Source organism: Diabrotica virgifera, chromosome 1, assembly GCF_917563875.1.
Source record: "Diabrotica virgifera virgifera chromosome 1, PGI_DIABVI_V3a".
Lineage (NCBI taxonomy): Eukaryota > Metazoa > Arthropoda > Insecta > Coleoptera > Chrysomelidae > Diabrotica > Diabrotica virgifera.
Genome location: NC_065443.1, coordinates 284,207,003 through 285,132,470, shown reverse-complemented (window position 1 = coordinate 285,132,470; position 925,468 = coordinate 284,207,003). Strand labels below are relative to the sequence as shown.

At 32.7% G+C, this 925,468-nt stretch overlaps 11 protein-coding genes and 1 long non-coding RNA gene across 17 annotated transcripts; 6 read left to right on the top strand and 6 right to left on the bottom strand.

The window, feature by feature from the left end:
- Nucleotides 1-27,692: 27,692 nt before the first annotated feature.
- On the bottom strand, nucleotides 27,693-35,777 carry LOC126893462 (protein draper-like). Its single transcript, XM_050663685.1, has 4 exons — nucleotides 35,714-35,777; nucleotides 29,386-29,483; nucleotides 28,442-28,568; nucleotides 27,693-27,707 (listed from the first exon to the last, which is right to left on the bottom strand). Exons 2-4 carry the CDS (start codon nucleotides 29,481-29,483, stop codon nucleotides 27,693-27,695), a joined length of 240 nt encoding a protein of 79 aa, XP_050519642.1. The 5' UTR covers nucleotides 35,714-35,777.
- Nucleotides 35,778-62,842: 27,065 nt separating this feature from the next.
- Nucleotides 62,843-600,255, bottom strand: LOC114330466 (angiotensin-converting enzyme-like). The gene is made up of 36 exons (XM_050663676.1): nucleotides 600,030-600,255; nucleotides 511,080-511,284; nucleotides 510,467-510,722; nucleotides 505,725-506,054; nucleotides 505,447-505,544; nucleotides 500,881-501,050; nucleotides 497,579-497,703; nucleotides 497,399-497,523; nucleotides 492,702-492,919; nucleotides 492,474-492,614; nucleotides 489,004-489,179; nucleotides 488,885-488,944; nucleotides 479,137-479,158; nucleotides 468,916-469,120; nucleotides 460,204-460,459; nucleotides 441,412-441,741; nucleotides 441,192-441,289; nucleotides 434,389-434,558; nucleotides 421,482-421,606; nucleotides 421,300-421,424; nucleotides 408,669-408,886; nucleotides 408,441-408,581; nucleotides 401,278-401,453; nucleotides 401,160-401,218; nucleotides 395,049-395,429; nucleotides 376,633-377,232; nucleotides 322,707-322,865; nucleotides 318,647-318,887; nucleotides 313,176-313,465; nucleotides 311,169-311,338; nucleotides 307,043-307,167; nucleotides 306,280-306,523; nucleotides 286,432-286,530; nucleotides 137,802-137,942; nucleotides 80,089-80,231; nucleotides 62,843-66,925 (listed from the first exon to the last, which is right to left on the bottom strand). The coding sequence occupies exons 1-36, from the start codon at nucleotides 600,074-600,076 to the stop codon at nucleotides 66,753-66,755; spliced, it is 6,642 nt and encodes a 2,213-aa protein (XP_050519633.1). The 5' UTR covers nucleotides 600,077-600,255; the 3' UTR covers nucleotides 62,843-66,752.
- Nucleotides 184,034-199,165, top strand: LOC114330454 (tetra-peptide repeat homeobox protein 1-like). Its single transcript, XM_028279797.2, has 2 exons — nucleotides 184,034-184,182; nucleotides 197,955-199,165. The coding sequence occupies exons 1-2, from the start codon at nucleotides 184,171-184,173 to the stop codon at nucleotides 199,035-199,037; spliced, it is 1,095 nt and encodes a 364-aa protein (XP_028135598.2). The 5' UTR covers nucleotides 184,034-184,170; the 3' UTR covers nucleotides 199,038-199,165.
- LOC114330456 (uncharacterized) lies at nucleotides 246,130-276,804 on the top strand. Of its 2 annotated transcripts, none has more exons than XM_028279801.2 (4): nucleotides 246,130-246,221; nucleotides 266,977-267,169; nucleotides 269,768-269,937; nucleotides 275,857-276,804. In XM_028279801.2, the coding sequence occupies exons 1-4, from the start codon at nucleotides 246,135-246,137 to the stop codon at nucleotides 276,688-276,690; spliced, it is 1,284 nt and encodes a 427-aa protein (XP_028135602.1). In that variant the 5' UTR covers nucleotides 246,130-246,134; the 3' UTR covers nucleotides 276,691-276,804. The 2 variants fall into 2 exon arrangements, with proteins under 2 accessions (XP_028135602.1, XP_028135601.1); XM_028279800.2 differs by having other exon boundaries at nucleotides 269,753-269,937.
- On the top strand, nucleotides 558,730-696,106 carry LOC126884886 (centaurin-gamma-1A). The gene is made up of 14 exons (XM_050651197.1): nucleotides 558,730-558,778; nucleotides 614,858-615,090; nucleotides 627,742-627,883; nucleotides 635,423-635,557; nucleotides 635,673-635,881; nucleotides 642,432-642,602; nucleotides 645,537-645,795; nucleotides 647,061-647,321; nucleotides 659,609-659,833; nucleotides 665,824-666,060; nucleotides 666,148-666,265; nucleotides 668,001-668,200; nucleotides 670,383-670,540; nucleotides 677,857-696,106. The coding sequence occupies exons 2-14, from the start codon at nucleotides 614,983-614,985 to the stop codon at nucleotides 678,142-678,144; spliced, it is 2,511 nt and encodes an 836-aa protein (XP_050507154.1). The 5' UTR covers nucleotides 558,730-558,778; nucleotides 614,858-614,982; the 3' UTR covers nucleotides 678,145-696,106.
- A 2,508-nt stretch (nucleotides 696,107-698,614) lies between these two features.
- LOC126884890 (cytochrome P450 9e2-like) lies at nucleotides 698,615-757,574 on the bottom strand. 3 transcript variants are annotated; one of them, XM_050651200.1, is made up of 7 exons: nucleotides 757,219-757,574; nucleotides 753,912-754,130; nucleotides 720,866-721,029; nucleotides 709,658-709,992; nucleotides 708,570-708,753; nucleotides 701,619-701,855; nucleotides 698,615-701,560 (listed from the first exon to the last, which is right to left on the bottom strand). In XM_050651200.1, exons 2-7 carry the CDS (start codon nucleotides 754,109-754,111, stop codon nucleotides 701,124-701,126), a joined length of 1,557 nt encoding a protein of 518 aa, XP_050507157.1. In that variant the 5' UTR covers nucleotides 754,112-754,130; nucleotides 757,219-757,574; the 3' UTR covers nucleotides 698,615-701,123. The 3 variants fall into 3 exon arrangements, with proteins under 3 accessions (XP_050507157.1, XP_050507160.1, XP_050507159.1); XM_050651203.1 differs by having other exon boundaries at nucleotides 753,912-754,115; XM_050651202.1 differs by lacking the exon at nucleotides 757,219-757,574 and adding an exon at nucleotides 756,815-756,961.
- A 13,456-nt stretch (nucleotides 757,575-771,030) lies between these two features.
- On the top strand, nucleotides 771,031-813,664 carry LOC126884908 (post-GPI attachment to proteins factor 2-like). Of its 2 annotated transcripts, none has more exons than XM_050651250.1 (5): nucleotides 771,031-771,407; nucleotides 784,695-784,856; nucleotides 784,914-785,019; nucleotides 794,965-795,189; nucleotides 813,508-813,664. In XM_050651250.1, exons 1-5 carry the CDS (start codon nucleotides 771,237-771,239, stop codon nucleotides 813,519-813,521), a joined length of 678 nt encoding a protein of 225 aa, XP_050507207.1. In that variant the 5' UTR covers nucleotides 771,031-771,236; the 3' UTR covers nucleotides 813,522-813,664. The 2 variants fall into 2 exon arrangements, with proteins under 2 accessions (XP_050507207.1, XP_050507200.1); XM_050651243.1 differs by lacking the exon at nucleotides 813,508-813,664 and adding an exon at nucleotides 802,492-802,959 and having other exon boundaries at nucleotides 771,032-771,407.
- On the top strand, nucleotides 776,855-778,425 carry LOC126884919 (uncharacterized). Its single transcript, XR_007698189.1, has 3 exons — nucleotides 776,855-777,072; nucleotides 777,266-777,570; nucleotides 777,980-778,425. It is a non-coding gene; the product is annotated as an uncharacterized LOC126884919 (long non-coding RNA).
- Nucleotides 813,665-817,528: 3,864 nt separating the features above from the next.
- Nucleotides 817,529-820,348, bottom strand: LOC126884902 (surfeit locus protein 6 homolog). The gene is made up of 2 exons (XM_050651233.1): nucleotides 820,142-820,348; nucleotides 817,529-818,412 (listed from the first exon to the last, which is right to left on the bottom strand). The coding sequence occupies exons 1-2, from the start codon at nucleotides 820,251-820,253 to the stop codon at nucleotides 817,640-817,642; spliced, it is 885 nt and encodes a 294-aa protein (XP_050507190.1). The 5' UTR covers nucleotides 820,254-820,348; the 3' UTR covers nucleotides 817,529-817,639.
- A 7,694-nt stretch (nucleotides 820,349-828,042) lies between these two features.
- LOC126884875 (uncharacterized) lies at nucleotides 828,043-836,512 on the bottom strand. Of its 2 annotated transcripts, none has more exons than XM_050651183.1 (2): nucleotides 836,343-836,512; nucleotides 828,043-832,202 (listed from the first exon to the last, which is right to left on the bottom strand). In XM_050651183.1, the coding sequence occupies exon 2, from the start codon at nucleotides 832,006-832,008 to the stop codon at nucleotides 829,591-829,593; it is 2,418 nt and encodes an 805-aa protein (XP_050507140.1). In that variant the 5' UTR covers nucleotides 832,009-832,202; nucleotides 836,343-836,512; the 3' UTR covers nucleotides 828,043-829,590. The 2 variants fall into 2 exon arrangements, with proteins under 2 accessions (XP_050507140.1, XP_050507146.1); XM_050651189.1 differs by lacking the exon at nucleotides 836,343-836,512 and adding an exon at nucleotides 835,829-835,963.
- On the bottom strand, nucleotides 832,098-840,017 carry LOC126884858 (uncharacterized). The gene is made up of 2 exons (XM_050651175.1): nucleotides 839,883-840,017; nucleotides 832,098-836,256 (listed from the first exon to the last, which is right to left on the bottom strand). The coding sequence occupies exon 2, from the start codon at nucleotides 836,060-836,062 to the stop codon at nucleotides 833,588-833,590; it is 2,475 nt and encodes an 824-aa protein (XP_050507132.1). The 5' UTR covers nucleotides 836,063-836,256; nucleotides 839,883-840,017; the 3' UTR covers nucleotides 832,098-833,587.
- A 3,235-nt stretch (nucleotides 840,018-843,252) lies between these two features.
- On the top strand, nucleotides 843,253-847,915 carry LOC126884870 (uncharacterized). Its single transcript, XM_050651180.1, has 2 exons — nucleotides 843,253-843,673; nucleotides 843,760-847,915. Exon 2 carries the CDS (start codon nucleotides 843,954-843,956, stop codon nucleotides 846,423-846,425), a length of 2,472 nt encoding a protein of 823 aa, XP_050507137.1. The 5' UTR covers nucleotides 843,253-843,673; nucleotides 843,760-843,953; the 3' UTR covers nucleotides 846,426-847,915.
- Nucleotides 847,916-925,468: the final 77,553 nt, after the last annotated feature.

Below are 925,468 nucleotides of genomic sequence, written 5' to 3'. Positions count from 1 at the left end.
TAGTAGAACCTAAAAGAAAACGTTTGAACACTGTGCCGTCACTTTTCAGTGGAACATGCGTCGACAGTGGCGCATCAAACTTTCCACTTATGGACGGGAACAATAAATTAAATGTTACCCTCCCTTACTAACAGAATTATTTTTTTTAATTTTTTTAAGTTCTATGTGATTAACACATAGGATTCAGCGTAATTTTAACCCACCGCCCCCTTCCCCCTGCCCCCACCATCAAAAACTTCATTTTTCGTTTTTATTTTTTTTTTGGTGGGATGCAATCAATTTTAAAATTTTAAAAAATTCACACATATAGGTAGTTGAGGCTTTTATAAAACATGCCTATTTTTTATAGACCCATAGGTAGAGTGTACATAACCTCAAAAAATTAAAAGAATTTTTTTTTTCAAAAAAGCGTATAACTTTTTTTGACGAATAGCTGCAGGTCTAATTTTTTCTTAGTCTTGTGTGCTTTATTAAACACTATATTTTTAATTTTTTTCAGATTTTTCCGTAAGGCTCCCTACCTTCAAAAGTCCGAAAAACTGTTTTTTGGGGGGCTTTGGGGGATTTTCCCTATTTTATAGACTTCAAAATATATCAAATCAATTTTGTTTTTATAGGTTATATGTAACTTGAAGTAACTGAGTCCTTTAGAATATTTAAAAACCAGAAAAACACGTTCAAACCCCCCAAAACCCCCTTAAAAAACAGTTTTTTGGACTTTTGAAGGTGATTAGCGTTACAGAAAAATCTGAAAAAAATTAGGAATATAGTGTTTGGTAAAATACACAAGACTAAGAAAAAATTAGATCTACAGCTATCCCCTAAAAAAAGTTATATACTTTTTTCAAAAAAAAAAGAGGTTATGTACACTCAACCTACAGATCTATAAAAAATAGATGTGTTTTATAAAAGCCTTAGCAATGTGTGTGAATTTTTTGAAATTTTTAAATTGACTGCATTCCACCAAAAAAAAAATAAAATCGAAAAATAAAGTTTTTGATGGTGGGGGTAGGGAGAAGGGGGTGGTGGGTTAAAATTACGATGAATCTTATGTCTTAACCACATAGAACTTAAAAAAATGAAAAAAATTAAATTCTGGTAATGAGGGAGGGTATTTTTTAATTTATGTATCCCGTCCATAAGTGAAAAGTTTGATGCGCCACTGTAGACGCATATGCCACTGAAAAGTGACGGCACAGTGCTCAAACGTTTTCTTTTAGGTTCTACTATTTAAGTTATAGGGTCCCGTCGTGCCTAAAATGATTAAGAAATTTCACCTATAGCGGCTCTTAGTCAATTAGTCGTGTAAGAAACCAACGTCGAATGTTCTGCACTCGCATCTTTGTAAAGTGAATTAAATATTCTTGGTTTTAGGCGTCCCAGTTTTACGTAATTTACTACAGTTTCAATAGTAATTAGCACAATTTTGAGACTAGTACTCATCTCTTTGGAAGATAGAGATAGGAAAAAAAAAGGGAAATAAGAAGTGAAACGGGGAAAACGCGTTATAAAATTATTTGTTGTAAATATAGATTCCTGTAAATTTTTTTCTTGGTAATAAGTAATTAATTTTTTTAACCTCCGATCGAAACACACTCTCTGTATCTGCTTTTTTTCAAATCATTTTTTATACCAACTACTGGCCTAGTTATCCTGATATGTACACTTACTAATTGTAAACATTTAATAACATTCCTAAATTACATAAAGCATCCTCGGGCGGTTTTTCGAATGATGAAAACATTTTTTGCTCTCATCATTTATTTGGGCTTAAAATTGCCCAACATAGAATTTGGGTCATTGGATTTGAATGTAAAATTTTACGATAGTCAATCCAATAATTTATTATGTACTCTGCGTTTAATTATTTTTGCATAAATTATGGCTTAATTTTAAGTGACTATGATCTGATCGTGATTTATTGGGCATTTTTACAGATATACGGCGACGTCTCGGTGTAACAGATTAGATTGTAAAGTAACAGATGAAGTACGGTATTCTCTTGTAGATATTCAGCCGTGTGATGGATGACCGAAGTTATCTTTAACGTAAAGTTATCCTGTAGTTAAGTTATAATCCTCGAATTGGTGTGATGTATCATATTTAACTTAACTACTTGCGTTATTTCTTGACAGTTCTTGAGTTATCTGATATATCAAGTATGATATATCAACAATCTCTCGCGCTCGCGAAAAAGTTTTTCTGTAGTTGGCTGTATACCATGCAATACAAAAACAGTAAATCCTTTATAAAGGTATATTTAAAATCCCTAAAAAGGGCTACATCACAATCACAGAACTATTTTCGACTGGTTTACCAGTCATCATCAGTGCTTACGTGAAGTTTACATGCTAACCACCAAAATATAATTTTACAAAAATATGTGGGTCAAAGCCCTATATACGTGGTCCGTTAAGGAAACATCGGTTAAAGATGCCAATTAAAACATGGATGTTAGAAATATTTTACCATTATGCCCTAGATAACATCTGAGCTGTAGTGTGACTTGATTACATGGTGGAAGTCAGGTAGCAAGTCTTCCTGATTTCTACCAAAATCTATAATACCACCATCAAATCGCATCGAGCTAAAAGTGCCCACGGGACCCCCTATGTTGCGACTAGACTATCTACAGAAAAGGTTTCCATTGTTTTCAATCTGATAGGATGTAAGATACTATTTTAAATATTGTTTTATGTGCTATTAGATTGAAAACTTAGTCTTTTTTCTAGCAGATGTCAGTCAGTCAGAGAGAAGAGCATATATATCTTCTGATGGACCCGAAACCGGTAGAGGTACTTGCTGTACTCTCTGATTGAACTATATTGTAATACTGTTGCAGTTTCGAGTTGAAACGAAATTGAAAATGTTTATTTATTTTTAATTTATACATTTACTCTATTTTGAGTACAAAGGTAACCATTCTCGCTGGAAATTTACCGCACTGAGCAGATTTGATGTGAATTGTAAAATTCCCTCATCTTCCTTTAGTCTCAGTATCCGTATGGCTTTCATTTTTAGAAGCCTTGAATGGTGTAACCATAGAAGGTTTCCATTTTTTTCAATCTGGTAAGATGTAAGATAATAGATTTGTTCTAGCAAGCAGTCAAACTAGTCAGAAACGGGTCTAGGACGTTTCATCGCCGCCGTTTCGATGCCGCCAGTTCGATGCCGATGCTGGCCGATTCATCGCCAGTCAATTAATCGCTGTCTGATATATTTCCGAATTTTCGACAGTTACAATTATTAGTTATTTTTAGTATTAATTAGGAATTCTAGGAAATGCGAGATATGACGGCGATGAAATGGACTGGCGATGAACCAGCGGCATCGAAACGGCCGGCGATGAACCGGCGGCATCGAAACGTCCCATTCCGTCAGAAACTGTCAGCAAACAGTTGGTCAGTGAGAGAACATAATACAGTTACCAGTGCTATCACCTCTACTCGCGCTGGTCCACTATTCGCTGATGGTTTCAAACCGTTTGAAACTGATGCTAGAACAGACCTAATATTTTAAATATTGTTTTATGTGCTATTAGATTAAAAACGTAGCCTTTTTATATCACTATTTTGTTTGTTTGTTTGTTGGGATGTATAAACTACGTCAAAAAGTCAAACTACGAAAACTCTTATAGAACATAAATATAAGGCAACATATTGGAGATAAAAGTATAAGAAAAGAGCGTTAAATTAATTAAATAAGATCACAAAGACAATTATTGGACTGGTAACTGCAAAAAGGGGACATCTGCATAAAAGTAAATTTTACAGAAGAAGGTAAAAACTAAATAATTATGTAACCAAATCTCTTAGAATCAGAAAACTGGGTATACATGTTCAATATAGCTTAATATATAATTCTGTAAATAAGTGGTAAATAATTTTAATTATAATTGCATAATGTTCACATTTTATTGTTATGTAGAAGTCCCCTTCTTGCAGTTAAATGTAATTCAAATAAAAATTAGCAGGAATAATTCAATTGATAAACACTACTTGTAGTCCACGTAATGAAGCTTAAAATAGGACAAATATAATAGATCGATTTGCTTGGAAAGACAATAAGTAGTTGATAGTCCAAGGATCAAAATCTATATCATGCCGAAAGGCGCTTTTACCATGGGAGTGGTTGCCACCCCATCTCGAGGGTGGAAATTTTTTATTATATTTTAATCACAAAAGTTGGTAAAAACGTTTATTCCAAGCAAAAAACGTTCTATACATTTTTTTGATAAAATTGATAGTTTTCGATTTATTCCCTATCGAAAGTGTGAATTTTATATCGAAAAAATCAATGTTTTTAATAAGTTTTCTGCTAATAACTCCAAAAGTTTTCGTTTTATCAGAACACGTTTACTTAACAAAAATGTATCATTTGAAAAAATAAACAAAAGCTTTTTTTTTTAATTTTATTTAAGACCAATGGTAATCGAGATATATTTTATTATATGTTGGCTCTTCTTCGTCAAATGCTAAATATTGTAGTTTCAAAGTCAAAAGACGGGAAAACTGTGCATTTTTCGAGGAAAACTTGTTCAAACTAATTTAAAGTAGGTACTTAAAAATACATATCTTCAGAAATAAAAAAAGGCTCTAGCTCAAAAATTAACTGACTTATGATGAAAATAATGTCAGTCCCTATTTTTTTCAGCGAAATAGTGATCGCAAGCAACCCCCTAATCACCACCCTAATTAAAATTAGTTATTGATCTTATTTGGTATTTTGTATTTATGTATTATTAATAGGTTCTAGAAGTTTGACCGGCATAGAATGATTCATTTAAAAAAATGGAGTTAAAAGCGAATAACGAATTTTTGTGGTTTGGAAAGAAATGGCTTTTTCTTCAGAATAGTAAGAATAAAATCAGAGATACGAAAAAATGTTTAAACATGAAATTGTAGCCTATTTAATTCTCAAGAATCTGGTTTGCAATAATTATTTCTATGTCAAAAATTGAGTGAGCTATTAACAATTAAAACTTGTAATAACATGCAAAAACCACCTTTACCAACCTTTTCAGGGTCACCTCTTTTTGTGACTGAGGATTTTAAAAAGATTAATAATATTAATAGGCTTATATATCTTGTAAAAACCTACAAAATGATTGCTTAACAAATTTTCTATGATAAGAATATTTGGTCTTTTTTATTTATGTATTATTAATAGATTCTAGAAGTTTGACAGGCTTAGAAGGATTAGTTTTTAAAAAACTGGAGTTAAAAGCGAATAATGGATTATTGTAGTTTGGTAAAAAATGCCATCTTCTTCAGAACAGAGAGATTAGCATCAGAGATACGAAAAAATTTTCAATATAGAATTGTAGGTTATCTATTTCTCTGTCACTTCTTCGGTTATTTTTCGTTATACTTGAAATTTTAGCCGCCATTTTTAATATATTTCGAATAGACGCAGAAGTCCCCTTTTTGTTAAAAACGATCTGTTTACGTGTAAAGAACGCAAAAATAACAAAAACTGAATTTATAAAAATTTGTTGGAAGTCCCCTTTTTGCAGTTAGTAGTTCAATTAGAAAAAACATAAGAAACTGCAAAGTGGAAAAAAAAAACTAAACAAGCAATAGATCAAAATAAGGACACGAATGTTTTGCGAAGGAGCGTGCAAAAGAGAAAATTAGAAATTAAAAAACTAAGAAATACAGCTGGATAATAAACTACCAACAAAGATGAAATATTAACAATAGTTGAAGAGTTGAAGAGTTCCACACAGAGCTATAATATAGATCAAGAGAAAAAGATAACGCAACCTCCAATTAATGGGGTAGGTATTAAACCAAGGATGAGATACAACAAAATCAGAAATCAAAGAGGCCCTGCAGAAAATGAAATGTAATCTAACCCCAGGGGAAGTGTTTATGCGAATAATACATAGTTAAACGAATGGAAAGAAAATGAGAGACCTATCAACCAACAGAAAAGTCAGGATTCAGTAAAGGTTACGGAGGGTGTTTATAAATAACTATGACAAACTTTAAGGAATAATTCTACATTAAAAAATTATGATAGTTTGTTGTATGAACATATTTCCGTAAATGCTTCATTTCCGATATACGGGGTGTAAAAATTTTTCTTACAAACTGACGATTTATTTATTTCTCTAAAACCGTTTGAGGCATGCATATGAAATTTGCTGGGTTTTAAGATGTAGTTAATGTGCATTTTTTGACATACAATTAAGAATTTTATATTCACCATTGGCGCGCGTACGCGTGATGGTCTGAAATTGTTTAAAGAAAAAAATAGTACGTCATAGATATTTCAAGTTAAAAATCATTTTTGAATTCCTCTGAATTCAACATCTTAACGCTTATAGTCGAGGAAATGAAACTGAAAAAATGACAAAACCTCGCAATTTTTTCGTCCAGTATCGATTTGTACAAAAATTTGGGATTAGGCTCATTTTACCCTCTACTTTATTTTTTATATTGATACGTTGTACGCTTTTGGTTTTTTAAGGGTGAACACTACCGCTAATTGTAAAAAATTATAAAATAGCATTTTAAAATTGAATATTGTCGGCATTTGGTTCTTATTAGTTACATAATGATTGTTTCATGCTTTAAGATATACTTCCATAATATTTCAACCCTTAAAACCACCCTTGTTGGAACGATATATAAAAAATTTACTTATCCTAAAAGAATAATTTCGGCTTGCATCGATTTACATAAAAATTTGGGATTAGGATCATCTCACCCTGTACTTCATATTCTATATCTTGCTTAAGAGGGTGGATTATTTTTAGAGGTGTAAACTACCCTTTATTTTCAAAAATTATATAAAAATATTGTAAACTTTAATATGGGTAAAATTTGGTTTTGATTGGTTAATTAATGATTGTTTTATGCTTTAGGATGTAATATCATAATATTTCAACCCTTAAAAACCACCCTTAATAACATTACAATTTTTATAAGTAGATAATTTAATTAATAGATCTATACAGAAAAAATAGTAGAATTAAATAATTACAAAAACATTTATTTAGACAAAAATACGAATTTACAAATATGTACAAATACAAATAGTTTTTAAGTCATCTTACAGTATGTATACGAACCGGTTCTGTGGTATTATACATACATTGAAAATGATCCATAAGCGGACTATTCGAATTTTTCGAAAAAAAAAAAAATTCGTTTTATTAACATGGCTCCTTCATTTTTGACGATAAAAAGTTTTTTCAAAAACGGTTTTGTAATATTTTTGAAGAGATATGACTGTGTAAACTAAATTCCGTAAGATTCCTTAGTTTTAATTAAGGGTGGGTTTAAAGGGCTCGAATAACAGTTATATCGCGCTAACTGTTCACTATAATGAAAATATATGCACAAGGCAATTTTATTTATTAAAAAAGCTATAATTTAGTAGTCCATCATTTTTTTCGTGTCTCCAGTATTTTCGGAGATATTTTGAAGTAAAAGGTGAAGCATAGGAAATTGCAAAAAATCAATTTTTCTTTAAATAGGTCAAAATTTTTGGGTGTATTGATAATACAAATATAAAAGGAGTTACAGAAAGGTGAAGACCAATTTTTAATTAGGAGGGTAGTTAGGGGGTTGTTTTCACTGATTTTTTCATAGAGAAAAGCAGGTAGGAGAGTGCAAACGCTCTTGACCATGGAGCTGCGCGAAGGTGGAGTCAAAATTCACGGAAAGGCAGAAATATTCTATTGTAGATACAGTGCGTTTCGCATGGAAGTGGGGACTAAACCAAATTTTACCGATCTTTTTTTGATCATTAGTGTAGAAAAGTTTCAAAAAAGTTTCATGCTAGAAACTTTTATTATTATTTTTTGAAAGGTCTAACTGTATACTTGAAAATGAAGTTTTCCTCGAAAAATGCAAAGTTTTTCCGTTATTTGGCTTTTAATATTTCAAAATATGCATTTGACGAAAAAAGCTAACTTTTAACATGCCGTATCTCGGTTTGTATTGGTCTTAAAAATATAACAGAAAAAAAAATTGGTTTGTGTTTCTAAAAGATACAATTTTGATATTTACAGTTTTTTTTTGATTAAATGCATATTTTTATTTACTCTCTCTTATTGAGGTATTCTCAAAACCCTCTAAAAAAGTCGATTTTTTCGTCGAAAAACTGTTACTTTCAAGCGGGAATAACTCGAAAAATATTAGTTTTACGAAGAAAATGTAAAAAACATTTTTTTCTTAGAATTACCTTTTACATTGATTTCCCTGGTTAAAATGTACCGAAAAATTCCCACCCCCAAGGTTTGAGAGTACAGCGGCGTTATACAGGGTGTCCCGAAAAGATTGGTCATAAATTATATCACAGATTCTGGGGTCAAAAATAGGTTGATTGAACCTCACTTACCTATATACAATAGTGCACACAAAAAAAGTTACAGCCCTTTGAAGTTACAAAATGAAAATAAATTTTTTTGCATATATCGAAAACTCTTAGAGATTTTTCATTGAAAATGGACATGTGGCATTCTTACGGCAGAAGCATCTTAAATAAAAATTAAAGTGAAATTTGTGTACCCCATAAAAATTTTATGCGGGTTTTGCTCCCTTAAACCCCCCTAAACTTTTGTGTACGTTCCAATTAAATTATTATTGTGATACCATTAGTTAAACAAAGTATTTTTAAAACTTTTTTGCCTCCTAGTACTTTTTCGATAAACCAGTGTTTATCGAGATATTTTGAATATTTGTCGAATCCACCACATATTTGTATATAGTTAAGTACCTAAGAGGCCACATCTCGATAAAAAGTGACTTATCAAAAAATGACTAAGAGGCAAAAAAGTTTTAAAAACACTGTGTTTACCTAATAGTACCACAATAATAGTTAAATTGGAACGTATACGAACATTTGGGGGGTTTAAAGGAACAAAACCCCCATAGAATTTTTATGTAAACATATTAAAAAAGAAGCCACATCTCGATAAAAATTGGCTTATCGAAAAAATACTAAGAGGCAAGAAAGTTTTAAAAACGTTGTGTTTAACTAATGGTACCACAATAATGAATTAATTGGAACGTACACAAAAGTTTGGGGGGGTTTAAGGGATCAAAACCCCCATAAAATTTTTATGGGGTGGACAAATTTTACTATAATTTTGTTTTAAGTTGATCCTGCCATAAGAATGATACATGTCCATTTTCAACAAAAAATCTTTAATAGTTTTCGATATATTGAAAAAAATATGTTTTCATTTTGTAACTTCAAAGGGCTATAACTTTTTTTATGGGCACATTTGTACTAAGGTAAGTTAGGTTCAGTCGAACTATTTTTGACTCCAGAATGTGTGGTATAATTTATGACCAATCTTTTCGGGACACCCTGTATAGAAAATGATCCTTGGACTCTTCCCTACCTTTTGTGAAAATTTCAAGTAAATCCATGCTGGACGAAAAAATTGGGAGCCAAAATGCTTAATTTCCTCGACTATTATAGAGTATTCGACGTATAGTATGAATGTGTAGACACTTGTTTCGAATATTATGTACTTTGTAAGGGTTAAAATATTTTATTTTTTGCATGAAAACGAAGCGTCGGCGTCGTATGAAAAAAGGGAAGATACATTTTTGTCACAAATTGAATGAGGAATTCAAAAATATTTTTTAATTTGAAATATCTCAGTGGCGAAATTTTCTTTAAATTTCAGACCATTACCCGTATGCGCGCCAATGGTGAATATAAATTAATTATACAGTATGGAGTATGGTGTATATGAAAGGAATAAATCCGATATTTCGTAATCTGGCGACTTTAAGGAAAAATACCGAAACAGGTCGATTTTTATTTTTAAATTCTGATTTTTTGGTATATTTATCATATTAGTGACGTCATCCGTCTGGAAGTGATGACGTAATCTATGATTTTTTTAAACGAGACTAGGGGTCGTGTGATAGCTCATTTAAAAGGGTATTCAGTTCTCTATTCAGCAATATAACCATTGACATAAGTATTTATACAGGGTGGCCAAAATTTTTTTTTGAATTAAATTAATTGATAAAAAAGAAGAATGTATGTACTCTATTTAATTCAAAATACATTTTACTGCTGTCAGAAATCAGACAAAAATGTTTATTTCACGAATAAATATTGATTTTCCCCTAAATTAAATGTTCAAACTTCCAAGAGGCAGGTGCCGCAGGTGGTTGGCTTGGACATTGAATTTAAGCGAAAACCAATGTTTATTGGTGAAATAAACATTTATTTCTATTTTTTGACAACAGTAAAATGTATTTTGTGTTAAATATATTACATACATTCTTCTTTTTTTGTCAATTAATTTAATAAAAACCATTTTTGGCCAACCTGTATAAATATTTATGTCAATGTTTATATTACTGACTAGAGAATTTAATAGCCTTTCAGATGAGCTAGCACACCACCCCTATTCTAATTAAAAAAATCATCGACGACGTCATCACGCTCAGATAGATGACGTCACTCATATGGTATATATGTCAAAATATCGTAATTTAAAAGTAAAAATCGACCTGTTTCGGGATTTTTCCTTAACATCGCCGGTTTACGGAATAACGAATTTATTCCTTTCATTTGCACCATACTCATAATGTCCTTTCTAGTTGAAAACAACATTTTATCACAAAATCAGTTCGGCTTTTTAAATAATAAATGCACCACCGATGCCTTGTTTTCTGTACTACATGAGGTTTATTAAGCACTGAACAATAATCTTCACACTGCAACCGTTTTTTGTGACTACGCCAAAGCTTTTGATTGTGTAAATAACAACATTTTGATAAAAAAACTAAATTTATACGGAATTCGAGGTATTTCTTTAGATTGGTTCCAATCTTACTTGGATGAGAGGAAACAACTTGTTAGAGCAAATGATACAGACTCTAGTCTCAAAAACATTGTATGTGGGGTACCTTAAGGTTCAGTATTGGGTCCTCTACTTTTCCTTATCTTTATTAATGACACCACTGGTTTAAAAATCGATGGAAAAATCTTTCTTTTTGCTGATGATACCAGTATCACTTGGAGCAACTCAAATATTGCAACTCTTCATGCTACTATAACTTCTGATCTACTTACAATAAAAACCTGGTCTGACTCTAATTTACTCTCGTTTAACGTAGATAAAACAGTAGCATTTTCTTATAAAGGAGCTCTTCAACCCTTACCTCTTAATAACAGCCAGATCAGTACCGTTGATTCTGTAAAATTTCTTGGTATTTTGTTAGATAGCAACCTTAAATAGTCCCACCATATCGATTTGTTAAGGAAGAAACTATCCTCAGCTTGCTATGCTATAAGATCTGTTTCGAATGGACTCAATTTAGCATCTTCCAAAATAACATATTTTTCTTTGTTCGAGTCACATCTTCGTTATGGTCTTCCTTTTTTGAGTTCTGGTACAGCTGCCCAATTCGATGTTATTTTCAAATTACAAAAAAGAGCAATAAGATATCTGTTTGGCATCAGAAGAACAACACATTGGAGAAGTTACTTCAAATATCACGGAATTTTAACCCTTCCATCTTTGTATATTTTAGAAACTGTTTGCTTAATTCCTAAACATCTTATGTCTTTCCATAAATACCTAATCATGACTACTTCACGAGCAATTCTACGTTTGACGTCTATTTACCGATCCAGTCCTCTGAGTTAGTAAAGAAATCTATATTATATTCCGCAAAAAAACTTTACAGCCATCTCCCTCTACAACTTAAATCTGCAGCATCTTTTCCCAAATTCCGTAAACTGACAAAAGCCTACCTATCTGAAAGACCATATTATTCAGTAGAAGATTTAACTAAGAAATTACAGTACCCTTTGCACAAGTAGTATTTTTATTATTATTTTTTGTCTATATTTGGGTGTCATATGCAGCAGCTTAACTTTTAAACTTATTAATTACTAGGTAGACTATGCATTTGCAATTTGTTTAAATTTTGCAATTGATTATTTCTGTTTAACTTCATTATTATTATTATTATGGTAAATATATTGACGATTTATGTAATTTTAGTAAATTGGATTTTTATTCGATAAAATTGTATAATTTTTCATGACAATAAAGCATATTTCTATTCTATTCTATTCTATACTGTAGGTATATAAAAAAATGCACGTTAACTACATGTTAGAAGCCAGCAAATTTCATGTGCATACCTCAACCGGTTTAGAACGATAAATAAATCGTTATGTTTGTAAGAAAAAATTTAAAACCCCGTATCTCGGAAACGAAGCAGTTGTGGACAGATGTTTATAGATCAAACTGGCATTATTTTTTCATGTAGAATTACCCTTTAAAGTTTGTCATGCTTATTCACTAACACCCTGTATATTAATATAAAAATTTCCATTATAAATTATTTTAATAAAATTTGGCATACAGGCAGAGAACAACGACCACAGGTCGTTGTTCTCTGATACAGACTTATCTTAGCAAAAATAAAAAATGATTAGAATTTCAATCATATCAGTTCAGGTTTCCGTTTTTTATAAATTTTTTAAATTTTATAACTAGCAAAAATTTTAATCGCCGTTTTTTGTCGAACAACACGTGCATCCCATTATTAAGGTCACCTCTAATTTTCGACTGATGGACCATGACAGCTAAGCAGTACGCAAAAGAAATAATTATTGTGGAACCTCATTTCATACCATACCTACCTTCAGACGCTTTATCATTCAATTTTTTAGCAAGATAACACAATACCATATTAGTATGTATTGCGAGAGACACCATCAACATCTTTGAATAGGCTGAATGTTTTGCCCTGGTTCCCGAGATTCCAGATTTATCTCCAATAGGGATGTTCACCTAATTTTTAAATATAGTTAAATTCAATAGATTACAAGGTATATAAAAACGTAACAATCATAAAACTGTTTAAAAATGTATATTTTTTAAGATAAATGAGTTCATAATGTTGATTTTCTTGGAGGCTAGAAAAACGGTACCCTGCAGCGAGGCTACGGTCTGTGACGTCAGCAGTCGTAACGTCTTTGATCGACGACTAGTTTTGTATACTTATTTACTCAGTGTATTTGAATGTGCGCAGTTTTTTACGTATTTAATTATTAAAAATAAAGCCAAGTAAGTGGTGTTTTGTTCCTGGGTGTGTAAATACATCAAAAAACAGTTCTGACAAGATTTTTATTACCGTTCCAGCCAATTTAAAACAGAAAGAGAAATGGTTTGTTGCAGCTAGAACTTAAAATAACTAACTTAAAGAACTAACTTAATAAAATAAACATTACAGAAGTTTTCCAGAGACTTTCGGCCCTTGGTAATAATGTAATAGTTCATTCTGCATTTACATTTTTCAAAAATACTTATTAGTTTTCTCAGGATTCGAAAAAAATGAATGAATTTAAATAGCATTGAACCAAGATTTTGCACCTACCCCCTTAAAATTCTAGTAACCCATACAGTAAAAGTAAACCTTGAAATACCTACATGTGGATGTAGTTATGACTTTATATTATATTAAAATCATTAATAATTTAGTGAAAAGATTGGTTGAAATGAAAATGTATAATACCCAAGTTTAAAAATATTTTTTACCTTGGAACAGTTGTCAACTCGAAATACGAAACAACCGAAATAAGATCTAGAGTTGAAAAGGACATAGCAACATTTAACAACATGCATGAGAAATATTTTCACCCATTGCGACATAATATCTCTCCCACTAAAATGCGGCTGCTAAAATGTTATTATTTCCGGTCTTGCTATATGGCGCAGAGGCCTGGACAATAATGGAAACATTAATGAAAAAGCTAGAGGCATTCGAGATGTGGGTGTACCCACGTATCCTCAAAATATCCTGGGCGACCCACACCAACGCACAGGTATTGCGTCGAATGGGAAAACAAAAAGAAATCTCTTTTACAATTAAGAAACGAAATCTTAAATATTTCGGTCATATCATGAGGCATGATAAATATCGTATACTCCAACTGATAACGCAAGGTAAAATAGAGAGCAAACGCGGACCCGGAAGAAAAGACACTCATGACTTAAAAAATTTACGCCAATGATTTGGACAAAAATCGATCGAGTTATTCAGAAACGCCTCAAATGAAATTAAAATTGCCATGATGATAGCCAACGTCCACAACTGACAAGGCACATGAAGAAGAATAAAAATAATTTTAATACGCCTAACCAAGGTAAAGTAATAACCAGCCAATGTATGTATACAATATGCATGCGTACAATGCATTCATACAACTTTCTCTATTTTTTTTTGTGGAGTATTAAGCATTTATTTTTTTAGCTTAAAGAAGACATGAAAAATTATATGGAATATACACTCAGTAAAGCTGTGGTAGATTTATTTTTTTACAAGATGCCAATAAATCATACACCATTGTTACATCTACACTACAGTCGGTAGTTTATACGAATCGGCTTTCTGAAAACCTTCTTCCATTTTATTTGTTTATTTTTGTAAAACCCAAAATATGTCCTTACAAACAGTCTATCTATCCACTTTAAACTAAACAAATTCACTATAAAACTCCACTTTAACCCTGATAAAACAAGAAGAGAACAAAATAAAATGACCTGAAACGTCAAACAGGTAAACAGTAAAGGTAGACTTCCGCACCAAGCGACCGAGACAGGAGACCGCGACAGGCGACAGATAGGCGAGGTCTCCCCACGACTGCTCTCAATGCAATTATATCAGGGCAGTTCTGCAGCCCGCGACCGAGACCAGCGACCAACTATCGTCTAATCGCGACCTATCTGTCGCCTGTCGCGGTCTCCTGTCTCGGTCGCTTGGTGCGGAAGTCTACCTTAACACTATGAGAATGGCGCGCGCTTGGGGTATGCAACTAGTGACGTCAGGCCAATAGAGAAGCGTTCTTGAAATTTAAAATAATGCTAGATTTCTAATAAAGATTTTTTATAGAAAGGCTTTTTCAATTTTGTTGAAATTTTGGACAATTATTCCTAGGGTGTTTCTTAATCGTTTTACATGTTTGAAATGACTTTTTAATTTTTTGTGAACATCCCTATTAAACACGAGTGGGACATGATCGATTGGATACTTCTTAATTTAGAGCTTGCTTCTAAAACTTCAGGAACACTTCGGGGGCAGTTAATTAGGGAACAGAACGAAATGATTCTTAATTTATTTATATACGACCCCCTCACCCAACCCCTGGGGGTGAGGATGAGGGCAACTTTAAAATCTTAAATAAGAACCACAATTTCTTATGGCAGATTTGCATTTCTTTGAAACTGTGAGTAACTTTTATTCGTAATAATTTTTCGACACAGTGATAGTAGCACCCTAGGAAAGTTATAGAAACGGACTAATGTCTCGAAAAATACACTACAAAATGAAAAATCAAAAAACACATGTTGAATATTTTTCAAAAATATATCGAATGATACCAAACACGACCCTATACCCCACCCCGAAGGGGCGGGGTGCAACTTTTAAAATGATAGGTAATTTACTGTTTTCTTTGAGAAATAAAGCCACAATTTTAGTTTGAAATGAATTTATTATGAATTATGAATTATATAAAATTAAATTATATAATACTACATATAATAATATTTAAAATTTCAAAGATGTCCCCAGCCCCATCCCCTGGGTAGAATATTTTTTGGCACATTCTTAAAATGATAATCTTTTGAAAGCGATTTCCGGAGTGGAAATCTAAACGTCAAGTATTATAAAATATAATTTTTATTATAATCCATTGTGCCTTAACCCCACGTATAATAATACAGTGCTCTTCATATAAAACTATCCACCTTAAATAACTTTTGAACCACTGATTTTTAGAAAAAACGCAGACACATCAAATAATAATTGAAGGGGGAGACATTATGCCATATTTAAGCTTACCTGGAAAGGCACGCTCTCACCCCCATATCATCCCTAATTTTTTTTAATTACTACCCCCTTTTTTTACATATGTATTCTCCTCTCTGTACTGATTTCAAAAATGTAAAACACTTGATGCTGAAAGTGATTAATTTATTAGTCCAAGTAATGAAGCTTAAAATAGGAGAAAACCTCGCAATTTTTACAGAATGGATCGATTTGCTTGAAAATTTGAGAATAAGTAGTGGATTGTCGAAGGATCAAAATCTATATGATGCCAAAAGGCGCTTTTACCATGGGGGTGGTTGCCACCCCATGTCGGGGGGAAAATTTTTAATATATTTTGACCGCAAAAGTTGGTAAAAACATTCATTCTAAGCAAAAAATGTTCTATACAGGTTTTTGATAAAATTAATAGTTTTCTATTTATTCGCTATCGAAAATGTTAGTTTTATATTAAAAAAATTAATGTTTTTAATCAGTTTTCTGCAACTTACTTAAAAAGTTTTTGTTTTATCAAAAAAACTTTGCTTAACAAAAATGTACCTTTTAAAAAAATCTACAAAACCGTTTTTTTTTATTTTCTTTAAGACCAATAGTAATCGAGCTATACTTTATTATATGTTAGGTCCTCTTCGGAAAATGCTAAATATTGTAGTTTCAAAGTCAAAAGACGGGAAAACTATGCATTTTTCGAGGATAACTTGTTTAAACTAATTTGAAGTATTTAAAAATATCTATCTTCAGAAATAAAAAAAAGTCTTTAGCTCAAAATTTAGGTGGCTTATAATGAAAAGGGTGTCAGACCCTATATTTTTCAGCGAAAAAGTGATCGAAAGCAAACCCCTAATCACCACCCTGATTAAAATTAGTTATTGACCTTATTTCGTCTTCTTTACTTATGTATTATTAATAGGTTCTAGAAGTGTTTAACTGGTTTAGAATGATTAGTTTTTAAAAAAATGGAGTCAAAAGCAAATATAGAATTTTTGAAGTTTGGTAAAAAATTCTTTTTCTTCAGAATAGAAAGATTATCATCAGAGATACAAAAAAATATTTAAATATAAAATTGTAGCGTATTTAATTCCCAAGAACATAGTTTGCAAAAAATTTCTCTACGGTAAAAATTGACTGAGCTATTGACAATTAAAACTTGTAATAAGATGCAAAAATCACCTTTACCAACCCATTCAAAGTCACCACTTTTTGCCACTGAGGATTTTAAAAGGATTTGGTATTAATAGTCTTATAGATCTTGTAAAAACCTACAAAATTATTTTTTAACAAACTTTCTAAGATAAAAATTAAAAAGGTTACGGTAAAAAATCAATATATTTTTTTCAAAAAAAAAAAAAGAAATCCAATTGGAAGCATAATAATGTAAGTGAGCTTTGCTTTTAGTCATTGGCCTTATTAAGTCTTCTTTATTTATCTATTATTAATAGCTTTTAAAAGATTGACTGGCTTAGAATGATTAGTTTTTAAAAAACTAGAGTTAAAAGCGAATAAAGACTTTTTGCAGTTTGGTAAAAAATGCCATTTTCTTCAAAATAGAAAGATTAGCATCAGATATACCAAAAAATGCTTTAATATGAAATTGTAGGTTACTTAATTCCCAAGAACTTGGTTTGAAAAAAATTTTTCTACGGCAAAAATTGAGTGAATGGTAAATGAGCATATATGTTAAGTAAAGGTATGAAAAGTATTAATTTTATCAAAAAAATGTATAGAACGTTTTTTGCTTAGAATGAATGTTTTTATCAACTTTTGCAGTCAAAATATAATAAAAAATTTCCACCCCTAAGATGGGGTGGCAACCGACCCCATGGTAAAAGCGCCTTTCGGCATCATATAGATTTTGATCCTTGAATTATCCACTACTTATTCTCAAATTTTCAAGCAAATCGATCCATTCTGTAAAAATTGCGAGGTGAAATGCTTCGGTTCCTGGACTATATCTGGATTTTTAAACATTTAACTGGATTAAAAAAAATTATTTTTTTAACAATTTTATTACATACAAACATTTAAAATGAACATTTCACTACCAAAAATTTTAACAATAATTATACAGAATGACTTTTGAAAGCTTGAATAATAATTATTGTTAAAATTTTTGGTAGTGAAATGTTCACTCTTCACTCTAAATGATATAAAATTGTTATAAAAGGTACCAAGGGTATTATAAGGATAATAACTCTTGAGGTCAATGGTGTATATACCGAGGGCCTAATGGCCCGAGGGATATACGTTGACCGAAAGCGTTATTATCTATAATACCCGTGGTGCCTTCAACGTTTAACGTCCGACTAAATAATTATTCTTTATATGCAAAATTTTGAATGCATTTTGAATTAATTAGTTTTCAAATAAGTACATTTACCAGCAATAATCGTAACGTAATTTTGGTAACCATAATTTTACTTAGGTTGTTATTTGTCAACAGTATTTAACTAGTTATTTAAATTTAATACCCTAGGCCCTAGGACGTTATTTGTCAAAATAACGCCCTAGAACGCCCTAGGGCATTATATCATACTTAACTGACTTCGAAATCATGTCATTATTTTTGTCAAATAATATACCAGTCGGACATTATATTTATTAAGGTACCAAGGGTATTATAAGGATAATAACGCTTGAGGTCAATGGTGTATATACCAAGGGCCTTTGGCCCGAGGGATATACGTTGACCGAAAGCGTTATTATCTGTAATACCCGTTGTGCCTTCAACGTTTAATGTCCGACTAAATTATTCTTTATATGCAAAAAAATTTGAATGAATTTTGAATTAATTAATTTTCAAATAAGTACATTTAGGAGCAATAATCGTAACGTAATTGTGGTAACCATAGTTTTACTTAGGTCGGTATTTGTCAACTTGACAATATTAAACTAGTTATTAAAATTTAATACCCTAGTGCGTTATTTGTCAAAATAACGCCCTAGGGCATTATATCATACTTAACTGCCTTCGAAATCATGTCATTACTTGTCAAATAATATACCAGTCGGAAATTATAGTTATTAAGGTACCAAGGTTATTATCTATAATACCGGTGGTCCTTCAACATTTAATGTCCGACTAAATTATTCTTTATATACAAAAAATTTGAATGAATTTTGAATTAATTAGTTTTTAAATAAGTACATTTACCAGCAATAGTCGTAACGTAATTGTGATAACCATAGTTTTGCTTAGGTTGTTATTTGTCAACTTCACAGTATTTAACTAGTTATTTAAATTTAATGCCATAGGGAGTTATTTTTCAAAATAACGCACTAGGGAATTATATCATACTAAACTGACTTCGAAATCATGTCATTATTTGTAATTTTTATTCAATCCAGTTTTCTTGCTTTTGTATTTATTTTTCTCATAGACTAATTACTTTAAATATCAAGTGTTATACATTTTTGAAATCAGTACATACAAAGAGTAGAATCGAAATATGAAATAAAAAGGGGGGTAGTAATTAAAAAAAATTAAGGGATGATACGGAGGATGAAAGGGTGCCTTTCCCGGCAAGCTTAAATATGGCGTAAGGTCTCCCCTTCAAGTATTATTTGACGCGTTTTTGCGTTTTTTCTTAAAATCAGTGGTTCAAAAGTTATTTAAGGTGGATAGTTTTATCTGAAGATCACTGTATTCATATTTTATTAGTGTCCAAAGCTATACCTTTTTTTCATTCAGTATATCAATTTCACATACAATACATAGTAGTACCTATTGTATTGTTGTACCACCTTTAATATAAGAATACTTACAAAATCATTTACATTTGTCACGTAGCTACGTTATATAAAGTGTACTAGGTCGTTACTTAATATTGGTACAACCTATTGTATAATTATCTGCTCATCCCACGAGGAAACAAAAGTAAAGGTTAATAGAAGAAACAATTTAATTCCGATGGCGTTTACAGATGTTACTTTCAATTAGTCCTTCCTTATTTGTTTACAAAATATCACGTTTTACGAGAAAGTCTTTGATCAAACCGGTCTCAAAACATTACTTGCTGGTAACGATTTTTATCGTTTCCAACTATCTATCTTTAGGGAGCCTTTAGACGCCGCGATAAATGCGAACAATTTATCGTAACGATCGAGTTGTTTCAATGTATCGTCGTGTATCGTAGAAATTTATCGTGACAATAAATTGCTCACATTAAACGCGGCGTCTAAACGCCACTTTATTATATTATATTATTTATATTATATTATATTAAAACCAATTATATTAAATTTGAAGAAGAATAGCAGTTTTGTAAGCTTCAGATAATATTTATAACCGACCCTAGCGATTTAAATTAAGGTCAAATCGGTTAATTGGAATCTAAAGGTAACTGGGCCCTATACTTATAATTTCATAATCCGACATTTTACAGTTCCCGCGCTATATAACATGGTAGCCGCCATCCCAAAATTTACGTTAGTAAGTAAATAAGTCTCTCGGTAGTCGCCGAAGAGACAAGACGTGCAGAGTGCGGACGAGCAGCAGTAGCAGCGCAACAAGTCGAGGAGAGGGAAGTGCTTTGGTGTAACGTACTTCTTAGTACGGCTGTGAATGTAAGCACAGCAACACTAGAGCGCTCGCTCTCGCTAGACGCGAAGACGTGGAAGCAGAGGCAAAAGCCAACCTCTTGGATGTGGTGAAACTCAGGAAGTTTGATTTCATTGAATTTTCTGAGACATTGCAAACAAGGGTTGGAAAGCAGAATAAGCAATAGCGGGCTCGACGTGAGCCCGCTACGGGATACTCTCTGTGCCTCCGTTAGGAATGGGTACAGTTTAAAACACTGTGCCTCGACACTGCAAGGTGTAGTTATTTAGAATACATCTTGCAGCCCCGGCCCCTAAGGTCAGAGAGTTGAGAAAATCAAGAGGATCCCGTACCTAGTTCTGTCTAGGTACGAGAACTACCGCGCTGTTGTGCAGGGAGCCAACCCTGAAGTCGATGTGGTGTCGGGCCAATCGGCTGAAAAAAAGGCTTCTTCTAAAAGTTAGGTTACCGCTCCCAACCAAAGATGACACGAGTCAGATCTCGGTCACCCCCCAGATCCAAGGCGCTTTCCCCGCCAAGATATGCAGACTCTAAAGAGTCCCTCCTGTTACAGCACCCTGAAGAGAGCAGCGATGACCACTCGAGCGACCAGGAAGATGGAAAAGACGGTTTTACGATCCAAAATCGTAGAACAAGAAAAAAGAAAAAGAAGTCAAAAGGCAAGGACTCCACGCAGAACGTCGAGACCACCGAGAACGTCACCGAAGCCACCCAGGAAGTCGAGGATTCCCAGAACATCGAGGCCACCCAGGAAGTCGAGGACATGGACGAAGACGTCCCAGGCGCCGAAGGCGGGGGCACTACCAAACGTCAGCGGGTTGAAGAGGATGCCGCCAGCGAAGACGAGCTGACAAGGGCCAACGAAGAAATCAACCGACTCAGAACCCTGATGAAAGAATTTGCAGCAAACGTTGATGCAAACAACAAAAAATACGAAGAGGTGATCGCGCAACAGAAGGCAGAGATCAAAGAGCTGAATACGGAGATTCGACGAATGAGCGAAAAGATGGATGCCAGATTCGACGAGTTGATAGCTCTCCAGAAACAACTCGCAAAGAAACCGGAGAAGAAAAACCCCGAAAAGACGGACAAAAAGCCACCAGTAGAGCAGCCTGCCACCAAAAAGATGACCACCGAGCAGACTCGACCACCCAGCCAGAAGGCTACCACCTCGACGAAGGAGGCGTCCACCCAACAGAGGAAAAAGAGAAAGGAAGAGTTTCCACCCCTGGTGACACACCTTCCACTAACCGACGAGGAAGACGCCACATGGACGTACAACCAAGAAAAAGCCATGAAACTAGCTCCCCAGGTACAGCTACCCCTCCCCGAGGAACCAGTGCCATCCACGAGCACAGATAGGGACGCGCTTGCCGCTTCCAGTCAAACTGATACAGTGTCAATGGAAACAAACCAAAACGAAGAAGACGCCGAAGAAGCCGTGTTACCTGAAAACCAGGTAACACCATACAGAAAACCGCCTGTAATTAAGTTACAGAGTGTCAGCGAGACAGGGGCTATTCTTACCATAGCCCAGGGCAAAGGCATCATCACCACAAACAAAATCTCCAGAAGTGGCAGAGAGACGCTCATCCAGGCTAAAAGCCCGGATGACTACAGAAAGATGACAAGGATAGTGGAGGAATATGCAGAAGCATACGCCGCCAAAGAGAAAAAGAGGCTACAATGGATAGCCTTTCCACTCGACGAAGACAGGAAACCAAAATTAGTGTTACGAGGATTGCCCACGAATACCACCGAGAAGGCAATCCAAGAAGACATGGCAAACCAATATGGAATAACCTGCCACACAGCACGTAACATGTCTACGAGAGTAGGGAAAAGGAGGCCACTACCCATGTTTGTCATGACACTGGATCAGGAAGACGTGGAAAAAGCAAAGCGGGTAACGAACCTGTGCCACATGAAAGTTGTGGTAGAGGACCTACACAAGGCAGCAGGACCGACGCAGTGCTTCAACTGCCAAGGGTACCATCACGCCCAGAACTCGTGTCACAAGGACCCGAGATGTGTGAAGTGCGGCGAAGAACACCACTCAAAGCAGTGCCAGAGAGCCAGAGAAGTCAAGGCAACGTGTGCCAACTGCAATGGGAGCCACCCTGCCAACTACAGAGGATGTCCTAGGTGCCCAACCTGGGGGAGGCCTCCACCACAGAGGTCACAACAGCGACCACCACCAAACCGAAGACAGCAGGCAACCGGGGTATCCTACGCGCAAGCCACGCAGGGAGACCAACCAGCGCAGAACAACACACCGTCCAACCGACCAACCCTCCCAGACGAAGAGTACCTAGTCAGGATGGTCACAAACATCGTGACTAAGGTAGTCCAAGAGGTGATACTCAGCACCAGGCAGGCACAGAACTAATGGCAGAGAGGGGATACTTGAGGATAGGCTCCTGGAACCCGGGCGGCATAACCACAAATCAGAACATACTAGATGAACTCGCCAACAGATACGAGATGGACATCGTAGCAATCCAGGAAACAAAACTGACCAACAACTTCAACCTAAAGTTTCCTGGATACGACGTATATAGGAACGACCTCACTAGAAGATCAGGAGGAACGGCCATCCTAGTAAAGAAGGGTATTAGACACACCAGTTACACTACTCCACCACTGGTCAACATGGAAGCCACAACAATAGAAGTTAACATGAGGCAAGGCGCAATAAGGATCACATCAGCCTACGTAAGACCACAAGACCCTTTAATGGACGATGACCTAGATGCGTTCCTAAACATCGCCGAACCATCCATCATAATAGGAGACCTGAATGCAAGATCCCCCAACTGGAACGACAGAGCTACGAACAGGAATGGACGACTACTAAACAGATACATAGAAAACAACGAAGACACAATGGCAATGGGCCCAGAAGAACCTACCCACTACCCAGGAAACGCACTTCCGACACACATCGACTTAGTTGTAGCGAAAAACCTAGGACTGCAATCAGAATTAATCACGCTGGACGAAGGATCAACTGACCACCACCCCATCCTATTAGAAATCGGAACATGGGAAGAGACAAACCCGCCAAAAAGAACAAAAAAGAAAATAAAGTGGACTAACTACAAAAGGTTAGTAAGTGAAGGAATAAACATAGTGCCAGTAATAAACAATCCAGAAGAAATAGAAGGAAAAGTCCTAGAGTTCGAAAATATCATCCAAGAGGCAATTAGAAACAGCACAACAGAGGAAGATGTCGAGATATTCATGGGAAGGTTCAAAGATATACCACAAGAAACACAAGAGTTGATAAGGGAAAAAAATAGAGCAAAGAAAACAGCAAAAAGAACAAGAAACAGAGTAGATAAATCCTGGGCAAATATTTTAAATAGGGAGGTCCAAACGGCCCTAAAACTCCACCGTAGCGAAAAATGGGACAACTTTGTACAAGAGATGGAAGAACAAGACTCAAACATGAGAAATGTCTGGAAGCTCCAGAAAATGCTGAGAAGCGACAGGAAACCCATCCCCCCACTACATGGAAGATACGGTATGGTATACACCATAGAAGACAAAGCAGAGGCAATGAGGACTACACTCGAAGATGAATGCAGACTGAACTTCCACCAAGATGAAGACGACGACTTCCTGGAAGAAGTCGAAGAACAAGAAGAAGGACCAGAAGACCCAGAGGACTTCATCCCCCCAACATCACCGGAAGAAATCAATGAACATATCAAAAATAGTTCACCGAGAAAAGCGCCTGGCCTCGACGAAATAACCAACAGAGCCCTAAAATATTTGCCCAGAAAAGCTATAGTGTATTTCACAAATATTATAAACGCAATATTAAGATTCAAGACATTCCCAAACAGATGGAAAGAGGCCCGTGTCATCATGATTCCAAAACCTGGCAAGAATCACACATTCCCACAGAACTACAGGCCAATCAGCTTACTTCCAGCGATCAGCAAGATAGTGGAAAGAGTCATCCTCAGCAGACTGCAAGCGGAAACAACCCGACTAAATATCATCCCAGAGGCTCAATTCGGATTTAGAGCAGAGCACTCCAGCGAACTACAAGTCCTCAGGCTAACCGAGTACATAGCAGCCGGTTTCAATGATAAGCAGTACACTGGAGCAGCGTTCCTGGATGTAAGCAAGGCATTCGACAGAGTCTGGCACAAGGGGCTCCTATTCAAAATGCGGGATTACGGGTACAGCGGAGCGATGACGAGGCTAATCTCGTCGTACTTGGGCGGCCGGAGGTTCAGGATTCGGATAGGACAAGTCCTGTCCGAACTCGGAATCCCGGAGGCTGGAGTACCACAGGGAGCGGTCTTGTCACCCCTGCTGTACACGATATACACCGCAGATGTACCTAGAACACCAGGTACCCTCATGAGCCTCTACGCCGACGATACAGCAATAGCGGCCAAGCATAGAAACGCAGATATAGCAGTGACCAACCTACAAACTGCACTAGAAGAAATTGAAGCATGGTGTATCAAATGGAAGATAGCCATAAATTCAGAGAAAACACAAGCGGTTCTATACAAGAAAGGGAGACAGCAGCCAGAGGAACAATTGAGGGTGCAGAACAGGCCCATCGAGTGGAAAAACGAAGCCAAATACCTAGGAGTCATTATGGATAAAGGATTAACCTTCCAAAAACACGTAGAAGCCACAGTCCAGAAGGCCAACATAGCAAGAGCGAATCTAAGAGGACTCACAGGCAGAAAAAGTAAACTAACACTCAAAACAAGGTTAAGATTGATAAATAGTATAATCCTACCGGTATTAACTTATGCGTCTCTCGCATGGGGACACGTATGTAATACACACAAGAAGAAGATCCAAGCAGTCCATAACAACAGCTTGAGGGAGGCCGTCAGAGTCCCAAGATACGTAGCTGAAAGATTCCTGTTCAGAGAACTCCAACAGGTGAGAGTCACAGAAACCATGACAGACAAGGCAAGGGTCAAATTCGCAGAATTAGAACATCACCCAAATTACATACTGCGAGAGACGCTAAGATACGACGAGTTCCACCGATGGAAGCACAGACGCCCGAAACAACAAATTATAGGATAAACTAAAAGTGATAAGTGATAGTAGTGTGTTCGTAGCTCGAAACAAGTGCCGAAGATAGCGTTACCCACGAAGTCCAAGTACCACGACCACCTCCAAGGTAAGCAAATATTAGAAAATTAGAAGGGCCTTAAGCCCCCAAAAAAATTCATATAAAATAAAAAAATGGCGAAAGCCCCCAAAAAAATTAAAAAAACCAAAAACACAAAAAAAAAAAAAAAAAAAAAAAAAAATTAGAGCATCGAGTCATCGGGCGGGGCCCAGCAGGGCCCAACAGGGCTCAGTGGGGCTCGGCACGATGACTCGGGGCCCAAGCAAGCAATTTTTAGTACCGCGGATAAGTTATTAAGAAGATAAAGGCATAGAGCGCATCACGCTGGGCCTAGTTTTTTGCATTCGATTAGGATACCACAGTGGAATCTTATTACCCAGGGTTCCATTGTGAAGAGCATTTGGCTACGATAGTTGTGCCCCCATCGCGCATCAGCGTGCTATGGGGGGGAAAGGGATGGCCTGGGGCATTGGAGCGAGGTGGGGTGATCCCTGTATAACTCGGGTCAAAACACCTCGCCCCAATGACTTGTTACACCCGAATGTACTCCTTCGAGAGGGTGAACAAATCCCACAGGTCGGGTTAAATCAAATTGCTTGCTTGCTTGCCAAAATTTACGTTGCATCTAGTTCTTTAATGAGTACCGTTAAAAGCTCTTGCATGAGTACCGTTAAAAAAATTTTTATGTAGAAATATTTTTTTTTGTAGAAGTTGATTTTTTTGTTGGGCACTGATAGTAAAACAATCATTGGATCAAGTAGGTAAGTATAATAACACATATTTGAAGATGGAAATCTGGCTGGTACAAGAAGAAGCATTTATAGTGTAACATTTTGAGATTATATAAACAAAAAAAGTTTGAATGGGCAGATTCCAAGTACGTTCGTTCTGAGGATCATCAGGGACATTTCGTCAAAAAAGGGGGAAGATATCACAAACTGGCGTAGATATTTAATTAAAATTAAAACAAAAGCACACAATGGACAAATGGACAAAGGACATACACATTAAAATATTTTAAAAGCAAAAGTACTTGGACAAGATTGGAACTAAATGGAAGCATTTGAGATGTGAACGTATCGAAGAATGCTGAGAATCTCCTGGACAGACAGAATAACCAATGAGGAAGTACTAAGGAGAATACAGAACAGCAGAGAGATACTGGATTCCATCAAAAGAAGAAAACTTCAATACTTGGGTCATATAACACGTGGTGACAGATATGAACTCCTAAAATTAATTATGATGGAAAAGATTCAAGGAAGGCGCAGCATAGGTAGGAGAAAAATTTCCTGGCTGAGAAATCTCAGAGAATGGTTTGGATGCAGCTCAACTAAACTCTTTCAGGCTGTAGTGTCAAAAGTGAGAGTAGCAATGATGATTGCCAACCTTCGTCGCGGAGATGGCACGTAAAGAAGAGGTGCTCGATATTTACCTTTTATTTCTAAAAAATTCATATATTTGAGCATTCAACTATCATCATCATCATCATTAACCCGTACGCGTCCACTGCTGGACATTGGTCTCCCTCAGCTCTTTCCATCTATCTCTGTTTTGTACGGCTTGCATCCAGTTACCGATAACATGCTTCAGATCGTCGGTCCATCTTGTTGGTGGGCGTCCTCTGCTCCGTAGTAATTCTTCTCGTGGCCTTCACTCGACAATACGTTTTGTCCATCGGTTGTCTGACAATCTGGCGATATGTCCTGCCCAATTCCACTTTATCCACGCAATTTTTCCGATGGTGGTAGCTGGTGGTAGCGGGTAGATACTTCTCTGCGATTTCGGCAAGGGATAGATCTACTTCAGGAATAGCACACCTGCCTACGGGAGCTCATGAATTTCCCCAGCATCCTTTCACTAGGAAAACCATGTCCAAACCCAAAGCATTCCCCTCTCCACCATGTCTTTCCTCCACATCCAAACCAACTCGCCAACACGCACTAGCCAAGCGTGGCGTTTTAATGGCTAAAACGCCAAACCTTATTTTAATATGTTAACGTTTATTTTTGGTGTTCTCTTACTACAGATGATACTCATACCTACACTTAAGAGCATGAAAATGACAAGGGATAAAAATGCATATGACAAAGACGCAACTCAAAAATAAAAATTCATAAAACTTAGTTTATACATTTTCTTAAGAAAGAATTTTTAAAAATAAATAGAACAATATAAATCGATTTTAAGCAACAGGTGTCTATAATAATTTAGAAACAGGTAAACCAGATCGAATAAAAGTGATCAAAGTATATATTCACACCAAGATCTTGTATAATATAACAATCATATCAGATGAGAAAAAAACGAGGTGGTCATTAAACTACAGAGCAAGACAGTAATAAAAAGAAGGAAATGGGACAATTCATTAAAACGAAAGATTTTCTGAGTATAGAACAGCACACAAATACAGTGGAAACAGCAGGCCGCATTGAGATAGTGCCTAAAGATAAATAGCTGCAGAATTCAATCACGTTTTATTGGTAAGGAGTAAACCTGGACCTTCAAACACTCACAGCAATATTTGTCTAAACCGATTTAAGAGTCTGGTGATTGTCTAACTAAAAAATAAGGAAAAAAACCCAAAAACTCAAATAAAGTATTTTTTATCTATCTGGAACCGTTTTTATTCTATTTACGACTTACGACTACATCTTTCGTTTCCCATTTCATTTTAAGATAATTTAATAAAATAATACAGTATTACTGTGGCTAGAGAACAGTGTAGTGTCTGAGTCTGGAGCCTCAGGAGACTGACACGCCGGGAGCCGTGAAGATGACGTCTGAGGGGACGTCGAAAGCTCGGCCCAGTGAATATCGACGCATTAAAAAACGCAAATATAAACGTACATCTCTTAACAAACCCGCTTAGTTGTAATGAAATACTTGGTAGTTTTATTGTATCAGTTAAATCTTAAGAATTAAAAAACTTACCACGACTCTGGTAGCAGAAATCTGCTTATTGGTGTAAAACGAACATCTTGGTGGAAAATTTAGACACCATTTGTAGTTTCTCAGAATTACATTTTTCAAATAAGTCTCTGTTACATTAGCTAAATACCTACAAGGTAAAATTACTAAATTATAAAAAATGGCAAATTACTAAATTATTTAATAAATTAATTTAGATAATTTAATATAACCTAAACAAATAAATCATTAATTATTACAGAATCCTAATAAAAGCCCTCTTTTCAAGAGATGGTATGTCTCTTTACTCATATTGTAATTTTTTGTAATTATCTGTTATTACCACTGTGTGTACACAATATTTACACATACATATAATATACATATAATAATATGTAACACTTTGTGTACACTTGCATACATAACTAGACAAAGGTAAAGTTGTAATGATTGAGAGGTCTATAGTCTGTTCGCTAAACTCAGACGCAACTGGCTACATATTTTAGTCGATATTTTTTTTGTTTTTTGCCAATTTTGCAAAAATTGGCGAAATTACTAACTATTTAGTGATTATTAACTATTTAGTAATTATCTTTTGCCAATTTTACTAAAATTGGCAAAATTACCGACTAAAATATCTAGAAAGTTGCGTCTGAGTTTAGCGAACAGACTATACCTTTATGTCTTAAAGTTTGTCCACGGCTTACGACTAGGTATATTAAAAGATCTAATATGGTGAGACAGTGCTGTAGTGTTTCCAGTATTTCTTTTAAACATAAAGGACATATGAATCATGCTTTTCAAACATCACAATTAACTAAACTTGCAAACGATAACTGAAAAAATAACACTAGAAAATATCGGAAAATCTCTGTAGGACGGTCTAGAAAAGGGGGAAAAGATGCAGTCAGAGTAGTGTACATATTTTTTAAGGTAATAACTAATAACTTTGGTGTAATCATACTTACAGCTTTTCTGTTAGGCATATATGATCTCCTGTTAACTTCCCATAGGCATTAAAGATGTTTATTAGCAATAAAATTGACAAGGCGTGCTGTAATCCCATCTAGAAAGGAAAAAGGTATGTCTTTAGTACGTTTAATGTTTTACAAATACTGGAAATCTATTAAATAGTGAAAAGCATTTCAATCTCGAGGTTTTTTATAATAAATGTTTGTTAACGCACCTAAGATAGATAAAAATAGTTCAAATACAGAACATACATACATACATACATGTCTTCACATAATATAGGTACATACATATACAGTATGATGCAAATAAATGGAATAAATTCAATATTTCAGAAACAGACGACTTAAAAAAAATTAAAAACTGTTAAAAAAGTCAATTTTAATTTTTTATTCGGCATCAGTTACTATAATATTATGTGTTGGACATTACGTCATCAGTGTTGCGTAAAGACCTAATCGACGATTTTTTGTAATATAAATCGAGCTCACGGGACATACCACTCCAAAGGTATCCTAATCGCTTTTGCAAGGATGTATCTCTTGAATATTTATTTCTACAGAGTTAACCAAATTATGTAAGTACTTTGTTAAGTAAAATGGAATTACAACATTCCTTCTGTGAACTAAAATACACTAAGGACTGCCACATTTTTGTTTTCACCCAATTTTGAAAAAATGTGAAATCTTTGAATTATCCACGTCCGTCCGTCTGTCCGTCTGTCTGTCTGTCTGTGACCACAACTCCTCCGTCATTATACTAGGTAGAATGACAAATTAGGTGTCAAATGAAAGCTTATAATCCAAGGATGGTACTAAAGGTGAGAAAGACTTAGGCTGTCTGTCCGTCCCACCGCGAATATAACTCCTCCGTCATTATACCAGATAGAATGACAAATGAGGTGTCAAATGAAAGCTTATAATCCAAGGATGGTACTAAAGGTGAGAAATTTGACTTAAGCTGTCTGTTCGTCGGTCCGTCCGACCACGAATATAACTCCTCCGTCATTATACCAGGTAGAATGACAAAAGAGGTGTCAAATGAAAGCTTATAATTCAAGGATGATATTAAAGGTGACAAATTTTACCTAGGCTGTCTATACGTCTGTCCGTCCGACCGCGAATTTAACTCCTTCGTCATTATACCAGGTATAATGACAAATGAGGTGTCAAATGAAAGCTTATAATCCAAGGATGGTACTAAAGTTGAGAAATTTGACCTAGGCTGTCTGTCCGTCTGTTCGTCTGTCCGTCTGACTACGAATATCACCCCTCCGTCACTATACCAGGTAGAGTGATAAATGACGCGTCGAATGAATGCTTATAATCCAAGGATGGAACTAAATGTGAAAAATTTGACCTAGGACTTCCGATTTTAGAAATACGACCAGTAGTTTTGTTTTAAAGACACCGGAATAGTACAAGTGATATATTATTCGACGCGTCTTCGCAAGACGAGAACAAATATATATTTCCGGTTTCATGACTGTCTGTCCGTCTGTCTGTCCGTCCGCGAATACAACTCCTCCGTTATTAATATAGATAGAATTGCGAAAATGAGGTGTCGAATGAAAGCTTATAAGCCAAGGATGGTATTAAAGATGAGAAATTTGACATCGGACTTCCGGTTTTAGAGTTGAAACCGTAAGTACTGTTTTAAAGTCACCGAAATAGTATAAGCGATATATCATTCGACGTGCCTTAGCAAGATGAAAACAAATGTAAAATTTTGGTTTTTATGTCATTTCCGGTTAAAAAGTTCTAACCAGAAGTGCCATTATAGTCTCAGAAATAGTACATGTAACACATCAATCGAAGCGTATTGAAAGTTTGAATTTTTAGTTCCGGTTGTGAAGTCATTTTTGTTTAAACAATGATCACCCAAAGTTTAGTAACAATGGGTGGGTTCGGACGACCATAGCGGCTGACTGTCAGCAGAAATCGGCTGAGTGGTTGTATCCAGCCGTGATAGGGAAAGCTTAGTAAATCTCTCAGCGGCTGGCTTCCAGCGGTGACGTCTGACAGCTACTGCTGGCTCAGCTGTCCAGCCGCTGTGGTCGTCCGAACGCACCCAATGACTCAAAATTAGTAAAATCGTATATAAATCGACGCAAAGTTACACAAACAGTTCAAATATCGACTTCCAGTTCTACTTTCCATTACTTTGGGTGAAAGCCTAGGACTTACGAAGTCCAATTACTTGTCTACAATGTTTTGTAAAAAAGGGTTATTCTTAGGGGTTAAAGCAATGAAATATTTGAGAAAGAATAATAACAATAACACCATAAATGAAAACCAATAAATCTGCTGGTCCAGATGAATTACCTAGCGAGCTGATAAAGTTGGTCAACGAGAAAAACCTGGACATAACAGTAGAACTGTTCAACGCTACCTATACTACGGGAATCATCCCTAGAGAAATGTTGACATCAGCATTTGTGTGTTTTCCAAAGAAAGTGAATGCCAAAAAATGCAGTGACTACCGAACCATAAGCTAAATGTCACATACCTTGAAAATTCTGTTGACAATTATTATCCACGCCAGAATACACTCTAAACTGGAGCTGGATATTAGTGACACTCAATATGGGTTCCGCAATGGTATGGGTACCAGAGAGGCATTATTCTTCTTTAACGTGCTCACACAGAGATGTTTGGATGTTAACCATCCTCCTTATGTCTCTTTTATGGACTACAATAAAGCGTTTGATAAAGTAAAACATGATAGACTCATGGAAATCCTAAAAAAATAAAAATCTAGATGAAAGAGATTTAAGACTAATTACACACCTATATTACAATCAGCGAGCAATAGTAAGAATTTAAAAGGAAACATCTGAAGAAATGGAAATAAAGAGAGGAGTCAGGCAAGGCTGCATACTATAACCTCTATTATTTAACGCTTATTCTGAAGAAGTAATGCGAGAAACTCTGGAAGATAAAACAGTCTTTCTAACAGAGTCTTAGTTAAGAACATCAGATATGCCGATTATACAGTAATAATAGCCGATAGTTTACAAGACCTGCAAAGACTCATGAGTAAAATAGTAAGGTGTAGTAGGGAGTACGGACTCTCTCTCAATATCAAAAAGACGAAGTTTATGAAAATTAGGAAAAACAACCATAATACTAACGAAATCTTAATAGTAGAGGGCCAGCAGATCGAAAGAGTAAAAAAGTACACTTACCTAGGAACACTTATAACAGAAAATAATGACTACACACTGAAATAAAAGTCAGAATCGAAAAAGCACGTTCTAATTTTATAAAAATGAAAAAGGTCATATGTAGCAAAGATTTAACATTAGCTCTTAAACTACGCCTAACAGAATGTTACGTCTACAGTGTACTATATTATGGAGTGGAATCATGGACGTTAAATGTAGAGATAATGAGACGCCTTTGAAATGTGGACCTATAGAAGAATTATGAGGATTTCCTGGGTAGATAGAGTTACGAACAATGAAATACTAAGAAGAATAGGTAAAGAGAAGGAAGTTGAACTTACAATTAAAGAAAGAAAGCTACAGTATCTCCGACATGTGATGCGGGGAGAGTAGTATGGCATCCTACGACTCATAATGCAAGGAAAGATAGATGGCAAAAGAAGCATCGAAAGAAGACGAATTTCATGGCTGAAGAACCTGAAAGATTGGTTTGGATGTAGCTCAAAACAACTTTTTAGAGCTACTGCCTCAAAAATTAAAATAGCTATGATGATTGCCAACCTCCGTAGCGGAGATGGCACCCGAAGAAGAATAACAATGATGAGGAGATTTTGAATGATTCCACTTACAACATTGTTCAATTTGAAATTAAAGGCAACAATTTTTATACATTATGCAGTAATTCCCCAAGTGGTACAGGTGGACCCCCAGGGGTCCACGAGGGACGCAACGGGGGTCTACGTTGACGTGAAATAAAAATATGGGGTCCACAAGTTGTAAGTGGGGGTCCACGAAAATTTTATATTGATTTGGTATTTATTTAAACAAATTTAAATTTTTGTATCGTAAAATATCAATGGAGATCAAAATTGTATAAAATTTAATTCTCTCCATTTTTGTGTAGGTACATGTTTGTTCTAAAACTAATAATAAACGAGAGAATTCAATAATTATGCTCTAACTGTCACTATTTCCCTCCATAACTCAGAAAATAACGACGGCACAAAAAAATTTATAATAAAAGTAATTATAGGAAATCCTATTTTCAACAATTTCAGTCCATACACTTTTTGTCGAAAAGTTAAAAATGGCGGAGATATTGAGCAAAAACCGCTCTCCATTAAAATCAAGATGGCGGCTAACGCAACGGCGGAATTCATTCGCGATTTTAAATTTACACTACTATTGACCCCCTAAAGATTAGAAAAATAGAATCTTGCTTGGGTAGCTCGGCATGCAAGATGCTATCTATAAATAATGCTAACCCGACTGGTCTATATAATTTTGACTCTGATATTAGAGAGATATCGAAACCCCATTTAACATCGTCCTTTAATAAAAGATCCTTTATTTTGACATAAATAACCATGCTTATATGTCAAAAGTGTCAAAATAAAGGATCTTTTATTACCAAACGACGGTTTCGATATCTCTCTATTATTGCATGTAACTTTTCTTGTGTTGAAAAACTATACAAATTCTTTTAGTCACTTACGAGTCCTGTGTTTTGGCTATCTGTGGGTAAATTTTAAGCCAAATAGAGAACATGTATTTTGGGAAAGGATCTTCACATTTGGGACGAGCTTTGGGAATATGGTAAAAATGTAGCAGCAGGGGTCCACCGAAACCAGTAAATATTTTGTGGTCTACTAGAAAAATTGTTTGGGTACCTCTTCTATAAAGGATAGTTTTTAAGGATCGAATAAATACAATATATCACAATATCAGTTTCTAAATAGCAAAGTAAGTTATATATAAGCATAAATGGACCATTTAAACGTTTGAAGTTTGTGTGGTTTAGTGGTAAGAGAACCTACCTTTGGATACACGAGTTGTGAGTTCGAATCTCACCTGGGTAGGAATAATTATTTATTAAAAATTAATAGATAACAATCATTTCCACCCTTGTAGGATCGGTATTCACTGGAGGGACTGCAGACATTCGGATATTATTAGCGTCTATTTGTCGACAGGCGTGTCGACAAAGACAATTAAGTGAACTTTACTAAATAGCAAGACATTTACTTACATTAACACATACACACACTAAACATTACACTATAATCTGATTGGGCAAATCCACTGTACCATGCCAACGGCCAAGGCATTGTTAACTAAAAAAAATTGAAGCATCGAACATTTTTCAACAAAAATTTTGTTTTCGTTTATAAATTCGCAAAGTTTGTTCGTTAGTTGCAATACTTGTAGCCGATCTACTGATGTAGTTTTGTCTCCTGAATCCAAATCTGACAACGGCATTTCGATATCTCAAAGCATCTTCGAAATAACCGACTTCAAAGTTAACTTGCATCTCGGGACAGAAATTTGGGGTCTTTTAGCAATTTTAGATATCGAGATAATTTTACAATGGAGTCACTGCTACAAACGCATTAAACCTAGTGTACGTAAAAATGCAAATGAAAATTCCATTTATATAATTTCACACTAGTGCGAAAGATTAGGTAAGTTAAGTGCATGCAGAACAGTGTATTTTTAAAAATTTGACCATTGGGCAAGGAAATGGGTGAGACACAAAATTTCACAAAAAAAAGTAAATATTTCGCGAAATGAACCTCAGATCGAAAAACAAAAAATATGTTTTCAATATTTTTCAAAATTTTTCGAATGATACCAAACACGACCCTCCACGGAGAAGGATGGGAGGTAAATTTAAAATTTTAAATAGCAACCCCGCGAAATATTGCGCAAAATGAACATCAGATCGAAAAACTGAAAAAAACACGTATTCAATATTTTTGAAAAAAAAATACTTAACCGTGGGGGTTTGCTTTAAATTCTTAAATAGGAAACCTCATTTTTTATTGCAGATTTGGATTATAAATAAGTAACTTTTATTCGTGATATTTTTTCGAATGGAAACCTAACTTAAGTTTTTTTGGATTTAAGGGCTAATCTTCGTAACTTAACAGGTCCCCATAATGCTTTAGTAATTGCAAATTTAGCATCCTTGTCTCATGTCTCCCCTACTATTAGTTTATTATTGTCTAACGGCAGCTTAAAGTGACATAAAAAGAAATAAAACATAAATGCACGTTCTATGGCCTAACTAACTTCTTTGTCATTGCGCACAGATCTCAACACAAACGAGCACACAGGTGAAAGGAAATACAATGGTACTTATAGGATAAGATACAAACCTCTAATAGTACAAAGATAAGTTCAAGTTTGATCACGACTGTGGCAAATAACGTTGCAACATGATAATCGTTGCTGTTAAAAAACTATTCAGTAACCTTGGCAACCTTGAAGAAGATTCTACCAAAATTGTGGTTATGACAGGTGAGGATATCAGGTTGTCAGAGGAGTAGACGGTTTATTCACTAATTATTAGTTAGGGTTTTGAAATGTCTATATTTACTATATATATTCTAGTAACTAGAAGGCTAGAAAAAATAATAAACAAAGACTTATAAATGACCGAAAACTAAATATATGATTCCGAGAAAAGAAGACACCGGAATAACCGATCAAGAAACAAAAAAAAAAACAGAAAATCGTGTAGATTCAAAAGAATAGAAAATCACCAAACATAAATTAGTATAATGATATAACGACAAAAACTTGATGTAGCTGACGCAGTGCCGGATTAACCATTAGGCAAAGTAGGCAGTTGCCTAGGGGCCTCGACTCCAAAGGGAACCTCGCAGGGCCCAAAGCGAAAAAATAATAATTAGAATTAAATAAAAACTATAAATCATACTTATGTATGTTGAAAAATTCAAATATCGCGCAAAACCATAAAAGTGATGGTGGACGTATAAAACTACATTACAATGCCTACTTTGATTCACATAGAAAGTCTATGCTGTGAGAATAAATCACTAATAAATGCCCTTTGGTTGAAGAAACAGTATTACAGATGGAAATAAGAAAAAAAATTCGAGAGTGGAGCAGAAAACGCAAGAAAAAGTAGGAGAAAGAAAAGATCTTTAAGCAAGATCTTAACAGAACCAAAACTTATTTACATAGGCGTAACCAGGGGGTGGTTTTGGGGGTTATAACCCCCCATTTGGATGTACTTTGAGCTCTATATGCTTAACACCATTACTTTTCCATACTAGTCCAGGGTAATAAGGATTTTCTCGGGACACTCAAAGATCCAGGTAGCTGACTGTTTTTTAGTTATTGTAGACCTATAGGAAGAAAACCTACCTGTTTCCTGCCTAGAGTTCGCGTCCGTTTTTAATTATTAACAATTTAGTGCAAAAATCGCGATTTTTTCGATTTTTTGCACTCCATTTGTGCTACGCAAACTGCAAAATAAGCTAAAATCGTTATTTGTTAATCACTTTTACTAAAACTACCTTAGAACTTTATTGTTTCACCCAAAGTTGGATATTGGGGTAGTTAACAAACCCTCGAAATTTGAGACTGATCTATTAATTAGTTTAAGAGTTATTCTATTTGTTTATCCCAGAGACCTTTATTTTGCAATAAGATAAGACAGAAAATGATGAAGATAGAGCAATTCTGAGAATTCCAAATAAAAGTAGAAGAGCGATAGTATCAAAATTTATTAAAAAAAGATAAAAAAATGATTAACATAGTCAAAAATCTTAATGCCAAATTTTTAAAATTTTGTAGTTTATAAACATTTAGAATAACTTTAAAAATGTTGTCCGTAAAAACAATCTTTTTATATATTCCAAAAGATAGTATCTTATCACGAATTCTCAATTAAAAAAATTTAGCCTGGGCTCATTTGGGACAAAGTTAGCCATATGTTTTTTTAATTCACAGCTAATTTGTTTATAATAATTAAGGAATCTCATTAATGCCATTCTAAGGAAGGGGATTTGTATTTTTTTTAATTTGCACAAACATTGTACCTTCACAGCATCCTCTACGAATTTTCAAAAATGTAGTGCAAACGATTACTAGGGGGAATCTACAAATCCGGCGAGTTAAAATACCGAAAAAGCAATTTCAAACGAATATAATTTGCTGTATCTCCGAATCAACTCAATGGATTTTGATCTTTCTTTTTTTAATTGGTATGTAATTTTTACGTACATTGCAAATATGCAATTTGTTTATAAATTTATTAATTAATAAACAGTCGAATTTGTTTAAACAATTCTTGAAAAAATATTTTTTTTACAAAAATCTATTTTTTAATCATAGTATCATTAATGATCACAGAAAAAGTTAAAGTACACTTTAATAAATAAATAATTTTTATTAGATAATTATTTATTGAAGATAATTTATGTATTAAAGTATACCTTAACTTTTTCTATGATTAATAGGGATAGTAAGATTAAAATTATGGATTTTTGAGAAAAAATTATTTTTTCAAAAATTGTTTAAACAAATTAGACTGTTTATTAATTAATAAATGTCTAGACAAATTACATATTTGTAATGTACAGAAAGATTACATACAAATTAAAAAAAGAACGATCAAAATATATTCAGTAGATCCCGAGATATAGAAAATGATAGTAGTTTTAAGTTGCTTTTTTTAGTTTTTAAACTCGTGCATTTGTCGGCTCCCAGCTCCCCCTTCACTTACCACGACTATTCACCAGTTAAACTACATTTTAAAAAAAAATCGTGTAAAATACCAGCTTTTGTAATATGTAAAATGACTTTTTTTACAGACAATATTATTAAAGTTATTCTAAAGGTTTTTAAACTACAAAATTTCACAAATTTGGCATTAGGATTTTGACTATATTAGTTAATAGTTTTATCGTTTTTAGTACATTTTGATAGTATCAGTTTTCTACTTTCATTTGGCATACTCAGAATTGCCCTATCTTTATTATTTTCTGTCTTATGTTATTGCAAAATAAAGGTCTCTGGGAGGAACAATTAGAATAACTCTTAAACTAATTAATAGATCGGTCTCAAATTTTGACGGTTTTTTAAGTACCCCAATACCCAACTTTGGGTGAAACACTAAAGTTCTAAGGTAGTTTTAGTAAAAGTTATTAACAAATAACGATTTTCATTTATTTTGCAGTTTGCGTAGCAACAAATTAACTTTTTAACTTTCAAAAATCGGCATTTTGAAGGTTTTTTAATGTTCTAAAAAATTTAATTTTGAAATTTTATGTCAACTATTTAGCTTTTGAAAGGGGTGCAAAAAATCGAAAAAATCGCGACTTTGCACTAAATTGTTAATAATTAAAAAACGGACGCGAACTCTAGGCAGGAAACAGGTAGGTTTTGATACTATAGGTATACAATAACTAAAAAAGTAGTCAGCTACCTGGATCTTTGAGTGTCCCGAACATGGTCTATTTCTAGCTTATTACCCTGGTCTATACCCCCCAGAGACCATCAAGTAGTTGTAACTCAGTTGTAACTTATTTAAACTCAGTTTCACACAGAAATCCATAGCTAGTGAAGCTGCAGCCAATGAAAATACACGTGATGAAATAGAAATTACTGAGGGAAGCCTAGCCTCCGTAACTAAAGAAGATGAAAAAACATGTAATGACAGTTCTATTCCAGTTCAAGAAGTTAAATAATCAGAAACCAAAACTAAGATAGAAATTGAAGTTAAAGGTAAATTGGGTCCTAAATTCGGAAAACGACATAGGATTACGAAATACAATAAATGAAGAAGTACGGAAATTTTGGATTGGGAAAGGTCCTTATAATGTAGAAACTTTGAAGGAAGTTTTTCATAATAAAAAAGAAATTTTAAAGGCATTACCATTTTTACACAATCTACGGTTTTTCGAAAACATATATCAGTGAAACAAAAATTAAAAGTGATTGGCTAACGTATTCTCCCTCAAGTGGAATATCATATTTTGGGTTTGTTCAGTCCGTGTATAACTTTTTGTCAGCCTCTGCCCACCATTGGGAAGTTACGATCAAACTAAGCGATCACATTCGCCACGATCTAGTCCTTAAAAGATCAAGCAGCACAGATGGACTGCAAGGACACATGCAACAAGACCTTTGTCTAAAGGTTATTACGCTTTGAAATCTGCTCTTCATACTCTTACTGAAGACACTAATCAGAAAGCTGAAACAGTTTATGAGGCTAAGTGTTTGTTGAAAGAAATGTCAAAAAAGAAACATTCATAATGAATTACTTTTGGTCAACAATTTTAGAACGCTGTCAGTAAATCATTACAAAGAGTGAAAGTCAAACTGCAGTTCAGCTTCTAAATTCACTTTTGGAGCTCTTAAAATACCAAAGAGTTAATTTTGCTTACTGCGAGCAGAATGACTGAATATTTGCTATGATATGATGCTAATTACAATAAAATGTATCTGCAGGATGGACAACAGTTAAAGGTTGAAACGTATCTACCAATGTTCGATAAGATAATAACTCAGCTGAGTCGTTTGACAGTGTACGGGTCAGTGAACTGAGTATTTGGTCTTTTGCGTCTTTCCAAAATTGAGTGAATAAAGAAGTGTGCTTCAAAACTACAGGAAAACTATCCTGATGATATTGAATCTGGACTTGAAGATGAACTAGAGCAGTTTAAATATTTTATAGCCCAGCTGCAAGACTTATAGGTAATAGTATATTATGCAACGAGCATTTAATGATGGTCATTATGAAGCGAGTATGAGGGATACGAAACGAGCCGTATGCGGCAATTTTCGTATAGAGTACGATCTTCATAATGATAATTAAATGCAAGTTGTATACACTATTTTTTCTATGATCATTCACAACAAAATAGTTATTTTCCTAACAAGTGCAGAAAGTCATTCTTTTCCGCACGCGACTGCAGTTTGCCGAACGACGCGAAGCGGGAGTTCGGCAAGCAGTCGAGTGCGGAAAACAGACTTTCTGCAAGCGTTAGGAACAATATTTTTTCTAAGAGTCTTTAAAAAATTATCAAATTTTAATCAATTAATTTAATTAATATGAAAATACATAAAACAAATTAATTCTTTGGCAAGGTTGTCAAAACCAAACTTTCAATATAATTAGTTAGCATGACGACGATCTTGGTTTCCATGACGATGATTCAAAACGACTGTTATTGTCTACCGATTTGACTTTCGAATATTATGTCAAAATAATTTTATTTCATCGAATTGTCGCGTTAATTTCATTAAAACAGAAACACAATAAGATATATTTGAAATAAATTAGTAAGTAATATCTAAATATTAGTTTATTGCATGTATTATAATTACTTTAAGGCCATATTAACATATCTAAATTAACACGCGTGCGGAAAAGTAAAAACCGCGTGCGGAAAAGTAACACGCGTGCGGAAAAGTAACACGCGTGCTGAAAAGTGAAACTTTCTAAACTAAAATGCGTGCGCGAAAGTAGACATTTTTGCACGCTCGCAGAAAAAATATATTCAAATTTATTAATTTTGTAACACAAACAAATTAAGTAGTTTGTCAGTTTGACAGTTTGTTTAGGTAAATATTTAGAACTGTCAAAGCGTATGTATTTTACTCGCCATTGGTCACTGCACGTGTATCATCTTTATAGCGATTCTATTGGTTAAAAATCTGTATCTTAATGAAAATCTGTAGTAGTGACAAAGTATCACATACTAAGATGTTAGATGTTCTAAGGTCAACTAATATTGACGATAAAGATCTAAAAATCATTGCCAACTTGTACTGGAATCAAAAAGCCACAGTTAGAGTAGACGGTGATCACACAGAAGAGATTCAAATTCAACGTGGAGTAAGACAGGGATGTATTCTTTCACCATTAATTTTTAACATTTATTCAGAAAAGATGTTTGAAGAGGCACTCAGTACTACATAAGGTGGAGTTGTGATAAACGGGAAACTGATAAATAATCTCCGATATGCAGACGACACTGTACTGATTGCCAGTAGTAATACCGAATTACAATATCTGTTGGATTCTGTGATAGCACAGTGCAGTAATTATGGTCTCCACCTTAACATCAAAAAAACAAAATATATGGTCGTCAGTAAGGATAATGTCATCGATGCTGGAATTCACGTTAGTCATGTACAACTTAAGAGAGTTGAAGCTATAACATACTTGGGAAGCAGAATCACTGATAATTGGGATCCATCCACCGAAATACGTTGCAGAATTGCTCAAGCCAAATCAGCATTTTTCCGTTACAAGAAAATTCTATGCGGTCATGACATAAATTTGAGTCTTAGGACAAGAATTTTTAAAGTGTTACGTGTTTTCCGTTCTTCTTTACGGAGTTGAGTCATGGACCTTAACAGGAAGAATGCTTAAGATGGTTGAATCCTTTGAATCATGGTGCTATCGAAGAATGCTGGGAGTAAGCTGGATGGACAGGGTGCGTATTGATATTATTCTGAGCAGGATGAAGAAAAGCAGAGAACTGGTAAAAATGATAAAGTCTAGAAAACTCGAGTATTTTGCGCATGTTTGTAGACATCCGGAAAAATATAGCATTCTACATCTAATTATGCAGGGTAAAATATTAGGCAGAAGAAGTCGAAAGAAGAAGAACATCTTGGTTAAGAAAGTTGAGGCAATGGTTTGGTCACACTTCGGAATCGCTCTTCAGATCTGCTGCGAATAAAGTTATGATAGCCAACATGATCGCTAACGTTCGATAAACGGACATAGCACCCGAAGAAGAAGTAGTGATATCATAATTGATATACATATTATAGTATGAGAATAGAAAAAGCAATTTATTCCTGCTTCACAGTAATTTTGGGTTATATCGCAACAGGCGAACAGACATTTTCAAAAATGAAAATTGTTAAAAATGGAGAACGCCTGGGGCCTCATAGCTTGGATTGCCTAGGGGCCTCAAGATTCTTAATCCGGGTCTGTGCTGATGCTGATGCCAACGTGCTAAACTGAATCAATACATGAATCGACAACTTTTCTCTAATACTCTTGAATATAAATGTTAAATTAAGTAGGGGATAGTCAACATCCCTGTTTTAGACCATTTGTTACTCGAAATGGTTTTGAAAAGAAAACTTTTGTTTTAACAACTTCTTCTTAAAGTGCCTATCCGTTCCAAATGTTGGCGATCCTCATGGCTATCTTGACTTTATTTACCGCAGCGCGGAACAGTTCAGTGGTAGTCGTGTTATACCACTTTAGTAAATCAGGAAATGCGTCTTCTTCCCTGTCCTCTTTTACCATTTACCTTCCCTTGGAGAATCAGTTGGAGAAGGCCGCAACGTTCTTGATTTCTCATTACTTGTCCTAGATATACTAATTTTTTAGTTTCGATCTTCGATCTCTCTCTCTCTCTCTCTCTCTCTTGTCGTTTCCCCATTACTGAGGATCGTGATTTCTTCCAATATTCCTAACAATGTTTCTCCATTGGTCTCTATCTTCAGCTGCTCTAAGAGCTTCGCAGAATGAGTTTCCAGCTGAATGCTTTATTTGGTCAGACCATCTAGTTGGTGATCGTCCTCTTGATCTTTTCCCCGGAACGTTTCCAGAAACAATTAATCTCTCCAATCTGTCGTCACCTCTGCGAACCACGTGACCAAAGAATTGCAGAATTCGTTGCAGATATATTGCGGACAGTCATTTTTTAATATTGAGTTGGTTTAGAATGGAAACGTTTGTTCTATGAGCTGTCCAAAGTATGCGCAGCATTCTTCTCCAGCACCACATCTCAAAGGCATCAATTTTTTGGCGCTCGCATGCGCGAAGAGTCCAAGTCTCTGTTCAGTAGATGTTTAGTTTTGATGGTCATGAGCATTTCACACTCTTTCTCCATTCTACGCAGGACTTCCACATTAGTAATTCGGTCAACACAGGATATACGTAACATGATCCTATAACACCACATATTTCGAAAGCTTCGAGCCCATTTATAGATGTAACAGTTAGTGTCCACGCTTCCATTCCGTAGAGCAGAATTTGAATATGTAGAATTTCAACGGACGGTATTTTCTTTTTAATGATCTGTCTCTAAAGGTCCAGGAAGAAAAATAACATCCTGGTGAAAGAATCACACAACCTGGTTTAACACAACATCTGTGCAGCTATTCCGTACTGCTGCAGACAAGATAAATATTGCCATGATGATCGCCAATATTCCTCACGGACACTCAGCTCAAGAAGATGAAGAAGAAGGTATCCTGCTACTCTATTTACTCTGCGCGTTTCATCTCTTACTTGTTCAACATCTCCATAATTGGAACAGTGTATTTCCTAGGTACTTGTTCTTTAATGATTATTATTGTTCTAGTTTTTTGAGCTGAAATCGTGGTGTTAAATTATTGTGCTCTTATATTAAACCTGTGAACTAGTCGTTGAAGACTATTTTCACTTTGGGCTATCAAAATTGCATCATATGCGTAACAGAGGATTTTAGTTCCATTGTTCCCCATTCTGTATCCATTCATGATTAGATTGAATAGCATATGGCTTAGTGAATCACTCTGTCTTATTACTCTGGGCTAATTAACAAAATACAAGGAAAAGTTATTTACCAGCAATTTTATTGCTGGAATCGAATCTTATTACTGTATGTATTAATAATATAGGTATGCAAAGTCCGCAGATGGTGTGCTACTTTTTTTATAAACAAAATGGCGCCCGAAAAGCGTGTTTTTTTTCAATTTTTGCTCTATAACTTTTTAACTTTACACCAAAAACACCCAAATAAAAATTCACCGCAATTAAATTCTGCATAGAGACGTGTTTTTCCTGATTCACTTCGACGAAAACTTTCCACGGAAAAAGCAAGTTTTCCAACAAAATCTTTAATTTTCAACTAAAATTTTAGATAAGTAATAATTGTTAATAAATAATTAAGTAACTTGGTAATGTAAAAGCCCTTTTCCTATAGATTATAATTCCAAGAGCCGATGGAAATTGAATGAATAGTTTAGCAACAATTGAATTGTTAATTAAAAATTTACGGTCGCTATAATAACGACAATAACTATGAAGCATAAAAATAACTATGATTTTCTCATAAAAAGACACTATACCTATATAACGTACTTTACAGAATTGAAATTGGACTATTTGAGCGGCCTCAGGAATATTTTAAAATTATAAACAATTTTTTGGCTTAAAAACAAATAGAATATCTCGGGAAATATTAAACTAAATTAAATTGTGAAAACGGTATTCAAAAATCAGCGGCAGGACTCTTCTTTTGAAAGAAAAACGTTTAATTATAACGAGTGGTTCCTGAGATACAACGGGTCAAAATTGACCGGAATTTACGGCAAAGATATAAACAATAAGATCATAATTTTCAAACAATCACCTTTTTATCTTTGTCCGCTTTCTCCACACCAATTTTCATATGTTTAAAATACTCATAACATATATTATTATAATAAAAACTATCGATAATACGTGTGAAAATTGACAAAAATAGCAAAATTCCAATCAAAAATTAGGTTGAAGAAAATGTAACCCTCAAAGTTCAAAATCGGTATACTATAAAGAAATGCATTTTCTCGGCTTCCCATGGAGCAATTTCCTTCATTCCTTTTTTGTTCTCTATTAACTCGAGTAGAGCCATCGAACTAACTCATTATTAAATGTCAGACTTGCTTTTGTTTTGTTATAATAGATTAATTTATTTATAAGAACAGAAAACTACATATTTTTTCCAGTTGTAGGCTTTTTTTTAGATAAACTTACTACAAGTGTACCTTTTAAAGTTAAAAACATAAATATTCTCATTTGAAAGCTGTATAATTATTTTAACAATTTTTATTTAAACAAATTAAAATTTTGTGTTATAATAAATAAATTAATTTATTATAACAAAACAAAAGCAAGTTTGACATTTAATAATGCGTTAGTTCGATGGTTCTACTCGAGTTATTAGGGAACAAAAAAAGAATGAAGGAAATTGCTCCATGGGAAGCCGAGAAAATGCATTTTTTTAACGTACACCGATTTTGAACTTTGAGGGTTACATTTTCTCCAACCTAATTTTTGATTGGAATTTTGCTATTTTTGGCAATTTTCACACGTATTATCGATAATTTTTATTATAATAATGTATGTTATGAGTATTTTAAAGATATGAAAATTGGTGTGGAGAAAGAGTACAAAAATAAAAAGGTGATTGTTTGAAAATTATGATCTTATTGTTTATATCTTTGCCGTAAATTCCGGTCAAATTTGACCCGTTGTATCTCAGGAACCACTCGTTATAATTAAACGTTTTTCTTTTAAAAGAAGAGTCCTGCCGCTGATTTTTGAATACCGTTTTCACAATTTAATTTAGTTTAATATTTCCCGAGATACTCTATTTGTTTATAAGCCAAAAAATTGTTTATAATTTTAAAATATTCCTGAGGCCGCTCAAATAGTCCAATTTCAATTCTGTAAAGTACGTTAGATAGGTATAGTGTCTTTTTATGAGAAAATCATAGTTATTTTTATGCTTCATAGTTATTGTCGTTATTATAGCGACCGTAAATTTTTAATTAACAATTCAATTGTTGCTAAACTGTTAATTCAATTTCCATCGGCTTCTGGAATTATAATCTATACGAGAAGGACTTTTACATTACCAAGTTACGTAATTATTGATTAACAATTACTTATCTAAAATTTTAGTTGAAAATTAAAGATTTTGTTGGAAAAACCCGCTTTTTCCGGGGAAAGTTTTCGTCGAAGTGAATCGGGAAAAACACGTCTCTATGCAGAATTTAATTGCGGTGAATTTTTATTTGGGTGTTATTGGTGTAAAGTTAAAAAGTTATAGAGCAAAAATTGAAAAAAACACGATTTTCGAGCGCCATTTTGTTTATAAAAAAAGTAGCACACTCTCTGCGGACTTTGCATATCTATATTATTAATATATACAATAATAGAATTCGATTCCAGCAATAAAATTGCTGGTAAATAACTTTTCCCAAAAATGGCCTATTCTCCGATAATCAGCCCAGACTATATTCTATTGCCTGTATCTATAGGTCCCGTAAGTTGTCCATCTATTTTTACTTCCATCCTATTGTTTTGATAGACGCGGATGTGTGATGTGGATTTATATCTTAAGTCTTTCTTTGTCAAATGCCTTCTTCAAGTTGATCGAACATAGGAATGCATGGTCCTATTGCATTTATTGTTCTCTCTTTAATCTGTATATGACTAATATTGGCTTTGTAGAAGACCTTCTCGTACGTAAACATTGTTGCCCATCTGCTAAGTATAATAGGTGATTTATTCCTTCTTGAAAAATTTTGAAGTAAGCAAAAAACTGTATTTAAAGTGGGTGCATGCCCCGTTTACTTACAATCGAACCAAAATACCAATATTCTGACGATTTAGGGCACTGTTTGCAACTGAATCAATAAATGGATCGGCAACAACTTTTCTGTAATGCCTCTTGAATACAAATTTTAAATTAAATAGGGGATAGTCAACATCCCTGTTTAAGACAATTTATTACTCTAACTAAATGTTCTAAAAAGGAATTTTTTATCTTAACAACACTCTGGATTCTTATAGATACTTTGTAGAGCTCTAATTTACGTGTTCTTTGTACAGCTCTAATGTACGTGCTCTCACGCACATTCTTTAAGATAGAGATTGTAAAGTAGATACTGTCACGTAGGCATTCTTGCCTTTAGAGATCTATAAAGATAAGATGGGTAATCAGCAGGACAATCCTACTGGACAGGAAGGTTTTTATACGAAGAAAAATGCCAGTAACAAAAAGGGAATGATCTAAAAGACAATAAGTACAGTCAATAACTTCTTAAAGTATCAAACACGCACTATTTAGGCTGTTAGGATAAGTACGAACGATATTAAGGCCATCGGTACATAATTCGCAAATATTTTACGGCTATTCCTATTTTTTCTGTCTTTACACGGCAAATTAGGTGTAGTAAAATTTACACTGGTATGGATATGCAAACATTACTAGAATGTCATTCTACTTGAAAATGTCTTCATTAACTTAAAAAGATGGCTTTTGAATGTTCTTGGATAACTCTTATTTGTATAATTGCAAATTATTAATTCAGTTAATAAATGTGATTATTTCATTCATAGGAGATTCTGACCAATAGAAAGCTACAGAAATCTAAATTAAACTGATAATTTTTGATAATTTCCCGTCGTCAAGTATATTACGTCAGATGCCCTTCGTTGCTATGAAAAAATACATTCAGTGACATTAATGACAATTAATGTTTTAAAAATTATAAAAGTGATGACTTTCCACCGTAAAATTTTTATAACAACTGTGTGTTTAATTGTACTAATTTGTACTTACATAAATAAATTACAATAAAATTTTAGTTTTGAACAGCTTTATTCATGAAATAATCGCAACAAATTGCACTCGATCTCTAAAATTAATATATAATTCTTGCCCTCGTGACACTTTGACATAATTTCACTCGCCTTCGCCTCGTGAAATTAAAACTGTCAAAGTGTCACTCGGGAAAAATTCAATAATTTTAGAGCTCTTGTGCAATTACTACTGATAATTTTTTCACTAACTATGTATTCAGTGATTGTAATAATTTATATGTACAACAAAAACTAATACTCAATTAAACGCAGAAAGTCCCTTAGAATAAATAAAAAGTTTATTCTGAATGAGATATTTGAAATTAAAAATCACACTAAATTTTCTCTTAGTTTTTCACCCCTGTAACTAATTAAAATAAACATTATAGAAGTTCTTAGGGACTTTCGGCCTTCGCTAATAACGTAATCTTTCATTCTGCGTTTAAATTTTTCAAAAATACGTATTCGTTTTCTCAGGATTCGAAAAAAATGAATCCCCATTTGAATAGCATCGCAGCCGAAAATACGTACCCATCCCCTTAAGGGATACAGCAATAGGGAACTTGCATATATTTTTAAATGTTAAAATAATATTAAAAAATATAAGGTAACGTGATCTTAAAACGCATGCATGCAAAAAAAAAACAAATATTTTTAACTCATACACTTATTAGGCGGCTTTGACAATGCTACAAAATTCAAATTTCTTCAGAGATGCTTAAACGGGTCTGACGTCACGACCCAGGCTCTACCTGACATCGACAACAAAACCGCTAGGATATTTCGAAAATATGATTTACAAATTCATTCACATTCACTTAAAACTCCTATGTAAAAGTCGATTATATAAAATAAAAGTTCAAAAGAGAAAAAAAGGTTGTTTTGGGGATTGTATTAATTCCATTTTCTTCGTATTTAATTAGAAATTCCAAGGTATTATTTGTGTTCTTGTATAGCTCATAATCAGTTTATTTAGTTTCAAACTGAAATTGATCACGTGTTAAGACAAATAAGTAAGTATTATTATTAGCAAATAAGTAAGTATTATTATGAAGCATGTTTAAATTGTTTATAAAAATAGGTTTTAGTTACTCTTACTTTTATTACTAAAAGTTTTGTTTATTTTTAAGTTTTCTTCTTTCTTCTTTGTTATGAATCTAAAATATTTAAAAATTATAGGTTTTAGTTTTGTTTGTTACAAAATATTACGACCAGAAATATATTCGGAATATTTAATTATTATAAGGGACGAACGTTTTGGATTTAAAAAAAAAAAGAATGTGTGTGTGTACTTTGTACGCACGTAAGAAGTTATACTTCTATTATATGATTTAAACGAAATTAATATACTTTTTATTTATATTTTATTTAAATATTAAACTAATTTATACTTACTACTTCTCAAACATTTTTATTAAAACAGTGCCAAAAATTAAAATAATAAAAGAATAAAACACACACAAACACATTAAAGATGCCACAAATGATTTCTGAACATTAATTGTCGGAAATTTTTTTTAACAAATACGTATTTTCTGAAAATAAAATTATATAATAAATATACTTATATATAAAAAAAATAAAAGTTTTTATTGGGATTCGAACCAGCTATCAGCGCGGTTGGTATATTGGGGTTCATTCGCCTTAAACGCTTCGTCATGGAGGCAATGTGTCATTACGTGTGAAGATCGACTAACTAAACGGATTAAGCTTTTGACATTTTTGAATTAAATTAAATTATTTTGATTTTGAATTGAAATGATTTAGAATTGAAAAAATACAACAAAACATAGAGTAAGAAAACAATATATTAGGTGAATATTGATAGAAATTTTGATGGTAATCAAATTAGTAAATAAAAGTATTACATACTATGCAGTGGCGGCTCGTACCACTTTAAGAAGGTAGTGCCACAACTCGGGCAGCCGCCAAAATTTTTAGTGACGGATTCACGATATTGTCAAAAAAAGGTATACTGACAACAAAAACTAAAAAAAAATATGCGCGGATACGTTAATCTTATGTACATATCTTAAGTTTATTGATCTGAGGTGCCAAGCAATTGTCCAATATTGATCAAAACAGTTCCGTAAATTAATTAATAATAAAAACCTCTTAACCTACCACCAGCATTTACTGCTGATAGTGCTTGAAAATTGTTATTACGATTTAGTCTCTATTTACCAATTTATAAAAATAATACTATTTCATTATTCACACACATGCACAAATTTTTGTAATGTCACTTTTAAAGTTTACGATATATGAAGCTCATTCTTCTATTTTTTGGTTGCAAAGTTTTCAATAACTTTATAATTAAAATTATCGATACAATTTACAAAATGCTTTTCTGCAGATAGTATACCTAAAGCACTAGGTTTCGATGTAAACATCGAAAAACAGCGTTCTGCTTTAGATGTTGATATAGGAATGGTAACTAAAATACTTAAAAGTTTAATAGTTTCTTCAAATGTGCTTTTTAAACCTTCCCTCTACAATAAAACCGATAGCGAAACAGCCCCAGAGGTAGTACTTAATTCGTCTCGCTAATACAGTACCTACTTCTAATTCAGTTTTAAACCGAGTTTTGTTTAAAAATTAAAATTGTTCATTAAGAAATGATTCGGAGAACTGATGCTTATAAGCAGAAAACTTCTCCGACATAAATAAATTAGAAGCAACTAAATGTCCGGAGAAGGTAGACCTTTGAAAGATCTGGTACTTTGAATAATATGAACCTTTAAGTCGTTGTCTAATTCGGCGCTAAAATTGACCAGCTCCTTAAATATACCTCTATTTTCTGAATTTTCTTTTTCGTCGTGACCTCTTAAAGCTAACTCGAAAGCTCCACAACACCTTATAACATTTGTAGTTTTTTTTTAGCGAAAAACCACCAAAAAAATTTTTAAAATACCAATATTTATTGTCAATTAATAAATTAAACTTAATAAATAATCAAAATATTATCAAAATACCCACGATCATGATGCACTAAAAGTTGAATTATAAATACAAAAACTTTTTAACAGAAAATATACATAATAAATGCGACAAACCAGCACGTAAAGAAACTCAAAGTAAATAGACCTGGCTTCATACTCTCGTGCCTGGCACAGAGATTCTAATGTTAAGGTATACTAATAGTCCAATATAGCTCTTTCTCTGTCGCTTACATATAATGCTCATAAAATCTTTCTCTCTTTACTCGTGCTCGGCGCGAAGGAGATTCTCCTGTCGAATACTCTCCGCTGTCGGCAGGGATTGTATTGCGCCCATAGTTGCCATATTTTATATAATTTATGAAGATCAAAAGAAATACACACAAAAAAATTAATAGGAATTAAAAAGTTTTGAAGATAAAAAATATGTTTATGGATAGTTAGCAAGGTAGTGCCATGGCTCTATGGCACTACCTCACGGGCCGCCACTGATACTATGTATTTTGGTAGGTTTAAATAGGTAGGTACCTATGATTAGAGACTGGAAAATATGCACTAAAAAATGTCTAAAATATGCATGCAATATGCATTTTAAAACAAGCTGAATATGCACAATTAACATGCAAATATGCATTTATATATGCACTTATTTTTATATGAATAATTTTATGGTTTACGTTAAATACATAAATAAATAAAAAATAATAAAAATAAATAAATAGGTTTGAATTTAAACCAAATTGTATTATTATTTCTTAATATATTTTTTTAACTTCAGGTTTTGTGACAAATAAAACGGCAAAATATTTTATTTTGACCACAAGATAAATAAGAGTACAATAAAATAAATGTACATATTTTTATTGTTACAATATTGATTCATATTTTCTAAACTAATATTATAAAAAGAGTACAATAAAACAAATTTACATATTTTTATTGTTACAATAAATAATCATATATTGATTCATATTTTCTAAACTAATATTATGTCTTCTATCTGTTAATATTTGTTTATAGGCAGAAAAAGATCTCTCAACGTCACAAGATGTAATTGGGGCATATTTAAACTTTGCTATTAGAGACGGATCCATATTAATATTTTCATCGAAGTTTCCAAAATTGATTATATTATTTATTGAACGCAATAAAGTGAAACCCTCATTTTTGTTTAAAACGTCATCAAGTTTATCTTTAATTTTTACTCCAATTTCCCCATTCAGATTTGTTATTTTCTGTTTAACCGAATCAACAATAGACATACTATTGTGAAGACATAAATTTTGAGCCTCTAATTTTGTAATTGAACTTTCAATGATATCGAAATTCGATTTTATATACAACAATTGATTTTTAATAGACTTTTCTTTAAAAATATTTTGACAGTTATCAATAGCGGTACAAGTCGGATCAAAACTTGAAATAACGCTTTTGATGTCGTCGTAGTGTTCAGATAAAAATATAGCACTTTTAAGCCAAGTTCCCCATCTGGTTAATACTGGTTCTGGTGGTAAAGGAATATCGGGAAGCATCTCCCTATATACCTGTACACGTAGTGGTGCTTTCAGAAATACTTTTTTTACATTATTTATTAAGGTGTTTACATTGGGAAATTCAATTCTAACTTTCTCTGCAACTCTGTTTAGGCCGTGCGCCAAACATGTACAGTGAATTAAATTAGGGAAAAAGATTTTAAGATTGGATGCAGCTTTCATCATATATGAGGCGGCATCACTAAGCATTAATAATATTTTTTCAAATGGTACTTGATCAGGTAAAAAAAAATTTGTTAGGGATTCGTTAACAAATCTAGCTATTGTAGCATAGTTTGTTTTTTCCAAACATTTTACACTAATTAAGTATGAGTTTTTAAAATCGCCAGAGTCGTTAAGAACTCCAACAATTAGATTCGCAATTTGTCGACCCTTTGTATCCGTTGTTTCGTCGACGGAAATCCAAAGATAATCGGCTTTTAACTGATTTTTAATACTCGTCATCACATCTTTGTAACATGCACTGACATATTTTTTCCGAAGAGTTGAAGAACTTGGTATTTGAGCTGGTTTATCTTTAATCTTGCAATAAGTTTTTAAAAAGTTTTGACACGATTTATGTTCTAACTTGTGCAGAGGGATATTGCAGTTCAAAAAAAAAATGGCATAAATCCTTTGCAAAGGTTTCTTGCCCAACTGACGTATTCTGAATCTGCAAACTGTTCTGTAGAATCTGCTGGCGAGGTTTATTATCATTTTTTGATAGCTTAGTTTGGTGAAGTGAAGTTTTTATGTGTTGAACTACTTGGAATTTCTTTTGACATGGAATCTGGAATATAATGATAATGATGTTTTAGATGTTTTCGTAAATAGATACCTACATTAAAATGATCAAACTTTTTAAACCTCCCCCAATTTTTTTTTATTTCTCAAAGTGAAATTGAAATCGTCAAACAATAAAGTACAGTCAGTGTACCGTAGTATACAGGGTGGGCCACTCTCAACACCTCGCTCTGTATAAGCCAAACCGTTGCGAACTTTAAAAAACAGTTTTTGAAGAAATGGGACGGTTTGTCATTTTAGAATAGACAGACACATAGATGTGCAAAGAAGTTTGATAAGTTTAAAAATCTATTGAAGTGGAGAACTTACCTTTTTATCACAAATGGTGCAAAACATACTTTCACTGTCGATAACTTTTAGATGATTGTTACTTCCAATCCAACTTCTGAGAAGACTTGATTTTTCCCTTGCTACTTTAGGCATTTTCACAATAATAATAAAATGATTTTTTTACACAGTATAGTCAATAACTTGCAATCACAAAAGTTGAATAATCGGCGATTGATTTAAGACTAACCATTCATAAAATAAAATAATCTATCCTACCCTTAAAACAGTGTTGCCAACTCGACCAATATAGTATTTGCCAAACCTCACAAGAATGATGGAATGATCAGTTCAACAGTAGGTATTCCATTATCAACTAATAAAAAATCCCTATAGCAAGCATAACCCAGTACAGATAAATTATTTGTTTTAAAAAATGCTGAAACATGATCCTGTAGTTAATAGTAATCTCATGGTCCACAGACATAAGTACTAATATAAACATTATTGAAGGCGAAGGGATTTGCTGATGTAGGTGTGTATGTGTGAATGGTTAAACATTTTTTGTTAGGAATCAGATTTGACTCACTGATATCAGTTTCAAGTTCCTGTGAGAGAGTTCCTAAGTTGTTTTAGTAATTGTAAGGCCAACATAAAAATTTGTTCTGAATTAGAAGATTTTCGATTTTTACTAAATAATTTTTATATTATTTAATATGCTAGAAAATATGCTATATGCTAAACAAGAAATAAATAAGCTAAACAACACAAAAATATGCCAAATCTAGCATAAAATAAGCTAAATTGGCAACGCTGCCTTAAAATTTCGTTTTGGTTGGTTTTCCCAGAATAATTCATAGTTGGCCGACACCAGCAGAAAGTACAGGTAATATTTGTAATGTTATTCAAAATATAATCGGTATTTACTTAGGTAATTTGTAAATTCTGAGAAGTCTATAAATCTTAAATATCCGGATAATGATACCTGCAGCTATAAATAACGCCCATTATGTTTATGGGTACAACAACAAAGGAGCTTAACAGCAAAATATTTACTTTCACATTTTATTTTAATGGATGTTGATGTTACTAATATATACCTTATTTTTAAATGGGGTAGAGTAAATTCCCATCAAAATATGCATTTATATGCTCTTAAATCTCCAAATATGCAAGGCATATGCATTTATGAAAAACATGAGAAATATGCAGCATATATATGCATATGCATTTTGCATATAATCCAGTCTTTACCTATGATACATTTACAATTATTACGTAACTGTTGCTTTTAAAAACTATTTAAATGTCACTACAATTATAAACTTTTTTGTTTCTGTCCTCACAACAATAGAACTAATATATTATACATTTGTTTACCTTCATATTAAACAATTATTTATTATTGACAGATCATTTCAACACCCAATCAGAGCCCGTATAACGACTAATACCATACTGTCGGTGTGCGCATGCGCGCAGATCAATATAAATTCACCCTCAATCTCAATCGCGCCTAAAGAAGTATAACTTCAAAAAGTTGTGTTGTTAGAAAACCGAGACCGAGAGGTAAAATCTAATCTATCAACCAAATAACCAATGTTACTATGTACAATGCACAAGTATACATAGTTGCAAATGTTTCTATTTAAAAACATTTGTTTTTTTGCGTAGCAGATACAGACTTTGAAAATTAAAAATTTACTTATATTTGGATAGAATATGACGCAGGTATTATTGACAGTTTGATTAGTATAGCACAAGACTTTTGGAATGTAAATATTTTCTCCCATGGATTTGGCTCTGCTAATTATTAAAAATTAATGGAATAAAACTTTAATAAAATTAAGTTTCATCCATAAAATATTTTTTATTTCTTTATGTGAGAATGAAATTAAAATTTTAAACTAAATATATATTTATATATTTAAATAAAACATCCTTTCTTTTTATAAGTAATTTTTTAGTAGTATCTATGTACATACTTCCATAACTTTGTAATATAATTTGGCATTTGAGGTAGGTTTTACAATAAAAATGTATTTCCGTAAACTAAACACAATATTATAAATGAAAGAAAATCTTTAAAATGTCAAAATATTGTCTTCACAGTGCACGTTTGCCAGTAGCCCAACGAGAACAGTGGTAAACATCATGGTTGGTGACGTCAGACCCAAGCGCACGCTTTTGAAGTTGTTTGAAACGGTTAATTTGGGCGCGCAACTATTATTAGTTATTGTACGTAAACTATTAATTATTAAGACGTAATATTTTCAATATAATATTTTTAAACATAAATTAACAATTTTATGCAAAAATATTTTTATGTGCAAGTTCCCTATTATAGGCCTGATGTCTATCTGAGGATAGTTTTGCCGCCACTGCTTTACTGACGACTGGTAGCAAAACGGTCACAGAAAAAAATAAAAACTGATTGCCTGAAAATGCCAGTAATGAAATAGTACAATAATATGTAATACAAAAACGTCGCATGCTGATGCTTTGTAGACTATACCAAAGCAATTGACTGTTAATTGGGGCATATTTTGCAAATTTATAAATTTTATTTTTAAAACTAATGAATTATTAATTATATGAAGACTTTACTGTACTAAATAAATATAAGCTTCTTCTGCATCTTAGTTTTTTATATTATAAATTTTATGAACGATTCATCTTGCCAGCTCTTACACTCTCTTTAGTTGATTATCATTTCCTTTAGACAATAAACAGCAATTGTTTAAAGACTCAATCAAGATCTTACCGCCTGGTTCCGTTGACACTGTCACTTTCCAATCGCTAAACTCATCAAAACCACCTACACAAACAATCTGAACAGACTCCAGCTAATCCAGCTTCCTAATCTCACTGTTTTATGTAAAAACCACACACTACATCCACACACCACAGTTAGTTAGTTGTGCTAACCCAATATCTAGCAAACAAATAATGCAGAGTTCAATTACTCGCCCGGTCTCATCCGACTGAGGGTCATATGTTTTTGTTATTAGTGGTCTATTATTTTGATTAAGTGCAGACATTATCTTACAGACTTATGTAGTACGCATACTATGATGATGATGGTGAATGATATCGGCCACAAGCGCGTGCGTTCTTTCGTGTGGGAATCCGCTATATGGGTTTGCATCTGCAGGATTTTATACGGGGTCATTTGTACAAGAACATGGCATGTTGTCTTCATAATAAGGGGGGTAATTTAAGAGATGCTCTTCAATTTTTAAATTAGCAACTAATTTATATTATACTTACAGATAAAATAAATATAATCGCCATTCAAGGTCAAGGTATATATCAAATGAAAACCCTCAATTAGTGGATTCTTTTAGGCGTATTCTTCAGTTTTGATAATTAAATATTCATTATCTAATATTATTAATCTAAGTTACGCGGAATTGGCTATTGAAACTTTTGAACCTTACAAAACTGCGGGACCGGATGGGATATTTCCTAAGCTACTCCAAGTGGGACTGGAAATAATTTATCATCATCAACAGCTATTCCCTCAATTGTCGGATGTAAGCCTCCCTAGGTGTGTCCATTAGGGTGCATCGAAAAAGGTGAAAAAAATTTTGCGACGGAAAAGTAATACCTACCTTACAAAAGTTGCCCAATCAACTGTTAAGTATTTTGGTAAAATTTTTTCGAAATTGGAAAATATCTCCTGCCCCCCCCCCAAGACATTTAAAAAATTTTGAAAAAATGTTAACAGACAAAAAAACTTTTTATTTCGAAGCGAGCGTTTCGAATTTACTAAAAAAATATTTTCTGCCCCCAACGGAAACTAAAAATTAGAAAAAATACATTAATATGCGAATTTCTTTTATAAGGGAAATGTAATACCGTAATGATTGAATAAATAAATTCGGTTTAAATTGGAAAATATTTTCTGGTTTCACAAGGCAACTAAAAATTGTACTTAAGAAAAGTATTCTAAAACATTCTCTTTATAACAAAATAGTCTAACTTATCCGTCTTCCTGACGTCACCCAAATTTTTTAATACTAAAATAAATATAAAGCAACGTACAAAATTAGGTATATAAATATTACAAAAAAAATATGGTAAAAGCATTCTATTCGAAGATGTCTTCCGATTTAGCACTAAAGTGAGGCATAGTTTTGCTGGAATCAATTCGAGTTTTTATAAGTCCATCCCTCGAATCGCTCCACAAACTGCTAGAGAAGCTTGTGTCACAAGCTTGACACATCGTTCTACACATTGTTTGTGGCGGTGATATTTCTCAATCTCAATGTTAAAAGGGTCTAAGTTAGGATTCTTAATAAAATCCCGCAGATTGTCACTCGAAAATCTAGAGAATGTAGGGGGTTCTGTAAGGTGATATTCTTGTTAGTTAATTAATTCAAAGTAGTCGTTTGAATCAAAATTTTTATAGGAGAAAGTTTGAAGACCCTCACGTTTTTTGATTTGGTCACTGGCAAACTTCTTTTGATGTCCAAGGGGTAGATCATTTGAATGTCGCAGACATACAAACCACTGAAGCGGTTTTTTAAAATGTTCTTCTAACAGCCGTATTACATCACCCTTAACGCCAGTATTTACGACTGTTTCGTCACATACAGGGCCGCCGAGAGGGACGAGTGGGCCCCGGTAAGACGTGAAGAGCGGGCCCCCGGCAAAAAGTGAAGAGCAAAAAAATTGTTTAATTTTTATAAAAATAAAATTATCAACAATAAATAATAAGAAACATTTTAAATATATCTTTTATTAAATTTTGATTATATTTTTATAACAATCAAAATATTTACATTACCGGTGCTTTTCGATTGGCAAAGATGTCTATAATTTTCGAAAAATCGTATGTTTTTACCAAATCATTCTCAATGCACAAAGTTGCTAGGCTAATTACCCGGTCCTGTTTCATTGTAGATCTCATAGCATTGTTTCTGCGAGAAAGAAAACTAAAGGTGGACATTCACGGTTATGCCATCTCGTCAAATGGCGTGATATGTTGAATCGTGATGCCAAAATCCGGATTTTCATTCGCTTCATCCATCGCGTCATGCCGTTGCTTGACGCCAAGCCATCATGCCGTCTTTTCGTGAGTGGCGATACACCACGTCATGCCATCGCGCCACCCTCCCGTTAATGTCCAAACCCACGTCCATTTTTCGTTCATTCTACGCGGAGTTCTTCTTCGGAATCTGACATTGTGCGTCTTCACCGAACCACGTCAAATACGAAATGATGACCAATTTGGAGTGGTCCTGAATGGGCTATGATTTTGGCGTCAATCCATTTGACTGAAGCCATTTGGCGTGGCTCCAAATGGATTGACTGTCAATGCCCAACTTAAAGAATCTTTTCCCTTTTGCGACTATAACGACGTTAGGAAGTAATGATACCAATTTGGGATGTCTAATTTTATTAAGTAAATCTATCGGAGAAAGTTAAGATTCACAAATATTCTCCTTGTCCATCGCTCTATCGTCTTCTTTATAAAAATCGCGCAATATGTATATCAATTTTTTTCTTAATATTGGCGTTATCTTCATCTTAGAATGTCCATAAAAGGATAAATAGCGAATGAATTTCAATTACCGCATTAAACTTAAATTCGCTTAAAAAAATAAAAATACTAATATGCTGGAAAATAACACTAGCAATTTTTGATAACATATTTCCCACATTTCCAACTTTTATTCCAACAGATATTACATTTCCAACTTTTATTTTTTCATTCTGTTTCGGTCTGTCCATTCATAACTATTTGCTGTTTTTTGCATTCATTCGTGGCCCGCCATTCGCTTGATGTCATCAGTCCATCTTGTTTGAGGTCTGCCTCTACTTCTTTTGCTTGCCCTTGATCGCCACTTAAGAATTCGCTTTGTCCAGCGGTTGTCTTCCATTCTTCCTATGTGTCCTGCTTAGTTTCATTTTAACATGGCAACCTTCTGGATCACATCTGTTACTTTTGGAAATAATTATGAGTCCCCTAATGGTAATATTTAGAGCTATCCATTATCTGGGATACATTCCCAAATCTTGGAGAGGGACGAGGGTAGGGTTTATTCCCAAACTAGAAAAACAAGATTACACCTTAACAAAATCATACAGGTCTATAAGTCTGACTTCATTAATATTAAAAACCATGCAAAAAATCTTGAATGAACAAATCAAGAAAAACAGTCTCAATGAAAACTCACTGCACTAACGGCAATGGGCATACCAAGTGGGAAATCAGGTGAAGCCGCTCTGCACAATCTAGTGTCGGAACTCGAAAAGGGTTTGCACCATAAAGAAGTCGCCCTTGTTGCATTTTTGGATATAGATGGTGCATTTGATGATACCTTCATCGAGACAGATACGTCTGAAGATGCCATAAACCAGTGGGCAACTAAAAGGTGCACTCAAGGAAGTGTATTGTCACGATCAGTATAGAATATAGATGTCGATGACCTGATTCATGGGTTAAGCGTCCAAGGAATGCGCCAATGGACGCACCAAGGACCAAGCGGGGACATCAGGTAAACCCGCCCTGCACAATCTAGTATCGGGACTTGAAAGGAGTTTACAGCATAAAGAAGTTGCCCTGTTTGCATTTTTAGATATGGAGGGTGTATTTGATAATACCTCCATGGAGTCAGATACGAGTGAAGGTGCCATAAATCTGTGGGCAAGTAAGAGATGCACTCAAGGGAGTGTATTGTCACCGTCAGTATAAAACATAGTTGTCGATGACCTGATTTATGGGATTCATGGGGTGAGCTGGAATCATTTGGAGAGAAACTGGAAAGAACCAATGAGGTCCAGGATCAACAATCAATTGAAGCACTCACGTTAAGAATATAACCAACAGGACTAAACGACTCTTCTGGAACTGCAGACAAGTTGTATGTAAAACGAGGGAGTTGAAACCAATGGTAATCTGTTTGTTATACACATCAATGATCAGTGATACGATCAAAAGTTACTTATGGTTCAGTACTTTGATGGAAAAAGACGGCTTTGAAATCTTGTGCGACCTCTCTCACCACCTCACAAACACAAAGACAAGCGCTTCTAAATATAACAATTGCCTTGGATAGTACGTACAGGAACGGTTTCGTTAGAGGCTGTGACAGATTTTCTTCTAAAGCTGATATTTATCTCTGTGCTCTCTACATGCCCTTTTTATTTCTCTGTTTCTATTCTTTACTGTCATTCTGATGTATAAGGGATTTGATTATTTTTTGCACTTAAATAAGTATCAGCGTTTTCCCTGTTATCCAGTGCTTTTTCTTGATGATCTTCTTTTCTATTCTGGTTCTTTCTGTAGAGGTTTTTTGTTTATTTTTGAATGCTTTTCACGTTTCTTCCGGACTGTCTTGTTTCTCTAAAATGCTAATTTTCTATTAGTCTTTTATCAGTCTGCTGCTGCTCGATTCTCTTTAGCGCCAGCTTAAATTAAGCACATAACTAGAGTGCGGAATATATGCAACACAACATTACCAAAATATGCGCTATAATATATGCATTACTTTTACTACAAATATGCAGGTATTTTTTCTAAATTTGTCTAAATATGCAAATGCATATTAAAAATACTCAAAAATAAAACAAAATAATAAAAATGTATACCATTTTTATTCGGCTGCAATACGAAGGAAAAACAATCTTACTTTTTAATTAGAATAAGGAGTGCAGCCAGTCCCTTTAACTGCAGTTTTCTGCTCTTATTGGAGCGTCATCAGAAGGAACGTAGGCACTGTTCTCCTTAATCCAATCAAATCGCATCGAAAAGGTTTTCCCAAATATTGCAGCCAAAGTGATGGTAATGGGTGGCTAGCGCCATCTGGCCGTAAAAATACGAAGCAAGTTTTCAATCCTAATAGCAAATAATTAATATTGAAAAATATCAAAAATCACTAAAAGATTTTTAAATTGAAAACTTACTTGCTTCGTAAAAATAAAACAATATATTAAATATAAACATTTATGTTTAATACATATTTATTTTTCACATAAAAACAAATGAAATGACACACAAAAACTGATATTATAATTAAATTAAGAATCTAAATTATAGTATGAAGTTATAATCAAATATTTTTCAAAATTTTCAACTAGCAACTTTTGCCTTCTATCACTAAAAACGTGTTTGGACACAGAAAAAGTTCGTTCTACATCTACTGATGTTATAGGACAATATTTGAATTTAGGCAGTAAACTAATTTACCAAGTCGTAAGATCTTCAGAAAAGTTGCCTTCAAAAATACGTACAACTTTCCTCAAACAATCGAAGCCCTCATTTTTTTCTAACACATTTTTTAATTTATTTCTAATTGTAATCCCTGTATTTTCGGGAATTTTTTGACAATGAGCAGAAAAAGTGTTAACAAGATTAACCGAATCACTTAATTGTAAATTCCTTTGTTCTAATGACTTTATTAGATCTGGTAAAAAACTAAAATTAACTTTTATGAACATAAGTTCTTTAGCAATTTGTACGTTACTTAAAAGTTTTTGACTTTTCTACAATTTGATGGATTTTTGTATTTTAATGCTTCTCTCTATGTCCGTCTTTATAGAAGTAAAAGCGAATTTGTCGAATAAAAACACTCTTTCCAGAAAAATTTCTTTTGTGGGACATGATGCTTTTGTTTGTCAGTTCCTCATTTAAAAAATGAAATGTGAAAATGAATGTAACTTACGATTTTAGAACAGGCCTTGCAAAATACTTTGTCTCCACTTAGCTTTAACTCGGGAAAACACTTTATCCAAGCACTTTTTTGAATGGTAGACATATTTAAATTTAATATATACCAATCACTTCAAAAACACTAAATACGATACAACGTTTACTTTAAACAAATGTTGGCCGGAAACTGACAAAATAAATATTAGACCCTTAAAAGCAGGTAGGTTCCTACGACTTGCTACGCTAATAAAATAATATTTTTCTGGGAACACCCATAATTGTTAAATTCAGGTAGTAATGGGAGAGTCCACATAGATAATAATGAGCGATAGATAGATAAATAACGAGCTCGTTCATATCGAAGTTATAAAATTCCAACTAAGAGAGGAAAATTTTAAACTTTTATATAATTTATTTTTAAAATATGCAAAATAAATCGTGTTTAGCTTAAATATGCAATGTTGTGTTTGTTGTCTGAAAATATGCAATATATGCACTTTGCATATATTCCGCTCTCTACACATAACAATTTACGATCGGATCCACATTATGATCTTGCTCTTGCTTTTACGTTTGTACCATGTCTTCTATCTGTTTCTAATCAATATGAAGTCGATTTAATTTTTATATTTTCCATCAGGACTTTTCCACGTCCATAAACGGAGGGAATGATGCTTGAACATGGTGTTGGTCATGATCAATGACCAAATTCTTTTTGGTAACAAAATTTATTAAACGTTTCTATCGAATATTTAAAATAGGTAAGATTTTTGATGTTATAGTTTCTTGTATCTCGTACTTTATAATTAAAATCACCCTTAATGGTTATGAGTGATTAATTAGAACCTCTGGAGAAAACCAATCATTGATGTTAAACAAAAACATCTATTTCTAGACAAAAACGGTTTATACAAAAATTGTTTATTAAAACACTTATTACAACTAAAATGTTAACTTATATTTACACTTTTGTACATATAATTTTAATCGAACGAGATACTGCTAGAAAAATTTATTCTATACAAAAGGTTGAACTGGCAGACAAAAATCTAACATGGCAGCTCCGCAATTGAAGAAATAAATTATAACTATAGCCCCTTGGGTACTAGTTTACTATTCAGAAAATAGAGTTGATATATTTATAGTACAATTTAAAATCGATTGTTCAAGACCACAATTTCGTTAATATAAAATCGGGGTGCCGTCAACAGAGTCAGCTTGGTCTACTAATTAGAGTCAAACAGGATAGTTCTTTATTAGTCTGACAACGCCCTACCTCATATAACTTTAATTTATAATTAACAGAAAGTTGAAAACTCCAAATCTAAATTTTAAATTTGTCATAAATTAAAAAGAAGTCCAACACTCATACTGAATAATTTCACTTTCAAAAATTCAAGTTTTGGTTAATTCTAAACACAGGTTTTAATTTACAGATATGCGACGGAGATGCAAGGTGAAGAACATTAATACCTGGGTAAGAAACAGAAGAGTAGAATGGAACGACCACATAAGCAGAATGAAAACAAATAGAGTAGTAAGGACGGCGAGAGCTGGTTACCAATAGGAAGAGGATCAGTGGGTAGATCACGATAACAATGGAACGACAACTTAATGGAGGCACATTGAAAAAACAGATCGAGTCATGTCTACACAAAAAGAAGAAGATAGAGGGGGAGGTTTTAACTAAGCGCCTAGAAAATCCAGTTAGTCCAAGAGATAAATTCTTACAAGAATCTACTAAAATTTTGAAACGAAATGATAAGGAGGTTTGATAATTTTGAAAACATTTTATTCAGGGAAGAATCCAATTCCAATTTGAACGCACATATCAACTCATAGAATTGTACCTATTAGGTATAAAAAATTCAAAACACATACTAGCCATCATTTTATAACCCTAAGAGGATCTGAAGTAGTTAAGAGAATAGTCGGCAAACTTTTTAGCCAAAGAGCCAAATACGAACAATCTCTCTCTCTCTCCTGTCGTTTCCCCATTACTGAGGATCGTGATTTCTTCCAATATTCCTAACAATGTTTCTCCATTGGTCTCTATCTTCAGCTGCTCTAAGAGCTTCGCAGAATGAGTTTCCAGCTGAATGCTTTATTTGGTCAGACCATCTAGTTGGTGATCGTCCTCTTGATCTTCTCCCCGGAACGTTTCCAGAAACAATTAATCTCTCCAAACTGTCGTCACCTCTGCGAACCACGTGACCAAATAATTGTAGAATTCGTTGCAGACATATTGTGGACAGCCTTTTTTTTAATATTGAGTTGGTTTAGAATGGAACAATACAACAATTTAAAAAAAATTGGCAGCCAAATCTGCTTGTTCAGCAAATAGGTCTGGATCCCGCGTATGAAAAAAAAGTTGATTAATAGCAAGCTGAAAATTTGGTAATAGCTTAAGGGTGTCTGGTCGAATAAACTTTGATATATGGGAACACTGGAACAGGGGCAGTTTAAATTGTGGAATAGGTTAAAAATTTGGAACGGTCAGACCACGAAAACGGCACATGTATTTTGTCCGACAGAACAGACTTAAACTCTCCGAGCAGAGATTAAACTCTCATGCAAAAATCAGACTGCTATTTATCACCTGTCATAATTCCTGTCATTTGACATATTCTACATGTTCCACTCATTAAAACGCCCATTTGGTAATAAATAGCAGTCTGATTTTTGCATGAGCGTTTAATCTCTGTTCGGAGAGTTTAAGTCTATTCTGTCGGACAAAATACATGTGCCGTTTTCGTGGTCTGACCGTTCCCAATTTTTAACCTGTTCCACAATTAAAACTTCCCCTGTTCCAGTGTTCCCATATATCAAAGTTTGTCCGACTAGACACCCTTAAGCTATTAACAAATTTTCAGCTTGCTATTAATCAACTTTTTTTTCATACGCGGGATCCAGACCTAAAACTTTTATTACACTAAATAAAACTAAAGGGCCTAGTCGGTTAAGATAGTGAAAAATGCTCCCAGCGATATTCCAAATAAACACACATGTTCTACATCAAGAAGTATTCGACCAAAAATTTTTAATCCTATAACCATAATCCATAACCTGGCAAAAAATTAAAACGTGTTTTTTCGTTTTTTGGCAATATATTCGTTTTTAATCATAGTAGAAACGTCTGTTTTTTTTTCGTTTTTTAAGCAACTATTCTAAATGGGAAATTAGCCACAATTTAACTAACAAAATAATTTTATTAACGTTTCGACGTCCACATCGGATGTCGTTGTCAAAATACAAAATATTAATAAATTAAACAAAAATGTTGTTGCTTAGTAAAAAATTTTTCTAATAATTTTATTTTATCTGACTCATTTATATTGTAAGGTTTTATATACTAAATACAAAACTGTATTTTTTACAAAATTTTTGGCGCAAAATCTATTTTTATATGTTAATATGTAGAACCGACAAGGGAAAGAACAGCAAACGTGATCTTTCTCAGCTCATAAGAATCAGGAATACCTACTCTTCCAAGCGTTGAAAATGATCATGTCTTCCTTCTCCAGGTGATTCAAAGCAGACCACTTGTGTTGTGAACATTTTTTTCATCTCCAATATTTCCAATTCAACACAAAGACGTTGTTCGAATTTAGAGCGCCATACCTCCTCGTTTTTAAATCCAGAAATTGTATTTCAAAGCTATTAAGGCCAATTTCAAAAGGAGAAAATTTCAACTCGGTTATTGTAGCATTAAGAGCAATAAGATGTAGGTAATGTTTTAATGTAGTTTTTTTCCAATGAAAATATTATTGCGCCTTCCGTGGATATTTGTGCCAGAGCCGCATCTAAGGAGCCAAAGAGACACATGTGGCTCCGGAGCCGCACTTTGCCGACCACTGGCTAAGAGTAAAGTTTTGATTTAGTAAGACCACTTGTCATACTACTGACTTATCAATTGCTGCGATAAACGTACTACATTCACACACATTGATTTCTAGTAGAGCCATCATTCATTTGGTTTTTTAAATACTTTCTGTAGATATGTATATCTAAAAGGTATATAAAAAATTATGAAACCTACACGAGAAAAAATCGTTGCCCTACTAATTTTACGCAGCTGAATCTCAGAAATGGAAACTGAAAAATGGTAAAAATACCGCGAGAAATATAATATATGTGTGTGTGAGAAAAAATGGCTTGGATGCGGGTCCGTTAGCCACAGATTTTTGTTTTATTTTTACCTCAATTTATTAGTTTTGTGATATTTATATCTCTTTCATTTAAATGACTATATTTGTTTCTTTCAAGTAGTTTATGAGTAATTTAAATATTTCCATTTCATGACAACTTATTAGATATTCTATACTAATTGGAAAATGAACTTGTGTTTGTCGTAAATTGTAATATAATTGATTTATATATCTCTCGTTAATTTTGCATTCAAAGAAAATATGGTTCAAATCTCTAATAGAATTAAATTAAAAAATAATTAAATTAAAAATCTAATATAATATAAATGTGTTGTTACTGCTCTTCCATCGATATTAGAGAAGGAACAGTAGCATAGTGGTTAAAATTTAGACAAAATTATTTTAAGAATGAATATTATAGTTCGGTTTTTATAAATAAAACGTACATAACCTATTTGATTAATTATGTTTTTTACTTATTTTTTAATTACTCAATAAACTCCCGACTCCATTTTTAGCATTTTCATTTATGAAACCAGACTTTTAAACTTAAACAATAATTTTTATATCGTACCATAAAAATCTTTATAATTCTTACATATTTGACAATACTATTCAGTTGGTTACCTACAAGAATACATGTTGATAAGTTCTAATAAATCAAATATCATCGTATAGTTTTACTAAACATGTAACAGAAAAATAATGATATAAGGAGCAAAAAGCTGGTAATCGTTGGTGTCTGAGAGTTGTTATAAAATCCTCCATAAACTTGTAGTCCAGCTGTTTCTATGCTTTGTTTACAATAGTCTCCATCGTATAGCCAACCAACAAATTCACCTGTAAATAAAATAAAAATATTGAAAATTTATATAGAATTACGTATAAGGGTTGCGGTGGTCTAAGAGTTCATAATTGCTCATCCCTTTATTTGAAAAAAAACTTGATTGTACAGTCGAATCCGTTTATTAGAATAGCCTTCCTGCCAAGCAAAAGTATTCTCATATCCGTTATATTCCAATAACCGATCATTAGTCGCTAGTAGAAACGTTTCGGAATCCCAAATTTTTATTCGTTAAACCGGGATATTCCTGTAACCGGTATTCTAATAAACAGGTTCGACTGTATTTGCAAAATAGTTATTTTTGGCCGTTATAGATTGAATGACCTGAGATTGGTAGGTACCAATATGATACCAAGGTAAGTAACTGTAGGGGAACCCAAGCGGGGATTTTTGCAGTTATTCGAGCCAGTCAGATTATCTGAGAAACGTTGTACCCTGTAAATATAACTATACAGGGTGATTGATTAGTGTGAGGAAGCTCAGTATATCTGTTACAGTAAAAATTACAAAAAAAAGTTATTGACAAAAATTGTAGGCAGATTTAAACTCCACATTTTAAAATTAGCTACAATCTTACAGAGTGTTCCATAAGATGGTGGCAGACCAAACTTATGTTTTTTTAAATGGAACACACTGTATTTTATTTTAAATTTGAAATCTGCTTCACTTCCACATCACAACAATGTAAAGTTTTATTATGTTATACCGGGTACTTAAAAGGTTATAGCCAATATTACCTAAAAATCGTATCAAGTTTAACTCCCTGTATAATTAAAAAGGAATGTAGGAACATTGATCTATTGCAACCATAGTTTTTTAATACTTGTTAAAAATTATAAAACATATTCGTTCTCATAATATTCGTTAAATCAAATACAGGGTAAGTCAAAATGCAAGTACATTATTTTCTTGGTAATTTTAAATAGAACACCCTGTATTTTATATCACTATCGAAAAGTACTAATATCGTACTTCAAAATTTTATAAAGTACTCCCTATACCTAAAGTTATCAGTTTTCTAGATATTTTTATTTTTCCATCAAAGTATTAATTTGGTAGATATTTTAACGTTTACCAATATTTATTGTTAGTTGGCCATGATTGATTTGTCAGAAACTGACAGTTTGACATTATTATTTATTAATTCAGCATGGGGTACACCGTAAATTAGCAACAATTATTATTTAGTAATTCAGTCATTAATTCAATTTAAATTAGCAATAATGAATTTTACTACTGATGAAATGGTAGATATGATCTGGATTTTGGGGGAATGCAATAAAAATTCATTACTATCAGCTAGAATTTATCAATAACGGTTTCCAGATAGGCGGCAACCGAGACAAGATACATTTGAAAAATTGAAAGATCGATTTAACCGCACTGGTTCAGTGAATTATGAAAAACATGAACGAACAAAAACTAGTGTGACATAGGAAAACGAAATTAGTGTGTTGATGGCAGTTACAGAAAACCCACACACAAGTATAAGGAGTATTTCCAATGAACAAGAACTTAGTTACTACTCCGTTCAAAACATTATATCTAAAAACAAGATGCACCCTGATCATATTCAAAAGCACCAAGAATTAAATAATGATGATTTTCAGAAACGAATAGTATTTTGTGAATGGGCCTTAGAAAAAATTAATGAGCAGAGATATTTTTTTGATTATGTCTTATTTGGTGATGGAGCTACATTCCATCGAAACGGTTCTGTTAATAGGCATAACTTTCACTACTATTCAACAAGTAATCCATACCACATAGTAACACATAGTCAAACAAGATGGTCTCTAAATGTGTGGGGAGGTATCGTCGGTAACCATGTAGTAGGACCATATTTTTTTGAAGATAATTTAAATGGTGAGATTTATTTAGATTTTATCGTAAATCAGTTACCGATATTATTAGAAGAGGTTCCACTTAATATACGTGAACAAATGTGGTTTCTACATGACGGTGCTCCTGCGCACCACAACGAATTAGTACGTGGTGAACTTAATGATCAGTTTGGTGAAAGATGGATCGGAAGGGATGGACCGGTAAGGTGGCCCCCGAGGTCACCAGAGTTCAATAAAATGGACTCATTTTTTTGAGGTTACGTTAAGAACGAAGTATATAAAATACCTCCAACAACAAGAGATGATATGAAAAATAGAATCCGAATTGTATTTCAAAATATTTCTTTACAAATGCTTAGTAATGTAAGCAACTCTTTCAATGACCGCTTTCAAGTATGCATAGATGTTTTGGGAGGTAATTTTGAACACCATACTTAAGTAAGATAAGTTAAAATTACTGTTGTTTTTTATTTTTTTGTGTTAGTTATTTTTTTTAATTTTCCGTCGGTTATTTGTTATAAATTTTATTTAAAATAAATTGTTTTCTTTTCTGTGTCGTTATTTCTTTACTAAATTAATAAACAATAATGTCAAACTGTCAGTTTCTGACAAATCAATCATGGCCAACTCACAATAATTATTGGTAAACGTTAAAATATCTACCAAATTAATACTTTGATGGAAAAATAAAAATATCTAGAAAACTGATAACTTTAGGTATAGGGAGTACTTTATAAAATTTGAAGTACGATATTAGTACTTTTCGATAGTGATATAAAATACAGGGTGTTCTATTTAAAATTACCAAGAAAATAATGTTTTTGCATTTTGACTTGCCCTGTATTTGATTTAACGAATATTATAAAAACGAATATGTTTTATAATTTTTAACAATTATTAAAAAACTGTGGTTGCAATAGATCAATGTTCCTATACTCCTTTTTAATTATACAGGGAGTTAAACTTGATACGATTTTCAGGTAATATTGGCTATAACTTTTTAAGTACCCAGTATAACATAATAAAACTTTACATTGTTGTGATGTGGAAGTGAAGCAGATTTCAAATTTAAAATAAAATATAGGGTGTTCCATTTAAAAAAACATAAGTTTGGTCTGCCACTATCTTATGGAACACCCTGTAAGATTGTAACTAATTTTAAAATGTGGAGTTTAAAGCTGCCTATAATTTTTGTCAATAACTTTTTTTTGTAATTTTTACTATAACAGATCTACTGAGCTTCCTCGCACTAATCAATCACCCTGTATATTGGCTTTTAATACAGGGACTTCGTTAAGGGGGGTCCGAAAAAAAAAATATCCTTAGAAAAACTCGAAATCGTTAGATTAAAATAAGGTAAGTCAAGTACATGCAAAAGAGCGTATATTTCAAAAATCTGACGATTTGAGGGGGACGTAAGGAAATGGGTGAATCACAAAGTTTCACAAAAAAAGCGAATATTTCGTGAAATGAACGTCAGATCGAAAAACTAAAAAATATGTGTTTAGTATTGTTTAAAAATGTACTGAATGATACCAAACACGACCCCCACGGAGAGTGGTGGGGATTAAATTTAAAATTTTAAATACGAACCCCGCGATATTTCGCGAAATGAACATCAGATCGAAAGACTGCAAAATACACTGATTTTTCAATATTTTTGAAAAATCTATCGAATGACATCAAACAACCCCCCACGGAGGCGGGGTGGGGGTGGCTGTAAAATCTTAAATAGGAGCCCCCAAATTTTTGTTGCAGATTTGGATTCTTTACGTAAAAACAAGCAAGTTATATTCGAGACATTTTTTCGAATTATGGATAGATGGCGCTATAATCGGAAAAAACCATTGTTGGAAATGGAAAACTAAATTAAAAAATGGAAAGTCCCCCACTTTATGGGAAACTTAACCTTACTTTTTTTGGTTTTAACTCTTCACAACCCAATAGGTCCCCATAACACTCGAGTAAATGCAAATTTAGCATACTTTCCTCCCCTACTATAAATAAATGTTTTGTCTAAATTTATTGTCCTGTATTTTGCAATAATTAGTTCATGCTTAAAGCATAAAGACACTATGTGTTTTTGCTGATGATAGTATAGATATGTCGTCTGCGTATATTACTATACCGGCATATGCTCCACTGTTCATTTTGTTAATAAATTAAAGATAATATATTAATTAAATAATTATAATTCAAAGATATTATACATATATTAGGTACCTACTATACAGGGTGTCCCGAAAAGATTGGTCATAAATTATACCACATATTCTGGGGTCAAGAATAGGTTGATTGAACCTCACTTACCTATATACAATAGTGCACACAAAAAAAGTTACAGCCCTTTGAAGTTACAAAATGAAAATAGAGTTTTTTCATATATCGAAAATTATTAGAGATTTTTTATTGAAAATGGACATGTGGCATTCTAATGGCAGCAACATCTTGAAATTTGTGCACCCCATAAAAATTTTATGGGGGTTTCGTTCCTTTAAACCCCCCAAACTTTTGTGTACGTTCCAATTAAATTATTATTGTGGCACCATTAGTTAAACACAATGTTTTTAAAACTTTTTTGCCTGTTAATAAGCTAGTGTTTATCGACATATTTTGAATATTTGTCGAATCCACCACATATTGTTAAGGCCATCGGTACATAATTCGCAAATATTTTACGGATATTCCTACTTTTTCTGTCTTTACACAGCAAATTAAGTCTAGTAAAATTCACACTGGTATGGATATATAAACATTACTAGAATGTCATTCTACTTGACAATATCATCATTAACTTTAAAAAGATGGCTTTTGAATATTCTTGGATAACTGTTATTTTTATAATTAAAAATTATTAATTCAGTTAATAAATGTGATAATTTTTTCACTAACTATGTATTCAGTGATTTTAATAATTTATATGTACATATTATATGTACACCGTTTTTAGGCGTCAAAGCCCTTCCGGTAGGGATCTATGGAGGAGTGTCACCGAGCCGCAAGCCCTTATCCATTGCCGTACCGCTCCTCCATAGGCCGATCAGACACCAGCTTATTCCAGACCAAGTCGTAGATTATTTTTAGAATTTTAGACTACGACCTCAGCCTTTTTATTTTTCTATTCACCGGGCTGGGGCTAGAACCTCGATCGCCTCGACCGCATATCCTCTAGAGTTGTCAATCGTGCGCCTCAGTCCGCTTGGCTGAGGCGCACGATTTATATGTACAACAAAAACTAATACTCAATCGAGAAAAGAGGAAAAGTGTTAAAGTGATTTTTTAATAATATATTGTTACTATGGAACGCTTACAATTTTGATCATCTTTAAGAATACTTGGATCACAGAATATATTATCCTGATGTATTCTCTGCTTGGATCTTCCACAAATAATACACAATAAATAACTTTTTATTAAGTTCACGTCTTAAATCAATTATTTATCAAATACATTATATATCAATAATATTTAATCAACAACTCAAAATATTCCCGATGTCATGTCAAATATTTAAAATATTTACTGATTGTCACTGTCTGACTGACAGTATGCTGACAATATTCTATTCGACTGAGTGCGTTGTATGACAAAGGTAGATTTGGAAATATTACCACGGACATTGTGTTCATTTTTTTCGAATCCTGAAAAAACCAATAAATATTTTTGAAAAATTTAAAGGCAGAATGAAAGACTATATTATTACCGAGGGCCGAAAGCCCCTTAGAATAAATAAAAAGTTTATTTTGAATGAGATATTTTAAATTAAATATCACACTAAATTTTCTCTTAGTTTTTCACCCCTGTAACTTATTAAAATAAACATTATAGAAGTTCTCAGGGACTTTCGGCCCTCGCCAATATCGTAATCTTTCATTCTGCGTTTAAATTTTTCAAAAATACTTATTAGTTTTCTCAGGATTCGAAAAAAATGAATCCCAATTTAAATAGCATTGCAGCCGAAAATACGTACCCATTCTCTTAAGTACGATTATATTTATAGAGACTATCTGAAAGTTTATTTATAATTTACATTTTTAGGTATATTTTGACAAAGAAGCCATATCTCGATAAAAGGTGACTTGTCAAAAAAAGACTAAGAGGCAAAAAAGTTTTAAAAACACTGTGTTCAACTAACGGTACCATAAAAATAGTTTAATTGGAACGTACACAAATATTTGGGGGGTTTCTCATTATATTATATTATATTTATAGAACAATTTATTAATTATTTCGTCACCGACAATTACTATCCCACCTTCAACCACGAAACATGTAATCAAATAAAGTAATTAACTTCCGCATTAACGCAAAAACCACCGTGTCACAGCGTTGGGAGCGACGAAAACCCTTCCATTCTACATAATACCATATGATCATATCCATACCTGTTTCGTCAATCAACTAGAGCGTAACCAATGTGTTTCACAGCTGCATGAGTTTCCAAAAGAGATTTGTTAAAACATAAGACTGTGATTTAAACGAGCATGTGTTAAACAATGATATCTCTCGTTTTTGCTTCACTGAGTACGGGAATTTTTCGAAAACGGGGACTGCAGACTGCAGTGTTATATTGACAGTATTATATAATAGAAATGTTTATGTTGGAAAACGGTGTCATTACATGACTACTATCTAAAGGTTTACAATTTCATCGTGATGATATTAATATCAGTGGGTACATATTAAATTTACTATCCAGATACAGGATGTACCAAAATGCATGTGCATGTTTTTGGGATTTGATTGAGGCACCTACTTCATCTGTAAGATTAGGAGTAGAAATATTCCGATTCTTTCAAGTTATTGAGTTAGTCTTCGGAAGTAAATAAATTATATTGTAGTAACGAAAAGTTAGTTTTATTACATTATGAAATGGAAAACTAACGCAGTTTATACCAGTACAAAGCGGAGTCAGACAAGGTGACTCATTAAGGCCACTGCTCTTTAATACAATAATGGACGAAATAATAGAAGCAGTACGTAAAGGTCATGGTTACAGAATGGGGAACAAAGAAATCCAAATATTATGTTATGCAGACGACGCCGCAATAATCGCCGAAACAGAAGACGATCTCCAAAGTTTAACACACATCTTCAATACAACAGCCAAGAAATACAATATGATAATATCAGCAGAAAAAACCAAATGTATGACAACATCTAAATACCCACTACGATGTAAAATCGAAATTTATGAGAAAATAATAAAGCAGGAAGCAAGGTTTAGATATCTGGGAATGGATATAACCAATTACGGAGATGTTGAAGAGCAAGTACGACAACAAAGCTTAAAAGCAAATAAAGCGGCGGGATCTCTTAATGACACAATCTGGAAGAAGAAACACTTAAGACAAGACACAAAAGCAAGAATCTATAAAGCAGCAATTAGACCTATATTGACATACATGGCGGAGAGAAGACCTGACACATCTAAAACGAGATGACTACTAGAAACAACAGAGATGAAAATACTCCGACGAATATCAGGGAAAAGTCTGTTGGATTGGAAGAGAAACGAAAACATAAGATCATGCAATGTAGAAGACATAAATGGATGGGTGACAAGACGGAAACATGAGTGGAACTAACACATTAGTAGAATGGCAGAGGATAGGATAGTACGAATAGCACGAGATAAGTCACCAAATGGACGAAGAGGTATTGGCAGACCAAGAAAAAGATGGTGCGATAACTTAAACAATTTAGGAGGTTAATATTGAAGAAAAAACAGGCTTTAAAGCCTACATACAAGAAGGAAGAAGAAGAAGAAGAAGAAGAAGAAGAAGAAGAAGAAGAATAACATTATGAACAAAATCACGTATTACAGCCAACAATATGGACTCAATATACACGTAAAGAAAACAAAGCTTATGATCATTCGCAAAAAAAAGATAACAGAAGGTCAACTTTAAGACAAGTAAACCCCTGTAAAAAGAGTCACGCACTACAAGTACCTCGGCGCCTCAAAGAGATAAGAGCGCCCATCGGAAAAGCTAGATCCACCTTCAACCGGATGGTTGAGACACAACCTCTCTATTTGTAAAAGGCAGCGTTTAGACACCGCGTTAAATCCGAGCAATTTATCGATTTCAATCGAGTTGCTTAAATTTATCGTTGTGTGCAAATGGTACATCGCAGCCATATATCGGAATTGGAGTTGGTATCGGATTGCATCAATTTATTGTAACGATCGAGTTGTTTCAGTTTATAATCAATCATCTTCTTCTACGGCACTACAGCCCAAATTGAGCCTTGGCCTACTTTATTTTTTGCCTCCACCCTTGATTGTCTGTGGCGGTTCTTCTCCATACACGGACTCCTAAAAGGGCTTGTGTGTCGCTGTTTACTGTGTCTTCCCAGCGCTTTCTTGGCTTTCCAACCGGTCTCTTTCCCTGCATTCTAGCATTCAGTGCTCTTTTTGGTGGCCTATCCCTTCCCATTCTTATCACATGTCCGGCCCATTGCAATCTTTGTATTCTAATGAAGTTTGACAGGGGTGCTTCCTTATAAAGTTGATAAAGTTCGTTATTGTATCGACTTCTAAAGATTCCGTTTTCCCTCACAGGTCCTATTATTCTCCTCAGTACTTTCTTTTCGAATGTGTTGAGTTTGTTTTTGGATGTTTCTTTCAGGACCCAGGCTTCACTGCTTCACATGTTATTGGTCGAATTAAAGTTTTATAGATTTTCATCTTTGTATTTTGGTGGACACTTTTAGACCGAAATATATGGGAGAGGGTAAAATAAGCTCTGTTTGCCTGAGTTATTCTCTTCCATATTTCTCCATCTTCTGATCCGTCGGCATATATTTCTACTCTCAGGTATGTAAACTTTCCAACCATTTCAATGTCATCTTCATGTATAATGTTTTGTGGGACTATATTTCTTCTCGTCTGAGTCTATATTTTTGTTCTTTCTTTGTTAATTTCCAGACCTAGCAATTTTGTTTGTGTTTTGAACTCTGCGTGTGTTTCCTGTGTCCCTGTTGATGTTCTACTCATAATATTAATATCATCGGCATAAGCGCCCAGTTGAACCGTTCGGTAGGTCAGTAGGTTTCCTCGTCCAGTTTGCATTTGCCTAACCGCATACTCCAGTGCCAGGTTAAAAAATGTTGGGGCCAGCCCATCTCCCTGCTTTAGTCCCTGCGAAATTTAGTTTATAATCAATCGAGAAAATATATCGCAGCACAGCTTAAAAAAAATCAATAAATCGTAGCAATTTATGGTCACAACATTTATCGCGGCGTCTAGACGCTACTTAAAAGTAAGAATTCTACGATGGTACGCCTCTGTCCTTTTTTATCGTGTTAAATCGTGGACCTTGAAAGAAGATATGTACCGAAAATTGGAAGCATTTGAGATGTAGCTATATCGGAGAATACTCAAAATTCCGTGGACTGACCAAGTCACAAATGAGGAAGTCCTCAGAAGAATAAATAAGAACTGAGAGATACTGACCATCAGCAAATCTCGAAAGTTGCAATACTTTGGACACATTATGCGAAGTGAGTCCAGATATGCCCTGATACAAGCTATCCTACAGGGAAAGTATTTGGATAACGAGGCACAGGAAGAAGAAAACCATCCTGGTTGAAGAACCTGGTTCAACACATCTGTGCAGCTTTTCCGCGCTGCTACAGATAAGATAACGATTGCCATGATGATTGCCAACATTTGTCAGGGATAGGTACACCGAGAAGAAGAATTACATTATAATCGGAATCAGGCGCGGATCTAGAAATTCTTAATAGGGGGGGGGGGGGCAGACTTACCACAAATATTTTATTGTCCAGATTTGGCCATATGGCTCACACTTACTCCAAACAGAGGCGGATTTGAAGATTTGCCGCCCCTGGGCTATCTAAAATTTACCGCCCTCCCTCTCGCCAATTTTTACTGTTTTACCAAAAATAGCACAATTCGACACCCCCATCGAGGTTGTAACTCAAGTTACATCTATTTTCAGATTTCGACATAGGCGAATTCAGCAAAAAATTGCGCACACGTCAATATAAACGACATAGTTTAATTCTCAATAGTTTCGATAACAAGAAGTTGTATTTTAAGTTACGTATGCCATTTTACTCCATTTTAGCGTGAAGAAGGCAATAAAACTGGATACTTCCTATGTTAAATATCTATTTTCTTTATACTTGACGATTAACAAGGTTTTTAGAGTTACAACTTTGTTGCACGTATGTTTAATTTATAAAGTAATCAAACATACATATGGTATATCTGATAAGTCAATTTATCGAAATATAAATAAAAAAGGATTTACGGACTTTTTTTCCTTTTTGATAATTGCGGTGGACGAAATAAATAATGTAGAATAGTTTTTACTACGTACCTGTACGTAGTAAATAAGTTTAAAATTAATATTACACATGTATTTTTTGGAATAGCACATTTCAAAACGAGGGTGATTCAATGCATGCCCTTATAGAAAAACGGAAAAAACAAGTCGTATATGCTCCAGACCAATGGATAACCATGATACGATGTGTCAAAGCATCAAGCAAGCCTTAATCCGTAACTGAAATAAATCAGAAGCAAATTCTAAATTTTAACCTATTTAAGGACACACATGCTAATTTTGAAGTAGATGTTAATAGTAAAAGAGTAAAATAATAAAACAAAATGGTCTAAAATTAAATATTTACAGATACGCAATAGAAATGCCAAAAATTTGAGATATTTTATAACATGTTTTTTTCATAATGATAGAATATTATTGTTATTGTAAAATTTATAATTTCCAATTAAAGTTGTGAAAACTATGAGTTGATATTTTGTTTTAATATACCATAAAACTAATTTTTTCCTATCTATATTGCCGAAGACTCAAAACATACAACCTTTTAGTAGTAAAACTGGAAAGATAATTAACACGGAGATTGTAGAATGGTTGTTAGGCAAGTTCCAACCTTTTTCTACGAATAATCATGTTTACTCTTAAGGTTGTATCTCAATCAAACTCAAAATTTTCAATAGTTAATAAAATTAGAAAACATACATCTCACAGTAATCCCTTATTATGTTACAAATATCATATCGCATTATTATAAAAGAATCGGACATCTTGGATTTTAAAGCACCCTATATGTCTGTGTAGATATTGGCATTGAATCCGACCCGGGCCGACCGTCACATGTAACACCGTTGCCGTATCCTCTATTTTTTCATACTATCACGTTACAATTTTTTGTGATATTATATTTGTGTGTGAAATGTATCATTTTTGTGTATTTTAGGTATGTTCTAATATGTTATGTATATATAGGTTTTTACTTGATTATTTTAAATCATTGTGACGTTTAACTTGCTAGAAACCTTGTAATATTGTGTACCTAATGTGTTAAAAGTAAGTAGTTTTGAAACACCAATTAAGTAAAGTTTATTATGTTGTTGTTTTCACCAATTTTGAAAAAATGTGAAAACATTGAATTGCCCACGTCCGTCTGTCCGTCCGTCTTGTCTGTCTGTTTGCAAACTCAACTCCTTCGTCATTATACCAGGTAGAATGACAAATGAGGTGTCAAATGAAAGCTTATCCAAGGATGGTACTAAAGGTGAGAAATTTAACCTAGGCTGTCTGTCCGTCTGTCTGTCCGACCGCGTATATGATTCCTTCGTCACTGTACCAGGTAGAATGACAAATGAGGTGTCAAATGAAAGCCTATAATCCAAGGATGGTACTAAAGATGAGAAGTTTGACATAGGCTGTCTATCCGCCTGTCCGTACGACCTGATATAGTGATGGAGGAGTTATATTCGCGGACAGACAGACAGACGGACAGACAACCTAGGTCTAATTTCTCACCTTTACTACTATCCTTGGATTATAAACTTTCAGTTGACTCCTCATTTGTCATTATACCTGGTATAGTGACGGATGAGTTATACTCGCGGTCGGACGGACAGACAGCCTATGTCAAACGTCTCATTTTTAGTACCATCCTTGTATTATAAGCTTTCATTTGACACCTCATTTGTCATTCTACCTGGTATAGTGACGAAGGAGTTATATTCGCGGTCGGACGGACAGACGGACAGACAGCCTATGTCAAATTTCTCACCTTTAGTACCATCCTTGTATTATAAGCTTTCATTTGACACCTCATTTGTCATTCTACCTGCTATAGTGACGGATGAGTTATATTTGTGGTTGGACGGACAGGCGGACAGACAGCCTATGTCAAATTTCTCACCTTTAGTACCATCCTTGTATTATAAGCTTTCATTTGACACCTCATTTGTCATTCTACCTGGTATAGTGATGAAGGATTTATATTCGCGGATGGACGGACAGACAGCCTATGTCAAATTTCTCACCTTTAGTACGATCCTTGTATTATAAGCTTTCATTTGACACCTCATTTGTCATTCTACCTGCTATAGTGACGAAGGAGTTATATTCGCGGTCGGACGGACAGACGGACAGACAGCCTATGTCAAATTTCTCACCTTTAGTACCATCCTTGTATTATAAGCTTTCATTTGACACCTCATTTGTCATTCTACCTGGTATAGTAATGGAGGAGTTATATTCGGGGTCAGACAGACAGACGGACAGACAACCTAGGTCTAATTTCTTACCTTTAGTACTATTCTTGGATTATAAGCTTTAATTTGACACCTCATTTATTTATAAATATAATTTATATTTACCTAGTATAATGACGGAGAAGTAAATGTTATTATTCTATTATTCTTGTAGGTATATTTAACATTGAAATTATGAAAGAAATATATAGAAAACAGCATGGCAACACTGTGATGCACAAACATAAAAATGCAGCCACATTCAGCTGTGCCAGCTGTGCGTTACATAGGGTGCTTTAAAATCCAAGATGTCCAAAGAATCTAACCATTTCGGTACAAATTTTTAAAAATTTAAGTTTTCGTTTTTTGCCTCTCCTGTAAAATCGCTAAAAATGAGCTAAAAACTTGTTCGATGGGGGTGTCGAATTTTCGTGGATTTTATGGCTTCTTTCAATTCTCTGGAAGTGGTTGTCGTGTATATTTAGTGTTCTACTGATCGCTTGAAGTTTAAAGTTGACAGAAAAAAAAATAATAAATAATAAAAAATATACTTATAGACTAAAGACAATATTAGGGGGTCCATGGCCGCGTTGACCCATCTCTGTATCCGCGCCTGATCGTAATTTTAGAAATGTAAGATTCACAAACTCATCCGGCATGTCCTACTCCTATCACTATTTTTGATGTTTAATCGATATTATGCGAAACCTTGTAGAATGGTACAATATCGTTCTTATGCCTTAAAACAAAATCTAAAAGAAGATCTTACCTGTTCTTAAGTTCTCATTTCTGAGCCAGTCTTCCAAAGGTCTGAAGTATTCCCTCAATGCCCTTCCATCCAGTCTGCTTTCTCCTGTAGCCTGAAACAAAACGTCTCTCCAGGATTGAGAAGAACCTTTTTCCATAATTTGCCTAGAAAAATATAAAAAAAGATACATTTAAAAATTTTGTGTACACATGGGATACTGTAACATGACGATAATATAGTTTTACAGACAAAGAAGAGATATGCAAATATCTCTTCTTATACTTATATCTATAAATACGTTAAGAACTTCAGACCAATAGGTTAAAACAATTTCAAAATATCGTTTTGAGTTTTCTAATCTTGAACGAAATCAATCGTTTCTTTTTTTAACCTTCCGATGACTAACCTTTTTTTGTTACACGGATGACCAAGGGGGGGGGGGGGGAAATGACCCCAGGTCAAAAATGTCAAAAATGACAATTAACAAAAAAATGAAGTTTTTTTTATGGCATGGACTTTATGTCATTCAGCCAGTCCCAACATGAGTATTAGTGTCATGTGTAGTGTGTATGTTGAGTAAGTGTCTTGTTTCTTTGCAAAGTCGACGTCATCACCGTAAAACTACTTGGAATTCCACATAATAGACGCTATTTTACTAGCCATCAACTTTAGAATATATTTTTTATTCGTAAAATATAGGGAATTTTTTTATTTCAAAATATGAGGATATCTTCTGAAGCTATTTTCTTGTGGCATTTTTACAATTTTAACTATTTATAATGGGAAATAAGCCACAATATTGTTAAAAAATGATTTTTTATTAACGTTTCGACGCCCAAATCGGGTGCCGTTGTCAAAATACAAAATACTATTAACATAAACAAAAATGTTGTTGCTTAGTAAAAATACAATATGAGGACAAAATTACAGATCTAATTACAAATGGACCTTATACCAAATTAACGAAGGATCCAACGAAAACACTGGAAAACAAAGTCTATAAAACTTTATTCAAATTTAAAAATGATCTAACATACTATCAAAGAAAATTAATGACACCTCATTACAGTAAGTCACCACATTTTTATGGACTGCCGAAAATTCATAAAGCGAACATACCACTTAGACCCATTTGTAGTACCATTAGTTCTCCTTGTAGTGAACTATCAAAATTTTTATTAAACATTATAAAAAAATGAACATCCCATTTGACCCTAGGTTGATGGAAGACCAAACAAATTGGAAGAAAGTTGTACAGTCAGCCAGGACCCACCCAGGGTTGTAGCGCTACGTGATGATGATGATGATTCATTTAGTAGTTCACGTTGTTTCCATATTTCTATTACTTATTAATTTGTATACAGGGTGTGGTATTAGTGCGAGAAAGTTCAATTATTCAGTTGTCCTAAGCGGTACGAAATAAATGATTTAGTTAAAAGTTGTAACATGGATAAGACTATACATTGAAAATATTTTCAAATATGCAAGGCCACTCATATTGACTGGGCGAAACAATTTTTTTTAATGGAACACCATATATATATTTTTCTATTTTTGAACTCCTCTCAATGTTCTCGTTTTCGCAAAGTAAGATTTTGTAATATTATATGGTGTAGATTAAAAGACTACCTACGTTTTTTTATTAATGTCGTAGCAATATCCACCATCTACACACGTGGCAATAACACCCTCTAGAATTGTAGATATTAGATATCAAAAAACTTTTAATATAGTTCATAAATATATTCCATAAATATATCCAAAATGATGAACATAGCGAATCCTTTAATTTTGGTATACCTATTATACAGGATTGGTCTTAACTTGGAATGGGTATTTTCTGAGTTTTCTTATAGTCCAGAGAAATAAGATTTTCTCGTGACACATCCCCCTCCAGGCCGAAACCAAATTTTTTGAGTAGTATGGGCATCTATATTAATAACCTATATGTTTCCTGCAGCCGATTTTGATGATATACATAGTTATCAACAAATGAAGAACAAAAAACATTAAATTTTGGCTTTTTGTCTATTATAAAAGAGTAAAGCATTCTAAACAAATTTGAGAATAAGAAACTCATAAATCATATAAAAAGCTTCAACTTGGCGTTCGCTGAATATGTCTATCCTTATTTGTTGCTTAGAAAATTGCAAAATAAATCATACATTTTGAGATTTTATAAATGTTCATAACTTATTTAAAAATTAAGTTAGAACCTTCTTATTACACGGAATGCTGAGACTTCTTGTGCTTAAATTATATTTTAAATTTCAAAGCAATTGGTCAAATAGTTTAAAAGTTTTTTAATTTGTTTTTCCCAAATTCATTTTTTTTGCAACACTATAAGTCAGAAAATTATCAGGTTACAGTAACACTTCGGACAGTTTATGAAAGAAGAATACTTACACTATTAAGCTAATTAAAAAAAATGACAAAAAGTAATTTTAAACAGTGTAAAAACATGTTGATTTGTGTTGTTTTTGTGTTGTTTTTTGCAAAAAAATGTCGATTTTTCGCGTACTTATAAACAATTAGAATAACTTTTTTACCGTTACCCATAGAATTATAGAATTTTTTTTCATATTTAGAAAGACTGAATTTTTTATACATATATATAATTTTGCAATATTTAGAATTACTTTTTGTCATTTTTTTTTAATTAAATTAATAGTGTAAATCTTCTTTCATAAACTATCCAAAGTATTACTGTAACTTCATCATTATAAAAAAAATTAACTTGGGATAAACCGATTTAAACTATTTGACCAGTTTTTTTTTTAAATTTAGGGTATGATGTAAGCACCAGAAGTCTCAGCATTCCGTGTAATAAGAAGGTTCTAAGTTAGTTTTTACATAAGTTATGAATATTTATAAAAACTCAAAATTTATGATTTATTTTGCAATTTTCTAAACAACCAATAAGGATAGACATATTCAGCGAACGCCATATTGAAGTTTTTTATACGAATTATAAGTTTCTTACTCTCAAATTTGTTTAAAATGCTTAACTTTTTGGTAATAGACGAAAAAGGCAAAAATTTAACGTTTTTGATATTCATTTGTTTATAACTATGTATATCATCAAAATCAGCTGCAGCAAACACATAGGTTATTATTATAAATATCCATACTACTCAAAAAATTTTGTTTCGGCCTGGAGGGGGTTGTGTCACCAACAGGATATTTTTTTCCTTATTTCTCTGAACTATTAAATGAAACACAATATAGTCTTGTTATTTTATGGTAATTTGTAAATTTGAGTAGAATGAGAAAATCATTGTCACCACGGAGGCCTACTTTGCAAACCTCGAGAAAATGTATTTTTTTGACGAGTTAACTCTTTCGTTCACGAATTAAATTTCTTTAAGCTAAATTTGCAACATAACGAGAATGATTATTTTGAGAATATTTGATATTAGTTTTAAATTTTCCAAATGCACAGTTAGGTCACTACAAGATGTCTTCATTTGAGGACATCGTGAGCCAATGGAGTGAATATATTAGATATATTTTTTAAAATACTACTGACAAAAATCTAAAGTATTTTATTCAATAAGTAATAGATGGTATCTTACAAAACAATTTTTTTCTGTACTTATACAGTGATGAACATTGCATTTGTCGCATGTTGTTCGTGATTTGCCATTACAACCAGGCAATTTATATCTGGATGCATTAGGTTTATCATCGTGTATAGGCCAACGATAAAATCAATCTAGTAATATACTTCTTGGACAGGTCGCGTTTTTATATTCACCTAAAAATTAATTTTTCCGTTGACTTACAATGTCCACAAACGAGTACACGCTTTTCAGAAAATCCGTGACAGCTAATTTTACGCAAAATCACTATTAACGATAATTTTTTAACAAAGTCCACTATTTATCAACACCATATTCAATACCAATTATCGTTCACATTTAAAACGAACGAAACTCAAATGAATTGGCGCTCTATAAACCAGTCATAAGTAATTATAGAAACCTATATTTCAACAAACTAAATATTTTGTTCTAAAGCTGTTAGATGGCATAACAAGTACTCATTGGACGAAATAGAATATCCATAATCGGGGACAATGTGTTGTAAGAACAAATGGAGCTACACACAAAAATTATAGAATAGGTTGTCCTCAATTGTGAACACAACTCAAAATAGATTAAATATATTTAATAATGCTTTAAAAAAACGTTAAAATTCTCCTACCATAAGCAAAAACTATATTTTAATTATACCCTCGTGTTGAATAATTTTGATGCCCTCGGTAGGTGTTACCATTTTTTTTTGAGACACGCGCCGATAATTCCACAGAAAATAGCGTGCGTTCTTCAGTTTAGTAGGATCTTATAGTCCGTTAGTTACGTAAACCCATACACTTGTCTTTGAAGAATTACGACAATATTTGTAATAGCTTTCTATGCGGACACACTGACTAGTATATCGTAGTAGGTGAGGCCATCTAGATCCATAACACTGTGTTTCGTAACGTGCTTCCTTTGTTACCGCAAGTCGTTTGATTTCCATAATATTATTAAAAAGCGGATATTTATTGTCATTTTCATAATTCTTCGTAAATCTAGATAAAAAAATGATTGAATATTTATTTATCGTTTTTTGCATTATTCTTGCATATCTATATACTTCTTATTATTCTTGGTATCTACGCATAAAAATGACCTGAATGGGCATTCAATGTGAATGTGATCCTATAGATTAAAAAAAAGATTTATTTTGCCATTCATCGTCATATTTATTATCTACACTCCTATCGGAGTGATTGCCGTCCTCTTCGGGCTCCACCGATTCATTTGTCGCGGAGAATCAGTCTTCATTATCATTTTGGTTTTACAACTGGTTGTGTAACTTGGCGTCCTCTAGAATATTTATCCGGTCGTTCCTGTTTTTTCTTATGGTTACCCATTCTCTAACTCATATCTTCTTGAAGTCCGCAATTATCTGGTTCTTCCATTACATTTTCGGTCTGTCTGATACTGGTCTCCATTTGGTCATTTTTTGATAACTACATATGGATTTCTTCTTTCTATGCGTCCTATCCATCTGAGTCTCTGTGTCGTAATAAATTTGATGATATTTTCTCCTTTCAAAAGTTCTCTTACTTTGTAGTTCAATAGTTCTCTAATTTCATGATTACCAAGTTTCATGGGCCTCCTATTCTTCGAATGATTTTTTCTCTCTAGGATCTTCAGTCTAATTTCTGCTATGTAAAGTTTCAGTTCTGACTAAGCTCTTAATCTTTGAGGAAGTTGTTGTGTTTCCAGTAGGTTCTGTTTCCTGTCAGGATTCTTCTATTGATTATTATGCGTCTATCATTAGTTCCATTAACTGACACCCAAAAATATTTAAACTTTTCAAAGTTATATTCGCCAATATTTAACCTTACCACATTAAGTTGCCTCATTATATTTATAGTGAGGCAAGTTTAAGAGAAATCGTTAGAATACAACAAACCGGCATATTTATGTTTCGACGACCTTAAGAAAGCATTTGATAAGGTCAAATTAAAGGACGTTGTCCATTTGTTATACTCAAGATACAGTTGAGTCCCTGAATTTTTGCCCGTGCGTCATCATTTAAAGCATACGAAATAAGTCGATGATAAGTCGGAAATTGACATTTACTAAACGCAACAGCAAGTGACAGTAAGTGACTTGCTGTTGCGTTTAGTAAATTTAAATTTCCGACTTATCATCGACTTATTTTGTATGCTTGAAATGATGACGCACGGGTAAAGATTCAGGGACTCAACTCTATGTACCTCTAGGAATAATTAAAACGATCGAAAACATCTACCAGAACAGCACAATAAAAGTAAAAGTAGAAGATGAACTAACTGACCCAATTGAAGCCACCAATAGGATAAGACAGGGGGATTCCTTGAGTCCTTTATTGTTCAACCTAATCATGGATTAAATGATAAAAAAAGTATGAACTAAAAAAGGATACCAAACGGGAGAAAAACAACTTAAAATATTCTGCTATGCAGAAAATGCAATACTAATCTCTCGAAGTGAAGAGGATTTACAACGTATGCTGCATCAATTTAACATTACCGCCAGAAAATTTAACATGTTAATTTCCCCAAAAAAGACAAAATGGTTATAACAGCAAATCCAATATTTAAGATATAAATTCTCTATGGGAGAGAGCTAGAAGTACATATATACGACGGAGATGCAAGGTGGACAACATTAATAATTTTGTAAGAAACAGCAGAATAGAATGGAATGACCACATAAGCCGAATGACAAGAAAGAGAGTAGTCAGGACAGCGAGAGAAGGTTCCCCAATAGGAAGACGATCAGTGGGACGACCATGAAAACAATGGAACGACAACTTACTAGAGAAACATTGAAAAAACAGAGTCATGTCTATACATATAGAAGAAGAAGAAGAAGAAGACATTAACTGTATTTTTCTTGAGTATATTAGGTATTTTGTTTTACTTTGATTTATTGCCAAACCTGTTGGATGTGTCCTTGCACAACTTCGCAAATTCATCATTTAGGTTTCTGCTAATCTATGCTATGTCAGCAGCGTATGCCACAAGTTGCGAAGTCGATGCTATAATTATTTTACCTTTTATTTCGGTAGATCTTATTGATCCTGATATAGCCACATTAAAAAATAGTGACGTTTAAGAGAGTCGCTCTGTTGAACTCCAGTGTTGCTATTTCTGTATTTTGGTATATACCGTCATGTGTTATAATTGCCGCCGTCGATCCTTCCATTGTCATTTTCGCAAGCTTTATGAGTCTTTTTGGGATATTTAGGTATTTCATGTCTTATTTTAGGTCGGGACTTATTACGCTGTCGTAGGTGATACTGTGGTAAGTGAGGCCATCTAAATCCATAACACTGTGTTTCGTAACGAGCTTCCTTTTTACTGCAAGTCGTTTGATTTCCATAATATTATTAAAAAGCGGATACTTATTCTCATTTTCATAATTCTTCGTAATTCTAGATAAAAAATTATTATTAATATTAATTTATCTTTTTTTGCATTATTCTTGGTATCTACGCATAAAAATCACTTGAATGGGTGTTGAATGTAATTGATCATGTAGATTATAAAAACAAGTTTTGTTGTGCTATTATTAATCAATTTTTAATACTTGTAGTTTAAATTAGCATAAAAGCATCCGTGTACAAAAACTATAAATAAAAACTCATTGAAAATCTATCCTTTTTCTTCTTAGGCTCCTATCGTCCATTTTTGTATATAGGCCTACATCGACTCCTTCCATCGATCTCTATCCTGAGCAACATACTTCCAATTTATTCCGGTTATTTTTTTAATGCCATCTACAAATCTCATGTGTGGTGTAGCTCTTGGTCGTCTGTCGTTTTACGGTCTTCAATGTTGTACTGCAGCGTTCCAACGTTGAATTTTTATCTAGCAGTGTGACCTGCGAAGCTCCATTTAAGTTTTGCAACGTTTGTTGTTATGTCCTGGACTTTTGTTTTTGATCTAACCCAGTCGTTCCTCTTTTTATCTGACAGTCGTATACCTAACATTGCTCTTTCCATTGCTCTTTCTGTTGTGGCTAGTTTATTCATATTTGCCTTGGTTAGGGTCCAGGTTTGACATCCATATGTCATGATAGGAAGGATGCACTGGTTTAACACTTTGCTCCTCAAGTATTGGAATATTTTGCGGTTCTTAAGTATCCAACTAAGTTTTCCAAATCCTGCCCATGCTAGTCTTGCTCTCCTGGTAATTTCCGCACTTTGGTTCTCTTTGTCAAGTTTCAGGATTTGGCCTAGGTAGATATATTCCTGGACTTTTTCTATCTCACTGCCATTTATAGTTATACGTCTGGGGTCATCCGTGTTTGTCACTATTTTTGTTTTTCTCAAGTTCATTTTCAGGCCGACGTATTGGGAGCTGCCTGCGAGTTCCTCCATCATAATTTGCATTTCCTCGAATGAGCTCGCTATAATCACAATGTCGTCAGCGAATGTGAGGTGGTTTAGCTTCTTGACATTAACTTTAATGCCATAGGTTGACCAATTTGTCGTTTTAAAGACGTCTTCTAGGGCTAGGTTGAAAAGCTTTGGCGATATTACGTCTCCTTGTCTCACGCCTCTCTTAATGGGGATGGAATTTGTATTTTCGTCTAGTTGTACTATCATAGTTGCATTTTCATACAGTAGGAAAAATGAAAGAATACCCATAAACGAACATATAAAACACGCTGTATTTTCCTGTAACCGTGTCACACAAAAAATTGGCCAGCGCAAGTACATGTAATAATTATTGTTACATGTACTTGCACTGGACAATTTTCTTTGTGACACGGTGACAGGAAAATACAGCGTGTTTTATATGTTCGTTCATGGGTATTCTTTCATTTTTCCGACTGTATATATTATGTATTAGCTGTCTATATCTCGAATCTATTCTACAATTATTATTAGCTTGTTCTATGGCCCACATCTCTATACTATCAAACGCCTTTTCATAGTCTACGAAAGCAAGAAATACGGGTAGTTGGTATTCATTTGCCTTCTCTATCAATGTTCTCATTATCAGCAGATGGTCTGATGTATCCTTTGCGGAAGACAGCCTGTTCCACTGGTTGGTAACTGTCCATTTTATAGGTTAATCGGTTGTTAATAATTCTCATAAATAGTTTGTATACTTGACTGAGCAACGATATAGGTCTATAATTCTGTAGGTCACATTTGTCCCCTTTTTTGTGTAAAAGTATTACTAGACTTTCGTTCCAGTCTTTAGGGATCTTGCTGTTATGGAGACATTTATTAAATAGCTCTGTTAATATGGGGATTGTTACTGTTTTGCTTGTTTTCAAGAGCTCGGCAATTATACCGTCATGTCCTGGAGCTTTATTATTTTTTAGATCTTTTAAAGCTCTTTCTATTTCGAATCCCTTTATATTTGGTAGTACTTCTGATCCCACGTTTTTTATTTTGTTTTTGACGTTCATTTTGATGATTTTTTGACGCCCAGTGCGGGTCTTAGACATTTTAAGCCTCTGTTGTTTTCAATGACTCGCTCTATTAAATTCTCGTTCCATTTTTGTATGTCGCGTTTTAGTTATTTTCTAATTGTTTTATTGTTATATGTACTCTTGAGTATGGCGTTTGTTTTGCGCTAGTAGTTGTCTTCTTTCCGTCATTAGTTATTTGGTTCCGTTGCTTATTTTGTCTTCTTTAGTCCTTGATTTTTGCGACCTGTAGTCCGGCTTCGAGAAGGTTCTTATTTATGTTTTTGTTAATTTCGTCGATTTGATCTTGATTATGTAAAGGATCATATTCGAACTTATCCGCTAAGATCTCTCGGAATTGCTCTTCATTTGTTTTTATTTTAAAGGCATCTATTGGCGTTGTTTTTTTAAATATTCTTTTTCTCTCTTCTTTCATGTTAATATTTATTTTTGCTCTAACTATACGATGGTCACTACCCGTTGTTACGTTGTTTATTGTTGTTACGTCTTCAAATATTCTTTTGTTGTTTGAGAGAAAATAGTCTATTTCATTTTTGGTGGTTCCGTTAGGTGCAACCCATGTCCACTTTATGTTAGGTTTCTTTTTGTAGAAGGTATTCATAACATACATGTTTTCTTGTTCCAGAAATTCCATACGTTTTTCTCCCCTTGTGTTTCTTGTGCCGAATCCAAAATTTCGAATCTTGCTTTCAGAGTCGTCAATCTTACTTCCAATTTTGGCGTTAAAATCTCCCATTATTATTATTTTGGATTCTCTGTTGGTGTCTATAGCTTTTTTAAGATCTTCGTAAAAAGTATTTATTTCTTCATCAGTTGCTTTTTCAGTTGGAGCATAAACTTGGACAATCTTTAATTTGGTTTTTCGATTTAGTTTTAAAATCATGTATGTAACTCTGTCTGAGATGCTGTCAATTATTTGAATTTGTGATTTTCTCTTCTTGTTGATTAAGAAACCCCTATGTTCTTGAACCCTATGTTCTTTAATTTAATCATTAATGAAATCATCAAAAGCTTAAAGTACAGAATTGACAATAAAGCCGTAAAAATATTCTTTTACGCAGACGACGCAATATTAATAGCACAAGGTAAAGATAGCCTGCAAAAATTAATCCACAGGTTTAACATATGACCAAAGAATTTAGTATGATTATTTCATCTCATAAAACTAAAACAATAGTAATCAGTAAAGAATCAATCTGATGTAAAATAGAAATTGATATCATCAGTATTGAACAAATAATGGAAATAAAATACCTTGGCACTGCATTGTCCAACTATAGACATCTGGACAAAAAAGTAAGAAATCAAGTACAAAAAGCAAATACATCGAAACCGACATATTAGCACTGAGGTGAAGTCAAGAACGTATAAAGCCAGTGTACGACCAATAATAACAAAACCCGATAAATCCACAACACAAAGACAACTGGAAACGGCAGAGATGAGAGTAGTAATGAGAAGAATTACAAAAAATACGCTGAGAGGTGGAAAGAGGGGTGAAGACATTAGCAGAAAATGTAACGTTCAGTGTATAAAGGAATGTACACTAAATAGAAAAAAGAATAGAATAACCATATAAGCTCAATGGGAGAGACACGTATGGTCAAAATAGACAGAAACAAATCAACAATCGGTAGTAGAATGATCGGCCGAAAAATCTGTAGAAGTATCGTACAAAAGATGCAATCTTCCATAGAGGTGTCAATCCTCCAATAAACAAACAGAACTGATTATAAAGAGGAAGACGAAGCAGAAAACGAAGCAGAAGACGAAGAAGAAGAAGAAGAAGAAGAAGAAGAAGAAGAAGAAGAAGAAGAAGAAGAAGAAGAAGAAGAAGAAGAAGAAGAAGAAATATATAAACTATTATTCTCTAAAATTTATAGACTAAGAGCCGCTATAGGTGAAATTTCTTAATAATTTTGAAAACGTTTGAACGCTGTGCCGTCACTATTCAATGGCGCATGCGTCGACACTGGCGCATCAAACTTTCCACTTATGGACGGGATAAATAAATTAAAAGTTACCCTTCCTCACTACCAGAATTAAATTTTTTTCATTTTTTAACTTTTATGTGCTTAACACATCAGATTCACCGTAATTCTGACCCACCACTCCCTTCCCCCTGCCCCCTCATCAAAAACTTCATTTTTCGTTTTTATTTTTTTTTAGTGGGATGCAATCATTTTTAAAATTTCAAAAAATTCACACGCATGGTTAAGGCTATTCATAAAACATGTTTTTATAGACCCGTAGGTTGAGAGTACATAGCCTCAAAAAATTAAAAAGAAATTTTTTGGAAAAAAGCGTATATTTTTTCTTTGGGGATAGCTGTATCTTGCCACTTTCAAAAGTCCGAAAAACTGTTTTTTAGAGGGTTTTTGGGGATTTTCCCTATTTTATAGATTTCATACTATTATATCATAATAGATCAAATCACTTTTGTTATAGGTTATATGTAAATTGAAGTAACTGGGTCCTTTAGAACATTTAAAAATGGGAGAAACACGTTCAACCCCCATTAAAAAACAGTTTTTTGAATATTTGAAGGTTGCCAGCGTTACGAAAAAATCTAAAAAAAATTCGAAAAATAGTGTTTGATAAAATACATAAGATTAAGAAAAAATTAGACCTGCAGCTACCTCCAAAATATAGTTTATATGCTTTTTCCATAAAATTTTTTGTTTAAATTTTTTGAGGTTATTTACACTTAACCTACGGGTCTATAAAAAATAGACATGTTTTATAAAAGCCTCAGCTATGCCTGTGAATTTTTTGAAATTTTAAAATTGATTGCATCCCACCAAAAAAAACGAAGAATAAAGTTTTTGATGACGGGGCAGGGGGAAGGGAATGGTGGCTTAAAATTACGTCGAATCTTTTGTGGTAATCACATATAACTTAAAAAATGAAAAAAATTTAATTCTGGTAGTGAGGGAAGATAACTTTTAATTTATTTATCCCGTTTAAAAGTGGAAAGTTTGATGCGCCACTGTCGACGCATGTGCCATTGAAAAGTGACGGCACAGTGTTTAAACGTTTCCTTTTAGGTTCTACTATTTAAGTTATAGAATCTTATCGTGCCTAAAATGATTAAGAAACTTCACCTATTATATAGCGGCTCTTAGTCTATTACTCATCCCTGTGTATATTAATCTCAGTCATTGTCCAGCTTAAACACCATTTGCAGATCGAAACCGCAAAACGGTCAAATTAGATTATAATAAAACAACTCGACCGCTTAATCGATCTCTACAATCAAGATCTTTATCGTTAGATTCAAATCACGTCCTCACGGATCTAACTAACGCTAGTACATGTGAAACACGCCGTACAATAATTCTTTTCCATACCGAATCGGTCGTACATTTGAAGCAAAAAGTGAAAGTGAATCTATTTCACCATATCTGGTTGATCTAGAATAATATATTGGCAGTAGTGAAGAACTGGAATGAAAAATTAGGGCATTTGTTTGCAAAAAACGTTTAAAGTAGAGTTCTCTTCCGCGCCGATTAGAATTAAGTGTAGGTTTTTTATGAAAAATGTAAAATTTGTATTTACAAGGAAACTTCCTGTAGAATGCGGTGAAATTTAGTAAAATCTGGTCTGAAAATTAATTTACATCATTCGAATAACGTTTTAGTAGGGGAGGAAAGTATGCTAAATTTGCAAATACTCGAGCGTTATGGAAACCTATTGGGTTGTGAAGAGTAGGTCCTAAAACCAAAAAAAGTTAAGTTAAGTTTTCCATAATGTGGGGGACTTTCCATTTTTTAATTTATTTTTCCATTTCCCACAATCGTTTTTTCCGATTATAGCGCCATCTATCCATAATTCGAAAAAAAAAGTCTCGAATAAAAGTTACTTATTTTTACGTAAGGAATCCAAATCTGCAATAAATAATGGGGGCTTCTATAACCCCCCCCCCCCACCTCCGTGGGTGGTCGTTTTTGGTGTCATTCTATAGATTTTTTAAAAATATTTAGTACGTGTATTTTTCAGTTTTTCGATCTGATGTTCATTTCTCGAAATATAGCGGGGTTCGTATTTAAAATTTTAAATTGACCCCCGCCCTTCTCCGTGGGGTGGGGGGGCACGAAAAAAGCGAATATTTCGCAAAACATTCGCTATTTTCGTGAAACTTTGTAACTCACCCATTTACTTACGCTTAATCGTCAGATTTTTTAAATATACATCTTTTGCATGTACTTAACTTACCTTATCTTAATCTGACGATTTTGAGTTTTCTAAGGATAGAGTTTTTTTCCGACCCCCTTAATGAACTCCCCTATCAAGAGCCAATATGTGGTATAGGTACATTTGCAGGGTAAAAGGTTTTTCCCTATGTGATAATCTGACGCGCTCGAGTAACTGCAAATATCCCGGCTTGAGCTCCCCTACCATTTTAATATATACTTGAATTATTTAAGTTCTAGAGCTTATTCCTTTCTTCTTCTTCTTCTTTTCCTTCTTCTTTTTGTATAGAAATGAGTGTCTATTTTTCATTGTGCCACCAATAAGTTGTCATTTCATCATTTTCGTGGTCTTCCCACTAATCGTCTTCCTATTGGGGAACCGTCTTTCGCTGTATTTACTACTTTATTTGGTGTCATTAGGCTTATAAAATAGTTCCCATTCTAATTTGTTTCATAAGGATTTTCATCTCTAGTGTTTCTAACATTATTTTTGTCCTCTCTGTGTCAGATCGTGTTTCTGCCGAGTATGTCATTATTGGTCTGATAACTATTATGCAGTTCATTTCTTTCTCCATAATTTTATTTCTGCATATTGTTTCATTCAGGCAACTTGCGGTTCTATTTGCTCTATTTTCTTGATCTTCTCCTTCCGTGTTGAGATTTCCGAAGCTAGATAGTGTGCTGCCTAGATATTTAAACTTGCATATTGCAACATTACTTTTTAAAGGATCATTATCGAAAGGATGCAGCAGAAAGTCGACAATATTTGAAACAAAAAGGAAAGGTTAAGGAGCAGCCAAATATTGACAATACCTCCTGATTTATAATGGATATACCAAAGCTGGACAGAAGAGATCACATAATTTTTCTACAAGATAGTGAGTGGTTTCCAGTCAGCCAACTATTTTTAGAAGAAATATAGTAAAACGAAACAGAAAGGTAAAAAGTAAACGAAATACAATGAAATTGGAAATGAAATAATAATTTAAAGATAAATAAAAATGTAACGTTATAAAGTTACATTACATTATATTATTGTTCATTGTTTTTAGGAGATTCAACACTGTGTTTTCAATAAAAAAATCAGTTTTGTACAGATATAACATATTTATTTATTAAACATTAAATATTTTCGAATGTATTTGTATCTAAAATAACTAGTGGAAGAAGGAATTCAAGAGATTGGCGTGTTGCATTCGATAATTCATTTTCTTTATACATTAGTAAAGATAAATCCAATTGTACCTGGCGAAGTCACCATTTGTAACGATCGCCTGATGTGAACTTGAGAATAATTATTAGAATATTAATTCTAAAAGATGTTAAACCTATCACCAACAGATCTAGAAATCCATACTACCAGAAACCAAATAGACTTTATTTTAATTAATAAAATATTATATATTCAATAAAATCAGTAAAAACGTTGACCAATGGCTGACTAAATTCAGACCATGTTTTCCCATTCTAAGGGTGTGCTCACTACGGAGACCAAAGGATTATATCTTCGCTCCGACCCTCGCTCCCTGGTATTTATATTCATGAATTCTCGCATATAAAATAATGTATTTATTTTACACAGCGATCGAAACTATATTATCGATCGCTATGTAAAATAAATACATTATTTTAAATGCAAGAATTCACAAATATAAATACTTAGTGAGCACACCGTAACAGTGATATTATACTTACACAAAATCAAAATGTTAAATAAAAATAATAAGCCCAAAAAAGAATTTTATGTGCTTAAAAGAAAAAGCAGATTTGAATAATTGATGAAATACTACACTTTATCAATGAAAGAAGAAGATATAAAAACAATAGTGGACAGTATAAGTTCTTAAGAAACTAGACAGGACTAGAAAACAAATAAAAGCAGCGAAAGAGAGTTGGCTAAATAAGCAGTGTCGGGAAATTGAGAAATAAAGAAAATAATAATGAGAAAAAAAATTGAAAACAAATGAAAAACCTTTGATTGATGAAATGTTAGAGTGGAACAGGACGATTTAAAAACAATAGTGGACTGTACAAGTTCTTTAATAGCAGGACTAGAAAACAAATAAAAGAAGAGAAGAGGAAGCTGAGGGAATTTTACAATTTATTATTCACGACCCATCTGCTCAGCGCGGTAAAGTTCCAACGAGAATGGTTTCCTTCGTACTCCAATCAGAGTAAACATGTAAATCAAAAATGAATAACCATTTGCAATTCCGTTGCAACACGAAACTACAGCTGCATTATATTCTAATTCAATCAGAAAGTGCAGCAAGCACCTCTATCGGTTTCGAAACTTATTATTCTCTCATCGTTGTTTTCAATCTGGTGGGATGTGGAGTAATATTTTATGTGCTATTAGATTGAAAACTTAGTCTTTTGCTAGCAGTTGCCGCTATGGCATCCCTGCCATTTCGTTCGTTGCAATCCGTAACTGCACACCGGGGTTTGTCCTGGTTGGGTAAGAGAGAGCAGCATATGTGCCTCCTGATCAGAGACTAATAAGTTTCGAAACCGGTAGAGGTACTTGCTGTACTCTCTGATTGAACTAGAATATAACGCGGCTGTAATTTCGTGTTGCCACGAAATTGAAATAGTTATTCATTTTTAATTTACATGTTTACTCTGATTGGAGTATTGGAGTCGTGAATTATAAATTGTAAAATTCCCTCATCTTCTTTAGTCTCAACATCTGTTATGGCTTGCAAATTTTAGAAGCCTCGGGGGTGTAACCAGAGAAGGTTTCCATTTTTTCAATCTGGTGGGATATGGAGTAATATTTTTAGTATTATTTTATGTGCTATTATAATAAAAAGTTAGTCTCTAAAAAAATAATGTTCATTGAAAAGTAAAAGAAGACTTGAATGGTAAAATTTTCACAGTTGATCGTATAAATTCCTCTGCTTAATTTTTGCTGTTTTATTTTTATTGGCCATATAGTTTTTTGAAATTCTGTGGTATCCGATTTATTTTTTTATTTTATTTTTCCTTGAATATCGTTTCATTATTCTCAGATGTCTTTATTCCCAATATCACTGAATTATCTCCAAAATAAGTACAATAAATCACATGAAAACAATTTCGGTCAGACGAATTTAAAAACAATCAAAAATATAAGCAATGTATTTTAAAAAGATTACAAGTAGAAACATATCAGAAAGAGGAATATTTAGATTAAAAATAAACAAGAAGGCTATAAACTATATGGTTATAGCAGATACACAAAAGGACTAGAAATATAAGACTTAGAAGTAAATCTACATGCAGGTACTGACTAAATTCCTATGGACCAAACTGAGAGCCGTTCTATTCAGAAACGAGAAAGTTTTCATCTAGATTTAGAGAGAGTTGTCAAAATTTATCAATATATTCTATGACTAAACCATAATTGAAAACAACAAAAGACCACAAAGAATCCAAAAATTCTCACAAAAAAGAAATTTGAAAAAAAAATTATACTATAAGTAAAGGGCTTATCAAAAAAATGATAAGATAAAAATAGTCCAGGAACCGAAGCTTTTCACCTCGCAATTTTTACAGAATGGATCGATTTGCTTGGAAATATTATAACAAGTAGTGGATAGTCCAAAGATTAAAATCTATATGATGGTGAAAGGCGCTTTTACCATGGAGGTGGTTGCCACCCCATCTCGGGGGTGGAAATTTTTTATTATATTTTGACCGCAAAAGTTGATAAAAACATTTATTCTAAGCAAAAAATGTTTTATACATTTTTTTGATAAAATTAAGAATTTTCGATTTATTCGCTATCGAAAGTGTTAGTTTTATGTCGAAAAAATCAATGTTTTTCGATATTACTAATTTACGATTCACTCAATTTTTGCGTAGAAATTTTTATTAAACCAAGTTCTTGCGAATTAAATAACCTACAATTTCATATTAAACATTTTTTCGTATCTCTAATGCTAATTTTTCTATTCTCAAGGAAATTGCATTTGTTACCAAACTACAAAAATTCGTTATTGGCTTTTAGCTCCAGTTTTTTTCAAAACTAATCATTCTAAGCCCGTCGAACTTCTAGAATCTATTAACAACACATAAATAAAGAAGAATGAATAAGGTCAATGACTAAAAACACCGTTTTTTCTTCTTTAAGTTCCATCTTCTATCGAAGGTTGGAAATCATCATGGCAATGCGGACCCTGTTGACTGCCGCTCTAAATAGCTCTGCACTACTGCATTCGAACCATTCCCGTAAGTTTTTAAGTCAGGATGTTCTTCGTCTTCCCACATTTCGCTTTCCTCGGATTTTGCCTTGCATAATAAGCTGTAATAATGAGTATTTTTGCCCTCTCATCACATGTCCCAAAAACACCGCTAACTTACATTATTACGCTTCCAATTGGATTTCTCCTTATTTAAAAAAAAAAGTATTGATTTTTTAACTTTTTTATTTTTTATTTTATAAAATTTCGTAAAAAATAATTTTGTAGGTTTTTACAAGGTTTATAAGCCTATTAATATTAAATCTTTTTAAAGTCCTCAGTCGCAAAAAGAGGTGACTTTAAAAGGGTTGGTGAAGGTGGTTTTTGCATGTTATTACAAGTTTTAATTGTCAATAGCTCACTCAATTTTTACCGTAGAAAAAATTTTTGCATACCATTTTCTTGCAGGGGCGGCCCGTCGGGGTAGGCAAGGTAGGCGCCGCCTACCCTCTTCAAATGTAGTACAATAAAATAAATTATTAATATAAATGACTTATTTCAAAATTGTAATTTATAAATTTTGACACAATATCTACAATAAAATAGCAAAAATTATCCAAATTATTTTTAAAAATATCCAAAAAATTTTCTCCGTAGTTATAATTATTGTACGCTCCTTGTAGTATCAGTAGTACTGTATATATTCTATATTCTCCTTGGTCAGGCACTTGGAAACGTAGCCTGAAATAGAACGACGCCAACACCGAATTGACGTGCGATCTCTCTCTGTTTACGCAAGCAGGCCTGCTGCAGGTCTGCTCGTAGCGACCGTATTCTACGATTTTGAACGGGCGGATAGGCACAGAGTCTTATAGCCGGACCTACAAAATTTTATCAGTTGCTTCTCTTGAGTCTTGTGAAACTGTTTTAAAATAATTGTTTTTTGATTTTGGCTGTTATTAGTAGGTTAAGTATTGAATAAAACTAGGTAGGACAATTTAAATTTGTTTATGAAAACTGAATAATGTGTTATTAGATTATATAGATAATTAAAAATTTAAAGCGAGGTTAATTGTTAACTTATCAATTTATTCGAATAGTAAATTATTATTTGATACATAAATAAAATAAGTAATATTTGACGTTGTTGAAACGTAGGTGTGTTAATTTTATTGGTGGAAAAACTTTAGTCATCGAATATGAATATTTTAAACGATGTAATATGCAGTTTGATCGAGACGCCTTTTTCAAGGCGCCAAAATCAAGAAAGATTAGTAATTATTTCAATGGGCCGGCCTTTACAAAATTTAACAATTTTATCCACAGAGAAGACAAAAGACAATCAACCATTTTCGAGATCGTTTAAAACAATATGGTATGAAAATCATAAATGGCTAAGCGGAAGTTATTTTAAAAATTCACTTTTCTGTTGGCCTTGTCTGTTGCTCTCAAATTTGAAGCAAAATGTTTGGGTGAGTCAGGGATATTCAGATTTGAAAAATTTATCAGCTAGTGTAAAAAAACATGAATCTTCGAAACAACATTTAAACAATTGCTTAGATTTAAAACGGTTATTAAATAAACAAACTACTGACAGTGCTTTCGCTGGACATATTTCTCTATCTAATAAGATATATAATGAAGAAGTTGAAAAAGATTGAAGAAGTTGAAGAAATTGATGTTACAATTCTTTTAGCAAAACAAGAACTTACATTTCGCGGTCGTGATGAGAGCCATAATTCTTCAAACATGGGTAATTTTAAAGAAATTTTTAATTTAGTAGTTAAACGCGATCAGGAAATCCAGGATCATGTTAAAAAATAGAAGGGGTGTTCACGGGTTTGTCAAAAACAATACAAAATGATTTAATAGATTGTCTTGCCGATTACGTAAAAAATGAAATTTCAACAGAAATTAATAAAAGTCAATTTTTTTCTATACTAGCTGACGATACTACTGATATAATCGAAAAATCACAGTGTACTTTAACAATCCGTTTTGTTAACAAAGTTGGTCAGGTAACAGAAAGATTTTTAGGGTTTTTTGATGTTAGCGATAATAGATCTGCAGACGCTCTATATAGTTTAATTTCAAACGTGCTTGAGCCATATGATTACAAAAATAAATTAATTGCTCAATTTTACAATGGTGCAAGTGTAATGGCTGGCTCTTTAAACGGATTACAATCAAAAATTAAAGTAGATGCTCCAAAAGCAATTTTTACACATTGTTGCGCTCATAGATTACATTTAGTATTGCAAGACGGCTCAAAATGTATTACAAACTGTAGGATATTTTTTGTCGCCTACCCGAAGTATATGTGTAGCCTACCCGCATACTGAGGTCACGAGCCGCCACTGTTTTCTTGGAAAATAAATAAGTCACAATTTTATATTTAAACATTTTTTTTGTATCTCCGATGCTAATCTTTCCATTCTGAAGAAAATGCCTTTTTTTTTTCAAATTACAAAAATTCGTAATTCGCTTTTGACTCCATTTTTTTTTAAACTAATCATTCTAAGCCGGTCAAACTTCTAGATCCTATTAATAATACAGAAATAAAGAAGACCAAATATGGTCAATGACTAATTTTAATTAGGATGGTGATTAGGAGGTTGCTTCCAATCATTTTTCGCTGAATAAATTTCGCTTTTCATCATAAGTTACTTAATTTTTGAGCTTAAGACTTTTTTTTCTATTTCTGAAGATAAATATTTTTCAATACTTTAAATTAGTTCAATTAAGTTATCCTCAAAAAATGCATAGTTTTCCCGTCTTTTGACTTTGAAACTACAATATTTAGCATTTGACGAAGAAGTACTAAACATTAATCTAGACTTAAGAGCTAAGCGCTAAGAGATAATCATTTAGAGGTCATAATTTCTTAATTTATAAAATATTCGATGTCGTTTAAAAGAAAAAATGACTAGATAAAATGCAATATACAATAGTGCTGTGAAAAAATGGCGCTCTGTCTATCTTTTGTACCTTCTATTTTGTTGAGGAGGTTAGTCTTCTTTGTAAATCGTTATCAAAAATATTTATCTTTTTCCGATTGCTGACTGTTTCCGTTTACGATCTAAGTGAATTTTTTATAATAGCTATTGTTATGCAGTTCCCGTATAAGGTCGTGTAAATCTAAACACAAAGTAATTTTCAATAAAAAATCGTGCTACAAAATCAATATCGATCTAAACCTTTGGCAATATCACACCTTTTCGTAATTAATTGAACAAAGCTCTTAATTTGGATTTCTTCGCTTTGCCTTATTAAAACTAATAATAATAAATAACCTTCACCGTATCTAGGATACTGAAATAGATAATATTGAAATTAATAGATATCAATTTGGTGATAAATTAATGAGCGAAGTCTTGCGTAATGTTTTGATTTGCAATGAAACAGTTTTTGGTTGTTATTCAAGGTAAGTATGCTATAATGTGTTCAAGAGGTTACCAAATAAGAAAAAAGTAGAGTAAGGGTAAAATTGGGTCGTTGAGGATACCACATGTAATTTCAATCTAAGCTCTTTGTATAAAAAGGTATTATACTAAGGTATTATACATACTAAAATGTTGTCTTGATTATACAGTGCACTGGAATAAGTGTTAAACCCCCTTATTAACTTATTTATTTTTAGGACATAAGCAAAATGGTCGGACAGGTCGATATTTAAAATAATCATAGTATATTATAGCATCAATGTTTCGAGCTTTACTCGATCCCTCTTCAAATGAGAGGCATAACTTTGATTTTTTTAAATGGGAAAGTATATCACGTGACACCCCACTTAAAAGATTTTGAAATACTGATTACAAAAATATATAGGAACACTTTAATCCTTTTTGCGAGCTTAGGTTCAAAATTTCGGTCAAACTCATTTTAAATGCATTCATTTTTTTCGAATCCTGAGAAAACTAGTAAGTATTTTTGAAAAATTTAAACGCAGAATGAAATATTAAAGTGTTATCGAGGGTCCAAAGGCCCTGATAACCTCTATAATGTTTATTTTAATGACTCACAGGGGTGAAAAAAAAAAGAGAGAAAATTTAGTCTCATTTTTAATTTCAAATATATCATTTAAAAGAAACGTTTCCTTTATTCTAAGAGACTTTAGGCACTCCGTCATATAGTCCAGAAAACCACTGAGCATTCGCTAGGAAAAATATTCTGATTCGAATTTTTTGCACAATCTTACACAAAAAGGACCCCTTTTAACAAATTTGCATGCTGCCAGGACCAAAAGTGGGTCAAAATTTTTTTAAATTTTTTAAATTTTTTAAATAAAATTATTTTTGTTTTTTCCCTAAAATTATTTTTTTTTGCATGGAACAAAAAATTTTTTAGGCTTTTTGAATCATTCCAAACAGAAAAGGTCTTTAGTGACATTTCTCTAAAGTTGATAGATTTTCACATTAAGCGATTAAAAATTGAAAAATTGCGAAATTAGCCATTTCAACCCTCAAAAACTATGTGAAAAACCGAAAATTTGAATGCTGCCAAGGTAGGTAGATATTCTTTAGACATCGATTGGTGCAATGCGAAAGAGTTTTTTGCAATACAATATTCAAAACTCCTTTGTTTTTTAATTGCTAATCAAGCGGGCGCGACACCATTTTCCACCGACAGTATGGTGCAAATGAAAGGAATAACTTTGTTTTTTCGTAAACCAGCGACTTTAAGGAAAATCCCGAAACAGGTCGATTTTTATTTTTAAGTTACGATATTGTGGCATATATGGTATACTAGTGACGTCATACATCTGGGCGTGATGACGTAATCGATGATTTTTAAATAAGAATAGGGGTCGTGTGCTAGCTCATTTAAAAGGTTCTTCAATTCTCTATTCAGTAATATAAACATTTATATAATTATTTATACAGGGTGTCCTTCTACATCTTTTTTTATCAAATAATTTAACTTAATAAAAATTTTTTGGACAACATGTATAAATAATTATGTAAATGTTTACATTATTAAATAGATAATTGAAGAACCTTTCAAATGAGTTACAACACGACCCCTATTCTCATTTAAAAAAATAATCGATTACGTCATCACGCCCAGACGGATGACGTCACTAGTATACCATATATGCCACAATATCACAACTTAAAAATAAAAATCAACCTGTTTGGGGTTTTTTGCTTAAAGTCGCCGGTTTATGAAATAACGAATTTATTCCTTTCATTTACATCAGACTGTGTGTACACATGCAACGGTGGAAAATAGTGTCGCGCACGCGTGATTAAAAATTAAAAGACAAAGGAGTTTTGAATGCTGTATTGCAAAAAACTCTTCGGGATTTCATCAATCGATGTTTAAAGAATATTTACCTACCTTGGCAATATTCAAATTTTAAGTTTTTCACATAGTTTTGAAGGTTAAAAATGGCCGATTTCGCAATTTTTCAATTTTTAATCGCTTATATGACAAAAACTATCAACTTTAGAGAAAAGTCACTAAAGACCTTTTCTGTTTGGAATGATCCTTTTTGAGTAAGATTGTGCAAAAAATCCGAATCGGAATATTTTTCCTGGTGGATCAGCAGTGGCTTTCTGGCTGGACTAATAATGTACTCCTTTATACTGCATTTAAATTTTTCAAAAATACTTATTAGTTTTCTCAGGATTCGAAAAGAATGAATGTTTTTAAAAATATTTCGACCGAAATTTTGCGTCTACGCAATTTAAGTATTATATATTTTTGGAATCAGAATTTCAAAAGCTTTTAAATGAGATGTCACATGACTTTTCCATTTAAAAAAATCAAAGTTATGTGTCACCTGAAGAGGGATCGCGTAAAGTTAGAAACATTGATGCTATAATATACTATGATTATTTTAAAAATCGACCTGTCCGAGAGTTTTGCTTACGTGCTAAAAATAAATAAGTTAATAAGGGACAGGGTAAAATACTTATTCCAACGCACTGTATATAAGTATATAAAAAAACTTTGAGTTGATCTATTTTGAAGTCTATAAAACGGGGAAAATCCTCAATAACCTCCTAAAAAACCAGTTTTTTAGCTTTTTAAAGGTGGCGCACCTTACTGAAAATTCTGAACAAAGTTAGAAATATAACTTACAATAAAATACACAAAATAAAAAACTAGATTTGCAGCCATTTCCAAAAAAAAAGTTATACTCTTTTTGCAAACAGCAAATGCATTTTGAGGTTATGTATATTCAATCTACGTGTCTATAAAAAATAGACGTGTTTTGCAAAAACCTCATCTATGCGAGTGGATTTTTTGAAATTTTTAAATTCATTGCATCCTACCTAAAAGAATAAAAACGAAAAAATAACGTTGTTGGTGGTAGTGATAGTGGGGAGGAGTATAGAAAAATTGATTTCTGGAAGTGAGGGCATTTGCCTATTTTAACGGGGGTAGGTACCTTTAGTTGGTCACTTTTGTGGTGTCCATTAAGTTTTTGTTGAATTAACTTTCAAAGTTAATTGATTAACTATTAACAAAGTTAATTGATTAAGTTAAAACTATTGCTTTCAAAAGTGTAATATTAAGGGCGTAGGCGTAAAATTTCGCTCCAATGTGTTTCAAATGCATTATTTTTTTCTAATACTGAAATAATGAAAGACTACATTGTTACCGATGGCCGAAAGTCCCTTAGAATAACCAAACTGTTTCTTTTGAATGAAATATTTGAAATTAAAAATCACACTAAATTTTCTCTTTTTTTCACCCCTGTAACTTATTAAAATTAACATTATAGAAGTTTTCAGGAACTTTCTGTCTTTGGTAATAATGTAATGTTTCATTCTGCATTTAAATTTTCAAAAATACTTATTAGTTTTCTCAGGATTCTAAAAACTGAATGCATTTAGAACACATTTGCGCGAAATTTTGCGGCTATGCCCTTAATAGATGAGCTTTCCAATACTTGAAATAGTTTGCATGTGGATATCTTGTAATGAGCTTTCGTTAAATCCACTAAATATCTCTAGCCATTATTTTTCCATTTGGTTGAATTAAGGATGAAAACCGTCTAACTCGAAACCCTGCTTACTGTTTCAGCTTCAGTGTTTCGTGTTATTTTTCCACTACGGCTTTCATAACTTTTAACATATACAGTGCCGGATTTAGGGTACTTGCGGCCCTAGGCCAAATTACCCAGAGCGGCCCCCGATAACTTCACGATTATTATAATATAATAATAATAATTAAAACGTTTATTTTAATTTTACGTTTTAAAATTCGTAATACAAAGTATAACATAAATGAATAGACATGCCTCTAATGTTCTATTTGAATACGGACATAGTTAGGTTGAAATGTATTCACTAATTAAATAATCTTGGTTTGCAAATTTGGCTAAAACCCCAAAACAGCTCTAACAACAATTTCTATATTTATAGAAATTTCGAAACAGAAAATTTATAGAAAGAATTCTATATTTATATAAGCCTTTGAGATGTTGGTTTTTCGAAGGATGCTGAAGATCTCTTGGACAGATCACGTGACCAACGAGGTACTGAGAAGAATGGAGACAGAGAGAACTCCTGAATATTGTAAAAAACAGAAAAACGAGTTATCTAGAACATAATTTACAGAGGAGAAAGATACAACTTTTTACGACTCATAATGGAAGGGAAAGTGGAAGGAAGAAGAGGTCCAGGAAGAAGAAAATGCTCCTGGCTGAAGAACGTCAGAGACTGGACAGGCATGGTCACACATTCGATACTAAGAACCGCTCAAGATAGAGCGCAATTTGCTGTAGCTATAGTCAACATTCAGTAATGGAGAAGGCACTTTAAGAAGAAGGTAGAATATATACCTATATTTCAAAATGTTAGCAAACAGCAGTTATTTATAAAATTATTAATATTGTTAAAATTATTATATTATAAATTAGTATTGTAGTTAATTGTTAAAATTAAATACCATTTTGTTTCATTCGGAGGGAAAAGTACAGATGACAATAAAAGACCAAAAAAGCCGAGTTGAAAAGACATAAGTTAAAGAACAAGCAAAATAATATGAACTGTACTAGTAACAGGCTACGGTACTCTAAAATCAAAATATTTAAGAATACAGCAAATAAACTTCTAGATCGTTCAATTCATTATTCTCTTATACTGAAAAACGTCAATGTCATGTTCTTAATTTGGATAAAGTTGGATTAGTGACACTCGTAATAAATATATTATCTAAACTCTAAACACTTACTTTTCTAGCTTTTTTGGCTGCAAAATCTTTAATCAAATTTTTAAAGTCTAAGGCTTGAAAAAGCTCAGCATTTGAGACAAAACTAGCCAAACTAGACAATCTAGAATCTTCGTCAGAAGTCGAGTTCCTCATGGTCATGTAGTTTTTGATTCTTTTCAACACGCTGAATGATTTTTCTCCAGATGCATTAGATGTCATCATACATAGTAGAATGAGCAAAGCCGTGTCCATATTCGGAAATAATATAACTGTTTTTCATGAATGATTTTCAGATACTCCAAAAGTGTATTTCTCGGAGGTTTGGTAGTCTTGTTGTCATGCGGTTCTCTTTCTTCATCAAATATACTCTTCTCATACTCTTCTCCAAGGTCACCATATATGTCGATTTGATACTTTTAGTAAAATTAGAAACTTTTACCCTGATTTCTTCATTGGAAATTGACGATAAGTTGTTTAAAAATCCAAATTCTTCAATAAGACTTAGGACCTTTCATTCATTTCTGAATAAAGCGTGTCAATTACAACATTGAATATGTATTAATTTTTAAGTCTTATTTGCCATTAAAGTGGGGTTCAGTGGATTCATCTTCTTTGTCTTAGCCTGGGAGAGCTTTTCTTTTCGGGTGTCTTTTTATTTCTAGGATATAGGTTTCATTTTTAGACAACCCTTTTTCTCTTTTTTCATAGGAATCAAAGTTGTCTCTCAGACGCAATGCGTACTCCTTTAGAAATTTGTATATTTCAAGTCACATTCAAGTCTATAGTAGGTTTTGGAATGTTTTGCTACTCTTGTCAAAACGTTGTAAAATGCTGTAGGTACCACGGATTTAGTAGAATAGCCGTTCTCTTATTTGAAAATTTTTTTACTGATTTCAATTCAATTAGTAAAAGTTTTTTTACCAAAAAAGTTTTTTTTTACAAAACGCTGCGGCCCCCTTTTGCTTGCGGCCCTAGGCCGCGGCCTAGTCGGCCTAATGGTAAATCCGGCACTGAACATATAATCTACTGAAAGTATTGGTAACTGAGATGCAGTAGTAATTCTTGCTGTGTGTCTTTTCCCCTTTTTTATGGTTCGGTGTAATTCATCATTCTTTCCAGCTTTCAGGTATATTATGTCTGTTTGAGTATCCATTAAAAAGTTCTGTCAGCATATTAACAAGCGTTGATGTTGCACTTTTCAGAAGTTCAGCAACGGATAGTCCAAATACTCTTTTAGTTTTCATGGTTTTTATAACTTTGGCGGTTAGGTTTTCGCTGTTAATTTTTAGTCCATCTGTTTGATATTTTCTGGATGTTTGTTGAAGATATTCAGGTCTGAACTATTGCAGTTTTTTGCGTAGTAACTTTTCAAAACATTGATGTTGATTGTAGGTTTGTGGTATTTAGATTTTAGCGAATGAAAATGAATTTTGAGTCATGGTATATACAGGGTGTCCAGAAACTCTACCGACAAACGAATACAGAAGATTTTTTAGATAATTTTAAGATAATTTAACCCATTTCACCTAGTCCGAAAATGCTTCCTAAGGGAGCTAAAGCTCTTTGAAGATGGCGTCATGTAATTAGTTTTTCTTAAATAACTCCAGAACGCTTCTATTTAGAAAAACGAAAATTGGTATGCTTATTTACTTTCCACAAGTGAATCCATTCCATCTATTGTGAATTTCTAGTACCGGTCATAGGCGTCCGTTTTGGGTAGGGCAACGGTTATTTTATCGCGTAACTTTTTTATCTTTAACTTTTAAGCATTTTTGATGCTGGGTTATTAAATTGTGAGGTATTCTAGTACTAAAAGGTACTGTTGCTTTAAGTCGGTAGGACACACCGTTTTCTAGAAAAATGGACTTGAATGTTTTTAGTTTTGGGAATTTGAAAAAAATGGAAAAAAATTAAAAAAAAAACGATGTATTTTCCTAACTTAAAGCAAGAGTAACTTTTAGTACTCGAATACCTCATAATTTAATAATCTAGTGTCAAAAATGCTTAAAAATTAAGGACAAAAAAGTTACGCTATAAAATAACTGTTGACTTACCCAAAACGGACGCCTATGACCGGTACTAGAAATTCGCAATTAATGAAATCGATTTATCTCCGGAATATAAATAAATGTACCAGTTTTCGTCTTTCTAAATAGGTTTTTTTGGAATTTTTTTTTTGAAATTTAAAGAACGAAAAATTTTCAAATCGATTTTTCTAGAAAACGGTGTGTCCTACCGGCTTAAAACAAGAGTACCTTTTAACACTAGAATACCTCACAATTTAATAATGCCGTGTCAAAAATGCTTAAAAAGTAAAGACAAAAAATTATGCGATAAAATAACCGTTGCCCTGTCCAAAACGGACGCCTATGATCGGTACTAAAAATTCGCAAAGGATGTAATAGATTTATCTCTGGAAGATAAATACGCGTACCAATTTTTGTTTTTCTAAATAGAAGCGTTCTGGAGGTATTTATGGAAAACTCATTACAAGACGCCATCTTCAAAGAGCTCTAGCTCCCTTAGGAAGCATTTTCGGACTAAGTGAATAGGGTTAAATTGTCTTAGAATTATTTGAAGAATCTTCTATCTTCGTTTGTCGGTAGAGTTTCTGGACACTCTGTATAATAGGGAATTAGTATGAATAGTATCATTATAGTCGAGGAAATGAAGCTGAAAAAATGGCAAAACCTCGCAATTTTTTCGTCCAGCATCGATTTGTACAAAAATTTGGAATTAGGCTTATTACACCCTCTAGTTCATTATCTATATTGAACCGTAGTACGCTTTTGGTTTTTTAAGGGTGAAAACTACCCCTAATTGTAAAAAATTATACAATAATATTTTAAACTTTAATATTGTCAAGATTTGGTTCGTATTAGTTACATAATGATTGTTTTATGCTTTAAGATATACTATCATAATATTCCAACCCTTAAAACCACCCTTGTTGGAGCTATAATATAAAAATTTACTTATCCTAAAAGAATAATTTCGGCTTGCATCGATTTACATAAAAAATTGGGATTAGGATCATCTCACTCTGTACTTCATATTCTATATCATGTTTAAGGGCGTTGATTATTTTTAGGGGTTTAAACTACCCCTTGTCAAAAATTAAATAAAAACATTGTAAACTTTAATATGGGTAAAATTTGGTTTTGATTGTTAAATAATGATTGTTTTATACTTTAGGATATAATATCATAACATTTCAACCCTTAAAAAGCACCCTTAATAACATTACAGTTTTTATAAGTAGATATTTTAATAGATATATACAGAAAAAAAAGTTGAATTAAAGAATTATAAAAACATTTATTTACACAAAAATACGAATTCACAAATATGTACAAATATAAATACAAATAGTTTTTTTAGTCATATTCCAGTATACGAACCGGTTCTGTGGTATCATACATACATTGAAAATTATCCATAAGGGGACTATCCGAATTTTTCGAAAAAAAAAATCCGTTTTATAAACATAGTTTCTTCATTTTTGGCGACAAAAAGTTTTTTTAAAAATGACTTTGTAGGATTTTTAAAGAGTTATAAGACTGTGTAAACCAAACTCCGTAAGATAATTTAGGTTTTAATTAGGGTGGGTTTAAAGGGCTCGAATAATTTGGTGTTTGCTCGTAAATAGGGGATTTAAACAGCTATATCTCGCTAACTATTCACTGTAATCAAAATCTATGTACAAGGACATTTTAGCTATTAAAAAATCTACAATTTGCTAGTCTATCATTTTTTTCGCATCTCCAGTATTTTCGGAGATATTTTGAAGTAAGGGGTGAAAAATGAGAAATTCCAAAAAATTAATTTTCCTTTAAACTCCAATTTTTCTAAAATTAGGCCTTTTAAATAGGTGAATCTTTTTGAGTGTATTGATAATACAAATATAAAAGGAACTACAGAAAGGTGAAGACCGATTTTTTACTTAGGAGGGTAGTTAGGGGGTTGTTTTTACTGATTTTTTCATAGAGAAAAGCAGGTACCGACATTTTTTTGATCATAAGTCGCTTAATTTTTAGGCTATAAACTTTTTATTTTATTTTTTGAAAGGCCTAACTGTATATTTGAAAAAATCTTATTTATGTTTTCCTCGAAAAATCCAAAGTTTTTCTGTTATTTTCCTTTGAATATTTCGAATTATGCATTTGACGAGAAAAACTAACTTTTAACATGCCGTATCTCGGTTTATATTGGTCTTAAAGATATTATAGAAAAAGAATTTGGTTTGGGTTACTAAAAGATACAATTTTGATATCTACAGTTTTTTTGATGAAATGCATATTGTTCGAGGTATTCTCAAAAAACCCTCCAGAAAAGGCGATTTTTTCATCGAAAAACTGTTAGTTTCAAGCGCGAATAACTCGAAAAATATTAGTTTTACGAAGAAAATGTAAAAAACATTTTTTTCTTAGAATTAGTTTTTACATCGATTTACATGGTTAAAATGTAATAAAAAATTCCCGCCCCCGAGATGGGGTGGCAACCACCCCCAAGGTTTTAGCGTAATCCTTGGACTATTCCCTACCTTCTGTGAAAATTTCAAGTAAATCCATGCTGGACGAAAAAATTGCGAGCCAAAATGCTTCATTTCCTCGACTATTAGCATCGTGCAATAAATGTTAGGCGTGTGCTAAATAATAATTACAGCTGCACTTGGATTGGTTAGAGTGGTACTGTGGAATGGCCCCCAAGATATCTAGGACTAACTCCACTGGACAATTTTTTTGCGGGTACATCAAGAATATAGTACATATACAAAAACAAACAACACAGAATAATATAAAAATTCGTATAAAAATGCCTTCGTCATCGTTGAACATGATTTGTATACGACTGTGTTTTGAACATTTTGAGCAACATTTTGAACATTTATTAACATTGTAATGTGTTTATGATTGTAGGTTATCGGTTAGGTAAATATTATTTCGTAACATGAGTTATTAAATTCAACTAATTTTTACTAGCGTACGTTTTATTTAATCCTTGGTATTTTGATTTATGTTTATAAAATAACAATATAATTTTTATCACTTTTATTCGTTGTATATTAGTAGATACATAAAATTTATTAATAAAATTCTGCAAAAACATAAAATTATCAAAATATCTACAAAACGAAATATGCTATAAGTACTCTGTTTTTAAACCAGGAGGAGTAATTCAAATTTACTGCACCGCAATGCTTGTTTGTCATTGGTCCAACTTCAGTCAAGTTTGCTCCACTGTTACGAAATTTTGACACTATTGACATTTATGAAATTTTGACACTATTGGCATTTCATAGGTTAATTAAGTTATATCGGCGATTTTTTGTGTTTTCTCCGTTATTCTTTTAATTTTAAGTTTATAGTCGACTTTTATATAAAAAAACTGTTTTTAGAAATCTTTAGCGACGTATTAGTATAATATAAGTAATATTTAGAGGCGCTCAGAGCAACAGTGGCCTAACCCACATCCTACAATTTTACTAAAACGCTTTAATTACATTAAAGTTATCCCTTATTTAAATTTTTTCAGATGCAGAGTAGCTCAACCAATGATTGCTTAAGCCACTCTGCATCTGAAAATACTTAAGTAATGCATAACTTTAATGTAATAAAAGCGTTTTGGTAAAATTGTGTGATGTGGGTTAGGCCACTGTTGCTCTGAGCGCCTCATTATGGATTACCATTACATCGAAGGTCGACATGATCATCCAAAAAAGAAGATGTATTTGGTGATCTTTCTAGTGACTTTATTGGGTGTGAATCTGTCTTTTCAGTTTACTCCTCCTGGTTTATAAACAAAGCATAGGTATGTATGTATAACCTATATCAAAAGAAATGTAATATTTTCTGCAAAATACAATACTAATATACACGGTGATCCACTTTAGAAAAATGAAAAAATTTTGTATTTTCAAATATTGATCACAATGTATATTGTATATGCTATATGTCAAATATATTCAATTATTTAAAAATTACACTTCTTCTTCTTCTTCTTCTTCTTCTTCTTCATGTGCCTTGTCCGTTGCGGACATTGGCTATCATCATAGCAATTTTAATTATGTTTGCGGCTTTTCTGAATAACTCGATCGATGTTATTCTAAACCATTGACGTAACTTTTGAAGCCATGAGTGTCTTCTTCATACGGGTCCGCGTTTGCTTTCTTTTTTCCCTGTTTTATCAGTTGGAGTATATGATATTTATCATGTCTCATAATATTACCGAAATATTCAAATTTCCGTTTTTTAATTGTGAAAGAGATTTCTTTTTGTTTTCCCATTCGGCGCAATACCTCTACGTTGGTGGTGTAAGTCGTCCAGGATATTTTGAGGATATGTCGATACACCCACATTTCGACTGCTTCCAGCTTCCTCATTAATGTTTCCGTTAGTGTCCATGCCTCTGCGCCATACAGCAAGACTGAAAAATACATAGCATTTTGGCAGCCGTATTTTTAGTGGGAGAGATATGTCGGAATGGGTGAATATATTTCTCTTGTTGTTAAATGTTGCTCTGGCCTTTTCAATTCTAGATCGTATTTCGGTTGTTTGATCTCATTTCGGGTTGACGACTGTTCCAAGATATATACGAGTTAACGTGTTCAATTAGTTGGTTGTTTATTTTCAATTGTCTGGCAGGTTTTTCAGTTTTGCTGACCAGCATCCATTTTGTCCCAGATAACACAAAGACATCTTAAAGAAATCTAAAAGATAACTTACTACAGATGTTTTAGACATCTTAAAGATGTCTGGTATTTCCGGAAAGATATCTTTACGACGTCTTAAAGATGTACGGATGTTACAAATCCTTACATCTTAAAAATGTCTTTTTTTGTCTATTATTAAGGTGTTTAGGATAGCTTTCTTTCTTTTTAATTTTTTATGAAATATTTTAAATGAACTTTAAATAAAAATAATTAAGTTCTAAAAATACGTTTATTGCTATTCAAATTTTACATTTAGGACTTTTGTTTGCCTTTTTGTCCTAGCCAACTGTACCTACTTTAAAGCTTGCTCATTGCTATTATAATAATTAATTTTCCAACTCTTGATACCAAATCATAGGCTTTTGATCTTCCTACTTTAACAAGCTTTTATACCTAAAAAAATATATTTTTAAGAGCATATTGTTAAGGTAAGTTGTTGAATTGGAGACATGCATTTACTCTTGATAACAAAGGTAATTTTTTACTTTAATAATATAACAATCTAAATCTAAGCCTACTGAATTATTAAAATCTATAGAGTCTTCTAAATATCCCTCAAATCAAACCATATCTTCATCACAAGTTATGGGAAATAGTACTGAAGTCATTGATGTGAAAAAGCTTTTGTTTGGAGTTTGTCATTTAGCTACTAGCTCTTGTGTTGTTCTACTAAACTAACCTAACTTTTAAATTCGTAATTATAACCTATTTTTAAGAAAAAATTAAAGATGATGTTTAAAAGATATCTTAAATTTGGCGTTATAGTGATATCTTAAATGTGGCGTTTTAAAGATATCTTTTAAAAGTCTCAAGAGATTAAGACCATATTTGGTTATAAATAAGATATTTTAAAGATGACCTGTGCTATATGGGGTTTTATTTATGTTGAGGTTAAGTCCTCTTTATTCACTCGCTCTTTGTACCCTATCCATAAGATACTAAAGTTCATCGATACTACTGACAAGTACGACTGTATCGTCCGCATATCGGATGTTATTTGTCAATTCTCCATTGATTTTTATGCCTTCTTTTGCTTCATTCAGTGCTTTTTTGACAAAAATGACACTACACTAGAAAAATTTTGACATGCCATTTACATTTTTTTTACCTGGAAAATCTAATCCACACATTTAAATATTACCATTTAAATGAATTTAAAAATGATTTAATATATGGGGTGTTCTATTAAAAAAAAAAACAAAACTTTGATTCCGTTGTTCCGTCTAACCTTATACAACCGAATATAATTTTAAATTATAGACGTCTTCGAAACACATTTTTTGTTTTTATATATTAAACATATTTTTTCGTTAAAAATGGAAATATGTTACGAAAACTAAACCAAACCCATAAATTTAATCTTTAATCACCTTCACAATTAATTTGTTAATTATCTGAACATAATGAATCAATTAAAAGGCTTTAATTAAAATTTAAGGTGCTTGGAACACCTTTAACTGCTTTACATTTGCAACTAACGGTAATAATGATAAAATCTCGTTCTTAGGTAATTTACCATACATATGGCGTAACAACTGACCAGTTTCTACTTCTTTTAAATTAAAGACAATGCCTTGTTCAAACTTTTTTTTAGTTCTATGTTCACTCTTTGATATGCAGAATATGTGGCACTTGCACCGTAATATGTCGTATGTAATAGAGACAATATGTAATAACACATGTTCGAATTTCATTCTCAAGAATATTTCCCTTTGACGATGTCTTTTACTTGGTGGAGAAAGAGTAGAACAAAGACAAATAATAATAAAAAGCAATTAATTTAAAACTGGCCAAAACAAAAATATTACGATGGAGAGACAATATGTACATTATGGTAAGATTTAAGCGTAATGTAAGACAGTTGACAGTAAGAGGCGAGTTGTGCAGTCAGCAAAGACCCACCCCGGGTTGTAGTGCTACCAGAAGAAAAAGAGAAAGAAGAAAAGAAAAATACGCATATTCCTCCCCCTTCCCTTAAACCCCCTCCCCACAAGGCAGGCAAATGTGTAGATCCGGAAATTCCAAATATAGTATAGTATAGTTGATCCAAAAGATGGCATAACCCAGACATCCAAAGTGAAAGTTATCCTTTAACACCAAATTGTTCTGTATGGTCCACACAATGTCCAGAAAAAAGTTACACCATTTTGAGCGTCGGGTTTGGGGGGGAGAGGGGGAAGAAATCGGTAAATTCGTAGTTTTTTAAGTTTTTCGCCAATATTTCTAAAACTAAGCGGTTTAGCATGAACAACCTTCTATACAAAATTGTTATACATTAAATTTGAAATAAAAAAGGTCCTATGCATAATCTTTCTAAAATGAATGGTTCCAAAGTTACGGAGGTGGTATAGTATAATTGGTCCAAAAAAAGGCCTAACCCAAACATCCAAAGTAAAAGTTTTCCTCCAACACCAAAATGTTTTATATGGTCCACATATTGTTCAGTAGAAAGTTACACTTTTGAGCGTCCGGTTTGTGAGGGAGACGGGAGAGAAGCCGGTAAATTAGTAGTTTTTTTACGTTTTTCGTCAATATTTCTAAAACTATGCTTTAGCGTAAACAATGTTATATACAAAAATGTTCTACATGAAATTTAAAACAAAAAATGTTCTATACATAATTGCTATAAAATCAATCAACCAGATCAATTGGACTGAATCAATTGTTATAAAATCAACAAGAGTTACGGAGGGTTAAAAGTCAAGGTTTTCGATATTTTTTATATTTTTTGGGCAATATTTATGATATAACTATACCAAAAACCCAGACATCCAAAGTGACAGTTATCCTCCAACACCAAATTGTTCTATATGGTCCACATAATGTTCAGAAAAAAGTCACACCATTTTGAGCGTCGGGTTTGGGGGGAGAGAGGGGGAGGAATCGGTAAATATAAAAAGTATCGAAAACCTCCACTTTTCACCCTCCGTAACTCTGGTACCGTTGATTTTATAGCAATTATGTATAGAACCTTTTTTGTTTTAAATTTCATGTAAAACATTTTTCTATAGAACATTCCTTACGCTAAAGCATAGTTTTAGAAATATTGACGAAAAACTTAAAAAAAACTAAAAATTTACCGACTTTTTCCCCATCTCCCCCCCAAACCGGACGCTCAAAATGGTGTAACTTTTTACTGAACAATATGTGGACCATATAGAACAATTTGGTGTTGAAGGAAAACTTTTACTTTGGATGTCTGGGTTAGGCCTTTTTTTAGACCAGACCAATTATTATAATATACTACCTCCGTAACTTTGGAATCGTTCATTTTAGAAGGGTTATGCATAGGGCCTTTTTTATTGCAAATTTAATGTAGAACAATTTTGTGTAGATGGTTGTTCATGCTAAATCGCTTAGTTTTAGAAATATTGACGAAAAACGTAAAAAACTACGAATTTGCAGATTTCTCCCCTCTATCCCCCCTAAACCCGACGCTCAAAATGGTGTGACTTTTTTCTGAACATTATGTGGACCATATAGAACAATTTGGTGTTGGAGGATAACTTTCACTTTGGATGTCTGGGTTTGGGTCTAACTATACCATACTAATAGAATAAATATGCATAATTGTTTAAATAATAGATTTTCAATATACACGAACACATAAAATAAGTAACCAATTAAAAAATAGTAGGTATAGAAGTTAAGGAAAAATGTGAATTACAAGTAGAACATATAAGGGACTAAATAAACACCTGCGATCGGACCACTTTTCAGGAAAAAAATGTTAAATGTACAGATATCTTAAAAGGATAGACTTAACATGCGGATCGGGGACATGAACTTAAACATTGTCCAAAAACGAAGAAAATGTCTTACCCAGTTTTGGACGCATACAAAATTCTCAAAAGTAGTGTCTCCATAAAAGACAGAAAAATTCTAGGCAAGAACACATACAAGGCAAACAAATGATAATTAATAACCGAAAAACAGATGCTAATAATATAGCTGAAATATGAAGACGATACTGTGAAAAGCTAACATGATGTTTATGAAACCATGAATCGCAATCCAGGTTATAGTCAGATAAAGCTGTGAGGTAACTAAAAAACAAATCAGTGAAGACAACAAAATTACAGAAATAGTAACTATTCAACTACAGGACAATAACTCTTACATCTCAAGTAAGTATATAATATTCTGCTACATGTTATATATATATGCGACCGCTTAAAATCTTTCTTGAACACACAAATATCTGATAAACGTAGAGTTCATGCCTGAAAAAAGAACGAGAGAGCAGATTTTCAATGAACGACAATAGAAAAAGCATATGAATTCAATGTTATAACCTATTTATGCTTCGTTGATCGCAGTAAGGCGTTACATTGCGTGAAATGGAGAAGAAAACAGTTTCGGAAAAGTAAAGGTTAAAAACAGGTCGTTTTTAAATCAACTGGACTAAAAGCTAATTATTGGATCTTGTAAAGAGACAAGATTATTATGAGCAAAACCTTGCAAGGATGGAGAGGTCGGATAACGATAGTTAACATTTATCAATATTTTTTTGTTTTAAATGCTGCAAACATGTTAATCGTTTAATGTAAATACATTATTTTAGATAACTCCAAAGAAATCTAACGGATTAAGGTCTGGAAAATAAGTAGGCCACTCTTTAAATCCTCTACATCCAATCCGTTGATTTGGAAAATTTATTGTAATAGAAGCGCTACATCTGTAATAGAAGCGCTACATCTTGTTGAAACCAAAAATTTTGTGATAACTGGCCATTATGTTAAAGTGCGGGAATAATTTGGATACTTAGTAAATCTAAATACTTGTCACCAGTCAAGTTTCCGTCTATGAAACTTGGGTCTATAAGCATATTCTGGACAATTTTCATCCAAACATCCAACAAATTTTATTAAAATAGAATGTTTTATTTATAATGGGTGTTCGAATTTCTACGTCACTTTTGGCGTCAGGCACAATCTTAAAATTTAGATCGGCAGTCAACCTGTTAAACACTTCCACCCTCTATTCAGGAGCGAAGTACACATTTTTCGTGTATTAGCAATACGGATTTTCAGGTAAAAATGATCGCGCTGAAATAAAGGAGTGTGTCAAGGATAGCTATGAACGAATCATAAGGTAACAATAGTCACTTGTGAATGGATTTAATATCAAGGTTTCCCTGATTTAGGTGTAAAGATCTGCAATGGTCGATAACGAGTCACTTTTACTTGTCTTAACAGGATGTGTTCGTACAACTTGCTCAACATCGGTCGTCTTGCATCTGTTTCCTTAAGAAACGAACGGTGATTTTCTCAAGGGTACATAATATCTTAATTAGAGTGACTTTAATATACCTGTTTTTGTAATACATGCGTAATGTGGTAGTACTTCACGCGCCGGAGATTACTTGGTACTTTCATATTCTAGCATAACATTAAACAAGACGTCGCCGATGATACTTGTTTCAAATAAAAAGAATTGTAAAAATACGATTTTCTAAAAATATTTTATTCCCGAATTTCTTGAAAAATAAACAAAGAATAAGGCAATTGTATTTTTCTCTATTTCTTTTTTCTTTTCAAGTGATCACCGCGACGGATGTTGGCAATCATCATAGCTATTCGGAATTCTTTTTCCTTGAATATCTCACTGCATAATCAGTTTGAGCACCTCTCTTGTTGTATCTCTCTCTATGCGTAATAATTCTGAGTTGTTCCAATTTTCTTATTTTGAATGTATTTGAGATTTTCATTTTTTATTCATCTCTCTCAGAACCTCTTTTTTTTGTGACGTGTTCTATCCACGATATTTCTTATATTTTTTCTATACACGTATACCTCGAATGATTCCCGTTGTTTTATTAGTGCAGCATTCAAGGTCCAAGCTTCCATTCCTTAAAACAATGTCGAGAAAAGGTAGCACCCCACCAAACTATGCTTAGCTCCAACTTCAAATATTTCGTGAAGAGCACTTTTCTCGTTTTGTTAAAATTTGCGCTAGTCTTTTCTGTTCTGATTTTGATTTCCTGAAAGTAATCATTTGTTAAGTTGACCGTTTTTACAAGGTATGCATATTGGTCTACTACTTCGACAGTGGTTCCGATTACGAGAAGATTCTAGTAATTTCTTTGAGTTTTCGATATTCTCATAAATGTTGCCTTCCTGACATTCATTGCTAGACCGTATTATTTTTCATATTCCACTATTCTGGTTACGAGTCGCTGAAGATGTTCAATATTTTCGGCTAAGAGAAGAGTGCTATTCGCATCTAACGTTGTTAGGAACTCCAGTTACGTTACTTTTGCTCGCTATTTATGGTATAAATTTGAGATGATCCTGAGATCATTGTAGTTTAATAGTTTCTCTATTTACTCCTTTTCTCTTCCCATCTTCGACCTTTATCATATACCACTTATTTACGTTCTTAATTGATGATCGACAGGAATTTTACACATACTATCTAGTAACAAGAAATCTCATATAAAATGTAGATCAAATATGGGTCAATGATGGATCAAAAGCAGTACATGGAACAGAATACTTCACATATATCATATTATTATCAACCTAAATAGATATATGTCTCCCTCAGTTTTTACCATATAGCTTTGTCTTATGCTAGTGCAGCCGATATGTGAAACAATTGTGCATTTAATGATAGAAGTATACAGGGTGTTTCATTAATACAGTCGAACCCGCTTATTGGAATAGCCTTCGTGCCAAGCGAAAGTATTCCTATAACCGAGATATTCTAATAACCGATCATTGGTGGCCAGTAAACACGTTCCGGGACCTCATGTTTCTATTCCTTAAAGCGGGATATTCTTTAAACAGGTATTCTAATTTGTCCATATAGTAACTGGAGAATCCTTAGCACAAAATACGAAGATTGAACCTAAAACACTTAAATAAAATGTGGTTCCTTACTGAGTTACAGGGTGTATAGATACTGGAAGTATAGGTACTGTACAAACTACTAAATTATGTTAAACAAACGTTTCTGTCTATTACCAGAGGCGTACGACGGGGGAAAGTGAATGGTTGACCCTTTCCAAATTCTACGCCACTGGCGCAATTGCTATTTTAGTTCAATTTTTGGATTCTCCAATACTTTCCATGAAAATAATATACTCTTCATTCGTAACGATAAAGTCATTAGTTTTCGAGATCTTTGAAGTTAAAAATGAAAAGACACGGTTATTTTGATTAATGTATTGTGTCCCTTCATTTCTAATTTCAAATATCTCGAAAACTAATCATTTTATCGTTACGAATGAGAAGTACATTATTTACATAAAAAGTATTGAAAAATCCAAAAATAACACTAAAATAGCAATTTCGTCAGTGGCGTAGAATTTAGGAAGGGTCAACCAGCCACTATCCCCTGTCGTTGTCGTACGCCTCTGGTAGTAGCTAGATACGTATATTTATCTTAATTTAGTAGGGTGTACAGTACCTACACTTTCTGGAAAGTATTATAAGGATACGCCAAAGAGTTTTAGAGTACTGGGTACAAATAATTTTTAAATTTTAATCATATCAATCATAACATAAAATTAATCAAAATAACTGTGCCGTTTCATATTTAACTTCAAATATCTAGAAAACTAATGACTTTATCGTTACCAATGTGGAGTATATTATTTACGTAGAAAGTATTGGAGAATCTAAAAATGGCACTAAAATAGTAATTCCACCAGTGGCGTAGAATTTGAGAAGGGTCAACCAATTACTATCCCCTGTCGTACGCCTCTGGTAGTAGTTAGAAACGTTTGTTTATCATAATTTAGTAGGGTGTATAGTAGTCACACTTTCTGCCAAGTATGAAAAGGATAAGTCGAATAGTTTTAAAATGCTGAGCAAAAATAGTTTTTAAATTTTTAGATAAAACACCCTGTAACTTAGTAAGGAACCACATTTTATTTAAGTGTTTTGGGTTAAATCTTCGTATTTTGTGCTAAGGTTTCTCCAATTACTATATGGATAATTATTAATGAAACACCCTGTATAATTTTGATAAAATATACTGCACATATAAAGGTACTAATTTAGATATGAAGCCATCTCAGATTTTGCCTTTTACAAAAATGACGGAGATTCAAAATGGCGACTATACATATGTCACTAATAGCACGATAACTTTTGAACGATACTTTAGATTTCAACCAATTTTGGTAGATAGGTTCTTTTTTGATGTATAAGATCGAGGTCTTAAACCAGGAGAATCGGCTTACCAGAAGTTGTGTTTTTCCTGGTTTCTATGTAAAAATATGCCGTTTTTTTTTCAATTCTTTCACCCTGTATGTATTAATTTTTCAAAAAGTTAATACAGCAATTGAAAAGAGCGTAAAAATATTTTTTAGGAAATATTTTTAACTTTTTAGTTATTTTAATTACCATTTAATAAATGCAAAACGTATCTTCACATGTACCTATATGCGGCAGATTCATGCAAATATTATAATAATTATTGTGAATTTAATGGTAGAAGCCTATAATTTGGGCCACATATACTATACATATAAAGATTCAAATTTAGATACGAGGCCATCTCAGTTTTTGTTCCTTTTACAAAAATGGTGGGCATTCAAAATGGCGACTATACATATTTCACTAATAGCACGATAACTTTTGAACTGGACGTCAGATTTTAACCAAATTTGGTATATAGGTTCTTTTTGTGATGAATAATGTCGAGTCCTTGAACCGGAAGAATCGGTTTACCAGAGTTTGCGTTTTTACGGTTTTTTTATGTAAAAATATGTATTTTCTTTTTCAATTCTTTCACCCTGTATATATAAATTTTTATAGTCAATAAAAGTCAATACCGCCATTGAAAAGAGTGTAAATATATTTTTTAGCAAATATTTTGAACTTTTCAGTTGTGTTAATTACCATTTAATAAATGCATAACGTATGTTCACATGTACCCATGGGCGGCAGATTCATTTTGAATGCCCGCCATGTGTGGTCCAAATTATATGCTTCTACCATTAAATGTACAATAATTCTTATATTATTATTTGAACGAATCTGCCGCACATAGGTGCCTACATGTGAAAATACGTTATGCATTTATTAAATAATAATTAATATAACTAAAGAGTTCAAAATATTACCTTTTTGAAAAATTAATATATACAGGGTGAAAGAATTGAAAAGAAACAGAAAAAACACAAATTCTGGTAAACCGATTCTTACGGTTCAAGACCTCGATATTTTTCATCAAAAAAGGAACATATATACCAAATTTGGTTGAAATCTGACATCTCGTTCAAAAGTTATTGTGCTATTAGTCACATATGTATAGCCGCCATTTTGAATGCCCGCCATTTTTGTTAGGTACATCAAAAAAGAACCTATATACCAAATTTGGTTTAAATATGAAGTCTCGTTCAAAAGTTATTGTGCTATTAGTCACATATGTATAGTCGCCATTTTAAAACCCCGCCATTTTTGTAAAAAGCAAAATCTGAGATGGCCTCCTGTCCAAATTTTAACCTTTATATGTGTAGTATATGTGGTCCAAATTATATGCTTCTATCATTAAATGCACAATTCTTATAATATTTGCACGAATCTGCCGCACTATGCGGCTTGCATCCAGTTACTGCTTCAGGTCGTCAACCATTTGGTTGGTGGACGTCATCTGCTTCGTAATGCTTCTTGTCTTGGTCTCCACTCGACAATACTGTTTGTTCAACGGTTGTCTGATAATCTGGCGACGTGTTCTGTTCAATTTCACTTTAGCGACGTGATTTTTTCGATAGCATCTGCTCTTTTTTGGTCTAAAACGTATTTCTCCATTTGGTATTCAGTCTCTTAATAATACATTTGGTATTCAGTCTCTGTCACGCGAGTCTTGTTACCTACCTTTTTGTGAATAATGATGTTCCCGCTTCTTCAGTGAATACAGGAAACATATATTACTTGTCAAACATTTTCTTGGCATATGAGTAGATCAAATTTTAATACCCAATTTAGTATACCAAACGCTGCCCAGGCAAATCCTATGCGACGTGGGAGCTCACATGTCTGGTTTCTGGTCAATATTACGATCTAACACCAGACTAGTCATTAGTCGTCTTGCCTATCTTAATCTTTAGTCCGACCTCCAAAGAAACGTGATATAATTTTTTCTACATAATTGTTTCATCATCCGTACGTTCGACTCTATTACTATGTTTGTCCTAACTTTCGTTTTCCTAGAATTCATTTTCAGTATTATCTTTTCTACTTAGATGTTTCATTCTGTACATATCATTTTAGATACCTATCTGCTATCATCAACATATCTCAGGTGACTTAGATATTGTGAATACATTGTCACACTCCTATTTTCATAGAAAGACCAAACTAAGACCTTCTAAAGAAATCTGCTTGAAACATTCTTCCTTATATATAAAAAAATAAATCATGAGAATTTTCTTTCTGGGGCGCTTTTCTGATTCCAAACCGGTAAGCCATTGTTATCAAACAATTTTGTTTTTTACTTATAATGTATCAACTGATGTAAACCACAACATCGAGAAGCCAATCGATAACAAATTCCCATTTAAATTCATCAATGACACAATTTACCAGCCACTGTAACTTTCCACACGGTTTTCTCACCATTCTAATTCCGAGGCCAGAGGACATATTAAAGAGAGGCAAAGCAAATGATATATCAAATAGTTTTGCATGAAGAAATCAACGGTGGAATAATTAACGTTTCTGTTAGAATTCAGAAAAAATTGACCACGACCGGTTTCTTCAAATTGTTGGCCAATCGGTAGCTGTAATGATCGACTTAGTTCTCTTCAGGGTCTCTAGTACAGGGAACCATGTACCGAATGTCTTCTATTAGAGTAAGAAGATAACATAACAGCTATAAAGATTTTATAATGTGTGTAAAAATCAGTGAAAGTTAGGGACTCAGAAAAAACTTTTATACTAATCACAACTCGACATGAATTAGAACTACCCAAGTAGCACCGAACGGATTTATTAAGTCTTCTAAGGATGCTTTAAAACTGTAGAATAAAACTAAAATTAAAACCATTTGGTTTTTAAGTAAACCTTAAGGTTGTAATAAAACCGCTTTCAGCATAAAATGGCCCACTCTGAAAGAGGTCAATAAAACCAAAAATAAAAACCTTCTTAAAACTTTGTTTCCTTAAGCAACTGGTTTTAAAGCTGCTGTGAAGGTGCTTTTAAAACCATGTTAAAAGACACTTTAAGTGCAGACAGTTTTATAGCAAACTTAAAAAGGTTTCGTAAATGGAGACTTTTAACGACGATTTACTATATTAAATGATTCTTTAAACCCATATAGGTACTCCATATAGGCCAACAAATTTTTACATGTGTTATGATAGGTACATACGCATTTGTAATCATAAAATAATAAAAAGTACTTGGTTATTTCGGACTGTCAAGGTAGAAAAATACTTGCGCGCCCAACTTTATTGATAATGTTAACAAAAAGAGGTCTAAATAACTCACGCACCCTAAAATTTCTGACTTTTGGCGATTAAAGAATAAAAATAATAAAAAAATTTAAATCCGAAAAATATTAATTTGAAAGAAAATTAATTTTATCTTCAATTTTAATGTTTAAATGTTAAAATAAATCGAATTTATGTCTCTAAGTCGCTTATTTATAATTTTTATATAAGCCTTATATTGTAATCTGTCATGGCCTTCAGCATCTCCAGAAAGCAATATGGCCGAAATCCAAATAAAGCTATTTGGTCTATCGACAGAGAATTGATAAGATCAAATGGTTTTATTTTATACCTTTCCAAGAGCATATATCCTACATAAAAGCAAGGTTGCCTTGGAATTAAAACCGTTTAGTTTTAATGCTGCTGTCAATAATTCCATTCGGTTTTAATGTGAATCTAACCTAAAATCGAGGCGTCGCGCGTCGTAGTGCTGTGTGTGTTGCATTTTTCTTTTAAAATGACCAGTTCGTTTATATTTTAAGTACTTGCGACATATTTCTTCCACACTAACTGTAATTCCACTTTTTACAACATACTACACCACTGTTTCGCTCTAAAACAAATGGCCGACCATTTTGGACATGAAAGAAGAGGGGATTAGTTTAGTTTTAGTTTCTAATAAGAAGCATAGTTTAGTCTATACGATAACCAAATTGATTCAGTTAAGAGCGTTTGGTTTTAATATAGCCTACTAATTGCTTTTAAGAAAGCAACTTTAAAGACAACTACAAAAATAGTTTTAAGGCATATGTTTTACTGACATAATAGTCTTGAGATCAAGTAGTTTTAATAATGGGTTTTATTAGTCATATTAGGAGAATCTTTAAAACTGCTTTAAAACTAAAAGGTAACAAACAAGAATCTAATAAAACCAAATAGTCCGGAAGTTCTTTATAAAACTGATTAGTTTTAAAGTGAACTGATAAATTTTAAAACTACAATAAAACAAATTATCTATTAAGATTAATTAGTCTTATTTGATAATGTTATTAGATACTTTAAAACTAGTGACACATGCTTAACAGTTTTAAAGTTCTGGCAGTATATCTACAAGGTAACTTTAAAACCATTATCTTCTTATTTACCACAATAAAACCGTTATAAACCTAAAATAAAAATTAAATGTTTTTATTGTGCTGCTTGGGTAATATTAAAATAAATAATTCTATTGTTTATTTATTGTTTTGTGGTAAATCTAATTAATGCCAAAATTGTAGAGCAGAATAATTAAGGTGGTCTCTAAATTAGAGAGCATAAATTACGATGGAGAGACATTCGAGAGAAAGATACTGAGAAAAGGATACGACCGGGTGCAAGAAGAAGACAGTACATAAGGAGAAACGACGAGATTAATGAATTAAATGAAGGGCGCGATATTGCAAGATTAGTTAAAAGTCAGAGACTGTCATGGGTGGGTCATAGATAGGAAGAGCGACATGGTTGGATGACGTGGAATACGACCTGGATAAATCTGAGACAATGGAGGAGAAGGGCACAAGAGTATGATACCAACAGAAGAAGAAGAAATTAAGATGGAGACATGTAATTAGGGACGCTGTACCAGCACAGAATTTTATGGCAAAGAGAATGGTGATGATACATCACTACTAATGATGTTGTGTGTTTTGGTCAGCGTTCGTTTTTTTTTTTTTAATAAAAATGAGCATAATTTTTGAAGTTATTCTTCTTTAGCCGCGATGCAATTAAGAGAAAAATTTCATAAATCTGCGCGCATGCGCACACAGACAGTAATAGTTCGTTGCTAATCTTTCAAGATAGGTATGTATGTATATTATGTATCAGCGCAAATAAGTCATTAAAGAATATATTAGTGTTTTTATTAAATGTATTATTTACTATAATTTTTGGATTTGTCTTTCTCTGTAGTAAGATAATAAAATATTATATAGGTATAACATTTTTATATGTCTATTTGTCACCGTGTTGTGTAATTATATCCGAAACTTATGTGTCATTTAAAGAAGCTCGGTGGCGTAGTTGATAGAGCGTTGGGTCAGTGTTTGGAAGGTCGCACCGGTCGCGGGTTCCAAACCTGGACGATTCATATTTTTTTTTTAATTTTTGGTTGTTTTAATAAAATTTTTTTGAAAGTGGTAGATAAGAAAGTTAGATTAAATATTTAAATAAAATACAAATAACCTGTTAAGTATATTTACTTAGTTGAAATTATATATTAGAAGAATAACTTCTTACGTGCGTACAAAGTAGGTACACACACATTCTTTTTTTAAAATAAAAGGTATAGATTCGTGAATTGCAAAGTTAAATCGCAAAAGTTTAGTGGCAAAATTTCAAATGTTGCTTTTTAATCGCATTTTCGTTAAAATATTGAGTACAAAGAAGTTCTATGGGGAAGTTTCAGATCAAATTGGCTTATATAAAAAAAATGGTGCAACTTTTAATGCCGATACTGACCACAGTTGGTGAATAGCTAATTTTGTTTTTACTTTATGTTTTTGATTGTGATGAAAACGAAAAGGAGTTTATTTTGAATTTTAGTGGGGGAACATTATCAAAAACGCAATTTTACCCTAAAAATAAAATAAATTAAATAATCACGTTTTTCTTAAAATTAGAAGGTGCCATTTTCTTTTTCTATAAAACATTTTGATTTAGAATTCCCCACTCTATATTTTAGCATAAACGTGATTAAAAAACTTAATTTTAAATTATGCGACTCAAAACTTTTGCGATTTAATTTTGCAATTCACAAATCTGCACTTTTACTTTAAAAAATTTATAACTTTTTTCAGAATAAGACTGAAGGTTTGCAATATGTTCCATAGCCTTCATAGAGGTGAACAGTGAACAATATATGTTGTAAAAACTTCAGAAAAAAATATTAAAACCGAACAGACTTGTAGTGAGTTGAACGCAGAAAAAAAACGCCATTTCTTTTTTTTTACTTTTAGGGTAAAATTGCGTTTTTGACAGTGTTCCTAAACTTAAAATTTAAAATATGCCTCATTTTCGTTTTCAGTGCCATCAAATACATAAAGTATGACCAATAATAGCCATTTATGGCCCGTGGTCAGTATCTCGAGAAATAAGCGTTTTTTTGGGGTGTGCCGCTTGTCTGTCAGAAGACATTGTGACGGAAGAACAGTAAAGGCTGGTTGGGAAGAAAACTTCCCAACCAGCTGAAAGAAAACCACGTGGACCTCGACTCTGGTGGCGAGATAATAGTATGGCAGGATACCTGAAAGCTATGAGCATGGAGAAGTAGAAGGGGATTGTTCAAGACAGAGAAGAATGTTGTCGGGTCGGAGTTGTAACCCTAAAAACCACGAAGGGTTGTAACGCCACGGAGTAAGTAAGTAAGTATTAAACCAGGATAACTAATATCTGACAATGTGGCCGTTGAATATGAAATGCATCATTTCGAAAAATAGTCTACCTTCATTACCATAACAACAAAAATATTATATGGTCCTACAACGGTATTTCCATCTATCGTAATTTTCTGTTTCTCAATAACAAATTTTTGCTTATTCATGGTACCATTTATGACATATTGTTGCCAGAAAAAATTTTAATTGAACAATGGCAATTTTCTTTCACATCACGTACGTAATACACTTTTAATTAAATGCTATCGGCAACAGTAGGTCTACCAGTCATAGGCTTGCCTAAAATTGTAAATCTCATTAATTTCATATAATATTTTGCTAAGTATAAGCCATACTTTTTACGATCTTCATAAACTAAAATCATCAAAATTAATATTAGCCGTTTTTCTGACAGCACCATTTTAATTTCGGACAATATTCGTTAGGATAGTTCTTTTCAAAGATATTATTTGAAACTTAAAGCAAGATAGGTACTACCAAATAAATCAATTTAATAATGTCATATATGCAGTGTTAACTAATAGTTGCTAAGGACTTTCAACTGTTTCATAGCCTACTTGAGGTTTGGCAATATATTCGTACTAAATAATTAGTACTTCTTATGTTTTTATTGCCAAATAAATAATAAAATACCTGTTAAGGAGAAAGAGGACTTGTTTTTTATACTCGTATACTGTACAATCAGGAGTTACAAAATAACATACAGTGGCACAGTTGAAACCAGAATAAATGAGGTTTTAATGTTTGCTATATTACGAAGAAAGAGGTCAACATAAAAGAAGTAGGAGGACTTAAAAATAAAAGTTGACTAGTAAAAACAATTGAAGATTGCCGAAGATATACGAATCTGACTGGAGTGCAACAGGGTTGAGTCTTATCACCGCTATTATTTAATATGTAGTCAAAATCTATATTCAGAGAGGCATTAGACGAGGTCCAAAGTGGAATCAAGATTAACGGAACCAGCATAGGCAGCATAAGGTAAGCTGATGGTGCCATCCTAATAGCAAGCAACGCAAAAAACTACAAGACATAATAAATTCGATATTTCGTCATGGTCAAATATCCAGTTTACTCGTACATCTAGACGTTAAAGAAATCCTAGTATTTTCAAAGATACCAATAAACGTACATTTGTATCCCAATGGACAAATAATAGAATAGGGGGACATGAAAGGAGCCTCCACGTAGATTGTGATCACTTGTGAATACAATCGGGCGTCCCCTGGAAACGAGTAATGTCGGCTAATCCTTTCAACACCGGTGCACCAACAACACAGATGCAATCAAAATCAAAACGGTCTTTATCAAGGCCATTTTTGATGACGACCTCAATTAATATTGAAGGACTATCAGCAGATAAAGAAGACCTATTGTCTAATATGTGCAGAGAACATGGTGTCGATGTTCTACTGGTTCAAGAAACCCATAGAGGTATTGCAAGCCGTAGACCAAGGATTCGGGGTATGAAGCTCATACTGGAGAGACCACACGACCAATATGGTAGCGCAGTCTTCGTCAGACCAGATATCGACGTAGCATCCACATCTCTAACAGATCAAAATGACATCGAGATCCTCACAGTGGAGATAAACTCCTGTACAGTAACGTCAATCTACAAACCACCAAACGCTGACTTTGCTTTTGAGGAACCGAATAACTTTCAATCACAGCAAATCAAATTCGTACTGGGTGACTTCAACTGTCACAGTGTCGCGTGGGGTTACAACGAAACAGATTTCAATGGCGAAGAACTAGAAAAATGGGCTGAAAGCATGAACCTAAAACTTATTCACGATCCAAAGCAGCCTGCGTCGTTCAACAGCGGAAGATGGCGCAGAGGTTACAACTCAGACAATATATTTGTCAGCGACAGAATTGGAGACCAGGTGACAAATATCGTTAGAAGCGCCCTCCCAAAGACACAGCACAGACCAATAATTTGTCTTTCCAACGCGGCAATCAGATACGAAATTGTTCCTTTCAAGAGAAGGTTCAACTTTACTAAAGCAAAATGGGAAAAATTCTCTGAAACATTGGATCAAGAAGTTTCCCAGCTAGAACCTTGCCCTGATTTATACGATAAATTTGTAGAAATCGTAAAGCAAGTATCACGGAAATTTATCCCTAGAGGTTGTCGAACTGAGTATATAGCGGGGCTCAATGAAGAATCTAAACCCCTACTTAAAAGATACGAACAGCTATATGAAGAAGACACCTTCTCGGAAGCGACAATACAGGCTGGGGAGGAAATGTTACATGCGATATCCGCCAACAGAACGGAAAGGTGGTGCAAGCTGGTCACGAGTCTGGACATGAAACAAAACAGCAGACGTGCCTGGAAGCTGATTCGGAATCGTGGCAACGATCCCGCTGCTCCGGCAGTCAACATGACAGAAGTCACACCCGATCAGATAGCCCATCATCTTCTAATGAACGGTAAGATGACATCAAGAAAGAACAAGGTGAGAGCTCAACGAAATATCGACGAAGAAAGAGATGTTCTAGATACCTCTTTTTGTCTAGAGGAGATGAGAGTCGCGATCCATCAAATGAAAGATAATAAAGCGGCTGGCCTGGACGACATACGAACAGAGCAAATAAAGAACTTTGGACTAAAAACCGTAGAGTGGCTCGTAAAAATGATGAATTGCTGCATCCGTACATTACAAATCCCCAAAATCTAGAGAAAAGCTAGAGTGGTAGCCCTCTTAAAACCAGGGAAGGATCCGGCGGATACAAAGAGTTTTAGACCTGTATCTCTCTTGTGCCACCTTTTCAAGGCCTTTGAAAGAATGATACTGAACCGGATCGCAGAATATGGAGAGACTAAAATTATTCCAGAACAAGCAGGATTCAGGCCCGGAAAGTGCTGCTGCAGTCAAATTCTTAATTTCACCCAACATATTGAAGATGGTTTTGAACGGAAGGAAATAACAGGACTAGCGTTCATAGACCTAACTGCCGCCTATGATACAGTTAACCATCAACGGCTACTCGCAAAACTCTACGAAACTACAAAGGATTTCCGACTAACAAGGTTAATGAAATGTCTCCTCCAGAATAGACGCTTCTACGTAAAGCTCCAGTCCAAGAACAGTCGGTGGATGGACCAAAAAAATGGGCTACCACAGGGAAGTGTCCTCGCGCCGATTCTATACAACATATACACCATCGACCAACCCATACACCAACAAACAAGGCAATTTATTTACGCTGATGATACAGCGGTGGCAGCTCAGGGAAGAACCTTCAATGAAGTCGAAGTGAAACTGACAGATGCCCTGGGAGACTTAGCTCTATACTATGATAAAAACCATCTGAAACCCAATCCCACAAAAACCCAGGCATGTGCTTTCCACCTGAGAAACAAGCATGCCCGAAGGTCGCTGGAGGTGGAATGGCGTGGTCAGATGCTGGAACACAACAAGACGCCAAAATACCTTGGCGTCCGTCTGGATAGAACTCTGTCTTACCGATACCACTGTCAAGATGTCAAGAAGAAAGTAAGTGCCAGAAATAATATCATCCGCAAGCTAACTAATACAAAATGGGGAGCACAACCACACACTCTCCGCACTTCTGCCTTGGCATTATGTTTTTCGGCCGCGGAGTTTGGAGCACCAGTATGGGCAAACTCTGCTCACGCAAAGAACGTCGACGTGGCTCTAAATGAAACGGTCCGTATAATATCGGGTTGCCTGAAACCGACACCTATCGAAGAGGTATACCCCATTGCTGGAATTGCTCCACCACCTATCAGGAGGAAGGTCACGTCAGAGGTAGAACGGAAAAAGCAGGAGACGGACCGAAGACACCCCTTATATGACCACCAAACTCAGCCAAGCAGACTAAGATCTCGGAAAAGCTTCCTGAAAACATCAAGATCCATCCCCGAAGCGCCAGAGACGCGCCGAATACACCTATGGCAAGCGTCAGCTACCGCGACACATTTTCCTCCCTCGGAGGAAATGGCTGCTGGACACAATTTACCGTATCCGACTTGGAAAGCGCTAAACAGACTAAGAACCGGCGTTTCACGTTGTGCTAGTAACCTGAAAAAATGGGGATACCAGGAAGACGATACCTGCGACTGTGGCGCGGTTCAGACCAGCCGGCATCTACTATCATGCACAGAGATGAGAGAGACCTGCACAGAACAAGACTTAATTATAGCAAATAACAGGGCCATCTATGTGGCCAACCATTGGAAATACAGAATTTAAACTTGTTGGTGTTCCGGACACGGAAAGTAAGTAAGTAATAATAGAATAGATAACTTCCATAAAAGTATGGCTCTGTCTTGCTGTATGGCTGATTAAGTTAAAGCGATGGACAAAGTTAAGAGGTAGAGGTAAATTGAAAGATATGAATTACTCCAAATCATATTGGAAGGTAAAGTACAGAGCAAAAGCTACAATTACCATTTGGATAATCAACCTTCGAGATTAGACGGCGCAATAAGAAGAAGAAGCGAAAATAGACAGTTGAAGGTAACGTAACTCAGCAAGAAATGAAAATGAAGATGAAATTAGGAAAAGAGCCAAGAAAAAAAGAAAGGCTCAGCAAAATAGACTATAACAAAAGGTAAATAATTATACACGAAAAACTATGGAAGGTAGTGATAAAAATAGATTGGACGAAGCAAAACTAACCCCTTCAAAAACCTGAATACAAAACAGACAATACTAACAAATTAAAAACATGTTGACCGGGAAATGAAAATAAACAATTCGAGGCTAAAAGGAATAGGGCTTCACGCGAAGAAGAAGAATTTTTAAACATTATTTCTATGTTAGTATAGGTAGTATTGCAGTATAGGCAATAGTGGTAAAAGTTAATTAGTTGTTAGAAAGGAAAAAAATAAATATAAAATCGAACTTTTTCAGCGTTACCTCCGAAAATAATCAACTTATAATATTGTGGAGTGTTTCCATACATTATGCACTCACTGTATAAGAAATGTACCATTACCGTATTACCCTATACCTTTTATTTCACAGCAATTAAAATTGTCGTTATCTAAGTGCCTGGCGAAAGATTTCAAAATGTTTACTTCTAAACACTGTTTACAAAGCACTGCGTTGTTTTTTTAATAAGGAACATTTTTTAAAGAAATTGTTTGTTAATAATGAGAAAAAAAATTAAGACTTAAGTAAGGATCCTTCCTGCTTCTTTGCCCCTATAAATGTCGCACTTGTGGAGAGGTCCAGCAAGATCATTGGGCGAGTACTGTCCTGATTTGAAACTGAAGAATCTTATCAAGAATCTAACAAGCGAGAAAAACACTCATGCTCATGAATACATTTTTTACAAATCAGACTAGGGATAGAAAAACCTACCGGTTATAACCTAAAACCGGTTTTTTCTTTTGCAATAATCGGTTTTCCAGTTATTTTTTTTTGTCCCGGTTATAACCAGTTTTTTTATTTTTAAAGTAATAACCGGTAAAAAACCGGATAAGTGGAAAAAATACTGAATTTAGAGAAAAAATAGGAAAATTTTTCGCCGCCGTGCATAAATGAGAAACTTTAAGCTGACTGAAACCTATTTTACAACACTGATGACTGATTTCTATACTGATATTATGGACTGATATCGATTCGAATGTAGTACCACAAACTAAAGCGCAATGTAAATGTAACTTATTTGGTATTGGCTATGACTAAAAAAACCTAACACCGGTTTTTGGAATAACCGTTTTTTTTTACCGGTTATAACCGCCAGGTTAAACTGACCTTAGTCTAGAGCTCAGAATCCGAATGATTAGATGTTACATTTACCCTGTCTTGCATATTCAAATGGGAAATAAGCCACAATTTTACCTAAAAACCATTTTTAGGTAAAATTGTGGCTTATTTCCCATTTGAATATACTTGATTATAAAAATGCCACAAGAAAATAGCTTCAGAACAACCCTGTCTTGCCGCATGGATGTAAAACTTGGACAATGGACAAAATTGAGAGGTAAAAGATATGAATGACTTTACATCATATTGTAAGGTAAAGTACAGGGCAAAAGATTAGTCGGAAGGTACCAGAACTTGTAGCTGAAAGACCTCAGGAAATGGTTTGACCATTAACTTGCAGAAACCTTTCGTGTAGTAGTTTTCAAAGCTCTAACTGCTATTTAGATCGCCAACCTCGTAAAGGAGACGACGCAGTAAGAAGCAGAAAAAGTAAAAACAAACAAAAATCAATGGGAAAAACTCAATAGTTGGCTGTATACCATAGTTTAAAAAACTCATACAGAAGTAAAAACTTTAAGTTGTATTCTGGTATAAAATCGTTTATTAAAAAACTATCTAAAAAGTCATCCAAATGGATTGCAAAACGTTTTCGTTCTACTTCAGAACATCTTCAGTGCCTAAAATTAAGTATTTCCACGTTAGACTAAAGCAAAGACGTTAAAATTGTAACTTAGAAAGAAAAAGCGTGTGGGAATACTTACATTCTGCTGAGTAGTTTGAAACTAACACACTATTCAAAGTGGTAACCCCATATATGGTTTAAATATGTTATTTTAACAAAACATGGTGACTACAAGTCGATGTTATTAGATATAATAGAACACATGCTCAAAGGACCTAGCATTCTCGAGCAGGGAACCATGTTGCCCTTTGAGCATGGGTTCTATTATATCTAATAACATCGACTTGTAGTCACCATGTTTTGTTAAAATAACATATTTAAACCATATATTATGGGGTTACCACTTTGAATAGTGTGCTAGTTTCAAACTACTCAGCAGAATCTAAGTATTCCCAGAGGTTTTTTCTTTCTAACAGTCACAATTTTAACCTCTTTGCTTTAGTCTAACGTGGAAATACTTCATTCTAGGCACTAAAGATGTTCTGAATTAGAACGAAAACGTTTTGCAATCCATTTGGATGACCTTTTAGATAGTCTTTTAATAAACGATTTTATACCAGAATACAAGTTGAAGTTTTTACTTCTATATGATTTTTTAAAAACAAACAATTGAAGGTGACCTAACTCAGTAAAAGATAAAAATCAAGAAAAAATTTAGAAAAAAAAATTCTAAAATAGGGATAAAAATATATTGGACGAGGTAACGCCAATAGCTTCAAAAACCTCAATACAAAACAGACAATGATCAAAACCAGACTGACATGAAACTGAAAATGGTCACGAAAATACATAAAAGCGTTAAATAAGGAGTTTTTAACGCGATAGAATAAAGGAAACTAAACAAAAAAATGAGGATATCCGAAATTAGACAAAACAAGCTGAAAATGCGAGCATTATCATAACGAAAACTTTGTTTATATGTATACGTATTTAAATTCATAATATAGAAAATTGCTATTACGAAAAGCTGTTTAGAATTAAAAATTATGTTTTAATGTGCAAGTATATCATTCTAATAGGGATTTTCATTCACAGTCATTTGTTTCGAGCTTCTGTCATGTGCCACATAATATTAATATATCTACGTCATACGTTATTGGTATAACCAATGATACAAACCAAAGACGTATGTCGTAGATATATTAATATTATGTGACACATGACAGAAGCTCGAAACAAATGACAATCGATGCAAAGCCTTATTTGAATGTTGTGAACTATAAAGATACGTTACTCGAAATTCATATTTTTTTACATACCTCGTATAAAATTAATAAAATTTGATTCATGATGGTTGCACCATAAATCTTAGACCAAGAAGAGATTTTTATGAAGAATAACTTTTCTTCGTCAAATTAAAAATACAAGAGTTATAAATGAAAATGATGTTGGTATCCATAATTTGAGAAAATTCGTCAAATATTTTTTTCCATTAGAAGGATGTAATTTCATATATCAGAACATACTTTTTTATTCCAAACCACATTTTAAATAACAATTTTCCAATATTGTAAAATAAATAATACATACATGATAAAGATACTTTTTACTGATGAACTTACTTGGATCTACAGACCGAGCGAGTCTCGTAAATTCCACGGCTTTGCGCCACGCTGCACGCAACCGTATTTGCGTACTTGTGTTTTGAGTTGTGTGGTCGTGCGCTGGTCGAGTGGAGTTTTTACCAAATTTAAATATACAGTGAGCACGTAAAGGTTGAAATAAATTCATTTTCTTGAGAATGGACGATTTTGGAAAAAAATCCCAAAACAGGTCAATTTTTATTTTTAAATTGCGACTTTTTTGCATATATCGCACCTTGAAAACCATTGGGCAGTAACTGCAAAAATCATAATATTGAGTTATGAGCATGTTAAGTTTTTGTAAAGTTAATTTTATTTACTGTAATTCCAAAAATTAAGCTGCAAACCTGGTATTTGGCATAATTGTCTTTAATTTTACATATTTTTATATGAATTTAAAAGTACGTAAAATTTCCCCCAGGAAATAGGTATTTTAGCACATACGGCCATATGGTTTTAAAAAATATATCAATTTTCGCACATGATACAGTAAAAATTCATATAAAATAATAGTTTTTTTATTGATTGTACTTATTTATTACAAATTTTTAGTGTTAACACTTAATCAAAGTCTTGCATATTATAATCTGTCGCTTATATATTGTCTGTCGGTTATAATTCGCTTTTATTTTGGGATAAACCCATCTGCAGTACGACGTTGTATATCAATTTGTTATAGTCTTGTCGCTTATTTCCAGTGTTGCAATCAAATCTCTATGCAGCACTCTATGTTTTGTTGCATTCAAAGGATGTTTCCTTAGTAGATCTTGCTTTCATTTTACGAGCGTGGGTCACATTTTGCACATATTGCCATATAGATCTGGGGTTTTGTTCCAATTTTAGGACCGTAGAGCATCAACTACTGCAGATAATGCCTGATGGTATAAAAAGAAGAATCGATTTTTGACAAAAACCATAGAGATGTATCTTTCTGGTGCCGAACTTAAATTTTTTTGCAAACGCTGCTATATAGCATTAAAAAATAGATTTTTTTTCCTATTAGACTGCATTCAAAGGTCATTTCATTAAAAAATTGCAGATATTGCCATATGGTTTTCAAGGTGCGATATGTCATACTAGTGACGTCACCCATCTGGGCGTGATGACGTCATCGATGATTTTTTTAAATAGGAATAGGGGTCGTGTGATAGCTCACTTAAAAGGTAATTCAATTCTCTATTCAGTAATTTAACTATTAATCTAATTATTTATACAGGGTGTCCAAAAAAATTTTTTTTAGATTAAATTTACTGACATAAAAAGAAGAATACAAGTAATAATTTGTTTAATTCAAATACATTTTACTGCTCTCAGAAAACAGAAAAAAATGTTTATTTGAAAAATAATCATTGCTTTTCGCTTAAAAATTAAATGTTCAAACTGTCAAGAGGAAGGTGGGTGGCTGCTTTAATACTGAATTTAAGCAAAAGACAATATTTATTTGTCAAATAAACATTATTTCCTGTTTTCTGATAGGAGTAAAATGTATTTTGAATTAAATAAATTACACACATTCTTCTTTTTATGTCAATAAATTTAATTCAAAAAAATTTTTTTGTGCACCCTGTATAAACAATTATGTTAATGTTTACATTACTGAATAGAGAATTGAATTACCTTTCAAATGAGCTATCACAAGACCCCTATTCTCATTTAAAAAAAATCGTAGATGAGGCCATCACGCCCAGATGGGTGACGTCACTAGTATGATATATATGTCAAAAAGTCGCAATTTAAAAATAAAAATTGACCTGTTTCGGGATTTTTTTCCAAAATCGTCCACTCTCGAGAAAATGAATTTATTCCAACCTTTACGTGCTCACTGTATAATCGTTTCTACTGATTCATTATTAATATAGTATAATATATATTATTGCTTTCAAAATATACTCAAATTGTATTTTAATACATTTATTACACATATTATTTTATATAATAATTAAATTCACTATAAAATGTCATTTATATTTTATTAATAGCTAAATAAATTAAAATTTAATTTGACATTCACGAAGTGTCAAACTCAAATGTAAATAATAACATTTGCTTTGCTTAACAAATTCAGATTAAAAAAGTAGCCTTGTGACGTCACATTTTAGATTTTGAGGTCGATTATCTCGAAGACGGTTAGAGATATCGAAATGCCGTTTTCAGATTTGGATTCAGAAGAAAAAACTACATAAGAATCCATCGATACATCTGCTCTAAGTAATGCAGGAGCGGCAACGCAATAACACACAGACTTTTGCAAATTTATAAACGAAAAGTTTTCGTTGAAAATGGATAAGCGACAAACTTAAATAAACAATCCGAATCTAAAACGCATAAGGATACACGCAAAGAAGAAGAATATTGCTATAACATTATCTCTATAACATAACTTCTCTATGATATAACCACTATGTCATACCTATAATGTAATGTATTTTTAGTTAGTTGTAGAAAAAAGTATATATAAAATCGATATTCATCAGCTTTACTTCCGAAAATAACCAACTTATAATATTATGGACTGTTTCCATAAATTATGAACTACATAACTGTATAATTAAATGTACCATAATAGTATTACATTGTATTTCACATCAATTAAAATCGTCGTTATCTAAGTGCCTGGTGAAAGATTTCAAAATGTTTACTTCTGCAATACGCACCACGTTGTTTTTTCCTAATAAGGAACATTTTTTAAAGAAATATATCTTACAGTTTGTTAATAACGAGAAAAACCCAAGACTTACGTAAGGATCCTTCCTGCTTCTTTGCTCCTATAAATGTCGCATTCGTGGAGAGGTCTAGCAGGATCATTGGGCGAGTACTGTCCTGCGGCGATGCACAGGGAACGGTAGATTTGAAACTGGAGAATCGTGCTAACGAAATACCTGAAACAAAGAGAATGGTATATAATTATCACTGATTTTAATAAATTAAAAGTCTGTTATTGATTGTTTTAATATTTTTATACCAAATTATAGCGTCAGGAATTATCTGAACAGTTCCTGTAAATTTTTTTATACATAATAATTTAGGTATTCTAAAGTTATTTCGCCATATAAAATGTACTATATCTTTGTTTGTATCTATTACCCTTCCTCTAAAGTCTAAAGCAGTGATACTCAACCTGCGGCCCACGGGCCGCATGTGGCCCTCTAGAGTCTTTTATGCGGCCCGAAGGCTAACTAAAGGGCCCTGTGACCAAATTATTTGTCAAATTTCACGTGTTTTCTCTAATTATTTGATAGTGTGCCGATGTGTTTGAGGCGTGTTTGGGAGCGAGGCAGACAATTTAATGACTTTAATTTTAAATTATATTGAAATTTTTAAGAACTCTGATTAAAAAGCAAGGTATTATTAACTTTTAATAATAAATTATTAAAGTTAATGTACAAATACTCATTTTAAAATTAATCAATACTTATTTACTACATTGCAACGACCCACTTAGTAATCACAAGAAAAATGCATGTCCGAATTAACAAAATTGTTTTTTAAATAATTGTGACCTTGAAACAACGCCCTATATATTAAAATTTTCAGAATTCGTCTGCACATTTAAAAAAAGCATAAAAACTAAATTGAATTGCTCTCTTCAATTTTTTGCGCAGACAATTTAATGACATTCATTTTGAAATAATTATATCGAAATTTTTGTTTCGAAAGTGCGAGTTCTTAAAAATTTCGACATAATTTCAAAATTAAAGTCATTGAATTGTCTGCGCAAAAAATGGAAGCTCCATTAAAGCTCTTTTCAAATGTGCAAACGGGTTTTGAAATTTTCAATATACAGGATGTTGTTTCAATGTCACAATGGATTTATTGTTTAATTCAGACCTGGATTTTTCTTGTGATTAGTAGTTGGGTGGTTTGGGTTCTAAATGTAACATATGTGTACCAAATATAAAAAAAAAATACAAAAGGTGATTCTATAGTTATGGGTCCAGAAAGAAATGTGCAAAATCGATAAAACACCCTGTAACTCGGTTATAAAGTCGATGGAGCAATAAATTTAGTATGTCTAGAACCGCCTCATTTACCTCTATTCACCATTCAAGTATTTCCGTTTTCCAATGAAACACCCTGTATACTAATTCATCTTGATTGCGGCCCGCAAGCTGTGGCAATAGCTACTACGTGGCCCAGAAAAGAAAACGGTTGAGTATCGCTGGTCTAAAGGGATGCATGCGGAACGCGATTCCGCACTTTGTCCCGCATTTCGTCTTACTTTCTTGCATGGGGGAAAGCGCCAGTCCCGTCCCGCGTCCCGTCGCCCATGTTCCGCAAAATCTGTATTATTACGAGTATCGGAATGATTTGGTAATTAAAGCTATAGGCCTGGATACCGTGTACCAAAAAAAAGTTGATTAATAGCAAGCTGACAATTTGTTAATAGCTTAACGGTGTCTAGTCGGACAAACTTTGATATACGGGAACACTGGAACAGGGGAAGTTTTATTTGTGGATCAGTTTAAAAATTTGGAACGTCAGATTACGAAAACGTCCCATTTATTTTGTCGGACAGAATCGGAGAAGTCGGATCTCTAGGCGTAAGAAACTTTTCAAATTAATAATCCCAGCCATGCATCCGATTGCGATTGTGTGAAGTCTTTTTTATAAGATCTGCTTCGACAGGGACGGCAAGGCGTCCATAGATTTACGATTTACTTGTAAGAAGCGCTGTGGAATATTAGCCGATAGGAAACTAATTATACATTTCACCACAATTTCAGCCGTATTTGAATGACAGAGTCCGGCAGATACCAATCTGCCGATTGGTGATGGACAGACACCAGCAAGGCAAGTACCAAGCCACGTACCCTGCTAATACTGCGCTCGGGATGAAATTATTTATGAAATAAAGTAGCTTTTGGAATTTTAAGTCTCGGTTAGTTTTCACTGTAGCAGATTTTCGTAAACAGTTTTTGGAATTTTTTTTAAATTTTATTAATAAAGGCGACAATTTTGCAAGTGGTGATATCTCGATCCGTGAAGCAATCGGTTTGAAAACTTTACTAAATGATTATTCTTTTAATATTTTTTACATATTTTTAAAAAAGTGTTTACCCAAACTGATGTGTTATTCAATGTTGTTCAAAATCAGTCAACTGACATTATTTATTCCAAAAATAGAATAACAAAGCTGGTAAAAAACCTCTGGAGATAGTAATTTTCAATATATACGCAGTGACGTTTTGGATTCGCTTGATATTTCCGAACACCCCCACGAAAGACAAAAGTATGACACAGATCTCGAAAAACAAGTATATTTTGAAATTTTCTATTTCTAAGCGCAGCTCTAGGTACAGTGCTGATTTAAATTTGAAGATTTACAAAAAGTTACGACAAAGAATTTTCAAAATATCTATTAGACAAGTTTATTAAAACTATCCATCATTCTTTAATCAAATAAACTAATCCATCCATCCAATGGCACTACAGCCCAAATCGAGCCTTGGCCTCCTTCAACAAGCTTCTCCAATCATTTCGATTTACCGCTGTTCTTTTCCATGAACGCGTTCCCAGGAAGTTCCTGGCATCCTCATCGACTTCGTCTTCCCATCTCTTTTTAGGTCTTCCAACAGGTCTTCTTCCCTGCATTCTTGCATTCAGCAATTTTCTGGGGATTCTATTCTCATGCATGCGGACCACGTGCCCTGCCCACCGTAATCTCTGCAGTTTAGTGTATTGTGCTAGAGTTGGTTCGCTATATTGCTCGTATATTTCTCTATTATACCTAATTCGCCAGTTGTTATTTTCACTTATTGGGCCCAGTATCCTACGTAACACTTTTCTTTCAAAGACATCTAATGCATTGGCAGATTTCTGTGTCACCACCCATGTTTCGCAGCCATAACTTACTATGGGCCTGATTATTGTTTTATATACCCGGAGTTTTGTTTTCCGGTGTACGTCTCGCGATTTGAATATGTGGCCCATCGCGAAATAGGCTTTATTTGCCAGCATAAGCCTTCTATTTATTTCCGGTTCTTCTTCATTGCTTGCAACCAGATCCATTCCTAGGTACGTGAATCTATTCACATGTTCTATATCGTCAATAAAGTGTTGTTGCGCCGGTGTATTTGATCTGGTTTGTATGAGTAGTTTTGTTTTATTTGTATTTATTGCTAGCCCTACTGCTTCTGCACTCTGTTTCAACTCAACGTAGGTTTCTTCCGCTGCATTCATTGTTCTGCTCATTAGGTTTATATCATCTGCGTATGCTGCTAATTGGGTAGATTTTTTTGTAAGCATGTTATTTCCGCTCACCGTCAACCGTCTAATTACATATTCAAGAACAAGATTAAAAAGCGTTGTAGCCAGTCCGTCGCCTTGTTTCAGTCCTTGCGTTATCGTAAACGCATCAGTGATCTGTCCTTGATTACATACCTGTGCTTCTGTTTCTGTCATTGTCATTTGCACTAGTCGTATTAATTTCGATGGTATCCCAAATTCTTCCAATATATTAAGTAGAATTGTTCTATCTATTGAATCATAGGCTTGTTTAAAATCTACAAAGAGATTGTAAACGTCCATGTCATATTCCCATGCTTTGGCTAGTATTTGTTTAACTGTAAATAGTTGGTCAATGGTAGATCTATTTTGCCTAAACCCTGCTTGATATTCCCCGATAATTTTTTCCGTGAGAGGTTGAAGTCTTCGATTAAGGATGTTTGTGAATATTTTGTATCCCGAACAAAGTAAAGAGATGCCTCTATAATTCTGACACAACAGTTTGTCTCATTTTTTATGAATAGGGCAGATTATACTTTTCTTCCATTGTTGGGGGATTTCTTCTTCTATCCATATCTCTCGTATTAGCTGGTACATCTGTTGTGTCAAATTCCTTCCTCCTTGCTTGAGTAGTTCTGCCGGTATTTTATCTATTCCCGGTGCTTTATGGCTTTTTTGTAGGTGGATTGCCGTTTGGACCTCCTCTAGCGTTGGGGGTCTAGTTAATTCATTTTCTTCTCCATCTTCCCCCAGCTCTTGTTGTACCTCCTGCCGTGCCTGCTGCTGCCTCTGCTGTTGTAGTGGTGGTTGTGCCCCTTTGTTTAATACTTTCTTAAAATATGTCATTCAGGTTATCTTAATTTCGTCCATATCGCTAATGATTTCACCCTTCTTATTTTTGCAGAGGCTAGTCTTCGGTTTGTATCCCTGTCTTAAATGTTTAATAAGTTGGTATGCACTACGTGTTTCGTTTTCCTTAAACTCCCTCTCTATGTTTAGTATCCGTTGGTTTTCGTACTTTCTCTTTTTCTGCCTGCACAGTTTATCTGCTCTTCGTCTTTTGTTCTCAAATTCTGTTTTTCTCTCTCTAGTACGTCTGAGTATGTAATTCTTATGTGCTTCATTTCTTTCCTGTATAGCTTGTTTGCATTCTTCATCGAACCATGTTTCTTCTCTCCGTTGTGTCTTTGTTCCTAGGACTTCTTTCGCTGTGTTTAGTATGATACTGCTTATGGTGTTCCATTGATTTTCTATTGTGGAGTCTGCTCTGTTTTCTTCTACTAATTTTTCATCCACTGTTCTCTCAAATCTTTCTTGTAACTCAGGGACTTTTAGATTATCTAAGTTTAGTTTTTCTTGTTTTGGATATTTTTCCTTTACCTGTCGACAGATTTTACATCTAAACCGTGTCTGCACTAGTAGATGGTCTGAGTCACAGCTTGCGCCACGTCTGCTTTTTACATCTAATATACTCGTCGCCATTCTTTTTTCAGTCAGTATATGGTCTATTTGATTTATTGTGTTTCCATCAGGTGATATACAAGTGCCCTTATATATGTCCCGATGTGGGAAGCATGTCGAACTGATAATCATATTCTTTCCAGCTGCGAAATCTATTAGAAACTGACCATTCTCATTTGTGTCTCTATGCAAACTATGTTTCCCTATTACGCCTATGTACTCTTCTTCTTTTCCGATCTTGGCGTTTGTGTCGCCTATCACCATTTTAATGTCGTTTCTTGGTATTGAGTCATAGATTCGTTCTAGATCTTGATAAAAGGCTACCTTAGTGTCTTCTTCCTGTTCATTTGTGGGACAGTGTACATTTATAAGGGTTGTGTTAAAGAAATGCGTTTTTATCCTAAGCTTGCAGATTCTTTCATTGATGGCTTGAAAATCTGTTATCAGGTGCTTCATTTTATTATCTACGATAAAGGCTACTCCAAATTCTTTATTTCCTGCATCTTTACCGCTATACAGTATAGGTGTGTGTTAATCAAATAAACTAAGAAAATTAATTAGAAGTTTTATATGCTGATCCAAATATTTTCGGAAGATGGAATAAGTTACAAAATATGTATAATTTTATATACTGCAATTCATTGCAATAAACTGTTCCCGAAATTAATAAATTATTATCATGAATTCTCGCATTGCTACCAACTTTTGCCTTAAATGAACGGGATTTCTCTTGTCTCAAAAGTGTCAAAACGTATTGTCGAAACATCATGAAACAAAAGAGAATGTCAAGTTTTTCTCAAATGTCAATAGAAAAAAACTATTAAAATCTCTCCAACACATTAATAAATTTTACGATGATGTTATAACCCATTTTGCTACGTGCAAACACCATAGACTAAAGTTAATTTATAAACATGTTTAGGTTCTAAATCTATGTGAAAAAACAAAAAAAAATAATAAAAAAAAATAAAAAAAAACAAAAACCAAAAATCTTCTACGATGATTGAAGCCTTTTAATGAGATGGTATACCTATCTGAGGAGACAAAATCCTTGCCGACCCTGTCCCTAAAGCCACGAGCCGCCACTGTTGTTACCCTTTCATTAAACTCTCATGCAAAAATCAGACTGCTATTACTAACCAACATGATTCCTGTCATTTGATATGTAGTTCGTGTTCTACTCATTAAAATACCCAGTTGGTGATAAACACCAATCTGATTTTTGCATGAGAGTTTAATGAAATTTTTAACCTGTTCCACGACTAAAACTTTCCCTGTTCCAGTGTTCCCATACATCAAAATTTGTCCGACTAGACACCGTTAAGCTATTAACAAATTTTCAGCTTGCTATTAATCAACTTTTTTTGGTACGAGGGATCCAGGTCTACTATACAAGTATCTGCATTTTGTTTGCATCGTAAAAATATTTATAGAAATTAACACGTTGGCTACCAATGATACTGTGATGATCCTGCGTTGTGGTACCATATGTATCACCGGTGATCAACCGTCTTAGTTTATTTCTGGACCATGTGTATCACCGGTGATACCATGCAGAGTATAGTTTAAATGACCATATATATATCGTTGGTATATAAAATCGGGCAAACAGAGTATGCCGATGGGATGTAAGTGAACCTAATAACATGTCGGACAAGTGGACATCAGGGGTGATTCATTTTAGTCAAGTTGCAAAAGTAATAAGGAAATAGCAAGATTCGACGACTATTATTCAAACAACCAACGGATTATTTGCTGAATATTTTAATATAAAAAGTTACAGAAAAAAATATATATTTTAACAGATAAAAATTTATTATCTTAGTGTATTTTTTGAACACATTCTAAACAGCGCCGGAGCATTTGGGCAACTATTTAATCCATTCTAAGAGGCCGGTACGGTATAAAAAATTTTCTGAAATTGTTTTGCGGATTCTTGTTCAAAAGTGTCCTCTTTAAACAAATCAGAAAGGTACCAGGCGAAAAACGAAACTATACTCTTCTGATTCATTCAGATAACATGTGAATTACCGGTGATCACAAGCAAATCCCGCCTAAAATTTATTTCAGTATGACATTTAAGTTGTCCAGAGTGACACCTATGAATCGGGGAATAAAGTTATAACCGCAGTGCGCTTGGTACCAGACAGAAATCTATACAAATTTATACCGGTATAACAGCGACTGAAGCTGATGTATGGTCATTGATTAATAAAATGGAATATTTATAATCAATGGTATGGTTCATTCCACCAACATACGCCTGTTTTGGATTATCGCGACAACGAATATTTCAGTGTGCAACACATACATACATATAGTGGCTAAACACCCCTTTAGGGGTTACGCCGCTTACGCTCTCTAGATCTATGGTTTGAGGTAGATCAGTCCTTATGTTCGTTATTTAATTTTCTCGGTTATTTTTCTCCACTCTTTCCTGTCTCTGGTTTTTTCTTTCCAATGTCGTATGCCCGCCTTGTTGAGATCACTTACTACTTCTTGTAACCATGTAGATCTTGGTCTTCCACGTCTTCTCTTGCCAGCTGGTGTCCATTCCAATATTGAGAATATCGTCGTAGTTGATCCGGATCTCCATATGTGTCCTAGCCATTTTGCTCTTTGCTGTTTTATTTTACACACTATATCTTCCTTAATTTCATCCAGTAGCTCAAGGTTCGTTCTTTGTCTAAATTCATTGTCACTTATTTTTATTGGTCCTAGTATTGCTCTTAGTATTTTTCTTTCTTGTATTCTAAGCTTTTCCTCTTGTTTTTTTGTCATGCTAAGAGTTTCTGCTGCATACATCATCGTCGTTAGAATTATTGTTTTGCATACTTTTATTTTTGATTTCTTACTCAATAACTTATTTTTAAGTAATTTTTTATTTGCATGGAAGCTCTTATTTGCTGTAATAATCCTTTCTTTGATTTCGGTTTCTCTTTCTCCATTGTTTGTTATTAATATTCCTAAGTATTTAAATTTTTCGACTTCTTCAAAAGTGTATTCTCCTACTCTAACCTTTCTTTTTTCAAAGTTTTTGTCAAATCTCATTATTTTGGTTTTTTCTTGGTTTATTTTTAATCCCATTACTTTTCCTTCTGTTACCAATTCGTTTAACATTCGTTCCATTGTTTTTCTATTTTTTGTTATTAGAACAATATCATCAGCGTATGCTATTATTTGTCCTTCTCTCGTTCGGAGGGTGCCTTTGTTGTTCTTCCTGACGATGTATTCTAGGGCAAGATTAAACAGAGTTGCTGATAATGAATCTCCTTGTCTCACGCCTTTATTGATGACAAATTCTTCTGTGTCGCCTACTTGAGTTTTTATGCTAACTACAGTTCTACTCATTGTCATTTGTATTAATCTTCTTAATTTATTTTGTATTCCCATTTCTTTCAGAGCTACCATTAATTTTGATCTTTTTATTGTATCAAATGCTTGTTGAAAATCTATAAAAAGCAGTTCAATTTCTATTTTATATCTATGTGCTTTTTCCATAATTTGTTTAACCGTATGTATGGCATCTGTTGTAGACTTTCCCTTAACAAATCCGCATTGATAGTGTCCTATGATATTCGTGGTAGCTTCGGTCAGTCTTCGTTGTATTAAGGCGGACATGATTTTATATGCTGTGTTTAATAGCGTCAGTCCTCTGTAGTTATTGCACATCTGTTGATCTCCTTTTTTATGAATCGTGATAATTTGTCCTTTGTACCATTCTTCCGGCATTTTTTCTTCGTTCCATATGTCTTTTATTAAATTCTATAATTTATCTTTTATTTCTTCACCACCATATTTTATAAGCTCCATATTGATACAGTCCGATCCTGAGGCTTTACCATTAAGGCTGCTATTAATAAATTCCTCAACTTCCTCTTTTGTTGGTATTTCTAACTGGTTTCCTAACATCATTGTCTCTTCTTCTATGTTTTCATTTAGGTCTTGATCTTCTTGTTCTGTTAATAATTCTTTAAAATATTTAGTCCAAATTTCTTTATACTCTTCATCGTTTTCTGATACTTTTCCATTTTTATCTTTTATGCCTTTTATCTTTCCTTTAAGGTGGAAGGTGGAAAAAACTATAATGGACGATATTGAAAAGAGACAGCTGACATGGTTCGGGCACGTTAAAAGAATGAATGAGACTCGCTGGCCTAGAAAAATATTAGAGTGGGTCCCACCGGAGAGAAGAAGAAGGGGACGACCACGGAGAAGCTGGAGGGACAATATTCAGGACGCAATGGATTCGAGGCAATTAGATGAAGATACGTGTTACGATAGAAAAAATTGGAAGCTGGGTATGGAGAGGCGGCGACAGCCGTAGAAATCCATTATATATATCTTTCCTTTAAAAGTTTTGTTCTGCTCACTAATTTTCTTATAGAATTCTTTTGTGTTTCTGTTCTTACTTTTGTTTTCTATTTCTTTTATCTTATCATCCAACCAGTCACGTCTAATTTTCCTTATTTTTTTCTTGCATTCATGTCTTATTCTATTGTATTCTTCCCTATAATCCTGTATATTTGTTCTTATCCACATTTGTCTCATTTCTACCTTCTTTTTTAGCATGTTATGGTATTCTTCGTTATACCATTCTTGTCTTTTTTTGTTTCTTTTTATCCCGATGTGTACATCCGCTGTTTCATTTATACATTTTTTTATATTTCTCCAATCTGTTTCTATATCCTTTGTAGGTTTAGATTGTTCCTTCAGTTTTTTGTTCATGTCGTCAGCATACTTAATTCTTATGTCTGGAGCATTCAGTTTTTCTACGTGCCATTTATTTTTTGTTGTCGTGTTTTTTAGAGTTCTTTTGACTTTTTGTCTTACTTTTGCAGTTACCATAAAATGGTCTGTGTCTGCATGTGCACCTCTGTAGGTTCTCACGTCTGTTACCGATGTTTGCTTCCTTCTTGTAATCAGTATATGGTCTATTTGTGACAATGTTTTTTGGTCTGGGGAAATCCACGTTATTTTATGATATTTAGGATGTTCGAATTTTGTACTAACGATAATCATATTGGTACTAGCTGCTAGGTTACATAATCGTTGACCATTGTCATTAGTTTTTTCGTGTATTGTGTGCTTACCTGCTACTTGGTTAATGTAGTCTTCCTTACCTATTTGGGCATTAAAATCTCCCATTACCAGTATTGTGTCTTCTCTAGGTAAATTCTCTATTTCTCGTTCGAGTTCCTCATACAATTTGTCTTTTTCCTCCGCAGCAGTACTTTCAGTTGGGGCATATACGTTTATGATTGATATATTAAATGGTTTGGTGTTAATTCTCAGGTAAGCCATGCGTTCATTTATTGGTTTAAATTGCATAATGTTATTTTTTATTTTTCCCATAATTATGAAAGCAACTCCATATTGACCTTGTTTTTCATGTCCCGAGTACTGTAGTGTGTAGTTTTTTTTATTTATTTCTCCTTGACCTGCCCATCTAATTTCTTGAATCACTGCAATATCAATTTGGTATCTTTCTAGTCCTGAGACGATCTCCTGCATTTTTCCTGGTTCAAGCATTGTTCTGATGTTCCACGTACTTATTTTTATTTGATCACATTTTTTCGTTTTTTTATTATATTTTTTTCTGTTCGTGTGTTTTATTTTATCTAATCTGTTCAGATCCTTTTCCTTTGCCATTTTCGTGTCCGTTTTTTGTGTTGTATCCGATATTTGTTGTTTTATCAGTTTTTTGGCGTGTCTTGGTTTGCCCTTTCCAGTTCATTTTTCTCTTTGTTCCATTTCCATATAGTCCCGTCAATACTTAGTTTTTGATAACCTACTCTAGTGTTCTTACCGTTTTCTTTTTGAAATTTTGCAATTTTCCGTATTTCTTGTTGTATTTTCATCTCTTCTTGCGTTAGATCGTTATTGATGTATATTTCCGGCTTTGATTTCCTTAGTTTGTTTTTATTCTGCATAATTTTTATTTTTTCATTTTTGTTTTTTAGTTTTACAAGACATGTTTTGTCCCCTATTTTATAAGCTTCTTCTATTTCTACTTTAATACCTAATTCTCTTTCCACGAAATTTGCCATAACCTCGTTGACTACATTTGGGTTATTTGTATCCATCGGTAGACCCTGGACAATAACATTGTTAGCTTTTCTCTCCTTCTCGAACTGTTCTACCTTCATTTTCACTATCTTTAGTTCCTGTTTCATTTCATCATTTTCTTTTTTTAGTTGTTGGTTACTTTGTTTGAATTCATTTATTTCTTTTTTTAATTCTCTTAGGTCATTTATATATTCTCGTTGTTCTTCTTTTATTCCTTTTACCTCCATTGTTAGTTGTTGTGTTTCATCTGTTAAATATTGCATCATTTTTAAAAGCTGATCTATTTTGTTTTCATCCCTGTTCACCATTTTTATTTCGTTTTATGTATTTTTACTCTATATTATAGCAAGCGGTAAGCTCTAGTTCCCCAGTCGACCCGGCGGAGGCTCTAGAACTTCTCAAGCAATAATTGAGTATGATTTTAAATATATTAAAATTCTTTTTTCTTCGAAATTTTGTTTATTTGGTTTATTATTAATTGATTGATTTCCTTTCTTTGATTTTTAAAACTTTTTGGAAAACCGGCAACGTCGCTTTTAATTTGATCAAGACTTGTTCTCTTATCTGTTGTTAAAAGAACTGGAATTTATAAAATGTTGTTTGTTTTGATTAAAGTAAAATGTTCTATTACTTACTTATAGGACGATTTTTGCCACTATTTTTTGCACTGTAGATAGTTTATGTCCTTATACAATTTTTCACATATAGTTTAGTATTTATTTCGCACTATTACCTCAAGAATCGGGATAAACTCTGGTGAAAATGTTTAACACTTTTATTTCGCACAATGCGTTGTTGCCACCCTCTGGTAGTGTGCAACACAAGAAGTACGAAAGTAAATGGCTCTAATAATTATTCCATTAAACAGCAATCTAATTTGCAAATTTATTTTCGTTCTTCATATTTTGCACAATAAAATATTCGTTGTCGAAATAATCCAACACAGGCGTATATTCGTGGAATAGGGTATATCACCGGTGATTCATATGGGAGCCAACGTCTTAAGAGGTTTTATATTCTACTAATTCATATTGATGAAACCTAAATAATAGATTAACAGAAAATTTTAAAATTACTTGAATGACAATCACTTTGAGAACTAGAAATAAGCACAAAATTTTTTAGAATGATACAACTAACAAAAAATTAACTAAAAATAAATCATGAAATATCACACAGTTTCCTAGTAAATGAAGGGGTTAGGCAAGGTGAACTACTTTCATATTTTCTCTTAATGTCATATCCTGGAAAACGTGCTGCAGGAAGCCAATATAAATAAAAAAGGATTTTGTATCATAAAAAGCAACAATCCCTCCCGTTCGCTGATGATATAGTAGTACATAGTAGCAAGAAGTAAACACGAAGTTATACGGTTATCTAAAGCATTAGAAGAAAGAGTCATAAAAAAGAACTATAAACAGAACATAAAAAGAACATAAACAAAATATGTACATGGAATGCACAGACCAAGAGAAAGAGTAGGAGGAAAGTACATATTTAACAGTACAAATAAATAAAAATACATACTGATTCTAGAAAGTTGGGAGTTTAACGTATCTAGGAACAATTATTATAACACGAAAACCAAAAATATATACAAGAAAAAATCCACAATAAACTGATGAAAGGGAGCAAGTGTATTTATGGATTAAATAAATTATTAAGAAATAACTGCATATCAAGAGGTGTCAATTATTTACGAAAATATAAAAAGATTATTAGTTCTATAGTACAAAGATTTATTTGAAATGTCACTTATTATAAGTTTTTAAATTTTGAAAATTATTGTAAAAATGGATAAAACACATTCAAGAAATTATGATAATTCTCATAAAAAACGAAGTCCTACCAGAAGAGTCTCATAGGAAATGTTTCGCAATCCTTTCTTGAATTTAAAGCCGGCCACTCACGATACTGCGGTGTCATTCGACAAAATCGTCGATGATATCAATTCTGCCGTACTGCAGTACAGAAACCAGTTTCTATGTGGTAAAATTGTAACGACGCAGCTGTATCGTCAGTGGCCGGCTTTATAAGAGATTTTCGTAGGTCCGATAAACAACATTTAACAGTAACTGAATTAGTTAGAAGAGGAGACCAAATTTAGAGACAGATGAGCGAAAAAGACTATATTATTTGATTCCTTTTTCTAAATTTTAAAATCAATTATTAGTGTTGTTTAGTATAATCAAAATCTACCCTTCACTTACAAGTTGTACGTACAACTTCTGTGAGAAACTGAGTTTATATTATGTACCTAAAATTATTTGCTACAAATAAACTCCATCCAGATTTAGCCACGCGGCTCACACTCCCTCTAAGGAGAAAATTGACTCATCCCAGATACCTAGGGTATCAAAAGGATTGAGCTCTGGTGGGACTCTTTCCATGTTATCGAGCCCTAGTTGACTTGGAATGCAGGTGTGTCTCCCAAAAATTTTCGTACACTTCTGGCCGTCGCGAGTAGTACAGCCTTCTGCATGGTCTTGTAAAGATGTTCATTTAGACCCAGTTTTTGATGTTTTCTATGAGGTTCTTGGGAATGACTCCAGTAGAAGAAAGAACAATAGGTATTCTCTGGGTACTTTCCATTCTCCATTGTCCTCCTTATTTGTATTTCGAGATCTCTATACTGGGCGATTTTTTCGTTGTGCTTACCAAGCAGATTATTGTTGTTAGGTATCGCCACATCTATTAATGTTGTTTGCCTAGTAAGTTTATTAACAAGTACGGCATCCGGTCTCTTATGTGCCACTCGGTGGTCTGTGAATATCAATAATAACTCCATTATTATTATATTATATTATTATTATGCATCAGAGGTATGGATATTAAATAAAAAGAAACAGGAAATGGTGCAGACATGGGAACGAAAAAACTAAGGAAATATTTGAAGGAAAAATGGAGAACAGCGTTTGAATCAAAAGGACAACTGAAGATCTGTGAACGTTATATGGAAAGCTCAGCATACTAGTATTCTGATTGGTAGGTTACGGAATTAATTAAAACTAAGTGTAACAACGAACAGTAATATATTTATTTATTTTGGGCAAACAAGCGGTGTGTTTGCTTATATCTCGAAAGAGGGTTGTTTGTTAGCGAGAGCGAGGGTGTGTCTGCATCGTTCGCATGCTGTGTAGAGACTGACTTGCCGGACCACCAACTATTATGTCAATTGGTTGGCGGTTTTGCGATAATCGCCAGAAGGGCCATAAATTACTGCATCTGCCTTTTAAAAGATGAGAGCCTTTTTGTATTTTAAGTAGTTGACATAAGGTCTGATAAGGTAATTAATTTATGGGGAATACAGTTTGTTAAACTGAACACACCAAAAACATATTATCGTTAAGGATACATTTGGTTTCGTAAAACTTCTTAGCATCTGCTAAGATGTTAAATTAGCAAAAATAGTAATTAAAGCGTATCGCTATACTAGGATTAATAAAAACCCAACGACTAAGATAGTTCGGACACATACAGAGGATGTCAGAGGGTAGACTACTGAATATACTACTGTCAATTACAATTGAAGGACGTCAGAGACGAGGTCGACACAGAACAAGGTGGAAAATGGATGTAGAAGATGATCTAAAGATACTCAATGTCACAAATTATAAGGAGAAAGCAATGGAGGAGAGTAATTTTATTGTCAATTGACATAGGCCTACTAAGCTTGACGCACTAATTATTATTATGCAATATTAGGTCATTACAGTGATCAGCTAGTACGTCTTTGTTTTCTAAAGACTTCAATTTTTGGAAGAAGGAATTATTACAATAAAACATACGCTATTACTCTGCTCCATGGGAGTTGTAGTTTATCCATTACTTGACAAAAATGTTTACATAAACTATTATAAAATAAACCAAAACAATTCTTGTACTACTTTTTTCTCTTCACGTTTACCGTAATAAAAAAATGTCCTAATATGAACACATTATTATTACTATTTACGAAACCAACATAATTCATTGCCAGGAAAAAGATAATGCGTGCATGTAAACCCCATGATGAAATTTAACGCCATAACAAGAAACAAGTTGAAGGACTGTATACTTTCTTCCCAAGAATTCGTTTCGGCAGGTATTTTTATTGCAAGAAGTGTCTTATCAAATGTGTTGCGCGGGATCTAGCAGTCGTATATGCCATCTGACACCGGTAACGGATTATTATGTAACCGGCAGTTTGCGGTTCGCTGCTTCACTTACTGGAAAAATACTTTCCATTTATGAACTGTGCTTCGAGAATGATCGCGACAGTTGAAAGGGAAAGCCGGTCGATATTTTTAAGGGAAGTTATTGGCGAATGCTAATAATGAGTGGTTTATTGTTTGAGAAATTGCCGTAGGTCTGGATAATTTGTAGTTTAATCTTTAAATGGTCTACTATATAGGATGGATCCGCTCATAAATATTCCATCGTTTTTATTCTCTTTCGATATTAAAGCTTTGAGTTGGCAATTTTCATCTAATTAGACAAAATTTGTGACTTGGTTGAGTGTAGGTAGGTATATTTTTCTCGTGGTTGTTTTCAAATATTTCAAATTTTCAATTTTCAAATATTTCGTTTGTCGTTCGTTGACTACTCGTAACTTTGTAACTTTGCCCTTACTCATTCTTTTTGGTCCGTATAATACCTATATCATGTACGAAGCCTAGAAGTTGATGCAGCTATGTACATAAAGGCACGAACCCACCATGGTCGCGCTCCGCGCTCCTGCAACTGCTCCACATGGTCGATACGTTGGCGCTCCTGGACTGTGGTGTTTTATATGTAGAGGAGCGCATGCCGTATCGATTGGAGTAGAGGAAAGTAAGCAAATATGGAATATTGTCCTAATATGGAATTCCTTGATTTCTCCGAAAATATAAGTTGGAAGCACACTACAAGAATATCTTCTATTTCAGTCGCTCTCTTTATTATTGTATTCACACCTCTGTGTCAGATGCGAGAACGATACGTGTCTGGCAGGCGCGTTTTGTTTTATCGTCTCGCAGAAAATTTCAAAGGTAAATATATTCAACGAGTATTATAGGCTATTGATTATGTATTTTAGATAGGAACTACAATGTTAACGGGGTTTTATTGTTTCATATAGTCAATGGACCTATAAATATGAAAAAACCGCGGAGTGCTACCATTTAAAGGGGTGCGTTTTTGAGAAAGGGTTGAATTAGTCCATAGGCACAGGGCGAATTAGGGTGAGTTCTATGCACGTTTGGTACAAACACGTCTACATGAAAAATTTGTTCTGTAACTTTTTTTTACGTAGCTTTAGGTATATGCAATGTTACATTTAGTAGGAAGAAAAGTCAATTGCCTTTAAAATGGTCTATCGTAGAAGGCTGTATGACTATTTTTAAGTAAGGTATGGTTTTTCAAAATTTTATACTTTTAAAGATTTTTAATATATTTTACGATTATGTTTAAATTTCTCATTATAACTTTTTTATTGTATATTTAGGTATATACATTGTGTAATAAAAAGGAAAGCTTATTTTCTTGAATTTAAAATGGGGTACTGTAAAAAATTCTAGGTCTATTTTTAAACAAGATATGCTTTTTCAAAATTTGACATATACACATGCAATAGGTCCCACTAAGTTCGAACCATATGGAAAACTTTTTATTATTAACTTTATGAAAAAAGTTATTCTTAATAAAATGCTCTGCATTTGCAATGTTGAAAAATATGAATTTCGCTCAAGAGTAAAGTACCTTTATATTCCACAATATCGAAATGTGTTATTAAGAGAAGTTATTTGGAATTAAAAATTATGTTACAATATGCAATTATATTCTTCTAATTAAAAAAAAAATTAAAATTTTCAAAATTTTTCTCAAATTACGGATACCCTTGGATATCGTACGGATATCTTGTTTAAAAATAGTCCTAGAGTTGATTGCAATACACCGTTTTAAAGTAAAGAAAATAAGCTTTTTATTATTCCAGAATGTATGTACCTTAATGTACAAGAAAAAAAGTCATAATGAGAAATTTAAAAAATAATCATAAAAAATATCAAAACTCATTAAAAGTATAAAATTTTAAAAAAACATAACTTGTTTAAAAATAGTCGTACGACCTTATACAGTAGACCATTTTAAAGGTAATTGACTTCTCTTTCTACTAAATGTACCATTACATACACCTAGAAATGCGTAGAAAAAAGTTACAGAACAATGTTAGCGAAATAATGGGGAAAATGGCTCAAAAATTCTGTGAGCGGCAAACTTTGAAAAATCCTATTTCGGAAACTATAAATACCAGGGACTTCTACTAAACGTCATCTTAAAGAGAAAGGATGGAAATTATTTTTAGCTGAAGCAGTCCCCATACCTATATCCCTGTGGAAAAAAATTATGGGGCAAAAAACAAAATTGCTTTCTCTCGTGTTTTTTTCTTGCTTTTCTTTTAAATGTATTTTTGTAAAAAAAATACATTTGACTTTAAAATATGATATTTTGATAGTAAATTTATTCTGGAACAATTTTCCTGTAGAAGTGTTTGTACCAAAAGTTAATGGAGCTCACCCTAATTCACTCTGTGTCTAGGGACTAATTCACCCCTTTCTCAAAAACGCACCCATTTAAATGGTAGCCCGCCGCGGTTCTTTCAAACTTAGAGATCCATTGACCATATGAGACAATAAAATCCCGTTAACGTTGTAGTTCCTTTTAGCTCTCTTATTTTGAACATAATCAATAGCCTATTATTGGTTATTATGCTTGAATACAGACTTGTTGCTATTTGGTATATCGATAGTACCTTTATTTTATTATTTTATGATCTTCTGTAATTAAAATCCAAAAATTTCTGTAATACAAATCCAAATATGGTCAGTCGTTGGTACTTAATTATGGAATACTGGATTAAGTGCATAATGTGTGGGCTCATTATTTGTGCTGGTCCAGAGTTTGATACGTGTATCTGTGATGTCGGCAAGTGAAATTAGCTACTTCTTTCATTTTGCACAATTTTCTTATTTACATTTATTTGATCTCAGATGTTTATGTCTATTTTTGTTATTGATATGTTGGTTTATGCCTATATTCCATATAATAATATGGGTACCTATTCCTTATTTGGTTACTCATTTGGGATTTTGTTTTTTTGTTCGATTTGTTTTTGTTAATTGGGATATTTTATAGAAGGCTTTTAATTACTACATAAAAATGTATAACTGATTTATCATAGCATTAAACTGTTTTCATTTCTATAAAGGTATTTTTTATATCCCCAAAACAAAATTGTATTCCATAATTGGCGACTTTCCTCTAGTTGCAGGGAGCGCGGAGCGCAACCTTAGTGGATACGTGCGTTGAGAATACAACTAGTCGTGGAAAAATCTGATTTAAGCACAATTGATCTAAGGATACTGACTAACCCAGAAACCAAACTAAAAGTAAGAGGATAACTAAAAAAGGAAAAAGTACATTAAAGGGAACACGACAGAAATAATACAGGGAAGGGACCAATAGAGGGAAGAAACCAATCTATAGAAGCAATAGGTACAACTAGCATGCGCGACTCTATTAAAACGTCACAGACAGGAGAAGAAAGAATGGATGTTTGATAAGATAATTGATATGAGGAAGAGAAATTTAAATTAAAGAATAAAATTGCAGATACTGACCAACAAATCCCAAAATCATAATATCAAAAATTCGAGAAACCAAAGAAAAAGAGTTTTTCAACGAATACAGAGAAATCTTATCCTGGAGCATCTAGGATCTTAGAAACATGAACACCCCACATAGAAAAATTATTTGCATTGGACAGGACTGATACTCAGCTATATGAAGAAGCAGAAACAGAACCCTTTATCCTTAAATCAGAGATAGAAGATGCCATTGCAGCACTAAGGAACAACAACGAAGGATGTTCGGATAATGTACATTGCTAAATATTAAAGTTCCTACGTAAATCAGACAAATAATATGAGGACTGGTTGCAGTCGACATTGATTACAATTCCGAAGGAACCAAATGTCCAGATCTGCTTGATCAATGACATCACTAAAGCGTTCACCACGATCATTTTTTACCAAGCAGTGTAGATACGTTAATAAGGATGCGTATTTGTGCTATGTGAATTTTAGAAAAGCATTTGACAATGTCAATCATGAACAACTGACAGACATTTTACGAAAGACAGAAATTGGCGACAGGGATATCGTGATTAACGAAAGACAGCAAGAGCAAAAATATCTATGTGAACACTTCTGTCGGGGTGTACGTTATTTCACTCCTTTCTAATTTTTACGTGCACGAAATATTTAAAAAATATACGGAAATTATAACAGGGGGCATGATAATAACCGTTGAGTTACTGAAGAATATAAAGGTATGTATAGATATGCGCGCCGTGTGTACGCCGTGCGATCTTGGCGCCGACAGAAGTTGGATCGTGTGCGTACCGTTTGTGTGCCACTTGAAGACACGTACTAACGCATACTAATCTAACGAACCCGTCATGAACGCGTACCACACACACGGCGCGAAGTGTTTGGCGCGCATATCTATACGTACCTTAAGAGTACTGGTTGCAGACGTAGCCGTTCCCTGGGAAGGCTCAGATCCGTTAAGTTTTGCCGCCGCTAATAAGACGGCAAAATACACGGAGCCCCTATTCCTTCAGACCGTGCAATCCCTATATCCAGGGAAAATTATCTGCATGGCACCTCTAATAGTAGGGGCTAGAGGTACTTGGTGTCAAGCGAATTCGAAGATCCAGCGAATTCTTAGCCTATCACGGCAAGACATAAGGAATCTCATTCTTAAGACCATTCAAGGCAGCCTGTTCATTCATAGTCACTTCATGAAATCCTAATGAGTGAACTTATGAAACTAATCTCGAGTAATCCTCCCGGCTTTTCCTAAGAGGGGATATACGTTCGTCAGGGTAACGCATAAGTTCTTTTTAATCTTAGACTAATCTAAATGTTTTTGTGAATGTCTTAAGTGTTGTGAATGTCGGCGCTTCACGCCATTTTTTTGACTATTTTTACTATTACAGATTTACTATTATTATTACCTCGTAATTTTTTTCAGAGTTCTCTTGGGAATGGCGTTCGCTATGCGGTAGGTGCATACGCGCATCTTAGCACGCCGATTAATCTGCTGAAAGACCACAGCAAAAAGAGCCAAACGTCACTGGTTGATCGGGTTCGCGTGTCGGAGTGCGGGTGCGACCAACCAGTGAGAGTGCGCTAGATCGATGACGAGGGGGGCTTATGATGAATTTGCCCCTCGACCGGCATGCGTAGGCACTCCAACTGAGGTTTTGGCTCCACTCTGAATATACTAATAATAATATTATGGTGATGCATCAGATCTTTAAGGTTCAGATAAGATACATTCTGTCTGAAGTCTCGCCTTTTCTGTACATGATCCTCACTACGAACACTACTACACCGCAAATCTATCAAGAAAATATCTACAAAATGAGCTAAATCATCTAAAAGATTGGCGGATACAATAGAAAATTGCCGTAAACTCTGATAAATTTTAGGCTATCCATGCTCCAAAAAAGATCTGGTAGATCAGATCACCAAGCAACAATGTTCGCTACAGAAATAGACTCATCCAAGCCAAGCACAGGAGAGGTAATTCACAAAAGATTAATATACATCTCGTACAAATCGCCCGAATGTAAAATTAGGGGCATACAACGACAACATACCGGCAAGACACATACGGCCCAAACATCAACTAACTAATAGGACTAGTGATATGAAGCTCGGACAAATAAACCCCGGACAAAAAATCCCACAAATTATCCCTGGACAAAAAATCCCCGGACAGAAAATCCCCGGACAAATAATCTCCGGAAAAAAAATCCCCACAAAAAATCCCGGACAAGTAATCCCCACAAATTTTTTTTGACAAAATATCCCCACAAAAAAACCCGGACAAAATATCCCCAAGAAATATTTGCTGCCGAATACTTTTCTAAAAGTTTTTCCGTGAATGCAATCGACGCAAATGTCTTTCAGCCTCAGTGCATGTGAGTAGAGCAATCGCCATGAAACCTCTTTTCGGCACGAAAATATTAAAGAGCAATTAAGATTAAGCATGAATTGGTATTTCGATTACCAAATTTCGAATTCCAATTCCATCTCGAAAATTTCAAATTTTACATGACAAAAAGTGAGGTTTCAAAAATCGTAGAAGATATGGGGAATGAGCTAAGGCTGTGGAAATCATGTTGAAAATTTGTCAAACATTACGTATTCGTGATAATAACGGCTGGTCTTAAAAACGATAATCTTAATTGTATTGCAGAAGAACCTGTTGTAAATTTAACCTCAAAAATATTTAGTCATCATCATCATCAATGTCGTTATAACTCCTCGAGTGGTATTCCATATAGTTTTGGACGATTAATTTAATCATAAGCCTGTTTGGAATCTATAAAGATATGTGTATGTGTTTGTGTTTTATTGGCACTGGTTTTAGCAACCAACTGGCCAATATAAAGATCTGATGCACGTCTTGATTATACTTTCAAGCATTTGTCTAATAGTAAATATATTTGATCAACAATTGATCTTGCAGGTCTGAAATCACACTGGTAGTCACCAACTATTTGTTCGGCGTATGGTAGTAATATTTTTAGTAACACTGAAAAATATTTAGTCATGAGTTTCAATTAATGCAAACAACATTTCAAAAACCTGCTTCAAAATTTTTCAAAAGCTATGTCAAAAACCTGTGTTCTGCGTTTTCATAGCAAAGCTAAACATTCAGGGCAAAAGCTTTGAATTTTGAATGGATGCATACAAATAATAAATCATGTTTTGAACAATTTATTCATAGCAAAATGAGCAAAACATTTAAACAAATAATTACAACATAATTCCTACAGCCTTAGCTGAGTCCCCATATTTTCCACGATTTTTGAAATAACTCACATTTTTTTGTCATGTAAAATTTGAAATTTTCGGCATGGAATTGGAATTCGAAATTCAGTAAAATTTCGGGAAAACTTTTAGAGAACTATTCGGCAGCAAATATTTCCTGGGGATTTTTTGTGGGGATATTTTGTCCAAAAAAATTTGTAGGGATTATTTGTCCGGGGATTATTTGTCCGGGGATTTTTTGTCCGGGGATTTTTGTCCGGGGATTTTTTGTCCGGGGATTTTTTGTTCAGTGAGAATTTGTGGGGATTTTTTGTCCGAGATTATTTGTCCGGAAATTATTTGTCCGAACCTCCTAGGGAAGGCACTAGACTAGACTGTGAGTGTTACCCGAAATACCTTGGGGTTACTCAAGACAGAACGCTCACATTCAAAGAACACCTGACGAGAACAGCAGCAAAATTGAAAACACGCAACAATATAATACAGAAACTCTGCGGCACTACATGGGGCCACAGCATCAACATTAAGATCCTCTGTTCTTTGCCTGATATATCCGGTGGCAGAATGCTGTGCTCCAGTGTGGCTAAATAGCAGGCATACCCACCTGGTCGACACCCAACTAAACCGTGCTATGCGTATGATAACAGGCACAATTAATCCCACCCCTACAATGTGGCTACCTACCCTTAGTAATATAGCACCACCCAACCTACGCCGCGAACATGCATTGGTTAAAGAATATAACAAAATAATGGACAGTCGCCAGCTTCTAGTCCACAACGACATCTCCGATATTCTTGGAAACCGTCTCCTATCCAGGTTACCCCCTCGACAATCTGCTCAAGCGCTGCAGCAATCCAACTTTGACTTAAATACCCGATGGAGAGAAGATTGGGAAAGTAGATCCGCATTACCATAGTCTAACGGACATCATAGGCCTGGCGAACTGGCGAATAGAACCTGGCGAATTTGAACGTCCCCGTAAGATTTGTTCAGCCCTTAATCGAATTCGAACAAACTGTGGAAGATGCGCCGCGGCGCACCGACTCCCTCTACAGATGGGGTAAACTACCCTCGCCTTCTTGTGACTGAGGCGCTACAAGACAGACGATCAGTCACATTGTTTAGGACTGCCCGCGCAGATCATACACAGGCGACCCTACATACTTTGTAATGGAAACCGAAGGGTCAAACGGATATATAAAAAAATTGGACATCTGTTTGTGATGCATTGTATAATGCATAAATCTAAATGTATTCTGTGAGGTACTTAAGCCATACGCTAAATAAATGTGATTGTGCCGCATAACTCCAAAAACTTATCCAAACCGATATAATGGATGTATTGAGTATTTTTTTATGGTAGGTTTCGGTTATTCTCTATCCATTCATTATTTGATTCATTAGAAAGTAGGTAAATAGTTTGCGAACTGTTGATCTAACACTAAGAATAAGTGCTTTTATGATACTCCTATGGCTTTTAACACATCATACGTTCTTGTCATTTCAATCCAGTCAAAAGCTTTCGAATAATCGACAAATCGAAAAAAATTTAACATAAAATGTATACACTTTGTATAAAATTTATATTATTAGAAATCGAGTGCAATCGCGAAGATAATCAAGATAGTTACGTGGCCAAGTGCATGTTAATTCGTTTAAAGAAGCCAAAGGTCATTGGTAATCGTTCTGTTGAAAGTTTTGTTTTCGTTCGGGTAATTTGCGTTATTATTTAAATGTTGACATTAGTGCAATTGAAAATTATTACTATATTGAGGACAGATGGTTGAAGAGTAGCACGGTGTGGAAATCATTTTACTTGTATACCGGGCGCAAAAGGTGGCAAAAAATAAATAAAATAAGTATATAAGAAAATTAATATTAAAAATATATACATACTTATAAAAATAATGTTTATAAATAATAGAAATGATAGTACCGTTTTTAAATGGTCACAAAATTTACTAAAAGATTAACTACAGATTTTTTGCGTAAAGGAGACAGCACACATCTTATGCAAAATATAATGTCACTCAAATGAAATAAAATTTACGTGAATAGATGCGTCCTGAAATTTCAATAATTTGATACCATTGCTTTAAGTCTGTATTTTGATTAACAAGAGCGTAAATTGATAAAAATAAATCTAAAATCAAATAGGAATGTACGTGTGTAAAAGAGAGAAAAAAGATCTTGTGATTCGCTTACTCTATAAATCTTTCTCGAGGGATTAAGGCAGAGGCTTACTCTTATCTTTTTCTATTATTATTGATAATAAAGTAGGTATAATTTGGTTAGTTGTACCGCCTCCAACCTCCAATCGGCTTAAGCAAGTAGTGTATAGACTGATTTCAATAGCCTCTAGACTAATATTATTTATGAATGCCAGTTTTATGGATTTCAAAATGCGATTTTGATAAACTTTAATTACAATTAACGCCCTAATTAAGCAAAATTCAGAGTTGGCGCAATGGTATCAAATTATTGAAATTTCAGGACGCATCTATTCATGTAAATTTTATTTCATTTGAGTGACATTATATTTTCCATAAGATGTGTGCGGTGTCGTTTTTGTCAAATAAAATATTTTATGACAAATTAGAGTTCAGTGGTACTTTTTATAGGTTTTTAACTAAAAATTTTAACCATGGAACAGTTAGACTGTTAACCAAACAAAATAAGTTTTTGCTAAAATAAATATTTTGTTTATATTTGTTTTTTTTTAATATTTTATTTTAAATTAGTTTAAATTCATAAACTATTCTAGCGCTCAAAGCGAAGAGTTTATTATTATCCTTTATACTCCATTATACTCTTTTGTACTATCTGAACTTTCCAAAAAATTTTTAAAAAGTGTGAGTAATTCTCCAACCGCTTTTACAGAAGAATTTACTTGCTCAAAAAATTTGAGAAAAAATATGTTGATTTGTGGTCAATATAATTCCCTTTCTGATTTTTTTAAGGAGCTCCCAGGCTTCAGAAAAATTACTTTAGAAAATGGGAGTATTATATGGTTCTAAATAAATATTAATTACTTCTTTTAAAAAAATCTTAAAAAGATCATGTTGATAGGTAGTCAGTAGAAATTCCTTTTTGAATTTTTAAGGGCGCTCGAATGTTCGAGAAAAAATACTTTTAAAAATGGGAGAATTATTGAATTTACTCTTTTAAAAAATTCGAAAAAAATCATGTTGATAGGTGTTCAGTAGAACTTCCTTTTTGAATTTTTAAGAGCGCTCCAATGTTCGAGAAAAAATACTTTCAAAAATGGGAGAATTATTGAATCTACTCTTTTAAAAAATTCGAAAAAAATCATGTTGATCAAGTCAGTAGAACTACTTTTCTCATTTTGTTCAGATTTTTAGTGCGCTCGAAGATTCAAATACATCCGAACCCGCCTATTGGAATAGCCTTCGTGCCAGGCAAAAATATTCCTATAAGCGGGATATTCTACTAACCGAGCATTAGTACTCGGTAGAAAGGTTTGAGATCACCAAATTTCTATCCTTTAAACCGGGATATTTCTATACCCGGTATTCTAATAATCGGGTTCCACTGTATAGTCTTCTTCTTAAAGTTACCTCTCCTATCGGAGGTTGGATATCATAATAGCTATGGTCACTTTGTTGACTGCTGCTCTGAACAGTTGTAATGAACTACAGTTAAACCATTCTCTAAGGTTCTTCAGCCAGGAGATGCGTCTTCTTCCTATGCTTCTTCTTCCTTGAATCCTTCCTTGCATAATAATTCTCAGCAACTCATATTTTTCTCCTCTGGTGTGACCCAAATATTCCAGTTTTCTAGTTTTTATACTTTTCATAATTTCTAACTCCTTATTTAAACGTGCGACGTAGCACTTCAACATTGGGAATCCTTTGAACCCAGTGAATTTTCAATATTCTTCTGTAACACCACATTTCGAACGCTTCTATTTTTCTTATGCGTTGTCTCTTCAATGTCTAAGCTTCCATTCCGTATAGTAATATAGAAAATATGTGGTATCTTATAGCCCTCAATCTGAGAGACAACTGAAGGTCTTTGTTTGTAAGCAGTGTCTTCATTTTTATAAATGCTTGCCTTGCAGTTTCAATTGGGACTTTGCTTTGGTCATTTTTGTCATCAACCCAGGTTCCCAGATATTTATATGTCTTTACTTTTTCTATTTGGGTTTGCTCTATCATTAACCTTTTATTTCCATATTGTGTTATTGAGATTGTTTATTTTTAGTCCATATCGAATGCAATAGGCGTTAATTCTATTTAGCAATTTTTGTAGCGATTTCAGGGTGTCTGCCATTATAACGGTGTCATAGGCGAATCTTATGTTATTTACTATCCTTCGGTTTATAGCATCACTTAGCTCCGCTATCGCTTCCTGAAATATGGCTTCACTGTACACGAGTAGCGGCGACAGAACACAACCCTGTGTTACTCCTCTCTTTATATCAATATTCTCGGATTCTTGTTCTTCTATCTTTATATTGGCCTTTTGATTCCAATACAGATTGATAATAATTCGTAAATCTCGTCTGTCTACATCTCTGTTTTTCAATAATTCTATTAGTTTTTTATGTCGGACCCTGTCGAAAGATTTTTCGAAGTCGATGAGACAGGGATAAATATCCAGTTTCACATATAAGCATCTTTGAGAGAGTACATTAAACGCAAACAATGCCTCTCTTGTTCCTAGTCCTTTGCGGAACCCAAATTGGGTATCATCCATCCACTGTATAGTGAATGATCTCAAATACTGGAACTTAAAATAGACCACTCAAATCAAACAAATTTAAGAGCAAATTGAAAGGATTTAAATTTTAAAGGCAAGAAATTATAAATGAAATTCCATTGTGATCCATGGGACTAAAAAACGAAGATATTTAAAATTATATACAATAATTATTGTTGTATCAGCTAAGATAATGGAATATATCCTGAAGAAGTCTTTACGGGAATTTATCTAATTTAACCAAATAACTCTGAGCAGCATTAACCTTAGGTTATTTCATTTCTATAGAGATTAGTCTCAGGTTCTCAGTCCTCAGGTTCTATAAAGATTAGTCAACAATATCGTAGGTAGTGATGGTTGAATTGCAAATTTAAAAATTATAAATATTATTGCATTTACATGTGTGTGGAATGAAACACTGTGACATTGTTTTAAAAATTTAAAGTCATAATAAAAAATAATTATTCTCGCCATATTTATGGCGAAATCTATAAGTCAAATACTAAAAAACAATGCACCATATGATGGTGCATTGTTTGGTAATGGTGCAACATTTAATTTAAAATGTTTTAATTCTATGAAAATAAAAAAGTATTGTTATATCTGCATACAATACATGCTAAATGATTAAATTTGACGGTGTACATTTTATAACTTAATAACTGACTGATTTCAGTACATATAGTCTAGTAAAATAAAATTACACTACATGTAAATCAAAATGTAAATTCGTACAGGTTGAAACAAATTTTATATCAAAGTTTAGGTGGGTACAAAAGATATTTTCAAAAAAGTATCCAAATCATACAAGGAGATCATTGTTTAAATAATTAAAAAGGGGTCATTTTTGCAAAAAAATTACTTTTTTAACTGCTGAGGTCATTCAATTACCAATAAAGGTCTATAGTAATATTCCCTGCAAAGTTAAAGGGTAAATCTTTCACATAAGGCTTACTAAATTAAATTTGACCCCCCTATTTATTTAAATAATTATACATAAAACTTTAAAACAAATTTGCAAAAAAATATTTTTAGCGTTTTAAATAAGCACTACAAAATATCTTATTTTACAGGAGAAGTTGCGCTATATTATCAGTATTAATCAAAAAAAATTGGTCCAAAAATATTTAATATTTTTTAAGATATGGAATTTGTTTATTAAATGTTACTCTATTTTCAATCGCAAAAACGCGGTTGTTGCCAAAGAAATATTCACCTGTATTAAATCTTATTATTTTTATTCTTATGTATCTTTTCGATAAATGTATTGATAAATTCAAATTTCAATTAAACTTCCCCCTAAAATGGCATTTGAGAATTATTAAAATTTGTTTATAATTTGTTTTTTTTAATAATGTCACGGGTATTAAATATTTTGAAATGCCGTTTCGATAATTGGGTGCCTGGGAATTTTTTACTAATTAACAAATTTTTTTGTCTTTTTTTCCTCTTCTTTTTTTTCTTGGAGTTATATTAATATGGGCCCTTTTAGGGTTAAGTTTCATTAAAAATGTCGAATCTCTAAGTTATAGATTCTAGACCTAAAAATATTAAGATTGGTCTAAAATCACTTAAATAAAATGTGAGTACTTACTGAGAGACAGGGTGTTTTATTTAAAAATTTAAAAATTATTTTTACCAAGTATGTACTTTCAAATTATTTGACGTATCCTTATCATACTTGGCAGAAAGTGTGGGTACTATACAGTCTACTAAATAGTGATAAATAAAAGTTTCTAGCTACTACCAGAGGCGCACGACATGGGATAGTTAATGGTTGACCCTTCCCAAATTCTACGCCACTGAGGTAATTGCTATTTTAGTGAAATTTTTCCATTCTCCAATACTTTCTAAGTAAATAATATACTCTTTACTGGTAACGCTTAAGTCATTAGTTTTCGAGATATTGGACGTTAAAAATGAAACGGCATAGTTATTTTGATTAATTCATTCATTCATTTTAAACTTCCAATATCTCTCAAACTGATGACTTTATCGATACCAATAAAGCTATTTACATACAAAGTATTGGAGAATCGAAAAATTTCGCTAAAATAGTAATTCAATCAGTGGCGTAGAATTTGGGAAGGGTCAATCATTCACTATCCCTTGTCGTACGCCTCTGGAGCTAGCTAGAAACGTTTATTAATCACAATTTAGTAGGGTGTATAATAGCCACACTTTCTGCCAAGTATGATAAGGATACGTCAAATAGTTTTAAAGTACTTGGTAACTTAAGTTTTTAAATAAAACACCCTGTAACTCAGTAAGTAGCCACATTTTATTTAAGAGATTTTAGTTAAATCTTAATATTTTTAGGTCTAGAATCTACAACTTAGAGATTCGATATTCTTAATTAAATTTAGCCCTAAAAGGGCCCGTAGTAATATAACTACAAGAAAAGAAAAATAAGAAGAAAAAACGACAAAAAAATTTTGTTAATTAGTAAAAAATTCCCAGGAACCCAATTATCGAAACGGAATTTCAAAATACTTAATCCCCGCGACGTTATTAAGAGAAAAAGTTATAAACAAATTTGAATAATTTTCAAATGCCATTTTAGGGGGAAGTTTAATTGAAATTCAAATTTATCAATACATTTATCGAAAACATACATAAAAATAAAAATAATGAGATCTTAAGCAGGTGAATATTTCTTTGGCAACAACCGCGTTTTTGCAATTGAAAATATAGTAACATTTAATAAACAAATTCAATATCTCAAAAAATATTGAATATTTTCCGACCAATTTTTTTTTTGCTTAATACCGGTAACATAGCGCAACTTAATCTGTAAAACAAGATATTTTATAGTGCTTATTTAAAACGCTAAAAATAGTTTTTTGCAAATTTGTTTTTAAAGTTTTATATACAATTATTTAAATAAATAGGGGGTCAAATTTAATACAGTGGTCTTATGTGAAAGATTTACCCTTCAACTTTGCAGACAAAATCCCATAGACCTTCATTAATAAGTGAATTACCTCAGCAGTTAAAAAAGTATTTTTTTTTTGCAAAAATGACACCTTTTTAATTATTTAAACAATGATCCCCTTGTATGATTTGGATACTTTCTTGAAAATATCTTTTGTACCCACCTAAAATTTGATTTAAAATTTGTTTTAACCTGTACGAATTTACATTTTGACTTTTTTTTATTTTATTAGGCTAATAGTTCAATTAAAAAGTTCATTATCAATTCTTGCAACATTTTTCTTTCTGATTTCATCATAAACACACTCTTTAAATTTTAATTTGTCATTGATTTAATAATTTTAATTTCGAAAAGCATCGTTCACCACTTACTTGGACTAAAGGAATTTGTTCAAACATTTTCAGTGTAACTCAGTGCCGGTTTATCCACTGGGCGCTTGGGGCCGGCGCCCAGGGGCCCGGAGCCCGAAGGGACCGGTTCCTTTTAATTATAAAAAAAATAAAGACGCTAAATAATCTACATATTCTCCGAAAAAAATCTCATACGCAGATACGCCAATACACTGCAAAAGCCTATGTTCTATTGTTACATCTATTCACGCCTATACACAGTGGCGTAGCCTAACCCACACAGAGGCCACGTGTCAGTGGCGAGGCCATTTTCCAAAAACTATAGAAAGTTGTCAGATTTAGCTATGTCTCGAATTGTATCCAAAAAAATCGCATAAACGGAGTTTTTTTAGTTTCTAATAATTTCATTTTGAATTGTGGGGCTTAAATAATAATAGGTATATCTTACTTTTCGGCTTTAAAATAAGTTCTTTTAAAACAGGAACAAAATAAGTTCTTATAAAATAGTTAAACGAAAGACAAAACTAGATATACATACATCTAATTTATAGATAAAGAATAGATTATTCTCGAAAATGCCAATACGTAAAGCGATTACAAAAATTGCAATTTGGCATTATACAGTGGCCTCTAAGGCTAGCACTCCACTTGCGATTTGTAGTCATACAAAAAAATCGCTGTCGCAGAAAATTTAGAGTCTAGAAAATTAGTCGCTGTTTTCAGAATCGCGAATAGAATGCTACAAGGGTGTGACATCAGCTTTTAGATGTTTTTTTTATTATAGATAAAGAAGAAGTCAAGACGTCATACTTTATGCGAGAAATATAAAAACGATGTTGATGAAACCAAAGAGAACTTGCATAATGAAATTACCCATGCTGTAACGTTATGCCAAAATTTGAATAAACATATAATTTATGAAAAATTAGATGTCATCTAGGATGTTAAGTCAACTTTTCCCAATATCTTAACTTTACTGCAAATTTATTTGACGCGTCAGCTGAGCGGTCTTTTTCGGCTTTAAAAAGAATAAAAACATATTTAAGGTCAAATTTGGGTCAAAATAGAGAATGGGTATATAGAGAATGAAGAACTGGAGAAACTGAATTGTGATATTATAAGACATTTTGCGAATGCCAAGTCAAGAAAAAAAGTGATCTAATTTTTGTTTTTATGTATTTTTTAGAATATGTTTTTTTGCTTGTCATGTCTTGTTTTGTGGAACTTTCTGGTTTTTATTTATGTTTTCAAAGGTAATTTTTTGGATTATTTTTTGTATGCTATTTTTCTTGCTTGTTTAAAAAAAATTACTTTATGGATGTGACGATAAACCTTTATAGTTAATGCGTGTGTTCTTTTGTTAAAAAACTTACAACGAATAGCAATGAAGGGGGCCCCTAAACCTCCAGCGCCCAGGGCTCGAAGTTAGGTTAAACCGGCACTGGCGTAACTTATTTATATGGATAGATATTCTTCTTCTTTGCATATTTGCATCCAACCCTAGACAAAGGCCTCCAATGAGTTCCTCACTCTTCTCTGTGTTGTGCTATTTGGAGCCAGTTTCCCCCCACTTTAGTTTTGATGTCGGGATTAGATAAGTATTTCGTGGTGGTATCTAGCAATCGTTTTTGTGGTCTTCCTCTACTAAAACTGTGCTCGCGTGGTCCTCAATGTAGGTACACTGCTTTTCGCCCACCTTTCGTTGTTTTTCCGTGCCACTTGTCCTACTCAGCTCCATTTTATTTTAGCAATTCTTCCAATTAGGTACATCTTCCACATTCGTCCTGCTTCGCACGCTTTATTTCGTATAATATGTTCTTTCAGAGATACTCTTATCTAATGGATAGATATTTTTCTTCTTAAGGTGCTGTGCCTTTTTGAGTAGGCGTCCACCGTACATTTGTCTTGTCAGGTGAGATGTTAGATAGTCAAGATTAAATAATTCTGTTTTAGCAGCATTGCGAACCATTTCATAGCTGTGCATTCCTGTCCATTGGAGAATATTGCACAGCCTTATTATTAGCATTATCTTTGATGTCATGGCTGCGTTGATAGATGTTAACAAATACTCTGGGCTAATTAGCAAAATTCATGGAAAAGTTATTTACCAGCAATTTTATTGCTGGAATCGAATTATAAGATCCTATATATTAATAATATAGGTATGCAAAGTCCGCAGATAGTGTGCTACTTTTTTAATAAACAAAATGACGCCGAAAAATCGTATTTTTTTCAATTTTTGCTCTATAACTCCGAAGATTTTAACTTTACAACTAAAACACCTTAATAAAAATTTTCCTCGGAAAATGCGGGTTTTCCTAACGAAAACTGTAATTTTGAAATAAAGTTTTAGGTAAGTAATTATTAATCAATAATTAAATAACTTAGTGACATTAAAGCTTTCTTGGTATAGATTGTAATTCCAGAAGCCAGTGAAAATTAAACGAATATTTTAGCAACAGTTCAATTGTTAATTAACAAATTACGATCGCAATAATAACCAAAATAATCATGATACATTGATCAAACTTAAAAAGATTATAAAGATGAGATGCTTATTTAATATTTTATCGACAAAATATAAATTTTTCTTTTTTTTTTGCATAATCTTTAAATTTTGAAAAAAAAATAGTTATAATACGCTGGTCTAATTAGTAAAGTACAAAGAAAGGTTATTTACCAGCAATTTTATTGCTGAAATCGAATTATAAGGTCCTATATATTATTAATATAGGTATGCAAAGTCCGCATATAGTGTGCTACTTTTTTTATAAACAAAATGGCGCCGACAAATCGTATTTTTTTCAATTATTGCTCTATAACTCCGAAGATTTTAACTTTACACCTAAACACTCAAATAAAAATTCACCCCAATTTAATTCTGCATAGAGGCATGTTTTTCCTGATTTGCTCCGACGAAAATTTTCCTCTGAAAATGTGGGTTTTCCCAACAAAATCTCGAATTTTTAAATAAATTTTTTGGACCAGTAATTATTTATCAATAATTATATAGCTTGGTGAAATAAAAGCTTTCTTGTTATAGATTATAAATTCAGAAGCCGGTAAAAATGAAACGAATATTTTAGCAACAACTCAATTGTTAATTAACAATTTACAGTCGCAATAACAACCAAAATAATCATGAGACATTGATCAAACTTAGAAAGAATTTAAAGGTGTGATGCCTATTTAATATTTTGTCGACAAAATATAAATTTTTCATTTTTTTGCATAATCTTTAAATGTTTCAAAGAAATTGTTATAAACAAATTAACATTTCTCAGAAATTGTTTATTATATTCTAATTTAAAATAATACTTAAAATGCGTATTTCATAGGTCTTGAAAATGAATGCTTTAAAAAATTTTCCAACCATTTGCAAAAAAGTTATGAAGCAGCAAAGTAAATATACGAAATCTCCGTTGTTTATAATTTGTTTTAATTGTTTCAAAGCTTAAAAGTGAGTCTATGGTACAACCTAATTACTCACAAAGAATGTCAAAAATTAGTGCAGTGGTTATATTTTAATCAAAGATTAAAAATACTTTTTTTTGTAATTTTTACCGCAAACGTAGGCCTGATACAGAGTCGGAGCTAAAATGTTCACTCGAAGCGACTGACACGCAGCATGCATTATTTATTAACGCCCAGTTCCACCAACGTGACTTAAGTGAAAATTTGATCTTAAGAAACAATTTTTACTTAAGTCCCGTTGAATTTCGTTCCACCAACGAAAAATATTTACTTAAGAACAAATATTTTTGCTTAAGCTTAAGTCACCTATTATGACGACTTAAGTAAAAATTTTAACTTGACGCATGCATTGAAATTCATCTTCTGTCATATATTGACAAATAAGTGAGGTTAAATTTCTTCTGTTGATATTACGTTAGGATAATTCGCATTTTTGCGATCTATTTTGATTTATAAATTCCTGTTTTTTGTAAATTCTACCATAATATATAGTATAAAGTAGTATATCATAGTTTAGAGTATATAATATAGTGCAGTCTCTTTATCTTTGGTATACACACCATTGGTTTTTTTGATTTTCAATGATGTCCTTGTATTTGGACGCCAAGGAAACCAATTCCCCGTCTTTTGATCAGAAAAGTTTACTCTTTTTTTAATTTTTTCATATTCTTATAAACTATTTCCATATTCTGACAAATGAAAACTATTACATACCTCAATTTTTAAAACTCTCTCTAAATTTTTAAACCGTTATATTTTAAAACTAGCAACTAAATTAATGCTAAACTAATTAGTAATTCTCAACTAGATTAATTTTAAATGGGCAAATAATTTCGCAAAATACACAAGAACATGACAAGAATCATATACCTAATAACAATTTACAATAAAAATTGAAATGACATTTTCTAATGTCTAATGACATTAATGTCAAAAATGGCACAAATTTTCTTCTTTTTTGGTGTTTTTTCATTAAAAACGAGTCAAAAGGTTAAGAATTTTTGATAATTTTGCAAAGTTGGTATCTCTGATAATTTAAGTTTTTTCTTGGCTAAGTTAAGTAAAAACTTGTATGGTGGAACGCAAATTTTTACTAAGAAATTTTTTTGACTAAGCAAAACTTACCTAAGATTTTACTTAGATCACGTTGGTGGAACCGGGCGTAAAAGTGTACATCACGCGGCTGGTCGTCGCTCAGAGTGAAAATTTTAGCTACAGTACTGTGTTACTCTACTTTCGCGCGTGTAAATTACACAAAAATATATTTATAATCTTTAATTAATATATAACCATTAAACTGAGAATCGATATTTTTTTGTAAATAATTAGCTTGTACTTTAAACTCACTTCTACGCTTGAAAGAATTAAAAAATATATAAACACAGCAGTAATCGTGTGTTAATTTTTCTGTTTCATAACTTTTTTACAAATGGTTGCAAAAAAGTTTTAAAGCATTCATTGTAAAGATATTTAAAATGCGCATTTTAGCTATTTTTTAATATTATAATATAATAAAAACTTTCTGTGAAACGTTAATTTGTTTATAACTATTTTTTTAAAACATTTAAAGATTATGCAAAAAAATAAAAAAATCATATTTTGTCGACAAAATATTAAATAGACATCTCATCTTTATAATATTTCAAAGCTTGATCAGTGTATCATAATTATTTTGGTTATTATGGCGACCGTAAATTATTAATTAACAATTGAATTGTTGCTAAAATATTCTTTTAATTTTCATCAGCTTCTGGAACTATAATCTAAACCAAAAAGGCTTTAAAGTCACCAAATTATTTAATTATTGGTAGATAATTACTTATCTAAAACTTTATTTGAAAATTAAAGATTTTGTTGGGAAAACCCGCATTTTCCGAGGAAAATTTTCATCGGAGCAGATCGGGAAAAACGCGTCTCTATGCAGAATTTAATCATGGTGAATTTTTATTTGGTTATTTTTTTTGTAAAGTTAAAATCTTCGGAGTTATAGAGCAATAATTGAAAAAAACACGATTTTCGTGCGCCATTTTGTTTATAAAAAAAGTAGCACACTATCTGAGGACTTTGCATACCTATATTATTAATATATAGGATCTTATAATTCGATTCCAGCAATAAAATTTCTGGTAAATAACTTTTCCCAAAAATGGCCTATTCTCCGATAATCAGCCCAGACTAAAAGGCAAATCGGCCCGCAAGCTCGTAGGCCAGGGGGGCAGTCCGGTCCTGGTATCTGCCATTAATGTTTGTATACAAAATAATTAGTAAATATTTTACATATTGGTTTGATATGTATGTTTTCTTTGTTTATTTATTAGTTGTTTTATTCGTATCCTGGAAACCCTTGTACGTAATCACAAATCTATGAATAATAAAATCAGGGCGTTGTCTAATAGTTATAACGGTAAATTATCTACAAATTAAAAAAACTCTTGGTATGTTCGCAAGTAAGAAACACCTTCTATAATTATCAATTAAAAAATACTTCAAGGTAGTCGACAATTTTTAATTTGTGACACTTTTTATCAGTAACGAGAAATGATTTTGTAACCAGACACCCCTAAGCCCATGCTGGACAAGTAAAGTTGAATTATAAATTCTGTATTCTTGGTAAATACAGGTATCTACCGGATGAATATGAAATACGGGGGATATGTAATAGTAGGTGACTTAAAATTGATCTATGATATAAAATTATCAATAACCTTTAATCAATAACATTTCTACCGTATAATGGTGTAAGGTCTTAGGTTTAATTTACTTCTTAACAAACTTTTTCCATTCTTTGAGTGTTCGTATCAAGATTCTTGCTTCTTTCCATGTAACTACTCTTCTCTTTAATATATTTCCGATTACTTCATCTTATGTTTTTCCTGGTCTTCCTCTTTTTTTGTTTTCCAATATGTTTACTCCTAGACTCTTCTCAATGGTATGGTATCTTTCATCTGGTGTTAATGACCCCACCAACTCAGCTGTATCTGTTCTATAAACTCCGATGTGGATTAAATTTTCAGTTCGTTCCTTATATCCGTGTTTCTTATTATATCCCTTTTGGTAACACCTTTTTTAAAACTCAACTCTTCTTAAAAACTCCATCTCTATAGCCTGGTATCTTGCTCGTTTGCCGTTCCGTTAGTACTTATAATTCGCTGCCAAAAGTTAGAACAGGTCTATAAACTGTTTTGAAAACTTAAAAAAAGAAATGGAGTGATAAAAGTGAGACACAATATAGAGGAATTAGAGATAATATGATTTCACATAATGGAATAAAAATAAAATAATTGGCGACCACAGAAATCCAAGACAGGAAGGAAAGGATTTCAGATGAGATAGAGTGAGGATCTTAGGAAACATTCTGCAATAAAATAGATGCAATAAGGATTGCACCGAAAACAGGGGCGGTATCTGTCCAATTAGAAAGAATAAAACCCAAGGATAGATCCCTTTCTCATTTCAAGAACTTCCCGTGTCATTTTATTACCAATATTCTCATTCACATTTTCTCAATGAACTTTATTCAATAAAATGCAGCACTATGTGCATATTAAAAACTCAATAATAAACTGGTAATTATAGTTCTCAGTTGAACGTATTAAAATATGTGTGTAATTATCAGAATATATGTTATATAAAATATAATAGGCCTGTAAGGACCAAATGAGGCTTTAAAAAAGCTTTAAAATCGTTAATTAAAAAGCTAATTATAGGAAGTTGTTAAGTTAATTTTATACTTGTTAAATTTATTTTAAGAGAGCAAATGAACGCCCAATATAGCATGCTCCATGATGTCATCAGTCTTATACAACACAGAAGCTTAACTGATTTTTTTCTGTGCGAATCTCTTTACCTAGTTATTTACATGCGAATATCTGGTCTATGGATCCTGTTTCTACTCCTATGGATCTTCTTATATAAACTCTCTACATATATTCATAATTTGATCTCGATTTTCAATGATTTGTCCTTCTTCATTAATTAGTTTGTGGATGTGTTTTCTTCCAATGGATATGTTCTGTCTGAGTAGGTACTTTCAAACGTTTTTTCTTTTACTCTAGATATTTTCATCATATTGTCTTGCCTCAGATTTTTTCTAACCTCATTTTATTATTTAAAAAAATTATAAGTAATAATAAAGAATAATTATTAAGAATCTTTGATCGCAAAATATTAAAACGAAAACTAAAAACCATCGTATTTTTAGAATTCCTTCAGTGAAGTGATGTTTGTATCGGTAATTTGAGAAAAAATTGCAAATTTTTTTTAACTATAGTTTATTTTTTAACCAGGAGGAGTAAACTAAAAAGACAGATTCACACCCAAGAAAGTCACTAGAATAATAACCAAATACATCTTCTTTTTTGGTTGATCTAGTCGGCCCTCAACGGTAATCCATAAATATTATATTAAATCAATACGTCGCTAAAGAGTTCCAAAAACAAATGCTTTTTATATAAAAGTAGACTAACAATCTAAAAATTAAAGGAATAACACAGAAAACACAAAAATCGCCGATATAACTTAACTAACCTATGAAATGTCACTAGTGTCAAAATTTGATAAATGTCATTAGTGTCAAAATTTTATAACAGTGGATAAACTTGCCTGCGGTTGGACCAATTACAAATAAGCAATACAGCGCGGTAAATTTGTATCACTCCTCTTGGTTAAAAAACAAGCCATAGTAGGATAATTGCATTAAAATTATCGATAATTTTTCTTGAAAGCATATTTCCTAAAAACTACTAGAGTTCATTTTCATATTTTGAAATCCCTCCTCCTTTGGAGTCGGGTCCTTTCGCCAAAATGTTAAAATGAACGAGAGTAGTTTTTAAAAGAGTTTTTAAAAAATTGAAAACTAAATTATCTGAATATTTGATGCACAGTGTAATTTAGGGAGAAAATTACTCGAAGAAAGAGAAACTATCAAATGAAGTAATAATAATTTTCTAAACAATTTATTTAACAATAAAACAAAACCCAATCTTAAAAAATCTAATAATTGTTAAAGACACAATTATAATAATTGTTTACATTATTCCCGATTCCTTTGGATGAGCTTATACAGTGCTAGTCAAAAGTGCGTACCCCCCTCGTATTTTTTGAACGGTTATACCTATGATAGTGAAATTTGGAGGGAGGAAATAAACGGACGTAAGCTTCGTAACTAGTCATGACAGGTGACCTAATTATAACAGATGACGTTACAGAGCCACTGTGACCGATAATTTTAAATGGGACCTTATGGCAAGTGATACCTCGTTTGAAAGGTATTCAAAATACCTATTCAGCCATACTAATTTTTTGGGTTTTATTTGATTTTGATTTTGGTGTATAAATTAAATAAATATAATATTGTCATTTCGCATTTAATTAATAAAAATTCAAATGTCCGCCTATGGCACGGTTATTAGACTTTATTACGGTTGTCTTGTCCGACGGTGGTGGGGAGACTTATATTTTTGACTTTACGTCACAAGAGTATACATTCCCATATTTTTAAATTATTTTCGATCATTGAATGTGTGTTATTGTGTATATATGTATATTATTTGTGTTATTATGAAATAATAAGACAAATAGTACACATTTTATCTTATACCGGGTGGTGAATCGTAAAAAGGGCCATAGGAAACAATGTAAAATTCTGAATTGTTGAATTCCTGCTTCCCTAATTATTCTACATCAAAAGTCATGAGAGAATACTTGTAGAGAATTAAAATCTGTATTAAAATCAAAAGTTAAAATTGTTCTACGATTTAAATGCATTCCAAAATTTTGAAAAATATGATACATTTGCCACAATAGGTATGCGTGTAAAAGTAAGGCCACACGTTACTATTTAACTGACAGTGTAGTGATGTAACGAATGTCATTTTTTTAACATTCGCGAATACGAATGCGAATGCGAATATCTGCTACTGACATTTGCGAATGCGGATGCGAATGTCGTTTTTTTTAATTTGTTTCTATTTTTGTAATGTTTTCTAAATTTTCAATGAAAAGTTAATTGATATTTAGTGTAAATCAATCTGAATCTTAAGCTTTATTACATAATACCAAATAATAAAAAAAAGTGAAGGCTGATAATGTGATTATACAAGGTTAAGTTCTATCTATCTATTGCCCTTCATTTGTCCAAAGTTGAACGTACGCCTCCCCCTTACTTTTCCACTGTTCTCGGTTCAGTACTAATGCTGTCGATCTGGTCGCTGCGTATCCCTTTAGGTCATTCGACCATCTCGTCTGTGGTCTGCCCCTTTCTCTTTTGTAGTCCCAAGGTCTCCAGTGAGTTATCGCTTCATTCCATCTTCCGTCTCTTTGCTGTTGTGTCCTGCATATTTCCATTTGAGAGTAGTTGCATGTTTGAGGTTAAGTTACCTTTTCTTAATAAAAAAAGATGAGAAGTGAATAGATTTTGATTTTATTAACCTAATATCATCTTAAAATTATTTTTTTTCTGGTTTTCATATTCGCAAAACATTCGCACAAATTTCGCGAATGCGGATGCGAATGCGAATATGCAAAAACATGCGAATATTCGCGAATGCGAATACGAATATTCGTTACATCATTATGACAGTGCTCACACCAATGACTGAATAAAAAAATCTTTATTATTAATCCTTTCTCCGCAACTGAGGGTATCTTATCAACTGTATTGTTTTTAAACAATAGATGATAAAATAAAAATATTGACAGTTCAAAAATGTGAACATTATTGCATTGTGTGTGGCCTAAGTTTGGGCTGAAAACTAAAATGTATTACATTTTTACAAAATTTTGGAATAGGTTTAATTCGTAGAACAATTTTAACAGTTGTGTTCAATGCAGATTTCAATCCTCTTCAAATAGTTTCTAATGCCTTTTCATGTAAAATAATTATTAGGGAAGCTGGAATTCAACAGTTCAGAATTTTACATTGAGTTAATGCAAAACTTTGACGCATGTCAAAATTCTCAATGTGTTTTAATTGTAAACATTTTTTTCGAATCCTGAGAAAACTAATAAATATTTTTGAAAAATTTAAACTCAGAATGAAAGACTACATTATTACCGAGGGCTGAAAGTCCCTGAAAACTTCTATAATGTTTATTTTAATAAGTTACAGGGCCGAAAATAAAAGAGAAGTGTGATATTTAGTTTCAAATAATTCATTCAATAGAATCTGCTTGTTTATTCTAAGGGGCTTTCCGCCCTCGGTAATAATGTAATCTTGCATCCTGCGTTTAAAATTTTCTAAAATACTTGGTTTTCTCAGGATTTGAAAAAAATCATATTACGATTCAAATGACAGTAAACTCTCGTGACGTAATCTCACCCTTAATGTTCATTAGTTAGTCGATTTAGGCAACCGTAGTAATGTCTAAGAACCGTGCGCCTATGGTTTGTTTTTTGTCAAAAAGTTGACGTTTTTCAATTATCTAGTAGTTTTTACGTCAACGTCAATCTTTTTGACAAGTAATCATATGCGGAATTTTGAATTTTTATTAATTAAATGCGAAACTACAATTTTATATTTAATTCATTTATTTATCAAAATTAGCTTAAACTCAAACAAAATTAGTAAAACTGAATAGGTATTTTCGATACCTTTGAAACGAGGTATCACTTGCCATAAGGTCCTATTTAAAATTATCTGTCACAGTGGCGCTGTAAAATCATCTGTCATAATTACGTCATCTGTCATGACTAGTTGAGAAGCTTACGTCCGTTTATTTCCTTCCTCGAAATTTCACTATTATAGGTGTAACCGTTCAAAAGATACGAAGGGGGTACGGACTTTTGACTAGCACTGTATAAATAACTTAAATAACTTCTTTAATGGACTCTACTGATTCACTGCCAAAACGAGACATTTTTATAGAAAAATGTTTGCAAATATATGAAATGTCAAACTGACATATTAAATAAAGAAAGCTGTTGTTAGTATGTGGTTGCCAAATTCAACAATTAACAACATAACACTGCAAATTTCGATTTCTACTATGCAATTATCAGAAGTAATTGCACAAGAGCTCTAAAATTCTATATTAATTTTAGAGGTCGAGTGCAATTTGTTGCGATTATTTCATGAATAAAACTGTTCAAAACCAAAATTTTATTGTAATTTATTTATGTAAGTACAAATTAGTACAATTAAACACACAGTTGTTATAAATATGTATTTGACGGTTGAAAGTCATCACTTTTACAATTTTTGAAACATTTGTCATTAATGTCACTGATTGTATTTTTTCGTAGCAACGAAGGGCATCTGACGTAATATGCTTGACGACGGGCAATTATCAAAAAAGTTTTTTATCAGTTTATTTTAGATTTCTGTAGCTTTCTATTGATCAGAATCTCCTATGGATGAAATAATCGCTGTAATCAATCGCTTAGACAAATGGATGAGTGTAATTTTTATAATAATAATTTTTGATATTCTGAAATTTAAAAGTACTTTACTCTTGAGCGAAATTGATTTTTTTTTGGCATACCTCTTATAAGATTGATAAAATTTGATATCTGCTGGTTTCATCTGAGCTTTTAGACCTTTGCAGAAATTTTTATGAGCAATATTTTTGTAGAAAATTAATAATATAAAAGTTTATCTTATTGTTCCAAGTTATGTACGTAGACACACTGTATATAGAATGCGCAGCGTTGCACTATGCAACAGAAATGTCATAAATGCATACATTGCATACATTGTCGTTTCACAACCCCACATATTATGCAATAGCGAACAAATTAAAAAATATTAAGCTAAGAATTCTCATAACAACAAACCAATCCACAACACAAAATGATAATAATAATATTGTATATGAGCATTTTTGAGGGATATCTGGCGTACCAGGTCACCTAGGACTAGATAACAAGGAAAGTGTCCCACCAGATCTTAAACCTTTTGACACCGTCGATATCTGGGAAGAGTGAATTTTCCCCTTAGAGGGAGCAAGAGTATTTTTAAGAAACGTCAGGGTCAGTAGGAAAGATACTCAACCAGGATCAAGAGCTAATCAACCAGGTAGGACTTATCTAAACCGATCATCTGCCGTATTATAAATAGATACTTAACGATACTTAAAACATTTGAAAATGGCAACAACAAAAAATTTGGTACCGTACTGTCAAAGCCAATCAATGGCACAGATAGTAGACCAGACTTTACATTATCTAATAAACTAACTAAACCAACTACGCTTCTTGATGTGAAGACATTTAATAAAACTAATCTGCACAAAAGGAGACAATGGAGAATATAAAGTTTGCAGACGATAACTCTCAAGTACTGGTCTCATTCAAAAGATCGCCCTAGCCCTAGGGAATATCAAAAGTCTAGGCCTACAGACAACTTGTAGGTGAATATCTTTAAGATCATGCAAAAGTGGTACCTACTGCTTGACGTCCAGACACATCAGAACATTTTGTTGAACATATTTCAGCATATTAGGTCAGCTAGTGCTTGATAACATGGAAAGGGTGTTTTCGGAGTACAATCCGTTTTATTTTAGGTATCTGGGAAATGTGAATCTGAGATGGAGTGACAGTGGCTTATGATCTGTACAATCATATAATATTTAAAACCTCAATAAAAATGATAAATAATCTAAAAAAATACTACAAGGGTGAGTTGTAGGGCACAAGAACATTTAGAAATCTAGAAGACGATAAGGCTATAAAAAGTAATAAGATCCATAATCTTAAATGTATTAAATCTCTTAAAAAATATCAAAATCGACAATAAACAAAATTATGTAAAAGTATTAAATAGTTAATAAATGACAAAATAGCATCAAAATTGTCTTGCATCAAATTATTTTGTTGGATCATTAAAGTATAATATTTTATTAACAAACCATCACTAAACGCCATGATTATTCATGCACAAACACAATCACAATTAACGAACCGTATAGTACCACTTACATACTGCCATTACCATATTTAACATACATCCTCTGTATCAGAACCTTCTGTTACAGTACGAAAAAAACTCCGTACGAAAAACGCGCAGCCAAAAAAAATCCGTACCTACAAAGCTTACTGTAAGTGCCTATTACAAATGGTACCAGTGACAGTGCGAAGTGGGAGCAACCTCTTCAACAAGTGAAAGGGCTCCTCCAGATCTCAATTTTTGCAACTATATGTTCTGGGATTAGTGAATTTTCTCCTCACAGGAAGCCATAGCCGTTTGGTTTAAACCTGAATAATAATAACCTGGTTTCTGGCTTTTGTCCTAAGTAATTTTAAAGAACTTTATGCTCAATAGGAAAGATACTCAATCAAAATCTAATCATCTTCTCTAAACCTACCATCTTCCTTTATGATAAAGAGGGCCATGATACACCTTGAAAATGACAATTAGAAAAAATATTGATACTGTACTGTGTACATAACCAACCAGTGGCCCATAGTAGACCAGACCTTACACTACCTGATAAACTAACTAGACCGACGAATGGATATCTTAAAATACAAATAATGAGACAATGGAAGATAAAATGTTTCCGGGCTATACATCTAATGATCTCAATTACTGGTCTGGCTCGAAAGATTCCCATAGAGATTATCAAACAGATATACCTAGGTGACCATATTTATAAAACCACGGTAAAGTGTAAAGCAGTACTGTTCACTATTTCCAGATGTATCAGAACATTTGTTGCAGATATGCTAACATACCAGGTCTCTGGTGCTCGATAACATGGAAAGGGTCGTCATCGAGTTCAATTATTTTGAGTCTACGTATATAAGATTAGTGAATTTTCTCCTTAGAAGGAGTGAGATTAACGAGAGTAATATGATTTAAACCTGTACAACCACATAATATTTAACACCGCAATAAAAATGATAAACAATCACAAAAAAACACAAGCAAGTTGCAGGATAGAAGAAAATTTAAAACTCTCAAACGAATGTGATTCAAAACATAATAAGAACGACAATCTTAAATGTGTTAAATGTCTTGAGAAATGTGTACAAAATGGCAATAAGTAAGTAAATAAAGATAATAGACAGTTAATAAATGACAAAATAACCATAAAAAATTGTCTAATTATTCATAAAACCATTATTTTAATGGATTATTAGGCTATAATAAATAATCTACATTTTTATTAACAAACCATTACTAAACGCCATGTTTATTCATGCACAAACACAATCGCAATTAAGGGCATAGGCACAAAATGTCGTTTGTCAAAATGTTCAATGTGTTTTAAATCCATTCATTTTTTTTCGAATTCTGAAAAAACTAATACATATTTTTGAAAAATTAAAAGGCAGAATGAAATACTGCATTATTACCGAGAGCGGAAAGTCCCTTAGAATAACCAAAAAGATTCTTTTGAATGAAATATTTGAAATTAAAAGACTGTAACTTATTAAAATAAATACTATAGAAGTTTTCAGGGACTTTCGGCCCTCGGTAATAACGTAATCTTTCATTACGCGTTTGAATTTTTAAAAAATACTTATTAGTTTTCTCAGGATTCGAAAAAAATGAATTTATTTAAAACACATTGACAATTTTGACAGGCGACATTTTGCGCCTATACCCTTAACAAACCGCATAGTACCACTTACATGTAACCTTCTGTTACAGTTAATTCACGCAACCGAAAAAAATCCGTACCTACAAAGCTTACTGTAAGTACCTATTACAAGTACTACTGACAGTGCGAAGGGGAGCAACCTCTTTAAGAAATTATAGGGCCCCACCAGAGCTCAATCCTTTGCCACTGTAGGTTCTGGGATGAATGAATTTTCCCCTCAGGGGAAGCGAAAACCGTGTGGTTTATATCTGAATAACATTGACCTGGTATCAGGCTTTTGTCCTATAACATGACCAATAACAAAAATAGTCAATCAAATGCTAATCAACCATGTAGGATTTCTCTAAACAGATCATCTCCCTTATTAAAAAGAGGGCCATGATACATCTTGAAAATGAGAACTACAAAACATATTGATAGGTGCTGTGTACATAATTAACCAGTGGAACCTCACACTACCTAATAAACTAACTAGACCAACGTATGGCTATTTTAAAATACAAATAATGAGACAATGGAAGATAGAAAGTTTCTTGGAATTATCTCAAGTACTGGTCTAGCTCGAAAGTTCTCCCTAGCGATTATCAAACAGATAGACCTAGGTGACTACCTTTATAAAACCACGATAAAGCGGTAATATTTACGACTTCCAGATGTATCAGAACGTTTTTTGCAGCGATGCTAGCATACCAGGTCATCTGGTACTCGAAAACATGGAAAGGGTCCACCTAGAGTGCAATCCTTTTACTTTTACGTATATAGGATGGGTGATTTTTCTCTGTAGAGGGAGTGAGAGCAAAATTTTTTAAATCTGTACAATCACATAATATTTAAAACTACAATTAACATGGTTAAGGATCACAAAAAAATAAGAGGAAGTTGTAGGACTAAAGAACATTTCGAAATCTATTAGAAGACAATCTAGAAGAAAAAATAATCAGGACTATAATCTTAAATCTGTTGTATCTTGAAAAATGTCAAAATGGGCAATAAATAAATATATAAAGATAATAAACAATAAATAAATGACAAAATAACCGTCAAAAGATATTGTCTATCGATTCATGAAAACATTATTTTGATAGATCATTAGACTATAACACAATTATTATCTACATTTTGATTAACTAACCATTACTAAACGCCATGATTATTCATGCACAAACACAATCGCAATTAACGAACCGCGTGGTACCACTTACATACTGCCATTACCATCTTTAACATCCATCCTCCGCATCAGAACCTTCTGTTACAGTTAATTCACGCAGCCGAAAAAAATCCGTACCTACAAAGCTTACTGTAAGTACCTATTACAAGTGGTACCAGTGACAGTGCGAAGGGGGAGCGACCTCTTCAAGAAGTGGAGTCAGGTACGTTGGTATAAATAACATAGGACGAATGCGAATGTGATCCAGTGCTTTGCTTTTTGCACGAAAATCACTTCCGGAAAATTAAGAATGAAACCTTTGGTGAGTCAGTGAAGATTTTGGTGATTTTGTGGTGGTACTAGTGACGTTTTGAGGATTGTTTCTGTGATAGTTTGTGAATTGGGAATAGGGGTCGGATATAGCGGTGTTCTAATTTGTTTAATATAAAAATAAATAAAAAGTTTTATCTAAATTAAAAAGGGGCAAATACATTAATTAATTAATAAAAAACATTTTTAAAATAGTTTTGCAGTTTTGTCAATAAGTTTAGATCACATTTAATTTTTAACAATTGTTTGTTTTTTATAACCTAATAATTCAATTAAAAATAAACTAAATTTAAATTTAAAAATTATTTGAAAAATATTGAATAATTAATAATTGTGGGTTCATTTCTAAAAAATATAATTTTTTATGATAACATGATTATAATAAAAATGATAAAATTATCATTTTTATTATTATTTTTTTAAATTTCTGTTTTTAATATTTATAAAAAATAATTTCTTAATATTTGCAAAAATTCGTAAATGTCTGTTTAGATAATTCTAGTATATGGATAATAGGTCTGGATCCCGCATGTGAAAAATAGTTGATTAATAGCAAGCTGAAAATTTGTTAATAGCTTAAGGGTGTCTAGTCGGACAAAGTTTAATGTATGGGAACACTGGAACAGGAGAAGTTTTAATTGTGGAACAGGTTAAAAATTTGGAACGTCAGACCACGAAAATGTCCCATGTATTTTGTCGGACAGAACTTCCAATTGATTTTTTACCCTTTCATTACACTCTCATGCAAAAATAAGACTTATTTGTCACCTGTCATAATTCCTGTCATTTGACATGTTCTATGTGTTCCACTCATTAAAATGCCCAGTTTTTGATAAATAGCAGTCTGATTTTTGCAGGACAGTTTAATGAAAGGGTAACAAATTAATTGGAAGTTCTGTCCGACAAAATACATGGGACGTCTTCGTAGTCTGACGTTCCAAATTTTTGACCTGTTCCACAATTAAAACTTCCCATGTTCCAGTGTTCGCAGGATCCAGACCTATAATTTCTTATTCCCATCAAAAATTTTATTTAAACCAATATAGGATTTTTTTTTAAATATATTGGTGTCAACAATATTGTAATAGTTCTCATTTTGGTGTGTCAAATTGCTTCACAGATCCAACGAGTCCTTCATTATATAATTTTTTGTCTACTGCTTAAATAAATAATTTTCCCATGGCATTAAATCTGGTAAACTTGAAGGCTACATAACATCTTATGCTGAAATTCTACGGGAGTAGAATTCTCTTATTTATTATCCGATTTTAAAGTTTTCTTAAACTGCTCCTATATTACTCTAAACACGTGAACTGCTTCATGTAAATATTGCTTTTATTTCTTATTAATATCTTCGTTTTAAATGTTCTTGGCACTAACAGTTATGTAATATTTAATCGGAAGATATTACTCATTAAATATTCTTCATCCTCTTTTATTTAAAATGGCGAAAAATCTGAAGGAACTAAATCGCGTAAATTAGTAGGCTGAATATATAATATTTTGTAAAACCTATGGGAAATTTTTCATTCGTTTTTGTTTTAGGTTTCAGAAGAAACATTTAAAAAAATGTGTGAATGTGTGTTTGCGTTTATAATTTCTGGACAATTAATAATATTATTTTGATCGCATAAAAGTTTTTTAATGTTTTTTTTTAATATATTATAGCACTATCATACAGCATTATCACTAAACCTTTTTTATCATTTGTATGAATGTTTAATGATTGTAAAAAATCAGTAAAATCTGAAAAAAAGAAATAGCTTAAACCTCTCAACTTAGACTCTCACTTAAACATTCTATAGAATATTCTGTATGACGATTTCATGAGTTTGTATCATAAACAAATAAATGTATATCAGAAACATGTATATCTGCCAGTGATATTTGTGCAGACTTTTTTCATTGCATAATTTAAGTCATAATTCTCTTCTAATTATCCTCCAATTAAAATTTTCATTCCTTTTTTCTGTCTAACTCAATTTCATGGAATTCTCTTAACTTCTTCCAGTATGTAGTTTAGCAGATTTAGATTTTTTCTACGATGGATGAAATAAAAGCACCGGATGATGTGTTGGATAAAAGAGAAATAGTGAAACTAATGTATATAAATTCCAATCGCTAATATGGTATTTAGACCAGGGCGCATCTGTAAAAATATTAGTACATTTGGACGTTGAGGGGTGACTCAAACTGTTTTGCAGAAATTGCTTGAAAATAACTCAAATAATAATATTTGAGTTATCCTCCTTCTCAAAAAGGTCCGAAACATTGTTTAAATAATCAAAATGTCAAAAAATGAAGGAAAAATTCGATTTTTTTCTTCGTTTTTTGATTATAACTTTAAAAGTATTCATTTCCTAGAAAAGTTGTACTGGCATAAAAGTTGCATAATTAAATTTCCTACAATCTAGAATTGGTTTAAAAAATAGTCACCCTTGTTGCAAAATAGCAATAATTGCGAAAAACCCATATAAAAAGTATTCGCATTTTACGGTTTCCAACCATCTATGCTACACTTAGGACCTTCATATTGCACCCAGAAAAAGTTTATGATACACTAAAACAATACTGAATATTTCTTTAAGATCGATTCAATAAATTTTGCAAAATAAATTTTGCAATCCAGCTTTCGCAAAAAAAATTCATTTTTTCAAAATGTTACAGGACTAAAAATAAAGCAGATAGCAAGTTTAAATTTTTTTTGCATATAAATGTGTACTGTACCTTTCATTTGTAATTTACAAAACTAAAATCGATTAAGTACCACGGCGTCAGGAATTTATTTAAATAAACAATTATTATTGGTGCTACGCGCAGGACAGCGGATAGTTTGCTCTGATTGGGCATTCCAATGACCCTTGATAAGGATTGATACATTTTAATTTTTATTACATTTCGATATAAATAAATAAATTTGTTTATTGCAAAATAAAAACAAATACTCTATTCTTTGAAATAACACTTTTTTTAGCAAAAACTTTCTTTGTTCATATATTTTAACTTAGAGAATAAAAGTTTATTATTTTTAAACATATGCAATTGTTTAAACAATGTTTCACAAACAATAATAAAATTAGTTTGATTTTTGTGGAATTAAAATATTAAAATACAACAACATACAGAGTAAGAAAATAATATATTAGATAAAGATTGGAAGAAATTTTGGTGGAAATCAACTTATGTGAATCGAACACCGCTGTCCTGCGTGTAGCACCAAAAATTATTGTTTACTTAAAAAATTTCCTGACGCCGTGGTAATTAACCGATTTTAAATTTGCAAATTGCAAGTGAAAGGTACAGTAAACTTCTATAAGGAAAAACAATTCAACTTGCTATCTGCTTGATTTTCAGTCCTGTAACATTTAAAAAAAATGAATTTTATTTGCGAAAGTTGGATTGCAAAATTTATTTTGCAAAATCGATTAAACCGATCTTAATGAAATTTACAGTGTTTTACTATGTCATAAAGTTTTTTTGGGTAGAATATGAAGGTCCTAAGTGTAGCATAAATGGTTGAAAGACGTAAAATGCGAATACTTGTTTTTGTATGGTTTTTTTTCGAAATTATTGCTATTTTGCAACAAGGGTGACTATTTTTTAAACTTTTAATCAATTATATATTGTAGGAAATTTAATTACGCAACTTCTTTTATGCTAGTACAACTTTTCTCAAAAATGAACAGTTTTAAAGTTATAATCAAAAAACCAATAAAAAAAATCGAATTTTTCCTTCATATTTTGACATTTTGATTATTTAAACAATGTTTCGGACCATTTTGAGTGGGAGGATAACTCAAATATTATTATTTGAGTTATTTTCAAGCAATTTCTGCAAAAAAATTTGAGTCACCTCTCAACGCCCATCTCAAAACAGATGCGCCCTGGACTAACTAGACATTGTACAGATCAATATACAAAATGTTGTTCCTCTTCTGTATGTGTTGTCTCCAAATCGGAGGTTGGATATTATCATCCCTATCTGTAGTCTATCTACCGCTGCTTTAAACAGTTCTATTCCTCCATTCCTTCATGACAAATTCCTTCTTTCCATTATCTTTCCTTCTTTTATCTTTCCCTGTATTATCAATCTTAGGATTTTACATCGCTGTCCTCTCATTACATGTCCCAAATATATATTGTAACTTTCTTATTACTGTTATAAAACATAAAGAACGTTATATTGGAAAAATTGAATTGTTTTGATGAATGAGTGGAATGAAAAGTATAAATAACTGTGCCGATGTTCCGAAACATTTTCCGTAAAACGACTTGACTTTTGTATCAATTTCTGTACTTGTATCTCCAAATTTCTTTCCAAAACTTTATCCATAATAATAAACCCTATAGACTTTACCTAAGTCATTATTTTTGTATTTTAGTTTCCACCATTATTTTCCTTTAATTTGATGGTTAGTACGAAAATATTTTGACATAAATGTACCTTGGGTATTTTATATTTTTTTGGAATAAACCCAGAAATTGTTTTCAAAGACGTTTTGAAGTTTGAAGCCTGACAAATATTAGGTTTAATTACAATCATTATGGTTTATTACCAAAATGTAAAATATTCAGTGCAACACAGTTCTTCTTCTTCTTCTTTTGGCATCATAACTCTGGATGGGTCTTTGCCTGTCTCGCTATGTCCTTCCATTCAAAACTCTCTTGTGTCATTCTCCTGCATTGTCTAACATTCATAGTTTTCATGTCGTCTTTAACATCATACAACTATCTCGTTTTGGGCCTTACTTTTTTCGTCTTCTCATCGGCGTCGATTGTAATATTTTCTTTGGTCTTTTTGGATCTTTTTGTCTCTGAACAATGTCTTGAGTTGAGCTTCATCTTTTTTTGTCATTACCCAGGTTTCACCACCATAAGTTTAATTAATGATATGCAGATAGCCATGCCATTAACCTTTTATTAGCATATTATGCACGATTCCCATTGGAAATACGTGCACTAATTTAGCTGTGCCCAGATATGTGAAGACATTCAAACGCTCGATGGTATAGTTGTCTAAAGTGTAACACACGCTACAGGAAAATAGTTTCAGAACCATATAAATATCATCATCATCATCAGTGTCGTCACAGCTTTTTATGAGCCAAGGCCTTCTTCAGAACAATCCTCCATCCGCCCCTGTCTCTGAAAACTCTTCTCCATGCTCTAATTCCAATAGATTTTAATAAATCATTCTCTAAGTTATCTAAGTCTCAGTCTTCCTCTTGCTCGTTGTCCTTTCGGTCCTCTTCGGTCAAAAACTTTTCTGACTACCATATAAATATATATGTTAACTATTTCTCTCTAACCTTTAGTACAAACTTCAATTTTCTTCTTCCTCTCATATCCTTTTGCTCTCCCAGGGGTCGCATTGGGATTCCGGTTCTTCCTTTACCTTTTTGTCGAGGAATTTCTATTTTTCGATACTTTTCCTTCATTCCTACCTATTTCTTCGATCTAATCTATCCATTTGCTTCCGGGTCTTCCGTTCTCCTTTTTCTCATACTTTTCAATTATTCTAATATTTGCTTCTTCTTCTTCTTATTATAATAGGCCTCTTGGCCTGTTCTTTACCGGTTTGAGCTTGTATTCGTAGCTGTGATGTTGACTGCCAGCTATCTCGCCACCTTTTAAAGGGCCTTCTTATTGGTCTCTTGCCTGTTGGCTTCGAATCCCTAGCAATACGGGCTATTCTCTCGCTATCCATTCTCGTCACATGCTGATTCCACTCTCGTCGTCTCTGTCTTCCCCACCATACTATATCTTGTATGTTACAGAGATCTCTTATTCTGTCGTTCGGTATTCTGTCTCTCAGTGTTTTCCCAGTTATTGACCTCAACGTTCTCATTTCTGATGTTCTCAGTATCCTCTTGGTTTCTGCAGTGTCACATCTTGTTTCTATCGCGTACGTCATGATCGGTCTTACACATGATTTGTATATGCGTACTTTCCCTTCCAGCCTCATATCTTTGTTTCTCCATATGACATCCCTCAGACGTCCTGACACGTAATTGGCTTTATTTGCTTGCTTTCGGACGCTCTCCTTAACATCTCCATAACTACATATTTCGATTCCCAGATATTGGAATCTCGAGACTTGTTCAATTAGTTTGTTGTTAATTACTAATTTGCATCTTATGGGTTCCCTTGACACTACCAGGGATTTTGTCTTGACTGTTGATATTTTCATGTTGTAGTTCTTCGCCACTGTATTGAAAGTTTGTGCCATTCGCTGTAGGTTATCCTCGTTATCATAGATTAAGATTGCGTCGTCAGCATAACAGAGGATTTTTATTTGTTTTTCCGCCATCTTATATCCTTTTCCAGTACCTTTAATGTTTTCTGTGATTTTGTCCATGACTAAATTAAAAAGCAATGGGCTCAAGCTATCCCCTTGTCTGATTCCCGAGTTGATTTCTACTTCCGATGTTAGTTCATTCTCGACTTTTATTCTGGTTTTGTTCTTCGTATTAATGTCTTTAATTATCCTTATCATCTTGTTGGGCTGATTTTTCTCCTTTAGAAATCTTAGCACATCTTCCAATCTTAGACAATCAAAGGCCTTAGTCAGATCTATAAAACACATAAATGCAGGTGTATTATATTCTAGTACTTTCTCAGCAATTTGTCTGGCTATGAATATGGCGTCTATTGTGGACCTATTTTTCCGAAAACCTTGTTGTTCCTCTCTAATTGTGTATTCTTCATTTATTTTATTGGCAAGTATTTTTGTTAAGATTTTAAGGGTTGTCCTCAGCAAGGTGATGGTACGGTAGTTGCTAGGGTCTTTGCTGTATTATTTGCTGAGTATTTCTTATATTTGCATTGTACTTATTTCTGGTTTCAATCTATTAATATGTCCGAACCAGACCATTTTCTTCTATTTAATGTACTCAGTAATATGTCTCTGCTTTGTTATTGGTCCGATAAATTCTTTTATTGTCCTCCCTATTTTGTTTTCCCGTACATTTTTCTCAAATGTTTCATTTCGATTTATAATCATCGTATTTCATGCATTGTCCAATTTTCGTTTGAATTTCAATTTCTTCAATCTAATTTGCACACAAAGTACCATTCACGATGAACACCATCATTAGCCATCAAATTCTTCATTCCAAACTTCAATTGACCATAAAAATACTACCATATTAACCGCTTTCCATTTCTAATTGCATTGAAAGCCATCACTCGACCTTGTACTACAAAATTTGAAGAAAAAATGTAACAAATGACACACTCACACATACCTTATGTAAGTTTATGCAAGCTCTCACAAGTAATGATTTAATTATTAGTTATTATTATAGAATCTGACCCATTTGCCGCGTGTGAGTACTAATAAGGTGTTATGAAAGCGGTTTTTGTGCGTATCGTAGCAAAAAATGCAATCAAAAGGATATTAGTAAATACATTAGATGGATGACTAGTAATTTTTATGCGACACTTATTATCGCTGTGTTTATTATTGGCCAAAATTTTACTTTCTTCAATATACAATGAAATTAGGCTTAGAATAAACAGCGATATGCCACAATTTATTCTCTTGAATCGATTCTCTTGAATTGAATTAAATTGAATTGAATTGAATTGAATTGAATTGAATTGAATTGAATTGAATTGAATTGAATTAAAATAATCAGTCAAACAGTCATCATTCTGTCTACATCCTTATTGTCATCTTCTTCACGTTTCTGTCACGGTTACCTGGCAATGACCTTTTTTCTGTTTCTTCACGTGCCATATCAGAATTATCCGACATATCCGACATACGGTGATCAACATTGCTAAGGTTTCTTTTTCTTCTGCAATATGAAATAATTCTCCTGTATTTGATATCTGAGTCCATTCACGAATCTTTTTTAACCAAGAAACTTGTTTTCTTCCTACATTTTTACGGCTCTATAATTTGCCCTTAACAATAAGTTGTAGTATTCTATGTGACCCAGACCATACATTTTCCGGTGTTTAACAGTCCTTAGCAGTACTCTGTTCATTGTTGACCCTTGGTCGTACTTCCTCATTAGTTTTTCTTGATACCCAAGGTATCTTCAACATCCCTCTATGAATCCACATTTCCAATGCTTCTATTGGGGGAAAGGGCTCATATGGTGATCAACATTGCGAAGCTTTCTCGGTCTTCTGCGACATGAAATAATTGTTCTGTATTTGATATCTGAGTCCATTCACGAATGTTTTTTAAGCAAGAAACTTGTTTTCTTCCTACACTTTTACAGCCCTCTATTTTGCCCTTCACGGTAAGTTGTAGTATTCCATATGTTCCAGACCATACATTTTCCGACGTTTAACAGTCCTTAGCAGTTCTCTATCTTTCTTGACCCTTGGTCGTACTTCTTCATTAGTTTGTTTTATGCCCAAGGTATCTTCAACATCCCTCTATGAATCCACATTTCCAATTCTTCTATTGGGGGAAAGGGCTCATATGGTGATCAACATTGCGAAGCTTTCTCGGTCTTCTGCGACATGAAATAATTGTTCTGCATTTGATATCTGAGTCCATTCACGAATGTTTTTTTAAGCAAGAAACTTGTTTTCTTCCTACACTTTTACAGCCCTCTATTTTGCCCTTCACGGTAAGTTGTAGTATTCCATATGTTCCAGACCATACATTTTCCGACGTTTAACAGTCCTTAACAGTTCTCTATCTTTGATGACCCTTCTTAGTACCTACTTTCTCATTAGTTTTTCTTGGTGCCCAAGGTATCTTCAACATCCGTCTATGATCCACGTCTCCAATGCTTCAATTCTGTTCATGATTTATACTTTTATTGTACATTTTTTTGGCACCATGCAAGATTACAGATCAAAGAGAGCACTTAACCATTCTTTGTCTTAGTTTTAAATTGAGATGATTATTGCAAAGAAATGTCTTCATTTTCATAAAAGTAGATTTAGTCATTGTTATTATCCATTTTATTTTTGTCTCTCGATTTATTTGGTCCGTTATGACAGCTCCCAGGTATTTAATTTTGTGAATTTTTTTAACTATGACTATATATGAATATTCCTATTGTCGTATAAATAATAATTTCCTTCAGACATAAATTTTGAGTACATATCTCTAAGTCTTGTAGTTATTGCTGTTACTGTATCCGTTAATTACATTGGTTTTTTGACATCCTTTTAGTAGTACAATAGGTAGATTCAATGAGGTAGCTTTTGGCATATTCCATTGCGACATTTTCACATCCATTGTGGTCTTCTAGCATGACCCTTTTTTAATGGTCTAATAACTTCGAGGCTGAACCTACGTAACTCCTTGTTGGTGGCTTTTCTTTGTCCAATGCAAAGTACCGCAGATTTGACAGTTTGTCAGACTTACATAAATTTGCTCTGCTGTTTCTTCTTCTAGGTGACAGAACCTACGGTCATCATTTGTCAAGCCCATCAGCTTACAGTGTCCTTTTAGCAGACCTACTATGGCTTTGACTGTTTTCCCTCGTTGTCTATTAGCTCCGCCTTAAATTATGGCGATTGTTCTGCAATGAACTGTTTCACCTGTTTTTCTCCTGATGAATACGCCTACATTATTCCAGAGATTTGTTAGCTACCCACTTTCTTCTTTCTTATAGCTGTTCTTGTTACTGTCATTGCAACAACGCTGAAGGGTTCCGATCCACCCAATGGCATTGATGAGCATTGTTTGGCCATTTCATATACCTATTTCTTCATTGCTCTTATGACCAGTCTCATGCGTCAGCAGGTACTCAGGCCACTGTAAACTTGCTACGTTCTCCTAGTTAATTTAGGATACCCACAAAATCCTATACTAGCTTAGAATTGACCTCTACAGAATTGGGTGCCTTAGGCGCTGCCTGACTATCCCTGAAGATAGCAATTTAAGCATATGTTCTTTTCTGCCTTTCTATTTCTTCCACACAGTAATGGATTGCCGTTAATTCCGCACGGGTAATTATCACATCCTTAGACAGACTTACCGGGAAATGTATACCTTGCTTTGTCCTTTCTGTACTGGCTCCTACACCCTACAATGTTTAAGCCATCACTGTAAACCAGAGCCTTGTATGGGTACATCTTCTTTCAAGTATTCTTTCTTTTTTTTTAGGTTAGCTATTTGGATGAAGATACATCCCAGGCAACCAAATAACGTTTACAAAACGTTGAAAAGACGTCATAATTATCACCAAACCACGTCAGTTTATCACGTTTTTTCGACGTCGAAAGTCACGTGAATTTGTCCCACCATAATATACGTCATTTTTATCACGTTTTAAATACGTGATATTAACAACGTAGTTTTTAAGTCGTTTTTAGATTTATTTTTCATTTTATAGTTTTAAAAATACGCAATAATTATCTTTGTATGGGCATTGTTAGTATTGTAATTTTTCCATGTAACTGTTTTACATTTAGCCCATACGCTAAAAGTAAAACCAAATGGAAGACTCTTTAAAATGCATAGAATTACAATATATACTTACTGTATCAAAACTGAAACAACATATAAACTATTAAATACATAATTTATTAACAAATTATCCAGCATAATATCTTACTTTAACGCTGTACATTAAATCGAAAAGAATCATGAACAACTCATTGTTGGGAATACCTGTATACAGTACATGAGCATCATTTTTCTTCACCATCTCATAGTTAAGTGTTGTAGATGGCTAAAACAATCTTAGAAGGCTAAAATTTAATTTAATTATACTCAATAACACATAATTAGTTCATTAACAGAAATAAACACCAAAAACATAACCTCAAAAGTTTGCAAGAAGAATTACTATATTAAACTAACTCATCTGAGCAAAACGAATAAAAATCTCTTAGTTAACACGTTTCTTCAACTAAATAATTCAACTTATTTTACCAAACAAAGCACGTAAACAATAAATAAAAAATATCTTATGACAATTTTTAACGTTATAAACAAAATCGTTTGGAGTTAAAGTCAATAAGCTCCTCCCAATTTTGTGACGTCAGGCTTAGGCTGTCTGAAGAAAACGTTTTTTAAACGTATTTTAACGTCATTAATCTTACGTATTTAAAATCACCTACAAAAGACGTCTATATGACGTAATGTTTAAACACGTGTGTATTTCAACCAAAAACTGAGGTTTCCTCGACGGTGTTGACGTCACTTGGTTGCCTGGGATGCCAGTAGGTACTCCTTTGCCACTTCTTATACATATAGTTTTCACTTCCTCAATAATGAAAGAAGTACCTAGTTCAAGGAAACAAATCAAGAGTAATTCGTCTATGATATCTATTTTTTTATTCTTACACTGGCCAAATTACAGGCGTCAACACTTACAAATTTTTGTAATTGATAGATAATGTGAACTAGAGAATAGACGCATCACCCTATAATTTTAGCATTAATAGTTTTTCTTCTGTTTCTTTTATTAATTTAATTTTTACTTCTATTTTGGTCTTTTGACTGATCCCTATTATTTCACATTTTATTTATTCTACAAGTACATATCTTTTAAAAAATATTTCACACCATTTCTGCCTGTATATTTTTAACAGATTGCTAATATTCTCTTCCTGTGTATTTTCCATGATTATTTTCTTAAAGTTCGCCCATAAGATGCTGCTAGTTTTATAACACAAATATCAATAACAAGTGTTATATAAAGGCAATGATAATATTTATATTTGCAATCAAAATAAATTTAGTCATGTAATAGAATCGTTAGAAGACAAGGCCCGCATTCAACTTCCTGGATTGTATATTATTATTTATTTTAATCATTAGATTTATTTTAATACAACATACAAAAAACATAGTTGTGCCAGTTTGTCATTAATGTCTCCTTTAAATTCATTTTTGAATATTATAACTACACTGCAGTGCAAAAAAATCGATTTACTAAAAATTTGGCCATTTTTGATGTTTCGAATTTCCTAAACCTGTTGTCCGATTTAAGTGATTTTTTACCACGTTATAGCCTTATTCATTGACAATGTCCCTGTAATAATATTGTTGCTAGCCAGTCAAACTATCATTATATACCTGGTGTACGAATAAAACTGTGTTTTTTTCTCAAAGTTCGCATCACCCTGTGGATTATTCTGGCATTTATAAAATACTGAAATTAAAACCCAACTATAGCCTTAGGTTTTCTTAAAATTTTGTTTTTCGATTCATTTGCTTATGTTGGATAATAAAAGAGTTAGGTACTTTAACAACTGGCCATGTTCGTCATCAGTAGAGTGTGTTTCTAAAATATTTGCGCAAAACTTTAAGGGGTTATTGTACATGAGAAAATAATGAAAATTTGCTTTATAATCATATGTCCGCAAACGCTTCGTTTCCGAAATACGGGATGTTTAATTTTTTTTACAAACTGATGATTTACTTATTACTCTAAAACCAGTTGAGATGTGCAAATAAAATTTGGTGGGTTTTAAGACGTAGTTATTGCACATTCTTTGACATACAACTAAGAATTTAATATTCACCAGTGGCGCGCGAACGGGCATTATGAGCGATAATATTACCCGTACGCACTCCAATGGTGAATATAAAATTCTTATTTGTATGTCAAAAAATGTGCAATAACTACGTTTTAAAAGCCACCGAATTTGATCTGCATATCTCAACTGGTTTTAAAACAATAAATAAATCGTCAGTTTGTAAAAAAATTGAACATCCCGTATCTCGGAAACGAAGCGTTTGCAGACATATGATTATAAAGCAAATTGTCATTATTTTCTCATGTAAAATTACCCCTTAAAGTTTGTCGCACGTATTTAGAAACACCCTGTACTGATGACGAACATGGCCAGTTGTTAAAATACCTAACTTTTTTATTATTCAACATAAGCGAATGAATCGAAAGACAAAATGTTAAGAAAACCTGAGGCTATAGTTGGGTTTTAATTTCAGTATTTTATAAATGCTAGAATAGTTCACAGGATGATGCGAACTTTGAGAAAAAAACACAGTTTGATTCGTACACCCGGTATAAAATGACAGTTTCACTGTCTAGCAACAATATTATTAAATCGATATCGTCAATGGATAAGGCTATAACGCGGTAAAAATTACTTAAATCGGACAACAGGTTTAGGAAATTCAAAACATCAAAAATGACCAAATTTTTAGTAGATCGATTTTTTGCACCGCAGTGTATTTTCCCACCCAGCAGTATGAAAAATATTTGTGAATAAAACAGTTTCCCAGATTTTTGAAACACAATGTTTTTGTTCAAGGCTATTTCTCTATACATAACATAATTCGTTTAAATATGACTATTAAATTAATTCATTAGGTATATTTCACTTTTTGGAAATTTAAATTTCCCAAATCTCTTCTGGCTATCAAAATAGTACTGCTCCTTCTTGTAGCAGTCTTTGTAATTAATGTTTCACTATTATTAGATACATATTTATTTAATTTAACCAAATCTTCGTTATACGTTTAAAAGGAATTAAAGTTATATAATAATGGAGACAATATATGTAGGTATTTTTCTAACCCCACACTTATATCGATATGATAGGGTTATACTTCTATACATTTTTTAAGACAACACTTTTTAACTTTCAACTATTACTATTCTGATGTGGTTTTACGATTGCTATTAATCAAACTACAATTTTTAATTTTATCTGGTTTTTAACAAAAGCAAAAGCCTTTTAATAGTCCATGAAATGGTTTAGTATCGTAGTACTGTCATGTACCTAACTCATTTTTAATGTTAAGATATCCTCATCTAAACATTTGATGTTATTTATTTTGTAACAATTAAAATATTTGTTTATTTTTAGATAACGCTCTGGTTCTTAGTCCTTGTAGCAGTGGCGATAAACGCCGAGGCCAAGGAGAAGAAAAGCGCAGAAGCCGATGACAAGAAACAGAAGAAACGTGGTCTCCTCAGCTTAGGATACGGATATGGTGGAGATTTTGATAATGGTTACCACTTAGGACAAGGTGGATACGGTATTGACGGTGGTTACACACTAGGATTAGGCCAGCTAGACTTAGGACACACTACTTCTATTGAGAAGACCATTACTTTGGTTAAAGGAGTACCAGTACCATACCCAGTAGAGAGACACATCCCTTACCCAGTTACCAAACACGTACCTTACCCAGTAAAGGTTCTTGTACCACAACCATACCCAGTAGAGAAACCAGTAGCCTACCCAGTTAAAGTACATGTTAAAGTACCAGTTCCAGTTCCTCAACCCTACCCCGTTGAAAAAATTGTCCACGTCCCCGTTAAAGTACCTGTCGACAGACCATACCCAGTCAAAGTACTCGTTCCTCAACCTTACCCAGTTGAAAAACACATCCCAGTACCAGTCAAAGTACCAGTTCCTCAACCCTACCCAGTCGAAAAACCTGTCCCATACCCAGTCAAAGTACCAGTCCATGTACCTCAACCTTACCCAGTTATTAAGCAAGTACCAGTACCCGTTAAAGTACCAGTCGACAGACCATACCCCGTCCACGTACCACAGCCCTACCCAGTACATGTTATTAAGAACATCCCAGTTCCAGTTGAAAAACCAGTACCCTACCCAGTCAAAGTACATGTCGACAGACCATACCCCGTACCAGTAGAAAAACCATACCCAGTACCAGTTAAAGTACCTTATCCAGCACCATACCCAGTAGAACGACCAGTACCAGTACCCGTCGAGAGACCTGTACCATACGCAGTGAAAATCCCAGTCGACAGGCCCGTACCTTACGCTGTTGAGAGACCTGTAGCAGTACCTGTTGAGAGACCAGTACCATACCCAGTCAAAGTACCAATCGCAGTACCAGTAGAGACCCACCACGGCTATAGCCACGCTGGCTATGACGATATCTACGATGGTGGATACGAGCATGGTCACAAATAAGTTTTTGTAGTAATTCGCACTATGTGTGTTTACCTTTTTTAGAGTATCTATCAATCTTGTAAAGCTATTTATATTTTTCCCTTTTATGTTACCTGTTTCTCAATAAAAGCTGTTATATTTTTTATAAACTATGAGTGTTATTATGGAGATAATGGTTTTAAAGATATCGGAGAATACAAAAATGAGTCAGATTATGGTAATGTCATCAGGAATAATGGAAAGAAATAAGTATACTTTAGTTAAAAATTGGTGAGGAAAAAATGATTAATTTATAATGGGAAATAAGCCACAATATTATTAAAAAATGATTTTTATTAACGTTTCGACGCCCAAATCGGGTGCCGTTGTCAAAATACAAAATACTATTAACATAAACAAAAATGTTGTTGCTTAGTAAAAAAAATTCTTCTAATAATTTATTTAATTTGACTCATTTACATCGGCAATTCAGATACATATGATACATTTTAAAGTAGAAGACTTTAAAATGATATTGCCAATATTTATGAGTTGCGTTCCTGGGACGACTTTACTGAAAGATAGTTCATTCGATTACATGAAATCAACCCCAACTCAACAATATCCGTCACAAAAAAAAATCATAGCATGTGATCTGTCTTTAAAAAGACAACCACGTGCAAGGGTGACATTAAAATTCTCGCGTTATTCAGTGGAGAGATTCAAGTATAGTCCTGAAAGAAACAGATAGTAAACAGAGGAAAATCAAAAAAGCGGCTCTAATTATGCTAAACGAAACCATTTGTGTCGCAAATTCCTCGGTGGAATGCAGTATGATGTGGATACCCATACTGAAAGAGGAAGTCAATAGAAAGAAAATACCACAATTAGTAAGTCAATAGTCGAGTTAGTACATATTTTATATTTTAGTATTACTTATATAACCATGTATTATTGATATTATTTATAATTTAAACAACATTATAGTAAAGTCAGAATTTGGTATTAATTTTGAGAGTAAATTAAATGTAAGACCAAATACTTACGATGTCGGGATAGTATCACGAGGTTTTTCCTGGTTTTCCCTCGTGATTTACTATGAGATCTCTAACGCGAGAATTTTAATGTCACCCTTGCACGTGGTTGTCTTTTTAAAGACAGATCACATGCTATGATTTTCTTTTGTGACGGATATTCTTGAGTTGGGGTTGATTTCATGTAATCGAATGAACTATCTTTCAGTAAAGTCGTCCCAGGAACGCAACTCATAAATATTGGCAATATCATTTTAAAGTCTTCTACTTTAAAATGTATCATATGTATCTGAATTGCCGATATAAATGAGTCAAATTAAATAAATTATTAGAAGAATTTTTTTTACTAAGCAACAACATTTTTGTTTATGTTAATAGTATTTTGTATTTTGACAACGGCACCCGATTTGGGCGTCGAAACGTTAATAAAAATCATTTTTTAATAATATTGTTGCTTATTTCCCATTATAAATGGTTAAAATTGTAAAAATGCCACAAGAAAATAGCTTCAGAACAACATTAAAAATGATTAAATCTAATCATTGTAACAAAGTATAAAGGAATTATGAGAAAAAGATCTCTTGTCATTATGGGATTATGGAATTATGAGAAAAAATAGCTATAGTGTTGCTAAAACGAACTTACGGTAATGAAATTGACGTTTGGACGACAGATTCTGCCAGAAACTCGAAGACATAGTTGTAATACTGCATAAACTAATTAAAGAGGACTACGCTAATATTCTGAAAAATTATGTTTAACAATCATAAGACTTTGAATCGAAAAATTACTTCTATTACTTTTCGGGATGATTTTAAAAATCATGTAGCACTTGAATAATCACAGATGAGCTTTCAAAATAGCTTCATATTTGGCCTTTGACATACTGGCCTACTGACACAAATAAAATCCCAGACCTTATCGACTTCTTTGTAGTCCGAAATATTTCAACAATTTACATAGAGATAGAAGAGGCATTTGATATGAACTCTGACCATTCTCCAATTATTCTCACACTCAGTGACACTGTTATTGTTAACAAAAATACTGACTGGAAAAGTTTCCAGATAGACCTTGAAGAGAAGATTAACCTCTCAGTTCTATTAAGAACCGTTGATCAACTAGAGGCAGAAGTAGAACTACTCAATAAAAATGTACAACAAGGTGCTTGGAACAACAGCAAGAACAGTGTCGAAATAATAAAAGGAAATAACTACCCGAAAGAAATCAGAGAAATGATAACCGAAAAAAGAAAACTGAGACGCAAGTGGCATCAGTCTAGAGCACCAGTTGATAAAACTAGATTAAATAATGCCACACAAAAATTAAAAAGAGAAATTCAAAAAATTAAACACGAATCGGTTAGCATCTACCTAAATGAACTATCAAATGATAGCGCTACTGATTACTCATTGTGGAAGGCTACCAAACGATTAAAAAGGCCAATCTTACAGAATCCACCAATTAGAAATACCAATGGTAGCTGGGCAAGAAGCAATATACAAAAGGCCAACAGGTTTGCTGATCACCTAGAAAATACTCTTGAACCAAATGAAGAACAAGAAATAATTAACTGGGAGCTCCCTGATCAAGATGAAATGGAGATTAGCCCTGTAACTCCAAAAGAAGTATATTTGGAAATAAAAGAAAATATAAATCCAAAGAAAGCTCCTGGATTTGATCTGATTACTGGGGAAATGTTAGAGCAAATTATAATGACACTATAACCAGAAAAACTTCCACAAGAAGCTTCTTCATATAGGCCTATTTCACTGTTACCTGTCATGTCTAAATTATATGAAAAACTACTCTTGAAGAGACTAAAACCGATTATGGAGGAAAAAAATCTAATTCCCAATCATCAGTTTGGGTTTAGAGAAAACCACTCAACGATAGATCAGGTGCATAGAATAATAGATATAGTAGAAAAAGCTTTAGAAGAAGGAAAAGTCTGTTCTGCAATGTTCCTCGATGTAGCGCAGGCTTTTGACAAAGTGTGGCATGACGGATTATATCATAAAATGAGGTGCTACTTACCAAAACAATATTCTGAACTACTAGAATCATATATATCCGACAGATACTTTCGAGTTAAAAATGAGGAAGCATATTCTGAATTAAGAGAAATTAAAGCTGGAGTTCCACAAGGAAGTGTCCTAGGGCCAGTGCTATACCTGCTCTATACCAGTGATATTCCATCATTAGAACCTAACACAATTGCGACATTTGCAGACGACACATGCATTCTAGCAGTCGGACAAAACCACGAGGAAGCAGCAACCATGCTACAGAATTCTGTTGAACAAATTAACATCTGGACCAGGCGATGGCGTATCAAATTAAATGAAACAAAATCTGTTTATGTCAATTTTACTAACAAAAGAGAACAACATATCCCAGTTAGTATAAATAGAAACCAAATACCTTATGCAAATACGGCAAAATATTTGGGTATGACATTAGATTCCAAGCTACGTTGGAAAGCGCATACTAAGAAAAAAAAGGAAGAATTAGAAATCAAGTTCAGAAAGATGTACTGGTTGATGGGAAAAAAATCCACTCTGTCTACTTATAACAAATTGTTATTGTATAAGCAAGTCCTTAAACCGATATGGACATATGGGATACAGCTATAGGGCTGTACAAAAGAAAGTAACATCCAAATTATACAACGATATCAGACCTTCATCGAGAGCTCCAGATGGATACGGTTATCCAGACAGTAAGTAAGTTTGCCGAAAGTCATGAACAAAGGCTCTCCAACCATGTGAATGTCGAGGCCATCAATCTCCTAGACAACTCCAACCAGATAAGAAAACTTAAGAGAACGAAGCCGTTCGAGTTAGTGCAATAAGTTCAAGTGCGTGAAAGTGAAAAAGCAGAGTAAAGTGCGGCTAAAGTGTACACGTTAGCTAGTAGTACTGTAATGTATTAGAGCCTAAGGAATATTGTTGAATATGACCTTAGATAAGTTTTTTATAATATTTTGTATATAGAACTAACTTGCTTATTGATCATAATAATGATCAGATAGCAATAATCATATATAAGATTCCTGTTGGAGTTTTATTAAATAAAATAAAAAAAAATATTTGGCAAAGATTGTGAAGATTGTGTTTCTATATTTTTTTAGACGAACTGGTCGTACAGCGGCAAATTGGCTTATTCTACATCTTTTAATTCAAGAGGAATATATGCAATCTTCTGGCACAGACTTTAGTATTAACAGCTACTTATGTAGCGGGAACGGACATCTCTACATGTCCTCCGAAGCACGGTAGCGTCTCAGTTGAATTAGAAATGAAAGAATTTCTGGTGTCTGCACCAGAAACGAATCTGAGCCATCCGACTTGGTAAGCGAATATCTAGCCACCAATTTTTCTATTAAAAAACGACTAAACACAAACTAAGTTTATACTAAGTACTACAAAAATGGGACATCTTGGATATTAAAGCACTCTATGTAACGCACAGATGAATGTGGCTGAATTTTTATGTTTGTGGGTCACAGTGTTGCCATGCTGTTTTCTATATATTTTTTTCATAATTTCAATCAATGTTAAATGTACCTACAAGAATAATAAAATAATAACGTTTACTTCTCCGTCATTATTCTAGGTAAAATGACAAATGAGGTGTCAAATGAAAGCTTATAATCCAAGGATAGTACTAATTGTGAGAAATTAGACCTAGATTGTCTGTCCCTCAAAAAATAAGCGTTATATTGGGGATTTCTAATGTTGACATTAAAAGTTGCACTATTTTATTTTCTACAAAACATTTTGATCTAAAACTTACCAGAAAACTCTTTTGTACTCTTTACTTTAAAATAAGCGTAATCAAGAAGCTAAATTTTAAAATTCGTCACACAACTTTTGCGATTAAACTTTGCAATGCACAAATCCGCACCTTTTTCTTTGAAAAATTCATAACCTTTATCATGATAAGAATAAAAACTTGAGGCAGATACCTTTGTCTTCAGAAATGTTACAGATATATAGTGTAAAAATTTCAGAAAAACATATTGAAATGGAACAGAGTTGTAGCGAGGTAAACGCAAGAAAACGTGATTTCTTTTTTTTATATTTTTAGGTTAAAATTGCGATTTTGACAATGTTCCCCCACATAAAATTCAAAATAAACTTCATTTTCGTTTTCAGCACCCTCGAAAATATAAAGTATGAATAAAATTAGCCATTCATCCCTCTGTGGTCAGTATCTCGAAAACTAAGAGCTTTTTTGAGGGTGTCACGCTCGTGTATAATATCACAAAAATTGTAACGTGATAATATGAAGAAATAGAGGATACGGCAACGATATCACAAGTGATGGTCGGATCGAACGCCAAAATCTACACAGACATATTAGGGTGCTTTAATATCCAACATGTCCCAAAAATGTATAGGAATCTACTGATATGTCCGCGCCTTCTTCGCAGGAGACTTAATAGAAGTACAAAAAAGGGCTCGGAATCAAACTGAATAATATGGTTTGACAAGAAGAAGACAAATAACAGAAACTACTTCTGACTACTTCTTATCGCTCGGTACCTACGCCTCTAGGTGTTTGCACGGGTCCGAAACAATCTGACCCGCCGTGAGACGCTTGCAGTACAATATACAAAATATACCATCGCCATCTGTCATGAAAGGCTCAAAGTGTCGCCGGAAGTGTGCCGATAGTTATTCGTTTGGACGAATAGTTGGACTTTTCCCCAACTGTCATCAATACGACTAACTTCACGCATAACTTTGATACGAGAATTATAAAAAAAAATATGCATTGAAATCCAGATCCCGTAATTCGTTAAGCGTGATAAAGTGAGTACAAAGACATACATATTTCTTTCTTTGTAATTACAGCTTCAATTTACCGTACACTTCTAGTGGACTCTGCCGATATGGTAGAGTCGTGTTGGGGAAAACTCGCGCGCCCAGTTATTGAACGTTAGTTTTATTTGTAAAGATCGGAGACGACCAGAGACGACCAAGAGTGTAATCACCCACCAGATGGTCCGACCAAATTCAGAATTCAACCACCCACTCATTCTGCAGAACGGATAAAATTTATTAGGAGTATTTGAGGAAATCACGATCCTCAGTAATGGGGAAATGACAAGAGATAGGGGGATATTATAACTTTACAGTAATACTTGTAACATGACAGCATTATAATTAGAATATATTTAGATCCTAATTAATCTGGTTAACGCAAAAGTTGCTGTAAGTGTAAATGGTTTGATTTTCAATATCACGAAAATTAAGTGGATGACAGTAAGAAAAATATATAAGTACTACTACTATCGGCTTACAGCGTTCTTCGACGCCATCCAACTTCTAACCGCCATTCTTATATGTTTAATCAGAGACCTTTAGGGATTTCCCTCCCTCCAGCTTCTTCTCGTGCTTCCTCTTTTCCTTCTTCCTTGTGGTGTCCAAGTCAAAATCTGTTTAGGGATCCTGTCATCTGGCATTCTCTGTACCTACATGTATGTACTATATTAGATGTTCTGTTTTGTTTGTTTTGTTTTTATGTCATCAATTATTGTAGGGGAAGGGGGGGTATGATGGGGTAGCTAAGGAAAATAACAAAAATACAACATAATTACTACGTTTATTACTATTACTAATTAATGGCACGTTACGTCATTAATCTAAATATGATTTGGTACAATCTTTGGAAAATCAACCTATCACATTTTTCAACAATTAGCCATTAATAAGAACATTATGAAAAACCATCTTGCCCCATACTATGGGGTATGATGGGGTAATGGAATTGGGGCATGATGGTGATGCTAATTAATTCTCACAAAACAAACAAAAATTTGTATTTGCTCCAAATCTTCATTGTCCATCCTAGCACAAGCATTGTGAGCTCAACATCCACAGATCTGGCAGTCTACCCAGGGTTCTGACGATGTCACTTTATCTATGGCTGTTTTCATAGCATCTCTCGATCACTCTCCTCTTTTTGTTTTTTTCTTGTAAGTACGTACCATGGTATTATTTTCCCTGTGCCTCATCAATTGCCTCATATTTTCCATGTCGAGTTTTTAATCTGACGATAGTAGAAATATCTTGCTTTGGCAGGTTATACTTAAATATGTATTCAGGTGGCGGAGAAAGTTCTTGATGTAAAGAAAAATATAAATTTTTTGATATGCTTGAAATATTTTTCAATTGTTTTTTCCATATTTTATTTATTCTAGCTTTGACGTCATTTATTGCATATGTCGATAAGATCTGAGTTAGGATCTCTAGTATTCTCTCATTTGGTAGGTATCCGATATCTTCTTGATTTGCCTGCTGCTCTTCTCAAGAAGTCCATTTCTGAAATATGTACTTCCAACTCAACTCGTTCTAAACCGTGCAGTCCTTAAACGAGTAGACCATTTTAAATTCCTTGGCAGCTAAATGACCACATTAGTCATTGTGACGAGAAAATTCTTCCAGAATTGAAATTCGTCGCAAGGTTTTCATGTCATGGAAAAGTGTATTATGCAACACAAATATCTCTATCCACCCCCTCGAAAAATCTTTCAGACATCACATGTGGTCGGTTTTGTTATTTGGATGTGAGACCTGGACTCTAAGCAACAACGATGAAGAGGTTGGAGACAGTTGAGCAGCTGTGAAAAAGCCAAAAAGTTTGAAATTATTTTTTTTTCTGACGTTTCATAGGTACCTATGTGACTGCCGCAAATTGTCTTCCGAGAAATTACAAGAGTTGAATGCATGACCTTTTGTAATATTTACACAGTTGAAGATTAAACGTCAGCAGGGAATAATAATAATTACAGACTATACATAGATAAGACGGATCGCATTTATCTACGTTTAGAAATTTAGAATGTAGTCGTACAAAACTACTGATAAAGGTATGTAGAAAATTAAGATTTACTCACTTTTTTTGACAAAAAGAACAAACCAAACCAAGTAAAATGATTTATTTTTTGAAATTTCAAATCTATATAATACCCAACAGATAGGCAGCCATATTTTTAACATAAAAGTAGACCATTTGCATTTTGTAATAACTCTTCTATACAGTTTAAAGGATTGCATAAACAGTAGGAAAGAAACAAGCATCCTTAAAAACTGCTCTCATGGTTGCCTATACACAAGGTAACAATTTAATTAAATGGGGACAATAATAATTCTTCAAGTGTTCAGTATTAATTTTAATATTAATTAATATAGGTAGGTATTAAAACTCAATTAACAAAGTGAAGATTATGCATCATTATATTATAAAAAACAGTACCATTAGGTCTGATTGTATAAATATTGGAAAATTCTCAGAATTGATCTCTTAGTTTCCTATATAAAAGGTGACAATTTAAATAAATGGAGAAAATTCCATGAAAATTCTGTAACAATTAATATTTATGTGACTATTGATTAATATATTATTGGCATATTTTAATATTGTAAAGGGAACGTTGTGTATAATAGAATAATAGAGCAAATACCATTGGACCTTTTTCTTACAGACTTAGGTATCACCTTATCATGAAAGGTATAACTTCTGATTTAAACAAGATGGTTAAAAGGTATTTATGGAAATTAACATTCAAAATAAGAATAAGGGCAATTTCATGTTTTATCAATTTATTTTTATTTTTTTTTTAATTTTGCACCTGAAATCGAAGGCAATCTTCTGTTCAATTGGCAGTATAATACCAATACCTACTCCGCAATTTTCGCTTGCAAGATTTATTATTGTTAACATGGTTGCATATAAGAAAGTACACTCAAAACAAATTAATTGAATGAAAACATCATAAAAGGTTCAGATAGAAATAAATAAGGAATTATTGAGCAATATACCGTGATGTCAGTATTCACCTCATAAGTTCCTTAATGTTCAGATTTTTTACTTGTACAAGGTTTGTCAAGAAGTTGGTTTTTCTGAAATTTATGTTTAACCCCATTTCAGTACACTTTACACTTTTACTGGAGGCCGCCTTGGTAAAGATTACGATACTTTTCAGACACTTTTTTCAAACTTTGCTCATTACCTATCCCATTCATTTCCATATGATTGGAAATAATGCTCTACTACTTATTAGCCCAGTAAATGACCGTTTTGTAATGTAATTTTTAGGGTCAACACCGTATTGCATCAAAATTTGAAATTAGGTTTCACTTACCCTCCACTTCAAAGTTGAACTTATGCCGTTGGTTGCCTCTACTTGGGAAGTGACAGTCACCCCTTCCCGGGGTAAAAACATATATGATTGAAATAAGTAGTTCTGAAATTTATAGAATTTTTTAACCTCGGTCACCCTAAGTCAATATCCTGTTAAAGGTATTGGCGAGTGAAAATATTTATTTTCCAACAAAAAAAAAAACAAGTTTTCATGGAGTTTTTCGCAAATAACTCAACTGTAAATCTATCTATACCATATATTGGCTCTTAATACATACAGGGAGTTCGTTAAGGGGGTCCGAAAAAAAATCCATCCTTAGAAGAACTCGAAATGGCCAGATTAAGATAACATAAGTTAAACGCATGAAAAACAGTATATATTTCAACAATCTGACGATTTGAGCGGGGCGTAAAGAAATGAGCGAGTCACAAAATTTCACAAAAAAGCGAATATTTCGCGAAATGAATGTCAGATCGAAAAACCAAAAAATATGTGTTCAATAACTGAATAAGAAACAGAAGAATAGAATGAAATGAACACATAAGCCGAATGACAACAAGTAGGATAGACAGAACAGCGAGAGACGGTTCCCCAATAGGAAGACGATCAGTGGGAAGACCACGAAAACGATGGAACGACAACTTACTAGAGGCACATTGAAAAAACTGACAGAGTCATGTCTATACAAAAGAAGAAGAAGAAGAAGAAGAAGAAGAAGAAGAAGAATGTTTTTCGAAAATCTATCGAATAATGCCAAACACGACAGCCTAGGGCGAGGGGTGGGGAGTAAATTTAAAAATTTTAAATACGAACCCCGCAATATTTAGCGAAATGAACATCAGATCGAAAAACTAAAAATACACGTATCGTGAGCCCCCACATAGGTGAGGTGAGGGATACTTTAAAGTAATAAATAGGAGCGCCCATTTTTGAAGTTATACTTCTTTACGCGCGATATGAGGGTGAATTTTTATATGTTAAAACCTACGATCCCGGCGCATGCGCATTATAACTTTGTTCTGATTGGATGTTCAAATGACATGTCAAAAATTATCCAATATGGCAGCTGTAGCGCAGCTGTGGTTTGGACGGTTGACGGTTTGGTTATGTATGGTTGTTGCCACGGTTAGTAGACTTTATTACGGTTGTCTTGTCCGACCGTGGTGGGGATATTTTTGACTTTACGTCACAAGAGTTTACATTCCCATATTTTTAAATGATTTTCGATCATTGAATGTGTGTTATTGTGTATATATGTGTATTATTTGTGTTATTATGAAATAATTAGACAAATAGTACACATTTTATCTTATACCGGGTGGTGAATCGTAAAAAGGGCCATAGGAAACTCAATGTAAAATTCTGAATTGTTGAATTCCTGCTTCCCTAATTATTTTACATCAAAAGTCATGAGAGAATACTTGTAGAGAATTGAAATCTGTATTAAAACCAAAAGTTAAAATTGTTCTACGATTTAAATGCATTCCAAAATTTTGAAAAATATGATACATTCGCCACAATAGGTATGCGTGTAAAAGTAAGGCCACACGTTACTATTTAACTGACAGTGCTCACACCATTGACTGAATAAAAAAATCTTTATTATTAATCCTTTCTCCGCAACTGAGGGTATCTTATCAACTGTATTGTTTTTAAACAATAGATGATAAAATAAAAATATTGACAGTTCAAAAATGTGAACATTATTGCATTGTGTGTAGTGTGTGTGTGTGGCCTAAGTTTGGGCTGAAAACTAAAATGTATTACATTTTTACAAAATTTTGGAATATGTTTAATTATGTAGACCAATTTTAACAGTTATTTCCAATACAGATTTCAATCCTGTACAAATAGTTTCTAATGTCTTTTGATGTACAATAATTATTAGGGAAGCTGGAATTCAACAGTTCAGAATTTTACATTGAGTTAATGCAAAATTTTGACGCATGTCAAAATTCTCAATGTGTTTTAATTGTATTCATTTTTTGAAGTTATACTTCTTTACGGGCGTAATGACGGTGAAATTTTATATGGGAAAACCTAGCGACCGGGCGCATGCGCATTATAACTTTGTTCTGATTGGATGTTCAAATGACATGACAAAAATTATCCAATATGGCAGCTGTGGGACTGCGTTTGGTTATAATGTATGCTTGTTGCGTTTTAAAATTTGTAGGAAGAGAAACAACAAACAAAAAGTTAGTTAATGGTTATACTGCCTTTTTAAATAGTTTTCATATTATATTTTTGGACTTATTTACATAGAAGAGATGATTGTTTCATGCCAATGTGAAAGCTCATCAAACTGTGCCTAGTATGAGTGCCGCAGATCTCGCTTATTCAAAGCTAAAGAATCTTTCACTGGTAAGTGTTTTATAAATAGTTGATCAAATTTTGTTATGATATTTGAACATAGCCACTTTGCACAACGCAAGTGATTGCGAAATTTATTAGTCGTTATACGGGCTCCGATACCTACCTTGAACCTACCAAAATACATAAGTAGTATGTAATACTTTTATTTACATAATTTATATTTATATTTACATAATATATTGTCTTCTTACTCTATGTTTTGTTGTATTTTTTCAATTCTAAATCATTTCAATTCAAAATCAAAATAATTTAATTTACATAAGTTAAAAATGTCAAAAGGTTAATCTGTTTAGTTAGACGATCTTCGCACATAATGACAAGCTGTCTCTGTGGCGCAGTTTTAATGCGAGAGAATCCCAATACAACGCAAATACCAGCCGCGTGGTAAGTTGGTTCGAATCCCAATAGAAACTTTTATTTTTTTATTTTTTTTTATACATTTTATGATTGTAGGATTGTATGATTGACCTAAGTATATTTATTATATAATTTTATTTTCAGAAAATACGTATTTAGTTAAAAATTTTTCCGACAATTAATGTTCAGAAATCATTTGTGGCATTTTTAGTGTGTTTGTGTGTGTTTTATTTTTTTATTATTTTAATTTTTGGCACTGTTTTAATAAAAATGTTTGAGAAGTAGTAAGTATAAATTAATTTAATATTTAAATAAAATATAAATAAAAAGTATATTAATTTCGTTTATAATCATATAATCATATAATAGAAGTATAACTTCTTACGTGCGTACAAAGTACACACACATTCTTTTTTCGAATTCTGAGAAAACTAATAAATATTTTTGAAAAATTTAAACTCAGAATGAAAGACTACATTATTACCGAGGGCTGAAAGTCCCTGAAAACTTCTATAATGTTTATTTTAATAAGTTACAGGGCTGAAAATAAAAGAGAAGTGTGATGTTTAATTTCAAATATTTCATTCAATAGAATCTGCTCGTTTATTCTAACGGGCTTTCCGCCCTCGGTAATAATGTAATCTTGCATCCTGCGTTTAAATTTTTCTAAAATACTTGGTTTTCTCAGGATTCGAAAAAAATCATATTACGATTCAAATGACAGTAAACTCTCGTGACGTAATCTCACCCTTAATGTTCATTGGTTAGTCGATTTAGGCAACCGTAGTAATGCCTAAGAACCGTGGGTTGTTGCGTTTAAAATTTGTGGGAAGAGAAACAACAAAGGTTAGTTAATAGTTATACTGCCTTTTTAAAAAGTTTTCATATTATATTTTTGAAGTTATACTTCAAAATGTTTTAATTTATGTATGTATCAGTCCAGAAAAGGTGTGGAAAGAATATATTAGTGTTTCTAAATATATTTTTCTACAAACGTGTTAAAAATGCAATTTTTAGGACTCCATAGGAGCGTTAAAAATGCTACTTTAAGGCACTGGTGCTTTAAAATTTTTAAGGCACTGCAGTTAAAAGTGATTTGTCAAATTGTGAAACGTCAAAATATTTATATTTCATTTATTAACATTAATATTAATAATACAACTTGCGCAATTTGAAAAAGGTGGTTTAAAAGGTTCTTTATTATAATTTTGTGTCTTTGGATTTGTCTTCATTGGGCGTAAAATAATAAAACATCCTATTTTTATATTTCACTTGTCACTGTAATGTATAATTATGTATATCTGAAAGGTAAGTAGCATGCGGCTTGATGGCCTTGTTGGTAGGGCATTGGACCACAGATCAAAAAATCGCGAGATTGCGGGTTCAAATCCCGGACGATTCATATTTTTTTCTTTTTTTTTTTGTAATATTTAGCATTGTTAAGTTTTGGTTAATTTTTGGTAATTATTGTTAATTTTTTGTATTGTAACTGTTAAGAAGGTATATTTATTTCGTTGAAATTATATTATAATAGAAGTATAACTTCTTACGTGCATACAAAGTACACACACATTCTTTTTTTTTATTGCAGATTTGGATTCCTTACCTAAAGATAAGTAATTTTTAATTGATTTTTTCGAAATATGGATAGATTAGGGATACGTCTATAATCGGAAAAAACGATTGTAGCAAATGGAAAATTAAATTAAAAAATGGAAACTCCCCCACTCTATGGAAAAATTAACTCTTTTTGGTTTTATTACATACCTATTCTTCACAACCCAATAGGTTTCCATAACGCTAGAGTAACGCAAATTTAGCATACCTTCCTCCCCTACTATAGCTCATGAAAAGTATCATTTGTAGCTCATATTCGTCAAATCTCAAATCGAATATTTCAAGGTACAATAACCAAGAAATAAAGCTTTATTCGGAAAAAAATCTGAATAAAACTTTTTTTAAGTGTTTAAGAAAGCTTTCTTATTTTTTTAAAAAGTTTCTTGCAACAAAACTAAGCGAGTTACGCCCAAAATAAAGTTGGCCCCTTTTCATATATTTAGCGCCCTAAATAAAATTAATGGTTGCCACTTTACATTTACGTTATACGTATATTACATACGTATTGTTTATACGATCTGTAAGCTTGACCGATTCGAAGTGCTCATTCTTGAAAAAAATTGGTTCTATATTAAAAAAATGTTTTTTTTAATTTTGAAAAATGGTCGTTTTGCAAAATAACTTAAAAAGTATTAGTGATACGAAAAATCTCAAAAAGTAGAAAAATATAGGTTTTGCTACTCTGCAAATTTAGTTCTATATGCTGGACACTTTTATATAAAAAAAAAACAAGAATAAAGTTTTTTTAAACACTTTTTAAAAGGAAAAATGATTGATTTTTTGGTTATTTCACGTTGATATGTTCGATTTGGAATTTAACGAATAAGAACGCATTTTTCGTGAGCTACAACTTTGATTTTGCTGGGTCTATAGACAAATACAAAATTTTGTTCGTTTTTTTATATGCTACATTTTTGCTAAGAGTATTGTTTTCGATAAAATACTTACTTTTTGGGTTATTTGCAAAAAAAACCTCATGAAAACATGAAATACGTGATAAAATGCAACCTTGTATGACTCTTTGTTGTATGGAGAGTTTGTCGGTGTAGTTTTCTATAATTTTTACGATAACAGTGTGATTCCAGTACAAATTTTTAATGAGACGAATATCTTTGTCATCTAGTTCGATATTTTTTAGCATCTGCATTAACTTTACATGTATTCTTAAAATTCAAAGCATTGAAGTGAAAAATCTTAAAAGTGTAGCTCATTACGTTAATTAATCGAAATTCTGACCATTTTGTAGCATTAAGTTTTTAATATTGCGACAAAGATGGACTTGAACCAGTCTGTGGCATTTAGACGTATCTTCATTAAAATTTCTATAAATCTGAAAAAGTATTACTAAAAAAATGGTTCCATTAGGTAATATTCCCAAAACTTAGAGCTATTTTTTTACAAAGTAAAATGAAGACGTTTCATTAATCAATAGTCCATGTATTATATCATAGCGCCAAGACGTAGACTAACATAATATTGTCGATTTGTATTTGATCGTTCACTTGATAGTAAACTATTGCCATTTATACAAATGCGGACCATATTCTTCTAGGAAGTGGAAAAAATGAAAGTGAATACTTCATTTAATTACATGTTCCTTTATTGTGAAATTCTAATTCAGTTGCTTTTGGATTGAATAATCACGGTTTATATGTACAGAAAGTTTTCAAATATGAAATTTATTACTGTTGCTAAGTTAAGAACAATAAAATAACATTATTAACTTGCATATTTTCATTGTAGTCCTGAAGCTATTTTCCTGTGGCTTTCTGAATTATTATTGTCGTATGAACGGAGAAGAAAAATTATTAACAAGCATTTGAAACATTTTATATGGGGAACCACACGGTTCAGTATTGGATCCTCTACTTTTCCTTAACTTTATCAATAACATCACTAATTTAAAATCGATGGAAAATTTTTTCTTTTTGCTGATGATACCAGTATTACTTGAAGCAACTCAAATATTGCAACTTTTCATACTACTAAAACTTCTGATCTACTCACAATAAAAACCTGGTCCGATTCTAATTTACTCTCTTTAATGTAGATAAAACTATCATTATCCTATACAGGAGCTCTTCAACCTTAACCTCTTAATAACAGCCAGATCAATACTGTTGATTCTGTAAAATTTCTTGGTATTTTTTTAGATAGAAATCTTAAATGGTCCGTTCATATCGATGTGTTAAGTAAGTAACTATCCTCAGCTTACTATGCAACAAGATCTGTTTCGAAGGACCTCAATTTAGCCTCTTCCAAACTAATATATATGTTACAGTTCAAGTTGATTCTCAGTTAGAGTTGACTCCAACTAGTTGGAGTCAACTCCAACTGAAACGAGCAGTAAAAGTTGATTTTAAAAATTTAAATCAACTTATACTAGTTGGAGTTGACTCTTCCTGGATCGATTCAGTAAATGTTGATTATACGAGAATCTCAAGTGCATTTTTGATGACTGTGCTTTTCTTTGTTTTGACCGTTTCAACTACTTATTAGTATAGTTTTTAACGTCGCGTCGCCCCCGTTAGGTAAATTATTCTGATTTGATTTTTTGCACAAACTTACTCGAAAGAAATACATCCGTATAACAATCCTTATAACAAATACACAGGGTGTCACGCGGTACCGCGGTCGAAAAATTGTTTAATAGTTATTTATGTACCAAGTCAGTAAAGTGGCTCTTTATCGAACGAGTCTGATATTACGAGCAGAGGAAGCGAAGCGAGCAACAGACGCGTTCGATAAAGAGTATTGAGGTGGTGCGTACAAAATTGTATCGTCAATCATAAAAAACATTAACATTTACTTACAACTTTGAGGAAGTTTTTTTAATTTTAGACGAAATAAAAAATTCGTATGACAGTAATGACAGTAATGACAGATGACTTTTGCATGATGGCCGGTTTTGATGTTTAATCGATAGTTATCAATATTGTATACCTACCTAATTACTAAATCTGTAAAGTTTTGATTTGTTTTGTATGAATATAATTGCAAAACACTACAGAATTTTACTTTTTGACATAAATTTTATTAATAATAAGATAAATTTTGTACTATATTTTTAATAATTAAAGTAAATAAATTTTAATTTCACTCAAATAAATAATCGATTGCTGCCATTGACCCCTTACATTCAGTCTCGGTTAATTTGATTAATAATCGCGGTAGGTAAAGTAACATTCTTCTTTCAATACAACAAATTGTTATTTTACTGCCGAAAATGAGGGCAAATGAGTACAATAATGAACGATTTTAGTGACGTTTGGCGATAAACAATGATTTTAAACAAATTCGCAAAAATAATTTTTTCACTTCGTACAAATTTGTTTTAGATCCTTTGGGCCGTTTTTTCTCTAAAATTGACTGTTGTCGAGTTATTAGCGACTTAAAATTTGAAAACGCCAAAATAACCATTTTCAAGGTTTAATAACTCGGTTAAAGATAATTATTGTGAAAGTCGAGCGAGCGGCCGTGGAGTAACGGCATAATCGCTGGCCTCATACGCCAGTGCACGTGGGTTCGAGCCCTGCCAAATACAAACCATTTTCATTTCCAATAATGACACGAGCCGTCTCACCGTGCCTCGGAGAGCACGTTAAGCCGTCGGTCTCCCTAGGCTAGTGTACATCGACACTAGTTACTTGAAACAGGGTTAAAGATGTAATTGGCGCCGGAACTGTCCGAAAGGCAAAAAGCCATACGATATTATATATTATGAAAGTCAGAAACTAAAAAAAATGAAAGATTAAAGTTACCTCTATAGAATCCTGAAGAAACTTTTGTCATTATTTCACTAATAAGATATTATTTTTAATTATCAACAATGAGCGCTAAGCGTGTATTGAGGCGGCCGTCAATGTGAGTGCGAGTGAGATTCACCATTGGACGGCCGGAATGGTGCATCTCTTTAGCACTCACCATTGATGGCCGCACAATACGCACTTAGCGCTCATTGTTAATGATTAAAGGTAACAGCTTAGTAATAAAATAGTGACAAAAATTTCTGCTGGTTCTTGTAGAGGGGGCTATAAACTTTGATTTGGTCACTTTCTGACTTTCATATTAATGGATTTTAACCGAGTTATTAAGCCTTGAAAATGGCTATTTTCGCATTTTTCAAATTTTAAATCGCGTATAACTCGACAACAATCAATTTTAGAGAAAAATCACAAAATACATTTTTTTACTCAGAATAACCCAAATGATCTAAAAAAAAATTATTCGAAGTGAAAAAATTATTTTTGTGAATTTGTCTAAAAAAAATTGTTTAAACAATTTATCGATCACGGTACTGCCTGGCACCCAGTAGATTTGTTATAAGGACCTCTTTTTGAGTAAGTTTGTGCAGAAAATTCGAATCGGAGTAATTTACCTAACGGGGGCGACGATACAAGCTAGACTAATTTGAACATATTCAGTAACATTTAATTTCTAGAATTGGCTGTTTGTGTGAATCAGAATCAACTTTTACTAAATGGCATTGGGAAGAGTATAGTTTTCCTAGTTGGAGTCTACTTTTACTAGTAAATGTTGAATATAAATCTTCATTCTATATTTATAATCAACTTTTACTGAAACCAGCCGTTAGAGTTGACTCGAACTAGTAAAAGTCAACTCCAACTGGATAATCAACTTGAACTGTAACATATATATTTTTTATTTTGCCCGAGTCGCATCTTTCCTACTAAGTATGGTATCCCTTTTACAAATGAAACAAACATCAGAACAAGCTTAATAGTTATTGTGGACTTAGACCGGTTTTTCATAGAACGCACGGAACTCGACCGCTTTTCCATACAGCAGTTACCTTTATTCAAAATTTTTAGTGATTTAGATCACATTTTAGTTAATTTAAAGTGCACGTGGTAAAAGAGGAGACACGAAACTAGAATAAATAATGATATACATATCTATAACTTAAAATCGGGTATAATGTGACTTGTTAAAGCAGGGAGATCCACTGTCCACAGTACTTTTCAATTTCTTGTTGGAGCCGATATTGAGAGAGAGTGGAATACGAACGAAAGGTATGATCTTTGACAACAGAAACCAGGCTCTGGCCTTTGCGGATGATGTAGTGCTAATGGCAAGAACGGAAAGGGAACTGCTGAGGATTTTCAAACTCTTTGAAGTAAAGGCTAAGCAGTATGGACTGAGAATTAATGAGCAAAGAACAAAGTATATGAAAATGGAACAGACCTCAGATGAAGACACACAACTGAAAATTACCACAAACAACGAGAATAAAGAGTATTGCTTCAAAAAGGTGACGGAGGTTGAGTATCTAGGAGTAACCCTAACAAGTACAGGGGAAGAAAGTCAGGAAATTGAAAAAAGAATCTCGAGAGGAAGAAAGACAGTCGGAGCCCTACAAAAACTACTAAGGGCCAAAAACATCTCCAGAGAGGCAAAATTAAGACTCTATAGAACAGTGATCCAGCTCACAGTTCTTTACGGGAGCGAAACATGGGTCATGAACAAAAACCAAGAAAATATGCTGAACATCTGGGAGCGGAGTATCCTAAGGAAGATATTCGGGGGAGTAAAAAACGATCAAGACGTTTGGAGGAGACACGAACAAATGCAGAGATCAGATAGCTGTACCGGAAGCCAGAAATAAGCCAGATGGTCAGAACAAAGAGACTAAGTTGGTTAGGTCATCTTGCGAGAATGGCTGACGGAAGGTGGGCAAAGGACTCGCTGCTGAGAGGGGAAGGAAAGAGGAGAAGAGGACGACCCAGGAAAAAGTGGCTAGAAGCATGTAAGGAAGACCTGCAAACAATCGGGATATCAAATTGGAGAACTGCGGCCATGGACAGGAGAAAATGGAGAAAATGGAGAAAAACCGTGGAGAAATTCCAAGCCATGGGCCTTTAAGGCCTGTTGAGCTATATTATATATATATAATGTGACTTGATCGTTTTCCCCCTTTACCTACCTACTCTATGTATGTAATACAGATTCGAAATAAATTCTTTTCATCCAATTTTGATCTAAATTAAGTATTTGAATCAACTTTCTTAATCAATTAGCAAATTAGATAACAACCAGAAACGTTTCAAAAATCTAAATCACGAATCTCCTAACTCTTCACAATATTGTAAGATAAAGTTGAATAAACATTAAGAATATTCGAAAGGAAAGTCCTCAGAAGAATTAGGGATCTGATAAAAAAGGAAAACAGGGAAATAAGAAGATGAATGAACCACGAAATAGAATACATAAGGGAGATGATGACATGAACGGAAAATATATAGTTACATTTAGTGCAGAGTCAGATGATATGGACACATAGAGAGAAGGAAAGCCTATTGATTAAAAGGGTCACCAGATGGAAACCAGAAACTAAAAAATCGAGAAGAAGACCTAGAGAGATATGGGACGACAAAGTCCTCCTGAGTAATAAAAATAAACTTACAAATATTTTCAAAAGCTCAAAATATTCCTTTGGAGTTAATAATATATCATTACTGTTAATTCAAGTATTTATTGTATTGATCAAATTCGCTAAAAACCCTTATAAATAAATTAATTCGCATTTAAAAAAAAATTACAATTTTAAACGGGTATAAATACTATTATTGGCGGTGTGCAAGTACTTGGAGGGGATACTAGAAACGATCGTGCGAGAATAGCGGAGAAATATTGTAACTTTCTTAAATAATTCATATTGTCAATTGGAATTGTCAAATTGACGTATATTTCATACCTACTGTCATTGAAGAAGAAAAATTATATATTGCTCCACAATATTGATATGATATGCTATTATTATACAGTGCTAGTCAAAAGTCCGTACCCCCCCTCGTATCTTTGAACGGTTATACCTATAATAGTGAAATTTGGAGGGAGAAAATAAACGGACATAAGCTTCTTAACTAGTCATGACAGGTGACGTAATAGTGACAGATGACGTTACAGAGCCACTGTGACCAATAATTTTAAATGGGACCTTATGGCAAGTGATACCTCGTTTGAAAGGTATTGAAAATACCTATTCAGTCATACTAATTTTGTTTGAGTTTAAGCTAATTTTGATGAACAAATGAAATAAATATAAAATTGTAGTTTCGCATTTAATTAATAAAAATTGACGTTTAATAAAGGTTGACGTTGACGTAAAAACTACTAGAGCATTAAAAAACGTCAAATTTTTTGACAAAAAATCCATAGGCGGACATTTGAATTTTTATTAATTAAATTCGAAACTACAATATTATATTTATTTAATTTATTCACCAAAATCAAAATCAACCTAAACCCAAAAAATTAGTATGACTGAATAGGTATTTTAAATACCTTCCAAACGAAGTATCACTTGCCATAAGGTCCTATTTAAAATTATCGGTCACAGTGACTCTGTAACGTCATCTGTCACTATTACGTCACCTATCACAACTAGTTAAGAAGCTTACATCCGTTTATTTCCTCCCTCCAAATTTCACTATTATAGGTATAACCGTTCAAAAGATACAAGGGGGGTACGTACTTTTGACTAGCACTGTATAAAGGTAAATTTAATTAATTTTATTTTGCTGCAGTACTGCATTTTAATAACTAATTTTATTTACTACATACAATAGGGGACTTGCATAAAATTTTAAATTCGAAAAAAATGTTATAAATTACAATAGAACATAATTTAAAACATGTATCAAATATTAAAAAGTTTTGTTTGGCTTTCGTTTGGCCCCTAAAGATGATTAAAAATTCAAATTAAAACAGGTGGCCCAAAACGCGTCGTGACGTCATTCGTTTAAATTATGTTTACATTCTTCCAAAAAAGTAAACAGAATTTAAAATTAGACATTATAAACGTCAGTAGAAAATAGTTATATAACCTCACAAGTGTTTTTGATCGTTTGAACTATTTTAAATGTTATTTAATAGTGTCAGTGTCAAAACGAATGCCAAACCTAATAGGGAACTTGCACATTTTTTTATTGCATAATAATATTCAGTTTTCTTTAAAAATAAGTTTTCTGGCCTTGGTTTAGAGAAACTTTAGTCAATTTAAAATAGTTCAAACGATCAAAAACACTTGTGAGGTTACATAACTGCATTTTCTACTGACGTTTATAATGTCTAATTTTAAATGTCTCTGTTTACTTTTTTGGAAGAATGTAAATATAATTTAAACGAATGACGTTACGACGCGTTTTGGGCCACCTGTTTTAATTTGAATTTTTAATCATCTTTAGGGGCCAAACGAAAGCCAAACAAAACTTTCTAATCTTTGATACATGTTTTAAATTATGTTCTGTTGTGATTTATAACATTTTTTTCTAATTTAAAATTTTATGCAAGTTCCCTATTGTTTACGTTTTAATAACCTAAATCTTATTTTTCTTCTTATTATTTTTTGGACTATGACCTTGACAATTATCCAGTAACCAGGACTAATATAATTGGCCAATATAATTAAAATTGCCAATAATGTTGCTGAGCGTAGAAACCAGGTGTCGCTTTGCCGAACTTGCACGGTCCCAATATTAGAGTTCAAGTATTTTAACAAAATTTGTTTAGAAGTCATAAATTAATCTTTGAAATGGGACTTTGTAAACTCATTTGCATGCTTCAAAACCGAGTTACGATTGAAAAAATTTGTATTTTGTAACCACTTTGCACTAATTTTACAATATATCGAGTCCTAATTATTGGATTACAGTTTAGTAAACTTAGTAAACGCCAATTTTTTGTTTTTTAACCCTGGAAGATCACACCTATTTTTTTTTAAATAAACCGCACACATAGGTATCAGATACCCAATGATTTTTTGTGAAGAAATAAAAAAAAGTAAATATTTTATGATTTCCAGAGACTCTCTAATAACTATTGAATACATAAGAATAATTAAATCAATCATTATATTTTCTCTCTCTTAATTGTAGTAACACAAAAGAAAAAAATAATTAACAAACATTTTCTAAAAAACCGGAAACATAATTCAAAATATTTTAATTTAATTTAACAACAAGATGGTCTTTCTAACTAAAATATAACACCTTTTGATTATAGAACTCATATTCATTTTTAGCCAAGTATTTCAGTTTCACTCATTTTAGTGACTACATTCATAAGACAGTGTGGCTCTATGCTCCATGCATTATGCTTTATAGCAAGCCGTGCATGTACGCATTGCTTATTCATCTTTGCCTTTGCAGAAATAACACCTAGTTTGCTTTACTAAATTTGTGTGCTATTGTGTTTTTAGGTCAATAACTTGAACACCACAAACCTCACACATGGGTGCTACATACCCTAGCCTGTATTCAATTAATTTTCGTGATTGGAAATATTGCTCAAATGAGACCGCAACTACACACCCGTCCTTGGCAGACTAGAGACTGAATTTACATAAAGCAGCATTACCATTGAAATGCAGCTGCGCAAGCTACATGCAGTTAAGTGTCGCGATGGGTATCTTACACCCAAGTGTGAGCTTCCAGGGTTAAGGAACAAATTTAATTTGAAAAATTTTTTGGCATGGACACCACAAGGAAGAAGAAAAAGAGGAAGGCCGAGAAGAAACTGGAGGGAGGGAATTGAAAAAGAACTAGAGGAAAGAGAAATTCCTCCAGGTCTATGGTTAAACAGAGAAGAATGGCGGTTAGGAGTCGGAAGACGTCGGAGAACGCCGACGTCTAGCAGTAGTAGTAATAGATCGTTTATAACATTTTTTTTACCACTCGGATCGAAAGCCACCCCAGAAATTCGTAATCAGCAGCCAAAAATACATAAAAAAACTTTGGTAGATCCATCAGAATTGAAAAGGCCACGGTTACTAACTGGCGCCTTATAAGAGAGACTCGAAATAAATTTTATTTCACCCAATTTTTTATCTAAATTAAGTACTTTAATGAATTTTAATTAATTAACTTTCTTAATAAATTACCAAGTTAGATAACAACCAGAAACGTTTCAAAAATCTAGATCACGAATCTCTTCACTCTTCACAATATTGTCAATGAACTCAGGTGAAATAGTGTCTAATGTTGATATTTTTATAACAGCAATAAATATTCATATTAGCACGTGTTACAGTCCACGACAGCTATCACCTAGTTTGTCTAATGCATTTAAATATTTACGGAAGAAAAAATTAGTTTAGTATACAGCATGGACCGAGATTGATACACGGACACAACAAATGGTTGATTTATTTTATTTTGATCTAATTATTTTTTACTTTCATTCAAGTTTAAATTTGTCTGGCCACGTTCTTCTTCTTCTTCTTATGGTGCCTATCCATTGCGGATATTGGACACTAACATGGCTATTTTGACTTTGTTGACTGCTGTCCTAAAAAGTCCGGTAATTGCCGTCAAGTCAAACCGTTTTCGTACGTGATGAAACCGGATATTCTTCATCTTACCTTGAAGATAATTCGCAGAAAGACCACGGCGATCATAGCTCTCGTTTCAGGCAAGCGAGTTTAATCTACACTAAGTTTTGTTACATTGTTACATGTGTCAACATATACAGTCGGAAAAATGAAAAAATACACATGAACGAACATATAAAACACGCTGAATTTTCCTATCACCGTGTCACAAAGAAAATTGTCCAGTGCAACTACATGTAACTATAATTATTACATGTACTTGCGCTGGCCAATTTTTTGTCTGACACGGTGACAGGAAAATACAGCGTGTTTTATAAATATGTTCGTTCATGGGTATTCTTTCATTTTTCCTACTGTACATAACTATAGCCCTACTTAATCTACTTCATTTAGCTCTCTGCATTCAACAGAAACGGAAATGGGCTGACCATGTTGCATGGATAAAGGATGTAAGGATGCAATTTAACTGAACTGAGACCAAGATCAGATAAACGAAACAAAAGAAGACCACCTGTATGACGACAAGATGATCTACGAAATATGACGAAAATTTGTATCTATACTGCACAAGTCCGTGCATTCTAGATACAAATAGGAGGGGCATATGTCTTGCAGTGGACATAAAATGGTCTGATGATGATGGCCTTCAGAATGGACTTCAGAATGAACTTCATGTTGGTATTAAATATGCGAAGCTTGGTATTTGGAGACATCAATTTTTCCAGATAGGGGAGAGCTAAACAAGTTTTTTGCCATTGCCTTTTTAATGTAACATTTAACATCATCTAGCGCCAATACTTCCTAGATATACAAATGAGTCCGACCGTCTCATCTTAAACATTCAGTGACTTGTCTATAGTTGCTGTATTCAGTCTTATTTCCTTTGTTTGCAGCTTTAGCTTTCCACTTGAATACTTTTAAATTTCATGTCGGTAAACTTTTACGCTAAAAGACAGGTGTCATCCGCAATGTAGAGATCCTTCAGATGTATGGTTAAATCTTACATAATTCTTGTCATAATTTTTGTGATCTTTTTGATAACCAGAAAAAGTGGGTAAATATAAATCATTCATGGAGATAAAATCTGATAGCTTGCCCCGATTTGAAGCTAGATTTATGTGCTTTACGGTGTTTCACAGAATCGAAAGCTTTTTCAAAATGCATAAAAAGTCTTGGAACTCTTTGTTTTGCTCTAGGATTAAAAGGACGGTATTACTTAGATTTACATAACTACGTTGGCGTTGTGCTCTACTACCCTGTTCTGGAAGACTTAATTTCCGTGTTTGTAATATTGCGTTTTTTTATATTATTTTTTGTTTAAATAATTGTTTGGTCAAATCTGGTCGTTCGTACTCTAGGAGTTCGTTCGGTATTCCGTCTTCACTCCATATTTCTCATTTTGTGTTCCGTAGAATTCGTGTTCCACTTGTTTTGAAAAGCTCTCCCAGTGTTCCCTTTTTATTTTTCTGACTAAAGTATTAGTTTTATTTCTGATTCGTTTCTAGTGATTATATGCCTGTCGTCTTTGTGGTGATGAACTTGTTGTGTTGTATTGGAAAAGGCTTGCTGCTTTTCTTCAAATTCTGTCTTCAATTCTTCTGTAAACCATGGGGGTTTCTTTTTGATATGTTAGTGTTTATCAATTTCTTCTTTCCAAGTACTTCCGTTGCTTCGTAAATTTAAAGAGATTTTTCATTTTTTTGTCTTTCTTCGATTCCGGCTTTCCTTATGAGAATTATGGTACGAAATCAAATTTGTTCCTATGACTAGGCCGTGGTCAGAACAGAAGTGTGCCAATAAATCCCTGTTCAGTTCCTATCAGCAATTTGATGACCTCCCATTATACATATACACCAATGTATTCTTCTCGCTGTTAACTTTCTCGTAGAAGTCTCCCATTACGATTTTGATGTATCTCTTATTCTGTTTTTGCTTCTGTTTTTGTAACTTCACCAGGGTATAGCACTGGACGACATTTATATGGCACAATTTTCTCTTAAAATAAGCTATTATTACCACTACTAGAAGACATATGACAATTTTCTGGATCTTTAGCCACTCTTTTTTGTTTTTGTATCGTCATCGAAGGTGTGAAGATAAACTTGACGTGTTTTTTGCTACAATTTTGCTAATTTGATTCGGTATATTTTTAATATGTGGTAAGAAAGCTTTTAACGTTCGGTTCTGGTTTTTGTTCGACTCTGATCTATTGGGGTTGCTTCAGGAAGAATCGATATACTCCAAGAGACATACATTTGGCCTAGTGTCTTATGTCAAAGTAGATGTGTTTTGTACTTAATGATGTCTTTCCTCTAATTTTACCTGTCTAAAATATCTTGAATAATTACTTATTCTCCTATTAATATGCAAAACCTCTAAATTATGTATCATAAAAACGCGAAAATATGCGGTTTTATAAAAATAGTCTTCTTTGAACGTTATACTCGTGTAAAGTGCTCATTAAAAATAGAATCATATTAATAGTAGAGAGTCTAGATACACTGATTTAACAATATTAATTTAGTAGACTATGAAATTGCAATGCTTCAGCTACTTCTAACAATTATTAATATAGTTGTTGAGGCATTTTTTCACAACTTACAAATATGTTTGAGTAAGTGTTTCGTTAATACTGTTATAAGAAATAATAAAGTATATCTAATATTGTAAATTATAATTAGAGGATAAGAATAGAAAAAAGTATTTTTATGTGGGAATAGAATAAAGTTTGGCGTTAGGATCAGGAGGATTATATCAAGGCAACAGTGTTAAATAATTACCTATTGTCATTACTAAATATTTAAAATGTATATTGAATGTAAAGTTACTACTAATTAAAATCTTTTTCCACCTACCTCTACCGAAAGTGTACTTTTCCAGACCTGATTGTAGGGAGCAAAGTTGTACTTTTCCTCCCTAGGGAGGAAAAGTAAAAGTGACGTCATGGTATTTCATTCATGAAATATAACTTATTGACGCCCTGTACAATATCTATTTTCTATTACGTAAGTATTTATACATTTCAACGTTTATTTAAAAACACTCCGTATTTTGCAGAATGGTAAAAAACAGTAAATTGTTATTCTGATTTAACAATGTTTACATTAATAATTTGACTTATATTTGACAGTTGACAGTTATATTGTACCTACTTGTTAGTTTTAGTTCTAATAAATTTTGTTGGTTAGTTACATAAATAAATTAAGTAAAAATGAACAAATGACTTGTTATTTGAGGAAGGTGGAAAAACCATATGTATAACATGGGAGTAAAGTGCCTTTTCCTCCCTTGAATGATTACTGCCCTCCGCTACGCGTCGGGCAGTAAACTTCATTCCCGGGAGGAAAAGTAGCACTTTCCTCCCTTGTTATACAAATAGCTATATTAACCAAGATATGCAATGCAGGCTTATATGTAGATTCGCAGGGTGGGTCTTGGCTGACTAAACAACCGGCTATAATCGCTTACGGTCGTCCATTATACACTGTGTCCGTAAAGTATGGAACAAATTATTTTTTAGCTAAACAGAGCATTATAAGAAATAATTCTGAAACACGTCGATTTTTGATTTTAATTTACCGTATTTTAAAATAATATTCTAATATACAGGGTGAATTACTTTCGAGTAATGACGTCACCGTCATTTTTTTTAAATGGAACACCCCCATTTTGTCTTAATTTTCGAATTACTCTAGCTGAGCTGATTCCAAAAATGTATCACATGTTGATTCAAATTGGTACAGGGTGGACAAAAATACAATAGTTTTGTGTGTGCTCATATTATTAAATTTTAATTAATTTTTGATATTAAATTAAAATATTAAATTAAACAATATCAAAAATTAATTAAAATCAAAAATTAATTAAAATATCAAAAATACAATAAGTATTTTTGATAATATTGTTAATTTAACTAACGCGTTACTTTAAGAACACACACAAAGCTATTGTATTTTTGTCCACCCTGTACCAATTTGAATCAACATGTGATACATTTTTGGAATCAGCTCAGCTAGAGTAATCCGAAAATTGAGACAAAATGGGGGTGTTCCATTTAAAAAAAATGACGGTGACGTCATTACTCGAAAGTAATTCACCCTGTATATTAGAATATTATTTTGAAATACGGTAAATTAAAATCAAAAATCGACGTGTTTCAGGATTATTTCTTAAAACGATCTGTTTAGCTAAGAAAGAATTTGTTCCATACTTTACGGACACAGTGTATATTCACCGGCACAAAATTCCGCCACCCAAAATTTTCGATTAAGTTTGACAATCTACAACTTTATTATTTGTACTCCGATTTTCAAGATTCTTGCATCAGTTTGTAGGTACATGTATTGATGTCGTTTGATTTTATCCCGATAACAAAAATTTTTTTTGCTTAGATGGCATTATACGGGGGTGAATGAAAGGGTTGTTTTTCTCCTAACTTTAAAAAACTCTGTGGAAAAATTGGACGGCTAATTTTATTTCATACTCCTTTTGTATTATCCTGGAGGTATTACTAAGGTTTTGTTTTTTGAATTATCCAATATCCCTTTTCTTGTAAGAGCTGTAAATAAAAACACTGCTTTAAAGATTTATTCAATTAAAAATATCAAACGCACTAAAATTAACAAAACAAAACAAAATTAACAACAAAACAAAACAATTTAATAGCGAATATGTCCACCTCTTGCAGCAACGACTGCTCAAAATCTGTTTAGCATCGAATAAAGATGTGTTATCCTTTCCTGAGAAATAGCCCGATATTCTTCTACCATGGCCATAACTGTACCAAGTAAACTAGGAGGCCTAGGATGACGGCGAATAGCTTTTTTAAATTCATCCCATAAATGCTCAATAGGATTGAGATATGGAATGCATGTGGGCCATTTTAATCTTATCAATCCAACCTCTATTTTATGAGTCAATCATTGTTTTTATTTACAAAAATGGTACAGCTCTTACAAAAAAAGAGATATTCGGATAATTCAAAAAACAAAAATTTTAGTAATGCCTCCGTGATAATATGACAGGACTATGAAACAAAATCAGCTATTCCATTTTTCCACAGAATTTTTTAAATTTAGGATAAAACACAACGTTTCCATTCACCCCTGTATAATGCCATGTAAGCAAAAATTTTTGTCACCGGAATAATACCAAACGATATCAATACATTTACATACAAACTGGTGCAAGAATCTTGAAATCGGAGCACAAATAATAAAGTTATAAATTGTCAAACTTAATCAAAAATTTTGGGTGGCGGATTTTTGTGCCGGTGAGTGTAGTTGACTTTGTGTAGTCAGTGGGCAGTTCCATTATTCTTAAATCTGACCGTAATGTATCTCCCCAACGGATTTGTAGACGTCCTGAAAACCTACTCCCTGTCAGGGTTTCCTCCCAGATTAACTTGGTAAGGTGACTATTAGGGAGCCTATGGGATCTCTTGTACAGTTATATTAAAAAAAAAAGGGTACAAGTATTAGAAAGAGAAGTTAACGTCATCCTATTTGTGTAAAACCGGCTGGGATTTTTGGAGGTTATCAAATGTCACAGGTTATTAAAAATATAAATCATTGGCGTTGAGCATTAATTAGACGAAACCATTTATTCAACAATTATATAAAGAATAATTTTAATGACTGTTACAAATAGAATTTAGTATTTGGTGATAGAACCGTCTGCTTCTATAACTTTATTTAGTCTATTTGGCATACTTTGAATTATATTAGATATCATATTTGGATCAAGATCTTCCCAGCACTCTAAGATTGTATCCCACAATTGATCTGAATTTTGTGGCATAAAATTTCTTTTATATATTTTTTTAACAATTATGCCCCAAATGTTTTCAATTGGATTTATATCTGGACTGTGCGCAGGCCATGGCAATACTTCCAGGTTTTGCGTTTGAAACCAATTCCTTACGGCATGGGCAGTGTGGACTGAACAATTATCTTGTTGATATATAGAAGTATTATTAGGATACAATTGCTCAATAGAAGGGAGCATTACGTGTTCCAAAACGTTAATGTAATTGTCGGCAGTAAATCTTCCCTCTAATCGCCAACAAACACCAGGTCCATGTATACTAATCCAACCCCATACATTTACAGAAAAACGTCCAGATTTATTATGAGAGTGAATATATCGTTTTTCAAACCTAGTATTGGCTGGACGATAAACACGGATTTGACCGTTATAGGTCGACTGAAAAGTCTTTTCATCAGTAAAAATGACGTTGTTCCAAAATTGTGGGTTGCGGTAAATATAGTTTAGTGCAAATATTACTCTTGCTTGCCGATGTTCAACAGTTACTAATGGTTTTTTAGCAGCTGGTCGGTTTTTTAATTCAGATTCATTGATCCTTCTGCTTACAGTAGGTTGGGCACCAGGAAATCCCGTAAGATTCCTTGAATCCTTCGACGTCGCAAATGGATTATCTCTTAAGAATTGAACTAAAACAGCATCTTGTTGAGGAGTGGATACTTTGGAACGCCCTGAACCAACTTTTCTTTTTAATGGTTGTTGTTGGACCCATCGTTGCTTCATTCTGAAGATTGTTTTCAAATTTCTATTATAGAAATTTGCTAGCGCACGAATTGACCATCCTTCTTCCATTTTCGTAATTATTTGAGTCTTTTCAATCTCACTTACCTAAATGACGAGGCATATTAATTTTTTATTGTACGTAACGTTAAACCTTCTATCAAATTAAACGTCTTTGACGTCTATGAGTTGCATTTTTGATCACTTATGACATTTGATAACCTCCAAAAATCCCAGCAGGTTGTACACAAATAGGATGACGTTAACTTCCCTCTCTAATACTTGTACCCTTTTTTTTTAATATAACTGTACATACTACGCTCCGTGTGCAAGTACTTGGAAAGGGAAACGAGAAACGACCGTGCGCGAGTCGCGGAGAAATATTGCATCTATCTTAAATAATTCATATTGTCAATTGAAATTGTCAAATTGACGTATATTTCATACCTTCTGTCATTGCCGCAGAAAAATTATATATTGCTCCACAATATTGATATGATATGCAATTATTATATAAAGGTAAATTTAATTAATTGTATTTTGCTTGCAGTACTGCATTTTAATAACTGATTTTATTTACTACATACAATTGTTTACGTTTGCTAAACATAACCTGCATCTTATTTTTTCTTCTTATTATTTTTTTGGACTATGGTCTTGACAATTATCCAGCAACCAGGACTAATATAATTGGCCAATATAATTAAAAGTGCGAATAAAAGTACAGAGCGTAGAAATAGAGGTCGCTTTGCCGAACTTGCACGGTCCCAATACATCTGTTTGACCTCGACATTGAGGCTATCAGAACAATAGTGGCCTAAGCGAATCTCTGCTCTGAATTGGATTGAGAACCCCTTTGATTTAATCGTACTCTTGCTATGTTGGACTGGTACAGAATTTTAATAAGTATCATCAAGTGTATCGTTGCACCCATCTCTATTAAAATGGACCTTGGATCCATACACTATGGCTTACACACCCGAATGACTTCTGGTAGTCAACAAAGCATATTATCATAGGTACTTGAAATTATCTCGACTTTTTAATGAGTTGTCATAGGGTCAGTCTTTGCTCTTTTCTCTTTATAACCTTTTCTCTTTACAAACCATGCAGGTTTCTGCGGTATTTGATAAAGAGAGTAAATTTTTAATCTGATTTTGATGATATACTTTCAACAATATTTTATTGGCAAGTGTTATTGGTGATAATGTACGGCCTTCTTCTTCATGATCTTTTCCAATATCTGACTGGCAGTATCATGGGCAAATATTGCAGTAGAGTCATGCTTAAGGTCAGAGTAAACATCCACTTTATCCTGAATAATCTGTCCGACTAGGATTTTAATAGTTCTGAAAACTGGCGTTGTAGTGATAAATAACTTGTGGTTTAGGTACTTTATTTCAAATTTTATCAGATGCTTTGGCGACGTCTGAGAACACAGAAATTTAACAATAAAATTATTTTTATGTGATAATTTCATCACTTTTCTCATACTATATTCATTCGTTTCTTTATATTAATATTTCCCCTTAACAATAATTATGGGTGCAAAAAGCATAGAGCTTCTTTTATCTAGTGTGCAGCGATTCTCAATATTTTTGAGTCATGTACCATCTAAAGTTTCTTTAATTATATTTCTATATTTTTAGATTGTATAATCAAGACTTACTATGTACTACTATTTTAAGTTTTTGTGTGTTTTGTGTACCACCGCAAATAATAATATATACCACCAGTGGTACATGTATCACAGCTTGAGAACCGCTGATCTAGTGGATGTGTAAAATAATAAAGTGTTTGAATCAGATGAAACATTTCTTATCTTCAAAACAATCAATCAGACCCCAGTATGCGTAGTAAAAGTTCTTAGACTTGATCCATTTTTCTACTAAATTTATACCTCACGACACGTTGACGTGTAATATATCAAATCAATAACATTTACAAAATAATCGTAACATTTTCTACAAGCACTTTCACAGTCGGCGCGATATAATAACAGTCCTTATCTTTATAGTGTTATGGCGATTTGATTTCTGAATTTTTTGAACATAATCTACACTTTCTCATTTGTTTATAGGCAAAAATGTTGCAGTTATTGCTTTAGTTTTGTTTTATTGATCAGAAATCACACAAAGTTTCTAATTAGTAGATCGGTAATTATATTTTTAAGTATATATTTCTTCCTATTTTGCATATCGCTCATCCGGAAGAAAATTGTCACAACTCAAAAACAAATTTTTTCGGGAGAGGCAAAAATTGATTTTTTAGATCTTAATTTAACTGTAAGTTTTAAATGGTAACTGCTAAAATTTATAAATTTAAATCGAAGAATAAAGATACGTGAATATTTCTAATTGTGTAAGGAGCAAAATCAAAAAGCTCTCATATTATCTAATTTAACAAAGGAAAAAGATCAATATTTTGAGTTATCTCACTTTACCATCAAAACGTAAAAAGATACCTAGGACCTTCTCGAAATATGACGGTTTTCGTGATATTAACGATACGTTCGCAACTACTGAAAAATGTCGTTCCGGAATAAAAATGTTTATTTGACCTCCAAATGAATAATGACCCTATCGTCATCTAACGATGTTGGTGACACTTTTCCTGGTAAAACGATATGCCTTTTGGAGTCAATTTAACATGATAACTGAAATTAGGCATTTTTCAGTTGTGCCACTTTTCTTCCTTTTCCGGAAGAGGGATATGTGTCTGTAATGAAGAGCTCTATGTTTCTATCCTTTTTTGGAACTTTTCTGATAACTATTTAACATTGATAGGACATTATCTAGCTATATTTATTACTTCACTACTTTATTACTCTACTCGAACGTTTTGCCCATTAGATTTTTTAAAAATTGTAACTTAAGAATAGGAGATTTTGTCTACATTATCTCAAAAAGTTAATAATATATATTTTCTGTATATTTTCTTTTTATTTCTCACACTTTCTTGCGATATTTTCCTATTAGACCTGGATCCCGCGTACCAAAAAAAAGTTGATTATACCAAGCTGAAAATTTGTTAATAGCTTAACGGTGTTTAGTCGGATAAACTTAGATGTATAGGAACACTGGAACAAGGGAACTTTTAATTGTGGCACACGATAAAAATTTAGAACGTCAGACTACTAAAACGTTCCATGTATTTTGTCGGACAGAACTTCCAAATGATTTGTTACTATTTCATTAAACTCTCATGCAAAAATCAGACTGGTGTTTATCACCAACTGGGCATTTTAATGAGTTCAACACGAAGAACATGTCAAATGACGGAAATTATATTGGTGATAAATAGCAGTCTGATTTTTGTATGAGAGTTTAATGAAACGGTAACAAATCAACTGGAAGTTCTGTGCGACAAAATACATGGGGCGTTTTCGTAATCTGACGTTCCTAATTTTTAAACTGTTCCACAATTAAAACTTCCCCTGTTCAAGTGTTCACGTAGATCAAAGTTTATCCGACTAGACACCGTTAAGCTATTAACAAATTTTCAGCTTGCTATTTATCAACTTCTTTTGGTGTGCGGAATCCAGGCCTAGATGTGCTAATATTTTATCTACTCATGATATTTACTACCTGTTTAGGGTTTCCTAAACTGTAATTGTAACGTATCACTAACAATAATCAAGATAAAAACTGGCTTATCAAAAAAAAACTAAGAGGCAAGAAAATTTTAATAACATTGTGTTTAAATAATGTACCACAATAATAATTTAATTTCAGTGTTATTTTTTTAAGATGATCCTGCCATAATTATGCCACATGTCCATTTTCAGTAAAAAATCTCTAATAGTTTTCGACATATTGGAAAAAATCGATTTTCATTTTGTAACTTCAAAGGGCTATAGCTCTTTTAGGTGCACATTTTTACTAAGGTAAGTTAGGTTCAATCGAACTATTTTTGGTCCCAGAATATGTGGTTTAATTTATGACCTGCCTTTTTGTTACACCCTGTATATTATTTGTAAAACTTTTAAAGAACTTAAAAGTAAATGTGCAGTATTAATACACTATTACACAAAATCTCGATACTCGAGGGGTCTCTCGAGTAACTCTAACATTACTATTAAATTATTGATATATTCGACCGTTACTTGATGGAAATTCATTTTATCTAACAAACACTGAAAACGTTTGTTTTCTATACTTCCACAAAATTTATTACAACTATGTGACTACAGCTGTTTCAGCAGAGTGTCTTTCTCAAGTGATTTAGTTTACAATGGTTTGCCTATTTAAAGTCTTTAAATGAAGAGGTTGAGGAGTGGGGAGCTGTTTTTCTCGAGTTGGTCATTCAGAATTATATCTGTATTTTTCAATTTATTAATTTCCATAGATTCTAATAAAGATAGCTTAAGGCCTTTATTTTGAATATGCAGAATTTGAAACTGTTCGTTAAAAGAATGATTATGATCTAGAAGGTGAAGTGCGTATGTAGAAGTGTCTGTTTTTCTATTGTTGAAAGCCCTTTTGTTTTCTGCTCTCCGTTTGTCAAAAGTTCTGCCAGTTTGACCGATGTAAGTTTTCGGACAGTGACCACAAGTTAGTTTGTAAACACCACTCTGTAGTTGTTTTCTCTTTCGGCTCTTATTGTTCTTAATATATTGGCTTAAGTTGTTGTTAGTTCTGAAAGCTGGTGTTATTCCTTTTTTTTATTTATGTATCTGGCTATTTTTGTTGTTATCTTTCCAGTATACGTGATAGAGCAGAAGGTACTGGGTTCTTCCTGTGGTGGTGGATAGACTAACTTCAGGGCTTTCTTATGGAGTTTTTGGTTTAAAATTTTGTTAATTGTTTGTTTGTTATAGCCACTTCGAGATAGAACTGAACATCATGAAACAAATAGCAGTAAACAATGGCTATAACGAACAAACAATTAACAAAATTTTAAACCAAAAACTCCAAAAGAAAGCCCTGAAATTAGTCTATCCACCACCACACAAAGAACCCAGTACCTTCTACTCTATCACGTATACGGGCAAGATAACAACAAAAATATCCAGATACATAAAAATGAAAGGAATAACACCAGCTTTCAGAACTAACAATAACTTAAGCAAATATATTAAGAACAATAAGAGCTGAAAGAGAAAACAACTACAGAGTGGTGTTTACAGACTAACTTGTGGTGACTGTCCGAAAACTTACATCGGTCAAACTGGCAGACCTTTTGACAAACGGATAGCAGAACACAAAAGGGCTTTCAACAATAGAAAAACAGACACTTCTACATACGCACTTCACCTTCTAGATCATAATCATTCTGTTAATGAACAGTTTCAAATTCTTCTTCTTTCTTTGTTTCTCATAATCCTTAGTGCCCTTCAGGGCGTCGGATCAGTTTCAAATTCTGCATATTCAAAATAAAGGCCTTAAGCTACCTTTATTAGAACCTATGGAAATTAATAAATTGAAAAATACAGATATAATTCTGAATGACCAACTCGAGAAAAACAGCTCCCGAGCTCCCCACTCCTTAACCTCTTCAGTTAAAGACTTTAAATAGGCAAACAATTGTAAACTAAATCACTTGAGAAAGGCACTCTCCCGAAACAGCTGTAATTTTGTGGAAGTATAGAAAACAAACGTTTTCAGTGTTTTATTGTTAGAACTATTAAATTATTTAGTAGGAATTTATGCGTAATAATTTTGATAATAAAGGAAAGAATAAAAGAAAAAATACAGCATAAAAGTGATTATCTTTCATAGCTTTCAGCTATGAAATCGATACATAATATGTGTTTGTGTTACGCCATTGTATTCGTCTGTTTTTAAGAGCAAAAAATCGTGATGCTGCAACGAGATCTTACGATCTTACGATTTCAACGCAAAACAGGAGGGGTCGAAGTGACAGGCTGAAGGTAACTAATGAACTATCAATTAGAAGAGCAGAAAAAAAACGTATTAAACTTTCTATAGAAGCTATAATATAGTTGTAAATATCCTACTAAAGTATTGTGCAAAAGGAGGTCAATTTGAAAAATGGTTGTATTTACATAAAACTGCAAATTAAATTGAATATTATTGATTTTGCACGAGTAAATGAACGATATTATTGATCTAATGGAAGATTTCATAATCACATTAGTTTCAAATATTAATAACTTATTATTATATAACTTGACTTTTCAAATACCATATTTTCTGTGATTTTATTCTCAATATGTAGGTACTCGTATTCTCCATATTTGTGAAAATTATCTACGACAAAGAAGAACCAATAAAATTAATGATGAAGAAGGAATATGCTGTTTCATAATCCTTTCTTCTAAAGCTCCCGAGATATTAAATAATGCCACTAGGTCTTAAGCTCGATAAGAAAATTCTAAATCTGCACATCCACGTTAGAAGACACGCGAAAAATTCCCGTGTGTTTCAATATTCCGACTTGGAACATGGTGGCCAAACACAAGTGAAGTATACAGTACCTACCACGAAATATACTACTCAGATAATAATGATCCCATACATAGAAATGAATTAGGCATAATGAAGAACTAATTAAGATTCTATGAGCAGCTAATGACTTAATGATGCTAGTAAAGAACAATATAGTCATGGGTGACTTTAATGCAGAGCTTGGGAGCTGATAAGAAGAGAACACTCTAGGAGAATATGGTCTTGGGACAAAGAATTAAAGAAAAGAACTCATGGTGCAATTCTATAGACAACACAAATTAGTTGTTTGGAACACCTTTGCACAACTGTGTAAATACTAAAGAAAAGGCTAAAATAAAAAAAATAGCCGAATTCATCAGTTCGCGAAAAAATCAACTATAAAAATCAGCAGAATTTTCTATATCCCTAACTTTTGACGAGCAGTTTATTTTGTCAATATAATTAGACCGATCAAATAAAATTACAATACATGTAAATCAAAATATAATTCTGTACAGGTTGGAATAAATTTTTTATCAAAGTTTAGTTCAAAACAAAAGATATTTTCAATAAAGTATATGATTCATATGAGGGGACCATTGTTTAAATAATTAAAAATCGGTAATTTTTGGACAAAATTTACTTTTTTAACTGCTGCGGTAATTAATGTTCATATTAAGGTTTTTACAATTTTTTTTTGCAAATCTGAAGAAACAATCTTTTATATAAGACTTATTAAATTAGATTTGACCATTCATTTATTTACATAATTGTAAAACGAAATTGAAAAACAGGTTTCTAAAAAATATTATTTGCATTATAAATAGGCACTGTCAAACATTTTGTTTTGCTTAAAAAGTTGCGCTATTGTATCAGTATAAACTGAAAAAAAAAAATTGGTTGATAAATATTGAGTAATTTATGAGATATTTAATTTGTTTATAAAATATTACCATTTTTTAAATTGCAAAAACGCGGTTGTTGCCGATAGAGTATACAAGTTTTTAAGGTCTAATTTTTTTTGCCTTTATGTATATTTTCGGTAAATTTGTTGACAAATCAAAATTTCAATTAAACACTCCTTAAAAATGGCGTTTGACAATTGGTGTAGTTTGTTTAAAATTTGTTTCTTTAATAACATCACCGGGATTAAAAATTTTAATAATAATTTTTTGATATTCGTGTTTCAGGTACTTTTTAACATATTAACAAAAGAAAAAAAATTTTGAAGAACCATTTTTTGCCGAGACAGCTTTTCCAAGTTTAAAAGTTCATAATTTGTTCATTTATCAATATTAACATTTAAAAGTGCGTGAGTACATCTATTAACCTTACTACTTAACAATTCCATTTATACACATAATAAAAATTGTAGAATATTTCGAAAATAATGATTTTCATAGCACCTTAAATGAAAACTTTTTGCTTGAAAATTGGCGGAGGAGTAGTTTGCGATATCTCCGTTAATAATGGGCCAATTTTATTGTTTTTTTTTTAATTTGGGGTAGCATATAAAAATAATAACATCTGCGTACACTTTTTGCAATAAATATTCATTCATTTGTAATAAACAATATTTTTTTCAAAAAAAAATATTTTCTCTAATATTGTGATAAATAAAAGTTGGCATCAAAGATAACCACAAAACAGTAAAAACACAATAGTAAAATTTTGTTAACGAAACATATAAACTTTTTTCTTTGTAGAAATCATTGGGAAATCTCGAAAAGTTAATATGAATACAAAATAAAATATATAAAAAATGGAGGACAACCTCTATTATAAATCTATTATGTACGTAAGTGAATAAATATTAACAAATATATACCTACACAAATTTTAGTGTACTACCTGTTATAAAGGTTGTAAAATTAAATGTAAAATACATAATATTATATATTTTAATATTGTACAAATAAAAAAGTCTTTAACAAATTTTTAATGCTAATTCAGTAATATTTTGTTAATTTTTTTATAAAAAAATTTTTGTGTCAATTTTTATTTATAACACGTAGAGAAAAAAAAAATTGAAAAAAAAATTGTTTATAACAAATTGACGAATATTAATTGTAAAAAGTGTCGTTTAGATGTTATTATTTTTATATGCTACCCTAAACTAAAAAAACATTGAAATTGGTCCAATATTAACAAATATATTGCAAAGCACTGCTGCACCACTTTTCATGCAAAAAGTTTTCATTTAAGGTCTCTACGAAAATCATTATTTTTTTAAAATGCTCTAAAATTTTAACTCTATATATAAGTAACATTCTTGAGTAGTAGGGTTGATAGATGTACCTACTCGCGCACTTTAAAATATTAATATTGATAAATAAACAAAATATGAATTTTTAAACTTGGAAAAGCTATCTCGAGAAAAAATTGATCTAGAAAAATTTTTCTTTTGTAATTGTGTCAAAATCTACCAGAAACATGAATATCGAAAAATAATTTCTAAATTTTTAATCCCGGCGATGTTAATAAAAAACAAGTTTTAAACAAATTACATCAATTTTCAAACACCATTTTGAAGGGGTGTTTAATTCAAATTTTGATTTGTCAATACATCTATCGAAAATATACATAAAAGCAAAAAAAATAAGACCTCAAAAACTTGTTTATTCTATCGGCAACAACCGCGTTTTTACAATAATTGAAAAAATGGTAATTTTTTATAAACAAATTAAATATCTCAGAAACTACTTAATATTTATTAAATAGTTATTTTTTTTTTGGTTTATACTGGTATCATAGCGCAACTTTTTCTGCAAAACAAAATGCTTTATAGTGTTTATTTATAATGCAAATAATATTTTTTTGGAAATTTGTTTTTCAATTTTAATTTCCAATTATTTAAATAAATTAAGTTTCAAATTTAATTCAGTAAGTCTTCTATAAAAGATTGTTTCTTCAGCTTTGCAGAAAAAAATTGTAAAAATCTTAATAAAAACATGAATTACAAAAAAAGTAAACTTTGTGCAAAGCTTACCCATTTTTAATTATTTAAAAAATGATCCCCTTATATGAATCATATATTATCTTGAAAATATGTTTTGTACGGGTCTAAACTTTGATAAAAAAAATATTCCAACCTGTAGACCAAATATTCCAACCTTTCATGACAGGGTCATGAAAGGAGAAGAAGATATATTCTTAATTGAGTTTTTTGCATTCTATATTTTCTTTTTTCTATATTTTTTATGTAATTGTATTATTAATTAGTATATTTCTTATAATCAGAAATTCGTTATACTTAGCGTTCACTCCAAGGTACAAACTAATATCTCGATTCATTCGTCTTTTCTTTTCAAAACCCTTATAGTCCAGGGCCGAAAAATAAAAACGGGAAAAAAATCGATACAGGTATTTGAAGGTACTAAATCGTAGGGGGGACATAGCTAATTAAAAATATATACAGAAGTACTCGTAAATCGACCTAATTTTTTTATAAACAAAGGTTAAAGTCAGAAAATATTGTTTTTTGACTATAGCATTTTTAGTATCATATTTACAGCAAAAGTTGTTTTATGAAAATTGTGTATCATAAAAAACGATTATTTTTAATTTTTACAATTTAAAATCCATAGAGAATTAACCGAGATAACTGCAAAAAACCACGTTTTTTGCACTATTGTGTTAATGTTAATAACTTTTACCAAATAGGTCGTAAGGAACTTATTATACCTTGATCATGAGGCAATTAAGTGCCTTTATTAGTGTACAAAATTTCAAGAAGATCTGTTTGTCAGTTTACGAGTTATGTAAAATGTTTATCCCAGACATCGAATGTTTAAACAATCATTGTTGCCCTAGGAGTATTTTCAGAGCTTTTTGGCAAAGTGCAATGAGTTTTTAAAAACTAAAAGTACTAAGAAAGTTAAAAAAAGACTATATTTGTTTCTTAATTGTTGTTGAACAGGTCGATAAAAAAATAGTGAATTTTTTCCTTAAAATCAATTAGAATATCTTTGTTATTTTTTCTGATAAATAATTATAATTGGTTGTATCAAAAAGCTGGTAAAAAACACACATTAAAAAAGAAAAAAACAATTTTCTAGGACCAATAATATCCAAGTTATACTTTTTTTTTGCAAAATCACATCTCGATTTTTTATAAATATTAAGAGTTGAAATTTTTACAGAATGATAATAAATATCTATATTTTATATTTCAATTGATAAGTACGGAATATCTTCTATTTAAAACGAGTAATAACCCTTTAAACTGAAGTTACTCACGCTGACTGAGCTGGGACCATGTGATGAGGAAGATTGTCGGAGTCCAGTTCCGCGCGTCGAGATTTTGCTATAGAAAGTTCAATTTGGAGCGCTTGAAAAATTTTATAATATCTCAGCTTCCAGAGAACGTAGAGCCTTCATTTTTTTTCAATGTTGGTAACTCGACGAAAGAATAACAACTAGCTAATTTTCATTTACCGGAAAAATCGGAAAATTCTGGAAAATGGACTTTTTTATTCAACATCCATTTACAATGTTAACACTAATATATTTTGATAAATATTTTCATAAAATATTATAAATTTGTAAATAAATATTAAAATATAATTATAGTATATATCTATTTATATACAGGGTGGTTAATTTTATTCGCCTCGGTGTCTGTACGGAAAACGACTTGATTTAAAAAATCGTCATAGACATATACAGGGCAATTAATACTACAATCTAAAATATTGTGAATTATACAGGGTGGTTCAAAAAAGAGTGGTATATCAAAGATATGTTTTTTATGGAACATCCTACAACTGATGAAATTTTTAAATTGCCCTTAAAAAATAAGCTAGACTGTACCTAAATACAGGGTATTTTGATTCATTTAAATTTTTACAAAAATATAAAATTTTAGAAAAAAATAAATATTTACAAATCTAAGAGTCGGTGACAAATTTTTTCTTAAATCTTCATAATAGACTATTCAGCATTTTTAAACAGATGTTTATTGTAACAAAATTTATAATAACTTAATAGTAAATTTTACATTTAAAAACTAATTGAAAACAAAAACCTTCTCAAATTGAAAAAAAAATTGTGCATAGATTATAATTATTGATTTTCGTTAATTCTACACAGTTTAGGTACAGGTTCGTTAATTTCTTATTTCTTCAATATTATCAATAATTTTTTAAAACAAATCTTCTTCAACTTTCGCTTTCGTCATCTATAATAACTGTCAAAAGGTTGTAGCATCTTTTTTCGCCAGTGTCATCTTTTCAACTTATGCAAAGCTCGTTACAATTGATTTATTTCAAGAAATTATGGATAATGTGGAAGAAATTAATGAACCTGTACAAAAACTGTGTAGAATTAATGAAGATGAATAATTATAATCTATACATAATATTTTTTTAATTTGATAACGTTTTGTTTTTAATTAATTTTTAAATCTAAAAATATACGATTAAGTAATTATAAATTTTGTTACAGTAAACATCTGTTTAAATATGCTGAATAGTCTATTATGAAGATCCAAGAAAAAAATTGTCACTGATTCTTAGATTTGTAAATATTTCTTTTTTTCAAAATCTTTACATTTTTCTAAAAATTGAAATAAATCAAAACACCCTGTATTTGGGTATAGTCTAGCTTATTTTTTAAGGACAATTTAAAAATTTCATCAGGTGTAAGGTGTTCCATAAAAAATATACCTTTGATATACCACTCTTTTTTGAAGCACCCTGTATAATTCACATTATTTTTAGATTGCAGTGTTAATGACCCGGTATTATTTTTATCAAGAATTTTTTTTTAAATCAAGTCGTTTTCCGTACAGACACCGAAGCGAATAAAATGAAACACCCTGTATATAAATAGGTATATACTATAATTTTATTTTAATATTTATTCACAAATTTATAATATTTCATGACAATATTTATGAAATTATATGTGTTAACGTTGTAAATGCATGTTGAAAAAAGTGCATATTCCAGAATTTTCCGATTTTCCGGTAAATGAAAATTAGCTAGTTGCTATTCTTTCGTCGAGTTACTCCAATTAAAAAAAAATGAAGCGCTCCAAATTGAACTTTCTACAGCAAAATCTCGACAATCTTCCCCATCACACGGTCCCAGCTCAGTCAGCGTGTGTAACTTCATTTTAAACGGTTATTACTCGTTTTAAATAGAAGATATTCCGTACTTATCAATTTAAGTATAAAATATAGATATTTATTATTATTCTGTAAAAATTTCAACTCTTAATATTTATAAACAATAGAGATGTGATTTAAAAAAAAAGTATAACTTGACTATCATTGGTCCTAGAAAGTTGATTTTTCTTTTTTAATGTGTGTTCTTTACCAGCTTTTTGATACAGTCAATTATAATTATTTATCAGAAAAAATAACAAAGATATTCTAATTGTTTATAAGGAAAAAACTCACCATTTTTTAGAGACTTGTTTAACAACATTTAAAAAACAAATATATTCTTTTTTAACTTTCTTAGTACTTTGAGTCTTTAAGAACCCATTGCATATTGCCAAAAAGCTCTGAAAATACTCCTAGGGCAACAATGATTGTTTAAACATTCGATGTCTGGGAAAAACATTTAACATAACTCGTAAACTAACAAATAGATCTTCTTAAAATTTTGTACACTAATAAAGGCCCTTAATTGCCTCGAGATCAAGGTACAATAAGTTCCTTACGGCCTTTTTGGTAAAAGTTATTAACAGTTACAAAATAGTGCAAAAAACGTGGTTTTTTTTACAATTATCTCGGTTAATTTTTTATGGATTTTAACTTATAAAAATTCAAATTAATCGGTTTTTATGATACACAACTTTTGTAAAACAACTTTTGCTGTAAATATGATACTAAAAATGCTATAGGCAAAAAACCAAATTTTTTTATTTTGGCCTTCTTTTATAAAAAAATGAGGTCGATTTACGAGTACCTCTGTATGTATTTTTAATTAACTATATCCATCCTACCATTTAGCACCTTCAAATACCTGTATTGATTTTTACCCTGAAATCGCTCATTTTTATTTTTCTACCCTAGTCTATTATATCTTGAATGAATATTTCCCAACTCTGCAATATCTATTTCACTACTATCTTATACAAAAAAAAGAGTAAACTGTGTTTACAATAGACTATTAAAACGTTTTACCATTTTACAGTTTACTTTAAAAACTTCCTGTAATGAAAAAACAGTTGGCGAACGTAACATATATGCCGAGTGGCATTCAACGATATCGTAATAAAAATTCTAATTAAAAGAGTAACAATTATTGTAGTTTCGTATTGTTGAAATATGAAATGAACTTATACAAGTAGTTCATATTTTATTTACCCGCGAAAGTTTTGACGTAATTACTTGAGTTTGCAAAACTGGAAATTTTGAATTGTCATATTTGTTAATAACTGATTTTAAATTTTATCCTTTTTTGTCACCCACTCATCCACCTAAGCATTCTGATTTCCACCACATGCATTCGTTGCCTCTTTCTTTTTCACTGTCCACATTCAGTTCCGTAAATCATAGCCGGTCTTATGGCTGTTTTATAGAATTTTCACCTTCAACTTCATTGGAATTTTTCTGTCACACAACACAAAACTCGCTTCCTTCCACTTCATCCATCCAGCCCTAATTCTACAGGATGCATCTCCATCTATTTCTCCATTACTCTGTAATACCGATCCTAGGGATTTAAAACTCTCACTTTTCACAATCATTTCATCATCCAAAGATATCATTTCATTTGTAGCAACTCCACCTTTAAATGAACATTCCAAATACTGTGTTTTTGTTCTACTAAGTTTTAAACCTTTTTTCTCCAGAGCTTGTCTCCACTATTTCAGATTTTTTCCTGAGTCGCTTTCACTATTTCCTACTAACACTACATCATCAGCATACATTAAGCATCAGGGAATGTTCCCTGTAGCTTCGCTGTTATCTGATCTAAAATAAATGAGAATAAATAAGGACTAAGCACCGAGCCTTGTTGCAATCCTACTTTCACATGAAATTTATCAGTCTCTCCTGAAATTTATCAGTCCTAACACTATTCGTTACTCCTTGATACATATCTCTCACAATCTTTACATATTCACCAGGGACTACTTCCTTATTGAGTGCCCACCACAGAATCTCTCGAGGATCCCTATCATAATATGCTTTCACAAGATCAATGAATACCATAAGCGTTTGTTTCTTAATTCCTATATTTTTGAACTACTAAATACATTACTAAATAAAAATAGAATAATAAAAGCCTATGGGAAAGATAAGAATAGAATCCAATAGAAACAGGTTATAATAAGCACTTTAAAAAAGTACTTTGATCAATGGTAATCATATATAAAATTAAAAACTAGCTAAACTCAGGGATCAGACAAAATTAACCTAGAAATTCTAAAACTAATAAAAACATAAATATTGGACACAACTTATGAGATAAAGTTGAAGAAGTCGAAGCTATTAATATTTTTGACAATTTGGATTTCGATACGGGTCCAAGGAAGCCCTTTTTCACCCCCAGTATCTATTATACCAAAAATGCCAAGATCAAAAAAATATGTTTCTGTGCTTTGTCCCAAAAATGTTATCTGCTAATTTAATAACGCTCGGTCGATTGGTTTATTAATCCTAAGTGAAGTACTTCTCTTCTTCTTCCTTTATATATTGAAGCAATTTTGCTTGTTAATGTCTATTGAAAGTTAACTACATATCATTTTACTACTAAGTGACTAAATCAATAAAAAGAATCAACCAATAGATTAAGGTGCCCCGACGGCAAATTCCAGACTTAATGGATGCGTAACTTTATTATTCTTTCTTTCAACATTATAGACTTTCTTCCAATAAACCGTTTCTCCCTTCCCTAGTCCCTTCTGATCCAAAAGATCTCTGTTATCGCTGAAGCTGAAGCTTATTTTGTTTGCTGCCCATAACTGTTTCCTACACACATTCTAGAATTTTTGTACCCTGCAGAAGTTTGTATAGGTATTTTACTTGGTGTGTCCTAAATATTCCTTGGTTGCCCATATAGTTCTTGTCTTTTGTGGTCCAGCGCCTAGCAGTCACATAAAATATGTTTTACAGATTCTGGTGCATGCCCGCTAAACATTCCTGCTACTGTTCTCTGGACAGGAAAACAGTAGAGCACAAACATGTGGAGCAGTTCCTCTATTCTTTTTTTACATGGTTCACCAATGAAAAGTTGCACATGTCACATGTTTGTTTTCGGATTCTCTTCCAATATTGCTCATGGCTTTCCCGAATCCAGTCCTCTACAGCCCTACGTAGTGGTTTTCGAGCTCTCGAAGTAACTTCTGGTCCATTTGATCCATTCGATCTCTTTTTAACAAGTTGATCTGTTTATGGTTGCTTTCGATGTCCTGATACGCTGGTACCCAGACAAGCTCAACTTGGTTTCATTATCCTAGTTAACTTAATTCTCTGAGGTAGTCCCATACCCGCAGCAAATCGTTAGAAACGGATTGATAATTAGAAGCCGGCATCCACTTAAAAGGAGAACTGTTCAAGAAGAATAACCACCAGTAGGAAACCCATAAAAAATTCCTACGTATACTATGAAACACTCCAACTCGTTTATGCGAAGATGTAGAACCTATCAAATAGAATCGACAATGGAAAAGAAGAAAACGGGAGCAAAACCTCATGCGCCATTTTGTAGAATCAAAAATATCGGGGTTATGTTCATAAGTGACTAGCTATTCCAAATATAGTTCCTTATATAGGGACCCAAAGGAGGTGATGGTATACCTAAACATATATGGCCCTCTCAAGCGTTTGTATATTTTCGTGTCAGATACATTGTATTATTTTCGTATTTGATGTTTGTTTTTTTTTTGTTTAACTTTCGTTTTTAGGGAATACCTGCTGAAAAAATAAAACCAAAATACTTAGGAGCTACCAAGACGAGGTGGAATATCCTTGATATCGAGTTTAAAATTGATGATGTTAAGGAGGAGAGATGTCCCTGAGGAAATCATTTTTTGATCAAAAATCTAATTAGGAAACAACAAAAGATGAAAAGGGCATCAAGAAGACTTTGTTCAATCAATTGTACCGGTTTGTTTAGTAGGCGAAGATACAAAAAAATCTCCTTCCGCCTAATGAGTTCCGTCCTGTATAATAGGAACCAATTAAAATCATTTTTCGCAAATTCTCTCAGTAGAACTAATTACCACTGAATATTACATTCGTCGTTACCCAATTACCTAAAGATTTTCAATGAGGGAACGAACGGGGACTGGCTCGTCGGGGAAAGAGGGTACTCGATGCGGTAGTTCCAGCACGCGCGGGGAGGGGAGGGCGAAAGTACCATGTTAGTATATATACTTGAAAAACGATTTTTGAATCATCCAGTCCAGGCTTGTGCTCCGCATATTCCATCTAAAATGAAACTCCTGGTAAGTTAGTGGTACTACCGAAGAGTACTAGTTTTTAAGTACTACCGAAGAGTACTTACTAGTTTTTTAAGTGAATAACCGCGAAATAATTATCGAGTGACGGTAAACAGTTCTTCATTTTTTCTAGATCAGATTTGGTTGTTGTTTATACTAAATGTAGTTGTAGGAAGTGAAATAAGTGTTAATTAATGCAGTTCTCATTCTTTGAGCAAGTTGGTACTTTCCAATCAAGGACGAGCTTTCTTGATATGGTTTCCTGTCAATATACTTGTCGTAGACATTCGAAATTAATTTTTATTAATGATTTTTTAACAAGGTTTTTTAGAACCAGACTTTGTCCATTTAGTCACTTTTGCATCTTATATTTTGTTAACTAGTTCTGTTTTATTTCTATCATTTTCTTTGATGAGTCCAAGTGTTTTGGAATGTTTTCGAGTGACGTTAAACAGTTCTTAATTTTTTCTAAATCAGATTTGGTTGTTGTTTATATTAAATGAAATTGTACGAAGTGGGGAAGGACCAAGTTGGTACTTTTCAATCAAGGACGAGCTTTTTAATGGTGTCCTGTCAATATTCTTGTCCAAAATACTCTAAATTAATTTGTAATAATGAGTCTTTAATATTTTCTAAATATATCCTATTTTATATTGAAAATTTCTCCAGTTAGTCACCTTTACATATTTTTATTTTTCAAGCTGGTACTTTTCAATCAAGGATGAGCTTTTTTTAAAATGGTTTCCTGTCAATATTCTTGTCCTAGATACTCGAAAGTAATTTTTAATAACGATTTTTTTGTTTTTTCTTAAGTTTTTCTATTTTATATTCTAAATTTCTCGGGTTATTCATCTTTTCATATTTTTATTATCTGTTTAGTTCTATTTCTATGATGATTCCAAGGGTTTTCGCCACAGTATATTTTTACTTGTTTTTATTTGTGGATGTTCTAGATATTTCCCCAATATTTAACATCTTCTGTTAGCAAAACAACCTCATCATTGAATTTTTATAACTAAAATGTTTTTTTTTATTTCTAAGGTCTTTGGTTATGACAACGTAAAAATATTTACCTGTTGAACTCATAAAGCTCCTGATGTGATGTGAACTATTGTTCTTGTATGTGTATTAGTACTGGAAGAATAGAAGGAAAGGTTGCATGTATCCTTGCAAAAATTTGGTGTGTGATCTGTTTGACTAAAAACCTCGTAGTTCCCTGTTTTTAAAACTTCGTTCAAAAAGCACATTATGTCTTATTTTTATATAAAAAAAGAGAATTGTTGCACTAGCTTGCAATCAATGTACTATGTAAATAAGTTAATATGTTCTCATTATCTCTCATCAACTAATATACTCTCGTTACATACTATAATTTTTCTACAACCTTTTAAAATACATGTTTCTGGTTATTTCTAATAGAAAATGTTAAAAATAATATTGTTAATGAAATACATAAAAAACTTATATACCTATAAATTAATTCAATTGTCATCGTAGCAAGATGGTTTTCACATATTTGTCATTTATTTGTATTCTACGACCCAGGCAATATTTTTTGTCACTGACACAATAATTAAAAAACGTATCGCTAACCTATACTTTGTTTCACTTTAAGAATAGAACGTTATGCTTACGAAGACCAGTGTTGCCAAACATCTCGCGCACGGATGGATACTCGACTGCTGTTATACGATTCATTCTAGTCAGTACGGCGTGGCATCGGCGCACTTCTATCGTCCATAAGAAACACATGGGGTTATCTCCTCAATGTTCTATTCTTAACGTGAAACGCTATATATGACATTTTTACAGGATACGTATGTACATTTTTATAGTTGTTGTAATACTTTTTTATTTTGGCTCAAACCTGTAATTTTAACAAGGCACCAGTTAATTTCTTTTGGCTCTTCAGAAATCTTGAACCTCGTTATTTTATTTGCTATATTCTTAAAGGAGATTTTTGTCATTAAGTCTTTATAATGTGTAGCGTTTCTGCGTAATTAAAGTTCATTTGGCAGATTATAGTTACCATGTTATAGTATATATAGTTACCATGGGGATTCCAATTTATGAATTCCTTCTCTGAAGTAAAAATCGATGGGTTGCAAAAAAGGCTTCCACAGCGGTTATGACCTCATCATTTGATGAAAAACGTTTTTCACGCATGAATTTCTCTAGGTGGGTATTGAAATATCCCAGGCAACCAAGTGACGTCATATAACGTTGAGAAAACGTCAGTTTTTGGTTGAATATAACACGTGTTTGAACATTACGTCATATAGACGTCTTTTGTAGGTGATTTTAAATACGTAAGATTAATGACGGTAAAATTACGTTTAAAAAACGTTTTAATTTCAGACAGCCTGAGTCTGACGTCACAAAATTGGGAGGAGCTTGCTTGTTTGTATTGACTCCAAACAATTTCGTTTAGGTATAACTAGTGTGACCAACTCCAATTTAGTCGAATTCGGGACAAGACTGAAAAACTACCTAAAATCCGGGACTTTTCAATGAAAATCGGGCCATTTTTTTAAATATAAAACTTTATTATCATCATTTTATTGATTATTTAACATTTTTATGTTGACAAAAATTTTTTTTGATGGAATGGGTTGTAATGATAATTACATTTTTGTTTTTTGACTTTTTTGTTTTTGACGTTTATCGACTTTCAAGCCGGAAATCGTTCTCAAAAAACCAAAAATTAGAAAATTAACTAATGTTGGATTTCCATGTAAATAGAACCTTGGGTTAAAATATAATTATAATTATTCGATATTCATGTTTTTAAATCGTCTTTTCAGAAGACGATAATTAAAATACAGAATCCATAAAAAGTCCAGAGTTAGAGTTTTCATAGGACAATAATACGACGATATAAAATGCATGGGTTTGGATGTGGTATTAGTATAACAATCTAGAAATTGTCGACTTTTTTTCGTCCCACCAATTCAATTTGATGTGAATTCTTAGAAGAATGATGTATTAAAAATTTCAATATGGAATTTTACCAAAACTTTGAAAATTCAATTCCAGATTTTTCGGGCTAGTTGGTCACACTAGGTTATAATGATAAATGTCCATAAGAAATTTCTCATTTATTGTTTACGCACTTTGTGGCTTGTGTGATAAAATAATACTTTTCATTTAGATATTTATTTTACGGCGGTAAGTTGAAGAAACGTGTTAATTAAGAGATTTTAAATTAAATCTGGTGACTACGATGGATGTTCCAACAACTCGAACTTTAATTAATGTCAAAATTCTTATATGATACAGTGCATTGTCCTAATGAAAAAATACTTTTTTCTTCTGCAAACCGGAACTATTTTCACGAGTTTTTTCCTTCAGCTGGTTTAAAAGGTAACAATAATATTTAGAATTTATTGTTTTCCAGTTTGCAAGTAATCCATAACCAAAATTCTTTTCGCATCTAAGAAAACTGATGCAACCTTCTTAGCAGATTTCTGGACATAAACTTGTTTCGGAGCCAAAGAATCAGGTTCATGGTGATATACCCAAATTTCATTCATAGTGAGGAATTGATGCACAAAATCTATTTTATCCTTTCTATAAGGATCTAAAGATTGCAGAGAAAGTCACATTCGAACGGTTTTTGTTCCATTGTTAGTGAATGCGACACTCATTGTGAACACAGCTTTTTGAAACCCAATACTTCAGTCAAGATATTGCTGGAACTGCCTAATGAAATGCCTAGGGCTATTACTAAATATCACTCAGTCACTCTGTCGTTCTGGTGTTGTTGTCATTTTTGGATGTCCTTGACGTGCATAGTCTTCAAAGCTATTGAGATTAAGTTTAAATTCAGCAACCCATCTTTCTACTGTACCATACCCTGTTTTTAAACCAGTAGGAGTAAACTCAAAAGAAAGATTCACAACCAACAATGTCATTAGAAAAATCACCAATACATCTTCTTTTTTGTTTGATCATATCGGCATTTGACGGTAATCCATAAATATTATATTATACTAATAAGTCGCAAAAGTTCTACAAGCAACTGTTTTTTTATATAAAAAGCAGACTAAAAATCTAAAAATTAAAGTAATAACGCAGAAAACACAAAATATCGCCGATATAACTTCATAAACATCAATAGTAAAATCAAAATTTCATAAGTATCAAAATTTCATAACAGTGGAGTAAATTTGACTGAGGTTGGACCAATTACAAACAAGCATTACGGCGCGGTAAATTTGAATTACTCCCCCTAGTTTAAAAACAGGGTATAGTTGAAAGTGAAGAGTCCTTATACGCTTCCAATATTTCTTCATAAATGTGCATTAAGAGACACAAAAAACCAGATAGAATAAATAAAAATGTAACAAAACACCTATATAACTTTGAAAAAGTGGAGAGTTTTAAATATGTCGGAGCGACAATAACCGCAGATAACGATATCACGGAAGAGATAAAAGGGAGAATTCAGGAAGCAAATAGATGTGTGTGTATAGACTCTACAACACTATTTAATTCAAGAGCAAAAATCAGGATATAAAACAGTGATTAGACCGGAGCTTCTTGCTGAGTTTTACATGACATAAATCCTTTTTTCCAAGGAATTTAATATCGACCAAAAATGTCCATGAATAGAAAATCTTCTTCTCTTAACATGTTGTGACAACGAATAGGAAACTAACATTAAAGCCCAAACTATTATCTTTCAATATCATTGTATGTAAATATATTCATCATCAGCAACTGCTATTCCATCCATCGTCGGATCTAAGCCTCCCTTAGATGTTTCCATTCATATCTGTTTGTTGTTTTTTGCATCCATTCGTGGCCAGCCATTTGCTTGATGTCATCAGTCCACCTTGTTTGATGTCTCCTTCTACTTCTTTTGCTGATTGCCCTTGGTCGCCACTCGAGAAATTAGCTTTGTCCAATGGTTGTCTTCCATTCTTGCGATGTGTCCTGCCCAGCTCCATTTTAGCATGGCAATCTTATGGATCACATCTGTTACTTTTTATGATCTTCTTATTTCTTCATTGGATTTGCGATCGCTGAGCTTAATGTTGAGCATTCTCCGTTCCATAGCTCTCTGGGCCAATTGAAATTTGTTGACTACGCTGTTGTTAAGAGCCCAAGTTTCAGTTCCATATGTCAGAACTGGCAATACGTACTGATCGAGGGTTTTTGCCTTTAAACTATTGGGTAAGTTTGATTTAATTACTGTTTGTAATCGACCAAATGCTACCTATGCTAAGGAACATCTTCTATTTAAATAAAATTATAAGAAAAAATATATTAACATCGTATATTTTTAGTAGGACTCCACTAGAAACATTCTGCTAGTTTATCACGTAAACTGGGAAAAACAATTTTGATACAAAAGCAGATCATTATTGTTAAAATTGGTATCAAATTATTGTTTTATTTGACTAACTGGTGTTACATTTTTAATCGTATATTTTCGCAGATTTAGTCTTTTTATAAGGAAACCGAATGTATATGCTTTTTCAAAGGACCCTTGCTCCTACAGTTTACAGCACCTAGAGTGCACATCAACCCAAACCTGTAAAAGCAGGTTGAACAAACATTAAATAAACTCTATCAACCAATCTGACGAATAAGTCCAGGGACGCTCTCACGTGGTATCATTCTCCTGCACGACAATGTTCGGAATCAGGTTGCCAAAGTAGTGAAAAAAGAGAGCATCCACCTGATAGTCCCGATTTATCACCTTGTCATTTTCACAATGGCAATTTGGGACACTGAAAAAGGTGTTAAACGGTAATCGTTTTAGTTAAACGAAGAAGTACAAAATGCTGTAGAAGAAGTCTTTGGGCAAGAGCCACAAAATTTATTAAGCAGGATATAATATATCGGTTAGTAAAACAATGAGATATATTATTTGTCAATGACGTTTTTCTGGGGTAAAGATGGGTTTCAATTGAACAAGCCTTGTATATATTAGTTGTTAATGGTTTTTATATCCGTGTGGTAACCCATGCATGCATACGAGTGTTTACTTGTCTACGGTGGCATAGAAAACCCACACCATGCAGTTCTTCGCGCGTAACTAATCATTATGGTCATTAAAGAGATGGTCCAATTTCACTTTCGCCTTTGGTATAGAAAAAATAGCTATACGGGCCCACCGTATGTCACCACATGAAAGAGAAAACTACACAACAAACATCAAGTCAATTACTATTATTATTACACCATACAGTTGTTATACTTCGAGCCAATAAACTAAAGGCAAACTATATTTAATCGTTGAAATTATTATCTCAGAGTGGTTGATTCGCGAATGTGACCATAGCGTTTATAGAAACGTTAGTATTAGGTGGTCGAGTTTTATTAAAATAATATTTAATATTTATTAAAAGATATATGTCACTTCAGCTCATTTCTGCACATCATTTGATCTTATATTAATACTATTTCCTTAGAGTTATCCAGATTACTACCTATTCTATCTTCAAGATATCCTCCTCCTCTATCTTGTCTTCATCGTAAGGAGTAGTGATGTCATGTAATTTGTTAGACTATTTCTATCCAATTATTTCGCCTGTGCGTATTATTTTGCTTCGGAGAATAAGTAGCCAGTCATGTCCTTTAATTGGTCAGATCATCGTGCTGTAGATCTTCCTCTGGATTTTTTGTCCGCTACATTGCCTAGAACTATCATTCGTTTCTCCTCTGCCATTCTCTGAGATCTACTCTGAGCCCCCTCTCTCACGTATCTGACACCTCCTCTATCATTGGTTGCCTCTTCTTCTTTTAGTTGTATATCCAAGATATCTTAGTATATTTTTGTTGATAGTTGTGTCATACTTCAAGCCAATAAACTAAAGGGAAACAATATTTAATTATGGCAATTACCATTTTTGAGTGGTTGATTCGCTAATTTGATGGTAGCTTTTGTATAAATGTTGGTATTAAGCGGTCGAGCTTAATTTTATTATAATATGCGTATTTTTTACATTAATTATGGATTTATTAGCCCAAATAGGCCCTATCCTGTTCTTGGCTTTTTCAGTTTTGTACTCATAACAATCCCAAGTCTTCTTTTAACGATCGATTGCATCCATTTTCTTGGTGGTCGTTCCCTTTTCCTTTTTGTGCCAGCTTTAGTATATAATAATTCTTTGGGGACTCTTCCTTCATGTCTTTTATACCTCCACGCCTTTTGTTCTCCAGATATACTCATCTTTTATACCCCCATATATTCTTCGGAGTATCTTCCGCTCCCATCTATCTATCTTCAGTTCTATGGTTTTGTTTAAGATCGTCTTCTCTTCATTTACTTTCAGCCCATACTATCTGGCTTTTTCTCGAGTCTTTTAAAAATTAGTTTTAATTCTGTTGATCTTCTTATTATAAGGGCAAGGTCGTCCGCAAAGGCTACGCATTGTCTATGTTGATAGATTGAGCATTTAGTGTGAATATTGCTTTCACTTAAAATTATTTCCAATATTAGATTGAAAAATACAGTATACAAGGGGTCACCTGGTCGTAGGCCTCTAGTGATGTTAAAGCTGTCGCAAACATGATCTTCTATAATAACTTTACCTTTAGTGCAGCCGATATGTGAAACAATTGTGCACTTGATGATAGAAGCATATAATTTGGACCACATATACTAATATAAAGGTTCAAATTTAGATGGGAGGCCATCTCAGATTTTGCCTTTTACAAAAATGGCGTGCATTCAAAATGGCGACTATACATATGTGACTAATAGCACGATAACTTTTGAAAGAAAGGTCCTATTTTAACCAAATTTGGTATATAGGTTCTTTTTTTGATGTGTAAAATTGAAGTCTTAAACCGGAAGGATCGGTTTACCAGAAGTTGTGTTTTTCTTGGGTTTTTATGTAAAAATATGTTGTTATTATTTCAATTATTTCACCCTGTATGTATTAATTTTCCATAAAGGCAGTAACGCCATTAAAAAGAGCGTAAGAATATTTTTAAGGAGATATTTTGAACTTTTTATTTATGTTAATTACCATTTAATAAATGCATAACTTATCTTCATATGTACCTATGTGCGGCAGATTCGTGCAAATATTATAATAATTATTGTGCATTTAGTGGTAGAAGCATATAATTTGGACCATATATACTACACATACAAAGGTTTAAATTTAGATATGAGGCAGCCATCTCAGATTTTGCCTGTTACAAAAATGGCGCGCATTCAAAATGGCGACTATACATATGTGACTATTATCACGATAACTTTTGAACGAAAAGTCAGATTTCAACCAAATTTGGTATATAGGTTCTTTTTTGATATATAAGACCGATTTCTTGAACCGAAAGAATCGGTTTACCAGAAGTTGTGTTTATCCTGATTTTTTTTTTAAATATGTTGTTAATTTTTTCAATTCTTTCACCCTGTATATATAAATTTTTTAAAAAGGTAATACCGGCGTTAAAAAGGGCGTAGAAATATGTTTAGGAAATATTTTGAACTCTTTAGTTATATTAATTACCATTTAATAAATGCATAACGTAGTAGTAATTCACATGTATGTACCTATATGCGGCAGATTCGTGCAAATAATAATATAAGAATTATTGTGCATTTAATGGTAGAAGCATATAATTTGGATCACACATACTACACATACAAGAATTCAAATTTAGATATGTGGCCATCTCAGATTTTGCCTTTTACAAAAATGGGGGGGCATTCAAAATGAATCTGCCGCCCATAGGTACATGTGCATATACGTTAGGCATTTATTAAATGGTAATTAACATAACTAAAAAGTTTAAAATATTTCCTAAAAATATATTTACACTATTTTCAATGGCCGTATTACCTTTTTGAAAAATTTATCTGTACAGGGTGAAAGAATTGAAAAAGAAACAACATATTTTTACATAAAAAACCAGTAAAAACACAACCTCTGGTAAATCGATTCTTTCGGTTCAAGACCTCGATCTTATTCATCAAAGAAAGAACATATATACCAAATTTGGTTGAAATCTGACGTCTCGTTCAAAAGTTATGTCTGTTAGTTACATATGTGTAGTCGCCATTTTGAATGCCCGCCATTTTTGTAAAAAGAACAAAAACTGAGATGGCCTCATATCTAAATTTGAACCTTTATGTATGTATTATATGTGGTCCAAATTATATGCTTTTACCATTAAATGCACATGCACGACTCTGCCGCACACAGGTAACATTTGAAGATAAGTTATGCCTTTATTAAATGGTAGTTAACATAACTAGCAATTCAAAATATTTCCTAAAAACTTTTTTTACGTTTTTTTTTTCAATGGCGGTATTAACTATTTGAAAAATTAATACATACACGGTGAAAGAATTGAAAGAAGACAACATATTTTTACATAAAAAATCAGGAAAAACAAAACTTCTGGTAAACCGATTCTTCCGGTTCTAGAGCTCTATCTTACACATCAAATTTAAGATCCTACATACCAAATTTGGTTGAAATCGGATGTTTCGTTCGAAAGTTTTCGTGCTATTAGTCACATATGTATAGTCGCCCTTTTGAATGCCCGCCATTTTTGTAAACAGCACAATCTGAGATGGCCTCCCATCTAATTTTGAACCTTTATATTATTATGTGTAGTATATGTGGTCCAAATTATATTAAGTCTGGATCCCGCGTATGAAAAAAAAGTTGATTAATAGCAAACTGAAAATTTGTTAATAGCTTAAGGGTGTCTAGTCGGACAAACTTTGATATATGGGAACACTGGAACAGGGGAAGTTTTAATTGTGGAACAGGTTAAACATTTGGAACGGTCAGACCACGAAAACGGCACATGTATTTTGTCCGACAGAACAGACTTAAACTCTCCGAACAGAGATTAAACTCTCATGCAAAAATCAGACTACTATTTACCACCAAATGGGCGTTTTAATGAGTGGCACATGTAGAATATGTCAAATGACAGGAATTATGACAGGTGATAAATAGCAGTCTGATTTTTGCATGAGAGTTTAATCTCTGTTCGGAGAGTTTAAGTCTGTTCTGTCGGAGAAAATAAATTAGCCGTTTTCGTGGTCTGACCGTTCCAAATTTTTAACCTGTTCCACAATTAAAACTGCCCCTGTTACAGTGTTCCCATATATCAAAGTTTATCCGACTAGACACCCTTAAGCTATTAACAAATTTTCAGCTTGCTATTAATCAACTTTTTTTTCATACGCGGGATCCAGACCTATACGCTTCTATCATTAAATGCACAATTCTTATAATATTTGCACGAATCTGCCGCACTATTTTGGTTTCATTATTAAAGGATTTAGCTAATCGTATTATTTTATCCGAAAAGTCAAAATATTTTATTGTGTCAATCAATTTATGTCTGTTTATTGTATCATATGTTTGTCGAAAATCATCAGTAATATGTTTAGTGACAGAATAAATTCATTTAAGCTAGTCAGGATCTGATTAATTGTAAAAATTTGGTCAATTATTACTGATCTGTTTGCTATAAAACCAGCTGGGTAATATTCACCTAGGTTATCTTGAATTTTGGCACTAATTCAATTTCTGATCGATATACCTAGAACTTTATACGTTGTGTCTTGGAATGTTATACCCCTGAGGTAGTGTGGGGTAAGTGGCCTTTGGTATAGAAAAAATAGCTATACAGGCCCACCGTATGTCACCACATGAAAGAGAAAACTACAAAACAAACATAAAGCCAATTACTATTATTACACCAGAGTTGTTATACTTATAACCACTTATGGAGATATTGAAAAAGAAGTTCAATAACAACTCTTGCGAGCAACCAAAAGCGAGGGATCTCTTAATGAGACAGTCTGGAAGAATAGACATCTAAAACAAGACAAAAAAGCAAGGATCTAAAAAATAGCACGACACATTCAAAACAAAACGCCTGCTAAAAACGACTGAGAACTGAAAAATACGAAGGGTATCATGGAAAAGCCTCTTGAATAGAGAGAGAAGCGAGAACATAAGAAGAGTATGTATTATAATAGACAAAAATCCATGGGTAACAAAACAGAAACATCAATGGAAGGAACATATTAGCAGAATGACCAAAGAAAGGTTAGTAAGAAAATCACCAAATGCATGAGAAAAATCATCAAAAGGTCTAAGAAGTGTTGGAAGGCCAAAGAAGAGATGGTATGATAATTTAAACAATGCAGGTGCTAATATCGAAAAAGTAACAGGCCTTAGGAGTCTATATAATATAAGAAAGAAGAAGAAGAAGAAGTAGATGAATTTTTTTATTGCTACTTCCTCATTTTTAAAACTTGAGAATGTTTAACAAATATATATCAGCAGAATAAAAATACATAATAGTATCTATCATCAACAGAAAATAAGTAAATCAAAAATGGCTCTTGTTGGGCCCTACCTTGTTAGAACGAATATTAAACCCGATTGAGAACAAATGGCACTGTTTATTACTTTGTATATTTCTATCCACGAAACCTTTGGAAATGTCCTGATAAGATATGCCAAAAAAATGTATCTCCTTTTCTGTGCCAGGCTCGAGGTATTGTGCGTTGGCTATCATGTTGGCTAAACTAATTCACTCAGGGTTCTAAGCCATGACTTTCTTCTACGACTTGGCCCTTTTCTTCCGTCTATGTTGCTTTGCATTACTAAATGAAATATATTATATTATGTCTGCATGACGCATATAAACATTGCCAAAATATTCGTTTGCCATTTATAACTGTACTGACCACTTCCGCAACTTTTCCATCCGTTGCAAGAAGCTCGTTATGAACTATACAGCGATGAATGCGCTAACAACCGGCAAAATAACGTTAAAGACGGAAAACATATTAAGTTATGAGATAAAAAGAGATGAAACCAGTAGATGTGGGAAATTGAGCTATAGAAAACTATAAATTTACATTGTATTGATTGTTTCCCACCTTTTGACATATCGGACGAGTTTGGCAACTACCAATTTGACAATGAAAGTTTTAGTTAACATACTTTTCTGATTTGTCTAAAGGTGGGAAACAATCAATATAATATAATGCAAATTTATAGGTTTTTATCGCTAAATTTCCCACATCTAATAGTTTCATCTCTTTTTATCTCACAACTTAATATGTTTTTCATCTTTTGCGATATTTTTTCGGTTATTAGTGCGCCCTTCACTGTTTATACCCAACTTATTCGTAGGTTTCTCCGAGAGACTCAGATTTTAAAGGCTTTCAGTTTTCTGAGAAGGGTAGCCGTTAAAGTCTAACCTTTGACATCGTATAAAAGACTATAGACCACATAACATCTAACTAATCCAATTTTCAGTTTCAAAGTGATATTGTTTGCACATAAGATTTTCTTCATCTTAAAAAAATGCAACGCTGGCCTTCTCTTGTAAAAATGTATAAGAAAATGAGTATCAAATTAATTACGTGTGGTTTTTTTTTCACTACTTTTTTTCTTTTTTTTTTTCTCTGATTCTGGCTTTGGTTTAGAACTAGAACTTTTAGCCACGTAATTGTATAACTTATCACTAAGTCAGGGGAGTAATGTGTAGTGTGTGTGTTGAGTAAGTGTCTTGTTACTTTGCAAAGTCGACGTCATTTTCTTTGCAAAGAGACGCTAATTGTTTCCGAACGTCTGCGGTCCCTCCGGTGAGTAGGTACCGATCCCACTTTTCACTACTTTATAACTTTCTTCGAATTTTATATATGGGACTATTTATCATTGTTTAAAGTTAGTAATTTGACAGTAGGTTTCACTTGTATTGCAGAACTAACACACTTAAATTACCTAATGTGTTCTAATGTGCACACGTAATTAAATCACTCAGTAATAAAGATATTAATTATATCATATCATATTTTGTATACGGTAAAGAGAAATTTGATTTGGAATATTACAAAACATAAATAAATTATCATAAGCATAATTTATAACCCAAATACTAATTGGATTTTCAATTTAAGACTTCCTCATTTGCTCCTGCCACCTCCTTAATCACCAGGCGTGAATAATTGGTATTGCAGATATAATTATTATTTACATTCAAACTAATTACTAAAATTAGAAATTGGCAAATAACTGATAATAGTAATATGCTATCAAGTTTTATAGCAGAAGATCTTTCGACATCAAGAAGCATTCTTCACAAGCATAACCCACAATTATTCATTAGACACAGAGTTTTTTTACTATATATTGGTATTTAAAATTAAATGTTTTCTTTTACGAGTATTTTACTTATCTTAATAAAATTAAGATACATACACAAGAAAATCTGCTATGTGTTTCTTCAGCAGATTCCGTTCCCTGCCATAGTTTCCAATATACAGGGTGTCCAGAAACTCTACCGACAAACGAAGACAGGAGATTCCTCAGATAATTTTAAGACAATTTACCTAGTGCCAAAAAGGTTCCTTAGGGAGCTAGAGCTCTTTGAAGATGGCGTCTTGTAATTAGTTTTTCTTAAATACCTCCAGAACGCTTCTAGTTAGAAAAACGAAAATTGGTACACATATTTATCTTCCAGAGATAAATCGATTTCTTCCATCATGAATTTCTAGTACCAGTCATAGGCGCCGGTTTTGGATGGGAAAACGGCTGTTTTATCGCATAAATTTTTTGTCTTTAACTTTTAAGCATTTTTGATACTGGATTATTAAATTGTGAGGTATTCTAGTACTAAAGGGCACTCTTGTTTTAAGTCGGTAGGACACACCGTTTTCTAGAAAAATCGATTTGAAAATTTTTCGTTTCCTAAATTTGAAAAAAAATTGAAAACAATTTTCAAAATAAAACGGTGTATTTTACCAACTTAAAGCAAGATTAACTTTTAGTACTAGAATACCCCATAATTTAATAATCTAGTGTCAAAAATACTTACGAATTAAAGACAAAAAATTTATGCGATAAAATAACCGTTGACCTACCCAAACCAGACGCGTATGACCGGTACTAGAAATTCTCAATTAATGAAATCGATTCATCTTTGGAATATAAGTAAACGTACCAGTTTTCGTTTTTCTAAATAGTTTTTTTTAATTTTTTTGTGATGTTCAAAAAACGAAAAATTTTCAGTAGTAATGGCACAAGAGCTCTAAAATTCTATATTAATTTTAGAGTTCAAGTGCAATTTGTTGCGATTATTTCATGAATAAAACTGTTCAAAACCAAAATTTTATTGTAATTTATTTATGTAAGTACAATTAAACACAAAGTTTTTATAAATATTTGACGATTGAAAGTCATCACTTTTATAATTTTTAAAACATTAATTGTCATTAATGTCACTGAATGTATTTTTTAGTAGTAACGAAGGGCATCTGACGTAATATACTTAACGACGGGCAATTATCAAATATTATCGATTTAATTCAGATTTCTGTAGCTTTCTATTAGGTAGTCAGAAACTCCTATGAATGAAATAATCAAATTGATTTTTCTAGAAAACGGTGTATCTTACCGACTTAAAATAAGAGTACCTTTTAGGACTATGATACCTTATGTTTTAATACTCCAGACTTAAAAATGCTTAAAAATTAAAAACAAAAAGTTATGCGATAATAAAACTGTTGCCGTACCCAAAACGGACGCCTATGGCCGTTACAAGAAATTTGCAATAGATGGAATCGTTTTATCTCTGGAAGATAAATAAGTGTACTAATTTTTGTTTTTCTAAATAGAAGCGTTCTGGAGATATTTAAGAAAAACTAATTACCAGACGCTATCTTTAAATTGCTCTAGCTCCTTTAGGAAGCATTTTCGTACTAGATGAATTGGGTTAAATGGTCTTAAAATTATCTGAGGAATCTCCTGTCTTCGTTTGTCGGAAGAGTTTCTGGACACCCTGTATTTTCACTTATTAAAAGTTATATGTCACTTATAAGATATATGTCATTAGGAATCCTTAAATTGTCCTATTTTTTTTATAACCGATTGCTTATAATTACGTAAAATTATGAACCATCTTGTGTATCTACAGTGGCTTCTTTATCTTTCTTTAACCATTTATCTATCATATTTTCCAATCTATCTTTGATCTTCTTCCTTCTTCCTGAATTTTCAATGATTTTTATTAAACTGTCTCCATCTTCCTTTATTCTCTGCAACTCATATTTTCAAAGGTTTAGTGGAGCTCCAACGTCTTTTGTAATGTGGTCCACATACCTTACTGGTGATCTTCCTCAGACTCTCGCTCCTTGCGTAATTCCCTGCAATGTCTTCTTCTCCAGACCGTCTCTACTCACCACATGACCACAATAAGTGGTGATTTTTATGCCACAATGTTTCGAATCCTACTTCTAAAAATAGATGTTATTTTTGCGGTTCAGGGTATTCGCAACATTATTCACCAGCAAAACAAGTCAAACGCATCTATAATGCGTTTATCAAATATCAACAGACTGATTCATTACTTCCTTTGCCCTTGTATTAACCATTACGCGTCAAATTTCTGATGCTTCATATTTCTGAAGCTTAGATGGTTATAGGAAATATTAATGCTCGAACAAGGCATAATTTTGTGTTTTTTGTAATGTCAGTGTTTTTCCATATTTTTGTGAGTTTGACTGTTGCCAATAAAGCCACTGTGACGCGCCGAGGAATCTCGTCTTCGCACCCTCCACTGTTAGGGAAGACGGAGTTTAAGTACCCTCTCAGACTAAGGTACTGGTGTCTGACACCGGTGTCCGCCACCGTGCAGCAAAGCGTTGTTTTAAATGAACGACTACAGACGAGCCCCTTTTAAGTACCTGGCTGATGTAAGTACGTGTTCAGACCAAGACCCGGTGTCCAGCAACCGGTTTTCAATTGCAGCAAAGCATGGACCACTAAAATCAGCCAGACACTCAAAAGTGGCTCGTCTGTAGTCGTTCATTTAAAACAATGCTTTGATGCACGATGGCGGAAACCGGTGTCAGACACCTGTCCCAGTCTGAATAGCCGCTTACTGGCTCATGCTTTGCTGCAATTGAACACCGGTGGCGGACACCGGTGTCAGACACCAGTGTCTTAATCTGAAAGGGTACTAAGTAATTAAATTGTCTGACCACTTCGTACACTGCCATGTTTCTTATCTGTTTGGTTTGTTTCTGTTTGGTTTTTAATGATTATTACTTTGGTTTTTTTGTATATTACACAAGAATAAAAAACCGCTAAACACCGTAAAAATGAGTGGCGCATACAATATTCCAGCTACAAAAGATCTGATAAGAATATTACGTGGCGCGAAAATGTATTTTCATTTTGATGCAAAACAAAATTCTAGTTTTATTTTAAAATATTTTTTCATAATATTTGCCAATTTGAAGTAAAACGCGCCACAAGAGAGTAACTTTGATACAGTTTGAATTTTGAAACACTTTTGTGGCGCGTTTACTTAAAATTTAGCAAATATTATGAAAAAATCTTTTAAAATAAAACTAGAATTTTGTTTTGCATCAAAATGAAAATACATTTTCGCGCCACGTAATATTCATATCAGATCTTTTGTAGCTGGAATATTGTGTGCGCCATTCAGTTTACGGCGTTTAGTGGTTTTTTATTCTTGTATCAGGAGTTTTTCAAAGTTATTTATAAATGTTTCTCGATTACACGTTAAGCTTTATAAATGGTCGCCTTTGTCGCATTATCTCCCAAATGATCTAGTGTCCATCGAATGTACACTAGATTTGTTTCTATTCGAAATAGATTGAAAAAAATATTGGGATGGCCGGTAAATGAACTCGGATTGCCCGTTGCCAGATCAAATTTAGCGTCGTAACCACTACAACTACATAAACCATTTAGGGAATGATCGTTAATTGGATTATACTTTTGTAGCTTAATAACTTCTAAACGGCTTAACTGATTTTGTTCACTAAACATGAGTTTGAAACGTATTGACAAGTAATATCTTATGCGTCTAAGATCAAGCATGATAACTGAATCTATTACAGGAATTATTGAGCTTGAAAAACCGTTTTTCCCATAAGAAATAGATTTGATCATATTTATGAAGCCTATAACTTAAAAATTCGAATTTTCCCGGCTATTAGGTATACACCGTTAGATTCGACTAGAGTCCTTCTACAAACGCTCAGTTATTGGCGTAATTCGTAGGTTGAAATTTTGAGTAATTGTCGAAAAAGCAAAATTTTCAAAGTTTAGTTTTTCAGTTTTTCGGCTATACTGAGCCGTGTGTATGTCTGATCCTGACAGCTTACACACCATTTGAAAGCTTAACTCAACGCTATTGATTTGGTGTATTTACTGTTCTCCTTTCTCTTCTTGAACCGAAGATATATACCGCCAAAAAATATGCCGTTTTGTACCTGCCAAGTCCTATAGCTGGCTTATGGGTAGTCAAAACTCACAAACTACACCGGTTCTGAATCGGCCCTTACCCCCTCTTCAAACACAGAAAAAAATTCAGATCGGTTTAACTTTTCCACACACATACATAAATACATATATAAATACATACATACATACATATATACATACATACATACATACATACATACATATATATCCACAAACATTTTCCCTATTATAAAAATTGACTCATATTTCTGAGCTCGGTAACTTTTGAACGGTATAACTGATTTTCAAAATTACTTCTATTAGAAGCCGTAAAGGTCGGAGTTACATTTTCGAAGTTTTTGGGAGTTTTGGGGACAAGAACGAAAAACAGACCCTAAATAGGAAGGGCCGTAAAATCCACACACTTAGACCAAAATGGATGGTTGACATATGAATGGGTGAGTCTTTTGCTGAACTTTAAGATCGGAGTTGGCCCAATTTTCAATTCAGTCAGATTTAGAAAATCGAAAATTTCGTGTATATATAGTGTCGCGTGTAGGGGGTGTAGGTGTGCGCCACTGGCGAGAACTTCCGTTCTCTGGTAATTTCAAACCATGTTTCGTACTCACCGTGCCCAACTTATTCAAAATTTGTTCCAATTAGGCTTAAGACGTATAATAACCGTGTCATCAGCATATCTGCAACCTGATGTATTATTACCTTTTATAATTAAGTTTGTTAATGTTTTTGAGCTATACTTAATGTTGTGTTGATACAAATAAAATCGTATTCATAAGTATTAAAAAACATTTTTACTAAACCTCATAGTCTCTATACAAGAATCATCACAGCTAATTTATAGACATAAAATATATTGGGCGCAATCTCAAATTATCACATTATTCATGATATCAAAGAGATATTTTAATTATGTTTTTAAGAAATTAGATAAAAACAACTCCATATAAGTCAACATGTTAATTTTAGGTTCCTCATACCTAGCTATTTGTTGACTTTCACTCTTATGCATATCCGTTCTCAATAAATCATGCAATCGAACTTTTTCTGTCTACTAGTGATCAGTGGCACTCCAGGAAGTGACAAGAAGATAAAATAGCTGGTTTCATACCATGTGTGTTTATGTAATATTCTAGTTTATTTATTATGTATTGATTGGTTTCTGTGTGTATTTAACAATAATGTTTATTATCATTTACTACGACAGTAATGAGTTTATTCGATATCAACTGATTCCTTGACTGCAGATTTTAAATAATGTCTTCTTGATATAATATATGTTCGCTGTCAAATATTTCATTTTTACGGCGCTTTAAAATTTTTTTCATACTAGTGAAGTTTCCTATGAATATATTATATACTTTGCTTCCAGTTATTTGAACTTATTAGATTTTTTTTGCATTATAAGCTTCAATGATTTATGGTAAGATAGTCTATTGCCATAGTTAGATTAGATTAAATTAGAAACTAGGGCAGCTTTCGACTTGACATACTGTAGACCTTTAGAGATTTATTGTGTTCCTCTTTGTTATTTAAAGATCCCTGTTTAACCCTGTCCTCTTAATGAGATTCCAAAGCTTTGACATGGGTCTTTTCATATAGACTGATACTTCTGGTTTTTCATCTTCGATTGCTAGATACTGCAGCATTGTTAGGCTTTCACACTGACATAAGACGTACAGCGCGCGGTTTGCTCTTCTTCTAATCAGACCCGACAACTATCCTCTCCGTCAGGTCCATACGACTCAAATGCTTATAGAGTCAAAAGTGTCCAGTCAGCAGTCTCACTATCACCCGACAATCTTTGTCCACCATTCCAGAACTTATTTTGTATCCATTTATCAATGTATATATTTTGTATGTATTCTCAACTTATCGGATCAATTTGTCAGCCTTCCTATTGCTCCGGTAGCCTTAATGACTTAGAACCTAGGCTAGAGTCAATCTATTCCGACTTCCTGGGAGAGAGCATCCCAGCAGTCCCACATAAGCCTTCGTCTAACCTGAGTAGAACTGAGTGCTTTTAGAGCTGCTTCACTAATGAAATAAATCACGATTAATTTGTTCTCCATTTGACGGTCTATTAATTCCATAGTAGACATTTGTATAGTGGTAACTGCAACCTAAAATACAGTGGGATATGTTCCCAAACTTAAGCAGATTTTTGTTCTTGGTCTTGTTCCATATACACCAGCTTATGTAATTTGAGTTTTCCATAACTAGCAGACCGGTTTCTCAATCATCTCTCTTTGGTACTATGGTGTTAAAAGGATTGTCAAATATATATCTTTGTTGGTGTTCGTTACTTTGAAAACTCTAAGAAATTTATTTACCAAATAATCATATTTGATAGATACAAATTACTATACTTTTCAAAGTCTTAGTCAATTGATAGAATGAGTAACTGTGTAGGTATATACCTACTAGTTGACGTGACAGATATTGTCTTGTGTATGATTGGAAAAATGAATAGAATATAGTCCGTTTAAGGAAGCTATTATATGGTATCAACTTGACTTGGCCACTGGCGCCACACAATCCAGTAGCTTCAACTTTAAACTTAAATGCCTTCTTGCCAATAGTTATGATTTTATTTATATTGTAATCTGCTGCCATGTTATAATTGAATGTTGTTCAATGGGGATTACCTAAACGCAACATTTCTACGTTGTTTATTTCGATTCCATCAATTCCGTTCAATATTTCGTGCTTCGTATTGCTCGTTAGATTGCCTCGCATGATGTTTGCGACCTACAGACAGCATTGCGAGTTCTACGACTTTAGTGGCTAAATCTAATTAATGGCATTTTTAAGAACCAAAATTCAACTAAAAATAAAAAAAACAGAACGATATTGAGAAGGATATTCATACCCATCTGCGATAATGGTATGTGGAGAATAAAGTTCAACCACGAGTTGTATTAATATTACAAAGAACCCTCTATAGAAAATCATGAAAAAATACAAATATTGCGCTGGGCAGGTCACCTTAATAGAATGGATAATGACAGAGTACCTAGTAGAATGCTTAGTGGATATGGAACTATGGTGGGATGTCGTCCAGTAGGAAGGTCAAGAAGAGGTGGATACACGTAGTTAGAACCGAAGCTAAATAGATATAGAGGATGGGTAACTGGAGGAGAGAAGCCAGGGACACAAGGTACTTGGAGGCGGATGCCGAGAGAAGCCAGAGCCCGACTTGGGCTGTAGCTGTAGATGTTAAACGGCATTTGCATCGTGCCAACTTTTAGCAGCGAAATTGATAAACACGCGAAATTTAAATAATCACCAAGTTTTCTGAATTTCTTAATTTTTCTGCGCAATTTTGTTAATTTTGCTATGCTGAAGAACCTTCTACAAAATGTTAGAAAACTTAAAATAAAGATGAATGAAATCGGTAAAGTCATTCACACGCAATTTATGGCGTGATCATATTAACCATTTGGTCTAATGTTCCCATAGTTCATCTTCAGTGACTATTAATATACAATATTTTGAATTTATTCTTTCTTTTCCAGGGTTATTCAGCGTTCTGCGCACTCTTATTGTTGGCGAACGCTGAAGACAAGTCATCGGCCACAGACACGAAATCAGCAGAGTCTCAAACCAAGGAAAAACGCGGTTTGTCTCTGGGATACGGTGGCGGTGGACACGACTTCGGTGGCGGCGGAGATTTCGGAGGTGGCGACTACGGGGGACATGATTTTGGAGGTACGTCTTACACTAAAGGCCATTAAAATGCTGTAGTTTTGAAGAGAAGTTCTTTAGCCGATATTTTGTTATACATAGGTCAAACATCTTATGGTTTTCATACAGAATGAATGATCATAAAACTTATTTACATAATTATACTCTGGTCCCATTTCTATGCTTTCCTGGCATTATTGTTAACGAATATAAGTATCTATAGGTGTTATTTATCATTTTATTTAAATTGTTAGCTTCCAATTTTTTATGGAATATATGACAATGTATTTTTACATAATACGCAGTATTGTCGTCTTTATAAAGATCTTATGCTTATTCGTATGCTATTTTTTTAAGTTTTCAAGTCTTCTTCTTGATGTAGCTATCCATCACAAATGTTGTCGACCATCATGGCAATATTTTTCTTATCTTAAAGCGCGCGGAAAACCATGTTCTGAAGTTCCTTAACCAGGATGTTCTTCTTCTTCCTGGACTTCGCTTTCCAAATATTTTTCCTTACAGGATGGCTTGTAAAAGAGCATATCTGGATTTATTTCGCGTTTTTAATTTAAGAATACCTTATTTTCCTTCTTTTAATTTATTCCCAGTGGATTTTTACTGTAAAAGTATTTACTTTAAACTTCATGTAAATATATTTAATTGCTTATCCCTATTTTATTTTTTATACCGGGTGGTGAATTGGAAAACGGTACATAGGAAACTCAATGTAAAATTCTGAACTGTTGAACACCTGCTTCCCTAATTATTCTACATCAGAAGACATGAGAAACTATTTGTAGAGGATTGAAATCTTTATTGAAAACAATTGTTAAAATTGTTCTACGAATTAAACACATTCCAAAATTTTGTAAAATGTAATAAATTTTTTCAAAGTATTTGCCAAATTTAGGCCACACACAGTGCAAGACTGTATATAAGGTTGCGTTCGCTCACAATGAAATTATTATATTAATAACCACGGTTCTTAGACATTACTAAAGTAATGTCTAAGTAATAAAGTCTAATAACCGTGATTAAGAGGAAACAGTAGCGATCAACAGGTGGCGAAAACGCGTTCCAAGATTGCGGCTGTAATTTTAAATATTTTTTCGAGATATTTGGCACACGTATTCGTAATATAATAAAGAATGGCGGTACAGGGGCCAATTTGAAAAATATATTAATATGTGGAAATTACTCTGTAATTAAATATAGTATTAAAAAAACGAGCCTGTACCGCCATTAAGAAGAACAAAAAAAATACACTTTCTTCAAATAAACTTTTTTATCCGATGCCTAGATTGTGTGTCATTTTGGAACTACTAAAAATTTTTATTTCATTAGTAGTTCCAAAATGACACAAAATCTAGGCATCGGATAAAAAAGTTTATTTGAAGAAAGTGTATTTTTTTGTTCTTCTTAATGGCGGTACAGGCTCGTTTTTTTAATATTGTATTTAATTACAGAGTAATTTTCACATATTAATATATTTTTCAAATTGGGCTCTGTACCGCCATTCTTTATTATATTACGGATACCTGTGCCAAATATCTCGAAAAAATATTCAAAATTACAGCCGCAATCTTGGAACGCGTTTGGCTACCTGTTGATCGTTACTGTATCACCTTAATAACAATATTTTGAAATGTCAGTATTTTTATTTTATCGTTTATTGTTTAAAAAACAATGAAGTTGAAAAGATGGTCTCAGTTGAGGAGAAAGTAGTAATAATAAAGATGTTTTATTCAGTCAATAGTTTGCGTACTGTCAGAAATAGTAACGTGTGGGCTTACTTTTACGCACTTACTATAGCAAATGTATATTTTTCAAATTTTTGGAATGTGTTTAAATCGCAAAACAATTTTAACTTTAGTTTTTAACACAGATTTTAATCCTCTACAAATAGCTTCTCATGACCTTTGATGTAAAATAATTAGGGAAGCAGGAATTCAACAATTTAGAATTTTATATTGAGTTTCCTATGGCCCATTTTCCAATTCACCAGCCGGTATTATATGTTTTATTCATTTTAAACATATTGTTAAAATATTTATTTTAAGTTTTCTAGCATTGCTGTGGTCCGTGCAATACTTCTGCCAAACTCAGCCTTAATATTAATTGAATAGTTATAAAAAGCCATTATTGATGAATATATTAAAGTAAAATTTAGTAAAAAAAAGAATAAAAAGGAAAGAAAGAAGAAAAAAACAGTAAAAACAAGCAAATTGAACAAGAAGAAAAAACGACGGATCTCAGATAGGATCCGAACAGTCAAAAAGTACCTAAAAGGTTGAAACATACACAGTACGAAAATTAAGTATTTTTCGCAATTATTCAGAAACACAAGATTAAAAGATAAGAAGAAGAGATAATATTAGAGAAATATAAATAACACCAATACTAATAAACTGTATAATAATTGAATAGTCTACACATATTATGAAAAAGTATAATTTTTATTGAAAGAAGTTTTCGGAATAGAATACAACTTCCTAAGAAAAACGAATAATGGAAATACTCAAAAATTACTTTAAAATATACCAAAAATCATAATGGTTCATCTTGTATATATCTCTTAATATTTACTAATATCAGTCTGCTGTTCAGGTTCATTTTTTCTAGGTGGTTACGACCAAGGAGGACACCATGAACACCATGAGAAAACAGTCACGGTGGTCAAGAAAGTAGCAGTACCTTACCCTGTTACCAAGGAAGTACCATATCCTGTAGAAAAAACAGTCCATGTCCCCGTTAAGGTTCACGTTCCACAGCCATACCCAGTTGAGAAAAAGGTAAGGAAATATTTTTTATGAAAAAAGAAAAATTTGAAGAAAAACATTACCAATAATTGTCATGCTGTGCTATTTGGTACATACTAAAAACTTGTTGTGAGTTTAATGCATAATAATTTTGCAAATAGCAAACAGTCTTTCTACTCCTTCAAGTTTTTAATAATTTAAAATAATCAGATGAAGCAGATTTGTTGATCTTTACCTTAATAAATAGATGTGTTGTGGAATGTATACGTAGATTCCCCACGTCTATGCATTTATCGCCCTTTTTCCTTGCAAATTTTAGAAGGTTAGAGTGTATAAGTAAGAATTTGTTTCCGACTTATAGACTACTAAGGATCTGTGAAAAATCGTCTATTTTTGGATGTGAAAGGTGGCATTCGAATTTTTGCAGATAGAGTTAGGTGACACCTTCAGTAATAATAATTGACTTATGCTCCTTCTCAAATATGCCCGAAACATTAATAAAAAAATTAAAATATTTAAAAATTTCGAAAAACGTCGATTTTTTTCTGCTTTCTTTGCTTATAACTTTAAAACGATTCGTTTTGGAACAAAGTCGTAGAGAAATAAAATATAATTGAATTTGGTATGATATACCACTGGTCAAAAATGTCTTAACGTATTACCTTTTCTGCAATATAGCAATAAATACAAAATAAGGGGGCATAATACGCCTGTTGTTATTCAATTTTTTTAACCACTTTGGTGGCACTTAGAACCTGTAATTCACTTAGGAAATTTTTTGTAATATACTTAAACCGTGTATTAAATTTCATTAAAATCGACTTAATAGATTTTGAATAATACCTAACAATAAAACACTGAAAACGTTTGTTTTCTATACTTCCACAAAATTTATTATATCTAAGTGACTACAGCTGTTTCGGCGGAGTGCCTTTCTCAAGTAATATAGTTTACAATGTGTTTGCCTTTTTAATCTTCAACTGAAGAGGTTGAGGAGTGGGGAGCTGTTTGTCTCGAGTTGGTCATTCAGAATTATATCTGTATTTTTCAGTTTATTAATTTCCATAGATTCTAAAAAAGATAGCTTAAGGCCTTTATTTTGAATATGTAGAATTTGAAACTCTTCATTGAAAGAATGATTATGATCTAGAAGGTGAAGTGCGTATGTAGAAGTGTCTGTTTTTCTATTGTTGAATGCCCTTTTGTGTTCTGCTATCCGTTTGTCAAAAGTTCTGCCAGTTTGACCGATGTACGTTTTCGGACAGTCACCACAAGTTAGTTTGTACACACCACTCTGTAGTTGCTTTCTCTTTCGGCTTTTATTGTTCTTAATATATTTGCTTAAGTTGTTGTTAGTTCTGAAAGCTGGTGTTATTCCTTTCTTTTTTATGTATCTGGCTATTGTTGTTGTTATCTTGCCAGTATATGTGAGAGAGCAGAAGGTACTGGGTTCTTTCTGTGGTGGTGGATACACTAATTTCGGGGCTTTCTTATGGAGTTTTTGGTTTAAAATTTTGTTAACTGTTTGTTCGTTATAGCCGTTGTTTACTGCTATTTGTTTAATGATGTTTAGTTTAGTTCTATTTCGAAGTTATTTTTTGTCATGGGAATTTCTGTCAGTCTATGTATCATGCTATGGTAGGCTGCTAATTTGTGTTGTGTAGGATGGGATGATGAATTGTGTATAGTTGCGTCAGTATGGGTAGGTTTATGATATACGGAGAACTCATGTTTGTTGTGTAGTCTGGAAATCGTTACATCTAGAAAGTTTATAGAGTTATTCTGTTCTGTTTCTACTGTAAATTCAATATTATTATGAAGTGAATTAATATATGATAGAAATTGGTCAAGTTGTCTGTTAGTTCCTGTAAAGCATACTAGTATATCATCCACGTATCTCCACCAATATAAGAACTGTTTAAATACGGGATGTTTAGAAATTGTTGTTTCAAGTTGGTTCATAAATATATCTGACAGCAATGGGCTTAGAGGATTACCCATAATAAGTCCTGCACTGTTGTTTGTGTATATTTGATTATTGAATTCAAAATAGTCTTGATTTATGCAAATTTCAAGAAGGTGTAAAATTTCAGATGCAACGATCGGATTTGTACTATTATGGTCTAAAAGATTCTTAACTAAAACAAAAGTTTCTGTAGGAGGAACACTAGGAAAAAGATTTTTTACGTCAAATGAAATTAGTCTGGAGTTTTTGGGCAATTGAAAATGTTGTATTTTATTAACTAGTTCTAGTGTATTTTTTACGGTGAATTTAGGTGAAAATTTAGTGTATTCTGTAATAATATCTGACAGTTTTTTTGAAATTTTATATGACGGAGCTGTATAAAAAGAAACTACAGGTCTTATTGGGTGGTCAGGTTTGTGTAGTTTAATAAAAGAGTATAATTTAGGAGGTTGTGGGTTCATAATATTAAGGTATTTCTGTTCTGTTGGATTTAGTATTGATTTTGAATTTTCAATGGCTAGTTTAATTTGTTTTCGGTATTTTTCTGTGGGGTCTTTGTTTAGTTTTATACTGTTTTGGTTAGTAAACAGTTCTTATATTGGTGGAGATACGTGGATGATATACTAGTATGCTTTACAGGAACTAACAGACAACTTGACCAATTTCTATCATATATTAATTCACTTCATAATAATATTGAGTTTACAGTAGAAACAGAACAGAATAACTCTATAAACTTTCTAGATGTAACGATTTCCAGACTACACAACAAACATGAGTTCTCCGTATATCATAAACCTACCCATACTGACGCAACTATACACAATTCATCATCCCATCCTACACAACACAAATTAGCAGCCTACCATAGCATGATACATAGACTGACAGAAATTCCCATGACAAAAAATAACTTCGAAATAGAACTAAACATCATTAAACAAATAGCAGTAAACAACGGCTATAACGAACAAACAGTTAACAAAATTTTAAACCAAAAACTCCATAAGAAAGCCCTGAAATTAGTGTATCCACCACCACAGAAAGAACCCAGTACCTTCTGCTCTCTCACATATACTGGCAAGATAACAACAACAATAGCCAGATACATAAAAAAGAAAGGAATAACACCAGCTTTCAGAACTAACAACAAGTTAAGCAAATATATTAAGAACAATAAAAGCCGAAAGAGAAAGCAACTACAGAGTGGTGTGTACAAACTAACTTGTGGTGACTGTCCGAAAACGTACATCGGTCAAACTGGCAGAACTTTTGACAAACGGATAGCAGAACACAAAAGGGCATTCAACAATAGAAAAACAGACACTTCTACAGACGCACTTCACCTTCTAGATCATAATCATTCTTTCAATGAAGAGTTTCAAATTCTACATATTCAAAATAAAGGCCTTAAGCTATCTTTTTTAGAATCTATGGAAATTAATAAACTGAAAAATACAGATATAATTCTGAATGACCAACTCGAGACAAACAGCTCCCCACTCCTCAACCTCTTCAGTTGAAGATTAAAAAGGCAAACACATTGTAAACTATATTACTTGAGAAAGGCACTCCGCCGAAACAGCTGTAGTCACTTAGATATAATAAATTTTGTGGAAGTATAGAAAACAAACGTTTTCAGTGTTTTATTGTTAGATAAAATGAACTTCCATCAAGTAACGGTCGAATCCATCAATTATTTGCATAATACATTTGTAATCTAAATATTTTTAAAAAAGTTCAAATTTTTTAAAATCTTTCTGAACAAAAAGTAGACCATTTAGAAGTTGTCTAATTTTTTTACATATAAAGAGGTGATCTGCCTATCTAATACACTCTACAGAATTAAAATCGGATTATTTAAGGGGCCTCAGCAATGTTTTAAACTTATAAACAATTTTTTGGCTTATAAACAAATAGCATTGTTTAATAATAAAAAAATTAATTTTTAGCAATGCAAATAATTAAAACAGGTTTAATTTGACTTAAACTTTTAAATGCTGTCAGCAGAATTGCTATTTTATTTTTTAATCAAAAGTTATTCGCGTTCAAAAATTGCAATTTTTCGAATTTTTGAAAGTTCCACTGCGTTTATCTCGAAAACTATGCATCCTACGAAAAAACTTGTAAGAACATTTTTTGCTTAGAATTACCCAAGAAATACAAAAAAATGTATTATTTTGCGAAAAATCGATGTTATGTAATTCCTCAAGTTCTTTGTTTATAACAATCTTATCGACATCCGGATCAACTGTTACCCAAAAAAATCGTGTTCTACGGGTCAAAAAATACATAAAAATCTTGGGTAAGTCCATCTAAATAAAGGAGCCCGTAACACCCCCTCCTGACAACAGGACTTATTTGTTTATAAGCCAACAAATTGTTTTTCAATTCTGTAAAGTGCATTAGATAGGTGGAGTGCTTCTTTATATGTAAAAAAATTGACAAATCTTTGTATATTCTAGTTTTTGTTGTGCAAGATTTTAAAAATTTTTAATTTTTAAAAAAAGTTTAGATTGCAAAATTATTATTCAAAATCTAGTAGGTCAATTTTAATGAAATTTGGTGTACGATTTTAGCACATTACAAAAATTTTCTAAGCGAATTAGGAAGGTTCCAAGTGTAACCTAAGCGATGGAAAATCATTGAATAAGGACAGGCTTGATTTGCCCCCTTATTTTATATTTATTGCTATTTGCAGCTACGGTGATAAATTAAGACATTTTTAACCAATCGCATCTGATAGAAAATTTAATTATCTTTGTTTTATTCCTATACTACTTAGTTCCAGAATGAATCGTTTTAAAGTTACAAGCAAAAAAATTAGAAAAAAACGAAAATTTTGGAAATTTTTAAATATTTTATTTTTTATTAATGTTTCGGGCATATTTGAGAAGGAGCATAAATCAATTACTATTATTAACGAGATTATTTAGTATTACAAGAAATACTAAAAAGACTAGAGGCGATAGGAAGAAAGAAAGGGATATACATAAACGAAGAAAAGACTAAATATATGGAATGGACAAAACGAGAATACACACAAGGACAATACCTGACAATAAACACAGAGGCAAAAATATATAAATTCGAGGAAGTAGAGAGATTCCAATATCTAGGAGCGACATTCACTAGGAGACCAAATATAAAAGAAGAAATCCAAGCGAGAATTATGGCTGGTAATCGTTGTATCTTTGCTCTAAACAACTTATTGAGAAATAAGAACATATCTAGAGGGGCTAAGATAAGAATATACAAGACAGTGATAAGACCTATAGTCTTGTATGCCAGTGAAACATGGACGATGAACAAATCCGAGCAAGTCATGCTTAAAGTATGGGAAAGAAAAGTCCTAAGAAAAATATTTGGCGGAAAGATATGGAATGGAATGTGGATAAGAAGACCAAATGTGGAATTGGAGAGGATGTATGGTGAACCAAACATAGTAGGGATCGTAAAATCACAAAGACTGAGATGGTTGGGACATATCCAAAGGATGCCAAACACGAGACTTCCCAAAAAAATACTAACGGGAGGAATAGGAGGAAAGAAGAAGAAAGGTAGACCGAAAACCAGATGGAAGAAAGATGTTGAAAAAGACATAGAAGAACTGAAAATCACAAATTGGAAAAATAAAGCAGCAAATAGGAGAGATTGGAAAGGAATAGTAAACCAAGCCATGGGCCTTCTAGGCCTGGAGAGCTAAACTATATATATATAATATTATTAACGAAGTTAACACCTAACTTTATCCGCAAAAATCTGAATGCCACCTCTCACATCCACCTAAAAACAGATCCTTACTGGTCTATTAAGAAATCTAAAAATTTTTATTTTTAAATATTTATTTGTTTGAAAATGGAGTTTCTTGGGTTTCGCCTATCTTTCAAAACAATCAATTTAAAATCCCCTAGTTCCATTTTTTAAGTTTAACTTTGCCGATTGCTTGCGTAAGTTTACGAAATGATGATTATTTTCCATTTTAGGTACCCTATCCTGTGAAAGTTCCAGTGAAAGTGACAGTACCAATACACAAGCCTGTTCCTGTGGAGAGAACCGTACCCTATCCAGTGAAAGTCCATGTCGACAGACCCTACCCAGTCAAGGTTTTAGTACCACAACCCTACCCAGTCGAAAAGCACGTAGCAGTACCATACAAAGTCATAGTTCCTCAACCCTATCCAGTAGAAAAGGAAGTTCCATATCCAGTGAAGGTGCCAGTACATATTCCCAAGCCCTACCCAGTAGAAAAGATCGTACCATATCCAGTGAAAGTACATATTGACAGGCCTTACCCAGTACATGTACCCAAGCCAGTACCCGTTCCAGTAGAAAAGAAGATTCCATACCCAGTTTTCAAGCCCGTCCCAGTCCCAGTGAAAGTACCAGTAGAAAGGCCCATTCCATATCCAGTTGAGAAACCCCAACCTTACCCTGTTAAAGTACCAGTTCCAGCACCTTACCCAGTAGAAAAGAACATTCCTTATCCTGTTGAAAAACCAGTACCATACCCAGTCAAAATCCCCATCTTCAACCCAGTACCATATACCGTTATAAAGAAAGTACCACACATTGTTGAAAAACCAGTTCCAGTACCAGTAAAGGTTGCCATTCCAGTTCCAGTTAAAGAACACCATCACGAAGAAAGCAGTGGGGGACACGATTTTGGAGGTCAAGATTACGGTGGACAGGATTTTGGAGGACATGACATTGGAGGTGGACAAGATTTGGGAGGACATGATTTGGGAGGACACGATTTTGGAGGTGGAGATATCGGAGGGGGAGACCACGGAGATCTAGGAGGTCACGGTTACCATTAGTGATATAGTCTATTAGTTATAATTTTATTTTGTACTGTTTCTGTCAGTATTACTGTACGCTTCTTGTGATTTTTGTTATAAATTGTATATAAAGTTATATTTATGAAACAATAAGCCTTTATATTAGGTACTCTTATCATCAATGTCCATCTCCTTTCTCCAATTCCTAACTTCAATGGTTTCAACGTTTTTTATCTTCCGAGAATATGGGCAGCTTTAATTCCTTTTGTCTTCTTCCTCATTTTTAAGTTTCTAGCTAAAAATACCTAAGAAATTATTTTTTTAGTGTGTTTTTCTTCTTTAAACCCTTAATGGTTTATTCTATTCCCATATAAACGATTTTTTTTTTCATTATACTTGTCTCGACAAAATCCTTTTAACTTCATTGCCTGCTAACAAATATTCCTCGATTTTGCTCAGTTATGCGTTTTCATTAGTGAAGGTGTTTTGGGATACCCTAGAATGTAGAATGTAGAATGTAGAATGTAGAATGTAGAAAATGGGGCGGCCAATAGAGCCTGATACACTGCGACCTTCGTAGATCTATTGTGTTTCCCCTTTCTTTTAAAGCACTTCATGTAGCTTAGTCCTCTTAATGAGACTTAACAGCCTTGATAGTGGCCTTTTCATGTAGCCTGGTGCTTCCGGTTTTTCCTCACCGAGTTCTAGAAACCGCACTCGTGCGAGACCTTCACAATGACACAGAACATGTAGAGCGGTTTCCTCTTCTTCCAGACAGAACCGACAGGTGTTCTCTTCTGTCAGGTCTATGAGACTCAAGTGTCTATTGAGTCTACAGTGCCCAGTCAGCAGACCCACTATCATTCTGACAGTGCTTCGACTGCGCGAAAATAAGTCTGTTGTAAAGGCTATAGCGGGATAAGATGGTCAAAAATGCTCCCGCACCGATCAGCCCCGCTACTTATGTTTTCGATAAAGGATATAAAATTATGCCCTCATGCAAATTTTTAGCTTCTCAGAGGTCCTAAAACGTCTTAAATCGAGAAAAGAAGAATTTTTGGGTTTTATTTTTTTGTGAGGGCAATTTTACTTTAAAAAATCTGAAAAAATTCAAGACGTTGTATCTTTTGAATACAAAACAAGCTAATTTTTTTTAGATTTTTGTAATGAAAAATGAGCCCAGAAAAAATTATTGAAATTTTCAAAAAATTTTTAGGTTATGATAATATGATTTGGCCAACTTTCAAATAGTATTTTTTTGTGTACTTTTTGCCGTTCTTTTAAATAGAAGAGGTGAAATTTTTAATATCTGAGCAGAAAGAACGAAAAAATCGAAAAAACCGTTTTTGGCTGTCTCGTTTTGGCATCTCGGGACAGCCAATTTTAGGATTTAGGATCCTGACTACAACAACTGAAAAAAAACTAAAATTGTGAATTTTATCATAAAATTTGGTATGTGGGGTTATAATAATATTTGGAACAACTTTTCCAAATAACTTTTATCGATATCTGTAACGCGAAGCAAATCGAATCACATATCGAAAATTCACCCTGTTTGTAGTAGTAGGCCGCGTTTAAAATTTAAGTTTAGTTGACTATTTTAAAAATTGTGAACCATCAACCTGTATGACTGTGCAAAATTTCAAATATGTATATATTTTCATAGCCGAAACTTAGGGGTGTCTTCATCTTAAATGCGACACACTGTATCTTATCAATTCGATAATTTATTGCAACTAATATAGTCGTATTTTTTATAGATTCAAAATATACAATGAGAATACTGACTAATTCACTAATTTTATCATAAAAAGTTCAAATTAATTGCATTGAAATATTGAACCAATTAATGCGTATTAATATAATATTATAATTATTATTATAATATTTATATTAGAGTGAGATTTATGTATAAAAACCCTCAAGTATCTCGGAAACTACTTGCACGTTTTTCATAGGTTTTTGGTGGGTAGGGGTTTTCTAATGCAGCCGATATTACAGTGATAATTACATTGTTGTCAGATTTTCCGTTTTTCTGGAAATCTAATGAAATTTCTTATTTCAAATAGAACACATATTTTGCGTTTCAAAGTACATAAGATATACTGATTATTTTTTATGTTATATTCTCTATACCTAAATGCCATAGTTTCGGAGTTATTGCTACATTTATTAAAAAAAATTAAAGAAATTATAAAAATCAATTTTTTCGGCCCGTGTAGACATTATTTTACGTTCTTTGGATCATTGGGAACAAAAAAAGGTCTTTTGTAATTTTTCTCTAAAGTTAATCGTTTTCAAGTTATAAACAATTTAAAACTGAAAAAAATCGAATAATGACGATTTTCAAGGTTCAAAAAAAAATAAAAAAACATTATTTTTGAAACTGCGGAGTACCCAAAACCCTTCTTCCAGGGGCTCGCTATAAAATTTTTTGGCACGTTTTATTATAAAACATTGCTTTTTAAATGTTAATGAAATAAGGCTTTAGCTTGAACTTCTATACTTGGCAGTTTCAAAAATAATATTTTTGATTTGTGTTTTTTAACCTTGAAAATCGTAATTATTCGATTTCTTTTTAGTTTTAAATTATTTATAACTCGAAAACGATTAACTTTATAGAAAAATTACAAGAGAACTTTTTTGTTCCCAATGGTCCAAAGAACGTAAAATAATGTCTACGCAGGCCGAAAAGATTGATTTTTATAATTTGTTTAAAAAGTTTTTTTAAATAAATGTAGCAATAACTCCGAAATTATGGCCATTAGGTATAGGGAATATAACATGGAAAATAATCAGTATTTCTTAAGGACTTCAAAACGCAAAAAATATACAGGGTGTTCTATTTGAAATAAGAAAGTTAGAAAATAGGGAAATTAGATTTTCAGAAAAACGGAAGACCTGACAACAATGTAAGTATTACTATAATATCGGCCACATTAGAAAACCCCAACCCACCACAATCCATAAAAATCGTGCAAGCCATTTCCGAGATAATTGAGGGTTTCCATACATAAAACTCACTCAGTATATTATATTATTACACATAATTATATAAATATTATTTTTTATTAATACACATTAATAATTGGTTCAATACTTCAATGCAATCAATTTGAATTTTTTATGAAAAAATTAGTGAATTAGTCAGTACCTTGATTGTATATTTTGAATCTATAAATAATACGACTATATTAGTTGCAATAAATTATCAAATTGATAAGATACAGTGTGTCGCATTTAAGATGAAGACACCTCTATGTTTCGGCTATAAAAATATATACAGATTTGAAATTTTGCACAGTCATACTGGGTGATGGTTCACAATTTTTAAAATAGTCAACTGAACTTTAAATTTTAAACGCGGCCTACTAGTACAAACAGGGTGAATTTTCGATATGCGATTCGATTTGCTTCGCGTTACAGATATCGATAAAAGTTATTTGGAAAAGTTGTTCAAAATATTATTATAACCCCACATACCAAATTTTATGACAAAATTCACAATTTTTGGTTTTTTTTTCAGTTGTTGTAGTCAGGATCCTAAATCCTAAAATTGGCTGTCCCGAGATGCATCTCGAGACAGTCAATCATTACAAAAATCTGAAAAAAATTAGGTTGTTTTGTATTAAAAAGATACAAACTCTTGAATTTTTTCAGATTTTTTAAAGTAAAATTGAGCTCACAAAAAAATAAAACCTAAAAATTCTTCTTTTCTTGATTTAAGGCGTTTTAGGATCTCTGGGAAGCTAAAAATTTGCATGAGGGCATAATTTTATATCCTTTATCGAAAAAATAAGTAGCGGGGCTGATCGATGCGGGGGCATTTTTGACCATCTTATCCCGCTATAGCCTTTAGCCGAATGTCCTTTGATGAACTGTTTGGCCTGCCTCTGTCCTGGGGAGTTGTTCCACCATTCAAGAGACTTCTGTTGCGCCCATTTTTGTATAGCTGCTCTTTTTACCGTATTTGGGATACCCTAATACAACGATTTCATTATTCCCTTTATAATATTTATGTTCGGGTTTGAGTTGGAATTTAAATATCTGTTAGTGTGAGTTGTTTTGTGTATACTTTGCTTGCATATACTGTACCCTCTTTTGTGATTAACACATGCATAAGAGAAAGGAAGTGATAGTCATGAAAGAAGCAAACATTAAAAGAAAAAAATTAAAAAAACATCTCTCATCCTACTTAATGAAGAAACCTATGATAAGAATGTAATAAGCTCTGATTGTCAATACTAAAAGAAGAAGTCAGTAACAGAATATACCAACACACCTATGTATGTATAATACATATTTAACACACAATACATGAAGATATCGAATATCAACTAAAACTGGGAAAAAATAAAGGCTGACTTAATAGAACCTTCAAAAAAGTATCTACGCAAACCCAAAGAAAAGAAAAAAGATTGGATGACAGACGAAATACTAAACTTAATGAACAAAAGAAAAGCATATAAGGACAAAAATAAATCGTTATACCAGCAAACACAAAACGAAATACGGCGCCAAATTCGCATAGCAAAAGAAAATTGGTTAAAAGAAAAATGTGATGAAATAGAAACGCTACAACATAAACATGACAGCTTTAATGTACACAGGAAAATAAAAGAATTAACTAGAAAACCAGAATACAAACAAAATATACTAGTTGATGAAAAGGGAGACATAGTAATGGATACAGAAAACAAATTGTTGGCATGGACAAACTATATAGAACAGCTGTTTAACGACAACCGAGGCACAATAAATAACGAATATTTCGTTGAAGAGACTGGACCAGAAATAACAGAAAGTGAAGTAAAACACACCATTAAAGAACTGAAAACTGGGAAAGCTGTAGGACCGGACGAAATACCGACAGAAATATTGCAACTTATAGCCGACTGCGATCGATATACATGTAATTGTCGAATTATTTAATATCATATACAGAACAGGTATATTACCTAAAGAATGGCTTCTATCAACATTCGTGACTATACCAAAAAGAGAAACGGCAGACAATGTTGCGAACACCGTACCATCAGTTTAATGTGCCACATACTCAAAGTATTTCTTAAGATTATTCATCGTAGAATATACAAAAAGTTAGAACAAGACATTGGACAAACTCAGTTCGGATTTAGAAATGCTCAAGGAACCAGAGAAGCATTATTTGCAGTAAATGTGCTAATACAGAGATGTTTAGATGTAAACCAGGACATCATGTCTGTTTCCTAGATTATAACAAGGCATTCGATACGGTGAAACATAATCCGTTAATAAAACTACTGAGAACAAAGAACATCGACACAAGGAATATAAGAATAATAAATAATCTGTATTATGAACAAGAAGCTGTCATAAGAATAAATAATTCAAACACCAATAAAATAAAAATCAAAAGAGGCGTTAGACAAGGCTGTGTCTTGTCGCCATCACTGTTTAATGCATACTCCGAAGAAATATTCAAAAAAGCATTAGAAGATGAAGTAGCAGGCATAAAAATAAATTTCCTACCCATATGTGAAATTAGATACGCTGATGACTCAATACTAATAGCAGAAACTATTACAGATCTACAAAGAATTTTAAATAAGGTTATTGCAACAAGTGAAGAATTTGGTCTGTCACTAAACATAAAGAAAACGAAATTCATGGTTTTATCAAAGAAAAATATTAGAAACATCAATCTACACGTAAATAATAAGAAGATAGAACGAGTTCAGAATTATAACTATTTAGGGACGAACATTAGGGAAACAAACGATTGTACCAAAGAAATCCGAATTAGAATAGAAAAGGCTAGAAGTGCATTCACTAATTGAAACAAATATTGTGTAGTAGAGACCTCAGCCTAGATCTTAGAAAGCGAGTAATAAAACGTTATGTATTTTCTGTTCTTTTGTATGGTGGGGAGACATGGACTCTCAATAAACAATGCCTCAATAGATTGGAAGCATTTGAGATGTGGACGTATCAAATAATGCTGAGAATCTCCTGAACAGACAGAATAACCAATGAGGAAGTACTAAGGAGAATACAGAACAGCAGGGAGATACTGGATTCCTTCAAAATAAGAAAACTTCAATACTTGGGTCATATAACACGTGGTGACAGATATGAACTCCTAAAATTAATTATGCAGGGAAAGATTCAAGGAAGGCGCAGCATAGGTAGGAGAAAAATGTCCTGACTTAGAAATCTCAGAGAATGGTTTGGATGCAGCTCAACTAAACTCTTTCTGGCTGTAGTGTCGAAAGTGAGAATAGCAATAATGATTGCCAACCTTCGTCGCGGAGATGGCACGTAAAGAAGACATAAAAATATAACACATAATACATAACCCACATAATGATTAACACACAAAATAATCAGAATTTGACATCATCCTGAGGATACAAATCTACCCTCAGAATTTTCAACTAAAAAACTATTTTTTGACTACAAGATCGATGCCATAAGTCAACCATCAATAATTTAAAAATATAATTACCAAACAACTTTTAATTTTATTAAGCACTAACAGATTATATATACAGGGTGGTGAATCGTAAAGCGGGCCATAGGAAACTTAATGTAAAATTCTAAACTGTTAAATTCCTGCTTCCCTAAGTATTTTACATCAAAAGTCATGGGGAGTTAGTTGTAGAGGATTAAAATCTGTATTAAAAATCAAAGTTAAAAATGTTCTATGATTTAAACACATTCTAAAATTTTGAAAAATATTATTTTTGATACATTTGCCACAGTAGGTATGTGTGTAAAATTTAGGCCCACGTTACTATTTAACTAACAGTGCTCAAACTATTGATTGAATAAAACATCTTTATTATTAATAATTTCTCCTCAAGTGAGGGTATCTTATCAACTTTATTATTTTTTAAACAATAAACAATAAAATAAAAATTTTGACAGTTGTTTTTAATACAAATTTCATTCCTAAAAAACTCTATAAGTAACGTCTGTTGATGTAAAATAATTAGGGAAGCAGGAATTCAACAGTTTAGAATTTTACATTGAATTTCCTATGTCCCGTTTTCCAATTCACCACCCGGTATAAGTATATCAGCATACATTTTTGTAATTTTAAGTAGGTATTTAAGAAACATAGTATTGCCATATACTTTTCTTGAATAGTCAGAATAATTTAAGCTTTCGACTAAATATAGTATTTAGAAAAAAAACTCTTCTGGATAATGATATCTACTTAAATTACATGAATGCAAAGAAGAATTTCCCAAACACGTTAAGCGTAATGACTGTCCCTAGGGACCGATGTAGGAAGTTCCCCATACGCCATGGTTGACCCTCGGTGCCGCGCAATTCATCAACGACTATTCCTTATCGGTAGAGAGTCTACGAGAAGTTTAAGGTAAATTGAAGATGGAATTACAAAAAAAAATATGTATGTCTTTGTACTCACCTTATCGATACATTTTTGGCAAAGTAACGTAAGTGACATTTTTGGCGAAAATAATGTTTTTCCATTAAACTAACGCTATTAGTGTTTAGAAGGTACTGTCAAAGTGTAGTAAGCCTAGAACTGCTTTAAACCTTTTTTTTTACTATTTTAAAAACGTATGTCCAGAATTTTTTTAATCATACCCGCAAAAGAAACGTAACTTTAGCACTATTTCCATAATAATAACGTAAGCAAACGTCGTTTACCGCCATAATAACGTAAGTACCGGTCGGTTTCTGTTACTTACGTCAGATTTTCGCAGTCATTGTTTGGCTTACGACAGTGACAGATTCATGCTACAATCAACTAAATGATTGATTTTAGGTAAGTTATAACGAAAAACATGTTTTTGTAGTTATATTTCAAAAAACTCGAAAACCTTAACCAACATTATGAACCTGTAAAACTCCTTTTCATATTTAATTTTGTTTATTTATTACAAATTATTTTGACATAGCCTAAGAAAAAATTTGGTTGAATTGTTTGTTAAAAAATGTTTGTAAATTTTGATATGAAAATGTAAAATGTTTGTGAAAAAATAACTTAAAAATTATAAAATTATCAATTTCAACTCTTGTATCAAGAAAACGGTTAGAAATAAAGAAATATTGCTTGCATGTTTCTATTCTGATTTGAATAGAATAGTGCAGTCACTGAAGCTTTCACCTTAGATTTCGCTGAACCTTCATCGATTTTCATGAAAATTGGTGAGTAATTAGAAGACACCTCAAGGAATAAAGGTGACAGGATGCAAACTTGCGCTTTTATCCTGGGGGTGGACCCCTTCTCGGGGGTAAAAATTATTTTATTAAAAACAATACCATAAGTCAGAGGGACAAATTCTAAGCCAAATTTGATATATAACGTTATTAAAATAAATTTGCTTTTTGAGTTATTAAATATCAAAAATTTTATTTTTTCATAAAAAAATGCTCATTTTAAAGTTATTTTTCACGTGTAACTCAAAAACTATAAGCTTTTACAAAATAGTTATTATTGACGAAATTATCAATCGTTAGTATTGACGAAATCAAGATAATAAAAAAAAATAAATACACCCCTTACTTAAAGAACTAAACTAATGTTAATTCAAAGTGAGTGATGGGTAATTGAGTGTATATTATTTTCGACGAATACTCAAATCTAAGTATTCAAGCTTAAATAACGGGAAAACGATGCACTTTATCAAATATACCTGTTAAGCACTTGTCAAGGTACTTCAGAATATCTATCAAATGAGCTGGAGAAGAAGTTAATAGCTTCAAAATTAAGCAAGTTATGATGAAAATAAGAGAACTCTTTCGAATTTTTTAGGAAAAAGTGAAAAATAAAACATCCCATTTTCACAAAAATTAAAAATGTATAGTAATCCTTACAAGAATTTCTTTATATTAGTATAATTAATTATTCCAACAAATTTAGAATGCATATTTTTGAAAATAAAAAGTGTAATTTAAAAAAATCAGATTTTTAAAATAATTAAAAATTTTGATAATAACTCTAAAAATACTCAATATACGTAAACAATGATATATAACTAAATTTTAGTTTTTTCCGTGTCAAATATTTTACCTTTTTTACTTAATTAATTGTTGTAACGTTATTTTGTGTTTCTTATAATAAACGATTGTTTGTAATTCTTTCCAAATTACTTTGAGTGCTACAATTTCCCGCCAAAGTAACGTATGTGTGTGCTTACGTTACATTTTTTATCAAGACTCAAGGTTTTAGAACCCGTAAAATAACTTAAGTATCAATTAACCGCTAAAACTATACAAAAACTTTAAAAAATATTGTTCTTTATTAAACTGTAGACCTCAAAAAATACCCTGGTAAATTTTGTATAATTTAAATAATCTTAACCAGGTTAAATTAAAAACATGGTTTTTCTACAAAAACGTTTTTGGTGACTTACATTACTATGCCAAAAAGGTATCGTTATAATGCCCAAAAAATTACGGGATCTGGATTTCAATGCATATTTTTTTATAATTCTCGTATCAAAGTTGCGCGTGAAGTTAGGCGTATTAATGACAGTTGAGCGATTTGGGTCGACCCATTGGCCCTAGGGATCTCCATGCTGCGTAATGATGAAACTGTTACTTGGCCTGGGGGGCATTTTTTTCATTATAGTGTGTGGCGCTTAACGTGTTAAAGCCAATAAAAAATAGAAAGGTTGCAGTAGGTACCTACTTATTTCACAACCACTGCTTTAGCTTTATCTGATACACATTTCCGTTAATTGGTGTATCAACAAACCATAATTGGCAATATACCCTTTATGAAATCATAAACATTATCATTCATACCAAAGAAACACTTACCTTAAATATGGAATATTGGCAGGAATATGATACTTGGACCCTGGATCAAAGTCGATTTCGGACCTCAGTACTGGTGGTTTTATACCTTGGTATCTCTCACTAAAAACAACATACATGTTATATAACTAACGTAGGGGTAATAAGCAGTTTGATTTTTTCTCTTATAATTTAGCATTTGTACCTAGTAAAATGCTTATTTTGCAAAAATAATGTTTGGCTTATTTGGTACTACTTAGTTTAATAAACTCGTTAAAAACTTTTCTTCGGTTAAGATACAATCTCAGTACAACCGATCAAATTTTTATGTTGAAACAAATCCTAATCAGTAAAAGATGGTTTTGCTTGTTTTTGATTCAGAGGGATGCACACTTGCTGGAGAGCTGTTTCCACCATTTCAGGCTTTTTTAACAGCGCTAGCGTGCACTCCTCTGAATCGAAAAACAGCTATAGAACAGAATAGAATAGAAATATGCTTTATTGTCATGAAAAATTGTACAATTTTATCGACAAAGCTTATAAAAAGTCAAGACAACAAAACAATAACAATCCAATTTACTAAAATTACATAAATCGTCAATATATTTACAATAATAACAATAATAATGAAGTTAAACAGAAGTAGTCATTTGCAAAATTTAAGTAAATTGCAAATGCATAGTCTACCTAGTCATTAATAAGTTTAAAAGTTAAGCTGCTGCATATGACACCCAAATATAGACAAAAAAAATGGTAATAAAAATACTACTTGTGCAAAGGGTACTGTAATTTCTTAGTTATTGATTAAGAAAATCTTCTATTGAATAATATGGTCTTTCAGATAGGTAGGCTTTTGTCAGTTTACGGAATTTGGGGAAAGATGCTGCAGATTTAAGTTGTAGAGGGAGATGGTTGTAAAGTTTTTTTGCGGAATATAATATAGATTTTATAGCTCAACCATCAATTTAAGGGGAATTTGAAAGATCATTCAAATTACCATTGGGACACGATCCAGCGACATCTCTTAACAAATTGAAGAGTCTCAGATGCAGACTTCACCATTAAAATGGTAAATAGTTATTTTAATCTGAGACTTTTCGTGTTGAAAGTTCTTTCTGGTACATCCTTAATCTGCGACTTTAACAAGTCCCAATGGCGCGTCCCAATGGGAATTTGAATGATCTTTTAAATTCCCCTTAAATTGATGCTTGAGCTATTTTTCGATTCAGAGGAGTGCACGCTAGCGCTGTTGAAAAACCTGAAACGGTGGAAACAGCTGTCCAGCGATTGTGCATCCCTCTGAATCAAAAACAAGCAAAACCATCTTTTACTTTTCTATCTTTACCCAGATTTGAGTACTAGAAAGTTCCTCTTCTGTCCTTTTCCGAGACGAATGAAAACGGAATGTGATTGAAAGGAATCCTTTTTGTTTTCTATATTCGTCGTCTGCGGTCTTATAAATTGTTAAAGTCGCAGATTAAGGATGTACCAGAAAGAACTTTCAACACGAAAAGTCTCAGATTTAAATAACTATTTACCATTTTAATGGTGAATTCTGCATCTGAGACTCTTCAATTTGTTAAGAGATATCGCTGGATGGCGTCCCAATGGGAATTTGAATGATCTTTCAAATTCCCCTTAAATTGATGGTAGAGCTGTTTTTCGATTCAGAGGAGTGCACGCTAGCGCTGTTGAAAAAGCCTGAAACGGTGGAAACAGCTGTCCAGCGATTGTGCATCCCTCTGAATCAAAAACAAGCAAAACCATCTTTTACTTTTCTATATTTACCCAGATTTGAGTACTAGAAAGTTCCTCTTCTGTCCTTTTCCGAGACGAATGGAAACGGAATGTGATTGCAACGAATCCTTTTTGTTTTCTATATTCGTAGTCTGCGGTCTTATAAATTTTTAAAAATCGCAGATTAAGGATGTACCAGAAAGAATTTTCAACACAAAAAGTCTCAGATTTAAATAACTACATATTTACCATTTTAATGGTGAATTCTGCATCTGAGACTCTTCAATTTGTTAAGAGATGTCGCTGGATGGCGTCCCAATGGGAATTTGAATGATTTTTCAAATTCCCCTTAAATTGATGGTTGAGCTGTTTTTCGATTCAGAGGAGTGTACGCTAGCGCTGTTGAAAAAGCATGAAACGGTGGAAACAGCTGTTCAGCGATTGTACATCCCTTTGAATCAAAAACAAGCAAAACTATCTTTTACTTTCCTATCTTTACTCAGATTTGAGTACTAGAAAGTTCCTCCTCTGTCCTTTTCCGAGACGAATGAAAACGGAATGTGATTGCAAGGAATCCTTTTTGTTTTCTATAGTCGTCGTCTGCGGTCTTATAAATTGTTAAAGTCGCAGGTTAAGGATGTACCAGAAAGAACTTTCAACACAAAAAGTCTCAGATTTAAATAAATATTTACCATTTTAATGGTGAATTCTGCATCTGAGACTCTTCAATTTGAAATCCTGATCAATTGATATAGATACAACATTCCGGCACACGTACTGTTTATTGTAAAGCTGCTTACGATACAATAGACAGAAATAAAATAATAGAAATGCTAAAAGAGTTCCAGGTACCAGCAAAAATACTAAGATTAATAAAAATAACAGAAAAACCATTTGTGCTGTGAAATGCAATGTTAGGTATAGCCTCAGAAGAACTCGAAGTAAAAAAAGGTGTTCATCAAGGAGACCCATCTTCCACTTTGTTATTCTATATAGCCCTGGAAAAAATTGTCAGGGATAGTGGGATAAATAGGTTCGGAACTCTTTTCTTCATGATGTCGTGGAATGGTTTTCTACTGATCCTACTGATGATGTGATTATACTGATGGTGTGGTTCACTGTGCTATAAGTGAAGAAGAATTGGCAAGTACGGCAAAAAGACTGTTTCGGACTAGTGCATGAAAGTATATATAAATAAATCTAAATACATGAAAACTTCGAGAAAAAACGAAAAAAACAGCATGGGACACTTTAAGTTAGAGGTGAAGGATGGGTCAGAGGTAGAATTTGAGAGGGTGGACGAATATGTGTATTTTGACACACTTATCGATCGGGCATGTAAGGAATAAACAGAAATTTTGTTAAGACTGACCAAGTGTAATAGATGCTCTGGTGCTATGAACAAAATAATTAAGAAAAAAAAATCAATGGGAAAATACCCAGTAGCTGGCTGTAAACCATAATTAAAAAATCATACAGAAGTAAAAACTTCGTTTGTACAATGGTAAAAAAAGTTTATTAAAACCATTTAAAGTCATCCAAAAGGATTCGCAAAACGTTTTCGATCTAGATTAGATCATCTTCAGTGCGTTTTGCTTAGTACATGAAACTAGCAACCTTATGAAATTGGTAACATCGAGAAATAGGTTTACATGATAACCATATAATATTTATAGAGACTCCAAGTCGATGTTAAAAGGTCAAATGTGTTAGGAGTGCTCAAAGGGTAGTTCCATTGAACTGGCAAGAACCACAAGTTTTTATCGAGCAGGGAACCATGTTGCCTTTTGAGCACTCCTAACACATTGAATCTTTTAACATCGACTTGGAGTCGCTATAAATATTATATAGTTATCATGTAAACCATTTTTCTCGATGTCACCAATTTCATAAGGTTGCTAGTTTCATGTACTAAGCAGAACGCGCTGAAGATGATCTGATCTAGATCGAAAACGTTTTGCGAATCCTTTTGGATGACCTTTAATGGTTTTTGATAAACTTTTTTTATACCATTGTATAAACGAAGTTTTTACTTCTGTATGATTTTTTAAAATAATGAAGGTTAAAGAAATAACGCGTAATACAAAAATAAGAGTATACAAAACGATAATAATTAGACCCACAATACTGTACGGGGCCGAGACGTGGACTATAAATGAAACCATACAGAATAGTATACAGTAGAATACAGAAGTTTGAAAAGAAAATATGCTTCGCAGAATCTTTGGCGGAAAAGTAGTTGAGGGAGAATGAAGAAGACGAACGAACGAAGAAGTGTACTAACTGCATGCTAACTCGTCGATATCAAAAATAGCGAAAAAACGCAGATTAGAATGGCTGGGATATCTAGAAAGAACACAGGAGAGCAGACAAGTCAATAATATTCGTTGGATAGTACCTGAGCACAAAAAAAAGGAAGAAAAAGAAGGAAATGGCAAGATGCAGTAATGGAAGATGTCAGTGAGTTGGGAATCAGAGATTGGAAGCTAGCAGCTAAGAACAGGAAAGTCACTGAAGTGTAGTCACTGAAGGTGGATATGAGCTATTACTTCCGATTTCGTTGAACCACCATCGATTTGCATGAAAATTGGTGAGTGGTTAGAGGATATCTCAAGGAACAAAGGTGACATAGAGTCAACATGCGCTTTTACCCTGGGGGTTGATGCTACCCCTTCTCGGGGGTGAAAATTATTTTATTAAAAATATCCCCAAAATTAGATAGAGGGATAAATCCTAAGCAAAATTTGTTACATAAAGTTATTAAATTAAATCAAAACTTTTTGAGTTATTAAAGATCAAATATTTTAATTTTTCGTGAGAAAAATGCTTGTTTTTAACCGATTTTTCATAAATAACTCAAAAATATAAGTTTTAACAAAAAAGGTATTATTATCAAAATTGAGGCTAATAAAAAATCAAATAAACTGCTTACTAGAAAAACCTTTCAAAGTTAACTAAAGTGAGTTATAGGTAATTGAATGTATATTTCTTTCGTCGAGTACCCAAATCTAAGTATTCAAGCTTAAATACCAGGAAAATGATGCATTTTATAACATAAATTTATAAAGCATTTGTCAAAGATCTAGAAATTTCTATCAAATAAGCCCTCGAACAAGTTGATAGCATTAAAATTTATGCACCAAATATGTTTCAAAATTTATCTTTTAAAAATTTTTCCAAAAAATCCTATGGTTTTTTTGTAAATAACTGCGTTATTTTTAAAATATTAGGTTCACCTATAAACTAATTAAAAGATGATTCCAAGAGCTATTAAAAAATGTCAATTGTAGTTTTTACACCTCTTAATTTTTTAAAAATAAAAGGTTAAATGGCCCCGGTTACATGGTTCTCGCAGCAAAATTGAAATTTTAAACGTTTCTATCTCGGTTATTTTTTACTCTACGGAAATAGTAAAATAGGTAAAGTATTTAGAACAGAAAAGGATAAAATTTAGTTAAATATTATTTTTTACGTATATTGAGTATTTTTGGATTATCAAAAGAAAATGAAAATTACGATAATTTAAAAAATTCTGATTTTTTAAATTATATCTTTTTTTTTTTCAAAAATATGCATTCTAAATCGGTCAAAATTGTTGAAATCATTAACCATGTTAACCTAAAGAAATTCTTGTGAAGATTACTACAAATTTTAATTTTTGTGGAAATGGTGTATGTTTTATTTTTCACTTTTTCCTCAAAAAATCAAAAGAGTTCGCTTATTTTTATTATAACTTGCTTAATTTTGATGCTATTATATTTTACTGGAGCTCATTTGATAGGTATTCCGAAGTGCTTTGACAAGTGTTTAACAAAAGTATATTCTATAAAATGCATCGTTTTCCCGTTATGTAAACTTGAAAAATTAGATTTGAGTACTCGTCGAAAAAAAATATACATTCAATTACCCATAAATCACTTTGAAATAACATTAGTTTAGTTCTTTAAATGGGGAGTGTATTGATTTTTTTATTATCTTAAATTTTGGTAATAATAACTTTTTTATAAAAGCTTATAATTTTTAAGGAATACGTGAAAAACTGCTTTAATACATGCATTTTTAAAAAAAATAAAATCTTTGATATTTAATAACTCAAAAAGTATTGATTTAGGTATGTTAATAACTTTATATAACAAATTTTGCTTAGAAGTTGCCCCTCTATCGATTTCTGGTATTATTTTTAATAAAAAAATTTCACCCCCGAGAAGGGGTGGGATCCACCCCCAGGGTAAAAGCGCAAGTTGGCATCATGTCACCTTTGTTCCTTGAAGTGTCTTCTAACTACTCACCCATTTTCATGAAAATCGATGAAGGTTCAACGAAATCGGAAGTGAAAACCTTTAGTGACTCCATTAATGGTATTGGTATGTATATCAGATGGGCAGGGCACGTGATAGGCAGCAACGACAATTTCCTTATAAACAATGTGTTTTGGGAAAGGCCAAATGGAAGAAGGTCTGTAGGGCGGCCTAGAAAAAGGTGGAAAGATGCAGTCAAAGACGATCTAGAGAAAGTGGAAGTGGGACAATGGGAATTAGTGGTACAGAACCGACAAGCATGGAAGGCAATTGTAAACGTGGCAACGACTCTCTAAGATTTGTAACGCCATTGATGATGATGAATTGGTATGTTAATCTAAATTATATTTAGTAAGTTATTGTAAGAAAACTATTATTATATTGGTGTATTATTTGTTATCGATTATATTTTATATTTTATTATATTATTTATTATTATTTTATATTATATTTATATATAAATAATTATAAATTTATTTTTTGATGTTTAATTCTGTGCCAAATATATCTAAGGACATTTGCATATGGATTGCATCCCATCCTGAACATTGATAAAGAAAAAATAGCTGCAAAACTTATAGTTAAATTGTGGCAAAAACGAAGTTTTGAGATAAATGCAATCTTTGCATTCGTATTTACATTGTGCTACAAATTATGTAGCGCCATTTAGCCAAATATAGATATAGGTTGTGTAGACCCTTGTTAATAGGAAGATTTAATGTTGCTGCTTTTAATGATGTAATAATCTAAAAATGCTTAATTTATGGGTTAGGCCACTGTTGCTCTGATTGCCTCAATTGTAAGTATAAACTTCACAACTGAGCATAGTGTTAATGGAGCAAGAACAATAAGTAAGATGGTAAAGAACAATTTCTCTTGAATATATTTTTTCAAATACACTAAAGCTTAAAAAGGAAACAAAAACACCTTTAAAAAAGACCTGTTTGCAACCTTAATGACAACAAACTTACCAATAAATAATATGCCATTAAAGGATACAGTCACCAGAAAAAGTAAATTACGAAAAAAACATGTAGAAGTTGTACATACATAGGTAATAATTAGGGAGCGGATTTATATGCGAGCAATTTTGATGAAATATGCGCATACATATGCAGTAAAAAAATACGAAATATGCGCAAGATATGCACAATAATTTCAAAAAATGCGCATTTTCAGAAATCACATATTTATCTACAATGAAATAAATGTATCGATTTTCCACTATCTTCTTGATTTCTTTATGGTATCGTTGTAAATTTGATGTACGCATTTTTTTTTCAACGTAATTACATCGGGAACACTTTTCTTGTAATATGTTTCCAAAAAACTTTTAAACATGGGTTTTTACAGTTTTTTCAAAGGTATGTTTGCACAAACCATCGCCTCGCATAATTCCAAATTAAATTTATATTTAAATTTTATATTTTATATTAAATATATTTTTTTACTTACTTACTTAAGCCGTCCTCTTGTACCTTACGGTGTCGAGGTAAGTGGAGAAATGAGACGTCTCCATGCCTTTCGGTCGGTAGCTAGTCTTTCTGCTTCTCTCCACCCAATATTTCTTTTTCCGCAAGCGTTTCCAATATTTGCATTCCACGTTCTTGCTGGCCTGCCTCTTCTTCGTTTGTTGTCAGATGCCGCTTTCCATACCCTCTTTACAGTTCTACCTTCACTCATTCTCGCCATATCTCCGAACCACGATAACTGTTTCGTTTCAAGTCTGTCTAAGGTCCTTCCAACACCGCACCTTTCACGTATGTCTTCATTTCTTATACGATCACGTCTGGTCACCCCGGATACCGCACGTAAATATCGCATTTCGCATGCTTGGATTTTACTACGGATGTTGTCGTTCACTGTCCACGTTTCACTACCGTAGAGTAGCACCGGCTCGTATACGGTTTGAAATACTTTCATTTTTGTTTTCAGGCTTACTTCTTTCTTCCTAATAAAACTTTTATTTAGTGCATAGTATAATTTTGTTGCACTCATTACCCTGCTGTTTATTTCTGGTTCTATATTTCCTTGCCCATTCATTGTTGATCCTAGATACTTGAAGTCCTCAACTTGTGTAATGGTCTCATTATTCAACTTAACATTTATATTTTCTTGTGTTTTCGATATTACTAAAGCTTCTGTTTTTTCAATATTTATTCTCATCCCAAATTTCTTAAAGGCTTCATTCCAAACATTCACATTTACTTGCAAGTCTTTTTCTGATTTTGCCACAATAACCAGGTCATCGGCATATATCAACTCTGACACGCAAACTTGTTGAAGTTTATACACCCCAACCCTAGTTCTTTTTACCTTACCCCTGCATTCTTTTGCAATTTCGTCCATTAGAGTGATAAATAACAAAGGACTCAGAACAGCACCTTGTCTTACACCTGTCCTTGTGTAGAATTCAAGAGATGAGCAATTGTTCGTTCTTACATTATTACGTGTACATTTATATATACTCTTTATTGCTTGGATTAACTTCGGTTTCACATTTCTACGGTTTAATACTTCCCAGATCTTGTTACGTGGCGCCCGATCAAATGCTTTTTCCAAGTCCACAAAACAGAGATACAACTTACTGTTATGCTCTAGGGCTTTTTCTGATAACTGTCTCACCGTGAATATGAGATCGGTTGTACCTCGCCCTGGCCTAAAGCCGCATTGGCTCATATATATTAAATATATATTTATTTATATTTTGTATATTAAAATTTATATTTAAATTTATATTGTTCATTGGATGAAGTCATCGAAGTAACCGAAAATTTTCGCTGAGATGGGGTCTACGAAAAATATCACATACGAAAGAGTTGGCTTTCACCTTTCTCTTTGTGAAGACAGATAAATCAACTCAACCACCCTCATGTTTGTGGTATAGTCATATGGTGCCTTGAGGTATACCTTTTAAATTTCACCCATCGCCAGGGTTTAATAAATAATATGCCAATGTAAGACCTTTGGTCGGAATTTTAAGGGTTTTAACCCATGTATTTTTGGTGGCTTAGCATGTAGAGTTTGCTTAGAACACTGATGATGCTCTCTTTAGAGCGAAAACGTTCTGTATGTTAATGCAGCCCTTTATTGGGGTTTTCAAACTAATATACCTTTTACACAGAAGATCTTTTTCTTCAATTTTTGTAATTAATGGTATACAGCCAGCTACAAAAAAATTTTTTTTACTGTTTAAACTACTTAAAATGTTGAGGATTCAGCGAAAGATTATTTACTAAAGAAAACAGAGGAAGAAAGCAATCTTAAAATTCACCATTTTACTACATGCTTTGCAAAATAATTTTCCATTGGTGCAAAGAAGCTGGGGATAGGTTCTGATCTGGGAATAAACCTGGCTAGAATCTTTCGGCATATTGTATTGTTCACAAACAGAAGTACTTTTACACAAAAACTAAACATTCGCATTGACCGACTAAATGTGACTAATTTTACTGATTTACGGGATCTTATTTAAATTTCCGTTAGAGAATCGTAAAACGATGTTTAGAGATGTAAATATTCTTTTAAAAATTCTGTAATTAACATCATACAATCATTTTATGACGGCGTACTATACGCACTTTGTGGGTGAAGATCGGGTGTTTTCTAAGAAAAACCGAAAAGGTAGTAAATGAGCCGACTTCAGGTAGTTCTCGAAAATGATATGACAGCATTTGCGGGGGAATATGTTGTGTCGAATTAAAAATTTTTTGAATTTTTTCGTTTGGACAAAAAAGTTTTTAAATAGACACATAATATGCAAGTTTTTTTAAAAATATGCCAAATTTGGTAAAGTTCTCAAATATGCGAAATATGCAGGCAATATGCATTTAGCATAAAATCCGCTCCCTAGTAATAATCCATTTTATTAGACAAACTTTAGCAGAAATATTACTTTTTCATCATGTTAAATGATATATTATGTGTTATTCATTTGTTCATCGGTGTATTAAGGAAGCAATTACTTGCCAATTACACAAATAAGGTAACAAAACAGAATGCAGTAACTATGGAGGAGTAGCATTGTTGTTAATATGTACCGTATATAAAATTCATTCATATAAATTCATAGCATTCATTAAATTGTTCGGAAGCTCTTTACTTGTGGCATCTTAATGTGATTTACTATGTTATTTAGGAATCAGTCACAATTTTATTTTAAAATTAAGTTTATTAAACAGCCAAAGGTAAAAAGATGAGCACAATCTAACAACGATAGCACTATTCTTGTACTATGCTTTTAATATAAGCGTATGATAGAATAAAGAGGAAGAATTTAAAGAAATTGGTTAAGAAAATTTGAATTAACAGAAAGTTACGCAACATGATAGGTACATATTACTATAAGTGCAGCAGAAAATAGAATCAAAATAGACAACCAAACATCAGAAAAATAGTAAACAAAGAAGCAATACCTTTATCATCATTAGTCTATTATGTCTAGAAAAAGTAACAAGAGGAGACAAGCCAATACAAAGACCAAGTCTTGGCATGGTTATTTTTGGCAGGCTGTCGCAGACCAAGGCAGATACAATTGCTATTTCAAGTAGGGACACATACTGTTCCCGGATAGTGTTATGTCCATTTTAATTGACTTTTTGTCTTTCAATTTAATACTTTTAAATATGTAGTCTTTCAGTTTAACCCAACCACTTCTTGGTTTTGCGGTTATTAGCGCAAGTAGTTTAAAGTTAATAAAAGAAACTAAAAGCAATAAAACGCCAGGAATAGACGGAATGTCAGCAGAATTACTAAAACATGGAGTATCTGAACTCTGGCGAAGAATTCATTACTAAGGGCCGATTGTTCAATTGGAGATTATCTTCAGATTAAAAATAATCTTCAATTAAACTTATTACTGCGTTGTTCAATACAAGTTTAACATTTAACCATCTGTTAACAAGAGATTATCTTAATCGCTCAAAAACGAAGGATTAACGGTGTTAAATAAAGATTTGTAACCTTACTTTCTGGTTTTAAATTAAATATTTTCAAGAAAATTCCAAATTTGAACAACCATAGTTATTGCACTAGCTAGATATGTATGTATTTTGAATTGTTCTTTCTATAAATTTTCAGTCGTAGATAAGATTTGCAGTAATAATGCAGTAATAATCTACTTATTACAATTTCGTGTCTCTAATAATAATGGCTCTTTCTCTTTTATTTTGATGACAGAGATATGACAGAGGACGAATATTTCTTAGCTGTTTTTAATATAATTTTTTTGACTTCAAAAAATGTGTTTCTTAAAAAAATTATATTATTGTAACCCAGTGATATGCACATATAGCCAGTACAAAAATAAATTAGATCTCTCAGTGTATAGTATTTATGCTTTCTACATATTTATGCATGATAATTATTAATTATTTATAAATACATATTTCCAGAAGTTTCGCTTTTTTTCATTATGTTTAAAAATCAGGTAAAAACAAATTGGAAAAACTTTTAATGAAATTTTTGTGAAGGAATAGGAATTATTTTTAGAAGCTAAAAAATTAACATTACTATTTAAACATGTTTTTTTACGCAAAGTTAGCAGTTAGTTGTACTTTTAATACTTTCTTCCGTTTTAAATATGTTTAATAATGTAAATTAAAATCTCTGTCAGTAGTAGTTGACATGTACTAAACACTACATGTCAAAAACCATTAACTTTATAACACAGAACACATTTTTATGTACAATTTTCATTATAAAGTTTGTTCCAAGTCGTTAATTAATAACTGACAACGTTGTCGCCGCTTCAGTACTCGGATTTAATAAATCCGAAAGTTAACTAACATTGAACAACTTCTTAAAAAATAATCTTTAGATTAAATTTAATTACGGTTTACTTAATCCATGAGTTAACTACTGATTGAACAACTGGCCCCTAATAACATTAACCAAGGAGCAAATGCCGGAGGATTGGACAGTTGGCCCTATACAGCCAATATATAAAAAAGAAGATAAGAGAGAATGCCAGAACTATAGGCCAGTTACATTGCTAAATGTAATATACAATATTCTTTCTAGTATAATCTACAATCGAAAATATCCAAATATAATATAATTATAATTATAATTATAATTATAATATAATATAATATAAACTCCGAAAATATAATTGGTGATTATCAAACTAGATTCAGACCAAATAGATCCAATATACATAATATATTCATAGTAAGAACGATAAAAGGAAAAGCTTATGAATACGACATATATAATATGTATATAGACTTTAAACAAGCTTTTGATAGTGTGAAAAGAGATAAAATTCTGGAAGACCTTCGTAGTCTAGGTAGGTATACCTAATAAATATCAGTCTCATAAAAATGACGTTGCAGGGTTCAAAAGCCGTAGTAAGAGTAGATGGAGAACTGACCCCCCTGTTTGACATCAACATTGGAGTGAGACAGGGAGATGCTCTATCAACCATGCTATTCAACCTAGTTCTTGAGTCAGTCATCAGAAAAACCAATGTAACCGGTCATATAAACACCAAGACAGTACAAATTACTGCAAATACCGGCGATACATGTAGCTATCATTAGTAGGAACAAGCCAAGACTGACGGACGCGTTCAAAGAAATTTATCCTGAGCACGAAAAAGTGGGCTTAAAATAAACGAAACAAAAACGAAGTACATGACCATCAAAAGAACACCTGACAACGAAAATTTTATTACAATAGACTATAGAGTATACTATTGAACGTATGTATTACGGATGCCCTCAGATATCTGGACACAGAAATTAATCAGAATTCCGTAAGTAGCGAAATTAATGCACGTATTTCAAGCGGGGATCGTACATACTATGTTAATAAAAGATTGATGACATCGAAATTATTAGACAAAAGAACAAAATAACTATCTACAGAACATTAATATACAGGGTGTCCCATAAAGATTGGTCATAAATTATACCACAGATTCTGGGGTCAAAAATAGGTTGATTGAACCTCACTTACCTATATACAATAGTGCATACAAAAAAAGTTACAGCCCTTTGAAGTTACAAAATGAAAATCGATTTTTTTTCATATATCGAAAACTCCTAGAGATTTTTTATTAAAAATGGACATGTGCCATTCTTATGGCAGCAGCATCTTAAATAAAAATTGAAGTGAAATTTGTGTACCCCATAAATAGTTTATGGGGGTTTTGTTCCCGTAAACCCCCCAAACTTTTGTGTACGTTCAAATTTAATTATTAGTGTAGCACCATTAGTTAAACAAACTGTTTTTAAAACATTTTTGCCTCTTAGGACTTTTTCGATAAGCCAGTGTTTATCGAGATATTTTGAATATTTATCGAATCCACCACATATTTGTATATGGTTAAGTACGATTATAGAGACCTGTTAATAATCTGAAAATGTATTTATAATTTACATTTTTAGGTATATTTTGAAAAAGAAGCCACATCTCGATAAAAGGTGACTTATCAAAAAAAGACTAAGAGACAAAAAAGTTTTAAAAACACTGTGTTTAACTAATGGTACCACAATAATAGTTTAATTGGAACGTACACAAACATTTGGGGGGTTTAAAGGAACAAAACTCCCATAAAATTTTTATGTAAATATATTAAAAAAGAAGCCGCATCTCGATAAAAACTCGATTATCGAAAAAATACTAAGAGGCAAAAAAGTTTTAAAACGTTGTGTTTAACTGACGGTACCACAATAATGAATTAATTGGAACGTACACAAAAGTTTGGGGGCATTTAAGAGATCAAAACCCCCATAAAATTTTTATGGGGTGGACAAATCTCACTATAATTTTGTTTTAAGATGATCCTGCCATAAGAATGATACATGTCTATTTTCAATAGAAAATGTTTAATAGTTTTCGATATATTGAAAAAAATCGATTTTCATTTTGTAATTTCAAAGGGCTGTAACTTTTTTTATGAGCACATTTGTACTAAGGTAAGTTAGGTTCAATCGAACTATTTTTGACCCCAGAATGTGTGGTATAATTTATGACCAATCTTTTCGGGACACCCTGTATAATTAGACCCGTAGTAACCTATGATTGTGAAACCTGGGTACTGACGAAAATGGATGAAGCCCAACTCAGTACATTCGAGAGAAAAATACTGAGAAAAGTATATGGCCTGGAAAAAGACAAAGACGGCACATGGAGAATCAGGAGAAACAACGAGGTTAATGAATTGAATAAAGGTTACGATATTGTACGATTAGTGAAAAGTTAAAGACTGTCGTGGATGTGACATGTGCACAGACAACTCAATGAAAAAACAAAAAGGAAAATATTACAATGGAAGCCGATAGGAAGGCGAAAAAAAAGGGAGGCCCAGAAGGAAAACGATGAACATAAGACAATGGAGAAAAACAAGGTAGATCCGAATGCGCCAGCCAGACCTATCCGGGGTTATGATGCCAAAAGAAGAAGAAGAAGCTTAAAGTTCTCTGAAAATAGACTGGTAGATCAGAACGTTCGTTCTGAACAATAAATAATCAGTGATTATTGTACTCCATTTGGAATTTTTATTTAATTTTTAATTCTATATTATTTATACCAATTCTATATTATTTATTACAACAGAAGTTTTACTTGCTGTTAAAAGTTTTTTCTTACTATACCTAAACCACAATGAAGATGCAGTAGAAGTAAACAAACCGAGACACGTTAACTGTTACAAGGAGCACTCCTGAATCATGATTTACAATGAATAAAATTTGTAAATCATCATTTGTGATTTAAAATGCATATACACTGTAAATCATAATTCAGGAGTGCTGCTTGTAATAGTTAACGGGTCTCGGTTTGTTTACTTCTACTGCATCTTGATTGTGAATGTAGTATAGTGTTTACCAAATTAAAAAATTATCTTATAGTAACGTATTTTATTCATACTTAAATATATGTTTTCTTATAGACAGTATAGACTATACAGTATGGCAATTTACTTCTTAAACCTTGCTTATTAACAGACATATTTTGTTTGATTTTCACAACTTTTTGTTTATATAATGCTAATATTTTGTATTTATATGCTTATTATGGCCTTTCTGTATGTTAATATTCCCGTCTTTATATCTATTAGTCGATAGTATGTCGTCCTTTTTGGAAGATGATTTTAAAAGTCTTAAAAATGGTTTTTACTGCTTCGTCTGAGCGAGTCTACCACTTTCTGAAAAAATTCAGAGTACAGGTTGGACGCGTTTCCGCGTCTAGCGTCATTACCATATTTACGTTGTCGGACTAACGAAACGAGGCTCTAAATTTGTCGAAGAAGAGATCGACAATCTTTACTATAGTATTTTTACTACAAAAGCGATATTACGTAGGTCAAAATTTTTAACGTAAGAGAACTGTCAAAAAATTAGAATGTGACTTTTCATTATTGCCATGTGTATTATAAACATGGCAATAATGAAAAGTCACAATCTAATGTTTTGACAGTTCTCTTACGCCAAAAATTTTGACCTACGTAATATCGCTTTTGTAGTTATTTTTTTTTAGCGTATGGCTACATCACAGGTTTATATATATATATATACATATATATAAATTACAAACAACAGTAAATACAAAAATATTCTACAAACAAACATCTAGATTATAAATATATTCGATTGACTCTTTTGTAGCAACCAGGAAATCCGAAGGGTTGCCGTTATAGGATCTAATCGGACATTCCTCTACCATGTGTTTTACTGTTTGCCTTTCGGCGCCGCAGTCGCAATTTGGTGATTGTATTTTTCCCCATCTGAAAAGTGAGTCAGGACATCTGCCACAGTTCGTCCTTATTCTATTGAGTGTGGTCCAAATTCGTCTCGGTTGGTTGAAGCCCTCAGGTTTGCTTGTAATACATGGCATGTTCCAATTAGCTGGTGCAGCGTTATTCTCCCATTGTTCTCTCCACCGTTCAGTTACATTAAAGTTTTGATCTACTAGCCTTTTTGCTGTTTTTAGAGGCAGGTGTCTTGAACGGAGCCTATTTATGTCTCTGGCGGAAGTTCCGACATGGGAGCGGAGCTCAGGATCAGTATTGATTTTTGTAAATTCTCTGACAAGGGCATGTTCCCGGCGGATGGGTGGTGGAGCTATATGACTCAAAGCTGGTAACCAGTAAGTGGGCGTGGCCTTGATTGTGCCCGATATAGTTCGCATGGCTTGGTTGAGTTGGACATCAACACGGTGAGTATGTGGACTGTTTATCCATACTGGTGCACAGTATTCCGCTACGGGGTATACCAGTCCTAATGCTGTCGACCTAAGTGTGGGTACTGAGGAGCCCCATGTAGTGCCGCAGAGCTTTTGCAGGATGTTGTTACGAGTTCGGAGTTTTGCAGCAGTCTTAGTAAGATGCTCTTTAAAGTTTAGCGTTCTGTCAAGTGTAACACCTAAGTATTTTGGGTGTTTATTATAGTTAAGGAGTCTGTCCTCAAAATGGATTTGAGGTTGATAATTGGCCATCTTGTTGTTCAAATGGAAGCAGGACACTTCTGTCTTAGTTAGATTGGGTTGCAATCTCCATTTGCGGAAATAATTCCCTAGGGCATTTAAATCGTTTGTTAGAATGCGTTCAGTGACCTCGAATTCTTTATGACTTGCGGCAAGCGTCCAGTCGTCTGCGTATCCAAACTTTTTTGATGTGGTTTCTGACATGTCTGCTATGTAGAGGCTGAAAAGCATGGGAGCCAGCACGGATCCTTGTGGAAGTCCATTATTCAGTTTTCTTTGGGTACTAGTCTTGTCTCCCAATATAACTTTAAAACATCTGTTGGATAGCATGGCGTTAATAACCTCAGTGGTCTTTCTGCATGGGATTATTCGCATTAATTTATATATTGCCCCTTGTCGCCACACAGTGTCGTAAGCAGCAGATAGATCGCTTTTGTAGTAAAAATACTATACTTAAATTTAAGTACTTTCAATTGAAAATTAAGAGTTTTGTAATAAAAAAACAACCGCGCTAGAGTGACATCTTGCGGGTGCCGGACTCAACGATCGCGCCTTCTTATTTGTCCGACAAAAATAATTTATTTTATTTTAACGTATAATCATTTGATTAAAATTAAAATTTTTATAGGTTTGCAATAACAAAACCTAACCGCGCTAGAGCTACAGTACTGTGGGCTAATTAGCAAAATACAAGGAAAATTTATTTACCGGCAATTTTTATTGCTGGAATCGAATCTAATGATTGTATATATTAATAATATAGGTATGCAAAGTCCGCAGATAGTGTGCTACTATTTTTATAAACAAAATGACGCCCGAAAATCGTGTTTTTTTTTAATTTTTGCTCTATAACTCCAAAGATTTTAACTTTACACCAAAACACCCAAATAAAAATTCACCGTAATTAAATTCTGCATAGAGACGTGCCTTTCCTGATTTATTTCGACAAAAATTTTCCTTGGAAAATGCGTGTTTTTCCAACAAAATCTTTAATTTTCAACTAAAATTTTAGGTAAGTAATTGTGTATCAATAATTAAATAATTTGGTAATATAAAAGCTCTTTTTGTATAGATAATAGCTTCATAAACCCATGGAAATTGAATGAACAGTTTAGCAACAACTGAATTGTTAATTAAAAATTTACGGTCGCTATAATAACCACAATAATTATAATACATAAGAATAACTATGATTTTTTTTGTATAAAAAGACCTTGCTCCTATCTAATGTACTTTACAGAATTGAAATTGGACTATTTAAGTGGCCTCAGGAATATTTTAAAATTATAAACAATTTTTTGGCTTATAAACAATTAGAATATCTCGGGAAATATTCAACTAAATTAATTCATGAAAACGGTATTGGAAAAAAAGCGGCAGGACGCTTCTTTTAAAAGAAAAAACGTTTAATTGTGTTAAGTGGTTCCCGAGATACAACCGCTCAAAATTAACCGACATTTACGGCAAAGATGTAAAAAATAGGATCATAATTTTTGAATCATCACCTTTTTATTTTTGTCGTCTTCCTCCGCACCAATTTTCACATCTCTAAAATACTCATAACATATATTATTATAATAAAAACTATCGATATTACTAGTGAAAATTGCCAAAAATAGCAAAATTTCAATCAAAAATTAGGTTGGAGAAAATGTAATCTCAATGTTCAAAATCGGTATATGTTAAAAAAATGCATTATCTCGGCTTCCCATAAAGCAATTTTCTTCATTCTTTTTTTTTGTTTCCAAGTAACTCGAGTAGAGTCATCTAACTAACTCATTATTAAATGTCAAACTTGCTTTTGTTTTGTTATAGTAGATTAATTTATTTATAAGAAAAGAAAACTACATATTTTTTTCAGTTGTAGACTTTTTATGAGTAAACTTACTACAAGTGTACCTTTTAGCGTTAAAACACAAATATTCTCATTTAAAAGCTGTATAATTATTTAAACAATCTTTATTTAAACAAATTAAAAATTTTTGTTATAATCAATAAATTAATTTATTATAACAAAAGAAAAGCCAGTTTGACATTTAATAATGCGATAGGTTTATGACTCTACTCGAGTTACTTGGGAACAAAAAAAAATTAAGAAAATTGCTTTATGGGAAGCCGATAAAATGCATTTTTTTTAACGTATACCGATTTTGAACTTTGAGATTACATTTTCTCCAACCTAATTTTTGATTGGAATTTTGCTATTTTTGGCAATTTTCACTAGTAATATCGACAGTTTTTATTATAATAATATATGTTATGAGTATTTTAAAGATATAAAAATTGGTGCGGAGAAAAAGAACAAAAATAAAAAGGTGATGGTTCAAAAATTATGATCCTATTGTTTACATTTTTGCCGTAAATGCCGGTCAACTTTGACCGATTGCATCTCAGGAACCACTCATCACAATTAAACGTTTTTTCTTTTATAAGAAGCGCCCTGCCGCTTTTTTTCCAATAATGTTTTCATGATTTAATTTAATTTAATATTTCCCGAGATATTCTATTTGTTTATAAGCCAAAAAAATTGTTTATAATTTTAAAATATTCCTGAGGCCGCTTAAATACATCAATTATTTCAATTCTGCAAAGTACATTAGATAGCTACAGTGTTTTTTTATACAAAAATCATAGTTATTCTTATGTACCAGAATTATTGTGGTTATTATTACCGTAAATTTTTAATTAACAATTCAATTGTTGCTAAACTGTTCATTCAGTTTCCATGGGCTTCTGGAATTATAATATATACGAAAAGAGCTTTTATATTGCCAAGTTATTTAATTATTGATAAACAATTACTTATCTAAAATTTTAGTTGAAAATTAAAGATTTTATTGGAAAAACCCGCATTTTCCGGAAAAAATTTTAGTCAAAGTAAATCGGGAAAAACCCGTCTCTATGGAGAATTTAATTACGGTGAATTTTTATTTGAGTGTTTTTGGTGTAAAGTTAAAATATTTGGAGGTATATAGCAAAAATTGAAAAAAAACGCGATTTTCGGGCGTCATTTTGTTTATAAAAAAAGTAGCACACTATCTGCGGACTTTGCAAACCTATATTATTAATATAAACAATCACTAGATTCGATTCCAGCAATAAAATTGCTGGTAAATAACTTTTCCCAAAAATGGCCTATTCTCCGATAATCTGCCCAGATTACAGGTTTAGGCGTGGGGCGTGCGGAAACGCGTCCAACCTGCATTCTGAAATTTTTTAGAAAGTGGTAGACTCGCTCAAGCAGTTAAAACCATTTTTAAGACTTTTGTAATCAGCTTCCAAAAAGGACGATGTACTGTGGACTATATAGAATATAGAACATTTTTGTAAATTACATTGTACATCAGAGTATTTTACCTATTAAAAACATCGTCTACCTACTCAGTAGATATGTAATAACGCATTTTACCTTAGAAGCCACCAATGGCAATTATATTCTTCTTTTTGAACAACACCCTTGAAGACGTCATATCGCCACTTATCCATTACCAAAGCGAATGGCAGGAAGACTATCTTGTCGAGAGCCATTGAATACAAAAAGTTTATATCCACCGCTACACGATCGATAGATTTTTGGACTAATCCCAAAGCCTGCAGGTGCCTTGGAGTGCCTACTGAAAGACCTATCGCTTCACCGATAGCTTCGTGGAAAGCTGAAACATGTAAAGTAATCTGATAGTAATAACACAAAATATTTAAAGGTCTTTGAGACTTTTAAATCCATAAAAATATTCTTGAGTTTGTAAAGAGGATTAGTATTAGGCTAAAGACAGAAAGTTATGACATGACGAAATATAATTAGAGAAGCAAACTCGTATAGGGACAAATAAAAAGAAAATGATGGAGGTCCATGTATGGCTTTTATTTTCTTTTAACTCATGCAAAATAGAAGATATTTAAAACAAAGTAAGTTATCAATCGAAGTAGCACAGAAAACGACAATAAATATCGTTCCCATACCACCAGATTAACAACAGATGGAATACTTTCTTTGGTTACAACCTCTCATGAGGAAGAAGAAGAGGATATGGGACTACTGACGAGGAGGAAAAAACGTCCGAAACCGGTATAGACTCTTCCTGTACTCTCCGATTTAACTAGAGTATTATACAGCTGCTGCATTTTCGTGTTGCAAAGAAATTGAAAATGTTTATACATACATCTGGTCTTACCTGGATTTGCCCCATCTCTGAACACTTTTGGTTGATTCTTATATTGAATAAAGTAGTAAATGTGTGCCATTTCATGATGAGCTGTTATTAGGTCTTTCATGTTGACGTTTGTGCACATTTTGATCCTAAAAACATAGTATTTATTACTATTGTATTAATTAAACTATTAAGGATATACAGGGTGTTTCATTGGGAAAGTAACATACGTTAATTGTAGAAAGAGGACACTTAGGCGATTTCAAAAATACTATACTTGATGGGTCTTACTTCATTAATAACAAAGATACTGGGTGTTTTATCTATTCTGCCATTTTTTATTTGGTTCATAACTTTTTAACCACACTGTATATTTATTTTATATTTGGTACGGAAATATTTTTTAAGGTGTACAATCAATTAATTTATTTAAAATTGTAAAAACTCCAGGTCCAAATTAAAAAATATTGGAAAAATATTCCGACCCAAAAACAACACCCTGTACATTAAATTTTTTTAAAATAGTTTTTGTATTTGACAAGAGGATGAGAAACTAAATTTATTGGTATACTTTGAATTTTTTAGAAAATGATTTTTCTGGTAAAATTTTGAATTTGAATTCTCTAATTATGCGAATTGCGAGAGCTCGAAGTAGAAAAAAAATTGAAATAAGACTTAAAACTTGCTAAACACATTGTATATTTATTTTATATTTAACACAGAATATTGTTTAAGGTGCTCAATCAATTAATTTATTTATAATTATAAAAAATCCAGGGCCGGAATAAAAAATATTGAAAAAATGTTCCGACCCAAAAAAAACCCTGTACATTAATTTTTTAAAAGGATTTTGCACTTAAAAAGAGGACGAAAAACTAAATTTAGTGGTATACGTTGAATGTTCATCAAAATGATATGTCTGATAAAATTTTGAATTTGAATTCTGAAATTATGTGATTGCGAGAGCTCGAAGTAAAAAAATTAAACTGTGTCTTAATTTTCTTTAATACCATTATTTAATCTAAATTATTTAAATGTTACAAAATTTTTTTTATTATGGCGACAAATAATTCATGACAAATATTCACCTTTAATTAATGAATAAATAATAAAGGGTCCACAAAAAATACATAACTTTAATCAACGAACTATCTTACAAATTAAAAAAAAATTTTCCAAAGAATAACTTATCAAAACTATAGTAATTGTTTAAAATGGCCACCACCTTGTCGAAGACAAAGTCTTGATCTTTTTGTTACATATTTGTCTGACTGACTTCCTAATATTGTCAGAGTTATTCTTCATTTTTATTGGAAGGCGTCTCGAATCCGCTCAGGAAGTTCTCCTCTACTATTATATCTATATTTATTTTCTCGTGATAAACTTTGGATTTTAGATATCCAAAAGTTATGTTTCAGCAACCTTTTTCTATTTTCTTAATGTTTAATAAGTTCGTTGATTAAAGTTATGTATTTTTTGTTTACTCTGTATTATTTATTTATTAATTAAAGGTGAATATTTTTGTTATGAATTATTTGTCGCCGTAATAAAAAAATACCTAAATGTTAACATTTTAACAATTTACATTAAATAATGGTATTAATTAAAATTAAGTCACATTTTATTTTTTTTACTTCGAGCTCCCGCAAGTAACAAAATTTCAGAATTCAAATTCAAAATTCTGCCAGAAAAATTATTTTGCCGAAAATTCAAAATATACGACTAAATTTAGTTTTTCATCCTCTTTTCAAATGAAAAATATATTTTAAAAAAATACAATGTACAGGGTGTTGTTTTTGGGTCGGAACAATTTTCCAATATTTTTTAATCCGGCCCTGGATTTTTTATAATTGTAAATAAATTAATTGATTGGGCACCTTAAATAATATTCTGTGTTAAATATAAAATAAATATACAGTGTGTTTAACAAGTTTTAAGTCTTATTTCAATTTTTTTTCTACTTCGAGCTCTCGCAATTCGCATAATTTCAGAATTCAAATTCAAAATTTTACCAGAAAAATCATTTTGCCAAAAATTCAAAGTATACCAATAAATTTAGTCTTTCATCCTCATTTCAAATACAAAATCTATTTTAAAGAAATTTAATGTACAGGGTGTTTTTTTTGGGTCGGAATATTTTTCCAATATTTTTTAATCCGGACCTGGATTTTTTACAATTTTAAATAAATTAGTTGATTGTACACCTTAAATATTATTTGCGTGACAAATATAAAATAAATATACAGTGTGGTTAAAAAGTTATAAACAAAATAAGAAAATGGCAAAATAGATAAAACACCCAGTAACTTTGTTATTAATGAAGTAAGACCGATTAAGTATGGTATTTTTGAGACCGTCTAAGTGTCCTCCTTCTACAGTTAACGTATGTTACTTTCCCAATCAAACACCCTGTATTAACAATTTATACTTTAGCTAAAAGAAAGAGGTTTTTAGGTCTCAAAAGAAGAGATAGACTTGAAACGAGGTGGATTAAAAAGTGGAAGAAGTCCTTAACCCGGGGACAGTCGCGACGTTAGAAAAAATCTAAAATTTTATCCTTTTTCGTGATAACTTGATGAAAAATTTTGCAACATAACTTTCCACTCGTAAGTGCCCCGAGAAAGATTCTAGTAATGTGTGTAAATATTTTTTAATGTTTTTTTATTTTTTTATTTTTTATTTTTTTTTTGTGGAATTTATGATTTGGTGAGAACCAATTACCAAAAGCAGGTGCAGGTGAGGGACTGTGAGGAAATCATAAAAAAATGTGTGCTTCTTTTATTGGTCTCAATTTTTTATTTCAGCTATGTAACGTGTATCTGCATATGATTATAGGTTCTCCTACTAACAATCGTGGAGTCAATATATTCATCTTAGGACTGCATCCATGCAAAATTCAGCTATATAGGAGCTGAAGGTAAACGACCAAGGGCAACGACATGTATTGGCTGAACGGGCTCGGGAGCAGTCAGAAACTGACCCTAATTCTTCATCGAAAAATTATCTTTACCGATGAGGCTCATTTTTGGATCAATTTATAAGTCAAAAATCAGTGTGGTTGATCTTAGGATGATAAAAGTCCAGATGAGATCCAAGAGCATCCGATGCATCTAGAAAATGTCACTGTTTGGCGTGAATTTTGGCCTAGCGAAGACATCGGTCTATATTTTTTTGAGAACGACGTTGGCCAAAGATAACGATGATTACCAAATTTTATTAACCTGAATTGGATGGTAATATGTGGTTTTACAATACTGACATTACAAAAAACACAAAATTACGCCTTGTTCGAGCGTTAATAATTCCTATCGCCACCTTCGCTTCAGAGACTTGGACCAGCAAAAAAGAAGATTCAAAACGTATAATGGCATTTAAAATGTGGGTCTACCGGAGAATGTTGCGCAAACCATAGGGCATGGTCCGTACATCGCGCAAATAGTTCAATATTAGCCGAACTTAACATAAAAACTAGACTCAGCACAACTATCAACCAAAATATACTGAGATATTTTGGACATATAACTAGAAGAAGAGAAGGCATGTAACGAATGATAGTTGAAGGCAACGTAGAGGGCAGAAGATCCAGAGGAAGATCTCCATTACGATGGTCGGACCAAATAAGGGACATGACTACTCATCCTCCGAAGCAAAACAACACGTGCAGGAGAGAAAGAGAATTGGACAGAAATAGTCAAACGACTTACATGACGCCACTACATCCTTAAGAAGGAGAAAAGATAGAGGAGGATGTGACTTTAACACAAAGGTGCGATATGTCTCGGAACTGTGACACCCAGCTCATGACATATTGAGCAATATGTTCACGCTATGTAAGTGTGAAGGATGTAGATCACATGGAGAAGATTTAAACTGATCACCGAGATCGTACAATTTGGCCCGGTTTTGTGGGGTTTTCTTAGGTCAAAGTTCTCGACAAATAAGCCACAAACGATGTGGCCACAAATCACAGCGACTGTCAAAGCCAGCATAATTTATTGCATTTCAGATAAGTGAAACCTGGAGAAGCCGCGGAGAATGTTGGAACGATGTCCTTGAAAATAATATTTTATTGAAATGTAAACATAGGAAGCATTAAGGGGGCTTTTAAGGGATATGTCGTTATATTATTTATCGCTGATTATTCATTTACCTAAAGTCCCTACGATTGCAGAAATCCCAGGCAGAAGGTTGACAAAGAACTATCCTGTCCAGCGGTTCTTGAAGTACCGATCCTTGCCAAAATTCTAGAGGAAGAACACTCATATTCATTGAAACGAAAAAGTCTTCTGCCAATCTGAACAGATCTGGTGGCGTGTAACCCTAAAAATAAAATATTTATCAATGCACAAAAAATAAAAGCAAATTGGTAATGAAAGAGAAGAAGAAACTAAAATAAAGGTACCAGACAAAAGATAACAGTGGAAGTAAGGATAATAATTGCTGGCTTACTTAATCCAGAACCCTCCTACCTTTTCGGTGTGAGTTATTATGGAGTTGGGTTCTCCGTCGCTTTCTTCCACATTTCCTTCCATTTCCTTCTATCCATGGCCAATGCTTTTATTTCCTTCCATTTTATTCCTCTTTTGTCGGCCGCTTTATTCACTTCTTCTATCCACGTCTTTCTTGGTCTTCCTCTCATCTTTCTTCCCACATCTTTCGCTTCATATATCTGTCTTACTATTTTTTTTTCTCCTCTTCTCAGTACATGCCATCTAAATTGTCCTTGTTCGATTGTTGTTGTAACTTGCTGTATTTTCAGATTTTTTTCTTAAGGTTTGATTTCTAATTTTATCTTTCCTTGCTTGTTTCTCTACTGTTCCAAAAAATCTCATTTCTGTGCTTATTAGTCTATTCTTTTGTCTTTTTGTTAATGCCCAAGATTCGCAGGCATAGATTAGAGAGGGTTTCAGAATATTTTTTGCTATTTCCGTTTTTATATCCTTAGGTATTTCTTTCTTATTTAAAAAGTAACTCTTGATACAACGATACTTGAAAAATGGTACAGCTTACCAGTCTTTGCAATTCTTTCATTTATCTCATCTTCTAATTTTCCATCCCGGCTTATAATCATTACCCCCAAACACTTATATCTCTCTACCTGTTTAAGTTGCTTGCCATCTAGTTCTATTTTATATTTTTCTTTTTGATTGTCATTGCAACTATCATTGTTTTTGATTTTTCTTTGTTTTTTTTTTTCATGTTTCTGATTTTTAGCTCTTCATACAGTATGTTTATATTTTCTTGTAATTGTTTTTCTGACTCCCCAATGATCACCGAGTCGTCTGCGTAGCATAGTTCTGTTATTTGTATCATTTTTTGTAACTTCCAATATCCTACATTATTTTCTCCATTTGTTTTGCATTTTTTTATTACGTCATCTAGTAGGTACTATTAAAAAGTAGTGGGCTCAGGACACAATACTGTTTTAATCCAATGTTGCTGTCGAATATTTTTGATTTCTCATTTGTTGTCCTTACATAGCTTATCGTCTTTCGTATAAACTCTGGATGCAAATATAATAATTATAAATGGAAAAGGTGAAAAAAAGTATAACAAAAAATTAAAAAAATAAAATTAAAAGGAAAGTCCCAGTAGGTGGCTGTATACCATAATTTTAAAAACTTCAGAGAAATCAAAACTTCGTTTGTATAATGATATATTATTTTACTAAAAACTTTAACAAATCATCCAAATGGATTACAAAATTCCAGAACGTTTTAGATCTTATCAGATCATCATCAGTGAAACATTCTATTTTGTAGTTAAAACCAACCCACTCTTTTGTGTATAAAACTTTAATGTTACATGGTTTTTAATTTTTAATTAAATTTTGAAACGACACCAGGTTGATGTTAATAGAATAACTTATGGGGCAACATGGCCCCCCTCCTCGACAGCAAAACGTGTGCTTATCTTAAAGGCTGTAATCGGTCTTTAACTACAAAATAGAATGTTTCAGTGATGATGATCTGATAAGATCGAAAACATTCTGGAATTTTATAATTCATTTAGATGATTTTTGAAAGTTTTTAATATAAAAACAATATACCATTATACAAACGAAGTTTTTACTTCTGTTTCAGTTTAAAAAACAATTCTATATACCATTTTAAAAAATTGAAACCAAGTTCCGTTATGAGAAAATATTCATGCATACCTGTTTGATCATTTCTGGAGTAACATCTAAGAAGCTTTGTCCAGGATACGGCTGTGTGATATCAAATATATTGCTCCATGACTGACCCCACATGTTGCCCAGAATGTGGGCAGGTAAAGGTGCCTGTCTATTGATCTTCTCAGGTCCGTAATATTCTCTTAGTTTGCGTCGTACGTATGTCAATAGGAGCTCATATAGGGGCTTTACTTCTTCCCAGGCATCTTCCATGTCTAACATCAAGGATGGGGATTCGAATGGAAAGCTCCAGTAATCGGCAGTGTCAGTAAAATCTACAAAATTAAACCAAATTAGGAAAATAAACAAATAATCAGCATGTAGATCAGAGTATAGATTCACAAACTTACAGTATGCATGTAGACTTAAGGTATAACTCATAGAACTAAAATAAACACGAAATGGGCTAAAGAAGTCTTTTTAGCTAGGAAACCAAAAACACTGAAACCAAAATCTCGTGTCACGAAGGTGATTAGAGAACCTGCACAAGTAATAATTTGAGATGAACCAGTTAAATATTAATAAAGTGAATAAATAAATAAATTAATAAATTAAATATATAAACTACATCACTTTTTTCCGAAAAATTCCAGAAATCATTCAGACCGAATAAGAAATATTTCTCTTTAGGCTTGACCCCTCGGATGGAGTTCAGTGGTCGTCGTGGTGTCGAGTTTAGTTTCTCTTAATACATTTCTACCCCTTGTTATTTCTCTTAATTCTTGAATTGGTTTTTTGTATATTCCTGTTATCTTGTCAATGCACCTTTCTGGTAGAAAAGTATATTATAGTTCCTTTAATTGGCTTAGCTCACGCTGGGTTAAGCTCTTTTCGATAGCCACTAGATGGTATTTAGGAATGGTAGTTTTATGGGCGTCAAAAAGTTATCTCTATCAACTACAGTTTAACGCTATTATTGATTAAAATTTACAGTTGGCGCAATGCTATAAAGTAATGGTAATTTATTGACCAATATATTAACGTTAATTTTATTTCATTCGAGTGACATTATAATATATTCTATAAGATGTGTGCGATATCCTTTGTGGAAGTTCTAATATTAGCCCGATCAGGGAAAGCAAAATTTTACGAAAACCTCAAAAAAAATAAAGGAAGGATGAAAATTTGGTAATAGGTAGTTGAAATTGTCTATTATTATATAAGAAAAAGTTTACAATTCTACATCCCCTCCATTTTACAAAAATTGGAAAATACGGAGTGAAAAGTATTTTCTCGGGGGTGAAAATATATACGTTATAAATAAGTCCGGAATTAGATAAAATGACTAATTCTAAGTAACTTTTGTTCTACAGAGTGTTTTTACTAAGTCAATACTTTTCCAGTTATTTGCGAGTGAACAATGTGTTCATTTTTATCCAAAAAAAAATGTTTTTGGACGGCTTTTCGGAAATAACTCAAAAAGTAAGTATTTTAGCGAAAAATATATTTTTAGTAAAAATATAGCTTATAAAAAATTGAAAAAAAAATGGTGTATGCTTGAGGTCCGTAGATCCAGTAAAAGCAGAGTTGCAGCTAATGAAATGTAGGTTCTTCTTCGTCAAATTCCAAATCGACTATTTCTATGTGAAATAAATAACGGAGCACTTTTCGGGAAAAATTCATTACAACTCTTTTAAATTGTTTAAAAATAGTTTATTTTTGTTTTTTAAAAAACTTTTAACATTAAAAGTAAGAAAGTAAGTGAGTTACGCTCAAAATATTGTTGGTTCCTTTTATTTTTTGGTAAAAAAATGGCGAAAATCACCCCTTAATTAGCTTTTCAAATAAAATTAATCGTTACCGCTTTACAAGTTATTTTACTTATGTATTGTTCATATTATCTATAAGTTTCATTGGTTCAAAGTTCAAAGTACTCAGTTTTGAAAAAAATTGGGTTTGAAATAAAACATTTTTTTAATTTTGCAAAAAATTGTAATTGTTGATGGAATTAACTTAAAAACAATTAGGAATACCAAAAATCTCAAAGAGTAATAAAATGTACGTTTTGCTTTTCTGAATATTTCTGATTTTTTGTTTTCTTGTTAGACAAAAATTGGTTATGATATGGCTGTTCAAAATTTGCCTAAACTCGTGATTAGTTACTCGTTCAAGCCATTTTAACTACAGCTTTTTCAATACGAAGCATTTGGAACCAATGAAACTTACAGATCATATAAATAATACATAGACAAAATAACTTGTGAAGTGGTAATGTTATAATGTATATGTAATGCTAATTAGGGGGTGATTTTCGCGATTTTTTTAGCAAAAAATAAAATGGACCAACAATATTTTAAGCGTAATTCACTTACTTTCAATAGTACAAGTTTAAAAAAAAAAACAAAAATAAACCTTTTTTTAAACAGTTTAAAAAAGTTCAAATGAATTTTCCCCTAAAAGTGCTCCGTTTTTGGGTTATTTCACACTGAAATATTCGATTTGGAATTTGACGAAGAAGAACCTACTTTTCATTAGCTGCAACTCTGCTTCTGCTGGGTCTACAGACCTCATGTATACAACATTTTTTTCAGTTTTTTATAGGCTATATTTTTGCTAGGAATATTTTTTTCGCTAAAATACTTACTTTTTGAGTTATCTCCGGAAACCCGTCTAAAAACATGTTTTATTTTGTTAAACATGAACATTTCACTCGCAAATAACTCGAAAAGTATTGACTTAGTGAAAAAACTCTATAGAAGAAAAGTTGTTTAGAATTAGTCATTTTATCCAATTCCGGTCTTATTTTAAATGTATTTTTGTCATCTTCCATTTCTGTAAAATGGAGGGGACGTAGAATTGTAAACTTTTTCTTATATAATAATAAACAATTTCAACTACCTATTCCCAAATTTTCATCCTTACTTTATTTTTTTGGGGTCAGATTGTTCTTTGATCGGGCTATATAGGTTAATACTCCATATAAATATTTAAACGTATAGGTAATCATTGCAAAAGTTTTGATATAAAATAAATAAAAAGATATAAATCATTCCATATAAAGTTAATTTTTTCACCTCATCACTTCTTGAAACCACCCTGTAATTATTCGCGCATCACTCTTTATTTAGATACATCTGTTGTTTCTTTATCGCCATGGGAAGATCTATTATTTTCTTGTGAAAATGAATGCGGGATTTTATTTTCAACAGCGGAGAAATATTAGAAATGTGAGAAGTGAATAATGACGACAACAATATAATGTAATTTGTATCGAAAAAAACAATATATACGTCTAGTCTAGTGCATAGTCTGAGGCTATATATTTTTTCATTTATATTACAGTAAATTATATTAATATCTGACACAGTAAGTAGATTTAGAATTTAGAGTTATAACTTTGCTTTATTCAAAACCTGTTCAATTAATTTTGTGGGAAGAAGGACCAAAATAATGAAAGGGAAGACAACGATGCACATACTAGGAAAAGGGTCCCTAAGAGAAAGAATAAAAGGAGTAGTGAAAGTAATTCTTCATTTAAAAATAATTCATATATACCTATATGCTAAGGTAATACAGCATTTAAACGCATCCTGCAATTATTAAAGAAATTAACACCGAACCAGAAATTTCCACCTCTTCTGGTACTGCTCATTCATTGGCATAGGCCGATTCGATACACCAGCGAATTCTAGTTTAAGTCGTAGATCCGTTTGGATTTTATACTACTACGTTAAACTTTTTGCTTTCTGGCCATAGTTTCAAAAAGAATACTGGCAGGAATAAGGCTGTACCTGTACACGTCATGAATGAGTAACCGTATGAGAGATTAATAAAGAATTACAACCCCACAAGAGCAACAAGAACAGATAGGAAATATAACACAAAAAGAATTAACAAATGCAATCAGCAAAATCAAAATGGGAAAAGCACCAGGACATGACAATATAGCTGCAGAAATTGTCAAATACATGAATGAAGAAAGACAACTAGAATTACTAATCATCATGAACCAAGCTAAGAGAGAAAAAAAGTATCACTTGACTGGCAGATAGGCATTATAACACCATTGTATAAAAAAGGAGATAGCAAAGAATGCTAAAACTATAGAGGAATAACACTTGGAAGCACAGTAGGAAAACTTTATGCTAGTATACTAGAAAACAGGCTACGAGAAAAACTAGAAAACACCTTTGAGGAAAGCCAGAGTGGTTTCAGAAAAGAAAGAGGGACGAGCGATCAGATTCTCATAATGAGACAAATAGCAGAAAAAGCTCTTAAAACAGAAAAAGAAATACATGCATGTTTCATAGATATGGAAAAAGCTTTCTACAGAATTAAAAGAAAAGATATTTGGAAAATAATAGAGAAGAGAAGAATTGAACAAGATCTAATAAGATGCATCCAGAGTTTATACGAAAAAACAAAAAGCTAAGGACACGAAATGAAAAATCAAAAATGTTCGACAGCAACATTGGATTAAAACAGGGTTGTGTCCTGAGCCCACTACTCTTTAACCTAGTACTAGGTGACGTAATAAAAGAATGCAAACACAAATGGAGAAAATATAATTTAGGATATTGGAAGTCGAGTATGATACAAATAACAGAACTATGCTACGCAAACGACCTGGTGATCATTGGGGAGTCCGAAAAACAATTACAAGAAAATATAAACATACTGTATGAAGAGCTAAAAATCAGAAACATGAAAATAAACAAAGAAAAATCAAAAACAATGATAATTGGAAGACAAAAAGGAAAACATAATATAGAAGTAGACGGCAAGCAACTTGAACAGGTAGAGAGATATAAGTATTTGGGGGTAATCATAAGCCGGGATGGAAAATTAGAAAATGAGATAAATGAAAGAATTGCAAAGACTGGTAAGCTGTACAATATTATTAAGAGTAACTTTTTAAAAAGAAAGAAATACCTAAGAATATAAAAACGGAAATAGTAAAAAAGATTGTGAAACCCACTCTAACCTATGCCTGTGGATATTGGGCATTAACAAAAAGGCAAAAGAATAGACTAATAAGCATAGAAATGAGATTTTTGAGAACAATAGAGGGAAAAACAAGGAAAGATAAAATTAGAAATCAAACCTTTAGAGAAAATCTGAAAATACACCCAGTTACAACAACAATCGAACAAGGACAACTTAGATGGCTCGGACATGTACTGAGAAGAGGAGAAGAAAAAATAATAGGACAGATATATGAAGCGAGAGATATGGGAAGAAAGAAGAAAGGAAGATCAAGAAAGATGTGGACAGAAGAAGTGAGGGAAGCGGCCGACAAAAGAGGAATAAAATGGGAAGAAACAAAAGCATTCGCCATGGACAGAAGGAAATGGAAGGACATATGGAAGAAAACGACGGAGAACCTAACTCCGTAATAACTCATACCGAAAGGTAGACGAGTTCTGGATTAAGTAAAGTAAGTAAAGTATAACCCATAATCAAAGACAAAAATAACTGAATATATCTAATGTCATGTGTATATTATACAAACTTACTATTTGCTCTGGCAGCATTATTGGATACCTTTACCATCTGCTCGTACGAGTCTTTCATCTTCTGCCCTGAGTTTCTCCTCCATTCAGTCCAAACGTACTGCAGCTCATCCCAGTTTCTGCTCTTGGCCATGATTTTGGACAGATCTGGTTGTAGTCTTAGCCCGCAATGTAGAGGATCATTGAAGGCACATATAGAGCCAGTATTGTACAGGACCAGCATGTCGTTAATCAGTCGATTGTACTAAAATAAATATACAATTAATTTTTTTTAGATTATTTTTTAAGACTGTATGGTCATAGTTTGCATTTGAAAAGTCTACACAAGATCCAAACTTTATTTTTTTTTGAGGTTTGGACAAGCTTCTGGGCCAAAACTTTTGGCAATATGTACTGATAACTGTTTCCATATTTAGACTTTTCTTTGCGCTACATTCATCACTGAGTTACTCTTAACCCTTGCTAAACATTAGTATCTTAACTTTTTCTAATAGATCGGTTAACATAGTAGTCCAGGAACCGAAGCATTTCACCTTGCAATTTTTACAGAATGGATCGATTTGCTTGAAAATTTGAGAATAAGTAGTGGATAGTTCAAGGATCAAAATCTATATGATGCCGAAATGCGCTTTTACCATGGGGTCGGTTGCCACCCCATCTTAAGGGTGGAAATTTTTTATTATATTTTGACTGCAAAAGTTGATAAAAACATTCATTCTAAGCAAAAAATATTTTATACATTTTTTTGATAAAATTAATACTTTTCGATTTATTCGCTATAGAAAAAATCAATATTTTTCGATATATACTCATTTACCATTCACTCAATTTTTGCCGTAGAAAAAACTTTTTCAAACCAAGTTCTTGGGAATTAAATAACCTACAATTTCATATTAAAACATTTTTTCGTATATCTGATGCTAATCTTTCTATTTTGAAGAAAATTGCATTTTTTACCAAACTACATAAAGTCGTTATTCGCTTTTAACTCTAGTTTTTTAAAAACTAATTATTCTAAGCCAGTCAAACTTTTAAAATCTATTAACAATACATAAATAAAGAAGAATTATTAAGGCCAATGACTAAAAGCAAAGCTAACTTACATTATTATGCTTCCAATTGGATTTCTTTTTTTTTTTTTGAAAAAAATATATTGATTTTTTAACCGTAACCTTTTTAATTTTTATCTTAGAAAGTTCGTTAAAAAATAATTTGGTAGGTTTTTACAAGATCTATAAGACTGTTAATACCAAATCCTTTTAAAATCCTCAGTCGGAAGAAGCGGTGACTTTGAAAGGGTTGGTAAAGGTGATTTTTGCATATTATTACAAGTTTTAATTGTCAATAGCTCACTCAATTTTTATCGTAGAGAAAATTTTTGCAAACCAGGTTCTTGTGAATTAAATAAGCTACAATTTTATATTTAAATATTTTTTTGTATCTCTGATGATAATCTTTCTATTCTGAAGAAAAAGGAATTTTTTACCAAACTTCAAAAATTTGATATTTGCTTTTGACTCCATTTTTTTAAAAACTAATCATTCTAAACCTGTTAAACTTCTAAAACCTATTAATAATACATAAGTAAAGAAGAAGAAATAAGGTCAATGACTAATTTTAATGAGGGTGGTGATTAGGGGTTTGCTTTCGATCACTTTTTTGCTGAAAAATATAGGGTCTGACATTCTTTTCATTAGAAGCCACCTAATTTTTGAGCTAAAGACTTTTTTTTATTTCTGAAGATAGATATTTTTAAATACTTCAAATTAGTTTAAACAAGTGATCCTCGAAAAATGCATAGTTTTCCCGTCTTTTGACTTTGAAACTACAATATTTAGCATTTGCCGAAGAAGACCTAACATATATTAAAGTATAGCTCGATTACTATTGGTCTTAAAGAAAATTTAAAAACACGGTTTTGTTGATTTTTTCAAAAGGTACATTTTTTAAGCAAAGTTGTTTTGATAAAACAAAAACTTTTTGAGTTATTTGCAGAAAACTGATTAAAAACATTAATTTTTTTAATATAAAACTAACACTTTCGATAGCGAATAAATAGAAAACTATTAATTTTATCAAAAAAATGTATAGAACATTTTTTCCTTAGAATGAATGTTTTTACCAACTTTTGCGGTCAAAATATAATAAAAAATTTTCACCCCCGACATGGGGTGGCAACCACCCCCATGGTAAAAGCGCCTTTTGGCATCATATAGATTTTGATGCTTGGACTATCCACTACTTATTCTCAAATTTTCAAGCAAATCGATCCATTCTGTAAAAATTGCGAGGTTTTGTCCTATTTTAAGCTTCATTACTTGGACTATAGTAGTTTCTGCTTCGAGAAATTGATATTGTGGCATACTTTAGAGCAGAGGTGGGCAAATACTTTTTAGCGCAGGCCAAAATGAAATTTTCAAAATGTTTCCCGGGCCGGAGACCTATACGATACCCAGTATGTACGCTGCGCACACGCTAATGATTTTGGTGGAGGTTTTTCTCTGCTAAAGAAATTTTTTTGACAAAAATACTATAAGTATCATTTTAAAGAATTTGGACAAAGACATTTGGCTGTTAATAATAGATAATACTAATAATAAATTGTCATAGTTGAGTGTGGGTGTACATGCGAACAATTTGTTCCCAGTAAAATTACGAAATTTTTAATGTGGTCCAGTATATTAAGCCATAACAAGGATCAAGATAAAAAATGAAATTCAGAAATTCAGGAGCAGCCTTTATGAAGATATGGAAATTTCTGAGTAACCAAAGATTCAATCTGCAAATCTGATAACGAATGGTAAAACGTTATGTCAAGTTAACCATCATCGACGAAATTCAAAGGAGACAACTGATCTGGTATAGTCATGTAGAAAGAATGGACGATGACAGGCTGCCAAAACAAATTTTAAAATTGATGCCAAGGGAAAAAAGGCAGAGAGGAGGGCCGAAACAATCCTAGCTCTGTGGCATTCAGAAGGTAATGTCAAAAAGGAACCTTCACCCTGGCAAACGCAACGACGGACGGACGAAGCTGGAAACTGGGAAACAGAAGGCAGAGAACCCTATAAAAAAACCGGGATAATAATAAAAATGGTATGTCCACTCTATTCTCGTTTATTGGATTGTTAATGCTGACTTAATGGGAAAGCTGGAAGCTTTTGAGATGTGGCTTTTTAGAAGAATTTTGAAAATACCATGGACCGATCATATTACGAACGAAATGGTGTTGCACAGAATGGAAAAGAAACAGAGAACTTTTGACCATCATTAAAAGGAGAAAGACAGCAAGGAGAAAGGGCACATACTTAGAAATAATAACTACGTTGTTGTAACTTGTTGCAGCAGCTGATTATAAAGGGTAAAATCGAAGGAAAATGGTCCTGATAGACGACAAATACCCTGGCCGAAAAATATTCGGGCCTGGACCGGGTTAAACACATATGCTTTTAAGAAAAGTAGTAGAGATTCATTTCATTGAACACTACGAACAATAACATGTAGTGTTGATTTCAACAAAATCGCATAAAAGAGATGAAGAGCGTAGGCGCAAAATTTCAGACCAATGCTTTTTAAATGCATTCCTTTTTTTCGAATCCTGAGAAAACTAATGAATATTTTTGAAAAATTTAAACGCAGAATAAAAGATTACATTATTACCGATAGCTAAAAATCCCTTAGAATAAACAAACAGTTTCTTTTGAATGAGATACCTATCTGAAATTAAAAAACACATTAAATTTTCTCTTTTTATTCACCCCTGTGACTTATTTAAACAAACATAGAAGTTTTCAGGGACTTTCGGCCCTCACAAATAAATGTTTCATTCAGCGTTTAAATTTTTCAAAAATATATATTAGTTTTCTCAGGATTCGAAAAAAATGAATGCATTTAAAAAGCATTGCGCCTATGCTCTTAAAAAATTGCTTGCAGGATTTCTCAACGGGCCAGATAAAGTAAGCAAAAGGGCCGAATTCGGCCCGCGGGCCGGCTTTTGCCCACCCCTGCTTTAGAGGATGGTATCCAATTAAATAACTCATATTATTAATCCAGATTTACTTACCCTATCTAATTCTTCTGGAGGTAATGCCGAAGGCCCTATCACTGAGTAATACTTAATTTGTCTAAATGTTTGAGGATCCAGGCTATTGATATTGCCCACCTTATTGAGCAGGTCCCAGACTCCGTGTTGGAAATCCGAGTAAAATTGTTGGGCATTGATCTATAACATAAAAAGGAATATTTAGATTCTATAAATATTCAGTTTTTATATTTATTATAATAAATATCCAGTTCTTTAGGTTTTTCGAGAATAATTCTTTCATCTGTTGATATAATATTCTAATACAAGGAATATTAAAAAATGTCCTGACGGGCCCCTGGACGAGAAGTTATGTTACCCAGTTTTCTTCCATGTTTCCCTAAAATTTTCCTGCTTTAGTTTTAGTATAAACACATTTATAGATGTATATTTATAAACAAAAATATATATATAATAAAGAAATAAAAATGTATACAGGGTGTTTCATTAATAATTGTCCATATAGTAACTGGAGAAACCTTAGCACAAAATACGAAGATTTAACCTAAACCACCTAAATAAAATGTAGTTCCTTACTGAGTTACAGGGTGTTTTATCTAAAAATTTAAAAACTATTTTTGCTCAGCATTTTAAAACTATTCGACATATCCTTTTCATACTTGGCAGGAAGTATAGGTGCTGTACAAACTACTAAATTATGTCAAATAAACGTTTCTGGATGTTACCAGAGGCGTACGACGGAAGAATGTGAATGGTTGACCCTTTCCAAATTCTACGCCACTGGCGGATTTGCTATTTTAGTTCAATTTTTGGATTCTCCAATACTTTCTATGAAAATAGTATACTATTCATTCGTAAAGATAAAGTCATTAGTTTTCAAAATCTTTGAAGTTAAAAATTAAACGATATGGTTATTTTAATTTATGTATTGTGTCGCTTCATTTTTAATTTAAAATATCTAGAAAATTAATGATTTTATCGTTACGAATGGAGAGAATATTGGTTACATAAAAAGTATTGGAAAATCAAAAAATTACACTAAAATAGCAATTTCGTCAGTGGTGTAGAATTTGGGAAGGGTCAACCAGCCACTAACCCCTGTTGTACGCCTCTGGTAGTAGCTAGAAACGTTTATTTATCTTAATTTAGTAGGGTGTACAGTACCTACACTTTCTGCCAAGTATGATAAGTAATGGGTTCAAATAATTTTTAAATTTTATTCATAATATGAATCATATCATAAATTAATCAAAATAACTGTGCCGTTTCATATTTATCTTCAAATATCTCGAAAACTAATGACTTTATCGTTACCAATAAAGATGATATTATTTACATAGAAAGTATTGGAGAATATAAAACTGGCACTAAAATAGTAATTCCTCCAGTGGCGTAGAATTTGAGAAGGGTCAACCATTCACTATACCCTGTCGTACGCCTCTGGTATTTGCTAGAAACGTTTGCTAATAATAATTTAGTAGGGTGTATAGTAGTCGCACTTCGGCTAAGTATGAAAAGGATACGTCGAATAGTTTTAAGATGCTGAAAACAAATAGATTTTAGATTTTTAGATAAAACACCCTGTAACTCAGTAAGGAACCACATTTTATTTAAGTGTTTTAGGTTAAATCTTCGTATTTTGTGCTAAGGTTTCTCCAGTTACTATATGGACAATTATTAATGAAACACCCTATATATGTGGATGTGTCTGTATATTATATGATATATCAAAAAGTGCAATATATTGTAAGTTAACTTGTGAAATTGCGTTAATACCAAACTGGACTGACTAATTGGCTATGCCAAGGCCATAAAGAAAGAAAAAAAAAGGAATATTAAAAGATAAAAAAGGAATATTATTTCTTTTGTCTAGTTCAGAGAACTAAACCTACGTTATTAATTATCTAGAAAGCCCAAAACGCTTTTAAAGGATTATATTTTGTAAAACTGTATCTAAGTTTTTGCATTTCAGAAGAGCATTGCATACGCAATACCATAGCTTTAATTTATTACTGCACGCCCATTATATCGCCCAAATATCCCAGACCGATCCCTGGACCATACATAAGGGTTACATACATTTAACGTGTAAATCTTTTTTTCTTAACATCTCTATGTATTCCTTGAAGCATTAAGTTAAATGAAATTATAACATTATCAAAATAACTACAAAGTTTTAGGTCGTGAAGATCATGCTCCTATAATGAGGCCAATTCGACAGAAATCGTTAGAATACCACAAACCAGCATAAGTTTGCATCGCAAACCTTAAGAAGGCATGAGACAGTGTCAAATTAAAGGAAGTTAGGAAGATTCTATGTAAGAGAGATTTTCAGTAGTAATTGCACAAGAGCTCTGAAATTATTGATTTTTTCCCGAGTGACACTTTGACAGTTTTAATTTCACGAGCCGAAGGCGAGTGAAATTATGTCAAAGTGTCACGAGAGCAAAAATTCTATATTAATTTCAGAGGTCGAGTGCAATTTGTTGCGATTATTTCATGAATAAAACTGTTCAAAACCAAATTTTTATTGTAATTTATTTATGTAAGTACCATTAAACACACAGTTTTTATAAATATTTGACGATTGAAAGTCATAACTTTTATAATTTTTAAAACATTAATTGCATTAATGTCACTGAATGAATTTTTTCGTAGCAACGAAGGGCATCTGACGTAATATACTTAACGACGGGAGATTATAAAAAATTATCGATTTAATTCAGATTTCTGTAGCTTTCTATTGGTCAGAATCTCCTATGAATGAAATAATCGGAAGAATAATTAAACCGATCGAAAATATCTATCAGAATAACACAGTATAAGTAAAAGTAGAAGAAGAACTAATTGGCCCAATTGAAGCTGGCAATGAAATAAGACAGGGAGACCTCTTTTGGATGAGGTAACAACCTAATCATGGATGAAATAATAAAAAAGTAAGAATTAAAAAGGATATCAAATGGGAGAAAAACAACTTATAATACAACTATGTAATATACAACTAATAATCCGCTATTACATCCAGACAATGCAATACTAATCTCTTAATAAAGATGATTTACAACGCATACTACACCAATTTAATATAACCTCCAGAAAAAAAAACATGTTAATTTCCCCAAAAGAGACAATATGCATGGTTATAAGAGCAAATCTTCTAATAGATTAGAGTTGGAGGTTCAGATAATAGAACAAGTGAAGGAGTTCAAACATCTAGGCATCACTCTATCTATCTGCAGAAAGATCCAAACAGAAGTGGAAGATCAAGTGCTTAGAGCAAACAGAGCCGCAGGTTGCCTGAATGAAATAATATTACGAAGAAATAAAAGTATCGGGAAAGAAATGAAAGGCAAAATTTAAAAAAGAGTCATCATACCAATAATGACATACGCAATACGCGACAGAAACACAGCCTGGCACAGAGAGGATAAAAAGAATGCTAGAAACAACAGAGACGAAACCCTCGAAAACTCGATGGTAAGACACTATATGACAGACCTAAAAATACATAATATATACGACGGAGATAAGGTGGAGAACATAAAAAATTTGGGTAAAAACCATAAGAGTAGGATGGAACCACCACATAAGCCGAATGACAATAAATGGAGTAGTAAGAAAGGCAAGGGACGATCCCCAATAGGAAGACGATCAGTGCGAAAACCACGAAAGCGATGGGACGACAACTGAAGGTAGACTGAAAAAACAGACAGACTCATGTCTACACAAAAAGAAGAAAGCAAGAGAAAAATAATAATTTAAAATTTTGACTCGGCGTTTGTATCAGCTATCTGAATTGCACCAGCATACCCAGATTACTCTTAACAATCCCCTTTCACACTAGGTGTGATTACTGATGAGTATTTCATTCATAATCATAAAAAAACATCAACTAACTATCCATTACCTGACCGATACATGTGTCATTCTATTCCAAGCACACAAGTGTTTTGAATCATATGACAATTATTTTTAAATGTAGTAATTAATTTTTTTACGGTTCGTTCTGTGACTCAATAAAAGCTCAAGGATATTGTACCTCTGCTAAAATATTATTAGTATTATTATGTTAATAAATGTTTAGAGGAAGTTGTAGAGACGCTATAACGTTCCCACAAATTAAGGAAGGGTTTTGAACAATTGTCACTTGAAACCAAAAGTGATGGACAGTTTTTATTATTGATCACGACGTATCATGAATTCTTAATATGTAGATGTTCGTATAAGTAATGTAATACTATTATCGTTTTTATATCACATATTACCAGAGAACGGCAGTTCTCGCCAGTGGCGCACACCCACACCCTATACACGCCACACTATATATACACGAAATTTTCGATTTTCTAAATCTGACGGAATTGAAAATTGTGCCAACTCCCATCTTAATGTTCAGAAAAAGACTCACCCATTCATATATCAACCATCTATTTTGGTCCAAGGGTGTGAATTTTACGGCCTTTCCTATTTAGGGTCAACGCATGTCTAATTTTGAAAATCGGTTATATGTACCATTCAAAAGTTACCGAGTTCAGAAATATGACTCAATTTCTATTTAAAATAGGCAAAATGTTTGTGGATATGTATCTATGTATGTATGTGGAAAAGTTAAACCGATCTGAATTTTTTTCTGTTTGAAGAGGGGGCCAGGGCCGATTCAGAACCTGTGTAGTTTGTGACTTTTGACCACCCATAAGCCAGCTATAGGACTCGGTAGGTACAAAATAGCATATTTTTTGGGGGTATATATCTTCGGTTCAAGAAGAGACAGGAGAACCTCAAATAGACCAAATCAATAGTGTTGAATTAAGCTTTCAAATGAAGTGTAAGCCGTCAGGATCAGATATACACACGGCTCAGTAGAGCCGAAAAACTGAAAAACTAAACTTTGAAAATTTTGGTTTTTCGACAATTACTCAAAATTTTAACCTATGAATTGCGCCAATAACTGAGCGTTTGTAGAAGGACTCTAGACGAATCGAACGGTGTATACCTCCTATCCGGCAAAATTCGAATTTTTATTTTATAGGCTTCATAAATATGATCAAATCTATTATCTATGGAAAAAACGGTTTTTCAAGCTCAATAATTCCTGCAATAGCTTCAGTTATCATACTTGCCCTTGGATCCATCAGATACTACTTATCAATACGTTTCACACTCATGTTTAATAATCAAAATCGGTTAAGCCGTTTAGAAGTTATTAAGCTACAAAAGTATAATTCAATTAACGATTATTCCCAAAATGGTTTATGTAGTTCTAGTGGTTACGACGCTAAATTTGATCTGGCAACGGGCAATCCGAGTTGATTTACCGGCCATCCCAATATTTTTTTTCAATATATTTCGAGTAGAAAGAAATCTAGTGTACATTCGATGGACACTAGATCATTTGGGAGGTAATGCGACAAAGGCGACCATTTAGAAAGCTTAATGTGTAATCGAGAAACATTGATTGTGTTGCAACGAAATTGAAAATGGTTATTCATTTTTCATACATTTAGTTTATAAATAACTTTGAAAACCTCCTGATACAAGAATAAAAAACCGCTAAACGCTGTAAAAATGAGTGGCCCATACAATATTCCAGCTACAAAAGATCGGATATGAATATTACGTGGAGCGGAAATGTATTTTCATTTTGATGCAAAACAAAATTCTAGTTTTATTTTAAAAGATTTTTCCATAATATTTGCTAAATTTGAAGTAAACGCGCCACAAAACAGTTTCAAAATTCAAACTGTATCAAAGTTGCGGCGCGTATTACTTCAAAAGCAAATATGTATTATGGAAAATATTATAAGATAAAACTAGAATTGTGTTTTGCATTAAAATGAAAATACATTTTCGCGCCACGAAATATTCATATCAGATCTCTTGTAGCTGGAATAATGTATGCGCCACTCATTTTTACGGCGTTTAACGGTTTTTTATTCTTGTATGTATATACAAGGAGTGGTGAAAGAAGCGCGACGTTCGAATATTTCGCGGAAATTGCATAGGATCGAAAAACTGAAAAACACGTATTCACTACTACTACTACTACTACTACTACCGGTTTACAGTGTTCTCCGACGCCTTCCGACTCCTAACCGCCATTCTTCTCTGTTTAGTCATACACCTGGAGGGATTTCTCTTTTCTCTAGATCTTTTTCAATTCCCTCCCTCCAGCTCCTTCTCTGCCTTCCTCTTTTCCTTCTCACTTGTGGTGTCCACGCCAAAAATGTGACGTGGTGTCCACCACCACCCCTTGGGAGAGAGGCCGGAGTAACTTCTTTTTATTATCTCCTAGAGATATCGGCAATATGCCTAGTTGGCAATAACGGTGTTTTTAATGAAGCTGATTACATGTAGAGTATTATTCCAATGAATAATCTCTTTTGAAGCTATCTGAACCTAAGGTAAACATTATTTGTGTGAATTTATAAACATTTGCCTTAAAATTATAATGAAAGTCTGAGATATAGATAGGTCGAATGGCAGTAGACATTTTAGGCTACGTGTCTAACCCAATTTGAATGCACTGACACTCGTTCACTATAGTTGACACTAAAATGATGTATGGCTTCGTTGATGGATTCTAAAGATATATCATTATTGACGTAGTAGTGAGCATTAACACATTTTATTTTGAAACCTCCGCAAGATGAATAGGTTGGAGTTGCTAGCAGTTCCCCATAGTTGCATGCCGTAGGTCCTCACAGGTTTTAAGATTGTTTTCTTTTTTTTTTCTTGTTTTGTGTAGAAACAACTCTGTCTATTTTTTCAATATGCCTCTAGTAAATTTTCATTCTATCGTTTTCGTGGTCTTCCCACTGATCACCTTTCTATTGGGGAACCGCCTCTTGCAGTCCTTACTACTTTATTTGTCGCCATTCGGTTTATGTGGTCATTCCATTCTACTCCACCTCCACCTTTCACCTCCGATGTATATTTGTACTTCTATCTTTGTTTCATACGGTCTCACCATCGATTTTTCGAAGGGATTTTATCTCTGCTGTTTCTAGCATTATTTTTATCCTCTCTGTGTCAGGTGGTGTTTCTGTCGCGACTGTCAATTCTGCCTTTCATTTCTGTTCAGCTGTCTTTGATTGTGATCAAATGCATTTTATCTTTCGTGGGGATTCTAATGTGTTCAATTTTGTGGCGGTTATATTAAATTGGTGCAGCATACCTTGTTAATCATCTTCACTTTGAGAGATTAGTATTGTATCCTGTGCATAGCAGATTATTTTAACTTGATGTTTTGTCATTTGGTAACCTTTTTTAGTTCCTACTTTTTTATTATTTTATCCATAATCATTTTGAACAATAGCGAATTCAGGGAATTCCCCTATCTAATTCCATTGCCAGCTTTAGTTAGTTCGGTTAGCTGAGTTTTTTCTCCTTCTACTTTTACTTTTATTGTGTTCTAACACTGCCTGGGGTAATTGCAGGGTGGATCGAGTAGCTCTGCGGTTACCAAAGCCGGTCCCAAGCCTAGATAAAATGTAGAGGGTGATTGGCAAGGTTAGCAACCTACCAATCGTAAAAACGAATACTGCTCAAAGAAACCGGTCCAAACCGTGTTATTATTTAAAAACAAAAAAATATGAAATAAAAAAATTAACTTTAAACTTTACGTAAATCTTAAAGGTGTAGGCGCAAAATTTTGCGTCAATGTATTTTAAATGCATTATTTTTTTTCAGGGGAGTCGACAGACGCATAATAGAAGTAATAAAGGATATGTACAAAAATAATACAAATACAGTAAAAACCAATAAAGAGGAATCCAGAGAATTTACTACAAGAATTTACTTACTGGATGAAGCGATAAAGAAAGCCAAGAGAAGAATGAGAAAACTAACATTAGGATACTGGCAAATGAAACGGACTCAACTGTCGGAGCTACTATTTTTAGACGACATGGTATTGATTGCAGAAAACTGAGAAGACTTACAGAACAATCTTGAAATCTTAGAAGAAGAACTATCAAATATAAATATGAAAATTAATACAGAGAAAACAAAAACAATGATAATTTAAAATACGAGGAAGACACACGCAATAGAATTAGACGGGAAACACCTAGAGCAAGTGAAATATTTTAAATACCTAGGAGTAATAATCGAATCAAATGGTAAACAAGACGTGAAAATAAATGAGAGAATGGGACGAACAGGAAGCTTATTTAACGCTATGAAAACAACATTTTTGGGGAAAAAATAGATACCGGAGAAAGTAAAAACAGCAGTTGTTAAATCAGTAGTTAAACCAACAATCATGTATAGCAGCGAGACATGGACATTGACGGGGAGAAAAAAATCCAGACTCAATGCTATGGAAATGAGGTTTCCGAGGAAAATAGCAAAACAGAAATAGGACAGACAAAATACGAAACGAAACAATTAGACAAAACCTAAAACTAGAATCAATCAATGAAAAAATAGTGACGGGACAACTTAGATGGTTCGGGCACGTGTGTAGAATGTCGAACGAGAGGCTAACAAAACGAGTGTTCGAAACAAGAGTGCAGGGGAAAAACAAAAGAGGAAGACCAAGAGTTATGTGGGTAGATGAAATCAGGAAAGAAGTCGAGAAGAAGGGATTGACATTGGAAAGTGCAAGAAACCTAACGCAAGATTGGAAAGCATGGAGACTACAATGCCAAACTCAACTCCATCAGCCTTACACCTAAAGGTAGAAAGGCTTAGGATTAAGTAAGTAAGTAACTATTTTTGTTCGAATCCTGAGAAAACTGATAAGTATTTTTGAAAAATTTAAACGCAGAATGAAATATTGCATTACTACCGAGGACGGAAAGTTCCTGAAAACTTCTATAATGTTTGTTTTAATTATATTTAATTCTATAAGTTACAGGTGTGAAGAAAAGGAGCGAAGTGTAAGTTTTAATTTCAAATATCTCATTCAAAAGAAACTTTTTGGTTATTCTAAGGGACTGTCAGCCCTCTGTTATAACGTAATCTTTCATTCTGCGTTAACATTTTTCCAAAATATTTATTAGTTTTCTCAGGATTCCAAAAAATTAATACATTTAAAACACATTAGCGCGAAAATTTGCGCCTACGCCCTTAAAAGTTGTGGGAAAACAATACTATAACTATTACATCATTGCGATGCACCACACCTATGGTGAATATTCCGGGAATATAGAACATATGAATAGAAAAAAAATGTAAACAAAACACAGAATTAATTTGGTACGCACGATTATTTAAATGAGGCAAGAACAAATCATTTTATATTAATTGTTCGATTGGTTTTTCATTGCCACATCAAGGTTAAGGTTATTATTGCGGGCAACGTGAGTTGATGAGTCCATAATCAACCTGCAAAAGCAGTAATGTTCTAGATAATTTGTTTGTTGCAAATGCATTTTTATATAGTTGAGTGAACGAAACTTTTCCATTGCGTGAACTAGAAATAATCAAAGATGAAAAGAAATTTAATTGGTTTGATTTAAGTAAAAAAAAACCGCGACTCATTGCAATCGGAAATACATAACATGACTGTCATTTTTGCGCCCATTTGGAGATGCGGGGTAATACAAAAAAAATTGATTTTTTAAAGATTTCATGTTTTAGCCGCGTACCTATATACCAAAGGGAAAAATAAGGATATTGACCAACCTGAGCTATCTTCTGCCATTTATAAATCTGTTTACTACTTCAAAATTGGCCATTTGACGTATGTCCGGTAGATTATACAGTGTGTCAATTTAAAAAGGTGCCACCCTCTATAATTTGGTCCCTATAGAAAATCTAAAAATATGCAAAGACACGTCAAATTTATTTGTCAGGAGGACATTTTGCACATTTTGTAGACCAGTTTGCAACTAAATATCAACCCTCTAGCGGAGGCGGATACAACCCCCAAAATCTTTAATAGAAACGGGGTGATACCTCATTTTAAAGATCGTTCAAGTACCTTCTCAAAAATACTACACACATTATATTTCTTTTCAGTACTTTTGAAAAAATCTTGGACTCAATACCCTAAAAAAATTTTGGATTTCTGAACTCGATACTTAATACCTTTACGGTTTCACTTGATTTTTCCAAAAGTACTAAAAAGTAATATAATGTATGTGGTATTTTTGAAAAGCTGGTTGAACGACCTTTAAAATAAAGTATCCTTCAACCCCACTTTCCATTAAAGATTTTGAAATTTGTGGATTGTGTCCGCTCCCGCTAGAGTGTTGATGTAATTTAGTTGAAAAATGATCTACAAAATGTCTTCCTCATAGATAAATTTTACGTGTTTTTGCATATTTTTAGATTTTCTGTAGGGACCAAATTATAGAGGATGGCACCTTTTCAAATTGTATATTTCACTGTATATTATTTTCCGATTACGATCATTATTTTATGTTTTTTGGGTACTGATCTGAAGTCCGAATTCTTTGCTTATCGGACTTAGGCCTGGTCGTTTCACCTCCGGATAACTCCTTATTGGGAAGTTTATCTGACAGATGACATGCTAATCTGTCAGATAAACTTCCCGATAACTAGTTATTCGGAGGTGAAGTGACCGGGCATTAGCCGTTTAATGATGGTAGTTGTGTCCTCTTCTTTTGCTGCTAGCATTACTGTATCATCTGCGAATCGCAGGTTTCTAATTTTTCTACCTTCTATAGTGAGCCCTCTATTCCATTCGTCCAGTACTTTCTTCATTATACAGGGTGGTTCATCTTATCCGCCTCGGTCTGTGTACGGAAAACCACTTGATATTTAAAAAAAAATCTTCAAAGAAATATACAGGGCCTTTAATACTACAACCTAAAGTAATGTGAATAATACAGGGTGTTCCAAAAAAGAGTGGTATATCAAAGTTATATTTTTTCTTATGGAATGCCATATATCTGATAACATTATTGAATATACCTTAAAAAATAAGCTATAGTTTCATAAGAGTTCCCTATACCTAAATACAGGGTGTTTTGATTTATTTCGATTTTTATAAAAATGTACGGTTTTAGAAAGAAATAAATATCTACGAATCTAAGAATCATTAACAAATTATTTCTTGGATCTTAATAATAGACTATTTGGTATACTTAAACAGATGGTTATTGTAACAAAATTTCTTACAGGGTGGTCAAAATAGGAGATTGTTCTATTAACAAATTCAAGCTGTAATAAGTTACTTATTTTAAATGGAACATCCTATATCTTACTAGTCTATCGCGTAGAAAATTTACTTAGCTTTCAATTTGTATTAGGGTTTCCTATACCTATCTTTTTACAGGGTGGTCAAAATATTAGATTGTTCTATTAACAAATTCAAGCTGTAATAACTTACTTATTTTAAATAGAACACCCTGTATTTTACTAGTCTATCACGTAGAAAATTTACTTAGCTCTCAATTCTAATTAGGGTTTCCTATACCTATCTCCCTTCATTTTTTAAATATTTTAAGATTTCCTAATTTGTAAGCTTTAAAAGTTAGAATTATGTACAACACATCACCAACACCGGCAATATACTTAGATATCTTAGTCAAGATACTTTCATTAATATAATTTACATTTTTATTATTTAATCACACAGAGTGTTCTTATTTTAAATGACATACTTATATTTAAATGGTAGTCATATTCTCTTCTTTATAATGGAAGATATTTAAAATCTCTTCAATTCCATGTAAACATTCTCAATACACATGTTATTCTGTAAATATAATTTCCCGTATTATTCTGTAAATACCCTTTTTACATATTTTTGTACAATAGCCTCATTTTCGTCAAAGTAGCCATTGCATTTAATTGTTTGTAATTGCGATTCAAAGATTCAAACAAAAAGTGGGGTTCTTAAATTTACTTAATAACAATAACCGTTGGGTGTTGGGTTAAGATATGGAAAATACTTATACGGAATGAAATATAATTTAAATATCTTCCAGAATAAGCATCTAATATAGGGTATGCAGTTTAATATAAACACATTATTCGATGTCACATGTAGGCCAAAATCAACTAAAATAATACACCACCCTGTGTGATTACAAATGATAACAATGAAAACTTTGGTGTTTGTGATGTGTTGTACATAACCACGACATGGTACTTAATTCTAATTTTTAAAGCTTAAAATTAGGAAACCTTTAAATATTAAAAAAAATGAAGGGAGATAGGTATAGGAAACCTTAATAAGAATTGAAAGGTAAGTAAATTTTCTACGCGATAGACTAGTAAGATACAGGGTGTTCCATTTAAAATAAGTAAGTTATTACAGCTTGAATTTATTAATAGAACAATCTAATATTTTGACCACCCTGTAGAAAGATAGGTATAGGAAACTCTAATACAAATTGAAAGCTAAGTAAATTTTCTAAGCGATAGACTAGTAAGATACAGGGTGTTCCATTTAAAATAAGTAAGTTATTACAGCTTAAATTTGTTAATAGAACAATATCATATTTTGACCACCTTGTGAGAAATTTTGTTGCAATAAGCATCTGTTTAAGTATGCAAAATAGTCTATTATTAAGATCCAAGAAAAAATTTGTTACTGATTCTTAGATTCGTAGATATTTATTTTTTTCTAAAACCTTACATTTTTATATAAATCGAAATAAATCAAAACACCCTGTATTTAGATATAGGGAACCTTTATGAAAATATAGCTTATTTTTTAAGATCAATTTAATACTGTCATCAGATATAGGACATTCCATAAGAAAAAATATAACTTTGATATACCACTCTTTTTTGGAGCACCCTGTATAATTCACATTATTTTTAGATTGTAGTATTAATGGCCCTGTATATTTTTGTGAAGAATTTTTTTAAAATATCAAGTGGTTTTCCGTACAGACACCGAGGCGGATAAGATGAACCACCCTGTTCAGAGTATATTTTATATTGTATAATAATGGCGATAGCAGGCAGCTCTTTCTAGTTATTTTGTTGTTGTTTATTTCGGTTTATATGACTCCGGACACTAAATCCATTAGCCAATTTTACTATTTTTTATTTTATTAGTCATTTCTTCTTATCTTATCCTAAAACTAATACTAATATTAATCTCTAATAAAGAATTCTACTAATAAATAATTATTTTTTGTATTTATTTTTTTTTAATAATTTTTTATAATATATTTTTTTTTATTTTTTTTTTTCAAATGATGTTCTCAGAGTTCTACAGCAAATGCAACATTCTTCTTTAGCCCTCTATTTAATATTTTCTAGTTACTTATTTTGTTTTGAACGCATTTGAATACATTCCGTGTATTTTAACTTTGACTGAGTCCATATCATACAGATTTCTTACTGGTTGACTGGGTAGTTAAACACCCCATATATCCCATGATACTTCCATTTGACTGCGAAAGCCGTTATGTAATCCACAAAACAGAGGAGTATTGGTGTATTGTGTTCTCTCACTTTTTCTATTATCTGTCTGTTGCTCAGTATCTACTCGCTCATTCCTTTCCCTAGTACTCATCTTCATTGTTTTTCTCACTAGCAGAAAAAAAGCTTATTTTGGCTCCCCCAAATAAGAGTGCCCGCCTGTAGTACATCTCCTATGACCTGCAGTACTGTCCAAATATGTAATTTTGTGAAATATTTCAACTTGAACTCCATTTCATTGAATCTCTGCATCTGGATGTGGGTTACCACTAAAGACTGAAAATTTGGTTTTGTTTGACTTTATTTTATTGCCCATTTCCTACCTTACTTCGTTAATAGTCCAACTAGTACGTTCTTTAACGGTAAAGTATTGCAAAACCTCTAAATTTTAAAGAACCGCTTGGATTGACATTAAATTTGGCATACACATAGCTAACAAGTAAAAGAAAAAAAGTGATATCGTGATGATGTGTGCTTTTTCCCTGGGGATGAGTTTCACCCCTTCTCGGTTGTGAAAAATTATACGTCCAAAATAACTCCTGAATTCGATAAACTGACTAATTCTAAGCAACTTTTTCTATAGAGTTTTTTCACCAAGTTAATACTTTTCGAGTTATTTGCAAGTGAATATGTTCATTTTTCACCAAATAACCACGTTTTTAGACGATTTTGGTCCAAGACTAAAACTTTTTGAAAAAAATCATAGAGTTAATCAATTTAACAGAGTTAAGCAATTTTTAATTAAACCGTGATTTAATGTACTATAAGTTGATAAGGATAACCGACACAATAAATGACAATAGTATAGAAAAATAAATCTCCACTCCACTTTAAAAATCATTTTTAATGATTAAATATAAGTTTATTTTAAAATAATTTTTATTTTAAGGTAACATAAGTTTTTCTTTAGTCAATGACTGTGAAATAATTTCTTAGTGGTTATAAATAAAGTCACTACGATTTAAGAAAACAAAAACAATTATCCCGGCTTCAGTTAGTCGCAGAAATTTTGTTTTAAATCGTCGTTTTGTCTTCAGCAACAATAATCTGCAAGTTAGAAACTCATAGGAAGTATAGGGGCCGCTTCAGTTCTAAATGTTTATAACGAAATAAGAGTTTGAAACTCGAAATAAGAGGTTGAAAAACGTTTTACGGATATATTTATATCAGAATATGAAAATATAAGTCTTTAGAAGCAGAGTGGATCTAGGAATAACTCTCTATGATTTTTATTTCAAAAAGTTATAGCCTTCGGGCATTTGGCCTCTCGGGATAAACTATTTATAATATCTAAGCAACCAGTTTACCAATCGTGCTTTACAATTTTTTTATGTTTGGAATTGAAAGTTCTTCATTTTAAAGCCTAAAAAATAAAAAAACTTATTTTTACAATAAATAATGCAATTGCAAAACACGGCCATTTTGGAATTTTCGCAGGCTGTTTTGAAATAACAACTTAACGAAATTAAACTTGCTGTAGGTCAAATGGTTGGTTATTTAATGTACTACATCTTTCTATTTACAATTTTTTTTCTAAAATGAATATCCCAAGCTGCAAAATTAAAAATCTTTAAAAATTGCAAATTTAACAAATGAAAACGTCATACAAAGCTCCCAAAATTTTTGGTTACATTTTAGTAGAAGTTATTCCTGGCATTCTCCTTTACAACATTTGATCAGTTTCAAAAATTCCTGAATTATAACACTTTTTTTTCACCCACAGCCTGGGGTATAATACGATCAAGTAGAATTTGGGACATTTAATATTCTCTGGCAGAATTACTGTATCGTATGCGTATATAATTATATTATGTAGTTTCTGATTAGTTCCCGATAAATCAGTATAATGACAGACATAATTAGAAGAGACTTATTATACATATGTGGTATGTACACATAAAAAGGACAAGCGCGAGCAAATATATAAGGAAGACGAAAGAGAAAAAGATCAAGAACATATTGGAGCAAGGAAGTAGATGAGACAATCCAAGCAATGGAGATGGAGAAAAATGGAATCAAAGATTCGATAAGAAAGATAAAAGTGCAGACTGCTGTAGATTCCTGACAAGAGTAAAAAACCGCTAAACGCCGTAAAAATGAGTGGCGCGCACAATATTCCAGCTACAAAAGAGCTGATATGAATATTAAGTGGCGCGATAATGTATTTTCATTTTGATGGAAAATAAAATTGTAGTTTTATTTTAAAAGATTTTTCCATAATATTTGCTAAATTTGAAGTAAAACGGATTGAAGTAAAAGGATAACTTTGACACAATTTGCATTTGAAGCTCTTTTGTGGCGCGTTTTGCTTCAAATTTAGCAAATATTATGGAAAAATCTTTTAAAATAAAACTAGAATTTTACTTTCCATCAAAATGAAAATACATTATCGCGCCACGTAATATTCATATCAGCTCTTTTGTAGCTGGAATATTGTGTGCGCCACTCATCTTTACGGCGTTTAGCGGTTTTTGAAGTTATACTTCTTTACCGGCGATAGAGGGTGAATTTTTATATGTTAAAACCTATCAGCCCGGCGAATGCGCATTATAACTTTGTTCTGATTGGATGTTCAAATGACATGTCAAAAATTATCCGATATGGCAGCTGTAGGACAGCTGTGGTTTGGAGGTAAAGGTAAAGGTAAACAAATGTATAATATATTAGTTTTATTATTGTGAGGACAGAAACAAAAAAGTTTATAATATTGTAGTGACTTTTAAATAGTTTTTAAAAGCAACAGGTACGTAATAATTGTTAATGTATCATGCGTATAAACCTACCTATTTGATCTGCCAAAATACATTGTATGTAATACTTTTATTTATATAATTTGATTACCATCAAAATTTCTATCAATATTCACCTAATATATTGTTTTCCTACTCTATGTTTCGTTGTATTTTTTCAATTATAAATCATTTCAATTCAAAATTAAAATAATTTGATCAATTTTCAAAATATCAAAATATCACAAGTTTAATCCGTTTAGTTAGTCGATCTTCGTAAATAATGACACATAGTGTCCGTGGCTCAGCGTTGAAGGCGAATGAATTCCACTACCAACCGCGCTTATCAGCGCTGGTTCGAGTCCCAATAGAAACTTTCTTTTTTGTTTTTTTTTAATACATTTTATGATTGTAAGTATATTTATTATATAATTGTATTTTCAGAAAATACGTATTTAGTTAAAAAAAATTTCCACAATTAATGTTCAGACATCATTTGTGGCTTGTTTAATGTGTTTGTGTGTGTTTTATTCTTTTATTATTTTAATTTTTGGCACTGTTCTAATAAAAATGTTTGAGAAGTAGTAAGTATAAATTAGTTTAATATTTAAACAAAATATAAATAAAAAGTATATTAATTTCGTTTAAATCATATAATAGAAGTATAACTTCTTACGTGCGTACAAAGTACACACACATTCTTTTTTACTCTTGTATCAGGAGTTTTTCAAAGTTATTTATAAATTAAATGTATGAAGTTGAATGCAATGTTTATCGAATACACGTTAAGCTTTATAAACAGTGTCGCATGTAGGGATATTATGCGCCACTGGCGAAAACTACTGTTCTCTGGTAATAGGTTTTTAACGTACACCATACGAAAAACACCGCTAGCTTAAATTATTATGCTTCCAATTGGATTTTTCCATTTTTTTTTTTTCAAAAAAATTTATTGGTTTTTTAACCCTAACTTTTTTATTTTTTATATTAGAAAGTTTGTTAAAAAATTTTTTTGTAGGTTTTTATAAGATCTATATAGACTATTAATATTAAATCCTTTTAAAACCCTCAGTCGCAAAAAGAGGTGACTTTGAAAGGGTTTTTAAAGGCGGTTTTTGCATGTTATTACAAGATCTAATTGTCTGTAGCTCACTCAAATTTTGTCGTAGAAAAAATTTGCGTAAACCAAGTTCTTAAGAATGAAACAGGCTACATTTTCATATGTAAACATTTTTTCGCATCTCTGATGCTAATCTTTCTATTCTGAAGAAAAGGGCATGTTTTACCAAACTACAAAAATTCGTTATTCGCTTTTAACTCCAGTTTTTTAAAAACTAATTGTTTAAGCCGGTCAAACTTCTGTAATCTATTAAAAATACATAAATAAAAATTACGGAATAAGGTCGATGACTAATTTTAATTAGGGTAGTAATTAGGGGGTTGTTTCCGATAACTTTTCGACTGAAAAAATAGGGACTGACATTCTTTTAATTATGTCACTTAATTTTTAAGCTACAGACTTTATTTTTTATTTTTGAAGATAGATCTTTTTAAATATTTAAAATTAGTTTCTATAAGTTATCCTCGAAAAATGCATAGTTTTTCCGTTTTTGAAGTTATACTTCTTTACCGGCGATAGAGGGTGATTTTTTTATATGTTAAAACCTATCAGCCCGGCGCATGCGCATTATAACTTTGTTCTGATTGGATGTTCAAATGACATGTCAAAAATTATCCGATATGGCAGCTGTGGTTTGGAGGTAAAGGTAAAGGTAAACAAATGTATAATATATTAGTTTTATTGTTGTGAGGACAGAAACAAAAAAGTTTATAATATTGTAGTGACTTTTAAATAGTTTTTAAAAGCAACAGGTACGTAATAATTGTTAATGTATCATGGATATAAACCTACCTATTTGATCTGCCAAAATACATAGTATGTAATACTTTTATTTATATAATTTGATTACCATCAAAATTTCTATCAAAATTCACCTAATATATTTTTTTTTTCTCTATGTTTTGTTGTATTTTTTCAATTTTAAATCATTTCAATTCAAAATTAAAATAATTTGATCAATTTTCAAAATATCAAAATATCACAAATTTAATCCGTTTAGTTAGTCGATCTTCGTAAATAATGACACATAGTGTCCGTGGCTAAGCGGAGAAGGCGAAAGAATTCCAATACCAACCGCTCTTATCAGCGCTGGTTCGAGTCCCAATAGAAACTTTCTTTTTTGTTTTTTTTTAATACATTTTATGATTGTAAGTATATTTATTATATAATTGTATTTTCAGAAAATACGTATTTAGTTAAAAAAAATTTCCACAATTAATGTTCAGACATCATTTGTGGCTTGTTTAATGTGTTTGTGTGTGTTTTATTCTTTTATTATTTTAATTTTTGGCACTGTTCTAATAAAAATGTTTGAGAAGTAGTAAGTATAAATTAGTTTAATATTTAAACAAAATATAAATAAAAAGTATATTAATTTCGTTTAAATCATATAATAGAAGTATAACTTCTTACGTGCCTACAAAGTACACACACATTCTTTTTTGACTTTGAAACTATAATATTTATTATTTGGCGAAGAAAAGCTAACATATTATAATAAAGTACAGCTCGATTACTATTGGTCTTAAAGAAAATTAAAAAAAAAACACTTTGTTTATTTTTTAAAAGGTATATATTCGTTAAGTAAAGTTGTTTTGATAAAACAAAAACTTTTTGAGTTATTAGCCGAAAACTGATTAATAACATTGATTTTTTCGATATAAAACTAACACTTTCGATAACCAATAAATCGAAAACTATTAATTTTATCAAAAAAATGTATAAAACATTTTTTGCTTACAATTAATGTTTTTACCAACATTTGCGGTCAAAATATAATAAAAATTTCCACTCCCGAGATGGGGTGGCAACCACCCCATGGTAAAAGCGTCTTTCGGCATCATATAAATTTTGATCCTTGGACTATCCACTACTTATTGTCAAATTTTCAAGCAAATCGGTCCTTCAGTTAAAATTGCGAAGTGAAAAGTTACAGTTCCTGGACTAATTTTATACTTTTGGAGCTCTATAACTTCTGAACAGCTTAACTGATTTTGATCAATAAACATGAATTTGAAACGTATTGATAATTAGTATTTGATGCATCCAAGATCAAGTATGATAACTGAACGTATTATAGGAATTATTGAGCTTGAAAAACCGTTTTTCCCATAAGAAATAGATTTGATCATATATATGAAGCCTATAACTTAAAAATTCGAATTTTCCCAGATATGAGGTACACACCGTTAGACGCGACTAGAGACCTCCTACAAACGCTCAGTTATTGGCGTAATTCGTAAGTTGAAATTTTGAGTAATTGTCGAAAAACCAAAATTTTCAAAGTTTAATTTTTCAGTTTTTCGGCTATGGTGAGCATTGTATATGTTTCAGCTTGATAGCTTAGGCACCATTTAAAAGTCTAACTCAATCCTATTGATTTGGTGTACTTGCGGTTTTCCTGTCTCTCCTTGAACCTAAGATATATACGCCCAAAAATATGCTATTTTGTATCTCCCTAGCCCTCTAGCTGGCTTACGGGTAGTCAGAAGTCAAAAATTACACCGGTTCTGAATCGGCCTTAACACCCTCTTAAAACACAGAAAAAAATTCAGATCGGTGTAACTTTTCCACACACATACATACATACAAACATATCCACAAACATTTTCCCCTTTTTAAATAAAATTTGAGTCATATTTCTGAGCTCGTTAACTTTTGAATGGTATAACAGATTTTTAAAATTAGACATCCGTTGGAAAGGTTAGAAAGGAAAATTAGACATCAGTGTTATCAGAAGCCGTAAAGGTCGGAATTAAATTTTTGAAATTTTTGGGAGTTTTGGGGACGAGAACGAAAAACAGACCCTAAATGGGAAGGGTCGTAAAAATCCACACCCTTGGTCCAAAATGGAGAGTTGACATATGGATGGGCGAGTCTTTTCCTAAACTTTAAGATGGGATTTGGTCCAATTTTCAATTCAGTCAGATTTAGAAAATTGAAAATTTCGTGTATATAATAGTGTCGCTTGTAGGGGTATTGTTGTTGGGGTTGTGCGCCACTGACGAGAACTGCCGTTCTCTGGTAATGTCTGTGTCGGTTCTATATTTGAATCAAACAAGGTGTGATATTGTTTGAATGTTAGAATAAAAAAACACTAATAACTCTCCCAAACGGAGTCCAGTCGTGATCAGACTTAATTATGTAAGAATGTGTCATTACGCAACCTCGTAATCCTTAACAATATTTATAAAATAGTGCACAAACCTTGACAAATTGTTATAAAATTTATTATAATTATTATTGTTTATTTATACGATGTCATGTGAAATGCAAGTACCGTCCTCGCCTTTGAGCTAGTTATAGAAGCAATTTTTTACTGTCATTTGGTCATCTACGTACGTGATGGTTTTTCTGTAGCAATTATGAAAATTTAGAATTTGGAATAATTAAGACATCAAAGAAGCGGTATTCTGAATATTATCTGAATAAATTATTTAAATGTTGGAATCACGTATTTAACAAAAAAGACACTACTAACACTGTTTTGCTTTCTTAATGTAGGAGGTACTGAATAAGAGACGAATATTTTAAAATCATTATTATGGATTGCTTGGAATTCGGTGAATACATTATTTGAATTTATACTCCAAATAGGCTAATAAGACCAATTCTCCAGGAAAATAAGATAGAAATAGACCATGTTCAGGACACTCAAAGATCCAGGTAGCTGACTACTTTTTTAATTATTGTAGACCTATAGGAAGAAATCCTACCGGTTTCCTGCCTAGAGTTCGCGTCCGTTTTTTAATTATTAACAATTTAGTGCAAAAATTGCGATTTTTTTTTATTTTTTGCACCCCATTCAAAAGGTAAATAGTTGATATAAAATTACAAAATTTAATGTTTTAGAACATTGAAAAACCTTCAAAAAGCCGATTTTTGAAAGTTAAAAAGTTAATTTGTTTCTACGCAAACTGCAAAATAAGGACAAATAGTTATTTGTTAATAACTTTTACTAAAACTGCCTTAAAACTATAGTGCCTCACCCAGAGTTTAGTATTGGGGTACTTAAGAATCCCTTAAAATTTGAGACCGATCCATTAATTAGTTTAAGAGTTATTCTATTTGTTTATCCCAGAGACCTTTATTTTGCAATAACATTAGACAGAAATAATGAAAATAGGGCAATTCTGCGTATGCCAAATGAGAATAGAAAACTGATGCTGATGCTATCAAAATGTACTAAAAAAAGAAAAAAAATTATCAAATATAGTCAAAGATCATAATGCCAAATTTTTGAAATTTTGTAGTTTCTAAAAATTTAGAATAACTTTAAAAATATTTTCCGTAGAAAAAATCCTTTTGCATATTAGAAAATCTGGTATTTTACACGAATTTTAAAAAATTTAGTTCAATTGGTGAGTGGTCGTGGTAACTGAATAGGGGCTGGGAGCCGACAAATGCACGAGTTCAAAAACTAAAAAAGACAACTTAAAACTACTATCATTTTTTATATCTCGGGATCTACTGAATATATTTTGACCTATCTTGTTTTATTCTGTATGTAATTTTTCTGTACATTACAAATATAAAATTTTCCTAGACATTTATTAATTAATGAACAGCTTAAATTTTTTAAACACTTTTTGAAAAAATAATTTTTCCCAAAAATCCATGATTTTAATTATACTATCATTATTAATCGTAGAAAAAGTCAAGGTATACTTTAATAAATAAATTATCTTCAATAAATAATTATCTAATAAAAATAATTTACTGATTAAAGTGTACTTTAACTTTTTCTATGATCATTAATGATACTATGATTAAAAAATTAGATTTTTGCAAAAAAATTATTTTTTCAATAATTGATTAAACAAATTAGACTGTTTAGTAATTAATAAATTTATAAACAAATTGCATATTCGTAATGTACGTAGAAATTACATACATATTAAAAAAAAGAAAGATCAAAATCCATTGAGTTGATGCGGAGATACAGAAAATTGTATTAGTTTGAAATTGCTGTTTCGGTATTTTAACTCGGTGGATTTGTAGGTTCCCCCTAGTAATTGTTTGAACATTGTGAAGGTGCACTGTTTGAGCAAATTTGAATCCCATTCTTTAAAATGGCATTCATGAGATTTTTTAATTTTTATAAACAAATTAGCTGTGAATTAAAATAAACACATGGCTAACTTTGTCCCAAATGAACCCAGGCTAAATTTTTTTTGTTTGAAAATTCATGTTAAAATAGTAGCTTTTCGAGTACATACATATACAGTACGTAAATCGTTCAGCTGGACATAGGGAACATACATTGTACATATTTAGATACATAAATACATACATTTTATTATATTGAGACAAGTGTGGCAACTAAGCTCTCTCGATGACAATATATTTGTTAGCATTAAGCGGCATTAATCTCAAAATCGATAACTCTGACACAAATAAACGTCCAAATATGACAATGTAGTAGCTAAATATTTTTGGCCTAAGCTAATGGGAAAATTGTTTAGTTTTGAAATTAGTTTTTAAAAATAAATATTTTAAAAATTAAAGTAAAATTATTAACTCATTAATCATAAACTTTGTTTTCGATTTATTTATGGACAGCCTTGCTTCAAAATTCACTCATTCTATTCGTTCTAAGAGCTCTATTGCACCAAAAACTCGTACTCGAACAGAAGCTTCAACTAACACAGGTTACCGCAGTTGCCACAATTCTCTCCATGTATAATCCCTATGTCCAGCCGAACGATTTACGTACTGTATATAAAACTATAGTTTCTACGGACAACTTTTTAAAGTTATTCTAAATGTTTATAAACTACAAAATTTCAAAAATTTGGCATTAGTATTTTAGACTATATTAATTAATTTTTATCTATTATTTTAATACATTTTGATAGTATCACTCTTCTACCTTTATTTGGCATACTTAGAGATGCTCTGTCTTTATTATTTTCTGTCTTATGTTATTGCAAAATAAAGGTCTCTGGGATAAACAAATAGAATAACTCTTAAACTAATTAATGGATCGTTCTCAAATTTTCAGGATTTTTTAAGTGCCCCAATACCCAACTTTAGGTGAAACACTAAAGTTCTAAGGTAGTTTTAGTGAAAGTTATTAACAAATAACGATTTTCACTTATTTTACAGTTTGTGTAGCAACAAATTTACTTTTTAACTTTCTAAAACCGGAATTTTGAAGGTCTATCAATATTCTAAAAAATTAAATTTCGTAATTTTATATCAACTATTCAGCTTTTGAATGGGGTGCAAAAATCGAAACAATCGCGGTTTTTGCACTAAATTGTTAATACTTAAAAAACGGACGCGAACTCTAGGCAGGAAACAGGTAGGTTTTCTTCCTATAGGTCTACAATAACTAAAAATGTAGTCGGCTACCTGGATCTTTGATTGTCCCGAGAAAATCCTTATTTCTCTGGACTACACGGGAATTTTTCAAAACACAATCAAAGAACTAATTACAAAATTATTTTAAACAAAACTCGAACAGAAGGCACATACAAAATTCTTAACTACTCTGAAGGATCTGATGAACAATTTTTTTTGTTTTTTTTTTTATCCAGTCCCTCGAAACTACAATATGACGAAACTAGTGATAATAGGTTCTTTGCACAAAGCCATTAATTTGTTGTTGGTTCTTCTATCTCACCGGTTTTCTGTCTTTTTCCTACAAATATGCATCTCAGTATTTCCCTTTTCCATTTTTCCAGAGTATTATCTTGCTTATTTAATATCCACACCTCGCAAGCATATATTACTGTGGGTCTAAATTATGTTTTATATATTCAGAAATTACCGTATCTAGAAACGTATTTTGAGGCCATTGGGGGTCTTAAACTGCCTAATTTTGCATTCGTTTTTACTATTCTGGCATCGAGCTCCAATTTCTCTTTTCCATTTTCATCCAATAGTATACTGAGGTACCTAAATAGCTTTTACAACTACAGCTTTTACCACTTTCAAGCCTCACACTAAAGTCTTCTTTTTTTTTTCTTCTGTCCCTCCCATGGTCGTATATTTGGTTTTGGCTTCGTTTAAGGCGGGTTCTCACTTGTCAGTTCCACTGACGCAGTCTAACTGATTCAGTGATACTGAACAAATAATGAACATGAGAACACATTTTCATTTTAAATGATCAGTACATTCATACTTTCAGTTAAAGTGAAAAACAGTTCTACTTTTTATCATTTTTGACTGATCATTATCGCATAATTAATAGAAACTGAAGCGTAAGAATATAAAGTTTCGTGATGTGTTCAATGTGGCAAGTTTTGAGAGCAATTTTGGAGTAATCTTTTGCAGAATCTCTTCAAATTTGTCTTCGTTCTTAATCTACTTGTATATGAATCAAAATCTTCCAAAGCTAATTCTTTCAATATAGTTTCACTAGCAGTCCATATATTTCTGCGAACTGTCCAGGACCTGACCCACCTTGTACGACGTTTTCTTTTCTTTTGAATCGCTAGCACTGGAATATTCTGTAATTAATAATAATAGTCTCCCGTTTTATACCGCTAACGCGGCTTTGGGACTATAGCAGGGTAGTCTGCTATATCTAGGACCTGCGGTATAAAAGGAAGGTAACAGGGCCAGTGCTACGCTTCAACCGCCTCTTATTACCCCTGGTTTTACCCAAAGTACTAATTTTGAGTCGACATCAGCCCTACAGACATTTAAAAAAAAATGTAAATGTAGATGTTCTCGCCGGAGCTGGGATTTGAACCCCGGCGTACCTGTGTGGAAGTCAGACATCCTACCGCCTAAACTACTCTGGCCCATATTATATTCTGTAATTCATTTACTAATTATTGTAAATATACTTCACAAACAGCTGGTCTAAATTTTTTTAACCATGTTCATTATCACGATATAAAATATTTGGACTAACTGCGTACTGAATATAGCAAAACATGAAACGTGTGAATGCAAACGTCGCTTTTTATTTTTCATTATTGATGAATCAGTCAGACTGCGTCAGCGAAACTGTCAAGTGAGAACCCGCCTTTACCTGCAGTCCGAATTTCTGTGCTTCTTCAATAATCGCCACTCTTCTTAATTCTTTCGCGGTTCTTGCTAAGATCCTTAGATCATTAGTAAATGCCAGGCATTGGTGCTTATCTTTCATGATTGTTTCTTCCATCTTCATGATGAATTTTCTCATTACACTTTCTAACACTAAGTTGAATAACTCGAATTCATTGAAAATTGTTAGTTATTTAAAAAATTACTGAAAAAGCGAATTCATTGAAAATTGTTAGTTATTTTTGTGTTTTGATTTGAATGAGTTTTAATGTTATGTCTTTTTACCAATTTGCCTTTTTCTAGCTTAAAAATATCAAAAATGTCTCATAGTTGTCTATGAGACATTGTAGTCTTATTATGTCGGTATTATTATGTCTGAGACATAATGTTTTTTTGGTGATTCCTTATCAGCAATTTCTAAACCTCGTTTTTTGTAACATCTTCAGTAATGCTACAGAATGATGCTGGGCCTACAAAGGTATTTTATGGAGCCTTATGTTGCCTACAAATCTGCTCGTTTATTTCTTTGCACCCCTTCATTACCCGGCACCCATATTAAGGACACTTTATTTCCAGGTTGTTGATGAGATCTTTGCATTTCCTCACCAGCTTTTATTTGGTTAGTTGGTTCTTTACTGCCAAAATTAGCCGCTTTGCTCAGTTCTGCATCTGTATAAAGGTTGACTCCTTGCTTTTGGGACTCCGTCAATGGTTTCATCAATACAGGCCACCAAAACAAAAAATTCAGCCTGGAACACAGTTGAATATTGACCTAGTATGAAAGATTTATTATAATTATATGTTTGCCCAAAGACTCCTGGTCCAGTCTCATGGGCAGTTTTAGATCCATCAGTGAATCATATTAAGTCCCCATTCATATTTGTGATTTTTTGTTTTCTAACTGGCATGAGGCGTTCAGAGCCAAAGTGGATCAAGTCCAAAATTTACGAAAAGTCCACTTGGTGCGTATTAATATTTGTTAACAGTGTATCTTTTCGGGATCACAGTGAACCAAGTCCCTGATACTGCTATTTCCTAACAAATGGCAGCAGTCTCCTTTGGTTCTGAAAAAGTTTTATAAAATTTATCTGCTAAAGTGGATCAAGTCCAAAACCGTTACATGTGGTTTTTGCTTTTGTATTTGCAGTTGTTATAACTTGAAAACAATGGATCCCAATGACCCAGAACGACGTGTTAAATTTGAATTGGAAAAGAAATTGCACTTGACTAAAGCTCTGCAAGCTAGGGAATCTCTTAAAAATGACAAAGCTGCTGCATCAGACACATGCTATGTTGCAAGATTTGATCTACAAATGGCCTCCCATATCCCAAATTGACTACTTCCCTAGCATACTATAAAAGCAATATGTACGTTTACAATAATTAATAATAATGGGTACATGCATTTCTGGGACGAAACAGAAAGAGGGAGGGGATCTCAAAAATTAGCATTTATGCTGGCTAAACACATTATAGCCACTTTACACGATGCAAGTAATTGCGAAATTTATTGCAAGAATAAGTTGCAACTAGCTTTCTGTAATATAATAAAGTGATTACACGGTGCAAGTAATTGCATAAACTGACATGAAATGGACAGAAACTTTGACATACCATAAATTTTAGGTTATGTTGTTTTTATAAATTAAAAATGTAATTTTTTGAGTAGAGTTATCAGATATATTAGATTAAAAATGTTAGATTATAATTTGAGAAAATTATAATATGTATTATGTATAACAAAATCAATTAATACCTAATGCAATTATACCTATAATACATTATTCATTTACGAAAGGAAACAAGTTGTTAAATACAAAAGAAATAAAAATAGAATATAGTTTCTTTAATCCCTATGTTGTACAATTAAAGTTATCCGCCAGAATAATGTTATCTGTGAAGCGTGAAATTGGTAAAAAAGTCCTCTAGTTTTGTCAAAAATTGTTTAGTTTGAAATTTAGGATGACAGAAGGTCAAAACGAACAGTGTAGCCTTAAAAGTTATTAAAAATATAACCAAATTGCAGAAAAAATTGCATGAAAAATAGGACATGTTCTATTATTGCTGCAAGAAGTTGCAGCTCTTCTGTGCAATTCGCGTATGACACGATGCAATTTCTATTGCTGCAAGAAATTGTGCAATTAATTGCGCAATTAGTTGCATCGTGTAAAGTGGCTATTAGACAAGAGGCTAAAAACCACAAACATGTTATTCTCTACTCTGACTCTTGCACTGATTAAAACAGAAATTTTAAAGTTGACCTTAATGAACTTGGACCTTGATCCTCAGTTAAGCATTGAAGCAATCGTTCATAAATTTTTGGTTTTTGGTCACTCGTTTTTACCTAATGAGCAAGATTATAATTACATGTTTGTCCAAAGACTCCTGGTCTAGTCTCATGAGCAGTTTTAGATCCATCAGTGAATCATATTAGGTCCCCATTTATATTTGTGATTTTTTGTTTTCTAACTGGCATAACTTATTATAATTTAAAGAATTTAATTCTAAGATAAAATAAGAGCAATGTGATGAAACCGATAAAATGTCTGCCCCAATGCTAATACATATTTCTGTTGCAGTTTTTACAAACTACTCATACTAATAGACTTTATTTAAAGTGACCACATCAATTATTTTAAGCATTTATATTATTACAGTGTCGTTTAAGGATGCCGCTGAGAAAAACAATAGTCAAGTATTATGTTTTGTAATAATTTATGGGAGTGACCATGGTCTAGTCCTGCGGTTTTGATCACATGCATGATGAGTAGATTAGAAGTCATTTTATCATTAGAAATTATATATCCATATTATTATCTATCTCTGTTATACAGGTAAAAATATACAGTATGTTTAGAAAATATGCAAAAATTAAGAGAAATATATAAATGCGTTAATTTGATATCAACCTGGTATTTAATTTAATTAATATAATAATTTAGGCAAAATAAATATTTAATACAATAATTTCATTTCTGATTTGGACCGTGCAAGAATTAACGCTTTAGTTGAAGAGGGCCATTCACAGCCATTTGTGGCAGAAAAAGTTAATTAACGCATTATTTGCAACAAAGATGGCAAATAATGCGTTAATTAATCGCATTAGACGTTACTGTGGCCCCAACGTTAGAGTGATGTCTCATGCACGGATATGGTATAGGTTTATGGAGACAAATTCGATACAGAATAGAACCCAGACTCCAGAATACCAATGAGCAACGGAATAGACTAGACGGAATAGACTAGATGAGCATCAGAATTTTCATTCGGGCAAATTTTGCTTCTACTGCACCAGCCCTTCAAAGAGACTTCATTCATGCTAGAGGAGTCAAATTATCGTTGGTTACAATAAGAAGAATAATTTTATAGTCATTTTTCAAGAATCGTCGATCAATACGAGTTCCTCAGCTACAACGTAGACATGTTTTACGCCTCCAGTGGGATCCTTCAACAGTTTTGGAATTTTGTGCTCTTTTCAGACGAGACCAGAAGCTGTTTAAATAGTGATAGCCCACGAATTCGTGTCTGGCGAGAGCTAACAAGAGCTGTACAACTAAAACATCCTTGTCTCACACTTCCTTTCGCTGGTGGTAGTGCCATGTTTTGAGCTGGTATTATGGCCAATGGACAAACGGAATTGGTGGTTATTGACGGAACTCTAACAGGACAATAGTACATCAAACGGATTTTAGAATCTCATTTAGAAATGTCAAATTTTGTATTTATGGATGATAACGCCCGCACACATAAGACTCAACTGGTTGATGATTATCTTGAGTCAGAAGCTATTCGCCGTTTGGAGTAGCCTGCGATGTCTCTGGACATGAACCCCATTGATCATGCATGGGATATGCTCTCAGAGCTATTCACGTCAGAAGGAATGTTCCTAGAACTCATCATTAACTTACAATAAGTGCCTGTAGAGAAGAATGGGAGACTCTGCCACAGGAAATTAGCGATCGACTTATTAGAGCATAGAAGAGACTGCAGTATAAGAGCTCAAATCCAGGCTTGCATCGATATCCGTGGTGGAAATACACGATATTAAAACTGTTAAATACCTTTGAATTAGAAATATTTTTTTACTAGGCATTTCATTTTTTATTTAAGTATAAAAAACAGTATATTTTTAAACAAAAAATATCTTTTATGATCTATAACAGTAGTTTCTGAAATGTAGTGACAATTTCGTAACAATATAACTTTAGCGATTATTTCATTCAGTTTCTGACCAATAAAAAGCTACAGAAATAAAAATTAAAGTGATTATTTTTTGATGATTTTAACTTCCAATCGTATAGTAAGATATTTGATCACGTGTTTAATTCTTTCCAATCAGATTAAAATTATACTGAGAATTATCTACTGTAGAAAATTACCGATAAATTTTTTTAAGTAGATTGTTTCTGTTTAATGGCAACCAGTTTCCTAGTTTTGACAACTGTCACATTTAAGAAAGTATCCATAATATACGTATTAAAAATAATCTTACGAATATTACACGACAGTAAGAATAAATAAGAAAATAATGCTTTATTTTTACTCAAAGTTGTCATTGGGCAATAGCCACTCGAGCCCTGCTGGCTCTTGTGTCTATTGCCAGACAACAAATTTTCGAAAAACTGTCGCATTATTTTCAATTTATTCTCACTCTCTTGTGATATTATACCCGATAATTTTTGATAATATCCCGTCGTCAAGCATTGCGTCACATGCCCTTCGTTACTACGCAAAAATGAACATTTAGTGATATTAATCACAATTAATGTTTTACAACTTGTCACAGGGAACACCAAGAAACACGTTTAGCAAATATTCAGTTGAAGATATCAATAAAATCTTAGTTAAAATGATTTAAAAAGACCGTTTTATTCATAAAATAATCTCAGCCAATTACCCTCGATCTCTAAAATTAATATCGACTTGTTGCCTCGTGCCACTTTGACATAATTTCACTCCCCTTCGGATCCTGAAATTAAAACTGTCAAAATGTCGGGAAGCAGATCGATAATTTTAGAGCTCTTGGCCAATTACTACTCATAAATTTTAATAATTTCCAATCGTCAAGTATTTTACATCAGATGCCCTTCGTTGCTACGCAAAAATGATCATTCAGTGACATTAATCTTTTACAACTTATCACAGAGAACACCAAGAAACAAGTTTAGAAAATATTCAGGTGGATATATCAATAAAATATTAGTTAAAATGATATAAAAATACAGTTTTATTCATGAAATAATTTTACTGAATTACTCTCGAGCTCTTAAATTACCGATTTGTTTTGCCCACACTTTGACATAATTTCTCTCACCTTCGGGTCGTGAAATTAGAACTGTTAAAGTGACACTCGAGATATAAATTTTAGAGCTCTCGTGTAATTACTACTGATATTTTTTTTCGATAATATCCCGTCGTCAAGTATTACGTCAGATGCCCTTCGTTGCTAAGCAAAAATACATTCAGTGTCATTAATGACAATGTTTTACAACATGTCACAGAGAACACCAAGAAACAGGCTTAGCAAATATCAGGTGAAGATGTCAATAAAATATTACTTAAAATGATTTAAAAAGATAGTTTTATTCATGAAATGATCTTACCGAATTACTCTCGAGCTCTTAAAAATTATCGATTTGTTTTGCCCTCGTGACACTTTGACATAATTTCACTCCCTTCGGGTCGTGAAATTAAAATTGTCAAAGTGTCACTTGGGATACAAATCGATAATTTTAGAGCACTTGTGTAATTTCTACTGACAATTTTAGGTCCGCAACGAAACACACTATCACAAACGAACAATTTAAAGATTATTACAATTCACTTGGGAGTCGCTTCATTGCAGCAGGGGACTATAATGCCAAACATACCAGGTGGGGATCAAGACTAATCACTCCGAGAGGTAGAGTTCTCCTAAATATCATAGAGTCAAATAATATGGATTATGCATCAACCGGCGAACCAATATACTGGCCCTCGGACAGAAATAAAATCCCCGATTTGGTCGATTTTGCTGTAGTTAAGGACATCCCTAGGTCTAATATAAAAGTTACATCATGCTACGAATTATCTTCTGATCACTCGCCTATACTATTCACAGTTGTAACCCAGGTACTTATTAAAGAAATATCCCCCTCACTTCATAACAGACGCAGACACTGGCCAAAATTCAGATCTATCCTGGAGAACAAGGTGTCTCTAGACATTCCACTAAAAACCAAAGAGGACCTCTTTCTTGCTGGAACAACTAACTACAAATATCCAATCAGTTGCCTGGCAAGCAACACCAACAATACAAGATAAATGCATAATAAATGACTGCCCACAAGTAACCAAAGAAAAAATTTTGCTAAAGAGAAGATTGAGGAAAATATGGCAACAGACCAGAGATCCTGCTGATAAGGGTAGATTCAATAGTGCATCAAGGGAATTAAAAAAGCTGTTCGAAGACCTCAAAAACCAATCACTTCAGTTACTTCAGTACTACTTGGAAAATTTAGATTCCTCTAAAGAAAGCGATTATTTGCTATGGAAAGCCACGAGAAAACTAAACTGAAACAACTTCAGAAACCGTCACCTCCAATCAGAAAATCGGACAGAGAATGGGCTCGTAGTGCACAAGAGAAAGCAAGTTGTTTTGGAGAATATTTCTCCGAAGTATTTACTCCCAACCAAATGAATTCACCTGTGGAAGTAGACGTATTCTCATTTCTTCAAAGTCCATATGAAATGAGTTTGCCTATTCCAAAATTTAAATCGTCCGAAGTCATCTTAGCTATTAATAATTTAAACGATAGAAAATCTCCACGGTACTCAGTGGAAAAGTGTTGAAAGAATTACCTCTCCAATGCATAAAACTTATAACGTTTATATTCAATGCCATATTAAACTTAGGTTACTTTCCTGATCAATGGAAAGTGTCTCAGATAATAACCATTCTAAAACCGGGGAAATCTCAAGAAGAAACTACATCGTACAGGCCAATCAGCCTCTTGCCAATCACGTCTAAAGCTTTCGAAAAACTATTAGTAAAAAAACTCGAACCCTGGATCAAAAATCTAATTCCAGACCACCAGTTTGGATTTCGGCCCGATCACTCAACAATCCAGCAAGTTCACAGAGTGGTAAAATATATAAATGCTGATTTTGAGGCCAAAAGGTACTGCTCAGCGGCATTTCTTGACGTTAGGCAGGCATTTGACAAGGTATGGCATGAAGGCCCCCTAGACAAGCTAAAAAGGACATTACCGCACAGCTATTACATTCTTCTTGAGTCATATTTGTCAGGTAGGTGTTATTTGATTAAATACCAAGATGCAATTTCCAAACTCTATTCTATCAAAGCTGGCGTACCATAGGGTAGCGTGCTGGGACCTTCCTTGTATGTCATGTTTACCACAGATATACCTCCAACTCTTCAAGAACCACTAGAGGAGATACCACCTACAGAAGAAATGATGCTAGGAACATTTGCCGACGATACTGCAATACTAGCCTCACACACTGACCCTATTTATGCCTCGCATCTCCTTCAAGCGTATCTAGACAGAATACAAGATTGGTTTTTGGAGTGGAAAATTAAAGTCAATGAAGGAAAATCTATTCATATTACATTTACAACACGAAGAGGAACTTATCCTCCTGTAACTCTAAACAATCACGAATTACCATCAGCCAACGAGGTAAAATATCTTAGTATTCATTTGGACAGAAGTCTCACATGGAGGAAACATATGTGGAACAAGAGAAAGCAACTAGGTCTCCAATTCAGAAGTATGTATTGGTTAATGGTCCGTTCATCAAGACTATATCTGGATAATAAATTACTGCTCAATAAGGCAATACTTATGCCAATCTGGACATATGGGTTGGAACTATGGGGAACAACCAGTCACTTCAACATCGAAATCATCCAACGCTTCCAATCAAAAACCCTCAGAACCATCACTCATGCACCTTGGTACATCAACAGCAGAATTATTCATCGAGACCTTAAAACTGACATGGTACAAGAAGTCATCACAAAACGTAGCTCTGCATGCATTGCCAAGTTGGAGGATCATGAAAACCAGTTTACACTTAACCTCCTAGACAATTCCCAAGAACAGCGTAGGTTAAAGAGGTTCAAACCACTGGACTTACCATTTAGAGTAAACTTTTAAACTAGTTAGTTAGTAGTTATAAAATGTAATTATTTTCTACACAACTTTATAAAAATTGTACTTTGATTTTACCAGTGGGTAAAATCCTTCTTGTCCTTAGTCAATTTCATTACTTTTGTTTATTGTTGGCACTCAACAGATTGCAAAATACTTTTAAATTAAATAAAAAAAAATTGGGTGACACATAACTTTTAAAACTACATATGTATATTATGCGTCCGTAATAAAAAGATCCAATACAGATGATCCAGTACAGCAGTAAACACGAGAAGAAAATAATTAACACAATATTTATGATCGCACTATACATTTATACATATATATTTTTCAACAAATTTTCTATACTTAAGTAACAAAAAAACACTAATTACTCCTGATTTATGTTTATTACGGAGCACGAAAGCTTTTTGTACACTTTGACCGTCGACATTGACATACCTACAATGGTATGTGGAATATTACACAATTTTTTAAGACAAACGCTTCTTTTTCATATGCGGCTATTTTCTCATACAAATAATTATTTTCACGGCCTTTTCGGACAATTCAGGTTGTTGTTTCGTCGAGATAAAACAGTGCCATTGACTTTTTCTAACCTTACGTATTTCTCAAGGGTCATAAACAATGGTTTTGTTTATGGTACTTGTCGAAAAATATTATTGTATATGGGTTTATAACTAATATAAGGTATATACATATTAGGCGAGGATATACATAAAGCACTAAAATCGCCTAAACCTCTAACTTTTTTAAAGTAAGACGGATCGTTATGAAACTTTTGTTTTTGATTTGGGAGAGGTTCAGGAAAAAAGTTGACCTATTGGCATGAGGGACAAATGAAAATTGAATTGTTTTAGGATATATTTAATATGCATAACAGGCATTTTCCAATGTGCATAGATAGACAGATAGATAGATAGACATTTATTGTTTTTAAAAGTACAGTTTTATAACAATGAGTTTAGTAAGTATAAGTTATTATAACTAGTCTAGTAAATAAGTAATAATAAATAGCCTAGTACATAAGTAATAATAAATTGAACAAAAAGCGCTATGACTAACTGAAATGAAGAACTGAAATACGAAGATCTATTTCGAATAGAAAGTGACGGTACTACGACAGACGAAAACAACAAGAAGAGAAAATTAGACCAAGAGGAAGAATTGCAACAGGCTTTCAACAAAAGTCGAAAAATAGGCATATCTCCTACAAAAGTTTGGAAAATAAAAAAAAATCGAAAGAATATAGTTAAACAGGGTTTGGACATACAGATGCCCCAAATATTCTAAAACATGCCATGAAAAATTTTATGCAGACAAAATTAGCAGTCGACGTTCAAATAAAGAAGGCTCTGAAATTAGGAGAAGAAGTTTGTCTGGTTGAGCTTGAAAAGGAAGAAGATAAAAGAAAAATACTGCGAAACAAAAGGAAATTGAGAAATCGAGGGGAAGGTCTAATTTATATCAACGATGACCTATCAAAGAACGACAGAATTGTACATAGAAACATGTCAGACAAAAAGCGCAACAACTAAGAAGGGAAGGGAGAAAGGTGAACGTAGGATATAAGAAAATATATTATGCCGATCATGAAATATGGCGCTGGGATGACGCGAACCAAGCGTTGGTGGTAGAGACCAAAACAAAAAACTAAGCACCAGCAGTGAAAGGAAACAAATAACAGTGCAAAGAACAGGATTACAAACTATGAAAATAAAAAAAATCAAGACAGAATTAAAAAATAAAAGATAAAAAATGACAAGATACAGTTAGCAACAGAGGTATTTTCTCATACAAATAATTATTTTCACGGCCTTTTCGGACAATTCAGGTTGTTGTTTCGTCGAGATAAGTGCCATTGACTTTTTCTAACCTTACGTATTTCTCAATGGTCATAAACAATTGTTTTATTTATGGTACTTGTCGAAAAATATTGTATATGGGTTTATAACTAATATAAGGTATATTAGGCGAAAAGATGAGAAAGAAGGTGTGTTCAGGACAAGAATAGTAGAAAAAATATGTTGGAACATGAAAGGAAACTCTAACACAATTTGGAGAAAAATGGCCAATATTATTAGAGAGACGGCTATTCAATTACTTGGGAAAACGTCAGGAAAGAAGTTTGAGGATAAAGAGACTTGGTGGTGGTCTAACGAAGTACAAGGAAAAATAAAAGAGAAGGGAAAATTATATGAGAGGTGGCAAGAAACCAGATCGGGCATAGATCTTTAAAACTATATGGTCGCCAAAAAGGAAGCGAAAGTAGCAGTAGCAAAAGCTAAAGCAGAAGCGTATTCAAACCTGTACGTTAGGTTTACGATCAACTTGATACCAGGGAAGGCGAAGCAAAGATATATAAAATAGCCAAACAGAGAGCAAAGAAAGCAAGAGATTTTAATCAGATTAGATGTATCCGAGATGAAAATAATAAAATACTAATTCACGAAAAGGATGTCAAAAAGAGATGGAGAAAGTATTTTGACAGTTTATTAAATGAAGGATTTGACAGACAGCCTGTGGAGTTAACGGAGACAGTAACAGCAATGGTTACCAGAATAACAAACGAGGAAGTGGCTCAAGCGCTTCAAAAAATAAAGAAAGGAAAAGCAGTCAGAGCAGATGATATTCCTGGGGAAGTATGGAGAGCATTGGGAGAGAAAGGAATAAGTGGGCTAGCAGGTCTATTTAATAGAATTATGGAAGTTCGATAAATGCCAGACGAATGGAAAAGCAGTATATTAGTACCTGTCTACAAAAACAAGGGAGACATACAACAACAACTGGAGCGGCATTCCTGGACGTAAGCAAAGCTTTCGACAGAGTATGGCATAAGGGGCTCATTTATAAAATGCGAGGATATGGGTACAGCGGGGCGATGACGAGACTGATCTCTTCGTACTTGGGCGACCGGAGTTTCAGGGTTCGGATAGGACAAGTCCTGTCCGAGCTCGGGAGCCCGGAAGCTGGAGTGCCACAGGGAGCGGTCCTGTCACCTCTGCTATACACAATATACACCGCTGACGTACCTAGAACACCAGGGACCCTAATGAGCCTCTACGCCGATGATACAGCGATAGCGGCCAAACACAGAAATGTAGACATAGCAGTGACCAACCTGCAAACAGCGTTAGAAGACATCGAGGAATGGAGTATAAAATGGAAGATAGCCATAAACTCAGAAAAGACGCAAGCGGTACTATACAAGAAGGGAAGACAACAGCCAGAAGAACAGCTGACAGTGCAGAACACCCCCATCGAGTGGAAAAATGAAGCTAAATACCTAGGTGTCATCATGGACAAAGGATTAACCTTCCAAAAACATGTAGAAGCCACAGTCCAGAAGGCCAACATAGCGAGAGCAACATTAAGAGGACTCACAGGAAGAAAAAGTAAACTAAGACTAAAAACAAGGTTAAGATTAATAAACAGCATAATATTACCGGTATTAACATACGCATCTCTCGCATGGGGACAAGTATGTAACACCCACAAAAAGAAGATACAAGCGGTCCATAACAGCAGCTTAAGAGAAGCAGCCAGAGTCCCAAGATACGTAGCAGAAAGATTCCTGTTCAGAGAACTTCAACAGGTGAGAGTCACCGAAATGATGACAGACAAGGCAAGGGTCAAATTCGCGGAACTGGAGCACCACCCAAGTCACATACTGCGAGAGATGCTAGGGTACGATGCGTTCCACCGATGGAAACACAAACGTCCAAAACAGCAAATATTGTGAAATGGGAAAAATAGTGAAAACAGTGAACGGTTCGTAGCTCGAAAACAACAAGTGCCGAAGATAACGTAACACACGTAGGTTCAATACCACGATCACCTCAAGGTAAGACAGTAATAGAAAATTACAGAAGGGCGTAAGCCCCCAAAAAAATATATAAAATACAAAAAAGGCGTAAGCCCCCAAAAAAAAATAAAAAACCAAAAAACACTCAAAAAAACTCGAGCAACAAGTCATTGGACAGAGCTCAATGGGGCTCGGTACAATGACTTGGGGCCCAAGCAAGCAATTTTAGTTTCCGCGGATAAGTAAGTAAGAAGATAAAGGCATAGAGCGCTTCACGCTGGCCTAGTTTTTTGCATTCGATTAGGGTACCACATGGAATCTTATTACCCAGGATTCCATTGTGAAGAGCACTTGGCTACGATAGTTGTGCCCCCATCGCACATCAGCGTGCTATGGGGGGGAAAGGGATGGCCTGGGGCATTGGAGCGAGGTGGGGTGATCCCTGTTCATACTCGGGTCAAAACACCTCGCTCCAATGAATTGTTACACCCGAATGTACTTTTTCGATAGGGTGGACACATCCCACAGGTCGGGTTGAATCAAATTGCTTGCTGCTTGCTTGAGACATACAACAAAGTACAAACTACAGGGCTATAAAACTACTTAGCCATACCATGAAAATATGGGAGAGAGTAATTGATAGACGGATGTGTAAAGAAACCAAAATATCCGATAATCAATTTGGCTTTATGCAGGGCAGATCAACAACAGATGCAATTTTCATTGTAAAGCAACTGATGGAAAAATACAGGAATAAGGAGACCAACGCTAATATGGTATTCATTGATCTTCAGAAAGCATATCATAGAGTTCCTCGAGAGATTCTGTGGTGGGCACTCATTGGTTTTGGACCAGATAACAGCAAAACTACAGGGTGGATTTCCATGGTGCCTAATGTATGCTGATGATGTGGTATTGATAGGAAATAGTGAAAGAGACTTAGAACAAAAACTGAAACAGTGGAGACAAGCTCTGGAGGAAAAAGGTTTAAAGCTTAGGACAAAAACAGAGCATTTGGAATGTTCATTTAAAGATGGAGTTAATACAAATAAAATGGTATCTTTGGATGGTGAAATGATTGTGAAAGCTATAGTTTTAAGTACCTAGGATCGGTATTACAGAGTAATGAAGAAATAAAGGGAGATGCATGCAGTAGAATTAGGGCTGGATGGATGAAGTGGAAAGAAGCGAGTGGTGTGTTGTGTGACAGAAAAATTCCAATGAAGCTGAAGGGAAAATTCTATAAAACTGCCATAAGACCGGCTATGAAGTACGGAACTGAATGTTGGGCAGTGAAAATGAAAGAGGAACAACGAATGCATGTGGCGGAAATGAGAATGCTTAGATGGATGAGTGGAGTGACAAAGAAGGATAAATTAGAAATAAGTATATTAGGGGAAGTCTAGGTGTGGCAACAATTGATTCCAAAATGAGAGACAATAGATTAAGATGGTTTGGTCATGTTCAACATCGAGACGTTAATCATCCAATACGAAGAATAGCTGAAGTGCAGATTCCTGGAAGGAGTAGGAGAGGAAGACCAAAGAAGACCTGGCGGGAGACGATAAGGCAGGACATGTTGGTAAAGGGGATTAACATTGATATTACCCAAGATAGAATTATGTGGAGAAATGCAATTAGGGAAGCCGACCCCGCATAGGGATAAGGCAAATAGAATGATAATAAGGTATATTATTCAAGGCATATATAAAGCACTAAAATAGCCTAAACCTCTAACTTTTTTAAAGTAAGACGGATCGTTATGAAACTTTTGTATTCGATTTGGGAGAGGTTCACGAAAAAAGTTGACCTATTGGCATGAGGGACAAATGAAAATTGCATTATAGTGGGATGCATTTAAAATGCATAAAATGCATTTTCCAAGGTGCATCTCAAAGTGTTCAAAAAATAAAAATTCACAACTCGGAAACTAATCATGGAAATGAGATCAATTTTTATACTCGGGCGGTTTTTGAGGTCGCTGAACAAGAATATCGGGCCGGCTAAACTGTAAGGGGTCCCTGGTGCTCGGTATTCATGTCGTCTCCTGGAATTTTACGGAAACTCATTATGAAAATCGTTAAAACTTGTTATCCCGAGTTTTTGAGGTCACTGAACTCGAATATGGCTGCGACAATACTGTACGAGATGCCTGGTTCCCGGAATGTACGTCATTTCCTGAAGTTTTATGAAAATTCGTTATGAAAATAGTTGAAATTTATTATATCGGGGTTTTGGGGTCGCTGAACACGAATATTGCTTCGAAGATGCTCTACGAGTTACTTGGTGCGCGATATCTACGTTATCTAATGTAGTTTTTTGAAAATTACCACTTAGCAGTAACCTTATACAGCATCGTCGAAACATTATTCAGCGACTTTCGGAATAACAAGTTTCAACTATTTTCATAACGAATTTTCAAAAAAAACTCCAGGAGATGACGTAGATACCGGGTACCAGGTACCTCGTACAGCACCTTCGATGCAATATTCTTGTTCAGCGGCCCCAAAAACCTCCGAGTATGAAAATAGAACTTATTGCCATAATAATTTTCCGAGAAAAAGCTAGAGGTGTAATGCTTATCCTCGCCTATTTTGTAGTATTTTAATTTATGTTTATATCAAGTATGTAAGTACTACAAAATATTCAACAATTTACATAAAGTCACACAATATAGGTATATCAATATTATACATACATTGTAAAGAACACTTTTAGAAGAAGATTTTAAGACAAACTCTTAACATACAGAATACAAAATACAATACAAAAACCTAAATAAAGTAGACACAGAGCAATAGATTGGCCGTCAAAAATAACTTTACAACGCAGAAAATATTTTGAATAGAGAAGCAGAAAAGAAGGAGAAACTGATGATGAAATAAGGATCATCATCATCATCATCCTCCTCCAGCCCTTTGCGTCCACCGCTGGACATAGGCCTCCCTCATTTTTGTCCATTGTGCTCTATTTTGAGCACTTTGCATCCAATTTCTAAACATTTTCTTGAGATCGTCAGTCCAACGAGTAGGTGGTCTTCCTCTACTTCTTTTGTCTAATCTCGACCTCCACTCAAGAGATCTCTTCGTCCATCTCCCATCACTGATTCGGGCGACGTGTCCGGCCCAGTTCCATTTCAGGGTGGCAATTCGGGAAATTACATCGGCAACTCCTGTTCTTCGTCTTAAGTGTTCATTTCTAACTCGGTCACGAAGCGATATACTCAGCATTAACCTTTCCATTTTGCTCTGGGCTATTTGCAACATTTTAGAAGTTGTAGCTGTCAATGTCAAAGTTTCGACACCATAAGTCATCACAGGCAACACACATTGGTCAAATATTTTACGTTTTAAAGAAATTGGTATATCGCTTTTAAAGATGTCTTTGAGTTTTCCATAGGCTGCCCATGCTAGGTTTATTCTTCTTTCAAGAAGAAAAGAAGCAGAAGAAGAAGAAGAAGAAGAAGAAGTAAGGATAGAACTAACAAAACAAGAAATTAGAGATCATCATCATCATCATCTAATCTCCAATGTATACTGCCAAACATAGGCCTCTTGCATGCTTTTCCCTAGTTCCGCTTTTACGCCCTCTGAATCCAATATGGAGTTACTCAATTTATACTATATAGAAATTAACGACAGATAGGAATCTACATGGAGAAAATTCGAATAATCGAAGAAGAAGAAGAAGAAGAAGAAGAAGAAGAAGAAGAAGAAGAAGAAGAAGAAGAAGAAGAAATAAGGATAGAACTCACAAAATAAGAAATTAGAGATCATCATCATCATCATCTAATCTCCAATGTATACTGCCAAACATAGGCCTTTTGCATGCTTTTCCCTAGTTCCGCTTTTACGCCCTCTGAATCCAATGTGGAGTTACTCAATTTATACTATATAGAAATTAACGACAGATAGGAATCTACATGGAGAAAATTCGAATAATCGATAAATAGTTAAAAAATGTAATTATTTATCTTTACAAGAAAAGGCAACTTTTATGCAGTACTATATATTTGAGAATAAAAAGAACACTATTTTCGATATTACTAATCCTCTTACAACAATGTTTAAGCAAATTACACCATACTAAATGGTATTCTTGTATTTTAAACCAAATCAACATATATTAGCCAACAGTAGTTGTCCGTAATGCGTAAGCCGTAATAGCAAAATACTTGTATTATTGAAGATAACATACTTGGCGAAAGATAGCAGAACTAGGTCGATGTCCTAGAGTCACCATTTTCGTTATCACCATAGGGTACGGTACCGTTAATATAATCAGGAAATTAATGTTTGGGGTTTTAGACAAGATTTGGTTCAAAATTTTACTTTCAATTACTAGATAACAATATACAAAATACTAGTATGTACTAAAGAATATAATATTATTAAATTATTGGAAAAAAATTGAACAATTTAATTTTGCTTGCTGATAAGTATATAATAGGGCTATTTGTTTTTTAACATTATATACCAACATTTATATTAGGGGGGAATTAAAATAAGGTAAAACAAAACATCAATAGACTAAGTTTTCAATCTAATAGCACATAAAATAACATTAAAAATATTACTTTACATCCCACCAGATTGAAAACAATGGGAACCTTCTCTGGTTACACCTCCGAGGCTTCTACAATTTGCAAGCCATAACTGATGCTGAGACTAAAGAAGATGGGGGAATTTTACAATTTATAATTCACGTCCCATCTGCTCAGTGTGGTAAAGTTCCAACGAGAATGGATCTTCGTACTCCAATCAGAGTAAACATGTAAATCAAAAATGAACAACCATTTTCAATTTAGTTGCAACACGAAACTACAGCTGCATTATATTTTAGTTCAATCAGAGAGTGCAGCAAGCACCTCTACCGGTTTCGAAACTTATTAGTCTCTCATCAGGAGGCACATACGCTGCTCTCTCTGACCCAACCAGGACAAACCACGGCGTGCGGTTACGGATTGCAACGAACGAAATGGCAATGATGCCCTAGCGGCAACTGCTAGCAAAAGACTAAGTTTTCAATCTAATAGCACATAAAATAATATTAAAAATATTACTCTACATCCCACCAGATTGAAAACAATGGGAACCTTCTCTGGTTACACCTCCGAGGCTTCTAAAATTTGCAAGCCATAACGGATGCCGAGAGAGCAGCATATGTGTGCCTCCTGATGAGAGACTAATAAGTTTCGAAACCGGTAGAGATGCTTGCTGCACTCTCTGATTGAACTAAAATATAATGCAGCTGTAGTTTCGTGCTGCAATGAAATTGAACATGGTTATTAATTTTTGAAAACATCAATAATTTAAAACGAAACAAAAATAAAAATCTACAAACAGTATCAATTTTCGAGCACAATAAGAGTAGTTACTAAAATTAGTAAAATTTACTATATGTACTTTAATAAAATTTAGGAAATATATCCTCGGGTGGAAATGCACAAATCAGATACAGGAATCCATATTTTGTATGAGGGACAATTTTTCCGGTTTGGAAGGTTTAGTTTTAGGATAACACGCATAAAGCCATATGAGGACAGAGGTATAATTTCTTTATTGGAATAGGGAACATACAAAAATTTGCAGAGGTCATCAGTCATTTTCAAAGAATTAACACTGATATACTGATAATATCAGAAAAGAAAACAAAGAGAACAGAAGTCAGAAGAGAAAGTAAGGCAAAACTCTAACATAAATACTAAAAGAGGTGGGAAAATAATATTAAAACATTGAACTCAATCAACAAGCGGATAATTACAATGCAGATAAATATGTATGATGTGAAAATACTGATTATCTTGGTGTACTCGAGTGCACCAATTGATTCATAATCTAGACAACATTATGAATGAAGGCAAAAGTCTTGATAATATAGATCACAAAACCTATACATACCTAATGATCCAAAGGATGTTCCAGAGAGCCATAAACGAACAACAATTCCCAAAAGAATAAAAACATCAATGGAGAGACTATTCGGAAAAATGTTATGAAAATCCATGAAGATCAGGCAGACTTTAGGGGAGCTAGATCACGCATATATCATATATACCAACTAATACTACAAGTACAATAAAAAATTAAATATGGCTATACATATGGTATTAAAATTTGTGGAACTCAAGGAAGACTCGCTACCTAAATCGCAACTCTAGGAATTTGTTCTGGCCTGGCTAAGGCGCGTTGAATAATATGTCAATTATACTATTTCGGCGACTTTAAAATAGCAATTCCGGTTTTAACTTCCCAACCTTAAGTCTGAGATCAAATTTTAGAGAGACCTTTAAAACGATTTTTGGGTTATAAGCTGTCATTCGATACCTCATTTTTGTCATTTTATAAAATATGTACTAATAAAGAAGGAGTTTAGACCAGGGCGGATCTGTGAAAAAACGTCTATTTCTGGATGTAAGAGGTAACATTCGGATTTTTGCAGATAAATTTAGGTAACAACTTCAATAATAATAATTGATTTATGCTCCTTCTCAAATATGCCCGGAACATTAATAAAAAAATTAAAATATTTAAAAATTTCGAAAAACATCGATTTTTTCTACTTTCTTTGCTTATAACTTTAAAACGATTCATTTTAGAACAAAATCGTAGGGAAATAAAATAAAGATAATTGAATTTTGTATGATAAACGACTGGTTAAAAATGTCTTGTATTACCCTTTCTGCAAAATAGCAATAAATACAAAAAAAGGGGGCAAAATAAGCCGGTTTTTATTCAATGTTTTTCAACCACTTTGGTTGCGCTTATAACTTTCGTAATTCGCTTAGAAAATTCCCACAATATACTTAAATCGCTCACCAAATTTCATTAAAATACCCCTGATAGATTTTGCAGAATAATTTTGCAATCTAAATTTTCTTAAAAAAGTTCAAATTTTTTAAAAACGTTCTGAAGAAGAAGTAGGCAATTTAGAAGTTTGCTAATTTTTTTGCATATAAAGAGATTCTCTGCCTATCTAATACACTTTTCAGAATTAAAATCGGATTATTTAAGCGGCCTCAGCACTGTTTTAAAATTATAACAATTTTTTGGCTCATTAACAAATACAGTGAGGACGTTTGAGTTGGCATAAATTCATTTTCTATAGAATATACGTCTCTGGAGATAAATCCCGAAACAGGTCAATTTTTATTTTTAAATTCTAATTTTTTGGTATATATCATACTAGTGACGTCATCCTTCTGGGCGTGATGACGCAATCGATGATTTTTTAAAATGAGAATAGGTGCCTTGTGATAGCTCAATAGAAAGGCTATTCAATTTTGTGTTCACTAATATAAACATTAACATAATTATTTATACAGAGTTTGAATTTAAAAAAAATTGAATTAAATAAATTCCAATATTTAGATTACGTCATCACACCCAAATGGATGACGTCACTAGTATGATATTTGTGCCAAAAAATTATAATTTAAAAATAAAAATCGATTTGTTTCGGGATTTATTTCCAGAGTCGCCCATTCTCAAGAAAATTAATTTATTCCAAATCAAACGTCCTCACTGTATTTTTTTATAAGCCAAAACATTGTTTATCATTTTAAAACAGTGCTGAGGCCGCTTAAATAATCCAATTTTAATTCTGTAAAGTGTATAAGACAGGTAAAGAACTTCTTTATATGCAAAAAAAAATTAGCAAACTTCTAAATGGTCTACTTTTTGTTCAGAAAATTTTTAAAAAATTTGAACTTTTTTAAAAAAATTTAGATTGCAAAATTATTATGCAAAATCTATTAGATCGATTTTAATGAAATTTGGTGGACGGTTTAAGTATGCTATAAGAATTTTCTAAGCTAATTATGAGGGTTCTATGTGCAACCAAGGTGGTTGAAAAACATTGAATAAAAACAGTCTTTTTTGTCCCCTTATTTTCTATTTATTGCTATTTTGCAGAAAGAGTAATAACATAAGACATTTTAAAGTAGTCGTATATTATACAAAATTCAATTATCTTTATTTCCTTTCCCTACGACTTTGTTCCAAAATTAATCGTTTTAAAGTTATAAGCAACGAAATTAAAAAAAATCGATATTTTTTGAAATTTTTAAGAATTTAAATTTTTTTATTAATGTTTCGGGCATATTTGAGAAGAAGCATAAGTCAATTATACTTATTGAAGTTGTCACCTAACTTTATCTGCAAAAATCCGAATGTTACCTCTTACATCCACCTCAAAACAGATCCGCCTTGGTCTAGTTGTGTTTACGGATGCACAGACAGATGTGGATAATTAAAGGTTTTCACTATTTTTTTTAATCGAATATGGATGAAGACAACATGAGTAGGACATACAAGTGAGACATGAATACTTATATGCATTAATAATTATTGTTAAACAAAAGAGGAAATATACACACACAGGAAAATATTATAATAATAAATACAAGTATCCTACGTTTCCATTAACGAAAAAAGCGTCAATGAAAAAAATGAGATTAAACAAGGACTACAAAAATCACATAACACTAATTAATAGGCTCAGCCTAAGAACAAAATCAAAAGTACTTAAAACATTATTGGGAAGAATTAAAATATAGGTACGCTACTGAAAACAGGATTATCAACATTATCAACCGACAGTCCGTCTGTATCCTTCACAAGATAAGTATCTCGAGCTGGGAACCATTTGCACCCATAAGTTAATCTATTGACATCGACCTAGTGTCGCATCAAAAATTTAATTATTAATGGAAAACCATGTAACATCTAAGTTTTATACACAAATAGTGGGCTAGTTTCAACTACAAAATAGAATGTTTCACTGATAATGATCTGATAAGATCGAAAACGTTTTGGAATTATATAATTGGGTGATTTTTAAATGGTCTTAATAAAATAATATACCACCTATACAATCGAAGTTTTTACTTCCCTGTAAGTTTGGTTTACTTTTCAACATAGAAAATATTCTTATTCTTTATGTTCCATCTTCATGACGAAGGTCAATTATCATCATAGCTATTAGGATTTTAAAGACTGCCGCTCGGAAAAAATCTTTCCCTGCATAATTTGTTAGATCAAACTGTTTCTCTCTCCACGTGTAATACGTGCAAGATATTTAATTTTCTTCTTTTGTTTGTATTCAAGATTTTCATTCCTTAAATATTCATTTTCAGAACCTCTTTGTTTGTGACGTTCTCCATGCAAAATATTTTCAGAACTCTTCTATACACCCACAGCTTGAATGATTCCAGTTTCTTCATTGATGTCACATTTAAGGTCCAAGCTTTCATTCCATAAAACAAAGAGAAAACGTTGCGGTTTGCCAACCTAACTCTTAGTTCTAACTTTAAATCTCTTGTGTAGAGAACTCTTTTCATTTTGTTGAAATTTTTTTTAGTCTTTTCTGTTCTGATTTTGATTTCCTGGTAATATACATATTTGTCCACTCGTTCAACATTGGTCCCGCTTATTAGAAGATTGTTATTTCTTTGTGTTTTCAATATTCTTATAAATATCCACAAGGAAAAACTTTTCCTGTAGTTGGCTGTATACCATGTAATACAAAAAATAGTAAAATCCTTTATAAAAGGTATATTTAAAATCACTAAAAAGGGCTACATCACAATCACATAACTAGTTTTCGACTGGTTTACCAGTCATCATCAGTGCTTACCTAAAATGAATATAACCTGGTAAAATAATGCAAAGATTTTGAAATTTTGACTACGGTTAAGAAAAGTTGTAGGTTATACTTACGTGAAGTTTACATGCTAACCACCAAGATATAATTTACAAAAATATTAGGGTCAAAGCCCTGTAAAAGTAATCCGTCAAGGAAACATCGATTGAAAATACTGACTTAAGCGTGGATGTTTGAAATATTTGCCAATATGCCCCAGGTAACACCTGAGCTGTGATTTGACTTGTTCACATGGTGGAAGTGTAGCAGCAAGTGACAATGAAATGGATAGAAACCTCTGAACGCTGACAAGACAGAAATGACAGTTCCACAGGAAGTTGAAAAATTAGCCTGTCATATTTAAAGACTATGGTGTACAGTTTTTTAAAGTTAGAAATGATGTAACAACACACTCCATTGTGAAAATGATAATTTAAAATTCAGTAAACTAGATGTTAATAGTTAAAAATGTATTCACGTATACTGTTAGTGTAGGTGGTTAAGCAAACCACATTACACAAATGTATCTACTCGAGAACTAAAGTCATTAAACAAATATTGTTGTCAATAGACCTAATAGACCATTTTGCGTTGACTTAAAATTATCGAATTTATTTAACTTATTGGTAGCTGTTGGAATTTGTGTAAGTTTAAAAAGAAAAAGAAATGTCTTAAATAAACTAGGGGGATGTACCATTAAGAAAGCACAAGTTCAAACTTAGGCGACTAATTCCTAAAGACCTCGTAGGCTACCCGAATCCCTAAGGGTCCAAAAACCAAAACCGTTATAAGATGATGACAGTAGGGCTGGGGGGTATGAAATGTCTGTGAGGAAATTAATGAGAAAGGAACATGAACGGGACCCAGAAAGAAAATTAGACTTTTGATTTTTTTTACTATTGATGAGTGTTATATGTTGGTAATGACAGATTGAATAGGTAGGGTAAAAATAGGCATATGTAGAAATATGGTGGTGGGTTGTGTGTAGATGAAAATTTATATAAGGTGGATGTGTGTGGATGATGATATCAGTAATTTTCATGTATGTTATGGATAGATAAAAGTGGTTTGATAACTAAAGATGAAGAAAGGATTATGGTAGCTTGTATCAGATAAATTATAAGTGTGAATGTGAACAAAGCATTAGAGGGGGAGTGAACCAGTCGAAAACTAGTTATGTGATTGGGGTAGCCCTTTTTAGGGATTTTAAATATTCCTTTTGTAAAGGATTTTACTATTTTTATTCTTATAAATGTTGCCTTTTTGGCGTTTATTTTTCGACAATGTCTTTTCAATACTCTAATATTTTGGTCACCTGTCTCTGAAGATTTCCAAAATTTTCGGTTATATGACAGTGTCATCCGCATATCTAATGTTGTTAATGGGAACTCCATTTTCCTTTATTCCAATTGTTTCACTCTCGAGAGCTTTTTTCAGGATTTCTTTCTTGAAGACATTGAAAATAATTGGCGACAATACGCATCTCTCTTTCACTCCAAGTAAATTTCAATTTTCTCTATCCGGTGTTCATTAACACGTACTTTTTTAGGAGATATTGGTTGATTGTTCATAGTTGAAGAAAGTATATATACAAATGATTTATTTGTCACCATACATAATATTTATGTAAATTACAACATGCTATTACCCATAATTACCACAAAAAAACTAACTTCAACTCGACTTGCTTTTTTATTTGAACACCTTGTAACACTAACAAGGTTATAATAAATCCATACCTCGAAAAAAGTCATTTGAAAACCATAATTACATGGCGTGTATACTTTATTAATAAAATAATGGTCCGAAGACAATACCCAGGGAACGTTCTTAACTCAATAGAAAATTCCCACAGATCAGCACTTCCTACAGCAATTTCAGCTCTCGTTAGTGTATAAGTGAAAAATGGCTGTTAAATAAGTGAAAATAACGTTCATAGAAAAGTTATCTTTGATGTTGTAATCCTTGTGATGGTATTAAAAGGACTGGTGACAGGACAATTCAATTAAGACTGTAGGAATTAACATATACATAGACATCATGGATATGTCTTGTAGAATATTTATAATTTTAAAAGTAACTATAACTACATAAAAGTAACAAATATTAAATAATGTACAAGCTTTATAGAAATAAAATATCAAAAGCTAAAAATTGATATACATTTTCTTGACAATGTTAGCTCTGGGTCACAACTCAAATAAATCCGATCCCTCTTTCTATACGATTCAAAGAAATAACAATAATTTCTACAAGAAATGTAGCTGAAATATCTTCCAAACCAAATATCTTTCCATAACCACAAAAAAAATTGGCTAGAAGACAGAGACACTTATGTCCAAAATTAAATAGACTAAAGCAATCATGCTCAAACTGAACGTATTATTCTCGGTCTAGGTCATTACGGTGAAAATCTTAATACAATGTAAAGGTAGCCAAAATTAATGCAAATATCGGTTTACTTGGTCTAATAAGTTGTTAAGGCATTCAGAAAATGCAAATCTCAAGAATGGTAAAAAGAAAAAGAGCATTAAAAAATCTAGAAAAAATTGAATAACTGAATCTGTTGAACCAAATACAGAATATGGAATTTCTGATATATGACGCAGATCAAAAAACAATTTTCCATTAATAAAAATTATAGATAAACTAGAAAAATGAAAAACTAAATTAATAATATTTATAAATAATAATTATAAGTATAAGATCTAAAACGGATAATAGAAAGTCTTCAGCGGAAAGTGAAAACACTTCTTGTAAACACAAAAAACATAATCCTGCTAGTACAGTAAAGAGAACAACATTACCGCGATATCTAGAGATATCGAGACTTGTGGACATAGATTTAGAAAATAACATTAGAAAAACAGATTGCCAATTTAAGAACTTGTTTTCAGAGGCAGGCTGAATTATCTACCTTACATCGCACAATTTGAGCAGCAGATGACACAACACTGTTTAAACTATTAGGTCTGGATCCCGCGTATGAAAAAAAAGTTGATTAATAGCAAGCTGAAAATTTGTTAATAGCTTAAGGGTGTCTAGTCGAATAAACTTTGATATGTGTGAATACTGGAACAGGGGTAGTTTTAATTGTGGAACAGGTTAAAAATTTGGAACGGTCACAGCACGAAAACGGCACATTTATTTTGTCCGACAGAACAGACTTAAACTCTTCGAACAGAGATTAAACTCTCATGCAAAAATCAGACTGCTATTTATCACCAAATGGGCGTTTTAATGAGTGGAACATGTAGAATATGTCAAATGACAGGAATTATGACAGGTAATAAATAGCAGTCTGATTTTTTCATGAGAGTTTAATCTCTGTTCGGAGAGTTTAAGTCTGTTCTGTCGGACAAAATAAATGTGCCGTTTTCGTGCTGTGACCGTTCCAAATTTTTAACCTGTTCCACAATTAAAACTACCCCTGTTTCAGTGTTCCCATATATCAAAGTTTATTCGACTAGACACCCTTAAGCTATTAACAAATTTTCAGCTTGCTATTAATCAACTTTTTCTTCATACGCGGGATCCAGACCTATATAGGAACCACAAATATGGATCAGCCATCTTTCTAAGCCAGAAAAAATACGCACCCGTATGGATAAATCTCTGCATAAGCGACATCCCAATGAGATGAGTCAAAAATATTCCGACAATACAGCGAACTATTGACAGCAGGAAAGACGTTTTCCGAAACAGAGAGTTTCCTACTTGTTATGTCAACCAAAAATTACCTGAAATGTATTGTCAAAGACCCTCAGGTCAAAATCAACAAATACCCATATTGATGTCAAGCCCAAGAATCCATCCAAAATCTTACCGGCGCGCGGCGGCGGCGGCTGCCAGGCGTTTGTCGCCTGATTACTTGGTTTGGTGACTTAGTGGAAAAAAACTATTCAACAAGAACTAGCCAACAAACTAGGATTTTACAGAGGAACCGTCTCCCTTATCGTTTTATCAGGTCCCTGACAGAACGAATAAAAATGACAATTACAAGCTGTACTGAGATTGCGCTGTCCTCACAGATCAACCGGTGACACATAATAGACCAGATCTCATACTGCCCAATAATATAACTAGACTACTAGACAAACAACACTAATTGGTGTGGCGGAACCTAACAAAAAATTTGCATTTTCAATACAACTAGAAGAACGATAAGTATCCAGATGATATTTATTATCCTCTGTACTACTGCATTCATTTCGAAGAACCTCATAGAGAACGTAAAATAGCTGGGTCTTAGTGAATATCTGTATAAGACCATGCATAAAGTTATACTACTCTCAATATCCACATGAGTAAGAACATTTTTGGGAGATAGGATTCGATAACACGGAAAGAGTTATGGAATCGAAAAGTGGGTATCTGGAATGCATTCATTTTCTCCTTAGAGGTAGTGAGAGCCCTGTGACAAATCTAGATAATATCTATAAATGTATATACAGACATGATTTCCAAGTACAGAAATCTGGAAATACAAATAAGGAGACAACAGAGTATGGAAAGGACCCAATCAGTACCACTACTAATGGTGTTATTCCGAGAAACCTACTAGAAAATTGAAAACAGCTGGGTCTATGTGAACATCTTAATAAGACCATGCACAGAAAGTTCTACTACTTACTCTCTTCATGTCACCTATTATTTGATAAACGGAAGCAGAGCTGAGTCCTTTTATTTAAATCTGGAGCAATAATAAATTATTATAGATCTTACAAATGAAACAGTACTTACACCTCAAAGGACCTACGGATGAAAATTTCTAGAAGAGACTCATCTACAAAACAAAAATCTCTTAAAAAGATAACTACGTGTCTTAGAAAGTAAATATCTTGGATTGTACTGTTTCAAGTTAAATCTATCCATAAGCTTAATCCAAATGAATGAATCTATATTAAAATGATTTATAATCTTTTGTTTGATTGTGTTTGCAAATGTGAATTGAAAAAGAACTCATGACAATGATGCATGTATCGCGCTCTTGTATAATCTTCATCAAAAGAAGTAGTAATTGCATGCCTTAGATACAGTTGTATGGCTAATTGCTCTTGGTTAGATAAAATCGTCTAAAACAAACTTCTAAAAACATAGGGAAAGCCTGTGAAATACTAAATAAGAAAACACATTTCATTACAACCAAACATGGATCAAGAAATTACTGGAACAAGATGACTCGTTTAGCTAAAAAAGAGGTTACATGTAAAAATATTAAGCTCTTTTGGAAAGAAACAAATAGTGACAATTACCTTGATAATCACAGATACCTAAGATGCCTAGTTACAAGAAAAAGAGATGTTATGGAACAGGAAAAGAAAAATATCGGTTCAAGTAAAAATCTACAAATAAAGATTCAACCAAAACCGGTTTATGGTTTACTTGGTAGTTGATAATTGCCAGAGAAGGCTATCAAATTGGTTTTGTGGAAAGAGCTGATAAACAAGATTAGAAAAAATTCAACAAGTGGAAGTTCAGATTGGCAGCCTGCGATCAATATTTTCTTTTGAATTAAAAATTACTTTAAGGTGCTCATCGTAGATCAAATTTGAGCTATATTGGATATAGGTATGATTACGGTAATATTGATCATCTCTAGCTAGATTTTTGTAGAAAATATCTTTAAATTCTTCTTACACAATATTATGTTAAGGCCAAAAACTATTATTTATCTTAAAATCTAAGAACGATTTTCCAGAAATTCAAAACCATTATTATTCTTCTGTTTTGACCTTTACTGAAAAAAAAGTTGTTTCTACAGCCTTGAAGAGGGGCACTGGCTAGTGGACATGTAGTTCATTGACAAACTCAAATAATGTGAGAATCAGACTTTTTATTATTTCCGTTTATATTGTATTTTAATGTTATTATTGTTGTTAATTCTCGTTCTTTTACATATTTGAAGCTATTAAGAGATAGCATTGAAAAATATGCTGATTTAAACAACCTTTTAGTTAAATTGAAATATATGGGTACGTCGGATCTTTAGATTTTTAAAAATTGAAGGGACTTTAAGAAGATTTTCTATATTTATTAATGTTCTCTAATCTAGGATGCTGGATACATGAGACCTTAGACTCAAAACAAAAGTAAAATGCAAAATAGAACAGGAGAGAAACGCATTTGTAAAAATGAAGCAATTCGCCAACAATCAAGATCTTGACCTAAATCTACGATATCGCTTGATAAAATGCTATACACAGTATTAGTCCTGTCGCCAGGGGGGGTACAACGGCCTCCTTAATTCAGATGGACTTACCCAAGTTTTTTTTATATATTTTGACCCGCAGAATACGAATTTTTTGGGTAACAGTTGATCCGGATGTCGATAAGATTGTTATAGACAAAGAACTTGAGGAATTACATAACAGCGATTTCTCGCAAAACAAAACATTTTTTGAATTTTTTGGGTCATTTTAAGCAAAAAATATTCCTACAAGTTTTTTCGTAGAATGCATAGTTTTCGAGATAACCGCGGTTGAACTTTCAAAAAATCGAAAAATTGTAATTTTTGAACCCGAATAACTTTTGATTAAAAAATAAAGTAGCAATTCTGCTTACCGCATTTGAAAGTTTAAGTCAAATTATATCGGTTTTGATTATTTGCATTGCTAAAAATAAATTTTTTTATTGTTAAACTAATCTATAAACACATAGTGTTACCAAAAGGTAACGAGCAGCAGGCCAAATAAAAAATACAAATAAACAGGTCAATAAAAATGAGGAGAACAGTCCTACAAAATGATAAGTGAAATTGAAATATCTGGACGAAATCGAAATTCAAGATAATATTAGTAGATAATTACAGCAACCAAAAAAATAATGAAATAATTAAAACAATAAAAGGTGTAAAATAAAGGGGCTATAAAAATAATGGAAAATCAAAGAAAAAACTTATAAAATAACAAATAAACAAAGAATCAATAATATGTAACAACTAGAATAAATAAATATTAGCGCAAAATTCTTTAATAAATTAAAAACAAAAAAAAATAAGACAACAATTGAAACACCTACTGTCTTAACCACTTATAAAAATAGAGAAAAATGTTGGACACCTCAAAAAGTTTTAAAAACTACATAATAAGAAAATAAACAATAAAAATTGATTCTATTAAAACACATTTATACTTACAGCTTCCAATTGAGTAGCCTCATTGATGTTGGTCTCAAAGTTCCATTGAGCAGCCACGTTATTCGTGCACATTTGAGAAGCTTGAATATCCAAAGCCTGTAACAACCCTCTTATATCTCTATCTCCATCGACCCTATTTCTCCTGTTGAAATCGTCGTCAAAGGACCTACCACCGAAATTCTGAGGATTGAGAGGTCTCTGAGCCGAAAAGTCACCCTGTCGATTGTTAAAATTTTGAGGATTGTTTACGTTATTCTTAGAGACAAAGCTCGGGGGTAAATCACTGGGTCTTTGCCCGAAATTTTGGTTGTAGTCGTTTCTAGGGTCATTAGGATTGTACGGGAAGTCTCTGGGAGGAAAAGGGGTAGAACTGTAGGGTGGAAAAGGTGTTGAACTCGAAAAACCCCTACCGTCATTATTATAGGGGTCTCCTCTACCGTTATTATTGTAAGGATCTCGACGTTGATCGTTGGGGATAAACGCGGGGGGCAGGCTTACTTGAGCAAGGATTAAGTGAAAATTTACAAAATAGATAATCACAAAAGGGGTCTTCTTGACAACACTGATATCACACATGTTTCTATTTTTTTTGAATACAAACTACTGGGTATGAACTATGTGAACGATATGTATAATAATGTAAGCTTTAGCACGTGGGAAATTAGCAGGTGGGGGCAAGGATTGTTTGGCCGGAGCGAAAGGTGCATAAAGCAGTGGCGGGAGTACAAGAGTGTAACTTTAATATGCTAATTATTTTATCGACAATTTTTATGTTTTTATGAAACAACTGATATACATTGCCAACAAAAAATAGAATTGCATGTCTTTGAGAGATAATATAAAAACATACAGGTACATTCAAGAAATCATTCCTATTCTATAAAAAGCAAATATAATATATTATACAAATACGATATATTGTTTATTAATTTCAATAACATTTTTGTTTTATTTATTAAAATGTTTATTGGGGTCTCTCTCTTCAATCCTGACCCAACGGAGGGAGGTCTATTGCCCGTGTATTGTCCTTCTTCAAAGATCTCTGTCTATGGTCATTTCTTTAAACTCAGGCATAGGTTTGTATATTCCTGTAATTTGATTGATCCCTCTTATTGGCGATCTTCCTCGTGATCTTCGGCCTTTCACATTTTCTTGAATAATGAGTCTTTCCACATTTTCTGTGTTTGCTCTCATAACATGTACAAAGTATTTTAATTGTTGGAGATGGACTTTACTGGAGAGTCGTTGGCTAACTTTATTAGGGTGCAGACTCTTAATCCGAAGCTTGGAAAGACATAGTAGATTGGAGGAAGACGTGGGGGTAGAATGAACAGTAGTATTATCAACTATTAAAACATATAAGTATTTTTTACTATCGTATGACCATTTGGGCAAGAGATATCCTCTTCTTGTGTACCTATCCGTTATGAATGTTGGCTATTAGCGTGGCTATTTTAACTTTGTTGACTGCTACCCTAAAATGCCCGATAGTCAGGCCCGGCCCCAGGGGTGGGCGAACTGGGCGCCTGCCCAGGACGGCAAATTCAGGGGCGGCAAATTTTAGAGAACAGCCAATTTTTGAAATTGAAGAAATAATGACTTATGTTTTTAATATTATAAAAAATCAATATTATGAAAAAGAGCGGCAAAAATGCAACTGTAAAAACGAGAATTAAATAAGTGAAACAATAACAATTGCAAGGTTCGGAATTGAAATTCGAAGGAAAATCGACAACACCGCCTTCTTCTTCATCGCATAAGAATAGTAGGATCAGAACTAAACTAAATTCACTGAAATTCACTTAAAATTAACTTTAATGGATATAATTATATTAACTGAAAATGGATATAATAATTAGAAACATATGGCTGAAGCTTTGTCCAGCCACGCTAAGTCTCCAGCTCATCTACAGTCACAGCGACAGTGGGTAGAACTAGTAATTAGACTAGAAACGGACAAAATCATAGATGAAGAAACACAAAAAGTTCTAAATTCAGAAACTGGTCATTGGAGAAATGTAATACAACGACATCAATAATACAGTTCTTAGCACATCAGTGTCATCCAATGAGGGGCGATTCTGATAAACATTGTCATCAAAACAATGGTAATTTTTTTAAGCTTTTTGAGCTCTTTAAAAATTTTGATTCTGTGTTACAAGATCACATTAGGAAAATAAATAAAGGGAGTAACAAGCAGCATCACTACTTGGAAAACATATTCAAAACGAAATTACTCAGCTCCTCCATGACCAAATCAAAAATAAAATTTTAAACTTTTTGAAATCAGCAAAGTATTATAGCATAATTTTAGATTGTATATCTGATATTGCTGGGGTGGAACAGATGACTATTGTTGTACATTTTGTCGATTTAGGTTCTTGTTCACAAAGTGTTAAAATTGAAGAACATTTTCTTGGATTTGTGCCTGTAGTGGAAACAACTGGCTTGGGAGTTACAGAGTCCCAGAATGAACTGGGAATACCTTTGGAAGATATGAGAGGACAAGGGTATGATAATGGGGCAAGCATGGATGAGAAGAACTTGGGAGTTTTAAACAGAATTTTAAAAATGAATCCTAAAGCATTTTTTATCCCATGGTCTAGCTATTCACTTAACTTAGTCGTGAACGATGCTGCTAAAGCCTCACAGTCTGCAGTTTCTTTCTTTTTCTTAGTGACAAAATTTACAACTTTTTCTCAGCATCTATTCATTGTTGGACTATGCTGAAAAATCATATTTCTAGCCTAACATTGAAACCTTTATCCGAAACTATATGGGAAAGTAGAATAAGTGATGCAATTACTCCCATTAGAGACCAAATTGAAGAAATTTACGAGGCTCTTGTAGATATCACTGTGAATAAAAACAACGATAAAATGGTTTCTCATGAGACAAGCTGTTTAACAAATCAAATCCGTGATTTTACTTTTCTTTGCTCTGTGGTAATATGGCATGACATTTTACTTCACATCAACGTAGTCGCATATGCAAAGTATTGATATGGGAGCGTATCAAGCTATCAGTTTATTAGAAAAATCGGAAATCCATTTTAAGTCTCCCGGAAGTGATTTAAAATTCCAGGGCTATTTGACAGACGCAAAAAGGCTCATCAAAGATAGATATTGAGAATCCGAAAATGAGGCTGAAGATGAAAGTATGGACCTAGATCCAGAGACACGATATAAAGTTGACTTCTATTTAAAAATTATAGACACAACCGTTAATGCATTAAGTGATAGATTTCAGCAAATTAAGAGCCATGGTGAAATTTCTGAGGGGTGGTCTGAGGGTCTAAGGGGGAGCGGCGGCGGTCGCCGATCTTGCCCGGGGCGGCAAAATCCCTAGGGCCGGGCTTGCCGGTAGTTGTCAGGTTAAACCGTTTTCGTAGGTTATGAAGTTAGGTTATTCTTTTCCTTCTTGGACCTCTTTTTTCATGCATCTTCCTTCAAGTACTGTCAGAATTAGATCCTATCGTTATTTGAACACATTATCTGGCCCAGGTGATCCAGGTAGCGACGTTTTATGGTTATCACCAGTTCGAGCTCATTATCCATTATGTGTAAATCTTCATTTAACTTCATCAAACATTTCAAATACTGCAAGTCTCTTCAGTGATGGTTCAATTAAGCTCCGTGACTATCCTGTATAGAAGAATGGAGCATATAATAGTACCAGTTATCTAAGAGACTCACTAATATTCAACTATGCAGGGTGCGATTGTTGGAGGTGTGAAATTACATAGACAAAGGATCATTTTAGAAAACAGATAGATCCCTTGTTTAGGGAATTCCACACCTCAATCAATAGCACCCCGCTGTGTTGAACATTAATGAGTCTCTTAGATAGCTGGTATTAATTTACCTAGAAGTTTAGTACAACCTAGCATTTTAATAAATGAACTTTTATTTCCAAAGGAAGTAAAAGAAAGACTTACTCACAATCATTTAATAATCACAAAGACGACCGCTTTTGATCTCTACAATAATCAGATCATCTTCAGGTCAGCGTTACATGTGATTAAATGCTACAATTAAAGAAAAACCAGAGTTAGAATAGTATCTGGTTATACTAAAAAGATGCTAATAAGAAAGTCAAAATTTTGAAAAGTATGTAAATATGAAATTTTAGAACAACAAACAAATACATACGCATGCACGCACACCCATGAGCAAACAAGTACTCATAAGCTCGCATACGCATGTAATTACATATAGTCTAGGCTGATTATCGGAGAATAGGCTATTTTTGGGAAAAGTTATTTACCAGCAATTTTATTGCTAGAATGGAAGCTTATGATTATATTTATTAATAATATAGGTATGCAAAGTTCACAGATAGTGTGCTACTTTTTTTATAAACAAAATGGCGCCCGAAAATCGTGTTTTTTTTTATTTTTGCTCTATAACTCCAAAGATTTTAAATTTACACCAAAAACACCCAAATAAAAATTCACCGAAATTAAATTCTGCATAAAGAAATGTTTTTCTCGATCTGCTCCGACGAAAGTTTTCCTCGGAAAACGCGGGTTTTCCCAACAAAATCATTAAATTTCAAATAAAGTTTTAGATAAGCAATCTTTCTTGGTTTAGATTATAGTTTCAGAAGCCGGTGAAAATTAAACGAATATTTTAGCAACAATTCAATTGTTAACTAATAATTTACGGTCGCAATAATAACCAAAATAATTATGATACACTGATCAAACTTTGAAATCTTATAAAGATGAGATGCCTATTTAACATTTTGTCGACAAAATATAAATTTTTAATTTTTTTGAATAATCTTTAAATGTTTAAAAAAATAGTTATAAACAAATTAACGTTTCTCAGAAAGTTTTTATTATATTCTAATTTTAAAAAATAGGTAAAATGCGTATTTAGAAGATTTTTACAATGAATGCTTTAGAACTTTTTTGCAGCCATTTGCAAAAAAGTTATGAAACAACAAAATAAACATACGATTACTACGTTGTTTATACTTTTTTATAATTCTTTCAAAGTGTAAAAGTGATTTTAAAGTACAAGCTAATTACTTACAAAAAATATTGATTATTAGTTTAATGGTTATATTTTAATTAAAGATTATAAATATATTTTTTTGTAATTTACACGCGCGAGAGTAGACTAATACAGTACCGTAGCTACCCGTCCACATACACAACTCGCGCGAGTTTAAATCGTGTCAGTCGCTTCGAGTGAATATTTTATCTCCGGCTCTGTATCAAGCCTACTTTCGCGCTAAAAATTACAAAAAAAAAACATTTTTAATCTTTGATTATATTATAACCATTGAACTAATATTTGATAATTTTTGAGAGTAATTAGTTTGTACCGTAAACTCACTTTTAAGCTTTGAAACAATTAAAACAAATTATAAACAACGGAATAATCGTATGTTTGCTTTGCTGTTTCATAACTTTTTTGCAAATGGTTGGAAAAAAATTTTAAACCATTCATTTTCAAGACCTTTGAAATACGCATTTTAAGTATTTTTAAATTATAATATAATAAACAATTTCTGAGAAATGTTAATTTGTTTATAACTTTTTTTAAACATTTTAAGATTATGCAAAAAAATGAAAAATTTATATTTTGTCCACAAAATATTAAATAGGCAATAGGCATCACATCTTTATAATCTTTCTAAGTTTGATCAATGTCTCATGATTATTTTGGTTGTTATTGCGAATGTAAATTGTTAATTAACAATTGAATTGTTGCTAAAATATTCGTTCAATTTTTACCGGCTTCTGCAGTTATAATCTATAATAATTACTTGCCCAAAAAATTTATTTGAAAATTAGAGATTTTGTTGGGAAAACCCGCATTTTCCGAGGAAAATTTTCATCGGAGCAAATCGGGAAAGACATGCCTCTATGTAGAATTAAATTGGGACGAATTTTTGTTTGAGTGTTTTTGCTGTAAAGTTAAAATCTTCGGAGTTATAGACAAATAATTGAAAAAAACACGATTTGGGAGCACCATTTTGTTAATAAAAAAAGTAGCACACTATATGCGGACTTTGCATACCTATGTTATTAATATGTAGGATCATAATATTCGATTCCATGGTAAATAACCCTTCTTTGTACTTTACTAATTAGACCAGCGTATTATAACTATTTTTTTTTTCAAAATTTAAAGATTATGCAAAAAAACGAAAAATTTATATTTTGTTGATAAAATTTTAAATAAGCATCTCATCTTTATAATATTTATAAGTTTGATCAATTTATCATGATTATTTTGGTTATTGTTGCGATCGTAATTTGTTAATTAACAATTGAATTGTTGCTAAAATATTCGTTTAATTTTCACCGGCTTCTGGAATTACAATCTATACCAAGAAAGCATTAATGTCACTAAGTTATTTAATTATTGATTAATAATTATTTACCTAAAACTTCATTTGAAAATTAAAGATTTTGTTGGGAAAACACGCATTTTCCGAGGAAAATTGGTGTCGGAGCAAACCAGGAAAAACTTATCTCTATGCAGAATTCAATTGCGGTGAATTTTTATTTGAGTGTTTTTGTTTTAAAGTTAAAATCTTCGGAGTTATAGAGCAATAATTGAAAAAAATAGGATTTGTCGGCTCCATTTTGTTTATAAAAAAAGTAGCACACTATCTGCGGACTTTGCATACCTATATTAATAATAGGATCTTATAACTCGATTCCAGCTATAAAATTGCTAGTAAATAACTTTTCCATGAATTTTGCTAATTAGCCCAGAATAATAAGGTTTTTGACTATTTATTGAAATTTAGAAAAAGAAAAAAGAAAAGATAGAAAATAATAGATACAAAAAGAAAGATAGAAAGAAAAAGTTCTTCTTTTTTTTCTTATCTTTTCTTTTTTTTCATTTTCTTTTTTCCTTTTATCTCTTTTTTCTTTTTTCTTTTTGATTTTGTTTAACATTACCTCTTTACCGTTAAGAACTATCTCGTTATATTATGTGTTAACCTTGAAGCATGTCCGTCTACCCAGTCCTTTACCCGATTATCCTGCTAGCATAATTTGGACTTGAAATCATGTTACTGATGACCTTACAAATCATCCCTTGCAACGGCATGTAGGTAGATCAAATTTCAATAAATGATAGTCATAAACCTCATGCATTTACTTGCGTATGCGGGGTTATGAGTACAGTAGAGCGTCGATTATCCGAACGTCGATCAACCGAATGACCGCTTATCCGAACTCCCGACTCTCGCGCCCCGCAGTCAAGTACCGAGTAAGCGTTAGTAATTAACGCTTAAAATATCGTCAATTTTCTTCAATATTATATACAAAGATATGTTGTTGCAAAGACTGCACTTTTTTATTTAATTGCTATGTGTCATTATCAAGATATAAATAAATATGTATGTATATAAATATGGCCTTAATTAACTTGTGGATAAATATGTATGACTATATCAATATAGTTCGATTATCCGAACAAATCGATTTTCCGAACACTCATGTCCCCCAATTAGTTCGGATAATCGACGCTCTACTGCACTTGTTTGCTCATGGGTGTGCATGCGTATGTATTTGTTTGTTGTTCTAAAATTTTATATTTACATACTTTTCAAAATTTTGGCTTTCTTATTAGCATTTTTTATGTAAATCAGATACTGTTTTAACTCTGGTTTTTCTTTAATTGTAGCATTTAATCACTTGTAACACTGACTTGAAGATGATATGAATATTGTAGAGATCGAAACCGTTCGTCTTTGTGATTATTAAATGATTGTGAGTACGTCTTTCTTTTACTTCATTTAAAATGAACTCACATATGCAATCCATTCAACATTTTATTTCCAAGTTTATTTCGTGGCGATTAAAGATTTTCTTCATTGTGATAAAAGCCGATCTTTTCTTAACTTAATTTCCGTCAAGTATTTCCGCTGTTCATTTTAATTTGTAACCAAATAGAAAAATCTGCATATTATAACTTTTTAAAAAAATTTCATTAGATGAATCATAAAGCTTAGTCATAAAGAGAGTCTTCACATATTATTTGACCTTAGGTTTTCTAGATTATGGTTATGAATGTTGATCTACACCACTGTAGGTATATTTTTACAGTTTCGTATGTATTGTTAAATATCAAAGTAAGTTTTTTTACTGTGTCTTTGTCTACAATTTTTAAAAATTCTGGATACAGCAGATTTAAGAATAATTTCGATTACTTCCGCTTCGAGAACAAGCTGTCCGGTATCCTTATTTTTATTTTTTGTGATTATGACAATCCTATAGTCTTCAAAAATATTGTTGTCACATAGTACATCCATATTTTTCTTAAATCTTTAATATCAAATATTGGATTTCCTTGAGCTTCTATACCGGACCACCTATTCTCGAAGCGGAAGTAGAAGCTGCTCTAAACAGCATTAAGGAAGGACAATATACTGTTACGCTCTATTATATCTATTTAATTAGATTGATAAGCAAATTCTTACTTTAATTAATTATTCAATTATTTTATTTACTGCCTTTGTAAAAACAAAACTAAATTCAAATTAAATTTTCCAATCAATTTTATTCTCAGGGCTAAATTTGTATTGGCTACAATACCTGTGATCTGTGGCTTCTAATATTTCTGATTGCTTACTTCTTCCAGGGTGGAAACAGGGAAATTGAAAACACTCAATATCATATAAATGTAATCTATTGTTTTTATCAAATAAGCCGTGTACATGTGATTCAAAAAATATTAAATTTAAACTTTGTTGCAACAACCTCTTACTTAATAAATTAAACTCTAACTCTGATATCTCCTTGTTTTGACAAAAAAAATTATTTAACTAAGTTATTATTTACTCATACTAAATTTAATAAAATTTACTTTTCTTCTTTTGACTTGATTTCTCAAATTTTAAATGACTAACTGCGTAAAAAAAGTTCAATAAACAAATAAACAAATATGGGTTTGATATAAAAAAATTATCTCCATTCCGACAAATAATTTGACTAACCTATTTGTTTCTTCACTCTCTCGTTCTCTGGATTGAGCCGTCCTTGATTCTCACAACACGTACTCTCTGGATGTTGCGAAAAAGTCCCTCTCGTCAAACTACTTCCAAAAATCATACAGGATTTTCTCGAATTCTGTTACTCAGTTTTCCTTGTTCGATATCTTGTGCAAAAAATATTAATCAGCTACTCGTTCTAGACAAAACAAAGGAAGCTCCCTCGGACCAGGAAAATTGACTCTTCAACCGGTCGACAATTTGGTTTCAACTTGGTTCTGCTCGCAAAGGCTGATCACACCCACTCTACACTGATTACTAAACTTTTAAAATAAAAAAATTGGACTGCCTTCCACCGATGTTAATTACACAGTGACCTCTCGTCTCTCGCCAAATTTCTGACTCCCTTCTACCTCATCTCTCCCACTCAATCAAAAACAATCCTCTCTCCAAACCTTTCATACCCATTTCTTCTGAAACCAAATATTTTTTCACAGAACTTTACCAATTTGTCATATTTCAAAAGATATCATAATTAGTTCTTTCCTACTTTCTACTTTAACATCTAAAACTCATACAATGTGTATACCACATTAAAAACCTTCCCGGAAAGGATCTTAAAACCGTCTTTGTTTTCGACCACGATGTCCACTTTCTAATCAACGCAATGTTTGTTCATGTCCCGTGCATTTCGTCGAATCACTCATTAGTCGTTTCACTTTTTCCCGAAACACTTGCTTAAGAGCAAAATTAAATTCTAAACAATTTTGGTGATATACAGGGTGATGAAAAACTATGATTTCAGGTTCGTTGATATAAATTTAATTTTTTCTGAATATCTTTACAAAAAAAAACAATTCTACAACAATACATATACCTAAAAAACAATACAATACCTAAAAAATTTCTACATAGAATCATAAGACGTCACAAACTTTGCTGTGACATAGTAACGCGTAAAATGGACAACCATAAAGGTAGGGAGCCCAAGCGGGGATTTTTGCAGTAACTCGAGCGGGTCAGATTATCATATGGGGAGAACCCTGGTAACCTGTAAATGTACTTCTACCATATATTGGCTCTAATCTAAACACAGGGGAGTTCGTTAAGGGGGGGGGGGGGGCGAAAAAAAAACTATCCTTAGAAAAACTCAAAATTGTCATATTATGATAAGGTAAGTTAAATACATGCAAAACAGTGTACATTTCAAAAATCTGACGATTTGAGTCACAAAGTTTCACAAGAAAAAAGCGAATATTTCGCGAAATGAAAGATAGATCTAAAAACTAAAAAATAACTGCTCAATATTTGTCAAAAATGTATCGAATGATACCAAACACGACTGCCCACGAAGAGGGGTGGGGGTAAATTTAAAATTTTAAATACGAATCCCGCGATATTTCGCGAAATGAACATTGATCGAAAAACTGAAAAATACAAAATCATACAAAATACAAAATACAAATCGAATGGCACCAAACACGACCCCCATGGATGTGGGGGGGGGGGTTACTTTAAAATTTTAAATAGGAACCCCCGTTTTTTATTGCAGATTCGGATTCCTTACGTAAAAATAAATAACTTTTATTTGAAATATTTTTTCGAATTATAGATAAATGGCGCTATAATCGGAAAAAACGATTGTTGGAAATGGAAAATTAAATTAAAAATGGAAAGTCCCCACTAAAATGGAAAACTTTACTTAACTTTTTTTGGTTTTAGAACCTACTCTTCACAACCCAATAGGTCCCCAAAGGGCTCGAGTGACTGCACATTTAGCATACTTTCCTCCCCTACTATAATATGACCCACTTCGGATCATACGTCAAGGTAAGGTGTAAAGAAAAGACGTCTAGGAAGAAGAATATGTTGGCTTTATAGCCACAAAAAAATTGTTTAACTTGACTTCTTAGGTCAGCAGTCCACAAAGTCACAATATCAACGTTAGTTTTCAACATCCGTAACGGACGGGCATCATAAGAAGAATAAACGTAGAAGAGGTGTAAAAAAAATAATTTCTAAATAATGTCACACCTGAGGAGTGTAAAATCAAAGGCGGCAATCTCCACTTTTTCTTATTTTGAGTTAGGGACGCCATCTGTTGCGTTCTTTTATTATCTGTTAGATAAAACTATTTGTGAGAACCAAAAGAGGTCTTAACTGTATGGGCTTAATTTATTTAAATTTAGTCTTAACCATTTCAAATCACTCAATTTTGGAGCAAAAAAAAATTTGGACCTCCGATTTGTCTGAAAATTAGTATATAGCTTCTACGGGACGTAAAAATAAGATATTTAAGGTCAAAAAATTTTCTTCTTCTTTTTTTCTCAAAATGTTATTTTATGCGATTTTACAGTGATTTGGTGTTTATTTATAAAAATTTGCATTTTCTATCGTAAAGTATCAATGGAAAACATAATATTTTAATACAAGGGACTCAAAAATGTCATTATATGGCATTATAACAAGTTACTTTGATTCAAAACAAGCTTTTGATCAAATTTTATAGTGTAGAAAACGTTAAAATACCGTTTTTTACATTTTTCTCCATTCCCAAAATACATCATAATCGATTTGGCTGAAAATTTGCCCACAGATAGATAAAATGTAGGACTTTAAGTGGTGAGAAGGATTTGAATTATATTACAATACCAAAAAAGTTACATGCAATATTATAGTCAAAAATATAGGCGTCTACTGTAAGTAAAATTAACTCGAAAATATCGACCTCACGACAAAAATTGTTAAAAAGAAATTGTAATAATTGTAAATACGATTTATTTGGAACAATTTCAGTTCCTACCATTTTTGTCGAAAATTTAAAAATGGCGGAGATATTGAGCAAAACAGGTTCTCCTTTAAAATCAAGATGGCTGCTAACGTAACGGAGGAATTCATTCGTGATTTTAAATTTAGGCTACTATTGACTCCCCTAAAGATCAGAAAAATAAAATTTTGGGCAGCTCGGCATTCAAAGTTAAATGTTATCCCGACTGGACTAATATATACTTTTGAGTCTGATATTACTGCATGTAACTTTTTTGGTATTGTAATATAATTCAAATCCTTCTAACCACTTAAAGTCCTATCTTTTGGCTATCTGTGGGCAAATTTTCAGCCAAATCGATGATAATGTATTTTGGGAATGGAGGAAAATGCAAAAAACGGTATTTTAACGTTTTTTACACTATAAAATTTGATCAAAAACTTGTTTTGATTCAAAATAACTTGTTATAATGCCATATAATGACATTTTTGAGTCCTTTCTATTAAAATATTATGTTTTTTATCGATACTTTACGACGGAAAATGCAAATTTGTTTAAATAAACACCAAATCACTGTAAAATCGCATAAAATAACATTTTGAGAAAAAAAGAAGAAATAGATTTTTTGACCTTAAATATCTTATTTTTACGTCCCGCAGAAGCTATATACCAATTTTCAGACAAATCGGAGATCCAAAATTTTTTGCCTGAGTGATTTGACATGGAATGTACCGTATACAAATCGCAGTGAAAAATTCATGTTGGGATCAAAAGCGGCAATCTTCATAGCTGAGTGCGTACCAAACACGGTAATCTCCGCTACGGCCAATAAGAGCCACGTAGCGCTCGCATGTGATCAACTGTGAATGTCGTGAATTCTGTAGAAACCTGTGAATATATACCCGAACTTACGGATATTTTAGTTTAAGTGATATGCATATAAATTGCTTTTAAATATTATATTATTTTCTTCTTCTTGCAGTACCATCTCTTATCGGAGGTTGGCTACCATCACAGCAATTTTAACTTTATTGGCTGAAGCTCTGAACAATTGTATAGAACTGCACCCGCACCACTCCCTTCAATTTCGCAACCAGGAGATTCTCCTACGTCCCACATTTCTCTTTCTCGAGATTTTTCCTTGGATTATGAGCCTTAGCAGGGAGTACTTTTCCCTCTCATTATGTAGCCTAGATATTCCAGTTTTCTCGTTTGTATTGTTTTTATGACTTCGCATTCCTTCCCTATCTTCTGCAAAACATCTTGATTTGTTACTCTATATGTCCATTGTATTTTGCACATTCTCCTGTAGCACTACATCTCGAATGCCTCAATGTTTTTGATTTTTATCTTTTCAGTGTCCAAGCTTACATGCCATATAAAAGTACGGAGAAAACATAGCACCTTAGCATTCTCGTTCTTAATTGCAAATTTACGTCCCGGCAGCATAGGAACTTTTTCATTTTGATAAATGATTGTCTCGCTATTTCTATCCGCCTCTTAAGTTCTCTGGTCTGGTCATTAGTATTAGTGAACCAAACCCCTAAATTATATTAGTGTTCAATATCAAAATATACTTTTCGTACTTCCGGGCCTAAAGTGACAACTTCACTCCCTTGTGACAGGTACTAAAGTGTCACATTTAATCCCTCCGGGATTAAATATTGACGAAACTCCCGGAACGATTAAATCACAAACAAACGAATTTAAGGGATATTTTATTGAAAAATATAATTAATTAGAATGGTAATTAACGTTAATATTCAAATTAATATTGTGACAGTTCGTCATATTGACCAGTCTTTCCTGGGTTAATGCAGCAGGTAACTGACGAGTAACAGATAGGTCCTTTTCATATTGAACTGGTGTTTGTTTCGAAGATCCTGCGGAAACAGGAAGCGAGAATGAGGACTGTGGCATAACTATAGTGGACGAATCGGCGACTTGACCAAATATTTTATCTGAAATTTTTTGTTTATTTTTAATAGACGATTCAATATATCCCTCGGCCACGTTGGAGGATTTCCATCCTCCATGTCTCTTCAGCACGTCTATTGTTGCTCCCGAATCAGCTAACAAAGACGCAGATGTGCGTCTAAAACAATGTCCCGTATAAGACGTCGCATTTTCTAATTTCAAGAAAGCTGCTATTTGCCGTGGAATTGTACCAAACATGTTTTTTCCTACTACTCGCGTAGTACATTCTTTGTTGATGTATTGAACAAAAAATTTTGAATGAGTTGTCCCTGTCTTTCGCAATGCCACATATTTCCGAAATATCGCCACAAAACTGATGGCACTGTTTTCTGAATTTTTGATCACAAAATTTCGGTCAATTTTATTTTTGGTGTTTCTAATCGCAATTAGGAAGGAATCGCCCAAATCTCTCACATCGTCGATTTCTAAATCAACCAACTCTTTTCCACGACAAGCTCCCGCAACGCCCAAAATAAGTGCAACCTACAAAAAAATTGATTTCTTAAAATTTCTGAATATAAACAAATTTCCAAATTTACCTTAAGCTTTAAATATTTATCATCCGGAGCCTCCCGTAAGAACTGATCTACCTGCTCAGACGTGAGAATTCTTGACTTCTTTGGCTTAAATCCCTCATTTCTTCTCTTCAAAAAAGCTAATAATTTTGGAAATTTACTTATATCAATATCTTCTCTAATGTTAATAACCGATTTCAGCATTGAGTAATGTGCCCAGAGAGTTGAGGCACAAACCGCTTTTGATTTATCATCGAAGTAGACTAACAGCGCATTTTCAGTAGGTTGTCTCACATTTTTTAAGCGGCACCACTTTTTAAAAGCATCGTACTGCTGCTCGTATAGTTTTCTAGATTTCGGTGGTAACAATTCTTCACCTACTTCGGCTGCTCTTTTATCAATATCAGATACACCTTCTTCACTCATGATACCAATAATTATCAATAACAATGTTTCTTTACAATGACACTAGTAATGACAATGTTTCTAAATTATAACTGTCACAACGCAATGTTACTATGGTAACTTATTTTAAAGACAGTTTATTAAATGAGTTGAAGAGAGAAAAAACTGATTGAAATTATTGAAATAATTAATAAAATCATACCGGAAGTACGAAAAGTATCGTATATACCTTGCGACTGAAGTACATTTAATCCTTCAGGTAAATTATGGCCCTCCCTGCGGTCGGGCCATAAACTTTACCTTCAGGATTAAATGTACTACTTCAGTCCCGCGGTATATAATGTACTATTTCCTCGCTAAGTAGCCGGCACAATGATGTTTTATTAGTTTTAAAACTGGCAATATCCTTATCGATTATTTTCATATCCGTCAATCTTCAAACATTGCAAACAAAAACGGCAATCTCCAAACTAAAATATAAAAAAAAAGAATGTGTGTACTTTGTACGCACGTAAGAAGTTATACTTCTATTATATGATTTCAACGAAATCAATATACTTTAAACAGTTTCTCTACTACTTTCCAAAAATTTTTATTAAAACAATACCAAAAATTAAAAAAATAAAAGAATAAAACACACACAAACACATTGAAAAATGCCACAAATGATTTCTGAACAATAATTGTTGCCAAAAATTTTAATTAAATACGTATTTTCTGAAAAAAATTATATAATAATATACTTACAATCATAAAATCTATAAAAAAAAAAATAAAAAAAATGATATAACTTGCATTGGGCTTGAACCTACTTCCCGTGTATCCCGCCGTACGAGAGTCGAAGCGATTTCAAACTGCACCACCTTCGCGTATACGTCATGTGGGAATATACACAAACTGAACAACTTTTTGACATTTTGTTTATATGAATTTTTATTAGTTTGATTTTTGTCGAATTAAAATACAACAATATATAGAGTAAGAAAACGATACATTAGATGAAAATTTGTAGAAAGTTTGTTCGTAATCAGATTATGTAAATTAAAGCATTGCCTACTAGGGGCATAGCATAGCAAGTACTAGGTAAGTACATTATTTTTTTTACATTTTCCAAGTAGGTATGAAGATAATTCTTTATTGGAATACAACTGAAACATTTAGAATTACGTACCTGTGGCTTTTCAAAACTATTTAAAAAGTCACTATAATTATAAATTTGATTTTATTTCTGTCCTCACAACAATAAAAACTAATATATTATACAACATTTTTGTTTACCGATAACCTCCATATTGAACAGTTATTGACAGATCATTTCAACACCCAATCAGAGCCCGTATAAAGACTAATACCAAACTGTCGGTGTGCGCATGCGCTCAGATCAATATAAATTCACCCTCAACCTCAATCGCGCCTAAAGAAGTATAACTTCAAAAAGGAAAAGAAATAATTTCTTAAGCCCCCCTTTCTGAACATCCGATCACAAACCAAATTTTATATGAATATTTATCAGTTTTGTTGTTTTAATTTCATTTTGTTAGTTTCTACAACTTTTCGCGGTTTCTTAAAATTATGGAAATGGGACATTGCCTACTTTGATTTCTCACCCCTCTGCAAAGTGTATGGCAATATGGTAAGCACTAAGCATCCTATAGGTACCCTCTCACCTGCGTCACTGAAACAGAAACAAACTACAAACACATCATAGCTGCTGCTAAAGTGCAGCTTTTTTATAAAAGCAGGATATTTAAAATAATCATTATTTGTTCTAAGAATGTTATGGGAACAGTTTAATAAATGATTTCTATGAATTTTTCAAGATTGTGTTTATTTTTAAGATTTGTTTATGCATGAGTCGGGTGAATAATGGATGCAACAGTTTTTTTTATTGAGGTGTAATTAGATGAATAGCATAAAGTACAACGCCTAGTTATCGGAATTTATAGAGAATAGTAGTGATGATGCTTTCGATCTGCCTTAGTATTATAATTACATACCTATTTTAAAAATAGTGCAGGACATAACATAGAGCGCAAACATGGACACTGTCAAGAAATAGCATGGATAAGGTATTAAAAACACAAAGGGCAATGGAAAGAATAATGCTACAAGTAAATCTGAAGGACAAGAAAAGAAACGAATGGATAAGAAAAATCACTAAGGTCAAATATATAAATAAAAAAATAGCAGAACTGAAATGGAAATTCGCTGGGTACAATGCAAGGCAAAAGAACGGTAGATATAATAGCTCAATAAATGACCGTTTTGCAGTGTAATTTTCAGGGGCAACTCCGAATTGCATGAAAATTTGGATTTAGGTTCTAGCGTTGGTTGCTTTTACTTGGGGGGTAACAGTCATCCCTTATAGGGGGGGTTAAAAACGCGTGTATAAAATAAGCTCGGAAATGGATAAATGGACAGATTATAATCCACTTTCGTTCTATAAAAAATTTTTTACGTAAGCCAATACTTTTCGAGTTATTCGCGATTGAAAATGTTGATTTTTCGACAAAAAACCACGTTTTTGCACGATTGATCATTTTTGACTGTTTACCGTGACAGATTTTACGTCAGTAGGTGACATTTACTAGCAACTCGACGGTAAGTAATCCAACTCGACGGTAAGTACTGCAACTCGACGGTAGGTAATTCACTTACCGTCGAGTTAAAAAATCTCTTATTTTAATTTATTTTTTGAAAGAATAAAGAAAACTAACGAATTATTTATTAATATTGAAACTTATGGTACAATTTGTTAAATTATTTAATGAAATCCCACTTGTTTGGGCTGTGGTTTCACTTCTAACAGAAACTCCTGCAGAATCGCATACATTAGTAGTATCCAACATTTTTTCTCTTCAAATACGCGATCAAAGTTGAAAACTTGGAAATATCAATGCCATCATAAAGAAAAACGGTGGATTTAATCATTGAATATTCTGCCCAGAGGCTTCCAGGAGCTTTCAACTGCATATGTCTTTGAACGAAATATGCCAATAGAGTATTTTCTTTGATTCTTAAATTCTTGCCTTCGCACCATTTTTTAAAACTGGTAGGTATTTTGATAACGGATTTTGGATTTTTTGGGAATAATTACGGAACACCCTTCTTCCCAAGCCCGTTCAATTTCTTCAAATTCACTTTCGCTCATATTTTAATTTATAATAATCAAAATTGTACTTAATATTATTGACAACTAAATAATAACTAAATTCTCCATTGTTGTTATGCACCCTAGTTACTACCTAACAACCAAAGTATGATAATATCTATCTTGATAAATATATCTATCTTGATAAATAATATCTATCTTGATAAATTATATCTATCTTGATAAAATGAATGAAACTAGTCAATATGACGAAAATGTTTAATTTTATAATTTATAATGGTATCAATCGTGCAAAAAACGTTATAAGCATGTCGAACGTTAAGGGTAACCGATCTCAGACAATAATTGGAGTCGTCGCTCCGCTCCTCCTCCAAACAATTGTCTTCGATCGGTATAAAACCCTTACCGTTCTCCATACTTAATATACTATTTCGCAAATAATTCAAAAAGGAACACCTTTTTATGGATTAAAAATATCCAGCAATGGTTTATGGTCCGTTTTTATGCTTATTCTCCTGCCGTATACATATTCTTGGAATTTTTTAACGCCCGATATTATGGCCAGTGCTTCTTTGTCGATTTGGGCGAAGTTTCGTTCCGCAGACGATAGAGTACGACTACGGTACGCCACTGGATATTCGCGTCCCTCGTCATCGCGCTGGCTAAGCACACAACTTACCCCGTAAGGGCTAGCATCACACGTCAAAAATAAATCCTTCCGTTCACTGTAATGTCCCAACACCGGTTCTTTTGCCAAAATGTCTTTTAATATTTCAAAAGCTTTTTGTTCCTTGAAACGCCACTGCCAAGGAACGTACTGTCGGAGCAGTGCATGGAACGGATTTGCAATAGTTGCCTTGTCTTTTAGGAAAGCATGATAAAAATTTAAAAGTCCAAGAAAAGCTTGTAATTCGGTTTTATTAGTCGGAGCAGGCGCATTTGTGATGGCCGCGACTTTGTCTTTAGTGGGACCTAAACCGTCTTCACTAATTTGAAACCCGAGAAACTCTATTGTCTTTTTTCGAAAAACGCACTTGTCCTTGCGCAAACGCCGGTCTTCCTGGAAACGCGATAATACTGATTAATTATTTATATGGGAAATAAGCCACAATTAAAATGAAAAAAAATAATTTTATTAACGTTTCGACGCCCAAATCGGGTGCCGTTGTCAAAATACAAAATATTACTAAAATAAACTAAAGTGTTGTTGCTAAGCAAAAAAATTCTAAAAAGTCAAGATTGGATCGAATGGAACAGAACAACTTAGAACGGGATCCTACAACATTCACCAGAAATAATACGAGGAAAATATCAATACCATATATAAAAGGACTATCCGAGAAACTTAAAACAATAGGAAATAAATTCAACATTTCAACAACATTCAAAACAACAAACACATTGAGATCTATTCTATCTAAAACTAAACCTAACAATGATCAAGAAAGAACAAAAAATTGCATTTATAAAATACCTTGTGAATGCGAACAATTTTATTTAGGTGAGACATCAAGACCATTAGACGTTAGAATAAGTGAACATCAATCTTATATTAAAAATAGAGAATTTGAGAGATCTCAAATATGTCAACACGCATGGGATAATGAACATAGAGTTCAGTGGAGAGATTCAAGTATAGTCCTGAAAGAATCAGATAGTAAAAAGAGAAAAAAATCAAAGAAGCGGCTCTAATTATGCTAAATGAAACCAATTGTGTCGCAAATTCCTCGGTAGAATGCAGTAGGATGTGGTTACCCACACTGAAAGAGGAAGTCAATAGAAAGAAAATACCAAGATTAGTAAGTCAATAATATCGAGCTAGTACATATTTTATATTTTAGTATTACTTATATATCTAGTATTATTAATATTATTTATAATTTAAACATGTTACAAGTCAGAATTTGGTATTATTTTTTGAGAGTAAATTAATGTAAGACCAAATACTTACGATGTCGGGATAGTATCACAGGGTTTTTTCCTGGTTTTCCCTTGTGATTTACTATGAAGTCTCTAACGCGAGAATTTTACTGTCGTTGCATTTGGTTGTCTTTTTAAAGACATATCACATGCTATAATTTTTTATGACGGATATTCTTGAGTTGGGGTTAATTTCATGTAATCGAATGAACTATCTTTCAGTAAGTCGTCCCAGGAACGCAACTCATAAATATTGGCAATATCATTTTAAAGTCTTCTACTTTAAAATGTATAATATATGTCTGAATTGCCAATATAAATGAGTGAGATTAAATAAATTATTAGAAGAATTTTTTTGCTTAGCAACAACACTTTAGTTTATTTTAGTAATATTTTGTATTTTGACAACGGCACCCGATTTGGGCGTCGAAACGTTAATAAAATTATTTTTTTCATTTTAATTGTAGCTTATTTCCCATATAAATAATTAATCATAAAAATGCCACAAGGAAATAGCTTCAGAACAGCGATAATACTGCCCGCACTTTTGAGTCTAAGTCTATTTCTGAGCTACCTGCTATTAAAATATCATCGTAATACGGTATTACACCCGAAATATCCGTTAATCTAGTGTCTATGAATTTTTGAAAAAATTGTGGAGCCACGGATATACCGAACTGTAAACGATTGCATTTAAAAGCTTCCTTATGCGTAATAATTGTTTGTGCTTCCGCAGCTTCGCGGTTGACACTTAACTGTAGATAAGCTTGTGCCATGTCTAGTTTTGCAAACACTTTACCTCCCGCGAGAGTATATAAGATATTCTGTACCGCTGGCACTGAATAAGGTTCTGGATTTAGCGCTAAGTTCAATGTAGATTTGTAATCGCCGCAGATCCGAACCTCTCCGTTTTCTTTGCAAACGGTCACAATTGGGGTGCGCTATTTTGTGTGTGTAATCGGCTCTAAAACACCCTGCGCTATAAGCCTATCCAATTCAGCTTCAATCTTGTCTTTTAGTGCAAAAGGAACCATACGCGCTTTAAGCATAATTGGCCTTACATTTTTGTCTAACGAAAAATTTACTAGAGGACCCCGGTAAGATCCCAAATTCGTGTTAAATACATCTGGGTATTCTTCAGGATAATTTATAATGGAATATATCTGACTTACCCCTGCTATGGTTAAGCCTAACCTCTCAAACCAGTTTCTACCAAGACTGGCGCGGTTTCCTTCAGTGACTATAAGAGGAAGCTTGGCTGATCGTTGACCCCTTTTTACCTCCACTAGACACTCACCCAGTATGGGTATCACTGTATTTTGATAATCGCGCAGAATAAGACTGGATTGATTTAATTTAGGTCGATTTTCACTAAATATTTTATGGTATGTCGATTTTCTAATCACTGAGAAACTTGTGCCCGAATCAACCTCCATTTTCACATTTTTGTCATTGAGTAGCACGTCTACTAAATATCTACCGGTAATGCTATCAGACGTCACGTCCAATAACGAAAAATTATAGTCGCTACTTAGATAAACACTTTGAGTATCTCCCGAAACCGGCTCGGTATTTTTTGTCGATTCCTCGGTAGTCTCATGCACTTTGCGTCTTTGACTTTGGTCTTTCTTTTTACCAAAACAAGCTATTTTAATATGTCCAACTTTTCTGCAAAATATACAGGTTGATTTAATGTGTTCACAATGTTCAGGAGAATGTTCCTTTCCGCACCGAAAACACTTTTTGCGTTCGCGATCAGCTGATTTTTGTTTTGATTGTCCTGGCTGATTTCTACGAAAACCTACTGCGTTCACCTCTGTGTTCAGCTCACTCTCTCGTAACACCTGCAAACTTTGAACAGCCGCTTCGTGTTCCAAGCACATGTCTTGTGCGTCTTTAAGTTTTAACTTTTGTGTGGCGAGCAACTTTTGCTGTAAGGTGTCATCCAATAAGCCACAGACTAATCTATCTCGTAGCATTGCGTCCAGGCCATTTCCGGAACTACATGGTTCTGCCAATTTTCGCAATTATTTTAGATACATAGAAATTGTTTCACCAGTTTGCTGATTTCGCCTATAAAATTTGAACCTGCAGACAATTTCAGACGTTTTTGACGCAAAATGTTTTTTCAACTCGGCAGTGATATGTTCGTAGCTCGAATCACTAACTTTTGCTGGTGCAACCAAAGACCTTATAATTTCATAAGTACTTGCCCCTCACAGACTCATAAATGTTGCTGTTTTCTTCTCTGGGTCCGTAATATTATTGGCCGTGAAGAAGAAATGCATTCGTTCCACGTAGTATCCCAATTTTTTGGCTCACTAATATTGACATTTTCTATGCTTCCGTAAGCTGCCATGTTTACTGACCTTGTCTTATTATTTAAGATAATTACACGCGCATGCGTGTAAATAATTTGCGTGGTAATGCGTACCTTGGTATTGATAGGCAGAGAGCTGGATACATTACAATTCTGCATTGTTGTGTTAACGCATTTAAGACAAATGGAGAAATATATGTAATTATAATTTAATCTAAAATCTTAGCGCCATCTACACGATAATTGTGAAAGTATCCGAAGTAAGAAATTCATATTTTATCAATAGAACGTCAAAATCATTAGCAAAATCTTAAAAAAATCGATTAAAATTTAATTAATTTTTGCTTTGTAAATGTTAAGCGATAACAATTAAATAATAAATTTAAAAATTACCGGTGAAAGTTGAATTAGTAATCCGCTAGGAGCGCCACCAGCGAAGCTCAGATCGTATAGGCATTGTTTATATAGGGATGTCTATGCATTTTGACGTTGCGACCCTGACAGAAATTGTGGGGATATCTGGTGACTGTCTCAATTTGAATCAAACATATTTACCTATTGGGCTGACCAACTATCTCCCTATATAAACAATGATATAGGTACTATATACTACACACATCGACGTTCGTACGTTTCACTTTATGTTTTGGTTTAATTTATTTGAAAATGAATCATGACGCATGGGCAAAGATAAAATGGACCAACTATATCAAGTCTAGTATCGTTGTCTGCATTACATTGATTCCACTTTTCTGAGCTTTTTCTGCATAAATAATTTCTTCTCTGGATATTTCTGAATCTTTTTCATTTATTAGATCATCCGTGAATGGTGGAGCATAAAGTCCCAGGCAACCAAGTGACGTCAATAACGTCGAGGAAACGTCAGTTTTTGTTTGAATATATACACGTGTTTGAACATTACGTCCTATAAACGTCTTTTGTAGGTGATTTTAAATACGTAAGATTAATGACGTTATAATACGTTTAAAAACACGTTTTCATTTCAGACAGCCCAACTCTGACGTGACAAAAATGGGAGGAGCTTAAACAGTTAATGCTTATAATGTTAATATTGTATATTGACATGACATTGACTCCAAACTTCATTTATTTACGTGCTTTGTGTGGTAAAATAAGACTTTTGGTGTTTTGGTGTTTATTTTCTGTTAATAAACTAATTATTATGTGTTGTTCACGATTCTTTTTGATTTAATGGACAGCGTTACGTTAAATTAAGATATTATGCTGAATAATTTGTTAATAAATTATTTATTAGTTTTTAATGTAGTATCAGTTTTGACACAGTAATTATACCTATATAAAAAGTGAAAATTCTATAATGTTGCATTGAGGATATTGTAATTTGATTGTAATTCAAGGCATTTTTTTTATAAAGTCTTCCATTGGGTTTTACTTTTAGCATATAAGCTAAATTTAAAACAGTTAAATGAAAAATTGCAAGACCAACAATGCCCATACGAATAATTATTATTGTGTATTTTTAAAACCATAAAATGAAAAATAATCTAAAAAACGACAAAAACTACGTTTTTGATATCACGTATCTAAAATGACGTCAGTTATGGTGGCTTTTTACGTGACTTTCGACGTCGAAAAAACGTGATAAACTGACGTGGACTGGTGATAATTATGACGTCTTTTCAACGTTTTGTAAACGTTATTTGGTTGCCTGAGTTGCTCGTCGTCAAAAAGTGTCTAAATATATTCTTTCGATCTCTCCAGTTTGTCTTCTGTAAATATATTTATGTATTTCGTTATTGTTTAATATTGTTTCTTGTTTTCTTCTGTGTCTACCTATCATTTCTTTTACCTCTTTTGGACATCAAAGATATCTTATTTCCTCTGAAGTTGTTTAATTTCTAGGCATTTTTTTCCATCCAGATTTCTTTAAGTAGTCTGCACTTTTTTTAATGATTATTGATTCGTTTTTATTCTATTGGGTTTGTTTTATGTTTTTGTCTTACGTTCATGAAATCTATGATATCTTGCGTTATCCGTTCTTGTTTTCTGTTGTTTTTAGTGAACTCGATGTCTTCTTCGTGTATAATTGTTATTTTCGTTGTTAGAGCCGTCCATATATGACTTTAACATCTATCTATCGTCTCTATTTTTTCTTAACCTAGATAATATTTCATTTTTCCTTTTAATCTTAGTCCGTTGTAAGATGTCTATTTTGCTTGTCACTTTTTCTCTTTAACTTTCAGAAATTTTTTTAGTGTAAAATGTATTTTTTGGATTTTAATCGCTATTGAGGTCAGATCCAGTGTATGTTTTCGTAGATTTTATGCTCTTTTTGTTAAGTTATGGTGGACAAAATGAATTTATTTTGATTCCTAACAATTTTATCCTCTCTGTCTGCAGGTGATTTTCGAGTGTATAGTAACTGCTTTTTCCAATGCATAACTTCTGTTATTGATTTTTTTTGCCTTAAAGAAAAAAATATCTATATCAAACTTAAATAAAAATATTCGTTTAATATATCATTTATAATACATATTAATTTCACTTTTCCTGAAATTTGGCTAATTATTCTGTGGATTCCTTGGGTTTATCCTTTGAGACTAACTCCTGCCTAGTCCTTACGCATACTGCAATTAAAACAAGCATATTAGTACTATCATATTGTATAGAAATAAATAATATCTACCTCTTTTGCTCTTTTCCCAACCAACTTTAACTCCATTTTTGGCATTCTCTTGCTTCAACCATGTGGTAAGTGGTTTAAAATATTCCAAAAGTCCACTAGCGTCCATGGTTCTTTGACCTGTCAAAGCTTCCATTGCATCCGGCCATGGTTTAGAAGCACCCATTTTAAGCATCTTCCTACAAGTACAGACGTACAGTTAGTAAACAAGACTTTATTCCAATGCAACTATTTATCAATAATGAGCTGATTACAAAAGTTACTCATTTAAAATACCTGGGATGTTAGATAAACGAGACATTAAATCCTGATAAAGAAATTAAAACTCATAAAAATTGGAAGAGGAAAATCTATAATACTTAGATGCTCTGCAATTCTCAGCTGAACTTACAACTAAGAATCAAGTTCCTAAAATATGGATGTAAAACGCGGACCATAAAGGTTAATATGATGGGGTCCCGGTGAAATCGTCACTATTTTAATCCCCCCTCCTAATTACAGGCCAATTCGCATCTCTAGCCCTCAGGTAATTTAACAATAACCCATGAACTACCGGTGAATTTGTAAGTTTTATTTTTTAAGTAATTCTTAACAATGTTGATAATCTAATACCGGTATTCCATGTATGTACCTGTATAAATTACCCTGTCTGAAGGTGGTGTATAAGGTATTCATCATTTTTTATGTATTGTCTCTTGGCTGGACGAGAAAATTCAAATAAATGTTGTTAAAATGGCTGAAATTCTTGTAACAGATTTCGTAATGAGTGAACGTGGGTGTAAGTTATCAGATTATTTCATTCATAGGAGATTCTGACCAATTGAAAGCTACAGAAATCTGAATTAAATCGATAATTTTTGATAATCTCCCGTCGTCAAGTACATTACGTCAGATGCCCTTCGTTGTTATGAAAAAATACATTCAGTGACATTAATGACAATTCATGTTTTAAAAATTATAAAAGTGATGACTTTCAATCGTCAAATATTTATAAAAACTGTGTGTTTAATGGTACTTACATAAATAAATTACAATAAAATTTTGGTTTTGAACAGTTTTTTATTCATGAAATAATCGCAACAAATTGCACTCGACCTCTGAAATTAATATAGAATTTTTGCTCTCGTGACACTTTGACATAATTTCACTCGCATTCGGCTCGTGAAATTAAAACTGTCAAAGTGTCACTCGGGAAAAATTCAATAATTTCAGAGCTCTTGTGCAATTACTACTGATTATTTCATTCATAGGAGATTCTGACCAATAGAAAGCTACAGACATGCAAATTAAGGTGATAATTTTTGATAATCTCCCGTCGTTAAGCATATTACGTCAGATGCCCTTCGTTGCTACGAAAAAATACATTCAGTGACATTAATGACAAATGTTTTAAAAATTATAAAAGTGATGACTTTCAACCGTCAAATACATATTTATAACAACTGTGTGTTTAATTTCACTAATTGGTACTTACATATATAAATTACAATAAAATTTTGGATTTGAACAGTTTTATTCATAAAACAATCGCAACAAATTGCACTCGAACTTTAAAATTAATATAGAATTTTTGCCCTCGTGAGACTTTGACATAATTTCACTCGCCTTCGGCTCGTGAAATTAAAACTGCCAAAGTGACACTCGGGAAAAATTCAATAATTTTAGAGCTCTTGTGCAATTACTACTGATAATTTATCAAAGAATTTATCATTGCTTAATATCTAAATATTGAACTAATAATTAGGTACTTGATAAAAACCAAGCTCTTGTAGATTTACAATCATCATCGTCAATCAGCCAATCGCGTCCACTGCTGGACATATGCTCCCCTCAGTTCTTTCCAGTGTTCTCTACACTGGGCCGCTTGTAGCCAGTTTTCCGTTACTCTTTTTATGTCGTCGGTACCGATCTAATAGGAGCCTCGGCCTCGGCCCTCGACTTCTTTTATTGTTTCTGGGCCTCCATTCCATGATTCGTCGTGTCCACCGTCCATCTTGTGTTCTAGCTAAATGCCCTGTCCAGTTCCACTTAAGCGTCCTAGCTCTTTCGATGATGTCTTGAACTCCTGATCTTTGCCTGATTTGTTGGTTTGTTATGCGATCTCGAAGGCTCATGTTCAGCATTGCACGTTCCATGGCTCGTTGTGTAACGTTGTGTAAGTTTATTTGCGGATTTTTGGGTCAGTGTTAAGGTCTGTGCACCCAGTGGCGTACTGAGCATGGTTCCGCGGAACCAGGGACCGGCCCCGCAGGGGCCCGCTCTAGCACGCTCTTCGCTTTTTTTCTAATTTGATAGGGACATTTTGCACTACACAAGTACACAATAGAAAATGTAACTTCTTAATATTTTTTTTTGTGTAGTTATTTATAAATAAAAACGAAGAATACCTATTTATCAAAAAATTTGAAAACAAAATTAATAAGAGACACAAGGAAAACTAACTTTTGGAAGGTTCTGTACTTGTTTTACCTAATAAAAGAAAGTGACAAACGCACGGAACGCAATTTCCGGTTTCAACACATGTAAAGAATTACCGCCTGTAGGTTCCTTTTTACTCAAAAACTTATATTTATATCTGCACGTTTCATGGATAAGTTGTAAACTAGAAAGTTTTAAAATTTTGCAAATTGACACAGTCATTGCAAGTTTTATACTTTTGGCAGGGTTATAAAAATGCCTAATCCGAATACAATAAACTCGACGAAAGATGCTTCTTTTGTTTGTATTAGCATCATCATTCTTTAGCTTTTACTTTTAAGTAATAATTCTTGATAACTGAAATAAATATAAATAGTCTAGGACGCATCTGTTTTGAAATGGACGTTGAGAGGTGAATCAAAATTTTTGCAGAAATTTCTTGAAAATAACTCAAATAATAATATTTGAGTTATCCTCCCACTTAAAAAGTTCCGGAACATTGTTTAAATAATCAAAATGTGAAAAAATTAAGGAAAAATTCGTTTTTTTCTTAGTTTTTTGATTATAACTTTAAAAGTATTCATTTCCGAGAAGAGTTGCACTGACATAAAAGTTGCGTAATTAAATTTCCTACAACATATAATTGGCTAAAAATTTTAAAAATTGTCACTCTTGTTGCAAAATAGCAATAAATGGCGAAAAAACGATAAAAAAACAAGTATTCACATTTTACGTTTTCAACCTATCATGTTACACTTAGGACTTTCATATTTTATCCAAAAAAACTGTATAATATAATAAAACAATACTGTAAATTTCATTAAGATCGGTTTAATAGGTTTTGCAAAATAAATTTTGCAATCCAGCTTTCGCAAAAAAATTAATTTTTTCAAAATGTCACAGGACTGAAAATAAAAGAGATAACAAGTTGAATTTTTTTTGCCTGTAGAAGAGTACTGTACCTTTCATTTCCAATTTGCAAAACTAAAATCGAATAACTACCACGGCGTCAGGCTTTAAATAAACATTAATTTTTGGTGCTACGCGCAGGACAGCGGTGTTCGATTCACACAAGTTGATTTCCACCAAAATTTCTTCCAATCTTTATCTATTATATTATTTTTTCCTGTATATTTTGTTCCTCTATAGTTTGTTGTATTTTAATATTTTAATTCCACAAAAATCAAACTAATTTGATTATTGTTTGTGAAATATTGTTTAAACAATTGCAAATGTTTAAAAATAATAAACTTTTATTCTCTAAGTTAAAATATGTGAACAAAGAAAAAAAAGCTAAAAAATTACTAAAAAAGTTTTATTTCAAAAGACAGAGTATGTGTTTTTATTTTTCAATAAACAAATTTATTTATTTATATAGAAATGTAATAAAAATTAAAATGTATCAATAATTATCAAAGGTCATTGCAATGCCCAATCAGAGCAAACTATCCGCTGTCCTGCGCGTAGCACCAAAAATTATTGTTTATTTAAAAAAATTCCTGACGCCGTGGTAGTTACCCGATTTTAATTTTGCAAATTGCAGATGAAAGGTTAAGTATTGTTCTATAAGTAGTAAAAAACTTGCTGTTTGCTTTATTTTTGGTCCTGTAACATTTTGAAAAAATAAATTTTTTTTGCGAAAGCTGGTTTGCAAAATTTATTTTGCAAAATCTATTGACCCGGTCTTACTGAAATTCACAGTATTATTTTAATATATCATAAAGTTTTTTAGGTAAAATATGAAGGTCCTAAGTGTAGCATAATATGGTTGAAAAACGTGAAATGCAAATACTTGTTTTTTTATGGTTTTCTCGCTATTATTGCTATTTTGCAACAAGGGTGACAATTTTTAAAATTTTTAACCAGTCCTATATTGTAGGAAATTTAATTATGCAACTTTTAGGTCAGCACAAATTTTCTCGGAAATTAATATCAAATCAAAAAATATAATCAAAAAAATGAAGCAAAAATAGAATTTTTCCTTCATTTTTTGACATTTTGATTATTTAAACAATGTTCCAGTTCCGGACCTTTTTGAGTGGGAGAATAACTTAAATATTATTATTTGAGATACTTTCAAGCAATTTCTGCAAAAAAATTTGAGTCACCTCTCAACGTCCAAATGTACTAATATTTTTACAGATGCGCCGTGATCTAAAACAAAAGTAAGGACAACTGAACTAACAGGTACGTATCAGAACTTCCGTTGGTATGAAAAACGATAGGATTAATATTAATTTACTGTTTTAAATTAGCTGAGTTTTTATAAAAAAATATATGATGATTTATATTTAATCTTTATTAAAAACTTATAATATACAATGTGTGTTTTTATTGGGCGGGGGCCCGCATAATTGGGGGGCATTATTGGCAGGGGCCCGCATCATAACTGGAACCAGGGCCCGCGTATCTATCAGTACGCTACTGTGTGCACCATACGTTTGTACAGATAAAACACATTGGTTATAAACCTAGTAGAACTATACTTGATGGAAATAATAGTTATAACAAATATTAATGGAACATTATAATATTGTTTCAATTATTAAGAGATTTTAATTTTTGTTATTTTTATATAAACTTACGTGCATAGAAATCGGCCCACTTTAAAATTTGGTCATTTTTGATGTCTCATATTTCCTAAACCTGTTGGCCGATTTAAGTGATTTTTTCAACATCTTATAGCCTGATTCTTAAACAATACCACTGTAATAATATTGTTGCTAAACAGGTAAATTTTCATTGTATACCGGGTGTACCAATCAAACTGTGTTTTTTCTCAAAGTTCGCATCACCCTGTGGAATATTCTAGCATTGATGAAATACTGAAATTAAAACCCAACTATAGCCTCAGGTTTTCTTAACATTCTGTTTTTAAAGTCATTCGTTTATGTTGGATAATAAAAAATTTAGGTACTTTAACAACTAGAAATGTTCTTCATCAGTACACGGTGTTTTTAAATAAGTGCGAGAAACTTTAAGAGGTAATTCTGCATGAAAAAATAATGACAGTTGGCTTTATAAACGTATAGAAAAAGACTTTTTGACTTGTACACACTTCTATATAAATCAAAACGGGAACTGGTGTATGTTTTCAAAGACTGATAGTGTGTAAATAACACACTATCAGTCTTTGAAAACATGCACCAGTTCCCGTTTTGATTTATAAACTTATATCCGCAAATGTTTCGTTTTCGATAGGCCAATGAAATTTGGTGGGTTTTAAGAAGTAGTTATTGCACATTTTTTTGACATACAATTAAGAATTTAATATTCACCATGAGCGCGCATACGTGTAATATGACCGATCATATTACCCGTATGCACGCTAATGGTGAATATAAAATTTTTAATTTTATGCCAAAAAATCCGCAATAACAATATCTTAAAACTTACCAAATTTCATTTGCATATCTCAATTGGTTTTAAAGCAATAAATAAATCATCAGTTTGTAAGAAAAAATTCAACATCCCGTATCTCGGAAACGAAATATTTGCGGACATACGATTATAAAGCCAACTGTCATTAATTTGTCATGCAGAATTACCCCTTAAAGTTTATCGCACTTATTTAGAAACACCGTGTATTGATGAAGAACATATCTAGTTGTTAAAGTACCTAACTTTTTTATTGTCCAACTTAAACGAATGAATCAAAAACAGAATGTTAAGAAAATCTGAGGCTATAGTTGAGTTTTAATTTCAGTATATTATAAATGCTAGAATATTCCATAGGGTGATGCGAAATTTGAGAAAAAAAACACGGATTGATTGATGCACCCGGTATACAATGAAAATTTACCTGTTTAGCAACAATATTATTACAGTGGTATTGATAAAGAATCAGGCTATAATAATTTCGAAAAATCACTTAAATCTGCCAACGGGTTTAGGAAATATGAGACATCAAAAATGACCAAATTTTTAAGTGGGCCGATTTCTATGCACGTAAGTTTAGAAACATATTACATGCTTTTAAACAAACCAAGAACAATTCGCTCACATTTGCTATAAGGCCCCGTGCTGGCTTAATCCGTTACTGTTCAATTTATTTCTTACCTTTTAACCTAACTATCTGAGGTATTAAATTTAATCAATGGTTTCGAATTCACCTGTCGAAAGTGTTGGTGAAAGAATTCACCAACACTAGAGTTGAGAGGGTCAGATAGCTGTACATTTTGATTTGAAAATGTTTGCTATTAAAAGTTGCGAGTTGGCGCTTGTCCATATGATGAACAAATTAGAAGCCTTCGAGAAGTGGTCATATCGTGGAATGATCAAAATATGGGTTCAATGCATTGCAGACATAAAAGTCTTAAACAGAGTAGGTGAAGGCGTAGGTTACTTGACGAAGATGATATAAAAGGGAAAACAATATCTGGGGCATATAATGAAAGGTAGCAGATACTGGATACTGCAGTTAATACTCAACAGAAAGATCGAAGGAAAAATAAGAATTAGTAGGAATACATATTCATGGCTCCGAAACCTTCGTCAATGCACTGTCTTATCAGTTGATGAATTGTTACATGCCGCACAAGAACGAGGACAATATCGGCAATTGTCATGGAAGCTACCCATGCCTAAACTTGGGCACCGTACTCAAAGAAGAAGAACAGAAATACAGATTAAATTAAAACAAATCCTAAAAATTGAAAACTACTTGTATGCAAAGGATGTACAGATACAGAGTTACATCCACGAGGAGAAGAAAAAAACATGTTTCTTCTTGTGTAGTGTTTACTTACTTAAGAGCGTTACCAGCATCAGTATTCTGATAAATATCACATTCATGTAAAGGTTTTTTAGGATTATTTGGCTCATATTCTCCTGCTTTTTCGCACACAGCTTTATGGAACTGGAACTGAATGACGAAGCTTATGAAGTACCTGCAAATAAATAAAAGTTAAAAAATCACAATTTCAAAAAAAAAAGTAATCAATAATGATGGACCTTCAATTTTTTATCGTACCTACCTGAGATACGACACGTCTGCAACTACGTGGTACTTTGCAGCTGGATCAAAATCTTCTTCAGACCGATCAACTGGAGGTTCAATTCCTTGGTATTTTTCCCTTAGTTCCCACCACTTACAGTTGTAGTTTTCAGGAGTAGTTTTTCCTGCAAAGATATCCCATCGCCACAAGTCGATCAAGTATCCGAATGGCAAGAATGCGATTTTTTTTAAACCCATCTAAAAACGATAAAATGAATTAGAGTCTAAATATTCTGAGCTTCACCGATGAGGCATAAGGATGCTGAAATAGCTAGATGGAGATGGTGGTCCAACTCTGAATCAAATATAAACAAAACCTGCCTTGATCTTTTTTATCTTTCTAAATATTTAGTTGATATATATAAAAAAAACTATTAATATATAAATAACTCTTATGCAATTTATATGGAGAATCCATCTTTTTGAAGAAGCATTACGATCTTAAAGTGAAGGAATAATAATTAACGGAAGAATAATTAACAACATGAGATATGCAGATGACACCGTGATTATGGAAAGCTCTGCCAAACAACTCCAACTACTACTAAACAAAACAGATAGTTTTTGTAAAAAATATGGACAAAGACTAAATTTATGATAATAACTAAGAAAATTAATATACATACAAACATACATAAAGCGTCGTTCAGACACAGCGATAAGTCACAGCAACTAGTTGTGATGACAAGTTGCTGTGCATTGTTGATGATTGAGACGCTGTTTAGACGCTGCGATAAGTTGATCTGATTTATCGCGATGTGATTGACCACAACAAGTTGAAGAGGGGAGTATTGTGTACACTTTACACTCTTCAATAAAGGATAACGAGTTTTCATGCTAACAAATAGATCCTCTTACCTTCTTCATAACAAACATATAAAGGTTTGGTATGTTATACAGGGTATTTACAAAGTTATAACCAATTTTATACGAAAATCGTAAAGTTCAACTCACTGTATAAATAAAAATAAGCACAACGGCAATGGTTTATTGGTGCCATATTTTTTTATTTATTGTCAAAATTTTTAAAAATGATTGATATTGCTAATTTACTTTATATCTAGTACAGGGTGAGTTAAAACTCAAGTACATTATTTTCTCAGTAAAATTTAAATGGAATACCCTGTATTTTATGTCACTATTGAAAAGTACCATTACCGTATTGTATTCAACATTCCCATGTCTAAATTTATTAGTTTTCAAGATATTTTCATTTTTCAATGAACCAGTAGCGTGGCTACCCAGATCACTAGAATTTAATAAACTGGACTGATTTTTTGGGGTTTCTTTTAGAATAGAATGAAAGGTTGTAAAATGCCTCCAACAACAAGAGATGAGATGAAAAATAGAATAAACAGTCTATTTCGAAGTGTTAATTTAAAAATGCTCCGTAGTGTAAGTAACTCATTCAATGACCGTTTTTAGACATGCATAAAATGTGTTAGGCGGTCATTTTGATCAAATTACATAAATATTTAAAATATTTTAATTTTTTCAAAAATGTTGTGTTTTGTGTTCAAGTCTTTTTTGTAAATTTTTTTACTGATAAATTATTTTTCGTTCTTTATTTGTTACATTGGTACATTTACATACAAAAGTAGTTTTTATTTGTTTTCACAGAATGTTTGTTTTGTGTTTGTTTTTTTTTTTGCAAAATTTATAATTAATAAATTATTTTTCCGCAAATCGCCAGGAAATTTTGACATTCCTGTCAAAATTTCTTGAAGAAAAAGTCAGGACTTCCTTACTGTAAGGAAATGTCATTTCCTTACTGTAAGGAAATGATATTTCCGTACAGTTGTTAGTATTCTACATAAATGATAGAAAACACATTGCTATTAAAACCTTGTAAATTACCTTAATCATTAAATTTTCTTTATCTGGAGCTTCCTGGATAAATTTTTCAATTTCTTCCTTCGTTAAAATCTTAGATTTCTTTGCCCTATAACCTTGAGCTTGACGTTTCAATAAAGAACGAAGTTTTGAGTATGTAGATATATCTACATTGTGTTTAAGTGCAAGGGTTGACTTCAGCATTGAATAATTGGCCCATAATGTTGAAGATTTCATCTTTAAACAAAGGTCTAGGAAGTATGCCATTACAACATTTTCTGAGAAAGAACTCGTATTTTTACTCATGCGATAATCCATAAAACGTCTGTATGCATTTTCGTACTTTTCTCTTGATTTCTTTGGCAATAATTCTAATGAAGCAGTATTCACTGCCTCAACCAGCTCTGGAGGAGTCCCAGGAATGGAAATTTCATCATCACTTATCATTTTACTTTCGAGAACACCAGCAATTAAATTTATAAGCATCAAGTTTGACAATTCAACCTCAATACGTTTCCATAGTAACCCAAATAATTTTATTAGGATTTTCAAAACACCATTTATTTGGGAACAAAATTATCGCGTTTTTTTTAAATCAATCAATATCTGTCGAATTTTAAACGATTTGCGGAAAAATAGTATGTTTACCTCGTAGGAAAAGCCACATTCCTGGACTCTGTGTTGCTAAGTCTCGGCTTGCGCCTCGACTTAGCAATCTTCACAGTCGTCCAGGAATGTTAAGCTTTTCCTACCCGGTAAACAATGTACTATTTCTTTCTTGTTCCTTACACTTACACACAAAAGTAGTTTTAATTGTTTCCAAAATTGTATAAGTATGTTGTGGTTGGGTTTTTTTTTTAAAATTTATTACTAATAAATAATTTTTCTTTCTTTATTTGCTACATTGTTGATCAAACAATAGAAACATGATCAAACAATAGAAATAAAGGGCAGGATAAAAATAGCAAGAAATGCGTTGGTAAAAATAAAAACAATTTTCTAAAAGAAAGATCTTCTTTATCTGCAGTATCTTTCGATACTGCAATATGCACTTGAAAGCTGGGTAGCTCAATAAAATAAAATAAAATCAAAATGTAATTCCGTACAGGTTGGAATAAATTTTTTATTAAAATTTAGGTCAAGACAGAAGATATTTTCAAGAAAGTATATGATTCATAGGAGGGGATCAATGTTTAAATAATTAAAAATTGGCAATTTTTGCAGAAAATTTACTCTTTTAACTGCTGCGGCAATTCTTGTTTTTATTAAGGATCTTAAAATTTTATTCTGCAAAGATGAAGAAACGGTCTTTAATGTGAGACTTACTAAATTAAATTTGAAAAAAATATTATTTGCAATATAAATAAGCACTATAAAATATTTTGTTTTGCAGAAAAAGTTGCGCTATGATATCACTATAAATTGACAAAAGAGTTGGTTGATAAATATTGAGTAGTTTATGAGAGATTTAATTTGTTTATAAAAAATTACCATTTTTTCAATTGCAAAAACGCCGTTGTTGCCGATAGAATATACAAGTTTTTAAGGTCTCATTGTTTTTTGCTGTAATGTATGTTTTCGATAAATGTATTGACAAATGAAAATTTTAATCAAACACCCCTTTAAATGGTGTTTGAAAATCGGTGTAATTTGTTTAAAACTTGGTTTTTAAGAACATCACCGGGATTAAAAATGTTTAAATTTTGTTCGATATTCGTGTTCCTGGTATTTTTTGACACACTTACAAAAGAAAAAAAATCTAGATCCATTTTTTGCCGAGATAGCTTTTCCAAGTTTAAAAATTCACATTTGTTTATTTATCAATGTTAACATTTTAAAGTTCGTGAGTACATCTATCAACCCTACTACTTAACAATGTCATTTATACATAGAGTTAAAATTTTAGAATATATAAAAAAATAATGATTTTCGTAGCGACCTTAACTGAAAACTTTTTGCATGAAGAGTGGTGCAGTAGTACTTTGCAATATCTTCGTTAATAATGGACCAATTTCAACACTTTTTTATTTTATGGTAACTTATAAAAATAGTAACATCTAAATGACACTTTTAACAATAAATATTCTTCAATTTGTTATAAATATTTTATTTTTCAAATTTTTTTCTCTAAATGTGATAAATAAAAATTTACACAAAACATTTTTTATAAAAAAATTAACAGAATAATACTGAATTAGCATTAAAAATTTCTTAAAAACTTTTTGCTTTGTACAATATTAAAATATACAGTGAGCACGTAAAGGTAGGAATAAATTCATTTTCTCAAGAATGGACGATTTTGGAAAAAAATCCCGAAATAGGTTCATCATTTTTTAAAATATTCTACAATTTTGATTACCTATGTGTTTAAATGACATTGTTAAGTAGTAGGGTTGACAGATGTACTCACAAACTTTAGAATGTTAATATTGGTAAATAAACAAATTATAAATTTTTAAACTGGGAAAAGCTATCTCGGCCAAAAATGCTTCTAGAAAATTTTATTCTTTTGTGGATATGTCAAAAATGACCAAGAATGCGAATATCGAAAAATAATTTTAATATTTTTAATCCCGGCGATGTTATTAAAAAATAAATTTTAAACAAATTACACCAATTTTCAAACGCCATTTTGGAAGGGTGTTTAATTGAAATTTTGATTTGTCAATAGATTTGTCGAAAACATACATAAAAGCAAAACAAATGAGACCTTGAAAACTTGCATGCTCTACCGGCAACAACCGCGTTTTTGCAATTGAAAAAATGGTAATTTTTTAAAACCAAATTAAATATCTCATAAACTACTCAATATTGATCGACCAATTTTTTTGTAAATTTATAGTGATATTATAGAGCAAAATATTATATAGTGATATATAGAGCTTTTCCTGTAAAACAAAATATTTTATAGAGCTTATTTATATTGCAAATAATATTTTTTGGAAATTTGTTTTTCAATTTTGATTTACAATTATTTAAATAAATTAAGGGTCAAATTTAATTTAGCAAGTCTCATATAAAAGACTGTTTCTTCATCTTTGCAGAAAAAAATTATAAAATCCTTAATAAAAACACGAATTACCGCATCAGGTAAAACAGTAGATTTTGTGCAAAAATTATCCATTTTAAAACGTTTTTATATACTTGGCTTGTAGGCTATTGATTGTGTTCAAAATAAGAGAACTAAAAGGAACTACAAAGTTAACGGGATTTTATTATCTCATATGGTCAATGGACCTCTAGATTTGAAAAAACCGTGGAGTGCTACCATTTAGATGGGTGCGTTTTTGAGAAAGGGGTGAATTAGTCCGTAGGCACAGGGTAAATTAGGGTGAGTTCTATGCACTTTTGGTACAAACAAGTCTACAAGAAAATAGTTCCAGTTTATCCTTACTATCAAAATATCACATTTTAAAGTCAAAAATATTTTCTTTTACAAAAATATACCCAAAAGAAAAGCAAGAAAAAAACACGAAAGAAAGCAATTTTGTTTTTTGCTCCATAACTTTTTTCCACAGGGATATAGGTATAGGCATTGCTTCATCGAAAAATAACATTCATCCTTCCTCTTTAAAAAGACTTTTAGTAAAAGTCTCTAGAGTTTGCAGTTTCTGAAATATGATTTTTCAAATTTCGCCGCTCACAACATTTTTGGGCTGTTTTCCCCATTATTTCCCAAACATTGTTCCGTAACTTTTTTCTACGCATTTATAGGTATATATTAATGGTACATTTAGTAGAAAGAGAAGTCAATTACCTTTAAAATGGTCTAATGTATAAGGTTGTACGACTATTTTTAAGCAAGTTATGGTTTTTCAAGATTTTATACTTTTAATGATTTGTAATATTGTTTATGATTATTTTTAAAATTTTTTCATTCTGACTTTTTTTCTTGTACATTTAGGTATACACATTGTGAAACAAAAAAAGCATATTTTCTTCACTTTAAAATGGTATATTCCAAAATAATTTAAGGACTATTTTGAGATAATATATCCGTAGAATATCCAAGAGTATCGGTAATTGTGAGAAAAATTTTAAATTTATTTTTTCAATTAGAAAAGTATGATTGCATATTGTAACATAATTTTTAATTCCAAATAACTTTTCTTAATAACAATTTTCGATAATGTGAAATATAAAGGTACTTTACTCTTGAGCGAAATTCATATTTTTTAACATACCTCGTACACTATTGATAAAATTTTATACGTGATGATTTAATCTTAGGTATTAGACTATGCAGAGCATTTTATAAAGAATAACTTTTTTTCATAAAGTTGATAATAAAAAAGTTTTCCATATGGTTCCAACTTAGTGGGACCTATTGCATGTGTATATGTCACATTTTGAAAAATCATATCTCGTTTAAAAATAGTCCTGGAATTTTTTACGATACACCATTTTAAAATAAATAAAATAAGCTTTCTTTTATATTTAGCAGTGCATATATCTAAATATACAATAAAAAAAGTTATAACGAGAAATTTAAAAATAATCGTAAAATATATCAAAAATCATTAAAAGTATAAAACTTTGAAAAACCATATCTTGCTTAAAAATAGCCATACCGCCTTCTACAATAGACCATTTTGAAGGGTAATTGACTTTTCTTCCTATTAAATGTAACATTACATATACCTAAAGCTACATAGAAAAAAGTTACAGAACAATTTTTGCGAAGTAACAAGGAAAATGTCCCAAAATCGCTGTGAGTGGCGAACTTTGAAAAATCATATTTTGGAAACTCTAAATCATAGGTACTTCTACAAAACGTCATTTTAAATAAGAAGGATGGAACTTTTTTTCTGTGAAGCAATGCCTATAGCTATATCCCCTTGGAAAAAAGTTATGGGGCAAAAAACAAAATTGCTATCTTTCGTGTTTTTTCTTGCTTTTCTCTTGAATATATGTTTGTAGAAAAAAATATTTTTGACTTTTAGATGTGATATTTCGATAGTAAATTTAATCTGGAACAATTTCCCTGTAGACGTGTTTGCACCAAAAGTGCATAGAACTCACCTTAATTCGCCCTGTGCCTAGGGACTAATTCACCCCTTTCTCAAAAACGCACCCCTTTAAATGGTAGCACTCCGCGGTTTTTTCATATTTAGAGGTCCATTTACTGTATGAAACAATAAAACCCCGTTAACGTTGTAGTTCCTTTCTAACATACATAATCAATAGCCTATTGGTCGGTGTCACGGTCTCCGCAAATTTTGTAATCAATTTTAAAAATAGTTCTAGGCTACCTAGGTACCTTTCAGAATAGCTCCGAGCTGGCTAACAATGCAATATTTAACTGCTATTATATGGATAAATCGATTTTTTTTAATCATTTTAACGTAAGTTAAGACATCCATAGATGGTAGCTTAGTGGTAGAGCGTTAGACCGGAGATCGAGAGGTCCTGAGTTCGAAACCTGTGTTGCTTACCTTTTTTTAATTTTTTTAATACATAATTAAAAGTTAATATACTTAACATTCATATTTTATAAGTTAATTATTATATAATATGCCATTTTTTTTTTAATTTCAAACTATTTCAAAAATGTGACTAATGCTATGACATTTGAATTCCATTTTAACATACTAAGTTAAGACATCGATAGATGGTAGCTCAGTGGTAGAGCGTTAGACGGGAGATCGAGTGGTCCTGAGTTCGCAACCTGCTGTTGCTTACTTTTTTTTTTTTAAATTTTAATACAATGTATTACAATTATGTCATAATTAAAAGTTAATATACTTAAAATTCATATTTTATAAGTTAATTATTACATATGTCATTTTAAACAACCGTGGTATTATAAAAGTACTTTTTTATACTAGTGTAATTTTTGGAATTATAATCTGGATCTCGGAGGTAAACTGCACTATGTTATTTCGAGTAACTGTGTTTAGCGTGTGTTTGCTACACTTAGGATGTTAATAAAAATCTGATATATCCCATAATTGGTTAAAAGACTATATTACAACGACAGAAAACGCAGCCGGCTGCGTTAACAAAATATAATGCAGTATTAACTGTCGCTGCGAGATATCGTCGCACCACACCAATGTGTTGGTTCTCGTTATATCGCCGTGACAGTTCGTCTCGCGATAATTTCGTATGGCTGTGTGCATGGCTTTTTTACATTTAGTCCATATAGTCCATTATTTCACTGTTTTTGCTCTAAATAAGAACCGCTTGGATTGACATGAAATTTGGCATAAGCATAGCTTACATGTCAAAGAAAAAAAGTGATATTGTGCCGATGTGTGCTTTTGCCCTGGGGGTGACTTCCCCCCTATTGGGGGCGAAAAAATATAAGTCTAAAATAAGTCCGGAAATGGATAAACTGACTAATTTTAAGTAACTTTTGTTCCATAGAGCTTTTTCGCCAAGTCAACACTTTTCGAGTTATTTGCGAGTGAATATGTTCATTTTTTAACAAAATAACCACTTTTTAGACGGTTTTTCGCAAATAACTAAAAAAGTAAGTACTTTGTCGCCAAAAACGTTCTTAGCAAAAACATAGCAGGTAAAAAAGTAAAAAAATGGTGTACGCGTTAGGTCTCTGGACTTCGTAAAACCAGAGTTATAGCCAATGAAAAATAGATTCATATTCACCAAATTTCAATGAAATATCCAAAAAACTAAGCACTTTTTGGGGAAAACCCATTGTAACTTTTTTTAAACTGTTTAAAAAAAGCTTTATTTCTGTTTTTATAAAAAGTTTCTAGCATTAAATTTAAGCAAGTTACGCTCAAAATAAAGTTGGTTGCTTTTGTTTTGGTAAAAAAAATCGGGAAGACCACCCCCTAATTAACAACTTAAATGAAATTAATCGTTACGGCTCCACAAATTATTTTACTTATGTTGTGTTTATATGATCAGTAAGTTTCATTGATTCAAAGTGCTTATTTTGGAAAAAATTTGGTTTTAAAATAAAATTTTTAAAAATTTTATTTTAAAACCAAATTTTTTCCAAAATAAGCACTTTGAATCAATGAAACTTACTGATAAAGTATGTCAATGAAACTTAATGAAACAAAAATATGCTTTTTTTCAAAATAACTTAAAAATTGTTAGAGATACCAAAAATCTCGAGACACAAAAAATGTCAGCATTTCTTTTCTGAATATCATTTTTTTGTCTTTCTGTGTACAAAAATTAATTGAGATTTGGTGTTTCTAAATTTGCATACATTCGTGATAAGTGACTCGTTCAACCCCTTTAACTGCAGGACATTAACAGGAAAAATAAGGACTTTGAACCGATGAAACTTACAGATCATATAAACAATACATACACGGGTCAAAAAACTTGTGAAGTTGTAACGATTAAGTTCATTTGAGATACTAACTAGGGGGTGATTTTCCCGATTTTTTTACCAAAAAAAAGGGACTAACTCTATTTTGAGCGTAACTTGTTTACTTTTGATGCTAGAATTTTTTTATAAAACAAAAATGAAGCTTTTTTAAACACCTTAAATAAGTTGTGATTAGTTTTTCCCGAAATGTGCTTCATTTTTGGTTATTTCACGTTAAAGTATTCCATTTGGAATTTGACGAATATAAACCTATTTTTAATTAGCTATAACTCTGCTTCTACTAGGTATAGAAACGTGATATTTACACCATATTTTTAAATTTTTTACAGGCTATATTTTTGCTAAGAATGTTTTTTCGACAAAATACGTACTATTTGAGTTATTTGCAAAAAACCGTCTAAAATTGTGGTTATTTTGTTGAAAAAATGAACATATTCACTGGCAAATAACTCAAAAAGTATTGACTTAGTGAAAAAACTCTATAGAATAAAAGTTACTTAAAATTAGTCAGTTTATCAATTTCCGGACTTACTTTGGACGAATACTTTTTCACCCCCAAGAGGGGGTGAAATGCACCCCCGGGGCAAAAGCACATATCGGCACAATATCACTTTTTTCTTTGACTTGTTAGCTATGTGTATGCCAAATTTCATGTCAATCCAAGCGGTTCTTTAAAATTTAGAGGTTTTGCAATATTTTACCGTTAAAGAACGGACTAATAATAATGCTCTTCTATACCTAAATTTTCATAGATGTTTGGTAACACTTCGTCTAAGATTTTCATGTAATTAGCTCTAGCAGTTTTAGATTTTAACGCAGTGTTATATTCTGTGGTTTTATGCTGTGACCTTTTTTGCGTTAAATATGCGTGCTCTGAGCTTTAATTTTATAAAGTAGTGACATTTGACATATTCTACATGTTCCACTCATTAAAACGCCCATTTGGTGATAAATAGCAGTCTGATTTTTGCATGAGAGTTTAATCTCTGTTCGAAGAGTTTAAATCTGTTCTGTCGGACAAAATACATGTGCCGTTTTCGTGGTCTGACCGTTTCAAATTTTTAACCTGTTCCACAATTAAAACTTCCCCTGTTCCAGTGTTCCAATATATCAAAGTTTGTCCGACTAGACACCATTAAGCTATTAACAAATTTTCAGCTTGCTATTAATCAACTTTTTTTTCATACGCGGGATCCAGACATATAATAGCCTAGCAAGTCGTCAACATGATTGCAAATTTGGAAGCAAAAATAACGTACAGGGTCGGACTTATAAAAAATGTATGTAACGGTGCATTTGAGCTCGTTGCAAATGAAAACTGTCTGAGCTAAAATTGAACTGATATGCTCTTTTGGTAGGTTAACTATCCAGAACACTTCAGTAAAGAGGAAGTTTTTCAAAATTACCGGATTCGCAAATTATAATTTTTCTATTTAAATAATGTTCAGAACACGCCTTCACCATAATATTTAAAAAAATTCCGAATTTGTAAAATATCATTTTTTTACTTAAATTAGGAAATCTTATTCTAGTACTTTTCTAATACATATGTTCACCAGGACGAAGCCCTCTTAACACTGAATTACATATTTTCCATCATTTTTGCCTCTTAGTAGCAGTAATTTTTGTTAAATGTCTTAAGAATTTCTCAAACGCTCAAATATGTCAATTTTACTTGGTAAGCCATGACTCATTAGGTTGTCATGGAATCTGTTTGACATTTATAGATAAATAAGAAAATTGGCCAGTTCATAATGCCACTTTTAAGCAAAGAAGACAGAACATTAATTAAATATTACCGTTAAAAATATAATTATGGTGCAAGAAAAATTGTAAATGTATTTCCTGAGAAAAATGGCATATTGGAACGATAGGAAAGTTATTAAGACATCTAAGGGAAACCCATGGGTCTATTGAACATAAAAGTGGAAGAGGTAGGAAGCAAAGCTCAAGAACTGAAGAAAATATTGCTATAAAATCTGTTGGAACAAGGAAAATCGCAAAAAAACTAGGATTTCCCGCACATTAGTTGGAAGAATCATTAAAGAAGATTGCCGTATTAAAGTATTCAAAAAAGTTTACTGTCAAAGACGTACTGCCAATGTAACAGAAAAACGACTGGAAAGATGTAATTTACTAGAAAAATATGGTTTTCAGATGAAAAAATGTTTTATTTATGACCTCCAAAAAATACCCAAAATAACGTACAATTTAAGAGAAATTCCTCTAGAGAATCTTTTAAAAAAGTCATTTCTCAAAAGGTATAATGGTCTCTATTGCAGTATCCATGTTGAGAAAGTATCGTCTGATTTTTGTTGATGCTGGGGTAAAGCTTAATTCAGAAACATATCAAGAACAAATCTTGCAGCACCTATTACCTGAATTTGAAGAAGTATGTTATGATTACACTTTCCAGCAGGATAGTGTTCCTTCGCACTCTTACCACAATACAAGGATATTCTTGAGTGAAAATTGCCCGAACTATATTGAGCCAGAGATGTGGCCACCTAACAGCCAAGAATTAAATCCGATTGACTATTCAATTTGGGGAATTTTCGAACAAAATTTGTATGACGGACAACAATTTGAAACCGTCGAACAGCTCAAAGAAAGAATACAGTTTGTTTGGAACAATTTTGAACAGAGTGTAATAAATGGGGCTATCAATTTATGGAGCAGACAACTTCAAGAAGTGGTAAACAATAATGGTGGCCACATTCGTAATATTTTAGACTAAGTTTTAAAATTATTAAACTGCTTTCATAAATGTGTTATTTGTTAAAATATTATATTTTTCTAATTTAATAAAACAATGATATTTTGCGAATCCGGTAACTCTGAAAAATTTCCTTTTTACTGATGTGTTCTGGATAGATAACCTACCAAAAGAGCTTATCAGTTCAATTTTACCTAAGACAGTTTTTATTTGCCACGAGCTCAAATGCACCGTTACATAAATTGTTTTGTAAGTCCGACCCTGTCGGTTATTTTTGCTTCCAAATTTGCAGTCATGTTGGGGAGATGTTAGGCTATTAGCCCTGCAAAAAGAAATTAAATCGCTTGAAAAACAAAAAAGTTATTTTCAATTAAAAAATGTACTCCTTTATTTCGGCCCACAGTGTAGAGTTACAGAAGGATGCTTAGAATAGAATGGCGGATGGACAAAGAAAAAAAAAACGAACAAGGAAGTGTTGCGAGAAATGAGCAAAGAATATGAAAAATTAACACAATAAAAATATTAATGTTACAATATCTGGGACACGTAATGAGGGGGCAGCGATATGAAATAAGAGAAGGAAGTAGTATAGAAAGAATGAGAATGTCACGGTTTAAGATTTTAAGGGACTTATTTGAATGCAGTTCTATAGAATTCGTCAGCGCAGCGCTAGATCGATTAAAGATAGTAATGATTATATCCAACCTCCGATTAGCAGGCATCACTTAAAGAAGAAAAAGAAAAACTAACCTTGTATAAGTTGTTGAGAATCTGTTCATTGTTATCAGTTTTGGATGTTATTAGTCCAATTTTCCGCAAATGTTTGGTGGAACTGAATGATAAAGAAATCAGGTCTCCAACAGCTTCGTGAAATGCTACAAAATAAAAATTAGAAACTGTCCAAACACATTTGGCGTTTTGCATTAAAATACCATTATTAGCTCCAGTCCGGTATGGAGTAGGCTGATCGCGGTACAGTAAAAAGTACTCTATGTGTCCCATTTCGTGGTGAGCTGTGTCCATATCCTCATAATTAACGTCAGTACACATTTTAATCCTAAAAATATCAAAATTTAGAGTTAGAATAAATAATTGGTATGGTTCAAGTGGAAATTGGTGGGACTGTGCATTTTATCAATGAAATAAGATATGTCTCAGACACTTCAGAAGCCGCTAACGATAAAATGTTTTATTCATCGCATTAATCATTGTAAATGAGTCGAGGGATATTAGTACAATGAAAATAATAAGACGAGAACTGGACGATAATTATTATAAAGAATAAATTTTAAAGTTTTTTCTACTTTAATGACAAAAAAAGCAAGCTCATTAGCAGAAACCAATTCAAAATTATTTTGCACATTATATGTGAAACATTATTTGGTTAAAAAGTCTCATTTTTGTTGGCACAAAAACATATTATTTTTTGTCTGGACTAAATTACAGTTCTGTTTATCTTGTTACTATCAACATTTACACAGTGTTGCCAAACTGAATTTTGTTATTTTGGGTGTAAATTTATTCCACGGATCTCCGAGGGTACAATACAATAACTATTGTAGAAAATAAGGACTAAAATAGGAGCTGCAAAAGAAACATAGCAAATTAATGTTTGGAAATTGAAAAGAGAAAACGTGGTGCATCTAATATACAGGGTGTTTCATTGGGAAAGTAACACACGTTAACTGTAGAAAGAGGACACTTACGCGGTCTCAATAATACCATACTTAATCGGTCTTACTTCATTAATAACAAAGATACTGGGTGTTTTATCTATTTTGCCATTTTTTACTTGGTTCATAACTTTTTAATCACACTGTATATTTATTTTATATTTGCACGCAAATATTATTTAAGGTGTACAATAAATTAGTTTATTTAAAATTGTAAAAAATCCAGGTCCTGACTAAAAAATATTTGAAAATTTTTCCGACCCACAAAAAGCACCCTGTACATTAATTTTTTTTAATAGATTTTGCATTTGAAAATAGGATGAAAAATTAAATTTAGTGGTATACTTTGAATTTTTGGCAAAATGATTTTTCTGGTCAAATTTTGAATTTGAATTCTGAAATTATGTGATTTGAGAAAGCTCTAAGTAAAAAAAAAATTAAAATACGACTTATGACTTGTTAAACACACTATATATTTATTTTATATTTAATACTGAATATTATTTAAGGTGACCAATCAATTAATTTATTTACAATTATCAAAAATCCAGTGCCGGAATAAAAAATATTGGAAAAAGGTTCCGACCCAAAAAGACCTGTATATTAATTTTTTTTTTTAAATGAATTTTGTATTTAAAAAGGAAATAAAAAAGAAATTTAATGGTATATTTTGAATTTATTTTCGGCAAAACGATTTTTCTGGTAAAATTTTGAATTTTAATTCTGAAATTATGAGAATTGCGAGAGATTGAAGTAAAAAAATTAAAATGTGACTTAACTTTAATTAATACCATTATTTAATCTAAATTGGTAAAATGTTAACAACATTTCAGTGTTTTTTATTATAGCGACAAATATTTCATAACAAATATTCACCTTTAATTAATGAATAAATAATAGAGTCCACAAAAAATACATAGGTAACTTTAATCAACGAACTATCTGAAAAATTAAAAAAAAACAGAAAAACTTTTCCAAAAAATAACTTATATCAAAACTATAGTAATTGTTCAAAACGGCCACCACCTTGTGGAATACAAAGTCTTTCCCTTTTTGTTATTAATTTGTCTGACTGACTTCCTAATCTCGTCAGGGTTATTCTTCATTTCTTGGAAGGAGTCTCGAATCCGGTCAAGAAGTTCATCCCTACTATGTATTTTCTCTTTATAAACTTTAGATTTTAGATATCCAAACGTTATTTTTCAGCAATTTTTTTTTCTGTTTTTTTAATTTATAAGATATTAGTTTGTTGATTTCAGTTATGTATTTTTTTGGAGAATTTTTATTATTTATTGATTAGTTAAAGGTCAATATTTGTTATGAATTATTTGTCGCCATAATAAAAAAATACTAAATGTTAACAGTTTACCAATTTAGATTAAATAATGGTATTAATTAAAATTAGGTCACATTTTAATTTTTTTTACTTCGAGCTCTCGCAATTCACATAATTTCAAAATTCAAATTCAAAATTTGACCAGAAAAATCATTTTGCCGAAAATTCAAAGTATACCACTAAATTTTGTTTTTCATTCTCTTTTTAAATGCAAAATCTATTTTAAAAAAATAATGTACAGGGTGTTGTTTATGGATCGGAATATTTTTCCAATATTTTTTAGTCCGGACCTGGACTTTTTACAATTTTAAATAAATTAATTGATTGTACACCTTAAATAATATTTGCGTGCCAAGTACAAAATAAATACAGGGTGCGCCAAACCTCTGCTTTTGTTTGATTAGGGCTAAACTATGGGATTTACAAAAAAATGTTTATAACAAAACTAATGTATATTAAAACCGTCTATAATTTAAAATTATTTTCGATTATACAGGGTGAGTCAGAACGACGGTATGAACCAAAGTTTTATTTTTTTTTAAAGGAACACCCTATATATTAAATGATTTTTGAATATATTTTTTTAAAATATGAAAAATTTGTATAAGGTCTTATAGGCCTAAAGTTATTAATTTTCGAAATATTTACATTTTTATTGAGAAAAATGGTAATATTTATAGGGCTGTGAATTATGTTTCCAAGGTAATAAAAATTTAAGTGGTAGGTCAAAGTTTTTATAGTATAGTGCCATTTTTAAATAATTTAATATCTTTTACTTATAGCCATAAAATATACAGTGTGATCACTATTTGCAAATTCAAAATTTTCTCATTTTTTTAAATGGAACACCCTATATACTAATATTGCATTTTGTAGTAAATATTACAACCTTTCTTTTGGTATAAGGTTGTATGTACATAGCATGTTTGGTTTTGTAAATATTTAAAAAAGAACTATATATTTTACGTTTCACGGATATTTTATATCCGCGAAAATTTTAGTTAAATTTTTTTGCAAAAAAAATTATAATCTGATTAAGCATACACTAAAATAACAAAGATGAAAATAAAAACGTTATTAAAGATTAAAATAAAACGTATGCAAGTGCAACTTAATTGAATTTAATAACTTTAAAATTATGTTACAAACAATTTTTTACCATACTAATAAGTAATTAATATGGATAAATTAATTATTAAATTAAATAACCAATTTTAAAATCTACCCTAGAAATTTTTCTACCCTAGTAACTTTATTGTACCCAATTTTGTTAGTTAAATTGTATTTACGAGTAAGATCAGTTAATAACTTTTTAATTTACCTACATCTTGAGAACATATAAAGTATGCTTTGAAACAAATTAACGTTATAGAAGTATATTATGAAGTAAATAGTAAATATCTATGTAGTCGTGTCACAAACAAAAGCTGGTAATAATTTTTAATGGTTTCGCCCAAAACAAATGTCATATCCATCAATTGTTCGGTTGAAAAATTAAAATTTAAATTATAAAAAATTGTTACAAAAATTTCAACTACAAAAGTATTACCGGCTTTTGTGAGACCAGTTAATACTATTTATATTAATAAATAATTTGGCTAATACATTTAACATTTATTTGTTTCAAAGCATACTTTATAATTATGTTCTCAAGATGTAAGTAAATTAAAGGTAAATTAAAAGTTTAACTGATCTTACTCGTAAATACAATATAACTAACAATTAATTTGGTACAGGAAAGTTGCTGTGGTAGAAAAATTACTACGGTAGATATCAAATTTGGTTGTTTATTTAATTTAGTAACTAATTTATGCATTCATTAGTATGGTAAAATATTTGTCGTAAAATAATTTTAAGTTATTAAATTCAATTGAATTGTACTAATATACGATTTATTTTAATCTTTATTACGTTTTTATTTTCATATTTGATATTTTGCTGTATGTTTCTAAACCCATATTATATCCGTCATCATTCTCTTTGCCTTATCCCTATGCGGGGTCGGCTTCCCTAATTGCATTTCTCCACACAATTCTATCTTGGGCCATATCAATGTTAATCCCCTTTACCAGCATGTCCTGCCTAATCGTCTCCCCCCAGCTCTTCTTTGGTCTTCCTCTCCTACTCCTTCCAGGAATCTGCACTTCAGCTATTCTTCGTATTGGGTGGTTAACGTCTCGACGTTGAACATGACCAAACCATCTTAACCTATGCTCTCTCATTTTGGCATCAATTGGTGCCACACCTAGACTTCCCCTAATATACTCATTTCTAATTTTATCCTTCTTTGTCACTCCACTCATCCATCTAAGCATTCTCATTTCCGCCACATGCATTCGCTGTTCCTCTTTCTTTTTCACTGCCCAACATTCAGTTCCGTACATCATAGCTGGTCTTATGGCTGTTTTATAGAATTTTCCCTTCAGCTTCATTGGAATTTTTCTGTCACACAACACACCACTCGCTTCTTTCCACTTCATCCATCCAGCCCTAATTCTACTGCATGCATCTCCATCTATTTCTCCATTACTCTGTAATACCGATCCTAGGTACTTAAAACTATTGCTTTTTACAATCATTTCACCATCCAAAGATACCATTTTATTTGTAGTAGCTCCATCTTTAAATGAACATTCCAAATACTCTGTTTTTGTCTTACTAAGTTTTAAACCTTTTTCCTCCAGAGCTTGTCTCCACTGTTCCAGTTTTTGTTCTAAGTCTCTTTCACTATTTCCTACTAACACGACATCATCAGCATACATTAAGCACCATGGAATGTTACCCTGTATTTTCGCTGTTATCTGGTCCAAAACTAATGAGAATAAATACGGACTAAGCACAGAACCTTGATGCAATCCTACTTTCACATGAAATTTATCAGTCTCTCCCACACCTGTCCTAACACTAGTCGTTACTCCCTCATACATATCCCTCACAATCTTTACATATTCACCAGGGACTCCTTTCTTATTGAGTGCCCACCACAGAATCTCTCGAGGAACTCTATCATATGCTTTCTCAAGATCAATGAATACCATATGAGCGTTTGTTTCTTTACTCCTGTATTTTTCCATCAACTGCCTTATAATGAAAATTGCATCTGTTGTTGATCTACCCTGCATAAAGCCAAATTGATTCTCGGATATTTCGGTTTCTTCACGTATCCGTCTATCAATTACTCTTTCCCATATTTTCATGGTGTGGCTAAGCAGTTTTATAGCCCTGTAGTTTGTACATTGTTGTATATCTCCCTTGTTTTTGTAAACAGGTACCAGTATACTGCTTCTCCATTCGTCTGGCATTTGTCCAACTTCCATAATTCTATTAAATAGACCTGCTAGCCACCTTGTTCCTGTCTCTCCCAATGCTCTCCATACTTCCCCAGGAATATCATCTGGTCCTACCGCTTTTCCTTTCTTTATTTTTTGAAGCGCTTGAGCCACTTCCTCGTTGGTTATTTTGGTGACCATTGCTGCTACTGTCTCCGTTGACTCTACAGGCTGTCTGTCAAATTCTTCATTTAATAAGCTGTCAAAGTACTTTCTCCATCTCTTTTTGACATCCCTTTCGTGAACTAGTATTTTATTATTTTCATCTCGGATACATCTAATCTGATTAAAATCTTTTGCTTTCTTTGCTCTCTGTTTGGCTATTTTATATATCTTCGTTTCGCCTTCCCTGGTATCAAGTTGATCGTATAGGTTTGAATACGCTTCTGCTTTAGCTTTTGCTACTGCTACTTTCGCTTTCTTTTTGGCGACCATATAGTTTTGAAGATCTATGTCCGATCTGGTTTCTTGCCACTTTTTATATAATTTTCTCTTCTCTTTTATGTTTCCTTGTACTTCATTTGACCACCACCAAGTCTCTTTATCTTCAAACTTCTTTCCTGACGTTTTCCCAAGTATTTCAATAGCCGTCTCTCTAATAATATTGGCCATTTTTCTCCAAATTGTGTTAGGGCTTCCTTTCATGTTCCAACATATTTTTTCTACTATTCTTTCCCTGAATAGACCTTCCTTCTCATCTTTTAGCATCCACCACTTGATTTTTTGTGGTCCTCTCCGATATTTTTGTTTAGTTTCGCTTTTTACTTCGATGTCCAGAACAAGCAGCTTATGTTGTTGGCTTACTGTCTCACTAACTATTACCTTGCAGTCCTTGCATTCACGTATGTCTTCTTTCCTTATCATGAAGTAGTCTATTTGGGATTGATGTTGTCCACTTTTGTAGGTAATAAGTTGAGTTTCTCAATACGGATAATACGGATATAATATAAACCCATATTATATCCGTATTATATAAAAATCCGCAAAAATGTAAAATTTATAGTTTTTTTAAATATCTACAAAACGAAACATGCTAGGTACATACAACCTTATACCAAAAGAAAGGTTGTAATATTTACTACAAAAAGAAACACTAATATACAGGGTGTTCCATTTTAAAAAAATGAGAAAATTTTGTATTTGCAAATAGTGATCACACTGTATATTTTATGGCTATATGTCAAATATGTTAATTTATTTAAAAATAATAGTATACTGTAAAAACTTTGACATGTCATTTAAATTTTTATTACCTTGAAAGCCTAATTCACAGCCCTTTGAATATTACCATTTTTCTTAATAAAAGTGTAAATATTTCGAAAATTGTTAACTTTAGGCCTATAATACCTTTTATAAATTCTTAATATTTTTAAAGAATATATTCAAAAATGATTTAATATATAGGGTGTTCCATTTAAAAAAACAAAACTTTGGTTCGTACCGTCGTTCGGACTCACCCTGTATAATCGAAAATAATTTTAAATTATAGACGGCTTCGATATACATTAATTTTGTTAAAAACATTTTTTTGTATATCCCATAATTTAGCCGTAATCAAAGAAAACCAGAGGTTTGGCGCACCCTGTATACAGTGTGGTTAAAAAGTTATGAACCAAATAAGAAAATGGCAAAATAGATAAAACACCCAGTATCTTTGTTAGTAATGAAGTAAGACCCATTAAGTATGGTATTTTTGAGACCGCCTATGTGTACTGTTTATACAGTTAACGTATGTTACTTTCCCAATAAAACACCCTGTATTATTTAATTATACAAGAATATATTGATTTATAGCATGTATCAATACCTTCATTCGATGTATCATATTATGATACAATATATCGATGTATAATTTTTTTTGCCATCCCTGTTGGGACGTGATTTGGGAATTCCCCGCATGTAAAAGTCCTTACATGTTGGCTAAATTACTTTCGACTCGGTTAAATTGGTTTAGATTAGGTCGTACCAGTTTATCCTGAAGTGTGAGTCTTTATTATATCGGGATAAACTAGTTTGGCCTAGGCCAAATTAGTTTGACTTGAAGTGTGTGTATTTATATCAGGATAAACTAGTTTGGCCTAGGACAAACTAGTTTGGCCCACGTGCGATAGGACAAACTAGTTTGGCCTAGGCCATACTAGCAGTGGCGGCTTGTCCTATGAGACAGGTGAGGCAGTGCCTCACTAGTATATCAATCGACTATTTACGTTATTTCGTTGTTTTATAATCAATTTTTTAAATATAATTTAGCTTTTCGAAATTTCCTAAATACCTTTATTTTTATGAAAAAATAACTGACTCTTTATCTTCTTATATATCCGTCTTCCACGTGCCATTCCAACTTTCTCAAATCATTACAGTTGAAGCAAGCCTCACACCATCTGCAACAGTATGGGACGACGTCAACAGTAAAACCAGAGAACAAAGACCACAAACCGGCAAAATTTGAAAAATGTGCCACCAATTCTAGGAACAAAATGCAACATCCTAGAGGCCAGCCTCACGCTCCGCGGAACGGAATAAAAATAGCCGAATGGCCTCAGGTTCCGCGGAACGGGATGGGAATAACCGTACTGAACCGACTACAAGCACCAGTCGATTGCAGATCATAGCTTTCTATGTACACGCGGTATATACGAATGGATTAGTTATTATATTTTAGAAGTTTATATGTTTAAAACATTGTTCATTTTAAATCATTGTTCATCATCACCTAATATATTGTTCTGAAGCTATTTCTTTGTAACATTTATTGAATTTATTATTCTAAATGAGAAATAACATTATACAATTTAACTTAAAAAATGATTTTATTAACGTGTCCACTTCCACATCGGACATTTACATACAAAAGTAGTTTTTAAGTGTTTCAAAAATGTTGTATTTTGTGTTTGTGTTTTTTTTTTGTAAAATATATAACTATATAATAAATTATTTTTCTTTATTTATTTGTTACAATTACATACAAAAGTAGTTTTTAAATGTTTCAAAAATGTTGTATGTTGTGGTTGTGTTCTTTTTGTAAAATTCTTTTGAACATACTTATTTAAATCAGAGTGAGCAAAAGATTTTTAAGCGAATAATATTGCAACATGATTCCCACAGTCTTAGCTCATTCCCCATATCTTCCACGATTTTTGAAAAAACGCACATATTTTTGTTATGTAAAATTTGAAGTTTTCAATATGGAATTGGAATTCAAAATAACTCTATGCACTGAGGCTGAAAGCAATTGAGTCGATCGCATTCACTGGAAAAGTTTTATAGAACTAATCGACAGCAAATAGGATTTTTTGTCCGGAATTCTTTGTGGGGATATTTTGAATAAAAAATTTTTGTAGATTATTTGTCCGGGATTCTTTGTGTTCTTTTGCTCGGGGATTATTTGTCTGGAATTTCTTGTCCAGGGATAATTTGTGAGGGTTTTGTCCGGGATTATTGGTCCTAGATTCGTCCTGGCGTTATGACGTCACAAAATCCACCTTCTGACCATTAAAGAGAAGCTAACCATAATAATAAAATTCCTCAGGTGTAGTGTGCCTCACCAACTTATACTATCACGAGCCGCCCCTGTATACTAGTTTATCCTAACGCGCTTAGGACAAACTAGTTTGGCCTAGGCCAAACTAGTTTGTCCTGAAATCGGGTTTGGCCGGTAACATATACATATAAAAAAATATTAGAAGTAACGTTAGTACAAAAACATACAAATAATATCGTTGATAGATACGGTAAACTAGATTAATATCACTGATTTGGACAAAATAAACAGATGATTAGAAAGAGGAACTCTTTAATGATGAAAGGCCCAATCTTGAAATTAAAAAATTAGTGGCAGAACCTAACATAACTATGGACGAAATTGACAATCAATTTTTAAGAGTATAGACCGGTGCTCATGTATGGGTATGAGTTCACTTACTCTTCTTGTTCTTCATGTGCCGTGCTCGATTATCGAACGTTGGCTATCAAATTGGCTATAGCAATTTTGTTAACGGCAGCTCGGAAAAGGGATGCAGAGGATCTGTTATACCATTCTCTCAGGTTCTTAAGCCATGACGTTCTTCTTCGACCTGGCCCTCTTCTTCCGTCTACCTTGCCTTGTATTATTAAACGGAGTATATTATATCTCTCTGGGTGTCGCATAACATGGCCAAAATATTCAAGTTTTCGATTTTTAACTGTTGTGACGACTTCTGTGACTTTTCCCATCCGGTGCAAAACAACTTCGTTACGAACTCTATCCACCCAACTTATTCGTAGGATTCTTCGGTATACCCAAATTTCAAAGGCTTACAATTTCTTGAGAAGAGTATCTGTTAAAGTCCAACCTTCGACACCGTACAAAAGAGTAGAGAACACATAACATCTCACTAATCTAATTTTAAGATTCAAAGTAATGTTGTTTCCACATAAAAGTTTCTTTATCTTAAAGAATGCAGCTCTGGGCTTCTCTATACATATTCTAATTTCTTTGCTCATGTCCCAGTTCTCATTTAGATTACAATTAAGGTAGGTGATACTGTTAGTTCTCTCTAATTGTTCACCATAAGCTGTTACTACTTCCGGTTGTATTGGCGTCTTACTGACAACCATCACCTTGGTGTTTGCGGTGTTTAGCTTGAGTCCATATTCATCACACGTTGTGGTAATCCTATTAATCAGATGTTGAAGTTCTTCATAATTGCTCGCAATTAACACCGTGTTATCCGCATATCTCAAATTATTAATATTGACGCCATTCATTTTGATACCACATTGAGCATTATCCACTGCTTTATTGAAAACAAACTCAGAATAGATGTTAAATATTAGTGGGGACAAAATGCAGCCCTGCCTTATTCCTCTTCGTATTTGAAGTTCTTCAGACGTGTCCCAGCCAATCCTGATGTTTGCACGTTGATGCCAGTAAAGATTTTTGATACTTACTCTGAGTAAAGCAATTAAAAAAAAACTTAGATGTTTTGAGAGAAAAATCCTCAGAAGAATTTTTGGACCTTATCACTACCCTAATAACAACCAATACCGAATGAGAATTAATGCTGAGGTCAAGCAGATGTATAGGGCGAGCGACTTAGTCCAAGAAATTAAATTTCAACGTCTAAGATGGGCTTGGCCATGTTCATAGATTTCTTGTAACATTTTTTTTTATAATAAGATTAGTAAATAATTAGTATACCTTTTAGATTAATTAGAAATCCCTTTACAACCAACAATGTTACGCCTATGGCCGTATCTGCAAATAACTGGGCTTATTATTATAAACGGTACCATTTTTTTATGGCAGCTTTGCCGAAACACAATGTTTTGGAAATAGATCGAAAGTCTCTTATTTTATATAGCTCCTGTTATTGTAATCTGTTTAGTATAAAAGGTACCGTTAAAAAACCTCCCAACCAGTTTACTATTAACATCCCATTAACTATTAACATCTATTCAAAACAGGCATGTTTATTGCAATATTTTATAACTATTTTCCGTTTACTTTCGATTTCAAAGGAAACCTTTTTACTCAATAACTTACGGTCTTCTGCTTTTTGGATATTTTTTTAAGTTCCGTTATATTGTTTAGATTGCCGAGAAACAACCTGGTTTCAGCGAAAGCAAAGTTATAATTTTTTTGAGAGGATATTCCTCCACTTTTTTAAAGAAAAAGCAGCTAAAAGATTGCGGATAGGAAAGGACTTGGTGGCCGAGTATCTTGGAGTGCAGACGTGTATCTCTTGTATCTAATATCTTATCTACAATATATCTTGTGAGTGAGAATTCACTCTCTCTTTCTGTATTTAGATCTATCATCCGGTTAGGTTCAATCGATATAAGTAACTTCAGTGCTTGATTACTAGTTAAAGTAAAGTTAGATTCAGTGCAATTTAAGAAGCAACATCATCAGAGTTACTGTGTCTTAATTAAACATACATCCAATTATCTCCAAAAGTAGAGCTAATCTACGTGCTATCTACCTCAAACCTTTCTTCATCTGTGGTTAAGGTTAACCACCGATGTAATCTAGTTCACTAAAGGACAGCGATTTCATTAATAGAACTTTTTAATCATTAGATAAGAACTTTTCATTGTCAAACATTAATTACAAACATTCACTATTTAATTTAAAGCTGTGCGAATGGCTTCTTTTATAAAACCGAGTGCGGGTGGTTTGTGAATTTTAAATTATAAACTTTTGTTAACTTTGTATGCTTTGCATTTAGTTTTATTATATATTTGTTCTTTATATTTTCTATCCATCGTTAAATTTATAATATTAGTTATCTCGAGATAAGCCCTAAAATAGCAAAGAAAATATCTTTTATGATAGATGCTTGATTGATTTTTTTTTTTATTAATGACCAGACTCTCTTTAGTGTGCTTTTAATTGTACATGATTTTACCATATGATATATGTATTTCTTTTATCATATTTATTGTTTATTTCTACATGTATCCAACCACACAATAATTGTTGGTGCAGTTTTAATTTGTGTTATATATTTCCTGTTTATATCTTGTTTTTTGGGATTCACCCTTCTGGTAAACCATTTGCTCAATATATTGTTTTTTTGTTTATTTCATGATTTTTATTTATCTACTCCTAATAAGTTTCCTGATAAGAGATCACCTCTAAATATTTGCTAAGTAACATAACCAATCACTATATTATCTTCGACCAGAAGAAAGATCACCTTGAATAAGTTTTGTAGGTAAGTAGGTGGACGACTGTCACAGAATATATTTATTATCTCTTTATGTAGTGTGTTGACAGCATTTATTTTTTTTTAGTAATTAACGGTTCATATCTTTTCTTGTATTTGGTCTCAGAACCTAATTATCTTTCCTTACCTGTTTCCGTTTCTAAGGTTTCTTAATTTTCCCCTTGTAACCCCAAAAAGGTAAGTAGCGCCCTGTATCTCTTTTCCTTTCTATGGTAATTTTACCTATCTATTTTTTTATCTGTTTTTCTCTCTTCTATAATCTACCTTCTCTTGTCTTATCTTTACCTATTTCTTCTATTGGCCCCATTCCACGTTCCAAAAGCTAGTTTCGAACATACGACTCGCTTTCCACCAACGATCTGGCTGCCGTTCGCAGTGTCTCCATTGGTGACCTTTCTAGCACCATCCAAAGAAGATTTCCGAAGCTACATTCTTAATAACCGCCTTGCCAAGTTAGCCTGGTAGGAAGCCCGCCCCCACAGGAAGATGACCTTTAGGACGCCCACGAGTGCGATGAAGAGACAATGTATGGTCAGATTTAAGAACAATGGAGCTACCCACTGACCAAACTATCATGGACGACTTGTTCAAGATGGAAGCGAGTTGTTCAGTCAGCCAAGACCCATCTCGGGTTGAAGGTCGTACCAGAAGAAGAAGAAGTATGCATACATTTTCACGAATGATGAACCTTTGAATAAAATGTAATTTAAAGATTTAAGACATACACAATTTACGTTGCTATCAATAGAAAAAATGAGTTGACACGTAAAAAATACAGCAAAATTATTCACCTGAAGTCCTTTCCATCGAAGATGTCCCAGGCTGAGGCATGACAAATGATTTCCCTATCCTTTGGCTTCTCTATGATTGATCTCTGCCAGAACAGATCGGGCATAGCTGTTAAATTGATAGACTTGAAAAAACTTTCGGCCGTTTCAAATATCTTCTTTGCTGTGAAGTTCTAAAAACAAATCAAATTTGTTGTTTAGACTTTAAACAAATTGTTCAATTGTATACTAATACAAACAAATTCTCAAGGCATAAATAATAAAGAATATAATATGGAATAGAATTTATTTCAAATTTCTATTTTTTCTCCTTTCTATTTCACTAAAAAGTATGTGATGATGAAATTTATTATTCCACTTTTTCAATAAAAACTTTTATAAGTAGAGGCAGCTTGTTAAGATTAAATATGTTTCAGATTATTGGTATACCCGGCAGTTCTGATGACTCTACAAAAAAAAATATATGTCAACTAATGGCGGTAGCCCTTGAAACAAATTAAATTTTTGACTGTCTCTCCCTACTTTAGTTTGCTCACATTGGAGTATTAGAAGGTGGAATTGTGTTGTATTTTTACCTAAATAAGTGGACAGATGTAGAGTTCACAGTGCCGGAGCTAGGGTATGTATAAGGTGCCCGCCTGCAAAACTAGCACAGGCGCCCCCCCCCACACACACACACACACACACACACACACACACACATAGTTATGGGCGCCCATATAAAAATTTTTAGGGTGGGGCCAGACATGAAGATGTTGCACATTACATTGTGTATACTTTGGATGACAATATATGGTTTATAGCACCCGAAAAGCAAGTATCACGGAAATTTATCCCTAGAGGTTGTCGAACTGAGTACATAGCGGGGCTCAATGAAGAATCTAAACCCCTACTTAAAAGATACGAACAGCTATATGAAGAAGACCCTTTCTCGGAAGCGACAATACAGGCTGGGGAGGAAATGTTACATGCGATATCCGCCAACAGAACGGAAAGGTGGTGCAAGCTGGTCACGAGTCTGGACATGAAACAAAACAGCAGACGTGCCTGGAAGCTGATTCGGAATCTTGGCAACGATCCCGCTGCTCCGGCAGTCAACATGACAGAAGTCACACCCGATCAGATAGCCCATCATCTTCTAATGAACGGTAAGACGACATCAAGAAAGAACAAGGTGAGAGCTCAACGGAATATCGACGAAGAAAGAGATGTTCTAGGTACCTCTTTTTGTCTAGAGGAGATGAGAGGCGCGATCCATCAAATGAAAGATAATAAAGCGGCTGGCCTGGACGACATACGAACAGAGCAAATAAAGAACTTTGGACTAAAAACCGTAGAGTGGCTCGTAAAAATGATGAATTGCTGCATCCGTACATTACAAATCCCCAAAATCTGGAGAAAAGCTAGAGTGGTAGCCCTCTTAAAACCAGGGAAGGATCCGGCGGATACAAAGAGTTTAAGACCTGTATCTCTCTTGTGCCACCTTTTCAAGGCCTTTGAAAGAATGATACTGAACCGGATCGCAGAATATATGGAGACTAAAATTATTCCAGAACAAGCAGGATTCAGACCCGGAAAGTGCTGCTGCAGTCAAATTCTTAATCTCACCCAACATATTGAAGATGGTTTTGAACGGAAGGAAATAACAGGAGTAGCGTTCATAGACCTAACTGCCGCCTATGATACAGTTAACCATCAACGGCTACTCGCAAAACTCTACGAAACTACAAAGGACTTCCGACTAACAAGGTTAGTGAAATGTCTCCTCCAGAATAGACGCTTCTACGTAACGCTCCAGTCCAAGAACAGTCGGTGGAGGGACCAAAAAAATGGGCTACCACAGGGAAGTGTCCTCGCGCCGTTTCTATACAACATATACACCAACGACCAACCCATACACCAACAAACAAGGCAATTTATTTACGCTGATGATACAGCGGTGGCAGCTCAGGGAAGAACCTTCAATGAAGTCGAAGTGAAGCTGACAGATGCCCTGGGAGACTTAGCTCTATACTATGATAAAAACCATCTGAAACCCAATCCCACAAAAACCCAGGTATGTGCTTTCCACCTGAGAAACAAGCATGCCCGAAGGTTGCTGGAGGTGGAATGGCGTGGTCAGATGCTGGAACACAACAAGACGCCAAAATACCTTGGCGTCCGTCTGGATAGAACTCTGTCTTACCGATACCACTGTCAAGATGTTAAGAAGAAAGTAAGTGCCAGAAATAATATCATCCGCAAGCTAACTAATACAAAATGGGGAGCACAACCACACACTCTCCGCACTTCTGCCTTGGCATTATGTTTTTCGGCCGCGGAGTTTGGAGCACCAGTATGGGCAAACTCTGCTCACGCAAAGAACGTCGACGTGGCTCTAAATGAAACGGTCCGTATAATATCGGGTTGCCTGAAACCGACACCTATCGAAGAGGTATACCCCATTGCTGGAATTGCTCCACCACCAATCAGGAGAAAGGTCACGTCAGAGGTAGAACGGAAAAAGCAGGAGACGGACCGAAGACACCCCTTATATGACCACCAAACTCAGCCAAGCAGACTAAGATCTCGGAAAAGCTTCCTGAAAACATCAAGATCCATCCCCGAAGCGCCAGAGACGCGCCGAATACACCTATGGCAAGCGTCAACTACTGCGACACATTTTCCTCCCTCGGAGGAAATGGCTGCTGGACACAATTTACCGTATCCGACTTGGAAAGCGCTAAACAGACTAAGAACCGGCGTTTCACGTTGTGCTAGTAACCTGAAAAAATGGGGATACCAGGAGGACGATACCTGCGACTGTGGCGCGGTTCAGACCAGCCGGCATCTACTATCATGCACAGAGATGAGAGAGACCTGCACAGAACAAGACTTAATTATAGCAAATGACAGGGCCATCTATGTGGCCAACCATTGGAAATACAGAATTTAAAGTTGTTGGTGTTCCGGACACGGAAAGTAAGTAAGTAAGCACCCGAAAAGCTAGGGAGTGGACGGCCTCCCTGACAGCGTGCCTGCATGGGCGCCCATGTAGATACTCGTACAACCCCAGCCTTGGGAACATTATGTGTGTTTTAATGAAACAGTGAGACCCACATTTCCGAAGATCGAACCGGTCACTGACCTACCTATCTGACCGCCCAAAACCTGGAGTGGTATATATCTGACCCCCAAGTTATAACACCACCCCACCCCATCGCAGTGCATAACGAATGAGGAGGCTTTGTACTGAACGTTTCCTTGGATGCCTCTGTATAACTTTATGTGGTTAAACCACCTGATTTTAGGGGTAGCTAGAAGAGCTTTCCTCTATTTAATGACTTGATTTTGGACTTGTGTCCAAAAAATGTGTGTTCCAGGCAGCGAGGCATCGACTTAGTCCGATGTTCCCCTATCCGCAAATGTCCCCGGTAAATAAAGTTCGCTTACAGTTTTATTGGATCCATGATCTGACAGAATAACTTCATTTTAATTTTTTTAAGAAATTGGCTAAGAGAACTAAGATTGTTTATGTCATTTATCTTTTTTGGCTTTTCTTCTTCGGTTCGTGCCCCAGATAATTTTTTTGAATCCATTTTTATTTAAATAAATAAAAATAATAACTTTAAAACGTCAAGATTATGTTTCTGCAGTAATGTGAAACTGTAATTTAATAATAGTACCTACTGAGTACTTAACAAATATACTTTTATATTAATTGAATGCAACACTAGATTTTTTAACTGCAGAGTACAACTGACAAACTATTCTGTATTAGTATAGGTATAATCACATGAAATAATACTAATCTAAATCTAAAAATCTCTAAACTAAACTTTATGTAAAATGTTTATTTTAAATATTATGTTTTTATGGGATTAATACTCGATACCTATTAATAAGTACATAATACTTAAATTACACAGGCGGCAAGAAAACAGTATCACAATCGTGTTTATTTTACTAGAAATCATTCATTTCTTCTCATAACTGCTGATACAAAACTTAACAAGTTGCAAGAAATTTGAAGAAAATAAACAAAGCATTCTCATTTAGAGCAAAGTTGTTTGGTTGAAATATAATATCTTTGACCAATAAATTATATTACTACATGGTAAGAATTCTATGCGGCATTGCATATTTTTGTATATTTTACATGTGTGATATGCAAAACTAACAAACACTGATTAGGGTATTATGACGAATTTAAACCACATTTAAAAAAATGAATTTTTCTATTTTAGTATTTTGCATAACACCAGCAGAAAAAAAGCTCATTCTGGCGCCCCCCAAACAGAGGCGCCCGCCTGCAGTGCATCCCTTGCAGGCCCGTTATAACCGGCCCTGAGAGTTCATATCGTAGATTCTTTCATGTCTACCATTTATCAGTCTGATTGCCTTTCAAATTATAGAAGGCTCAGATTAGAAGATGTTACCAAGAATCTTGCTTTTTTATCATTGGATAAATATTCGATTTCACATATCATTCGATTTAAAAACTTGTTTTATACAAGTCAAGTTATGCCATGCAGATTATTCTGTCAATTGCACTGTTTTATTACGATAAAAGTGACAGCGCCTCAAATTCGTACGAGTAATTGCTTCACATTTATAAAATAGTATGTGTTTACTTTAAAATTTAATTAAAATAAAATTATTAAACGGAACAATAGTCATGGAGCGTCGGCATTTAACACGAGGCTGGACTTTCACAAGCTTATGTTGTACGTCATCTTGACGTGTCTCGGAGCGTGATTTCGCGATTTTAACGTGGATATGAACAATTTTGATAACGTGACCAAACTTTCAGGTAGAGATTACATGAAGCTGGTTTGCATGCCAGACGTACATTGAAGGTTCATATGTTAGTTCATGGAAATCGTAGAATCAGATTAAGGTGGGCATAACAACATGTCGTTTGTAACAACAACATGTGCAAGAAGAGTAAGAGTTTTGAGAGGAAGGCATGTACAGAATGTTGTCCTTCCATGTACCACTACTGTCGGTTCTGATTTGCGTTACATGCAGGATAATGCAAGGCCACATACTGCTACAACAGTAAGAGATTGGTTTCATAATGGGGATGTTACACTTTTATCGTGGATAGCACAATAGCCAGATTTTAATCCCATCGAGCATTTATGAGATATTGCTATGGGATATTATATGAGATATCAGGGACGGATTGCCCTTCATCTGAACAATGTTTATATTAGAAAAGGTCCTCAAAATCCAAAAATGGAACCTCTTCCTTCAAAACTAGATTAATAATTTAATTTTAAGCATGCCAAGGCAGTGTTAAGCTGTAATTAATGCTGCTGGAGTAAATACAGATTATTAAACACATTTGTTGTTAGATGTTTATGTTTTATGTTAACCCGCGAGTAGTCTCGCCGTTAGATATAATCTCACATTTTATCCTTTTCTCGATAACTTGATGAAAAATTTTGCAATTTTGAAAAAATTTCGTAAGTGCCTCGAGAAAGGGTGTAGTAATGCGTAGGATTTTTTTCTTCTTCTTCTTTTTGTGGAATTTATGGTTTTGGGGATAGCCAATTAGTTTTAATAATTGTTAGAAATATTTCTAACATAACAAGTAAGTAAAAATACTATAAAATAAAAATTTGTTGTAAATTCGTATTTAAATTCGTATTTTGAGATAGAATCTAACACGCGACTATTCACGTTACAGAAGTGAGCGCGACTACTCCCGGGTTAAAAATTTTCATTATACCTATGTATTAGTGCACTTGTTAGCTTTTGTTTGATTATTTCATCATAGAGGGCTGATATGAATGAATGACGAATCAGGCATTATAACGGTATGTAAAATTGATGTACATAATACAGGGTGTCCCAGACTAATTTAGCCACGCTATATCTCTTAAACGAATAGAGATATTCGAATAGGACAAAAAGTGATATATTCTACTTGTAATACACTTTAATATGGCGTACAAAAAAATCATCCCCTAAATACTCATCCCTTAGTTACAACCCCTAACTTTAGTTTTTTTAATAGCACCCTGTATATTTTTTATAGTTTTGAATGTGGTCTTTTATCGTCTATTCAACACATTTTTTGAAAATAAAATCGGTTCGTAAATAACCAAGAAACTATCAGTTTATTTTTGTTAATTATGTGTCCCAGACTAATTTATCCAGGCTATATTTCTAAAACGAATAGAGATTTTCGAATGGGACAAAAACTGATCTATACCATTTATAATACACTTTTATATGGCGTAGAAAAAATTCATCCCCTAAATATTCATCCCTAACTTACAGGGTGCTATTTAAAAAAAATAAAGTTAGGGGTTGTAACTAAGGGATGAATATTTAGGGGAATTTTTTTTTTCTACGCCATATTAAAGTGTATTACAAATGTAATAGATTAGTTTTTGTCCCATTCGAAAATCTCTATTCGTTTAAGATATATAGCCTGAAAAAATTAGTCTGGGACACATAATTAACAAAACTAAACTGATATTTTCTTGGTTATTTACGAACCGATTTTATTTTCAAAAAATGTGTTGAATAGACGATAGAAGACCGCATCCAAAACTATAAAAAATATACAGGGTGCTATCAAAAAAATTAAAGTTAGGGGTTGTAACTAAGGGATGAATATATAGGGGATGATTTTTTCTACGCCATATTAAAGTGTATTACAAGTAGAATAGACCACTTTTGTCCCATTCGAAAATCTTGATTCGTTTAAGAGATATAGCGTGGCTAAATTAGTCTGGGACACCCTGTATATGAGAAAAAACTTTTTGTTCTATTGACATTTTCAAAGTGTTTATTTTAAGTTGGTGTGCTACCTGTTTCAACATTTCTGCAGTTATATCATAATCAACAACATCTGGATATGGTAATGTGAAGCTTGCAATATTGATCCATGCTTGTGCCCACATATTTCCTAAAAATTAAAAAACAATCGATACAATCCCTAAAAAATTAATTATTATATACAGTAGTGCATCAGAACACTAGGTTTTTTCTATTGTTTTAAATTTTTTAATGATTATGAAGACATCTTACCTAATAAATGAGCAGGAATTGGTCCCTTCTCCGGGACAATATCTCCATATTTTTGTCTTAGCTTGAACCTCACATAGGCGTGAAGTTCTAAGTATAAAGGCTTCACTTGCTCCCATAAAGCTTGTACTTGGTCTTTGAAAGTATCGTCTTCGTAGTCTAAGAGCCACACTTCCGCATTATCAGTAAAGTTGTTTAATTTAGCTGCCTGGTTAGATAGGGTCACGTAGGGAATGTAATCTGCTTTGCACTTGCTAAGGGCCTTTCTCCATTCTACCCATACATGTTTCAGTTCCTTTTCATCTCTTGAATTTGCCAAAATAGCTGTCAATTCTAAAAAAATTATATTATAAGCTTTAAAAATAAATAAAACTTAGAAAAATATTTATACTTAATAGGGAGTTTAGTCAAGGGAAATCAGAAAATAGGATGTATAGAGTGAAAAAAATATTATAAAATGGCTGTTGATGTTTCGTCAACAATATTTGCATAAATTAAATACAATATTTTTATTGCCAGTAGTTGCGTTTGAAAAATATATTTCCAGAACCAAAACAAGGATAAAACAGATTGGCAAAGACTCTGAAAGTAAAAAAGAAGAAGAGAAGTGATATCAGAAAAAATGTCCTATGCCCCAGATTCCGAATACCGATCATAAAAATCCTTATTTGGTCCCACAATTTTACGTGGTAAACTATATTTTTTAAAAAATATTGGAGTAAATGATATACACCAGACTTATATCCTTACTCCAAATACAGGCAGGGAGTTGCATTACAGCTGATATGAATTCTCAAAAAGCTTTTTGTAACTTTGTATCCTTATTACAACTTATTATACAAGGCAAAATTTGAAGAAATCGAAATGTTTGAAAAATGAAAAATATCCTGGCTAAAGAACTTGAGGGAATGCAGTAGTAGAGAACTATTTAGAGGGGCGATCAACACGGTCCGCGTAGGCATGATGATTCCCAACCTTTGATAGAACATGAAAATTGAAGAAAAAGAAAAGACTCATAAAACCTGAAAAAATATATAAATGGATTTAAAACAATCAGGAATCCTCTACTAATCACTAACTGCCATCTCCTACTTATTGCGAATATGGCTTACCAGTACCCCACGAAGGAGTAACCTGGCGACGAATTTCTTATTTAACTGAACATAACAGTGTTACACTTGTAGGGGTTCCATATCTTTGGGGAATATATGGGCAATGAAAGAACCAAAGATCCAAAGGCGGTCGTAATAATGCCAAAAAGAATCGTTTGCATCCGGAATAAAACCTAACACAACACAACTCTTAATGAGAAAGTAGACCCCGTCAAACAGATGGTAAAATGTATACTGGACGGTCTTAAGCTGATAGGAATTTCTAATAGGACTAAAGTACTGTGGAAAACAAACACGACTCAATTCAGAGTAACAGGCTTCCTTACTAGATTTGCACCAGTCAAGGAACACCTGCATAAAATCTTCTTCTTCTTCTACGGCACTACAGCTCAAATTAAGCCTTGGCCTCCTTTATTTTTTGCCTCCACCCTTGCCTGTCTGTGGCTGCTCTTCTCCGGCCCATTGCAATCTTTGTATTCTAATTAAGTCTGACAGGGGCGTTTCCTTATAAAGTTGATTAAGCTCGTTTTTGTATCGACTTCTGAAGATTCCGTTTTCCCTCACAGGTCCTAGTATTCTCCTAAGTACTTTCCTTTCGAATGTGTCGAGTTTGTTTTTGGATGTTTCTTTCAGGACCCAGGCTTCACTGCCATAGCATGTCATAGCATTGGTCGAATTAGGGTTTTATAAATTCTCATCTTTGTATTTCGGTGGACACTTTTAGACCGAAATATATGGGAGAGGGCAAAATAAGCTGTTTTTGCCTGCGTTATTCTCTTCCGTATTTCTCCATCTTCTGATCCGTCGGCATATATTTCTACTCCCAGTATGTAAACTTTTTAACCGTTTCAATATCATCTTCATGTATAATGTTTTCTGGGACTATATTTCTTCTCGTCTGAGTCATTATTTTTGTTTTTCTGTGTTAATTTCCAGACCTAGCTTTTTGTTTGTGTTTTTAACTCTGCATATGTTTCCTGTGCTCGTGTTGATGTTCTACTCATAATATTAATATCATCAGCATAAGCGGCCAGTTGAACCGTTCGGTTGGTCAGTAGATTTCCTCGTCCAGTTTGCATTTGCCTAACCGCATACTCCAGTGCCAGGTTAAGCAATGTTGGGGCCAGCCCATCTCCCTGCTTTAGTCCCTGCGAAATGTTGAAAAAGTCTGTCCGGTGGTTTTGTATTCGTACACATGTCTGAGTTTCATCCATTGTGGCTTTAATGAGTCTTATTAGCTTGTGTGGTATTGCCAATTCAGCCAATATATAGTATAGTTTGTTCCTTTTGACTGAGTCGTATGCCTGTTTGAAGTCTACAAACACATGAACATCAACATCGTGTTCCCATGCTTTGCTCAAGATCTGTTTGACTGTAAATATTTGATCCAGTGTCGATCTTCCCCGTCGGAAGCCGTCTGATACCCTCCAATAATATTTTATGCTAGTGGTTGGAGCCGCTGGTTTATAATATACGTGAGTAATTTATATGCTGTACATAGTAGAGAGATTCCAGGTTAGTTTTTGCACTGGAGTTTGTCTCCTTTTTTTCACCTTCATAAAATGGGACTGTTTTATAGAGGGTTAAGCTACTGAATCTGTAGTAGAGAACATGAAATAGTAAATATTATCTGAATAACTACAAAGCACTTTTTAAAGGCTACCAAGTGACTATAGAAGACTAGTAAAATATTACCAAGATACAGGTTGTCAGAATTCTAGAATGGGTATCATGGATGACAGGTTCTACTAGTATACACCACAGATGAAGTAGCAGTCAATACAGTGGACGTCACTCCGTGAACATGCTCCAAAGAGGGAGAAGACTGTACAATTTGTCGGAAAGGTGATGGCCACCATTTTCTGTGATTTACAAGATGGGATCAATATCAACTTCCTATAAAAGAGAAAAACTGTAACAGAGCTTTACTATGCCGGATTATTGGCTCGATTCGAAGCCGAATTTCAGAAAAACAGCCACAATTGGTGAAGAAAAAAATACTCTTCCACCATGACAACGCTTCGGTTCACACCTAGCTATCGTTATGGCCAAATTGGTCGAATTGGGCTCCAAATTGTTGTTCAATCCAACGTATTCTCCAGATTTAGGCCTGCACGACTTCTTTTTGTTTCCAAGCTTGAAAAAGTCAATCGGCGGACAGAAATTTAAGTCGAATAAAGAGTTATTTACTGCCACGAAAGCCTACTTTTCAGACCTATAGAAAAGGTATTTTTCAGACGGGTTAAAGAAGATGGAGCATCGCTGGGTCAAGTGTATCGAGCTTAAAGGAGACAATGGTCAGAATGGGTCACCACTTTTCCAGAATATTCGTTTTTCTTTTGAAGGCTAAGTACCTATCAGACCGCCCGAGTTTATAGGGGTCTGCGCAAGTTTTCAGGACTTGTATAACAGTTAATGGAAGATGTACAATAAGAAAAATTGGACGTTGTACTGTCTAAGTGGAACAATTTTTCAGAGGATTTTAAATCAATATTTGTTTGTTATTCATTTCTATATATAAATACCAGAGTCTAGACCAATCTTCATTGATTTGGAAATCAGTAGATCCCAAGCTTCTTAAATAGAATAGAACTTAAACAACTACTATTGGCAATTTAGCTAAACTAAATACGAGCCCCTTCCCATTTCAGTTGGTCCACCTTTGGAATTTGCAGTTTATTTATGGCAATTACTACAAACAAATGATAATCTACATATTTTTATAAGTTCCGATATTAATTATTATTTCCTTTTTTATTAATATTTATTGAAAACATTACCCTTGTGATCTTTTTATTTATTTCAAACAATAATAATAAAAAATCGCTAAATCGTGGCCTTTGCATCACTTGCATTGATTTTTTTCATAATTATCTTAAAATCAGAGCTAGCTGTGAAAAATTATATTAAAACAATTGTCAATTAATGTCAAATAGATTTTTTAATATTAAAGCCTACTACCGTTTGTTGAGATAAAATTATAAATGTGAATAAGTGGAGATAAAGTGATAGATAAAAACATTTTTGTTTAATCATCGATAGATTTTTGAATTCTGGAAAATCCAATTCGGAAATCGCGAATATGCTTCAATTGTCAATGAGCATCAAGTTAGCTAAACACCTATCACAAATCGATTCGAAAGTAGGTGGATAATTTGCCGCTAATTAGTCGTTAATTAGTTGTGAAAATACCGATTTTGTCGTTTCTTTTTTTTTTTATTTTTTTAGGTGCTTTGCTAACTTGATATAAAGTTAGCAAAGCACACCTCCGAAAAATGACTTTACAGCGTTCGTAGGAGAATCGGAATAGGATTAGTTTTTGCCGCTAATTAGTCGCTAATTAGTTGTGAAAAAATTAATTTTCTAAATTAATTTTTTTTTTGTTTTTTTGGGTGCTTTGCTAACTTGATATAAAGTTGGCAAAGCACGCTTCCATAAAATGATTTTAGGGATTTCGTAAAAGAATGAAAATAGAATGAGAATTTGCCGCTAATTAGTCGCTAATTAGTTGTGAAGAAATGAATTTTCTAAATTAATTTTTTTTTGTTTTTTTGGGTGCTTTGCTAACTCGATATAAAGTTGGCGAAGCACGCCGCTATAAAATGATTTCAAAGTTTTCGTAAGGGAATGAGAATAAAATGAGAATTTGCCGCTAATTAGTCGCTAATTATTTGTGAAGGAATTTTATTCAGAAAAATTTTTTTTTTTGTTTTTCACGGTGCTCCGCTTACTCGATATAAAGTTGGCAAAGCACGACTCCATACAATCATTTTAGGGTTTCCGTAGAAGAATAGCAATGGAATAAGAATTCTTTGCTAATTAGTCGTGCATTAGTTGTGAGAATACCAATTTTGTCGTTTTTTCGTTTTTGACGGTTCTTTGCTGACTTGATATAAAGTTCGCAAAGCATGCATCCATAAAATGATTTAGGTTTTTTTTAAGAAGCATGGAAATAGGATCAGAATTTGTCGCTAATTAGTCGCTAATTAGTTGTGAAGAAATTAATTTTCTAAATTAATTTTTTTTTGTTTTTTCGGGTTCTTTGCTAACTTGATATAAAGTTGGCAAGCACACCTCCGAAAAATCATTTTAGGGTTTTCGTAGAAGAATAGGAATAGAAAAAAAATTTGCCGCTAATTAGTCGTGAATTAGTTGTGAGAATACCGATTTTGTCGTTTATTTTTTATTTTTTATTTTTAGGTGCTTTGCTAACTTGATATAAGGTTAGCAAAGCACACCTGCAAAAAATGACTTTCGAGCGTTCGTAGAAGAATGGGAATAGAATGAGAATTTGCCGCTAATTAGTCGCTAATTAGTTCTGAAAAAAATAATTTTTTTAATTAATTTTTTTTTTGTTTTTTTGGGTGTTTTGCTAACTTGATATAAAGTTGGCAAAGCACGCCTCAATCAAATGATTTAAGGGTTTTCGTAAAAAAATGAGAATAGAATGAGAATTTGCCGCTAATTAGTCGCTAATTAGTTGTGAAAAAATGAATTTTCTAAATGAATTTTTTTTTCGTTTTTTTGGATGCTTTGCTAACTTGATATAAAGTTGGCAAAGCACGCCCCCATAAAATGATTTTATGGGTTTCGTAAAAGAATGAAAATATAATATGAATTTGCCGCTAATTAGTCGCTACTTAGTTGTGAAGAAATGAATTTTCTAAATTAATTTTTTTTTTGTTTTTTTGGGTGCTTCGCTAACTTGATATAAAGTTGGCGAAGCACGCCTCCCTAAAATGATTTTAGTGTTTTCGTAAAAGAATGAAAATAGAATCAGAATTTGCCGCTAATTATTCGCTAATTAGTTGTGAAGGTATTTCATCCATAAATTCTGTTTTTTTTTTTTTGGTTTTTACGGTGCTTCGCTTACTCAACATTAAGTAGGCAAAGCACGCATCTTTAAAATGATTTAAGTTTTTTTGTAAAAGCATGGAAATAGGATGAGAATTTGTCGCTTATTAGTCGCTAATTAGTTGTGGACGAATTTTTTTAGCAATTTTTTTGATATTATTTTTGTTGTTTCAGGTGCTCCGCTAACTCGATGTAAAGTTAGTAAAGTACACGTTCAAAAAATGACTTCAGAGCGTTCGTAGGAGAATGGGAATAGGATTAGTTTTTGCCGCTAATTAGTCGCTAATTAGTTGTGAAAAAATTAAATCAAGTTACCAAAGCACCTAAAAAACAAAAAAAAATAATTTAGAAAATTCATTCCTTCACAACTAATTAGCGACTAATTAGCGGCAAATTCTCATTCTATTTTTATTCTTTCACGAAATCCCTAAAATCATTTTATGGAAGCGTGCTTTGCCAACTTTGTATCAAGTTAACAAAGCACCCAAAAAAACAAAAACAAAATTAATTTAGAAAATCAATTTGTTCACAACTAATTGGCGACTAATTAGCGGCAAATTCTGATCCTATTTTCATGCTACTACAAAAAAACCTAAATCATTTTATGGATGCGTGCTTTGCGAACTTTATATCAAGTCAGCAAAGAACCGTCAAAAACAAAAAAACGACAAAATTGGTGTGTTCACAACTAATGCACGACTAATTAGCAAAGAATTCTTATTCCATTGCTATTCTTCTCCGGAAACCCTAGAATGATTGTATGGAGTCGTGCTTTGCCAACTTTATATCGAGTAAGCGGAGCACCGTGAAAAACAAAAAAAAAATTTTTGTGAATAAAATTCCTTTACAAATAATTAGCGACTAATTAGCGGCAAATTCTCATTTTATTCTCATTCCCTTACGAAAACTCTGAAATCATTTTATAGCGGCGTGCTGCGCCAACTTTATATCGAGTTAGCAAAGCACCCAAAAAAACAAAAAAAAAATTAATTTAGAAAATTCATTTCTTCACAACTAATTAGCGACTAATTAGCGGCAAATTCTCATTCTATTTTCATTCTTTTACGAAATCCCTAAAATCATTTTATGGAAGCGTGCTTTGCCAACTTTATATCAAGTTAGCAAAGCACCCAAAAAAACAAAAAAAAAATTAATTTAGAAAATTAATTTTTTCACAACTAATTAGCGACTAATTAGCGGCAAAAACTAATCCTATTCCGATTCTCCTACGAACGCTCTAAAGTCATTTTTCGGAGGTGTGCTTTGCTAACTTTATATCAAGTTAGCAAAGCACCTAAAAAAATAAAAAAAAAAAGAAACGAAAAAATCGGTATTTTCACAACTAATTAACGACTAATTAGCGGCAAATTATCCACCTACTTTCGAATCGATTTGTGATAGGTGTTTAGCTAACTTGATGCTCATCAATTGTCACAGTATAGTGTAAAAAATATAATTAGGAGATAAAAAACCACAGGTTTGGTATTACCAAACCTATAAATGCAGGAAAAAGTAAAAGAAACGAAGCAGATCGAAGGGAATTAAGACGCATTATAGTGAAAAAACGACGTGCAACTTAACTAGATTTAAGTGTTTTGTGGATTAACCTCGTTGGAAGACACGTTTCTAGATCAACCTATCACCGAGAGGCCCACAAAGTAATATTTGCTCACTTACAAATTAATTGATAAAGTTGAAAAAATCAATATGAATTGTTTTTGAAACATTTCATTTTAGTATCTCCGACTAATCCAGTCTTAACATTACAACACAAAAAAAAATATATTAAAATGGTCGAAAGAGCATTGAGGCTGGACAAATTGACTATGGGATGCAATAAAATGGAGTGATGAATCCAGATTTGAAGTGTGTGTTGGAGTCGAATTGGAGACAGTGGGAGTCGAGCTATTCGCAGGTAATATAAAAAGATTTTGGTCTGGGGCAGCATGTCGGCGAAAGCTGTGGAAAAGTTGCATTTTATCAATAGAATTTTAAATACGGGCAAATAATATTTGAAGATTTTAAATAATTTCTTACCGATTTTGGAACAAAATCATTTAAACAAGTTAAAATCAGCGAAACATTTTGTCTCCCAATGGGATGGCATAGGTTGCCATAAGCCAAAAGAGTTTAAACTGGATTGGAAACCATGATATTCTACTTCTGGAATACGTTTATAAGAGTCTCGACTTGTCCCTGAGAGAAACTTTCACGCCACTTTGTGGCGCGAAATATAAAAAACATTGGGGAAACATCCTGCTAGGTCCGTCAAAGAATTGAAGCAAAACTTGGGAACAAATATGGGATTCATTTACACCAGAATGTTGCCAGAATATTGTAAAAACTATGCCTCGGGCAATTTTGAATCTAATTAAAAATAAAATGGATGTCACTCAGATGTAAACTTTCACATTTGTTTTGTTAAAATTAGAAATGGTTTACGTTTTTTTTAATTTGTTGTTATTCTGTTTAATTATTCGTTTTTATTAATTTAAAATATATTTTGTATACTTCTGGACATCCACAAATTATCGGTGAATTAAAACTTTGAAAGTTTAGGTATGCTTGACCATTTTTTTTTTGTTCTATAAAATTGGATTTTCTTTTCAATCTGCATTGGGCCAACTGATATGGGAAGGGGCTCGTACATACAAACTAAATATAACTTTTAGTTTGACGAGTGAGACAGGGCTGTGTATTTTCACCATTACTATTTAATGTATACTCCGAAGAGTTATTTACACAAGCAAGACCGCAGACTCTACAAAACACAATTTGTGATACTGAAGAACAGTTTGGTTTAAACATAAAGAAAACAAATACCATGGTTAGCTGTAAGAACCATGCCTCGGAGAGTACCTACGTTTAACCCTCCGTTAGTCGCTATCGGTGTCACACACCGACGACAGAATCATTTTCGGTGCAAGACTCCGTAGCGACTAACGGTGTAGTTATTACTTTATTAGCATAACTTGCAGTTCAGGTAAAGATTTAGCATCTTATTATTGCATTTTATCGGTAAGTTTTGGTCAAATCTTATTTATAGATGTCTTTGAAGCCGAACAAAAACGTTTGTTGGAATTTTGGGAAATGGTTCCTAGCGACGATGAAAATTATTTTGACGATGAGGGAAGTGAAAATGAAATCAATCAAATTGAGAAACGGGATGGCGGAAGTGAATCGGAACAAGATGTATCCGACGAGGAAGAAGAAAGTAGAAGTAATACCTTAGCGTTTATTGGAAAAGATGTGTTACCAAATGGAAAAAGGCTGTTCCACCGAGAAATGTTAGAACAAGACAAGAAAATTACGTAGTACGTTTGCCGATGTCGAGGTTACCTACACGTGACTTGAAGACTCCCAGTGACATTTGAAAATATTTTGTGAATAACGCTATATTAGAAATGATTGTGGAAAGTACGAACAGATAGATATTTATTTATTTATCATAATAGATAATACACAAAACAGAAACATTGCACTCCACACCTGTACAAATTACATAAGAATTGTCAAGGCAAGGAGCGCTGTATAATTATCATAAAGTATTACAAAAATTTTTACAAAAATTAAAAACATGAGACTAAACAAATAAAGAAATAAGCATTGTCAAATTAAATTAATCAGAAACATTCAATATATAAACAAAAAAAAAGAAAAAAATAAAATAAAAATAAAAACACTGGAAATACAACAAACATTGCCAATTGGTTTCTAGGTCTTAGTTTTAATATAACGGACTATTATCTCTTAAAGATAGTTGCATTATGGCTATTTTTAATGTGATAAGGTATATTATTGAACTGTACAATTCCTTTATGAAACAAGCTTTTCATTGAACTGGACTTGTTGGTTGTTCTAACATAAAAATTTATTGAATTTGCAGCTCTAGTGCTATGGTCATGAACATTTGCTATCGGGACCAACTGACTGTTCAAATACTCAGGCAATAAATGGTTTACCATCTTAAATAAGAATGTCATAGATTGGACATACATAAAATGTTCAACTTTTAACCAATTTAAAGTTTTCAGCATATCTTGAATTCGAGTATATCAATTGCATCTCAATATTACTCGCATAGCCTTATTTTGGAGAATTTGAAGCCTGTCATAATTAGAACATCCTGTATAAATCAATGAACAACAATATAAAAAGTGAGGTAATATTAACGAATTATAAATTGTTAATTAATTTGAAATGTCAAAAATGGTGATACTCTTCGAAAAAAAACCTTTTTTTTCCCTATCTTTCTGCAAATGTAATCAACATGTTTACTAAAAGTTTGAACCATTTCAATTTTTTCATTATTTAATTTAATGTGAACATCCAAACTTAAGAATTTCCCGAAAAGAGTATTATTGCCAATAAAGATATATAGACTCAATAAGAAATAACTTTGTTCGGGATCGGGATGCTAGACACACTGATATATTAGAAGTGCAGGCACTAATAGTGTTAATAGTTATTACGCAGCACTCCTGAAAGGTAATCGTGTAAATCGAGTTTTGGAAAAATGATGGATCAAGCATAGAAATTTTCGTCTAACTATGTCGCTCCAACGATTTAAATTTCTTCTTCGATGTATACGATTCGATGACAAAGCAACTCGTGAAAACAGACTAAAGGAAGATAAGTTGGCTCCTATACGATTTTTTTTTTTGATACTTCTGTAACTCAGTGTAGAAGTGGATACAGTCTCTCCGAATATGTCACCATCGATGAGATGTTACCCGGATTTAGGGGTAGGTGTATATTTTGTCAGTATATCCCATCAAAACCGAACAAGTACGGCATAAAAATTGTTGCACTCTCTGATGCTTCAATGTTTTATACCGCTAATTTAGAGGTATATGTTGGCCAACAACCTGAAGGCCGTTTTCAAGTTGGTAACAGACCTATTGATGTTGTTCAACGGCTATGTAAACCTATTTATAATTCAGGCCGGAATCTTACAATTGATAACTTGTTCACAAGTATCGAATTAGTGAATAGGGTATATGTGAAGAAAATTACAGTAGTGGGAACCATTAGGAAGAATAAAAGAGAATTTCCGTCTGAATTCACAAAACAAAAGCATCCTGTAAATTCAAGTATGTTTGGTTTTAATCAACATATAGGTCTGGATCCTGCGTACGAAAAAAAAGTTGATTAGTAGCAAGCTGAAAATTTGTTAATAGCTTAAGGGTGTCTAGTCGGATAAACTGTGATATATGGGAACACTGGAACAGAACAAGTTTTAATAGGGAACTTGCACATTTTTTTTATTACATAATAATGTTCAGTTTTGTATAAAAATGAGATTTCCAAAATTTCACGCTTCAAAAACTCATAATAACTTAGAAGTACAAATTTAAAGTCTTCGGTATCTTAAAATAGGTCAAACGGCACGTGATGTCACTCAGTTTAACTATATGGTTCCGTTTATGGTTATAATTAGGTATATTCTTCTTCTTCTTCTTCTTCTTTAGTTTATTGGCCTCCACCTATTTTGGTATACCTCGTCGCGAAATAAAGAAAAAATATTTATATTCTATTAACATTTATCGTATGTCATTGTAATAATATATACTAGTTTGTTGACATTGGAGTTTGATATAGTTATTGAAGGAAAGGAAAGAAGGTTTACTACGGAAAATAAAACCATTTTGTAAAAGTACAGTTTTCTATGAATAGTTCAAACGATCAAAACACTTGTAACGTCAAATAAATGTATTTTCTACTGACGTTTATAACGTCTAATTTAAAATTCTGTTTACTTTATTGGAAAAATGTAAGTGTACAAACGAATGACGTCACGACGCGTTTTAGTCCACCTGTTTTAATTTGAATTTTTAATCGCCTTTGAGGACCAAACGAAAGACCTACAAAAATTTTTATTTTTGATACATGTTTTAAATTATGTTCTGTTGTGATTTATAACATTGTTTCGAATTTAAAAAGTTATGCAAGTTCCCTATTGTGGAACAGGTTAAAAATTTGGAACGGTCAGACCACGAAAACGGCACATTTATTTTGTCCGACAGAACAGACTTAAACTCTCCGAACAGAGATTAAACTCTCATGCAAAAATCAGACTGCTATTTATCACCTGTCATAATTCCTGTCATTTGACATATTCTACATGTTCCACTCATTAAAACGCCCATTTGGTGATAAATAGCAGTCTGATTTTTGCATGAGAGTTTAATCTCTGTTCGGAGAGTTTAAGTCTGTTCTGTGGGACAAAATACATGTGCCGTTTTCGTGGTATTACCGTTCCAAATTTTTAACCTGTTTCACAATTAAAACTTCCTCTGTTCCAGTGTTCCCATATATCAAAGTTTGTTCGACTAGACACCCTTAAGCTATTAACAAATTTTCAGCTTGCTATTAATCAACTTTTTTTTCATACGCCGGATCCAGACCTAATATTACACTAGTTTCTCATATTCCTAAAAAAATAAAAATGTATTGCTTGTATCCTCACTACATCATGATAATGCAATTGATTATGGTAGGGGTAATCAAAATAAACCAAAAATTATCTCACTATACAATTAAACAAAAATAGGAGTCGACATGGTAGACCATCTCAGTGTTAATTACAACTGTTCAAGAAGCACAAAGCGTTGGCCAATGTTAATATTCTATACCATATTGAATATTTCTGCCATTAACTCAATGGTTATCTTTAATGAAATCGATAATAATGAAAAAAACTGAAACGACGTGATTTTTTAAGAAACCTTGCAAATGGGCTTATATATCCCTATTTAAAAATTCGAGTTACTACTAGAAATCTGCCAGTTAGTCTCAAACGCCGAATTCGCGAAATTTGTGGCATCCCAGATGCAACTTCTGCAATTACAGAAAGAAATGAGACAAAGGGTCGTTGTGCATTTTGTACTACCAAAAAGAACAGGTGCACTCGCTTTTCATGCATAAAATGCAAAAGATTCATGTGCCTTGAACATATTCATGGAATATGTCAACTTTGCCTAAGTGAAGCTACAAAATAAAATGTCTCACTAAATCAAGTGAAATGCTTACTTTATATTTTATTAAAAACGTGAGTTATTTTTTAGTTTGTTTATTCCTTTTAACTAAATATTACGAAGTGTTTTTCCATTTCAAAGATTTTACGAACTTTTGTTTTTACGTGTATTTTTATATTACAAATAACAATATATTGTATGTATATTGTTGTTTTTCAATAAAACATTTTCAAAAATATTTTTCAGTCATTCCCATACACAATATAAAATATTTGTATGAATTTTATAGCAATAACTATTTTTTTTAAATTGTCGGTCTCTGACACCGTAGCGACTTTTGGTGCTCCGTTTATCCTAGCGACTAAAGCAGGGTTAAGCCGTCGTTCCCTGTAGGCTAGTGTGTACGTACATCGACACTAAGTTACTTGAAACAGGGTTAAAGATGTAAATGGCGCCGGAACCTGTCAGAAAGGGCAGGTAAGAAGGGCAGCCATAGCCATTAAAAAGGATTCAGATAAAAAATGAAGATATTGAACCAGTGGACAAAATGAAATATTTAGGAGTCTGGATAAGATCTAAATCCAAAATCAGAAATTCGATCAAGAATAGAGCAATAAGCTTTTTTGAGGAAAAGGAAATTTCTTAGTATCCCAAAACCCACCACTTTGGGATTCGAAACTGGTTTCTTAACTAGTAAACAGTGTTTCCGATTAGCTCTTAGTTTTTATCAAAACTAAGGTGGTTTTACTTGTTAGAAAATTATCAAAGTTGGTATAATAGTGTATTATATAGTGCTTAATCCGATTTTGGGATCAAACTGTAAGTTAGATCATCTTTATTACTATTTTTTAATCAACAAACAGTAAACAACGGTTATAAATACCAGTAGCGAGGTAATTAAGTAGCTTATTTACTAATGAACCTGTCCAAGTACCAGGGCCGTAATCAGGCAACATAGGCTCAATATGCAGGAAATTTCAGAGAAGAGAACTTCTGAACTTCAAAATTCTCAAGATGTTATTAATCGATCCAATCAATCAAAATTATATTCAACCGCTCTGACTCAACCTAACAAAAAATTTCCAAGCAAAAACCAAGCCATTTTGTTCAATTCACTTCCAAATACCAAAATTGAAGATTATTTAAATGCCATAGCAACTAAGGTCGATCCCAATAAAATTCTCGCCATTTCCAGGATTGTAAATGATAAGAGATAATGGAACCATAGTTCCCCCCATCAATACCTCACAGTATTATAGAGACTGAACTACAAAATATTGGAATTCATCAAATAACTCCATTGGATTTTCTAAGAATAGGAACAACTAACTCTTTATGTAAGCATATCTTGAGTTTCCGACGATATACTTACATTGCACCTAAAAATCTGGAAAATATTCCTGAGTCTATATTAATTAACTATGGACAAATCAATTATCGAATCTATTTTTCACTTGAAAAACAATCATGCTTCATTTGCAAACAACAAGGTCATCTAGCCTCTCAATACACAAGAAATACGAACACTCAAACATCTATCGAAAACTTATCACCTACTTCTCAACCAAATTATATCCAAAATTGCCACCCCAACCTAAGAGATGCTCAGCCAACTATCCATCCTTCACAATCTTCACCACAATCTACCAGTCCACAATCAACAGAAACAGCCAATACTTCTCTATTAGATTCAAATCCCATTCAAACACCTCTCCAGCCAGATAACGTTGAAATGAATATTCACAGCCAAAATCAACTTCCTACATCCTCTGACACTCAATCGTCTAAACGAACGGTATCAGAAATAACGTCTTCTCCAACATCAGTAGACCAGAACCCATTTAAAGAACCTCTCCGTAAATCTAAGAAAGCAAAAACTGTTCCTGAAGATAATAGGAATTTAGCAGAAGATCTTACTAAATGCACTAGTTCTTTTTTCCAAGATAATTCTGATAACGGATATCTAACCCAGGAAGAATTAATTGATTTCTTCGAAAACGCACACGGCTCTGCTGATCCTCTCAGCATTGCTAAAACGTATACAGAAGATATCGAAGGACTACTCAATTTTTTAACTAAAATCCATCCAGCATTAACTCCCAAGTATCTGAAAAGTCGCTGTACAAGATTAAAAACTAAAATTAATAAACAGCTATTATTATCCGCTTTCTATACTGATCACAGTGAATACAGCAGCGACGCCTCTGCTGAAATTTAATACAACAACATTCAACTGTATACTGCAATGGAACCTAAATGGGTATTACACCCATTTAGAAAAACTTAAATTAATTATAGCTAAATTTAAACCATCTGTAATATGCCTACAAGACCCACTTCAAAGAAGATAACTCTCATAATTTAAGGAACTATACTCCGTATTATAAGAACAGAATAACTGCTAGCCATGCTAGTGGGGGAGTAGTAATATATGTCCATAACTCATTTAATACCGAAGTAATACGTTTAAGAACTGAGTTGGAGGCAACAGCAGTATCTATAAAAGGCCCCCACAAAGTTAATATATGTAATCTTTATTTTCCTCCGGACTAAGACCCATCCATAAATGAAATGACTGAACTCTTCAATCAAATTCCAGAACCGCGTATTATATTAGGTGATTTTAATGCTCACAATATACTTTGGGGAGGCAAAAAACAGATTCCTTGGGACGTAAAATCGAACAAATTGTTACCGATTCTAATATGAATATCCTTAACGATGGAAGAATCACAAGGTTCAATATTTCCACCGGAAATGGGTCACCAATAGATTTATCCCTTTGTGACCCTGTCTTACAACCAACTCTGTCGTGGGATGTGACATCTCATTTGCATGGAAGCGATCATTTTCCTATCCTAATTATGAACAATAACCATATCTCCTCGTCAGTTCCGTCCAATAAATGGTGTTTGAAAAATGCAGATTGGTCTCTTTATTCCTCTTTAATTTCACAAACAATTTCTCAGTTGGTTCAGCCCTTCGATACAGATATTGATATCAACTCCAAAGTACTCCATTTCGTACAGTTTTTAACGTCAATAGCTCACGAGTCCGTAGGTTATTCAAAATTTCCAAAAAAACGTGCCCCAGTCCCGTGGTGGAATTCTCATTGCGAGGCAGCAATTAAAGAATCAAAAAAGGCATTTTATAAATTTAGAAGGCACCCAACTTTAAATAGCCAGCTAGAATTCAAAAGATTAAGGGCGTACTGTAGATACACCTTAAAGAAGAGTAAGAGAGAAGCCTGGAAAAAATATGTATCATCTTTAAATTCACCTACCTCGACTTCTGAGGTTTGGCAAATGATAAGCAGAATGTACGGGAAAAAATCATTTAACACCATTCATTACCTAGAACACGATAACCATATTTATTCAACTAAGCAAGAAATAGCCTCCGTACTAGCAAACGTATACGAACAACATAGCAGTGACGAAAATCTCTCTACAAGTTTCCTAGTCCATAAAAATGAAGTTAATAATGCCTGTATAAATCTTGATGATCACAATAATTTACCTCTAAATGTTACATTTACGATGGACGAACTGTTAGAAACGTTAAACAAAGTTAAAGACACTAGCCCAGGGCCTGACAACATACCTACGACATTTTTAAAAGCTATGCCAACGGAAGGCAAACAATATCTTTTGGCTCTCTATAATTTCATTTGGACAAATAATGTTTTCCCAATTGATTGGTACGATTCCATTATTGTACCAGTTTTTAAACAGGGCAAAAATAAATCGGACCCAGAGTCTTACCGACCAATCTCTCTAACTTCTACTATGTGTAAAGTACTTGAAAAAATGGTAAGCAACCGACTAACGTGGTACCTAGAAGATCGACAGCTACTTAGCCCTATACAAAGTGGATTTAGAAAGTCCAGGTCTACATTAGACAACATAGTGGATATTGAATCCGTAATTCATGAGTCATTTGGATGTGGTCAAGTATGTTTGGCTGTATTTTTTGATATACATAACACGTGCATATGATACAATTTGGAGATCAGATATCATAAGAATTCTGTCAAGTTGGTCGATTAAAGGAAATATTATCAAATTTATTAATAATTTTTTTAATAGGCGAAACTTCAAAGTTCGAATAGACAACTTTCTTTCAGACTCCAAAATCCAATTAAACGGTATTCCTCAAGGGTCTACTCTTAGTGTTGTACTTTTCCTTATTGCCATCAATGACATCGCTAAGTCACTTAGCCCATTAGTCAAAGCCCGTCTATTTGCTGATGATCTTGTTATATTCTGTCGTGGTAAAAATATATCAACAATTACGACCCATTTACAGCAAGCCATTTACAAATTAGAGAACTGGTCTAATACTACTGGCCTAGAATTTTCACCTACTAAAACGAAAGCAATGATTTTCAGTAAAACTCCAAAGAAATACATAAATCCACCGAAACTCTACCTAAAAAATATACCAATAAAGTATTCAGAATCGATTAACTTCTTGGGAGTAAAACTAGATAGCCGACTATCGTGGCAAGACCACATCCACTTTCTTCGTCTCTCAGTTCAAAACGGCATTAACTTAATGAAAATTATATCTCATAAACAATGGGATGCAGATTTCCAAACTCTTATGACTGTATACAAAACCCTAATCCGTTCAAAACTAGATTATGCTGCTGTTGCCTACAACTCAGCAAAAGGTTCACTATTGAAAGTGCTAGACACAGTTCATAATTCATCAATTAGAATTGCACTGGGAGCACACTACACAAGATCAGTTGAGAGTATGTATTTTGAATCAGGTGAACCATCCCTTCAACTCAGGAGAGAATAACTTAGCCTCATGTATGCCTCAAAAGTATCAACTAACCCACAGCTACTTGTTTATAAAAACACATTTACAGATAGATTTCCATCGACATTTAATAGGGGGAAAAGATTGGATCCTCCGTTTTATCATCGAGTGAGCGCAACGTTACAAAGCTTAGACACAATTATTCCATCCACTTACAATATTTTTAAAGTCAGTCAAAGCATGCTACCATGGACAATTGCTCTCCCTGATTGTAATACAAACCTATCTGCATTCAAGAAATGTGACACACATCAAGAAACAAGATCATGACAAAATGGCAAACAAATTGGAACAAATCAAACTCTGCATTAAGAACAATCAAACAAAGTGTATTGCCGTCGAAACATCCTACTAAGAGAAGAGACCAAGTGCTCATGTCCAGATTGCGACTTGGTCATACGAAGATCACCCACGACTTTATATTAAAGAAAGAAGCCCCTCCAATGTGTTATGTGTGTGATAGTGAACTAACAGTGCAACATATAATAATAGACTGCCCCCTCTACGTTATAGAACGACAACATCAACAGTTACCAAATACATTTAAAGATTGTTTAAGTGAAAATAATTCATTCAAGACTCTCAATTTTTTACGTACTATAGGACTAATTAACCAAACTTAATACTTTGTAAAACTTTGTAATTTGATGTCAATACAGTTCATTGCTAATAACCCTTTGTGGTTGAAGCAAATTGTAAATACTGAACTATTAATGTTAAGTTAATGAGAAAGCTGGAAGCTTTTGAGATGTGGCTTTTTGGAAGAATTTTGAAAATACCATGGCCCGATCATATTACGAACGAAATGGTGTTGGGAAGAGACAGAGAATTTTGACCACTATTAAAAGGCGAAAGACAGCATATTTGGGGCACATAATTAGAAATGATAAGTGAGGGTGGTTGCAACTGATTATGAAGGGTATTATCGAAGGAAAAGGGGTCCTGCAACCTTCATTAGTGGAGTGGGCATTAGAAGAAAAAGAACATATTGGTAGAGAAATTTCAGAATAACTAATTCTTACCAGGTTCTAAAGCTAGATCGCAGTTGGTTTTGTTGTTATAATCACAAATTTTTGCCTTGGAGTACACAGATTCCATGTCACTAATATGTTTGTTCAAAGCCTTGAGTTCTGCTTCTGGTAAGGCTGCGCGTCCAAGAAGTGAGTAGGACTTAAACTGCCTCCTCAGATCGGTAGAAGAGAAGCGTTTCCAATCGAACTGCTTCACTTGCTTCCAGATTTCTTTACCTTGTTGGGCGACTTCCGCAGTTACATTTAACTAAAAAACAGTGGATTTTACTAAAAAATTGGTTATTATAATATATAATAATAATAATTTAATAATATTTATTTAGGAATAACAATAAAGATTTTTAAAAAATAAAAAGCATAATGAGTACTACCTAAATAAACATAAATAACTCACTGAAGTTGAGCTACCTTGTATATATATTATTAATATACATACAAAAGTAGCACCCCTCGTGCGTGAGACTTAAAAATATAATATATTAACTTACAATATAAACAAAAACAAAAAATATTTAACAATTGTATAAATGTATACAGTTATATGGGAATTTATAAAAATACTAAAAACTCTAACATTAAATAAGAAAAAAATAAAAATATACTAATTTTACTATATGTAATTTGTGATATAAGTGTGTCCATCAATTCAAGGAATGTTGCAGTTGATAATAAAAATCTCTATAGATGTAAACTTTATTTTCGATATTTATTTCATACTTAAGTTTATTTATTAGAATTGTCCATTAATAAGTTCTTCGCAAAATTTTGTTGATTTGCTCCCAATCCATTGTTTAATTTCATATTTATACCTATGTTTTTTATAATTTTTAAATTGTTTTAAATTATCCGGTAGTAAATTGTACAATTTGGGCCCTATGTAACCAACATATCTTTGGAGGATGGATTTATTACATTTTGGTAGAATTGCATTATGTTTTATATATCTAGTTTGATGGGCATGACTGTTAAAATTTAATATTAGGGAGTTTTTGTGCACACAAATACGTAAACGTAACGCATCTTTTTGACATATACGCTTGCGCATTAATGGTTGAACTCCCGTATCGCGATACGTATTACCTAAGGTTACGGGCTGGTACGTTAGGTTCATACGCATCCCTATCGAGCCGAAAGTCACCGAATGCACACGAGGATCTTGCCCGATTACCTACCAAATGAACATTTCATCAGCGTACTAACCGTTTATAAACATTTTAAGGTTATATTGGTTATTGGTTTAGTCTATTTGAGTAAAATTATTCTGTTTGTAATTGGAAATTGGAACTTCATAATAGATTTAAAATTTTATTGTTTTTAAGTTGTCTATTAATAAAGCAAAACAAACAAATCTTGTATTAATTTAAGAAATACGCACAGTGATCACCACAATTAATAACTAGATAAACAAATGACCTAGTTTCAGTAAAATTTTCAAATAAATATTACCACACTATTTACATTATACCTACTGGAATTCTGATGTAGGTATACTGGAATTCTGATGTAGGATAATAATTTACAACTAAAAAGTAGGTATAAACAAAAATAAAAAAAATTTAACCTAAGGAAAAATAATATTTTTATATTTAAATAGAAGCAATTAAAACCATACAATTTCATCATTCATTTATCTTTTTTTACATTAGTATATTAATTGTATATTGTGTGAACATTGTTTTATTTTTTTGAATGTCAACGGAATTTAAAAGTGACTTTACGATTTGCTTTACGTTACGTTAAGGCAGTTACAAAAACTACCTATTTTAACATTCATCCTCTACGACACGTTAGTTGCTTTACGTATACGGAGATGCGTACGTTACGTAGCAACAAAAACTCCCTATTATCTTTTTTTCATGTATATGTATAAGGGCTTTATAGCAGAATAATTTACGTACAGTTAAAAATTTACTTTCGTTATATAACAGCTCACTAGAATATCTTAAATTTTTTCCGTATATAATTCTAATTATCCATTTCTGAATAATATTTATAGAATGTAAATAATTATTGCGTATTCCACCCCATCCTAAAAGACCATATGTGAGTTGAGATTGTATAAGTGCATAATAAATAATTCGTAAATGAGTTATTCCTAAAAATTGTTTTAAAAATTTAAATCTTGATAAGAGTCCTCTTAGTTTATTTACTATATTATTTGCTTGGCTGTTCCATCGTAAATGCTTATCAATTATTATACCTAGATATTTAATTTCGTGTGTATGTGGAATTTCATTTTTTGCATCAATTTTTAACGGGCCAAGATTTGGAAGGTTATTAACATATGATGTAAATGGCATATATTTTGTTTTTTCTACATTTAAGGTAAGTTTATTAAACTGAAACCACTTTTGAATTGTAGCAAAATCTGTTTCAGCTTTTTGTTTTAAGTTATTCCATGTATTTGCATCATAGAAAATAGCTGTGTCATCTGCAAAACTTATTATCTTACCTGTGATATTCAATCTAAATAGATCATTAATATAAATATTGAAGAGAATTGGCCCCAAGACTGTTCCCTGTGGTACTCCGTAAGATATAATTCTTCCTTTACCGATTTCTCCATCTATAGAAACATGTTGTTGTCTATTTAGCAGATAACTTTCTAGGATGTTATATGCAAGTCCTCTTATACCATATTTTTGAAGTTTATTCAGCAGTATTTTATGTGAAACCGTATCAAATGCCTTTGCTAAATCGACAAATATACAAAGAGATGGTTTTGCGTTATCAAGAGCTTTGTAGATGTTAGCTGTTAGAGTACAGATTGCATCTTCCGTTGATTTTCCCTCTTGAAACCCATATTGACATTCAGATAGTATATTAAATTTTTTAAAAAAATTTGTAAGTCTTATTTTAATTATTTTTTCAAATATTTTGCCTATATTTGAGATCAGTGTTATAGGCCTATAATTTTGACAATATACATAGTACAATCATTAAAGCTTAAAATGGATAAAAACCTCGCAATTCTAATTGCCTTTATTGATCTTCTTGAAAATTTGGAATTAAGTTCATTTTACCCTCCTCTTCAAACTTGACTTGGTCACAAAGAATGCTTTTTATTTTTAAGGGGTGAAAACTTTCCCTTACTCCAATAAATTTAAAACTTATGAATTAAAGCGGTAATGGGCTATAATTATGTTCAAATATGTTAAATGTTGTTTGTTTCGAATCATGACTTTTATATTTTGATATTTTACAGCTCAAAACCCTTAAAATCAATCCCACCTACAAAGATTATTTAAAAAATATGGTCAAGAAACGTGAAATTTTTTTTTTATTTTTGATCGTACTAGGGGAGTTTGTTTCCTTCAAGTACAAGAAATCTGACACTTAATTTTTTTAATAATGCAACCACCAAAAACCACCCTTAAGAATGAAACTTGGGAAAAAATTAAAAGTTAATAAATGGAAGCAGTTATAGACATCAGTATGTTTAAACATGTTAAATTTTTGTTATTTTTTTACAATGCAACTAATAGTTCGATATTTTATATGTAACTACCCTTAAAAACTACCCCTTATACAGTTATTTAAAAAATGGCTAAGATTATGAAATCATTTTATTTTCGATCTTAAATAAAAAATATATATGATTTAAATATAAAAACCTGATACATACAAGTTTTCAATTTCATTCAACCTCTAAAAACTACCCCTTACCATAAAAATTGGAGGAAACATCTTTTTGAAAGCTTGAAGTAATGGAATTCGTTACAAATATGAAAATTAATTGTTGCTTATGATATAATGATATATTTATAAAATTTGTATCCCATAAAAATATTCGTTTGAGGGAAATTAAACTTTTTAAACTTCACATTTTGATGATAATGAAAAATATTTTTTATTTTACAACATTAAATTAAGTATAAAGTTAATATGATTTTTGAAGTTATACCTACTTCTTTAGGCTCTATGGGAGTGAAATTTAATATGCGCGAATTCATCAAAAACCTTGTTCCCCGGCGCAGACGCATTATACCTTTGCTCTGATTGGGTGTTCAAATGACATGACAATAATTGTTCAATATGGAGGTTATGGATAAACAACATTGTAAATTAGCATTGTTTATCTACGGACTATCTGTTTATCTACGGTCTATCTGTCTATCTGTTTATCTATGGTCTAGTTATACAATGCTAATACAATGATATTAGTTTTTATTGTTGTGAGGACACAGGCAAGCAAAAGTATAAACTTTTTAAATAGTTGTAAAAGCAATAGGTACGTACTTAATTGTAAATGTTTCAGTATTGTAATAAAAAATTACATAGGTACTTACGTATTTGGAAAATGTATGTACATATCTATTAGTAGGTAATGCTTTGATTTACATAATTTAATTACCAACAAAATTTCTACTACTCTTCATCTAGTATACCTATTGTTTTCTTACTCTATGTTCTGTTGTATTTTAATATTTTAATTCCCTTTGTGAACACACACACAAAAATCAAACTATTTTGATTAAATTCAGAACTGTCAAACAGTAAAACGTTCAGTTAGCCTACCTTCCCACATGACAAGTACGAGTAAGTGGTCAAGTCGGGTGACTGGTGTGTGTAAGTGGATTTCAAGTCTAAGCACGCGGGTTCGAATCGCAATGCAAGTTCATATTTTTTTATTTTTTTTATACATTTTATGATTGTGAATATATTCGTTATATAATTTTTTTCAGAAAATGCGTATTTAGGTAAAATTTTTGCCAACAATAATTATTATTGTTCAGAAATCATTTCTTTGGTGCATTTTTTCAGTGTGTTTGTGTGTGTTATATTCTTTTATTTTTTAACTTTTGGTATTGTTTTAATAAAAATATTTGGAAAGTAGTAAGTATTAAAATTAGTTTAGTATTTAAATAAAATACAAATAAATTGTTTAAAGTACATATATTAATTTCGTTGGAATCATATAGTAGAAGTATAACTTCTTACGTGCGTACAAAGTACACACACATTCTTTATTAAAGTATATATCAATAATTTAATTTCAACTTCCAAATTTGTCTATTTCTTCTGCATCAACTTCCTTTTCTTCTTGATCGACAGGAGAACTATTTTGGCAGCTATCACCAGAGCAAGAACCGCAAGATTGATTGCAATATAATCCAAGTTTGCTTCACCCACAAGTTGAGCCACATCCTTTTTTGTAATTGCAAAATATTATTTTAAGTAGTTCTTCTGGTGCAGGAATATCCGTCATTTAGTTTGGTACCAAGGTGCCATTTACTTTTGTCCATCCCCAATCAGCAAAATTGAGAGTTTTGTTGCTCGATATGTAAATAAAAGTAGTGATGAGCAAAACAAGAACAAGACCAAGACCAGCCTAGTCTTGGTCTTGGTCTTGTTCTTGCAAGCTTGGTCTTTGTCTTGGTCTTGTAGCTAAAAGGCAGTCTTGGTCTTGGTCTTTCACTAGCCGGTCTTGTTCTTGGTCTTGGTCTTGCTGCAAGAGTCTTGCTGGTCTTGCTTTTTTGGTAGTAATAATTTGAACCAAACAATTTCGAATAAAATGTACATTGAAATAAATAAAGATTTGAAGAATGAAACTATATTTTTTGCTTTAAAATTTTACAAGAATGTAGAATGTAGTTTCAAACGGATACCAATTTTAACATTATACATTCACCTAATTATTTCATTAAAAAGTATGAATGTTTCAAATGTAATGGTTTATTTTCAAATTTCAATTTAAAGTTGAGTTGAGACACAACCTGCTTTTTATACATTCAATAGCATATGATATAAAAGAAAAAAAAAGTAAAAAAAAAGAAGAAAAAAGAAAAAGTTATGAGTTATATTTTATTTTATTTGGAGGAAATACGCGCTTTATTGAATTATACATATTTATATACAAGGAAAAAGCAAAACTGTGTTTTTTATGTGGAGAATAAATTAAAAAACCTTCAATTTTAACCAGATGTAAAATTATTATTGAAATGATGTATCGAACGTGAACACTCATTAAAAAAAATTATTTTCAGTTTATATGAACGTTTAACCTATAAAGTTTGTACACATACTTAGTAAACATTCTGCATATACAGGGTGGCTGTATAGTGTGACAAAGCTCGATATCTCGGAAACTGTTTATAATAGAGAATAACTGAAAATAGAAAAATTAGAGAAAATCATTTTCCGAAGAATCCAGTATCACTCAAAAAAATTTCATTACTTTTAGCTTTTAAGTTCCAATTAGAAACAAATATGGCGGAAAATCTATTATACTGGAAACTGTTGAACTGTCATAGGAAAAATTTTATTTCTGTTTCTACATATACACTGTGAGCTTCGCTGGTGTCGCTCCCAGCGGACTACTAATTCAACTTTCACCGGTAATTTTTAAATTTATTATTTAATTGTTATCGCTTAATATTTACAACGCAAAAAAGTAATTAAATTGTAATAGATTTTTTTTAAGATTTTGCTAATCATTTTGACGTTCTATTGACAAAATATGAATTTTTTACTTCGGATACTTTCACAATTATCGTGTAGATGGCGCTAAGATTAATTGATTAATAGATTAATAGAACATTAAAAAAACTTAAATTCAGTATTTAAAACGTAAGTATATTTAAGGTAAAAATATATACCACAGCTTTGACCAACTAATATTTTTTATAATTAATGTTTTTAATTTTAATTTTAAATTAATCACTTTGACATTTATGTCAAATTTCCGGTAAAGGTTTACAGACTTGTCACTACTGGCGCTCGCGAATTTGTAAATATCCCCTCTACGTACGAGCTCACAGCGTATACGGTTTTTTAAATGTCATTTTTGGGTACTACAGAAACGACGTCATCAGTATTCTTTTCATAAAATGTGTTCTTATACGACAGTCTAATATGGAGTATTTTTTTTTAAATTCGATTGTGCGCCCCTTTTTTTACGTTCGATTGCTTTTTTTGTTATTTGAGTGGCTTGCTTACGTTAAATACCCTGTACTTACAGTCGTAAAATTATAAGATAACGCTAGAAAAGTTAGAAGAGGGATGTTAAAACGAATTCCCCCTTAATCTGTTTTACTACCGATCAAAGTAAATATCAAAATTGCTGATTTTTAGCTTAAAATATTATGTATTTTAAAAATTCGATATTGTTTAAGGTTTATTACAATGTAAGTATATAGGTATTATTGAACTAAAAAATAAAGTTAAATAATAAGAAAAAAATGTCGCAAAAAAAGTGCAAGAGTCTTGCAGGTTAGTCTTGGTCTTGCGTAGTTTTGCAAGGTTCGGTCTTGGTCTTGGTCTTGGTCTTGAACACCTGGTCTTGGTCTTGATCTTGCAAACCAAAAGACGGTCTTGGTCTTGGTCTTGGTCTGGCTGCAAGACCAAGACCAAGACCGCAAGACTAAGATCAGTCTCGCTCATCACTAAATACAAGCAGAACTGCATGTATGAAAGAATAAATACTCCAAAAACATCAAAATTTAGACGCTTCGTAATTTTCAAACATTATCTCTAGAAAAATGTATTTGGTTTTTTAACAATAACTCGGCTTCCCTTTAAGCTTTTTGTATTCACTTTCATATCATTTTGTTGGCAATTTCACAACCTATAAGTTCATGAGAGTTACAATCTTTTTAGACCCTTTTGTTCGGAGAATTTTAATGTTAAATGGCTAAAAAGACGCTCCTTTTGCATTGAAATCAATATCTTAAACGCCTATATCTCGCTTAATTTATAAGATACGTGAATTATAAAAAAAGCAAAATTTTTAGTAAAAAAAAAAGCTAAATTTCTGCTCAGAACACGTTTCTTCATAAATCCAATAGTTTTTGAGATATTTTTAAAAAACCTGTTTTTTGAAAAATCGAAACAAAATAAAACAAGTTTTTTCAAAATGTAATTACTCTACCTACATAATTCAAACTTTTGGAACGTATCGTAGGAACACAAATAAAGTTAATTTTATATGGGCTATGATTGATATTAATTTTGACGCACATGGCATACATTTTACCGTCATTTTTTCTTTTATAAATTCGAGGTATTTGACTAATTTTCGTCATAGCTTGCCCAATTTTCATGTTAGAGGCTTTGATGAAAGCTTATCTTAAAGGTCTAAAAAAGTACTTTAAAAATATTTATTAACATTTTCTATGAAAAATGAATCATTTTTCCCTTATTTGAGCTCAAATTTTTACATAAATTTACAAAAAACAAAAAATTTGTTTTCAATGACTCATAAGTTGCTTAATATTATCTAAAAAATTTAATTAAGACCTCCTTTGTTTCCTTTGATTTCCTTGTTTGCTTATAAGCTTCAATTTTAATGAAACAATGAATTTTTCCAAAAAATGCGTAATTTTCGAGTTATTCGCGAAAAACTATTGAAAACGTGTTTTTTTTTGGAACCTTCAATCGCGAATAACTCGGAAATTATTAAATTAAGTAAAAAATTTTATTCTACATTTTCTTCATAAAATTAATTTTTTTATCGATTCCCGGTGTCATTTTGAAATTTTAAATTTCCATTCCCGAGAAAGGGTGGCATTCTCCATTAGCACCAAGTCAGGTTTGTTATTTGCATCATTTTTGAGCTACTGTCAAAATTTCAAACAAATCCATAAAGGCCTTTAGAATTGCGAAGTGAATTGCTTGAATGAATGTATACTAACAAAAGAGATATTATTTATATATGGAATTCCTAGATTTTATAAGCAAGATTAAGACGTTACTTAGACTTACAGTAATTTCAAGATTATAATCCGTAATGTTAGAACCATAATTCCATGCAGCTATCATTGCCTTATTCAGATTTTCCTGAATCTTTTTATTAGTCACTCTTATAAAATTATAAGCAGCTGCTTCTTCCTCTTCTATATTCGGATCCTTGCCACTGGCGGCAAGAACAAAATACAGAATTATGACTATCACAGCCACCATGGTTACTCTGAAACAAAAAAAGATTGTCAGGATTTTCTGCATTAATTCAGCATTTAGGTATATAGTCTCTAAAGAGAAATAAAAAATTATTAATAATAAATATAGCCATTACTATAAATGACGCGAATATAAAAGGTAGCCCAAAGAAAACAGTCGACCTCGATATTTGGCAGTACTTATTAGATTTTTTCTACGAGCGTGAAAAAATGTCTACTTTCGCGCACGCATTTTAGTTTAGAAAGTTTCACTTTTCCGCACGCGTGTTACCTTTCCGCACGCGGTTTTTACTTTTCCGCATGCGCGTGTTAATTTAGATATATTAATATGGCTTTAAAGTAATTATAATACATGCAATAAACTAATATTTAGATATTATTTACTAATTTATTTCAAATATATCTTATTATATTCCTGTTTTAATGAAATTAACGCGACAATTCAATGAAATAAAATTATTTTGACATAATTAGTCCTGTCGCCAGGGGGGGGGGTACAACGGTCTCCTGTATTCAGATGGACTTACCCAAGTTTTTTTATGTATTTTGACCCGTAGAACATGAATTTTTTGGGTAACAGTTGATCCGGATGTCGATAAGATTGTTATAAACAAAGAAATTGAGAAATTACATAACAGTGATTTCTCGCAAAACAAAACATTTTTTTGCATTTTTTGGTCCATTCTAACCAAAAAATGTTCCTACAAATGCTTTCCTAGGATGCATAGTTTTCCAGATAAACGCTGTTAAACTTTCAAAAAATAGAAAAATTCCAATTTTTGAATCCGAATAAATTTTGATTAAAAAATAAAATAGCAAATCCGCTTACCGCATTTGAAAGTTTAAGTCAAATTATATCGGTTTTAATTATTTGCATTGCTAAAAATTTATTATCTTATTGTTAAACAAAGCTATAAACACCTAGTGCTTGAGTGATGTTTTCAATGATTTCTCATTTAAAATCGAACGAGTAGGTAGAGTAGGTACAAGTGCAAGCGAGGCGAATTCTACGTAGCATGCATTAAAACGCATGTATTAGGCACAGGAAACACTATGTGTTTATAGCATTTTTTAACAATAAAAAAAATAAATTTTTAGCAGCACAAATATTCAAAACCGATATAATATGACTTAAACTTTCAAATGCGTTAAGCAGAATTGCCATTTTATTTTTTAATCAAAAGTTATTCGGGTTCAAAAATTGCAATTTTTCGATTTTTTGAAAGTTTAACCGCGTTTATCTCGAAAACTATGCATTCTACGAAAAAACTTGTAGGAATATTTTTTGGTAAGAATGGCCCAAAAAATACAAAAAAATGTTTTGTTTTGCAAGAAATCGCTGTTATATAATTCCTCAACTTCTTTGTTTATAACAATCTTATCGACATCCAGATCAACTGTTACCCAAAAAATTCGTGTTCTACGCCCCAAAATACATAAAAAAAACTTTGGTAAGTCCATCTGAATAAAGGAGGCCGTTGTATCCCCCCTGGCGACAGGACTAAATATTCGTTTAAAGTTTTGACAACTTCGTTTTCGTGTTCATATTTTGATCCTCAATTTTACTCCGAAAAGTCTTATTTAAAATATTGAGTAATAGACCAGGGCGCATCTGTAATATATTAGTACATTAATTGGACGTTGAGAGGTGACTCAAATTTTTTGCAGAAATTGCTTGAAAATAACTCAAATAATAATATTTGAGTTATACTCCCTCCCAAAAAGGTCCGGAACATTGTTTAAACAATCAAAATGTCAAAAAATGAAGGAAAAATTCGATTTTTTTCTTCGTTTTTTGATTATAACTTTAAAAGTATTCATTTTCGGGAAAAGTTGTACTAACGTAAAAATTGCGAAATTAAATTTCCTACAATATAAAATTGGTTAAAAATTTTAAAAATGGTCACCCTTGTTGCAAAATAGCAATAATTGCGAAAAAACCATACAAAAACAAGTATTCGCATTTTACGTTTTTCAACTATTTATGCTACACTTAGGACCTTCATATTTCACCCAGAAAAACTTTATGATACAGTTAAACAATACTGTAAATTTCATTAAGATCGGTTTAATAGATTTTGCAGAATAAATTTTGAAATCCAGCTTTCGCAAAAAAAAATCATTTTTTCAAAATGTTACAGGACTGAAAATAAAGCAGATAGCAAGTTGAATTTTTGCTTATAGAATTGTACTGTATCTTTTATTTGCAATTTGCATAACTAAAATCGATTAACTACCACGGCGTCAGGATTTTTTTAAATAAAAATTAATTATTGGTGCTACGCGCAGGACAGCGGATAGTTTGCTCTGATTGGGCATTCCAATGACCTTTGATAATGATTGATAGATTTTAATTTTTATTACATTTCGATATAAATAAATAAATTTGTTTATTGCAAAATAAAAACACATACTCTATCCTTTGAAATAACACTTTTTTTAGCAAAAATTTCTTTGTTCATATATTTTAACTTAGAGAATAAAAGTTTATTATTTTTAAACATATGCAATTGTTTAAACAATATTTCACAAACAATAATAAAATTAGTTTGATGTTTATGGAATTAAAATATTAAAATACAACAAAATATAGAGTAAAAAAATAATATATTAGATAAAGATTGGAAGAAATTTTGGTGGAAATCAAATTGTGTGAATCGAACACCGCTGTCCTGCGCGTAGCACCAAAAATTAATGTTTATTTAAAAAATTTCCTGACGCCGTGGTAATTAATTGATTTTAATTTTTCAAATTGCAAATGAAAGGTACAGTACACTTTTATAAGCAAAAAAAATTCAACTTGCTACCTGCTTTATTTTTAGTGCTGCAACATTTTAAAAAAATGAATTTTTTTTGCGAAAGCTGAAATCTATTAAACCGATTGGTTTTAACCAATAAATTTTTTTTAAATATAAATTTTTGACCATGTCTATATTGCAGGAAATTTAATTACACAACTTTTATGTTAGTACAACTATTCTCAGAAATGAATAGTTTTAAAGTTATAAGCAAAAAACCAATAAAAAATCGAATTTTTCCTTCATATTTTGACATTTTGATTATTTAAACAATGTTCCTGACCGTTTTGAGTGGAAAGATAACTCAAATATTATTATCTGAGTTATTTTCAAGCAATTTCTGCAAAAAAATTTGAGTCACCTCTCAACGTCCATCTCAAAACAGATGCGCCCTGGACTATAAATATTTATCGTCGTATATGTCGTCGGTAGTGCGGCCGATATGTGAAACAATTGCACATTTAATGATACAAGCATATAATTTGGACCACATATACTACACATATAAAAGTTCAAATTTAGATTTACAAAAATGGCGGGCATTCAAAATGGCGACTAAAAATATGTGTTTAATAGTACCATAACTTTTGAACGAAAGGTCCGATTTCAACCAAATTTGATATATAGGTTCTTTTTCAATTTACAAGATGGATGTGGTGAACCAGAAGAATCGGTTTACCAGAAATTGTGTTTTTACTAGTTGTTTATGTAAAAATATGTTTTTTTTTCAATTTTTTCCCTCTGTATATATCAGTTTTTCAAAAAGGTAATACCGCAATTGAAAAAAAACGTAAAAATATTTTGTAGAAGATATTTTGAACTTTTTAGTTATGTTAATTACCATTTAATAAATGCATAACGTATCTTCACATGTACCCTATGTGTGGCCGATTCGTGGAAATATTATAAGAATTATTGTGCATTTAATGGTAGAAGCATATAATTTGGACCACATATACTACACACATTAAGGTTCAAATTTAGGTATAAGGCCATCTCAGATTTTACCTTTTACAAAAATGGCGGGCATTCAAAATGGCGACTATACATATGTGACTAATAGCACAATAACTTTTGAACAAAAAGACCGATTTCAACCAAATTTGATATATAGGTTCTTTTTTTGATGTGTAAGACCAAGGTCTTGAACCGGAAGAATCGATTTACCAAAAGTTGTGTTTTTCCTGATTGTTATGCAAAAACATGTTGTTTTTTTACCGATTCTTTCACCCTGTATATATTAATTTTTTTTAAAGTTAATAACGGCGTTGAAAAGCGCGTAAAAGAATTTTCTAGGAAATATTTTGAACTCTTTAGTTCTGTTAATTACCAATTAATAGATGCATAACGTATCTTCATATCTACCTATGAACCTATGTGCGGCAGATTCGTGCAAATAATATAAGAATCATTGTGCATTTAATGGTAAAAGCATATAATTTGGACCACACACACTACACATACAAAGATTTAAATTTAGATATGAGGCCATCTCAGATTTTGTTTTTACAAAAATAGCGGGCATTCAAAATGAATCTTCCGCCCATAGGTACATGTGAAGATACGTTATGCATTTATTAAATGGTAATTAAAATAAGCCATGTGAAGATACGTTATGCATTTATTAAATGGTAATTAAAATAAGTGAAAAGTTCAAAATCATTCCTAAAAAATATTTTTACACTCTTTTCAATGACGGTATTACTTTTTTTTTAAATTAATACATACAGGGTGAAAGAGTTGAAAAAAAAACAACATATTTTTACATAAAAAACAGTAAAACCACAACTTCTGGTAAACCGACCCTTCCGGTTCAAGACCTCGATCTTATTCATCAAAAAAAGAGCCTTAATGCCAAATTTGGCTGAAATCGGCCTTTTCGTTCAAAAGGTATCGTGCTATTAGTCACATATGTATAGTAGCCATTTTGAATGCTCGCCATTTTTGTAAAAGTCTGTGAAAATCTGAGATGGCCTGATATCTAAATTTGAACTTTTGTATGTGTAGTATATGTGGTCCAAATTATATGCTTCTACCATTAAATGCACAATAATTCTTATACTATTTGCAAGAATCTGACACACATAGGTACATGTTAAGATCCGTTATGCATTTATTAAATGGTAATTAACATAACTAAAAAGTTCAAAATATTCCCTAAAACATATTCTTACGCCCTTTTCAATGGTGGTATTACCATTTTGAAAAATTAATATATACAGGGTTAAAAAATTTCTTACATAATATAAAATAGTTTTACATAAAAAACCAGGAAAAACACAACTTCTGGTAAACCGATTCTTTCAGTTCACGACATCGATCTTGTAAATCACAAAGAGAACCTATGTACCAAATTTGGTTAAAATCGAACTTTTAATTCAAAAGATATCGTGCTATTAGTCACACATGTATAGTCGCCCATTTTGAATGACCGCCATTTTTGTAAAAGGCAAAATCTGAGATGGCCTCACATCTAAATTTGAACCTTTATATGTGCGGTATTTGTGGACCAAATTATATGCTTGTATCATTAAATGTGCAATTCTTATAATATTTGCACGAATCTGCCGCACTACGGTATATGTCGTCGATTCAGAGTGGTGGACTGCGTTCCGTATTCTAAGTGAAAAATAAGATTGTTTTGTCTTCGCATTGCAACTGAATAAAAATGGTATTCATTTTTATTTTTATTAAATATTTATTATTCCTTAATACAAAAATCGGTTTTACAAGTATGATGTTTCCCACAGACACTTCAGCTTTTCATGTAGTATGAAATGTATCATAATGAGCTTATTTCATTGTTTTACACTCTCTATACCTCTGTGGTTACAAGGGTCAAGATCGGCTAAGTAGAGAGAACGGATCGTGGTCTTAAAACTTAAATAACAGATTAATATGTACTTTACGTAGTAATATCATCAAGTATGTAGTCCATTCTTTCACGGTTTTTGCTCTAAATTTTAAAGAACCGCTTGGATTGACATGAAATTTGGCATACGCATAGCCTACATGTCAAAGAAAAAAAGTGATATTGTGCCGATGTGTGCTTTTGCCCTGGGGGTGACTTTCACTCCCTCTTGGGGGTGAAAAAATATATGTCCAAAATAAGTCCGGAAATGGGTAAACTGACTAATTTTAAGTGACTTTTGTTCTATAGAGCTTTTTCGCCAAGTCAACACTTTTCGAGTTATTTGCGAGTGGATATGTTCATTTTTCAACAAAATAACCACATTTTTAGACGGTTTTTCGTAAATAACTCAATAAGTAAGTATTTTATCGAAAAAACGTTCTCAGCAAAAATATAGCCTATAAAAAAGTAAAAAAAAATAGTGTACGCGTTAGGTCTCTGGATCTCGTAGAACCAGAGTTATAGCTAATGAAAAATAGATTCATATACACCAAATTTCAAATAGAATATTTCGACGTGAAATATCCAAAAAATTAAGCACTTTTTGGGGAAAACCTATTATAACTTTTTAAAGTGTTAAAAAAAGCTTTCTTTTTGTTTTTACAAAAAGTTTCTAGCATTAAATTTAAGCAAGTTACGCTCAAAATAAAGTTGGTCCCTTTTGTTTTTGCAAAAAAAAATCGGGAAGACCACCCCCTAATTAGCAATTTAAATGAAATTAATCGTTACCGCTCCACAAATTATTTTACTTATGTTGTGTTTATATGATCTGTAAGTTTCATCAATTCAAAGTGCTTATTTTTAAAAAAAATTTGGTTTCAAAATAAAATTTTTAAAAATTTAAATTTTGAAAAATATGATTTTTTTCAAAATAACTTAAAAATTGTTAGATATACCAAAAATCTCGAAAAACAAAAAAAGTCAGATTTGCTTTTCTGAATATCATGTATGTTTTTGTTTTTCTATTAGACAAAAATTGATTAGGATTTGGTGTTTCTAAATTTGCATACATTCGTGATCAGTGACTCGTTCAACCCATTTTAACTACAGTGCTTTCAATAATAAGGACTTTGAACCGATGAAACTTACAGATCATATAAACAATATATACACGAGTCAAGAAACTTGTGAAGTCGTAACGATTAAGTTCATTTAAGATACTAATTAGGGGGTGATTTTCTCGATTTTTTTACCAAAACCAAAAGGGACTAACTTTATTTTGAGAGTAACTTGTTTAATTTTGATGCTAGAATTTTTTTTTAAACAAAAATGAAGCTTTTTTTAAACACTTTAAATAAGTTGTAATGAGTTTTCCTCGAAATGTGCTTCATTTTTGGTTATTTCACGTTAAAATATTCCATTTGGAATTTGACGAATATGAACCTATTTTTCATTAGCTATAACTCTGCTTCTACTAGGTGTAGAGACGTGATATATACCTACACCATTTTTTTAAATTTTTTACAGGCTATGTTTTTGTTAAGAATGTTTTTCAACAAAATAGTTACTATTTGAGTTATTTGCGAAAACCGTCTAAAAGCATGGTTATTTTGTTGAAAAAATGAACATATTCACTGCCAAATAACTCGAAAAGTGTTGACTTAGTGAAAAAACTCTATAGAACAAAAGTTACTTAAAATTAGCCAGTTTATCTATTTCCTGACTTTCTTTGGACGAATATTTTTTCACCCCCAAGAGGGGGTGAAAACCACCCTCAGGGCAAAAGCACATATCTGCACAATATCACTTTTTTTCTTTGACTTGTTGGCTATGTGTATGCCAAATTTCATGTCAATCCAAGCGGTTCTTTAAAATTTAGAGGTTTTGCAATATTTTACCGTTAAAGAACGGACTAATGAGGGTAAATACAAAAACATGTAGGTCTTTGTAATTGTTTTCAGAGATATTTTATTTTTTAACTTTTGCGTATTTTTTAGGTCGTTACACGATAATCACAAATTATATATAAATAAAAATGTTAATAATTTAAATATTGAATCAATAATTATTATCAATATTGATTGAGTATCTATTGTTTTTTTTTAATATGAGTCTGTAAGTGAGTGTTTATCATCACTTGTTGTGAAGTCTTAATACAGAGATTAAGCAAACGAAAAGTCAAGAAAGATGAAGAAGATATCTTCGAACTGGAAAAGGCAAAATGGCTGCTCACTGAAACTTATTGTGTACAGGGTGAGGCAGATAAAGGGCCTATTAGAAATATCTCGAGAACTCAAGGTAAGAAAATGATGAAAATCGGAATACAGGGGTTTTGAGGTGTGAACTATTTTATGAAAATATTTTGGTCTCTTTGCTACTTCCGGTTATACCGGAAGTTAGTTGTAACTTCGTTTTTTTTTAAAGGGACACCCTGTATATTTTTACATTTTTGGATTCTCCTTGATTTCTTCTTTCTTAAAATATAAGTTTTTGTAATATTATACAGGGTAGGTTAAAAGATAATTACGTTTTTTTTATTAATTTCGTAGCAAAATTCACACCCTGTAGAATTGTAGTAGTTTGACATAATAAACTCTGTTTATGTTCAAATGATTTTTAAGATAGTCTACTATGTTAAGAATTATTGGTATAGCTAAATTTTTCCTTTTTTGTATACAGGGTTGGTCGAAACTCAGAATGAGTATTTTCTGAGTTTTCTTAAATGGAACACCCTGTATTTTAGTATTGTAATGAAATGTTATTTTAGGGTATTTTTTAATTCCTTAAGCAATCCCTATACCTAACTGCTTCAATTTGTGAGTTATTGGTGATTCAAGCCAAACATTAATTGCAACACAAAATACCTGAAATTTTATTAGATTGGCCGTAAAAATATTCAATCACAAATAATTTTTCGGAAATAAATACATACTAATCGAGACTGATACTTAAAATTGTCAATAATGGTTGAGCTATCAAAATATCTACGTAGTTAAGATTGTTGGTGCGATTAACAATTAAGCACAAATTAAAGCAGTTGGGTATAGGGAATGCTTCAGAAATTAAAAAGTACATACCATAAAATACCATTTCACTACAATACTAAAATATAGTGTGTTCCATTTAAGAAAACTAAGTAGACCATATTAAAAATCATTTGAACATATAAAGGGATTTTGATGTAAAACTAATACAATTCTACAGGGTGTCAATTTTGCTACGAAATTAATAAAAAAAAACGTAATTATCTTTTAATCTACCCTGTATAATATTACAAAACCTTATATTTTACGAAATAGGAAATCGAGGAGAATTAAAAAATGTAAAAATATATAGGGTGTCCTATTTAAAAAACGAAGTTACAATAAACTTCCGGTATAACCGGAAGTAGCAAAGAGACCAAAATATTTTCATTAAATAGTTCACACCTCAAAACCCCTATATTCCAATTTTCATAATTTTCTTTACTTTAGTTCTCGAAATATTTCTAATAGGCCCTTTATCTGCCTCACCCTAATATATGTGGAGTAAATACTCAAATAATTCGTGAAGTTACGGAAGCAAGAAAGGCATTTTCTAAAAGGAAATAAGTTACGTTACCGAAAGAAGTGAAGAGATTATCTAGGGACGTACAGAAGGGGACCTATGAAGAAAAAATCGACCATGTATCTAAAAGTAAGAAAGAAGAAGAAAAATAAAGTATAGCGTTTTGGGTAAAATATAAAATTTATCAACGGGTTTTTTATTTAGAAATACTATGTTTTCGTAATGTAAAGTGTATAAAGGGATAAACACTAAATAGAAAATAAGAATGAGGGTGACACGTGTGGTCTAAATAGCAAGAGATAAATCACTAATTAGTAAAAGAAGTATCGGTTGACCGCGCAAAAAAAAGAGTGACAACCTTCCATAGAGGTATCTCTGAAGATACTAAGACTGTGCGGAGTCTTAATATCTTCACCAGGAAGCCTATACCAGGATATACCAGACAAAATATTATAGTAAAGTCTTACCTGTATGAAATATGTCAGATGGATATATAATAATAATTATTAATATTACATACGTTCAAACACAAGCATTCAAAAACAATATTTTTTTATCATTCAATGATTTATATGGAAACAGTATAAATTAATTAAATTTCTATTTCTATAGATTAATTAAACTGTTAGTAATAATATGTTTTGATTATAGGAAACAATAGAAATTATTGCACATTACATAGAATCCTTAATTTTTTATTGAGTGTGTTTGTGTACATAAAGATAACCGATATCGCGCTCGTTATTTGACGTTCATATATAATATTTCGTAAATATGCAACTAGTAGAGAAGTCCATATGGTTCAATAAACCCCTTTTCCTGTGGATCTCACAACAGCGTATAACAGAGTCCACCTAAAAGACATAATAACTGAAAGACGAAACTGACATGGAAGGAATATCTGGACGCCAAGTTGAAGAAGACCGCTGCAGCTTACTGGGGGTGCAGAAGAGCTTTCGGAGCCAAATGGGGTCTGCAGTCGAAAATTCTGCATTGGATATGTAAATCCATGATAAATCCTATACTGACGTATGCGGTAATCGTGTGACGACCCCGGACTAGACTGTCTTCAGTCAAGGTCCAATTGGCTCACCTACAGTGGTTGGCATGCGTTGTTATCTCAAGAGCCATGAGAATCACTCCCACAGTAGCTCTAGATGTTTTGCTGGATTTACCTCTTCTACATCTCATTTCAGAGCACGAAGCCATGATGGCAGCCTATCGACTCAACTGCTCTGGATACTGGTTGGGAATGAATGGGCGGATGGGTCATTGTGACATTTGGAGAGAGACTATCGAGTGTTGTCCTGTACTTTCTATGGTACAGGACAGCATGACCCCTCAATTTGAGATCTGATCCACCTTGTTGGTTCAATTTTCTGACCGGGATAAGTGAGTAGAACAAGAAACCACACTTATCTGTCGGAATGGGCTCACCTGGTTTACAGATGGGTCTAGAATTGACGAGCGGGCAGGTGCTGGAGTGTATGGTAGTGGAGCCGGATTTGAGTCTAGCCAGGCTCCCGGCTCTCATGTATCAGTCTTTCAAGCCGAAATCTTTGCAATACTGGTATGTACTCAAGAGACTACAGGCAGGGATGGCTCAGGCTCAGCACCATCTCTATCTGCTCTGACAGCCAGGCAGCGCTAAGGGCTTTGGAATTGGCTATCCAACGGTATATAAAACGTCTCTCTAGCTCATTTAGTTTCAGAGATAACAAAACGAGGCCGTAGGACAACACGAGAGCACGAGAGACGACATTAAGCACACGAGAAGAACGAGCGAAAATTGTACTAACATCCGTGAAAATATGAAGTTTTTAACTTTACGATTACTATTTTTAATGTACAAAAAATATTCCAAAATTTTGCCGAAGGACCATGTCTCTGGTATAATAATCAAAATTTTGGCGGAGGCGCATATCTGGTATAATTAAAATTTTGGTGGATGTTTTTGGTGGAGGCGCATCTCTGGAATAATAATTAAAATTTTTCTCGAAGGCGTGTATCTCTGCCATAATAATCAAATTTTTCGCAAAAAACTGGTGCAAGAACACTTCGCTCTCTATCTCAATAGGTTCGTCCGTCAGTTTACTCTTTTTAATGCTTTTAAAATTTGACCAAAATACAGAAGCATAAAATCAAAGGCTATTATTAATCAAAAAATTTTTCTATAAAATATTTTGTAGAACACCTACGTTTTTTAGAGTTTATACAATTATTCTAGAGAAAAGCAACTGCCGAAAGGCCACATTTACTCGAAGTCAATTGCTCGAATAAAAAAGAAAATTGTATATCTAAAATATTTATTCACAATAGTACAAAATATAGACATAAGAAAGATTGTATAATAGGACAAATTATATGATATTCCACGTATAAAAATCGTATATTAATTTATGCTGAAAACATCTTTATTATTAATCTTAAATATGTTTGAGCTTTGGAAATATAATAAAAATAACGGCGGAAATTTATTTCCGCTCTAGAGCAAGAACAAAGTTTAAATGAACTAAAAATTGAACACTGTGGTCCTTCAGAGGCATTTTTCAGTATGTCACAAGTGACTGCAAAAAGGTAAGTCCGTGATATTACACATTTATAACATTTATTATAATCTGACATTTAAGTTAAATGTGACAGTTGTCAGAATCGTAATCAGCCAAATATAAAAAGGGTATTGCAGTTTAACCCTTTAATTTGCAATTTGGTATAAAAACAAATCAATTGTGTTTATTGCATTTATAAAATGGTATTTTCTTTGATTTGTATAGTCTTATAAATTGTACAGATTATGGTCGTATATATAATTCGTAAATCATTTTTTGTTCGATTATAGCGCCATCTATCAACAATTAGAATTAATGTTATAACAAACTGTGATCACGGACGTATCTTTTTTCTGTCACTTCCAAATTAATGCGTTAGAAAGAAATCGAAAAACTGTGATGCACTGAAAGATGCCTCTGAGAACGAGTATCCATAAGTGTCAATCAACCTCAAAATTGTCATAGAAGATATAGAGATAGTGTTGATAGGTTATTGCGTTTAATAAACAATTATTATGAACCACAAATTAATATCTGTGATTATATACGTGGAATATCACATAATTTGTCCTATTAAATTTGCCTCTTTTATATACCGACAAATTTTGCATTATTGTGAATAAATATTTGGACATATAATTTTCTTTTTTATTCGAGCAATTTGTATTTCTATCAATTTTTATATCGAGCAATTCATTTTCGAGCAGTTGATTTTGAGTTATTGATCTCTAGCAATTGCGTTCGACCAATTGATCTAGAATTAAAATTATGCCACATTATCTAATTATGAAACATTATCTAAGGTGCAACGAAGTTCACCGGGTCAGCTAGTTTATAATATTTTTACTGATTGAAAGAAATTTTCTTTAATACGATTTGCTATTTCAGTGGCCGATGATATGTTAGTGATAAGCCCTTGAAGAAACGTCAACCTCACCACCCAAAATAATCATCAATTGTCCAAAAAATATAAAAAGTATCGAAAACCTCCACTTTTCACCCTCCGTAACTCAGGAACCGTTGATTTTATAACAATTATGGATAGGACCATTTTTGTTTTGAATTTTATGCAGAACGTTTTTGTATGGAACATTGTTTACGCTTACACATAGTTTTAGAAATATTGACGAAAAACGTAAAGAAACTACTAATTTACCGACTTCTCCCCCATCTCCCCCCAAAACGGACGCTCAAAATGGTGTAACTTTTTATTAAACAATATGTGGACCATATAGAACAATTTGGTGTTGGAGGAAAACTTTTACTTTGGATGTCTGGGTTAGGCCTTTTTTTGGACCAATTATACTATACTACCTCCGTAACTTTGGAACCATTCATTTTAGAAGGATTATGTATAGGGTCTTTTTTATTTCAAATTTAATGTAGAACATTTTTGTATAGAAAGTTGTTCATGCTAAACCTTATAGTTTTAGAAATATTGACGAAAAACGTAAAAAACTACGAATTTACCGACTTCTCCCCCCTCTCCCCCAAAAACCCGACGCTCAAAAAACCCGACTTTTTTCTGAACATTATATGGATCATATATAATTTGGTGTTGAAGGATAACTTTCACTTTGGATGTTTGGGTTATGTCATTTTTTGAATCAATTCTATCATACTAATTATGAAAAATGATAAATTTGTAATTCGGAAAAAATTGACAGAAATAAGTTCAATTTTGCTACCAGTGGATTGTTGGGCTCACTGCATACGAATATCATAACGACGTTGGTCTCAGAGGCACCTGATGTCCAAGATGGGCCTGATCTCCTGGAGTTTTATGAAAATTGAATACAGAATCAATGCAAACTCCTTCCTCGGGGTTTTAATGGTCACTGAACACTAATATCCGACCGAGGCACATCCGAGCTCATTATTCGAATTCCGAACTATAGACAAAGATCTGATCTTGTAAAAAAATGTTTCAAGTGCTTTCCCCACTTTTTCGATTCTTAATAGAATTTCGTTTTTTGGGTTACACTAGCTGTTGATATTGGCTCCCAAATATTTTTTGGAAATTAGCTGTTCTATTATATTATGTTCATTGTCATACAAATGCACGTTTAATATTATTTTTGAAAATGCTAGAATTTTAGTTTTCAAAACATTTAGATTTAAACTGAACATTTCGCTATGACGAACTACCTAATTTATTATAGTTTGTAGTTCTTATGCATTGCTTATATTAGGTTTATATCATCAGCGTATCTGATGTTATCTATGCTGGGCCCTTTCCACCTTGTATCTGATCTAATGCTTCTCTAAATATATATTCCAGATACAGATTAAATAATAGCGGTGATAAAACGCAACCCTGTCACACTCCTCGTCGGATTCGTATATCTTCGGATGTTGTGTGCTCTATTTAAATTAGGTATTGTTGTTATTTTGGGGGAATATAGTTAGAAATAATTCTTAAGTCTTGTTCAACAATTAAATTTCTCCTCAGATTTTCGATCATCTTTTGATGGTTTACGTAGTCAAATGCTTTTCGATAACCAATAAAACATGATTACACAGCCCATCAAAAAAAATGTTTGTCTTGCTGCTGAAAAAATCAACTGATTTTGGTTAATTCATATGTGCTGAATCCAAAAATAAAAACCTTTTCTTTGTATCAGCTCTAGTTTTCGAGATATGACATACTAATCAAATACCTAAATATTCTTACATTTCTCTATATTCCACCACTATAATTGCAATATGTTTATAGAAAGAAACCAAAAAATCATTTTGACGATGGGCTATTTCTGTCTTGTGAATATAAAGGGAATTAATCATAACAATCGACATACGTGGACATATCCTAACCTGGATTCAGCAATAAGACCAATTCCACGTCAGATTGAGCAGATACCCATTCCAATATTTAGCAGTCTACCTATGTTACCAGAGGATAATGTCGAAACGTTATCTGACGAACTACAGACTAATAGATTTGAGGAAGACTTGGAAGAAGAATTTGATTTTGAAGGGGATTTAACACGTCCTGAGCGCTTTACTCAGGAAGAGCTAAGCGATGCTATTAGAGATTTGAACCTTCCGTAGGATTCTTCCAAGTTACTTGCCTCCAGACTAAAGGAAATGAATCTTCTTTACCCAGACACCAAAATTATGTACTACCATAATAGAGAAAAAGATCTTTGGCCTTTTTTTCTCAGCAAGAAAATATGGTTTTTTGTAACAATATTAAAGGATTGTTAGAAAAAATGGGCGTATCCAGATCACTGGCGTCTTTATATCGACAGTTCCAAACGAAGTTTAAAGTGTGTCCTTCTACATAATGGCAACAAATATGGAAGTATACAAATTGGGCATTCTACAAAAATGAAAGAAGAATAATATAAAACAATATCGCTGATGCTAAAAAACATCAAGTATGACCAACATCAGTGGGCGATCTTTGTTGATTTTAAGATCGTGAACTTTCTAAAGGGACAACAAGGTGGCTATACAAAATATCCAGGTTTCCTGTGTCTTTGGGATAACAGGACTTGGGACCAACACTGGAGTAGAAAAATGTCGTTCTATAGATGCTTTAGTTCAAGGAGAAGCTAACATAGTTAACGAAGCATTGGTCGACCGAGAGAAAATAATATTACCTCCGTTACATATTAAACTAGGGCTGATGAAACAATTTGTTAAGGTACTAGACCAGAATCGTCCTTGTTTTGAATACTTGTCTAGCAATTTCTTGCACTTAGTAAAGAAAAATTGAAAGCCGAAATAGTTGATGGGCCTCAGATACAACTTATAAAAGATTCGCATTTTACAGAATCGATCACTGAAATTGAATGTAAAGCATGGTGCTCTTTTGTGAAAGTTGTGGAAAATTTTCTTGGAAACAATAAATCGGAAAATTACCGGGATATAGTGAAAAAAATGCTCATAAATTTTAACAAACACGGTTGTCATATGAGCACCTTCACAGCCACTTAAACCGTTTCCCAGAAAATCTTGGTGACCTTAGTGAGGAACAAGGGGAACGCTTTCACTAAGAAATCAAAACGATGGAAGAGAGGTATCAGGGGAGATGGGACACTCACATGATGGCAAATTACTGCTGGAGTCTTCAAAGGGACCGTCCTTTTAAAGACTTTGCAAGAAAATATAAAAGGAAGTTTTAAGGTGACGGCGAATAAGAGATTTGTGCTGCGATTCTGGTTATGTTAAATGAAAAGTTAAGTTTTTTTGGCAGATATAGGCTATTGATTATGTACTATAGAAAGGAACTATAACGTTAACGGGGTTTTACTATTTCATATGGTCAATGAATCTCTATATATGAAAAAACCGCGGAGTGCTACCATTTAAAGGGGTGCGTTTTTGAGCAATGGGTGAATTAGTCCCTGGGCACAGGTTACATTAGGGTGAGTTCTATGCACTTTTGGTACAAATACGTCTACATAAGAATTATTCCTGGTTAAATTTCCTATCTAAATATAACTCTTTAAAGTCAAAGATACTTTTTTTACAAAAATATATTCAAAAGAAAAAGCACAAAGAAACCCAAAAGAAAGAAATTTTGTTTTTTGTCCCATAACTTTTGTTCACGGGGATATAGGTATAGACATTGCTTCACAGAAAAAACACTTACAAATTTTGTCTTTAAAATGGTGTTTGGTAGAGGTCATTAGGATTTACAGTTTTCGAAATATGATTTTTCAAATTTCGCCACTCACAGCAATTTTGGGCAATTTTCCTTGTTATTTTGCAAAGATTGTTCTGTAACTTTTTTCTACGTAGCTTTTGGTATATGCAATGTTACATTTAATATGAAGAAAAGTCAATTACCCTTAAAATGGTCTATTGCAGAAGGCAGTATGGCTATTTCTAAGCAAGATATGGTTTTTCAAACTTTTATACTTTTAATGATTTTTGATATATTTTACGATTATTTTTAAACCATTTTTAAATTTCTCATTATAACTTTTTTTATTGTATATTTAGATATATACATTGCTAAATACAAAAGAAAGCTTATTTTATTTATTTTAAAATGGTGTATTGTAAAAAATTCTAGGACTATTTTTAAACGAGATATGCTTTTTCAAAATGTGACATATACACATGCAATAGGTCCTCCCACTAAGTTGGAACCATATGGAAAACTTTTTTATTATCAACTTTATGAAGAAAATTTATTCTTTATAAAATGCTCTGCATAGTCTAATACCTAAGATTCAATCATCAGGTATAAAATTTTATCAATAGAATACGAGGTATGTTAAAAAATATGAATTTGGCTCAGGCGTAAAGTACCTTTATATTTCACAATATCGAAAAGTGTTATTAGGAAAAGTTATTTGGAATTAAAAATTACGTTACAATATGCAATCATACTTTTCTAATTGAAAAAATAAAATATTTTAAAATTTGTCTCAAATTACGGATAATCTTGGATATTCTACGGATATATTGTCTCAAATAGTCCTTAATTTTTTTTGCAATACCCCATTTTAAACTAAAGAAAATATGCTTTTTTTGTTTCACAATGTGTATACCTAAATGTACAAGAAAAATAGTCATAATGAGAAATTTAAAAAATAATCATAAACAATATAAAAAATCATTAAAAGTATAAAACCTTGAAAAACCATAACTTGCTTAAAAATAGTCATACAACCTTATACAATAGACCATTTTAAAGGTAATTGACTTCTCTTTCTACTAAATATACCACTATATATACCTAGAAATGCGTAGAAAAAAGTTACGGAACAATGTTTGCGAAATAATGGGGAAAATGGCTCAAAAATGTTGTGAGCGCCGAACTTTGAAAAATCATATTTCAGTAACTGCAAATTCTAGAGACTTTTACTAAAAGTCATTTTAAAGAGGAAGGATAAATGTTATTTTTCGCTGAAGCAATAGACCTGAAGCAATAGACCTATATCCCTGTGGAAAAAAGTTATGGGGCAAAAAACAAAATTGCTTTCTTTCGTGTTTTTTTCTTGCTTTTCTTGTGAGTATATTTTTGTAAAAGAAAATATTTTCGACTTTAAAATGTGATACTCTGATAGTAAATATAACCTGGAATTATTTTACTGTAGACTTGTTTGTACCAAAAGTGCATAGAACTCACCCTAATTCACCCTGTGCCTAGGGACTAATTCACCCCTTTCTCAAAAACACACCCACCTAAATGGTAGCACTCCACGGTTTTTTCAAATTTAGAGGTCCATTGACCATATGAGATAATAAAATCCCGTTAATGTTGTAGTTCCTTTTAGCTCTCTTATTTTGAACATAATCAATAGCCTGATATGTGTGATGATTTTTGTAAGTATATTGTTGTACAATAGACATCTTACTTTTTATTCGTGTTTTGTTTATTTGATGGGTAGCAGCACTACTTATATGTATATAGTGCTGCGTTAAATTACCCCATATGTCAGCAACATGATCCGTTGTCGTATTTTCTGAAAACGATCTGGTGTAGCAAATCTGGTGGCATTTTTTGGATTCAGCAGATCACACTACCTAGAAACAGTAAAAAAATTTCCGGCAGCAAACTGTGTGTTTACCAGTGTTATACATCTGCATTTTGCATCGTTGTGTTAACGCATTTAAGACAAAAAGAGCTTATTGCGTTCCAAATCCGTTTCGAAATCCGAATTGAGTGTCGCCCATCCGAAACTAACACCTCACACTTTTTATAAATTCGTGTATTGATGATTTTAAGAAAAGTTTTAAGGGCACGAGACATCAAGCTTAATATTCGATAGTCATGGAATTGTAAGAAATTGGGTTTCTTGGTAATCTTACGAATGTTAATTTTAGCCAGTCAGATGGTATTTTACATGTGTCGTGTACCTTATTGATTAGCTCTGATATAGTTGTTCCATTTTATTTTTTCCCATGTATCATGATTCATTTTCAAACAAATTAAATATCAAAACATAAAGCAATACGTACGTCGATGTGTATATACATTGTGTACACTATATAGGTACTATATACTACACACATCGACGTACGTTTCACTTTATGTTTTGGTTTAAATTATTTGAAAATGAATCATGACGCATGGGCAAAGATAAAATGGACCCATATCAAGGCTAGCTTCGTTGTCTGCATTACATTGATTCCATTTTTCTGAGCTTTTTCTGTATAAATAATTTCTTCTCCGAATATTTCTGAACCTTTTTCATTTATTAGATCATCCGTAAATGGTGGATCACAAAGTGCTCGTCGTCAAAAAGTGTCTAAATATATTCTTTCGATCTCTCCAGTTTGTCTTCTGTAAATATATTTATGTATTTCGTTATTTTTTAATATTTTATCTTGTTTTCTTCTGTTTCTACCTATCATTTCTTTTATATCTTTTAGACATCAAATATATCTTATTTCCTCTGAAGTTGTTCAATTTCTAGGCATTTTTTTTGCCATCCAGATTTCTTTAGGTTCTCTGCACTTTTTTTATTGATTCGTTTGTATTCTGTTAGGCTTGTTTTATGTTTTCGTCTTACGTTGATGAAATCCATGATATCTTGCGCTATCCCTTCTTGTTTTCTATTGTTTTTAGTGAGGTCGATGTCTTCTTCGTGTATAATTGTTATTTTCGTTGTTAGAGCAGTTCTATGAGTTCAAATCTATCTATCGTTTTTATTTTTTCTTAATCTTGATACATATTTCTTTTTTCCTTTCAATCTTAGTCCGTTGTAAGATGTCTATTTTGCTTGTCACTTTTTCTCCTTTAACTTTCAGAAATCTTTTTAGTCTAAAATCTATTTTCTGGGTTTTAATCCCCATTGAGGTTAGATCCAGGGTATGTTTTCGTAGATTTTATGTTCTTTTTGTTGTGGTCGAACAAAATAAAGTTATTTTGATTTCTAACAATTCTATCCTCTCTGTCTGCAGGTGATTTTCGAGTGTATAGTAACTGCCTTTTCGAATGCATAACTTCTGTTATTGATTTTTTTGCCTTCGGAAAAAAAATATCTATGCCAAATTTAAATAAAAATATTCGTTTAATATCATATAATACATAATATTAATTTAACTTTTCCTGAAATTTAGCTAATTATTCTGTGGATTCCTTGGGCTTATCCTTTGAGACTAACTCCTGCCTAGTCCTTACGCATACTGCAATTAAATCAAGCATATTAGTATTATCATATTGTATAGAAATAAATAATATCTACCTCTTTTGCTCTTTTCCCAACCAACTTGAACTCCATTTTTGGCATTCTCTTGCTTCAACCATGTAGTAAGAGGTTTAAAATATTCCAAAAGTCCACTAGCGTCCATGGTTCTTTGACCTGTCAAAGCTTCCATTGCATCCGGCCATGGTTTAGAAGCACCCATTTCAAGCATTTTTCTACAAGTACAGAGGTACAGTTAGTAAACAAGACTTTGTTCCAATGCAGCTATTTACCAATAATGAGCTGATTACAAAAGTATACCATTTAAAATTCCTGGCATTTTAGATAAACAATACATTAAACCCTGATAAAGAAATTAAAACTCATAAAAATTGGAAGAGGAGAATATATAAAACTTAGATGCTCTGCAATTCTCAGCTGAACTTTCAACTAAGAATCAAGTTCCCAAAATTACGCCAGTAAATGGGAGCAAGAATAGGGTATTATCTCCGAATTCTATCCTACTGCATGGATTTTAATGAAATTTTGGGCCTAGCCTCTACTTATCTCCTAATTCAAAGTCTACCCTATGCAGATGTGTGCTTTAATCTTGGGGGTGGTTCCCACCCCTACTTAGGGGTCGAAAATTTTTTGGTTAAAATTACCACGGAATTCGCTAGAAACCTAATTCTAAGCAAAAACTGTTCTATAATTTTTTTTGAAAACTCAATAATTTTTGAGATATTCGTGGTTGAAAATTGGCCATTTTCATTGAAACATAATACCTTTTCGAACGGTTTTTTGCGAATACATTAAAAACTATGCATTTAACTAAAAAAACTATATTAAACATTTTCTAGGTTACAAAAAAAACAAAGAGACACTTGCCTTCATAAATCTTTTAGTTATAATACAAAAAGAGATTTGGTAGGTGAAAATAGTTTGTTTTTTGGTACATTCTCAAATTGGTGTATTCGACTTGAAATAAGAGATAAACAGTCAATATTAGGTGTATAATGCTGCTAATACCTTTTATAGTACTTATAAAGGCCTTGAAAATGAGCTATATTAAATGTCCATTACATTAACACTAAGCGAGATATGCTGCAAACAAAATTGATAACTAATGTATTTTAAGAAAAAATGAGAAGTAAGTTTGACCCCCATCCACCAAAATGTAAATGCATCGTTTGCCTTTCACAATACCTTTTATTATAGTTAAATAGGGAGAAGTGTATTTTTGAAGTGTGTAAAATAAATAATTCCTAGCTGAGCGCTTTCGGCTTACAAAGCCATCTTCAGAGCTATGGTCAAAAGGTTCAAAATACCACTATGAAGAGAGATGGATCCCATGTATGATATAAAATACTTCTATTTCTTATGCAGTTTTTTATTTTATGGAAAAAAAACCTTGTCTGACTGTTAAAATGTTAAAACTATGTTTTTATTTTAGAGGTCAGAATGCAGATTCTGCATGTTGACACCGTAGACTTCAGATGGTAAGGTTTCTTGACCTTACCATGATCAAATATTCGTTATATGTAATATAATTTTTCGTGTGAAAGTCCTTTGTGCTTGTGATAGATGTTTTACCTTTTCTGACCTCTAAAATAAAAACATAGTTGAGATTTTTTTAACAGTCAGACAAGGTTTTTTCCATAAAATAAAAAACTGCATAAGAAATAGAAGTATTTTATATCATACATGGGATCCATCTCTCTTCATAGTGGTATTTTGAACCTTTTGACCATAGCTCTGAAGATGGCTTTGTAAGCCGAAAGCGCTCAGCTAGGAATTATTTATTTTACTCACTTCAAAAATACACTTCTCCCTATTTACCTGTTGTCATAAGTGTGTACAAAACTATTTCAGTCTTTACATTTTTATTATAGTGTTATTTCTATGTTCAAAAAGTTGGACGGGTTTAAAATGAATGGTTTTTGAAAAAAAAATAAAAATACAGAGCGCATTTTTAAATTTTCTTAAAAATCTTCCTTTTTCTCCATGTAACTTGATAATATAAGAAATACAGTAAAAAAAAATAGAAAGAAAATTTTTATCTGAAAGAGCCCTACATTTTTGTGTGGTATCTTTTTTTGTTTCTCTTATCTTTTTCGAGTTACATGGAGGAAAAGTAAGATTTTTAAGAAAATTTTAAAGTGCGCTCTATAATTTGATCTTATTTTTTTCAAAAAACATTCATTTTAATCCAGTCCAACTTTTTGAACATAGAAATAACACTATAATAAAAAGTATTGTAGAAGGAAAATGATGTATTTAAATTCTGATGGATGAGGGGTTAAAGATACTTCTCATTTCTTCTTAAAATCCATTAGTCATAAATTTTTTGCAGAATATCTCGCTTAGTTTGAATGTAATCGACATGTAGTGTTGCTAATTTTAAAGGTCTTTTCAAGCACTACAAAAGTTATTAGTATCATTACACACGTAAAACCGACAGTTTCTCTGTTATTTCAAGTTGAATAAAAAGATTTGAGCATGCAGCAAAAATACAAACTCTTCTTACCTACCATATTCCTCTTTGTATTTTAACTAGAAGATTTATGAAGCAACTAATCTCTTTGTTTTTTTATAACCTACAGATTTATTTTATATAGTTTTTTTGTTAGATGCATAGTTTTTAAGATATTCGCAAAAATCCGTCCGAAAAGGTGTCATTTTTCAATGAAAATGGCCAAGTTTCAACCACGAATAACTCAAAAAGTTTTCAAGTTTTTGAAAAATAGTTATAGAACAGTTTTTGCTTAAAATTGGGTTCTCTAGCCTCTTCCGTGGCTATTTTAACCAAAACATTTTTCACTTCCGAGAAGGGGTGGGAACCACCCCCAAGATAAAAGCGCACATTGGCATAGGGTAGACTTTGTTTCTTGAGCTATTACCCAGTGACTGTAAAAATATCAAGTAAATCGATGCAGTAGGATGGAATTGGAGCCAAATACCCTCATTGACTAAATATGGATGTAAACCCGGATCATAAAGGTTAATGTGATGAACAAATTAGAAGCCTTCGAGATGTGGTCATATCGTGAAATCATCAATATATGGGTTCAATGCATTGCAGACATAAAAGTCTTAAACAGAATAGGTAAAGGAGAAGTTTACTTAAAGAAGATGATATAAAAGAGAAAACAATATCTGGGGCATAGAATGATAGGTAGCAGATACTGGATACTGCAGTTAATACTCAACGGAAAGATGAAGGGAAAAATAAGAATTAGTAGGAAAAAATATTCGTGGCTCCGAAACCTTCGGCAATGCACTGGCTTATCAGTAGATGAATTTTGTCACATGCCGCACAAGAACGAGAACAATATCGTCAAATTTTCACGGAAGCTACCCATGCCTAAATTTTGGGCAGGGTACTCAAAGAAGAAAAACAAAAGTACAGATTAAATTAAAGCATATCTTAAAAATTGAAAACTACTTGTATGCAAAGGATGTACAGATGCAGAATTACATCCACGGGGAGAAGAGAAAATCATGCCTCTTCTTGTGTAGTGTTTACTTACTTAAGAGCGTTACCAGCATCAGTATTCTGATAAATATCACATTCATGTAAAGGTTTTTTAGGATTATTTGGCTCATATTCTCCTGCTTTTTCGCACACAGCTTTATGGAACTGGAACTGAACGACGAAGCTTATGAAGTACCTGCAAATAAATAAAAGTTAAAAAATCACAATTTCAAAAAAAAGTTCTCAATAATGATGGAGTCCTTCAATTTTTTATCGTACCTACCTGAGATATGGAACGTCTGCAACTACGTGGTACTTTGCAGCTGGATCAAAATCTTCTTCAGACCGATCAACTGGAGGTTCAAGTCCTTGGTACTTTTCCCTTAGTTCCCACCACTTACAGTTGTAGTTTTCAGGAGTAGTTTTTCCTGCAAAGATATCCCATCGCCACAAGTCGATCAAGTATCCGAATGGCAAGAATGCGATTTTTTCTAAACCAATCTAAAACGATAAAATGAATTAAGAGTCAAAATATTTAGTTGTTATATATAAAAAAACAGTTAATATATAAATAACTCCTATTCAATGTATATGGAGAATCCATCTTTTTGAAGAAGCATTACAATCTGAAAGTGAAGGAATAATAATTAACGGAAGAATAATTAACAACAAAAGATATGCAGATGACACCGTGATTATGGAAAGCTCTGCCAAACAACTCCAACTACTACTAAACAAAACAAATAGTTTTTATGAAAAATATGGACAAAGTTATGTGATTATGGAAAGCTCTGCCAAACAACTCCAACTACTACTAAACAAAACAAATAGTTTTTGTGAAAAATATGGACAAAGACTTAATTTATGATAACTAAGAAAATTAATATACAAACAAACATACATTAGGAAAATGTACCGATGGAAATGGTTGATAAATACAAATACCTTGGAACCTGTAAATAAAACGATGATGATCAAACAATAGAAATAAGGGCCAGGATAGAAATAGCAAGAAATGCGTTTGTAAAAATAAAAAATATTTTCTGCAAGAAAGATCTTAGATTAGAACTGAGAAAAAGAGTTAGTGTTAATAACTTAGTGCGCGGACGCTACGTTGCTACACCGGCTGTCGGATGACAACGAAGGCGTAGCCCGCTATGCTCTAGTGGAGATGGGGGGGGGGGTTCGTTGAGACTTCTCTTTCAAACTTAATATAGATGTTAACTGGGCGCCAGGCAGATTTGCCCCACGGCCCACGCCTAAAGTAGACTGCAACTCCAAACCTACCAAATTTTTGCAGTACCAATCATGTGGTGTATGGAACAAATGAAATTAGACGATACCTCACGTAAAAATTATCTATTAATAATAAATAAATAAAAAAAAAAACAATAAATTAAGTCTGTAAATAAATATGAAATAATTAATAATAGAATCTTCTTCTTTAGGTGCCGTGTCTGTATTCAGACGTCGGCCGTCATCATGTTTACAATTTCCTGAATTCTCTCTCTATCGGCTGCTGCGCGAAATAATTCTTCTACTTGCAGCCACACCATTGTCTAATATTACGCAGCCATGAAAGTTTCTTTCGACCAATCCATCTCTTTCCCTCCACTTTTCCTTGTATTATAAGGCGAAGCAGATGGTATTTAGGTCCTCTAATTATATGGCCGAAGTATTCTGTTTTTCTCCTCTTTATGATGCTTATGAGCAGACGTTCCGAATTCATCATTTGAAGAACATCTTCATTGGAAGTGTGCGAAACCCACGATATCTTTAGGATTCGTCGATAGCACCACAATTCGAATGCTTCTATTTTGTTTAGCATTGTGGTTTTTAACGTCCATGTCTCACAACCATACAATAGGATAGACCACACATAACATTTCAGCACCTTCTTTCGAATATTCATCGACAGGTTTCTATTACATAAAACTGGTTTCCAGGTCATAAAAGCCTTCCGTGATATTTCGATCCTAGTTATTATCTCTTCATCAGAGTCACAATTTACATTTAACCAGCTGCCAAGGTACTTGAAATGATTTACCCGTTCTAACTCCTCTCCATCAAGAGAAAGCTGACCTTGATCTATATTAATCTTTTCAACTGCCATCCAGTAGTGTCTAAAGATCTTGTAAATTTTCAGCAAGAATGGCTGTATCGTCAGCGTATCTAATATTGTTGATTACTTCTCCGCCTAGCCTTACTCCCTCTTGTCTCTCATTCAAAGCCTCCCTAAAGATTTCTTCAGAGTACAGATTAAAAAGGGTGGGTGATAAAACACAACCTTGTCGTACTCCACGTTTTATCGGCAGTTTTTCAGTACGACTGTCTCCAATTTGGATAGAGGCTACTTGATTGTAATATAAGTATTTCAGCAGTCTTATATCGTAGTGGTCAAGTCCTGCTGCCTGCAGGCAATCGAAAAGTGTATCATGTTGTACTCGGTCGAATGCCTTCTCGAAGTCGATGAAACAAACATAAACGTTCTTTCGGAATTCACAACTTTTTTGTAATAGAACGCGCATACAAAATAGTGCTTCTCTAGTTCCTAGACCATTTCTAAATCCAAATTGCTTATTACCCATTCTAGTTTCGCACAGAAGGAATACTCGGTTTTGTATAATACGTAAAAGTATCTTAAGTGTGTGACTCATCAAACTGATTAGTCTAAAATCGCTGCATTTGGTGGGCCTGCTTTTCTTTGGTAATGTTATAAACAGTGACTCCAACCAATCATCTGGTATTTTTCCTTCGTTGTAAATTTTGTTAAAGAAAGTAGTCAAGTAGGTAATGTTTTCCTCATCCAAAAGTTTAAGTAGCTCAACAGGGATTTGATCTGGTCCAGGTGCTTTATTGTTTTTGGCTTGTTGTATTGCTTTTATGACTTCTGACTTCAGTATACTGGGACCTCTGTCTAATTGGTTGTCACAGGTAGTATTTGGAGCATTTTCTCGAGAAGCATCGTCAAAAAGGTCACTGATGTGTCTCTCCCATTCTTTGCACTGTTGTTCGTGATCACAAATTTTTCCGTCTGCGGTTTTAAGTACGTGAGCATTTTTCTGTTTTCTAATTCCGGAGGTATATTTAAGTTTCTTGTGGAGGTTGAAACTGTCATGCTTTTTTTGGAATAATAGAATAAACTGAACAAATATAACAATATTGAACAACCACAACGATAACCTACCAAGTAACTAGTTGCGACGAAGCAAATATGGCCTCTAGCCCTCAAAATTAACCAAAAATTATAAGCGTCGCGTGAGCTCAGGCGGAACCGCTGTAAAACACAAACCAGTATAACAAACCGAAAACGCACTAGGTACTACTCACAAGTAAACTAAAATTAATAAAGCTTGATGAACATAAACGCATAAAAAAATAAATTAATAAAAATCCTTATCTTAAATCTGTGGTGAGGTATCCAGCGATGTATCCAATAAGAAGAGTAACCAGTAACGAATTAACTACGTGATCAAACAATTGCGAACACAACGAAACTAAAAATTGCAAGAAGAAATTGAAAGTAAATGGAGACCCTTTGGCCAGAAGGGTTTTCAAGGGGGTACATATACAAAGAAAACTCTTCTACTTCCCACAGAGTATTTCCACCAATAACTAGGTACTATCTACCCCTATCTACTTTGTGGTTAAAGGCCTAATAACTCATGGCTTTTCCTTCAGAATGGCTTCAAGGAATCATCACGGCATCTTTTTAAAATTGTGACTTGGAGATAGGTCCCGTATCATACGGTGTGAACTTGACAACTACAGACAATGTACCTACAGCAACACTACGATATGCCCGAGTTCAATTTAGCATAAGTTCAGGCCGATTTCCCCAATGAGGGTGTCTATAAAAGCCCAATTGCCTGAAAACTTATGTTCCACACCAGCACAACAATTTTAGAATTTACGACTGTCAAGGTGACGCACCGTAACGTATCCATGACAACCCTTGCCAAATTTAAAGTCTGCTATCTATTCGATTATTTATTTGAGAAAATAGGAGAAATGTGAGAAACCTAATGAAAGAGTGGAATAATCTTATTAATGAAAATAATATATAGATGGTCGAATTTTTAAAACGTAACACTGAGATGCTATTGTCCTTTTCATGAGCATTTTTCAGTGCGTAACAAATGATAGGAAAAAGGGTAAGTCCGTGATAATACACATTTATGACATTTATTCTAACATGACATTTTAGTTAAATCTGACAGTTGTCACATTTTATTTTAAATTTGGAATAAAAACAAATCAAATATATTTCTTGCATTTATAAAATAGTATTTTCTTTGATTTGTATTGTCTTATAAATTATACAGTTTATATTTGTAATATTATTATCTAATTTAAAAAAAATTATTTTTTTTATTAGGGTGCCATCTATCGACAACTAGAATAATCACCGAACTAGAATAATTACCAAAGTAATCACCGACGTGCCTTTTTTTCTGTCATATACAATTTAATGCGTTAGATAGAAATCGAAAAACTGTGACGCACTGAAAGATGACCATAAGAAAAAGAATATATGTTTTTGATACTGCAATACGGACTTGAAAGCTGGGCATTGAAGCAAGAGAACATAAATAAGCTACAGTCATTTGACATATAACGTTACAGAAGGATATTTATAATAACATGAACACAGGAGAAAACGAACACGGAAGCATTGCGAGAAATGGGCAAAGAATATGAAATAATTAACACAATAAAAATAAGAATGTTACAATATCTGGGACACGTAATGAGGGGACAGCGATATGTAAATCTAAGACTAATAATACAGGGAAAGATAAGAGAAGGAAGTAGTATAGGAAGAAGGAGAGGGTCATAGTTGAAAATTTTAAGGGACTGGTTTAAATCAGTCCCATAGAACTCTTCACAGCAGCGCTAGATCGATTAAAGATAGTTATGATGATATCTGATATCCAATCTTCGATTAGCAGGCATCACAGAAGAAAAAGAAAAACTAACCTTGTATAAGTTGTTGAGAAGCTGTTCATTGTTATCAGCTTTGGATGTTATTAGTCCAATTTTCCGCAAATGTTTGGTGGAACTGAATGATAAAGAAATCAGGTCTCCAACAGCTTCGTGGAATCCTACAAAATAAAAATTAGAAACTGTCCAAACACATTTGGCGTTTTGCATAAATACCATCATTAGCTCCAGTCCGGTATGGAGTAGGCTGATTGCGGTACTGTAAAAAGTACTCTATGTGTCCCATTTCGTGGTGAGCTGTGTTCATATCCTCATAATTAACGTCAGTACACATTTTGATCCTAAAATATCAAAATTTAGAGTTAGAATAAATAATTGGTACAATAACTATTGTAGAAAATAATGACTAAAATACGAGCTACAAAAGAAACATACTTAGAAAATTAATGTTTGGAAATTGAAAAGAGAAAACGTGCTGCATCTAATATACAGGGTGTCCCGAAAAGATTGGTCATAAATTATACCACAGATTCTGGGGTCAAAAATAGGTTGATTGAACCTCACTTACCTATATACAATAGTGCACACAAAAAAAGTTACAGCCCTTTGAAGTTACAAAATGAAAATCGATTTTTTTTCATATATCGAAAACTCTGAGAGATTTTTTATTGAAAATTGACATGTGGCATTTTTACGACAGCAATATCTTACAAAAAAAATTAAGTAAAATTTGTGCACCCCATACAAATTTTATGGGGGTTTTGTTCCCTTAAACCCCCCCAAACTTTTGTGCACGTTCCAATTACATTATTATTATGGCACTATTAGTTAAACATATTATTTTTAAAACTTTTTTGCCTCTTAGTACTTTTTCGATAAGCCAGTGTTTATCGAGATATTTTGAATATTTGTCGAATCCACCACATATTTGTATATGGTTAAGTACGGTTATAGAGACCTGTTAATAATCTGAAAATTTATTTATAATTTACATTTTTAGGTATATTTTGAAAAAGAAGCTACATCTCGATAAAAGGTGACTTATGAACAAAAGACTCAGAGACAAAAGTTTTAAAAACACTGTGTTTAACTAATGGTACCACAATAATAGTTTAATTGGAACGTACACAAACATTAGGGGGGTTTAAAGGAACAAAACCCCCATAAAATTTTTACGTAAATATATTGAAAAAGAAGCCGCATCTCAATAAAAACTGGCTTATCGAAAAAATACTAAGAGGCGAAAAAGTTTTAAAAACGTTGTGTTTAACTAATGGTACCACAATAATGAATTAATTGGAACGTACACAAAAGTTTGGGGGGGTTTAAGGGAACAAAATCCCCATAAATTTTTTATGGGGTGGACAAATTTCACTATAATTTTGTTTTAAGATGTTCCTGATATAAAAATTATACATATCCATTTTCAATAAAAAATCTCTAATAGTTTTCGATATATTGAAAAAAATCGATTTTCATTTTGTAACTTCAAAGGGCTGTAACTTTTTTTGTGAGCATATTTGTACTAAGGTAAGTTAGGTTCAATCGAACTATTTTTAACCCCAGAATGTGTGGTATAATTTATGACCATTCTTTTCGGGACACCCTGTATATCCTACATATAAAAATATAAGAAGTGACGTCAGTACAAAAACATACAAATAATATCGTTGATAGATACGGTAAACTGCACTTGAGAGCAAAAATAATCGACTCACTTGCTGAATTGTACACGTTAGAAGTCTCGAATTTCCTAAACCTGTTGTCCGATTCGAGTGATTTTTTTAGTATGTTACAGCCTTATTCTTTAAGAAAATCGATGTAATATTATTATTTCTAGACAGGTAAAGGTCATTTTATACCGAGTGTAACAATTATAGGGTGTTTTTTTTCTTAAACGTACCTAACTTTTTTATTATCCAACATAAGCAAATGAGTCAAAAAAGAAAATGTTAATAAAGCCTAAGCCTACAATTGAATTTTAATTTAAATATTTTTTATATGCTAGAATACTCCACAGGGTGTTCCGAACTTTAAAAAAAAACACAGTATAATTGTAACACCCGGTATAAAATGACCTTCACCTGTATAGCAACAATAATATTACATCAATTTTCTTGAATAATAAGGCTATAACATACTAAAAAATCCCTCAAATCGGACAACAGGTTTAGGAAATTCCATGTGTACAATTATTCAGCAAGTGAGTCGATTATTTTGATGTCAAGTGTAGATTAATATCACTGATTTGGATAAAATAGACAGATGATTAGTAAGAGGAACTCTTTAATGATGAAAGGCCCAATCTTGAAATTAAAACATTGGTGTCAGAACCTAACATAGCTATGGACGAAGTTGACAATAAATTTTTAAGAGAAAGACGAAAAGCCGTAGATACAAAGTTTACTAGTTTTATACAATTAGTATAATTGAAATAAAAATAATAAACAATATTTTAAATCCAAGACTTTTCGTCAAGAAACTGCTTTCTGGCTGCATCCTGTATCTCCGGTTTTTACAATATATAAGCACAAGAGACGACGAATATAGAAGAAAGCAAATAAAGGACACTTTGGCCACATATTTACCTTCTTTTCGTCTAGGAAAAGGACCGAAAGACAGTTTCAGGTACTCAAATGTGAGTAAAGATGAAAAAGGAAAAGCAGTTTTAGTCTTTATTTGATTCAGAGTTGGACCACCATCTCCATATAGCTATTTCAGCATCTATGCATCCTCAGTGAAGCTATGCAGTCACAACTCTAAAACAAATAATACCAAACAGGGTTGTTGATATTTGTTTCAGAGTCGTGACTACACAGCTTCACTGAGGATACATAGATGCTGAAATAGCTATATGGGGATGGTGGTCCAACTCTGAATCAAATAAAAACAAAAACTGCCTTTATCTATCTTTATCAATTTTTAAAAGTATAGACTGGTGCTCATGTATGGGTGTGAGCTCACCTACTCTGACCAAAGCAATTAAAAAAAACTTAGATGTTTTGAGAGAAAAATCCTTAGAAGAATCTTTGGACCTTATCACGACCCTAATACCATCCAATACCGAATGAGAACAAATGCTGAGGTCAAGCAGATGTATAAGGCGAGCGACGTAGTCCAAGAAATTAAATCTCAACGTCTAAGACGGCCATGTTCATAGACTTCTTAATAACCGCCTTGCCAAGTTAACCTGGTAGGAAGCCCGCACAGGAACAAGGTCTTAAGGACGCTCACGAGTGCGACGGAGAGACAATATATGGTCAGATCTAAGAACAATGGGGCTACCCACTGACTCAACTATCATGGACGGCCGTTCGAGATGCAAGCGAGTTCTGCAGTCAGCCAAGACCCACCCTGGGTTGAAGGTCGTACTAGAAGAAGAAGAAGAATGCATACATGTTCACGAATGATGAACCTTTAAATAGAATATAATTTAAAGATTTAAGACATACACAATTTACGTTGCTATCAATAGAAAAAATGAGTTAACACGTAAAAAATACTTCAAAATTAGTCACCTGAAGTCCTTTCCATCGTAGAAGTCCCAGGCTGAGGCATGACAAACGATTTCCCTATCCTTCGGCTTCTCTATGATTGATCTCTGCCAGAACAGATCGGGCATAGCTGTTAAATTGATGGACTTGAAAAAACTTTCGGCCGTTTCAAATATCTTCTTCGCTGTGAAGTTCTAAAAAAATGAAATATCTTGTTTAGGCTTTAAACAAATTGTTCAATTGTATATTAATACAGATATTTTCTCAGATAGACTACAAAACTCGAATTTTATAAGTTTCACTGGAATTCCTTCTGGACCACACGCTTTTTATTTTTTAGTGATTTTATCATTCTCTCAACGAATTCGTCATTTAGTTCAACCATTTGACCATTTAAATTGTAGTGCTTAGGTGATGTATTTATATGCCCCTGTCTATTTTCTTGAAGTTCTTCTTTGTAATGGGTTTTCCATTTCTTTAAATCTATAATTTGAAGGTTTCTATTATTTCTGTTATCACTTCTTAGATTTCGGATGAACTTCCAAGTATCTGAGCATCTGCTTCCACCAAAATGGCATTCCACTTCCTCACATCTCTGTTCCCAGGTATCGTTCTCATTTTTTGTTAATTTTTTTTTTAGATTTGTTTAATTTGGTTAATTCTGCATGGTACTGGGTTGTATCATAATATGTATGTCCCTGTACGTGGTATCCATATGGAAAACTTTTTTATTAATAATTTTACGAAAAAAAGTTATTCTTTATAAAAAGTTCTGCATAGTCTAAAACCCAAGATTCAACCATCAGATATCAAATTTTCTGAATGTTATACGAGGTATGTCAAAAAAAGTTTGAATTTCACTCAAGAGTAAAGTAGCTTTATTTTTCACAATATTCAAAATTGCTGTTATGAAAAGTTGTTTGGAATTAAAAACTATATTTTAATATGCAATTACATCTTTCTAATTGAAAATTTTTTTTCTTAAATTATGGATAACTAACATTATTTTCAGTTATTTCAATTCTGATAACTCTTTTATTATTAATTTTACGAAAAAAAGTGATTATTAATAAAAGTTCTGGATGGTCTGAAACCTAAACTACAACTACCTTATATGGGCCATTCCACGAACATACGCCTGTTTTGGATTACTTCGACAACGAATATTTTACTGTGCAACATAAGAAGTACGAAAGTAAATGGCGCTAATAATTATTCCAATAAACAACAATGTAATTTGCACTTTACTTTCGTTCTTCTTATTTTGCACAGTAAAATATTCGTTGTCGAAGAAACCCAAAACAGGTGTATGTTCGTGGAATAGGGTATATAAAATTTTACCAATTTTATACGAGGTATGTCAAAAAAGCTAAATTTATATCAAAAGTAAAGTACCTTTATAGTTCAGAATATTTCAATTAGAAGGATGTAATTACATATTGGAACATAGTTTTTAATTCTAAATAACTTATCTTAATAACAATTTTCGATATTGTGAAAAATAAACGTATTTTACTCTTGAGCGAAATTCATATTTTTTGACATACCTCGTATAAAATGAATAAAATTTGACATAAGATGGTTGTATTTTAGGTTTTAGACCATGCAAAACTTTTTATTGAGAATCACTTTTTTTCGTAAAATTATTAATAAAAGAGTTATCTGAATTGAAATAACTGAAAATAATGCTAGTTATCCATAATTTTTCAAAAAAAAAAAAAATTCAAGTAGAAGGATGTAATTGCATACTGGAATATAGTTTTTAATTCCAAACAACTTTTCATAATATCAATTTTCAATATTGTGAAAAATAAAGCTACTTTACTCTTGAGTGATATTCAAACTTTCTGACATACCTCGTATAATATTCAAAAAATTTGATATTTGATGAGTAAATCTTAGGTTTTGGACCATGCAGAGCTTTTTATGAAGAATAACTTTTTTCTTAAAATTAATAATAAAAAAAGTTTTCCATATGGATACAACTTACAGGGACATGCTGTATGTCTGGTGATTTCAATCATTTATGATACTTTTGTTGTTTTATTTGTTTCTGTTGTTCAACATGTTTGTATTTTTCCTGGTATTTATTATCTCCTCCATACGTAATACTTCACTGGCTGCTTCCTTAATCGCAAATGTTATTTTGTTGTATATTGTACTGGTGCTACATGCCGGGTCAATTTGATCAAGTTTTTGGTCCAGTCTGCTCTATCATAAGGACCTGGTATTGTCGTCATATAGCCCACTTAGTTTAAATTTTTACTCTTTGATTATTTCTTTATTATTCTCTTTCGATATTTCATTTGTTCCATGGTTGAAGGAAATTTGGGCTCGAGATATTCGTATATAATGATCAGATCCACATTCTACACCTCTGTATACCCTTGTGTCTTGGATTTTCCATTCTGATTATTGTTTTATTATCATTATCATCATCATCATCATCATCATCATCATCATCATGGCATTCACACTCCTAGCGGGATGATTGCCGCCCTCTTTGGGCTCGTCTGATTCATTTGTCGCAATGAATTAATGCGCATTAACATTTTGTTTTACAATTGGTTGTGTGACTTGGCATTTTCTACAATTTTTCTCCATTCGTTCCTGTTTTGCTTGTGGTTGCCCATTCTCTAACTCCGATCTTCTTCAGGCCCTCGGCTATTTGGTTCTCTTATCTGGATTTGGGTCTTTCTCGTGGTCTGCCTGATACCGGTTTCCATTTGGTAATTTTCTTGATAACATCCATCTGAGACTGTGTGCCTTGATAAATCTGACGATGTCTTCTCCTTTCAGAAGTTCTTTTACATCGTGGTTCATAAGTTTTCTAAATTCATTATTACCTAAGTTTAGTCGACCTGCTATCCTCAGATTTTTTTTCTCTCTAGGTTCCTCAATCTTTCTTCCTCTTTCTATGTCAGACACATTACTTCAACACCATAATATGTGGTTACCGGTCTAATTGCTGTTCTGTAAATTTTAAGTTTAGTATTCTGAGTAAGTTGTTGTATTTCCAGTAGGTTCTGTTTCCTGCCTGAATTCTTTCATTAATTACGATGCTTCTATCATTAGTTCCATTAACTGAGACCCCAAGATATCTAAAGTGTTCTACCTTTTCAAACTTATATTCACCAATATTTAAACCTGTCATATTAATTGGATTTTTTCTCGAGCATAGTAGGTATTTTGTTTTGTTTTGATATATTTCTAAGCCTCTTTTGGGTGCTTCCTTACATAACTTCGTAAATTCTTCCTTTAAGTGTTTAGGTTTCTACTAATTAATGCTATGTCGTCAGCATACGCCACAAGTTACGACTTCGATGTTATAGTTGTACTTTTTATTTCTGTAGCTCTTATCTCTTATTGTTCCTTTTATGGCGACATTAAATAATAATGTTGATAGAGAAGAGAGTCGCCTTGTCGTACTTCACTTGCTATTTCTATATTTTTGGTGATTCTGTTATCTGTTATTATTGCTGCAGTCGATCCTTCCATTGTCATTTTCGTAAGCTTTATTAGTTTCATTGGTATTTCTAGGTTTTTCATGTCTTTTATTCGAAAGGGTCTTGTTATGCAGTCAAAGGCTTGCTTGAAATCTATGAAAAGGATGTGTAAGTCGATATCATATTCGTAAAATTTCTCAATTGACTTTGTGACTATGTGTACTGCGTCTATTGTTGACCTTCCCTTACTAAATCCGTGCTGATAGTCTTCTATTTTAGTTTCAATGTATTTGAGAGTCTTTGTCCGATTAATGATGTCAATATTTTGTAGCAGCTGTTTAACAGTGTTACTCCTCTATAGTTGAGGCATATTGTGATGTCCCCTTTCTTTAGAATCGGAAATATCCATCCAGTTTTCCATTCTTCGGGCATTCTTTCTTCTTCCCAGATCCTTATTATTAGGTCGTATGTTTTCCGCTGTAGTTCTTCTCCGCCTCGTTTTATAAGCTCGTTTGAGATTTCATCTGGGCCTGCTGCTTTCTTTTGTTTTAGGTTTCTTATCACACGTAAAAAGTCCTCATATGACGGTTTTTCGATTTCGATTTCATCATCAAGGTATGTTTCTTCTGTATATTCGAGATAACTTTCTCTCGCCTTAAATAACTCTTCGTAGTATTTCTCCCATATTTTGGCATCAATCATAACTGTTGATTTCTTCTTGTTTTGTGATTTTATATATATAAAACTTTACATTATTCTTGCTATTTATACTTCCCACTCTTCATTAACTTCATCAATCCACATCTTTATTTTGTTTGTACAGCATTTGTCTGAGTCTTTCTTTTTTCTCCTGTACTCTTCCAAATTTCCTTCCCTACCTGTTTTCAGCTATTTCTTTTGAGCTAGATTTTTTCCCTGGTTGCTGTTTCGCAGACTTCAGCGTACCATTTTTCTTGACTTTTTATTTCTTTGCATCCTGTATTGTTTTATTATAATATAGTCTATAATCGATCGATAATAGTTATTGTGAGTTTATAATTCCGTCCTTTAATTTTCATTTATTGCGGTTATCGGTAGTATGACTCAGGGATTAAAAACTTAAATAAGGTCTGCATATTCTGACCTAATTCCGTTTGTACTATACCTGTTTCAACATTTCTGCAGTTATATCATAATCAACAACATCTGGATATGGTAATGTGAAGCTTGCAATATTGTTCCATGTTTGTGCCCACATATTTCCTAAAAATTAAAAAAGCAATATCAAACTACAAAACAATTCATTAAAAGCTTATTTTTAATAACAAAATAAAAATTTTCAGTGTGATCAATAAAAAATGAATTAAATATGTACAGGAGTGTAGCAAAACACTACATTTTATGTACGACTTTAAATTTTTAATGATTATGAAGACATTTTACCTAACAAATGAGCAGGAATAGGTCCTTTCTCCGGGACAACATCTCCGTATTTTTGTCTTAGCTTGAACCTCACATAGGCGTGAAGTTCTAGGTATAAAGGCTTCACTTGCTCCCATAAAGCTTGTACTTGGTCTTTGAAAGTATCGTCTTCGTAGTTTAAGAGCCACAGTTCTGCATTATCAGTAAAGTTGTTTAATTTAGCTGCCTGGTTAGATAGGGTCACGTAGGGAATATAATCTGCTTTGCACTTGCTAAGGGCCTTTCTCCATTCTACCCATACGTGTTTTAGTTCCTTTTCATCTCTCGAGTTTGCCAAAATAGCTGTCAATTCTAAAACAAATATGTTATAAGCTTTAAAAATAAATAAAACGTAGAAAAATATTTTTAATTATTAGGGAGTTTAGTCAAGGGAAATCAGAAAATAGTATGTATAGAGTGAAAAAAGTATTTAATATTATAAAATGGCTGTTGATATTTATTGCTGATATTGTCAGTTTGTTGATTTTTTTTATTGCCAGTATTTACGTTTGAAAATAGTTATTTCCAGAACCAAAACAAGGATAAAACAAATTGGAAAAGACTCTGAAAGTAAAAAAGAAAGAAGTGATCTCAGGAAAATCTCCCATGCCCCAGATTCCGAATGCCGATCATAAAATCCTTATTTGGTCCCAAAATTTTACAATCAACTATTTTCAATGGGAAATAAGCCACAATTTTACCAAAGAAATGATTTTATTAACGTTTCGACGTCCAAGTCGGGTGTCGTTACAAAATACAAAATAATACTAGATTAAACAAAAATGTTGTTGTTTAGCAAAAAATTCTTCTAATAATAATTTATTTAATCTGACTCATTCATATCGGCAATTCAGACATATATTATACCAATATTGCCAATATTGATGAGTTGCGTTCCTGGGACGACTTTACTAAAAGATGGTTCATTCGATTACATGAAATCAACCTCAACTCAAAAAACATTTTGTTTTTTATTAGCGTCGAAACGTTAAAAAAATCATTTTTTTGGTAAAATTGTGGCTTATTTTCCATTGAAAATAGTTTATTATAAAAATGCCACAAGAAGATAGCTTCAGAACAACAAAATTTTACGTGGTAAACTGTATTTAAAAAAAATACTGAAGTAAATGATATACACCAGACTTATATCCTTACTCCAAATATAAAGAGGGAGTTGCATTACAGCTGATACGAATTCTCAAATAGCTTTTTGTAACTTTATATCCTTATTATAACTTATTATGCAAAGCAAAATTTGAAGAAATCGAAATGTTGGAAAAATGAAGAATATCCTGTCTTAAAAACTTGAGGGAATGGTTTGAATGCAGTATTACAGAACAATTTAGAGGGGCGATCAACAGGGTCCACGTAATCATGATGATTCCCAACCTTTGATAGAAGATGGAAATTGAAGAAAAAGAAAAGGCTCATAAAACATAAAAATATATAAATGGATTTAAAACAATAAGGAATCCTCTACTAATCACTAAATACTGCCATCTTCTACCTCTTGCTAATATGGCTTACCAGAACTCCACGAAGGAGTAGCCTGGCGAGGAAGTTCTTATCTGACTGAACATAACAGTGTTACACTTGTATGGGTTCCAGACCTTTGGGGAATATATGGCAATGAAAGAGCTGATGAATTTTCATATCAGCTTTTTTGTAGCTGGAATATTGTATGCGCCACTCATTTTTACGGCGTTTAGCGATTTTTTATTCTTGTAAAGAAATAAACATAAAGAAAACAAATACCATGGTTAGCTATAAGAACCGTGCCTCGGAGAGTACGTTAAGCCGTCGGTCCCCCTGGGTTAGTGTGTACATCGACACTGGTTACTTGAAACAGGGTTAAAGATATAAATGGCGCCGGAACAATCCGAAACTATCTCCCCGGCAAAAATGCCATACTATATTATTAATATTAGCTGTAAGAAGGGCAAAGTCATTAAAAAAGATTCAGATAAAAAATGAAGATATTGAACCAGTGGACAAAATGAAATATTTTAGGAGTCTGGATTACGGAAGATCTAAATCCAAAATCAGAAATTCGATAAAGAATAGAGCAATAAGTGCTGCCTTTTTGAGGATAAGGAAATTTCTAAGTAACCAAAGACTCCACTCTGCAAATCCGATATCGGATGGTAAAATGTTATATCCACTCTCTTCTTTTTTATGGGGTCGAATACTGAACTGTTAATGTTAACTTATTGAGAAAGCTAGAAGCTTTTGAGATGTGGCTTTTTAGGAGAATTTTGAAAATACCATACTAGTCCAGGGTAATAAGGTTTTTTCCATGACACTCGAGCAGCCAGGGTACTGAAGCGTTTTTTCGACAGGTAATACCTATAAGAGCAAATTGTAACTATTTCCTGCGTAGGATCTGGCGGCCATTTTTATTTATAAACAATTAAGTGTCAAAAAATGGTATTTTTCATTTTTTTTTTCAAATCAATGGAAAACAAAGAAACGTATGGTTTTTTTAGTACAAATATCTTCGAGATTATGGAAAAAGCTTTAAAATGACGTATGTATTACAAAGTTTGATATACTCATTTATTGTTAGTATAATTGCGAAAAAAGGTCGGAATTGCAAAAAAAAATATTTTCGCAATAACTGTTGTAACAATCAGTGTACAGCTTTGAAATTTTTGTCAAACAGGGGTTGTTTGGTGCTTAATATGTGATAAAAATTTCAAAGCGATTCATTCCATTGTTTAAATTTTATTCAAATTGTTTTTCACAGAGAGCATTTTTTTCAATAACATAAGTCAGAAGAAAATGACGTTAGAACCATTCCATAGGTGTAAAATGGAAGAGCATGATCTATATTTTCAACTTGGTTTAAAAAAGTGAATAAAAAATTAATTTACTAGTAATAAATAATTATGCAAAAGTATCGTAAATCTTTCCTTATAAACTTTTTATTTTGTTATACAGGGTGTCCCAAAAGTAGTGGAACGGTCGAATATTTCGCGAACTAAACATCGGATCGAAAAACTGAAAAATACGTGTTCAATCATTTTCAAAAATCTATCCAATGACACCAAACACCAACCCCACTACACCCCCTGGAGGTGGGGTAGAGGGTAACTTTAAAATCTCAAATGGAAACCCCTAGTTTTTCTTGCAGATTTGGATTCGTTACGTAAAAGTAAGCAACTTTTATTCAAGACATTTTTTCGAACTGTGGATAGATGGCGCTATAATTGAGAAAAACGATTTATCCTGATACCATAGGTAAATTATAGAAACGGTCTAATATCTCGAGAAATACACTTCCAAATGAGAAACCAAAAAAAAGGTTTTTAATACTTTTCAAAAACCTATCGAATAACACTAAACATGACCCTCCAACCCACCCCCTGAAGGTGGGGTGGGGGGTAACTTTAAAATCTTAAATAGCAACCCCGACTTTTTATTAGAGATTCGGATTCGTCATGAAAAATTAAGTAACATTTATTCGAGACATTTTTTAGAATTGTTGATAGATGGCGCTTTAATTGGAAAATTACGATTTATTAGCGCCATCTATCAGCAATTTTAAAAAATGTTTCAAATAAATGTTGCTTAATTTTTCATGACGAATTCGAATCCGCAATAAAAAGTGGGGGTTGCTATGTAAGATTTTAAATTTACCCCCCACCCCGTCTCCAAGGGGTGGGTTAGAGGGTCATTTTTGGTGTTTATCGATAGGTTTTCGAAAAATATTAAAAACCTGTTTTTTGGTTTCTTATTTAGAAGTGTATTTCTCGAGATATTAGACCATTTCTATAATTTACATATGGTATCAGGATAAATCGTTTTTCCCAATTATAGCGCCATCTATCCACGGTTCGAAAAAATGTCTTGAATAAAAGTTGCTTACTTTTACGTAACGAATCCAAATCTGCAAGAAAAACTAGGGGTTTCTATTTGAGATTTTAAAGTTAGCCCCCACCCCACCTCCAGGGGGTGTAGTGGGGGTTGGTGTTTGGTGTCATTGGATAGATTTTTGAAAATGATTGAACACGAATTTTTCAGTTTTTCGATCCGATGTTTAGTTCGCGAAATATTCGACCGTTCCACTACTTTTGGGACACCCTATATAAGAAATTATACATATTTATTACATTTTTTTATCAATTATGATATAGATGACATTACTTGGTAGTTGTGCACTTAAAACATGGTAAAAAAGTTAATTTTTTTTGGAATTGCATAATTATTTATTACTAATAAATGCATTTTTATTTACTTTTTGAAACCATGTTGAAAATGTAGCTCATGCTCTTTCATTTGACACCTGTGGAATAGTTCTAAGGTCATTTTTTTCTGACTTACGTTATTGCAAAAAAAATGCTCTCTGGGATAAAAAATGTCAATAAAATTTAAACACTTGAATGAATCGCTTTGAAATTTTTGTCACATATTAAGCACCAAAGAACCCTCATTTGACAAAAATTTCAAAGCAGTACACTAATTTTTATAACAGTTATTGGGAAAATATTTTTCTTTGCAATTCCGATCTTTTTTCAGTGTGATCAAACCAAATTTTGACCACCATTAAAAGGCGAGACAGCATATTTGGGGAACATAATTAGAAATGATAAGTACGAGTGGTTGCAACTGGTTATGAAGGGTATTATCGAAGGAAAAGGGGTCCTATAACCTTCATTAGTGGAGTCGGCACTAGCAGAAGAAAAAGATATTGGTAGAGAAATTTCAGAATAACTAATTCTTACCAGGTTCTAAAGCTAGATCACAGTTGGTTTTGTTATTATAATCACAAATTTTTGCCTTGGCGTACACAGATTCCATGTCGCTAATATGTTTCTTCAAAGCCTTAAATTCTGCTTCTGGTAAGGCTGCGCTTCCAATAACTGAGTAAGACTTAAACTGCCTCCTCAGATCAGTAGAAGAGAAGCGTTTCCAATCGAACTGCTTCACTTGCTCCCAGGTTTCTTTATCTTGTTGGGCGACTTCCGCAGATACATTTAACTAAAAAAACAGTGGAATATACTAAAAATTTGGTTATTACATATATACAAAAAGATATTAGGTTTGTTCTAGCAAAGAGTCAAAATAGTCAGAAACCGTCAGCAAACAGTTGGTCAGTGAGAGAATATATTACAGTCACCAGTGCTATCCTTTCTACTCGCGCTGGTCGACTATTCGCTGATGGTTTCAAACCGTTTGAAACTGATGCTAGAACAAACCTACTATTTATAGATGGAAAAAACCTAGATTTTATAAGAAAAAATCCAAATAGTTCAAAAAAGTAGAAAATTAGCATGATATACTAGATCTATTAGATAAATTAATTAAAAATAACATTAAGACGTTACTTAGACTTACACTAATTTCAAGATTATAATCGGTAATGTTAGAAGCATAATTCCATTCAGCTATCGTTGCCTTATTGAGATTTTCCTCATTCTTTTTATTAGTCACTCTTATAAAATTATAAGCAGTTGCTTCTTCTTCTTCTATATTTGGATCCTTGCCACTGGCGGCAAGAACAAAATACAGAATTATGGCTATCACAGCCACCATGGTTACTCTGAAACAAAAAAAAGATTGTCAGGATTTTCTGCATTAACTCAGCATTTATATAGTTTCTAAAGAGAAAGAAAAAATTATTATTAATAAATATAGCCATTACTATAAATGACGCGAATATAAAAGGTGGGCCAAAAAAAAACAGTCCACCTCGATATTTGGCAGTAGTTATTAGATTTTAAGGAAATGCCGAAACAGGTCGATTTTTATTTTTAAATTACAATTTTTTGATATATATTTCATACTAGTGACGTCATCCATCTGGTACCAACTTCTCTGATAATAACCTCCTTCTTATTCTTCATGTGCCGTCTTCTATCGAAGGTTGGCGACCATCAAACGATCGGTTTCTCTGTTTTGAGCCGCATGTATTATGTTCGCAGCTTCTGGTATTTGAAACCATTCTCTCAAGTTTCTCAGCCAGGATTTCTTCTTTCTGCCCAAACCTCTTCTACCTTCAATCTTGCCTTCGACGATAAGCTGTAGCAGACTGTACTTATCATTACGGAACACGTGGCCCAGGTATGACGCTTTCCTACTTTTAACAGTTGTTAACAATTCCACCTCTTTGCCAATTCGTCTCAATACCTCTGTGTTGGTCACTCTGTCTGTCCAAGGTATTCTCAGTATGCGTCGATACAGCCACATTTCTAGAGCCGCTAACTTCTTTATAGTTGCTGCTGTTAACGTCCACTCTTCTACTCCGTAAAGTAGCGTAGAGAGTACGTAGCATTTCGTGGCGCGCCATCGGAGGTTAACGCTTAGGTTGCGGTTGCTTAAGAGCTTTCTCATTTTTATGAATTTGGATCTTGCTATTTCAATTCGGATCCTAATCTCTACGTCTGGGTCCCACTTATCATTTACTGTATATCCCAGATATTTAAATCGGTGTACTCTTTCAATACGTTCGGCTTCAATATTCAGGTCGATATGTTGAATGTTCTTCTACTGATCACCATACATTTAGTTTTCTTTCTATTGATCTTCAGTCCAAATCGGTTGCCAGTTGTATTTACTCTATTTAGCATCATCTGTAAATCTTCGATGTTATCGGCCAGTATAACAGTATCATCTGCATATCGAAAATGACGATATTGAAAATGGTACGCCATTAATCTTGATGCCCTCATTGTACTCTTCCAGTGCCTCTAGAAATATTTGTTCCGTGTACAGGTTGAAAAGCAGTTGCGAAAGAATACAGCCCTGTCTAACCCCTCTAGAAATGGTTATGTTTTCACTCACCATATCGATACATTTTTGGCAAAGTAACGTAAGTGACATTTTTGGCGAAAATCATGTTTTTCCATTAAACTAACGCTATTAGTGTTTAGAAGGTACTGTCAAAGTGTAGTAAGCCTAGAATTACTTTAAACCTTTTTTTTAAACTATTTTAAAAACGTATGTCCAGAATTTTTTTAATCATACCCGCAAAAGAAACGTAACTTTAGCACTATTTCCATAATAATAACGTAAGCAAACGTCGTTTACCGCCATAATAACGTAAGTACCGGTCGGTTTCTGTTACTTACGTCAGATTTTCGCAGTCAGTGTTTGGCTTACGACAGTGACAGATTTATGCTACAATCAACTAAATGATTGATTTTAGGTGAGTTATAACGAAAAACATGTTTTTGTAGTTATATTTCAAAAAACTCGAAAACCTTAACTAACATTATGAACCTGTAAAACTCCTTTTCATATTTAATTTTGTTTATTTATTACAAATTATTTTGACATAGCCTGAGAAAAAACTTGGTTGAATTGTTTGTTAAAAAATCTTTGTAAATTTTGATATGAAAATGTAAAATGTTTGTGAAAAAATAAGTTAAAAATTGTAAAATTATCAATTTCAACTCTTGTATCAAGAAAACGGTTAGAAATAAAGAAAGATTGCTTGCATGTTTCTATTCTGATTTGCATAGAATAGTGCAGTCACTGAAGGTTTTAACCTTCGATTTCGTTAAACCTTCATCGATTTTCATGAAAATTGGTGAGTAATTAGAAAATACCTCACGGAATAAAGGTGACAGGATGCAAACTTGCGCTTTTATCCTGGGGGTGGACCCCTTCTCGGGGGTGAAAATTATTTTATTAAAAACAATACCATAAGTCGATAGAGGGACAAATTCTAAGCCAAATTTGATATATAACGTTATTAAAATAAATTTGCTTTTTGAGTTATTAAATATCAAATATTTTATTTTTTCATAAAAAAATGCCCGTTTTAAAGTTATTTTTCACGTATAACTCAAAAACTATAAGCTTTTACAAAATAGTTATTATTGACGAAATTATCAATCGTTAATATTGACGAAATCAAGATAATAAAAAAAATAAATACACCCCTTACTTAAAGAACTAAACTAATGTTAATTCAAAGTGAGTGATGGGTAATTGAGTGTATATTATTTTCGACGAATACTCAAATCTAAGTATTCAAGCTTAAATAACGAGAAAACGATGCACTTTATCGAATATACCTGTTAAGCACTTGTCAAGGTACTTCAGAATATCTATCAAATGAGCTGGAGAAGAAGTTAATAGCTTCAAAATTAAGCAAGTTATGATGAAAATAAGAGAACTCTTTCGAATTTTTTAGGAAAAAGTGAAAAATAAAACATATCCCATTTTCACAAAAATTAAACATGTATAGTAATCCTTACAAGAATTTCTTTATATTAGTATAAGTAATTATTCCAACAAGTTTAACCGGTTTAGAATGCATATTTTTGAAAATAAAAACTGAAATTTAAAAAAATCAGATTTTTTAAAATAATCGTAAGTTTTATTTTCTTTTGATAATAACTCTAAAAATACTCAATATATGTAAACAATGATATATAACTAAATTTTAGTTTTTTCCGTGTCAAATATTTTACCTTTTTTACTTAATTAATTGTTGTAACGTTATTTTGTGTTTCTTATAATAAACGATTGTTTGTAATTCTTTCCAAATTACTTTGAGTGCTACAATTTCCCGCTAAAGTAACGTATGTGTGTGCTTACGTTACATTTTTTATCAAGACTCAAGATTTTAGAACCCGTAAAATAACTTAAGTATCAATTAACCGCTAAAACTATACAAAAACTTTAAAAAATATTTTTCTTTATTAAACTGTAGACCTCAAAAAACACCCTGGTAAATTTTGTATAATTTAAATAAGCTTAACCAGGTTGAATTAAAAACATGGTTTTTCTACAAAAACGTTTTTGGTGACTTACGTTACTATGCCAAAAAGGTATCGATATGTCCATTCTTTATGTGGGCTGTGTGATTCCAATATAGATTTTTTATAATCTGGATGTCCTTAGTGATGTCCTGAAAGATGTAATAGTTCTATGAGTTTGTCATGCTTGGTAGTATCGAATGCTTTCTCATAATCGATAAAACAGGCGTAAACATCTTTCTGTTGATCCAGGCATTTTTGAATCAAGACTTGTATTGCAAATAGGGGCTCGCGAGTTCCAAAACCGCATCTAAAACCGAACTGTGTTTTATTTATGCTGTGTTCTAATTTTGCTCGTATTCTGGAATGGATAATACGCAAGAATACTTTAAGGGTTGTGACTCATTAAACTTATAAGGCGATATTGGCTACACGTCTTAGAATTGGATTTCTTGGGAAGGGGCACAAATATAGATTTCAACCAGTCCGATGGAATTTGACCAGTATCGTATATCTTATTACACAGTTCCAATACTACATTCATGTTGTTCTCGTTAAAAACTTTTAAAAATTCGACTGGTATTTCATCGCATCCTGTTGCTTTCCCACCTTTGGTTTGATCTATAGCTTTTATCACCTCACTCTTCAATATTTTTGGTCCATTCAGATCAAGAGTGTTCGTAGAAATATGACGATAATCCGTAAACAAATCTTTTATGTAAATTGCCCAAGTATGTAACTGTTCTCCTTTATCTACAATAAGTTTGTTGTTCTCGTCTATTAACTTAACAAACTGTTTTTTCTTGTAAGTATAAGTAACAAGCTCCAAGGCTTTTAAAAATTATAAGCCATGCGGGTGCCAAGATGATCAGAAGATGAGGGAATTTTAACATTTGTAATTCACGTCCCATCTGCTCAGCGTAGTAAAGCTCCAACGAGAAGGTTTCCTACGTACTCCAAAAAAAGTAAATAAATTAAACATTAACCCGGCACCTGCCACGTGGCTTTGCAAGGCATCAACTGCCACGTGGGGTGCTCACAGCACCCCTTAAAAATTTTCTGTGATCTACTTGCTTATAAACAAAATAATGTGTTGAGTTACACAAGAATATAAAAAAAACATGTTTTATTAACTTATTAGCTACTAATATATTGTAAAAGTTCAAAAATAAAATTAAACAGGTGTTATAAGCAAATTAGCAAGTACCAACCCATAATAAATGAAGTGATGTAAAATATCTAAGAAAATTAAAATTTGTTGAGTATAGAGAATATACTAATAATTTAGATCAGTTATTACAATAAAAAAATGTAAATCTGTTTATCAAAAACATAAAAAAATTTTACTGCCAGATGATCACACCCCAATTCGAATTTAGAGCTACAATTTCAGAATGACACTAAATAACCACTTCAAACACAAACAGATCTATGCTATATAATATTATTGAAAGCTACTATGACGCACAGGACGGTTAACAAATTTGAAATACCAAATATTTGATGAAAATATGTTATGGGGTGCTGGTAGCACCCCACGTGGCAGGTGCCGGGTTAAAAATGTATAAACATTTTTAATTTCATGGCAACCCGAAAATGCAGCAGTATTATATTCTATGTAGTTCAATCAGAGAGTCCAGGAAGAGTCTATACCGGTATCGGGGCTCTTTTGCCCTTCATCAGTAGACACATATCCTCTTCTCTCTGATTGAACTAGGATACTTCGACGCGTGCCGTCCCGCATTGCAACAACGGCACGCGTGCATTTGCAATTTGTTGTTTATTTCCAAACAAATATGTAAGTAATAAAAAAAGATCTTTACCTTTTAGATAAAAATAACATATTTGACGATAACACGAATAGTACATTCTTTGACGGTTTTTGCTGTAAATCTTAAAGAACCGCTTAGATTGACATGAAATTTGCCATCCGCATAGCTAACATATCAAAGAAAAAAAGTGATATTGTGCCGATATGTGCTTTTGCCCTGGGGGTGAGTTTCACCTCATTTTGGGGGTGAAAATTATACGTCCAAAATAAGTCCGGAATTCGATAAACTGACTAATTTTAGGCAACTTTTGTTCTATAGAGTTTTTTACCAAGTCAATACTTTTCGAATTATTTGCGAGTGAACATGTTCATTTTTCAACAAAACAAACACGATTTTAGACACATTTTTACGCAAATAATTCAAAAACTAAGTATTTTATCGAAAAAAACACTCTTAGCAAAAGTATAGCCCGTAATAAAGTAAAAAAATGGTGTATGCATGAAGTCTCTAAACATAGTAGAAGCAGAGTTAAAGCTAAAGAAAAATAGGTTCATATTCGCCAAATTCCAAATAGAATATTTCAACGTGAAATAAACGAAAAATGAAGAAAATTTCGGAGAAAACTCGTTATAACTTTTTTAAAGAGTTTAAAAAGCTTTATTTATGTTTTATTAAAAAAAGATCCTAGCATGAAATTTAAGCAAGTTACGCTCAAAATGAAAATACAGTTGGTCCCTTTTGTTTTGGCAAAAAAGAAATCGGGAAAATCACACCCTAATTAGCAACTTAAATAAAATTAATCGTTACCGCTTCACAGGTTGCTTTATTTATGTTGTGTCTATACGATCTGTAACTTTCGTAGATTCAACGTGCTTATTTTTGAAAAAAAAAAATGGTATTAAATTATAATTTTAAAAAAAGTTTATTTTGAAAAAACGGTTTTTTTTAAAATAACTTAAAAATTATTAGAGGTACAAAAAATCTCAAACAATAAAAAAAGTCGGCTTTGCTTTTCTGAATATTTTGTATTTTCTGTTTTTTTGTAATACAAAGATTGGTTAAGATTTGGTGTTTCTAAATTTGCATACACTTGTGATTACTGACTCGTTGAAGCCCTTTCAACTACAGCCCTTTCAAAAATAGTAACTTTGAACCGATGAAACTTACAGATCGTATAACTAATACATGCACCAGTAAAGCAACGTGTGAAAAGATAACGAATAAGTTCATTTGAGATGCTAATTAGGGGGTGATTTTCTCGATTTCCTTACCAACAAGAAAGGGACCAACTTTATTTTGAGAGTAACTTGTTTAATTTTAATGCTAGAAATTTTCTTACAATACAAAAATAAAGATTTTTTTAAACAATTTAAAAAAAGTTGTAATGAGTTTTCCCCAATAGTGCTTCATTTTTTGGCTATTTCACTTTAAAATATTCGATTTGGAATTTGACGAATATGAACCTATTTTCATTAGCTCTAAGTCTGCTTCTACAAGGTCTTAATATCCAATACATACACCATTTTTTTCACTTTTTTATAGGCTATATTTTTGATAGGTGTGTTTTTTTCGACAAAATACTTACTTTTTGAGTTATTTGCAAAAAATCATCTAAAAACGTGGTTATTTTGTTGAAAAATGAACATATGCACTCGCAAATAACTCGAAAAGTATTGACTCGGTGAAAAAACTCTATGGAACAAAAGTTGTTTAGAATTAGTTAGTTTATCGAATTCCGCACTTATTTTGGACGTATATTTTTTCACCCCCGAGAAGGGGTGAAACTCATCCCCAGGGCAAAAGCACACATCGGCACAATATCACTTTTTTTCTTTGACTTGTTAGCTATGTGTATGCCAAATTTCATGTTAATCCAAGCGGTTATATAAAATTTAGATGTTTTGAAATATTTTACCGTTAAAGAACGTACTAGAACTTCTATCTAGAAAATCACTATCTTTTTCGGTCACTATGGATATACACTTCTATCTATGATAGTCAAAATATTATTGTAAATTAGAAGTTTCGTGAAGATAAAAACCTCGAAATTCTCAATTAAAAACGTATTGCCAATTATCGTGATAATTAACATGAATCGAGTTTGGGTTAATAATTTAATAGTATTTTAATCACAACAGTGGTGTTGAAATTTATATAATAATAAACAATATTGCTTAACTCGTTATATAGTGTGTGCATCTTCACTCTCTCGCTTGATAGATATATTCTCGATTTTAATAATTGAATTCTCAAAATTACTTGAATGAAGGACTCAAATTTAAATAATCTCAGTCTTTAATTTATTTGATGATTTTGTAAACACTCATACCTTTTTATCCAAATATCTAGTAAAACATCTGATCAGTCAGCGAAACAAAAAAGTTTATTATAGAAGGATGATAAATCTAACAGAACGCAGAAAAAAGGGAAGATTTGTGAAAATACAATACAGAATTTTGCATATTGCCCAATAATAAACCGGGATAAAAACTTAAAAGAAGAGAAGAAGAAGAAAGATAAATCTAGCAGGACACAGAAATAAGGAAAGATGTGTGAAAATACAATACAGAAGCTATTGCGTTGCGTAATAATAGAGCAGGTGTGGGAGCACGCCAAATAGAATTCTATTTTGCTGACGTCACAAAATAGAATTTCATAATGGGAGAATCGACGGTTGATAGGCAACGTGACGTCACTAAAATAGAATTCTATTTGGCGTGCTCCCATAGCAGGATGAAAACTTGAAAGCATTAAAAACACATCTAACAGAAGGAATAAAAATATTCATAAGCTCCGTAACTCAAAAGGTAAAAGGCATGCCACGACTAACAATGATATACCAAATATTCCTATAGTGACAATCAACTCTCAAAAGATATATCAGAAATAATATCATCAGACATTGAAATGACAATAAGAGAAATGATAAACTATATCTAGATTCAAGTTCTATGTTCATGCATTCAAAAATGTAACAATTATTTCATCACAGTCATAATCACGCATAAAATGGGAAACATCACAGATCTTAAAAACTACCTACAGTAGGAGAAATGAAAGAATACCCATGAACGAACATATAAAACACGCTGTATTTTCCTGTCACTGTGTCACACAAAAAATTGGCCAGTGCAAGTATATGTAATAATTATTATTACATGTACTTGCGCTGAGAAATTTTCTTTGTGACACAGTGACAGGAAAATACAGCGTGTTTTATATGTTCGTTCATGGGTATTCTTTCATTTTTCCGACTGTACATATCATTCTTCTTTCCAACTTTCAAGTCAGAAAACAGAAAAGTTTAGTACCATAGATCATCTCCTCACTACGTAAATATTGATAGAGAAGGCAAACGAATACAATCTAGATTTATGTTTGGCTTTTGTGTAGATACTATAAAAAAAGCATTTGATAGGGTCGAGATATGGGCGATAGAGAGAGCTATAAATAACAGCAGAATAGAATCTAGGTACAGGCAACTCTTACACAACATATAAAACAGCAAACATAAGTCGAATCCGTAGAGGCGTAAGACAAGGAGATGTAATATCACCAAATCTCTTCACCTTAGCTCTGGAAGACGTCTTTTGCAATGGAAAGACATGGGTATCAACATAAACGGAAAGAAATTCAATCACCTCAGATATTGCGATGATGTTCTTATTACAACCAACCAAGAAGAACTCGCCACAATGCTGACTCAACTATAACGAGCATCAGAGAATATATGCAGATAAAAAAGAACATGAGTAAAACAAAATCATGACAGAATAATTATAAACATAAATATAATAAAACTAAATATTGAGTTTGTTGACGAATATATAATATAGGTACCTGGGTCAAATAATCAAAGCTAATAAAGAGAACCAAACAATTTAAGTACAAAAAAAAGAATCAGATTAGCGTGGGCAGCGTTTGGAAAGTTAAAATGCATACCAAAAAGCACAAAGATACAACAGTACCTAAAAACCGGTTCATTTGATCAGTGCATCCTTCCTGTTCTGACGTATGGCTCAGAAACATGGACATTTACAAAGGCTAACATAAACAAGATATAAATAACTCAAATGGAAAAATCCATGTTGAAAATAAAACGGCAAGACAGAAAATCAAACAAAAGAGGAAGACCTCAGTTAATATGGAAGGACGATATTGTAAAAACTGCAGAAACTCACTGGAAAAGAGCAGCCAAGGACAGAGAGATATGGAAAGATTTGGGGAAGGTCTATCTCCAAAGTTTTATAGAAATGAGCTAAAGGAGAATGGTACGAACGACCACACGGCGTGCGAAAAATTGCAACTTTCGGAAACAAAATGCGTGCGGGAAAGTGGCTGTTTTAGCACGGCAGTAGAAAAGTTAATTTTCCAAAAAGAAGAACTATAGTATATAGCTATATTCTTTTATTTTTGAAGTTATACTTCTTTACCGGCGATATGAGGGTGAATTTTTATATGTTAAAACCTATGATCCCGGCGCATGCGCATTATAACTTTGTTCTGATTGGATGTTCAAATGACATGTCAAAAATTATTCAATATGGCGGCTGTGGCACAGCTGTAGTTAGATTATTTATAGTTGTTGCGTGTTAAAATTTGTGTGAAAAGAAACAACAAACAAAAGTTAGTTAATAGTTATACTGCTTTTTTAAATAGTTTTCATATACCTATATTTTTGGATTTTTGGACTATTTTGGACAAGGAAAACTCATTCTAATTTGGTAAGTAGTTTTTATTATAATCATATTGTAATAATACATTTGGATTAGGTTGAAATACAGTAGAGCGTCGATTATCCGAACTAATTGGGGGACAAAGGTGTCCGGAAAACCGATTTGTTCGGATAATCGAACTACAATATATTGATACATATTTATAGTCATAAATATTTATCCACAAGTGAATAAAAGCCATATTTATATACCTACATATTTATTTATATCTTGATAATGACAACTAGCAACTAAACAAAAAAGTGTAGTCTTTGCAACAACATAATTATTTTTGGATACAATATTGAAGAAAATTGAAGATATTTTAAGCGTCAATTACTAACGCTTGCTCGCATAATCGACGCTCTACTGTACATTTATTTACTCAAGAATGGGGATTTTAGAGGGAAAGCCCAAATTAGGTCCGATTTTTATTTTTAAATTATGATTTTTTGGCGTAGATTTATTTATCTAGTAGGTATGTAATGCTTTGATTTACATACTTAATTTGATTACCAACAAAAGTTTTACCAATCTTCATCTAATATATTGTTTTCTTATTGTTTTGTTATATTTTAATATTTTCTTCCACAAAATTTAAACTACATAATTTAATTATATTCAAAACAACTGTCAAAACAGTAAAACGTTCAGTTACCCTATTTTTCCACATGACAAATAATGTGGAATTGGACGAGTGAGTCTAGGCTTCGATTACGAATCAAAGCGCCCAGAAATTCACGGGTTCGATTTCCGATGCAAGTTTTTATTTTTTTATTTTTTTATGCATTTTATGATTGTAAGTATATTTGTTATATAATTTTTTTTTCAGAAAATGCGTATTTAAAATTTTTGCCAACAATTATTATCGTTCAGAAATCATTTTTTCTTTGTGGCATTTTTCAATGTGTTTGTGTGCGTTTTATTCTTTTATTTTTTAAAATTTTTGGTATTGTCTTAAAAATCACATAAAATGTAGTAGAAGTATAACTTCTTACGTGCGTACAAAGTACACACACATTCATTTTTTTAAAGCTGTGTGTCCCCACGGTACACGTACAGACGGTATGCAGAGGCGCATCTCTCTCGCTGGTGTGACGTCACGCGCGAGGAGAATGTTTTGTAAATGCAAATCATTTTAGGAGAGACGTTCCTGTTTTATCGAATTTAAAATGATAGCGTCTGACTTTTGATTAAAAATGATTATAAGAGAAAATAGTTTTATTGACTATTATTATTCCTAGGGATTTAAAATTTGTCCATCTAAACGTTGTTCATTAAAAATGTATTTGAAAATTATTTTCGAGGAAATACGTCCAAAAATAATAAGCCTTGATTATTAATTCAAGAATACTATAAATACTTTTTTGCAGTATTGTCTTAATAACCTGATGAAATGTTTTCTCTTTTAAATTGCCAGGTAATTAAAAAATATTTTCAAGAAAAGAAAACATTGATGTTATAAATAATACTATTAGTTATATCGTCCTACCAAAAAAAGGAAACAAAGAATGCAGACATTTTATAGAATAATTTATTGCAAGAGAACAAAAAAAATAAAATACTATTATATTTTACAATTGGTTAATTTTGACATTTTCTTCTCTAGGCTCCTTTAGCTCCTTTGAGCATTTTTAAACTAATTTTTCTATTTAACTCTCGTAGCCTAATATCACTTCGAGTTTTAGCGAAGTAAAGGACAACTTCGTAAGGCACTGATGTAGTTGTTATTTGTGACATTGTTTTATCAGCTAATTTGTGAAAAATGTTCTCCTCTTTAGACAAAGAGTTACCCCATGCATCTTATGGAACTCCGTCTGCAGCTTCAGAGCCACTTCCCACAAATCATCATTTGGTTGTAAAAGAGAACCTCTAGAGACAGCTTGTATCCAGTCAGGGGCTCTATTCATGTCTCTATTAATGTTGAAATTAATAATTGTTCATCACATGTTGGAAGCTGTGACTCCTCAGTAATCGTCTCTATGTTCTTTTTATGTGCTAATGTACAACTTGAAATACTGGATAATTTTATAATATCTTCCACCTCTTCTCTACGTCTTCTTTTTGTAATTTTTAGTGTTCTTTCCTCAGATTTTCGCTTTAGGTCAGTATTTGATGAGCCTCCAGGTAAGTTTAGAGTAGGTACTGAACCTTGTAGAGATTCATCAGCCTTTAAATGACGAGCATTCTTTGGAGAGTAATTCAAATATTCAAAAGCCTTTGTTTCAAAGGAATTTCATGTTTTTCTTCAAAATGTATTGAGCAAATCGTTATTGAAAAAAAGTTAAAGTTACTTATACATAAAATAGATTATTATAGATATAAATATTTATTTAATACAGCTCATTTTTGATATCTTCTTATTACTTATTTTTGATATTATATCAATTTTTTATAAATATGCATTTTAGAATTAATTCCAAACTTAACATTTTTTAAATTAATTTTATCTTCTCTGCGACAAGCGATTATCCATTGTTTCGACAAATTATCTGTCTTTGGAACGCTGAAGTATTTTATTTTCGTACCTTTTGTACTTTGATTACAGTTTCAAAGTACCGTTTCAAATTTACATTGTAAATTTATGCCAGACCCACACGATACAAAAAAACAATACAAATAATAAATTTAATAAAAAAAACCTATACAGAAGTAAAAACTTCAAATTGTATTTTGGTATAAAATCGTTTATTTAAAAACTATCTAAAAGTCATCCACATATTGCAAAACGTTTTCGTTCTGAACAGAACATCTTCAGTGCATTCCGCAAAGTAGTTGTAACTAGCACACCAATGAAGGTGGTAACTTCCTAATATACGGCTTACATTATAAATTTTAATGAAATATTGTGACTACTAGTCGATGTTAAAAGATTAAATTATGTATGTGCCTAAAGAGCAACATGCTTCCCTGCTCGAAAAAACTAGGTACTTGCCATTTCAATTATCACAGATCAACTCACTGAAACGATTTTATACCAAAATACAATTTCAAGTTTTTACTTCTGTATAGGTTTTTTTAAACTATGGTATACAGCCAACTATTGGGATTTTCCCATTGATTTTAATAAATTGAATATTAATACGTTCAATAATGTCTAATAATTAAAAGTAACAAAATATATTCTCCGCTCCGTAAAACTATTAGGTGTAAAGAATTTCACAAATGGATGTAAAAATGTATCTGCAAGCCTGCAAGTCAGGTGGCAAGTGTGTGGGTTCCTCGAAGCTGACGTCGTGCGCGAAACTCACGGAATTACGCGCCAAAATCGGCATACCGTCTGTACGTGTACCGTGTGTGTCCCCAAGATTATAAATGCATTTTGTGGTCTAATTTAAAGACAATAAAATATTTTATCATACTTGTTTAACGCAAAAAAAACAATTTTCTGTGGTTTCGTTGACCTTATACTTACACATCGGCTCTTAATCGGTTCACTAAACCGTTAAACGATATAAAAATTATTAAAAAATCAATAAACTGAAAAACTAATAGCGACAGAACCTGATTCGTAGTAATTTATTGTAGTATTTTAAAAAAATATGACCTTGTCTTTCAAAACCATAAAAAAGAACAGTTAATTTGGAATAATTTAAAGGTTAATGATTTTCTGAAAACATAACAAAATGACCAAAAAGGAATAGTTTATTTGACGAAAAATACTAAACCATTTTGTTAAATTCTTGTTGAGGGGTTAACAGTTAGTTGTTTGAAGTTAACATTTCAAGCACATTTTTGTGATTTTCTTTAAAATAATGGTACAATTATTTTATTTTTAAATTAAATAAGCATATTAAGTGTAATTCAAAAAGTGTTAAAAAAAATGTTCATGGAAAAATACTGAAAAATATGTCAACAGTGGCAAGTTTTTAGACACCTCAAAAAAAATGGATTTTGCGGTGGACCGCAGAACTCGTCACTGGATTATGTGAAATAAAAAATTCAAGAAGATTTTTTTAGCTTATGAATTTCTCGAGGTAACGCTGTTGAGCTTTTTTATTTTTAATGATTTTTGAGTTCTTGGTATCACTCGGAGTCAAACAAACAAAATTCTTTGTAACACATGGGTGAAAATCAACGTATTTATTATTTCTAAACAAAAAATAAGCACAAAAACAATTATGTCGACAGCCTTACCTCCCGAAAGGTTTAAAGAAAATCGGTGCAAAATTTTAGGCGGGTTGGTCGAGTAGATTTTGAGTTACAATATCCACCACCTTTGAAAAAACAATTATGAGAAAAACTTCTTTAAAGTTTTGACAACTTCGTCTTCGTCTTCTTATTTTGATCCTCAGTTTTACTTCGGAAAGGAGTATTTTGAATATTGAGTAAATATTTATCATTCCTTAATTCAAAAAGCGGTTTTTTCAGTATATGATAATTCCCACAGACACCTAGGGATGGGAAAAACCTACCGGTTTTAACCTAAAACCGGTTTTTTTACTTCGCAATATCCAGTTTTACCGGTTGTTTTTTGTCTCGGTTATAACCGGTTTTTTCTTTTTAAAGTAAAAACCGGTTATTAGGTTTTTCCGGTGATTAGGATTAGGTTAGGTATTACTTTGGATCCCACTCATAATTATTATTCTCAAGTAATTATTCCAAACAAAACCATAATTCAAATTTTATTTTATAAATACAGAAGCAAACTGAAAGTGCAAACTCACATCAGCCAGAAACAATTAAGTTTTATTATAATATTTCTTTGAAAAGGTATTTGTAATCATAATATTTACATAAGAAGTGATCTGGTTGAAGTAGAAGCAAACATCATCTATTTTTCACACTTGACTCTTGACATTGAAAGTGGGTGAATCACTTTTTGTGATTACCAAAAGTAATGTTCTGACTATGAATCTCGAATTACCGCTTACGACTACGAATCTCCAAGGATTTCCCTACGTTTTCAAAACGATACACCCATACAGGAAGTATTAAATGAGTTAAAATGTACCTGTTAAACAAATATACAAACGTGTTAAAAGTAATACATGATAAATTTTTTTTTGATGGTAGTAAAAATAAAAGATAAATTGCATTATCCAATTTATTTTTAAGTAAAATATTTATGTTGATATTATTTTTTTTAAATCCCATTTGAAAGAGTCTGGGAAGTTTTTTATAAGTTGAAATGGTTGGGGAATTTTTGGGTTTGGGAGGAGAGGAAAATTGGTGGGTATTTTAGAGGATTATATTTTTAAATGTTAAATTAAATTTACATCATTAATTGAATACAGTAATTGCATATATTCTACTCTCATAAATTCAATGACGATAGAACCTGAATTATTTCAGCGCTCTCTGTTGAGCAGTAGTATAATAATTTTGGTTTGCTGTTCTCTACATCTGACTACTGAAATTCACAAATCTTTGAGATTCACACAAATCAAATTTCATTTCGATCCAAGTAATCAAGTAATTCCCATGACGACAAGTTATACTTTAGGAGTGCCTAAATAAACATAGTTAACATTGTAACCTATTGTATCAAAAAAACCGAAAACCGGTTTTTGGAAAAACCGGTTTTTTGGTCGGTTATAACCGCCAGGTTAAACCGTAAGCAAAAAAAAAACGGTTTTGTCAAAAACCGCCATCCCTACAGACACCCCAGCTTTTCATGTAGCATGAAATAAATGATACATTTACTTCATACTACATGAAAAGCGCGAAAATACATAATGGTATCATTATGCGCTTATTTCATTGTTTTACCCTCCCTATACCTCTAAGGTTACAAAGGTCAAGATCGGGTAAGTAGAGAGGAAGGATTATGGTCTTAAAACTTAAATAACAGATTAATATGTACTTGATAAAGCTACGATAAAGTAAATGTACATACGTAGTAGTATCATCAAGCATGAAGGAAAATACAGAAACATGTAGGTCTTTAAAAATAACCGCAAGAAAAGAAAACAACAATCAATTGTTTTCAGAGATATTTTTTAACTTTTACGTATTTTTTACACACGTAAATTTTAGGTCGTTACACGATAATCACAAATTATATATAAATAAAAGTGTTAATAATTTAAATATTAAATCAATAGTTATCAATATCGATTAAGTATTGTTTTTTTTTTTAATATGAGTCTGTAAGTGAATGTTTATTATAAGATTATTGTATTGAAAAATATGTGTAGGTAAACACATGTTGTGAAGTCCTAATACAGAGATTAAGCAAAAGAAAAGTCAAGAAAGATGAAGAAGATATCTTCGAACTGAAAAAGATAAAATGGCTGCTCACTGAAACTTATTGTATATGTGGAGTAAATACTCAGATAATTTGTGAAGTTACGGAAGCAAGAAAGGCATTTTCTAAAAGGAAAGAAATTACGTTACCGAAAGAAGTGAAGAGATTATCTAGGGACGTACAGAAGGGACCTATGAAGATAAAATGGACCATTTATCTAAAAGTAAGAGGGAAGAAGAAAAATAAAGTATAGCGTTTTGGGTAACAGATAAAATTTATCAACTATTATAAAGGGATAAACACTAAATAGAAAATAAGAATGAGGGAGACACGTATGGTCTAAATACCAAGAGATAAATCACCAATTAGTAAAAGAAGTATCGGCCTACCGCGCAAAAAAGGAGTGAGAACCTTCCATAGAGGTATCTCTGGAAAGATTTTCTGTGATATTTGAATTGCCAGGAGATTCAAGATTGTGTGGCGATGGATTTACAAAAATCAATACTGATCCTGAGCTCCGCTCCCATGTCGGAACTTCCGCCAGAGACATAAATAGGCTCCGTTCAAGACACCCGCCTCTAAAAACAGCAAAAAGGCTAGTAGATCAAAACTTTAATGTAACTGAGCGGTGGAGAGAACAATGGGAGAATAACGCTGCACCAGCTAACTGGAACATGCCATGTATTACAAGCAAACCTGAGGGCTTCAACCAACCGAGACGAATTTGGACCACACTCAATAGAATAAGGACGAACTGTGGCAGATGTTCCGACTCACTTTTCAGATGGGGAAAAATACAATCACCAAATTGCGACTGCGGCGCCGAAAGGCAAACAGTAAAACACATGGTAGATGAATGCCCGATTAGATCCTGTAACGGCAACCCTTCGGATTTCCTGGTTGCTACAAAAGAGTCAATCGAATATATTTATAATCTAGATGTTTGTTTGTAGAATATTTTTGTATTTACTGTTGTTTGTAATTTATATATAATATATGAACCTGTGATGTAGCCATACGCTAAATAAATAAATAAGAGGTATCTCTGAAGATACTAAGACTGTGCGGAGTCTTAGTATCTTCACCAGGAAGCCTATTGCTATACCAGACAAAATATTAGAGTAAAGTCTTACCTGTATGAAATATTATGTCAGATGGCTATGTAATAATAATTATTATTATATACGTTCAATCAAAAGCAATACTTTGATTTATATAGAAACACGTCTCTATAAATTTTTTAAACTGTTAGTAATAATATGTTTTGATTATAAGAAAACAATAAAAATTATTGCACATTACATAAAATCCTTTATTTTCTATTGAGTGTGTTAGTGTACATAAAGATAACCGATATTGCGACACGCACTCGTTATTTGAGGTTGATATATAATATTTCGTAAATATGCAACTAGTAGAGAAGTCCATATGGTTCAATAAACATCTTTTCCTGTAGATCACACAACAACGTATAACAGAGTCCAACTGAAAGACATAATAACTGAAAGACTAAACTGACATGGAAGGAATATTTGGACGCCAAGTTGAAGAAGGCCGCTGTAGCTTACTGGGCGTGCAGAAGAGTTTTCGTAGCCAAATGGGGTCTGCAGCCGAAAATTATACATTGGATAATATATAAATCCATGGTAAAGCCTATACTGACGTATGCGGTAATCGTGTGATAGCCCCGGACTAGACTGTCTTCAGTCAAGGTCCAGTTGGCTCACCTACAGCGGTTGGCATGCGTTGGCTTCTCAGGAGCCATGAGGACCACTCGCACAGCAGTTCTAGATGTTTTTCTGAATTTACCTTCTCTGCATCTCATTGTAGAGCACGAAGCCATGATGGCAGCCTATCGACTCAACTGCTCTGGATACTGGTTGGGAATGAATGGGCGGGCATTGTGACATTTGGAGAGAGGCTATCGAGTGTTGTCCTGTACTTTCTATGGTACAGGACAGCATGGCCCCTCAATTTGAGTTCTCATCCTCCTTTTTGGTTCAATTTTCTGACCGGAATGAGTGAGCAGAACGAGAACCCATACTTATCTATCGGAATGGGCACACCTGTTTTACAGATGGGTCTAGAATGGACGAGCGAGCAGGTGCTGGAGTGTATGGTTGTGGAATTTAATTTGAGTCTAGCCAGGCTCTCGGCTCTTATGCATCAGTCTTTCAAGCCAAAATATTTACGATCCTGGTATATGCCCAAGAGATTATAGATAAAGCTTGCTCAGACAGGACTATCTCTATCTGCTCTGACAGCCAGACATTGCTAAGGGCTTTGGAAGCGCCCAAGATCAGCTCTAAGCTAAGTCTTGAGTGCAAGAGAGCACTGGATGATGTTGCTCTGACCAACGGGGTTAGGTTGGTATGGGTACCGGGACACACAGGTGTGGAAGGCACGAACGGACTGACGCCCTGGCAAGACGGGGCTCATCCCCTCTGCCTGTGGGAGCCGAACCTGTCATTAAGGTGTCCTTCAGTACTGGTCGGGGTAGTCTCAGGTAGCTTCTTCTGCGGAGGTTCCAGGACTCCTGGGCCAGTTGTGGAGATTTGAGACAGGCTAGGCTCCACATAGTGGGGCCATCCAAAAGTTTCACAGCCCAACTACTTCTTGGTGGTCAGTATGCTCACCGGCCACTGTAGGCTCCGACGGCACCTTCATCTGCTTGGGCTGGCGGATGACTCACGGTGTCATCGATGTAATGAGGAGGAGGAAACCTCCACACATGTCCTCTGGGAATGCCCGGCATTGGCCTATCAGAGGTGGAAGATCCTGGGATCCGCATCTATATAGGCGAGCCAGTTGAGGGAGTTGCCTTTTAAGAGACTTGTGATTTCTGTGAGGTCATAAGGTTTCTGGGGAATTAGACGTTCGAAGTGGCATCGGTAGGAGGAGCTAAGATTTGCAGACCTTGCTGATTCTGATAAATATAAGAGCCATTGGTATCGGATATCCAACGATAAGGTAGAGTTTATTAGGAGTTTTTTTTATTTAAAATGAACTATAATAAAACAAAAATAAAGTGCCAGGACCAGACAAATGTAAACATACAAAACCATACCAAAAAATATGTTGAAAATTATGTATATCTGCGCTATTTCATCAAACTGGGAAAACCCAAACAAGATGCTGGAATTAAAAAACACAACCGGCATGGGACAGTTTCGGTAAACTAGCATATATCTTGAAAAACACCTCCATTCCTATAAACTTAAAGAAAGAAGTGTATAACATATATGTCTACCACTATAGTTTGTACCTACAGCTTGCAGACCGTAACCCTTATCAGAAAATCATGCTTGGAATATCACCGAGAGACAAGATTAAAACACCGAGATATGAGTAGAACGAAGATCAGGGATATCGTGGAAGGAATTCCAAAAAAATGGCGCTGGGCTGGTTACATAGCCAGATATCATGATAAAAGGTGGACACAGAGAATCCTAGAATGGGGACCAAGCAGGACGACAAAAATTATGTAAAGAGCCCAACAAAATGATTAGGTGTCACAAGAGCAGTGTCATGCAAACAGTGAATGAGATTGGAGCAAGACAGAGAAAGAGAGACCTACATTCAGGAGTAAATTCCTTAATATATTTTAAAGTTATGACAATATTATAATCAAATGCAATAAATAAATAATTAAGGATATAATAGTTGTTAAGAAACCCATTATGGGAACAGAGTATAAATAGTACCTATTCTGTAGAAAAGAAAAAACCCAATGATTAGCAAAATTTTATACAAAATAAAATTTTTGAATTATTCCTCGTATATATCACGTGGTACAAACAATAATAGAGTTTATGTACTCGTGCATATGTGTACTAAAAAGTATGATACTGTTACCTTACCGATTAATTATATATTCACAGAAGAGTTACCACACGGTACAATTCATGAATCTACTGTTCAGCATACTAATAACTTGGGTTTTTACAGCATATTAGTAACAAAAAATGAGGTTGTATTATGAAAAACACTACAAATATAGCACAAATGTCAATTTTTGACAATAAACAAGACCGAAAAAAATAGAATTGGTACTTACGCTATCTAGTTCTTTCACAGAAGTTCACTGTTTGAGTTTGGCGACACAAACCATCCGATCAAATATTCGCACCAGGTTTTTATGTGTGGATTTTCAGAGCTGTGGTTAGATACCGTGAAAGACTGATAGTTTTATAGAAAGACCGGTTGGTACTGTTGGTTCCAGCAGCAATTTACAGTGGCGTAACAAATAGTACCTACGTTTGTTTTTGGAGAACATGATGAAGCAAGATGTTGTGATCGTTTCAATAATTTTAAAGTGTCAGATTAGCGATTTTTGATGTAGATTCACCCTCCTTTCTTATTTTCTTAAGGAAGGACAATTTTTTCATTGGAACATACGTACTCCATGACTTTTATAAATAGTTTTGTTAACAAAGTAACTTCCTGCAGTAGGTACTCCTCTGCCAAGTTTTAGCTTCTCAGTCTTGCAATGTAAGTTTACAGTTGCTGTCGCATTTTCGTATATATTTCGGATAAAATTGCTGTGCCTGTGGTCTATTTTGCATTCTGATAGTGCTTTTAAGTTAGCTACTGTTTACACTATATCAAATGCTTTGTGGAAGTCAACATAAAAAAAATTGAAAAAATCTAACACATTCATTAAAGAAAAGCGTGGTGCGAAAACATTAAAAGCATTAAAGAAAAGTTGTGTATTTGACAAATATAACAAACGCAATACTAAGATACAGGCTCTTCCCAAATCGATGGAAGGAAGCCCATGTAATTATGATACCCAAGCCAGGAAAGAACCACATATTTCCTCAAAATTACAGGCCGATTAGCTTACTTCCAGCAGTCAGTAAGATAGTGGAACGGGTCATCCAAACCAGGCTCCAATCAGAGACAGACAGGCTAGGCATAATCCCAGAATCACAGTTTGGATTCAGAGCTCAACATTCCAGCGAACTTCAAATATTAAGACTTACCGAATATATAGTAGCTGGATTCAATGACCAACAATATACGGGAGCAGCCTTTCTGGATGTAAGCAAAGCCTTTGATAGAGTGTGGCATGAAGGACTGACATACAAAATGAGAGATTATGGATACAGCGGGGCCATGACGAAACTCATCTCCTCGTACCTAAGCGACCGGAAGTTTAGGGTCCGGATAGGACCAGTTCTATCAGAACACGGAATGCCGGAAGCTGGAGTACCACAGGGGGCAGTTTTATCACCCCTTCTGTATACCATATATACAGCAGATGTTCCAAGAACACCCGGAACATTGATCAGCCTTTATGCAGACGACACTGCAATTGCTGCAAAACACATGAACCTAGATATAGCTGTAAGAAATCTACAGACGGCATTGGATACAATAGAAGAATGGAGTATCCAATGGAAAATAGCAATAAATCCAGATAAGACCCAAGCGGTTATCTTCAAAAAGAGAAGAGATAACCCAGAAGAACAGCTAACATTGCAAGACAGACCCATCGAATGGCAAAACGAAGTTAAATATTTAGGAGTCACAATGGACCAAGGTCTTACATTCACATCACATGTCAACGCAACAGTCCAGAAAACAGCAGCGGCCAGATCAGCAATAAGAGGACTCACAGGAAGAAGAAGCAAATTAGCTATGAAAACAAAATTAAGACTGATAAATAGCATTATACTGCCAATAATTACATACGCATCTCTTGCATGGGGTCACATAAGTCAAAGTAACAAAAAGAAGATACAAGCGGCACACAACAACTGCCTCAGAGAAGCTGCAAACGTGCCCAGATACGTCGCCGAACGGTTCTTATTTAGAGACCTAAAACAAATAAGAGTACTGGATATTATGGAGGAAAAAGCCAGAACAAAATTTGCTGAGCTAGAAGACCACCCAAACCGGATCTTGCAAGAGATATTAAGGTATGATGTGTACCATAGATGGAAACATAGGAGACCCAAACAACAAATATTAGTAAATATATAATAAAGGCTAGATAATCGTAGCTCTATCAAAAGAAGACAACTTGCTCACCTTTGGCATCTCATTATATTTATTAATGTTGATTTTTATAATTTTCAGACATCCCTCAAAAAATATACAAAAAACTTCAAATCGGCTTCAGCCACTAAAAAAATCAATAAAATATTAACAATAGGCGAAAGCCACAAAAAAAAATATTAGTAACAAAACCCAAAAAAGGGCATGAGGGGCCCACATCCTCGAGCGCCGAGTCGCCGAACTGGATAGAGCCCAGAGCGGGGACTCGGCGCCCGAGCAAGCAAAACAGATCGAAGATAAGTCACTAGAGATAGCGGGAATAGAGCGCCTCACGCTGGCCTGCATTGATCGGGGTAGGATTTCATATGGGAGTCCGTGTACCCAAGACTCCCATATGATAAGCACTTTGCTGATTGAGAGCCTCTATAGCGCATCAGAGTGCTATCGGGGGGTAAGTGGATGGTCTGGAGCATTGAAGCGGGGTGGAGTGATTCCTGCTTACGGGAGTTAATCCTCCTCGCCCCAATGAATTGTATCACCCGAATGTCATTCTCTAGGGGTGAGCAAGTCTCTCAGGCTGGGTTAAATCACTATGCTTGCTTGCTTGCTTGTGGTGCGAAAACCGTTTATTCGATGAAGACGCGCCACGCTTTTCTTTGACGAATGTGTTAGATTTTTTTATAATATGTGTAATTTTAGTTACTCGTAACTAAAGAAAAGCGTTTCTTAAAAATTTTTTTTTCATATTTTTTTATTTTTTACTTTTTAGTCTTACACTTTTCAAACATTAAAAGATATCGTCATGTTTATTAAAATATGTATAAAACATATGATGTACCGGGTGTCCCAATAAGAATGGCTCTCGGCCATATCTCAGGAACCGTTTATAGTAGAGCTTTGAGATAAAAAATTTTATAACAAAAGTTGCCTCAGGAAAAGCTTGGAAATTATTTTCATAATTGTGGGTCCACCGCTAGAGGGCGTAATTGAATATCTAAAATAAAAAAATCTAAATTTTACAAAATTTTCCTAATGAAGGAACACTGGAAATTCAATTATTGTATTTTTCATCAAATTCTGCGCATATTTGATTTAACAAGTTTAACTCTACCTTTTGAAATAAGAGGTGGGGGTGAGTGGGAACCTTGTTATGAAAAAATGGCTGTAAGTCCGGTTCTGCTACATCAAATTTTGAAAACTGGGTCTTGTTGAAGACAGATCTTTTTCTTCAATGTAAGCGTGATAATTTTGAACCATCCTAATAAGTAATAATGCAGCTGGGAGGCGTTATTTAATTTTTTTCAGAAATCTAGTTTTCTTTGGAAAATATTAAATACAAGTATGCATTTTTAATCATACTTTATAAAATTAGATTAAATTAGAAATAGAATAGCGAAAACCGCATGTCGATACCTTTTTTCTATCTCAAGATATCTCGAGAAACGTGTAAATTTTATACATAACTGTTACTATCACCGGTAAACTAAGTTAATAAAAAATAGTGTGCTGTGGAAAAAAACAAAATAACATTTTCCAGATGTCAACGTATAAAAATATAATTAATTAAAACAACAATATAAAGAGAAACAATACTATTAAAATTAAATATAACACAGAACAAAAAGAACTACTTAGTGACGACCTAAATATTCAAATTGTTGCCCATCATACACTACTCTAGAATACATTATCCAGAGAATACTAAACTCCATTCAAAGCATATCGAGAGTAGAAATTGAGACTGCTGTTCAATCTAGTCTTGAAAGAGTAAACGTTTGCAACGAAAATGATGGGCAAAAATTTGAACGTTTATGTCATCACTAAATAGTTGTTTTTATTTCTTTGTAATAGGGCTTTTCAACGATTCTCATTTGTTTCGAGCCTCTGTCATATGCCGTATAATCCGTGTATAATATTAATATACGAGATATGAACGAGGCTCGAAACAAATGAGAAGCGTTGAAAAGACCTAATATACGTTGACAGCTGGAAAATATTTCTTTGTTGTTTCCATAGCACACTACTTTTAATGAATTTCGTTTACCGGTGACAGTAACAGTTATGTTTTTAAATTTACACGTTTTGTAAGATATCTCGAGATAGAAAAAAGGTATTAACATGCGGTTTTCGCTATTTTGTTGCTAATTTTGTCTAATTTTGTAATATGGTATTAAAAATGCATGTTTGTATTTAATATTTTCCAAGGAACACTAGATTTCTGAAAAAAATTAAATAACGCCTTCTAGCTGGCATATTACTCAGTAAGTTTGTTCGAAATCATAACTTTTACATTGAAGAAAAAGATCTGTCTTCACCAAGACCAAGTCTGCAAAATTTGATTAAGCAGAACCGGACTCACAGCCAGTTTTTCATAACAAGGTTCCCACTCACCCCCACCTCTTATTTCCAAAGGTAGACCCAAACTTGTCAAATCAAATATGCGTATAATTTTATGAAGAATACGACGATCGGATTTCCAGTGTCCCTTCATTAGGAAAATTTTGTAAAATTTAGATTTTTTAATTTTTGATATTCAATTACGCCCTCTAGCGGTGGTCCCACAATTATGAAAATAATTTCCAGGCTTTTTCTGAGGCAACTTTTGTTATAAAATTTTTTATCTCAAAGCTCTACTATAAACGGTTCCTGAGATATGGCCGAGAGCCATTCTTATTGGGACACCCGGTACAAACATGAAAAGTAGTCGGAATCGGCAAAAAATTTTAAACTTTATTGTTTATTTATGAAGCATAACGTAAACAATTTACGTAAAAAGTGAAATTATATATAGTTCATATAATTAGCTACAATCTGTAAAAGTTTAAAATTTCTTCATTGTAAAAAACAAGAGAATTTAAGCATTTTCCGTTAAAATCGTTTTTTATTTAAACAATTAATAAACAAAAAAAATTATTGACTATTCGTATATTGTTCCCGCGAATGCATATGTCTGCATATTTTTAGTCATTTGCATTGAAGAAAAGGCAGTCAAATTAACGTCCAAAGATTTGACCCAAAGGAGCTGCATTCCCGGGACAAATTTCCCGGGAAATCAGTAAAAAGTCTAAAATCCCGATTCCCGGGAATTCTTGCAAATTTCCCGGGATTTTTTTAAATATTTTATTTTAAATTATGAGCGGAGATATTACTAACTCAAAATGAATAAATGATTCTGATACAATTATTATCTCTGTCTGCTTAATAATCATTTTAATTTATTCCACTTAAAATATTTATTTTTCAATTATATTATTTTAAACCTTCCAATTTTGACGTTAAATCAGAATGTATCATTGTATCATATCTGTCAGCATAAACATTCTTTTGTTTATGCAACGATCTGATTCATTTGGAAGTATCCAGAATTATAACATAAAAAATATTTATTTTGAATTAAAATATACATCAATTAGAATATTAGAATATACTCGTACATAGGAAATTTAATGCGTTATTATATTGGTGCAAATCAGCTGACCGGACGTTTAAAAAAATTACTCACTACACTAAAAAGTATCAGACCTACATCAACAGAAAGTCTGTTTTCAACTTCAGCAAATTTCTGTACAAAAAAAGAGCCACACTGAAAAATCAAACATTCAACAATTTGTTTTATTAAAAATATTTCAATAATAAAAACAACGAAAATTCAGATTAAACACAAATTTATAATTTTTCATTTTTAAAATTTCCCTTAAAATTTTGAAGTTCTCTAAACATTTTTAATTTGTAATCAAATTTATACGTTTTTATACTAATTGGATTGAAAAATTAAAACTAAAACAATTTTTTAATTCGACTTTTGGTTGAAGTTTTGTTTCGTGTCGTATTGAAATTTGACACGAATAAACGCCTATTTATACAGAGAGATTCTGTAATTTGGAATAAATTCAATATCTCAAGTACTAATTGTTTTTTTGAAAAATGCTCAGACCCGTCGATTAGTATTTCAAATTGTCCTTTTTGACATACAATAATAATGTATACAGGGTGTCCCAATTTAGAGATATGACGTCATTGTTGATTTTCTTAAATGGGAACACTATCATTTTGATAGCTATTTTGATAGGGTGTGTAAAGTTATACACAACTGCAAAATATCAAATTTTTATTTTCTACCATTTACAAGATAATAGAAAATAACAAAGTTATATCTGTAATTTGGAATAAATTCAATAATTAAAATACTAATTGTTTTTTAAAAAAATGTTCAGACCCGTCGATTAGTATTTTAAATTGTCATTTTTGACAAATAATAATAATGTATACAGGGTGTCCCAATTTAGAGATATGACGTCATCGTTGATTTTCTTAAATGGCAACACTGTCATTTTGATAGCTATTTTGATAGCGTGTGTAAAGTTATACACATCTGTAAAATTTCAAATTTTATTCCCTACCATTTACAAGATAATAAAAAATAACAAAGTTTTGAAGAACAAGAAGTAATCAAATAATAATTGAGTTTAATTATTTCAATTAAACAAATGCTCATAACGTTCCCCATTGACAATTTGACAATAATTGAGGGCAACATTATGAGTATTGGCTTAATTTATTGAAATAATTAAATTCAATTATTATTTGATTACTTGTTTTTCATAACTTTGTTATTATTTATTATCTTGTAAATGGCAGGGAATAAAAATTTGAAATTTTGCAGTTGTGTATAACTTTACACAACATATCAAACTAGCTATCAAAATGACAGTGTTGCCATTTAAGAAAATCAACAATGACGTCATATCTCTAAATTGGAACACCCTGTATACATTATTATTGTTTGTCAAAAATGACAATTTAAAATACTAATCGACGGGTTTGAGCATTTTTCAAAAAAACAATTAGTATTTGAGATATTGAATTTACTCCAAATTACAGATTCTCTCTGTATATAAACAAATATATGAGCGTTCAAAATTTGAAACTTTATTGTTTATTTATGAAGCATAACGTAAACAATGAACGTAAAAAGTGAAATTATGTATAGTTCATATCATTAGCTACAATCCGTAAAAGTTTCAAATTTCTACATTGTAAAAAACAAGAGAACTTAAGCATTTTCCATTAAAATCTTTTTTTTTTTTTTTATTTAAACAATTAATCAACATAAAAAAAATTTTATTGACTATTCGTGTATTGTTCCCGTGAATGCATATGTCTCCAAATTTTCATTCATTTGCATTGAAGAAAAGTCAGTCAAATTAACGTCTAAAGATTTGACGTCTATTATTTTTGAATTTGAATTAACGTCTAAAGCGTTTAATAACAAGTGGTCTATTATATTCGATAGACTTTTCGACAGAGTTTTAAGGCACTGGAGATGATCCTTTGTTTCCGTGGCCAGATCGATATCCTGCTTGTTGTTCTTAATGATAGAAATCCAGTTGAACTTTCCATGTGTTTATATACAGTGTGGGCCAAAGAAAAGAGTCCACCTCGATATTTGGCATTATTTATTAGATTTTAAGGAAATGACGAAACAGGTCGATTTTTGATCTAAGGGAGACATATGTTTACGATACATACATCTATCATTTGTTAACATAATTATTTATACAGGGTGTCCAATAAAAAAATTTAATTAAATTAATTGACACAAAAAGAAGAATGTATGTATGTAATTTATTTAATTTAAAATACATTCTACTGCTGTCACAAAACAGAAAAAAATGTTTTTTGATAAATAAACATTGCCGTTAGCTTAATTTCAATGGCCAAGCTGCCACCCATCTGCCTCTTGGTAGGCTGAATATTGAATTTAAGCAACGAACAATATTTATCAAATAAACATTTTTTTTTTTGTTGTCTGTCAGCAGTAGAATGTATTTTGAGTTAAATAAACTACATACATTCTTCTTTTTGTGTCAATTGATTTAATTCAAAATAATTTTTCTTGGACACCCTGTATAAATAATTATGTCAGTGTTAATATTCCTGAATAGATAATTTAATAACCTTTCAAATGAGATAGCACACGACCCCTATTCCCTATCTAAAAATCAGGGAGGGGGAAGTGGAAAAGAGGGAGAAGTGGATGGGAGGGGGTTGACAAATGACAGATGTTTGTACCGTAAAAATGTGTCCCCCTTAGGTCAAAAATTGACCTGTTTCGTCATTTTCTTAAAATACATATAATAAATACTGCCAAATATCGAGGTGGACTCTTTTCTTTGGCCCACACTGTATGTGCCATTAAAAGGGCCGGTACTTTCTATCTGTAATTTTGTCATACAAAATTCCTATAAACGGATTTTAATCGCGACAGAAAGCACCGGCCCTTAGAGTGAAGAATTTGAGTGAGAATCTTCTTTTTGTATGAAGGGGCAAACAACTGAATGGGCAAAATACAGATAAGAATGAAAATTTCCTTATAGAAGATGATGGCATAATATTGGAACTGCCTACCGAAGGAAAGATTAAAAGTATAATCAATGGGCTAAAAAATAACAAAAGGCCAATAGAAAACGAAATACCTGCGGAAATAATAAAGAATGGACGAAATACCACGGCGTCAGGAATTTTTTTAAATAAACATTAATTTTTGGTGTTACGCGCAGGACAGCGGTGTTCGATTTACACAAGTTGATTTCCATCAGAATTTCTTCAAATCTTTATCTAATGTATCATTTTCTTACTCTATATTTTGTTGTATTTTAATATTTTAATGTTGTTCTGAAGCTATTTTCTTGTGGCATTTTTATAATGAAGTATATTCAAATGGGAAATAAGCCACAATTTTACCTAAAAATGATTTTATTAACGTTTCGACGCCCAAGTCGGGTGTCGTTGTCAAAATAAAATTAATATAAATATATTAATAAAATAAAATCGAAACGTTAATAAAATCATTTTTAGGTAAAATTGTGGCTTATTTCCCATTTGAATATACTTCATTTTAATATTTTAATTTCATAAAAATCAAACTAATTTGATTATTGTTTGTGAAATATTGTTTAAACAATTGCATATGTTTTAAAATAATAATATTTTATTCTCTAAGTTAAAATATATGAACAAAGAAAGTTTTTGCTAAAAAAAGCGGTATTTCAAAGGATAGAGTATTTGTTTTTATTTTGCAATAAACAAATATATTTATTTATATCGAAATGTACTAAAAATTAAAATTTATCAATAATTATCAAAGGTCATTGGAATGCCCAATCAGAACGAACATATCCGCTGTCCTGCGCGTAGCACCAAAAATGAATATTTATTTAAAAAAATTCCTGACGTCGTGGTAGTTAACCGATTTTACTTTTGCCAATTGCAAATAAAAGGTACAGCCTTCTTCTATATGTAAAAAAAATTCAACTTGCTGTCTGCTTTATTTTCAGTCCTGTAATATTTTGAAAAAATGAATTATTTTGCGAAAGCTGGATTGCAAAATTTATTTTGCAAAATCTATTAAACCCATCTTACTGAAATTTGCAGTATTGTTTTACTATATCATAAAGTTTTTCTGGGTGAAATATGAAGGTCCTAAGTGTAGCACAAATGGTTGAAAAACGATGTTTTTTTCGCAATTATTGCTATTTTGCAACAAGGGTGACAATTTTTAAAATTTTTAACTAATCCTATATTGTAGGAAATTTAATTACGCAACTTTTATTTGGGTGCAACTTTTCTCGAAAATAAATACTTTTGAAGTTATAATCAAAAAACGAACAAAAAAAATTGAATTTTTCCTTAATTTTTTGATATTTTGATTATATAAACAATGTTCCGGACCTTTTTGAGTGGGAGGATAAGTCAATTATTATTATATGAATTAATTCCAAGCAATTTCTGCAAAAAAATATGAGTCACCTCTCAACATCCAAATGTACTAATATTTTTACAGATGCACCCTGGTCTAGTCGCCCATCCGAAACTCACACCTCACACTTTTTATAAATTGGTGTATTGATGATTTTAAGAAAAGTTGGCCTATAGAGTGAAAAACTTGTATAGGTGATTTAGTAAAAAAAATGGGCCTATAGTTTTCAAGAACTAATTTATCTCCTTTTTGTATGAAGGGGCAAACAACTGAATGGGCAAAATACAGATAAGAATGAAAATTTCTTTATAGAGGATGATGGCATAATAATGGAACTGCCTACCGAAGGAAAGATTAAAAGTGTAATCAATGGGCTAAAAAATAACCAAAGTCCAGTAGAAAACGAAATACCTGCGGAAATGATAAAGAATGGACAAGAATAATTACAAAAAGATGTGTAGCCTACTCAAGAGGATAAGGGAAGAGGAAAATAGGCCCACAAATTGGATCAAAGCTCCATTATGCTCTATAATATACAAAAAATAAGATAGATTGGCATGTAAAAATTACACAGATGTTGCTCTGTTGGATTAACAAGCTATTAGCCAAGATGCTAAGAGAGAGAGAGAGAGAGAGAGAGAGAGAGAGAGAGAGAGAGAGAGAGAGAGAGAGAGAGAGAGAGAGAGAGAGAGAGAGAGAGGGACTCTTTGTTGAAGATAAACTAGGTAAATATCAGGCCGGTGTTAGAGTTAATATATCAGTTGTATACTACCAGTTATGATCTATGGAATGGAGACCATGTCACTTACAGAGGTATCAGCCAATAGATTGATAACGACACAGAGGGCCAACGAACGAGTTACGTTAGGAGTATCTCTGAGGGAACATGTACGAAATGAGTACGTACGAAGCAGGACGAAGGTGGAAAATGTAATTTAAAGAATTGCGCAAATGAAATGGAACTGGGTAGAACACGTGGTACTTCAAAACAACGAAAAGTAAACGAGAAACATTGTACATTGGAGACCACGTGAGCACGGTCGTAGTAGAGGAAGACCACAAAAACGATGGCTAGACGGCATCAAAGCAAAAATGGGGAGAAACTGGTACCAAATAGCACAAGACATAGAAGAATGCAGAACTCATGGGGAGGCATTTGTCCAGGAATGGATGCAAACAGGCTGAAGAAGAGAGAAAGAAAGATCAGTGACACATCAGGTTTCTACACTAAAAGAAATTCAGACCTGCTATGAACATAAGCTATCCCTTCATGCTTTGTTCTTAGATTTTAAACAGGCGTATGATCAAATCAACGAAAACAAGACGAAATACATGTATATGTTATGGACCATATGATTAATTGGTCATTTTTCATAATGCCCTGGCTATATAAAAAATGCCCAATACTGTCGGTCAATATAATAAATACTATTAAATTCATCACATTGTCCGGGCATTATGTATAATGCTTGGCATCTACTAGACAGGATGATTAAAACTACTTTTATTTTTATTAAATATGAAATATATTTATTTTGATACAATCAAGTATGTAGTAAAAACTAAAATATTTCTTATATACTAATGAAAACAGTCTTGCAGTCTTCTGTGAAATGGCACATGAGTACATTTAATGAATAAGTATACATAAAAAATATAATACGTATTAACGGTAATTGAGGAAACCAAAAAAAGAATTCTGTGTTTTTATTTGCATTTTTTTCTAATGACCGAAATCGATGGTAACACACAAAGCGGCCAGTGAGAAATTAAATCGTTTTTCTTCTAAATCAAACTCAATTTTAAATAAAAATACACTTACCACCTTTGCGTGCTACATCATCGAAATTTATTTTGTATGAATGATTTACAATACATAACTATTTGTTGAAACATGTTCCACTATGGTGACACTATGACTGGCCTTTTGGCTACGCCAGTGCCATTAACTTAGTTAAAAAAAAAACTATGGTGACACTTGGAGTTACATATTTTTTTTTCTTTACGACACTTACACTTATCGGATTTACACCCACCTTTACAACCGCATCTACTGTATCCTTGTCCCCCACAGTTAGAAGATTTTCTTGCACATTCTCTAAGAGATATCTCAGTGTCTGGAATCTCTTCTATGGAGATAAACTTTTCTTTACAAACGGTAAACTGGTTTCTTGAATATAACTGATTTAGTATGCCATATTTTGTGCCTAGTTTGTAAAGCTTTTTTTCAGTTATCTCTCTCACGATAGCTAGTAGATTTCTTTGATCACTACGAGCTCGGTCCACATCTGGCACTCGTATCCTAACTGTGTTACCTAGTTTAGCCGATGGATATTTGGAATTGGAAAATTTTACCATCTTCTCTGCTTGTTTTTCTAGATTCGTCAAAGCCAATTTTCTTTTCTTCCTTACATCGTTTATTCTAATATCTATATTGGAATTCAGATTTTCATTATTTTCTAAATTAACTACAATAGCCGTTTCTACCGCATTTGTTAAAAATTCTGGAACTTGACTAGATTCACGAGATGAATTTTGAACATGAGATGAACTTGATTCGGGCAACATTATTGAAGAGTCCACATTTATATTATTATTTTGTATTATATCCGGTTCTGTAGATAGCCCAGCCTCTTGATTTTTGAACAGGACCTCTAAGTCTTCCTCCGAATTAACATCAGTCTTCTTGGGGTAGAGAGCTTTTTAAACCAACTTTCAACTTTGTGCCGACCATGGCTTCATATGGACTACAACCTATACCAGTGTGATGAGCTCTATTTTTCATTAGTTGAACAAAACGTAAGCCTTCAGACCATTTGTTTGTATTGTTGTCTTCTAACCACGAACTAAGCATATTTTCTACGTCTTGATTGGCCCTTTCTATAGATCCTTGACTCTGAGAATTCCTGGGTTTGCCATGTACCATTTTTAACTCGGGCCACATGCTACACAGCTCTTTGATAATATGGTTAGCGAATTCTCTGCCATTATCACTATGAAGCACACTCGGCGCCCCAAATATTGTGAAAATATCCAAAAGTACATGCGATACTTCTTCTGCTCTTTTACTTGTAAGAGGTCGAAGTTGGACAAATTTGGTAAGATGGTCTTGATAAACAAGCACAAATTTATAACAGCCATCGGCTTGTGACTGCATATCGATTAAATCGACTTGGCATCTTGAATTCATTTCCTTGCTCAATATTGGTTTCACCACCAAGCCTTTCTTTGGAACATTATGTTTTTTCTGACAGGTCATGCATAAATTTAAATAGATAACAATCATCTCCCTTGTAATATTTTTAAATTTAGAATGTACTTCCTTCTCCATTCGGTTTCTACCACCATGCCCGATAGTAATATGAAGATCGCGCAATGTATCAAATATTTCTTCTGTATGGACGTAGTATTTAATTACGTTATCTTCTTTCACAGGAACAATCAATTTTTCTACTTCTCTAATCGTCATAACGTCGAATCTTCGTAAGCGCTGATAATCACTCGGCGTTTTATTTGTCTGTTTACTTTTAGAGTTTTTTACCTTCTGTATCATTTCCATGTAGGCTGTTTTTGTGAAAATTTGTGAATTTTGACTTTTTACTGAAACTAATTCAGTTAACCGATTGTTAAATCGATTTTTCATATCACTTAATGGTTCTTCTTTTTCCATCGTTCACTATGCAATACTTTATAAACAAAGAATTAACAAAGAAATGTCACAAACAAACCACTTGTCGTATATACCATTACTAACATTCAACTGCAATATGATTTATAAATAATGGCCGACGTGCTTCGGTGACTGTAACCTTGGATACAGCGCGTTGATTCGCTGCTGAAGATCGCATGATTTACTAAGAACGCCGATTTATCACATTGCCCGGCCATAGTATAGCATTTTTCATAATGACCAGACAATATGATAAATTGTAAAAAGTTATCAAATTGCCCGCTGAAGTTAGTCATTATTAATAATGACCGGGCATTATACATAATGGCTAACATAATCACTTTGTCCATAACATATATAAGCCTCAATAACCAAAGCAGAGACAGAATTGGTCAGAACATCACCATCGATGACTTTAACTTTGAGCGCGTTAGAGAATTCAAGTATCTTGGAACAACAATAACTGAAGACAATAACGGATCACAAGAAATAAACAACAGGATAGAGGCCGGCAATAGATGTCTTTTTGGCCACCAAAACCTTATAAAATCAAAACAACTAACAAGACGTACGAAGATACAAGTCTATAAAATAATCATACGACCCGTGGTGATGTATGGAAGCGAAACGTTGACGAAAACAAAGGCAAACGAAGAGAGACTACTTGTTTGGGAAAGATGAATCCTAAGGAAGATCTTTGGTCCTGTGCTGGATGAAGGATCAGGACAATATAGGATAAGAACTAACAAAGAGCTCGAAGATCTTTACCCAGACGCCAACATCATAAAAGAAATAAAGTCCAGAAGACTCCAATGGGCGGGACACCTCAGAAGACATTCTGACCAAAGACCAGTAAGACTGGTGTGGGAGGAAGTCCCAACTGGAAGGAGACCACGCGGACGCCCTCGACTCCGGTGGCGAGATAATATAGCAGGAGACCTAAGCGCGATGGGCGTTAGGGCTTCCAATCCCGCAATACCGAGATCTCGGTATTGCGGGATTCCGCGTCATTTTCCAATCCCGCGGGATGCGGGATTACAGGTGCGGGATCCGCGGGATTTGCGGGACTGAAAAAAGCGTACATTACTGCTGTAGTCACGCTCAAAATGATCAAAAAACTGTGTTTGCGCCGTATTTTACAACGACGTAGAAATGTGACTGCACTACTGATTTATCTCCAAAAGCCTCTTAGTTACCAAGTGTCGTGTGACGATGAAACTGTTCATCTCCCACCGAAAAGTTTACTTCGGAAAGAAATTAATGATTTTGTAACGGGAATGAATTCAGCCCTTTAAATTCATCTGAGAGCAATGATGACGAAGAGGCTGATCAAGTAAGAAACACGTGAGAAACAATGTAGAGGTTCCTTCATCGGGTTCCCATCTTGATCTTACATTGCAACACGAGTTAGAGTTAACTATATCGTCAGCATGTACATAATGTATTTACTTTGCCCGTCGCCATCTCGAGCTAATACACTTGAGTCCATTATTAAAATAGAAATGACTCTATTAATCTGGTGAGCCAATGGGAAAATATATTACATTTACATATAAAGCCTAAAAAGGAATACCGTCGACATATGGAAGCCGAATTGGCATTTTCTGCTGCTGGCTGTATTGTGTCTAAAGTACGCAGGATTTTGCCAGATGACAGTTTAGATTTAGATATTGGCTCGTATGAATAAAAATAAAAATGTAGTATATACTCCAAATTTTGGAGTACATACTCCACGCGGTAGTATCTACTGTTATGTACGGTGAGTAGAAACTCATCACATCAACATACCTTTATTCATATGAAATGTAGTATAAACTTATACTTTATGCTCATACTCATGAGAACGTACTTGGAGTTTATACTCCGTTATTATTCATACCATCCAATATGTTGTGTTTCTTTTGCAAACATTTTCAATTGAAAGCTTTAGCTAAGCTTAATAATAGTAACTTATAGCTAAGTAATATGTGTAGCAACTAAATTAGTAAACTATATTAATTTTCAGTTAAAAATGGTTTTTTGGTTGTTTTTTTAAATTTTGTTGGTGTATTTTTTGAAGATAGATTTTTTGTTTTTCCTGTATTTGTTACTGTTTTTTTTGTGAAGAAAGAACAGTTTTGATCTTATACTAATAGTAATACTTAAATAAATGTGGAGTTAGTTGATTAATTTATTGTTTTATTTGCCTTATATTAATATGACTATTTTCAATATGCGGGATCCCGCAAATACCGAGATCCCGCGGGATTGAAAATTCTTAGTCCCGAAAATACCGAGATTGAACTCAGGCTGCGGGATTGGAAGCCCTAATGGGCGTAGAGAATTGGATGGAGGTTGCTCAAGACAGAAAACAGTGGAGGCATGTTGTCGAGTTGGCTAAAACCCACGAAGGGTTGTAACGCCACGGAGTAAGTAAGTATGATATGTAGGATAAGAAAGAATAAAATGTATGAAGCACTAAGCTCCTTGAGCTTACCCGCAAAACTGATTAGGTTAGTAAGAATGACTGAATAGCACACGAAATCTGTAGTATGGAGAGGATTCTCATCGGATGAATTTGAAGTGAACAGAGGTCTTATATAAGGAGATCCATTGTCCACGATACTTTTTAACTTAATATTGGAAATAGTAATCAAAAATAGCCGAGCGTTAAAACGGCCTGATCCATCTTCAACAATGAGCATCAATGTCTGGATTTCGCTGATGATCTTACTGTTCTAGTGAAAATAGGAAAAAATTAAGATATGTTATGAAAAGATTAGAAAAGGAGGCAAAATAGTTTAATCTAGAAATAAGCCAAGAAAAGTCAAAATACATGATGCTCGGAAATACAGAGCAAGAAGTAGAGGGACGATTTGCCTTCGTATCTGTTGAAGGAAGGGAATATAATTTCGAGAGAGTGGTTCATTTTACATGTCTGGGGGTTTTTATAGATGAGAAAGGTCAGGAAGAATGGGAACTGAATGCCAGATTAGCAAAGGGAAATAAAAATGGGAAGCCTAATAACATTGATAAAATCCAAATATGTATCGCGAAAACAAAGCTATGGATATGTAAAACGGTTAGTAAGGCCCAGAGTGACATATCATAGCGAAGTATGGACAAGCAAAAAACCAAATACGGAGAAATTGGAAAGATGGGAAAGGAAAATGCTCAGAGCTACATATGGAGGAAGGAACACGGAGGAAGGTTGGGTGCGATGAACAAACAGGGAACTAGAGGAACGGTTCCACGAACCAAGCATCAATCGCTTCATAAAAGCACAAAGCGTGAGATGGATGGAACACGCGATGAGAATGAAAAGGAAGAAGATGCCAAAGAATATTCTAAAACGCCCTCAGCCTCAATCACGAAAAGAGGGAAAGGAAGACCTAGGCAATGATGGTTTGGTAGCATACAGGAAGATCTCAGAAATGAGGGAATTATTGATTGGGAAGATATGCCGACGAGGCATATTGCTATGATATGATGATATGATATGGACAAAAAAATGATTCCTGAAAGATTCAAGAGATTGGATCAAGAGAGTGCGAAGAGGGTTGTCAAAAGGTGACAAAATTAACCTAAGGATAGATATATATTATCAGAAAAATGATAAAAACAAAATAACTCTAAATTGATAAAAGAGATATAAGGAGAAAAATAGAAACACTTGATAAAATACTGAACCAAGTTGCAACAGAATGCTTTAAAATGCGTAAGCTTTAAAAATGCGAAGAAAAGAAAGAATATTTCATGTATTGTTGCTATAAATAGCTATTTTGGTAGGATTCATGTGTTCATTTTATAATAATATTGACCGAATCATCGAATCGTGGATATACCACCTTATTTTTCAACTCTCATTACGTAACAAATTAAGCTTAAGCCCGATACCTATTAAGCGATAAAAAATACATAATACAATATTTAATTTATTTGCGTCTCTACATCTTTAAAGATGAAGAAATTTCTACAAAAATACGAACAACAAATTGTGGTTGGTTCTTTAAATTATTATTTTCAAATAGTCCAGGGCGCATCTGTTTTGAGATGGACGTTGAGAGGTGACTCATTTTTTTTGGCAAAAATTGCTTGAAGTTAACTCATATAATAATAATTGAGTTATCTTCCCACTCAAAAAGGTCCGAAACATTGTTTAAATTCGATTTTTTCTTCGTTTTTTGATTATAACTTTCCAAGTATTCACTTCCGATCAAAGTTGCACTAACATTAAAGCTGCGTTATTAAATTTCCTACAATATAAGATTGGCTAAAAATTTTAAAAATTGTCACCCTTGTTGCAAAATAGTAATAATTGCGAAAAAAAAAAACATAAAAAAACAAGTATTCGAATTTTACGTTTTTCAACCATTTATGCTACACTTAAGACTTTCATATTTCACCCAGAAAAACTTTATGATATAATAAAACAACACTTAACAGTAAATTTCAATAAGATCCGTTTAAGAGATTTCGCAAAATAAATTTTGTAATCCAGCTCTCGCAAAAAAAATTCATTTTTTCAAAAGGTTGCAGGACCGAAAATAAAGCAGGCAGCAAGTTGAATATTTTTTTACATATGTAGAAGATTACTGTACCTTTCATTTGCAATTATCAAAATTAAAATCGGTTAACTACCACGGCGTCAGGAACTTTTTTAAATAAACATTAATTTTTAGTGCTACGCGCAGGACAGGTGTTAGATTCACACAAGTTGATTTTCACCAAAATTTCTTCCAATCTTTATCTAATATGTTATTTTCTTGCCTATATGTTGTTGTATTTTAATATTTTGATTCCACAAAAATTAAACTAATTTGATTATTATTTGTGAAATATTGTTTAAACAATTGCATATGTTTAAAAATAATAAACTTTTATTCTCTAAGTTAAAATACATATATGGACAAAGAAATTTTTTGCTAAAAAAAGTGTTATTTCAAAGGACATAGTATGTGTTTTTATTTTGCAATAAACAAATTTATTTATTTATATCGAAATGTACTAAAAATTAAAATTTATCAATCATTATCAAAGGTGTTTGGAATGCCCAATCAGAGCAAACGTATCTGCTGTCCTGCGCGTAGCACCAAAAATTAATGTTTATTTAAAAAAATTCTTGACGTCGCGGTAGTTAACCGATTTTAATTTTGCAAATTGCAAATGAAAGGTACAGTAATCTTCTAAATGTAAAAAAATATTCAACTTGCTGTCTGCTTTATTTTCAGTCCTGCAACCTTTTGAAAAAATGATTTTTTGCGAAAGCTGGATTGCAAAACGTATTTTGCGAAATCTATTAAACCGATCTTAATGCAATATACAGTGTTGTTTTATTATATCATAAAGTTTCTCTGGGTGAAATAATAAAGTCCTATAAGTGTAGCATAAATGGTTGAAAAACGTAAAAGGCGAATACTTGCTTTTTTGGTATTTTTCGAAATTATTGCTATTTTGCAACAATGGTAACAATTTTTTAAATTTTAAAACCAATCCTATATTGTAGAAAATTTAATTGCTCAAGTTTTATGTCAGTGCAACTTTTCTCGGAAATGAATACTTTTAAAGTTATAATCAAAAAACGAAGAAAAATATCTAACTTTTCCTCCATTTTTTGACATTTTGATTATTTAAACAATGTTCCGGACCTATTTGAGTGGGAGGATAACTCAATTATTATTACAGTATTTCTCATGATCATCTTTCAGTGCGTCACAGTTTTTCGATTTTTTTCTAACGCATTAATTTGTATGTGACAGAAAAAAAGGCACGTCGGTGATTACATTTCGTCGGTGACATTTTTATAACATTTATTCTAGTTATTCTAGTTGTCGATAGATGGCGCCATAATAAAAAAATATTGTTTTTTAATTAGATAATAATATTACAAATATAATCTGTATAATTTATAAGACTATACAAATCAAAAAAAAATACCATTTTATAAATGCAAGAAACACATTTGATTTTTTTTTATTCCAAATTGAAAATAAAATGTGACAACTGTCAGATTTCACTAAAATGTTATGTTAGAATAAATGTCATAAATGTGTATTATCACGGACTTACCCTTATAGTGCTTTTCATTCACAGTCATTTGTTTCGAGCTTCTGTCATGTGTCACATAATATTAATTTATCTACGTCGTACGTTATTGGTATGTACGAATGATACAAACCAAAGACGTATGACGTAGATATATTAATATTATGTGACACATGACATAAGCTCGAAACAAATGACAATCGATGAAAAGCCCTATTCCTATCATTTGTTACGCACTGAAAAGTGATCATGAAAAGGACTATTATCTATATATGAATTAATTCCAAGCAATTTCTGCAAAAAAAATCAACATCCTTCACCTTGAGAGTCCTCAACATCCAAATGTACTAATTACGTATTTTTTATGGGAAATAAGCCACAATTTTACTAAAAAATGAATTTATTAACGTTTCGAAGCCCAAATCGGGTTTCGTTGTCAAAAAGGTATTTTGACAACGAAACCCGATTTGGGCTTCGAAACGTTAATAAATTCATTTTTTAGTAAAATTGTGGCTTATTTCCCATAAAAAATACTATAATTATAAAAATGCCACAAGGAAATAGCTTCAGAACAAATGTACTAATATTTTTACAGATGCGCCCTGGTCTAAAAGGCGTATTAAGAATTTCTAAAGACTGTAAAATTATGAAAAGGTGATATATCAACTTTGGCGAAAACATCCTAAGCTCTAATTTAAGAAAACGATATAAAAACTATTTTCTCGTGTATACCTACACTAATACAAATTCATTTAAAATATTTTATATCATCGGTTCTCAACCTTTTTGAGTGATGTACCACCTACAGTTATTTTTATTATTTTTGGTACCACCTATATTTTTAAATTGTATTATCAATACTTAATAAGTACTACTATTTTAATTTTTTCTGTGTTTTGTGTACCACCGCCAATAATGATATGTACCACCAGTGGTACATGTACCACAGATTGAGAACCTCTGTTTTATATTGTTTTAATATAATACATCATTTTTCTGTTTCTATAACGCAAAATTTTGAATAAAAGAAATTTAAAATGCTAGATTAAAATTGTCCATATTTGTACCTCGTACAGAAAACGTTCCGGACTTCCGGAGATATCCATATTTTATATCTAAAAAAATAAATAAATAAAATAGAATGGACTATATTATTATTAAATAATTAAATTTTAATCTCCTAAATGTTCGAAACTGTGGTTCGGACGTACTGTATATCTTGTCAGCTTCTGCCATCTGTTAATGAAATATTTAGTTTTCAATGGTTGATAGTAGATTTCTATAAAATGGTTGGACTGACTGTTCAATAACACGCGTAGTTCGGTTGTCGCTCACAGTGTCGCTGACTACCAAAAATATGTGGTAACGGTGCCAGCCTACAGTGGTGGGAGCATAGATATATGGAGTGAAAGGAACTGTCTACACCTAACCTAATAATTTTTTTACAACTTTTGTTTATAATCGCGAAAATACAAACGTTTCGAAAAAGGAATGTTTTTCACAAGCTCGCCGCCCAAACTTTCACCCTCGCGAAGTGACTTCAATCGAACCAACAATCGTCAATGTTTTTATAATGTTTACAACAGCAGTTATTTACGTTAGCAATAATAAGGATATTAGTGAAAGATGAACTCTCGGGCTCACGTACAGCCTTTTTTGAACAATTCAGTGTCCATCAGACAGGAGATACAGAGGTTCGAAAGTGTTCATCCCAGTATTTATGCCATTTACGACTTGATTGATGTTATACCTGATGGACTCATAGCACAACAGATCAGGGATCATGTAGTGTGCATAGAAGGTGAGTTTTGCACAAATCGACCTCAAAACAATCGTTAACAATGTTATTATGCCCCATTATCAGTGAAAGCAATAATGAGATTATACACTGTAATTAAATTAATAAATAACAACACTAGATGTATTTGTTATTGATTTTATGAAATATTAATAGCTTAATAGTTTATCTGTAACATTATACTGTTTCCTTGAAAAGGACATGCTAATACAGTAGTATATGATACAAAAGTAGCTTTTTGTAGATAGCTATGAATATTTTAGTATAATTTGTTCAAAAATTACTTTTAAATTACCAATAATAGCTTGTTTTGTATTTGTTTGTAAATATTCATTATTTTGTATTACATTCTCTTCTGCCTTTAATTTCATTGACAATTTAACATAAAATACAATATAAAACAATCTTTAGAAGCTTCCAATGTGTTCAACAACTATATAGTAGCAGCAAACTACACAAAAACATCTGCAATAGATATAGGCCTGGATCATGTGTACCAAAAAAAAGTTTATTAATAGCAGGCTGAAAATTTGTTAATAGCTTAAATGTGTCTATTCGGACAAACTTTGATGTATGGGAACACTGGAACAAGTTTTAATTGTGGAACGTGTCATCCTGACAAGTTTATGATTGTGAAAACTAGCAGGTTGTTTTTAAGTTTATTCAATAGCAAACTTTATATAATATATGAAACAATGATTGTTTGACAGATATGGTGGGCATTTTAATAACACCTAGAACATGTCAAATGACAGGAATTATGTTGGTATGACTTTTGCATGAGCAAAAGCAGTCTGACTTTTGCATGAGAGTTTAATGAAAGGGTAACAAATCAATTGGAAGTTCTGTCTGACAAAATACATGGGACCTTTTCGTAGTCTAACGTTTGAAACCTGTAACCTGTTCCACAAATAAAACTCCCTGTTCCAGTGTTCCTATTCATCAAAGTTTGTCCGACTAGACACTGTTAAGCTATTAACAAATTTTCAGCTTGATATCAATAAACTTTTTTTGGTACGTAGATCCAGGCCTAATACTTTCTTCATATAGGTGGTATACTGAATTCGCTCTATCGAGATTCACTTTGACACGGACGTTAGTAATATCTTTTTTGGGAAGTTCAGTTGTCAGAAGTGACTGAAAATTACTACACAACCAACGCACCTGCTCATAGCCAATATTATTAATAGTAAACAGATATAAAAATAACATAAACCTTACGCCAATCAATAATTATTTATTTACACCATTATAATGTATTGATAACAAATGAGAAAATTTTATTGTACAAAATAAAAATATTTTGTGAAATAAACTCCACAAAATTTTATGAGATTAGTAGACAACTCCCACTATTTCTAATAATTCTTCTATTTTTAATGAAAGATTAAGTTGATTTTGTAAGTCACAAAACAGCATTCTAAATATGTAAATATTTTCATAGCACAGCTCAATACAGAGAGAATAACTACAAAAGCAAAACTAATATTTGTACAAAATAATAAAGAATTTCGTGAATAGAGTATCAAACAGGCATGAGAATTCTGTAATAGAAGCTAACTGAAACAAGAAAAGTGCAAAAATGTATTGAGTCTAATTCTATTAGTCTAGTCGCTATTAAAAGCCAATTAATCCACCGTGAGCTAAGCCGATTAGAGGAACAGGGTTGGCATAGAATTTCACCATCTTATAAAACCCAGCAGGTTTTTTCGGGTTTTTTCAATTGATAAAACCCACTATTATTGGGTTTTTTGGGGTTTTTTCAAAAATAGCAAATTTTCAGTTGAATGAACGTCATATTTATTTCTGAATAAAAGCAAAAACTAGCATAAATACCATGAAGTAAGTAGTAGGTGAATACAAAACGAGAGAAACTGAAACTAAACTAATAAAACACTTATTTTAAACATGGTATATAGACAAATAAAAAAATAAACAAGTTTCTTGTTAAACAAAGCATCTGCAAAGCATATTAGTTATCAGGAAAATCAGAATCTGTATTTTTGTCACATTCCCAATTCCCATTCGTTATTCGTTAGACTCGGTCGAGGACGAGGACTCGGTTCTTAAATGATAATATATTTTTACCAAGTTTGCAGCTCTATCGGCACCTAATCTGTTGCGAAGCTTAGTCCATATTAATCCATATGAAGAAAAAATCCGCTCAATAGATGCAGATAAAGCTGGACATGAGAACAAAGATAACATATAAATACAAAATTCATATGGTATTTTATTTGTTTTTTTATTTTTTATTGATATCAGCTTCCACCATTTCTTTGTTGAGAATTTTTTAACAAGTTCTTCTTTGAAAAGTGTTGCGGAGAACATATCTGTATCCTTAATCTTGAATGATAACATCACTGCCAAAAACTCATCAGAAAATAAAAAACTGAAAATCCCCGAAAAAAACCCGAAAAAACCCTAAAAAACCCAAAAAAAACCCGTCGGGTTGGGCTTTTAATAAAAAACCCGGGTTTTTTCCAACCCTGTAGAGGAACTATATACTTTGGTATGACTGACATACTTTATTACCCAGAAGGTAAGAGTAAGCCTCTGCCTTAATAACTGCAGAAAGATTTCTTCTTTTGCCCTTTAATTCGTCCAATTTTGAACATAGGCTTCCCCCAGTTTCCTCTATTCGCTTCTGTTTAGTGCTTTCTGTTTCTATAATTTATTTATTTATTATTTATTGACGGACCGAAGTCCATTAGTACATGATACAATTAAAACATCTAGTACTAGTAGGTACAAAGTTGGTAAATACACAATAAACAACAACAAAAAAATAAAATTACTTGCTCTCATTTAACAATTGAGAGCTAGTCCTATAATATAAAGTAAAAAATTTAAATATCTAAAACATTTTGCAATTGACAAATACAACTTATCTTAGAACAAAGACAATAATAGTAATAGACAAATCAGTCTTGAAATTAGAACATTAAGTTAAATATAAATGTAATTGTGTGGAAAACGCAGTAAAGTTGTTCATAAAGAAATCAATATGCGGAGATAATGTGTTTGCTAATTTAATAGTTTTACAGAGATAGGAACTTGAACCATAGTTTGTACGGTTAATGACTTCGTGGAAGGTGGTCACAGAACGGGTGGTTCTTGAAGGTACACGTAGACCAATTTTATTTAAGAGTGAGGTACAGAATTTATGACCATGAATTAAGTTATATAAGAAGCAAAGATCTTTATGTTGACGACGACTCTGTAATGAGTCAAGTTGAATAATTCGCAGTAAAGACTCGTAACTTTGACCAGTGAGATGCATCTTATAACCATAATAACGTAAGAATTTACTCTGAACTTGTTCGATTTTATTAATGTGACAATTATATTGAGGTGACCAAACACATGATGCATAATCTAAATGTGGTCTAACCAAAGAACAATAAAGGAGTTTTAAAGAACCACCAGTTGTGAAGTCATAGCTACATCTTTTAACAAAGCCAAGCATCTTTAATGACTTAGAAACCATGCTATTAATGTGTAGGTTGAAATTCAAGTTAGTGTCAAGAATAACACCCAGATCTATAACTGAGTCAACTAATTGTAACCTAGTGTCCCGTATATAGTAAGAATTATTCTCAAAGTTTCTTAGTCGAGTAAAAGTTATAGCATGGCATTTGTTTGCATTTAAGTCCATACCATTAAGTGAGCACCATTCCACAAGACCATTAAGATCTGATTGCAAATTGTAGTGATCCAAATCAGAGGCAATTATGTGAAATAATTTAAGGTCATCAGCAAATAGAAGAAATTGAGCAAAATTAAAACTTTTATTTATGTCATTTATAAATAAATTAAAAAGGATAGGTCCTAAGTGGGAGCCTTGAGCTACCCCCGATTTAACTATAATTTCATTAGAGAAATAATTCTTAATAAGAACCGTCTGCCTTCTATCTAATAGATAATTTCGAATCCAACTAAGCAGATGATCAGAGAAACCTAACTGTTCGATCTTATGTAACAATAACATATGGTTGACCCTATCGAATGCCTTGGAAAAATCTGTATAAATCGCATCTACCTGTTGTTTGCTTTCCAATGCTTCATTTAAGAAGGAGGTATAATTTAACAAGTTCATTTCAGTTGATCTCCCCATAACAAAACCATACTGTTGTTCAGTGATTACATTTTGTATAGTAGGCTTAATTTTGTCACATAATAAACTCTCGAACAGTTTAAGTATAGTATTAAGAATACTAATAGGTCTGTAGCTTTGAACCTTCTTCTATCGCCATTCTTTGATATCAGTGATATAAAACTAACTTTCCAAACGGAAGGGAATTCACTCATTTGTAATGATTTTTGAAAAATAAAGAATAAGGGACGAGCAAGATTAAAACTACAGTATTTCAGTAGCTTGGGTGGGATTCCATCAGGCCCTGGACCCTTATGTATGTTTAGCTGGGATAATTTGGTATATACCTCTGAAATAGATAAGTCACAACCAGTAATGTTGAAACTAGTGTTAGCCCTTGCACTATTTGGAATATGACATTCGTCCTCACTATACACTGCAGCAAAGTACTGAGCAAACATCTTGGCTATGGTAGGACCATCGGAACTGGTTTGGCCATTATGGTTTAAACTAGTTTAAAGTGTTCGGAATGCTATTATTGTTCCTTTTAGAATTTACGAACCTCCAGAAGCTTTTAATGTTACTGGGAAGTGTATGTTCAACGTTTGCTACAAATTGATTGTATGCTTGACTTGGTAAGGACTTAATCTAGAAAATTCATTATAGTCTTGAGGTAACCTGATCACTTTAAATTTCTTATGAGCTTTCTTTTTAGCAAATATGCAGTTTCTTAACTCTCGGGTATACCATTTAGGAAAATTGCTGGTATAAAACTTTTTCATTGGTACATAAACATCGATAGCGCCATATAAGACATCATAAAGTATATTGACCATATCATCTAAACTTTTGTCTCTGAAAATTTCATCCCAGTATATTGTGTCAGAAAGTAATCAGAAATACCTCGAAAATTTGCTGATTTAAAGTCGTAGAAAAAGCCTTCAGCTTTCATTTCATCAGTTAAAACATCTCCGCGGTTTAAATTAAAGCATAAAGGAGGAGGGAAACTATCGGGGTCATCTACTTAATCCCTCATCAGCTTCTGTGACAATGCAGTTTTCATCATGAACTAAAACTAGATCAAGTAATGAGTTTACATTATTATAGATGTTTCCAGTGCATTCCTTCTATCTTTTTAAAGTTGTTTCCCCATCTCATCTGGGGTCGTCCTCTCGGTCTCTTTCCTGTCCATGGTCTCCACTGTTGTATCGTGGTATTTCACCAGAAAGATTTATGATCTGCCAATTCGCAAAATCTCTCTTCTCTCTCTAACTCTATATTCATATGATTTTAGATTTATTTATTATATCAATTTACGCTGCTATTACTCAAAATTCGAGAGTTGGCGCAGTGATATGAAATGATGATTGTAATTTTTAGATGAATCTTTTCATGTAAATTTTATTGTATTTGAGTGACATTATATTTTTTATCTTAAGACGTGTGAGGGGAGTCATTTCAAAATTTTACTACATACTTAACCTTTAACTACACGCGCTGGCGTATTTTGTACGCCAGGCTGGCGTATTTTGTACGCCAGATATAAGAATTCTACTGGAAATATATTTAAAAATTTAATTTTTGACCTTGCTTATCTCTCTAACCTATCACTGGAATGTACTTTACAATTTGGTTTTAGTTTCGTTATAATCGGCGTTCTGGGAAGATCGGAATTTACATTTTATTATTTGTTGTTTCCGGTGGTGGACAATATACCCCACGATTATATTAATATAAGTCGTAATATAAGTACATATTTCAATTGTTTTTTAGTCATTATGGCACAAAATTATTTTTCTTTATAAACAATACTTTTTCTCATATAAAAAATCACATTTAAAAACAATTTTTATTAGTAATTTTATTTATCATGGAATCCAGTTATTCCATGATTCCAGTTATAAATCCCAATTGGCTTACTGCAAAGGAACTCCAAGTATTCACTGATGCCGAATAAGGTTTATAACAAACAACTAAGTGTATTTTTTCAAAAAAAAAATAAACAAATCCGCTGTTTTTAAGTGTATTTTCTTGTGGCGTATAAAGTACGCCACGCGTGTAGTTATGTTATAACTTGATGCGCGGGTAGTTAAAGGTTAAAGCAATCATAAGGATATTAGTGAAAGATGAACTCCCGGGCTCACGTACAGCCTTTTTTGAACAATTCAGTGTCCATCAGACAGGAGATACAGAGGTTCGAAAGTGTACATCTTAGTATTTATGCTATTTACGATTTGATTGATGTTATACCTGATGGATTGATAGCACAACAGATCAGGGATCATGTAGTGTGCATAGAAGGTTGAGCATAGAGGCACAAAATCGACCTCAAAACAATTGTTAACAATATTATTATGTCCCATTATCAGTGAAAGCAATAATGGGATTACACACTGTAATTAAATTAATAAATAACAACACTAGATGTATTTGTTATTGATTTTATGAAATATTAATAGCTCAATAGTTTATCTGTAACATTATACTGTTTCCTTCAAAAAAACGTCAAATAATTGTCAAAGTGTGGACACGAATTTTTATTCTCCGCATTTTAATAGTTTGATTTTAACGATACAAACGAGCAGTTCTCGGTGTATTGTGTGTTATTGTGTTAATTAGTGTTCCTTTTGTTAATTTTCTATATTGTTTATAATAGGTAGGTTAGGTAAGTAATTAAAAAAATATATAATGGATGAGACCTCGGGTGGCACTTCGCCACCCGAAAAGAAGGATGCAGAGGAGGATAGGTATGTAAATAATTTTATAGATTTAAATAATAGATATAGAACTGAGGATAAAGGTCCATATTTTGTATATATTGAGAGTACTGATAAGCATTTGGGAAGAATTTTCCCAATCCGGATTGGTCACGTTTTGTTGACTGACAATTATATAAAATCCGATGTCCTTGATATCAAATCGGTTGGTCTTAATCGCGTTAAAGTTATTTTTAAGTCGTATGAAAAAGCTAATTATCTAGTTGATAATAAAATTATGTCAAATAATAACTTAGTAGCGTATATACCCAAATTTTTTACACACAAGAAGGGTGTGTTGAGGAATATTGACACATACTTTTCTGAGGAATATTTAAAAAATGCCATAATATCTAATAAAGAGGTGGTTCAAGTTCAACGCATGAAACGAAAGGTAACAGATAAAGACGGTAATATTTCATATGTAAACAGACAAATGGTTATTGTGCAATTTGTAGGAAATGAACTTCCTCAAAATATACAAATTAATTTATGCAATTTCTCTGTAGAACCATATATATTCCCCGTTGTTCAATGTTTTAATTGCTTGCGATATGGACATTCTGCCAAGCAATGTAAAACCAAATCTTCTCACTGTCGAAACTGTTCTAGCCTAAATCATACATCAGACTCTTCTTGCGAAAAATTCTGCATTTATTGCCAAAATAATGAACACTGCTCTACATCCAGAGATTGTCCAGTATATAAGAAACAAAAAAATATCAAACAACTCATGGCCAGGGAAAATATTACATTTAAAGAAGCTGAAAGAGTGCATGATAATCCATCTTATGCCAAGATTTCTACAAATAATAGATTTTCAGTTCTTAATAATTCCACTAATTTTCCCTCTCTGCCACTCCCTAGTACGTCCCAAACTCCAAATTCTAGCTTTTTGCTACGTAAACCCAATGTTCGAAATACTTCACCCAAAAGACAAGTGAAAAAACGTAAACCATCTGCTCCGGAGTCTCCACCTATTTCTCAGTCTCTGCCTACTTCTTCCCATTTTCAAACAAAAAAAACCAAATCTTCACATAATCCCATCATACCAAATCCTCACAGAGATGACTTTATCCAATATAAGGAAAAACTAACAAGTCAGATAATAACCGTAGTTAAACAAGTAGTTAATTCAGATTCATCCGCAACAAATTACAATTTAGAAGAAAATATTAGAAATATGATCTCCTCTATATTAAGTTCTTCAAATCTAATTCCAGAAATGGATATTGAATCTTGTTCTGATGATTCAATCCACTAATAAGATAAGTACACTCAATAGTAAAAACATTAAAGTTATCCAATGGAATATTCGTTCTTTCTCTAAAAACCATCCAAGTTTATTAAATTTTTTACACAATAATCCTGTAGATATTATAGCTTTATCAGAAACCTTTAAAAAACCAAACCATTCTTTTAAACTAAAAGGGTATAAGATTATCCGACAGGATCGTGCAAATGGCTTTGGCGGTGTTGCCATTGCAGTTCGCCAAGACATTAAATTTATCAATTTTCCTATTACTTTTGCATATAAAAAAGATTTAGAACTTTGCGCAGTTAAATTTCCGTCCTTAAATATCATACTAGTATCGGTGTATAAACCACCTAAATTAAATGTTTCTAAATCAGATTGGTCAAATATCTTTCGGCAATTTAATTCTCCTGTTATTTTCTGTGGCGATTTTAACAGTCATCATACACTTTGGGGATCTCATATTAATAAAGCTTGTGGTAATCAATTAGTAGAAGCCTTAGATGATAATAACTATGTTGTTCTCAATAATGGTAAACCAACTAGAATTTCTCGTCCTGAAGAGCTACCTTCGGCGGTAGACATTACATTTTGCTCTGCTAGTTTGGCTAGTGATTGTTGTGTATGGGATGTCGTACCAGATGCGTTAGGTTCAGATCATTGTTTAATCAAATTTGAAATTATTAGGGATAGAGTTATAATAAATAAAAATCCAGCATCTAAATGGAATGATAAATTAGCTGATTGGTCTGCATACTCCACTATACTGGAAAATTCGTTAATTAGTACAAACCAAAATCTAAACTCCAATCTACTAAGCTTCTCTATTTTTATGGAAAAGGTCTCAAAAGCAGCATCCGCAACTATTCCCCTAAAAAGAGCAAGACAACAAGTAACTCAACGTCCAATATGGTGGGATACCGAATGCTATGATATGTTTCGTTGCAGAAAAGAAGCCCTGAACCAGTATAAACGTGTCTCAAACTATACAAACTATTGTCAATACCAAAATGTAGCTAGTCAAACTAAATTACTATTTTCTAAAAAAGCTCGAGACAGCTGGATATCTTTCATAAGCAGTATTAATAAAAACACGCACCCTACTAAAATTTGGCAATTTATAAAAAAAATATCAAACAAAGACTCAACGGGATCGGGCAGTATATCAGCTGATATGGTGGACGATTTTTTTGAGTTTTTTATTCCCAAATTTGCATCAAATAAAATCGACTTCAGTAAATTCAATAGTAATGTAGCATGCAATGAATCATTTTATATGCCTATCAGTTTGGAGGAATTACGATTAGCAATCAAACAATCTAAAAGTACAGCACCGGGTTTTGATAGCATTACATATAAAATGATTGAATACTTGCCTGCAATTGCTAAAGACATTCTTTTAAATATTTTTAATAGTTGGTGGTTGCAAGGTTTATATGACCAAAGTTTAAAAAAAACTGTAATTTGCTTACTTGCTAAACCCAACAAAAATTTAAGTCTACCTAACTCTTACAGACCCATTTCATTAATATCATGCATTACAAAAACATTTGAGAGAATTATCAAATTAAGAATGGAATTGCATTTTGAAAGTAATTGTTTATTACCTATTAATCAGTTTGGATATCGCAGAGGCAAAGGCACCTCTGAAGCATTAGCTCACTTAGTTTCCGACATTCAGAATGCACTTTCCGTTAATCTTATAACGGCATGCTTGTTTTTAGATATTAAAGGGGCTTATGATACTCTGGATATTGATATTCTAACTGTACAGCTCATAAAATACGGTCTAAATTATAAATTCGCACAAAGAATCACAGATTTGTATAGGGACAGAGAAGTTTTCATTCGAGATTCAGAAAATCACATTTACGGCCCTCGATTATTATCAGTCGGAATTCCGCAAGGTTCAGTCCTAAGTCCAGTACTTTTTAATATCTATACTGCAGAATTGCATGACATGTTAAATGAAACAAATAATACAATTAAAATCATTCAGTATGCAGACGATTTCTGTATATACAGCAGCCGTAAATCATATAATGAGTGTTTATGCGATTTGGAACTGATAATGCAATGTGTAAAAAGATGGTCTATGGCTTTTAATTTCACGTTATCCCCTGAGAAATCTAGCATCACCTTTTTCACTAGACATAGGTTAAGTTCCCCTACCAGTATAAATTTAAGTAATGTTGATATTAATGTATCCTCTCACCATAAGTATCTGGGCGTGGTTTTGGACAAAAAACTAACCTGGACACTCCATGTGAATCACATTATCAACAAATGCGAAAAAGGTTTAAACATGCTTCGTTGCATATGTAAAGCTAGATGGGGTGCCGACCCAAAGATAGCATTAATGTTCTATAAATCGTATATTCGGTCAATCATTGATTATGGATGCTTTTTATATGGTTCATCGTCAAAATCTAATTTATCAAAAATCGATCATATTCAGTATAAGGCAATACGTATATGTATTAGTGCGTTTAAGTCAACGCCATGTGCTGCAATTCTAGCAGAAGCGCAGGAACCTCCTCTAAACCTTAGAAGAGAATTCTTGTCTAATAAGTTTCTATTAAAGACCAGGACTTTAGACTCACATAAATTATTAAGTAAAATTAACAGTCTCACTGAATATAACTTAACAAATTCTTATTGGAGAATTAAAACTTCTCCCCCTCTTACAGATGCTTATCTAGAAACTAACAACTTTAGCATTAACACTAAACAAATATTACCCATATATAACCTTTCTATTGAGGAAATCGCAATCTTTCCAAAGATCATAAAACCTACATACAGAAACTTACCATGCCAAAACAATAAAATTGTAAAATTAATCTTATCTGAATTTTCTAATTATAAATACATCTATACAGATGGTTCAAAAACATGTAATAGTGTAGGTAGCGCTTATTATGTTTCTAATATAAAAAGTGGTAATTCTTTTAGACTACCTAAATGTACATCTATCTTCACTGCCGAACTTTATGCTATTGAAAGAGCCCTAACTTACGCGGTTGAACAGAACTTTGGAGACACGGTTATACTATCAGATTCTTTATCTGCTCTTGAGGCAATATCGCAACCAATAACCAAAAAACACAACAATGAGTTGTTATGCCATATTAGAAAGACAATCGCTCGATTTAAAAATAATAGCAGTGACTTGGTCTTTATCTGGGTAAAAGGACATGCCGGAATCAAAGAAAATGAGATAGTGGATGAAATGGCAAAGAATTCAGCAACTTTAAATGAAATAGTAGATTTAACAATCTCCAGCGATTACATTCCCGAATTGCATAAAAAATTAAGAAAAAAATGGGAAACTATTTGGCTTAAGTTTGTACAAACTTCGAGGAATCCATACACTAACATACACCCACAACTTCCGCAAAATATCCCACATATATTTGATTATCACGTTACTCGATTTTATTCCACATCCCTAAGTCGCTTAAGATTAAACCATGGCAATTTTCCTGCACATTTAGCTAAAATAGGAATGCGTATCAACTCTCTCTGTTCATGTGATAACTACTCTACTGCAGATTTAAATCATATAATCTTTAATTGTGAACTTAATAAAAACCATACGAAAGCACTAATTGCTAGACTTCAGGAGCGGAATGTAAGTTTTCCGCTGAATATTTCACATCTACTAAGCTTCAATACCAAAACTATTAATGATATTATCATACAATTTCTTAAAGATTCTAAAATAAAAATTTAATATGACATCTTCAATCTTCAACTTTCAAATATCTGTGGCAAAAAGTTTATCTAATGCCATCCCCTCTTTGTGAACACACACACACACTACTGTTTCCTTGACAAGGACATGCTAATACAGTAGTATATGATACAAAAGTAGCTTTTTGTAGATATTGCTATCAATATTTTAGTATAATTTGTTCAAAAATTACTTTCAAATTACCAGTAATAGCTTGTTTTGTATTTGTTTGTAAATATTAATTATTTTGTATTACTTTCTCTTGTGCTTTTAATTTTAATGGCAATTCTACATAAAATACAATGCAGAACAATTTTTAGAAACTTCCAATGTCTTCAACAACTAAATCAGTATCATCGTCCCATAGTTGTCCACTGCTCAACATAGGCCTCCTAGAAAAACTTCCATTCAGATCTATCTTGCTCTGCTGCAATCCGGTTGGTACAAATCCTCTTTATGTCGTCAATCCATCTTGTGGGTTTCGTCTATCTGCTCTCGGTCTCCACTCCAAGATTGTTTTGGTCCACCTATCCTCTTTCACTCTAGCGACGTGTCCTGTCCACTTCCATTTAACTTTGGCTATGTGTTTTATAATGTCTTCTACACCAGGGGTCACCAATTAGCGGACCACAGTCCGCATCCGGGCCGTGAGCTACTTTTGTGCGGACCGTCATTAAATTCAGAATATAGCGTTTGGCAATTTTGAAAATGTTTGGACATGAAATTGTATATTGTTTGACTCAACTTATGTGTGCGAAGCCGCTTTATCAAGAATGAACTTTATTCAAAATCGGTACAGATCTCGGCTAACAGATGAATATCCCAACTCCCCAATGAGAATCAGTTGCACCAAACTCACTCCAAACTTCAGACAGGTTGTACATAATAAAAAATGTCATTTTTCTCACTGATAATTTTGTAAAGAATGACAAATTTTCTGATTCGGTTTTTTTTGTGGATTCCTGTTCAAAAATGTCCCCTTAAACAAATCAGAAGCGACCTGGGATGCCGGGCAAAACAGTCTTTTTATACAAATTTAAAATTAACTTTTAGCCCCGAAAATTGTATTTAAAAAGGTCACTTGTCAATTTTTTCAAGAGTTGATGGTTTTCGAGTTATAAGCGATTTAAAATTTTCAAGGTTTGAAAGCTCATCTGTAAATTATTAGTTTTCAGGTCGCCAAGTGCCTAAATTGAAGTTTATAAATTCAATCTCAAGATTCTAACGAGTAATCGGGACTTACTTCAATATAGACCGTTGTTTTTTAATTGGAAATTATGCGAGTCCACTCGACTTTTAAGTCGCCGCACATCGCAATTTATGGTGCGTCTCTGTCGCACTTATACATATTATACGTACTTATGCAAAAAATGACCAACAAATACTTCACATTTATTAAAATTTTATAATTTATTATTACAGTAGAACGTCAATAATCCGGATTAATTGGGACCGGACCCCATCCGGATTATCTAATTATCCGGATTATCGAAATTACCTCAAAAAAGGCCAGTATACACATTAAAGTACAACAAACGTTTTAAAATTTTATGTTTTCCCTTGTACAGTAAAGTGTTTATGATTCATTCCACGAATATACGACTGTTTTGGATTAACGCGACAACGAATATTTTAGTGGACAACATAAGAAGTACGAAAGTAAATGGCTCTAATAATTATTCCAATAAACAACAATATAATTTGCAATTTACTTTCGTTCTCCATATTTTGCAAAATAAAATATTCGTTGTCGAGATAATTCAACACTATCGTATGTTCGTGGAATAGGGTATAGAGGTGAAATTAATCAAAACATTTTTTTATGTTTAAACACTGTATTGTAATTAATTTATAATAGCAGCATGTGTACAGTAAAAACTTAAGACACTATTTGGGCTTTTAAAAAAATGTGTAAAACATTTTTGAACTGCGGTAGAGGTTCGTTTTTCGCAGCTAAGTTCTTAATTTATTTTAAAAGAATCAGATATTTTTGCTAGATACAAATCCGGATTATTGACAGTTCGGATTTTTGACGTCCGGATTATCGACGTTCTACTGTAACAATTTTTTCTTAATGATTTATTTATTTATTCAATTAATTATTTCCAATGTGCTAATTAAATACGCCAATAAAAACAAACGGTCTAAATTGAAATAAACCCCGATAACTCATCAGAATTTTGAAACTGAATGTTATGTTTAAACTTCAATTTAGGCACTTGACAACCGCAAATATAATAATGTACACATGAATTTTCAAGCTTCTAAAATGCTTATTTTCGCATTTTTCAGTTTATAAATCGCTTAAAACTTGAAATCTATCAAGTTTTGAGAAAAATGACAGAAAATCTTTTTTGTTTAAGATGACCCAAAAATGCTAACAACATATTTTCGGGAGCAAAAAAGGTGATGTTTTGGATTTATTAAAAAACCGTTAAAAACAATTTCTGCCTAAAAATTTCGCACTGCACCCTTGTGATTTGTTTACCGAATTGTAACAACCAGACAGGTAGTGTTAACTCCGGACCCCGGAAGTTTCATAGGTTTTCGAAACGGACTCTCAGGAAATATAATTGGTGACCCCTGTTCTACACCACTTCTATGAATTTCTTCGTGTCTTACTCTATCTCTCAATGTTATGCCCAACAATGATCTTTCCATTCTACATTGCATCACTTGTAGTTTTCGTGCAGATATCCTTGTTAGAGTATGTGTCACAACTACTGAAATAGTAGCTGTGAACTACAGAAAAACACTTGCAGCAGATACTTTCTTCATAAAGGTGCTACCTACATTTTTCATATTTAGTCCACTGTGTGATAAAAATAAAGAATATTAAGTCATAAAATAGCTATTAAATAAATATTTTCATAGCACAGTTCATTGCAGAAAGAATCAGGGATGCGCTGTCCATAGTGTCCATATGGGCAAGGTTGTGTGGCACACAACGGCCCCAAGGCGTTAAAGGCGCCCTTTGAGTTAGCAAAGTTAAATAAATATCCAATTCAAAACTAAATTATTTTTGAAGATTTACAAAAAATCAATATAAAGAAACAAAATTTTTTCTACCAATACCGATGATAAAATTTTGTTACCCACCAATACTTACCGGTGGTGAAATAATGCTATTTTAACTTCCAAAAAATCTGGGTAGATGTAGAAAAAATTTCATAGTTTTATCATGCTTATATTAATATTTCGGACGATGTCGTTTAAGTTACTTGGCGCGCTGGAAAGAATAACAACAGAAGTGAAATATTTGTACAAAATAAGAAATAATTTCTTGAAGAGAGTATCAAATAGGCATTAATTTAACCCAAATTTCGGGCCAATGCTGTTTAAACCCAGTCACTTTTTTCAAGTTGTGAGAAAACTAATAAATAGTTTTAAAAAATTTAAATGTAGAATGAAAGATTACATTATCTAGGGCCGAAAGTTCCTTAGAATAAACAAAAAATTTTTCTCGGATGAAATATTTGAAATTAAAAATCACTCTCATTTTTCTTTTTTTTTTTCACCCCTGTATCTAATTAAAATAAACATAGAAGTTTTCAGGGACTTTCAGCCCTCGGTAATAATATAATCTATCATTCTGCGTTTAAACTTTTTAGAATTAAAAAAAAATGAATGCATTTAAATATCATTGGACCAAGATTTTGCGCCTACCCCCTTAAATATGTAAATCTAAATGAATTCGGCAGATTTGTCTGAGGTTTATAATATTTTTATTGAACGGATATTCTCCTTATGGTGCCATTTAATCTTATTTGCAGCCGCCCTGAATAGTTATATGAAGGTCATATTCTTCCTAGTCCCCTTTTGCTATTGATTTTGTCTTCTATTGTAAGTTGCAGCAGTTTATACTTTTGATTTCTTATGATGTGACCAAAATATTGTGTTTTCCATTCTTTTATTATAAGCATAAAAGGATATTGGAAATATAATACAATACAAACGATATACTTAATTTAGTTTAGTACATCATAAAACACCTATGGAAATTTTTTCTTTAAGTTTAAACAACTTTTAAGAGTTAAAAAAAATATAATTTTCAGTGATCTATAAATAATAGGAGGCTTGCCTATAATGGGATTAAATAACAAACATACTACCATACCATAAAAGTAGGAGTATTAATTCTTGTTTTAGTACAAAAATAATTGCTTCGTGAGTAAGTATCATTGGCAAATTGTCAAATAATTTTTGAAACTAACATGTGCGAGCTCACATCAAAAAAATGCATATAATTTACAGGAAGTTTGTCATAAAATACAAAAGAGAAAATAAGAAATTAGGTCTGAAATATAGGCTAAGAAATTTTTCCAAATTTGTGAACTCTATCTAGGTACTTCTTCTATCTTTCTCATCCATTTTGGTTAATGTTTTATTTTGTTTGAATAACAATGAAAGTTTTTTAGGGATATTTAATTTTTCTGTGTTAATTTAAAAATTTATCCAAGGGAATTTGTTGTAATAAATTATTCAGATGTCACTCCTATGTCTTTTGAATCATACTATTTATATAAAAAGCATGTAAGTATATCAATTTAAATAACACATGCCTGCATAACTTATTTTAATTGATGACAAAACATTTAATGATGCTTTTCTGCATTAACAGTTTTTGTGGACTTGGTGATTCAGATTTTTGTTTTGTTGTAAAAAATATACCTTTTCAAAGATATATCTCTTTGGTTTTTTACTAGTCATCACTTTTATCTTTTTGAAAAGATATCTATTCTTCAATTGAATTGAATATTTTTCTTTCTAAATAAAATTATTGTAGCCTAAGATCCGATATATACAGGTTGTTCAGAAACTCTACCGACAAACGAAGAAAGAAGATTCGTCAGATAATTCTAGGACAATTTAACCTAATTCACCTAGTCCGAAAGTGCTTGTTAAGGGAACTAGAGCTATTTGAAGATGGCGTCTTGTAATTAGTTTTTCTTAAATTCCTCCAAAAAGCTTCTATTTAAAAAAACTAAAATTGGTACGCGTATTTATCTTCCAGAGTTAAATCGATTCCATCCATTGCGAATTTTTAGTACCGGTCATAGGCGTCCGTTTTGGGAAGGGCAACAGTTATTTTGTCGAATAACTTTTTTGTCTTTAATTTTTAAGCATTTTTGACTATGTATTATTAAATTGTGAGGTATTCTAGTACTAAAAGGTACTCTTGCCTTAAGTCGATAGAATACAGGGTTTTCTAGAAAAATCGATTTGAAAATTTAGAAAAACGAAAACTGGTACGTTTAATTATATTCCAGAAATAAATCGATTTCGTTATTGCAAATTTCTAGTACTGGTCATAGCATCCGTTTTGGGTATGTCAACGGTTATTTTATCGCATAACTTTTTTGTCTTTCATTTTTAAGCATTTTTGACACTAGATTATTAAATTATGAGGTATTCTAGTACCAAAAGTTACTCTTGCTTTAAGTTTGTAAAATACAGCGTTTTTTTAATGGTTTTCAATTTTTTTTTTCAAATTAAAAAAATGAAAAATTTTCAAATCGATTTTTCTAGAAAACGGTGTGTCCTATCGACTTAAAGTAAGAGTACCTTTTAGTACTAGAATACCCCACAATTTAATAATCCATAGTCAAAAATGCTGAAAAGTTAAAGACAAAAAAGTTATGCCATAAAATAACCGTTGCCCTACCCAAAACGGACGCCTATGACCAGTACTACAAATTCGCAATAAATGGAATCGATTTATCTCTGGACGATAAATATGCGTGCCAATTTTCGTTTTTCTAACTTAAAAAGTTCTGGAGGTATTTAAGAAAAACTAATTACAAGACGCCATCTTCAAAGAGCTAGAGCATTTTCGGACTGGGTGAATTGGGTTAAATTGTTTTAAAATTATCTAAGGAATCTCCTGTCTTCGATTGTCGGTAGAGTTTCTGGACACCCTGTAGATACAAGAACGACCTTTAGCGATCTGTTTAATGGATAAAAATTATTTAATATGTCATTTAGTAGGTACGTTAAAATATAATATGTATATATACAGGGTGTTTGGTAGGTCGATGGAAATTTTTTAAGGGATAATAGGGGACGCCATTTGCAACATTTTTTGCTAATAATGTATCGCTCAAACTGTTAAGGTTTCCGAAATAAAGTTAAATTTGTCAATATTCGACAACCGTCTATTTCACGTTTAAAAATTATCTAGGCGTACTACCTCCCTGTTTTACGAATGGAATAAAAATGTAAACCTACAACACTGACTCTTCGCATACAATTTCCATCAGCTATCGTCATTCTCCGAACGCATAATAAACAATTAAAAAAAAAGAAACCTTAACAGTTTGAGCGATACATTATTAGCAAAAAATGTTGCAAATGGCGTCCCCTATTATCCCTTAAAAAATTTCCATCGACCTACCAAACACCCTGTATATACTAAGGAATTCCACAGTTTTCACTGTATTCCTTCACTCAACCGTTCTCTCCAGATATATACTATAAAAAATGATTTTTCTTTAATAAATTCTATTAAATTTTTTTCAGTCTGGGAAAATATTTTGAATTTTTTGGATTATTCAGAAGAAAGGGGGTTTTTAAAATTACGAAATTTAAAATTACGAGGTGCCTAAATTCCAGTTCAAACCTTGTTCTATCAGTTCTTGATAAGTATTTTGGACTTAGTTCATTTTGAAATAGGTATTGTTTTTTTAGTTGTTATAATGCAGCCCGATCACCCGTCTTTGCATAAGGAATCTTCCCCATTAACAATGAAAAAAATTTTTTTGAGAATAAACCGTGGCAAAAATTCTTATCGGGAACTGATAGAAGAGGGTGTGACCTTAAAGGGCCTAGCCAGGTAAGATGATGAAAAGTGCCCCCAACTCGATTCGTATTCCATAGTCATCGTTTAGCATATATAGTGAAACTAACTTTCTGAAATTTTTAGCCCCCTAGGTGGTCATGTCACCCACCTAGAGCCTAATTAGGCTTTTTAAGTTTTTATTGTTTATCTCAGCCGCATCGAGAACTAGCGAAAAACTTAAAAAAGTTGTAAGCTTTAAAAAGTTCTGTCCGAAAAAAATTTTTTTTGGTTTTTGGCGGGAAATTTAAATTTTAGAACGATTTTAAAATTTTAAATGAGTATAAAAAAATAACTAAGACATTCGTTTTCACGAAAAAAATATATAACGTATATTTTTGCATAGTATTTCACCCTGAATTTTTTCAAATTTTTAAAATTGGTGAAACGCACCTTTAAAAATAAAAACCGCATTTTTTCGGTTTTTTTTTCTCGTTTTTTGATACAATTTTATACATATTTTTCAAAAAAGGTAATACCGTCACTAGAATGGGTAAAAAACTGAAAAATAATTGGGATTTGCTTAATAAAAATTTTTTGTAATCCCATCCATTTTCAATATACAGGGCGTTGAAGAAAACACAATTTTACACATTTTTACGGTTTTTCCGAAACTACTAGCAACATTGTAATACAATTTGACGAGTTTTAAGAGGTAGTTCTATCCTCCTATTTTTTCATAAGACGCGCCATTTTTATTCAAAAAATAAAACATCTTAACCCTTACAAAGTATTCGAACTTCTTTTAGTAGTTTCTTCATCTACATACGTAAACTCGTACGTCCATTATAAAAACTAATTCTAATACTTTGGAAGCGTTAAGATATTTTATTTTTTGCAGCAAAACGGCGCCTCGTATGAAAAAATGACAGGATAGTTTTTTTATCGCAAATTGAATGAGGAATTTAAAAATGATTGTTAATTTGAAACTTGTCAGTGGCGTACTATCTTTTTTTCTTTGAAAAGTTCAGACCATTACCCCTAAGCGCGCCAATGATGAATATCAAATCCTTAATTGTATGTCAAAACATGCACAATAACTACCTCTTAAAACCCGCCAAGTTTTATTATAATGTTGCCAGTAGTTTCGGCAAAATCGTAAAAAATGTGTAAAATTTTGTTTTTTTCAACGCCCTGTATCTTGAAAATGGATGGTGTTACAAAAAATTTTTATTAAGCAAACCCCAACTCTTTTTAAATTTTTTACATGCTCCAGTGACGGTGTTACCTTTTTTGAAAAATATGTATAAAATTGTATCAAAAAACGAAAAAAAAACCGAAAAAATGCGGTTTTTTATTTTTGAAGGGGCGTTTCACCAATTTTAAAAATTTGAAAAAATTCAGGGTGAAATATTATGCAAAAATACACGTTATATATTTTTTTCGTGAAAACGAATGTCTTAGTTATTTTTTTATACTCATTTAAAATTTTAAAATCGTTCTAAAATTTAAATTCCCCGCCAAAAATTAAAAAAAAAAAAATTTCGCACAGAACTTTTTAAATTTTACAAATTTTTTATTTAAAGTTTTTCGCTAGTTCTCGATGCGGCTGAGATAAAAAATAAAAACCTAAAAAGCCTAATTAGGCTCTAGGTGGGTCACATGACCACCTAGGGGGCTAAAAATTTCAGAAAGTTAGTTTCACTATACAGGGTGATTGATTAGTGTGAGGAAGCTCAGTAGATCTGTTGTAGTAAAAATTACAAAAAAAAGTTATTAACAAAAATTGTAGGCAGCTGTAAACTCCACATTTTAAAATTAGTTACAATCTTACAGGGTGTTCCGTAAGATGGTGGCAGACCAAACTTATGTTTTTTTAAATGGAACACCCTGTATTTTATTTTAAATTTGAAATCTGCTTCATTTCCACATCACAACAATGTAAAGTTTTATTATGTTATGCCAGGTACTTAAAAAGTTATAGCCAATATTACCTGAAAATCGTATTAAGTTTAACTCCCTGTATAATTTAAAAGGAATATAGGAACATTGATCTATTGCAACCATAGTTTTTTAATAATTGTTAAAAATTATAAAACATATTCGTTTTCATAATATTCGTTAAATCAAATACAGGGTAAGTCAAAATGCAAGTACATTATTTTCTTGGTAATTTTAAATAGAACACCCTGTATTTTATATCACTATCGAAAAGTACTAATATCGTACTTCAAATTTTATGAAGTACTCCCTATACCTAAAGTTATCAGTTTTCTAGATATTTTTATTTTTCCATCAAAGTATTAATTTGGTAGGTATTTTAGCGTTTACCAATAATTATTGTGAGTTGGCCATGATTGATTTGTCAGAAACTGACAGTTTGACATTATTGTTTATTATCAGTAACGAAATAACGACACAGAAAAGAAAACAATTTATTTTAAATAAAATTTATATAAAATAACCGACGGAAAATTAAAAAAAAAATAACAACACAAAAAAATAAAAAACAACAGTAATTTTAACTTATCTTACTTAAGTAAGGTGTTCAAAATGACCTCCCAAAACATCTATGCATACTTGAAAGCGGCCATTGAAAGAGTTGCTTACATTACTAAGCATTTGTAAAGAAATATTTTGAAATACAATTCGGATTCTATTTTTCATATCATCTCTTGTTGTTGGAGGTATTTTATATACTTCGTTCTTAACGTAACCCCAAAAAAATGAGTCCATTTTATTGAACTCTGGTGACCTTGGGGGCCACCTTACCGGTCCATCCCTTCCGATCCATCTTTCACCAAACTTATCATTAAGTTCACCACGTACTAATTCGTTGTGGTGCGCAGGAGCACCGTCATGTAGAAACCACATTTGTTCACGTATATTAAGTGGAACCTCTTCTAATAATATCGGTAACTAATTTACGATAAAATCTAAATAAATCTCACCATTTAAATTATCTTCAAAAAAATATGGTCCTACTACATGGTTACCGACGATACCTCCCCACACATTTAGAGACCATCTTGTTTGACTATGTGTTACTATGTGGTATGGATTACTTGTTGAATAGTAGTGAAAGTTATGCCTATTAACAGAACCGTTTCGATGGAATGTAGCTTCATCACCAGATAGGACATAATCAAAAAAATCTGCTCATTAATTTTTTCTAAGGCCCATTCACAAAATGCTATTCGTTTCTGAAAATTATCATTATTTAATTCTTGGTGCTTTTGAATATGATAAGGGTGCATCTTGTTTTTAGATAGAATGTTTTGAACAGAGTAGCAACTAAGTTCTTGTTCATTGGAAATACTCCTTATACTTGTGTGTGGGTTTTCTGTAACTGCCATCAACACACTCATTTCGTTTTCCTCTGTCACACTAGCTTTTTGTTCGTTCATGTTTTTCATAATTCACTGAACCAGTGCGGTTAAATCGATCTTTCAATTTTTCAAATGTATCTTGTCTAGGTTGCCGCCTATCTGGAAACCGTTCTTGGTAAATTCTAGCTGATAGTAATGAATTTTTATTGCATTTCCCCAAAATCCAGATCATATCTACCATTTCATGAGTAGTAAAATTCATTATTGCTAATTTAAATTGAATTAATTACTGAATTACTAAATAATAATTGTTGCTAATTTACGGTGTACCCCAATACTGAATTAATAAACAATAATGTCAAACTGTCAGTTTCTGACAAATCAATCATGGCCAACTTACAATAATTATTGGTAAACGTTAAAATATCTGCCAAATTAATACTTTGATGGAAAAATAAAAATATCTAGAAAACTGGTATCTTTAGGTATAGGGAGTACTTAGGTATAGGGTGTTCTATTTAAAATTACCAAGAAAAAAATGTACTTGCATTTTGACTTACCCTGTATTTGATTTAACGAATATTATGAAAACGAATATGTTTTATAATTTTTAGCAATTATTAAAAAACTATGGTTGCAATAGATCAATGTTCCTATGCTCTTTTTTAATTATACAGGGAGTTAAACTTGATACGATTTTCAGGTAATATTGGTTATAACTTTTTAAATACCCGATATAACATAATAAAACTTTACATTGTTGTGATGTGGAAGTGAAGCAGATTTCAAATTTAAAATAAAATACAGGGTGTTCCATTTAAAAAACATAAGTTTGGTCTACCACCATCATATGGAACACCCTGTACGATTGTAGCTAATTTTAAGATGTGGAGTTTAAAGCTGCCTACAATTTTTGCCAATAACTTTTTTTTGCAATTTTTACTATAACAGATATACTGAGCTTCCTCACACTAATCAATCACGCTGTATATGCTAAACGGTGACCTATATGGAATTCGAATCGAGTTGGGGGCACTTTTCATCATCTTACCCGGCGAGGCCCTTTAGGTACTTGATGAACAACATTACAAAAATAATATTTTTTTCTTGTGTTTTGATCCAATAATGATCCAAAAAATTTAAAATAATATCTGTCAGACCGAAAAAATTTTAGTAGAATTTATAAGAAAAAGTCATTTTTAATTGTTAATTAATTATAGTCAGGATAAAATTATATCGGGCAACCCTTGTTTTTTATAATTTTTAACGTACTAAATTACATACCAAATAATTTTTATCCATTAAAGAGATCGGTGAAGGTCGTTCTTATATTGGATGTTCTACTATTAGTTGTTCTAATTAATTGCTGTTTTTTTTTTCATTCAGTCCAATTTTTTTATTCTTAAAAGAAGAATCTTCTGTGTTTTATTGCCAACCTTGACTTTCTCTCGTGCTTAATATTCAACATCCACAAACTTTACAGCTGTACTGTTTCCTGTTGATTATTAATTCCGAAAGCAAGTTATTGATGACCAGTTGTCTTTTTGATCAATAATCATTTTAGTGTGTGGTGTTTGTAGTACCTTTAAAGTTTTATTTCAGTTTAAGTTCATCACTAGTAAAAGCATATCTTAAGGAACTTTTTTTTCTAGATTGAAAAAAGATAATTTTGAAATATTTTTAAAAATAAAACGTTTTTTAAAACATAAAAACTTTTTTTTATATGTTCTTAACAAGGTTTTGATGTATACAGAATTTTTTTGCTATTTTAGTTGTTTTTCACCCTGCAAAGGGCGTCTTCCAAAAGATGCATTTTAATTTGGAAGACATTGTTCTGCCTCTATATTTTTTTTAGTTCGAGCAGGATTCAGTCTATGAGCCTTAAAACCAATAAATAAACCTTTAATTAACATTTAAAAAGTTAATTTTTTTTATACTGTTACGGCCTTTATACGCGATTTTATAATAATTTCGAAAAAACGCCTGTTTTGGGGGTGGTTAAAACGCTGAAACAAAAAACTAGAGTGTTTTTTATCATTTTAGAGGTTTATTTGTTGTAGTAGATTTTGAGAAAAACGTCTCCCAGTTTTGAAAAATGTAGTTTGGAGAAAAATGCGTCAATACGAGCTTAGTCGCTATTTTCTGATCAACTCGTTGCTCAATTTTTTTCCCGTAAGATCCATTACTATTTGGATGATTTTAGCTTCTTCATTAAAGGCACAGGCATTCAGGAAGCTATCTTTACCACATATTTGCCATAAAATTTATTTTTTAGAGCAATTTGCCAAATTAAATACTTATTTTTACATTGATTACAGATCAAGGAATTTTTTCCAATGTTCAAAACAATTTTCGATAAATTTTAATAATATTACACACGTGCTGCGCTTAAAAATCTTAGCAAGCAACTGTCAAGTTGCAGATGCACAGGTGAGGCGTCGCGCGCCCCGTGTTGTACACAAACGAGTTTTAGCTTGGGTACGGATAGTTACACATACAGCTATAACTTCGTTTCTATTTTGAATTTCGTAACAAAATTTTATGACAGTATTTCTATGATGAAATATATCGATTTTTTTTAATTTAAAAAGTAAATGTCCCCTTAAATAAAAAATGTAGAAAGGAATCAAAAATATTTCGATTATACATAATTTGTGGAAACACACCTAAGTATGATTAGGAATAACTTAAAAGAAGCAACCATCAGTTAATGATGCAGGTAAGGTTTAAGAATGAAAAAGAGCATGGAGAAATGATTGACTTCAATTAGTACCGACTATAAACATCCTGGGTTAACCGATTATAGTATAAAAGGCCCGGTTTCAGGTAAAATTTAAATATGTTTCATTTACATATTTCAGGTAAAAATGTTGTGGATCCTTTGCTTTATTATAGGAGTACCGTCTAGTCAGTGTTAATAAAATTGTCAAAAAACCAACTCTGTCTACCTTGTTCGCTTATCGCTCCGGACCGGTCTTAACAATGGACCAAGTCAGATAAATTTAATAATATTTACGACCGCACTAATTGAAGTCAACCATTTTCTGCTAAACAAACTTTATCTGGTGGTCTAATAAGTAACCTCCTTGGCCGATTGGGGCGCTGGGATCTCACAAAAAACATTACTTCTAGAAATTTTAATCTTTTAGGCACACATGTTAAATTTTAGCGCTATGCACAATCCAGTAAGCTATAAGTACATTTTTAATGTGCATGCCGCCCCTGCAATATGTGCAGCTTATCTACTGATATATCAATGTAGTTTTGTCTCCTGAATCCAAATCTGAAAACGGCATTTCGATATTTCAAACCATCTACGAGATAACCGACCTCAGAGACAAGTTGCATCTCGGGACAGCAATTTAGGATATTTTAGCAATTTAAGATAGCGAGATAATTCTACAATGGAGACACTGCTAAAATATATTAAACCTAATGTACGTAAAAATGTTATTGAAAATTTCATATTATTTCAAACTAGCGCGTGATTCGACTGACATCGGCTAAAAATGCTTGTGATCAAGACCCTAAATTGCTGTCCCGAGATGCAAGTCTTTGTTTCGTTTGACACATAAACGGCAGAAGAATTTAAATATCAAATAAATAAATATTATTTATTATTGTTAATGTAAGTATGTAATGTTAAATGGCAGGTTACAAATTTTTTGAATTGTCTACCCAATGATTTATGTATTATGTATATTATATTGTTTATTATATTTACAGTGTGTCTACTTAAGTTGGACACATGTATTACAGGACACTTTTTTATTTTTAATTTTACGAAATAAAGTTATAATTCATAAAAAGTTCTGCACCGTCTAAAACCTACGATTCAACTATCAGATAGCTTTTATCTATATTATACGAGGTATTTTAAAAAATATTAATTTCGCTCAAGAGTAAAGTACCTTTATTTTTCACAATATTGTAAATTATTGTTATTACAAAAAATTGTTTGGAATTAAAAACAATGTTCTAATATATGCAATAATTGTAATTATTATAATTAATTAATTAATAATTATTATAATAATGTAATTATTACATTCTTCTAATGAAAAAAAAATATTTAAATTGTTTCTCAAATTACAGATACCCATCATCATTTTCATTTATAACTTTATTAATTTTACGAACAAAAATTATTATTCTTCATAAAAATATCTGCATATAAGGTCTAAAATCCAAGATGCAATCATCATATAATATATCAAATTGTATCGATTTTAGTCGAGGTATGTAAAAAAATATGAATTTCGCTCAAGAAATTCGCTCAGTAAAATATCTAATAGCTACACTATATTACACAATATTTAAATATAAGGATATAATTGCACATTAAAACATAATTTTTAATTCTAAACAACTTTTCATAATAGCAATTTTCCATATTAGGAATTTAAATACATAAATAAACAAAGTTTTTGTTATATAATAATGCTCGAATTTTTAGCTTGTTATATTTGAATTGTAATAAAACGAACTTGATAATTTAATTATTAAATTATAATTTTAACTTTATTACCGAAATTCCTTTGAAAATTATTCTGTTAACTAATTTCAAAATAAATATATATAGCGTATGTTTTAATTTTCACTTTTTCCTAAAAAAATCGAAAGGGTTCTCTTATTTTCATCATCACTTGCTTAGCTTTGATGTTATCAACTTCATCTGGAGCTCACTTGATAGGTATTCTTGGGTACTTTGGCAAATGTTTATTAGTATATTTTATAAAATGCGTCGTTTTTCCGTTATTTAAGCTTGAATACCTAAGATTTGAGTACTAGCTGAAAAAAATATATATTCAATCAACTATAACTCACTTTTAATTAATTCTTAAAGGTCTTTCACGTAAAGAATCTATTTGATTTTTTATTATCTTCAATTTTGGTAATCATAACTATTTTGTTAAAACTTACAGTTTTTGAATTATTTGTGAAAAACCCTTTACACCATGCATTTGTTTCACGAAAAATTCAAATCTTTGATTTTTAATAACTCAAAAAGTATTGATTTATTTTAATAACTTGATATAACACATTTTGCTTAAAATTTGTCCCTCTATCGATTTGTGGAGTTATTTTTAATAAAATAGTTTTCACCCCCGAGAAGGGGTGGTATCCAACCCCAGGGTAAAAGTTCAAGTTGGCACCAAATCAGTTTTATTTCTTGAGGTATGCTTCTAACTAGTCACCAATTTTAATGCAAACCGATGGAGGTTTAACAAAGTAGGAGGTGAAAACGTTTAATGACTGCACTAACTTTCCCCTTTCATCCCTTATTGCTACTTCCTATATTCACTGAGGTGTCAGCCTAAAAGGGGTCATAATTGTCAATATACAGTGGACATATTTTACAGGAAAAACTCCATATTACTTATGACTAAGATTTTTCGGCTCTAGCTGTCCGTCTATTTGTAGTTCTTCCAGAATCATATTATTGCACGGAAAAGCATTGGAATCATTATATGGAATTAAAAAGAGACTAAATCGAATAAAATAAAAGAATTTTTTGGAAAAACATGTTTTTCATTTCAAAGGAGGTTACTTATCATACCATCTAGATAGTACTTATATCTTTGTAAAAAGACATTCTACCACTACCATAAATTTAATTCCTTATGTCAATTGAAAATATATTTTCAAATAAACGCCAAGAAATCCATTATGTATATTTAAATATGTACAAAAAGTCTATCTTTGTGTTTATATATAGATTTAACAATGGCTTTGAGATGTCTACGAGCAATAAAAAATAAATTGATAAAGATGTTTATGCTTTTATAGCAGTTAAGATGATGTATAGCTTAATTAACAATTTTTTATAATTAATAGATCAGAGGTTCTCAAAGTGGGTGACGCGGCACCCTGGGGTGCCTCAAGCACTTGCCAAGGGTGACATGGCACATTTAAGAAAAGTCGAACAACTGGCCGCTGCGCCACTGTCCAATCGAAACATGTTGACTATTTGTACTTTCTCTCGATTTTCTCAAACTTCTTTGAATTGTTATTGCTCATTTGCAAGGTTTGGAAGAAAGTATTGTAAACTATTTTCCTGACATTGACTCAGATGACTTATATAGCTGGATGATGGACCCGTTTTCGTGTGATCCAAAAAATAAACCTGTCGGAATGACAAATGAAGTTTTTCAAAATCTACTTGAGATCAGCGAAGATAGCAGTTTAAAAGTCAAATACTGTGAAGGAAGCCAAGAAGAGTTATGGATGCAGGTATATTAAGAAAATAATGTTGTTGGCAAGGTTGCAGTGAAAAAACTTGTGGGTTCCACATCGACTTATTTCTGTGAGTCTTCTTTCTCCGCATATGCTTACATTAAAAACAAAAAATACAGAAGCAAACTTCAAGCATCAAGGGATTTGAGGGTCAAACTTACAAAGATTCCCATAATTAAATAAAGGATATAATGAAAACATCATCGAAACAGTGATCGAAAAATCAGGGCTTTTCATTCCGGGTGGAATGTTTGCCACTCTTACTTAGAGCTCTATGATTCGCTTATTGCGGTGAATCACTCCGCATTCCACTTGTATGTTGTCAAAGTTTGTTGTATGACTTGGCTTTCGTTACAATTTTCTTCCACTCATTTTGATATGTGCATAGTTCCCTCCAGTTTCTCACTTCCAAAATTTTGATATCTCTCATGACCTGGTCGTCCCAGCTCTCTCTGGGTATTCCCCTTGGTCTTTCAGTTTCTGGTTTCTATCTGCTGCTCTTCTTATCAGTATCTTCTATGAATCAGTAGGTCGTTTTTCCTTCTCTCTATGTGTCCCAGCCATCTCTGCCTCTGTGTTCTAAATCTATTTTAAATCTCTAATAAATCTCCCTTCATTGTGTCTCTTAGTTCATGGTTCATTCTTCTTCTCATTTCTCTGTTGTCCATTCTTATCGGGCCCATAATCCGTCTGAGGATTTTTCTTTCGAATATTCTCAATTTTTCTTCATCTTTTTTCGTGAGGCACATTGTCTCAGCTGCGTACGTAACTACTGGTCTGATTGCAACTTTGTATATTTTCAGTTTTGTATTTCTCGATAAGTTGTTGTCCTTCATAAGCCTATGATATCTCCAGTATTTTTGTTGCCTGCTAGTATTCGTTCCGTTACTTCTTCACTTCTATTGTTTTGGCCATTCACTATTACTCCCAAATATTTAAATTGTTTGACTCTTTCAAAAGTGTAGTTTTCTATTTTGTTTTCTCTCGTCTTGTTATCTTCTCTTCTAGAACAGAGTAGATATTTTGTTTTTCCTTCGTTAATTTCTAGACCTCTTTTCCGTGCTTCTTTTGCCAGGATTGTTACTGCTTCTTTTAATTTTGAGTTCATTCATCACATTAAGTAAGGATATTTGAATATCAAATTTACTGTATTTTATTGATCTGAAATAAAGTTTATATTGAAATCAAATGAGCCTCAGAATTGTATTTTTTTTTTCATTTTTTGTCGTTTCCCAAATCGTTTCAAGGGTTGGTGTGCCTCGAAATATTTTTAGCCCTACAAGAGTGCCGCAACTAAAAAAGTTTGAGAACCGCTGTAATAGATGTTTAAAGCTGAGAAGTTTTGCTCATAGTTCATTATATTTATTGTTTTTATTATGTAGACAATGTATTACACTGTTGTGTCTCATGGTTGTGTCTACCGATCTAATTGTATTTTATTACAGTTTTAGTCAGAAATATGCATTAGGTTTATAGGGGAGTGCATATAGATTTTCACTTCGGAAAAAATCAAACAAGATAGAACTTTTTGTAATTTCATTAAGAAATGTTTAATAAACAACATATCAAAAAGTTCTACTCGAGAAGTGGGTGCTTCATTTTTTATTAAACAAATGAACTGCGATTTTTTTTTTATTTTTTTTTTATTAATGGCTTTGACATAGCCAATTAGCCAGACTATTTGTTTTTTTTTGTATGGTATTACAATAACAATTTTAAGTTAATATCTAAGCCTACTTATTATCTAAATTTACAGGGTGTTATAATATATTAATGAATACATTTTTCAATTTTGTGTGATATTTTTACAATTTTTAATTTTATTATCTAAGCCTATTTAAAATTTAAATTTACAGGACGTTACATATTCGTGGATTCAAAGAATGGTTTGATGAAGAATGTAAAATAGAACTGGATGAAAGAAATAAGTTAAGACTCAAAATGATGCAAGTGAAAACACCAGAGATGGAGATACAATACAACGAACAAAGAAAACGAACTAAAAGAATCATAAGAGTAAAGAAAAGAAAGTACAACGAAGATAAATTGAAATGCATAGAAGAAAACTATAAAAATGGAGAAGTCAGGAACTTATATCAAGGAGTAAAAAATGAGAAAAAGGGGTTCCAAAGAAAACCTGTACACTACAAAAGCAAAAATGGAAGGAATTTAGTAAGCGACGAAGAAATACTGAGCAGATGGAGAGAATACTTCGAAGAGCTTCTAAATGAAATTCCCACAACAGAATATGCAGAAGAAGAAGAAGAAGGACCGAATGAAAATATTGATCAAGAAGAAATGCAGGAAAGACCGCCTAATGAAAAAGAAATAAAAGAAATAATAGAAAAACTAAAGAAAAACAAGAGCCCAGGTAAGGATGAAATAACAGCTGAAATGTTTAAATATGGAGGACCAGTACTAATTAAGCATTTGGAAAAGCTGATAAAAGAAATTTGGGAACAAGAACACATACCAAAAGAATGGACTGAAGCCACACTGTGTCCAATTCACAAAAAAGGCGACAAAAGTTTATGCCATAATTACAGGGGAGTAGCCCTACTAAACGTTGCATATAAAATACTTGCAGTACATATAAAAGACAAGATAACACAAAAGGTAGATAATGACATAGGAGAATATCAATGTGGATTCAGAAGAGGACGCAGCACGGTGGATCAAATTTTCCTGCTGCGTGAGATACAAGCGGAAAGCTACGAATACGGAAAATCTACAATGGCCCTATTCATTGACTTTAAACAAGCTTTTGACAGAGTTAAGCGAAAAGAAATATACAAAGCACTATGTGAAATTGGAATTAGTAAAAAATTAATAAAGATGGTAAAAGTTACACTCAGAGAAACAGAGAACAGGGTTAAAATAAATGGAAAGGAAACAGATAAGTTTAGGGTCGGTGAAGGGGTACGACAAGGAGACCCACTGTCATCACTGTTGTTTAGTATCCTTCTTGAAATAGTCATCAGAGAAGCCGAAATTAACAGGACAGGACTTGTATACCAACGAAAACACCAATGCTTGGCATTCGCTGATGACATAGTAATGATAGCCAGAAGCAAACAAGAATTACAAGAAATACTAAAAAGACTAGAGGCGATAGGAAGAAAGAAAGGGATATACATAAACGAAGAAAAGACTAAATATATGGAATGGACAAAACGAGAATACACACAAGGACAATACCTGACAATAAACACAGAGGCAAAAATATATAAATTCGAGGAAGTAGAGAGATTCCAATATCTAGGAGCGACATTCACTAGGAGACCAAATATAAAAGAAGAAATCCAAGCGAGAATTATGGCTGGTAATCGTTGTATCTTTGCTCTAAACAACTTATTGAGAAATAAGAACATATCTAGAGGGGCTAAGATAAGAATATACAAGACAGTGATAAGACCTATAGTCTTGTATGCCAGTGAAACATGGACGATGAACAAATCCGAGCAAGTCATGCTTAAAGTATGGGAAAGAAAAGTCCTAAGAAAAATATTTGGCGGAAAGATATGGAATGGAATGTGGATAAGAAGACCAAATGTGGAATTGGAGAGGATGTATGGTGAACCAAACATAGTAGGGATCGTAAAATCACAAAGACTGAGATGGTTGGGACATATCCAAAGGATGCCAAACACGAGACTTCCCAAAAAAATACTAACGGGAGGAATAGGAGGAAAGAAGAAGAAAGGTAGACCGAAAACCAGATGGAAGAAAGATGTTGAAAAAGACATAGAAGAACTGAAAATCACAAATTGGAAAAATAAAGCAGCAAATAGGAGAGATTGGAAAGGAATAGTAAACCAAGCCATGGGCCTTCTAGGCCTGGAGAGCTAAACTATATATATACATATTCGTAAAGACATTTTAACGTCTGCTTATTTTTTGGAAAAAGAATTTCGTTTAAATTGACAGGTAAAGGACAATTTAGATCAATTAACTTTTCATACATCACTTTAATATTTTGTCTGTACTGTCCACACTCCAATATGAGGTGCTGTAGATCTCCCATTCCACCGCAGGCGCAATATGGGTTATCACTGATACCTATGCTGTGTTTGTATGCTGGGGTTAGTGCGTGATTTGACCTCATTCTGTTTATTGTTTTTATAAATAGCCTATTTGATTCTTGTTTAAACCATCTCTCATTGGGAATTAGTGGTTGGCAATTTCTAAAATTTATTCCCGTTGTACTTTGGTTATATACACGTTGCCAATTTTGTTTGCAATGGTTTTTACTGATATTATCTATATCGGTTACTGGTAGAAGTATGTTGTTTATGTTTCGTTTGGTTAAAGCTGCAGATTTAGCTAATTTGTCGACTTCTTCATTTCCAAATATTCCAGAATGTCCTCTAACCCAATAATAATTGAACTGCCCGAGGAAGTAATAATATCATAATATAGACTCTTAATTTCTATCTCAATGTGGTTTAGACTTTTTGTCGATTGGATAGAAGTGAGTTTGTCCACAATACTTCTACAATCGGTGAAAATGATATAATTGTCCATACCAACAGAGGCTATATATTTTAACGCAAGTAATAAAGCTGATAATTCGGCAGTATATATTGAAGCTTCATTAGGCAATCGGCATGATTCTTTGTATTCAGAATTCCAGTGATATATTGCACTTCCGGTTTTATTTTGAATTTTGGAGCCGTCAGTAAAAATATATTGAAACATAGGCCACCTGTCTTTAATTATTTTGTTGATAATACTGCCTGGTAGGTTTGAATCCATGTAATTTGTTTGTATTATCTTGGAAAAGAGAGTTTCAGGAGTTTTAGTGTAAATTGGAGGTATTTCATTTTTGTACATTTGGTTTTCATACATTGTCAATTTCCTATAGCTTTCAACGTATATGGGGTTTTTTTTAGTACACCAATATTTGTGGCTTAAATCTAATATATTCAATTTACGAATAGTCCTTAAGTAGCTGACGTTTTTTGAGTTAGCTCTAGCTACAAACTTATCTGTACAAAACTGTCTACGTAGAGTAAGTGGTGGTTCCTTAGCTTCAATCTCAATAATAGTAATAGGAGTAGATTTTAAGTAACCGAGACAGTAACTGCGAAATTAGATGTTTTTTTAAGTAACTCCGAAAATATAAACTGTAGTAAAAAACTGACTTGACCATTGAAAAATTCAGAAAATTTTACCAAAACAATTTTTTATAAAGATTTTTTTAAAATTAAATCTGTAGCTTCTATAATTTTTTATTTATAACGCTAAAGTCACCCTTCTCACAAACATTGGCGCACTGTAAACTAGCGTTCGGAGAAGTGCACGGTTGAGTTATTTTAATGTGATTCTATAACTGATCGATCAAATGAAATTTTACAAATTGGACATGAAAGAAGAATAATTAAGCTATCTTATGGTTATAATAAAAAGAAAGAAAATGTATGGGCATAAGTACGGTGTGGGCGGAAAATGAGACTTACATGAATTTTGTTTAAAAATGATTTAAAAATGTGTAACTAATACAATTTTTCTTATAAAGCTCTCAATTTTGCACAACTTACCTTTCAAACATCTTACTAAACGATGTATCATTCAAAAAAATCTCAAAAATTTAATTCAAAGGATATGACGTCTCAAAAAAATGTAATTTTTGAAAACTTCGTAGTTTTACAGAATTACCACCACTTTAAGACGGTATTACTCAAGTTTGAACAGATTTATTACAATTTTATAGGTGCTTTTTTAAAGCTTAGGATGTAGTCTTTAAAATGCACTAAATTATTTTACTTTAGAAGTGAACTAAACTATTTCTTTTTGAGAAAATTAAGAAAGATAACAAAAATGTAATACAAAAACCGAAAATTACCAGCTAAAAAAATGTTTATACAAAGTGATCAAAACTTTTTTCTGTAAAACTTACCTAAAATACATTTAATAATAAGCTTCAAAAATAATAAATGTTCAACAAAAATTTTTTTAACTCTTATACAGTATGTCTGCGTAACTTGGAACCAATTAATAACTTTTTTATTATCAGTTTTACGAAAAAAGTTATTCTTTATAAAACACTCTGCAACGTATATAATAGGCCGGGCCGAAAAATTTTTTTTTTATTTTTCTACACGGCTAGTTGCCAAAAGTTGGAACTAGTATTTATATAATCCTATACCAAATTTGGGCCGGTTTAAAAAATAATTAACCGGGTCCCCTGCCCCTTAAATATTTTTTTTTTGGTCGAAAAAATTTTTTTTAATTCTTTTACAAGGCTAGTTGCTAAAAGTTTAAACTAGTATTTATATATTCATATACCAAATTTGGGCAGGTTTAAAAAGTAATTAATTAAAGAATTTTTATTTTGTTAAAAATATGCCTGGAGCTATTAAAAAAGCTTTTGTTGTCCTATTCTATTATTAAGCGAAAGAAAGAATAATAATATTGTCGACAGGAAAAAAATACTTAAGCTTTTAAAGGACGTTATAGAAGATCTAAACTAAATTTTTAAAGATAATACAGTATCAGGTCATATCAGCATCAGGTACAATACAGGTCATCGACAAAAATAAAATTCGAAGAGGAATAAAGGAAAACAGACGCAACTCCAGCATTAGAATAAAAAAAAAACAAGTCAATTGAAGGGCTATACTTTGATGAAAGAAAAAATCAAACCATGGTCTTCGGAAACACGAGACGAATTATGAAAACTGAAGACCATATAGCTTTGATTGAAGGACCTGGTAGTTTATATTTTGGGTACTTAGCTCTTGGCCAGTCTCGTGTCATAGATATTGTCGAAGGAATATTAGACTACTTACAAAGCCATATTATAGATCTAAGCAAATTAAGTGTTATGGGATGTGGTGGTACAAATGTCAATACTGGGCTGGAAGGTGGAATCATTTGAATTATAGAAAGGCGAGTAAATAAACCATTACAGTGGAGTGTATGCCCGTTGCACGCTAATGAACTTCTCTTGCGATATTTTCTGCAAAAACTAGATGACAACACAAAAAGGTCTCGATTCATATTCTGAGCCTATTGGATCCCTTCTTCCCAATTGCGAAAAAATGCCTGTTATTAAATTTAAATCCATAGCAGCTGGCCTGCCTCTTGTAACGCTTTGTTTACATGGGCGGTTTGCCAACGTTTGACGCCGCGGTTTACCTGAAAAACCCAACCGCCGCGGTTCAAGTTTAACATAGAAACAAATGCAACCGCTCAATATCGTACACATGCAACCTTTCCGTCGTCAAATCGCGGCGGTTGTAAGTTTACTAGGGGAGGAATGAGACCGCCAGTCAATCGCTCTCATGTGTACGAACCGCGGTGGTTGGGTTTTTCAGGTAAACCGCGGCGTCAAACGTTGGCAAACCGCCCATGTAAACAAGCTGTAAATGAAAAAGATCTAAGTTCAGATCAACAGTATTTGTTCAAACTATCTAAAGCAATAATTGGAGATGGAATATGTTCTCAAAGTTTAGCAGAGAGAAGTCCAGGGAAGATGGCACAAACATGTTAGTTCACGACAGCTAACCGCATTCTTATTGTTTATGTAGCTTCAACTGATCCTTTTGAAAGCTTAAAGATTTTAGCTGAGTTTGTAATACAAGTATATTTTCGTATGAGGTTTGAGATAAAAACACAGCCAAGATTTGAAATATGGTGCCAGGCATCCATGGAAATGAATGCATTCCTCGAGAGACTTTCCGAATAATGTCTCATCATTTATCATTAAAGTTATTCAAGACAATGCTTAATTTGTGCACCCGGAAATCATTCAAATTTGTATGTTAACAGATTCACGTTAACGTATTAGAGATGTTGCGTTTTCATAGTATCCCAAATCCCTAAATCAATGTTGATGCATTACATAGATTACATAGATCTCATAGACTGGATGAACAGTACTGTAACAGATCCTCCTCTAATACAGCATTTGGCCGACGAGGAATTGTGGGACATGGTGAAACAAGTTCCAAAGTTTGACAATTTTCCTTACCATACTTAAGCGGTGGAGAGGTGTGTGAAAATAATTACTGATGCGTCAATAAAATTGTGTAGTGAATAATCTAGAGATGGTTACATCCGAGCTAAACTTGATGCCAGAAAGAATATTTGAAAGTTAATGTCGATACTATGCTTCAAGAAATGAGTAAGTAAAAATGTTGAGCAAAGGAGGGTGGGCGAATGGAACTCGCCGTGCAGCTACCTCATCGTGGTGAGTTCTGGGTTAAAGGAATATACGAAATAATGTTAAATATGTGCATATTGGTTCAAGCAAAGAGCTACACAGTTCACAGCGCAAAAATAGTAAATAAATATGCATTGGTTACTCCTCTTTTATATTTTTAGTCCTGGGGGCCGGTTAAATGTTTTTAGATCATCATGAAAATTTTTCAAGGAGATAGTAGCATCGATATTAATATTTTAACCACTAGCCCGCCCCAAAAATAAAGCAAAAAAAAAATTTTTTTAAGCCCCTGGGGGCCCGGTCAAAAATAATTTAATTCGGCCTATGTTTGGTACAGAGTATTAGGACTACCACACAACTTTTTTTTACTAGCCCGTTTAAAATTTCCCAAAAAATTTTTTCTTGCCCTTTTTCGGCCCGGACTAGTATAGTATATAATCTAAGATGCAACCATCAAATATCAAATTTTATTAATTTTATACGAGGTATGTCAAAAAATATGAATTTCACTCAAGAGTAAAGTACCTTTATATTTCACAATATCGAAAATTGTTATTAAGGAAAGTTGTTTCTAATTAAAAATATGTTTCAGTGTTCAATTACATCCTTCTAATTAAAATATTGTGAATAATAAAGACACTTCACTCTTAGGAAAAATTCATATTTTTTACATACCTCGTATAAAATTAAAAATGGTTGATATCTGATGGTTGTATCTTAGATGTTAGACGAGGTAGAGCATTTTATAAAGAATAACATTTTTTCGTAAAATTGATAATAAAATAGTTATCGTACCTATTGGTAATAAAAAATGATGATTGGTATCCGTAATTTGAGAAAAAATTTAATTTTTTTTTCGATTAGAATGATGTAATCGTATATTAAAATATAGTTTTTAATTTTAAACAACTTTTCCTAACAGCATTCTTTGATATTCGTGAATATAAAGGTACTTTACTCTTTAACGGAATTCATATTTTTGACATAACTCGTATAAAATTGATAAAACTTGATCTCTGATTTAGTTTAGATTTTAGATTTTTGACTATCCAGAGCATTTTATGAAGAATCACTTTTTTTCGTAAAATTGATAATAAAAAAGTTTTTCATGTGGTTCCTAGCTGCGCAAACATACTGTATAAGATCTTCTGTATAAGAATTTTCAAATTGTAATGCTATATTCGGATTCAGCATATTCAAAAACAAAATAGAAACATATTTGATCAAAGTAAAATGATGAATTCAACTATATTTTTAAAATCATGTATATGTTACAGTGTAAGTTGATTCTCAGTTAGAGTTGACTCCAACTAGTTGGAGTTGACTCCAACTGAAACGAGCAGTAAAAGTTGATTTTCAAAATTTAAATCAACTTTTACTAGTTGGAGTTGACTCTTCCTGGATCGATTCAGTAAATGTTGATTATACGAGAATCTCAACTGCATTTTTGATGAGTGTGCGTTTCTTTGTTTTGACCGTTTCAACTACTTATTAGTATAGTCTGTAACGTCGCCCCCGTTAGGTAAATTATTCTGATTCGATTTTTTGCACAAACTTACTCAAAGAAATACATCCGTATAACAATCCTCATAACAAATACACGGGGTGTCACACGGTACCGCGGTCGAAAAATTGTTTAACCAATTTTTGTTAACCAGATTCACAAAAATAATTTTTATCTACTCTATCTCATATTATGTAATGTAAAGGTTTTATTGTGCGAAAATTGTAAATATAGATAGCAGTACGTGAAGGGTTTAAAGTGTGTCTGAAGTAACAATGTATTTTAAATCGGTTTTACTTTTTCGCACTGTTTTTTAGCACACTTTCATATAATTAAACATCCTTAACTTTCGCCTTCGGGAGGAAATCAGACAAGCCCTTGCAACGGCAACTGAAATGCTCACAAAACAGCGACCACGGAAGCAACGATGGATGACAGAGGAAATATTGGATTTAATGGACGTCAACTAAAAAACAACAAATCTCTAGGAAAAGATGAAATACCAGCTGAGCTATTGAAGTTAATCAACGAGGAAAACTTAGACCTTCTTCTTGGACTATTTAATAATGTTTATAATACAGGGACTATCCCTAAAATATGGCTTGAATCAGTCTTCATACCACTGCCTAAAAAGAAGAATGCCAAATTATGCCAGGACTTCCAGTCTATTAAATAACATTCTGAAGCTTTTCTTGCGTATCATACAGAACAGAATATATTATAAAAAATGTGATGAGGTCACCGGTCAAGAACAATTTGGCTTCAGGGAAGGTATGGGGACACGAGAAGCAATATTCTGTCTTCAAACTCTGGCACAAATATACAAAGATCAGCAAGCAGACCTTTTTATCTGTGTCATAGATTTTGAGAAAGCATTCGATAGGGTGAAGCACAAGACCTTGATAGAAAGATTGAACGACATCGGAGTCGACAAAAGAGATTCTAAAATTATAGAGGCTATTTATTGGAATCAGACAGCAATAATAAAGACCAATGGTAATACGTCAAGGCCAATTGAAATACAACGAGGTGTTAGACGGGGTTGTGTGCTATCACCCATACTTTTAACGTCTACTCTGAGGTAATATTTGCGAACTCTTTATCGCACTCTTCAGAAGGAATCAGGATAAACGGACAGAGAGTAAATAACATCCGAAATGCAGATGACACAGTATTAATGACTGATTCGGACCATAGTCTGCAGATACTGTTGGATAGGGTTACTGAGAGTTGTGAAAAAATGGGGATGAAGATCAATACTGCGAAAACCAAAGTTATAAGAATATCAAGGAACAAAAATTTACCTCTTCCAATAAATATGTGAAACACCAACAGCTTGAATACGTAAGCCAGTACAAATATCTTGGTTGCTGGTTCAACAATCAACTTGATTATAAACAAGAAGTCAAGAGCGAGAATAGAGGTAGCCCGACAGGGGTTTATCAAAATGAAAAGCTTATTTTGTAACAGTAGCATTAATGTCAGCCTTAGATGTCGTTTTCTGCATTGCTATGTGTGGTCAATACTTTTGTATGGAACGGAGGCCTGGACACAACACAACACTGATGAACAAGTTGGACGCCTTTGAACTCTGGCTTTAGAGACTTGAAAATACCTTCGACAACCCACACCACCAACGAATATGTTCTGAGGAGAATAGGTACAGATAGGGAACTGCTAAAAATCATTAAAGTCAGAAAAGTTAGCTACCTGGGACACATAATGAGAAACAAAAAGTACCGCCTCACGCAACTGATCATCCAGGGTAAGATTGAAGGAAAACGGGGTCCCGGTAGGGCCCATTTAGGGCCGCATTGGACAGAGACAGATTTGCCAGTGTAGTCGCTAACCTCCACTAAAGGAGAAAGCACCACAAGAAGAAGAACTTTCGCCTTGTCATGGTGATGATATGTGAGCAATAAATTACAAAAAAAGTTTTGACAGTTTTGTGGTTTGACAGAAGTTTGAATTTTTAAATGCCAAAATGGTGCAATGGTGCATCTCACTCGCACTCACATTGATAGCTGCGTCAATACGCTCCTAGCACTCATTGTTAATAATTAAAAATAACCGCTTAGTAATAAAATAATAACAAAAATTTCTTCAGTATCTTGTAGGGGGGTCGTTAAAATTCGTATGACAGTAATGACAGATGACTTTTGCATATTGTATACCTACCTAATTACTAAATCTGTAAAGTTTTGATTTATTTTGTATGAATATAATTGCGAAACACTACAGAATTTTACTTTTTGACATAAATTTTATTAATAATAAGATAAATCTTGTACAATATTTTTAATAATTAAAGTAAATAAATTTTAATTTCACTCAAATAAATAATCGATTGCTGCCATTGACCACTTACATTCAATCTCGGTTAATTTGATTAATAATCACGGCAGGTAAAGTAACATTCTTCTTTTAATACAACAAAGTGTTACTTTACTGCCGAAAATGAGGGCAAATGAGTACAATAATGGATAATTTTAGTGACGTTTCGCGATAAACAATGATTTTAAACAAATTCGCTAAAATAATTTTTTCAATTCGTACAATTTTTTTTAGATCCTTTGGGCCTTTTTTCTCTAAAATTGACTGTTGTCGAATTATTAGCGACTTACATTTTGAAAAACGCCAAAATAACCATTTTTAAGGTTTAATAACTCGGTTAAAGATAATTATTGTGAAAGTCGAGCGAGCGGCCGTGGAGTAACGGCATAATTGCTGGCCTCATACGCCAGTGTACGTGGGTTCGAGCCCTGCCAAAGACAAACCATTTTCATGTCCAATAATGACACGAGCCGTCTCACCGTGCCTCGGAGAGCACGTTAAGCCGTCGGTCCCCCTGGGCTAGTGTACATCGACACTAGTTACTTGAAACAGGGTTAAAGATGTAATTGGCGCCGGAACTGTCCGAAAGGCAAAAATGCCATACGATATTATATATTATGAAAGTCAGAAACTAAAACATATCAAAGATTAAAGCTACCTCTATAAGATCCTGAAGAAATTTTTGTCATTATTTCATTAATAATATATTATTTTTTATTATTAACAATGAGCGCTAAGCGTGTATTGAGGCGGCCGTCAATGTGAGTGCGAGTGAGATGCACCATTGGACGGCCGGAATGGTGCATCTCTTTAGCACTCACCATTGACGGCCGCCTAATACGCACTTAGCGCTCATTGTTAATAATTAAAGATAAAGCTTAGTAATAAAATAGTGACAAAAATTTCTGCTGGATCTTGTAGAGGGGGCTATAAACTTTGGTTTGGTCGCTTTCGGACTTTCATAATAATGGATTTTAACCGAGTTATTAAGCCTTGAAAATGGCTATTTTCGCATTTTTCAAATTTTAAATCGCGTATAACTCGACAACAATCAATTTTAGAGAAAAATCACAAAATACCTTTTTTTTTGCTCAGAATAACCCAAATGATCTAAAAAAATATTGTTCGAAGTGAAAAAATTATTTTTGTGAATTTGTCTAAAAAAAATTGTTTAAACAATTTATCGATCAAGATACTGCCTGACACCCAGTAGATTTGTTATAAGGACCTCTTTTTGAGTAAGTTTGTGCAAAAATTCGAATCGGAGTAATTTATATAACGGGGGCGACGATACAGCCTAGACTAATTTGAACATTTTCAGTAACATTTAATTTCTAGAATCGGCTGTTTGTATGAATCAGAATCAACTTTTACTAAATGGCATTGGGAAGAGTATACTTTTCCTAGTTGGAGTCTACTTTTACTAGTAAATGTTGAATATAAATCTTCATTTTATATTTATAATCAACTTTTACTGAAACCAGCCGTTAGAGTTGACTCCAACTAGTTGGAGTCAACTCCAACTGGATAATCAACTTGAACTGTAACATATATAAAACAATTGTTATTGTTTAAACAATTAATAAACAATTAGCGGCCAAATCTGCTAGTAGAACTTTTTACTTTAACATGTATATATAAACTAACAAAAAAAGTTTTAGAAAAATATAAGCTTGTTTGAATTATTCCGAAACAATGCATGTTTTCGTTCTAATTGCACTCCCCTATTACGAAAACTTGTGTTATACACTTACGCCAGTCACTGAGAGCAAAAACAGGATATTACCTCCGAATTCTACTGCAAGAATTTTAGTGAAATTTGCTAATAGCCTCTACTTATCTCGTAATTCAAAGTCTACCCTACGCCGATGTGCGCTTTTATCTTGGGGTGGTTCCCACCTCTTCTCGTAGGTGGAAAATTCGTTGGTCAAAATAGCCACGGAGTGACTAGAGAAGCTAATTCTAAACAAAAACTGCTTATAATTTTTTTGAAAACTCGATACTTTTTGAGTTATTCGTGGTTGAAAATTTGCCATTGAAAAATCTCACCTTTTCGGACGGTTTTTTGCGAATACCTTAAAAATTATGCACCTAACGAATAAAACTATAGAAAACATTTTTGTGGCTTATGAAAAATTAAAGAGATTCGTTTCTTCATAGATGTTCTAGTTATAGTACAAAAAGAGATATGGTAGGTGAAAAGAGATTTTTTTTTGGTGCATGCTCAAATCGATGTGTTACTTTAAATAACAGATAAATGGTCGATTTTAAGGGTATAATGCTCGGTGCCGCCCAAAATCCCGACAGCCAAAATCCCGACAGCCAAAATCCCGACAGCCAAAATACCGACACGCCAGAATCCCGACACGCCAGAATCCCGACAGGCCAAAATCCCGACAGGCCAAAATCCCGACATGCAACAATCCTCGCATAAGTAAAAATTCCGACCACTACATTTTGAATATTTATTGTTTCCTTTTCAAATGCAATACCAAATCATATTATAGAGTATTGAAATTGAAAAAGTATTACTTACTAATAAGTACGGGTACTAATAATTATTATGTATTGTAAACGATAAAATTATTTAAACACTTCATTTTATAATATAAAAGCTATACTTACTGAAATGGAAGGTTGTAAGTGACATGATAATATCTATTATATGAAAGTAAACTTGAATTCAGAATTTGATTATACATATACATATGTATATTATTGGACTATATTATATTGGCAAAAAAAATAATTTAATTCATATACCCATGTTAGAAATTTTATTTAGAAAATTAGTTCATGTTAAATGGTAAATACTTTTGTTTAGTAACACAAAATAAAAACAGATGGCCATAAACAAAAAACAAGAAATAAGTGTAATATGTTAAAAAGAAACTTATCAAACCTGTCGGGATTCTGGCGTGTCGGGATTTTGGCCGTCGCGATTGTGGCTGTTGGGATTTTAGCTGTCGGGATTTTGGGGTAGACCCATAATGCTACCAATATATTTTATAGTGCTTAAAAAGACCGTTAAAACAAGCACTGTTAAATGTCGATTACAGTCGAGATATGGTGCAAAAAAAATTGGTGACTAATTTATTTTAAGATAAAACACGAAGTATATTTAGCCCCGATACCAGATTTTAATGCATCGTTTTACTTCTACAATACCTTTTATTATAGTGTTATTTTTATGTTCAAAAAGTTGGACGGGTTTATAATGAATGGTTTTTAAAAAAGTAAGATCAAATTAAAGAGCACATTTTTAAATTTTCTTAAAAATTTTCATCTTTAATAAAGAGATACAGTAATGATAGAAAAAACAAAATTGTTATCTTAGAAAACCCTACATTTTTGTACTGTATCTTTTTTTCATATCTCTTATTATTTCTTAGAAAAAAAGGAAGATTTTTAAGAAAATTTAATAATGCGCTCTATAATTTGATCTTATTTTCATCACGCCTAAATTGGTGACGTCACTAGTATGATATATATATGCCAAAAAATTCTAATTTAAAAATAAAAATTGACCTGATTCGTAATTTATCTCCAGAGTCGCCCATTCTCGAGAAAATGAATTTATTCCAACTCAAACGTCCTCACTATACCTATATCTTCAGAGGCTTATATCTTAAAACCATGATTTTTGGAGCTACGTGCCCAATGAGTCTTTTGTTCCACACATCAAGGACTACCAGAACCCAAAGTTTCAGAGCATTTAACAGAGACCCATTTCTCATAAGGTTTCTGCGGGGTCCTTTATGCCACATATGTGGCGTCCCCTATCAACTATACTGAGTGGGCCAAAGAAAACAGTCAACCTCGATATTTGGCAGTATTTTGACACATTTTTACGGTACATTCATTTGTCATTTGTCAAACCCCTCCCTTCCAATTCTCCACCCCTTATTTTTAAATAGGGAATAGGGGTCATGTGCTAGCTCATTTAAAAGATTATTCAATTCTCTATTCAGTAATATAAACATTAACATAATTATTTATACAGGGTGCCCAAGAAAAATATATTTTAATTAAATTAATTGACACAAAAAGAAGAATGTATGTACTATCCGTTGCAAGATAATTCGGATGGAATTCCCCAGATTAAGAGACTGGGCCGATATCAAGCACAAAATGACTGTACTCCCTTAATGCTGTAACAAATAGTCACCCTTAGTCTTTCGTTACATTAGGTTCAATTTTAAATTCTATCCAAAGTTTAAAGGTACTTTACTAAATGATAAATCTGATTAAATCCGAAGTATCTTGCACCGAATAGTAATTTATTTAATTCAAAATACATTCTACTACTGTCACAAAACAAAAAAATGTTTTTTGATAAATAAACATTGCTTTTCGCTTAATTTCAATGTTCAAGCTGCCACCCATCTGCCTCTTGGTAGGTTGTATATTGAATTTAAGCGAAAAACAGCATTTGTTTGTCAAATAAACATTTTTCTCTGTTTTCTGTCAGTAGTGGAATGTATTTTGAGTTAAAAAAATTGCATACATTCTTCTTTTTGTGTCAATTAATTTAATTCAAAATAATTTTTCTTGGACAACCTGTATAAATAATTATGTCAAAGTTAATATTACTGAATAGAGAATTGAATAACCTTTCAAATGACGTACCACACGACCTCTATTCCCCATTTAAAAATAAGGGGTGGGGGAAATGGAAGGGAGGGGGTTGACAAATGACAGATGTATGTAACGTAAAAATGTGTTAGATCAAAAATCGACCTGTTTCTTCATTTCCTTAAAATCTAATAAATACTGCCAAATATCGAGGTGGGCTGTTTTCTTTGGCCCACTCTGTATGAAAGTATGTATTAAATTATATTTCCTCACACTCAAAAACCCCCACTTGTATATTTTTATACATTAATGTCCAGAAACATGAAACTTATACAAAAAGTTAGGTTGTTCTGAAGCTATTTCCTTGTGGCATTTTTATGATTAATTATTTATATGGGAAATAAGCCACAATTAAAATGAAAAAAAATAATTTTATTAACAATTATTAAAAATTAAATAAATTATTAGAAGAATTTTTTTGCTTAGCAACAACACTTTTGTTTATTCTAGTAATATTTTGTATTTTGACAACGGCACCCGATTTGGGCGTCGAAACGTTAATAAAATTATTTTTTTCATTTTAATTGTGGCTTATTTCCCATATAAATAATTAATCAAAAAGTTAGGTATAGAGAAAAATAAAATTTTAAATTGAAACTTTCAACTCCCTGTATCTTTCTTAATATCAACATTTTATTTAAGCAAGTTGGCTTAAATAGTAATATGTGTTTTAAAGTGTATACATAATCTACTGTTAAATAATTGATGGATTCAACCGTTACTTGATGGAAGTTCATTTTATCTCACAATAAAACAGTGAAAACGTTTGTTTTCTACACTTCCACAAAATTTATTATTTACAACTATGTGACTACAGCTGTTTCGGCAGAGTGCCTTTCTCAAGTGATACAATTTACAATGTGTTTGCCTTTTTAAGTCTCTAACTGAAGAGGTTGAGGAGTGGGGAGCTGTTTGTCTCGAGTTGGTCATTCAGAATTATATCTGTATTTTTCAGTTTATTAATTTCCATAGATTCTAAAAAAGATAGCTTAAGGCCTTTATTTTGGATATGCAGAATTTGAAACTCTTCATTGAAAGAATGATTATGATCTAGAAGGTGAAGTGCGTATGTAGAAGTGTCTGTTTTTCTATTGTTGAAAGCCCTTTTGTGTTCTGCTATCCGTTTGTCAAAAGTTCTGCCAGTTTGGTAAACCTACCCATACTGACACAACTATACACAATTCATCATCCCATCCTGCACAACACACATTAGCAGCCTACCATAGCATGATACATAGACTGTCAGAAATTCCCATGACAAAAAATAACTTCGAGATAGAACTAAACATCATTAAACAAATAGCAGTAAACAACGGCTATAACGAACAAACAGTTAACAAAATTTTAAATCAAAAACTCCATAAGAAAGCCCTGAAATTAGTGTATCCACCACCACAGAAAGAACCCAGTACCTTCTGCTCTCTCACATATACTGGCTACAAGAGAACAACAAAAATAGCCAGATACATAAAAAAGAAAGGAATAATACCAGCTTTCAGAACTAACAATAACTAACAGCAAATATATTAAGAACAATAAAAGCCGAAAGAGAAAGCAACTACAGAGTGGTGTGTACAAACTAACTTGTGGTGACTGTCCGAAAACGTACATCGGTCAAACTGGCAGAACTTTTGACAAACGGATAGCAGAACACAAAAGGGCTTTCAACAATAGAAAAACAGACACTTCTACATACGCACTTCACCTTCTAGATCATAATCATTCTTTCAATGAAGAGTTTCAAATTCTGCATATCCAAAATAAAGGCCTTAAGCTATCTTTTTTAGAATCTATGGAAATTAATAAACTGAAAAATACAGATATAATTCTGAATGACCAACTCGAGACAAACAGCTCCCCACTCCTCAACCTCTTCAGTTAGAGACTTAAAAAGGCAAACACATTGTAAATTATATCACTTGAGAAAGGCACTCTGCCGAAACAGCTGTAGTCACATAGTTGTAAATAATAAATTTTGTGGAAGTGTAGAAAACAAAAGTTTTCAGTGTTTTATTGTGAGATAATCTACTGTTTCTTTTGGAACCGTTACTTAACGACATATTATGCATCAGAAACAGGGCACGATACAGACGCAACACAAAGCCTGTTAAAAACGCCAGAAATGAGAGTACTGAGGAGAATTACGCTGAGAGATCGAAAGATGAGTGAAAACAGAAGAAAATGTAACGTGCAGTGTATAAAGAAATGGACATTAAATAGAAAAAAAAGAATAACCGCATAAGCAAGATGGAGGAGACACGTGTGATCAAAATAGCAAGAGATAAATCACCAATCGTTATAAGAAGTATCGGCCGACCGCGCAAAATATGGAGTGACAACTTTCCATAAATGTATCAATCCGCCAATGAACAAGCAAAATTGCTTATAAAGAAGAAATAGAAGAAGAAGTATTAAGTACCACCCTGTATATACGTTTGTTCACTTATTAGTCCACATTTGACCAGACTGTGTATTTTATCTCTCTATTCGGAGATATCTGTCACCTTAGGTGACATATTGGTGACCTAAGACATATTGACCATAAATCCAATAGCGTTTTTCCTTAGGCCAAAAGAAACATATTATGTGCCAATTTTCAAGACTCGAGAACTTTGCTTCAAGAGTTATCGCATTGACAGAAACACAAATACATAGGCAGACAGACTACAAAAGGATTTCAATAAATATGTCAGCTCCTTAATACTTCTCTGTTACACTATCTTCTTTACGTTTTATCAAAGGTTTTGCATAATTTATCTCGAAACGCTATTAAAAACCATAAAAGCCACGTTTTAAAATATTATTTATTGATTTTCATACTTACGTTGCGGATATAATCCATTTTTTGTGCTTTTGCAAGAAATTAGCCATGTTTTCACTTTCGCGCGTCTTTCAGTGGCCACGACGATTAGAACTTTATACTAAAATGTAAGCATTTAGCAATGAATTTAGCAATGAGTTTTCTTATCACACGAAATAATTTACTGAACTTATTTATTCAGGGTTATTATTCCACTTTATTTGCTTGTGTGTATATATCGTTAATGGCCTGTTTTTTTATTGAGGCAGGTCAGGCATTGGGTACAATAATAGAAAATCACCACGTTTTAGTCAATTAGAAGATAAAGACGACTAGTACAATAGGAGCCAGGTTTGGTAATAACCATAGTACTTACACACAAAAGTATGCAAATTAATAAACCAATTTGCCTATGTTTCTTAGATAAAAACGTTTTCGATAAAGACATAACTATAACATGTTTTCTATTATTATAACCAGAGAGATATACATAGCTGAGAACAGGATGAGTTTTCACAAGATATATAATTGAAAAAAATATGACACATAACATATCCAATTTACGGATATCTTGTTTAAAAATAGTTCTAGAATTTTTTACAATATGTACAGGGTTATTCACTACATTTTGACCCCCTGTAAACTGCTTTATTTACAGAATTAGAAAAAAATGTAAAATACAAAAGTTATTCTATTTTTAAATTATGATTTTTTTGACATATGGGTGTCCCCGAAAATAGTGCGTTCCTTAAAGGTATAGGTAGAAGGCACCATGTATAGCAAAGAAGTCTTATAACATTTTTTTCTAAATGCAACCGTTTGGCTAAAAAACCAAAATACGTTTTGGTATGCAAATTGAAATCTGACAACTATGTATACAAAAATCTAAACATAGACAATCACAATTCAAAAATAGCTGCAGCATTTTAGCCATAAGTATTTACATTAAACCCTGTCTTCATCCTAAACAAACAAACAAATTCTTGTTTTGTTGGATTTTCAAACATGGGGTGGTACAATTATTTTGCAGGTGTACCTGTCTGACCTACATTTGTGGTGTCAAAAACTAAATCACAAACAGTTCTTGTACAGTGATGCCAAATTAGTTAATTTTATGAAAATAAAAGTTAGCTTATATGGCGAACAATGTAATTTTTTTTTGGAAACGATTAACTTTAGAAAAAAATGTTATAGGACTTTTTTGTTCTACATTGTATATTATATCCATACCTTAAAGGAACGCACTATTTTCGGGGACACCCTGTTATATCGTACTAGTGACGTCATCCATCTGGGCGTGATGACGAAATCGACTAGTTTTTTAAATGAGAATAGGGGTCGTGTGCTAGCTCATTTGAAAGGTAATTCAATTCTCTATTCAGTAATATAAACATTAAGATAATTATTTATACAGGGTGTCCAAAAAAAATTTTTTTTGAATTAAATTAATTGACACAAAAAGAAGAATGTATGTAATTTATTTAAAATTTTAAATACATTTTACTGCTGTTAGAAAACAGAAATAAAAGTTTATTGCACAAATAAACATTGTTTTTTCTTAAATTCAATGTTCAAACTGCCAAGAGGCAGTACACAAAAAGAAGAATGTATGTAATGTATTTAATTTAAAATACATTTTACTGCTGTTAGAAAACAGAAATAAAAGTTTATCGCACAAATAAACATTGATTTTTGCTTAAATTCAATGTTCAAACTACCAAGAGGCAGATAGGTGGAAGCTTGAACATTGAATTTAAGTGAAAAGTAATGTTTATTTGTTTAACAATATCCTATTCATGCTCCCATTGACTGGCGTATATAGATATTATATTGCATCACAATAATTATATATATATATATATACACTCACCGGCACAAAATTCCGCCACCCAAAATTTTTGATGAAATTTGATAATTTATAACTGTATTATTTGTGCTCCGATTTTCAAGATCCTTGCACCAGTTTGTAGGTACTGTATTGATATATTTTGATATTATTCCGGTAACACAAAAATTTTGCTTGCATTGCATTATACGGGGGTGAATGAAAGTGTCGTATTTCCTCCTAACTTTAAAACATTCTGTGGAAAGATGGAATGGCAGGTTTTGTTTCGTAGTCCTGTCATATTATCCCGGAGGCAGCACTAAAATTTTGTTTTTTGAATTATCCGAATATCTCTTTTTTTGTAAGAGCTGTACCATTTTCTGTAAATAAAAACACTGATTGACTCATAAAATAGAGGTTGTATTGATAAGATTAGAATGGCCCGCATGCTACAAAGATCACAATCCTATTGAGTATTTATGGGATGAATTAAAATAAGCTATTCGCCGTCTTCCTAGGCACCCAGAAAGTTTGGTACAGTTATGGCCCTGGTAGAGGAATATCGGGCTATTCCCGAGGCAAGGATAACACATCTTTATTCGATACCAAAGAGGTTGCTGCAAGAAGTGGACATACCCGCTATTGAATTGTTTTGTTTTGATGTTAATTTTGTTTTGTTAATTTTAGTGAGTTTGATATTTTTAATTAAAAAAACTTTCAAAGCAGTGTTTTTATTTACAGCTCCTACAAGAAAAGAGATATTTGGATAATTCAAAAAACAAAAGCTTAGTGGTACTTCCAGGATAATAAAAAAGGAGTATTAAACAAAATCAGCTCTCAAAATTTTTCCACAGAATTTTTTAAAGTTAAGAGAAAATACAACGCTTCCATTCACCCCCGTATAATGCCATCCAAGCAAAAATTTTTTGTTACCGGAATAATAAAAAACGACATCAATACATGTACCTACAAACTGATGCAAGAATATTGAAAATCGGAGTACAAATAATAAAGTTATAGATTGTCAAACTTAATCAAAAATTTTGGGTGGCGGAATTTTGTGCCGGTGAGTGTATTTTCATATGTGTATATGTTTCAAGTAAATAAACGTTATTATATTATATTATATAATATTATATTATATTAATAAACATTTATTTCTGTTTTCTGACAGCAGTAGAATGTATTTTGAATTAAACAAATTACATACATTCATCTCTTTGTGTCAATTAATTTAATTAAAAAAAATTTGGACACCCTGTATAATTAATCATGTTAATGTTATTACTGAATAGGGAATTAAATAACCTTTCAAGTGATCTAGCAGTCGACCCCTATTCCCATTTAAAAAAATAGTCGATTACGTCATCACGCCCAAATGGATGATGTCAGTAGTACGATATATATGTCAAAAAATCATAATTGGAAAATCGAATAACTTTTCTATTTTACATTTTTTTCTAATTCTGTAAATAAAGCAGTTTACAGGGTGGTCAAAATATAGTGAATAACCCTGTACACAATTTTAAAGAAAATAAGCTTTCTTTCGTATTCCACAATGTATGTACCTAAATGTACAACAAAAAAAGTTATAATGACAAATTTAAAAAATAATAGTAAAAAAAATCAAAAATAGTTAAAAGTATAAAACTTTGAAAAACCATAACTTGCTTAAAAATAGTCGTACAGTATACAATAGACCATTTAATTGGTAGTTGACTTCTCTTCCTACTAAATGTACCATTTAATCTACCTAAAACTGCGTACAAAAAAGTTACAGAACAATGTTTGCGAAATAATAGGGAAAATGACCCAAAAATGCTGTGAGTGGCGAACTTTGAAAAATCATATTTCGGAAATTATAAATCTTGTAGACTTACGCCAAATGTTTTATTATTATTTTTAAAAAAATATTTTTAAATAATTTTTAAAAGTAAACAAATTTTGAATCATATATTTTATTAACTTTATTTATAAAAGACGCCATATATAAAACCCATAAATACAAAAAACAATACAAATAAAACTTTAAAACATAAACAGTTTTTGGTATGTCTATTGTGTAAAGACGGACTGTCTCGTAGGAGCCCCCAAATGTAGTCATCATCATGTTCTCATTATATTTTTCTTGATACCGTTGATCGAAGTTCATTACATCTTGGAAAAGGCATTCCCCCTGCTTGTCTGAATAACCACCCAAGTTGTCTTTAAACTGATGCAAGTGAGCATGTAGCATGTTTACTTTAAGAGACATCTTGCACCCCATAACTTTGAAGCTGTCAAGCATATTAGAAATAAGCTCTTTGTAATTATCAGCCTCTGATAGTTTCTGAAAAATTGTTTTAAAAATTGAAAGGCGTCAGAATCTTGACGAAGAGCCTTTACAAACTGTTTCGTGAGACTTAATTTGATATGCAATGGGGGCATTATAGGCTATTGATTATGCATTTTAGAAAGGAACTACAACGTTAACGGGGTTTTATTGTTTCATATAGTCAATGGACCTCTAAATATGAAAAAACCGCGGAGTGCTACCATTTAAAGGGGTGCGTTTTTGAAAAAGGGGTGAAATAGTCCCTAGGTACATGGCGAATTAGGGTGAGTTGCACTTTTGGTACAAACACGTCTACAGGAAAATTGTTCCAGGTTAAATTTACTATCGAAATATAACGTTTTAAAGTCAAAAGTATTTTTTTTTACAAAAATATATTCAAAAGAAAAGCAAAAAAAACACAAGAAAGATAGAAATTTTGTTTTTTGCCCCATAACTTATTTCTACGGGGATATAGGTATAGATATTGTTTTACAGAAAAAAATCTTCCATCCTTCTTCTTTAAAATGACATTTGATAGAAGTCTTGATTTACTGTTTGCAAAATATGATTTTTCAAAGTTCGTCACTCACAGAGATTTTGGTCCATTGTTCTTGTTGCTTCGCAAACATCGTTCTGGAATTTTTTACTACGCAGCTTTAGGTATATGCAATGTTACTTTTAATAGGAAGAAAATCAATTCCTTTAAAATTGTCTATTGTAGACGGTTCTATGACTATATTTAAGGAAGATATGGTTTTTAAAAATTTTGTACATTTAATGATTTTTGAAATATTTCACGATTATTTTTTAATTTCTCATTATAACTTTTTTTATTGTATCTTTAGGTATATACATCGCGCAATAAAAAAGCTTATTTTCTTTACTTTAAAATGGTGTATTGGAAAAAATTCTAGGGCTATCTTTAAACAAGATATATGCCTTTTCAAGGTGTGCCACATACACATGTAATAGGTCCCACTAAGTTAGAACCATATGGAAAACTTTTTTATTATTAACTTTATGAAAAAAAATTGTAAAATGCTCTGCATAGGCTAAAACCTAAGATGCATTCATCAGATATAAAATTTTATCAATAGTGTACGAGGTATGTTAAAAAATATGAAGTTCGCTCAAGAGTAAAGTACCTTTATTTAAGTAAAGTTATTGAAAATTAAAAATTAATATGTTATAATATGCAATTATGTTCTTCTAATAAAAAAAAATAAAACATTTTAAAATTGTTCTCAAATTACGGATACCTTTGGATATCCTGCTGATAATATTGTTTAAAAATAGTCCTAGAATTTTTTTTGCAATACACTATTTTAAAGTAAAGAATATTTATTCCGAAATGTATATACCTAAGTGTAGAACAAAAAAAGTCATAATGAGGAATTTAAAAAATAATCCTAAAAAATATCAAAAATCATTAAAAGTATAAAACCTTGAAAAAGCATAACTTGCTTAAAAATAGTCGTACAACCCTATACAATAGACCATTTTAAAGGTAATTGACTTTTTACTAATGTATCATTGCATATTATGCATATACCTAAAAATGCCTAGAAAAAAGTTACAGAACAATGTTTGCGAAATAATGGGGAAATGGACCAAAAATGCTGTGAGCGGCGAACTTTGAAAAATCCTATTTCAGAAACTATAAATCCTACAATCTTTTTCTAAACATCATTTTAAAGAGGAAGGACGGGAATTATTTTTTGCTGAAGCAATGCCTATACCTATATCCCCGTGGAAAAAAGTTATGGGGCAAAAAACAAAATTGCTTTCTTTAGTGTTTTGTTCTTGATTTTCTTTTGAATATATTTTTGTAAAAAAAATACTTTTGACTTTAAAATGTGATATTTCGATAGTAAATTTAACATGTAACGATTTTGCTGTAGACGTGTTTGTACCAAAAGTTCATAAAATTCACCCTAATTTACCCTGCGCCTAGGGACTAATTCACCCCTTTCTCAAAAACGCACCCATTTAAATGGTGGCACTCCGCGGTTTTTTTAGATTTAGAGGTCCATTGACCATATGAGACAATAAAATCATGTTAACGTTGTAGTTCCTTTTAGCTCTCTTATTTTTAACATAATTAATAGCCTGTTAAAGCATGATGGGACTCCACATTTGAAACTCCGATGAGACCATGAATGCTGCTGGTATTGAAGTACATCGGCTCTACTATCCCATAAGCATATTAAGCGAACAAAGATAATTGCAATTCCGAAACCGGGCAAATCAAACGATAAGCCAGAAAACTACCGCCCCATAGCTCTAGTCAGCATGGTATATAAACTATTAGAAAAGCTTCTCCTCAACAGAATTAGTCACAGGATACTAGAAAATGTCCCCATTGAACAAGCTGGCTTCCGCCCTCATCGAAGCTGTACGGACCAAGTGCTGTCATTAACAACTTTTATAGAAGCTAGTTTTCAAAAGAAACAAAAGACAGCAACAGTATTTATAGATCTAACAGCAGCATATGATACTGTTTGGAGACAGGGATTAATATATAAACTGGCCCGCATTATCCCCTGCAGAAAGATAATTAACCTCATTGACAACATGCTGACCAACAGAGCCTTCCAGGTTATAATGGGAAAGGAGACGAGTAGACAGATGAAACTTAACAATGGTCTTCCACAGGGTTCTGTCCTTGCCCCTTTACTTTTCAGCCTCTATATTGCTGACATGCCTGAAACCGAATCTCGGAAGTTTGGATATGCTGACGACTGGACCCTTGCAACAAGCCACCAATCTTTAGAAACTACAGAAATCACTCTCACGAATGACTTATCCATCCTCAGCGAATACCTTAAGAAATAGAGACTACAGCCAAGTACTACAAAAACTGAAGTATCAGCTTTTCATCTAAACAACAAGTTGGCAAACAGAGAATTGCGAGTGTATTTTAATAACAAGCTGTTAAAACACAATAAATACCCGAAATACCTTGGGGTTACTCTAGACAGAACGCTCACATTCAGAGAACACCTGACGAAAACAGCAGCAAAATTGAAAACACGCAACAATATAATACAGAAACTCTGCGGCACTACATGGGGGTCCACAGCATCAACATTAAGATCCTCTGCTCTTGGCCTGATATATCCGGTGGCAGAATACTGTGCTCCAGTGTGGCTAAATAGCAGGCATACCCACCTGGTCGACACCCAACTAAACCGTACTATGCGTATGATAACAGGCACAATTAAGCCCACCCCTACAATGTGGCTACCTCCCCTTAGTAATATAGCACCACCCAACCTACGCCGCGAACATGCATTGGTTAAAGAATATAACAAAATAATGGACAGTCGCCAGCTTCTAGTCCACAACGACATCCCCGATATTCTTGGAAACCGTCTCCGATCCAGGTTACCCCCTCTACAATCTGCTCAAGCGCTGCAGCAATCCAACTTTGACTAAATACCCGATGGAGAGAAGATTGGGAAAGTAGGACAGATCCGCATTACCATAGTCTACCGGACATCGTAGGGAAACCTGGCGAATTTGAACGTCCCCGTAAGATTTGGGCAGCCCTTAATCGAATTCGAACAAACTGTGGAAGATGCGCCGACTCCCTCCACAGATGGGGTAAACTCCCCTCGCCTTCTTGTGACTGCGGCGCTGCAAGACAGACGATCAGTCACATTGTTCAGGACTGCCTACGCAGAGCATACACAGGCGACCCTATAGACTTTGTAATGGCAACCGAAGGGTCAATCGAATATATAAAAAAATTGGACATCTGTTTGTGATGCATTGTATAATGCATAAATCTAAATATATTCTGTGATATACTTAAGCCATACGCTAAATAAAAAAAAATAAATCTTATAAGCAAAGGTAATATGGATATTTAGGGCCTTGCATTCGCACCAGAAAACCAACCATGTTGAAATCCCCTATCACTGGCCACACGTACTCTTCATATTTTAAAACTTGAAGAACAATTTTAACGCTCTAGTAATTTTCTTTGAGTATTACAGAACGAGCCAGAGGAAGACATGGAAATATATTTCCATTGTGAAAAAGAACTGTTTTAAGCTTCTTGAAGAGCTGTCAAAAAAAATTTTTGGCTCCCACTTTAATGGATTCGCCAGAAATATAACAAAAACAGTCCACGTCATTTTTACACTTTTTGGAAGACATTTGTAGGCCTTGCGATACATAAAATACTTACGTTATTCCATTGCAATGCTCACGCCTAAACTACCATATTATCAGAGTGCCACTTCTCGCTTCACATCTACAGTCCCTCCTCATCACTTTTTGGCATCTTAAATACAAGGGATCCTAAAAAAAATCTGCCAAAACACCCTATATTTATTTTTCATTATCTCAAGGTACAAAAGCAAACTTTATTTATTTAGTTTCTGCTTAATTTTCGATGTATACAAACAGAAAATATTTACTAAATAATAGACTAAAAAAAATTTTTTTTGTTGACCAGTGTTATCAGTCTTAGGGTAAGAACAGAACAAGTAGGTCGAGGTGGAGGTGTAGGTCGCGGTGGATGTTACTAGTTAAGTCGCGGTCGATAGCAAGGAGGTCACCTGCGCTGTCAGTCGAGCTAGAATCACTATCAAGTGAAGTAGTTTAATGAAATTTGAATGACAAAAAGACTGCTTTTGCGATGTTGTGTCAGTCAAATGATGATAGTGATGAAATGTCAACTGTAAATAATCAGATCCTCCTTCATATTTCAAAAATTTACTGAGTTTAATTACTTTAGCAATTCAAAAATAAACTGAATACAAAAAAGGGATTATATAAAAAGTATCAACTCATATAGCGCAGGTAATGACAACTTGGCTTCGAACGATCGAATCACAGGGAAGCATCCTTGTAGGCCGCGCAGTAGACATCCATGTAAAACAAACTATTTTTATTTTAAAAAGCATCGATGTAAACCTCCTGAATGGCATCGCGCTAAACCTCCACCGCGACTTGCCTGCTCTGTTCTCTTCCATTTTCCATTCACTACAATGTGTTTGTTTTACATGGATGTCGACATCGACCGCGACCTTCACCTCCACCTCCACCGCGACCCCCTAGTTCTGTTCTTACCCTTAGCATTTCCCAACTTTCGTATTTTTATTGTGTTTATTATTTCGTATTCTTTGCCCATTTCTCGCAATACTTCCGTGTTCGTTTTCTTCTGTGTCCATGCTATTCTAAGCATCCTTCTGTAACACCACATTTCAAATGACTGTGGCTTATTTATGTGTTCTTGCTTCAATGTTCAGCTTTGAAGTCCATATTGCAGTATCGAGAACACGTAGCATCCCAAAGCTCCTACTCTCAGTTCTTATCTAAGGTCTTTTTTGCAGAGAATTGTTTTCATTTTTACAAACGCATTTTTTGTTCTTTCTATCCTGGCACTTATTTCTATAAGAAATAATTCTAAACAATTGCAATTTTCGCACGAAATTGCTAATAACTAAAAAACAACACCAAATTATTTGCAAAAAATCTGTACCTAGTTTTCTTTCTATAGATTTTTATTGACTATTGTCAGTTACCTCGATTAAGTTATTTTGCAAATTATTTATTAAATACTTTTATCTTTAAATCATAGAAATGTTAGGTACTTTTACCCTATGACGGCCGATATGCAATAGACCGAAAAAGTTGTGACGTAATTTTCAGGCGGGAAATTTGAACTTACATATTATGTAAAGTAATACAGTTATCAGCATTTAAGGCTATGGGTACATAATTCGCAAATATTTTACGTGTATCCCTACTTTTTTTGTCTTTACACGGCAAATTACGTGTCGTAAAATTCACACTGGTATGGATATGTAAACATTACTAGAATGTCATTCCACTTGAAAATGTCATCATTAATTTAAAGAGATGGGTTTTGAATGTTCTTGGATAACTGTTATTTTTATAATTGCAAATTATTAATTCAGTTAATAAATGTGATAATTTTTTCACTAACTATGTATTCAGTGATTGTAATAATTTATTTGTACAACAAAGACTAATACTCAATCGAGAAAAGAGGAAAAGTGTTAAAGTGATTTTTTAATAATATATTGTTATGGAACGCTTACAATTTTGAACATCTTTAACAACAAAATACTTGGATCACAGAATATATTATCCTGATGTATTCTCTGCTTGGATCTTCCACAAATAATACACAATAAATAACTTTTTATTAAGTTCACGTCTTAAATCAATTATTTATCAAATACACTATATATCAATAACATTTAATCAATAACTCAACATATTCCCGATGCAATGTCAAATATTTAAAATAATTGTCACTGATTGTCAGTGTCTGACTGACAATATATGCTGACAATATTATATTCGGCTGAGTGCGTTGTAAGACAAAGATAGATTTGGAAAATATTACCATGGCATTGTGTTCATTTTTTTCGAATCCTGAAAAAACCAATAAATATTTTTGAAAAATTTAAACGCAGAATGAAAGACTAAATTATTACCGAGGGCCGAAAGTCCCTTAGAATAAATAAAAAGTTTATTTTGAATGATATATTTGAAATTAAAAATCACACTAAATTTTCTCTTAGTTTTTCACCCCTGTAACTTATTAAAATAAACATTATAGAAGTTCTCAGGGACTTTCGGCCCTCGCTAATAACGTAATCTTTCATTCTGCGTTTAAATTTTTCAAAAATACTTATTAGTTTTCTCAGGATTCGAAAAAAATGAATCCCCATTTGATTAGCATTGCAGCCGAAAATACGTACCGATCCTCTTAATTGCAAAGCGGTCTTCTTAGGTGGAAAATACAAACATTTTTTTACTTAAACATTGCCTCATGTTTTATTAATTTTCTTTGAACTTCTTGACAATTATTTCCTGGTAGAGTATCTCATAGTCATTACTAAAAGTGTTATCAGCACAATACCGCAAGTGGTTTTAGCATTATCTTTAATTTCTCTGTGTTACCAAATATTGGCGGTTCAGTCATATCACTAAAAATATAATATTAGGTATAAAAAACAAATGACCACAAGAATGGAGATCAAGCATCCTATAATACCTCTCTTCAAAAAGGGAGACAAATTGGACCCGGAGAATTACTATACGCTGTGAGCTCGTACGTAGAGGGGATATTTATAAATTCGTGAGCGCCAGTAGTGACAAGTCTGTAAACGTTTACCGGAAATTTGACATAAATGTCAAAGTGATTAATTTTAAATTAAAATTAAAAACATTAATTATAAAAAATATTAGTTGACCAAAGCTGTGGTTTATATTTTTACCTTAAATATACTTACGTTTTAAATACTGAATTTGCGTTTTTTAATGTTCTGTAATATGTAATTATAAATTAATCTTGGCGCCATCTACATAATAATTGTGAAAGTATCCGAAGTAAGAAATTAATATTTCATCAATAGAACGTCAAAATGATTAGCAAAATTTAAAAAAAATTTATTACAATTTAATTAATTTTTAGCGTTGTAAATATTAAGCGATAACAATTAAATAATAAATTTAAAAATTACCGGTGAAAGTTGAATTAGTAACCACTAGGAGCGACACCAGCGAAGCTCAGAGCGTATAGAGGACTTACTTTATTAAATACGGCACTAAAATTAATAACCAAAGTGATAACAAATAAACGGAATGAACTTATACTAGCAGAAAAACAACAAGGTCAGTAAGGTGTGCCACTTGATCTTTAATCTACAGCTTCTCTCACTTTTTTGTTTAGTCTTCGATGTATTCATGTCTCCTCCTCCTTTTTACATCAGGCGGGTAAGATAAGACACCACTCAGAGAAAAATGGAAAGATCCATGTTGGGAATAAAACTACAAGACAGAAAATCAAACAAATGGATAAGAGAGAAAACAAAAGTAAAAAATGTAACTGAACATACAACAGGGTTAAAATAAAAAATATCAGGTTTTTTGTAAAAGGTATATTTTAAAATACCCTAAATAAGGGTCACAATACAAAACGTTTTCGGATTAAGAAATCCATTATCAGTGTTTAAAAGCCAAAAATTGCATGCCTGAGCCACCAAAATGTATTGGGTAAAAACCCTTTAAATGTAAACGATTTAGTTGTTTTACATATTTATATAAAATTCATGTGATGTCAAAGATATGCCTGGATGTTACCCAGGGCAACACAGGACTCTTCCCACGTGGTTGGAATTTTTTTTGAGAAAACCTCACATATTGGATTTCAAGGGTTAAAATGGAGATTTGCGGGCCACAATGCGAGACAGGAAGATAAAAGATGGAATGCTGAAATACAAAACTGGAATGGACAGGAAGAAGTGGAAGACCTCAGATGCGATGGAAGGACGATATTGTCCAATCTGCAGAAACTCACTAGAAAAGCGCAGCCAAGGACAGACGGAAATGAAAAGATTTGGGAAAGGCCTGTGTCCAAAGTTGGATAGAAATGGGCTACAGAAGAGGGTAAGATAATTGATCATAAAACCTTTCACACAGTCCTGTGCTTTTGGTAAAAGCTAGGTTCATATGAGGAAAAGTTTATATATGTGGGTACACTCGCTTCATGTCACTAAGCACTTCATATTCATAGAGTATTTGAATGGCAGCTTCTTCTTCCTTCACATTTCCTGTATGTTGATTAACTCTACTTATCATGTAGAGGTGTTTCCTCTGTTGCCAGTACAGTCACCATCTATGTGATTAACTTCAGCCCTGATCTGCTAAGGTCAACTAAACTAGACAAAGTCTCCTGTCAATGATTTTTTTATGGATTTGCCGGAATACTCTCCTTTTGTGGTTATGACTCTTTCTTAGTCACTTTTGAATTTAGCCTCTAATGACACCTTTCGTGTTGTCATAGAATGGTTTTACCCCCTCATATATTTCTCTAGGGCTGTACTCTCTCAACCAGCGGTTCTGCTAGTTGGTTCTCTTGGACTTTTCGCAGCACCCAGATTAAAAACATTTATTGTCTATGTAGTGTCAGTTCATTAGTATTCAGTTCTCTGTCGATCTCTTTTTTTATAGGCGACATTAGTACATAAACCTTAAATAAAGCTGAAGAAAAAAAATTGATTATCATTTGAAAAACTATGTATTAGTTGTAACAAATCATTTCAAAGTAAATACGTAATAAAAAAGTGTTGTTTTTTATTTTATTTATATTTATTACTTTATACCACACAGTACTAGCAGAAGCAGTATACTAGTACCTGTCTACAAAAACAAGGAAGATATACAACAATGTATAAACTACAGGGCTATAAAACTGGTTAGCCACACCATGAAAATATAGGAAAGAGTAATTGATAGACGGATACGTGAAGAAACCGAAATATCCGAGAATCAATTTAACTTTATGCAGGGCAGATCAACAACAGATGCAATTTTCATTATAAGGCAGTGGGCACTCAATAAGAAAGGTGTCCCTGGTGAATATGTAAAGATTGTGAGGAATATGTATGAGGGAGTAACGAGTAGTGTTAGGACAGGTGTGGGAGAGACTGTTAAAGTTCATGTGAAAGTAGGATTGCACCAAGGCTCGGTGCTTAGTCCATATTTATTCTCATTAGCTGTGGGCCAGATAACAGCGAAACTACAGGGTAACATTCCATGGTGCTTAATGTATGCTGATGATGTGTTAGTAGGAAATAGTGAAAGAGACTTAGAACAAAAACTGGAACAGTGGAGACAAGCTCTGGAGGAAAAAGGTTTAAAACTTAGTAGGACAAAAACAGAGTATTTGTAATGTTCATTTAAAGTTGGAGTTACTACAAATAAAATGGTATCTTTGGATGGTAAACTGATTGTAAAAAGCAATAGTTTCAAGTGCCTAGGATCGGTTTTACAGAGTAATGGAGAAATAGATGGAGATGCATGCAGTAGAATTAGGGCTGGATGGATGAAGTGGAAGGAAGCGAGTGGTGTGCTGTGTGACAGGAAAATTCCAATGAAGTTGAAGGGAAAATTCTATAAAACAGCCATAAGACTAGCTATGATGTACGGAGCTGAATGTTGGGCAGTGAAAAAGAAAGAGGAACAACGAATGCATGTGGCGGAAATGATAATGCGTAGATGGATGAGTGGAGTGACAAAAAAGGATAAAATTAAAAATGAGTATATTAGGGGAAGTCTAGGTGTGGCACCAATTGATGCCAAAATGAGAGAGCATAGGTTGAGATGGTTTGGTCATGTTCAACGTCGAGACGCTAATCACCCAATACGAAGAATTGCTGAAGTGCAGATTCCTGGAAGGAGTAGGAGAGGAAGACCAAAGAAGACGTGGGGGGAGACGATTAGGCAGGACATGTTTGTAAAGGGGATTAATATTGATATGACCCAAGATAGAATTGTATGGAGAAATGCAATTAGGGAAGCCGACCCCGCATAGGGATAAGGCAAAGAGAATGATGATGACCACACAAGCGAATCAAATTGTTTTTAACGTAATTAATTCTTATTTTCTTGTTTTATTATTGGTTTCTATTTTTATTTTTTTTTATTTATTTACATTGAATATTAATTTGTTTTGCTGAATAATTCACTTCTGCAAAAAGTATGTGATATATTTGGTTTAAAATCAATTCAGGAAATTTTTTGTAATTTGGCAACAATGTCAACTTAGATCTCTGACGTAGATAATGACGTGCATCGGGATTTATACTGTACCACCTGTACTTTTTTCTTCATTTAATAGCTTACTGTCCGTGTACCTTCATCTAGAGTGATTGTTTGTTTCAGATTCCTTCGTAAACTCTCAGGAATGGACGCTGTCGCGTACGGTTCCCGATCTGCGATTGGGAATCGTAGGATCTTTATCTTCGGGCAAGTCCGCCCTGGTCCACCGCTACCTCACCGGGTCATACATGCAGGAAGAGTCTCCAGAAGGTGGTAGGTTCAAGAAGGAGATCGTAGTCGACAATCAAAGCTATCTGCTGCTTATTAGGGACGAAGGAGGACCTCCTGAATTGCAGGTGAGTTAAATTTGTAAACCATAATAATAATATACAGTGATGAGTGTGTTTAGAATGAGAAAAATGACGAAAAAGTTGGAAAACATAATATGCTGTGAAATAAAAAGAGATGAAACTAGTAGAGGAGAGAAATTATCGATAGAATCCTATAAATTTACATTACTGTACCACTATAGATAGTTTCCACCTTTAGACGTTATGTTTAAGAGCTAGTTGACTTCAGTCATAATTATACGTATGACGCATGACGTGATTGAAGGCAATAAAGCAAATGTAAATAAAAACAGTAAGGGTCGGTTGTTCGAACGCTAATCAAAAATAATCATTATCAAATATTTAATTACTGTCACCAACTGTCAATGTCAACTTTGTTTGGGTTGCTGAAAACATAATTATGGATTACAATTATGAAATTAGTTAATCAATTATGTTAATAATTGTTATGTTAATTGATTAACTAATCTCATAATTATAATTAATTATGTTTTCAGCAACCCAATGAAAGTTGACATTGACAGTTGGTGACAGTAATTAAATATTTGATAGTGATCATTGTTGATTAGCGTTCGAACAACCGGCCCTTATAGTAATAATTAGTAGTAATTTTTTAATCCAAAATTAAATTATTGATCAAGAATAATTATTGCTACTATGATTTAATGACAATAGTGAAAATGAATAAATGACAAAAGTGTATGCTACGTCTCAAAAATGCGGGGAATTGGTAAAAGTCATGCCTCGTGGTTGAAGACTGTCAGAATGGACCGGGATACAAAGAGTCGAAGAAGTGTTCAGAATACCTTAAGACAGAGAGAGTCTCGCCGTGTTAATCGCCAACGTCTATCTTTCTAGATAGAACGCTTTCTGATAATCAATGAAGCATATGAAAACGTCTGACTGAATTGAAAAATGGGCCAAATCTCATCTTAAACTTTAAGAAAGACCCGCTAATTCCATATGTCAAGCATCCATTTTGGTCCAAGGGTGTGAGTTTTATGGCCTTCCCCATTTGGGGTCTGTGTTTCTGACTCGTCCCCAAACCTCCCAAAAATTTCAAAAATTTAATTCCGACCTCTGCGGCTTCAGATATATACCGTTCCAAGGTTGCCGAGCTCAGAAATTTCTATTTAAAAAAGGGGAAAATGTTTGTGACTGTAGTTAGAACCGGTGTAGTTTGTGACATTTGACCACCTGTAAGCAAGTTATAGGACTGGGTAGGTACAATAGGGCATATTTTTTGGGTGAATATATCTCATGTTCAAAGAGACGTAGGAAAACCGTAAATACAATAAATCGGTAGCCCTTGAGTTCGGCTTTCAAATTGTGCGTAAGTGGCCAGGTAATACACACGACACGTATAGTAGGGTGGGCCGAAAAAACTAAAATTTTTTTTAAGTCGTAATACTGCGGAAAAGTTGCGAATGTATGAGACTAAAAAGGGTTAAGAATTTAAAAGATATCGGTTTATATCTTCCGTTCGCGCATGAGCCATAAAGTTTGCCGAAATTCGTAAAAAACTCATTTTTTGCGACAATTTTTAACACAATAAATTTAGCGTGCATACGTTTGTAATAGCTCATTTTCTCATTCTTAATAACCATGCTAACTAAATTTAACCGTGTTATTAAAATCTCTTAACATTTTCCGTTCGCGCATAAGGCATAAAAATAGCCAAAATGTGACAAAATTGCATATTTCATACACGTTTAATTTTTCGTAATTAAGAGTTTAGTTGAACGAAAATAATACTCACATATACATTTTGTTGAACTTGTATTGAGAACACTTAAAATAAACACACTTTAAACACATCATTTTCAGAACTTTAGTAGGCTATTATTTAAAAATATTGTTTGTGAATATAGAAAAAACCAAATTTTTTACGAGGTACAAGTTTTCAATTCGACAATATGGTCCAATGTCCACCAGTCCATTGTCCGTCCCAGTCCATCTTGTATTATTTTAACACATTTTTGCTATTACATACTAGAAGGCACTTTGAGCTGTGACTTCTGTGTAAAGTCCGGCATTGCAGACCTTGATAACAATGTTGTTCTTATGAAGCCGTCGCGATTCTCAGCTCCGCAAACTTTTCCAGCGGCTTCTGTTACGAGTTTTACACATCGTTCTACTGCCTGTGTATGAACAGGAAATGACTTTAATATTACATCCCAGTTAGGGGCTGACTCACTCTGAATAACTAATGTTATTTCATCATCATTTATATCTTTTAATAATGGAGGAGAAGATAACTCACAGTCTAATCAATGAATTATTTCTGAATAGTCTCGACATTTAAAATTTAGTTTTGGCAGTTTGAATATTCTAATTTTAGATCTTGTTTTATCTAGCTGTCTAGCTTTCAGAATTCTGCGAAGTCGAAGCTCTCTTATATGTTTTCTGTTATCTTGTGTCATGGCCAACATCAAATGTTCTGGATGGGCAAAAAAGCATTGCGCTCAATAACAGGGTCAACATCCCTGTTGACGAAATAACATTAACAACAACCCGAAATAACATCAATTATTCAGCGTGATTCAGTCCCTAACTGGGATGTAATATTAAAGTCATTTCCTGTTCATACACAGTCAGTAGAACGATGTGTAAAACTCGTAACAGAACCCGCTGGAAAAGTTTGCGGAGCTGAGAATTGCGACGGCTTCATAAGAACAACATTGTTATCAAGGTCTGCAATGCCGGACTTTACACAGAAATCACAGTTCAAAGTGCCTTCTACTACGTAAGAGCAAAAAGGTGTTAAAATAATACAAGATTGACTGAACGGACAATGGACTGATGGACATTGGACCATTATTGTCGAATTGAAAACTTGCATCTCGTAAAAAATTTGGTTTTTTCTATATTCACAAATAATATTTTTAAATAATAGCCTACTAAAGTTCTGAAAATGATGTGTTTAAAGTGTGTTTATGCAATTTTGTCACATTTTGGCTATTTTTATGCCTTTTGCGCGAACGGACAATGTTAAGAGATTTTAATAACACGGTTAAATTTAGTTAGTACGGTTATTAAGAATGAGAAAATGAGCTATTACAAACGTATCCACGCTAAATTTAATCTGTTAAAAATTATCGGAAAAAATCAGTATTTTACCAATTTCGGCAAACTTTATGGCTCATGCGCGAACGGAAGATATAAACCGATATTTTTTAAATTCTTACCCCTTTTTAGTCTCATACATTCGCAACTTTTCCGCGGTATTACGACTTGAAAAAAATAATTTTAGTTTTTTTGGGCCCACCCTAACGTATAGCCAAAATACTGAAAAATTAAACTTTGAACCCAAACCCAGACATTCAAAGTGAAAGTTATCCTCCAACACCAAATTGTTCTATATGGTCCACATAATGTTCAGAAAAAAGTCACACCATTTTGAACGTCTGGTTTGGGCGGGGGAATCGGTAAATTCGTAGTTTTTTACGTTTTTCTCAATATTTCTAAAACTATGCGGTCTAGCATGAACAACAAACTGCAAACTTTAGCAACAAATTTAGCAAATATGATGGAAAAATCTTTCAAAATAAACCTAGAATTTTATTTTCCATCAAAATAAAAATATATTTTTGCACCACGTTATATTCATATCAGCTCTTTTGCAACTAGAATATTCTGTGCACCACTAGTTTTTACCGCGTTTACCTGTTTTTCATTCTTGTATATTTTGCATAGGTACACCTTTTTTAACGCGCTTGTCAGACATGTCAAACCGCAAAATAACATAAAAAATCTGGTATCTGGTACAAGGACTGCAATATTCTCGTATTTATTTATAGCATAATAACCTCAAACGGGAGTTGAATAAACCGTGACAATTCGGGAGGTGGACACCTAGTGATATCATTTCCTCTGTTATCGCTATCGCGACAATAGATACAATAGATGCCTTCGAAAAGTTTCATATTATATTCGTTTGGAATGACCAGCGACTAATCTTTTTAATGTATTCCACGTTGAGTTCCGTTTTGTAGCCAAATCGCCAAACATTCCTTTATGTAGTATACAGGATGTGTTAACTAACAGTAATATTTGAAGAACTCTTTCTAGAATGTCTCGTTTATAATTATTACATATACATAGTATGCCGTATCTTCTCTTCTAATCTACAGTGTGGTTTACTTACAGTATTATTCATTTCATTTATACGAATTATTGTACTTCTAATAGTAAAATTTACTTTATTGATTTATATTTCCATCAGTTTCCTTCATTGTTTTATATTTTTTACTTTATTTACCATGATTCTGTTAAAGCAAATGTAGTGTTCTATGATCTTTACATTCTTTAGCGTTGTTTTTCTTAGACATTACAATAAAAGTAGAAGTCAGCGAATCATCCGGTATTTTTCAATTTTTCCTATTTCATAGACTGTATCAAAAGGTTTAATAATCACCTGTATATTGTCTTCGTTTAACAACTTTAACAGTTCAACAGACATCTCGTCCGGACTAGGAGCCTTTCCGTTTTTTATATTCTTGAGCGCATATAGCACCTCTTCTTTTATTATCATTGGCCCGCTGTCTGGTTCTTCTGTTATTATTGGACCGAGCAGTGGCGTAACTAGTCTGACCTGCGCCCCAATGCAAGTATTCCTCGTGCGCCCCTATTCCCAGACTTATTCTCCACCTCCCCCCCCCCCAACCTCCAACGAAACTAACAACGACATTTCTCCAGAGAAAGATTATACAAAGAAATATAACAGTAATTTTAAAGTTAATTATTAAAAAGTTATTATTCAAAAAATTAATTGAAAGTAAAATTAAGGGGCTATCCTAGTGTAAAAGTACGAAATTCACATTCTTCTTCTTCTTCAGGTGCCGTCCTCGTTCCGAAGTTTGGCTATCATCAAGGCTATGCGTATTTTTGATACCGTAGATCTAAATAATTGGCAGCTGCTGCACTTGTACCAATCTCTTAAATTCTTCAACCATGAATGTTTTCTTCTGCCAATGGATCTTTTACCCATTATTTTTCCCTGAATAATTAATTGTAGTAGCTGGTACTTTTGTCCCCTCATTATATGTCCCAAGTATTGCAGTTTGCGCTTTTTAATAGTAAGCGCAAGTTCTTTTTCTTTCTGCATCCTTCGCAACACTTCCATGTTTGTCACTCTCTCTGTCCACGATATTCTCAGTATCCTGCGGTACATCCACATCTCGAATGCTTCTATTTTCCTTGTATCGATCTTTTTCAGTGTCCAAGCTTCCATTCCATAGAAAAGAACTGACAGCACGTAACATCTCATCAGGCGAATTTTAAGATTTAAACTTAGCTCTCTTCCGCATAAAACTGTTTTCATTTTGGTAAAAGTAGCTCTAGCTTTTTCTATTCTGATCTTGATTTCTTCAGAGTTGTCGTTGTTTTCATTAATCACAGTTCCCAGGTAATTATATTTTCTAACACGCTCAATTCTTTGATCATGTACGGTTATGTCAGAAAAATTTTGTGGAGATTTCGACACCATCATTATTTTTGTTTTTTTTGATGTTAAGTGATAAACCGAACTTTTCGCTGCACTCTATTATTCTGTTTATCAGTGTTTGGAGATCTTCCGGGGTTTCTGCTAAATACTATGTCATCAGCGTATCTCAAATTGTTTATTAAAGTGCCATTTGTTTTAACTCCTATATCTTGGTCAGCAAGGGATCTGTTTATAATATCTTCTGAATATAAGTTAAACAAGGTTGGTGAAAGTATGCATCCCTGCCTTACGCCTTTTTTGATCTCGAGTTCCTCGGTTGTTTCCCGTTCTACTCTTATATTCGCCTTCTGGTTATAGTAAATATTGAAAATAATTCTGAGGTCCCTTTTATCCAAGTTTTTCTCTACCAATTTATATATATTTTTTTTAATTTCTAAAATAAAAAGAACTGTACCAATTGTTTTGAAAATTTGCATGAGCATTGTACCGTGAAAATAAAAACAGCTCCACTGCTGCAGTGATTGGGACTAATAGAGACCCTGAAACATGACATTATTATTGAAAATAGTTATATTTGAAAGTTATTATTGAAATATAAGTTATTTTCTATACCATCAACTAGGGGTATTTGATCGGATAAAAAATGTCAATTTGGCGGTTTCTGAAACTGCAAATGTTTTAGCTGATTTAAAAAAAAAATCAACACTTCGTCATTTTCCCAAATTTTAATATTTTTCAAAGATCATAGTTGATGGTGTAGATAGGAAATAAGTTATGTTTTTTATTTTCACGGTGCCAGTATCTGGCGCATAAATCGTTTAATTTTTAATATTTTTTAATGAAAATTTTTTTACTTCTTTTTATAATACATGCTTATGCCAATTTTCAAAACAATTGGCACAGTACATTTTATATTAGAAATTCCCAAAAAAACTACTTATATGAATTTCGTACTTTTACACTAGGATAGCCCTTTAAGTTACTGAACATTTCCAAATACCAATAATATAACTGAAGTAAGGATCACATTATATACTTACAATTAATTAATGTACTTTTTAGGACGATAAAATATACACTACTTACTTTACTCAACATTTTTTATTTATTTGGTGCCCTATACAATATAGTATACATGATATCGCAAGCAACAATATAATGTTTATGTTCCGTTTCTCAAACTTTGATTAATTTTACTAGATGATGCATTCTTATAGTCAAACCTACCTACAGCTCATAGGAACAACACTGTACGTTAATTCCTATTCCCTGACAAAGCCTCTGCGGCTCTTTGTTTCTAGGGACAGTCTTGCTAACTTTTCTACATCTAAAGACCGAGCTCTTTCATGTTCAATACTAATTACTAATTACACTAAGATCACACAGTCTAGTATTGGACATAGAGTTCCTCAAGTAGTTCTTTATTATTTTTAGTTTAGAAAAAGATCTTTCACTACTTGCCACAGTTACGGGTAATGTAAGAAACATTATTAATACTGTACTTACGTTTGGGACACTTGATGCAATAAATTTCCTAATCAATAAATTATTCCTAATCAATAGATAATCAGCCAAGTGGCTGATTTTGCTTATTTTATTACTTTTGATATCGTCTTTGACAACATTTTTAAAGCAAATTACTTCATTGGTCAAAGCATGAGTCACATCAGATTCATATTTTTTACAAAACTCAGAGGCTGACTTTATAAGTTGTTCGTCAGAAAAATATAATAAATTATCTGGGTTTAAAAAACTGAACGTGTCAGTTATACATACCATAGATTTAAACCTTTCGTTTAACTGTGAAATAAGAATATCAACAGCTCTCAAAAATACCTTAACTTTAAAGTAATGCAGAGGATCACTAAACTCGTAGTCACTAGAAAGTTCGTCAAAAAAAGTCTTTACTTTTCTTTTGCGTTTGGAGGTCATTGTCAGTTTTTGGCGCCCCCCTAAGGCCTGCGCCCCAATGCACCGCATTGGTTGCATTGGCGTTAGTTACGCCACTGGGACCGAGTCTTTCATATTGAAAGGTATATTCTTTTCATGTTCACATTTTTGTTTGGTTTTCTGCTGCTCTCTGTCGGTTGCTGTCAATTAGCTTATTTCCGTGCCTGCGTCTGTAGCTTCCGGTGAATTCTCTAATCTTATGTACATATGTTAAACGAGTCGCATAATTCTTGTAGATTTTCTATTTCACAGCATTTCTCATTCAACCAATTTTCTTCTCTTTCCTTCCTGTCCTTTATGTCCTTATGTATTTCTCTGTGTATCTTGGTATATCTTGTGTCTATAGTTTTAATAATCCCCATGTTCTACATTAACTTATGTAATTTATTTCATCGGCCATCCAGTCTTTTTCCTTTTTCTGACACTTTTTATTGAGTTCATCTTTACTTACTATTTGTAATATACTTAGTGTCTTTCAAGTTCTCCTATGGGATGTTTGCACCCTGATCTTTTCTGTTATCATTTATAGCTGGTAATAAATTTACGTGCATAGAAATCGACCCACTTAAAAATGTGGTCATTTTTGATGTCTCATATTTCCTAAACCTGTTGACCGATTAAAAGTGATTTTTTGAACTTGTTATAGCCTAATTATTTAACAATACCACTGTGATAATATTGTTGCTAAACAGGTAAATTTTCATTGTAGACCGGGTGTACCAATCAAACTGTGTTTTTTTCTCAAAGTTTGCATCACCCTGTGGAATATTCTAGCATTTATAAAATACTGAAATTAAAACCTAACTATAGCCTCAGGTTTTCTTAACATTATGTTTTTTTATTCATTTGTTTATGTTCGAGAATGAAAAAGTTAGGTACTTTAACAACTAGACATGTTCTTCATCAATACACGGCGTTTCTAAATAAGTGCGACAAACTTTAAGGGGTAATTCTGCATGAAAAAATAATGACAGTTGGCTTTATAAAAGTATGTCCGCAAATGTTTCGTTTCTGAGATACGGGATGTTGAAATTTGTCTTACAAACTGACGATTTATTTATTGCTTTAAAACCAGTTGAGATAGGCAAATGAAATTTGGTAGGTTTTAGGTATGTGAGACATCAGACTTATGGTGCGGTGATCACTGCATTCTGGGCATTTTCTTTTTTTTTAGACAAATGTTGAGGTCGACTCTATTATCTTAACGATGTCGATAAGCAGTTGATCTGACCCAAGGCTTTTTCCCTTTCGTGTGTTCTTTAATGCATATAGTACATCTTCCTTTGTAATTTCTTCACTTCTTTCTTTCCTTCTATCGATATTTCTTATAGTTTTCCTCTTTTGTCTTGGAAAAAATCTTATAGTCTTTATCATGGTGTTCCGGATTTTATGTAAAAGTGTTGTGTTATGGTTTCCTTCTTACAACCTTGCCATTTCTTTAACCTTTTTATGTAGGTTGGATCGGTATTTGTTCTGAAGATCGTCTATCTCTTTACATTTTTCCTTAAGTAAGTTTGTTTCTTATCCTTTTTTTGATTTCATTGTTAATAATTTATTTTGTATTTGTAACTGTCGTGGCTTGTCTTCGTTGGTCCATCATGTTCAGTATCTCCTCGGTCATCCGATTCTCTTTCTCTCTTATCTGCTCTTTGCATGGAACGAGGAGACAGTTTTTAGTGTTTGCCATTGTTTGTTAATCTCATAGATATTTTTGTCTAATTTATCAAGGTTTTCAGATATTGTCTGTTGGAATTTCTCGTTTACACCATCTTCCTTCCATAATGGTTTTATGCATCGAACCGTTATAGTCACGGAAAATGTATGGACTGTCGAAAGAAATCGTCTCGCCGTATATAGTGTAAAAAGGGAATTATGCATTTTCTTTAATTATGTAAGTTCCAGTTGACAAAGATGCCATCTCCTGTAACAATTTTTTTGTAAAAAGCAGTTTCATCCAATGCTAAATATATAAATAAGTATACTAAATTTACAATTAAGATGCAGTATAAATAAACAAACGAAGACACGTTAAATGCTACTAGGAGCACTACCGAATCATAATTGAAGACATAAGTGGATAAAGGTCATATGTCACATTTTTTGGGAAAATTGTTTTATTAGGTTTTTGTTCTTCTAATATATTGTTTTACCTTTTAAAATTTTAAAATAACCTATTTTTAGCTAAACAAAAATAACAGGAAGGTATTAAAGCAATATGCCCCACTAGATTTTCAAATTCTAGTGGATAAAGGTATTATGTCCAAGATGGCATTTGGACATAATACCTTTATCCATGTGAAATGTGTAAATATGGAGAATTTTTTCTACTAATTTGAAGATCTGCTGACGAACCTCTTTATGTAAACCATTATTTATGTAAACCATTATATGAACCATTATTTATGTAAAAAGCAAACAAACACTTCAAATCAAAAGGTTAATTTTCGTGTTACGTAAAATGAATAAGAGTGGACGAATTTGATTCTTTCTCTATAAGACATAGATACCTTAATGACTACATGTCATTTCAGCAAGTAGATTTAAGAAAAAAAAAGGACAGCACATCTGACCACAACTGAATATAGACCAAGAAGACTGGAAAATAAAACTGGTAGTTTGAGTTTGGAAAAACTTGGAAATTTAAGAGACAGAATAAAATTTGTTCCCGAAGAGTATAGATGGTTTTATGAATACGCGATAGAGAAAAATAAAAAAAAATCCCAAAAAGAAAAGAAGAACTTACTAAAAAAATATGTTTTTATTAATTTTGCAGTTTGTATTGCAATTTTTTTTGACAATAAATATTCATTTTTGATACTTAACTCTTTTATCCACTTAACCCTAATATTTTTTAATTATTTTTACTATGTGGATAAAGGTAATATGTCCACAAAGTTTAAAATATTAGGCTTAAAGTAACTTTTTTTAAATTCAATAAGTGTGAAAAAGTATCTTCAAATACCTGTTTAAAAAAGTGTAGCAATGCAAATTTACAAAATAAATAACTAACTTGGAACAAAAGACACTAAAATGCTCATTACTCAAAAACATTATTTTTTGACATATGACCTTTATCCACTTGTCTTCAATTTACAATGTATATTAGGGTGGTCCAAAAAACTCAAGTGTTTTTCAGAGACCTAGGGACCCACCCATTTTGTTATATCTAATAAAAGAATAATCTATGCCAAATCTTAACACCCTAGAACATATGGAAGGCAGTGCTCAACAACATTTAGTTTTCAAAAATTTCCGTGAAACGCTTAAGTTTAGAAAATGTTTGTTTGTTTGTTTTTCAGGATTCAGAAGTTAACAAAGCTGTTGACCTCTTTATTGCAGTTGATATTAAACATTTTCAGCAGTTTGAACACTGGAGATGCAGTACTTAAAACTCTTAAAACATGGGATCTCGATGATAAATGGTATGGGCTTTGACACAGCCGTCAATACTGGTCTTAAGAGTGTTGCATGCACTTTCCTTGAAAATAAGCTGAATAAAGAACTTCTATGGTTACTGTGTCGTCATCACATAATGGAAATCATTTTGAGCAAACTATTTGCATTATGTTTGGGACCTTCAAGCTCTCCTGAAATTCCCATATTTAAAAGGTTGAAGGAATCATGGAATGCAGTCGATCGATCAGATTACACACCATTAATTTTTCTCCCTGGAGAAGCTGAGTTAAAAAACAATGCCATCGAGTCCTTGCTATATCATCTTAGTAAGAAAGACCAGTCTCGAGATGACTACCTCGAATTTATTGAACTGACGCTGTTGGTGTTGGGACAACCAATAGAAAAAATTCACTGGAGAGCACCTGGGCCTATACACCACGCTCGGTGGATGGCTAAGCTTATTTATGCATATAAGTTGTACCTTTTACTAGGTCAAGGAATTTATCATCTCACAAACAAGAAGAAAGAAAACTTAGACAGATTTATCCGTTTTGGTGCACTTTTGTATGTGAAAAACTGGGTTGAGGCTCCAATCAGCGCCAATGCAGCTTTCAACGACCTAATTTTTTGGAAGGATGCTGGGAAATACAGCGTCATTCATGAATATATAGCTAAAACTATCAAAAAAGCCTTGCAGCCACATTTGTGGTACCTATCTGACGAAATGGTCGGGTTATCACTTTTTTCCAAAAAAGTGAGCCTTGAAAACAAAGTGAGCATAGTGAATAAGATGTCTGTCCCGGCACCGCCAAGGATGATTAGAGGAAATGCCGATTTCCTAAGTGATGAATGTGAATTGGTAGATTTTGCTAATAGTAGAACAATGTATGTTGTTTACATTATGCAAAGCTTTTTAAACAAGCACCCAAGTGAATGGGAACAGGACCCAGAGTTTAAAGAGTCAAAAAATACAGTAAATAAAATCAAAGTAGTCAATGACATCGCAGAAAGAGGTGTAAAACTATTTCAAGATTTTAACAAACTCATAACAAATGATGAGTACGAAAAACAGCTCTTACTGCAGATTGTAGAGGCTAATCGAAAGCAAGTCCCGACTGAGCCAACAAAGAAGGCCGTTCTAGAAAGCCTACAGAAACCATCCATTTCCAAAGACAAAATTTAAAGAGTTCATTTTTATTATGGTCTTCACTATAAAATGTACTTATTTTAAACATGGGTTCCAATGTAAAATAAACAAATAAATTAAGTTTTTGTATCCTAACATGTCTTGTAATTTTTTCAAAAATCGATAAAAATATTCCCGTTTTCATTATGTAAACAGTATTAAGCACTGCCTTTCAAGTGACTTACGGCTTTCATATTTTGGCTCCTTACTTCTTTTATCAATTAGAAAAGAATTGGGGGGTCCCTTGGGTTTTACATTCAACTTGAGTTTTTCACATAAGACCTTGAACCACCCTAATGTATATATACATTGTAAATCACAAATCATGATTTCCAAATATTATACATTGTAAATTATGATTCGGGAGTGCTCCCAGTAGCATTTAACGTGTCTTGGTTTGTTTATTTCTACTGCATCTTGAATGTAAATTTAGTATAGGTTTTAAGATTTTTTGTCATTTTCAGTGATATTTTTAATAAAAAAAGTGCTGCTTTTTTTGTCGAACATATTATCTGGTAAACCTAATTACACTTGAAACTCAAACAAGACTAATTTTGCGCAATAGGAAGATAATTGAATTCGTACCGCTAAAAATAAAGAACATATCGTTACATTAATTAACCTTTTATCTAAAAAATTCAGTTAAAACACTAATTGTTAATTCCTTGCCTCTTTTCAGTTTACTGCATGGGTAGACGCCGTTATTTTCGTCTTTAGTCTAGAAAATGAATCTTCGTTTAACGCCATTTTCAACTATTATTCCAAGATGTCTCATTACAGGAACACCGCCGAAATTCCTTTAATACTGGTTGGAACCCAAGGTAAGAATGACAAATAACTCTGATGCTTTTTATACAGTCACAATTTTTTTATGCGCAGTTAATAATTCAAAAAGTCATTAGGAAACCTTGTGGTCCATGTGATACACCAACTGAGTTGTTCTGAAGCTATTTTCTTGTGGCATTTTTGCAATTAACTAGTTTTGATGGGAAATAAACAATTTTACTAAAAAAATGATTTTGATTTACGTTTCGACGCCCAAATCGGGTGTCGTTGTCAAAATACAAAAATATTAATGAATTAAACAAAAATGTTGCTTAGTAAAAAAAATTCTTCTGATAATTTATTTAATCTAACTCATTTATATCGGCAATTCATATATTATACATTTTAAAGTAAAAGACTTTAAAATAATATTGCCAATATTTATGAGTTGCGTTTCTGGGACGACTTTACTGAAAGATAGTTCATTCGATTACATGAAATCAACCCCAACTCAAGAATATCCGTCACAAAAAAATCATAACATGTGATCTGTCTTTAAAAAGACAACCACATGCAATGATGACAGTAAAATTCTCGCGTTATTCCATAGTAAATCACGAGGGAAAACCAGGAAAAAACCTCGTGATACTATCCCTACATCGTAAGTATTAAGTCTGACTTAGTTTACTCTCAAAACTAATACCAAATTCTGACCTTAATATGTACAATATGTTATTTTAAAGTATAAATAATATTAATATGTACATAGATATACCGGGTGGTGAATTGGAAAACGGGCCATAGGAAACTCAATGTAAAATTCTAAACTGTTGAATTCCTGCTTCCCTAATTACATCAAACGACATTAGAAACTATTTGTAGAGGATTGAAATCTGTATTGAAAATAACTGTTAAAATTGTTCTATGAATTAAACATATTCCAAAAGTTTGTAAAAATGTAATACATTTTTCAGTTTTTCAGCCCAAAATTAGGCCACACACAGTGCAATAATGTGTCACAATGAAGTGTGAATGTTCACATTTTTGAACTGCCAATATTTTTATTTTATCATTTATTGTTTAAAAACAATACAGTTTATAAGATACCCTCAGTTGCGGTGAAAGTATTAATAATAAAGATTTTTTATTCAGTCAATGGTGTGAGCACTGTCAGTTAAATAGTAACGTGTGGCCTAACTTTTACACACATACCTACTGTGGCAAATGTATATTTTTCAAAATTTTGGAATGCGTTTAAATCGTAGAACAATTTTAACTTTTGTTTTTAATACAGATTTCAATTCTCTACAAATATTCTCTCATGACTTTTGATGTAAAATAATTAGGGAAGCAGGAATTCAACAGTTTAGAATTTTACATTGAGTTTCCTATGGCCCGTTTCACGATTCACCACCCGGTATAAAAAATACAAAAATATAAAATATGTACTAACTCGATATGTTATTGACTTACTAATTATGGTATTTTCTTTCTATTGACTTCCTCTTTTAGTATGGGTAACCACATCCTACTGCATTATACCGAGGAATTTGCGACAGAATTGGTTTCATTTGGCATAATTAAAGCCGCTTCTTTGATTTTTCTCTATTTACTATGTGTTTCTTTCATGACTATACTTTACTTGAATCTCTCCACTGAACTCTATGTTCATTATCCCATGCGTGTTGACATATTTGAGATCTATCAAATTCTCTATTTTTAATATAAGACTGATATTCACTTATTCTAACGTTTAATGGTCTTGATGTTTCACCTAAATAAAATTGTTGGCATTCACAAGGTATTTTATAAATACAATTCTTTGTTCTTTCTTGCTCAATGTTAAGTTTAGTTTTAGATAGAATAGATCTCAACGTGTTTGTTGTTTTGAATGTTGAATTTATTTCCTACTGTTTTAAGTTTCTCGGATAGTCATTTTATATGAGTACTACTCACACGTACGACTAATGGTATTGATATTTTCCTCGTATTATTTCTTGTGAATGCTGTAGGATCCCGTTCTAAGTTGTTCTGTTCCATTCGATCCAATCTTGATGATTCCTTAATTATATATCCCGATTGGGCGTCGAAACGTTAATAAAATCATTTTTTTAGTAAAATTTATTTCTCATCAAAACTAGTTAATTGAATCTCATAGATGAAAATAACATAAAAGTAGTAAGGAAAGACAGCTTTCGATTCACGGGCCACCACCATCAGTTGACTTATTTATGTTTCTTCTTTTTAGAGTCATCAGAACTGACAGAACAACTAGACAGCCAGATTTAGTTCGCTTCTGGATACACCACAGGCAGTTCTGATGATTAAAAAGAAGAAACCTTGGTCAGCCGATGGTGGTGGCCCCTGAATCGAATTAAACTAAAGATGTCTTTCCGTATTTTATTTTATAGGCGGACAGGTGATGAATGCAAATTGTAGATTCTCCCATGTCCGCTATTCATCGGTATGTTTGCTTTATAAATTTGAAACAGCTCAGATTATAGATTGTCACCACGGATTCTGCATTTCGGGCTAAAAGAGAATTTTCTCTTTTGTATAAAAGTAGTAGTAAAACTTCTGAATGCAATATAACACCGGAGTGATTCCCGCAGATTGGCTTAAGTCCATCTTCGTCGCGATACCTAAAAAACACAATGCTAGAAAATGCTTAGCATATCTAAGGCTTTCTAAGAATTCTTCACAACAGAATTATATGCAAATATACCCAATTTGGTTTTAGAAATGCTATGGGAACTAGGGAGGCACTTTTTGCGCTAAATATTAGTGATGTTGAAAAAGTAACTATTCGTTACAAAATACTCCTTACTTACGAATACCGAAAGTAGCGATTACTATACGAAGAGGCAAATCGTTACTTTGATTACTCTGATTATTTCGTTACTTCGTATCAATCGTATCAGAGCGAGTAACGACTATTGTATCTACTTTGATTACTCTGATTACTTCGTACCAATCGTATCAGAGCGAGTAACGACTATTGTATATACAACCTGTACACTTGATTACTTGCTACCAATCGTATCCCAGCGAGTAACGGACGGGACCGGTATTTTAAGGGTGTTATCGAATATCGCTATCGGTTTGAAGCGTTTTAAGGGTGTGAGGGTAAGGAGAAGATAGATGAAACAGAGGGAGGTATAATCGTATACGTAACATATGTAATGTATGTCACTAACAAAGATCGAATGCGAGAACTCTATATTTTTATCTAGATCTATATCTATACCTATACGAAATACCTACCTACTGGGAAATACGATTCTCGATAGGATTACCGGTACTCAAATACAAAAGTATATATATAATGGATTTCTACGGCTGTCGCCGCCTCTCCATACCCAGCTTCCAATTTTTTCTATCGTAACACGTATCTTCATCTAATTGCCTCGAATCCATTGCGTCCTGAATATTGTCCCTCCAGCTTCTCCGTGGTCGTCCCCTTCTTCTTCTCTCCGGTGGGACCCACTCTAATATTTTTCTCGGCCAGCGAGTCTCATTCATTCTTTTAACGTGCCCGAACCATGTCAGCTGTCTCTTTTCAATATCGTCCATTATCGTTTTTTCCACCTTCATACGTTCTCTAATTGTTTCATTTCTTACATGTTCTAATCTGGAAACCTGACAACTTCTCCTCAAGAAGTCCATTTCTGTACTAAGTAGCTTCTTTTTATTTCTTGCACTTATGTCCCAAACTTCTGCACCGTAGATTGTAGCGCTCTTCATTATACTTTCATATATTCTTTTCTTTGTTTCCTTCCTGATATCTTTGTCCCATAAAATTGAATTGAGGGATCTAGTGATGCTTCTACCTTTATTGATCCTGTGTTGTATTTCATCTTCACTATTTCCTCGTTGGTTAAATATAGCTCCCAAATATTTGCATTGTTTCACACCAACAATATGTCCTTGTTCCAATGGTAGGTTTTCAATGTCTTCGTTTCCCACTATGAAGTATTCTGACTTATCCATATTTATTACTAATCCTGCCTGTTGGTAATGCTCATTTAGCTTCCGTATCATATAGCTTAAGTCATCTTGATCTTGGGCTATTACAACTTGGTCGTCCGCAAAGTATAATGTAAATAGGGAGTCATCTCCCACTTTCAGTCCCATCGGTTTTACTGCTTTTGTCCACCTCTGTAAGGATTGGTCAAGGTATATTTTAAAGAGAGTGGGAGATAGACAACATCCTTGTCGGAGGCCCTTTGAAGTATTAAATGCCTCAGTGAAATTTTTGCCGTTTTTGATTCTGGTGTTAGTGGTCTCATACAACATTCTAGTTGCTTGTATGAGTTTTCCATCGATACCGATGTCTTTCATTGAATTCCATAGTTCTATAATGGGGACACTATCATAGGCTTTTTCTAGGTCGATAAGAGCGATGTGGGTTTCCTGATTTCTTTGTATTCTTTTTTCTAGATTTTTCTAGTATTTTTAAAGTGAAGAGATTGTCTACCGTTGAACGTCCCGCACGAAAACCAGCTTGTTCTTCAGCTTGCTTTCCTTGAATTTCTTGTTCTATTTTATTTCTTAATAGCCTGGAGTATAATCTTCCAATGGTGCTGATGACTGCAATTCCCCTATAGTTTTTGGGGTTATTTTTAGGTCCCTTCTTATGTATGGGAGTAATATGTGATGTTAGCTATTCATCTGGTACTTTTTCTCCATTCAGGCATCTTTCGAAAAGATTTTTAAGCATATCCCATAGTTTGGGTGGTCCATATTTTATTAATTCAGGATTAATTCCTCCAGCTCCGGGTGCTTTCCGGGATTTCATATTTTTAATAGCTTTTTCCACTTTGGTTTTATCTAGTTGTATTTCGTGTTCACTCTGTATATCATTCTCTTTTTCTTGTATTCTTGTTATGTATTGTGGTCGTTTTTCTACCAATAATTCCTTAAAATGTTGTTCCCATTCGGCATCAGATATACTCTTAATTGTGTGCCCACCTTTATGTGATGTTCTGACATTCTTTATCATCTTCCATGCTTCTGAACTCCTAGTTCTTCCTAATTGTTGATCTATGTATTCACATTTTTTGATCCAGGTTGCGTTTTTTCTTTTAATCACTTCTCTTTTTACTTCTCTATTTAGGTCCCTGTATTGTTGTTGAATCTCAACGTTTTCCTGATTTTGTAGACGTTGTAGGTGAAGTTGTTTTTTCTTCTCTATTTTCTCTTCGATATCTTTATCCCACCATTCTGGTTTTTTTCCGTTTTCTAAGTTTCCTAGTGCTTCTTGTGCTGCTTGTTTTATGCATGCTTTTATGTGATTATATTCTTCTTCGGTTGTTCTTTGTTCTTGACTTAGTTTCTGTTCAAGTCTGTTACGGTACAGATATTGTGTACTTTCATGTTGTAAGCTATTAATATTATATTTTTCTATTTCTGGATCATATGAATTCCTTTTCTGTTCTTTTTCTTAATACAAAAGTAATCATAGTAATCAAAGTAACGAATACTGTAAATGATTACTTTATACAAAAGTAACGATTTGTAACGAATACTCGAAAGTAACTATAATCAATATCACTACTAAATATCCTATTACATTCGCCGTGATCATAGAAAAGATGTATTTAAATGCTTCGTGGACTTAGCATGAAGATACCTTGGACAGCAAAAAAACTAATGAAAAAGTACTAAGGAGGGTCAGCAAAGATGAAAGGTTTACTGCTAAAGACTGTTAAAAATCGGAAAATGTCTTATCTGGGGCATATAGTGAGGGGAAATCGATATAGAATACTACAACAACTGGTCCTTAAAGACAAAATAGAGGGTCTTAGAAGTGTAGGAAGAGAACAAAGTTTGGTTAAAAAAACATTTGTGAATGGACTCAGATGTCAAATGCAGGACAATTATTCCATGTTGCAGAAGATCGAGAAGCCTTCGCAATGGTAATCGCCAACGTCGGATAATTCTGATATGGCACGTGAAGATGAAGAGAAAAAGTCATTGCTACATAACCAAATAAAAATACGGCGTTGCCATATCTACAAAAGTATATATCCAGGTTATCAAATATTTGGACAGATTAAAAGTGCTTGTTATTAGCTGTGACCTCTCAAAGCGTTTTTACACTCTAAATAAAACTTGTTGTTTATTTGGTAATGTATCATTGTACCAATGTATAATGTTGAAAATGTTTATTGCGTAACATACCATATGCGATCATAAGATTAGTATATCGTCACGTAAAAATGTATTGTTTATTTTCATTTTTTTTGTCGCTAATAACAAGGAAAACCAAACAATACTTGCATGATAGTGCATTGTGGTATGCTATAATGATAACAACTATTTCATATGCATACCGCGACGTATTGTACACAATTTGCCAAAAATTTGCATAAAAATTCCTTCATTAATTGCTTATTGGTTTTTTATCGTTGAAAGTATTATTTTTTTCTACGTATAGCATAAATACCGTAAAAAATTGGGGCACAAACCCCAAGGAAAACAGAAACGGAAGGTATTCGGCAAAAAAAAACAACTGGTGTGTGGCTGAATAACTGGCTTTTTAAGACATAAGAGAATTTTTTTTCTATTTGATATCCTCTTTTCATTTTTACTTGTTTTATTACTTTATCCAACATGTTTCGATGGATTATTGTACCTTGAACCTTTACTTCAGTTTATATATTTTTTATCAGTTTTGTGATATATCTTGGTACTTGTCTATTGTACTTATTATAGTAGATGTATAACGTCTGCTAGTCGCACCATGTGGAATGTTTTTCGACATAATACTTTTTCTCCATTCCCCAGTATTTGTCGTATGCTTATGATTTGATTAAATCCTAACAGTTGTTAACTGTTTCATTAACTGTGGTCAGCCATATTATATGTGCTCGATAGCTAATTCATCTTTTCTAGGAGCCTTTCTATTTTTCAGTTTCGTTAGATCTTCTGCCACTTCGCTTTCCATTATGTGCGACAATTGAGTTGATGTTATTTGCAGTATTTTAGGAGTTCTGTTAGTTTTCATTGCCTGGCTCAGTTTTTTTAAGCTCTTATCTTTAGTAATGCGGTTTAAGTTGATCAGATATTTCATTTCCGTTCTTCACATGTGTTTCATTACGAACGCTCGTGTACTTTTCATAAGTTTCTTGTCTTCTTTTCGATGCAAGTAAGCCTCAATTTTCTTGACATTTCAATTTTATTTCGTCAGAAATTCACGGTATGTGCTTTTTCTTGCTTGATTTTTATTCCTAATCTTTTTGCTTGTTCTCTCGTGTGTCATCAGGTGAGTATCTATCCCAATCCGAAACTGTTTTGTGTTGTTTCTATGAGCAAATCTTCTCTTAGTAGGTTGCTGGCCTTACCAAGACTCCCTCTTTCCTGGCTTGAGATAGGCAATGGTGTCGAAAGTGTTTCTAAGCAACCCAATTCGCTCATTGTAATAAAATGGCAAAGAACTAAAATTTACCAAAACAAAATACGGACCAAATTCAAACACATTGAATTCCTATCTCTACGTTTCTTGTTCATCTCTCCATCCATTCCTCATTTTTATTGTGTAACATAGAAGTTCATTCTAAGTGACCATATGACAATCTTTTCTCTCATTTCAGATGCAATAAGTGAAAACAACCCTCGAGTGATAGACGATTCGAGAGCTAGAAAACTAGCCAATGACCTGAAGAGGTGTACGTATTACGAAACCTGTGCTACCTATGGACTTAACGTGGAAAGAGTCTTTCAAGACGGTGAGTACATTTTTATTTTTTTAGACTAATTATGTCTTGAGTGTTATTCTTCTTCTTATGGTGCCTATCCATAATTAAGTCAGTACGCCAACAATCTCTGATGATTTTGTTTCAGCTTGCCAAAAAATAGTCCAGCAAAGGTTATCAGCTTCAACTCTGTGCCTAACTCCGACCAATTCGAGGCCTTCGACACCGAACAATCATTATTACCCAGGAGCGATGTCCATACAAAGGCATCTATTGCAAGGCAACAACGGGTATTCTCAGCATGGACAATCACAGCCACATATGTCACCAGGACATAACTACACCTTGTCCCATAAGGTAGGTAACACCCTAATGATTAACTCGTTTTTACAATTCTCTACTGGTCTTTTGATTTTATTAAATCAAGGAAGTGAAAAACATTTATTTCCTTAGCTAAGCGCTTTCGACAAAATTGTCATCATCGGAACTAATGGTCGGTATAATTTAAAAGTACCACTACTTGAGGTATGCGCATGAGCATCTTGATAGAATCTGGTTGTATTAAGTGCGTTCGCGGGTGCAGCAAAGCGCATGAGCACTTTAAAATGATATAAATAATCTCGTTAATAGATAAATATACAAGGTATATTTACCTAGTATAATTAAATATATAGTTATTAATATTAATTAAAAGTAAATATACCTTATATATTTATCTATTAATGGTATTATTTATATTAAGTGAGGTTAGAACTTGTCGCCGACAATTTGTCAACTGTACCCGCGAACGCAACTAATGTAAAGTTTTTTTAGCAGTAATTGTTTGACTTCAATTAGTGCGGTCGTAAATATTATTAAATTTATCTGACTTGGCCCATTGTTAAGACCGGTCCGAAGCGATAAGCAAACGAGGTAAACAGAGTTGGTCTTTTGACAATTAACACTGACTAGACGGTACTCCTATAATAAAGCAAAGGGTCCACAAAATTTACAATAATTACGACGACAAAAACAAAAAAACGGATGTAAAATATATTGCTTTGCCTTATATACCCGAAATTAATGTTTTCAAATGAGTTTTAAAATAAATGAAATCTATTTTAATTGTTAAGATTATAGAAAGACATATTTGAATTTTACCTGAAACCGGGCATTTTTTACTATTATCGGTTAACCTAGGGTGTTTATACTGGGTACTATTTGAAGTCAACCATTTACTGCTAAAGAAACTTTAATGTTTAATTTAATCATGTATGAACTATAGTTGTCTTCCTACAACCCCAACAGAAAAAAACGACCACAATAACATTACAAACACATTAAAACTCTTTTCATCGCGTGGGTGTACCACCCAACCATCTTGGCCGAGGAGTAGCAACAACAGTTTTAATGTGTTTGTAAAGTTTTTTCTGTTTTTTTTTTCTGTTGGGCGTCGTACGGAAGACAACTATAGTGCATGCAGGACTAAATAAAAAATTGTAATACAATCAGTTACTATTAAGACCATAGATATATAATACTCTAGATTGCGCCCTGCGATCTTAAAATGGGTGACGGTTGCGACAGAGATAAATGAGCCTATTTGGTCGGTAGTCTCTTTTTAATTTAAGGGGAATATCGACGACGTGAATATCCCACTTTATCGAGTAATATGTGTTGACAGTTGGAGCGGGTGGTGACGGGAAATGGTCTTTGGTCTTCGGACGTGGATAATCGTGGTTCGAATCCCATACCAACTTTACTTTTTTTATTTTTATTTAATCAATATTGCGTTTATTAGATATTTTTACATCTGAAAAATGGACCTAAGTAAATCTAGCAGATAATAAATGTATGTATAGTAAGTTAATATTGGAATATATAATTTGTGAACTGCATAGTAAAATAAAAGTCATTCGTTATTAATATAAATTCGTCCTTTTCGAATGATGTGAATGTTTGTTTTGCTTCTACTTTTTTTAAAAATTGTAACAATAGTTTCATAAATAAAAATAATGTCTAATTACTTATAATTGAATCGGTCATAAGTCCACAATTTTCAGAAACTAACTTTTTGAGAGGAATAGACTCCTTTAAGATAAACGTTGTGTGCAAAAACGACACCAGTCCAGTAAAAACATTAGGAACAAATCTACAATATAACTCTGAATTTTGATGTCATCCATTTCATCCATCTTTCGACTATATATAGTTAGCTTTCTTTGCTCTTCTGTAAAATTAGGAATATGTGACTCATGTTGTTTTTGAATTGACCGATTCAATTAATAAATCGATGGTACATTATGTTGATATTAATTATTGGTAATTTTTTACGAATATTTTTAACAATTACTTTATACTATTCTACAATTAACTTATTAAAAAAATAACATTGGCTTTTATGTTTTTAAAAATCTATAGGTACCTACAGAGTTTTTCTTATTTGTTATATATTTCTTTGCATAGATTTACTTTAGAGATGTAATAATATCTAATAAACGCATTATTGATTAAATAAAAAATAAAAAAAGTAAAGATTGGTATGGGATTCGAACTAGGATTATCCACGTCCGAAGACAAACGACCAGTTCTCGTCTCGTCGGGGGCTGACTCAGCCCCCCCCCCCCCCCACTACAGTATCAAATTCCTGCTCAGTGGAACGAGCTCAAAATTTTTAGTTTGCGGAATATGAGAGCTCATAAATAGCTCATAAATCAGGGCTATTTGTTTTTTGATTTTTGCAAGTGGGGGGGGGGGGGCAGCTCAACACGGGTGTTCTCGTCGCCATCCGCTCGAACTGTCAAACCATCTAAAATACTCGACGACAGAGTAGGATAGTGACGTCGTCGATACTCCCCTTGAATTAGAAAGAGACTACCGACCAAATAGGCTCATTTATCTCTGTCGCAACCGTCACCCATTTTAAGATCGTAAGGCGCAATCTAGAGTATTATACAGGGTGTCCCGAAAAGATTGGTCATAAATTATACCACAGATTTTGGGGTCAAAACTAGGTTGATTGAACCTCACTTACCTATATACAATAGTGCACACAAAAAAAGTTACAGCCCTTTGAAGTTACAAAATAAAAATCGATTTTTTTTCATATATCGAAAACTCTTAGAGATTTTTTATTTAAAATGGACATGTGGCACTCTTATGGTAGCAACATCTTAAAAAAAAAATAAAGTTAAATTTGTGCACCCCATAAAAATTTTATGGGGGTTTTGTTCCCTTAAACCCCCCCAAACTTTTGAGTACGTTCCAATTAAATTATTATTGTGGCACCATTAGTTAAACACAATATTTTTAAAACTTGTTTGCCTCTTAGTACTTTTTCGATAAGCATGTGTTTATCGAGATATTTTGAATATTTGTCGAATCCACCACATATTTGTATATGGTTAAGTACGATTGTAGCGACCTGTTAATAATCTGAAAATTTATTTATAATTTACATTTTTAGGTATCTTTTGAAAAAGAAGCCACATCTCGAAAAATGGTGACTTATCAAAAAAATACTGAAAGGCAAAAAAGTTTTAAAAATAGTGTATTTAACTAATGGTACCACAATAATAGTTTATTTATAACGTACACAAATATTTGGGGGGTTTAAAGGAACAAAACTCCCTTAAAATTTTTATGTAAACATATTAAAAAAGAAGCCGCATCTCGCTAAAAACTGGCTTATCGACAAAATACTAAGAGGCAAAAAAGTTTTAAAAACGTTGTGTTTAACTAATGGTACCACAATATTGAATTAATTGGAACGTACACCAAAGTTTGGGGGGGTTTAAGGGAACAAAACCCCCATAAAATTTTTATGGGGTGGAAAAATTTCACTATAATTTTGTTTTAAGATGTTCCTGCCATAATAATGATACATGTCCATTTTCAATAAAAAATCTCTAATAGTTTTCGAAATATTGAAAAAAATCGATTTTCATTTTGTAACTTCAAAGGGCTGTAACTTTTTTATGAGCACATTTGTACTAAGTTAAGTTAGGTTCAGTAGAACTATTTTTGACCCTAGAATGTGTGGTATAATTTATGACCAATCTTTTCGGGACACCCTGTATATCTATGATTAAGACGCTCATGCACATAACCTCAAGTAATTGTACTTTTACCTTGTATTGACCATTAGCTCCGATGATGACAATTTTGTCGAAAGCGCTTAACTAAGGAAATAAATATATTTTACACACTTTTACATACATACTATTTTCACTTACTTGATTCAGTGTGTATGTTGCAGTTCAAGTTGGTTCTCAGTTAGAGTTGACTATTCCTAGTTCGAGTCAACTCCAACTAAAACGAGCAGTAAAAGTTGATTTCACAAATTTAATTCAACTTTTACTAGTTTGAGTTGACTATTCCTGGATCGATTCAGTAAATTTTGATTATATGAGAGTATAATCTCACGTGCTTTTTTGATGACTGTGCGTCTCTGTGTTTTGACCGTTTCAACTACTTTTCATGATTTGAACATATAGGCCAGGAAATGAAGCTGAAAAAAATGGAAAAACCTCGCAATATTTTCGTCCAGCATCGATTTTTACAAAAAATTTGGGATTAGGCTTATTTTACCCTCTAATACATTTTCTATATTGAGCCGTTGTACGGTTTTGGTTTTTTAAGGGTGATAACTACCCCTAATTATTGTAAAAAAATATAAAATAAAATTTTAAACTTTAATATGGTCAACATTTAGTTTTTATTAGTTAAATCATCATTGTTTTATGCTTTAGGATATAATATTATAATATTTCAACTCTTAACACCACCCTTGTTAGAGCTATATATAAAAAAATTATTTATCCTAAAAGAATGATTTCGGCTTGCATCGATTTGCATAAAAATGTGGGATTAGGATCATCTCACGATGTACTTCATATTCTATATCATGCCCAAGAGCGTTGATTATTTTTAGGGGTGTAAACTACCCCTTATTGTCAAAAATTGTGTAAAACATTGTAAACCTTAATATGGGTAAAATTTGGTTTTGATTGGTTAAATAATGACTGTACATATTATGATTTAGGATATAATATATCATAATACTTCAACCCTTAAAACTCACTCTTAATAACATTGCAATTTTTATAAGTAATTTAATAGATCTATACAGAAAAAAAGAATGTGTGTGTACTTTGTACGCAGGTAAGAAGTTATACTTCTATTATATGATTTCAACGAAATAAATATACTTTCAACAGGTTATTTGTATTTTATTTAAAGATTAAATTAATTTTTACTTACTACTTTCTCAAAATTTTTATTAAAACAATACCAAAAATAAAATGAAAATAGAAAATGCGGTGTGCGCATGCGCCAGGGAATGTAAAAATTCACCCTCGTGCCTAAAGAAGTATATCTTCGAAAAGTAGAATTACGGACAAAAACATTTATTTACACAAGAATACGAATTTACAAATACAAATAGTTTTTTAGTCATCTTCATCGATATCGATGTCATCTTCGTCTTTTTCTATAACTGGTGGGCTATCTTATAGCTATAAGAGCTAAATTATATATAAAGACTTTGTAAATTAAATTCCGTAAGATTCCTTAGTTTTTAAGTAGGGTGAGTTTAAAGGGCCCGAATAAGGAGTTGTTTGCTTGTAATTAGAGGTTTTAAGCAGCTATACCTCGCTAAATGTTCACTGTACAGAAAATCTTTGCAAAGGTTAATTTTAGTTATTAAAAAAGATACAATTTAATACATATTTTATAATTTTTTTTGTATCTCTAATATTTTCGGAGATATTTTGAATAAAAGATAAGAGATATTTTGAATAAGACATATTTGACGAAATTTCAAAAAAAATTATCTCTCCAATCTCCAATTTTATCTCTTTTGACTCGAATTTTTCTAAATTTTAAATAGGTCAAACTTCTTGGGTGTATTGATAATACATATATAAAAATAATTACAGAAGGCCGAAGATCAATTTGAATTAGGAGGGTAGTTTTCACTGATTTTTTCGTAGAAAAAAGTAGGTACCGACCTTATTTTGATCATAAGTCACTCAATTTTTATGCTAGAAACTTTTTTTTGAAAGGTCTAATTTTATACTTAGAAAAAAAAATATTCTGTAAGTTTTTCTCGAAAACGCAGAGTCTTTCCGTTATTTGGCTTGGAATATTTCAAATTATGCTTTTGACGAATAAAGCTAACCTTTAACATGCCGTATCTCAGTTTGTATTGGTTGTAGAAAAATTATAAAAAAAAGGATTTTGTTTCTGTTTCTAAAAGATACAATTTTTAAAGCTACTGTTTTTTTATTCACTGTATATTTTTTGTTATTCTCAAAAAACCCTCTAAAAAGTAGATTTTTTTGTCGAAAAACTGTTACTTTCACCGCGAATACCTCGAAAAATATTAGTTTTACGAAGAAAACGTAAGGAACAATTTTTTTAGAAGTTCATTTTCCATCGATTACCCTGGTTAAAATGTAATGAAAAATTCCCGCCCCCGAGATGGGTGGCAACCACCTTTAAGGTTTCATCGTACAGCGGCATGATATAGAAAATGATCAATGATGATTGATTGGGCTATTCCCTACCTTCTGTGAAGATTTCAAGTAAATCCATGATAAACGAAAAAATTGCGAGCCAAAATGCTTCATATCCTGAACTAACATCCATTAACATTTAATTTCTAAATAGAATCGGTTGTTTGTGTGAATCAACTTTTACTAAATGACATTGGGAAGAGTATACTTAAACTAGTTGGAGTCTACTTTTACTAGTAAATGTTGAATAAAAATCTTCATTTTATATTTATAATCAACATTTACTGAAACCAGCCGTTTGAGTTGACTCGAACTAGAAATAGTCAACTCCAACTGGATAATCAGCTTGAACTGTAACATGTACAACATTTACCAGTCCTTCAACTTTTGTTTGATTTATTTTCTTTTAGGAACCAACTAGTGTTCAGCAAGTCGATTTACGTCAAGTCAATACACTCAAGTCTAATACGTCGAATTTTATCCATCGAGAAATTTCAGACAATAAGGAATTGATGTACAAATCGTCAGACGAAAAGTGGAACTCTTCAACGTCGACCATCGATAGCCATGTGTCTTCACAGGTAAAACATCTGCTTCATTTTTTATGTAGACTTTATCAATAATGAATCCGAATATTATCCAAGTTTATGGTCGTTTGTAGCCAATTACAACTTATCTGTGAAACACATAACCATGGCGCTTAGTGCTGACAATAGAAATCTAATCGAGGAGCTAAAAGCAGATATGAAACAGGTACGAGATATAGCTTTGACAATAAATTCAAAATGAATACACCAGGCGTACTGAATACACGTATGAAGGGAGGTGTACCTATACAAGCGGAAGCTACCTAATACACTGATGGCTCAAAAACATCGGATTTTGTAGAAGCCGGTATAGTATAGCCGATGCAACAATTTTAAAGGCGGGTATAATGGCAATTAGTATATAGGGTGAGGCAGATAAAGGGCCTATTAGAAAAATCTCGAGAACTATTGGTAAGCGAATCATGAAAATTGGAATACAGGGGTTGTGAGGTATGAACTATTTAATGAAAATATTTTGGTCTCTTTGTTACTTCTGGTTATACCGGAAGTTAATTGTAACTTCGTGTTTTTTTTTTTTCGTGGGACACCCTATATATTTTTACATTTTTGGATTCTGCTCGATGTCTTCTTTCTTAAAATATGAGGTTTTGTAATATTATACAGGGTAGTTTAAAAGATAATTACGGTTTTTTATAAATTTTGTAGCAAACCACACCCTGCAGAATTGTACTGATTTGATATCAAAAACTCAATTTATGTTCAAGTGATTTTTAACATAGTCTATTATTATTAAAAACTATTAATATAGCCAAATGTTTAATTTTAGTATACAGGGTTGATCGAAACACGTAATGAGTATTTTCTGAGTTTTCTTAAATGGCACCCTGTATTTTAGTATTGTAATGAAATGATATTTTATAGTACTTTTTTATTTCTGAAGCATTACCTATACCTAACTGCGTTAGTTTTTGAGTTATTCGTGATTCTTTAAGCCACACATTAATAGCAATAACAATTACGTGATATTTTATTACGTTGGCCGTGAAAATATTCAATTAAAAATAATTTTTTGAAAATAAATACATGTTAATCTAGAATGATCCTTAATTGATTAATATTGAATGAGATGCCAAAATGCCTACGTTGTTAAGATTGTTGGCGCATAAAATATTAATAAAAGCAAACTATATTCTACCTAGTTGGCTATGGCTTTGACATTCAACTTGATTAAACATTAGACATTATATTATTTTTATAGTTCCAGTTGTTTTGTTACCATTACTAATATAAATTTTTGTAATGGGGAACTGATTAGCAAAGTTTTTGTTCTAGGAGAATATAACAAAAATGTACTACTAGCAATAAGAATTTATCATCTGCAACTCCCTGATAGACAGCCAAGAAGAGAAACTTTTCGAAGTTTACTAGAATAGTTTCGACGTACTAGACACTTAGATTACGAGGACGTTCATACTAATATGCAGATTCTCAGTGACACTAACATTTAATTCATTTTAATCATTTACAATAGTTTTTGATTGATCAGATTTCTCGTAATCTAAATGTCCAGTTCGTTGAAACCGCTCTAGTATATTTTGAAAAGTTTCTCTTTTTGGTTGTCATCTATCATTGGTTGTCATTTTTATTTGTTATACTCTCCTAGAACAAAAAAACATCTGAATCAGTTCCTCATTAGAAAAATGCATATTAGTAATGGTAGCAAAGCAACTGGAACTTCAAAAATAGTATAATGTTTAAGCCAAGCAAATGTTTAAGCATATTTAGTGTCAAAGTCATAGCCAACTAGATAGAATATTCTATATTTTTATTAATATTAAACACACCAATAATCTTAACTACGTAGGTATTTTGATATATGAACCAGTATTAATAAATTAAGGTTCAGTCGAGAGTAATATGTGTTTATTTTCGAAAAATTATTTATGATTGAATATTTTCACGGCAAACCTATTTGGCCTAGCAAGCCTTTTTTGGCTTAAAGAACTGCGAATAACTTACAAATTAAAGCAGTTAGGGAATGCTTATGAAATAAAAAAGTACTAGAAAATATCATTTCACTACAATACAAAAATACAGGGTGTTCCATTTAAGAAAACTCAGAAAATACTCATTCCGACTTTCGACCAACCTTGTGTACTAGAATTAAACATTTCGCAATATTATTAATTTTTAATGATAATAGACTATATTAAAAATCACTTGAACATAAATGGAGTTTTTGGTATCAAATCAGTACAATTATACAGGGTTCTACTGAAGTTTGCTACAAAATTTATAAAAAATCGTAATTATCTTTTAAACTACCCTGTATAATATTACAAAACCTCGTATTTTAAGAAAGAAGACAACATCCAAAAATGGAAAAATATACAGGGCGTCTCATTTAAAAAAACGAACTTACAATCAACTTCCGGTGTAACCGGAAGTAGCAAAGAGACCAAAATATTTTCATTAAATAATTCATACCTCAAAACCCCTGTATTCCAATTTTCATGATTCTCTTACCTTTAGTTTTCGAGATATTTCTAATAGGCCCTTTATCTGCCTCATCTTGTATAGTAGGTCTACTAATAGGACACTGTAAGCTGAATAGGCAGTTAAGGCTGATGGGATTGGCAAATGATGACCTATGCAGATTGTGTCACCTAGAAAAAGAAACAGCAGAGCACATTGTATGTCATTGTGACAGCCCGGCAACTGTGCGTTCCTTTGCATTAGGCGAAGAAAAGCCACTAACATAGAGCTACATGGAAGCATCAGTGTTGAAGTTATTAGACTTTTTAAAAAGGGTCAGGCTAGAGAATGTATTCTAAGACTAGAATACTACAATAGATCTGAAAAGGTTGCAGTGGAATAGGTCAAAAGCATCCTCATTAAATCTATTTATCATTGTTTAAACTCTGTCTTTCCTACTGCCCATACACAATCTACATATTTTTTATATAGGGAGCAGTGGTACAAGCTCTGGAGAATAACAACGTGGCGAAATTCGCAGCTCCGCACTCGTTAGACAACCTCCAAAACGTCTCCAACGTGAATAGCAGCTCAAAAGACAACAAGGACATTCCCACACCTAACTCAACACCTACGACGTCCAGAAAAAGCCGTAGAAGATCAAATATCTTTACACCTAGCAAGAAAGGAGACGACAAGCTCAAGAACTGCGGGGATTTTGGCAGCGGGAGAGCCATTCCTCTAAAGCAAGGTAAATATTTGTTATGATGTTCAAAAGAAATTCATCTTGGTGATAATAGCATTATAGTCGCTAAAATTTAGTCTATTCACTCTACTCAGTCCCAAATGACTAATAAGGGCAATCTAGCTCCATCAATTTTTTACTACCATACAGAGTCACCAATTCAGCATTGCGGTGTCCTCTCAACTCTCCTGTCAACTCATTGACGGTCAAATATCATTGAGAACCTTCCTTTCAAATTCTATTAGCCTTGCGACATCCAATATTGGACATAGGCCTCCCCTTCGCTAATCCATATTTCTCTATCCTGAGCCATGTGCATCCATTTTGAGCCTGCTTGGTGTTTTAGGTCATCTACCCATCTCATCTGTGGTCTCCCTCTCTTTCGTTTATATGTCCATGGTATCCACTCTGTAATAATTTTATTCCATCTTTCGTCTTTCAAATACCAGCAGCTTATTTATTTCCACGTTTCACTTTCATATGTAACAATTAGGCGAATAATTGAACTGTCCAGTCTTGTATTCCCTGTAGCTTTCCTTGGCGAGGCCCCTTTTTTCTATGTGGCTGTCATCTGTGATTGCCGCCCCCAACTATTTTACTACTTCGAAGTTGTGGTCACTTGTTCACTAATACTTACGTATGTTCTGCCTAACTTTTGGTCTTGGATCTTTGGTTACACGTATTTCGTCCTCTCTTCATTTATTTGAATATCCAGACTACCTGTTTCCTCAACGAGTTGTGAAAACACCTCTCTCATGTCTTTTATAGAATGAGCGACTGCATTTAGAACAATGATCTAGAATCTAGATCATCAGAAAAGGCCAACAGTAGGTTTGATTTTCGATTCGCAAATCCACCTGTGGCTCAGACGATATTTTACTTATTGCATATTCTAATACCAACTTCTATAGCAACGGCAATAAGGAATCTTCTGTTCTAAGTCTTGATGTTATACTAAGTAGCATCGATGTTCTGTTTCTTATATTTACCTGTGAATATGAGTCTGTTACGCACGTTTGAGCTCCACTAATTTTCTTGGTATTCACAATATTCTAATATCGCAAGAATATTGCCGAGTAAATAAACCTTTAAATTCTATTTATTCTCGTTCGAAGATTCTTCGATACAATTCGAATGCTTATAGAAAAACTCTCTTTCGGATATTGGAAAGAGGTGTATTAAAACATTATACAGGGTAAAAGAAAAGTGATTCAAAATTATCTTATTCTTTATTATTTGTTTTTCTTTTATTGTCTTCTATTCTCTTTCAGGTTATTTGTACAAACGAAGCAGTAAACCTTTGAATAAAGAATGGAAAAAGAAGTACGTAACCTTGTGTGATGATGGACGATTGACCTACCATCCTAGTCTTCACGACTATATGGACGATGTGCACGGAAAAGAAATTTCTTTGCAGTATGTTACTGTTAAGGTTCCCGGACAGAAACCTAGGGGCTCGAAGTCGATCATTACAGTGGCTGGTGGTGGGCATAGTGCCATAAATGAAGGTGTTGGAGGATTATCTATTACAGGTAATGCGATTCAATAGTTTTTAGTCGTTTGTACTAGGTGGAATGAAAAGTTCGTAGGCTGACACATATATTGCACTACTGATATTTTAAGTCCATATGATTCTTAGTCAGCCCTAACCTTCAAAAGATGCGTGTATAAATTTGACAGCTGTCAAACTATTAGTTTACGAGATAGGTATAGCATTTTGAGCGAAGCAACTTGTGTTAGTTTAAAAAAAAATGGATAAAAAGGAAGTTCGCGTCTCAAAAACGCATTGGTTTTTGGCAAAAAAAAATATTTTTTAAGCAAAAGCTTGGCTTGATAAACATTATTTGGACTCTGCACCAGGAAAATCAACCGTTGAGGAATGGTTTGCTAAGTTTAAACGAGGCGAAATGAGCACCGAGAACGACGCACGTAGTGGACACCCCAAAGAGGCTGTTACCGACGAAAATATCAAAAAAGTTCACAAAATAATTTTGGATGACCGTAAAGTGAAGTTGTTCGCTATGGGTGAGACTCTAAAGATATCAAAGTATAGCGACACGCTTCATTTATTATTTTTTTAATTGCTAATTTTAAATATTAACTTTCTTTTCTAAACGAAAATAATATGGGTCTTTTAAAATTCACATGTGTTTCGCTCCTAAAATACAAAACCAGCTTATATAAAAATGTTTTTTTCTGGGAAACAAATTCCCCATTAAATAGTTACCTTATCAGACCTTAATAAATCACTTTTGAAATGCATTCGAAGACGCTTCTAAGGGCGAGCCTCTTTATGTTAATAAATTAGTCTTTAACTTAAAACCACAGACATGTGTTTTCAGTCAATCGATCCACAAACGAGTCGATACACAACCCGCGCTGGGCCAAATAATAACAACCCTCTTACGAGATATAAGCACGCCTTTTTAACCAAAAATAAATAAATATTACTATTCGTTGTTTTTACACTTATTTTAATTTAAGTTAATCGTTTCCGTTAACCACCAAAGGGTGTTATAGCGACACGCTTCATTTATTATTATTTTAATTGGTAATTTTAAATATTAACTTTCTTTTCTAAACGAAAATAATATGGGTCATTCAAAATCCACATGTGTTTCGCTCCTAAAATACAAAACCAGATTGTATAAAATTAATGTTTTTTTCTGGGAAACAAATTCATTAAATAATTACCTTATCAGACCTTAATAAATCACTTACCAAGGAAGTAAAACTTCACTTGTAGGTAAATGGTATATAAAGTTTATTAAAATTTCATCTAAAATGATCCAAATTGGATAAAATTGGGTACATCTATAGTACAAAAATCACACAAACGTTTTCGGACCAATCAGTCCATCATCAGGTGGTAGAAACTTTAGATCCAAAGTAGTTGGAACTAGCTACATAGTTAGGTCAAAAGACCTTAATGTTACAATAATTATGCCATTTCGGCTACAACAATGTCCACTTCTTTCAACATCGACTTATGTCGACATTGTTGTAGCCGAAATGGCATAATTATTGTAACATTAAGGTCTTTTGACCTAACTATGTAGCTAGTTCCAACTACTTTGGATCTAAAGTTTCTACCACCTGATGATGGACTGATTGGTCCGAAAACGTTTGTGTGATTTTTGTACTATAGATGTACCCACTTTTATCCAATTTGGATCATTTTAGATGAAATTTTAATAAAATTTATATACCATTTACCTACAAGTGAAGTTTTACTTCCTTAGTAAGTTTTTTAGCATGGTATACAGCCAATGAGAGGAATCTTTAGGGCCAGCCTCTTTATGTCAATAAACTAGTCTTTAACTTAAAATCACAGACATGTGTTTTCAGTCAGTCGATCCACAACAACGAGTCGATACACAACCCTCGCTGGGCCAAATAATAACAGCCCTGTTACGAGATATAAGCACGCCTTTTTAGTTCGTTGTTTTCACACTTATTTTAATTTAAGTTAATTGATTCCGTCACCCCCACGGAACAAGAGTAACGTGTTGGATATATTGTGCATGAATATTTGGGTATGCGAAAGCTCTGTGCAAAGTGGGTGCCGCGAGAGCTCACAATCGATCAAAAACAACAACGAATTGATGATTCTGAGAAGTGTTTGAAGCTCTTCAATCGTAATAAAACCGAATTTTTGCGTTGATATTTTACAATGGATATGGATATGGCTCAATAATTTCACACCGGAGTTCAATCGAGAGTTTGTCGAGTGGACTGCACGTGATAAACCGACTCTAAAGCGAAAAAAGGCGCAACAGTCGGCTGGTATGGTTATGGCATCATTATTTTGGGATGCGCATGATTTATCGACAATCTTGAAAAGGGAAATACCATTAACAACGACTATTGGAGCATTTAAGGGACGAAATCGAGAAAAAACGGCTCCATTTGAAGAAAAAGAAAGTTCTCTTTCCTCAAGACAACGCATAGTGTCACAAACCAATGAAAACGATGGCAAAATTTCATGAATTGGGCTATAAATTGTATTATAAAAATGGTATTGAAAAGTTGTATGACCGCTATAATCGTTGTATAGCCCTCGAAGATAAATATTGAATAATAAAATAAAATTTTATCAAAAAAAATTCTTTCTGTTAGCCTCCGAACTTTTCAGCTCAACGATTATATTGAAAACTGTTCAATGCGCTTTTGTAATACATATGTAAAAATGCAAAACTGACCGACCAGGGCATAAATATAAACGAAGAAAAGCTTAGCACCTGAGGTTTGCAGATGATATTGTGTTAATAGCTGATATGATAGATGAGGCCAAAGAAGCTCTACCTTTACTCGCTAGAAGTGGGATTGAAAATAAGTATATCTTTTTAAAGTCCAGTTGATGACATATAGTGATGAGCGCGCATATAGTGAAGATATACAGTGATGAGCGCGCTAATAACTGGCAAAATAACGTAAAAGGTGGACAACATAATGCGTTGCGAAAAATAAAGAGACGAAACTATTAGAGGTGGAAAATTATCGGTATAAACCTATAAATCATGACCACTTACAATAGTTTCCCACCTTTAGACGTTAGCTTTTTTTTCGTTTTGACTGATACAAATAAACGTCAAAATATGACAAGGTAGTCGCTGAATATTTTTTGCTTGAGGGAATGGAAAAACTGTGTCTGTTTAATTTTAATTATTTGTTTTAAAATAAAAATATTTTAAAAAATTAAAGTAAAATTATTAGGTACATTCCATGTCAAATCTCTCAGGCAAAAAATTTTGGATCTCCGATTTGTCTGAAAATTGGTATATAGCTTCTTCGGGACGTAAAAATAAGATATTTAAGGTCAAAAAATCTCTTTTTCTCAAAATGTTATTTTATGCGATTTTACAGTGATTTGGTGTTTATTTAAACAAATTTGCATTTTCTGTCGCAAAGTATCAATGAAAAACATAATTTTTTCATAGAAGGGACTCAAAAATGTCATCATATGGCATTATAGCAAGTTATTTTGATTCAAAACAAGGTTTTAATCAAATTTTATAGTGTAGAAAACGTTAAAATACCGTTTTTTACATTTTTTTCCATTCCAAAAATACTTCATCATCGATTTGGCTGAAAATTTGCCCACAGATAGCCAAAACAGACTTTAAGTGGTTAGAAAGATTTGAATTATATTACAATACCAAAAAAGTTACATGCAGTAATATCAGACTCAAAAGTATATTAGTCCAGTCGGAATAGCATTTGACCTTGCATGCCGAGTTGCCCAAAATTTTATTTTTCTAGTCTTTAGAAGAGTCAATAGTAGCCTAAATTTAAAATCACAAATGAATTCCTCCGTTACGTTAGCCGCCATCTTGATTTTAAAGGAGAACCTGTTTTGCTCAATATCTCCGCCATTTTTAACTTTTCGACAAAAATGTACAATTATTACAATTTCTTTTTAACAATTTTTGTCGTGAGGTCGATATTTTCGTGTTAATTTTACTTACAGTAGACGCCTATATTTTTGACTATGATATTGCATGTAACTTTTTTGGTATTGTATTATAATTCAAATCCTTCCTGAGCTTCGCTGGTGTCGCTCCTAGCGGATTACTAATTCAACTTTCACCGGTAATTTTTAAATTTATTATTTAATTGTTATCGCTTAATATTTACAACGCTAAAAAGTAATTAAATTGTAATAGATTTTTTTAAGATTTTGCTAATCATTTTGACGTTCTATCGATGAAATATTAATTTCTTACTTCGGATACTTTCACAATTATCGTGTAGATGGCGCTAAGATTAATAGGTTAATTTATAATTACATATTACGGAACATTAAAAAAACGTAAATTCAGTATTTAAAACGTAAGTATATTTAAGGTAAAAATATATATCACAGCTTTGACCAACTAATATTTTTTATAGTTAATGTTTTTAATTTTAAATTAATCACTTTGACATTTATGTCAATTTTCCAGTAAACGTTTACAGACTTGTCACTACTGGCGCTCGCGAATTTATAAATATTCCCTCTACGTACGAGCTCACAGCAATTTTCAGACAAATCGGAGATCCAAAATTTTTTTTTGCTCCAAAATTGAGTGATTTGAAATGGAATCACCTATTAACTTATTAATCATAATCTTTGTTTTTGATTTATTTATGGACAGCCTTGCTTGCAAACTCACTCATTCTATTCGTTCTAACAGCTCCTTCAAAATTATTTGAAATTAAAAAAATATTAATGTCACTGTAACGTCATACGTATGACGAAAGTCAGCTAGTTCTTAGCTAACGTCTATAGGTGGAAAACTATCGTAAGTAGTAACGTTTTATAGGTTAATACCGATCATTTCCCACCTCCGCTATTTTTATCTCTTTTTGAAGTGAAAACTTCTTTAGGGACATTGGGCGATTTTTGGATAGGGGAAAAAGCATTGAATTCGCGACCGTCATTGCGACCGTCATCGCGACCGTCATTGCGACCGTCATCGCTTATGCTATGTATTATTTGTATGTATATATAAATTGTATAGAAGTATTTAAATTTAAAATAAATGTAAAACCTATTTTTAGGATGGGGAAAAATATTTATTTCGCGACCGTCATAGCGACCGTCATCTCTTCGACGAAATAAATTTTGTACGTATCTATATTATGTGTATAGTTCAAGCAATCTATATAGTGTAATAGGTAAGATTTGTAGCTTTCTTTGGGTTGTTCTTCTTTAATATTAGGCCGGCAGCTGGTGTTTTCTGGTAATTAAATATGTAGTTAAAAATATTTATTTATACTTAGGTAAATACCGTTAAAGCAGGACATAATATTGTATGTGTTAAAATTAATTTTATCAATTTTTTAATAACATTTAACCTCACAGGGACCTCCCTCTTACCGCATGCTTGCATTAATAACTGATGTAGAATAGCTTTTATAATTAATCTTGTTATTATTAGAATTACTGATACTAAAAGAACTTTATAAAAACACAGTTAGATCTAAAATTACTTTAGGTATACAGTTCAAAACTTTAAAATTCAGCACAAAATGCAAGCATGTAAAAATATTTTTTTAACCGAGTCTTTTCATTAGTACACTTATGCTTGGAAAATGAATTGCACAACACAACAATTAAAATACTGATACACTTAACTCATTTTCTCCTTCTTCCGTATTTTCTTCGTCACTATCATCGCCCAGTTCAATAATAAATTTATTTCCACCATTAATGTGGAAGTGCCCATTCTTCTTATAATATTCTTCCACTTTGATCACTTTGGCGATTCTTTTCTGCCAGTCTACTTTGGTAATATTGGCTACTTCTTTTTTAATGATCTCAATTACCTTTTTGTCAAATTTAGGAAATTTATTTGAACGCCTTATACTTGGTTTTAATTGTCCCCAAATTAACTCAATAGGATTGAAAACACAAAAGTAGGGGGGAAGTCTCAATATAGTGTGTCCATGCTTTTCGGCAATACTCTCTAGAGCGTATAATTTTCTAAATTGCTTTGTGTGTAGAACTTCAATAAGTTGTTTTTTTGTGTAAAAATCTTCGAAATACAAATCATTTTCCATTAAAAAATTTTGTAGGTCAGCTTTCTTTGAAGATGTATTTGGTATTTTAGTGAGTTGTCGGGAATGATAGGAAGCGTTGTCAAGCACTATTACGCTGTTTTTCTCCAAGTTTGGGATCAGCGAGTTTTCAAACCAATCTTCAAAAATGTCAGCTTCCATATTCTTGTGGTAGTCAACGTTACAATCTTCCATTTTCTTCCCACATAATTTTAAAGCATTCGGAACCCATCCCTCACTTCCTCCGCAATGTACAATAATTAGTCGCGAGCCTTTATTTGCAGGCATTTCTGGTATGCACATGCTTGAACCATCTGTCCATCCTTTCTTTACTGTATCGTGGGTATCATACCAAGTTTCATCTAAATAATAAATTCTCCTATTTTCTTGCCTATATTTAGTAATTTCTTCTAGGTACATATTACGTCTGTTGACTATTCTTTGGCTTTCCATAATTTTTATCCAATTTTGAAGAGTTTTCTCACAGCAGTTCATATTTCGACCGGTTGTTTCCAATTTCTTTCTTATTATTTCTATTGTAGGTATTTCATTGCTTTTGTAGCAGTCGTATATTGTGGTTTTCAATAGTTTTACAAGTGAAGGATTTAAAGGTCTTGAAAATTTGTAGTCACATCGTTTCTTGCGATGATAGGGTTCATTTTTAACTATTTTATATACAGTAGAAAGTGGAATTTCTGTTAAATCAGAGGTGGCTTGTGCCAATAGTGTTTCATCGAAGCCGAATTTTGTACGTAGATTTTTGTATACATTCAAACATACTTGCTGTGTTTCTGCATTTAAATGCATTCGAATCTTCTTTACGATCTCTTTTTTTTTAGTAATTACATTCACACTAGCACTGGCAATTTCTACAATATCAGCGTTATCGTACGCGATATTTACATTATCCCACGGGCGCCACATCACTATTCACATTAATTAAATTACAATAATCAACACTTGACACTCTCCAAACGAAATACTAAACCAATATTAAAAATAATTACAGCAAACAAAACACTCGTATCACTTAACACACGTACACTCCAGTACTAATACACTGCTAGGCTACCGAACTAAAACTAATCTTTTGCACGAAACTTGTGAATAGATATGCGGGAGGTCTGGCCGTAAAAACACAGATGCTTTCACAAAGGGCCGCTTCTTAAACGTTTGACCTAACATCTATATTTGAAGAATATCATATTTCACCGGCTTAAAGCTATTCTACAGTATTTTTTACTTGGACAATATCTATACATAATTTGTATGAAAGTATTTAAATTTAAAATAAATGTAAAACCTATTTTTCGATAGTGAAAAAGGATTTATTTCGGGACCGTCATCGCGACCGTCATCTCTTCGGAGAAATAAATTTTGTACGTATATGTATTGAAGTGAAAACTTCTTTAGGGACGTTGTGCACTTTTTGGATGGGAAAAAGTATTAAATTGGCGACCGTCATTTCGACCGTCATCCCTTCGAAGAAATACATTTTTGAAGTGAAAATTTCTTTAGGGACGTTGTGCACTTTTTAGATAGGGAAAAAGTATTGAATTAGCGAACGTCATCGCGACCGTCAACGCTTCGGCAAAATAAATTTTTAAAGTGAAAACTTCTTTTGGGGACGTTGTGCACTTTTTATATGGGGAAGAAGTATTGAATTAGCAACCGTCATCGCTTCGGCGAAATAAATTTTTGAAGTGAAAACTTCTTTAGGGACGTTGTGCACTTTTTGGATGGGGAAAAATTATTAAATTTGGATGGGGAGAAAGTAATAAATAAGCGACCGTCATCGCTTCGACGAAATAAACATTTGAAGTAAAAACTTCTTTAGGGACGTTGTGCTCTTTTTGGATGGAAAAAAGTATTAAATTATCGACCGTCATCGCGACCGTCATCGCTTCGATGAAATAAATTCGTGAAGTGAAAACTTCTTGAGGGACGTTGTGCACTTTTTGGATGGGGAAAAAGTATGGAATTATGGACCGTCACCGCTTCGACGAAATAAATATTTGAAGTGAAACTTCTTTACGGACGTTGTACACTTTTTCGATGGAAAAAAGCATTAAACTAGCGACCGTCATCGCTTCGATGAAATCAATTTTTGAAGTGGAAACTTTTTGAGGGACGTTGTGCTATTTTTGGATGGGGAAAAATATATTAGCGACCTTTATCGCTTCGACGAAATACATTTTTGAAGTGAAAACTTCTTTAGGGACGTTGTGCACTTTTTAGATAGAAAAAAATTACTAAATTAGCGACCGTCATCGCTTCGACGAAATACATTTTTGAAGTAAAAACTTCTTTAGGAACGTTGTGCACTTTTTGGATGGGGGAAAAGTATTGAATTAGGGACCGTCATCGCTTCGACGAAATAAATATTTGAAGTGAAATCTTCTTTAGGGACGTTGTGCACTTTTTGGATGGGGAAAAATTAGTAAATTAGCGTTGTCGCTTCGACGAACTAAATTTTTGAATTGAAAATTTCTTTAAAGACGTTGTGCACTTCTTGGATGGGGAAAAATTATTGAATTTACGACCGTCATCACTTCGCTGAAATAAATTTTGTACATATATAAATTATGTGTATGTATACATAAATAGCATAGGGCAGCTGTTCTCAATCTTTTGTGAGTCAGATACCACCAAATATTTTTTATTATTTCTGGTACCACCTAACTAAAATACCTATCTAGCTAGGTGATCTAATTAACTATAATTGTGCCAATAGTGGTGCTGATTTTGGCTGTTTTGAGTTTTGTGTACCACCTCAAATAATGAAATGTACCACCAGTGGTACATGTACCACAGATTGAGAACCGCTGGCATAGGGCATACGCATCGCCTGTATCGTATATGATATAGGTATAGCACTTCTTTTAGGATGGGGTAAAAGCATTGAGCTCGTAATTTATATACTATAAGAAGTTTTTACTTCTGTCGGCACTCCCACGAGTGCCTTTAATTTTTTTTATTTTACGACGCATTATGTTGCCCATCTTTTGTGTTATTTTGTCGGTGATTAGCGTGCTGACCACTGTATGTGTAGGAACAAGAGCTATAGACCAGATAATGGCCTATAAATACCTTGGTCAAGAGATTCGCGTAGGAAAAGATAACCAAACCGTTGAGCCTCTCCGTTATATAAGACTGACTTAGGCAGCCTTGAAAACCTTTAATCAGTGTGTTTTACCAGTGTTGACTTACGGAGCGGAAACGTTGATAGTGACAAGGAGAACAGTGCAAAGTTCCGTGTGACTCAATGGACATGGAGCGTACCACTTCGGGCATTTCACTGCGAGACAAGATCCCAAACCGCCAGCTACGACGAAGATCAGGAGTGGCTGATGCTCTAGAGTAGTGTTTCCCAAACTTATCTAAAGCGCGACCCCTTTTTGTTAAAAAAATTGTTCACGACCCCCTACTCATCACCCAAACCAAAATAGCGTGCCTAATTTACAACTGATGGTTTCTCAAATTTTATTTTACTTTACTGTTTAAATTCAAACTAAATACATTTAAAAAATTCAACAATTATTTTAATAATTGCGATCTGTCCCACTAGTACACTAGTAGTACTTCTGCCAGACTAGCATTTACAATAAAAATAAATAATAAAAAGTCGACTGCACATTGTACACCGCGACATCTTTGTGTCTACATCGCAATACTTTTCCATGATATTCGCGAAGGCTCTACTCCTTACTTCGCTACTAGATGGCACTCTGGAACGTTCTCGTAGCCTCGTTTTGGCTTTATATAAGCGGCGATGTGCAATGAGACCTCAGTTCGAAACAGCACGTTGTGGCGAATGCAGCGGTATTAAGTAATGAGTAAATATTTTGCGACTTACGTATTCCCGTTTACGTATTTACGTCTACGATAAATTACAAATTATGGATAAGTTTTTAAAAAGAAGTGCAGAACCATCTACGTCTGAAAGTGGCAGTAATAAAAAGAAAAACAGACTTTACAGTGATGAATATCTTAAATATGGTTTTACCATTATTTCCAATAAACCACAATGTGTTATTTGTGGAGAAGTATTGTCAAACGAAAGCATGAATCCATCAAAGTTACTTCGACATTTAAATAGCAAACATCCAGATAAAAAAGACAAACCCGTAGAATTCTTTGAAAGAAAGCTGAACGTCCTTCACAAACAGCAAGATACTTTTCAATTGGCAACCACTACTAACGAAAAAGCATTATTAGCAAGTTATAAAGTTGCTTATCGCGTTGCCAAAACTAGTAATCCGCACACAATTGCTGAAAATCTTATTTTGCCAGCAGCTGTTGAAATGGTACATATAATGATTGGTGAAAAAGAGTCTGCAAAGTTAAAAACAATACCTCTGTCAAATAATACTATCCAAAGAAGAATTAGTGATATGGCAGAAGATATTCAAGCGCAAGTTGTGGAAAATCTTAATAAATGCACGTACTTCTCTCTTCAAATGGACGAATCCACGGATATATCTAACTGTGCCCAATTTATTACGTTTGTAAGATATGATACAAATAATGGCATTCAAGAAGATATTTTATTTTGTTCCCCATTGGAGACCAATACCACTGGAAAATGTTTATTCGACAGTTTTGTGAAACGCACAAGTAAATATGTTATTGACTGGGGAAAATGTATTGCTATATGCACAGATGGCGCTAAAGCTATGACAGGACATCAATCTGGTCTTGTCGTCAGATTACAAGAAATAATGCCTAATGCCACATGGAGACATTATTTTTTACATCGAGAAGCTCTGGCGTCAAAAGCTTTACCTCCTGAAATGGACTGTGTTATGAAATCCATCATTAAAATTGTACATTCCATTAAAGGAAAAGCTTTACAGACCCGTATTTTTCGAAAAATCTGCGAAGACATGGGTGCTATATTTCAAAATCTTCTTTATCACACCGAAGTAAGGTGGCTTTCAAGGGGCAACGTCTTGAAAAGAGTATTTGACTTAAGAGCAGAGCTTTTAATGTATTTGAAAGATGAGAAGTCCCCATATGAAAATCAATTTTCCGATCCTATTTGGCTTTTGAAACTAGGTTTCCTTGCTGATATATTCGAACAATTAAATATTTTGAACAGTAATTTGCAAGGTCGCGACATTAATATAATTACAGCCACAGATAAAATTAAGGGGTTTATAAGAAAAATCGATTTATGGTCAACTTCACTTGGCAAAAAGCAGCTCGATTCATTCCAGTGCGTTCAGGAAATTATAGAAAATGTATGTTACAGTGCTACAAATTTTGAACAAGTTTATGCAGGCATGCAAGTTACTTTGCTTAATTTAAAACAACAGCTCTGTGATTATTTCCCCGAAGAAATTCAAAACAGTTACGACAGTTGCAGATGGATACTGAATCCGTTTTTAGCCGATTCCTTTCAACATGCTGAAATACCAATAAACATGAAAGAACAACTTATTGAAATATCAAGTGATGGAATGTTGAAGCTCCAATTTTTTTCCCAGAACCCGGACGAATTTTGGACCAAAAAGATGCAGGAATACCCTCAGTTGGCGAATGAAGCTGTAAAATGTTTGGTTCCATTTGTAACATCATATTTATGTGAGTTAAGTTTCTCGTCTATGACTGCCATTAAAACAAAAGTGAGAAATCGTCTCGTACTTGAAAACGATATAATTGTGTGTGTCTCAAATACACAGCCTAGATTTGAAAGACTAGTTTCAAAAAAACAGGCGCATGGGTCTCATTAACATTGTAATATTTGACTTTATTTTTTTCTTTTACTTTTAAGGACTTTTAATATTTAGTTTTATGTTTCGTTTGATAATTAATTGTTAATTTTTATTTACGGCTTTATTAAAATAAAAATACATGATTTAACAAAGTAGTGTTTTTGTCTTATTTTGGAAATTTCCGGCGACCCCCCTAGTACCTCATTGTGACCCCCCAGGGGGTCGCGACCCACACTTTGGGAAACACTGCTCTAGAGAGAATATCAACACCGAAGTGCAACAGAGAAGATTACGTGACTCGAATGACAGATAACAAATAGACAAAGCGGACACTGGAATGAAGACCAAGAGATAATGCCTATCGAATCAGAGGTCGTTCACCAACACGTTGGGCTGACTGTCTAAAACGTTGCCATAGAAAATGGATGCAAGAGGCACAAAATCTAAACAGATGGAAAATTATGATGGAGATCTATGTCCAGTAGTCGACTATTGAATGATGATGATAATGATGAGGTGTTTGTGTTACGTAGCGTATTAATTTTTATTGTTCGTTATAGGTAAAGAACGGAAGACTTCTGATAGAGTTCTTCTTGGAGCCTATGATCCGAGTAAAGACGTCAATTCGAAGTATGGAGCACAACAGCTTAGTGGAGATGAGGGGATGGTATTGTCGAGCAGCAATTCCTTCTTAAACGGCGAGATTATCAAATCCGAAACGCCGCATGTCAAAAAGAGACATCGGAGGGTAAAAAGCAGTGGAGTGAAGAACGCAGAATATGACGGTTAGTTTTCTTGTGTATCGTATAGTTCAAAAACACTAAAGTAGAAAAATATTCCTTAATTAAAATCGTATAAACATTTTTAATTTAAACATCCCTCATCTTAATTTTATAATTTATAATTTTTAACGTTAGAATGAGACCCATTTTCAACAGTCGAGACATATCATTAAAAACAAAATACCGTCTGTTGAAATGCTACATATTCACAGTTCTGCTCTACGGAATGTAAGCGTGGACACTAACTGTTGCATCTATGAATCGGCTCGAAGATTTCGAAATGTGGTGTTATAGGCGCATCTTACGTATATCCTGGGTTGACCGAATTACTAATGTGGAAGTCCTGCGTAGAATTGGGAAAGAGTGAAATTCTCATAACTAGAGAGCGGAATATATGCAACACAATATTACCAAAATATGCTCATATATATGCATTACTTTTACTACAAATATGCAGGTATTTTTTCTAAATTTGTCTAAATATGCAAATGCATATTAAAAATACTCAAAAATAAAGCAATATATTAAGTCGTAAGATCTTCAGAAAAGTTGCCTTCAAAAATACGTAAAACTTTCCTCAAATAATCGAAGCACTCATTTTTTTCTAAAACATTTTTTAATTTATTTCTAATTGTAATCCCTGTATTTCCGGGAATTTTTTGACAATGAGCAGAAAAAGTGTTAACAAGATTAACGGAATCACTTAGTTGTAAATTCCTTTGTTCTAATGACTTTATTAGATCTGGTCAAATACTAAAATTAACTTTTATGAACATAAGTTCTTTAGCAATTTGTACGTTACTTAAAGAACAAAGTACGTTACTTAAGCTGAAGAACAAAAGCGGAATTGTCTACAATTTGATGGATTTTTGTATTTTGATGCTTCTTTCTATGTCCGTCTTTATAGAAGTAAAAGCGAATTTGTCGAATAAAACACTCTTTCCAGAAAAATTTCTTTTGTGGGACATGATGCTTTTGTTTGTCAGTTCCTCATTTAAAAAATGAAATGTGAAAATGGATGTAACTTACGATTTTGGAACAGGCCTTGCAAAATACTTTGTCTCCACTTAGCTTTAACTCGGGAAAACACTTTATCCAAGCACTTTTTTGAATGGTAGACATATTTAAATTTAATATATACCAATCACTTCAAAAACACTAAATACGATACAACGTTTACTTTAAACAAATGTTGCCCGGAAACTGACAAAATAATTATTAGACCCTTAAAAGCAGGTAGGTACCTACGACTTGCTACGCTAATAAAATAATATTTTTCTGGGAACACCCATAATTGTTAAATTCAGGTAGTAATGGGAAAGTCCAGATGAGCGATAGATAGATAAATAACGAGCTCGTTCATATCGAAGTTATAAAATTCCAACTAAGAGAGGAAAATTTTAAACTTTTATATAGTTTATTTTTAAAATATGCAAAATAAATCGTGTTTAGCTTAAATATGCAACGTTGTGTTTGTTGTCTCAAAATATGCAATATATGCATCTATATGCACTTTGCATATATTCCGCTCTCTACTCATAACCATCAAAACAAAAAAATTAGAATATCTAGGACATGTAATGAGAAATCAAGAACGTTACGGCCTTCTCTAACTGATTCTCCAAGGGAAGGTAAATGGTAAAAGGGGACCGGGAAGAAGACACATTTCCTGGCTTCAAAATTTACGAAACTGGTATAACACCACTACCACTGAACTGTTCCGCGCTGCGGTAAACAAAGTCAAGATAGTCATGATGATCGCCAACATCCGGAACGGATAGGCACTTTAAGAAGAAGAAGAAGATAATTTTTAAAAATCACGGGGGTAGTAACCAGAGAAGTGCCACCTGTTGTCAATCTGGTGGTATGAAAACGATATTTATTATCGTTTTCTGTACTACTATGGATTGATAACTTATTTTGTTTCTTGATAGATGTCCCTACGATATCTGCGGCATTTCTTTCTTTGCAATCCGAAAAGACCCAAAGCGAAATACCTGGTTACATTGGAGAGAAGAGGATATAGCATTGTTGTTCTGAAGCTATTTCCTTGTGGCATTTTTATGATTAACTATTTAGTGGGAAATAAGCCACAATTAAATTGAAAAAAATAATTTTATTAACGTTTCGAAGACCAAATCGAGTTTCGTTGTCAAAATACAAAATACTATTAAAATAAACAAAAATGTTGTTGCTAAGTAAAAAAATTCTTCTAATAATTTATTTAATCTGACTCATTTATATTGGCAATTCAGACGTATATTATACATTTTAAAGTAGAAGACTTTAAAATGATATCGCCAATATTTATGAGTTGCGTTCCTGGGACGACTTTACTAAAAGATAGTTCATTCGATTACATGAAATCAATCCCAACTCAAGAATATCCGTCACAAAAAAATCATAGCATGTCATCCTTATTTAAAAAGACAAACAAATGCAACGATGACAGTAAAATTCTCGCGTTAGAGATTCCATAGTAAATCACAAGGGAAAACCAGGAAAAAACCTCGTGATACTATCCCGACATCGTAAGTATTTGGTCTTACATTTAATTTACTTTCAAAAAACTAATACCAAATTGTGACTTTAATATGTTTAAATTATAAATAATATTAATAATACATAGATCTACAATAAGTAATACTAAAATATAAAATTTGTACTAACTCGATATGTTATTGACTTACTAATCGTGGTATTTTCTTTCTATTGACTTCCTCTTTCAGTATGGGTAACCACATCCTACTGCATTCTACCGAGGAATTTGCGACACAATTGGTTTCATTCCTCGGTAGAATGCAGTAGGATGTGGTTACCCATACTGAAAGAGGAAGTCAATAGAAAGAAAATACCACGATTAGTAAGTCAATAACATATCGAGTTAGTACAAATTTTATATTTTAGTAGTACTTATTGTAGATCTATGTATTATTAATATTATTTATAATTTAAACATATTAAAGTCAGAATTTGGTATTAGTTTTTTGAAAGTAAATTAAATGTAAGACCAAATACTTAGGATGTCGCGATAGTATCACGAGGTTTTTTTCCTGGTTTTCCCTCGTGATTTACTATGGAATCTCTAACGCGAGAATTTTACTGTCATCGTTGCATTTGTTTGTCTTTTTAAAGACAGATCACATGCTATGATTTTTTTGTGACGGATATTCTTGAGTTGGGATTGATTTCATGTAATCGAATGAACTATCTTTTAGTAAAGTCGTCCCAAGAACGCAACTCATAAATATTGGCGATATCATTTTAAAGTCTTCTACTTTAAAATGTATAATATACGTCTGAATTGCCAATATAAATGAGTCAGATTAAATCAATTATTAGAAGAATTTTTTTACTTAGCAACATTTTTGTTTATTTTAATAGTATTTTGTATTTTGACAACGAAACCCGATTTGGGCTTCGAATCGTTAATAAAATTATTTTTTTCAATTTAATTGCGGCTTATTTCCCACTAAATAGTTAATCATTAGAATATAGCACTACTGATGAGGGGAAAAATCGTCAAAACCGGTATAGACTCTTCCTGCACTCTCCGATTTAGCTAGATTATAATGCTGCTACATTTTCGGATTGCAAAGAAATTGAAAATGTTTATACATTTTTAATTCATTTACTCTTTTCTGGAGTATTAAAGCATCTTTCTCGTTGGAACTTTTACCACGCTGAGCAGATGGGACGTGAATTATTTAAAAATTCCCTCATCTTAATTTTGTCTCGGTCCCCGTATGATTTATAAGTTTTAAAAATCACGGGGGTAGTAACCAGTAAAAACTGTTGTCAATCTGTGGTGGTATGGGGTGGTATGAGAACGATATTTATTCTCGTTTTCTGTGCTACTTGATTGATAACTTATTTTGTTTATTCCTTAATTACTCAATTAAAGCATCTTTAGGCAGGCCGCACATCAAAGAAACATGAAACCTGAAGCATTAAACGTGAAACATGAAACAAATAAATTGTAAAAAAGTAACCGTTTCATGTGATATGCTAATCGATAAAACAAAAATAAAATTTGTATAGTCGGCAATGGATAGTGACGTTGTCGTTGCTGTCGGCGCCGCTCTTTAATTGCTTTTTAATATTAAAGAAACGTGAAACATGAAACAAATAAATTGTGAAGAACGAAACCGTTTCATGTTATATAGTGTAGGAAAGAGAGGTTGAACTTCGCAAACTCTGCACAAATCCGGTTTTATTTTTTTTTTTCTAGTATATCAAGGGGTGCTTTTAGTGAGACTATCTTTGTCTTAAAAGATTTCGCCCCCCGAAACACCCATTTTAGTGTTTATTAATTATTTAAGAGGACTATATTTCCTACAATTTATTCCGCGACAGCTTATATCTATCACACACCGTTTAGAGGAGGTGGCGCCCCAAAGATGACAAGTTTTTAAAAAAGATGTTTTAAAAAAAATATTTTTCCCTAACCGTAATGGGAATCAAAAAGCAACCCAGCGGCAATTAATCACAAATAAATGTCTGATTTTTTGGTATAGGTTCATTTAAGGGCATTGTCCATTTTTTAATTACAGGGTGTTAAATTTTAAAAAGTCCCTTTTTATACCATCTGAACCGCTTATGATAGCGTAAAAAAACTTTCAGCGATTACCCATGTACAATTATTATTTACAAATTTGTATACTTCACTCCCATATTTTCCCCGAAACCACCAAAAAAAAAAGGAAAATGAATAAAGAAAATATGCACAAATTGACTCTGGGCCAACACTGTGGCTTTAGGGTGCAAAGAAAGTAAAATATGTATAGGCCATATAATGTAGCAGACAGTGTTTTTTTTTGTCATAAGTATGTTATTAATAAAATGAATAGGTGACGAAAAAAAAACAAAAACTGGAGCCCGCCATAGCATTTCTGAGGTTTGCGGCGCCACTGTGCCGTAACGGTTGCTTATTCGAAAAAAATGCATAGGACCTTATTTGTAGAGCAAATAGTGGTCTTTAATTCTGTATAAGCGTTGCTTCAAACAAATGAACGTAATGAAAAAATCGTAAAAACATGCCCGCCAAACTTATTTTCAGGGATAAGGGTAGTTTCCGCAGGGATGTTGCAATAACCATAATATATATTTATAAAAAACCCTACTGATGGAGTAGGATTCTTCCCTACCCCCTTTAAAGGAATGAAAATGGGTGTTCCGGAGCAAATCTTTTAAGAAAAGATTAGTCTCATAATAAGCACCCCTTGATATACACGAAAAAAAAAGTAAAACCGGACTTGTGTCGAATTTGCGAAGTATAACCTCTGTTGCCTACACTAATATACTGATCAAAGAAAGAAAAATAAAATTTGTATAGTAAATAATAGAAAGTGATGATGACGAGGTCATTGCTGTTGTGGAAACTCTTTTATTACTGTCCAAAAATCATCTTGCTAAATTTCAACAATTTTATAGAATGAGTATTCAAACATTTACATTGTTTTATTGTGGGTCCTGGTTTAAAAAAACGATATTTTCTTGTTATTGTATATTCGAGTACCACTCCAGGTTATAATTGTATAACTCTTCGTTCTTCTCCACCACAGAAACCAATGCAATATTAAAATATTGGTCGGCATTTATTTTACGCACGTAATTAATTATTCTAAACAATGAAACTGATATCGAAAAATAGAGCACGTCCTATTTCATGAAACACGTTTCAAGAAGATAAAAATGTTTCATGAGTATGAATCACACTCCTTTCATAGATATGCGGACGTCTATTTGTTTAGCAGTGTTTTATTTCCATGAAACCTGTTCCACGTTTCATGGTTCTTTGGTGTGCGCCTTGGGAAGATAAAAATGTTTCATACGCATGAATCACACTCGTTTCATTGGTATACGGACTTCTATTTGTTTAGCATTGTTTTATTGTCGTGAAACGTGTTTCACGTTTTATGTTTCATGTTTTACGTTTAATGTTTCTTTGATGTGCGGCCTGCCTTAGGCTTACCAAATTACTTCTGTTACAGATACGGACGCCAATGAGTTCTATATTGTCTCATTGGATAACAAGCAATGGCATTTTGATGCTACCAATTCAGAAGAACGCGACGATTGGGTGGCTGCAATAGAGCAGCAGATTCTCAACTCTCTACAGTTGAACGAGACCTCAAAAGCCAAAACCAACCCTGTGGAAGCCTCGACGATTCAGTCAATCAAAACGAGGGTGCCTGGTAATGGATTATGTGTGGACTGTGATGCTCCAAGTAGGTGTAACATTTGCCAACACGTCATATATCATCATTCCAACTTCCCTTTCTCGATACTACTGTTAAAACTGTTATTTTTTGTAGATCCTGATTGGGCGAGCCTGAATCTTGGTGTTTTGATGTGCATTGAATGTTCGGGTATTCACAGGAACTTAGGATCTCACATTTCCAGGGTTCGATCAATGGATCTGGATGAGTGGCCGTAAGTTTCCAAATTCTGTTTATTTCAGATATAGTTATAAAACAGTTTTGATGTTTCTTAGTAATAGAATATATTAGTGTCACAGTAATAGAATGTATTAGTATACAGTTGAGTCCGCGAGTCTTTACCCGTGCGTCATTAATACCTGGCGAGATAAAACACATACTTTTTATCTAGCATCATTCTCTTCCACGCATGAAACTCATGACAAACCAGCTGCCGTTTGTTATTAAGTAAAAACACATGTTATTTTTATGAACCATCTAGACTCAGTGCATTGAAAAGAGATAGGTACAAAAAAGGACGATTCGGTATGTTTTCATATTTTAAGCACAATTTGTTTGACGTTTCTGCTTTGTTTACTTTTGTGCTGTCAGTCAGTTGAATTTTTTGCGGTTTTTGTCGAATTTTTGCGTTTTGAAGTTTCTTTATATTACACAAACGGTTGTTTTCACAACTAATTTTATATTGGGCTTTGAAATTTTAAGGTAAATAATTATATTTTGGCAATTAATATTTATAACATACAAAGCTAACGTCATTCACACAGTAAAGAAATGATTGTGTTTAGATTTCCGTCAAAGTGAATAAAATATCAAAAAAAAAGAATGTGTGTGTACTTTGTACGCACGTAAGAAGTTATACTTCTATTATATGATTTAAACGAAATTAATATACTTTTTATTTATATTTTGTTTAAATATTAAACTAATTTATACTTACTACTTCTCAAACATTTTTATTAGAACAGTGCCAAAAATTAAAATAATAAAAGAATAAAACACACACGAACACATTAAACAAGCCACAAATGATGTCTGAACATTAATTGTCGAAAATTTTTTTAACTAAATACGTATTTTCTGAAAATACAATTATATAATAAATATACTTACAATCATAAAATGTATTAAAAAAAAACAAAAAATAAAGTTTCTATTGGGACTCGAACCAGCGCTGATAAGAGCGGTTGGTATTGGAATTCATTCGCCTTCTCCGCTTAGTCACGAACACTATGTGTCATTATTTACGAAGATCGACTAACTAAACGGATTAAACTTGTGATATTTTGAAAATTGATCAAATTATTTTAATTTTGAATTGAAATGATTTAGAATTGAAAAAATACAACAAAACATAGAGTAAAAAAACAATATATTAGGTGAATATTGATAGAAATTTTGATGGTAATCAATTATATAAATAAAAGTATTACATACTATGTATTTTGGCAGATCAAATAGGTAGGTTTATACCCATGATACATTAACAATTATTACGTACCTGTTGCTTTTAAAAACTATTTAAAAGTCACTACAATATTATAAACTTTTTTGTTTCTGTCCTCACAACAATAAAACTAATATATTATACATTTGTTTACCTTTACCTTTACCTCCAAACCACAGCTGCCATATCGGATAATTTTTGACATGTCATTTGAACATCCAATCAGAACAAAGTTATAATGCGCATGCGCCGGGCTGATAGGTTTTAACATATAAAAAAATCACCCTCTATCGCCGGTAAAGAAGTATAACTTCAATAAAATATGTTTTAGTCTCAGCGTCCGTTATGGCTTGCAAATTTTAGAAGCCTAGGAGGTGTAACCAGAGAAGGTTCCCATTGTTTTCGATCTGGTGGGATGTAGAGTCATATTTTTGGTGTTATTTTATGTGCTATTAGATTGAAAACTTAGTCGTTTGGTTTAAAATTATTTTTTTTTGTTTTCCAGTCCTGGAAATCTTGCGGTAATGCTAGCGATAGGAAACTCTCTGGCAAACTCCGTATGGGAGTGCCAGATCCAAAACCGATCGAAACCCAATCCCCAATCCAGTAGGGAAGAAAGGGAGAAGTGGATCCGAGCGAAATATGAACATAAGGAGTTTTTGCCGCCTCCGAACAACACGATGCCGTTAGGACAACAACTTATAGGTATGTTTTTATTTCGTAAATTATCCACTTTATTATTTATGGAAGAATTCGCTGTAAAACGAAATCAAGAGACTTTTATACTTCAGATCGTTCAGAGAGCGACATAAACGCCCTTTCTAGTTTCTCTCTTCAGAGAGTGTATATATTATGACTATCTCTAAAATATAAGACGTCTCTTGATTTTGTTTTACATCGAAATTAGTTGTACTCCTAACAGTGGCGTACTGAGCATGGTTCCGCGGGTTTTGCAGAACCAGGGCCAGGGGCCCGCTCTAATGCGCTTTTTGTTTCTTTTTTTTATAATTTGATGGGAACATTTTGAACTGCATTAGAAAATTTAACTGCTTAATAAATTTTTATTTTTGTGCAGGTAATTATAAATAAAAACGAATAATACCTATTTATCAAAGAATTTGAAAACAAAATTTATTAAGAAACATAGGGAACGCTTTTGTCAGGTTCTGTACTCATTTTACCTGCTTAAGCCGAAGCCCTGGTTTCAACACTTGTTTAAAGAATAACCGCATGTACCTACTAATCCAAAACTTGTGTTTATATTAGCACGATCCATGAATAGTTGTTGTAAACTACAAAGTTGTAGAAATTTGGAAATTGAGATATTCAATGTAAGTTAACGATATTCAATGTAATGTAACGAGAGGTTACAAAAATAATCCCAAGACAATAAATTAGACGCTAGATGCTCCTTTTGTTCGTTTTTATAGCACCTTCATTCTTCAGCTTTTACCAACTTTTAGGTAATTCTTATAAAATAACTGAAATTAAATTCTAAATATAGACAAAAATTAGGACAACCGAATTAGGTGCGTATCAGAACCTTCGTCCTTCATGTGTGGAAGCAGTAACTGCAGTTAGTAAGTTTAATAAGTACAGCTACAGTTTAAAATATCTAAGAGCTAAGACCGTGATCTAAGGCTGTGGTCTCCAATACAGGCTGTATGGCGTCTATTGGATACCACCAGCTATCTTATTACCGCCAGCTTATTACCGAGGGCCGGAAGTCCCTTAGAATACATAAAAAGTTTCTTTTGAACGAGATATTGGAAATTAAAAATAACACTCAATTCCCTTTTTATTTTCACCCCTTTAACTTATTCAATTAAACACTATAGAAGTTTTCAGGGACTTTCGGCCCTCGGTAATAACGTAATCTTTCATTCTGCGTTTCAATTTTTAAAAAGTACCTATTAGTTTTCTCAGGATTCCAAAAAACCAATGCATTTAAAATACATTGGAGCCGAAATTTGCGCCTATCCCTAAGTGTTGGCGAAAATTGCTTTATTAATTTCTTTTTAAGAAAATCTCGTCGTTTGATTAAAGATATCTACCACACCGTTATTCAAGGTTTAATTTTTGCTATTTTTTATTTAAGCGTTTTATCTCCCCACTCCTAGAGGTTTGTTTGTAATTATTTAACTTATTTATAAATGTATCATACGTATCATATATTATATGCAATTTGAGAATCTCTTTTGTTGATATAAATTGCATCTAATGTTCATTTTTTAAAAGCTGTTTTCCGATATTCAGGTTTTTAATTATGACTGGACAGGCCTGGATCCCGCGAAATAGAAAAAGTTAATAGCAAGCTGAAAATTTGTTAATACGCCGTTAAGCTACTAACAAATTTTCAGCTTGCTGTTAATAAAACTTTTTTTTGTACGCAGGATCCAGGTCTTAGATGCAGAAAATTTTTAAGTTTCATTATTTAGGTATAAAAACGGCTGGAGTAAAGTGATCAGTCATGTCAGTATGAGAAGCGATAAGATTAGTATTAATTTACTGTTTTAAATTAGCTTGAGTTTTTATATGTTGATTTATGTTTAATGTTTATTAAAAACTTTTGATATACAATGTGTGTTTTTATTGGGAGGGGCCCGTATTCCAACTGGAACCAGGGCCCGCTGATCTATCGGTACGCTACTGACTCCTAACTGAGTATTGAGACCAAGTTTTCGTTGAAATGTGGCCACGCTGAAAAGGCACGAAGTGAGGTGCAAATTTTAGACCTCACTATGTCTTCTTTTATTTTATTCAGCATTCGCTTGGTTTGCAAGTAATAGAGACCACGAAAGCTTAACCAGAACCTTGGTCTCATTGGAGGTTTTATTTCTCCGGAAATAAAAATTGAAATTATATTATTTATGTTTTCTGTTTTCAGATTCTGTTTGTGCATCAAACATTAAAGGGATAATAAGTGTGTTAGCAAGGGCGAACGTTCAGGAAGTTAATACAACTGTTGGACCTAGAGATCTAAGGACGCCTTTACATCTGGCGTGTGCAATGGGAAACTTGGCAGTAGCTCAGTTGCTAATCTGGGTAAGATCAATGATGAGGTTCTTAGATTCTTTTATATTTTATGAATTTAATATTTACTATGACCGTTGTGCTGATTTTTATCTGATTCTTCTTCTCTATATTTTCTTCTTCGTAAGGGTGTAGTGGCGTATTGTAATTTGTTTATGTCCAATTATCTCTTTCCAGTGCATGTTGTTTTGCGTCGGAAAATGAATAACCAGTCATGTAATTTGGTTTGGTCCAACCATGGCGCTGTGGTTCCAAATGCCGAAAAGGTGGTCATGATGGATGGTCACTTCAAAATTACTTTCTTACTTAAGGGGATGGGTACGTATTTTCGGCTGAAATGATATTCAAATGGGGAGAGATATATCTAAAATGTTTATACCCGTATGCAAGCCAATGGTGAATATAAAATTCTTAATTGTATGCCAAAAAATGCGCAATAACTACCTATTAAAATCTACTAAATTTCATTTGCATATCACAAACCGTTTTAGAGCAATAAATAAATCGTCAGTTTGCAAGAACTATTTCAACACCCCCTATCTCGGAAACGAAGCATTTGCGGACATACGTTTATAAAGCAAACTGTCATTATTTTATCATGCAGAATTACCCCTTAAAGTTTGCCGTACTTATTTAAAAACACCCTGTATTGACGAAAAACAGGGGTAGTTGTTAAAGTGCCTAACTTTTTGATTATCCAATATAAGCGAATAAATAAAAAAACAGAATGTTAAGAAAACCTGAGGCTATAGTTGGGTTTTAATTTCAGTATTTTATAAAAGCTAGAACATTCCACAGGGTGTTCCAAAGTTTGAGAAAAAAACACAGTTTGATTCGTACACCCTGAATACAATGAAAATGTACCTGTCCAGCAACAATATTATTACAGTGATATTCCTAAAGAATAAGGCCGGTCGTCCATTGGAAGCGTAGTCGCGCGACTCGTAGGTAGCGCGTATACGTCCGTGTATGTGCGATCATGCGACTGAGCGACTGGTATCATCCACTGCAGATGACTGTATACTACTTAGTTCGCGACTGTCAAACTGACTGTCATCATCAAAAAAGGTGTATTTTTGTGAATAGCGTGTAAAATATACATAGAAAGCATAGTTTGAAAGGAATAATTTATTACACAAATATGTATGTTATTTATTAACAACTTAAAAAAAAAGGTTTGTACCTTTGTACAATGGCCTCCCCTTTAGCGGGAATCGACTCTTCCATATATTGTTGGCGATTCAAATTTACACGAAATATTTACTATACTTTATCAATATTTTTTATCAGCAATAACTTTATCAGCAATACATTTTTCACCAAATTGAAAAAAAAAACATTAAGTAATTTGTTAATAAAAATAATTTAAAGATTTATATAACTTTATATTTACTTGGTTTAGATGTAAGACGTTTATTATTGTAAAAATTTCAAATAAAAATTCTTTCGAAAGTTTGTTAATCCTAAAACTATAAGAAGTATTCACTTCTGTCGGCACTCGCAAGTGCCACGCTCTATTTTTTTATTTTTCGTTTACATTGTAATTATATATTATAAAATAATAATATTAAAAACTCTTATCACTAGCACCTATTTCTTCTGCAACTTTCGACCACAATGTCCTTTGAACATCACGTGAATGATATCTTGTGTCTTTAACGTTTGGTCCCACAACGGAGACTTTTCATAAACGGCACTAATCAGTTTTTCGTTATCAATTTCCATATCGAAAATAACACAATTATCGAAAATTAATACAATATCAAAAATACCTGCACATATATTTATTGCAAACCAATGTAGCATCAACATGCGATTACCAGCGACTAATCCCATTCTAGAGGGATCAGTCGCTTGTGGTCGGCCGAGCCCGGTCGCTCAAAGTCGTTTGCAGTGGACGTTGTTTAGTTACCTTTTATTTGTTAGGATTAGTCGCTTCTATACGGGCGTATACGCGCTACCTTCGAGTCGCGCGACTACGCTTCCAATGGACGATCGGCCTTAGGCTATAACATATTAAAAAAAAATACTTAAATCGGATATCAGGTTTAGGAAATACAAGTCATTAAAATTTACCCATTTTTTAGGGTGGCCGTTTTTTGTGCCGGTGAGTGTAGTTAGTGAAAAAATTATCACATTTATTAACTGAATGAATAATTTGCAATTATACAAATAACAGTTATCCAAGAACATTCAATGATTATTTCAAAAAACTTAAGTTAATGATGACATTTTCAAGTAGAATGACATTCTAGTAATGTTTACATATCCATACCAGTGTGAATTTTACTACACGTAATTTGCCGTGTAAAGACAGAAAAAGTAGGGATACCCGTAAAATATTTGCGAATTATGTACCGATGGCGTTAAGGGTTTTTGGCATCACTGATTACGAATCTGACTTTTTTTTAACAAAAAAGCGGATCCAACATGGCGAAAAGAAATTGAAGATATCAATCAAAACGCAAAATTTTTGAAGTTATACTTCTTTAGGCGCAATTGAGATTGAGGGTGAATTTATATTGATCTGCGCGCATGCGCACACCGACGGTTTGGTATTAGTCTTTATACGGGCTCTGATTGGGTGTTGAAATGATCTGTCAATAATTGTTCAATATGGAGGTTATCGGTAAACAAAAATGTTGGATAATATATTAGTTTTTATTGTTGTGAGGACAGAAATAAAATCAAATTTATAATTATAGTAACTTTTTAAATAGTTTTGAAAAGCCACAGGTACGTAATTCTAAATGTTTCAGTTGTATTCCAATAAAAAATTATCTTCATACCTATTTGGAAAATGTAAAAAAAATAATGTACTTACCTAGTACTTGCTATGCTATACCCCTAGTAGACAATGTTTTAATTTACATAATCTGGTTACGAACAAACTTTCTACAAATTTTCATCTAATGTATCGTTTTCTTACTCTATATATTGTTGTATTTTAATTCGACAAAAATCAAACTAATAAAAATTCATATAAACAAAATGTCAAAAAGTTGTTCAGTTTGTGTATATTCCCACATGACGTATACGCGAAGGTGGTGCAGTTTGAAATCGCTTCGACTCTCGTACGGCGGGATACACGGGAAGTAGGTTCAAGCCCAATGCATTTTTTTATTTTTTTTTATAGATTTTATGATTGTTAGTATATTATTATATAATTTTTTTCAGAAAATACGTATTTAATTAAAATTTTTGGCAACAATTATTGTTCAGAAATCATTTGTGGCATTTTTCAATGTGTTTGTGTGTGTTTTATTCTTTTATTTTTTTTTTAATTTTTGGTATTGTTTTAATAAAAATTTTAGTAGGTGGAAAGTAGTAGAGAAACTGTTTAAAGTATATTGATTTCGTTGAAATCATATAATAGAAGTATAACTTCTTACGTGCGTACAAAGTACACACACTGTTTTTTTTTTTTTTGTTAAGTTTGGTAGTTTAAGGTCGCTGATTACAAATCTAACATTATCTTTTTGAAAAACAAAATGGCGGATCCCGTAAGGTCTTCCAATATTTGAAATTCGAAAATTTTATTTTAAACGCATACCTATGTTTTTGAAATTTTATATAATAAGGGAATTTTGAAATTGCTGATTACCAATACATTTTCTTTTTGAAGTACAATATTTAGAACCTATTACTTAGGTACAACCGTCCATACATACGCAACAGTCGCCAGAACCATGTAATATGCGTCATTTCACACTTTTTTATTCAAACAACTGCCAGCAATGCATATTCAGTCAAAGTCAGCTAAACCAATGTGATTCTGTATCTTCTCACTGTACATTTTGAGAATAAACATTAGTTGCAGAATTATGCTTCTTCTTTTTCTTCTTGACTGGCTTTACAACTCGGGGTGAGTCTTCGCCGCATCCACTATGGCCCTCCATCGTCTGCGATCTTGCGCTTCGATTTGCCATTGTTGTACCCCAATCCTAGATAGATCGGTTTCAACATCATCCTTCCATCTTTTTCTGGGACGGCCGACTGATGTTCTATGATTTTCTAACTTTTTTTGAATGCATTTTTACGAATTTTTGATTATTTCAAGTATATTTTTTCCTGTTTATTCATTAAAAAATTTATGCATTTATTGTTATCAACTCTTTAGTCAACTTTTCTCTTACATCAATACATATTTAAAAAAGAAGAATGTGCTTTACAGCAATAAAATTGATAAACTACAAAACGTTTTACAGCGTTTTCAATATACGCGTCCTTTTTGACTTTCACTGCCGACCAAAATAAGATCGTACATGGCTCACTTTTCCCAAGTTATGAATAAGAATAGATCTGGTCTTATCCTTGTACCTGCGTCTTACGACTCTACGATAGTATGAGAAAACAACTGTAAACATGAAAATCTCTAAATAGGGACTTTTTATTTTACCTCTTGACCACATTTTCAGCATTTGGAACCACTGTGCATCGTGCTAGAGATTTCTGTGGATGTTTTGCCCGCTACGTTGCTCTCAACTATTCATTCCATGCCTTCTATTCTTCTATTCTATATCTATAGTTATATGTCTCTAATATCTCAGTATATTTTGGTTGATAGTTGTGAGTGAAGTTTTTATGTTATTCTATTATTGATTTATAGTCAAAGTAATGAAGCTTAAAATAGGACAAAACCTCGCATTTTTACAGAATGGATCGATTTGCATGAAAATTTGGAATTAAGTTCACCCTACCCTCTACTTCAAAATCTATATTGTGCTGACGGGCGCTTTTTTATTTTTTAATGGTGAAAACCACCCCTTATTGCTAAAACCTATAAAAAAGCTTAAAAAGGTTGAAACTTGTGAGATGCATTACAAAATAATTGGCTAATACTCTAGCTATATTTATTGACTATTTCGACCCTTTAAAAGTTCATTTTAAGGGTGCAGACTACCCCTAACTGCTCAAATTTGCTCAAAAATGCTTAAGGATAATAAAATTTGATTCGGGTGCTTTATGTAATAATGGTTTTATATTCTTAATATAATTTCTGAGTATTTCAACCCTTCAAATTTTATTTTTGAAGGGTGAAAACTACCCCTTATTGCTAAAACCTATAAAAAGCTGAAAAAGAAATTTGTTCAGATGCATTACATAATGCTTGTCTAGCACTCTAACTATATTTATTGACTATTTCGACCCTTTAAAAGTTCATTTTTAACGGTGAAAAGTACCCCTTATTGCTCAAAATTGCTCAAAAAATGGACTTCTTCATTTTTTTTTCAAAAAAATATATTGGTTTTTTAACCATAACTTTTTTATTTTTTATCTTAGAAAGTTTAGTAACAAAAGAATTTTGTAGGTTTTTACAAGATCTATTAATATAAGATCCTTTTAAAACCCTTTGTCCCAAAAAGAGGCGACTTTGAAAGGGTTGATAAACGTGGTTTTTGCATGTTAGTACACGTTCTATTTGTCAACAGCTCACACAATTTTTGCCGTAGAAAAAATTTTTGCAAACCAAATTCTTGGGAATGAAATACCCTACAGTTTCATATTATGTAAACATTTTTTCGTATCTCTGATGCTAATCTTTCTATTCTGAAGAAAAGGGCATTTTTTACCAAACTACAAAAATTCGTTATTCGCTTTAACTCCAGTTTTTTAAACAGTAATCATTATAAACCAGTCAGACTTCTAAAATCTATTAATAATACATAAATAAAGAAGACTGGATAAGGCCAATTACTAAAAACCCCACTAACTTACATTATTATGCTTCCAATTGGATTTCTCCATTTCTTTTTTCAAAAAAATATATTGGTTTTTTAACCGAAACTCTTTTATTTTTTATCTTAGAAAGTTTCCTGAAAAGTTTTTTGTAGGTTTTTACAAGGTCTATAAGGCTGTTAATATTAAATCCTTTTAAAATGCTCAGTTGCAAAAAGAGGTGACTTTGAAAGGGTTGGTAAAGGTGGTTTTTGCATGTTAGAACAAGTTTTAATTGTCAATAGCTCACTCAATTTTGCCGCAGAAAAAATTTTCGTGAACTAAGTTTTTGGAAATTAAGTAAGCTACAATTTGATATCTAAACATTTTTTCTTATCTCTTATGCTAATCTTTCTATTCTGAAGAAAATGGCATTTTTTACCAAACAACAAAAATTCGTTATTCGCTTTTAACTTTTTTTTTTCTGATTTTGGCCTTGGTTTAGAACTAGAACCTTTAACCACGTAATTATATAACTTATCACTAAGTCAGGGGAGTAATGTGTAGTGTGTGTGTTGAGTAAGTGTCTTGTTACTTTGCAAAGTCGACGTCATTGTCTTTGCAAAGAGACGCTAATTGTATCCGAACGTCTGCGGTCCCTCCGGTGACGCTTTTAACTTAATTTTTTAAAAACTAATCATTCTAGGCCAGTCAAACTTCTTAAGTCTATTAACAATACATAAATAGAAAAAGTTTAACAAGGTCAATGACTAATTTTAATTAGGGTGGTAATTAGGGGTTCTTTTCCGCTTACTTTCTCGCTGAAAAAAATAGGGACTGACATTTTCATCATGTCACTCAATTTTTTAGTCACAGACTTTCTTTTTATTTTTTAGTATGGACCTTTTTAAATTATTTAAATTAGTTTTAATAAGTTATCCTCTAAAAATGCATAATTTTCCCGTCTTTTAACTTTGAAACTGCAAAATTTGGCATTTGACGAAGAACAGCTACCCTATAATAAAGTATATCTCGGTTAATATTAGCCTTAAAGAAAATTAGAATAAATCATTTGGTTTATTTTTTTCAAAAGGTACATTTTTGGTAAGTAAAGTTGTTTTGATAAAATGAAGACTTTTTGAGTTATTAGCAGAAAACTGATTAAAATCATTAATTTTTTCGATATAAAACTAACACTTTCGATAACGAATAAATCGAAAACTGTTAATTTTATCAAAAAAATGTATAGAACAGTTTTTTGTTTAGAATGCATGTTTTTACCAACTTTTGTGGTCAAAATATAATAAATAATTTCCACCCCCGAGATGGGACGGCAACCACCCCCATGGTAAAGCGCCTTTCGGCATTATATAGATTTTGATCCTTGGATTATCCACTACGTACTCTAAAATTTTCAAGCAAATCGATCTATTCTGTAAAAATTGCGAGGGGAAAAGCTTCGGTTCCTGGACTATTATTATTTATTTGTGCGATATGCGGTCCATGGTACGCGAAATATTCTACGGTAAACCCACATTTAAAATGCCATTATTCGCTTCCAATCTGCTTTTTTGATGCTTCATTTTACCTGTTATCTGTCGTAAGTAACGGTAAACTAGAACAGATGAAATAAAAGTTTTTCTCATTTTAATATTTGATTTTATTTTTAGCATAACGCAGACGTGAAGTGCGTAGACCAGGACGGACGCACCTGTCTGGCCTACGCCAAGGCCGCAGCCAGTATAGCATTAGCAAAGTCCCAAAGTACACCTGCAGGTGGAGGAGGCGACCCAGACGTTTCAGCTGCTGCCTGCAAAGCTCTTGTCGACCTGCTTCTCTCGTACGGATGCCCTGAGGTAACAACTGTGTCAATCAGCGGAACGATCCCGAGGCGGAGACCCACCAATCAGACCGCGCCTGGCGGACAGTACAATAAGATGCCATCTAGTGTGCTTTGAGCGAAATGCCGGGATGTATAAATCTGTTTTTGGGCGCTGGAACCAAAATGTTTGAAAATAATTTATTAAGAAGCCAATGCTGTGCTTTTAGGCGTAAAATTTGTTTTATTAAATATTGGACAAGCATGTGAACCGTCTTGAAACCGAATCACTTAGCATAAAACTCTTTGATTCACGTATAGACAATCTTCAGAACTGTCTTATTTATTTTAAACTTATTAACTAATCATTTATTTATCTCTACACCAGTATAGATTAACCGAAAGAACTCTAACTACACCAATAGTAAACTAGTTATTTTGTACCTGGTTCCATGTGCCCATCTCTAATTAGAAGAGCTTACAGTACGACGATACTGTGCATGATATTTTTAAGGAGATTTGAAATTACCTGCGACTGATTCGTGTAAGATTTAACAAGAAAACTGCTTAAAACTCTCGTCTTTGGCCGAACTATAGGTTTATTTAAGAACCAATGTGTTGTAAAGGCGATTCAGTAAAACGGTACGATTTGGCAACGCTGCTGAAGATAAAATAGAGCTGGCGCGGGCTTGCGACGTAAGCGTTGTGAATCTAGAGAGTGGGAAGTTTAGTTATCATGGAGACGTAGTCGGGTGAACAACGCGCATTTGCTGTGAAAGTTTATTACAAAAATGGTGAAGGTTTTGTGCGTGTACAACGAGCGTTTCGTTTAGACTACCATTTGCCACCCCTCTCTGCAGATCCGTCTAACATGGCTATTAAGACTTCTGTTAGGAACTTTGAAAGTAGTGGTTTAACATCACAGAAAAGAGTTGGCAGTGTCAGAATTGCTCGCACACCACAGGATATTGAAGCGGTGCGAAATTTATTACACGCACATCCTCGAAGATCCCTGTTAGAGCAGGACTAATCTGTAAAAATTACGTGTATTTTTGGATGTGAGAGGTGGCATTCGGATTTTTGCAGATAAAGTTAGGTGACTTATGCTCCTTCTCAAATATGCCCTGAACATTAATAAAAAAATTAAAATATTTAAAAATTTCGAAAAACATCGATTTTTTTCTGCTTTCTTTGCTTATAACCTTAAAACGGTTCGTTTTGGAACAAAGTCGTAGAGAAATAAAATAAAGATAATTGAATTTTGTATGATATACGACTGGTCAAAAATGTCTTAGGGTTATTACCTCTTCTGCAATATACCAATAAATTCAAAATAAGGGGGCAAAATACGCCTGTTGTTATTCAATGTTTCTTAACCACTTTGGTGGCACTTAGAACCTTAGTAATTCGCTTAGAAAATTCTTATAACTTACTTAAATGGTCTACCAAATTTCATTAAAATCGACCTAATAGATTTTGCATAATAAATTTGCAATGTAAATGTTATTAAAAAAGTTCAAATTTTTTAAAATCTTTCTGAACAAAAAGTAGACCATTTAGAAGTTGGCTAATTTTTTTACATATAAAGAGGTGCTCTACCTATGTAATACACTTTACAGAATTAAAATCGGATTATTTAAGGGGCCTCAGCAATGTTTTAAAATTATAAACAATTTTTTGGCTTATAAACAAATAGCTTTGTTTAATAATAGAAAAATTAATTTTTAGCAATGCAAATAATTAAAACCGGTATAATTTGACTTAAACTTTCAAATGTTGTCAGCACAATTGCTATTTTAGTTTTTAAGGGGGGGTATGGTTTGAAATATTTAATTTTTTTTATTATTTCAAATAAAAGTGCATACTTTCAAGAATACACTGTGAAAATTTCAAAATAATCGGAGTAAAATTACCAGAGATACAGGGTGTTGAATATCCCTACCTTCGACTCGCTTTGCCGCGACTTCGCGCCAGCACGCTTGAGCGTAGTGAGAAACGTTAAACAACTGTTCGCCTTCTCTTTTGTAGATTATTCCTCGATTCAAAAAACATATTCCAATGTGCATCACTTTACGATTTGGCAGACAAATAAGAAGATGAAGATGCAGTTGTCAAAACTTAAAACGCATTTTTCTCAAAACTGCTTTTTCAAATGCGGTGGACATTGTAACTGAAAAACTACTAGGCCGATCTACCTGATATTTTGCACAGATTTTCTTTAGACATTTCATGAGGTAACAACGTCGAGATATTTTTCTTTTTTTGCTTATTTTTTGTTCAACAGTAATAAATCTGTTGATTTTCACAAAATGTTTACCAAAAATTTAATTTTTTTTTAGTTCTGAGTGATACCAAAAATTCAAAAATCATTAAAAATAAAAAAAACTCGACGTTGTGACTCGTGAAACTCATAAGCTAATAAAATATTTTTGAATTTTTTGTTTCGTATGATCGAGTGTCGAGTTCTGATGTCCACCGCAAAATCCATTTTTTTGTGAGCTGCCTGTCAAAATTTGTGACCAATGATTTTTCAATATTTTGGATTGAATTTTTTTCTAACATATTCTTTGAATTGTACTTAATATGCTTATTTAATTTAAAAATAAAATAATTCTACCATAGCTTCGAAAAAAATTCACAAAAATGTGCGTGATATGTTGATTTCAAACCATACCTACCCCCTCCTTAATCAAAAGTTATTCTCGTTCAAAAATTGCAATTTTTCGATTTTTTGAATGTTCCACCGCGTTTATCTCGAAAACTATGCATCCTACGAAAAAACTTGTAAGATCATTTTTTTGCTTAGAATTACCCAAAAAATACAAAAAAATGTTTTATTTTGCGAAAAATCGATGTTATGGAATTCCTCAAGTTCTTTGTTAATAACAATCTTATCGACATCCGGATAAACTGTTACCCAAAATATTCGTGTTCTACGGGTCAAAATACATAAAAAAACTTGGGTAAGTCCATCTAAATAAAGGAGCCCGTAACACCCCCTCCTGGACACAGCACTAATTTGTTTATAAGCCAAAAAATTGTTTATAACTTTAAAACATTGCTGAGCCTGCTTAAATAATCCGATTTCAATTCTGTAAAGTGCATTAGATAGGTGGAGTGCTTCTTTATATGTAAAAAAATTGACAAATTTTTGTATGTTCTAGTTTTTCTTGTGAAAGATTTTAAAAAATTGTAATTTTTTAAAAAAAGTTTAGGTTGCAAAATTATTATGCAAAATCTAGTAAGTCAATGTTAATGAGATTTGTTGGAAGGTTTTAGCACATTACAAAAATTTTCTAAGCTAATTAGGAAGGTTCCAAGTGTAACCTAAGTGATGGAAAAACATTGAATAAGGACAGGCTTATTTTGCCCCCTTATTTTATATTTATTGCTATTTTACAGCAAGGGTGTAAATTAAGACATTTTTTACCAATCGTATCTGATAAATTTAATTGTCTTTGTTTTATTCCTATACGACTTTGTTCCAAAATGAATCGTTTTAAAGTTAAAGCAAAGAAAGTAGAAAAAAAACGAAATTTTTTGAAATTTTTAAATATTTTATTTTTTTTATTAATGTTCCGGGCATATTTGAGAAGGGACATAAGTCAATTATTATTAACGAAGTTATCACCTAACTTTATCTGCAAAAATCCGAATGCCACTTCTCACATCCACCTAAAAACAGATCCTTCCTGGTCTATGCGACGACTCGCGTGTAATGAATTTTGCATCGCTTCAATATTCTCTGGTGTGCGAGCAATTCTGACACTGCCAACTCTTTTCTGTGATGGTAAACCACTACTTTCAAAGTTCCTAACAGAAGTCTTAATAGCCATGTTAGACGGAACTGCAGCGCTGTTCACCATTTTTGTAATAAGCTTTCACGGCAAATGCGCGTTGTTCACCCGACCACGTCTCCATGATAACTAAACTTCCCACCCCGCTCTCTAGATTAACAAACGTCGCAAGCCCGCGGATCCTCTATTTTATCGTCAGCAGCGTTGCCAAATCGTACTGTTTCACTGAATCAACTTGTATATTCCATTGAGATTACACCAAATGATACACCATATTGGTTCTGTTATTTTCTGTTGTATATTTAGGGACGTGTGCAAAATTTAAAAAATATATACCAACTCGAATATATATTATGTATATTTTTATGTACTTTATGCATGTTGCTTCTGTTTATAGGTGAAATACTTTTTACCATTACAACATGCTGAAAATATCAAAATTTTATTTTCAAACAATAAATAAACGATTAATACAATCGTTATGCTCCAATAAGATTGTTTACAACAATTTAGCAAACAAGATTTTTAGCGTTGAGTCAACAATGTATTGAAAAAGTGGTTATTTGATAATAAAAATTGCCTTAAAAATTTTTTTTGGGGGTTCTGTCTACATTCAAACACAAGAATATTATATATTTAGAAGCGACAATTTTTTGAAAAAATAATTAATTCGACGAATTTTTTGTGGAGAGGGCCCTTTTTAGTTCCACGTTGTCTTTTTGGATTAATTATTTTGTTAAAACAGTTCCTCACTTTGTGTAGGTATGGTTATATTGGAAGAATTTGGCTTGAAACCGAAGCAACACTTAACAAATTGTCAATTTAATGTATATCTACGTACATTTTTAAGATACTTAATTTATGATTATTATTTTTTATGATTATATATTTATGAAGATATTGTGTTTTAAAGTTTTTATTTATGTATATTTTTTAATTTGGGTTTGAGCGACAGAATTTGTCTTACAGTTTTATTTATTAATGTCAATAATTGAAGTCTCAAGAGTATCATTTGAAAATTTAAGAAAAAAACTTGATCATGTATCTGCAACACTTTTGTTGGACATGGTAATTCTGAATGAAACTGTATTCCAAATTCTCGGTTGTTTTCGCTATATGAGTAACAGTGACACCTGAACTAGTCCAAAAGGTATAGGGGAGAGTGGGACAAAATGGTTGGGTCTGGTGTTTTTTGTTTGTCTTTCATCAAGAGATAATTTGCTGTGGAGGTGAAAACAGTTGATCCTTGCGAAGGGGAGGTAACTTGTCTGAGGAGGTATCTAAGGTAGTGAATATACAGTCCCTGGCCATATTATTATGACCACCTATGAATTTTTATAAAAATCAACTATTCCACAAAGTACATTTTATTTAAAAATTATTTTTTAATTTAATATTGTTATGTACCTAATGTTAATGTTATACATTAACTATAATATATTTGGCTATATGGAGATTTAAGCTATATGGAGATGGTGGTCCAACTCTGAATCGAATAAAAACAAAAACTGCCTTTATTATTATAATATATTTGATAATAAGCAGCAATAAAATATTTGAAAATATGACATATTTATATATTTTTTAATATTTTGTTGAATTCCTGACCTTAAGCACATAGAAAATATTTGGGAGCTTTTGAAACCAGAAATTTCCGGTAAAAAGGTCACAAACAAAATTGTTTTGATTGAAGAACTAATATCTCATTGGAACCACAATGACAAATTGAAGCAAAACTGCATTCAAAGTATGCCAGACGGGTACTAGCGGTAATCAAAGTTAAAGGGGGATCAACAAAATATTAAAAATTTTATAAATATGGGATATTTTCAAATGTTTTATTGCTATATATATAATATAATATATTTAATAATAAACAGCAATAAAACATTTGAAAATATCACATATTTATAGTATTTTAATATTTTGTTGAGCCCCCTTTAACTATGATTACCGCTAGTAAAGTTTATCCACTAATAATTATCCAACATAATCAGCAGTCATATTAATATCAAAGAGACCGGTTTTCGAATCAAGGTTGTCAGATATATGTATTTCCTAAAATTCCCAAGTTTATATATTCTAAAAATGTTTTCTCTACTTTATTATTCAATAATTATTAGTCAATGACACTGTTAAAAAGAAATATGAAAATATTCTTAAAAAATATATAAATTAATTAACTAGGTACTTAAAATAGTATAAAATTAGTATATAACCTAGTATAAAAAGTAATTCGTGAATAATTCCATGTATGTGCAAAGATATAATGGAAGAACTATATTAAAATTAGCCTATTATGTTTTGCAGATGTTTACAGCTTCGTACCCAGGTGGCGCTACTATAGTACTCAATATAATAAAGCTAAACGGAGGTTTTATAAATAAGATGTTAGTGAACCATTTTATCCTTCGTCTTCTTTGAGTGCCTCTCCTATCGGAGATTGGGTATCATTAGGGCGATTCTAATTTTATTTACTGCTGTTTTGAACAATTCGTTAGTGGTACAGCCAAACCACTCTCTCAAATTTCTCATCCAGGACATTCTTCTACGGCCTGGATTTCTTCGTCCTTGGATTTTTCCTCGCATTATATTTTGTAGGAATGTGTACTTTTGTCCCCTCATCAGGTGGCCTAAGTATTCAAGTTTTCTCTTTTTTATATTCAGTAAAACTTCTGGCTCGTTATTTATTCTGCTTATTACTTCTTCATTTGTAATTTTATCCACCCAACTTATTTTAAGTATACGGCGGTAGCAAAAATATATACCTCAAAGCTTTCAAGATTTTTAATATTCCTCTGTTTAAGAGTCCATGACTCAACACCGTAGAGCAAAGTACTGAATACATAGCATTTTAACATTCTAGTTCGTAGATGAATACTAATATCACGATTACAAAATAATTTTTTCATTTTTATAAAAGTAGACCTGGCAATTTCAATATGTCTTTTTATCTCGTGATGTTGGTCACCTGTTTCATTGATAAGGGTTCCCAAGTATTTGTATTCGTTTACTTTTTCAAGTTGGGTATCGTTTATTGTGATACTATAGTTTATTTTTTAACCAGGAGGAGTAAACTAAAAAGACAGGTTCACACCCAAGAAAGTCACTAGAATAATAACCAAATACATCTTCTTTTTTGGTTGATCTAGTCGGCCCTCAACGGTAATCCATGAATATTGTATTCAGTTAATACGTCGCTAAAGAGTTCCAAAAAAACTGCTTTTTATATAAAAGCAGACTAACAATCTAAAAATTAAAGGAATAACACAAAAAGCACAAAAATCGCCGATATAACTTAATTAACCTATGAAATGTCACTAGTGTCAAAATTTGATAAATCTCATTAGTGTCAAAATTTTATAACAGTGGAGTAAACTTTCCTGTGGTTGGACCAATTACAAACAAGCAATACAGCGCGGTAAATTTGAATCGCTCCTCTTGGTTAAAAAACAAACCATAGTGTCATTTTTATTGGATTCTTACTGAAGGTCATATATTTGGTTTTTTTGACGTTCATCCTTATATATATATATATATATCGGTTTTAAAACGTTCTCCTACGTCTTCCGATGCCTAGTCGCCATTCACTTCGGTCCATCCAAAGGTCTTCATCCAATTCTCTTTCTCTCATTTCTCGATTTATGCCTTCTCTCCAACTCAGGCGGGGTCTTCCTCTTTTTCGTCTACCATGAGGGGTCCACGTTAGGATTTGTTTCGGGAGTCGTTCTTCGGACATTCTTTGTACGTGTCCATACCATCTAAGCTGTTTGGTACTAATGTCATCTACTATTGTGTGTTTCACATTCATTATTTCCCTAATTCTGTTGTTGGTTACCCTTTCTAATCTTGATTTTCCTGCTGAGCGCCTCCAGAAATCCATTTCTGTTGCTTCAAGTTTTCTCTTGTATCTTTCTTTTATTTGCCATACTTCACTGCTGTAAGTGATTATACTCTTAACAATTGTATTGTATATTCTATGTTTGTTGTTGTTTGATATTGACTGGTCCCAGAGGATGCTATTGAGAAGGGTAATTGCTTTTCTTCCCTGGTTGTTTCTTTCTTCTATCGTCCGGTCTACGCTTCCTTCTTGTGTGATGGTCATACCAAGGTATTTATATGCGTCGCAATGTTTAATAATTTCGCCATTCCCCAGTGTAAGGTCCTGCTGTGTCCCACCGATACACATATATTCGGTCTTCTTTATGTTTATTTCCAAACCACCTTTTTTGTACTCCTCTATTAATTTCCTTGTCATATATTCTATATCATCGTAGTCTTGCGCTAGTACAAGTTGGTCGTCTGCAAATGACAACGTGTATATTGTATTGTTGCTGATCGGTAATCCCATGTTTTTGCATTTGCGTTTCCAAAGTTTTAGAGTTTGTTCGAGGTAGATCTTAAATAATGTCGGTGAAAGGCAGCACCCTTGTTTTAGGCCTTTGCTAATTTGGAATCCTCTCGATAGCCTGCTTCCAACTTTCACCTTTGATGCAGTTTTGGTATACAATTGTTTCGTCGCTGTTATTAAATTTGCGCTTATATTGGTTTTCTCTAATGCTTCCCATAATTTGTTTTGTGGGATGCTATCATACGCTTTTCTTAAGTCCACATATAACAGATGCACCTCCTGGTTGACGGCCAGTTTCTTCTCAATAATCTGTGTAATACAAAACAGATGGTCAACCGTTGATCTCCCTGCCCTGAATCCTGCCTGTTCTTCAGCTTCTATATCTTTATATTCGTTTTCGATTTTATTTTTAATCAGTTTTCCGTATATTCGGCTGATCGAGTTCGTTACAGCGATGCCTCTGTAGTTGTCACATTGATCCCGTCTGCCTTTTTTATGTATGGTGGATATCCATGATGTCTTCCATTCTTCTGGGATTTCCGCTCCGTTGATGCATCTTTGAAAGAGTTTAGCCAGGTTTTCATATAATTTTGTTGTGCCATATTTTATTAGTTCAGCTGGTATGTTCCCTGGTCCTGGTGCTTTGTTATTTTTTAAAAACTTACATACTTCTTCTACTTCTTTTGTTGTTACCCGTAATGGTGAGGCTAAGATATTTACATTGCTGGTATCACTGTTATTTAAAAATTCCGCTCTGTCCTCATTTAGGAGTTTTTCAAAATATTCGTCCCACGTTCATCCTTATGCCGTAGTTATTACATAGCTCATTCATACTTTCAACTAGATGTAGATCTTCCGCTGTTCTTGCCATTATCACAGTAGCGTCAGCATATCGAATGTTATTGATAACTTCTCCATTGACTATCCCTTCCTTTGCATATGAGAGAGCTTCTTGGCATATTTTTCGCTGTAGATGTTAAACAAGAGCGGTGACAATATACAACCCTGTCGTACCCCTCTTCGTATTTCTATTTCGTCCGATGTTTGGTCTTCTATTTTTATATTAGCTCGCTGATTCCAGTACAGATTTAATATTATTTGTATGTCTCTGGTGTCAATGTTCTTAACCTACAGGATTTCTTTGAGTTTACTGTGGCGTACTTTGTCAAAGGCCTTTTCAAAGTCTATAAAGCAGGCGTGTACCTCTTCGTTAACATCTAGGCATCTCTGTGTTAGAACGTTCAAGGCAAGGAGAGCATCCCTTGTACCTAATCCTTTTCTGAATCCCATCTGTGTATCGTTAATATCGATGTCTAGTTTTTGATAGATTCGGTTGTGGATGACTCTAAGAAATATTTTAAGCAGGTGACTCATCAAGGAGATTGTTCGATGATCTGAACATTGCATTGCCTTAGTTTTCTTCGGTATGGTGACAAACGTAGACAGCAACCATTCTTGCGGTATTATACCAGTACTATAGTTTATTTTTTAACCAGGAGGAGTAACCTAAAAAGACAGATTCACACCCAAGAAAGTCACTAGAATAATAACCAAATACATCTTTTTTGGTTGATCTAGTCGGCCCTCAACAGTAATCCATAAATATTATATTAAATTAATACGACGCTAAAGAGTTCCAAAAACAACTGCTTTTTATATAAAAGCAGACTAACAATCTAAAAATTAAAGGAATCACACAGAAAACACAAAAACTGCCGATATAACTTAATTAACCTATGAAATGTCACTAGTGTCAAAATTTGATAAATGTCATTAGTGTCAAAATTTTATAGCAATGGAGTAAACTTGCCTGCGGTTGGACCAATTACAAACAAGCAATACAGCGCGGTAAATTTGAATCACTCCTCTTGGTTAAAAAACAAACCATAGTATTGGTTCATTTTATCCGACTTACCCCTATTCAATCAACTGCATTTGGACGGAAACTCTTAATTTGTACTTAAAGAAAGCTTTGCTCAGTTTTTATGATTTTTTTTATTCTAAAAAATTTTATACGTCTACTGTTACTCTATAGGTATGTCAATATATCAGGTTTATCCCTTGTTTTTAGATCAATATGACTTGATCAACATGAAACAACCTGAAATGAAATCTTTTCAATCAGAAATATTTAAAAGATACTCCTGATATATGAATAAAGGCTTTTGTACTTAAATACTTGTCCATTGACCGTTTAGGTGTATATAATGAATGTTTTGTGTATAAGTACGCATATTCGAAGGTTATGTCTATTATATATCGGTTTTATTTAACAGGAAACCAATGGTGGATAAGGCCGAAGGCTTTACCATGAATAAGAAAATGAAGCCAATATTTAGGAGAAGAAATACGGGTAAAATACGGCGAAAGGATGAGAAAGCAATAATTAGAGATTAGTCTATTCATCTGAGATCTCCTTCGGTCTAATCCGCTTATTGTTAAATCCGTGAAATCATTTTCTGTAAAAATGTATATTGGCTGGAGACGACAAGCATCTTTACTACATGTTATTGTGACAATTAATGGATGTTAAAACCTTTGCAAGAAACAATCATTTTTGTTCGACGTAACTCACTGTTTTCAGCACTGATCGATTTTACATGATTTTTTATTGCTATTAGTACGAAAATCACAAGATTAGCACTGTTTTCTAGGGACTAAAAGCAGGCTTTTTATTCTAGGTAGACCAGTCATACGAAAGCTACTATCGTCGCAGCTTTCCTTTAAAAAAACTTCTAGCTTCAGAGATATTGTCTAGGACAGTGTTTTTCAATCTGTGGGTCGCGACCCCAAGGGGAGGGGGGTTGCGAAGACTTACTCGGGGGTTCTCCGACTGAAATAAAAAGTTGAGGTTCTTAAAACACAATTTTAGTGGGAAGGATGTGCTTGTTTGTTTTTTAAAAGTGTATCAAATTGTGGCACTATTTTTGAAAGGTTACTAATCAAATCATTTTCTAATTGCAGTCTATTTCTCTTTTTAGTTTTAATGTCTACTATTGAAAAAATGTCAGTTCACACAAGTATGAAGTTGCGAAGTGCTCTAATAATTTAAAAGCCACTCTGAATATTGGTGTTTTATTTTTATCCAAAATTCGTCGACTCTTTGCGAATAAAATTCTATTGTAAGCATGCCATCAGCAGCTACATCTAGAAGAAATTATTTCATTTTTTTGTTGACATCACTCAGATCTACTGATGTTTCCAAAATTCATCTACGCCTATTTTCAGCTTCAGAGTGCAACTCTGGAAAGTATGTCAAAAGTTGCTCTTGTAAATTATGCAAGCTCTGTATAATGCAAGGAATATGAGCCGATACTGCAAAACTCTGGTCTGTTGCATTATCTTCATTCTGAACACATGGAAAAGACTCTCTGTTTTGCAGAGAGGTTGACCACAAACGAAGTTTTGTGTGAAATGCTTTTACTTTATCTTTAACTGTTATAATATTCTCTTCTCTTCCTTGAAGGTTCTTGTTCAAATTGTTAAGGTGACGAAAAAGATCTGCCAAAATGCTAATTGCAACAGACAATAGGGCCAGAAAAACCGTAAGCATATTGTAATATTCAAACGAGCGTTCGTATTTATTTACGACTTTATTATTTATTTATACAAGTTTTCTTTACAAATATATAGCTTAAACTAACTGTATTTACAAAATTCGTGTCGTTATATACTCTAGCCGTTATTCTGGAACAATCCACACTCATCTCTACCACTCGTCCATGCTCTGTCGGCGCGCCTACTTGAGGTACGTTCTCGAATTATTTTTACCCCTCCGCCGACGCCTCGAATTTTCGATTGCGTCATTCTCGAGTTGTGTACCGTTATACGGGGGTCGGCCAAGAGTTCTCTTTCGTTACAATATTTAGATTTTGCATCTTGTAAGAACGTTAACAATTTCAGCTCTCAGTTCCAGGACTCTTATCAATACCTTTCTGTTGGATAGCCAACTGACCTCTGTGTGATAAAGGAGATTTTGATGAGGCGAGTCCATATCTTCACAAACGATTCTGAATAGCCGGGTTTGCCAAGCTTTACCTTTGATAGAATTTACAATTTTTATTACCTCCTTGAGCACGTTATTTATATCAGAAGGTACTACCTTAGAGCCTGTCGATGAAGAAAACAGTGTTTCCAGGATATGTTTGGCATTATCGATTTTATTTTGCAATGAACCCGCTATTTTTGCCATTCATAGCTTTAACGTCATCGCTACAAATAGAAATATATTTTTCCCAATCAATGTTGTAGTTGCAAGGGCTTCCTAAAAACATATCTAGTCCATTCTTTCACGGTTTTTGTTCTAAATTTTAAAGAACCGCTTGGATTGACATGAAATTTGACATACGCATAGCTTACATGTCAAAGAAAAAAAGTGATATTGTGCCGACGTGTGCTTTTGCCCTGGGGGTGACTTTCACCCCCTATTGGGGGTGAAAAAATATATGTCCAAAATAAGTCCGGAAATGGGTTAACTGACTAATTTTAAGTAACTTTTGTTCTATAGAGCTTGTTCGCCAAGTCAACACTTTTCGAGTTATTTGCTAGTGAATATGTTCATTTTTCAACAAAATAATCACATTTTTAGACGGTTTTTCGCAAATAACTCAAAAAGTAAGTATTTTGTCGAAAAAAACGTTCGTAGCAAAAATATAGCTTATAAAAAAGTAAAAAAAATGGTGTACGCGTTAGGTCTCTGGATCTCGTAGAACCAGAGTTATAGCCAATGAAAAATAGGTTAATATTCACCAAATTTCAAATTGAATATTTCGACGTGAAATATCCAAAAAATTAAGCACTTTATTAGCTTTATTTATAAAGCTTTATTTCTGTTTTTACAAAAAGTTTCTAGCATTAAATTTAAGCAAGTTACGCTCAAAATAAAGTTGGTTCCTTTTGTTTTTGCAAAAAAAAAATCGGGAAGACCACCCCTAATTAGCAACTTAAATGAAATTAATCGTTACCGCTCCACAAATTATTTTACTTATATTGTGTTTATATAATCTGTAAGTTTCATCGATTCAAAGTGCTTATTTTTGAAAAAATTTGGGTTCAAAGTAAAATTTTTAAAAATTTAAATTTTTAAAAATATGCTTTTTTTCAAAATAACTTAAAAATTGTTAGAGATACCAAAAATCCCGAAAAACAAAAAAAAGTCAGATTTACTTTTCTGAATATCATGTATTTTTTTGTTTTTCTGTTAGACAAAAATTGATTAAGATTTGGTGTTTTTAAATTTGCATACATTCGTGATCTGTGACTCGTTCAACCCCTTTTAACTACAGCCCTTTCAATAATAAGGAGTTTGAACCGATGAAACTTACAGATCATATAAACAATATATACACGAGTCAAGAAACTTGTGAAGTCGTAACGATTAAGTTCATTTAAGATACTAATTAGGGGGTGATTTTCTCGATTTTTTACCAAAACCAAAAGGGACTAACTTTATTTTGAGCATAACTTGTGTAATTTTGATGCTAGAAATTTTTTTTATAAAACAAAAATGAAGCTTTTTTTAAACACTTTAAATAAGTTGTAATGAGTTTTCCCCGAAATGTGCTTCATTTTTGGTTATTTCACGTTAAAGTATTCCATTTGGAATTTGGCCAATATGAACCTATTTTTCATTAGCTATAACGCTGCTTCTACTAGATGTAGAGACGTGATATATACACCATTTTTTAAAAAAAAATTACAGGCTATATTTTTGCTAAGAATGTTTTTTCGACAAAATACTTCTTATTTGAGTTATTTGCGAAAAACCGTCTAAAAGCGTGGTTATTTTGTTGAAAAAATGAACATATTCACTGCCCAATAACTCGAAAAGTATTGACTTAGTGAAAAAACTCTATAGAACAAAAGTTACTTAAAATTAGCCAGTTTATCCATTTTCTGACTTTCTTTGGACGAATATTTTTTCACCCCCAAGAGGGGGTGAAAACCACCCCCAGGGCAAAAGCACATATCGGCACAATATCACTTTTTTTCTTTGACCTTTTAGCTATGTGTATGCCAAATTTCATGTCAATCCAAGCGGTTCTTTAAAATTTAGAGATTTTGCAATATTTTACCGTTAAAGAACGGACTAATCGTACAAATACTGGCCAGTAGTGTTTGCAGGAAGTGCTTTGCAAAATAAGATTTCTTCCATAATATTGTCATCTGCTTCAAAGTGCACAAATACTTCAAACTGTGCACAGTCGGAAACACCTGTAGATTCGTCAAATTGCAAAGCAAAATGTTGGTTGTCCTTTAATTTTTGGCCCGCGTGAATAAAAGATAAATTTACCAAAATAGGAAAAAATTATTACCTAACGTATGTAGTTTTTAATTAAATTATTTCTTTGGCTTGCTATGACATCAGGGGGTCGCCAGAATATTTCAACCTGTAAAGGGGTCGCAAAATCCAAAAGATAAAAACACTGGTCTAGGATATTATTGTAGTTAAAGTTGTATTGGATAGTTTTTTTGTAAAACTGAACCAGATATTAGGTGCATAGTTAATAACGGGTGATTCATTTTGAGGTACTTTTAAAAAAAATTCTTTACAATAATTACTTCTTAAGACAATTTCTTTTAAATAGTGACTGCGGTAAGTATGGTCCATTCTGAAGTTCCAATTCTGGATGACGCGTTCAAGCATTTCGATTGGTATTTGACTAATGACTAGAGTAATATTGGCCTCCAATGCTCTAATCGTAGCCTGTTTATTCATGTCGACTTCGAATTTTAGGCAGCCTCAAAGGAAACAGTGAGGTGTGATGTCATAGGATCTAGGCGGCCAATTTACTGGTCTGAAGCGTGAAATAAATTGTTAACCGAATCGTTCTCGCAGCAAAGCCACGCTTTAGCGGGCTGTATGACAAGTGGCGCCATATGGTTGGAACCAAAAATGTCGTCGAGACCACGAGCTTCAATTTCAGGCACCAAATAGTCCATTATCATAGCGCGATAACGGTCTCCATTAACAGTAACATTGTGGCCGGCCTCTAAGGAAATATGGACCGACGATTTCACTGGCTCATAAATCACACCAAACCTTTGTTTTTTTTTGGGAGTAATGGCAACTCATAAACCCCTTCTGGTTGCTCATAACCTCAAATATGTACATTTTTTTAGTCACGTACCCATTAAGCCACAAATAGACCTCGTCAGAAAACCAATTTTTTTTTTAAAACCGTGTATCTTCTGCAATCTTATCAAGGGCCCATCGACTGAAACAGTGACGACTCAGAAGGTCGGTCGGCAGATCTTATACTAATTAAATTTGTATGCTCCTAAACCTAGAAGCCTTTGGTAAAATATGCCAAATTGTTGCATACGACAAGCCAAGCTGTTGAGAACGGCTCGATTCTTCATTATTTTTGCGTACACTATCCGCTACCGCCGCCATATTTTCTTCAGTATGTGCTGAATGTGGTATATGTGGTCGCGTGTTAACCAATATTGAAAACTGGGTTTGAAACTTACTGATGGTATAGCGAATTGTGCGTTCGGTAGGTGCTGTGTCTTTCCATGATGAAATGTCAAACAATATTGAACAAAAACGCAACGTCAGGTCACACGATTCATGCACGAACTCGTTTTCATGACGTTTTTATATCTATCCAGCCAACCTTGACTGGCAGTGAATTTTGGTTCACAATCAGACAACATTTTATTCAGCTTGAGTGCTGTTTCTTGAATAATATTGGTCCAGACACTAGTAAACCACGTTTCCGTTCCGCACAAAACCACACATACAAAGCGTTGTCGAGAGTCTCATTTTTAGCTTTCTTAGCTTTGCACCGATTGTCTAAACAGTCTTTTGTTATCATTTTGAAACAAAATTCTTCGATTTTAGTTCTATTTTTCTTCCAATACGATACTGTAGATGTACCGACACCATATGATGCTGCAATTGTTTTTAAAGATTCGCCTTTGTCAATCCTACCTAATGCTTCTAGTCTCTTTTCCATTGTCACTACAACATTTTTACGTTTTGTTGCCATTACGTAGACAAAACAACACGCAAACACAAACCTATCTGAAGCTCCATTGCAGAACGGAAGCGAACAATACGACTGTACTACACACAATACGGTCACAATCGGAACGATGTTATGTTATTTAAGAACAGTGGAGACTAAGCCCATTGTTTAAAAAAAACAATTTACATAATCTTTTAGTCTTTTTTAAACAATGCTAAGACAGTTTGAAATAAATAAAGGAATACAGGTGCCTGTTGTTTCCGATAATCCTAGACAATGAACGTCGCTCTGCCGCCGTGTGCCATGAGTCATTTTCACTATCGTACAGTTCAAATTACACAAATACACATTATCTCTCAAATATTATATTACATACATTTTTATTGTTGAAATGTTTGTCTGATGAAAATCGGTCCGGGTTAGCCGGACTTCCGGGTTATCGGGGGCCGACTTATCGGGATTCCACTGTACCCCTAAATGAATCACCTATTAAAAAGTCTCTTAAAGTCGTCATTGTTAGTGTTATCCATTCCGATTTTTTTGTAACCTATTATTATTTGGTTTTCCTTTATATAAAATGGTAGTCAATTGCGCTGCTCAGAAAAAAGTCTGTTTTTAGCAAATTTGTAGATTGGCAATTGTGATTGTGACTAAAACTACTGACATTACCTCGTTGTAAGATGTTTTATTAATAATTTAGCTCTATTTCTATAGATGACTTCAAAAACTACTTTTTTAAGATATTTGTTGGTTGATTACACCACAAAGAATAATAATATGTATTTAATGATGACGGCGGTGAATAAATAACAAAGAGGAGTCAGTATATGACGATAAAAGTTAAAGTAGTTCATATATGGAACCCAATATGATGCAGCTGTTTTGTTGATTTCTTTTTTGATTAATCTGTCACATAAAATATTTTACTTTTCTAAATATTTTTTAATCTGTTGGAAAATTGATAAAACTTAAGTGAATTAACTCCAAGTTGTTGCATTCTAGATTTGTGTGTAATTATCACCTCCAATGATTTAATTATTTACATTTCTGTGGTATTATGTAAAAAAATACCGGTAAATCTTAAGAGATTAGTTTTTGTCGTTGAAAGTGTTATGTTGTTATTTATTACTCTTGTGTCTATCATTTATGTTGAATATTTTATGCAGCTCTGATCAAAAGTTCGTTATTTTATTTCATAGATTAGAAAAATCACCGCAGTGCCATACAATGGTGCAAAATCGAAGCATTTTGAAGTTTGGATGTGAGTATAGCCGTCAAAGTCATTGTTCATGTAGTGAACCATCATTTTAGAGATGAAAATGACTAAATTTGTATTGATCTGACCTAATTGGTGAATTTTATAGAACCTATAAAATAAACATTTGGTAAAAATTCATTTTATGGATGAAATATAGGACACTGTTTTTTAAAAACTTACAAATTCTTGATAGTCTATTTACACCTCTAGTTTTGACGTCAAGATACGTTTCCCAAGTGAAATATTTGTGTTTTTGATTCGTTTTTTAATATATTTTTATTCCTATGCCATTTTCAGTTTCTTATACATATTAAATGGTCTGCAGAGTACATATTTCTTCAAAATTTAGTAACAATTTAATATCCAGTGCCTTCTCGTTTAATTTCTTTGATTATTTCATTGCAATGTATGAACACGTGGAATTATAACTTTATGTGGATGCTTATCTGAGAACATCTGATTTTTTAAGTATAATTTTATTATTCTTTTTTAACACAGCCAATGATTTTTTTTTGGTGTTAACATTATATAAGACTGTATAAGGGAATTGATCAATTGTCCGCTAACAAAAAAACGTATAGAGGTAACGAACTTTTGGTCATATTTGTATAATCTCACCAAAGAGTTTGTATGTATATTATTTTTATTTTGTGTATATAATGACAATTATGTACAGAAATTTATATATATGTTGTTCTTCCTTAATAAAATGTTCCAAATAGGAGTTTTTTTTAATAGAAACATCCTCTGGACAAAATTAACAAACTGAAACTAACTTCCGATGAATTTTATTGTACGGACTCTAACTCTGGAGCAATTGAAGTTGGCAATGGGATAAGACAAGTGGATCCCCTGAAATTGAAAGATTTAGCAACTAAGTCCATACTGTATGTGTGCCGATGTGTGTACAGAATAATAAAAATTCACTCCCAATGGCGCCTAAAAGTTTAACTTCAAAAACTAAAAATAATCTGCTATGCAGGCGACGCAATACTGATCCCTCAAACTGAAGATTATTTACAACGTATGCTGCACCAATTTAGTATAACCGCCAGAAAATTAAAGACCTTGGGACCAGAAGGGGACATGCCACCAAACAATATTTTGGAGAAAACATAATTTTAAACTTATTTTCAAATCCTGAAATCCAATTTTTACATTTTTCTCGGAAGTAAGGCCCGTAATCGTTTAAAAATATGTTATTAAATACACAAGAAAAGTAACACAAATGTTTATTTAACGGATATTGAGTATTTGAACATTTTTTGAAAAAATATGAAGTTTATCCCCTTTCGTATAAAAAATTATACTCTAAAAAAGTTAACATAAAATGCAACAATAAAGTTGTCAATATTTTCAATATCTGGTAGAATCTATTGACAAGCACCATTTTCTGCCTACATTGTTTTGTGCAACCGCAAGGTGCATCTAATTTTTGTGGTTCTATTTTCTTCCCTTTTGTATTTATATATTCGTAACCTAGATTTCTTTTAGTCTTGCGCTTAATTTTTTTATGTCGTTGGGTATCCTTGTGTCTCCATCTAGGAGGCGCCTTCTTTTCTGGAGTTGGCAAGAGACCTCCAGAAGTCTGTGGGGTATAAACCCATTCATTTTCCTACAATAAAGTAGGTATTTTACTAAAAAGGGATAATCCACAAAAACCTTTACAAAAATCCTAATATTTTTAGGTCCGAAGAATATAACATAAGGGGACAAGCCACACATTTAATAAACTTACTGTTCCTGAGTTTATATTTTCCGAATCGCTGCTACTTTCGGATACTGTATAGTCTTTGTTATCTTCGCTTTCATTTAAAAGCGGATTTTGGTCACTGTGTTCAGAAGCAAACTCAAAAAAGGCTATTTTCCGTTTACATACACGGGAATGTTCCGTCTCCATGTTGATTACTACTGTGGCTTGTCTCCTTCTGTTGCAATATAAAGTAATGGTAACACAACGGGACTTCCTACAGCGGCGCCATCTATGAGAAAGTATTTGAAATTTTCTGTTTGGTACATTGATATGATCTTAAAGTGACCGATTTCTACTTTAACTCATTTTTGACGAAATTGTGGCATGTCCCCTTCTGGTCTCAAGGTCTTCAATTAACTAGTTTTGATGGGAAATAAGCCACAATTTTACTAAAAAATGATTTTATTAACGTTTCGAGTCCCACATCGGGTGTCGTTGTCAAAATACAAAAAATATTAATGAATAAAACAAAAATGTTCTTATTAAAAAAAATTCTTCTAATAATTTATTTAATCTGACTCATTTATATCGGCAATTCAGACATATATTATACATTTTAAAGTAGAAGACTTTAAAATGATATTGCCAATATTTATGAGTTGCGTTCCTGGGACGACTTTATTGAAAGATAGTTCATTCGATTACATGAAATCAACCATAACTCAAGAATATCCGTCACAAATAAATCATAACATGTGATCTGTCTCTAAAAAGACAACGACATGCAATGGTAACAGTAAAATTCTCGCGCTAGAGATTCCATAGTAAATCACGAGGGAAAACCAGGAAAAACATACCATCCCGACATCGTAAGTATTAGGTCTTACTTTAGTTTAGTCTCAAAACTAATACCAAATTCTGACCTTAATATGTACATATGTTATTTTAAATTATAAAAAATATTAATAATACATAGATATATAAACGATACTAAAATATAAAATATGTATTAACTCGATATGTTATTGACTTGCTTATCCTGGTATTTTCTTTCTATTGACTTTCTCTTTTAGTATGGGTAACCACATCCTACTGCATTCTACCGAGGAATTTGCGACACAATTGGTTTCATTTAGCATAATTAAAGCTTCTTTTCTCTCTTTTTACTATCTGTTTCTTTCAGGACTGTACTTGAATCTCTCCACTGAACTATATGTTCATTATCCCATGCGTGTTGACATATTTGAGATCTATCAAATTCTCTATTTTTAATATAAGACTGATGTTCACTAATTCTAAAGTTTAATGGTTTTGATGTTTCACCTAAATAAAATTGTTCGCATTCACAAGGTATTTTATAAATACAATTCTTTGTTCTTTCTTGTTCACTGTTAGGTTTAGTTTTAGATAGAATAGATCTCAACTTGTTTGTTGTTTTGAATGTTGTTGAAATGTTGAATGTATTTCCTATTGTTTTAAGTTTCTCGGATAGTCCTTTTATATATGGTATGTAAAAGGTAAAATTAAAATTACGCCAGAAAATGTAACATGTTTATTTCCCCACAAAAGACATGCATGGTTATAACAGCAAATCTACTGAGATGTAAATTAGAGCTGGAGGGTCAGATAATAGAACACATGATACGAGTTTAAATATCTAGGTATAACACTATCTAGCTACAGAAAGCTCGAAACACAAGTAAAAGATCAAGTGAATAGAGCCGCAGGTTACGTGAATGAAACAGTAAGGAGAAATAAAAATATCGGTACAAATGAAACGCAGAATTTACAAAACAGTCATCAGACCAATAATGCCATGTGGGAGAAACATTACCTGACACAAAGAGGACAAAAAGATTGCTAGAAGCAGCAGAGATGAAAACCCTTAAAAAAATCGATGGTAAGATACTATTGGACAGAGCTAGCAGTATAGGTAATTATTAATTGCGAAGATTCCGGAGATGCAAGGTGAAGGAAATTAAGGACTGGGTCAGAAATAGCAGAATAGATTTATATTATTATATTATTGAAAAACAGACAAACTCATGTCTAGACAAAAATAGTCGAAATGTGGACAGTGATAGACTCTGAAAGGAAGAAAATAGGTCACACAAGGACCATTTGACGATAACATGGACACAGGATGAAAAAAAAACATACAGGACAAAAGGAATGTACCGGGTGTCCCAATAAGAATGGCTCTCGGCAATATGTCATGAACCGTTTATAGTACAGCTTTGAGAAAAAAATATTTATAACAAAAGTTGCCTCGGGAAAAGCCTGGAAAATATTTTCATAATTCTAGGTCCACCGCTAGAGGGCGTAATTGAATATCAAATATTAAAAAATCAAAATTTTACAAAATTTACCTAATGAAAGGGCACTGGAAATTTAATCATGTATTCTTCATAAAATTCTGCGCATACCATTTGATTTCACAAGTTTAAGTCTACCTTTGCAAATAATAGGTGGGAACCTTTTTATGAAAAAATGGCTGTAAGTCCGGTTCTGCAAAATCGAATTTTGCATACTTGGTCTTGTTGAAAACAGTTCTTCTTCGTCAATGTAAGTCTTATTTTCGAAATAGCGTAATAAGTAACATGCCAGCTAGTAGGCGTTATTTATTATTTTTGGAAATCAAGTTTTCTTTGGAGAATATTAAATACAAGTATGCATTTTTAATTCTGTATTACAAAATTAGACGAAGTTAGCAACAGAATACCGAAAATCGCATATCGAAATTTTAAACAAATGTTAATGTAACCGGTAAACGAAGTTAAGGAAAGTAGTGTGCTATGGAAAAAACAAAGAAACAGTTTCCAGATGTAAACGTATATAATTAATTAAAACAACAATAAGACAAACAACACTAAAATATAACAAAGAAATAAAAGCAACTACTTACTTAGTGACGACCTAAATGTTCAAATGGTTGACCATTATTTTCGTTGCAAGCATTTACTCTTTCAGGAGTAGATTGAACAGCAGTCTCAATTTCTGCTTTCGCTTAGCTTTGAATGGCTTTTCGTATTTTCTAGATCATGTTTTCTCGAGTAGTGGGCCTAGCAGCAAAAACAAGGTCTTTAATCCGTCCCCATAAATAAAAGTCTAAACAGTTAAATCTGTTGCTATTCAATCTACTCTTGAAAGAGTAAATGCTTGCATCGAAAGTGATAGGCAACAATTTGAACATTTAGGCAGTCACTAAGTACTAAGTAAGTATGTAGTTGCTTTTATTTCTTTGTTATATTTTATACTGTTGTTTTAATTAATTATATACGTTTACATCCGGAAAATATTTATTTGTTTTTTTTTATAGTACACTATACTTTTCCTTAATCTCGTTTACCGGTGACAGTAACAGTTGTTTAAGATTTACACATTTCTTAAGATATCTCGAGATAGAAAAAAGGTATCGACATGCGGTTTTCGGTATTATGTTGCTAATTTGGTCTAATTTTGTAATACAGGATTAAAAATGCATACTTGTATTTAATATTTTCCAAAGAAAACTAGATTTCTGAAAATAATTAAATAACACCTCCTAGCTTGCATATTAATTAGTACTTATTACGGTATTTCGAAAATAAGACACTTACATTTACGAAAAAGAGCTGTTTTCAACAAGACCAAGTATGCAAAATTCGATTTAGCAGAACCGGACTTACAGCCATTTTTTCATAAGAAGGTTCCCACTCACCCCACGTCTTATTTGCAAAGCTAGAATTAAATTTGTGAAATCAAATATGCGCAGAATTTTATGAAGAATACGATGATGGGATTTCCAGTGCCCTTTCATTAGGCAAATTTTGTAAAATTTTGATTTTTTAATTTTTTATATTCAATTACGCCCTCTAGCGGTGGACCTACAATTATGAAAATAATTTCCAGGCATTTCCTGAGGCAACTTTTGTTATAAAAATTTTTTTCTCAAAGCTGTACTATAAACGGGTCCTGAGGTATGGCCGAGGGCCATTCTTATTGGGACACCCGGTATAAAGGAACTGAGAGTTATTTAGAAAGACGAAAACTAACTTTTCCATTAACTACCTTTGAATTTTCTTAAAAGCGAACCAAAACCCATCCCTGGAGCAAAGATTGGGAGAAGTAGGCTTGATTTTGATCGGTATTTGACTTTTCTGTGTCTTAACTATTTCAAAATAGTACAAAAGATGGAAGAGAAATGTCTTGATTTCTACGAAAGCTAACCTATAGCCTATGCAACTTCTGGGACCAGATCCAAATGCTAAAAAGGTGCCAGCTTTGATGTTGCGCTTGTTTTCTGGAGTAAATCGTTCTGGGTCAAACGTCTCTGGATCTGGAAAGTAAGTAGGATCATGATGGAGGGCGTAAATAGGTAACCAGAAGATGCTGCCCTTTTCTAAATGTACTGGCTGCTCATCTGGCACTTTCGGTTCAATTGTGAATGACTTGGTGCACACTCTATCCATTGCAAAGAGTGGAGGCCATTTTCTAATAGTTTCTATAATAAAAAAAAATAATTTTAAGAACCAATACAAACTTATTAATGATAAACTTGCCTTGTAGAACCATGTCAAAGTATTTTAACTCATTGATCGTGTCATATGTGACTGCTCCTCCACAATTATCGAAGCTTTCCTCTACTTCTGCCCTCAGTCTATCTTGTATTTCAGGATTTACAACCATTTCGTAGCAGCAAAAACATATGGCAGTAGCTACAGCGTCGAATCCGGCCAGATAGAAGAAGAAAGCTTGGGCTGCGATATCTTTATTCGTTAGTTCGATGTTTTTGGTATCTGAAAGAAAAAAAGGGGCAATTCAATAAGGTAGTATATGGTAGCTAATCTCTTTACTCTACACCTGACCGACTGACCAATAAAAAATAGGCAAACATCTTTAAATGGCTATCTGTAGCTATTACTGAGATGCGTTCCGAGAGGAACCGTTTATAGTAGAGCTTTGAAATAAAAAATTTTATAACAAAAGTTGCATCAGGAAAAGCCTGGAAATTATTTTCATAATTGTGGGACCACCGCTAGAGGGCGTAATTGAATATCAAAAATTAAAAAATCTAAATTTTACAAAATTTTCCTAATGAAGGGGCACTGGAAATCCGATCGTCGTATTCTTCATAAAATTCTACGCATATCTGATTTGACAAGTTTAGGTCTACCTTTGGAAGTAAGAGGTGGGGGTGAGTGGGAACCTTGTTATGAAAAACTGGCTGTGAGTCCGGTTCTGCTTAATTAAATTTTGCAAACTTGGTCTTGTTGAAGACAGATCTTTTTCGTCAATGTAAAAGTTATGATTTCCAACCAACTTACTGAGTAATATGCCAGCTAGAAGGCGTTATTTAATTTTTTTCAGAAATCTAGTGTTCCTTGGAAAATATTAAATACAAACATGCATTTTTAATACCATATAACAAAATTAGACAAAATTAGCAACAGAATAGCGAAAACCGCATGTTAGTACCTTTTTTCTATCTCGAGATATCTTACAAAACGTGTAAATTTAAAAACATAACTGTTACTGTCACCGGTAAACGAAATTAATTAAAAGTAGTGTGCTATGGAAACAACAAAGAAACATTTTCCAGCTGTCAACGTATATTAGGTCTTTTCAACGCTTCTCATTTGTTTCGAGCCTCGTTCATATCTCGTATATTAATATTATACACGGATTATACGGCATATGACAGAGGCTCGAAACAAATGAGAAGCGTTGAAAAGCCCTATTACAAAGAAATAAAAACAACTATTTAGTGATGACATAAACGTTCCAATTTTTGGCCCATCATTTTCGTTGCAAACATTTACTCTTTCAAGAGTAGATTGAACAGCAGTCTCAATTTCTGCTTTCGATATGCTTTGAATGGCGTTTAGTATTCTCTGGATAATGTATCCTAGAGTAGTGTATGATGGGCAACAATTTGAATATTTAGGTCGTCACTAAGTAGTTCTTTTTGTTCTGTGTTATATTTAATTTTAATAGTATTGTCTCTCTTTATATTGTTGTTTTAATTAATTAAGTATATTTTTATACGTTGACATCTGGAAAATGTTATTTTGTTTTTTTCCACAGCACACTACTTTTCATTAACTTAGCTTACCGGTGATAGTAACAGTTATGTATAAAATTTACACGTTTCTCGAGATATCTTGAGATAGAAAAAAGGTATCGACATGCGGTTTTCGCTATTCTATTGCTAATTTAATCTAATTTTATAAAGTATGATTAAAAATGCATACTTGTATTTAATATTTTCCAAAGAAAACTAGATTTCTGAAAAAAATCAAATAACGCCTCCCAGCTGGCTTATTACTTATTAGGATGGTTCAAAATTATCACGCTTACATTGAAGAAAAAAATCTGTCTTCAACAAGACCCAGTTTTCAAAATTTGATTTAGCAGAACCGGACTTACAGCCATTTTTTCATAACAAGGTTCCCACTCACCCCCACCTCTTATTTGCAAAGGTAGAGTTAAACTTGTTAAATTAGATATGCGCAGAATTTGATGAAGAATACAATCATCGGATTTCCAGTGCCCCTTCATTAGGAAAGTTTTGTAAAATTTTGATTTTTTTATTTTTGATATTCAATTACGCCCTCTAGCGGTGGACCCACAATTATGAAAATAATTTCCAGGCTTTTCCTGAGGCAACTTTTTTTATAAAATTTTTTATTTCAAAGCTCTACTATAAACGGTTCCTGAGATATGGCCGAGAGCCATTCTTATTGGGACACCCGGTACAAGGTGCTCTTGCCCAACTTCAAATAATCGGAAAGCTAACTCATCAGGGCGCACCGACAGTGTCTCGCAGTATCCCAAGTAACACCGAACGGGTTTATTAAGTATTTTAAGGATGCTTTAAAACTGTAGAATAAAACTAAAATTAAAACCATTTGGTTTTTAAGTAAACTTTAACGTTACAATAAAACCGCTTTCAGCATAAAAGGGCCCACTCTGAAAGGGGTCAATAAAACCAAAAGTAAAAACCTTCTTAAAACTTTGTTTTCTTAAGCAACTGGTTTTAAAGCTGCTGTGAATGTGCTTTTAAAACCATGTTAAAAGACACTTCAAGTGCAGGCAGTTTTATAGCTAACTTAAAAGGGTTTCTTAAATGGAGACTTTTAAAGACAATTTACCATATTAAATGATTCTTTAAACCCATATACTCCATATAGGCCAACAAATTTTTACATGTGTTATGATAGGTAGATACGTATTTGTAACCATAAAATATAACATAAAAAGTACTTGGTTATTTCGGACTGTCAAGGTAGAAAAACACTTGCGCACCCAACTTTACTGATAATGTTAACAAAAATAGGTCTAAATAACTCACGCGCCCTAAAATTTCTGACTTTTGGCGATTAAAGAATAAAAATAAAAAAATTTAAATCCGAAAAATATTAATTTAAAAGAAAAATAATTGTATCTACAATTTTAATGATAAAATAAATCGAATTTATGTCTGTAAGTCGCTAATTTATAATTTTTATGTAAGTCTTATTGTAATCTATCATGGCTTTCAGCATATCCAGAAAGCAATATGGCCGAACTCCAAATAAAACTATTTGGTCTATCGACAGAGAATTGTTAAGATCAAATGGTTTTATTTTATACCTTTCCAAGAGAATATTTATGTCCTACATAAAAGCAATGTTGCCTTGGAATTAAAACCATTTAGTTTTAATGCTGCTGTCAATAATGCCACTTGGATTTAATGTGAATCTAACCTAAAATCGAGTCGTTGTAGTGCTGTGTGTGTTGTATTTTTCTTTTAAAATGACCAGTTCGTTTATATTTTAAGTACTTGCGAGTTATTTCTTCCATACTAACGGTACTTTCACTTTTTACAACACACTCGACCATTTTGGACATAAAAGAAGAGGGGATGAGTTTAGTTTTATTGTTTCTAACAAGAAGCATAGTTTATTAGTCTTTACGATAACCAAATTGATTCAGTTAAAAACGTTTGGTTTTAATACAGCCTATTATAATAATTATATATAATAATTATAATTGCTTTTAAGAAAGCAACTTTAAAGACAACTAAAAAAATAGTTTTAAGGCATATATGTTTTACTGACATAATAGTCTTGAGATCAAGTTGTTTTAATAATAGGTTTTATTAGTCATATTACGAGAATCTTTAAAACTGCAATAAAACTAAATGGTAACAAACAAGAATATAATAAAACCAAACAGTCCGGAAGTTCATAAAACTGATTAGTTTTAAAGTGAACTGAGAATAAACTATTTTAAAACTACAATAAGACCAATTTTCTATTAAGATTAATTAGTCTTATTTGATACTCTTATTAGATACTTTAAAACTAGTGACAAATGCTTAACAGTTTTAAAGTTCTGGCTGTATATCTACAAGGTAACTTTAAAATCATTATCTTCTTATTTACCACAATAAAACCTTTATAAACCTAAAATAAAACTAAAATGTTTTTATTGTGCTACTTGGGATGTTAAACTATATTCATTTATCGCTTCTTTTAGTGATGGGATTGCTATATCTCATTGGGTTATGCTGTGTATGTCTTACGGATCATCGAGAATCATCCTTAGTGTGTTGTTTTGTAACCTCTTCATCATGTTTAATATTGCTCATAGAAGCGGCTTTCCAAAGCTAGATAGTATTTTCACTTGTTTTTCAACATAGTATCTGTTGAGGTTGACACATTTTCCATCTATGTTCTATCTGCAATATTTCTCGAAAGAAAAGTTGTAAGACACTGTTATACCACTCATCCCATTATTTAAAGAAAATCGTATAGGTATCAAGCAAGCCTTCCTTTTAAGTTTTGTAAACAGACGGTAATCGATGGGGCCTAAATTTGGATAATACGGTGGATGCTCAACTAATTTGAAGCAGCCTTGAGCAATTGTAGCTATAACCGTTCTAGCCTCTATGTGCATATTGCATATTCGTCTGAGCCTGAGCACACTGTTTATTGTCACATTTTAAATCACTGTTTATTGTCACAGTTTAAATTTTAAACTCACGACATGACCTTTTCACTACGTCATATCAAATGCATACATTGGGATCAACTCTTAAATGCAAGTATTTATTCCCCGCTCGTTGCTCGACACAATGAGTTTGTGCATAACAGGTTACAGTACGAAGTAAAGATAAATGTGTTTACTTATAAATGTGTCAGGGCAGCGCAAAGGAATCAGCTCTCATATTTAGCAGAAACCCCTAAAAAATCTGTGTCAATGCCTAAAAATAGTAAAAATAAAGATACTAAAGCGGAAAAAATCCTCCTCTAGTATTACATTCGCTAGTATCCTATTTCACATAAAAACAATACATAGTTTTCATATAAATAACACAAAAGTAAAAGCAGGAATACAAACATCAAGAATGCATTAATACCTGGAAGAATCAGACCAGAAGACGAAGACAGTTTTCATAAGTCAACTTCATTTTTGGAAAAAATAATAGAGGGCGTAACTGATCTCAACATGGGATACAGAATCAGCAACAAACGAATCGGCATAGTCTACTTTGTAAATGACGCGGTAGTTATAGTCGAAGGCAAATACAATGCAGGATCACAGTATAATAGACTAAGAGCCGCTATAGGTGAAATTTCTTAATCATTTTAGGCACGACGGGACCCTATAACTTAAATAGTAGAACCTAAAATAAAACGTTTGAGCACTGTGCCGTCACTTTTCAGTGGCACATGCGTCTACAGTGGCGCATCAAACTTTCCACTTATGGACGGGATACATAAATTAAAAAACACCCTCCCTCATTACCAGAATTTAATTTTTTTCATTTTTTTAAGTTCTATGTGATTAAGACATAAGATTCATCGTAATTTTAACCCACCACCCCCACCATCAAAAACTTTATTTTTCGATTTTATTTTTTTTTTGGTGGGATGCAATCAATTTTAAAATTTCAAAAAATTCACACGCATAGTTAAGGCTTTTATAAAACACGTCTTTTTTTATAGACCTGTAGGTTGAGTGTACATAACCTCAAAAAATTAAAAAAAAAATTTTTTTGGAAAAAAGTATATAAATTTTTTTTGGGGATAGCTGCAGATCTAATTTTTTCTTAGTCTTGTGTATTTGATCAAACACTATATTTCTAATTTTTTTCAGATTTTTCTGTAACGCTGGTCACCTTCAAAAATCCAAAAAACTGTTTTTTAAGGGGGTTTTGGGGGGTTTGAACGTTTTTTTCTGATTTTTAAATATTCTAAAGGACTCAGTTACTTCAAGTTACATATGACCTATAAAAACAAAATTAATTTGATATATTATGAAATCTATAAAATTGGAAAAATCCCCCAAAACCCCCCAAAAAACAGTTTTTCGGATTTTTAAAGGTGGGGAGACTTACGGAAAAATCTGAAAAAGATTAAAAATATAGTGTTTAATAAAACACATGAGATTAAGAAAAAATTAGACCTGCAGCTATTCCTCAAAAAAAGTTATAAGCTTTTTTGAAAAAAAAATTCTTTTAATTTTTTGAGGTTATGTACACTATACCTATAGGTCTATAAAAATAGACATGTTTTCTAAAAGCCTCAGATATGCGTGTGAATTTTTTGAAATTTTAAAATTGATTGCATCCCATCAAAAGAAAAATAAAAACGAGAAATGAAGTTTTTGATGGAGGGGACAGGGGGAAGGGGGTGGTGGGTTAAAATTACATTGAATCCTATGTGTTAATCACGTAGAACTTAAAAAAATAATAAAAATTTAATTCTGTTAGTAAGGGAGGGTCATTTTTAATTTATTTATCCCGTCCATAAGTGGAAAGTTTGATGCGCCACTGTCGACGCATGTGCCACTGAAAAGTGACGGCACAGTGTTCAAACGTTTTCTTTTAGGTTCTACTATTTAAGTTATAGGGTCACATCGTGTCTAAAATGATTAAGAAATTTCACCTATAGCGGCTCTTAGTCTATAAAGAGGGACAGTAGAACCACTCTTAGAAAAATTGGAAGTAAAATCTTTAGTCGCGCATGGCGACCGTGCAATGTTGGCAGTCGCTTTTGCCCCACTCTCGCATTGCTAGTCGCATAGAAAAGTACGGCTTTTAACAGGAAGAACCCGCATCCACCACTGGTGAATTACCAATTGCGTACTGCCGGTGTTACTTCTTGAGATCAAAGTGCCGACATGGAAGAGATTTTACAGGTGGCAGGACTATGATATGTTATGATCAAAAAAACTGTAAATATCAGAGATAATTGCGTAATAGAGGTAAAAGGGGTTGAAGTTTAAAATTTGAAAGCTGCACCTATCAGCACTATTGAAGGTAAACTGTTAATAGATCTTAAAGAAGGGTAATAAGAAAAGACGATGATATATTATGATAAAAACTGCAAAGATCTAAGAGAATTCCATAATACGTCAAAAAATGAATTTATAAAAAATAAGTACAAGATAAGAACTACTATATGGAGATTTGTTGATATATTATGATAAAGTAAGAAGTTCAAAAACCAATAATTTTCTACCTGTATCTTCAGATTTCTCATTATCAATATTTTTCTCTTTAAGAGATTCTTTCTTGGCTTCCATCAGCAAATGGATCATGTCAGGTCGTACTATTCCCCGCTCTTCGCGCATTTGGATGGTATCTTCCACAAGCCTTTCAAAGAAGTCATTAACAGTTGCATCAAATACTGGTAAGCCTAAAAACTATAAAGTCAAGATTAGAGAAATAGTAAACCCTTAAAATAAATAACAATTATGATGACACGAATGTTCAATTTTTCACATGCAAAAAATAATCTATTTTTTGCTTTATGATTTCAGTAATTATTCTCAATCTCAATTTTAAACTATTCCTTAGTCCACCCCTGACCATATCCTACTGCGGACGTTACCCCACTCCCTACCTATGTACAGACAATAATTATGCTTGGACATTGTGAAAGAGGTCACTTTCTCTCCTAGTACTGCACGTCTAAGGGTTAACTTCTTAAGGGCTAACTCCTAATTTGATTGTCACTCACCGTGCGCTGACTACACATCGGTCTCATTGGTGCTACCAGCCCTTAGCCCTAGCGTACAGATCTGTTTTGTGTAGCTGCCGTGGATATCAGTTGGACCTTTATTTGGGTACCATTACCGTTTAACAAACGATCGCATTCTTTACCCAATAGTCTAAGATCGTAATTCTACATAAAGTTATCGTGAATCCATTAAAGACAGGCGTATATGCACTATTTAATTCGCGAGTGAAACCGGCATATGTGTTTAATCAAAACGCGAGCAGTGACCAGTGACTATACAGGGCTTAGTTAGATTTTTATAAGCTTACAATACTATCTGTTTATCATCACCCTTTCTTAATTCCACTTGAACCAGCATATCCTCATACAGTCCGCAAAAACTGAAATTATATGAATAATTTCATGTTATATACATGCCTTTATTGTACAACGAGGTTGATGTTAAAGCATTCACTTTAAGAGAACATAAATGTTCCGTTCGAAAAATGGACAGTTCCTTCGATAAGTGATAAGTCAACAATTTAAGTTAAACAGAGAATGAAAATCTGGCATACAAATAATTATATTAATAGCTTCTCTTGACTTACCTCATACAGAGCTGGCCATTGTATCATAATATTAAACTTAATAAGGTTTCCAAACCCACTAGTAAAATTAAACATCTTCTTAGCCATATCCAAGAACTGATTGTTGGGGTTTTTGAAAGAATCAACAGCGAGACCAAACGATGTAGATGTCAATACATCGTTGGTGAATCTTTTAAAAACCTCCTTCAGTTCTACTTCGATGACGTCTTCATTTTTCTGCAAGAAATGCTCCGTGAAATTCTTCGCACAATCGGTAATAAGGCCGAACATAATTTTTAGTTTATTGGACGTGAACGAAGGGGAGATGATGTGTCTTATTTTTCTCCATCTTTGACCTAAACAAAATTAATTAACATAAATAAAAATAAACTACGTTTATAAATAAAAAGTCTTACGACCTTAATAAATAATTATTCTTGACTAGAGACGCATCAAGTCAAACTAGTTTGATTTTATTCAACAAACTTGACATGAGTTGAAAACCAAACTTTTTTTGTAAAAAAGTTTGACTTGACTTGATTTCAATATCTTTAGGTTTGACTTGAAATCAATCTTCTTCAAACAGTTTGAAGTTTGAATATCATATTGTGCAACGTGTTTATTTCCAATTCTAATTGAGAGCGTACCGACTTTTGTTTTGACTTATTTGGATAGGTCTGAATCTGCTACTTCGCAAATTAGTTTGTAGTTCATATTATTAAGAAGTATATGCTTGGCTTGTTTATTACGTTCATTTTGAAGTGTGTGCTTTGTGAAATAATATCTGAACCTGTATATTTTTGGGCTCAAAATAAGTACCAGATCAAATTAAGTCTGATTTTGAAGGTATTCCCAGTGCAAAAATTAAGAGAAAAAAATCTGCATACTTGTATTATGTAAAAATAAAGAACAGCGTTATAAAATGACAAATAGTGAACTAATTCTTTAAGACGACATTGCAAAGTCGCAAAAAATTCATTAAACCTACTCAATCAAAAATATAATATTTTGTTGTTCCTTCATAAATTTTTGTTAAAGGGACCGTTCAAGTATTACGAAACGCAATTTTTGAAGCTCTTACAACCTCTTTATCCCATCTGTATCTATTAATCTTTTGTTGTGAAGAAAGGTCCAGCTATTTATTGCAAACACGTGTTACTGTGCTTGATCTGGTTAATACAAATTTTAAGATTTTTTCACTTGAATACTATTGTCCTATTGTAACAGGAGCAGAGCGTGAGGGGGCAATATAATACAATCCAGGGGTTCTATGTAAAATATAAACGAAAGTTGAAAAGTTGGGAGATTGTGATTCCGTAGTTTTTTTTTATTTAAGTTAAAAAACAATGTTACGTAACGCGCTGTTCGAACCCCCTCCCCCCGTATAACGCGTCGTAACGGTTTACATAGCCCCCCCACCCCCCAACTTACGTTACGTAATACTTGAAAGCTTCTAAAGTAGATTAAATTACACTTGGTATGATAAAAAAACTATTAAACGAATTCTTTGTTTTAATCTAGTAACACTCAAATATAAAAAAGTTATATCGATAAAACGAAACTTGCCAGCAAGCAGTTCTAAGCATACACATTTTCAAAAAATTTACCCTATTTTGATTACAATCGCTGCCTGTATCAAGATACTTTTATGTGGCACTCATTGTATTATTAATTTTCTTATCTTAATTGGCAACTAACATGTCAATCTCGACAAAAAAAGGATATCTACTAATAAATAAATTATTTTTCAAACTCTTTCAAACTAGTTTGACAAACAGTTTGAATTTTCAATCCTGTACGATTAACCAGTTTGACTTGACTTGAATTATTTGTCAGAAGGATTGACTTGAGTTTGACTTGAAATTAAGTCAAATTCAAGTCAAGTTCAAACATTCAAGTCAAGCTTGTGCAACTCTAGTCTTGACTATTAGGATTAAGACAAAGCAGTACCTATACAAGAAGAAACATATGAAAGATTAATCTATTTGTCTTATCAGTGCAGCCATAGGTGTTGCTAATAGCAATTACGTAGACTTCATCATCATTCATCACAGATTCATCATCATCAAGGCCTTTTATTACACTGATGGAATGTTTGCCGCTCTTACATGCATCTCTTTAATTCGCTTATTGTGCGGCGAACGACTTCACATTATTCTTATGAATTGCCAAATGTTAGTGTATGTATGGCTTTCGTTACAATTTTCTTCCACTCATTTCGATCTGCGCAAAGGTGCCTCCAGTTTCTCACTTTCAGAATTTTGATAACTTATGATCTGGCCTTCCATCTCTCTCAGGTTTGGTCTTTGAGTTTCTATTGTTTACATCTGGTGACCTTCATCTTCTTCTTCTTTACGTGCCATCTCCGCGACGAAAGTTGGCAATCATCATTGCTATTCTAACTTTTGACATTACAGCCCGAAAGAGTTCAGCTGAGCTGCATCCAAACCATTCTCTGAAATTTCTCAACCAGGACATTTTTCTTCTACCCATGCTGCCTTCCTTGAATCTTTCCCTGCATTATTAATTTTAGTAGTTCATATCTGTAACCACGTGTAATATGGCTCAAATATGGTACTTTTCTGATTTAAAATAAGCTAGTTTGATGGAATCCAGTATATCTCTGCTGTTCATCAGTAGTATTGCAGTCACTGAAGGTTTTCACCTCCGATTTCGTTGAACCTCCATCGATTTTCATGAAAATTGGTGAGTAATTAGAGGATACCTCAAGGAACAAAGGTGACATGATGCCAACTTGCGCTTTTACCCTTAGGGTGGATGCCACCCCTTCTCGGGGGTGAAAATTATTTTATTAACAATAATACCATAAGTCGATAGAGGGACATATTATAAACAAAATTTGTTATATAAAGTTATTAAAATAAATAAACACTTTCTGAGTTATTAAAGACCAAAAATTTTATTTTTCCTTAAAAAAATGAATGTTTTAAATCGGTTTTTCACGTATAAATCAAAAACTATAAGCTTTTATAAAAAAAGTTATTATTACTGAAATTGAAGATAATAAAAAACTGAATACATTTCTCATATAAAGAACTAAACTAATGTTAGTTCAAAGTGAGTTATTGGTAATTGAATGTGTATTTTTTTCGACGAGTACTCAAATCTAAGTATTCAATTTTAAATAACGGGAAAACGATGCAATGTATAAAACATTCCTGCTAAACATTTGCCAAAGTACTTCGGAATACCTATCAAATGAGCTTCAGAACAAGGTAATTGCGTCGAAATTAAGCAAGTTATAATGAAAATAAAAGAACCGTTTCGAATATTTTAGGAAAAAGTGAAAAATAAAACATACGCCATTTCCACAAAAATTAAAATTTATAGTAATCCTTACAAGAACTTCTTTATATTAGCATAAGTAATGTGTTCGATAATTTTGACCGGTTTAGAATGCATATTTTTGAAAAAGAGATATAATTTAAAAAAATAATAATTTTAAAAATTATTGTAATTCTCATATTCTTTTGATAATAGCTCCAAAAATACTCAATATACGCAAATAATTATATATAACCAAATTTTAGTTTTTTCTGTGCCAAATATTTTATCGGTTTTACTATTTCTATAGGGTAACAAATAACCGAGATAGAAACGTTTAACTCTTAAATTTTGCTGTGGGAACCATGCAACCGGGGTAATTTACCTTTTATTTTAAAAAAATAGTAAGGGGTTTAAAAGATTAGGTCGAACGTGCTTAAATAGAACTTAAAATTATATTTCAAACAGTTTTTAGATGAACCTGATATCGTAAACACAAACTGGGTTATTAAAAAAAAACAATAACATTTTTTGGAAAAATTTTTAAAAGATAAATTTTGAAAAAATTTTGGAGCATAAATTTTAACGTTATCAACATGTTCGGGGGCTCATTTAATAGATATTTTTAAGTACAGTGGAACCTCGATAACTCGGATTAATCGGGACCGCGACCGATCCGGGTTATCGAAAATCCGAGATAGTCGGAGAATATGGTAAAAATTAATAAAATACGGTATACTTACAGATAAACTCCGTTAGAATTGAAATAACATGAAATATATTTATAAATATGCACAGTACCTACTCATTAAAATTACTAAAAAAAACACCAAACCCAAACGTAAGCAAATGGAAGCGAACAATACAAGACACACAATACTAAAGACCATTGTTTATAAAAGAATTTTTTAAATAGTCTTTCCTAAACAATGCTGACAGTTTGAAATAAAAAGGAATAGATACTACAGACAGGTGGCTGTTGTTTCTGCGGCGTGTGCTGAGTCATTTTTAATATCGTATCGTTCAAATTACACACATAAGTACACATTATCTCTCAAATATTATATTACATACATTTTTATTGTTGAAAGGTTTATCTGATAATTAACTATTTTGATTGGAAATAAGCCACAATTAAATTGAAAAATACAAAATATTGAAAATCAAAATGTTTATCTGATGAAAATCGGTCCGGGTTAGCCGGACTTCCGGGTTATCGGGGGCCGACTTATCGGGGTTCCACTGTACTTTGACAAATGTTTAATAAGTTTATGTTATAAATTGCATAAATTTCCCGTTATTTCAGCTTTAGTCCTGTCGCCAGGGGGAGTACAACGGCCTCCTTTATTCAGATGGACTTACCCAAGTTTTTTTCATGTATTTTGACCCGTAGAATACGAATTTTTTGGGTAACAGTTGATCCGGATGTCCATAAGATTGTTATTGACCAAGAACTTGAGGAATTACATAACCGCGATCTCTCGCAAAACAAAACATTTTTTGGTATTTTTTGGGTCATTCTAAGCAAAACATGTTTCTACAATTTTTTTCGTATGATGGCTAGTTTTCGAGATAACCGCGGTTGAACTTTCAAAAAATCGAAAAATTGCAATTTTTGAACCCGAATAACTTTTGATTAAAAAATAAAATAGCCAGTCTGCTTACCGCATTTGAAAGTTTAAGTAAAATTATATCGGTTTTAATTATCTGCATTGCTAAAAATTTATTTTTTTATTGTTTAACAAAGCTATAAACACATAGTGTTTCCCGTGCCTTTACATGCATTTTAACGCATGCTACGTAGAAATAGCCTCGATTGCACTAGTACCTATTCTACCTACTCGTTAGATTTTAAATGAGAAATCATAGAAAACATCACTCACGCACTAGGTGTTTGTAGCTTTGTTTAACAATAACACAATAATTTTTTAGCAATGCAAATAATCAAAACCGATATAATTTGACTTGAACTTTCAAAGGCGCTAAGCAGAATTGCTATTTTATTTTTTAATCAAAAGTTATTCGGGTTTAAAAATTGCAGTTTTTCGATTTTTTGAAAGTTCAACCGCGTTTATCTCGAAAACTGAGCATCCTACGGGAAAACTTGTTAGAACATTTTTTAATTAGAATGACCCAAAAAATACAAAAAAATGTTTTGTTTTGTGAGAAACCTCTGTTATGTAATTCCTCAAGTTCTTGGTCAATAACAATCTTATCGACATCCTGATCAACTGTTACCCAAAAAATTCGTATTCTACGGGTCAAAATACATGAAAAAAACTTGGGTAAGTCCATCTGAATAAAGGAGGCCGTTGTACCCCCCCCTGGCGACAGGACTACTTGAATACTTTGGAGTTTTTTATTCGCCGAAAAAAATATACATTCAATTACCTATAACTACTATTAGTTAACATTACGAAGTTTTTGTATTAAGGGGTGTATTTCATTTTTCCATTAGCTTCAATTTTAATAATAATAACTGTTTTGTAAAAACTTATACTTTTTGAGTTATTGGGGATATTTTTAATAAAATAATTTTCACCCCCGAGAAGGGGTGGTATCCACCCCCAGGGTAAAAGCGCAAGTTGGCGCCTTTGTTCCTTGAGATATCCTCTAACCACTCACCAATTTTCATGCAAATCGATGGAGGTTCAACGAAATCGGAGCTAATAGCTCATATCCACCTTCAGTGACTCCACTATAGCTCGTTTTTCCTTCTCTCCAGGTGTCCCAGCGATCTCAGTCTCTACACTTTAAATAATCTAACTATATCTTCTCCCTTTATAATGGCTCTTATTTCATGCCTTATTATTTTTCATATTTCTCCTTTTTCCATTCTTATCCGGCTTATAATTTTTTGAGGATTTTTCTTCAATATTCTGAATCTTTCGTGTATGTGTGTGGTGTGTGGTTGGGATATTGACTTCGAAAACTATGGCTTCATTCGCTTAAGTGAATCTTCCTTCTTCTTTACCTGTGAGGCACATTGTAGCAGCTGTGTATGTAAGTAAGTGCTGATCTGATTTCAACTCTGTATATTTTCAATTTTGTATTTGTGGATAAGTTCTTGTCCTTAATTAGTATATCTATGGTACCTCCAGTATGTTTTGTTGCCTGCTAGTATTTGCTCCTTTACGTGCCAGTATTTTGGAAAAATAAAAATAAGTTTAATACCATCATCATCCAGCCTCAAAATTCCACTGCTGGGCATAGGTCTCCTCCCCCTGTTTCCAACCCCGTCTATCTTGCTCCGCTCTCCAGTTCTTATTGAGCCTTCTTAAATCGTCAGTCCATCTTGTAGGCGGTCGACCGACGCTTCTCTTGTCTTCGCTTGGTCTCGATTCCAATAACCTCTTTGTCAATCGCGCATCTGTCATTCTGGCTATCTAGGTATCCTGTCCATCCCCAAGTTGAATACAGTCGGAAAAATGAAACAATACCCATGAACGATAGAAAAAGACAGCAGATACAAAATAAGTGATTGATGTGATCGTTCATGGGTATTCTTTCATTTTTCCAACTGTATATAAGTTGAATAGTATGAATTGTAGTCCAGGAACCAAAGCTTTTCACCTCGCAACTTTTACAGAATGGATCAATTTGCTTAAAAATTTAAGAATAAGTAGTGGATAGTCCATGGATCAAAATTTATATGATGCCGACAGGCGCTTTTACCATGGGGGTGGTTGCCACCCCATCTCGGAGGTGGAATTTTTTTATTATATTTTGACCGAAAAAGTTAATAAAAACATTCATTCTGAGCAAAAAATGTTCTATACATTTTTTTTAATAAAATTAATAGTTTTTGATTTATTCGCTATCGAAAGTGTTAGTTTTATATCTAAAAAATCAATGTTTTTCGATGTTATACTCATTTACTGTTCACTCAATTTTTGCCGTAGAACAAATTTTATTAAACCAAGTTCTTGGGAATTAAATTACCTACAATTTCATATTTAAACATTTTTTCGTATCTCTGATGTTAATCTTCCTATTCTGAAGAAATGGCATTTTTTACCAAATTGCAAACATCCGTTATTCGCTTTAAACTTCAGTTTTTTTAAAACTAAATATTCTAAGTCAGTCAAACTTTCTAGAATCAGAGGTGAAAAATAGGAAATAGCAAAAAAATTCTTCTTTAAACTCCAATTTTTCTAAAATTATGCCTTTTAAATAGGTCAAAGTCTGTGGCAAATAGACTTTGTCTGATGCCAAACACACACACACACACACACACACACAAATAGGTCAAACTTCTTGGGCGTATTGACAATACAAATATAAAAGGAATTACAGAAAGGTGAAGACCAATTTTTAATTAGAATGGTAGTTAGGGAGTTTTTTTCACTGATCTTTTCATAGAGAAAAGCAGGTACCGGCCTTTTTTTATCATAAGTCGCTTAATTTTCATGGTAGAAGCTTTATATTATTATTTTTTAAAAGGTCTAACTGTATACTTAAAAAAAGAATTTTTAAGTTTTCCTTGAAAAATGCAAAGTTTTTCCGTTATTTGGCTTTGAATATTTCAAATTATGCATTTGACGAAAAAAGCTAACTTTTATCATGCTGTATCTCGGTTTGTGTTGGTCTTAAAGATATTATAGAACAAGAATTTGATTTGTGCTACTAAAAGATACAATTTTAATATCTACAGTTTTTTTATTAAATGCATATTTTTCGAGGTATTCTCAAAAAAACCTCTAAAAAGTCGATTTTTCATCGAAAACTGTTACTTTCAAGCGCGAATAACTCGAAAAATATTAGTTTTACGAAGAAAATGTAAAAAACATTTTTTATTTTACTTTTACTTTTTACATCGATTTACATGGTTAAAATGTAATAAAAAATTCCCGCCTCCGAGATGGGGTGGCAAGCACCCCCAAGGTTTTAGCGTGCAGCGGGATGATATAGAAAATGATCCTTGGACTATTCCCTACCTTCTGTGAAAATTTCAAGTAAATTGATGCTGGACGAAAAAATTGCGAGCCAAAATGTTTCATTTTCTCGACTATTAGCAGAAAACTGATTAAAAATTTTAACTATTTATAATGGGAAATAAGCCACAATATTATTAAAAAATGATTTTTATTAACGTTTCGACGCCCAAATCGGGTGCCGTTGTCAAAATACAAAATACTACTAACATAAACAAAAATGTTGTTGCTTAGTAAAAAAAATTCTTCTAATAATTTATTTAATTTGACTCATTTATATGAGATCTCTAACGCGAGAATTTTAATGTCACCGTTGTATGTGGTTGTCTTTTTAAAGACAGATCACATGCTATGATTTTTTTGTGACGGATATTCTTGAGTTGGGGTTGATTTCATGTAATCTAATGAACTATCTTTCAGTAAAGTCGTCCCAGGAACGCAACTCATAAATATTGGCAATATCATTTTAAAGCAGGGGTGGGCAAATACCTTTAAGCGCGGGCCAAAATGAAATTTTCAACATGTGTCCCGGGCTAGAGACCTATACCCAGTATGTACGCTGCGCACACGCTAATGTTTTTGGTGGAGGTTTTTCTCTGCCCCAGAAAGTTTTTTGACATAAATACTATAAGTATAATTCTAAAACATTTGGACAAATACATTTGACTGTTAATAATAAATAATAATAATAATAAATTGTCTCACTTGTGTGTATATTCGAACAATTTGTTCTCAGTAAAATTACGAAATTTTTGATATGGTCCATTATATTAAGCCATAACAGGGATACAGATAAAAAAATGAAATTCAGAAATTCAAGAGAAGCCTTTTTGAAGATGAGGAAATTTCTGAGCAACCAAAGCTTTAATCTGCAAATCTGATATCGGATGGTAAAATGTTATGTCAAGTCAACCATCATAGTCGAAATTCAAAGGTGTAACGTATGTGGTATGGTCATGTAGAAAGAATGGACGACGACAGGCTGCCAAAACAAATTTTAAAATGAACGCCAAGGAAAACATGCAGAGAGGAAAGCCGAAAAAATCCTGGCTGGGTGGCATTCAGAAGACAATGTCGGAAAGGAACCTCCATCCTGGCGAATGCAACGACAGACGAAGCTGGAAACTGGGAACCTTAAGGCGGAGAGCCCTATAAAAAACCGGGATGATAATAAAAATGTTATGTCCACTCTATTCTTCGTTATTGGATTGTTAATGCTAACTTAGTGAGAAAGCTGGAAGCTTTTGAGATATGGCTTTTTAGGAGAATTTTGAAAATACCATGGACGGATCATATTACGAACGAAATAATGTTGCACAGCATGGGAAGGAACAGAGAAATTTGACCATCATTAAAGGGAGAAAGGCAGCAAGGAGAAAGGGCACATACTAATAAATGATAAGTACGTTGTTGTAAGATGGTGCAGCAGCTGATTTTGAAGGGTAAAATCGAAGGAAGAGGGTCCTTGTAGACGACAAATACGCTGACCGAAAAATATTCGAGCCTAGACCGGGTTAAACACACAGACGCTTTTAAGAAAAGCAGAAGATATAGATTCATTATTTATATGAACACTACAAACACTAATACTGTTGATTTCAACAAAATCGCATAAAAGAGATTAAGAGCGTAGGCGCAAAAATACGGATCTTTGGAGGACTGATTTTTAAATGCAATCCTTTTTTGCTAATCCTGAGAAAACTAATAAATATTTTTGAAAAATTTAAATGCAAAAGGAAAGATTACATTATTACCGAGGGCCAAAAGTCCCTTAGAATAAACAAAAAGTTTCTTTTGAATGAGATATCTAAAATTAAAAAGTCACACTAATTTTTTTCTTTTTTTTTTCACCCCTGCGACTTACTAAAATAAGCATTGTAGAAGTTTTCAGGGACTTTCGGCCCTCGGAAGTATAATTTTCTCAGAATTCGAAAAAAATGAACGCATTTAAAAAGCATTGCGCCTATGCTCTTAAAAAAAGCTTGCGGGATTGTTCAGCGGGCCGGATAAAGTAAGCAAAAGGGCCGGATCCGGCCCGCGGGCCGCCTTTTGCCCACCCCTGTTTTAAAGTCTTCTACTTTAAAATGTATAATATGTATCTGAATTGCCGATATAAATGAGTCAAATTAAATAAATTATTAGACGAATTTTTTTTACTAAGCAACAACATTTTTGTTTATGTTAGTAGTATTTTGTATTTTGAAAACGGTACCCGATTTGGGCGTCGAAACGTTAATAAAAATCATTTTTTAATAATATTGTGGCTTATTTCCCAATATAAATAGTTAAAATTGTAAAAATGCCACAAGAAAATAGCTTCAGAACTGATTAAAAACATTGATTTTTTCGATATAAAACTAACACTTTCGATAGCGAATAAATCGAAAACTATTAATTTTATCTAAAAAATGTATAGAACGTTTATTTTTACTAACTCTTGCGGTCAAAATATAATAAAAATTCCCACCCCCGAGATGGGGTGACAACCACCCCCATGGTAAAAGCACCTTTTGGCATAATATAGATTTTAATCCTTGGACTATCCACTACTCTTATCTTCAAATTTTCAAGCAAATCGATCCATTCTGTAAAAATTGCGAGGTTTTATCCTATTTTAAGCTTCATTACTTGGACTATTAATTGAATAAGAATAATAATTGAAAATTTAAGTAAGAGTTACTTGAATTCTAACATTAACGTATTAAGTACTAGTCGCAACTAAACACTTTCTCGTAGATTTCAAGTCCATAAATGACTTAATTATTTTGAAATTTTCAAGCACTATTCCAAGTACAAATAGGAGCATTATTTGTAGTGAAAGTAAAGTACCTACTTAGAGCACTCCTCAAAGAACTTAAGTGCCTGCTCACTTCAAGCCCTTTCATTAGTCAGTAGTTACTGCAGTATTTGGCAAGACGATTCGATTTCTATCTTTATTTTAGTCCTAATGGTGGAAGTATTGGTCATAAATACTTATAACAAGATACTAAAGTATCTTTCATCTACATACCTTTAATTATGAACAAACTCTTGCCCCACATTGGTTCAAACTTCTCTGAAATCATAAACTGATGATCGGTGAAATGGTTAAAGTGTTTTATAGTGAGCTCTGTGATCAGATCTGGATCTTTTAGCACCAAAGCAGGCTTTGAGAACTGATAAACGCCGAAATATCTAAAAATAGTATATACTCGTATTAAATGGATTGAATTCATTTCATATTTTAAAGCAACGATATTGGTTAAGACTTGCTAGGAATATAGGAAAAAGCATGGGTATTGGTTAGAGGTCCTAGGAATAGAGGGAAACCAACTGGGATTTAAAAAAGGTTTTGGCACTATAGAGGCATTATTTACTATACAAACACTCATAGAACGGTGTCGAGATATTAACTGTGGCGTATTCATATATCTGGTTGACTTTGAGAAAGTCTTCGACAAAATACAACACAGAAGGCTTGCCAACATATTACGGAACACATCAATAGATGCTCAGGATGAGCATCATTACAAAGGGCCTAGCCGGGAAGATGATGAAAACTTCCCCCAACTCGATTCGAATTCCATATAGGTCACCGTTTAGCATATATAGTGAAACTTTTTGTGTGTCTATTATCGTGAAATTTCGGTCGAATTCTTTTTAAATGTTTTAATTTTTTTTTGAATCCTGAGAAAACTAATTATTATTTTTGAAAATTGAAATGCAAAATAAAATATTACAGTATTATCGAGGGTCTGAAGTCCCTGAGAACCTCTATAATGATTATTTTAATAAGACACAGGGGTGAAACAGAGAAAATTTAATATGATTTTTAATTTCAAATAGGCATACCATTCAACAGAAACTTTTTGTTTATTCTAAGGGACTTTCTGCCTTCGGTAATAATGTAATATTTTATTCTGCGTTTAAATTTTTCAAAAATACTTATTAGTTTTCTCAGAATTCCAAAAAAATGAATGCGTTTAAAAAGAATTCGATCGAAATCTTGCACCTGCGCTCCCAAAAAGGATTAAAGTGTTATACATTTTTGGAATTACTATTTCAAACGCTTTTAAATAAGCTGTCACATGAAGAGTCACCGCGCCTGTCACCTGAAGAGCGATCGTGTAAGGTTCGAAACATTGATGTTATAATATACTTTGATTATTTTAAAAATCGACCTGTCCGAGCGTTTTGCTTATGTGCTAAAAATAAATAAGTTAATAAGGGGACGGGGGGAGTGTAACACTTATTCCAGTACACTGTATAAGTGAAATCATATGAAAAATCACACAGTGTAAAGTCCTTTAGGTTAATGACAAAAAAGGGGGATTTAAAAAATTATTATTAATCAATTAATATCATACATTGGGCTATTGCATTCAGTAATTATTAATATAAAATACGTTCATAGTAGGAATGAACGAAACTGATTGTAAGAATGAATAGAATTGCTTGTAAGAAAAACCGTATTTATTGTGGGAATGAACGGAATTAATTGTAACAATAAACGGAAATAATTGTAGAAATAAACGAAATACGTTAGGAGAAATAACCATGGGCGCCCATATAAAAATTTTCAGGGGGGGGGCAGACGTGAAGATTTTGCACATTACATTTTGTACACTATGGATAACAATATATAGTTTAAAGCGCCCGAAAAGCTAGGGGGGCCACGGCCCCCCTGCCCTTGGGTATGGGCGCCTATGGAAATAACACTGTTATTGACACAACGAATAGTCTTCGTCGGTCAATTAATGACGTTGTTGTTTCAATAAATATTGTTCGTTGACTCAGTGAACAGAGTTCGTAATATCAATAAATAGTGTTCGTTGACTCAGTGAACAGAGTTCGTGATACCAATAAAGTGATATTATGGTATACATAATGAATGTTCATCCATTCAATAAACGTAATACATTGGCTCAACGAACGAAAATAATGAATTGATGAACATCGTTTTGTTGTCTCAATAAAACCAAGAATTGGACAAATTTTAAGTATTGCGTTTGTTGTCTGAATTAACATTTTTATTGATATTACGTACCTTTTTCGTTGAGTGTTCTTAAAATACATTAGTTAACAATTTTGTTTGCAGCATATCTCGCTTAGTTTTAATGCAATGGACCTCTAATATAGCTCATTTTAAAGGTCTTTTTTCAAACACTACAAAATGTATTAGTAGCATTATTATACACCTAAAGTTGACCGTCTCTCTGTTATTTCAAGTTGAATACACCAATTTGAGAATGTACCAAAAAACAAACTATTTTCACCTACCATATCTCTTTTTGTATTATAACTAGAAGATTTATGAAGGCAAGTGTCTCTTTGTTTTTTTATAGCCTACAAAAATGTTTAATGTAGTTTTTTTAGTTAGATGCATAGTTTTTCAGGTATTCGCAAAAAACCGTTCGAAAAGGTATTATGTTTCAATAAAAATGGCCAATTTTCAACAACCAATATCTCAAAAAGTATTGAGTTTTCAAAAAAAATTATAGAACAGTTTTTGCTTAGAATTAGGTTCTCTAGCGCATTCCGTGGTAATTTTAACCAAAAAATTTTCCACCCCTAATGGGAACGACCCCCAAGATAAAAGCACACATCGGCATAGGGTAGACTTTGAATTAGGAGATAAGTAGAGGCTAGGCCCAAAATTTCATTAAAATCCATGCAGTAGGATAGAATTCGCAGGTAATATCCTATTGCTCCCATTGACTGACGTATATTTATGTTTTTTTAATTTTTGAAGTGATCCGGAAATTGTTATTAAATAACATATAAAGAAAAACAATTTCCTGAATCGCTTCGAATAAATTTTTTTAGGACTGTCTCATCGAAATAAATACTTTTTCTCTCTTGGTAATTTTTTGAAAAATTCCTTCCTTTTCGAGTTATTTGCAATGTTTTGTTGGAAAATGCCTTAATTAGTGAATTTTTGGGTTTTATTAAGACTCCTTCTTCTTCTTTTACGGCACTACAGCCCAAATTGAGTCTTTTCCTCCTTTATTGTTGGCCTCCACCCTTGCTTCTCTGTGGCTGCTCTTCTCCATACACTGACTCCTAAAAGGGCTTGTGCGTGGCTGTTTACTGTGTCTTTCTTGGCTTTCCAACCGGTCTCTTTCCCTGCATTCCGTTTTCCTGAAGATTCCGTTTTCCCTCACAGATTCTAGTATTCTCCTCAGTACTCTCCTTTCGAATGTGTCGAGTTTGTTTTTGGATGTTTCTTTCAAGACCCATGCTTCACTGCCATAACATGCTATTGGTCGAATTAAGGCTTCATAGATTCTCATCTTTGTATTTCGGTGAACATTTTTAGACCGAAATATATGGGAGATGGCAAAATAAGCTCTGTTTGCCTGCGATATTCTCTTCCCTATTTCTCCATCTTCTGATCCGTCGGCATATACCTAGTTCTACTCCCAGGCGTGTAAACTTTCCAACCTCTTCAATGTCATCTTCATGTAGGTATAATGTTTTGTGGGACTATATTACTTCTCGTCTGTATCATTATTTTTGTTTTTACTGTGTTAATTTCTAGACCTAGTCTTTTTGTTTGCTTTTTAACTCTGCGTATGTTTCCTGTGCTCCTGTTGATGTTCTACTCATAATATTAATATCATCGGCATAAGCGGCCAGTTGAACTGTTCGGTTGGTCAGTAGGTTTCCTCGTCCAGTTTGCATTTGCCTAACCGCATACTCCAGTGCCAGGTTAAACAAAGTTGGGGCCAGCCCATCTCCCTGCTTTAGTCCCTGCGAAATTTTGAAAAAGTCTGTCCGGTGATTTTGTATTCGTAGTCATACACATGCCTGAGTTTCATCCATTGTGGCTTTAATGAGTCTAATTAGCTTGTGTGGTATTGCCAATTCAGCCAATATATTGTAGAGTTTGTTCCTTTTGACTGAGTCGTATGCCTGTTTGAAGTCTACAAACACGTTGTGAACATCAATGTCGTATTCCCATGATTTACTCAAGATCTGTTTGACTGTAAATACTTGATCCAGTGTCTATCTTCCCCGTCGGAAGCCCGTCTGATACTCTCCAATAATATTTTCTGCTAGTGGTTGGAGCCGCTGGTTTATAATATACATGAGGACTTTAGAGGTAGACTGTTTCAAAGGCATATTTAAAATATCTGGATCCAAGTTTTCAGCGAGATAGAAACTCTTTATCTTTGTCAAAATATTCTTATTTGTACTTGAAGGTTTAAAGATTATACAGATTTTTGAAGAATTACAAAATTAATTTATAAGGTATTTAGAAAAAATCCCAAATACATATCACTAAAAGGGCCAGTTTCACCAACGACACATAGTAGTTTATTCTATGATTAAAGTTATTCGACCAATAAACTAACATTTCTCCATTTTACTAACGCCAAATAAGATTTATTTTACTTATTTATCAAATAAATACTTAATCTTCGAATAAATTGGTAAGTTAATCTCGCTGTAAATATTTATAAGAAAGTAAATTCGCCACTTTAACTTTAAATTATCAAAATTGTATTGAAACAAAATATAATATTGTGTTTCAATTTATGAATCAAAGATAGAATAAAAATTTAATTTTTTTAATATAACGCGGGCACATAAATTTGATACACCCTGTATATTGATTTGTAAATATTTATTAGAAGTTAGTTTTCACCCAAGGTGGTTTCTCCTTAATGAATTTTTCCAGGAAGAATTAAAAAGATTTTTGTAAATAAAAAGTGAAACGAACATTTATTTAGGATTATAATTTTAAAAAAGATTGTTTACGGGAAAGGTAGAACCACAGGTAGATGTAATTAATAGTTCTTAGAAAATTAAGGTAAAGAAAGTTTGGAATTTTAATCTCTTTTTGTTTAACCCCGAGTAAATTTTGTAGAATTTCCCGAAAGTAATTATTATGATGGTAGGAATAATTTTGAAAGTATGAGTGGTTTTTCGAATGAAAAAAGAGTGGGGAAGAAGAAATGTCTCTGATGGGTTTGGCAATTTGGAATGAGAAGGAGAGAAGGTTGAATTTTCAGATAGTTTTAAAAAGAAAAGGATTGTGTTACCGGCATTCGAGAAGAGCAGTCAAAAGTTTTCGTGAGTAGTTCAGAAGCAAGTACTAGTGGTTGTTTTTGATAGTGAGAGTAGCTGAAAAGTGGAACGAGAGACAAATCAAATCGAGAAGAAATACCTCTTTGATTCTGTAAAGTCCAAGAGAGTAAGTTACAAGAATTAGCGTTATTAAAATTATTTGTGACACCAAGTAAAAAAAAGATACTTGGGTCTCAGGAGATTATTGTTGAGAGAAAGAGAGGAGAGAGTTTTGGAGTTTATTGAACGAGTACTGGCAAAAAGAGGCCTGGCTTGTGTTTTGGAGAAATAGTTGCTGGTATTATGCTGGATTGTTTGCTGAGAACGGAGAGGGCTTTGATTGGTAGCCTAACATAATCAACAAGGAGGAGCTGTTTGGGTCAAGAGGTGTGTGAATCAAAAAGGTCAGTCAATAACCTATGTGATAGATTTTCTTTATAATCAGAAGTTAAAGTTTTTTACGTAAAAGCATATGCATTTAAGATTCCAACATTTCAAAAATTTAATAGGAAGTATAAGTAATTTGCGAATACCAAATTTGTTTGTTTAGCTTGTTTTTTTATTAAGGGTGTCAAGAACAAAGCGATAAATATTTGTTTGAATTAGATTAATTTATATGGTAAAAGTTTCTTTTGGGCAGTTATGCCCACAGGATTTAATTGATAAATTTATAGAGCATTGCTTTTGATAATAAAGGTATTTGTAAGGGTTTATTTATGCTTTTTCTATTTATTTCCTTTTCCTATTTTATCCCGATAAGGATCAACTACGAGATACTGAAGCCACGAGAAAGGATAAGTATAACCTAAGAGAATTTAATTAAATTTTTTTTAACAAAAGGTACCCTGAGATTTTTTCTTAATATTTTTATGTATGATTTGCGTTAATTAAATAATTGATCAAATAAGTAATAATTAATATAAAAGTAATAGAGAGCAGATCATAACAATAAATATAAATGTCTAATAAATTTTATTCGATGAATAGCTACTAGCTATTCATTGATTTATTTGTTGTTGATGAAACCGGACCTAATTAAGGCATTTTTTTTAAATTAAAAATAACCAAGAGAGAAAAATATTTTATTTCGATGAGGTAGGCCTACAAAAAATTTTATTGAAGCGATTCAGGAAATTGCTTTTTAATAGTTTTTTTCTGAAGGTCGTAGACCTGGATCCCGCGTACCAAAAAGAAGTTGATTAATAGCAAGCTGAAAATTTGTTGATAGCTTAACGGTGTCTAGTCTGACAAACTTTGATTGATGTATGAGAATAATGGAACAGGGTACTGGCGAAGCGTCCATGTAACCACTGTTCCCATTGGTAACAGTTAAAAATCTTGCGAATAAATATTGTATGACGATGAATAATTTTATTCACCAATATTTTTACCAATAGAAATATATTATTATATTATGTGGTAATAGTACCTAACTCAGTAAATAGCCAACTACTCGGAGACACGAAAATATTGGCGAGTTTATGTGACTCAGTTGCACTTTATTATACTCTGTTACCAGACTCATTTCTGGTTACAATGGTTATACACCCACACTGGCGCTCGGGACCGGGTAATGACTAAAAATTTTGAAGAAGCGACCGCGGCGGCATAAGCACGCTGTGTATCAGTAGCGCTGTTACCAGATTTAAAATTGGTGACAGTACCTATAAAAAGTGTGCGTGCAGTTAACCATGGATGAGTGTCGCTTCTTAATCGATCAACTACTTGAAAAGTAATTCTCCTTGTATAATTTTGAAGAAAAAAATGAGATTAAAAATGAAAGACCTATTTTAAACAATTTAAAAAAGGAATCAACAAAAGTAGTTCGATATTTTAAATTTAGTTGGTACAGTGAAAATCCTTGGTTATATTATGGTTGCAAGAAAAATTTACTGTATTGTTGGCCATGTCTTCTGGTTTCTACAGAAAAATGGGTAGACCAGGTTCACGATTTAAATAGTGTTAGAATTTTTAAAAAGGAGACATGAAATTTCTCCGTTACCTACATGTAAGATGTATACCCAATTTGAATCAGTTTCGCAAAACAAAAATCCAAAGTTCTCTTAACCAAGCTTTTAAAGTAAATATTGCTAAACATAATGAGTTTGTTAAAAAAAATAGATAGGTATATCCTTAGCACACTTATAAATAGATACTGTATGTTTTTGGGCCAAACAAGAACTAGCGTTTCGTGGTCATTTTGAGTGCGACGACTCTGACAATCCACGCAATTGCAGGGAATTGTTAACATTAATTGCCAAAAAAGATAAAAAATTTTGTCAACATCTAGAAACATCTGTTTTTTCGAGAGTTTCAAGTGATATACAAAATGATATTATTGAAGCTACACTCACCGGCACAAAATTCCGCCACCCAAAATTTTTGATTAAGTTTGACAATTTATAACTTTATTGTTTGTGCTCCGATTTTCAAGATTCTTACACCAGTTAGTAGGTACCTGTATTCATATTGTTTGGTATTATTCCGGTAACAAAAAATTTTGCTTGCATGTCATTGTACAGGGGTGAAAGGAAGCGTTGTATTTTCTCCTAATTTTAAAAAATTCCGTGGAAAAATGGAATAGCTGATTTTGTTTCATAGTCCTGTCATATTTTCCCGGAGACATCACCAACATTTTGTTTTTTGAATTATCCGAATATCTTTTTTACCATTTTTTGTAAATAAAAACACTGATTGACTCATACAATTGAGGTTTAATTGATAAGATTAGAATGGCCCGCATGCAGTCCAGATCTCAATCATATTGAGCATTTATGGGATGAATAAAAAAAACTATTTGCCGTCATCCTAGGCCTCCAGAAAATTTGGTACAGTTATGGCCCTGGTAGAGGAATATCGGGCTATTCCCCAGGCAAGGAAAACACATCTTTATTAGATGCTAAACAGATTGCGAGCAGTCGCTGCTGCAAGAGGTGGACATAACCGCTATTGAATTGTTTTGTTTTGTTGTTAAATTTGTTTTGTTTTGTTAATTGTAGTGCGTTTGATATTTTTAATTAAATAAACCTTCAAAGCAGTGTTTTAATTACAGCTCTTACAAGAAAGGAGATATTCAGATAATTCAAAAAACAAGACCTTAGTGATACCTCCAGGATAATACAAAAGGAGTATGAAATAAAATCAGCTCTTCAATTTTTCCACAGAATTTTTTAAAGTTAGGAGAACAAACAACGCTTACATTGACCCCCGTATAATGCCATCTAAGCAAAAATTTTTTGTTACCGGAATAATAGCAATTGACATCAATACATGTACCTACAAACTCGTGCAAGAATCTTTAAAATCGAAGTACAAATAATAAAGTTATAGATTGTCAAACTTAATTTTGTGCCGGTGAGCGTATATATACATTCAGCCATATCTTCATTTTTTTAAATAAGATTTTTTGCATCTGGTTTTGGTAACACTTCAGAAAAAGTCACGCGTCGCCACTGGAACAGGGTAAGTTCTAATTGTTGAATAGGTTAAAAATTTGGAACGTCAGACTAATGTTCCATGTATTTTGTGGAACAGAACTTCCAATTGATTTGTTACCATTTCATTAAACTCGCATGCAAAAATTAGACTGGTGTTTATCACCAATTTCACTGGGCATTTTAATGAGTGGAACACGAAGAACATGTCAAATGACAGGAATCATGTTGGTTAGTAATAGCCGTCTGATTTTTGCATGAGAGTTTAATGAAAGGGTAACAAAACAAATCAATTGGGAGTTCTGTCCGACAAAATACATGGGACGTTTTCGTAATATGACGTTCCAAATTTTTAAACTGTTCCACAATTAAAACTTCCCCTGTTCCAGTGTTCCCGTACAAGTTTGTCCGACTAGACACCGTTAATCTATCAACAAATTTTCAGCTTGCTATTAATCAATTTTTTTTGGTACGCGGGATCCAGGACTATTGCAAAGTAGGCCAATCAAGTTAGGTTTTTACTGGACATAATGGAATAGACGAGGTTTGACAGTTGAAATGTGTAGAATGAGATATTACAAAATGATTACCATCTTGGGATTCATCAATTTTTTAGTGGAACATTTTTTAAATAAACAATCAAAAGGTCAAACTTAGTTTTTTGCTCATAACTTAAAAACTTGTTTATTTAGAAATTTGACGTCCACAGGTAACTTTTTCAGAAAAAGAAAATACATCGAATGAGATACGCTAAATGAAAATCGGTTAATAAACAAAAAGTTATTGCAAAACGGATGACAAAATCACTGTTTTTGAATATTGTTAATAACAATTTTATTATTTATTAAAATATGTTTTAATATACCTAAAATTGAGGGCATTATGGTATTTAAATGGTGTGCAAAAAATGGTCCAGATCTGTTAAATAGTTTTCGCAAAATTGAATTTGTTTATAAAATTCTTTGAAAAACGAGCTTATTTCTGAGGCTGGTCCAGTTAATATGGTTGAATATATCTCAATAATCCGAGGCTCATTTCCTTCGTTAAGATGTATACTAACAGCCTATGAAAAAAAAAATAAAAAAAAATTACATATACGTACACAAAATTATTTGTTAATAAATAGCAGTTTTTAAGCTTATAAACAATTACAATAACTTCGTAGAAATTACATCAAATTAAATGGCACTAAAAAATACGGAAATCTGGTTAAAATACACAACTTCTAAAAAAATTTTTTAGGTCCTACGACACTTGGGGTCTGAGATGGCCCCTTTTTTTGAAAAAATCACTGTTACGTTAATTACCAACACTAAGAGCTGAAATTAACCAATCTTTTATAAGAAAAGTCAAAGTTTTTAGCAAGAAAAATGTTAAAAATTGTTTAAACAGTAGTGTTATAAACAAAGAGTATTTTGCGTTCCGAGTTCCGACTAAACGACTCGTTCCCGAGTGGGCGCGGTTGGCGACCGGCAGCAACTCCTAAAATTACGTTATACCGACCACAAAAATTTAAGGTGAATGACAAATTTTCGTCATTCCTTATGTTTTCGAGGTCTCTGAATCCGAATATGGAGTTTATTTTTTTTCTAGAATTAGTGGAAAATGTTCAAAAATCAAATTTTATGCAAAAATGCGAAAAATCAATTTTGATGATTTTTCAATTTTAACTCACTGTATTTTTGGTCGCTGTAAATATTTCCTTTTGAAAATTTTACTGTTATCTTTGAAGCATTTAGATAACAATGAAATTTGTCCAAAACGATTAAACACGTTAAAAGAGAGAAGTTGTTAATTTTTAAAAATTTTGTCGTCAGATTTCGTTAGTTTCATGTTTACTTAAAAAAGTTGAGTGACAAACTTTTTAGTTTATAATTTTAACTAACACAGAAATAAAATATAATTCATGAAGAAGTTTTCCAAAAAAATTTAATTTAAAATATGCAATAGGAAAAATGTTATGTGACTTTATAGACGAGCGGCACACCCCAAAATAGCTTATTTCTCGAGATACTGATACTAATTTTGGTCATACTTTATATTTTTGATGGTGCTGAAAACGAAAATTAGGGTTGTTTTGAATTTTACGTGGGGGAACATTATCAAAATCGCAACTTTACCCTAAAAATAAAAAAAAATCACAGTTTTTTGCGTTTAACTTGCTACAACTCTGTTTCATTGTAATATTTTTTTCTGAAATTTTTATAGTATATATTTTTCACCCTTCTGAAGACAATGGGACCTACTTCAATATTTCTGTCTTGCTATAAATAAAGTTATAAATTGGTTGAACCCAAAGGTGCAGATTCTTGAATTGCAAAGTTTAATCGGAAAAGTTGAGTGACAAAATTTGAAATTTAGCTGTTTAATTAATTTTTTTAAAATCTAGAGTACAGAGAAAATGTTTTATAGAAAAAAGTAGTGTAACTTTTAATCTTAAGAAAAACGTGGATTTCATTTTTTTATTTTTAGGTTAAAATTGCGATTTTGACAATGTTTCCCCATCTAAAATTCAAAATAAAACTCATTTTCGTTTTCAGCACCATCAAAAACATAGAGTAAGACCAAATTAGCCATTCACCACACCGTGGTTGATATCTCGAGAAATGAGCGTTTTTTTTTGGGGAGTACCACTCGTCTATAAGGTCGCGTAACTTTTTTTCTGTAGCATATTTTGACTTGCAATTTTCCAGAAAACTTCTTCAGGACCTATGTTTTAATTCTGGGTTGATTAAAATTATAAACTAAACAGTTTGTCACCCAACTTTTATAAGTAAACATAAAACTAATGAAACACTAGTTTAAACAATTTTCCGGCCGCGGTAGCTCTTGGTACCCTCTGGATTTGTTATAAGGAAGTTTTTTTTAGTAAGTTTGTGCAAAAAATACGAATCGGAATAATTTACCTAACGGGGTCGACGATACAGCCTGAACTACACACGGATTCAAAATAGAAAAGAAAAAATGGCCTATACCTACCAATCGGGTTCTACTGTACCAAGTTTACTATTTTTTTTATCTATGGTACCACATTAAAATAATAACATTTATCTTATTTTCATTGCAAAATTATCCAAAACAAAGCAGCTAATGGGATGTATAAACCTTTTTGAAGTGGCCTTTTTATTATTATTTTTTAAATTTGTTTATTTAAAATATAATTTTATTAAATAAATGTGCAACATAATAATATTCATAAAATTCAAGTTTCTACCAAAATATATAAATATAATATTAAGCTTCAAATCCGGTATACTGTCAATGTTAAAAATGGGCTGCAACGGTCTAGCGCTAGCGAATGGTAGTCCGCGAATTTATTCTCATTCGGCTACGCCCGCTATTTTTCTACTTTAGTCGCAACGCAAAATACTCTTTGTTTATAACACTACTGTTTAAACAATTTTTAACATTTTTTCTTGCTAAAAACTTTGATAAAAACTTTGACTTTTCTTATAAAAGATTGGTTAATTTCAGATCTTAGTGTTGTTAATTAACGTAACATTTTTTCAAAAAAAGGGGCTTTCTCAGACCCCAAGGGTCGTAGGACCTAAAAAATTTTTTTAGAAGTTGTGTATTTTAACCAGCTTTACGTATTTTTTATTGCCATTTAATTTGATCTAATTTCTACAATATTATTGTAATTGTTTATAAGCTTAAAAACTGCTATTTATTAACAAATAATTTTGTGTACGTACATGTAATTTGTCTTTACTTTTTTTTCATAGGCTATTAGTATACATCTTAACGAAGGAAATGAGCCCCGGATTATTGAGATACATTCAACCATATTAACTGGACCAGCCTCAGAAATTAGCTCGTTTTTCAAAAAATTTTATAAACAAATTCAATTTTGCGAAAACTATTGAACAGATCTGGATCATTTTTTGCACACCATTCAAACACCATAATGCCCTCAAGTCTAGGTATATTTAAACATATTTTAATAAACAGTAAAATTGTTATTAACAATATTCAAAAACAGTGATTTTGTCGTCCGTTTTGCAATAAATTTTTTGTTTATTAACCGATTTTCATTTAGCGTATCTCATAAGATGTATCTTTTTGTTCTAAAAAAGTTACCTGTGGACGTCAAATCTCTAAATAAACAAGTTTTTAAGTTATGAGCACAAAACTAAGTTTGACGTTTTGATTGTTTATTTAAAAATTGTTCCACTAAAAAATTGATGAATCCGAAGATGGTAGCCTTTTTGTAATATCTCATACTACACATTTAAACTGTCAAACCTCGTCTTTTCAATTTAGTCCAGAGAAATAAGGTTTTTCTCGTGACACATCCCCCTCCAGGCCAAAACCAAATTTTTTGAGTAGTATGGACATCTATATTATTAACCTATATGTTTCCTGCAGTCGATTTTGATGATATACATAGTTATAAACAAATGAAGATCGAAAAACGGTAAATTATCGCTTTTTTCGTCTATTACCAAAAAGTTAAGCACTTTAAACAAATTTGAGAGTAAGAAACTCATAAATCGTATAAAAAAACTTCAATATGGCATTCGCTGAATATGTCCAACCTTATTGGTTGCTTAGAAAATTGCAAAATAAATCATAAATATTGAGTTTTTATAAATATTCGTAAAAATTAACTTAGAATCTTCTTATTACGCGGAATGCCGAGATTTCTTTTACTTAAATTATATTTTAAATTTCAAAGCAATTGGTCAAATAGTTTAAAAGTTATTTAATTTATTTTTCCCAAATTCATTTTTTTTGCAACACTATAAGTCAGAAAATTATGAGGTTACAATAATACTTCGGACAGTTTAAGAAAGAAGAACATTTATACTATTACCTTAATTAAAAATAAATGACAAAAAATAATTTTAAACACTGTAAAATTACAATTTTAACTATTTAGAGTGGGAAATAAGCCACAATATTATTAAAAAATGATTTTTTATTAACGTTTCGACGCCCAAATCGGGTGCCGTTGTCAAAATACAAAATACTATTAATATAAACAAAAATGTTGTTTTTAATAATATTGTGGCTTATTTCCCATTCTAAATAGTTAAAATTGTAAAAATGCCACAAGAAAATAGCTTCAGAACAACTGTAAAATTATTTTGCAAAAACATGTCCATTTTTTGCTTACTTATAAACAATTAGAATAACTTTTTAACCGTTACCCGTAGAAAAATTATTTTTTCATATTTAGAAAGACTGAATTTTTATACACATTTAGAAAGAAAAACAACTGTTCTAGAACATTTAGGGACAAAGTTAGCCCCCCATTTTTTTAATTCACATATTTTTGCAAAATTATTTTGCAATATCTATAATTATTTTTTGTCATTTTTTTTAAATTAAATTAATACTGTAAATTTTCTTCTTTCATAAACTATCCAAAATATTACTGTAACTTCATCATTTCTGACTTACAGTGTTGCAAAAAAAATTAATTTTGGATAAACAAATTAAATAACTTTTAAACTATTTGACCAATTGCTTTGGAATTTAGGGTGTAATTTAAGCACCATAAGTCTCAGTATTCCATGTAATAAGAAGGTTCTAAGTTAATTTTTACATAAGTTATGAATATTTATAAAAACTCAAAATTTATGATTTATTTGGCAATTTTCTAAGTAACCAATAAGGATAGACATATTCAGCGAACGCCATATTGAAGTTTTTTATACGGTTTATGAGTTTATTACTCTCAAATTTGTTTAAAATGCCCAATTTTTTAGTAAGAGACGAAAAAAGCGAAAATTTACCGTTTTTTGATCTTCATTTGTTTATAACTATGTATATCATCAAAATCGGCTGCAGGAAACATATAGGTTATTATTATAGATGACCATATTACTCGAAAAATTTGGTTTCAGCCTGGAGGGGGATGTGTCACCAACACGATATTTTTTTTCCTTATTTCTCTGAACTAATTATGTCGAAAAACGGCTTATTTTTTACTAACTTGATTGATCTAAAGGTTGGATATCAACATGAAGAATGTGATATGAAACATGGACTATGCAATTTTTTTTAATTTACTGGAAAAACACTTTATATTTAGCTTGATCTCTTGCATTTCTTTAAGGGTATAGGCGCAAAATGTCGCCTGTCAAAATTTTCCATGTGTTTTAAATGTATTAATTTTTTTCAATTCCTGAGAAATCTAATGTGTTTTTGAAAAATTTAAACGCAGAATGAAAGAATACGTTATTACCGAGGGCGGGAAGTCCCTGAAAATTTCAATGGTGTTTATTTTAATAAGTTACCGGGGTAAAAAATGAGAAAAATTAGGGGGAATTTTAATTTCAAATATCTGATTCAAAAGAAACTTTTTGGTTATTCTAAGGGAATTTCGGTCCTCGGTAATAATGCAATTTTTCATTCCTCGTTTTAATTTTTCAAAAATATTTATTAGTTTTCTCAGGGTTCGAAAAAAATGAATACGCATTTCTCATGATCATCTTTCAGTGCGTCACAGTTTTTCGATTTCTTTCTAACGCATTAAATTGTATGTGACAGAAAAAAAGGCACGTCGGTGATTACATTTCGTCGGTGACATTTTTATAACATTTATTCTAGTTATTCTAGTTGTCGATAGATAGCGCCATAATAAAAAAATAATTTTTTTTAATTAGATAATAATATTACAAATATAATCTGTATAATTTATAAGACTATACAAATCAAAGAAAATACCATTTTATAAATGCAACAAACACATTTGATTTGTTTTTATTCCAAATTGAAAATAAAATGTGACAACTGTCAGATTTAACTAAAATGTCATGTTAGAATAAATGTCATAAATGTGTATTATCTCGGACTTACCCTTTTTCCTATCATTTGTTACGCACTGAAAAATGATCATGAAAAGGACAATACATTCAAAACAAATTGAAAACTTTGACAGGTGATATTTTGCGCCTATGCCATTAACAAGTGGCTATATCTCAATCAAGTTAAGGAAAAAAACATATTTAATGAATCTTATTTATTTTAAAACTTAGTGATAAAATCTGCCAATGAATTAAGAATGACCGATAAACGTAGCGCAACAACCTTATCCTTAGATCCATTCTTAGGGCGCGTCCATAGTGCACGCTGGTTTCCGAGTCAGACAGCCAGCGCTATAGTTGTCAGCACGCTGGACATGGACAGTAGGGTGGAGCGCTGTTATATGGAGAAAAATGAAATAACAATTTTTACAAACGCGGGGTGCGGAATCGGCGCTACTGTGGGAAAGGATTGGAAAAGTTAATTGTCATTTTTTTATATCTTGACTCTAACATCTGCCCCAACGTGATTCAAATTTTGAAATTTGAAAAAAATTTTTTTTGCATTTTTACCTACGCGGGGTGCTGTATCAATTCGCTTCTAGGATATGAATCGAAAACTTCAATAACATTTATTTCTATTTTTATCAGAATAACTGCCCCAGCGCTACTTAAAGTGATCTATTTTGAATTTCGCGCCAACCCCCGACCTAACGCTACAACCAAAGAGTTATAACCTGTCACAGGAGTCGACCTTCACTCTCCCACTCAATTTCAATTATAAGTTAGTAGAACACAAAACAATATTGGCTAGAATTATTATAGTTTTCCACGATAAGTATATAACATTATTGAAACCTTATGAAGGCAGGAAGGACGAAGACGGCTACAAAGAGAAGCTATTAAAATTTGGTGAGGATAGCAAGAAATTGTTTGATATTGCAACTTGCAAATGTTTAGAGTTCAGAGATTGCAACTGTCCTAGAAACCGAAAGATTCCAATACCAGAACGAAATTTCTTAATCGACCAACGAACTGACCATAAAATAATGAGTAATAGTTTAGATCGTGAAGCGACCAAAAAAATTGAGATGGATTTACATAGATTACACCAACAACAGCAACATGAAGAACAAATAGTCGTGTAAATAGGGGTGGAATCCATTCCTAATACTTCTAGATTACCTACAACTTCAAAGATACGACCGAATGTTCAACAGCCAGATACATTAAACAAAAGCGGTGAAATTGAGGACTTCCAATCGCAATTGATTATTTTCACTTCTTCACTCACAATGACTGTTGTCACATTTTGCGGTTGTTGCCAGAAAATTAGATCGTTATGGGGTTTAAGTTCTTGCTGGAGTAGCAATCATTTCTGCAGCTTTCCACGACATTGGTCTTATTACTGAAAACGATTCATCACGGGTTATAGACAGAAATAGAGTTCGACGAGCTCGTTCTAAAGCTAGGACTACTTTGTAACTCTATTCTGACATTTCCTTCCTCGAACTCTATCGATGTAAATCAAATAATGGCTGTTGGTTGTGATGGGACTGTCGTTAACCAAGGAAACAAAGGTGGCGTTATTCGTTTATTGGAAATCAAGTTTCCACCTCCACTCCAATGGATCATATGCCAACTACATGCCAATGAACTGACATTGCGTCATCTTTTTCAACATCTAGATGGCACTAGAAGTGGACCAAAAGGTTTCACAGGTCCCATCGGCAAGGCAGTTACTAACTGTGAAGTATTACCCATTGTTCCGTTTGATGCAATTAAATGTACGTTGCCTGATATTACCAAATCGACACAGGAATTAAGCACCGATTAACTATATCTACTACAAATGTCAGTATATCAATAGTGGACATTGTGATGAAAATTTTGTGAAAAAAAATCCTGGTAAACTAGTTCACCCTAGATGGTTGACAATGGTTATTCGGATATTGAGATTATATGTATCAAGCCAAACTCCGTCAGAAAACCTAATTATACTAAGCACATTTATTTTAACGGTCTATGCTCCTATGTGGTTCAGGATCAAGACTAGGCCAATTTGTATTTTTGGTGCCAAACATTTATATGATACGATAAAACTGTCGCGCTATTTGCCAAACCACTTGAAGAATGTTATTGTCCCAGTCATACAGAGAAATGCATTCTTTGGACATTCAGAGAATCTACTACTAGGAATGTTAGCCGACAACAGACAGTACGTCAAAGAAGTTGCACTCGCAGCATATTGAAAATCAGAGAGACATCATATATAGGAGCCTTACATATTATTTTCCAAGTACCTAGTTTAAATATGGATGCTGATGATTACATCGATATGATAGATTGGAAAACCAAGACAGAACCTCCACTTACGAAGAATTTAAGTATTTAAGTCCGTGTCACACACAATCCTCTAAAAGTTGTGTCAAATTAGTTACAGAAGCAAGTGCTGCCCTCTGTGGGTCACAGAGGAGAGACGGATTCATTAAGAATAAGCTCAAATCATGCCTTTTGATGCCTAAAGATACTAAGAAAGACTATCCTTTACAATGTTATATTGACTATTTTTCTTTTTTTTTTTTCTTCATATTATAGTCCTTTTATAGCTTAAATAAATGAATAAAATATTATCGTTGACTCTATCGAATTTTTTTAAGAAATTTTTTTTTACAAAATTCCAAAATTTTAATTACTTTGGGGCACTTTTCAGACTGAAAATACGAAAAAATGTCATCTAAGTTTTTCATTCGAAAATGAAAAACGCATCAATTCCGCACGTCCGCACCCCGCGAAAATGAAATTCGAAAAAATAAATTTGTGCTCTACCCTAATGGACAGGCTTATTTAAATACGAAGGATTTAGCTACACCGACTCGGTGTCGACTTTCTGATTCGGAAACCAGCATGCACTATGGACGCGCCCTTAGGTCTCTACTGCAGAATAGATGTTTCATGTTTCATTTTCACAAATTTTGTCCCTGCTATTTCTATAGTACGGCTTTTAATCTCTTGTGTTTGTTCTTCGTTTTGACTAATCAATTGTTCCTTAGATACCTATTTGTATTTATATAAGGTACTAGCTGACACGACAGACTTTGTACTGCCTCAATAGATAAAAACAAACTTTTGCATACAATAAACTTAAAATAAACAAAAGGAATTCGTAATTAATAAACAAAAACGCTGGACGGAAGGGCCGCCCGAGAACTTTATCGTACCGATCTATTATCGTTATCGTACTAGATACTGGCATTCTATAAAAATAGCAAATTTACTCGTTATTTTGATATTTTAGAAACACCTTGTATACTTGAAAATATTTTATAGTTCTACGCATCATTGATTCCTGCATTTGAGAAAATGTTCGATGCCATATTTCGGAGACACACTATAGATGTATAGATTATTGCATAAATCAATAGAATATTATAGTCATACTTTCATTTCAAATTAGTTCATTTTTCTGAGAAATTAATAGTTTACAATATTTGCATTTCATTCTATTTCTATTACGCCAGTCAATGCGCGAGATTAAGAACAAGGTATTACCTCCGAATTCTATCCTACTGCATGGATTTTAATGAAATTTTGGGAGTAGCCCAATCTCTTAATTCAAAGTCTATCCTATATGCTTTGGCGCTTTTATCATGGGGGCGGTTCCCACCACTTCTCGGGGGTGGAACATTTTTATTTTCGAATTACATGGAGAAAAAGGAAGATTTTTAAGAAAATTTAAAAATGCATTCTATAATTTGATCACATTTTTTACAAAAACCATTCATTTTAAACCCGTTCAACTTTTTGAAAGTAGAAATAACACTATATTAAAAGGTATTGCAGAAGAAAAACAATGCATTTAAATTCTGGTGGATGAGGGGTTAAATGTATGTACTTTTCATTTTTCCTTAAAGTACATTAGTCATATATTTTTTTGCACCATATCTCGCTTAGTTTGAATATAACCGGCATTTAGTGGTGATCGTTTTAAAGGCCTTTTCAAACACTACAAAAGGCGTTGGTAGCATTATACACCTAAAACCTACCGTTCCTCTGTTGTTTCAAGTTGAATACACCAATTTGAGCATGCACCAAAAAACAAACTCTTTTCACCTACCATATCTCTTTTTGTATTATAAATAGAACATTTTCGAAGGAACGAATCTCTTTGTTATTTATAACCTAAAAAACGTTTTATACAGTGTTTTTAGTTCGATGCATAGTTTTTAAGGTATTCACAAAAAACCGTCCGAAAAGGTGCCATTTTTCAATGAAAATGGTCAATTTTCAACTACGCATAACTCAAAAAGTATTGAATTCTCAAAAAAAAGTATTGACCAGTTTTTGCTTAGAAATATATTTTCTAGCCACTTCCGTGCTTATTTTGACCAACAAATGTTCCACCCCCTTGAAGGGGTGGGAACCGCTCCAAGATAAAAGCGCCATAGTATATAGGGTAGATTTTGTTTCTTGAGCTATTCCCTACTTACTGTGAAAATATCAAGTACATCGATGTAGTAGGATGGAATTCGGAGCCAAATACCCTCATTGACTGCCCTATAATTAATAATGCTCTGCTATGATCGCGTGAGAGAGGACACACACAAGATTATAACAAACTTTCTATTTACTGTAACTTTTCGAGTTTTTGAGCTACAGCAACGAGTTTTATGTCATTGGAAAGGTAATTTTGCATTCTTTAAAAATATGCAAAAATATACAGGGCGTATCAAAAAAATTAAGATTTTTTTTTCATTTCCGGTTCAACCGGAAGCCACATTTTAGGTAAAATTTACTGTGATAATAGATAATAAAGTACCATATATGTCTGCAACATTTCAAATTTTATTTTTTATTACAAAGGAAGTTACGGGCACTCGAATATTTTTTTTATAGAAAATTCATAACTTTCCTCCTATGGGGAGTTAAGAAATCTGACTAATCTCATTCAATTTACCGATATGATTTCAAAAATATGTCAAAAAATAAACAAATTCCTTGGAGCCATTTTTGAGAAAATCTAGTTCAAATTTATGTCAAATTTTGACCTCTTAAATATAGGCAACTCATAACTTTTTCTGAAAAACGATAATATTCTTCTTATAGCACCATCTTTAGGCTACATAACGACTTTTTCAAATTAAACTTATCTTAAACAAGCTTTTAGATAGGTAGGGAAATGTGTCGGGTGGGCGGTCGGCCATGTTGGTCGCCATTTTGAGTTTTCAAATGTCAAATTCCGTATTTCTATTTACTTATCGATGAGCTAACTTTGTGTTAAATTTCATTCGTTTTGGTCAAAATTTGCAAAAATGGGCCCTAAATAACCCCCCTATTTCGGCCCCCCCTTGAGAGGTTTTTTTGAAAAGCTTAGTTTCTCGACAAAATTTTCTTAAACTTACTCATACCGAATTTAATCGAAATCGGTCCGGTAGTTTTTGCTGGGCGGTGGCGACATACGTACGTACATACGTACGTACGTACATACGTACGTACATATGTACGTACATACTTCCGACATGTTTTTTTATTTGCTTTTTAGACTCAGGGTGACTCAAAACGTCGAAAAAAAGTGAAATCTGAAATTTTTTTTTGCACGATCCTATAACTTTATATATTATACTATACTACGTATGTAGTACGATAAAGTAAAAATGTTTGAAGTAATAATGTTTAGTTAGAAGTAACAAAATAAAGTTTTTCTATGGATGCTATACAATGCAACTTCTCTCACTACTTACATACATTCAAAACGAACAATTTCTCAGGCTGTGAGAAAAGTCAGCCATTGCGGTGAGAAATATTTTTTCTCACGGGTTCCATACGTAGAATCGCGGTTTCCATGGTAACATGCACAATACAAACATAAGTATTTTTGTCAAATAAAATGTGTCAAATTAAAACTTACCAGGAATTACCTTTCAAAACTGTTCAAATATAACCGGTAACTATAATTTTAAATAAATAAAAGTATATAAATATTAAGAATATTAAATACCTACATATGTGTATTTTATTTCAATTTTTTTGCATATAATCTACATAAAAGCACCTAAATTATTTAATTTTGAAGTTTGAACTCTTGACAAAAACGCATCCATATAAAAAGTACAATGTACAACACGTGAGAAAACAGGGGCGTCATTTGCGGCATTTGCCCCCCAACTGACCCTGAAAATGACTGAAATTTACAAAAACATACATCCATTTTGATTATTACATCATACATAATATATTGTATGTATATATAATGCTTGTCCCCCCAATCAAAATTTCAAATGACGCCCCTGTGAGAAAACGACATATTTCAAAATATATATACATTCAAAACAACTCTGTATTTATGATTGGGTTCGGGGTGGTTCCAGTTTTATAGGTGTTGATTAAATAAAATATAATTAAATTAAAATTAAATAGAATTAATGAAATTAGATAAAACAAAATAAAATTAAATGCAAATAAATAAAACCATATTAATTAAAATACAATTAAATAAAGCTAAAAAAATAAAAAAAAAAATAATAAATAAATTTAAAAAAATAATAGAATTAAATAAAAGTAAATAGAATCTAATAAAAATAAATAAAATTTAATAAAATGAAATAAAATAAAAAAAATAAATGGAATTAAAAAATGAAATAAAATAAACGAAAATAAATAAAATACTTAAATTCAGTAAAATTAAATAAAATTAAACAAAATTAAATAAAATTTTATAATTTGCTACTTGTTCTTTTCGTGTGCTCAGAATTTTTCTCCTGCTTACGGTTCGTCAGAAAAGTTCCGTTTAGAGATATTTTTTGAAAATTTAGCAAAATTAAAAAATTCATATTTTGCCCAATTTGAGTCCCAAAGTTAAACTGTTCCACTTCTCTTCTATGAAATTTGTCACTCGTTCTTCTTCTGCCCTCAGAATATTTCTACGGCTTGAGATATTGTATTTCGTACACCGATTGCGCCAGAGAAAAAATTTAATACAGTTCTTCTCGGAATTCAGCAATGAGTATACCTACCTACTTACATAATTTCGTATTTTTTAAGTCATTATTATGAGAGTTATGGCGTCGTGGGCAAGCCCCCTTATGACGTACGGGTATGAAAAACAGATAACAACCTATTCTTAGACCTGCCGAATACACGTGTAAAATTTCATAAAAATCGGTCAAACAGTTTCGTAGGAATATGGCAACTAACACTGTGACCAGAGACTTTTATACATATAACTGTAAATATTTTGGTGGCTACTAAAATGACTAAATAAAACCGTATAAACCTTCCCTGAACTTTCAGAAACAATCCAACATCAAAAGTAGCCAAATCGGTCCAGCCATTCCTGAGTTTTAGCGAGACTAACGAACAGCAATTGATTATAATCAATTGCTGTTCGTATATAATAATTATTATATGTATATAAGAAAATGTAAAAATTTAGATGGCTATTAAAAAATAACGGTTGGGGATAGAAAGGTGAAAATTTAGGATTGTATTTACCTTTGCCTTCCACATCATACAAAATTAAGGAAAAATAGTTTGTCCAAAAAAATAAAAAAATGTATTAGGGGGGCAATCCCTGTTATGACGTACGGATATGAAAAACAGATAACAACCTATTCTTAGACCTGCCGAATACACGTGTAAAATTTCATAAAAATCGGTCAAACCGTTTCGGAGGAATATGGCAACTAACACTGTGACCAGGGACTTTTATACATATAGTTGTAAATATTTTGGTGGCTACTGAAATGACTAAATAAAACCGTATAAACCTTCCCTGAACTTTCAGAAACAATCCAACATCAAAAGTAGCCAAATCGGTCCAGCCATTCCTGAGTTTTAGCGAGACTAACGAACAGCAATTGATTATTATATATAAGATGTAAAAATTTAGATGGCTATTAAAAAATATCGGTTGGGGATAGAAAGGTGAAAATTTAGGATTGTATTTACCTTTGCCTTCCACTTCATACAAAATTAAGAAACAACAGTTTGTCCAAAAAAATAAAAAAATGTATTAGGGAGGCAGTCCCTGTTATGGCGTACGGATATGAAAAACAGATATTGTCCAAGTAAAAATACTGTAGAATAGCTTTAAGCCGGTGAAATATGATATTCTTCAAATATAGATGTTAGGTCAAACGTTTAAGAAGCGGCCCTTTGTGAAAGCATCTGTGTTTTTACGGCCAGACCTCCCGCATATCTATTCACAAGTTTCGTGCAAAACATTAGTTTTAGTTCGGTAGCCTAGCACTGTATTAGTACTGGAGTGTACGTGTGTTAAGTGATACGAGTGTTTTGTTTGCTGTAATTATTTTGAATATTGGTTTAGTATTTCGTTTGGAGAGTGTCAAGTGTTGATTATTGTAATTTAATTAATGTGAATAGTGATGTGGCGCCCATGGGATAATGTAAATATCGCGTACGATAACGCTGATATTGTAGAAATTGCCAGTGCTAGTGTGAATGTAATTACTAAAAAAAAAGAGATCGTAAAGAAGATTCGAATGCATTTAAATGCAGAAACACAGCAAGTATGTTTGAATGTATACAAAAATCTACGTACGAAATTCGGCTTCGATGAAACACTATTGGCACAAGCCACCTCTGATTTAACAGAAATTCCACTTTCTACTGTATATAAAATAGTTAAAAATGAACCCTATCATCGCAAGAAACGATGTGACTACAAATTTTCAAGACCTTTAAATCCTTCACTTGTAAAACTATTGAAAACCACAATATACGACTGCTACAAAAGCAATGAAATACCTACAATAGAAATAATAAGAAAGAAATTGGAAACAACCGGTCGAAATATGAACTGCTGTGAGAAAACTCTTCAAAATTGGATAAAAAAATGGGCTTTAAGTTCAAAAAAATAAATAAACGTCAAGCAATTATGGAAAGCCAAAGAATAGTCACAGACTTAATATGTACCTAGAAGAAATTACTAAATATAGGCAAGAAAATAGGAGAATTTATTATTTAGATGAAACTTGGTATGATACCCACGATACAGTAAAGAAAGGATGGACAGATGCTTCAAGCATGTGCGTACCAGAAATGCCTGCAAATAAAGGCTCGCGACTAATTATTGTACATTGCGGAGGAAGTGAGGGATGGGTTCCGAATGCTTTAAAATTATGTGGGAAGAAAATGGAAGATTGTAACGTTGACTACCACAAGAATATGGAAGCTGACATTTTTGAAGATTGGTTTGAAAACTCGCTGATCCCAAACTTGGAGAAAAACAGCGTAATAGTGCTTGACAACGCTTCCTATCATTCCCGACAGCTCACTAAAATACCAAATACATCTTCAAAGAAAGCTGACCTGCAAAATTTTTTAATGGAAAATGATTTGTATTTCGAAGATATTTACACAAAAAAAACAACTTATTGAAGTTCTACACACGAAGCAATTTAGAAAATTATACGCTCTAGAGAGTATTGCCGAAAAGCATGGACACACTATATTGAGACTTCCCCCCTACTTTTGTGTTTTCAATCCTATTGAGTTAATTTGGGGACAATTAAAACCAAGTATAAGGCGTTCAAATAAATTTCCTAAATTTGACAAAAAGGTAATTGAGATAATTAAAAAAGAAGTAGCCAATATTACCAAAGTAGACTGGCAGAAAAGAATCGCCAAAGTGATCAAAGTGGAAGAATATTATAAGAAGATTGGGCACTTCCACATTAATGGTGGAAATAAATGTATTATTGAATTGGGCGATGATAGTGACGAAGAAAATACGGAAGAAGGAGAAAATGAGTTAAGTGTATCAGTATTTTAATTGTTGTGTTGTGCAATTCATTTTCCAAGCATAAGTGTACTAATGAAAAAACTCGGTTAAAAAAATATTTTTAGATTTTGTATTTTTAATAAAAAAAGAGCGGGGACATGCTTGCATTTTGTGCTGAATTTTAAAAGTTTTGAACTGTATACCTAAAGTAATTTTAGATCTAACTGTGTTTTATAAAGTTCTTTTAGTATCAGTAATTCTAACAATAACAAGATTAATTATAAAAGCTATTCTACATCAGTTATTAATGCAAGCATGCGGTAAGAGGGAGGTCCCTGTGAGGTTAAATGTTATTAAAAAATTGATAAAATTAATTTTAACACATACAATATTATGTCCTGCTTTAACGGTATTTACCTAAGTATAAATAAATATTTTTAACTACATATTTAATTACCAGAAAACACCAGCTGCCGGCCTAATATTAAAGAAGAACAACCCAAAGAAAGCTACAAATCTTACCTATTACACTATATAGATTGCTTGAACAATAACAACCAGGGGCGTAACAGAGGGCCCCGCAGCATGAAGCTTGCGGGGGGGCCCCAATCGCTTAAGGGCCCCATCTTGTCATCTGATATTATGTAAAAATCTGTTATTGTTATATTATTTTTACGTTGTCCGTTTAAATTTAAAAACGTAAAATTTTTTAACTAATAGACGTATTTGCCAAGTGAATCATCTCATAATATCTAGAAACTTAATCCCTTCCGGCCTACCGAAATTTTATGGCAGCGACAATAAACTATATAATGCTTTGTACGTGACTATTGAAAGATATTAGAATTGCAATTTGCCGAATTTAAGAACAATATTTTTAAATCTAAAAATGGGTTTTCTTTCTCTCTGTTCTTTACCTACTTTTAGTATTTCGATACAATATTATCGCCAGTAATTTCATATTGGTTGTTTACATTGAAAGCTATTTATGTTTGTGTTGTTTTACGGTTATAGTTGCATCACTTTGGTACGCATTTATTTAACAATTATCGACGACTTTTCTTGTGTATTCATTGGACAATCTCACATAACAGATAAACGGTAAGATAAGGAAATTATAACACTTACGCTTTAGGGAAGTCAATGTAGAAAAACTTGCATTGTTTCGTTTTCGGAAAAAATCAAACAAGCTTATATTTTTTTAAAACATTTTTTGTTAGTTTATATATCTTATCTTAAAGTGAAAAGTTCTACTCACAGATGCCTCTAATTGTTTATTAATTCTTTAAACAATAAAACTGTTTTATATTAAATAATTTTAAAAGATATCGGTGAATTCATCATTTTACTTTGTTCACAAATGTTTCTATTTGCTTTTTGATTATGCTGAATTCGAATATGTCATTAAATCAGGGCCATAAGTAGGATGTTGGGGGCCCCGGGGCAAACGTGATCTGGGGGCCCCCTATGGTGGTAGCTGGATATTTAACTGCTCTGTTGATGGGGTTGACTATCAGGAATACACTATATTCTCATGATTTCTTTATTTAGTTAAACTAATACCGTATAAATGTATTCAGTTGATAGGTGACATTATTCTGCTCTAACGGCAGCAACCTCTCAAACCTAACTAACTAATTCAACTGACCCACTAATCACTCAAATCTGATCGTGTTCCCATATTTATCAAATACTTCGTTTTGTAAATATGTTTGTATATATTCTCGTTAGTGTGTCAAAATGAATAATCACAACCTTGTTGAGTAAGCAAAACGTGGACTTTAACTAAGGTGTTCTACTTTGCAATTATTGTAACAAATATGCGTAATATTTATTGTTTTATAAATAAATATCTAACGAATACTTTAAGGTAATTTAAGGATTTCTAAAATATCTAAATAATGAGATAAATCCCATTATATCATCCCCCTTAGAAAAGAAAATTTTCTGAGCCATGTACCGTGGTTCCTTTTTCCTCCCCGAAGAGAAGAAAATTTTCTTATTATCGTTGTTCTGAAGCTATTTCCTTGTGGCATTTTTATAATTACGTATTTTTTTATGGGAAATAAGCCACAATTTTATCATTAAATATTCTTATTATCATCATCAACTGACTACGTTATATGTATAGATTTATACAAATTTTTACAAAAAAAAATATATAAACAAAATTTTACAAATATATACAATTTATTTCACTAATTATCAAACATCGTCTATTCTTAGTTATTTCGTTTCTTATGACTCGCGGAAATCTATACTCAGAAATTGTATTTTATACTTTACTTTGATTTCAGAGGTTTAAAAAAAAATTACAACTCCTTCATTTGAACTTACTTGTTAATTCTACTTCTTTACTAGACCCTTAAGACAAATCTTTTGATGTTCTCCAATTTTTAATATTCTTCTATTAGAAATTATCTCTTTTTCTTATTCTTCTTCTTGTCTGGTACTTCACAATAACTACATATTTCTTCATTTTCTTTATACCTAGTACTTTCTTCATCGTGTACTATTAAACAAAAATCTTCTTCTTCTTCATATTTCTTCATTATTTCTTTATCATTTACTTTATAAATTCTTCATTTTCTAACCCGATGGGTAGTTTTTCGCAACTTTATATCCTTGCATTTGCTTCCGGTCCTTTTGCACGTCGTTAGTCGTGAGAAGGTTAGTTCCAAAAAGACAAAATTGATAGTTGTGCGCTTAAATAAATCTTCTACATCTTGCATCCCTAACTTCCTGTCTGATCTGATATACTCAGTCTAGGTGAGATCCAGTTAGTTTCAAAACACGAAATGGGTATGCTAATATCTTCTAATTTTCATTTTGTACCTTTTCCTTGACAAGAGTTGGTTTTTATTGTCTAAATTGTCTTTAATTGTATTTTATTATAAAATATTTATACTAAAATTCGACCGATATTTAAAAAATTAAAAAAAAAGTCGATATCAAAAAAAATTCAGCATTCAATTATGAAAAAAAATCGAAAGAAAGTGTGAATAAAAATAGACCATATTCTGTTAAAAAAATATCATGAAAATCTCCTACTAATGACAATCTCCTGAAATATCATGAAAATCTCCTTACATAAAGAAAATTTCAGCTTGCAATTGCTGAGTAATTAATATTAAGTCTGGACGTCCATTAAAATATTTACATTAAAACTACTAATGAGAAAAACCTACAATAGCTAAATAGTTAATCTAAATTTTTTTTTACTAGCTAAATAGAAGTTCAGTTTCTTCACGCGAATAGTCACTTTTACATCACAAAAATAATCTCTATTTCTTTAATTGAAATACAGTCTTACATGACCTCATTCGAATAAAATAAGTATATCTATATTATAGAAATTTAAAGTTCTTTTATATATTATACTAATAATTATGTTACTTGAAGCAATACAAAGTATTCTTCATAAATAGTACTTTTTACTGTAGGTACTAAGGTACTGTAACTTTTTGTACTGCAGGTACAAAATTCTCTTCAATTATTCTATTTTTCCAGATCTTTTGACATTAATCTTCTTCAAATTATCCTTAGTACTTGTCTTTCTCTAGGGTAACTTTTTAAATCTTAATATTTAATCTTCTGTTGTCTTTTTCCTCAGATGGGATTTTCTTTTCCTTTATAAACTCCGTTACTTCAACATATTTTTATAACTTGTTTTGTCTTTATTTTTCTTCTTATATCAGTTCATCATCATTTCTTAACTGACTTTCTTTTCGTCACAAAATTATTGTATATAAATAATTCACTCTCTCACGAGGAAATTCGTTTACTCAATAAACATTCCATACGCCATTATGGTAGTAGTTGTGGTCTCTATCACGAGGACGAATTTTATTAGTCCTATGTACGTGGAATAATAATACTCCTTATAAAAAAAATTGAAAATGGTTATTCATTAAAAAAAATTAATTTCTTTTCCATAGTCATTTTAAATTTTTCCCTTTTAGGGTATGTTTCTTTGTCTTGTCATATTTATCATAAGTAAAATCTTTGCATTTACGTGCTTTTCTCAACAAAAATTTCCATTGATTGAGACATTTCCGTCTCTAATATAAGTCCTTTATGCTGGATTTTCCGATTTCTTTCCAACATCTTAAAATACTTTCTTTTGTCTTTCCTTATAACCACAATATATTATTCGAATACTAATATCTTATATTTTTCAGGCTAATTTTATTTATCATAATAACTTTCTTCATACAAATTTGTCGCGTTAGCGAATTAATATGTAGTTCATTCGTTTCAATTTTCAATGTCAAACACGTCATATCATCATAATATTATACTCGAAGTACTTAGTTTAAAAATAGTAAATACTGTTATAAACAAAATAAGTTCCGTATGCAAAAAGTGCAGAAAAAGCAGAAATACATCAATCAAAATAAACTTATTTACGTTCTCGTATGGTTAAAAATAATTATATTATTTCTTCGATATAATATAATACAAGAATTGTTATATTTCTATTAAAATAAAATTATCGATTAAGATTATTTATATATGATATGTAATTCTCAAAAAGATCTTCTAAATTAGAGAAATACTTCTAAAACTTAATAATATACGAAAAAAATTTTACCTAATTTACTTATATTTAAGTGAAAATTAATAATTCTAGTTCTTCTTAAATGATTATATTTATATTTTATTAATAAAAAAATTCATATCTGTGAGACTGTATATGCAATTTAAAAAAAATAGCTAAAAGTTACTCACGATTAGGTACACATTTGTCCACTAGGCATTGTCCATTTCTTTCCATTTGTCCTCTTGACGTTTGGGCGTGGTCCCAAGTCTCCAAACCTTCGTCCATGTCGACGTCTACCATTTGGACACCGTTTTCGTTGGTCTCTCCAGCTCCATATAGTCTCCATTCCATCTAACGATAACAATTAGTATGGGGATTGGTACTTTACCCCAAATTTTCTTCGTTTCCTCCAGTTTTTTGCCATATTTGTTCCTGTTGTCTACTGCCTCAGAAGTCCAGTCCGTCTCTCAGGTCGCCATATGGTGGTGGCTGGATATTTACTATACTGGAATGGGGTTTGTTTAACAGGAAGGCACTATGTACTCATAACTTCTTTATTTATAAACATATTCCGTATAAATGTATTCAGTTGATAGGTGACATTATTCTGCTCTAACGGCAGCAACCTCTCAAACCTAACTAACTAATTCAACTGACCCACTAATCACTCAAATCTGATCGTGTTCCCATATTTATCAAATACTTCGTTTTGTAAATATGTTTGTATATATTCTCGTTAGTGTGTCAAAATGAATAATCACAACCTTGTTGAGTAAGCAAAACGTGGACTTTAACTAAGGTGTTCTACTTTGCAATTATTGTAACAAATATGCGTAATATTTATTGTTTTATAAATAAATATCTAACGAATACTTTAAGGTAATTTAAGGATTTCTAAAATATCTAAATAATGAGATAAATCCCATTATATACCGGGGGGTCTGGGGTTAATCACCCAGCAGAAGGAGTCCGGGAAAATTGATATTTAACCACTTGAAAACGCATTTTAATGTACTCCATGACTGAAGTTTCCTGTACCTACCTACATATTGCTATTCGCGATGAAAAACAAAGTAGCTGACCACTGGTGGAATATAAACTACTATAAGTGGTATAAACAAACCAGAAAATTGTTGATTTGAATGGAATTTGGTCATTATTAAGAAATTTTTAGCAAATTTCAGCATTACGAGTACATTAAAATATTTTAAATCAAATCGGTATTGTTCTATTCCTCAATTGAATGTTTGTTTATACCATTTATATCGGCCATTTTCTTGCATTCGACCTGCCCTCTATATTCCGGTTCAATCGCGAATTTTAGTTGACCAACACAAAAAAAATTTGAAATCACATTATTTTAAGCTAAATATTTACCATCAATATAACATCTTTTCTGTGTTCATAAAAAAATACTACATATAATGTTACTTACATTCTTCGGCTATAATGTAGGTTTTTAATCGCGTTATATTGCCTATAGGCAGTATAACGCGATTACAATCGCGGTGCCCCCTTCGCCGGGGGCCCCGAGGCACTGCCCCGGTTGCCCCAATGGTAGTTACGGCCCTGTCAGACATTACAATTTGAAAATTCAAAATAAATTTTTTTGAGCACTTATACAGTATGTCTGCGTGGCTTCGAACCATATGGGAAACATTTTTATTATCAATTTTACGAAAAATGTTATTCTTCATGAAATGCTCTGAATGGTCTTAAATCTGAGATACAAAATAAGCCAGATAAACCATCAGATATCAAAGCTTATCAATTTTATACGAGGTAAGTCAAAAAATAGGAATTTAACTCAAGGATAAAGTACTTTTATATTTAACAATATACGATTTTAATTTTAATATGTAATTACATCGTTGTAAATAAAAAATTAATTTTTCCAAATATTTCTCAAATTACCGATAACCAACATTATTTTATTACAATTATAATAACTATTTTATTATTAATTTTTTAATTTTACGAAAAAATTTTTTATACAATTCTTATCAGATTCTTTATAAAAAGCTCTGCATTATGTCAAAACAAAGATTCAATCGTAATATATCACATTTTACCAACTTTATACGAGGTATGTCGAAAAATATGAATTTCTCTCTAAGAGTTAAGTACCTTTATAGTTCACAATATTTCAACTGGAATGATATAATTGCATATTTAAACATAGTTTTTAATTGCGAACAACTTTTTATAATAAAATTTTTCAATATTGTAAAATATAAAGGTGGTATAGGTACTACTGAGCGAAATTAATATTTTTTTGATATACCTAGTATAAAATCAATAAAATTTAATATCTAATTATTGCAACTTAAGTTTTATACCATGCAGAGCATTTTATGAAGAATAACTTTTTTTTCGTAATATAGATATGTAATAAAAAAGTTTCCCATAGGTTCCAAGCTACGCAAACACACTGTATAAGAAATCAAGAAAGAATTGTTTTAACATTTACTATTTTTAAAGCTGGTTATTAAATGTATTGTAGGTAAGTTGTACAGAAAACAACAAAATAAGTTGTTTATTTGGAATGGGTCTGTATACCAATAAAGATGAGAATTAGTATTTAGTAATTGTTTAACGCGGGAGCAGTCGCGCTCACTTCTGTCACTTAAGCAGTCGCGCGTAGAACAAAATCTAACAATACGAATTTAAAACAAAGTTCAGTTTTATAATATTTTTGTTTGCTTGTTATGTTGAAAATATCTATTTCTAACAATTTTAAAATTAATTGGTTCCCACCAAAGCCATAAATTCCACAAAAAAAATAAAAATGAAATTAAATTTTTTTTTTAAAATCTTACGCATTACTACAATCTTCTTCGAGGCACTTACAAGTGGAAAGTTATGTTGCAAAAATTTTTCATTAAGTTATCACGGAAAATGATAAAAAGTTGGATTTTTTCTAACGGCGCGACTGCTCCCGGGTTAAAAGGGCCCTATTTCAAATTCTTCGGGGGGGGGGGGGGGCCCGACGGACTTTGTTACGCCACTGATAACAACCTATTCTTAGACCTGCCGAATACACGTGTAAAATTTCATAAAAATCGGTCAAACCGTTTCGGAGGAATATGGCAACTAACACTGTGACCAGAGACTTTTATACATATAGCTGTAAATATTTTTGTGACTACTAAAATGACTAAATAAAACCGTATAAACCTTCCCTGAACTTTCACAAACAATTTAACATCAAAATTAGCCAAATCGGTCCAGCCATTCCTGAGTTTTAGCCTGAGGCAGGAATAGCTGAGTTTTAGCGAGATTAAGGAACAGCAATTGATTTTTATATATAAAATTTGTTAATAAAAATTTCCGGCTTACTTCGAAAATTTCAACAAACACAAACAAAAACATTTAAACTTTTAAAAATAATATTTTATAGTATATCTTATATAGAATCGAATAAAAAAGATTTGGTGCGGTATATTGATGCAAAAAAATAGTCGGTATATTCCGTTCCTAAGTCTTTTTAGAGGTAACATAATATACCGTTTTTATTTATATATTTTAAATACCTTGCATTTGGAATGGCGTTATAAACATTTCTACACATATCAGTCATTATCCTTTGTCTGCGGTACACTTTAACCAGTTCTTTCAACAAATATATCGACGAGACCGTTTTGACTCCATACTGATCCCAATATCGGAAATACCTTTTCATTCGATATATTATTAAACAGATGACTATTCCAACAAGAAAGACTTCCAACATATTCCTAAAAGGTAGATACCTAAAATTGCACAATAACAAACAAATTCACTAATTCACCATGAAAACTTATTTTTAAATATAAAAATGACTCTTTTAGAAAAAAATGTCTTCAACAATGAAAGTAAAATTTAATTTATAATAATAGTAGTATTTGCCATACTAAAATTATTGTACTGAGATTAATTTTTAACTGAGACAAGTTAACTTTTACTAATTTTCCAATGTAAACAAAAAAAAAACAAGTAGTTAGAGCAGCGGTTTTCAATCATTTTGAGTCATGTACCACCAAATACTTTTAATATTTTTAGTGCACCACCTAACTGAAATCGCTAACGGAAAGGTGATGTAATTAACTATAATAGTGGTGCTGAGTTTGGCTGTTTTTGCGTTTTATGTACCACATAAAATGACGATATGTACCACCAGTGGTACATGTACCACAGATTGAGAACCGCTGAGTTACAGGATATCTCAATTGCGCTTTTACCCTTGTGTTTAATTTTCGGGCTCAGTGGGATCTGTCGTCTGTTATTGAAACACCAAAAGCACTTTGATAATTTATTGACATAGATTGACACTAGGGTAACTCAACAAGCCCGGGAGAACGTAGCTTTACCGATATGTGGCTCGTACGCGAATTAACTCGAGTCACTTATGATGCTACATATTGACTCATTGAAGTTACTCGAAGGAATGAAGTTAAAGGCACATCTGGCCTGGTTGAGTTGATTCTAATGAATGAATTTAGATGTATGTTCTCTCTTGCTGGCAACATGAATTGGGTCATAGCCCACACGACCAAAAGAACAAAGGTTTTTACTTAGTCAGCTAAATTAATGTCCATTGCCAAAATATTGTTTATGAATTGCAACAATTAAACAAATGAAATAGCCCGCACATGGTTAAATATAATAACAAATTATTTCATGTGATCTACGGAGTGATAAAAATATACTGTTTAATATCGGATATGAATTATGAATATTTGATATTTAACACCTGGAGGTAGATGCCACTCTCTTCTCGGAGGTAAACATTATTTTATTAAAAATAACCCCATAAATCTAGGTTTAGCGAATAACCCCACATTCTAAGCAAAATATGTTTTATCAAAGTTATTAAAATAAATCAATACTTTTGGAGTTATAAAGGATAAAAATATTTTAGTTTTTCGTGAAAAAAATGCATGTTTTAAAACGGTTTTTCATAAAAAACTATATGTCTTTATAAAAAAGTTATCTTAAAGGAACATTAAAGCTAATAAAAAATCGAATAAATTCCTTACTTGAAAAACCTTTTAAGTTAAATTGAAAGTGAGTTATAGGTAATTGAATGTAGGATTTTTTCGTCGAGTACAATCCGACAAGAGAGACCTGGCGGGTGACCTTGCGCGAAAATACACAACGAGAAATACACATTACGAGAAGGTCACCCGACAGGCCTCGCTGGTCGGATTATACTCAAATCTAAATATTTAAGCCTAAAAAGTACTTGCTTCTCAAAGTACTTAGGAATACTTATCAAATGAGCTCCAGAAAAAGTAAAGCAAGTTAAGAGATGAAAATAAATTTCGAATGTTTTAGGAAAAAGTGAAAAATTAAACATACACGCGCTATTTCCACAAAAATTAAAATTTATAGTAATCCCTATAAGACTTTCTTTATTTTAGCATAAGCAATGAACTCAAAAATTTTGACCAGTTTAGAATGCATATTTTTGAAAAAAATTGATTTCAAAAATCAGAATCAAAAATTTCTAAATTACATTATCTTTTGATAATAACTCCAAAAATGCTCAGTAGTAATTGCACAAGAGCTCTAAAATTATCGAATTTTTCCCGAGTGACACTTTGACAGTTTTAATTTCACGAGCCGAAGGCGAGTGAAATTATGTCAAAGTGTCACGAGAGCAAAAATTTTATATTAATTTCAGAGATTGAGTGCAATTTGTTGCGATTATTTCATGAATAAAACTGTTCAAAACCAAAATTTTATTGTAATTTATTTATGTAAGTACAAATTAGTACAGTTAAACACACAATTGTTATAAATATTTGACGGTTGAAAGTCATCACTTTTATAATTTTTAAAACATTAATTGTCATTAATGTCACCGAATGTATTTTTTCGTCGCAACGAAGGGCATCTGACGTAATATACTTGACGACGGGATATTATCAAAAATTATCAGTTTAATTTTTATTTCTGTAGCTTTCTATTGGTCAGAATCTCCTATGAATTAAATAATCGATATAATATGTAGAAAATGATATAAATTGATGTAAAGATTTTACTTTATTTTTTATTTTTGTGGTACAGATAAAAAATACCCGAAATAGAAACGGTTAAAGCCTAAATTTTTTGAGAGAACCATATACCTATGTAACCGCGCGGGACCATTTAACCTTTTATCTCTTAAAAAATAATGGATTTAAAAGATTAAATTTAATACGATACTCTAGCTCTTATGGGCCTATACCTTTCAAATGGTTTTTGGATAAATCTGATATAAAAATTAGCCCAGTTATTCTAAAAACATTTTGAAAAAATTTTACTTAAAAAATTACTACACAAATCAACTAAGAATTTGTGCCTCTATATCGATTTATGGGGTTATTTATAATACAATAATTTTCACCCCCGAAAAGGGGTGCCATCCACCCCTAGGGTAAAAGCACAATTGAGGTATTCTCTAACCACTTACCAATTTTCAGGAAATCAGTGAATAAGGCTCACTGAAACCGGAGGTAATAGTTTATTTTGATCTTCATGCACTCTAGGACGCGTTCAAGTATTACGTAACGAGATTTTTGAAGATTTTTGAAGATTTTTGACCCCCCTCCCCCTGTATAACGCACCTTAATGGGGCGTTCGGCGTTTAAGTATTACGTAACGCAATTTTTGAAGATTTTTGAACCCCTCTCCCCTCAACCTGCGTTACGTAATACTTACGGCCCCCTACCAATAGACTAAAATATTAATAATTTAGATATAATACTGCACCACAATAACGTAAAATTATTATTTACATAGGTACTACAAATAAAGAGTTACGCACAACAACAAACAAATTCACTAATTCACCATAAAAACTTATTTTTAACTTACCCTTTAAAAAAAATAACCGTCGTTAACAATGTAGTAAAATTATAATAAAAGCGGTATTTGTCACACTACAATAATTATCCTACTGAGATTAATTTTTAACTGAGACAAGTTAACTTTTACTTTTCCATTTTACAATTTTCCATTGTAAACAAAAAAGCTATTATAGACTGAAATATTTTTCACTTTAGATTGCACCACGATAACTGAAAATTGTTATTAACCACAACATAAAAAATGAATCAGAAAGACTCTTTTCACCTTCATTAATAAATACAGAACTGCTACCTGCCGAAATTTAGGCCCAATATTTTTTTAATAGGAGGAAATTAATCCATGGGCGTGTATAAAAATAATACTTAGACCTTGACACTACATTTAAATAAAGAATGTGTGTGTACTTTGTACGCATGTAAGAAGTTATACTTCTATTATATGATTTCAACGAAATAAATATACATTTAACAGGTTATTTGTATATAAAGATTAAACTAATTTTTACTTACTACTTTCCAAAAATTTTTATTAAAACAATACTAAAAATAAAAAAATAGTTAGATAACACACGGAATTGAACCAGGGACCTCTCGATCTCCGGTCGAACACGCTACCACCGAGCTAAACTCCCTTTGATTTGACAGCTTACAAAATTTCTCATACATACTGACAAATTTAATAGACCAAGTGAGGTATAAAAATGCTTTAAAATTTAAAGTAAATATACTTACTATTATTATAAAATATTTTATTCCCGAGGAAGACAAATCCAAAGACACAAAAATTATAATAAATAATACATTTACTAAAAACACTAATATATTCTTTTAATGACTTATTTGCGCTGATACATACATAATTTGAAAGATTAGGAACGAACTACATACTGTCTGTCTGCGCATGCGCCAGGTAAGTATAAAATTTCACCCTCGATCGTAAAGAAGTATAACTTCAAAAATCATATTTACCTCCCTCATGAGACTTCGTTTATTTAGTTATTCATGTCGAGTCGGACAAATTTTCTACTTTTTTTTACTTTACTCCTTTTCACGGAAAGTTTTCGGAAGGGGGCCTTTCGTAAATATAGAGGTTTCTAAACTTTGGTGCATCCGACATCTGGAGTACCTTTAAAAATTTTTCGGACTGAACCCGTAAAGAAAATAAACAAATTCGCAAAACCTATTAGTACCCTTTCAGAATAACGACGGTTAAACTACAAAACCTCGTAAGTCGATTTTTGGTCCATTATTAGTTTTATACTTTGTTATACTACGGGAATAAAAGTTTGTTGGTTTATACTTTTTCTTCTTCTTCAGGTGCCATCTCCGCTACGGAGGTTGGCAATCATCATAGCTATTTTAATTTTTGAGGCAGTAGCTCTAAATAGTTGTTTTGAGCTGCAACCAAACCATTCTCTCAGGTTCTTCAGCCATGAAATTCGTCTTCTTCCGATGCTTCTTCTGTCATCTATCTTTCCTTGCATTATTAGTCGCAGGATGCCATACTTCTCGCCCCGCATCACATGTCCAAGATACTGTAGTTTTCTTTCTTTAATTATTGTAAGTTCAACTTCCTTCTCTTTACCTATTCTTCTCAGTACTTCGTTGTTCGTAACTCTATCTACCCAGGAAACCCTCATAATTCTTCTATAGGTCCACATTTCAAAGGCGTTAAGTCATCTCATTGCCTCTACATTTAACGTCCATGATTCCACTCCATAGTATAGTACAGTGTATACGTAACATTTTGTTAGGCGTACTTTAAGATCTAATGTTAAATCTTTGCTACATAGGACCTTTTTCATTTTCATAAAATTAGAACGTGGTTTTCGATTCTGACTTTGTCTATAAAAGTCGAGTCTGACTTAGTCTATAAAACATACGTAAAAGGGACGGTTAACATCCAAACATCTCTGTGTCAGTACGTCGAAGAAGAATAATGCCTCTCTGGTACCCATGCCATTGCGGAACCCATATTGAGTGTCACTAATATCCAGCTCCAGTTTAGAGTGTATTCTGGCGTGGATAATCTTCAGCAGAATTTTCAAGGTTTAAGCTTATGGTTCGGTAGTCACTGCATTCTTTGGAATTCACTTTCTTTAGCAAACACAAAAATGCTGATGTTAACATTTCCCGTAGTATAGATAGCGTTGAACAGTTCTACTATTATGTCCAGGTTTTTCTCGTTGACCAACTTTATCAGCTCGCTAGGTAATTCATCTGGACCAGCAGATTTATTGGTTTTCATAGAGTCTATTGCCTGACTAACCTCTGATTTGGTTATCTCTGGGCCCACATCTCCGGTTTGGCTATCTACGGATGTACTATATACTTATAGCTTCTCTCTGGTCATAAAATAGTTCCTCGATGTACCCTTTCCATCGTCGTAGTTTTCGTTTGGTCTCCATTACAACATTTCCATTTTTGTCGAGCAATATATTTGAGGTTCTTCTATTTCCTATTCGGGCTAGTTCCTTGACTTTTTTATGTAGGTTGAAGTTGTCATATCTATTTTGTAGTTCTTCTATTTCTTTACATTTTTCAGAGAAATAGGTTTCTTTAGCCTCCCTAATTTTTCTTCTTATTTGGTTTTGAATTTGTTTATAGCGGGTCTTATTGATGGTTTTGTTTTTTCCTCTTTCATTCATCAACTCTAGAATTTCCTCCGTCATCCATTCTTCTTTCTTACATTTGGTTGTTGTAAGTACTTTCTTACTTGACTCTAATATAGAGGTTTTGAAGAATTGCCACTGCTGTTCTACGTTGCAATTATATCCTGGGTTTCTGTCTAGATTTGTGTTGATTTCGTGTTTCAGATTTTCTTTTGTTTCTTCTAACTTTAGTTTCTGTGTATGTTAAGTTTATTGTTGTTGCGGCTTTTTTGCGTCTTTTTTAGTTGAAGTTGAAACCTAGCAATAAGAAGACTGTGATCAGCAGATACGTCCGCTCCTGGATATGCCTTTACTGCCTGAATTGAGTTTCGATATCTGTGCTTTATTGGGATGTAGTCAATTTGATTTCTGACGATTTTGTTGTCTTTGTCAGCTGGCGATTTCCATGTATAAAGGCTTTATACTTTTACATATCTTTTAAACTACGAAATCTTGTAAGTCAATGTTTAAATTTAATGGTACTAGCGACATCTACAAAAACCTCATAAGTAAGATTTTAAGTAACAAAACCTCGTAAGTCGCTCTTTGACAAAAAAAAACAATTTTACTGAATTCTACTTAATGGTAATGGCATCGTTACCTAAAAAGAACCCTACACACACAAAACGAATAAATTAAATCTTAAATAAAGAAGCCAATATGTTTTTCGTCTCTCCTCTAAAGTTACATAAAACTGACTTACGAGGTTTTGCAGTTTAACCGTCGATAAGACACTGGTGTCTGACCTGACACCGGAATCCGCCACTGGCAGCAAAGCAATGTTTTAAATGAACGACTACAGACGAGCCACTTTGAGTGTCTGGCTGATTTTAGTGGCTCAACAATGCTTTGCTGCAATTGAAGACCGGTGGCGGACACCGCCGGTGTCAGGCACCAGTGTCTTAGTCTAAAAGGGTACTTAAACCATGAAATTCTCAGAACTCATTATTTACGAATCAACGAAGCTTCGCGGAATTGATTGTTTTGAGAACTGTGTAAACTACTGTAGTGTTCTAAAGAGTTTCTGAGATATCTTATATCTTAGTGTTACACTGGCCTCCTTACAGTGCAGTGTATTTCTTAATAACGGTGGAAAATATCGAAAGTCTGTTCAGATTGTAACATGCTGGAAAATGAAGAAAGCCAAAGGGATGTGGCAACACAATTTAATGTTAGTTGTTCAACTGTGCAGGGAACTAAACAACAATTTGTCGAGACCTGTCTCATTAACAGCGACCCGCTACAGGTGCTAGAAGGAAGACAAAAGTCAGAGAAGATCGAGTTATCACTATTGCTGCATTGTGTAACCGGACGCAAACTGCTAGAAATGCTCCAAAGACATATTAAGTAAGCCCAAGGACCAGTAATAAGCGTCTCTACTATTTGACCAAGGCTAAGAGAATAGGGTTTGATACTTTGATAGCTTCCAATCCAGCAACGGGGTCATTGTCATCTAGTCGATAGTCGATGGACGATTGGAAAAAAGGGTAGTTTATTTATAAGTGTATAATATCAATTTATAGTAAAGGTAATCTAAATAAGGTCTACAGAAGGGCTGGATGAACGTTATGTCACACCTGGTTGCTCTTGATGGTATAGGTACTCTAATGTTTTGGGCAGGGATATTTCTCCAAGGGAAGACAAGGATAGATTCGTTTTTTATTAAGAAGGGTACATTGACAGTACCCAGATACATAACGTAGATCCAACAGCATGTGATATGTCATATGCTGGGTTTATTGGCAATGGTTTTCTGCTAATGGAAGATAATGCGAGCCCACACACAATAAGGATTGTATCACAGTGTCTTGAAGGTAATGCTACTCCAAAAATGGACTGGCCTTTTCAGACTTTAATCTTATTGAGCATATAAGGAGCCTTCTCAAACGGCGTCTAAGACGTCGCATAGCTGCTCCAACAACATGTGAAAAGTTTCAAATGGCTCTCACTGAAGAATGGACCACTTTTCCCCAAACATCCAAAACGTGATCAGTTTTTTTTTTATTTAATGGCACAGACATTAGTCATTCAGCCAGTTGCAATAAAGAATATACAATCCTATCCCTAATACAAAATTAAACAGAAACAATATAGTAATACAATAAATAATACAATACAATAATAATACAATAAAAACAATAATGGATCTCTGATAAAGTGATAAAACATTTATGATAAAAAAGGATGCAAATCTGAACTTAAATCATAAAAATATCATGCCCGCGTACAAATCTTATAGGACCGTGCGTGTATCTGACAAGCAATCTATAATGATATTGTATATTTGTTGTGAGCCTGTAGCCAGCAGAGACTGGATATTGAATGCAAGTTTAATTAAATTTTTATAGAGAGAGTTTGAATGCTGTTGAAACTTAGTACATTCAAAAAAGATATGATCAAGATCACCCTGCTTTTCGCAATGTTTACAATTATCATCTTCAATCACATTTATTTTATATAAATGACTTGGATAGCAAGTATGTCCAAAACGTAGTCGATTTATAGTTGTTATATATTTACGTGGAGCTTTGAAACTCTTAAAAAAGGTACTTTGTGGAATCACTGGTTGTAAAGTGGTGTATCCTGTGGGGTTTGTTAAGCAGTAAAGATTCCATTGATCTTTCCATATCGATAGTTGGTTTCTTTTAAAAATAGTAATAACATCTGATACACATAAAGAATATGACAATAAAGTGCCTGTTGTTATACTGGATTTAGCTAAGTAGTCTACATACTCACTATTTTTGAGTCCAATATGTGCCTTAACCCAAAAAATTTTATATTGAAGCCAGAGTCTTCTAAATGCTTTAACATATCCTTTATTAAAAATATGTAAAGATTACTAAATGTTTTTTGCAAAAATGTATTTTTGATATTCTGTAAAACTGATAGGCAGTCTGAAAGAATTAACGTTTTTTTAGTATAAGAGTTTTTAATATATTTCAACGCTTCGAGTATGGCCAATGATTCCGCAGAGAAAATTGAAAACTCATTTTGAAGTATGTACTTGAATTCGAAACCTCCTGAGGGTAAAAAATAAGCACGCAGCCAGTCTCTTCTCCTTCTCTTGATTTAGATGCATCGGTGTATATAACTGTTGCAACTGTAGCAGTTCAAAATAGATTTCAGGATATTGTTGCTGATTATGTTGTTTTCGTTGTATGTGGGTATTATTACATCAGTTTTATGGAAGAGAGCAAAGTAGTCTAAGTTTTTGTCTACTGTGTTTAATTCCTTTGAAAAAAATAGGATTGTTCTGTAATGCAGTACATAATAAAGGCGGAGATGGTTTTTTAATCCAATACTTCTGAGTAAGATCTGATTCGTTAAGATGACATATACAGGAAAATAATTCGAAATTTGTAGAGTGTGCTTTAAGTACCCATTTTTCGCTTAGTAAATTTCTTCCAAAGGAGGCTCAGAAGCTTCAACATATATTATTTGTATAGGAGTAGATCTCATAGTACCTAAACAGATTCTCAAGGCAGAATTTTGGAAAACGTAAATTTTTCCTAAAAGGTTTTTGGAAGCAGAACAGTATATAGAGAGTACCACCATAACGTGATCAGTTCTATGCCAAATCGAATGATGTGTGTTAGAACCGTGGTGGCAACTGGCAACAAGCATTATTAAAACGAATGACACTTACCTTTTCTTGACTTAAATGCCAAGAGTAACTGAATCAATACACGATATAGATTTAATTTGATATTAGTCCATTGTAATGTTACATTTAGGGTTGCATTTCTTAGAAGAGTCAATTTTATTTTCTTAATGTGTAGGGAGGTTCAGTAGAAGCTTAAGTTCAAGTTTTTGGGGTCGCCACCCAGTGGCGTGCTGGCTATATAAATGAATCGGTGCAATCACCGAGAGGCCGCGGCCTCTTGAGGCCGGTCAAATAGGTTTTTTTCACAAAAAATTTTAGATGTAACCAAAAAAAATATTTTTAATTTTTAATCGAATGTTAATTTTGTTAATGTTAATTTTTTAATTGTAAAATATAGTTAAGTAAATGAATAAGACTATATAATACATAAATAATATTTTGCGACATATAATATTTATTTTAATACATACAAGTATATTTATGGTTTTTCAATATCCTTCAAACATGTATGTACTCTGCAGAATAAAAAATGGAAAAACGTCTTGCACAATTTTGACCGAACTATTGCAAGTATCGAAAAACGATTTGATCAATATAAATCGTTTTATGATGATTTAAGCACTCTACATCCTAGAAATTTTGATACAATAAAAAATGGTATACCTCTACTTACTTACTTACTTAGTCCTAAGCCTTTCTACCTTTAGGTGTAAGGCTGGTATACCTTTAACGGCATTTAAATCATTTACTGAAAAATTAAGAAATTTTTATCCGACCATATCTGCGATTGCCATAACCGATACCATTATCGATACCCTAAAGTAACTTTTACACGTATCCAGTAACTGGCGCCAGTCTCACTGGAATGCCAGTGGCATGAAAAATAGACCACCTTTCTATTCGAGACAGCGCTGGCAGACAGCGCTGGACTGGCACAAAAAAGTGTTTACATGATGCCATTTCCATGCCAGCGCTGTCGTGTCAGTGCGACTGGCGCCAGTTACTGGATACGTATAAACGCGCCTTAACTGCAGTTAGAGAAGAACTAGTGGATTTTGCTGATAAATGTGTGTTAAAAAGTAGGATTTTGCAAAATACTGCAATTATAGAAGATCGAATTAATGATGAGTATGTTCAGTCTACAGAAAGTATGAAGGATGATATTATTAATCTAAGTGAATGAACATGATGTAACAAATGACAATGTTGTTGATATCGTGAAAACTTCACTTCCATGTGGTACTAAAAAATGTAAAGATTGTATAGCTTGCTGTGATGCTTTTTTGCATAAGTACAACTTATGTATATCTGTGTGCTTATCCAAATAGTATATAAGCATTTATTAACTCTTTCAGTGACACAAGTTTCTTGCGATAGAAGCTTTTCAACGTTGAAATACATAAAAAAATCGGTTAATAAGTACTTTAACACAAGATCACTTGGAAACATTTATGCTAATGGCTATAGAAAAGGAAGTTTTGTGTGAGCTTAAAAATGATGAAATAATTGACGAATTTGCTCAAAAAGTTAGTTTATTGTGGAATTTATTGATCGAGAGTTAAATAATTATTTTATAAAATAATTGCAAAAGAATGTTTAGATTATTGCGTTGTATTAACATTTTAAATATTGTTAAATTAAAGTATTTGCACTGTACTGGTATTTATACTCTCTTGTATAATTGATTTACTAAAATTCAACTTAATACATAATTGAAAAATTCTCAAAATTTTATTTTACTTTTATCTTAATTACATCAAATTCATATTATATTTATTCAGGAAGTTATGGTTTCTGCCTTACTACATACAATATTGTCATACATGTCATACATTATTTTGTGAGACTGCTTAATTCTTAAATAAAAAAATATAGCAAATTAAAAAATCATTGAATTCAAAGTTTTATGTTTGATTTAAAAATAATATATATTTTTGTTTTTTTGATTTTATAAATAACGAATAAAACATCCTGATAATAGAAGGTAAAATGAGGATGGGGGGCCGCTTTTCTATAAAATCACCGGGCCGCTTGAAAAGTTCCAGCACGCCACTGTCGCCACCCTTGTCCCCCCGCCGCCATATTGGAAAAAGTGGTGTAAAGGACTTTCGCGCTGTCTCTCCTAAACTAGCAATGCTACAGAAAATTTATTTAACACATAAAATGTAGTAAATTAAATTTTCTACAATTTTATATCTATTACTTTTTATCTTCAAGTGACCAACAAAAAAGTTATAAACAAAAATAAGAGAACATGTTGTAAGAAGTTTCCTTTTGGAGGTTATAACTTTTTTCCGTTCATTTCACAATAAAATGACATCATATCGATTTTGTAGAGGATTTTTCAATGAACAATTTTCACTATAAAGTTGTTTAATTTTATTTATTATCTAGGTTTTACACCGCTCCAAACTTGACCAGATTCTCGAATTCTCATAGGAATACAATAAAAACACTACTTTTATATCTATAAATAAGGCGAGCGGCATCAACCGTTATGCCGATCACGAAAATCAAATTTAAGGTGAATGACCAATTTTGGTCTATTTTATGTTTTCGAGGTCGCTGAATCCGAATATGAAGTTTATTTTTATCTAGAGTTGGTGGAACATGTTCAAAAATCAAATTTTATACAAAAATGCTAAAAATCAATTTTGACGATTTTTCAAATTGACCTCGCTGTATCTTTGGTCGCTGTAAATATTTCCTTTTGAAAATTGTACTGTGTCATCTATAAAGTATTTGATAACAATGAAATTTGTCCAAAATGTTTAAACACATTACAAAAATAGTTGTTAATTTTTAAACATTTTGTCATCATATTTCGTTAGTTTCATGTTTACTTTTAAAAAGTTGAGTGACAAACTTTTTAGTTTATAATTTTAACCAACACAACAATAAAATATAATTCATGAAGTTTTTTGGAAAATTTTAAGTCAAAATATATAGGAAAAAAGTTATGTTACTTCATAGACAAGCGGCACACACCAAAAAACGCTTATATCTCGAGATCCTGACCACGGTGTGCTGAATGGCTAATTTTGATCATACTTTATGATTTTGCTATCAAAAATCGTTTTTTTGCTCTTCTTAAGAATTTTGCATTTTGCGGTTGCGTCATTCTTCTTCTGAACCGGCGAATTTTTCCTCAAACAACTTCTTGGACCTTTTCTATATATGCTTAGGGTTATAAGTTTTATAGTGGGGATATAAAGGTCAAAAACAGAATAATAATAGCATAGGAATGTTATAATCATAATAAATTGTACATAGAAAAGTAAGCCTAACTTTTATTTTTATTGTATCCCTATGAGCATTCGAGAATCTGGTCAAGTTTGGAGCGCTGTGGCTGTCGCTTATAGTGGAAATTTTTCGCTGAAAAACCCTCTACAAAATTGCTATAATGTTATTTTATTTTAGAATGAACTGAAAAAAAGTTACAACCTCCAAAAAGAAACTTGTTAAAATTTTTTTACATATTTTTGTTTATACCTTTTTTGTTGGTCACTTGACGATAAAAAGTAATAGAAACAATATTGTAGAAAATTCAATTTTCTACATTTTATGTTTCATTAGATTTTCCGTAGGGTTTGTAGTTTACGAGATATAGCGCGATACCCCTTTGCACCCATTTCCAAGATGGCGGCCGGGGGACAAGGGTGGCGACCCCAAAAACTTGAACTTGAGCTTCTACTGATCCCCCCTACACATTAAAGAAATAAAATTGACTCCTCTAACAAATGCAAGGTATGGCTGAAAAAGTGTAACATTTTAATGAACAAAAGGTAAATAAGATAAAAATACAAAGATATAAAAATTGTTTAATTTTACGGGAGGCCTGTTTTCTGACGCGCAGTGTTTAATTGAACACTGAAAAAACTGGAAGATATAAATTCTAGAGCCGAGAAAGGGGACATGCTTTTCAATTATATTCTTAACAGAATTCATAAAATCAAATTATTTTAGAAATACTTTATAAAAAAGGTTTTCTACAAAATTCATATATTCCACCTTTTAGAAAAATACGGCACGGCTCTGGATATTAACAAACTGGTTTTTAACATACCTACTGCAACGTGCAACTGCAATTGCAGTTGTTTCAGTAGTAGGTACATGACCGGCACAAAAGCAAAACTATACCTACCGATAAAACTGGTTTTCTTCAAGAAAAGAATACAACAGATTAAATCCCAGTGCCATCAAGCCACAAATTGTTTAGTCCATATCGTGAGCCGTTCCCGTATGAAAAAAATTCTGATTTGTAAAGCGTGTTTTATAGATTTCTAGAACACCATCTGTGTATTACCTTCAAGAGGTGAATAATTGTAGCTGCTCCCAACTGCTGCAGTTTTAGGTTTTAGTATGGTTTATTAGTCTGTGAGCTACGTTGACGTAAAGTTAAAAGGACGTTAAAAGCAGTCCAATATATTCTTTCGCTATTAGTATGGCAGAAAGTTAATCCAGTTGTTCTACATTCGATTGGAAAGCACCATTTTATTACTATTTTCGAGTGACCAATACTCAGTTTTTTGCAATTCAGTTTATAAAGGATTTTGTAAAATCTCCACCATCTTTTTAATATTTTTAATATAACACAAATTCACATTGAAAACAGAGAATAGGCAACGGTATGACATACCGCATGTTAGAGTCTATGTCCTGAAACATCCACGTCCGTAGTTAATGGCATTAATTATAGTATTGGAGGGTCCCCTCCAATACTATAATCAATGTTAAGGGTTAAACAAATCATAATGGTGCTTGCAGAAATTTTTGGGCAGACAATTTTTAAAAAATGTTTTTAAACAAATATTCAAATCACCTTTTTTTGTTCCGAAAAATATTTTTTAGGTTTTTAGGGTCATTCTAAAAAAAGGACTCGAGCCATTTTCTCAAAAGTTAATAGTTTTCAAGTTATAAGCGATTTAGTGTGCAAGTACTTAGAGGGGATACGAGAAACGATCGTGCGCGAATAGCGGAGGAATATTGTGACTTTCTTAAATAATTCATATTGTCAATTGAAAATGTCAAATTGACGTATACCTATTTCATACCTACTGTCATTGAAGAAGAAAAATTTTATATATTGCTTCGCAATATTGATATGATATGCAATTATTATATAAAGGTAAATTTAATTAATCGTATTTTGCTTGCAGTACTGCATTTTAATAACTAATTCTATTTACTACATACAATTGTTTACGTTTTAATAACATAACCTGAATCTGACTTTTTCCTCTTATTATTTTTTTTTTGGACTATGGCCTTGACAATTATCCAGTAACCAGGACCAGGACTAATATAATTGGCCAATATAATTAAAAGTACGAAAAATGTTGCTGAGCGTAGAAACCAGGTGTCGCTTTGCCGAACTTGCACGGTCCCAATATGTTGCGTGTCTGTCGCATTATATGATTGGCGTATTTAATGGTAATTTACACTGGTAATAATTAGATAAGCGAATAAATAAATACATTGATAAAACAAACTATATTATGTTAATAATAAATTTTATTTATTTATTTATTTATTTATAGTAAATACAAATGACCTGGCCTCTTAAGACTAATTCAGGTCGTTTCCTGATGGGATTACAGTAGTTGATACACATTTTTTTTATTTTATCAATTTTCTAATTTAATTTAACTAATTAACCCTCGTAAGGCGGTGCGGGGTGCAGCTGCACCCCAGACCTCGTTTTTATTACCTATCTTTTTAATAAATTTTTTTGATTTTTGTGCATTTTCTTATTCGCATTAAATTCAATTCCAAACGCATTCCATACACATTACAACATTTAAAACTCTCTGCGTTTACTTGTTTTTTTTTGGAAAAATGACTGTAGGGTGCAAATGATGAAAATTTTGTATCCTGAATTGGATGTTTCTGATGTTCCACCTGGAGCTAACAGAGTTACAGGACAAGGTAGGTGTTACTTTATGTCAGAGAAAAAAGGCTGAAAGTCCAGGCATAATGTATTGAGTGTAAAAACTTTGTGTTGCTCACTCTGTGGAAAATTTCATGTGTTTGTCTTGCAACGATAATAATTTTTTTAAAGAATAAATGAGTATTTTGTTTGTAAAGTTATGTTTCGTAGTATAATTAACAAGTCCTAAATTATCTTTCAAATCAATTTCCCCGACGTTCACATATAAAAATGGGTATGCAGATGGGGTGCAAATGCACCCCGCACCGTTGTTTACGTAAGAATCTAAGCACCGCTTTACGAGGGTTAATATAATGGCCCCAATCTATTACTAATTCTGAAAATAATAAATTATAAAATAATTGTAATAGAACAATTTTAATAAAAAATTATTCTAAACAATTTTATTAAACAAAATATAATTTTTCATTTTTTTATTTTAAATTTTATTTTTTTTGTGAGAGTAAAATAATAAATTATAAAATTTTAATAAAATGTCAATAAGTATTTGTTGGGAACTTTTCGTATGCATATCGTATAATATGTATAAGTGCGAGAGAGTGTCACCATATAGTGCGACGCGCGGCGGCGCGGCTGCTTAAAAGTCGAGTAGACGATAGAGTTATATATTAGCATAGAGAGAGTCTCATTCAGAGCGAAGTGACGACACCATCTTTTTTATTTGGATTAGTGCTGTTTCACTCTTAAGCATAGTAAAGCTGCTACAGTTGTCCTCCTCTTCCGTGCCTATATTCACACTGAATGTCATCATAGATTTTCGATACAATGTGTTAGAAAGAGATGCAGCCAGAAAGACAACCAGTCCATGAGATCTTGTCGTCAGGAAGCGCGGAAGGTAGGCTCCCTCTATGTCAATATATACCTCTATGGAGTAGACGCGCGTTAACAATTAATAAACAACGGTCTATGTTGAAAAAATTCCCGATTACTCGTCAGAATCTTAAAATTCAATGTTTAAACTTCAAATTATGCACTTGGCAACCCCAAAAACTATAATTTACATGTTTCAAGAAAATACGTATTTTCGCATTTTTCAGATTTTAAGTTACTTATAACTCGAAAGCTATCAACTTTTGGCCCTTTTTTTGTTTAAAATAACCCAAAAATTCTAAAAAAAATATTTTGAAAAGCAGAAAGGTAGATATTAATATCTTTTGAATAAAAAAAAAAATTATCCCATTATATCGCGTACCCAAAAATTTCGCCCGGCATCCTTCTGGTTTGTTTAAAAGGGACATTTAATTTTGAACAGGAATTAGCAAAGAAACCCAATCAGAAATTATTTCACACGGGAGCCGCCTTTAAATATGGACTAAATTAATAAAATGATGATTAATAAGATGATTTATCTATAAATTATCGACATGAAAGATATTATATTAAAGATGTATAAGATAATATATATTATAGGTATTAAAAATATTATTTAGAATAACTTGGTCTTTAGAGATTACTAAGAGAAAGATTTCAAATATGTTCAGTTCGGTGTAAAAGTTCTACTACTGGAAAAGAAGAGGATAAAATTTTGACGGATAACTCTGTTCATTTATTACTCTCCTTCAAATTTACACGAAGCGAACGCAAGAAAGGGGTTGACGGTTGATCTGATCTGTGATCTGTCACTGTCAGAATTAGTGAATGTTAGGATGGGGTTGTAATTTTTATTAAATACTTAATTATTAAACTGTACATATACGTTATCATCATAATGTAGTTCGGACAACCTAACAATACATTAAACCTGGAGTCTCTCTTATGCTGTCATAGCGTCGTTTAGTGATATTCTTTGAAAACATCAACAAAACATAAACAGGGACATGTTTTCTCTACTAGAGCACACTAAAGAGGAACGGTTTCATGTACATTATCGGCTAAGTTTCAAGCAAGTTTGCCTCATAACAGTTTCTTGTCCGTTTTTAGCCCTAATAGTTTGTTTCATCACTGCCTACATCTATCAATATGATGATATACATGAAACCCATTGTAGGGTAAGTTGAAATCAAACCAAAGCTACTTTTTATTATATCTTCCGATAAAATTAGACAATTTTTATAATCATAACATGACAACTGTTAACTGTATTGACATATTCATATGACATAGCAAAACATATAAACATTGCAGAGTGATCCTATAATAAAGGATGTTATAGTCTCCCGCCCTATTTTGTACTTCTTCTTTAACACATTCGCTGCCACTGACGCCAAAAGGCATTTTGTGCTACTTGAGTCAGGTGCCACTGACAAGTACTGTCTCCCAATAGGAGGTTGGATATTATCATTAGGGTGGAACGAAAAATTTGAAGTCAATATTTTTTATGGGGCTAGTGCGAAAAAGTTGTGTTTTGATGTATTGGGACCCTGCAAGTTCGGCAAAGCGACCCCTATTTCTAGGCCTGTACTTTTATTCACACTTTTAATTATATTGGCCAATTATATTAGTCCTGGTTGCTGGATAATTGTCAAGGCCATAGTCCAAAAAAGTAATAAGAAGAAAAAATAAGATGCAGGTTATGTTATGCAGACATAAACAATTGTATGTAGTAAATAAAATTAGTTATTAAAATGCAGTACTGCAAGCAAAATACAATTAATTAAATTTACCTTTATATAATAATTGCATATCATATCAATATTGTGGAGCAATATATAATTTTTCTGCTTCAATGACAGAAGGTATGAAATATACCTCAATTTGACAATTTCAATTGACAATATGAATTATTTAAGATAGTTGCAATATTTCTAGGCAACTCACTCCGCGCACGGTCATTTCTCGTTTCCCTTCCAAGTACTTGCACACCGCGAATAATAAAACTGTAAGAAGTCTTTTTTGTATTGGATCCCATCTTCAGGTTCCATATTAAATGTAAATTTTTGGGAATAACAAAAAAAAATATTTTAAAAATTAATTTTTTTATCAGTTCTTTGAATCCAAATAATTGTTTTATGATACAATATACATTTTAAGATTGGTAGTCTGATTTTGTGTTAAAAAAAGGCATAATATTTCTAGACTGCAACCTTGAACGAATAAAGCCATCCCTTGATTCTGGTCCACAAACAGCAGCTGATGCTTCAGTTACTAACTTAACAGTTCTTTCCACGGATTTTGTTTGACAAGGGCAGTTTAAGACCTCTATGTTGTTGTAATTACCAGAATCAATCATATCCCTTACATGTTCATTGGAAATATGTTTTAGCAAAGGAGGAGCCGTAACTTTGAATCCAGAAATAGAAATTAAGTCATTATAATCTGTAGCATTAAAATTTAATGCTGGTATTTTGGATTTCCGGATCTTTTTTCTTTCTGACTTTCTCTAGCTTTCGGCACTCTGTGTAGTCCTAGCTCCCGTATATGTTTTCGTTCATCTTTCATCATACCGAGTAATACATTTTCGGGATGGGAAAAATAAGCATTCCTTTGGATACCAGCATCGACAATTTTTCTTTGGTCAACTGGTAGAAATCGTGAATAATGGATCATTCGCCTTAAATGTTTTGAACCATCAGAACAGCTAGGATACAGTTTTATATAAAACCAAACTGGTGCATACACTTTTTGGATGAAACTTACTAACATAATTAATTGGGGGCTGGGACATTCAGTTCCAACATACAATCGAAGCAATGGATTATCAACTGTCAGCCACCTTGAGTGTGATATTTTCCCAGGTTTTTTAAGGCTCTAATCATTAGGACATTTTATCGCAGCAACTGCTTGACTGATTTGGTACAAGTACTTCTGATCGGTACTAAGGTCTGTTGTTTCTAATACTATTGCTAGGTTGTTTTCTATTGCGACAAAATCGACAACAGCCTTCTCTTCACAGCGTTCCAGAAATTTTCCTATTGGCCCTGAAAAACCAAGTAATTCACTGGTGCGTCCATCTCTAACTGTTAAATTAAATGACGTAGAGGTAACTCATTGGAATGAAATAAGCATATTAGCCATTGAAGTGACGTGCCGCAGTATTTGTGATGTAGATGGTTGGACTGTAACTGTTGACAAGGGAGCAATGAATTCTTCATCATGATCATCTGCATCAGAAGAATTTGAGTCACACAAGCTGCTACTTAAGGAAGGATTAGATGAATCAACGGTACATGCTTTAAGAACAATTTCGTCAGTATTATATTTTATTGAACTTGCCGTTACTTTCATGGTTCTTTCCATTTTCTACCTTATTGCTGCAGATGCTGCAATATCCACTGGTCCAATTGCCATTTTTTGACAGGAGCATTGATCTTGAAGAAAAATTCGCCCATTTTGTGGTACTTTCTTGATTTTATCACAAGTTCACACACACAGTTCCAGTCATGTTGCACTTGCAAGCCGCGATATTCAATAACTTTTTACACTCCTTTCGAAACTGGCAAATCTTTTCTATTTATGAATCAGATGTTTACTGAGTTTTTGTGTAAATATCGCTTAAGATTTTGATACTCTGTATAAATATTTTTAATCATATCTTGAATGCAGTTATGCGATAATGTTGGAAAAGAAGCTTTTATTAGGCGATAGACGGATCTTTATTATTATTTGTCAACTTAAGTTCATTACGAATAAAGAAAAAGCACTTTAGAATGTCACACTTAGTTGGTAAACACGATCATTGGAATTTGATCAGAGCCATATATTGATTTTTTCGACAAAAATAATTTTTTTGTTTTTTCATTTTTCAAATCCAATATGGAACCTCAAGATATTTTTTATTTCAAAATGCTCTCGCACCAATTGTTTTCATCACCTGACACAACTTTTAAACGATAGCTACAAGAATTTTTCTTTTTTTTTTATTTTTTGACCTTTTTCGTTCCACCCTAATCATCATTACTATTTTTACTCTATCTACAGCTACTCTGAAGATTTCTATGGAACTACATAAACGAGTCCCTTAAATTTTTCAACCATAAGGCTCTTCTTCTTCTTATACTCCTTCCTCCTCTTTTCTGTCCCTGTATTCCCAGTCTTAGCATTTCATATGGCTGTCCCCTCATTAGGTGTCCCTGATATTGTAACTTTCTTATTTTTATTGTGTTTATTATTTGGTATTCCTTGCTCATTTCTCGCAATACTTCTGTGTCCATGCTATTCTAACCATCCTTCTGTAACACCACATTTCAAATGACTGTAGCTTATTGTGTGTTCTTGTTTCAATGTCCAGCTTTCAAGTCCATATTGCAGTATTGAAAACATGTAGCATCTCGGAGCTTTTACCAAAGAAGCGAAAGCACCTGTCGGCTCCTTTGATGTTCAGGGGACAGAAATATCGGTCGGAGAATGGTAGGGGTAATACTTCACACTATACTAAGAAAAGTAATGAGGAATTCGTTCAAAACAGTAGGAAATTTGAGTTACACTGAGAAACAAAGTAATAATTAAAACTATAGTGTTTTTAAGTTGATCTATTTTATCAATTGTATTTTTTTCTGTAAAACTTAATATAACACATATATCAATTTTGTACTGATAAGTAAAAAGGGTTTAAGTTAAAAATATCAATTTTGACTAAGTTTTTTAAACTATGTAAACGTGATGGATTTTTAATGCTTAGTTGAATTTAACACATTCGCGGTCATGACTGCATATGAAGTCATTTACTCCATAAGAATACGTGTATAAAATGACAGCGTGTCCGCGAATGTGTTAATAGGTAATTTCAAAACAGAGATGAAAATTTCTATCGATTTCTATTACTTTTTTTTCGTACTAAAAAACTTGTCAAAATAGATATTTTCGACCCAAGACCTTTTTACTTAGTACAGAATAGTTATACTTTCAAATTTTCTATTAAATTTGTCTTAGGCTGATGACTTTTTTTGTTTCCTTTTGAGAAATTTCTTTGAATGTCTATTGACCTCCATAAACACCATCATATTCTCGCTGCATGAGGAAACTCTGCGGCTGAGGCTAGAATGACTTTATTCACCTTCGATTTCTTTCTGTGCATCTGAGGTTTCTGGAAACTCTGGTTGTACTGTACCAAATTCAATTTGCCTGGATATATAACAATTATCCCATCACATCTAGCATCTAATACCTGGGAAATAATCTATCAGCTGACAACAATATCGAAGAAGAGGTAAAAGAACGAATAATTAAAGCCAGTAGAACGGCCGGATGCTCAAACGACACAATTTGGAAAAACAAACACGTAAGAGTGCAAGCAAAGGCCCAAATAAGTATATAAGTCAGTTACGGTCAGTTATTAGGCCAGTTATGACTTATACGGCCGAAACAAGACCAGATACAAGCAAAACACAAAAACATCTGCAGACCAACGAAATGAAGATCTTAAGAAGGATTGCTGGAAAAGGACTACATGACAGGGTAAGAAGTGAGGAAATCAGACGCATATGTGGGGTAGACAATATAAATACCTGGGTAAAGAACAGAAAAGAAGAGTGGATTCAACATATAAGCAGGATTTTTGAATCAAGGATAGTAAGAATAGCCAGTGACAAGTCACCGTTAGACAGAATAAGTATAGGACGCCCAAGGAAAAGCTGAAATGACAATTTAGGGACAGAATGAAATGCACCGTTGAAGAAAAACAGGCAGTACTGCCTATATAAAAGAAAGAAAACATCAGATCTAGCATCTAGCCACCTTAACCTGTTTCTTATTTTGTTTCCAATAGGATTCACACCCAATTTTTTTTTCTTATATACTCATTCCTAGCATTATCTTTTCTAGTTATTCGCTAGTTCTAGTTATTAATAACTACGGGTTTAATACGGAACTTAACCTAACCCTAATGAAGCTCTGCTTTCACACAAAATTTTCCAGTTTCAGCTGCATTCGCTCTCTCTAATTGTTACCGTCTGATACATCTCTTGTACCACTCTCACATACTTATTCAGCTGGCACTCTTTTCCTACTTAGTACCAATAGGTTTCTGGTAACTTTGCTATATACCTTCTCAAGATTAATAAACACTATGTGCAAGTCTTTCTCTTCCACTCATAAGTTTTTCTCTCAGCTGTCATAAAATAAAAATTGATGTTGTGGACCTGTCTTGCATAAATTCCAAATGACTTTTATTTCTAGAACCGTACACTAAATTTTGTTAGATTTCAAATGTACGAAAACGAAAACATATTTTCAATATGGTGCTAAGATAAATACAATGATCTGAACAAAATTAAGCAAATGTTTGTTTACTGAAAATAAAATAATACTATTGCAAATTAAATAAAACACTAAATAGCTATGTTTAAATTGTTTTTATTCTTTATTAAAAATCTGGGAATAAATAATCTTAATAGATAGGTAGATACGGAATCACATAAACGTTTGAAAATGAATCAAATAAATGTTTAAAAGGAAGTTCTCTCATTGCCCTACGATCGTTTACCTGCTACGATTTATCGGATTCGGGAGAGATTAAATGTCCAGCAAACGACGGCAATGTTGCCAGATTCCTTTTAGCGGGAATTTTAAAATTTTATAGCAGTTTGGTTTTAAATTTGACAGTTCTGTTTTCTCAAGTCAAAAATCTTAACCTTACTTTTACAAGTGATTAGGATTATTATTATTATTTTATTTACATGTAAATTGAAACAATAAATATTGTGCTGTGTCATAATCTCAAACTCATTATGTTGCAGTCTTTTCCAGTTGATAAAATTGCAATTCAAAAACTTTTAGGTAGGTACCTGTAACTTCCACATTATTATTTATTTTTTAAGTATTAAGGTTGATGTTGATATCAAAAATTTAGATTTCAAAGATAGTTTTATGTAGGTAGATACTAATAGAGTAATACTAGATAATAGATTAGATACAAAGTAAGCTGTAAGTAGTATAACTGCCCATGTAATCACCTGTTATGTTTTTTTAGATTTGCACTGTAAAGATGGCACAGGAAGAGAACAAGAGTACAAGAACATGAAACATCTTATTATGAATGTATATGTATGTGATCCTCAAAAAATTATTTTACAAAACAAGATAGAGAAAGAGCTTTAAAATCCCAAGGATCCTGCAAAATGTTTATTTGGTGTACTAGTTGAATAATAGTATCTGAAAATATTCAAACTATTTTAAAACACATTATGGGCATGAGGATGATATAGAGCACTTACATAAATACCAAAATCAGATAAATATCTCTTCAAAGTTTATTTTGAGACTTTCTTCAACAATGTAAGTAAAATTTGCATATCAACGGCGGAAAGGCAGGACTTTGTAACGGAAAAATTTTTATAACATAAGTTACTTCAGTTTTCGCTTTAGAATAAGTGTATCGGCAGCTATTAAACAGCGATTACAGCTGGGAAAGTTTCCGGAAGGCTTCCAAAAGGCTTTCCCAGCTCTAAAAGCTGTTTAATAGGTGCTGACACACTTATTCTAAAGCGAAAACCGAAGTAACTCATTTTATACAAATTTTTCAGTTATGAGGTCCTGCCTTTCCGCCGTCGATATACACAATATAATTTAAAACAAGAATGTTACCACTAAACCACTTTTTAAATATTACTTATGAATATTTACTACAGTTTACAATTTCAAATAGTGTGTTTGATTTTCCTATACCTATATTTTACTTTTTTAGTAAACTTCAGACTGTTCAGGATAGCATAATAGCATAGGAGGCGAAATAAAAAGAATTGATTTACTTACAAGAAAAGATATCACAAACATTAAACTCTCTTATGGCATTGATTTGAAAGATGGGTATATGTACAATGATGATGCAACCAGTGTTTATTTTTGGGTTGAATGCTTACAGACTCATGTCCAATATTATTTTACAAACAACAGGGCATACTAATGGATATTCATTCTGAATTTAACATTTATGATTTTTGTCTTATTTTCCTTAATACTGTGCCAAAAGGAAATGTTAATTAAGTTTGGTAAATCCTTTATCGCAATCGATGGAACTCATGGGCTCAATTCCTATGACTTTGAACTTATGACAGTATTAGTAAAAGATGAATTTGGGAATGGATTTTGTACTGCTTTCTTATTTTCAAATAGAAAAGATACCTACTTTAATTCACCACTTTTTTTTAAATACACGTCTGTGTTGGTATTATATGTATAGTCAAATGTTTTCATATCAGGCTGTTTTACATTTTCATTTACAATGCCTCGTCAAATGTAATGGGTATTGCTCCTAATATACTGTTAAGTGCCTGGCACATAGATAGGGCATGGTAAGTAAATCTTAATAAAATATCTGATTCTGAAAAAAATCCTTTTATGTATACAAGATGTATTAATGATGGTTTAGAGAGTATTAATAGCTTTTTGGGTAGACTTCTAAGTGATGTAGATACATACAATTTTTGTAAGTATTTCCAGTAGAACTACTGCAATAACATCCAACAATGGGCCTATTGTTATAGGAAGGGGTTGTGAAATTAATACCAATATGACCATTCAAAATTTTGGATAAAAGGGTATCTATTAGTTGTTATCAGTTAAGTTTAAAACTTGGCACTCATGGAGAGCTATACCATAATATATAATAGGTATATCTCATAATGTTACATCTCATATTGTTCACTACAGTAGTAATGAGTGATCCTGCATACACAGAACCATAATAATATATTATAGTTCGTGTATGCAGGCTCACTCATTACAATAGTGAGCAATATGAGATATAACATATTATAGTATAAGTCTCTGTGCATGACCAGATTAACATGTTTGGTGCCCATCTCGAACAAGCTCCACTTGGCTGGTACCACATACTTAAATCATTTATTTAGTTACACAGTACTACTCACATAACTTATGTGTCGTCAGTACCTTCCGTAAAACCGTCGTGATGCTACCCATAGATCATGGCCACTGAATGTGTTAAAGCTTGTTAATGTAGGAGAGTTATACTAAAATATATATCTTATATTATATTGCCTTAAATAGAAAAATATCTTATTTAAATTGTATCCATGTAAGTTTTCATTTAATGAAATAAACCTTTTAATCAAAAAAGTGTTGTTTACTTGTGTACACCCAGCAATATCCTGATCATAGATAAATAATATAGTATTACCGGATCCTGATATGCAGACGCCAATAGGGCTTTTCATCGATTGTCATTTGTTTCGAGCTTCTGTCATGAGTCACATAATATTAATGTATCTATGTCATACATCTTTGGTTTGTATCATTGGTATATACCAATAACGTACGACATAGATATATTATGTGACAGAAGCTCGAAACAAATGACTGTGAATGAAATGCCCTATTGAATAGGGCTTTTCATCGATTGTCATTTGTTTCGAGCTTCGGTCAAGTGTCACATAATATTAATATATCTACGTCATACTTCTTTGGTTTGTATCATTGGCAATATCAATAACATATGACATAGATATATTAATATTAGACAACACATGACAGAAGCTCGAAACAAATGAATGAGTGAAAAGCCCTATATCATGTAAATACAAGTCATAAAGATGTTTTTCTACAGTTAAAATTGCACAGCCTAAAGACATCATTTATGTAACTTTTAAGCCGTCACAAAATGACTGCAATAAGAAAATAGAATTTATTAACTTGCCCTCGCTAAGAATGTTTTTTTCAAATTTTTTGATTTTGCGGCTTTAGCGCTTAGCTATTTAGCCAGATACATGATGAGAATTAATACTATTATAATACATATTAAAACTAATTCAAATTACTAGTAATTTTATTAATATTCTGAATAATTATGTAACCACTTAATACTAAAATAAAAAAGTGTCCATCTATACTATCCCAACACATTTTCACCTTTGAAATCATAAATTTCCATTCCCATTAAAAAATAATTTGTACTGTATAAGTATATTTCTTTTGAGCTTCATTTTTTTTTTCAAAATACTGCAACATGAGTTTTAAATTATGACACAGTACAATACTTGTTTCAATATTTACATGTAAATAAAATAATCCTAATTACTTGTAAAAGTAAGGTTATAAATTTAACAGAACTCTCTTTTAAAACCAAAGTGGCATTAGACTAATTTTAAAATTCCCGCTAAAAGGAAAAAGGTAAATCTGGCAACAGTGCCGTCGTTTGCTGGACATTTAATCTCTCCCATCGGATTCTCGGTACTGTGGGGCATCCCAGTGCGAACCATACAAGAAAATCCACCTTTGCGTGGTGCCATCACAATGAGAGTTTATTTTAACAATAGATATGTTTAATAGTATTATCGTTTTTTCTACAATTAGGAAAGACCAAACCACACAATAATTTTACAAATAGATACATTCACATTATTTGTTGGGTTTAACAAACAGTTGTTAGAGTATTAGGTTGAGAAATAAGAAATAATACATAAAACATGGCGGATCGTACATGCGCAAAGAAATTTGGATCGTGAAATAGTCGATGCTTTCGCTTCTTGTTGGATGGAGTATTCTTTGCTTTTACTCTCAGTTCTAATCTAAGGTCTTTGTTGCAGAGGATTGTGTATTCAAAATGAGTAGTATTTTTGAGGTATTTGCCAAACTTTTCTGCAATTGTGTTACTGTCAAATTGTCTGGTTTACTATAGTCCGCCCCACCTTGACTTTACAGTATAGGGAACATAGGCAATGCATTCCTTATGATGAGAGTTTTTAGCGCGGTGATGCTGATTTTATCAAAAATAATTTGTATTCGAATATTAGAGAGATTAAAATTAAAACTGTTTTAGAAAGGCAATCTACAATTTTATAATTTATATGCGTATACCCTATTCTACGAACATACGCCTGTTTTGGATTACTTCGACAACGAATATTTTATTGTGCAAAATAAGAAGAACGAAAGTAAATTGCAAATTACATTGTTGTTTATTGGAATAATTATTAGCGCCATTTACTTTCGAACTACTTATGTTGCACAGTAAAATATTCGTTGTCGAAATAATCCAAAACAGGCGTATGTTCGTGTAATGGCCCATAATAACTATAGTATATCACATAAACTTAAACGCATACGAATCCTGAAATGGTAGATTGTCTTTTTAATACAGTTTTAATTTAATCTCTCTAATGTTCGATTACAAATTCTTTTTGATAAAATCGGCATTACTGTGCTAAAAACTTTCATAAGGATTGCATTTCCTATGTTCCTTATACTGTAAAGTCAACGTGGGACGGACAGTATAAACTGTTTGAATTGATCTGGATCCTTGTGTGATATTTATATTAACAATCTAGTTATTCAATGAAGTCTTAAGCTGCTGTCCCTTCCTCGGCAATTTATTATATCTTTCAATAAAATAATTAGACAATTTTTATAATCATAATATGACAGCTGTTAACTGTATTGACATATACAGGGTGAGTCATCACTAACGGGACGGAAGATTACAGGGAAACGGTAAAAGGTTTGAAAAAAATTTAAATTGAATAGTTTGTAAGTTGATAAAAGCTATATTTTAAAATTATTTTGAAATATACAGGGTGTCCCAATAAATGGCGGCGTATCAAAGTTATATTTTTTCTTATGGAACACCCTGTATTTAATTGCATTTTTTAATTGTCCGCAAAAAATAAGGTATAGTTTCATAAGGCTTCCCTATACCTATGTACAGAGTGTTCTGAGTTATGTTGACTTTTCTTAAAATGTAAAGTTTTAAAAGCAGGCTTATTCTCAAGTTATTTAAGAAATTATAAAAACATTACTTCTACATCTAAATAGTTGGATATTGGTTGAATGTATTTCATGATTAATTATTACACATTTATGTACAGGGTGTTCAAAATTTATAGTTTCATTAGTGGGGTATTCAATGTGTCATATGATGCGTATTTTAAATGGAACACCATGTATATTAATAAATAATTATACTTATCAAATTTACCTCTTTCGAATGGTATATGGATGTCCTATACCTAGGTCTCATAGTTTTTGCGTAATTTACAAATTATTTAAATTCTTACTCTGTAAATAGATTTTAAAACAAAAGATGAAGTTAATTAATGTCATTGTATGACATTGTCATTTTATGACAATACGGTCTGGTAATTATCTTATAATTAATGCATTCCATGATTGTTTATTACACATTTATTTACAGGGTGTTCAAAATTTACAGTTTCATTATTAGATTATTCAATGTAGCATAATATGATGGGTATTTTATTAGAACACCATGTATATTAATCAAAGATTGTACTAAACACAGGTTCCTGGGTTAGGAAGTGCAGCATTTACAATATTTTTAATATAACCTTATTTAAAAAAAATCATCTTGGTCAATCCTGGTGACCTAGGTGGCCAGATGTATGGACCGAATCTATCTATCCATTTATTTCTAAATTTTATGTTGAGGTTGTTCTTAACATCACGTCAAAAATAAGCAGGACCTCCGTACAATTGTAGCCACATGTTTGTTCGCACGCTAAGTGGAAGGTTTTAAGAAGGATTCAAAAAACTTGTTTTAAGAAATTTAACAAAGTTGCTCCATTCAGATTTTCGTCAAAAAAAATATGGGTCGATAACGTACTGGCTCAGAATACTGCCCCAAACATTAACACTTCATCGGTGTTGGCGATCAACAGTAAAATGTTTGTTTACTGTATCATAATAAAATTAATGTCTATTAACTAGACGATTATTATTAAAAGTAGGTAGATTTGTCTGTACACAATACATTCTTAAAAAAAATCAGGATCTTCTCCAAATTCTAAAGTCCATAAACGAAAAGTTAAACGTTCCTGTTCTGTCTAATGCTGGTGTAGTTGAGTTTTATACGGATGATAGTGGTTTTTATTATGTATTCTACATACACTTGTTTGACTGATCTCCAATTGACTCGCCATTTTTCACGTAGGTACTAGTATTTGGGTTTTCCGTAACAGAAAGCAGGACATCAAGTTCGTTGACGTCATAAAAAAAATGGTTTATTTTTATTTAACTTTTCCTACCTATGCAACATTACCAGCAGCACGGAATCTATCAAGAAATTTCTCAAAAACGTCCTTTTTTGGGTGTCTTCTCTCAGGATACTTTTAAGCGTAAACTTTAGAAGCTAAGAGAAAATTTTAAAAATATTCCCCAATGCAAAGTAGCATGTCTACTCTTTCATAGATAGTGTGATTATTCATTTTTAGGAACAATTAAATTTGAATGTAATTGGCTCTTCCAAAGCCATTTTTAATTAAAAGAAAATTGAATATCATACACGGATGTTTATAGTTTTGATAATTATTACCAGACCGTACTGTCATAAACTGACAATGTCATACAATGACATTAATAATCTTTTGTTTTAAAATCGATTTACAGATTAATAATTTAAATAATTGTAAATTATGCAAAAACTATGACACCTAGGTATAGGACATTCATATACTGTTCGAAAGAGGTAAATTTGGTTAGTATAATTATTTATTAATATACATGGTGTTCCATTTAAAATAAGCATCATATGACACATTGAATACTCCAACAATGCAACTGTAAATTTTGAACACCCTGTAGACAAATGTGTAATAATTAATCATGGAATACACTCAACCAATATCCAACTATTTAGATGTAAAAGTAATGTTTTTATAATTTCTTAAATAACTTGAGAATAAGCCTTCTTTTAAAACTTTACATTTTAAGAAAAGTCAACATAACTCAGAACACTCTGTACATAGGTATAGGGAAGCCCTATGAAACTATACCTTATTTTTTGCGGACAATTAAAAAATGCAATAAAATACAGGGTGTTCCATAAGAAAAAATATAACTTTGATACGCCGCCATTTATTGGGACACCCTGTATATTTCAAAGAAATTTTAAAATGTAGCTTTTTTCAACTTACAAACTATTCAATTTAAAAATTTTTCAAATCTTTTACCGTTTCGCTGTAATCTTCCGTCCCGTTAGTGGTGACTCACCCTGTATATGCCATACCAAAACATGAGGATATTATTCACGATGTTAAGTCACAACGATGCCATTTAATGGATTTAACTGAACTAGCTTTGAGGGTGTTTTCAATGTCAAACGCTGGGCGCACATGCATTTGAAACAAGTAGGTAATATTAATTATTTATTTTTATGTTTTAAATTAATTATTGGGCAATATAAAATGATTAACATAAAATTTTCACCTTTCAATTAAAGTTGGTGTCGATGTTGTATATAATATTTGTAAAAAACCATGTAAAAATAAATAATGAATATTACCTACTTGTTTCAAATGCATGTGCGCTCAGTGTTTGACATTGAAAACACCCTCGAAGCTAGTTCACCCGAAATCCATTAGAGGTCATTGTTGTGACTTAACATCGCGAATACTTTCGATATCTGAAATACCCTTTGATTGTTTTAGGTGTTTAATATCGTGCCCTCAATTAGTGCTATCACTGGAATCAGTCCTCAGAGATACATTTGGAGGATCAGTATTGCCTTTCACGTAGGACCAAGATTAATAATTTCAGCTGTGTATCGGGCATATCATTTAACTTTAATCAACCCTCTTGCTCAAAAAGAAGTAAGCCACATAATACGCAGTGTGTTGTTCTACCATAATGTTTATTGTGCTTTTTAGGTTCAAGAAAAAGCCCAATTTTGGCTTAATGTTGCGTTTTGGTTGAATGTTATAGAAACTGGATCTTTATGTGGGGTCACATATATTTCTAACAGAGAGAATTATGGTAAGTTTACTATTAATGGTAGTACTTTCATGCTGATGATATTTATATGCCTCTAACCCTTATTTAACCCTGCATAATTAATATTGATGAAAGAATTCACTAGAACTCACAATTTATTTGCAGTAATATTTGACAGGGATCTTAAGAAAAAACGATTTTATTGTATTGTTACTATTATTAACTTGTATCCCGAACAAAGTACGTGCCTCCTAGTGGCGGGATACGGGCAACAATACATTGGCTTATAGGGCAGTCCTTACAGTAGGGATCCTGGCCTATACAGAAAAATGCAGGCGGGTGTGGGGTAATACTGCACTTTGGTTGCATTGGTGGTGTATTGGCTAAACGTGCAGGACAGGGTATGGTGCTGATAGAAAAGGCATTCAGGCATCAAATATCCAAACAAAATCTTTTCAGGCCATAATAATGAAAAGACCTTCTCCAATGATATAAAAAAAAACTTATACTGAAATGATGGCATCTCCTGAGGTAAAATGTGCCGGAAGTAAAATGAGCCTCCGTTCGGATTTCCGGGTGAGGACTATCTCAGAGAGAACACAATTGCAGGTTAGAAAAATCAGGATAGGGTCGTGGAATCTTGGTAGTCTTACAGGTAAGAGTCTGGAGTTAGTGGATGCGCTCAAACGAAGAAGAGTTCAAATTGCTTGTATTCAAGAAACTAGGTGGAAAGGACAAAGGGCGAAAGAACTAGGTGAAGGATACGAATTGTGGTATGTAGGGAGTAGTAACACTAGAAATGGAGTTGGTATAATTGCTGATAGTGAAATGAAAGATAACGTAGTAGAAGTTGTAAGAACGAGTGATAGAATGATGTCAGTGAAATTTGTAATTGATAAAGAGGTATTGAATGTTGTGTGTGTGTGTGTGTGTATGCTCCCCAAACAGGTCTGGGTGAGAATGAAAGAAGAGCTTTCTATGATCAATTAGGAGACGTACTGAGTGATATTCCAGCAGAGGAGAAAGTTATAATAGGAGGTGATTTCAATGCACATGTGGGCCAAACCAAGACAGGATATGAAACAATACATGGGGGATTAGGCTTTGGAACTAGAAATGAAGCTGGCGATGACATGCTTGAATTGGCAACTGCATTGGATATGGCGATTGTTAACACATTCTTTAAAAAGAGAGAAACTCAACTTATTACCTACAAAAGTGGACAACATCAATCCCAAATAGACTACTTCATGATAAGGAAAGAAGACATACGTGAATGCAAGGACTGCAAGGTAATAGTTAGTGAGACAGTAAGCCAACAACATAAGCTGCTTGTTCTGGACATCGAAGTAAAAAGCGAAACTAAACAAAAATATCGGAGAGGACCACAAAAAATCAAGTGGTGGCTGCTGAAAGATGAGAAAGAAGGTCTATTCAGGAGAAGAATAGTAGAAAAAATATGTTGGAACATGAAAGGAAGCCCTAATACAATTTGGAGAAAAATGGCCAGTATTAGAGAGACTGCTATTGAGCTACTTGGGAAAACGTCAGGAAAAAAGTTTGAGGATAAAGAGACTTGGTGGTGGTCAAACGAAGTACAAGGAAAAATAAAAGAGAAGAGAAAATTATATAAAAAGTGGCAAGAAACCAGATCCGACACAGATCTTCAAAACTATATGGTGGCGAAAAAGGAAGCGAAAGTAACAGTAGCAAAAGCCAAAGCAGAAGTGTATTCAAACCTATACGATCAACTTGATACCAGGGAAGGCGAAACGAAGATATATAAAATAGCCAAACAGAGAGCAAAGAAAGCAAAAGATTTTAATCAGATTAGATGTATCCGAGATGAAAATAATAAAATACTAGTTCACGAAATGGATATCAAAAAGAGATGGAGAAAGTACTTTGACAGCTTGTTAAATGAAGAATTTGTCAGACAGCCTGTAGAGTCAACGGAGACAGTAGCAGCAATGGTCACCAAAATAACCAACGAGGAAGTGGCTCAAGCGCTTCAAAAAATAAAGAGAGGAAAAGTGGTAGGACCAGATGATATTCCTGGGGAAGTATGGAGAGCATTGGGAGAGACAGGAACAAGGTGGCTAGCAGGTCTATTTAATAGAATTATGGAAGTTGGACAAATGCCAGACGAATGGAGAAGCAGTATACTGGTACCTGTTTACAAAAACAAGGGAGATATACAACAATGTACAAACTACAGGGCTATAAAACTGCTTAGCCATACCATGAAAATATGGGAAAGAGTAATTGATAGACAAATACGTGAAGAGACCGAAATATCCGAGAATCAATTTGGCTTTATGCAGGGTAGATCAACAACAGATGCAATTTTCATTATAAGGCAGTTGATGGAAAAATACAGGAGTAAAGAAACAAACGCTCATATGGTATTCATTGATCTTGAGAAAGCATATGATAGAGTTCCTCGAGAGATTCTGTGGTGGGCACTCAATAAGAAAGGAGTCCCTGGTGAATATGTAAAGATTGTGAGGGATATGTATGAGGGAGTAACGACTAATGTTAGGACAGGTGTGGGAGAGACTGATAAATTTCATGTGAAAGTAGGATTGCACCAAGGCTCTGTGCTTAGTCCGTATTTATTCTCATTAGTTTTGGACCAGATAACAGCGAAACTACAAGGTAACATTCCATGGTGCTTAATGTATGCTGATGATGTCGTGTTAGTAGGAAATAGTGAAAGAGACTTGGAACAAAAACTGGAACATTGGAGACAAGCTCTGGAGGAAAAAGGTTTAAAACTTGGTAGGACAAAAACAGAGTATTTGGAATGTTCATTTAAAGATGGAGCTACTACAAATAAAATGGTATCTTTGGATGGTGAAATGATTGTGAAAAGCAATAGTTTTAAGTACCTAGGATCGGTATTACAGAGTAACGGAGAAATAGATGGAGATGCATGCAGTAGAATTAGGGCTGGATGGATGAAGTGGAAAGAGGCGAGTGGTGTGTTGTGTGAAAGAAAAATTCCAATGAAGCTGAAGGGAAAATTCTATAAAACAGTTGATGTTGGGCATTGAAAAAGAAAGAGGAACAACGAATGCATGTGGTGGAAATGAGAATGCTTAGATGGATGAGTGGAGTGACAAAGAAGGATAAAATTAGAAATGAGTATATTAGGGGAAGTCTAGGTGTGGCACCAATTGATGCCAAAATGAGAGAGCATAGGTTAAGATGGTTTGGTCATGTTCAACGTCGAGACGTTAATCACCCAATACGAAGAATAGCTGAAGTGCAGATTCCTGGAAGGAGTAGGAGAGGAAGACCAAAGAAGACCTGGGGGGAGACGATAAGGCAGGACATGTTGATAAAGAGAATTAACATTGATATGACCCAAGATAGAATTGTGTGGAGAAATGCAATTAGGGAAGCCGACCCCGCATAGGGATAAGGCAAAGAGAATGATGATGTTACTATTATTAACTTAAGTTTTTAGACACAATCATTTTAGACACAATTTTTTTAACATTTTTAAGAACACTAATTTAAAAGATTTATTTAATATCCAAAGGAGATTGAGTAAAGAGTAACTCCTAAAAATTATAGATTTAGTCTAGAAATTAGTATTCACTGTCCCAATGGTAACATACTAGGTTGTTCAATAAGTTCTGCAGTTCGATAGGAGAGGGCGTTGCTACTAACCTATTTTTTGTTGTTATGTTGGTACACTCTTGATATGAACATAAGACATATGTGAAGTTTCATTTCAATCTGTCAATTCATTCTTTGTTCGATCTATCTATTCAGAGTATTTTTTACAATGAAAATAATCAAGTATCGTGCAGTGCTTGAATTTTTTTTCAAAGCTTTAAAAGCAAAGGAAGTTTATGAATGAATGTTGAAAGTGTATAAGGACTCTTCGCCTTCAATTAGTATAGTAGAAAGAGGAGTTGCTAAATTTAAACGGTTATACAAGCTTTGAAGATGATCCACGTCAAGGATGTCCAAAAGCAGCAACACCAGAAATTGTAGAAAAAATATAGGATATGGTATTGGAAACTCGTCGAGTGATTGAAAGTGATTTAGTAGAATCTCTAGGCATCTCATTGAGCAGTAGAAGCAATATTTTGGCTGAAATATTGGGTTTCAAAAAGCTGTGTTCACAATGGGTGCCGCATTTGCTAACAACGGAACAAAACACATTCTAATTGCGTCTTTTTTAGCAACATTTATGCCAGCTGAGCTTATAGATAGGACCGCGTACGTTGCACCATAATTTTTTATTCTTATCTATTAGTCGAGGAAATGAAGCATTTTGGCTCGCAATTTTTTCGTCCAGCATGGATTTACTTGAAATTTTCACAGCAGGTAGGGAATAGTCCAAGGATCATTTTCTATATCATGCCGCTGTACGCTAAAACCTTGGGGGTGGTTGCCACCCCATCTCGGGCTGGAATTTTTTATTACATTTTAACTATGAAAATCTATGTTAAAAGTAATGTTTTTTACATTTTCTTCGCAAAACTAATATTTTTCGAGTTATTCGCGCTTGAAAGTAACAGTTTTTCAATGAAAAAATCGACTTTTTTAGAGGGTTTTTTGAGAATACCTCGAAAAATATGCGTTTAATCAAAAAAACTGTAGATATCAAAATTGTATCTTTTAGTAACACAAACCAAATTATTTTTCTGTAATATCGCTAAGACCAATACAAACCGAGATACGGCATGTTAAAAGTTAGCTTTTTTCGTCAAATGCATAATTTGAAATATTCAAAGTAAAATAACGGAAAAACTTTGCATTTTTAGAGGAAAACTTAAATAATCTTTTTTCAAGTATATAGTTAGACCTTTCAAAAAAAAAAGTTTCTAGTCTGAAAATTAAGCGACTTATGATCAAAAAAAGGTCGGTACCTGCTTTTCTCTGTGAAAAAATTAGTGAAAACAACAACCTAACTACCCTCCTGATTAAAAATTGTTCTTCACCTTTCTGTAGTTTCTTTTATATTTGTATTATCAATACACCCAAGAAGTTTTACCTATTTAAAAGGCCTAATTTTAGAAAAATTGGAGTTTAAAGAAAAATAATTTTTTTGGAATTTCCCATTTTTCACCTTTTGCTTCAAAATATCTCCGAAAATACTGGAGATACGAAAAAAATGATATACTACTAAATTGTAGCTTTTTTAACAACTAAAATTCCCTTGTGCATAGATTTTCATTACAGTGAACAGTTAGCGAGATATAGCTGATTAAAACCTCTATTTACGAGCAAACACCCTCTTATTCGAGCCCTTTAAACCCACCCTAATTAAAAACTGAGGGATCTTACGGAATTTGGTTTACACAGTCTTATAACCCTTCAAAAATCCTACAAAGTCATTTTTGAAAATACTTTTCACCGCCAAAAATGAAGGAGATATGTTTATAAAACGAATTTTTTTTTTCGAACATTCGGATAGTCCGCGTATGGATAATTTTCAATGTATGTATAATACCACAGAACCGGTTCGTATGCTGGAAGATGAATAAAAAACTATTTGTATTTGTACATATTTGTAAATTCGTATTTTTGTGTAAATAAATGTTTTTGTAATTCTTTAATTCTACTTTTTTTCTGTATAGACCTATTAAAATATCTACTTATAAAAACTGTAATGTTATTATGGGTGATTTTTAAGGGTTGAAATATTATATTATATCCTAAAGTATAAATCAATCATTATTTAACCAATCAAAAGCAAATTTTACCCATATTAAAGTTTACAATGTTTTTATATAATTTTTGACAATAAGGGGTAGTTTACACCCCTAAAAATAAGCAACGCCCTTAAGCATGATATAGAATATGAAGTACAGGGTGAGATGATCCTAATCCCAAATTTTTATGTAAATCGATGCAAGCCGAAATTATTCTTTTAGGATAAGTAAATTTTTTATATATAGCTCCAACAGGGGTGGTTTTAAAGGTTGAAATATTATGATAGTATATCTTAAAGCATAAAACATTCATTATGTAACTAATAAGAACCAAATGTTGACAATATTAAAGTTTAAAATGTTATTTTATAATTTTTTACAATTAAGGGTAGTTTTCACCCTTACAAAACCAAAAGCTTACAACGGCTCATTATAGAAAATGAACTAGAGGGTGTAATAAGCCTAATCCCAAATTTTTGCACAAATCGATGCTGGACGAAAAAATTGCGAGGTTTTGCCATTTTTTCAGCTTTATTTCCTCGACTATATGCAATCCACTTGGCAATCCATTGTGGCAAGCTGAACATTGATCTAAGGCTCAATGGTGTAACACGTATGTTTCGTAAGCTGAGCTTAAGGTACGTCTTAAGCTTAAAATCCTTTGGTGCAACCAGGTATTAGAGCGTTTTCGAAAGGATAAAGTAGATTTTGTGTGTCGATTAATCACAATAGATTAGACTTGGTCTATCACCATGATTCTGAATCAAAACAAGAGGCTAAAGATTGGTGAACCTGTTTTTTTGGCTCTGAAACGAGTCTGTGTCCATAAATCGACCAAAAAGGTTTTAGCATCAGTTTTTGGGACGTGAGAGAATTGTTTTTGTGGATTACTTGCAAATGAAAACAATAAATTCTGGATATTATTGCAACCTTTTAGACCAGCTGAATTAAAAAAATCATGAAAAACGACCCGATTTGTAAAAGAAAAAAAATCCTTTTTCATCAAGACAATGCACCGTGGCATATAAGCATTTTACCAAGGACTAAAATCCGTGAATTAAAGTTCGAATTGTTCGAGCATCCACAGCATTAATTAGATTTGGCTCCTAGCGAGTTCCATTTGTTTCAAGACCTTAAAAAAATATACAGGGTGTTTCATTGGGAAAGTAACATACGTTAACTGCAGAAAGAGGACACTTAGGCGGTCTCAAAAATACCATACTTAATGGGTCTTACTCCATTAATAACAAAGATACTGAGTGTTTTATCTATTTTGCCATTTTCTTAATTGGTTCATAACTTTTTAACCACACTGTATATTTATTTTATATGTGGCAGGCAAATATCGTTTAAGGTGTATAAAAAATTAAATTATTTACAATTGTAAAAAATCCAGGTCCGGATTAAAAAAAATTGGAAAAATATTCCAACCCAAAAACAACACCCTGTACATTAAATTTTTTTAAAATGGATTTTTCAGTTGAAAAGAGGATGAAAAACTAAATTTAGTGGTATACTTTGAATTTTTGGCAAAATGATTTTTCTGGTCAAATTTTGAATTTAAATTCTGAAATTATGTGAATTTCGAGAGCTCTAAGTAGAAAAAATTGAAATACAGCTTATAACTTGTCAACCGCACTGTATATTCATTTTATATTTAAAACGCGAATATTCTTTTAGGTGTCCAATCAATTAATTTATTTACAAATAAAAAAATCCAGGTCAGGATTAAAAAATATTGTATAAATGTTCCGACCCAAAAAATACCCTGTATATTAAATTTTTTTAAAATATATTTTGCATTTGAAAAAAGGCTGAAAAACTAAATTTAATGGTATACTTTGAATTTACGGCAAAATAATTTTTCTGGTAAAATTTTGAATTTGAATTCTGAAATTATTCTGAAATTCTGAATTGCGAAGCTCAAAGTAAAAAAAAAATAAAATATGATTTAATTTTAATTAATACCATTATTTAATCTAAATTGGTAAAAAGTATTAACATTTTGACACATAACAATAATTTATGATGGTGGTAATTTTGAATAAGTACTTTAGTTTTGAATAGTTATGCTGCACATTTTCTCTGTTTTGTTATAATTTTTAGATACTTTGTTGATTAAAGTGATGTATTCTTTATTGACTCTTTATTATTTATTCATTATTTAAAGATGAATATTCGCCATAAACTATTTGTCACAGATAATAAAAAAACACTAAAATGTTTTAACATTTTACCAATTTAGATTAAATAATAGTATTAATTAAAATTAAGCCGCATTTTAATTTTTTCTACTTAGAGCTCTCGCAATTGACATAACTTCAGAATTCAAATTCAAAATTTTACAAGAAAAATCATTTTGCCGAAAATTAAAAGTATACCACTAAATTTAGTATTTCATCCTCTTTTCAAATGCAGAATCCATTTAAAAAAAAATTAATATACAGGGTGTTTTTTGGGTCGGAACATTTTTACAATATTTTTTAATCCAGACCTGGATTTTTATAATTGTAAATAAAATAATTGATTGGACACCTAAAAGAATATTCGCGTGTTAAATATAAATAAATATACAGTGCGGTTAACAAGTTCTAAGTTGTATTTAATTTTTTTTTCTACTTAGAGCTCTCGAAATTCACATACGTAATTTCAGAATTCAAATTCAAAATTGGACCAGAAAAATCATTTTTCCCAAAAAATTCAACGTATACCACTAAATTTAGTTTTTCATCCACTTTTCAACCAAAAAATCCATTTTAAAAAAATTTAATATACAGTGTGTTTTTGGGGTCGGAATATTTTTAAAATATTTTTTAATCCAGACCTGAATTTTTTATAATTGTAAACAAAATAATTGATTGGACACCTAAAAGAATATTTGCGTGTTAAATATAAAATAAATATACAGAGCGGTTAACAAGTTGTAAGTTGTATTAAATTTTTTTTCTACTTAGAGCTCTCGCATTTCACATAATTTCAGAATTCAAATTCAAAATTTGACCAGAAAAATCATTTTGCCGAAAATTCAAAGTATACCACTAAATTTAGTTTTTCATCCTCTTTTCAACTAAAAAATCCATTTTAAAAAAATTTAATGTACAGTGTGTTGTTTTTGGGTCGGAACATTTTTCTAATATTTTTTAATCCGGGCCTGGATTTTTTACATTTGTAGATAAATTAATTTATTGTACACCTTAAAGGATATTTGCGTGCCAAATATAAAATAAATATACAGTGTGGTTAAAAAGTTATGAACCAAATAAGAAAATGGCAAAATAGATAAAACACCCAGTATATCTGTTATTAATGGAGTAAGACCCATTAAGTATGGTATTTTTGAGACCGCCTAAGTGTCCTCTTTCTACAGTTAACGTATGTTACTTTCTCAATGAAACACCCTGTATATGCGTGGAAAGCGTGTTTCATCAAATGATGAGTATCTAACAACTGTGGAAGCGTATTTTGCACCCCTTCCAGATTCTTCCTTCAGGGAAGGAATTTATTATAAATTTTAATCTCCTTGGTACAAGTGCATTGATGTTCAGGGAGACTCTACTGAATAATAAAGTGTATTTCAAATCATAAAATTGTGTTTTTCTTATCAAACTGCAAAACTTATCGAACAACGTTAATATCCAAAATCGCCAATGTCACAACATTATTTTAATAAAATAAGAAAATCTACGGTTTCGTTTTAATTTAAACATGTCTCCCTCCATTCCTCGATAATACTATGTCTAGGTCTACCTGTTGTCAAGGAGGCTTTGAGGAAGACAAATTTACACCAACACGGCCGTAGTTTCTCGACATAAATTAAAACTATTTATATCGCAGTATGGTTAGAACGCCCTCTAACGGGGAATAAGTGAAATGAATTTCGACTCGATTCAAGTTCTCTGTTTAACCCAGGTATGACAATACCAAAAGGCACTGTTAGGAAAATATTCCAATTTTCGGTTCAGAGAACCTGTATGAAACGAGTCTGTGTACTCTAATACAGAGTATGGCATTAGTAAAATAAGAAAATCTACGGTTTTGTCTGTGGTTTCGTTTTGATTTAAAGCTGTCTCCCTTCATCTCCCGATAGTACTATTTCTAGGTCTACCTGTTGTAGACATCAGGTATACCTAGGTATTATTTTAATATTAAAATTGCTTGTATCCTTGGCCCTTGGGTCAAATTTGATTCATGGACACATCTTACGGACCCATTTAGGTTCCTTGAATCATGATTCTGATTCATTGTAAAGTGAAGTTATTAAAATTTTAGTATAAGAATAAGTTACATTAACATTTTTTTTGTTTCTTTATAGCTATTCATGAAAAACTATTCATAACCTTTATGGTGAGTAGCTTGACACACATGCTGGCATGTATACAAGGAATGAAGGCTGTAGCAGATACAAGAGACGTGACACAGAACACACAAATTAATAGCTGTCTATATCTGAAGCAGCTTCTCTTTAATGTGTCCATCTTGATGACAGTAGGCTTGGTGGGGTTCTTCCTCCAGCACAGGTTGTTATGTCATAGAATGGGTATGTATTTTTGCTTCTTTGGGAATGTATTAATAGTAGACCAGAGAAGTTAGCAAACAACAAGCCTTTTTCGTTGCAATTTTTGATATAAGTATTTAACAACTGCTCTTTGGTGATAATAAAATGATGAATTTGGTGATAATAAAATAAAATAAAGGAAATAAGCGTAAGATTAAGCATCATTTTTTTATTTATAACCAATGTAAAATATCTATTAACTAGATGATTTGATTTTAAATTCTAAAGGTGAAGACCAATAAATTATATAGAAAAGTGACACATTTTTACTGAAAAAGCATTGCAAAAATAGCTTCAAAAGTCGATTCATTAAAAATAAATTATAAGTTTTTTAACATGCACAAAAAACTTTAATTTATCCTGATAATAGGGTCAAAATTAAAATTTATGAAATGATACAAGCCTTTCTATTCAATTTGGTGCCTTCAGAAATCATGTAGACCCAATAGTTTATGCATAATAACGTTTTGGATAAAGCTTTCTAGGCTAAACAATTTCAATTTTGCAATAACTATTAAGGCCATCGGTACATAATTCGCAAATATTTTACGGCTGTCCCTACTTTTTCTATCTTTACACGCAAAATACATGTATGCCTTTTCTCATGAGGATCTTTCAGTGCGTCACAGTTTTTCAATTTCTTTCTAACGCATTAAATTGTATGTGACAGAAAAAAACGCACGTCGGTGATTACATTTCGTCGGTGATTACATTTCGTCGGTGACATTTATAACATTTATTCTAGTTGTCAATAGATGGCGCTATAATCGAAAAAAAAATATTTACGAATTATATAATATATCTACGAATATAATCTGTACAATTTATCAGACTATACAAATCAAAGAAAACACCATTTTATAAATGCAATAAACACAATTGATTTGTTTGTATGCCAAACTGCAAATAAAATTTGACAACAGTCAGATTTAACTAAAATGTCATGTTAGAACAAATGTTACAAATGTATATTATCACAGACTTACCTTTTTTTCTATCATTTGTGACGCACTGAAAAATGCTCATGAAAAGAAGCATAGTAAAATTCTCACTGGTATGGATATGTAAACATTACTATACTGAATTCGCTCTACCGAGATTCACTTTGACACATTCGGAATAGGAAACATACAACAAAAATTCCTACCTCACACTATTAACTGCTAAAATCAATGTCATAAAATTTTGTGGAGTTTATTTCTACAAAATATTTTTATTTTGTACAATAAATAATTTTCTCGTTTGTTATCAATACATTATAATGGTGTAAATGAATAATTATTGATTGGCGTAAGGTTTATGTTATTTTTATGTTTGTTTACTATTAATAATATTGGCTATGAGCAGGTGCGTTGGTTGTGTAGTAATTTCCAGTCACTTCTGACAACTGAACTTGCCAAAAAGAAATTACTAACGTCAGTGTCAAAATGAATCTCGATAGAGCGAATTCAGTATACTTGACAATGTCATCATTAACTTTAAAGAGATGGCTTTTTGAATGTTCTTGGATAACTGTTACTTGTATAATTGCAAATTATTAATTCAGTTAATGAATATGATAATTTTTTCACTAATTATGTATTCAGTGATTGTAATAATTTATATACTGTACAACAAAAACTAATACTCAATCGAGAAAAGAGGAAAAGTGTTAAAGTGATTTTTTAATAATAAGTCTATTGTTACTATGGAACGCTTACAATTTTGAACATCTTTAACAACAAAATAATTGGATCACAGAATATATCCTGGTCAATACACTGCTTGGATAGTCCATAAATAACGAACAATTAACTTTTTATTAAGTTCACGTCTTAAATCAATTATTTATCAAATACATTATTAATATTATTTAATCAACAACTCAAAATATTCCCGATGCCATAACAAATATTTAAAATTGTCACTGTCTTGTCATCATATTCTATTTGACTCAGTGCGTTGTATGACAAAGATAGCGAATGTTCGATTTGGAAAATATCACCACGGACATAGTGTCCATTTTTTTCAAATCCTGAAAAAACTAATACATATTTTTCAAAAATTTAAACGCTGAATGAAAGACTAAATTATTATCGAGGGCCGAAAGTCCCTTAGAATAAATAAAAAGTTTCTTTTGAACGATATATTTGAAATTAAAAATCACACTACATTTTCTCTTAGTTTTTCACCCCTGTAACTTATTAAAATAAACATAGAAGTTTTCAGGGACTTTCGGGCCTCGGTAAGAACGTAATCTTTCATTCTGCGTTTAAGTTGTTCAAAAATACTTGAGCAAAGTATGCTAAATGTGCAGTCACTCGAGCGCTTTGGGGACCTATTGGGTTGTGATTATTAGGTCCTAAAACCAAAAATTAAATAAAATTAAGTAAAATTTTCCATTTTAGCGGGCGCTTGCCATTTTTTAATTTAATTTTCCATTTCCATTAATCGTTTTTCCGTATATAGCGCCACCTATCTATAATTAGAAAAAATGTTTCGAATAAAAGTTGCTTACTTTTATGCAGAGAAATTCATATCTGCAATAAAAAATGGGGGCTCCTATTTAAGATTTTAAAGTAACCCCCCACCCCACCTCCGTGGGGGGTCGCGTTTGGTACCATTCGATATATTTTTCAAACATATTAAATAAGTGTATTTTGCAGTTTTTCGATCTGATGTTTATTTTGCTAAATATCGCGGGATTTGTATTTAAAATTTAAAATTTACCCCTCTCTGCGAGGGGTCGTGTTTGGTATCTATTGATAGATTTTTGAAAAATATTGAACGTGTAGTTTTTAGTTTTTCGATCTGACGTTCATTTCGCGAAATATTCGCCTTTTTCTTGTGAAACTTTGTGACTCACCCTTACGCCCCGCTCAAATCGTCAGATTTTTTAAATATACACTGTTTTGCATATACTTAGCTTACCTTATCTTAATCTGACAATTTCGAGTATTTTTAAGGATAGATTTTTTTTCGGGCCCCCCTAAACGAACTCCCCTGTGTTAAGAGCCAATATATGGCAGAGGTACATCTGCAGGGTACCACGTTTTTCCCCATATGATAATCTGACGCGCTCGAGTAACTGCAAAAATCCCCGCTTGGGCTCCCCTAGCATTATTAGTTTTCTTAGGATTTGAAAAAAATGAATCTCATTTAAATAGCATTAGAGCCGAAACTACATACTTACTTTCCCCTTAAGGGGAAAGCGCATCATTATCCCCTGTCACAATTTTCAATGTGTTTTAAATGAATTCGCTTTTTGCGAATCCTGAAAAAACTAATAAATATTTTTGAAAATTTTAAACGCAGTATGAAAGATTACGTTATTACCGAGGGCCGAAAGTTCCTTAGAATAAATAAAAAGTTTCTTTTGAATGAAATAATAAGAGAGCGGTAACTACGTTAATGGTAGCCAGACGCACTCATGGAAAAATGTGGGGTTTGAGACCAGACATGGTACATTGGATTTATAACATGGTGGTGAAACCCACAATTACATTATGCATAATTGGTATGGTGGCCAAAAGAGTAGCAAAAAATCATCAAATTAAGCAAGGTGCAAATAATTGGTTGTCTCGGGATCACAGGGGCTATGAAGGGCACACCAACTGCAACTATGGAGACATTACTGGATCTCGCTCCTTTACACACAAGTATAAGATGTGAGGCGAGAATAGGATATTATAGACTGCGAGAAAAGAGCAACGTACCAGTTAAATCAGGACATATTAGCATACTAAATGAAACTAGCGATTCCGAATAGATCATGACTTCTGACCATATGACATCCAGATACAAGCCTGTAGTACCTTTTCAAGTGGACAGTTGCCCACGGGAGGAATGGGACAGACCTTTTTCTCGACCCAGACTGCAGGGTTGCACCTGGTATACGGGCGGGGCTAAAACTGCAGAAGGGTCGGGAGCAGGAATATTCTGTAGTGGTGGAAATTTCAACATTTCTATTCCACTAGGAGATACCTCTGTATTTCAGGCAGAGATTTTTGCAATCTTGCAGTGTGCAAGAGAAAACAACTTGAGGGCATTTGAACTGCAGTGGATTAACATATGCACAGATAGCAAGCAGCTATTGTAGCTCTTATACGCCCTGAGGTGAACTCTAGGCTGGTGTGTCGATACGAACTGGACAGACTGGAGACATCTAAGTGTCCCAAAATATAATATGGCACTCACCCACGAAGACCTGTATAATAGGCCGGGCCGATTTTTTTTTTATTTTTCTACACGGCTAGTTGCCAAAAGTTGGAACTAGTAGTTATATAATCCTATACCAAATTTGGGCAGGTTTAAAAAATATATAACCGGGCCCCCTGGCCCTTAAAAACTTTTTTTTGGGTCGAAATTTTTTTAAAATCTTGTACAAGGCTTGTTGCTAAAAGTTGGAACTAGTATTTATGTAATCCTATACCAAATCTGGTCCGATTTAAAAAGTAATTAGCCGTGCACCCCGGCCCTCAAAAAATTTTTATTTTGTTAAAAAATGTTTGGGGCTATTAAAAAAGCTTTGGTTGTCATATTCTACTGTTAAGCGAAAGAAAGATAATACAGGCGACAGGAAAAAATACTTAAACTTTTAAATGCCGTTTTAGAAAACCTATACTAAATTTTCAAAGATAATACAGCGCTGGTCATCGCCAAAAATAAAATTCAGAGAGGAGTTAAGGAAAACAGACGGCAACTCCAGAATCAGAATAAAAATTTATACAAGTCAATTGAAGGGCTATTATACTTTGCTGAAAGAAAAGATTAAACCATGGTCTTCGGAAACGCGAGACGAATTATGAAAACTGAAGATATACCTTTAATTGAAGGACCCGGTAGTTTATATTTTGGGTACTTAGCTCTTAGCCAATCCCGTGTCATAGATATTGTCGAAGGAATGTTAGACTACTTACAAAGCCATAATATAGATCTAAACAAATTAAGTGTGATGGGGTGTGATGGTACACATGTCAATACTGGAAGGTGCAATCATTCGAATTACAGAAAGGCGAGTTAATAAACCATTACATTGGAGTGTATGCCCGTTGCACGCTAATGAACTTCCCCTGCGATATTTGCTGCAAAAACTAGATGACCACACAAAAGGTCCCTATTCATATTCTGAGCCGATTGGATCCCTTCTTCTCAATTGCGAAAACATTTAAACCGATAGAAGCTGTCCTGCCTCTTGTAAATGAAAATGATCTAAGTTCAGATCAACAGTATTTTTGTTAAAACTATCTAAAGCAATAATTGGAGATGAAATATGTGCTCAAAGTTTGGCAGAGGAAAGTCCAGGGAAGATGGCAGAAACACGTTGGTTCACGACAGCTTACCGCATTCTAGAGGTTATGTAGCTACAGCTGATCCTTGTAAAAGCTTAAAGATTTTAGCTGAGTTTGTAATAAAGTATTTTCTTTCATGAGATTTGAGATAAAAACACAACCAAGATTTTAATATGGTGCCAGGCATCTACGGAAAATAATGCAGGCCTCAAGAGATTTTCCGAATAATGTCTCATCAATTTATCAATACAGTTATTCAAAACAATGCTTAATTTGCGCACCCGGAAATCATTCAAATTTTTAAGTTAACAGATTCACGTCAGCGTATTAGAGAGGGCGTTGTAAGAAAAACTTAAAATGTAGAAAGGCTGGAATGAAATTGCGATTTCATAGTATCCGAAATTCCTAAATCAATTTCGATGCAGAAGATCACATAAATCTCATAGTCTGGATGAAAAGTTCTGTAACAGATCCTTCTCTAATACAGAATTTGCTGGACGAGGAATTGTGGGACATGGTGAAACACGTTCCAAAGTTTGACAGTTTTTCTTGCCATACTCAAGCGGTGGAGAGGTGTGTAAAATAACTGATGCGTCAATAAAAGTGTGTGGTGAAGAATCTAGAGATGGTTACATCCGAGCTTAACTTGATGCCAGAAAGAATTAGCCGATATTTGAAATTAAATGTCGATACTATGATTCAAGAAATGAGTAAGTAAAAATGTTAAGCAAAGGAGGGTGGGCAGGTGGAACTCGCCGTGCAGCTACCTCATCGTGGTGAGTTCTGAGTTAAATAAATATACGAAATAATGTTAAATATGTGAATAATAGTTCCATGTATAAACTTTTCGTGCCGAATATTGATTCAAGTAAAGAGCTACACAGTTTACAGCGCAAAAATAGTAAATAAATATGCATTGTTTACCCCCTTTTATATTTTTAGACCTGGGAGCCGGTTAAATTTTTTTAGATCATGATGAAATTTTTTTTTCCACCTACTTCTACCGATAGTATACTTTTCCGGACCTGATTGTAGGGAGCAAAGTTGTACTTTTTCTCCCTAGGGAGGAAAAGTAAAAGTGACGTCATGGTATTTCATTCATGAAATATAACTTATTGACGCCCTGTACAATATTTATTTTCTATTACGTAAATATCTATACATTTTAACGTTTATTTATAAAACACCCTGTATTTTGCAGAATGGTAAAAAACAGTAAATTGTTATTTTGATTTAACAATGTTTACATTAATAGTTTGACTTACAGTTACACTAATATTTGACAGTTGACAGTTATATTGTACCTACTTATTAGTTTTAGTTCTAATAAATTTTGTTGGTTAGTTACATAAATAAATTAAGTAAAAATGAAAAAATTACTTGTTATTTGAGGAAGGTGGAAAAACCATATGTATAACAAGGGAGTAAAGTGCCTTTTCCTCCCTTGAATGATTACTGCCCTCCGCTACGCGTCGGGCAATAAACTTCATTCTCGGGAGGAATAGTAGCACTTTCCTCCCTTGGTATACAAATAGCTATAACCAGATAGTCGCATCGATATTAACATTTTAGACAATAGCCCGCCCCAAAAATAAAGCAAAAAAATATAATTTTTTTTAGGCCCCCGGGGGCCCTGTCAAAAATAATTCAATTCGGCATATGTTTGGTCCCACAGTATTAGGACTACCATACACAACTTTTTTTACTAGCCCGATCAAAATTTCCCAAAAAAAATTTTTTTTGCCCTTTTTCGGCCCGGTCTACTATATAAGCTCGTACAGGATTCCAGAATTCTGGAATGGGTTTCATAAAGGAATGAAAGATGTACAATAAGCCAAGTGGCTGTAGTACGACCGATTTATAACAGACGGCTTCCAGTAAAAATGTACAGTCGTTAGATACCTATATCAGAGAGTGTCTTGGTGAAAATGGTTTCTTTCCTGGTCTATGGGTGGTTTGTTAAAAATGTACATTATTATGTATTTTGCATACTCATATTTTACCTCTGTTGTAGCTTTCAGTATGTTTGCCTTGTGTGAGTACATAATAGCACTGGCAAACATGGCTTTCCATGTAACAGTGATATTGGATTTTCCCACAGAACATTTCATGGTGGCTAAGCAACTGCATACTCAAGAAGGAGACTCAAAGTCTGCTTCTCTAAAATTAGACTAATCGATTTCCTAATATTTATAAGTACAATAGAACCTTTTACCAAGGTCAATGAATGACCCTAAAAAATACACAATTATACGAACCAAAAATAACATAAAAGTTTTTTTCATGATTTATTGAATATTTTTATGAGAGAGTTTAGTAAAAGGTTTTATTAGATAGTTAGAAAAAATTTCTAGATTTTTTCACAGTCGCTTCCCCATGTAGACTGAATTTTATTGTTAAAACAATGTAGGGGCTAAATTTGTTTATTTTAATTTTATACACAAGTAACCTCAGTTTATTTAATAAACTAGTGAAGGAGGAATAGTCAAATCTATCGCTCATGTCAATTCTAGTCATCAATACAATCTAAAAGCAATGAAACCAAAAATTTGACAATACCTTTTTGAATTACTAGGGTGGTCCGATAAATACTTAACACCCAAACATTTTTTTTTATTTTTATTTTTAAACAACACCGAGGCGGTGCCTTGGTTATTTACAACTAGTCACAAAATATTAGACTAACGAGCAAAATTTTTTAATGACAATCTTAAAACTAAAAACTAATGTTTGTTGAGTTCTCCCCAATGGTATTCCTAAATATTTTTTTTACCAGCAAAACCTAGCACCTAGCACACGCACATGATTCTACACTAACATTTACTATTTACACTAACTCGAAAGGTTTTGTTCTCTTGAGTCTTGTCACTATTCCATGCTGGTCCAGGAGTTGAATAGCCTCTACGTTTGCATGGTTCTGAAGTATGTTTTCATGCTTCTTTAAGAATCTTTTACTTACATCTGCCACCATTTCCACACCTAGGTCTCTGTGTAGGTCGCTACTTCTTATGTACCAGGGAGCATTTACAATGTCTCTTAGTACCTACTTTATTCTGAAAACTTTGGATCATTTTGGTGTTACTCGCACTTTCACATCCCCAGAGCTTTATGCCATATGTCCATACCGGCTTCAGTACTTGTTTATATATCATGAGCTTATTATGTACTGACAGTTCTGAATTTCTTCCGAGGAGCCAGTACAGTTTTCTATATTTGATGGTCAATAGCACTTTTTTCTTTCCAATTTCGGCTATTTTTTCTGCAATTCAGCGTTAATCGACCCAATAATGCGGCGTACTAAAGCCCTGTGACCATTTTGCCCTTTTCCTAGAAACTAATAGATCACATTGTGAACGTCGGCCATCACCTTTCAGGTTGATACGACAGTCTTCGCCTTCCTCAGAGCACATTCGCGGGGTGATGTCCACTGTATCGGCTGTCCCTTGGTTCCTGGTGAATACTGGTGGATCTAAGTTTCGTCGACGGTTGTGAAACAATGTAGAAACTCCTTCAGATTTTGCTTAAACAGTCTCAGATATTGCTCTTAAGCGGTCTCATCGTGGCGTTTGTTGGCCTGAGTGCCAAAACGCGGCACCCATCACGCCGACAGCTTTCTCAAGCCCAAAATTTCATGCAGGATATCTTCTTCTTGTGCCTATCCGTTACGAATATTGGCAATCATTCTGGCAATGATAATCTTAGTAGCTGCTGCCTTGAAAAGCTCTGCAGTGGATGTCACAAACCAGGTCCTCAAGTTCCTGAGCCAAGATATTCTTCTTCTGACACCTCTTTTACTATTCACCATTCGCTGCAAAATGCATTTTAACAGGTTATATCTTGTTTCATTTCTTGTGATGTGGCCGAAATATTCTAATTTTCTTCTTTTCACAGTGCACTTATTTCCTTCTCTTTGTTAAGTTTTGAAGTATTTTGGCATTTGATATTTTGTCCATCCATGATATCTTAAGAATTGAAACTTGGGAATTAATTAATAAACTTAAGAATTAACGTTGAAATCTTGGGAACTGGGATGATAGACTAAACACCGTTTTTTCTCCTTAAAGAACAAAATTTATTAGTTGATTTTGTATACAATTATATAAAGTATTTACATATCTTAAAGAACATCGGTTTTATAAGTCTTTAACTATTCTAATCTTTAAATTAACAATTATCAAATAATACATTAACAAATTTAAACAATAAAAATTATCAGAGATGTACAAATATATTAAATTAGATTTTAAAATTGACGGAACAAGATTTATGTCAATTTAGTGTCAGAATATTTATTATTCTTCTGTTTCTTTATAGATATCCTTTAGCCTTTTATATACCAGGTTTTCATTATTACATATATAGCATCGGAGGAGTCTGTTTCAATTTTAAATTCAAATTGTGTGATTTGAACAGCTTGGACATTTGGATGAATGCTGCCCTTGCTTTTCTATTCTAGCTTTTATTTCTTGGGAATAGTCCCACTGCTCATTTAATGTAGTGCCAAGGTACGTGTATTTTGGCACACGTTCTACTACTTTTTGGTTGATGGTAAACTGTACCCTCGCAATTCTTTCTTTGCCGATTATCATGACTTTAGTTTTAGACATGTTAATTTTTAGTCTATATTTGCTACTAACCTCTGCTACTTTGTTCATTAAAAGTTGCAACCCTTGTGCAATGTCGGCCAAGATAACGTTATCATCGACATATCTAAAATTGTTTAACAGTTCGCCGTCTAGCAGGATTCCTACTTCCATGTGTTCTAGGGCTTCTTGGAAAATTGCCTCTTAATATAAATTAAATATAAAGGATGATATTATACAGGGTGTCTACGTAACTTGGAACCATATGGGAAACTTTTTTAATATCAATTTTACGAAAAAAAGTCATTCTTTATAAAGTGCTCTGCATAGTTTACAACCTAAGATGCAATCATCAGATATCAAATTTTGTCAACAGTATACGAGGTACCTTTATATTTCAAAATATCAAAAAATTTTATTATGAAAAGTTATTTGTAATTAAAAACCACATTCAAATATGCAATAACAGCCTTCTACTTGAAAAAAGAAATTTCTGAAATTTTCCTAAATTACCGATTCCGAACATCATTTTTATTTATTAGACATGTAATAACTCTTTTATTAATAATTTAGTTATTCTTCATAAAAATGTGTGCATGGTCTAAACCTCAAGATGCAACCATCAGTTATCCAAGTTTGTTAATTTTATAAGAATTCTTTCTAAATTCATATTATTTGACACACTTCGTATAAAATTAACAAACTTGGATAACTGATGGTTTCATCTTGAGGTTTAGACCATGCACAGATTTTTATGAAGAATAACTTTTTTTCCTGAAGTTATTAATAAAATAGTTATTACATGTCTAATAAATAAAAATGATGTTCGGAATCGGTAATTTAGGAAAATTTCAGAAATTTTTTTGAAGTTATACTTCTTTAGGCGCGATTGAGATTGAGGGTGATTATTTATTATTAATCTGCGCGCATGCGCACACCGACAGTATGGTATTAGTCGTTATATTGACTCTGATTGGGTGTTGAAATGATCTGTCAATAATAAATAATTGTTCAATATGGAGGTAAACAAATGTTGTATTGTATAATAATATATTAGTTTTATTGTTGTGAGGACAGAAACAAAAAAGTTTATAATTGTAGTGACTTTTTAAATAGTTTTTAAAAGCAACAGGTACGTATGTAATAATAATCGTAAATGTTTAAGTATCCTAATAAAAAATTTCATAGGTACCTACCTATTTGAACCTACCAAAATACATAGTATATAATACTTTATTTACATAATTTGATAACCATCAAAATTTCTATCAATATTCACCTAATATATTGTTTTCTTACTCTAGGTTTTGTATTTTTTCAATTCTAAATCATTTCAATTCAAAATCAAAATAATTTGATTTAATTCAGAACTGTTAGTTGATGCACATAATGACGCATTGTCTCCGTGGCGAAGCGTTTAAGGTGAATAAATTTCAATAATAACTGCGCTGATAAGCTGGTTCGAGCCCCCATAGAAACTTTTATTTTTTTATTTTTTTTTATACATTTTATGATTGTAAGTATATTTATTATATAATTTTATTTTCAAAAAATACGTAGGTATTTAGTTAAAAAAATTTCCGACACTTATTGTTCAGAAATCATTTGTGGCATTTTTTAATGTGTTTGTGTGTATTTTATTCTTTTATTATTTTAATTTTTGGCACTGTTTTAATAAAAATGTTTGAGAAGTAGTAAGTATAAATTAGTTTAATATTTAAATAAAATATAAATAAAAAGTATATTAATTTCGTTTAAATCATATAATAGAAGTATAACTTCTTACGCGCGTACAAAGTACACACACATTCTTTTTTTTTTTTTCAAGTAGAATGCTGTTATTGCATATTTGAATATGGTTTTTAATTACAAATAACTTTTCATAATAAAATTTTTTGATATTTTGAAATATAAAGGTAGTTTGCTCTTGAGCGAAATTCATACCTCGTATATTGTTGACAAAATTTGATATCTGATGATTGCATCTTAGGCTTTAGACTATGCAGAGCACTTTATAAAGAATGACTTTTTTTTCGTAAAATTGATATTAAAAAAGTTTCCCATATGGTTCCAAGTTACGCAGACACCCTGTATATCCTTGAAAACTTGAATCTTTGAAACTTGACTGATTCCAATATAAGTTCTTGATTCCTACTTACATGTGTTCTAGGGCTTCTTGGAAAATTGCCTCTGAATATAAATTAAATATAAGGGGTGATATAATATATCCTTGAAACCTTGAATCCTTGAAACTGACTGATTCCAATATAAATTCTTGATTATACGTAAATATTTGCCGTCAATTCCCACATCGCGTAAAACATCCATCATTTTTTTGTGTTGTATTGTGTCAAACGCCTTTTAGTAACCGATGAAACAAGCGTATACACTACAGTTCATGTCCCGACAACGCTGGAAGAGAACTTGTATACTGAACAGGGCTCCTATTGTTCCTTAACCTTTCATAAAACCAAACAGCGTTGGAGATACTTGTTCTTCGCAGATTCTGTAAAGCTTTAGATCTTAGATGTAATATTTTTAAAAATAATTTCAACAAGTGGCTCATTAAGCTGATTGTTCGGTAGTCACTACACCTTGCTTTTTTGGCAAAAATATAAATTCTGATAGCAGCCTTTATCTAGGTATTAAAAAAACATCCTGCCAACATCACAGATCACAAACAGAAATCTTATCTATACGTAAACATACGATGGGAACAAATAAAGGTTCTTCTCAGAACCAACTGACTAGAGATCTCGGACCGTGTATCCGAGTCAGATCTCGGACCGTGTATCCGAGTCTGTCACCTTAACATCGAGGGCATAAGCAAGGCAAAATGCCAAGTGTTGCAAAAAATCCTACACGATAACGACATTGACATGGTTGCCATACAAGAGACCCATACTGAAGACAAAGTCCAGCTTGATTTAAGAGGAAAGATACCTGGCTACGATTTACTGGGAGCCACTTATGATAAACATTGCGGCGTCGCAACCTACATTCGCTGCAATATAGAAAATGGTTTCCTGCTTTCTGCTTCCAATGAAAATAAACATGAAGTAGTCACCAAAATTGGAGAGATAACCGTGGCGAACATATACAAACCTGCAGCCACTACATGGAACCCAGAAGTGCTAAAGACTCATCCACATCCTACTATATACATCGGCGACTTCAACAGCCACCACGAAATGTGGAAGTACACCACGAATGATGAAAATGGGGAGGCACTAGTAGAATGGTCCGAAGAGCAAAACGCATATCTAGTTTTTGATGCCAAAGACAGAGGAACATTTAAATCAGCTGCATGGAGAAAAGAATATAACCCAGACCTATGTTTTGTCTCAAAAGATACCAATGACAGACCACTAACAACTGCGAGAAGTGCACTTGCAGACTTCCCACATACTCAACATTGTCCTGTGCCTATCACCATCGGAATATCAATTCCAATAATTAGATGATATCCTCGACCCAGGTGGAATCTTAGAAAAGCAAAATGGAAGAAGTTTTCTGAACAACTAGACCGGACCTTGAGCTGGGTCCCTCCAACCAGCAAACATTATGAGAGGTTTGTGGGTGCAGTAATAAGCGCTCCCAAGGAAAGCATCCCCAGGGGGTATCGCCAAGAATATGTGCCCGGATGGACTGAAACATGTGAAGACTTATACGCGAAGTTTCTCGAAAGTGGTGACCGAGAAATAGCCGACGAGCTTTTACACAACATCGATACAGCTAGACGCCAAAAATGGATAAACACTGTCGAAAACCTTGACTTCAAAAAATCAAGCCGGCAGGCACGGTCCCTGTTGCGGAAAATTGGAGGAGCTAACCAGCTGGAATCCAGAGAGTCTAAAATGTCTCCTAACAAGGTTGCCTCCCATATAGTATCTCTATCCAGAGCTCCACGAGATCGAACACATACTACCAACGTGAAAAGAGACTTAAGGGCATTAAAACAAATGAACAGAATGAACTCCGAATATTCAGCAAGAATACTTATTTCTGAAATCACACATGCGCTGAAAGAAATGAAATCAGGTAAAGCACCTGGGTTTGATGGTATCCATCCAAAGTTCTTGATACACAGTGGTGCATACACAAAACAAGTGGCTTGCAATGTTCTTTAATGATATACTTCAGTCGGGTAACATTCCTTTCTCACTTAAGCGAACAAAGATAATTGCAATTCCGAAACCGGGCAAATCAAACGATAAGCCAGAAAACTACCGCCCCATAGCTCTACTCAGCATGGTATATAAACTGTTAGAGAAGCTTCTCCTCAACAGAATTAGTCACAGGATATTAGAAAATGTCCCCATTGAACAAGCTGGCTTCCACCCTCATCGAATCTGTACGGACCAAGTACTGTCATTAACAACTTTTATAGAAGCTAGTTTTCAAAAGAAACAAAAGACAGCAACAGTATTTATAGATCTAACAGCAGCATATGATACTGTTTGGAGACAGGGATTAATATATAAACTGGCCCGTATTATCCCCTGCAGAAAGATAATTAACCTCATTGACAACATGCTGACAAACAGAGCCTTCCAGGTTATAATGGAAAGGAGACGAGTAGACAGATGAAACTTAACAATGGTCTTCCACAGGGTTCTGTCCTTGCCCCTTTACTTTTCAGCCTATATATTGCTGACACGCCTGAAACCGAATCTCGGAAGTTTGGATATGCTGACGACTGGACCCTTGCAACAAGCCACCAATCTTTTGAAACTACAGAAATCACTCTCACGAATGACTTATCCATCCTCAGCGAATACCTTAAGAAATGGAGACTACAACCAAGTACTACAAAAACTGAAGTATCAGCTTTTCATCTCAACAACAAGCTGGCAAACAGAGAATTGCGAGTGTATTTTAATAACAAGCTGTTAAAACACAATAAATACCCGAAATATCTTGGGGTTACTCTAGACAGAACGCTCACATTCAGAGAACACCTGACGAAAACAGCAGCAAAATTGAAAACACGCAACAATATAATACAGAAACTCTGCGGCACCAAATGGGGGTCCACAGCATCAACTTTAAGATCCTCTGCTCTTGGCCTGATATATCCGGTGGCAGAATACTGTGCACCAGTGTGGCTAAATAGCAGGCATACCCACCTGGTCGACACTCAACTAAACCGTGCTATGCGTATGATAACAGGCACAATTAAGCCCACCCCTACAATGTGGCTACCTACCCTTAGTAATATAGCACCACCCAACCTACGCCGCGAACATGCATTGGTTAAAGAATATAACAAAATAATGGACAGTCGCCAGCTTCTAGTCCACAACGACATCCCTGATATTCTTGGAAACCGTCTTCGATCCAGGTTACCCCTTCTGAAATCTGCTCAAGTGCTGCAGCAATCCAACTTTGACTTAAATACCCGATGGAGAGAAGATTGGAAAAGTAGGACAGATCCGAATTACCATATTCTACCGGACATCATAGGAAAACCTGGCGAATTTCAACGTCCCCGTAAGATTTGGGCAGCCTTTAATCGAATTCGAACAAACTGTGGAAGATGCGCCGACTCCCTCTACAGATGAGGCAAACTCCCCTCGCCTTCTTGTGACTGCGGCGCTGCAAGACAGACGATCAGTCACATTGTTCAGGACTGCCCACGCAGAGCATACACAGGCGACCCTATAGACTTTGTAATGGCAGCCGAAGGGTCAATCGAATATATAAAAAACTTTACATCTGTTTGTGATGCATTGTATAATGCATAAATCTAAATAAATTCTGTGATGTACTTAAGCCACACGCTAAATAAAATAAATCTAGGTATTTTGTCACTGTTATTTATCTCATTGAATATTCTAGTTATTTTGTTTTAATTCATCATCGAACACTTTAAAGATCTCAGCCTGAACTTCATCTGGGCCGGGAGCCTTTCCGTCTTTCATTGATGTTATGGCTGTCTCGACTTCATAGGCCCGTTTCGGTGTTCGCTATCTGTTATGCAGGATATGACTCACGCGATCTTTTGAGATGCCTTCTTTTTCAGCTATCTCGCGAACCTTCAGTAGACGGTCTGCCAATGGGTGATCATGGATTTTTTTTATTATCCTCCGTGGTAGCCGTTTTCGAGGCTCCTGGGTGTGACTTATCACAAACCGACGTGTGACGTTAAAATTCGATAAAGCAATTTTTGTCGATCGCCATCGAAGGAAAAGAGTTACCGTTAACTCACGGACCGATATTGCCCTTTTTTTCATTATTCTAAAATCCCCAGGGCCTCTATTTTTGACCCTTCGCTTCGTTATCGAACGTATTCGCTTCGTATCTGTTTAGTATACGAAGCGAATACGTTCGATAAGAAGCGAAGGGTCAAAAATCGAGGCCCTGACTCGCTCGTTGCACACGGAACGAGGAAGAGGCTATGTACTTATCGAACCACTCACGTGGTTAAAAAATTGTAAAATTTACTTTAAAAAACCTTTTTCAACTGGTTCAAGAAGGTATTGTCCCTCAAGTACAAATCTATTCTAAAAATTGAATAAGCAAGCTACACACTGATATTATTTTTGCAATTAGATCACAAGCAAGGATTTTAATATTAAATGTGATAATCAAAGGATAAATCTCAGATAAAAATTAAGGAAACCTTGTGATCTGATATTATATTATGTATACAAATGTTAACTACTGCCTCTCCGCAGTAGTACTTCCTACGATTCAAATGCTTCCTATTACTTTTAAATACATTTTTACACGTTTAAGATGTGAGACAACTTATATTAAGACATTTTAAGGGTTTTAGTAGAAGATAGTGATTCTTTATATAATTGATCAAGAATGTCACGATTTTGAGAATGCCGAGAAAAGTTAAAAATTAGAAAAAGGATCATAATTATTCTTTTTTAAGTGTAAATGTGGTTTTTACATGTACTACAATATATTTGCAGCTGTAAATCGAAACTATTTATATTTTAGCTTTCTAATATGTATAGTTGGCTGAAAATAACATTCTACTCTAATTTTTGACTTTTATCATTGTATAGATACTCTTAACATTTTTCACTACATAATTTGCACTGAATTTAACACTATTGTAGACATAGACAGCGTAATTTTACAATAGTTGAATATTCTGCAGTTTTACTAATACCAACAAATTCTGGCTTCAAAAGGAGTAAAAGAATACAGACAGTTGTATAATATGTTGCTATACTTACAGTGCCGGCAAAAATCTTTACTTATCTTTTTGCCAAATAAATTACTAAAATCGAAGCAAAATTGCAACTGTTTGAAGGGAGAGGTACTTGCGTCGGCAGGTAGTAGTTTACTGACCGCTTATTTTCTTCAGTTTTTTCTGTGCGTTTGTACTGTACATACAGTTGACTTTATACAAGTAGTCAATGAGAAACTTCTTGAAAAATTGGAGTAAAAACTATGGATTTAAATTGAATAATATTGCCGGTTTGACCTAAAAACTATGGGGTTGACCAGAAATGAAGAGAAAGTTAGTGCTTCAACGTTAGTTGAGAAAGGGGACTCTGTAATTACAATAGCATGTGGTTCAAGAGATTCAGTTTATCAATTGAAACGGTCGGATGCGTCGTAGCCTACTGGGACTATTTTGGAAAGAAAACCTGTTCTGGAGCTCCTAAAAAACATCATCTAAGAGTGACACCATCATCAGGTGTGTAGTAATGTTGAACCCTTCCATAACTGCCACAGAATCCAAAATCAAATATCCTTATAAAGTAGTACATAATTTGTAAAATTAAAGTAATAATTATCCTGATTTATGCGTTTTATTTACTATGTAAAGATTTTTTTGGCGGCACTGTACAGTGACATATACCTACGGGTGCTTAAGGTGTCAAATAAGCATTTAATTAAATTGTGTATTTTAATGAGTCTAATCTATCTGAAAAAATTCTATAGAATAAAATAATATTGCAGGATGTTCAACTACTGTCCATTGGGGTAGATGATGATGGATTTTAATTGTCGGGAAATAACTATTTTTAAAAGTTTTGACCCTTTTATATATAATTTACTCTTTTGTATATATTTATTTTTGTACTGTGTCTAATATAGATACTTTTAATGTCAGATCTGTTAAGGATCTACATAAGGCTTCTTAAATATTTGGTAGAAAGGTATGCTATATATTCCAGCATGCCTATCATACAGGGCGAAACAAAAGTACCTAAGAGCAACAATCTAGAATATTGGTTTACACAAAAGGTAGATTTAGATATAAAATATGTGTTAATGACAACAACATCATGATTTCGAATAAAAATGCCCCAAAGTGCTTTTCTTTTAAGACAACTGAAGAATGCCTATATGTACGTCCTTTTCTGATACCCTCTTCCTGCCTGTTGGTTGGTAAACATCAGTATTCTTGAACAAAAGCCATTTTCCCTAAAGAAATGCTTTTGATATTTTTTGTGATCTTTTTTTTTGCGTTTTAGCTCCATCTAAGTGACTGCTATACCATATAGTATTGGAATTATTTAAGAAACTGTAGTTATGGTTTTGTTTTTTGTATGTTTCCTGTGAATGATATTGTTCTAGTCATTTTTTATGTTTTTAGTCATTGATTAGGTATATTAAAAGAATTAGAAAGCACTTTTTGTCTTTTTTAATTGAAAAACCTACCATTCATGGCAGAAAATAAGTTGCAAGTTGTGATATGCTTTAACCCATTCGCTGGTGATCACACTAGTGAGTGATATGGTTACTTCAGTCAGGTACCGTTCAACAAAATGGCTCCTAGCCAAATTTCATCATCTTCGATAGTCAGCGAATGTGTTAAGAGAAGACTAGCCACATTCGATGGAACACAAAGAATATTATACACTCATGGACAAAAATATGGAATATTTTGAAAATATATGAACTGAAATTTTTTTGTTCTGTAATTCTTAGCCCTCCTAGTGTCACAGGAATAAGATTTTTTTTTTCAGAATGCGATGACAAAGTTTTTTTGTCAATCTTGCTTCCATACAGAGTCATATGTCAGTTTGTAACCTCATACAGAGCGTTAATTTTGGTGGCGGCACAGTGCTATAGAGCAGCATTGATTGAAAAAGACATGCAGAACTTGTGAAGGTGATTGGTGCAAATGACAGCTGACATGCACATTGCAAACATTTTAGTTAGAAGATATAATGGGTGCATTTGGACTGGGAGCTGACTGTAAGCACAAAGCGGTTTAGTGGTTGTATCCAAAGGTAATAGGGAATGCTTAGTAAATCTCTCAGCAGCAGACTTCCAGCGGTGTGTCGTCTGACAGCTACCGCTTACTCAGCTCTCCCTCCAGCCGCTGAGGTCATTTGAACGTATCCGATGTTTTGCCATATTTATGCTAATGCACAATAACACACAACCTCAAGTTGCTAGAATAGTGAATACTTACATTGAGATGCAATTTAAAAGATTATATTGGCCACTATATACAGTTCATATCAGATTTAAATCTACTTGAGGATTTGTGTGTGTGTGTGTTTGGCATCAGACAAAGTCTATTTGCCACAGACTATAAGTAATGTAAGACAGATCAAATGTCTACTTTCGGCCTAATCACAAAATGAACTAATATGTCATAGACTCTTTTATCAAATGAAGCAAGGAGTGCTGAAATATTTACTGGAAGAGGAAATTTTATATTATTTAATTCCGTCATTAGTTCCAATGTTTCAAGTGTATATTTAGTGCAGTCGAAAAATATATGGTTCAAGTCACCTATCGACATATTATTGCAAGAACATAAAGGCGAATCTATTATATTTATTTTGTGTAAGTGTGCCGGGAAACGACCATGATGTAATTTCAACCTAGTAATGATTGAAGAATATCGTCTGGATACAGGGAAGGTGAGATGAGGAATGTTATTTGGCAAATCTCTATGTATCCTATAATAGTGACTTTGCGATTTTTCACTAATACTTGTATATAATGATTCCCAATCGCTTCTGATTTTATTTCTGAAAATCGCTAAAAGATCGTTTGCGTCTGTTTCATAGATAATATTTTCTAAATGGCACGCGTCCTTAGCTGCTATATCTACATGCTCATTGACAATAATACCAGCGTGTCCTTTCACCCAAATGAAACGAACTTTTCTGTCAAGCTTTCCCAGATATTGAATAATTTTCCTTATGTCATATATTATAATGTTCTTATAATGTTCTGTTGGGCGAGAAAGTAATGCCAATAGTACTGACTGAGAATCTGTCAAAATAGCAATTTTCTGAACCTGATTTTCTAAGCACCATTGCAGCGCTCTTTTAATTGCTAATGCCTCGGCTGTAAAAATAGAAATAAAGTCCGCCACACGATGCAGCTGTGTATGACCAGTGGATGGTACTTGAGGATTTATATGAAGCTTTAAAACATCGAATTCAGAACAGAAATCCCAAACACAAGAGATTAAAAAATTGTGCTCCTAGGCTATTCGCTCCGTGCATGACTGATGCGACACCTAGCGTCGTCACCTGACATTTTTGGTGACTACAATTTGAAGTTAAGCATATGATAAATACATTTTGTGACATTGCAAATTATTAATAACAAGTTTTTAAACGATATTTTTCCAATTTATGTTCAAAACGGATGTAGTATTAAGCTGAATTCATTAAAATTATCTTTTCAACCCCCAAACGGAACACAATGGGAAAAATCTATCCCCATTTTTAAACTAGGAGGAGTAATTCAAATTTACAGCGCTATATGCTTGTTTGTGATTGGTCGAACCGCAGACAAGGTTACTCCACTAAATTATGAAATTTTGACACTATTGGCTTTTAAATTGCTAAGGTTAATTAATTGGGTATACGTATTAGCTATTTTTATTCTTATTTTAATTTACGTTATTTCTTTAATTTTTAGATTTTTATTCTGCATTTATGTATATAAAAAACTGTTGTTTTTAGAACTCTTTAGCAAATTGTTATTATTATAGTCTTATAAGTTGTCTGATAGGTATTTATTACTGGATTACCATCGACATGGTCAACCAAAATAGAAGATGAATCTGGTGACCTTTATAGTACTACGTACACCCATACCTCGGTTTACGGCCTAGATATGTTCCACGAAACTTGGCCGTAAAGCGAAAAGCCGTATAAGGAATCAAGTATTCTAATACAAACTCATACAAATTCAATGGGATCGGTTCCAAATTTTTTATATATTATGTAACATGGTTTATCATTCAAAGGGTATTTTATTTTGTTAAATCAAAAATACATACAAATACATTTTCGTGTTACAAAAAATATGTGTATGTAGGTATATATTACATACATATTTTTTGAATGGCTTTAATAGAAAGACGATGAACATCTTCAGATAGTTCGGATAATTTAGTAGGATGCCCTGGTCTGGTGCATTATCCAAAATATGCAAAGCCTTGTTGCTTAAGTTAATGTCTCGCGAATATTTGTTCGCTTCTCTACAAAAGTGATTTTTAAACCAATCCTCAAAAGTAGACTTAGTCATCCAAGCTTTCTTGTTGGATCTCCATATGATGGGTAATTGATTTTTATTTACTCCTTTAGGCCTTGGATTTTCGGACAAAAATATAATAAAAGTGGTTTTAGCTTAAAATTACCCGTGGTATTTGCATTAAGTAGCAATGTTAATCATTCTTTAGACACCTTACAACCAGGCGCAGATTTTTCGGTTTATGAAATGTACATGCGATCAAACATTCGCTTTCAACAATTCCGTTTAATATGTTGGGATATTCCTTGCGGTCTCATCTAGCTGTTTCCTCTTTCATTTTCATATTATATAAATTAAACCATTTTTTATCTTCAAACCATCCTCGGCTGGCTTGAAATGTGACATCTTCAGCAGATTCATCGGTCATTATTTCCATTCCATTCCAAATTTTCGAAAATACTTGAAGGTTTTTCATTAGTCATTTGACTTATTGGCATTCCCTGTTTGTTATTGTCCTCAATCCCTATAATCAATAGTTTTTCCATTTTTTCTCATAATTGAGATGTAGATGTATCGACATCGAAAAAAAGTTTTTTGGCCGTTATAGTGAAACATTTTAGGCCGTAAATCGAAAACGTGCCTTAATTGAAGAGCGCTGTTATAGCAAAACGCCGTATAGCGAGGTATGGGTGTATTTGGTGTGAATCTCTCTTTTGAGCTTATTCCTCCTAGCTTAAATCTTTCTAATTTATTTGTCATTATTGGAGATCTATACAAATTACGCTTACTTTTTTTGGCTATTATTAGCATAATTAAATACTTACGCAACATTTATTTACCATTTTTGATCAAATTTGCTATACAAACAATGACACTGATATTACACAGAATTGCCAAAACTGTCATATCTTGCTGCTACGGACGCTGGCAGCATAGTTTAGTGTATCCTCACCAAGGTCACGCAGGGAGTGAATATATATCAAAGGGAAGCAAGCTTTTGCTAAAGATGTCGATGACTTCAAAATTTTACAAGTAACAAAATCATTTAACTTACGTATTTTTTATTACAATCAATTAAAGAGGAGAATGTCTTAACAGATAAAAATGTAACAGGTAATAACACATATACACAGTTTTTTTCCAAATGTAAACAGTCTAGTATCCCGGAATCACTTTACCTTTCTTAACAGCCTGCTTCAGTTTCTTAGTTTTCTTTTCCTTCTTTCTCTTCGCGATATTGTCAGTCCTCTTCTGTTGTTTGTCCTTCTTGGCTTTCTCTACTTTCTGTTGTCTCTGTTCCCACTTTTTCTTTGTAGATCTTTGCTTTTGTTCTTGTTTCTTTACACTTTTAGCTAATAAGTATGGATCATCTTTAACCTTTTGCCCTTCAGCTTTGGCCAGAGCATTTTTCCACTGTGATTTTTCTTTGATTTCTATTGCTTTTTCTATGTTGCCACTTTCTTTTAGCTTTTCTATGTTCTCTTTCTGTTTCTCCAGTTTTTCTAGTAGTTTCTTGGGATCTTTTTCTTTCTTAACCTTCTTTTGCCTGCCAAGAGTATCAAAATCAATTTTGGAATACACAATTTTATCTTCTTTATTGAACACTGGCTTCTTGTGGACCTCTTCCTGTGTTTCAACTTTTACTTCTCCATTTTCACTCTTCACCTCTTGTTTTAAAGTTAACTGGGCTGCTCTCTGTAACTTTTTCTCAGCGTTTCTCTGATCTTGCTGTGTTTTCTTTTTTAATCTGTTCTTTAAACCTTTTTTCGTCAGTTTCTCTTTGTAGGTCTGCTTTTTCTTACCTTTGATGGCATCTAATCTTTGCTGGAGTTCAACAAGGGACTCTGCTCGTGAAGTTTTCTTGTTACTTGCATCGAAAGGAAGTTTAGAGGTTGTAGTTTCAACTTCTTCATCACTAGCATCGAAATCTGCAATGAAATTTTAGATTACAAAACTTGTCAAATACTCGATGCTCAGTGGAGTAGGCTCTTCAGATAATGGAAACACCAATAGCAATTATAGAATTTATTAGTCACCCCGGGAGAATGTTGAGTACTGAATGTGTCTTGTACGCGATTTAGTTGAAGACTCATTTGATGCTACATCTTGAATTTAGTGAATGAAGTTAAAGGCACCTCTGGCCTGGTTGAATTGATTCTTGAGAATGATTCTAAAATGTATTATCTCTTGTTGGCAACATGAATTGGGTTATAGCCCACACGCCAAAAATAACAAAGGTTTTTAATTAGTCAGCTAAAATTATGTCCATTGCCAAAATATTGTTTATAAATTGCAACAATTAAACAAATATGAAATATCCCGCACATGTTTAAATATGAAAACAAATTGGTTCGTGTGATGTACGGGGTGATAAAAATATACTGTTCAATATCGGATATGAATAATGAATGTTTGATATTGGACAAAACTACAAAACTTGGGTTAGGACAGTGTTTCCCAACCTTTTTGTGTCATGCCCATGCCCCACCTTAGCCTTTCTGAAATTCTCATGCCCCCTATGTAACATAAATTATTTTTGATATTGAAAAATTTAATTCTTACAAAACTAAATTATCCAGCTGATTCCTTTTTTTTACCAATAACCATTTACAGCACTAATTCCACATTCAGCTAAATATGGAGATCGAAATGGTAGCATAGTTTTCTTGCACATTTGGTGGAGGTTTTTCCAGTGATGTGGGAGGGAGGGGATGCAGCATACACTGAAGTAGATGGGTCCGGTTTCACTCGCAAAGCAAAAACGCTCCATTCAATATGGCGGAACAACTCTTTGGTAGTATATTCTGGTCTATATAAAATATATGATTATAAAATTATATTATATTATATCAATATATAAATAATTAATAATATTAATAACATAATTCCATATCTAACTTATAAAAACCTGCCCGTCGCCATATTGGATGTAGCACAAAAGTGTCAAATCAAGTGGTCCCATCTAGTAAATACAAAATCTTCTCTTATGTCGTATCCCCTCTCTCCCACATCACTGGGTTTTTCCTATGAACAACACAATGCACAAGAATCATTACAAAATATAAGTTATCAATATTGCCTCACTGTCTTTCAAAGTTGATTCCTCTTTTTGTTTTCAGCGTTTTAACAAGTTGTTTCTCAATATATTCACGCATTTCATCTATTCGTCTGCTAACAGTATTGCAACTGGCTGGGATAGCTTTTTGTATGTTTGTATCTTTTTCAAGAACCATTTCAACACTCGCCGCCAAGTGTAACATTAATGTACACTTTGTATTGACAAGCGTGTAACATTAATGTACACTTGCAGCGTTTCACTTACAATGCTGATATAGTTTTGGCGCACAACGAAATAATTTAAAGTATTGCTGATATTGACTGGTTTATTAAATTCTCTCCTATAGTATGACTTTTCCAGTTTTAGTGAGTAAAGAAATTTGATAACTAGCCTCAAGAACAGGATTATTGAAGTATGAGAGTAAATAGAGACTTTAATGTTCTTCACAGAAATCTAACATTACATTTAAATGGCCTGGAGCAAAAGGGTTAAATTCGTGTCGAGTCCATATTCGAATTGCCCCTCTGTGGTGCATGGCTCCACGTTAGGAAACACTGGTTTAGAACAAAACTAATTTCAAAATAATAATATATCCATACCTTTTCTCTCTGGAATACACGACCGCTTTAAGAGTTCTGATATAAATTTATTTTCTGTCCTTAAACATTGCTCCACCTTTCTTATATCCAGTTTTTCGTTTATCAATTGCATTTTAAATATTATAAACTATTCAATAATATTAAAAAACTGTAAACCATTTATAAACAGGTGATAATTTAAAGGTTATGATTTTCTTCTTTTTATATTATGATAATGAGAAAACTATGTCGAAAACTTAGAAATTCTGCTTGCCCCTACTAAGTATGTAACTAACAATACAAAGCCTCTGCCAAGATTACCTCCAAAATAATCATGCCAAAACTTTTAGTGGCAAAATTTAAGTAACGACATTGTTGTGAAGCACCTATGATTTTCTTTACCATGAGCTGGTAATTTTAAAATTATGGCCAAAACTTTTGGAGAAAAACACATTTTAGAATTTAAATGTGTTAGGTGCTTCTTCCCAGAGTTCTTCTCTTCCCTCTACTCTCCCTTGCATGATGACGTGTGGCAGAGTCTTTATCGTTTCGAAGTATGTGGCGCAGATACGATGTTTTCCTTATTTTAATTGTGTTCATAAGTTTTACTTATGCTATGTCCAATTTGTCTTAACACTTCTTCATATGAGACTTTTGCAGTTCAAATAATTTTCAGAATATACCTACGCCTATATAGCCACATTTCGAATGCCTCCATGTTTTTTACGGATTTGGCTTTCAAAATCCAAGCTTCTACCCCATATACCTAGTAGTTATTGCGACCAAACATATATAATACTCGACGAACCTCAATCTGATAGCTGTAGGTACTCGCAATTTCTTGTTTGAAAACATTGATTTGTATTTTATAAATCCTTTTCGAGTTATTTCTCATCTGGCTTTTATCTCCTCATCTTGATCTAACTGTGAGTTTATAATTGCTCCGAGGTATTTATATTTGACGTTGTCGACCCTCTCTCCCTCTCTAACGGTTTACCCTCCAATGTCAGATGTATGTTGTCAACAGGGGTTTTCGAGATCACCATGTATTTAGTTTTATCTAGAGGATGTCCCCGAAAATAGTGCGTTCTTTTAAGGTTTGAATATAATACACACTGTATTATATCCATACAATATCCTGTAACAAAAAAGTCCTATAACATTTTTTTCTAAAGTTAACCGTTTCCAAAAAAATACATTGTTCTCCATATAAGCGAACTTTTATTTTCATAAAATGAACTAATCTGACATCACTGTACAAGAACTGTTTGTGACTTAGGCCCGTATTCATAGTCGATGCTCAAGGTCGACCTTGAAAAAATTTGTATACAAATTTGTATAAGAATTTGTTCACGGTCGGACTTGAGCATCGACGCTGACTTGAGTCTCGACTATGAATACGGGCATTAGGTTATTGACATCAGCAATGTAGGTCAGACAGTAGACAGCTGCAAAATAGTTATTTATACCACCTCCCAGATAGCACAAGTACGTTTTATGGACATCCAATGGACGTACATCTGTGTACATTGGAACGTCCAATGGACGTCCCGCTAAGGTACAATGGACATCCGATGGACGTCCAACGAATGTCCAGAGTTCACAAAATTGGACGTCCATAGAACGTCCGCTACAAACGTACATTGTACGTTGTATTGAAGCTTTCAGTGTACACCTTATGTACATTCAATGTACGTCTTATGGACATTTGTAGGGCACTTTTCAGAAAGAAATCTGGTATCTATAATTTTGTGAATACATAGCAAAAAGCCTTTATAGGAAATAGTTCCTTATAATACTAAACTTATACTTAAAAATATTACACAAAAGACCTTTTTATTTCTCTTTACTATAACTTCATTATAATATATACTTTATTATAGGAACTAGGAACTTCATTAATGCACGACTGCACTTGCACGATAAACAGAAAACACAAATATATCACAGAATGTATTTTCATAAAAACGAGATTCAGATAATGACGCCCTAGGAAGCATGCACATTAAAAGAGGTTTAATCTCTGTTCTGTTTCTGTTCCAAACTATTTTTATAGTCAGTACCGTTGTTGTATATTACAAGCGCGTTTGCCATTCTGTGAATTATCATAAATAAACCATCCTTCAGTATTCCACAACAATAGAGAGATATTGCAAATTTAACACAGCCAACGTTGCGTTATTTACACCGCGCTATTTTGACAGAATTGACATTTCTCAGACGTTTCATAAATGCAGATATTGCTCAACATTTTGGTTGCGGTATTTTACGGCTCGATTAAGATTAGTTGTTTATCTAATTTGTACTCAAAATCCAGAATTTAATTTAGATGGAAGAAAGGTTTGTATTTTCTTCCAAATATCGAGCAAGAGAAACAAATGATCCTTGAATCCTTGATCCTTTTCATGTTTTCCTGATCTAACGTCCAATTTTCTGAAGAAGTCAATGGATTTTGACATAACACTTGATTTAATAAACACAAATCGTCATCAGACGTAAATCTAATTCGTTTGCTACTGTCTGAGGTAGCCATTTTAGCAAATTATTACGAATAAAGTTAGTTTAAATGAAAGGTAAACAACAAACATAACCTGAAAACAAAATAGCGCAACGAATACCGCACAGCGTAACGACTCCCCTAATAACGGCAGGCCGTATTTCCAATAACGCAGCGTAAGTCAGATATCACATCTGCGCATGCTCTACTGTCAAAATAACGCGTGCTGTAATACAGCAAGTGCAAAAAAGACTCAGCAATATCTCTCTAATTAACAGCGATAATCCCCTAAAAGTACCTGTATAATACTACCTTTCACGACCGATAGCGCGAAGAGCGACAACGTTGTCAAGAAGATTCTCATTTAGTTTGTATTGGGACTTAATATAATAGTCGCGTTTTGTGTAAAATATCCATGGACCACAAATGGATGTCCAATGTACGTTGAAATCCAACGTCCAATGGACGTCCCGTAATGTACGTACATAGTACGTCCAGTTTTGGTCCATGGACGTTTGGACTTTAAATGTACGTTATATGGACGTACATCGGACGTTGTGTGCTATATGGGCGTGTGAAAATCAAACAAAACAAGAATTTTGTTTGTTGAGGAGCAAGACGGGGTTTAATGTAAACACTATGGGGCAACTATGTTTGAATTGTGACTGTGTCTATATTTAGATTTTGTATAGGTACATAGTTGTCAGATTTCAATTTGCATACCAAAATGTATTTTCGTTTTTTGGCCAAACGTTTAGAAGAAAATGTTATAAGACTTTTTTGCTCTACATGGTGCCTTCTACCTATACCTTTAAGGCTGTTTTGTGTCATATAATTCGCTATAGAAGGATTCTACTATATTTGTTATTTTCCTTGAGTCGCTTTGCTCCTCTCCATTTTTGTTTTTAAGTGATATTATGACGTTTTTTCCTAGTGATGGGTTTAGACATTTTACTCCGCGATACCTTTCTATTACTTTCTCTACTTCTGTTTCATTATATTTTTTGATGTCTTCCGTTACCTTCCTTTTAATGGTTTTGTTTAATTCTTTATATTCTGTGCTGTATCTACTGTTTGTTGCTAGAAGTTGTTGCCTTTTTTCCATAAGTTTTCTCGTTTCTCTGCTTATTTTGTTGTCTCTTTGTTTTGTTTCCTTAGCAACCTTTATTCCTGCTTGTATAAGGCTATTCTTTAATTTAGTGTTAATCGCATTAATGTCTGTTGTATCATTTAATATTATGTTTTCCTTAATGATTTCTCTGAATGCTTAGCCATTTTCTTTTAATTTTTGTTCGTCTATTATTGGTTGTTTCTTAAATCTTCTATTTCTTTATCTTTTCTGGTCAATGCATTTTCTGGAAAACGATGCATTTTATAAAATATACTAGCCATGCACTTATCAAAGTTATTAGGAATACCTATCAAATGAGCTCCAGGAGAAGTTAATAGCATCAAAATTAAGCAAGTTATGATGAAAATAAGAGAGCCCTTTCGAATTTTTTAGGAAAAAGTGAAAAATAAAACCTACGCCAAAATCAGAATTTTTAAAATTATTGTAATTTTATTTTATTTTGATAATAACTCTAAAAATACTCAATATACGTAAAAAATGATATATAACCAAATTTTAGTTTTTTCTGTACCAAATATTCTACCGTTTTTAATATTTCCCTAGGGTAAAAAATAACCAAGATAGGAACGTTTAAAACTTAAATTTTGCTGCGACAACCATGTAATCGGTACTATTTAACCTTTTATTTTTTAAAAAAGTAAGAGGTTTAAAAGGATAAATTTGACTTGGTTTTTATCCTTTGAAATTAGCATTCAAATGGTTTTTAGGTAAACCTGATATCGTAATAATTAACGGAGTTATTCTAAAAAAAAAATCACAATTTTTTGGAAAAAATTTAAAAAGATAAATTTTGAAAAAAATTTGATGCAAAGTTTTTAATGCTATCAACTTGTTCGGGGCTCATTTGATACATATTTGAAGTACTTTGACAAATTTTTAATACTTTATTTTATAAAATGCATAATTTTCCCGTTATTTAAGCTTGAATATTTGGATTTAGGTACTCGCCGAAAAAAATTAACATTCAATTACCTATAACTCACTTTAAATTAACACTAAAATGTTTTTTTAGTAAGGAGTTTTTTTATCAGTTTTTTTAGAAAATACACCTGTTGCCAGTTTGACCTATATTTTAGAAGTGTGTACAAGTCATACAGTCTTTTCAATATATTAAAAGAATATATGCAAAAATATGTGTGTGAAATATTTAATATTTTTAAAAATGGGTTATCATCAAAATATACCATCACCTACTTTTAGAAAAGTAGTGGCTTCAAAATGCGTTTTTACACTACTTTTACAGTAAATTTAGGTAAACATTTAGTGTGTTCTAACATAATATCTATTATTCAACAGTTTTTTTATTCAACAGTTTTTTTTAAATTTTATATGATGGAGCTGTGTAAAATGCATATATTAAATTTTGCGGAATTACAAAAACTTGCGTAAACAGCAAGACCAGATGCCATATGTATCTCGAACCATAGAGATACAATTTTTAAAGAAAGGATTTAAAATTTAAAGGGACACAACATCCGTTAACATAATAATCAAAAAACTTTTGAATATAACCAGTAAACCAGTACAACTAAGAAACTAACTTTAGAAACTAAAAGTCGTGTTACAAAGAGAGATTCCAAGCCAAAGGTTGCAAGAATAATCAAGGAAGACTTTTATGTCGACGATATGCTAACCGGAGCTGATTCTATTCAAGAGGCTCAAGAGATTTGCAGCAATGTATCCAAGGTATTAGACACCGGTTGTTTTCACCTGAGACAATGGTGTTCCAAAAACTCACAAGTTCTAAAGGATATATATCAAATTCAATTAAAAATAAATCAATAGAAAACAATATAATGTTTACAAAAGCAGGCAAAAGTAACGCTAGTATAGGATTGCTATAGATAAAATATAAAATAATAACAAAACACTACAATTAAAAAAAAACAAATTAATAATAAAGGAAGATTCGACGGAAATCTATCAAAAACAATTTAAACTGACACTAGAAAATTTAAAATTTCTATTTACTAAATTCAGCAGAACAGAAATAACTCAACATTATGAACCCCCCAGTCCCCTAGATTATACTCTATTATTGGTGCTATTATAGTATGCGGTCTACCGACGGATGCGATATAATAATCTGTATTATATTATTCACATATTGATGTGAATAAATATGTGTTCTCTTCTTCGGGTACTGTCGGGTAGGATCTGCAAAGCTGGAAGTAAGCGATCAAAAATATCGAACTCTTTTACTACGCTGCTTTTACTATTTTCTGTACTATCTTTTGTAGCTCTTTTTTCCCTTGCATGCACCACATCATCTGAAAATGCCAAAACTCGGTGGCAAATATTGACGATTTATGTAATTTTAGTAAACTGTATTTATTATTGTCTTTTTCTGACTCCTTGTAAGCTTTGTCCCTAAAATTATAAAATTTTCAGTGAGAATAAAGCATATTTCTATTCTATTCTATACAAGCGTTTTTGTTTTATTTGTTAAACATTTTCTTAGCACTATCCCATATCAGTCGTGGAAAAGGGCCATGCGACAAACTTTGATATGGGGCCCCCGTGGGGCTAGCTACGTCACTGTTAAGGAACGCACTATTTTCGGAAACACCCTGTATATCTATATCTATATTCATTGTTTTTGCTTTCTCTCTTAACCCGGGAACAGTCGCGCTTTTTTCTGTCACACGATCGGTCGCGCATTAGATTAAATCTAACAGTAGGTACGTATTTATTTAGAACAAATTTTTGTTTTATAGTATTTTTTTACTTGTTAAAAATATCTATGTTTAACATGAGAGATACACTAAAACGGTAAAAACGCTAAAATATATAAGTTAACAGATACAAAGAAACGGAACAAACACTAAAATATAACCACAGTATGTAATTCAATACAGTTCAATACAATTTTGCAAAAGTTTGTTGCGAACATATTTTTCACGAGCCGAGGCAGGAGGCGAGTGCCGCAAATCAAGCGAGGGAGAAATATGTCATTTTCTCATGTGTTGTACACTGTACTTTTTCTATGGATGCAGTTTTGTCAAGAGTTCAAACTTCAAAATTAAATAATTTAGGTGCTTTTAGGTAAGTTATATGCATAAATTGAAATAAAATATATATACATTTAGGTATTTAATATTCTTAAAATTTATGTAGGTACTTACGTTATTTATTTAAAATTCTAAATTCGCAGTTGTTATTTTCGAACAGTTTTGAAAGGAAATTCCTGGTAAGTTCTGCTTCAACACATTTTATTTGACAACATTAATTGTGTTTGTATTGTGCATGTTACCATGGAAACGGCGATCGTATATGGAAAACCGTAGGAGAACCCGTGAGAAAAAATATTTCTCACTGCAATGGCCGACTTTTCTCACTGCATGAGGAATTGTTCGTTTAAGGCTACTCCCACTATCTCTTTCTGCTCAAATCTCTCCTCTATGTACTCTGTTAGGTTCAGCACTTGGCCTGTGCATGATTTACCTGGCCTCAAGCTAATTTTTCCTGGACGCGGTTCAAAATGAGACGTTCATACAACTTGTACAAGTGTCTTGTCTTTGCTCAGAGTTTTTTCCAGGTTTCAGAAGGGCTACGTACTAGTTTTGATTTGCGCCACAGTTTTGGAATCTGACAGGTAGAGCGACATATGTTAAATAGATCGAGCACCCATTATTGCCTCGCAATGAGCTGCGATGACGATATGAATGTATTAATGGTAGGGGAGCAAAGTATGCTGAACGTGTAGTCACTCGAGCGTTATGGGGACCTATTGGGTTATGAAGAGTGGGGTCCTGAAACCAAAAAAAGTTAAATAAAGTTCTCCATTTTAGTGAGGACTTTCCATTTTTAATTTAATTTTCCATTTCCAACAATCGTTTTTTTTAGATTATAGCGCCATCTATCCATAATCCGAAAAAATGTCTCGAATAAAAGTTACTTATTTTTACCTAAGGAATCCAAATCTGCAATAAAAAATGGGGGCTCCTATTTAATATTTTAAAGTAACCCCCCACCCCACCTCCGTGGGTGGTCGTGTTTGGTGCCATTCGATTGATTTTTCAAAACTATTGAATAAGTGTATTTTTCAGTTTTTCGATCTAATGTTCATTTCGCGAAATATCGCGGGATTTGTATTTCAAAATTTTAAATTTACCCCCCACCCCACCTCCGTGGTGGGTCATGTTTGTTGCCATTCGATAGATTTTTCAAAAATATTGAATAAGTGTAGAGTGTAGGTATGTTTCAGTTTTTCGATCTGATGTTCATTTCGCGAAATATCGCGGGATTTGTATATAAAATTTTAAACAAACTGGAACATGAAGTAAAAACCACTTCTATGTAAAAGGTATATTTACTAAAAATTTTTAGAATCCCAATGGATTCAATAAAATGAGTTCATCAGAACGTTTTCAAACCTATCGGTCCATCATCAGTGATCTAAAATCAAATAAGTAATCCCACTATTAAAATTAAAAAGATGGTTGAAATTGTGAAAGTTAAAAAATGTGGTTATGATTACTTACTTGAATACTTGCAAAATAGCCCCAGAACCAAACAATGGTTGTGATTATAAATAAATCTACATTATGTTGAAATAAATTTAAAATGGCTAAACGCCGATGTTAAAGGATTAAACCTCTGGGAACATGGTGAAACTCTACCCGAGGACCCAATCAACCATCTTCGGTCAAGGATGACTACTAAGTGTCAAAGCTATGTAAGGAAATGCTTGATGTGACATTGACAGTAAAGGAAGAAGGTAGTCGAATTTTCTAGGAATTTTAAAAACAAAGTCATGATCCAGAAGAAGATATGTTAAAGCTTTTAATATCTGAAATTGTCTGTTAATTAAATCTATTGTTGTTTAAAATTAAAAGATAATGTGTTTTACAAAATAAAATTATTTTAACTGTAGGTAACTACAAATTGACTGTATCAAATAAAATTAACCTGATCAAAAAATTACAATATGATAAAGTGAGCTGATTAGTAGTAATAACAGAAATAAAATTAAATAAGTGGTGTTATAGAAGAAGTTTTAAATTTTGAAAAGGGATATTATTATATCAAGAAATTTATATGTCCACATCATGTGTATTGGTGGTTGTATAGGTAGTAGGGAAATTATTGTTTGGATGTAGGTGAAAATTAAAAAATTTTTATATAGATTGGAGTTAGGATAAAGTCAATCTGATAGTAGAAAATGTGATTCAGGAATGCAATTATTATGGAACAGTTTTAATGAAATTGAGAAAATTCTTGTGACAAACTGGTGAATATGTAAAATTGATAATAAATAATTGTAGGAAAACAGGTTGCCCAGTTGATACAAACTAAAATTTAATTAGTATAGAAAACAATAGGTGTAATGAATGAAATAGAATTAATAAAACAAAATTAAGAGAATGAATATTGTTATAATTTGATTAAAGAATGACTGAGTTTAACTGTGATAAATGAAATAAAGTGATGAAATGTTAGATGTGAAGATAAAAAATATATTTGGAAAAGGTCAAAGACAAAAAGCAAAGGAGTGTGAAGTAGGGTCAAAGCATAGGTGAAATGAGTGAAAGAGAAAGATTGGAGAGTTGGGTATGAGGGTTGAACTGAATGAAGAAAAGAAATGAAAGAAGTGTGAAAAGAGGGTATGGTAAATTAATTAGGTTTTGATTAAGAGGAGTTCATGTGGTTAGTAATGATTAGTATGTGTAAGGAGTTTGGAGCCAATAAGGGAACGAAGAAGATAGTTGACAGTGGGTAAATAGGATGAAGAAGATAGCAGATAGGATAGGAAAAGGGAAGGTATAACAAAGTAATAGGAATTATGAAAATAATTGACGGTGAATGGGGACAAAATTGCGGTTAAGGGATGTTTGTCGGTTAACACAATTGGGACTTTTCTTTAGGTCTTTGACAATTTCCAAATCCTCGTATAAGTCTAAACGGAGTGTATTTTTTTTGTTGAATGTTGTGTATCAACTGGACCCCATCAGGAATCTTAAGTTCGTGTTTATTGACCTTTAAATGGTGTGAAAAAGCTGAAGTGGTATCTCTCTTACTGTGTTCTGCCGATCGGGTGGAAAGAGATCTATAAGTTCTACCAATGTAGGTAGCATCGCAGTCTGAACAAGAGAGTCTGTATACCCCACTACGGCTCATGTAATGGATAGGGTCTTTGGTGTTAGTTAAGCTTTTATTGAGGGTGTTATTGACTTTAAATGAGATTTTGATGTTATCACAAGAATTAGAAATGATTTGTTTGACTCTTTCAGATAATTTGGAGTTATTAAACGGTAAGGAGGCATAAATTGGAGTAGTTGTGGAAGATGATGAGAAAGCGGATTGTTGAAGTAACTTAAGTTCTCTTTTCTGTTGAAGTTTATGGATGATGTCTGGGTCATAACCATTGTTAACTGCAATTTGTTTGATGATGTTCAGTTCTTTGTTAAATTCAGGTGTAGATAGAGGAATAGAGTTTAATCTATGTATAAAGCTACGAAATGCAGAAAGTTTATGTGAAAGAGGATGGTTAGAAGTGGAATGGATAACGTGATCAGTCTGTGTAGGTTTACGGTAGATACCAAAGTTGAAGTGGTCATCTAGTCTGGTAATAGATATGTCCAAGAAGTTAATGGAGTTAGAAGATTCTAGTTCCATGGTAAATGTGATTTTAGGATGGATTAGATTGATTTTATGAAGTAAGTTGTGAGCTGAGTCGGAGTTACCAGATATGAGGACTAAAATGTCATCTACATAACGAAACCAATGTAATATCTCTGGATTTTTTGTGATATGATTGGATTCTAAATGATCCATAAAGACATCAGCTAAGAAAGGGGATAAGCAACTTCCCATTGCTAAACCATCTGGTTGTTGATAAAAGTTGTTGTTGAAGACAAAGTAATCTTGAGATAGGCAGATTTTGAGAATGTTTATAATAGATGAAGTGGTAGTGGAGGTCACCGAATTATTTAAAAGAAGCGAGTTGACCAGACTAATCGATTCATTTTTTGGGACTGAAGTGAATAAATTGCTAACATCAAAAGACAACATGACGATATTCGGATTAAGATTGACAAGTTGAAGTTTTTCAACTAATTGGCGAGAATTCAAAACAGTAAACTGTGGGGTGAAGTTAATAAAATTTTTAATAATGTTAAGAATGAATTTGGATAAAATAGAGACTGGAGTATTGATGAAACTGACAACGGGACGAATGGGAATGTCAACCTTGTGTATCTTTGGTAAACCGTATAACCTGGGAGTGAGTGGATTAGACGGAATTTTGGTGTAAGGTGCTTCATATTCAGAGAAGAAATCAGTAAACTGTTTAAGATTGTTTTTCATTTTTGAAACAAAAGATTTTGAAGGATCAACAGGGAGAAGATTAAAATTATTGTTATTTAGGAATGATGTGACTTTGTCGATGTATAGTTGTTGGTCTAAAATAACAAGGCAGTTACCCTTATCTGCTTTACTAAAAATGAGGTGTTGGTTTTTGATTTTATTTTTAATAGATTTGAGTGTGGATAGAAGGGATTTAGACTTGTTAAATGAAAAATTGGGAAAAGATGAAGATGACGTGGAAGTAGAAGAGGAATTGATGTTGGAAATAGAAGAATTGTTATTAGAGAGAAGTTTAGTTTTGAATTTGTTGATAGTTTGGATGCAAGAGTTTCTGATTGATGTTTTTTGTGTAAGTGAAATGGAAAGATTTTGAATAACAGTGTCGGTCTCTATGGAAAGACTCTCAAGATCTCTAATAGATAGATTGGTGGGAATGGAGTGTTTAAGACCGAGGTTTAAGAGTTTTAATTCGTCATCTGAAAATTGGACATTTGAGAGATTTTTGATTCTTGGATGGAATCGAAAATTGGAAAAACTTTTGTTATGGGAAGCTTTTTGTTGATCAAGTCTAATCTTATTGTTAACTAAATGTTGTAATTTATTATTGACTCGGTTGAATTTAACTGAATGTGAACGATCTACCTTATCCTGAACGTCAGACAAGAAAGTATTAAGATTAATATAATGTAAAGTTTCGAGTAGAGAATCATATGTTACCTTTAGCTTACAGTCAATGTAGTTCAGTTTGCTATAATGTTTACAAATCTCTTTCTTCATGAGTTTAGTCTGCATAGCGTTCCTGATGTTGGGATGTACATTATTGGAAGTTCTAACTCTACAGAATGTTGGGAAGACTTTATTATGTAAACATCTGGATATGAACCATATGTCCAGCTTTATGTTGCTCCGTTGTGTGGCTAATCGCAAGTATTGTAGAGCCAAGTTGACCATACTGTCATATATAAACTAAAAAGGGGTAGTTCCCTGGATTGGCTGTATACCTTATAGTTAAACAAACTGGAACATGAAGTAAAAACCACTTCTATGTAAAAGGTATATTTACTAAAAATTTTTAGAATCCCAATGGATTCAATAAAATGAGTTCATCAGAACGTTTTCAAACCTATCGGTCCATCATCAGTGATCTAAAATCAAATAAGTAATCCCACTATTAAAATTAAAAAGATGGTTGAAATTGTGAAAGTTAAAAAATGTGGTTATGATTACTTACTTGAATACTTGCAAAATAGCCCCAGAACCAAACAATGGTTGTGATTATAAATAAATCTACATTATGTTGAAATAAATTTAAAATGGCTAAACGCCGATGTTAAAGGATTAAACCTCTGGGAACATGGTGAAACTCTACCCGAGGACCCAATCAACCATCTTCGGTCAAGGATGACTACTAAGTGTCAAAGCTATGTAAGGAAATGCTTGATGTGACATTGACAGTAAAGGAAGAAGGTAGTCGAATTTTCTAGGAATTTTAAAAACAAAGTCATGATCCAGAAGAAGATATGTTAAAGCTTTTAATATCTGAAATTGTCTGTTAATTAAATCTATTGTTGTTTAAAATTAAAAGATAATGTGTTTTACAAAATAAAATTATTTTAACTGTAGGTAACTACAAATTGACTGTATCAAATAAAATTAACCTGATCAAAAAATTACAATATGATAAAGTGAGCTGATTAGTAGTAATAACAGAAATAAAATTAAATAAGTGGTGTTATAGAAGAAGTTTTAAATTTTGAAAAGGGATATTATTATATCAAGAAATTTATATGTCCACATCATGTGTATTGGTGGTTGTATAGGTAGTAGGGAAATTATTGTTTGGATGTAGGTGAAAATTAAAAAATTTTTATATAGATTGGAGTTAGGATAAAGTCAATCTGATAGTAGAAAATGTGATTCAGGAATGCAATTATTATGGAACAGTTTTAATGAAATTGAGAAAATTCTTGTGACAAACTGGTGAATATGTAAAATTGATAATAAATAATTGTAGGAAAACAGGTTGCCCAGTTGATACAAACTAAAATTTAATTAGTATAGAAAACAATAGGTGTAATGAATGAAATAGAATTAATAAAACAAAATTAAGAGAATGAATATTGTTATAATTTGATTAAAGAATGACTGAGTTTAACTGTGATAAATGAAATAAAGTGATGAAATGTTAGATGTGAAGATAAAAAATATATTTGGAAAAGGTCAAAGACAAAAAGCAAAGGAGTGTGAAGTAGGGTCAAAGCATAGGTGAAATGAGTGAAAGAGAAAGATTGGAGAGTTGGGTATGAGGGTTGAACTGAATGAAGAAAAGAAATGAAAGAAGTGTGAAAAGAGGGTATGGTAAATTAATTAGGTTTTGATTAAGAGGAGTTCATGTGGTTAGTAATGATTAGTATGTGTAAGGAGTTTGGAGCCAATAAGGGAACGAAGAAGATAGTTGACAGTGGGTAAATAGGATGAAGAAGATAGCAGATAGGATAGGAAAAGGGAAGGTATAACAAAGTAATAGGAATTATGAAAATAATTGACGGTGAATGGGGACAAAATTGCGGTTAAGGGATGTTTGTCGGTTAACACAATTGGGACTTTTCTTTAGGTCTTTGACAATTTCCAAATCCTCGTATAAGTCTAAACGGAGTGTATTTTTTTGTTGAATGTTGTGTATCAACTGGACCCCATCAGGAATCTTAAGTTCGTGTTTATTGACCTTTAAATGGTGTGAAAAAGCTGAAGTGGTATCTCTCTTACTGTGTTCTGCCGATCGGGTGGAAAGAGATCTATAAGTTCTACCAATGTAGGTAGCATCGCAGTCTGAACAAGAGAGTCTGTATACCCCACTACGGCTCATGTAATGGATAGGGTCTTTGGTGTTAGTTAAGCTTTTATTGAGGGTGTTATTGACTTTAAATGAGATTTTGATGTTATCACAAGAATTAGAAATGATTTGTTTGACTCTTTCAGATAATTTGGAGTTATTAAACGGTAAGGAGGCATAAATTGGAGTAGTTGTGGAAGATGATGAGAAAGCGGATTGTTGAAGTAACTTAAGTTCTCTTTTCTGTTGAAGTTTATGGATGATGTCTGGGTCATAACCATTGTTAACTGCAATTTGTTTGATGATGTTCAGTTCTTTGTTAAATTCAGGTGTAGATAGAGGAATAGAGTTTAATCTATGTATAAAGCTACGAAATGCAGAAAGTTTATGTGAAAGAGGATGGTTAGAAGTGGAATGGATAACGTGATCAGTCTGTGTAGGTTTACGGTAGATACCAAAGTTGAAGTGGTCATCTAGTCTGGTAATAGATATGTCCAAGAAGTTAATGGAGTTAGAAGATTCTAGTTCCATGGTAAATGTGATTTTAGGATGGATTAGATTGATTTTATGAAGTAAGTTGTGAGCTGAGTCGGAGTTACCAGATATGAGGACTAAAATGTCATCTACATAACGAAACCAATGTAATATCTCTGGATTTTTTGTGATATGATTGGATTCTAAATGATCCATAAAGACATCAGCTAAGAAAGGGGATAAGCAACTTCCCATTGCTAAACCATCTGGTTGTTGATAAAAGTTGTTGTTGAAGACAAAGTAATCTTGAGATAGGCAGATTTTGAGAATGTTTATAATAGATGAAGTGGTAGTGGAGGTCACCGAATTATTTAAAAGAAGCGAGTTGACCAGACTAATCGATTCATTTTTTGGGACTGAAGTGAATAAATTGCTAACATCAAAAGACAACATGACGATATTCGGATTAAGATTGACAAGTTGAAGTTTTTCAACTAATTGGCGAGAATTCAAAACAGTAAACTGTGGGGTGAAGTTAATAAAATTTTTAATAATGTTAAGAATGAATTTGGATAAAATAGAGACTGGAGTATTGATGAAACTGACAACGGGACGAATGGGAATGTCAACCTTGTGTATCTTTGGTAAACCGTATAACCTGGGAGTGAGTGGATTAGACGGAATTTTGGTGTAAGGTGCTTCATATTCAGAGAAGAAATCAGTAAACTGTTTAAGATTGTTTTTCATTTTTGAAACAAAAGATTTTGAAGGATCAACAGGGAGAAGATTAAAATTATTGTTATTTAGGAATGATGTGACTTTGTCGATGTATAGTTGTTGGTCTAAAATAACAAGGCAGTTACCCTTATCTGCTTTACTAAAAATGAGGTGTTGGTTTTTGATTTTATTTTTAATAGATTTGAGTGTGGATAGAAGGGATTTAGACTTGTTAAATGAAAAATTGGGAAAAGATGAAGATGACGTGGAAGTAGAAGAGGAATTGATGTTGGAAATAGAAGAATTGTTATTAGAGAGAAGTTTAGTTTTGAATTTGTTGATAGTTTGGATGCAAGAGTTTCTGATTGATGTTTTTTGTGTAAGTGAAATGGAAAGATTTTGAATAACAGTGTCGGTCTCTATGGAAAGACTCTCAAGATCTCTAATAGATAGATTGGTGGGAATGGAGTGTTTAAGACCGAGGTTTAAGAGTTTTAATTCGTCATCTGAAAATTGGACATTTGAGAGATTTTTGATTCTTGGATGGAATCGAAAATTGGAAAAACTTTTGTTATGGGAAGCTTTTTGTTGATCAAGTCTAATCTTATTGTTAACTAAATGTTGTAATTTATTATTGACTCGGTTGAATTTAACTGAATGTGAACGATCTACCTTATCCTGAACGTCAGACAAGAAAGTATTAAGATTAATATAATGTAAAGTTTCGAGTAGAGAATCATATGTTACCTTTAGCTTACAGTCAATGTAGTTCAGTTTGCTATAATGTTTACAAATCTCTTTCTTCATGAGTTTAGTCTGCATAGCGTTCCTGATGTTGGGATGTACATTATTGGAAGTTCTAACTCTACAGAATGTTGGGAAGACTTTATTATGTAAACATCTGGATATGAACCATATGTCCAGCTTTATGTTGCTCCGTTGTGTGGCTAATCGCAAGTATTGTAGAGCCAAGTTGACCATACTGTCATATATAAACTAAAAAGGGGTAGTTCCCTGGATTGGCTGTATACCTTATAGTTAAACAAACTGGAACATGAAGTAAAAACCACTTCTATGTAAAAGGTATATTTACTAAAAATTTTTAGAATCCCAATGGATTCAATAAAATGAGTTCATCAGAACGTTTTCAAACCTATCGGTCCATCATCAGTGATCTAAAATCAAATAAGTAATCCCACTATTAAAATTAAAAAGATGGTTGAAATTGTGAAAGTTAAAAAATGTGGTTATGATTACTTACTTGAATACTTGCAAAATAGCCCCAGAACCAAACAATGGTTGTGATTATAAATAAATCTACATTATGTTGAAATAAATTTAAAATGGCTAAACGCCGATGTTAAAGGATTAAACCTCTGGGAACATGGTGAAACTCTACCCGAGGACCCAATCAACCATCTTCGGTCAAGGATGACTACTAAGTGTCAAAGCTATGTAAGGAAATGCTTGATGTGACATTGACAGTAAAGGAAGAAGGTAGTCGAATTTTCTAGGAATTTTAAAAACAAAGTCATGATCCAGAAGAAGATATGTTAAAGCTTTTAATATCTGAAATTGTCTGTTAATTAAATCTATTGTTGTTTAAAATTAAAAGATAATGTGTTTTACAAAATAAAATTATTTTAACTGTAGGTAACTACAAATTGACTGTATCAAATAAAATTAACCTGATCAAAAAATTACAATATGATAAAGTGAGCTGATTAGTAGTAATAACAGAAATAAAATTAAATAAGTGGTGTTATAGAAGAAGTTTTAAATTTTGAAAAGGGATATTATTATATCAAGAAATTTATATGTCCACATCATGTGTATTGGTGGTTGTATAGGTAGTAGGGAGATTATTGTTTGGATGTAGGTGAAAATTAAAAAATTTTTATATAGATTGGAGTTAGGATAAAGTCAATCTGATAGTAGAAAATGTGATTCAGGAATGCAATTATTATGGAACAGTTTTAATGAAATTGAGAAAATTCTTGTGACAAACTGGTGAATATGTAAAATTGATAATAAATAATTGTAGGAAAACAGGTTGCCCAGTTGATACAAACTAAAATTTAATTAGTATAGAAAACAATAGGTGTAATGAATGAAATAGAATTAATAAAACAAAATTAAGAGAATGAATATTGTTATAATTTGATTAAAGAATGACTGAGTTTAACTGTGATAAATGAAATAAAGTGATGAAATGTTAGATGTGAAGATAAAAAATATATTTGGAAAAGGTCAAAGACAAAAAGCAAAGGAGTGTGAAGTAGGGTCAAAGCATAGGTGAAATGAGTGAAAGAGAAAGATTGGAGAGTTGGGTATGAGGGTTGAACTGAATGAAGAAAAGAAATGAAAGAAGTGTGAAAAGAGGGTATGGTAAATTAATTAGGTTTTGATTAAGAGGAGTTCATGTGGTTAGTAATGATTAGTATGTGTAAGGAGTTTGGAGCCAATAAGGGAACGAAGAAGATAGTTGACAGTGGGTAAATAGGATGAAGAAGATAGCAGATAGGATAGGAAAAGGGAAGGTATAACAAAGTAATAGGAATTATGAAAATAATTGACGGTGAATGGGGACAAAATTGCGGTTAAGGGATGTTTGTCGGTTAACACAATTGGGACTTTTCTTTAGGTCTTTGACAATTTCCAAATCCTCGTATAAGTCTAAACGGAGTGTATTTTTTTGTTGAATGTTGTGTATCAACTGGACCCCATCAGGAATCTTAAGTTCGTGTTTATTGACCTTTAAATGGTGTGAAAAAGCTGAAGTGGTATCTCTCTTACTGTGTTCTGCCGATCGGGTGGAAAGAGATCTATAAGTTCTACCAATGTAGGTAGCATCGCAGTCTGAACAAGAGAGTCTGTATACCCCACTACGGCTCATGTAATGGATAGGGTCTTTGGTGTTAGTTAAGCTTTTATTGAGGGTGTTATTGACTTTAAATGAGATTTTGATGTTATCACAAGAATTAGAAATGATTTGTTTGACTCTTTCAGATAATTTGGAGTTATTAAACGGTAAGGAGGCATAAATTGGAGTAGTTGTGGAAGATGATGAGAAAGCGGATTGTTGAAGTAACTTAAGTTCTCTTTTCTGTTGAAGTTTATGGATGATGTCTGGGTCATAACCATTGTTAACTGCAATTTGTTTGATGATGTTCAGTTCTTTGTTAAATTCAGGTGTAGATAGAGGAATAGAGTTTAATCTATGTATAAAGCTACGAAATGCAGAAAGTTTATGTGAAAGAGGATGGTTAGAAGTGGAATGGATAACGTGATCAGTCTGTGTAGGTTTACGGTAGATACCAAAGTTGAAGTGGTCATCTAGTCTGGTAATAGATATGTCCAAGAAGTTAATGGAGTTAGAAGATTCTAGTTCCATGGTAAATGTGATTTTAGGATGGATTAGATTGATTTTATGAAGTAAGTTGTGAGCTGAGTCGGAGTTACCAGATATGAGGACTAAAATGTCATCTACATAACGAAACCAATGTAATATCTCTGGATTTTTTGTGATATGATTGGATTCTAAATGATCCATAAAGACATCAGCTAAGAAAGGGGATAAGCAACTTCCCATTGCTAAACCATCTGGTTGTTGATAAAAGTTGTTGTTGAAGACAAAGTAATCTTGAGATAGGCAGATTTTGAGAATGTTTATAATAGATGAAGTGGTAGTGGAGGTCACCGAATTATTTAAAAGAAGCGAGTTGACCAGACTAATCGATTCATTTTTTGGGACTGAAGTGAATAAATTGCTAACATCAAAAGACAACATGACGATATTCGGATTAAGATTGACAAGTTGAAGTTTTTCAACTAATTGGCGAGAATTCAAAACAGTAAACTGTGGGGTGAAGTTAATAAAATTTTTAATAATGTTAAGAATGAATTTGGATAAAATAGAGACTGGAGTATTGATGAAACTGACAACGGGACGAATGGGAATGTCAACCTTGTGTATCTTTGGTAAACCGTATAACCTGGGAGTGAGTGGATTAGACGGAATTTTGGTGTAAGGTGCTTCATATTCAGAGAAGAAATCAGTAAACTGTTTAAGATTGTTTTTCATTTTTGAAACAAAAGATTTTGAAGGATCAACAGGGAGAAGATTAAAATTATTGTTATTTAGGAATGATGTGACTTTGTCGATGTATAGTTGTTGGTCTAAAATAACAAGGCAGTTACCCTTATCTGCTTTACTAAAAATGAGGTGTTGGTTTTTGATTTTATTTTTAATAGATTTGAGTGTGGATAGAAGGGATTTAGACTTGTTAAATGAAAAATTGGGAAAAGATGAAGATGACGTGGAAGTAGAAGAGGAATTGATGTTGGAAATAGAAGAATTGTTATTAGAGAGAAGTTTAGTTTTGAATTTGTTGATAGTTTGGATGCAAGAGTTTCTGATTGATGTTTTTTGTGTAAGTGAAATGGAAAGATTTTGAATAACAGTGTCGGTCTCTATGGAAAGACTCTCAAGATCTCTAATAGATAGATTGGTGGGAATGGAGTGTTTAAGACCGAGGTTTAAGAGTTTTAATTCGTCATCTGAAAATTGGACATTTGAGAGATTTTTGATTCTTGGATGGAATCGAAAATTGGAAAAACTTTTGTTATGGGAAGCTTTTTGTTGATCAAGTCTAATCTTATTGTTAACTAAATGTTGTAATTTATTATTGACTCGGTTGAATTTAACTGAATGTGAACGATCTACCTTATCCTGAACGTCAGACAAGAAAGTATTAAGATTAATATAATGTAAAGTTTCGAGTAGAGAATCATATGTTACCTTTAGCTTACAGTCAATGTAGTTCAGTTTGCTATAATGTTTACAAATCTCTTTCTTCATGAGTTTAGTCTGCATAGCGTTCCTGATGTTGGGATGTACATTATTGGAAGTTCTAACTCTACAGAATGTTGGGAAGACTTTATTATGTAAACATCTGGATATGAACCATATGTCCAGCTTTATGTTGCTCCGTTGTGTGGCTAATCGCAAGTATTGTAGAGCCAAGTTGACCATACTGTCATATATAAACTAAAAAGGGGTAGTTCCCTGGATTGGCTGTATACCTTATAGTTAAACAAACTGGAACATGAAGTAAAAACCACTTCTATGTAAAAGGTATATTTACTAAAAATTTTTAGAATCCCAATGGATTCAATAAAATGAGTTCATCAGAACGTATTCAAACCTATCGGTCCATCATCAGTGATCTAAAATCAAATAAGTAATCCCACTATTAAAATTAAAAAGATGGTTGAAATTGTGAAAGTTAAAAAATGTGGTTATGATTACTTACTTGAATACTTGCAAAATAGCCCCAGAACCAAACAATGGTTGTGATTATAAATAAATCTACATTATGTTGAAATAAATTTAAAATGGCTAAACGCCGATGTTAAAGGATTAAACCTCTGGGAACATGGTGAAACTCTACCCGAGGACCCAATCAACCATCTTCGGTCAAGGATGACTACTAAGTGTCAAAGCTATGTAAGGAAATGCTTGATGTGACATTGACAGTAAAGGAAGAAGGTAGTCGAATTTTCTAGGAATTTTAAAAACAAAGTCATGATCCAGAAGAAGATATGTTAAAGCTTTTAATATCTGAAATTGTCTGTTAATTAAATCTATTGTTGTTTAAAATTAAAAGATAATGTGTTTTACAAAATAAAATTATTTTAACTGTAGGTAACTACAAATTGACTGTATCAAATAAAATTAACCTGATCAAAAAATTACAATATGATAAAGTGAGCTGATTAGTAGTAATAACAGAAATAAAATTAAATAAGTGGTGTTATAGAAGAAGTTTTAAATTTTGAAAAGGGATATTATTATATCAAGAAATTTATATGTCCACATCATGTGTATTGGTGGTTGTATAGGTAGTAGGGAAATTATTGTTTGGATGTAGGTGAAAATTAAAAAATTTTTATATAGATTGGAGTTAGGATAAAGTCAATCTGATAGTAGAAAATGTGATTCAGGAATGCAATTATTATGGAACAGTTTTAATGAAATTGAGAAAATTCTTGTGACAAACTGGTGAATATGTAAAATTGATAATAAATAATTGTAGGAAAACAGGTTGCCCAGTTGATACAAACTAAAATTTAATTAGTATAGAAAACAATAGGTGTAATGAATGAAATAGAATTAATAAAACAAAATTAAGAGAATGAATATTGTTATAATTTGATTAAAGAATGACTGAGTTTAACTGTGATAAATGAAATAAAGTGATGAAATGTTAGATGTGAAGATAAAAAATATATTTGGAAAAGGTCAAAGACAAAAAGCAAAGGAGTGTGAAGTAGGGTCAAAGCATAGGTGAAATGAGTGAAAGAGAAAGATTGGAGAGTTGGGTATGAGGGTTGAACTGAATGAAGAAAAGAAATGAAAGAAGTGTGAAAAGAGGGTATGGTAAATTAATTAGGTTTTGATTAAGAGGAGTTCATGTGGTTAGTAATGATTAGTATGTGTAAGGAGTTTGGAGCCAATAAGGGAACGAAGAAGATAGTTGACAGTGGGTAAATAGGATGAAGAAGATAGCAGATAGGATAGGAAAAGGGAAGGTATAACAAAGTAATAGGAATTATGAAAATAATTGACGGTGAATGGGGACAAAATTGCGGTTAAGGGATGTTTGTCGGTTAACACAATTGGGACTTTTCTTTAGGTCTTTGACAATTTCCAAATCCTCGTATAAGTCTAAACGGAGTGTATTTTTTTTGTTGAATGTTGTGTATCAACTGGACCCCATCAGGAATCTTAAGTTCGTGTTTATTGACCTTTGAATGGTGTGAAAAAGCTGAAGTGGTATCTCTCTTACTGTGTTCTGCCGATCGGGTGGAAAGAGATCTATAAGTTCTACCAATGTAGGTAGCATCGCAGTCTGAACAAGAGAGTCTGTATACCCCACTACGGCTCATGTAATGGATAGGGTCTTTGGTGTTAGTTAAGCTTTTATTGAGGGTGTTATTGACTTTAAATGAGATTTTGATGTTATCACAAGAATTAGAAATGATTTGTTTGACTCTTTCAGATAATTTGGAGTTATTAAACGGTAAGGAGGCATAAATTGGAGTAGTTGTGGAAGATGATGAGAAAGCGGATTGTTGAAGTAACTTAAGTTCTCTTTTCTGTTGAAGTTTATGGATGATGTCTGGGTCATAACCATTGTTAACTGCAATTTGTTTGATGATGTTCAGTTCTTTGTTAAATTCAGGTGTAGATAGAGGAATAGAGTTTAATCTATGTATAAAGCTACGAAATGCAGAAAGTTTATGTGAAAGAGGATGGTTAGAAGTGGAATGGATAACGTGATCAGTCTGTGTAGGTTTACGGTAGATACCAAAGTTGAAGTGGTCATCTAGTCTGGTAATAGATATGTCCAAGAAGTTAATGGAGTTAGAAGATTCTAGTTCCATGGTAAATGTGATTTTAGGATGGATTAGATTGATTTTATGAAGTAAGTTGTGAGCTGAGTCGGAGTTACCAGATATGAGGACTAAAATGTCATCTACATAACGAAACCAATGTAATATCTCTGGATTTTTTGTGATATGATTGGATTCTAAATGATCCATAAAGACATCAGCTAAGAAAGGGGATAAGCAACTTCCCATTGCTAAACCATCTGGTTGTTGATAAAAGTTGTTGTTGAAGACAAAGTAATCTTGAGATAGGCAGATTTTGAGAATGTTTATAATAGATGAAGTGGTAGTGGAGGTCACCGAATTATTTAAAAGAAGCGAGTTGACCAGACTAATCGATTCATTTTTTGGGACTGAAGTGAATAAATTGCTAACATCAAAAGACAACATGACGATATTCGGATTAAGATTGACAAGTTGAAGTTTTTCAACTAATTGGCGAGAATTCAAAACAGTAAACTGTGGGGTGAAGTTAATAAAATTTTTAATAATGTTAAGAATGAATTTGGATAAAATAGAGACTGGAGTATTGATGAAACTGACAACGGGACGAATGGGAATGTCAACCTTGTGTATCTTTGGTAAACCGTATAACCTGGGAGTGAGTGGATTAGACGGAATTTTGGTGTAAGGTGCTTCATATACAGAGAAGAAATCAGTAAACTGTTTAAGATTGTTTTTCATTTTTGAAACAAAAAGTTTAAGTTTGAGTTAATTTTATTTGATACAGTCAATTTGTAGTTACCTACAGTTAAAATAATTTTATTTTGTAAAACACATTATCTTTTAATTTTAAACAACAATAGATTTAATTAACAGACAATTTCAGATATTAAAAGCTTTAACATATCTTCTTCTGGATCATGACTTTGTTTTTAAAATTCCTAGAAAATTCGACTACCTTCTTCCTTTACTGTCAATGTCACATCAAGCATTTCCTTACATAGCTTTGACACTTAGTAGTCATCCTTGACCGAAGATGGTTGATTGGGTCCTCGGGTAGAGTTTCACCATGTTCCCAGAGGTTTAATCCTTTAACATCGGCGTTTAGCCATTTTAAATTTATTTCAACATAATGTAGATTTATTTATAATCACAACCATTGTTTGGTTCTGGGGCTATTTTGCAAGTATTCAAGTAAGTAATCATAACCACATTTTTTAACTTTCACAATTTCAACCATCTTTTTAATTTTAATAGTGGGATTACTTATTTGATTTTAGATCACTGATGATGGACCGATAGGTTTGAAAACGTTCTGATGAACTCATTTTATTGAATCCATTGGGATTCTAAAAATTTTTAGTAAATATACCTTTTACATAGAAGTGGTTTTTACTTCATGTTCCAGTTTGTTTAACTATAAGGTATACAGCCAATCCAGGGAACTACCCCTTTTTAGTTTATATATGACAGTATGGTCAACTTGGCTCTACAATACTTGCGATTAGCCACACAACGGAGCAACATAAAGCTGGACATATGGTTCATATCCAGATGTTTACATAATAAAGTCTTCCCAACATTCTGTAGAGTTAGAACTTCCAATAATGTACATCCCAACATCAGGAACGCTATGCAGACTAAACTCATGAAGAAAGAGATTTGTAAACATAGCAAACTGAACTACATTGACTGTAAGCTAAAGGTAACATATGATTCTCTACTCGAAACTTTACATTATATTAATCTTAATACTTTCTTGTCTGACGTTCAGGATAAGGTAGATCGTTCACATTCAGTTAAATTCAACCGAGTCAATAATAAATTACAACATTTAGTTAACAATAAGATTAGACTTGATCAACAAAAAGCTTCCCATAACAAAAGTTTTTCCAATTTTCGATTCCATCCAAGAATCAAAAATCTCTCAAATGTCCAATTTTCAGATGACGAATTAAAACTCTTAAACCTCGGTCTTAAACACTCCATTCCCACCAATCTATCTATTAGAGATCTTGAGAGTCTTTCCATAGAGACCGACACTGTTATTCAAAATCTTTCCATTTCACTTACACAAAAAACATCAATCAGAAACTCTTGCATCCAAACTATCAACAAATTCAAAACTAAACTTCTCTCTAATAACAATTCTTCTATTTCCAACATCAATTCCTCTTCTACTTCCACGTCATCTTCATCTTTTCCCAATTTTTCATTTAACAAGTCTAAATCCCTTCTATCCACACTCAAATCTATTAAAAATAAAATCAAAAACCAACACCTCATTTTTAGTAAAGCAGATAAGGGTAACTGCCTTGTTATTTTAGACCAACAACTATACATCGACAAAGTCACATCATTCCTAAATAACAATAATTTTAATCTTCTCCCTGTTGATCCTTCAAAATCTTTTGTTTCAAAAATGAAAAACAATCTTAAACAGTTTACTGATTTCTTCTCTGAATATGAAGCACCTTACACCAAAATTCCGTCTAATCCACTCACTCCCAGGTTATACGGTTTACCAAAGATACACAAGGTTGACATTCCCATTCGTCCCGTTGTCAGTTTCATCAATACTCCAGTCTCTATTTTATCCAAATTCATTCTTAACATTATTAAAAATTTTATTAACTTCACCCCACAGTTTACTGTTTTGAATTCTCGCCAATTAGTTGAAAAACTTCAACTTGTCAATCTTAATCCGAATATCGTCATGTTGTCTTTTGATGTTAGCAATTTATTCACTTCAGTCCCAAAAAATGAATCGATTAGTCTGGTCAACTCGCTTCTTTTAAATAATTCGGTGACCTCCACTACCACTTCATCTATTATAAACATTCTCAAAATCTGCCTATCTCAAGATTACTTTGTCTTCAACAACAACTTTTATCAACAACCAGATGGTTTAGCAATGGGAAGTTGCTTATCCCCTTTCTTAGCTGATGTCTTTATGGATCATTTAGAATCCAATCATATCACAAAAAATCCAGAGATATTACATTGGTTTCGTTATGTAGATGACATTTTAGTCCTCATATCTGGTAACTCCGACTCAGCTCACAACTTACTTCATAAAATCAATCTAATCCATCCTAAAATCACATTTACCATGGAACTAGAATCTTCTAACTCCATTAACTTCTTGGACATATCTATTACCAGACTAGATGACCACTTCAACTTTGGTATCTACCGTAAACCTACACAGACTGATCACGTTATCCATTCCACTTCTAACCATCCTCTTTCACATAAACTTTCTGCATTTCGTAGCTTTATACATAGATTAAACTCTATTCCTCTATCTACACCTGAATTTAACAAAGAACTGAACATCATCAAACAAATTGCAGTTAACAATGGTTATGACCCAGACATCATCCATAAACTTCAACAGAAAAGAGAACTTAAGTTACTTCAACAATCCGCTTTCTCATCATCTTCCACAACTACTCCAATTTATGCCTCCTTACCGTTTAATAACTCCAAATTATCTGAAAGAGTCAAACAAATCATTTCTAATTCTTGTGATAACATCAAAATCTCATTTAAAGTCAATAACACCCTCAATAAAAGCTTAACTAACACCAAAGACCCTATCCATTACATGAGCCGTAGTGGGGTATACAGACTCTCTTGTTCAGACTGCGATGCTACCTACATTGGTAGAACTTATAGATCTCTTTCCACCCGATCGGCAGAACACAGTAAGAGAGATACCACTTCAGCTTTTTCACACCATTTAAAGGTCAATAAACACGAACTTAAGATTCCTGATGGGGTCCAGTTGATACACAACATTCAACAAAAAAATACACTCCGTTTAGACTTATACGAGGATTTGGAAATTGTCAAAGACCTAAAGAAAAGTCCCAATTGTGTTAACCGACAAACATCCCTTAACCGCAATTTTGTCCCCATTCACCGTCAATTATTTTCATAATTCCTATTACTTTGTTATACCTTCCCTTTTCCTATCCTATCTGCTATCTTCTTCATCCTATTTACCCACTGTCAACTATCTTCTTCGTTCCCTTATTGGCTCCAAACTCCTTACACATACTAATCATTACTAACCACATGAACTCCTCTTAATCAAAACCTAATTAATTTACCATACCCTCTTTTCACACTTCTTTCATTTCTTTTCTTCATTCAGTTCAACCCTCATACCCAACTCTCCAATCTTTCTCTTTCACTCATTTCACCTATGCTTTGACCCTACTTCACACTCCTTTGCTTTTTGTCTTTGACCTTTTCCAAATATATTTTTTATCTTCACATCTAACATTTCATCACTTTATTTCATTTATCACAGTTAAACTCAGTCATTCTTTAATCAAATTATAACAATATTCATTCTCTTAATTTTGTTTTATTAATTCTATTTCATTCATTACACCTATTGTTTTCTATACTAATTAAATTTTAGTTTGTATCAACTGGGCAACCTGTTTTCCTACAATTATTTATTATCAATTTTACATATTCACCAGTTTGTCACAAGAATTTTCTCAATTTCATTAAAACTGTTCCATAATAATTGCATTCCTGAATCACATTTTCTACTATCAGATTGACTTTATCCTAACTCCAATCTATATAAAAATTTTTTAATTTTCACCTACATCCAAACAATAATTTCCCTACTACCTATACAACCACCAATACACATGATGTGGACATATAAATTTCTTGATATAATAATATCCCTTTTCAAAATTTAAAACTTCTTCTATAACACCACTTATTTAATTTTATTTCTGTTATTACTACTAATCAGCTCACTTTATCATATTGTAATTTTTTGATCAGGTTAATTTTATTTGATACAGTCAATTTGTAGTTACCTACAGTTAAAATAATTTTATTTTGTAAAACACATTATCTTTTAATTTTAAACAACAATAGATTTAATTAACAGACAATTTCAGATATTAAAAGCTTTAACATATCTTCTTCTGGATCATGACTTTGTTTTTAAAATTCCTAGAAAATTCGACTACCTTCTTCCTTTACTGTCAATGTCACATCAAGCATTTCCTTACATAGCTTTGACACTTAGTAGTCATCCTTGACCGAAGATGGTTGATTGGGTCCTCGGGTAGAGTTTCACCATGTTCCCAGAGGTTTAATCCTTTAACATCGGCGTTTAGCCATTTTAAATTTATTTCAACATAATGTAGATTTATTTATAATCACAACCATTGTTTGGTTCTGGGGCTATTTTGCAAGTATTCAAGTAAGTAATCATAACCACATTTTTTAACTTTCACAATTTCAACCATCTTTTTAATTTTAATAGTGGGATTACTTATTTGATTTTAGATCACTGATGATGGACCGATAGGTTTGAAAACGTTCTGATGAACTCATTTTATTGAATCCATTGGGATTCTAAAAATTTTTAGTAAATATACCTTTTACATAGAAGTGGTTTTTACTTCATGTTCCAGTTTGTTTAACTATAAGGTATACAGCCAATCCAGGGAACTACCCCTTTTTAGATAAAATTTTAAATTTACCCCTCACCCCTCTCCGTGGTGGGTCGTGTTTAGTATCATTCGATAGATTTTTGAAAAATATTGTGCACGTATTTTTTAGTTTTTCGATCTGTCATTCATTTCGCGAAATATTCCCCAAGTAGCAATTTTTCGACGCATTGGTTGTCAGTACAAACAAATGCACTGTATACAACGTTGCCCGAGAGCATTTTCAGTTGTTTCGGCCAACGTCCCCTATCCCGACTGACATTACGATGTTACAACCTTTAGTTATACGGGCAACTAATTTATTACCATTGTGACAACTACATATCACAGTTCAGTTTTTTCAACAATCGCAACGACTTAAAAATGTTATAATGCTAAACTAATTTAAGCCCTGGCCGACTCTAGTTGAGTAGTTGTCTGTCACGTTACGACCCTGTGTTGTTCTAGAGGTGTGACACCTCTAGAGGAGAAAAAGAATTTACTTTATAACCTTATTTTTTTATTATTATTATATATTTTATTTTGATGGAAATTTTCGATTTATTTAACAACCTGTTTATTTGTTTTTTTAATAGCTGGTTTCCATTCCATTGTTTTTTCAGTAGATTTGAGATTTGATAACATCTTTGTATCAGCTTTCGTAGACAGGGTTGCCAGGTCAGTTTTTACTCTTTCAGTAGTTTTGTTTTCACAAAATCAGTAGATTATTTATAGGCCATGTAAATATACAGTAATACAAGTGATATGCTCATCCGTCCTAAATGTCCCAAGAGGAATTCCACAAAATTGGAAACCTAATTATTCCAAACCACCAACTGATAATTACCATTTTTTAGCTAAAATCTACTAAATCAAAAACTAAAATATACTTAAGGATTTTTGGGATATATTTGGGATTTTTTATAATAAAAACAACAGCTAACTTAAGGGGATAGGCGCAAAATGTCGTCTGTTAAAATGTTCAATGTATTTTAAATGTTTTCATTTTTTGCGAATCCTTAGAAAACTAATAAGTATTTTTGAAAAATTTAAACGCACAAAGAAAGATTACACGTTATTACCGAGGACCGAAAGTCCCTGAAAACTTCTATAATGTTTATTTTAATAAGTTACAGGGGTGAAAAAAAAAAAGAAAAATTTAGTGTGACTTTTAATTCCAAATATCTCGTTCAAAAGAAACGTTTTGGTTTTTCTAAATAATGCAGTCTTTCATTCTGCGTTTAAATTTGTCAAAATACCTATTATAGTTTCCTCATGATTCGAAAAAAATGGATCAAATTCTGTTGAAATATACCAAAAATCTACTAAAAAATATTGCCTACTAATGGTTTGTTTTTAACAAAGAGGAGTGATTCAAATTTACCGCGCTGTAATGCTTGTTTGTAATTGGTCCAACTGCAGGCAAGTTTACTCCACTCTTATAAAATTTTGACACTAATGACATTTATCAAATTTTGACACTAGTGAAATTTCATAGGTTAGTTAAGTTATACCGGCGATTTTTTGTGTTAACTGTGTTATTCCTTTAATGATTGTTAGTCTGCTTTTATATAAAAAGCAGTCGTTTTAGAACTCTTTAGCGACGTATTAATATAATATAATATTTATGGATTACCGTTGAGGGCCGACATAATCAACCAAAAAAGAAGATGTACTTGGTTATTATTCTAGTGACTTTCTTAGGCGTGAATCTGCCTTTTAAGTTTACTCCTCCTGGTTAAAAAATAAACTATAGAATGTTTTAAAAAATATCAAAAATCTACCAAAAAAGTAGAAATCTACTAAATGTGGCAACGCTGTTAATGAGAATGATACACTTTTGACACTGGTCACATGACCTCTGTCACCCAATAAGAGGGTGCATTCTAAAATGGTTTTGATAGTCGGCGCGGTCGGGTTTAGTTGGCGATTGGACTTTTCAAGTTGTCTTATCCGTCTAAGGTTGGTTATAAGGTATTGTTTTAGTAATATTGGTAATATTGTTTAATGCGTCATTTTGGTTTTACTTGAGATTTTTGGGATGTAAAGAAAATGAAAACACAGAATATAAAAAATGCAGGCATTTTCTGATACCTTTAAAAGCACCATCAATACATTAAATTTATACAGAACATCTTTAACATAAATTTTGACTTTTATATTAAAATTTGATTTTTTAAATTTGCATATTTTTTGTCAAAAATGTCATAAAAAAAGGAGCGCGTGTGTTTTTTAAAGGTGAAATATCCATATTTGACGGTAATCTGAGATGCGTTTATAAATTTCACATCAGGTAATAAGTCCTTTATGTATTTATATAAATTTAAATACCCAATACGATGTCAAAACAGTTTATTTTTTGGTTTTCGCATTCACCATACAGGTGTTAAAAATATAGGTAAAAAAACATAACTAGTCTGACTCCTTGAGCAACCATTGCACGCGGAGGTGCTTTTTATAGTCGCTTCAGTTGTCTTATGCAACGCTTACGAAACGACGTTGCTTACAGGAGGTTGCCTAGGCAACGTCAAGACAACTCAAAAATCGTCCACCAAATCAGTGCAGAATAGGGTCGTCTTCTAGGCAATAACAACGTTGTAAGAAAACGTTGCCACGCGGTAGAAAACGTTGTCGCGTCGACAAATTGCTACTTGGGTCGCTTTTTTCTTGTGAAATTTTGGGACTCGCCCATTTCCTTACGCCCCGCTCAAATCGTCAGATTTTTAAAATATACACTGTTTTGCATGTACTTAACTTACCTTATGTTAATCTGACGATTTCGAGTATTTCTAGGGATAGATTTTTTTTTCGGCCCCTCCTTAACGAACTCCCCTGCATTAAGAACCAATATATGGTAAAGGTTCAATTTCAGGGTAAAAGTTTTCTCCCCATGTAACAATTTGACGCGCTCGAGTAACTGCAAAAATCCCCGCTTGGGCTCCCCTACCATAAGTAAAATATATTTTTGGAGACGGATGGAATATTCGTAATATGAGAAAATGAAATATGAACCAGTCATAATCCTGTCAAGTTTTTTTTTATTAATTTCGAACGACTATTGTTATGTAAATTAATACTTTACACTAATGAGAAAAGAGGTATGATTCTAAATCATTGTAAAATTTCGAAGGAAAAGATTTTTCCGATTAAATGTAAGTAAACAAAAGAGAAATAGAGTACGAAGTTCTTATATCTCCCTCCACTATAATCAAGTGGCGGGAAAACTTTCCCTCGGGATTTATCCGAATAAGTTGATTAAGTCTTTGTGTTCCATTATTCTTTTTCGAAGGAGCTTGGGTAAGGCCCTTCATTGTTGTCCGGCGAAGTTAAGTGCGGAGTATTGTTGCGGAAGATTTGGAACTCGTAGGGATTTAGATGAAATAGGAATATTCACGCTGCGAACTGTTTGAAGTCGGCAAATTGAGGAACTTTTTGTTGGGGCTTTTGTTGCTGCAAATACTAACTACCGAGCTGTATTTATTTATTTAGAGTATAGACCACAGACTTGTTACAAAACTAAACCCGACAAGATTTTAATAAATTGAGAAGAGAAACTATTTTGCATAAATCGTTGAAAGACTGATTAATTTTGTACACACTTGAATAATCAAGGAAATGAAAAAATTGTATAACAAAGTGTGTAAAAAGTATCTATTTATTTCCTTAGCTAAGCACTTGCGATAAAATTGGCATCATCGGAGCAATACAAGATTAAAAAGTACCACTACTTAAGGTCATGTTCGTAAACATCTTCACATTATCTATCTGCATTTCAGTATGTATAAATAATGTAAAGTAGGAAAAATGAAAAATTACTCACGAACGAAAATATATAAAACACGCTCTATTTTTATGTCACCGTGTCACAAAAAAAATTGGCCAACGCAGAACGCAAGTACATGTTAATAATTATATAAACTGATCTTATAATACCGGTACTGATTCATAATATTTTCTGGAACATAGAAAAGATGTGTTTAATAATATTAAACATGCTAAACATAATATTAAACAATAATATTAAACATCCTCCATGCAAAAATGAAAGCTTTGGAGTAGGTGATCTTGTTTGGCTCTATAATCGACAACGTCGTCGAGGTTTGTCTCCTAAATTACAAAGACAATGTATGAAATTAAATAGAAAATAAATGAGGAATATACCGAATAAAGAAGTTGCCAAAAGGTAAACCAAAAGGGGGAATTTCTTCTAATTTAGTTGACTGACTATTCCTCTTTGGCCATGATGGTTGGGTGATATGCCTACGCTATGAGCAAAGTTGTAATGTGTTTGTAATGTTTTTGTGGCTGTTTTTCCATGTTTTATCTATTTTTTCTGTTTGGGGGTTGTATGAAGAACAACTGGAGTGCATACGCATATAGTACCAAAAATGAAAAGTTACCCATAAGCGATCATATTATCATAACCCATAAGCGGTCAGTCAACTAAATTAGAAGAAATTCCCCCTTTTGGTTTACCTTTTGGCAACTTCTTTATTCGGTATATTCCTCATTTATTTTCTATTTAATTTCATACATTGTCTTTGTAATTTAGGAGACAAACCTCGACGACGTTGTCGATTATAGAGCCAAACAAGATCACCTACTCCAAAGCTTTCATTCTTGCATGGAGGATCATATTGATGTTTCACTCACTCATTGATAATTGGCTGTCTGGATGTGATGTCGGGCAAGTTCATGAATGTTGTTCATTCGTAACTTCAGGCAGTCGACATATTCTTCTCCTGAACATGTTTCTCGGAAGGTCAGCAGCCAAACTCTAGGTTTCACTTGACGACCCAACATCAGGCAGGTTGGAGTCTGACTGTAGTTTCATTCACGGCCGAGTGGTAGGCCATTAGGTGTAAGTGAATGTGCTGGTCTCAATTTCACTGATGCTCGGATACAACTTTGGATAATCGTTTACCCATCGTTCGGTTCATCCTCTCGACCATTTCATAATATGATTGAGAATGCAGGGGTTGCGGAAGATTTGGAACTAGTAGGGATTTAGATGAAATAGGAATATTCACGCTGCGAACTGGTCCAAGTCGGCAAATTGAGGAACTTTTTGTTGGGCTTTTGCTTTTGTTGCTGCAAATACTAACTACCAAGCTGTATTTATTTATTTAGAGTATATACCGTAGAGTTACAAGACTAAACCCTACAAGATTTTAATAAATTGAGAAGAGAAAGTATCTTGTATAAGACTGATAAATTTTGTCCACACTTAAATGAATCAAGGAAATGAAAAAATTGTATATCAAAGTGTGTAATAGTATATTAAGTATGGAGAACGGTAAGGGTTTTATACCGATCGAAGACAATTGTTTGGAGGAGGAGCGGAGCGACGACTCCAATTATTGTCTGAGATCGGTTACCCTTAACGTTCGACATGCTTATAACGTTTTTTGCACGATTGATACCATTATAAAGTATATAAAACTTCGTCCATTACAAGTAAAATCAAATAATTTGTTCTTAAGATACGCCAAAGGAAAATGTTGTGCTCAAGTAATAGGGAAAGGGACAATCGGGGGCTGGCCTTCTCAAATTGCCAAATTCTTAAATTTGCCTAATCCCGAGAACTATACTGGCCATTCGTTCAGGAGGACATCAGCAACACTTTTGGCTAAATAAAGGTGTTGATGTCCTCGGATTAAAGCGTCATGGAGGTTGGCGTTCATCGACAGTGGCAGAAAGCTATGTAGAAGATTCTCTTCAAAATAAAATAGATTTTGCCGAAAAAATATTGTGCAATACTAGTAATACTACTAATGTATGCGATTCTGCAGGAGTTTCTGTTAGAAGTGAAACCACAGCCCAAACAAGTGGGAGTTCATTAAATAATTTAACAAATTGTACCATAAGTTTCAATATTAATAAATAATTCGTTAGTTTTCTTTATTCTTTCAAAAAATAAATTAAAATTAAGAGATTTTTTAACTCGACGGTAAGTGAATTACTTACCGTCGAGTTGGAGTGCTTACCGTCGAGTTGGAGTACTTACCGTCGAGTTGGATTACTTACCGTCAAGTTGCTAGTAAATGTCACCTACTGACGTAAAATCTGTCACGGTAAACAGTCAAAAATGATCAATCGTGCAAAAAGAGTATTTATTTCCTTAGCTAAGCGCTTGCGATAAAATTGTCATAATCTGAGCTAATGATCAATAGAAGATTAAAAGGTACCACTACTTAGGGTCATGTTCGTGAACATCTTCACATTTAGCTGCATTACAATATATACGTATAAATTATGTAAAGTAGGAAAAATGAGAGATTACCCATTGGTTTAAGACTATATTACGTTTTCGAGAAAGTATTTTAAGACAGCTGATTCTTTAATATATTGTTCCCTATGCTTCCTCGAACACCGTACCGGCCATCTGGCTGCTGATACAGGTTGCGTTCATTACTGCGCAGCACACTTGTACAGGTAAATACAAAATCAGGTTGATTGATTAGTGTGATAAAGCTTAGTAGATCCGCTATAGTAATAGATAGCAATAAAAGTTAATAATGTAGCCAATTTTGAGCTTCACATTACAAAATTAGTTAGAATGTTACATCGTGTTCGATAACATAGTAGCAGACCAAACTTTTGTTTTTTTTTTAAACGGAACACCCTATATTTTATTTTATACCTACTCAAAATCTTCTTAACTTCTCTACCACAAAAATATAAAGGTTTGTTGTGTTATACAGGGTATTTAGAAAGTTATAACCAATGTTTTATGGAAGTCGTAATAAGTTCAGTTCCCTGTATAAATAAAAATAAACACAACAGCAATGGTTTATTGGTGCCATATTTTTTTGTTGATTGTCAAAATTTCTAAAAATGGTTGATATTGCTAATTTTCTTTATATCGAAGACAGGGTGAGTCAAAACGCAAGTACAATATTTTCTCAGAAATTTTAAATGGAACACCCTTTATTTTATATCACTATCGAAAAGTACCATTACCGTACTTTAATTTTTGGATAATATTCCCTATGTCTAAAAGCCATAGGGAATATTATCCAAAAATTAAAGTACGGCAATGGTCTATGTCTAAAAGACATATTCCCTATGTCTAAAAGACATAGGGAATATTATCCAAAAATTAAAGTACGGTAATGGTACTTTTCGATGTGATATAAAATACAGGGTGTTCCATTTAAAATTTCTGAGAAAAGAATGTACTTGCGCTTTGACTCACCCTGTATTCGATATAAAGAAAATTAGCAATATCAACAATTCTTAAAAATTTTCACAATCAACAAAAAAATATGACACCAATAAACCATAGCTGTCGTGCTTATTTTTATTTATACAGGGAGCTGAACTTCTTACGGTTTTCATAGAAAATTTTTTATAACTTTGTAAAAGCCCTGTATAACATAACAAACCTTTATATTTTTGTGATGGGGAAGTTAAGAGGATTTCGAGTATAAAATAGAATATAGGGTGTTCCATTTAAAAAAACATAAGTTTGATCTGCCACTATATTATAACACCTTGTAACATTCTAACTAATTTTGTAATGTGAAGCTCAAAGTTAGCTACAATTTTTGTTATTAACTTTTATTGCTATCTATTACTATAGCGGATCTACTAAGCTCTATCACACTAATCAATCACCCTGATTTTGTATTTACCTATATACTTCTTACGAAATCAAACAGATGAAATAGAGAATGTGGAAAAATCCCCTTACGAACAATTCACACATCCACCATTTCGGGCTGGGAAAAATTTTTCGAATAGAATCAAAAATCCAAACACCAGTTCTTAGAAATGTGTTTCGCCCTCTTCAACCTCTCTGGGCTCATCAGTAAAGATGAGAGGTTGAATATCTTTAGACACATTCCAATCTGTTTGATTTCGTACGAGTGGTCGTCAAACCATTAACCTTGGATCTTTTGATCACTGAGTGTGTTTCAAGCATCTACATCTTATGTTTTTAAATATATACTTCTTATTAATGCAAGTTACCTACCATTTTCGAAAACAAACAAATAAAATATACAATGCGGAAAAATCCCTTTACGAATAATTCACACATCCACTACTTCGGGCTGGGAAATTTTTTTTGAATAGAATCAAAAATCCAAACCCCAGTTCTTAGAAATGAAATTTTCGAGTTTTGCAAAACGGTTTTTTGTTAGAGGGAATATAACTGCTCATCGACACGTAGGAGCAATTCTGGAACATAATCTTACACCCTACCTTCAGACGCTTCTTCCATTTTTGCAGCAGGATAATGCAAGGTTACACATTCCGATAGTGACCATGGACTTCTAAGCAGGCTGGAGTCAATATTTTGCCCTGCCTCCTGGGATGCCAGATTTGTCTCCAATTGAACACGTGTGGCGCATGATCTGTTAAAGTCTTTTTAATTTAGAGCATCCTTCTCAAACTTTGGGAGCACTTCAGGAGCAGTTGAGTTAATTGGGGCATGGAACAAGATACCTCAGGAGAATAATGACCACCTAATCAGAAGAGAGCCCAAGCGCATCCAAGATTGTGTCGCTCACCGAGGTGCATCAATACATTAAGAATTGATTTACCCTTGTTATTTTAATCATGAAATTTTGATGGTTTGTTTATTTGCTACCCTGTATAATTGAACAAAACGTTTTTAGAATATAATAATTTTTAATGGCAGGGGAGCCCAAGCGGGGATTTTTGCAGTTACTCGAGCGCGTCAGATTATCACATGGGGAAAAACCTTATAACCTGTAAATGTACCTCTACCATATATTGGCTCTTAATACAGGGGAGTTCGTTAAGGGGGGTCCGACAAAAAAATCTATCCTTAGAAAAACTCGAAATCGTCAGATTAAGATAAGATAAGTTAAGTACCTGCAAAACAGTGTATATTGTATATTTCAAAAATCTGTCGATTAGGGCGTAAGGAAATGGATAAGTCACAAAGTTTCACAAAAAAAAGAGCGAATATTTCGCAAAATGAACGTCAGATCGAAAAACTAAAACATACCTGTTCAATATTTCTCAAAAATCTATCAAATGATACCAAACACGATCCCCCACGGAGAGGGTTGGGGGTAAATTTAAAATACAAACCCCGCGATATTTCGCGAACATCAGATTGAAAAATACAAGTATTCAATATTTTTCGAATGACACCAAACACGAGCCCCCCACGGATGTGGGGTGGGGGGTTACTTTAAAATCTTAAATAGGAGCCCCCATTTTTTATTGTAGATTTGAAATCCTTACGTAAAAATATGTAACTTTTATTCGAGACATTTTTTAGAATTATGGATAGATATATACTTAATCGGAAAAAACGATTGTTGGAAATGGAAAATTAAATTAAAAAATGGAAAGTCCCCCACTTTATTGAAAACTTAACTTAACTTTTTTTGGTTTTAAGACCTACTCAAATTTAGCATACTTAAAGAAATAAGATTTTTCTCGTGACACATCCCCCTCTAGGCCGAAACCAAATTTTTTGAGTAGTATGGACATCTATATTAATAACCTATATGTTTCTTGCAGCCGATTTTGATGATATACATAGTTCTAAACAAATGAAGATCAAAAAACGGTAAATTTTCATTTTTTTGGAAGTTATACTGCTTTACGCGCGATATGAGGGTGAAATTTTAATATGTTAAAACCTACGATCCGGGCGCATGCGCATTATAACTTTGTTCTGATTGGATGTTCAAATGACATTTCAAAAATTATTCAATATGGCGGCTGTGACACAGCTGTGGTTTCATAGAGAAATAAAAAGAATGTTGTTTTTATTTCTCTATGTGTGGTTTGATTATTTATGGTTGTTGCGTTTTGAAATTTGTGGGAAATGAAACAACAAACAAAAGTTAGTTAATAGTTATACTGCCTTTTTAAATAGTTTTCATATATATTTTTGGACTTTTGGACAAGGAAAACTCATTCTAATTTGGTAAGTAGTTTTTATTATAATCATATTGTAATTATACATTTGGATTAGGTTGGAATAAATTTATTTTCTCAAGAATGGGGATTTTAGAGAGAAATCCGAAATTAGGTCCGATTTTTATTTTTAAATTATGATTTTTTGGCGTAGATTTATTTATCTAGTAGGTATGTAATGATTTACATACTTAATTTGATTACCAACAAAAGTTCTACCAATCTTCATCTAATATATTGTTTTCTTACTGCTTTGTCATATTTTAATATTTTCTTCCACAAAAATGAAACTACATAATTTGATTAGGTAAATTCAGAACAACTGTCAAACAGTAAAACGTTCAGTTGCCATATTTTTCCATATGACAAATAATCTGTAATTTGATGAGTGAGTCTAGGCTTCGATTACGAATCAAAGCGTCCCCAAATTCGCGGGTTCTAATCCCGATGCAAGTTTTTATTTTTTTGTTTTTTATGCATTTTATGATTGTAAGTATATTTGTTATATAATTTTTTTCAGAAAATGCCTATTTAAAATTTTTGCCAACAATTATTATCGTTCAGAAATCATTTTTTCTTTGTGGCATTTTTCAATGTGTTTGTGTGCGTTTTATTCTTTTATTTTTAAAATTTTTGGAAAGTAGTAAGTATTAAAATTCGTTTAATATTTAAATGAAATATAAATAAACTGTTTAAAGTACATTATATCAATTTCGTTAAAATCACATATGTAATAGAAGTATAACTTCTTACGTGCGTACAAAGTACACACACATTCTTTTTTTGGTCTATTACTAAAAAGTGAAGCATTCTAAACAAATTTGAGAATAAGAAACTCATAAATCATATAAAAAACTTCACTGAATATGTCTATCCTTATTTGTTGCTTAGAAAATTGCAAAATAAATAATAAATTTTGAGATTTTATAAATGTTCATAACTTATGTAAAAATTAAGTTACAACCTTCTTATTACACGGAATGCTGAGACTTCTTGTGCTTAAATCGTATTTTAAATTTCAAAGCAATTGGTCAAATAGTTTAAAAGTTATTTAATTTGTTTATCCCAAATTCATTTTTTTGGAACACTGTAAGAAAAGTATGAGGTTACAGTAATACTTCGGACAGTTTATGAAAGAAAAACATTTATACTATTAACTTAATTAAAAAAAAAGACAAAAAATAATTTTAAACCGTGTAAAATTATTTTGCAAAAACATGTCGATTTTTTGCTTACTTATAAACAATTAAAATAACAATTAAAATAATAAAAACAATTGTCCTAGGACAATTAGGGACGAAGTTAGCCCCCCTTTTTTTAATTCACATGTTCTTGCAAAATAATTTTGCAATATTTAGAATTATTTTTTGTCATTTTTTTTAATTAAATTAATAGTGTAAATCTTCTTCTTTCATAAACTATCCAAAGTATTGCTATAACTTCATCATTTTCTGATTTATAGTGTTGCAAAAAAATTTAATTTGGGATAAACAAATTAAATAACTTTTAAACTGTTTGACCAATTGCTTTGAAATTTGGGATATAATTTAAGCACCAGTTGTCTCAGCATTCCGTTTAATAAGAAGGTTCTAAGTTAATTTTTACATAAGTTATGAATATTTATAAAAACTCAAAATTTATGATTTATTTTGCAATCTTCTGAGCAAACAATAAGGATAGACATATTCAGCGAACGCCATATTGAAGTTTTTATACGATTTATGAGTTTCTTACTCTCAAATTTGTTTAAAATGCTTAACTTTTTGGTAATAGACGAAAAAAGAGAAAATTTACCGTTTTTTGATCTTCATTTGTTTATAACTATGTATATCATCAAAATTGGCTGCAGGAAACATATAGGTTGTTATTATAGATGTCCATACTACTCAAAAAATTTGGTTTCGGCCTGGAGGGGTTGTGTCACCAATCGGATATTTTTTTTCCTTATTTCTCTAAACTAACTTTTCTCCCTATACAAAATACATTTTTTTATCTAGTAATTTAACAAACGCCCTACATTTTTTATGCCTTAAAGAAGGAGAGCACTGTAAAGAAAGACCACTAACGTTTATCGCTGATTAGATAGAGGTAGGTAACTACTAATAGAATATATTTATAATATATGAAAGCATAACCCCCAGAGACCTCACTCTTTCTTTTTAATTAGACCTTTCAACACTTTTGTCCTGTTAAGGCCAGCGATAAATTTTTATTTTAATAGGATTCTTTCTACCTTTTTCGCTTTCCCGCTCACCCTCATTTCTGGCGAACGACCATCCACTCCGGAGACGAGGGTTGTGACACAACTCCCTTTTTTACTAAACCGCACATATTCAACTTGTAAATGGTAAATCCCACCTTTAAAACGGGAGTCTTAATGTTGTTGGGTCAGCTCTTCACGGAAGTTTTTATGGACGGAAGAGGGTTTCTGTGTGTTAAATCGGGTAATGCAATCGGCGAATGCTCTGTTTTATTAAGATTAATGAGATTTTTAAGAGGAATAAGTATTAATTAACATTTTGTGGAGATTTATTTAGAAAAAAAGTCTCTTGAAATGATATATAGGGTTGGGATAAAGTGTGGAAAGTAATGAAACAAAAAAAGCATATAATTTTGCAGAACGGACACATAACGCATCTGATGCCATAATTTTTGTATCTTACTCTACTTCAGATTTCACCGCACATATCCTCAACTTTTTCAACGAAAACTTTTCGTTTATAAATTTGCAAAAGTCTGTGTGTTATTGCGTTGCCGCTCCTGCAATACTTAGAGCAGATGTATCGATGGATTCTTATGTAGTTTTGTCTTCTGAATCCAAATCTGAAAACGGCATTTCGATATCTCTAACCGTCTTCGAGATAATCGACCTCAAAATCTAAAATGTGACGTCACAATCCGGTTATTTCCTACCAGGCATTAAACGTCAGCTGAAATCTTTTAAGTAGGCTACTTTTTTAATCTGAATTTGTTAAGCAAAGCAAATGTTATTTACATATGAGTTCGACACTTCGTGAATGTCAAATTAAATTTTAAACTATTTAGCTATTAATAAAATATAAATGACATTTTATAGTAATTTTAATTAAGTATTACATAAAATAATATGTGTAATAAATGCATAAAAATACAATTTGAGTATATTTTGAAAGCAATAATACATATTATACTATATTAATAATGAATCAGTAGAAACGATTATATTTAAATTTGGTAAATTATAAACCAGCGCACGACCACACAACTCAAAACACAAGTACGCAAATACGGTTGCGTGCAACGTGGCGCAAAGCCGTGGAATTTACGAGACTCGCTCGGTCTGTAGATCCAAGTAAGTTCATCAGTAAAAAGTATCTTTATCATTTATTAAAATATGTATTTTTTTTTTTTATTAAGAAAAAGTCGCATCCACCTAATGGTTATTAGCGACGGAACAATACATAGGTTAAACAAAAATGTGGTACAATATAAGTATAGTACAATGGTAAGGTTACATGCATTATCTACAAAAACTTGTTATATTTTATTGAATACACCAACTGTTTTTAAAAAGTCAATTAAATTTTTGGTTCTTTATTATTGGCACCCAGAACAGACATATTTGATACGATATTAAAATCAATACGTTCTTGTGTATATTTTTGGCATTCAATGTTTGACAGTTACTTGTGTGTTACACGATTCACAAATAGGTGGTTCAGATCTTGAGAACAAATATGAGTAAGTAAGCCTGGTATGGCTTAGTCGTAGGCGGTTGAAAACTGCTTGCTCATAACAACTTTTATAAACTGTTTTGACTCTTTTTACTGTGTCTTTAATTGGTCTAAGTTTTAAATTTGAGTTTTGCCATTCATCGAGCCAGTCATTTAACACATATTGTTTTAACAACACTTTCAAGTCTTTAGGGGCATATTGTAATACCGTTTCTGAATCCGCACCAGTCACTGCACTACGCGCACTTGAGTCTGCATCTTCATTTCCAAGGAGTCCAAATGAAGTTGACTATTCTACCATTTTGTTGAGATAAGTGAAACTCCAACGACTGCGGGAAAGTCGAAATAAGTGGTACTAAAATTGCAACTCCCTCACTTGCGCGAGCTGTGTTAGTTCGGTCTTTACGAAAGCATGTAAAATGTATTTGCGAATATGGGTTAGAAGATACAGGATTAGTTTCCTGTAGACATATAATTTCGGGACAGTGTTCTGATTGAATGATATTGAGAATTGGTAAGCGATGGAAAAGCCCATCAACATTCCACTGTAAAATTGAGTTGAATGTTATGTTTCAGTTGAAGAGAGTTCACTCTCAGTAGTAGCTTCTTCACCGAGAAAACGTAGCAGTAGGGTTTTTAGCCTTGTAAAACGATATTTTGTGGCTCTGTCTGGAATATATTGATAAGAGACGGTAAGCAAATTTACGAGACCAAGGAAATCAGATGTGAATTCTTTAACAATTTCAATAGGAGATTGGCTGCCTTGAATATTTTCAATAAGCATCATTAATTGGTCATAGCTTAAAATGGACGGTGTTGATTGTTTACTTAGATATGATTCAAGTGATTCGGGGATAGGTAATGAGCGTTTAGGTTTTTTATTCTTTTGAGTTTTTGTTTTATGAGGCTGAGCAGGAAGAAGAAATGTTTGATTATCAACGACATTTTCAACAGGTGGAGATAATGTTTCCTCTATGGTTCGTTTGGTGGAGGGACAGGGTGATTCTTTCGTGATCGCTAGTGAAGTCTGTGAAATTATCTCTATATTTTCGGCTGTAGCAGAAGATTCCAGTGGAGTATTTTCGTTAGTTTTTAAATCTTGGGTTGCTTCAGAAACGGGCTGTATAATTTCCACTGATGTAGAGTTAGAGGTGTTTGGTATGGATACTTGTGGAAATATTTCGGTATTTTTATTTTGATCATTATTAGAAGTTTGGTCTACTTGATTACCAGCATTGGTAGGAGAGTCAGAAGATTGAACAGTAGGGGGAGTTAAGGGTCCTGAAGGCTGAGAAGAAGAATTTTTATTGCTTGGACAGTTACTAGCAATGTGATTTATTTGTTTACATATATAGCATGTCATAGTATCCTGCGAAATGAATATTCTATAATTAGTATTATCATAATTCAGAAGAATTGAATCTGGGATCGTCGTGTTATGCGGACTAATAAACACTTGCCTTCTAAAACTTTTTATATGGCTATATTCTGGAAGAGAGGCACTGATCTTTAGGAAAGTGATTGGAGAAACTAAGTTTAGGCCGAGATGTTTTAATTCTTGGATGATTACTTCGTGTGGGATACTTGGACAAACATTTGATAGCACTATTCTTTCTGCAGGCGTTATGAGCCTTCTGGCCCTGACTGTTTCTCCATTTACCTGTATAGAACCATAGTTTGTCATAAAATCCTCAACTGCTTGCTTGCTACTTAAATACATGCATATTCGATTATTAGATAGGCGAGACGAGAATAAGATATTTTTGGGATTTATTAAATTACCTAAAGAAATAAGATAATCTTGCAGTGGTGTATTATTAATAGCGCTAAAAAGTATTGCGTTTTCTTTTCCTGGGAAGAAATTTTGCTGTGAAGCTGCGGTAGAATAAGATTTATTCGCTGGGACATCCTGTATAGTAACATCTGATGACATATTTCTAATTTATTTACGGTACTACCGAAACTAATTACTTTCGTTTCCCGCAAAAAACAAAACTGATAAATTGTTTATAATCCATAAACCTGTGTCTGTTTACAATAACTGGTGTAGTATACAGGAATATAAACTAACAAAACTGGTTTAAATACGCAAATATACGATTAAATAATGTATGTAGTATAAAACTTACAGTTTAAAGTTACTTTGATCACTTTAACTATAATTAAAAACTGGTAGTTTCACTGGTAATAGACAAAATATCAAGCGCCGAGACACTACGTGTTTACAGCTCATTAACTTTTTCGGTACTCGACTAAAATATGTATTATTTATTTTACAATATTGGAAAATTGTTATTTAAAATATGGTTTGGAATAAAAAACTGTGTTCTGATATATGAAATTACATCCTTCTAATGGAAAAAAATATTTGACGAATTTTCTCAAATTATGGATACCAACATCATTTTCATTTATAACTCTTGTATTTTTAATTTGACGAAGAAAAGTTATTCTTCATAAAAATCTCTCCTTGGTCTAAGATTTATGATGCAACCATCATGAATCAAATTTTATTAATTTTATACGAGGTATGTAAAAAAATATGAATTTCGAGTAAAGTATCTTTATAGTTCACAACATTTAAATTAGAATGATATACTTGCACATTAAAACATAATTTTTAATTCTAAACAGCTTTTCGTAATAGCAATTTTCTATATTATGAATTTAAATACGTATAGGTATAAACAAAGTTTTTGTTATGATAATGCTCGCATTTTCAGCTTGTTTATTTTAAATTGGACATCCTGCATATTAAAATATTGATTGAGCTGTTTATATGTAGTCCTATATTATGGACTCCATTAGTGAAATCACAGAGGACTGGTTGAGATATGAATTCATAACCTTCCCAAAAAAACAACGCGTGAAACAATATAGGGGAAGGTGGTACACAGTGAGACAAAAAATGAATTATTGGCGATTTAATTTTTTTAATCATCGATAAGAACTGACAGCTTCAGCCATATTGATTTTTGGTATTTTGTGTATCACTACCACAAATATAAAGGCCTGAAGTTTTCATTCAAAAAAGTTATGTAACTTTAAAAATAACCTTGCACATGTCTTAGTGTGTACCACCCCTGGTACACATTAAGACATGTTACTAGTACACAGTGAGACACATGATATATTCCATAGTTCGATAAGAAAAATAAAAAAAATATTCAATATAACTTCGTAAAATACTTATATATTTCCCAAAAAAACATAAGAGCTGATATCTAAAATGAAGGCTAATTAGCAAACGTCTAGATGACCAAAATTTATTTCAAATTTATTGTAAGATGCTGTCAGCCTCTTGTTATTGCGAAATGGCGTTGGATTTGGAAGAACAAATCTGACATCTTCTTTCTTCACAAAGCAATATCAGGAACAGTGGGAAATACGAAACACGAGGCACCTATTTTGTTGGTTTCGCGAATAAAATTGACCTCTACTTCTGAATTGTTGCACGATACAACAAGTCCCGCGTAAAATATACTTTTGAACTTTTCTTTGAATTTCACTAAAACATAATCACCCTCTACAGGGTCACGATTAGTCAAATGCTTCATCATCCACTGGTCCTATCCAAGAATCATCGTTATCATCACTATATCCCAAATTAAAAGCTGGTTCACGTTCATCCGAAGAACTCTCAATGTTCACAACACGGGTAACTTTCTGTTTCATTGTCGAAGAAACCAACTGGTTCCGTTTTGCTTCAAACGCATCTTTCTCAGGAGTGCTTGTGAGGATACTACTTTTCTTCTTCTCTTTCGGCTTCTTATTAACTTTTCTTGCCTTGGCCTAGGATAACAATAGTAGCGACATTTGTGATGTAATATCCCTCCTTAAGTAGATTGGCGAAGGAAAAGGAAGAAAACTTTAGAATTTAAATTGATTGTCTTACTGTGTACCGCGTCTCACTGTGTACCAGCTTCCCCTAGACTTGAAGTCTTACGAATCGCACTTTAAAGGCATTCATGAAAGAAGATCAAGATAAAACTCAGCTTGAATTTAGAGATGGATTGGGAAGTAGAGAACAATTTTTTGCACTGAATATTTTGCTACAGAAATGGCGAAATCAACTTAAAGATGCCCATGACGTTTTTATTGGTTATGAGAAGGTGCTACTCGAAAATTGGGAGAAGAGATAATTGGGAGAAAAAAGGTTCTAAAGAGAGGCACTCCGAGTTGTTATTCAGAAAGAAATCTTTAAATGTGCTTTGCAAAACTTGGAATATGGTATAAAAATTAATCGAATATTAATATATACCAACAGACAGCTAAGCAGATATAAATGAAGAAGTTCTCAACAGAGCAGAAAGTTCTTGTCATTTGATTGATAGCGTCAAATCCAGAAAAAGAGCATACTATTTTGGACATATAATTTTTTTAAACTAACCTTATATTTTATATTGTATTCTATACAGATTTCTCTAATTGTAACATTTAGCGGGGCACTTTTAGAAAATGGAAAGAAAGGATAATGACACAGGAAGTGAAACCGATGACGAAACGAAACGCAAAAGAGAAAACTTGGATGATTGTTTTAATAGAAGTAAAATTACAAAACGGTCACCAAGCAAAGCAGGCAACGAAAAAAATGAAGACATGGAAAATGTTATGATTACGATGATGAGAGAGCTCATGAATAAAAATGATGAAATGCTTCAGGAAATAAAACAAATAAGAAAAGAACAACAACAAACCAATAAAGAGTTAATGGATGTAAAAGTAGAGAATCAAAAACTAAAAAAAGAAGTAAAATTGCTACATGAAAGAATGGAGCAACTGGAGAAATTTAGCAAAAAGAAAAGCTTGATCGTAACTGGGTTGAAAGTACAAACAAATGATGATAAGAAATTAAAAGAAGAAATGGAAAATTTCATAGCCCAAGAGTTGCAAACACAAATAAAACTAAGAAGTGCAACAAAAATAGGAGAAACAGTATGCGCAATAGAGACAGAAACTTTCACGGATAAAATGGAAATCCTAAACAAGAAAAGTAAACTAAAACAGCATAAAGACCGTATCTATATAAACAACGATTTGACATCGAAAGAAAAAGAAATACAAAAGGAAATAACTAAAATAGCAAAGGAAGAAAGAAGCAAAGGTAAGCAAACGAAAATCGGCTACAAGAAATTAATAGTAAATGGCAAAATCTGGATATGGGACGAGGAGAGAGACCAGCTGATAGAAAATTCAAAAAACTAATAAACGAAGAACAGCGGCTGAAATATGGTATTGACATGGCAAAAAAAGGAATAACGACTTTGGAAAATGAGGGAAAAAACGATACAAATAAAGAAAAACATGAGGAAATAATAAAAATTGGAACCTGGAATGTACGAAGTACGTACGAAGAGGGTGCCTTAAAAAATTTAGATAATATTATGGAGAATTACAAAGTAGACATCCTGGCCTTACAAGAAACAAAACAGTTGGGAACTGAAATAGTCAAAATAGGAAAAAGAACCTTTTTTAAGAGTGGCGGGACAAACAGATATTTTGGAGTTGGATTTATGGTGACAGAAAAAATAAGTAAATTAGTTATAGACTTCCAAGCAATATCAGATAGAATATGTTATTTAAGAATAAGAGGAAAGTACAGAAAAATTAGCATCATTAATGCACATGCCCCCACTGAAGAAAAAGACCTAGAAACCAAGACAGAGTTCTATGAGAAGCTAAGTAATTTGATGGATAAAATTCAGAAATATGACATAAAGATAATCGTAGGAGATATGAATGCCAAAATAGGAAGAGAAGAGATTTACAGAAGTATAACGGGTGGAAAAAGTTTGCATAAGGAATCAAATGAAAATGGGAAAAAATTAATTGAATTTGCAACAGAAAATAAAATGAAAATTGTAAGCACAAGATTTGACCATAAGGATATTCATAAGATAACTTGGATATCTCCAGATGGAAGGACAAAAAACCAGATAGACCACGTATTAATAGAAAGTAAACATATCAGAGCAATTACCGATTCCAGAAGCTACAGAGGGGCAGATACCAATAGCGATCATATTCTAACGATAGCCAAACTTAAACAAGAGCTGCCAAGAAACCCAAGAACAGCAAAAGAAAGATTAACATACAGGATAGAATTACTTAAAGAAGAAAAAACGGCAAACAAATTTGTGGCAGAGATAAATAAAAGACTTCGTTTCCCCACCGCAGAAGATATTGATGAAGAATGGAGGAATATACAGATAGCGATGACAGAAGCAACGGAACTATGTCTAGGAAAAGTACAAGCAGAGAAACGAAGAGACTGGTTTGACGAGGATTGTAAAATAGCATTGATACGTAGAAATAAAGCAAAAATAGAAAAAGACAAAAATAATACACAGGATACTACAGAAAAATATAAAATGGCAAGAAGAGAAGTAAAACAAATCTGCAGAAAAAAGAAAAGAGAACATCTTGACAAACAGTTGAAAACAATAGAAGAATCATACGTAAACAAGGAAATAAGAAATTTCTACCAAGAAGTAAAAAAATCTCGAGGAACTGCAAAGAGTAAAACAAGTTATTGTAGAGGTAAAGACGGTGTGCTTTTAGGAGAAACAACAGAAAAATTGAACAGATGGGCGGAGTATTTTGAAGAACTATTAAATGAAAATAAACAAGCAGAACCCCAGGAAATAAAACAACATGAACAGGATAACACAGAACAACAACGTGAAGAAGAACCTACACTACAAGAAGTAAAAGAAGCAATATTGAAGCAAAAAAATAACAAAAGCGCAGGAGAAAGCGGAATTCCGGCAGAGATTTTTAAAGTAGGAGGAGAAAAGCTGCAAGAAAAAATTTTCCGACTAATATTAACAGTCTGGCAAAAAGAGGAAATGCCGCAACAATGGAACAATGCACTCATCTGTCCAATCTACAAAAAAGGTGATGAAACAAGTTGCGAAAATTATAGAGGAATATCGCTATTAGAAGTGGCCTATAAAATACTTGCAAAAATCATCCGAAATAGATTGCAAAAGGAGGTAAATAAGATCATTGGAGAATACCAAGGAGGTTTTAGACCAGGAAGATCAACAACAGATCAAATATGTTTATTAAAACTAATACAGAACAACAGCTACGAACAAAATTTGGGACTACACATGTTGTTCATTGACTTTAAACAGGCTTACGACTCAGTGGACCGAGATATGCTATATGAAGCAATGAGATCCTTGGGTATTTCAGGAAAGCTGGTTAAATTAGTGAGAATGACGCTCAACAATACAAAAAACAGGATAACACTGGAAGGAAATTTTTCAAAACAATTCACAGTGAATAAAGGACTGAAACAGGGTGACCCTCTATCTACAGACTTATTTAACTTGGTACTAGAACACATAGTAAGAAGGATAAAAATTAATACAAGCGGTACCATATTTAACAACAGACAGCAGTTTATAGCTTACGCTGATGATCTAGTCATCCTAACAAGAACAAAGGAACATCTCCAAAAAATATTCCAAAAGTTCGAAGCGGAAGCAAAAAGGTATGGATTAAGAATCAACCAAGGAAAAACACAATACATGGTAATGAAAGGAGATATAAATAAAGAGGATAACTATATAAAAATGAAAGGAGAAGGAGATGAATATAAATTTAAGGAAGTAGCAGAATTCGAATACCTGGGAGTGACTGTAACCAGTACTGGAAGGGAAGAAAAAGAAATAGATAAAAGATTATTGAAGGGAAGTCGAGTTGTGGGTGCCTTAAACACGATATTAAAAGCAAAAAATGTATCAATAAACGCGAAAATCAGAATGTATGAAACGATAATACGGCCCACAGTGTTGTATGCGAGCGAAACGTGGGTAATGAATCAACAAGAGGAGAAGAAGATACAGATATGGGAAAGGAAGATCCTGAGAAAAATTTTTGGAGGTATACAGATAGCGGAGAAAACCTGGAGGAGACGAACAAATGAAGAAGTAATGAGGATGTATGGGAGACCAAAAATAACGACAAAAATACGAGCCCAAAGAGTTAGATGGCTGGGACATATTACTCGAATGCCAGAAACTAGAAACGTCAAACGAATATTGAATGACAGAGCATTGGGAAAAAGGAGACGAGGTCGACCAAGGAAGAGATGGTTAGAGGCTGCAGAGAGGGATTTGGAAGAAATCGGGGTGAAGGACTGGAGAAAGAGTGCAGAGGACCGAACAGAATGGAGAAATATTATCCAGAATTTAGAAGCCGTAGGCCTATAAGGCCTGTTAGCGCTGTTATATATATATATAGGTATAAACAAAGTTTTTGTTATGATAATGCTCGCATTTTCAGCTTGTTTATTTTAAATTGGACATCCTGCATATTAAAATATTGATTGAGCTGTTTATATGTAGTCCTATATTATGGACTCCATTAGTGAAATCACAGAGGACTGGTTGAGATATGAATTCATAACCTTCCCAAAAAAACAACGCGTGAAACAATATAGGGGAAGGTGGTACACAGTGAGACAAAAAATGAATTATTGGCGATTTAATTTTTTTAATCATCGATAAGAACTGACAGCTTCAGCCATATTGATTTTTGGTATTTTGTGTATCACTACCACAAATATAAAGGCCTGAAGTTTTCATTCAAAAAAGTTATGTAACTTTAAAAATAACCTTGCACATGTCTTAGTGTGTACCACCCCTGGTACACATTAAGACATGTTACTAGTACACAGTGAGACACATGATATATTCCATAGTTCGATAAGAAAAATAAAAAAAATATTCAATATAACTTCGTAAAATACTTATATATTTCCCAAAAAAACATAAGAGCTGATATCTAAAATGAAGGCTAATTAGCAAACGTCTAGATGACCAAAATTTATTTCAAATTTATTGTAAGATGCTGTCAGCCTCTTGTTATTGCGAAATGGCGTTGGATTTGGAAGAACAAATCTGACATCTTCTTTCTTCACAAAGCAATATCAGGAACAGTGGGAAATACGAAACACGAGGCACCTATTTTGTTGGTTTCGCGAATAAAATTGACCTCTACTTCTGAATTGTTGCACGATACAACAAGTCCCGCGTAAAATATACTTTTGAACTTTTCTTTGAATTTCACTAAAACATAATCACCCTCTACAGGGTCACGATTAGTCAAATGCTTCATCATCCACTGGTCCTATCCAAGAATCATCGTTATCATCACTATATCCCAAATTAAAAGCTGGTTCACGTTCATCCGAAGAACTCTCAATGTTCACAACACGGGTAACTTTCTGTTTCATTGTCGAAGAAACCAACTGGTTCCGTTTTGCTTCAAACGCATCTTTCTCAGGAGTGCTTGTGAGGATACTACTTTTCTTCTTCTCTTTCGGCTTCTTATTAACTTTTCTTGCCTTGGCCTAGGATAACAATAGTAGCGACATTTGTGATGTAATATCCCTCCTTAAGTAGATTGGCGAAGGAAAAGGAAGAAAACTTTAGAATTTAAATTGATTGTCTTACTGTGTACCGCGTCTCACTGTGTACCAGCTTCCCCTAGACTTGAAGTCTTACGAATCGCACTTTAAAGGCATTCATGAAAGAAGATCAAGATAAAACTCAGCTTGAATTTAGAGATGGATTGGGAAGTAGAGAACAATTTTTTGCACTGAATATTTTGCTACAGAAATGGCGAAATCAACTTAAAGATGCCCATGACGTTTTTATTGGTTATGAGAAGGTGCTACTCGAAAATTGGGAGAAGAGATAATTGGGAGAAAAAAGGTTCTAAAGAGAGGCACTCCGAGTTGTTATTCAGAAAGAAATCTTTAAATGTGCTTTGCAAAACTTGGAATATGGTATAAAAATTAATCGAATATTAATATATACCAACAGACAGCTAAGCAGATATAAATGAAGAAGTTCTCAACAGAGCAGAAAGTTCTTGTCATTTGATTGATAGCGTCAAATCCAGAAAAAGAGCATACTATTTTGGACATATAATGCAGGAAAAGGAGCATAATATTGATGGTAAGACACTGTGGGATAGAGCTAGAAGTGCAAATATACGTAGTCTGGGCTGATTATCGGAGAACAGGCCATTTTCGGGAAAAGTTATTTACCAGCAATTTTATTGCTGAAATCGAATCTTACGATTGTATATATTAATAATATAGGTATGCAAAGTCCGCAGATAGTGTGCTACTTTTTTTATAAACAAAATGGCGCCCGAAAATCGTGTTTTTTTCAATTTTTGCTCTATAACTTCAAAGATTTTTACTTTACACCAAAAATACCCAAATAAAAATTCACCGCAATTAAATTTTGCATAGAGACGTGTTTTTCCCGATTCACTTTGACGAAAAATTTCCCCGGAAAAAGCGGGTTTTTCCAACAAAATCTTTAATTTTCAACTAAAATTTTAGATAAGTAATTGTAAATCAATAATTAAATAACTTGGTAATGTAAAAGCTCTTTTCGTAAAGACTATAATTCCAGAAGCCGATAAAGATAGATTAAACAGTTTAGCAACAATTGAATTGTTAATTAAAAATTTACGGTCGCTATAATAACGACAATAATTATGATGCATAAGAATAACTATGATTTTTTCATAAAAAGACACTATACCTTTCAATGTACTTTACAAATAGAAATTGGACTATTTAAGCGGCCTCAGGAATATTTTAAAATTATAAACAATTTTTTGGCTTATAAACACATAAAATATCTCGGGAAATATTAAACTAAATTAAATTATGAAAACAGTATTCGAAAAACAGCAGCAGGACGCTTCTTTTAAAAGAAAAAACGTTTAATTATGATGAGTAATTCCTGAGATACAACCGGTCAAATTTGACCGGAATTTACGGCAAAGATATGAACAATATGATCATATTTTTTAAACCATCACCTTTTTATTTTTGTCCTCTTTCTCCACACCAATTTTCATATCTTTGAAATACGCATAACATATATTATTATAATAAAAACTATCGATAATACGTGTGAAAATTGCCAAAAATAGCAAAATTCCAATCAAAAATTAGGTTGGAGAAAATGTAACCCTCAAAGTTCAAAATCGGTATACGTTAAAAAAATGCATTTTCTCGGCTTCCCATGTAGCAATTTCCTTCATTATTTTTTTGTTCCCCAATAACTCGAGTAGAGCCATCAAACTAACGTATTATTAAATGTCACACTTGCTTTTGTTTTGTCATAATTAAACGTTTTTTCTTTTATAAGAAGCGTTCTGCTGCTGTTTTTTCAATAACGTTTTCATAATTTAATTTAGTTTAATATTTCCCGAGATATTTTATTTGTTTATAAGCCAAAAAATTGTTTATAATTTTAAAATATTCCTGAGGCCGCTTAAATAGACCAATTTTAATTCTGTAAGGTACATTAGAGAGGTATAGTGTCTTTTTATGAAAAAATCATAGTTATTCTTATGTATCATAATTATTGTCGTTATTATAGCGACCGTAAATTTTTAATTAACAATTCAATTGTTGCTAAAATATTTATTCAATTTCCATCGGCTTCTGGAATTATAATCTTTACGAAAAGGGCTTTTACATTACCAAGTTATTTAATTATTGATTAACAATTACTTATCTAAAATTTTAGTTGAAAATTAAAGATTTTGTTGGAAAAACCCGCTTTTTCCGGGGAAAGTTTTCGTCGACGTGAATCGGGAAAAACACGTCTCTATGCAGAATTTAATTGCGGTGAATTTTTATTTTGGTATTTTTGGTGTAAAGTTAAAATCTTTGGAGTTATAGAGCAAAAATTGAAAAAAAAAAACATGATTTTCGGGCGCCATTTTGTTTATAAAAAAAGTAGCACACTATCTGCGGACTTTGTATACCTATATTATTAATATATACAATCGTAAGATTCGATTCCAGCAATAAAATTGCTGGTAAATAACTTTTCCTTGTATTTTGCTAATTAGCCCAGAGTAACGACGGAGATGCAGGGTGGACAACATTAATATCTGGGTGAAAAGCAGAAGAGTAGACTGGAACGACCACATAAGCTGAATGACAACAAATAGAGTAGTAAGAACGGCGAGAGACGGTTCCCAAATAGGAAGACGATCAGTGGGAAAACCACGAAAAAGATGGAATGACAACTTACTGAAGACACATTGAAAAACAAACAGAGTCATGTGTACATAAATAGAAGAAGAAGAAGAAGAAGACTAATTATTATGTAGGGTAAAATCGAAGGAATCGATTAAATAAAGTTATGATAGAAGGAATTTTAAATAGAGGATTAAAACATGGAGACCCACCTGTCAACAGACTTATTCAACCTAGTATTTTAGTACTAGATAATTATAGGAGCCAATATCCAGACAAACGGCACGATTCTGAACAAAAGAAACCATTGCATAGGTTTTGCAGATGACTTACAAATATTTCTTACTCGTTCAAGACTAGAACCTCAAAAAATGTTCATAAAATTTGAAAAAGATAAAAAATATGGCCTCACTATAAACCGAAAAAAGCAAGTATATGGAAATGAGATAGAAAAAAAGAAATGGATTTCTCTAAGGACCAATAACAGGAAGTATACATTTGAACAGGCAACAGAATTTAAGTACCTTGGAGTAACATTTATAAATAGAGACGACAAAGAAAGAGACAGAGCGAAACAGATAAATGGTTACGGAAAGGTAATAAAGCAGTAAGATCATTAAAGGCACCGTTGCGTTGGAGGCAAAAAACGTATCCTGGGTAGCCAAGATTCAAATTCATCAATCAATAGTACCACCAACGATATTGTATGCATGTGAAACTTGAACACTGAATCAGAAAGAAGACAAAAGCTAGAGATTTGGGACAGGCAAATCTTGAGAAAAGTGTTTAGTGGTATAAAGGGAGCTAACGGGGATGGCGCAGAAGAACAACAAATCAGGAGCTAATGGAGATGTATCTATAAGAGACCAAAAATAACACAGAAAATCAGGGATGCAGAGAACAGATGATATGGTTGGCCAGGGCGGATCTAGGACCGATTTCAGGGAGGGGCCAGGAGCTTTTTTGGGATTTGTACCGGGGGGTCTGGGGGTAATTTTTAAAAATTATGGTTACAATGGTGAGTTTTAAGGCACTTTTCACAAAATTTTGAGTGCCATAAATACATTCAAAATTTATCGTTATTAATAGTTATTTATGATATAAATGTTAAAAGTACACGTTTGAGGCACGCATGTGAAAGTTTGCAGAATGAGCGATAGCGAGTCCTGCAATTCACATGAGTGCCTTAAAAATGTACTTTTTAACACGCATATCATACAATATTTTTTCTACAAACGTAATTACAGGACAATATCTACAAAAACTTTTACTTGAACTTGACTGACATTCCATTTTTATATTTTTTTGACACTCCATCAAAATTGCTTATACGGTCAATGCGAACTGTACTAGTGCCTTAAAGTAGCATTTTTAACGCTCGTATGGAGTGCTAAAAATTGCATTTTTAACACGGTTGTAGAAAAAGTATTATTAAAGTCAGTACCGATTCCTACACATTTCTTCGGATCCAAGTGCAGTTCTTTTAACAAGTTTAATACTTATTTTCCCCAATGCTTCTCCTGTTAGGCCTTGTACTTCCCCTCTTTATTGATTTTCGCTAATTATTTTTATGTTCTCATCAGCGTCAATCAACTTGACAAAGTCTTCACGAATGTTGTTATTGTGTTTGTGTATGTATCTCAAATTTTAAAAAAATTATTCCTTGTGGAATACGTCGGTAAATTTTTTAAATATGACAGAGTAATAATTTGCACTTTGAACCTGATTCATTATTTGTTCAATTATTTCTTCACCACAACATGTTATCAATTGAAGCGTTTATTTGAAAAACAGCACATGTCCATTTTTCGCAAAGATTTGGGAAGTTTTTCTTGAGTTGCCAAAATTTTAATTTTTGGACAAGTGTTGTTTTTCAAATAAACGCTTCAATTGATTTTGACTGGTGCTACTAATTTATGTTGTTTGGGAAGATGCTGTGGATATGTGTTCTTTAAGACTCTTAATAATCTTATTTTCTGATGCTACTTTAAACCTTAACAATTTCTCTCATTACTAGATCCAGCATCTTCGTCCTTAGAGGAATGTTTTGTCGACTTGAAGAACAGTATAGGCTCTACTCTTGGTCGTAGTCTTTCTCTATTTTCTTGTATCTGTTTAGGCCTCTGAGGGTCTATGTGGTTAATGACTGACTTTTTCGGGTTGCGACAACTTTGTAGAAGATCCAGCCCAACCTGAACACACTCCTTGTGATATGATGTTTTTTCATGAGTTTGTATGGCTCCGTCTTTGCCCATGAGTTTGGCGAAATATTTTAAAGGTTTCGTGACAAGGCTTTGGGCTGTCATCCCTTTATTGTGACCATACTTTTCATTAGAAAAACGAAATACTTGCAGAACAATCCCTTTTGAATCTGCGAAAGTACCAACCAACTTCTTTGTTTTAAGTGCTGGTGACCCAAGTAACACTACATTTCTTTTTTATTCTTTGTGTGTACAGAATATGGAAATTGATACGATTTTTATGGCTGTCAAGGTCGTTCTAACATTTTGATTTACAAAACATCCTATGCCATTCTTGAAGGTTCCATTACCTACTGCTTTTGTTCAATTCTAGTCCAGAAAACATAATATGTACTTATCTACTGTTTTGTACACTAGTGTTTGAAAGTGTTTGAAACTAAAAACATTTGAACTGCAAATATTTAAATTTATATATTTTTTATATTCTCGGAGGGGGCCATGGCATGCCTGACCATGTATAATCTTCGGGCTCAGCTGGTGATCTTTCGTCTTTTAATGAAACACCAATAAATGCACGATGCAAGTAGATGATTTATTAATGTAGAATGACACTAGGTTAAACCCCGGGAGACGTTGCTTTACCGATATGCTTCGTATGAAATTTAAACTAAGACTACTATGATGATGCTACATGATGAATGTATAAGGTGACTCGAAGGATTATATTTCAAGGCACATCTTGCCTCGTTGAGTTGACTCTAGTGAACAAGGGATTGGAGAGAACAACTGAAGGATCGGAAAAAGTTGAAGCACCTAATCATGGTTATCGAAGCCAAGGGCCTCTAAAGTAGGGCTGTAATTTATAAAATCAAAGGAGGGACAGGAATTGGTATAAAACAAGCCTCCTGGTAGAAGAATATCAAAGAATTGACTGGGATAAGTGGAGTAGAACAACAGCTTAGAGACAGAGGGAATCTTACCATGTTAATCGCCAACTTAATAGGGCACTTAATAAGGCACGTTAAGCAAAAGAATCATTAGTCTTGGAATATTATAATTGTCCCTCATATTTTTTGTACAAAAACAGTCATTTTCTGTAAATAACGATTTATAATATCCAATTAAATTTTATATTTTTTTTACTCACCGGAGGGACCGCAGACGTTCGGATACAATTAGCGTCTCTTTGCAAAGACAATGACGTCGACTTTGCAAAGTAACAATACACTTACTCAACACACACACTACACTGTACCATGCCAATGGCCACTAGTTGTAGAGGCATTAGCTAAATAAAAAAAAATATATATATTTTCATCAGTAGTAAAATTATCGCCGATGATATATATACATATACCTTTTTTTCAAATATACCTTTATGTATTCATTCTACGAATTGATTTTTTTACATATTAGTTCGATATTGATTTTTGTGTTTGTTATTATTTATTTAAAATTTTCCAGGAATAATACCTACATTTAAAATTTATACTTTCAATAATTGTTTGTTGCAAGTATTGCATGCTGAAAATTAATTGGTTTCAGTTTTCAATTTTTTTATAGTATAATGAATCTCCACAAACTCGAAAATATTTTGTTTTCCATTTTTAATCTCATATTCATTTTTCGTAATATTTAAAATTCGTTCAAAATAATATTGACCTACTAACGGATGTTTTTAAAAGAGCGTAGGCGCAAAATTTCGGGACAATTCTTTTTAAATGCATTCATTTTTTTTGAATCCTGAGACAACTAATAATTACTTTTGAAAAATTTAAACGCAGAATGAAATATTACATTATTACCCAGGGCTGCAAGTCCCTGAAAACTTCTATAATGTTTATTTTAATTTTCAAAGTTACAGTGGTGAAAAAGAAGAGAAAATTGGGTGTGATTTTTAATTTCAAATATCTTATTCAAAAGGAACATTTTGTTTATTATAAGGGACTTTCTGCCATCGGTAATAATATAATCTTTCATTCAGCGTTTAAATTTTTCAAAAATATTTATTAGTCTTTCAGGATTTGAAAAAATCCGAAATGCATATAAAAAGCATTGGCCCCAACTTTTTGAACCTACGCTCTTAACGCGTATTTCACAAAATAATATCGTTAATTTTCAGATAGGACATCCTGTATGCAGCGTCCTATATTTCCTCTCTGATAGTGTATGACATATCACTTATTTTCTAATATAAAGCAAGTTGAACATCATAGTTAATCTTAACATAGTCTCGATTTACCCATTTCCCTCCCCTTTTGTCTCACCCTCCGTCACATAATCTTTTGTAGGATGTTTACAAAGTTGTCATACTCCTGTTGACAATGGACTTGATAAAGTGTATAGACGTGAGCCTATATTTTCAAACTAGTCTATTTCCAGAGGAGTGCACTTCAGGGTGTTATGGGATTTAGGTATTCAGGAAGATAGTAAGTTTCCTTTCCTTTATGTAGAATAAAAAAAGATGTTGGGAAATTAAAATATCTATGAATAGTGAAGTCACTGAAGGTGGATTTGAGTTATTACCTCCGATTTCGTTGAACCTCCATCGATTTTTATGAAAATTGGTGAGTGGTTAGAGGATACCTCAAGAAACAAAGGTGACATAGTGCCATTTTGCGCTTTTTGTATTTTAGGGGTAAAATCCTCCATTGATTCTCATGGAAATTGGTGAGAAATTAGAGGATACATTAAGAAATAAAAGTAATGTTGTGCTAATACATTAAGTAAGTGTAAACTTGCGTTTTAGGGGTGAAACCCACCACTGATTTAATTTTTTTTATATTTCTGAAAGTGCCGTCAGCTAAGGTTTTCACCTCCGATTTCGTTGAACCTCCATTTATTATTATGAAAATTGATGAGCGGTTAGAGGATACCTCAAGAAACAAAAGTGATATGGTGCCAACTTGCGCTTTTTGCATTTTAGGGGCGAAATCCATCTTTTTTTTTAACTGAGCATAATTTATGATTTTGATTAATTTTTCAACCCTTCTAGCATCCCTTAAATAAAAAATCATAAAAAAATTATTTGAGATTATATATTTTTGCGGCCAACCTACTAAAATTTAAGTTTTAATACTTAGATTTGAGTACTCACCGAAAATCAAAACACATTCAATTTACCATAACTGACTTTGGATTAATACTAAAAGGTTTTTCAAATAAGAAATTTATTGGATTTTTTATTAGCTTCATTTTTGGTAATAAAAACTTTTTTGAAAAAGTTACTATGTTTGAGTTATTTAAAAAAAATGCATTTTTTTCACGAAAAATCAACATATTTGATCTTAACTCAGAAACTATTGATTTATTTGAAAAACTATATATAACAAATTTTACATAGAATTGGACTTTACAAAAAAGCGCAGAGTTCCACAGGGCAATCTTAACGTTAAAAAATTTAATTTTCCAATTAAAAGCTGTGTTAAGTATCTTGGTACCTATCTAGACAGGAAATTGTCATGGAAAGATCACATTCATCATATTGTTAAAAAATCAGAAAACTCAATAAATATTGTAAGAGCTTTCTGTAAAACAAATTGGGGAGCAGACCCACATATTGCTTTGATGTTTTACCGTAACATGATTTCGACTATAGCTGTCATTTGTTTGGATCAGCGACCAATACACTTTTAAATAAACTTGAAATTCAAAAAAATAAATGCTTAAGATTATGCCTAGGCTATTTAAAATCCACTCCAGTCCAAATAATGGAAAATGAAGCAGTGGAACCTCCATTGCATTTACGCCGCCAATTTCTCAGTGATAAATTTACAACTCGAATTCTGTCCAAAAAATGTAATTACCTTCAAGATCTACATGAGCTATCAGTTTTAGACCTCACTCATAGGTACTGGAGAACTAAAAAATCTATACCTTTGGCAGAAAGTTATCTAAGTACGGTAAAGTACAGTGAAGTTATCTATAAAAGCCAAATTCCGCCTTACTACAGTGCAATGACAGAAACATTATTTTCTAACAAGGTTAAAACATGTTATTTAAACTCACATTTACCGCCAAATATGTTTGATATACTTATTAGAGAAAAATGGTTAAATTTTCAGTACATATTTACCGATGGGTCAAAAGACGCAAATGGAACGGGCTGTGCAGTATTCCACGAAAATAAAAATTACCATCATCAATATAGCCTACCTATTGAATGCTCAATATACACAGCAGAAATGATAGCAGTAATGTTTGCTGTTCAGTATGTACTACTGAATCCAACTAGCAATTATGTTATATTTACTGACAGTAAAAGCGTGGTGGATAGATTGAGTAACATTCAAACAGTCAAACACATAAACCACATTGAATTGAATATTCTTAAAACTCTGTTTGAAATTATACAATTAGGAGTAAATGTAACAATTGCTTGGATTAAGGGTCATTCGGGAATAAAAGGCAATGAAATAATTGACAATTTTGCTAAATCAGCTTATGTGATCGGAGAAAAAATAAACAAAAATTTAATTCCAGCTTCAGATATTGATACTTTTAGCAGACAAAAACTTAAAAATAATTGGCAATTGCATTACAGAGAATGTAATACTGGCTCAAATTTTGCTCACTGTAACCCTAGGATATTCTCAAAAAGATGGTTTTACACAGAATATAACAGACATTTTATTCGATTGAGAGCCAATCATGCTCTTACGCCATCTTACATGCATAGAATCGGCTTGGCAGATACTCCCAATTGTACTTGTGGCAAAATCGGAGATCTAACACATGTCATATTAGAATGTCATTTAAACATAAATAACATAAACGACCTTCATAAGGAATTAAAAGATTTAAAATGTTTTTTCCCAATAAACCTAAATACTTTAATATTTACAAATGATATGGAAATTCTTCATCTCATTTATAAACATGTTAAATTATGTAAATACAAGTTGTAAACGTAATATGTAATAAATAGGCATAATTTGTTAATGTGGTTTGAAAAAATTAAAAAAAATAATATTAAAAAAACACAAAATAAAATAATAACAAAAAAAAAACAAAAAAAAAAAAGAAAAAAAGGAACAAAAATAAAAAAGAATAGAAAAAAAAAAGAAGTAAAAAAAAGTGTTTCGCACAAATTAAAATATATATAAAAAAAACAGTAAAATAATTAAAAAAAAAAACAAAATAAAAAAAGCTACGCAATATACCAATGTATCTATAAAAATAAAATTGTAGAATGTACTTATGTTATAAGAAATTTATGACTATGAATCTGCAATTAATCAGAAACAAGTCTGGCTAATTGGCTCTGCCAAAGCCATTTTTCAAAAAAAAAACATAGAATTGGTCCCTCTATAGATTTCTAAGGATATTCTTATTAAAATAATTTCCACCCCCGAGAAGGGGTGACATCCACCCCCAGGGAAAAGCGCAAGTCTATCACCTTTGTTTCTTGAGGTATTTTCTAAATACTCTCCAATTTTTATCAAAATCGATGGAGGTTTAACGCAATTGGAGGTGAAAACCTTCAGTGACTGCACTAGAAATTGCTTGAGAAATGTAGGTATGTTTGTCATGTTTTCCTTATTTATTTATCATTAACTGCCATATTGATGGACGTTGTTATGAGTACGGACTGAAGATGAATTTCTTCTTCTTAGGGTGGCTGTCCGTTCCGAACGTTGGCGATCATTCTGGCTATGATGGCTTTGTTAGTTGCTATACGGAATAGTTGTGTTGAGGTCTTTCTATACCATGCTCTCAGGTTAGCAAGCCAGAATATTCTTCTTCGTCCTAGGGCCCTTTTTCCTTCAATTTTACCTTGTAAAATGTACTGGAGTAGCTCGTAGCTGCCTTGATTTCTCATTATATGCCCCAAGTAGTGCAGCTTACGGCTCTTCACGATGTTGACTAAATCTGCGGTTGTATTCATCCTCCGTAGTACTTCTTCATTGGTGACTTTGTCTGTCTATGGTATCTTCAGGATACTTCTGTACAACCATAGCTCAAAAGCTTGAAGTTTCTATAGAGTTTCCGCCTTCAATATCCACGTTTCTACTCCGTATAGAAGCACTGAATACACGTAACATTTAAGGATCCTTATTTTTCTTTTTATAGTGATGTCATGGCTCTTGAACACAGAGCTCATAGTCAATAATGCACTCTTTGCCTTTCCGATGCGACATTTAATCTCTTGAGTATTGTCCCACGACTCATTGATTATAGCTCCCAAATAGTTGTATTGTGAGACACGTTCGATTCTCATTTGGTTCACATACAGATTTACTCCAGTTATGTTTTGCTTGCTGATGATCATTAGCTTGGTTTTGCTGGTTTTGCTGGTGTTTATATCTTAACATTATGTTGAAGATGAACTTAAAGAAAACTAAATGCATAGTCATGACTAAAGCTCGGATTATAGGCAAAATGCCTTTTTTTGCCTATTAATATTAAAATTGTTTTTTGCACTTTTTGCCTTTTTTCGTAAATTCCGCCTATTTGTGCCTTTTTTAAAATTTCATGGTACTACCCATGATATTATTCTATTACTAAACCATTCTATAATAAAATTTTGGGTCAATAATAAAATATCAATAGTTTGTTTATATAACAGATTTCTAGGAAAATGTACCTGATCGAGACTTGAGGGTTAACTCTTTGGAAATCCCTAAGCTTTATTAGTTTATTATCAGTTGTACAGTCGGTTACTGTATCAGAGTTTAGTCACAAATTGCTATATCCTAGTTTAGTTTTGTTGCGTATACCGAAAAGCAAAGAACACGTTTTAAAACGTTTTAGACATTTGTGTGAAAAGATGACATCTAAATTAAGGCTATGGATTGCACCTTATTCGGAACTTTCTCTAGAAGGAGATGGAGCATTTTGTAAACCATGCGGCAAATCGGTAAGTTTTATTTTTTCTCTTTTTTTCTCGTCCCACAACATAACTAAATTCTAAAGCGCTTTTAGAATTCTAATTATTTTTTTTTAATTCTCAGATTTTAAGTAGAAAAAAGTACTTTATTGACCAGCATTGTGGAACCCCACTTCATAAACGTAATTTGGAAAAATTAAATTCCTCTAAGTTAGCCCAAATATCTCTGCGGGATAGTTTAAGCAGTTCAAAAAAAAAGGAGGAAGACGCATTTAAATTTGATTTATGCCAGATGATGATTGCATCCAACATTCCTCTATATAAAGTTAATAACCCTAGTTTTAAATGCTTTTTCGAAAAATATCTTAATAAATCCTTACCGGACGAGAGTACATTGAGAAAACATACTGTGGAAAAATGTTATGTGGAATGTATTTCAAAAATTAAGCGGGAAATAGAGGGCAATTTTTTGTATATTTTCGTGGATGAAAAGACAGATGTATGCGGCAGGTATATAGCTACTTTAATGATTGGAATTTTGAACGAAAACTTTGCGAGAAAACCTTATTTAGTTGCCGTTAAAGAATTGGAAAAAACAAACAATTTAACAATAAGTCGATTTATACAAGATAGTTTAACAAACCTCTTTTTACCCAACCCTATACCAGTGAATAAAATAGTTTTAATGCTTTCAGATGCTGCGGCATATATGTTAAAAGCTGCTGTTAATTTAAAGATTTTTTATCCTAATTTAATTCATTGCACTTGTGTAGCCCACGGGGTAAATAGAATTGCTGAAGAAATAAGAAATCTGTTTCCGTTGGTAAATAATTTTATAAATTTTATGAAAAAAGTTTTTGTAAAGGCTCCGTTGAGGGTGCAAATATATAAAGAAAGACTTCCCGGTGTCCCTTTGCCACCTAAACCAGTATTTACAAGGTGGGGAACCTGGCTCGAAGCAGTTTTTTTACTTTGAACACTGCAATGAAATATAATTAGTTATGTCAGAATTTGATGATGATATTTCCGAAGCCATTCGAGAAGCAAAAAAAATATTAAAAAATCCCAAATTGAAACAGGAAATCGCTTATATCAATGACAATTATAAATTAATAGTTACCACAATTACCTTATTAGAAAAACAAGAGATAAATTTATGTGTCAGTAAAATTAATAGATAATTTAAAGACGAAAATTAAATCGGCACCTGGAAGTAACGGTCAATTAATTTAAAAAAAAATGAAATATGTTTTCGACAAGAATGAAGGTTTTTCGTTTTTATCTAATGTTGCTAAAGTTTTGAATGGGACATTTTCCGAGGAATTACAAATTATGCCAGATTTATTATCCGCTCTGAAATATGCTCCAATTACATCTGTCGATGTCGAACGTTCGTTTTCAATGTACAAATTAATTTTAAGTGATCGAATACATAGTTTTAAGACCGAAAATATTGAAAAACATTTAGTTGTTTCTATTAAAGATAAAATTTTAAGTGGTTATAAATAATAAGTTATATTCCTTTATTGCCTATATTTTGCCTAAATGTTAATATTCCTGCCTTTTTTAATAAAAATCTTTGCCTATATAGGCGCCTTTTTCTTCAATTTTTGTTGCCTATAAATCCGAGCTTTAGTCATGAATAAATCAGCACATGCAAATATCCAATTGACTGTTGAAGATACTGTAATTGAGAATGTGGATAACTAAAAATACTTAGGAACATGTAAAACATCAAATGTTGACCAAACCAAAGAAATTAAGACACGTATTGAAATAGCACGTGCATCATTCATTAAACTTAAAAGTTTCTTTCTTGTCGGAATAATATAAGGTTAGAACTATGCGTAAGGATGCTTAGGTGTTACGTGTTCTCTACTCTTCTTTATGGCTTGGAAACGTGGACATTAAAACAAGTCCATCTGAATGAGTTGGCCGCATTTGAATTTTGGTGTTACAGAAGAATCCCAAGAAAATATCATAAATTGAAAGAATGTCAAACGAGGAAGTAACTAGAAGGATAGGAAATAAAGCGGAAATAATATTAACTATCAAAAGATGAAAACATGAGTACTTGGGACATGTGATGAGAGGGTACAAATACTTATTATTACAACTTATTATGCAAGGTAAAATCCGAGGACAGCGAAATGTGGGAAGACGAAGAACATCAGAATTTAAGGAAATGGTTCGAATGTAGTAGTGCAAAGCTGTTTAGAGCGGCAGTCAACAGGGTCTGCATTGCCATGATCATTTACAACCTTCGATAGAAGATGGAACTTAAGAAGAAGAAGGCATATTTAACTCCACTAGTGTTGAAGGTGATGACGGGTGATAATGGGTGGATTGAGGAGCTCAGAAATCACTTCGGATATTTATGCTTGTCTCAAGTCAGTATAAAGGAGGAGGGACTCTTAGTAAATCCAGTAACCAACAAAATGCCTCGAATTGAGATGGATAAAAAACTGACGACACAAACGAGAACAAGAAAGAAGATTAGGAATAAAAAAGAACAAAAAAAGACGACAACAGGGACTAAGAGGTGATAAAATAATTAAAAGATTACAAAATAGGGATATGCATGCACAATACATTTTTTTAACCGCTGTCTTCTATCGAAGGCTGGTGGCTATCAAACAATAGATTTCTGTGAATCATCTGTAAATCTTTAATATCATCGGTCAGTATAACAGTATCATCTGCATATAGAAGATTACTTATTAGTATGCCTTCAATATTGATGCCTTCATTGTACTCTTCCAGTGCGTCTAGAATTAATTGTTCCGCGTATAGGTGGAAAAGCAGTGGCGAAAGGACGCAGCCTTCTATAACCTCTTTGGAGATGAGGAACCCCATCATATATCCATACCATACGGGGGCTATTAACAGGATGTAAGACAGAAGAACACGCAGGAATAAATAGAATATACAAAAATATAAGGAGAATAAATTTGAAAGGATCGAGAAATTCCAGTACCTGGGTGTGCTCATAGATGAAGAAGGAAAGGAAAATTATGAGCTGGAAACAAGAATAGCGAAAGAAAACAAGAAGTTAATCACTCTATAATCACAAATGAAGTCAAAATATGTATCCATAAAGTGCAAACTAAGAATACAAGAAGAAGGACAGATTAAAGAAATTGGAAAGAAAAATACTGAGATGCATCTTTGGCGCAAAAAAACTGAACATTTGGATGATAGAGGAGGAACAACAAAGAACTAATAGAGATGTGAAAAGAAGCATCACCAATTGAGTCAAAGCACAAAGGATCCGATGGTTAGGAGATGTATAAATAACGAAAAGCGATCAAATGCCTAAACTTATGCTACGCAGAAGGTTAATTGGCCCAAAACGATGAGGCAGTGCGAGAAAAAGATGAAGGGAAAAAGTGGACTAAGGCTCAAAGTGCTTGAAAATAAAGAAGTGGAAGGAAAATGTGCAAAACAAAAGAGAATGGAAGAAAATAGTATAACATGCTTATCACAATAAGATATTGTATATTGTAAAATGATGTATATTGTAATATAAAAATGTAATTTTGCTCTAGATCTTTAAGGCCTTTTGTGCGATAAAATAAATAAATATAATTATTATTTGTGCAATGTTCTCACTTTATATATTGGTGATAAGCACGTTTTAATAGTGAAATTTAGAAAATGCTGCGACAACAATAAATCAAAAAGTGAACATCTCGGGAGATGACTTTCCTAAAAACATTGCCCGTTGCTGCCTTATATCAACTTCATCGAACAGTAATGACAGTTTTGAGAGCCAAACCGAAATACCGGATATTCATTCACTCATACCTTCTTCCTCAAATGCAAATCCACTAATGGATGTTAGTGATCACATTTTCCATTAACTCTCTGTTTCTTGCAATATGTATCAGAGATTGTATGTTGTTAATCTCTGTCCATTGCCTTATGCTTCGGAGCCAGGATATTTTCTTGCGTCCTATTCCTCTCTTGCCTTCAATTTTACCCTGGATTATAAGTTGAAGGAAGTGGTATTTTTCGTTTCGCATGATGTGACCCAAATACGCTGTTTTTCTTTTCTTGATGTTTTAGAAAAGCTGGCGTTCTTGGTTGATTCTTTTACGGACATCTACATTTGTGACTTTCGCCGTCCATGGTATCTTTAGGATACGGCGATAAAGCCACATTTCGAAGGCTTCCGATCTGTTTATATCCCTCGTTTTGAGGGTCCAGCCCTCTATGCCATATAGTAGCACCGACCACATGTAGCATTTAGTAAACCTTAGTCTCAGTGTAAGGTCGAACTCTGAGCAGGTCAGTACCTTCCTGAATTTTACGAAAGCTTGTTGAGCTTGCCCAATGCGACATTTTAGTTTCCTGTCCGATGTCCAGTCTTCAAAAAGCCACGTTCCCAGGTAAATAAATTTGCTCCCTCTTTCAATGGACTTAGTATTCAGTGTTATGGTGGAGTTTTCAAATGCATCCAAGTTTCTAGAGATGATTATGAATTTGGTCTTTTTGGTATTAATCTCTAATCCCATTCGCTTACTGTATTCTCCGATTACAGTGACAAGTTGTTGAAGATCTGCTATGTTGTCACAAATTAAGACAGCATCATCAGCATATCGTATGTTGTTGATCAATACTCCATTCACTTTGATTCCCATCTCTGCATCTTCCAAAGACTATTGAAATATGGCTTCCGAATAAATGTTAAATAAAAGAGGGGAAAGCACACATCCCTGTCGAACACCCCTTCTTATATGTATGGGTTTAAATATAGAATTGTCTATTTTTAATTGTACTGCTTGATACCAGTACAAGTTTTCAATGCGTCTTATGTATTTTTGGTCTATATCAAGCTTCTTGAGGATCTGCATTAACTTATGATGTTGGACACGATCAAACGCTTTCTCGATCAAACGTTTCATTTACCTACAATAAATTTATTACTTTAGTTGGAACTGAGGGGCATAACGCCAAATCTTTTCGACGCCTCTGTGCGCCGCTTCAAGCGCCGTACATTCCTGCGAAATCTATTTTGGCAGAAGTAGAACAATTTATCACGGATGCCATCTGCAGAGATATTCTGATAATAACAAACACTATTATATTTTAGCTGGAGATTTACTACACAGAAACATGACGATTTACAAATAAATTCTTCCTGATGATTTATGGTGAAGACTTCAGCCAGGAAATTTTATCCAACTGATCGCTTTACGGAAAAACACACAAGATTAAATTTGTGTGCACAATAAAAAGAATCTTCCAGCATATATTGTTTTATTCTATAAAGATGACAGATTAAATATAGGTATTTCATGCAGAAAAATAAGGAGAAATGTAATAAAGTTGAAAGAAAACCAAGCTCCTGGATCAGATGACATGCCTTCTAAACTTCTAAAACATGGTGTTCAATTTTCACATGTCAAAAATATTATTATATTTTTTACTGTGTTTAATCTGTTATTAAAACCCTTAACTTTAAATAAATCTCAAGCCAGCCCTGTTCAATAGTACCATTTCATCCCTCCTATTTCTTACCCTCTCTCCACACCCTTATAGACAGACCATATTTGGACAATTTGTGATTGAAATTATACTCTCTTCACTTACACCCGACCTAGGGTAAGCTTCTCTCTCGTACCTCTTGCAACACGTGACGGTGCAATCTCTCTGTTGCTCTCTCTCATCAGCGGTACCACGGAAAAGTCGGTACCGCTCATCTCTTCACTCTGAACGGTCCAGCCTTCCTTTTGGGTTGAAACGAAATAGCAATACGTGTTACGTTACGTGACGAACAGTAATTCGGGAGTGACGCCATACCTGATGTCGCAAATCGTGGTACGGGAACAATCAATTCGTGTGTGACCACGGCTCTAATGATCTACAACGTTCACAGTGTGGTAAGACTTTATATACATATTAATATTGTCTGTATAAAACCTTATACTTTATACTCCCACTTTAACCTGAACCTAACAATCCTACACTAATTACAGTCCACAATCAAAACTAGAGATTGTATTTTACAATCTCACATATGTACAAGCCTTTTCGTACACATGGCGCAAAAAATCTGTCCTGTAGTGTAAGTAGGCTAGTAGAACTGATTTGGAAGCAGGTGAAACTACCAGAAGAATGTAACGTAGGTATAATTATACCTATTCACAAGAAAGGAGACCAAAGAAAGGAGTTTCTGATAACTACAGAGGCATAACCCTGCTAAATGTGACCTACAAAATATTGGCCTACATTCTTTACGATCGACTGTCAGGATATTATGAAAGAATAATAGGCAAACAACAGTGTGGGTTTCGCTAAGAAAAGTCTTATTCTTCAGGTGCCATCTCCGCTACGGAGGTTGGTAATCATCACAGTTATTTTAATTTTGGAGGCAGTAGCTCTAAATAGTTTTTTTGAGCTGCATCCAAACCATTTTCTCAGGTTCTTCAGCCTTGAAATTCGTCTTCTTCCGATGCTTCTTCTGCCATCTATCTTTCCTTGCATTATGAGTCGCAGGATGCCATACTTCTCGCCCCGCATCACATATCCGAGATACTGTAGTGTTCTTTCTTTAATTGTAAGTCCAACTTCCTTCTCTTTACCTATTCTTTTCAGTACTTCGTTGTTCGTAACTCTATCTACCCAGAAAACTCTCATAATTCTTCTATAGGTCCACATTTCAAAGGCGTTAAGTGGTCTCATTGTCTCTACATTTAACGTCCATTATTCCACTCCATAGTAAAGTACACTGTATACGTAACATTTTGTTAGGCGTACTTTAAGAGCTAATGTTAAATCTTTGCTACTTAGGACCTCTTTCATTTTCATAAAATTAGAACGTGCTTTTTCGATTCCGACTTTGATTTCTGCAGTGTGTTCATTATTGAAGTTATACTTCTTTACGCGCGATATGATGGTGAATTTTTATATGTTAAAACCTATGATCCGGGCGCATGCGCATTATAACTTTGTTCTGATTGGATGTTCAAATGACATGTCAAAAATTATTCAATATGGCGGCTGTGGCACAGCTGTGGTTTGATTATTTATGGTTGTTGCGTTTTGAAATTTGTAGGAAAAGAAACAACAAACAAAAGTTAGTTACTAGTTATACTGCCTTTTTAAATAGTTTTCATATATATTTTTGGACTTTTGGACTATTTTGGACAAGGAAAACTCATTATAATTTGGTAAGTAGTTTTTATTATAATCATATTGTAATTATACATTTGGATTAGTTTGGAATAAATTTATTTTCTTAAGAATGGGGATTTTAGAGAGAAATCCGAAATTAGGTCCGATTTTTATTTTTAAATTATGATTCTTTGACGTAGATTTATTTATCTATGATAGTAGGTATGTAATGCTTTGATTTACATACTTAATTTGATTACTAACAAAAGTTCTACCAATCTTCATCTAATATATTGTTTTCTTACTGTTTTGTTATATTTTAATACTTTCTTCCACAAAAATAAAACTACATAATTTGATAAATTCAGAAAAACTGTCAAACAGTGAAACGTTCAGTTGCCCTATTTTTTCACATGACAAATAATGTCTAATTGGATGAGTGAGTCTAGGCTTCGATTACGAATCAAAGCGCCGCCAAATTCGCGGCTTCGAATCCCGATGCAAGTTTTTATTTTTTTATTTTTTTATGCATTCTATGATTGTAAGTATATTTGTTATATAATTTCTTTTTCAGAAAATGCGTATTTAAAATTTTAGCCAACAATTGTTATCGTTCAGAAATCATTTTTTCTTTGTGGCATTTTTCAATGTGTTTGTGTGCGTTTTATTCTTTTATTTGTTTAAATTTTTGGTATTGTCTTAATAAAAATTTTTGGAAAGTAGTAAGTATTAAAATTAGTTTATTATTTAAATAAAATATAAATAAACTGTATAAAGTACATTATATCAATTTCGTTAAAATCACATAATATGTAATAGAAGTATAACTTCTTACGTGCGTACAAAGTACACACACATTCTTTTTTTCTGTTAGAAGTGTTCCTAGGTAAGTGTACTTTTTTACTCTTTCGATCTGTTGGCCCTCTACTATCAAGATTTCGTTATTATGATGGTTGGTTTTACTAATTTTCATAAACTTCGTCTTTTGATATTGAGAGAGAGTCCGTACTCCCTACTACACGTTACTATTTTACTCATGAGTCTTTGCAGGTCTTGTAAACTATCGGCTATTATTACTGTATCATCTGCATATCTGATGTTGTTAACTAGGACTCCATTTACTCTTATGCCGACTGTTTCATCTTCCAGATGTTCTCGCATTACCTCTTTAGAATAAGCGTTAAATAATAGAGGTAATAGTATGCAGCCTTGCTTGACTCTCTTTATTTCCATTTCTTCAGATGTTTCTTTTTCAATTCTTACTATTGCTTGCTGATTGTAATAGAGGTGTGTTATTAGTCTTAAATCTCTTTCATCTAAGTTTTTAGTTTTTAGAATTTCCATGAGTCGATCATGTTTTACTTTATCAAATGCTTAATTGTAGTCTATAAAACAGACGTAAAGAGTACGGTTAACATCGAAACGTGGGCCCCCCGATGTGTAACGTTACGTACATAACTTCTTTGATATTTTATTTTTAAATAATTAGTTTATTCGATTTTCTTTAATATTTCATTAATAATTATCTTCTATTCGTTTTAACTTGCTTTTTCGTTAAACACTTGTTTGGCGCCCTCTTTTATTATCCTCTTTTATTATCTTCTATTTACTATATCTCTTTTTATTTAAATCATCAAGTCATCATACTGAACGTACCCCGTATATCCTTACTCTCTAAATATCTGTCTTTCAATACGGAACATGCCTGCTACTTCGTACGTACTTGGTCGTCATTTCAAATGTCGTTTTCAATGACATTAACACTTTACCCCTACCCGCTGACAAACTGAAAATGGAAGGGAAGAATTATTCCTTAAATAGGCATGTAATTCGAATATTAGATTTATTTTCCATCAATACTTAATATTCTCTTAGGGTGAGTTTTTCATACAGCTTTTTTTTTAATATTTTTTATATCTAACCTAAGCTCCAATATCAAAGCATGTGTTCTGATATTTTAGTTTTAAATATTTCTTTTTAATTTTCATATAGGTATGCACGTTTAAATCAAATTTTAACTAGTGATTTTCAATCTTAATTCCATTTAATTTATTCTTGTCATGTGCTACTCTTTTTGATTATTTCTTAAAAGAATGGCAGATTTTGGCACATTGGGTTTAACTTCTTGATTGTCATTTATACTCATTATTCTTCTAGTTTTTTGGAATAAAAGATCACCGTTCTCCCTCCGGGAGTTTCAACAACTCTCAATCGCCGGAGATAGAACAACGAGGACGAAATCATCTAGACTGCAACAATGAACTTCATCTAGATTGCAACTAACCAACACCTGTGGGCCTGGAGGCCCTGAACACCTACAACCCCAGAGCCCGTTGCAGAACCAACAGCAGTACCATTCGACATCAAGAAGTTACCATCGAACCAACACCACAAGCCATGCATAAGTATAATCCAGAATTGTTAGTTTTTGGCAAGAATTTGAATACATTTGTTAATGCAATTAATAAGTCGCATTTTTATTATATCTCTATGAACAATAAACATGATTAGTTAAAAATACTGTTTTGTTTGCTTCATTCCGAATTTTTATAGTTCATTTCGAAGATTAGGACAAGACGAACACACACCTTGAGAGACTGAGCTAAGCTAAGGGTGTAGCGATGGCTATCTTGGATGATTGAGGTAATATTTTCGAATATTTTTTTCAATTAGCTGGGGTAGTCAATCGCCTTTTTCGTTTCAATCTCTGTGTCAGCACGTTGAAGGAGAATAGTGCCTCTCTGGTACCCATACCATTGCGGAACCCATATTGAGTGCCACTAATATCCAGCTCCAGTTTAGAGTGTATTCTGGCGTGGATATTTTTCAGCAGAATTTTCAAGGAATGTGACATTAAGCTTATGGTTTCGGTAGTCACTGCTTTCTTTTGCATTCACTTTCTTTGACAAACACACAAATGCTGATGTCAACATTTCAAGAAAAGTCAAGAAAAATCTACTATCTATCAAATATTCCTTCTAAGACAAGTTTTGGAAAATATACATGAGTACGGAATTGCTACTCACCATTTGTTTCTGGATTTTACATGTGTTTATGACAGTGTGGACAGAAACGCATTATACAAAGCCGTAGTAGTATTTAATGTTCCAATACATTTAGTGAGCTTCGTGAAAGAACTCTCTCAACAGTCGAGTGTAAGGTTAGAGTGCAGAATGGAATATCACGAACTTTCCAGACACAAACAAGACTTCGGCAGGAAGATATCGCGCCTTCTATTCAACATTGCCCTAGAGAAAACTATTAGAGAAACTGGAATAACAACAAGAACGACCATTATTACTAGGAGTGTACAAATACTAGCGTATGCAGATGCCATTGATATCATAGAAATAGTAAAGGGGGACTTGGTTTTATCGTTCACGGTATTGAAAGCAGCAGCAAAAAGAATGGGGTTACACGTTGACACTAATAAAACTAAGTATATGTAATAATCAAGTAGCAGAACCTGAAGATCTAACGGTTGGAACATATACTTTCTCTAGCATCAAAAGTAAGCAAGTTATGCTGAAAATAAAGTTGGTCCCTTTTTTGGTAAAAAAGATCGTGAAAATCACCCATAATTAGCATCCCAAATGAAATCACTCCACAAATACCGCTTCACAAGTTGCTTTACTCGTGTATGAATTGTTATATGACCTGTAAATTTTATAGGTTGAAAGTGCTTATTTTTGAAAGGACTGTAGTTGAAAGGTCTTGAACGAGTCACTAATCACGAGTGTATGCAATTTTTGTACAGCCATATCTTAACCAATTTTTGTCTTACAGAAAAACAAAAAAAATCAAAATATTCAAAAAAGCAAAGTCTATATTTTTAACTTTTTAAGATTTTTGGTATCACTAATAATTTTTAAGTTAAAAAAGCATTTTTTCAAAATAAATAAAAAAAAAATAAAATCAAATTTTTTCAAAAATATGCCCTTTGAACCGATGAAACTTACAACAGATCATGTAAATAATACCTACATAAGTAAAGCAACTTGTGAAGCGATAACGGCGATTCATTTCATTTAAGATGCTAAATATTTACCAGCAAATAAATCGAAAAAAACCTATTGACTTAGTGAAAAAACGCTATACCACAAAAGTTGCTTAGAATTAGTCAGTTTATCCACTTGGAACTTATAAATTATTTCACCCACGAGAAGGCGTGAAACTCACCCCCAGGGCAAATGCATACATCGGCAGAATATAACTTTTTTTCTCTGATATATTAGCTATGTGTATGTAAAATTTCATAAAAATCAAAAGGGTTCTTTAAATTTTGGAGTAAAAACCGTGAGTAAATGGACTATATCCTTTAATGATATTATTAATACGGTCTCTTTTCTTTTATTTTCTCGTAATAACGACCTACTTACTACTGAAAACTTTCCAGTATGCCTTACCCTATTCCCATTTTAATTTCATTATAAATATTTCATTTTTTCAACAAAAACCTCCCCCAATTACTCTACAACCCATTTCAACATAACCACACAATTCTCGAGCAAGATATTTTCAAACATCAACCTCAACTTCCACTATCTATAGAAATACAGAATATATAAAAATTCTCGGATCTCTTGAAAAAACAAACTTTAGCTCTGAATACTGTTCACAAGAGCTGCATGCTGAGAGGAAAATTAAACAGAATTGAATCCTGCCACTCTATCCAGTGTTATGGAATCAAAATACAGAACAGCTCGCTGCTCAATTCTGTAAAAATATGTTTTTTGTAGGTTCGTTCAAGTGTAGGATATGGATATGGAAAAATATTAAACTTGGGAGTCGGTGTTAGCATATTATAGGGTATACTCTGTTCAGAGTTTATCTGAACTAGGCCACCGTGAAGAAAAATAATGATAAAAAATCCCCCTATTGGGGGACGGATGAGATTGAAGGTCTACGGAAGGGATGCCTCAGAGCTCAAAATAATTACACGAGAAGCCAGGGCAGCCTCGAGCTCAAAGCTTGCTTCAATTGCTTGTTTCCCATATATTTTATTGTTAATTTGCTTTTCTTCATTTGTTAGGTCAATTCAAGTCGGTTGTATATCATTATCTTAACTTCAATTTATTTTTCTACTACCGTTTAATAACATGCTCATTATTCGCTATTTTTTCATAGATAATAGCACCCATTACTGTACCCATGAGTAATAATTCATTACTCACGGGCTGAAGTTACTCACGGGTAATTACTCACGGGCTGAAGTTATATTCAAGTGATGCATGCCACTTTTAATAGTAATCGTATATAAATTGCAAATAAAATTACTTCTTGAAGTTGTTTATTTAATACAATAATTATTGTAATTTATATCAATAATTAACTTCGAAAAATGTTTAAAGGAATTTTAACTGTAACAATGTCAGTATATTTTTTACGTTTACATCTTGTTTACTAAAAATTTTGACGTTTATCATTATTTATTTTAGTGACAGTGACATTAGCTCATTTTGTTTATGTTAATTAGAATTTACAGCTAATATTGTGTTTATTTTTCAAGTTATATTGTGTTAAATATGTTATAACATATTATGTATAGTTATATTATTATATTATATATAGTTAAACGTAAATATACATTATAACTATAACTACGTATTGAAATACGTCCACCGACAACAGCCGCATTTCCTATTTATTAGATTAATTGAGAGTAGGTACAAAAAGCTTATAATTTTTCGGAAACGAATAGAACTTATATTGACTATTTCTAGTTGTATTTTTACAATAAATAATAATTTGGTAATAGTAGGCAACCAATTATTCAGCCACGTACTAGGGGTAAATAGCATTTAGGTATTCTTGCAAATTACTATAATTTAAATCTCGAGTAGTTGATAATTAAATTTTTTAGTAATTAAAATAAAAAAAGGTCGTAGAAAATGTATAGTATTCTACTCGCATGTAATGGCTATTACTCACTCCGATGAATTACGACACTCGCCTACGGCTCGTGTCGCAAACTTCATCATCGTGAGTAATAGCCATCATTACATGCTCGTTGAATAATATACTATTAACGTTCGTTCATTAACTTTGTTTAATTCATTTTGGTTCTTGTTTACTTAGTCAGGCTGTGCCTGCTTAACTCATTAGAGTTCATTGTATCTTGGAAATAGAGAGATTTTGCACCTCTTATTTTGCAATTCCGTTATGGTTATCGTTATACTACGTCTGCGCAGTAGCGAACATATGATTGGGATTCCGCAATTTACGAATTATTAGTCATATCTTTCGTTATTTAAGATAGTTGTACGTAGCAAGCGTAGGGGAGAGTTGGATAAAACGGGATAGTCGGATAAAACGGGATACCTAGCCTAGAGACATAACTAGTGCTGATATCAATCGAACAACGACGAAAACTTGTTCTCAGTTGTCATTTTAACGTTTTCACTTCCTTTTACCTCGATGCCACTATTTGATGAAAAGTTGTTGTGTTTACAATTGTTTGACTCTATTATTTTGTTACTTTGTACTTTTAAGAGCTTTGTTTTCTACATTATATTGCCTACATATATAAAAATATAATTCCGGTGACTATTACATTTAATTAAGCACTCATTAACCCTTAAACGCCCAACCTTTTTTAGGTTCCATGTACGCCCAAGGGTGGGTAAAAAATGTCCACCTCGAAAATAGCTAATATATTTATTGAGAGTTGTTGGAAATGGATTAAACTTAACAATCTTATGCTTAATAAACACAGCATCTTCTTAAGTATTAATATAAACAATTTACAAACCTTACAACAAAATTACAATCTACATCAAAATTAACATACCAGTAAAAGCCACTAATTCAGATTTGTCGATTTTCTCCGCATTCTTCCTTTCAGCCTCCTCATTGGCGGATAATTATGTCGATAATGTAATTATACGTCGATAACTATATGAATTATGTTCCTACCAACGATAAATTACAGAGAAACCTTTAGTAACAAGTTTTACCAAGGGTGTACTTTTTATGCCCACCCATATTTAACTCAAGATATTACTTTTATTTTCAAAAATATCGGTAAAACCAAATTAACATTCGATAAAGGGCTGTATTTTTAACAATAAATAATTTTTGAAAATTTTTTAAACACGTAATAAATATGTTACAAGGGAATACGCATTCGGTGGACATTTTTTACCCACCCTTGGGCGTTTAAGGGTTAATGAATATTCTCATGTGTAGTCTATCTAATTTTACTTTCATGTTTAGACAGGAGTCATTTTTGTTTTGAAAAATGTGTGAGTTGGACAAAACGGGACACTTATAAGTTGGATAAAATGGGATAGAGTTTCTTATGTCTCGTTTTATCCATCTATTTATTTGTAGGCCTGTTAATTTTTAAATAGCGATATGAAGCGTGTTCTCATACCGCAGAAAAGAACAACATATTTTTATGTAACTTTTGTTCTGATATACGTACCTAGTCCTAAATAAATGATCTTTTTTTTTTCATTTTGCAATAAAACATAAAAATCGCCTATTTTTAAGTTTCTGACTACTGAAAATATTGTTTTTTCAAGAGTAAATTTTGTTTCGCAGTCTTATGTCTACTTAGTTATACTGTTTAGATAATTTTATACAAAAAATTAAATATTGTGAACCTATCCCGTTTTATCCAACCGTGGTATGCTAAAACGGGATGTGTAGGACTTTACTAAATATTTTTTTTTTTATTATTTTCCAGTTAATAAAAAAAATAGCTAAAAATATGTTTTTTGTGTGCTTGAATAAATGTTATATCTATAAAAAATAATAATATGATAATTTCTTTAACATATTTTCCGTAGTAAAAATAAACAAGAATGGTATCCCGTTTTGTCCAACTCTCCCCTACTCTAATTATTTGGTAGAGGTTTATTCAGATTTCTGTCAGATTCGGTCAGATTTCTCTTGATGGAGAGAAGTTAGAACGAGTGAATCTTTTTAAGTACCTTGGCAGCTGGTTAAATGTAAATTGTGACTCTGATGAAGAGATAATAACTAGGATCAAAATATCACAAAAGGCTTTTGACCTGGAAACCAGTTTTATGTAACAGAAACCTGTCGATGAATATTCGAAAGAAGGCCCTGAAATGCTATGTGTGGTCTATCCTAATGTATGATTGTGAGACATGGACGTTAAAAACCACAATGCTAAACCAAATAGAAGAATTCGAATTGTGGTGCTATCGACGAATCCTAAAGATATCGTGGGTTTCGCACACTTCCAATGAATATGTTCTTCAAATGATGAATTCAGAACGTCTGCTCATAAGCATCATAAAGAGGAGAAAAAGAGAATACTTCGGCCACATGATATAATTCGAGGACCTAAATACCATCTGCTTCGCCTTATAATACAAGGAAAAGTGGAGGGAAAGAGATGATTTGTCGAAAGAAACTTTCATGGCTGCGTAATATTAGACAATGGTGTGGCTGCGCAGTAGAAGATTTATTTCGCGCAGCAGCCGATAGAGAGAGGTTTCAGGAAATTGTAAACATGACGGCCAACGTCTGAATACAGACACGGCACCTAAAGAAGAAGAATATTCAGTTTGTTTAACTCAAATATTGTGGAAAAATCTAGTAGTTAAATTTAATTAATATTTGTTTATTTTACATTTACTGATTTAATATATTTTACAGGAGTGTAAAATACCTGGAAGATTGTACGATACCATCTTCTGGCCCCCGTAATTTATTCTATTTTTATTATTTACTATATTCTTCTATTTTTATTATATTATTATATTTATTCTATCTATTTTCTGAGCATCTATTCTTTTCTTTCTTATTTCCTTTTCTAGCCATCATCACCATTTACTTTGATCTACTGTCTTTGACAGGTATGCAAATTGGCCGTATCCTCCTTGAGTGTCAAGTTGTCGTTCTCTTGCATATCTTGCTAGCCTAACTCTATTCAGTTTGCATCTGTCTATATCTACTTCTGTTTCTGTTATTAGTTCATCATCTATCTCTTCACCTTCTATCATTTCCCTCTACTAATACTACTGTAAAAGTAGGGTTTTGTTACATCGGCTTCTCAAAGCAGAAGCCACCTATATTTTTATTACACTTAGCTATCTTCATTCTTTTTATTCTACTTCTATTGGAGTTTATTTTTTCTGTTTCTTTCCAATTTATTTACTTTCACTCCAACAGAAGTTTTCTTTTTTTGTTACAATTTGACTCAGTAATATCAAGCAACAATTTTCTGTAATAAACTTACGTGCATAGAAATCGGCCCACTTAAAAATTTGGTAATTTTTGAAGTCTCTTATTTCCTAAATGTGTTGGCCGATTTAAGTGATTTTTTAATATGTTATAGCCTTATTCTTTAACAATATCGATGTAATAACATTATTGCTAAACAATTAAGTGTTGTTGTATACCGGGTGTGTTTTTTCCTCAAAGTTCAGAACACCCTGTGGAATATTCTAGCGTATATAAAATATTGAAATTAAAACTCAACTGTAGCTTTAGACTTAATTAACATTTTACTTTTTGATTCATTCGCTTATGTTGGATAATAAAGAAGTTAGGTACTTTAACAACTAGCAATGTTCTTTATCAATACAGGGTGTTTCTAAATAAGTGCGTCAAACTTTAAGGGGTAATTCTGCATGAAAAATAATGACCGTTTCATTTATAAACATATATGTCCACAAATGCTTCGTTTTCGAGATACGGGATGTTGAATTTTTTCTTACCAACTGACGATTTATTTACTGCTCTAAAACCGGTTGAGATATGCAAATGAAATTTGGTTGGTTTTAAGAGGTAGTGATTGCGTATTTTTGGGCATACAACTAAGAATTTTATATTCACCATTGGCGTGCATACGGTTAATATGACCTGTATGCACGCCAATGGTAAATATAAAATGCTTAGTAGTACGCCAAAAAATGCACAAAAACTACTTCTTAAAACCTACCAAATTTCATTTGCATATCTCAACCGGTTTTAGAGCAGTAAATAAATCGTCAGTTTGTAAAAAAAATCAACATACCGTATCTCGAAAACGAAGCATTTGCGGACATGTGTTTATAAATGAAACGGTCATTATTTTTCATGCACAATTTCCTCTTTAAGTTTGTCGCACTTATTAAGAAACACCCTGTATTGATGAAGAACGTTGCTAGTTGTTAAAATACCTAACTTTTATATTATTCAACACAAGCGAGTAAATCAAAAAGAAAAATGTTAAAAAAGCCTAAGGCTATAGTTGAGTTTCAATTTCAATATTTTATATACGCTAGAATATTCCACAGCGTGTTCCGAACTTTGAGGAAAAAACACACTATCGCTGTTACACCCGGTATACAATAACACTTACCTGTTTAGCAATAATATTATTACAGCGATATTGTTAAAGAATAAGGCTATAACGCATTAAAAAAATCACCTAAACTGGCTAACAGGTTTAGGAAATACGAGACTTTAAAAATAACCAAATTTTTAAGTGGGCCGATTTTAAGTTTACAATCACGATGCCACAGAAAACATTTAGGTCTGGATCCCGCGTATGAAAAAAAAGTTGATTAATAGCAAGCTGAAAATTTTTTAATAGCTTAAGGGTGTCTAGTCGGATAAACTTTGATATATGGGAACACTGGAACAGGGGCAGTTTTAATTGTGGAATAGGTTAAAAATTTGGAACGGTCAGACCACGAAAACGGCACATTTATTTTGCCCTACAGAACAGACTTAATCTCTCCGAACAGAGATTAAACTCTCATGAAAAAATCAGACTGATATTTATCATCTGTCATAATTCCTGTCATTTGACATATTCTACATGTTCCACTCATTAAAACGCCCATTTGGTGATAAATAGCAGTTTGATTTTTGCATGAGAGTTTAATCTCTGTTCGGAGAGTTTAAGTCTGTTCTGTCGGACAAAATACATGTGCCGTTTTCGTGATCTGACCGTTCCAAATTTTTAACCTGTTCCACAATTAAAACTTTCCCTGTTCCAGTGTTCCCATATATCAAAGTTTGTCTGACTAGACACCCTTAAGCTATTAACAAATTTTCAGCTTGCTAATAATCAACTTTTTTTTCATACGCGGGATCCACACCTAATTGTATAAACTAAAAATGTATACTTTTACAGAATTTTTAATATCTAGAATATAGAAAACAAAATAGCCAAATCTAAACTACTTGGACTGTTCTTCGAAGACAGCAATATAATACACTTCCTAGAAACAAAAATATCACAATATACTTTTTATATCTTCTCGACAAAGTATTCCTTCCCAACATTTTTAATTTGATTACTTCAAGGAAAACCAGCGCACGAACATCATATTTCCGGCAGGAAAAATCCTTTCCGGTCCAATCCTGGCCTAGAGCGAAAAGTTGATTTTCGCCAGATATAATTCAGTGTAAGTCTCGTTACTATACCGTGGAAAATTCGTTTTCCACGTCTGCTCATCCACCAAAAGCGGCACCATGTGGCATCAACATTAACTTTATACGTGACACGCAGCGGAAGCACCGCACACTCGAATACAACGAAACTTTAGAGGCTCAATATTCAGTGGGTTTATAGAACCGACCGATATGTTGACCCAATATTGCTTTTTTATATTTTGGTTATTAAATACTATTTATTAAAAATGTTAAAAATTAATCAAACTTGTTAGATTAATGTCTATTCTATTTTTTCCTTCTATTTTTCTATTTTTAACTTAAAACTTTCTATAGTACATTCTTTCACGGTTTTTGCTGTAATTTTTAAAAAACCTCTTGGATTGACATTAAATTTGGCAAACGCATAGCTAATATGTCAAAGAAAAAAAGTGGTATGGTGCCGATGCGTGCTTTTGCCCTGGGGGTGAGTGTCACCCCATCTCGTGGGTGAAAAAGTATATGTCCAAGATAAGTCCCGAAATCGATAAACTGACTAATTTTAAGCAACTTTTGTGCTATAGATTTTTTTCACCAAATCAATACTTTTCGAGTTATTTGCAAGTGAATATGTTCATTTTTCAACAAAATAACCACGCTTTTAGTCGGTTTTTCTTAAATAACTCAAAACGTAAGCATTTTGTCGAAAAAAATATTCTTAGCAAAACTATAGACTATCAAAAAGTGTAAAAAAAAAAACGGTGTACATATTAGGTCTCTATACCTAGCAAAAGCAGAGTATAGCTAATGAAAAATAGGTTCATATTCCAAATATTCCAAATAGAATAATTCAATGTGAAATATCCAAATAATGGAGCGTTCTTAGGGAAAACACATTACAACTTTTTTAAAGTGTTTAAAAAAAGCTTTATTTCTGTTTTTATAAAAAAAATTTCTAGCATCAAATGTAAGCAAGTTACGCTCAAAATAAAGTTGGTCCCTTTTGTTTTGGCAAAAAAAAATCAGGAAGATCACCCCCTAATTAGCAACTTAAATGAAATTAATCGTTACCGCTTCACAAGTTACTATACTTATGCCGTTTTATATGATCTGTAGGTTTCATCGATTCAAAGTGCTTATTTTTGAAAAAATTTGGTTTTAAAATAAAATTTATAAAAAATTAAATTTTGAAAAAAGTGTGTTGTTCTAAATAACTTAAAAATTGTTAAAAATCTTAAACAATAAATAAGTTGGCTTTACTTTTCTGAATATTTTGTATTTTTTTGTTTTTCTGTTAGACAAAAATTGGTTAAAATATGGTGTTTCTAAATTTGCATACACTCGTGATAAGTGACTCGTTCAAGCCCTTTTAACTACAGCTCTTTCAAAAATAAGGACTTTGAACCGATGAAACTTACAAAGCATAATATGACCAATATGTACGCGAGTAAAAAACTTGTGAAGTGGTAACAATTAAGTTCATTTGAAATGTTAATTAGGGGTTGATTTTCCAGATTCCTTACCAAAAAAAGGGACCAACTTTATTTTGAGCGTAATTTGTTTACTTTTGATGCTAACAAATTCTTTTAAAAAACGAAAATAAGCATTTTTTTAAACACTTTAAAAAAGTTAAAATGAGTTTTCCCCAAAAGCTTCGATTTTTGGTTATGGCACGTTAGAATATTCGATTTGGAATTTGACGAATATGAACCTATTTTTCGTTAGCTATAACTCTGCTTCTACTAGGTATAGTGACCTAATATATACACCATATTTTTCACTTTTTTACGTGCCAGTGGCGGCTCGTGGCCTTAGAGACAGGGTCGGCAAGGTCTTTTTGTCTCCTCATATAGGTATACCATCTAATTAAAAGGCTTAAATCATCATAGGAGATTTTTTTGTTTGGTTTACTTGACATTCTCTCTTGTTTCATGGTGTTTCGACAATATGTTTTGATTCTTTTGAGACAAGAGAAATCCCGTTCATTTAAAGCAGAAGTTGGTGGTAATAAGATGATCAGTTTGTTGTAATGAATTGCAGTATTTACTATATAAAATAACACATATTTTGTAACTTATCCAACTTTGTGTAAATATTTGGATCAGCGTAATTTTTAAGAATTTTGTAATAATAAATATCTTAACAATTCTTTGGCGAATTTAACTTTTAAATTTTGAATCGTCAAAGAGGTAAAAAATTTGCAAATCTTCAAAATTCGAAAAACGAGTATCTATTTCATAATACATAGTAGGTATCCAAAATTTCAAAATATACTCGTTTTTCGAGATATGTATCATGCCTGTATCTTTTTTGGGTTGTTCGGAAATATCAGGCGAACCCAAAACGTCACTGCGTCTATATTGGAAACTACTATCATTACGAAAATCTCTGAGATTTTGCACCAGTTTTCTTATTCTATCTTTGGAATAAATAATGTCAGTTGACTGATTTCGAACAATAATGAATATCAAATCGGTTTGGGCAAACACTTTCTTAAAAATATTTAAAAGAATATTAAAAGAGTAATCATTTAAGAAAGTTCTCAAACTCATTGCTTCACGGATCGAGATATTACATCACAACTTTAAAAATCGTCGCCTTCGTTAATAAATTAAAAAAACTTCCAAAAGCTGCTCACGAAAATCTACTACAGTGAAAATTAACCGAGGTTTAAAATTTGATCGCGTCTGACAAACTGTTTGCATTTTTTTTTTGAAACAAATTGTCTTAAAACAGTTGTCCGGGCGAGCTAAACTGGCAAAAAAAAGACGATATTCTTTAATTTTTTTACACGCATCCTGCAAAACTAAAGTCATTCTATTCCCATGATAGTGAGTAAATAAAGCTTGTGGTGCAATAGTTTTAACTTTTGCCTGGAAGCCGTTCAATTCACCAGACATCACGGCAGTGCCGTCATAAGTTTGCCCCAGTTTGTCCTACCAATTTATTTTTGGTATCAAAAAATTTTAATCAGTTATTTAAAGCACCAAAAACATATTCTGCCTTATTGCTTTTACTCACGTCTGTAAAACCTAAAAACCTCTCATTATCACGTAACGCGTATCGGACAACAATTGATAATTATTGTGAATGACATGATAATCAGAAGTTTCATCTACTTCTAGCGAAAAGCAAATTGTTCTCTGAATCTCAGATCCAATAACGTTATTCAAAATGCAACTATGTAATTGATTATACAGGGTGTAACAAAAATACAGGTCATAAATTAAATCACCTATTCTGGGTCCAAAAATAGTTCGAATGAACCTAACTTACCTTAGTACAAATGTGCACACAAAAAAAGTTACAGCCCTTTGAAGTTACAAAATGAAAATCGATTTTTTCAAATATATCGAAAACTACTAGTAGAGATTTTTATTGAAAATGGACATGTGGCATTTTTATGGCAGGAGTATCTTAAAGAAAAATTATAGTGAAATTTGTGCACTCCATAAAAATTTTATGGAGGTTTTGTTCCTTTAAACCCCCCAAACTTTTGTGTACGTTCCAATTAAATTATTATTGTGATACCATTCGTTAAATTTAATATTTTTAAAACTTTTTTGGCTCTTATTATTTTTTCGACAAGGCAGTTTTTATCGAGTTGCGGCTTCTTTTCTAATATGTTTACTTAAAGATTTTATGGGGGTTTTGTTCCTTTAAACCCCCCAAATGGTTATGTACGTTCCAATTAAACTATTACTGCGATACCATTAGTTAAACACAGTGTTTTTAAAACTTTTTTGGTTCTTTGTATTTTTTCGAAAAGGCACCTTTTATCGAGATGTGGCTTCTTTTTTAATATGGCTCAAAAGATACCTAAAAATGTAAATCATAATAGTATATTACATACCTAGCGGGAAAGTACTCTATTTCAGCCGAGCGGCAAGGTAGTTTACCGAGGTGCGAAGCACCGAGGTAAACTACAGACGCGAGGCTAGAATGAGTTCCCGCGAGGTTTGTATACTATTTTACTCACAATCGGTTAGTAGTTTATGGATTTCTAATACTCACAATCTACCAATAATATAATTTCGTTTCAAATATCTGTATCCATTTTCATTATGTGATAAGACGAATTATTTTAAGTAACCTGTGAGATCGTTGCTATGTAACAAAACAAGTTTGTTGAATCTGACATTTAGGCGATACACGACGCCATTAATTGTACATATAATTTTGAGCAACACGGTTTTACTTTAACCGTTAATAGTAATCATAATTCCAATGTAACTATTAATATTTATAATTCCAAATAGTTTTCTTTTTGTTATTGTTGTTGTTGTTTCTTAATTAAATAAATGTTGAGTGGATTCTATTCTTTCTAAACCATCTTCTAATCAAAAATGACATTGACATTTGCAGGTAGAAAAGTGACAGATGCTAGCCGGGAAAGTACTTTCCCGGCTAGCTGGGAAAGTAAAGTAAGTAATAAGTCGCTTCCTGATTACTTCAAAGGTTAGAAATCCATAAATTACTAACCGATTGTGAGTAAATAAATTTTCCTATAATATATTAGTATCAAGTCTCCATAATCGTACTTAGCCATATACAAATATGTGGTGGATTTCACAAATATGCAAAATATCTCGATAAAAACTGACTTTTCGAAAAAGTACTAAGAAGCAAAAAAAATTTAAAACGTTGTGTTTAACTAATGGTACTACAATAATAATTAAATTTGAACGTACACAAAAGTTTGTGGGGGATTAAACGAACAAAACCCCCATAAAATTTTTATGGGGTGTGTAAATTTCACTATAATTTTTTCTTAAGATACTACTACCATAAGAATGCCACATATTCAACTTCAATAAAAACTCTCCAATAGTTTTCGATATATTGGAAAAAATCGATTTTCAGTTTGTAATTTCAAAGGGCTGTAACTTTTTTTATGTGCATATTTGTATTAAGGTAAGTTAGGTTCAATCGAACTATTTTTGGTCCCAGAATATGTGATTAAATTTATGACCTGTATTTTTGTTACACCCTGTATTTTTTATCAGTTCATTCTGTACTGTTTTAGACGTGCCGTAAATATCTTAGAATCAGAAAGTAGTAAATTAGAAAATTCCAAATCGTATTTCTTAAACAATTTTATTAGTTATCTATAATTATATCATATTTATATAACGATTATACGATATTATTATATCTATAAATAAATGATAATTCCTGACAACTTAAAAAAATTACAATATCAATTTAACGACGTAAAACGGCGTGATTATTTTTTACAATTTCTGCCGATGCCTCGAAATGAAACCTCGGCAAATCTAAATGTGCCGTACCTGCCGTGGGTCTAGGACGTTTCATCGCCGCCGTTTCGATGCCGCCAGTTCGATGCCGATACCGGCCGATTCATCGCCAGTCAATTAATCGCTATCTGATATATTTCCGAATTTTCGACAGTTACAATTATTAGTTATTTTTAGTATTAATTATTAATTCTAGGAAATGCGAGATATGACGGCGATGAAATGGACTGGCGATGAACCGGCGGCATCGAAACGGCCGGCGATGAACCGGCGGCATCGAAACGTCCCATTCCGACCTGCCGTTGCCTGCCGTATCTGCTACGGACAGAAATGTATGTTTTGGTTGCTTATCGACTTGTATTTCGTTGAGTTTTACGTGTAAATCGGTACGCTAGGGATGAACTGGGGTCGGCTAGCCGGCTCAGTCAGATGGATGGCTCGGATCATTCATTTTTTAAAAAGTCTCTTATGCGCATGGATCACTTAACGCTCGGATTGGTCGAATTCTTTTAAAAACCACGAATAAAATTTAGTCTGTATTATCTGACAGATTTTTTTTATTTCACAGATACAAAAAATTACATAAACTTTGATTAAATTGAATATTAAAAAATCTATAATATCAATAAATGTGTGGGTCGGCACTGCCGACCCTGCCGACCCTGACCGGCCGCCACTGTTACGTGCTATATTTTTGAAAAGGAATTTTTTTCTCGACCCAATACTTACTTTTTGAGTTTTTTGCGAAAATCTGTCTGAAAACGTGGTTATTTTGTAGAAAAATTAATATATTCACTCGCAAATAACTCGAAAAGTATTATTTTGGTGAAAAAACTTTATAGAACAAAAGTTGCTTAGAATTAGTCATCTTATACATTTCCGGACTTATTTCGAGCATATATTTTTCACCCCCAAAAGGGGGCGAAACTCACCCCTAGGTCAAAAGCGCACATCGGCACAATATCACTTTTTTCTTTGACTTGTTAGCTATGTGCATGCCAAATTTCATGTCAATCCAAGTAGTTATTTAAAATTTAGAGGTTTTGCAATATTTTACCTTTAAAAAACGTAGTACAGTTATGCTACAACATACCACAAAAACACCAAACTACCTTCAAAAAATGCTAAGCAGAAAAATAAAATGTATGTGCATCAGAGATAAAAACAACCTTACTACCATACTAATAACATAGGTCAAGAACTGGAGTAAATGAAAACTGTCATGAAAGTCATAAACTAGGTAAAAAAAAAGAATGTGTGTGTACTTTTGTACGCAGGCAATAAGTTATACTTCTACTACATATTATGTGATTTTTAAGACAATACCAAAAATTTAAAAAAAATAAAGATTAAAACGCACACAAACACATTGAAAAATGCCGCAAAGAAAAAATTATTTCTGAACGATAATAATTGTTGGCAAAAATTTTAAATACGCATTCTCTGAAAAAAAAAAATTATATAACAAATATACTTACAATCATAAAATGGAAAAAAAAATAAAAAAAATAAAAACTTGCATCGGGAATCGAACCCGTGAACTTCATGCCACTTTGATTCGTAATCGAAGCCTAGACTCACTCGTCCAATCCCACATTATTTCTCATGTGGAAAAATAGGGTAACTGAACGTTTTACTGTTTGACAGTTGTTTTAAATATATATGTAATTAAATTATGTAGTTTAAATCTTGTGGAAGAAAATATTAAATAACAAAACAGTAAGAAAACAATATATTAGATGAAAATTGGTAGAACTTTTGTTGGTAATCAAATTAAGTATGTAAATCAAAGCATTACATACCTACTAGATAAATAAATCTACGCCAAAATATCATAATTTAAAAATAAAAATCGGACCTAATTTGGGATTTCTCTCTAAAATCCCCATTCTTGAGAAAATAAATGTATGTATTCCAACCTAATCCAAATGTTTAATTACAATATGATTATAATAAAAATTACTTACCAAATTAGAATGAGTTTTCATTGTCCAAAATAGTCCAAAAGTCCAAAAATATAGGTATATGAAAACTATTTAAAAAGGCAGTATAACTAATAACTAACTTTGTTTCTTTTCACACAAATTTCAAAACGCAACAACCATAAATAATCAAACTACACTAGGTTCGCTTTCAAGATGCAGTAGAAAATAAACAAACCAAGACACGTTAAATGCTACTAGGAGCACTTCCGAATCATAATTTACCCTGTATAAACTTTGGAAATCATGATTTGGAATGTACAATGTATATAGGGTGAGGCAAATAACTGGCATATTAGAAATATCTCGAGAACTAAAGGCAACAGAATCATGAAAATTGGAATAAAGGGGTTTTGAAGGATGATCTATTAAATGAAAATATTTTCATCTCTTTGCAACTTCCTGTTATACCGGAAGTTGCTTATAACTTCGTTTTTTAAATGGGACACCCTGTATATTTTTACATTTTTGGATTCTGTTCGATGTCTCCTTTCTTAAAATATGAGGTTTTGTAATATTATACAGAGTATTTTAAAAGATAATTACGTTTTTTTATTAATTTCGTAGCAATATTCACACCCTGTAGAATTGTAGTAGTTTGACATCTAAAATTCTACTTACGTTCAAATGATTTTTAATATACTCTACTATTGTTAAGAATCATTAGTATAGCTAAATTTTTAATTTTAGTATACAGGGTTGGTCGAAACTCGGAATGAGTATTTTCTGAGTTTTCTTAAATGGAACACTCTATATTTTTGTATTGTAGTGAAATGATATTTTATAGTACTTTTTTATTTCTTAAGAATTCCCTATACCTAACTGCTTTAATTTGTGAGTTATTGGTGACTTAAGCTAAACATTAATTGCAACAAAAAATACGTAAAATTTTATTAGGTTGGCCGTGAAAATACTCAATCCCAAATAATTTTTCAGAAATAAATACATATTAATCCAGACAGGTCCTTAAAATTACCAATAATGGTTTAGCTATCAAAATACCTACGTAGTTAAGATTGTTGGTGCGATTAACAATTAAGTACAAATTAAAGCAGTTAGGTATAGGGAATGCTTAAGAAATAAAAAAGTATCATAAAATATCATTTCATTACAATACTAAAATACAGGGTGTTCCATTTAAGAAAACTCAGAGAATACTCATTCCGAATTTCGACCAACCCTGTATACTAAAATTAAAAATTTAGCTATACTAATGATTCTTAACAATAGTAGAGTATATTAAAAATCATTTGAACGTAAGTAGAGTTTTAGATGTCAAACTACTACAATTCTACAGGGTGTTAATTTTGCTACGAAATTAATAAAAAAACGTAATTGTCTTTTAAAATACCCTGTATAATATTACAAAACCTCATATTTTAAGAAAGTAGACATCGAAGAGAATCCAAAAATGTAAAAATATACAGGGTGTCCCATTTAAAAAAACGAAGTTATAAGCAACTTCCGGTATAACCGGAAGTTGCAAAGAGATGAAAATATTTTCATTTAATAGATCATCCTTCAAAACCCCTTTATTCCAATTTTCATGATTCTGTTGCTTTTCGTTCTCGAGATATTTCTAATAGGCCCTTTATTTGCCTCACCCTGTATACATTGTAAATTATGATCCGGTTGTGCTCCTAGTGGCATTTAACGTGTTTTGGTTTGTTTATTTCTATTTCTACTGCATCTTGAAAGCGAACCTAGTGTACAGCTGTGCCACAGCCGCCATTTGGAATAATTTTTGACATGTCATTTGAACATCCAATCAGAACAAAGTTATAATGCGCATGCGCCGGGCTGATAGGTTTCAACATACAAAAATTCACCCTCTATCGCCGGTAAAGAAGTATAACTTCAAAAAGTTACATATTTGGCTTGAGAGTCACAACTTAAAAACATTACTGTTCAGTTATTACTGCTTCAAAAGATGAATCAGTCTCACAGTACAAGTACCCTGCAATCAAAAGACGGAACAACTAGAGATATACAGTAATCATAATCTTATATATACCGATTTCTCTAAAACCATGGAAGGAGTGAGAGCAGCATTTAGTTTCAATAAAACTAAAATATTAATAATTAAACTCCCGAAATTAACTTCCATTTACACAGCCGATTTAATCGCTATCCTCAACGCAATAAATTTTGTGGTAGAAATAACATGAAAAATCCTGTCATTATTACGGATTCCCTAAGCTCTGTAACTGCCTTAAATGACCTACATCCTCTTCACCCAAGTCTACTACTTATTAAATCAGCATTACACCAATTGCAAACTATGAATATCAATGTCAACTATGTATGGATTCCATCACATATCGGAATTGCTGGTAATGAACAAGTAGATTCATTGGCAAAACTAGCAGTATTAAGCACGGAAGCTGTAGAAATCAGAAGCATTCCACATACAGATGTAAAACCTGTAATCAAGAACTTGGTGATCAATGCTTGGCAAACGAAGTGGAATCAATCAACATCCAAACTGCGAGAAGTAAAACATTCAATACTACCTTGAAAATCAACCCCAAATAAGCGATTACATCAAACCATTCTCTCTCGTCTGAGAATAGGCCACACCGCCATCACGCATAAACATCTGCTGGAGAGTGAAGTAAAACCACAGTGCTACGTTTGTGATATTGTGCTCAGTGTTCGCCACATGTTACTGGAGTGTCCTCTCTATTGCATGGAGAGACTTCAATATAAACTACAAGACACCTTACAAGCAGTATTAAGTGACGGAACTGAAATGAACAATTTGACATAATACTTGTATTCTATAAATGTACTAAATAAATTGTAAACCTTTTAATTGTATTGCGCCAATGACCCTTTGAGGTTGAGGCATAAATAAATAAATAAAAAAGACAGAACCAATCATTTTAAGATCAGAAGATCATTTATTTAAAATTTAGTTTATAATTAGTGTAAAATTGTCCTATAAATGGACACCTGTTGGACAATAAAGCTATTATTTATTTATTTATTTATTTATTTATTTACATACTTTTATTCATTCTATTATATTTTATTTAAAATCATATCTTTAACATTAACATTTACTTCCCGATCTGTATTCTTTAGTTACTTTAATTTTTCCACAATTCCTCTCCCACTTTTAACAGACATAATTAATCAGTACAATAGTACGCTACTAAATTTAAACACACTACAATAGTCGCTTTCTGCATATACATACTGTTTTCCTCACAATAATTGAACTCTTACCATCATGTTAGGCAACGAACAGTGTATTTCTTAAAAAACTCCTAAAATTTAAATTTTTGGTTTATTTAGGTTTCAATTATTCCACGTCAGTTCAGTAATTGTTTACTATGTAGTATATTTCATTTTATTAAAGTAAATTAAACTTTCATCTTGTCATTTTACAATCGATGACGTCATAAATTTAACCATGAAATATACCCACTTTAAATTCAAAAATCCATGTTTTTCTGGAATGGAGAGTTGCTAATTTAGACTTTACAATAGATTCTAATCTTTAAATAATTTAAATTGCATTTTCAGACATTTATTAACAACCATTAAATTTTAACTAAAAAATCCAAAATTAAAACTACACTTTTTCAAGTTCTTAACCAAAAATTGACTTTATCCTGTCTTGTCACCTCACTCTTGTCATATTGAATCTCCATTTCCTATTTTATCAGTTGGTCTGTGCCCATTGAACGGGCAAGAAACTAGTATTTTCGAGCAAGGAAACATGTTGCCCTTTGAGCATGTATTCAAATTAATCTAACAACATCGACTTGTAATCAACATATTTTCTTAAAATATAATATGTAAACGATATATTATGAGGATGCCACTTTAAATAGTATGCTAGTTCCAATTTACTCAGCAGAATGTAAGTATCTCCACATGTTTTTTCTTTTTCTGTTTCTTCATTTAATCTATTGTTGTAGAATGGTTTTGTGAAAAAATTCAGAAAATAAATTTATATCATGGACCACGAGATCGTAGATTTTCTTCACCCTGTATATGACCAAAAATTGTATAGAGTATAATTTAGTAAATATACAGTCTTTTTTGGGGAAGGTGAAATCGTTAATGTGGTTTTCGTTAATGGGTTTTTTAAAAGGATTTACAGACAATGGTTCGAAAATATTGGAAAGTGCATGTTATTTCGTTTGTGAACATCAATAGGATTTTTGTAAATAATTCGTAGAAGGTTTAAACGATAAACAAATTTTATTGAAAGTTTTTCAACCTAATAAAAATATTTGTAAATTAAATATTTTTAAAAGATTTTTAATTGAAAAACTTTATTGGCCCATTTCCTGGTGACAACCTCCAAGGCTTCTACAATATGCAAGCCAAATGGATGCTGCAGTGAAGACTAAAGGGAAGGAATTCTACACTATGCAATTCACAACCCCCGTCTGCAGCGTGGTAAAGTTCCAACGGAAAATGGACCTAGTTACTCTATAGGAGTAATACTAATATAAAATTAAAAATGTATACCATTTTTATTCATTCAGTTGCGGTGCGAAACCAAAACTGTCTTAATTTTTACTCAGATCAGAGAGTGCAGCCAGCACCCTTATCCCATTGGAAATGGGCCAATAAAGTTTTTCAATTAAAAATCTTTTAAAAATATTTAATTTACAAATATTTTTATTAGGTTGAAAAACTTAGTCTTTTATTTAGCAGATGCCGCTAGGCACCTACTACCATCTCGTCAGTTGCGGTGGGAGATGGATATGTCGAAGATTTTTACCTGGGCCAGAGAAAAGCAGCCTATGCAGTCTCTGATGAACCTCTAACAAGAGGTGAAATCGTCGATAAGGGTGCTGGCTGCACTCTCTGATCTGAGTAAAAATTAAGACAGTTTTGGTTTCGCACCGCAACCGAATGAATAAAAATGGTATACATTTTTAAATTTTATTGAGTTTAGAATGTAAGGCCCTTTGTTTAGTTTTTTGAAAAAACGATAGTAATTTGATGTCTCTTAGAATTTTAACAAAATGGAAAGTTGGATACAAATTAAGTTGGTTTTCTTAGGAAAGGAAAGTTTGAATGTTTTGGGTAGAGAGGTTGTTTTTGATTGGTAGAGAAAGATCGATGAAAGGGATGAGAATGTGGAGTCGGAATTTCAGAGAGAAAAGATAGACAATGTGTGATGAATATCGGGAGAGAGCAGTCCAGTTTTTGAAAAGTGAGAAGTCAGTGTAAAGTGGTGAACTCGGCCTTTGCGAGCAGAATCAAGTTGAAACGAAATTGTTGACCGGTTGAGAAGTAAAATTTTCCTGTGTCCGAGAAAGATTCCTTTGTTCTGTCTAGAACGAGTAGCTAATTGGTATCTATTTGCAAAAGATATCGAGCAAGGAGAAAACTGAGTGGAGAATTCGAGCGAGTCCTGGTTTTGTTTGTTTTTGAAGCAGTTTGGACGAGAGGGACCTTTTCGCAACATCAAAAAAGTACGTGTGGGAGAATCAAGGACAACGCAATCTGGAAAAAGAAGGAGTGAAGAAACAAAAAGATTAGTCAAATGATTTGTGGAAACGGACAGAGCTTGTTTATATCCACACCATATATGCTAATTTTTTTGTATTGAACAGTTCTATAACTCAGTTAGTCATTCCAACTTTAAGTAATCAATTCAAAAGGAGGAAAGTAAATTTTATTAAATTTAGTATGAATAAACAATAATTTATTTAAATAATTTTTTTTGGTAAAACAAGGAGACATCAGAATTAAAGCTTGATTTATTAAGTAAGAAATTGTTGCAACAAATCTAGATTTTAGTATTTTTTTTTCAAATCTTATTTATACGGCATATTGAATAAATAAATAATAGATTACATTTATATGATATTGAATGTGTTTAATTTCCCTGTTTTATCCTCGAAGGAGTAAGCAACTAGAGATACTATAAGCCACAAATCAAAGGTATTTCATCGAATACAAAATTAGCCCTGAGAATAAAGTGTATTAGAAAATTTAATTTGAATTTGGTTTTGTTTTTACATAGGCAGAAATTAAAATAATTGAGTAATGAATTAAATTAAGAAATTGCTAATCAATCTAATAAAAGAGATAAAGTAGAGCATAACACTATAATATATCCGTTACAAATGCATAAGTTTAAAATGTTCTTACTCAGAGCATGCAAATCTTGATTTTAGTCTTATTGAACAATAATTATTATTGTTCAAATAATCTTTGATGTATCTAGATTATCTCTCAGAAATTATTGACACTCCGATGGATTTACTCATTCGTTATAATCTGTCTTTTTATAGTCGTTGACTATCGCATCTTTATTATTAAAATAAATTGTGTTGGGGTTTTGTTAGATACATTATTCACTTCTGGTTTCTTTTTAAAGGGCCATTTGGCGATTTAGAAATGACCTTTTTTAAAATAAATGATTTAAATTATTCCGTAGTTGCTGCTATAAATAGTAAATCATCAGTAAAGGCCTTATGGTTTAAAAATTCTTTGTTGATTGTTGACCCACTTTATTGACTTGACAATATCTTCCAATGCCGGAGTACCTAAATAATTTGAATGCCATTATAACCCTTGCCTTGTTTTACTCCTCTACTAATTATTCTAATTTGATTGAGTGAATTCGATCTGAATAAATATGTTCATATGGGAAGTTTGGTATACCTCTATGTATACCTCAATTTTTTTGTCTTTTATTTTCATTTTGATGTTTTCTCATGTACAGGAATATTCACAAACATCCATATTATAAAAAGTAACACATAACATAAATAAACAAAAAGTTTTATGTTTATGTTTGTTGATGTATAAACATAAACGTAATGCAGCTAATTATTTCCACTCATCAACCTCATAGAGATTTATGTGCAACGGGTCATGCTTTAAAAAATATTTAAAATTGTTTGCAGTATTGTAACGTTTGATATCATACGACAATTTATTCAGAGATTTAACGCCCGAGTAGTCGGGAGGGTAATATTAAATATTTTTTTGGTTATACATATAAATTTAAAAAATTATCTTTATTTGATATATTTTTCTACACTGGTAAAATAATTATATCTGTTCAAAAAATATGAGTATACCTATATCTAACCCAGATATAGAATCATCATGATATACATCAAATTATAGAGAGAGGCACCAATTCAAACAAAAATCAAAACAAGTAAGTCCTTCGACACTAGTCGAAGGACTTACTAGCGAATCCACGAAATACTTATAGAGAAAAACAATGTGTAGGAAGATTGCTGAGAATGAAAGAATTGAAAAACTTAACATCGAAAAAAGCTGGAAAGAACTCAGAAATAACATAATTAACAGAAGCACTTAGAGAAAAGAAAGTAAGCACTTATATCAATAGGGAAAGCCTCATGGTTAGAGAGAAAGTAAAGACAAAATGTGAAGAAAAAAAACTTTTTACAATAAAAAACACAACAGACAAACAAAAACTCTAAACAAATCCTTGATGAAACTGAAAAATAGACCCAGAAATAACTTCTACGGAACACAATTATATATTTAATTAATAACAAAAAATATTATTTTATATTAATTTAACAACAGCACCATAACTAATAATATGCTTCTGTTTTTTTATTTTTATTTTTTAAAAACTAAAAAGAGAATTATAATAAAGGCAGTTTTGTTTTTATTCGATTCAGAGTTGGACCACCATCTTCATATAGCTATTTCAGCAGCCCATGCATCTTCAGTGAAGCTATGCAGTTACAACTCTGAAGCGAATATTACCAACCCTGCCTATTTAAGGGAAACCATCGCGATACAATAATTCCACCTTTTGAGACGCAATCTAGCGACATCTCTCGCAAAACGGGGAAAACAACGAAAAGCCCTATATAGAAAGTTTACTACTTTTTAAACAATTAGACTTTTAGACAAGACTTTTCGTTAATAAACTGCTTTCTGGATGCATCCTGTATCTCTGGCTTTTACAATATACAGGCTGTCTGCGTAACTTGGAACCATATGGGAAACTTTTTTAATGTCAATTTTACGAAAAAAAGTCATTCTTTATAAAGTGCTCTGCATAGTCTAAAACCTAAGATGCAACAATCAGATATCAAATTTTGTCAACAGTATAAGGGGTATGTCAAAAAATATGAATTTCGCTCAAGAGCAAACTACCTTTATATTTCAAAATATCAAAAATTTTTATTATGAAAAGTTATTTGTAATTAAAAACCATATTCAAATATGCAATAACGGCCTTCTACTTGAAAAAAAAAATCTGAAATTTTCCTAAATTACCGATTCCGAAGATCATTTTTATTTATTAGACATAGTAATAACTCTTTTATGAATAATTTGAGGAAAAAAGTTATTCTTCGTAAAAATCTGTGCATGGTCTAAACCTCAAGATGCAACCATCAGTTATCCAAGTTTGTTAATTTTATACGAGGTGTGTCAAAAAATATGAATTTGGAAAGAATTTAGAAATAATTCTTCATAAATTCATATTATTTGACACACCTCGTATAAAATTAACAAACTTGGATAACTGATGGTTGTGTCTTGAGGTTTAGACCATGCACAGATTTTTATGAAGAATAACTTTTTTTCGTAAAATTATTAATAAAAGAGTTATTACATGTCTAATAAATAAAAATGATGTTCGGAATCGGTAATTTAGGAAAATTTCAGAAAATATTTTTTTAAAGCAGAAGGCTGTTATTGCATATTTGAATATGGTTTTAATTACAAATAACCTTTCATAATAAAATTGTTTGATATTTTGAAATATAAAGGTAGTTTGCTCTTGAGCGAAATTCATATTTTTTGACATACCTCGTATACTGTTGACAAAATTTGATATCTGATGATTGCATCTTAGGTTTTAGACTGTGGAACCGAGCACTTTATAAAGAATGACTTTTTTCGTAAAATTGATATTAAAAAAGTTTCCCATATGGTTCCAAGTTACGCAGACACCCTGTATAAGCACAAGAAACGACGAAAATAGGAGAAAGCATATAGGACACCTTGGCCACGCATTTACCTTTTCTCCGTCAAGGAAAAGGACCGAATGACAGTTTCTAAATACTCAATTCTGAGTAAAGATAAAAAATAATAGATAAAAAAGATAAAAAGAGAATATTATTTAATAAACTACAACTTTACACAACAATCTGTACTAGAATCAAACATCAACTATCCGGACAGAGGCAGGAGAATCAGACGATATCAAAATCAAACGTGGGGTCCGTCAGGGATGTATATTATCACCACTGCTGTTTAACATCTATTCTGACCAAATCTTTCAAGAAGCAGTGGATGATGTTGAAGCCAGAATTAGAATTAACGGAGAATGTATCAATAACATAAGATACGCAGACGACATGGTGGTATTCGCTGACAGTTCTGAAGCCCTACAGGAGATAATGAACAGAATCACAGAAGTCAGCCAGAGATACGGACTTTCACTAAACACTAAGAAAAAAAATGTATGATGATCTCTAAGAAGGAACAGCAATTTGGATGAATCAGTGCGAACGGTCAACAAATAGAAACAGTAAAAACATACACCTACATTGGTAAGAACGTCAATGAAAACTGGGACCATTCCATAGAAATTAAATGTAGGATAGAAAAAGCAAGATCTGCATTTCAAAAAATGACTAAGTTATTCAAATGTCATGATTTATCATTGCCCATAAAAGTCAGGTTACTGCGATGTTATATCTTTCCTATACTGTTGTACGGAGTTGAGTCGTGGACTCTCACATACGCTACCTGCAAGAAAATTGAGGCTTTTGAAATGTGGCTTTATCGTCGAATCCTGATGGCCACGAATCTTATACCGGCCACGTTACTAATGTGGGTGTTTTGCTGAGAATGCAAAAAGAAAAAGAGCTGCTAACCACAATAAAAGCAGCCAAAATCGAATATCTCGGTCACATCATGAGAAACAGCGAAAGATATGGACTACTGCAACTAATCTTGCAAGGAAAAGTGGAGGGAAAACGCAGACCAGGAAGGCGAAGGATTTCCTGGCTGAACAATCTACGTACATGGTTCAACGCAACAACCACAAATCTTTTTACAGCATCAGTGTGCAAAGTACAGATTGTCATGATGGTCGCCAACATCCGAAACGGATAGGCACTACAAGAAGAAGAAGAAACTACAACTGACTTGACTACACTATAATATTGCATTATGTGGAGTGGTCCACTCTCCTCTACTGTGCGCAAATTTCATCGAATATCTCTCATGAGGTCATGGACGCAATTTCTCTGTTTTTCGAAAAATTGACCGTGTTATTGCTCTTTGTCTTAAGCTTAGCAGCTTTCATGATAAGTGACTTGACAGTAAGGACCAAAAATCCTCTATTGGGCGAGCTTGTGGTAAATTTGGAGGATTATCGTTTTTGGGAACAAAGAGTACAAAGGGTATGTGATGCTGTCGAAGCTAGTTTTAGGTATGTCTTGAGTAATGGCATCCTGGTTTGTCCGAAAAAAAAAAACAATATTATCATTAGCATGATGTTTGTGGACAAACTGAAGCAATTTGAAAAGCCAGTTATCAATATAGCTCTGATTATTCAAAACTTCACTCTTCACTCTTCCGACTAAAGGTCGGGAAGCACCTATGCGGAAATGTAGAAATCAAATTTTGCTTTGTGTTTGTCATTGTCAGGGCATACCTAGAGATTTAAAATTTCCGGAAAAATTGGGTACAGGAAAAAACCTGCTTTTTTCCGGAAAAAAAAACAGGAAAAAAAGGAAAAATACTGAAAAATTAAAATTTGTTACAATATACTAAACAAATTCTGCATCCCGTGTTAAAATCGATAAATTTGTAGAATTGGATAGATCTATATTATCAGAAGTGCCTTTTGTTTTTAATTATAAAAGACACAATATTAAATATTCTCCAACAAGTTGACCAGACTAGTTCTCTTACTGAAAGCTTGCTAAAATATGTTGAAGAACGCTACGAATTTTGTTCTAAGTAGATTCACTTTGCAGCCAATCTTCTTGGTGCTCGCTTTAAAGGAGAACAATTGAATGAAGACCAACTAATGGAAGCTATAGACTTACATTTATGAAATGGCTTATTCACTAAATCTAGATGTAGCGAAGGTGGTGGCAAATCTGGTCCAATTTAGAACAAAAACTGGATTCTCTTGTCTAAATTCTTTATGGGATAGTGCGAATAATACTCATCCCGTTATATGGTGGCAAGGTTTGTGTACATCGCAGCCACTTATGTCAATTGCCTCCCGAATTTTAAATGGATCTCCATCTTCCGCCCCTCCAGAAAGAAACTGGTCTTTATAAAGCCCCATACATACAAGCAAACGAAATATATTATTACAGGATAAAATTCAGAAGTTGTTGCTATTCATTTAAATTTGGTTATAAACGAAAAACAGATATTTATTTACGATGCTAGACCAGATCCACTTTTAAAAGAAACTGACAAAAATCATGTTGTTTTATCCGTCCAGGATGATGAGACAGGGTTCGAGTCTGAATCAGATGCTTGGTCTGAAGATTCAGACTCAGACTAAAATATACCACTGAGCGCTTTGGTTAAATAATGTACTTTCTACGTTTGAAGTTTCGGTTTTGATACTTTGAATTATTAGATAATAATTATAATTTTTGACCGTATATACGTCATGTTTGTACTTGTATCGTAGACATTATTATTATTTTTACAAAATATATTTAAACGAGTTTAAAATTGGTATTTTTTCACGTTTCAAGTCTCAATGAAAAAATATTTAAATTTTCCCATTTTTTACAATTTTTCCAGTGGTCTGGAAAAACCGGAAGAAAACCTGTTCTTTCCCCAATTTTTCCCGTTTTTTTTTCAAATATGTTAAATCTCTAGACATACCTCTACTTTGTCCGTATAAAATCCATCGTTTCCCTTCATTTCAAAATTACTCAAAATGAAATATTTTTCAGCATCTTAAATATTACTTTATCACTGCCTAAAACTTAGCGACTACACTAAGGGCCGGTTGTTCGAACGCTAATCAACAATGATCATTATCAAATATTTAATTACTGTCACCAACTGTCAATGTCAACTTTGTTTGGGTTGCTGAAAACATAATTGATTAAAAATCAATTATGTTAATAATTGTTATGTTAATTGATTAACTAATCTCATAATTTTAATCAATTATGTTTTCAGTAACCCAATAAAAGTTGACATTGACAGTTTTGGTGACAGTAATTAAATATTTGATAGTGATCATTGTTGATTAGCGTTCGAACAACCGGCCCTTAGTGTACTCGCCTCAGTTGACGACGGCACCCTGGCATACGAAGGACTTGCGGTATTTGGGGCACTAACGTCTCTTTCGATATTTAAGACCATAATAACTTAAGATACTGTATCTTATTTCCAATTTGTACAAAATCTTAAAGCGAAAACTTCAAAATAAATAAAACTCAACTGACAGTAAACAAAGAAAACTTTTCTTTCGATAGGCAACGTTATTTTGTTTTTGTTAAAATTCAAGACAATGAATTTTGTGTCAAAACTTTGAGCACATGCGTTATAACCTTCTGGATGATTGTGATTTGTTGAAACATCTTCTTCTTCTTTTAGTGCCTATTCGTTTCGAATATTGGCGATCATTCTCGCTATAATTATTTTATTAACTAATGCTTTAAATAGATTAGTTGTTGTTGTGAGAACCATTTCCTCAGGTTCTTTAACCATGATGTTGTTCTTCTCCCAATTCCTTGCTTTTCGAATACTTTACCTTGAAGGATTACCTTCAGTAATCTGTATTTAGTGCCGTTTCTCATTATGTGTCCGAGATATTCTAACTTTCTCCTTTTAATGATATACGTCACCTCTCTTTCTTTGCCCACTCTTCGTAATACGGTCTCGTTGGTTATCCTGTCCGTCCATGATATCCTTAGGATTCGCCTGTATAGCCACATCTCGAATGCTTCAAGTTTTTTCTCCATTGCTTCAGTGAGTGTCCAGGATTCAACTACGTAATAAAATATTGAGAAGATATAACATCGTAGGAGCCTTATTTTTTTCTCTAGATTAAGGTGGTTGCTTTTAAAAAGTTTGGCCATGTTATTGAATGCAGTCCTAGCCTTCTCTATTCTACACTTTATTTCTTGTGAGTGATCCCATTGTTCATTTACTATTGTTCCAAGATACTTATACTGTTTTACTCGCTCCACTGGTGTACTACTGATAAGTAGTTGAGCGTCTCTAATTTTATTTTTGCTGAGGATCATAAATTTAGTTTTTGATATATTTACTTAAAGTTAAAATCTTTCACTTACTTCATTTATTTTGTTTATTAGTTGCTGTAAACTGTTCAAACTGTCTGCAAAAATAACGGTGTCGTCTGCATAGCGGATGTTGTTTAGGCGTTCTCCATTTAGAAGTATTCCATGTTCGCAATTCTCCAAGGCTTACTAAATATTTCCTCTGAATATAGGTTAAATAATATAGGTGAAATTATACAACCTTGTCTAACGCCTTGTAGAATCTGGATCGCTTCCGTTGGTTTACCTCCAAGATTCGTCCTTATTGTGGCTGATTGGTTCCAGTATAAATTTTGTATTATACGTCGGTCTTTATCATCCATTTGGGCTTTTGTTAGAACATCCATCATTTTTCGGTGTTGAACTGTACCAAATGCTTTTTGGTAGTCCACAAAGAAGGTGCAAATATCGCAAGTCCTATCTCTGCATCTTTGAAGTCAAACCTGTAGACTAAACAGTGCATCTCTTGTACCTACGCCTTTCATGAATCCAAACTGTGTGTTTTGTATTCTCTCTTCGCTTAGTTTGTATATTCTACGACAAGAATAAAAAACCGCTAAACGCCGTAAAAATGAGTGGCGCATAAAATATTCCAGCTACAAAAGATCTGATATGAATATAACGTGGCGCGAAAATTGATTTTCATTTGATGCAAAACAAAATTCTAGTTTTATTTTAAAAGATTTTTCCATAATATTTGCTAAATTTGAAGTAAACGCGCCACAAAAGAGTAACTTTGATACAGTTTGAATTTTGAAACTCTTTTGTGGCGCGTTTACTTCAAATTTAGCAAATATTATGGAAAAATCTTTTAAAATAAAACTAGAATTTTGTTTTGCATCAAATGAAAATCCATTTTCGCGCCACGTTATATTCATATCAGATCTTTTGTAGCTGGAATATTTTATGCGCCACTCATTTTTACGGCGTTTAGCGGTTTTTTATTCTTGTATCAGGAGTTTTTCAAAGTTATTTATAAATTAAATGTATGAAGTTGAATGCAATGTTCCCCTATTACACGTCTAGCTTTATAAATGGTCACCTTTGTTGCATTATATCCCAAATGTATTATCGAATGTAATATCGAATGTACATTAGATTTTTTTCTATTCGAAATAGATTGAAACAAAAATATTGAGATGGCCGGTAAATGAAGTCGGATTGCCCGTTGCCAGATGAAATTTAGCGTCGTAACCACTACAACTACATAAACCATTTCGGGAATAATCGTTAAATGGATTATACTTTTGTAGCTTAATAACTTCTAAACTGTTTAACAGATTTTGATCAGTAAACATGAGTTTGAAACGTATTGACTAGCAGTATCTGATGGATCTAAGGTCAAGTATGATAACTGAAGCTATTACAGGAATTATTGAGCTTGAGAAACCGTTTTTCCCACAGGAAATAAATTTTATAATATGTATGAAGCCTATAACCTAAAAATTCGAATATTATCGGATATAAGATATACACCGTTAGATTCGTCTTGAGTCCTTCCACAAACGCTAAGTTATTGGCGCAATTCGTAGGTTGAAATGTTGAGTAATTGTCGAAAACCAAAATTTTCAAAGTTTAGTTTTTCAGTTTTTCGGCTATACTGAGCTGTGTGTATGTCTAATCCTGACGGCTTGAACACCATTTGAAAGCTTAGGTCAACACTATTGATTTGATGTATTTGCAGTTCTCCTGCCTCGTCTTGGTCCGAATATATATACCCCCAAAATATATGCCGTTTTGTACTTACCAAGTCCTATAGCTAGCTTATGGGTGGTCAAAAGTCACAAACTACACCGGTTCTAAATCAGCCCTGACCCCCTCTTCAAACACAGAGAAAAAATATCAAATCTGTTTAACTTTCAAACACACATACATACATATCCACAAACATTTTCCCTTTTTTAAATAAAAATTGAGTCACATTTCTAAGCTCTATAACTTTTGAATGGTATAACCGATTTTCAAAATTAGACATGCATTGGAAAGGTAATGATCAGTTCTATTAGAAGCCGTAAAGGTTGGACTTAATTTTTAAAGTTTTTGGGAGTTTTGGGGACGCGAACGAAAAACAGACCCTAAATAGGAAGGGCCGTAAAATCTACACCCTTGGACCAAAATCGATGGTTAACATATAAATCGGTGAGTATTTTTCTGAACTTTAAGATGGGAGTTGGCCCAATTTTCAATTTAGTCAGATTTAGAAAATCGAAAATTTCGTGATTATATAGTGTCGCGTGTAGGGGGGTGTGGGTGTGCGCCACTGGCGAGAACTGCCGTTCTCTGGTAATGTTCAAAATTAGACATGAGTTGAAGAGGTAATGATCAGTATTGTTAGAAGCCGCAAAGGTCGAACTTACATTTTCGAAGTTTTTGTGGAGTTTTGGGGACCAGAACGAAAAACAGACCCTAATTAGGAAGGGCCGTAACATCGACAGCCTTGAAAAATGGATGGTTGACATATGAATGGGTAAGTCTTTTTCTGAACTTGAAGATGGGAGTTGGCACAATTTTCAATTCAGTCAGATTTAGAAAATTGAAAATTTCGTGCATATAATAGTGTCGCGTATAGGGGGGTGTATTTCTGCGCCACTGGCGAGAACTGCCGTTCTATGGTAATTTTTTCGATATAAAACTAACAGCTTCGATAACCACTAAATCGAAAACTATTAATTTTATCAAAAAAATGTATAATAAACATTTTTTGCTTATAATTAATATTTTTACCAGCATTTGCGGTCAAAATATAATAAAAAATTTCCACCCTCGAAATGAGGTGACAACCACCCCATGGTAAAAGCGTATTTCTGCATCATATAGATTTTTATCCTTGGACTATCCACTACTTATTGTCAAATTTTCAAGCAAATCTATCCATTCTGTAAAAATTGCGAAGTGAAAAATTTCAGTTCCTGGACTAATTATAAATTTGGAGCTCTATAACTTCTGAACGGCTTACCTGATGTTGATCACTAAACATGAATTTGAACGTATTGACAAGTAGTATCTGATGCATCCAAGATCGAGTGTGACAACTGAACGAATTACATGAATTATTGAGCTTGAAGAACCGTTTTTCCCATAAGAAATAGATTTGATCATATTTATGAAGCCTATAACTTAAAAATTCGAATTTTCCCAGATATGAGGTATACACCGTTAGACGCGTCCTGAGTCCTTCTACAAACGCTCAGTTATTGGCGCAATTTGTAGGTTGAAATTTTGAGTAATTGTCGAAAAACCAAAATTTTCAAAGTTTAATTTTTCAGTTTTTTGGCTATAGTGAGCAGTGTGTATGTCTTAGCTTGATCGCTTAGGCGCCATTTGAAAGCTTAACTCAACTCTATTAATTAGGTGTATTTGCGGTTTCCTGTCTTTCTTGAACCTAAGATATATACGCCCAAAAAATATGCTATTTTGTATATACCCAGCCCTCTAGCTGGCTTAAGGGTAGTCAGAAGTCAAAAATTAGACCGGTTCTGAATCGGCCCTCACACCTTCTTGAAACACAGAAGAAAACATTCAGATCGGTGTAACTTTTCCACACAAATACATACATACATACATACATACATATCCACAAACATTTTCCATTTTTTAAATAAAAATTGAGTCATATTTCTGAGCTCGATATCTTTTGAATGGTATAACCGATTTTCAAAATTTAACATGCGTTGGAAAGGTAATTATCTGTGCTATCAGAAGCCGCAAAGGTCGGGCTTAAATTTTTGAAATTTTTGGGAGTTTTGGGGACGAGAACGAAAAACAGGCTTTAAATGGGAAGGGCCGTAAAATCCACACCCTTGGACCAAAATTGATGGTTGACATATGAATGGACGAGTCTTTTCCTAAACTTTAAGATGGAATTTGTCCCAATTTTCAA

Bases quoted from the DNA above. Each gene is read 5' to 3' on its own strand.
- LOC126893462 (XM_050663685.1), bottom strand. From the start codon at position 29,483: ATGGGATTACAGCACGCCTTGTCAATTTTATTGCTAATAAACATCTTT. The intron at 28,569-29,385 runs GTAAGTATGATT...TTTACCTTGTAG, and splicing joins ATATGCCTAACAGAAAAGCT to GTATTTAGCTAATGTAACAG.
- LOC114330456 (XM_028279800.2), top strand. From the start codon at position 246,135: ATGTTAGTATATATACTTGAAAAACGATTTTTGAATCATCCAGTCCAG. The intron at 246,222-266,976 runs GTAAGTTAGTGG...TTTCTTTTCCAG, and splicing joins CATCTAAAATGAAACTCCTG to GGTTATTCAGCGTTCTGCGC. The intron at 267,170-269,752 runs GTACGTCTTACA...TCTGCTGTTCAG, and splicing joins CGGGGGACATGATTTTGGAG to GTTCATTTTTTCTAGGTGGT.
- LOC114330466 (XM_050663676.1), bottom strand. From the start codon at position 600,076: ATGGCTAATTTCTTGCAAAAGCACAAAAAATGGATTATATCCGCAAC. The intron at 506,055-510,466 runs GTAAGAATTAGT...TATTTGTTTTAG, and splicing joins TGATCTAGCTTTAGAACCTG to AATTGACAGCTATTTTGGCA. The intron at 505,545-505,724 runs GTAAAATGTCTT...TTTAATTTTTAG, and splicing joins TATTCCTGCTCATTTGTTAG to GAAATATGTGGGCACAAACA.
- LOC126884886 (XM_050651197.1), top strand. From the start codon at position 614,983: ATGCAGGAAGAGTCTCCAGAAGGTGGTAGGTTCAAGAAGGAGATCGTA. The intron at 635,882-642,431 runs GTAGGTAACACC...ATTTTCTTTTAG, and splicing joins ACTACACCTTGTCCCATAAG to GAACCAACTAGTGTTCAGCA. The intron at 668,201-670,382 runs GTATGTTTTTAT...TTCTGTTTTCAG, and splicing joins GTTAGGACAACAACTTATAG to ATTCTGTTTGTGCATCAAAC.
- LOC126884890 (XM_050651200.1), bottom strand. From the start codon at position 754,111: ATGTTGGAAGTCTTTCTTGTTGGAATAGTCATCTGTTTAATAATATAT. The intron at 709,993-720,865 runs GTATGTAGATGA...AATTTTGTTTAG, and splicing joins GAGTTTGTTCATAATTAAAG to GTCAAAGATGGAGAAAAATA. The intron at 708,754-709,657 runs GTAAGTCAAGAG...TTGACTTTATAG, and splicing joins AATGGCCAGCTCTGTATGAG to TTTTTAGGCTTACCAGTATT.
- LOC126884908 (XM_050651243.1), top strand. From the start codon at position 771,237: ATGTTTTCTCTACTAGAGCACACTAAAGAGGAACGGTTTCATGTACAT. The intron at 784,857-784,913 runs GTAAGCCACATA...TGTGCTTTTTAG, and splicing joins ACCCTCTTGCTCAAAAAGAA to GTTCAAGAAAAAGCCCAATT. The intron at 785,020-794,964 runs GTAAGTTTACTA...GTTTCTTTATAG, and splicing joins TTCTAACAGAGAGAATTATG to CTATTCATGAAAAACTATTC.
- LOC126884902 (XM_050651233.1), bottom strand. From the start codon at position 820,253: ATGCAATTGATAAACGAAAAACTGGATATAAGAAAGGTGGAGCAATGT. The intron at 818,413-820,141 runs GTATGGATATAT...ATTTCATTGCAG, and splicing joins GTGTATTCCAGAGAGAAAAG to ATTTCGATGCTAGTGATGAA.
- LOC126884875 (XM_050651183.1), bottom strand. From the start codon at position 832,008: ATGGTCAACTTGGCTCTACAATACTTGCGATTAGCCACACAACGGAGC.
- LOC126884858 (XM_050651175.1), bottom strand. From the start codon at position 836,062: ATGGTCAACTTGGCTCTACAATACTTGCGATTAGCCACACAACGGAGC.
- LOC126884870 (XM_050651180.1), top strand. From the start codon at position 843,954: ATGGTCAACTTGGCTCTACAATACTTGCGATTAGCCACACAACGGAGC.